Source organism: Leopardus geoffroyi, chromosome D1 (assembly GCF_018350155.1).
Source record: "Leopardus geoffroyi isolate Oge1 chromosome D1, O.geoffroyi_Oge1_pat1.0, whole genome shotgun sequence".
NCBI lineage: Eukaryota > Metazoa > Chordata > Mammalia > Carnivora > Felidae > Leopardus > Leopardus geoffroyi.
The window spans coordinates 6,793,036-7,946,468 of NC_059329.1; the positions used below are offsets into that span (position 1 = coordinate 6,793,036).

Here is a 1,153,433-nt window from a genome sequence, read left to right on the forward strand (position 1 = left end):
ACCCTCTGTAGTCTCTGAACTGCAAAATACCAGACACATAAACTAACCCTAACCCTCTAACCCTAGAGCTGAGAAGAAAAAGAAAAAAATAAGTTCTAGAAGCACAATATCTCCTAAGCCTCTAACCCTAGAGCTGAGAAAAAAAGAAAAGAAAAAGAGAAGTTCTAGAAGCAAAATATCTCCTCCAACTGACAATTTTGAAACCAGATTCTGAGTAGGGTTGTTAACTTTGCTAGTAGGTTTTAATGTTATTTGAAAACCACCCCAAAATGTTTCCTGGTGGTATATGTAGTGTTTGAATATTCACTGTAGACTTAGAAATCTTTGTAAATATTGCTGAACTTAATATTACAAAGATTTTTTTAGTGTTTATTTTTGAGAGCACAAGCAGGGGAGGGGCAGAGAGAGGCAGACAAGAGAATCTGAAGCAGGCTCTACATTGTCAGCACAAAGCCCAATGCGGGGCTTGAACCAACAAATTGCAAGATCATGACCTGAGCTGAAGTCGGACACTCAACCGACTGAGCCACCCACACACTCTAAACTTAGTATTTTTTAAAGAACTTTCTTTTAGATATTCATGATTATAAAAGTTGGAAATACTCTAAGAGAAAAATGGGCAATCAGCTGATTACAAATTTGTTGAAAGTCATTGCAGTGTAAACCAACTTGGAAAATGGATCTCCTACCTCTCAAACATATTCATAGCATGGAAAGGATAAAATACAATGAAAATAATCCTGATGAATCAATGCCTTCGACTTCTAAGGAAGAAATGACACCAGTGCTACAGAAACGCTCCTGATATTAGTAAGAGCCCTTTTATGAGTCCTGTATCGCCCTTATATCAACAATTACAAGAGTTACAAGAAAATTGAAGACCAATATCATGAACATGATACAAATATTAGTGAATCAACTCCATCAATTAAAAAACAAAAAGTATATCATGACCAAATGACATTATTCCAGAAATACCAGGTTGGCTTAATATTTGCTGTCAGTTTAATAAACTAACAAAGAAAAACCATATCATGTCAAGAGATGCAGAAAAAGCATGTGACAAAATTCAACATTCATGATAACTCATCAAACTAGGGATAAAAGGAACATTTTCAACTTGATAAAGGAGAACTATTAAAAACTCACAGCTCATTGGGGTGCCTGGGTGGCTCAGTCAGTTAAGCATCTGACTTCGGCTCAGGTCAAGATCTCACAGTTCGTGGGGTTGAGCCCCGCACCAGGCTCTGTGCTGACAGCTCAGAGCCTGGAGCCTGTTTCAGATTCTGTGTCTCCCTCTCTCTCTGCCCCTCCCCCACTCGTGCTCTGTCTCCCTCTGTCTCAAAAATAAATAAACATTAAAAAAATTTAAAAAAAAACAAAAACTCACAGCTCACTTCATACTTAATGGTCAAAGACTAAATGTTTTCCCCCTAAGATGAGGAACAAAGCAAGGATGCCACTCTTACCAGTTCTATTCAACACTGTACTGGAGTTTCTACCCACACAATTGAGCAAAGAAACAGAAAGAAAAGACATATAATTTGAAAAGGAAGTACAATTATCTTCCATTTGCATATGACATGATCGTCTATGTAGAAAATCCTCAGGATTCTGTATATTAAAAAGCGCCCTTATGTTCTAGAACTAGTGAGTTTAACAAGATCAAATAATAAAGACCAATATACAAAACGTCAACAATATTTCTGTGTATCAGTGTCAAAGTGTCCAGACTAGGCCCAAGATGGAGTCACTTATTCTAAGTCCCATATCAGCAAACCAAAACTTAACTGAGTTTCTATGCTCAGCTCTCCCAGAAAAAGAAGGCCCAAGCCAACCAACTGGCACTTACCTGCTCAGCAGAAGTTTCTTAACCAAGCTCCAAGACTTCCCTTTACTCCATTTAAAGTAATCTTACTTTGGGGCACCTGGGTGGCTCAGTCGATTAATCGTCCGACTTCAGCTCAGGTCATGATCTCACAGTCTGTGAGTTTGAGCCCCACGTCAGGCTCTGTGCTGACAACTCAGAGCCTGGAGCCTGCTTTGGGTTCTGTGTCTCCCTGTCTTTCTGCCCCTCCCCTGCTCATGCTCTCTGTCTCAAAAATAAATAAAAACATTAAAAAATCAAAAAATAAATAAATAAAGTAATCTTACTTTAACCAGTTAAATGCCCAACTTCCTGTTCACTTTGGTCTGTGAAACCCTCTTGCTTTAAGAAGCTCCTTTTGGTTTTCTAGACTGGATTCTTCCCAAATCATGAATTGCTAAATGATAGTCAATTACATCCGGAAATTATGTATCTATGAAATTTCCTTTATCACCAGTAATGAACAGTTTAAAATTGAAATTAAAAAATACCATCAAAAAGATGAAATAGTTGGGCATAAATTCAATAAAATATGTTAGGTGCCTGGACCTAAAATTTATAAAACAATAATGAGGAAAGCAAAGAACTAAATATACAGAGAGATGTACTATGTTCATGGATTGGGAGACTCCATATTGTTAAGATAGCAATTCTCCCCAAATTGATACACAGAATCAATGCAATCCAATCTAAATACAAACAGGCTTTTTTCTTTTTTTCCTTTTGTAACTTGACAATTGGATTATAAAATCCAAATGGAAATGCAAAGGAATTTGAATAAGCCAAAACAATTTGGAAAGGAAATACAAGTTTGAAAGATATACACTAAAGCCACAGAAACAAATACAAGGTGGTACTGTCATAAAGATAAGACATACAGATCAATGGAGCAGGATAAGGAATCCAGAAATAGACCCTTATATATGGTAACTGATTTTCAGCAAAGGCTCCAAGGTAGCTTAATAGGGAAAAGACAGTGTTTGCAAAAACAACAATAACAACAACAACAAAACATATCTATATGCAAAAACCCCCACAAATCTCAAATCTTCTCTCCTACTATATATAATAACTAACTTGAACTAGATGATATACCTCAATGTGAGAGCTAAAGTTATAAAATTTGTATAAGAACTCCTTTGTGACTTGGTTTAAGCAAAGATTTTGTAGATAACACATTAAAAACACTGGCCAGAAAAGAAAAAAAAAATGATAACCTGGACTTTATTAAAATGACAACATTTTTCTCCTTAAAAGACATTAATAAAAACTGCCAAGCCTTGCAAAATAGTATCAGATAAAGGATTTGTTTTTAGAGCACACTTTAAAAAAATATTTTAACACAAGAAGGAAATGAACGATCTAATTTAAAAATGGCAAAAGATTTTACAAGACACCTCAACAAGAAGATATCCAAATGGCAAATAGGCACATTAAAGAACCTCCCATCCTAAGTCATAGGGAAATGCAAACTAAAATCACAATGAGATGCCATTCACTATACATCCACTAGACCAGTTAAAACATGTTACAACACTAAGAGACAAAGCACAAGTGGCCAAGTGAAATGTGTTCACTGCTGGTGGGAATACAAAATGGTACAGCCACTTTAAAAAACAGATTCTTGAGTTCAACTGAGGGAAAATGTCAGAGTAGGAGGGTCTGGACTCACCGTGTCCCACAGACACACCAAGGTAACAACTCCACGTGTTGGAACAAACTCTGAAAACGGACTGCAGCCTGGCAGAACAGGTCTATCACAGCTCGTCCTCGACAGAAGCCCACACCAGAAAAGGAAGGTGGGGTGGAGACACTGTTGGGAACCCCTTTACCACTCCATACCCCCACCCCAAGCAACTGACCAAAACCAGGAGGGGCATCGCCAGGAGGAAGAAGCGGGAGGATCAGACCCCACACTGGGAGACACCACCCCCCCCCAGACCCCCACAATGGGAACAGGCAATAAGGAAGATGAGTTCCCATGAAAACTAGCTTTGAGAGCAAGTGGGGCTTAACTCTAGGAAGTTTAAAAATCAGGGCATCTTAACTTCATAAGTTTTAATTATCAGCAGGTTTTACTCCAGGAGAGTGTGAAGGCAACAGGCAATGGAGTCCTCAGCCTTGAAGAGCCGGCATACTAAATAGCTCTGCCCAAGGCACAGCACAGGAGAAGCAGTGTGAAAAGTCACTGCGGTATTCGTGAAGGACAATGTGCCAGAGGGCAGGGATCTGTAGGGGATTTCTCCAGGAATGAAAGTGCTCTTGGCATCAGTTTTCTTCCCCTGCCCCAGCCTGGAGAGCCAGAAGCTTGAAGGAGCCAATGCTAACACATTCCATCCACCTGGCTGGCAGAGCAGGCCCTCCCCCTCTGGTCCCCTACAGACCCACCCACCCTACCTCTGCCCCACCACACGCAGGGAGCCCGGGCCAGGACCAGCACCACTCCCAAGTGACTCCCACCCTGGGGAGTGAGAGAGATAACCACCCACATCGCGCGCCCCGGTTACCGCAGTCGGGCCCTTTAGCTGGCTGTGCGGGGAGCGAGCCCCGACCTCCGGTGCACCTGCAGCCGTGGCAGCGAGGCTGACTGCAGACGGCCAGGCTCACTGCCCGACCTGCCCACCAGGAAGCCTGCGGCAGTCACCACTGGGCTCCCAACGGTGTGGGGAACAAACACTCCTCAGTCTACCCAACGCAGGCAGAGCGGGTCACTGCCTCAGGCTGGGCTGGAGGTGACGGTGCCCCAGCCACAACAGGCAGATGCCTGCAGCCCACACAGGGAAGCCCCCGGAGCACCTCATTCTGGCGGCTATGGGGGTCTGTGCCCAAGGGCACCACAGGACCTCTTCTACATAAAACTACTACCTCCAAGCCCAGGGGACAGAGCTGACCTACCTAACACATGGAAACAAACACAGACACAAACCGAGGAGGCAGAGGAATAGGCCCCAGATTAAAAAGCAACAAACAATCACAGTAAAACAGCTAAATGAAACAGAGATAAGCAATATACTTGATAAGGAATTAAAAGTAATGGTCATAAAAATTCTCCACGGACTTGAGTAGAGTCGATGAACTCCGTGAGAATGTCAACCAAGAACTAGAAAATCTAAAAAGGAACCAGTCAGGGCTGAAGAATTAATTAACTGAAAGGAAAAATCTACACTAGAGAGAATCAATAGCAGATCAGAGGAGGCAGAACGGATCAGTGCCCTGGAAGACAGGGTGATGGAAAGCAACCAAGCTGAACAGCAAAAGAAAACAGAATAAAAAATCAGACTAGGTTAGTGGAATTCTGTGACATCATCAAGAATAACATTCACATTAAAGGGATCCCAGAAGGAGAAACGAGAGAGAGAGAGAGAGAGAGAGAGAGAGAGAGAGACAGAAGGCGGCAAAAACTTATTTGAAGAAATAATAGCTGACAATTTCCCTAATCTGGGGAGGCAAACAGACATCCAGGTCCAGGAGGCCCAGATGAACCCCAGGAGGTCCACACCAAGACACATAATAATTAAAATAGCAAAAAGTACTGATAAAAAGAGAGTCTTAAAAACAGCAAAAGACAACAGCCACATTCAAGAGAAACCCCAGAAGGCTATCAGCTGATTTTTCAGCCGAAATTTTGCAGGCCAGAAGGGAGTGGCAGGATGTATTTGAAGTGCTGAAAGGAAAAAACCTACAACCAAGAATACCTTACCCAGCAAGGTTATCATGTGGGAGTGAAGGAAAGGTCACTCCCAGAAAAACAAAAGGTAAAGCAGTTCATCACACTAAACCACTTTTTAAAGAAATGTTAATGGGAATTGTTTAAGTTGAAAGAAGAGGCTGTAGCTAGAAGTAAGAAAATTATGAAAGGAAAAATGTTACAGGTAAAAGCAAACATACAATAATGATAATGATAGATTAATCACTAATAAAGCCAGTATGGAGGATAAAACACAAAAACAATAAAATCAATTATGTCTATAAAAATTAGTCAAGGGATACAAAAAAATAAAAAGATGTAAAATATGCCACTATAGACATAAAACATGGAGGAAGGAGTAAAAACTGAGTGCTTTAATGGTGTGTTTGAACTTAAGTGACCATCAACTTAATATAGATAGCTATGGTAAACCCATGGTAACCACAAATCAAAAAACTCTGATACGCAAAAAAAATAAGGAGAAAGTTATCAAAACATACACTAAAGAAAGCCATCAAACCACAAGGAAACAGAGCAAGAGAGCAAAAAAGGACAGAGCACTAAAAACCATAAAACAATCAACAAAATGGCAACAAGTATATACTTGTCAGTAATTACTTGAAATGTAAATGGATGAAATGTTCCAATCAAAAGACACTTGGTGACAAAATGGATAAAAAACCAGATCACCGCCCCTAAAAAAACCCACAAGACCCATGTATATGTTGCCTGCATGAGATCACTTCAAACCTAAAGACACGCACAGGCCGGAAGTGAAGGAATGGAAAGAGATTCTATGCAAAGAGAAGTGGAACAAAAGATGGACTAGCAATACTTTTCCAGACAAGATAAATTTTAAAACAAAGACTTTCGCAAGACAAAGAAAGGCATTACATAAAGATAGAAGGGATCCGTCCGAAAAGACTATATAACAACCGTAAATATCTATGCACTCAACACAGAAGCACCTGAATACATAAAGCAAATATTAATAGACATAAAGGAAAAACAGGCAAGAGTTAAACACCCTATCGAATCAATGAATAGATCACCCAGACAGAAAACCAACAAGGAAACAGTGGCTTTACAAAACACATTAGACCAGACAGATCTAACAGATGAATACAGAACATTCCATCCAAACACAGAAGGATATACATTATTTTCAAGTGCACACGGAGTATTCTCTAATATAGATCACGTTAGGCCACAAAATAAGTCTCAATAAATTTAAGAAGACTGAAATCATATCAAGCATCTTGTTTCCTCACGACAGTATGAAACTAGAAATCAATCACAAGAAAAAAAAAAACAACTAAAAGAACCCACAAAAACATGGAGGCTAAACAATATGCTACTAAACAACCAATGGGTCAACAAATAAATGAAGAGGAAATTTAAAAAAATACATGGACACAAATAACAATGAAAATATAGTGGTCAAAAAACCTTTGAGACACAGTGAAAATAGTTCTAAGAGGGAAGTTTATAATGATACAGGCCTAAATCAAGATCAAGAAAAATCAAACAACCTAACATTACACCTAAAGGAACTAAAAAATATAAGAACAAACGAAGCCCAGAGCTAGTGGAAGGAAAACAAAAAAGAGTGGAAATACATAAAATAGAGATTAAAAGAACAATAGAAAGGATCAGTGAAACTAAACACTGGTTCTTTGAAAAAATAAAGTTAATAAACCTTAGTAAGACTCATCAATAAAAAAAGAGAACTCAAGTAAAATCAGAAATGAAGGAGGAGAAATAATAACTGACATCCCATGACGTACAAAGGATTATAAGAGAATATAATGGAAAATATATGCCAACAAGTTAGACAACCTAGAAAAAAATGAATAAATTCCTAGACACACATAATCTTCTGATCTGAGTCAGGAAGAAGTAGAGGGGCGCCTGGGTGGCTCAAGTGGTTAAGCGTCTGACTTTGGCTCAGGTCATGATTTCAGAGTTCGTGGGTTCGAGCCCCACGTTGGGCTCTGTGCCGACAGCTCAGAGCCTGGAGCCTGTTTCGGATTCTGTGTCTCCCTCTCTCTCTCTGACCCTCCCTGGCTCAAGCTCTGTCCCTCTTGCTCTCAAAAATAAATAAACATTAACAACAACAACAAAAAGAAATTTAAAAAAAGGAAGTAGAAAATCTGAACAAACCAATTACCAACCAGTAATGAAATTGAATCAGTAATAACACAAACACCTAACAAACAAAAGTCCAGGGTCAGATAGCTTCATAGGTGAATTCTACCAAACGTTTAAAGAACAATGAATACCTATTCTTCTGAAACTACTCCAAAAAAAAGGGAGAGAGAGGAAAACTTCCAAATTCATTCTATGAGGCCAGCATCACCCTGATACCAAAACCAGACAGAGACACCACACGGAAAACTATAGGCCAGTATCTCTGATGAACACAGATGCAAAAATAACCAACAAAATATTAGCAAACCGAATCCAACAAGACATTAAAAGGATCATTCACCATGATCAAGTAGGATTTATTCCAAGATGCAAGGGTGGTTCATATTCATAACTCAATTAAGGTGATACATAACTTTAACAAGAGGAAGGATAGAAACTGTATGATCCTCTCAAAAGATGCAGTTAAAGCATCTGGCAAAATACAACATCTTTCACCGTAAAAACTCTCAACAACATAGGCATAGTAGGAACATACCTTATAAAGTTCATAAATGAACACTCCCCAGCTAACATCATCCTCAATGGTGAAAAACTGACAGCTTTTCTTCTAGGATCAGGAACAAGATAAGGGCGTTCACTCTCACCACTTTTATTCAGCATAGTGTTGGGAAGTCTGAGCTGTAGCAACCAGACAAGAAAAATAAATAAATAAATAAATGAATAAATAAATAAATAAATAAATAAATAAGAGGCATCCAAATTCTAAGAAAAGAGTAAAACTGTCACTATTTGCAGATAACATGACACTGTATATAGGAAACCAGAAAGACTGCCAAAAAAAAACGATTAGAACTCATAAATGAGTTCACTAATCTTCCAGGACACAAAATTAACATACAGATATTTGTTGTGTCTCTATACACTAATAATGAAGAAGCAGAAAGATAAATTAAGGAATCAATCTTGTTCACAATTGCACTAAATATAGGAATAAACTTAACCAAGGAGGGGAAAGACCTTTACTCTGAAAACTGTAAGGCACTGATGAAAGAAACTGAGGACAACACAAACAAATGGAAAGATACACCATGCTTGTACATTGGAAGAATATTATTAAAATGTCCATACCACCCAGAGCAATCTACAGATTTATTGCAACCCCTACCAAAACACCTAGAGCATTTTCCACAGAACTAGAACATACAATCCTAAAATTTGTATGGGACCACAAAGGACCCTGAATAGCCAAAGCAATCTTGAGAGAGAACTAAGCTGGCAGTTTCACAATCCCAGATTCCAAAATACACTACAAAGCTATAGTAACCAAAATAGTATGGCAATGGCAGAAAAATGAACATACAGATCAATGGAAGAAGATACACAGCCCAGAAATAAACCCATGCTTATATGGTCAATTAATTTATGACAAAGGAGCTGAGAATATAAAACAGGGAAAAGACAGTTGGGGAAACTGGACAGCCACATTCAAAATAACGAAATGACCACGTTCTTTTTTTTAATTTTTTTAACGTTTATTTATTTTTGAGACAGAGAGAGACAGAGCATGAACGGGGGAGGGTCAGAGAGAGGGAGACACAGAATCTGAAACAGGCTCCAGGCTCTGAGCTGTCAGCACATAGCCCGACGCGGGGCTTGAACTCACGGACCATGAGATCATGACCTGAGCCGAAGTCGGCCACTTAACCAACTGAGCCACCCAGGCGCCCCCGAAATGACCACGTTCTTAAACCACACATAAAAATAAGCTCCAAGTGAATTACAGACTTATTTGTGAGATGTGAAACCATGATATTCCTAGAAGAAAACATAGGTAGTAAGCTCTTAGACATAAGCGTTAGCAATTTATTTATGGATATGTCTCCTCAGGCAAAGGAAACAAAAGCAAGAATAAACTACTGAGACTACAGCAAAATAAAAAGCACGGCAAAGGAAGCTATCAACAAAACAAAAAGGCAACCTACTGAATGGGAGAAGATATTTGCAAATGATAGATACTAATAACAGGTTAACATCCAGAATATATAAAGAACTTATACAACTCAACACCAAAAAACTAAATAATCTGATTTTAAAATGGACAGAAGACCTAACAGACATTTTTCCAAAGAAGACATACAGATGGCCAACAGTCATATAAAAAGATGGTCAGCCTCACTCATCATCAGGGAAATGGAAATCAAAACCACAATGAAATACCACCTTACATGTGTCAGAATAGCTAGAATCAAAGACAAAAAATAATATGCTGACAAGGATGTGGAGAAAAGGGAACCCTCAGGCATTCTCAGTGGGAATGTTAATTTGTGCAAACATTGTGGAGTACAGTGTAGAGGGTCCTCAAAAAAAATAAAAATAGAATTATCATATGATGCCATAATTCCACTACTATTTATTCAAAGAAAATGAAAACATTAATTTGAAAAGATGTATGCACTATTTTTATTGCAGCATTATTTAGAATAGCAAGATGTGATACACACATACACACACACACACACACACACACACTGGAATTTTTTTTTAAGTTTACTTATTTTGAGAAAGAGAGACAGAGAGCTTGCATGTGCACCTGAGTGGGGAAAGGGCAGAGAGAGGGGGAGAGAATCCTAAGCAGCACAGAGCCCAATGTGGGGCTCGATCACAAACTGTGAGATCATAACCTGAGCCGAATTCAAGAGTCAGGTGCTTAAGTGACTGAGCCACCCAGGTGCCACACACACTAGAATATTACTTGGACATAAAAAAAAGTGAAATCTTGCCATTCGTGACAACATGGATGGACCTTGAGATATTATTATATGCTAAGTGAAATAAGTCAAACACTACATAATTCCACTTATATGTGGAATCTAAAAACAAAACAAAAAAATAAACAGTTTCAATACAGAGAAGAAACTGGTGGTTGCTGAAAGGAGGTGGGTGGGGGGTGTGGATCAAAATAGATGGAGATTAAGAGGCACAAACTTCCAGATATAAAATAAATAAGGATATGAAACAGTAGTTGTGGGCAATGGTGACTATTGTATACATTGATAGAATTTTCCAATCAGTATCTTCTGTACCTGAAACTAATGTAACACTGTATGTCAATTATGCTCCAATGATAAATTAAAAAAAAAGAATAAAAAACAGGTTCTTACAAAATCGAGTTTGCCTTAGCAGTTCCCTCTCACAGGTATTTCCCAAGACAAAAGAAAACATATGTCCCCACAAAGACTCTACGTGAGTGTTCACAGCATCTTCATTCAGAATGATCCCAAACTGGAAACAACCGAACGTCCATCAACTGGTGAATGGATAAACAAACCGTGGTAAAGCCATACAATGGAACACTAGTTATTAAAAGAGGAATGAGCTACTGATAAGAGCGACAAGATGAATCTCAAAAGCATTATGCTAAATGAAAGAAGCTAAACCAAGGAAGGCTACATATAGAATCATTCCATTTACATGACATTCTAGCAAAGGCAGAACTGTAGTGATTGAAAGATCAGTGGTTTCCAGGGGCTCAAGGTGAAATGAGTGGATTGACTACAGATGCATAATCTGGGGATGATAGAAATACTATCTAGCTTGAATGTGAAATTGACAAGAATGTATACATTTGTCGAAACTCAAACTGAATACTCAAAATGGGTAGATGTAAATTATAGCTCAAGAAATCTGATTTTTTTTTCTTAAATATATAGTAGATCCTCTGAATGATGTGGGTTTTTTTTTTTTAATACTTGAAGGTACAAGCCCCTAGTCTATTAGGCTTATATATAGATATTTTTTTAATGTTTATTTATTTTGAGAAAGAGCGTGTGCACAAGTGTGTGAGGGGGCAGAGAGTCCCAAACAGGCTCTGCACTCTCAGCACAGAGCCCCACATTGGCCTCGCTCTCATGAACCTCAAGATCATGACCTGAGCTGAAGTCAAGAGTCGGACGCTCAACCGACTGAGCCACCCAGGCTTTTAAAGGTATAGTGTGTTGGGGCGCCTGGGTGGCTCAGTCGGTTGAGCGTCCGACTCTTGATTTCAGCTCAGGTCATGATGCCAGGGTACTGGGATCAAGCCCCGTGTCCAGCTTCGTGCTGAGCATGGAACCTATTTGGAATTCTCTCTCTCTCTCTCTCTCTCTCTCTCTCTCTCTCTCTCTCTCTCTGTCCCTCTACCCCACTTGCACACATGCTCTAAAATACAAACTAATAAAGACCCAGAATGACCAGTGTGATGAGGGCTCATAGCAAAGAATGCTTCTGGGAACACACAGTAATTCAGACCTGAAGGATATGGGAGGCCCAGCAGTTACCTCCACTCCTCTACTCCTCCCCCTGTGGAAGATGAAAGACACATTTTTGCTCTTCTAGCTCCTTGAGCTAAGGGTGCCCCGTGACCTAGTTTCATTTCAAGGAGGCCTGAGGTGACTAACGCTGGGACTTCTGGTTGGGCTTTTGCTTTTCAGATAAAAGGAAAACTTGTTACACTGCCCTTATTCCTTTTAGATTATTTATTAATTTTTTTTAACATTTATTCATTTTTGAGAGACAGAGACAGAGCATGAGTGGGGGAGGGGCAGAGAGAGAGGGCAACACAGAATCCGAAGCAGGCTCCAGACTCCGAGCTGTCAGCACAGAGCCCGACGTGGGGCTCGAACTCACTGACCAACTCCCTGACCCCAAGATCGTGACCTGAGTCGAAGCTGGACGCTTAACAGACTGAGCCACCCAGGTGCCCCTTTCCTTTTTCAAATGGAAAAAGAGCTCTGACATGAACACCCGAAGAATGCTTCAAGAAGAAAATCCAAAGATTTTTTTTTTTTGCACCTAAATGTATTTATTTACGTGTGACTGTGAGATTACTGCAGTTTCTTCGAATACAAGGAATAATTTCTACATTTTCATGACCGTTGTTTTGAGTCTGATGTCTCATTTCTCTTTAGGCTTCCTTATTTACTTGAGGCAGACAGATTCTGTGCCAAGAACACACAAGTCATTCCAGTCAGAGTAAACGATCTCTTGACAGTAACTGATGGAGTCGGGGTGAAGGGCTGCTGCTCAGGAAAGCGGAGAACCTTATACTCCGTAAGTGAGATCAGGTGATAGTCTAGGAAAATTCGGTTTTTCATAAAAACTTCCATCTAAAGTATCTTCTGGGATTCCCAATTTCTCCTCTGATATATCTGCATAGTCGTACCCTCGTTTCCGTGCTTGCTCAAGTGGGAAACCTAGAGAGAAGTGACAAATGTTTAGGAAGGTGTCCCATGTAAGGTGTCGACTCATTCAATATGCTACTCACTGTATGCCACGTAAGGTCCTTTTCCCATCCCTTCCTGCCCTGCTTCAAGCAGGCACTTTTCTATCCTACTACTCAACTGAAGCCATACGTGTCTCGAGTGTCTCAGTTCATCCTACTCTTCGCTACCATAGTGGCCCATGGTCTACAAAAGGTTCTGCAGGACCTGGATTTGAGGTTTGATCCACTACTAAGTAGCTGTGTAATGTGGGGCAACTTACTTAGCCTCTCAATGTCCTCATCTGTAAAACGGGGATAACAACAGCACCCACGTACCTCATAATCGTGAGAATTAAGGGCGATGGTGCATGTAAAAAAACTAGCATTTAGTTAGTTTGACATTTAGCTAGTGCTCCATGATTATTAGCTCACGGTTCCAGAGAAAAGGTTCCAAACCTTCTCGTGATTTGATTTCCTCGTGCTTCTTGGAGTAATGACACACATTCTCTCCTCTTCTCCCATGCCACCAACCACCACGCGTCATCTTCCACTGACTTCGCTCATAGTGCAAATCTCCACCACTCGATTCTATGCCCCTTCCAATGACCATGCTATCACTTTCCTTCTCTTCACAGTAATCTCTTTTAACTCAGTATTTATATTCTCTGCTTCGGTTTTTATACTTGTCATTCCTTCATATTCTTTCCTCTGCCATTGAGGGCCTACTACTTGCTACATATTGGGGATTTAGTATCAAAGAGACAAATCCCTGCAGTCAAATCAGGGTAGTTACCTACAGCTGTTCTCTAGAAGGCCATCAACTGCATGAAAGCCCTCGAGTGGAAACCGCAGAGCATTTCTGAGGAACAGGCGAGAGGCTGGTGAGGCAGGTTTGGGAGTGAGGGGGGGCCAGCAGGGCATAAGAGTGGAAGGGTGGCCAGAGGCCGAGCCAGAAGGCCATGATGACGTCAGGGTTTTATTTCAAATGCAGTGGAAAATTAGGAGAAGCTGCACAAGGTCCTCGTCGTTAAAAAGCGTGGTTTCTGAAGCTAGCCTGCCTCAGTTCAAATCCCAGCCATCCCAGGAACTGACTGGGTGACCTTGAGCAAGTAATTGGTATCTCTTTGCTCATCTGTAACAGGAACCTCGTCTCACTGAGTCGTTCTGAAAATTAAACGAGTTAATCTTATAAAGCGCTTTCAGACAGCACTTCACGCAGTAATTGAAAGAGAAGATTTTGTTAAACAAATGCTTTAACTGTACTGATTTAAATCTGTAAAAGATCATTACCTATTGTGAGGGGAGCACCCTGGCTGCTTACCAGTTTGGAGACTGTTGGGAGAAGCCTGAAGTGGATGAAGATGCTTGGACCGTGGGGGCGGCTCTGACTCGGAAATAAGTGGGTAGGTTAAGGCGAATGACAGCTGACGCTTAGGGAGTACGTGTTACATGCGAGGCGCCATTCTAAGCTCTTCACGTGTATCATCGCTTATTACCTCACAACGACCTAAGAGCTGCCACTGTTATTCTCATTTTAGAGAGGGGGAAACCGAGCTGGTAACTTCCCCAGGATCACGCAGCCAGTACACTGTAGGGCCAGAAATCAAAGCCAGGCAGCCTGAATCAACACCCCACCAATGTAACCTCTCCGCTGTACTGCCTCTCACTGGCGATCGCAGGACAGAACCCGGACCCCCAGAATGTACAACAACCGCAATTAGGCATTAGCTACGTTAGGACTAGTGATATTTCTAGGACATGAGACTATGCCTCCTCAACACGCTATCCGCGGCAGCACAATGGCGGCATAGAGCCTCAAGAACACTCCTAACATTTTGAGGCGTTTATTTCGCCAAATGAAGCTTGCTCATTAAAAATAATTATGGAAACCATGAGAGAAGCAACTTTTTAAGGGGAGGATTCATTTCTTTAAACCATTTTTCCAACCTAAATAAAACAAAATTTTCTTCTATTCCCAAATAACAATCTTACACATAAAGGTACAAATGACTTGGCAAATTCACTGGTGTCTCTACACAGTGTAGGGTGCTGAAATGCTAGGTGCTTCGAAGCATGTCCGTGTGTGGAATGTATCATTTTCTTCATAAGAATTTCCCATAAAGTATTACTAAAAATCACCTACTTTTTAAAAAATTTATATTCAAGTTAGTTAACATCCAGTGTAGTCTTGGCTTCAGGAGCAGAAACTGGTGATTCACCTCTTACATATGACACCCGCTGCTCATCCCGAAAAGTGCCCTCCTCGACGTCCATCACCCATCTGGCCCATCCCCCAGCCACCTCCCCTCCAGCAACCCTCAAAATCACCTACTTTTGAAGTTAGCTGAAGAGTTGCTTGTAGCAATTTCCTTCCAGTTGGCAATATACCTAAGCACATTATATGGGCATTCATTAAACTGAATCAACGTATTAGTAATCAACTGATCCATTAGTACGTGTTAGACTACTTCTAAAATTCCACTTTCTCTATGAAATCTTGAACTGATGCCGACTAATTCACAGGTGCAAATGTCTAATTCTCATGACTTTTCCATGTCCAACTAACTCTCATGTATCTAAAGTAACCCCTAGAACAAGGAATTGGAGGAGGAATAAAAATGGTGCCTACCATCTACCATATTCGTGCCCTCTGAGCTCCATGCAGCACACCTCTTCTCATTTTATCCTGTTTCCTTCTTGCAAGACCATGTCCTCAGTTGAGGGCATACTAAGATCTTAACTTCTAAATTAAAAGCACAAACAGAAAATTCTCTGGGAGGGAAAAAGTCAGGGGAAAACAACAACAACAACAACCCAACAAACTTTATCCTTGGCTCTGGATTGCCAGACTTACGGTTTCCAGCATGTCAACGGAAATGAAAAGTGTGTGCTTTATGATCTTACTGGGCCAACAATGCTACCTTTGTCGTGTCCAGTAAATAGGAGCAATGACACTTAAATCAAGCACAACTTCAGGGCTGCCACATCTGTTCCCTAAACAGGTAGACAAGGCAGCCCAGGATGAGGTAGAACAGGAAGGGATAAGGCTACCTGATGAGCTACAAAGAGGAGGTAAAGATGCTTTTCAAGAGGCAGGTTTCCTGAGACTTACCCTATTTCATCTTAGGCTCTGCACCCCCCTTTCCCAAGCCTCCTTGAAATCACGTAAGGAGGTGGTTGCACCCAAGAAATCAAGTAAGGAGTTGGTACCAAAAGGTGCTGAAAAGGGACCTCGTAGAGCAAAAATGAGAATTCTGAATCATATAATTCAGAAAACTCTGTGATTTTTCAAGTATTTATATATTCCATGTGAATTTTTAGTTTTGCTGTTTCTGAAGTTTTGTTGTTGTTGGTACAGGAAGGTATATATTATCCAAGAGTATTTAATTAAAACAAAGTATCGTGTCTAACTTGTCTCCTTCCTGTTACTGGTACCTTTGCTCCAAGAACTTTATAGCCTTAAATGGGTGCTCCTGGGTTACTGTCACATGAAAAAGGTGCAACAAAACAGAAGGCAGTGGAAACTCCCTCCAGGATGTCTTGGTAGACAATTCAATCTGGCTTAACCTTAAATTCAGGCAAATTCAGGGTGCTTGGGGGGCTCAGTCAGCTGAGTGTGCGTTTCTTGGTTTTGGCTCAGGTCACGATCTCAGTTTCGTGAGGTCAAGCCCTGTGTCTGGCTCTATGCTGGTTGGTGGTGCAGAGCCCGCTTGGGATTCACTCATTCATTCATTCATTCCCTCTCTCTCTCTCTCTCTCTCTCTCTCTCCCCTCCCCTCCCCTGCTCTTGCTGTCTCTGTTTCTTTCAAAATAAATAAATAAACTTAAAAAAAAACTTCAGGCCAATTCCGTCCTCAGTGGTTGCTCGGATAGGAGTGCTATCAGGTGTTGGTCAATCATCCTCCTTCCTTGGGTTCATATACTGAAAGTTCTCATTCCACTTTCAAGGAACCAAGATAAAGGACCTTCAACCAATTTATTCTATGACCTAACACTCTGGGGCACAAACATATCTCATTTTTAAGCTGATCGGTAACCCTGTTCTACCTGCGATTAGGACATGAATTTATTTAATTGATAAAAATTGATAAAAATATTTTTCTCATCATGAACATACCAGCTGTAACTGATAAGAAATCTAAGTTTTACAAACAGAAGCAACAATCTAATGAGAGCATTACCATGCTGCGTATATCATAGAGCTCATCTGTCTTTCCGACGAAGATATTTTTGGAACTTTTTTTTTACGGAATAAAGTGTATATGGAATCTATGCTGAATGCCTCACAAGTCTACACTTAACATCTTAATGGCCCAGGAAAAGTCCCTGGCTAGAAAGGCCACATAACTACACGTCTTAGATATCAAAGGAGCAGCTCCAGACATGGAGACTACCCATAACACACATGGGCAAAGAGCTCTCACCAACAGGATTCACAGAATATCAGGAGACAAAGCTAGTCCAGCAGCTGACCACGTAACAGGTTATGTCAAAATTCAGTTGCAGTTTTGAAAAATAGGAAGACCCTGGAAGAGGAACATCCATCTTGATAGAGAAGATGACCCTGAAGTCCAGCGGGATAAACGCTGGCAACAGTCACCGTGGCCATCCTGTGGGTGAGTTGGTGACGCTAACACAAGGACTGTTTTACATTCTAAGTGCCTGCAGCAACATATCTGTGGATACCACAGAAGGACAACAGTACTCATCAGTGTACTTGAGTCCAGGAGTTAAGTTGACTCTGCCTATTCTTTAAAGTACATAATAACAATATTGTACTCAGTTGGTACTGTTACAATGCGCATCATAAGACGCACACGACGGTTCCCAGTGGAGGGTCCATCTGTCATACCAGGGGCTGGCACACAAGCCTTTTGGGAAGAGACTGGCTTGTACCATTCAACATCAATGTTCAACACATTTATGTCATTCTAATGTTCTGACTGTTGAAAACTGTCCACAGATTTCAGTGGCTACAAATTTTCCTGAAGGGAAATGTCAGACTCTGAAATTCTCAACAAACAAGGTGTCATTAAGACAGCTACGAACATCTAAATGACTACAAAGATCTAACAAAGAGAAGACTGTGAAGACCATGAATATGCTGTGGAAAAGGTACTTACACCTGACATCTGCCATTAGTAGCGGAAGGTCTTTGCAAGTTTGGTCTTGCCTGAGATAATCAGTAGCTTGAGCTCAGTAATGTTAATGAAATATTCCCAAATTATCATGCTGGATTCCTGGGAAACTTTTGTTGTCCAGGGCTCAATACAAAAAGTTAGAATACTGTAGCACAGCACTAAAGAAAGCCATCAAACTATACAAAAGAAAGCAAGAGAACAAGAAAGGAACAGAAAAGGACTACAAAAACGAGCAGAAAAAAATTAACAAAATGGCAATAAGTGTTTACCTATGAACAAGTACTTTCAATGAAAACTGACTAAACATTCCAATCAAAAGACAAAGGGTGAGGAAATGGATTAACACACAAGACCTATATGCTGCCTATAAGAAATCACTTCAAACTAAAGACACATATAGACTGAAAGTGAAGGCATGGAATAATGCAAATGGAAGCAGAAAAAAAGCCAGGGTAACAATATTTATATCAGACAAGATAGACTTTAAAACAAAGAAGCAAGGGACAAAGAATGGCATTACACAATGATGAAAGGATCAATCCAACAAGATGATATAACCATTGTAAATATCTCTGCACCCAACACAGAGGCACCTAGCAAATGTTAACAGATATGAAGGGAGAAACAGACAATTATATAATAATACTAGGGGATTTTAACACCACATCTATGTCAATGGACAGACTGCCCACATGGAAAATCAATAAGAAAACAGTGGCTCTGAACGACATATTAGACCAGATGAAGCTAACAGATGTCTAGAGAAAATTCCATCCAAATGCAGAATATGTATTCTTTTCAAGTGCAGGCACAAAGGACATTCTCCAAGACAGATCAAATGTTAGACCACAAAGCCAGGCCAGAAAACAAGTGTCAATAAATTTACAAAGACTGAAATCACATCAAGCATCTTTTCTGACCACAACAGTATGAAACTAGAAATCAGTTAAAAAAAGAAAAAAACTGAAAAAAAAATCACAAACACATGGAAGCTAAGCAACATACAACTAAATAGCCAATGGGTCAACCAAGAAATCAGAGAGGAAATAAGAAATACACGGAAACAAATGAAAATGAAAGCACAACAGTCCAAAATCAGTGGGATGCAGCAAAGGCTGTTCTAAGAGGGAAGTTTATAGTAATGCAGGCCTAACTCAAGAGACGAGAAAAACCTCAAACAAACAAGCTAGCTTACACCTAAGGAACCAAAAAAAAAAAAAAAAAAAAAAAAAGAACAAACTAAGCCCAAAGCTAGTAAGAGGAAAAAATAATAAAGATTAGAGAGGAAATAAATAACATAGACACTAAAAGAAAAATAGAAAGGATCAATGGAACCAAGAGGTAGTTCTCTGAAAAGATGAACAAAACTGATAAACCTTTAGACTCATCAAGAAAAAAAGAGAATAAAATCAGAAATGAAGGAGAAATTACAGCAGATGCCCAAACTACAAAAGATTATAAGAGAATGTTATGTAAAATTATATGCCAACAAATTGGACAATGTGGAAGAAATGGATACATTCCTAGAAACATACAATGTTCTAAAAGTGAATGAGGAAGAAATAGTAAAATTTGAACACGTCAATTACTAGTAATGAAAATGAATCAGTAATCAAAAACCTCTCAACAAACAAAAGTCCATGACTATACGGCTTCATATGTGAATTCTCCCAAACATTTAAAAATTTTTTAATGCTTATTTATTTTTGGAGAGAGAGAGAGACAGAGTGAGAGCAGGGGAGGGGCAGAGACAGAGGGAGACACAGAATCTGAAGCAGGCTTCAGGCTCTGAGCTGTCAGCACAGAGCCAGACACAGGGCTTGAACCCACAAACCTGAGATCATGACCTGAGCTGAAGTCAGACGCTTGACCGACTGAGCCACCCAGGTGCCCCTACCAAACATTTAAAGAAAAGTTAATACCTATTCTTCTCAAATGTTCCAAAAAATAGAAGAGAAAGGAAAACTTCCAAATTCATTCTGTGAGGCCAGTATCGCCCTGATACCAGAACCAGTCAGACGTGACAGAAACACAAAACCAAACGAAACTATGGGCTAATTGACCTGATAACATAGATGCAAAAGTCCTCAACAAAATATTAACAAAGTGAATTCAATAATACACTGAAAGATTAATTCACCACAAACAAGTGGGATTTAGTCTAGGGATGCAAAAGGGGCTCAGGAGCTGCAAATCAATATGATACATCATGTTAACAAGAAGAAGAGGAAAAAACATATGATCCTCTCAATAGACGGGAAAAAAACCATCTGACAAAATACAACATCATTCATGATTAAAAAAAACCAAAACAACTCTCAAACAAGTGGGTTTAGAGGGAATATACCTCAATATAATAAAGGCTACATAGGAAAAACCCATAGCCCACAACGGTGAAAAACTGAGAGCCTTTCTTCCAAAATCAGGAACAAGGCAAGAACGTCTACTCACCACTTTTATTGAACATAGTACTGGAAGTCCTAGCCACAACAACAAAACAAGAAATAAAAGGCATCTAAATTGGTAAGGAGGAAGTCAAACTGTCACTATCTGCAGTTGACGTGATACTATATATAGAAAACCTGAAGGATGCCACCAAAAAGCTATTAGTACTCATAAATGAGTTTAGCAAAGTTGCAGAATGCAAAATTAATATAATACGGAAATCTGTTGCATTTCTAAGCACTAATAATGAAGTAGCAGAAAGAGAAATTAAGAAAACAATTCCATGTACAACTGCACCAAAAAGAATAAAATACCTAGGAAAAAACTTAACCAAGGTGGTGAAAGACCCATACTCTGAAAACGGTAAGACACAGATGAAAGCAAATGAACACAACACAAAGAGAAAGATATACTGTGCTCGCACTTTAGCAGATTAATGTTGCTAAAATGTTCATACTACCCAAAGCAGTATACAGATTTAATTGCAATCCCTATCAAAATACCAAGAGCATTACTCACAGAACAAACCATATAATCCTACAAGTCATATGGAAACAGAAAAGACCCCAAATAGCCAAAGCAATCTTGAGAAAGAACAAAGCTGGAGGTAACACAATCCGAGATCTCAAAATACACTACACAAAGCTATAGTAATTAAAACAGTTTGGTACTGGCACAAAAACAGACATGTAAATCAGTGGAATAGGATACAGAGCCAGAAATAAATCCATGCTTATATGATCGAGTAGTCTATGACAAAGGAGGCAAGAATATACAATATCCTCTTCAATAAATAGCGCTGGTTAAACTGGACAGCTACACGCAGAAGAACGAAGCTGGACTACTTTCTCAAACCACACAGAAAAATAAACTCAAAATGATTACAGACCTAAATGTGAGACCTAAAACCATAAATCTCCTAGGAAAAAAAAAGTGTAGGCAGTTATTTCTCACTATTGGCCTTACAAACATTTTTCTAGCTAGGTCTCCTCAGGCAAAGAACACAAAACCAAAAATAAACTACTGGGATTACACCAAAATAAAAAGTTTTTACAAAGCAAAGTAAACTGTAAACAAAATGAAAAGGCAACCTACTGAATGGGAGATATTTACAGATGAAATATTCAATAGGGGGTTAATATCCAAAATATATAAAGAGCTTAACAACTCAACAAACAAACAAAAAACAAAGAATTCAAAATAGGCAGAAGACACACGAATAAACATTTTTTTTCAAAGAAGACATACAGATGGCCAACAAATTTGTGAAGATGCTCAACATCACTAATCATCAGGCAAATGCAAATTAAACCCACGATGAGATATCACCCTCTACTTGTCAAAGTGCCTAGAATCAAAAAGACAAGAAACAGTAACCATTGGTGAGGATGTGGAGAAAAGGAAACCCTCATGCACTGTTGATGGGAATGTAAATTGGTGCACTACAGTGGAAAATATTACAGATGTTCCTAAAAATTAAAAATAGAAATGCCATTTGATCCAGTAATTTCACTATTGGGTATTTACCAAAAGAAAAAAAAAATACGGATTTGTAAAGATATATATGTTTACTGCAACATTATTTACAGTAGCCACAAAATGGAAGCAACCCAAGTGTCCACTGATGGATGAATGGATATTTAGTGGAATATTACTCAGGCATAAAGAAAGATTGAGCTCTTGACATATGTGAAAATATGGAGGAATCTAGAAGGTATAGTGCTAGGTGAAATAAGTTACACAGGGAAAGACAAGTACCATAAGATTTCACTTTGTGTGGTATCTAAGAAAAAAAATAAATGAATAAACAAAAAATAGAAAGAACTAGTGGTTGTCAAAGGGGAGGTGGGTGGAGGGATGGGTGAAATAGATAAAGGGGATCATGAGGTACACACTTCGAGTTACAAAATAAGTAAGTCACAGATGTGAAAAGTACAGCATCGGGAATACAGTTAATAATGTTGTAGTAAAGCTGTATGGTGACAGATGGGGAGTGCACTTCATGTGGTGAGCACCGAGCTATCTACAGAATTGCTGAATCACTATGTTATAGACCTAAAACTCATATAACATTGTAAGTTGACTACACTTCAATTAAAAAAAAGAACACCTAGGGGTGAGTGGGTGGCTCAGTCGGTTAAGCTTCCGACTCTGGCTCACGTCACGATCTCGTGGTTTGCAAGCTCGAGCCCGGCATCAGGCTGTCTGTAGTTAGAGCAGAGCCTGCTTTGGATCCTGTGTCCCTCTCTCCCTCTGCACCTCCCCCTCTCACACTCTCTTTCTCTCTCAAAAATAAACATAAAAAAAAAACAAAACACCTAAGTCTAATTTTCTTTTTCTACTTTTACATCATCTTTTTAAATATATTCTTCCTTCATTTCTTCTTTTTTCTAGACAAACAATACTCTTTTTTTAAGTAAATGTTACATTTGTGGGTCCAAGATTCAACACGGGAGTGGGAAACAAAAATATATGAGGCCTGCCCTGCTCCCCAACAAAAGCAGCGTGTATTTACTCATCAAAGTTCAGCGTGTTTGTCCAGTTGAGCACTTCATCCACCTCCCATTCCATCACCGAATCTATTCCACCGATTTCGACAGCTCTCATTAGCCCCTTCGTTGCTGTGTGGATTAAACCTAGAGTTTTAGCATTTGTTGACCTGGCCTCTAGGCTTCCTGTATAGTACCTAAACAGGGGAAGGGAAGGGAGATATAAACCTTGTCAGACAGGTGATTACTAGTAGACGCAGCTAACAGATGTGTTGTTATTGCAAAACTATTTACATATTTAAACCAAGTTCTCACCCTATTTAACTCAAATACATTCAGACCAGGTTCTATGTGATGGGATGTTTGGGAAAAAAACAAAACAAAACAAAACAAAACAAAACTTAGCCAACCGCACTAAACGGTGAGGCCTCATTTCAAAACCCACCCCTCAGTACATTGGGCTGTTATGATATAATGAAAAAGCAAGTTATTAAATCACTGGATCATAGGATTATAGAGTCAAAGGATCTTGGAAACCAAATAACTAGTCCTCTTGTCTTATAGGAGAGAAATTAAGTCCTGGAAGAGTTGACTGACTTTTATGAGGTCACATGGCTAATGGCGAGTAAGAAGAGGAAAGGGGAGGGGAGGAGGAAAGAGAAAGGGAGGGAGTCGCAAAGGGAAGACAAGATGGTAACATCTTTTTTTGTGTCAGGTACTTTTCATACATCATCGTGTTTAATTCACTTTAAAAAGACAAAGCTGTTTGTGACAGCTGTTTTTATTTCCATTTTATGGATGAGGAAGTCAAAAGCTGGAGAAGTTAAATTCTTCAAGATCATGTACATAGTAAATAGATGCCAGAGCCAGTGTTTGAATTTGACTCCAAGTCCAGACTTCTTGGGCAACACTGTTCTGTCTTACGGTACTGAGCACATGAATGAATGCATCCACAAAACGTGAACTGAGTGTGTAGAGACAAGTTAGCATTCCTCACAAAAAATATTAGAAAGGTGCATTTTTCTTTTGGTTTTTCATTTTAAGATCTACATTTGTATTCCATTTTTAAAGTTAACTTACTCTGAAATTGTTTTCACTTATTAAGTCAACATTGATTAGGAAGTGGCATGGTGGGAGTGCAGAGCTAGGTAGGACTCCGATATCCAACTATCTGGCTTTGAGTCTTGCGTCTGTGATTTACTAGCTCTATGACTTTTGCCAAATAACCTAGTCTTTCTGGGCCTGAGATTACCTTAAAATGGTAATCACAACACCCCTCTTCTTAGCATTGTTGAGAGGTTAAGTCCCTATAAAGCATTCAGAATGATGACTAGCACATAGTAAGCATTCAACAAAAGGCGGCTTACCAACTCCTGGATGGCAAAGGGTAGGGCAGTGACAAGATATGTCTCTGCCCTCATGAAGCTTCTGCTTTCTCAAACTTTAAATAGATAATGATCCATGGGAGCTAATTTCATAAAAGCAGGAACATGCCTCTTGATTTATATTGATTAGTAAGAGCACAAATTCTAAGAAAGTATGAATTCACAACTTTTCTGCCACCGCCATTTGCAAAGCACTGTGTACAGAGGTGGGATTCCTTTGTGGAGCCTGCATTCTTCTACCCAAATTCCCTGAACATAATAGGCACTCAAAAAAAGTAGGTACCGAATGAATGCATGAATGAACGATGGTACCCAATGGATGGCCTAGGTTTATGAACTAGTGTTCATGCCACAACAAAAATGAATTTAGAAAGCAGAAACTTCTGGAAGGCTAAGAGTGAGCACATTTTTTATGACTTCCTCCACAATTTACCTTTGCAAATATACACGACATTAGATTTGGAAACCTGGACGATATTTGTTTTTCCTTTGACAACAGTGGTTTATGACAGTTCAGTTACCTATGTTTGCTCTCATCAAGGATATATAGGAAGGCGATTTGTTTTAAAGAGAATTATAATACTTATTCCAAAAATTTAATTCTGTTTTAAACTCTTCAAATATTCGTCACTATTTATAGTTAAGTGGGCTATAATAGTAATCAAACAAAAGACTAGCAAGTAGAATACAAACAATAGTGACCAGAATGAAGACTACTTTATAACAATCATACCTTGTCTTATAATAAATGAGTGATATTTAAAACAACAATATAAACTTTGGCTTTATAGGTAATGTTGCAATATATCCAGTTTTAAATGATCTACTCTTTCTACGATAGAAAACTGAAAGAGAGAAAACATTACAAAAATATTTTTTCTGAATATACCAACAGGGAAAGAAGTTAAAATGCAAAATACCTAGTAAGAACTGAAGTGGTTTTTTAAAATATTTATTTATTTTGAGAGAGAGTGGGAGGGAGAAGGAAAAAGTACGCAAGCACCAGCGGAGAGGGACAGAGACAGAGTGGGAGAGAGAGAATTCCAAGCAGGCTCTGTGCTGTCAGCACAGAGCCCAAAACAGGGCTTAATCCCTTGAACATTTCTTCTCCATCCCCTGCAACCTTACAAAAAGGAAACATTACAACATCCAGTTATAAGGATTCACTCACTCACTCACTCACTGACTCATTCAAGAAGCAACACATATTCATTAAGCATCTACTAGGTCTAATGAAGCTATCCTTTCGGCGCTCCTAATGGAGGCGGCAGACAAATATACAGATATTTGCAGAAGTGTGACAAATGAGTATGTAAGACATCTATGAGGGCATGCCAAAAAAAAGTGCCCGTGCCTAGCTAAGTCAGGGAAGGCATCTCCTAGCTAAGGAGGTATGCGAGCCAAGTATCAAAGATGAAGATCTTGTTGCCATGTAACTGAGCCAGAGAAGAGCAACCTAGGGAGAGGGAGCATCACGTGGGGATAGCTAAGGGTGAGTCCCTGGCATGTCTCAGGTAAGGAGGTGATTTGTGCTTTGGAAACATCACTTCAGTATTTCTGCAGGGATGGGGAGAAGATTAGAGAGGCAGAAACCAATCAGAAGGACTCTACAGATGCAGGAGAGAGGAGAACAATGAGAAGATGCCACAGGAAGGGAGAAAAATGCCAGTTTTGGGAGATTCTTTGGAGGTAGAACAGGACTTTATGACAGATTACACATGGGGGCTGATGAAAGGTACGAAGTCAAGCATAACCTCTACTTTTCTGGCTTGGATGACTGGGTAAACAAATGATGGTGTCATAAACCGAGGTCGAGAGGAATGCTGAAAAGAAACAACTTTTATGATGAGGAATGTAAGAAATTCAGCTTAAGACCTGTTGAATCTGAGCTGGGAATGTCCATGTAATTAGAAAAACAGAGCTCAAGGGCACCCGGGTGGCTCAGTCGGGTAAGCATCTGACTTCGGCTCAGGTCATAATCTTGCAATTCACAAGTTTGAACCCCGTTGTTGGGCTCTGTGCTGACAGCTCAGAGCCTGGAGCCTGCTTTGGATTCTGTGTCTCCCTCTCGTTCTGCCCCTCCCCCGCTCATGTTCTCTCTCTCTCTCAAAAATAAACATTAAAAAAAAGAAAAACAGAGCTCACGTATGGATGAGGACTGTTTTGAGAGTAAATAAACAGAGGAAAGAAAAAAAAGAAATAAGACAGATTAGCATCCATGTGCAACGACTTATTACCAGGTGTGTGTCTGCTGGTGCTTGGCTTGATCTTCAGCAAATCACACTGCCATTCTGTCAAAGCCAGCTGTTTCTAAGCGGTGGCACATATGGTGAGTGTATTTTGTTGTTCTCAGCCTATTACCACACTTCTTTTGCTGCAAATGGGCCCCCTGGGTAGAGGCAATGTTGTATGGAATAAAATGATGATGGATAAGGCTTCTATAATAAATGGTATTGCTGACAGAAGTAACGCAAGCTGAGAAAAAATACACATCCAGAATATTTATCACTGTGCATATAAAGGGATGCCACCTCTATATGGGAAGGGTCCAATATCATCAGCCTGCCGCCAAGGAGCCAGCATATCCCATGGCTGGAGGCAAAGCAACGGCCTTCGCTGTACAGTTAGCTGTGACTATAGAGCCAGAACAGACTCCGTGAGGAAAAGACCATGTTTACGAGTCTATGTGTAGCCTTGATCTTGATACCCATGACCACTTTGTACATGGCTCCAGTGAGCAACCAGGTGAAAAAAACGACATCCACAGGATGGATCATCTTGTCCATCTGAATACTTAGGGCTTTCTGCTTCATAAACCCTTTGGAGGGCATTCACAAGGACACAAGTATACTCTATGCCCATTTTGAGTACACATGTCCCCACACCCAATCACCACTTTTCCAATTTAATTCCAAGTACCCAATTATGTGAGAAGTTATTAGCCACTGCCCACAGTCAATAAGATCCCTGTCTCAAGCTATTTCACCTTCCTACATGAAGTGTAAAACCAGCTGGGCTCACTAGGAGGATGCCCTTGGCCATTTTCTGGGCCTATTGAGGGGTTGTAATCTAGTGACCGTCCACGTTTGGATGTTGCCAGAATCCTGTGCAGATCCATGGGGAATGAGACCTAATGTAGTCTCTCTCTGTTAGCTCGTCACAGGGGACTCCCTACGAAGCCAAAGGCATGGGCATGAAGCAGAGCCAGTGAACATAAGCAGTGCTGAAGGAACCTGGGCACTGGCCCATACAGCTTACAGAGCTCTCTGGACCTTCTCAGACCCATTCTTTTCTATCCTGCATCCATTTCATTCTGAGATGATGCTGTTCACTCTCAGTGTTATGGTTGATTGGATTAGATAAAGCCCAGGTCGGTTCATAGTCACAGGGCACCTGGAATCCCACTGCCAAGCATCCAGTCTCTACGAGGGCCCAGCAGCAGAGCCAGAATTGATTTTCAAATGTAACACAGTTGTAGGCAGAAGAGGGCACTACCTTTCTCCTAAACCCTCTGTGCTGAGATCCTCTTATTAAAACTCTTGGGAGACTCCATACACAAGTTCAGTCTCTCACAGACATTTCCAATACTGGCGGGACTGCTCGGCCATCAAGGGGAAGTGGTGGGGCAGCTTGACCACACCGTGGACCTGCTACCGTGTTTGTAGGAACACCATGTCCCGCTAGAGCCTGGCAGCTTCCTTAGGTTACCTCTAATATGGGTTGGAGCAGCATGCCCCAATGGGGCATATTTTACCCCCTAAATCCAGGCAGCCCCTCTAAGTGCTGTGTGCCTTCAAGATGGACAGTACAAGGTAGTGCACCTTGTCTCTCACCTTAGAAAGGATATCCCCAAATGTCCATTAGCTTTAGTTATGTGGCAAACCCTTAACATTGTGCAAAATGTATCTCTCTCTCCTTCTGGTGTGCATCTGTCTTATTAAGTCATCTGGGGACTTATTTTCTGCTCACTGCATCTGCTTAGTATAAGGTCACCAAAGTAATGGAGAGGCACGATGGTCTGTGGGGACGGGGATGTGCAAGCCCCGGGCGGAAAACAGCAGGAGAGCCGACAGCCCTGAAAGTAAGATGTAAAGGCGCATCCTCTTCTTTCCGTGCCAATGCCAATTGCTTCTCCTTTTGTTTACTGCTTGGGATGGGAAAGAACATGGGTCAGGTCAACAGCAGCGTACCAGGGGCCAGGGGCTGTGTGGATCTGCTGAATTAAAGGAACTTAGCTGCAGTCTGTGTCACCAGCTGACCGCCACCACTTCAAAGTTCCACTATTCCTGTGAGCTAAAGGAACCAATCCCATCACCGCTTTCCCCACTGTCATCTCGTCTGTAAAAACAGCCACCACAGAGCTCATCAAGAATTCTGTTGCTCCCCACTGGGGCGCCTGGGTGGCTCAGTCAGTTAAGCAGAGGACTCAATTTCAGCTCAGGTCATGATCCTAGGGTCACGGGACCAAGTCCCATGTGGGGCTCCGTGCTGAGTGTGGAGTCTGCTTAAAATTCACTCCCTGTCCTCAGCTGCAGCCATTTTTTACTTGACACATCTCCAAAGGCAAGGGAATTAAAAGCAAAGATGAACTATGGGGACCTCATCAAGATAAAAAGCTTCTGCACTGCAAAGGAAACAATCAACAAAACTAAAAGGCAACCAATGGAATGGGAAAAGATATCTGCCAAGTGACATATTGGATAAAGGGCTAGTATGCAAGAACTCACCAAACTCCACACTCGAAAAACAAATAATCCAGTGAAGAAATGGGAAGAAGACATGAATAGACACTTATCCAAAGCAGACATCCAGATGGCTAACAGACACATGAAAAAATGCTCAATGTCACTCCTCATCAGGGAAATAGAAATCAAAAACCACACTGACATACCACCTCATGCCGGTCAGAGTGGCTAAAGCGAACAAATCAGGACACTATAGACGCTGGAGAGGATGTGGAGAAATGGGAACCCTCTTGCACTGCTGGTGGGAATGCAAACTGGTGCAGCCGCTCTGGAAAACAGTGTGCAGGTTCTTCAAAAAATTAAGAATAGAGCTCCCCTGGGACCCAGCAATAACACTGCTAGGAATTTACCCAAGGGATGCAGGAGTGCCGACGCATAGGGGCACTTGTGCCCCAATGTTTATAGCAGCACTTTCAACAGTAGCCAAATTATAGAAAGAGCCTAAATGTCCATCAACTGACGAATGGATAAAGATGTGTTTTATATATACAATGGAATACTACTTGAAAATGAGAAAAAATGAAATCTGGCCACTTTCAGCAACGTGGATGGAACTGCACGGTATTATGCTAAGGAAAGTCAGGCAGAGAAAGACAGACACCATATGTTCTCACTCATATGTGGATCCTGAGAAATTAACAGAAGACCAGAGGGGAGGGGAAAGGGGGGAAAAAGTTACAGAGAAGGAAGGAGGCAAACCATAAGAGACTCTTAAATACTGAGAACAAACTGAGGGTACCTAGGGGTGGGAGAGAGGGGAAAATGGGTGATGGGCATTGAGGAGGGCACCTGTTGGGATGAGCACTGGGTGTTGTATGGAAACCAATTTGACAGTAAATTATATTATAAAAAAAAAAACAAATCAAACCAAACCAAAAAAAACAAAAAACAAAAAAAAAAAAACACCAAACCTTTAACTAGAGTCAGTGTAAATAAACTGCCCATCATAAAATAAGAGAGGTATTAGGAGAACTCAAATGTACAGACAGCCCAAAGAAAATACCTGAATTTTTTTTGTTAGTGAATATTGGGTCTCAATGTACCTCTTCCTTCAAGATGTGCTAAAATATAAGGATATATTGTCTTCCACATATTAATATAACTTTATTACTAGAGTGATGCTTCCATTGTCCTAGATAAATAGGTTTTTCATATTTGAGTTTTTAATTAATTTCTTCTAAAGATGTTAACATGCTTTGACTTATGTGGGGCTGTTGTACTATTTGACATACAAAATTTAAATATTGTTGTATTTTATTTTATCATGAACTGCTTGTCGATATAAAATGGAATAAGGGTGAGAGTGTGAGGGTAACTGTAATGGGACTTGATGTTGGTAGGAATGTTCTAAATTTTAGTTTGAGTGGTGGTTATATGGAAGTATTCAATTGACAAAACTCATCTAATTATACTTAGAATCTGTGTATTTTATTGTATACAGATTATGCCTCAATAAAAAACTTAAAATAGGAAAACATAAAAAATAAGTAAAAATAAAAAATAAAATATTTTGCCAGAACCAAGGTCACTAAGATTTTCTCCTTTGCTTACCTGTAGATATTTTATGGTTTGGGCATTTATATTTATATCTATGATCTCTCACCAGATACAAAACTTCATATAAATGGTGTGAGATAAAAATCAAGTTTCATTTTTCTGATTTTAATATGCAATTTGTTGAAAAGAATATTGTTTTCCAATTATATTGCCTTGGCACCTGTGTGAGATACACATGTATATTGGTAAGTTTTCTCAGCTATGTCCCATTAATCTATATATCTTTATGCTGATACCACAATGTCTTGAGTATAGTAGCTTTGCAGTAAGTCTTAGAATCAAGTAGTAAAAGTTCTGTAAATTTTATTTTTCCAAATTGTTTTGGCTAGACTAGCTCCTTTGCGTTTCCATATAAATTTTCAAATCAACTTGTCAATTTCCCCAAAAAACCTGCTGGAACTTTTGACTGTTACTGCATTGAATGCACGTATCAATTTGGAGACAATGGACATCTTAACAATAGTCTTCTGATCTACGACCACCATATATCTCATCATGTATTTAGGTCTTCTTTAAGTTCTCTTAGCAATGTTTTGCAGTTTTTAGTGTACAAGTCATACAGATTTTTTTTTTCTCTTAGGTGTTTCATATTTCCTTATGCTACTGTAAATGTTATTTTTTAAAAATTCAATTTCCCAATGTTTCTTGCTGGAATATGGCAGCACAGTTGGTTTCTGTATCTCACAACCTGATAAACTCACTTATTAATTCCAGCAGCTTTTTGGTAGGTTCCTTAGGATTGTGTACCCAATCATGTCAACTGTGGATAAAGACTCTTTTAGATCTTCTTTTCCAATCTCAGTGTCTTCCCCCTCCCTCTATCTTGCTTTACTGCATGGACTAGGACCTTCGGTCCAGTGTTGTAAAGAAGTGGTGAGAGCAGACATCCTTGCCTTGTTCTTCATCTTAGAGATAAAGCATTCAGTCTTTCACCACTGAGTATAATGTTAGCTGTAGGATTTTTGTAGATTTCCTTTATCGGGTTGAGGAGGTTCTCTTACATTCCTAGTTTGATAAGAGTGTTCATAATGAATGGTTGTTGGATTTTTGTAGTAGTTTTTCTGCATCTATTGAGATGGTCATATCCAATTTTCTTTGAAAGTCTGTTAGTATGATAAATAACAATGACTGATTTCCAAATGTTAAACCAACTGTGTATTCCTCAAACTCCATTTATGATGTTTACTATCCTATATATATGTTCTTCAGTGATACTGGTTGTTATTTTCTTATGATATCTTTTTTTATAAGTCTTAAGTCTCAGGTAATACTTTATAGATATTTTTGGGACATATTCCCTCCTATTTCTGGAAATATTGTATAAAATTGTACTCTATTAAATGCTTCTTAGAATTCACCAGGAAATCTATCTGTGCCTGGAGTTTTCTTTGTGGGATTTCTATCAACTAAAAATTCAATTTAATAGCAGGACCTATTTATGCTTTTTGTTTTTTTGAGTGAGTTTTGGTTTATGCCTTTCAATGAATTTTTCTTTCACCTAATTTTTCAAATTTGTATGCATTAAATTATTCATAATACATCTATATTGCTTTAATGCCTATAGGATTAAACATCCTTTTTATTTCTGATGTTTCTGAATTACATGTGTTATTTCTCTTTTCAAATTTTTATTTAGAGGTTTACAAACTGTAATGCTCTTTTCAAAAAAAAACCCAAGTTTTGATTTCCTTCATTTTTGCTGATGGTTTTCTGTTTGCAATGTTACTGCTTTCTACTGTTATCATTTCCTTTCTTCTACTTGCTTCGGGTTTAACTTGCTCTTCTTTTCTGGTTCTTATGTTGGAAGCTTAGATTACTGATTTGAGATTTTTTAAAAATATTTATTTATTTTTGAGAGAGAGAGAGATAGAGCACAGGAGGGGAGGGGCAGAGAGAAAGGGAGACACAGAATCTGAAGCAGGCTCCAGGCTCTGAGCTGTCAGCACAGAGACTGATGCAGGGCTCGAACCTGTGAACCATGAGATCATGACCTGAGCCAAAGTTAGATGCTTAACCAACTGAGCCACACTGGTGCCCTGAGATCTTTCTTTTTAAATATAAGTATTTAATTCTCTTAAGTAAAAATTCTCTGTAAGTACTGCTTTAGCTGCATCCTTCAATTTTTGTTGTATTCTCATTTCCATTAAATCAAAAATATTTTCAAATTTCCCTTGTGACTTCTTGCACTCATAGATGATATAGAGGTATGCTGTTTAATATCTAAATAGTTGGACGTTTTCCAGAAAATTTTCTGTTATTACTGTTTTTAATTTTTTTATTGATTTATTACTTTTAATTCATTTTTATGTTTTTAATTACTTTGTAATTCTATTGTGATCAGATAACATCCTCTGTATGATTTTAATTTTTTCACATTTGTGGTTGTTTTATGACCTAGAATACAATGTATCTTGGTGGGATTTTTCACCAGCACTAGAAAAGAATATTCAGTGCTCATGCTGGGTACAGTGCTCTATAGATGCCAATTATGTCCAGTTTTGCGCAAGTCTTCTCTAGCCTTACTGAGTTACTGTCCACTTGTTCTACCAATCACTCATGAAAGGGCTTTGAAATCTCTGATTATAATTTTGGATTTGCCTATTTCTCCTTTCGGTACTGTTAGTTTTTGTTTCATGTACTTTGAAGCTCTGTTATTAGGAAACAAGTATTTAGGACTGTTCTGTCCTTGTGTATAGTTTTCTTATCCAATCTGTCAAACTCTGCCTTTATTTGGGGTGCCCAGACCACTTGCATTTAAAATTATCGTTGATATGACTGATTTCAGTCTATATCATACTATTTGCTTTCTCTTTGTCCTCTCCGTTCTTTCCTTCCCTCTTTGTTCACCCTTCTTTTGGACTGATTGTTTTTTATGATGCTATTTTATTTCCATCGTTACATTCTTATATTTACGTCTTTGTTCTTGTTGATTTTATGGTTGCTTGGGGGTTTGTAATATACATCTTTAACAACCACAGTCTACCTTTAAGCACTATTATACTACTTCATATGCACACTCAGGACCTTCTAGCAGTACACTTCCATCTCATCTCTCCCAACCTTTATGGCATCATTATCATACATTTTACTTTTGCACTGTTCTAAGTTTACAAACATCACAATATACTCTTGGTGTTTCTGCTTTAAATAGTAAAAAAACTTTAAAAACTTAAATTTTTAAAAATTTTATTCAGTGATTCATTGCATCATATAATGGTATTATATTGGGTTTTTTTTGAACAATTTAATTGTAGTGTCAGGAAAATAAGCAATTATATTTTGCTTGAAATGCAGATTTTCAATACAAGAGAAAAAGGAGTATAATTGTGGGATCAAAAATTAAAGTACAACTTGATTGGTAATATCAATATTAATTCATTCCTTTACAGCTTTAATACCTATCTTTAAAAAGTTCAGTAAAAAACATGTAACACAAAATTTATCATCTAATCTATCTTTAAGTGCACAGTTCCATAGTTAATTATCTTTTAAAGAGATTTAAGTAGTAAGAATAAAAGTTGTTTATATTTACTTACATAATTACCACTTTTGGTGTTCATCATGGATCCAGGTTTCGACCTAGAACCATTTTTTTTTCCTGCCAGAAAAATTTCTTGTAGTGCTGGTCTGCTCATAATAAGAGAATTCAGCTTTTATCTGTCCAAAAAGTTTCTTTCACCTTCATCTTCAAAAGATATTTTGGTGGGTCTGTTGCTACTAATTAATTTTTCTTCTTAAATGGGATCTATTTTCCTGTTTCTTTTCATGCCTGGTAACTGAATGCTGTATGGTAGACATTGTGAATTTTATATGATTTGGGATACTGAAGTGTTTGTATTCCTTTAAATATTGTGGGGATTTGTTCTGGGTATGCAGTGAAGTAAACTTGTAAACAATCTGATTTTTTGGCTTGCTTTAAACATTTGTTAGAAAGGTCCAGAATGACTTTTAGCATAATCCATTTAGGTCAGTGTCTTAGGACAGAAAGAAGGGTTGAGAAGGGTACAGAGTGGATCTGGAGGGCCAAATACAAGTTACCCGATATGTAAGAGTAAATCCTTATTTTCATATCTGATATTCCTATAGACTGTAATTTCCTTGGGATCAAAGGCATGTCTTTTTTCCATTTATATCTCAGAGAGTAACAGCGTCTCACAGATAGCAGGCATTTGTTAAGTGTTTGCTTATCTAAATATTGTTTAAAACATAAACATTACCTTAGATTTTCTTTTTAAAAATAACACGCAGTTCTTTTTGTAGTGATACTATTTTTTTAAGGAGAACTTAAAACAGTATATATTTAGTAAGTCCATTTCATCAACTTACATTTTCCTCATCCATTCTATTTTTCTAATTTTTCTTTTCTTTTCCATATCTTGCCTTCTCTTCAGTTTAGAGAAATGGAATTCGCTTTCTTTTTTGTCTCCCACCTCTACGTTTTCAGGAGACACCCAAAACTGTTGAGAAATGGAAAATGAATATACAAAGTGTTGAAATACTGATTGTGAGGTAATTTGGCTACAGTCAAAAGTTCTGTGTGTTCAGTAGGAATATGCCAAGAGAGAAACAGAGGAGAGAACACACCTCCTCTAAGGTATTTCTTATTATGCCACAGGTGAATAGCGCATTGAGCTTTCAGAGGCACATGTCACAGAAAGACTAACAAAGCACTATTCGTTGAATGGGTAAATGAAAAGACATACTCCAATAGTGTTTTTGTTTCTCATAAGAACAAACTCCTTACTCGTAAGAACAAACTCACCTACTCTCAGGGCTGTTGATGTTTGAAGACTCTAATTCTCAGGGAGGATAGGCACCCTCCAAGAACAGGGAAGTCTCATCATTATGTCCCAAGAGTTTGTGGTTTCCTGTATGACATGCTATCCTAACTGGCTGCCTATTTTTCCTACTTCCAATTCATTGCCTCTCCTTCCCCACATATTAAAAAACAAGGAGGAGAATTTTCTATCCCCCACAGCACTACGTATTAAAGCACATATTTACTACACTGTACTGAAAAACTCTTTTTTACTTAAGTCCTTCCCAAATTAAAAGGCAAACTACTTGAGAGAAGGGACTATTTTATCTACCATTGTATCCCTAGCGTCTAGTACAACGCCTGACATATGTTTGGTATGCAATAAAATTTGTTGAATAAATGTGGGAATACACAACTCGATCATGTTCACTTTTCATACTTAGTATGTTTAATATACTACATTCTATAATCTACATACCAGAGATTGAAAATTTGAATGAAGATATGAGGCCATATAAACAGACATCTAGAGCTATAGAACCTGATCATGTTAACCTAACCAAACATGCTTAGGTAGAAATTATCCCCACAAAAAGAGGAGGTAAAACATGGGTGTCTATGGAAAAGTCCCTACATCACATATACGTATTAAGAACTATGTATATTTAAAATCATTCCATTCAATTAATATGACGACATGTTAAAGTTCCAAACACCATGACAATCCAGATGATTTTCCACCAGTATCTGTTGTTACAAGCTCTGTAAGAGAAAATGTCATCTTTTTCTTAAGATGTCATCCCACCTCTAGGGGTGCCTGGGTGGCCCAGTCAGTTAAGTGATTGACTCTTGATTTCAGCTCAGGTCATGCATGATCTCATGGTTCGTGGGATCAGACTGTGTTGGGCTCTGTGCTGACACGGTGGAGCCTGGTTGGGGTTCTCTCTCTCCCTCTCTCTGCCCCTCCCCCTGTTCATGCCCTCTCTCTCTCTCTCAAAATAAATAAACACTAAAAAAAAAAATTCCCACCTCTAGTCCAAGGATTAATAGAGTCAACAACATTTTCCAATTTGCTTTGTTATAAAGATACTAAACTGCTGAGTTCCAAACAGTATCTAAATATGGCCTAGATCAAAGCTGATTACTAGAAGTATAAGCAAATGTAAAGAAAAAAAAGATACACTGTTGATCTTGAAGTATTATTAGTAACCTCTGAGTACTTACCATCATCAGTTTTTATCAGTTAAATTACCAAGATTTATTTTAAAATTATTTTTCAAAAAGACAAGAGTTCCTAAATATGTAAGATTCAAAATTATTAATATTTTTATTTTCTTACTGTATCAGAGACAAGCCTCCAGCCATTGTTCTCTATACGACGATACCAGCCACGATGATCCTCTTCCTGAAGATTATCACTTTTAACATGAGATGTATATTTTGCTGGAAGTTTTGTATAATCCCTAGGGCTATTAGCACACAGATCTTCAATAGGTCTATGAGTGAAAATTTTATAGTATATATCAGGTGGAAATTTAACCTGTATATGGAAAAGTTCAAAGGGCCACTGTAATCACAAAAAACGATTTATATTTTTAAAATTTAAATCTTTTAAATTTCATATAAATGTGCTTTAAAATTACCAAATAAGAATTCACCCATACTTACACCACCTAATCTGAATCGTACATGAATGCCCGCAGCAGCATCTAGCAGCTCTGCCTACAAAAAAATACATTACTCTTCAAAATTCTGTGTGTATCAACTCACCACTTCTCACTCTATCATGCTAAAATAGTGCTGAATATTAATTACTTATGAAATAGGTCAAGTAACTAAGCCTTAAATAATTATTTTTAAATTAAAATATATTTTAAGATTTAATTTCTAATGGGCATCCAATAAGTAAAACAGCTTTTGTAACTGGAAAAGTGATACCAAATATGTTCCCTTTCTGTGCAACATATAAGTATAAAAGCCAAGTGATTTGTTATTTCAAAAACAAAAATTTTAAATAAGTCCTTAAACATATGACTTACATATTTATCTTACAGGTAAATTCAGAGTAAAAAAATGTCATTGGCTAATCCACGTTTAACACAAGATGACCATTCCTAAGTAGCTTTTCTTAAATCAAAAATCCATGCTTAAATTTTTTAAGAATTGTATAGAATTCGTCTTCTAAATTTTAATGCCTTGCACCAAATGTAAAAGAGAGAAAACAATTTTGGGTCCTCTAACAGAAGAGTTCAAGCTTACCACCTGATAGTACTGTTAGATGAGAATATACATATTATCCTAAATTGTTCAGTCTATAAAGCCTAAAAGACTACCTTAAGTTTTGCATAATTTTCTCCTGACTAAAAAGCATATACATACATACATACATACATACATACATACATATGTAGGGTCACAGTTCAATCGTGAAAGGTATGTTTTATAACAGGATCTTAAACTTACATTTATAAAATTTATACAGGTGACCCTTAAACAACATGGGTTTGAACTGCACGGGTCCACTTATATGTGGATTTTTTATAGCATAGCATTGTAAATGTATTTTCTTCTTACGACCTTCTTAATAACACATTATTTTCTCTAGCTTAACTTACTGTATGAGTACAGTGTATAATACATGTAACATACAAAATACATATTAATTGACTATGTTATTAGTAAGGTTTTTGGTCAACAGTAGGCTATCTGTAGTTGAGTTTTTGGAGAGTCACAAGTTACACAAGGATTCTCTACTGCATGGGCAGGGAGTCACTGCCCCTATCCCAACGTTATTCAAGGGTCAACTGTATATACTTTTTAAACAAAATTCATTATATATATACTTTTATGTCCACTAAAGTAGGCAAATCTTAAGTGTACAGCTTCATGGAATTTTTTCCTTCCTATTTCAGTCAGGTAGGGTAAGGTGCTAATCATGTCAATCCAATCAAAAATTTAGCTGGCTCAAGCCTGGACTGCAGTTTTAGTAATCTATGTCTGGTTTGTCCACTTCCAGTTTTCCCCTATTTTTTAGATATGGCAACTCTCTATCTCTTCAACTATGAAAGCCTATGGGAAATTCAAAAGTACTTTGAGAAGATTTAAGCTTAATTCTTTATCCTTCTACCTACCATCTACAAACTCAAATGGGGATGAGAGTCAGCTGTGTATTTGAGGCAGTTCCTTCCCCTTAAGCATGACTCTGTTTCCTATGCCTATGGGGGATTTCATTTAGTGCAATAGTGTTATTTAAAATGGACTTAGATTAGCTGTAAATACTCAATGCAAATTCTAGGGAACCAAAAATTAGTAAAAAAGAGGTATAATTGATATGCTGAGAGGAAAGAAAATGTAATCATATAAAATGCTCAGTTAAAACCAGAGAAGACAGAAAAAGGGTGTAATAGAAAAAAAGAAACAAAGAACAAGGGCAAGAAATAGAAAACATTAAATATGTTAGACATCAATCACCATACTAAATATCAATGGTATAAATACACAAGTTAAATGGCAGAGACTGACAGAATAGATTTAAAAAAAAAAAAACCCAACTATATGTTGTCTGTAAGAAAACCATTTAAAATATAAAGACACAGATAGGGTAAAAGCATAGTAATGGAGAAAGATATAACATATTAACTAACACTGATTAAACAAAAACCGAGAAGCTGTATTAATTTCAGAGATAGCTGAATTCAGAGCAAGAAAAATCATCAGGGATAAAGAAGAGGACTACAAGATGATAATGTGGCCACTTCTCTGAGGAGACATAACAATCCATAAAGTACATATACCTAACAACATAGTATCAAAATATGAAGGCAAAAACTGAAAGAACCGCAAGGAGAACTAGAGAAATCCAGTATTATAGTTGGAGAATTTGACACCTCTCTATCATTAATTGACATATTCAGCAGTCTATTATGAAAATGAAGAACACTTTCAATTAACTGGATCTAGATTTCTACAACACTTCATCCAACAACAGCAAACATACATTCTACTCAAGCTTACAGAGAACTTTTACTTACCAACATAGAACATGTTATGGACCATAAAGTACACTTTAACAACTGTAAAATAAGAGAAATCATACAAAGTGTACTTTCAGACTCCAATGTAATTAAACTAGAAATCAGTAACAGAAGGATAGTCCGAAAATGCCCAGACATTTGGACATTTGGACTTGGGCAGTGAACAACACACTTCTAAATAACAGGTGAATCAAATAGGAAGTCTCAAGAGAATTTTAAAATATTTTGAACTAAATTAAAATGAAAACACAGCTTATCAAATTTTGTGAAATGCACTGAAAACAGTGCTTAGGGGAAAATTTATAGCACTAACTACATATATCTGAAAACAAGAAAGACTTGAAATCAATAATGTAGGCTTCCATCTTAAGAAACTAGGAAAACAAATTAAATCAAAAGTAAGCAAAAGTCAAGAATAAAAAAACAGAAATCAATGAAATTGAAACAGGAAATCAACAGAGAAAAATCAAAGAAATTAAAACCAATAAAGCTCAATAAAACCAATAAGCTTCTGTACAAAAAAACTAAGAAGGAAACAATAGAAAGAAGACACAAATGACTAATATCAGAAAAGAGGGTCCATCACTACTGATTCCATGGACAGTAAAAGGATAATTAACAAATATTATGAAAAACTCTATTCCCACAGATTTGATAAATGGTTCAATTCCTTGAAAGACATAACCTGACAAAACTCACAGAGGAGAAATGGAAAATCTGAATAGACTAATACCTATTAAATAAACTGAATGAATAATTAACCTTTCAAAAAAGAAAGCACCAAGCCTCAATGGGTTCAGTGGTAAACTCGATAAAACATTTAAGGGAAAAAAAATATCAATTCTCTACTATCTCTTCCAGAAAACAGAAGCAAAGGGGACAGTTCCTAACACTACTCTAAATACCATTACTCTAAATACCAAAAACATAGGGGTGCCTGGTTTTCGGTGGCTCAGCATCCAATCTGGATTTTGGCTCAGGTTATGATCTCATGGTTCATGGGTTCCAGCCCCACAGACGCTGTGTTGACAGTGCAGAGCCTGTTTAGGATTCTCTCTCCCTCCCTCTCTCTGCCCCTCCCTAGCTTGCTTTCTCTCTCTCTCTCTCTCTCTCTCTCTCTCTCATTAAACTTAAAAAAATAAATAAAATTTACATGGAAATACAAAGCATCCAACGATAGCCTGGAAGTGTCTTCTTGAAGAACTACAAAATGGGAGTATTGTCTACCATATAATATACTTGTTATAAACTCAAAGTAATTATAACAAGGGTAGAAAAATAGATCATGGAAGGTAATAGAGAATTCACAAACAGACTCATACATAACTGGTTACTTGATTTATGATAAAAGTGGCATGGCAGAGCAGTGGAGGCAGTGGAGAAAGGACTATCTTTTTAATAAACAGTGTTTGATCATTTTGATACCTATAAGGAAGAATATGAAAGGGATCTCTACCCCACACCATACACAAAAAAATGAATCCCGAGTAGTTTGTATATCTAAATATGAAAAGAAAATCAATAAAGTTTATATAATATAGGAGAATACTTTCATGATTTCAGGATTGGCGAAGCTTATAAAAAGCGCCAATCATACACAAAACCACTGATAATCTTAAGTACATGAAAATCAAGAACCCTGGGGGTACTTGGGTGGTTCAGTTGATTAAGCATGCGACATCAGCTCAGGTCATGACCTCATGGTTGTGGATTTAAGCCCCGTGTCAGGCTCTGTGCTGACAGCTCAGAGCCTGGAGCCTGCTTCAGATTCTGTGTCTCCCTCTCTTTCTGCCCCCTCCACCCATCACTCACACTCTCTCTCTCTCAAAAATAAAAAACATTAAAAAAATTTTAATTAAGAACTCTGTTCACCAAAAGACATTCTTGTTTCAAAATACTAACCTAGGGATTGGGGAAAGAGGGTGGAAATATAGATGAAGCAAGACTGGTGGGGAATTGATAATTGCTGAAGCTAGGTGATAGGTACCTGTAGTCTATTACTTTATCCTTTCGACTTTTGTAATATGTTTGCCATTTTTCGTGATAAAAAACACACAGTGAGGACCATCCTAAGAGTGACAAGTCAAATCACAGAATGGAACACGAAACGACAAGGACTTTTATGAAGACTATATAAAGAACTGCTTTAAACTAGTAGGAATAAGAGACAATGTACACATAAAAGACACCAAAAAAATGTCAGGAGCTCAGCTGATCTGGAAGAACGGTAGGTGAGATGTCAGCGTCAGAGTAGCCAATTAAGGAAACAAGCACAAAGGGAAAGAAAGCTTTTGACCACTTACTACATGGTAATAAGCAAGAGTTAGGGGGTCTACAACTAGAGGAGGCCCCAATCCACCTGTTCCATCTCACCCTCACCCCCCACCCCCCGCCCCGCACCGTTAGCAGTGCAGTGACAGAGAGTCAGGTGGATCAGCACAGAATCCTGAACAAAAGGCTCCAGCAGTGTTAGGGACCATAAGGTGTGTATATTTGGAGTAGGAGGTATGTAGGAGATTAAGGGAGGACAGTCTGAGTGGACTGAGTAAGAGTGGGAAAAGGGTCTTCAAGGTTTCCCCCATAAAGAGGTCTCAGCAGAGGTGTCTGAAGACCTCAGCTCAAAGCCTCAGATAAAGAACTAAAAATGAAAGTGCTGGGACTAGATACTTAAATATGTCGGGGGTCGGGGGTTCCGTCCAGGGTGTCTGAGTCCCAGCCTGAGCTCCCTTGAGAGGCTGCAGGACACTGCCATGCACCAAGTCTGATTGTGAGGAGGGGACAGCTTTCCCGTGTGGGGCCTGTTGGATAAAGTCCCTGTAATTGTGTCTGGTCAGGCCTGGAAAGGCACACAGGATTGTAACCAGGAGCGGAACTCCTCACAAAGATGTGCAACTTCACTAGCTATCAGGGAAAGGCAAATTAAAAAGCTGAAATTAAACATTAATAAGGATGTAAAGCACAAAGAATTCCAAGAGACAGATGATGGTTAATACAAATTGTACAGTAACTTTGGAATATAGTTTGGCAGATCCCGTTACCCAGAAATTCCATTTCTAGGTAGAATAGAAACCAAAAGAAATTCGTGCACATATGCACCAGGGCAGATGAATAAGAATGTTCCCCAAAGCAATCTTTATAACAGACTCAAACTGGAAAAAATATATATGTATGAATGTCAACCACTGAATGAATTAACAGTAGTGTGTGTGTGTGTATAATGAAATAATTATCATTGTTTTTCATAAAATGAATACAATTCAGCTACACAAACACAGTGCTGAATGAACAAAAGTACACCATAAGATTCTATTTACATACAGTTCAAAAACAGAGGAAACTAAAGAAAAAAAAGCTACAACAAAATGGTGGTTGCCTCTTGGGAGCAGGGAAATTGGCGGTGATGTGCAAAGCCTGGAAGGCGGTGGTTTGAAGTAGGAAACATTGATCTGGGTTATGTAAGTTACACAGGGGGTTGTTTGTGATGATTCAGTGACCTTATACATTTATGTTTCATGAACTTTTCTATAACGTGCTTCAATAAAAAAGTGTTTTAAAAGAAACAAATACAAGCACATTTATAAAGCAGCCACACATCTTGAAGGGAAAACACAGATGCTGTATGAATAAACAGTGTCCTCACCTCTTTAGGATTGATGTATCTCACTATCTGACGTGGCTCTCCTCGTCTTCTTAGATCAATCAGTCTTTTAAAGTGTTGGAAGACAGTGACATTCTAAAGGTTCAAATACATAAGACTGTATGGTCAAAACTGGATTTTCTACCTCTGATTAGCTTTTTGCCTAATTAGGGCAAAATGAGTAAAAACCATATAATAGATTTTATGTGTGTAAACTAGATTTTAGAAATATTACCACTCACGATTTACTTTGACAAGCCAGGCAATACCAATTTTATTCTCACAACGAGTTTTACCCTTCACTTTGGAAGTGCATCACTAGCAACTGTAAAGAAAATACCCAGGACATTGGTTGAGTTGCTTTTGCATGTTCCAGAGTCATCCAGGAGGAAGACAAAATAGAGCCTACTGGTTAAGAACACGGAGCAGGGCATCATATTATCTGAGTTCAACAGTTAGTACCAACTCACCATGTGACCCTGGACAAGTTGCTTAAATTCTCTCCTCGGTGTCTCACCTAAAAAATGGGAATGATAGTGGCTATCTCCAACAGCTATGGTGAGGAGTTCATGAGTTAATATTCATAAAGCACTCAGAACAACTTCTGGCCCAAGAAAGCACTAAATAATTATTATTCTATTATTACCATTACAGAAACCTCATTACTGTAGTAATTCCACTGATTTACAAACCCTACCTACTATTCATGTTAGGACATATTTGGTCAAACAACTCCAAACAACTTTTTTTTTTTTTTTTAGAGAGAGAGAGAGAGAGCGCGCGCGCGCGAGAGAGAGAGTGTGTGTGTGTGTGTGTGTGTGTGTGTGTGTGTGTGAGGGGCAGAGGGAGGAAGATAAAGAACCCAAAGCAGGCTCCAGGCTCTGAGCTGTCAGTACGGAGTCTGACTCAGCGCTTGAACTCATGAACTGCGAGATCATGACCTGTGCTGAAGTCGGATTTTTTTTTTTTAACGTTTATTTATTTTGAGACAGAGAGAGACAGAGCATGAACGGGGGAAGGGCAGAGAGAGAGAGGGAGACACAGAACCGGAAGCAGGCTCCAGGCTCTGAGCCATCAGCCCAGAGCCCGACGCAGGGCTTGAACTCACGGAACGTGAGATCGTGACCTGAACTGAAGTCGGTCACTTAACCGACTGAGCCACCCAGGCGCCCCTGAAGTCGGATGGATATTAACTGACTGAACCACCCAGGCGCTCCTCCAAACAATTCTTCTCTCTCAGACAACAATTTCTTTGGTAACACTCTCCTCATACTCTATCCCCCAAAAAACCCTTACTAACTCTTGGTAACTCCCCCTACCCCACCCGTGAGCTTATGTTAAATCAAATAAATTCAAACTGAATCCACATCACGAATAAGACAATTTGAATCCCCACTGCTTCAATGAAGCACATTGCCTGTGGAGATGGTGTAGCCCACATCAAAACAGATAATATTCTTTCTGAAAGGAAGATATAATTTCCAGTAGGTATAACCCCAAGTTGAGTATCAAGAAAAATTTATGGTGATACCTTGGGGGATGGTGAATAAAAATTTAGTGCTTTTAGAAGGGGTTTGGACTTAAGCGATCATCAACATAATACAAACAGCTATGTGCATAAGATGTTATCTATAAACCTAACTGTAACCACAAATCAAAAACTATTAATAGATATGTAAAAAAACAGAGAGAAAGGAATCCAAGTAATATCACTAAAGAAAGCCATCAGAGGGTGGGGACAGGAGGGAGGAGGAGGGGACAGAGAGGGGGAGGGGGCCACGGTGGGGTGGGATAGCCTTCTGGCCTAGGTGGCAGAAGTGGTGGCCGCAGCTGACCAGCCTGCTGCTCTCTCACTTCTGCTTGGGCTTCCCGGCTCCTCCCTTTCCCCTCCCCCCTGCAGATGGAGAGGGTGGCCCTGCTGTGGATGGTCAGATAGCTCCCGCCACCCATCTCTGGCCCCAATCAGCATGGAACAGACCAGGAGGAAGCTGGCGGGAGGGCTGCTGGCCTGTGTGATAGACCGGGGCACACAGTAGACAAAATTAGGAGATGCTGAAAACACAGAACCACAGCTTATCATCCCCTCCTGTTCTGCCAGTAAGGAGTCAGCGAAAGTGGAAAGTGGGTGATCGAGCTCAAGGGAGGGTGATGAAAGGTGTTGATCACCTAGGCTTCCTCATTGGTGATGAAGCAATAGGAAAACCTATGTAGGCAACATAGAGGCCAATTTGCCGTGGTGTAGCTGAAGATTGGAACTTGATGGAAAGGTTATGGAACAAGTGATTTTTAAGTATTTAAGGGCAGAACAAGAAGACTATTTCCAAAACTGTAAGCAATACATTTCTGTTGCTTATCATCCATCCAGTCTGTTGTAGTTCATTCTAGCCGCCCAAATGGACCAACACAAGTACTAAGGATCTGAACAACATGGTTAGCCAGTAGGACTTGAACCATGTCAGAATACATTTTTTTCCTCAAGTTCATGTGAAACATTTACCAAAATAGACTTTTTTCTAGGACAGGGAAGTTTCAACAAATTTCAAGTTATTAAAATCATATAAGAAGGAGGAGCCAAGATGGCGGAACAGCATGGAAGCTTTTTGTGTGTCTCATGTCCATGAAATACAGCCAGACCAACACTAAACCATCCTACACACCTAGAAAGCTGATTGGAGGATTAACACAACAATCTGCACAACCTGAACCACAGAATAGAGCAGGTATGTGGTGCGGAGAGCTGAACTTGGGGAGTGAGAAGCCCTGAAAGGTAGGAAACCACTTTTGTGGGCAGAGAGAGGACAGAGACTGGGGAGGGGGGAGAATACATGAAAATCACCCCTCCCCAAAAGCAGCTGGAGAGAAAGTAGAAAATTGGAAACAGCCGCAGGGACTAAACTAAAAAGGGAGAAAGGAGAAAGTTTAAATTCCATTAAGACTATAAACAAGGGGAGCACAAAGGCTGTAACTCCTCAGCTTGACACCTGGCAGTGCTCTGGTGGGAAGGGTGAACCCCCAGGAAGAGGGTGGGGTCCGGGAGGTTCTCGGGCCTCACGGGGAAAAGCAGTTCCACTGCTGGAAGGACATTTGGTAAAGACTGTTGCAGCCACCTGGTCCCAGCAGACCCCGGAAGGCGGCCACATTCGCTGGTGCTGGGACAAGGTTGTTAAGGGTGCAGCCTGGTGCCAGATGTGTGTTGCGATTTTCCATAATCCCCGAGACGCTGCTGCTACACTGTCTCGCGAACTTTTTCTGGGGTGGGCTGGCATTCTGGCCGCAGTCTCGGGGCACCGGCAAAAACAGGATCCAACGGGCATAGCTGGGTGCAGCCGATATTCAGCCATTGCTCATTCGGCCATTGCTCGGTGAGACCCTCCCGCAGAGGGGCGGAATGGGTCAAAGCCACAGTCCTTCAGAAGTAGGAGGCCGGGGAAAACAGCTGCATCTGAGATAAGGCTTGGGAGAGAGGTGCTGCCTGGAGCCTGGTCACGAAGAGTGAAGAAGCGGAGAGTGGACGAGAGTTGAAGACAGAGGACGAGTGCATGATTGCTGATCCAGGAGAACAGACTGGGTAGCTGAGTGGCGCCATTTTCACCGCTCCCGCACATGCGCGTACGCACCTACGAGCCCTGCAACAATCCACCCCAGTAGGCTAGCAGCGCCATCTAGTGGAGAGCGGAGCTGTTATACCGAGTCCCACCCAACTGGGACAGCTTCGCTCTTCAAGAACACAAACCTCACTGCCGGCTTAATTTATGGACTATAAAGAGCTACACAGACTGACTTCTAGGGGAAAATGAAGCAATTTCAGTCCTACTTCAATCTGTTAGCAGGTTCATCTATTCAATTTTCTTTCTTTTTCCTTTTTCTCTTTTACAATTCTTTTTTCTTGAATACAGAAAGAGAAAAAATTCATTTTTTCAATTTTTATTAAAAATATCTTTCTTTTTTATTACTATACTTTTTACTTTTGTGTAAATTTTTAAAAATTCTACTTTACTTCCATCATTTTATTTTAGTCTACTTCAGAGTACTCACCTTTTCAAATTCTCAATTTCCTTTTTTTTCTTTCTTTTTTTTCCTCTTTTTTTTGTTTCATTTCTTTTTCTTGAATGCAGAAAAACTTCATTTTTACTTTCAATTTCTATTAAAAATATTTTTATTTTATTTTTATTACTATATTTTTTGCTGTTATGTAAATTTTTTCAAATTCTATTTTACTTCCATCATTTTATTTTAGTCTACTAGAGTGTATTCACTTTTTCAAATTTTCAAACGATTTTTTTTCTTTTCTTATCTTTTTTCTTTTTCATTTCTTTTCTTTTTTCTTAAAAAGAGACAATAAAAAAATTCATATTTATTTTTAATTTTCATTAAAAATATTAATTTTTTTCTACTAGATTCTTTACTTTTGTGTATATTTTTTCAAATTCTATTTTACCCCCATCATCTTAGTCTACTTCAGTGTATTCACTCTTTCAAATTTTCAAACACTTTCCTTCCCCCCCACCCCACCTTTTTTTCTCTAATCTGTCAAACCACTTTCAACACCCAGACCAAAACACACCTAGGATCTAGCATCATCTATTCGATTTTTGTGTGTGTGTTTTTAATTTTTAATTTCAATATAGTTTTAATTTTAATTTTTTTTAATTTCAATTTGTCTACCTCATTAATTACTTTCCTCCCTTCAAAATGACAAAATGAAGGAATTCACCCCAAAAGAAAGAACACAAAGAAACGACAGCCAGGGATTTAACCAACACAGATAGGAGTAAGATGTCTCAACCAGAATTTAGAATCACGATAATAAGAATACTAGCTGGAGTCAAACATAGATTAGAATCCCCTTCTGCAGAGATAAAGGAAGTAAAAAATAGCCAGAATGAAATTAAAAATGCTGTAACAGAGCTGCAATCACGGATGGATGCAGCAGTGGCAAGATGGATGAGGCAGAACAGAGAATCAGCGATACAGAGGACAAACTTACAAAGAATAAGGAAGCAGAAAAAAAGAGGGAGATTAAGGCAAAAGAGCATGATTTAAGAATTAGAGAAATCAGTGACTCATTAAAAATGAACAACATCAGAATTATAGGGGTCCCAGAAGAGGAAGAGAGAGAAATAGGGGTAGAAGGGTTATGTGAGCAAACCAGAGGGGGAAAACTTTCCTAACCTGGGGAAAGACACAGACATCAAAATCCAGGAAGCACAGACGATTCTCATTAGATTCAACAAAAACCGACCATCAACAAGGCATATCATAGTCAAATTCACAAAATACTCAGGCAAGGAGAGAATCATGAAAGCAGCAAGGGAAAAAAAGTCTCTAACATACAAGGGAAGACAGATCAGGTTGGAAGCAGACCTATCCACAGAAACTTGGCAGGCCAGAAGGGAGTGGTGGGATATATTCAGTGTTCTGAATCAGAAAAATATGCAGCCAAGAATCTTTATCCATCAAGGCTGTCATTCAAAATGGAAGGAAAGATAAAAAGTTTCCCAGACAAAAATTAAAGGGAGTTTGTAACCACTAAACCAGCCCTGCAAGAAATTTTAAGGGGGACTTTCTGAGGGGAGAAAAGATGAAATAAATAAGTAAGTAAGTAAGTAAGTAAATAAATAAATAAATACCAAAAGCAACAAAAGATTAGAAAGGACCAGAGAACATCAGCAGAAACTCCAACTCTACAAGCATCATAATAGCAATAAATTTATATCTTTCAGTACTCACTCTAAATGTCAATGGACTCAATGCTCCAATCAAAAGACATAGGGTAACAGAATGGATAAGAAAACAAGATCCATCTACATGCTGTTTACAAGAGACCCACTTTAGACCTAAAGGCACCTTCAGATTGAAAATAAGGGGATGGAGAACCATCTAACATGCTAATGGTCAACAAAAGAAAGCCAGAGTAGCCATACTTATATCAGACAAGCTAGACTTTAAAATAAAGACTGTATCAAGGGATGCAGAAGGGCATTATACCATAATCAAGGGGTCTATACACCAAGAAGACCTAACAATTATAAAAATTTATGCACCAAATGTGAGAGCACCCAAATATATAAATCAATTAATCACAAACATCAGGAATCTCATCGATAGTAATACCTTAATAGTAGGAGACTTCAACACCCCATTCAGAGCAATGGACAGATCATCTAATAAAAAAATCAACAAGGAAACAATGGTTTTGAATGACACACTGGACCAGATGGACTTAACAGATATATTCAGAACATTTCATCCTAAAGCAGCAGAATACACATTCTTCTCCAGTGCACATGGAACGTTCTCTGGAATAGACCATATACTGGGACACAAATCAGCCCTAAATAAGTACAAAAAGACTGAGATCATACCGTGCATATTTTCAGACCACAATGCTATGAAACTTGAAGTCAACCACAAGAAAAAATTTGGAAAGGTAACAAATACTTGGAGACTGAAGAACATCCTACTAAAGAATGAATGGGCTAACCAAGCAGTTAAAGATGAAATTAAAAAGTATATGGAAGTCAATGAAAATGATAACACCACAACCCAAAACCTCTGGGACGCAGCAAAGGCGGTCATAAGAGAAAAGTATATAGCAATCCAGGCCTTCCTAAAGAAGGAAGAAAGATCTCAGATACACAACCTAACCTTACGCCTTAAGGAGCTGGAAAAAGATCAGTAAATAAAACCCAAAACCAGCAGAAGACAGGAATTCATAAAGATTAGAGCATAAATTAATGCTACTGAAACCAAAAAAAAACAGTAGAACAGATCAATGAAACCAGAAGCTGGTTCTTTGAAAAAATTAACAAAATTGATAAACCACTAGCCAGTTTGATCAAGAAGAAAAAGGAAAGGACCCAAATAAATAAAATCAAGAATGAAACAGGCGAGATCACAACCAACACAACAGAAATAAAAACAATAATAAGAGAATATTATGAGCAATTTTATGCCAATAAAATGGGTAATCTGGAAGAAATGGACAAATTCCTAGAAACATATACACTACCAAAACTGAAACAGGAAGATATAGAAAATGTGAACAGACCCATAACCAGTAAAGAAATCAAATTAGTAATAAAAAAAAAAAATCTCCCAAAAAACAAGAGTCCAGAGCCAGATGGCTTTCCAGGGGAATTACACCAAACATTTAAGGAAGAGTTAACACCTATTCTCTTGAAACTGTTCCAAAAAATAGAAATGGAAGGAAAACTTCCAAACTCATTCTATGAAGCCAGCATTACCTTGATTCCAAAACCAGACAGAGACCCCACTAAAAAGGAGAACTATAGACCAATTTCCCTGATGAACATGTATGCAAAAATCCTCAACAAGATATGAGCCAACCGGATCTAACAATACATTAAAAAAACTATTCGCCACGACCAAATGGGATTTATACCTGGGATGCAGGGCTGGTTCAATATCTGCAAAACAATTAACTTGGTGATTCATCACATCAATAAAAGAAAGGACAAGAACCATATGATCCTCTCAATAAATGCAGAGAAAGAATTTGACAAAATACAGCATCATTTCTTGATAAAAACCCTCAAGAAAGTAGGGATAGAAGGAGCAGACCTCAAGATCATAAAAGCCATATATGAATGACCCAACGCTAATATCATCCTCAATGGGGAAAAACTGAGAGCTTTTCCCCTAAGGTCAGGAACAAGACAGGGATGTCCACTCTCGCCACTGTTACTCAACATAGTATTGGAAATCTTAGCCTCTGCAATCAGACAACACAACAAAATAAAAGGCATCCAAATCAGCCAGGAGGAGGTCAAACTTTCACTCTTCGCAGATGACATGATACTCTACATGAAAAACCCAAAAGATTCCACCGAAAAACTGCTAAAATTGATTCATGAATTCAGCAAAGTGGCAGGGTATAAAATCAATGTACAGAAATCAGTTGCATTCCTATACACCAACAATGAAGCGACAGAAAGAGAAATCAAGGAATCGATCCCTCTTATCGCACAAAAAAACATAGAATACCTAGGAATAAATCTAACCAAAGAGGTGAAATATCTATACACTGAAAACTATAGAAAGCTTATGAAAGAAATTGAAGAAGACACAGAAAAATGGAAAAAGATTCCATGCTCCTGGATAGGAACAACAAATATTGTTAAAATGTCGATACTACCCAAAGCAATCTACATATTCAATGCAATCCCTATCAAAGTAACACCAGCATTCTTCACAGAGCTAGAACAAATAATTCTAAACTTTGTATGTAACCAGAAAAGACCCCAAATAGCCAAAGCAATCCTGAAAAAGAAAACCAAAGCAGGAGGCATCACAATACCAGACTTCAAGCTATACTACAAAGCCATAATCATCAAGACAGTATGGTAGTGGCACAAGGACAGATCAATGGAACAGAATAGAGAACCCACAAATGGACCCACAACTGTATGGCCAACTAATCTTTGACAAAGCAGGAAAGAATATCCAATGGAATAAAGACAGTCTCTTCAGCAAGTGGTGCTGGGAACACTGGACAGCGACATGCAGAAGAATGAACCTGGACCACTTTCTTACACCATACACAAAAATAAACTCAAAATGGATGAAAGACCTCAATGTAAGATAGGAAGCCATCAAAATCCTTGAGGCGAAAGCAAGCGAAAACCTCTTTGATCTTGCCCGCAGCAACTTCTTACTCAACACATCTCTGGAGTCAAGGGAAACAAAAGCAAAAATGAACTACTGGGACCTCATCAAAATAAAAAGCTTCTGCACAGTGAAGGAAACAATCAGCAAAACTAAAAGGCAACCGACAGAATGGGAGAAGATATTTGCAAATGAGGTATCAGATACAGGGTTAGTATCCAAAATCTACAAAGAACTTATCAAACTCAAAACCCAAAAAACAATCCAGTGAAGAAATGGGCAAAAGACATGAATAGACACTTCTCCAAGGAAGACATCCAGATGGCCAAATGACACATGAAAAAATGCCCCACATCACTCGTCATCAGAAAAATACAAATCAAAACCACAATGAGATACCATCTGACACCTGTCAGAATGGCTAACATGAACAACTCAGGCAACAACAGATGTTGGCGAGGATGCGGAGAAAGAGGATCTCTTTTGCATTGTTGGTGGCAATGCAAGCTGGTGCAGCCACTCTGGAAAACAGTATGGAGGTTCCTCAAAAAACTAAAAATAGAACTACCCTATGACCCAGCAATTGCACTATTAGGCATTTATCCACAGGATACGGGTGTGCTGTTTCGAAGGGACACAGGCACCCCCATGTTTATAGTAGCACTATCAACAATAGCCAAAGTATGGAAAGAGCCCAAATGACCATCGATGGATGAATGGATAAAGAAGATGTGGTATATATATACAATGGAGTAGTACTCGGCAATCAAAAAGAATGAAATCTTGCCATTTGCAACTACGTGGATGGAACTGGAGAGTATCATGCTAAGTGAAATTATTCAGAGAAAGACAAAAATCACATGACTTCACACACATGAGGACTTTAAGAGACAAAACAGAAGAACATAAGGGAAGGGAAACAAAAATAATATAAAAACAGGGAGGGGGACAAAACAGAAGAGACTCATAAATATGGAGAACAAACTGAGGGTTACCGGGAGGGGGGATGGGCTAAATGGGTAAGGGGCATTAAGGAATCTACTCCTGAAATCACTGTTTCACTATATGCTAACTAATTTGGATGTAAATTTTAAAAAAATAAAAAATTAAATTGAATTTAAAAAAATCGTATAAACAACTGGCCTCAGAATCAAACCAGAAATCAGTAACAGAAAGGGAACTAGAAAACTCCTAAATATTTGGTAATTAAATAACATACTTCTAAATAACCGATGGGTCAAAAAAAATCACAATGGAAACTAAAATATTTTAAAGTGAAAGGTAATAGGGACACCTGGGTAGCTCAGTTGGTTAAATGTCTAACCCTTGATTCCGGCTCAGGCTCAGGTCATGATCTCACAGTTTGTGAGATCGAGCCCCCTGTCAGGCTCTGCACTCATAGCATGGAGCCTGCTTGGGATTCTCTGGGAGGGTAATAAAGTGCAATATTGTGCTGGAGTACAATAAAGAAAAAGAAGTAATAGGTATAAAGTTTACAAAGAAAAAAACAAAAGTCATTCAGAGATGACATGATTAGGTAGTAAATCCAAAGGTGTCTATAAAAAATCAATTAGAAATAATAAGTGCATACTAGGTCAGCAGATAAAAATAAATTATATTTCTATAAACTAGAAATGAACAATTAGAAAATAAAATTGAAATTAATACCACTCACAGTAGCATCAAACAATGTCAAATACCCGTAAGTAAAATGAAAGATACATAAGACTTCTACACTGCAAACTATAAAACGTTGTGGAGAAAAATTTTTAAAGATCTAAAACATGAAGATATGTACCAGATTCATGAAAACTTGGAGTAGTAAAATGTCAGTTCTCCCCCAAACTGATCCTAATGCAATCCCAATTATAATCCCCACAAATATTTTTGCAAAAATTAATAAATTGATTCTACTATTTAAATGGAAATGCAAAAGCCCTAAAATAGCTGTGATAATCATGAAGAACATCACAGTTGGAGGATTTTGATACCCACACTTATGACAAAGCTATAGTTACTAAGACAGTGTGGTACTGACCCAAATAAAGACAAATAAACCAATACAAATGAACAGAGACCACAGAAACACTTCACATACATGGAGACATGATCTAGTATTTTCAGTAAAAGGTACTTAATCATTTGGTTATCCATAAAGACAAAAATGAACTTTGCCTACACCTGTTATCACACACAAACATTAATTTGAGAGGATACTAGATCTCAACCTACAACAAAAGCAATCAAGCATCTAGAAAAAGCTTAAGGAAAATATATCCTGGCTTTGGATTAAACATTTCCCCCCAGATTTATTTCAATATAATTGACACCTAATATTGTGTTGGCTGAGCTGGACGTCTGCCTTAGGATCTTTTCCCACTGGGAAAGTTATGATATTGTCACCTCTTTAGGCAAACATTTCTTTTTCATTTTTTAATGTTTATTTATTTTTGAGAGAGAGAGAGAGAGAGAAAGAGAACGAGTGGGGGAGGGGCAAAGAGAGGAGAACAGAGGATTGGAAGCAGGCTCTGTGCTGACAGCAGAGAGCCCGATGTCAGGTTCAAACCCATGAACCCTGAGACTACGACCCAAGACATTCAACCGACCAAGCCACCCAGGAACCCCTGGGCAAACATCTCTTAAACAGGACACAGAAAGCACTAACCATAAAGAACAAGGGATTAAATTGGACTTAATTAAAATGAAAGACTTCTCATTATCAAAAAAACATCTTTAAGAATGCAGTGTCTGGAGAAAATACCTGCCACACATGTATTCAATAAAGGACTTGTGCCCAGGATATATGAGAAACTCCTCCAAGTGAGTATTGACAGTGTACTAGTAGATGTAATGGGATTTGGGGGTTTGAAGATTGGGAGAATAGGTTAAAAAAAAAAAAGGTGGGGGTTGGGATATTTATATCTTCATCAGACATAATAAGGAGTCACATAATCCTATGTTAACATGATGGAACAAGAAACAAAAGTTTAAACATGCTCTTTTTAACGTTTATTTATTTTTGAGAGAGAGGGAGACACAGAATCTGAAGCAGGCTCTAGGCTCTGAGCTGTCAGCACATGAGCCATGAGATCATGACCTCAGCCAAAGTAGGTCACTTAACCAACTGGTCCACCCAGACGCCCCAGGTTTAAATTCTTTTTTTAAAAAATTTGTAAATGTTTTTTTAAATTTATTTTTGAGAGAGAGACAGAGCGTGAATGGGGGAGTGGCAGAGAGAGACATTAACAAAGAATCCAAAGCAGGCTCCAGCCTCTGTGCTGTAAAGAAATAAGGCAATAAGGGCGTCTGGGTGGCTCAGTCGGCTATACCCTGACTCTTGATTTTGGCTCAGGTCATAATCTTACAGTTTGTTAGTTTGAGCAACATGTCCCCCTCTGTGCTGACAGCTCACAGCCTGCTTGGGATTCTCTCTCTCTGCCTCTCCCTCTCTCTCTGCCTCTTACCCCATCTCTCTCACAAAATAAATAAACAAAAATTAAGGTAACAAATAGAAGAACTAAAAAATCATTACATATGGTACTGGCAGGGCTGTGTAACGGGTAAGTAAGATAAGCTCTCAATTATCTTTGCAGAAAATCAACAGGTCACTTCTGAAGTTGGCAAATAAAAAATAATTACACAAGCATGTTATACAGAAACAGAAATAACTACCAGAACATCTAAAACAAAAAGTTGTTCAAAGTGCTTCCCTTTAGAGTATGAGGGTAGAGAAGAATAGGAGGGGGTAAAAGATGTACTTTTATTTGTAAGTTCTTCTACATTATTTTACTGAAAGAAGTATATACATTATTTTGACTTAAAATATTCACACAAAAGAAAATACCTTCATTTACAGTAGTTTGACTATGCAAATTACTCACTTACTGGGCCAAGTAATGTGTTAAAATTAAGCATCCTTATTTAGAAAACCTCCTCTGAGCCACTTGAAAAAAAATATATCGAGATTTAAGATCAAATGTTTTCTCTTTGAGTCTTAGAACTATTTAAATTATCCTTAGATTTGAACCATGGCTTTCATGGTTGCTTTTTTTCAGTTTCTAACCACTTTTTAAATCCAACTGCTCAGTCACACCTTCTATTGCATGGGACACCATTTTATCTCCAAATACAACCCGCTTTAATCCTTTCAACGTACAGATCTTATCTAAATTGATCACAATTTTAAGAAAGATATTTTAGGGGCACCTGCGTGGCTCAGTTGGTTAAGCGTCTGACTCAGCTTAGGTCATGACCTCACAGTTCATGGGTTCCAGCCCCGTGTTGGGCTCTGTGCTGACAGCCCAGAGCCTGGAGCCTGCTTCAGATTCTGTGTCTCCCTCTCTCTACTCCTCTCCTATGCATACTCTGCCTCTGCCTCTCAAAAATGAATAAATATTAAAATAATTTAAAAAAAAATTTATGTTTTTATTTATTTTGAGAGGAAGAGAGAGAGCAAAGGAGGGGCAGAGAGAGAGAGAGAGGGAGAGAGGGAGAGAGAATCCCAAGCAGGCTCTGAGCATCAGCAGAGCATGATGCAGGGCTTGAACTCAGAAACCATGAGATCATGACCTGAGCCAAAGTCAGATGATTAACCGACTTAGCCACCCAGGTGCCCCAATCACCTGTCTCCGATTCTGTGTCTCCCTCTCTCTCTGCCCCTCCCCTGTTCACGCTCTGTCTCTGTCTCAAGAATAAACATTAAAAAAAAAATTTTTAAAAAAGCATTAAAAAAATTTTTAAGGAAATTATTATTTTAGTATTGGAGATCAAGAGTTAGGGATTTTATGGCTTGAAAGAGGCAAAAGAAACACATAATGGAAGCTATTTTGTAAGACTCGATTAACGGATCATGTGTGTTAGAAACAGAGCCATCGCACTTCACGTATAATTATCAGGCGCAGACAGTATTGCTACAAACACAGAAGAAAGAGTGAAGTCATTTTAGTTATTGGCCCTCACTCAACCAGGTAAGTCAACCTGGAATATTCCTTCCACCAATGAGACCAGCTCTACCCAGACTATAGCATGACAAAGTGTATTAACTCAGATACAGTTTATTATTAAACTTTAAGTCTTCAAGAGTCAAGTACTTGATAAATATTTAATGAGTGAATGAATGTATCCCTAACACTTTCTCAGAAACCTGATTGCTGAGTCAAGAAATAGTTTTATTTATTTAAAAAAAATTTTTTTTTCAACATTTATTTATTTTTGGGACACAGAGAGACAGAGCATGAACGGGGGAGGGGCAGAGAGAGAGGGAGACACAGAATCGGAAACAGGCTCCAGGCTCTGAGCCATCAGCCCAGAGCCCTACGCGGGGCTCGAACTCACGGACCGCGAGATCATGACCTGGCTAAAGTCGGACGCTTAACCAACTGTGCCACCCAGGCGCCCCAAGAAATAGTTTTAGAGGTAAAAGCCAAAGGATCCTATTCGTGATACTTTCAGTGATCATAGTTATTTTCAGAGTGCCTGACCCTGACCAGGAGCTCAGTAAGGATTTGCGAGGCTAATGGAATGATTAATTAATGTTAACTTTCTGAACTTCTGAAAAATGGGTGCTTTTAAAGCAAAGGGTGGTACACCAATCTGTAAATATATTAAAAATGATTGAATTATACACTTTCAAAAGGTGAACCTTATGCTATATAAATTATATCACAATAAGATTACAAAACAATGAAACAAACTCACAAGAAAACGTTTCCAGGCCTTCTGAATGACTCTAGCAGCTTTATCCCTCTTTGTAAATTCTGATTCCTGTTCCCAAGGCATTTTAAAGTCCTAAAATAAGCAAAAAGGGTATATCTAAAATTTCTTTATAAACTCCAATGTGAAACTCACTAGAACTCACGAAAAGTTAAATAGAAAGTTGAATAAAGGAAATAATAAAGATGAGATGTGGTATCAAGATAATTATAATAAAAAATAAAAATTGTTACCTACTATTGATTGCCTTATATGTTCCAATTTGTTTCTTTTTTCTAATTTATTTAATTATTTTTAAAAATGTTTATTTATTTCTGAGAGAGAGAGAGAGGAAGGGATACAAAGAGAGGGATACAGAGAATTTCAAGCAGGCTCCATACTGTCAGCACAGAGCCTCTTGTGGGGCTCAAACCCATGAACCGGGAGATCATGACCTGATCTGAAGCTGGATGCTTAACCAACTGAGCCACCCAGTTCTAATTTAAACAACAACCTTGCATAGTAGATTTTACCAGTATGCTGGTGCTAAAGACATAGAGATTGCACTTCAAGGCCTATGGTCAAATAGTGATTAACAAAGCCAGTATTAAACCCAAGGCAGCTAGTGTTGAAAATCCACGACCTTTCACGGCCCCATTCAATGACTTCAAATAAATTGTTCTTATTCAACATATACAGTGACAGAGTTTCACCCAAAAACTTACCCAGGCCCCTAACCTAGAATTAGAGATGATTATAGAATTTTTCCTTCTTTGTAAATATGCTGACTAGTCAATCATGCATTAAATTGTCAGAAAAAGAGATGACTATTAAGACAAAACAAAATCACCAGTTCTACCCATAATTTTTATTAATACTGTGAAGAAATAAGTAACAGGGAAGTCAAAAACACATTACGGTTTATGAGTCCTTTAAAAAGCTGCAGTAGACAGAGAGGATCCTGGGAAGAAAGTGGACTAGGAAGCACCAGGAATCTGTCTCCACTTCTAGACAACTGTGCTGGCAGAATCTAACGTAACTATTTTAGAACTCTGGTGTCTATTGAAGGCTTGCAACTTCCAGGGGAAGGCTTGGGGGGTAACTTGTGGTTAACTCCAGTCAATTTCTGCTCTTAGCCCAGTAGCAGCTACCCATTCCCTCACCGCAGCCCCAGCAGCAGGCAGCTGTGTACATGTTTCTGGAACAGCTTGCACACTTGTGGGAGCCAGGGTGGACAAAAAGGGACTCTGTCCTCCAATCCAGGAGATCTGTGCTCTGATTGTTGGTTGCTGCTTCTGATCACACAGGTGTAGACAAACAGGCAGGCAGCCTTTGGTGATGCACCTTCACCCCCCACCGTTGTTGCAAGCCCTTCCCATTTGGCAACTTCCAGGGAACTTAAAGGGTTTTTCCTTCCCTCTAGATTGTTGTCCTTTCCCCTTAGGAGAGCCAGATATTAAAAATGAGGACATTCAAAAATAACAACACATATGGAGAAAACTGAGAAATTATCAGTCATTTCCAGAGAAAGGTACAGACTCACAAAAGAACTGAGAAGACCTTAAGTTTACAATTCAAACTGATCCTTGACTGATCTTTGTAGCCTGTAACAATTAAACACACACACACACACAGAGTAAACTCAGGGGAAGGGAAAGAATCTGATTTCCAGAGTTCCTGCATTATTAAACTGAAATATCCAGTTTTCAATACAAAATTATAAGGCATATAAAGAAAAACAAAATTATGTCTCATTCAAAGAAAATTAAAAAATCAATAGAAACTGACCCTGAAAAAGACCTGATGGCAGATCTACTAGACAAAGACCTGAACACCAATGTCTTAAAGATGCTAAAAAACTAAAGGAAGATGTGGAGAAATTCAAGAAATGATGGACAAAATGGAAATATCAATAAAGAGACAAAAACTAAAAAAAGACGAAACAGAAACTCTGAAGCTGAAAAGTAGAATAACTGAAAGGAACAATTCATTAGTGGGATTCAAAGGCAGAGTTGAGCAGGCAGAAGAAAGTAACCAGCCTTGATTCTTGAAGATAACTTGAAGATAAACAATGGAAATTGACAAGTCTGAGAAACAGAAAGAAAAAAGATGAAAGAAAAGTAAGCAGAGCTTAAGAAACCTATGGTACACCAGTAAACAGACCAACATGCATGCTGTGGGAGTCCCAGAAGGAAAAGAGAAGGAGAAGGGGGAGGAGAGAATATCTCAAGGAATACTGGCTGAAAAACGCCAAACTTAATTTTTTTTAATGTTTATTTATTTTTGACAGAGAGAAAGAGAGACAGAGCATGAGCGGGGAGGGGCAGAGAGAGAGAGGGAGGCACAGAATCCAAAGCAGGCTCTAGGCTCTGAGCTGTCAGCACAGAGCCCGACGTGTGGCTCGAACTCATAGACTCCGAGATCATGACCTGAGCTGAAGTCGGACGCTCAACCAACTGAGCCACCCAGGCACCCGAAAAATGCCAAATTTCATGAAAAACATAAATATAAACATCCCAGAAGCTCAACAAACTCCAATTAAGATGGACTAAAAGATACATCCTCACCAAGACACATTATAATTAAACTTTTGAAAGCCAAAGATAGAGAGAAACTCTTGAAAACAGCAAGAGAGAAAAAATTCATCACATACAAAGAATTTTTAATATGTTAACAGATTTCTCATCAGAAACTTTGGAGGCCAGAAGGCAGCGGGCCAATATATTCAAACTTCTCAATGAAAAAAAAACTATCAGGCAAGAATCCTGTGTCTAGCGAAACTGTCCTTCAAGAGTAAGGGAGAAATTAAGACACTGAAGATAAACAAAAGCTGTAAAAGTTCATTGCCACTAGACCTGCCCTGCAAGAAATGCTCAAGAGAGTCCTACAGGGAAAAATGAAGGACACTTGACAGTAACCCAAAATTGTATAAAGAAACAGAAGTTTCGATAGAGGTAAATATATGGATAGTTATAAAAGCCAGTGTTACTGTAACAATGGTTTGTAACTAAAGTTTTTGTTTTATACACGATTTAAGAGAACAATATATTTAAAAAAATTATTAGTCTAAAAATAGTATTATTGTAACTTTGGTTTGTAATTTCACATACTGTTTTCTATGTAATTTAAGAGACAAGTATATTTATTTTTTTTTTTTAATTTTTTTTTTTCAACGTTTATTTATTTTTGGGACAGAGAGAGACAGAGCATGAACGGGGGAGGGGCAGAGAGAGAGGGAGACACAGAATCGGAAACAGGCTCCAGGCTCTGAGCCATCAGCCCAGAGCCTGACGCGGGGCTCAAACTCCCGGACCGCGAGATCGTGACCTGGCTGAAGTCGGACGCTTAACCGACTGCGCCACCCAGGTGCCCCGAGACAAGTATATTTAAAATAACTATTAGATAATGTTTTGGGGAATACAATGTATAAAGGTGTAATTTTGTGATAACAACAATTGAAAGGAGTTGGGATAGAGGTGTAAAAGAGGAGGTTTTGTATGGCACTGAAGTTAAACTGGCATAAATTCACAATGGAGTGCTATAACTTTAGGATGTTAGATGTAATCTCCATGGTAACCACAAAGGAAACAGGTATAGAATATACACAAAAGGAAATGAGAAATGAATTTAAATGTTTCACTATAAACAAATCAGCTGAACACAAAAGAATACAATAAGGCAGAAAATGATAAACAGAGAAGTCATAAATCATAAAGAAAACAAATAGCAAAATGACATAAGGTCCTCCTTATCAGTAATTACTTTAAATGTAAATGGTTTAAACTCTCTATTCAAAATACAGAGATTTGCAGAATGGATAAAAACACAAAACTATATGCTACCTAAAATAGACTCACTTTAGATTCAAAGACACACATAGATTGAAAGTGAAAAGACTGAAAAAGATATTCCATGCACATAGTAGCCAAAAAGAGAGGACAGGTGGCTATCTTAATATCAGACAAAGTAGACTTTAAATCAAAAAAGTTTATAATAGACAAAAGATATTATACATTAACAAAAGGTTCAACACAATAAGAAAAAATAACAATTATAAACATTTACGTATCTAGAAAAAGACCAGCAAAATATAAGAAGCAAAAAATGACAGAATTGAAAGGAAGACTAGTCATTTATATGCCACAGATACATGTCTCTCTAGATAGCTTTTCTATATTATCTATATATATCTATAATATTATATATATGTTTGTATATATAGCTTTTCCATAATTGTTGGAGACATCAATACCCCACTCTCAATAATGATAGAACCACCAGACAGAAGGTAAACAAGGAAACAGAGGACTTGAAAAACACAATAAATCAACTTGATCTAGCAAATACAGAACATTCTACCAAATAACAGCAGCATTCACATTTTTCTCAAGCATACAATGGACATTTTCCAGAATAGACCATACATTAGGCCTCAACATATTACATCTCAATATATTTCAAAAGAAATATACTTCTTTTGAAGCTATAAGTCAATACCAGGTGAAACTGGAAATTTTACACATTTGTGGAAATTAAACATCATACTCCTAAACAATCAATGGATCAAAGAAGAAATCACATGGGCAATTAGGAAAATGAAAACTAAAACACAACATACCAAAACTTATAGAAAGCAGTGAAAGTAGTGTTAAGAGGAAAGCTTACAGCTCAAATCAACAATTTAACTAAAACTTACAGAACTAGTAAAAGAATAAACTAAACCCAAAGCTAGCTGAAGAAAGATTAGAACAAGAGATAAAAACAAACAGAAAACAGAAAAATAGAGTAAACCAATGAAACCAAAGCTGATTCTTTGAAAAGATTGACATAATTAGCAAATCTTTAGCTAGATAGAGAAGAAATTTACTTCTAGTAATTCAGGAATGAGAGTGAGGACATTACTACTTATTCTGCAGAAATGAAAGAAACATTAACAGTACTATGAACAACTGGTCACAGTTTATAGCTGTGCTTGATATAACTTCATGAAACTGACAAATTCCTAAAAATACAAAACCTACCAAGACTAAATCCCAAAGAAACAGAACATCTGATTAAATCTATAACTAGAATAAGGAGATTGAATCAGTAATCAAAAATCTCCCAACAAATAAAAGCCCTGGACCTGATGGCTTCAATGTGAATTACACCAAACATTTAAGGAACTATTACCAATCCTTGTTAAACTTTTCCAAAAAAACTGAAGAGAAGGGAACACTTTCTAGCTTGTTCTATGAGGTCAGCATTACCCCGATACAAAGGTAGACAAATACTACAAGAAAACCACACACCAACATTCCTACGAACATTGATGCAAAAATCCTCAACAAAATACTACCAAACCAAACTTAGCAGTATATTAAACAGATTACACACCATAAACAAACTGTATTTACTCCTGGAATTCAAGGGCGGTTCCATATACAACTATCAATCAATGTAATACACAAAACTTTAACAGATCGTGATCATCTCAATTGATGTAAAAAAAAAAAAAAAGGATTTGACAAAATTCAACACCCTTTCATGAAAGCCCTCAATAAACTAGGAAGAGAAGAAAACTGCCTCAATATAATAAAAATCTTTTATGAAAATCCCACAGTAAACCTGATACTCCGTGAAAGACTGAAAATTTTGTCTATAACACCTGGAACAGGACAAGGTTGTCTATGTTCACCACCTCTATTCAACATAGTACTGGAAGGTCCAGTCTAAACAATTAGGCAAGAAAAAGAAACAGAAGTCACTCAAATGGGAAAGGAAGAAGTAAAACTATCTGTTCTGGATAATATGATCTTAAAAGTATAAAATCTAATTGTTCCACAAAAAAAACCTTTAGAACTAAAAAATGAATTCAGCAAGCAGCAGGATATGAAGTCACCATATAAATCAGTTGCACTTCTCTATAATAACGATAAACAATACGAAAAAGAAATTACAAAGTAATCATATATGTATATACATATATGTGTGTGTATACACACACACACACACACACACACACAGGCATCAAATAGAATAAAATACTTAGGAATTAATTTCATCAAGGAGGTGAAAGACTTGTACAATGAAAAACTATAAAACAATGTTAGATGAAATTAAAGAGACATAAATGGAAATACCATCTCCTGTTCATGGTTTGGAAGACTTAATATTTTTAAGATGTCAATACTATGCAAAGTGACCTGCAGATTGAATGCAATCCCTAACACAATTCCAATGACTTTTTTTTTTTTTTTTTTTTTGCAGAAATACAAAAGCCCACTTCAAAATTTAGACGGAATCTCAAGGGATCCAGAATAGGCAAAACAAGCTTGAAAAAGAAAGAAGCTGGAGGACACACACTTCCTAATTTCAGAACTTATTACACAACTGCAGTACTCAGAACAATGTGACACTGGCTTAAAGCCAAACACACAAACTGAACAGACATCCCAGAAATAAACCTTTATATACATGTCAAATGATTTTGACAGGTGCCAAAACCATTCCATGGGGGAAGAACAATCTTCTCAACAAATAGTGTTGAAAAAAACTGGATACTCACGTGTAAAAAATGGAGTTACACTCTTTTCCAGCACCACATACAAAAATTACCTCAAAATGGATCAAAGTCTTAAATGTAACACCTAAAACCATAAAATGCTTAGAAAACAACAGGGCAAAAGTCCTAAAACATTGGATTTGGTGATGACTTCTTGGGTATGACACCAAAGGAATAAGCAACGAAAGTAAAAATAGACAAGCGAGACTTCATAAAAAACTAAAATTCTATACATCAAAATTCTATGCCAAAGACACCATCAACAGAATATAAAGGCAACTCTCAGAGTAGGAGAAGATATTTGCAAACCATGTATCTGATAAGGGCTTAATATCCAGAATAACTCCCAGAGAACTCCCAACAACAAAAGAACCAACGATCTGATTAAAAAATGGACAATACAGATATTTCTCCAAATATCATACATAAACAGCCAATAATCACCATAAAAACACGCTCAACATCATTAATCATTAGGGAAATGCACATAAAAACTATCATGAGATACCGCCTCGTACCCAGTAGGATGGTGCCTATCAAAAAAACAAAACAAAAACAAAAACAAAAAAAAACCCAGAAAGAAATGTTGGCAAAGGTGTGGAGAAGTGGGCACTTGTGCGCACTGCTGACAGGAATATAAAATGCTGCAACCACTGTGGAAAAGGATATGGCAATCCTTCAAAAAACTAAAAATAAGTTTACCATATGATCTAGCAATTTCATTTGTGGGCATAAACCTAAAAGAATTGAAAGTAGGGTCTCAAAGAGATATTTGTACACCTAAGTCCATAGCAGCATTATTCACAACAGCTAAACACAGAAGCGACCTGAGCGTCCATCGATGGAGAGCAAACAAAATGTGGTATTGACATACAATGGAATATTACTCGGCCATTAAAAGAATGGAAATCTGACATGGGCTGCAACATGGATAAAGCTTGAGGATGTTATGCTAATTAAAACCAGTCATAAAAAGACAAATACGGTATGATTTTACCTGTACAAGATAGTTATAGTAGTCAAAATCATAGAGACAGTAAGTAGACGGTGGTTGCCAGTGGCACAGAGGGGTACAGGGTGGTTATCCTTTAATGGGCATGGTGTCTCAGTTTTATAAAATGAAAAGAGCTATGGAGAGGGATGGTGGCGACGGCTGCACAACATCATGAATGTATTCAATACCACTAAGCTGTACACTTAAAAGTGGTTAAGATGCATATTTTATCACACCTAAAATAAAGCTGTAGTACACTCAATCCTTTTAAGCACTTACTACCCTAAAAAGGATGTCATTCAAAACTGAATGACTGATCAGGTCAAATAACGAAACTGTTCCAATTACTCCAGTGTTACCAGAGAAGTGTAATGCAAGAATCTTGTTTGCCTAAGTTATATAAACGATTTACAATTCCACTTGTTGGCAGCACACAGAGAGGAAATGCAAGCTATACATAATCTTTGCAAGTAAGCCCCTGTTTGTGGCAGTTTTCATACACGTAACCACAGGAGGAAGACTACTGAACTGAAAGCCGGCAGGTGTGGATTAGTTTCCGTTCACACTGTTACCTAACAGAACCGGAGACGAACAGCTCAACATCTTTAAGCTTCAGTTTCATAAACTGTAAAATCAAAGCACTGCAATAAATTAACTCCAACAGCATTTTCAAGTGTCACAATTCTGTGAGTTTACATTATAAAGGATACAGTGCTGCAATAGTCAAATATAAAGGAAAAAAAAAAGCACGGCACTGAACACAGGGAGAACATTGGGTTTTACTTAATCTCTGTTATTAATACTTCACAGTATAAATAATGTTATTCACTACCTTTATAACAGCAGTGTGGTTGTGAGATCTTTATCAGAGTCTCACCTTAAGGGAATAAATTTTACTCAAAATTTTAAATTCTCAACTCCTACTTACTTGTGAAATGTGAGATTTATAAGGATTTATAAATCCCAAACCCCTTAAGTATTTAAATACATAACAGACATCAATACGTGTATTTATTTATTTATTTTATTATTATTATTTTTTACATGTATTGTATTTAAAGAGACAAAGACCAAACATAAAAATTCTCTAAAGGATATGCCATTTATAGGAAAAATTAAAAAAAAAATCTATATATTTTAATTGGTTATTTTCTCTCTCTCTCTCTCTCTTTTTTTTTTGTAACCTTAAAACAGGAAATGTTTTCTTCCTGACTATATTACGGAGTTTTAAAAATTGACATTTTTAGGGTAGGGACAAAGTGCTCTGTGAAAAAGTGTCTGAATTTTTTCTCTTCAAATAGTTTTAACAATATAGGAGGCAGGGGGATATAGGTTAAGTCTATGGGTCTAAAGTAGGATAAACTGGGGTTTGAATCTTAAAAAAAATTCCACCTCATACTCAGTTGTGTGACCTTGTGTAAGTTATTTAACTTATTCCAGCTTCAGCTTCCTCATCTGTAAAATAAGGGCACTCACAGGGGTGCCTGGGTGGCTCAGTCGGTCAAGCGTCAGACTTTGGCTCAGGTCAGGATCTCACAGTTTGGGAGTTGGAGCCCCGCATCGGGCTCTGTGCTGACAGCTCAGAGCCTGAAGCCTGCTTCGGATTCTGTGTCTCCATGTCTCTCTGTCCCTCCCCCACTTGCACTCGCTCGCTGTCTCTCTCTAAGATAAACAAACATTAAAAAAAATTTTTTTAAAATAGTGTCTGCTTAACTTTCTAAAAACTGGCATCTATATATCAATACCTGATACATACCTCTATATATCTATGATCCTTGCAAGTGGTGTCTGATATATCAATATATACATAACAATTAAGATGTATGTATATATAAGATATATATATATATATATATATAGATATATAAGATATCTACATATATCTATATATCTATATCTATCTATATCTTGTTCTTAATCTTGCTTGAGTTCTTACTGGTACTTCAGTCTCCTTGTTTGCATGGGGTTTAGTAGGGTGGGTGTTGGGAATTTGGGGCAGATTTTAACATTTCATTTATATCATGCAGCCATTAAAAACTGTTTTGAATAAATATTTATTGAAGTGAATTATACAACAGATGATAAAGAAAGCTAAAAGTTCTACATATTAATTTGTTACTGGCTTGAGCACAAAGCTCAATGAAACGGAGGGGGTCATTCTCTAACCCCAAGAACTCGGTAGACAGAACAGCAGGAGTGAAGGCACTGAAAACAGGAAGGTGGGACAGGACGAAGGCCAGTGTGACTGTGGCCGGAGACAGAGAAGACGTGGGAGATAAAGGCAGAGGAGGAGTGGGATCACAGGTCCTACAGGACCTTGAATCCTGGAAAGTGAGAATTTTAAGTGTGACGGGTGTCTGTGGGGAGGGTTACACCAGAGGAGCAACATCATCTGTCTTGTGTTTTCTTAAGTATCTCTCCAACTGGTGGCAAAAGGAAACTAAAAAACTAAGCTATCGCTCTGGCTCCGCCATGAGTAATTATACAGTCATAACTATGTAAATATTAGTATTAACTCTACTGGCATTACAACAGTAATACCCCATAATTATATAGCCTACGATAATACCACCCACGATAATATGAATTTGAGTATCACATGATTGGCGACTGGCTCCTGTCTCCAAAGCAGGCTGACTTTGGGACAACTCAAGCTTAAATTGTATGCAATTAAAATTTCTTAAGCCTACCTAGTACGATGGCAGGATTCTTGTTGTGTTTTTAATCAGGAAGATGAGGGCAGAGGATGAGTATGCGTAAATATGTGTGTTGTGGCACTTCGGTCCAAGAGGTTTGCAACAGGAAGTTACCAGATAATAACTAAATCTAAAAGACGCCAAGGGGGCACGTGGGTTAAGCATCCAACTTTGGCTCAGGTCACGATCTCACAGTTGGTGAGTTCGAGCCCTGCATCAGACTCTCTGCTGTTACCTCAGAGCCCACTTTGGATCCCCTGTCCCCGCCTCTCGGCGCCTCTCCCGCCTTCTCTCAAAAATAAACCAACCATAAAAATAAAGAAAAGACACCAAGAGCAGGGGCACTTGGCTGGTTCAGTCAGTAGAGCATGAAACTCTAGATCTCAGGGCTGGGAGTTTGATCCCCATGTTGGGTATAGAGATCAGTTAAAAACAAAATCTTATAAGAAATACAAAACAAGTAGTCTAACATGTTATTTAAAATATGGAGGTAAAAACTCAAGGAAATGCACGTGCAATAAAGACAGAATAGTGGGATGAAAAATGATCAGGGCTATGTTGGCACAAGCAGTCAGGGAAGGCCCCTCTATTCAGAAGACATTAATTTGCAAGATGCAAAGGGGCAGGACAGTTGCAGGAGACTGTTCTGGGCAGAGAAGATAAAAACGCCCTGAGATAAAAGAGCTTGGTGTGTTCAAGAGGCTGAAAGCAAGCAAGCAGTATTGCTGGAGCTTTGAGAAGAGGCAGAAGTTGGGGGGGGGGGGGAGGTGAGAGAGGTATCGGGAGCCACACTATAATCAGGCGGGAAGTGGACTATCAACAACTGGTTTATCAACCACTGTCCAGGGCACCACAGCTTGTACTGGCTGCGTGGAACCAAAATTTAAACGCTCAGGAATTTTGTGAGCTGGTTTTTTTTTTTTTTTTTTTAATTTTTTTTTTCAACGTTTATTTATTTTTGGGACAGAGAGAGAGCATGAACGGGGGAGGGGCAGAGAGAGAGGGAGACACAGAATCAGAAACAGGCTCCAGGCTCTGAGCCATCAGCCCAGAGCCTGACGCGGGGCTCGAACTCACGGACCGCGAGATCGTGACCTGGCTGAAGTCGGACGCTTAACCGACTGCGCCACCCAGGCGCCCCTGAGCTGGTTTTTAAATACAGGGACTACTAAAGATTATTTAAACTTAGAGTAAAAAATAAAGCTAACTAATACTCAAAATGTATCCCCTACCAGTGATCTTACTATTACAGGGGACCGTAATATACCACCTGAAAACATGCCACTCCGGCACAAGGACTATTTAATTTTTTAACGTTTATTATTTTTGAGGGAGAGAGAGAGAAGAGACAGAGTGTGAGTCGGGGAGGGACAGAGAGAGGGAGACAAAGAATCTGAAGCAGGATCCAGGCTGTGAGCTGTCAGCACAGAACCTGACGCAGGGCTCAAACCCATGAACTGTGACATCATGACCTGAACCGAAGTCGGACGCTTAACTGACTTGACCCACCCAGGTGCCCCTGCGTAAGAATTATTTAGAGCTGAAGGCAATCGAGAAAGAACAGAGGCAGGAAAATGTCTCTATCCTTCCCACCTGTTTAAAAGCAGGACACAAATTTGCCTTTGCAAAGGTGCTGCCTCTCTGCTTTCCCATCCCAATAGGAGAAAACTAACCATGATCACCAGACACAAAAAGTTGACACTGACACAGGTCTTTACAAATCTAACTAAAATAACCCCTACCTTTTAATAGTTTCTCCAATATATTTACCTTCCCACAATTTACTACCTCTATAAATCCAAACTCCTTTCATCACTCTTTGTTAAAATGGTATATAAATCCCCGGGTCTAACGTCCTCTTTGGGTTTTTAATTCCTTTTCTGTGAGACCCCCATATGCATGTAAAATTGAAATATTAACATCAAATAAAATATTTGTCTTTTCTCTGGTCAATCTGTCTTTTGTCAGTTTAATGTGTGGGTCTCAATTTTAAAACTTAAAATAGTAGAGAAAAAGTTTTTTCCTTTCCTACACTACATTTTACTGTTTATTTCTTGAGGTTATTTACGTTCACTGCAGCGGCATTACTGACAACTTTGGCTGGATTCTTTGTTGTGGGCCTTGTCCTGTATGTGGTAGGATGTTGCGCACGATCTCTGTACTCTACCCACCAGACGCTGGAAGCACAGTTGTGACAACCGAAAATGTCTCCAGAAACTGCCAAATGTCCCCTGGGGAGCAAAACCACCTGTAGTTGAGTACTAGTCTCCATACGTTGTCTATCGGTAGATGTGTGGTGTAAATAATGTCATGGTGCACTACCACACGTCTTCCCAATACCTGAGGTCGTTTCACTGTCTCGAAATTGGTCATGGCCAGGCTATTTTCATCACAGAAACTGACAAAAACTATAAACCAGGACTTGATTTATTGTTCTGCTGGTTGTCTAGATTTAAGAAAGTGGTATTGAAAATGTTAATGGACACTAAATTTATAAACGTGTCATATAGGTCACCATTACATCTATTCGGAATAGCACAAAATACTGACACAGTATCTTCCGGTATTTGTAATTAACATGATTCGGAAACCAGTCACACCACAGAGGAGTGATGATATCCCACATATTTCAAGGAAGGGAACGTGCTCAATTGCATCAAATGCGGAAGGGTCAAGTGAATTAAGAATAAAGAACTACATTTGGCCAGATAAAGTCGCTGGTAACCTTGAGAAATAGTTTTCAGCTGAGTAACAAGGAAGAAGGCCAGGGATTGGGTGGAGGAAGAGGCCAAATCCAGACAGCAGGTACAGTAACAAGTGCTTAGAATTTTGTCAAGAAGAAGCTACGGGGGCGCTTGGGTGGCTCAGTCGGTTGAGTGTCCGACTTTGGCTTGGGTCATGATCTTATGGTTCATGGGTTCAAGCCCATGTTGGGCTCTGTGCTGACAGCTCAGAGCCTGGAGCCTGCTTCATATTCTGTTTTCCCCTCTCTCTGCCCCTCCCCTGCTCGGCTCAGTCTGTCTCTCTAAAAAATAAATAAAAACATTGAAAAAAAAAAAAAAAAAAGCAGATACAGAGCAACCGCTGGTGGGCAGGAATGGATTCCCAGGGTGTTTTTTTTTTTTTTTTAATAGGACAGACATTAAAGCATATTAAAATGTTATTAGGTATGATCCCATAGTGAGGGAGAAATTTTAAGTGCAAAAGGGATAAACTGAAGGGTGGCAAAAAGTCTTTGGAGGAGGTTACGAGTCAAGAAAGGGGGTAGGGACAGCTGGTGGCCTTAGATAAAAAGTGATACTGCTTTCACAGGGTTACTATGAGGCTCTAAATAAATGCACCAACCTGCATACATTGTAAGACACTAGAAAGTACTATAAAACCACTGCTCAAGTAATGAAGGAATTTACTACACCAGCTTCCAATTACAGATTCAGAAATGGAAGGTTTTTGTCTACCTCAACTCGGTGATAATTTTTATTAAATCGATTATCGCTTCACTAGTCATTTATCTTCATGAGAAAAAGCCTACAAGATAAGTCTCTGAACTCTCAGTTCCACTTACTTTAAAAGCTGGGAAAGAGTACTAAAGTTAATTTGCTGGGATCGGAACCTCCTATCTTGTTTTTAATGAATAAACCAAGGTATTTCAGGACCTTTCTCAGTTTTGTAATCTCGCTCTTCCTTTTTTCCTGTGCTTTCTGCCAAGGGCGGAGGAGGGCAGACGCTCTTCCATCTCTACATAACGAAAACCATTTCACGGGTAGAACGGAAAAAGGTGAGGCGGGTTAACAAGTACTTCGCCCCCGGCCTCCAGGGAGACGAAACCGCGTCTCCGCGGAGGGGCGAGGATCGGGGACCGTGAGGCTGTAGGCCGAACAGGAGCCGCGTCAGCCAGGGCCGCGCGAGTTCCCCGAGGCCGAGCCGAGGACGCAGGGCTCGGAGGCCCGGGGATGGGGGGGCTCCAAGGAGACCAAACGTTTTCACGGGGGTCGGTTGGGGAGCGGAACTCAAGCGCGGGGGGGGTGCTTTAGGGCGCTGGACAAGGGTGGTCTTAGAACAGAGAGTACAGAGACGAGAGACCAGCTGTGACATGGGCACACACGGTGGGGGTACAACCTTCCCTTCACCTTTCTACGCCGCAGTACCTGGGTCCGCAGACCTTCTCGTTAGCACTGCAAACGGAAGCTACGCACCTCTACTTCCGTCCTGGCCTGTTTCAAGGCCCCGCCCCGGTCTGTCCCTCGGCCCCGCCCCTCCAGGCTCCGCCCCTCAGCGCCGATCTTCCCTCCTCCACCCCCCCCCCCGGCCGCGCCTCCGTCTTCCGCGTATCCAAAAACGGAAAAAAAATGTGAGGCTAGTTGAACCTGTTAGTTCTCGTTGCGATTGTTAAAGGCTTTGAGGCAAAGCATTTTGAAACGGAAACCACAGTGAATTTCCGCGATTTGGGGCTAAACTTATTATAAAGCCTGGTCACTGCCACCAAGGGCTTTAAAGGATGTGGGAGAGGGGCGCCTGGGTGGCGCAGTCGGTTAAGCGTCCGACTTCAGCCAGGTCACGATCTCGCGGTCCGTGAGTTCGAGCCCCGCGTCAGGCTCTGGGCTGATGGCTCGGAGCCTGGAGCCTGTTTCCGATTCTGTGTCTCCCTCTCTCTCTGCCCCTCCCCCGTTCATGCTCTGTCTCTCTCTGTCCCAAAAATAAATAAACGTTGAAAAAAAAAAAATTTAAAAAAAAAAAAAAAAAAAAATAAAGGATGTGGGAGAAATACACAAAAGCTTTCATATGTAAGTCATTTATTCATTTGTAAATAAGAAAACTGATCCTTCTAGCGATTTGGCATCTAGTGCTCAGGATCAAAAAGTGACACGTGTTTGTAATCTAATGAGATTTCTAAATGTAAGCTCTTTAGCTGGTAAATCCTAAACCTGTTTTATTTTTTTAATTGAGGTATAATTGACATATACATTAGTTTCAGGTGTACAACATGATTTCGTACGTGTATATATTCATTGCTAAGTGATCACTACAGTAAGTCGTGTATAACTTACCAAACCAGTATAACAACTAAACCAGTATAATGACGACCTAAACTAAGACATGGCGCTTCTTGTTATTTTAACCTGCAATCAGAAAAATAATGGTGTCAAGCCTAAATTTCTTTCCCCCTAATATTAGGGAAATCCCACTAGGGACTGAGTGGTGGTGATATAAATTTGGGTTCATTCACTCATAAAGACACAATAAAATTATAATTAGACCAACCCAGTTGCAGAAATACCAGGGCTATAGGTTGTTACAATCTTTTTTTTTTTTTTTTTTTAATATTTACTTATTTTTGAGAGAGGGAGAGGGAGAGGGAGAGAGAGAAGGGGTGAGGGGAAGAGAGAGAGGGAGACACAGAATCTGAAACAGGCTCCAGGCTCCCAGCTGTCAGCACAGAGCCCAAGGCAGGGCTCTGATAACTCTTGACCTGAGCCTAAGTCGTCGCTTAACTGACTGAGCCACCCAGGCGCCCCACTTTCTTCAAAACAAAAGTTGTCTTTTTCAAAATATTATTTAGAAAATTTACTTTATTTAAAAGTGTATAAAATATGTCCCATGATATAAAATTCTAGACATAGTAGACTTAAAAACAGCATAATGGAAAATATAAATATCCATTTTCTCATGTATCTTTTGTGCACTTACAGTCTTTTCCTAGGTTTACATTTTTCTTTATTTTATAGTCTAATTCATACTTGCAATAAAAACAAATATCATAGACAGGTATATAGCAAAAAGTAAAAATTCCCTTCTCTCCATCCCTTCAGATATTGGTAAATAAAATCTTTCCAAACTTTCAACCATACAAACATATTTTTGTTTTTTACATTCATGGTTTCACATTATACATGCTGTTCTGTAACTTACTTTTTCCACTGAATACTGTAATGGAAATCTTTCATGATAGTATGTTTAGAGATACTTCATTCTTTTTAATGGTTGTATTATATTCCTTTATATATCATTATCTACTTGGCCAGTTCCTTCATGAAGGCTATTCAAGGTGTTTCCAACATTTTACTAATAAAAACAGTGCTTCAACAAATACCCTGGCAGCTTATTTAGACAAATGCACTTACTATATTTACTTGCACATCCTTACAGTCCTCTTCTTTGAAATATCAGATTTTTTAAATGAAAGTTGAAGTATTAAAAATGACTAATGGATTATGTGGGTAATGTGTGAATTCGAAGGGAAAAATCATGGTTTTAGTAAAACTACTTTATTAGGTTATATTCATGTCCACAAACCAGAAAACCATTTAAGCTAACTTTGAGGGCTCCACTTAATTTCTTAAATACATCCTCTCTGTTCCATGCTCAGAGGCTGCCTGATGTATCTCAGTTCACTTTTCACTCTCAGTCTTGTTTGGCAGCTGGTGATAGATATTTAAAAAATTTAAGATGTTTTGAACAAGATGCCATCAGCCACAAGGAAGGAGCAGGGGTTGGTGGGCAGGGAGGTATGAGGGAGGGCAAATTTTCTTTCCATAATCTCGGCCTTGACAACCCCCAAACTCCAGGTACAATATATACAGGACATGGATTCATTAGGTTATGGTCCCAGTACAGCTTGCCCTGTGACCGTGTACTTGGGAACAATTGGTGGGTATTGGTTTTCCTTGGGTACTTGGCTTTGTTTACACTGCTCTTAAATATGGTTTTGCTTTTGTCTAGTTACACAATTCTGTGTTCTTATTGACCTTCAGAAAAAGATACGACTACTTTAAAGTGGTTACATTACAGTGCTTTCCAGATTAAGTAAATATTTCAATGAGAGGAGTCAATATTTTCAGATTGGGAGGCTCGATAGCTCTTGCTTTGGGGAAGTGCTCATTAGTGACATGACCAATGACTCTTGGATGGGTGGTTTTACAAGGAGTGTGTAACGAAGTTCTGGGCGTTAAGTCTTAAGTCTTGACCCCGTCCAAAAAAGGCGAAGGAAATTTCAAAGTTTTTCTCTTAGCAGTGCAAAACCACTGCAACAGCAACGATGCATTCAGGATGTTTGCCTTTCTTGTCAGCACATTAGTGAATTCCCAAAATACCAGGCTTATTACTGTTGCTTCTGGCAGATGTTTTCAAGTATCCTTTTATAGATTAAAAAAAAAGTAAAGATCCCCACCTGACTATTGTTATCTTCCCTCTATTCAATAGATAGATAATGAATGGTTCCCATAGGATGTTCTCATGTACTTTAATAACCGTGTTGTCCTTGCTGGGTGTCCCACCCAGATAGATTGGAAATTACTAGCTTACGACACAATTTCTCCTTAATTTTGTCCCAGGCTTCGGTAAAACTTAGCTAAAAAGATCCAAGCGAGCTTTAAGACAATACTGCCTCCCTAGTCTCCAAGCTACCTTTAATAAGGGAACCATCCTCTCCTTCCTTAACTGTTCTTATCAGACCTTCCAGGAGGAGGCTTGCCATTACTGAATGCCAAAAGCAGCCTGCAGGAGAAGAAATTACGCAATGAGACGGAAGGACCCTGCACAAGCATTTCTTCTTCATAACTGGAAGAGGAGGAGGGAAAGTGAACAAGGGGCAGGAACACACCAAGAAATATGGCGCCAACAGTTTCCTAGAGAGTGATGTTTGGGCAAGCCTATCTACTATGACCCGCAAGTTTTCTTTTTAAAAAAACAAAGTGATGCCGATGATAGCGGTTTTTACACAAAAGAAAATAACACTTAAAGACACATGTAATGCTGGCTCTCCTACTGCTCTATCCATGCACGTTAAGTCTCCTGAACTGCGCTCGACACAGGGTGGCCTCTACCTGAATGATCTGAATGCTTGCAGGCAACTCCTCGGCCACACACGCAGGGCTGTGAATGTGAGCTGACTTACAGCTCTTCTCTGGAAGGTCTTTCCCGGTGGCACTGGCACACGGACGTGTCATCACCAGGCTGAGCAACAAGTTCCATTCCGTCACGTATTTCCGGTTTGCTGGACTGGCGCACGGCATATTCCTGGAATGTGTGTGTGAAGGCAACTCAAAGATTAGTCCCCACGTCATCCCACTGGATCCTCCCTCCCTACCCCACTCACGCCATCCTTCCTAGTGGCTGTGTATCTTTAGGAAAAATTTCTTTCTTTTAACGTTTATTCATTTTTGAGAGACAGAGCACAAGCGAGGGAGGGGCAGAGGGGCAGGGAGACACAGAATTTGAAGCCGGCTCCAGGCTCCGAGCTGCCAGCACAGAGCCCCAGGAGGCGCTCAAACTCAAGAACTGCGAGATCATGACGGGAGCTGAAGTCCGACGCTTCACCGACTGAGCCACCCAGGCGCCCTAGTGCTGTGTATCTTGAGACTACAACCAAAGGTCTGGTTTATTCCAGTCCCAACTTCAGTTGTCGGGGTACTAAGTGCAATATTTCATAATCTAACAAGGAACCCCAATCTATAATTTTCTGTGGACGTAGGAAGCCTCCACAAAAGGAGGTCAAGCCAGGCATCTCCATTTGAAATAACAGCACCTCTTGGCATTTACCCTCCACTGATGAATGAATAATTAAATGTGTTGAACACTCCAATCAACAAAGATGATATGTATCTCAAAATAAAGTTGGCGGTCCCACACACCCTTCCCTTTAGGCTCATAGCCACATATGTTTTGGCTACAGACCTGCATAGTGTCCTCCTACTTGGCCACTGACTGAAATATTCCTATAAATTAGACTTCCAGTTCAGTGGTTCCATATACGTTGAGCTGGACATTCCTGGTGGGGGGCCCAACCCCCCAAAATACTGACACGAGTACAGGAACCAACTTAATAATTTAGGGTGAAAAACCCCTACTATTCAAGTTACAGGTAGACCAACAGAGGGTGCACAACTCATTTAAGGGAAAGGCTACTTTGAGTAAATAGTGTAATTTATCATTTTAATTTTTCTATGAGAGAACAATATCCCCCAGCATCTGAAGAAATGTACTTTTCTTCTGCCCACAGAAAAATAAGTTTAGGTTAAAAACAGAAGTATTATTTCTCTTTTTCTTCTTGGTGAGATTTTACTGTGTAAAAACACAAGATAGTTACTCAAAGAACCAATCCTTGCATTTCCGTATTTTAGGCCTAAGGTGTTAGAACCATTAGAAATATATTTCATTTTGGGGTGCTGGGGTGGCTCAGTCGGTTAAGGGTCTGACTTTGGCTCAGTTCATGATCTCACGGTTTGTGGGTTCGAGCTCACGTTGGGCTCTGTGCTGACAGCTCAGAGCCTAGAGCCTGCTTTCAATTCTGTGTCTCCCTCTCCCACTGGCACTCTGTCTCTCTCTTTCTCCAAAAATAAATAAAACATTAAAAAAAATTTAATAAATGTATTTCACTTGTTTGTTTTTTACAGCAAGCTAAATATTGGCTTGCCATCCTATACCGTGATACCAAAAGCATGAATCTTAAGTAGTAAGAACAAAGAGACAGACACGTTGAGCAGAAAGAGATGTTCATGATCTCCAGTCCAACCCCCTTACTTTCTAGAGGAGGAAAGATATCCTCCGAGGTTCAGAAAATACCTAAACTAGGAATTCCACAAGGCACTTAATAAAAGCACTGCCAAGGTAGGGGGAGCTTTTCATCTATATTTGGAAGGGCTCGGTGCACTGTTTTTCATAATACCGAGTGGAGATAAAAATACAGGGGCCACAAAAAGACTTAGCACTGATCCTGTCTTTCTGCGGGCTGGTGCTCGCCTTGGCCAGAGTTCCGTGGACTGACTCTCAGAACCCTATGAAGAAGTGAGGCACCCAGGCCCAGCATGGGGTCTGAGGATGCTCCCCCCGCACTCCGGGCAGGACGGTCCGAGGGCACTCACCTGGAATACTCTGTAATAGTAGCAGTAAAGCCGGTGTGGCTGCAGCAGGTCCCTGGCGCTCAGCTGCCCTGCTTTTGCAATCTTCTTGGCTTCTTCATCATTTTCCTGAAAGGTTTAAAAAAACAACAACGCGATAAATGAAAAGTACTCCTGTGACCACCCACCCTCCCAAAGAAGGCTACTGGTGAGTGTGAAGCAGGGCCGATGTCGGGTTAAATGTGAACAGCATGGAAGACCCGGAACACGATGAAAACAGCCTCAGAACGAGGCTCTGAAAAATAGACAAGGTACTTTGCTAGACATCTGTTACACAGCAATGGTCACACGTGTTTGGACCCTGTTCCACTGGCTCAGAAGCTCCCCCTCCCCCCTCCCGCCCCATACCTTCACCCAACATGCAGCTTCTCCTGTGTCTCCTGGCTCCCCAGGACATTGAGGGCTCATCCTCTGTTCCCCCATCCTAGCCTCTCTGCTTGGTATTAAAATGCAAACTGGAGTAGAATGAATCACTTTTTATGTTCTAACATCTCTTAAGAGCTCCATTTTAATTTGCAGTCAGAGCCCCAAAGTTGTTACCAAGCAGTACCTGTGAAAGTCTATCTTACTGCTGTAATAGAAAATTCGGTGATTGGTACCCGCAGGCTGTTCCTTCATTACCAGGAACACTCAGCATTCCTAATTATACTTTTGGAAAATAGCTAATATTCTACTCTGCTGCCCACAGGAAAAGCCACTGGCAAGCAATCCTTACTTTTTATTAAAGGTCACAAAAATGATTCTGCCTCGGGCACCCACTTATTTGCATACCCAAACACTGCTTCTCAGAAACTTAGAAATAGAACAAAATCTTATAATGAAAGGGTAAATTTCTAGAGCTTCATAATAAAACAGAACAGCTTTTTAATACTTTTTCTTTAAAAAATATGAAAACAAATCATATTTTATGGAAAACCTGTAATTCTTGGGAGGTTGTATAGCATGCATCAATTGTGCCTTTTTCCTAACTGGGAACAAGAAAAGAGCATCGTAATTGCCTTTAATGTCTTCTTGTGCATAAAGCACTCTAACCCTGGGATTTTCAATCTGCGATTTGCATTCAGTGTGTTTTTGCTTGATTAGTGTGCGTATGCATGAATAGTGATTCCTTCAGAAAAATCTATATTCTATATAACACTGTTATATTCTATATAATATATACATACATTCCATATAACATTGGACTTCCAACTCTTCTAAAAATCCTCAAAAATGTTGATAAAGGGTATTAAAATGACCTCAATGTTGATTCTTTAGCCATTTCAAGGGAACAAAAGTTCCAGAAAATAACATTTGTCTGACTAAATTATGTCAAGGTAAATTGCATCATGATGGAACTCATGTAAATAACATTGGTAAGTGTGTTAGCACCTCAAGAAATTAAAACTGCAGAAGGCGTACCTTGGCCCACTTAATTTTCTCTAGTAAATCACTAAGATTTCTTTTAATTGGGACATAATGTTTCCAAGGCTTTAGTGCCATATAGAAATGTTCATAGTATGTTGAGTCCTGCTTCAGAACCAGACTGTCACCCAGCATGAGGTACGGATATCTATACGCAGCCACAGTCCCATCCACATTCACTTGATACTTGTACTAAAAGATTAAAACAAACATAAACAAAGAAGAAATTTAACAGCCATTTGCTTCACTTCTGATTGTCATCAACACCATAATACTAAATATAAAGCAGTTATTTTCCATGTTCCAATTTCACTGTTTAAAAGTTATATACTTCATTTTGTAATTCACATTTTCTCTTTGTATTAAAATCATCAGCAGCCTTTAGCACATCGATTTTAGGAAATACAATGCAATGGGGTGTCTGGGTGGCTCAGTCGGTTAAGCATCCAACTCTTGATCTGGCTCAGGTCATGATCTCACAGTTCGTGAGTTCGAGCCCCCCATCGGGCTCTGCACTGATAGCACAGAGCCTGCTTAGGATTCTCTCTTTCCCTCTCTCTGCCCCTCTCCCACTCGTTCTTTTTCTCTCAAAAAGAAAATCTTAAAAAAAAAAAGAAATATAATGTATTTAAGGATAAGATAATCAATAGTTTTAGGAAATAATTTAGGAATTAGGAGTACCTTTTTCCACTCTATGTAATGGGGATTCAGATTTCTGTGACCAGGGAGGAAAATGTTTCAAAAGTTCTATGTTTGGGGTGCCTGGGTGGCTTACTCGGTTAAGCGTCAGATTTCAGCTCAGGTCATGATCTCATGGCTCATGAGATCGAGCCCCAGGTCAGGCTCTGTGCTGACAGCTCAGAACCTGGAGGCTGCTTCTGATTCTGTGTCTCCCTCCCTCCCACTTGCACCCTGTCTCTTTCAAAAATAAATAAACATTAGAAAAAAAAATTTTTTATTTTCTAGGTTTATTAAAACTGACTTCTGGTAACAATTTACACTTTCATGTATACCTAATTTCCCTTGTTCCTTATACCTACATAAGTATGAAAAAGGAAAGTGTTACCTCCAGAAAGCTCAATTTTAGAGTTGCGCACATAGAATTGTGGAGAGTTCATGGACTAGTGTGATGGCTTGTGACACAGTAGGTACTCGGTTTACATATTTGCTGGATTAATAAGGCTTGGTTTACATTTCAAAATCACTTTTCATAGGAATTAAACCTCACTTGATCATAATAATGTGAAGCACTTATTATGATAACCTCTCTTCCCCCCCCCACCTTCTTTTTTTTTTACAAATGAGAAAACTGGTGTTCAGATAAATTTATAAACCTCTATTCTTTGAGTTCAAATCCAATGTTTTTTTCATTCTATCACACTGATATGAACAGGATGTACTCACAGATTTGGTAATTAATTTTTTCTTAAGTAATTGGTACCAAAGAGTTTTCTAGCCAGTCAGATTCTGTCATACTGTTCACATCTCTATCTTTTGGGCCTCATGACAGTGCTCTGAAGGGGCAAGGCAGGCATCTTGCATGTTTAGGGGCGCTAAGAGATGAAGGTCCCACAGTTAATGGCAGAGGCAGGACACGTACCATAGTTCCATACTTATATGGAGTTTATACTCTTTCTGTTTACAAAAGGCATTTAAGAACACTTTATGTAAAAGGTATTTATAGTCCCAGCTTATAAAATAAGTCTAAACAAGAAAAAAAGCAGATAAATAAATGCACCCAAAACCCCAGGTTAATCCTCGTACTATAGTATTAAATACAGTCCTGGCCATTGGGTAGACAGAACCAACAAAAACAAAAATACCACAAAGGAGACCACAATGAATGCTCTAATTCCCTATTCTTGGAAGGGAGAAAGTAAGAAAGTGTGGGTGTGCCAGCTCAAAAGACTGGAGAAATCTGCCCACCCAGTGATTTGGTAGACTTTTAATGCAAGTTTATCACTTCATATTCAAACAGGAAGACATAAACGCATACCTTAAAGAAATCAAAGAAACCTATCAATTTAGCTTTTCCAAGCTCCTTTTCTTTCTCTTGGAAAAAGAAATATCCTGTAATTCCTGCATCTAGGAGCTCTGGGTTTTCCTTGGACATCTGTACCAACTGGAGTCTCTCTTCTCGGCTATCTCTACCTCTGAAGAAAGCTTTTTCTGTTTTATTGATCCAGGAAGGCCCTAGAGGTTTGAAGCCATAAAAAAATATGATTATGAGTTTGACATTTATAAAAATGGTAAGCATAATCATCTTTAATATACCATTGTCATTTAAGATGTTAAAGCTCTTTTATCATCAACTCATCTTCTAAAGTAAGGTGCTGTTTCCAAAACATAGGGGATTGAGTACCTTCCTGAGATACTTTCCAGTTTAGACTTTCAAAAACAGCCCTTTTATCTGCTGTATCACATAAAAGAATTCTCTCATTTCTCCTATTTGTCTACCTGTGAGAGCTCACTCAAATGCTAGGGTGTCTGTTGTATGACTTTAGGAGTTATCCAAAATAACGCTGGATCAAGTTCAAAGCAAAAAACATTCAGCGACTTGGCCACTCACCCAGGCATTAGCTTCTTCCATCCTTTGTGCTTCACAATAAAAAACGAGCTAGGCTTTTGTTCTCAGACTGGGTGACCAGAACAAACTATATAACTAGGTAACACCCACGTCTTTAATCCTTAGGTTGCTCAGATTTTTGAGCGCATCACCTTTGAATACAGGGAGGATTGTCTAATATGCTCTGAAATCAAAATATATATATATATATATATATATATATATATATATATATATATATATATATATAAACTCAACTATATGCATGTGTGTAAATATGTATGTGTGTGTGTGTGTGGGGGGGGGGGGTTCTTTCCCAAGAGGGAAATATTCTAGAAGAATTAACTAAATCTGTTTCTATGATTCTAAAGAGAGGTCATTAGTTAACACCTGTTACTCTTCTAAGGGATAAATTGTAAAACATAGAAACTGGAGAGGGTCACTCTCTTTAATATTTTAGTACACTTCTCAAGAATTCACTGTTACCAAATAAAAACTCAGTTTTGAACCCATTCTATCTTCAGGTAGTTTGCAAAGAGTCTTCGGTCGCATCTGCCAAATAAGTCCACCAAATCACAATAAATGGGAACAGAGTTTATAAAGACAGGCAGGGTTAGGCAGGGTTTATTCTACTCAGGGAGTCTGGTTTAATAAAAAGTTGTGTTGGGCCATAAAATGTAAGGCCATCAAATGGGAGTGGGGGAGGGGCAGAAAGAATTCAGGTTTTAAAGGAGCAAGTAAGGCAGAAGGAAGAAATGAGAAAATTCCTCACTACATGATGGAGGGAGTAATATCCAAATAACACTGCTATAACAATTCTCTTACATCCACATATAATTTTATATTTTTCAAAATGCTTTCTGGCTCCATCCAGCAATATAAAGGCACTGGAGTCAGAATTAAGTGACAATTTTACCAAATATATATTTTCAAATGGTATTTACAAAGGACTAACTCAAAGGAGACCCAGTTACGGCAGGTCTGGATTTTACTAGTCCAACCCATACATCTAAGTTTTGGATTACAGGAATCCTACACTGCCCTTATTTTCTTGGTTAGAAAAGAAGAATGATGGTTATTTAAATATATACCTTTATTCTCTCTGGTTGAACACTCCCTTTTACCTCTGTCTTCGAGAACAAACTTTTATTTACCTGTATTTCCCTGAATAGAGAGGAGATCATTTGTGACACCCCTCATTGCTTCCAGTGTGGAGTGGGAGATGTCATATGTTGGAAGGATAATGTCTCGTGAATCCAGGGAGCCGCACCACGAAATGATAGGTAAGGGGCCAGGGGTTTCATTGACTTTTCGATGCTCCAGAGGCCAATCTCCAAGATTAATATAAAATTCTATATCGGGGAGAAGGACCTAAATAAACAAAAGATGAAACATCAGTTCTGCAAAGACCTCAGTTTTGGGTACTAAATGCTTCTGTTCTTTGGCTTTTTAAAATATGTCTGGCAAAAGTGAACATTTGGAAACAGTAGAGGCGAGAAAATTGCCTGTCAGTCATGAGCAGTATCAGAAAGTCAAGGGTAAGGATGGTAGATGGCAAATTCATGTAACCAGGAGTAAGCTCCTTCTGTCCAGAGATGGTGTTTCAAATTGCTTAGTATCAGGGCACCAGGCTGGCTCAGTCAGTGGAGCGTGTGACTCTTGATCTTGGGGTCGTGAGGTTGAGCCCCAGGTTGGGCATAGAGATTACTTAATAAAAATATAGATAAATTATCAAAATTGCTTACTGTTCTAGCAGTGGACATGGTATAGACCAGTACAAATAAAGGGCTTCAAGAACTCTTTCTGCCAGCTGCCTACTAAAGAATTGACAAGGTTAGACCCAAGCCCTTGTTTTCCTTGAGTATCAAACCTCCATGTCATGTCTACATTTGCTTCCGGAATCTGCCACTCCATGGCCATCTCCGCGGTCAATGCCTTGGTTTAGGCTCTTCCCATCTCTTGCCTAGATTGGTGCAGTAGCTTCCTCACTAGGTGTTCTGCTCGAGGCTCTCCCCACCCTGATTAGCTCTCACTTTGCTGCCTAAATGTCTAAAACCCAAATTCATGTTACTAGAAGCTTAAGAGAACCTTAAGCCCACAGGACAAGGTGTAAACTGTCTGGCTAGAAGGCAAGGCCTGTTATCTCGTTCCAGCTAAGCTATAAGCCTCACCTTCCACCCGAGAAGGTGCCGGTCAACTTCAGGCTGCTCTCTGAAAACGCCAGCCACTCTCCTATGCAATTCCCTTCCCACTTGGAATATTCTTCTCCTCCTTATTCACTTGGTGGTCTCCTTTCTCATCCTTCAAACTCAGACCTGATGTTACCTCCTCTATGACTCCCCCTCCTCAAACATTTTCACCCTGGGCACCTACTTTCCTTACAAGCTACCATGATGAAGTACAATTTGTTTATATCCATACACCACTCCAACTTCCAAATAACAAAACAAGTCCCACCAGAGCAGGCTGCTCAAAGTCCAGAGATGAGTCTCATTTGTCTTGGATTTCTTCCCAGCCACTGGGCAAAGAACCCAGAACAAGAGGGAAGGGCCAGGGATGGGACTACTCAACCTCATGCTTCCCCACTATTGTTTATAAACTCATTAATAAACTCCACACCTAAATAAATAAATAAATAAATAATAAAATAAACCAAAAAAACCTAAAACAAACAAAAACACACAAAACACAAAACACAAAACAACAACAACAACAAACTCCATACCAGAAGTTCTCACTATAGAACGGGGTTTCTTCATCTCAGCAGTACTGACATTTTGGTCTGGGTAGTTGTTTGCTGTAGGCAGTTCTGTGCATTGTAAGATGTTGACTAGTATCCATGGTCTCCACCCACTAGATGTTAGTTGCAACCCCCAAGTTGTGGCAACCGAAACTGTCTCGAGACTTTGCCAAATGTCCTCTAAGGGGCAAATTAATCACTAGGAAAAACCACTGCTCTAGAGGCAGCAACATGAGTACAAGGTAGGACACAGGGCAGGGTGGACTGGTGGGCGGTAGGCCAGGAAGAAAGGACCACCTTTGTGATCAGGTACCTGCGATGCGCTCATACCGTGGGCGAGTGCGGAGCGGGGAGGAGGCTGCTGTTTAAAATAAGAAGTGAGGGGCGCCTGGGTGGCGCAGTCGGTTAAGCGTCCGACTTCAGCCAGGTCACGATCTCGCGGTCCGTGAGTTCGAGCCCCGCGTCGGGCTCTGGGCTGATGGCTCGGAGCCTGGAGCCTGTTTCAGATTCTGTGTCTCCCTCTCTCTCTGCCCCTCCCCCGTTCGTGCTCTGTCTCTCTCTGTCCCAAAAATAAATAAACGTTGAATAAATAAATAAATAAATAAATAGATAAATAAATAAATAAAATAAAATAAGAAGTGATTGGGGCGCCTGGGTGGCTCAGTCGGTTAACCATCTGACTTCGGCTCAGGTCATGATCTCACGGTCCGTGAGTTCAAGCCCCACGTCGGGCTCTGTGCTGACAGCTCAGAGACTGGAGCCTGCTTCGGATTCTGTATCTCCCTCTCTCTCTGACCCTACCCCGTTCATGCTGTCTCAAAAATAAATAAACATTAAAAAAATAAGATAAAATAAGAAGTGACTGCAGCCACACATTCAGCACACTTGGGAAAGTGTGTAACTCATATCACCCAAGTTGGCTTTTGGTTTAGACAACTACCTTGACAATCTTGAGTGAGAAAGGTAGAAAAACTCCCATCCTCACCCTTCGCTCTGCATGGTCAGGAAGGAGGAGGAACAAAAGGCAATGTGAACTGCTCTGCTTGAGAGTTTTGCAGGTGTGGAAAGAAGGGTCGAGTAGAGGGGAGTGGGGGGGGGTGGAGTTGAGAAGTCTTCCGAAAGATAGAGGCCCAAGCATATTCTACTAAGAAGCCAAGACCTGAACATCAACGACAGCCAGTGAGAGATTCCTGGAGGCAAGGATGACTGAGTCTGATTAATATAGGCATGTCTATTTTTATTTATTTGTTTGTTTGTTTGTTTAAAGTTTACTTACTTATTTTGAAAGAGAGAGTGAGCATGAGTGGGAGAGGGGCAGACAGACAGGGAGATAGAGAATCCCAAGCAGGCTCTGCACTGTCAGTGCTGAATCCGACACAGGGCTTGAACTCACCAACCACGAGATCATGACCTGAGCCGAAACCAAGAGTCTCTTAACTAACTGGGCCACCAGGTGCCCCCAGGGATGTCTATTTTTAAATGTTAGCATTTTTGTTTGGTCGGCTTTTACTACACAATGGTACAAAATAACCTCTCTGTTACTAGAACCATCAACAAAACGCGCCATGCATACTATCTTTTCGAGATGGTTAGGATAAAACAAGGAAAAGTGGTCTAAGTTCAAGTCATTTTGAGGTAATAAGAAACAAAAGAGCTGCAGAAAGTGAAATCTGAATGGAGGGAGAACTACAAGAAGTGACCTTGGGGCTAAAAATGTTTGGGAGTCCACGAAAGCATTGGGAGTTTTATGCAGGGCCTACTTACCTGGGATGGGGGCTCAAGCCATTTAATTTAAATATTAAAGGAAAGAAAGATCCATAAAAGGGGAGAACTGATGAACACTCAGGTGGTGGACATCTTAGCTACACCTTTGCAAGGCCAGAAGCCATTTCTATCCTTTGCCACTGTTATTCCAGGCATCGCAATGTTACAACTACATAATTAAACTACAGTTGACCCTTGAACAATGCAGGGGTTAGAGGTGCCAATCCCCACACAACCTAAATTTTGTGTATAAGATTAGACTCCCCCAACACTTAACAACTAATAGCCTACTGTTAACTGGAAGGCTTACTGATGACATAGCTGTTGATTAACACATACTCTGTATGTTATATTATATACTGTGCTCTTCCAATAAAGTAAGCTAGAGAAAATAAACTGCCATTAGGAAAGTCATGAGGAGGACAAAATACACTTAGAGTACTGTACTGTATTTATTTAAAAAAAAATCCATGTATAAGTGGACCCACGCAGTTCAAACCCATGTTGTTTAAGGGTCAACTATATATTGTTTTTAGAACCAATGAGTTCATGCTCTCATACCTTTCTTGCCAGTGACAGCAAAATCTCATCTGAGAACATTTTGAAGTCTGTGTATTTCCCTAAAGATCTCCGGTAGATGTGGTTGTTGAGAATCGTGTAATGGACAATGGCACCCCTTTCATCCCCAAACCTTTTCGGAACTTCATTTAACATCTGCTGGACATTGATGATGGGGAAAGAAGCGAAATCTTTTGCAATCTGTGGTTCCTTGGTTGGACAAGACAGAGTTTTTTGCCAGGCCTGAGGATCCTCTTCCGGACACTCACAGTACTCGTGGTACACTGGTCCTAGGGAAGGCAAAACATGTGTAATGCCATGCTCCATTAACAAGCACCACAACACAGGGAGTTGTTTCTGCCCCTGATAGGAACGTGGGATGATTTCTTGGTGAATTCTAAGATTATCCAGATGGGGATAATCTGCCCTAAACAAATCAGTGGTGAAAGCAGTTATGTCAGAGTCCCATGCTTCCATTTTCCATCCCCGTCTTGTACGCCTCTAGACGACCTACAGAGCATATGCTCTTTCCCCATATCACCCACTCTCAGCCAACGAGCTGCTGAATTCAGTTCTAGTGCGTTATAAGTGCCTGGAGAACATAAAACAACACCTTTTAGCAAAGATAAAGAGGCATATTACTTTTGAGGCATTATTATATAGTAGGGGTGGTGACTTTTTTAAAGACAAGATGGAGAATCTCTAAATCTCTAAATCACTGAATCTCTAAAATCATTTCCGTCAACACATCTCAGAGAAGAAATATGTAACCCAGGGGTATCTGGCAGTGTAATTTTCTTCTTTGTTTTCTTTTTTTAAGTTTATTTATTTATTTTGAAAGAGAGAGATTGAGCACAAGCAGTAGAGCGGCAGAGAGAGAGGGAATCCCAAGCAGGCTCTGCAATGTTCGTTTAGAGCGAGACGCAGGGCTCACACTCACAAACCACGAGATCATAATGTGAGCCAAAATCCAAAGTCAGATGCTTAACTAACTGACCCATGCAGGTACCACCCCGGCAGTGTAATTTTTAAAAAAGAATTTAAATTTTATACCTAGCCATAAGTATAAAACTTCTCTGAGGACTCATTTTAAAAGAACATTATACAAATTTTATATTTTACTTCAGAATATATTTATATTTAACTTAACATAAAAATTTTTAACAAACGATTGTGTTTCTTGACTATTTCTACTTCCGACCAAGGTGAGTAATATGGATTTACCACCTGAAACTATCAAGAAACAGGCAAAATACATGAAACGGTTTTTTAAGCCACCAGACATGAGGCAGCAAAGGACATTGAGTCTGAGAAATAGGAAGCAGATGAGGTAAAGCCTACAATTCCTAAGGTTACTGCTTAAGGGAGTTTCTAGGTTATGGAAACAGGGGGAGAAATATAGGTTGAGCCCAGCAATCTCACTGAGTTGAGGGGACAGAGCAGAGGGTCCAGGGAGAACAAGGCAGCTAGAATTTATAGGGCATAGTCTATGAAAGGGGAGAACTATGCAGAAAGAAAACTCCAGAGATCTGCAAAAGGTTCCCCCTCAAGTATTTAGGGTTTCTGAAGTGTGTATGTAAGTGAGGAAAGGATCCAAGGCAGGGAAAGAATGAGTCAGAATGATTAGAGGCAACAGTAGTACCCACTGGTCATAGAGGGTTGGAAATAGTGTCTGTTCACACAAGGCAGACTGGAAAGCATCCTTATTTCTGAGGCTTGGGTAGACCAGGCAGAGAGATATTACCTGAGTGGTGGGGGGAAAAAAGCCATAACCAAATGTGGCTCTGGTCTCACCTAACAAACTGTAAAAGCAAAATTCGAAAAATTCAAACTATTTCCAAGTAACTTAACTGCATTCTAGAAAAAAGCTCAAGAAGATGAGGAAGTGCCAAGAGATGAAAAACAGACTGGATACAATTGATGACAAATTGGACATTGCAGAAGAAAAGATTAGTGAGCTTAATGACGTAGCAATAGAAAGTAGACACAGTGAGGGACACCTGGGTGGCTCAGTCAGTTAACCCTCCGACTTTGGCTCAGGTCACGATCTCCTGGTTTGTGAGTTCGAGCCCCACGTCGGGCTCTGTGCCGACAGCTCAGAGTCTGGAGCCTGCTTCAGATTCTGTGTCTCCCTCTCTCTCTGCCCCTCCTCCGCTCACACTCAGTCTCTTTCTCTCTCAAAAATAAATAAAAAAAAAAAAACATTAAAAAAAATTTTAAAAAAGAAAGTAGACAAAATGAAATGGAGAAAAAAAATAATTCTAAAAATGAAAGGAGCATCATTGTGCTCTGGGATAATTTTAAGTCTGATATAGGGGTAACTAATTCTTGGTGGAGTTCTGGAGTAGAACAGAAAAAGTATTGAAGAAATCATTGCCAAAATTTTTCTGGATTTAGTGAAATCTACAATCCCAAAGATCTAAGATGCTCCACAAACCCAAGCACAAGAAACATGAAGAAAACTACACCAAAGCACATAATAATCAAATTGTTTAAAAAAGCCATGAGAGGGGCGCCTGGGTGGCTCAGTCGATTAAGCGTCCGACTTCAGCTCAGGTCACGATCTCGCGATCTCCCAGTCCGTGAGTTCGAGCCCCGCCTCGGGCTCTGGGCTGATGGCTTAGAGCCTGGAGCCTGCTTCCGATTCTGTGTCTCCCTCTCTCTCTGCTCCTCCCCCGTTCATGCTCTGTCTCTCTCTCTGTCTCAAAAATAAATAAACGTTAAAAAAAATTAAAAAAAAAATTATAAAAAAAAAAATAAAAAAGCCATGAGAGAGAAAACCTTCAGCAGGATGGAGGGACAGAGACAGATGTCAGCAGATTTACTGTTGTAAACAATGCAAGCAAGAAGACAGTGGAACAACATCTTTAAAGTACTAAAAGGAAGAAAAAAACCTGTTAAACTATCCTATATTTAACAAAGATGTCTCAGGGGCGCCTGGGTGGCGCAGTCGGTTAAGCGTCCGGCTTCAGCCAGGTCACAATCTCGCAGTCCGTGAGTTCGAGCCCCACGTCGGGCTCTGGGCTGATGGCTCAGAGCCTGGAGCCTGTTTCGGATTCTGTGTCTCCCTCTCTCTCTGCCCCTCCCCCGTTCATGCTCTGTCTCTCTCTGTCCCAAAAATAAATAAACGTTGAAAAAAAATTAAAAAAAACAAAAAAAAAAACAAAAAAAACAAAGATGTCTCTCAAAAATGAAGGCAAAATATAAACTTTTTCAGACACACAAAGGCTGGAGGAACTCATCACCAACATTCTCACACTAAAAGAAATGTTAACAGGAATCCTTTAGCCGAAGGCAAATGGTACTAGATGGAAATACAGATTTGCCAAAGAACTAAGAGTGTTGGAAATGTTAACTACCTCGATAAATACACAAGATTTTGTTGCTTATCATTTAAATTTCTTTACCTAGTTTTCCATCCCTCAAAATTCCAAGTTAAATTGAGCTCCAGGAGGGGCTCCTGGCCAGCTTAGAGCATGCAACTCTTGGTCTTGAAGTCATGAGTTCAAGCCTCCCATTAGACATGGAATTACTTAAACTGAGCTCCAGGAGGTATGCATACAATGTTTACTCTGTTGTACATGACTTCAAGGTCATCATAACCCATTTTGAAACGCATGGGGTCTACACATATAAGGCTGGCTCTGCACTGTATAATAATCACTTACCTTTCAAAATATAGGGAGACTGAGCCACATGTTCATCACCATAAAGGACCTCTATCTTCAGCCCTTCACTGACAGTTTCATACATCCTATATCGCACCAAAAATGTCCCATCATTCCTGTCCAAAGGTTTGGGGACGTGAATCCGGACTAACTCTTTAGGTGAAAGAGATTTGATTACTACCTTGAATAGTGTTTGACCTGAAAGAAAAAAATATATATACATAATGCTACTATTTCATGGTTATTTTGTCGTATCAATTATTGGATAGGTGTCTCTATACTGAAGTTACTTTTTTCTATACCATCAATTGTAAACAAAAGTTTTAGTGTGGAAGGTCCTTGAGACCAGGAACAATGTCTGGGTTATGCCTGGAAACCAAGTATCTAAGTCAACATTTGATTCATTAGTCATTCAATAAAGACTTACTGAATGAACAAAATCAATACATTAAAAAAGCAAAGAAGAGAAGAACTTTTTGTCTATTTGCTCTTTTTTCCTTTGTGTGGGTTTAAAACAGTTCAGGTATTTAAAAATCCATAAACTCCTAGAATGACAGGGCTCTATCACGATCCAACTTTCTCCTGGTAAAATATACACCAGCTTTCTTGTAAACCATGTTCATACCAGATAACCCTCATTTCTGAGGAAATTTCCCGTTTGTTAACCCAAATTTCTAACTAGACTTCTAAGTTTATTTCCCTAAATAGAGATTATAGCTAGTTAGTAGAATGTGCACAAATATCACTCACACACTTACACACACACACACACACACACACACACACACACACAATTTTCACACACCTTTGTAAATGCTAGAGTTTACTTCTCTAAGCTTTTTTCCTCAGGTTGAAATGAAAGTTATCCTAGGATGATCTAACATCCTTTTCAACTCCAAAATTCTGTGGGTTTTCTATTCCAGAGTAAATAACACATGCTTAGTAAACCTCCCCTTCTCTTTTTGTAGTATACTGACTGATTTAGACTTTGAAACAATACTGTTGTGATTAATATCACCGTGATCCAGGGATAAACACTGCAGTATCTTTCTTAAATTTTTTTTTCAATGTTTATTTATTTTTTTGGGGACAGAGAGAGACAGAGCATGAACGGGGGAGGGGGCAGAGAGAGAGGGAGACACAGAATCGGAAACAGGCTCCAGGCTCTGAGCCATCAGCCCAGAGCCTGACGCGGGGCTCGAACTCACGGACCGCGAGATCGTGACCTGGCTGAAGTCGGAAGCTCAACCGACTGCGCCACCCAGGCGCCCCTGCAGTATCTTTCTTGAGAGAGTCTGCAGATCAGGGCAGATCTGATCCCCAGGAGCTTTGAGAATAAAGATGAGTTAATGTCCTCACCACAGTTAATCACTATATCAAAGGCAAATGTGTAAAAAAAAAAAAAAAAGTGGTGAATCCTCTGAAATTCACAGCCCTGGAAAAAAATAGTGGTGACCAAAGTAGTCTTTGATCCCACATCTATCATAGTATGAAATTAAGCATATTTAATATATGTGTTTTTGAAATTACTGAGTGAACCTAAATCTAGTTTCTTAGTTTCTAAATCTAGTGAGTGAAGTTTCTAGTTTCTTTTGATCTTCAAGGGTTTTACTTTTTCCTGTGGGTCAGGAGAGGTGTCCCTCAGTCTCTTCAGTTTGTAATAGTAATGTAGTATCTGACATCTTGCTATTAAATTTTACTATTTTATTTTAGCATTGAAATGAGTGTGATAAAATTATGAAAGCAATCTGATAAAATAAATGAACTATAACCAACATAGGGAATGTTGTAAGAAAAAAGGAAAGAATTTAGTGTGAAATTATTTAAAATGTTAGCCATTTACCTGAAATGCTTAAATGAAGCATATTAGTTATTGCTTTCATGTTCTCACTTGGTTTTATTTTTATTTTTTTAAATGACTTTTTTAAAATGTTAATTTATTTTTGAGAGAGAGACAGAGACAGAGACAGAGACAGAGCGTGAGCACAGAAGGGGGCAGACAGAGAGGGAAAGAGAGAATCTGAAGCAGGCTCCAGGCTATCAGCACACAGCCCAATGCGGGGCTCAAACTCATGAACTGTGAGATCATGACCTGAGCTAAAGTCAGATGCTCAACCAACTAAGCCACTCAGGTGCCCCTCTCACTTGGTTTCAGAACGACAATGCAGTGTGGCAAACTGAAAATCAGGCAGGCAGAGCCTGGGAACTAGGAGGTAATTTCCATTATATTCTCCCCAAATAGGAAACAGAAAAGCTTTGTCTCTTGATCAAAGAGTCCTGTTCTCCACAAATTTATGATTTTAAATAAACAAAACAGATATAAGAGAAACATACTAGTGACTGTGTGATCTTTTTGGAAAAAATAGATTTACAGAAAAAATCAGCTCCAAAGTGCTTCCTTATTTTTAAATTGAAAGAATTGGACTAGATATTGTCTTGTCTCTTCCAACTATAAAATTTGTCTCTGAAATAGCATTTAAACATTCCATTTCAAGATATATGTATAAAAATAAAATGTAGCCATTTTTAATATTTTAATGTTCAGCTATATTTATAGTAATCTTACATGCCTGCGTCATTGTTGGCATGACATTAATGCTGGAATCAACACAATATAACAATGGCCAGGACTGAAATAGAAATAAGCAGTTTTAACCTCATAAAAGAGAAAATGAGGGGCGCCTGGGTGGCTCAGTCAGTTAGGCATCTGACTTTGGATCAGGTCATGATCTCACGGTTCACAAGTTCAAGCCCCACATCAGGCTCTCTGCTGTCAGCACAGATCCTCTGTCCCCTTCTGTCTCTGCCCCTCCCCAGCTTGTGCTCCCTCTCTCTCTCAAAAGTTAATAAACATTAAAGACACACACACACACACACACACACACACACACACACACAGAGAGAGAGAGAGAGAGAGAGAGAGAGAGAGAGAGAGAGAGAGAGAGAATTAGAAGAGGGCACTTTGAAATTGCTTCGATGGAAGGAATGTGAATTCTCATTGGCCCCAGGCACCAACATACTGAACAGACTTCAAGCCGAGCTTGAATTTTCCTACTTCACAAATTCAGACTTTAAGAGAGTGAGTTAAATGAGGCTGCAGGGTCCATGGACACCAAAGGAGGTTCACAGGATCAAAGTCTTGTATCATTGGAATCAGAGCTTCTGAAGGCTTTTGGTTTGGAAAGGAATACTTTTCTTTAATCACTTACTTAGCATTTATTATGTGCCAGTGCCCGAGCTGGAGATCTTCATTTGCATTTTCTACGTTCTTTATTTCCTACAAGAATCTGTAAGGTGGGTATTGTCAGCCTCATTTTACAGATCAGGAAACCAAGACTCCAAGAGGATAAGTAACCTGACCAAAGTCACCTATGTTAGGTAGGAGAGCCAGCTTGAATCCTTCTTCTTTCCAAGCCCCTCCTGAATCCACCTGGTCACGCTATGGAAGGTTAGCATATTGGTCTGCAGAATTCAGACTTGGAGGAATAACCTCCAGAGCTCCTGGTACAATGGAGTCACCGCCTCCCGTTTTGTTTAGGAAGATTATGAAGGCTCGACAGCTGGAACGAGTGTCAACCCTGTATGGCCAAGGGAACAGAGTGCCAGAAGGCCAAGCTGTTTTGCCTTGAGGCTAAACGTAATCTTCCAAAAATGTCTGGCTGTCTGCTGACCATGGATGCTCTCCAGGAGCTTGCTGAAAACTGATGCAGGACAATCATATCACGGGAGATTTGATTAGACGGAAAGAGCATGCATGGATGTGTACCTTGGCTCTGATGCTTAATGGCTGTGGGGCCACAGGCAAAACATTTTAGCTTCACTGAGCCTCAGTTTCTTACGTGTAAAGCGGAGAGAATAGTACCTATCCTTCTTATCTCACAAGATGATTAAGGAGAACAAATTAAACATGACACAGTTTAAAACACTAAAGTGCTACCCAAGTAGGAGGTAAGATTATTTTCTGAATATACTATTACTGGTGAAGGTAAAGGAGGACTGAGTAGAAAGTGAGTATTTGTATCCAGCCATCTTGGGATATTCCAACCACCCTGCCTCCACCCTTTCCTTTCTTTTCTCTACAGTATTTACTGAGCATCTCTGCCAGGCATTATATCAGATGCTGGGAATGTAACAATGTTAACAGGTTTTGCCTACGTTCAGAACAGAAGGAAATACTCAATTTAAGTCAGAAGGGAGTAAAAATACACATGAAAGATAGCTCCTTTCCCCTTATCCAAGGTCACAGACCCTCTAATTTCTCTCTTTGGATTCCAGTTTGAAATCCTTTGCTTAGACCATTCAAGATCACGTTTGTTATCTAGGTACCTGGAGATACACAGCATAATAACAATATTCAGACAAATATGACTGTTAAATGGGAGTAATAATTATTAAGGGAATCTTGGTAAGTCATGTAAGGTCTAAATCTTGAGAGGAAAATTGCCTCAAGGTGACTAGGTGGCTCAGTTGGTTGAGCGCTCTTTCTTTTAAAAGCATTTTATTGCCATCCTTATTCACATATTTTTTTTAATTTGAATTTTAGTTTACCTTACAATATTGGTTTCAAGAGTAGAATCAGTGATTTATCACTTGCATACAACAGTGAGAGCTCATCATGACAAGTGCCCTCCTTAGTACCCATCACTCATCTAGCCCATCCCCCACCTGCCTCCCTCCATCAACCCTCAGTTTATTCTGTCATTAAGAGTCTCTTGTGATTTGTTACCCTCTCTTTTCTCCTGCCCCAACCCTGTATGTTCATCTGTTTTGCTTCTTAAATTCCACATATGAGTGATATCACATGGTATTTGTCTTTCTCTGATTAACTTTTTTGGCTTAGCATAATATATTCTAGTTCCGTCCACATCATTGCAAAAGGCAAAATTCATTCTTTCTGATGGCTGAGTAATATTCCATTGTGTACGCATGCGTGTGTGTGTGTAATACCACACTTTCTTTATCCATTCACTAGTCGATGGACATTTGGGCTCTCTCCATAGTTTGACTATTGTTGATAATGCTGCTACAAACACTGGTGTGCATGTACCCCTCTGAATCTCTATTTTTGTATTCTTTGGGTAAATACCTAATACTGCAATTGCTGGATCGTAGGGTAGTTCTATTTTCAGTTTTTTGAGGAACCTCCGTACTGTTCTCCAGAGTGGCTGCACAAGTTTGCACTCCCACCAAGAGGGTTCCCATTTCTCTGTATCCTCACCAATACCTGTTGTTTCTTGTGTTAATTTTAGCCATTCTGAAAGGTGTGAGATGATACAAATCACATTGTGATTTGTGTTTCCCTGATGATGAGTGATGTCGGACATCTTTTCTTGTGTCTGTTAGACATATGGATGTCTTCTCTGGAAAAGCATCCATATCTTCTGCCCATTTCTTCACTGGATTATTGGAGGGGGGGTGTTGAGTTTGCTAATTTCTTTCTAGATTTTGTATACTAACCTTTATCAGATATGTCATTGGCAAATATCTTCCATTCTGTAGGTTGCCTTTTAGTTTTGTTGATGATTTCCTTCATTGCGCTTTTTATCATGAAAGTCCCAATAATTCATTTTTGCTTTTGTCTCCCTTAGCTCTGGTGACTTGTCTAGTAAGAGACTGCTAGTAAGGTCAAAGAAGTTGCTGCCTCTGTTCTCCTCTAGAATTCTGATGGGTTTTTTTTGTCTCACATTTAGGTCTTTCATCCATTTTTTCTTGCTTTGTGGAAGGTTAGTTGTGGGCCCATTTCTGGGTTTTCTATTTTGTTACATTGACCTTTGTGCCAGTACCATACTGTCTGGATGACTACAGCTTCGTAATATAGCTTGAAATCTGGAATTGTGATGCCTCCAGTTTTGTTTTTCTTTTTCAGGATCTTTTTAACCAAAAAAATCCTTTTGTGGTTCCATACAAAATTTAGGATTGTTTGTTCTAGCTCTGTGAAAAAATGCTTATGGTAGTTTGATAGGGATTGCATTAAATGTGTAGATTGCTTTGGATAGCATAGACACTTTAACAATGTTTGTTCTTCCAATCCATGACCATGGAATGCTTTTTTATCTTTGTGTCCTCTTCAGTTTCTTTCATAAAGTGATGTATAGTTTTCAGAGTATAGATCTTTCACTTCTTTAGTTAGGCTTATCCCTAGGTTATCTTATCGTTTTTGGTGAAATTGAAAATGGGACTGATTCCTTGATTTCTTTCTCTGCTGCTTCATTATTGGTGTATAGCAACGCAAGAGATTTCTACATGTTGGTTTTTCTAAATATATATTTTTAATGTTTATTCATTTAAAAAAATTTTTTTACATTTATTTATTTATGAGAGACAGAGAGAGATAGAGCACAACTGGGGGAGGGGCAGAGAGAATGAGACCCAGAATCCGAAGCAGGCTCCAGGCTCCAAGCTGCCAGCAGAGAGCCCGACGCGGGGCTCGAACCCACAAACTGTGAGATCATGACCTGAGGCGAAGTCGGACGTCCAACTGACTCAGTTGCGTCCCTCTGCATGTTGATTTTATATCCTGCGACTTTGCTTAGTTCATGTATTAGTTCTAGAAATTTTCTGATGGAGTCTTTTGGGTTTTCTACAGAGGGTCATGCCATCTACAAATAGTGAATGTTTGACTTCTTTCTTGCCTAACTGGATGCCTTTATTTCTTTTTCTTGTTTGATTGCTAAGGCTAAGACTCAGTACTATGTTAAATAGTGGAGACGAGGGTAGACATCCTTGTCTTGTTCCTGACTATAGGGAAAGGCTCTTAGTTTTTCCCCATTGAGGATGATATTAGCTGCTGGTCTTTGTATATGGCCTTTATGATGTTGACATATGTTCCACGTGTCCCTAATTTGTTGAGGGTTTTTATCAAGGATGGATGCTGTATTTTGTCACATGTTTTTTCTGTATCTATTGACAGGATCACATGGTTCCTATCCTTTCTTTTATTAATGTGGTGTGTCATGTTAATTTATTTATGAATATTTAACCAGACCTGCAGCCCAGGAATAAATCCCACTTGATCATGGTGAATAATTCTTTTAATGTACTGTTGAATTAGATTTGCTAATATCTTGTTGAGAATTTTTGCATTCATGTTCATCATGGATATTGGCCTGTAACCCTCCCTTTTAGTGGGGTCGTTGGTCTTGGAATCAAGGTAATGCTGGCTTCGTAGAAGGAGTTTGGAAGTTTTCCTTCTATTTCTATTTTTTGGAATAGCTTAAGAAGAATAGGTATTAATTCTTCTTTAAATCTGGTAGAATTCCCTTGGGAAGCCATCCGGCCCAGGACTCTTGTTTGTTGGGAGATTTTTGATTACTGATTCCATTTTTTTCGCTGATTAGGGGTCAGTTCAAATTCTCTATTTCTTCCTGTTTCCATTTTGGTTGTTTGAGTTTCTAGGAATTTGCCCATTTCTTCCATATTGCCCAGTTTCTTGGCATATAATTTTTCATAGTATTCTCTAGTAATCGTTTGTCTTTCTGTGGTGTTGTTTTTGATGTCTTCTCTTTCATTTGTGACTTTATCTATTTGGGTCCTTTCCTTTTTCTTTTTGATAAGTCTGCCTGGGGGTTATCAATTTTTTTAATTCTTTTTTTTATTTTACATTTTTTTTTTATTTAAAACATTCCAACATTTATTTATTTTTGGGACAGAGAGAGACAGAGCATGAACGGGGGAGGGGCAGAGAGAGAGGGAGACACAGAATCGGAAACAGGCTCCAGGCTCTGAGCCATCAGCCCAGAGCCCGACGCGGGGCTCGAACTCACGGACCGCGAGATCGTGACCTGGCTGAAGTCGGACGCTTAACCGACTGCGCCACCCAGGCGCCCCTTATTTTACATATTTTAGAAGTTTATTTATTTTGAAAGAGAGAGAGAGACAGAATGAGCAGTGGAGGGGCAGAGACAGAATCCCAATCAGGCTGTGCACTGTCAGCGCAGAGCCTGATGTGGGGCTCGAACTCACTATGAGATAATGACCTGAGCCAAAATCAAGAGTTGGACGCTTAACTGACTGAGCCACCTCTTTTTTTTTTTTTTTTTATGTTTATTTTTTAATGGGGAGAGGCAGAGAGGGAGAGGGAGAGGGAGACACAGAATCTGAAACAGGCTCCAGTCTCTGAGCTGTCAGCACAAAGCCCAACGTGGGGCTGGAACTTGGGAATGGCAAAATCATGACCTGAGCCAAAGTCTGACTCTTACCTGACCTAACTGAGTTACCCAGGTGCCCCAATTTTGTTAATTCTTTCAAAGAACCAGAACTTAGTTTCACTGATGTGTTCTAATTTGTTTTTTTTTTTTTGCTTGTTTCTATATCATTTATTGTTGCTCTGATCTTTGTTATTACCCTTCTTCTGCTGGCTTTAGGCTTTATTTGCTGTTCCTTTTCCAGCTCTTTTAGGTTTAAGGTTAGGTTGTATATTTGGGACATTTCTTGCTTCTTGAGATAGGCCTGGATTGCAATATTCCCTCTTAGGACTGCCTTTGCTTCATCCCAAACATTTTGGACTGTTGTGTTTATATTTTCACTTTCTTCCATGTATTTTTTTATTTCTTCTTTGATTTCCTGGTTAACCCATTCATTCTTTAGTAGGATGTTCTTTAACCTCCATATATTTGAGGGCTTTCCAAATTTTTTCTTGTGGTTTTACAGTGTTGTGAAAAATACACATGATATGATATCGATTTTTTTGTACCCGTTGAGGGCTGATTTGTGACCCAGTATGTAATCTCTTCTAGAGAATGTTCCATGTGCACTCGAGAAGAATGTGTATTCTGCTGCTTTTGGATGAAATGTTCTGAATATATCTGTTAAGTCCATCTGGTCCAGTGTGTCATTTAAAGCCATTGTTTCCTTGTTGATTTTCTGCTTAGATGATCGGTCCTTTGCTCTAAGTGGAGTATTAAAGTCCCCTACAATTATGGTATTATTATCTATACATTTGTTTATGTTTGTGATTGATTTATATATTTGGTTTCTTCCAAGTTGGGGGCATATATTTTTACAACTGTTGTATCTTGACAGATAAACCCTTTAATTAGGATATAATGCCCTTTTCATCTCTTTGTTACAGCCTTTGTTTTAAAATCTAGTTTGTCTAGGGGCGCCTGGGTGGGGCAGTCGGTTAAGCGTCCGACTTCAGCCAGGTCACGATCTCGCGGTCCGTGTGTTCGAGCCCCGCGTCGGGCTCTGGGCTGATGGCTCAGAGCCTGGAGCCTGTTTCCGATTCTGTGTCTCCCTCTCTCTCTGCCCCTCCCCCGTTCATGCTCTGTCTCTCTCTGTCCCAAAAATAAATAAAAACGTTGAAAAAAAAATTAAAAAAAATAAAAAAAATAAAAATAAAATAAAATCTAGTTTGTCTAATTATGGCTACTCCGGCTTTCTTCTGACATTCACTGGCATGACTCTTGATTTCAACTCAGGTCATGATCCCAGGGTCATGGGACTGAGCCCCACATCAGGCTCCGCAATGAGTGTGGAGCTGCTTAAGGTACTCTCTCTCTCTGTGTCTCTCCCCCATCCCCCCTGCCCCTCTCCCATGCTTATGCTCTCTCTAAAATAAAACTGAAAAACATTTTTTAATTGCTTCTTTTTCATGAAGTTCCTGGAGAAGGGAAAATTTCGGGATTTGCAAGTGAATAATGGTGGTGGAGATGTAAAAAACTGGTTGGGTGAGCTTCTCAGAACTACAGGACAGCCATTTAATAGAAGCTAAAAATCAAGTGGCATGATAGGAAATAGGGAGAATCGAAGGGTACGAAATTGAGGGTGTCTGAAAAGACTTGGTGAAATCTTTTGGTTTTTATGAATTGTTCCTGGTTATGAAAACATTAAGATTATTTGGGGGGAGATTTTCCTGGGAAAAAAAGAGTAAAAGAAATCCTTATTCTTTTGCTATAACCACTGAGAACACTAATGAGTGAGCTATAGTTTCATCTATTTATTATAAAATTAGAAGGAAACTATATAATTTCTTTCCTGTTTAGTCTACTGATAACGTAGTATAAGCATTATTTTTTTAATTTTTTTTAATGTTTATTTATTTTTGACAGAGAGAGAGAGAGAGACAGAGCATGAGTGGGGGAGGGGCAGAGAGAGAGGGAGACATAGAATCCGAAGCAGGCTCCAGGCTCTGAGCTGTCAGCACAGAGCCCGACGAGGGACTCGAACTCACAGACTGCGAGATCATGACCTGAGCCGAAGTCGGATGTTCAACCGACTGAGCCACCCAGGGGCCCCTAGTATAAGCATTATTAAATAATCTTTTAAAATAAAAAAAAATCATGGTTATAACATATAACATAAAATTGATCATCATAACCATTTTTTTAAACTCTCTTTTTTTTAATGTTTATTCGTTTATTTTTGAGAGAGAGAGAAAGCAGGGGAGGGACAGAGAGAGAAAGAGAGAGAGAATCTCAAGTCCAATGTGAGGCTCAAACCCATTAATTATGAGATCATGACCTGAGCTGAAATCAAGAGTTGGATGCTTAAACCATTTTTAAGTGTACAATTCAGTAGTGTTAAGTATATTCACATTTTTATGCAACAAATCTCTACACCTTTTTCGTTTTGTAAAACTGAAGCTTTATACCATACCTTTTCAACAACTCCCCATTTCCCTCTTCCATCAGCCCTTGGCAACCTCCATCCTACTTTCTGTTTCTATGAATTTAACTATTTTAAATACTTCCTATGAGTGGAATCTAAAATGTTAAGTTTAATGGGCTGTCAAACATTCCATCACATGAATGTACCAAACTTTATTTAGCAACTACCTTATAGTTGGCTAGTTAAATTTGTTGCCATAAGTAATTACAACGCAGCAAGAATTTCTTGCATGTAAATCACATTCTGACCATTTTCTCAGGACAGATACCTAGAAATCAGATTACTAGATTAAAGGGCGTGGACATTGTTTGCAAATGACATCTTTTTAGAAATTATATTTTCTAAGTGTTGAACGTTAAGGGCATGGACATTGTTTGCAAACGACATCTTTTTAGAAATTATGTTTTCTAAGTGTTGAACGTTATCTTTTTGTACATTCAATTTTTAAATATTTAACACTCTTGGTACATTTGGAAAATGGCTTTCCAGGAACTTTTTGGCAATTTGTGCTGCCACCTGAAGAGCATGAAGGTCACCGAGAGTCTCCAGAGGCTCCCTTAACAGCTTTGAGTATTACCGCTTAAAAACCCTTTGCCAATATTTTTAGATTAAAAATTAGAATTTTAATTGAATGTATAGCTCTTTCATTAATAGTAAGATTAGCAGCATGCCATTTTGGATCATGTAATTTTCTTTTTTTCCTGTATAAATTAATTTGTCTTTAGTTTTCCCTTTTCTTTCTAAAGCACCCCATTATAACATTATAAAATTAATTTGAGAAAATAAACTTTATACTTTTCTATATTTCTATAGTTAACACCCCATAGTGGAAGACTTCGAACCTGGGTTTAAGCATCTTTTATTCTGGGGCACCCGGGTGGCTCAGTCAGTTAAGAGACAGACTCCTGATTTCCGCTCAGGTCATGATCTCACTGTTTGTGAGTCTGAGCCCCCATCAACCTCTGCGTTGACAGTGGGGGGGGGGGGTGCAGCCTGTTTGGGATTCTGTCTCTCTGCCTCTCTCTTTCTCAAAAATAAATAAAAAGGGGCACCAAGGTGACTCAGTCGGTTGAGGGTCCAAAATCGGCCCAGGTCATGATCTCAAGGTTTGTGGGTTCAAGCCCCACTTCTGGTTCTGTGCTGACAGCTCCGGGCCTGAAGCCTGCTTCAGATTCTGTGTCTCCCTCTCTCTCTGCCCCTGTCCTGCTCACCCTGTCTCTCTGTCTCTCTCAAAAATAAATTAACATCAAAAAAATAAACATTAAAAAAAGAATCCTTTGTTCTGATCCTTAGGGCCATGTAAAGTCCTTCTAAAACTAAAAACAAGTAGTCATGGTTTCCCACTGGCGATGGAAGCAGTGCCGGGTTCTACTGCCTCTTGGTTGATAAAACAGGATGCCAGTTGGCTGAACATAAATTAGACATAAATTAGCAAATCCTGCCTGGGAACACCCAGAAACCACCAGGACAAGTCGTTAAGACGTTGCAAAGGCAAGACGTGTAGGAGAGCGTGGGACGGGACTCAGGCCAAGATCCACCGTGCGGACCGAGAGTTTCACTAATTCCTGCAAGCTGCTGGTGACAACTCCAAACTGAGAAGGCAAACATCTCGCACTCACGCCCCCTGTGCGCACTGCTCTGACATCTCCCCGGGGGATAGGACTTGGCTGTCCCCAAGCCACCAGGCCTCGACCACGGAATCCGAGGATTTCTGGGGCTGGATGACTCACCGCGTGGGGGCGCTCCCTGCGTCACAGCTGGGGTGGTCGGCTAGGGCGTGTGAGTCCCTGGCCTCGCCGAGCGCCTGCAGCTGGACCCCAGGACCCACGCCTCGTCCCAGTTAGGGCCCTGGGAGTTCATTCATTCACTCACTCACTCACTCACTCACTCACTCAGTGGACTTCGCCCTGAGATGCCCTCCCGGTGCGTCCGGGGAGGCGGGGGCGCCAAGGGAGGCGGCCGGACCCGCGGGAAGGGCGGCCGGGGTGGGGGGGAAAGGACGCCACGCAGGCGGCGGGGACAGGGGCGCGCGGAGGCCGGCGGCTCAACGCTACCTGGGGGCGAGCGAGTGAGGTTCAGGCCCTCCGAGTCCACGGCCTGCAGGTAGAAATAGCGCACGGGCAGGACGACGCCGGGCCGCAGCCCGGGCCCCCACACCAGGCTCCGCGGCGCGCTCACCGACGCCTCGGGGGCCCCGGCGCCCACGAGCAGGGCGAGCTGCAGCGGCAGCAGCGCGGCCCGCGGGAGGCGGGGCATGGTCGCCGGGCCCGGAGGTCAGCTCGGCGCCGGCGGCGACGGGGCGGCGGGGCGGCGGGGAGGGGCCGGGCTCCAGGGGCGGGCCTGTCCGCGGCCTCCCGCCGCCCCGCCCTCTCCGGGCCCCAAGCTCCGTGCGCCTCGCCCTGGGGTCAGCGGAGGGCGCGGCCCCGAGCGGCCGAGGCTGCGAGCCTGCGCCCTCCGCCGTCCCCTCCGCCGGTTGCCGGAGCTCACCGACTGTTTTTAAAGGACGCCAGCACAGTGGTGATTGCGGGGTGGGGGTGAGGGGGGCGAGCCAAGGGCCCCCGCAGCGAAGAACTTCCAAGTCGTTTAGGAAGACGCCTTTAGCCCACGATTTCACTGGGTTTACAAGGTGCAGAGCGACTGGCACGGTCCTGGCTCCCCTCCCTCCCCCTGTGGTCCTCTGCTCTGAGATTCCCCCAGCTTCTCCCTAATCTTCTTCCCCCTATACTCGGCTTTTCTCGACAAGTGTTTTCGGAGCGTCCACTAGGTTTGCGACAGACCCCAAGGGAGCTGTTGGGCACCGGGGTAACCGGCTTCGGGGCGGAAGACTTACCTTGAGCCTGGCCGGTGAGCTTCCCGTCTGTCAGGTGGCTCCTGTCCCCTGAAACTGATGAGGTATGACTGGTCTTGGTCACTCAGATGTGGAAGGTGGGTTCGGGAAGAGACTGGCAGGATCCCTAAGCGCCGGAAGCCGCTGGCTGCCTTTTCTTCTGACTGATCCACATTTGTTAATTATTTTTGTTTCTTTTATCTGCTTATGGTTCAAATCTATTCCAAGAAAATAAACACTGTGCTCGGGCTGCGTGAGCCAGGGGGAACCCGTAGTGGGGTGGACACAGGGATTCTGCACCCTCTTGACTCAGGACCCCTATTCAGAAACGCTAGAACCAGGCACCCTCTCTGTTCATCTCCTGGCGGTAATTGGACTAGCCAGCATTCTTGCTATGATTCCCTTTTACCAGGGCACAACCCGTCCCAGTTCTCTTGACCCATTTTAGTAATACTGAGTAGAGGTTGTAGACAGTGTTCTTTGTATTTTAGAAAGATCTTCAGAAACTGGTAGTAAATCAGTGGTAAATGATAAGGCTAAAGTGTAGCATTTTTTAGTACTACTTTCATTGATAGGTTTTATTTGTGGAGTTGTCTGCATGCTTTAAATGGAAAGCATTGCTGTGCTTTAGCTATCACGTTGAAAAATTGTGCAGAACACATTTTATTCACATTCTTCCAAAATCAGACTTTAAAAAATTTCTGGAGAAATAATCTGAGGGTTAGCTGATATGAGAGGATATGATATGTAAAATATGGCCATATATATGTATACTTATATATATATTACATAATATATCCTAATATATTACATAATACTTGTGGTAACACCCAGTATTTTTTGAGAACATTATCAAGCCATACAATTGTATCTGAACTCCTGTTTAGCAATACTGAATCTATACCAACCTGTTTTATTTTCTCATTTTAATCTGTATCTTTAAAAGCATCTCTCTTCAGATCAACCAGTGCCTTGACTAGATTCTTTTTTTTTTTTTTAGTGTAAAAAAATTTTTTTAATGTTTATTTATTTGTGAGAGAGAGAGAGAGAGAGGCAGACTGCGAGAGGGGGAGGGACAGAGAGAGAGAGGGAGAGACAGAATCAGAAGCAGGCTCCAGACTCTGTGCTGTCAGCACACAGCCCGATATGGGGCTCAAAACCACGAACTGTGAGATCATGACCTGAGCCGAAGTTGGATGCTTAACCAACTGAGCCACTCAGGCGCCCCTCGATTCTTTATCATAAATCAAATTTCAAATACTTATTCAATGTCTACTATGTTTTAGACATTATACTTTGACCATAAGACTCGTGTGGCTTAGTGGAAAGACCATCATGTATTGTGGTAGGTGCTAAAATATGGGTGTTGAGAAGTGTACAGGGTCTGAGATTCTAGCCTCTTAGAAACTAACAGATTAGCCTGTTACTATTTCATGGATGCTATCAAAAGACACACGACTCCTGGGTCAGAGACAAAGGACTTTATTAGTCATTGTCAGAGTTTCATGTTGGTTTGTGTTGGACCCCCATGTTCCCTGATCTGGGCAGAATTGTGTTTCTCCATAATCCATATATTGAAGCACTAAGCTCCATTACCTCAGAATGTGTATTTGGAGGTAGGGCCTTTAAAGAGATGATTAAGTAAAAGTAGGCCGTTCGGATGGGCCTCAATCCGATCTAACTGGGGTCCTTATAAGAAGAGATTTGGGGGCGCCTGGGTGGCTCAGTCGGTTAAGCATTTGACTTCTCGGTTTTGGCTCAGGCCATGATCTCACAGTTTGTGGGTCTGAGCCCTGCACTGGGCTCCGTGCTGACAGTGCAGACCCTGCTTGGGATTCTCTCTCCCTCTCTCTCTCTGCCCCTCCCCTGCTTGCTCTCTATCCCTCTAAATAAATAAATAAATAAATAAATAAATAAATATTAAGGGAAAAAAAAAAGATTTCAATTTGTAGCTGATCTCTTAAGCAGAGGCACCGGAAACTTCACCATCATTTGCTTTATAGACTGTAAATGGAGGATAAATACACAAACCTCTCTGGTGCACTATACAGGCTTGCTACCGTTCGTAAGTGGCATCTCTGCCCTTGGTTTCTAGGGTCTCTTTGTATCCTTGTAATAAATTACTCTTCTGACTTTAGAGAACTGTCTTTTTCAGTGTCATTAATTAATAAAAACCTTACATGGGGTGAGAGGAGCTTAGACCCCATAACATGCGTGAAACATTAATTATTTCAATAATATTTCGGGGCGCCTGGGTGGCGCAGTCGGTTAAGCGTCCGACTTCAGCCAGGTCACGATCTCGCGGTTCGTGAGTTCGAGCCCCGCGTCGGGCTCTGGGCTGACGGCTCAGAGCCTGGAGCCTGTTTCCGATTCTGTGTCTCCCTCTCTCTCTGCCCCTCCCCCGTTCATGCTCTGTCTCTCTCTGTCCCAAAAATAAATAAACGTTGAAAAAAAAATTTTTTTTAAAAATAAAAAAAAAATAATATTTAATACCTACTTCAAGTCACGCATTCTCCAGGGTGCTGGGGATTTAAAGTCAGTGTCTGCCCTTTTATGTAGTGCAGTTCCTAGCATGGGTTTTAGATTGTGAGACAAGTGCTTTAAATATTAACTTGCTTTTAGAACCTCATCATATAGGGGTATTTCCACCCCAGGCACAACTCCTCACTGGTCCAGCCCGAGTCAGGGATCCATCTCCGAAACAGTCAACTGTGCTCACACTTTTAGTGTCTTGTAAGAACATCGATTCTTCCACAATAAGCATGTATGTGGGGATGGTGGTGATGACGCGTGTCTGTGTGTGTGAGAGAGAATGAAGTTCCCAGGGGAAAGGAAAAAAAGTGACTGCTGGTAAGACCATCATATCAGTCTCTGTTGCATACCTCCAAAACATTTCTAGAACTTCTTCCAAGTTTACTCCAGACTGGAATGACAGGAAAACTTGGAAAGAATGGTCGGGGAAAAAAGCAGGAGCTCAGAGGGAAAATTAGTACCAGCATTTATTTTATTAAAACAGAGTATTTCCGGGGTGACTGGGTGACTCAGTCGGTTAAGTATCAGTTCAGGTCGTGATTTCAGCTCAGTTCGTGATCTCATGGTTTGGTTAGAGAGATCAGAAATTGAGCCCCTTGTAGGCTCTACCCTCCGCCCCATCAAAATAAATACACTTTAAAAAAACCACAACAACACAATATGTCATGAAAATTTAAGTAGAAATTAAAGGTTTTTTTCTTTACCTTTTAACAGAAAATAACATTAAATATTCTCCTGGATAGTAAATCTTTAAAACAATTGTCTTGGGGCGCCTGGGTGGCGCAATCGGTTAAGCGTCCGACTTCAGCCAGGTCACGATCTCGCGGTCCGTGAGTTCGAGCCCCGCGTCGGGCTATGGGCTGATGGCTCAGAGCCTGGAGCCTGTTTCCGATTCTGTGTCTCCCTCTCTCTCTGCCCCTCCCCCGTTCATGTTCTGTCTCTCTCTGTCCCAAAAATAAATAAACGTTGAAAAAAAAAATTTAAAACAATTGTCTTTAATTCTTTATCTATATACCGATATATAATTCTAAATGCACAAATATAATCATAGTTGTACATACACACGTATATTTCTACATATTCTTTTGTGGAGGTGATCTTGGCTACCCTTTTTCTCTCCCTTCCCTTGTTAAATATACCTCCCAACCCCTACCTGGCCACAAAGCAAATGACATATTAGCCTCTTCTGTATCCTCTCATATGTACACATGCATATGCAGGTTTTTTATTAATGCTTTTTAGAAAATGAGATTTTGCTTTTCTCACTCAATAGTACTAATACAAATTCTCCTAAGTCAACTGATACAGTTCTACTTTATTCTTTTTAATGGCTTCATAATATCACGTAGGTGGATGTTGCATCATATTTTCAGTCATTTCTTTTTTTCTAATTTTTTCTTAATGTTTACTTTTAACACAGAGGGAGAGAGAGACGGAGACAGAGACAGGGACAGAGACAGAGAGAGCCAGGCGTGAGCCAGGGAGGGGCAGAAAGAGAGAGGGAGACACAGAATCTGAAGCAGGCTCCAGACTCCGAGCTGTCACCACAGCCCCCGACACGGGGCTCAAACTAACAGTGAGATCATGACCTGAGCCGAAGTCGGAAGCTTAACCAACTGAGCCACCCAGGCGCCTCCCCCTTTTTTTTAATGTTTGTTTATTTTTGAGAGAGACGGAGAGTGTATGCGTGGGTGGGGGAGGGGCCGAGACAGAGGAGGACGGACAATCAGAAGCAGGTCTCTGTGCTGACAGCACAGAGCCCAATGCAGGGTTCCAACCCACGAACCGCGAGATGGTGACCTGAGCCGAGTCAGACACTGAACCGACTGAGCCACCCAAGTGCCCCTCGGTCATTTCTTATTGAGTGTGCCGTTGCCAGTTTTGCCACAACGAACATCGTAGCAATAAAAATGCTTACGTGTAAGTCCCTACATACTAGTGCTGCTGTGTCTATTGCAGTGACTTCCCCGGAGTGAATGCAGTGAGTCTGTGTGTTGGTTCCCTCCTGATGTGGCATCTTCCTGTTCATAACAGAGACAGCTGCTCCCATGGCAGTCCAATGCTGTGACATGATTTGAGATATTGGTGCTGGAATTTCCACTGAATATCTGTTTTGTCTTCCCTATCAGTGTGTTTGTGAGCAAACTGCAGACGCTTTGCAAGGAGGCCTTTTTTCTCTGAGCCAATCTCAAGAGGATTATGTTGTCTACAACTAAAAATCCTGGCTGAACCAATGTACTGTGGTAAATTTTAATAAGACACCGCACGTATTCAAGATGACAACACTCTGCTGTCCTTGGCAGAGAAACAGCCTTTCAGTTGCTTTTCTAGAAAAGACACAAGATGAGTACAAATCTATTGATTTGTTAATGTTGCGTGTCTTATATTTCAACTGGAAAGAACTGTTCGGTTTTCACCAATGCTACTGGGCACTGGATAACCCAACTCCATGGAGCTCCCTCTTCCTCTCAGACAGAGATGCCAGACTTTCTTCATTCCTCCCCTGGTCTGCAACCAGATAGACTGATCTCCCTGTGTTGGTTGATAGCTTTTGCAGACAAATGAAAAAGAGAAGTCAATGTGTTTTTAAAACTCCATATAAGGCTGATCTCACTCAACAACCAGAGAGATTTGTTTGAATGCATCTGGCACCCCCATCTACCCCTGCCACCTTTTTAGAATTTTTCCTGAAACTTTCACACTTAAAAAATAATCATTTGGGGCGCCTGGGTGGCGCAGTCGGTTAAGCGTCCGACTTCAGCCAGGTCACGATCTCGCGGTCCGTGAGTTCGAGCCCCGCGTCAGGCTCTGGGCTGATGGCTCAGAGCCTGGAGCCTGTTTCCGATTCTGTGTCTCCCTCTCTCTCTGCCCCTCCCCCGTTCATGCTCTGTCTCTCTCTGTCCCAAAAATAAATAAACGTTGAAAAAAAAAATTAAAAAAAAAAAACAATCATTTGAGGCTGGGCATAAAAAAAACAAAAAACAAAAAACAAGTCAAACGGTGCATCGGTTTAAATCATTTATTTCAACACAGGCATTGTTTTAAATTTGCACCTTGTCTTGTTAACACTTTTCATGTCTAGAGAAAACGATTGAGAACAGGTACATAAAAGGATTCTTTGACATTTTAACATTTTAATAAAAGTGCTTAAGGCTTGCCTGCTTCAGAAACACAGGTGTGCCAATCACAGAGAGCCCCTAAGTGGTAATATATTCACAAACTTGCTTGGAAAGTAACATATTTACATATTTACCCCGTACATTTAAACGGGATATTCTAAAGCATTATCACTACCGTTAATAATAAACTTAGCAGTAAGTCCACTTCAACCTTCTAGAATTCCACAGAGAACAGCGCTCTTATGGAGGTGCGAGTTTCTCGATTTTAGTACAGGCACCCGTTTACCTTCTATGCAAAGTTGCTTTTATTCACTTTCTATCAGTCAAAACCTTGTTAGTAGCCGTTGGGAGTTTGATAAGATTCATTGTATTTACAACGGAAAGGGGTCAATTATTTAGAAGGAGGTCTCTAAAAACGGAAACAACCTCACGAAGCCCTATTTTAAATAAACTTTACAGGGTACAGTTGAAGTACCTTATCTAAACAAGTTAATAATTTAAAGGTACTTCTTAGAACAGATTCCCTCATGATTTACTCCATTTACGTGAATGTTTATTTTAATAATGATTGTATCCTTGAGAAAACAAGTCAAGGGTATAAAAATGACGATTATAAATTACTACAGCTCTACCAAAAATGAATATTAAAAAGCAGCAGTCTGTATGTTAAAATACATAGAAATTGGCTGCACTTCTTTAACGAAGTGTTTTTATAAAAGTATCAAACTACAGAAGGTGCCATTTGTGTGAATTTTCGGATTTCTTGATTCTTGAGCCAGACCAACAGGCAAATAGTGCAAAGAGTGGTCATCAATTAATTACCTTCGAATTCAAATAGTAGATTCTAGTGCAGAGAAGTAGGACCTCGGGGTAGCTGTTCATCCTCACCTTAACTGACGGTTGCTATAGCCTAAACTCAGTGAAAAATAAGCTAGCTTCATTTCACCTTTTGTAACCTACATGTAAACTCAGAGTATTTACTGAAATAGAGCTTGCAAGCCGATCATTTTTCAAAAACGGAGAAGCTTAATATTAAAATATTAACTCTGAATATCTTAAAAATTACATGGAAAACTTAAGTCATGGTTTATGAAAATTTCACTTAAATAATCAGATAAATACAAAAAGGGGAAAGGCAGAATTTACAAACATAAAAAAAAGGGATAGAATGTTATTTGCTCTTTACCATACAAATTCAAATATTCGGAACAGTTGATTTAAAATGCTACGATTAGTCTCTCTGAGCTTGGTATTGGTGGGAGACTGAACTTTAAAACAATTTACAGACTCAGGGAATAGCTTTCATATTAGTTACCACATGTGTACTGGTTTTGAGAGTCCTGGAAATGATGTAAACTAGCTGTGGCATTTTGCTTCCGGGCAAAGCAATGGTTACGAGGATAATAATAATATAGCTCTTTCTTGCCATTTCTATCAGTTCTAGATCTCGGTTTGCTTCACCAGCACTACCATTATCCTTAATTTACATGGATGAAACAGACTAGGTGAGAACAATGGAGAATAAAGTTAGGCCAGGAAGCAAATATAAACCAATCAAAATGAAAACCACTCCCATTGACCTTCATAGTATGAAAATCCCGGATGGCATTGCTTTCTGTAGTTCTAGTCAATTATCTTCACTGCCGTCTACTGGTGTTGATCCTGTTAGGAGAGAAAGTTCCAGAAGTTCTGCCTGGCAACTAAAGAGTTAGAAATCAAGTTATCAGTGAGTATGAGACGTATTTAGCCTAGATAAATTATTGAGAGTAATCCTAGCGACAAGCCCTTAGAAGCTCTGCCTTATCATTCCCCATGGGTTTGGTAAATGATCCTGCAAAGAAGACTGAACCCCAGGGCGTCTGATCTGACTCAGCAGCATTTGAGGGGCTTGGCCAGTGCTCCCGCTGGATATTCATGACAAGTACATGCACAGAAAAGAAAAAAAAAAAAAGTGTTCTATCCTGCAAATAAAAATAGAGAAATGGATTGTCCTGGAGAAAGGAGAAAAACCAGCTGAGGAGAAAGCTGCAGTGAGGATAAGCCAGTCTCATGACAGACGTCCACGTACCTGCAGGCCCAGTCACGCTCCCTTCCTAAGCACGGTCTGTGGCCAAGCCACCTTCTACACCAGCATGTTGCCTAGTCTGAGTCTCATCGACTAGATTAAAATTCAGCCCTTAGGGATGCCTGGGTGGCTCAGTGGGTTAAGCGTCCAACTTCGGCTCAGCCAGTGATCTCATGGTTCCTAAGGTGGAGCCCTGCATCGGGCTCTGGGCTGACAGCTCAGAGCCTGGAGCCTGCTTCAGATTCTTTGTCTCTCTCTCTCTGCCCCTCCCCCGCTTGCACTCTCTCTCTCAAAAATAAATAAACGTTCACAAAAAAATTTTTTTTTAACTCAGTCCTTAACAAGTCACCCAGACCGTACCAATGTCTTCAAAGGTATTGCCAGGAGTACTCGTATTTTTTGGTTTGAAAGGGATTCAGCTCCTCTTCCGTAACCTCAACAAATACATCAAACATCTGCTCCCTGGCTTCACTATGGATATAACACCATGCCCTTGTGAAAATTTCCTTATCTTTGTTTGAAAGAAAGAAAAAAAACACCCTAATCCTTCTAAATGCTGATGAGTCAAACAGGATGATAATATTTACTCCATTGTCATCATCCCTACATTTTTTTTTTTAATGTCCTGACTATAGGGCATGGATTGGAAGAGGCCATACAGAATTTTCTGGTTGTTCTGGGTAATTAATAAGTTTTGTGTACGCCTGGGACACTAGGGTTATAAATGACAGTGAAAGGTGTAAAAAAAAGTTAGGGAGAAAGTAAAGCAGAAAGCCAAAATTTGGACAGTGAATTAGAGATGAAGTGGAGGGAGGGGAGAAAGGCTAAGAATATATATATATACATACATATATATATGCATATATAGACGTATATATATACATATATAGACATATATATATATATACATATATATATAGACATATACATACACATATATAGACATATTTAGACGTAGAAAACGGCAGAGAACCCCCCCAAAACAAGAATTCATTTGTTCTAGAATTTAGGAAGCATATAATGCTTATATATGTTTATATATTATAGAGTGGGGGGGAGGGAAAGAGAATCTGGGTAGTTTCAGAGCAGGTGCTGCCCACACTAGATCTTTTTTATACGTGTCCTTCTCAAGGGCATACACATGTACACTTGATTTCCATTACAAACTTTTGGTGGAAAGGTTATATGCATGTTACTGAAGAAGCCTCACAGTTCTGACTCTTTGTCATTTTCATCCAGATAGTATTCGTCATCCGTGGTCGTGTCCGTGTCACAATCTGAGTCTACTGGAGTCTTTTCATAGATACAAAGTGGTGCGCCTGGAGAGAAGGCATCTTCCGGCATCTGGCCGCTAGGAGAATCTGAGCTTGGCAGCTCTGTTGGCTGAGGATGGTTAATGACATCATCTTTCAGGAAGCCGGGGTTCTTAAGAAAACTTGGTTTCCATAATCTTCCTTGTGTGAGTGACCTCTTTACATTCTCCAAGAAAGCCAACTGTTGTTCTTTCCCAAAAATTCCATAGTCAATAGGTCTAGATATAGATGTTGCAAACTTGGGCCCCATTTTTGTTCTGCCGCTACCCAAAGTCCGGTTTTCATTTCCATCACAGGAGGAAAGCTCAGAAAAGGATCTGAATCTTCGACTGTATCCGCTGTTGCCAGAGAATTCATCCCCGAGGGTCAGTTCACTCAGGGCATTGTCAATAGAAGTGCTCTCAGAAAAATGGCGCCCCCTGACCTTTGGAGGATGACTTTTGCGTACCAGATCACCGTGCACATTGATGCTTTTTAAACTGTTTGAACGATAGGGGTGCAGTTCAGGTCCCCACTCCAGAGATGAAGCACTTCTTTGTTGCTGCTGATAACTGGCCAATGGAACGCTTACTCTAGATTTCTCTGTAGGCTCCAAAGGAAAAGGAGGGTTTATTCTTCTCTGATGGTCAGAGAAGTCTGCTTCCCCGAGGTTGGGGAATGTGGGTTGGGCCAAAGTTCTTGACTCTCTTTCCAAAGTCTGAGCTGCTGTTACATCTTTAGACTTCTCATACTTTGGTGATGATTCTGAGATATTTTTAGACCCATTCTGCTGTAGCTGTGAAATGCTGTTAGACTTCGGATTGCTTAAGTGTGTAGAAGCTTCTCTACTGGGTATTACAGTAACCTGGAGAGAGTTCTCTGACTTTTCCACGTCCGTTATATCGTGACTCAACCTGCTTTCATTTCTGGATTCTATGGACTTTGGAGCAGGCTCAGGGGACGGCAGGTTGCACTCGGCCGTGCCAAGAGATAAGCTGCCAAAGCCAGAACTGTTCCCACTTTGGGGGAAGATAGTAGCTACGTGTCTTCTGGGGCTTAAATCTTTAGCTGGGAATTTTCTGCTTGCTTTGGACATGGCTGCCAATCTGTGCTTAACTACGGATCTGTTTTTCCCTTCTTCTGGGTCATCCAAGCTGGTTTTCTGTTTACTGCTTCCTGCAGGAAATGAAGGTTGATCCCATGCCAACTTTAGCATTTCGTCTTCAGCCTTGCTGTTCTCTGTCATGCTTATCTCCTGACTCCTTGGAGGTAGCTCTCTGGGTTCAGACTGCGAACTGTCTAAATCTGGTTCACCTGAACAAGTCCCTTCAAAAAGCTGTAGTTTATGCAAAGCTGGAGTAAGAGCAAAGACTTGGCTTTCCAAGTCAGAAAGTGGTTTACTAGTCTCTTTTTGGAAATCTGTTCCCATTTCCCCTCTTACTTGACTAGGCTGCAATCCATTGGAACTACCGTCCGCGATCTCTCTCGGAAGGCCTTCTCCAGTTCCAGGAGCTGTGATGGCTATCCTAGTACCTACACATTCCCCGGAACTTCTTCCATTTTGGGAACTTCCAACATTCTCTTCTGAATGGGCTGGGAGATTAGAAGGACCACTGTTGCCCGATTTACTGGATTGCTGACAGCTTTCAGCTTTCTCTTCTGTACCTTTTTTTTCCTGAAGCATTGATGAAGGAGGCAGAGTTTCGCTTTGCAATCTTTTCCCTCTCTCTTTTCTGCTCTCTGAATCACCTAGGGGTGTTTTAGCGAAGTTATCTGGGGAAATCTCTCCAGTTTTAGATTCTCCTTTATGAAGAGAAACACGTGGCTCAGTAGAATCCACTTCCTGTAATGTTGGTTCTGAGGGCCAAATGCTTGGTAATTGTGAAGCGGTCATATTTTCACTGGTGCGAGAAAGACAGTGGGTCTTCTCCTGAGCAGAGGTGACCAGCATCTTTAGACCTTCAGATGAAGGTGTTCCTGACTGCTCTTGGGTAGAATAATTTAGCTTTTCTTTTTCAAAAGCATTGGGAAAGGTTTCAGTCTCCACTTTAGTTGATTCCGTAAGTGAATCGATATATCGTGTATACTTTTCAAGAATGTTAGAGAATTTTTTGCTGTATTTCCTTGGTAGAGTGTAATATACTGAAACCACCTCAAGACATTTTACATTATCTTCATCGCCAGAAACAGAAAACGTACTAGTGGTCTTAAATTTACGTAACGTTTTCCCACTTTCTTTTCTTGACGCGTCTGAAGAGAAAGGCAGAGGGTCTTCATTTGAAAGGGAAAATAGACCTGTCCCGGAGGCAGCCATTTTACCATCCTGTTCAGTGCATTCTGGAAAGTATTCCTTTTGGTGGTGTCTTTTTGGCGAAGACAAATCGCTAACGGGTGAATTATTTTCCAGAGGGCTAATGATCGCCTCCCAAGGTTTTAGTGTTACAGCAGAAGCATCTGTGTTTGAGACCAAGCATTCTTCTCTTTTGTCTCTCCCATCTGAGGCATCTGGTACCCCTGACGGACACGACACGGCCCTCTTGATGAGGAACGGAAGTGGTCCTTTTCTAACAGAAGCAAACCCAATGTTTTTCAGGCTTGCCACCTTCTCTGTGGCTTCAGGTGCTACTGGGACCGAGTCTGACACTGCTTTGGAACATTGGCTTTCTGACTCAGGAGAACTGGGACCGAATTTGTTCAATGTATACTTCCCTGCTGGGTGTTCCACATTATTTTTGACTTGGAATGGAAGTGGTTCATTCCTACACGGAGAAGCCATTATCTTACTTTCCGACTTCCTGTTATTGATGAGAAATCTGGCTGATTTTGTTGGTGAGGTGCAGGAAGTCGTGTGAACTTCAGGAGGCTTGGAATTGCTTTGATTCATCTCCACGGAGCTACTGTTCTCACTGGTGGGTGCTGACCTACTTTCCATTTTGCTTAACTTCTCCAGAGAGGCTATGCGTCGCCTTACTTTTCCTTTTCCTTTCCCATCCTTGAAAGGAGAGTGAGAACGCCATTTGGCAACATCAACTGCCTCATTGTGTCCAAGTACACACTCATCGTTACGCTTTGGGTTTTCTGAGGGGCTTAGGGCAAACTGATCACTTTGGTCCTTGCTATCATTGTCCTTTTGTGCTCTTTCTCCCGGAGATGGATCCTTGCCCGAAGGACTTTTCCTGGAGAACACTGTTGTTGAAGGAATCGCCGGAGTGTCAAGGAAAGAATTAGTCGATGGTGAGGAGCCAGGTAGTATACCCGATGACAGATCTGAAGAATCGCGTGGGATCTTACGACGAGCAGCTGGTTTGCTACAGTTGGTGGAAGGACTTGTGGTACCTTGTTCTTCCTTGGTATCTGAAAGAGCAGGCTTTTCTGCAGACTGTGCCTTTTGACCATCAGCAGGTTCAGAGCTCCAGTGGTTATTTTTAATAATGCCTGAAATAGCTTCAGTACTCGCTCTTACTTCCTGGTGACAACCTTGATCTGGGCTGGGCCAAGACGCTGTTGTGCGTTCCTGAATGAAAGCAAGGGAAGTTGCTGAGCCAGGTTGTCTGTCCCCCGTGTGATTCTTATCTTTTTTAAGTTCATTGGATCGCTCTCTGTGTGATATATGAATTTTGGGGCTCTCTTTCCTGGAAATGACTCCAGGTGACCTCTTTGAACTTACTGCGGTAGATGCATTAAAAGCAAACCCTTTGCCCTTGGCTGAGTCCTGGGAGAGGGGACTTTGAACGTCAGAGGCATGGTTAGAGGTTACTGTCTGTGAGACTGGTTGGGGGACTTCACTTGTCATGTGTGTCTGGTCCATCTTGTGTAGTTGTTTGTCTTCTTCCCGAAGGGTTTCCTTCAAGACTTTCTCCTTAGTCACTTGTGTGACCAAGATACTGGGTGGGCTTTCAGTAAGAGGTGGAGAATCAACTGAATCGCTCTTGGTCACAGTGACTTCCGGATAGCTTTTTATTGGCAGAGAGGCAGGCTTCATTTTGTGCACAGCAACTGTGGGATTCTGAAAGCTGGGCCTCTGAGGGTTCCCTCTGTCATCGGGAATCGGGGGGAAGGAGGTGTTGAATGAGGATGCTAGAGTCGTCTGAGTATTTCCAAACGAGTAAGGTTCTTTGTCCAGGTGTACTTCTGTAGGAGGACCGCCCTGTTGGCATACTGACCTGCCAGATGTGCTGTGATAGCTGGGCCCAGTCCCAGGGCAAACGTTTGGCATGCTGAAATGAGTCGTCTGGCTCTCATTGCCTCGCGACACCTCCGTGCTCTCCAGCGTGGTTGTCTGAGAGTCAAACTGCCAGAGATGTGGCTCTTCGTGATCTCTGAAAATATTTGTTTTGTAACCAGGAGAAAATGATCCCCAGTGTTGAGAATGAATGCTATGGCTGTGACCAGCTGATACGTCCATGGATATCATTTCGGAGTCTCTGTGAGAAGTGAATGGATGCCTACTTTGAGGGAAGTCAGACCAGAAGGAATGTTCTTCGTGTTGGCCCCAAAGAGGACTTTGTTTAAATCTCTGTTCCCTGTTTCGTCCAAAGGTATTGCTAGAGAAAGATCTAGCAAATGGGTGTTCTTGATGGTAGAATGGCATATTTTCTGAGTTCTCAAATGGGTCAGGACTCATTGCATTGTCCATGCAGGCGTCTAAATGAACACCTTGGTAAACACTCTGTGAACGGTAAAATTCGTATCTCCTATTCTCCTGAAAACACCTGGGATACACATACTGGTCAGCAGAGTCGATCTCCATCGGTGAAGGTGCCCCCAGGAACTCTTCCTGGCTCTGCCCACCTCCGGAAGAATCTGATCTATTCCATATAATGGATGATAAAGGAGTTCTCTTTGGGCTCTGCTGGTGTCTTGGTGGTATAAACGCACTCTTGTTCTGAGTTATTGTTGGAAAATGTAAGCTTCTTGTTGTAAAATATATCGTAGCCGGTGACGTTGATGGCTGCCTGCTGTCGAAACACAGAGAAGTACTACCGAAACTATTCTTTTGCACGTAATCTTCTTTTGAGAGTCTGGGCTCCCTTGTCCTGTACATATCATAAATTGTTTTTGTTCTAGGAGAAAAGGTTTTAAAACCTTCCCTAGGGGTTCCTGGTCTTAGGATGTCATAGATAGACCTATTTGAAGCTCCATTATGGTGGTTTTGGTACCTTCCCGTGATACTTCCGTGCGTGTTCCCCCTGGAGTAAAAATGACTGCACCGTGCTCTTGATCCGTAGTTGAGAGGTGCTGTGGTATTCCCTGAGCTTGGACACTGTTCCTGAGCCAGTTTATTATCCAAGTCGTCTAAAACTGAAAGGACAATATGAGTCAGGTTGGGTTTGTTTTTTTTTTTGGTATGAGATTTTACAGTCTAATAATAATGAGTTTTTGAGGTCCTTCTTCAAGAAATAAAATCATTTATTATTTAAAAAAAATTTTTTTAATGTTTATTTTTGAGAGACAGAGAGAGCATGAGTAGGGGAGAGGCAGAGAGAGAGAGAGGAAGACACCGAATCTGAAGCAGGCTCCAGGCCGCGAGCGGTCAGTACAGAGGCCCGACGCGGGGCTCGAACCCACGAACCATGAGATCATGACCCAAGCCAAAATTGGACGCTCACCTGACTGAGCCACCCAGGAGACTCTTTATATAAATGTGGTGACATTAATTTAGATTATGTTTTTAAGAGACTGTGACTTTTACAAGGTTGTAGTAGAAGTTTCTTTTTCACACTTTTCCAAATCATACTTTTTCAAAACTAACCTTCCACGATGCCTTAAGAACATAAAGCTACATTTTTGTTTTCTAACCACAACATTTTAATTGTGGTGTTTTTACTTTTTAGCTCATCTTTTGTGTCACTAGGGTAGCTAAGATATTTCCCACCATGCTCACCTCAGAGGATTGCAATAAAAATGAGAGTCTATAAATAACGCGTGACTTCTTAGTTGCACTGTTAAGCAAATGGCACTACTACCAAAAGCTTAAGCATGTAATTTATAAACACACTTTATAAAATTTATAGGAGCACCTGGGAGGCTCAGTCGGTTAAGCGTCCGACTTTGGCTGAAGTCATGATCTCACAGTTTGTGAGTTCCAGCCCCGCGTCAGGCACTGTGCTGACAGCTCAGAGCCTGGAGCCTGCTTCAGATTCTGTGTCTCCCTTCTCTCTGCCACTCCCCCCACTCATGCTCTAGCTCTCTAAATAAATAAATACATAAATACATAAATAAATAAATAAATAAGTAAATAAATAAAAATTTAAAAAATTTATAAACATTCTTATTTGGTTGGATTTGAGCAACATATAAAATTTAGAGTTCTACACAATATTGTTAAATGATATGCTCATGGTCGATTGTTTTTTTCCTGGAAAAATTAAGACCCATTATCACCCCTATAATATTGTACTTTCTATGTGTCAGGCCCAGTTCTAAACACTTAATTTATTAACTCATTAAATCCTCACATAACCTTATAAGATTGGTACTATTACTGTGCTTGTCTTATAAATGAGGAAACTGAGGCATGAACAGATTCAGTTGTTGGGGACGCACAGCTAGTAAGTGGATCCAGGCAGTCAGTCTCCTGCGTCTGCACAATGCAGCTCCTGTGCCATAAAAGCTCGCTTTTCATTCTTTCTTTTAGTGAACTCTAAAGATGATTTCACTGTAAGCTCATAATGTTACAAGGATTTGAAGTCGCTGCCGTTAAGCAACGTTTGCTCCTGTTTCTCTCAATGGCAAGGTCAGAGGGCGGTGTCCATGTCAGAGTTCAGTGACCTCTTCATAATACAGAGGACCTAGGGCAATCCAAGCCCCAGAGATCATGCTTACAAGGACCACAGGCTCTGTGTCTTTGAATTGTGTTTATCTAATCATATTTGACCTCTTTTCCTCAATAAAAACCTCTCAGAATTTAAATAGAACCATAATCTTTTAAGGTCTCAAGATTCCCTACGGGCCATCCTATAGTGGATATACTTTACCACATGCATGTTCCAATAAATACAAACACATAGATTATGTGTTTATTGAAGACATGTTCATTAATGAGAATCAAAAGTTGTCTGAGAAATAAGTTATGGGATTATTTAAGCTGCTGGAGAAGGCATACCTTTCTTCCTCTGTTTGTCATTAAAAAATTTGATTTGGGGGCACCTGGGTGGCTCAGTCGGTTAAGCGTCTGACTTAGGCTCAGGTCATGATCTCATGGTTTGTGGGCTCGAGCTCCGCGTCGGGCTCTGTGCTGACAGCTCAGAGCCTGGAGCCTGCTTTGGATTCTGTGTCTCTCTCTCTCTGTCGCTCCCCGCCTCAAGAGTAAATAATCATTTAAAAATTCTGATTTTAACTCTTCAGTGACAGAGTCAGTATTTGTGAACATATGTGGGATGTATCTGCGGACATGTCAACTAGGGTTAAGGCAGGTACTGAAGAGAGTTTTGATGTTCTGGATTTTCCCCACCCTATTTTATTTGTAAGCTGGTGCTATTTAACTATGCACAGCCAGCAGAAGAACTAATCTTGAGCATTAAAGATCTATAACTAAGGAATTCTTCAGGGAATCATCCTGAAATAAAAAAATGAAGGAAGAAAATTATCTCCAGTCTCTGAAATAATTCCATATATCTACACACACAAAAATCAAACAGTGCCAAACCGTAAGGTGAGGCAAAAAGGAAACAAAACTATGTAATGAGTAAAAATCCGTCTTTAAAACAAATTGTAATAAAATGTCTCTGATTTCTGTTCTCGGTTTCAAGCTGTTCGTAGTTTTTTTTCTCTTAAAGTCTTTTGCTGCCTACAAGGGCAACATATATGGTAATAACAGAAAATAGAGGAAAGTATAACAAAAGAGGTGAAATCACCTGGAATCCTCCCCAGATATAACACCTCTTAACATCCCCAGAGAAGGCTTCTAAATTGTTCAAAGCCACTTATAATCCCAAGTAATGCTGTTTTATTCATTACTCTTGAGGTAAAAAAAAAAAAAAAAAAAAAAAAAAAAAAATCTGTGTTTCCCCTTTATTTTCAGAGAAGACAAATCATTTTTTTTGATTTTGTAAACAGTAGCTCTCCTGTACTAGCAAAAGCTGTGTTTTGGAACAGAGATTTTCCTCTGGGCTTCTTTTCTCTGAAGCAAGTTCTCTGCCAGGAGCCATCTTACTGAAAGGCTGACCCCCTAGCTGGACATCCCTCACTGACCACCCCACCTGTCCCAACTACAGTGCCCTTGCCTTTGCAAATCGGATTTAGTTCCTCGGGGTGAAGCTGGTGAATGACTTCAGAGTTCACTTTTAGATGCCCAGCCTTATTTTTGATACCAAATAACTTATGCAAAGAGAAGCCATGCTTGGGGCACCTGGGTGGTTCAGTCTGTGAAGCGTCTGACCTTGGCTCAGGTCATGGTCTCATGGTTCATGAGTTCAAGCCCCGCATTGGGCTCTGTGCTGATGGCTCAGAGACTGGAGCCTGCTTCAGATTCTATGTCTCCCTCTCTCTCTGCCCCTCCCCTGCTCACGCTCTCTCCCTCTCTCTCTCTTTCTCAAAAATAAATAATAAACATTAAAAACATTTTTAAAAAAGGAGCTATGCTTATATAATAATAACATTCACGTGCATGTAGTTACTTTTGGAATCTGTTTCAGTCTTTATTGTCATCTGTTGTACAGACTAATTGTTCAACAACAGTTACATTTCATCACTGTGCCTTTAGGTACTGATTGGGAACAATAAAAGTCTGTTAGGAACAGTACTTTATAGACATATTTCCGAAAAAGGCATTTCCTTTTACCTGAGGTTGATATTAAACATTATTCTCACTCCACAGATCTATCAGCCTTGGTCTGGGCATATTTGTTTAGATTATATTCAAATATAAGATTCTTCAATATTTGTGTTAATAGCAGATAACAGGTACACCTGGGTGGCTCCGTTGGTTGAGCATCCCACTCTTGATTTTGGCTCAGGTCATGATCTCACAGTTTGTGAGACTGAGCCCCACAATGGGCTCTGTCCTGTCAGCATACAGCCTGCTTGGGATTCTCTCTCTCCCTCGCTCTCTCTGCTCCTTCCCTACTCTCGCTCTGTCTCTCGAAAATAAATAAACATAGAACAATACAATAAATAGCATAACGGCCTCCTCTTCAGATAAGGTAAATAAAAGGATTTCAAAAATAAAGTACAGGGTATGATATGTTTCGAGCATTTTAATACAAACTGTAATCACCATTTGCTTTAGTGCAGGGCGTCCCAAGGCAGTTCAATGCATAGACTCACCTTGGAAAAACTCGTTTTCCAGCAGTGAAGCATCCCAGGGAGGCATACCACTTCCCTCCCTCATGCCTGCTCGCCCGGGGACAAAGACGCTGTCAACCGGTTGATTTTCCAGAGGTGAACTGTATATTTTGGCCTGCTAATTTTAAAACAGAAAATGCAAGATTATTTGTGGACCTTCCCTAGCCAGAACACGCACGTGTCTCCGCAAAAATTTCCCAAAACGTAAAGCCTGAGGACCACACATCAATTTTTCTAACACCGCTTTCTCAACGTACAGTGTTTCATTGTTTCTGTCATTTGCAAGTGATCACAAACTTCTCTGTACCTACACTAATGGTTTTTAGTATGAGTCTGCAAGCAATTATTGAGCATCTGTCTGCCAAACACTCCTACAAACTTACACAGCACCACACAAATCTTAGGGAGGTTCCTGGAAAACAGTGAAGAAATCGACCTCTTGAATTGGGAGTGTGGTCTTCATGGCCCCAGTGGCTGGAATTTTAGATTTAACACCATCCTCAGGTCTGTCAAGAGCTGGCTACCTGAAGCTTGTAGTGGACCTTAAGATTTGTGAACTTGCACTTAGATGAAAACAAAAAGTATTTCTATCCATAGCGTTCATGCAGAATGGCAGAACCTCCCCCGACAGACATAAGGCACTGATTAACGGTGCTCTCTCAATCAAAAGCGCTACAAAGTATGGCCTTATAAATGGTTGGGTTTTTTCTGAAACACCATTGCTGGTTTTACAGGGTTTAGGAGGATGATGTAGAGCTAATGATATTTTCCTTTCTTTACAGCAACTGTTTATCTTGATATATTTTAATTTTTTTAATTTTTACTTATTTTTGAGAGAGAGAGGGAGAGAACGAGTGTGGGGTAAGGGCAGAGAGAGAGGGGGACACAGAATCCAAAGCAGGCTCCAGGCTCTGAGCTGTCAGCACAGAGCCCAACACAGGGCTCGAACTCACCACGAGATCAAGACCTGAGCGGAAGTCAGACGCTTAACTGACCGAGCCACCCAGGCGCCCCCTATCTTGATTTCTCCAAATCCATCACTACCCTACATTCAAGCTTAATTTGTCTCCCTGACCTTGGGGGATTACCCCCTCCCACAGCTTCACCTTCTTTTGCCAAAACACCATTTGCATTTCCTCTGTCACACCATCTCTTCGCTGAGGATTCCGTCTGTAACTCCTTCTGCACCCGTCCCTGAACAAGGCCAGCACTTTCCATTCAGCCACTGTGGTCAGCTCACTCTGCTCCCCAGTCCTTGCTGCTTGGGTGCCTCTTCCCCCAAGTTTTCTCTTTCCATTTGGTGTTCGCCATTATGTTTCATTCCCCTTGAATGCCCAAGACCAATCTCTAACTTTTCCAAAGCTCCAGCTTTTTTACTTCTCTATCACAGGTCTGTCCAATTCCAACCCCCAGGTTCTCCTGATTTCTATATTCCTCACAATCCAGTATTTTTATTCCTGTTAGTTTCTTCCTCAAGATCTAAGTCATTGTGTCTTGTAGGAGCCCTGCCCCAATTTCACTGACTTGTGATTTTCAGTTCTATGTGTAATGGAATATACACAGAGATTTACGAATAACAGAGAAACGATCCTGTGATAACTTAGGATGTAGATCATTGGATATAATTTATTTATTTATTTATTTTTTTCAACGTTTTTTTATTTATTTTTGGGACAGAGAGAAACAGAGCATGAACGGGGGAGGGTCAGAGAGAGAGGGAGACACAGAATCGGAAACAGGCTCCAGGCTCTGAGCCATCAGCCCAGAGCCCGACGCGGGGCTCGAACTCATGGACCGCGAGATCGTGACCTGGCTGAAGTCGGACGCTTAACCGACGGCGCCACCCAGGCGCCCCATCATTGGATATAATTTAACACACTAATATAAAATTCAGAAGTAAACAAATACTAGAGGCAAAACAAAACTACAGTAGATCCCATTTGGAGGTAATATAACCAGAAACTAATCACTCGTGTGGACTACATGCATCTGATTAAGAGAATGGCTGGCATCAGTGTCTCTCAACCATTTTTAACACCCAAACAAACTCCAGATGTCCTCTCTCTAGACCAGAATACATTCCTTTTGGCCCCCTGGATCATATGCCTTTTATAATGCAAATTCGTACATAAGTGAAAAATACTTCGACTGAGGGCTCAGGCAAAAATGAACCTCTCAAAGATGGGAGGGATTAACGCCCACTAGAGACCCTGAATATAACTTCCTTTGGTCATACGTCTGCCCAAATCCTCTGCATCAAGACCAACACTACTCGTCCAACATGTTAAGGATGTTTCCCCTACATAGAGGTACAAGTTATATGATTAAGAGAAAATACAGAGAGTTTGTTTACACTCAATTTTAATTCTGCAAGGGTATTTTTTCCAGTGACAAAATGGTTAAAAAAGTCACTCCTAGGGGCGGCTCAGTTGGTTGAACTCGACTCTTGATTTTGGCTCAGGTCATAATCCCAGGGTGATGGGATCAAGCCCCACATCAGGCTCTTCGCTGAGCATGGAGCCTGCTTGGGATTCATATGCATTTTCTCTCTCTCCGTCTCTCTCTCTGTTTCTAATGTTAAAAAGAAAAAAGTCATGCTAGGCAACGGTAGGTACCAAACACAGAGAAGACTGAACACTATTACTGCTCTATAGATCCCTTTTATTTGAGCTGTATGTGAGTAGTATCATAATTAGTTTTTATTAGCAGCAGCAGCAGCAGCTGAATGGTCTAGGCAATGTGCCTAGCATTTTATACAGGTTACCTTATTTCATTATTTTAACCACCCGATGAAGTTGGTACTATTATTACGACCACTTTGAGAAAAAAGAGGTTTCAAGAGGTCAGGTCAATTGATTCAGGTCACACTGGTGGAGGGAAGGATTTCTTCCCAGTCCGTGAGATTCCAGAGCCCAGGCCAAATCACCTGTCTTTACTGTTATATTAGTTTATTAGCACACTCTATCCTAGCTGGAAGCATCTTCTGAGGCTGCTGGGAAGAGGTTTCCTCTTACCTAGAACGGAGGTAAATCCCTCTGGGGCCCAGAGCACACACGGATCCTCAGTCAGGACTCCATCTTGGACTCAGAACCCTCCTCCGAACCATGTTCTGCGCCATGAAGTTGCCATAAGAGATGAAGCCTATTTTCCATTCTAGCCTAGAGGAGGAGGTTCAAAACACCTCCAGGCAGCAAAATCGGGTTGAAATGCTATTCCAACCTTGAATTTCAGCCATTCCTCTCCCCAACTCTCTTCAAGGGCCCTGTGCTCCAAGTTCACTACACACAGTTCTCTAAAATGTTGTGCCCTTCGTCCTAGACCTCCACGTCTCTGCTCTTATCTCGGCCCTCTCCGCTCTTCTCTCAGAAAATGGCAATGCGCCCTTCAGTGTCCAGCTCATCTCTGTTTCTGCGAGCTCTTCTCCCTGGGAAGAATTAGTTACCATCGTGGTTTCACACCCATCATGGTGCATATTATTCTACCCATGATATCCTACTCAAGTGTTGACCTTCTTTCCACTTCTACTTTACCACTAGACCTCTCTCCTTCCTGCCTACCACACATTTCAGTCCCCACCCTGACCCAAGAAACCAAGCATCTGAAGACAAATGGGTTAGGACCCTGTAAGTGGACCAGCTTCTAAAATAACTAGTACTGGGGCGCCTGGGTGGCGCAGTCGGTTAAGCGTCTGACTTCAGTCAGGTCACGATCTCGCGGTCCGGGAGTTCAAGCCCCGCGTCGGGCTCTGGGCTGATGGCTCAGAGCCTGGAGCCTGCTTCCGATTCTGTGTCTCCCTCTCTCTCTGCCCCTCCCCCGTTCATGCTCTGTCTCTCTCTGTCCCAGAAATAAATAAACGTTGAAAAAAAAATTAAAAAAATAAAATAAAATAAAATAACTAGTATTCTCCTCTGTATCCTGTGCACCCAGCATAGCATCCATGTGTAAGTGACTCGCTAGTATTTACTGAGCAGAATTCTAACACCTCTCTTCCTGCCATACCTTTTCCCGCTTCTCCAACGCTTTTGTACAGTCCCTCGATACCACCTATCTAATATTTAAGCAAAATCATCCATTTCTTCCGTTTTCAATATACTTTCAAAATATCCTCTCTCATCAGATCCTTAGAACAAATTTGCAAGTGAGGTAGGGATTATCCTTCCCATTCTGCAGATGAAACACTGAATCCTGGACAAGTGCCTTACTTAAGTCATATGGATAATAACTGGTGGCACTGGCTACTCACACTCATGTGATCTGACCCCTAACCCTGTTCTTTATGTTGCTGTTTACTGGTATTTTACTCACGTCCACGATCCTTATTTAGCTGATAAACCCTGTGGATAAAAACCTTGCTTTAAGCATTCCATGCCCTCCACGTACATGCAGTTAGGGACTGATTTATGGCAGACCAAGGTGGAAAATTACACATATGAGATTTCTAGTAAAGATTACAAAAACCGAGACACCAAATATGTACAGTATTAGGACTCGGAAAAGCACATCTAAGGGAAGAAAGCCTAATGGTCAAACACATGAGTTCCACCCAGTTCAAAACCCTACTTCTGCCTCTTAATAGTGGCATAACTTTGGGCAAGTTACTTAACCTTTCTCTACCTTCGCTTCTTTCTTAGTAAAATGAAGAAATAAGAATGACGATAAGAGTAGCAGCACCCCTCCCCCACTCGTTGGGTGGTGCTGACGATTATGAATTAATCGCTGTAAAACACTTTCGCATGGTGGCCAGCACTTACTGAGTCCTCATTGTTAGTCATCGCTATTTTTCTGGGGTTACAGAGGATTTCCCGGAGGATTCCTGCCAATGCTTATAGTCTAAAGAACTAGAAAAGTGTTGGGCGCCTGGGTGGCTCAGTCGGTTCAACGACCAACTTCTGCTCAGGTCATGATCTCACGGTTTGTGGGTTCGGGCCCCACGTCAGGCTCTGTGCTGACAGCTCGGAGCATGGAGCCTGCTTCGGGTTCTGGGTCTCCCTCTCTCTCTGCCCCTCCCCCACTCATGCTCTGTCTCTCCCTGTCTCAGAAATAAATGAACATTAAAAAAATTTTTTTTAAAAAAGAACTAGAAAAGTGTTCCAAAGAATTAGACACCAGAGTCCGAAAATGCTGGCTTTTAGGATGTCCGTTACATTCTCAAACACGGCGCATAAAAGAGGCTGAGCAAAATGAGGCCTTTTACTTAACCCAGTTCACGCTACTGATATTGTCTGCAATCCTGACACAATGAGACAAACAAACCTTCTGTCACAGAGTAACCTTAGACTATCTGAGAACTTCCTAGGGCGGCCAAACCTGTACAACAGCTGTCGGAGTCGGAGCTGAAGCCTGAGCTCAGTGATATTATCAAACGCCTTGGCGAAGCCAACAGATTAATTTTTCAGAGTGTTCCTGAATGTGTTCTCTGTTTTCTGGCAAAGGCCAAATCCACCAATGCACCTGCAGCTTAAAAGCACTCATTCATTTCTTCTTTCAATTTCTGAGTGCTCAGATCGTGCCAAGCCATGGGGAGGCACAAGAGTGCAGACATGGTCCTGGCCTTGGGGAGCTCACGCTGGCCCAGTGTGCTGAGTACGAGGGCGGTGTGTTGTTGGTGGCGGCGGGGGGGGGGGGGGGGGGGGGGGGGAACAGAGCTGGCGTGTCACCTAACATCAGGCCCAGCCAAAATCTGTTCAGAGACGAGAAGTGATCAAGTGGCCAAGGCTATCTGTCTTTGTCTTTTGTCTCAGAATGGTGACCACTTTGACCCCAGTGTCCTCACCTATAAGGAGATGGCTCTCACTGGGGGAGATCTGCTCCCCAGAGAACACTGGCATGTTTTGGAGATATTTTTGATGCTCACACTTGAGTGGAGGAGAACTATAGGCATTCCCTACCTGTGAGTTTGAACACACGACGGCCCCGCAACAGAGAAGGACGCGGCCCAAAATGTCAGTAGTGCTGAGGTTGGGAGAAACTCTGAGCTACAAATCTCTAACCTTCTCTCTAGCTCTAAAAATTCCGTTTTTCTGAGAACCTTGGCTGCTGTCAAGCTGATGAAAATGTTTAAACAGCAGCTCTCTGGGGCGCTGGGTGGCTCAGTCAGTTAAGCATCCGACTCTTGGTTTCGGCTCAGGTCACGATCTTGCAGTTCGTGGGTTTGAGCCCCGCATCAGGCTCTGTGGTGGCGTCCCCTGCTCGCTCACGCTCTCTCTCTCTCTCAAAAATAAGTACACATTAAAAAAATGTTTAAATAGCAGCTTTCTTTAAGCGGAAGTTCATCTAACAATGGAGCACAATCTCCTGTAAAATACCAGAATCCCCCTGTACCCTTCCTGACAGGCTGCTAACCAAGTGGTGGGAAATTTATTACCTCGGATCTTGGCAAGATCAAGCAGCAATGGCCTGAGCAGCAATGGCCAACTTGTAGCCTTTTGCAGGAGAAGGAGATAAGATTTCCATGAATAAGTAATGGAAATCTACACGTCACACAAAACCTTTGCTTTAGACAGTTTCATTATTTTCTCTCTCTGGCTTCCTTTTTTAATGTGTCATTTATTTTCGACAGACAGAGAGCGAGAGAGAGAGAGAGAGAGAGAGAGAGAGAGAGAGAGAGCAAGTGGGGGAGGGGCAGAGAGAGAGAGGGAGACACAGAACAAAGCAGGCTGACAGCACGGAGCCTGATGCCGGGCTCAAACTCACGAACTGCGAGATCATGACCTGAGCTGACGGTTGGACGCTTAACCGACTGAGCCACCCAGGTGCCCCTCTCTCTCCGAATTTTTATAAAAGTTATTAACGGGAGTCAACAATCACTGGCTTCACTTTCATTTCTTTTCCCAGGTCTTACCCTTTTAGAAGGGCATGCTTCTGAGTAGTGAAATGGTTAAATGCAAGTGGCAATCAAGAGGGCCAGCAAAAGGTAACCTATTAATCCTCAGACTGGATTGTCACGTCCTGAGAGTTCCAAATCAACTCTACTGTTTTCAACCTCCAGGCATTTGCAATTCTTTTTCTTAAATATAATTTATTGTCAAGTTGGCTAACATGCAGTGTATGCAATATGCTCTTGGTGTTGGGGGTAGATTCCTGCAATTCATTGTTGAGAGTCTCTTAGGGCTTTTGCATTTGCATTTGCAATTCTTTTTGGTCCCTCGTCTGCTTCAGACCTCAATGCTCTCGAACGATAGAGGGAGGTCAGCTCTGAGTACTTCTCCAAGGAAAAGCAGGAATCCAGAGGCATGAGGGAGCAGGCCTGGAGACATGACCCTTCGGTCCCCTGCTCAGTTAAAGGACAGTCTACTGGTGGTGAGCAACCCTGTGATCATAAGCAAGCAGGGCTTCCGGGCTGACAGAACCCCAGGCATTACTGACTTCTGCCTGTAGACTCCCAGAAACCCAGATCTTCTAATCTCGATTCTACCATTCACCAGTGACCTTGAACATGATCTTCAAGTTCTCTGAACCTCAGTTTCTTCATCTTTCAAATGGGGATAATAATAGTCTACTTTACAGATTTTCTCTGGGGATCAAGCGAAATGATCTACATCGGGTGCCTGGATGATGGCAGCTTCGCAAAGAGAGGGAAGCAGTTATTGGTGCTGGTCATCTGGCCGGGGCTCAAGCATGTAGAGGAGACAGGGCTCATGTTGTTCACAAAGAGGTGGCATTAGGCTGAAGAAGAAAGGGGACTCTCTTTTAAAAGTTCCTGAAATAAAGAAGCCCTGTTTGTAGGTACTCCTCACTAGAATTCTACCATGCTTTCTGGGAAAAAAAAAAAAGGCGGGGCACAGCGAGAGAGCGAGAGAAATGTGGGCACTGGTACCAGGACCGCAATAAATTGAAAACTGCCTCTATCCTCCTCCTGCACTCTTGGGGCCTTTCCAACATTCTCTTTCATCGCCCAAACACATGAGTCACACAGTAAGACAGAGGCACGTGAAGATCAAAAGTTAAGACCATGAAAAAGCGAGACACAAAGACTTAGAGCTTCTCCATCTTGGAAGCCTGTGAACAGATAAACTGAAGTCTAAGCCCTTGGTGGAGGGTTATGTTGGGTCAGTCCCCCCACGTGAACTTGCTCTAGCCAATCCTCGCTTCCACTCTGAACGCAAATGACGTTGTAAGGGTGGCAGTGAATGCCTCTCACGTCTTCCTCTGCCCAGTGCTTTAGGGATATACAGGGGTGGCCCGTGGGAGAGTGTCAGAGATGTCACTGAGGGGGTGAGTGGTACACGATGGCCTCAGTCCTGGAAACCCACCACAGTTGGGAAACTTTAAACTCCCTAGGAGAAATCTAAGATGTCTAAGGTCAATGTAAAACTGAGCCAAGGAGAAGCCTATTTACATAGGTGGCCAACGAGGGGGCTCATTAAGGCACAATTCCTGAGCGTAGCGTTTCGCTTCTGGTTACTCACCGTAGCGGTTCGCCTCACAGACACGGAAGGTCCTGCATGGCTGTCACATCTGCGGAAAAAATGTGAAATGATTTCTTTGAACAAGTGCCTCGCTTTCACCAGAAGGACAATCAATCAACGGTACCTCTGCTGTGATATCTTGGCATCTTGAGAAGATACATTTCTAACGTCCTTTAGGGAGACACTTCTTGGCTAATGCTTGTTGAAAACATTTCAGAAACTTTTTCCTATGATTGTTTAGGCTCAACGTTTTACATCTTCGTATGTCAGGCAGCCGAGAAGAAATTACCTAATACTGGATTTGGACTGGAATGCAGCACAAAGACATAAATACAAAAATAGTTACACGTGTCGAGCGCTTACTACCAGTGTTCTCGTGCTCTACGCGCATGTTATCTCATTTTAATACGTCACTCTTCGGAAGGGGATACTATGACTGCTGTCATTTCACAGAGAAGTTAGAAGACACTGCCTGATGGACACAGTTAGTGATGAGCTTAGAGCCGGCCACAGGCTCATTACATCCTGAGCACTCCTTCTTAAGTAAGGCACGTGGACTCTTCTTGCAAATGGGAAATAGATTTCCGCACATTTTTATTTTAAAGAGGGTCTGGGCCAGACACAACAATTCACAAGGGTATCTTTAGAAAGCAAGCCCTGTAAAGGTGGCTTCTGGATGTTTATTTTTATAAAGATGCCTTATTTGGGGCGCCTGGTTGGCTCACTCAGTTGCACGTTTGACTTTGGCTCAGGTCATGATCTCAGAGTTTGTGGGTTCGAGCCTGGCGTCAGTCTCTGTGCTGACAGCTCAGGGTCTGGAGCCTGCTTCAGATTCCGTGTCTCCCTCTCTCTCTGCCCTCCCCCACTCGTGCTACATGTCTCTCTTTCAAAAATGAATGAACATTTAAAAGAAAAAGGTGCCTTATTTGCTATGAAGCCATCTTGGAAAATAATTATGCTTTTACCGTTTATGTTGCTTCCCTCAAATTCAGTAGGTAAAAAATTTACAAGACATGGGTCCCAAACTGAGATCGATTTTAATCGTTTAGATCCATAATCCTGTGCCAAGCAGCGCTCTGCCTGAATTACAGCTCAAGATTTAATACACGGCAATGATTCACTGCTCTGTACAAGATGAGGTCCTGTCCTCCCCCAAGAGAACAGCAAAGGGAATCAAGAATTAAACAAACACACTGGGACTTCAGGTCAGATCAGTCAAAACTGGCAAGATGCAGTTTTCTTTTATCTGAACTCCTAGCTGCTTCGTGGTTCCCCAGAGTTGGGCATAAAATCTGGGAGGCCAAACAATGTTTATATGTTAAAGATATCCAAATCAAACAATAGGAAAGAGTAGATACACAAAGAGCAGAAATACAGTTGAACTGGTATGAAAGGTGGAAAACAGCAGGAGGAAGGGCCCAGAGATGGGAAGGAGCCAGGCCGCTTGGGAACCGGAAAGTAATTCAATCTGCCGGAGCCAAGAGAACATACCAGATTGTGAAGACTCTTTCCAGAGCCCTGGGGGCCGCAGTGCCCACAGAGCACCCACGCAGCTCACCAGCCGGGGCAGGGATATTGTCCCCAAGGAGGGCAGGAGGGAGGATGATGTGACCCATAGGATAGCAGGAGCATGACTGGGATGGAGAGCCACCGAGGGTGAGGGCGAGCTGTGCGCGGGGTGGGGGGTGGGGAGGGGATGTGCGCCCTCTCCCCCACCCCTCCCCTAATGGTGTGCAAGGCCGAGTGTGGGTGACCTTGTGGATTTGCTGGCCGGGCACAGGACTCAAGTGGCTTGGAGGCACAGAGTCTCTGCACCCACTCCCAGACCCTCCTAAAGGTGAATTCATGTTTCTGATGTGAACAGCTCTCACTGGCAGAGCGAATAAAAGCAGCAGTGGGGGGCACCTGGGTGGCTCAGTCGGAGGGGCGCCGACTTTGGCTCAGGTCATGATCTCACGGTCCATGAGTTCGAGCCCCGCGTCGGGCTCTGTGCTGACAGCTCGGAGCCTGGAGCCCGCTTCGGATTCTGTGTCTCCCTCTCTCTCTCCCCTCCCCCATTCATGCTCTGTCTCTCTCTCTGTCTCAAAAAAATAAGTAAACGTTAAAAAAAAATTTTTTTTTTAAATAAAAAATGAAAGCAGCAGTGGGGTCACTGGAAGCAAGGCTGGTAAGAGTCCACGGACCCGGCGACTTCATGGGACACATGGCTACCTCATCTTCTGCATTTGCTTGCAAGCCCTCCTGATGCCCTATCTTCGTTTATTTATTTTTGGGACAGAGAGAGACAGAGCATGAACGGGGGAGGGGCAGAGAGAGAGGGAGACACAGAATCGGAAACAGGCTCCAGGCTCTGAGCCATCAGCCCAGAGCCCGACGCGGGGCTCGAACTCACGGACCGTGAGATCGTGACCTGGCTGAAGTCGGACGCTTAACCGACTGCGCCACCCAGGCGCCCCCTGATGCCCTATCTTCAAGATCTCTCACATCCAACCCCACGTCTCTAGCTCACTCACTCTGCCAACGAAACTTCTGTCATTTCTCTCCTGGACTCTTCTCTATCCTTCAGACTACCCACAGAGATCTGTCTAAAACGCAAATGTGATCATATCAATCCCCTGCTTAACATCTTATAAGGTGTTATCCAAAATCTTCACTTGACACAAGACTCTTTTATCTGATGAGCCTCCTAGACCACCCCTCACCTTTCAAGCCTTATTGCCCTGCACTCCAGTCATCTGTAGGTACCTATATGCTAGGCTTACCAAATTTATTTCACTTCCATAAAATCTTCTCTTGTCTCTATACCTTTGCAGATACCATTCAAAAATTCTCACTCAGTAGATTAGAGTGTGGCTCAAGAATATTATTTTTAAAGGGGCACCTGGGTGTCTTAGCCAGTTGGTTAAGCATCCAAGTCTTGATTTCGGCTTAGGTCATGATCCCAGGGTCATGAGATCGAGCCTCACACGTTGGGCTCTGCGCCGAGCGTGGAGCCTGCTTGGGATTCTTTCTCTGTTCCTCTCCCTCTGCCCCTCTCCTGCCCGCTCTCTCTCTCTCTCTCTCCCTCTCAAAAACAAACAAGGAAGGGGCACCTGGGTGGCTCAGTCGGTTAAGCGTCCGACTTCAGCTCAGGTCACGATCTAGCGGTCCGTGAGTTCGAGCCCCGCGTTGGGCTCTGGGCTGATCGCTCGGAGCCTGGAGCCTGGAGCCTACTTCTGATTCTGTCTCCCTCTCTCTCTGCCCCTCCCCATTCATGCTCTGTCTCTCTCTGTCTCAAAAATAAATAAAAAAAGTTAAAAAAAATTAAAAAACAAACAAACAAGGAATATTCTTTTTAAAAACGAGAACCCCAGGTGACTTCCTCCAAATACTGATGGAACACGTTCTAAGCATTGGCCATGGAAGAGCTCCATCTGGATGACCATGGGCAAGTCAGACCCTCGTGTCCAAAATGGACTTCATGTCCTCCTGCATGACCACTCCTTCCCATCCAATCAACCAACAGATCCTGTTGATTCAAACTCAGAAATCCCTTTCAAAACCAACCATAGCTCTACATCCCCCCATTTGTACCCCACGCAAGACATTTATCATCTGCTTTGTTTCTGCACTAGTCCTTTTCTTGTCCCTCTCCCTCCAAGTTTTGTTCCAATCCAGTCCATTCTCCATACTTCAGCCAGAGTGATCAGGACAAAGAGCATCACGCTACTTCCCTGTTGAACATTTGACATGATTTTTATTTGCTCCCAGGTGAAAGTTCAAATTCTTCTCTGCATTCGTAAGGCCCTATACCATCTAGTCCCCACACACTTCCCAGCCTCGTCTCTCACCTTTGCATATCCCTCTGCCATGAGGAATCAGCATACCTCTGAGCATGTGCACAGGGTTTGCCTGAAACATTTTTCTACCACCTGTTTGCCCGGATAACTCTTGTCCTTGAACACTTTCCCTGGAAGAGCTTTCCAGGCTCAAGACAATCTAACAAACACTGCATACGTGCTCCCAGAGCATGTGGAACTGCCCCCCATCTTAGCACTATTATGTTTCTCGATTTCCTTTTTTGTTGTCCTCACCAGACCAAAACCGGGGAAACCAAGGGCTGTAAGCTTTGCTCCTCAGAGCCATGAGCGGTATTCCTTGAGCCCTCTTCGTTGAAGAAATCAGCAAATGTGTTCATTTTTATCGTCGTATCTGCCCCTCCTCTTATATTTCTTCCCCACCAACCGACAGCTCCCTAAGTCAGAGAGGAGAGTTCATCTCCATTCTTCCTTCATCTTCACCCGACACATCCAATTACCAGGTTCTCATGATTCCACAATCTAAATCCGTGCACGAATCTGTCTGCCTTTTGCTCTCCTCTGGCCTGCCTCCTTAGTTCAGGCTGCCACTCTCTCAGCGCTACCTTACCCGGTCTGACTCGAGCTTTGTCCCCTCGAGTCTGTTCTTGGGGCCTCACCTGGGTCACTTTCCCAGCCTTGGCTCTACTGGTATTTCTTTGGGGATACTTAGCAACATTTCTGACCCCTACCTACGAGACACCCTAAGTTCTCACCCTTCAGTTGCGAAAAGTAGAATGGCTTCGGACATTGCCAAATGTCTTTTGCGGGGCAAAATTGCCCCTGACTGAGAAGTGCTGAGTTGAAGTGATCTTTCTAAAGTGACGATCTGATTATGTCATTCCTCTGTTTAACAGCTATCAATGGGTAAAATATACATGTGTACCTGCACACCTGCATGGAATACACCAAAATATTTTAGTGTTTGTCCAGGTCAGTAGGTCGTGGGTGACTTTATATATATGAAATATATATATACATATATATGAAAAATGCCATTACTAGCAAAAGTGATTAACGGCTTCCCACTGTCTACAGGATCAAGTCCAAGCTTCTTAGCCCTCCACATCCTTAGCACTGCTGGGCCCTGTGTTCTGGCCTCTAGCGGCCTCTCACTCCACCTCTCACGGGTCTTACCTTATACCAGGGCACCGAACCTCAACCACCTACATGAGTTTCTACTTTGTCCAGTCTCTACACCTTGGCTGTGTCAGTCTTTCTGCCCAGTGCAACCTCCCGACTCTTAATTACCTAGCTCAGTCCTCTATGTCTGTTCACAATTGGCTCTCCTCTTGCAGGAAGGCTTCTGGTCCTCCAGTCTGAGTTAAGCGCTTCTCCTACACGATCTCACGGCAGGAATACCATGCACCTTCCCTAGCACTCACCACATTGCACCGTCATCTCTGGTGACTCGGCTGCCACCCAGGCTGCAGTTAGGCTGGACGGTATCCCCGTGGGAACTCCACAGGGCATCCCTTTCTCAAGATACTTACAGTCATTTTCCAGAAAACGGCCGTGGGAAAGACATGAGCCCACGATGTCCCACCACGTCCCAGAGTTCTGTGCCACACCTCACACCCAACCACATGCAGGATTCTGGCGTCCCCTCCTAGCCTTAAGTTCTCCGGGCAGGGACTTTGCCTTAGTTTCACAATTTTATCTCCAGCACTAACCACGGTTCGTGATCCAGAGTAAGACTTTGATAAAAGCCCCATAAAAAAACAGAAGAGAAACCATCACCTGGGCAAGCAATACCCTTGCCAGGAGTTCCGACAGCCCTTACTACCACAGCGGAATAGGAGCTCTACCGCTGTGGTTTCCAAACCCGACTGAGCATCCAAATATCCTGGAGAATCTAAAATAAGTAAATAAATAAAGCTCCCTGTGCCCCATGTCAGCCCTTCCAAATCAGGATTTCAGATTTGGGGATCTGAGGATCTGTCATTATTTTTAAATTGTTGATGAGATTATAATAATGATCAGCTGAATCACCTGAACCGCGGGCCACCCAGGCTGAAACCCAAAACCACTCCCCTTGTCCTGCCTCTTGTCAACAGAACGCTGCCGTCTACCTGTGGAGACCACACCTGGCTCCACCGAAGGAGCATTTCCCAAGAAGGATCTTGGTCCCTCTGACTACTCCTTGCCATCGAGGTGTTGAGATTTTTGTATCTTCAAACTCAGGCATCTGTAGTGAGTAAGAGGCTCAATAAATAAATAAATGAATGAATAAAACAACCAGAACCCAGGGGGAAAAAATACCATCTGCCTTTTCTTCTTTGCACATTTTAATTTTTTAAATGTTTTTATTTATTTTTGAGAGAGACAGAGCATGAGTGGGGGAGGGGCAGAGAGAGAGAGGGAGACAGAATCCGAAGCAGGCTCCAGACTCTGAGCTGTCGGCACAGAGCCCGATGTGGGGCTCAAACTCACGAGCCATGAGGTCATGACCTGAGCCGATGTCGGATGCTTACCTGAGTCCTCTAGGCGCCCCTCGTCTGCCTTTTCAACTTTCCAGAATAGTATCTGAATGTCTTGCTTATGTAATGCGAGGTTGCAGCCGGAGCGCCTAAACTGGGTACACCCTGTGCATCAGGCAAATTTGGGCATGTCTGAGGAGGAGCGAGGTGTATTCACCAAAGCTGCTTGCATCTCAAGGGGAAAAAAGAACCTTCCCGAAGTCACAGGGTAAAGGGCAGGCGCTCACAGCCGGAGAGCAGCTGCCACTTTCCAATCTCCACTGCGCACGGGTACTTACATGCGCGAGGCATGGTGACAGTCCTCAAAGGAAAGAGGCGATCTTAAATTTATTTTTTCAATTTTTTAAAGTTTATTTATTTATTTTGAGAGGGAGAGTGTGGGGGAGAAGCAGAGAGAGAGAGGAGGCAGAGAGTGAGAGAGAGAGAGAGAGAGAGAGAGAGAGAGAGGAGAGAACCCCAAGCAGGCTCCAAGCTCTCAGCACAGAGCCTGAGTGGAGCTCATGACCTGAGCCGAAGTCGCGTGATTAACCGACTGAGCCACCCAGGTGCCCCTCTTAAATTTAACTGTACAAGCTACTCAGGAGACTTATGAACTAGTTCCCTTGCATTTTCACGTTGCCTGAGTTCTGGGACACCACCAAATAAGGAGTAAGGGGGGAAATCCACATCCCTAAAATTGCCACAACGAACCACAGTTTTGAGAATGAAGGTGGCCCCCTTGTAGAAACCACTTTGCTGTGGATTATGTGGTACCACCAGACACAGAGTGGCAGGCCCAGCATGCATTCATGGTGGGGAGGGCATCACTGGAATAACAGGGGTCTGGGATAAGAAACGAACAACCGTAGATGCTCTTTGGCAGCCAGGAAGATTGCATTTGTAAGCTCATGATTGGCAGCCAGGAAGATTGCATTTGTAAGCTCATGACGTATGCTACTGGGTACTTGCCGAACTACGTAGAAGGAAGTTTTGAGGCTCTAGGTTACTGAAATTTCATGCTGGGGCTCTGAGCACTATGTCACAGGCACTAAATGCCCTATGACAAGACGGGAGGAAACACAACGCCCAGGGAAATGTTGGGGGAAAGATACATGCAATATACATGCATATGTCTCTCGAAACTGTCGGCTAGCAATAAATAAATCAAAACATGAATGGAAAATATTTGTCCTTTTTCCTAGCAGTGGGGAGGAGTCACAGAGGATATAGTTCAATCATTTACAAGCAGGATTCAAATAACAATGGGATAGGAGTGCCTGGGTGGCCTCGTCGGTTAAGCATCCGACTCTTGATTTCAGCTTAGGTCATGATCTCACAGTTTGTGGGTTCGAGCCCCGCATCGGGCTCTGACAGCATGGAGCCTGCTTGGGATTCTCTCTCTCCCTCTCTCTCTGCCCTCCCCCCACCTGTGCTTTCTCTCCATCTCAAAATAAATACACTTAAAAAAATAATAATGGGATAATTTAGGAAACGCATATATCTGAGAGAAGAAACTAGTCATATCTGAAGCAGAAATGGCAAAACTTTTGGCCTTTTTGTTAATCCATTAACTCACTATGTTCCCATGGCTTTTTACCACTGGTATTAGAACATTAAAGCTTCAATATATCATATACTCCTACTGGCTGGGCCTTTCTTTTTAAGTTTATTTATTTATTTTTGAGCGACACAGAGACAGTGTGAGTGGGGAGGGGCAGAGAGGGAGAGAGAGAGAGAGGGAATTCCAAGAAGGCCTTGCACTGTCAGCACAGAGCCCGATGCAAGCCTTGAACTCACAAACCGTGAGATCATGACTTGAGCCGAAACGAAGAGTCACACGTTCAACTGACTGAGCCACCCAGGCACCCCTGGCTGGGCCTTTCTAAAGTGAGTACCTGGGGTGCCTGGGTGGCTCTGTAGGTTAAGCGTCCGACTTCGTCTCAGGCCATGATCTCACAGCCCGTGAGTTCGAGCCCCACATCGGGCTCTGTGCTGACAGCTCAGAGCCTGGAGCCTGCTTCGGATTCTGTGTCTCCCTCTCTCTCTGACCCTCCCCCGCTCTCGCTCTGTCTCCATCTCTCTTAAAAATAAATAAAGTTAAAAAAAAAAAAAAACTTTTAAAGTGAGCACCTGATGAAATGACCAAATCCATTTTCTTCTGGGGAGAGTTATCCATTATCCGGCAGCATTTCTCAGTTAAACCACAGCTTAAAAGATGAAAAGTACTTTCTCTGATACTCAAGTCTTTCAGGGCTGAACAGAAGGCTGTATTTTGCCCAGAGGGCTTGTTTCCCTTTCTGTGATTTGCAAAAGATCCTCTAAACTGCTTTGCTGACTTGTTCTCCGGAGCACCCAGTGCGACAACGTTGAGCCTTGATGGCTTAGGCAAGTAGAAACCTGAATCCTACTTGGCACAGGATGACTATGCTTTCCGGAGCCCTTTGCCAGTCCCTCCTGGTGCAGTAATAGGCGAGGAGGGGCTCTTAAATCATGCATTTAGAAGGCTGATTTTGTATTTCAAAAGATCAGAACTGCCAAAGAAAGTCAAGTTCTACTTCAAAGGAAAGAGTGTCTGGAAGAGGACAGCACATGATGTATATTCCTACCTTAAACCACCTCCTGGCCACACACACACACTCAGAACTTATATCCAAATATTTACGTCATGCACATATTTAAAAATGAAAAGGACGTATTTCTACAGCTTACCTACTGAAACTTAAGAGCAAAAAATAGTGCCTTCATGATATTCTGTCCCCGCACATTCCATTTCCACTTTGCAACTAAAAATGTATTTAGAGAAGACACATTTGGAAAACTGCCGAACATCCACATATATACTTGAAAGATAAAATCTGTTTCACATCTGCATGCTTATTTTTATGTTTCAGTGCGCCCAGTTGTAAAAAAGCTACAAGTCATTTTGGTCTACGAGAAGGAAGGTTGCTAAATAAAAGTTTCCTTTTTTTTTTTTTTTTTTTTTTTCCAATTTGGTCTATAACCAAAAAAACATGGGGCTGCCTGGGTGGCTCAGATGGTTAAGCATCGGACTTCGGCTCAGGTCACGATCTCACAGTTCGTGGGTTCGAGCCCCCTGTCGTGCTCCCTGGTGTCAGCCCAGAGCCTGGAGCCTGCTTTGCATCCTCTGTCCCCTCTCTCTCAGCCCCTCGCCCCCCGCCCTTCTCAAAAATAAATGAACATTAAAAAAAAAAACAAGCACGGGGGCGCCTGGGTGGCTCAGTCGGTCGGGCGTCCGACTTCAGCTCAGGTCACGATCTTGTGGTTTGTGAGTTCGAGCCCCACTTCGGGCTCTGTGCTGATAGCTCACAGCCTGGATGCTGCTTCGGTTTCTGGGTCCCCCCCTGTCTCTGCCCCTCCCCTGCTAGTGCTCTTTCTCTCTCTCTCTCAAAATGTAATATACATTAAAACACACACACACACACACACACACACAGGATACCCAGATGGAGAATCTAGATTTTCTGTCTCCTCGGACCCACTTGTGCAGTGGCTTGCAACATGAGCTTGGAAATAACTTGCCCACAGAGTGAACAGGTTCCTCAACTTTTCCTGGTTTCCCGATGGGAGACGGCCGAGCTATCTAAAACTCTGCCTTACAGAAAATCACCGAAAACACAAATTACATCACAAGTTCCAGCTACACCACGTGCCAGGAGTATTTCTCTTCTCCGTATAAAACGCCTGTCCTTTAAAGGACACACTCGTGGGCTTTAAACCCCCAGGCGAGGGCAAACACTCTCACGAACAAAAAGCCACTTACCTGTTTGAAGAGCACTTCCTGACAAGCGGCTCTGGTGGGGGGCACCGGCACCGAAACCTAAGCCCTCCACTATTTTGGCAAAGACAAGAGCAGGCTCAGGTGGGAGCTGGGCGCGAAACACCGTTCGTCCACCCGGGAGGGGAGAGGGGAGCTCAGGGTTCTGTTCTGCAGGCCGGGCAGCCTCTCCCCACGCCCACCAGCGGCGGGCCATGGGCTGTTGTGCAGCGAGGGTGTCCTCGGGCACCTCCTATCCAGCGCAGCAACGCCCCCTTCCTAATCGGTGGACACATCACATGTGAGGCCGACACCTTAAGAGGGCGGGAAGCTTCTCGACCAGGAAGACAGGCCGAAAACATTTAGCAGTCAGCTCAACGGCACGTAAGCAAAGCTTGGCTTGTTTTTCACAAAACGATCTAACGACCCATGAGTCAAGACGAACTGATTTACACGGGTTCACACTGCGAACGATCCGGAACTGTGCCTCCACTCTCCCCAAAACCTCCCTTCCTGCACCTGAAGCTGAAATTCTGGGTAACCACATCAGAGAAGCTGTCCTGAAACCTGCCAGTCACAGGAACACATTTGTTCCCTCGGTTTAAAAAATACAATTTTCCTCTATTCCCTGTTCTCATCTTATTTACTTTCACCTCAATCTTTACACGTCATCTCTCCTTGTGACCACAGATACCTATATCCCCAAGGAAACAGTAGTTTTGATTTAAAAATATCTTCCCGACCAGGCTGGGTACACACCAGCCTCTAGAAGCAGTGGGGGAAACTGTCAATGATTCTTCCCAACAATTTTTTTTTTAATGTTTTTATTTATTTTTGAGACAGAGCATGAGCAGGGGAGGGGCAGAGAGAGAGGGAGACACAGAATCTGAAGCAGGCACCAGGCTCTAAGCTGTCGGCACAGAGCCCAACGCGGGGCTCGAACCCATGGACCGCGAGATCATGACCTGAGCTGAAGTCGGATTTCTTTTTTCATGTTTTTATGTTTATTTATTCTTGAGAAGAGAGAGAGAGAGAGAGAGAGTAGGGGAGGAGCAGAGAGAGACAGAGACACAGAATCCAAAGCAGGCTCCAGGCTCCGCACGGTCAGCACACAGCCCAACGCAGGGCTTGAATTCACGAACCATGAAATCATGACCCGAGCCACAGTCAGACGCTTAACCGACTCAGCCACCCAGGCACCCCATTTCTTCCCAACATTTAACCCTTCATCCACCCAGGGCACTACCTGCGACGTGTGCAATTGGTTAGGAGTTGGATTCCCAAAGGGCCAAGTTTCGTGGTTTCATAAGGACTTTGTCCCTATGAGAGCTAAGTCTGGTCTCCTTTGTTCCTATCTGAATTTAAAGCCTGAGAGCAAACATTAAACATTCTGCACACAAAACAGGCCACTGGCCTCTGGCATCAGATAACTAGTGAGCCGTCACATGATCTGAATTTCACTCACCCTTTCTGTGCCGGTGACAGAAGCTTTGAAGTCTCCCTTCTGGATTTTCTGAATGAGAACAGGGAAGAAAATGACGATCTGAAGCCCAGCCGGGAAGAAACAGACATGGGGTTTCTTGGATGAGGTGTAGTTTTAGATCTTGACGTCTGTAATTCCGCACGATCTAGACGTACATTGGAGAAAGGTGGCATCACTCAGTATTTCCGGGTGAATGTATCTCCGAGAACTAAGACTTTGATCTTGCTTCCCACCTCCCTTTGCAGACTGAAAACGCAGCAGGCATTCCCCCATGGAGACCCGAGGAATCAGGGGAGCTCTGTGCCCCTGACGGTTCTGCGGAACAGAGAAAATGCTCGGAAAGGGCAGGGAGGCTTTCGATACGCACCGTGGATGACAGTTCCGCGGGACATCCCTCCCTGTAAACCAGCTGTGCCAATCCGTCCGAGGCCCAAGGTGGGGTGTCAGGGACCTCATTCAACTTTCAAGTGGCTTTTAGCTGCCCCGTCCTTCAGACGTTTTTATTTTAGTACTTTAAAACCATAGTGACAGATACTATACATGTAACTTTTTGCAACCAAAGAAAGTCAAGGAAAAGGAGATGAAGCCTTTAAAGTGTTCCTTAGTTCCATCAAAAATCTATCTCTGTGTACGTGTTATTTGCTACAATGTGGTTTCTATGCGCGCGTGCCTATAACGGAAATAGGTCTAACAGGTGTAGAGGTAATGTATAGTTACATATGTGAGTATTAAAAATCCTAAGGCAGGGGCGCCTGGGTGGCGCAGTCGGTTAAGCGTCCGACTTCAGCCAGGTCACGATCTCGCGGTCCGTGAGTTCGAGCCCCGCGTCGGGCTCTGGGCTGATGGCTCAGAGCCTGGAGCCTGTTTCCGATTCTGTGTCTCCCTCTCTCTCTGCCCCTCCCCCGTTCATGCTCTGTCTCTCTCTGTCCCAAAAATAAATAAACGTTGAAAAAAAAAATTAAAAAAAAAATAAATAAAAATCCTAAGGCAGGATCAACGTATACGAAGTCTGTAATACTGTCATACTTTTGGACATGCTGAATTTGTAAACACTAGAGGGATTCCACGGAAGGGGGAAGCAGCCATGGTATACGTTGGGTTAACTTCAAAATCTGAACTGTGAGTCTTTTTAGAGAGGTTTATTTATTATGGGGGCTGTAAAATGTTGTCCATATAAAGTGTGGAAATATTATTACATGTTTCTTGCTGCTACTGTAAGTAACTGACATTAGTCAAAGCAGTCAACGTGACTGTATCAGTGGAAGGTATTTTCAACGCACTCTGTTATTCTCACAATAGTCCTGTGAAAGCAGGTTTTATTATCCTCATCTACCGATTAGAAAAACACAAGTGATGGGTGAAGGTAAGTGACATGTCAATAGTCACATAGTTGCCATGTTCCGGGAAGGCATTTACCTACGGAGCTTAATTTACCAAAGTTCCAGAAAGGTGGCAGTTCTCTTACCACCTTCCCCCTCTCTTCTCCTATCACCCTTTCTCCACCCCCCCCCCCGTCTCCTCGTTCTTCTGCCTCATCATCCCATTCACAGAAGTGCTTACCATGTTCCAGCTCAGCACTTTGTACGTATACAACCGCCCTGTGAGGTAGGTATCATCACACCCATTTAAAGATGAGAAAATTGAGGCTTAGAGAGAATAAGTAACAGAGAGAATGCTAGTAACAGAGAATAAGTAATCCATGTGAACAGTCATGGATTCTGAAAGAATAGAGAATACAGAGAGACAGAGCGGAGATCTGAATCCAAATCTCCTTTGATACCAAGCTGCGTGTTCTTTTGTTTTTCATGTTTATTTATTTTGAGAGGAAGAGAGAGAGGGAGCGCAAGTGGCGGAGGGACAGAGAGAGAGAGAGAGACAGGGAGACAGAGAATCGGAAGCAGGCTCCAGGCTCTGAGCTGTCAGCAGAGAGCCCAACTTGGGGCTCATACCCACAAACCGTGAGCCCAAGTCAGATGTCCAGCCGCCCGAGCCACCCGGGCGCCCCTCCACATGTGTGTTCTTAACCACTATGCTATCTTGCCCTATTCTAAAAACACACCCGTAGGACATTACAGTAGATTCTCAGTTCACTCTTCTTACTGTATGTTACGTTATAAAACTCTTGCACCTTATGATTTTATTTTATTTTATTTATTTATTTTTTTTAATTTTTTTTTTTCAACGTTTATTTTTATTTTTGGGACAGAGAGAGCAGAGCATGAACGGGGGAGGGGCAGAGACAGAGGGAGACACAGAATCGGAAACAGGCTCCAGGCTCTGAGCCATCAGCCCAGAGCCCGACGCGGGGCTCGAACTCACGGACCGCGAGATCGCGACCTGGCTGAAGTCGGACGCTTAACCGACTGCGCCACCCAGGCGCCCCATCCTTATGATTTTAAAATAGCCCAAAACATGGATTGGTTCATTGGAGTCCTTATCTATCATACCAGGCTATAAGACAAAAAAAATGTAGATGTGTGAGTTTCTTCCTCACCATTTTCTGCCATCCCTTTCCTTAGCCTGTATGTGAGTGGTTGTTTCAACATCTGGCTAACGTCTGTTTCATTGCAAAACTTCTTTCTTTGAATTTCTTCAAACCATTCACCAGTCACTCCTTGAAGCCATCTGATATCCCTCTTTGTCTTCGGGAGTTTGCTGAAATGAAACAAAAATACCAATGTGCCCTTTAAATTTCTTCACATCAAGTGCAAACTCATGTGACAGGAGGCTAAACGTGACCTCGTAGAAGAACTGTGTAAACGGAGTCTGGGGGGAAAGCTGCTCTGGTCAGAATTTCCTTTTTACCACGGTGTCCATTTTTGGCTGTGTTTTTCTAAAGACGATGACAATCTAAGTTTTGTGAGTCATTAAAATAATCAAGCTGGTAATGCCAACCTGGGATGAGCAATGATCGATAGTTTAATGAGATGGAAAAACCAGAATATTCTAGTTCTTTTTTTAAAAAATATTTGTAAATGTCTACTTACTTTTGAGAGACAGAGAGATACAGAGCTTGAGCAGGGGAGGAGCAGAGAGGGAGGGAGACACAGAGTCTGAAGCAGGCTCCAGGCTCCAAGCTGTCATCACAGAGCCCAGCACGGGGCTCGAACTCATGAACCGTGAGATCATGACTTGAGCCGAAGTTCGATGCTTAACTGACTGAGCCACCCAGAATATTCTAGTTCTGATTACCCATTCATTCATTCATTCATTCAGTGTTTATTGAGCAATGTCCATGTACCAGTCCCAGTGTGGACAGTGGGGATTCAACACTGAATATAACAGGGTCCTTACTTGCCCATCCAGTGGCCAAAGATAGAGTTAACATGCAGAGAAGAAATGGTTGAATCTAGTTTTAGATAACAAAATTCTCTGGGGCACCTGGGTGGCTCAGTCGGTTGAAGCGTCCGACTTCGGCTCAGGTCATGATCTCACAGTTCGTGGGTTCGAGCCCCGCGTCGGGCTCTGTGCTGACAACTCGGAGCCTGGAGCCTGCTTCCGATTCTGTGTCTCCCTCTCTCTCTGCCCCTCTCCCGCTCACGCTCTGTCTCTCTCACTCTCTCTCTCTGTCTCTCAAAAATAAAGCCATTTAAGAAATTTCTTTAAAAAGTAGCGAAATTCTTTACACCCCAAACCACAAAAGCGCATGGAGGAGCCCACAGGTAATGCCAAATCTGCAAGGGCACTGGGTGAGATGGGAAGGGAAGGTGCCCAGAGCACAAGTGTGTCGGCTCCACGCCAGGCCCCAAATCCCACCATGCCTTCCTTCTCCTCCCTGCCCTCTCGTGCTCAGTCCTCTTTCCAATGAAAATGCTGCTCTGGGGCGCCTGGGTGGCGCAGTCGGTTAAGCGTCCGACTTCAGCCAGGTCACGATCTCTCGGTCCGTGAGTTCGAGCCCCGTGTCGGGCTCTGGGCTGATGGCTCAGAGCCTGGAGCCTGCTTCCGATTCTGTGTCTCCCTCTCTCTCTGCCCCTCCCCCGTTCATGCTCTGTCTCTCTCTGTCCCAAAAATAAATAAACGTTGAAAAAAAAAATTTAAAAAAAGAAAATGCTGCTCTAAGTCCTTAACTGAATCACTGGTGGTGATTTTTTTTTTTTTCCAAAGCAGACGGTTTCGCTCTATTTCGGGAAAACGCTAGAACTGTTTGGAAATGAAAGGTAGTTAATCCAGAGGGCGAGAGAGAGAGCGAGAGCGAGTGTGCGTGCCCTGGACGGAGGCAAACAGCAGCAAGGGGAGACTGGGGCCCATGATGGGACAGGCTGGTGTGGCGCTGCTGAACACGTCGGGCTCGTGGGTGGGGTCCGAGCTTGGGCAGTTCTGCCGTCTGGGGAAGGATGGCATGTGACTCGGCATCACCCGCCCCTTTATGCGAGGTCCTCTGTGGAACACAAGTGCGGGGGAGCTGGTGTCACTAAGTAGACGGGAGCAAGCTGGCCGCAGAGCGGCAAATCTGGGGTTAAAGGTGCTGAACCGAGGTGGCTGCAACCCACGCTCCTGCTTGGGGCTACGATACTGTCGTTTTACAAAATAATCGAGAAGGAAGCCAAAGGCCATCCTGCCCAGACTTGCATTTTGAAAAGCATCAGGCAGCAATGTTGTCACGTCCAGCCCACAACATCCGCTCGGGGCCTCCGTGTGCCAATGCCGTCACTCCCCTGTCCTGCCACGTCCCTTCCGAACAGACTCAGAGACCCCAAGTGACTGTCCCTACCGGGTGCTGGCCGTCTCCAGCTTCTCAATACCTCATGTATCAGCGCCCCACGTTTATTCACCACCTCCGCTTCCTCCCAGTCCTCCCCCATCGCTAGAGCCCAACCTGCAGCACCAGCCCCGACATCGACACACCCACCTCATGTCAGAGGACAGCCACGCTACCTGACTTCGGGATTCTCCCATCAGCATGACTCTATCTCTTGGTTCTTATTAGAGCCTTGATGCAATAGGGACTCTCTTGGAACATAATCACACTTTGCTCAATTTCACCTCAAGCTCTCACTCTACACGTGCACTCACATCCATCGCTGCCTGTTCCTTCTTCAGCTTCTGGCCAATGAAGTCCGCAATCCGTATCTCTGCGGGAATGCTCATACGGTGTGAACTCTACGCTAGGAACTGTGTCTCGAAGAAATAGCCCCCTTCCCTGTACATGAATTTAACTGAACTTTCTGGAGTTTCTGGTTGTTGTTGTTTTTTTTTTTAACGTTGATTTGATTCTGAGAGGGGGGGCGGGCAGAGAGAAAGGGAGAGAGAATCTCCAACACGCTCCGCTGTCAGCGCAGAGCTGGATGCGGGGCTTGAACTCGTGAATGGTGAGATCGTGACCTGAGCGAAGTTGGACGCTCAACCGACTGAGCTATCCAGGCACCCCCTTTATGCAGTTTCTGAAAATAAGTATGCAAAAGCAATGCAGAATCCTGGGGAAATGCACGTGACATAGAATGAAGCAAGAAAAACAAAATGCACGTTCCGTCGACTATGAGCTACGTAAAATGCTGCACCCATGTAGACATAGTGGGGGAAAAAACAAAACATCTGATCTCTTAGTGCAGAATAATTATAGATATCGTTTCTATCTTTAGCTTTTTTTATTATGTGTATTCAGTAAATGTAATATATGAACCTATTCTTTCTTTCTGTCTGAATTTTTATTTATATTGTTGTGTTTTTTTCCATTATAATTTTTCTTGCAGACAGAGGGGAAAAAAATCAGTTGTTTTCACAAACCTAACACAAACACTATTACCCATCTGGTGTGATTTTTCACATGGCTGTGACAAAATGTACTGAATATTCATGTGTGGAAGGCCTCCTATGGTACAATGCAGGGATACGATGCTGAAGAGAGCAGACATGGTTTCTACCCCATGGAACTCTCCATCCAATAAGAGGCACACTTGAGCCCGATAACAACAGAGATGTAAAGTAACAAAGAGTGCTGAGTATGATTTATTCATTCAACACACGTTTGAAACTCTGGGTAAAGAGCAGTAAACAAGTCGAGTCCTCGCCCGCATGGAATTTACACCCTTTGGGGGCAAACAGTAGAAAAGTAAACAGGTTCTAGGAGAACATGAAACAAGGAGCCTCGTCTGGGGGGAGCAAAGATTCTCCTGCGAAGATGACACATGGCCTGAAGGTTGAAGGATGAAGGGGTAGCGGGCAGGTGGTTCTGGCACAGAGCTTTCCAGGCAGAGGAGGCGCAGCCATAGACCAAGTGCCCCCAAGGAAAGAAGCAAGGAGCTGAAATGAGGCCAGCGTGGCTGCAGTGTGGTCGTGGAGACGACGGACCTACTAGCCGTAGGGCAGAGCCGAGAGGCGGCTGCCAGATCATGCAGCATGAGCATGGGGTGAGCAGTCTGGCATTTAGTCCTGCAGCAGCAAGAAGGCATTGTTGACTTGGCAGTGGCATGGCACACGAGATTCGCATTTTCCAAAGATCACCCTGAGCTAAAAAGCTTCTGCACGACAAAGGAAATCATCAGCAAAATGAAAAGGCAACCTATGGAAAGGGAGAAACTGTTTGCAAATCATATATCTGATAAGGGGTTCGTTACCAAAATACATAAAGAACACATATAAGTTGGTAGCAAAAAGACCAAACGATCTGATTAAAAAATGGACAGAGGATCTGAATAGACATCTTTCCAAAGAAGGCATACAGACGGCCTGAGGGCACATGAAAAGATGCTCAACATTACTAATCACTTGGGAAATGCAAATCAAAACCACAATGAGTTCTCGCCTCACACCAGGCAGAATGGCGAGTACCAAAAAGACAAGAAATAACAAGTGTTGGTGAGGATGTGGAAAAAGGGGATACCCACGCACTGTTGGTGGGAATGTAATTTGTGCGGCCGCTGTGGAAAACAGTATGGAGGTTCCTCAAAAAATTAAAAAGAGAACTCCCACATATGACCCACAATTCCACTTCTGCGTATTTATCCAAAGAAAATGAAAACACTAACTCAAAAAGTACATGCGCCTCTGGAATTGTAATTGTATGGAAAAACAAAATATGACACAAAGACAATTTTATATGTAATATGAAACTATATATGTATAATATGTATGTACAATACAATACATACACAATTATACACACACAACGGAATACTGTTCAGCCATAAAAAAGAATGAAGTCTTGCCATTTGCCACAACGTGAATAGAACCTGAGGGCGTTATGCTAAGTGAAATAAGTCAGAGAAAAACAGATACCATACGATCTCACTTACATGTGGAATTTAAACAACAACAAACCAAGCTCATAGACACAGAGAACAGATTGGTAGCTGCCAGAGGTGAGGGATGGGGCAGGGGAGGGGGGGCGTGGAGAAATGGGTGAAGGGGGGCGCCTGGGTGGCGCAGTCGGTTAAGCGTCCGACTTCAGCCAGGTCACGATCTCGCGGTCCGTGAGTTCGAGCCCCGCGTCGGGCTCTGGGCTGATGGCTCAGAGCCTGGAGCCTGTTTCCGATTCTGTGTCTCCCTCTCTCTCTACCCCTCCCCCGTTCATGCTCTGTCTCTCTCTGTCCCAAAAATAAATAAATGTTGAAAAAAAAAAAAAAAAAAAAAAAAGAAATGGGTGAAGGGAGTCAAAACCAAGTTCCAGTTCCAGAATAAATAAATCCTGGGGACATCATGTACAGCACAACAACCATAGTCAATAACAGAGTAGTACCTATTTGAAAGTTGCTAAGAGAGTAGATCTTAAAAGTCATCAGCACAAGAAAACAAGTTGTAACTATGTGTGGTGATAGATGTTACTGAGGTGATCATTTTGCAGGGTCTACAAATATGAAAATCATTATGTTGCACACCTGAAAGTAATATAATGCTATACATCAAGTATACCTCAATAATTAAAGAAAATTAATTTGTTTAAAATAATTAAAGAAATAATTAAAGAAAAATAACTCATAGAAATAATTAAAGAAAAATAACTAAAGAAAAAACATCCCAGCTATAGGTGGGGAGAAGATTCCAGTGGAGAAGAGGAGAGTAGTCAGTGTACTTGCAGGGTCCAGGAGAGAGAGGTGTTTTCTTAGACCAGGATGATGGTGGTGAAGCAGAAGAAAAGTAGAACGTGTTCAGAGCTACTTTGTGGGTAAAATTTACCTCCAAGTGCCCACCGAGTGATGAAGTAACTCTGGAGAGCTAGGAGTCAGAGGCATGCCAAGGAAGATGCCTCAATTTCTGATTCACACAGGTGCACAGATGATGCCATTCACAGAGATGGGGCATACGTAATCTTCAAAAAAACAACATTATATATTGAACACCTTTACCATTACTCCTCTTTGGAGCAACCATTAAATATTTGCATAATATCCAAGCTAGCATGATTTCTAGAATTTATTTACTATTCCTCTGGTGAAGAACATGACGATTTTCCCTTACAAATACCGCTGTGGGGAACACCATTGTGACTTTTCAATTTTTGCAGTGCCTTTAACAGACATTGAATTATCGCGTCCAAGAGTCAATCACATTTTTTTTTTTTTGATTCTTTATACACCCTCCCAAAATGCTTCTCACAAGGGCTGCAGCATATTATTCACACCAGTGATGTACAAGATGGTAACTGGATACCTACAGAATACTACATGCTATTATTTTGGGTATTTTTATGTTCTGAATTTAATACTTTCAAGGTACCATGCTTGTAATTGCAGCCCACTATTTTCCTTTCTTTTTAAAACGTGTATTTATTTTGAGAGAGAAGGAAAGAGAGAGGCAGAGCACACGTGAGCGGAGGAGGGGCAGAGAGCGAAGGGAGAGAGAGAGAGAAAGAGAGAGAATCCCAAGTAGGCTCCACGCTGACAGCCCTACTCGGGGCTCAAACTCACGAATGGTGACATTATGACCTGAGCCAAGATCAAGAGTCGAATGCTTAACCAATTGAGCCACCTGGGTGCTCCAGCTATTTTTAAGGAATTTTGTTTCCTTTGCTTAAAAAAAAAAAAAAAAATGCTACATTTCTTTGATGAGTAGGGAGGTTTGATTACATTCCCACATGTCTGCTTACTAATGACATTTTGTGTTTTGGCACTTGTACATTTTATCAATTTATGACAATGCCTCAGGGTTTTTCACCGGAATGAGGCACGTTTAATAAAACACGGACTCGTTACTTTTCTTATTTACTCTAATTATTCCCCCCAGGTTTCTGACTTTGATTCTGATTAGGTTTAGGGAAGGAAAAACATAATCTGTGGACGTGCTTATGCTAATATTTGTCTCCTGTAGGCAATGAGAAATGAAATGCAGACAGTAGTACATGCAGATACATAAAAGGGCATGATTTCAAAGACACTCAGTGGCTTCTGGGGCACCTGGCTGGCTCATTCACTAGAGCGTGCAACTCTTGATCTCAGGGTTGTGAGTTCGAGCCCCACCTTGGGTGGAGAAATTACTTTAAAATAAATAAATAAGGGGAGCCTGGGTGGCTCAGTCGGTTAAGGGTCTGACTTTGGCTCAGGTCATGGTCTCACGGTTTGTGAGTGCGAGCCCCGCGTCGGGCTCTGTGCTGACTGCTCAGAGCCTAGAGCCTGCTTCACATTCTGTGTCTCCCTCTCTCACTCTGCGTCTCCCACACTCATGCTCTGTCTCTCTGTCTCTCAAGAATGAATAAATGTTAAAAAAAGAATTTTTTTTAATAAATAAACTTAAAAAAAAAAAGAAATGCAGTGGCTTTTAAAGCAGAGATATTCCAAAGCTGTCAGGAAAGTGGGTAAATACGTACAGCCAAGAGGCAGAAAACCCAAGGGTCAGGGAGTAAAAAAAAAAAAAAAAAAAAAAAAGACATTGCATTTACCGATTATTAAAGGAAGTAAAACATAAATAGTTCTGGCCTTTGAAGTGAAGAAAACCCAGGAAGGGAAGCTGTGAATGACATACAAGTCTAAACTCTCTAGGTACCTATAACTCAACTCCTTAATGTTTTACACCAAAGAGTCCTATGTCCTATAAAGTATAGTCAGTACCTTTATAATGGCTGACTGAGCTGCTTCTATCATAAAGAACACAACGGTAAAAGCAGTGGTTTAGACTGATCTATTTACTTAAAAAATATATATCAAAGCTCAACACCAGCAGAAAAAACAAATAACCTTAACCTGAAGACATGTCAACCTTAAAAGGACAGTATTTTTTTTTTTTAATTTTTTTAACGTTTTATTTATTTTTGGGACAGAGAGAGACAGAGCATGAACGGGGGAGGGGCAGAGAGAGAGGGAGACACAGAATCGGAAACAGGCTCCAGGCTCTGAGCCATCAGCCCAGAGCCTGACGCGGGGCTCGAACTCACGGACCGCGAGATCGTGACCTGAGCCGAAGTCAGACGATTAACCGACTGAGCCACCCAGGTGCCCCAAAAGGACAGTATTTTAAGTCTCAGCTGGCCTCAGTCCGGGAGAGAGACCATTCGCTTGCAGATGGAATTCAACCAAGTTCATAGCCAGGCAGGCTGCCCCGGCTCTTCCTCCTCTATGCGGGCTTGTCACATACTCAGGCAGCCATGTGGGGCAGGCCATGCAATCTACGCCAACGAGCAGATCCTTGAGGCTTCCAGACGACAGGCACATAGATAAATTACACACCTTGCTGGCTTCGTCAGTCCGGCCTGACTCAACGTATCAGGAGGGACGGGTGCCTACACTTGTAATCTGTTCTACCCCCAGGCTGATGAACTTGACTCCACTAAATCAGGTTTTTTCTTGCTGAGCCACAATCCCAGCCCTCTGCTCCAACGCACAATGTTCCTTCCTCATCCCCACAAATCTTCGTCGTCCCCTTGCTGCTGTGATGCCATTCGAGCACCCGCAGAACGAGTCTGTCCCCTGAGGTTCCTCCTGACGTCATGAATGTCATCTCCCTTCTCCCACTGTGCCCCTGCTGACCTTTCCAACTCATTTTTTCTTTGCTCATCTTTACCCTGAGCAGACTTTTGTACTCATCTTCGCGGCTCACTTCCTACTAACATTTAGCATGTGCTCCGTGAATGACAGCTATCTCTTTATGTTCCATTCTTGGCCCCGCACCCCTTGTCTGCTCAGAGAGTTCAAAGAGCACTGGACCAGGGTCAGGTTCGAGCTGGGTGATCTTGGCCAAATATTTAACTTTCCTGGCTTTATTTCCCTCATTTGTGAAAGGAGGTTGGATGATGAGGCAGACTGTTACAAAACAGGTCTGCACAACTCCTCACTTCCCCAAACTTCTTTCTTTGCCATGTGACTTTGTCACTCCTGTCCCTTGGATCTAGGCTGGCCTTGGGCTTAGAGCAACTGAAAGTAATTAAGAGGTATGGTCAGACTTCTGAGCCCAGGCCTCAGGAAGCCTCACAGCCTCTGCCTTCTCTCTGCCTCTCAGAATCTTGATTCTGGTGCAAAAGGAAGCCCGGGCTGGCCTCTGGGAGAATGAGAACATGAGCGGACCGGCATGGCCACCTGCCAGACCTGTGAGTGAAGAAGCCACCTTAGCCCATCCAGATGTGGCTGAGCCCAGTGGGAGAGTCCAGGCGAGACCAGGAGAGCCACCCGACTGAGTGCAGCCCACATGGCCATCCCACAGAATTGTGAGCTGATAAACAGAAGTCCTTCTGCACCTTGAAGCCTCAGGATGATTTGTTACGCACAACTTAAAAACATAAACACAGATGAGATTATCTTGAAGATATCTTCTGGTTTCCAATGTACGGTGAAGGGGTGCCCGGGTGGCTCAGTCGCTTGAACGTCTGATGTCGGCTCAGGTCATGATCTCACAGCTCACGAGTTCGAGCCCCGCGTCGGGCTCTGTGCTGACAGTTCAGAGCCTGGAGCCTGCTTCAGAGTCTTTGTTTCCCTCTCTTCTGCCCCTCCCCCACTCACACTGTCTCTCTCTCTCTCCTTCAAAAATAAACATTAAAAAAATTAAAAGATTTGGGGCGCCTGGGTGGCTCAGTCGGTTAAGCATCCGACTTCAGCTCAGGTCACGATCTCGCGGTCCGTGAGTTCGAGCCCCGCGTCAGGCTCTGGGCTGATGGCTCAGAGCCTGGAGCCTGCTTCCGATTCTGTGTCTCCCTCTCTCTCTGCCCCTCCCCCATTCATGCTCTGTCTCTCTCTGTCTCAAAAATAAATAAACGTTAAAAAAAATTTAAAAAAAAAGCTTAAATAAAATTAAATGTGCAGCGAAATGAAAAGACTCATTATTCCTACATCAGAATTAAATAATTAAGAAATATCATAAGGGGCGCCTGGGTGGCGCAGTCGGTTAAGCGTCCGACTTCAGCCAGGTCACGATCTCGCGGTCCGTGAGTTCGAGCCCCGCGTCAGGCTCTGGGCTGATGGCTCAGAGCCTGGAGCCTGTTTCCGATTCTGTGTCTCCCTCTCTCTCTGCCTCTCCCCCGTTCATGCTCTGTCTCTCTCTGTCCCAAAAATAAATAAACGTTGAAAAAAAAAAAAAAAAGAAATATCATAAGTCTGAAAAGGGTCCTAAAACAAAATCCCATACAAAAAAAAAACAAAAACAAAAACCAAACAACCTCGCCAATCTCTCGGTCTCCGTGTGAAGTTATAAAAATTAATCACAGCAGGTGCTGTGGGGCTCCTACTCACAGGATTTTGCAGCGATTATTGCTAAATCCTCACAATGCTGCATTTGGACTTGATGTCCTCGCTTCCGGAGACTTCACGGAGCCCGCAGGCTGGAGCACTGCCCTGGGATGAGAACTCATGACCTGATAAGCATGCAACTGCTATACGTAAGCTCGGAGTGACTTTTGCCAATGAAAAAGGTAGTAACGATAACCCAAATATGACCGAGGAGCGTACAGGTGGGCAAACGTTGAGAGCAGACAATTCCCCTACGCCAGAAAGCACCAATTACACCTTCCGTTTTCTTGGCAGGAAGATCTCAAACATTTCTCAACACTGCTCCCTTAGGAGCTGCTCCTGCTGAGGGTATCCCTTCCTCTTTGTGCTATTCTCATTCCCCCTTTTCATCTCCTCACTCTCACTTTTTCTCCACTTTTCTTATGTCCTCGGCTCCTGGACACCTACAGCTGGCCTTCCTGTTCACGAACCACCTTGTTACACGTTGTTCTGCTTTCCAGGCAGCCCAGCAGACTGATCTCTATCAACCCTCCCCTCTCGGCTTCATGGACCTCTCGCCAAAGTATTTCCCAAATCCCACACCCTCTCCTGGGCTCGCAGGCGTCAACATCAGTGAACCCTAGAAAAAACTGTGCAGCTGAATCCTGTACTAGTGGATTTGTCGCTTGAATCGTAGATCAAAGCAGCATTAAGCTTTTCCTCCCACGCAGAAATTCAATTATTTTTTTTTTGGTTTCATATTGCCCAGCAACCGCAACACATAGACAATCACAAACGAAGACACGGGGCGGGAGCTGTTTCCTGAGTCAGAGCTAGGACGTCGGGTGAATGTTATAATGGAGTCTGGATCAGGCTGTCCAACTAAGGACCTTTTCCAAACCCTGAAACCCCAAGGAAATGCATTTCAGGAAAGTGGGCCCCTTTATTTTTCTGCTCCTGAAAGGTGCACTTCCAGGTACAGATTTCTTATCGCTCATCTGCTAGGGAAAGTGTTAAAACAAACATTATGAGTTCTCAGCCAGGACGAGGCGGAGGAAAGAAAGTAAAAGCCTTTGTTCACGGCTGCACCAGCAGCTTCACAGCCCGGGGCCTGGCCTCCAATCTCTCTCTCTGGCTCTTCGGAAGATTGTTTTCTGAGAGCCTTTGTCCCTGACATCACAGCCTGTTGTTCGCTTCCGTCCACAACCATGACTCACGGAGAGGCAGGGAGGAGAGCACGCAAGCAGGAGTCTTCAAAAATGGGTAGGACTGATCAGTCGTCCTAAAGCAGGTGCTGAAGGAAGGCTGGCTGTCCACTCTGAATCAGACTAAGTGCCAAATCCTCATGCAGCCAGCCATCACAGCTTTTCTGTCTTCCCAGGTTCATCTTACCTCTTTTTAATCCATTCCATTCATTCCTTTTTACCCAAGCCACCTGGGAAAGCCCGCCAAGTCACCTCTGATTTTGCAAATTATGCTGGATCACTTGTCATTACACCTGCCTGGCCGCCCACTAGGCTGTCAGCTTCTTGAGGACGGGTACCGTGTCTCATTGTCTCGGCATCCCCAGGGCCTAGCACGGTCCCTGACTTAACGGTTGATCAATACGTATTTGCCGAACCTCTGGGGTAATGAAGGAGTTCTACAAACTTGTGCCCTGGTGTCGAAGCAACTCAATCAACATTTGACGTAAGTGAGAGATGGGATCCTGGGTGCCAGTTAAAATTATGGATGTAAAAGTAATTTTTCTATAATAATGATACAGGAAAGCTAGTCCTAGCTAACATTTCCACGGTGCGTACTCTAGGCCAGGCGTAATTACACGTATTAGTTCATTTAATCTTAGCAAGAATGGTGGTCGGTAAATATTATTATTCCATTCTTCCAATGAAGACATTAAAATACTGACCGGCTACGTTAAAGTCAGACTGCCTGGTTTGAACGCCATCCCTGATCTTCATGAACTGTGTGATTTTAACCACTCTGTGCCTCAGTTTTCTCATCTATGAAGTGGGGGTAGGAGTCATATCTCATGGGGTTTGGGTGAGGATTGAGTGAATTAATGCATGTAAGGCCCATACATACACCCATGCCTGGCAAAATGAAGGGCTGAGTGAGTGTGATGTTGTGAAATGTGTTGGTGGATGAGGAGTGAGGCTGGAAATGTCTATCACCTTCCCCAGCAAAACAGCTGGACGGCAGAAAAGAGAATCACCCTTGGCTTTTCCTTTCCCTATAAAGAAGCTCAAAAGCATCAACTGTTTAAGGGTGGGCCACCTCCTCCTCCCACATCTCCAGACTGGACGTAAGTCAACAGTGTGACTGCTAGAAAACTAATTTGCAGTGCAGATTTCAGACAGGGGGAGCATGCTGGGTCAGCTCCCTGCCAGTTACTAGACCGGCCCTCACACCACACTGAATGCACTAACACTAAGGTTCGGGCACACAATTGCTAAGACTGTTGCACATTTTTAGTAAAACGTCTAAAAAGGCTTACTTTTCTAAACTCTCCGAAGGTAAGCATCTTTGAACTGAAAATAGTAGTTTTTTTCAAGTTTATTTATTTATTTTTGAGAGAGAGAGAGAACCAACAAGGGAGTGGCAGAGAGGGAGGGGTGGACAGAGAATCCAAAGCGGGCTCTGTGCTGACAGCTCCAACTCAAGAATCGTGAGATCATGACCTGAGCAGAAGTCACGTGCTTCAATGACTGGGCCACCCAGCCCTTGAGCTGAGAATAGTTTACACTTGTATTTATCTCATCCTGGATTCCAGTCTAACTTGAGAAAGTCAGTAGTCACACATGCGATTCAGCTTGGGTTGTTTGTTTGTTTTTGGCTTTTTTTTTTTGAGCACATGCTATGTGCCAGGCACTGTTCTAAGAAGGCTGGGATTAACTAGTACACGAAAGAGACAGCCCCTAGCTTTCCTGGAGTTGGTAGCTAGCAAGTGGTGGTGTTTCCACGGCCACTTCCTTGGCCCAAACCACGGCTGTCTGTCACCTGGGCGACTGCAGGAACTCCCTTCCGGTCTCCCTGCTTCATACTCTGGTTCCTCGATCATTCGGGCTCCACCCAGCCGCCATTTAAAAAATGTACCTTATATCATATCACGTGCCCTGCTGAAATCTCTCCAGGAGCTTCCCACCATCCTTAGAATCCCAAACTCCACGGCGTAGACCTCTGCCTTTTCTCTCACTTTCATCACGCGTCTCCCGGCTCCAGTCAGCAGCTGGCCTTCCTTCTGTTCCTTTCGAAAAGCCACTCTGGTCCCCGATGGGCTTTGAACTTGCTGGTCCCTCCACCTGCAGCGTTCTTCCCTACTTTATCGCTTGGCCACTCGTTTGTATCTTTTAGGCATTAGCCAAAATGTCACAGTCGGAGAGAGGCCTTCTGGGACCCTCCAACAGAAATAGTCCCTTCCCCCAACCATCCTTTCTATCAAGTGACTTGGCCTACTTTTCTTTGTCTCATCAATCTTCTTATGAAAACACCCTCATTCATTTGCTTTTTTGTCAGTCATCTCCCCTGTGCTCCACTAAAGTAAACTCCATGAGAGCCAGGACCTTGCCTGTTCCTGTCTTCCGGAGTGACGTCCGACATAGAGTAGGGACTCCGTAAGCCCTTGGTGAACAAATGGGTATGAATTTGGGAAACTCTTCTCTCTGCACCTGCATTTGTTCATCTATAAAATAAGGGGTTTGAATTAGAAGCTCCCAGGGGTACCTTCCCACTTCTTACGATTCCAAGCGTGTCTTTGCTAATGTTTCAAGGGAGTAGAGTCTCATATTTAAGAACACGGTAAACAAATCTGTATTCAGGCCTGAGATCGCATAGATTCCAGCTCCGTGGCCCCCGGGGCTGCCGTGTTTTGGCCTGAAAAGTCCCAACTGTTACATGGTTCTCATGTGTCCATGTCCTTACACTCCGCCCCCCCCGCCCCGCCCCCTCCATTCTTTCTTTCTGCTGCCTCTCTCTGGATCCAGTATGTGATGAATACAAACTAGAAGAGATTTTACGATTCCAGACTCAAACTGACAATACCTCTATGGAAGGTGAAGGCAACATTTTGGGTTACCTCCAGTACCTTCGTGACGCCGCTGAGCGTTATGGGAACCGTGCCCACCGCGCGTCCTCCCAGGGGCGGGAAGTGGAGCTGGGATTAAATGGTAAGCTCGTGTGCGACAGTCACTGTGCTGGGCCCTTCCACGCGCATTATCTCGTGTAATCACCACAGGCGCTCAGGGAGGTAGGTGCTATTACAATAACAAAAAAAAAAAAAAAAAAAAAAAAAAAATGGAAACCATGAAACCCAAAACCAAACATGCCTGTGGTTATCCCATGGGAAGTCAAAGAGCACTTTGACCTAGCTTCGGACCCCAACAACCCAGCATGGTAGTGTGTGTTGAGTTATTTCCAGAGTGAGTACACATTTTTTTTTTCTCAGGTCCTCAACTATTCACCTCTTGGCCTGTCCCTGCACTTTCCTTCATGGCACTGGGGTGTCAGCTCCCTAACCACAGCACCAGACTTTCTGAACACGCAGCAAGCAGTGACTAAATGTTTGTTGGGTAACCCAACAGATGAATACAAGTGAGTTAAAGATGAGAGTTTTTTGCCTTTGATTCCCACCTACACTTCTTTTTAAAAAATTTTTTATTTTATATTTGAGAGAGGGAGAGAGCGCGTGCGAGCACGCAGGGGAGGGGCAGACAGGCAGAGACAGAATCTGAGCTCCAGGCTCTGAGCTGTCAGCACAGAGCCCGACGTGGGGCTCAAACTCACAAGCAGGGGGATCATGACTTGAGCGGAAGTCGGACGCTCAACCGACTGAACCACCCAGGTGCCCCCCCTTCCCCCCTCCCCCGCCTCCACGTATATAGAGATGTTCAGACATCTTGCCACAGAAACTTGTAAGGCAAAGGCTAATTCCAGTTGCGGGTTAGGATTCTACAGTGTAGGGAAGTTGCTCAGAGCTACAAAAACGGGCTGAAGTGCCTCTTGTGGGGGCTCTTCCCAGCACAACTGCAAGGCAGGTGAGAGCCAGTAAGTTCTGATCCACGGAAAGAGTATATGATCTCAACAGCTTGGATCTGCTTGCATATTACATTATTCATGGCTTCTTTCCAAAGACGACTGCATCCTAAGTTTTGGCCACACCCTCTGTACCGCTAGTGACGTAATCAGGTAACAAGACAGAACTATACTTGTGCGTATCCGTGCGTCCCTCCTTCATTTTCATGCATAAGAACGCAGAGCCTGTTTTTTCTCTCCTATTCAGGCAATTTAATGCTAATTCTTAGAACACATCCTGCCAGGAAAAAACTACAGGAAGAGGAACGGTGTCAGGGGAGCCTCGGCAATTCCACAAGGTTGAAAGAAAGCGACGCCCAGGTAGCTTTATCCCAGATCGAGGCGGAAAGGTCACAAGACTACATTGCCTGCGCTGTAATTAATACCCACATAGATCGTATTCAATTTAATTCACTTGGTACCTTGCAAACTTAGCGATGTCAGAAAACCAACTCAAGCCCAACATTCCGAAAGTACCTTTAAGAAATTTAATGCTGAAATATGACATTCCCTCTCTCCCTACCCCTACCCACGCCCTCACCAATTATGCAAGCCAGAACGAAAAAAGAAAGAGACATTACAAACAGCTATTCAGTCTTTGCTTTCAGGACACAGAATGGAGAAAATGTCCTGACGTTTCCCAAATGCCACCACCATGAAGAGTAGTGTCCCTGGGTCCCCATGTGGGATAACGGAGGTTCAGGAAGTCCGTGACTTGCAAAGCATTACCCACTGCAGAATTCAATGACAGGGTCAAAGCAAGTTTGATGCGAACATCAGTGAAGGCTCGTTGGTTTGAATCACAGTTTGTAACACATTTTCAAAAAGAGTTAATCCTTGAAGTAACCCTTATCCAAATGGTTTCTGCCTTTTCCAAGTTCACTTTAGCAAACCTGTCTCATGATGGGTTTGGTTTAAACTGTTTTTCTCCATCTATCAACCTGACAAATCAACACTCCACATCTTCAGAAATTACTACAGAATCACATGGCCAAGGCTTTACTTTGAACATTTCCCTCTGAATCCCTGAACTAAATGTTCTCGTTAGAATTATTACTCTGCTCATCAGTTATATCCAACACACATAATGTTTCATATGGTATTGTTTATCCAGAAGAGCCTATTAGGTTTTGCTTTTAGATGTAGTTACATTTATCTACCCAAACACACTCCAAAGAAGTACTCCTAGAATGATTCTGTAACAAAATCAGTAGCCGGGGTGAAATGAAGTATGCCAGGCCAGTACAAATGCACCGTGTCTACTCCAAATTAGGTAACTTGTTGATGGAAACTTAACATTCCTATGAAAGACATTTTACCGGTAACGTTGTTGTGTGTTATTTGCTACCATTTTAACTTTCAGATTCTAGTATTTAAATTCTTCTTTCTTGGGAAGGGGCGCCAGGGTGACTCTGTCGGTTGGGCGTCCGACTTCACTCAGGTCATGACCTCATGGGTTCATGAGTATGAGCCCCGCGTCGGGCTCTGTGCTGACAGCTCGGAGCCTGGAGCCTGCTTCGGATTCTGTGTCTCCCTCTCTCCCTGCCCCTCCCCCACTTGCCCTCTGTCTCTCTCTCTCTCTCTCTCTCTCAAAAATAAATAAACATTAAAAAATTAAAAAAAATAAATTCTTCTTTCTCAATAATCAACCAAATTTGGGATTATTCTTCATAATGTCTTCAATGCTTTATCATAAGGTCTCAATGGGTCTTTGGAGAAAAGGCCTAAACAAAGCTTTACGACACAACAAAAATGATAATGTAACATTGGCGGCTAGTGTGTACTTGACGGGAGTATGTCTCAGTGCGTCAAGAAGAGGTACAGAATTGCACGCAACCTGTCAACAACCCACCCGTTTCTCAGAAATGAAGTGTCAAAATGTAATGAGGCAGTAACGCGAGGTGTATTTTACAGAAGAAAGGGGGAAATAAAAAGAACTGTTTACCTGGCATACGTATGTAGGTGTGGCCTATTCTTTATGAACAATGACCTTAGATTTTAAAAGTCATCATCTATTTAGCTTTGAATCACTTAGGCCTCGTTTGCAAAAATGGTTGTTTTCTTTCAGGTAGGATAAAATAATGCATGGCATAGAAGAAGAAAATTAGATGTCTGATTCCCTCATCGTTTTGTTTTGTTTTGCTTTGCTTGGAATCATTCCGGCCGCTCTATTCTCATCACCAATATCCCCAAATAGGACTCAACAGTAATGAATTAAGCGTGGTGGTATCGGAGAGACACGGGCCACTTTCCTAGCACATGGGCGGTTGTGAAGTGTTGGGGGCCTGTCCCACTCACACACAAGGGGTCATGGGTAGTTGTGTTTTGGGTCATGGGATCCACAATTTTCCACATTCCTGGTCCTCATCAACTGAACCAGGAATTCGCCTGACCTAAAAGCTAAACAAGACAAAGAATGCTGCTGGGCCGATGTGCTCTATTTCGGTCAGTGATTAACAACTGAGTCATGTTCTTCCTCTTCACGTGTCTTGCAACCGTGATGGCAAGTGAGACAAAGTGAAGTGACCTAGCGTCTGCGAGTCTTGAACAGACTGAAGCCATGGGGCCGAGAGGAAAGTGGCAACAAGAGATGACATTGGGAGTAAACAGGGACAAGGAGAGCAGTGTCAGGGAGCCACCGACCAATTGATTACCACCCCCCTGTTTGGTGCCGATCAGTGTTCCAGTTTCTAAAGACTGGCTGTGCAAGGTGACGCTGTTCCTTGCGTCTCCTTACTGGCCCCGCCCCAGACTTCCAGGGAAGTGCCCAGCGCTAGGTAAACCAGCGCCTGACCCTTATCACCTTCAAGAGCATAACGAAAGCAGCCGCCATAATCAACCAATGGGATTCTGCTCAAAGGGAATTCTTCAGTGTTGGGACAGGAGATCCTAAGTGTCAACAAAACGGACTTTGATTTGCCATTCTACAGTTTTTACTTTCTCTCTTTTTTTTTTTTTCTTTTTTTTTAACATTTATTTATTTTTAAGAAACAGAGTGAGACAAAGCATGAGCAGGAAAGGGGCAGAGAAAGAAGGAGACATAGAATCTGAAGCAGGCTCCGGGCTCTGAGCAAGCAGTCAGCACAGAGCCTGATGCGGGGCTCGAACCCACGAACTGTGAGATCATGACCTGAGCCGAAGTCGGACGCTCAACCAACTGAGCCACCCATGCGCCCCCTCTTTTTTTTTTTCTAATGACAAAAGTAAAATTACACTCAATACAGGAGACTTGCAAAAGCTTAAAGGAAGAAAAAAAGTCACTCATCATACCCACAACCAGAGACACTGCTGTGTGTGCAAATGTTCACCCAGCATTTTATTTTTTTTTTTAATTTTTTTTAACGTTTTATTTATTTTTGAGACAGGGAGAGACAGAGCATGAACAGGGGAGGGTCAGAGAGAGGGAGACACAGAATCTGAAACAGGCTCCAGGCTCTGAGCCGTCAGCCCAGAGCCCGACGCGGGGCTCAAACTCACGGACCGCGAGATCGTGACCCGAGCCGAAGTCGGCCGCTTAACCGACTGAGCCACCCAGGCGCCCCTCACCCGGCATTTTAAAGCAGGCATACTCGTATGTTACAGGGGGAGCCAGCCTGTCTCGGTTTTAGCTGGGGCGTGAAAGCAAGCGTTTCCACACATCCAGGTGAATTGTGAGAAGACCAGTCAGGAGAGCTTGCTTGGTAGGATTTATTAAACCGAAAAATGAAAACAAAAACCAAACAGCCAAAGCCTTCGCCCTATGTTTTATTGTGGTTTTACAGTTTGCAGTCTTATGTGTACATCTTTAACCCACTTGGGGTTGATTTCTGGGTGTGGTGTAAGGCAAGGGTCCGGTTTCATTCCTCTGTGTGGGGGAGCCCAGTTTCCCCTGAACCACGTGTTGAGGAGACCGTACTTTCTCCACTGTGTTTTCTTGGCCCAAAGATCAGTTGAAATACTTGAATGAATTTATTTCTGGGCTCTTTACTGTGTCCCATTGACCTGTCTAAATATCTATCTTTGTGCCAGTGCCACACTGTTTTAATTACTATAGCTTTGTAGTGTATTTTGGAATTAGAAAGTGTGCTGCGATTTCATGGATGTGACACCAAAGGCAGGCAAAAATAGATGAGTGGGACTATATCCAACTAAAAATTAGCCTCAGCTCGGCATAAGAAAGAATCACCAGAGTGAAAAGGTAACCTGTGGGATGGGAGAAGACATGTGCTGAATAACATCTCTGATAAAGGGTTAATTTCCAAAATATCTAAGTAACTCTTACAATTTAACAGCAAAGAAACTAATAACCTGACTTAAAAATGGGCTAGGGGGCACCTGGGTGGCTCTGCTGGTTAAGCGTCCAACTCTTTTTTTTTTTATGTTTGGGACAGAGAGAGACAGAGCATGAATGGGGGAGGGGCAGAGAGAGAGGGAGACACAGAATCGGAAACAGGCTCCAGGCTCTGAGCCATCAGCCCAGAGCCCGACGCGGGGCTCGAACTCACGGACTGCGAGATCGTGACCTGGCTGAAGTCGGACGCTTAACCGACTGCGCCACCCAGGTGCCCCAAGCGTCCAACTCTTGATTTCGGCTCAGGTCATGATCTCACGGTCGTAGGATCGAGCCCCATGTCAGGCTGTGCACTGACAACACAGAGCCTGCTTGGGATTCTCTGTCTCCCTCTCTCTCTGCCTCTCTCCCCCGCCAAAATAAATAAACAAACATAATAAAAGAAAAGAAAAGAAAAATGGGCTAGGAACTTGAATAGACACTCCTCCAAAGAAGACACCCAGATGGCCGACAGACACATGAAAAGATGGCCAACACCACTCATCAGGGAAATACAAATCAAAACCACAGTGAGATACCACCTCACAACTTGTCAGAATGGTTATTTTAAAAACAAAACAAAACAAAGAAAACGTTGGCAGGGAGGAAGGCAATGGAACCCTTTAGTACCCTGCTGATGGGAATGCAAACTGGTGCAGCCACTGTGGAAAACGGTATGGAGGTTCCTCAAAAAATGAAAAGATAGAATATGGTCCAGAAACTCCACTTCTGGGAATACATCTGAAGGAAATGAAAACACTAGCTCCAGACATATCTGCACCTCCCATGTCCACAGCAATATTATTCACAATGGTGGAAAGCTGTAGAAAGAATTAAATTCCATCAACAAGTGGACTTTTTAAATGGGATAGAAACAAAAAAATAAATGTGATAGAAACATAGAACGGAACGTTCTCAGCCTTTAAAAAGAAGGAAATTCTGCAAATGTGACAACATGGATGAGCCTTGAGGACGTTATGCTGAGTGAAATTAGCCAGACACATAAGGACCAACACTGAGTGATGCCACTTATAAGAGGTTCCTAATATAGTTAAACTAATAGAGGCAAAGGATAGCACGGTGGTAGTGAGGGGGAGGGTGATGGGGAACCGCTAATCAAGCATAAAATTTCAGTTCTGCATAAACAAGTAAGTTCTAGAGATCTGCTGAGTAACACTAGGGCCAAAAGATAAAAACACTGTATTACGCGCTGATAACCCTTAAGAGGGTAGAGCTCATGTTAAGCGTCCTTACCAAAAACAAGTCCAAAGCCTTCTTGTTAAGATTACAAGTCCCCTACCCCCACTGGGTCAGAAGAGTGGAGACTGAGGAGCCGCGAGCAGAATTTCTTTAGAGAAGGGGGGCTTTAACAGCACCGCTGGGCTTTCATCTGTGTTGCCGACAGTTTAGGGGAAAGGCTGCCTGGTGTCTGACTCCAGGGCAAGAAGACGAAGTTCCAGAAGCTGGTGCCAGCCGGCTCAGAGTAAAGGGAGACTGAAGGGAGGTTGCCCAGCTGGCAAGCAGTCCTCACTTCTAGGGTTTCTCGGGCAGAAACGCTGTGTGTGTTTCCCACGGACGAGACACGAACCCCCGAAGAGGCTGGGGAGGTGTGGGGTTCTCTTAGTTCATTTCCACCAGAGCTAGCTCAAGAGGTAAAAAGACCTTGGTGGAAAGAGGCTGTGGGCGAACCACTGGGCTTCTAGGGACACGGCGAGGTTGGGCAGAGAGCAGGGGACACCAGACACTTTCATCAAAAGCTGCAGGAGAACAGAGCCTAAAAACCCCACGTGAGCTCGCAAGAGGCAAATGTAAACATCTGTCCGCCCAGAGAGTGTGGGCGCCATCCGACAGCCATCTCAGTCACCCCCCACACCCCTACCCAAGCCTGTACCTCTCTGCCCACCCACCCACCCCCCTACCTCCTCCCTTCAGGGCAGGGGGAGGTGGAGGCTTTGGGGGAAAGGGAGGATCATATCCCTGTCGCCGTTCTGGGCTTCTCCCTGATGCGCACAGTGAATGTGCCAGGGGAATGGCTGCTGCCGGGAATGAGATCGGCATTAGTCAGGTACCAGCCGGTCTAATCACCACATTGACCTGAGACTGTTTTGTGGCTTCAAGTGACCAAGGACTTTTATTACCTAACGGCAAGCAGAAAAGTCATGGGACTGGTCATGTTTCGCCCAGTGGCAATTACAGGCAAAACCAGAGACGCTCTCTGATGTCGCAGGAGTCCGGCTTGGTCAAAGTGACACTTACACGCATATGCGTTTTGTAACAATGCCTTTATGCAACAAATACTGTCATGCAGCTAACAATTCTCACTTAGCATTATATTAAGAATGCTGTGCTACATCGATATTTTCTTACCATCCTATCTCGGTTCCATAATGTATGTACCTACTCCCTTACTGTTGGATATAGGAGTTGTTTTTAATTTTTCACAAGCAAAATGTTGAAATGCACATAGTTTAAACTTAGCGTTGTGTACCTCTACGATTAATTCCTTAGGATAAATTTGCTTGAAGTGGGATTGATGAGACAAAGGACAGGCATGTTTCAGTGACTTATGAAATGTATCACAAAATTGCTCAGGAGAAAGGTGATATCAAAATTTTCTCCAACCAGCAGATTCTCTATGAAGGAAAATTTCCCCACGTCTTTGCCAACATGAATTATTATTGTTCTTAATAATCTTTGCTAAACTGATACCTGATAAGCAAAAAAAAGAGGGAGGGATTCGTTAAAAAAGGTCTGATTACTGGAGAAGTTATTATTTTGTATGTTTTTAAAAAAATTTTTTTAACGTTTATTTATTTTTTGAGGCAGAGAGAGACAGAGCACGAACGGGGGAGGGTCAGAGAGAGAGGGAGACACAGAATTTGAAACAGGTTCCAGGCTCTGAGCCATCAGCCCAGAGCCTGACGCGGGGCTCGAACTCACGGACCGCGAGATCGTGACCTGGCTGAAGTCGGACGCTTAACCGACTGAGCCTCCCAGGCGCCCCTAATATTTCGTATGTTAATTGCATATGGGTGTGTGTGTGTGTGTTGTGACTTATCTGCTCAACACCTTTGCTTATTATTTTAACCCAGGTGTCATGGAAAATATCAGCTCTCTGAAGCTCAAGGCCAAGGACAAAACAGATGTCAGAATTGGTAACTGCTGGTATTTGCCTCACAGAGTAGCTCGCAGACGGGCCCTATGTCATCAAGCAGGAGCTCAGACTGGCTCCTACAACAGACCACAGAGCAGGGTTGAATGTTGTCTTCAAAGAGTTTTCTTGGTTGTTTACCTGCCATTATTCCTCTTGCTTCTGTTCAGGCTGCTTGGTAAATACAAAGAGAGGTGTTCTGTGGCCCCAGGACACAGACAGGATGGTCAGAGCCACACTCTAGCACTATCTTCACCTTTTCCCATCCACCTACCCCAGACTGGCTTGGCTGCACAGAATCACTGTCTGAGCGTGTGTGAGGGTGCCGGGCCTGGAGAGCGGGGACACTCAGATGGTGGGTTCTGATCCCTTTGTTACTTGGGCTGATCAAGTAATATTTATGCGTCTCATTTTCCTCTCCTGTAAACTCAGTGCTTCGTGCCCAGACACCCGACTTACCCACGTGGACTTGTTTTCCACTGTCCTCCCATTTAAACCCCAGGGGCAACCATTCCAAACTCTACGGCCATATTCTCCGGGCTTTTTCCCAAGTTACTCTCCTCTGCTCGCAATGCCCTTCTTGATGTGTTCTTTGTCCCATCATTCAATTCGGTGCTGGCACTGAGCTAAAGGATTGAAAATAAAATGAATCTGGGGCGCCTGGGTGGCTCAGTCGGTTAAGCGGCCGACTTCGGCTCAGGTCATGATCTCGCGGTCCGTGAGTTCGAGCCCCGCGTGGGGCTCTGTGCTGACGGCTCAGAGCCTGGAGCCTGTTTCAGATTCTGTGTCTCCCTCTCTCTGACCCTCCCCTGTTCATGCTCTGTCTCTCCCGCTCTCAAAAATAAATAAAACGTTAAAAAAATTTAAAAAAAAGAAAACAAAATGAATCTAATTCAACTATAATGAACATGTGAGTTTGCAAGGACGCCGTGAACACACTAGGAGATGGCAGCTGTAACAGCAGGAAAGGACATGTACAAAATAGCTGTGTTACAACACGGGACATGATAGATTCTTAAAAGAAAAATAGTTTCTCTACTCACAACGCTTCTGACACTAAGTGCCCAGAGTTCGTGCAGACCCCGTAGGTTCAGGGCTCAATCCCACAAGATCTGATCCCACTTCAGACACTCACCTCAAACCCAGGCTCCTAGTACTTCTGACTGAGCACCCGAGGCCGCTCTTTTTGGATTTGAGAATTTGCTGGAAAAGCTCACAGAACTCGGGTAAAGTTTACTTATTATTGCCAACTTATTACAAAGGGTATTTGTAAAGGATACAAATGAACAGCCAGATTAAGAAATACATAGGACAGGGTCCAGACGTGTCCTGAGCAGGGGAGCTCTGTCCCCATGTCCCCATGAAGTTTAGGGGTGTGCCACCTCCTGGCATGTGCATGCATTCTCATTGGCCAACCCACAAGCTCTCCGAACTTTGTTGTTTAGGGTTTTACAGAGGCTTCATTACGTAGGCACGGGTGATCAAACCATCAGCCATTATTGATTAAGTCAGTCTCCAGCCCCTATCCTGTCCACCTCTCCCTGGAGGTCACGGGTTGGGGCTAAAAGTTCCAATCCTGGTTCCTCTGACCCCAACTTCCAGGAGTTACAGACCCAGGTTAGGGTGAAAGGATCTTATTATGAATAACAAAAGACTCCTCTCATCCCTGCCACTCATGAAATTACAAGGGTTTTAGAAGCTCGATTCCAGGAACCAGAGACAAAGATCAAATATATATATATTTCTTATTATATCACAATCATGTAATAGGAAACCAAGACTCTTGCCTTGCAATAATCAAGAAGGATATGATTAGTGCGGGGAAAGCATTGGCGGAGAGGGGTCGTAAAGGACAGGTGAGAATATACTTCCTGGAGTGTAAGCCCTACTAGGGCAGAGTCTGAATTTGCCACTGTTCCTCACTAGTGATGCTTGTTCTTCGGCGAATGATTGAAGGATTTGGAAAATAGATTGTGTGTGTGTAGGAAGGGGGTATAGTTGAAGATCGTCACTGGTAGAGAGAAATTTGAGCAAAGGAAGTTGCTTTTGTTTGTTTTTGTCTTATTTCTGTGTTCCTAGTAAGTTTTTATTTGCTGGCCTTGCATCAGGAGAAATCGTCCAAGCTTCCCCATGGAAGTCAGTCATTATCTACTAACATTTTTGTTACTATCCTGTGTCACTGGGCTATAAATAAGGGTCCCAGAGACTCTGAAATTCTCTCAATTCCTTGTTAGACACATAGGGGAGAAGGTTCAGTACTAAGATCATACAGGTCTTCTGCAGGCTTCCTACACTCTCTTATAAAGAACAGATCTTGGAGGGGAAGTTAAAGATTTCGCTTTGCGGGGGCGCCTGGGTGGCCCAGCGGGTTAAGTGTCTGATTCTTGATTTTGGCTCAGGTCATGGTCTCGTGGTCTCACGGTCGTGAGATTGAGCCCATCCTGTTTCCACGTGCTGAGTGTGGAGCCAGCTTGGAATTCTCTCTCCTTCCCTTTCCCTCTCTCTCAAAATAAATAAACTTAAAAATATTTTTCTTTTTCTGGCCTCATGTCTGTCACTCACACAAACACCAATACACTGGGTGACTGCTCCTCGATTCAGCAGATTCACCTAAATGCTGGAGATAAGGAGAATGACACATCACCTTTCGACACGCAGTTAACTCCTTTATCAGAAGTGATTCTGTGCCTCTCCAGTTATCATTTACAGATTAATAAGTTCAGTGATAAAATGTAAACAGTTAGCCTAAATCTCATTCTCCATGTGCAACTTTAAAAAATTATTTTTAGCAATTTCTGCTTAAAAAAAAAAGTTAGCGAACACGTAGCAGAAGTTACTGAAGGTGAACAGATCCCTGGGGGTGTGGGGATGAAGGGAGGGGTGAGGAAACACCAAAGTCAGTCTGCCGTTACCCACAATACACAAACACCAGCCCCATTCTTTGGGATTTTAGTTCCCAACACTGACACCGGAATGGCCTTTCTGAATTGAAGATTTGCGCGTCTAACTGCCGATTAAAGTTCTGTAAGTGCGTAATGCAGATTTGGCACAAAGGGAGCGTTAAGAAGCCGGAATTGGGAGTCTTTCTCCCCTCATCCGCAGCCGGCTCATCCGCCTCTCACCGCCAACGCGTCCATCTCTCTCTCTCTCCAAAACCCCTGCCACCCATTAGTTACTTGGTCATGTGCAGTATACAGTTTCAATTTTCATGCCCTGTCCGCCCAAAGAGATTATACATTCTTGGGTTCTACACTCTGCATTTACCACAGCAGGTCCTCAAAATACTTGTCAAGTAGGTCTTATTTGAATGAAATGAAAATATCACTAATCTGGATCCCCAAAGAAGCTGCCATTTATTTAAGTAAACTCCCGTCACGGTAAACTTGGCAAGGGGCATCTTTTCCCTTGCTCGTCATGCCTGCTGATGGCACCGCGTTGAACCTAGAGACATACGTCCGATATATTCACGCGGATTCTGGACTATCTGGGCCAGACTAGCTGCCAGGGGCTTCTTCCTGGCACACAGCAGCTTACCTGGTCGGTGTTCGGTGGCACGGGGTAGAATGATGCCTTTCTCTCTCTCTTTAGTGATTCGGGACAAGCTTCGAAAGCGAGATCGCTGGTGCCCGAGCCTGGAGGACGGGGGCACACCGGAGAGAGGAGACTCCCCCCTCGTGCTGACCCGTACAGAGAAGGGCACTGTTACCAGGTCAGCCTGCCACTTCTTCACGAAGGGAAACAGCGCTTGAGATGTCTTGTGTTTTGTGTTTTTTGGCCTTTTCTTTTTGGAGGGGAAGAGGGCCTTAACAATCAGTCAGCCTCAATTAGTTTTGCTGAGCACGGGAGCGAGCAACAGCTCCCGACAGGAGTCCCAAGGTGACGGGGAGGAAATGAAAGCACCCGCAGGTTCCTGTGGCTGCCTGGGCACCTGCTGTCTGGCAGGCTGTTCACCTCGGGCCGCCGCGTGGCGGTTCCTGTGGGTCAGTCCCTCCTCGGCCGTCAGGCGGCTGCTGGCAGCCTCTGCCCGAGAGTCCTTGACCAGGCCATCTGGACCCGGGGAGCGAGTTCCAGTCTCCCTTGCCAGGACTCTGCTTTGAATTCCGCCCACCCCTCCCTGGACGGCGATCCAGGCCTAAAACGTGACCTTCATTGCCAAGAGGTAAAGTACATCCTGAGATGAAGTAGCTCGATGTTTGAAAGGTGGTGGAGGAATTGAGGTCCTTTCACACTCTCTGGACTCACAGAGCGTAGAATTTACTGGAATCTCCCAGTTTCAGTGTAAACAGCAGGCCAAATGTCAAAAGCTCCTCAAAGTGAGAAACCTGAGTTCACACGAACGGTCCTTTCTCCCTTCTCCAGCCGATCAGCCTCAAGGCCTGCTCATTTAATTTTCCAAATATCTCTCGAGCCTTTCCCCTTCTCTGCATCACCAGTCGAGTCCCCTACACATACCTCGTGTCATCCTGGCGTCAGCCGCACCCAGAGCCATCTACCACTGACAGTCACTCTACCGTGACAGGCATCCCAGTGGCTCCACAGGCCTTCAGTTTGTAGCGAGCCCTCTGGCCGGGGACTGGCTTGCACTTTGTATTCTAGTGATCCTCACTCCTGCCGATGCCCGTAGGTCCCCGCAGCCCTCCACGCCCCGTGTCTTCCCTACCGCCGTTTGCCCCATTCAGAATCTGCTTCCCCCTTCTGTTCACCCCACACCCCCTTCCAGACTCAAGTCGGGCATCGTCTCCTCCTCCACGTCTTCCCTGAGACCTCACGTGGGGTTAAATGACCTCTGTGTCCCTGTGCACAGCTAGCTTATTGTCTGCCTTGTTACAGGAGATGAGCTGGGTTTTTTTTTTTTTTTTTTAATGTTTGTTTATTTTTGAGAGGGGGAGAGGGGCAGAGAGAGAGAGAATCCCAAGCAGGATGTGTGCTGTCAGCACAGAGCCCCATGCAGGGCTTGAACCCATCAACCGTGAGATCACGACCTGAACCAAAATCCAGAGTTGGACGCTTAACCGACTGAGCCACCCAGGCGCCCTTAGAGACGCTGTTTTAAAACGTTCTCCCTCCCTGGTTTTGCATCTCTGGTACTAGGGTCACAGCAGAATCTCAAGGACATCTGCTAAATAATGAGAGCTGCTCCACAGAAGTGCTGCTGAATCCACGATATGGGGAAAAAAATCTATCTTATGGGGCTCTCACCCTAAGAGGAACACAGGGGTACCCAGCCTCTGACCCCCAGTGCTGCGAGGCACCACAAGGAGGGTCCTGGGGCAGCGACAGGCTCCACAGACAAAGGCCTTGACGCTGCCAACAGGAGCTCGTCACGCCTGCAAATGCCAAAAGAAAGGCAACTGCCAACACCTGATGCTGACGACCGACCTGCAATTAAAATGTCCTGATGACTGTTGCATCCCGGGAGGGTAGGCAGGTCCAAGCCAAAGGAGGTGGGGCCCCTACCTCCCCAAGAGACCCAGGCCCCTAAAGGTGAAGAAGCTTCCATTTTTGCCACCCGTGAGTGGCCTGGAGCACCTCACAGAGGAAGGTCAGATGAGCTGAGAACAGAAAAGCCTTTTTATCAACTTTCACGATGAGACTATCATTGTTCGGAAGCACGGCTGGGAAATTGTGCCATTTACAACACTTGTTAGTGGGTCCTTGGACCCATGGGAATTGTTTCTAATAAAAAAAGTTACAATAAGAACGTATGTATCTTGTATGTATCTTTTTGGGGCCGTCAGCGCTCCTGAAGCACCCGTAAGGCCCAGAGCAGGGTGTGGAACGTTGACACATGGGGGAAATGACAAGCAGCTGGGCAAGAGGCTGGACTCAGAGCTCCGCGGAACCCGGTACAGAACGCCAGGCAGAGCGAGGCGAGGGTGGGGTACGGTGTGCTTTGAAGGTGGAGACAGCTACCCTGCAGGGAATATGTTACTCATAAACCTTTTAAAGACTTTTGCCTGGACGGCGGTGGCCAAGCAATTAAACTGCTGTGGACAGACATGACCTAATTTATTGGCCCTTCCAGCTGCCTTGCGTGGAGCCGGGGTTGGTATCACCTACAAATAAGAATGTGTTTGGATGGGAGGGGGGTGGGTGGGTGCTGACAATAGGGGAGAGAGTGATGTCCTTAAGGAGGGAGGGGGAGCCCCAGGAAGCGGAGCAGAGAGAGCAGGAGCGTGGCCAGGCCCTCCCTGACACGCTCCCTCACGAGGAACGAGCCCAGCGGAGCTGTGGTGCTTTGCCTACTCTGAGGGGTGAAGCGCCAGCACCCACGACTGAGGGGTGGCTTTCAGAAAGCAGAGCACACACGTGGCTTCTGTGCATCCTGACGGGGAGCCGCGACATGCACAAACGCACAGGAATTCGGCCGGCAGCTTAGACTACCCTCAATTATGCACAGTTCGAAAAGCCATTTTTTAAAAAAAAGTTTATTTTTTGACAGTGAGCGAGCATGAGCAGGGGAGGAGCACAGAGAGAAGGGGACAGGGGACCCCAAGCAGGCTCTGAGCTGTCAGCACGGAGCCCGACGTGGGGCTTGAACTCTCGAACTGTGAGATCATGACCTGAGCCGAAGTCGGGCGCTCAACTGACTGAGTCACCCAGGCACCCCCTCAAAAAGCTGTTTTTATATAGCTTGCTGTGATCTGGAAGCAAAGAGGAAAACCACACATAAAACACACAACAGCAATTTTTTAAAAAATAGGCTGTTAAAAGTTCTGCAGTTTCGGGGTGCCTGGGGGGCTGGGTCGGTTCAACGTCCGATGCTTGGTGTCTGCTCAGGTCACGATCTCACAGTTTCATGGGACCGAGCCCTGCGTGGGGCCCCACGCTGACAGCACAGAGCCTGCTTGGGACTCTCTCTCTGCCCCTCTCCCGCTCACTCTTTCTCTCTCAAAATAAATCAACATTTAAAAAAATGTTCTGCAGTTTCAAAGCCTAAAAATAAGAAGGAAAGAACCTGGGTGCCCAGCTGAGCTCTGCCACGATTTAAATGAACATGCTGGCTGTTTTTAGGGGATTTCATACAGACCCACAGATGGTCCTTGGCCATCGGGGAGCCTGTGACGATTTTGTCTGCGGAGCTCCAGGGCCCTGCTGTCACTCCTGCCTGCATGTCAGCTACATTTGACAACCATTAAGGATGCCCACTTAACGGCAGGGAGGGGGGGAGGGGGGGAGCCTCGATTCATGGGCAGCCTCGGGGCTCACGTGGATGGTGAGCTCACTGGTGTGGCTGCCGGGGTGGGACTGATGGAGATCACAGGGGCCCTCGACCTGACCCCACACTGCCACTGCGATGAACTCTGATCACATGTCCTCTCAACTGCCATTTAACGCCCTTAAAACTGAGGTATTAATTTCCCTTCGAACCTACATTTGTCCACCCGCCTCCACCATCCCTTGCCCGGATCACTTCACCCACAGGGCCACAGAACATGGGGCACAAGTGCCTTGGGCACCATCAGAGTCCTGTGTTCAAGTCCCACATCCACCAACAGACATAACTATGTCCTGAGGCTCTTTGAGAAAAGACAGAAATCAGGCTAATAATTTCTGGGGAAAATAAGGATAATCGTATTCATTCTTTCTACCTTATTTAGGGGGCTCAAGTGCACCCAGTAGGCTTTATACTAGTGCATATAGTTAAGATGTCACCAGTCAAGTATTCGTGAATAATCACAGCATCAGCACAGAGAGGTACATAATTTCTTCCTCTTGCTTCCGGCCAATCTGTACTGACCCCAGGCTGCTTTTCCCTTTCAGAAACTCCTCGGGCTTCCCCGTTGGCTTCTTTATCTGTTCCCTCCTACTTCCTGACCTTGAACATGACCACTCAACAGTCAGTGTGCAGGACCTGTGGCTACAGCAAGACGGCAAGTTCCCAAGAACAGGATCTAAGCTGCTTGTGGATATTACAGCGTTTGTGTTTGTGCATAACCCACACTTAGTGGGCAGTGAAACAACAAAGCAACAAAAAGCAAAAAGCACTTCTTCCCGTTGCCAGACTAAACAGCTCCAGGGACAGAAGGTTCCCTTTTGATCCTACCAAGCAGTTTTATTTCATTTTATTTTTTGATTTAAAAAAATTTTGTTAAATGTTTGTTAATTTTTGAGAGACAGAGAGACACAGCACGAGCAGGGGAGGGGCAGAAAGAGAGGGAGACACAGATTCCGAAGCTGGCTCCAGTCTCTGAGCTGTCAGCACAGAGCCCGACGCAGGGCTCGAACCCACGAACCATGAGATTATGACCTGAGCTGAAGTCGGACGCTCAATGGACTGAGCCACCCAGGCGCCCCCCTACCAAGCAATTTTAAAGTGGGAAAGCACTAGAAACAAGGTTCCTTACATCTGACGCAGGCACAGCCCTCTCCATTGTCCTTTGCTAGGACTCCTGGCTCTCCCCTCCCAAACCACAGGGAAAATCAACACTCCCTGAAGTTGTGCAAAGGAGTGTAGGAAAGATGTGCCAGGAGGAGTCAGTGCCCGATGCCCAGGCAGCCAGGCTGGGATTGCTTCCTGCACAAGGGAGTCATCTAGGGAGCTTTCAAAAGATACCCATGCCCAGCCTGATCACAGGCCGATTAAGCCAGAATGTCAGGGTGGGGGCCTGGCATTGGTTAATTTTGAGAGCTTCTCAGGTGGTTGTCATTTCAGCCAGGTTTGAGAACCCATGTCTTAGCAGAGCCCGTGGGCCAGGACCTGTCCTCATAGAGACCAAGAAGACAACAAGTATCTTAGTGCACAGGTGGGCACACAGAAAGCAAGTGCAAGCCCCTTCTTAGCACCTGCCACACCAACACTGTATCACTTTTAGCTGAACTAGATGGTCTATGGCCCCTGCTCAGGAACTGCAGTTACTACACTTGCCCCCAGAGGGTGCTGCAGACTGACCCTAAGGCAGACCATCTACCGCTGGCCAGAGAGGTGTCATGTGACCTGGCATGATGGTCATGCCCATGAGGAACCGGACCAGAGAATGTGAGAAGCAGCAGCCAAACAATCAAGGGCATCCTAAGAGGGCGGTGTGGGCTGTGACGTGAAAGCAGAGAGTGTGGCTGGTCCCTGGAGCCGTGTTGGTTCCCCACGTCCTTCAAACTCCAGTTTCAGTCCACGTGTAACCTTTCTGCAAAGCCCTCTCTACATTAGGTGCCCTTAGTGAGACTCCTTTCTACCCAAAGACCCTGACTCACAGGAGCAAGATGGAAACTGGGCAGGACACGGGAAGTAGAGGCACGGAGAAGCAGCAGCCCGGAGAAGCCAGAGCAGAAGGCGGCAACTCCCAAAACGTGCCGAAGCGAGGGGAATGGTGAAACAACACAGAATGACCATGGACGGTTGTACAGGATAACAGGAAGGAAAATGCGTAAGAATTATCTGGCAGGAAGCAAAGCTTTAGCAATTTAAGCCTGGGCAGTGAGAAACCGCAGACTCTACAGGACGAAGGAAGAGGACAACAGGAACAGGAGAGAAAAGACAACAAGGAACTGTCCTTCCCCTGCTCTGCTCAGTGCTGCTGGCCCATGAGCTCTGCAAGCTGAATCTCTAGGCTGTCACCACCAGTCAGCTGCTTCCAGCCAGACACTGGCAGGAGACTGGAGGGCGAGAAGAAGGAAGAAGTCAGGGTTTTCTCCTCCTCCACTTCATGCAACACTTCTGGCAGTGATTGCCTTCCCCATGCCTCCAAATCCCCAGACAGGCCTGCACGGTTGGCTGCAGTTTCTCTCGGGGCGGGGGCGGGGATCATAGCCTAGGCTTGGATAACACCACCTGCTCCCTTTTCCTCCCCAACCAGGGGTGTGCCAGAGCTGGCTTGTACTGGCTCACAAGGGCAGATTGTTAAATACTCAGGAATTTTGCAAGCTGGTTGTTAAACTAAGGCTAGCTGGAAATTGGCCAATGCTACAAATCAAGGCTTTTTTTTTTTTTTTTTTTTTTCTCCAGGGGAGCTAGTTACCAGCACACTGCTGCCTCCAGGCTTCCTGTAGCTGCCAGTCTGTTTTGCCTCAATGTTCCCTGATTGGTATCTCTTTTTACCACCCTGTAACCAATTCACTGCACTACATTCTATTTTACATGAGGACTACTTTCTGTTTTCCTGGTGGGACCGTGATTGATGTGCCGACGATGATATCCTCAAGAGCTGTGTGCCAGCTCCCTTGTGAGAGGTAAACATTAAATTCACAACATGTGAGGTTTTAATTTTGTTTGCTTGTTTGTCTAGTAATCTTGTTAATCACTTATCCTTATGATTAATTTTTTTAACGCTTATTTGTTTTGAGAGAGAGAGAGAGAGAGAGAGAGAGCATGAGCCCAAGAGCAGGGGAGGGGCGGAGAGAGAGGGAGACTAAGGATCCCAAGCAGGTTGCCGGCTGTCAGTGCAAAGCCCCCCCCGACGTGGGACTCAATCTCACAAACCACGCTATAAGATCATGACCTGAGCCGATGTCAAGAGTTGGACGCTTAACCAAATGAGCCGCCCGGGTACGCCTCCTTGTGATTAATTTCTAAAGCAGATTAATTCTGTTATACATTAAAAACTTACATCATCTTACCAGGGTACTGGTTTGACTGTCAAAAGAACCAAAAAGACAACCAGGTCACTTGAAGCAGATCTCAGGATGAATGGTCTACCCTCAGTTGGGTTTGCTACCTGGCATAGAAAATGGGAAGAGGAAGAAAACTGAAACATGACCCATTATCTATGTGTATTAATAGATGTACAAATCACACTTCTCTGTACAAGAGCCTTTTCCCTACAATTTCCTTCTTAGTTTCACGATAGCTGATGGTATACGATTTGCCTTATCAACACTTTGTTGCTGTTATTATGTTTTCCCCAGTTCTTTCTCTAAAAGGAACAACCACAGGCCTTAGAAGTAGATGGAAATAAAGTTGCTAGCCATTTGGGAAAAAAAATCAATTTGCAGAATTATCCCACTCTAAAGATAAAATATATATCAGATCATTAAAAAGTGAGCTTTAAAAATTTTTTTTAATGTTTATTTATTGTTGAGAGGGGGAGGGCAGAGAGAAAGGGAGACACAGAATCTGAAGTGGGCTGCAGGCTCCAAACTGTCAGCACAGAGCCCATGATGGGGCTCAAACTCACGAACCCGTGAGATCATGACCTCAGTCGAAGTCGGATGTTAACTGACTGAGCCACCCAGGCATGTCAAAAAAGTTAGTTTTTTAAAAAGATTTTTAAAAGGTAGAGGTGGGGGCGCCTGGGTGGCGCAGTCGGTTAAGCGTCCGACTTCAGCCAGGTCACGATCTCGCGGTCCGTGAGTTCGAGCCCCGCGTCCGGCTCTGGGCTGATGGCTCAGAGCCTGGAGCCTGTTTCCGATTCTGTGTCTCCCTCTCTCTCTGCCCCTCCCCCGTTCATGCTCTGTCTCTCTCTGTCCCAAAAATAAATAAACGTTGAAAAAAAAAAAAAAAATTTAAAAAAAAAAAAAGGTAGAGGTGAATGAATGTTGACCTAATCTCTAGATGGTAGAACTTTCTAATCTTAAAAAGAACATTTTTTAAAACCTGATACATTTTGTTCTATAAAGATGGAAAAAAAAATTCCTTATGAGTCAGATAAATAGAAGTGAAAACTGAAAACTGGGAAACGTATTTGTAATAAACAGGACAAAAGTCAATTTCCTTAAGTATACAGAAATATATAAATCAATAAAAAAACATACACACAATGAGATACTATGTCAGACAGAATCTAATCTCCCCACTTACTCTCCTTTCTGGTTTTGTTGTGGGCAGCAAAGTATTCAGTTTCAGGGGAGGGATCATGATTGGTCTAAGCCAAACATCTGAATCCCACTTCCTGATTTCTCAATTCCCTTGTAGCAAGGGCGGCCTTATGATACGGTTCTGGTCAATGAGACATCAGGAGGAATCTACTGGGACGGCATACGGGAAAGCTTTTACTTCCATGATAAATGGCAGGTATCATTGGCTCCACCATCTTCCCTTCTTCATGCCTGGGACAGAAATGTGATGTTCAGAGCAGTTGCAGCCATCTTGTGTCACAAGACACCATCCTGACATCCTACACCACTAACCCAGCCAGTGGTTGCCTACTTCTAGATATCCTGTTATGTCAGAAAAATTTGTCCCAAATTTGTTAAAGCCATGGTTAGATCCGTTATGTATGACAAAGAGCATTTTGAACACAAATCCCAAAATAAAAATAGGCAAAGATATGAACAGACAACTCACAAACCATGAAGTGTACACATATGAAAAAAGTTCAAGTTCATTATAACCAGTGCTAGAAATTAAATTAAAATTTTCTTTCTTTTTTTTTTTCCCCACAAAATTAGCAAGGATTTTTAAAAATAATAATACCATCCAGGTCTGGGAGGGTAAGAGAAAATAGTAGGCTTCCCACACTGCCGGTCAAGGTGAAATTTGGTAGAACATTTTTAGGAAAATAATTTGGTAACAGGTCACAAGAATTTAGAAAATGTGCTATAAACTAATGATTCTACTTTGTGGAATTTGCCCTACAGAAACAATTTAAATGGAATTGACAACGTTATCACAAAGGTTTGTCACAGTGTTAACTAATAAAGCAACGCGAAGCAAAAAATAAGAAAAAATCGGGGCGTGTGGCTCAGTCGGTTAAGCGTCCGACTTCAGCTCAGGTCATGATCTCACAGTTCTTGAGTTCGACCCCCACATCGGGCTCTGTGCTGACAGCTCAGAGCCTGGAGCCTGCTTTGGATTCTGTGTCTCGTTCTCTCTCTACCCCTCCCCCATTCTGTCTCTCAAAAATAAATAAATGTTAAAAAATTTTTTATTTTAAAAATAATAAAAAAATCAAAGTGGCTAAAATATTAAAAGATTAAATTATAAAATATATATAAAACAGTATGCAGCCACAAAAAATAATGTTGACTCTAAATCTTTAATTTGAAGGGGTGATTTTTATGTTAGATGTTACATAAATAAACAAAAACATACACAATATGATCACAACTGTATAAAGTCAATGTGGGAGAAAACAGTTCGATGGTTCCTAAAAAGTTAAATACAGAGTTACAAAATATCACAGAAATTCCACTCCTGGGTCTATACTCAAAAGAATTGCAAACAGGGACTCACATCCTTGTAGGTGAGCTCATAGCAACACTATTCACAATAGCCGAAAATCGGAAACAACCCAAATGTTAATCAACAGAAGAATGGATAAACAAATTGTGGTATGTACCTAGAATGGAATATCATTTGGTTATAAGAAAACACAAAGTGTAGATAAATCCTACAAGGTGAATCAACCTTGAAAATAGTAAGCTAACTAAAGCAGATGCAAAAAGTTACATACTGGATGGTTCCATTTATATGAAACATCCCAAATAGGTAAATATATAGAAACAGAAAGCAGATGGGTGATTACCAGTAACTGGGGGAGGGGAGGTGGGGGTAGTGGGGGGGAGGGGTAGGAGGAGGGGCTGAAATTAAGAAGAACTAATGGGTTTCATTTGGGGTAAAGAAAACATTTCCAGCCTTGTGCCCAATTATCCCAACACCATCTGTTGAAAAGACTATCCTTCATTGAATTGCCTTTGCACCTTTGTAAAAAAATGTGTGTGTGTGTGTGTGTGTGTGTGTGTGTGTATCCATTGGTTGTATTTTGGGGTCTACTTCTGGACTCTATACTGTTCTATTAATCTAAAGGTCTTTCCCTTCACAAATACTATGCTATGTTGATTACAGTAGCTTTACAGTAAAGCCTTAAAATCTAAGTACTGTGATTCAATTTTATTCTTCATTTTCAAAATTGTTTTTTCGATTCAATTCCCTTGCTTTTCTAATGGTTCATTCCTACTATATGGAAACTCAATAGATTTTGTTTATTGATCTTATATCCTATCACCTTGCTACATTTACTTCTTAATTCCAGGACTTTTTTTTTTTTTTTTTTTGGCAGATGTTTTTGGGGGATTTTCTTTTTTCTTTTTTCTTTGTTAACATTTTTAAAAATGTTTTTATTTATTTTTGAGAGAGAGAGAGACAGAATGTGAGCTGGGGAGAGGCAGACAAAAGAGTGAGACAGAATCTGAAGCAGGCTCCAGGCTCTGAGCTGTCAGCATAGAGCCTGATGCGGGGCTGGCTCAAACTCACGAGCTGTTGAGATCATGACCTAAGCCACAGTCAGACGCTTGTACATCCTTGTACAAAGATTGTACATCCTTGCTTTGTTTCTGATCTTTGGGAAAAAGCATTTAGTCTTTTACCATTAGATATGATGTTGGCTATAACTTTTCTTGCAGATGCCTTTCATCAGGTTCTATGTCTTTCTTGCCAAGAGTTTTTATCATGAATGCGTGTTCAATTCTGTCAAATGCTTTTCTGCATCAATTAATGTGATCACACTTTTGTTCTTTAGACCGTCAGTACGGTGGTTTACAGTAATCTATTTTAAAGTACTGAACCAGCCTTACTGTTACAGGTTAAACTGTGTCCTCTAAGAAAGACATAGGCGAGTCCTAACCCCCAGTTCCTCAGACTATGACCTTATTTGGAGATAGGGACTTTACAGAGCTATTCAAATGAAAATGAACTCATTAAGGTGTGCTCTAATCCAATAGGACCCGATGTCCTTATCAAAAGGGGAAAATTTGGACAGAGACAGACGCATACACGCCCTGTGAAGACTGGTGTTACACTGCCATGGGCCAAGGAACTACCACAAACTAGGAGCCGGCCAGTAACAGATCCTTCCCGAGTGCCTTCAGAGGGAGCACGGCCCCTCCCAAAACCTGGACAACACATCTTCTTAACAAATCTGGAGAACAGAGCTGTGGTTGCCGGGTTACTCTTCCTTCTGCCCCCTTCCCCCTTCCACTGCTGTGAAATGCACTGTTTTAAAGTTGAAACCAAAGCAACCTTGATAGAAATATAAAACACCACAACCTTTCCTTGGGAAGTGGGGAGTTTGGTCACGGCAGCCCCCAATTTCCTCTTTCATCTAGAAAGCCTAATGCACGTGGAATGAGGAAGCTGGCTCCTGTGGTATGCCAAGCTGAGACTTTAAGTACGGCCTTTAAACAGGGCCATTGACAATGCCAATAAGGAAACATTCCTGAGGAAAGAGAGGTGAGCCTACAGCTCTCAAATATGGGGCCTATGCAGAACTAACTGCAGAAAAACAGACCCAAATTGCTTCAGCAGGGCTCAAAGCCAGCTGGTTCAGTCTTAAGACTCATGTGTGCCAACAGGAATAAAAATGTTTTCTGACTAGGCTTAACCTGACCTTTTTTTTGTCCTTGGCTTCCCCAAACCTTTCTTTCCCTTACTTCGCATCCCTTCACAGACATAAGTTAAGGTCCAATTAATTAAAGCATCTACTAGGTGTGTGATACTCTCCATCCCTAAGACAATCCTTGACCATGTCAAGATTGACCGTACAGAACCTAACGTACCCACGGATACATTAACATTACAATATGTATAAAACATAATCAAGAAAAGGGCAGAAAAACATGCAGGTTTTTTTTTAAGACAAATTATTTTGAAAGATATGAAGTTTAAAAAGAGAGTCAAATATTTTGTATTTATTATCAAAAGAAATAGCCATCGGGGTATCTGGCGGGCTGGGTAGGTAGAGCAAGTGACTCTTGACCTCAGGGTTGTAAGTTCGAGCCCCATACTGGTATAGAGATTACATAAAAAATACAAAATCTTAAAGAAAAAAAGAAATAGCCATCATTTTTAATAACCCATAATAATTATTAGAAATAAAATAATGGGAAAATGGTTAGAGTCCCTTTAAATTTTTTTTTTTCAACGTTTATTTATTTTTGGGACAGAGAGAGACAGAGCATGAACGGGGGAGGGGCAGAGAGAGAGGGAGACACAGAATCGGAAACAGGCTCCAGGCTCTGAGCCATCAGCCCAGAGCCCGACGCAGGGCTCGAACTCACGGACCGCGAGATCGTGACCTGGCTGAGGTCGGACGCTTAACCGACTGCGCCACCCAGGCGCCCCTAGAGTCCCTTTAAATATCATGCCCAAGCTGATCAAAAAGGATTTAAATAATATAACAGAAAGTGAATTTAGAATAATAGTCATAAAATTAATCGCCGGGCTTGAAAACAGTATACAGGACAGCAGAGAATCCCTTGCTACAGAGATCAAGGGACTAAGGAACAGTCACGAGGAGCTGAAAAACGCTTTAAATGAAATGCAAAACAAAATGGAAACCACCACAGCTTGGATTGAAGAGGCAGAGGAGAGAATAGGTGAACTAGAAGATAAAGTTATGGAAAAAGAGGAAGCTGAGAGAAAGAGAGATAAAAAAATCCAGGAGTATGAGGGGAAAATTAGAGAACTAAGTGATACACTAAAAAGAAATAATATATGCATAATTGGTATCCCAGAGGAGGAAGAGAGAGGGAAAGGTGCTGAAGGGGTACTTGAAGAAATAATAGCTGAGAACTTCCCTGAACTGGGGAAGGAAAAAGGCATTGAAATCCAAGAGGCACAGAGAACTCCCTTCAGACGGAACTTGAATCGATCTTCTGCACGACATATCATAGTGAAACTGGCAAAATACAAGGATAAAGAGAAAATTCTGAAAGCAGCAAGGGGTAAACGTGCCCTCACATATAAAGGGAGACCTATAAGACTCGTGACTGATCTCTCTTTTGAAACTTGGCAGGCCAGAAGAATTGGCACGAGATTTTCAGTGTGCTAGACAGAAAAAATATGCAGCCGAGAATCCTTTATCCAGCAAGTCTGTCATTTAGAATAGAAGGAGAGATAAAGGTCTTCCCAAACAAACAAAAACTGAAGGAATTTGTCACCACTAAACCAGCCCTACAAGAGATCCTAAGGGGGACCCTGTGAGACAAAATACCAGAGACATCACTACAAGCATAAAACATACAGACATCACAATGACTCTACACCCGTATCTTTCTATAGTAACACTGAATGTAAATGGATTAAATGCGCCAACCAAAAGACATAGGGTATCAGAATGGATAAAAAAACAAGACCCATCTATTTGCTGTCTACAAGAGACTCATTTTAGACCTGAGGACACCTTTAGATTGAGAGTGAGGGGATGGAGAACGATTTATCATGCTACTGGAAGCCAAAAGAAAGCTGGAGTAGCCATACTTATATCAGACAAACTAGACTTTAAATTAAAGGCTGTAACAAGAGATGAAGAAGGACATTATATAATAGTTACAGGGTCTATCCATCAGGAAGAGCTAACAATTATAAATGTCTATGCGCCGAATACCGGAGCCCCCAAATATATAAAACAACTACTCATAAACATAAGCAACCTTATTGATAAGAATGTGGTAATTGCAGGGGACTTTAACACCCCACTTACAGAAATGGATAGATCATCTAGACACACGATCAATAAAGAAACAAGGGCCCTGAATGAGACATTGGATCAGATGGACTTGACAGATATATTTAGAACTCTGCATCCCAAAGCAACAGAATATACTTTCTTCTCGAGTGCACATGGAACATTCTCCAAGATAGATCATATACTGGGTCACAAAACAGCCCTCCATAAGTTTACCAGAATTGAAATTATACCATGCATACTTTCAGACCACAATGCTATGAAGCTTGAAATCAACCACAGAAAAAAGTCTGGAAAACCTCCAAAAGCATGGAGGTTAAAGAACACCCTACTAACGAATGAGTGGGTCAACCAGGCAATTAGAGAAGAAATTAAAAAATATATGGAAACAAACGAAAATGAAAATACAACAATCCAAACGCTTTGGGACGCAGCAAAGGCAGTCCTGAGAGGAAAATACATTGCAATCCAGGCCTATCTCAAGAAACAAGAAAAATCCCAAATACAAAATCTAACAGCACACCTAAAGGAAATAGAAGCAGAACAGCAAAGGCAGCCTAAACCCAGCAGAAGAAGAGAAATAATAAAGATCAGAGCAGAAATAAACAATATAGAGTCTAAAAAAACTGTAGAGCAGATCAACGAAACCAAGAGTTGGTTTTTTGAAAAAATAAACAAAATTGACAAACCTCTAGCCAGGCTTCTCAAAAAGAAAAGGGAAATGACCCAAATAGATAAAATCATGAATGAAAATGGAATTATTACAACCAATCCCTCAGAGATACAAACAATTATCAGGGAATACTATGAAAAATTATATGCCAACAAATTGGACAACCTGGAAGAAATGGACAAATTCCTGAACACCCACACTCTTCCAAAACTCAATCAAGAGGAAATAGAAAGCTTGAACAGACCCATAACCAGCGAAGAAATTGAATCGGTTATCAAAAATCTCCCAACAAATAAGAGTCCAGGACCAGATGGCTTCCCAGGGGAGTTCTACCAGACGTTTAAAGCAGAGATAATACCTATCCTTCTCAAGCTATTCCAAGAAATAGAAAGGGAAGGAAAACTTCCAGACTCATTCTATGAAGCCAGTATTACTTTGATTCCTAAACCAGACAGAGACCCAGTAAGAAAAGAGAACTACAGGCCAATATCCCTGATGAATATGGATGCAAAAATTCTCAATAAGATACTAGCAAATCGAATTCAACGGCATATAAAAAGAATTATTCACCATGATCAAGTGGGATTCATTCCTGGGATGCAGGGCTGGTTCAACATTCGCAAATCAATCAACGTGATACATCACATTAACAAAAAAAAAGAGAAGAACCATATGATCCTGTCCATCGATGCAGAAAAGGCCTTTGACAAAATCCAGCACCCTTTCTTAATAAAAACCCTTGAGAAAGTCGGGATAGAAGGAACATACTTAAAGATCATAAAAGCCATTTATGAGAAGCCCACAGCTAACATCATCCTCAACGGGGAAAAACTGAGAGCTTTTTCCCTGAAATCAGGAACACGACAGGGATGCCCACTCTCACTGCTGTTGTTTAACATAGTGCTGGAAGTTCTAGCATCAGCAATCAGACAACAAAAGGAAATCAAAGGCATCAAAATTGGCAAAGATGAAGTCAAGCTTTCGCTTTTTGCAGATGACATGATATCATACATGGAAAATCCGATAGACTCCACCAAAAGCCTGCTAGAATTGATACATGAATTCAGCAAAGTCGCAGGATACAAAATCAATGTACAGAAATCAGTTGCATTCTTATACACTAACAATGAAGCAACAGAAAGACAAATAAAGAAACTGATCCCATTCACAATTGCACCAAGAAGCATAAAATACCTAGGAATAAATCTAACCAAAGATGTAAAGGATCTGTATGCTGAAAACTATAGAAACCTTACGAAGGAAATTGAAGAAGATTTAAAGAAATGGAAAGACATTCCCTGCTCATGGATTGGAAAAATAAATATTGTCAAAATGTCAATACTACCCAAAGCTATCTACACATTCAATGCAATCCCAATCAAAATTGCACCAGCATTCTTCTCGAAACTAGAACAAGCAATCCTAAAATTCATATGGAACCACAAAAGGCCCCGAATAGCCAAAGGAATTTTGAAGAAGAAGACCAAAGCAGGAGGCATCACAATCCCAGACTTTAGCCTCTACTACAAAGCTGTCATTATCAAGACAGCATGGTATTGGCACAAAAACAGACACATAGACCAATGGAATAGAATAGAAACCCCAGAACTAGACCCACAAACATACGGTCAACTCATCTTTGACAAAGCAGGAAAGAACATCCAATGGAAAAAAGACAGCCTTTTTAACAAATGGTGCTGGGAGAACTGGACAGCAACATGCAGAAGGTTGAAACTAGACCACTTTCTCACACCATTCACAAAAATAAACTCAAAATGGATAAAGGACCTGAATGTGAGACAGGAAACCATCAAAACCTTAGAGGAGAAAGCAGGAAAAGACCTCTCTGACCTCAGCCGTAGCAATCTCTTACTCGACACATCCCCAAAGGCAAGGGAATTAAAAGCAAAAGTGAATTACTGGGACCTTATGAAGATAAAAAGCTTCTGCACAGCAAAGGAAACAACCAACAAAACTAAAAGGCAACCAACGGAATGGGAAAAGATATTTGCAAATGACATATCGGACAAAGGGCTAGTATCCAGAATCTATAAAGAGCTCACCAAACTCCACACCCGAAAAACAAATAACCCAGTGAAGAAATGGGCAGAAAACATGAATAGACACTTCTCTAAAGAAGACATCCGGGGGCGCCTGGGTGGCGCAGTCGGTTAAGCGTCCGACTTCAGCCAGGTCACGATCTCGCGGTCCGCGAGTTCGAGCCCCGCGTCGGGCTCTGGGCGGATGGCTCAGAGCCTGGAGCCTGTTTCCGATTCTGTGTCTCCCTCTCTCTCTGCCCCTCCCCCGTTCATGCTGTGTCTCTCTCTGTCCCAAAAATAAATAAACGTTGAAAAAAAAAAAAAAAAAAAAAAAAGAAGACATCCGGATGGCCAACAGGCACATGAAAAGATGCTCAATGTTGCTCCTTATCAGGGAAATACAAATCAAAACCACACTCAGGTATCACCTCACGCCAGTCAGAGTGGCCAAAATGAACAAATCAGGAGACTATAGATGCTGGCGAGGATGTGGAGAAACGGGAACCCTCTTGCACTGTTGGTGGGAATGCAAATTGGTGCAGCCGCTCTGGAAAGCAGTGTGGAGGTTCCTCAGAAAATTAAAAATAGACCTACCCTTTGACCCAGCAATAGCATTGCTAGGAATTTATCCAAGGGATACAGGAGTACTGATGCATAGGGGCACTTGTACCCCAATGTTCATAGCAGCACTCTCAACAATAGCCAAATTATGGAAAGAGCCTAAATGTCCATCAACTGACGAATGGATAAAGAAATTGTGGTTTATATACACAATGGAATACTACGTGGCAATGAGAAAAAATGAAATATGGCCTTTTGTAGCAACGTGGATGGAACTGGAGAGTGTGATGCTAAGTGAAATAAGCCATACAGAGAAAGACAGATACCATATGGTTTCACTCTTATGTGGATCCTGAGAAACGTAACAGGAACCCATGGGGGAGGGAGAGGAAAAAAGAAAAAAAAAAAAAAAAAAAAGAGGTTAGAGTGGGAGAGAGCCAAAGCATAAGAGACTCTTAAAAACAACAAACTGAGGGTTGATGGGGGGGTGGGAGGGGGGGAGGGTGGGTGATGGGTATTGATGAGGGCACCTTTTGGGATGAGCACTGGATGTTGTATGGAAACCAATTTGACAATAAATTTCATATATTATAAATAAATAAATAAATAAATAAATAAATAAATAAATATCATGCCCAAGAGATAGCCATCTTAACACTTTTGGAGCATATCCTTACAAAATGCATACATGCTTTTTCTTTTTTTTTCTTCAATGTTTAATTTTGAGAGAGACAGAGACAGAGAGAGTATAAGCAGGGGAGGGGCAGAGAGAAAGGGAGACACAGAATCTGAAGCAGGTTTCAGACTCTGAGCTGTCAGCACAGAGCCTGACGGAGGGTGCGAACCCATGAACTGAGAGATCATGACCTGAGCCGAAGTCAGACGCTAAACGGACTGAGCCACCTAGGCACCCCACATACATCCTTTTTAAAACATAAATGGTTACCTGCAATTTTTTCTATATATGGCAAATAACCACCAGTTGTACCCTAACATCCATTAGGCCCCTTTTTTTTTTTTTTAATGTTTACTCTTTGAGAGAGAGAAACAGAGAGCATGAGCCGGGGAGGGGCAGGGAGAGGGAGACACAGAATCTGAAGCAGGCTCCGTGCTCTGAGCCGTCAGCACAGAGCCCAACCTGGGGCTTGAACCCACGAACCGCGGGATCTTGATCTGAGCCTAAAACAAGAGTTGGACGCTCAACCGACCGAGCCACCCAGGCGCCCTTTTTAGGCCCTTTTCTTTAATGATATTAGTTGGGCACATGGCAAGCTAAAATTGTATGTTCTCTAATTTCATAGTCAGTGTAAATAAGAGGGCTTTTTAAAAATTATTATTTTATTTTCTAAAGTTATTTCTACAGCAAACGTGGGGCTTGAATTCACGACTCTGAGATCCAACGTCACACGCTCTTCTGACTGCGCCAGCCAGGCCCCCTGGAAATGAGAGTTTTCAAGTGAAAACATCTGTCCTCTCACAAGCTAGATGGGCGGTGTAGGGCTAATCACTCCAACCTTTTGCACGCCATGGTGGGAGGCAGTGCTGTGTACTAATTAAGTGCACACAGACTTCACGAATCCAATACTCCCTGCACTATTATCTCAACCACGTTCCTTATCTTCCCTACCCTTCCCCTGCAGAATGGAGATTAACAAAAAGAGCCCTTAACTCTCACACAGAGGGGTGTGAGAATTAAAATGAGAAAGTGTACATAAAGAGTTCAGCACAGAGCAAGGGCTAAATAAATATGGGCTATTACTACTGTCATTATCATTAGGTTTTGACAACGATAAAAATACTTGCTCTGGGGGCACCTGGCTGGCTCAAGTTGGCTGAGCATCGGACTTGGGTTCAGGTCATAATCTCACGGTTCGTGGGTTCAAGCCCCCCATCGGGCTCTGTGCTGACAGCTCAGAGCTTGGAGCCTGCTTCGGATTCTATGCTCCCTCTCGCTGTGCCCCTCCCCCACTCTCCCTCTGTCTCTCTCTCTCTCTCAAAAAAAAATAAATAAATAAACATTAAAAAAAATACCTGCTCGGGGCGCCTGGGTGGCGCAGTCGGTTAAGCGTCCGACTTCAGCCAGGTCACGATCTCGCGGTCCGGGAGTTCGAGCCCCGCGTCAGGCTCTGGGCTGATGGCTCGGAGCCTGGAGCCTGTTTCCGATTCTGTGTCTCCCTCTCTCTCTGCCCCGCCCCCGTTCATGCTCTGTCTCTCTCTGTCCCAAAAATAAATAAACGTTGAAAAAAAAAAAAATTTAATAACGTTAGGAGGGAGACACTATCTTTCAAAAAAAAAAAAAAAAAACCTGCTCTATCAGATTATGATGAGGCTAAACAGATATGAAAGACTTTAAAAGCTAAAAGAGTTATAATGTCACAAAGGCTAAAAAGGACACTGTCCCCAAACCTTGCAGTACTATAGTAATCCCACATGGACTGCACAGGGAGACCCATCCATGGCAGTAACTAGACAGGAGAATGTGTTTGACGGAAAGAAGGCCCCTAGGATTAAAGGAATTAATTAAATTGGATGTTACTGGAAACCGCAGACAGCTTGGAGATCCATGTTAATCCACACCTTTTTTTTTTTTTTAATTTTTTTTTTCAACGTTTATTTTATTTTTTTGGGGGGGACAGAGAGAGACAGAGCATGAACGGGGGAGGGGCAGAGAGAGAGGGAGACACAGAATCGTTAACAGGCTCCAGGCTCCGAGCCATCAGCCCAGAGCCCGACGCGGGGCTCGAACTCCCAGACCGCGAGATCGTGACCTGGCTGAAGTCGGACGCTTAACCGACTGCGCCACCCAGGCGCCCCCATGTTAATCCACATCTTATTAAACAATCAGAACAAGCAAGCCTACCTGGTCCTCCTGTGACTTCCAGGTGGTCTTCATGGTCCCTTCCCGAGGTCGCACGGGGCTGCTCCAGGGCAAGCTGCGTTAGTATGAACACTTCGCCTTACAGCATTGACCATCAACCAAAAACTTTCATAGATGGAAGCCATTTGGTGCAGGATCTGTGTTTTATTCTCTGCTGTATTCTCAGGGCCAACACAATGTCTGGCACATAGTAGATGTCCCATAAATAGGAGTCCAGTGTTTCCTGAAAATCGATCTCTTAGCCAGAGGCTGACTTCACCGGCTGGGACAGCAGAGGACAGGCAGAAAGCCTAGGACAGGAGACTGTATGTCTTAGCTTTTAAACTCTGCAAGGTGCTACAGCGTCCACAGCTATGGACCCTCCACCATTTTGATAAACATTCCCCCTCTGGAGCCACGGCTCAAGTACAACAGTATACATCAATCAGAAACAACTAAGTTCAGGGGGCGCCTGGGTGGCTCAGTTGGTTAAGCATCCAACTTCAGCTCAGGTCATGATCTCACAGTTGGTGAGTTTGAGCCCCGCATCGGGCTCTGTGCTGACAGCTCAGAGTCTGGAGTCTGCTTCAGATTCGGTCTCCCTCTGTCTCTGCTCCTCCCTCATTCAAGCTCTGTTTCTCTCTCTCAAAAACAAACATTAAAAAAACAAACAAAAGAAACAACTAAGTTCTGGAAAACCCTCCTGGGCCACAGCTTTGCCATTAAGCAAAGATAGTCTAAATTTAGACTTGCCATTTTACAACCTGATTGCATGGGGTGCTGTGATGTCTTATACTTTGTAAGTTTTCTGCAAGAGGAAAAATAAACATTTTTGATTTGTTGCTATCTGTTCTGTGAGCTGGGTAGTTGGTAAAATCTCTCGGCACATTCTGTTTCGGTTACATTTATGAGACAGGGATGGGTGGCGTTGGGGGATGGACATGGGGGGTGACAAGAAGGTAGTTGTGTTTTTCAAAGATTTGTAAAAAAGTAAGATGTGGGCACCTGGGTGGCTCAGTCAGTTAAGCATCTGACTCTCGGTTCCAGCTCAGGTCATGATCTCATGGTTTCACGAGTTCAAGCCCCATGTCGGGCTCTGGGCTGACAGTGTGGAGCCTGCTTGGGATTCTCTCTCTCTCCTCCTCTCTCTACCCTTCCCCCTCTCACATTGTCTCTGTCTCTCTGAAAATAAGTAAATAAAACTTAAAAAATAATGTTTAAAAAAGATGCTTTTTAGATTTTACGTATTAAATATGTATACATATATGAATATATATATATTACATGTATTTGTGTATATACATGTACACATGCACTCACACAATTGCCTCCACAGTATGAGACAAGTATGGGGAAATTTTCCACCTGCCAATAAACTGTGACTCTAACTCTCAGCCATTTTTCCTCACTGTGGCGAGAACCACAGACTATGCAAGGCCTGAGAAGTCCTACCCGGAACTGTCAGACTGGAACCGAAGTGGTAATTTCCACCTCTTTCCATGGCTCTCAAAGTATTTCTGTAGTACAGATTCCAGACTCACAGGGCAGAGCCGGATAAATGTAACAGACCATCGTGCGATTCAGGGTTCAGAGGTGGGAGGAATCCTGTCGAGCGTGGAGGGGATCTGGGGAAGGGGAAGAAGGTAAAACACACTGAGTTGAAGTGGGGAGAGAAGCTAGGGATTTCAGAAGCCCCTGACTCTGGCCCATGCAGGCCATGAATTTCCCATCAAGGAAGTATTCGCTGGAAGCCTACTGCATGCTGGCACCTTGCCTGTCCTCAGTGTCTCTGACCTCTAAGCCACGGAATCCAGTACCCTTCCCCTCCTCTGCCTTCCTGGAGCCTCAGGAGATGGCTGGTGCCCAGCATTGCTGCCCAGCAATGCACATCACACATCCTTTCCCCATCCTAGCAGTGCTGAGCTCGAGGCCAGACAAGAGACACTCATGGCTGCCAGGCAAGCCCAGTCCTTCCAGCAAAAGTTTACTGTCTGTCCACCATGCGCCGGGAGATACGTCAGGCCCCAGAGATTCACCAAAAGGAGAAGCGTAGATTTTTGCCTATTTTTTTCTAGTTGCCGTCCCCTGAAGAAACTGAAATAACAACACAGTCAGTATTTTGAGTCCGCTTTTTCACAGACCAATGACTCATAAGCACTGCCCCTCACCTGTATTCGTGCTGAGCTTGAGGGGTCTACACCACCTTGACAACAAGATAGTCAGTAAAGTTAAAATTAAAATATCGAACTGGGCAAGATACAGTTACCTTCACAATTGTCGATTACAATGACTGAACTTTTATTGGATATTTAGATTAGAAATGTCCCACTATGTTGGTATTATTTTCCCACTATTCTGCTATTTTTTAATACTGTAATTAATATCTGAGAGTAAATGTCTTGTTTTTCCTCGGGGAAAAATACAGTACAGTGGAAAGAATTTATTTGGGTTCAAATTCTAGCTGTCACTGGGGATCTGTGTGACCTTGGGCAAGTTCCTTAACCCTGAGACATTTCAGTTTCCTTCTGTACAAAGCCATCAACACAACTTACCCCCAAGGGATGGTGGTGAGGATTATTCAATGCTGATGGGTAAAATAATTTTTAAGTTAGATCTGGATTTAAATTCTGGCTCTGTTGCTTAACTTGGACAAGATACTCAACCTTTGTTAAGTTGTTTCCTTCTGTGTGAAACGGAAATTCAAGTGTGTGCATAACGAGGTTATTGGGACAATGAAACACATGTAACACGTTTAGTACAGTGCCTAGTATACACTAAGGGATTGATAAATGTGAGTTGTTATCAAAATCACAGTAATTACTATTATAAAAGGCAGCACTTAATAAATGTTGGTATGGCCATCTTCTCTACCCCAGACTCCTACTAATGAGAAATATCCAAGAATTGGACTGGGTCAAGGTTAAGGCATAATTTTATAGGTAGCACCATATTGTTTACCAAAAGGATTGTATTCTACTTACAATTGTTATTATTATTATTATGCCACTAACAAGATGCTGAATCTATCCATTTCATGCCTACCTTCACCAACAGTTTTTTCCTGTTATTTTTAAAAGTGGTATTTTGATATTACTTCCATTTGCATTTCTTTATCACTGTGAGGGTGAACATTTTCCCATAATGTTTCATTTACTGTTGGGATATCTTCGAGCATGAACAACTTATTTTTATCTTTTGCCTGTTTATCAGTTTGAATTTTAGTGTTTTTCTTCAGTATTTGAATAAACTCTTTATCAGGAACATAAGTAATATTTAATGCAAATACTTTCCCACTAAGCTGGGGCCAGAGAGATCTGATACCGATGAGGGAAGAGCAGGGGAAGTTCTGTGTGTTCAGGACCATGTCTATGGGTGGGGCTATTGGGTCTCGCACAATGAATTCAACTACTCTCTTGCCTTTAACATCAAACCCTGGGCATCTCTGGCCCCGCATGACACTGTGGTTCTAGATTTCTGACTATAAGATACTTCTTAGTTGCTTTGTAGACACCTCAAGCCTATTATAGATATAAATGAACTCCTCGGTTGTGCCCCAACCAGCAAACTTGACAAACTTCTCCATTTGGTCCCTTATTGTTCTCGCCAAGATGTCTTTTTTTTTTAATGCTGATTTATTTTTTAGAGACAGAGAGTGAGAGAGTATGCACGTGCACACAAGTGGGAGAGGGGCAGAGAGAGGGAGACAGAGGATCTGAAGCAGGCTCCTTGCTCTCAGCACAGAGCCCGACGCGGGGTTCGAACTCACAAACCGTGAGATCACGACCTGAGCCAAAGTCAGACACGCAACTGACTGAGCCACCCAGGCGCCCCTGTTCTAGCCAAGATATCTTAAGACTCTTTCTCAATTCAGGTACGCTTCTTCCCCACCCATATTCCAAAGTTTGCATTAAGCCACTTTGCTTTTATGCAAGTCCGACATTAGTACCTGTTTTCACCAACCAAATGAAATCCGAAGAAGGTTTTCACTTTTATGGAAAAAAGTTGGGGCGCCTGGGTGGTGCAGTCGGTTGGGCGTCCGACTTCAGCCAGGTCACGATCTCGCGGTCCGTGAGTTCGAGCCCCGCGTCGGGCTCTGGGCTGATGGCTCAGAGCCTGGAGCCTGTTTCCGATTCTGTGTCTCCCTCTCTCTGCCCCTCCCCCGTTCATGCTCTGTCTCTCTCTGTCCCAAAGATAAATAAACGTTGAAAAAAAAAATTAAAAAAAAAAAAAAAAAAAAAGTAAAAAGCAAAAATAACATTTAGCACATGTTTCGCAGGGAGGCTTTGTGGAGGCCGCGCACCCCAAGTGGCGAGAGTGGCCCTGCCAAGCTCCTTCCCTGGGGAGCTACACTCAGCACACAAGCCGTGAGGTTTGGAACTGTGTGTGCGAGCGTCTGTGCTTCACCTTGACTTATTCTGGGCATCATTCATCAAGATGTGTCCTAAGGTTTCAGAAACACCTGAAAGAGGTTATTTTGGGGGCTAGGAAAGCTCAAAATTTCTTCCGTATCAATGAATGGTAATTGCCTCTTTGTTTTTTTGCCACGTTGGCTTATGAAGCCTTCACAGGAAACGCTTTCTTTTGGGATAGTGGGGAAAACCTGTAGAGCAAAAAGCCCTCCCAGAGTCTCTCAGACAGGCCTGTTGTACTGTCTCCTACATAACACTCTTGCATGATAAGTCACGTGTCCTGACTTTTGATTTGGAAAACATGATCACAGAATGAGCAGCGGCAGCCAAGCTGACAATTATCTCAGGTCTTCTCTGCATGTCAGCGTCTGCTACCAAAGCCACGCCCGTGAGCTGGTGAGCAGCGCAAGGCCATCAGACTGCTACCCAGTGATGGGGATGTGACAGTGGGGTTCAGGAATTAACCAGCGGGAAAGAACGTACGAGAAATAATTGCCTTGAACATTTGGCCCAAGTGTCCAATGTCCCTAAGTTATTTTTATTTTTATTTTATTTATTTTTTTTTAATTTTTTTTTTCAACGTTTATTTATTTTTGGGACAGAGAGAGACAGAGCATGAACGGGGGAGGGGCAGAGAGAGAAGGAGACACAGAATCGGAAGCAGGCTCCAGGCTCTGAGCCATCAGCCCAGAGCCCGACGCGGGGCTCGAACTCACGGACCGCGAGATCGTGACCTGGCTGAAGTCGGACGCTTAACCGACTGCGCCACCCAGGCGCCCCTATTTTATTTATTTTTTAGAGAGAGAGAGGGAGGGAGAGCACACAAGTGGAGGAGAGTGGCAGAGGGGGAGAGAGAGAGAGAAGGAGAATCCCAAGCAGGCTCCATGCTCAGCATGGAGTCCGACTCAGGGCTCCATCCCACAACCCTGGGATCATGACCTGAGCTGAAATCAAGAGTCGAAGCGGTCCCTGGCTGGCTCAGTCAGTTAAGCGTCTGACTCTTGGTGTCTGCTCAGGTCATGATCTCACAGTTGGTGAGTTCAAGCCCCACATCAGGCTCTGTGCTGACAGCATGGAGCCTGCTTGGGATCCTCTCTTTCCCTCTCTCTCTGCCCCTCCCCTGCTTGTACTCTCTCTCAAAGTAAATAAACTTAAGAAAAAAAGTCAGACGCTCAACCGATTGAGCCACCCTGGCGCCCCCCTAAATCATTATTTAAGAAATTAATTTTTAATGTTTATTCATTTTTGAGAGACAAAGAGACCAAGCAGGAGAGGGGCAGAGAGAGAAGGAGACACAGAATCTGAAGCAGGTTCCAGGCTCTGAGCTGTCAGCACAGAGCCCGACGCAGGGCTCAAACGCATGAACTGGGAGATCATGACCAGCCCCAAATTGGATGCTTAACCGACTGAACCACCCAGGCGTACCCCCTAAGTTATTTTTATATTTTAATGATGACATTTTAAAAATTATGGAGGTGATTATTTTTAATAGTTGAATAGTTACAGTACTGATCTTGTCTTAGCATTATGCCTTTTTCTGTTGATGCCCCAGTTAGGATATGAGTTTCATGCAGTCGGAAAAGGTGTTTCCGCCTTCCTTCTACGGCCCAGCCCAATGGCCGTGCCACCTACGAATACTTCTAACTCCCCCCAAAGGCGGCTGCTATGGACACCATGAGCTACTATTGAGGAAACACAAGGCAAACATCAGGTCAAATATAAAAAGCCAAAATTCTCTTGAATGAAAATTAAAATACATAATATTACTATTTCTAAAACTACACGTCATGAGAAGCCATGAAGCATCCTCAGTGGATACTTCCTTCCCTCCTCTTGTTCCCTAATTCTCCCCTCAGTTTCCCCAACTATATATACTGGATCACTTAAGCCCCATCCTCTCCAGAGACAGGAAACACTTCCAAGGACACACCGACAGCCCCCCAGTTCCTTAGTCCTTTTGGGAAATGTGTTGAAAACAAGCTACATACAATTCTAAAGTCCTCCTTCCCCAGGCTGGGTGTGCCTGTGGATGGTGTACGTGCATATGTATGGGTGCACGCACGTGGATGTGTATGGGTGTGGACACGCAACGAGGAAATGATGGAGCCTATTTTTCTAAAGGCAGAATATGATGATGTGAAATACACATCCTCCAACTTCAAGAGATGTATCTACTAAAGAGGCGTGAAGACAGGGCTTTGGGTTCAGTGTATTCTAATTGCTTCTACAAAGACCAACTAGGGTTTTCCTAGGTGAAGCGTATCTTTGGAGGTTTTTTTCCTGGGGGGGGGGGGGCGAGGGATGGGCACTGGAATCTTTGAAAGGAGGGGGAAACCTAGAACCCACATCACCAAGAAGCTGCTCACAAACGAAACGGTTTGCCAAATTCCAATCAATGACACGCGTTTTGGTCTGAGAGCGATGGCCCGAATTCCCTTCCAGGGTCAACCGGAGAAGGCCTTGGATGGGTCTATTCTAGAATCGGTGAGAAAGTCCTCGTATTCGTTCCAGGGCCTATCCGGTACTTTGCCAGCAGAAAAACGGGTTCATTTACATCCCAGGCAATGATCTCTCGATTTTATTCTCTGGTATCTAATCCCTCACCTGTAACACTGCATAGCAAGGTTAAGGGTGAAACTGCGCAGCACTCCCGGCAAGGAGACCCACGCGTTGTGGCCACTCCGCGCGTCCCAATCCGAGGCCAGCTCACTCCACACAATTTGGCAAGTTGCTGGAGTTCCGGCCCTTGGGGTGGGACCACTTCGCCGCCGGGGAGATGCCATCTCTCCCAGGCGCCGCCGACTGTCGGCGAGGGCAGAGGGAAAGCGACACTGGCGAGGGCGGACCGCCTGCAGGACCGGTGTCAGAAAGCACGTGGGTGCGCGCCCGCCAGGACCTCGCGCCGCGCCGCGCCGCGCCCCCGCCCCTTTTCGGCCGCCCAGCCGGCCTCCGCCCCCGGCGACCGCTCCGGGGATGTCGGAGCCCACCCCGCCCGGGCCCCCGCGGCCGCCCGCCGCCCACGTGTGCCGGCCGGGGCGGCTCGGCGGGACCCACTCGGAAAGAGAAACACTCCGAAGGCCGTGCCCGCCCCGGAGACTCGCAGGCCGGCCCGCCCGGGACGCCCACGGCCCTCGCGGGAGAAACCGAGCTCCGCTCTCCCCCGCCGGGCGGCGCGCTCCCCCGGAGGCCCCGACAGGTGCGCCGCCCCAGCCGCGCGCCCCCTCCGCGCGCGCCCGGGCCCCCGCAAGGCCCCGGGAAAAGAGTGAGAGGAGTTGGCTGTGTACCTGATCCTGTCCTTGTCTGCCCTCTGTAGCTCCTCATTTCTTTCCAGCACCTGAAGGATCTTCCTGGCTTCTTCGTCATTTAAGAAACTGAAATCAAACCCCTGAGGAACCTTCGTCATTTTCTCTCCTGTGTGTGAATTGCACTTCAGCTCCTTGGCGCCTTCTGTTACGAGGACATTTTTCAAGGTACAGAAGACCAGCTTCAGGAACCTGATCCCATAACCAATAAGAAGGCCGCCCCTTTGAAAATCTAAAACCACAAAAGTGAGGGAACAGCCCACACCTACGGGGCTCAGGTCGACAACACCTTAATGACATGTTTCGCTCCACCTATCCAACCGGGAAGCGAAAGGCACGGCCCCGCCGACAGAGGGAACCAATCCCACTCCAAGGGGGCGGGGCCTCCCTCGTCTCCTCCCCCCACCCGCAGCCTCGGCCTATCAGACTTAATCAAACTAACCATTCTCCACAAGGCCGCACCTAGAGGAGGCCCGAGCTGAAGGGCTGGCGCCAACGTACTGTCTGTTTTCGCTGCTGCTCTTTGCTCTCAGAACTCGAGCTGGACTAGCTGAAGGGCTGAGAAAGAATGCGAATCACAGTTAATCCTCCTTTTCAAAGAAGAGCCCGTAGGAAGTAGAATTGCAGTAGGAGCTTCGGAACTGGCCCAAGAGTTACCCTATTTGAAAGAAGGGCTGAACTCAATGCCCTGGGGGCTGTGGCCTGACCAGGCCCAAGGGATAAATTTAGTTCCTGGAAATGAGTTCTTTGCCAAGCCTCCCTTCTCACAGACACCCCCAAGCCACCCTCCTACAAAAGTCATTGTCAGGCTTGAAGGAAAACAAGACAAAACAAAACAAAACAAAAAAACTTTTACAACCGCAGAGTGGTTTATGGTGATTTAGGAGAAGACAGCCCCGGGGCAAGGGTGATGAAAATCACCTGTCGGTAGTTTTCTGTAAGATTTGATCATCTTTTTTTTTTTTTTTTTAATGTTTTTATTTATTTTTGAGACAGAGAAAGAGCATGAACAGGGGAGGGTCAGAGAGAGAGGGAGACACAGAATCTGAAGCAGGCTCCAGGCTCAGAGCTGTCAGCACAGGGCCCGACGCGGGGCTCGAACTCACGGACCATGAGATCACGACCTGAGCCGAAGTCGGACGCTCAACCGACTGAGCCACCCAGGCGCCCCAATTTGATCATCTTCTTAATAATCTCAGAGAGGTGATTCAAGTGCCACTTTCAAACACCTAATCCTCGGACTAAAGGGAAATGTAATTCTCTGAAACCACAGAAATAGCTTTCCTAGAAAGTATTATTCTGAGACATGGAAGTTTCCAAATGTATTCATGTATATATACGTTTTAAAAATTACTGGAACCTGGGTGCAGGGTTGTAAGAAAGCCTGGCTCCAGGGGTCCCAAACAGACCAGATTTGGCCACTGGCCACTGACAGATTCCAAAGGCAGAGGAAGTCGCAGTGGTGAAATGAGGGATTTATTTCCATGAGACCAACACCAGGGAGACTGCAGACTGCCAGCGTCACAAAGACTGTTTCCAAAGTACTGGTACTTCCAAAGTACCAGATTCAGATAAGAAAAATGTGGGACAAAGATCATGGGTACATGCAGGTGGGCAGTAAAGGTCAGGTTGGTGATTGTCATGGGGTCAGCCACCTGTGGTCCAGCTAGCTCAGGGCGGACCTTAGTGCTTGAGAGGGTAGTTTAGGTCCCATGGGGGGATGCTTTGCCCTCAGGATCTTTTGCCTGAGTTAGGAGATAAACTGGGAAGAAGTAATCAGGTCTTAATCAGTTAAAAAGTGCAGACCGAGGACAAAATGGATGGAGGTGATTGAAGTCCTCTTTCATAATCAAGCCTTTGGCAGAAAACATGTTTCTTTCCTCTTTCTGCCCAAAAGTAACTTTATCAGATCAATGTGACCGTCCCATAGCCTTCGTTTAATCGCATCTTGCATAGTGGTGAGGATTACTGACATTTAAAGTCTACTTCCACACGTATCATCTCCTTTCGTGGCCAGTAAACCCAATAACGATCTTGTATCTGTAACAAAAACGTAATGTCAAAATGACTTTACATTTTGGCCCCTGGGTCCTGTACTCACTTTGATCATTGTTAATTAAGACATGTCCAGGCAGGTAGCTGTTCAAATAGTAACTTTACGTGGGTGGCTGTTTGTTATTTCTATGAAGCAGCAGGAACCAACTGAGTTCATCAATTGGTACAACACATAGAACTCCTTTTAAAATAGTGTGTGGTTGGGGCGCCTGGGTGGCTCAGTCAGTTAGGCGTCCGACTTCAGCTCAGGTCACGATCTCGCGGTCCGTGAGTTCGAGCCCCGCGTTGGGCTCTGGGCTGATGGCTCAGAGCCTGGAGACTGCTTCCGATTCTGTGTCTCCCTCTCTCTCTGCCCCTCCCCCATTCATGCTCTGTCTCTCTCTGTCTCAAAAATAAATAAAACGTTAAAAAATAATAATAAAATAGTGTGTGGGGTGTGTGTGTGTGTGTGTTAGTAAATTCTACACCAATGTGGGGCTCGAACCCACACCCCTGAGATCAAGAGTCATGCACTCCACCACCTGAGCCAGCCAGGCACCCCTCTAACATAGTCTCTGTGTTAATGATGGTAGATTAGGAGTGTGGTTTATGTACGATGTCCATTTTTTCTACTCATTAATGTGTTCATTTATTCCACATACATATGGGACTTCTTCATGTGGGCATTCGTAGGCTTTTATCCTGCTCCTGGTGTATCAGTGAATTGATTTCAACTAACATGTAATGTCGCTTCCTGTGTGAAGGCCGTTGTGCCCTGTGAAGAAGATACTGTTATCTTTATGAAGTTTATAACACAGTGGGGGAGAGAACACAAACAGAAAAACAACTGCATAACAAAGAGGAACATAATACATGTATCAAGAAAGTTCCATTAGGGCACAGAAAGAGGTCAGTTCCAGCTGAGTGATCAGGGGAGGACGTGGTGTTTGGGTTGTAACATGAAGGGTCAGATTTCCGCAGAAAGAAATGGAGGGTGGTGGGAGGAGATGTGTGTCTACTCTAGACCAGGGATACAGCGCACCAAATAGCAGAATTACACTCCAGGAACCCGCTCATAATCCCTCATCTCCTCTAACGGCCAAAGTGAGCAAAATCTTGGGAGCTGGAGAATTCAGGGATTGGTAAATGATCTGTTTTGGCTACAGTAGGCATTCTAAATAAGGGTGATATTGGAGGCACAATAATGAATAAGAGGTTGAAAAACCCTGGGCTGGTGCATAGGACACTTAAAGAGTAAATAAGGCAGTGACTTGACTATGAATGCCGCGCTAAGGAATCTGGACTCCATTGCGTGGGCAATGATGAGTCAAGATAGGTTTTGAAGAACACTGGGGAGATGACTCTGGTAGCAGCAGATAAGAGGATGGTGGGAAGGACCCCAAGTTGCTGGAACACCGATGCAGGAGAAGAAGGGAAGATAACCTGAATGAAAGCCAGCAGAGGTGGGGAGAGAAGAGGGCTGCAAGTCAAAGGCATCGGTTGGACTTCGACCCTCGTTAGATATGAGGGTTAACAAAGGAGTCACAAAGATGATGCAAAGTTTCGAGAGAAGCGTCTGGAAGGAGAGTGGTCTCTTCGATGATAGGAGAAGCATAAGGTTTATAAAAATATCAGGAGTTCAGTTTTAAACATAAAGAGTTTGAAGTAATCTGCAGTTTGTCCACATGGAGACATTCAGCAAAAGTGAGAAACTTGAAACATGGATGGAGAAGTAGATTTGGAAGTCATCTGCTCAGAGGTGATTGCCAAAATCCTGTGGCCCAATAAGAAAGCCAGGACGGGGGCACCTGGGTGGCTCAGGTGGTTCAGCATCCGATTTTGGCTCAGGTCATGATCTCATGGTTCATGGGTTTGAGCCCCGCGACAGGCTCTGTGCTGACGGCTCAGAGCCTGGAACCTGCTTCGGATTCTGTGTCTCCTCTCTCTGCCCCTACCCTGCTCATGCTCTCTGTCTCTCTCAAAACATAAAAAAAAATTAAAGTAAAAATAATTTTCAAAGGGTTATTTTCATGGGCTCATTCTGTCACCTCCAAGAAGCCATTTTTGACCGTGGTATTTATTTGGTAACCCAGGAGCCTTCCAACTGGAGAGATAGTCATCAGTTTGGTTTTGAAAGCAACAGCTGGATAGATAGCAATCATCATTAGAAACCTCCCTTAGTCTCCGGTTTTCTCCAGTCTGTCAGCCCAATCCCCAGCAGAGAGAGGGTTGGTTTAGAATGTTTTTCTTCCCTGACAGCTGACCCAGCCAAGAGAACTGCTGATCACATATTTGCTTGAATGTCTGAATTTTTGTCACCTAAATTCACCTATGACCCCAGTAGGCTATTGAAAATCATCTCTGTAGGGGCACTTAGGCGGCTTAGTCGGTTAAGCATCTGACCTCGGCTCGGGTCATGATCTCGCAGTTCATGAGTTTGAGCCCCGTGTGGGGCTCTGTGCTGATGGGAGCCTGTTTCAGATTCTCTCTCTCTCTCTCTCTCTCTCTCTCTCTCTCTCTTTCTCTCTCTTTCAAAAATGAATAAATGTTAAAAAAAATTTTTATAAGAGAAAATCACCTCTGTAGATTGTGGATAGTTTTCCCACCGTAATATATTTTCTTTCAACAGCAGGCTATGGGGTGAGTTTGGGGGGTAGCTTTCAGTGAAACAAGCAAACACAAGCCAGCTTGAATGTAAGATGTTGGTAACAGGCCTTTCTTAGTAAACAAGAGACGGAGAACTGGAAAGGCAGCTGCCAAGTTGTTCATTTCTGTTTCCACTATTCGAATTGTTCAGTGAAAAGCTTTGCAAATCCACATAGAAAAACTCTTTTTTTTTTTTTTTAATTACCCCTGAAGCATCAGTCCTGAATACACAATTATGGAATCAAGATTCCAAGGAGAACAGCAACTGCGACTCTCTGAATGTTAGGGGGTTTTTTTGTTTGTTTTCATTTTTCTACAAAAGCAAGGATAGCAATAGAACCAACTTCATAAGATTACTATAGAAATTCACCGAAAAAAATTCACGGAGATGACGCACATCAAACACTTATCAAGGCCAGAGTGCAGTAAATGGCAGCTATTAATAATATTAGTTGCACACAGAGAGACCTACAATTTTAAAAGGAACATTTTCTCTGACTACATACATAAGTGTGACCTATTTATTAGGGTTTGGCAAAGACTGGAAAATAAAAGGCAAGAGTCGAACAGGTGGAAATTAAAATCTCAGCCGCGTTACTGGTGAGTTAACAGCAAAATGTGACTTGATTCTGCAGTGAAATGGGTACCACTCCTTGCAAGACTCCACCTTGGGGCAGAGCACCAGAGGGAGACGTGGATGTGGGGAGTGCGTATAATTAGTGACAAGAAGCTGGTAGGAGAAGGCCACCAAGTGCTTCGAGGTTTCTGATGGATTAGTTCCACCCAGTCAAAAAGGGTGGATCAAGGGGTTTCTTACCTTTATCACCCTCCCCTCAGAGGACTACTCCTCCATCTACCCTGAGGAGTAAGTAAGGCTTACTCCTTACTTACTCCAGGAGAGAGGCTGGCTGGGAAGTTACACCAGTCATGGAAGTCCCCTCATAGAAGAATGGTTGTTCATTACACTAAAATGTAAGAATATGGAAAAGAGGAAATTATCTATAATTCAACTACTGGTTTTATTTTTATTTATTTAAAACAAATTTTTAAGTATTTATTTTTGAGAGATGAACAGAGCACGAGCGGGGGAGGGGCAGAGAGAGAGGGAGACACAGAATCTGAAGCAGGCTCCAGGCTCTGAGTTGTCAGCAAAGAGCCCGACGCCGGCCTCGAACTCATGAATCGTGAGATCATGACCTGAGGCAAAGCCAGACACTTAACTGACTGAGCCACCCAGGCACCTACTAGTTTTATTTTTAATATTTTTATTTATATCTTTACATCCTTCCTTTTCCATATATATCTAACATATGGTATTATATTAAATAGTCTTCTATAATGCCCCATTTTGTGGCTGCATAGAGCTCCCTATCATAAGGAGGTGCCATGACCCTCTGAATACTAGAAACATTATGCAAAATTCGTAAAGACTTCTGGAGTGTTTAAACAAGTCCCTAAGCCCTGATGTGACACATAGCATCAGTATGGTTCTGAAACTTAGGATATCATATAAGGTTGGGTTCCTGGGTGGCTCAGTCAATTGAGTGTACAACTTTGGCTCAGGTCATGCCCTCACAGTTCCTGAGTTCGAGCCGCACATCAGGCTCTCTGCTGTCAGTGTGGCGTCTGCTTTGGATCCTCTCTCCTCCTCTCTTTCTGCACCCCCCTCCACTCACCCTCTCTCTCTCAAAAATAAACTTAAAAAGAATAGCATGTGAGGCAAGGGGATAAGAGCCTTGTGTTTTCTTATGTCAGAAGTCAATATATGTGAGGTGCAGATCACAAAATCTGCCTGACAAAACCCCAAAAATCTGACTAAATCTAGGAACAAAGAAATACACACTTACTATTCATCCTAGTCCTAGACATTCAATTCTTTGTTTAAACATTTTTTTAATGTTTACTTATTGTGAGAGAGAGAGAGAAAAAGAGCACAAGCCAGGGAGGGGCAGAGCGGGAGGGAGACACAGAATCAGAAGCAGGCTTCAGCCTCTGAGCTATCAGCACAGATCCCGACGCAGGGCTTGAACCCATGAACCGCAAGATCATGACCTGAGCCGAAGTCGGATGTTTAACTGAGTCAGCCCACCAGGCACCCCTAGACATTCGATTCTGCCTCACCTCCACATCCTCCATCGTAAGGATCTTTAACGTTTCCATTCCACCTGAAGGATGAAGGAGGGAAGAAGGGGGCTCTGAGATTTATACGAACATCCTACACACGACTCCAAAACTTAAGAGGTAAAATATTTCCCAAGGCATTCTCCCAGTCTGCTCTTATCCTGACAGCAGCACCTGAGAAAGCTAAGTCAATAAATAAACACACAAACCCAAAACACAGTACATCTTCCCTTGTGACTATAGATGTAGGAAGAAACCCCAAGAAAAATGCCAATATGTCAAAGACAGAGATGCATGAAAAATGACTAAGTAGAGACTATTTCAGAAAGGCGAGATATACGTTAATATTAACATATTTTACTTTATGAGGAGTTCAAAAGAAGAAAACCACACCATCAAAAGCTCTTTGATCAAATTCAAAGAGCTCTCTCTCTTTTGGATAGAACTAAATTAAATTAAGTTAAATTTTCAGCCCTAATTTTTTACGATTAGAAGCATATTTTCTTGGTGTGGAAAGGAATGTCTGAGGGGTCCCTGGGTGGCTCAGTTGGCTAAGGAATGTCTGTGCCAGACCATACCAATATCATAATTAACAGTAAATTGATTCAGTGGAAACAAATCCAATATGCCTGCCATTTCCTATAGTATATAACATTTCTCCGGTAGTTCTAGTCGGTACGGTAAAGAAAGAAAAAGTATTGAGTGTAACACTCGGAAAAGAAAAAAATTGACCATAGATGGTGATTGTTTCCTTACAAAAATCCCAAGGAAATCCATCTCAAAACTACTAGAACCAAAAAGAGAATATGTGTAAGTGGCCAGGGTACTGACTCATCCCACAGATAATTTATTTATGGAACATCCAGTGTGTTTGGAAATGTTTCAGACGCCACATATACAGTGTTAACGTGAAGCGTTCCTTCACGAACATTACATTCTAATGGGCAGAGGGAAAAAAAATAATAAACACAGCCACATAAATTTAGGGTGTGATACGTGAACCAAAATAACAGAGTAATGGATAGGAAGGTTGGAGGGGGGTCTGGCTCCGGCCAAGGCTCCTGTGAGATGCCATATGAACTGGAACCTGAATTCTTGGAAGCCAGACATGTGAAGAACTGGGAAAATAAATATACCTAAGTCCTCAGAGGGGCTTGAATTTGCACAAAATGTGGGTAAAAAGTAGGTTTATCTAGCTACTTACAAAATGTTTTGAATCTGCCTCATCTTCATACAAGAAATAATCTCTTGGGTTCCCTGCCCCAGGCAATGTGGCTCTGTGGTGAAGGGCACTTAGTATTTCCTCAGCCTGCTGTGTGTCCAGCCCTGTGCCAGGTGCTGGAGCCAGACACAGGTACAAAGACAAACATGATATAGGTCCTCATGGAGTTTGCATTCCTGAGGAAAGAGATGGTACATACGTAAATAAATAAAAGACTTATTTTTATAACTATGAGAGATGAGTATGAGAAGTATGAGAAATGCTATGAAGAAAATTAACAGTGATGTGAGGGAGAGCAACTTTGAGGGGGAGGGGACTACCTTACATGGGCTGGTCAAGACACTGACACGTAATCGGAAATCTGAAGGGTGTGATGAATCCAGCCTCGGTAAGAGCTAGATGAGGGGCGCCTGGGTGGCTCAGTCGGTTGAGCGTCTGACTCTTGCTTTCAGCTCAGGTCATGATCTCACAGTTCATGGAATTGAGCCCCACATCGGGCTCTGAAGCATCAGTGCAGAGCCTGCTTGGGATTCTCTCTCTCTCCCTTTCTCTCTGCCCCTCCCCTGCTCATGTTCTCTGTCTCTCTTTCTCTCTCTCTCTCAAAATAAATTAATAAACTTAAAAAAAAAAAAAGAACTAGATGAAGGGCTTTTCAAGCAGAGACAAATGCAAAGATGCTGATACAGAACGGAGACTGACACTCTGGTCTAACGTCTCTGGACATCATGGTAATTAGGAGTGTAGGGCGAGGGGGGAAAAGAGAGACATAAAGTTGGAGAGAGAGGCATGGTCTTGATAACATAAGCCAGTGAGGCCAAAGCAAGGGACTTTAGATCCTATTCTAAGAGCATGGGCTGGGGGTCAGGAGTCTTTGGTTCAAGCTCTGTTTACATAATTTACTAGATGTGTGACCTTGGGTGGTTATGTCACTTCCTTATCTGTGAAGTGAGAGTAATAATTGTACCCTTCTCATAAGGCTGTGGAATTAAAAGTGATAATGTGTATAAAGTCCTTAGTACATAGTAAGCTCTAATGAAATAATGTGGGAGACAGAGACAGGGAGAGGCAGAGACAGACACAGACACAGAGAGTGTCCTCCCCAGCCACGTGGCTGGTTGGATTCTAGTTTCCTCCTCACACCTGGCCAGCTTCCAGGATAAGGAGGATTTCCATATACTATCTCTTCTCGCCCTGCTTCCGAGATGGAGGAAATCTTCCTTATGGGCAGAACTCATTTCAAATCATTTGAGCCATAAGGACCGAAATTGTTTTCAAATTGGTAATACAGCATGATGACACCAAAGTAGTAAAAGAGAAAAAAGATATTTTGTAATCCTATCATCCTAATTCAAGGGGTATTTTTTCTTGTTTGAATGCCATCCTAAAGTTCTTGCCCATTTGTGTCTGTGTGTATAGATAGTCTAGCTAAAATCACAGCCGTGTATACATACATAAACACACGCATATTTAGAACCCAATTGTCATCACCGTGCACATTTTGATAAAGGCTTTTAGTATTGTCACTGAAAGACCTCTGTAGAAGATGATTTCACAATCTAGTGGGATAAAAAAATGTTGAAGACTCTTTGAGAACTTTAGAGTGTTTTATAGAAAAAAAGATTACTGACGTTTCTTGTAATACCTCAGTAAGCAGTTGTAGCGGTTTATAGCATTTGTTCTCTGGAAATTCTTACCTACAGCACTTCTGCCTACCTCCACTGTGTCTGCTTTTCCTTTCAGAAGACGGTGCCCTTTCAGTTTCTGAGCACACATCAAGGGACATCTGGAAAACAAATCTTTTTCATTTGCTGTTGGGGAATCTTCTCCCCAGTTAGAAGCAGGATAAGTGGGAGCGCTCGCAGTGATGATGGGATGGAGGCCTTGATAACAGACTGCCAACCCACGGTGAGGGAAAGTGGGACAGAAAGAGTCAGGGAAAATTCTAATACAGAAGCCTGATCTCCGCGTCTTCCGAGCTTCAAAGAAATGTCCATCAGAATGAAATGACTGAGATTGAAAACTGCATTGTCCTGTCCCCGTCTACAGGTGCACAACAGCCTCTTTGTAACCTCTAATTAAGTGGACCATTATGGTTAATTAATATACCACTCAAATCAAATCAAATGATGACTCAGACTAAACCAGAAGCTTTTTCAAAATCTGTGCATTTTATGGAATAGAATAGAAAACCCACACATGAATCCACAATCATATGGTCAATTAATCTTCAACAAAACAGGAAAGAATATCCAATGGGAAAAGGACAGTCTCTTCAACAAATGGTGTTGGGAAAACTGGATGGCAACATGCAAAAGAAGGAAAGTGGACCACTTACACCATACACAAAAAAATGCACTCAAGATAGATTCAGGACCTAAATGTGGGACTTGAAACCATAAAAATCCTAGAAGAGAGCACAGGCGATATTTTCTCCGACATTGGTCGTAGCAACATCCTTTTAGATATGTCTCCCGAGGCAAGGGCAATAAAAGCAAAAATAAACTCTTGGGGCTACAGAAGAATAAAAAGCTTCTATACGACGAAGAAAACAACCAACAAAACTAAAGACATACTACTGAACGGGAGAAGATATTTGCAAATGACATATCTAGTAAAGGTTAGTGTCCAAAATATACAAAGAAATTATGCAATTCAACAGCAAAAAAACCTCCGAATAATAGAATTTAAAAATGGGCAGAGGACTTGAGCAGGAAATTTTCCGAAGAAGACATCTTCTTTTCCAAAGAAGAACTACCCTGTGATGTAGTAATTGCACTACTGGATATTTACCCAAAAAATACAAAAACACTAGTTCAAAGGGATACATGCACTCCTGTGTTTATAACAGCACTATTTACAATAGCTGAATTATGGAAGCCACCCAAGTGCCCGTCAATAGATGAACAGAGAGAGATGTGGTATATGTACACAATGGAATATTACGTAGCCATAAAAAAGAATGAAATCTTGCCATTTGCAATGACATGGAGGGAGCTAGAGAGTATAATGCTAAAGGAAATAGGATAGGTCAATCAGAGAAAGACAAGTACTATGTGGTTTCACTCATAGGTGGAATTTAAAAAACAAAACAAATGAACAAAGAAGAGACAGACAAAAAAACCCAAACTCTTAAATGTAGAGAACAAACTGGTGGTTGCCAGAGGGGAGGTGGGTGGGGGATGGGGAAAACAGGTGAAGGGGATTAGAATAAAATTTTCATGATGAACATTGAGTAATGTATACAATTACTGAATCACTATGTTGCGCACCTGAAACTAATATAACACTGTATGTTATCTGTACTGAAACTAAAATTTAAAACTTAATCTAAAAAAAAACTGCATTTAAAAAAAATTAACGCTTATTTATTTTTGAGAGACAGAGACAGCGTGAGTGGGAGAGACAGAGCTGGAGTGGGGGAGGGGCAGAGAGAGAGGGAGACACAGAATCTGAAGCCGGCTCCAGGCTCTGAGCTGTCGGCACAGAGCCCAACTCAGGGCTCAGACCCACAAACCGTGAGATCATGACCTGAGCTGAAGTCAGACGCTTAATCAACTGAGCCACTGAGGCGCCCCCCAAATCTGTGCATTTTAAAGAATTTATTAACATATTTGGAATTTTTTTCTTTTTGATTAAGAAACAGGTTTTTCGAGAAACTGGATAAAACTGTTTCTGTCTCATGTGACTAGCACATTACCAAGACTGTAATTCTTCAAAACTTGTATTGTGATTTAAGCAGGCAAATTTCCATTAAATAGAATTTGATAATTTCATGTCTTATTTCTAAATTCATTACCAGGACCAAGGCAGCGTCTGATTAGAAGTTTATGCAGAGCTAACTAATCGAGTCTTCTCTAACTTAACCTCTGTAACTTAATTTGGGTATATTCTCATTACTTTCTGGTACTTCATTGCCTCTCCTAGTCATTTGTTCTCATTTATGCGGCTTGCTTCAAACAGTGTCTAAACCACACAAATTTCAGGATTTGAGACATCACCATTGTCCTGGCACCTGATTATGTTCCTTGGCGGTATTCGCTGTTTTGCATGATTAGAGGTTTATTGTTTCTATAAACTGAATGTCTGTGTCCCCACAGTGTGATGGTATCGGGAAGTGGTATTGGGAGGTGATCAGGCCACCAGAGTGGAACCCTCACGAATGGGATTAATGCTCTTGGACAGAGACCCGCCGAGTTCTCCCTGGGCCCCTCTGGCTTGCGAGGACACCGTGAGAAGGCGGCTGTCTATAAACTAGGAAGTGGTTCTCACCCGATACTGAATCTGCTGACCCATTGATCCTGGACCACCCAGCCTCCAGAACTGTGAGAAATAAATTTCTATTGTTTGTTGGCCACGTGGTCTAGGGTATCTTGTCACAGCGGCCCAAACAGGCTAAGACAATTGTCAAGCGCCGTGTTGGATGACAAGTGCATTATCAAGTGACTTCGAACAGGATGAGCACATAGACGCCTCTAAACACGAGCAGATGTTGGGGCGCCTGGGTGGCGCAGTCGGTTAAGCGTCCGACTTCAGCCAGGTCACGATCTCGCGGTCCGTGAGTTCGAGCCCCGCGTCGGGCTCTGGGCTGATGGCTCAGAGCCTGGAGCCTGTTTCCGATTCTGTGTTTCCCTCTCTCTCTGCCCCTCCCCCGTTCATGCTCTGTCTCTCTGTCCCGAAAATAAATAAACGTTGAAAAAAAAAAAAATTAAACACGAGCAGATGAACACAGAAGGTTGTGGCTATGCGTTCCGAAGCAAGCTAAATCCTCCAGCAAAGCCTGTGGATGCGAAAGAAGGGTCTGCAACAGAGGGCTTCCTGCAAGTAACAGAATATTCCTCCTGAAGGTAAAAAATATGCCACATATGCCTGTTGCCCCTGAGTTAGAATGTCTAACTTCACTATAACTGAGCAGAAATCAATACTTTCTTAAAATGGAGTAACTCCTAGGTCTTGGTAAATCCTATCAAACTAATTATTGTGTAGATGAAAATATGCCAGAGCTCTAATTAATGTTATAATACCGATAATCACGTGGTGACATGTATCTTATTAAATGTTCTAGTCAAGGGGTTTACTAGAGAGACAATTTAAAACAATGAACAGCATACTTCAACTGAGAGTCATAGGAAAGAAAACGTACTTCCCATACAAGGAAATGCAAACTAGAAATAATATCCCCAAGACTGACTAAGAAATGGTCATATAAATTTATGACCACACGAGGAACAATCCAAGCTTATAAACAACAATTTATATAATAACAGATGCCCTTCAAGTTCTGGGCCCTTTTTAAAAACCTTAAGTACTGAAATTCAATCAATATTTTCTTTCTTTCTTTCTTTCTTTCTTTCTTTCTTTCTTTCTTTCTTTTTCTTTTTTTTTTTTTTTTTGTTTTTTTGTTTTAGAGACAGAGAGAGTGTGAGTGGAGGACAGGGACAGAGGGAGAGAGAATCTTGAGCAGGCTCCTTACCCAGAGTGGAGCCCAACGTGGGGCTCGATCCCCAACCTTGGGATCGGGACCCGAGCCAAAAGCAAGAGTCAGACGCTCAACTGAGCCAACCCGGTGCCCCAATCAATATTTTCTTCTCAACACCGTTTCCCCTAGGTGTTAAAGAGTTCCCGTGGTTTCAAATCTTTAAACATGATAAAGAGCAAAAGCTATGGAAGCTTTATCTTTTTGCCTAAAGTGTAGATATTTGACTGGGAAATGATGGATTCTTTACATCTGTTTCCTATTTGTTTTTAAGGCTGGTCTAACTACAATGACATGGTTAATCATCAATGGGCTTCCGGTCATGGAACACAACTTGAAACCCTGCTTCTTGTATCCTGGATCCACTTCTAATGCACGCTTCCATCCTTTCATTCATTCTGAGTTATTTCATTAATTCACTTAAGGCTATTTTTATTCATTCATTCACTCATTCATTCATTCATTCATTCATCCAACAAATATTTATTGGGCACCTGCCATGTGCCAGACACTGTTTTTTACCTCCCTATTCTGATTTCTTTTTTAAGTTTCATTTCCTCCAAATTCCTAGGGAGGTCATTTAAGCAGTTATTTTCCCCCACATCCAACACCTCTCTTTTTTGAAGAATGTACTGTGCAGAGAGCTGCATCACCCAGCAATTTTCCAGAAAGGCAGATTACCTGGGCTAAAAGGGCTTTCCTTCACATAACGTATTGTCATCCTTGACTCCCACCTTGCTAACACTGTATTCACCATAAAGACAGTCATAATTTACCAGTGGGTTATAAGATACCAGTAGGATGAGAAAAGAACACAGAAACCCAATGCCTGCTGCAAATATTGTCCAAATCATATGTAATTTCCCGGTTGGATTAAAAATCCTATTTTGATGGGTATGGTTTCTTTTGGGGGTGTTGAAAATGTTTTGGAACTATACAGAGGTGTTCATTTTAAAATGGTTAATGCCGGGGTGCCTGGGTGGCTTAGTCGGTTGAGCGTCCTACTTCGGCTCATGTCATGATCTCACAGTTCATAGGTTTGAGCCCACGTTGGGCTCTGTGCTGACAGTTTGGAGCCTGGAGCCTGCTTCAGATTCTGTGTCTGCGTGTGTGTCTCTCTCTCTCTCTTTCTGCCCCTCCCCACTCAATCTCTGTCTCTCTCTCTCTCTGTCTAAAAAATAAACTTTAAAAAATTAAAAAAAACAAAATAAAATGGATAATGTTATGCTGTATGAATTTTACCCAATAAAAAATTTCTTAAAACATTGTCAATGTTGATTAAATTATAGGCCTTCCCATTTTCACCCCGCTAGTGTAGAGAATAGTCCAAATATAACTCAAGTGTATCAAACATAGTGTCGTTACTAACTCGATCTTCTCAAACCGTGAAGCTAAAGTTTAGGCCAGCAGGAGAGCATTAAGTCAAGGGTGTAAACTCTCACAAGGCACACTCTGTTCCAATCTATGGCCTGTTTGTTCCACAGGACTTTGATTGCTGGATCAAATACCATCACCTGTGGGTGGAGAGAAGCGTTCCTACTAACACCTAATACTCTGAAGGAGCAAGACATCCTGTGGCATAACCTAGAAAAAAGAAAGGCTGTTTCTAGAAGGAGCAGGGGCAGATTTCTGAGATTTAGGGGATAAGAAGGCTGGGGTTCCAGAATGACACTGAGGAAGCACCACAAGGCTATCATCCCTAAGTAGATACACATTGGAGATATATGTAGTGGTCCAGGGAAGAAAAGACGATGTTTGGGCAGTAGCTGATCTGTTTTAGAGTAATTTTTGGAGGCAGGCAGTTATTTTTGCCCAAGTGGAGAAAGGGCTGAATGTTTTTGCTGATGAGAGAGAACCTATTTTCTCTTCAATTAATTCTTTCCTTATTATTCTACCCAACCTTTTGGTATTTTCAGTATTTATTCCATGTATATCATTATTGCATTTAGAACTGAGGTTTGTGGTGCCTGGGTGACTCAGTCGGTTAAGCGTCCCACTTTGGCTCAGGTCATGATCTCACAATTCGTGGGTTCAAGTCCCACATCAGGCTCTGTGCTGTCATAACAGCTCAGAGACTGGGGCCTGTTTGGATTCTGTGTTTCCCTCTCTCTCTGCCCCTGCCCTGCTAGCACTCTGTCTCTCCTCTCTCTCTCTCAAAAAATAAATAAACATCAAAAAAAAAAAAAAAAAAAAAGAACTCAGATTTTCCTGCTGAGGAGGTCTGGACCCCAGTCCCTTTTCTACAGTCCAGTGTCCTAGTCTATAGTTGAGAAGGTGGGATGGCTACAGGAATGTGCAGAAGATGACTTTTAAAGAGGATACCGACAGAAGGCAGAAAAGTGGTCTAGAGATGGGTGTGGAGGTCAAGGATTATGTCAGTACCTGAGGGTCCTGGGAAGAAGGACCCTCAACGGGGTCAACAGGAAAAAGGCAGCTCAAGAAATGGCCACCATCTTTGGTCAAGGAGGAAATTTGAGTCACAAGGATAAAATTAGTTTTTGGCTAAAGGGGAAAGGAACATTCAGAAAAAGTCTGTAATGGTATAGAAAATTTTGGTAAAGTCAATAAGGATTTCATAAGTCATAGAGTAAATGAGTTAGAGAAATAAGGCCGAGTTTCTCAGAGCTGACTTAGACGGGACTAGTCTGGAAGAGCATGGGAATAAAGAAGAAAGAGGTCAGGGACCAATGAAGACATTCCCAGGAGCAAAATCACAGGGATTGGGACGGAGTCTCAGGAGGTAGAAAAATTTTCTGAGATGACAGTATCAAACCATCATTCTCAAAGTGCCAGGTGGAACCGGGCTGTGAGGGTGAAACACCGTAGAAGGACACTTCAAGGGAGAGGCCTTGCACTGCTAGTGAATCTTAGCCATCATTTCTAAAATGAATTGGTTGTGAAAGCAGTGACCCTGCTCCTTGGATTCCGTGCCTCCTGCAAAGACTCGGTGCCTGACCTGCGCTAACCTGCTGTTCGCAGAGAAGGTAATGGAAACTATCTGCCTAGGGAGAGCATAGGAGGAAATGTTACTCCTGTAAAAATTAAACCACATGATATATCAGAGCAGTGGTTCTCAACCAAGGGTGACTTTGCTACCCCTGGGGACATTTGGCAAAGCCTGGAGATGTTTTTCATTGTCACAACCAGGGGCGAAGGGGGGTGCTATTGGCACCTACTGCAGGGACCAGAGAGGCTGCTGAAAGTCCTACCACGTGGTAGGTCAGCCCCCCGCAAAGAATTATCTGGTCCAACACGTCAGCGGTGCTGAGGCTGAGAAGCCCTGTATCAGAGTGATCTGGACTGAGAGGCCCTCAGTTCTGAGACACGCTCGCCTCATTGCTAATTCTGTGTCCTTTGAAAAGACTCAGCTTCTCCGATGGATCACAACGATAGTGTTGTTTGCTGTGACCACCACACAGTGGACACATATGATGATGAATCGTTCTAAAAAGTTGGAAGAGAAACACAAACGTATTAAGTTGCCATCAGAGACGGTGACTGACTGTCCCACCCCTCCCCATTCTGTGCCGCTGCCTCCCCTGCTGAGGACTGCTGAGCCCCTGTTCTGGCCTCCCGGCCTCCACTTTAAGCTTCTTGTAGTCCAGCTTTGGAAGCTGAAACTACGCTTGCTTTCCTCTCAGGAAAACCCAGAAATGTTTCAGAGTGCTCTCAGCACGACTTTGCCTGATCAGGAATCTGTGGGACATCACCATCATTTCCATCAATCCATGAACTACCTGTCTGCAAAACCCCATCTTACTCTGACCCTGCTATCCCTCCACACCTACTCCAGTCCGGTGGTTTCCTAGTGGTCCTTGTCTTTCCTCTGACGCTTCCCCTCCCTGTGCTCCCCCATCTCCTCCACTGTGCTTACCTACGTCCTGCCCTCCTGCCCTCCCGCCCTCCTGCCCATCCTGAGGCTGGCCTCCACTTTCCTTCCTTCAAAAAGTCCTTTGTTCACAGTCCCACCCACCTGCCCTGCTCTTCCATAACCTTTTTTGGCCTATTAATCCTTCTCACACATCTGAAAACCAAATTATTCACCATTTTTAAGTACAGTTTTATTTTGGACTCTCTAATGAGATTGTAGACTTCTTTACTTTAAGCTGTTTGAAGGCAGGAGTTTAGTACTGAAGACTCGCTTTGTGGATGAAGGCTTTCCCAACCTCTCCCCGCGTGACTCATCCCAGCCTGCTGACCTCCCTCCCTCAAGCTTCACGCTACCCATAGAGACCTTTATCACAGCGCCTAGAATGAATTCTTTTACCTTTTGTTTACATACTTCTCTCCCATAGCTCGATGGTATACAGGAGCCGGATCTTAATTGTTTTTATCTTATTCGACTCATACATCTGCTCCAGGCCCAGTTTTCCCTGCCACTAATTGATTTTTAAAATTTAGGAACCACTGAGAACACATCCATTCACCCTCACAGACTATGACGATCTTAAATGATGGGTTTTTCATCGTGGCCACCTAAGAGGCATCAAATTGAGAAATTCAAACTCAAGAGAAATAGGAGAGATGAGGAGGTCTAAAGAAGGCAGGCTCTTCCCCAGAAATACTTTGAAATATGAATGTCAGAAGGAACAGAAGCTATCCCAGAGCTGACACGAAGGCAACACAAATTCAAAACATTACTAATGAAAATATCACTATCCAACATAGAATTTTAGAAAAAGGGAGGAAGAACCTCATTTCTCTTTGTTCCCTTTATTATCTGCTTCTCTCTCATATGTCTCGAAGAGTTGGGAGAATTGAAAGAAAAAAAATTCTAGAATTTCTACTCAATATCAACACGGAGAATAAGAATTATTTTTAGCACTTACTTATGCCTATATTTATCAAATAGTGTGTGGTTTGTAGTGTGGGGGAGAATATAAGGTCAACTGGAAAAGACTCCATCATAGTTTTCTTCATTCAACGTACAAAATGCCCTCCAAACAGAACATTCTTGCTTTGATCCACGACTATCAGAGCATCAAACAATTCGAAACCATGTCATTGCTGGTACTTACATCTGAGCAGCTGGAAATGATGGTGTGACTGGCATGGTGGCTCTAGAATGTACTAACAATTGTCTTTGTTTTATATGCTCTTCTAATTTGCATGCATAATTACCTAAATGCCACGCAATTACCCACTTTCCTCACAGGGTGATTTATGCACGTGAACAATCCCTCCCCTTCACTAATTTTTCATGCCTCCGCCCACAGTTACGTCAGACAAGGTGCTGTGTGCCTGCCGATCGCCTTCTCTTAGGTCAAATCTAGGGACATTTCTGAAGCCCTGGGACTCTGTCCTGTTATTTTCCAGAGCTCTTCCCCATGAACCATTTTTTAAAACTTGTCTTCATCGAAGAAAGCTATATTCTGGCATTTCTGGCAAATCATACATTTCTATCCGGTCTCAACATCCTTGTATTTTATCTCTTTTATAAACTAGTATTTCTCAAAGGAGTATCTGAAGATCAGCATCAGCTGGGTCGCTTGTTAAAATTGCAAATTTCTTGGAACGCCTGGGTGGCTCAGTCAGTTGAGCCTCTGACTTCAGCTCAGGTCATGATCTGGCGGTTTGTGAGTTGGAGCCCAGTCTCAGGCTCTACGCAGACAGCTCAGAGCCTGGAGCCTGCTTCGGATTCTGTGTCTCCCTCTCTCTCTGCTCTTCCCTGCTTGTGCACTCTCCCTCTCTAAAAAATAAGTAATAAACGTTAAAAAAAATTTTAATGCAAATTTCTGGGCCCATTCAGACCCATAGAATCAGAATCACTAGTAGTAACATGGAATCTGCATTTATTGTTTAGTAGTTTTATTTTTTTATTTTTTTATTTTATTTTTTTTTCAACGTTTATTTATTTTTGGGACAGAGAGAGACAGAGCCTGAACGGGGGAGGGGCAGAGAGAGAGGGAGACACAGAATCAGAAACAGGCTCCAGGCTCTGAGCCATCAGCCCAGAGCCTGACGCGGGGCTCGAACTCCCGGACCGCGAGATCGTGACCTGGCTGAAGTCGGACGCTTAACCGACTGCGCCACCCAGGCGCCCCATATTTTTAATTGTGGTTAAATACACATAAAATTTACCATCATAACCACTGTTAGGGGTACAGTCCAGGGGCATCAAGTTCATTCACACCATTGTACAAACTTCACCACCATCCATCTCCGAAACTCTTCATTTCTTTAGTTTATTTATTTGGGAGAGAGAGAGAGAGAGAGAGAGAGAGAGAGAGCGCCTGACACGGGGCTCGCACTCATAAACTGTGAGATCATGACCTGAGCCAAAACCGAGAGTCGGCCACTTAACTGACTGAGCCACTCAGGCACTCCAGAACTCTTTTCATTTTGCAAAACTTAAACTCTATACTCCTTAAACATAAGTCCCATTTCCCTCGACCCCGGCCCTGACGGCCATCAATTTACTTTCTGTGTCTATGAATTTGACTCTTCTAGGGGCCTCACATAAGTGGAATAAGATAGTACTTGTCTTTGTGTGAGTAGCTTATTTCGCTTAGCATGTCTGCAAGACTCATCCATGTTGTAGCAGGTGCCAGAATTGCCTTCTTATTAGAGGCTGAATGATCGTCCATTGGATGATATAAGGAATCTGCACTTTTCACAAGCACTGTAAGGTAATACTAAGGTTTGTAACCACCACCAAGTTTTTTGGTGTTCGAATTTTACTTTCTTTAAAGTACCGATTTGGAAGGTTCTTCTCATCACCTCACAATGGTGTAAGTGCAAAAGAAAGCTGTTTTATACCTCCTGAATTTTCCAAATGGACATTGAGAAGCTAGTAATACTCTGGAAATACAGGAAGCTTCAAATAACACCACTGTTAACTTAGCTGTTTTTGGGGGGGTGGGGGTGGGCAGAGAGAGACCATCCATGCGTGTGTGTGAGCAGAGGAAGGACAAAGGGAGAGAGACAGACAGACAGAGAGAATCCCAAGCAGGCTCCATGCTCCGTGCAGAGCCCAACGCGGGGCTCAATCCCACGACCTTGGGATCATGACCTGAGCCGAAATCAAGAGTCAGGCACTTAACCAACTGAGCTACCCAGGCACCCCAAAACATTTGAAAATTTAATACAAGGAATGAGCATTTATTGACCTCCAGCTACACTAGGCACCGTGTTTTTGAGGTAGATATTCTTGCCTCTACTTTAACGGTGACGAAACTGAGCCTTACAGAACTTAAGTAACTCATTCAAGGACATACTGACAGTAAAGGGCAGGGTTAGGACTTTTGAGTTTTTTTGACTCTGAGTGTGCATGTCTTTCCCCAATACACAAAAACAATAAAGTGTATCGACTCACCATTATTAGAAACTATTGAACCAAACTCACCCTTGTCTGGACGGAAGAATTAAATAATGCATGTCTATCCCTTACGTGTACTTCTTTTGTATTGTAGTGTTTGGTGTTAATTAGTCGGGCTGCTGCTTTTCTGGAAATCTCACCCAGATGTGGAATTATCCCAGTTACTAACTCCTTAGGTGTCACATGTATAGTAATGCAGCCTTAGATTCCTCAGCGTCCCTGCTTTCGTGAGCAGAGATGGGATTGCTCTCTGTGCTCCACTTTGGAGCATTCGAGATGCCCAGGGCAACAAGCCCTTAAAGAAACATGTTCAGGGGCTCCTGGGTGGCTCAGTCGTTTAGGCGACTGACTTCAGCTCAGGTCATGATCCCACGGTTCATGAGTCAGGCCCGCGTCAGGCACCGTGCGGACAGCTCAGGGCCTGGAGCCTGCTTCGGGTTCTGTGTCTCCCTCTCTCTCTGCCCCTCTCCTGCTCACACTCTGTCTCTCTCTCTCTCTCAAAAATAAATAAACATTAAAAAAATTAAAAGAAACATGTTCAAAGATTCAGAATCAGTGGTGGTCATTCAAGACTGGCTCTCTCTGATGTTGACAGAGAAACAGGGTCAATCTACCTATCAGTCCACCCTTATCCCCCCCTCCCCCGTTTTATTGGAATATAATTGACCTATAATACTGTATTAATTTAAGACATGTAACCTAATGATTTAATATTGGTATCTACTGTGAAATGATTACTACCCCCCTCACTTGTTTGAGCATCCCAGGAACATGGTCAGGAGTTACTCAGTTAATGTCACAAGCAGCACGCAGGCAAGATTTTTTTTACGTTTTATTTATTTTTGAGAGAGACAGAGACAGAGCATGAGTGGGGGAGGTGCAGAGAGAGAGGGAGACACAAAATCCAAAGCAGGCTCCAGGCTTTGATCTATCAGCACAGGCCCTGATGTGGGACTCGAACTCGCAAACTGCGAGATCGTGACCTGAGCCGAAGTCAGCTGCTTAACCAACTAAGCCACTCAGGTGCCCCCTCTCCTTTTTCTTTTTTAATTAACAAGTTATATGATTTCTGAACTAGTATTTCAGAGGAGTTGGACTATTAATTCTTGTACATGTTATTATAAGAATAAGCTTGGAAAGTATAGATCTGGATTAAAAAATACTTTTTTTATTAAAAAAAATTTTAATGTCTATTTATTCTTGAAAGAGAAAGTGAGAGAATGAATGGGGGAGGAGCAGAGAGAGAGGGAGACACAGAATCTGAAGCAGGCTCCAGGTTCCGAGCTGTCAGCACAGAGCCCGACACGGGGCCTGAACTCACGGACCGTGAGATCACGACCTGAGCCGAAGTCGGACGCTTAACCAACTGGATTAAAAAATCCTGGATTTTGACCCTGGATTAAAAAATACTTTCAAAAAAAAAGTTTACACAAGTAACAAGAAGATTAAGATGGTCATATACAAAGTTTAGTTATATAAATAGTAAAATTCAGGAAGCTTCTGTAGTCAGACTTCATTACTATGTTACAGCTCATTGAGACATGCCAAGTGCATTACTATTATACCAAACAGGTTACCTTACAGCAGAACACGCATAGCTTACTTGTGCTGATGGGTCATGAGTTTTAGGTTTCCATTTATAAAGCTTATCAGTCAGGCACTCTGTGATGACTGAACTAAGACTGGTAAATGACATTACAGCCATTAATGCTGGGGGAAGGAATTACGTTTTATGTTCTATTCTTACCCACCTAGATCATTACAGAGCAGGAAGCCTTGAGTCAAATGACCAGAGTACAACAAAACAGTCTAGTTAGGGTCATACCCATAGGGATGGGTATACAAATGTATATTTGGCAATTCTCAAAGTTAACAGGTGTCCTGAGGAAAAGCTCCTTTGACAGAATTGTTGAGAAGGTGTCAAAACAGTTCAAGAAGACTGTACGGAGGAATTGCCATAAGCCCAGCATTTCAAAGTTGAGAAATGTATTAACTCGTTCACTTATTCATTCACCAAATGTATACTGTGCAGAAGGCCCCTCATGGGAAGCCAAAACTGCTAAGGTTGTTTGCCTCTAGAGAAAGCCTACTCATGCGAAGGGCTATCCAAAGAGGATGAAAATGCTTTTAAGAAAGAGAAGCGACTTACCTCGTTCTTACCAAAAGCCAAGAGAAAAACTTTGTTTTAACTTACAGTAACATATGAATGAGATTCTAAGCTTCCCTCTTTTTGCTACTGAGTCTCCTTTAATATTGTGTTAATGTTTTATCAGTTATATTGCTTAAAATATAACAGAATTCATGTTATCTCAAGAGCAACAGTTATTCCGATTGAGTTAGGAGAGGCTTTCCTGTGGAAAAACTGCATTGTCCTGTCCTCACTTCAAATAGTATCCACAATAATTTAATATGTGTTATTGGAATGATTATTTTTTAAGTGTTTATTTATTTATTTTGAGAGAGAGAGAGAGAGAGAGAGAACACACACATGCGTAAGCGGGGAAGAGGCAGAGAGAGAAGGAGAGAGAGAATCCCAAGTGGGCTCCACACTGACAGTGCAGAGCCCGATGTGGGGCAGAACTCACAAATCATGAGATCACGACCTGAGCCGAAGTCAGGAGTCGGATGCTTAACCGAATGAGCCACCCAGGTGCCCCTAGAATGATTATTTAATTTGGAAATAAGTATTAACTCCTAGGAATGCATACAAAAGACCTAAGAAATTGAAGAAATATTTATGATTTATTTGCTTTCCTCCTTAGTCATAAAACTAAAATAATTTTGTGCAGAAAGAGTATTTAAATGAAGACAGCAAATAATCTGAGCCTGTTGTTTTTGTCTGTATTTAGAGTATCCTGCCCATTGTTTAACTGACGAGCAAAACAACCCAGATATTCAAACTTAAAACATGACTCCTGTGACTCACTCACATTGCTGCTTGACTTTAAATCCTACTGCCTAATGATTGCCTCATCGGGATTATATGAGTCATCTTCTATCGTGCATGTGTTGACTAACTAGAAGGAGACCTCCTGGTTTCTCTTGAGAGATTTGTTTCCTTTTTGCTCCAGTCAAGATCACTGTGATACTTGAAAAGGTTGATCACATTCCGGGGAACTGGGTGCTGACTTGCGCCAGGAGGCTGACTTGCGCCAGGAGGTTAGGGATAGCGCAACTCCCTTCTCTCCCTAACTTATTCTATGAACGTCTACTCAGAGTAGTGCTCAGGATCATAGTCACTGGCCTTTAAGACTTTACAACCTGGCAGAGGAGTAGAAAATGTGAAGCAAGCCAGGGTAAGAGCTTTCTAACAAGCAAACTTGGAACTTTCAATGTTAATACAGGTCCCTCTTGGGTTGACACTGGCAGACTGACCTCAACCAAAATAATTTCTCGTTTTGGAATAAGAAATCCTAAGACGATATGTTTTTTCTTTAACATCAAAATGAATGTGTAGTGTTAAAAAAAAAAAAAAAAAAAGCATTGTGGGGCTGTCACCAAGAGCTGTGTCGGAGTTTCCAAACTCTGGGATCCAGTCTACACCACACAAATTTTTCGTGATTCCCAGCGTCTTCCTTTGTAAGCACAATTTATTGTGTGTTAACAGACAGATCCCACTAACACCCTTACATGAGGAAGAAAACCAACCTTTGTTCCCTTTGCCCAGGGACCTCCCTCTCAACAGTGTGAAGAGTGGTGTTTGTTAATGGAACATCCTGTCCGGGGACAAAGGTAGATGGAGGGAAGAGGAAAAGAAGGGGAAGAGAAGAAAGATGACTAAGGTCTAGTTCAGGGATATTTCAGTGGTTCAGAAAGAGCTGGAAGCTTATGTGTTCATTACAGTCTTGTTAGCCTAGGAGATACAGGGACAGTTTGTGTTCATGCAAAGCTGAGTCACCTTGCAAAGGCGGAGGTGAGCCTGTTTCCATTCTGTATTTTCTATTAACACCAGAGAGGTTGTGGACAGGTTAAAGTGCTTTGGGATTGTATTTGATTCGTGAATAACTAATGAGCTTACAGTCGACTTTTGGGGAAATTGAAAAAGAAAGAAAGTCGGTTGAAGCAAAAGCTACCTAAGCCACTTGAGCGAGATGCTTAGGACGTGATTGTATGGGTCTGACCTGTCAGAGACCCCTACAAGCGGTACCCCACCCCTCTCTTTCCTCTTCTCCTGTAAGCTCCAGGGTGGCACGAGGAGACTTGATTTTTACCTTTAATGTATAATTTGCTAAAGTTATTAATCAAATGAGAAAATCACATGAGAATCACTTTTAAAAAATTCAGATGTATTTGAATAGGCAAAATAAGGAGACACTCGTTTGGGATTTTAGAAGAGAAGGGTCGCGCACGCATGTGTGCGTGCATGTGTGTGTGCCTACATGCTTGTTTTTGCAATTTGTGATCCGTTCTGGAGGGTGGGAGCATCCCTGTAACAATAAGAAATATTTCCGCCAAATACACTTATTTTTCTAGAGTATTCTTAGGAGAATATTAAAACAGAAATCTAAAATTATGGCTGCTTCCACATAGCTCCTGAACACAGGAATCCTGAATGGGAAAGATTTACATTGCATCATGTAATAATAAAAACCAGTTTTCATCGGAGTTTCTGGGAAAACTGAAAATCTCCCTCCTACAACTAGAGTTTTGTCCAGAATCAAATGAAGAGACTTATAAAAGGACTTGAATTTTAGAAATTAATTGCATTGTGTTCTGTCCTCTATTCTCTATGTCCCCCCATATAAATAAAATTGTAACAGTAGAGGGGTGTCTGAGTGGCTCAGTCAGTTAAGTGTCTGACTCTTGGTTTCATGATCTCACGGTTTATGAGCTCGAGCCCCACATCAGGCTCTATGCTGACAGTGCAGAGCCTGCTTGGGATTCTCTCTCTGCCTCTCTCTCTCTCTCTCTCTCTCAAAATAAGTAAATAAACTTTAAAAAGTAGTATTCATTTCTTGTGATAAATATGATTCATGTCTGCAACAGCCCCTTGCAAAATCTCATTTCATACTATTTCTCATGACTGCCTGAGGCTGGTCGTTGAAAAATTATTATTATCATCCTTACACCTGGACTCCAGATCCAAATCTGCTGTCACTCTGGCAAGCAATGTAAATGTATAGCAATGCTGTCTGAAAATGACAAGTAAATTTCATCTGGCAATTCTTAATTCTTCATGCTGCGTAAGATGTCCCTTCCAAAGTGTTCCTTCCTGGGGCGCCTGGGTGGCTCAGTCGGTTGAGCGTCAGACCTCGGCTCAGGTCATGATCTCACGGTCTGTGAGTTTGAGCCCTGAGTTGGGCTCTGTGCTGACAGCTCAGAGCCTGGAGCCTGCTTCATATCCTGTGTCTCCCTCTCTCTCTACCCCTCCCCTGCTCATGTTCTTTCTCTCTCTGTCTCAAAAATAAATAAATAAAGACATTAAAAAAAAATTTTTTTAAAGTGTTCCTTCCAAAGGTTGCCTGCAAACATTTTTTTTTTGTCTCTGTATCTGCTAAGTCAAAAGCTATATATTTTTTACAGATATGTCCATGTATTTATGTATAGATCTTATATATCTACATACATACATAGATGTATTCTCCCTCCCCCCCCCCACATCCTTCCAGTCTTCACCTATTTTTAGGAATCTTCACTGACAACTTTTTGTTAGCTGTCCTTTTTTATTTTCTATTGAAAAACTGTTGTGCATGGATTGTCTTCATTTTATCCACCAAATTGAGATTCTACAAATAGAACAGTTGTTTAACAGTCATTGTTATTAAAAGCTAGCTTGTTCTGCTAGATAGATACAGTGTAACCATGAGCTTCACGCTCTCTGAACCAAAATAGTATATGAATTTTGATGAAAGTAGCCTGAGTCTTTATGGCCTTTTCATCTAGGAACCTATCCTTCTCTTCTTGAACTTTGTCATACTATGAGTGTTTTGGCTTTTATTAGAGTGTTATTTATGACAGTAGTAGAAGCCTTCATGCAACATTGTTAAGAATAGGAATGGAACAAAAATGAACTATTGGGACCTCACCAAAATAAAAAGCTTCTGCACGGCCAACGAAACAATCAGCAAAACTAAAAGGCAACCGACAGAATGGGAGAAGATATTTGCAAATGACACATCAGATAAAGGGTTAGTATTCAAAATCTACAAAGAACTTATCAAACTCAACACCCAAAAAACAAATAATCCCGTGAAGAAATGGGCAAAAGACATGAATAGACACTTCTCCAAGGAAGACATCCAGATGGCCAAACGACACATGAAAAAATGCCCCACATCACTCATCATCAGGGAAATAAAAATCAAACCCACAATGAGATACCAACTCACACCTGTCAGAATGGCTAACATGAACAACTCAGGCAACAACAGATGTTGGCGAGGATGTGGAGAAAGAGGATCTCTTTTGCATTGTTGGTGGCAATGCAAACTGGTGCAGCCACTCTGGAAAACAGTATGGAGGTTCCTCAAAAAATTAAAAATAGAACTACCCCACGACCCAGCAATTGTACTACTAGGCATTTATCTGAGGGATACAGGTGTGTGGTTTCAAAGGGACACATGCACCCCCATGTTTATAGCAGCACTATCAACAATAGCCAACGTATGGAAAGAGCCCAAATGTCCATAGATGGATGAATGGATAAAGAAGATGTGGTGTATATATACAATGAAGTAGTACTCGGCAATCAAAAAGAATGAGATCTTGCCATTTGCAACTACGTGGATGGAACTGGAGGGTATTATGCTAAGTGAAATTAGTCAGTGAGAGAAAGACAAAAATCATATGACTTCACTCATATGAGGACTTTAAGAGACAAAATAGATGAACATAAGGGAAGGGAAACAAAAATAATATAAAAACAGGGAGGAGGACAAAACAAAAGAGACTCATAAATATGGAGAACAAACTGAGGGTTACTGGAGGGGTTGTGGGAGGGGGGATGGGCTAAATGGGTAAGGGACATTGAGGAATCTACTCCTGAAATCATTGTTTCACTGTATGCTAACTAATTTGGACATAAAGTTTAAAAAATTAAAAATTAAATTAAAAAAAAATTAAAAACAATAAAAAAAAAGAATAGGAATGGAAGTGCTCATGGACTGGAAGAACAAATATTGTTGATATTACCCAAAGCAATCTACACATTCAGTGCAATCCCAATCAAAATAGTACTTCGCAGAGCTAGAACAAACAATCCTTTGAATAGCCAAAGTAATGTTGAAAAAGGAAACCTAAGCTGGAGGCATCACAATCCCAGACTTTAGCTTGTATTACAAAGCTGTAATCATCAAGACAGTATGGTACTGGCACAAAAACAGACACATAGACCAATGGAATAGAATAGAGAACCCAGAAATGGACCCACAAATAAATGGCCAACTAATCTTCGACAAAGCAGGAAAGAGGTCCAGTTCAAAAAGACAGTCTCTTTAGCAAACGGTGCTGGGAGAACTGGACAGCAACATGCAGAAGAATGAAACTAGACCACTTTCGTATACCATTCACAAAAATAAACTCAAAATGGATGAAGGACCTGAATGGGAGACCGGAAACCATCACAACTCTAGAGGAGAAAAACAGGCAACAACCTCTTTGACCTTGGCCGCAGCAACTTCTAACTTGACATGTCTCCAAAGGCAAGGGAAATAAAATCAAAATTGAACTATTGGGACCTTGTGAAGATAAAAAGCTTGTGCACAGCAAATGAAAAAATCAACAAAACTAAAAGTCAACCCACAGAATGGGAGAAGATATCTTCAAATGATGTATCAGATAAAGGGTTAGTATAGAAAATGTATAAAGAATTTACCAAACTCATCACCTAAGAAACAAATAATCCAGGGAAGAAATGGGCAGAAGATATGCATAGACACTTCTCCAAAGAAGACATCCAGATGGCCAGCAGACACATGAAAAGATGCTCAACATCGCTTATCATCGGGGAAATACAAATCAAAACCACACTGAGATACCACCTCACACTGGTCGGAGTGGCTAAAAGAACAGGAAACAACAGATGTTAGCGAGGATGTGGAGAAAGGGGAACCCTCATGCACTGTTGGTGGGAATGCAAACTGGTGCAACCACTCTGGAAAATAGTGTGGAGGTTTCTGAAAAAGTTAAAAATAGAACTACCTTATGACCCAGCTATAGCACTACTGGGAATTTATCCTAAGGATACAGGAGTGCTGCTTCATACCGGCACATGTACCTCAATGTTTATAGCAGCACTATCAACAATATCCAAATTATGGAAAGAGCCCAAATGTCCATCAACTGATGAATGGACAAAGAAAATGTGGGATATATATATATATATATATATATATATATATATATATATATACACACGCAACAGAATACTACTCAGTGATGAAAAAGAATGAAATCTTGCCATTTGCAACAATGTGGATGGAACTGGAGGGTATTATGCCAGGTGAAATAAGTCAGTCAGAGAAAGACAGATATCATATGATTTCATTCATGTATGGAATTGGAGAAATTTAACAGAAGACCATAGAGGAAGGGAAGGAGAAATAATTACAAACAGAGAGGGAGGAAAACCATAAGAGACTCTTAAACACAGAGAACAAATTGAGGGTTGATGGAGGTGGGGGGGTTTGAGGAGGTGGGGGACGTGGGTGATGGGCATTGAGGAGGGCACTTGTTGGGATGAGCCCTGGGTGTGTATGCAAATGATGAATCATGGGAATCTACTCCTGAAGCCAAGACTACACTGTATGTTAGCTAACTTGACAATAAATTAAAAAAAAAAAAAAAAAAAAAAAAGAATAGGAATGGAGAGGCACCTGGGTGGCTCCATTGGTTAGTCATCCAACTCTTGATTTTGGCTTAGGTCGTGATCTCACAGTTTGTGGAACTGAGTTTCGAGTTGGGCTCCATGCTGACAGCATAGAGCCTGCTTAAGATTCTCTCTCTCTTTGCTCCTCCCCCACTCCTCTCCCTCTCTCTCAAAATAAATAAATAAACTTTAAAAAAAAAAAAAGAGGTTTTTTTTGAGGTTTGTGGTGGAGAGAAGGAGCTGGAGCTACCATCTCCTTGGAAAAATTCTACCCTTTGGTTAGTTCTCCTCTGTCCTTTTGCCCAGTGGTTGGGACATCAAGGCACCTCTACTAACTCAGAGGAAGCTGTCTGATTATAAAAGACCCAGATTTCTTGGGACATATCCCTTGGGGGGGAGGGGGAAGATCCATTAGATAACATAAAGAAATCCTGTTCTAATATATAAACAACTACTTTGTGGGGTAGGTCAGATCTATTTTTCTTTACTTTATAGGTGAGAAATGGAAGACTCAAAGAGATTAAACATCTTGCTCGAGGCTAAAAAGTTATTATGTATTAGTGCAATTTTTGTAGGTTAAAAAAAAAAGATGATTGTATGGCAATTTCTTATGGTTCAACTAAATTGAAAATCCAAGTCTCTATTTAAATGTTAATAATGCACAAACATAGACAAAACATAAACCTCTGATTCACGTATCTTTATTAAACTATATGAATAACAATTAAAAAACCCCTTAAAGATAGGGGCGCCTGGGTGGCTCAGTCAGTTACGCATCCGCCTCTTGATTTTGGCTCCTGGTTTGTGAGTTTGAGCCCCACATCGGGCCGCCATGCTGACAGCATGGAGCCTGCTTGGGATTCTCTCTCTCCCTCTCTCTCTGACCCTTCCCTGCTTGCATGTTGTCTCCCCCTTATTCAAAATAAATAAACAAACATTTTAAAGAATCTTAAAGGTACAATAAAAAGAAAACTAAAAAAATACAAAAAAATAAATTTATCAACATCTTCTTAATGAAATAATGGGATTTTGCTGAAAGAAAACAATGAACTAGATATTTTAAAACTTAATCTATTACTTCAGTAAAACATTCCATTTAATAGTGTTTCCCCCTGTTTAACAGTTAAAAATTAAAAAAAACCACTGTTTTAGGAAATTTTTTCATTGCAGTATTTACTACTGCATGTAATGGTCATGAAATCTTGAAACTGTCTATGTATCAAGATGGAAAGATGAGAAGAACTCCCCACTCTCCCCAGGGAGACTTAAATTGGCCAATTCCTAGGTCTTTAGGTATGAAGAAAAAAACCCCACAAGAAATAAAAAACTCAAGTTTACTCTATCTGTGCATTTGAAGCTTCCTGCATGGTCTAAGAAAACCCACCTTGCCCTCTCTGCCCCAAGTCAAAAAGTTAACATAAAAACTTGTCCCCACTGGTGATGGTACCACTCAGCAACTGAGAAAAAGCAAAATCCAAATAACAAATAAACAAATAAGCTACTTTTGATGGCTCTTCAAATCCAAGGTTGTAGAAAAAAAAAAATCCCCATTGAAGATAAACCCAAGTTTTGAAAATTACAAAGGGGAATATAATTCATAATGTGTGAAAGTTGTCAGATTCAATAAAGAGTAGGTATATACATTCTCAAAACTTCAGCTTACAGCGCTATAAAATACATATGTGTTAAAGAATTTAAAAGATAAATAATGCAAAGTATAGAAAAGTAAGAGTCTATATAAAAACAGCCTTTAAAAAGCAGAACTCCTAAAAATAAAACTGGAAAAATAGTTGTAACTCGAAAACTTAATTCCCTATATGGGGAATTCATGACCTGAAATGTAGAAACATACACAGAATGTGGATTTCAAAGATTTTAAGGTACAGAATATAGGAAAAAGAGTCTAAGAGGTATGAAAGAAAGAAGAGAAATGTCTTGTGTGTAGTAGGAATTTCCAAAGGAAAGAGTGGACAGGGAAAGCACGGCGGTATTTCAAAACATAATGGCTGACAGTTTTCTCGAATTATTGAAAAACATGAATGTTCAGGATAAAGAATTACAGAACACGTCAAAAAAAGAAAATATTAAGAGAGCCCGAGATTTTTAAAAGTTACACTCAAAGAGAACGTTGGTTAAAAATGACAGTAGACTTCAGGGGAGCCTGGGTGGCTCAGTCCGTTGAGCGTCCGACTTTGGCTCAGGTCATGATCTCATGGTTTGTGGGTTTGAGCCCCGTGTCGAGCTCTGTGCTGACGGCTCAGAGACTGGAGTTGGCTTCGGATTCTGTGTCTCCCTCTTTCTCTCTGCCCCACCCTGGCTCACACTCTGTCTCTCTCTTTCTCCCCAAAATAAATAACCATTTGAAAATGTTAAAAATAAATAAATAAATATTTAAAAAATAAAAATAAAAATGACAATAGACTTCAACAGAACTCATCAAGTTAAAACAATTTTTTTTTAGTGTTTATTTTTGAGAGACAGAGTGTGAGTAGAGGAACGACAGAGAGAGAGGGAGACACAGACTCTGAATCAGGGTCAGGATCCCAGCTGTCAGCGCAGAGCCTGATGCGGGACTCAAACAGAGTCAACAGAACAGAGGTTTCAAAACTGTTAACCTAGAGTTCCTTCCCCAACTAAATTATTATTCAGTTGGAAGGGTAAAATAAGGCAGAAAATATCGACCTCTTCCTGATCCTTGTTGAAAGAACTGGTAAAGGATTTTACTCTAGGAAGAGGCAATTTGGACAAGGAAGGAGCAAGGAGAGAGAGGATTGGCAGAGGAATGAGGAAAAGGACCCCGGTTTCTGACCTCTTGTCTTACCTCCCTCCCCTTCCCAAGGGCTTCTTCTTCACCTCCTAATCTTGAAGTGTGTTGCCCTCTGTCACATCCTTCCCGTTTTATGGAATTTTCTTGTAGTTTGGACCTTCTTCCCTGAGGTAGCATCGGGCACAATGTGAATGTCAGTAGGGTACTGGAGAAGATGCTCAACAAGGAAAATAAAAAAACAACCTGTTTAATATTCTCAAAACATTATCGCATCAGGGCTTATATTAATTTCATCAACACAACTGTGTCACAGCTTTCTGGGGGCAGGGTTTGCATTGGCATTTAAGTCCACGGAGAGCTCAGCTTCCAGGTCCTTCCTGTTTAATCACCTTATAAACAGACAAGTTCAAACAGTAATAAACTTATTCCATGGCTACGTGGCCACTTTTACCCTCTAAGAGTTGAAGAGCTCTCATTTGACTGGTTTTTTGGATTCATTCGAGATGCTTGAGAGGACCCCACCTTCTGAATCTCCTCTTTCGTTAAGTGGGAAAGGAAGAAATCTAAAGGACACGTAAGATTCTGCAGTTTGACAATATATGCTGTCCTTTGGCTTTTCCTTTTAAGTTCCTTTTGTTTTAATAGAGTGGGTGGGGAATTGGCAATTCAACTTTAACCAAAGTGAGTAATGAAATGCTTCTGTAACTACACAAAACTGGAAACACGGCTCATCTAGATAAGCCTTAGAAGGTAAGTTACCTAATTGACAATACATTAGTGTTTCTGCAGAAGCCTTAGAAATTTCTAAAATGGCTGCTTTTCACAATGTAGCATGAGATTTCCTGGCCTGGTCTGGTAAAACACATTCAATGAGATCAATGTCATGGTTTCTATTGTACAAAAAGGAAAACAATTAGGCACAGAAATATTAAAGGAGGCAATAGTGAGAGTAATCCAAAGGATCCTGGTCCATGATTTCTTCCAGAGGCCCTGCTTAGATGGTAGAAGAGGTTGCATAGAGGGAGGACCAATTCCCAAGGGGTCTCCAATGATATGCTGAGAAACTTGACCTTAACTCTGAAAGGGTTACAGGAAGATGTTAAGGGCTTTTTTTCCTTTTTAACTAAATAGCTTTGTCTTCATAAAAACGATGTGGCTCATTATTTAAAGTGAAAACTGGGCAAAAAAAACTTTGGAGGCTGGAAAGCACATTGACCAGTGTCAACTGACTTAGCAGAGCCAAGGAGGGTGAAATCTATGACCTAGGGGAGACCAAGAGCGTGATGCTTCATTGCAGAAAGGCTGGAATTGGAAGTGATGGGTACCCATAAAATTAGGGTTTTGATAAGGTTAAAATAAGATGAGTTGAGATTCTAGGTAGGAAGAAGAAGAAAAAGAAACAATTATTAACTCCAGGGGAAAAATACATTATTCCAGGAAGGTATAATCACGGATTAGTTGTGAATTATATTTACATGGACATAATAATGCAAACACAGAATATTGACCTAACAAAGTTATGGGTGTAGTTAAAAGGGGCGCAGCTTAAAAGATCTATATACTCATCTTCCATAGTAGAAAGTCAAGGAATATCATCTAAAACTAAAAATTTAGAATTACCTGCATCATGGGCCTCTTGGGTGGCTCCATTGGTTAAGCTTCCAATTGTTGATTTCTGCTCAGGTCATGATCTCACAGTTTGTGAGTTTGAGCTCTGTGTCAGGCTCTGCACCAACAGTGTGGAGCCTGCTTGGGAATCTCTCTCTCCCTCTCTCTCTCTCTGCCCTTCCCCCACTCACTGTCTTTCTCTCTCTGTCTCTGTAAATAAATAAACCTAAAAAAAAAAAAAAAGAATTACCTGCATACACATGTTTAGGGGGAAGAAATATGTAGATAAATACTATAAAAAGCAGCTAAAAAGTTTACAACGGCTGCTTTTGGGAAGTGCAAAAATTGGATACATATGTAAGAAGAGACTTCCATTTTCACAGAACACCTTGTCAAACTGAGTTTTACTGCTATAACATATGTAAATTAGGAAGTTAAATTCTAATAACGAAAACATTAAACACACTCGTAAGTTATTGTGGGGATTGAGAATAAGGTATGAAATTCTAACTCTATAAATTCTGGTTCATAGCAAGTGTTTATTACATATTTGTTGTTTCTATTATTATTGATCTAAAATAATTTTAAACATTAAGCAGTTGAGAAAAGTACAAAGAAAAACAATAAAGTAAAAAGCCCACCATTGAATAATAAAGTGTTAACACTGAGTGATCATTATTTTAAGTATCTCTCCACCTCTATACACAAATAGAGGGATGGATTAAAGTATAGGTGAATAGATAAAAATAATCTTATTAGGGGTGCCTGGGTGGCTCAGCTGGTTGAGTGTCTGACTCTTGATTTCAACTCAGGTCATGATCTCATGGTTCATGGGTTCGAAGCCCACATCAGGCTCTGCACTGACAGTGTGGAATCCGCTTGGGATTCTTTCTCTCTCCCTTTCTCTCTGTCTCTCTCTGCCCATCCCCTGCTTGTGTGCTATCTCTCTCTCTCTTTCTTTCAAAATAAATAAATAAATAAATAAATAAATAAATAAATAAGGAAACTGAAGGACAATAATACTAAAGTACTGACTTTAGTCAGGTATCTCCAGTCTGTCCATTAAAGTCTTTTTTCTGTCCAGGATACCACGTTACATCAAGTCTTCATGTCTTACTAGTCTGTGACAATTTCTTAATCTTTGTTTCTCTTGACTTTGACACTTTTGAAGGGTACTGGTCATGTATTTTTAGAATGTCTGTCAATTTGTGTTTAATGTTTGCTTATGATGAGACCAGGGAAGATGAGTTTTGGGGAAGAATACCACCAAGAAAAGTGTTCTTCTGATTGTGTCTATCAAGGTACATGATATTAGAACTATGTATTATTGATTCTTTTGACTTTGGTCCCTTGGCCAAAAGGTCCCCAGATACAATGAAAATTATGGAATGTAATCTTATGACTATAATAGAGGAAAATAAAGGAGAAAAGTTCAATGAATCATTGAACTTTAGATTAGGTTTTCATAGTGACAGATAGTAACCTCTAAGGTTCTCTCAAGAGTTAAGAAAAGCAATGATAAAATCCATGCATAATTTAGAGCCTTTATTTAAAAAATAATTTCGGTTTTCATTCACTCGATAAATATTTATTTCTGCACACGCTATGTGTCAGGCACTGCTCTAAGCAGTGTACAAAACAGGCAAATACCTGTACCTTGCAGAGTTTGCGATCAAGCTGCGGTGAAGGGGTTGAGTCACAAATATACAGTAAGCACAATAAATCAATAAATAAGTACATGATGTGGTGTGTTGCACAGTGAGAAAGTAAGAAATGCAGTGGGGAAATTGGAACAAGTGAAAGGGGCCCAAGTATGGGAGTCGAGGGACAAGTTGCTATTTTAAATGGTATGGTCCCAGTAGGTCTCACAGTCGGGGAGGGGTCTCCCAGGCAGAGGGAGCAGCCAGTACTAAGGTCCTGAGGCAGGTGGATGGCTAATTTAGTGTGTCAATTTGGCCCAGATACTTAGTTAAACATTGTTCTGCATGTTTCCAGGAGGGTCTTTTTTGAGGAGATTATCATTTAGATTGGTGGAATTTGAGTAAAGCCGATCGGTCTCCACAATGTGGATGGGCCTCATCCAGTCAGATGAAGGCTTGAATAAAACAAAAAGCCTTATCTCCCCCAGGCAAGAGAGAAATCTGCAGGAGATGGCCTTCAGACTTCAACTGCAATATCGGCTCTTCCCTATGTCTCTACTCCCCAGCTACCATAATCACTTCTGTCAGTTCCTTAAGAGAAATCTCTTTACATACACACACACACACACACACACGAACACATACCTTCTTGGTTCCACTTTTCTGGAGAACTCTGACTAATAGAACAAGTTAAGAAAAAGACAGCAAGTTGACCAAAGGACTGGAGTAGAGTGGAGCAGTACAAGGAGATGAGGTTAGGAAGGTGGCCGGGCTTTACAGGCCATGGTAAGGAGCTGGGCTTTCCTATGAGTCAAAGGGCAAGCTCTTGCAAAGCTTTGAGGAGAGAGTGACTTTGGACTGTTGTAACTACTGCCTTTTGGATATGGCCCTTGGATGGATGGCCCATGAGCACCTCTGATTCAGTGAGACCAGGACTGAACTCATGATCATTATCCAGAAACCTTTTTCTTAGTGTTTCCAGCTTAGGTTGTGGCACCATGATTTTACCCAACTATTCAGATTGGAACATTGAGCTGCGTCCTTAATTTGTTTTCAAATACCATGTCAAATCCATCTCCAAGGCTACTGATGTAATCTCCAAAATATTTCCCTACGGCCACTCACCTTGCTCATATCTTGTTGTCTCATGTCCCGTTCTTAATGCAGTCACTGCCTGGCCATGACCGTACTTGTGGGTCGTGCTCACCTTGAATCTGTTCTCCACACTGCAGCTGAAGTTGCCTCTCGAAAACACGAAGCCCTCTCTCTCTTCCAGTTTTTACCACTTCCTTAAGCTTCAGCAGTTTGGTGCTGCTCTCATGCAGTTGCTCTCTGACCTGTCTTCCCAAGTGATGTGAGACAGTGGCCCAGCTGGGACCTCTGGCAAGAGTCTGAAGCCCAGGTGGCAGTGTAACTGGAAACAAAGAAGATCCAGACTGTAGGCAGAGAGTAGAGATAAGATCAAAGCGAGAAGGAGCTTTTGGCTGGGAACAGGAGAGATGACTCTGTTATATGTGAGGCAAAACTGGGAAGAATCCCGCTAGGCAACAATAGCCAAAGGAAGGGAGATATTTGTGTGTTGGAAGTACACGTGGAGCACGTGGGAAGACCCACGGGAGCAGAGAGGTGCCATAGAGCTGTAGGAAGTTGGAACCTTTCCTCTTGCAGTTCCTTGTGTGTCTACTTTCTAGTCTTCGTTTAAGACCCATATGAGACAGTGCCTCTTATCGAAAACTTGTTTGATCCTACTGTCTGTGAACTTCTGCCTTCTCCTACTTCTGCATATCTGTAAATGTTCCCACTCCTCCATTGTCCTGTGCTTACACCTACATAACCATTACCTCTTTGTATTGACATGATCAGTTTACTAGATCTGTCTTCTTCCATGTACTAATGAACAACTGAAGGGCGGGACTGGGTCTTATATATATTTTAATCCCCAGTGCCAAACATAGTGCCCAAGATTTATTAGATCCTCCAATGCTGAATGACATCACTTCTTCTAGAATCTTTACTTTCAGTCTCTCTCTCTCTCTCTCACCAGCCCTAATTTCTATTTCTCCACCTCCCAACTCCACTTTTCCTCTACTCCTCTTTGTCATTTTCACAGAGATCACTAATGCCCCTGTTCTTTCTCTTGAAGCACATGTGTAATCCTCCAACTAGCTTTATCTCCTGATCCAGCCCTGACTTCTTGGTACATTGTTTTAAATACTATTGGGACCTTATCAAGATAAAAAGCTTCTGCACTGGAAAGGAAACAATCAACAAAACTAAAAGGCAACTGATGGAATGGGAAAAGATATTTGCAAATGACATATCGGACAAAGGGCTAGTATCCAAAATCTATAAGGAACTCACCAAACTCCACACCCGAAAAACAAATAACCCAGTGAAGAAATGGGCAGAAAACATGAATAGACACTTCTCTAAAGAAGACATCCAGATGGCCAACAGGCACATGAAAAGATGCTCAACGTCACTCCTCATCAGGGAAATACAAATCAAAACCACACTGAGATATCACCTCACGCCAGTCAGAGTGGCTAAAATGAACAAATCAGGAGACTATAGATGCTGGTGAGGATGTGGAGAAACGGGAACCCTCTTGCACTGTTGGTGGGAATGCAAACTGGTGCAGCCACTCTGGAAAACAGTGTGGAGGTTCCTCAGAAAATTAAAAATAGATCTCCCCTATGACCCAGCAATAGCACTGCTAGGAATTTACCCAAGGGATACAGGAGTGCTGATGCATAGGGGCCCTTGTACCCCAATGTTTATAGTAGCACTTTCAACAATAGCCACATTATGGAAAGAGCCTAAATGTCCATCAACTGACAAATGCATAAAGAAGATGTGGTTTATATACACAATGGAATACTACTTGGCAATGAAAAGAATGAAATCTGGCCATTTGCAGCAACATGGATGGAACTGGAGAGTATTATACTAAGGGAAATAAGTCAGGCAGAGAAAGACAGATACCATATGTTTTCACTCTTATGTGGATCCTGAGAAACTTCACAGAAGACCAGAGGGGAGGGGAAGGGAGGGGAGTTACAGAGAGGGAAGGAGGCAAACTCTAAGAGACTCTTAAATACTGAGAACAAACTAAGAGTTGATGGGGGGGTGGAGGAGAGGGGAAAGTGGTGATGGGCATTGAGGAGGGCACCTGTTGGGATGAGCACTGGGTGTTGTATGGAAACTAATTCAACAATAAATTATAAATAAATAAATAAATAAATACTCTCTTGCCAGTACACCCTTTCTCATCCTTATCTTTCTAGCACATCTATCCTGCAAATCAGCCACATCAGATCAATTCAGACTTCCTCTTCTCTCTAACACAGGGTACTTCCCTTTTGCAAATAACTTCATGGTTAATATATAAAACACAGATATAAACTGTCCTGTGTTCTTTGGGCTTGAGCAGCCACTTCTAATTTTGCTCTGTCTCAAGTAAACTGTACCCTTTGCATTTGTGAAGCTTCAAGTTTGCAAATTCTTTGTAACAACAGATCTGTAAGATGTTTGGATAAAAATGGCTCTGAGATCAAGTAGCGCTGAAGTCCTTGGGTGATGAAGTCATGATTAACTGTTTAAACTCTGTTCCTTCCCAGAGGAAATATTCCCTTATAATTCTACTCACTAGGCACTGCTCTCCCTATCTGTGCCCTAGGAATGAGGCACCTGACTCACCCACACACAACCTCTGCCATCGCATTATATTGGACCTCACTGGAAGGTCCATTAGCTTTCACCTTAACTTCCAGGCCGCCTACAAGCCACACAATTCTCCCCTAGAACAAAGGGATATCACGCTCTAAAGGCAAATTCAAGTTTTCAAACAGAAGGTAGAAAATTTTAAGAGTTTTTTTAACTGCATTTTTTAAATCTCCAGAAGACACTCCATTACATAAGTAATCACATTATAAGTGGATCTGTAGAGGTTAAGAATAAAAGGGCTTTGTTGATGTGATTATGCATTGTTGAAATCCATGCGAAAAGGAATCCAGCTACATGTTTAAAGAGCAATAAAAAACAGTCGTATCAATTCGTGCAATAATATCCCTTAGGAACCTTTCATAGATATATAAGACAAACTGCAGATATAGTTTAATATTCAAGCCTCCTCACTGCGATACTATTTTTAATGTTGTAAGATCAGAAAGAATCAAAAGGTATTTTGTTAAGTAATTTTTCATACATTCATGTGATTTGATATCACGTAGCCATTAAAATTAAGTTTAAAAGGAAATTTTGAAAACACTCAAGTAAGAAAAATCAGAATATAAAATCCAGAACATAAAACTAAGTCTTTTATTAATGAGGAGCAAAAAAGGAAAAGATTAAATAAATTTGTCACATTATTAGTAGTAGTTATCTACCGTTATGGACATAATACAACTATGGATAATTTTCCCCAAGGCTTCTTCATTCTTTGCTGGACTTTCTAATCTTTCTACATTCTTTTCAGAATCGGAAAGGCAGAATAAAATAAAAATAGAAAACAAAAGAACATTATGTCATTGCAGTTATAGCAGCGTTGCAAAAGTTACACAGACCGGATGGCAGGTCAGTAGATAAACAAATTCATTAAATATCTGATGCTGTTTAAACTTATTCTAATTCTATAATTAAACAGTCCTTTAAGCTCTCTTTTGGCTAAAAACCTAAAAATACTCAGTGTTAAAAAGGCCATTACCTTCCTTTTCCTTCCCAAGTCGTAGGGGAGTGAGGGGAATGGCACGTGACCTCTTGCTCGCAGGGACTGGGGATTTCAGGGTTGATATTCTCTACCTAATCCTGCTGGCTTTCCAGGCTGGAAGCCAGGGGTGCCATAACCATGGTGTGCTCTTTACTGGTTTTCTCACCTTGCTTATTGAGTATTCTCTCAGTTCTCACCGGCCAGAGACTCCAAGGCCAGCAAGAGACTCCGTCACTCTAGTTTACTAATGCAAATACAAGTAAATCTCAAGTAAACTGTACCCTTTGCATTTGTGAAGCTTCAAGTTTGCAAATTCTTTGTAACAACAGATCTGTAAGATGTTTGGATAAAAATGGCTCATGAGATCATGACCTGAGCCAAAACTCCTACAAAAATATTTAAAAAACAATCTTTGGCACAATAAACAATTGTAGAAATTAGAATACCATGTCATTTTTAATGTATTGAATCAACAAAGACTTTTTAAAAAATAAGAATATGCACTGCCGGCCACAATGTACTCTGAGGCTAGTACAGAGTGCACGCGCACACACACACACACACACACACACACACACACACACACTGGTTCTTTGTTTCTCCCTCCCCACCTCCCACATTCTCTCCTATGTACAATGTTCTTTGTGAGAATACAATATTAGTTTTGCCTTTTTAGAAAATAATTGATTCATACATTAACATTGAATTAATATGGGGCACCTGGGTGGCTCAGTTGGTTGGGTGTCCGACTCTTGATTTCGGCTCAGGACACGATCTTATGGTTTCTGAGTTTGGGCCCAGCATCGGGCTCTGCACTGACAGTGCTGAGCCTGAGATTCTCTCTCTCTCTCTCTCTCTCTCTCTCTCTCTCTCTCTTGCTCTCTGCCCCTCCCCAACTTGCTCTCTATCTCTCTCTCAAAATAAATTTTTAAAAAACTGTAAAATTTAATTTTTACAAATCTATAAGCAGATATAATTGGTTATTAATAATTTGACGATTTTATTTATTCATGTGTATCATGTGTATGCATGAAAATGTTTAATTTTTGAAATGGTATTTTCCTTCTAGGTACCTAGTCCAAGGAAATATTCTGAAATGCGACAAAGATGTGTGAACAAAGATATTTATTGTAACATTATTTATGATGGCATATTAATAATGATTAAAAAATTAGAATGACTTAAATTCTTCCAAACTGTGGAATATTATATAAATTGGAACACTGGAATAATCATTTGATAAGCTGATTTGAATTAAAAAATTTTTTTGTTATTTACTTTTGACAGAGAGAGAGAGAGAGAGACAGATAGACAAAGCACAAGCAGGGGAGAGGCAGAGAGAGAGAGACACACAGAATCCGAAGTAGGATCCAGTCTCTGAGCTGTTAGCACAGAGCCCAACACAGGGCTTGAACCCATGAGCCCTGAGATCATGACCTGAGCCAAAACCTAGAGTCAGACGCTTAACCCACTGAGCCACCCACTTCCCTTGATAAACCAGTTTGGAACATTAGTCAGATAAACCATAATGCTGCAGAGAAATTTTATTTTATTTTATTTTATTTTATTTTATTTTATTTTATTTATATTAAATATAATTTATTGTCAAATTGGTTTCCATACAACAGCCAGTGCTCATTCCAACAGGTGCCCTCCTCAATGCCCATCATCCACTTTCCCCTCTCCCCCAAGCCCCATCAACCCTCAGTTTGTTCTCAGTATTTAAGAGCCTCTTAGGGTTTGCCTCCTTCCCTCTTAATGATATTCTCTTAAATGGAAACCTTTATTATGTTTAATACACATCACTTAGGAGAATATTTAACTCTTTTTAAAGATATAAAAGAAATTTTGGATAAATGGAAAGACATGTTTCAGTTATGAAAGGGAAGATTTAACATCAAAAATAAGCCATGTTTACTAAATTTATCCATAAATGCAATGCTGTATTAACCAAAATAACAAGATTTAATCTGGAAAAATAAACATGTAAAAGGATTCAGAAAAATTCTGAAAATGAAGGGTAGCCAGTGAGAACTAGCCTTACCAGTTTTTGAAACATAGTAGAGTTACAGTAGTTAAAGGAATTTGGGACTGTTATGTGAATAAACTAAAAGATCAATGAAACACTCCAACATTGAACTCATATGCATGTGAAAAATTAGAGCATGAGAAAATAGCATTGTAGATTAGTGGTGGATTGTAAATTTAGAATATGCATATGTATGTAGGTATGTATATATTTTAATGTCTTTATTGTTTTTGTAAAAATGAGAGCTGCTGATTTGTATTTCTGCCAGTAAGGTAAACTAGAAATCTTGGAAAGCCCTTCCAAAGAAACCAGCAAGAAAAAAGCCAGATTGAGTATATATTTTTTTAATTTTTAAAATTAAATTGATGAGCTAACAAGGACACGAGGTATCTAAGAATGAAACTCTGGGAGGTAAGTAAAACGCCAAAGTGAGTTTTCACCCTCAGGGTATCTGCCAAACTGGGTAACCAGGTGCTTCCCTTATGGCTGCGATTTTTGTGAGAAGCAGGATATAAAACTTAAGACTGGGGTAAGGTTGGGTGTCTCAGATGGAACCTCAAGGCGTTACCTACTCAGTCTAATTGTGAATAGGAATAGGGAATAGACCTACGGTGTGGAAGTAGTCAGCAAAAAAACAAACCAAACCAAAAACTAAAACCAAAACCAAAACCAAAACCAAAAAAACCACAGTTGTCTTGATCTTGGCACAGATTTGAAGAGAAAAATAATCCCCCTATTCCAAATTTATAACCACAAGCTCAATCCGACATTAGTTTTTTTTTGCTCGGATTCATGAAACTTCTGTGGTCCAAAAACCCCCAAGTGGAGACTAATTTAAATTCTGGTAGTGACCCTAAGTTACCTGCAAAAGCAAAAGCAGATTCTCTTCAGAGGAATGTAATGTACTTCCTCCAGTTTCCAAAAGATTTCCACAGACAGAGTTTACTAGAAAAAAATCATAGAATACTTAAGGAAGAAAGTCATCGTGAACAGGAGCCAATAGAAGTAATAGACAATAGGATCAGACCTACAAAGACTTCAAATATTGTCTTGATCAGACACAAAATATGAAATAAGGATCTTTTAATACGTTTTGAAAAATAAAAGACTTGAAAGTGTAAGAAACATGAGACTATTTTAAGTTACTATCTTTATTTCTTATTTATTTATTTTTTAATTTTTTTTTTAATTTTTTTTTTCAACGTTTATTTATTTTTGGGACAGAGAGAGACAGAGCATGAACGGGGGAGGGGCAGAGAGAGAGGGAGACACAGAATCGGAAACAGGCTCCAGGCTCTGAGCCATCAGCCCAGAGCCCGACGCGGGGCTCGAACTCACGGACCGCGAGATCGTGACCTGGCTGAAGTCGGACGCCTAACCGACTGCGCCACCCAGGCGCCCCTATTTTTTCGTTTTTTTATTGAAAGACCACCAGTGCGAGCAGGGGACAGGGGCAGAGAAAGAAAGAGAGAGAGAGAGAGAGAGAGAATCTTAAGCAGTTTCCATGCTGTCAGCATGGAGCTCAATGCAGGGCAGGATCTTACAACCTCGAGATCATGACCTGAGCCAAAATCAAGGGTCAGTCGAGTGGCTTAAACGACTGAGCCACCTAGCTGCCCCGAGATTATTTTTTTAAGTAAAGCAGACTTTTTGAAAAAATGAAAAGAAGCTTTAGAAAGAAAATCTGAATTATTTAAGTTAGAAATAAATGGACTGATTACACAATCTGATGAAAGAATTAGTGAAATGGAAGACAGAGCAGAGGAAATTTTCCAGGATATAGCACTAATAGATACAGGGATTAAGAAAAATATGTAAGAGAAGTTAAAAGATTCGGAGAATATAGTGAGACTATCATACATCTAATTACATTTCTAATTTTTTTAAGTTTATTTATTTTGAGACAGAGAGAGAGAGCACAAGTGGGGAAGGAAGAGAGAGAGAGGGAGAGAGAGAATCCCAAGCAGGCTTTGCACTGTCAGCACAGAGCCTGATGTGGGGCTTGAACTCATGAACCATGAAATCATGACCTGAGCTGAAATCAAGAGTCAGATGCTTAACCTACTGAGCCATCCAGGAGCCCCTCTAATTACATTTCTAGATACAAATAATAGAAAATAAGGATTCCAACACAGTGACTGATAATTTCCCAGAATTATTTACAAACAGTAAATCTCAGATGCAGGAAGGCTGGCTAACCCAAAGCAGGACACAAAAAAGAAATACACAACTGTTGGGGAGAAAGAATTTCTGTCCTATTCAAGGTCCTTCAAGCCAGACTAAAAATCTCAAGAATTGCCATGAGAATGATTAACAGGAGAAAATCAGATTTAATATTGGGTGCAAAGGGAATACACACAGACATGGAAATTCCAAAGACAGTTGGGCAAAATGAGGCTTATATGTCATCCTGAACTAAGGAGAAGAGGGTAGGGGTCTGGGACTTCGGAGGAAAGAGATGCACTTCACAGGACAATAAAAAGAGCAGACGTTTGGCAACTAAATGCTTGCTTTGCCATATAGATGGGTCATTCTGATAAAATTTATCTCTGGTAATAACCCTTATTCTGGGGAAGACGTCCAATCAGATTCTTCTGGTTAGTTAAGGGAAGGGCAAAATTTCTCTTGAGCCCACAGGCTATCGATTGCCTTCAGCTCAAAATAATCTTCATGCCCAAGTGGCCTATCTTGGAGTAGTCTACCTTTGGCCTCTATACAACTATATGCACAATCATGAAATAACAGAAGAATAATGAGAAGATCCTAAAACCAGCTGGAGAAAAGACAGATGACCTATAAAAGGAGACAATTAAAACTGTGTCAACAGCAAGAGTAAACACTAGAAAACAATGGCATGATATTTTCAGTGATAAGAGAAAATTGGTCTCAGTCTAGAATTCTATATCCATCGAAACTATTTTTCAAGAACAACATTATACAAAAGTTTTTTTTGTTTTCGTTTTTTTTTGTTTTTGTTTTTTTCAAGCATACAAAATAGAGAGGTTACCACTCTGGGTTTAGAAATTTTAAGAAATTCTAAAGAATGCCTCTCAAATAAAAACAAAAGGATGCCACTATAAGCCTGAGAAACAAGAAGGAATGGTTAGTAGAGATTATGGAAGAAAACAAAACAAACTTGATTCATGTAAAAAACTAATGTCAAAGTAGTGATCAGAGTCAACCCCTTCTTATTGACTTTATAAGTAAGACTGCTTGGTATTTGAACAATGTCATAGAGAAATGAGACACGACATACCATTCATTGAGTAAATGAGCCCCAAATAAGTCAAGGTTTATGTACAAACATAACACTAAAAGCAGATTAAGCCAAAAGAATTTCCTCTTCACCTACCAATGGATCCAAGGAAACCAGAATAGATTCCTAATCTTGAAAGTTTTTCCTGCTAATTAAAATCAGGTATTGGGGTGCCTGGGTGGTTCAGTTAGTTGAGTGTCTGACTCTTGATTTCAGCTCCCGTCATGATCCCAGGGTCATGGGATTGAGCCTTGTGTCAGGCTCTGTGCTGACAGCATGAAGCCTGCTTGGGACTTTCTCTCTCTCTCTCTCTGCCCCTCTTCTCTGCTCATGCTCTCTCTCCAAAATAAATAAAATAAAATAAAATAAAATAAAATAAAATAAAATAAAATAAACAGATAAAATATAGGTATTAAACCAATAAATATGTAATAAACCTCCACAAAGCATTTAATCACTGCTCCTTTACTTGGAACAAATACTGCTATAGGATGAAATCATTAGAAATCTTTAATGAACAAATTTATTGTGTGCTTACTCTGTTTCTTATTGAGAGATACTAAGAAATACAAGACAAGGACTGGGCCTGGTTTGGAAAGAATGAGGACCATAAGGAAAGAGATGGACATTGTAAGACCTTATAAAGATGTCAAATGACTGTCAAGGTAACTCATCCATTTACTAAACGAATAGTGATTGAGCATAGGAATTCAGTGCAGGGAGCATTGCTGTAAGCAAACAATCGTTTGCAGTATGTTTTATCCAGATTTGGGTAGAGGAACACAAGGACAGAACCTAGAGCACAAAATCAAGGAGGCAGAAGATGGAAAATCCATTAAATTATACACCATTACATAAATACCTGGAGGATATTTTGATCCTTGTGCTTGATGTCAGAGGGCACCATAATCACCCAAGTGGTAAATATTATGAATAAGATGTTTGGGAACCCCCAGAGGAATGTTTATAGGCATGCACTGCGTACCTTGTTAATGATAAAATTTGCATAGCTATAAATGGCCTCTAGTAGTAAATACCTGTATATTTAAAAACCAAATTCCTCGAAAACCATTTCCTCTTTTGCTACTGTATTGTTTACCTTGATGACTGCAGAGTTGCTAGTGATGTTATTTTATTTTATTTGAATGTTTATTTCTTTTTGAGAGAGAGTGAACACGGGAAGCGCAGAGAGAGAAGGGGACAGAGGAGCCAAAGCGGACCCTACACTGACAGCAGAGAGCTGACTAAGGGCAGAACTCATAAACCCTGAGATCATGACCTGAGCCAAAGCCCGACCCTCAACCGACTGAGCCACCCAGTGGCCACAAGAGTTGCTAATGATTTTTAAGTCGTTAAGTTCAAGATTTAATTTGACCACCTATATGTAGTACAAAGAGAATTTCATATATAACACTAACTCTTGCAACTCCTATTTATCTGCAGAGGATGTTTTATTCCACACTGTTGTCGCTGATAGATTTTTGCAGTGGTTTTCTGTTCCCGGATCAGAGTGATCTATAGAGGCTGGCTTCAAAAAAAAAATAAAATGGCTTGTTTCTCCCATGAATGATCTGTGTTTGTGCTCAGGGAGTCTTTACCAGCGAAATGGTCTAGCAGGAGCACTGCACATCTATGTTGATGACCAAGCAAGAAATGCTTTCAATTTATTTATTTCATTATTATTTTTTGAGAATAGTGTACCTGTCTAAATCACCTAGTGGGAAGGCTTTCTTTTCTATCCTAAGTATACATTACTCCAAATATTTTAACATTTCATGAAGATATGTTTGGATATTTATGTATTTCATTTCGTAAGGTAGGAACTTAAATGTAGGTTTATGAAATCATTATCAATTTACAACCATTTAATTGCTAAACCTGATGTTAATTCTAGTTCCAGAAAGTTCCACAGTGACATTCTATGTATATTACCAATTTATTAAAGATGCTATCCTTAGTTTACCAAGGGATTATGTTCCAAAAATTCATTAATAAATCAAGTGTTTATAAAGGTGAATATACTTATATGAAAATAAATATTTTATATTGTGGTCAGGTTCCCTGGGAAACCTTCAAAAGTCTGTTCATCCCATAGTATAATCCTTCAATATAATTAGTCAACTGTAATGTTAGCAAGGATGTCTGCTGTCATCTTCCTGTTTCAATGTTTTTAATGTTTATTTATTCTGAGATGGAGAGAGACAGAGCATGAGCAGGGGAGGAGCAGAGAGAGAGGGAGACACAGAATCCGAAGCAGGCTCCATGCTCGGATCTGTCAGCACAGAGCCCGATGCAGGGCTTGAACTCATGAACTGCCAGATCGTGACCTGAGCCGAAGTCGGACGCTTAACAGACCGAGCCACCCAGGCGCCCTTCATCCTCCTATTTTACATTATCCTGGAAGTTTTGGCTAATGTAATAAGGAAATCAAGAAGGAAAGAAGGCAGGCAGGAAAGAAAAGGGCATAGGGTTATTTATAAAGGAAAAGACATAATTGTTGATATTGACATATAAAAGCTTCCAAGAAAACCTACAAACTTTTAGAATAAGAGCGTTCAGCAGGCTTATTGTATACACGATTAGTATATACAATAGAGAAAAATGTTCTTCATAACAGAATAAACCTTGTGAGGTGGGCAGCAACGAGGTGCATAGGGGCTTGACTGATACAGTAGGCTCTGAAGCTGGTCTGAGCAAGGGGTCAGTCTCTGATATTTCCCAGTCAGGCTTTGGTAGCTGCTGGTTTTCTAACTCAGACATATTAGCTTGGTTCCAGCCATAAATGTTTGTGTTTATGCTGAGGCAGTTCTGGCTAAAGGCATCATCAGTTACACTGATCTTGGGAAGGTTACGTTACTTTTCTTTTTTCTTTTCTTTTCTTTTCTTTTCCTTTCTTTTCTTTTCTTTTTAATGTCTAGAGAAAGAGAGATGGGGGAGGGGATAAGAAAGAGAGAGAGAGAGAGAGAGAGAGAGAGAGAGAGAATCTTAAGCACACTCCACATCCAGCTCAGAGCCCGATGTGGGGCTTGAACCCATGACCGTGAAATCATGACTTGAGCTGACGTCAAGAGTCTGACACTCAACCAACTGAGCCACCCAGGTGCTGCTTATCTTCCATTCTTAGCTCTTTTCATCTCTTGTTTCATAAATTTGAAAAAGCTCTTTTTGAGCCACTTAGGTTTTCCCTCCCCCAGGATATATATTTCGTTGACCACTGTCCACAATTATTTTTTATTGGTTTGTCTTTCCAAATACAGCATTTCTTATTCATCTTCAACATCTTAAGTTTCTTCACATATGAATGGAGATTCCAGTACAAAGTCACCCGTTCTATGCAAAGTACCATAATACTCATATTTTGCTTGTTCATAACATCTTTGAGGTAGGACAATGTGGTAGGGTCCCCTCCCTAAGGAATGGGAAAAAAAAAAAACCCACAAGGCAACCTGGCTATACTCATATGTGACATCCCTCATGACCTTGTAACACGAGACCACTTAATCAGACTGCATGTTTGCGTGTTACCATATATGGGAGGCAAAGAAATAAAAAATGTATAAAAAAAACTATGCCACGTGGTGGTTCGGGACTCAGTTCTTCGGATGTGAACCCAAGTGAGCTGTGCCGGCACGAATAAAGTTGCTTCTTGGAAAGAAAACCTCGGTGTCATGATTCTGTGCAAGAATCCTGCTACAACAAGATTGGTTCTTAGCTTGTTGACTTTCATTTTCTTCCCTCAGTTAAGGTGTCTGACCCCTTCTGTGTTCATTAACCTCAAGTACAAGCAGTATTTGTTTAATCCACTTGTTATGGTGACTCTTTAAAACCGCATATTTGCTGAGCTGTTTAAACTAGTCTTCATTTCTCTGTTTTATAGCAGAAGATAAATTTTTACCGTTCAAGTGAACTGATGCAATGGGTGAATCAAGACACTAACATTATCAGTTAAAACTGTCATTTATATTTGCCGTTGTGGCTTTCATATGGACCATTAATAAAAATGAAGCTGTCTCCGTTGATGCCTTTTGCATCAGGGCCCATAGGCTGTGAGATGTCTACACAGCCATGTCCAAGGTGAACACTTTTCAACCGTTACTCATCTTTTCAGTGTTCTTCCTGCCTCGGAGAGAGCATTCCCACAGGAGACAATGAAGAGGTAAGGAGAAGGAAGGCCTACGCCAGAAAATGGAAGCAAGGGAGAAGTCAAGCATTTAGAGCTTCGTGCTCTGCACAAACCTTCGTGTATCATCCTGTCTGCGATACGGGGGGACTCAGACTCTATTCGTCAGCGGCGGTGAATTTAAGGAAGGCCCTAACGAAACGTACAGAGCAGGGGAAGCAATTGTACATGGAAACATCATCTTTCTATTCCTTTGGTATTCTCAATCTCAGCATGGTGGGGGGAAAGTTTTCACATTCCTCTTCCTCTCTCTATCTCTCAACCTCCCCCCTCCCCCCCAAAAAAACAGGGCACCTGGGCGGCTCAGTCAGTTAAGCGTCTGACTTGGGCTCAGGTCACGATCTCACGATTCTTGAATTCAAGCCCCAAATTGGGCTCTGTGCTGACAGCTCAGAGCCTGGAGCCTGCTTTGGATTCTGTGTCGCCCTCTCCCTCTGCCCCTCCATTGCTCGAACTCTGTCTCTCTCTCTCTCTTTCTCTCTTAAGAATAAATAAACATTAAAAAAAAAATAACAAAAGGAAACTCTTTGTAGCTTAATCAAACTAATTTCTCTTGATCTCGAAATAAAGGAGCTCTTTTTAAATTATATTCTAATATAATTTATTACATGAGACTTGGCCTAGGTGATTTTGACTGATTGATCTGATTTCTAGCACCTAAACCCCATTAAGAAGTTTCTAGGGTTCCTATAAGACTCGCAGAAGTCAAGTGCTTTAGCTAAGTTATACAAATATTGAACAAAAGAGGAAGAACTCAAATTTAGGTCATCTTTAAATGGAATGATATTAGTCTTAGTCTCTGATTCCTAGGAGACACTGTGGTAAGCTCCTGGAGTTGGTCTCTTCCAGGAATATGAGTGGCGTGGACATAGATTCCTACTAGTAGAAGCTGGTTCTTCCTCTGGGCTTTTGTATCGTTGCTTGTGATAACAGAGAAGGTGTAATTGGGTGTGAGTCATTCTGCAAGCTGATAGCACATGCTGAGGCAACATTCTCAGAATTTTGTAAATACCCTTCTGAAAATATTCTAGGATATGGGTTTGTATTTTTTGCTTTATAGATGCACACCAAATAGAATCTGTATCCATTGGGTGGTCCTTCATAACACTATTATAAATATGGCAGTGTCCCCCAGATCCAAAGGTCTCTTGTCCTAGGCTCTCTGAATAAGAATCCAGCTCAAGACATGACGCCTATGTCAATAATCAAGTTAACTTGATGCCACATCATGTGAGCTGCTATGACAGTTCTTAGATGTGATTGTCTTGAGGTGACTCTTTCTCCTAAAGTATCTGTACTCCTCATTCTTGATTCCAACATCAAAGCACTGAAGTAAGATTCCACAGCTCAAGCAGGATTTTACCCAAGGGATACAGGAGTGCTGATGCATAGGGGCACTTGTACCCCAACATTTATAGCAGCACTTTCAACAATAGCCAAATTAGGGAAAGAGCCTAAATGTCCATCGACTGATGAATGGATAAAGAAAGTGTGGTTTATATACACAATGGAATACTACGTGGCAATGAGAAAGAATGCAATATGGCCTTTTGTAGCAACGTGGATGGAACTGGAGAGTGTGATGCTAAGTGAAATAAGTCATACAGAGAAAGACAGATACCATGTTTTCGCTCTTATGTGGATCCTGAGAAACGTGACAGAAGACCATGGGGGAGAGGAAGGAAAAAAAAAAAGTTAGAGAGGGAGGGAGCCAAACCATAAAAGACTCTTAAAAACTGAGAATAAACTGAGGGTAGATAGGGGGTGGGGGAGAGGAGAAAGTGGGTGATGGGCTTTGAGGAAGGCACCTGTTGGGATGAGCATTGAGTGTCGTATGGAAACCAATTTGACAATACATTTCATATTGTAAAAAAAAGATTTTTTTTTTTTAATTTTTAAGTCACCTGTATACCCAATGTGGGGCTTGAACTTACAACCCAGAGATCAAGAGTTGCATGTTCCACCAACTGAGACACACAGGTGCCCCCCAGGCAGAATTTCAAAGGATGTTTGGAATATCAGGGGTGAGCATTTCTCATGTTCTAAGAAGGCAGAGGAGTCAAGAGGGAGTCCTTGTCTGTCCATAGCCCCGAAAGCAGGAGGCAAGCCGGCAGTGCCATCATCGGTCTGGAATACCAGTGTCAGTGGCTCAACAAAATTTAAGTCTATTCAGTTCCCTTGCAGAAGATGCAACTGTTGATTTTAATGTCTTTAGGATGTTCCTTCTGAGAATATCGACCGTCCCAACATCAGGCATTGATGGAATTTTATAAACTTAAGATTTAGAGGGAAAAGTGTCATTCGGGTAAATGGTTTGACCATAATAAAAGGAATTTAGGGAATTTGGGGAATCATAACCTTTCACTATAAGCTTAGAAATAATGAAAATGGAATAAAAAGCCAGAGACGTAGTCTGATGAATGCCATATAGATATTGTGAAATCTTTGCTAGGTTCTGGGGGGTGAGCATGGGAATCAAACTTCTTGTGTGAAAGACAACATTTAATAATTTTTTTAATGTTTATTTATTTTTCAGAGAGCTGTCAGCGCACAGAACCTGACATGGGGCTGGAACTCACAAACTGTGAGATCATGACCTGAGCAGAAGTTGGGCACTCAACTGACTGAGCCACCCAGGCACCCCGAAAGACAGCGTTTAAAGACAGATGAGCTCTTGAAAGTTTTAGTCCCATAATTTCTCATTCTAACTGAGATCTCCTACACTTACAAAGACATTGTCTTTGGACTTCCTCAACGTATGTGTAATGTTCCTTTTCTGTTGCAGGACCCCATCTAGGATCCCACATTGCAATTGGTTGTCTTGGCTTTTTAAGTTCCTCTCGGCTGTAAAAGTGTCTCAGATTTTTCTTGTTTTTTGATGACCTGGACAGTTTTGAGGAGTACCGATCAAATATTTTCTAAACTGTTCCTCAGTTAGGATTTTACTGAGGTTTTCTTCATGATTGGACCGAGGCAATGCATTTTAGAAGAAAGAGCAGAGGAGTAAATTGCCATTCTCGTCACGTCATATCAAGGATGCCTAGTATCAATGGGATTAGCCCTGTTGCTGTTAATTTTGACCACCTGGCCGGGGTAGCGTTTATCAGGGTTTCTTCACAGTGAAGTTACTCTTTTCTCTTCCGTCCCTACTGTACTCCTTGGATCAAAGTCCCTATGCACAACCCAGGCTTACCAAGTGTGGAGTTATGGTGTACTCCTTAATGGTAAATATCTATATAAATTATTTAAAATCCTTCTGCATGGGACATTTCTCTATTCTCCCCTATTTATTTATTTATTTACTTATTTATTCAATCATTTATTTATATCAAAATGGACTCCTGGTTATTTATTTTACACTTGGAGATGCTATCCATTACTATTTTATTTTGTTGCTCAAAATTTTCCAGCTTTGGCTATGGGTAGCTCTTTCAGTTGGTTCCTGTATCTGTTTGATATTCCCCATCATTCTGGGGTTTGGGTTTGTTTTGTGTCTTGAGCTGTCACTTACTTGCTGACCATAAAGATGCTCCAGGCTCCTCTAGTCTATTTCTTGGACCATGCCCAGAATCAGACATTTCTCCAATGAGCTTTGGTTACTTTTACTGGAAAATGGTATTAGAGAAGAAGAACCAGGAGATGTGCTCCTGGAGGGTTATGGCTTCTAGGACTTCTCAGCTGACAGAGCAAAGAAATATATACGAACATTGACCCATGTATATGCTTATATCTATAAATATTCTGTATCGATCTGTATCCATTTTAAAATAACCGAGTTCATACTGGTGTCTCCAATACTACTCAATTACTACTGGATCATTCTAGCTTCCTTCTCTTGTTCGTCTGTAACTTCCCACTGCAACAGTGAGGAACTCAGCCTCCACCATCCACTATAAATTTACTTAACTTTGCAATTCCAGTATACACGTATTGTGGTTTCAGAATCGTTACCTTCCTGGGGAACAGCTTTACCAACTGGAGAACAGTATTTATGTGTAGTTCCGTTTGCTTTGGGTTTTACAGACTCTACTCATTTCCAAAGTTACTGTGGTCAGAGCTTTCTCCTCCTTACCCATGCATACATTTGTGATACATTTAGATTCTTTTGTCATATTTTGCATTCTACTTGGGATCCCTCTGCCTCCCAAATGCTGGCTTTAAAAAAAAAATGGTTTTTTTAATGTTTATTTAGTTTTGAGAGACAGAGCATGAGTGGGAGAGGGATAGAGAGAGAGGGACACCCAGAATCTGAAGCAGACTCCAGGCTCTGAGCTGTCAGCATAGAGCCCGATGCGGGGCTTGAACCCCTGAACTGTGAGATCATGACCTGAGTCTAAGTCGGACACTTAACCGACCAAGCCACCAAGGCACCTCCCCCAATTCTGGTTTTTAATTTACATTCTTTTGAGGTTTACTCTCGATTCTATAAAGTTCTGTGGGTTTTGACAAATGCTTGATGTCCTGCATTCACCATTATAGTATCCTATAGGAAAAGTATTATCACACTAAAAAATCTCCTGTGCTTTATCTATTCAACTCTTCTCCTACCGCCCTCCTCAACCTTGGGTAACCACTGACCTATTAACTGTTTCTATAGTTTTGCCTTTATAGAATGTAATATAATTGGGATCATTGAGTTCCGTGGCTTTTTCACACTGCCTTCCTTCCCTTGGCAATATGCATTTAAGATTCACCGATGTATTGTTGTGGCTCGATAACTCACTTCTTTTTACTTTTGAGTAGTTTTCCATTGTATCAATGTGCCACAGTTTGTTTATTTGTTCATTCAGTGAAAGAATCTTGTTTGCTCCCGGTTTTGGGGGCTCTTATGAAAATCCCCTCTGAGGGGCGCCTGGGTGGCGCAGTCGGTTAAGCGTCCGACTTCAGCCAGGTCACGATCTCGCGGTCCGTGAGTTCGAGCCCCGCGTCGGGCTCTGGGCTGATGGCTCAGAGCCTGGAGCCTGTTTCCGATTCTGTGTCTCCCTCTCTCTCTGCCCCTCCCCCGTTCATGCTCTGTCTCTCTCTGTCCCAAAAATAAATAAATGTTGAAAAAAAAAAAAAAATTTAAAAAAAAAATAAAATAAAATAAAAAAAAAAAAAAGAAAATCCCCTGTGTGCAGGGATTTGTGTGGACATAAGTTTTCAAATCAGGTGAGTAAACACCTAGAACCACAATTGCTACATTATATGATAAGACTCTGTTTAGTTCTGTGAGAAACTTCCAAAATAGTTGCGCTGTTTTGCATTTCCACCAGCAATGAGAGCCCCCACGCTCTGCGTCCACCTTAACAGTGTTTTCAGACTTTTAGGTTTTAGCCATTTTAATAGGTAGGTAGTGATATCTCACTGTTGTTTTAATTTGCAATTCCTTAATGATAAATGATGCTGAACATCTTTTCAGATCCTTTCTTGCATCTGTGTGCCTACTTTTATGAGATGTCTGTGAGACCTTTTGCCCCTTTAAAAAATTGGAACATTTTCTTATTTAAAGAGTTATTTATATATTTTTCATTTTGATATTATTTGATTTTTTTGAAAAGCACTTGTTAGCGTTTTTAAAAGTATTTATTTATTTAGAGAGGGAGTGAGAGTTCAAGCAGGAGAGGGTCAGAGGGAGAGAGAGAGAGGGAGAGGGAGAATTCCAACCAGGCTCCGTGCTGTCAGCTCAGAATGCGATAGGGGGTCAGTCTCACAAACCGGAGATCATGACCTGAGCTGAGATCAAGAGTCGGATGCTGGGGCGCCTGGGTGGCGCAGTCGGTTAAGCGGCCGACTTCAGCCAGGTCACGATCTCGCGGTCCGTGAGTTCGAGCCCCACGTCGGGCTCTGGGCTGACGGCTCAGAGCCTGGAGCCTGTTTCCGATTCTGTGTCTCCCTCTCTCTCTGCCCCTCCCCCGTTCATGCTCTGTCTCTCTGTGTCCCAAAAGTAAATAAACATTGAAAAAAAAATTAAAAAAAAAAAAAAAAAAAGAGTCGGATGCTTAACCCACTGTGCCACCCAGGTGCCCCCTTGTTAACATTTAGTGAGCCTCCCTCCACGTGGCTTCAAGCTACTCGGACACGGTACCTCTGCACCCTTAATCTTCTCTCCGGCCCTTCTACTGAAGAATTCAGACTTCACAATGAGAGGCTGCTTAGAGAGCTTCTCCTTCCCCAAAGCTTTGTAGTAGCCTGATTGCACCATGTCAGGGAAGATGCAGCTCCAGTCTTGTTTTTGGCAGTTTTTAGCAGTGTCTGCTCACTGACCAAGGTCCACGGTCTATCAGTTGATTCTTCTTTAAGCGGCGATGCCTCATACCAACTTATCCGAAGTAACCTGGGTGATATCTGTCGAGGTTGATCCTGTGGTGATACATGCCACCAGCATTACCCTGGTGTCCTAGGTGTTTCCGGTACTTGCTAGTAATTACTCCTCCCCACACCCTGGCCAAAGCCACAAGGGCATTTTTTTTTTTTCAGATCTTCATCTCGAGAACCTGGTGGGGGCTCCATCATCCCCCATCCCCCCAAACAGTGGCTCCCATTCATGCTAGTGTGTACTCAGCCTCTGGCAATTCATCAGAATTATGATTCAAGAGGTCCTATTAGCGTATGGCTCCAGCAGCTTCTGTTCCTGGTAGGCAAATGTTGGCTGTGATTCTCTGGATTTGTTTCTTTTTCCGGATTTCAGGCTGGAAGTTAGCCGTGCAAAATCAGTTTTCTGGTGGGTCCAAGAAAAGTAATTGATTTTCACTTTGTCCAGATTTTGTGTGTGTGTGTGTGTGTGTGTGTGTGTTGTAAAAATGGGAGTGGTAACATCCAAGCTCATTACATGTTAGAGGTGAACTGGCAATCTCCTGCTAAAGATGTGGAAATACATGGAAATAGTACATAAGTAGTGGACAATTAGATTTAAGATTATCTTAAATAACTGGGGCGCCTGGGTGGCTCAGTCGGTTGAGCGACTGACTTCAGCTCAGGTCATGATCTCACGGTTTATGAGTTCGAGCCCCGTGTCGGGCTCTGTGCTGACAGTTCAGAGCCTGGAGCGTGTTTCAGATTCTGTGTCTCCCTCTCTCTCTGCCCCTCCCCCACTCACACTCTGTCTCTCTCTGTCTCAGAAATAAACATTAAAAATACTTTTTTAAAAGATTATCTTAAATAACCAAACTCAGTCTTATGTTAGAGATAAAAAAATTGACCCCAGTTGAAGATAAACTACTATTTTTGAAGATCCTAATTTTTCCTAGAATGGAATAGATGGAGGGTGTTCAGTGATAAAATAGATGAAAATTATAGATGTCTTGCCGTGCCACAAACTGGGATACGATACCTGGACAAATCATTTAATCTTTCCTAGCTTCAAGTTTTCTTATCTAAAAAATGGGTTGTATAAGGCTTAGAGATAATGTTTGTGATGAATCTAGCGATGCCTAGGACTTACTAGATGCTCAGTAAATGTTAGCAATTACTTTTAATTGAAAAAGAAGTGATGGAAGAAATAATCCAAAAGCATTGCAGAGAATGTGAGGAGTACTAGTAAACCATGTTCTTAAAGCTCAACATTGTAAGGCAGATAAACTGACCAGGAAGCCACCTAGTTGGTGGCTATAAAAACCCAGGCTGAAGTCCATCTAACCCCAAGGGAAAGCTAGCATATGATCCTAGACTGCCACCTGCTGGCCTATGATCAACTGAAAAGAACAATCTGGAAGTTCCAATGCCTCAAGTGGAAATAGTGATGATAGTTCAGTTTCTCTCAGACAAATGATTGGGGTATGAGTTTTGAGCTGTTTTTACTGGTAGACCTCTTTATCAGAATCCTTGTGTGTGAGAGCCACAGTAGTTTTTATTGATAACATTGGTAAGTAGAGATGGTTTTGTTAGGGTTATGCTTATGAGTATTATCTATGGCTCACATGTGAATCAAGGGCATATGGAGACTTTATTCACTACTATTTTCCCTTTACACGTTAATCTTTCATAGTTTTATTATGGCATAATTTTACTGGCATTAAACTGGAACTGATTCAAATATATAATAAATTGTAATCAGCTTCAACTGTTATGATTAATTATAATCTATTAGACCAGAGGTTCCCAAAAGGCAATCTGCAGACCAGCTGATCTGGCTGATTGCATCAGAATTGGCTCGTCTCTGTTTTATATTTGCAGAATCAGAATATTTTTGGGTAATGCTGAGAAAGTGCCCTTTTAAAAAACACTCCTGACGTGATTCTCAGGAAGCTACCTTTAGAGACTATTCTACTAGATTATGAGCTCCTTGAGTCAGGGACAATTTCTTATCATTTTTGTATTTTTGAGGCTTAACAATATCAAGCGCACTATAAGACACTTACAAAAACCTAGATAGGTGAATGAACACACATGTGCATAGATAAACTAATGGATTTGTGACTCCACACGGCAGTTAGCAACACAGCAGTGGTAGGATAGAACCTCTGGGCTTTCTAGTTTACCTGTGCTAGCCAATTAGGGAAGTATACTTTTGTTGTTCTTGTTCTTGACAATTTCAGAGAGGTTACACTCTGGGATTAAGGTGATTGCATGCTGGCCCCGCCAAGTTCTGGAGGGTATGAGTTGAAGAAGATTGAAATAATCAAAGCTGCAATCTCTAAAATTTCATGAAGGTATTGATTATATTCTAAGAATGATTTCAGACTGAATATAGTAATAAGGCAGAAAGAAACAAAGAGGAATCTTTTTATTTGAATAAACATATGCTTTGTTATATTGTTAATTTTTTTCAATAAAAAAGTCAACAAATAGCTGAATTGATTTACCGAAAATTATTTGCCGTTTTTGCATGACAAGAGGACTTGGATGAGTCATGTTTTAGCTTCTTGAGGTCAAGTTATTCAGATCTTGCAGGATAAACAGTATTTAATTTCAGTAACAATGTAAAGAGGCAGGTACAGGGTGGAGAGCTGAGAAACTTAAACAAAGAACTATTCATGAAGAGGTCTTTGTGTGCCTGGGGAAAAAATGGACTCTGTAGAGGCAAAAAAAATTCTCCTTTTTCACTCTAGGTTCTTGGGCTGATCTAATAATTAAATTGACACAAGACAGATTAACAGGAGAAAAACAAATTTAATTCTCACATATGAAAGTTTATAGAACTATGAGACTGGAAGAAGTCACCAAGGTAGGCAACTTGTGTATCTTTCAGACAAAGAAACAATACATTTGTGAAGAATTGACAAGACATCTGGCTGATGTTACTAAATTAGTACAGAAGTAACAAGTTTTATTTACAAAGCCTTCTTAGCCTTGAATTCCCTTCTCTCTGGTGATAGGGATATCTGTCTCCTTTCTCCCTGGTACAAGAAGAGTGCCTTTCACGTGGGAGATTTACTTCCAGCTTTCAGGAACTCAAAGGACAGTCAGAGTGTTTTTATAATGGCTCTTTCTTAAGTAATTTCAATTTAAAATAATTAATATGCTAAAGTGGCCTATTTGGGGGTGTAGCAGGATTCTCGCACAGAAAGTCCTGACACCGAGGCTTTATAATTTCCAGGAAACAACTTTATTCGCAGCCGCACTGCTCAGTTGTGTTCCTACCCAAAGAACTGAGCACCGAACGTCACGTGGCAGAGTTTTAAAATATATTTTCTATTTCTTTGTCTCCCCATATATGGTAGGTAACACATTAACATGTAGTCTGATTAAGTAGTCTCTGTTTACAAGGTCATGAGGGATGTTGTCACGCAGGCGGATAGCCAGGTTACCCTGAAGTTTTCTCTCCCTTTTTTTCTCTCTCCTTAAGGAGGGGACCCTACCACAGGGGCAGCCTGCCCTGAATCCCATCAACCCATAACATTTAACTCTTAAAACATAACTTAGTAAATTGATCAGATTTGTTTAAAAAAAAAAAGGAAAGAAAAAAACCCCTTTGATTCTTCAGTCAAAACCAGCAAGGTTCCAGAAGTGCATTACCTATCACAATAACTTAGCAATTTTAAGGTAATTATTTATTAATTACCTAATTCCTTGTTTTTATGCAATGTCATTAGGCAAAAATAACCACTGTTAAAATTTTAGCAGTTTTTTTATATGGATTCTTTTGTAAGGGTTAAATTGTAGTGTAGGGCTAACCCTTAGCTTGAAAAATAACAGCTTTGTGTTGATACTGAAGGTTAAGAGATAACAGCCTTGCTTTACTCTTGTAAACTACGCCTCATACTCTTGTAAATTAGGCTTCACCAATTAAGGAAACAAAAGTTCAAAGAAAAGAGCATCAGAGGCAGGGTCAAGGAGATGCACTGGTTGCAACTTAGAGGCAGAAAGTCTAAAATAAACACCTCATTAGGCAACTGTTTCTAACTCATCTGGCAACTGTTTCTGACTCATCTGGAAACTTTCTTTGTTCTGTTCCCAGGTGATGATAAAACGATGTGATCGGCTATAAAAACTCTATACCCCGGCTGTTCGGGGCGCGCTCTTATCAAGAGTGTTGGTCCCGATTGGTCGGCCTTGCCTCTCATTGTAATAAACTTTGTTGTGACTGACTGTCACTGGTGCCCGTAGCATTCTGTTTGAGGAGTCGTGTGGATGCAACACTTTCAAAGTTGTACAAAATCGGAGATAAAATACAAAGCTATTATATAATTTCTTAGTAGACATCAGAAAAATGATTTTAAAACTTAATGGAATCAGAAGACAAAACAGAAGATGTTACCATAGAGGGAAATGATATAATATTGTTTGAATTGAATATATATTTTTGGAGAAAATATAGGGAATATTAGAAAAAAAGATAGTGATTGCACAGAATGTAGAACTGAAAGGGGAAGTGCCAATCATGATAGATGAATTTAAATAAAAACTGGAAGAGGAAAAAAAAATTGAGTGTACATTTGTATCACAAGTATTTTCTCCTAAATCAGGTACATGGTTGTATAACCTGAATATTAAAGAAGTCATTTTTGTTGGAAATTGCCTACCATAAGCAAGAAGTCTAAATTTAACAAACAAAACAAAACAGCACAGGTGGAAGCTCTGTGAACTTTGTTTTTACATAAACTCAAACAATGAAAAATTACCGGCTTTTACTGTACCTTGAATGATTCTGTATTTTTTTTAATACTGTCAATGAATGAAAAAAATCAGGTTTAAAATGCAAATGGGTGCAAAAAAATGGCGTTTATCATATATGCTTAGAAGCAGAAGAAAATGAAAAGTAAAGTCACCCAACTGTTAAGCATTCAGAATTGAAACCTGAGTTGAAAATTATTATGTATGTAACTGTTGGTGAGGTAGAATAAAGACTATTTAAAGGGTAAAATATAGGGGCACCTGGTGACTCAGTTGGTTGAGCATCCATTTCTTGATTTCAGCATAGGACATGATGCCGAGGTCATGGGATTGAGCCCTGCATGGAGCCCTGAGTGGAATCCCCTGTCGGGCTTTACACTGAGCATGGAGCTTGCTTGCTTAAGATTGTATTTCTTTCTCCCTCTGCCCCTCTGACCGTTTGTGCTCTCTATCTTTCAATTATAATCAAGAAAGGGTAAAATATAAAACCAAATAATTACACTATCACAGATGCACTGAATGAAATCATTTGAATAAGGCAAGATGCACTAAATATTGCCTAATTAATCTTAGGTCTGATCTCCATAAGCCCCAAGTAGAACAGTTAACCATTATTATGAGATTTGTGGCTTTCTAAAGTCTAATATTTTTGCATATGAACATAGATATCGCTCAGCAAATGACATAACTGAAAAAAGATGAGATCTACATATTTGGTAGACAATTTACAAACACAGAACAGAATCCGAAATAATGTGAGGGGAAGAGATCTCTGTGACTTGGGACGATGCTCTCTTCTTCTCATGACATCATGTTAGCAGGTTGGCCAAAGCAAAAAGCAATAAAGGGTTTACTGAAGACTGAATTCAAAGTAAATGCTCAAAAAGCTGCTGACAGCAATGTAAAAGATTGTGGGGAAAAAAATGTAACCTGACTAACGTTTGAAATGTGACAGTTTTGAGGTGAAGATGTTATGTCAAGTTGAGAATGGTATCTCCTCAAAAGAAAAGGGTATCTTGTTGTTCATAGATCTGGGAAACTTAAGTGTGCTTCCAATAATAATAATAGTAATAGTAATAGTATTATTAATATGATAGTACTAGTAGGTTTATCAACAATTAAAAGTCAGAGATATGACAGTGCCACAGTTTCGAATGAAAAAAATAATAGATTTTGATAGAAGATGGTCAAAAGTAATTCTCAATCATTCCATATCCCATGTTATTTATACATTCCTCAAACCTAATGGTAAAAAATATACCAAAAATCTGTTTTTTATACTTTTGAAATTTTAATTCCATCCAAGAACTATAAATCTACCTTTCAGTTCATTGAAACATGGAAGGGTTTTGAAATATTAATTTCATTTTTTAAATAATTTTTAATTTTTTTTAAAGTTTATTTATTTTGAGAGAGAGAGAGCACAAGTAGGGGAGGGGCAGAGAGAGAGGGAGAGAGACGGAACCCCAAGCAGGCTCTGCCCTGTCAGCGCAGAGCCTAACGTGGGGCTTGAACCCACAAACCACGAGATCATGACCTCAGCTGAAACCAAGAGTCCGATGCTCAACCAACTGAGCCATCCAGGCTCTCTGAAATATTAATTTTGAAATCATTACAAAATATATAATATGAAAGTCCATTTGAAGCCATCCCATCACTAGTATTCACTTAGAAGCAGTAAGCAATGCTCTTTTATAAATTATTGATATTTTTACAGATAAATTATCTAGATAAAGGTTAGAATACTAGCCAAAGAAATTCTTTGAAAACACCTATATTTAAATTTATTTCCTCAGTACTAATTTACATGACTATTTTGGTGTGGACATTTCATATTTTAAACCGTATTTATTCAAAATAGAACATACCTATAGAAAACTACGTGAGTACAAGGACGAATGAAATAGAAGTATTTAAGGCAAACATTCTTATAACAACTACCAACATCATCATTCTTTGAGCTCTTCTTTATTTTCTGGCACCTCGAGTTATTCTGTACTTTCTCTGGCCCAGGCCTGGAATTACCTATGTCTACAAAGATCTCTGGTTCATTTGATTGGGGAAAAATGGCGTTTATAAACTGAGATTTGGGGGACGGTTGTGCTCATCACTACTGGAGTATTATTGCTTTCTCAAACAAGATAATCTTTTTTGAAAAAGTTTTAAAGTACAGAAAGAATATAATGGTCTTTCCACAGTTTTAGAGACATATGTAATTTGGAGAATTATGATGATGAACAATCACAACTATGTAAAAATTTACAGTAGAAAGTGATGAATAATATTAAGTAACTGATGAATAGTATTAGGTAGATTTTGAGGTACAAGGAACAAATATTACACTTCACCACCTATCAAATTTTAGTATAGTTGCTCCCCAGACTGAAGTTTTGCCTATATTTGTAGTAGGAGTTACCAGGCACATTTCCAAAACTTTTTTAGCTCTTCAGGAGCTTGCTGAATATTGGTTGGTATTGGAGAACATAGAGCGTCAATATTAATATGCTGTAAAAACTATTTTAATGTCCTCAATGTCATAACTGAAAGCCTGCCTAGGACTCATTTCTACAGAAAACAAGGTATTGTAGCAAATAAGCATGGAAAACACCATGAAGGTGTCATTTTATGCAATCAAGATATGAGCTATTTGTATTACAAATTATTCCATCCTAATGACTTTGGAATGTGAGATTGAGTTCTTTACTGTGATTAGATTTTTAATTTTTTATTATTTTGTGTTAAAAAGTTGATTTACCTAACAAACAAAATGACTTCTATTAAGAGTTCTGTTTCACTCTCTGTACAGTTCTTGTTCTTGTTCACGGGTAACAACGCTTTATGTTTCCAATAATGTTAATCATGATTTCTTTTGAAGATTTCTTTCTTTTTCCTTTGGTTTATTAGTTTTAGGTTCCAACTTTTAAGTTAAAGGATTTCCTCAAACATTTGGTGATCTTTGGTTATTCTTTCATATTTGAGTAAGGATGATTAGAAATGACAAGTGTGTAGAAGAAGTTATTAACTGGTGGGTTCACTGAAGACACAGGGGGAGCTTAGCAACCCACCATTGCTTTGGCGGCTGCCTAAATGCCATTACGTCCCGGTCTTTCTCTTAGGCCAGTTTTCCTAGAGATCTAGAGATGACCGTTCAGTTTTTTTTTGCCTCAGGTGTATATGTAGCCGGTTGCTTTAGCTTTAGAAGAGTGACTGTGAGAGCTGAGACCCTCATTTGTTGTGTATAGACACTTAAAAGAAATTAAGAACAATTTTTAAAACTGTGATAAGATTCAGGGGTGGCTGGGTGGCTCAGTCAGTTAAGCGACTGACTTCAGCTCAGGTAGTGACCTCATCATTTGTGAGTTTGAGCCCCTTATCGGGTTCTCTGCTGCCAGTGAGAACGCTTGGGATCCTCTGTCACACCACCCCTTCTGCCCCTCCCCTGCTTATTCTGTCTCTAAATAAATAAATAAATAAATAAATAAATAAATAAATAAATAAAAATTGTGGTAAGATAAAAATAAAATTTGCCACTTAAACCATTTCTGGGTGTATCATCATCGTTCCGTGGCATTAAGTACATTTGCATCATTGTGCTACCAGTCGGTCTCCCAGAGATGTTTTCATCTTACTAAACAGAAACTCTACACCCATTAAACAGGAACTCCCCATTTTCTCCTCACCCTGGCCTCTGGCACCTCTGATTTTGACTACCCTAAGTATCTCAGATAAATGGATTCATACGGGATTTTTTCTTTTGTGACTGTCTGATTTCACTTACCATAATGTCCTCCAACTTCATCCACATGGGAACATTGTCAGAATTCCCTTTGTTTTGAGGGCTCAGTATTATCCACTATTCCTGGATGGACACATGGGTGGTTTCCACCTTTTGGATATTAGGAATAACGTTATGAATATGGGTATGTAAACATCTCTTTCAGATGCTGCTTTCAATTCTTTCTTGCATATCCAGAAATAGAAGTATTGGATCATATGGTCATTCTATTTTGAATTTTTTGTGGATGTGTATGTATTTTTAAATAGCCTCCCTTTATAAAGCTTTACCCTCCACCATATCTAGTGACCTTGGGTTGGGGGAGGAGATTCTCCAGTTCACAGCCCCACTTCCCCAACCACTTTCTGTCTGGGGAGTGGGCATGCGTTGGGGGTAGTCATCAGGCTATGTGGGTTTAAAAAATAATTTGAAGGTGCGAACACTCTACATGTCAGCTTTGAACCTACTTTCTGTTGTCCACGCTACAGCTCTGCCCCCACCACCATCCCGTGTATACCTATGAGCACTCTAGGTAAATGTGTCAAAAAGTAATTCACTGAAGGCCAATTCACTTAAAATGATTTATTGCAAATAACTTTGTTTTCAATTCTTTTAGTTTTCATTTTGCCTTCATAGCAAATTCAGTTCGACTGTGCTTCAGCTCGCTGCTGCAGCAGCAACTGAGTCTGAGGGGCCGGAAAAAAGGGAAAACCTAGAGGGACAGTAGAATATAGAATAATCATTTTTTTTTTATTCCTAGGTTGGTACTCTGCAGAGGAATATTTGATTTTTGGGCAAATCTTTCAGCTCCCTGGGCCGACATACGCAAAAAGGGGGATCACAACTGTAACTCAGATTGAGCACGTGTGCTCGTGTGTGCGTGCCTACGCGCACGCTCGCTCACGCTTTGCCAAGGTAAACCCAGGGCAAGCGTGTATTAACAGCCAAAAAGTGTTAAGCGTGTGACGTCACCATAGTAACAGCAGCCGTGCGCATGCGTCCATTTAAAGGGCCGGCGTGCTCCTGGCGCCGCTAGCCCCGCCTTCTTCCTCAGGCCGCTCCGCCCTGCGGAATCCAAGTCGCCAATCACCGCCCACTTTTTCCTTGCAGTCCAAGGCGCGTGCCCCGGTTTCAAAAGCTCGGGGGCGGGCTCTGGGTTTCGCGCACGCGCAGTCTCCCTCTCCCCCACGCTGGTTCCGCGTCTCCTCAGAACCGTGCCTCCGCCTGGCCTGAGGTGTCTCGTGTCTGGGGGCGGTGTGGGCTGTCGCCGCCGCCGCGATGGGCAAAACTGCCGACTGTCGGGGCCCGGAAGGCCGGCCCGACCCGGTGCGGAGCTTCAACCGTTGGAAGAAGAAACACAGCCACAAGCAGAGCCAAAAGAAGCAGTTGAGGAAGCAGCTGAAGAAGCCCGAGTGGCAGGTGGAGCGCGAGAGTATCAGCCGCCTCATGCAGAACTACGAGAAGGTGGGGCGGGGGCGCGGGGTGGGCGGGCCGCGGGGCTGGGGGGTACCTGCGGCGACCGGCCACCTATCCCGGGGGCACGCCGTCGGTCCACAGGGCTGCAGAAGGGAAGCGGCGAGAGGGGCCCGGAGGAGGCCCCACGGGGGGTCACCTGGGTGCTGCAGACCCGGCCAGTGGACCGTCCGGGCCGCTCTTCTGCGCGTCACGCCGTTCCTGATGAAGTGATGGGAATGCACTTCGGAGTAAGGAGATGAGTAGTGAAACAGTTACTCTAATACTCACAGTAATACCCACCACGGTGGTGGGAATCATGACACCTAGATTTGGAGCCGCTAACCCATCCATAATAATACCAATTATTTACCTGGAACTGAGGTACGGGTCGTACTCCTGTTGTACAGATGAGAACAGTGAGGCTCTGAGAAGATAAGGAGTCTTTTTTTTTTAAATTTAAAACAATTTTTTTATTAAACCAATGTTTTAATGTTTATTTATTTATTTATTAAAAAAAATTTTTTTTTTCAACGTTTTTTTATTTTTGGGACAGAGAGAGACAGAGCATGAACGGGGGAGGGGCAGAGAGAGAGGGAGACACAGAATCGGAAACAGGCTCCAGGCTCTGAGCCATCAGCCCAGAGCCTGACGCGGGGCTCGAACTCACGGACCGCGAGATCGTGACCTGGCTGAAGTCGGAAGCTTAACGGACTGCGCCACCCAGGCGCCCCTTAATGTTTATTTTTGAGAGAGAGAAAGACACAGAGTGTGAGAGGGGGAGGGGCAGAGAGACGGAGACCCAGAATCGGAAGCAGGCTCCGGGCTCTGAGCTGTCAGCACAGAGCCCGATGCGGGGCTCGAACCCACGGACTGTGAACTCCGAGATCATGACCTGAGCCCAAGTCAGAGGCTCAAGCGACTGAGCCCCCCAGGTACCTGGGCAAGGAACCTGTTTTAAGCTCCCATATTAGTTGCTGGTGTGCGATTGGGACCTAGACCCATGTCTTTCCAGTTCCAGAGCTTTTCCTTTTTTTTTTTTTTTTTTTTAATTTTTTTTTAACATTTATTTATTTTTAAGACAGAGACAGAGCATGAGCGGGGGAGGGTCAGAGAGAGGGAGACACAGAATCTGAAACAGGCTGCAGGCTCTGAGCGGTCAGCACAGAGCCTGACGCGGGGCTCGAACTCACGGGCCGCGAGATCCTGACCTGGCTGAAGTCGGACGCTTAACCGACCGAGCCACCCAGGCGCCCCAGTGCTTTTCCTTTTAACCGTCATGCCAGGTCTGCATCCTGCATCATCGGTCTTCGTTCATCTCGTTTTCTCTCCTTAGGTTCGTGACCCCATCCAAGAATTGACTTAGGGAAAGTTGGATTCCGAGTCTGTTTCTGGCACCTGCCACCCCACATTGTTGTTGATATCCCCAGATGAGTATCCCTGTGGTTCCCATTTTGACCTCTTGTCCTCACTGTGCCACCCCCTCCGCCCGGCACTGTCAGTACCCCTTCTTCTCTTCCCCACCCCTAAATCCCTTCTTTTGGCCTTCACCCTCCTCACTCACCCTCTCAGTGATTGCCCCCTTCTAGTGAGGTATAATCGGGTTTAATATGTGGGACCTTTCTGGAATTATGGTCATCAAGTGTCATGCTGGTATAGCTTTCCTTTAAGCGACCCTTAGGTCAACGGTAAGATTAGATAGATAAACTTTATCTTTGTCTGGGTTAAGGTAAATGGTAATTGGATCCTGACTTTTGACGACCAGACGAGTGACTTTGGGCAGGTTACTTATTCTGTCAGCTTCGCCTTTCTTGTCTTTAGAAGGCATAGTAATATTTGTAAGTTGTTGTGAGGAGTTAGTAAGAATGCGTGTGAAGTGTTCTGCATGATGCCCGATACATATAAATGTATTCGCTGTTAAATTATTACTACTATTGCTGATGCACAGCGCTTCAAGAAACCACTGTAAACTACCATTAGATGGCATTTTAGAGTCTTGATCTAACTAGAATTGCTTAGGGGCTATATAGTCTCAGCCCTTCTTTATCCTCTTCCCTGCTGTGTAATCCCAAGGGTTATTCCTGGGGACTGGTGACTCCTTCTTGTATTCCATCCACAGCTCTTCTGAGTTCATATTCTTTTTTTCTGACCGTGCTGGATGTTTTTACCTGAGTGTCGTAGGATCGCTTAAAAACACAAGTCCAAAACTGAGCTCATTATCTTTTATTTCTAAATTCACAGTCCTGTGTATTTGTTCCCTATTTGCCACTCTAACAAATTTTTTCTCATAGTTCTGGAAGCCATAAGTCTGAAATCCAGTTCACTGGCCTGGAATCAAGGTATCAGCAGGGCCGTACTCCCTCTGGAGGCTCTCAGGGAAAATCCCACTTCTTTTTTTTTTTTTTTTTTTTTTTTAATGTTCATTTATTTCTGAGATAGTTGGAGACAGAGTGTGAGTGGGGGAGGGGCAGAGAGAGAGAGAGGGAGACACAGAATCTGAAACAGGCTGTAGGCTCTGAGCTGTCAGCACAAAGCCTGACATAGGGCTTGAACTCATGAACTGCAAGATCATGGCGTGAGCCGAAGTTGGACGCCCAAACAACTGGGCCACCCAGACGGCCCAGAAAATCCCACCTCTTGCTTCTAGTTTCTGGTGGCTGTTTGTATTCCTTGGCTTGTGGTTGCGTTCAGTCTGTGCTTTGGATAGCTTCCCTTCTGTCCTGTGTCAAATCTACTTCTAACCATTTTATTTTTATTTATTTATTTAAAGTTTATTTATTTATTTTGAGAGAGAAAGGGAGTGATTGGGGGAGGGGCAGAGAGAGAGAGAGAAAATATCCCAGGCAGGCTTCACACACTGTCCCTGTGGAGCCCAACGCCTTGTTCAGTCTTATGAACCATGAGATCATGACCTGAGTCGAAATCAAGAGTCAAATGCTTAACCCACTGAACCACCCAGGCGTCCCTTATTTATTATTTTTATTTTATTTTATTATTGTTCTTTATTTTATTTTATTTTTTTAACGTTTTATTTTTGAGACAGAGGGAGAGAGACAGAGCATGAACAGGGGAGGGGCAGAGAGAGAGGGAGACACGGAATTGGAAGCAGGTCCCAGGCTCTGAGCCATCAGCCCAGAGCCCGATGCGGGGCTCGAACTCACGGACCGTGAGATCGTGACCTGAGCCGAAGTCAGACGATTAACCGACTGAGCCACCCAGGTGCCCCTTATTATTGTTCTTTAAAAAATATTTATTTTGAGAGAGCGAGAGAGCAAACATGAGCATGGGAGGGACAGAGAGAGAGGAGAGAGAGAGAGAATCCCAAGCAGGCTCCACACTGTCAGTGCAGAGCCGGACATGGGGCTCAGTCTCATGAGCCATGAGATCATGACCTGAGCCGAAACCAAGAGTCAGATGCTTAACCAACTAAGCTACCCAGGTGTCCCTGTTTTCCTTTTATTTGAGAGAGAGAGAGAGAGCAAGCATGAGCTTGCACGTGAGCAGGGAAGAGGGACAGAGGGAGGGAGACAGGATCTCGAGCAGCCTCCACACTGAGCACAGAACCCAACTCAGGGCTTGATCCCATGACCCTGGCTCATGGCTGAGCCAAGATCAAGAGTCAGATGCTCAACTGAGTGAGCCATCCAGGTGCTTTGTACTTCTGCACTTTTTTTTCTTTTTTTTTAATTTTTTTTTTTAACGTTTTTATTTATTTTTGAGACAGAGAGAGATAGAGCATGAACGGGGGAGGGTCAGAGACAGAGGGAGACACAGAATCGGAAGCAGGCTCCAGGCTCCGAGCCATCAGCCCAGAGCCCGACGCGGGGCTCGAACTCACAGACCGCGAGATCGTGACCTGAGCCGAAGTTGGACGCTTAACCGACTGAGCCACCCAGGCGCCCTGTACTTCTGCACTTTTTAAATAAGGATACTTCTGATTGTCTTTAGGGCCCACTCAGATAATTGAAGATAATTGCCCATCTCAAGGTCTTTATTTTTTTTTTTTATTATTATTTTTAACGTTTATTTATTTTTGAGACAGAGAGAGACAGAGCATGAATGGGGGAGGGGCAGAGAGAGAGGGAGACACAGAATCGGGAGCAGGCTCCAGGCTCTGAGCCATCGGCCCAGAGCCCGACGCGGGGCTCGAACTCACAGACCGCGAGATCGTGACCTGAGCCGAAGTTGGACGCTTAACCGACTGAGCCACCCAGGCGCCCTGTACTTCTGCACTTTTTAAATAAGGATACTTCTGATTGTCTTTAGGGCCCACTCAGATAATTGAAGATAATTGCCCATCTCAAGGTCTTTATTTTTTTTTTTTTATTATTATTTTTAACGTTTATTTATTTTTGGGACAGAGAGAGACAGAGCATGAATGGGGGAGGGGCAGAGAGAGAGGGAGACACAGAATCGGGAGCAGGCTCCAGGCTCTGAGCCATCAGCCCAGAGCCTGATGCGGGGCTCGAACTCAGGGACCGCGAGATCGTGACCTGGCTGAAGTCGGACGCTTAACCGACTGAGCCACACAGGCGCCCTTCAAGGTCTTTAATAACGATGTGCAAAATCACTTTTGCCATCTAAGGTAATATTCACAGTTCTGGAGGTTAGCATATGGATATACTTGGGGGCTGTTGTTTAGCCCACCACATCCTAGCCCCACCGTGTAAGCAGACTGTCAAGCTAGAGACCTAGGAGTAATCCTAGACACTTCCCTCTTACCACTTGTACTTACATCCAGTCAGTCACACTGATAATTTCCTCTGCCTTTTAAGTTTTTTAAACTGTTACTCTGTCCCCCCTGCTATGTCTTAGTTCAGGCCCCATCATCTCTTGTCTGGGTTAACTACAGTAGTTATTGCTTATAATAGGGATTAACAAGCTTTTTCTGTAAAGGACAGGATAGTAAATGATTTCAACTCTGCATGTCAGAAGGGTGGAACCACTCAACCCTGCCATTGTAACATAGAGGCTGCCATGGAAATAGTTAAACAGATGGGTATAGTTGTGTTCCTGCAAAACTTCAGTGAGGAAAACTGTGGCTAATGGGGATTTGGCCCTTAGGTCTTACTCCCTTCTACTCTATCCTCCATATTGCTGACAGAATGATTCTTTCCAAGATGAAAATCCAGTCATCCTATTATTGATAAAAACCCTTCCTTGACTCACAATTACTTTCAGGAAAATGGTCAAATACTTTATTAAAACATTTTTTTTTAATGTTTATTTTTTTTTTGAGAGAGAGCATGAGTGGGGGAGGGGCAAAGAGAGAGGGAGACACAGAATCTGAAGCAGGCTCCAGGCTCCTAGCTTTGTCAGCACAGAGCCTGATGCGGGGCTTGAACCCACGAACTGCGAGATCATGACCTGAGCCGAAGTCGGACGCTTAACCGACTGAGCCACCCTGGTGCCCCAATGGTCAAATACTTTAATGTGTCAACATGTTCTTCTCTAGTGGAAGCATAAGTTATCTGTGGTCAGGCAGACCTGGCTTAAATCTCACTCAGTTTGGGTATTGACTAGCCAGTTTCTTAATATTCCTGAGTCTCAGTTTCTTTCATTCAGCAGAGACCACTAAATGTTACAAGGCTCAAATGAGGTAGCCTGAGATAGGCATATGTGAAAGAACAATTGGTAGTTTTGTGAATTGGCCTTGGTCCTTGATGCTTCTTGTCCTGGTACTTGATGTTTCCACCGTTTGCAGTGAGCACCCCCATTCTCTCACTCTAGGAATACTTGCCAGGACTTTAGGATTGAAACTTCTCTTCCCAACCTCCCCAGGTAGAGTTAGGGTTGCTGTCTGTAACGTTTTGTATACACTTTTGTTACAGCATTTATCACCCGGCTGTGATGATTGGTTTCTTTAACTTTTTCGTTAACTCTCCCACTAGACCATGAACTTCAAGGTCAGAAACCATGGATACACTCACCTTTTCGCTTCCCAGACACTGGTAGCACAATGGTTATCCTAGAATAGGCGCTCAGTGTTGACATGTTGTTTGGTGCATGAGGACCTTTTCCAGATTGCCTTATTCTAGTTGGTAACATCAGTCTATTCTTTTTGGTCTTTTGTTTTAATTATAATTACTAACATTTATGAAGCTTTTTACATGTTATTTTGCCATATCGTCACAGTAGACAACATCATGAGACTATTTACATTATATGGGTGAGAAGCTTTAAGGAAGAGCAAGACTAAATAATTTCTGTAAGGTTAAGTAGCTGGTAGTGAGAAACTTCTGACTCAGGTTAGTCTAGGACTGATGCCAGACTCCAAATCACTATACTTTACTGCATTGTACTGCATGGATGTTTAAATTCTAATCTTTTCACTAAATTGAAGGAGTAGGTTTTTCCTGTAAGTATTGCCATGTTTTATTATTTTTTTTTACTCATAGAAATATTTTCTTTTTTTTTTATTAAAAAGATTTTTTTTTAACATTTATTTATTTTTGGGACAGAGAGAGACAGAGCATGAATGGGGGAGGGGCAGAGAGAGAGGGAGACACAGAATCAGAAGCAGGCTCCAGGCTCTGAGCCACCAGCCCAGAGCCTGACGCGGGGCTCGAACTCATGGACCGTGAGATCGTGACCTGAGCTGAAGTCGGATGCTTAACCGACTGCGCCACCCAGGCGCCCCTAGAAATATTTTCTTAATATTTTGTCAAGAAGGGAATGCACTGTGAATCGAATACCAGGGCTAGCCGTACTAGAATACCAGCAAAGCAGATTGTTACTGTCCAGGTAACTAAGGTTCAGACCCTGACTACAAGCTGCCTCAGATGATAACATTTGTGCATAAAACTTTTCTTACAGTGTGTTTACAATACAGGGGTGCTGCTAGGTAGAGTCTGTGGGAAAATACTGGACAATTTGATTCAGAAACATTTTGTAACAGTTTGACAAGGCACTTGTTGAGGCCTAGGTCGTAAAAGATGGGAAAAAATACATGTCTTTGTCTCTAGGGCAGAGAGTTGGTACCTATGTACAGTGCTGTGGAGTTAGAGTGGTGTAATTATGGGGACAGAAGTTGATTTATTCTGTCCCTGCCATTTCTGGCTAGGTGAATTAGAAGAATATGTTTACTCTGGGCATGCTCCCCTTCCTCCTCGTGGTTGCAGCCTCAGGCCCGGCTTGTGGAGCTGAGTGTGAGCTGGATTGCAGCCCCTATACCTCAGCCGTTGTAAATGTTTTTATTTTTTTATTTTTTTAAGTAGGCTTCATCCCCAGTGCGGAGCCCAACATGGGGTCTGAACTTATGACCCTGAGATCAAGACTTGAGCTGAGATCAAGAGTCAGACACTTAACCGACTGAGCCACAGGTGCCCCTACATGCCTTTGTGTAGGGCGCGAACCGCCCAGCAGTTTGTGGTGGCCGTGAGTGGAGCAGCTTTGAATGATGTGTTCTCCAGATAGAAAAGATGGGCAAGAACATTGTAGGTCAAGGGAGCAACCCAAGGATATACAAAAAGATGTGAAAATAAGTGATGTTCTCTGAGGGGGAGATTCTCCTTGAAGTGTGGTATGTGTTCCCAAGCTGGCTCCGGGAGAAGAGGGGCAGAGGTGGATTGACAATGGTTTTGGAGGCTGTAGTAGTTAGAATAATGGCCTCCTAAAGATGTCTGTAGCCTAATCCTGAAACCTGTGAGTAAGTTACATGGCAGGGAGTATCTGTAGAAGCTGGAAAAAGCAAGGATATGGATTCTTTCCAATAGTCACCAGAAAGAATGGAGCCCAGCCATACACTGTAATTTTAGCTGTGTGAGATCCATTTTGGACTTCTGACTTTCAGAGTTACAAGTTAATAAATTCACGTTGGTTTAAGCCACTGTTAATGGGAATTTGTTTCAGCAACCATAGGAAGTACATACAGAGGCCATGTTTAGAGACTTTATTATATTTTTTGTATTTTATTTAAAAAATTTTTAAAAAAATGTTTATTTTTGAGACAGAGAGAGACAGAGCGCTAGCAGGGGATGGGCAGAGAGAGAGAGAGAGACAGAGAGAGACAGAATCTGAAGCAGGCTCCAGGCTCTGAGCCGTCAGCACAGAGCCTGATGTCAGGCTTGAACCCATGAACCATGAGATCATGACCTGAGCTGAAGTTGGACGCTTAACCAACTGAGCTACCAAGGTGCCCCCATGTTTAGAGACTTTAACCAAAAATAGTAGGCAGTCTCTGGGGGCAAGTAGAGAGCACACCCAAAGGCTGTGGAGGCTGAGACCAGGTCAGAGACTGTTAGTATAGTGTAGGTCTTAGATCTTCTGACAGGCAAATGCCAAAGTGGGATTAAGTGAATTGGAGATTTTTTTTTTTTTAACATTTATTCATTTTTGAGAGACAGAGCGTGAGTGGAGGAGGGGCAGAGAGAGAGGGAGACACAGAATCTGAAGCAGGCTCCAGGCTCTGAGCTGTCAGCACAGAGCCTGATGCGGGGCTTGAACTCCTGGAACATGAGATCATGACCTGAGCTGAAGTTGGACGCTTAACCGACTGAGCCACCCGGGTGCCCCAGTGAATTGGAGATTTATTGGGGGGAAGTGTCTGTGCAAGTGAAAGAGAAGGAACAGAAATAGGGAAAGGAGGGAGTTGGAGGAGCCATAGGAAGAGACTCAGGCTGCAGCACAGTCTAAGAAAGCTTCTGTTGATGGGGCGTCCTAGAGCCACCGTTGCCCATTAAGGGAATCTCCTGTCCTGCAGGAATGGGTCTCTGGTTGTCCTGCTGCTAGGGAAGAATGGTGCTGTCAGTGGTAGATCTGGAGGACCGACCGCTGCTGGGGAGTCAGGACTGAGTGGCTTATCCCTAAGGCCACCCTGTAAGGATGTGTGTTGGGGGCTCTGAGGGAGAGTTGGGGATTGAAGCTTGTTGAGAGAGGTTGGAGATCTTTGTTTCAGTTCCCCTGTTGTCACTGCTGCTGAATGACTCCATCTCTGCACCTGGGATTCTTTTAGACTTGCTTTGAATCAGCTAGTGCTGTATAGGAACCCTGCATTCTAATGTCATTTCCCCCCTATAGTCAATCAGAATTCGGGGTGGCTTGAGGCGGATTGCTTTTCTTGTCGTGACTGCAGTGGGTGGAGCATTCCAGGATGTTCTTACACTTACTTTCTTCTCCGGCTTTGAGGATGTGGAAGCATTATTTGCTTTTGTGAGAAACATGAGTAGTGAGAAGAGAGTTGCAAGAAATATAGGAGGTAGTTGAGTGGTGTCCACCCTGCTTTTCCTTCCGCCCCCCCCTCCAGCTTTCCCTGGAAAGCTGATGAGAAGTCTGGGACAAGTACTGTCACTGGAAAATTGTTTCCTGATTTCAGAAGAGTGATACAGATTTCAGAGGGAGTGTGAACATTGAAAGACAGGAGTGATTTTTTAAGAAAAGAAACATCTGAGGGGAAGGGGAGAAAATGTTGTTTTGTTTGTAGGACCCATAGCCGACTCTGTGACTTCTAATTATTCCTTGGATTGTAACAGAGTTTTCTTTAAAAAAAAATTTTTTTTTAACGTTTATTTATTTTTGAGACAGAGAGAGACAGAGCATGAACAGGGGAGGGGCAGAGAGACAGGGAGACACAGAATCTGAAACAGGCTCCAGGCTCTGAGCTGTCAGCACAGAGCCCGATGCGGGGCTCGAACTCACGGACCGTGAGATCATGACCTGAGCCGAAGTCGGACGCTTAACCGACCAAGCCACCCAGGCGCCCCAAACAGAGAGTTTTCTAGAACAGACTTGACAACCGTTTTCTGTAAAGGGCCAGATAGTCAATATTAGGCTTTGTGGGCCACATGACCTGTGTCACAACGGCATAAGCAACACGTAAAGGAGTGGTTGTAGCTGTGCTCCAGGTTAACTGTTTGCAAAAACAAGCAGCAGGTGAATTGGGCCATAGTTTGACTCCTGTTCTAGTTCATGAGTTGAGTACAGATTTTCTTCTATTTCTTTGACTTTTTTCTAAGAAAATGTTGTAAATGTTTATGGCTGATAAAGTGCCGGAACCGTTTTCATTTTTCCAGACTTTCCATTTAGGAGGGTTGACAGACTAGAGGGAGATGTGCAGCATTTCCTTGGAGTGGCCCGCTGTGCCTGGGCTGTGTCTCTGGTGGAGGATGAACGTGTGTTGCCCGTCTGGCTCCTTCTGTAGACATTCTGTTCTTTGTGAAAACAGCTTTTTAGCTGATCGTACCACAAGTGCACATGTGGACTTCACCTAATTTTAATGCTGTGTTTGGGAGATTGACCTTCTAATTGGGAGGTCAGTTGACCTAATTTTTTTTTTTTTTAATTTTTTTTTCAACGTTTATTTATTTTTTGGGGGGACAGAGAGAGACAGAGCATGAACGGGGGAGGGGCAGAGAGAGAGGGAGACACAGAATCGGAAACAGGCTCCAGGCTCTGAGCCATCAGCCCAGAGCCTGACGCGGGGCTCGAACTCCCGGACCGCGAGATCGTGACCTGGCTGAAGTCGGACGCTTAACCGACTGCGCCACCCAGGCGCCCAGTTGACCTAATTTTAATGTTGTGTTTGGGAGATTGACCCCTTGATGGGACAAGATGTTCTAATGAACTTTTCTCTCTCTCATGTGAGTGTACTGATTACTCCTCTTTACTGTTCTCTGGAATGATTTGTGGGAATCAAGGCAATGTTTTAATACTTGTGTTTGCAGCATGTGAGAACAGAGACTAACCATATCTGGGCTGCTTTAAGAATCTTGGAGAAGATGATGTGTAGACTGTAAAATGAAATAAAAGCTGTCATCCCTTTACTGCCTGGAGTATAATTTAAATAAATGAACCTTACAAATGCAACTTTTCCCTTTTGTGAATCATGAATAATTTGGCAGCGTATTCCCAGATCTGAACAGGAGTTCCTGCTTTCAGCATCTGTAATAAAATAATTCTCCTGAGTAACCGAAATGAAATTCAGAAAATTGGGTTTATGCTAATGAAGAACATCAGTAATGAACATTTAGATAATGTAAAGTTAAAGGGCAAAATGTTACTTATTGTGGCTTCAAAGCATAACAGAGACATTTCCTCTGGTTATTGTTAAATAATGCCCCCTCCTTTACTATACCCCCGAATGAGGAGTTGTCTGGTTGGATTTTGCATGCCATTGACTTATGGTTAAAACTTGAAAAGGTTTGTGATAACAAGATACATTTCTCCAATTAAGTTCAATCATTTCTCCAAAGTGTGTAAGTAGAAATATTCTCATTGTGCTCTGTGGCGTAGAGTCCCTTTGCTCCTTATTTCTTAAACTGATATTCCTTGAAGGATGGTCTGAAGGTAAAGTTTCTTCCTAAAATTGATGTGCTGTTGACCTACCATATTCTTAGAGGTGAAGGAGGGTGGTGGTGGTGATGGTTGTGTGTGTGTGTGTGTTGAATGAATGAGGTGTTTTTATTTTTAAACCAATTTAAGTTGTTACAAGTTTATATTTTTGATTCATGATAACTTCCTTATGGTGCATTTCCTTCTAGAAGGAACATTGGTTTTTAATTAGTAGTGATGATTGAATTCAATCCTGTAGTACCAAGAATTAGCTGGACGGCACAATGTAGACAAAAAATGGTTTTGTTGTAAGACAAATGAATTATATAGTATGTTATTTTACCTTAGCTGAACAGTCTCCTTGTTCTTTTTTCAGATAAATGTAAATGAAATTACAAGATTTTCAGATTTCCCTTTGTCCAAAAAAACATTAAAAGGTAGGAGGATGGTAATCTTGGGACATGTTGTTGGATTTCTTGATGTTTTTTATAAACAGAAAAATATTTAGAGTATTTAACCTGAAAAAGATCATTTTGGCAAATAATTTTGATATCTTGAACCTTTAACACCAGGAAACAATATTAATTCATTTGAGTTTTACTGATGTGTCATTCTCATCTCCTTTCTGGACTGGTTAAAGAGCAGTAGTGAAAAAACAAGATGCCATAGCCTGTCAGGAATTAAAATAAAATCTAATTATGTTAAAATGAACAAGAAAACAAAAGTGATGTCTTTTATATTGGTGTGTCAGGGCCACCAGAACAAAATCCCACAGACTGGGGGGCTTAGAAGAAATTAATATTCTCACAGTTATGGAGGCTGGAAGTCCAAAGATGGAGTTGTTGGCAGGTTTAGTTTCCTTTGAGAGCCATTATCGTGGAAGGGATTGTTCCAGAACTCTCTCCTTGGCTTGCAGATGACGACTCTCTTGTGCATCTTCATGTGGTTGTTCCTCTGGACAGTCATACCATTGGTATCTCTTTTGTGTCCAGATTTCCCCTTGTGAGGACACCAGTCACATCAGATCAAGGCTCATTTGAACTTAATCATCACTTCACAGGCCCTCTTTTTTTTTTAGTGTTTATTTTTGAGACAGAGAGACAGCATGAGCAGGGGAGGGGCAGAGAGAGAGAGGAAGACAGAATCTGAAGCAGGCTCCAGGCTCTGAGCTGTCAGCACAGAGCCTGACATGGGGCTTGAACTCACAAACTGCAAGATCATGACCTGAACAAAGTTGGACGCTTAACCGACTAAGCCATCCAGGCACCCCAAAGGGCCTCTTTCTGAATACGGTCACAGTCAAAGGTACTGGGTGTTAGGCTTCAATGTAGGAATTTTAGGGGGCGCCGTTCAGTCCGTACTACTGTTTTGTAGGAGTTTTCTACAGTATCACTTTCCTCCCTTCTACACGGCAGGTTTGCAAGAAGCCCAGTACCGTTTGGTAACTGAGATACAGAAGCAGACTATTGGATTGGCTTTGCAAGGGAAAGATGTTCTTGGAGCTGCCAAGACAGGATCTGGCAAGACTTTGGCTTTCCTTGTTCCAGTAAGTAGTTTATTCATACTGGGTCAGGTCCTCTATTACGTGATTTTATTTTACTTATTTATTAATTTAAAAAAAATGTTTGTTTTTGAAAGAGAGAGAGACAGAGTGTGAGTAGAGGAGGGGGAGAGAGACAGGGAGACACAGTTTTGAAGCAGGCTCCAGGCTCTGAGCTGTCAGCACAGAGCCCAATGCAGACCTTGAACCCACAGACCGTGAGATCATGACCTGATCATGATCAAAGTTGGATGGGGGCGCCTGGGTGGCGCAGTCGGTTAAGCGTCCGACTTCAGCCAGGTCACGATCTCGCGGTCCGTGAGTTCGAGCCCCGCGTCGGGCTCTGGGCTGATGGCTCAGAGCCTGGAGCCTGTTTCCAATTCTGTGTCTCCTTCTCTCTCTGCCCCTCCCCCGTTCATGCTCTGTCTCTCTCTGTCCCAAAAATAAATAAACGTTGAAAAAAAATTAAAAAAAAAAAAAAAAAAAAAAGTTGGATGTTCAACTGACTGAGGCACCTAGGTGCCCCTAAACCTTTTTTTAGTGTTTATTTATTTTGAGAGAGAGAGAGTGCACACAAGCAGGGGAGGGGCACAGAGTGAGAGAGAGAATCTGCACTGACAGCGCAGAGCCTGATGCAGGGCCTGAACCTGTGAACCTGAGATCATGATCCAAGCTGAAATCAGGAGTTGGATGCTTAACTGACTGAGCCACCCAGGCACACTGTTATTTATTTATTCTAAAAAAAATGTTTATTTTGGGAGAGAGCATGTGCGTGAGCAGGGGTAGGGGCAGAGAGAGAGGGAGAGAGAGAATCCCAAGCATGCTCCATGGAGAATCCCAAGCATGCTCAGCATGGAGCCCCATGTGGGGCTTGAGCCTGTGCGCTGAACCATGAGATCATGACCTGAGCCGAAACCAAGAGCCGGATGCCCAACCAACTGAACCACCTAAGTGCCTCTCTGTTATATGATTGTAAAGCATTCTTTGCCTAGGTACAAATCATTATGGAGAGAGTTGTTTCCTATTGGATTCCCCTGGCTAGAATGCCGCTTTTATCAGACAGGGGCCCCCAGCTGTCCTGTTCTCCACCATATTCCCTCCATTCTAACGCAGTGCCTTTCACATGGTGGACGCTCAGTAACTTGAATGAATGAATTACCTTAATCAGCCTTTACATTCCTGAAGGATATGGTTGTTCCTGGGTGGCAGGTTTGGATGGTTCTACCCTGTTGTAGGACCACGGAAAGGCCTCGGAGGCTATTCATGCGCTTATGCTTGTAAACCTGCCAGTTTCATTTATATTTGCCACTTGTTTAGGATAAAGCTGAAATATGCTCATTTAGATTGAATGACTCGTTGAAAATTTTCCAGGACGTTGATATCTGTCCTTTTGAGCAGTAAAACTCGTAGGACTTTACTTCTATCTCAGTTGTGCTGTCGATCTCATAATTTAATTCCTACGAAATAATTGGCTTAGAAAAATCATATTTGAGTTTTTGTCCCAAGTATTGAAAAGTTGTTTTTATTTTTCTCTTAAATTCAATTTTTCCTAACAATGTCTGCCCACAACTAGAAAATTCAGTGACTATATAATTATAGTAACTACACGGATGAAAGTTTATTTTAATGTGGTTTCCATTCAGAGAATGGTGACAGATATTTTTCCAAAATGTGTTTGAATAGTTTGAGGGCTGTACATACCTTTCATCGATTGCCATTCTTCTCTGGGCAGGGCTCTGGCAGCAGCTGAGCTGCCAGGGCCTGATTTTCCCTTCCCTCTATGACTTGAGGGATCTGGTGGCTGGAAGAAAAAGAAAAAAAAAAAGCAAAGAATTTCATTTTGCTGATTGGAAAGAACTTGTGACTGGTGTGTCTTCTGCTCAGAATGTGCCTTTGATTTGGAGGAGCACGGTTGGCTTAGGAATCAAGATGCCGCCTCCTGAAAGGACTTACTAAACATAATTTGCTGTCTTTTTTGAGGTGTTGGAAGCCTTATATCGTTTGCAGTGGACCTCAACAGACGGGCTGGGGGTTCTGATTATATCACCCACAAGAGAACTGGCCTATCAGACTTTTGAGGTTCTCCGAAAAGTAGGAAAGAATCATGACTTTTCGGCTGGTCTCATCATTGGTGGAAAGGTTTGTCCTTTGTCTTGTCCTTCTTTTTTCTATAACGTATATTGGGGCACTGTTGGCAGTGGACAGGAAAGAGGTGGAGATTTCATCTAAACAGGTAAGCTGGCCTCCTGGTGTGGTGACTGTCATCTAGAGTTCTGGTTATCAAATTTGAAGGTTCAGAAAGTCCATTTTTTGAGGGTATCTGAGTGGATCAGATTCTCTGACACTAATACACTTTAAATAACCTATAATTCTATTTGTTATTATACTTGGGAAAGGTACCATTGGAGTATGTGGGCTAGTTCCTTTTAAGAAAATATTTAAGAGATTGAATAATTCAGAACATTGCTTGGTCAGCAGCAGAAAAAAGGAAGACAGGTTTACAAAATTTTTTAAAAAATTTTAATGAATTTTTTAATTGAAGTATAGTTAACACATAATTGTCTTAGTTTCAGGTTACACCATACCATTTCAACAAGTCTGTACATTATGTGTGCTCACCACAAGTATAGCTAGCATCTGTCAGCATACATGCTATTGTAGTACTATTGACTGTCTGTGACTTTCATCCCCATGACTTATCCATTTCATAACTGGAAGCCTATATCTCCCACTCCCTTTCACCCATTTTGCCCATCCTTCTTCCCTCTGGCAATCATCTGTTTGTTTTCTGTATTTATGGGTCTCTTTCTGCTTTTTTGTTTTGTTTTGTTTTTTGATTCTACATGTAAGTGAAATTACATATGGTATTTGTCCTTCTCTGATTGATTTCACTGAGGATAATCTCTGGGTCTGCCATGTTGTTTGAGATGGCAAGATCTCATTATTTTTTCATTTTTTCATTTTTTTAATGTTTATTTATTTTTGAGAGAAAGAGACTGAGTGTGATCAGTTGGGGAGGGGCAGAGAGAGGAGACAAAGAATCTGAAGCAGGCTCCAGTCTCTGAGCTGCCAGCACAGAGCCTGGTATGGGGCTCAAACTCATGAACCATGAGATCATGACCTGAGCCAAGGTCAGATGCATAACCGACTGAGCCTCTCTCTCTCTCTCTCTCTCTCTCTCTCCCCCTCCCCCTCCCTCTCTCCCTCCCCCCCCCTCTCTCTCTTCCTCTCTCTTCCTCTCTCTCTGTCTCTCACACTCACATACACACACCACATCTTTATCCATTCATCTATTGATGGACATTTGGGTTGCTTTCAGTGTCTTGGCTGTTGTAATGCAATTGTGAACATAGGGATGCATAACTCTTCGAATTGGAGAGTTTTTTTTTTTTTAATTTTTTTAATGTTGATTTATTATTGAGAGACAGAAAGAGATAGAGCATGAGCATCGGAGGTGCAGAGAGAGGAGGAGACACAGAATCTGAAGCAGGCTCCAGGCTCTGAGCTATCAGCACAGAGCCCGACATGGGGCTCAAACTCACAAACTGTGAGATCATGACCTGAGCCGAAGTCAGATGCTTAACCAACTGAGCCATCCAGGCGTCCCTGTTGACAGTTTTTTATCGTGAATGGATGATGAATTTTGTCATGCTTTTCCTGCATCTATTGAGATCATATGATGTTAATCCTTTATTAATGTTGTCTATTGTGTTGATTTGCAGATGTTGAACTGTTCTTGCATCTGTGGAATAAATCCCACTTGATTGTGGTGTATGGTTTTTGAAATGTATTGTTGGATCTGATTTGCAAATATTTTTTAAATTGTTTTTTTCCATAATAATAGTTGTACTCTTTAATCTCCATCCCGTTTCCCTCATCCTCCTATGTACCTTCCCTCTTGTAACTATCAGTTCCCTATAGTTAATGGTCTGTTTCTTTGGTTTATCTCTTTTTTTCTTTGCTCATTTGTTGTTTCTTAAATTACACATATGAGTGACATATGGTATTTGTTTTTCTCTGACTGAGTTATTTCTTTTAGCATGATACTGTATAGCTCCATCCATGTCATGCAAGTGGCAAAATTTCATTCTTTTTTATGGCTGGGTAATATTCCATTGTATATGTATACCACATCTTTTTTTTTTTTGAAGTTGATTTATTTTGAGAGAAAGAGTGTGAATGGGGGAGGGGCAGAGAGAGAGGGAGAGAGAGAATCACAAGCAGGCTCCGTGCCATCAGTACAGAACTCATTGTGGGGCTTGATCCCATGACCTATTAGATCATGACCTGAGCCGAGGTCAAGAGTCGGACGCTTAACTGACTGAGCCACTCAGGTGCCCCAAATCTATTTTATCTATTCCGTAATCGTTGGACACCTGGGCTGTTCCTATAATTTTGCTATTGGAAATAATGCTGCTATAAACATCAGGGTGCATGTATCTTTTCAAATTAGTATTTTTTTATTCTTTGGGTAAAAACCCAGTAATATGATTGCTGGATCATAGAGTAGTTTTATTTTGAATTTTCTGAGGAACCTCTATATTGTTCTCCAGAGTGGCTGTACCAGTTTGCATTCTAACCAACAATGCAAAAGAGTCCCCTTTTGTCCACATCCTCACCAGCACCTGTTGTTTCTTGTGTTGTTGATTTTAGCCATTCTGACAGATGTGAGGTGATATCTTATCGTAGTTTTGACTTGAATTTCACTGATAACCAGTGATGTTAAGTGATGTGTCTGTTGTCCATTTGTTTGTTTTATTTGGGAAAATGCCTATTCATGTCAATTGCCCATTTTTTAATTGGATTATTCATTGTTTGAGCATTGAGTTGTATCAGTTTTTATACATTTTGGATTCTAACGTTTTATCAGATAATTTGCAAATTATTGGATAATTAGTCTTTTGCAAACATCTTCTCCCATTTCATAGGTTGTCTTTTAGTTTTGTTGATTGTTTCTTTCGCAATGAAGAAATGTTGCTATGGCTGATGCCAAGAGATTACTCCCTGCCAGGGTCCAGCCCCAGCAGGTCCAGGGGTTCCCGAAGGATGAATGGTGTTGGCGAAAATAACAAATGGACACAGACAACGACAGTGTGTTAGACTGGCTGCTTTATCGTGGCAAGTGTGGCATTATATTTGTTAGCAAATTTCTTATAGCGTGCATCATCTATGTTTTCTGGCATTACCTAATTCAAAAAATGTTCCTTTGTGTAATCACCCATTAAGGAACAACATAGTTATTTTCATGTAACATTCCCTCCTGCCCTTTCAAGGTCATCTAGCTCTCAACACCTCAAGTAGAACGTTTACAGGGACGTGACTTCTTAGTTGTTCCTTTGGACCATTTGTGGCACAAGGAACAAAAGTGTTCGCTTTGGTCTGGGTGCCGGGAGGGAGCCAAGAGGGCCCTGGGAACCCACGCCTTATGCACTCCCAGAGAGACAATGTATACCTAGGAACTAATGAACCATTCTGTACCTTAATCCCCCAGGTCCAGTTATCATCTGGAATGCCTCCTGGGGGCCAAGTGGGCCTAGGGGTTGGAGTAACTTGTATCCATAGATACATTCCTTTGTTGCCAGAGTGGGGATTTCAAACCCATTTGTCCCCCTCCTTGGCTGGGAAATATATGGGGCTGTCCTTCCTTTAGGTAGAGGAGTCTTTATAGGGGGTGGCAAGGGCTGGATGCAGGGCCGCATAATTTCCCTACGGAATTTTATTTCTTTCCCTGATGGTTCTTTTCCCGGAGGGCCTGTGGTGGGCAATTCCCCAACCGACCAATCCCCAGGTACTTCATTGATAGGGGGGCTGCCCTGACCAGCGCTGAGGCCAAATTACATAAAAGCAGGAGTACAAGAAGCTTCACTTTCGATGGGCCACCATGCAGTCCCGATCCGTCCACCGCCTGGGCCCTGCCATCAGGCTGATTGGATAGCTTGGCTTCCTGCAACTCCCTGTGCTCTTTTCAATAATTTTTTAATTGATTTTGAGTTTATTTTTGTGTGTGGTGTAAGAAAGTGGTCCAGTTTCATTCTTTTGCATGTGGCTGCCCAACGGCATTTGTTGGAGAGGCTGTCTTTTTTCCATCGGATATTCTTTCTTACGTTGTCAAAGATTCATTGACTATAGTTGTGGCTTGCTTTCTGGGTTTTCTGTTCTATCCAGTTGATCTATGTGTGTTTTTATGCCAGTACCATACTGTTTTTTAATCACTGCTGCTTTGTGGTATAACTTGAAATCTGGAGTTGTGATACCTCTAGTTTGGTTTTTGTTTTTCAAGATTGCTTTGGCCGCTCAAGGTCTTCTGTGCTTCTGTACAAATTTTAGGATTTTTTGTTCTGGTTCTGTCAAAACTGCTGTTGGTATTTTGATAGGGATTGCATTAAATCTGGGTTTGCTAACATTTTGTTGAGGATTTTTGCATCTGTGTTTGTCAGTGATAGTAGCCTGTGGTTTTCTTTTTTCTAATGGTGTTATTGTCAGGTTTTGGTATCAGGGTAATGTTGGTTTTGGGAAATGAGTTTCGGAGTGTGCCTTCCTCTTCAATTTGGGGAACATTTTGAGGAAGATAGGTACTAGCTCTTCTTTAAGTGTTGGAATTCACCTGTGCAGCCGCCTGGTCCTGGACTTTTGATTTTTCAGAGTTTTGAAATTACCTATTCATGAGTGCCTGAGTGGTTCAGTCAGTTGAGTGTCTGACACTTGGCTTTTCTGCTCAGGTCATGATCCCATGGCTCAGGAGTTTGAGTCCCATATGGGGCTCCATGCTGACAGTGCGGAGCCTGCTTGGGATTCTCTCTTTCTCCTCTCTGCCTCTTCCCCACTTGTGCGTGCATGCATGCTCTCTCTCAAAATAAATAAAAAAAAACTTAAAAAAATTATTTTTATTTATTTTAGTGTTTACTTTTGAGAAGGCGCAAGTGGGGGAAGGGCAGAGAGAGAGGGAGACACAGAATCCGAAGCAGGCTCAAGGCTCTGAGCTGTCAGCACAGAACCCGATGCGGGGCTCAAACCCATGAACTGTGAGATTATGACCTGAGCCGAAGTCGGGTTGCTTAACCGACTGAGCCACCCAGGCATACCCCACCCACTCAAAAAAAATTATTGATTCAATTTCATTATTTATAATTAGTTTTTTCAGATTGTCTATTTCTTTGTGATTCAGTCTTGGAAGGTTGTGTGTTTCTAGGAGTTTATCCATTGTTATCTAGACTTTTCAACTTGTTGTAATGTAATTCCAGTTGTCTCTTATTATTCTTTGTATTTCTGTGTTGTTGGTTGTAACTTCATTTGTGATTTTTTTTTTTGTGTGGGGAGTTTTCTCTCTCTTTTTTTGCTTGATGAGCATGGTTAGCAGTTTTATCAGTCAAAAATAAATCTTTTCAGAGAACCAGTTTTTGTTCTGTTGATATTTTCTGTCTTTTTTTTTGGAGACTCTATTTTATTTATTTCCACTCTGATCTTTATTTTCTTCCAAGAACTTTGGGCTTTATTTATTCTTCTTCTGGTTCCTGTTGATGTAAAGTTTACATTGTTTATTTTGGGTATTAAAAAATTTTTTTTTCTAATGTTTATTTTTGAGAGAGAGAGAGCGAGTGAGCGAGGTGGGGAGGGGCAGAGAGAGGGAGACAGAATCTGAAGCAGGCTCCAGGCCCTGAGCTGTCAGCACAGAGCCCAATGCAGGGCTTGAACCCCCACTTGTGTGTGCATGCATGCTCTCTCTCAAAATAAATAAATAAATTGTGAAATCATGACCTGAGCTGAAGTCGGATGCTTAATCAACTGAGCCACCCAGGCACTCCCCCCACCCCCGTTTTCTTTCTTTTTTTTTTTTTTTTTTTTGTGGTAGTCCTGTATCACTATGATGGTTGATATGATTTCAGTCTTCAATTTGAGACTTGTTTTGTGGCCTAGCATGTGATCTGTCTTGGAGAATGTTCCATTTTACACTTGGAAAATATGTGTGTTTTGCAATTTTGGAATGAAATGTTTTGTATGTACCTGTTAAGTGTATGTGGTCTAATGTATTGTTTAAGTCCAGTGTTTCCTCATTGATTTTCTGTGCAAATGATCTGTCCATTGATGTAAGTGAGGTATTAAAGTTTCCTACTAATATTGTATTGCTGTCAATTTCTCCTTTTATGTCTGTTGTTATTTTTTTTGTTTCACTGATTCTGTGTTTGGTGCATAAATATTTACAAATGTGTGTCTTCTTCGATCAATACACTTATCATATGTAATGCCCTTTTTTTCTCTTTTATTACTGTGTTTTATTTTTTTATTTTTTAAAGATGTTTATTTTTGAGAGAGAGAGAGAGAGTGTGCATGGGTAAGGAGCAGAGAGAGAGAGAGAGAGAGAGAGAAAGAGAGAGAAAATCTCAAGCAGACTCTGCACATTTAGTGGAGAGCCTGATGTGGGGCTCGAACTCATGAACTGCGAGATCATGACCTAAGCAGAAATAAGAGTTGGACACTTAACCGACTGGAGCCACCCAGGCACCCTCACAGTCTTTGTTTTAAAAATCAGTTTTATATGACCTGAGTAAGGTCACTCCAGCTTTCTGGAGCAGAAGATAGTTTTCAGGAATGTTGATTTTAGGTGATAGTGGAACCAGCTACTCAGCTTCTGCTCTACCTTCTGGTTCACTTGGACCGCTTGTTTGTGCTGGAGGCTCTTCTAGACTGTGAAGATAATACTTGGGTTCATATGCAAACATACATGAAGGAAGTGTAGCATCCATCCCAAACCCTCACGTACTGATGTACCTGTCACCGAGCTTTAATGACGAACATTCAAGGAGACACCTTCTAGAGTGTAGAGAGCTCAGCTTCCCTCGCCCTAGTCCACAAAGTGCAGTGTGAATGGTGTCAGAGAGTGCCTCTGGGTTCTGACTTAAATAATGGCAACGATTCTACTTTAAGTCGGTTCTGGCCGATGTAAAGAGAAGTGAAGACTTGGAGCATTCATGGGAAATTTTTTCTTGGCCTCAGAATCCTGGGTATAATTAAGAATCTAGAGGCACTCTGAGTTCTTTAGGTCTTCACTGAGGACTTTTATTTGGCCCAGAAATTGGGATGTGCTGCAGAAATCGAAGGGGGAAATCCTATCTGTTTGTAGCATATCTACATTGCTGTGAGAAGTAACATGCAGATGGCTTTTATAGTTTTGATACATGGGCTGCTCAGTAATGTGTCTGTGTAATCAGAAGAAACAACTGTTTTCAGGATCTGAAACATGAAGCTGAGAGGATCAATAACATAAATATACTTGTTTGTACTCCGGGTCGGCTTCTTCAACACATGGATGAAACAATATGTTTTCATGCTACCAATCTCCAAATGTTAGGTAAGTCTAATGAATTTCTAATGAAACAATCTCAGACTTAGGAGAGAAGCCTCATCAATTTTAATGTTAGACATTTTTAATCTTAATATTTATTCAATAAAACATCTGAGAATAACTTGAAACAATTTTTTGGCATATGGGTTCTAAACCCGGAGAGTACAACTAGACTTTTTTTTTTTTTTTTTTAAACAAAATGGTCATAAGAATATAAGTAGTTGTATATGAAATTAGATACTTCTTTATCTGACACTGCTAGGAATTTATCTCTTAAGATACATCCGCTTCTGGTCATATTACCTAACGTGTGTATATATACTTTTAATCACGTCTTTATTTTGGAATAATTCTATATTTACAGTTACAGTGATAGTACAGACAGTTGCTTTATACCCTTTCCCCAGTTTCCCCTAGTGTGACATCTTACATAACTGTGGCATGTAACCACATATTTCGTCAAAATGAAGATTAACATTGTTCCGTTGTGTAAATTCCAGACTTTTATTTGGATTTCACCGATTTTTCCGCTAATGCCCTTTTTCTCTTCTAGGATCCAGTTCTGAATACTACATTGCATTTAGCCTAATGTATATTTTAAATGTTGTAATTCACCTTGAATTTTCTTTTTTTAGTTCTTGATGAAGCAGATAGAATCTTGGATATGGGCTTTGCTGATACCATGAATGCTATTATTGAAAATCTTCCCAAGAAACGTCAGACTTTGCTTTTCTCAGCTACCCAAACCAAATCTGTAAAGGACCTTGCACGCTTGAGTTTGAAAAACCCTGAGTATGTCTGGGTTCATGAAAAAGCAAAATACAGGTATGTACTACTTGTAGCCATATTTGATTCAATTAAAAAAATCAGTGTTCTTTTTACTATAAGAATTTGGTATTTTATTTTATTTTATTTTATTTTTTTAATTTTTTTTTTCAACGTTTATTTATTTTTGGGACATAGAGAGACAGAGCATGAACGGGGGAGGGGCAGAGAGAGAGCGAGACACAGAATCTGAAACAGGCTCCAGGCTCTGAGCTGTCAGCCCAGAGCCCGACGCGGGGCTCAAACTCATGGACCACGAGATCGTGACCTGGCTGAAGTCGGACGCTTAACCGACTGCGCCACCCAGGCGCCCTAAGAATTTGGTATTTTAAATGAATACTACCTTTTTTAGGAAACGACGTCATTTTATGTGTTATAAAATATGGAAAGTATAGTAAAATATATTATAATTATTTAAATATTTGATGGACCTTTAAATGCGGGAATACTCTAGTGCAATATTTCTCATGTGGTCTGAGGAAAACATATCTTTCTGTAAGATGTGAACAGGTGTTTGTTAACAACTACCCCTGCATAAAATGGGGGGTGGTGGGGTTGTATGGCTGTGTGGGAAATGGGTTGGGGGAAGTAGGTTTCAAAGTGTATTTTGATACAAGTGGAAGTTTGTGTTTGTATGTTTGGTATGAATCACTGTCAATTGTGGACATGCTTGACTTGCAGAAATGTTTTCTAGTGAACATAAGTAGATATGTGTTGAAGGTTTCCATATGGATTATCTCTATCTTCGATTTCTTGCTATGAAATGTTAGTCTGAGAAGGAATAGATTGGGGAAAATGGTGGATTATCCTCTTAGAAAGTTGTTAAATACTGGGAATATGGGCCTTGGGGCCCACCTTAATGTTGTTAAGCTAATAAATGTTTAGGATTAAAGAAAGCCCTAGAAGAGGCCAGACTCCATGCTTCCAGGCATTCTCAGTGGGTGAACTTGGTTCTCAAGAACTCGGGAGTGGCATAGCAAGAGATTCTTTAATTCTTCCTTAGCTTACTATGGAGTAGACAGTGGTTGCTGTTTGTAACGTTGTATTGAGGTAGCTATTGAAATTCTTGGTACAATTAATAATCTAAAGAGTCACTTTTTATTTTCTTTTTCTTCTTTGTCTTAAGTTTATTTATTTTAAGAGAGAGAGCAGGGAAGGGGTAGAGAGAGAGCAAGAGAGAATCCCAAGCAATCTCTGTGCTGTCAGTGTGCAACAAGACAGGCTCAATCTCACAACCCTTGAGATCATGACCTGAGCCGAGATCAAGAGTCGTACGCTTAACCAGTTGAGCTACCCAGGCTCCCCTTGATTTTCTTCGTTTTTTTTTTTTTTTTTTTTTTTTTGGCTGTTTGCTTTCTGCCTATTTTCACAACTCTTTAGTGTCTTTACCGGATACAAATTTTTCAGTCATTAGGTAACATCTAAAAACTGCATGATTTAAGGTAATTGTACATAGATTTCTCGTTACCAATTTCTGTAGGTAACAGTGGGTTATTATCTGTAGATCAGAGTTAGAAAAAAACAAATGCAAATACTGTTTATTTTATAAGTGATTTTTGAAATGCATCACTTAGAAGAAATGGGGTTTTCAGAAACCATGTCTCCAATGACAATTGACAGTTGCAGGTTATGTGATAATGACTGTAGTATTCTCTAATGTCCAGTTCACCAGAAGCACCACAGAAGGCAGATACTTTTGTGAATTTTGTCTCATATCATTACTGAAGTTTCTTCTCTAGCCATTAACTTGGTTAATACACCATGGGGAAATCACGGTCAAGAAAATTTTTAAGGTAGTGTAGAATATCTACTCTAGAATCGTGCAGGACCAGAAAAATAATTTTAAAAAGTTAGATCTTTCTGAAGTTGTATATCAGAATGTACTTAGAAAAGGTATAATAGGGTGGTTTCTTTATGTTGCTGTTGCAGTGAAATTGCGCTTCTAATGATTTTTTTTTTTTTGAGAAAAAAATCGTTCTCTTTGAATCATTGTAATTTGCTGTGTTTTACAGTGAATATAAGTTGAAATCTGTGGTGAATTATGAAGCATTTCAAAATTGAAATGGCTATTCTGAGCTTATGTTGTTAGTTGCATGCAAAAGTAATTTTATATTTCCTGTTAGTGTCATTAATCATTATGAAATGTTCTTTATCTCTACTAATACTTTTTGCCTTGAAGTCTAGTTTGATATTAGTCTCCTTGTAGTAAATTTCTCTTGGTCTGTGTTTGCATGGTGAATCTTTCTCTGGCCATTTACTCCTTACATTATATACAGCCTTACGTTTTAGATTTATTTGACTTTACAAGCAATATGTGGTTCTCTTATCAGGTATGATCATTACTTTGTAACTGGAGGATTTAGTTCATTGACATTTACCTTACCCCATTATTTTGTTTCTTTACCCCTTTCCACTGTGTCTTCATCGTGAAGTATTTTAATTTCACACATTTTAAATTCCATAAGCTGTTATTAATACTTTTTGAAACATCAGTATTTATTTAGATTTATCTAAATAGTTATTCTTTATTTCTTGTGTTCAAAGAACTTTTTTTTTTTTTTAGTTCAGGTTTACTAGTGGAAAAATTCTGTTTTGACTTTTCTGAGAACATCTCTAGTTCTTCCTCATTTTTGGAAGATATCTTGGCAGGTTTTTTCTTTAAAGATACATTTCTGTTCTAACTACTATTGTATCAAAATTAGCCGATGTCAGAGTTAGCCGATGGTTTTCCTGTTCTTTTGAGGGTATTGTGTATCGTTTAAGATTTTCTTATTTTCGGTTCTTAGTGAAACCATGTCTGATGGTTTTTTTTTTTTTTTTTTTTGTGGCAGATAGATGTGGTATGGACAGATGACCTTGATCTGGGCTATCCTGGCTTGTAGACTCTGGGGTTATTCTCTTTTTGTTTTGCCTGGAGTTGTGAGATCTAGCCCTGTGGAAGTCTCAGCTGAAAGCCCTGGGTGTTTCCAGAGCCCTTCCCCTCTGGCAAGTTCTGAACCTCATAGCGCTGAGGCTGCCAGGGTCTCTGCTCAGCTCTCAGCTTCCTGGATGTTGCTTTTTGTTTGTTTTCAGTCATTTTGCTTTGTGTGTGTGTGTGTGTGTGTGTTGAGTTTAGGAGTTCCTCCCACTTTTCATGGGAAGATCCTATGAAGAATTTAAGATTCAGTGTTTTATGGTTCCTGCTCTCGAGGATCTTGGGCTGATGTCTGTAGGCCTCAGGGTGTTACTCCCAATTCTTATCTGTCTTGCAAATCAACAGATGCTTTGAGGGGAAGGTGGGGATGAATATGGGGCTTGCCTCAGGGCATGTCTGTTTTCTTTTTTAGCACCTCAAGTCCTAGCTGTCTTGGTTGATCTCTGATGCCTTCAGTTTTTTTGATTTATATTTAATCCAGCTTTCATTGTTAGTGCTACAGGCCAAAGAATGAATCTGAATCAAACAATACCTTTATGACAGGAAGGATAGCTTTTTTATCTTAAAAGTTTTAGGAGCCAGTGATGATTATTCTAGATCCATGGTTTCATTAGGATTTGCAAAATTGTGATGATCCAATTCTAGTTCTGATTCCTAAGAAGTTCTCTTTTGGGGTATATGTATGTGTGCGTATGAGAAATTTGTTGGAGAGCCATGCTGTTGCTAATCATTTCTTATTCTAATTTTTTTTTTTGGTGGGGTCTGGATTTCAGAGTTAACCAATGTGGCATGTTTTTAACATATTTCCTCCTCTTATTTTCATAAGCACCCCTGCCACTTTGGAACAGAACTACATAGTTTGCGAGCTGCAGCAAAAAATAAGTGTGTTGTATTCCTTTTTGAGAAGCCACCTGAAGAAGAAAAGTATTGTATTTTTCTCCAGTTGTAAAGAGGTACTGAATGATTAAGTAATTCTTGTTGAATCATCCCTTTTAAAATAGCAAATTTCAGTTAGATAAAAAGCAATTACTTCTATTCTGATAAATACAGTGCTAGATGTGGTGAGGAACATGATGGATAAGCGTGGTGTCCATCTGTGAATATTGGCAGATCACGCCATTGAATGACTGGATGAACTGCAGGTGTTTATAATCTGACTCCCACCCTCTTGGAATTCTTACCTGAATGTGCCATTTATTTCCATGCCTCGGTGTCCTTGATCATGGTGATCTCTGGAGTGCCCTGCCTGCACCCCTTTACCCTAATGCTGAGGGAGTGTTGAATGTCCTTTAAGGCTAAGCTCAAATGTTACATCTGGAGGTCCCTCTCCAGTATTGCCAGTCCCTGTGTTATAATCAGCTGTTTTCTCTCCTCTCCTTCTAGAGTGTTTATGTGTTTAATTCAGTTACACATTTCTTTAACATTAGTCATTTGCTATGAATAAAGGATTCAGTGATAAATAAGGAAACTTAGTCTCTTCCCTTAAAGAGGGAGGGACCTTGATTGATTTTTATGTTCCTTTCTTTTCTATATTTCAGATATAGATATATATAATGATATATAGTTGTTGGCATATAGTAGGTAGATTCTAGGTGTATAGTTTTTTGAGTGCTTAGCCTGATAAATATGCCAGTGAGTTTCTCTCCAGCTTACAGGGAAGATAATAGTGGTCTGTCTGTTGTACTCTGTCCTTTTTTTGGTGCATACTCTTTTTAGGAAACCTCTTCAGTCCCATGGTTTTAAGTGCCATCTGTGTTCTAACAACTGCCGAATTGACATCTCAAGCTCTGACCGCTCTCCTGAGCCCAGGACTTGTGTATCCACTTGAATACTAGAGATTTCCTGTTGAGTGTCTTGAGATTTCCTGTTGAGTATCTCAAGTTCAAAGTATGAAAAATGATTTAAGATTTCGTATCCTGAAGATCTTTTCCGTCCATCTGTTCCCCATCTCAGATGACTGAATCCTTAATTATCGCACATCTTCATCTCATAGTCAATATATTGGTAACTCTCATTAGCTCGACCACCTCTCATTACACCTCAGGCCAAAACTAAATCTCAGACACGCTTGACTTTGTCCTAATCCTGGCTGCTCTCTTCATTTTCGCACTTTCCTTCCTTATAGTCATCACACATTCTAGCCAGAGTGATCTTGGGAAGTCATCCACCTCACCGAGTTTTGTCAAGAGCAGGAATCCAAGGACAGTTTTTTTAAATTTTTTTTTTTTTTTTTTTCAACGTTTATTTATTTTTGGGACAGAGAGAGACAGAGCATGAACGGGGGAGGGGCAGAGAGAGAGAGGGAGACACAGAATCGGAAACAGGCTCCAGGCTCTGAGCCATCAGCCCAGAGCCCGACGCGGGGCTCGAACTCACGGACCGCGAGATCGTGACCTGGCTGAAGCCGGACGCTTAACCGACTGCGCCACCCAGGCGCCCCTAAGGACAGTTTTGATTCAGGAGATGCAGACTGCAGCAAGTTTTCATGGACTCAGTTGACACTTCCTGGGTGCATATGTACTTTTTCGAGATTGGTTTGCCTGAGGGTGCGTCTGTAGTCCGCAGGTTCACCTTTCCCCTCTCCCCTTCTCATGGTGGCCCTTTTAAACCTGCAGAACAAAGCCATGAGTCCTTCTGTCTGTACTCTTACTGGTGCATTGTCTCAGGCCATTAGAGCCTTCCTAGCACCAAGGGTTTCGCTGTTTGGAAAGTGAATGGCTCTGAGAACATGGTACCAAGTTGTTCTGCAGTTCACTGGCCTTACCATTCTTTGCTTTGTTGTTGTTGTTGTTTATTTATTTATTTTGAGAGCGTGAGAAAGAGAATCCCAAACGGGCTCCATGCTCGGTGCGGTGCCTGATGTGGGGTTCAGTCTCATGACCTTAAGATCATGACCTGAGTCGATATCAAGAGTCGGACACTTAACCGACTGAGCCACCCAGATGCCCACCAACCATTCTTTTTTTTTTTTTTTTTTTTTTTTTTTAATTTTTTTTTTTTTTCAACGTTTATTTATTTTTGGGACAGAGAGAGACAGAGCATGAACGGGGGAGGGGCAGAGAGAGAGGGAGACACAGAATCGGAAACAGGCTCCAGGCTCTGAGCCGTCAGCCCAGAGCCCGACGCGGGGCTCGAACTCACGGACCGCGAGATCGTGACCTGGCTGAAGTCGGACGCTTAACCGACTGCGCCACCCAGGCGCCCCAAACCATTCTTAACTTTTAACAAAATTTGTGAGGAGACTTAATGGACTTAATAGCTGATGGGATTGTTATAAATTTTATCTGTCATAGTTTTGACCTATTTTATAGGAGTTAAAAGAGTTAAGTTTCCTTTTAGTACATTTTCTTTTTTTCTTTAAAAAAAATTTTTTTTTTAGGTTTATTTTATTTTTGAGAGACAGAGCACAAATGGGGGAGGGGCAGAGAGAGAATGAGATACAATATATGAAGCAGGCTCTAGGCTCTGAGCTGTCTGCACAGAACCCAACATGGGGCTCGAACTCACAAACTGTGAGATCATGACCTGAGCTGAAGTCGGATGTTTAACTGACTGAGCCACCTAGGTGCCCCTACATTTTATTTTTTTTAATTTACTTTTTAAATTCCAGTGTAATTTACATATAGTGTTATATTAGTTTCAGGTTTATGACATAGTGATTCAGTAATTCTGTATATTACTCAGTGCTTACATGGTAAGTGTACTTAATCCCCCTTCACCTATTTCACCTACCTCCCCTCTGGCAACCACCAGTTCTCTGTATTTAAGAGTGTTTTTTTCTTTGTTTTTTTGTCTTTTGTTTGCTTGTTTTTTAGGTTTCACTTAAGTGAAATCATGGTACAAATCTTTCTCTGACTTGTCTCACTTAGTATTGTTCCTTCCAGCTCCATCCATGTTGTGGCAAATGTCAAGATTTCATTTTTTATGGCCATGTAATATTTCATTGTGTGTGTGTGTATGTATGTGTATGTGTTTATCCATCCATCTTTGGATGGACACTGTGCAGCTTCCTTATCTTCGCTATTATAAACAGTGCTGCAGTAAACATAGGGGTGCGTATATCTTTTGGAGTTAGTGTTTTTGTTTTCTTCAGATAAATACCCAGAAGTAGAATTACTGGATTATATGGTAGTTCTGTTTTTAATTTTTTGAGGAACCTCCATACTGTTCTCCACAGCGATTGCACCAGTCTGCATACCCACCAGCAGTGCACAAGCGTTCCTTCGAGTCCAATTTTCTGTAATTTCATGAAGGATTTTCTTAATGTGCACATTAGAAAGAGAAAATAGGAATAAAATGATGCTTTACTCTGCCTCAGTCTACCATTCAAGTAGTATTCATTTATTAATATGTAAACTAAAGAGGAATAGAGCCAATAATCAGCTCCATTTACTTCCATTTATGAAGAGCTATAATAACTTCCAGTGTTGTATAACAAAATTATTGTGTCTATCAGTATTTCTCGTTTTGCTTTTTTTCAAATTCTAACATTTCTTGTTCTGGTCAGTTATATACTAATGTAGTAATAGCTTAGTCTGAGAATTTTTAATAGCTTTATGGCCACAGGAGATTAGAAATTAAAACTGATATTCATTGTTTTATAGTAGAAAGTCATAAATATTGATAAGATAATCAAAAGACTTTGAAGCATAAAACTATTAAGATAAAATTCCGTGGGGTTAGGAAATTGCCATAAAAGTTCAAGGAGGAGAAGAAATGCAAAATTTCTTTCTCTTGAGGATTTTATTTTGTGTTCACTTTTTTTTAAAAACTTGATTTTTTTATAGCAGTTTGAGGGTCACAGCAAAGTTGAGGGGCCCTCTTTCACACAGGCAAGGCCTTTGTAATCTTTACATATTTTAAAAATGATCGTAGGTATCAGATCGCTCTGCTACTTAGAATCTACTGGATACATGTGTAAGAGGTTTGTTTTAAATTCTCCATATTTACGATATATCAGAAATTACATTTTTTGCAACTCATTACACTTGAAAAAATGTCAGCTGTCAAGTTGAAATGTAAGGGGAGCATTTTTTACAAAGTTTTTAAAATTTTCATTTATTTTGAAAGAGATATAGTGAGCAGGAGAGGGGCAGAGAGAGAGGGAGACAGAATCCAAAGCAGGCTCTGCGATGTCAGTGTCCAGAGCCCGATGTGACATGCCGGGCCCGAACTCACAAAGTGTGAGATCATGAGCTGAGCCAAAGTCAAGGGTTGAATGCTTAACCGACTGAGCCACCCAGGCGCCCCTAAGGGCAGCATATTAAAAAAAAAGTCTTACAGGAAATAATGTGAACAAAAAGTGCTCAAAGACCACAACTCCAGACTGTGTTTCCCTTTCTCTGCCCTACATTTTTTGTTTGGTGAAACTTGTGCTCCTTAAAGCATGTTTGCTGTTAATCTCCCGAGTTTGCCTGACTGCTGCTGTTATCTGGAAGTACCAAACTCCTTTTTCTGTTACTGCCAGGTCCAGTACCTGTATCGGGTGTTCTGTCGGCTACGTCCTGGGATCTCTATCCTTGCGCTGCACGGCCGGCAGCAGCAGATGAGAAGGATGGAGGTCTACAATGAATTCGTCCGCAAGAAGGCTGCAGTCCTCTTTGCTACTGACATTGCAGCCAGGGGGCTGGGTGAGAACTTAGAAGAAAAGATTTTGTGGTCATGGCATATAGAATTTGCTTATAAATGGATGGATTTGGGGATTCGTATAGTTACACTCAAATAATTGGGCCTTTTTTTCTTAGAACAATAAGTAAATTGGTAACCAATATGATTAAGGATACATCAGTGAAAATTTTGGTTGTATTTTCACCTTCTGTGTTTATTGCTTATGGTAATAATCCTAGAATCCTGAGCAGCCCACAGAATCAAAGGCGGATTAAAGGTGTAAAGACACCTTTCTATGTTTCTTTGAAAATTGGAAACTTGATAAAATATTTCAACTTACTTAACAAGAAAATTTGAAATCCCATTTTTTCACCAAATGTTTTTATTTTAAAAGCATACTTAATGTGTTTAAAGTTTCAGAAAGCCACTGTGATACCGTTTTACAGCTGGTGGCTTTGTGGTGGTGGGATGGGGTATGGAAGTAATTACAGGAAGTAGAGATCAGAACACATGACAAGAGAGTAAGTAGGTGGTAATTTAAATTGTTCAGTGGCTTTGTTTTATGTTAATTACTGTGGTAGATTTTAAACATACATGAAGAATACATCTAAGGTACCCTCAGGTATATTACCCAGCTTTGACAACCATCTTTTCCATGATCCCCTTTTTCTTCCTCTCTCCTTGATTTTCTTGGAGTATTTGCAAGTGTATCTCAGACATTATATATGTTTACTCACATGTGACTGGAGGCAGTAGCCAAGTATACATATTTTTAAAGCTCTCTGGCTTGTATTGTTGTTATACCATGACTTTTGGTAAAATCATCATTTTGTATTTACCTTGTCTGGGCTGTGTGATTGTTGTGATTGTATGAGTTTTCTCAAATGTTCTAGCAGATGTCCCATACCTTCTTTGCTACCAGTTCAAACCCAGTCCATTTCTCTCTTCCCTCTCTGGCAAGTTCCATCTCCAGCTCTTACCCACGCTGGTTGCTCCATAAACCTCAGGCATATTTGTCATCCTGACACTCTTCTTTCCAGATCTTTCTTCCTCTTCCTTGACTTATCAGCCCTTTTCTCTATTATGGAAATTGATCTAAAATTCTCACAGCAAAATCCACTAATGACTAAAGGTAGTTCTTTCAAGTAATTGAGAACAGGTTATCTGGAAATGAGTGAAAACTTCTGTAGTCAGAAGTGAGAAAAGGGACTTAGAATCATTAATTTGACTGGAGATGGGAATAGCAAGAAAAGCAAAGTTTCCTTCCTTTAAATTGGGAAACCAGTTTTGTAGTTCACTAGGAGCCCATGAAAAGTGGGTTCTTTTAGGTTATTAAAATTTTATTATTTGTCTGACACGAAGCAATCTCTTCTGTTTCAGATAGAAAAGAATCTTTGTATTCAAACACTGTCATTGATTTTAGTTCACTCTGTCAATGGAGAATTGTTTATTATCTCTTGGTTCCTGTAGTTAATTTTATTTTTAATAAAGTTCACAGATGATATCTATCAGTTTGATGTGATGGAAAGTCCTAGTAAGTGATAATGTAAAATAAAAATAGTGTGGCATGGTAGATCTTGCAACTAGTTTCCTAACTTGATGCTCTTTCTGTTCAGATTTCCCAGCTGTGAATTGGGTTCTTCAGTTTGATTGTCCAGAGGATGCCAACACATACATTCACCGAGCAGGTAGAACTGCCAGGTAGGTGTGCTGGCTCTTTTCTTTGCTGTTGCAGTTGGGAGATGTTTGCTCATGGTAGAATTTTAAATGTTAAGCATCTTTCTGGATAGCATGTGTTAATAATTACCAAAACCTTAGAGTTCTTCCTTTTGCCTCATGTTCCACATTTAAAAACTGATCTTAAGGAAAGAGAGATGGGTAAAGTTACATAAAGATGTTCATCTTACTGACCTGTGTAATGGTTAGGAAATGGAAACAGTCCAAATAATCACAGCAGGGTTATAAGTGATTATGATTGGCCACAGACAGACTGTGTCTTTGGATTTATCTTGTACCATTTATTACCTTATCACAACTGGATGAATATTTATAATGTGGTTGTTGGTGAGACATTGGTACTTGATGATGGAAGAGACACCAACTCTTGGTCTATCTGGGCAGCAGTTCTGCTTTTTATTAAAAAAATTTTTTTTAATGTTTATTTATTTTTGAAAGAGAGAGAGAGAGAGAGGGAGGGAGGGAGGGAGGGAGGGAGGGAGGGGCAGAGAGAGAGAGGGAGACACAGACACAGAATCCAAAGCAGACTCCAGGCTCCTAGCTGTCAGCACAGAGCCCAGCACAGGGCTTGAACTCAAGAACTGTGATCATGACCTGAGCCGAGGTCAGACATTTAAACTGACTGAGCCACCCAGGCGCCCCATGGAAGGATCTTTAGACCCAAGATTTAGACCATCTTCTAAGCAGTGATTTTCCTCCTCTTCTGCTTGCCCTGTGTCCCTTTCAGCAAACAGCCCCAAGTGGCCTCTCTCCCTCATTTGTCTAGTAAATCTCTTTGGCATGCACTGAAATTTCTTTGAATCCACAGTTTTGGGCGGCTTTAAAGAAGTTTTTTTTTTTCTTTTTGGCTGTATCTGGTAGATTTTGTTGTATGTTTTAGCTGAAGTGAAGGGTTTTCATGTCCTTCTGCAGGTGCTGCTTGTCCTTCTGAGAAGTAGAGCCCTTCATTTTACTCATTAAAAAATTTTTGTAACATGTTTGATTGCTTAAACATTTTTGATTGATTCACATTTATCTTTAAATAAAGATATATAGCCATTAAACATGGGCTATAATAAAAATGCACTCAAACGCATTTCTTTTGACCAGCATGAAGGGAGTGAATATTACAATAGTGAAAGATAAAGCTATTTAAAAATGGAATTTATGGGGGTGCCTGGGTGGCTCAGTTGGTTAAGCGTCCAACTTTAGCTCAGGTCGTGATCTCACAGCTCGTGGGTTTGAGCCCCACGTCGGGTTCTGTGCTGACAGCTCGGAGCCTGGAGGCTACTTCTGATTCTGTGTCTCCCTCTGTCTCTGCCCCTCCCCTGCTTGTGCTCTGTTTCTCTCTGTCTCTCTCTCTCTCTCAAAAATAAACAAACATTAAAAATAAAAATTTTTAAAATGGAATTTCTGTGCTACAGGGTAAAAAGTAAGTCTTTTTATTGTAGTTAACAATATAATTTGAATAAACAGTGGAGTTAGAACTGGGTTCTATATATGGTGCTGTGGTGCTTTTAGACAAACTTGCCTGTAAAGTGGTTACCTTTTGGCTTCTAATGGGGTCTAAGGAAAAAGGACCTGGGTAGATGAGCAGGCTTGTTTTCCGTTTTATAGGAAGATGGGTGGTGGTGTCAGTGATCTTTGTGTCGGGTACATGTTTGGGTTATCTTTCATAGTGAGATGTTCAGAAGTCGTAAGTAGTAGTGGTTGGCGGAATGAGAATTCCTCTGCTGTTTAACTCTTCTCAGTAAACGTGAGGCATGTATGAGTTTGTACTTGTACCCATGCACACATTTTCCATTTTAGAGAAAGTGGGATGTAGCCTCGCACACAGGCGTGTTAGTGTTAGTTGTGCCATTTGGTGTTGACATAGACAGGGGAAACGGATTTCTTTAGGGAACACTTATAAATAGTATTTTAAAATTATTCTTCCTTAATGAAGATGATTGGACATCTCATTGCATCAGAAAACAGTTCACCGAAGAGGAATATTTCGGGGTTTTTCGTTCCCAGAGAGGTTGTTAAAAATCTTCTGTAGCTGAACATGCCAGGGTGAACATTAAATTGGTCCTAATGACTGGAGATGAAAAGGAGCTACAACAACATCACGATTGTATTTGAAAAGAAAATACTAATTTGAAAAACTGTTGTAATGCAATTTCTAATGTCATTAATTTTTAAAATACAAGTCTGTTTGATCCCTCATAACCAATTAAAAATGTTTTGAATTGACTCTTTTAGATGAGTAGTCAGTGGAAATGTTTAGGATACGCAATACTTATTTTTTCTTGGGCAGTTTAATAAAAAAATAATGAAATTGCAGTTTAAAAGTTGCCATTAATGGGCTTACAGATAATTAGAAAGTTTCTTGGGCCACGAGACTGAATAATTGAATTGAATAAAGGCTAAATTAGAATTTGAAACTAATTAAAATCCTGTGTTTATGCTGTAATTAAAACTGGGTTGCCAGATAGTGGTTACTTGTGGAAGTGAGCTATAATATATGAATATGGAAAAATGAATTCAGTGCTTTGTGGCAGAATAGCTAAGGTTTGGGGAATCTTTTTTTTCCTTTCGAAGTGTTTTAGCTAAGTGAAAATAGTGATTTAGGCATTTGTCTTGAAGTACTTTGTTTTAATGTATTATTTACTTAAAATTCTCATGATCCTTAGTATTGGGAAAATTTTTGTCTATTTTCTTTAACCATCCACATCTCTTTTAACAAATGATCTCCTTTAGAGACAGGGAAGGCAAGGAATAGGAATATAATTTTATCAAGCTGTATTCTGTGGTGCATTACTTAAAAATGATTGTTTTTAGGGCTTGCAGTTTTGGGTACTCAAAAAACCAGGCTCTTCCATTGTCTTAGGAAAATGCCCATTTGAAAATAAAAAATTGGGGAATGGAGAGTAAGTAGGTATACATAGGATACTCCTCTTTTTTTGTTTTTTTTTTTGAATATTTTTATTTGGGGGGTAGGAGTCTGTGGATGGAAGATGTGAGTTATATGTAACTGTTCATATGTAAACATTTGGGAGTTTTTATTAAATATAAAAAGTGAGAGTCCAGGTGCCTGGAAGCTCAGTAGAGCATGAGACTCTTGATCTCTAGATTGTGAGTTCAAACCCCCCACTGTGACTAGAGCTTACTTTAAAACAAAAGGTGAGTTATATATCAGAGTGTGTGTTTGTATATAATATAAAATATATACTAAAATATAATATATAATTATATTCCAGCTGAGTCTTGCCTGGCTGCATTTTGTGGCTTTCAGACTTTGTGAGTGATTTAGACAGCAGTGTGAGATTCCACTAGGGGGCAGCAGAGGCCAGTTCTTTGCATTACACACTCATGGCTGCCCTGTAGATCAACAGCAGCAAAGAGGATGCAAAGTAGTTAAAATTTTTGCTGTGCTAACTTTGAAGAGTTTATGGTTTGTGGAAAATACTGGTACTTTATGGAAGAGATAATAGATTTTTTAAAAAGTATCCTTAATTGTTTTGTAAATTGAAATAATAAGAGTGAAAAGACAATTTCCATGAGCATTAATTTACTGAAGCTTACTCTGAATATCTTAGGAATGAGATAAGAGGAATCTTTTGCTAGTGAAAATTTGTGCTTCTTTAAAGCTAAGACTTGGTAAGATCCTAAATTTAGCCTGTTTCTTCTGGATGTACTGGTGCTGCTTTGTTTCTTTACATGACTGTCTGCCTTGGTCTGCTACTATTTAGAATTTAAAGGTTTTTTTTTTTTTTTTTTAAAGGGAAAAACCAATTTTTTATTTTGTATCAAGAAGCAATGAGCTGGGGTAGTGTAGGGCCAAAATAGTTACAGAGGTAGGTAAGAGGACTGAGCCTTCTCAGTTGTGGGCTAGTTCCAGGCCCTTCCCCCTTGCCCTCCTGCTGTCACTTCTCAGCACAGCAGGCAGAGTTATCCTTTTAAACACAAGTCAGATGAAGTCAGTCCTCTCAGGGCTTCCTGTTCACTCAGAATAAAAGCCAATGACCTGATATTATTCAGTCCCCTCCAACCTTACTTTCTATTCCCTGCTTGTCCCTATATTCCACACTGGTCAGACTGTTTCTCCTTTATGCCGACCACGTTCCCCCCACCTCCCCCAGCCCCCACCCCCTCCACCCCCAAGGCCTTTATGTTACTGTTTCTTTTGCTGGAATGGTTTTTCCTCAAGTATCTGCATGACTGTCTTTCTTAACCTGCCCCAACTACTCTTCCTAACCTCAGTCTGTATTTTCTTTTTTCCCCATAGCACTTAATACCTTCATGTATAGTAGAGCATTTCCTTATTACAGTGAATCTTTTTCTCTTCACTAGAACGTAGGCTCCATAAAGACTAGGGAAATATGTCTTCTTAATTGATATACCCTGAGTGCTTAGAACAGGCCTTGGCAAAGAGTAGACAGCTGAGATAACACAGTGACTTTCTCAAATCAGACTCCTGAATCAGAGCTTCCCTAAAATTAATTATCTCTTGCAGTATAACAGATTATCCCACAACTCAGTGTCTAAAAGCGAGAACTAGATGTTCTCTCCTGGTTTCCGTGGATCGGAAATGCTGGGGTGGCTCGTTCGGGTTCTCTGACTTCTCATCTGCATCCTTGCAGGTCTGGAGCCCAGGTCTGCGGTCATGGTGTCACGCAGTCCTTGAAGGCTCCGCTGGGGCTGGATCCCCTTCCAAGCCCGTTCGTCTGCTTGTTGGTCAGAGGTGCCTCTCAGTTCCTTCCATACCTTTTTTCTTTTCTTGAGACTTTTCATAACAGAGCAGTTGGTTGGCTTCCTCAGAGAGAGCACGAGAGAGAAAGAGGGAGTAAGGTGGCGGCAGCGGTGTCTTTTGTGACTTAGAACTTGGAACCCAAACTCCATCTTACCGTAGCATCCTAGTGGTCGTACAGATCAGCCTTATTCTGTGTGGGGAGGACCACAAGGCTGTGGATGCCAGAAGGTCCCGATTTTTGGGAGCCGTTTTAGGAGCTGCCCACCACACCTGAAAGCAAGCTCTCCTGACAGTTTGAAAGATAAAGGATGGTAATGGCAAGGAATGTGCGAGGCAGGAAGAGGTCTGGGAACCCCGCTGTAGCTCCACAGGGCCATTCTCGTCACCTCAGGGTAGGCTCTGGCCAAGACTGACCTCACAGTCACTAAGCCACGCGTGCCGTTTATCACTTTCACCGTTGGGCCACCGCTAGGCTCACTCACATGGCTGACTGCAGAGACCTGCCGCTTGAATCCACAGACTTCAGACAAACCTGGTACATCTGTTATTTAGCGTCTCCTGCATGAGGGCTCCCATGCAGGCACGCGGTGTGTTTGTTTCCCCGGAGGCCTGTCGTTAGTCTGTTTATGAGGAGATTTGACCGTGTTATTTTTTTTTTCAGCCGGAGGAGTCTCCGTGTCCTTCCCTGTCATTCCCACAGGGAGCGAGCGGGTTGTGACCTAACCGTTTACTTGGTAACTCTCAGGTCTCTGTTGAGTGAACAAATGGAAGAGCTCAGTCAGTCTTTATACCAGCCTGGTGGGAGAGGCCTTTTTGTCAGGAAATGACTTCTCAGGCTTGCGAGGTAAAATGTGTCTAAGATCCCTTGGGAAATACCAGGACTGGGATGTGTCCTCAGGTCTCTCTGACCCCGCAGCTCCTGTTCTTGCCAGTGTGCCCCAAAGCAGATGTTTTCAGTTAGTGAAATCTAGTGGCTGCTGCTCCCAGGCAGGGTTTCCCTAAGGTGAGAAAGCCAGGTGCTTGGAGAAGGAGGGTAGGTATCCTTATTTAAACTTGCTGTCATTTGAGGGGGCGCCTGGGTGGCGCAGTCGGTTAAGCGTCCGACTTCAGCCAGGTCACGATCTCGCGGTCCGGGAGTTCGAGCCCCGCGTCAGGCTATGGGCTGATGGCTCAGAGCCTGGAGCCTGTTTCCGATTCTGTGTCTCCCTCTCTCTCTGCCCCTCCCCCGTTCATGCTCTGTCTCTCTCTGTCCCAAAAATAAATAAAAACGTTGGGAAAAAAAAAAAAAAAATTTAAACTTGCTGTCATTTGTGATCATGAAGGCCAACTAAAAATAAATGCACTTTCCTTCTTTATTTGGATTATTAGAGGCAGATATCCCATAGTTGATCAACACTATCCTGGAAAGTCAAGAAATTTAGGTTTGGATCTAGCTCTGTCACCTGCTGGCTTTGTACCTTTTGATCAGTTCTTAATCTCTTTAAGCCTCAGTTTCTTCTCCTGGCATTAATCATCTCTTTCAGTAGTTTCCAGAAAGTGATTTCAGGTAGTATAGTTTTTAGGTACCACTTATATGTGTTTTCTTCTTGTTTTTAATGTATTAAAACTTAGTCTTGTTTTTAAGTTCTGGGGACAGAGTTGATAGAGTCTAATGATTTCTGCCTTTTCTGTGTGAACTCCCTAAATCCTTGTTCTTACTCAGTTTGCTAGAAGCTTTCTGTGCAACACATATTAGCCAACTTGGTTTTTTTTTTTTTTAATTTTTATGAACTTTGTCAAACTGTTGAACCTATTATGGTGTACCTGTTTGTATTTCCAAAATCTTATGCTGCAGATGACTTTATTTTACCCAGAATATTTCCCGGTCTGTCCTTTTCTCTTTTAAATCTAGTGTAGAGTCTTTAGATAGGATTCTGTGAGTCAGGGATACCTCTTTTCCTGGAATAAGCTCTCCTCTGTACCACACTGTGCAGGAGGAACAGAATGTTTAAGTGTGATTCCTGTGGCCTATCTGTATGCATCTACTTGGCTGATGCCCTGTTGAACCTCAGTGACAGGTGCTCTTGGGGCTGGTTGCCACTGGTGAGGCTAAGGTGTAGGAGGACAGAAGGGGATGCAGGGAGGAGGGAAAAGAAAGGCTAGTATGTTAAGAATCACAGGTATAGAACTTTAGGTTCTGAAGGAACCTGAATCATCTCATTCATCATCTAAGTGGCTCAGGTGGTTAAGTGTCCGACTCTGGCTCAGGTCATGATCTTGCGGTTCGTGAGTTTGAGCCCCGCATCAGGCTCTCCGCTGTCAGTGCAGAGCCCACTTTGGATCTTCTGTCTGCCCCCTCCATGCCGTGCACACTGTCTTTCTCTCTCTCTCTCTCAAAAATAAACATTTAATACATTTTTAAAAAAAAGTATATAATTTATAAATAAGAATGTAATATATGGTGATAAAATGACTCATTATCCAGGGTTATAAAACTAATGAATAGTACAGCTAGGGCTTGAATTCAGTTCTTTAGACTCCAAATCCAGTGTTCTATCTGCTTACACAACTTCTGGTGGTTTTTTGCATCTGTTTACTCATCAGATATTTGGTGAGCAGCTTTTAGGTACAAATGTATGGTAGGTATGGAACATGCATTCATATATGTCCTCAAATTTACTAATCGAGGTCAGGAAGTACCCTAATATTAATAGTACTAAGATGTGTTAAATGAAGTAAGAATGACACAAAGATGTAGATTTTGAAAGCACATATGTTTTCATTTTTTACTTCATAAGGACTTTTGTTACAAAAATAGTGCTTATTCACTATATAGATTCTATCTTTTTTAATGTTTTATTTTGAGAGAGAGAGGAAGAGAGTGGGAGGGGCAGAGAGAGAGGGAGACACAGAATCTGAAGCAGGTTCGAGGCTCTGAGCTGTCAGCATGAAGCCTGATGTAGGGCTCTGACCTGAGCCAAAGTTGGACGCTTAACTGACTGAGCCACCCAGGCGCCCCTCACTATATAGATTCTAGACATTGGCAGAACCTACCAGCTACATCATACCACCTAGAGAAATTTTCATGTATGTTGTATATATATTTTTAAAATTACAAAAAGGGAATTATTCTAAATAGAATCTCTTACACCCTGCTCTGTAACTTGGAGAACCAGACCGGGAGAACGGAGAATGGCCAGGCAGTTGTGAGCCCTGGCAGATCTTGCTGAATGGGCAAAATTTAAGGGACACTTAAAATGTTAGCTAGAATGGAGTTTACGTGTTGGGGAGAAGGCATTGGAATAGCTGAGGACTAGTGGTTACTGGGTGGAACACAAATTAGTGCCAGAACAGCAGGGCTTTTCCTCCTTCCTTTGGTCAGAGTTTGTTTTGAGGTTAAAATAACCAGTGGGACCCAGAAGTCAGTGGTCTGGGTCTCTCACGTTGAGCTAGAAATGCCAGTGAGCTGTATGTAGCATGTGAAGGCAGACAATTGTGATCAACCTATTAGGGGTCTGTATAGCTGATAGAGGTAATGAACTGCAAGTTTAAAGCCTCTGATATGCAATGATTAGCTGGAGATTTTTGTTTTTGTTTCGTATTTCTGTTTTTTTGTGGGTGTTTTTGGATAATTTCTTGGTCTTCCCAGAAATTTGCCTTCTCTACCAATTGCTTGTGTAAAAAAGATTGGCAAATTAATGTAAAATGAAGTCCTTCCTAAATTCTAAAGGGCTACGTAAATGTAACGTACTACTACAGATGGTGAAAATGAGATTTTTGTTGTTGTTGTGTTTCAGTTGCAGGGCTTTTATTTGGTGCCTACAATGTTTCTTATAATAACCTGTGTATTATGGAATTCCAAAATGTAGATCTTGTGAAGAACATTTATTTCTCTTTATATATATACTAAGCCTCAGTCCTTGGATATTGCTTTTGAAATATAAAAAGCTGGCTCATGGGTAAATAGACTATCCGTGTAAGCATTTGAAAGAAAAAAAATGTGCTTCTGCCTTCTTTTCAAATGTGTATTTATTTTTAAAATGAAAGCTTACTGGAAATTCTTGGGTGTTGGTGTGTAGGAGATAATTTGTGCTTTCTGTATGTTGTTTTAGGGAAAAGATGTTTGTGATGTTCAATAGGTAAAGTGACCAGTTATGATCTTTTCTGTAGATGCTTGCCTTATGGGGTTCGACTTTGGACATTTTTTTCCATTTTCCTTTGGGAATTTTGTTCTTCTAAATTCCAGTGTTGTACTCTGTCTTAACCTTGTGCAGATCTATGTGTCTGTTGGCTATAGTTGTAAAAGGTTTGGATATGGCCCATGTGTGACTTGAATCCTGATCTATTCTTCCAGATTATTCTTGGGTACCTGAATGGTATAATGATTAGGCTTATTATTCTTGTTTATTCGTCCATCTGAAGATCCAAGGGCTTCAGGGAATGCTGTTTTGATACCTTAGAGATTTCTGTTAACCCCTTTGCCCCTGTTCTGGCACACATTATGTAGGCCTGGTGGCATGTTTATTTTCTCTCTCCATCTCTGAATTTGGATATAGACTGTTAAAGAGATCAATTACCCTTTAAGCCACCCATACCCATCTCCCTTCTTCCTAATTGTTCCTCTCTGGGCCACATGAGATAAGCTTTCTTACTTCTGAAGATAATTGACCTCATCTCAAGAGTTTGGCTACCTTGAGGGCATTTTGATATAGTGCACAGCACGGTAGTCATTATTAACCGATATCTGTCCCCTTTGCCTTTAACCTGTTGTTGGTGAGATGTTGGAGCTTCAGAAGTTGAGATGTCTCTCAGATACCTTGTCTACTCTGGGTTTTGCCTCACTACTTCATATAATAGTGATTCCTGCCTTCACAGATGGTTTAATCCAGTACCGCTTAGGGGAATGCTTTTTCATGTTTCTTCATAGTAAATGATGTTGAAACATTTTGAATCGTAGTAGGTGTTGAAATACAGTGAGGAAGGTATTTGGTACTAGTTTCTCATTTATGAAACAGTAAAAGCTTTACTCTATCTCCTGTTAAATACCCATGCATTAGAAACCCTAGAAAAAGCTAATGAGCCTGAAGAAGACAAAACTATCCACTGGACTCTCGTCAGATGTTGCCTTTTCTCCCTGGAAAACTGGATTCTCCCCTAATGTTTGACTAATTCCCAATTTTTTAGATCTCTGCTCTTAGAAGCCATTTGCCCAGGGCAGTTTTCTTGACACCTAGACAGCATTCAGTGGAGTTCTCTGTTAACGGTTTTATAGCTTCCTGTACACCTGCTAACACTCCTACCACTTTATTGTTATTTGATGTTTTGGTATCTGTCCCTAATAGTCTGTAAGCTCTGTAACAGCCACAACTATGTCAGTTTTAGTGCCTGGCATTTAGTGGCCCTTTAAATTTTTTTTTTTTAATATATGAGTTAAAGATAAATTTTAGCACTTTGGATATGTTTTATTTCTTACTTTTCTCTGTGTGTACTCATAAAGGTGTATACATATATGTAGATATTTCTATAAAGATATTACCCTGGAATTTCACCTTGCTTGTTGGAGTAGAGTTTTAAAATCAGCATGATGTGAAATTGCCCTTCCATCTTTATCGTACATAGAGTAAGTCAACACAATTTTTCCCTCCAGCGTTCATTGATAAACTTGTGTACAGTGGTATTCTGTCTCTCTATACATAGCCATCCAGAGTTCTCCAGAACCAGACTCTGATGTACCCATCTGGCAATCCTCCCTGCTGTCCACTTGGTTACCCTGGTTCGGTTGGGTTTCTCCTATCTTAAGTTAGCTAAGTTTGCCCTATGTTTTCTGGTTTCCACTCCTTAGTTCATGCCATTCTCCCGCTTTGGAAGACCCTATCTTTTCCCTTTCTGTTCACCTTCAAGGTCCTCCTCAAATTCTACCTGGCCCTGACCCACTCTGAGTGGTCTTTTTCCTCTTCTGAGTTTTTGCCATTTATTGCCCCTGGTCGTCCTTTGACATTTAGTAATGTTACCACATTGGGGATGTTGTCTTGATTTTGTGTGTGTTTGTGTTTTCTAGTCAGCTAGATTGTTTGACCATTGAAGACAGAAATACTCTTCTGTTTCTTTGTGTTCTTCACAGTTTAGGCCTGGCACAAAGTTTCTCACTAAATAATTTATTTGGTTTTAACTATAAAAAGTTGCTCCTCACATTTTATAGCATGAACCTTGAATAGAGTGCTTTGATGAGAATATTTTTCATTTTGTGTCTTTAAAAAACATTCCACGAATATCCAGTTCTGTTTTGTCTTACTGCTTGCACGTAATGGCTGACCCTGAGTTATAGGGGAGTCTGTATGCAATTAGCACAAGAGGTTTAGTAGCTGTGGGTGCATTGTGGCCCAGTTACGTCGAAATTTCTGGTGATGCAGCATGAAATAAGAATTTTACTAGGTGAGGGAAAAGAATGGATCGGAGGATAGCTTTTCACTTGAGCAGAGATCCATTTCTTAAAACTATGGCACTGTTTTCTGAAAACAGTGCTATTCCCAAGGTATAAAATCCCCAGAAAGACGATTTGATTCCTTAATACAGTGGGTGCCGTGTTCTTACATGACTAATTGTAACCTAATACTCTCGTGGCTTAAATGAGATTGCTACAGAGAACTATTTAAGAAATTCCTTTTAATTGATTTGTTTCTTAGGATCTGGCTCTCATACCTTGGTATAGCCTAAAAGTCACTTGGAATTGTAATTAGTAGTGGAATGTTGAAAAAGATGCTCAGAGCCCTCGTTGTCTGTCATCACAGAAGTGAACAAAATGGCATTCCTAATATTTACTAAATAGGTGAACCTGCTTCTTTGTTACCTGTTTGTCAGACTGTTGAAATGTAAAATGCAGATTGCACTGATGTGGAAGAGATTATTTGTTGGTTTAGGTACAAAGAGGATGGTGAAGCTTTATTAATTTTACTTCCCTCTGAAGAAAAAGGAATGGTGCAGCAGCTTCTCCAGAAGAAAGTGCCTGTGAAGGAAATCAGGTAAGAACTGCTGGGTGTGTTGAAGTTACCGTTAGGAGAACAGAGGTGCAGAATCATCATGCTGCTTATGTACACTTCATTCCCTCCTCCCTCTCGTCTTCCACTGTCTGCTTTGTGACTTTTTTTGTTTGCTAGTGTTCTTCTAAACACGTTTCCTGGAAGACTGTTAATGCAGAAAATAAGATGAAATGGAGAACTTGTTAGCTTCACTAGGCATTGATTGTTGAAGAGATTATACATATTGGATAAAATTTGTAGGGTCGTATGTCCTTTTCAGAGGACTCTGCTGTCCATTGAAGATACTCAGATTGTCAGCAGATTTGATCAGGATCGGAGTTTCATCTGCACTGGGGTCCTTGAAACATCCTGGCTTTACTTGGAGGGAAGATTTGGAGGGTGTTTAGATGGGAAGTGGGGCAGGTGGGTTGGGTAAGGGTTCGATGGAACAAGACTGAATTGAAATTGTTGAGGCTAAGTGAAAGTTTTCTACCTTTTGTGTCTTTAATTTTATATATGATTTTATAATTAAAGTAAAAACCACCTCGTCCACCCCCATCTACTACTACCCCAGCTTTGCTGGAGCAGAGTGGTTCGGTTTATAATCAGGGAAAAAAGTGGGATTTATTTTGTGAAACATAGACCCTTGTAAGAATTTCATTCTTTCCTGTAGTTTCCCTTGGTGGAGTTAAGTAGCAATTCTGTTACATTGTGCCTGATTTCCAGATAAGGAGACCATTATTTATATCTTTTGGCTCCTTGCTTATTATTTGAAATTGGCTTTATGATATTTGGCTGAAAATGGAAGTACTTACAACAATGACATTAACTTTCATTTATTCTATTGCATGGACAGATCTCCTGTTAGAGTATTTTCTAACATTACGGACCTAAGAAGCAACCAGTGATAATTGAATGTTAACCTTAGTATCTTACACTTAGCATGGGGCATTTAGAGATGATTTCTGATCTTGATCTTTTTTCCCCCTTGCATTATGCAGAATACCTGAGAGTCAGGTTTACGTCTAGTGTAATTTCAGTCTAATCTGGCTCCTAGATGAGAAATAATGTTATAGGTTTAAAAATACTGAGGAAGATAGGAAAATGCTATATACTGTTTTCAGTTTCTAAAATTGAGATGTCTAAGTTTAACCTGTATTTTTTTGTTACAAAGAATTAATCCAGAAAAACTTATAGACGTCCAGAAAAAATTGGAATCATTTTTAGCACAAGATCAAGATTTAAAAGAAAGAGCTCAAAGGGTAAGTCGTTGGTAAATTGGATACCTTAGTTGGAATGGAGCATATAATAAAGTTAGAATTCATCATTTTCTACTACTTTACGTTTCATGGTTATGCTTCAGGTAGTCAAATGGTGCAGTTCACAGATAACGAGAACATTCTTTAACTTTTAAAAAGACTCTGTGCCTCGAAGTGTCCGGGTGGCTCAGTCGGTTAAACGTCCAACTCTTGATTTTGGCTCAGGTGATGATTTCACGGTTTTTAGGATTGATCCCCACATTGGGTTCTGCGCTAGTGGCATAGAGCCTGCTTGGGATTCTCTCTCTCTCTGCCCCTCCCTTGCTCACACTCTCTCTTTTTCTCTCAAAATAAATAAACATTTTTAAAAAACTAAAAAAAAAAGATTATGTATTTCTTAGAACAAACTGGGAAAATGTCAGCTTTGTGCTTCTTCAGCAAGCTTATTGTAATTTCTTATATTAGCTTAAATTTCTAGAAAGCATAGCACTTTTACTGAATCCTCTTTAAGAATGAAATTTTAATCTATAAATATGACTTAATGTTCCCAAATTACTTTTTTTTGACTTAGAAATCCTCTTGATTAGCAAATACAAAGAATTACCACTTTCAGTTAAACTTACTTTTCTGTTCCTAGAGTGCCTAGCAGTAGATGCTTTAGAAAAGGAAGAAGGGAAGTAATTTTGTGTTGTGCTAACAGCTTCCTAGTCTCTAAACAGACAAATATTTGAATCCCTGTTACAAAGCTCATCCTTTTCGCCACGCTCTTAGGTACATGGAGGTTACCAGATCTACATATTCTCTCTCTCTCTGCGTCTCCCATAACATATCAGCAGTGAGTTAAGAGTGTCAGGATTCAAAGGGTGGATTCTGTGTCAGCAGAGAGATGAAATGAGAGGAAGGAAATAAGAGATGTGGAAAGAGCATCCTAAGTGGATAAGGAGCCTGAGCAGAGAAATGGTCAGTAGTGAGGCTTTTCCGTTATGGTTTTGAAACTGGATATTCTTGGGAAAGAAGTTTTATTTAAAGAGCAGATTTTACGTTTCTGGTTAAAAATTAACTTCTGTTATATTTTATCAAGTTAGCCTCACTCTGCTTAAAATACCATGAGTGATGAAAGCTGGAATTTAAATGCTTACTTTGTGTAAAGTGCTTAGTCATGATGTGACTTTGTTACATGGCAGTTTGATACGTGTTCTTTCTTCATCTTTCCAACAACCCAGGAGGGAGGCAATACTGATGTGACTTTACACAGGAGTAAATAGTAGATGGAGAAAATTAAAAATTGTCCAGGATCGGGGTGCCTGGGTGGCTCAGTCGGTTGAACGTCCAACTTCGGCTCAGGTCATGATCTCGCGGTTCGTGAGTTCAAGCCCCATGTTGGGCTCTGTGCTGTCAGCTCAGAGCCTGGAGCCTGTTTCAGATTCTGTGTCCCCCTCTCTCTCCGCCCCACCCCTGCCTGTACTCTTTCTCTGTCTTTCAAAAATGAATAAACATAAAAAAAAAAATTAAAAAAAAAAATTGTCCAGGATCACATAAGCTGTTAAGTAGCAGACCTGAGACTGATATCCACATTTGACTTTCTTCAGAAATTCCATGATACATCAGGAGGATTATAAGAAAAGCAAATACTGAACTGTGCCAAGTTGGATTTCTATAGTCTCACTTTACCTGAAATCTAATGAAAAAGACCTTTAAAGGGGAAATTTTTTTTCCTTAATTTTTGGGTATGTAAACAGTTGTGTGTGCAGATATCATCTAGCAGACATTGTTTAAATCTTTTAGAAAGTTTGGAAATAGTATGCACATTTAAAACTATTATACATGAATTCTGAGATGTCATGACTTACTGCATACGTAAGAGGTCATTCAATCATGAATCAGGAAATAAGGAACAATGGAAGGATGTTTCACTAGTTTGTGCATACAACAAATGAGCCTTCCAGAGCAAAGATTATAGAATGCACATTGAAATAAATGATGTGATTTATTGGGTGTCACGCATGGTTTAGCAGAATGGCTAACTGTATTGCCAGCAGCAGCAAGCTATCTAGTTTCATAGAAGTGATTTTCTAGCCTTTGATTATAATCTGGAGAGAACAAAAACGATAGGCAACAGGGGTGATTTGTTTTTGTGTGTGAACAATTGTAGGGGAAAAATTATCCTTGAACTGGAGCCATTCATTGTTTTTCATGCCTCTGGAGACAGGGAAAATGGTTTGAAGAAAGGATTAGTATAAATTTATAACAAATATGAAGTTCAGGAAATATTGAAATGGGAATTAAATGGACTTATAAAAATTTTAAAATAAGAAATGCTTGCATAGATGTGTTTCATCATCTTTGTTGCCTGACTGTGTTACAGACTGATAAAAGATCAGGATCATGTTTAAATTTTGGTTTATATAGTTCTTGGTATACAGATACCTTTTTTCTTTATAAACACCAAAGAAAAATAACACAAGTTCATGATGACAAATTACTTGAAGTGATAATGTAAAAGGGAAGGCTTTAGGAGTAAACTTCATGTCATGATTTTATTAAGCTTCATTTAAATACAGTAACATTTTATTATGTTAGAAAAGGTATTCTTTTCTAAGAATAAATAAATAAAGAATACCTTTAACTAAATAATTAAATAAATACCTTTAACCAATAACTAAAATAATTATTACTAATAGCTAGTATTTATTGGTATTTACTATATTCCAGAAGATACACCCTGGTACTCTAGATCCATTTTCTCGGTTAATTTCTCATAACATTTTATTTATTTTTTTATTTTTATTTATTTAAAAAAAAAAAATTTTTTTTTTCAACGTTTATTTATTTTTGGGACAGAGAGAGACAGAGCATGAACGGGGGAGGGGCAGAGAGAGAGGGAGACACAGAATCGGAAACAGGCTCCAGGCTCTGAGCCATCAGCCCAGAGCCTGATGCGGGCCTCGAACTCACGGACCGCGAGATCGTGACCTGGCTGAAGTCAGACGCTTAACCGACTGCGCCACCCAGGTGCCCCTCTCATAACATTTTAAATAGAAGGTGTTATGATCTCTGATAGACGAGGAAACTGACAGAGATACAAGAGGTTTGAGTAGCTAGTAAGATAAGGAGCTCAGATTGTCATCTGTATCATTACATATCCTACTTTTTCCCCCTGTTAGACTATACTGCAGTGGACTGATACTAACTTGTAGCATAGCTTTCTGAGAAGGTGATATTCTATGTTGAGTTGGCTTGATGAAACCAAATTTAAAGTCTTATCTAATATTACAGTTACAAAAAGGTAGTTTTTTTTTTTAAATGTAGAATGGAGATATGCTCAATTATTTTATTATTAAAATTTTTTTTTTATTTTAATGTTTATTTTTAAGAGAGAAAGAGAGAGACAGAGAGTGAGCGGGTGGGGGGTGGGGGGTGGGGAGGAGGGGGGTGCAGAGAGAGAGTGAGACACAGAATCCGAAGCAGGCTCCAGGCTCTGAGCTGTCAGTACAGAGCCGGGCATGGGGCTCAAGCCCAGAGCCATGAGCCCAAGTCATCTGCCCAACTGACTGAACCACCCAGGTGCCCCTATATGCTCACTTATTTTTAAGATATTTCACTACTGTTGAATTTATCCCTTTGGTTAATTTTCTTTTATCTGAGTTTAAATTTATTTTCCGTTTCTGACTATTGTATGTGATACATGTAAACCTCTTATTTTTACAGTGTTTTGTCTCCTATATACGCTCAGTGTATCTGATGAAGGATAAAGAAATATTTGATGTGAGCAAGTTACCTATACCTGAATATGCCCTGTAAGTATTCATATTACACTTTTAGTTGTGAATCCTTAGAGGTAGAGGTCATTTGTCTGCAACCTGGTTCTCTCAGAGTCCTCATTGAAACTGCTCTGCCTTAACTTAAGAGAATCTGTTAAAGATCTGCAGAGAAAAAGATTATGTAAACTAGAAAACTAGGTGAATGTCTAGTTCTTGTTGTTTAAAGAAGTTTCTTACATGTAAGTGAAAATTTCTGAAAGTTTCACTGGCAGTTTCCTGTAGTTTCATATTAAAGGAGGTGGAGAACAATTGGTAAGCGCTGTTTGAAATCTTTAAATGTCTGTAGTCCTCTTGTCTTTGGAACGCTGGCTTGGAACACCATAGACCATTCTTTTTTATGCTTTTGACACAAGTCTCCTTGTCAGTTCTTCCTTTATTTTAGACTGATCCCTATAACTGCTTGCTTATTGCCTCAGTGTTCTTTGTGTCTTGGTGTTTCTTATAGTTACTCACAGTTACCATGGCAAAATATCCCCGTTTATTTATTTTTTTATTTTTTTTTTTAATTTAAAAAAAATTTTTTTTTTTTTTCAACGTTTATTTATTTTTGGGACAGAGAGAGACAGAGCATGAATGGGGGAGGGGCAGAGAGAGAGGGAGACACAGAATCGGAAGCAGGCTCCAGGCTCTGAGCCATCAGCCCAGAGCCCGACGCGGGGCTCGAACTCACGGACTCTGAGATCGTGACCTGGCTGAAGTCGGACGCTCAACCGACTGCGCCACCCAGGCGCCCCAAAATATCCCCGTTTAGTAACTGAGGTTACTATTATATAAAAAAGGAACTGTTGGTTTGTTTTGGCTCAGTATTTGAAGGACTTTTTTCCTAACCTTTTCAGCTATAAAGGAGGAATGCTCATTTTTTCAGTGGGGTTCTACCTGTGGGAAAAACATTGACAGAATTCTATAAAGCACCCTTGAGGTTAATCATAGGTTAAATATCAGCATAAAATTTCTAGTCAATGATGACACATGTATTTTCAAGGCAAGGTCTGTGTATTTGCCTTGCTCTCCAGGAATTTGAATGTCTTTACCTTTAAATGGAGTCTGATAAAAACTTGTATCTGGGAGAGTTGCTGTTTTCTACTCTTCACATTAGATTGTGAGTTTAGTATAATAGGTAATTTGTCAGTTGTAACATTTTAGAATGGTTGAAATTGCTAGATAACAGCATGAGGCTCCTGACTCTCTGTGTAGGTAATTGATGGAAAACTGCACACCATGGATATAACATGTTTTTGTCACTGAGCTGTTTATGTAGCAGTTACTAATTTCACCTTTTCTGAATATGATTCTTGGTTTAAGTTATTAGCTCCCTTTTGGTATTCCATGAAAAAGTTCCGTCATGGTTTTCTGATTGACTTAGCTGAGATATTAGTAAACAGGAGAGGCACAGGGCTCTGACACTGCAGGGTCATATTAATGGGACATTTTGTTGCTACAAAAGCCAGTAAATCTCATCTGTTCCCAGTTGACAACCTTTGCTTTTTACTGGTGATGTCTAAGGAACGCAGAAAGTTAACTTCTGAGCCTAAATTATTGGTATAGTTTAATTTGGTGGTGTTTAGATGTGTAAGTTCCTTGATCTATAAATTCCTTTAGAAGCCCTTGTTACATGTGCAGGATATAATAAATGTTTTTAGAAATTGTTTTCCTAAAGAAACATGTTTTGAATAGTATGTACAGTTCATTGTGCTAGATGTTAAAAAATTATAGATGTACGTACTCTTACCTTAAAAGGGCTCCAAGTTTTAGTAGCTGAGAAAGACACACAACTATAATTGTAATACACTGAGAGAATGCTCTGATGGATAGGAGTTTATGATCCCACCCTGTAGTCTCCATAATAGTAATAATGGGAGGTGCTCAGTAGTGGCTGCCTGTGTGCCAGGCCGTATGTTAAGTACATTGGATCTGTGAACTCATTTCACTCTTACTACAACCCTAGGATATCAGTACTGATCATGCCGTTTCACAAATGAGAGAACTGAGGTATAGAGGTTCAGTAACATCCTTCAATCACACAGCTGGTGATGACAGTCAGGATTTGAACATCAACAGTCCCATTTCTGAATCTGTGCTTTCCCACTGCACCTCTGAGTTTTCTTGAATCATGTCTCATAGGAAAGAGGCAATGGAGCCATGTCATCATGTTAGCTGTTTATTGTAGCAGGCCCGGTTTCAGGAGTTTATTTCCCATCTGCGAGTAGGAACTTAGCTGATCCTAAAGTGAATCTTGATCTTAGAAGGAGAAAATAATTTTTCTTTTCTTTTTTGGTCCCGTTTAGAAATCCTTTCTTTTTGGGGTGCTTGGGTGGCTCATTCGGTTAAGTGTCTGACTTTGGCTCAGGTCATGATCTCACGGTTCATGGCTTCAAGCCCTGCGTCGGGCTCTGTGCTGAATGCTTGCTCAGAGCCTGGAGCCTCTTTTGGATTCTGTGTCTCCTTTTCTCTCTGCCCATCCCCTACTCGTGCTCTGCTTCACTCTCTCTGTCAAAAATAAATAAATGTATTTTTGTAGAAGTGATTATGTCGTAGTAAAAGAGGAGAGGACAGTGGTAATTTGAGTTTGTTCTTTGCAGAGAGCTGTTTTGTCCTTTCTTGACCATGTCTTTTTCAGGTTTAGTATTGACATTTCACAAAGTGTTTTCATATAGTTAGCAAGTCGGATTGTTACAACAGCTGTGAGGTGGGCCTGGTAGGTATCGATATCCTGTATTTGAGGGAGCCGAGGCTGAAAGAAGTAAATTGGAAATAGGCAGATTTAGTACTTGACCTGTTCCCTTGTTTCTGGTTTCATGCTCTTTATGTTATACCTTGTTAACCTCTTAATGAAAAGTGAGGTATCTTCAGTGTTTTCTGATGGGTATTTGGTATTTTTTGGCTTGCCTTTTGGATCATCTAATCTGTCAAGATTGAGTTGTATTTCAGAGGAGTGTTTTTTTAAAAACTCCAAAAATAGATCTCCACTCTTGAGAAACTGTTGCATAATACCATAAGCACACCATCAGTGTGCTGAGATAACTGTTTTCGTTTGTTCATGTTTAAGATCCCTTGGTCTTGCTGTGGCACCTCGGGTAAGATTTCTTCAGAAAATGCAGAAACAACCCCCCAAAGAATTGGTGGTGAGCCAAGATCACAAACAAATTGAGCCAAGGGCTCCCTCCCTCACCAATGATGAAGTAGAAGAATTTAGAGCCTACTTCAATGAGAAAATGTCCATCCTTCAGAAAGGTGGGAAAAGACCAGAAGAGACAGAATATACACCGGGTAAGGGGATTAGTGATGAAGAGGAAGAAGAGAAGGAAGATGAGGAAGAAATGGAAGAGAAACTGGCAAAAGCAAAAGAGTCTCCACTTCAGTCTGTCCCTAGCACTGGGGAGTCCAAGGAAGCCCCTGGGCAGTTCTTAGACAGAGATGAGGACGAGGACGATGGACACGATGCTGATTTCTTCACAGTGAAGCGGCACAATGTGTTTGGGTTGGACCTTAAAGAGAATAAAACACCACAGGTAAGTTTATTCCCACTGGATGGTCTTCTGTTACTTCCCACCACTTCTTACTGTGTGTTGCTTGTGGCCTTTGGGGGGAACTCTGGAGGCAGGAGGGACTAGGAGAAATTTGTAGAATGACATTCTTTGAAGTGAAGGCTCCCTCTTTCTCCATATTTAAAGATGGAATAAGTGCCAGAGAATTCTCCTTGTTCATAACCTAGGAAACTCTAAGAATGCTGACGAATTTAATCTCATTTGCTGCTCTTCTGAGGCATGTTTAAAAGTAGCCAGAGCCATGGTTATAACGATAAGGAAGGCAGGTGATGGGGTTCTATGGTTTATAGCGTGACGATCCTTCACTGTGATTATTAACATACTACTTTCTGATTTAAATCATTACAAATATCCCTTACAACAATTTAATCTCCCTAAGCATGGATTTAACTTGTAACGAGACATTTGCTTTGGGGCACCAACACAGGGTCTTAAATAGAAAGCCAGCACTCCTTTTTAAAGGCCACTTATGAAGGTTTGTTAAAAATTTCATGTAGATCCTTTGTTCCTCTATAGGTACCTGCTAGGAAAAATAAAAGAGAGAATTCAGATAAAGCATCTGTTTTCTGGAGTGTCTGTAGGTGCGCGGTTAATGTGTTTCTCCTCCCCTTCCTTGGTCCCCTTCTTATTTTGTATGCATTTATTCTTCATCATTTCTTTAAAGTGAATTGAATTAAAAACTGAAGCTGCGCTCTAATTTTTAATAAACTCTAAGACTCACAGTGGAAATTCTAAATTTGGAACTGTGAAACTCAAGTGGTGTTTAAGTAACTAAATAAAAATCTTGGAAAGGTAGCAAACATCATTATTGAGTACTTAATGTATAATTTGGTGTTTTCTGAACATTATCTCATTTGGTCCTTGAATAACCCTGTGAGGTAGGTACTGTCTCATTACACAGGTAAAGGGAAAAAACAACTGGGAGACAGAGACCGTAAGATAGTGATGTGCACTGTTTGTTGCTGGCATAGCTGGAAATTGAGCCTAGGTATTCTAATGTTTTTGGTTAAGTACATGGATAATGATCTGGTTTTTGAAGTGTGATTTATTACTCTTTGTTATAGAATTGATACACTTTGTGTTGTATCTGATAAATCTGTGGTTAACCTAAGGCCACAAAGATTTCCTCCTATGTTTCCCTGGGAGGTTTTATAGTTTTAGTGCTTAAATTTAGGGCTAAAGTTTATTTTAGCTTAATTTTTGTGTATGGTGTGAGGGAAGGGTTAAGGTTCTTTTATTTCTTTTCTTTTTTTTTTAATTGGGGTCTAGTTGAACCAGTATCTTTGTTAAATAGTGCTTTCTCCATTCAGGAACCTTGTCCCCTTTGTCCAGGTCGACCACGTATATGTAGGTCTCTTTTTTTTTTTTTTTTTTTTTTTAATTTTTTTTTTTTTCAACGTTTATTTTTGGGACAGAGAGAGACAGAGCATGAACGGGGGAGGGGCAGAGAGAGAGGGAGACACAGAATCGGAAACAGGCTCCAGGCTCTGAGCCATCAGCCCAGAGCCTGATGCGGGCCTCGAACTCACGGACCGCGAGATCGTGACCTGGCTGAAGTCGGACGCTTAACCGACTGCGCCACCCAGGCGCCCCTAGGTCTCTTTGACTCTCGTCTCTGTTAGCCATCCTTTTGCCAATAATACCCATCTTGATTAGCTTCATGGTAAATCTCAAATTAGGTAGTACAAGTCTTCGCACTTGATATTTAAACAAAATTTTGTTTTGGTTCTTTTTGGACCACTGTATTTTCTTATAAGTTTTTGAACCAGCTGGTTAATTGGTACAAAAAAAACCCCTTATGTTATCTTCATTGAGATTTCATTGAAATCTTTAAATCTGTTTGGGGAGAATTGACATCTTGAGTTGTCTGATTCAGCAATACAGCATATCTTTCCATTTATTTAGGCTTTTACTGTGTTTTAGTGTGGTTTTTTGATTTTAAGCATGTCTATCTTGCACATTTTTTGGTTAGATTCATCTTTATTTCATAGTTTTCAATGCCATTATAAATTATACTGTTAAAATACAAATTTCTAATCCTTTGTTTTCAGTATTTTTGTATGCTAGTCATTCTAAACTGACCCATTAGTTCTAGTGGCTTTATTTTGGGGGGTTCTTTGGGATTTTCTCTGTAGATGGTAATGGGGTTTGTGAATAAAGATGGTTTCATTTCTTCTTTCCAATCTGTGTACCTTTTATTTCATTTTCTTAATTATATTTTATGTTGAATAGCACTGGTGAGAGTGGCCATCGTTGTTCTTTTCCTCATCTGTGGGAGGGAAAACATTCAGTCTTTTATGATTATACCTGATATTAGCTTTAAGTTTTGTGTAAATGCTTTTATCAGGATGGGAAAGTTCCATTCCATTACTGGCTGGTTTAGTGCGTTTATCAAAATGGATGGTGAAAATTTTGTCACGTGCTTCCCCCCACCCCAGCTATTAAGGTGAATATATACTTGTTCTGTTAACATACTGATTTTTTTAATGTTGAACCAACATTGAATTCCTTTGATAACCTTCACTTAGTCACGATGTGTTTTATCTATTGCAGGGTTTTGCTTTCTAATATTTTGTTAAGGATGTTTGTTTCTGTGTTCATGAGGGATATTGGCTTGTTTTCTTCTAATGACTTTGGGACTGTGACACATTTAAAAAACTTTTGATACATTTTGCCATACTATCCTATAGAGAGGTCACAGCCCTTGACCCTGGCCTTGTATGCCATTGCCCCTTTACTTACTCTAACAATGAATACTACCACATTTTTACTATTTTGAAAAAAAATCAGTGAGAAATGTCTTACCATTTGAGTTTATCTTTTTTTGATTCTATTATTGAACATCATTTATTTCAACTGTATAATTTCTGTGCTTGTCTTTTTCACTCCTTTTCCTGTGCTGTGATACTGGTCTTTTCTGTTGGTCTCCAAAAGTCCTTAAACATTCGTTGGTGTTCTTGGGTTTTTAAACTTTTTCTATTATCTTCTGTCACACAAAATTGTGTGTTGGCCTGCCTTCCTTACTGGATTCTGAATTCCTTGAAATTAATGTCTTACTGGCCAGTATGTACTCAGGGCCTGGTACAGTGTCTAGCTCCTGTTGAATTTCAAAGATGTTCCGTGAATGAATGAGTGATGTGCTGAATTTCTTATTCTTTCACTTTGATAATTTTATTTGCTGTGAATTAGATATAATTCATACCTGTGGGGTTTATTTTTGGAAACCTATATTTTGAAACTATGTAAGATTTTAAAAATATGATTTATCTGATTGGCTTAAAATGATTCAAAAGGTATTGTTTAATTTTCTATAAGCATGAGCATAAATAACTTTCTTTTTTTTACTCATTAAATTATATGCCTGTGTAGGCCAAGCTTTGTAATTTAGGTAGTAAATAAAAGTATCTAATAGTAATGATGTAAAGTTCTAACCTAAGAATACATTTTCATGGTGTATTATAGGAAGTTCTATTTTTAAAATACCTACATGATGTTTTTAAATGAAATAAATTGGAAGTGTATGACGTATGCATCAAACGTGAGGAATAGTTTGGGACGGCAGGATTTTGAGAGGCTGGAAAAGGAATGTTTTTCTCTTTCTTCCTGCACATTCCCTAGTGCTGTATACAGCTACAGTTGAAATTACTGGTTCTTTGGCTGAAATAGAAAGGCTTACTGCCTCCCCCCACCACCTAATCTTGCCAGCTTTACTTGTTATGTGCCTTAAGGCTTTCAGAGTCAATGTTTACTTGCTCTCAGATTGTTACCATCTTTCTGGTTCTTCATCTTCTTTTTAAGGCATTTTGTTTTGCGTGTGATTTTTGCATCAGCATTTGCAGTCAGGTTTTTATTTTAGCCTTTGTTCTTGCATGTTATATTTTAGTATTGAGTTGTACTCACTGCAGGCTGCTTTCTTCCTCTATTACCTAATTTTAAGGATAGACCTGATAAAAGAATACCAACCAAACCATACTCACAATGGAAATAATACTATTATTTACACATAAACGCTATATTCCCTTTGGGAGACTTAAGTACTTTTTCAAGACACGGTTGTCTTTGTTCACATATTTTTTGTTGCTCCTGTTTCATAATTGCTGTTAGGGACAACATACCAGACATGTAAGAGAACTGGTTTCATTCCTTCTATCACAGGCTGTTCTTTGTCCCGATTATCTTTCTTTCCTTTCTTGCCCCCTTGGAAAGTGGAGGAGATTTGTTGAATCAGTTATAGCTTGGAGCATCAGAGGGGACACATTGGGTTGCAGATGACATGGGATTTGTTTAATAATCATTGTCATTGATAAAATAATTTATTTGGTGTTTTATCATATACCAGATGCTTACAAGTTCTCATTTTGTCCTCGTAACAGGAAAGGCAGATGATGATATTTAAATTTCACAAAGCCTTTTAAATGACTTTTCCAAAGTTACAGTGGTGGAGTCAGTACTCAGAACCTATCTCTGATGCCAAATCACATTCTCCTGTCCTGTTGCCTACCATATGATTTGTATTTAGTTTACTTGATCTAAATGGGTGATGTCAGCATAACTGATAGCACGTTACATTTCTTTGTGCTACCCATTGTGTGCAGACACGTGGAATACAGAATTGGTACGTTTGCCTCTTTGGATCTGGGCATGAATGGAGAAGAGAGGTGCCGAGTGCAGGTGCAAGCAGTGTCTTCTGGAAGACTGCCCTGTCATAGTCCTTTTCTATTTGACAGGATGAAGGCATTAGCAGAGAAATAGATTTCCTTAGCACTGGGGAGCAAATCAAGAGTGACAGGGAGGTAGAAAGCGTAGTCAGGGTGATCACGCACCAGGGCAGTTAAGAGAATGTTGGCTGACCTCCTGTCATCGGGAAGAAATCTGTGTTTTGTTTTTTTTTTTTTATTTTTTATTTAAAACAAAATTTTTTTTTTCAACGTTTATTTATTTTTGGGACAGAGAGAGACAGAGCATGAACGGGGGAGGGGCAGAGAGAGAGGGAGACACAGAATCGGAAACAGGCTCCAGGCTCTGAGCCATCAGCCCAGAGCCTGATGCGGGGCTCGAACTCCCGGACCGCGAGATCGTGACCTGGCTGAAGTCGGACGCTTAACCGACTGCGCCACCCAGGCGCCCCAGAAATCTGTGTTTTGGCTAGTTTTTTTTGGTATTGGCAAGAAAGTTGACTCTAAGGAAACAGTGTTAGGAGTGTGAATATATAATTACAATGATGAATTTGAAAATGATTTTAAAACATTTCTTAAAAATAAGAATGAAATCTCTAAGCATATACTTTTGTGTTTCTCATTTTATAATTGTTTAGGGAGGAGACTGATAGGTGGATTCCGTTTTTAGCTCAGCATTTGTTCTTTTACAGCCATCTAAACAGTAAACCTAGGTCAGTCTTAAGATTTGAATGATACTCATAGATAAGTCTTTGTTTATAGTAGAATCTATATTACGTTTACTTGGAGTCTTACATTTTTGCACAGAAATTCTTGGTGTTACAAGAACTCGCTGCTGGTAAAACATAGATTAGCTAATATTATTATTTATAAGTATCCTCTTACAAAAATATTCTAAAATTCCGAATCAAGATTCCTATATATGGAAGCTCGGTTTTTCTGCCTCTTGTCTCTGTCTTTTCTGTTTCCTCTTCCTCCTCCTTCCCACTTGTCTTTTTTCCCCTCTTTCTGGGAGCAGTTACTGGGTGCCTACCAGGTGCCAGGGACTGTGCTAGGTACTTAGTGAGTTTTAGAGGCTTATGATTTGAGTTAATATAGCTGATAATTAAACTAGAATTTCAGTAGAGAATCCCAGTTTTCTCTTCCTTTATTCATTCATGCAACCAAATGTTTTAAAGCTCTCATATTGGCACTTGGGGGAGAAGATGGCCCCAGGGGCAATTGTACCTTAAATAACAGATAGGTGTTAATATGAGCTGGTAAAGCTCTCAGCAAAGAGTACAGAGTGAGAAAGAGTACTCATATAATATAAGTACTCATATAATATAAGAGTACTCATATTTAAGAATACCTTAAATAACAGATAGGTGTTAATATGAGCTGGTAAAGCTCTCAGCAAAGAGTACTCTCAGCAAAGAGTACAGAGTGAGAAAAACCATGCCACAAGAAAATATGTGTTTAGTTTGAGAAACTATTTCTGATAGGGTGTTCTGTAGTTAAACTTTCTGAACCTTAGTGTGTGTCTGTAAAATGGGTCCAATAACAATGTCTACTTTGCAGAGTTATGATTAGAAATAGAAAGCACCCAGCACAGTTGTGTATGTAGAAGAAGAATGTTAACATTAGCTGTGATTTCCAGCTGATAAAGTATAACAGGAATGTACAGATAAGGGCGTGATACAGTTTTGCCAGTGCCATGGCCAGGCAGTGTCTGAGGGAGTTGCTGGGGAAAATAAGGCCTTTCTTTGTCTGAGTCAGGACCAGTTGTAGAAAGAAAAAGTGATGCACTTCATTTACTTCAGGTGTTATATTAGGAAACCAGTTTGCTTTTATGATTATAGCCTAGTGGATAGAGCATTTTTAACATTCTCAGTCTTGTGCATTGATCTGGACAGTGTTAAACCCTACACTAATATCACAGGTGCAGTCAACATCACAGCCAAATATTTATGGAGAGTTTATAATTTGATATAATCAGGCTATATTAGGCAGTGCCTCGTAGAAATGGATTTATTGCTTATAAATAGAACTAAAAGTGCTTTAACAGTAGGTATTTCATGTGTAATCATTAAATAAAATTATTGTATTAATTTCCTGGGTGGAGTTCTCTGTCCGGTTACCTGGCAGTATTCTTGTGGATAGCAGTGCTGTGCAGTGTATTTCTAGAAGATACTATGTAGGAGATATTGGGATATGGATTTTACTTATATTTAAAGAATGCTGATTTAAATGGACATTAGAGGAAGTATTGTCATTGTTTGGGGAATGATTGGGCATGCTGATGAACTGTTGCAGGAGAGTGCTGGTTTAGCTGTTTTTTATCCCCATAATTATTTGATTTAACATGGGAATGAACTATGGTAGCTTATTTCCCGAAATTTCTTGCAGACAACTCAGTTTTTGTAAAAGAAATGTCAGTAAGTGATGAGTATCTATTAGTTTTCTGTAATCTGTCGTGCACTTTGATTATCGTGTATCATATACTAAACTCTTGCCACAGTCTTATGCAGTATTGCCCCCATTTTGCAGGTTAAGAAACAGAGACTTTGAAAGGGTCAATTGCTTGCCCAGTGTTGCAGAATTAGTGAAGTGGCATAACTGGAATTTGTACCTATGCCCACCTGACACAAGCCTCAGTGTAATTGTGCTTTGTTTTGATTCTTGGCAGTTCTACATTTAGGAGTTTCTTTTAGAGTTCATTTTTACTGCCTACTAGCACTGCAACTGTTCTTCTGCAGCCCATTACTGCCTCAGACTTGGCTTGGATAAGCCTCATAATTGGTCCCCACTGTTTTCCCATCATCTTCCTGCAGACCTCAGTCAGGTTAGTATTTTTTTCATGTGGTTGGCCTTCCATGCTTCCCTTAAGTTCATCCTTTCAACTGGGCTTCCTAAACTTGCCACGCCCCTCTCCCCCCTGCCCCCTGCCCCACTGCACCACCAGCCCATTCTTTCCTGTGTGAGTTTCCACTCACACTGAAGACTCTGACCACTCCAGCATTTCACATCTTAGCTACTCTTCTAGATTCATTGCTGATCGTGCCTCTTCTTGAAGCCTGCCTTTACTTCTTCTTGTCATGGACATCTGGATTCTGATTGTCTGGTTAACTAGTCTTTCTCTTTTTGGCATTTCATAATATACCTCCATGAATGTCCTAATTTCTATTTGTTCTGTACTGGGTGACCACTGAGGTTGCCATAACCTATGTGTGCAGGGGTCTTATATAACGCTTAGTTGAATGAGACAGAAGGGAGAGCTCGTTAAAACCTGGGAGTCAAGATTACTGTACCCTCACTTTTGATACCGTGAAGTGGAACAATGGTGGGATGACCTTCATTGTTGAGTAGTCTAGATAGAGTTGGTATATGTGTCTCTTGGCTTCCTACAGGTGCTTTTTCTTTGTCTTATTTCCTGTTTTTAATTCTTTAATTGCAATTCAAACTTCATTCCAATTCAAAAGGAATAGTTATTGTGTGACTTGAAAGTGAGATGTACATACTGAATTATATATATAAATATATATTTCCTTCCTTCCCTATTTGAGTTTTTTATGTATATGATTTCCTGAAGATGTAAATTGACAATGGAAAGCTAAAAGCTTTTGGCTTGATGTTTATTCTTTCACATGCTGAATCATTATTGTATCAAAATATTTTGACTTTTCCCTTCATTTCCTGCTTTTATACATCCTCAGTGTTTAAAGCATCTGCTAGCTACTGAATTTTCTAGTGAATTAATTTTATAGCTTAATTTTTAGAAACTTTATTTAATCAAGATATGTTTATCTTTGCTTTAAAGTGAAGGTAATGAAAGAAATGTGAAATAGGACAGGCTATTTAAAAAATTTTTTGGTTTAATGTTTTTATTTATTTTTGAAGGGAGAGAGACAGAGCATGATCAGAGAGAGAGGGAGACGTAGAATTTGAAGCAGGCTCCAGGCTCTAAGCTGTCAGCACAGAGCCCGATGCAGGGCTTGAACTCATGAACTATGAGATCATGACCTGAGCCAGAGTCGGACACTTAACTGATTGAGCCACCCAGGCGCCCCTAGGACAGGTTATTTTTAAGGGCCGTGTAAGTTGCCCTTGAGCTTGATTGTTAGGATAATCAGAAATAAGGAGCTTTTCAGTCATCAACACGTGCTTATTTATATTTATAGCTCCAACAAATATAACTGAAGAGAATTTAGGCTAATATGGCAGGTACTCTGGTTATGAACAGGTTTCCAAATGCTGTTTGTAAGACCCTTTGTTCTTAAAGTCATAGTAATCAATATATGTCTACCTCCCTAAAGCTTTTTAACAGGAGGGCTGTGTTTGTGGAGGCACTGGATTGTACTCAACATACTATTCACCTCGCAAATTTGTTGGAACAGATTTCCGTTTTACTTCATTCTGTTCAATGTATGTTTTTGGAACAGCTTCAAAGGTACATGACAAATCGTAAGTCCAAGGCAGCAGCTGAAACAGTGCCATTTATTGGTGACAGGCAGAGTTAAATCACGTTTGCTTTGATGTGAAGCTTTGCCATGAAAGTTTGCATTTCAGGTGAAATGGAGGCTTATTAAATGAACGCTTCATGGGTCTTTTAGGAAAAACTCACTTACCGAATACTTAATGAACATCTCCTAGTAAGCACCAGGTGTTGACAACATTAATAACATTCCTTGTCCTCATGGAGCTTAAATTGTAGTGGGGGAAGCTGCACAAAAAAAGAAGTGCGTGTGTTGTGGGAAAAATGAAGCAGAGTAAGGGGGAGGCAGGGTTGGGGTGTGTGTGGAGTATTGCAGTTGAACATGTAATACCCAGAGGCCCCTCCCCGGGAGTACGTAGGGCACTCTTCTGCCATTGCTGGCTTAAGACCTTGATTGGTTTTTGAGCCCTGAAAATGTTGTTGTGCTCCCTCCATCCATGTGTAATTTGAAAGAAAAGTTGTACTAAATTTTAAAGCAGTGGAAGTCCTTAAGTTCTGATTTTTTCCATGTTGACTAGTTTATTGCTTTTGTTGAAATATATTATCTCATACACATCTTCAAGTACTCCGGCTTGGCTGGTGCCCTGAGCATGTGTGTAATTTGCTGGTTGGTTAATGGAGCCTGGGAGCTAGACTGGGTAAAGGGAATGTAAAGAGAATTCAGACCCTCTGGGAGCCCATGCTAGCAAGTTAATTGGCCAGAGCCAGTGACACTTCAGTAAAGTTCAGTGGGAACACGGATGCCTGTATGTTAAGAAAGGCCAGTTTTTTTCAGTGACAGTAAAATCTAAGTATAAACTGTATGTAGTTGACATTAGAAACCAAAACCAAAAGTGTCAGCCTTTTTACCAGCAAAATGAGTTTATTCAGGAATTTATTCAGATTATTGCAACTCAGGATAAACTATGATGAAGGGTAGGCAAATCCAGAGAGCAGGGGAGAGGGAAAGGGGGAAGTTGGGAGGGGTTTCCAAGTGATGCTGGCTTCTCATTGGCTGAGTGTGTTGGTTTCTCATTGGCTGGGCTGTTGCTGGGCCAGGAGAACTTCTTCCTTCTTCCTGATTGGACATGTAAAATCAGCTTCCTCTGGTTGGGGGTGTGATTGGTGATGCTGGAGTGCTCCCCTTTCAGGGTTCCCTGACTCCTGTTCACAGCACTTCTGAGAGTGAGGTTGTCCTACCGACTTCATGATGGCTTACATTTTAAAAGTTTTCAGGGCACTGCTTCCCAAACTATGTTTTCTCAAGGACTAGGCCTTTAATTTCCAATTCATCATACAGTAATAATTTTACAAAACATTAAAGAAAAACTACTAGAGTAAAATGCACCTCTCTTAGTTTTCTAGCTCTAGCTCTACCATTTTTGCTGCCTTTTCTTTGGGTTGGATTGTTTTAATTTTGGAGCGTAGGGTATCCCGGTGTTTTTTTCTTTTTCTCCACCTTGTTGGAAAAGCTGTTTATATGGTCATCATAGAATGCTGTGGGGATATTTGTGTATGTGTGTAGTGAATGATGCTTAGTGAATGGAACATAGAATTTGCCATTTAGAAAATTGTGCAGTTTCTCTTTAACCCTTCCCTGCCTTTTGGGTCCTTTTTGATGAGTGGAATTTGATCCTGTGAGGGACACTGCCACACCTGCAGTATGAGGGTTCCTCAACCCTCTTTGGTGCTTAGTTCCCTGTTTAAATTGTGCGCTTACCCCTTCAAGGAAGGAAGGAAGGTTGAGAGGAAGAACTGGTAAGTAGGTTTTTGGTAGGCGCATTGACTGTAAAAGGAATGTGTAGCCAGATGAATCTCCTTGAGAGCAGGTTGCACTTTTTGCTTGTTGTTGCACCGTCTGCAGCATCTTTCATACAGCAGACACCTAGCACTTGTTTGTAGTTTAGGGTCATTTTCTTTCAGTGAGTGTCTCCTGCTGCATTCATCAACAGCACTTTCATCCCTAGTATCAAAATAAAGCAATAATATAGCTAGCTCTTCCTGAATAAGTCATGATTGGAAACATCTACCATGAAGTTTTAGTAAATTCAATTTTGAAATTTTTATTTATTTTTTAAGTCAGGAGTGTTTGTTATAGGACAGAAAGTTTATCTCTGTTAAGCAAGTAGCAGATCATCAATCTCTGGACATTGCTACTCCCGGAAGGCTGTTGCTATTTTTGGTTTGTTTTCCTTTCTTTTCTTCTTGTTGCTTGCCTGCTGGCTGTTAGAATAAAGGTGACAGACGGTCCTGATACAGTGTTGGACAGAGAATCTGCTGGTTTTTGTTTGGCATTATAAATGATTGAAAACAGACTGACATTTTGTTACAGGTTAATAAACCCAACACAGTAGTGATTATTACAGTGCATTAATTTTAAGCTCTAGAAACAAGTGCCTTAGTAAATGTTCCTGGAATATATGAAGAAAATCCTAAGCATTTGGCACACGTAAGATAGACATCACGTATTGCAACTTTTCGGAGAGCGCTTAAAGGATGCTGCTCCTATTTTCATGGATAATCTTTCTTGATGCAATTTTCATTACTGTTGGTCAGCTTCCTCCCCTTCCCTCACATTGGTGGAGCAAATGAATCACTTAATTTCTTAGTAGCAGTTACTATAAAGCCTACTTCCAAATAATTTCTAAGTTTGTTTTCTAAATTAAAAAGGCATATTTCCTGTTACATCTTTTGAGTATTTATGATTAGAATAATTCTGCCACCTGCACATATTTTCATATCTGCTGGTTTTTGTTATGGAGAGCAACAGAGTAGACGAATGCTTTCTTCCTTGCTATGATTCCTAATTTTGGAAGGTACATTAATTTCAGAATGTTCGATATGGGAAATAGTTACAGAGTTCAAAACACTTAGTAAGAACTTGCTAGATAATGTTCTCTCCTGTGGTTTGGTTCAGCATTGTTTTATTTCCTTTGCATCTCCTGATCTATGTAGACTTTTTTCTAGCTGCTGACAACATGTCCATAAAGTAGAACTTTACACGTCAAAGACTAGGTAAAGTTCTGTTAGGCTATCTCTACTCCCCACCCACATCTTCTGAGAATGACTTTTTTTTTTTTAAGAAATCTGAAAAGCTGGCTTTTAGTGACTCTTATTTCTCCTTAGTATTTTCTGTTGAGCATTGTTAGTTGACTCAATTTGAAGCACACTTAGTAATGTGTGTTAATAACTATTGATCCATTTCATTTAATACCTTGAACTAAGTATTGTTTTTTTAATGGGCATTTTTAGAAATAATACTCTATTTTTAACTTTTCCCCTTCCATGAAAAGGAGGGAGAAAGTATCTTATTGCCAAAAAATATGCTATCAGGCAGGCTTCAGGACACTATTTGGTTTCCAGCCTGAATACTAATACCATTTAGCCAACCAGATTTATAATGGGTTTATAATGATAGGATTAGATATGGGGTAGTGGGTTAATTCTCCTCTCTCCCTTTCCCCACCTCCCATTAACTAGCTCTCTTATGTGGTGGAAATTACAGATTCGTTTGGCTCTTATTTACTGAAGAGAGAAAAACAAGTTTTTTCTAGGTTTCAAGAACTGTGGAGAGTCTGAAATGCCGCTCTACTTGCAGATTAACAAGTAAGCTTGCCACATTTTGATTTATGTTGCTAGACAATTCATGGCACAGTCAGCTGTAGGAGCTTCAAGTTTGCTTTGGTTTTCTTGCTTTTAAATTCCATAGGGACCATGTGCATGTGATGCCAGCTGGGTGCCATCCACAGAGTAGGTTTGTGTGAGAGCTGAGGAACTTCCATCTTGGAAGAGGGCCGCTAGCAAACCTGCCTAGCCTTTGCCCACAGGAAACACTACTTTTATTAACCTGTCCTGGAATGAATCTGTTCACTGCCCTTGAGGGAAATATTGTTTTTATCTTCTAAGGCTGTCTGCTCTGTTGACATCCTTGAAAAGATAATCTGGAAGAGTAATGGATAGAAGATGGGCAGAAACATGAGAGACCCATGGATGGTTGTCTCCTAAAGCTAGATAGCAGCAAAAAGTCAGTACTGTTTCTATCTGTCTTTTTGTTGTGGTCTGCTTTTCCCCAGTGCGAATGTAGAAAAACTACTCCCATTTAAATAATCAACATGAATTCCAGAGACACATAGATTCCTCCTTGTGAAAACTGTTAATTTTGTTTGATAAGGCCCTAAAATAGTGGGGAGTTACTTTTGCTGAAACTGAGTCAGTGCTCCAAAGTGTGCTTCCTCAGCAACCTGTGCTTACCACTGTCATAGCACTGAACACACTGCACTGTCATATTGTTTGTTTTTCCCACCTTACCATGTACCTTTAAGGAGGCAGAGAATGTATATCACTCATTTTTATATCTGATCCATCAGGATTGCCTCTCACTATGATAGGTTCTCAGTAACTGTTGAATGAAATGAGTGAATGATAAGTAAATGAGTAGAACTTTTTAAATTCAAATCTAGTTGGCCTTTTATCAGTTTATTCAGGTTCTTTACCCCAATTTGAGACTGTACCATTTGATAGAAAAATGTGCTTGGAACATAAGTGGCCAGAAAATGGTTGTTGGCCAATTGGGTTAATTTTAGATAGGACCCTTGTATTGGAATTCAGAAACTGGGTTAGATAACAGTAAATATCTTGTGTGAAATCTTCCCTAAACCTCTATTAACCATCCATCATCCTTTTCTCTTCATATTGGTTGCTTTGATCTCTGGATCTGCTTTCTTGATGTGGTCCTCTGTCTTCTCTAGCGGAAAAAATAAGTGAAATATTGGCCACCCACCTTCTTCTAAAGATGGTTGAGGAAGTCTTTAGAAAAACCAACTTCTTTTAAGGTGTCATAATTCTCAAATATTTTTACATACTGCATAGGTTATTTTAAAGTTTTGCTTAGTACTGACCCTTTATGAAATTGAATTGTATCTAAATGTGCTAGATCTCATTCTCTTTTCATACACATTGCCTTAGAAGGTATTAGTGTGCTCCATTAGTCTGAAAGCTCTCTTCTGTAAGTGGAATGGCCCTGTGGTGTCACTGAGTAATTAGTCTCGCAGGCAGACTTTGAGACCAAGTGCAGTTTGCTTTTTGTTTAAAAGGCCAGTGTTGAAGCCCCTTTCCTTAGACACAGAGCAAGCCCCCACCTTCATTTCCATCTTGTAGCCCGAGCCACTTTACATATTCTGTTCTTTAGGGTTCGTGTTTCTTGTAATTGAAAACATCCTTAAATACTCAATAGCTTTTAAAATATTGTTATTTAAAATACTCCTTTATCCTAAAAATTTAATAAAATATTTTGTAAAGAAAAACTGACTTCTTACATTGAACCACTAGTAATTTATTTTACAATGTGTTCACTTGTAGCGATCAGTTTGATCCTAACGTTATCCCATCAAAGGCTTGTTTCATGTCTAAATGTGTATATGGTTCTGTGTAGACTTGATGAGACTCTTCCCTCTAGTTGTGTACTTATTCGGCTGCAGATGGAGGCAGGAGCAAATGGAAGCAGTCTTCCTGTCTCTCACAGGAAGCACACAGCACACAGGCTCCTCCACAGGGCGGCCCCTCAGGTTCTCTTGTCCCCACACTCAAGAAGCTTGCAGAAGCATTCTACAAGCTGCTAGGTAGTAGTTGTGCTATCTCCTGAGACATAAGAGTAAGCATGATAATCAAAATTATCTAATTATTTTCTACCAGAAATGAAAGAATTGTTTTGGCAGATCTGTGTGTTCACATCTGTGTTGGCTTTATATGTTCTTACCATGAGTATATTTAGTAGTATAGAGAAGAAAAATGATTCTTAAGCTTTTTCAAATTTGGATCTACAACTACTTTATACTTAATTATATTGTCATTTATATCATTAATTTGAATGGCTTTAGATAGTTTTATAGAAATTCCTCAGATCAGAAGTTGAGGGCAAGAGTAGTTTCATCACAGTTGGGAAGCTTTTTTCCAGTAGCATTCATTTGTTGACTTGTTGCACATTGTGTGAAATGTAAAGCCTTAGCAGATGCCACGGAATGATTGTTTGATGAGGCTATTTATGTCTCTGGTTTTCTCAGGTTGAAAGACCCTGCTGGACTACTTTGAACATAAGCTTCTTTCTTATTCTATTGAGATCTCTGTAAAAACACCCGTAGGAACTTCAGGGACTCATTTATTCCTACTTTCACTGAAGTAGTTTATAGTACCCAGACTCAAAACCTACTGAGGAAAGAATGAAGATACTAAGCCTTTAAGCATCTGGGCTAGCCTGAGCATTTGGGATTGTGTCTGTTGACTTTAAATATTCTCTGCCATGTTTTCCCTCCTATAGTTAATCAAGTTTTTTTTTAATTTACATGATATGGACATGATACTGTACCAAATATGAATAACAGTTAGACTTGTCAGCCCTCAAGAAAGTTATATGGTTGAGGAGACAGGATATTGATATGGAAGCATTTGGTGAAATAACGATAGAAGTATAAGAAAATAATATAAATTGTTGAACTGTAGTAATAGAATGGTTTGAATTAGAACTAGAACTTTGGGCTTGAGTTCAGGGATCTTTCTGGAGTAGGTGGGACTTGATGAGTGTTGAAGGTTGCATTGAATTTGGTAGTTGGACTAAGGAGGGTAAAAGTATGAACAGATGGGGGAGCACTAGTTGTGGTCTTTCACTTTTGGAATAATAGGAGAGCTCTGCAGGACGTGGTGAGGAGTAGTGAAGCAAGCGAAGGATAATATCTATTGATACGTTTTCATGTTATCCAAGTTTATTACTGTGACCACTTATTTCAGCTTAAATATAAATCTGATCATAGTATCAAGTAAAGGAAACTTGGTACAGATTCATCTTAAAATATGACTTCTAGAAGTGAGAGTCCTTTTAAAAAATTGTAGAATACTTATCACTGAAAATATAATTGACATGGTATGTTATGTTAGTTTCAAGTGTACAACATATTGATTCAGCCATTCTAGACATTACTAACTGCTCACTACAGTGTGTGTTGTCACCATCTGTCAATATTATTGACTATATTTCCTATGCTTTACTTCTCATCTCTGTGACTTATTTATTTTATAACTGGAATTTTGTACCTCTTAATCCCCTCATTTATTACAACCATCCCCCACATCCCCCTCTTGCAATCATCAGTTTGTTCATTGTGTTTAAGAGTCTGTTCTTTTGTTTTTTTTATAGTTTTGTTTTTTTTTTAACGTTTATTTATTTTTGAGACAGCGAGAGACAGAGCACGAATGGGGGAGGGTCAGAGAGAGAGAGACACAGAATCTGAAACAGGCTCCAGGCTCCGAGCTGTCAGCACAGACCCCGACGCGGGGCTCGAACTCACGGACTGCGAGATCGTGACCTGAGCCGAAGTTGGCTGCTTAACCGACTGAGCCACCCAGGCGTCCCTCTTTTGTTTTTTTAGATTATACACATAAGTGAAATCATTTGGTATTTGTTTTCTCTGACTTACTTCACTTAGCATAATACCTTCTGGGTCTATCCACGTTGTCACAGATGGCAAGATTCCATTCTTTTTTATGGATGAATAATATTCCACTGTGTGTGTGTGTGTGTGTGTGTGTGTGTGTGTGTGTGTGTGTGTGTATCTACCACATTTTCTTTATTCATCTGTTGATGGACACTTGGGTTGCTTTCATATCTTGGCTATTGTATAATGCTGCAGTACACACAGGGGTGCGTATATCTTTTTGAATTAGTGTTTTCATTTTCTTTGGGCAAATAGCCAGTAGTGGAATTATTTGATCATATGGGGTTTCTGTTTTTAATTTTTTGAGGAAGCTCAGTACTGTTTTCCACAGTGGCTGCACCAGTTTACATTCCCACCAACAGTGCACCAGGGTTCCCTTTTCTCCGCATTCTTTTGAACACTTATTTCTTTTTGATACTAGGTATTCTGATGGGTGTGAGGTGATACCTCTCTATGGTTTTGATTTGCATTTGCCTGGTGATGAGTGATGTTGAGTATCTTTTCATGGGTCTGTTGTCCATCTGTATGTTTTCTTTAGAAAAATTTCTGTTCATTGGATTGTGTTCTGGTTTTTTTGGTGTTGAGTTGTAGAAGATCTTTATTTTGGGTATTAAGTCCTTACCACATTTATCATTTGTAGATAGTCCCTTTCATTCCGTAGGTTGCCTCTTTGTTGATTGTTTCCTTTATAGTGCAAAAACTGTTTATTTCCATGTAGTTTCAATAGTTTATTTTTTTCTTTAGTTTCCCTTGCCTGAGAAGACAGATCCATAAATATATTGCTAAGGCTGATGTCTAAGAGATGACTGCCCATGTTTTCTTCCAGTTTTATGGTTTCAGGTCTCACATTTAGGTCTTAAATCCATTTTTAGTTTATTTTTAAGAAGGTGGTTCAGGTTCAGTCTTTTGCATATAATATAGTGGTCCAGTTTTCCTAACACCATTATTGAAGAGATCTTTTCTTTGTTGTTATCTTGCCTTCTTTGTAGTAGATTAACGGATGTTATAGGTATGGGTTTATTTCTGGGCTCTTTCTCTTGTTTCATTCATCTATGTGTCTATTTTTATGCCAGTACCATCATGTTTTGATTTCTGCAGCTTTGCAGTGTATCTTGAAACCTGGGATCATAATGCCTCCAGTTTTGTTCTTCTTTCTCAACATGGCTTTGACTATTTGAAGTCTTTTGTGCAAATTCTAGGATTATTTGTTCTAGTACTATGAAAAATGTTACTGTTTTTTTTAAATAGAGGTTGCTTGGTTTCTATAGATTGCTTTGGGTAGAATGACCATTTCAACAATACTCCCTCCCCATCCATGAGCGTGGTATATCTTCCTGTTTGTGTCATCTTCCATTTCTTTCCTCAATCTCTTCTTGTTTTCAGAGTTAGGTCTTTCACCCCCTTGGTTTAATTTATTCCTAGATATTTTATTCTTTTTAGTGCATTTGTAAATAGGATTGCTTGGGAGTCTTTTTACAACTCTGTGAATAGTCTTAATTAAGAAACATTATAATTAGCATTAATAGTTGTGATTCTTAATCAGCAAGAAGACAGTAAAATACTCAGATATGGAACTGTTCTAGACCTTGAAGGCCTGATACAGGGTTAGATATGTTGAAAATTAATGCGTCATATTACTCCTCTCTCAGTGGGAGACTTTGAACCCACTTCTCCACTCTCCCCACTCCCTTTTCTGATAACAGCTTTATTGAGATAAAATTCACATATCCTACATTTCATCCATTTAAAGTGTATAGTTCATTAGTTTTCAATGTGTTTGTGGGGTTGTCCAACCATTTTCTTTTTATACATATATATATATATATATATATATATGTATGTATAACTGTTTATTTTTGAGAGAGAGAGAGAGTGGGTGCAATAGGGGCAGAGAGCGAGATACACACACACACACACACACACACACACACACACACACACACAGAATCCAAAGCAGGCTCGGGGCTCCAAGCTGTCAGCTCAGAGCCTGACACGGGGCTTGAACCCATGAACGCGTGAGATCATGACCTGAGCTGAAGTTGGACACTTAACCAACTGAACCACGCTGGTGCCCCCAATCATTTTCACCATTATAGAATGTTTCATCACCTCCACAAGGAAGTTCCACGCCCTTGAGCTGTTACTCCTTAAACCCCTATTTTCTTTCCACCATAAGTAACTGGTAATTTATTTTCTATCTCTACAGTTTTGCTTATTTTGGATGTTTCATGTAAGTGGTATTATATGTGGTCTCCTGTGACTGACTTTTTTCACTAAGCATGTTTTAAAGCTTCATCCTTATTGTTACGTGTAGCAGTACTTCTTTTCTTTTTATGGGTGAATAATATTCTGTTGTATGGATATACCACATTTTGTTTATCCATTTATCAGCTAATGAGCATTTGAGTTCCTTCCATCTTTTGGCAGTTATGAATGATGCTGCTGTGAACACTCATATACAAATTTTTGTGTGCAAATAAGGATTCATTTCTTTTGGGTATATACAGTTGCTGGTCATATAACTCTAACTTGATGGGGACCTGCCACACTGTTTTACAGAGTAGCTGTACCATTTTGCATTTCCACCAGCAGTATTGAAAGTTTCCATTCTTCTACAGCTTCAGCACTTGTTACCATCTGTATTTTTGATTCTAGTTATCCTGCTGGGTGTGAAGTAGTATCTAATTGGGGATTTGATTAGCACTTCCCTGATGATCAATGAGATGCTTATACTCATGTTGTTTGTGGTTTGGTTGAGTATAGAGAACATAAGCATTAAATGATGGTAACAGTACCTGTTGGCTTAGGCATGTTATAGAAATGTTTTGGAGTGAGGCAGTGCAAAGCCCTGTGAGGATGGGACTTGAGTTGAAGACTTGAAGAAAGGAATTTAGCTAAGAATTGTGATCATAAGGGCTTTTTATAGCATAAACGGATTTGCAGATGAAAACGTACATGTCCGATTGTGAAGATATACATGAGGGAGTCATAGCTATATTTGGATAGTTGGGTTGTGCTAGATTAAGAGGCTCAGTATATGAAGTTGAGCCTAGATAGTGTAAATAGGGGAACTTAAAATGTGTTTGTTTAGCAGTATGATCATATCTAAAATTCTTTTCTGTAGGTCAGTCTGATTAAAATGTAAGTAAGGGATAGCAGATAGGTTTTCCGTTATGTGCTTACTGATCAGTTGGTGGTGGCAACCTGGGTCTCTATACTGAAAAGGATATGTTCAGTTTGGCTCAGTTGGCCAGAGTGTGGTGATTCAATAGCAAGGCCCCCTTGTAGCATAGTATGGAAGAATTTTGACATGATCGCTACTTTCTTCCCATTTCTGGAGGGTAGACTGAGGTGATAGGTGTGAATATAAGCAACATGGAGAGAAGAGGAAAGGGTGTACTATTTTTAGGCTGTGGGTTTTGTGAGTAGAATGTTGGTGACTTCTCCCCTGACATTCCTTTTGACTTCTGGAGAACTAACCTATTTACTTAACCTATGTACTTGTAATTGCTCTAGCTCACTCCCCATTTTCTTCATGCCTGCTATTATCCTCTCCCTATTCTTTGCTTTGTACTGTTAAATTAGTCCTCTGATGTCCTTTCTCAAATCCATCCTGTAACATAGCCATCAGAATTATCTTAAATGCACATCTAATCAGTACTTTCACTGATCTTCTTTTTGAATATATTATGAGCCGAAAATTACTGTTTCATGGTATTTGTTTTACCAAACTTTCCATGGATTCTGGCCTTTCTGAGATTTTTGGGTGTACTGGATTTATTATTAGGGTTCAGGCAGAAACACACACACACACACACACACACACACACACACACACAGTAACTGTGAAAACAGTTTGTCTGCATATGGGCTTCTATGGTACAGGTACAGTAAGTGTCTAATGGATTGACCATCCTGCAGGTAAGAATGGCAAGTTTTGGACAAAATATGAAACTTAAGGACTCGAGAGAACAAAAATAAGCAGGTTTTGGAGAAAGTCAAAATTCTCAAGAGAGGACTGGCATAGGGTAGATTTTCTTTTGTGGTAGTTTTGCCATAAGAATGGGCCACCATTCGTCCGACTTCAGCCAGGTCACGATCTCGCGGTCTGTGAGTTCGAGCCCCGCGTTGGGCTCTGGGCTGTTGGCTCAGAGCCTGGAGCCTGTTTCCGATTCTGTGTCTCCGTCTCTCTCTGCCCCTCCCCCATTCATGCTCTGTCTCTCTCTGTCCCAAAAATAAATAAACGTTGAAAAAAAAAAAATTAAAAAAAAAAAAAGAATGGGCCCCCATTCAAAAGTGGGAAAAAACTCACATAGGAACTATGCGGTATTTCTGGCCCGACAAAAAGGGGATGGAGCTGGGGCAGTTTTGTCCCTCAGGGAGAGAGACTGCTGGAAGGCAGTCTGGGAAGAAGAGCTCCTGAGCCTTTCATGGGACCTAACTCCTTTGTCAGCAAACGGTAGGGCAAGTAGATTCAGTACATCTGTGAAGACATTGAGGACCTATCTGGTCAGCACTGTCAGCCACTTCAGCCGAATTGTATTTTAGAACAGTACATCTGACAAGGGTGAAATAGTCATTCTTTTCCAGTTCACATGGTGTATTCATAATGCATCGTATGCTAAGTCATAAAATAAGCTTCACTAGATTTAAAAGGGTTGAATTCATACACAGTATATACTTTGATTATAACTGAGTTAAAATAGGAATCAGTAAGACATCTAGGAAGACCCTAAATACTGGGAAAGCTAAATCTAATTAAGGTTTGAAGAAGTCCGTGTCCTTGCTTAGTTGTTATTTTTGACTTTCAGCTCTAATATTGTCATGGATATTAATTTTTAATAATGAGGTAAGAATATAGAGGAACATGGAATGAGTTGCATAAGAACTATTGAAGGCTATGTCTGAATTCCTCCTCCGCCCCCACAGCTTTATTGAGATATAATCCTGTGGATATTATCAAAGGCCAGAGTGGTGATGAAATAGGACTCAGTTATTATACACAATTTGTGAAGTAGAGATTTGTGACAGGATACTGTAATTCTTAATTGGCATGTACACTGTTACTGTTGAGAAACTTTATTCAAGGAACGGGGGGTTACTGCCATATGTATTTCACTCTTCAAGTTTGTTAGCTTATTGACAGGTTGCATGTTTTATCAGGTCAAAATGAAAGGTTCTCCTGATGCTTAAAGGTCAAAGAACTGATTTGCTTTTGTTATGCCCTAAAGAGAGAAACCATATAATTTTACTAAATGCTTGGGTTTCTCTTTTCAAGCTTCTTGGAGGTGTCACTGCTATAATTTTTTTTTCCTGTAAATGTCAGTATATAGAGAGTATGTAAGGCATCATAAAGTAAACTGTAGCTGAATCACATTGAATATGTTGAGTTCTGTTAATAAAATTGAGTTATCATGAAAGAAATCATATCAGAAGTGTTTAATGATCTTTTAAAGAGTGCAGGATTTCAAGCAGGTATCACTTTGGTTAAAGTAGAATTACTCGTACCTGCAAATGAATTATTAAACTAGTAATTTGCCCTTTTTGTTAACAAAGGTCTTTGTTTTGTTCCTAAGAAAATTAGGTTAAACCAAGCATTTGAGAATTGTATTTTACTAAAATCCTACATTGAATTTATTGGTTGGTAATATGATGGGCAATTCTGTAAGTACTCTGTAAAAATGATTTTTATTTTGAGCTTGTAATTTTTTTCAGAGAAGAAACAATCATGATTGGTCTAGTCAAAGCTAAAGTAGAATTGCAGAATCTGTATGAAGTACAGCTGTTACTTTGAATGTTGCAGTTGATGGAAATGAGAAGCCACATTAAGATTCTGATCTGAAAGATTCCACTTGAGAAATTGGCTGCCATTGTTTTCTTCTTCAGGAAACAATCAGAAAAGCTAACCTCAAGGGAATCTTTTGTTTTAGTATGTTTAGCAGTGGGTGATGTTATAACACTGCTGCTATCAGCTTGGTTTGTCCTTCATTTAGTACTGACTAAGCAGATGTACTTTGGACTGAATATCAGTTACAGGGCTGGTTTAAACTTTAAGTTTCACTTGGCAAATGTGATAATAGAAAATGGGAGGCCTGAATTGTAAGTTTTCTACTCAGAAGTTAAAGGATATTTAACTACTCATACAACTGTGCTGTAAATCCATCTCTCTTTAGGGTTTCTAACATCCTGTGTCTCTGTTACCCTCGTCCTCTCCTGCCATAGGCCCTTTTAGCAGTCCATTAATGCCTAAAGACCCCTACTCCGAGTAATGTTTCAAACACATAAAATGAAATACATAGAATTACTTGATAAAAGTTCATGGACACCGCCCTCTCCTTGACTTTTATCATGTATCAGCTGCAGATGAGTTAGATGGACTACTCTGCTTCTTAAAGTCTTTGATACTAAACTTGTGGAGAGTCTCCTTTGATGAAATATCTTACACTAATGTAAAAATCCCTTACATTATAATTTATTGTGATTCTTTAGCTATCCTGTAACCTACCCATCTCAGTGCCCTTCAATATTTTATGTTGAATACATGGCCTGTTTATTTATTTATAAATGTTGAAACATTTGTAATAGACAGTGAATATATTAAACTCTTCTTCCAACATCCATTTGAGCAAAGCATAATGCTAGGAATATAAAGCAAAATAAAAGGTCCTTTCTGTCCTGGGACTTCAAACTGTAGTTAGGGGGATCTCTAAATCCTAAAACAACACCAAGTTTAAAGAGATTAAGAAACCAGTGAAAACACACATTAAAAAAAAAAAAGTTTATTTTTTTTGAGAGAGAGAGAGAGAGCATGCCACAAGTAGGGAAGGGGTAGAGAGAGAAGGAGACACAGAATCCGAAGCAGGCTCCAAGCTCTGAGCTGTCAGCACAGAGCCCGACATGGGTTGTGAACTCATGAACCACGAGATCATGACCAGAGCCGAAGTCAGTAGCTTAACCAACTGAGCCACCCAGGTGCCCTGAAAACATATTTTTGAGCCAGGATGTGCATCAGGAATATTTACTTAAAAGCTAAATAGAGTTCGGTTCATAGTATAAAGCCTTTATATATGATATAGTATCCAGTGAGTGTTCTAGATTTCAAGCTTAAGATCTCTCTCAATGGGATGAGTTAGTGGCTGGGAAGACTTCCCAAAGTTAGCATTATATAGATTCTGAAGATTATGGCAAAGGGGGCACCTGGGTGACCAGTTGGTTAAATATCGAACTCCTGATTTCGGCTCAGGTCATGATCTCATTGTGGAGCCTGCTTGGGATTCTCTCTCTCTTCTCTCTCTGCCCTTCTCCCCGCTTACGTACACATTCTGTCTCTCTCTCTCTCTCTCTCTTTCTCAAAACAAATAAACATTAAAAAAAAAAAAAAGAATGGGGCAGACGGTCAGAACAAGGGACTGGCATCATTGTTTTGAGGATGGTCAAAGTAGCTCAACTATAGTGACTAGTATTTTTTTTAGCTTTATTGAGATACAGTTGACAAATGAAATTATAAGGTATCTAAGGTATACAGGGTGATGATTTGATCTACGTGTATATTGTGGAAGGATATCTTTCTTTGAGAAATTCGTATTTATCACCTCACAGTTATCTTTTTTGGTGTGTATGAGAACATTTAAGTGCTGCTGTCTTAGCAAATTTCAGTTATACAGTACAGTGTTATCAATCGTACCGTTATCATGTTATACATTAGATCCTCAGCCCCTATTTCTCTTATAACTGAAAGTTTTTACCTTTTCTTGGGGGTGGGGGAGAGAGAGAAAGAGAGAGTATGTGCCTGTACACGTGTGCGAGAGGGACAGAGAGAGAGGGAGAGGGAGAGAGAGAATCTTAAGCAGGCTCCACGCCCCCTGCTGAGCCAGATGCCGGTCTCGATCTCACAGGTGTGTGATGATGACCTGAGCCAAAATCAAGAGTTTGACGCTTAACCAGCTCAGCGACTGAGCCACCTGGGCACCCCAAGTTACACCCTTTTAATCAACCTTTGCCTCTTTACTCCAGCCCCTTGCAACTATTTCTCTCCTTTTGTACAGTGACTGGTCTTTATGTTGAGGTGTTAGAGATACATTTGTGCGGGATTTGTTCAAGTTTAATCTGAGATTAAATGCTTCCTGCTCTTGTTATGCATACTTAACACAAGATAGAGAAACCCAGAAGAACTGTCCTAATACTGCGTTCAGCAGATCAGTTTTTGGGGGTATCTGCTACTTATTTCTGTTTTCTTTACTTTCTCTCCTGTGGGAAGAATTGGGTAGAGGTGACCCACTAATTAATTAATGTAGAGCCTTGATGAAATTCACAGATGTTATCACCGGATAGCATGAACGTCCGGAGGTGTTTTATCTGATGGCCACTGATGTGTATTTTGCATTACTGGATCCCTCTAGATGTACTTATGAGTGTTTGTTTTTAGTAGGTAGCTGATGAATGAATATCATGACTCAGTTGGAGCACTTTTGTTGTTACTGTCTAACCACCTGATTGGATTGCTACGTGCCATGTCGTAGTCATTCAGTGTGGAGTGATCAAGAGTAGAGAAAACTTGTGTTTATTTGAAATGGTTTTGTATTTGTCATAGACATGTTATATATACTTCTAAAGTTGAACTGGTAGAAAATTGCAAAACAAATGTGTTCCTAGCACCAAACAATAAATGTAGCCTAACATTTTTGCCATTTTCATCACGTTAGTTTTTATATTGCCCAGGCAATTTAGTGTTTTTTGCTAGATTTTTAAGTCACTACTAGAATGTCACAAAAGTTCCACTTTTCTCCTTTGGGACCTGGCACACGAAAGGTGCTAAATAAGTGTTTGCTGGATTGAATTCGGGTAGCCAGTCTAGAATGTTGGGAAATGAACATACAGCTCTTTATCATAGACTAGAAATGTGTTTCATTTCTATTACCAGCAACTATTAGCAGTCTTTATTTCAGAAAGGAGAACTTTATAATGAATAATAATTAGTACAAACCAGATACATTTAATTGTCTGCAGATGGACTAATAATAGCAGGACTTGAGTGCTTATTAAAAATTTATAGCTTAATCATAAGGCACAAACCCTACGTAATTACTAAAGTGCTTATCCTTGGTTGGATAAAGACTATTTAAATAGAATCACTGATTTTCAATTTGCTATGTGCATATTAAAAGGTTAAAAGAAATAACAGGCATCTTAAAATATAGGTTCACAAATATACAAACCTACAAAATGTAGTCATCCACTGCAGTGTGGATAAACATTACAAAAAGAAGCAGCAGCCTATATTATGTATGTACTGCCCTTCCAAGGATTTATGTATCAGTGAAAACATATTTTGGTAAGTGTTAAAGGAACTCCCAAATGGCCAATCATACCCCACGGATGAGTCAAATTTTCATTGGTTATACTTTTTATATACAGGAATAGCTTATTTTATTGGGCTTTGCAAATACTGTGTTTTTTTAACGATTGAAAGTTTGTAGCAACGTTGTGTCTGGTAAGCCGGTTGATGGCCTTTCTTCCAACCTGTTTTTCCAACAACTTCAACTTCGGGTGTCTGTGTCACATTCTGGTAATTTGAAATATTGTAAACTTTTTCATTATTTGTTGTGGTGATCTGTGATGAGTGATTTTTGCTGTTACTATTGTAATTATTTCGGGGCACCAGGAACTGTGCCCACATAAAATGGTGAATTTGACTGATGAATGTTGTTTGTATTCTGACTTCTTGATTGACCTGCTCTTTTCCCGTCTCCCTCCCTCCTTCTGTCTCCCTCCTTCCAAGGCACAGTAATATTGAAATTGGGCCAGTTAACCCTGCATTGGCCTCTAAGCGTTCAATGAAAGGAAGAATCACACGTCTGTCACTTTAAATCAGAAGCTAGAGATGATTAAGCTCAGTGAGGAGGGCATATCGCAAGCCAAGATGGGCCATAAGCTAGGCTTCTTGCACAGTCAGCAGGTTGTGAATGGAAGGAAAAGTTCTTGAAGGAAATTAAAAGTGCTTCTACTCCAGTGAACACACGAATGATAAAAACCAACCAACCAACCAAACCACCTCATTGCTGACATGGGGAAAGTTTTAGTGGTCTGGACAGGAGATGAAATCAGCCACATTTCCTTAAGCCAAAGCCTACTTTAGAGCAGGGCCCTGACTCTTCAATTCTGTGATGGTAGAGAGAGGTGGGGAAGCTGCGAAAGAAAAGTTTCAGTTAACAGAGGCTGGTTCCTCAGGTTGAAGGGAAGAAGCTGTCTGCATAGCATCAAAGTACAAAGGGAGCAGCAAGTGCTGATGTTGAGGCAAGCTATCCCTAAGGTCTAGCGAAGAGAATTAGTGGAAGCGGTGTTAACCTTAAAAACACAACTGCCAGTTATGTTACCAGCAAAAATGGTCTTATTTGCAAATAACAGAGAACTGCAACCTGGGACAAGCAAGCTAAGCCACAAACCGTAGGCAAGTCTGCAGAACAAAAGAGAAGAATGGTCTTTGTGAGAGAAAGGGGTAACTTCAGAAAGCTGTTAAAGACAAAAGTCCATTGGAGCAAACCGGTAGCTGGAAGTATGATGGCCTCTCATTGACTGGGCTGTTGCTGGGGGAACAGGCAAATCTTTCTCCCTTCTGTTGGGATAAAGTAGTATACTATTAAGGTCCATCTCTTCCTGTACAGTTAGTAACAAGTGGCAGGGTGTGAGAGCTCTGTCCTGACTCCATTTTAGTGAGGTTTTCTGTTACTAATTTTCTCAGTGGTGGCACTAACTAAATTTTCATTGTAGATAAAACTGCCCTCTTTTGGAAGAAGATGCCATCTCAGACTTAGCTGGAGAGAACTCAGTGCCTGGATTCAGAGCTTGAAAGGACTGACTGATGCTCTTGTTACGGGCTAATGCAGCTAGTGACTTTAAGTTGAAGCCAGTATTCATTTACCATTTCTGAACATCTGTCAAGAATTATGCTAAATCTGTCTGTGCTTTATAAATCCCATTAGTTACCGTTTACCATTTTGAAAATCCCTTAAAATTATGCCAAATCTCTCTGTGCTCTATAAATGGAACTACAGACCTGGATGACAGCACATCTGTTTACAGCATGCTTTACTGAATATTGTAAGCCTACCCTTGAGACCTAACTGCTCACGTAAAGACTCCTTTCAAAACATTACTGTTCATTGACAATGCGTCTGCACCTAAAAGCTCTGATGGAGATGTACAGTGAGCCTGATGTTGTCGTGCCTGTTCACACAGCATCCATTTTGCAGCCCATGGATCAAGGAGTTTTTTTTTTTTAAATTGTTTACTTTTATTAAAAAAAATTTTTTTAATGCTTATTTATTTTTGAGAAAAAGAGAAAGAGACAGAGTGTGAACGAGGGAGGTGTAGAGAGAGGGAGACACAGAATGTGAAGCAGGCTCCAGGCTCTGAGCTGTTAGCACAGAGCCCAATGTGGGGCTTGAACTCATGAGGTCATGACCTGAACTGAAGTTGGATCCTTAACCGACTAAGCTACCCAGGCGCTCCTCAAGGAGTAATTTTGTCTTTTAAGTCTTAATACTTAAGAAATACATTTTATAAGGATATAGCTGCCATAGATAGTGATTCCTCTGGTGGATCTGGGCAGTTGAAAGCCTTCTGGCAGGGGGATTCACCATTCTAGATGCTTTTAAGAACATTCAGGATTCTTGGGAATAGGTCAAAGTATCAATATTAACTGGAGTTTAGAGGTTGATTCTAGTCCTCATGGATGACTTTGAGGTGTTCAAGACTTCACTGGAGGAGGTAACTGTAGATATAGAAACAGTAAGAGAACTAGAATTAGAAGTGGAGCCTGTAGATGCGAATGAATTGTTAAAATCTCATGATAAAACATCAGTGCATGAAGAGTTGCTTCTTATAGATGAGCAAAGAATGATTTCTCAAGATGAAATCTATTCTTGGTGAAGAGGTTATGAAGATAGTTGAAATGACAAAAGATTTAGAATATGACAAACTTAGTTGATCAAGCAGTGACAGAGTTTGAGAGAATTGGCTCCAAATTTGAGAATATTTTACCCACAGTAGAATTTCTTTGAAACAGCATCACATGGTATAGAGAAAGTGTTTGTGAAAGGAAGAGTCCATTGATACAGCAAACTTCAGTGCTGTCTTATTTTGGAAATTCCCACGGCCACCCTACCCTGTAGCAGTCGCCACCCTGATCAGTCAGCAGCCATCAATACTGAGGCAAGCCTTTCCATTAGCAGAAAAGATTATAGCTTAATGAAAGCTCAGATGATGGTTATTATGTTTTTAGCAATGATGTATTTTTTAATTAAGGTGTGTTCATTTTCTTAGACCTACTGCTCTTGTACACTTAATAGACTCTAGTATAGTGAAAACATGCCTTTTATATGCACTGGGAAACCAGAAATTCATTTGACTTGTTTTATTGCAGTATTCGCTTTATTACAGTGGTCTGGAACCAAACCCACAGTATCTCCAAGGTATGCCTGTAACATGAGTGTGACGGATTCTGTATGCACTTATTCCTATAAATACCTAGTTCAGAAGAAAATAGAAAGCTAGAGTCAACATTTCAGATGGATAGTTCTTATGTTGTATTTTCATTTGGATATTGAAAAGCATCATGAATGGATGGAAGTTGGAAGTATTGAATACATGACAAATAAAGCAAACGTATTCTCCTGGAATTGATTTGGAAATTCTTAGCAAATTTTTTTATTGACAAATTATGGAATGTGTGGGCTTCATTTTTAATTTAGTATTATTCTGAGCCACATGGTACTTGCTTCCTAGGAGTAGGCTTTTCTTGAGATGCCTTCTGAATGTAAAATGCTGAATACAGAGTGGTTGTGTGTGTGTGTGTGTGTGGGGGGGGGTGTATAAAGTAACATATATTACATTTAATATTGGCTGCCTTCTCCCTTTAAAAGAAAGTCCAAGATAGTCCTTTCCCAATTTATCTTTTGTGTTGACAATTACTCTAAATCATTGAAGAATTTATTTGTAACAAATTTAGTTTTGATACTGGTTTATGTTGCAGTGAAGTCATGGACTCTCTGTAGCGGCCTATTTTTTGCTCCGATTTGTTGCTGCTGTTTTTGCTGAAATGTATCACATCACTAAGTTGCTTACTGTTCCCGGGACACAGTATGACTATAAAGGCCCAGCCTTATGATTTTCCTGATGGGTTGTCCAACCTGGAAGAATCTTACTGTCCTTGGGGTTCTTACTGTGTTTTATACATTGACATGTTCGAGTGTAGCATTCATTTTATCAGGATTATTTTGGTAGTGCCAAGTTTGGAAACTGTGGCCATAATCTGGTTTCCAAGCAGGATATGCTTGATGGATGAGTCATTGGGATATATAGGAAGAAAATGTTTGAATTTGCATTTATATATCTTAACTCTTCATATTTTTCTTGTATATTTGATTTTAGATATTTTCACATATGTATGTACACAAATTTCGTAAGTAATGAAAAAGATTTGGAAACCAAATAGATAATAGGTGGGTAAGAATCAAATTAGAGTGGTAGCATTGGGAATATGAGAAGAAGGTGAGTAATTGAAGACCTATTATGCATTTTGCTGTAGGTGACAGAATGAAGTGAGCGATAGAAAGTCAGAGTCCATTTTTGTTGTTGTTCATGTCTTCAGTTAGGCTGGGAGATCTATCAGAACAGAGGGCAAACCTTCTCTGTTCTGTCCCCTGGACCTAAATGCGTGGGCAGCCAGGAGGATACCAGTTAAAGTCAGCATCAGAAAAGGTTGAGTTTTCAGATCAGTGCAGTCACATCTGTGTAATTTGTGTGTGCTAACTGAAGTGTGCTCTGAGATTTCGTTATACTTCACTGTTCTAAGAAGTCTGATTTGGGGGCTGAATGTCAAGGCCCCCACCCTAGCAGAGCAGATGGTTTTGATGGGGAGCAAATGTGGCCCTAAGTAGACTGGCAGCAGCCCCAGTGCAAAGCCCTGTGGCTTTTTGAGACCTGTTCTTGGCAGGGGGCGCCGCTGCTTTCCCTGGGGATTCAGAAAACCCTAGAGGTGTCTGTGAGAGGCAGCTAAACTAAAGTGCATTAAAATGATGCATGTCAACTGTAATTAAAAGTAAAATTCTTTTCCTGCAAATAAACCTGCTTTCCTTTGAGAAGGTCCTTGATGTTACTTCTTACATCTTGCATGCAGATTCTTTCCTGTAACTGACTTATATAAGAGTCATGAATTTTATAATTTTTTGAAAAATTTTAATCTCCTGCTTATAAGCTAGCCTGGGTTTGGTAAACTATGGCCCCCAAGTCAAATCTGGCCCATTACCTGTGTTTGCAAATTGTTACTTTTTAAATTTTTATTGGAACACAGCTATGCTTATTTGCTTATTGTTGCTTTTTGGCTTCAGTAGCAGAGTTGAGTAGCTGTGGCAAGGACCACATGGGCCACAAAGTCTAAAATAATTATCTGGCCTTTTACAGAAAATGTTTCCCTATCCCTGAGTTCAACTCACAGATATTTGACGAATAGTTGTTGTTTTTTTTTTCCTCTTTGCTCTGTTGGATGGGTTTTTGATGTTTACATGGAGAAGCTTACCTTTTATGAGGCCGTATATCAGAATGGTTAACAACATTGGTTCTGGAATAAAACCTTGTGAGTTCACATCTTGCCCCTGCTATTTGTCAATTTTGTGACTTGGGGAATGTTACTTCTCTTCCCTTTAATTTCCTTTCTGCAAAGTAGGGCCAGTAATAGTGCTCACTCAAAGGGTTGCTGTGGGAATCCAGTGAGCAGAGCATCTTGTGTATATGACACGTGCTCAATAAATAAATATTACCTGTTTTCACTAGGTTTTATTCTTTGAAATCTGAAATGAAGGAAGAGGTAGAAGAAAGTCTTCCCAGTTCATGCATCATGTGGAAAGAAAGTGTGTCCTTACCCTCCTAACTGGCCTCTGGCTACACTGATTCTATTAGTGCTGCTGTTTTCTTCTTTAAAAATGTTTGCTGAAACCACAGGAAGTTTTGCAGTGAACTTAATTGAATGTGATTTTCTGTTGGTTAATCCATGTTTATTTTTCATATGTCAATGTAATGAAATTTAGCCTGAGGTTGTTCATTGGACAGGGTGATTCTTACATAGAGAATTTAGCAGCGCTGTGATGCCTCATGCACCTGGGTGTCAGACTTGCTGAGATCAGAGTGCATTCTTTATCTGCTTTAATCAGATTGTAGGCATAATCAAGTTCAAATTTATAGTTGCTTTACGAATAAGTGAGGCCACTGAATAGAGATTAATTGTTATTGACCCTTTATTTTCACTCAGGTTAATTTACTGACTTCACGGAGTTGATTGTTTATTATTTAAAAAAATTTTGAGGGGCGCCTGGGTGGCGCAGTCGGTTAAGCGTCCGACTTCAGCCAGGTCACGATCTCGCGGTCCGTGAGTTCGAGCCCCGCGTCGGGCTCTGGGCTGATGGCTTGGAGCCTGGAGCCTGTTTCCGATTCTGTGTCTCCCTCTCTCTCTGCCCCTCCCCCGTTCATGCTCTGTCTCTCTCTGTCCAAAAAATAAATAAACGTTGAAAAAAAAATTAAAAAAAAATTTTTTTTTGAGAGATAGAGCGGAGGAGGGACAGAGAGAGAGAGGGAGAGAGAGAATCCCAGGCAGGCTCTGTGCTGTCAGTGTGGAGACTGATGTGGGACTCGAACTCACGAACCATGCGATCATGACCTGAGCTGAAACGAAGAGTCAGATGCTTCACCGACTGAGCTACCCAGGTACCCGTGAGCTGTTTATTTAGATTTTAGGCTGCTGCATGCCGTTGGATTTGTCTGTTGATTTAAGATACTGTGGAGTTTACCTTATGTTTGGTTTACATAGTACTGAACTTTGTTTTTGTAACATCTTTAGAGCTGTGAATAATTTTCTGCAGACTACAGGTTGGCTGCTTTTGGAAGTCCCCTTCAGGATAGCCTGTCTGAAACCAGTAAGGTAGTAAATATTCTCATGGTGTTTTCAGAATGTCTATTTGTGCCTTCTTGATGGCTTGTAATGGCCGCTAGGCTTTTTTAGCTAAGCTACAGTGAGAAGGTATGTTCTTACATTTTAGTAAATTACAGTCAACAACCATCTAGTCATATCCTCATTTCAGATTATTTTGGTCTTAATTGAAGGAGAATAAATTGGAAAGTCATTAAGTGAAATTACCTCTCTTGGTAATTCCCCAAGCATCCTGACACACATTAATTCTCTTTCTTGACTTAGGAAAGATGTAAAACATAAAAAGCAAACACAGAGCGTTTGATTTCAGCCTTGGTCTGCGTTGAGCTTCTCAGGGAAGTTGATTCTTGCCTGAGGTAGCTGGGGGCTGGGGTAAGGCCGTGGAGGGTCGGTGCTGTGCTGGGAGCCCAGTGACCTTCTGGAGCCTGTGGTCTCTGGCTTCAGTAGCATATCTCAGGGGTAGTTAACCAGCCCAGTCCCACACCTGTCCTGTATTCTCCCTGCAAAGGATTCTCCAGATCAGCGTGTTTGCAGTCACCTTTATTTCTTCTTTCCTTCCTATTTCCGCCTCTCGGCCCAGCTCTGTGGAAGAGATGCTTGCTCTCCTTTCCGTGGTGCACGTTGCATATCACAGTCACTTGATTTTTAAAATCTCACTTTGCACCTTTTGCGTACCTGCCTGTGTAACATAAGGTCTACCTATTATAAGTTTATGTAATTATCCACTTAAAAATATTTACTGTATTTTCATGGTTTTTACAGTTTTGAAGATTTATTTATGGTATTTGGAGGCAGATGTGTGCACATGCCACTCTTTATTTATTATGATTACATTCATACTTACCAAAGGTCCTAAGGCCAAATAGCCAAGACTTCTGTGGCCAAGAATACACCTGCCAAGGTGTTTTCTAAAAAATATTTCCTAAATATCCCTCTCAAGGGGTTTTCTTACCTTTCTTGGTGTCTACTTCAGTCAAGCTTCTTTTCAGTCTTGGGATTCTCTTTTGCCTAGATCTGAGCAAATTCTTTGACTGTTTCCTTCTGGAACCATCTGTTAGTTGCCCTCATGGAAGCCATCATACTCTCTAACCCTAATTTCTGAAATTCCCAGCCCTTATAACCTATGATCCTCCTTCCCCTTGTTTTGTGGCTTTTTCCTCCTCTGCAGCCTTCCTGTCAGTTCGTTTTCTTACTGCCTATCAGCCTCTGCTGCCTTTATCTCCTTTCTGTTTACTGTCTAATGTGTGATCCATTTCTTCAGCCTTTTTCTTTTTTTTCTTTTGTTCTTGTCAGTATGTTTGGTGCCATCGTTGCATTCTTGTCTCTCTACCTCATCTCGCCTTCAGACTTCACACCAGAATCCCTCCAACTTCTGACTTCCACCTGCCTGAGCCCGGGCTGCCTGGTGCCCCTGCAAGGCCCAACCCTTCCTGCGTCCTCTTACCCAGATTGGCCACATCCAGTCCTCAGTGTTACTAAGCCCCCTACGCAGTGACCGCCCTCCCCCCGCCCCCCACCTTGTTCAGTGTTATCAAATGACTCCAGAGGGAAAGTAGCCACCATCTGGCAGAATCCCTGGTTCATAGTAGGAAGTGCGGATGGGGGCAAATGTATAACACGCTTCTTGCATTCTCAACACCTCTTGCAGGTTTGTGCACCATGGGTATTCGGGATGTTTGACAGCACTGTATCATTTCTTTTAAAAATTTATACTCCTTTAGTCTATAAAGGATTTGATATAGCCCACAGGACATGCATATTAAATAGTGAAATAAAAATGAAATGCTTGTTTGTAAAGTGACAGGGCAGAAGAAATGTAGCATGGGGAAAGAGGAATAATACAGGGATTGTACCTGCTTTCTGTGGCTGCTCTAGTAAATTACTACAAACTTCGTGGTTGAAAGTAGCACAGATTTATTACCTTACAGTTCTCTAGTTCCCAAGTCTTACAGGGGTCTCACTGCATGAAAGGCAAGGTGTCAGCAGCGTGGTGTACCTTTCTGGAGGTTCTAGGGGTGCGTCTGTGTCCTTATCTTTTTGGCTCTGTAGGGGCTGTCCACAATCCTTGGCTCCCTGCCTTCTTGCTGTTTTCAAAGGCAGAAACGGTCGATTGAGTTCTGACATCATATCACCGACCTCTTCTTTTGCCTCCTCCTCCCACTTGTACGGATCCTTGGGACCCTTACATTGGACCCACTTGGATAAGCCAGAGTAATCTCCCTTCTTTAAGGTTGGCTGATTAGCAACTTTCATTTCCTTTTGCCATGTAACATAATAGATTCATAGGACGGATGGGTCCGTGGACGGTTTTTGAGGGTGGGTGGGGTATTTCCCTGCCGACCACAGGGACTGACCATAAAGCCACTTGTTCTAGTTAGATCATAATTGTGTCTCTAAAATGCTTTTATGATAGCCAAATGGAGAATAGGAAATTGCTTGCTGTATGGGTTTTTTTTGTTGTTTTGTTTGGATTTTTTTTTTTTTTTTTTTTTTGTCCACACTAACAAATATGGCAGTTGTAGTAGTGCTGTTGTTGTATAATTCCTATGATCTTTTTTATTTAACCATGTTGAATTCTGTACCCTTGGAGGTTGGTACTAGTATGGTTAATACATGTAATTTAAAAACAGTAACAATGAGGGGCGCCTGGGTGACTCAGTTGATTAAGCATCCTGCTTTGGCTCAGGTCATGATCTTGTGGTCCATGGGTTTGAGCCCCTCGTTGGACTCTGTGCTAATAGCTCCGAGCCTGGAGCCTGCTTCAGATTCTGTGTCTCCCTTTCTCTTTGCCCCTCTCCTGCTCATGCTCTCTCTCTCTCAAAAATAAACAAACATTAAAAAAATTTTTTTAAATTAAAAAACAGTAACAATGATAATTGTTTATCTTTAAACATTTTTTTTTTTTAATGTCTATTTTTGAGAAAGAGTGAACAAGGCAGGGGCAGAGAGAGAGGGAGACACAGAATTGGAAGCAGGCTCCAGGCAGGCTCTGAGTTGTCAGCACAGAGCCTGATGCAAGGCTCAAACCTATGAACCATGAGATCATGACCTGAGCCGAAGTTGATGCTTAACAGACTGAGCTACCCAATAATTGTTTATCTTTTAGATGGTATATAATTGTCTTAAATTATTTGATTATAACTTAACACTGTGTCTAAGTTCCTCATACTTATAGCTCTCCTGTACCTCTAAAATAACAAAATAAAAAGCAAAACTAAAAACCAGTAAAATTTAAATAAACAGCATTCGTTTTGTGAGATTGATGATACTCTTTTAAGTACCTGCTAGTACCATGGTGGGTGAGGAGTCAGTTTCCTACTCTATTTGAAGTTTTCTAGCCTCTGCTGGTGAGTTTCCAGGGGGTCTGCCTGGTGCTAGTGTGGCAGTCAGTGCTCCACAGAACTCAGAATTTAGATGTGGTTGTAGGATGGTCCTCCACTAGATCCAGGGTGCAGACTGGTAAGGTTTGTAGATTGTCACTGAAATGAAAATGCAAAATTATGTAAGTTCTTTTGGTGAATTTGTAGTTCATTGAGACCTCTGGACTCTGTCTTTCCCAGGGCCTTGAAGACTCCAAATTAGACAAACACTCAGCTAGGCAGAATTTGGTTTTGTTTCATCATCTTGCATCTTTTTTCTTCACTAGTTACAGCTCATGACCTAGATGTTCCATAAATTCCTTTAATTCAGTAGCTCAGATTAGGGTGTGGCAGTGAGACTTTTGTTGTTAAGATGGTGTCTACCCCAGATGTCATGTTTTACCGGGTGTCTTTACAAAATTATCAGGTAAGAAGGGAATTTTTTAGGCATCCACACTGTGCCAAAGAAGGAGATATTTTTGTATGGGAGAGGTTTTTCTTACCCTCGTTCATTTTCACTGTGGCATTGAATTCATGTAGGAAAGAAACAGTTCTCATATGTTTAGAGAAGTTGCCTGCTCTGATTAATGTAAAAAAAAAAAAAAAAAAAAAAAAAAAAAGAGGGATAACCAGCCTTAAATTGTGTGTGTGAGGGGAGGGTATATCTACCAATTCTTAGGTTTCTTATTGGTTGTTACTTTCTTTTTGAATCTGGAAATTTCGCTTTTTATCTTTCCTTTTTTGTTCATGTTTTCTGTGTTGTAGATATATAGTTTGGTTTTTCTTAGCGTTAAGTTTTACTTACATTTTAAGATTTTTTTTTGTATATTGAACTGAATTTTGTTTGGGTTTTGTGCATCTTTATAGGAAATTGACACACCTCATTAGGTTACTTGGTGGGTTTGATTTGTGAGCTGGTGGTGGTGGGTATGGGTGGGCACATGAAGGCTGAAGGAGGGTTAGGGAAGGATATGAGACATTAAAATGTTTCTACTCCTTTTATGTAACTTTGACAATAATTTCTGCATTTAATGTATTAAGAAAAAGGACCCCAAACTTGTTCCAGTTCCTATATGCTTTCCTATTAGTTCATATGAGAATGTTCTTACATTGTCCTTTTAGAATTACAGGTAATTTATTTGGGCAGCATAGAAGCCTCATCATTGAAGGACTTTCCTTCATACTGTGTTTTTTTTAATGTAGTACATATAATAAAATTATCAAGTTTTTGTTTGGGCAACTAAGAGATTGTTATTGGGATTTGATTAGGACATGGTTTTACTAAAGTGTAATATAGCATTGTTTGTTTAAAAAGAAATTAGAGGTTCAGGGTCTGTAATGGGAAAGATGGTTACCTTATCCTGTCTACAATCATTAGCTTACAGATGAATGACATGTTGAACCAGAAGGCTAGATTTTAAGAACTGGGAGAGAACCTTCTTATATGCCGTTCTCAAAAGAGTTTTAAGTTTGATTTTCTTTTTTAGCTTTTGCTATTTTTTTTTTTTCTCATGGATTATCTTGATGGTGATTTTCTGTGTTATTGGCAGAGCTATTTACCTAAATCTTCTTTGAAATGATGTGAAAAATCTTGGAGACTAGAAGATTGAATAAACAAAGTAATTCATTCACTTAAGCACATGCTGTTAGAATTCTAGCTGTGTGACAAAACCGAGCTTATATGTAGTTTTTTACCAGGGCTTTTAGAAAAAAAAATGATACAAATACAGGGTATATAAAATGGAAACAATTTCCAGACTCTCATCACTTCAGAGACCTTTTATTTTGGATGGTGATAAGACTTCCAATGACCTGGTTGGTTTTCTGCTGCTTCTTCCCTAAATGTGGCAACATTATGAACATTGTTCAAGAATGAGAAAGTCGGTGGATCTCTTTTATGTTCTTTGGATTGCTCAAAGCAGGGAGGTTGTGTAGGAAGCCTAACTCCATTTTGATTTTACATGAAAATCATTTTATTATGTCCTTCTGTTTTTCTTTTGAAGAACAGTCCCTCTCTTATAATATTTCCTTGATTTAGAATATTGTTACTTCTGGCTTGGTGAGATTGCTATTTCCCTATTAGTGTGTTGTCTTCATTAATCAAGAAATTACCCTTTATAACTTCTTTGTTAATTGGAGATCTAAGAAAATATGCATGGACTTAACAGGGAGATAAGGGTTCTAGAGAAAGGGTCAAGTGTAAGTCCAGATGTTCTCCTTGTAAGACATTTTAGCAGCTGTAGTGGTGTTGTTTCTGCTCCACGTGGCATATCTTTTGGTTTCTTCCACTTGGAGGTGGAAAAAGAAAAGACTCTCAGATTGGGGAAGTATCTTGTAGGAGAGGTAAAACTTACTGGTAGCCTGGAGAGTTGTATGTTGTAGGAAATTTGAATAAAATGTGGAAGCACACTGTGTTACCATGGAAGAGTTACTCAGAATGGAAAATAAGGTATAATTTGTAATAAATCATTAAGTAAATATATATAATATTTTTTGTAGTAATATAAGCGTGAAAAGTCAAAGTTTGACTTACTGCTCTCATTGAGAATGAGTATGATTGATGTTTATTGTACACTGGAACTTCTCAAGCTCAGTTCTGGTAGTTGGGTTAGAATAATAACCCTTCTTTTGGATCGAACCTGCTGTTCCTAATTTTCTTAAATTATTAAGAAGGAAGGCCTGCGTATATTTAAAATGAAGAATTATGAGCGAGTCACAGCCAGCAGTACTTTTGGCTCTCCCAACAGTGTACATGGATAAAGGTTCATTTACTAAATCTGATTCATTTGTCAAATCTGATTATGTTGAGAACATTAATATTACTGCCTACCAGGTATGAATCAGAGGTAACTTTTCCTCAATTCCTTGTCCCAAACCCCTCCTGATTTGCCATAATCACTGTGTAGTGGGCACAGTAGAACTTCTGGTAGAGAGCAAACAACTTGACCTTATTTTAAGTATTAGTTGTATATAGCCAAAGTTGCCAAAAGGGACGTTTTGTGCCTTTAAAACATTTCCCTGTTGACTTCTATTGTAATTTAAGTGCTATGGTAATAAAAGATTTGTACCCGGTACATAATAAAAATCTGAAATAGAGTCAATTCAAAGGGCATTTAGCTTTTAATGAAATGGAATCTTGGGGCATTTAATTGTCCAGTAACATTTGCAAGAAGGTACTCAAATGGACAGAGTCTTTATGACCTTATTCTTAAAAAGGCTCAAATATGTCAAAATGACAGTTAATTTCTGTTAGTTTTTAGGGATTTCTATACTTATTACATAGTACGCTTTCAATCAGTTTCAACTGTCGTAAATATTTAAGCTTTTGGATTGATGCATTATTCCAGGAACTTGCTGTTTGCTAGATATGTGCCATACATGGATTTCTTTTCATCCCCTGCCCCCTTAATACCATTCACCTGTCCCTGCATACCTCCACTTAAAACAATAAAGAGTTAATTCTGGCATCCTTGAATTATATGCTGGCTTTTCAAGAGAATATTATAGATAGGTACATAAAATCCTGAATAATACTTGAAGATTTATGAAGAAGTGTTAGAAGTTAGAAGGACGGTATGTATATAGTAATTTTTTTTTTTTTTTTTTTTTTTAGAGTTAAGGTAGATTCTGGCACTGAAAACTAGCAACCTAGCCTTGATCTTTGGATATAATTCTAGAACTTAATAAATAGATGTAAGCAATACAGGGAAGAAAAGGGAATGAATTCTAGGAGGCCTTGTGGATTACTCACTTTCTTCATGGCTCATTTCATTTTCTGAGCAGGTCTGTTAGATTGACAAATATAGGGAATTCTTTAGATGTGTAGTGTGTTCTGCTTTTGACAGATATTCTGAGCATCTTTGGTAGCAAGGTAAAGAAACTGGGAAACTCCAAAGAAATGTCTGTCTTATTCTAAAGCAGTACCACTCCAAGTATGATCTGCACACCAGTTTCAGTCCAGAAAGTATTTGTTACTGACCTTGATCCAGGTGCTGTATTAAGTTTCTAACCTTAACCATTGATTGCTGTTTTCCGCATAGTGGACCTGAGAGAACTGGTCTCGACGATCTGTCAGCTCCCTTCCTTGCTCTAAATTTCTGATGCTTGGGGGTATTCTTACTGCTAATGATTCTATTTGGTGCACTTGTCACTGAGTGAAATGCTCAAATATATAAAACAGATATGTGCTAGTGAAGTGGAAATAGACAAGCAGTCCCTATTTAGGTAACAAAACTCAACAGACTGGGTAGTTACTCCTCCTCTAGTTATGTTCCCATTTAGGAGGGCCATGTCGTCAGGCAGACTGTGTGGGTTGTATTAAGTGTGCTTGGGAAAACAAACAAGCACACAAATCAGGGACTACATGATAATAATTAGATCCCTTTTTGTTGCTGGTATCATTGTTATGATGGAAATTGGGCATTGTCAGTATAGATCAGGAGCCCAGATTTAAAACCTGGGGAACAAACATGAAAAAAGTAGGGAGGTAAGTGTTCCTGAAATCAGGATGTGACCTACTGGCCAACTAGAGGTTTTCTTTTGCACTACAAGGAACTTGATTACTGAAGTAAAGACTTGCAGAGATGGAGGTTTTCAAAATACCTTTATATGGTTTCACTGCGTTGATGAGGCCGATCTTACTGGAGAGAAGCATATTGTACCCAGTAAAATTAGGAAAGCAAAGGACTTTCTAGATCAGTGATCTCAGTTTTTTTGGCATTTATATAAAAATTATGTACATTTCTATCCTGATTTTACATATGAAGTATTTTTATACCACATACTCATGAAGAGCACTGTATTTAGCCAACAACGAATGTTCCCTTCCTTTCCCCCTTTTTAGAACAATGTAATTCCTTAAAATGTCAAGAATAGGCTCTACTGTCTTTCTTGCCCTGTATATAGAGTGACTTGATTGCCATTAGAATATTTTTTAATTTCTGTATCACATTTCAAAGAAATAAATTCTCCCAAAGCAACTGCGGTGAATGGGAATCCTTTTCTCCCTTCTCATGTTGCCACTTCTTGTGTTCTCATTGATTCTTGAACAGACTTGCACTAGAGTACATGCCTTCTTGAAGGGTGGAAGAAGCTGGTTATCCTTGGCGTAAATCACCATGACTAGGCAGAGCAGGTACTCATTTAACAGATTCAGAGAAGGGCCTGGTGCTCTTCTTCCTCTGGTTTCAGTTCCTTTGCGGCCAGAGCAGACTGCACAGCAGCAGAAATATTGAGAAGTTGAAAGATCCTCTAAATGGATTCGGATGGCACCCATGTCTCGTTTAATGGGCTTTCCTGAAGGTCATCTTCACTTGGGCTTATTTTTACTTAGTGTCTCTTCCCTTGGTTTAAGTAGAATCCATAGTAACATAAATAGTTTTAAAAAATATCCATGAAGCATTCTATTACCAGAAACAATGTGTTAATAACACATAAAACCAATACATCACCAGGCGAGAGATGTGGGGATACTTGACACTTGAGAATAAGCATATTAAGGGTTTACTGTACAAGCGAGCACCATGCTTTTTCCAGTGTTGCGTTTATTGGGCTTTCTTCTTAAATGGGTAGAAACCTTTGCATTTTTGAAATGTTATAGTATGTTCTATTTTAATGGGGGAAATAAAGGGACCAGGTGGGGGAGAAAATATCTCATTCTGCTCAAAATGTATGTACAGTGAAAAAACAATGGTTTTCTCCACCTAGTCATGCTACATTAAACAGTTCAGGTTTAAAATTGTGTTTAAGAATAGCTGATATTTAAAGAAAACGTGGTATGTTTTGTTTTCAAATATGCAGAAAATACAAATGGACAAGTGTTAACCATTCCAAATGTGGAGCATTTACTGTGTTGGGCAGGTTAACAAAAGAAGAGTGAGCATTACGAGAATTGTGGTAACAGGCCATTTTTGTTTTGAAGGCAGAACATCTAAACCCTTTGGTAGATTTTAAATGACAAAAAACTTTGTCCATTTTTTATAACCCCAGACTTATGTTTGAGAACTGCCTTTGCAGGACCGTCTTTGTTGCATTAGATTAGCAGCAACAGAAAATTTGCCTCTTTCAGTTCCATGGGATAATTGAACACACCATTAAAGGAGTATAATCCTTTCGCGGAAATTTTTGGTTTTTTAGCCTGGTAGAACACCAGATGAAGAGCGGAATATGTTAACCAAGGGTTGTTAATTAGTTTTGGAGCAGGAGAGAAGTATCCTGAAGTTATTTTCTAGAAATGAAGTTCACTACTACACAGATCACTTTGCCAACAGGCATTATGAATTAGGACATTCAAAAGGCAAAATGACATAACAAAACGAAGCTTAGGAAAAGAAAACACACGTGAAATGCTACCTTGATACTATGGATGTAAGAAATACAAAGTCTGATTTGAGATAGAATGAAATGGGGCATAGAATGCATTTGTTTTAGCATTATTTTCCTTGACTTTGTCTCTTAAAAATCTATAATGAGGGACTCCTGGTTGGCTCAGTCAGTTAATTAAGCATCTGACTCTTAATCTCAGCCCAGGTCTTGATCTCGTGGTTTGTGGGTTCAGGCCTGCGTCAGGCTCTGCACTCTCCTCTCTACCCCTCCCCTCCTGTGCATGCACGCTCTCTTTCTCTCTCTCAAAATAAATAAACGTTAAAAATGAAAAACAAGAATTAAGATCTATAATGATTTGAAAACTGTGCTACGGTGCATTTGTACTTGGATAAAAAACCTTTTGAAGTATCATAACTATGGTGATTCTAGTATAAATTACAAAATAAAGTTAAAACTTCACATTCTATTTGCTTTGGTATAAAAAGCGTGTTCTTTAAAAGCAAGTTCTTAGGACATGCAAATGTGAACACATCTACATGGACTGAAATTTAAAATTTAATACTCCTTTGTTTTTACATTGTGTATTAACATTCATGCAAGATTTTGATTGACCTTCAAAATAGGTAAAAATCTACTGAAGAAAACAGACCTGAAGGAGACAGAAAAATCTACAGTTTTAGTATTCTGCCAGTTCCCCACAGTGGATTTGTACTATGACTCTGAGGCAATGAATATAACAATCTATTACTTGCTTAAAATTGATGGAAGTGTCAAAACAGCTCTAGTGGTGCTGGGTTTAAAAACTAGGCTGCTTCTGGAGTTTTCTGCTATATCCTCATATTGTCCCTTCATTGAATTTTTAAGCTTATGTAAGATTATAGTATTCGAATACAGGTAAGAAACATATCAGCATTCAAGTTTTAGTTACTGTGGTATTAGAAAATTATTTACAGCTCTTTCAGAAATGTTGCTTAGGACCGAATGACTAAATGACAAGGCGCTGTTAGTTTTTAAGAAAATTAGATGCTCTGTCTTTAATTTGGCCTAGAAAAATATTTGTAGCCATAGTTTCACTTCAGCTGCTGAGAGGAAATAAAATATTTTGACTGCAGTTTGAGAGATTTGACAACCTCGTATTAAATCCAAGAGCTATTCTGTATTTAATACATGTCAGTTTACTTCTGCATTGCAAAATATGTTGCTTACCATGCTGTTCGACATGTGTTCATGCACCTTAGTTTTTATGCGAGCATCACAAAATGACTTTTGATCTGTGTCTAAATAGATGAGGTTTTTTGAGTCAGATCTGCAGTGCAGTCAGTGAGTTGCCCGCTGTGTGCTTTGCATAGTACTTGCTGCAGCAAGAGGGTATTGAGTGAAGTGGAGATTGAGTTAGTGATGCTGTAACAGACTTTAAATTGTTGATGAATTTGAGCATGATTTGAGGAAATTGAAGTAGCTGCTCATTAATATGTTTGAGTCTTGAATCATAGGTGCTTACAAAATTGATGATTGTAAGTCACAGTTTTATTCCTAACCTCAGCAAAGCCTTATTTAAACTTAAGTGATGGCATATTGGCTTTAAAATATGATTTTGAATTCCTTTCCATGACTTATTTCCTTAGGTCTCTACATTTATAGTTCTCATTGTATTTTCATTTGTTTCTTTTAATTTTTGTATCTTCTTTCTTCCCCAGTAGATTATATGCTTATGAGGGCAGAATTGTTTTGCTTTTGTATCCTTCTTAGGACCCACCATTTTCAGAAAGAGGTAAATTAAGACATACCTACGTAATTGGTTTTGTACCATTGGTATGATGATATCCATTCTTTATTCTTCCTTCGTAATATCTGATCTGTAATTTCTTTTTAGGATGACAGTTAAAATGGAAACAAGTACATAATCCAGATAAAAGTGTCTTAAAATTTTTTTTTTAATGTTTATTTTTGAGAGAGAGAGAGACAGAGACAGAGTACTAGTGGAGGAGGGGCAGAGAGAGAGGGAGACACAGTATCGGAAGCAGGCTCCAGGCTCTGAGCTGTCAGCCCAGAGCCTGATGTGGGGCTTGAACTGACGAATTGAGATCATGACCTGAGTTGAAGTTGGATGCTCAATAGACTGAGCCACCCAGGTGCCCCTAGATAAAAGTAGCTTTTAACATACAGGTGACTTTGGACATTCTTGATTGAAAACCATTGTAAACTAATTATGTTTTTAGTTTTTTTTAAATGATCATAATTGTTTTCATCAGACATTTCTTGAGTATCTGTATAAGATGTATACGTTTTCTCATCCCTGTTCCTTAGATTTAGAGCAAACTTAGAGTAACATGGGTGTGAGTTTTATATGAATTACTCAGAATTTTAACAAAACAATATGAAGGGAATCTTAGTTTAATGAAAGTCATGATTCTTAGATTAAATTGTAATGATCTAGGGAAGTACTATATCATATTGGGCAGAAACCTTTGTTTTCATCACAAGACACCACAGTTCCTGCTACTCAGTTAATATTCACTGAGTATTTGAATGACTGACTGATTGAATAAATGTATAAACAAGCACATACGGTTGCAGAAGGTTGGTAGAATATTATTAACTGCTTAGGCTGGTGTACATCCATTAGGACTCGAGTTGTTTGATTAATAGCTTCAATTTGATTTCAGGGGTATGGAAAACTTAATTACTTTGAGAACTCTTTATCAAGTAATGTGTGCTAATTGTCTGATGTCTATTAAATGTTTGTTGGGGCAAGGGAATCTTCCACACTTGGGGTGCCAGCTGCTTTAGCCTTCACATTGGAGAGTGACAGAGAAAGCAAACATAGACTGTAAGTGATATGGGCTTCACGTATGTATTACCAGTAGTCTTTGGCATTCGTACAGGCCTTCAGCAGCCAGTGAACAGTTCACCTGTGGATTATCCTACTACTTGGTAGAAATCAGTCTCATGATTACTTATATTACACTGAGATGTTTTATGAGAAAAGGCAGTCCAAAAATGCATCTCTGTGATGGAAATTGATTTTATCCAATAAAGGGCAACTTAGATTTCATGTTCCTTTGAGACCAAACACTGAAACCCTGTCTACTTTCCAATTCAGGCATCTGAGACATATGGGGAGCATGGGACATAGATTACTATAAGGAGAGGAAGGTGGAAACAAGTCGACTGGGGTCCACCAGGAGTTTTATCTTCTACAGTGGGGGTAAGGATGTCTCCTCTTGAATTTTAGTAGTGAATGCCAGGGAGATGAGGTTTGTACCCTAGCAGTTCAGAACTATAATTTCAGGCTGTGTTTTGTTTTGTTTTGTTACACAGATCATACTGTCTTATCCCTTTGACCTTTGCTCATCCTGTTATGTCTCTTGACAAACCTTTCACTCAACCCCTTCTTTGCCTAATTAATTCATGGTTCTCATAATGTCAGGGAGTATTTTATGTGGAGAATATATGGATTGACATGGCACTCTCATTGTTTCATGTGTCAAGTGACTCTTAGAAACAATATGAGAAATTCCTTGAGGAAGAGTGGGAGTTTGTACGTCACAGAGGGATTTGTGTCTGTTTCCATAATGGCTTGGCTTTCAGCACACTGCAGTTGCTATATTTCAGTTTGTTTTATGTATCTGGTTATCTTCGACATTCAAACTATTTCATTACCCTGGATGTGATAAAAGCATACTTGATTTAAATCTAAAGTTAACCATTGTCTCTGCCCTCCTCTTGTACAATATGAGATCCTTGGACCACTTTTACTTTAGCTCCTTTCCAACCCAATGTTGTTGAGTATGTTAGTTTCATGTATTTTTATGCCTCCAGCATTAATTGTTACCCTACCCCTTGGGCTGCAATGCTTATTCTCTAAAAGTACTTCCACACATTTACTTATTAGTTGCTCAAGTCTTGTGCCCCATTTTCTCATTTTTGATCAAGTTTTCTTCTCAAAATACCATTTTTTAGTAGCTCTTTCAGTAAGGCTGTGTTTAGTAGTAGATGCTTTGTTTTGGCTGACTGTGCTTGACCTGTTAGATAGGTTGGGTGGTACAGCAGCTATCTTTGTTAAGTGAGGGTATCATCCCGCTGTCTTCTAGCTTTTGCTATTGCTGGTGTTAGTTTGTCATCCTTTGTGGTAATTTGACTTTTTCTTTATGATTTTTCTCTGTGAGTTCATAGATGAGGGTTCGTAGTCCCTATATCTGAGGAAACTCCAACTGATAATATCTAGTATGTTGTCATTTTATTTAGTTCTCTGGGTCTTGTAATCTCTTCTTATATTCCATTGGTTTATCTCTCTGCTGCCTTCTGCTTAATCCCTCAAATTTATCTTCCAACTCATCTCTCTTCTCCTCATCTGTATCCAATTTACTGTTTAGCTCAACCACAGAGGTTTAAATTTCAGTGCCCATTTTGATTCCTTTTTTTTTTTTAAAGAGAGAGTGTAAGTAGGGCAGAGGGGGAAGGGGGATGAGAGAGAGAGAGAGAGAGAGAGAGAGAGAGAAAGAAAGAGAGGGAGAGAAAGAGCGAGCGAGCATCGGAGAATCTTAAGCAGGTTCTATGCTTAGTGCAGAGTCCAGCACAGAGCTCGATCTCACGACCCTGGGATTGTGACCTGAGCTGAAATCAAGAGTCACATGCTCAGCTGGGAACCCTATTGCCCGCTCACCGCCCCTCTCCCCATTTTCATTCCAGTAAGTTATGTTTGATTTCTAATCTTCCCTAAAAATAACTTTTTCTGATGTTTATATCTTCTCTTAACACCTTTAATAATTTTTAAACTTAATTATTTCAGTCTCTACCACATAATTCTATTTACCTAAATATCTTGGGACTATAAACCCCTGTGTTTTGTGTTGGTTACTCTTTTTTATGATGGATTGTTTCCATGTGTGTTTCATAATTTTTGATTCTGAAGTTATCTCCAGGCTTCTTTTCCCTATGGAAATTTTGTAGAGTAGTTTATATATCTCCTCTTCCAAACCTGTTCTGTTTGTTTAGTATTTGAGGTATTCCAGACTTAGGGGAATCTTGATTTAGGAGTTCTCTGATCAACCATGTACATAAACTTTCACCTGATATTGTTCATTTAATTTGTTGTGAGTTGGTGTTTTTACATATATACCCTTAATTTCAGATTTTTGAGATCTTGGAATTTGCAAGGAAGTGTTGGTAATGAAATTGTAATTCAGTCATGTTGTACTACACTAATTGTGTGGAATAAGATTTGAACCCTCTAACTATTGATTCTTTGTCACAGGAAGTTATTGAAACTGGGGGGGGGGAGGTTTCTAGAAAAAGGAGTGAGGTTGTTTTGAAAAGTAGGAATGCTTAAGGCTAGTATTTCTCAAACTTTTTATGGTTGCAGGAACTCTTGACATTTGTAGACATTATTGAGGGCCCCAAAGAGCTTTTGTTTTTGTGGGTTATATCTCTTGATATTTACGGTATTAGAAGCTAACACTGAGAAATTTTTGTAATAACTTAAAACAGCAAACTTATCACGTTATCATAAAAATTTTTATGTAAAATAAACTTTTCCAAAATAAAAAAAAATAGTGAAAGTGGCACTATTATATTTTTACAAATCTCTGACATCTGGCTAAATAGAATTATAGATAGTTGCATTCTAATAACAGGTTCTGAGTTCAGTCTGTTTGCATCGTGTTTCATTGAAGTATATGAAGAAAATGTGGCCTTCCACAGAATTCTACTTGGAAGAAGAGGAATCTTCGAATAACCTCTCATGTGATTGTGGATATCCTATGACACTGCACTGGAACTCACCACTGTTAATTTCTTACAGATTAGTTGTAATGAAGAATCTGAAACCACCTTATTGGCCTTTTGTTCTTTGTTAAAATTCATTGGTCTGTTTTACAGTCTGAAAAGACCTTTTTCTCATGCATTATTTTTTAACTTCATGCTTTATGTGGAAAATACTTCTCTGAGTTACACAGGTCTTCCTAATGGTGACCCAATTTATTTTATAATAAGACCCCCCTGCCCCACTGCCTACATTTGTTCATATCAGTGCCATTCTCAGTAAGAGAAGTGTTTAAGTATTGGGAAGCCATCTGGTGCATGAGAGATACAGGTTTCCTAAATTCCAAAATTTCTCTTGAAAGCCTGAATTTTATCATTGGCAGTACATGCTGGCAGTTGTTTTTGTTGAAGTAATAGGCTCACTTTGTTCATATTTGAAGAAATATTGCAAATGCCCAAGAGTCAAAAAACCATTGTCAGTGCTATCTATCCAGGCATCACCAGAAGTTCACCTGTAGTTCAACAAGTTGGGTTTATTACTTGTGTCAGCCAGAGAGAATATTCCCAGGAGAGGACCTTGGGGTGTCTCAGTAAGCATGTGTCAGAAAGGATTTATTATGGGACTTGGGTTTGTGTTTGATGTTGCAAGAGAGGGTTAAAAGAAGGGGGCTTTGTGCTGGATTAGATGCTGTGGGTGAATGGGGTGATTCTGCAGTTGGGTATCTTAAATATCATGTGTAAGAAGGAATAAATGGTGAGGAAGCAGCAGTCACTCTTAGTAGCCAGTAGAGGGGGATGTTTGGTCATTTGTGGTTTGGATGATCATATTTTTGTTTGGATTCATCATGGTCAGGGTGGCGTTATTTGATGTTGATGTTTAGTTATGTTTAACAGGAGAACATCAAGGCTTAGATGTGAGGGTCAGATTTTAGTTGCATCAAGGTCCTGCCGATAGTACCCGACAAGTTTCCATCTTTCAGGGCTGCTCTTGTTTTTTGCACTGTAGCTTGTCAGTTGTTCTTTCAAGTAATAATGATGTGCGTGCAAAAGGTGTCTGGTTCTTTTTTGCAGCTCAACAGTCTCTCAAGTGCTTTTCCTTAAAATACCCGTTGTATTGCAATAGCCCTGGAAGTGCTTTATGCATGCCTCCCACTTGGTCACATACAATATCAAAGGCACTTGTTGGAATGGGCTGAATAATGGCGCCTCAAGAGATGTGTCCACATCCTCATTCCTGGAATCTCAGAATGTTTCCTGGAAAAGGAGTCTTTGTAGATGTAATTAAGTTTTAAAGATCCTGAGATGAGGAGAGCATTTTGGATTATTCAATTGGATCTAGATCCAGTGAGAAGTATCCTTATGGGAGAGACACAGACAGAAGACACATTTGGAGAAGATCAGGAGGTGATGTGTGATCATGGGACAGGGGGGAGAATAGTGTGGCTGTAAGCCAAGGAACACCTGAAACTGGAAGAGGTGAACAATGAATTCTCTCCTAGAATCTTTGGAGGGAATGTGGCTTTGCTGACATTTAAATACTGTACTTCTGGTCTCCAGAACTCTGGGGGAATAAATGCCGATTTTAAGCCACCAAGATTGCAGTTACTTGTTATGGCAGCCTCAGGAAAGGAGTATACTTGTACTTAAGGGTTGAGATGTAATGCAGCCCATAATTTTTCGTGGTTTATGGAAAGGCATTTGTAGGTGCAACTCACATCTTTATAAGGAGTGTGTGGAGGTGGCCGATACAAAGATTGCTTGTTGCCAAAGCCTTGATTGGTGCTAATACACTAGCAGTTTTATCCATTGTTGCTTTTGACTGAAGTGTCAGTTGCATTTTGCCTGAAATCTGGGTATTATTATGCAGATAAGTTGGATCATGCAGACTTCCTGAAAGGGTGCAGTGGTGGGGTGTTTGCATACCACTTTGAGAACCGCTGGCTAAGGAACTCTGCCTCAGTTGCAGAACCCAGATGGAACGTGAAGAACTTTGTTTGACTCTGTCTGTTAGGGCACACGGTATTGCGACCACTGTATTCTTTTCCACTACTGACGGACACGAACAGTAGCATCGTGCCTTGACACATAACGGTTCTGTTGAATTATAACTTGTTTACTGTGATGAACCTTACTGTACTAATGTAAATGAGCAGGTAAGAACAATTTATCTCCTTAGAAAGCACACCTTTGACTTGTGATAGAAACTCAGCTCAACCCTAACTTTATCTTCTGCCCGCCAAAGATGATTGGCTGTTTTTGGAGATTTACCTGTCCTGGGAGCAGCGCTTACTGTTGGTGTCTTGTGTTTTGATGAGGTCTGCCAGTCTGCCTGCCTTCTTTACATGCCACAGTCTTTGCTTTCCAAACTATAAAATGCTTGTTTTTTTAATACCAAATTGTATGTAGGAGCTCTCTGAGCCTTTTTTCTCTCCTGTGTGCTTTCTAAGCTGCGCACATGTGTGTATGCACATACACACACTAGAATGCACTTTGCACTTAGTTATCTAGTTGTTTCTCAGCCGTTCCCTGGAATCTCGTTTTGTCACTGCAGTTACAGGTACTGATTTCCATAGATATTAAAGGTTTGGCATTAGTTTATTTACAGTGAAGCTGAGGAGGATGAAATACAGTGAGAGTAATTCATTTGTATCATAGAGTTGCTTATAAAAAGGATTTTGAAGTTACTACGTGTTTAAAAACTCATAATATATTCTCATTTAATTGTTTTGGAATGTGCCACAGCAGTGAGATGGGAGATCTGGTCCTAAAACTCCTAGCTGGGAGCTTGAGTATTAGGCTCAGAGAAACATGAAAGAGGATATCTTGCTTATACCGAGAAGGGAGACAGCTGAGGAAGCACAAAGGAAATCACTTACTGGGTGAATGGGATAAAGGTGTTCTCATGAAAACCAGCACCACAAAAACAGTAACTGTGTCAGCAGGTAAGGACGGTCTGTGTAAGTACTTCATAATACTAGTTACTCCCCCCCCCCCCCCCCCCCCCCCCCCCATGGCTTGGGACCAGTTGACAACCAGAAAGAGAAGTCTTAATTGTATCTAGTAGGAAGTTTAGTAGGAACTGATGCTGTAATTCAGTATGCAGTATGGGAGTGGATTTGCTTCAGTTTATTGCCCTTGGTGAGCTGAGAGCCATTTGTCTGCTGGCGTGAACAGGTTGGCATAGTGTGGGCATTTCCCTGTGCAGGCACTTTGATCACAGCTTTCTTCGCTGCTGACTTACCGTTGTTCATCCACCTCACATAATATTAAAATTTTGTTACTGCCTGCTGTCTACTGTTGTCTTCTCTTTCTCTTGTTCTTTGGGGGTTTATACTTTTCAAATGCTTTTAATTTATTCCTTTTTTGAGGAAGCAGAGGGTATACTCATTTCATTGTTTGCAACTGGAAATCTCAGCCTTGATTTATTACCAAGTCTTGAATTAAACCTTGGGCATTAGCTTTTTCTGCAGTTCCTGGAACCCATACCTGTTTCATTTTCCTTTTCCCCCGTGAACCCATGTCCCCTGTAGTTTTTCTTATACTGTTGTGTTTTTCCCCTAACCAAGAAGCTTTTTGAGCTTTGCTTTTTATAGTTTGTATTACGGAAAAATATAGGCACATTAAATATGCTGTCTCATGCCGTTTCCTGGTATGTTTTGAGGAATGATTTAGATTTGGATCCCTTTCCTCTCCAGTGAAAATCACACATTGCTCACTGTTTAGAAATTACTACCTCTTCTGATCAGTGTCTGACTTGCTCTAGAGCCAGAAGGCACATCTGTTTATATAACCGGATGTTTGGCAGCTATTGACCCTTGGTAGTTTGTTTAAACTTTTCTTGCATGTTTGCTTTTAGTGAAAGAACTCAGTACCATGTAGCTTATGAGTGACATAGAACACAGTGAAATGTGTTCAAAGCCTGTTCACAATTGGATATTGCCTCATTTAAATGGTTGTTATTGCCGAATGCATCCAATTCTGAAGGAACTGAAATAAATGTGAAAGCTGTCTTTAGCTCATTAGTGAAATGAAGGAAACAGTGTGAATGTGAGGACGAGTTGTCATGGGAAATTAAATGGAAATGAAAAATGTTAATAATCTTAAATTGGTTTTGCTATGCATTCCGATTTTTAAATGTGTCAGGTTACACTGGCAGATGGATGCTCTGAAAACTTTGACCTTCACAAGGAAGCACACAGTTCATTTGACAATTGAATGAGTGTATCAACAAATAAATGAGTGAGATACAGTCTCTTTAATTCAGGAATTGATGCCTAGCTAACTGAAAAGAGTAGAAAGGAGAAATGTGAGCTGAGCCTTAGTACCTGGGTTGAGTTGCAGAAATTCTGCCATCTATCCACTTAAGTTCAACATTTCAAAGCAACGCCTTGGTTTGCTCATGTTAACCGACTGTTCTAAGGAATAGATCGACTTTTTAAATTTGTCTCCCCAAACACTATTTAAAATATAAGCATATAACTGTGACATCAAAAAGACTGACATGTGCTCAAAATTACTCCTATGAATAATTCTGCGTACTTGTAGTTTTAGTGAAATACAGATTTTTTTATTTTACATTTTTAGAGGTATAATTTATATGCAGTACAGGCACATATTTTAAGCAAGTTCTCTTATGCCCTTTCCTGCCCCCTGTCCTCCTCTGGCACAATTGCTTTTTCATTCACCCAGCTTAGCTCTGTCCATCTTAGAACTTCAAATAAACATAATCCTACAGAATGTACTTTTCTGGTCTCTCTTGCTCAACATGTTTTAAAATTCATTCGTATTGTTGGACATATGAGTAGTTATTTCATTTTCAGTGCTGAGTTGTGTTCCATTATGTGAATATACTACAGTTATCTGTTTACTTCTTTGATGGATATTTGGATTATTTTGGCTGGTATGAAGAAAATTGTTGTAATCACTCATATACAGATCTTTTAATGACATTTGTGTGCAAGTCTTTTGGCTAAATGCCTAGGAATGGAATTGCTGGGTACATGTATGTGGGTGATTTTGCTGCCCTGGGGAAATTTGGCAGTGTCTGCAAACATTAAAAAACTTTTAAGTTTATTTATTTATTTTGAGAGAGACAGAGAGTGCACGGAAGGAGCAGAGAGAGAAAGAATCCCAAGTTGGCTCCACACTGTGACAGCGCAGAATCTGAGGAGGCAGAACCACAAACCGTGAGATCATGACCTGAGCCGAAATCATAAGTCAGTTGCTCAACTGACTGAGCCATCTAGGCGCCCCTCTCTGGAAACATTTTTGATAATCACAGCTGGGTAGGAGTGGATAGAGATCCCAGAGGCTGCGACACCACATACAAGGCACAGCATAGCTCTGCTTGCAAATAATTCCTTGGTTCACAGTATCTGTGATGCTGAGCTTAGAATTTCTGCTTTGAACAAAACTGCCAAACAGTGTGCCAAAGTGGTTGTATCATTGTAGCATATGGCAGTTTCCATTTGTTGCATGTACTCTATAAAATTTGATATTAATAGTATTAATTTTAGCCATTCCTATCAGGTATCCTATTTATGGTTTTAGTTTGTATTTTCTTTATGACTAATGATGTTGAATATTTTTTTCATATGCTTTTGACCATTTCTATATATTTCTTTTACCAGCTTTGAGATAACTGATACAACATGGCAAAAGTTTAGTGTGTAAGTTAGTGAACATTTTCATCACCTCCCATAGTTACTCCCTGCCTTTTGTGGTGAGAACCTTTAAGATCTAGCCTCTTAGCAACTTTCAAGTATACAATACACTATTGTTAACCAATGTTTAGTATAGTTATTGTGTTTCATATTGGATGCTCAGAACATATTCATTGTAGAACTGGAAGTCTGTATCCTTTGACTACCAGCTCCCATCTCTACCCTATTCCCTGGATTCTAGTAACCACCAATCTACTATTTCTGTGAGTTTGACTTTTTAAGGTTCCACATGTAAATAAGATCATATGTGGTTTTTTTTTTTTTTGTCTTTCTGTCTGACTCATTTTACTTAGCATAATACACTCAAATTTGATCCATGTTGTCACAAATGGTGAAATTTCCTTTTTTTTATGGCTGAATAATATTCCATTATACATGTATCTTCTGATTTCAAACTAAATTACAAAGCTATAGTAATCAAGACAGTATGGTGCTGGCTTAGGAACAGATACATGGAGTATGTATCTGTGAGGGGCACCTAGCTGGCTCAGTTGGTAGAGCATGTGACTCTTGATCCGGAGATCAAGTCATGGGTCATGAGTTCAAGCCCCACGTTGGGTGTAGAGATTACTTAAATAAGTAAATAAATCTTTTTTTTTTTTTTTTTTTTTAATCTTTAATGTTTATTTACTTAGAGAGCAGGGGAGGGGCAGAGAGAGAGACACACACACACACACAGAATCCGAAGCAGGCTCTAGGCTCTGAGCTTTCAGCACAGAGCCTGACATGGGGCTCGAACTCCGAGACCATGAGATCATGACCTGAGCCGAAGTCAGATGCTCAACCGACTGAGCCACCCAGGTGCCCCAGTAAATAAATCTTAAAAAAAAAAAAAAAAAAAAAAGATACAGGAACCAGTGTAACAGAACCAAAAGCCCAGGAATAAACCCATACATATGGTTAACTAATATTTGACATGGGAGCCAAAAATGGTCAATGGGAGAGGATAGTCTCTTGAACAAATGGTGTTGGAAAAACTGGATATCCACATGGAGAAGAATGAAACTGGATCACTCAAAAAAATTAAGAAGTGTGTTAAAAGATAAATTTAAGACTTAAAACCATGAAACTCCTAGACGAAAACATAGGAAAAAAGCTCTGATACGGGTCTGGGCGATGATTTTTTTTTGATAGGAGAACACAGGCAAAAGACCCAAAAGTACACAGGTGGGATTATATCAAACGTAAAAGCTTTTAGCAAAAAGCCAATCTCCTCATCCCTCTCAACAAGACCAGCAACAAAATGCAAAGGCATCTTATGGAATAGGAGAAAATATTTGTAAACCTTACTTCTGGTAAGTGGTTAACGTCCAAAATATTCAAGGAACCCATACTACTAAATAACAACCCTCCCCCCAAATTTGAATCCAATAATGGCAGAAGACTTGAACAGACATTTTCTTCAAAGAAGATAAAAATGACCACCAACAGGTACATGAAAAGGTGCTCCATGTCACTAATCATCAGGGAAACGCAAGTAAGCCTCCCCTGAGATATCGCCTCACCCGGTAGAATGACTTACCAAAGACAAAAGATAAATGCTGACAAGGATATGGAGAAAAGGGAATCTTTGTGCACTGTTGGGGAACGTAAATTGGTATAGCCACTCTGGAAGGCAATGTGGAGGATCCTTAAAAAAAAACAACAACAAAAAAGTACCATACGATCCAGCAATCCCACACTTCTGGGTATATATCTGGGGGACATGAAGTCATTACTTCAAAGAGATATCTGCACCCCCATGTTCATTGCAGCGTTATTTACAACAGCCAAGACATGGAAATGACCTAAGTGTTCAAAATTTTTTGTGAAAGTTTCTGTTCAAGTCTTTTGCCAAATAGAAAAACTGGATTGTTTACACAATCTCATTAAATCATTTTCCAAATATATGTCTCTTGCATATATCTTCTTTTGGTCTGTAGTTTTCCTTTCCATTTTCTTAATGGTAATTTTGGAAGTCCAGAAATTGTAATCTTTGGAGACCAGTTTGCATCTATTTCTTTTCTTTCTAATCTAGTGCTTAGTGTGCTCTATGAAGACTTTGGTTATACCAAGATATCATTAATATACTCTCTTTGGTTACTGTCTAGAAGCTTTGTATTTTTAGATTTTATATTCTATTGGAAAGGACTTTTTAAATACATGGTATGAGGTGGGGATCAAGATAGGTTTACTTCCATCTGGATTTTCAGTTCTTATAGATCATTTTTCTTATTTTCCCGTAAATTACTTTGTCTATTGCCTACACTCAATCGATCTATTTTGTGAGTCTGTTTTTGGACTTCCTATTCTCTGTTTGATCTATACCTGTCCTTATTGCCAATATGACACTTCTTCAGTTTTAGAGTAAGTCATGGAAACAGTATAAGCCCTTCGATTTTATTCTTTTTCAATATTTTGCCTATTTTAAGTCTTTTGAATTTCTATGTAAATTTTAGAATGTACTTACCAGTTTCTACAAGAACCACGTTGGGATTTTAATTGTGATGGCATCGATCAGTTTGAGAATTGACAAATTAAGTCAATATTAACAATATTGAGTCTTTTAGTTCTCAAACATGGAATATGTAGTGGAATCTGACGTGGAATTTGACAGCATTGCTTTAGAATTTTCTGTTATAGGTCTTAGAGTTTTGTTGTGTTTTTTTTTTGAAGCATTTTATGTATTTCTAAGATTTTAATTTTTAAGAGTAATTTTAGGTTCACAGCAAAATTGAGAGGAAGGTTCAGAAATTTTCAGTATACCTCTTATGTCCCCACATGCATAGACTCCCACAGAGTGATACCTTTGTAGAAAGTGGCTTATGTTGACATCATAAATGCCCAAAGTCCATACTTTACATGGGGTGTTCTTTTGGTGGTGTACATTCTGTGGGTTTGGGCAAACATATAATGACACTTATACACCATTATAGTATCATACAGAGTATTTTCACTCCTTTGAAAATCCTCTGTGCTTCGCCTATTATAAATTTCTTCCTATATATTTTAAGATTTTTCATAATGTGTAACTGGTACTTGAAAAAAATTATTTTTCAGTTGCTAATGCAACAAACTCAATTGATGTTTGTATTTTGATTTTGTTTCCTAAAACATTGGTAAATTTGTCCTGTTAGGAGTTTTTCTTTTCTTTTTTTTTTTTTTTTGATAGATTCTTTAGGATTTTTGCCGTGAACAATCCTGTATTCTTTTCTTTCTTTTTTTTTTTTAAGGTTTATTTAGAGGGGTGCCTGGGTGGCTCAGTCGGTTAAGCATCTGACTTCGGCTTGAGTCATGATCTCACAGTCTGTGAGTTCGAACCCTGCGTCGGGCTCTATGCTGACAGCTCAGAGCCTGGAGCCTGTTTCAGATTCTGTGTCTCCCTCTCTCTCTGACCCTCCCCCGTTCATGCTCTGTCTCTCTCTGTCTCAAAAATAAAATAAACGTTAAAAAATAAAAAATTAAAAAAAAAAAAGGTTTATTTTGAGAGAAAGAGTACACACGTGAGCAGGGGAGGAGCAGAGAGGGAGAGAATCCCAAGCAGGCTCTGCTCACAAACTGTGAGATCATGACCTGAGCTGAAACCAGGATTCTGTAGCTTAACCACATGAGCCACCCAGGCACCCCTAACAACTCTGTCTTCTAAAAACAAAGACAGTTTTAATTTTTCTTTTTTGGTTTGTATGTGTTTATTCGCTTTTCTTGCCTACTGCAGTGGCCAGGACCTCCAATAAAATATTAAATAGAAGTGGAGAGAGAGAGGACATTCTTGCTTTTTCCTTGATCTTTGGGGAAATGTATTTAATATTTAACTGTTAAGTATGATACAGAATTTAAATCTTTTATTCCATTTGGTCCACCCATGGTTTGTTTTGCACTCACCTAACATTTGGATGGGGAAGAAAGACTATGATTACCATACTAGGCTTCAGAGCAGTCTCGTGTGTCCCTCTTCTTTGGGAGCCTTTGCTGCATTCCGTGGGTTAATCTTGCTCTTCCTTCCCTCCACCTTTCCAGCAATGGGTGTTTAGGTGCAAGGAGACAATGGTGGGCGTTGGGGGGGGGTGGTGTCGTACTAGCTTAGAAGCCTCATGTTCCTTCAGAGGTATGGTCTTTCTTATAATAACTGCGTAGGTATCTTTTCCATGGTCCCTGCAAGGGAGATGTCTATTATGAAGAAGCTTGGATTTATACTTTTTATCAGATTATTAGTTCTCCCAGTCTAGATGTAGTCTGCCAACCAGGGTCATTTTTTTTTTTTTTTAATTTTTTAATGTTTATTTATTTTTGAGGAGAGAGAGCACGAGCAGGGGAGGAACAGAGAGAGACAGGGAGACACAGAATTCGAAGCAGGCTCCAGGCTCTGAGCTGTCAGCACAGAGCCTGACACGGGGCTCAAACTCACGAACTATAAGATCATGACCTGAGCTGAAGTTGGACACTTAACCAACTGAGCCACCCAGGCACTGCTAGGGTCATTTTTATTGTAAGCATAAAGGGTATCTCTTACCTGGTAAAGGAGAGAGAGAGCTAGGAACTTACCCACATGTCTGTTTACCTGCATCATAGTTGTCTTTTGTCACATGGAGAAAGTTCTCTATTCCTAGTTTTGAGTGCTTTTCTTTTTAACATCATGAACGCGCATAATTTAGTCAAGTGCTTTTTATAACATCTATTAAGATGACACACAGTTTTTGTACTATTTTTGGGTAGAGTGGTGGATTGCATGATGGATTTTGCATTCCTGGGCTAGACCCAAATTGTAAGTTAACCTGTTTGAGCCTCATTTTCTTCTTCTGTGAAAAGGTAAGAAAATCTATCCTTCATGGTTGTTCAAAGATTAAATTATATGGTTTATAGAAAGCCCTGGGAAAAGAGTGGATGCTTAATGTGGATGAGGAGATGAACATTATGGCCATAGCTGCAGATGTGTTTTGCCATCTTGCTTTCCAGAAGTAAAATACCAATTTAGAGTTGATTGCTTTCTTTTAACAGGCCTTCTGTGTAAGTAGTGACTCAAAGAGGGGCAATTCTAAGTTCACACCACAGGTTAGGGTAGCAGAAGTTAAAGATTAAAGAACAAACTTTTACAATACTACTCTGTACATATTTGGTGCTGAATCGGATTTCCAAAAGATACAATTAATTGTCGTGTTCTCCCAAGTTTGTGCATCAAAAGAAATCCTTTTGAGGTGACTAAAAGAGTGGTTTCTGGGCACTTCCCCCCCGCCCCCGTTTAGGACTACTGTTGTTTGTTTAGCTCAGCAAATTGTATTTTCTGGTTTGTTTCCAGGATAGCTGCCATTTGAATAGTCAAGAATTCTAAAAAACCTTTATATTGGAGTCCTTTATCAAGTGCTAATTGGATTTGTAATTTTCCTAGTTTACCACATCCTCCATAAATATACTTATCTTGTCTCTGTGTCCCAAGGGATGCTATTTTGTTGCTACGCATTGAAATAACATATTTTTAGTATTCTACTCAAGTATTTTATTAATGTGGATGCTTGGGTTTATATTGTTGCAAAATGTTTCTCTTATTGACAACTTGCTCTGTTTCTATTCGGATGGGGCAGTAAATAAAGGTACTTAATTTACATAAGCCTATTAAATGAAATTCTCAAGAGGAGGGAAAATAATTTTAAATGCAGTTTACAATGTGGTGACAGCTGATCCACTTACAGACATGCTCATTTAGTGGAATTGGATTGAATGAAAAAACTTTACCAGTTTTATAACATTGTTTGTGATACATATCAAATGGTGTTCATAGTATTAAGCTATATGAGATTAGCTCCATTTCTGTTGACCCCTTCTCTTTTCCCTTCCTAACCCCCAGAGGTTAAAAAAGAGGAAGAAAGAGGGAATTTGTCTTGCCTTCAAAAATTATTCTGTCAATTTATAGTTGAAATGGCTTTCATTTAAAAGGGAGGTGAGAGAATCTGCACTGCAGTTATCAGAGGTTTGAAAGCGTAGTTCATACTGCACAGCCAAGAATCGTCTTCCTTCCCTTGTTTCTTTTCTTTCTTGGATGAACAGTATGCAGACTCTTCTGATAGAAATAAAATTAGCAAGAGTCTATGCACAGGACAGCTGAGTTGTTCTGTTTTTAATATCTTTTTAAAAGTTTTTAAAAGCTGCTTCTGTAATATTTTAAGGACTTTTGGTTCCACTGGCCATTGGGAATTAAGAGCACAGCCATCAGAAGAGATTATTCTCACATATTTCTCTTTGACCTCTACAAAGGCGCATTTTCTCCTTGAGAAAGCCACTGGCAAATTCACCTAATACAGAACATGGAGTTCATTTGTTTAAAGGGCTGCAGCCTTAGGGCACAAATAGAACACATCGGCTCTTCCAATTAATTTCTGACAAGCTCAGGTGATGACTCTGATGTGTCAGATTGTGTATGGTGTGGATATGGGCTGTGGTTACCTTAGAAACCATCTTTTTTCTTAGGTTTCTGCCTAGGAATGTGATTTTTACAGGCAATTTTGCAGGACGTTCTCAGATTTGAATTTGGATGTGGAAGACCCACCTGCATTCTTCGGAGAAAGCACAAGCCTGGAATTCTTGTCCCATGAATCCATTCTGCAGTTCTTGTTGAATGCCTTTTAGATCTGGTTAAAATTTATACGAGCAATTTTTCTCATCTGCAATTAAATTCCAGTTAGACTATTTCTAAATCACTTTAGATTTGCAGTTTAATTTCCCCCGGATCACTTTCTGCTTGCTTCTGTTCAATGCATTTTATTAATCTGCTGTGGTGTACTTTAGATCGCTATTCTTGCACCATATTATCCTTATAACTGCTGTTTTTCTTGTATGTTAGTTTGTGCATTACTTTTATGAAAGCAGTTAATTTGGCTAATCCTGTGGAGAGAACTGAGTATTCCTTTGCTCGTCAGTACCGTCATTAAAGTTACACATGACACCTTTTTACTATGACCTGGTTTGCGTTGTCTGCTAGCTAGTAGTAGCCGCCATGGATCAGATCTTCAGAGGGCGTGGAGAGTGTGCGGAGGATGAGGGCACCCTCTTGGGAACAGAAGTGGGATCCAACAAAAAAAGGGGGGGAGGGGCGGAGAGTGTGAAGAAAGGGAAGAATGGCCCCTGGGATCACATTCTGCCGGACAGGCTCATGGATTTCTCCTGGACCCATCCCCTGCTTCCTGCTCACTGCTTCGGTATGAGTTTAGGTCATTTCTCTATTCTTTATGCACATATGCTCTGTTTGAAATGGCTTTCTTTTACTGTCTGTGATGTTAAGAATTTCTGTTAAACCTTTAAAACAGATTATTCACTGCTTCTTGGAAACCATTCTCTAGCTCCAGTTCCCTACGCTTTCCCCCCATCGTGTATAGGCCACTGTCATTGAACTTATTTACCATGATTTACCATGTCCTGTGACTGTTTCTCCCATTAGACTCTGAGCTTTTTAAGATGGAGACTCTTTTAGTCAACTTTGTACATCTAGTGCCTAACATATACTTTGGCTTTAATGGAAGCTTAAAAATAAGCAAAAAAGAAATAGACCTAAAAGAGGTCTTTCATTTTAGCTGTGAGGTAGTGATTGGTGACCTTTTCCCAGAGCAATTTTAATCCAGGAGCGGAGGTGGAAGCCATTTCGAAGTGGGTGGAGAAATGAAGAGCTGGGTGGCCCACAATTCGAGAAGGTTGGCTGTGCAGGAGTGGGTGTTGTGGTTGTGGCTGGCAGGGAAAGGAGTATGTGCTGCAGGTTTTATTGGTTGTAAGAGCTGGGGGATGTGAACATATTTAAAGGCTTAAGGGAAGGAGCTCCTGAACCTCACTGAAGAGAGTGGGGAGTGGCAGGTTGAAGAGGAATAGGAAAGGTTGAATGCAGGGTAGGGAGGAGAGGTGAGCCTTGAAGTGCCAAGCTGTTCACACTGCTTGGAGAACAAAAGGAAGAAAGATGTAAATTGACTTAGAAGTGCATTTGGAGGCAGAATCCTTTATTTTTTATTTTTTATTTTTTTAACAGGCTTAGTTTTTATACAAGAAAGGTAAAGTGAATTATGTGGTGACCATACTGCAGTCTGGGGTCTCTGCCTAGGAACTCTGGTATGGGTCTTTATGAGGTGGTTCCTGAATTCCTAATTAGCAGACTTGGTGACCGTTGTCTCTTTGCAGAGGTTGGTGTTGAGATGGCTCTAGGTCTTAGAGATGGCATCGAAAGTGGACTTGATGACAGTGCTGTCTGTGGCCAAGGTGTAGCCGTTGTCAGTACCCGCCATTGGCAATAGTTTACTGGGCACAGGAGCCTAGACGGTGCCAGTGCCACTGGGGGTGACGGTGAGATACACCCCACGGAGCCTCAGTGACTAGTGACATTGAGAGGGACAGTGTAGGGTTTGCTGATCTTGTTTCTCCTGTAGCTTTGCTGCACAGGGTAGATGGAAAGCTTGTCCAGGATGATGGCTCTGTGGACACCAGTGGCTCCCTCCTTGCCTCCTTGCTTAACACGCAGACTGACAAGTTGGTTGTAGTCCCCCATGGTGACAAATGCCTGGAACCTAGTCTGTGGCCCAGTGTGGATCTGTCTTCAGATGGGCAGTCTTCAAAATCTTGGTCTTAAGGAACACCCCCAGGAAAAGTCAGTGATCTCAGATTGCTTGACGGGCAGGGAGAAGAGAGAAATTTCCTTTAGGGACCTGAGTCTTGGTTTCTTGTCTTTGACCAAGTGGCTCAGTTTGGTGATGGGGATCCATGCCTTGGCCTTGACTCCACATAAGCTGTCTTAGCCTCCTATTCAAGGACCCCTGGGGCTGCCTGGATGTCCCATAGCACTGGTGTCATCTGCTGTTGTGTATTTTCTTGCAGGGAAAAAAAATTTTAGATTCCTTTAAATCAGGTGCTTCCAGCTTTTGTTGTACCTTAAATCAGAGCATCTCCCAGTAGCATAAGATTGGTGGCAGTTGCTTTTTGTGCATTTAGATAATTTGGATTGAGGACAACAAAGAAGGAAATGTCATCTGTGTGTTATTTCACTTTTTGAGACTGTCCTTATTTATTTTGGACTATTAGAGGTCTGTCTGGGAGATAGTTCTTAACAACATTTGTGAAAGATATATGCACAAGATGGTACTGTCTTATAGACTACTACATCATTCAGTTTCCAAGAAGAACTTCTAGTCGTTTGGAGACGCAGTCGAGCACACACACACCTATCTGTTCGAATATTCTTTTTTTTTTTTTTTTTTTTTTAAATTTTTTTTCAACGTTTATTTATTTTTGGGACAGAGAGAGCAGAGCATGAACGGGGGAGGGGCAGAGAGAGAGGGAGACACAGAATCGGAAACAGGCTCCAGGCTCTGAGCCATCAGCCCAGAGCCCGACGCGGGGCTCGAACTCACGGACCGCGAGATCGTGACCTGGCTGAAGTCGGACGCTTGACCGACTGCGCCACCCGGGCGCCCCTGTTCGAATATTCTTAATTTAGGTATTTTATAAGCTGCGGGAAAAGATCTTTTCATGTACAGTAAAATGACATTCTTTGCTGGCTTCTATAAAATTGGCTTGTCCTTTGTCAACAGAATGACTCTGTTTATAATACCAGACTTTTATCCTGAAAATTTTGTTGCCAGGTATACATACATGTAGGACACTTTTCACTGCAAGTAGCAGAAAACCAGAATTGGCTTAAAGGAAGATAAAAATTTGTTAATTACATAATGAGAAACCTGATGAAAGATAGTTCTAATGTCACTTCATCAGGATTGTCAGGATCAGTGTTCTATCCATCTTGCTGTTCTGACAACCTTAGTTTCTGTTCAGCTGACTTTTGTCCTTAGAGTTGCCCCCTAATGATTAAAAGACATTCTTAATTCTTTTTTTTTTTTTTTTTTAAGTTTGCTTATTTATTTTGAGAGAGACAGAGCACATGCACAGGATGGGGAGAGAGAGAGAGAGGGAGAGAGAGTCCCAAGCACTGACAGTGTGGAGTCCAATGCGGGACTTGAACCCATGAACCGTGAGGTCATGACCTGAGCCGAAGCCAAGAGACAGATGCCTCACAACAGAGCTCCCAGGTGCCTCTAAAAGATACTCTTAATTCCAGACTAGTTAAGTGAGAACTGCTCCTGTAGATTGTGGGATGGGTGGAAGGTGGGGAGGGAGGGAGCCCTAGCATTGGTCTTTTAAAAGTTCCCAGATGAGTCTGGCATGGAGCTTGCAAAGACTGAGAACAGAGTTCTACCAAGTAAGATTCGCTGTGAAGATTATATACCTAGTGCCCCGCTCATTTGATAGCTGAAGAAAGCAGGAGTTCTTTTCAGCAGGGAATAAGAAAAGATATACCCAATGCTGTCTACCCTGCTGCTGCTGATTTTAAGTAAAAAAACCCCCCACAAAACACTATGTTTTGAATTCATGTGTGATCACTGTTATCACTTTAAAAAGAGCTGTATAAATTGTTCCTACCCTTTGTTTTAGAGAAAAATCTCCAGATAGGCAGTTTTATTGAACCCAGTTAACTACACAGAGAATGTTTTGGGTAGAATGGAAGTAAGAGTATTAAAGTACATTTTTTAGCCATTTTATCTGGAGATAAATATCAATCATTTATATAAATATAAAGTAATGGTCATTGTTGCCTGGTCTCAGGACTGTAGCAGTTCTTGATTAGTTAGAATGGAGTCTCTCCTTCATGGATTGTATAAAATGTGCCCTGTGTTTTGGGTCTTGTCCTTTAAAATTTTCAGATGCATTCTACTTTCACTAGCATGTGCCAAAACAGAATTTATTATTGTCCTTCCTAAACTTTGTGTCATTTAATGGCATCACCATCTTTCAGAGGTTTCCTGAATGTATTAATCATCAGGACATTTCACTGGTATATTGAAGGCAAGTTTTCTCTTCATTCTTGCTCACAAACATGCCACTTGAGGGTCTGTTTCGCTTTTGACTCTTGAAATACTACCCTAATAAGTCTTGTCTCCCCCTTCTTCCACCTACACATACCTTTTTGTCTCTCTGTTTTAGTCTATTCCTAGTAGTGCTTTTGGAGTTATCATCCTAAAATACAAATGGGATCATGTTGTTTTGCATTTCCTTAGTAGACCTCTTGACCATGATTGTTTTTTGTGCTTGGTTCAATTTGCAAATATTTTGTTAAGGATTTTTACATAAGTGTTTATGAGATTGATTGCTCGGAAGCTTGCTTTTTTTGTAATGTCTCTGTCTGGTTTGGGTATCTGGGTATTGCTTGACTCATAGAATGAATTCAACAGTGTTCCTTCTTTATTATTATACGTAAGTTTCTATGACATTGTTATTTCTTAGATGTTTGGTACAATTCCCGGTAAAGCCTGGGAATTTTGTCTGTGGGTAGGTTTTTAAACTACAAATTCTTTTCCTCTATTAAATAAAGGACAATTTGTTTATCAATTTTTTTTTCTTAAGTGGCTGTCATTGGTTTGTACCTTTCAAGAAATTTTCCCATTCCATTTAAGTCAACCAAATTTGTTGACATGAAGTTGTTGGAATTTCCTTATTACCCCTTTAATATCTGTATGAACTGTAGTGATGTTGTCCCTCTCGTATCTGATATTATGAATTGTGTTTACGCTCTTTTCCCGATTTTCAGGAAAAAGGGCTTATGAATATATGGACTTTTCAAAGAGCCAGTTGATTTTCAATAAAAACATTGTTTTTATGTGTCTTGTTTTGTGATGGGAGAGCTATCCTTATTCCTCATGAACTTCGTAGTACAGATCCTCTGTGTTCTAGTTGAGTTGTACTTGTGTTTTACCCCTTCCCCTCTCACTGGACATCATGCTTTTTTGGAACAACACTTGTTATTCATCTTCGTCTTTTTGTCTAGAGTCAAACTGGACTCAGGAATAGTAGATAAATATCACAGAAATTGGCCTAAGTTGATTTATTCTTCTATTAACTGTCCGATATAGTATTCAGTAGTAAGTTAAAACAAAGAGGTATGGAGGCAATGCTCATCTTGGAAGGCACATTTAGCCTTTTTAATAAAAAAGTTGTCTGTCTTTGTAGTGTACAAATAAATTGTATTATGATTCACATTCTTGTTAATATGCTTTAGATTCTGGTTTCCCTTTCCTTTGGCATGTGAAAGGAGACTAGTACTTTTATCTGATTCAGGACTTTCTTTTAACCTCCCTCTAAGCTTTTCTCCCTAGTGGTAGTGGAGATAAACGCAAAGAAATCCGCATGAGGATATAGCAGATAAATGAATTCTGTTACGAAAGATCCACTCTGGGAGTTAGAGCTCTATTTAGTAAATATGAGCTTACCTAGTACATTTAACATATTGACTGGAGTTATCACAATTTTATTGATACAATCTTTCAGAAGTGCACCTCTTATGTAACTTGTGAGGAGAGCTGTGTCATTATCATAGCAGTTCAAATTCTGGGAAGTGTAAGTAGTCCCATTGTGTTTGGCCAAAAGCAAATAACAGAATAGATCTTTTAAGATGAGGAGAAGTATGAGTAAATAAAACACTTTTTTGATTCTTGATAAATGGCGTGGAGGCTGGGAGAGTAATAGAAAGGGCCTTATTCTGTATCTTGTACAGTTGACTGCCCCTTGATCTCCTTGCTCAGCCCCTCCTACTAAATAATAATCCCAGGGGAGCAGACTTAGGCTGCCTCCTTTCTCTCACCAGGCTGAAAACCTTCACAACCATCTTTGAATTCTCTTATTTCTTGCAGTCTTTCTAAGCTATTTTCCTTGACTTCTTACTTCCATCTCTTGCTCCGTTCCATTTTTAATATATTGATGTCCTATTAATCTTGCTGAAATATATTTAATTAAATCACTGTTTTGGGCCCAGGTTTGCTTACAGATTGAAAGACTCTAAACTCCTGTAACTCTCCGAACATGGTTCTAATTTGGTTGCACCTTCCTGGAACACGGATGCCTCCTCAGTTATTCACCATTTCAGTCTCAGTGAATTTATTAGAGATCTATTTTTATAAACATTTTATTTTTATAGTAACGTTTTAAAACTCACACAAGATGAATTTTCCCATCTTGACTGTTTTTAAGTGTGCAGTTTAGTATTGTTAAGAATATTCACATTGTTTTGCAGCCGGTCTCCAGAACTGCATCTCCAGCCTCCTGAATTGCAGAACTGAAACCCTGTACTCATTAAACATTAACATCCCATTCTCCCCTCCCGCCAGCCCTGGGCACTCACTAGTGTACTTTGTATGAATCGGACTGTGCTAGCTACCTCATGTAAGTAGAATCATACACTACCTGTCCTTTGAGGCTGGCTTCTTTCACTTAGCACAGTGCCCTTGAGATTCATCGTTGTTGTAGCGTGTGTGTGAATTTTCTTCCTTTTTCGGTCGAATCTCTTTTTAAGAGCAGGTTGTTTATGGGAAGAGGATCGGCAATGTTGGAATATTAAAAAGTGAGAAGAATTACTGTAAGTTCATGGGCAGAGCTGGGGGAAAACAGATTCTGAGGTGTTTGAAGTTTCAGCTTGGCTTAGCTTTGCTTGTGTTGTGTACACAGTATGTGACCACAGACAGTGCTGTTTGGGCATGAGGGTTATCTTGAGTTTAATGCACATAAATAACAGCAGCGGCAGGAAGGCCACTCTGACCTTCCTTTTTGTTCCTGAAGGCAAGAGGGGACCCTCATGTGAAAGGTGCCCTCCTGATACCCGGAGAAAGGAAGACATTGTTCTTAACACTAGAGATAGGAATAGAGGCTGAGAAAAATCAGTGCAAACAACCCTTATTAAACTAATCCTACCTTCCTGGTCACTTTTCCATGGTTATCTGCCCCAGCCCAACACCTCAACTTGTCACATCTTCACAGTTTGTGAAGCCTAACGTATAAGCTTTTGGCCCTAATGGCTTCTTTGGGTCTTCCATTTTTCTCTGAAGGCTTCCAAGTACATAACAAATCTGTATGCTTTTCTCTTGTCACTGTGTCTTATGTCAGTTTAGGTGTTAGAGCTGGCTGGAGACCCTAAGAGGGTAGAGGAGAAATTTTATCTCCCCTATACTTGTTTCGCTATTTACTTGTTTCGCTAAGTTCTCTCTAAGCATCAATAGTGCCTGAGTTTTCATACTGTTTTTTATTTAAGTAAATTCCCAAGACCCGGTTTTTCTTTTTTTGAAATGTGTATTTATTTATTTTGAGAAAGAGGCAGGGGTGTGAGTGGAGGAGGGGCAGAGAGAGAGGGAGACACAGAATTTAAAGCAGGCTCCAGGCTCTGAGCTGTCAGCACAGAGCCTGACACGAGGCTTGAACCCACGAGACATGAGATCATAACTTGAGCTGAAGTTGGACGCTCAACTGACTGAGCCACCCAGGCGCCCCAAGACCAGTTTTTTTCTAATTAATAAGCATACTGATTCAGTAACTGTATCTGTGATCTTAGGAATTACCTTTTCTTTGCAGTCTTTGTGGTATGTGTGTGTGTGTGAAATTGAAGACCTGTGAAAACTAAGTATCTTTTTGGACTCATGATAATTCACATGGTCTGAACAATGTTATTTATTTTTTTTGGAGTTCTTTACATCACTGATAGGAGTGTGTGTGTGACCAAGTTTCCTTGTTATATAATAAAACATTTTTCAAGTAGAAATGTCATGTTCCAATTTGGATAGAACTTTCTGTCCTACTTGCTGTGTGGTAAATATGATAGTGTCCTAGAAAGTGTTGGTTCTTGGCCTCTCTGAACCACGCCCATCCTAATAAGCTCTTTGGGACAAATCCAGTTACTTTACATGTGCACAGTATGCCCCTGCCCTTTTCTGTATATTAACTGTGAAGTCCTCAGCATGCTGTCGTAAGTGCTTTGCAGTATGATGCACAACTAATTCCTGTTCTATCTCTTGCCAGAGTCCAGTTCTGTCCCCACTCCCCTCCTTCCCTAGTTCCACCTCCACCAGATGACTAAGATTTCTCCAAACCTGGCTTACCCTCTCCTAGCAAATCAGATTCTCCCTGCCTGGGATATACTATGCTTGTTTCTGTGAGATCTGGTGATTTCTGTGAGATCTGGTGAAATCTCCCTATTTGATTGAAGCCTCTGTCTGCCAGGTTCCTTATCTCAACTTCAGAACTCATTGATTTTAGTGACTTTTTCTGAATTTGTCCATGGATGATCTATGAATTATCATCCTGTGTGTCTAAGAATGAAGGTAACTTGTCGCGACCGGTGCGACAAACACCGAGGTCAGGGTCCTGAGGGTAGGGGAATGCAAGAAAAAAGAGAGAAGAGAAAGTTTGGGAACAGGAGGGTCCCCTGGGCTGATGGCCCAAGTGACGGCTTTATTGTTGCTGTACACAATCTTTTATAATATAAGACTCTTATGGATCAGGTCATTCTAAGAATAAACAGGTTTCACATGATCACTGCCAGCCAAAACATTTAGTTCTGTGTACCTTGTGAACTTTCTGAACAGGTCACAAGACCTTGTTGATAGATTGCTAGCAAAACACAGTTCCCATGTTTGTGTCTATCTGACTTGGGGTAGAAAAAGGGAGGTAGCATTACTGCCAACACCTGCAGACCACAGGCTTCAGGAATTAACTCTCTCAGCCTTGACAAGGCTTTAGTATGCCCTTGAAAGTGGGGGAATGGGAGGGGGAACCACCGGGTTGGCATGAGTCAACAGGGAACATTGCTCGACCCGGTCTCAGCCTGGCGCTGGGGCCCGGCCTCCTACATGAATGGGAGGGGGAACCACCGGGTTGGCTTGAGTCAACGGGGAACATTGCTCGACCCGGTCTCAGCCTGGCGCCGGGGCCCGGCCCCCCACAGTAACTCATTACCTTCAATGTATGCATTAGGGCATTGTTTTTGGAGACCCCTCACTAAAAAAGGTCTAGTCTCAGTTCACCCTTCTATTAACTTTTGCACACATTCCACTCCTCTGGAACATTTGCTGCATTGTAATTACTCATTTGTATATCCAGCCTTTCCATTTAGGCGGGGCATCTAGAGGACAGAGTGTCTGTCTTATTTGTTTTCACACTGCAGAACTTGGCACCATGCCTGATACAGGGTTGATGCTCAATAAATATTAGAAGATTATAGGTAGGTGCAGATACTCAGGATTATAGTCCCTTCCTAACAGTAGTTCAGCTACCCTTGTTTTGGCATGACCAGTCCACATTGTCCAGTTGCTTTTCCATCTTACTTTTGCCTTTGCTCTCTTCCTTAAATGAGTACCTTAATATTTATCGCCCTGTTCTCCAGGGGTGAGTATATTCACTTAAGCACTTTCTTGTTCCTTGTGGCTGCTTCCCCGCCTAGATGGAGCTAGATGCTCCTAGTGAGAACCTGTCGGTATGGATTTTTGGAAGCTCTAATGTCAGATTTATAAGAAATAAAATTCTCGTTGATTATTGACACAGTTACATGGAAAATTTCATTATATGGTGCTTTTGCCGAACTTCATTGGGCAAAAATAAGGTTAAACCGTTTATTTGAATAGTAATGATGAGAACAACGGCAAGAAAAAGGTAGTTTGAATTAAATCTCCTTACAACTTGCAGCCCACTGATAGATTGTTGAGACTGGCAGAGCATGACATTCCTCAGGGAGTTCATGGCTGCCTTAAATGCCTTAATGTTTATATTTCATTAAAGACTAAAAGCACCCTTATGTTGACAATAGCTAAGTCTTCAAGGTCCTGTGAGATCCTGCTTTCAGCATACAGAAATTCCTTAGGAACCTACGTTACCTCTACCTCCCCTCCTTCCACAAACTTAAAAATGTATCATCAGTTGCCCCTCACATTTGCAGGTGCAGCTCTTTCCGCTCATAGGTCCTGTCCCCACGCTGTAATAAAATCACCTTTTGGCACCACAAAGTTTCAAGAATTCTATCTTGGCCATTCACTCTCAAACCTGAACCTCAAATCACAATAATGTTGCTTTTGTAGTATTTACAGTTAGTATGTTATCCTTGTTTTCTGAGTTGGTGTTAATTTCTACTATACATTATTATACTTACCCTTTCAGTGTTAGCTCTATAAATTGATTATTAATTTGTCATCAACTTCCCCACATTTTTTTTGCCTCCTTGTCTGTCCAGTATGTAGAGGTGGATGTGGATGTTGGTTGTTATGTGATGGCTTTTTGTCATGTACTATATGCTGTGACGATGAAGAATTAATCCTTTGAATTGGCAGAACTTCAGACTGTGGCCAGGGGTCAGTTCTCTTTCTCAGACTCTGGAAGATGGTGATAGTGCGTCTTCTCATCATAGGACAGACCCTAAAGTTGTTAGGCTGTGTACGTTGGAATGTTAGAATGGGCACTTAAAAATTTTTTTTTAATTTTTAATTTTGAGAGAGTGCAAAAGCACAAATGGGGGAGAGGGTCAGGGAGAGGGGGAGAAAGAGGGAAAGAGAGAATCTTTATTTTTATTTTTATTCATTTTTTATTACATTTCTTTATTTTTGAGAGGCAGAGAAAGGTAGAGCATGAGCGGGGGAGGGGTAGAGAGTGAGGGAGACACAGAATCCAAAGCAGGCTCTAGTCTCTGAGCAGTTAGTACAGAGCCCGATGAGGGGCTCGAACCCATGAATGGTGAGATCATGACCTGAGTCGGTTGGACACTCAACTGACTGAGCCACCCAGGCGCCCCAAGAGAGAGAATCTTAAGCAGGCTCTACACTCAGCGTAGAGCCCGATGCAGGGCTCAATCTAGAATGGGTACTTTGAATGTCAGGGTGTGATTGTTTCAATTTTGTTGAGAAAATATTTAATCAGATCAGAGTTGTGTTTGATGATATTAGAATAAAAAAAAATTATCTCCCCCTCTCCTTACCTGCCTAACCTGTGAATGGAAAGGACACAAGCAGTATTTTCTAACTGCTGTGAAATTGGTACTGAGTTTTAGGTTCTGTTGGCTTGTCTTTCTCCTCTTCTTAAAGCTTGAGATAACTGTGCTTTTTTGAGTGTGTTTGGGAACATGTTTTCTGAGTGTCTGAACTTGTGAAATGTTAAACTCTCCCAAGATTGACAGTAGCTTGGTGTGTGTAGAGAAAACAGCATTTGCTGGACTAGATGTGAGGAGAGCTGTGGGTCCTGAATGTACTGAGTTCTCTTCCCTCACTACTTACAGCCTTTGTGTCTTGTGTGCCCTGTTGGGAAATGAAGTGCAAGCCCAAGTGGAAATAATCCTAAGCCTGTATGGTGCAAATGTGAAGTGGTGTTAGTTTCTGCCTTTGATTTCTGTGTTAGTAAATCAGCTCCCACTTTCTCTTGCTTGAATACATTCTCCAGGCTCTTCTCACCCCTTTAGAATGCACCCAGCCCTGAAACCCTCTTCCTCTTGAAAAATTTGAGTGTTTTTTATGTGCTAGATGCTGCTAAATAAAAACACAACAAGTAAATATCAAAGTTAGAATTCAGATCCAGGTCCGTTTTTACTCCTGAGCTTTTGCCATTCACTAGTATGTATGTTACTAATTGTCAACATTCTTTTGTCCTCAATAGCAAAACAGTGATCTTCACAGTCTTATTATTTAGAGGTGGCTGTCAAAAGGGTGCTATAGGAGGCTTAAAAGAAAAATGTGGAAATTCCCATCCTGGCACTGTTTTAGTGGGTTTATTGGTAGTCAAAACAAAAAACAGAAAGGAAAATAGAAACCGTGTATTGAGTACCATGTGGCCTATCGTGGCTGATCAAGCGGAACACATCACTGCTCTTGTTTCGAAACTTCAGAGGGTAGGGGTGCCTGGGTGGCTCAATTGGTTAAGCGAACGACTTTTGCTCAGGTAGTGATCTCGCATTTGGTGAGTTCGAGCCCTGCGTCAGGCTCTGTGCTGACAGTTCAGAGCCTGGAGCCTACTTTGGATTCTATGTCTCCCCCTCTTTCTACCCCTCCCCTGCTCATGCTCTGTGTCTCTGTCTCTCAATAATAAATAAACGTTAAAAAAAAATTTTTTTTAAGAAAACTCAGAGGGTAAATGTACAACATCCAAGTAATAGTACATTGATGTGATTTAATAAAATGCACAAAATTCAATAATACTGTAACTTGAAAGATGCTTGTTTCCTGCCCCTCCTCTTTAGAGCAATCTTCTACATTTTTATTACTACTACTCTTTTGCTTTATGTATCAGAAGAAAAAAACATCTGGTTTCCTCTACAAAATTTGTGCCTGTGAGACAGCAGCATATTAGTTCCCTTTAGGGATAGGTCTTTCTCTCAAGTCTGGTCTGTCATGCTTAGAGTATGTGGCTTCCCTTTTGTTATTTTCTGAAACTTTATGAAGTTCTTTTCAAAGATATTACAAGATTCCTAGAGTTAGTTGCTTACATTGCATGGTAAGGGCCTCCATCCTTTGCTAACAAACTGAAGTTTTGAATGCCAGAAGTGCTAACCCAGAATAGTCATTTCATGAATTTATCTTTCTAGACTTGAAATTTAATTATATCAGTCACTCAGACTTGGATATAGATATAGCTCCTAAGTAATACCAGCAGAGGCAGCCTATGAAATTAATGTCTGCACCTATCATTTTTAAATCCAACATTGGAAAAAGGAAAAACATAATTCCCAGAAAAGATAATCAGATTTGAATTTCTTCTGTAGAACTCATAGTTTTCTATTACAGACACCTGCTGTCTCCAGCAGCCTCCGCCCCCCGCCCTGCTGCCCCACTTTTAGCTGCCTTCAGTTTCTTCTGCTTACTTTCTTTTCTAACAAATGATTCTTCGCTAGCAGCATTCTTTCAATATATCAAATTTAGTTCAATATTGTAAGGTTTTTACTACCATTGTTACTCAGGGTCATTTCTGCTCAGATGAATAATATTACGCAGAAGCAGTATTTTAGAACCTTCAAGGATCTTTGTTTTTGTTTATCATTGCTGTCTTCCTCATTATATCTCCGAGGCATCTATTACATAAATCAGTTACCTTTCTAAGTCATGTGAAATGCGTGTAATATGTAGTTTTATGTTCTCATTCTTGTATATTTTTAGTAAGTAAACCTCAGATATTCACTTCAGAAAGTTTTTGAGTTTTAAAATTTTACTTATAAAGTAATTTCTAGAAAACAGCAACTGAGAAATAAAGCAAATCCTGTTGTGTTGGAAATAAATATCTTTGGCCGTTGCCTCTGAACTGTGTCTTCCTTCCGCTAACCTGTGAGGATCACATGAGATAATTGCATTCCTCTGGTATTTTCTCACTTTCACGTTCTGTAGTCTCTTGTTTCTTTTTAGAGTAAGGCATTGCTGATAGGTCTGATTCCAAAACAATTTCCAGTTCTTCTTGTGTGTGTGTGTGTGTGTCTATGTGTGTTTGTGTGTGTGCGCACGCCTGTTTTTATTATACAGGTGAAGTGTGAGTTTCCCGGAATGATCAGACTCTCACAGTTAATTCTCAGTAAGCATTTATTGAGGGCCTGGTATATTGTGTTAGTCCAAGTACATCGAGGAAGTAAAAATAACATCAAACTAGAGAGCAGTTTTCTATTGCTGCCTGACATATTTCCACAAATTCAGCAGCTTAAAACAACACACATTTATTATCTCGTGTTTTCTGTGGCTTGGGTGTCTGGGCACAGCTTAGCTGGGTCTTCTCTTTGGTGTCTCACAAGGCTGCAATCAAGGTATTGGCCAATTTACTTTCTTACCTGGGGACTTGAATGGAGACAGTTGCTTTCCAAGTTCATTAATGAGTTGTTAGATTTTCTTTGGCAGCTGTATGGCCATAGGGCCCTGCTTTTTGCTGGCTGTGAGCTGGGGACCACCCTTAGTTCCTAGAGGCCACCCAAGTTCTTTGCCATTTGGGCTTCTCCAACATGGCTGCTTACATCATTAAGCCTGCGCAGCTTGTCTGTGGCTCCAGCCTGCTGGTAAGAAGGAATCTCATCTAATCTGGTGCAATCATGGGCGTGATATCCCATTACCCTTTCCATATTGTGTTGACCGGAAGAAAGTCCTAGGTCCTGCTTACACTGAAGGAGACGGGATTACACAAAAAGGCATTGACACCAGAAGGTGGGATTGTTGGGGATCTTTCTGCCACAGACACGAGGTAAATAAATGAGTGACGATTAAACCTCAAGTAATTAAAAATGGTACATTTTATTGCTTAGATACTGTGTTCGTGCCAGGACTGGATTAGCCAGATTTGAAGCTGGGCCATTACTGCGCTTGGCAGGAGAAAGGCTGCGATGATGGGAATGTGCATATTGCCTCACAGTTATTTTTTCCAGTGAACTTCGTTAGAAACCATGTGTTGGTGGACAGGGGTGAACTCTTGGAGGATGTAGTATGTAGACTACCCATGTGATTTAATGTTTAAGTAAAAACAAAATGCTCCATTAATTTTTGGGGGCAGATAACATGACGTAAGCATTTATTACTTAACTGTGGGTTTGTGTATATATTAAAATGATATCCACTTGATTGATGCTGAATTTGGGCAGCTACATGGGAACATGTAGGTGTGCTGACTTTGAAATGTCAGAAAGATGTTTACTTTTAGGACCCTTTAGTCACTCCCTTCCCTTTCTCCCAGGTGTTTTGATTTTATACCTGGAGTTTTATTGTGCTACCAATATTTGATCCTTTCTGTAAAGAAAAATACAACTGTTGCATCATTTTGCATTAAGGGCATCTTTACATCATTTAATTATCTCGTTGGACATATTATATGGTCAGGAAGAAAACTTGAGGAACTTATTGGGACTCTAGGCTAGAGTACTTCTGCTGTGAGGAAGGTATACTTCATTTTAATGTTCCATTCCAGTACACTCATAATGTAAAAATCCTCTGAGATCTTTTTAGGCAGGAAAAATTCAAGTAGCTTTGTTTTAATGTGTATTTATTTTTGAGAAAGAGAGAGGGAGAGAGAGCAGGGGAGGGGCAGAGAGAGAGGGAGACACAGGATCCAAAGCAGGCTCCAGGCTCTGAGCTGTCAGCACAGAGCCTGATGTGGGGCTTGAATCCACGAACCATGGGATCATGACCTGAGCCGAAGTCAGATGCTCAACTGACTAAGCCATCCAGGTGCCTTCCAAATACAATTTTTTAGGTACCCGCTTAATCTAACAAAGGACCCATGTGATTTTTGTTGGCCCAATGGAGAAATTTCCCCTTATCACTGTAGAGTAGTAGTACTACGTATTGACAGATCTTCCTTATTTTTATGAATTTAATACATAGAATTGAAAACGCTTGTATTATATAGGCAGTGTGTGTAAAGTACAAACATTACCCTAATCTTTAGTCTAAACAAAGGAATTTTATTTTTAATTTTTGGCAAGAAGATTGGTTTGTACTACTTAACTAACTAAATGACATAGCTGTTCAGTTCTCTCAGATAGTACATGAATTATTATTCTGCCTGTATCGGAGTGTGGTAGGCGTTTTGGGGATTTGCCTTGATTGCTCTGCGTGTTGTCCTTTTCATGTATGTTAATACCTCTAAGGTTAGTCCTTTGTAAAAGTACAGCAACAGTTTAGTTTTTAATACAGCATTGTTGTGCCAACTAAAAGCACACAGGTACACTAGCAGCTTTGTGGAAATAGGAGTGAAACTTTTTGTCATAGGAATACATTAATCCTATGTGTAAACCAGAAAATTAGTGCTTTGTAGTCCTTATTAGGGCTGCTCCCATCTTCAGTTGGTATCCCACCGATGATATCCCAGTTGGAAAAGTACTAGGCTACATTTTGAAAGACAGCCAGCCAGCCAGCCAGCCATCTATCTGGTCAACCATGCTTGTGTCTCATCAGCAAAAGATTTGAAGTGGCTCACTTAAAGAACAAAAAATAAAAGAGAGGTGGGGGCAGAGAAAGGTAAAGAAGAAAATGTAAGTGAAAATCTGGTATAGGAAATATCTGTCTTACTGAACACAAAGTCAAGGGCATGTGTGTGTGTGCGCCATGTGTGCGTGTGCACACACACACACACAGAATACCTATATGTTTATAATTATGTATGTAGTTTTTACAATTGAACAAAAAGTTTATGTTTAATATTTCTGACGGTCAAATTGAAAAGGAAGACAGAAGTTTTGACTTCAATCTAACTATAATAAAAAATAATTTTTTCTTTCTCTTTTCTTTCTTTCTTTCTTTCTTTCTTTCTTTCTTTCTTTCTTTCTTTCTTTCTTTCCTTCCTTCCTTCCTTCCTTCCTTCCTTCCTTCCTTCCTTCCTTCCTTCCTTCCTTCTTTCCTTCCTTCCTTCCTTCCTTCCTTCCTTCCTTCCTTCCTTCCTTCCTTCCCTCCCTCCCTCCCTCCCTCCCTTCCTCCCTTCCTTCCTTCCTTCCTTCTTAGAAAATACTGGTTTGCCCTAGCATTGACGTTAAAATATTGTTTAGGGCAACTTTGAGTGACATTGTGGTAGACAGTTAAAATGGTGAACTATTAAAGGAAATTTGAAATGGGCTTTCATGGTTACTTAAGTATCCATTCACACACGTTTAGTGAGTAATGTCACTGATATATTGGAGTGGTGAGAGGCAGGAGCCATATTGCAGTGGTTGAGCGGTGAGTAAATGATGAAGATGTGGAGACACTTGGGGTAGACTTGTAAAAGTAGTTTGATTACAAGAAGATAATAAAGAGGATTGGAAGAGCATCCAACCCCTGGCTTTTTAAATTGCGTTTTTGAGCATACGGACCCTGGAAGTGAAGATAGAGTCACCCATGAGAATTAGATATGGTATAAAATCTCTACAGGTGTGAAACACTTCCAGATTTCACTGGTTATAGGCCTTGGCTAAGAAATGGAAGGGAAGCAAGGAAATAAAGGATAGGGGTAGTGAACACTAATAAAGATGGGGGTAGGAATGGAAGAATGGGGTCTTAAGGAGCTATCTCTGTCTGTTTGCTTGATTCAGTCAATAAATGGTGAACTGTCTGCATGTATCAGGCAGTGTGTAAGGACTGGAGATACAGGTGTGGCCCAGTCCCTGCCCTCATGGAGCTCATATTCTAGTGTATGTGTCCTCCACGTATTGGCCACTTTCTTATGTAGCAGTGTCTGGCATGGTGTTTGGCGTACATAGTAGTCGCCCAAAAAAATAATTAACGAATTCCTTTGCATTTATTTGTTCTAACTGATATCTGCAGTTATACAGCCTTCTGTCTTTACTTCTTTGGCATAGCAGGCATGTCACAAATTGGTTGGTTTAATATACAAATAATGTAACTTTTAAGAAGTAGTAATAGAATTTTTTTAAAAAACTAACATCAACACTATTAGTAGACTTTCTTTTATGAATGGGTACTGTTTGAAAAGTTTTTGCAACTTGGAATACATTTTCCCTTAGGTCATCGTGAATGTTTATTTAGTGTTCTCCATGTGTTAAGGACTTGTCTGGAATAAGAGATGAGTAAGGTCAAACTCTATTTGGATAGATGGACGTTTTTAACCACAGGACATAGGATAATATAATAAGTATGAAAATAGGTTATGAAAAAAGTGATATGGGCACAGGGGAGGGAATGATTAATTGTGGTTGGTTATTTGTTTCCTTTCTTAATTGATAAAAATCTGTTCTATTTGTAATGCAGTAGAACTTGCAAGTTTTACTAGTTAGAACCTGGGGACTCAGGACAAAGAGTGGAGATGATTGCTTTTCACAGGTTTTTCAGAAATTTGGGATTATTTGATAATGTTTTGAGCATGATTTATTAGAGCCGTAGAGTCAACCTATCTGGGGAAGAGTAGGAATGTACCCAATTGTATTTATAGATGATTTATAAATTTGTTTTGAAGAGCTGGTGTGTGAGATAGAGGGGGAGATCAGGGGATGGAGTAAGGAGAGTAGAGATTGAGTAGAGATGGTGTTGAGAGGTGTGCTAACTTTTTGTTTAGAATTGGTTGATGTGGGTGGACCCCGTCTCTGAAATTGGGACACTGGACTAACTTCAGGCTCCAGTTGAAGTTCTTAAGTGTAAACTATTATTTTTCCATGGAATCTGTACTTGTTTTATTCTGAATTTTTCCCATACTTGAAAAACACAGGAAGTAAATGCATGGCTAGACACTCTGGGAATTTTAACAAACCGTTGACCCTGGTTCTCCACGTACCTGCAAAACGCTTACTGCACACTTGTCGTTCCTCCTTTACCCTACTATATATATTCTCCCCATAGCACATAAACCTTTCACTCATTATTTCTGGTCTATCTCCAGTGCAATGTAAACTCTCCAAGGGAGACATTTTTGTCTGTTTTGTTTACCTTCACAGAAAAAATGAGGAAAATATCTTCTACGAGATATTTTTGCTCACCTCCTACAAGCAATCCCTAGATTTTGTGTACTTCAGTCAGTTATTGGGCCATTTGATATACCAGATAAGTGTATATTGACCATCATTTTTGTACTCAGCAGTTTGCCCAGTGCGGTGTATGTCTGTGTTGGGATGGTGGCTGTTGCTATACGCTCTCAGCCTGTCACACCTCTCACAGTTACATTGTGGAATATAGGTAATATGTTTAAAAATTAGGAAATGACACAGGACCTTATAAAGTTAAGATCTAAATTGTACAGTAGGAATTGATCAATTTGTTGGTTGGGTAGGAGAAGGCTTCATGGCTTACGTGGAACTTGAACTTTAAAAGGAAGAGGCAAAGGTGAGGAAAGATGTTCTAGAAAAGAAACCCTCATGATACCTCCTTTTTGAACTTTCTCTGAAATTACCCCCATCCCTCAGGATTTATTTTAAAAAAGGAGACAAACTAAAAAGTTACTACCTTGTATCATGATCTGGCATATACCCTATAATGAAAATTTAATGCTATTTTGTGATGTATCTATTTGTGTAATATCTTCTCTCAAAAGAAAAAAATGTGTTGGACATATCATTCATATTACCTTAGAGGTACTTGTTAAAAAGCAAGCAGACCAGAGTGTGTTTTTCAGTGAGTAGGAAAGAATCCTAAGAAACTTAGAATGGCTCTTCTAAGTGCCCAGTTAAAGTTTCTCATTAATTTCCCACCAGTTTCCCATTGCCTTTATGCCATGGAAATGACAAGTGATCCTACCGAATTCAGTTAGTTAGGACAAAGGGAGCAAAGGATAGTTCTAAAAAGGGAAATCTAAGGGAAATTAACTTATAAATATGATGAAGAGAGAGCTGAGTAATAGGACTGACAATGTTGGCTGCATATTGGCTAAACTCTTTGTATATATTCGAACTATATGTGTGTTGAAGATCTTCATGTTTTTTGTTAATTTTCACTTGTCTTAAAATTTTTCATACTGGTCCTAGTTATATGTAAGCATGTTATTATGTTCCTGTTTTTCTTCTAGGAAAATTGTCGTTTTGCATTAATAGCCTGCAACCAACCTGCTCATTAATTCCCCTGTTGCAAAAGGTTTTGTCTAACACGCTAGATATAGTTTGTGAAATGGACAACCAAATCAATAAATAAGACATTAAAAAAATCAGTTATTTCTCAGGTTTGTTAAACAAATCATTAATACACTGATACTAGGCCTTTGAAATAGGCTTACTTTTTGCCATATAGAGCATCAGATCTTGCTGTGTTTGATACCACAAGTAGCCAATTAATTAGCTACCTTTGTTGACAATAGATGTTTGTCTTTCAGAAGTAAAGTTACCAAATCTTCCTTTTTATAGGCCTTAAAGGAGAATGCCAGTACTTCATAGATGTTTGATGAAATAGACATTTCAGCTTGTTACTTGCACTGATTTATAAGTACATATATGTTGTAATAGTCAACACTGTGCTGCATATTTGTTGTTTTTAGGTATCATCACCCTTTATCTACTTGTATATATTCTTCAGTTACTGTTGACCAAATGGATTGTAGCATGTGTGAAAAAATATAAAATGAAGATTTCTGAAATTGTAATAAAAAGACAGACAGTCATAAAAAAATGTCATGAACAAATATTTGCTCTCTTTATGAATAGATTTCCCAAGCGGTTCTTAAATTGGTATAAAATTAATGACATGTTTTTAGAAACAAACAGCCATGTTCTTCTTTATTAATATTGAAAATACTTGAGTATTTATTTTCATTTGGAAAAATTTTTGTGGAATAATTTCCTAGAAGTGAAATTACAAATCAGAGGGTCTGTAAATTTAGAATATGGATAAATATTACAAGTTGTGCTGTTTCACATTTCTGTTCATAATTCGTGACCTGCGTTTCTCCCAACACAGCATCTTTTCAAATATTTTATGGTTACCAATTTCATAGGAGGGAATTGATGTCTCTGTGAAGTTTTCCTTTACATTTGTCACATTGGGAGTCAGCCAGTTGTATTGTTTCTTCTGAGAACTATCCATATCTTTGCCTTATTGGGCTACTGATATTTTTCCTTACTCTTTGTATTAGCTCCTTCCTATTGGGGAAAATTTGACCTGTGCTTCTTACCTGATGGATTGCAGGTAGTTTTCTTTTTTAGTTCTTGGTTTATTTTTGTTTTCCAGATTGTTTTCTATTTTACTGACTTTGGATCATGTTTAAAAATGTTTTATTCAGTTGCATTTGCCAATATGGTCTTTTATTATTTCTAAGTTTCATGTCAGAGGTGAAAAAAGCCTTCACTACTCTAAAGTTGTAAAAGAGTTCTCCCAGGCTCTCTTTCGTTGCTTTTGTGACTTAATCTCATGCATGTAAGTTTTTGATACATTTGGAATTTATTCTTTTGTAAGGTGTGAAGTGTGAAAAACATAAAAACTGAAGTTTTTCTACATAGCTACCCAGTTATTCCAACACTTTTGATTGAAGTGTGTCTTATGCACTGATTTAATGTGGCACCTTTAATCCTGTATACAAATTACTATATATTTAGAGTCTATTTTTGGACTTTCTGCTTTCTTATGTTTCATTATAGTATGGTTAAAAATTTCATAGACCTATCGTCACTTTCTTGTAGAATTTTCTAAAATTCTGAACTTAAACCAATTTTTAACTTAAACCATTTTTAAAAATATTATTATTTTATTTAAGTAATCTCTACACCCAACATGGGGCTCGAACTCCCATCCCTGAGATCAAGAGTCTCATGTTCTTCCCATTGAGCCAGCCAGGCGCTTCCTAACTTAAACCATTTTATGTTTATTTCTTGACTTGGTGATTTTGGGTTTTTAATTGTTGTTGTAAATTTGGGTTTTTAATTGTATTCTGGGATATTATAATCCTCTCACACCCCTACCCTCATTCTTCATCCAGAGCTTAGAGCCTGAAATGAACTAGTCTTCCTTGTAGTCTTTTAGGGCCATTTGGCATGCTTTTTTGTTTTTTGTTTTTTTTTTCCTGGTCCTTCTTTCACGGAGGGTATAGCCCTTTGAGAGTTTCACAGACAATTGTTCTGATTTCCTGCCCGTATATAGACATATTACTCCATCCTACAGCATGGTGGTATATCTCTAGGTTGATAGCACACCTCAGGATTATCCAATTTACTTTTTCTTTTCTGACTCTGAGATTTCTTTCTTGCTAAATTAGCAATATATTTAATTATTATAAAGCTGTTTGGTTATATTTTATCAGTATTTCTACATATTTGTGGTGTGAGAGGTTCTGCCATATTGCTAGAACTGGAATTTTCTAGACTGTACACATTTAAAACCACCTTTCCTATGTTGGCAGTGAATGAATAGTGATCTATATATTTTTTCTTATGCCTAGATAATAGGTAGAAAGGTTGAACACCAGTTAGCTGGTCCTTTGTTATTTATAGTCATCTTTTGGCTACATGTATTTACAAGCCAGGGTTTATAAAAAACTGTAATTAGATGTTTGTCAGTGTTTCTAAATTAACATTAGATGCAAATTATTTTCTCTGTATTTTTTTCTTAAGCTTATTTATTTATTTTGAGAGAGAGAGAGGGAGAACACAAGCAGAGGAGGGCAGAGAGAAGGAAAGACAGAAGCCCAAGCAGGCTCCGCATCATCAGCACAGAGCCTGATGCGGGGCTCAAACTCATGAACCATGAGATCGTAACCTGAGCCGAGATCAAGAGTCGGATCTTAACCAGCTGTGCCATCAGGCACCCCTATTTTCTCTATTTTCTTTCTTTTTTTTTTTTTTTTTTAATTTTTTTTTTCAACGTTTATTTATTTTTGGGACAGAGAGAGACAGAGCATGAACGGGGGAGGGGCAGAGAGAGAGGGAGACACAGAATCGGAAACAGGCTCCAGGCTCTGAGCCATCAGCCCAGAGCCTGACGCAGGGCTCGAACTCACGGACCGCGAGATTGTGACCTGGCTGAAGTCGGACGCTTAACCGACTGCGCCACCCAGGCGCCCCTCTATTTTCTTAAGTACTACTCATGAATGTTTGTAGAGGTTTATTTTCCAAGCTTGTAACTGTTTCATTTGGGGCCAAACTTGTGGCAGGTGACTTTTGGCTCAGGGGAGCTAACGCTGATGACGAGGCCAGGTCTGCAGCAGTGTGTGGGAGAGAATAACAGGTCACTGATCAGATAGTCTGTGCTGGAGGATACTCTCAGTAGGATGGTAGAGTGGGGGAGGGGCCAGAGTGGAAGGGCACACCTGTGATCAGAGCTGTTCGATGGGTTTTGGGGTTAGCAGACGACATAAGTGACGATAGAGCTTCTGGGTGCACTCTCTTTCTCTTCTGCTCTCTGCTGCTCTTCCCAGCTCTGGCACATGGTGCTTTCTTCACTGCCGTGGTGGTGGTGATGGCTAGATAGGAAGCTTTTACTGTGGTAGACACTTTGCTAAGCACTTCACTTACATTTTCTAATTTAATCCTTAAAAGAGCCCTATTAAAAACATATTCTTTTCTCTAGATGAAGAAATGGAAGATGGGGAGGTTAAGAAATCTTGAGCTAGTCAGAGTAGAGCTAGGATTTGGACATAGTAATAAGTAGTTCCAGAACTTGGGTGTTTAATCTCTGTTACGCTGACTCATTCATGAAGCAAGTCTTTTGAGTCAGTTTTCATTTTTTTGTTAATTTGTTAGACTTTAGTACATTAGTACCCCTTTAATACACTCATGTAAATGCTGGCTCACTGGGTCTAGTTTGGGTGGCACAGTAAGTTTATATAATTAGGTCTTTGTATAGGTCTTCTAGAGTTACCCTCTACCCCCCCCCCCCCCCCCCCGTCCATGTGTATTAACAGTCAAAAATTAAAAAAAAAAAAAAAAATCCCTGAATAGATCCCTTCTTTTTAGCCCCATGGTTTCTTTATTATATTTTGAAGTTATTTTTTATGTGGGTGATTTTTTTTTTTTAATATAACACTTACCAAAACAGAACATACTAGGTATTAATAATGGAACACTTACATTGTTCCTTTTCATGCTTTGCCCACCCTAGTAGATTTAGGAGGCAAAATCTTCTGATTTGACTTTAGGAAGTTATGTAATTAATCATTAGATGAATTTATATGAATTGTCCTTAAAATGATTCTTTGAGGTAGTTTAAAATAAAATAGTAGACAAGGTAAGCTAGATGGAAGCTTACCATTATTTTTGGATGAACTAGATTTTTAAAGTGAGTGAGTGCTATTAATGATCCCGAAAGCTTCCTGGGGAATAGACATTTAATGTTTAAGATGTTCAGAAGATCTGTATGTCCTCCTGTAAAATGTGCTTAATTGCTCTCATGGTTGTAAAATTGAGACCATCCATCAAATTGTTTTATAAATGATGAGATTTCTTTGGGCCTTGTTAACTCTTTCTTTTACTTACTCACTTGAATTTGAATGGTAGTAAACAATTGACTTATCATTTTCTCCCTCACCATTAAGATGAGGTCAAAAGGGGTAAGCTTGTTACATTTCACTTGAAAATTTACAAAATTTAATTTTATTTATTTGGTTAGAGACAGATTGGGTTTAAAATGAAACAACAGCATGGTTGGACAATTAAATTTCAGTGTATTTAGAATTTTGGAATTTAGTATTTGTCTTTATAGTTTCCTTTTTCTTTTTTAAGTTTATTTTATTCATTTTTTAAATGTTTTATTTTGAGAGAGAGAGAGAGAGAGAGAGAGAGAGAGAGAGAGAGAAAGAGAGCATGAGTAGGGGAGGGGCAGAAAGAGAGAATCATACACAGAATCTGAAGTAGGCTCCAGGCTCTGAGCTGTCAGCACAGAGCCCTGTGCAGGGCTTGAAGCCATGAATGTGAGATCATGACCTGAGCTGAAGTTGGATGCTCAGTGAGCCATCCAGGTGCCCCAGAGTTTATTTTTTTATTTTGAGAGAGAGAAAGAGAGAGAGAGATTGAGATTGAATCCCAAATAGGCTCTGTACTCCCAGCACAGAACCAGACGTGGGGCTCGATCCTACAGACCATGAGATCATGACCTGAGCTAAAATCAGGAGTTGGATGCTTAACCAACTGAGCCATCTAGGCGCCCCAGTATCTGTCTTTAAAATAACTTTTTAATATATTTCTACCTTTGAAATTCTTTGTTAATTAGGGATCTGCTGCTCAACACTGTAATTTACATGTGTTCTTTAGATAATTTCACACAAGTTTAATAAAATCTAGTCTATTACTCTTTCTCTTCTAGACATTTGGCAAGAATTGTCTCCCCCTGAAAGTTTCATCAAGAAGTATAGAATAATGTATATATCAGAAAGGTTACATTTCTCTAGCTACTTACGTGGGATAGACATAGAATAAGAAATGGTAGCTTTATCCTTGTGTTGTAAATGCAACATGGTCTTGTCTAATTTTTAATTTTTTTACATAAACGTTCAAAAACTAATCTAGAAGTTGAAGCTTTCCTTCTTTGAATATCAGTCCCTGTTTGTAAATATGTCATTTTTTCATTTTTAATTAATGAAATTTGTGAAATGTTGATTTTGTTTGGATCCTAAATCAAAAAGGACTGTTTTATCCTTACAACATTATAAGCCCCAGGTGTAGGGAATTTACTCTCAGCTCTCATCTCCAGCAATTTAGGATGACAAATTATCATAACCATGGTCATGATGTATGTTTTCTGCATGTATCATAAATTACCATATTACAGTGAACACAATCAAAATGTAAAATGGTTTGTAAAAATACTAATATAGATTAGAGATTTTCTGATCCATAAAATCTTGAAATTTTCCAGGGTACAAAAATACCTCCTAAGTTTTTAAATCGGTTTAAAAGAAAACATCAATTTCTGGGGCACGTTTGTAGCTCAGTCAGTTAAGCATCTGCCTTTGACTCAGGTCATGATCTCGTGGTTTGTGAGTTCGAGCCCCACATTGACTCTGCTGACCGTATAGAGCCTGCTTTGGATTCTCTGTCCCTTCCTCTCTCTTCCCCTGTCTCTCTCTCTCTCTCTCTCAAAAATAAAAATTAAAAAAAATCAGTTTCAAAGAAAAATGATTTGGGTAGTAAATTGTAAATTAATCATTAGGAAAAAAAATTGCAAGATAGTAGGAAGTTTGTTACAGGAATAAGTGGAACTAACTAAAATTTACTAAATGTCCACAATTTACTGTGTTTGGTGCCCTTGATTTAATAATCTGGTGAGTTATAAATTCAGATAAACTGAGAGTTATAGTAGTCTCTAGGGCCATAGAAGAGAGCAACCTGAACCAGCCTGGAGGAATGAGGAAGCAAAGGGGACTCAGGTAAGACCTTATGTGACATTAGAGGTCCTCTAGAAGGAGAAGTAAGAATTTTGTTCTTTAACATTTTTCATGGCAAATAAAACCTTATTTTATTACAACCAGTAATTTTTGCTAATTATTTGCTCTTCAGCTGAAAATTGGGAAATAAGGAAATACATAATAAAGAAAGCTACATATCTGCTATAATCATCTTATACACTTTGATAAAACTATTCTTACCCTTTGGTTTGTGTACCTCTGTCTTTTTCTGTATGTCTGTGTGCACATACACACAATCTTTCCACCCCGAAAACATTAAAGTTACAGAGCAGATAATCATTATGGACTGATTTATAGCCTTTGTAAAAACGGAAATAATGTTGGGAAAATTTTCCTGGTCAGTAAGTGCACTTGTATAAGGCTGTAATTTAATAGCTAGATTTGTTCTTTTGTGTGAATCGGTATCTAACACATTTTATTCATGTGCCCCTTACTCCAGTGCTTTTGGATGCCTTCTGATTTTTCTCTAATAAATGCAATGATGTGATGAGAATATTTATAATCCTTGATTATTTTCTGGGAAATGTAAAAATTGGTATTAGGTATTTCAATCTAGCACATACAGAAGTCACTCTTCACTTACCTACACTCCAGTTGTAATAACACTAAATGTGGTTCTGGACCTTCACCATTTGGTAGTTGGGGATAACAAAGAGAATTCCTTGGAAGAGTAGTCTATACTTACTGTTTTCACTACTTCACCCTCTATTTCCTCTTGTACCTTTTTCTGCTCAGATTTGTATCCCTTCCACTCTATTGAAATCTCTTTTCCTCAGGGAAGGAGCAGCTCCTATTTTGGCAAATTGAAGAATCAACTCTCAGGATCCCATGTTAATCAAAATCTCAGCAATGTTTTCTCTCTGGAAAGTGTTCTTTTTGGAATGTCTTCTTCACTTGCCTTCTGACACACCACACTTGCCTCGTTTTGCTCTTAACTGATTGTTCTGTCTGGTTTTCTTTACTGGTTTCTTCTTTTTCCATCCTAAATGAGGGAGTGCCCCGAAGCTGTGTCTTAAACTAGTTTCCATCAACATATGTTCCCTGGCAAACCTAGACATTGGATTTGTTGGGGAATCCACATATATGTCCTGAACCCCTTCTGCTTCCCTTAAACTCCTTTTAACTAGCTTGGATGTATAATGCCAGTCACCCGGTTCAAGAGCCTGGGAGTTATCCCTGAATCCTTTTTTACCTTCCCTTTCTACTCTTGGTGCGAATCTTGTTACCCTTTCTTCTTTTTTTTAATGTTTATTTATTTTTGAGATGGGGGAGGGGCAGAAAGAGATCAAGACACAGAATCGAAAGCAGACTCCAGGCTTTGAACTGTCAGCACAGAGCCTGATGCGGGGCTCGAACCCACAAACCTTGAGATCATAACCTGAGCCAAAGTCGGATACTTAACAGACTGAGCCACCCAGGTGCCCCTCGTTACTCTTTTTTAAAAAATATACCAGATCCTACCATTTTCTTCACTTACTACTCTGATTCAAACTATCATCTTGCATGTAGACCAATATTTTACCTTTCTAATTGCTGTAGTATCCTCACAGCAGAAGAAAAGCCCAAATTATGCCATGTTTCTTGCTTGAAACTTGTATTCCTTCTCATATTCAGGGGAAAGTCAAGCTCTAGTGTGTTCTACAAGATCTTCCATAATCCCGAATCTTCCTGTATCTCTGACTTCCTCTCCTACCACTCTCCACCTTGCTCACTCTTGTCTAGTCATTCTTTTTTTTTTTTTTTTTTTTTCTTTTTGAAAACAACGATCTTATTTCCACTTGCAGGCTTTTGGTGCCTGCTCTTTCTTTTACTTGGAATTCTTACCTAGATCAATGACTGCTTTCACATCGTTTAAAAAAATTTTGTTTTTTTAACCTTTATTTATCATTGAGAGACAGAGAGCCAGAGCACGAGTGTGGGAGCGGCAGAGAGTGGAGGAGACACAGAATCTAAAGCAGGCTCCAGGCTCTGAGCTGTCAACACAGAGCCCAGTGCAGGGCTTGAACTGATAAACTGAGATCATGACCTGAGCCCAAGTTGGACGCTTAACCGACTGAGCCACCCAGGTGCCCCCACATCATTTTAGATCTCTGCTCCAGTGACCCCTCTTCAGAGAGGCCCTATCTAACTATTTAAAATTCCTCCATTCCACTAGTCACTGTCTCCACCCTTACTCTGCCTTTGTTCATAGTGCTTAAAGCTCCTTGACATACTGTGTGTGTGTGTGTGTGTGTGTGTGTGTTTGGGTTTTTCTACTGGAATGCACCTTCCAAAGTGCCTAGGATAGGACTTGGAGTATTGCAGATACCCAGTGTTTGTTGAATAAATGACTGAGCCTCCTTTATTCTATTTTATTCCTCTTAATCCCACAAGGAATTAGAAGTAGCTTAAGTAGTAGTTAGAAGTACTTCTAACTGTAATAAAATAGAAAACATCAGGCATGCAAAATATAGATAGGATAGAAATGACTGGTGGGAGATTTAATATGCAGGGTCATGCAGGGTTTTACATGGTTCTTAAATATGGATCAGGAATTTGGCTCTGAGGTCTTAACTGCCAAAATGAAAAGAATACTTTTCCCATAAGGAGCAGACATTCTTCTACTCCAGAGAAGCACAGATTTTCCTTGCATTTCAACAACTGTACGATAAGACATAAAATGCATTTTATATGGAAATGCTTGATACCCATCCTTAAAGGAAACAGACGAGGCAATGCCAGCATGAAGTTCAGGGAAAGGAGCTCTCTGGAAACTGGTGAGATGGGCACAGCGAATCTGTTCCCTCTCTCTGTTTCTCCATCCCCTAATTTACATGCATGCTTCTCTGAGGAAGGTAGAGCCATTTTAACATGATCATCAACATATGACTCTTTTGTAACAGAGCAACGAGAGAGAGTTGACTCATTATTCCTAAAATGGGCAGCTCATTCCCAAGCAAGTTGAAAATTAGCCAGATCCCATGCTTTTAGTCAAGTGAGGCTTCCTGTAGGTACTCAAAAAACAGTAACAGTACTGTTTTGATCAGATCATTCTCTGATAGTTTGTGACCTTTTAAAGGAAGGTTTGACAACCAGAATTTTGGATTCAGAACTAATGAGGCCAATTATGGTGAGTTTCATAATTTAACCCTGGAAATCTTGATGCACTAGTGGAAAATTAATTGCATTTTAATGGAGAAAATTCTCATCAGTTCAACCTGTTTACTTGATACAATTGAAGCTGAATGTATTCAAAATCAGTTTGATGTAAATCTTTTATTAGGATCATCATGTTATTTAATGCTTTCATTTATTAACGACTTGATCAAATCCTTCAAATAATTACATGGTTTAAATAATTGAAGTATTTGGAGAAGAAACAGTGTAGGTATGTTGTAAATAGTATTAGCCAGTGAAAGTATACTGACTTGGAAATGATCACACTGAGTCCCAAAGATTAATTTCATGTTCCAATATAATCTCTTCTTTTGGACTTAACCACTCCTAGTCTCAGATCTCAGACATTCTTTAGGTGTAATGGAGAAAATACTAGGGAGATAAATGGCAGTTATTACCCGTCCTGTCAGTGACTGGTTAAAAAATTCTCAAAGTTTTCTGTTTTGGTTTAATCATTTGGTTTTTCCCATTTAGAGTCGATAATTTGTAAGATGTTTAGTAGGGGAAAAATGGTTTGGAAGTATGGTGCAAAGTTTTTTTTTTTTACAACACATCACTAATTGTGAGAGGAATCTGTTTTCAAAGCACTTTCCCTCTCCCTTGTTCCTTCCTTTCTTGTGATCTTGTTTTCAGATGGTCTCCTTTCATTACCCTGTCTTACTCTGCACAGCTCCCCTTTCCTCCTGCTTTGTTCTTAAATGCTGTCTCTTTGGTCCCGTAGTCTTCCCTGAATCTTGTCACAGACCTCTTAGTACCTTTCTGATTTTTCCTCCAACTTTATTTTAGCTTCGTGTGTAATTACTAATTGTCTTTTCCTAGAGTGACAGAAGAAGTTCAGAGCTGGCCTGTGTCCCTTCAAGCTGGATAATTGGTTAACTTATTTTACTGTCAGTTTCATCACCTGTGAGATATAAGCAATATCTCAGAAGGGTAGTTGTGAGTAGTAAATGATATGTAAACATCTAGCATGGTGTCCAGTCCTTGGCATCACTAATTAACTACTTATTGTTCCATAAACTTCTCAAAAAAAGTTTAGTGACCTTTTCCTATGCCCCGTAAACCTATCTGGATTGCCACTTGTCATGTATTGGAGCTTAGGACAAATTTCACAATATAATGGCATGGGTTAAAGAATGGGCTTTGTTGGGAAAAGGATATTCTATGGGGAAAAGCCAGAATCGGCAAGAAGTAAGGCCTGAGTTTTCCATGTCATTATTCCACATAGAGGGGTGCCAGGATTTTAGCAGTTTGCTCCCTATTAGAATAGCATAGGTTTTTTTTTTTAATTCCAGTGAAAGTTTGCTGTCATCTCTTATTGTCCCTTATTATAGAAGCGGTAGGCCAGCCTTATCAGTGAGCAGTCACCTGAACTGCTTGAGAACCAGCCAGTATAGTTGTGGGTTCATGTGGTCATCTGAGAAATGCGTCGGTCCGGCCCGAGGAGACCTGGGGTCCAGGGAAGTTGCATCTGCCTTGTGAAGGGAAGAAGCCAGGAGGCTGTCAGTAGCTGAACATGGTCACAGCCTGTCATGCTGGGAGATGGGGATGCTGGAGTGACTTCAGCTCCTGGACTAGGCACCCAGAATGACTCCTGACATCATTTTCAGATAGTTCTACTTTGCTTGCATCACACTTTATTATTGCCCGGAGTCAGTGGATCTGTTTTCTCAACAAATAAGTGTCAAATTTGAATGTGCAATATTATGGGTTTTTTTATTTTAAATTTCTGTGCTGTTTAAACAAGTTGATGTCACAATAGCTAGCTGAAGGATGCGTTTCAGAGTCTTTGAGTCAGTGTTCCTCTCAATGAAAACTGTCTTGATTTGCTTAGCTCAGCTTCACAAATAATTATTGATTTGTTCAGATACAATATGGGCACTTAACTCTAGAAATTAAAAGGTAAAGACAAAGTCCATATCCTCAGGGAGTTGTGTCTAAGAGGGGTAAAATAGAAGTGGAAGAAATCTCCTACCAAGAGTATAAGAAATACCATAGGAGACATCACCAGGAGGCTGAGGGTAGAAAGTAAGAAAAGCTTCCCAAAAGATAGCCAGTATCAAATCTTAACTTAAATTTGCCTTCTGGGTGAGAATTTCAAGATTATTGATAGCTCCTGCATTTTCCAGTCTGTGGATGAGACAGTAGGAGGGAGAGTGATGAAAAAAAATGTTGAGTAGCTAAGTAAGATACACAGTTTGGAGACTAGCGAAGACTTCATTTTAATCCTTAGTAAGTTGTAATTACAAACATTACATTTTTAAAAAGTAATTATTAATTTATTTACTTTGAAGGAGAGAAAGAGAGAGAGAGAGAGAGAGAGAGTGCACGAGTGGGGACGGGCAGAGAGAGGGAGAGAGAGTCCTAAGCAGGCTCTGCATGAGGGCTTGATCTTGTGGACTGTTAGATCATGACCTGAGCCGAAACAAAGAGTCGGACGCTTAACTGACTGAGCCACCCAGGTGCCCCTCCAAATATTACATTTAGTGTTACAAATTTCCTAACAAAATGGCAGGGACACATTCTAAGATGGGAGAAAAATTAACGAGCAATCACCTGTCAACTGCTTCTAATGGCTGTCAAAATTTGTTTTTAATGTTTAAGTGCCAAGGAGGGCAGATGGAAATTGTATTAATCACTGCATGCTCAGCATGCAATTTTCCAGGAAATCAAAGGACAGCATAGAGCATTGAGAAGAACTTTTTTCTACATGCTATTCTTTTGAGAGATAAAAATATTAGAGGTCAGGTTTTATAGTGGTATCTATGGTCCTTCTATGAAAGCGGAAAAGGACACTTTTAAAATGCCTTCCTTGAAGGATTCTTTTCATTTTAAAGAAAACTTTTGCCCTCCATCAGTTCTTAATTTCAATTTTATGGAGTCTCTGAGTATTCTTCAGGAAAATTGTGATTGTTGGAGGAAATTGTAGTCTCTGAGATGTTTCTAAGATACTTTTGTATGTGGTGTCAGGGTAAGAGCACAGGTTGGCTTTGCCCAAAAGCTTGAGTTCCAGCCTTAACTTCGCTGGCACTGGCTGCGTGATCTTGAAATCCTCTCATCCTGTGCGTGTGCTCGTGGTATTTGTTTCTCTGAGTAATCTTGGATGGCCCTTTCATCCTTCCACGTTCTGTACTTAATAATAGCAATATCTTTTATCAACATTAAATGGCCTTGCAGACCACCATTTTATAAATGGTGTGTTTTTTAAGAGTATCTCATTTTAAATAATTAGACATCGTCCAAGTACGTTTTGATGAAACATGGTACGGAAGGCTGGCCTGTGACTTTTCATTTGGTATTTTTTGCTTAGCTAACATTTGTAGACAATAGAAGGCAGATCTTGAAAATTTTACTGTGCATGTAGTTGTGCACATGGCTTGGGCTGGCCATGATAGTGATACTTGTTATTTCTTTTAGTTAAGGTATATCCCATGCGTATCTTGTGATTTACTAATGTAAGTCAGTTTAGAAAAATGGCAGACACTGGAACCATGTATAACCGGTAGCAGTGATTGCTTTGTCTTGGGGGGCTGAGAGGTCAGAATTAGCATCTCTTACTGTCTTACAATAGTGTGTCAAAAATGGCTAACTTAATCAGGCACAAAGCCCAATTTGAGTTTAGTATATGTCTTAGTTCTGTTATTGCAGTTCTTTGTGAAGGGTTTAAATCATCCAGAGATTCTGTTTGTGTAATTTAGAGTATAGATGCATGAGTGTGTTTGTGTGTAATTTTTTAAATTGGTGCTTCACTGAATAAGCACTATTCTGTGGCCTATGTTTGTTAGACTTTCATGATGAATGAATTTTCAGAAACTCTGCTTTAAATTACACAAGCCAGGCTGCCAAGTAATTTGTTAATATTGTAGGTGCTGGAGCCAACTATAAAGTTCTCAGTTAAACCTGGAACTAGATATTGTTGAAGGCTATTTTGATGCTATTTCATTTTATTCACACAAATTCTGGTAAATTAGCTCCTGGTGCATTCTTGCTGAGTCTCTGCTGTCACTTGGAAGGAAGGTGGTAGAGGCATAAATGGCAAAGTATAGTTGTCATGTTGCCTTATGAAAGTGGCATAAATGCTGCCCCAGGTCTTTTTACTTAGTTCATTACCACCGTTATTGTGTCCCTTAACCCTGTTACCTGAACGGCCGTGTGACACAAGATAGCTTTTCCTTTTAATGTTACTGGGTTTTTTGTATGCCTGTAGTATTTCTAAGTTCTAGAAGGATTTCACAAGTTGTAGGAGACAACAGAAATAGATGTAGCCAATTTGGGCACAAGTTAGAAATGAAATCTATACTGTCATTTTTTGAAGTCTAAAAAGAGAGGAAAAAAGTATGTATCAGGCCCCATTTCTCTAAATTGCTTCCAGCTGCCTGCTTCCTAATATAGAAATATTTATTAAAAGTGGCAGGTTAAAAATTGGATTCCTAAGGCAAAATATGACTGGTTCCATAATTTTGTTAAAGAAAGAAAGCATCTGAGATTTCACATTTATGGTCGCTTTTTTTTTTCTTTCTTTAAAATTTATTTGTATTTTTGGGGGGTGGGGTGGGGGAGAAGGGTATGATGTGGAACAAATAATACAAATTTCCTGGCTAGCAAAACAGAATAGTAAACAGCTTGGACAGTTTCAGTGAACTAAAGAAAATTTCTTAAGGTACCAGATGAGAAATAAGAAATTATTCTTTATGTGTTCCAATAGTATAAATGTGTTCAGAAAGGTAAGAAGGAAACATTTAAGGTAGTAAATAGACCAAAGACAGTGATGGATCTGGGTGGCCATGAAACTCGGGGATGAGGCTTGAACTCAGGAAATAAGCAAAATAAAATATGGCGTGGGTGAAAAAATGAAACTGAAATCTTATCTAGACTAATTGGAGGCAGTGAAAGATTTAAAGAATTATTAGACTGAAATGCTATGAAAAGGCTTTTTAAAATCAAGGAAAAATTGGTTGATTTTGACCAATTGTTGAGGAAGACAAATATATTGAAGGGAAAAAACCACTGATGTTTGAGGATTTGGTGGGGGAAGTTGTATTTGAAGAATAGGAGAAGGAACAGAGGAGAATAGAAAGTGTATCAGGAATATATTTGAAACTTAACTTTTCTGAAAGCATTTAGTAGTTAAGGTGGCAGGTACATACTAGTCAGAAGAGTTTATTAGGTTAAGAGATTCTTCTCGAAAGTATCCCAGATTAAGTGTGTGGATTCAGGAAGTAGAAATCCGGAAGGAAGAATCTCTTAATGAAAAAAATATTGTGTAGAATGATTGTGCCTTATTATCGTCCATAAACAGGAGGGAAGTCCAGACAAAGCTGAGATCACTGCATATCTGCATGGTTGGGAAAAACAGAAAAATATTTGTCTGTTTACCTGTTTATGTTGACCTGTTAAGATGATTTTTTAAAAGAATCATGAGTATTTTGTAATAAATATTTAGTCATGTTGCTTAATGTATTGTAGTATTCAATAACTATTTTCATCAACTTATACTTTAGAATTGCAGTTTACAGACTTCAAAGAAGTCTTATTCAAAGAAAATAAGTCTTATTCATATTTTCTTATTCAAAGAAAATAAGTAGTGCCTGGAGTTATTGACGACACAGAATAGAGACTTTTACTTATGGTTTGCTTCTTGATGTAATCAGAAGGGCTAATCTGATACTCTGAAATATGAAGAACTCTGACAGGATGTGTGGGCTCTCATTTATATGATTTTATGTTTGAAATAAACATGTATTATCTATAATATATTAAAAATTGGGAAAGATTTCTAGAATGGTATTTAGGCTGTCTTCTAGGTACAATTTATGAAGTGTCAGTATTCAAGTAATGACACAAGTATCATATACAAATTCTGTAACAGCTGTGATTCTCGTCAGAAGGGAAGTAGGATTGGGGCCTTGTAATTTGAAGTGGCATGTTTGGTATTTAGAATTGATGCTTGGATGTGAAAACAGTTATTTTAAAAACCAATACAGATACTGCATCAGAAAGTAGAATATGAAAAAATCTTCCTTAATGGACCATGAACTGGAAAGTTGAAAAACGGTGTAAAGTTGCTAAGAATAGCAGTTTTCAAACATTCTTTCAAAGTTGATAGAAACGTAAAAGGCACATATTGAGGAAAATTATGATGCTGTAACTTAAGACAGTTTGAACAAAAATCACCTAAGCATTGTAGAATATAAACAACAAAGTCAAGTGCCCTTTGATTTAAATTGTGCAGCCTTGAACAAATTGCCAAATTTGTCAAACCTTTGGTTTTCTAATTAAAAAAATTCTCAGGGCCCAGATTTGACTCATAGTTGTTATGAGCAGTAAATGAAGTAATGCTTTATTCCACTGGGAATTGTTTCACTAATTCTTGGTTCAAGAAGTACTTACTGAATGCTTCCTGTGTGCCAACCTCTCTGTGATGCTCTGGGGATACAAATGGTAATACAAACGATCTTACCCTAGTGAAGATTACAGTCCATTAGGAAAAACAAATCAGGAACCCAACTGGTGACTCTGGCTTTACCATAATGGGGGCAAGGGCGCAGACCAAGTTTGATAACAGGCCGCTGCAATACAGTCAGCCGCAGACTGATGTAACTGGGACTTGGGTAGAGGCGGCCCTGGCTCTCGTCATTCTCTCCAACTCCTCTGTCCCCGATTTTAGCAGTATGACTCAATTTATGCATATTACCAAGGTTTATTGTAGCTTGCCTTCCATTAAACTTTAAACAATGACATTGGTAAATGTGGACATTTTGAAGAAAAATCCTGTGGATTGGTTAGACCATTTTATAAGATTATTTTCATAATTTATAATTAATAAGCACCTGTTTCATAGCATTTTACTTGACTGGCACTTAAGGGTCTCTTGTGTCCTTCCCGTTCCTTGCATTGCCTGCCTTGGGCCCCTCCCTCCAGCTGCTGTGGAATTCTGGGACTGCTGCTTTGACTTAAATTTACATTTGTGGAGGACCCTGAAAAGAGAAACTGCTTCCGTAACAGCATTTTAAACTGAAGTCTAGTTATAGTCTAGATGGCTCTTTATTTTTAATTGTAGTAAAATACATAGAAAATGTACCACTTTAAGTATAGAGTGCAGCACATTCCCGCAGTCATGCAACCAATCTCCAGACCTCTTCTACACCTTTTAGGTGGCTCTTAATTTTAAGACTATAGGTTGTGTGAAGATTTCACAAACATACCTATTCTACTTACTGGTGGTGGTGGTTTTATTTTTTCCTCTAGCGTTATTGAGGAATAGTCGATCAATAAAATTGTATGTGTATACAACGTGATTGTGTTTTCATGTGCCGTGTGAAATGATTACCAAGATCAAGATAATTAACGCACCCATCACCTCACAGTTAACTTTGTGTGTGTGTGATGAGGATGCTTAAGATCTGTTCTCCGCAAATTTCACGTATAAAATACAGTATTTTAACTATAGTCACCATGCTATACATTAAACCTTCAATTTACTCATCTTATAACTGAAAGTTATGCATCTCAATTTCTCCCTCTTCCCATCCCCTGGCAACAACTGTTCTGTGTTTCTGTGACATCAGCCCCCATTTCCCCTTTTTCTTCTCTATAAATACTCTGCATATAAGTGATACCTTGTAGTATCTGTCTCTGACTTATTTCATTTAACATAATGCCTTCCAGGTTCATCCATATTGTCACCCATGGCAGGATTTCCTTCTTTTTCGTGGTTGAATAATACTCTGTTGTATATGTCTACCACGTTTTCTATTAATCCATTTATCCTTTGACAGACACTTAGGATTGTTTTTATGTCTTGGCTGTTGTGAGTCATGATGCAACAGACATGGGGGTGCACATACCTTTCCTAGAATTGATTTTGTTTCCTTCGGATATATACCCAGGAGTGAGTGGTATTGTTGCATCATATGATAGTTTAAATTTTTAATTTTTTTGAGGAACTTCCATTCTGTTTTCCACTGTGGCTTAACCAGTTTACATTCCCACTGTGTACGACAGGTCTCTTTCCTCTACACCCATGCCAACACCTGTTACCTCTTGTCTTTTTGATGATAGCTATCCTAATAAGTGTGAAATGCTATCTCATTGTGGTTTTGACTTCATTTCCCTGAAGATTAAAACTCCCAGAAGAGAACATAGGGGAAAAAATCTCCTTGGCATTAGTCTTGACAGTGATATTTTGGACAAGATGCCATAGGCACAGGCAACAAGAGCTGAAATAAACAAGGGGTCTGTATCAAACTGAAAAACTTCTGTATAGCAAAGGAAACAAAAAGGCAGCCTAGGGAATGGGAGAAATATTTATAAATCATGTTTCAGATAAGGGGTTTCTGAGATATATATATAAGGAACTGATACAACCCAAAAGCAAAAACAAACAAACAAAGTAATCTAATTAAAAAATGGACAAAGGACTAGAATAGACTTTTTTCCAAAGAAGACATACACATAAATGACCAATAGGTGCATGAAAGCATGTGCAACATCACTAATCATCAAGGAAGTTTATTTATTTATTTATTTATTTATTTATTTATTTATTTTTGTGTAGGTAAAAATAAATTTTTTGTAACTTAAATTTTTTTAAATTTTATTTTTTTAAATTTACATCCAAATTAGCATACAGTGCAAAAGTGATTTCAGGAGTAGATTCCTTAATGCCCCTTACCCATTTAGCCTATCCCCCCTCCTACAACCCCTCCAGTAACCCTCTGTTTGTTCTCCATATTTAAGAGTCCCTTTATGTTTTGTCCCCCCTCTCTGTTTTTATACTTTTTTTGTTTCCTTTTTCTTACCTTCATCTGTTTTGTCTCTTAAAGTCCTCATATGAATTAAGTCATATGATATTTGTCTTTCTTTGGCTAATTTCGCTTAGCATAATACACTCCAGTTCCATCCATGTAGTTGTGAATGGCAAGATTTCATTCTTTTTGATTGCCAAGTAATACCCCATTGTATGTATATGTGTGTGTGTGTGTGTGTGTGTGTGTGTGTATGCCAAGTAATACTCCATTTTGTGTGTGTGTGTGTGTATACACACACACACACACACACACACACACACACACACACACACCACATCTTCTTTATCCATTCACCCATTGGTGGACATTTGGGCTCTTTCCTACTTTGGCTATTGTGGATAGTGCTGCTATATACATTGGGGTGCATATGTTCCTTCGAAACAGCACACCTGTATCCCTTGGATAAATACCTAGTAGTGCAATTGCTGGGTCGTAGGGTAGTTCTATTTTTAATGTTTTGAGGAGCCTCCATACTGTGTTTTCCAGAGTGGCTGCACCAGCTTGCATTCCCAAGGGAAGTTTATTTCTTAAGAAAATATTTTGTAGATGGGTTTCAAATCAAATGCCACATAGTACATCCTTAATTTATAGTGTAAAATTAGACTGTGAATTCTTGTAGCTCAGTAAATTTAGGATGATGAAGGAATTATGCTTACATAGCAGGTGTGGTTTTTTTTTTTTTTATATTGGTTTTGTTTTGCTTTTTAAATCTTCAATTCTAAGGTATGATTACTTTTGGACTCTGAGGCAACAGTACTTATAAATGCTATGAAATGCCCATACTTTTAATGTGAGGTCTCAGGTTATAATAAGTAATCTGTAAGGTCTTGACCAGAGTTGAGAGTTCTTTATTTTGTAGGTTTCCTTCACTTTTAGGTAAAATTGTTATTATAAATCATTAATTATTCCATGATGCATATGGGAGCTACTTTAAGGAAACATAAACATCTGATTTCTTTAGAGTATCTTCTTTTAATTTTGACTTTGATATCTGTATGGTTTTTGTTTTTCTTTTTTTCTTTTGCAACGATACTTTGTTTTTTAATTTTTTAATGTTTATTTATTTTTGAGACAGAGAGAGACAGAGCGTGAGTGGGAAAGGGGCAGAGAGAGAGGGAGACACAGAATCTGAAGCAGGCTCCAGGCTCTGAGTCGTCAGCCCAGAACTCGATGCAGGGCTCGAACTCAGAAACCATGAGAACGTGACCTGAGCTGAAGTCGGACACTTAACCGACTCAGCCACCCAGGCACCCTGCACTGTTACTTTTAATTTACCTCTAGGATGTATAGTAGTAATGCTTATATTAGTTTTTGTTTTCACTGATTATATTTGAATCTTGTAGCTAGTGTTGAAACTAATACGGTCCTTCTCCTCGGAACCTTTTATCTTCCAAGTTATTTGTGGCAGCCTCCTACAGCTGTCACAAGACCTTGAAAATTACTTGATGCTTTATCAATTTTGTATTTTATGATATTTTCCTTTTTGAATTTTATTCTGATGTCTAGCATACATGTCATGAAGGAAGTGCAAATGGAAATGAAAATTGTGTTTTGATGTTTTACATCTTGTCAGGAAATCTTTTGTTAAACTCTTTGGTTTAAAATTTACAAATTTCATTCTTTTACCAATAATACAAAGTCTTGTAGTAAAAATACAACTTTTGCCTAACAATAAGTATACTTGATATTTTTAATGACTTAATAGAAACTTAAAGTGTTAACAAGCAGCACTTCCCCCCTTATCCAAGATTCAGTGTTGAAACTTTTACAGAAAATAAAATCTGAATTTTAAGAAGTTAAACTGCTTTTTGAAAAGTCATACAGTGGAAAACATATTGGTAAGTATGGTACAAAAAAAATCCAGAAAATTTTCTTATTTTAAACATTGATTACATTAAAATTAAAAATACATGTTTAGCAAAAAAAACAAAACAAAGTCCAAACAACAAAATATTACCCTTATGGTAGAAGTTTAAATGTAAATGATGCAGTGGGAGAAAATATTGACACATTTTTAACAAATGAAAAGATCTCACGAATTAATAAGTAAAATGCTAGGAATTCATTAACGGTTGATAGTTGATAATACTGTTGAAGATGATACACAGTACACAGGAAAAAAAAATGTCTTTGGAAAGATGTTCTGCTGTGCTTAAAACAAGATAAATGCAAATTAAAAATTTCATGAGATACTATTTTTTCACCTAATTGGCAAAACATAAAGCCTAATATCTACTTTCTGAAAATAGATGTGGAGAATCAGTTACTCTCAAATTTTTGGTGGGACTGTTAAATTTTGCTTGACTTCTCAGGAGGGTTATTTGGAAATATTGAGTTGAACTTTAAGTGTACATACTCTTTGAGTGCTTTAACTTTTAGAGATTTATCCTGGGTAAGTGAATGCCCATGTGGATAGCTCATTTAGTACTTTGGTGTTCTTCATGTATACTTGATTGTGGGTAGAATGTCTCTGGAAAGGATATAGAGAAAGGTATTAATGCCATTTGCTTCTTGGGAGGTAAACACTGTGGCTGCAGAAGACATGAATGGAGACTTTTTAACATGATTAAGACATGAATTCATAAGACATGAGTATCCTTTACAAAAAAAAAGATGAGTATGTATTAGCTGCTAACAGTAATGTTTAAAAAAAATTTTTTTTAATGTTTTTATTTATTTTTGAGACAGAGGGAGACAGAGCATGAGCAGGGGAGGGTCAGAGAGAGAGGGAGGCACAGAATCTGAAGCAGGGTCCAGGCTCTGAGCTGTCAGCACAGAGCCTGACGCGGGGCTCGAACTCACAGACTGTGAGATCAGGACCTGAGCTGAAGTCGGATGCTTAACTGACTGAGCCACCCAGGTGCCCCATAAAGGTAATGTTTTAAAGAAGGACATGGTCCTTAGTTAAGCTAAGCCACATGTGAAATACACCATCAGTGGACACCCAGAAGATATTTGTTAATGCCACAGATTGCTTGGGTGTTTGCCACTCATTTTAGACATTTGTCTCACACGGAAATTTTCCTGGACTCCTCTTCTTACCCTAGACTAGCTAGGGCAGGTACCCTGTTGCATAGATTCGTTCATCCTTTTTATTTTTTCTGAACACTTAATACATTTGTGATTAAATAGTTAAAGACATTAAACAGTAGAAATTATTTTTTTCCCCATAGAGTTAGGCCAGGGAGGATTGGGGGTCCCCCTGTCTCTTTCATTGCTCCGTCTCCAGTGTGCACTTTGGTGTCTTGTGTGTGGACAATACTCTAAGGCGTATTTGAATGACTGAAGAATAATTCTCAAGTATTGGAGTGAATCCCCAACCTGTCAATGAAATAAAATAAACATGTGTCTTTTCACCCATTTTGCAATTTCTGTTCTTTACAGTGGCTTCACTAAAATGAACAAATTTGATTATTTTGATGCAAAGATCCCCAAGTGTTGTTACATAATTTCAGTGGTTTCATGGGTCTCCCTAAAGCTCTTGATATGGACCTGAATCATCCCAAGGTTACACCATGCAGGGCTGGTTTTCTTTTTTCTTTTTCTTTTTAAATATTTATTTATTTTTGAGAGAGAGACACACACAGAGCATGAATTGGGGAGGGGCAGAGAGAGAGGGAGACTCAGAATGCAAAGCAGGTTCCAGGCTCTAAGCTCTCAGCACAGAGCCAGATGCGAGGCTCGAACTCATGAACCATGAGGTCATGACCTGAGCCAAAGTCATATGCTTAACTGACTGAGCCACCTAGGCTCCCCGAAGGTTGGTTTTTTAACTTATCTTTCTTCTATTTTGGCAGTTTTTGGTATTTTTGCTTTATGACTTTTTCTCTCATTCCTGGGACCAGGCCTTTTTTGTATTTTGTTCTAAAAAAATTTCAAACATAAAGAAAAGCTGAAGAAAGTGCACTTTGTACACCAAAATATTCACTACTCATTCTATAATGAAACTCTTACCATATGGCCTTTATCATGTAATTCTCCAACTATTTATCACACTTTTAAATTTAATGCACTTCAGAGTAAGTTGCCAACGGTGTTACCCTTTGTACCGTATATACTTCAGCCTGCCTGGCATTCGTTTAAGTTCATTACAGGACTGTTTTTTGAGGTAGAAATTTATGTGCAGTAAAATACACCAATCTTAAGTGTAACATTTGAGGTTTGACAATTACCTGTGTAACTCAATTACCTGTGAATTACCTGTGTAACTCAATTACCTGTGAATTACCTGTGTAACTCAAACTCCTATCAAGATCTAGAGTATTACCCCCAGAATGTTGGCTCTGATTGCTCCTCAGCATTTTTTTTTAAGTGGTGATAACTTACTCCTGTATAATGGTTATTTTTACGTTGTAATGATCCTCTGAGTTTGTGCTATTTGATCAGCATTCTCTCTGATGACAGAACATTAGCCAACCCATGATCCTCAAGAATTGATCTAACCCTAAAAAGCAAGAAGATCAAGTAGGAATAACCCTGTCACCAACCCTGGCGATTGTGTTGGTGGTGTTCTTTGATAACTGTCTGTGGAGAAAGGTGGGGGTAGGAGTACTGGCTGGGAAGAAGGAAGTGGGGGTCTTATTAATGCCCTGTGTTCACAAGGTGACCTACAGGTGGCAACTTAACCTCAGTTGGCAATCAGCTTCCTAACACCCTGGTTTCTTTTAATGTAGAAGTTTTAATGCCATACAACTTAGTTAATTACCCTCAGAAGTGAGAAAATAAGGACTGTATTATTTCCTAAGGAGAATAATAGTAGTGTATCTCAGAGCACAGTGGTGGGGAGAAGGTTGTGAGGGATGGACAGAGCAGTTTAGGGCCCTGTGCAACCTGGTGGCAGCATGCATGCAGTTGGGGCTAGTGGGGGTTGGGAGGAGTAGATGGAATATCCCATGGGAAGAAGAAATCTGAAACAAATTGAATTTATTTTCATAGAAATCTTGTGAGGTGCAGGTATAATGGGATTGTAACATTATTGATATCTCTCTGATGTAATAAAAACTACTTTAGAGAAGATGAATCTTTTCGTAAGCGTTTTATAGATTTAAAATCTTAGTATGTTTTTTTTTAATGTTTATTTGAGAGAGAGAGAGAGAGAGAGAGAGAGAGAGAGCGAGCGCTCGCGCACACATGCAGGGAAGGAGCAGAGAGAGAGGGGGGCACAGAATCCAAAGCCGGCTCCAGGCTCTGAGCTGTTAGCCCAGAGCCCGATGCGGGGGCTCGAACCCACGAACTGTGAGATCATGACCTGAGCTCAAGTTGGACGGACATTTAACCCACTGAGCCACCCAGGTGCCCCCCAAATCTTAGTATGTTTTTAACTTTGACTTGATACGTGGTCTGAGAAATAAGTGTAATTAGATGGTATGTTTTAGGAACCAGAACTATAAAAAGCAGTGTTAGTAACACCCACATAACAGAACCATTGTACTTAAATTATCATGTTGCAACTTTCTTGTACTTAAATTATCATATTGCAGATACATTAGCTAATTTTCATAATAAGCATTATTGTTATCTAAAAACGTAATGTATTAATAACTTGATACAAACCTCTGTTGTAGTAAATTTGTTATTTTTGTGTCATGGTACTTTATTTTTAAGCATTTTTGTATTCATTATCAATAATATAAACTTTTTAAAGTGAATTGTTCTTTCTGTTTATTGATTACCATAATATAGCAGTTATAAATAATGTATATCTTCTCAAAGCTTGTGATAACTCGTTTCCTAGATCAGTCCCTCCTGTCTTAGTTTTCATTGGGTGGTTACCTATAAAACAGTGTTAAAAAAAAACAACAATCAGTTATGAAGCTCCAAGTCTGGGATTTTGCAAAGTAAACCTGTATGCAGTTGGCATGATCTCTTTAGGTAGCTTGAAGAGATCACTAGTGGTATTTGAGGTTTATTTAATACTTAGATTTTGTATATTTTACATTTACTATTAAATTCTCCCAGCCAACCCTATGAGATAGAGGTACTGTTGAGGGTCAATTTATAGCTAAAGCACAGAAGTTAAGTAACTTGCTCCTACATAGCTCGTAAGTGGTGGTAGAGCTTGAATTCAAATTTGTCGTCTTCACTGTTGCACCAGAAACTTCTCATTCTGTCTCCTTACTCACCTGATGAAGCCTGCCGTAGCTTAGTTTACCAACCACCGCCGGTGGTATTCCTGGATCTAATGTAAGAAACATGGTGCAAATCCCTCTTAGTGGTGAGTTTCTTACTGTCCCTCTCTCATCTGTGCAGGCTGTGGTATGACCTCCACAGCTCCCCATTTCACATGGCTCCCTCAGCATTCGCTTAGCATAAGTAAACAGTGGCTTCGTATGTTCACTACCTTGCTGTGGTGGTTTGAGGATGTTAGGTGGGTTCTGATCAGGGTATCCTGCTAAATTACTCTGATTCCATCTCACCTTTGGGCACAGCTTAGTTATCAAAGGCTTTTCCCCGTGTTCATATAGTAAATTAGTATAATGGGCGGAAGGATGTGGAATTGCAAACAATGTATTGCAGTAATTTTGCTTTCCAGGTAAACATTCTCCTACTCTGAAAATTTAAGTTTGCCCGTGTTTTAGCTGGAAGAGAGCTTTATTTACCTTGGATGCCCATTTGTCATTATCATGAGTTTCTGCTGCTTCAGCATTATCAGGATAGCATGGTTTTAGTAATGGAAGAAATTTTAAAGGTTGCTTATGGCTAACATTTATCTTGTTTACACTTAAGCCCCTATAGTATCGGGGGTATCATTCATTAAAAAGTCTAATAACTTTATTTCTGGACAGTACTTTTGGTGCTTATTAGCCAGTGAGCAGGAAATATATTCAGTTTTAGAAAGTGTATTGCCAGAGTGAAATTCCTAACGTAAAGCAGCCATTTAACTAATCTCTGTTGTTTGTATATTTTCACACAGAAGAAAGAACCTTCTAAATCCAGTGTCAAGAAGAAAGTGACCAAGGTCGCAGAAGCAAAAAAAGTAATGAAGAGAAATTTTAAAGTGAATAAGAAGATAACATTTACTGAGGAAGGGGAGGTAAGATTCTTAAATGCTTCATCTCTGAGGTACCTTCCGCTTAGTGTAAAGAGTTTGACTCTCCTGCTGACTTAACATTCATTAACGAGAGAAAGAATGTTCCTTTTTTTTTTTTTTTTAACGTTTATTTATTTGTGAGAGAGAGAGAGCGCACGCGCGAGCAAGCATGAGTGGGGGAGGGGCAGAGAGTGAGAAGGAGACCCAGATTCCCAAGCAGGTTCCAGGCTCTGAGCTGTCAGCCCAGAACCCGACTCAGGGCTCGAACTCAAGAACCATGAGATCATGACCTGAGCCAAAGTCGGACGCTCAACCCACTTAACTGACTGAGCCAGCCAGGTGCCCCAGAAAATGTTTCTTTAAAGCATGCTAAGGCGGTTCCTCTGTTGTCTCGGGCATTTCGTCAGCTGCCATCTGTAAGCAGGAAGGCCTTACTGACAGTAAACTGGGACACTCGTTGGTGCTAATGACACAGAGTTGGTTTTGAACTTTTTAAATTCCATTTTTACAGATTAGACTTTCCTGTCAAAGTGTCCGTCAACAAGTCCTGTGGGAACAAACGCAAGAATCGTAACAAAACCACTTGCCACAGCTTCTTTTCTGGGCCCTCAAAAGTCTCTGCTTTGCGGTTCCTCAGTCTAGATGCTGTATTGACATGTTTCTTACTGGTCTGGCTTTGAGGGCATTTTCTGCTTTCACATCATATCAGATGCAGGTGCCCAACTCTCTTGTCACCATTACCTTGGTCTTAGTGTAAATACGTACTTGCAGAGTTGGAAAGCTTGCTCGTGAAAAGTCCCTCTGTCACATAACCTTGTTTTTAAAGAGGAAAGAGATGCGGAAAGTCCGTGACTGACATAAGGAGTAATGTTGGGGGGCAGCCACAGCAGGGTCTAACTTGTGTCACCCCCCAGGTTTCCTGTGCTTTCTGGTAGAGTGCTCAGCGCCCCATGCCCCCTGTCCTCTCCTTTCCTTGCCTTGTCTTCTTCTGTTTTCCTCACAGCACTCTTGTGGCTTGACATCCTCTATTTACGTGGTTATCGTCGTTTTCTTCTGCTCCAGTGGAATGAGGGCAGCTACCCAAGGCAGGGTGTCTGTTGACTTTGCTCCCTACTCCATTCCCAGCTCTGAGAACACAGCCCAGTATGCAGTTAACCCAGAAGTTTTTTAAATGGATGAACTATTTTCTAAAATCCCAATAAAATAACAGCTTTTAAAATACCGTCATGTAGCACATCAGGTATTTCATTGTCATTAATACAGATGTTGTGTAAACAGGCTGCATACACTGGAGTATTTTTTTTTTTTTTGAAGTTTATTTATTTATTTTGAGAGAGAGAGAGAGAGAGAGAGAGAGAGAGAGAGAATCCCAAGTAGGCTCTGTACTGTCAGCACAGAGCTCAGTGTGGGGCTTGAACTCACAAACCATGAGATCATGACCTGAGCTGAAATCAAGAGTTGGACCTGAGCCACCCAGGCACCCAGAGTATGTTTTAACTGTGGAGTTAACAGGTGTGGATGTTACTTCGGGGGAAGGGAGCTTGGCGCCAGAAGCCCAGATTTACACTGACAACATGGAGTAAAGTAGTGTATGAATCACATGAAAAAAGAGCAATTTAAAGTTGTTGGAAGTTGTAGACAAAGCCTATAGAATTGATAAGTAATGGATCTTCATGAAATTACTAAAAAGAGGTCAGCATCTGAAGCGAGCTTAACCAGAATATAGTTGTATTACGTCAGATGCTTACTGTAAAGTAAGATTAGTGCTGTTCGTGTAATGAGGATCCTCACTGTGCTTGTAAGTTTAACTACACAGATTACTTTGCTCCAAGAAGGATATAAATCCTTAACTGTAAAATGTTTCAATGTAAACTTATTGCTGATAGGAGCTCCATATGGCTTTGAGCCACGTTGAAACTTCTGCTCTAAAATTCTGAAAGAACTTTGCATTCAGCCCAAAGATGCAGAAGCTTCTTTCCCATGGTCGCGAGGCAGGGCTGAGGAGTCTGAGCGTGGATGCCATGCCTGCTCCCTCTCACTCCTTCCTCATTGTCCGTGGCCTCCCATCGTGGCTGCACAGGCAGTGACATTCGTGATCCCTGGTCCCTGCTGCGGGGATCCCATCTGGAAGAATGGCCGCAGTGGGCGGTGACAAGAGTGAGAGGAGGCAGCGATACCTGTGATGCGCAGGCCTACAGCTTCTCTTTGCACGTTTGTGAGCAGCCTTTCAAAACGGTGGCAGCTACTGAAATCCTCTGGCAACCAATTACTCGTTCAAATAAGAGAATAGGTTTTGTCTGAATTGTCTTGAGTTTTACAATGTTAGACCTGGAAGATTACTGAGTCCAATAGACCTTTTCTTATTTTTCAGAAAAGGACCCAGATGCCCAGAAATGAAGGAATTTATTCAGGATTCTGCAGTCGGGCTAGCAGAAAAGCTGGGACATTAAGCCAGGGCCCCTGACTCCAGATCACTGCCCTGATTTCTGTGTTACCGTGTTCCTAACCATAAACTGTGTGTGTAAATTCCATAGATTTGAGCCAGCTCCTGAAATCTAAACTAATTTTTTTCTTTGCTTAGTTATTTTAGTCTTTATGTGTAGTACTGGCTGCTAGGTGATTTATCGATCAATTCTGAGTATCTGATAATGTGCCAGATACTGTACTGGGCTCTGAGAGTACATGAACAAGATAGATGACTGCCCTCAAGGAGGTAAATTCTAGTCAGAAGAACAGGGAAGTAAAACCACAGAGGATGGTGAGAGAAGTGATGGGGGTGTTGGCAGTCGCTGGCAGAGATGATTTGGAACAGAGCTGGTAGAGCACAGCACACTGAGAACACTGTCTGAGATGATGTTGAAGCAACTACCTTTTCCTCCAAAGTATTTCATGGCGTTTTCCTTTAATCCTGCCGTCACTGGATCATGGCAGTGTTACTTTATCCTGACCGGGACAGTCTTTTTTGCGGGTTTGCCCACTTCAATTCTAAAGTTCGTTAGAAAGCTTAAGAAATATAGGTTGTGGGGCGCCTGGGTCGCTCAGTCACTTGAGCGTCAGACTTCGGCCCAGGTTATGATCTCTGAGTTCGTGAGTTCCAGCCCCGCGCCACGTTTTGCAGTGACAGCTCAGAGCCTGGAGCCTGCTTTGGATTCTGTGTCTCTCTTTCTCTCTCTCCACCCCTCCCACACTCATGCTCTGTCTCTCTCAAACAAACATTTAGAAAAAAATAAAGAAGAAATACAGGTTGTAAGGCAGAAAGTGGGAAAATACACCGTTTCAAAATCATTCTGCAAAGGGAAATGGTTTTCTGTTGATGTTCCCTGTTTCGTGCACCATACTAAACCTTTTCCCTGCCTGCAGTCGGTTCAGCAGTGGCCTCAGATGCAGAAGTCTGTCTCCAAGGATGCCGAAGAGGAGGAGGACAGCACTGGGGGCATCAACTTAGATAAAGCAAAGGAAAGGCTTCAAGAAGAGGACAAATTTGACAAAGAAGAGTATAGGAAGAAGATCAGGGCCAAGCATCGGGTAAGTTTTCCATCTTGGATTAATACTGAGTGACATTTACTATGTCCCTAAGTATATCTAGATATTCATTAGTTCTTCATCAGTAACCATGTTACTGTCTTCTTTGCTTTCTCTAACGTTTCTTTTTCTGTGGATATTTTGTCATTTTATCTGGTCTCCTTTTTTGATTTTGCTGGTGGAATCTTTGTGGAGTGACTGGTGTCTGAGAACATTGCCCACATCTGCTTTTGGTTGAGGTAACCCAAGTAATGTTAGTGATTTCTTTTTAGTTAAAGCTTTGATTTTGAGATTATTATAATTTCACATGTTGTTGACTCTGTTACTCTCTCATCCCATGTGCTCCATTTCTAGAATTTTTGCCATTTCAGGAATGTTATGTAACTAAAGCATCATAATATGTATGTAGCCTTTTGAGATTTGCATTTTACACTGAGCAGAATTCTATGTAGATTCACCCAGGTTGTTGTGTGTATCAGTACCCGGTATGGATGTACCACAGGCTGTTCACCATTGACCTGTTTAAGTGACATTAATGTTTCAGCTTAAACTTTATCATTGAATTTCTTCCCATAGCAGTTAGTTGATAATGCATGGAAGGTTTACTTAGTGTATTAAAAAAAAGAAAAGAAAGAGAGATAGAGGAACAAAGAAAGAAAAAGAAAGAAAGTAATTAACCTTGTTAAAGAGAGAGTGCTGTAGCATGTGCACTGTTAGCCTTACACTTGGCAGTTTTCTGTTATCCTTGAAATGGACTACTCCATTCCAGTCACTTAGTGACATTACTGTCTTCTCAGACTACTTAATTCCCATAAAAGTGGGTATTTCTCTAAGTCAATGAGTTAGTTAATGAAATAAGACAGATTTAACATTTTTAAGGATGGTTCTCTAGCATGCCCTTGAGACAGGAATGACTTCAGGGGAACATAGTATCATGGCTAAGGCTGTCTGCCATAATATGAAATTCTGGGTCAAGAACTTTATGCCTTTGGATGTGGACATTACTACATCCTGAGAAGGATTTTTGTGTTTTTTGACTCCTGTTTGACCTTACAACGATTCAGTGGCTCAGTAAACTTTTCTAGAACAGTGGTTCTCATTCCTTCAAGGTTTGATGCCACTTTGCAGTAGTGTTTGACGAATAAAAAGAAGCAGACATTGAAGATAGCTTCAGGGATGGAAATGCAGGTGAAAAAATCATTCCAGAAAGGGGGGGAGAGATGAACCTCAGATATACTGTTTGCACTTGAGAATGTTATCACGCAAACAAAACATTTCATGCATTGCTGTTTATTACAGTACTTTAAGTTGAAAGTTAGCACTAATTATGTCATTAAAATTTTTAACAATGTTAAGAATGCCAGCAGTGTGTCACGTTTCAGCTTACACTTCACTTAGAGTACTTATCTGGGGAGACTGAACTAAAAGACCTTTATCCTTTATTTTTATTTTTTTAAGTTTATTTTTGAGTGAGAGAGAGAGAGAGAGTGAGAGAGTGTGTGTGTGTGCGTGCGAGTTGGGGAGGGGCAGATATAGAGAGTGAGACACAGAATCCGAAGCAGGCTCCAGGCTCTGAGCTGTCAGCACAGAGCCTGATGCAGGGCTCTAACCCATGAACCATGAGATCATGACTTGGGCCGAAGTTGGATGCTTGACTGACTAAGCCACCCAGGCACCCCTAGACTGACTGACTGACTGACTTTATTTATTTATTTTTAACATTTATTCATTTTAAGAGTGACAGAGACAGAGCACGAGTTGGGGAGGGGCAGAGAGAGAGGGAGACACATAATCAGAAGCAGGCTCCAGACTCTGAGCTGTCAGCACAGGGCCTAACGCGGGGCTTGAACTCACGGACTGGGAGATCATGACCTCAGCTGAAGTTGGACGCTTAACTGACTGAGCCACCCAGACGCCCCATATTTTTAAATCTAGCCAGCAGTAAAGGCAACAGGAGGCATTTACATAAAGGAAAGCTTTCCCACTCTTGCCCTTTCTTGTCTCCCCCTCCCTTCCTCCTCTCATGTGTGGAAGTTACTGCATCCAGGTTGTGGAATATTTTTTCTGAAATCTTTAGAAACTTAATTTCAGTTTGACTAATTGTGCATTTATTACACAGTGTGTGCTAGGCTCTGTGAGGAGAGAATACTTAAAATACATGAGTTTCTCTGTCTCTTGGAAGATTATAATTAAACCATAGTTAACTGTGGATATTCCATCACTGCACAAAAGCTTTTTATACTTTTTTTTTACGTTAACATTTTCAAAATGAATAATATATTCACATTGTCCTAAAATAAAGATCATACAAAAGCTGATGTTGAGAAATCTTGCTTCTGCCGATGCCTGTCATTCTCACTTATACCTACCCCTGTAGGTAGCTATTTTTATTAATTATTAACGTATCCTGGCCGTTTCTTTATGCAAATGCAAGTAAACAGAAATAAATACAGATCCTTATTTTCTCCCTTTGTTACAAGAAAGGTAAGTATACTATATGTAGATTGTTCTGCACATTTCCATCTTCAGTTACTTTTGTGCTTTTAAATAATTCATTTTCTTTGCACCATTGTTAAAAGTAGCATATGATATTTAAGCTATCGCTGTGATTATCTCGTGGCAAGGTTGAACAGAGCAGTTTGGGCTGACACAGCTGTGAGAGAAATCACAAGAACTTCACATACTACTAGTTTCAAAGTCAGTACCTTTCTAACTAAAATAGATAAGGGTCTTTAACAGGAAGCCACAGCTGGTGATTTTGCACAGAATGGCTGTATTCTGCACACAGGTAACCCGTGGCATCCTTTCCATATCAGAAGTTGAAAATGTTGTGTAGCCTGAAAAAAGTGCAAGGAAATAACTAAAATAGTGTTCTGTCTGTTCAACTTGAATGTAAATGCTATCTGAATCAGATATGATTACTTTCTCGGTATTTGCATCAGTAGAAATTATTACTTACACAGATGTAAGTATTTGTGTATTAAATTAGAAGATTTCATGTTTGAGCACTTTAGACTTAGTAAGTTTATTATAATGGCATATTTAAGACAGTGCAGGTGCTCAGGTCAGCCATGCACCAGGCTGCCGTGGACTGCATTTCTGCCTTGAAGACACGGCAAGTTTGAACGTTTGGCTTATTTGGCAGGAAGAGTGTGATAAGGAGGAGTCCTTGCCTTTGAGCCCTAAGTCTGGCATTGCCTGGTCCGGGTGAGATTCCCAGTCACCAGTTTGGATTGCACTGTCTTGTTGTGTAAAGGGGGGAAATGGGAGTTCCTGCCAGATGGTCAGGGGGCCCCTCTGGCTCTGTGTGTATAGGGAGGATATGGGAATAAAAGTACCCTTTTTTGTTTGGAAAATGGAATTTTAATTGGTCATCTTTTCCTGCTGACAAGAAGGGTTTCTACCTTGATGATAAGGCCTCCTTCTTATTTGCTTATTTTCCAGTGGTTACTAAAATATTATTTTAGAAATGAAACATATTATCAGTCCTGCACAGATTATTTTATCTTAATTGCCTTATCTGAATACATTATTGGTTTTGAAATCATATTTTTTTTTCCTAATTGAGTATATTACTTACTGTAATGACAATTCTTAGTTCTTCTAGCATAAGGTTTTACCTTGGGCAAATGTAATTATGTTTCCCTTGAAGTCGTCCCTCATAATTTTGTTATTTCTTTGGAAGAATACTGAGAAGAATTGTATGTCCCTAAAGAACTCTTGAAGTACTAACTTAGGGTCTGGGGATAACCTTTACTTACTTAAGATAGTAAGAAAGAGGTGAAGAAACTTGACAAAAAATTGAGTAGGGGATGTGCCTAAAAGAATCTTACATGTAAAAAGAAAACTCTACAAAATCTGTATTTTATTTATTTTATTTTTTATTTTTTTTAGAGAGAGAGAAAGAGAGTGTGAGCAGGGAAGGGGCAGAAGGAGAAGGGGAGAGGGAATCTTAGGCAGACTCCACACTTGGTGCGGAACTTGACACGGGGCTTGATCCCATGACCCTGGGATCACGACCTGAGCCGAAGTCGTTAGTCGGATGCTTAATTGACTGAGCCACCCAGGTGCCCCACAAAATCTGTATTTTTAAAAATACCTGTCAATTTTAGGAGTTTTCATAATTTAGGAATGTTCTTTCAGCATGTTCACAATGTTTCATGATTATATTCTGGTTTAAAAGGGTAACATTTAATATCTGTGGGTTTTGTCTTAACGATTTTGAAGTAGTTGTTTGCTCCTGCTGTTTACAGTTACCAGCTTTGCCCCTGGTTTTGAACGTGCTCCCAGTCTCTCTGGTACAGGACTCTGCTGTTCATTGTCACCCTTCATGCTGACACACCAATTCTTGACTCATATTTTCATCTACCAAACTCTGAAAGCTCTGTAATTTCTACTGTGGCTCGAGTAAATATCTTCTTTGTCCTAAAGGTTTAGAAGCTGAGCAACAAGAATTTTAACTAGTTTATAACACAAACAAAAGAGCTGGTACGGTGTTCCTGGGAGTAAATTTAGCTTCCTGCTCCTGGAACTCCGAGCTGCCCGCTCTGTGGACGTCAGGGGACCTTGTGTAACTGCTCTGGTCACTGAGTCGGCAGCCTTATTTATCTTTGCTGAGTCTTCGTTTATTTTTTTATTTTTATTTTTTCCAATCCTCACCTTTCCCTGGCGGCTCATAGGAAGCTGTACTTAACTAGGCCTGTTACTCTTTTCTGTGTTGAACCTTTTGAAACCACTCATCAGAAGTAAGATTATAGGGGCGCCTGGGTGGCGCAGTCGGTTGAGCGTCCGACTTCAACCAGGTCACGATCTCGCGGTCCGTGAGTTCGAGCCCCGCGTCGGGCTCTGGGCTGATGGCTCAGAGCCTGGAGCCTGTTTCCGATTCTGTGTCTCCCTGTCTCTCTGCACCTCCCCCGTTCATGCTCTGTCTCTCTGTGTCCCAAAAATAAATAAACGTTGAAAAAAAAAAATTAAAAAAAAAAAAAAAAGAAGTAAGATTATAGCAGGAGCTATAATTTTTTTCATATTAGGCCATTAGTAAACTAGTATATCCTAAAGGCAAAACCAGTACATTTGCATGGAAACAACGTGTTTTCTTGCCATTCAGTCAGAACCCTCGAAGGTGGGCTGTGAATCACGTCAGTGAAAGACGTCTTTTACTTGAATGGAGTGAAAATCTGCTTTGTGGTGTGTGTCATCATTCTTAGCTCTGGAAGATAACTTGTATTTAGGCTGATAATATCTGCTAGAACAGCTGGGAGTGGAGAGAAGCAATACATCATGAAGTTCTCTCTTTCATTTTCTGGAAATTTGCTTTGAGTGCTTTATCGGTTTCGGATTATAGGTTTAGATAACACAGCCATGCCAGGATGGGGCTTGGACTGCTTGCAAAGATCGTACTACTAGCATGAACGGAAGGTTAGAAAAGAGTTAAAGGGACCTTTTATTTATTATTTATTTAGTTATTTATCTATTTATATTTATATTTATTTATTTATTTATTTATTCATTTATTTTCAGTGTTTATTAATATTTTGAGAGAGACAGAGTGTGAGTTGGGGGAGGGCAGAGAGAGAGACACACACAGAATTCAAAGCAGGCTCCAGGCTCTGAGCTGTCAGCACAGGGCCCGACGCGGGGCTCGAACTCACAAACTGCAAGATCATGACCTGAGCTGAAGTCGGACGCGTAACTGAGCCACCCAGGCACCCCAGGGACTTTTCAGGAAGTCTGTTTCATTTTTGTCTTTGTTGACACGGAATTGAGTTACCATTGAGTCCACGTATCTAAAACATAAATGTATATGATATCAGGAAGGAGGGGAGCAGTAATCAGGCATCTACAATGCTGTGCTTTGCATTGAATTAGTGCTAACAGTTAACTTCTGAGAAAAGTGAGCTAGCTTCAAATTACAGATGATAAAATCAACTTAGAAGGAAGGATCAAGTAATTTTCCATGGTCCCATGAGTCACAAATGGCAGGCCTGGGACTCTTACCCCAAGGTCTTTGTTATTCTATAGACTCTTTTTTTAACTGTTCATTCTGTTTGAACTACCTTAAACCATCAGGCATTCTCTTACAACAGCTAACTCTGAAACAGTGAATGAAAGGGTGAGAATAGGAGTGGAGGATTTTGAGGAAGGAATGACAAATAATGGAAATTGTTCATGTTTCCAGAGCAAGGCCATTGTTGTCAAATACATTAAGGAGTAAAGTAAGCGTGGTGGTTAGTAGCTTAGTTTAGGACCCAATACTAATAATGTCTTTGCTTGAGTGTTCATTCAATATCTATATAATTACTAGCACCAGAGTCCATTTTTAAGTAATTGTGACTCTAAGAGCCTAAGGCCTTGTCGAAGACTGGTCTGGCTCAGATGACCTTAAGAAATTTTACTGTTGTCAGCAATGTCATCATGAGAATAAGGGACTAAACATCTGGTGCTTAATTCCAAATTGGACTTAATGAATAAAGCTTACTTTCAGGGGAGGAAAGGAGATCCTCTTTTTGTATATCCCCATCCCTTTTCCAGTTTCAGCCCTTCCTACTACCATCACAGCAAAGTGTACTATAAAAAAGGAGCCCTGGGGCGCCTGGGTGGCTCAGTCGGTTGAGTGTCCGGCTTTGGCTCAGGTCATGATCTCCAAGTCCGTGAGTTCGAGCCCCGCGTCGGGCTCTGTGCTGACAGCTCAGAGCTTAGAGCCTGTTTCAGATTCTGTGTCTCCCTCTTTCTCTGACCCTCCCCCGTTCATGCTGTCTCTCTCTGTCTCAAAAATAAATAAACATTAAAAAAAAATCTATTTAGAAAAGGAGCCAGCCTGTTACTGTGGAACCTTTCTGATTTAGAGATGTCTGCCTGAGAGGTTTCTCTTTATATTCCAAAGAGCTTATACCATTTTGTGATACTCAGTTCCGCAGCTTGATACATGGGCCCTCCTTCATATTCAGCATCCAAAATAAGACATTTAAATACTCAAAATTGCATAGATCTCATCAACTGCGTGGCAAGTCTTTGAGCTGTTTATCATCTCAATTTTTTATTGTTGAAATAAAGTGGGATCATGCGATTTTTTTTTTTTTAAACACCATATGATGTTTGAGAGGTGAGGTGGTGGTTGTTAGATTGATGGTTAATGGCTGGAGATTGTGGTTAAGGAACATGGGCGGAGCTTGGTGCTAATGTAATCAATATGTCTGACAAGGCCAGGTCATAGACTAAAAAGACAGGGGAACTAGACTGTTTGGCTAACCCTTAGAAGCCCACCATGGGGCTTGGCACATAGTAGCTCAGCAGATGTTTCCAGATATACTTAATTTTCTCCCTGTCTTCATATCCTTGTTGGAGTTGTTACAGATTTATATACGGAAGAGGGAACAGATCAGAGAACCTTGCTTTGTTCGGAGTCCCTGGGAAGGATTTAGGTTAACTGGGATTTTGTTGTTGGAGGGTAGGGGGTGTCTTCAGGGCCAGGAATCTTTGTAATCATTCTTTTATTCTCTTCTGTTGAGCCAATTTTCTTCCCTGAAAAAGAGGTTCATGTAATACTGAAAGAAGGATAGATGTCTCCTGCTGCTCTCTCTGACAGCTGGGAAATTGATTCCTTACCAAACTGACACAGTCACCTGATACTCATTCAAATTGCTTATGCTTCCACTAGCTCCTGAGTTGTATTTCCAAATCTGTGAATTTCCAAGATTGCCATAGAATGAAATGATTTAAATAACGTAGTCCTGTCTGCTGATGAAATTCATACTTCATGGTATTTGCTTTTCTGGAAGCTAAGGATCTATAGTTTGTGAGAAGCCAGAAGAGGTATAATAACATCTGTAAAGAGGGTGTTTTGTACCTTGAAATGTGATTTTTCTGTTTTCCTATCCCTTGTGTATTTGGTTTCTATTATTGAATTTCACGCTCTTCTTACATTTAATCATTTGTAGGATGGTAAGACTAAAGATAAGATGTTGCCTTATTTTTGTGTGGCATAAAATAGCTTTTGCTACCAATGTGTCCTCAAAAATGAAATAGGAAAATAAAGGATTTGAAGCATTTGAACCACAAAAAATTAAGAGAGTGGGAGAACCTCAATTGCTCAGTCTAATAAAATTTAATTATTTTATTAAAATAAAAGTCATTGTACTCCAACCTTTATCTTTTTGTCTTGTCATTTTTAACATCTATAAATCATATGTATATATTTTTAAAAAGAAATTTTTTCCTGCCTTAGTAAAGGAAAAAATGTACTTTCTTCTTATATCCATTTCCTAAATTTTGGATTACCATAAATTCTACTTTCCGTTTTTTCCTCTGTTTGAAGACTGATGTTTACTCCTGCCTCTTTTCAGGTAGAGTGCTGATAGCTTTTTAAGATAAGAAGGAAAAGTTTTCTAATTTTCCTTATGTTTCACCAAGTATCGAAAGTTCTTTTTATTTATACTTAAGCTCCATGTCCTGCTCGTGGCCACTCCCTATTTTTTTATTTTTTATTTTTTATTTTTTATTTTTTTCAACGTTTATTTATTTTTGGGACAGAGAGAGACAGAGCATGAATGGGGGAGAGGGCAGAGAGAGGGAGACACAGAATCGGAAACAGGCTCCAGGCTCTGAGCCATCAGCCCAGAGCCAGACGCGGGGCTCGAACTCACGGACCGCGAGATCGTGACCTGGCTGAAGTCGGACGCTTAACCGACTGTGCCACCCAGGCGCCCCCTGCCACTCCCTATTTTAAAGGTTTTGGATGTCCCTCATGCATCTGGGACTTGTGGTAGAAATGTTACAAGGAAAAATTAGCCCATTTGTATGCCCATGTGAATTCTGATGGCCAGGTAAAATTTGAAATTTATAATGTCCTTCCTTGACGATAATGAAGTAATACTGGAGTTCCTTAGCAGTGGAAAATTGTCAATATGTTCTTTTCTGCTAGATTAAAATGACTAGATGAAAAGGGCCAGAGTGGAAATTATGTTTACTTGAATAGAAAGGGTTTTTCCGATGTGAACATATTGAGGTTATTGTTTGGAACTTTGAAGTGCCATTTTCAGATCCTCTAATGCGTTGGGAGAAGGCCAGTTACTGAATAATTACAACAAAAATTTGTGTGACTGTTAAATGTGGTTAATTATCTTCTTTTTCCCCCTCTGCACAGAGACTGGCAAAAATTAATTAGATAATGTCCACAAAATGCTTTCGGGGGGGGGGGGAATGCTATTAGGATGAAAAGACCCATACGGTAGCAGACCATTATTAATAAAAAAAGAAATGGAATATTTGTCTTAAACATGTTGATAAGACAAAAACACTGTGCATCCACAAAACAAGTATGCTTTCTAATGGAGGGGAGAGTGGGGAGAGGTGTGCTGGAATTGAAGGAGGGAAGGGGTGGAAGTGTCCTGGGGTTGAGAGAGTGAGGATGTTGGCTCCTTGGACCTGGTTTTAGTCTAAGCTTCATCATTGGCTGGCTGCGTGATCCCAGATGTTACTTAATCACCTTGGTTCAGTTTTTTCATCTATCTATAAAATGGAAAGAATAATACTTGCAAAGTTTTTTTAAATAGCTTAAAAAGTATATGTAAAATGCCTAGTATACTGCTGTTTAATTCAGAGGTATTAGTGTTTGTAAGAAATACAATGTAATAATGGTGTGTTAATGGGCATGTGTTTTTATAAAAGTTCAGTTTCATCACTCTCGTTATTTGATGTTTTGCACGCCTATATTTTATGTAGCTTTAGTTTTAAAATAAGTTTGAGCAGCATAGCACTTGAAAGTCACTGTGACCTTCAAAGACCCAGAAACTTCTTTTTGTAGGACATAGAACTGAAGTGTGTGTAAGAGAGAAGAGGGATGATATTACAGATACGTGCATCCACAAACTAGAGACAACTCTCAAACTAAGCGTGATGATTAGTTGTTGTAAATCCTTTTCTTTAATATTATTTTGCTACTTTCATCTATTTTGTAGCCTGTTTTGTAGACAGAGACAGTGTGTGAGCACGTGAGGGGCAGAGAGAGAGGGAGACACAGACCCCGAAGCAGACTCCAGGCTCTGAGCTGTCAGCACAGAGCCGACACGGGGCTCGAACTCATGAACCGTGGGATCATGACCTGATCCAAAGTCAGACACTTATCCGACTGAGCCACTCAGGCTTCCCAAGACGAGCCTTTTTATTATTTTAACACTTTATTTTTGAAGGGAAAAAGAGGTTGTTTTTATTTAAAAGAAAACTATCTTCAACTTTGGCTGGGTTGTTTTGTTTTGAATTTTAATATTGTGCATACTAATTTATTGTGCATACTAATTTTTTCCTTACTTTAAAAAATGTCAGTGTTGTGTTTTGTGCCTACTTACGATCATTGGAAAACTAATGGAGCAATTATAAAACAATATGATAAAATAACAAGCTTTGTAGGAATGAATTTCTGTTATTTGTTTGAGAAAATGTAGCCACTTTTCTAAGAACAGATTTCATATCCTTATAGATTTTGCTTTAGATAGAGGAAAAGGGAAATACCATGAATGCATTTTTTTCCCATTTATTCTAATAGCTGACATTGATTGTGTACCAGTTATACGTTGGACATTGTGCTAAGCATTTATGTATAGTATTTTATATAATTCTTAACACCAGTTTTAGGAAATGTGTGTTCTTGTTATCTTCATGTTTCAGTGAGAAAATGAGAATTACAAAATGCAAATAAGTTGCCCCAGATTGCACAGCTAGCAGGTGGTAGAACTGTGGTCTGTCTCCACATCTTAATGATTATGATAACTTATGCCATTCCCATCGAGGGCATTCAGTAAGTATTTATTGAAAAATGAATGCCAGGTATCAGTTGGCTTTAAAAAAAAAAAGTCAAGAATGTGTAGTCTGATTTACATGTAATCAAAGTTTATATGCTGCTAATTCCCCCTTGTTCTTGTAGGAGAAAAGACTGAAGGAAAGGGAAGCCAGAAGAGAAGCCAGTAAGAGACAAGCAAAGGTAAGGATTGATATTTTTTTTTTTTTTTTTCAACGTTTATTTATTTTCGGGACAGAGAGAGACAGAGCATGAACGGGGGAGGGGCAGAGAGAGAGGGAGACACAGAATCGGAAACAGGCTCCAGGCTCTGAGCCATCAGCCCAGAGCCCGACGCGGGGCTCGAACTCATGGACCGCGAGATCGTGACCTGGCTGAAGTCGGACGCTTAACCGACTGCGCCACCCAGGCGCCCCAGGATTGATATTTTTTATGAGAAAAATGTTGGTAACATCGAATGGGATTTAAATATTCTGCTTGTCCATATGCATTTTTATATTTATCTGTATATCATGACGTTCGAATTGGATAGAAGTCCATGTGTCCTTGTCATTTACTTTCTCCAATTATTTCTTTCCTCTGTGATGCAGGATGAAAAATGCATGAGATAATTTGTTTGCTGGCTTTTGCCCTACTGCTCCCGCCACCTTTTCCCGTTCTATTTTGTGCCTATTAAATATGGGAGAAGGTTGGCTTTGTGGACCAAGCTTGGCAGGATTTTACACTCTGTCGTCTTTTGACCAGGCGGACAGCTGTGTGGACCCAGCTTCGTAGTAGATGACTCTGAGAGCACCGATTGCTTCACTTCAACTCCTAGAAGCTAGGGGAGAGCACTCCGTATCGGGTACCTTTAGTGTATCCTATAAACAGACAGCACAGTATCGCTTATGTACGTACTGTTGTGAACACCATCCATGTGCAGCTGTAGTTTTTATCTGGTGTGTTGGACACTGAGAATGGTTCAGCTTCTACATTCTGAGGTCATTGAGCACAAATGATTTGCTAGAACCAGGACCCAGTAACGTATGTTATTTCTCATGCCGTATCTCACTGTGCTATGCCTGACTAGCCATGATTTCCTCTTGGCAGTTAGCAAAGATCTGACTCCCTTGAGTAAGCCCATAATATTCTTTGTCATTTTTTCCATGCTGGCCATAGCACTTAGAGAGCAAGTCAGAGATGATAACTCATTTTATAGTTCTGAAGTGGGAAGCAATTACTCTGCAGAGTAAGATGAAAAGACTGTTTATATTCAGTATTAAATATCACTCTGTCTTCAGACGTGCCCGAAAACGAGAGCCATTGTGTGTGTGGCCTGACTGCGAAATCAGGTGGTGGATTCTGCATATGCTTTTAAAATGCAGACGTGAACTGTCACAGCATAGAAATTACATCTTAGGGGCTGTCGTGGGAAAAATTTAAATTTAAGAAGAAAACTTTAAATCTAACAAAAGCATTTGATATTTATGAATATTGCATGTTCATCATAAAACTAAACTTACTTTATTTCACTGAGAAGCTCTCTTTTCTGCATATAAAATTATGAAATGAAAGATGTAATCTGGAGCCAAAAGAAAGCTTGGTTACTGTATTTCCTTTGTGTGGATTCACACATATTCGTGTATATTACTAAAATGTTTTTGTTGTTGTTGTTGTTGTTGTTGTTGTTGTTGACAATGTGTGCTTCACCTGTTGTAGTGGTTTAAGTCATAAGAAGTTGCTCTCACCTGTGGGCCTGCCTCTTGTGCCTCTTATTTTTTGGGGAGTTGGTGTATGCGTTTGGATTTGGTACTTTGCCAGCGGGGAACTAAGCATAAAGCTGGAAACACTGTCAGTTCGGTTTTTCTATTGGGACAGTTCTCTAAAATGAACTCCTCCAGCTCAGCCCACCCTTCCACTTTCTACCCCCCTAAATGTTCATCATCTGTTTGTTTCCTGGCATGTGGTAAGAAATGAAGACACCTCATTTCTGTCTGACCAGTAAGGCTCATCCTGGAAACAAACAGAAGAGGCTCTGTGGCCACCATGGCTCTGCTGCCCAGCCAGAAGTGCTCAGTAGACAGAGGGTATGCTTCACTCCCGCTCTGGGTGGTAGAACTGCCTCCCTTTCACGACCTCGACTGCGTGCTCCGAGGCGGCAGGCCTCCTGTAGGAGTGATTCTAGCAGAGGGGCAAGCGGCTGTTTGTAGCCAGGCCTCCAGCGTTCCTGTGAGACAGCAAGGGCTGGCAGTGGTGGCAGATTCAGGCTGACCGTCGGAGCCTGAGGAGTTAGCTTGGGTCAACCTTTTTGTGCCCTGCTTCTTTTCAAATGAAAGAGGCAGGATGGAGATTCTCGTGGCTTTTCAGGTGCCCTTTGGAAATAGAACCAGAAGATCTAATTTAGAGAGACGGTGGAAAAAGGGGTGATGGCCCTATCTTCTGTAATGTCTAAGAAGAAATGCCTGGTGTGAATTACCAGATTTCCTTATTGTCTTTGTGCGTGTGCTTTAAATGATGGATGAGTCATTGTTAGAGTAGATTTTATCCCCTCTTGAGTATGTTTCCATGTAATCATTGTGTGACTTGTGGCTCTGTCTTCTGAGGCCCTTTGTTCACCTTCAGGCTAGAGCATCTTTCAGTTACTCAGCCTGCAAGATATCTAGACGATGCCTTAGTGGTGAGAGGAAGTGGTCTTCTCAGACCTACTGTACCAGGACGTGTAGTGTCACCTGGCCAGAGCTCTGTGAAGAGTCTGCAGGCCACTGACTGTGTGAGAAAGGGAGATGCCCATGGCTCTTTGTGCCTGGTTTTGCGCTCCATTTGGCAAATACCATGCCATACAAGGAGGAACATAGAAGACAGAATACGTATTTTTTTAATTGGCAAAAAAAAGGCATTCAAGTCAAAATTAATGGATTTGTCTTTATTTCCCAAAAAGGTGAAAGCTTAATGATAATGTGTGGTTTCAGTTTTATAAATGATGGTTGGTGGTTCTCTCTTCTGACATAGAAAATATTACTAGGAAAAGTTGCTTGAAAGATGGAGTGCAGTGAAACCCAGTCGGAATGGACCTCTCAGCATTCTGATGGAACTCTTTGTTAAAAGACAGATGTACGACTTGCCTAGAAAATGTTATGTGTGGTGCCAAGAGTAGGAAAGAAACATGAACTTCAAACTCTTGAGGTTTTCTCGGAACTCAGTACTTAATGATTTGGAGTATGGAAGTGTTGTGAGTATCAAAACTTTGTTCAGCAGAGAAATATTTGAACTGCAAAATGGACTTTTTACTTTGACAGGATGTGTGTGTTCTTATAACTTAGAAATTTTAAGCTAAGAGATGAAACAAGCAGTTGTAGCAATGATCAATAGACCACATGTCTCTTGAGGTTCAGGGAGGTTCCATAATCCTGGAAATGCAGCCTCACCCCTTCCTTCAGCTTCCCTCCTGTTACTCTGATAGTCACAAGTGCTTGTACTAACCTCCATTGTCTGCAGTGATTATGCAGAAACGTAAAGAAAAGTACAACAGTGCTGAAACTTGAAGAAATAGATCCTCGGAAATATCTCTGTGCTATGCTGCTTTTGAAAAGAAAGTAGAATTTATTAAACAGAAGTATGAGGTTGATAAAACTGAACAATGACGATGAAGGAATAAAGAGTAGGAAATAGCTCACAGGCACTTAAACAATGGAAAGTTAGGTGTTGCTTGAGTTTATTACACATGCTTTGGTAGTTGTTATTTTTTAGGTGTGGGGAAAGTTCTATTAAAATAACTAAAATGCCCTATGAGTGTGAAGTTTTATACTTAATTTTTCTCTAGTTTTTATTGCTTTTTTTTTTTTTTTTTTTTTTAACTTTAGTGACCCTGGGACACTTTACTTATTTGCTTAACAAATAGTAGTCTTAGAAAACAGTTCTTTGGATACCTCAGGTGGTCTCAGTTAGTTCTTTGAGGACATAGGATGCAAAGAAATAGGAGTTGTATAACTTTAGAACATGAGTAGACCTGAGAGATGGTCTGGAGTGATTTTCTAATCTTTTGGTCTATAATTATCTTTTTTTTTCTAGCCACTGATAGTTTCACATAGCAAAGCTGCATTTATTCACTTTGGTAGAACATTCTATTGTTTTTGCTTTGGATTGTCTTTTTATTTATGAAATATAATGATGATTTTAAGAATCATCATTGCTCGACAAAGTCAATCCTTCAAAATCTTTTTGGACTTTTCTTGGTTCATGACATTTAAGAGGATGGCCTCCACTGACCTGCTCCAGTAGTTTGAGTTTTAAGTAGTACATCGAATAGCCTAGGTGTCTGTTGGAGGTATGTGGGGCAGGACTCTGGGCTACCATTCTGACTTCAGTCAGAGCAGCTCCATGTTTTTCTTCATGTATACTAAGCTTTTATTTGAAATAATGGTTCTACTTAAATATATACTTAATATTTTAGCAGTACTCAAATAAATTAAGGCTAACAGCAAGTAAATGACTTACTCCCATCACTGGCTTCCTTGGTGGCAGAAATAGTATGTCTACTCAAGCTCTCTGGATCCTGTTACTGTTATTGCCCCATGCTGCTTCAGTATGTTACTCTTTACCCCTTTTATTTTATATTGTTTTTCTTTAAAAGAAACCTGATTTATATATGTGGGCTAATAGCTGTTCATAGAAAAGACTAATAGCAAATCTGATGCGTTAAGGTAGACCTCTGAACTGACACTAGAAGGTAGGCTGTGTCCATTGTTGCTGGGTGACACCTGACATGTCGTTTCCCTTTCTGGCTTCTTCTTGCCACATATAAAATGAAGGGTGTATATGACATAGTCACTTTTAATCATGCTTACATTTTCGTGCTCCCATGTAATCTTGATCTGAGCCGAGATACCTAACAAAAATGTATGCATTGTACTCACTGCAGTTCCTGATAGGGATCCACAGCCTTTCTCAACATTCGTGGATAACTCTTTTGTTTTCTCCCATGTCTTAAAGGATTATCTTTCCTTACAGAGCTACTAATACAAGTTAATAAATGTTGGTAATGGTCATTCCTAGGTCCTAAGCCTTTGTTTTTATTTCTTTTTGGTAGTGTTTTATTGACTGACACTAAATTAAAAATTTTAACTTTGGGGAAAATTTCTCCTCATTCTGTGTATTTCATATAAACCTTCCATCCACCCCCCCCCCACTCCTTTTTTTTCTGGCATTTCATAGTATTGAAATTTTACTGGTCCATTTCTTTGTTTTTAATACAGTTAGAATTTCAAGGGCTTTAGAGGGTCAGTTTATTTTAAACCAAAGAACTTTTGATAAAATTAAAAACAAGATAATGGAAACATAAGTTTGTTTATAGTCCCAGTTCCCAGAGAAAGCAAAGGTCCTCTGTGAAAGTAAATTGCTCTCACATCTGAAGGGACTTGAACCTTTCTAGGGTGCCCTCTGCTGCTCTGATGTAATCACTTATTTAATGGTGCCCTAAATGAGTCATTCTGTTTCTCTAGGCAAATTGCTCAAATAGTACCTTGTTTTAGTGCTATTATAAGACCCATTATGCTGTCCTTCTCCTTTTTAAATAAATAGCACTGAGTCTTTTAGATGACATGCTTTTTTCCCATTAATATCTACCTAAATGAACAATGAATACCCAAGGAAGTTTAGCTTTTACTGTGATTCTAGTGTTGGTTTGGTTTGTGGGAATATTAATATAATGATTCTCTTGTTTTCTTTTTACTCCCTTCCTTTTTCTCTCTTCCCCACCCCTCCCTACCTTTCCTTTCTCTTCTGTCTCTTTCTCTCTCCTTCTCTCTCTCTCTCTCTCTATTTCTCTATCCTTCTTGGTAATGAAGAAGAAGGGATTACTAAATTTGAACTTTTAACTATCTTGGATCACTTGAGAGATAGTTTCAGTGTTTTCTTGTCAGAGAATTGTTCTCTAGTCGTGAAGATTTAAAGTTAAGTATGGGAGAAAGAATCCTGCTGGCTATGATCTCTTCCACATGGTGAATACATGTGTTCTTTTAAGATTCAGCTTATGGGTTCTCCCTTTTATGCGGACTTTTCCGATCACCTCAGGTAAAATGGACTTCTGCTTTTATAACTTGCACTCCATTCTCCTGTAGAAAGCATCCGATGGTTCATGGCACTTACTTGGATACATGTCTGTGTATGTGTCTTCCTGCTCAGCTCTAAGTCTTGTTCATGGTGTCTCCATCACAGTGCTTGTTTCATGATGAGCTCTCAATAAATATTTGATGACTGACTGAATGGGTGAGTGAATGGCTTACTGGGATACAGGCACAAACTTAAAAATTCTTTTAAAATATTTTTTATTGCTATAAAATACACATAAGATTCACTCTTTTAACCATCTTTAAGTGTAATGTTTGGCATCAATTGTATTCACACTGCTGTGCAACCACCACCAGTACCCATTTCTAGAACCTTCTCAGCCTGGATGAAAATCGGTGCCCAGTAAACACTTACTCTCCATTCCCACCTCCCTATCCTCATCTCAGAATACAAACCTTTGAAGAGCAGACTCTTCTATTCCAAATCATTATTTTTCATGTGAGGAAGTGAAGAGTTTTTATGAATAGGTGATTCTTCCGAGATCTTACAGTTAAATAACAACAAAACCTGGCCAGACCCCAGGTCTCTGGGTGCTTACGTGTGTGTTTTTCATTCTCCCTTAAAGTCCCTTCCCCCAGTATAACAATATAGGAAATAACAAAGAGCAATGCATGTAGTTTAGAATTTTCTTAGATTTATTTAAGGTATCACAGGAATAAGGAAGTTATTGACACTATGCTCTCAGTCACAATCTCAACACTTTTTAAAGACTGAAACCCAAGTAATATTGAAAGTTTCAATAGTACCAGTGTTAAGTATATCAAGCAATTTTTATAAAGAATATCCCTTCTTTTTCCTGTAGCATGCCTAAGAATCGTAATAGGAACGTGAGTTTGGGGTACAATTTTTGTGAACATTGTAAAGCATAACAGTAGTGGCTGCTGTCATTCATTGACTGCCTGCAATGTTACAAGTACTGTGATTAAATGCTCTTTGTGCATTACTGCTTTAATCTTCACAAATAGCACTGTGAGTTAACTGGTATTATTATCTTCATTTTGTAAATGAGGAAGTTGAGGCTCAGGAAGTTTATGCAACTTTCTCAAGATCACATGGCTAGGATAATGGCAGAGCCTAGACTCCTGTCTACTTCACAGGACTTCAAAGCCTTAATACTTAAGCACTGGGCCATACGGTCACCTCATTTCCAAGGCAGTGAAGAGTATTCACATATGAGAATCTTAAAACCTAAAGCAGAAATTATACGTAAACAGATTCCTCGTGAAATTGCTCTTAGTGTCTACATTTAGTTCATCTTACAGTAGGTACTAAGAAACAGACCAGTTAGATATATAATCATTGGCAGATACAGAATAGTGTTAATTTCCTATTAGTTTCTGTAAATCACCATAATCCCAGTAATAAACTCTTTTCATATGAATGAACTGTTATGAAGTAGATTACCATTATTTTTGGCCATGCAGATCAGTTAAACATGCCATATTCTCCTTTACTTCTTTTATACAAATTTCCCCTCTCCGTGGGATGTCCTCACCTTCACTGCTTCTTCCTTCTAGGTACTGTTTCCTTTTTGAAGACTGTCCTGGGGCACCTGGGTGGCTCAGTGGGTTGAGTGTCCGACTTCGGCTCAGTTCATGATCTCATGGTTCATGGGTTCGAGCCCTGGATCAGGCTCTTTAGTGACAGCTCAGAGCCTGCAGCCTGCTTCAGATTCTGTATCCCTCTTTTGGTCCTCCTCCACTGCTCACACTCTGTCTCTCTCTCTCTCTCTCTCTGTCAAAAATAAACATTAAAAAGATTGTTTTGAAGACTGTCCTGCCCCCTTCAGGCAAAGTTAGGCATTTCTTTCTGCCCTACTACCTTTTTGTACACTGTTTTGCCTTAATTCTTGGTGGTTTTGACTCTCATTGCTAACCTGTAAACTCTTTGAGATGAGGAATTGAGAGTTTTCCTAGTAGCTGGCAGGTAGTAAATGCTTATAAATATTTATTGAATATGTAAGGAAATGCAGGTATATTCATTCTTAAAGTTAGCATTTACATGTTAATGCTGTGTCAGTCATAGCCTTCTTGAAACACAGAGACTGGGGGCGCCTGGGTGGCTCAGTCGGTTAAGCGTCCGACTTCAGCTCAGGTCACGATCTCGCAGTCCGTGAGTTCAAGCCCCGCGTCGGGCTCTAGGCTGATGGCTCAGAGCCTGGAGCCTGCTTCTGATTCTGTGTCTCCCTCTCTCTCTGCCCCTCCCCCATTCATGCTCTGTCTCTCTCTGTCTCAAAAATAAATAAATGTTAAAAAAAAAAAAATTTAAACACAGAGACTGTACCCATAGAATAGAGTGGAGTTGTACTCTACTGATTTAAATTTTTGCCAGACTGAATGCACCCATGACACCCAGGGCTCTTCAGATTGCTGCTCCTTCCTTCCCCCTTCTCGTTTATTCATCACCACTACAAACAAATCCATTAACTTATACCAAGGTTATAGAACAGCAATTCTGGTACAGCTTCACTGTTGGCAGTGTCATGGTGAATATTGTATTTGGTGGTTGTGAACATGGGTTGCCTGAATAATTAGAACCTAATTCAAATGCTTAGACTGTTAGAGAGCTAGGACTCAGATGCAAGCCAGTATCTACCTCCTGACTCGTGACCACTGAGAGTTGTGCAGTGGGTGTTAAGATGAAGGGTGATCATAAACCCATCCTGTGCAAGCTGTGAACCTTGAGAAGAAGATCAAAATTTTCAGACAAGTCAGACTTGTTGCTTTTAAACTTGCAATGCAATAAATAACAGGTTAGGGGCGCCTGGGTGGCTCAGTCGGTTGAGCGTCCGACTTTGGCTCAGGTCACGATCTCACGGTTTGTGAGTTCGAGCCCCGCATCGGGCTCTGGGCTGATGGCTCAGAGCCTGGAGCCTGCTTCCAATTCTGTGTCTCCCTCTCTCTCTGCCCCTCCCCCGTTCATGCTCTGTCTCTCTCTGTCCCAAAAATAAATCAACGTTAAAAAAAAAAAAAAAAATAAATAAATAAATAAATAATAAAAAAACAAAACCTTTAAAAAAAAATAAATAAAAAAATAAATAAATAAATAACAGGTTAATTCGAGACAGAATTTTAATGACTAATTCAGGTATTTCTTTTAATACTTTTTAAAGAACGTTGTTTCTTTTATAAAACTTGTAAAATAAAATGTTATAAGCAGATACAATTTTGGGAAAAATAGACTCAAAACACATTTGAATAAGGTGCCAGAAAAAGAGCTCGTGTGTTCGTGCTCGCTCTCTCTCTCTCTCTCTCTCTCTCTCTCTCTCTTACTTACACATACATATGTGTATATACATGTGTGGGTATATATGTGCATATGTATGTATATATATTATCCCTTTCTGTGTCTTGTAAATCATTGTATTATTAAATGCTCTGATGGACTCTGCTCATTTGGGTGGTCATTTAGCTCAATTCCAGTACATGAGGTCTTTGATTTCACTTTGGACCAAAACACAGTAGGTCAATCCCTGTGATGCCCTTTATACTCAGTTGTGCTTTATTCTGCTTAATCACAAGTTAGAGATAATTTGATACTTATATATTTGAGTTAGTGGTTTATAGGAACATCTTCTCTAGCAGAACAAGTTAACTTTATCTGAATCCTTGTAGTCAGTTGGTAATTGTGTGGTCATTAACACATACCCTACTTTGTAGAAACTCTTGTGAGCATGTGTACATGTATGTGTGGCCATTATGATTGTGGAAGCTGATGCTTAGAATCATCGACCTTTATTTTCATATGTATTACTACTCACTAATGATGTGCATGATAACTTTGATTGGCTGTTAATAAAACTATTACTATCTTTTGGGAGTTCATACTATCATAATTTCTTACAGTAAACAAAAATCCCAAATTACTGGGGAAAGAAGTGCACGTGGGTCCTTTCCTCCTTTTTTGTTAAGATTTTGCTTTACAACTCAGAATCCTTTCATTTATACTAGAAACTGAGGACAGGTCTAGAGAATTACCATAAATCTTGATTTTAATGATTTTCCGAGTGTGGTATAAGAATCTGTGTGGGTTTTCCATGTTATCAGTAGAGATTTTTTCCAATTCTTATAAATTTCCAACATTGGCTATCCCAAGAATAAATTATCTGTAATCTATATATTATATGATGCAGGTAACTTATTATATATAATTGTTTAACGTATGTAATATGTAATATAATTGATAAAAATACTCTTTTTTTAAAAGTTTATTTATTTATTTTGAGAGGCAGAGACAGTGCAAGTAGGGGAGGGGCAGTCAGGGGGAGAGAGAGAATCCCAAGCAGGCTCTGCATTGTCAGCACAAAGCCTGATGCAGGGCTCGAACTCATGGACTGTTAACTCATTTGCTGAGCTGAAATCAAGAGTTAGACACTTAACAGACTGAGCCACCCAGGCACCCCTAAAAGTATTCTAAAAGCTATTAAGATGATCACAATATGAATTTGTATTAACTAAATTCATAGTACCTTCTTGTTGTTTCTTAAATGACACACCAAATGTAGAATTGTCATCTTGCACATAGTTTGGTGTTAAATATCTTCTTTTATCAGAAGAGATGGAGATAAACAGAATGGTGTGTAAACAGAGTCAGTCATACTTGTAACACTTAGTCAGAATCTAACACAATTACTGGCAGGGAGAACAGGGAGGAAGAGGATCCTGGTATTTCTTAACAAGAAGGTTGTCCTCAGTCTTTTAAATGAGGAAGTTGGAAAAAGGGAATAACAGAAACAAAAATGAAATGAAACACAGGAAAAAGAAAATGGGAATAAGTTCTGTGCTAATTCCTAAAGACCATTCCTGATTTTGGAGATCAGTGAGGGAATAAAACCAATTCCTAATTTTTAAGTATTTATGATATCCACTAGTCCTATGTGAAATAGTTTCTTGTTCAATGAGAAGGAATGAAATCCTCCTGTGTGCAACAACATGGATGGAACGGGAGGGTATTACGCTAAGTGAAATAAGTCAGTCAGAGAAAGACAGATATCCTATGTTTTCACTCATATGTGGAACTTGAGAAATTTAACAGAAGACCATGGGGGAAGGGAAGGGGAAAAATAGTGTCCAACAGAGAGGGAGGCAAACCATAAGAGACTCTTAAATACAGAGAACAAACTGCTGAGGGTTGATGGGGGTAGTGGGGGTGATGGGTATTAAGGAGGCCACTTGTTGGGATAAACACTGGGTATTGTGTGTAAGCAATAAATCACAGGATTGTATGTATTGTATGTAAGCAATAAATCACGGGAATCGACCCCTGAAACCAAGAGCACACTATATACACTGTGTGTTAGCTAACCTGACAATAAATTATATTTTAAAAAATAATAATAAAATAAAATTAGTGAATAAAAAAATGCTTTCTTGTGAATAAGGAAAACTCTTTTGGGGGATGATGGTGTGTGTGAGCTGTAGAGTAGCCAAGGTTACTGTAAGCCCTTTCTTGAAGCCATGAAGACTTGTGTTGGAGAGCGCTGTAAGCAGTATTCAAAAGAGAAAAACTAGTGGCTGGAAGAATTTGTTCCTGGAGATAATCAAATATACTGAAAATAGCCTTGAGAACTTGTTTTTCTCACTGACACCTTCCCCCTGCCATCCTCTAAAAGAATTATATATATATGAAATGCTTTGTAACCATCCAGCTCTAATTAGCTAATTTATTATTATTATCCTTGCAGTTACTATTACCAGCAACATTAACTAATTACTCTTGGCTGTATTTTCTTTCTTTGGGTAAAATTGTAGTCAGGTGTCTGCAGTGTTTTATGCAGGGATATTTTTCCCTTAGCTTAGTAACTCTTTATTATTGACACACACACACACACACACACACACACACACACACACACACACACATATACATTACAGGGTCCAAAGATTTCTTGACTTGAAGAGAACTCTAGAATTTGTTCTTCATTGACGGTGTTGTTAAAGATTTTCGGTACTATCACAGTGTTTTATCCTCTTCAGGGTGCTTTTATCTAGATTTCCCTCCTTGATTCATCAACTTATGTAATAATTGGAAGCATTCAGTCATCTGACAGTTGAAAAATCTTTCCTACAGAAACTACATAAGTAAATGACTTGGTTAAGGTCATATACCTAATTTTGTAGGTTAAAAAACCCTTCTGGTTTCTGTCTCAGGACCTGACAGACAGAGGTCTTCTGACACTATTGAAGAGTTGATCGGTCTTCTGTCCTTTAGATTGTACACTGATGAATCTCAGCCTGATTGCCTTGAGCATTATCTACAATGTTCAGGAGGGAGTGATACTAAATTACGAAACCTGGAACTTATCTCTAGTTCTTGTCCTAGATCACTGTATATTTAGGTACAAAATCACTGTAATCCCCTAAGCTTTACTTTTCCTGATTAATAGCGCAGCTCCTTGGGAGAGATGTCTGGCCGTGTCTACAAAGCTGGATGTGTGCCTACCTGGAGCTCCACACTGGCACTCTTAGGTATATGCCCAGGAGGAATGCAGAGACGTCCACTACAAAATGCTCATACAGCAGCACTGTTCACTGTCCTCATGTTCGGGAAATAACCCAAGTTGTAGAATATGTAAATTCTGTGTGTAGATATAATGAGATGTTATGTAATTATGAATTATTAGTACATGCAGTAACAAAGACAAATTTCATGGATATTGAGCCAAAGAAGCCAGACACAAAGGAGTAAATACTATAGTATCCCATTTATATCAAGTTGTTTTGTTGTGCTTTCTTTTTCAAATTCTTATTTAATTTCTAGCTAGTTAACATACAGTGCAATATTGGTTTCAGGAGTATAATTCAGTGATTCATCCCTTACATACAACACCCAGTGTTCATCATAAGTGCCTTCCTTAGTGCTCATCACCTGTCTAGCCCATCCCCCCACCCACCTCCCTCCATCAACCCTCAGTTTGTTCTCTATTGTTAAGAGTCTCTTATAGTTTGTTTCCCTCTCTCTTTTTTTCTGCCCTTCCATATGTTCATCTATTTTGTTTGTTAAATTTCACATGTGAGTGAAATTACATGGTATTTGTCTTTCTCTGACTGACTTAGCATAGTGCACTCTGTCTCCATCCACGTTTTGCAGATGGCAAGATACTTCATTGTTTTTGATGGCTGAGTTATATTCCATTGCATATTTATGCCATATCTTCTTTATCCACTCATCAGTTGATGGACATTTGGGCTCTCACCATAGGTTGGCTATTGTTGATAATGCTGCTGTAAACATCGGGGTACATGTACCCCTTCAAATCTGTATTTTTGTATCCTTTGGGTAAATACTTAGTAGTGCAATTGCTGGGTTGTAGGGTAGTTCTATTTTTTACTTTTTGAGAAACCTCTATACTGTTTTCCACGGTGGTTGCACCAGTTTACATTCCCACCAACAGTGTAAGAGGGTTCCCCTTTCTCTGTGTCCTTGCCTACACTTGTTGTTTCTTGTGTTGTTAATTTTAGCTATTCTGACAGGTGTGAGGTGGTATCTCCTCATGGTTTTGATTTGTATTTCCCTAATGATGAATGATGTTGAGCATCTTTTCATGTGTCTGTTAGTCATCTGGATGTCTTGTTTGGAAAAGTGTCTATTCATGTCTTCTGCCCATTTCTTTTTTTTTTTTTTTTAATTTTCTTTTATGTTTATTTTTGATATATATAGAGAGACAGAGTATGAGCGGGGAAGGGCAGAGAGAGAGGGAGACAAACGGAAGTTCCAGGCTCTGAGCTGTCAGCACAGAGCCCCCTGCGGGGCTCGAACCCACAAATCGTGAGATCATGACCTGAGCTGAAGTTCAATGCTTAACCAGCTGAGCCACCCAGGTGCCCCTCTGCCCATTTCTTAATTGGATTATTTGTGTTTTGAGTGTTGAGTTTGCTAAGTTATTTCTAGAATTTGGATACTAACCCTTTATCAGATCTGTGATTTGTCTTTTCCCATTTTGTAGTCTGCCTTTTAGTTTTGTTAATTTTGTTGTTGTGCTTTTTATCTTGATGAAGCCCCAGTAGTTCATTCTTGCTTTGTTTCCCTTGCCTCTGGCAGTGTGTCTAGTGAGAAGTTGCCAAGGTCCAAGATGTTGCTGCCTGTGTTCTCCTCTAAGATGTTGATGGTTTCCTATCTCACATCTAAGTCTTTCATCCATTTTGTGTTTATTTTTGTATATGGTGTAAGAAAGTAGTCCATTTTCATTTTTCTCCATGTTGCCATCCAGTTTGCCCAACAGTATTTGTTGAAGAGACTGTGTTTTTTCCATTGGATATTCTTTCTTGTATTTTCAAAGATTAGTTGACCATAGTTGTGGGTCCATTTCTGGGTTTTCTTTTGTGTTCCATTAATCTATGTGTCTGTTTTTGTGCCAGTACCATACTGTCTTGATGACTACAACTTTATAATATAGCTTAAAATCTGGAATTGTAATGCCTCCAGTTTTGCTTTTTCTTTTTCAGTATTTCTTTGGCTATTTGGGGTCTTTTGTGATACCATACAGATTTTAGGATTTTTTTTCTAGCTCTCTGAAAATGCTCGTGGTATTTTGATGGATATTGAATTAAATGTGTAGATTGCTTTGGGTTGTATAGGCATTTCAACAGTGTTTGTTCTTCCCATCTATGAGCATGGAATGATTTTTCATTTCTTTGTGTCCTTTTTGGTTTTTTTCACAAGTGTTCTATAGTTTTCAGAGTATAGATCTTTTACCTCTCTGGCTAATTTTATTCCTAGGTATTTCATTGTTTTTTGTGCGGTTGCAAATGGGATCAATTCCTTCATTTCTTTTTCCGCTGCTTCGTTTTTGGTGTATAGAAATGCAACAGATTTCTGCACATTGATTTTATATCCTGTGACTTTGCTGAATTTATGTATTAGTTCTCGCAGTTTTTTGGAGTCTTTCCAGTTTTCTACAGAGTATCATGTCATCTGCAAGTAGTGAAAGTTTGTCTTCCTTGCTGATTTGGATGACTTTTATTTTGTTGTTGTTGTTATCATCTGATTGCTGAGGCTGAGACTTCTAGTACTATGTTAAATGGTAATGGTGAGAGTAGACATCCTTGTCTTATTCCTGACTGTAGGGGAAAGGTTCTCAGTTTTTCCCCATTGAGGATGATATCAGCCGTGGGTCTTAAGTATGTGGCCTTAATGATGTTGACTTATGTTTCATCTATCCCAATTTGTTGAGGGTTTTTGTCAAGAGTAGATGTTATATTTTGTTAGTTCTCTTTCTGCATCTGTTGAGAGGATCATACGGTTCTTATCCTTCTGTTCATTAATGTGGTGTATCATGTTGATTGATTGCAAATATTGAAGGAGCCTACAGCCCAAGTATAAATCCCATTTGATAGTGGTGAATAATTCTTTTAATGTGCTGTTGAATTCGATTTGCCAGTATCTTGAGAATTTTTGCATTCATGTTCATCATGGATATTGGCCTCCATTTCCTCCTCTTAGTGAGGTGGGGTCTTTGTCTGGTTTTGGTCAAGGTAATGCTGGCCTCCTAGAATGAGTTTGGATGTTTTCCTTTCATTTCTACTTTTTGGAACAGTTTGAGAAGAATAGGTATTAACTCTGCTTTCATTATCTGGTAAAATTCCCCTGGGAAGCCATCTGACCCTAGATTTTTGTTGGTTCGGAGATCTTTTTTTTAAATGTTTATTTCTTTTTGAGAGAGAGGCAGAACACAAGTGGGGGAGGGAGAGAGAGAGAGGGAGACAGAATCCAAAGCAGGCTCCAGGCTCTGAGCTGTCAGCACAGAGCCTGACATGGGGCTCGAACCCACAAACTGTGAGATCGTGACCTGAGCTGAAGTCGGAAGCTCAACCAACTGAGCCACCCAGGCACCCCTCATTCGAAGATCTTTGATGATTGTCTCACTTTCTTTGCTGGTTATGGGTCTGTTCACATTTTCTGTTTCTTCCTGTTTAAGTTTTGGTTGTTTGTGTGTTTCTAGGAATTTAAGCTAGTGTTAATTAAGTATTAGTTAACCTTAATTAAGTTAATTAACCTAGTTAATTCCATTAATCTAGGTGTAAGTTTAGGTTACCTACTTGAGACCTTTCTTGCTTCCTAAAGTAGGCCTGTATTCCCTCTTATGCCTTTGCTGCATCTCAAAAGTTTTGTACTGTTGTGTTTTCATTTTCATTTGCATCCATGTACTTTTTAATTTCTTCTTTAATTTCATTCTTTAGTAGGATGTTCTTTAACCTCCAATTATTTATGGTCTTTCCAGATTTTTTCTTGTGGTTTCTTGAGACTTCAAGTTTCATAGTCTTGTGGTCTGAAAACATGCTTCAGTCTTTTTCTCCTTTTTGAGGGCTGATTTGTGACCCAGATCTCATCTGGAGAATGTTCCACATGCACTCAACAAGAATGTGTACTCTGCTGCGTTAGGATGAAATGTTCTGAATGTATCTGTTAAGTTCATCCAGTCCAGTGTGTCATTCAAAGCCATTGTTTCCTTGTTGGTTTTCTGCTTAGATTATCTGTCCATTGCTTTCAGTGGGATGTTAAAGTAAAATCCCCTACTGTTATTCTGTTATTATCAGTGAGTTTCTTTATGCTTGTTATTAATTTATTTATATATTTGGATGCTTCTAAGTTGGTGGCATAACATTTAAACTCGTTAGATCTTTTTGATGGATAGACCCCTTAATTATGATATAATGCCCTTCTTTGTCTCTTGTTACGGTCTTTGTTTTAAAGTTTAGTTTGTCTCATAAAGGTATGGCTACTCTAGCTTTCTTTTGGCATCCATTAGCATGGTAGATGTTTCTCCACCTTCTCACTTTCGATCTGCAGGTATTTTAGGTTTAAAATGAGTCTCTTATAAGTACCATATAGATAGGTCTTTTTTTTTTTTTTTAATCCATTTTGCTCTTCTGTTTTTTGATTGGAGCATTTAGTCCATTTACATTCAGGGTGATTATTGAAAGATATGAGCTTAGTGCCATTGTGTTACCTGTAGAGTTGGTGTTTCTCATGATGTTCTCTGTTCTTTTCTAGTTTTTGTTTTTTTTGGTCTTTTTTTTTTTCTCCCCCCACTCAAAGGGTCCACTTTAATATTTCTTGCAGGGCTGGCTTAGTGGCCACAAACTCCTTTAGTTTTAGTTTTTGTTTTTGTTTGTCTGGTAAACTTCTGAATAACAGCCTTGCTGGATAGAACATTCTTGGCTGCATATTTTGCCCATTCAGCACATTGAATGTATCCTGCCACTCCCTTCTGGCTTGCCAGGTGTCTGTGGATAGATCTTTGTGAACCTGATCTGTCTTCGCTTGTAGGTTAAGGATTTTTTTCTCTTGCAGCTGTCAGGATTCTTTCCTTCTCTGTGCATTTTGTGAATTTGACTGTGATACGCTTTGGCACTGGCTGGCTTTTGTTGAATTCAGTAGGAGCTCCCTTTGCTTCTTGGATTTTGATGTCTGTGTCCTTCCCCAGGTTAGGGAAGTTTTCAGCTATAATTTGCTGAGATAAACCTTCTGCCCCTTTTTCTCTCTCTTCATCTTCTGGGACTCCGATGATATGAATGTTATTCTGTTGTAGTAAGTCACTGAGTTCCCTAAGTCTTCCTTTGTGATGAATTACTTTTGCTTCCGTCTTCTTTTCAGCTTCATTATTTTTTATAATTTTATCTTCTCTGTCACTAATTTGTTCCTCTGTTTTGTTCATCTTTGTTATTATGGCATCCGTTTGTGTTTGCATCTTAGTAAATAGCATTTTTAATTTTGGCTTGAATAGATTTTAGCTCTTTTATCTCTGAAATAATGGATTCTCTAGTGTCTTCTATGCTTTTCTCAAACCCAGCTAGAATCCTTAACATGGTTGTTTTCAATTCTAGTTCGGACATCTTGTATCGATTAAATATCTGTATTGATGAAATCCCTGGCCATCATTTCTTCCTGTGCCTTGTTTTGGGGTTGAGTTCCTCCATCTTGTCATTTTGGAGGGGAAAAAAAATAATAATTAAAAAATTAAAAAGAAAAATCAAGTAAAGGCTAGATTACCTAGGTGTGTTTTGGTCTGCTTGTTGAGAAAAGATTGATAGAAAAAAGGAAAAGTAGAAAAAGTTAAAAAATAAATAAAATAAAAAAATTTGCTTTCTGTATCCAAGAAAAACATCAGAAACAAACAAAACTAGAAGCAAAAACAAACAAATAAAAAACCCAAAGGACGCTAGATCCAGTTTCTCCGAGAGCTGGAGCATTGCAGCAGTCTGTGGTCCATAGGTTAAGCTCCTGGAAGGGATTTGTGCTGGTCTTCTGGGGGAGGAGCCTATTGCCCTGCTTCTCAGGCTGACTTGCCCTAGTGGAGATGTGGTTGGAGGGCACAAGGGGGCGGGACTTGGTGTAAAGGTTTCGCTCTGCTTGGTGGAGATGTTTACCTCACTGGGGTTGATCAGTGTTGGTGAGCTAATGGTGAAAATGGATGCACCGTGCTCTTTAGTTTTAGTCTCCAAAACGGGAAGTTTGTACCCTTGCACTCGATCAGTCACCCCTCCTGTATCCCTGGCTTCCCATCAGCTCCCTACCTTCACCCTGTATGTGTCCGAGTTGTCCACCTGCCAGGTGGTACCTCCCTCCAGAGTTTGATCTCAGGCATGGCTGTGTTTCACAACTTCAGAGACCTCTGTGGCTGGGACATCTGCTGATCCTGTAGGGGAGGGTCTCTGGAGCTGTGGCAAGTATTGGCTTGTCTCACGAAATGTTTGTGCAACTGCCTGGTGACAGTGGCTCAGGGTTTATGGTAAATCATAACACACAGCGGGTGTAAGGTGTGCTGCCCCCAGTCAGTGGCTTTGTTCCTCTGGCGCTGTGTAGCGCTATATGGCGCCTGCTGTGTCTTCTGCCCGCAGAGAGTTCCTGTTGCCTCTGCCAAACGCACTCTAAGCAGGAGAATGGCTTTTCCCGGTGGGACCCAGGGTTCTGCCCACTCATGAGTCTCCACCCTGCTTCCTCCCCGGGAGCACCTTTAGGCGCTGACCTCCAAAATTTCAGACTGCATTCTACTGTTTTTTATAAAAAACTGGCAGTGCTGAAACCCTCTCTTTTTTCCCTGTCAGTGGTTTTGGAGAGCAGTTTTACTGTGCAGTCCCCTGCATGTGTTTTCACGCTTTCTCTCTAGCTGCTTTCAGGGGGAATTGCTTTTCTTGTGCGAACCCAGCATACTGCTTAGTCTCCCCCTCTCTTTCTCCTCTTTGCAGAATGGTCTCCTATCCATCTGCAGCACTGTGGCTTTTCTCCCCTCCAGTTCACCTCTTTGCACTGCATACCTCTCACATAATCTCCCTCAAATTATGCTGATTGTTCTGTTTATCCTCAGATCGATTTTCCTCAGATCCAGATTGTTCTGTTTATCCTCAAATCGTTTCACGTTGATCTGGTTGTGTTTGAGGGACAGGACAAGCTCAGGATCCCTTCAACTCCACCATCTTAACTCCTGGTTGTCTCGTCTTTAATTCAGAACCGTTTTCTAGCCTCTTCTATGTATTTTATGACCCTGACATTTTTGGAGAGTCTGCATCCGTTTTATAGAGTCCCCATGAGCTGTTTTGCAGAAGGTCCCTCAATTTGAATTTGTATGATGTTTCCTTGGGTTTGGAAGCAGGTTATGCATTTTTTTGGCATGAATGCTACATATGTGACGTTATCTTCCCAATGTATCTGTTTGTTTTAAAGTAAAACCAGCATTTGGGATAAGAGTCAAGATAGCGGTATTACCTTGGGGAAAAGAGGAGATTATTACCGAGAAAACAAGTATGAGGGGGCTACTGGAAAACTTGGGAGCGTTCTGATTTCTTGCTTTGGCTGGTAGATGCATGGGGGTATTCTCTTTATGAAATTTCATCAAGCTATATGCCTACAGTTTGTTGTACTTTCCTGGATATAGGTCATACTTTAAAAAGGTTCTTTTGAAAAATGAAGTGGTAGGCTAGATCTTTATATGTGCTTTCAGTCTACAGGTTTTAATTTGTGGATTTAGGAATTTATAGGGTATTATGGGTAACTCTTTAACTCCAGAGCTATTAGGAGTCTTAGTCCCTCGAGTCATCCATGTTTTATGACAGCTATGAAAGAAAGTTAATAATGTATATCCCTCAGATAACACATTTCCTTTTTAAATATCCTTGTTCCAAGAAGTATTATGTTTTACCTCCTAAAACTCATAAAATCTCCAAAATGAGAAAATAATATTTTGACTTCCATGCAAATTAAAAAGAAAAATGTATGTTTTCTACAAGGGGCATAGTAATCATTGTGCCATTCAGACACCTTTAACCTCCTCGCCACCCCAAAGAATTTTCCCGTTTCTCCACTAAAATTGTTCCGCATTTTGGTGGCCTTGGAATGTGGTCCAGTTCTCTCCTATTTCTTACAGCTGAGGGGAACCTCAGAGCTCTTGAAATTGGACTTTGTTTAAAACAGTGAACACAAGAGTGATGAAATGGACATTGGCATGAATGGTCCCTCTGTGTACTATTGTAACTTCATAAATTGAAATAAATACATAACCACAGAAATAGAAAAATATTCAGAACTTGAGGGATTATTTAATCAAAGACGTGATTTTATCTTCCCATGAGTAGATTTTTTCATTTGGTTTATATTGTTGCTGTAGAATCTGGTTATTCAAATATAGTACTTTCCATGCACATCTTATGTGAATTAAGTGTTCTCTCCCTTACTTTCACCATCTATAGATAAATATCATTTGACAGGTGCTTACTCTGCATCTGTCATGTACCTGGTCCAGTGGTAAGAGTTAAAGGACGGAGTAGGCTCCTTTTGTAGCTTCATTTTATCTTACTTGAGGGAACAAATCTCTTGCAATTCCAAGTCAAATGTTAAGCTCTGAGAATGCTGGAGAAATAGTGTATTCGTGATCCCAAAGTTCCTTTATCAAGAATCATACTGTTTTGTCTGTCTTCGGACTGTAATCACTGCTAGAACTAAGATCACTTGTTTTATTTTACCCATCTTGGTTTTCAGCTGTGTACATCAATTTTCCTCCTTACTACAGACACATTTGATTTTTATTTCATAAAATCATCTCATTTCCTTCGATTGGAAATGATATACACTCTCAAGCTTACCCATTTATTTACATTAGTGCAGTTTTCTTTGGAAACAAGAAAGTATATTTCATAGGGCATCAGCCTCACTGAATTGGTTTTAACATGATTCTTATCTAAATTCTAAACATGACTGCTGTTGATTGCTGTCTCCTGGCATCCATCCAACCCTGAGATTTTTGCCCTTCTCAGTATAGCTGACACATGGTATTTTTGTGTTGTTCCTTTGAAGATAACAAAGTGAAAGAAAAAGAAAAATATTGAGTTCTATTTAAATAAAAGAGAAAACTAAGAGTGAATGATAGTACAGTCTGCATTGTGAGTTCATCAGTAGTGTTAGAGCATAGATTTTGAGCTTAAGGTTAGATTTTTATCTTGAACTGTCCTTTTGTTAGAATTCTTGCCAGAGAGCATGAGGTTTGGAAATAGAAGACCCAGGATCAGTTCTTGCCAGTAAGCTGTGGACTCCACAGCAGCCGTCTTTCCCTGAGCCTGTTTCCTCTTCTGTAGAATAACAACAGTGTCGTTGTCTGCATTTTCAGCCTTCCAGGTTTCTTGTGAGGATAAGAAATGTGTAAAGAATGTCAGCCATTGTTGTCAGCATTATTAGTGTTTCCTTTTTAGCAGACTTGTTCTGAATTACCTAAGGTCTACACCAGTAGTTTGATCAAGACTGGAGTGTGTTGAATCCAGATCACTGAAAGATGTCTCAAAATACACGTACCTAGCTCTTCCTCACCCTCTTCCCATCGGAAACTCTGGGGAAGGGGCTGACTTGCATGCGTTCATGTGGTACAGATGTGTGTAATGAAGGCGATATATGTATATAATGAAGGTACGGCCACCACTGCTTTAAGAGACAGTGGTCTAAAGTCAGATACACATTTTTGTACTTGCATAAAACCCTGAGCTGCTAAGCCTTTTCCAGTTTTGGTTTGGCTTATGCCACTCTGGCAGAATGTCTGCTAGAAACACATGCATAAATGTAAGCTTAGTCCCTTGAGTCCATCTGTAACCCAGCTCGACGAGCTCTAGTTCTCCCTCAGTGTGCAGGTTGGCATCAGAGAAGAATCTCCTGTTGTTCTTGCCTTGAAACCTAATGAACAGCCTCAGTTCTGGGTGTAAGGAAAGGAGAGTATGAAGCTATGTTGCTCAGAACCTTGTAAAAGAAAGGACTGCCAGGAGTTGGCGTCTCCGTGACGTGTACATTGGAGTCCTGTGTCTGTTCAGCTCACTGGAGGAGAGCGAGGGTCCTGCAGGCGACCATACTGGGAGGAAGTGGCCCTGGTTTGTTAGGTGGAATCAGTGCTGACCTAGAGGACCCGGTGGGCCGTGAGCCTGAGTTCTGCGCTGCCAGTAGATCACAGTGTGGCCTTGAGCAAATTTCTCAACTTCCTTCAAGTGTTCTGTACTGGATGTTCTGCTTGGCCCCTTTCAGCTCTATAATTCTGATGTCCTTTTAAATTCAGGAGTTGATAGATTATTCTCTATTATTTTTAGGTCCTTTCTGACCTTCCCACATAATGCTTGCAGGTGTGTTGTCTATTCTGTGTAGCATCTTCCGCACTGATAGAAATACAGCAAGAGATTGCAACCATTCCAGTATAAGAGGTTTGACTGGTGTTCCTGGGGCCTCTGGGGAAGAGAATGATTTGAGAGGGACTGTCAGTTTTTACTGGCATAAAGTGGAATGACAAGGGCTAGAGCTGGAGAAAGTTGGTGGCTCAGAGAGGATCTTGAATGCCTAAAGATTTGGCCTGATTCTGGAGACTTTTGGGGGTGTGGTAAATTAAAGGTTTTGTGGAGGGGTGTAGCTTCATTGGTATCATGTCCCTAGAAATTCATTGGCTTATTTCACACCTATTTCTTGAGTGCCTACTATGTGTGTTCCAACATAATTCCAAGACAGAATTAAGCTGCCCTTGAGGAACTATAAATGTAATGGAAAACATTTGTAAGTAGTATGGTGTAATGAATGCTGTGACAGACAAGTAGTTTTGTGAGGTATGTCCATATACAATGCTCAAAGCCAAAGGGGAAGAAATGAAGCATTTTATATTGTGCTTTCCATGGATTAAAAAAAAAAAATATTTTAGTGTATGAACTTCAGCCCTTGAAGTTATAGGTAATGATATTATCATCCCCATTTAACAGATGAAGAAATTTCAGCACAGGAACGTTGCATACCTCCTTGTCTATAGTGATTCTGGATTCCAGTGCAGTGTGACTCCAGAGAGTGGATGAGAGAGAGAGAGAGAGAGAGAGCACGCTGCAGGTGACAGATCCTTGAAACAGCAGCCTTTGTAGGGCAGGCAGATGAAAAGCAGTCAGGGCCATTGAGAACATAGTATCGGAAAGATCAGAGGAGAGGAAGGAAAATTGGTCTGTGGGTCTAGAAAGTATAAAGAGAGAATTGAAAGAAGGGCCTGGTTAAAAGTGTTAAATGCTACAGACAGAGAGAGAGATAAAATAAGAAGAGAATTGAAAACAGACATGGCTTGATGATTAGAATATCATTATGATCTGTCTTATCAGGATTAATTGTATTTGCCATTGCGTGGTTAGATTGCAGGGCTAGGACAGCTTAGGAAATCAGGAGACCATTTCAGGAGTTGAGGTGTTAAGTAATAATGATGGCCCGCGTATCACAGTGAGTATAAGAATAATAAGGAAAGGACATTTTATTCGTGATAGTCAAGAACAGAATTGTCACGTCTTGATGGCTGAAGTGGGAGCGTGGGGAGACTGCAAGAGAAGGGTCACGTTAGTCACATTGCCCTGAGGTTTCCTAAATTTGGCACCTCTCACAACTGACGGCTTTAAGGAGTGTAAAGGTCAGGAACAGGGGCCACTTTTAATAGCCAGTAGTAAACTGTCGTTTACCACACACTGGGCTATTTATTTAGGCAGTTTATTTAGTACTCTAAATAGGTACTTTGAGAGATGAGGGACCTACAGTTTACAGAAATTAAATATATTTGCCCTAGGACTAACATTCAGTAAGTGACTGAGTCTCAAATCCTGCATTTTAACTTCTGTTCTAGGAGGCAGATCTAGTGAAAGAGATAAAATACTGGACATGATTATAGTGGCAGACCCACTCTTGATTGATACAAGGTGCAAACGTTTAGAAGTTGGAGAGGTTATTTCTGACTTGCAGGATTCAAAAAAGAGAGCATCCCAGGAAGAGGGCCATTTGGAGCAATAAATCAGGATAAATGTTCCTAAAAGTCTGTTAATTGTAATGTACCATGGAAATACTATACTGACGCTAAGTGGGGTTGAATGTGCTAAGCTGGCATGAAACAGAAGCAGGGGAACGTTAAGTCACAAGTTGTTACCAACAGAATTGTCTTGGGGTGGGATAGAGGTTCTCCAAGTGGGGAGCCGTACATGTTGAGGCTGGAAATAGAGGGCCTTGAATATTCCAGCAAGTAGAATGGGCTTTAGTAGTGGGTGGCAGAGAGCCATGGAGAGTTGAGAGCAGACATGTGTTTATGAATACAGCTCATGTTTTAGTATTTTTGCATATATGTAGATTGAATAGTTTGAGCAGAAAGTTGGAACTTTGAAGAATGAGCCGAAACTTCATTTGATTCTTCACTTCGGGTGGGTTTCGTATACATTTAAACAGATAATTTTAAAAATTGAAACCTAATGTTACCTCTGATACAGTTTCCCACTTGTTTGAAATTTGACCACCATTGTCAAGAGCGAGGAGTGATCAAAAAGCCTGTGGTCAGTGTAGAAGGCCCAGCCCCCGGGCGCTTAGCCTGTGCGTTCTGCCTCCAGAAAAGGCCTGTGCCCTCTACACACAGATTGGCGTTGTAGCCACACTTCTAACAAACCTGGTTTTGTGAGTTATGAAGCTACGGAAGTTAGACAGCAAAGTAGTTTCTTAAAGGACACTGCCCTGTTTCGTCAGTGAAATGAGATACCTCACAGCAAGGAACATGAATAGAAAAACTACTGGTAAGACAGACCTCATGATTGAAAGACTGTGGTGTAGGGATAGAGGGCCCTCAGGAATCTCAGTAGACCCAGAGGGCACCACTCTGTTCCTGAACTGATGGCTGTAATTTTTGCCTTCAGACATCAGGTAAATACTAAGTTGTATTCTTTCTTCAGGCAGCCTCCATATATGGTTTGACTTAAAGGCCTCTTTCACATGAATAGTAGTTTCGCACACAAGGCAATAGGCAGCTCCTAACTTGATAGATATTACAGCTTGGTATCCACTGGGTTCATTTTTCTTTTGCCTCCAGCTTAAGTCTGTTGATACTTTACCTTGTCATATGGGCTTGCAGTCAGAAAAGAAGAAAAGGCAGAGAAAGTCTTGTGGTGCTTCATCTCATTTAATACCTAATACCAAAGGATTTTCATCTGCGATCATAGCAGCACTGGGAGATGGCTATTTGTGTCACCTCTAGTTTTCAGATAAGGAAAGGAGTCCCAGAGAGTTTAGGTAGAAGGGCAGTCTGGGCGCAAGGAACGTGATGAGAATGGCCAGATGACGGAAGATGATGAAGTACGGTTGCAGGAGAGCGAGTGGGTCGCTGTGGACTTTTCCACACTTGGCTGCCGGGACCCTCAGGCAAGAAACGCATTTTACATTCCTACCCAGTATCATGTACTCACAACATTGAAAGGGAAATTTCACAAAACAATACTTAAACTTAACCATGTGTCATATACTTAGAATTTTCTCTATTTCCTTTTTGAAAAATGATAGTCACAGTCTACCCAGTGACTTCCTGATTGACTCGCGAGTTAAGCTGTACAGTCTGATGGACACTGGTCTGATGTGACTTGGAAGCAGATTACTTTATGAGGACATGAAACCAGAGAGATGGATTGTGGTGATTCTGTTGTGCCTGTTCTCAAGTGCCAAGCCAAGGAACTTGTCTTGATGTAACAGGCAACAAAAAGTACTTGAGGGGGATAACAAGCTTATGTCTTTGTGCCGGGAATAGGACGGGGAGACCCAACAAAGTTCTTTAATAGGTTATATATAATTAACTTTCATATACATTATTTAACTTGTTCTCAGTAGTAACTGTCAGAGGTAGATAAAAACAAGTATTCATTACCTTCTTGCAGATGAAGAAACTGAGGCTTAAAAGGTAAAACCCTTGTCTCAAGTTTAAAGCTGCAATTGGGAATTAAGCTCACTTTTTCTGACTGTTGGATTGGTGAGAAGGGAAAGCTTAGCTAACTGGCCTTTTCAAAAGTCTGGGTGAGAGGTAATGATAGTGATGGAATGGAAGGGAGGGGTCGTTGTAGAATTCAAGGAAAACCCAAATAATTGCTTGAAGAATTTACTTTTATGTTGAAAGCCACATGCATGCATCCTGAACTCTAATTCTTTTTTTTTTTTTTTTTTTGGTCAGGATAGTTTTTCAGTTACGTTGTAAAATTCCAGCCCATTTACCCTGCAAGGCCAGGGAATAAAATTGCCATTATGCTCTGTCATGGCCTGTGATAGTTTTCATTACTCACTTTGTCTTTGGAAGGAACTGAGTTGAGAAAGCATTTTTCACTGTTTAATGTTCAAATCTGAAAATACTGATATTTAAACTTTAGAAACAGATCATTTGAAATAAGACCTGTCAGCAGGTCTTCTGTCGAGTGTGAATTGTTTCGGAGGTGTCTGAGTTTTTCCTTGTTGTTACAGTGCATTCTGTATCTTCACTGAAAAACTTTAAGTAACATCTGAGTTTTAAAAATATCTTATCCTTCTGAAAGTCATTAAAAGAATAAGTTTGTCTCTACATTTCACTATGAACAGACTGCACATCGTCTGTATTAGTCTGAAATGCAAAATGAAGAAATGAATCCTTACATTTGTAGCAAGTAAACTTCAAAATCTCAGTTTTTTATTTTCTGATCTTTAATTCTGCCAAAAGAATTTTTGTTTCTTTTACCAAGAAAAGTTTGATATATTTGATATATATCCTGCTTTTTCTAAAAAAAAAATAATAATAATACTTTCTGCGAAATGTGTTATTTTTTTTAAAGGTCATTATTGAAAATTTGACAGATTTTTAGCTTCATTATAGAGGATTATGGTAAAATGTGGGTATTAATTAAGAGAAAGTTAAAATAGAAAAACTTCTTGATCATCATTTGCCTGTTTTCTCTTGCCACGGGAGAAACATGGGAGCCATTTTTAGCCTCTTCCATACTCACAATGCTCATGATACACAGTTAAGCATTGAGTTCTCATGATTCTATTTTAAAAATCTCTTTGAAGCTAATTGGCACTGACCCTGGAGAGCAGTGCTCTTGTAACCAACTGCCTGTTGGATGTCTCCACTGAAACTTTTAGTAGGAATCTCAAGTCTAACATAGCCAAATACAAACCCCAAATTTTCATCTCCTCAATTTTTTTTCCATGGTCTTCCTCATCCAAGGAGATGACCACTCCATCTTTCTAATTGCCCCGATGAGACCTCACAGATGACCTTGGCTTCTCATTCTTATACTCTATTACAATTAACTAGTAAGTTATGTTGCCTTTGCCTTCGAGTGATCCAGAAAAATTGGTGAATCCAAGTTAAGACTAGTTAATAGTAAAATGCCAGTGTTTGTTTCTTAGTTGTGACAAATACACCATAAGATGTTAATAATTGGGGAAACCTGAGTGAGATATATGCCGACTCTGTACTATCATAACAAAGTTTCTGTAATTCTAAAATTACTTAAAAGTACTTTTTAATAAATCCAGAATCCAGCCATTTTTTAACACTCCCATTGCTATCATTTCAGTTCAAGTCACCATCATCTCTACTGTGGATTATTAATTTTAATAATCTTCTAACTAGTCTGCTTGTCTTCTTTTTCTTATCTTTCTTGCCTGTCCCTGCCCCCTGCCCCAGGTTATTCTTAATAGAGTAGTTGGAAGGAGCCTTTTCACATTTGTGAAGTACCCTCTGCTCAGAACCCAACCCTCAAAGTGGTTCTTTGTCTTATTCATAAAACTACAAAGCCCTCCATACATGACCCACCTTCCAGCTGCTTCTTTGGTCTATATCTCACTGTTCTGCCGTTAACTCACTTAACATCGGGCCCCTCCTGATTGTTCCTCAGGACGCTAAGCTGATCCTTGGCACCCCTGACAGCTTTGTGATTTGCTTCCCTTATCCATTCACTGCCTCCTGCCCTGTACACTCTTCTTTGATTTGTTTTTCTCCACAGTGCTTACCTCTCCCAGACAGTATATAAAATTGTGCCAGTTTGCTGTTGCATATCTTACCCCACTCGAATGTGAGGTGTATCACCAGTGCTTAAATTAGTACCCGGCAAACACCAGGCAGTCCATATTTAATAAGCGAGTGAGTGAAGTAGTTCCTCGTTTTTGCTGTGACACTTCCAAAACAATGATATGACAGAATTATAGTATGCTCTTTATTGGGAGGCAAATAACCTTGGGGATATTTCAGGTTCATTTCAGAGGAAGAACAGTAAAACAAAAGGAAAACAAGGAAGGGGGACTAGACAGCAGTGTTACTGGGCATAGACAGGAATTATGAAAAACGGACAATCTCTGACTGTATGTATACTTTATGTCTTCAGGTTCGCTTGTAAGCTGGAATGTTTTCCCCTGGAAAACACATTACACACTGTGGTTCATTTCCATTGTTACTTAGAGTGACCATTTAAAGCAGCATACAAAGAGAGAGTGAAAATGGGTGCAGTGAATAATTACGCCTGGACAGCTGGTTCTGGGCAAACCTGAGACTGTCCTTGGCAAACCCAGGCCATATGGTCACCCTTGTTGTAACTCACAGATGCCTTAGCTTGACCTCCTGGAGGTTTGGGACTCTGGAAACATAAGCTTCTGCTGGTGGAAAATATGAGTTGTAATGTAATGAATGCTACATTTGGCTTCTTCTCTCCTCTCCTTTCCAGCAAAATTGTCACCCTAGCACTGTGGGAGGGAGGCTCTTTTCCCTCCACTCTTCTAGTATTTAGAATAAATTTTAGCTTTCCCTCCCCTGTACCAATCACGTGCCCACATCCCAACTCCATCCTCCTCACCAGTCCCAAGAATTAAAGAAAAAAAAAGTTGAGCTTTGATGGTAGATGAATGTGTCACCCTTATTATGTGTAAAGAAGTTTCAGTTAAGTACTAAGGAATTTAAAAAGTTTACAAATGATTACGCTAATAGTAGTGATTTACTAAAATAACACACTTGGCAGCATTCTGAATTTGTCCTAAGTTAGCTATTTTGCATTATCTCGATTTTTCCTTTTGTACAGCGTGTTCTTAAAAACTCATCTTGTCAAATGTTCCTGTGAATATCAAATACTGGTATAATGTTAACATCAGCAAGATAAATCACAAATATGTAAGAGAGGGGATGACTAACTTAATTTTACATAATTGATTTTCCATTAAGTGGTTATTTGCCCTGCATATGCTTTAAGACCATTGTGTTCTATCCTAATGTGTGTAAAGCAAGCAGGTTCTTCACTGTGTACGGCTCTTTCAGAGACAAGCAGACTGGTGTAAGCGTAAGTTATTTAGGAAAACATTCCTCATTTCCTTAAAATGAGCACTTACATAAGTGAACGTAGGGGGTAGAGGGATGAGGGTGTAGTCTATAAAAAGTATTTGAGTCGCACAGAACTGGGGTACTTTGAGATAATATTCTGCCCAGGTTTAGACAGCTTTGGTTTGCAAAACAAGCTTATTTTGACAGCAAAAATATGAGTACATTTTGGTTCCGTGTGCTAGCTCCTTAACTGACTTCTATTATTTCTGGCATGATTACTATTCTCGTTTTAGAAGAACTTCCAAGTATATTGTGGGTACTCAGTGGTGTCTGGTAGTGTGTGTGTGTGTGTGTGTGTGTGTGTGTGTGTGTGTGTGTTTGAATTTGTGGAAATACTTGTCATTATTACCCTTCAGCAGTGTTTTCTGGTGCAGATACAAGCTTGTTGTTTATCTCAAAAATATGGATACGCATTTTTCCTATCAGCTCCCTCATTCACCTATTTCATTTTCTCTCATTCTTGATCTCTCTGTCTCTCTCTCCCTCTCTCTCTCTCTCCGTTTGTCTTTCTCTCTGTCTCTCTCTCATTCTCCTTCCCATTTAGTTGCTCATGCTCCTATCCCTTCTGCTCCCATACTATAAAGGTTTCTGAAAACTAGGAGTCACCCTCATTAAATATGGGCTCTGCTGTCATTTAAAAGCTGGAGCCACTTAGAAGGAGACCTGGAGTGAGTTCTGTGAGTAGAGGCTCTAAAGTGACATTACGGACATAAGTCACAGTTAAGTCATACTGATTGTTTATGTAATTCTTTGTGACTATCTCCTGAGTCAGTGGAAGGTTACCCTGAGATGTTGCATTATCACTTTGGTTAGCATAATTATTATGGTATTTAAGTTTGGACTGAGTGGCCATATTTTTCTGTTGGGAAATACATAGACACAGTGTGTTGCTTTTCTAAGTATGTGGACAGGGTATCTTCGTTATATGAAGGTCAGCTTCGAGGAGAACTTGACACTGTGTCCCTGAACAGCTTGTTTATCAGGGATGAGTGTGGTGTGTCAGTCTCCATGGGAAAAAGCTTGTAGTCTCCTTTCCTTCCTTCCTTTTCACCATGAGCTTTCCATCTCCAGACATGGTGTGCGTGATAGTTCAGGAAGATCTTTTATCCTTTTGACTGATTGTGCATCTTATTTATATAGGAGCTGACCATCATGGGACTACTTTTTCTCCTAGTCTTTTGTTCCCTCTGTCTTATAACATTGTCCTGTGTGTTCCAAGTAAGAACGTTTTATTTACCTGAGAACACCTTCTGTTGGGGACAAATTCTTCTGTGGTCTGGATCTGCTTCTCTTTTTCCCTTAGGAAGAATATTGAATTTCTTTCATAAAACCTCTTTCCAAAGAGGTTAAATCATTGATTTGCCAGAAGGAGAACTCAGACTTAATATGCTCTGACATCTACACTATCTATGCTTTCTGTTTGACCTAGAACATCCCTTAAATATTTTGTCCATGATACAAACCTGCCTTGTAAGAAAATTAAGATGTCATTATAGTTTTATCAAAACAGATTATACAACACCAATCCCAAAGAAGTTATGTTATTAATCTTTTATCCTTCTAGGTATTGGTCTGAATTGGATAAAACAGTACCTGAACTGTGTTTCGTTCAGATAACTCCAAAGGGTCTGATTCTGTTAGATGTTTGAACTACTCCCAGCAGCTCTTAAAGGAAGACACATTCTATTTCATTCATGAGATCGCTGAGGATCAGAAGAGATATTGCTTTAGGTGATAATACTGTGTTTTCACGACAGCAGAAAAAAGTCCCCACGTTTTATAACCATAGGAAGTGCAGCAAAATTGGGGACTAGCTCCAGATGACATGGCTTATGAAAAAGAAACCAAACAAATATTCTCTATGATGAAGAGCAGAAGTCTTCCTGTGGAAGAACGTCATGACAGTCACAGCTGTTGAGAAATGGAATGAGCTGTCTCATTCTGGTAAGGTGTCGTACCCTCCGCTTTCAGATCCTGTTCTCTGGGAAGCAAGGGATTCCTGCCCTCCTTGGTATTTTGGAATTGAAAGCTTCTAGGGCCTGTCAGGGTACTCAGAAGCTCCTAATTCTGTTGACTGCATGGTGAGAGAAATCAGAGGAGACCAACAACACGCCGTCTGTCAGCAGAGGGCTGGCTGTGAGGGTGAAGTGCTGCCAGAATAGGCACTCACATATCTGAAGGTGCTTGAAGATAGTCCCATCTGCTTAGTAGTTCAGCCCTAACATCCTTACAAATCCAGTCTTAGGCGATAACTTAGCATTTCATTTCAGCTAGCCTCTTTTTAAAAAAAAAAAAAACAAAAAAAACCGTCAGTGTCAAAGCAACGGGGCCTAAATTCATAAAGCATCGCTCAGTTCCTTTATCGGCAGCAGTAGAGCAGAGTGACAGAGGACTGGCTCTGGAACCAGACTGTCTGGGTTTGAGTTCTTGGGCAAGGTACCGAAACCCTTATGGTGCATTTCCCGTTTCTAAAATGAAGGTGATAGATAACATTGCACAGCACTGTTCAGGGGATATAGTGAGGTAGGTATGTAAGTTGCCACAGCTAAAGTTAATCATTCAATAAAAGGTTGTTGAGCCAGGAGCAGGTATTAGGGCAAATGGTTTTCCTTATTTCAAGGAATAACTCTAAAGAAGAGACAAAGTTTCTGTGAAGCCTTCATTACTGTGCACAGCATTTTAATTCTTTGTTAAAGGAAAAGATACTGGCTGATTTTGGTCAGTCTGTGCTGGTTGTCTACTGGCACACACATATTTTCTAAAGTTTCAATTCATGTATTTTAAAAATAAATACAAAGATAAAAATCTTTGTCTGCACTGAGACCATAATGGTTTCCCTCTGTGCCACGTTGGTGGATAGAACGATGAGGGGATTTTGAGGTTATGACATAACAGGAATGGTTATGGAGGAACTGTGGTTGTTTAACTTAGCGGAGAAAACATTTAGGGAGGGAAAATAACATTGACTTTTGAGTCAGGCAGACTTGGATTAAAACCTTCTTACTATTTCTTGAACTCTCAGAGTCTAGTTTTTTCATCTGGTAGATGGGGCTTTTGATACCTAAATCTTGGAGTTACTGAGAGAAATTAGAAGTACCCATTAATGCGTGGCTTGCAAGAACTTCTGCACAAACTGGTTCCCTTTCCTACAACATTTCTCTTCAGAAGAGAGCAAATGCATCCTTTTTGGTTTGTTGTGGAAAGTCACATTAAAGACCATCGTATGAATGTTAATCATAGTTTCTTAAAGCTTTCAGTTAAAATAATACTGTCACAACTACCAGTTATATCTAAATAAAAGTCAGAGACCCTTTTGTTATAAAGAGAATTCTTAGTTCAGTAATGGTTAGTCCAGTTGCATAAGATAACTGTAAGCATAGAGAACAAAGGGCCAATATTTGTCATGTTGTCTTCATAAACCATCAAAATATTCTGTAACAGTAAAAATTTGGATAAATTTCTATGATTGCTTTTTCCCATAAAACTTGAGAATGTCTAGCTCCCGTTGGGAAAAGGCTCAGTGAAGGAAACCCTGGCTGCCTTGTGACTGTTTTATGTACGCATTTAGCTTCTCACATCAAAGCATGGTGCGAACTTGAATAGAAATAATTTATGTGGTTGTTTTATTTTCATGGTTCTTTGAAACTCATTAGCACCATTTGTCTTTTTTTTTTTTTTTTTAATCTAGATGTTCTGGGAGGAAAGTCGAGTGAGTTAAGTGTATTTATAGTTCTTTAAATGTATGTAATGCCTTTGGGTATAGACAGCACAGGTGGAATCTCATTTTTAGTGACTTGATGAGATTTCAGAAGGCTTACATTATATCCAAATCTCAACCACAGTTTGAAGCCTATTGTTACATCATCATTGCTATGAAGAACTTAATTGACTTTGTAAAAAACCATTTGTATAAAAGCAAATGGGTATTTGTTGTGTTGACAGCCAGCAACTAAGAGGGGTTGGTTATGCATGGCTGATGTGGAGGAGTGGGGACGTGCCTTCTGAAGGTAAACTTAGACTGTGCACATCTGATATTTAAAAGGTGTACGTTCGATAATCTAAACTGGTGGATCTAGGTGCCCATAAACATTGTCATGGGAATCCTGTAGAAGATACTTGTGTAGCTCTTTGGCTTAGAGGGTTTTGTCTTGATACCTGGAAAGTAGAAAAACACAGTTTGCATTTGATGTGTCGTTTTTTTGTAGCTTTCCCAATTTGGCAGAGTTCATTTGATCATTTGAAGTAAAACAATCTAGCCCAAGGAAAATAAATTTCACGTCCGGAAAGCTTATTAAGGCACAGCCAGATGATGCTAGCTAATGTTTCTTTTTCTTTATCTTGCTTCTATTTGTATCTTGGTGATTTCTTTTTCACTTCTTGTCTCCTTCTCTTTATTTCAGCAGAAGGAAGATATTTAAAGGGAGGCTTTTTAAAAGCTTACTTACTATTTGAAAGTAATATCCAAAACAGAATACCAGATTTTACTGTCTTTGAACCTCCATGTTATTCACAATTAAACATATTAGGTTCATATGCATGACACCTTTTTTTTTTTTTTTTTTTTTTTTGATACAGCTTTGCAAATATGGGGGAAAAAAGGTGGACTCAACAGAAATTTTTGTTTGTTCATTTTTTTGTTTCTCCCTGGAAGAAAAAGCAGCTAAATTGAGATGCCCTGAAACATCATCTTATAAAGAACCAGTTGTCTCAGTGAACTTTAGATTGCCTGTCAAAAGTTTTTTATAAATTACTTTGTGGATATAGATGTGTATCACACCATTGCTACAGAAGGTTTTTGTATATATATTTTTTTTAACCTCTTTCTCTTGGCCAGCTTTTGTTTTTTTCACTGAATATGATTGCTACACTGCTTCTCGTTTTCTGCTTTCTTCTGGGAATGAAATTATGATGGCCTGCACATCATTCTCCCTTTTCTCTACAATAATCCCTCAGGTGTTAGGACACAGCTTCCTTTAATGTTTCACTTCGTTTCTGAGAAGGTCTTTATATTCGACCTAATGTTAAAATGGGATTCTCTTTCTTGGGGATTTCTTGGGTTCGTTCCAGGATGAACTGGTTTGTATTTGTATAAATACTTGCCTTTCTTTGTCAGTTGCCACAGCCATGGTTTAGTGCAAAGAACTTGGGCATTGCTGACAAACAGGCTTATGTTTATTATCCCAATTCAGAAACTTAATAGGTCTGTGAACTTGTATAAATTACTTCTCCAAACCTCAGTTTAGTGACCTACAAAGTGATGCTATCCTCTGAATAGAACTGAAATACTTCTGCTTTTATTACAGCCTTCATAGAGTTGTATTGTTGGCAGTGGGGATAGAAATGCTGGAATTAGAGACAGAAAAATTGTTTTCTCTTAGAATTTTCTAAGTCATCTAAACACTGAGTTCACTTAATTGGCTGCATTCTTCCAAAGAGAAGCAGATAGTTTCCTATTTACATGAATAACAGCTTATAGTCAGACTTAGATTCCTCTTCAGACTGCTGAGAAGGAACCATATTCATAAGTAACATAATCTTCTGAAATGGTAACTTCTGCTTTGCTCTTCCTGATGGAAGATCATGGAATAAGAATTACAGTAAGCTTCAGAAACAGGGATGCATGGTTACATAACATTTGGCTTGGCCCTTTTGATGCAGAGGCATGCTGAAGTCCAAGAAAAACCAACAAAAATCCTTTATTTTCACGTCTCTTGTTATTGCATTATGGTAATAAAATAGGTAACCCTGCTCCTAACCTGGCCACTCTGGCCAGCACTGGATAAGTGGCAGGAATAAATTATGAATCATCACTGTCTCTGCACATAACACTTGTTAATTAAAAAAAAAAAAAAAAGTTGCAGGGTCACTCTGACATGGCTTCATCAAATTAGCCTGGTCAGAATGTCCTTTATTTCAAGGTGACCATCATATCATAATGGTTTTTTGCTGCTTACACTTATCAAGACCAGGTTTTTATGGAAGCAATTGCATACTTTTCCAACTTTAAGACATGTTGTTAAAAATTTGTTGGAGGGAACAGTTGAAATAATTGAAAGAATTTTACTAATTTGTGGATCTTTTAAGACTGGCTTTGAAAAAATGCTTGACTTGACAAAAATACTTTCTTGGCATTTGTGTTAGTCAGCTCAGCTGCCATAACAAAATACTGCAGACTGGATAGCTCAAACAACAGAAATTTATTTTCTCATGGTTCTGGAAGCTCCAAGTGCAAGGTCGCAGTGCTGTCAGGATTGGTTTCTGGTGAGGCCTCTTCTAGGCTTGTAGATGGCTGTTTTATCGCTACGTCAGCCCATAACCTTCATCTCTGCGTGCAGGGATCGAGATCTCTGGTCCTGTCTTCCTCTTCATATGAGGACACTAACCCTATTAGATTAGAGTCCTACCCTTACAACCACATTTAACCTTAATTATCTCATAATGTCATATTGGGCATTAGGGCTTCAAGATAGGAAGGGGGAGTCACAGTTTAGTTTTATCCATAACGACATTGCATTATTGATGTATGAACATTGCATTGAATGTATGAACGTTAATTAGACTTCATCTTTAATTTTTAAGAGACTCATTCTCTAGTGTGGAAGCCCAATGTATAAGCAGATAATCAGATTATAATTCAGTAAGTATAATAGCAGATATATTCAAATGACAGTATCACTTTAGCTGGATAAAGAAACTACTGTAGCCTTTGTTATGAACAAGGAAGATACAGGCATTCTGGGAAAAGGAAGTAACATCACCCTCCAGAGCTGAGCTGTACTTAATTGGGAACACTGTAGAGTTTTAAACAGGAAAGTGACATAATCTGATATGTATTTTAGAAAGATAGCCCTGGTCATCTGGCCCAGACTCCAGGCAGATGTATAACTCTGATTCTTTAGGCACTTAATCCAAGCTATTCCCACGTGGTACATCTAACTATATTTCTGGGAAGAGTTTTATTCTACCATGCTTGGAGTCTTTTCTGATATTGACCTTGAATTTTCCTTATGCAACTTAAAGCATTTTTACATTGTTTTCTTTGACCTGGAGGAAAAAAAAAAAAAAACTTTTTATCACTCTCACTACATAGATAGACCCTTACATACTTTTTTGTTTGTTTTCTCTGAGCTAAGCCATAGGTTTCAGTATTTAAAACTTCCCCTTAATTTTTGAAGTGCTCTTTAAACTCTCACTTTCTCTGCATTGTGAGCAGCAAATTTTACAGCCTCAAAAAAGGGTTCAGTATTTTTATCCTGTAGGAAGCTCTGTGAATAGTCAAACTGGTAGCTAACTGGGAGTTCTCATCTCCTACAAGATGGAAAAGGCTGTTAGGTTTCAAAATATGCTTTCCATGGGAAGATTGGCTTTGTGGAAAATTTTTTCATTATCAGTTTGGTGATGTGGAAACCTTAGATGTAAATTAAAGATGAGTTCACACCATGTGGTTATAATGGCAGCCCTCATATTTGTGGTAAAACAGTCTGGGAAAATATACCTTATAAAACAAGGTTAAAGGAATTAAGAGTGTCTTGCCTACAGGAGAAAAGACTTTGAGAAAATGTAAAAACCACCAAAAGTATATATAAAAGTGTATTTTTCAGATGTTCATGATTGACTCCACTTTCATTTGGTACAGGACAGGGTGCCTGGGTGGCTCAGTCAGTTAAGCGTCCAACTCTTGATTTTGGCTCAGGTCGTGATCCCAGGGTTGTTGGATTGAGCCCTGCATCAAGGCCCCATACTGGGCTCCATGCTCAGCGTGGAGCCTGGTGAAGATTCTATTGGTCTGTCTCTGCCCCTGCCCCATTCATTCTCTCTCACTCTCCCTTTACCTCTCTCTTTTTCTCAAAAGAAAAGTACAGGACAAAACCATGTTGTCAGAAGGAATTAGACCACAAGAGCTGTGGAGTCTCTGGAAATGTCAAAGGAGGAGGATCAGGCACCATCTTTTCTGGAGAAGGGTTGACTGCATGCCTTCTTAAGTGCCCTTTAAATTCTAAGTTTTAATACGCTGTGGCTATTGCAGCGTCAGAGCTTGTATTTTGGATAAGATCTCTGCTTGATGGAAAGGAGAACAGGTGGTTATGCTGGTCAGAGACCAAATTAATAGTTAGCTCTTTGCTGCAACTTTTTGTTTCTGCCTGTTAGGATCATTTTTCAGTGATTGATTAGTTTGAATATCATCTCTCTTACTGTTAATTACAAACAGTTTAGAATCACCAACAAACAATTATTTTTAACACCTGCCAGCTAGAAATAAGGATTCCTTGCCTTACTTTCAGGTGTAGGGAACATTCAGTAATTTTAGGCTTAAGGGATTGATCAAGACCACCCCATGCTTCCTTCCTTAAGTATATTTGGTATTTCCTTTCCAGCCTTCTTTCCCATTGCTGTTCACTCCAGCTTGAGATTTCTGTTGCATCAAACCACACTGCCATGAAAGCTTTCTAAATGGCTCCAAACTCTTGGAGTTATTTTCCAGGGGATGTAATTCACAGATCACGTAGTGGGAACGATGCCTCTGGAATTGTGCATCTCATGGCAGCCCTGAGGCCCCCTTCGGTGGTCTTGCATAGTTCTGTATAGTTAATCCTACCAAAACGCCCTTCTCACTGGGTTAGTCTATTGTTTAAGAATCTTCATATTTTTCCTTTACTTATTAGCTAAAATCAGAGCTCCTGTTTGGAAATCTTGACACCTCCCTCAGAGATTATTTTCACTTTATTTTGTGGTTTCCCTCCATATGAGAGCTACTCATTTTCCTGACCGTTTCAGACTCTGAACTTCATTTCTGAAGACATACCATGCTTCACAAATACCCCTTTCCATTTTAAATACGGTGAGGGAAAGTGAAAAGAAACTACACTGTGTGCTGTCTGTGGGCCAGAGGCTCCCCACGCGTCATCCCATTTAATCCTCTTTCCAAATGTATGAAATCCTAGTTACCATATTGATTTCACAGATGACGAAATAGCTTCAGAGAGATTAAATCATTTAGCTGAAGTTATACACCTCTTAAGAGTTGGGATTTGAAGGTGGGTTTACCTAATTCTAGAACTTTCTATATTTGACTATCACTTAGTTCTCCCTGTATTAGTTTATATTTGGCAACTGATAACGTTATATATTTTTTGTGACAAATCATGACAAATTTTGTGACAAATGACAAAATGTGGTCGAGAGCAGCCCCCAAACAGAAAATTTCCTGCTTTCTCACGTAGGCTACTGGAGACATGTCTCTCCTGTGTTTGTCTGTTTCTGTCTCACCACAGGGTTATAGTTGGAATAGTGTTGACCCTCTCAGTTCAGTAAGATAAAGTAGTCGTTGTGATAATGAGCGATGTAACTTAGATAACTAAAGTCTACATTGAATTTCCAACTGTTGTTTTATCCTGTAGTAGACTATATCCTTCAAGAGGAAACCATTAAGATTCACTAACAAGTGGGCAAATTGTCAGATCCTAAAACCAATCTGTTTTTATTTATTCTTTTTATTTCCTGGTAGAGGACTGAGCACCATGAGGGTTGTTAACCATGAAGTAATTGTGAACTGTGGGGGAGAAAGAAAACCGAAAGCATCCCACCCTCTCCCAGCTAGATGAAATAATCAGTCCAAATTACTCAAGAATTCTCTGAAGTCATTTTCTTGTTTTTCTTTATTATCTTCCATGAAGTAAAGTGTGCTCACAGTCTGCCCCCGCCTGTTGTATAAAACCTGGGAGCAGGCAGAAACAGTCCCATTTTTGTGTGTGCTAATTTTAATAGATGATCTTCAGTCATTATGATGTCATGGTGTTCCGTTCATGTTGTAATTCCACATCTCACCCACAAGTGGAGGCAGCTGTTAGAAAGAGCAAGCACCTAGTCCATGGGCATGGGGGTGAAACGAGGAGTTCAGCAATCCGTTCCATGGAAGACTTGTGTGTGACTCCATGTTGTGAAGAAGACATTCTAAAACCTCATTATAATAGCATGTTGACATCCATAATGTAAGCAGTGAATCCTCAATTGTGTAGGTAAAAGGTAATCTGAAACCTGCTCTCAGGCCAATATGTAGTTAGAGTATAAGATTTGTTGCTTTTCTTTGATGGATGGGAGGTCAGATTTTTAAGTTTCTTGTGTCTCTGTCAACTTTGGTTTCTATTTCTCTTAGTGTTTTAGGAAATTACAGAAAATATGTATTAGTATTGTACATAAGTATTCCAATAAAGGATTTGGAACAGTAGGCTGGAATTAAGACACCGTGTTTCTTGATTGTTCTGGACCAGTGACATGACCTTGAACAAATCATTTAAATCTCTGGGTCTTCAGCATTTTCTGTTTTGTTTTGTTTTGTTTTGTTTTGTTTTGTTTTGTTTTGTTTTGTTGTATTGAGAGGGAGTATGTGCAAGCAGGGGAGAGACAGAGGGAGAGGGAGAGAGAATCTTAAGCGGGCTCATGCTGAGGGCAGAGCTGGATGCAGGGCTCGATCCCAGGACCTTGGGATCATGACCTGAGCTAAAATCAAGAGTTGGACACTTAAACCGCTGAGCCACCTACGCACCCCATTTCCTCATTTATTTTTAAAATGTTGCTTTCCCATCTAAATTTCTATGTTTCAATAATGTCTTTGTCTGCATTTATTCTTTTTTGCTCATACCATTTAAAATAATAATTATCATTAAAGTCTTTAGAGATTGATTTTAAAAGAGCATGAGTGGATGTATTGTGTTTACCTGCCTGTCTTCCTTCCTCCCTCCCTCCTTCCCTCTTTCTTTTCTTTTGCTTTGCTTTGCTTTTCTCTCTCTCTCTCTCTGTTTCTCTCTCTCTTCTGACATACTTTCTGTTTAAGGGCACATTATACTAGTTTCCATTAAAACTTGAGGCATAGTATGTTAACTGTACTTTAATTAAAATAAAAACTTAATACAAAAACCTTTGAGTTGTAGCTCACTCAGTGGGTTGCTAATTATGTTTGGTTGGTATACCAAAGAAAACTGAAGATAGCTTTTTATCTGTATGGCTCATAAGAGCAGTGATCATACTAAAAGTCTTTATTTTCTCAGTAGTATTAATAATTATAAGATTCACAAGCAAATTAATAGATTTTTTTTGCTTTCAGACTAGTCTGTAATGGAATGAAATTCCAGATATGATATATGCCATTTTCTTTTTTTACTTTTAGAGAATACATAGACTGGGAGGGGGTGGTCACGTGATACAAATAATTTTACAGTTTTTCATCTCTATAGGAATATATGCAAATCACACTTTATTGAGGCTTTATTATAGGAGTTGCAGTCTAGAAGAGTGAACACCAAAGGAATAAATGTTCCAACTCTGTGTTCATGGGCTGTGGCTGTCACCTTAGGGAAGATTCCCACCCCACTCCCCCAGTTCTGTGGCTTTCTCTGTGCTAGAAAGAGATTGAACTAAATTATTATTTTTTTTTTAATTTTTTTTTTCAACGTTTATTCATTTTTGGGACAGAGAGAGACAGAGCATGAACGGGGGAGGGGCAGAGAGAGAGGGAGACAGAATCGGAAACAGGCTCCAGGCTCTGAGCCATCAGCCCAGAGCCCGACGCGGGGCTCGAACTCACGGACCGCGAGATCGTGACCTGGCTGAAGTCGGACGCTTAACCGACTGCGCCACCCAGGCGCCCCTGAACTAAATTATTTTTGATAATAATTACACTTGTTAACATTTCCCAAGTACCTGCACAGATATGCAGCCTGAGGAGGCAGGTTCTGTCATCACACTACCCCATGTAAAGAGAAACCCTACTAGAGACAGCCTGTCCATTCCCTGCCTCTAAAACTCATGATTAGACTGGTTTAGTACACTTCCTTACAATTTAAGCAGTTCATGATCCTGTGCATTTCTAATACAGAAATGTCTATCTTAAACAATTGTTTGGAATCTCAAGATAACTGCCCGTATCAATTAGTTGCTTCAATATTCCTACGTAAATCTTCTACACCCCACACCATATCACTGTGGTTTTCTGACACCACTGTTTCTAAATAACTTTAAAACACTTATATTCACAACGCTCCAGGAGGAAAGTTGGGCAACTAAGTATAATACACATGGGAAAGAAGATTTGGCAGGTGTTACTTAGGTGTGAACTGGCAGAACCAAATCTAGAACCCACTTCCTGGCTGCTCCTATTTCGAAGACCATACACCTACAATGATTGCTTTGAAAGGTTTGGGGGAAAAAAAAATAACGTAAAAGCTCTATCAGATTACTGCTGAGAAAACAGTAATAATCGTAGAGATTATATTATATAATATTCCTTCCTGCATCTATGCCTTTCTGTGTGTTACTGTGAACAAATCATCCCAGCTTTAATCTAAGGCCCACCTCTCTACTTGGGCACTGGGTCCCATTCCTTCCCTTCGATTCCAGAACTTTGCTCTTGAATTTCCCTTGTCTCTTTTATAACTGATTTCTCCTGCTTTACCAGATCATTCTTTTTTTTTTTTTTTTTTTTTTTCAACGTTTATTTATTTTTGGGACAGAGAGAGACAGAGCATGAACGGGGGAGGGGCAGAGAGAGAGGGAGACACAGAATCGGAAACAGGCTCCAGGCTCTGAGCCATCAGCCCAGAGCCCGACGCGGGGCTCGAACTCTCGGACCGCGAGATCATGACCTGGCTGAAGTCAGACGCTTAACCGACTGCGCCACCCAGGCGCCCCGGAACCAGATCATTCTTAATAGCATGTAGTCATGTTCTGTCTCTGCTCATAAGTAGGGTAAAAATCCCTCCCCAGATACTGTATTCTCCCTTAGTTTTGTCACATTTATCAATTTCCCTTGATAGTAAAACTCTACCGAATTTTCTGTGCTTCTCTGTCCACTTCCTCACCCCTCATCTCTTTAGGCTACTTACTCGGGAAGCTATGTGTCTACTTGTTTCTTTCCACCTCCCAGCAGTTTCCCTCTTGTTAAGCGGTCAGTTCCCAGGCTTCATTTTACTGGAACCTCCCATCATTTGACCCAGTTGTTTGTTCTTTGGTTCTTGAAATCTTTCTTTACTGAGATTTCAGAGTATCCAGGTCTAAAAATCTCCCTGGGAAACTCTCCATCTCTTTTGCTAACTTCTCTTCTGTACTTCTAGTTGTTGGAATGTGTCTGGGCTCAGTCCTTAGACCTCTTCTCTGTCTTTACTTGTCCCCGGATGACTTCCTTCCTCAGCACTTAGGTCTCATCCTTATGTTGATGGTCCTAAATCTGTATCTTCAGCCTCCACCTCTCTCCTGAGCTACTGGTTCATAACTTTAACTGCCTGCTTAACAGTTTCAGTTGGGTGGCTTTTAGGCATTTCAGATATATCATGGCTAAAACAAACTTTTCTTTCATACGGAGCAAGGAAATTCATGATAATCTTTAAGATCAACAGACCGAAGGGAAAAAATAATTTAAGTGGTCTCCACTCTTGGGAAAGCATAAGAGGATGCTTTGTGATGGGTACAATGTCAGTTCATCTTCACTTATGGGCGATTCCTAAGGTAGTCTATTCTCTTTCCCATGAAAGAGAGAGAGAGTGGTAGGTGAATCATTTTTGAAACAGACCTATGGACAGAGTCCATCCTTAACAACTGAGAGACCTCCTGTACCTCGTAGTCATTTCATCAGTGCCACCCATTGCAGTTAGATGAGAAACTGGAAGGGCAAGACACTTTGAGTTGAAATGCAAGCTAAACTTTTGACTTAAAAATCCCTGCTCAGTATGCACCTCTCCAAGCCTCACCATTGTGGTTTATGATTCACTTAGTTGACTGGGCCCAGATGATAGGAGTTGTGTGAAACCCCCAAGCTCATTGCTATCCCTGGATCTTTACACTTGATGGTCCCTGTCCTGAGAATGTTCTTTCCCTAAATCCACAAATGGTCCTTCCTTCCTTTTTCCTAGCTTTTCCCTTTACCCTTATCTCCCCGCCCCAACCCATCCCTCTCCCCCAACTCTTTCTCTTCCTTCCTTCCATCTCCCCTTCCTCCCCTCTCCCCTCCTCTTCTTCCCTCTCTCCTCCTTTCTCTCCCTGTCTCCCCGACACCCCTGTTCTTTCTCCCTCTTTCTGTCTCCTTCCTCCTGTGGTGATGAACTCTGAAAAATTACATACACATTCTTGAAAACATTTATTTTTTATTACCAGGTTTCTGGTGAACAGGAAGTGAAAATCCTCTCTCTTCTCCCTGGGCTTTTCCGAGCGGACTGTTGAATTTTGCCAGGGAAGACCCATCCTCCTTTGAGTGCTGTTTGTAATATTGCTTTGTTTGCTTTGACATCTGAAAATGTCAGTGACGTCAGGGTATCAGACACCAGAAATCGAGTAGCTTTTACTTTCTTGGAAGGAAACAAATCGAAACTGCAAGGTAGCAGTTTAAGAGATACATTTTTTCAGGACAGCTCCAACAAACATTTTTCAGCTGTTTAACCACTGCCATATTAAGATGATTGTTCTTTGAACCTGTGTTCCTTTGTTGTTGTGACTGTTTACCAGCCAACATTCTTTTAGCTAGGTAAAACTAATCTCATTAGATGAAAATGCACATGATTTACTGGACATTGGAAGGTTCTTGTTTTTATTACCACTGTTGAACTTAAACATTTCCAGATTTCGTCTTCTGGGCAACCTTGAACACCATCCTCCTTTCTTCTTCCATTGACCAGAGCAGTCCCTACTTATCCATGGGGGACACTGTTCCCAGATTCCTCGTGGAAGCCTGAAACTGTGCGTCATACCAAAGCCTATATACAGTATTGACTCCTATGTGTGTATATTTGTCATAAAGTTACATTTGTAAATTGGGTACTGTAAGAGGTTAAAAACAACAACAACAGCAACAACAGGGGCGCCTGGGTGGCTCAGTCAGTTGAGCGTGTCCGACTTCGGCTTAGGTCATGATCTCACGGTTCATGAGTTCAAGCCCCCCGTCGGGCTCTGTGCTGACAGCTCAGGGCCTGGAGCCTGCTTTGGATTCTGTGTCTCCCTCTCTCTCTGCTCCTCCCTAGCTCACACTCTGTCTCTCTCTCAAAAGTAAAAATAAAAGTTTAACAACAACAACAACACCAATAATAAGATAGAACAGTTATAACAATATAGTGTAGTAAAAGGTATGGAAATGTGGTCTGTTTCTCTCTCCCCCCCCCCCCCCCAAATGCCTTATTGTCCTGGACTCACCCTTGTGTTAATATGAGATGATAAAATGCCTATGTGATGAGGTGACATGAGGTGAAGACGTAGGCACTGAGGTAGCATTAGGCTACGACTGACCTTTGGACAGTTGTCGGGAGAAGGATCATCTGCTCTAGATCATGGGTGACCACAGGTAACTGGAAAGCAAAACTGCAGGTGAGGGAGGGAGTGTTGTATGTAACCGTTGGAAAATAATATATTGCATGGAAACGTTAGAAACGGAATAACTGACTAGTTACTTGTGTTCTAGTTTAATCTACAATTTAACAAAGTTTTATATTCATGGAGAAACATAAGGTTAATTTCTTTGCTGCCATATTATCAATAGACCATGTAGGTGTCAGGTAATATATTGCTTTACCCAATACAGAAGTCAAGGCCGTTAATCACCAAAGAACTAATTGATCTTCAGAATTACTTATTTCCAAAACAGAAGAATGTCAAAGCATCCTAAAATCGGAGAGGTTTTTTTTTTATTATTTATTATTATCATTATTATTTTACCTCTGTTTGTGTAGCAATTTACTTGCTTAGTGAGGATTGTTCTTATTTTTGTTCTGTTTTAGTTTTGTCATTCATCTTCTTTTCCCCTAAGAAAAACTGTTGGTGGTACAGCAAGTTTGTTAGGCTCAGAGTGGATCACTAGTGGATTCTCTTGATGTAGAGAATAAACTCCTCTTTGAAGTAACCTGAAAAGCATAGTCTGCTAAAGACACCGATGAGAAATAAATTAGAGATTCTCCCCCTCCTTCTAGTTACTAAATTACTCTTGGTTTTCATAACTTCCAGTCAGCAGAAATGGATATTGCTTTGTTATAAATAGTGTTTTTAATGCTTCTCAGCCTTATTCTTAAGATTAGATGACTCATGGATTTTAATAGCCTTGTCAGTCACTTCATAAACAAGTCTTCTCAGCAGGGGAATAATGATTAGAATGAAAATAAAGATACCAAACCATTCATGTTATAGGCACTGAACTGTAAAAATCATCTGTCTGTAGGGAATGTCAAATTAGATTTAAATAAGGGATGACAGTACTGTCAACTTCTAATGTGAGTTTATTGATAACATATCTGCAGACACCATGCATGTCTTCAATTATCTTAAAATACTTACATATATATATATATATATATATATATATATATATATATATATGGCACTATCCTCTTAGTATTGTAGTTATGTTGGTCAAAGAAGCCATGTAAAACTCATTTTTTTTTTTTTATTATACAAAAATCCAGTGATGGTTTAAGTACATAAAAGATACTGTCTTCTGGTTGTAAAATTCATATGCCATTTTCTTCCAGTAGTTGAAGATAGTTGCTACCATTAGCATATCCTATTACTGTATATATTCTGCATGAGTGCAATCTGCACACACAGATTTCTGAACAACTACAGCTGTATCTTTTATTCTTGACTAGGGTTTATGCTATAAATCCCTGTTTACTTTTCTAATTGGGTGAAGTTCACTGAAACCACATCATTTTACCAGGGAAATTGGATATGCTGTACTGGTCGTGCACTAGAAATGGGACATAGATGTTCATATATCTGACAGGATTTATCAAACTCCCCCTCCATTTAAAAAAATTTCTGGGGGCGCCTGGGTGGCTCAGTCGGTTGGGCGGCCGACTTCGGCTCAGGTCACGATCTCGCGGTCCGTGAGTTCGAGCCCCGCGTCGGGCTCTGTGCTGATGGCTCAGAGCCAGGAGCCTGTTTCAGATTCTGTGTCTCTCTCTCTCTGACCCTCCCCCATTCATGCTCTGTCTCTCTCTGTCTCAAAAATAAATAAAAGTTAAAAAAATTTTTCTTTCTGAAGTCTGCTTGGTAGATTTTCTGGGTGTTTATCTCTATGGTTGGAATCCAGTTTTCTGTGACGCAAGATACTGTGACTTAGTAATAACACAGAACTTGCAGTTAAAAGACCTGATTCCAGGCCAGATCGTGCTATTTACCAGCATTGTGGCCTTAGGCTGAGATATTTAGGATCTTGGAGTCTTATTTTCTTGTCTATAAAATAAAAATAAAGTCCCCCAAGTAGTTTTGTGTGAGAATTAAAAGTAGGCATAGTAAACATGCTTTTATACTGATTATGCAGATACCAGAAGTCTTACAGATACTCTCTTAGTAATTGAGTATCTCTGTGCTTCTATGTTATCTTCCTCCGCTTTTATGATGATTACTTAATCCGTAGAGGTCAAAATGACAGGAGATAGAACTAAATCTGTATGACCCATAACACAAATTGCTTCTTTCACCTAAAATTCACTGACCCCCAATTTTTACTTAATTGAAGATTCCAGTTAGTCATGTTTGAATGATGGAAATTTTAGTTTATTTATGACCTTGAAGTACTTTCAGCTTATAAAACTTGAGTGACAGCACAGTTGACCACAGAAAAGATGCTAAATTCTGTAGCCCACATCAAAACACCTTGAATTCTGGCAATATATAAAGAAACCTTGAGTCGGTCAGGCAGAGAAAGACAGATACTGTATGTTTTCACTCTTATGTGGATCTTGAGAAACTTAACAGAAGACCATGGGGGAGGGGAAGGGGAAAAAAAAAAGAGGGAGGGAGGCAAACCATAAGAGACTCTTTAAAACTGAGAATAAACTGAGGGTTGATGGGGGGTGAGGGAAGGGAAAGCGGGTGATGGGCATTGAGGAGGGCACCTGTTGGGATGAGCACTGGGTGTTGTATGGAAACCAATTTGACAATAAATTATATTTAATAATAAAAAAAGAAACCTTGAAAAGGTTTTTTATAGCGATAGTAATTGTGTGCTCTTATTATTTATTATTTTATTTTGATATTTACTGTTGCTATGAAACCAGACTTAAAGAACAAACTCGCAATTTCAGCAGAGCCAAAAGTGAGAAGGAAAAGCATGAGAAAGAGGAAATGTTTCTTAGAAGTTTGGCTTAAAGAGCCACATCATAAATATAAATGATTATTCTCATGACACATTGAGGTATTGTAAAAAAAAAAAAAAAATCCAATGTGTAACGTACCAAGTCTTTCATAAGTAGATATTTTCAATAACTAAATAGGTTAAGGATTAGCAGTTATATTTCTTTTGTAGCAGAGATTTCCAAAAAGTAGGTTTCAATTATTGAATCTCCTAAAAGGGAGTAAAATACACAAAACTTGGCGTGGGATCAGATATTACAGAACAGGCCAGTAGAGGTTAGGTGTGTGTTAAGATGTACGTGATGGCTGCCTTAGACAAAGTTCTTCCTTGAGAATTTCACTGTTCTGAGCATTTGGTAAATTTACTATGTTGTTTATAAGGGCAAATGCTACTTGATAGAAATGTGTCTAGATAATCATAATCTACTATAAGAATGAGAAAAGAGTAAAGACTTAATATGGTACCTCCATTCTGTGATTAGAAGATAATATCCCTATAAACAGTCCATCAGTTCACAAAGTATTGATCCGTGTCACTGTGATAAACTGCAGCAGAGAGGAGCCTTCTGGCTCCTGGTGGCTTGTTGGGATTGATAGCTGGAGCCTGTTTAGGATCTATGGACAGTGTGTCGCAAATGCTCTCACCTGTTCTAAAGCTGTTGCTTTATTCTTGGTATCTTCCGATGGTCACCTGGTACCTGTAGTGCTGAAATACCCGCTCCAACTCCTGCTTCTTTTTTTTTTTTTTATTAAAAATTTTCTATTGGTTCAGCATGGTGCTTACTGCTAGAATGAATGTTTTAAATGCTTTTATTTTTTCCAATGCCACCACCCTGCCTAAGAACCTTTGTAGACCCCATTTATTAAACTGTTCTTGACCATGGTGGGTCCTCCATAAGCTGTCTTATGCCTGCATTCCCACTACAGGTTGGTTTACTTGTTTATTATACTAAGTTCCATTCCACAGAGAATTGAGGGATCCCATGAGATACTTGAAATAAAATAATGGGTAAATATGTTTAGAAATGAGGGAGGAACTATGGAAAGACAGAAGGAAAGGGCAGAAGATTGAGAGTGGGGAAGAGAGCTCAAATGTACAGGCTGCCTGTGCTGTGACTGAGGTTAAGGTTGAACTTTGTGTTGCTTAGGTATCACCTGTTCTGTCCCCTCCACCGTGCATGTGCTCTCATATAAACTCCTGCCGGGCCTTGTCCGATCACACGTGTGTGTGTTTGCTCCCCATCCTTCCGTACACTATCATCCATTGTTCAGAGTTCATCTTCGATCCATTTCCCACCTTCCATGAAGTCTTCCCTGTGTGTGCCAGTCCAGTTGGTACCTCTGATTTGACTCCTACAGCGGTTACACTCCGTGCGTGATACTGTGCACTTTTCAGTACTTATCTTTTTATGGTGGTCAAGATTATGTTTTAGGCGAGCATTCTCAAATAGATTTTAAGTATAATGAGAGTTTTTATATATCTAGACGTCTGTCAGTGACTTCCTTCTTTTTCGTCGTCACTCTGTAATGCCTGTGCAGCCACCATTTTAAAAACACAACTAAATGGCTGAACTGAATAATTGTCTCATATGTACATACTAGTAACTTGAAAGTACATGTAGTTCCTATTAGAGTTAATAAAAATGTACACTCTAAAGGGGTTTCTACATTCATAATAATTTTTTATTATGGTATTTAAAAAAAATTTTTTTTAACGTTTATTTATTTTTGAGACAGAGAGAGACAGAGCATGAACGGGGGAGGGGCAGAGAGAGAGGGAGACACAGAATCGGAAGCAGGCTCCAGGCTCTGAGCCATCAGCCCAGAGCCCGATGTGGGGCTCGAACTCACGGACCGTGAGATCGTGACCTGAGCCGAAGTTGGACGCTTAACCGACTGAGCCACCCAGGCGCCCCTATTATGGTATTTTTGACTGTATTCCCTATGCTGTACTCTTTATCTCTGTGACGTATTTTATATAAGTAAAAACTGGAAATTTATTCATCTTACTCCCCTTTATCACTTTATCAGTTTCACCCATCCCCTCACCCATCTCTTCTCTGACAACCACTTGTTTGCTCTGTTTTTAAGAGTCTATTGATTTGTTTTGTGTTTTAGATTCCACACATGAGGGAAACCATATGGTATTTGTCTTCGTATGACTTAGCATGATACCTCCCTGGTCCATCCCCCTTGTTGCAAACGGCAAGATTGTGTTCTTTTTTATGGCCTTGTAGTACTCCATTGTATATACACATACATAGCGTGTATATGAAGGAGATATATGTAAATCCATAGTAAATTTTGTTGTTACATGTGGTCTCAAAGATGACACAGCACAACTACTATTGCTGGGGAGAGATGAGGGTGGAGCTCTGTACCCAGTTCTTTTTTTATGATCAAAGAAGTCCTTGTTTTTACAAGGCTGAAAATCTTGGGCTCATAATTTATGAAGTTATTTATGATTATGCAATTAATATAATGTATGAATTTATTCCACGTTTGCCTAGCAGGCCCTTCCCAAGCTGGCTCTTGCATGCTTGTTGAGCCCAGGGTGTCACTATTCTCCCGTCCTTCATTGCACTGAAAGCCCCTGTTCTTTCCTGCCCCTCCCCTTTCTCTCTGCCCTATAAACTCTAACTCGTCCTCAGGACTACATGACATCTCTCCCGCGAAGACTTCACAGTCCTTTTAGATTCCTTCTGTGTGTATATGTGCACACTAATAATTGACTACATAGAAATCTTTCATCCGCCAAACTGGCATATAGTAGGTGATTAGGAAATACTTGCTGAAGAAAGAAGGAAAAGGTGATGTGCACGCAAGAGTTCATGATTGTAGGGGAGCTCTTTGGTACAGTGCATATTGAGGATTTGTACTGATTTGAAGATGGTTGTTACTAACATTGTCTGACCTTCAGGTCAGAGATGTTTGACTAAATTATCTTTTGTGAGGGGGAAAATTTTGTGTTAATTTTGTATTAAAATCCAAATATTTGGTTTCTAGCTCTACCACTAACTTAAATTCTTTAACACTGTTTCCTTGTCTGTCAGATGTGAAATTCTAACACCTTTTCCTCCATTTGTTCATTTGTTCATTAGACAAATATTTATGTTCTAGCTAGACATTGTTATTTTTACCTGTCAATTTTAACCTTTAAATAATTATATTGGTTTTTCTACTCATATTGCCCACACTTTTAGAAAAGTGCACTAAAATGTTTGTTTTATCATTTTTCTGGTAGTAACTTATTTAATTGCCTTATTCTTTTGAAAAACTACAGAAAATAAACTGTCTTTCAAATATATGGTCCCTAGGGATTGTTGTCTCAACTCTTTATCTCTAACTATATATGGGTAGGTGGTTTTAAATCTTAGCCCAGTACCTGAATGATGTACAGGAATTGCTTTTGCCAGTCCCTTATCAGGGCAGCATTGATTGCTAAATAGAATATTAAAGAGATTGATACGTGAGATTACCTGTTTTTTTCCGAACAGAGAAAGTAATAGAGGATAAGAAATTTCATGCAAATTTATGCAGGGGATGCAGTAGCTGTGATTTCCAGGTATTCATCTTCTCAAAATATGTTTCTCCTGTGTAAACAAAACATTTTCTTTGCTTTTGTCCTGATGAATGGAAAATTGATTACCTTAATTGAACCTCTATTCAAACTCACTTACAAATGACGGTGACAAACTGTAAAGAGATAGAATAAGGAATTTCAGCTCTTGAAGCTTTCACTGCACAGGTGAATTTTAATGAAAATCTAATTTGATATTAAAATCATGAACTAGTTAATTGATTTCTTGGCAAAAAAAGGAAAGCTTGTAAGTGAGAGCATGAGGATAATACACTTTGACTGCGCATGTCGTATTGTTGCACAGGAGGTAATAGGTTGGTCCTGGCATGTATTATATCGAGCAGTGAGAGTGAGAATTAGGACACAGTAAGTAAGGTTGAAGTATCTGAATTCATTCTTACTGTCTTCATGGTGGAGATGGTAAAGATGCAGGAAGGTGATAGTAAGAGATTTTTATTCTTTGGTCACATACACTTCTGATGGAGATTCTTATGTAGAATTTAGTAAGATGTATTTTTACAGTTTAAAATGAGTTTTGTCAGCCATTGTTCATGATTAGAAACCATTGTTTACTATGTGCTGCAGATGATGATTTTTCTTATTTTAATTTATAATTCATTTCAGCTACAGTTGAAAAAAGAAGCCTCAAATGAAAAGTGAAGCACATTGAAGAAAATATTATCATGGCTTATCTTAGTGCTGGTTTATTCATGTTTGTAAATAAAAATTTAATTATTTTGGTGCCACATTATCATGGGGGAAGTAACAAAGTTAAGAGAATTCAGAGTGCAGAATGTCTTAGAAAGTGGTGTTTTCCTCATTTAGGCATACTCTTTGGTATTCTTCTGTAAAATACTTCAATATTAAAAACATTAAAACTTCCAGTAAAGGACAACTACATGACTTTTTAGTTAAATACTTCACGTGAAATATTAAGGGAACTCAGGGGCAATTTAGAATATTTATTGAGTTTTGTTTGTTCTCTCTCTCTCTCTCTCTCTCTCTTTCTTTCTTCTCTCCTTCCTCCCACATCCATCTGTCTGTCCATGGAAATTTCTCACCCATGTAAACACTTTTTGGAATACTGGATTTGGGGTGCCTGGGTGGCTTAATTGGTTAAGCATCCAAATTGATTTCTACTCAGGTCATGATCTCTTGGTTCATGAATTCCTGCCCTGCATAGGTGTGGAGCCTGCTTGGGATTCTCTCTTCCTCTCTCTCTGCCTCTCCCCTGATTGCGTGTGTGCTCTCAAGGAATATTGGGTTTGTAGTTGGTATTTATACTCTGGCCTATTTCAGATCATGACTATTTTGGGCATTTCAAAATATGAAAAAGATGGAATTTTAGGTAGTTATTTTAGAAGTATCTGCTTTGTTTAATAGAAACAACTTTGAGCTGGCTAATTAGAAAGAGTGCATACAGGAATCAGTCTTAGAAATGCTTGAACAATAAAATTTACTACTTTAAAAGGTGTAAGATGAGCCCCTGGGTGGCTCAGTCGATTAAGTGTCTAACTTCGGCTCTGGTCATGATCTCAGGGTTCTTGGGTTTGAGCCCTGTGTCGGGCTCTGTGCTGACAGCTCAGACCCTGGAGCCTGCTTCGGATTCTGTGTCTCCCTCTCTCTCTCTGCCCCACCCCTGCTAGCGCTCTGTCTGTCTCTCTCTCAAAAATAAATATTAAAAACAAAAATTTAAAATGTGTAAGAGTTTTCTGAAGGCGATGCAATTAATACTCTTCAGAAACCTTTTCCAGAATATGAAATGACATCTAATGAATGATTTTTTTTTTGCTTGGTGCAGAAGCCATGACATTTTTTTCCCTGTTGTTTTTCAGTCCCATTGTATTATATTGAAATCTTGTATGCTCTCCTTGGAATGTAAACTCGGTGACGTTAGAAAACTTTCCTTTAGTTTCTTGTTAAATGAGCTTTTCCCAAAATTGGAATGCTATTTCTTAGTGAATATTAAGGATTCTCTAATTTTCTTTTTGTTATATGTTATGTTATATAGCAGTTGGACTCTGATTCAGCTTTCAGACATAAAGGAATTATATTTCTATATTTTAGTAATACATTAATATTGATTTTAACATACATCTTCTAAAATTATCATGTGTTCTTTATGTCCTTAGATTTCTTTTTATAAAAAGGAAATGATAATACAGGTTTATGTACTAATATTGTTCTAGCACTAGAATATATCTCAAGAATATTTCAAGAGTTTAGAATCCCAAATCCAGTAGCTGTGAATAATGCAAAGGTAGGAGCTGAGGAAACTTCTAAGTCCCACTTTAGGCATAAATGCTCAGGTACTAGACATGCACGGTGCTGACTTCCAGCTGTCTTGCTTTCAGAAAATTCAGTAAAGCTTTTCCAAATGAACCAAAAGTTATCAACCTGCTGCCCCAAATACCAAGTTGTTTTCTTCTTTTGGTGTGTATAAACCCGTAGTGCCATGAAGAAAGTTACATCAACATCCTCCTTGGAGCACTTCTCCACTTAGCTGTTGTGGAATGTTTGTATACGTGATGCCTCCCCAGTGCACTTGTTCAGAGGAAGTGAGTCCGAACCCTAAGAGGCAGGTTAATTGAAAAGGGCTTTAGTAAGAGATCCATTTTGTTGTGATTGTATTCTGCTGTGTCCATATATCTCTGAGAGCCTTTGCTAATTTTAGATCATACAGATAAGAAAATAGCTACTAAGGAGATTGGTTATAAAGCAGTTCTTGCTAGTTTTTTATGCATTTTAAAGAGTGCTCACGTGACCACCTGTACTTTTAAAAGGCAGAACAAATGAACAAACATACTGGTGAACCCAGAACTAGGGATCTCTGCAGCCCCTTTCTGATACTTGGAACTAGTGATTGATAGAACAGTAATCCTTCGCATTTTTTCTTCCTGCCAATGCATGTGTTAAGTTTCTCCCTCTGGGCCCCATTTGGGAAGAAATTGGCTTAGGCACATTTCCTGCAATGGTGTGTGTTCTTGCTAGTAATGGTAAACGCATGCGTTGGTATCTGTCAAGCCACATCTGTTTTATCCTAAACACCAATTTTAGAGTTGGAACTTGTCTGATACTGAGGTAGAAAACCGAGTCTCTGGTTTATTGATGAAGCAATTATCATACCTGGTCTTCATCAGAATTGTCTCTGAATTCCATTTTGAAATCATAACAGTTCTATAACTGATGCTTACTCAGAGGGGTTCAAGTCAGGTTAGAATTGTACGTCCCTCTTAATGTCTGATCTTAGTTGCCTTTCTGTTGGGAAAGAAAGAATTTTATTGAGTGCCTATCTCTTGCCCAAGTGCTTTGTACACATGTAATTTTTACGTGAGAGTGGCCTTGTCTGGCCTTGATTGGAAGACTAAAAGACTGAAGATTTGGCTTGGTTCTGCCATTAACTTCTTTTATGATTTTTAGGGAATTTGCTTAAACTCTGTAGGTCACCATGTGTTTGCTTGTACTTACTTGTGATCAGTAAAGTTGAGTACTAGCTAATAATCTTTTTTAATTGTAATAAAATACCCAACACAAAATCTATCATTTTAACCATTTTTAATGCACAGTAGTGTTAACTATGCACACATTGTGATGGAACTGATCTCAAGAACTTTTTCATTTTGCAAAACTGCACTACTATACCCATTGAACAGTGACTTTTCTCCCCCCGCTCCCCTTCTCCCAGCCCCTGGCAACCTTCTGTTTTCTGTTCCTAAGAGCTTGACTCATCTAAGTGGAATCACACAGTTTTTGTCTTTGTGACTGGCTTATTTTACTTGGCATAATGTCCTTGAGGTTAATCCATGTTGTTTGTAGCATGTGTCAGAATATCCTTCCAATTAAGGCTGAATGATATTGGATTATATGTTTATACCACATTTTGTTTATGCATTGATCCATCAATGGACATTTAGGTTTGTTCCACCTATTGGCTGTTGTGAATAATACTGCAGAGAACATGGGAGTCCAAGTATCTCTTTGAGATCCTTGTAATCTTTAACTTGCAGTTCTGATGCTGAAAGGCGGTGGTCCACTGGGTTTTTGTTCTCCTAACCACTGTCATACCTTAATGACCTGTGATAATAAGGAATTGGAGAGGATCAAAACAAAGAAAACTTCAAATAGTGTTTTTTGTTTTCAGGAGGTGTGTTTTTTTGTTTTTAAGTTTAACCATCTGTATAACAGCAGCATTACATTATAGTATACCAACAGAATGCAAGATACAGAATAGAAACAGTAAGGTACTCATAAATTAGCATCAGTAGCAAGTGGCTCAATAGCTTATGAAATCTTTCATAAGTGAAGAATATGAGCTTGCACATGATCTGTACGCCATGTAAACTTAAAAATACTATGGCAACTTTATTACCCTGTGTTGATGATGGTCGATGGCAAGTTATTCAAATAATATAGCTTCTCACAGATGGAGTATCACTAGTTACATGTCACTGTATAAGAAAATTGAGGAAAACCGAAGCATATATCTTAGTATAATTACTTAGAAAGTTATGTGCCTAAAATACACAAACATATGTCACCTCTCTGTAATTAATGAAGAAACTCAATTGATATTTATAAAACTAACCGAGTTTCATAATTGAAGAAAAATAACAATTGAAAATCTTACCCAACCTAAGGCAAGAGGATAAAGCTATGTAACAGATTTTTGAGTACCCGGTTTTACTAAGCCCTAGTAATTTGGCTAAACAGATTCCTGGTAAATAGCCTTTCAAGTTGCATGAAAAGATAGTACAGGGAATTATTAATCATTTTCCTTAAAGAATAGCAGAAAGATCTTGTATTTTTTAAAGAGTTTGTAACCCATTTCAGCTTCCTAGTAAACCACGCACTGTCCATACATACTCTGAGACTCCTGGCTCTAAGACATTGGTTCTCCGTGTACATGGACCCTTCAAGGCTGTGCTGTTCACTTATGATCACTGTACATAATTCACCTTCCCTCAACAACTGTTACAAGCACACAGTTAAAGCAGTGGCTGACTGAAAGAAAGTTGAGGAGAGCCTATGATGTGAATTTAGAAAGACATGACTTGCTGCAGGTGAGAGAGAAGAGTCACAGGGTCAGGCCACCCAGTGCCTATGTCAGTCACATGTTAGGTGGGAAAACCAGAAACTTCACCCCGTGAGCATATAAGCAAATACAGGCCTGGCAGGTCCACTTACACCTGACCCAGCGCTGAGGACTGACCTAATCAGCAGTCAAATAATCCATGGACATTGTGTAGATGAAGCACCGTGCCTCACACTTTGATACATGACATTTATAAAAATGTGGAGCATGGCTCTGTAGGAGTAATTGTATTTAATTGTGGACATTTTTAGCGTGTGGTTTTTTTTTTTTTTTTTAAATCTTACTATCTTTAAGCAAGTCCCCCGTAATTCCAGTGTTCCCAAATGTTCTTTGAATACAAAGTTCAGAAGTTCAGCTGTTTTAAGTTCCTGCCTTTGGGTATCTCCTTAATACCCTCTATTTTATCCCCCCCTTTCCACATGCCTCTGGTTAAGTTTCTAATCCTCAGAGATGGGCTGGTCTGTGTCAGTCCTTTTCTCTGCAGTGTTATTTTGGAACTACCTTTATTTATTTATTTTTACTCCTCTGTGTTAGGTTACAAATTATTTGGACTTTTCTGGAGGCATCTGTTAGCATTATTTGTTTGTAATCTTGGGCTGAAATTTATGACACCCTTAGGTAGGCTACAAAACCAATTACGGAGATCTCAGGAGTATATTGAACATAATAATTCCCAAACTTTTGCATTTCAAAACAAATAGAAAATGAGGAATGTACACAGTGTTATCACCTCTTGTTATTTTTCCATTAGGCACGTTTAAAAGCACACACAATCATCATTATCATTATTTTACAAAAAAAATGATAATTTTCATTAGAATAAAATGAAGTTCTTTCCTACAAAGTTGGAAATTTTGCACCAACATAAAGACATGCACAACAATACTGAGAACTATTTTGTAATCCTAAACTTTACCTTTACCTGGCTAAAAAATAGCTAATACAGATATTTTGTCCCCTCAGCAACCAAAGATGTTTTAGCTCTGGATCCCAGGTCTGTCCACTTTCTAGAATAATTTGCATTCCTTTGCTTCCCTTCTGCCAAAACAACTACTTAGTGTCATTTATGGAGTTGCCTGCATTGGCCAGTTCGGTACAAGGCACTTCATTTCCTCATGAATCCATAGCATCACTAATTAGTTCTTAATACCATATTAATTCCCAGACAGTGAAGCTCTGCTACCGGAAGCTTGTGATTTCCCACTAGTCCTGCATCTGGAGCAGTGGGTGGACCCAAGATTTAAAAGAAGCTGCTCCGTCACCACCTCTGCTGCCCCTGTACTTTCTTCCCACACAAACCCCATCCAGTCCTCCCCCATTCTAGTTTTAGTTGTGGGAGAATGCCTGACCTAAGGAGTTCAGTGGAAGCTAACCCCCGGTGGAGGTGGTCTTCAGCTTCCCGAACTGTGCCGGACTCTGGCAAGGCACGGCGTCTGTTCCGAGGATGGGGGCAAAGGGGTGGGAGGGTGGTGGTGGTGTTCCACGTTCCTTGATTTTTTCAGGGTCGACCTTCTGTATGCCTATACAGTTTATGCCCTGTGCCTTTGCTTATGTTATACCTTCAGCTGAAATGCCCTTCTTCATGTCCTTTACACATTCCAATCCTTATTTGGCCTGAGCAGAGCTTAAATGACACTCTTTATAAAACTTAACATCTGCCACCACCACTGCCCTATCCCAGCCTTCCATTCCTGCAGAACATATATATTTCCTTTCCTTGTATTAGAATTACCTGTACTTGTACTGGCCTACCTGTTCCCTTGTTTGTAATTCAGATAAAGACTGCGGAAGGATAATTCCTTATAGAGTAGTTACTTATTAGCAAATAAAATATTTAAGACTGCAGCATACATTTATGAGCTTTTCATTTATTCAGAGCAAAGGGATGCTTTCTAAAGTATTTTAGATAAATTTCAGTACAACCCCAGAGTATTCACGAAATTGAAAAAATAGGGTAAAATATGTCATAAGGTACATGTAGGGTCATATATAGTGCTTAGTTTTAACCTTGGAAATAAATGCCGTAATAAAAAGCTAGCTACAAATATAGAAGCTAAAATTTAAAGCATATGAATGTTTTCTAATACAAACCTTGGTTGGTGGGGGGGTGGGGAGGAATGTGTTGGCTGTCTCACTTGGTCCAGGGATCTGGAATCACAATTAGCTACTGCATTACATTTTTGCAACAGATAATTACTGAATGTTTACTATGTGCAAGGTGCACATGATAAGGGGCTTTGAGGGATACAAAGAGAAATAAAATCTGTTTACTTCTCGTAAAGTACTTCTAGATTAATAGAGTCAGTAATGTAGGGACATATATACAGTAGTTCCCCCTTACCATGGCAGTATGTCCAGGACCCCCAGTGGATGCCTGAAACAGTGGATAGTACCAAACCCTATTTGCACTATTTTTTCCTTGTACATGCCTATGATAAAGTTTAATTTATAATTTAGTCACAATAAGAGATTTATAACAATAAAATAGAACATTTATAACACTGTATTATGATACAAGGTATGCGAATATGGTGTCTCTCTCAAAATACCTTATTATACTGTACTCTTATTTTTGTGACGATGTAAGATGATAAAATGCCTACGTGATGAGATGAAGTGAAGGAAATGACATAGGCACTGTGATGTGGCGCTGGGCTTTGTTGACTTTCTGACAGTATGTCACAAGATCATCTGCTTCCAGCCCGTGGTTTGCTGCAGAGAACTGAAACCATGGATGAAGACTCCTGTACTTCCTTTCTTTCACTGATGAGTGACATTTCATTGTATGCATATCCTACATTTTACTTACCCATTTATCGTTTGTTAGGGCATTTGGGTTGTTTAAACTTTTTGGCTATCATGAATAATACTGCTGTGTGCAAGTTTTATTTATGTGTAAGTTTTTGTCTGGACATATATTTCCATTTCTCTTGGGTGTATACCTAGGATTGGAATTGCTTGTTTGGTAACTCTCTTATTAACTTTTTTAAGAACCACTTGTTTCCCAAAGCCAAGTACCCTGTAATCTCAAAGTCCTTGTTTGATCTCTTCTCCTCTCCCCTGGAGTCATTGATGTGATAATATTGGGAGTGGGAGGGAGGGAAAACAAAGAAGAAAAAATTTTTATTACTGTGATTTTTTTTTTAACAGACAGTTTATGTAAGATCAGCCCATATTGGAAATGATCTAATTTTATTAGGAAGCGGGCTCTCAGAACACGGCAGTCTTAGCAGAAGTGACTGAAGCCCCTCTCTATAAAATGCTAAAAGGAGAAGTTGGTTTCTTTTGGGAATGTTCATTCGCTGACATCTCATTCAGTGATATCAGAATCACCTGTTTCCTTGGGAAATATACCATCATGATTTGTAACTTTTACGGCTGTAGGGGATGCTTCACACACTATTAAGCATTTTTACCTTTTGAATGCTCACGGTTAGTGAATTTTCACGTTCTCTTGGGTTCATTCATATGCATTTATCAAAACCTGAATTCATTCAATTTAATGATGATTTTTAAATTGCTATATAATTTTCACCAAACATGTGCCAGTTTTAGACCCTGCAGGGAGTAGTTTTCCACTAGCTCACTGAGAGAAGTTGAGGTTGTCCTTGGATTTCCCCTTGGAGAAATGATGAATGGATAGAACAAACCACAAGGAATGTAATAAAGCTAATCATTCACATGACTAAAAACCCATCTCGTCACTGTTATGTTGCTCTAAAGCTAGAGCCTAACTTGGCTCTGTTAGAGAAATGAAAATTTTGGTCAAAGATTGCAGATATAGCCATGTGGCAGAGGGGTACACAATCCCACTCATTCTTTGGCTACTTTATGAATTGCTGTTAGGAATTCTTGCCCTTAAAAATGTTGAGTTTATGACTTCTCTGTTTTTCTGCTTGTCAGCAGCCTGAAACAGTTCTTAAGACTGGCATATGTCATTAGGTAATTGAAACCTAAATCACGGTCAGGGCTTTCAGGGATGAATGATCCTTCAAGATTCAGAACTGTCTAATTTGAGGCTTATGTTCATAGAATCAGTTCAGTCCCAAGAAATACAGTTGTACCAAGCATTAGTTCTTGACCAGAGACAGGAGGCAGGAGGGATGGTTGGTGGCTCATGGACTGTTAAAAGTTATGGCTCTTCTTCCCTCCAAAATGTGTATATGTCTATACTAAGAATTTTTTGATACTGTTTCATTAGTTTTGTGGCTTCCAGGAACCCTATGTTAAGAACTTCTAATCCACAGCCCACCCTGTTACCATATTGGAGAGGCCATACAAACTTCTTGTAGAGTCTTGCAAAAACAATATTTCATCTCTTTGACTTCAAAAACATTACTTACTCATTGTAAGACACTTTTTGATTGAAAGAAGGAAAATTCTGTAATCCATGTCCACCGCCCAAAGCTTCCCCAATACTTTTTTTTTTTTTTTACTATATAGTCTTTATAATCTACTGTTTCATTGTGAACACCTTTAGACACCATTAAAGTATTCTCTTGGGGGTCCTTTATTAGTATACATGTAAAATTCACTGTGGTGTTCACTCAGGGATTTTGACAAGTGCATGGGTGTGTTCGCCTGCCACCATCAAAGATACACAATAGGTTCATCATCATCTCAAAAAATTCTTTCTTGCTGACCCCGCCCCCCAACTCCTGGCAATCACTGGTCTGTTTTCTGTCCCTGATTTGTTGTTGTTTTTACCAGATTTTAATATAAGTTGAATCACTGAGTATATAGCCTCTGAGGTCCATTCTCTTTCACTTAGCAAGGTGCGTTTGAAATTCACCCATGTTGTTACATCTATCAGTCCTTGTCACTGTTGACTAATAGTCCATTGATCAGACTATTTACTACTTGGTTTACAAAATAGTATTTTTATTTATTCTTGAACTACTTTTGCTAACATTCTAACATTGATACTGTGAACTCTTTGTGACCTTAATCAGTTGTATGGTTTCAGTTCTATTCTCTTTTGTGTATAATCTCCTCTTTATTTTTTTGTTATGAATAACATCATTTCCTAAAGAGATTAAATCTATTGCACATTTCTGCCCATGTTAGAATTATGTTTGGAGAAAGCAGAGGATACTTAAAAAGGATAAGATCACCAAACTGCTGGAATGTTTTTTTGCTGTTTGTACGGTTCTGCTACTATTGATGATAAACATTATTGCGGACTTCTTGTGCTTTTCTCACTGGACGCTCACAGCAACATTGAATGGTAGATGGCAGCGTTTAGATTATACAGATGAGGAAACAACCTCCCAGAGTTAGTAAATTGCCTCAGGACACACAGCCAGCCAGTGGCGGGGGCAGTCAAATCAGGGTCTTGTGACTTGTTTTATATTAAAGCATTCATTATGACAATAGCGGCAAACGAATTTGTATTTTCTTTAATATCTTATTTGGTGTAACTTTCCTCTGGAAAGAAGAGAGTGAGAAAGATGATCAATAATGGAAAGCACTATCATTTAATAGGATATTATGAAATTGTAGCATCCTCCCTATCTTTCAGAGCTCTGTGAGAGAGTCATATATTAAATAAGCAAGTAAATAAGTAATTTAGGAAGAATAATGAATTTTGTGCAAGGCAGTTTTAGAAGGAATTTCATTTTGTTGAAAGTCTTATTAAGGTTAAAATGCTGAATCGTAGTCTCTTCTGTCAATGCTGTGTTTCAGATTACATTCTTCTATAGCAGTGCTCAACGGCAAGTGTGTGGTAAATAGTTGTTGACGGAATATTCCGAATCCTGAAGATTCTTTAAAATTTGGGACTTGCTCTTGAGGCTTTGAATATTCATGTGCGAGCCCTTTGCCTGTCATTCTGAACTATGTTCATTTCATGTATTAAGTATATTGCCTCCTCATAGTCTTTCAGTCAAATATTTCTTTTGTTTTGGAATGCTTGAAAAAAATTAAGAAGGTACTGGCTGGAATTCGGGTAAGCTCAACTGGATTTAAGAAAGAAATTATCTAAACAGATGGCCTTTGCCTGAATTCTCCTGCTTGTTCCCCCTGATGTCCTTGTTTTATCATCCCCAACATCCCGTGTTCCCTTCTCAGGTTCCTATGTGATCAGGTGGCCAGGGCTGAAATGTGTTGCCTTCCTCTGATTTGCTAGGTTTGTCTCATAAATGCTGGAAATTAGGACAGACAGATATATTTCTGAGCAAGAACTCCTCAATTGTAGAGTCCAGAACCCTTGATCAGAGTTGGGGATTCGAGTGCAATTCAGCCAGTGTACATATTAGAAGTGCAGAAAATACCCACTTTGGCCAGATACCAAAGAACCAAGTAGACATATCAGCCTTAGGCCAAAGCCCAACGTTAGCATTATGAGATAAATTTCCAGCAGCTAGAAACTGAAAATATTCTGAAATATTTTAATTAGTACACCATCGTCATTAAAAAGTGAAGGAGTCAGGCTATTAAAATTTGGAATTGTGGTTCAGGAGCAGGGACCTGTCAGCACTGTCAGCTGCTCCTGTGTTGACCATGCTGTACATGTGTCTCAGTAGATAGATGCTGACTTTCAGCCTTTAATATCATTAACCTTTTTGTGCTTCTAGTTCAGAAAAACCATTTCCATAATTTCTTCACTCAGGAAGTTCGTACCTGGGATTTATAGCTTGGGCAAATCTCAGAAAATCAGTCCATCCCTAACTACTGAAGATGGTTGGCTGTCTTCATCAATCAGAATCTTTATTTTAAATTTCAAAACTATGAAGTATTAATGCTTTCTTAGAAAGTTATTTTGAAGTTTTATTAGTGAGAACAAAATGTGTTTTGAATACATCATTTTTCTCTAAAATTTTGTTTTCTTCATCACTTTTACATTCTTTTACAGGATCAGAAGTAGTTTATTATAAATTTTGGAATTTTCCCCTTATGAAATTTTGATGTGTCAAAGCTGACATTCTGGTTTTTAAAAAAATTTTTTTAATGTTTATTTATTTTTGAGAGAGAGAGAGACAGAATACAAGTGGGTTAGAGTCAGAGAGAGGGGGAGACACAGAATCCGAAGCAGGCTCCAGGCTCCAGCTGTCAGCACAGAGCCCGACGCAGGGCTCAAACTCATGAGCTGTGAGATCATGGCCTGAGCCGAAGTTGGACGCTCAACTGACTGAGCCACCCAGGCGCCCCTAGGAAGGAATGCGGACATTAAATAATGAATTCACTCTAGGTGTAGCACTGAAGAGAAATCCACAAGAAATTTTACTAAGGATGATGTTTAGAAATGTTTAATCTGAGACTTGATGACTTGGAATTAACCACGTGTGATATAATAAAAAATCTATTTGGTTTTGTTCTTGGTTCTGGACATTGAACTTCTAAAATCCTTGGAATTTCCTGAGTGATAGGAGTATTTTATTACTCATAAGGAGCCCCTGTCCAGCACACTTGAGTTTATGTTCACGAGGTAACTCAAGGACGAGTCTCTAGATAGCTTCAGAAGGGGACTGACTGGTCACCAGAAAGAACACATGATTAGAGGGTGGGAATTTTTAGCCCCATCCCCCATCTCTTGGGAGGAAATTGGGCCTAGAAATTGAGTTATAAGAACACATGAACATGGGGCACCTGGGTGGCTCAGCCAGTTAGGTGGCTGACAGTTGGTTTTGGCTCAGGCCACTATCTCACAGTTTGTGGGATTGGGCCCCTCCTCAGGTTCTGTGCTGCCGTCACAGAGCCTGCTTGGGATGCTCTCTCTCCTCTCTTTTCTGCCCCTCCCTTGCTTGCTTGCTCTCTCTCTCTCTCTCTCTGCCACTTTCCTGCTTGTGCTCTCTCTCTCAAAATAAATAAACATTAAAAAACAAAACAACAACAAAAATTCTCAAACAGCAAGATTCTGAGAACTTCCAGGTTGGTGACTGTGTCGACATGCTAGGAAGGTGGCCCACCTGGAGAGGGCCTGGAAGCTCTGCACCCCATCCTCACTCCATACCTTGCTCTATGCCTCTCTTCCCTTTGGTTGTTCCTGAGTTGCAACCTTTAGAATAAATAAACTGGCAGTCATAAGCAGGGCAGTTCCCTGAGTTCTGAATCATTATACAGAATTATGGAATGTGTGAGGAGGGGGTCGTGAGACTCCCTGAATTTGTAGTTGGCCGCGGGGGAGCACAGGTAATTTGGGGGCCCCATCTGCAGCTGGCATCTGATGTGTTGGCAGTCTTGTGGCACTGAGCCCTTTACCTGTCGGTTCTCTGCTAACGCTGCATGGTGTCAGAGTTGAGTTACTAGGACACTCTTTTGGCACTGGGAAATTGGTGTCGAAAGGATACCACGTTTGGTGTCAAAAACCACCATACACCAGGCAAGGGGAAGTGGAAGAGGAGTCCGTGGAAAAATACCCGGTGGGAGGACATTGAGGTGAGAAGGGGCTTGACTTGGTCTAGGACCTGAAAGAAGCTGTGTCCTAAAGGTTGTAAGCAGGTGATAGACACGATCAGATTTGAAACTTAAGAAAAAACAACCACAACATTCTAATTACAACATAGAGAATTGATGTGACCAGAGAGAGGGGAAGAATGGTTCTGGGGAGTCTCATGGGGAAGCTAGTGTGGGGTTGCACGCAGGAGACACTGGAGATGTACTTGGGAGACCAGGGCATTCAGAGCGGAGGTGGGTGCATGCAAGTTGCATGGAAAGCAGTGCTCCATGTTTTAGGAAGCTTATAAAATATGCCCGCTTCTGAAGAAATGTTTGTACCAGCAGCAAATCCAGAGATTTTTATGGGGGAAAATTGAGATTCAGGGTGATACAGGAGAAGACCTGTACATCCAGGTTCATGTGACCTTGGTTAAGTTATTTTGTCCTTTAAATCGCAGTTTTTTCAATTTGAAAACGAGAACAATGGTTACCTTCTTACTTCGTAGGGCTTGCGAATCCCGTAAGATGAAGTACGTCAGAGCCCTTTGTGATTTGTTGTTGGAGTGCGATACTTCGCATCTGTGTTTCTTGCCATCCTCAAAACCAAAAACAAAATAGAAGTCAGTTGAGTTACATTTCTTTTTCAAATATTTTCTTCTGTCCTACTTATGATTGAGTCTTCCAAGTAACTATTTTAGGAAAAGCCGTTCTTACTTTAGGTGAAATATTTTCCTCAGAGGTTCTGAAATTGTATTTCAGGAACAGCCGGTTCATAGAGGTGACCCTGATCTCTGTGTGTGTGAGGCCTTACTTGTCGGGCCTTAAGAGAGAAGAGAGGAGAGCAGGTGTGACAGTAGGGGTTCTGGTTTTGTTTTGAGCTGGGGTTGGGGAGAAGAGGTGAGAGAGTGATTAGTTAGGTGCAGGAGTGCTTTCCTCTTTCAGCCTAGAAGTAACTCAAGAGAAGCATGTTGACAGTTAGGATCCATAATCAATCAGCTACATGTTCAAGGTCCCATAACTTGAAGACTTCGTTCTGTAAGCTATTAGGCACTTAGCAGGGCCAGTGGAGTCCTGTCACTGTTGCTTGGCTATTTCCCAGAAATAGCAGAACCTGGCTTTCATGCTAACTCTTCTCCACGGGTAACTATCCTAGAACAGTTCGTTTTATGGTCAAGGTAGGGTATGGTCAAGTGTCTCATTCACTCTGCATCCCCAGCACCTAGTCATGTGGACTTGAATAAAAGTGTTTTTGTAAGGCATCTTCACAGTATTTACCAAGTTTTAAAACTGTATTTGACATATACCGTTATGCTTCTGTGCACATTGATTCCCAGGAATTATTATTATGTACCCATTTAGTCCACAGAACCTGATTGGTTTTCTCTCCTTAACATCTCTCAGGCCTGTCCCCACCTCCACTTCCATGGCTACTTTCTTCCTTGAATCCCTCGTTCCACTTGGATTATTATAGTTTTTAAATTGATATCCTACCTTCCAACCACCCTTCCCATTGCTGTCAAGGTGTAGCATTTCTAAGGAAAAGATTTAATTACTTTCCTACTAAAATGCTTAAACATTCCCTTTGCCATAAGTTTCTAGCCATGGGGTCCTAACACACAGGGGTACATCAGAGTATTTGTGTTCTCACAAAGGTGAACCCAAAAGGAGATAAAAATGAGTATAGTGCCTTTTTTATAAATATTCTTTTAAATGATTTGTGGAACCACAAAGAAAGACAAAATCAGCTACATCTTTTTTTTTTTTTTTTTTTTTTTTTTGCTACCTTCTATGGCTAGAAGGAGCATACTTCTAAACTAGACCTCGCGAGAAAGACACGAGAAAGTACTTTTCTCCAGAATGTTTTCATTATGGCACTACTCCTAGTGACTTTTATTTATGCTTTGTATTTGTTGTAAATGATAATGTTTTTGTTTAGTTTTTAATAAATTGAAGGCATCAAAGAAGCACATATTTTCATATTACAGATTTATAGTTCTGTATTTCTGACTGTACAAAGAATGAGTCAAATAAGAAAGATCAATATAAAAATGCCTTTTTTTCCATCATCCCTACATTTCTAGTAGTTTGAAATTGTGTTTTCTGAAAGGAGTGATTGTGAACTTAAATTCATCTGTCATTGTCATGAATTAAGGTGTCATTGCAGTACAGACAGTATGGTATAGGCATTAATGCTGTGATTGTCTTATAAATCAGGAAGCAGCAGAACCCAAATGTTGTTAATTGGAAGAGTTATATTAACACAAACTTTCATCGTTCTGAGTATTTTCCTTCAAATAGTTAAGTCTGTACACTGGAGTATTGAATGAGATATTTATACTGAGTCTCACTGTCTAATTTCTTTCTCCTGTTATAGATATCTTATGGCCACGTGCTTTATAATAAATGCTAAAAGAGCATATTAAATGGTATTAGGTGTTAAAATGCAGTTAAATGAAATATTCTGCTTGAAGTGTCAGAGCATAGGTCTCATGCCCACAGAGCAGGTGGAAATTAGAGTTATTCCCACCCACAAGGAAACCATAGAGAGAGTGAGCCTAACTCTGCTTAAATCCTTGGCTGAGTGTCACATTTTATAGGCTCATAGGAAGCCAGGCTAAAAAAGTAGCAATTGGAAGCCATAAGGACAATACAGAGATATAAGCAGCCGAGCACCCTGAGTTGGAGTTTGTGGTTTGAATCCAAGTAAGATAACTGCCTAATAGAATATAAATCCAGTAGTCCTCAGAAAAATGGGACAGAATTCAATTTCCATATCAGCCATGTCTATTTTTCTACAAAAATACTAGAGATGGAGTTAGGCAGGAAAATGTGATCCATACTGAAGAGAAAGGCATTCAAAGAAACGATTAGGCCAGATTTGAATTAAGCAAAGATTTCAAAGCAGCTATTTTAAATATGTTTAGGAATTAAGGTATGTTCAGAGAATTAAAGGAAAGTATAATATGAATGAATAAGCAGAGAGATGATCTCAGAGCAATGGAAACTATGTTTAAAACAAAACAAACTTGGGGCACCTGGGTGTCTTAGTCGGTTGGGTGTCTGACTTTGGTTCAGGTCATGATCTCACAGTGTTTGAGTTCAAGCCACACATTGGGCTCTACGCTGATAGCTCAGAGCCTGGAGCCTGCTTCAGATTCTGTCTGTCTGTCTGTCTGTCTCTCTCTCTCTCTCTCTCTGCTACTCCCCAACTTGTACTCTGTCTCTCTCTCAAAAATAAAATTAAAAAATAACAACAACAACAAAAACAAAAACAAAAAACTTGGAAGTTCTAGAACTGAATTACTTTTAAAAAAATTGCTGGATGGCTTCAAAAGTACTTTGGAAATATCGGAAGAACAGAATAGCAAACCTGAAGACAGGGTAGAAATGACCCTGTCCAAAGAGCAGTAAGTAAGCTAGGTGCCTGGCTAGCTCAGTTGGTAGAGTGTGTGATTCTTGATCTCCAGGTTGTGGGTTCGAGCCCCACATTCGGTGTAGAAATTTCTTAAAAATAAAATCTTAAAAACAAAACAAAAACACAAAAAAAAAAATTGAAGAAAAGTGAACAAAAGCTCAGAACTGTGAAGTAGGCCAATATACATGTCCTTGCAATCATGGAAGGAGAGATGACAAAGAGGCATACAAATATTTGAAGAAATAATGGCCAAAATTTTCCCAAATTTAGTGAAAAACATGAAATGATAGATCCAAGAAACTTGGAGAGCCCCAAGAAAGACAAACACAAAGAACACCTTGCCCCAGACATAATATGGTAAAACTCTGTAATGAAGAGAAATGTTTGAAAGCAACCCGAGCAAAATGATACTTCTTGCTTGCATTTCAAGGGAAAAATCAAAAATATTTGCTGTTAACCATAAAATAGAAGAAAATATTTTGGAAAGCTTGTATCCACCAGTAGCTTCCCTATACTTTTTTTGCAAGGCACTTCTTATGATATCAATGTGATATTAACAAATGTGACCTAAAAAAATATTGTATAATAAAACGTGTCAACATTTCAAGATCCATGTAAGGAAGATCTGCGTACTTCAGTGAACCAGTATTTTCCAAATAGCTGATGCATGATGTTATGCAGTCATTCACTGGTAAAGGATATGTTCAAAGTGAAAAGTAGACCAATGGATTTTAATGTAATAGTACAGAATGGCTTCAGATTCTGCGTTACAACTATTTGTTAAGAACCGGAGTGCCTGGACGACTCAGGTGCTTGACCATTCTCTTGATTTCAACTCAGGTCATGATCCCAGGGTTGTGGAATTGAGCCATGCCTTAGGCTTCACGATGAGTATGGAGCCTGCTTAAGGTTCATAATCATTCTCTCTCTCTCTCCCTCCCTCTGTCTCTCTCTCTCTCTCTGACCCTTTCCCATCTTTCTTTCCCTCTGCCCCTCTTCCCTGCTCATGCTCGTCTCTTTCTCTCTCTCTCTCTCTCTCTCTCTTTCTCTCAAAAAAAAAAAAAAAAAAAAAGTACTCACCAGGGTTTGTGTTATCAAAGAAAAGTCAAGTGCAGTTACCTGGAAAGGCTATTAAATGACTCCTCCCTTTCCTATCTCAGAGAGACTGGATTTTCTTCATATACTTGACCTGGAACAATACACTGTGAAAGCAGAGTACATTTGGGCCTCCTGGTGTCTTCTTTTAAACTGGTTATTAAAGAAACTTGCAAAAATATAAAACAGTGTTCTTTTATTGTGGGAAATTATGGCTGTTTTTCATAAAATATGCCACTTATGTTAATATGTAGTGAATTTTATTGTTAGTTTTAAATTAGTTTTTTTAAATCTTAATTTCTTTTTTTTTTTTTTCAACATTTATTTATTTTTGGGACAGAGAGAGACAGAGCATGAACGGGGGAGGGGCAGAGAGAGAGGGAGACACAGAATCGGAAACAGGCTCCAGGCTCTGAGCCATCAGCCCAGAGCCTGACGCGGGGCTCGAACTCACGGACCGCGAGATCGTGACCTGGCTGAAGTCGGACGCTTAACCGACTGCGCCACCCAGGCGCCCCTAAATCTTAATTTTTAATACAGTAAATAATCCACGTTCACAGAAGATCTTCGAGTCTTTCATACTTTTTTAAATTTTTTTTTTTCAACGTTTATTTATTTTTGGGACAGAGAGAGACAGAGCATGAACGGGGGAGGGGCAGAGAGAGAGGGAGACACAGAATCGGAAACAGGCTCCAGGCTCTGAGCCATCAGCCCAGAGCCTGACGCGGGGCTCGAACTCACGGACTGCGAGATCGTGACCTGGCTGAAGTCGGACGCTTAACCGACTGCGCCACCCAGGCGCCCCTAAATCTTAATTTCTAATACAGTAAATAATCCACGTTCACAGAAGATCTTCGGAGTCTTTCATACTTTTTAAAATTTTTTTTTTTTTCAACGTTTATTTATTTTTGGGACAGAGAGAGACAGAGCATGAACGGGGGAGGGGCAGAGAGAGAGGGAAACACAGGATCGGAAACAGGCTCCAGGCTCTGAGCCATCAGCCCAGAGCCCGACGCGGGGCTCGAACTCACGGACCGCGAGATCGTGACCTGGCTGAAGTCGGACGCTTAACCGACTGCGCCACCCAGGCGCCCCTTTCATACTTTTTAAGTGTGAAGGTGTCCTAAGCCCGAAAAGTTGAGAGTCGTTTTGAGTCTGCTCTGTCTTCAAATTCCTTTGAGAGCATCCGACTGGAAAATTGGAAAGATCTTGTAGCCCAGGAGATTAGTGCTTTTGAGCATATGATGATATTCACTTTTTGTTGATATCCTTGATTATTTTCAAGTAAGCCATATAGTCTGCTGTGGAGGATGCTGCTTACTGCTTCTGATGACAGCCCTCCCCAATTTTGATATATTTTTTTCAGACCTGGTATTGTCTGCAGGGAGGGAGAGTTACCAGGAAAGCAGTAGGGGCCTTTTGCAGTGGTGACTAATCCTTCTTTTCTTTTCTTCTTCTTCCTTTTGTTATGTTTAGAGGTTATCAAGGGAGAGATGTTCAGAAAGTGATAGAGGGCCTCTATGGTGGCCTGCACCCTCACTTGCTGTGCTATTCTGAGTTGTTATTCACTTTCTGGGAAAGAACATTAAACATTTGAAAACAGAATCATTGACGTTTGTCTCACATGGTGTGAAGAAGAATTATAAAGATGGTAACGGAGAGAATTTCATCCAGAATTTTTTTTTAGTCCTACTTATAATCTGTTAAATGCATGTGGCGATGCTTGGTTTTGTAACCGAGTAGACAAGAAGCACAGTGTGCCAGAAATAAATTTTCTATAAGGGTGGTCATTACATAAACGTGTAGTAAGTTTATTTTAACATTATATTACTTTGTTCTTTGACAAAAATAACCCACTATAAAATAAAAGCAAAAAAAGCCCACCTACGTACCTGCTTGCATGAAACTGAATTATTCCCAACCTCTTCCATGTATTACTGCGTTTCCTGTCTCTTGGTATTTCTCTCCTTTTCCATTGTTTTTAGTGACTTCATACTTATACTGGAATTTAGAACACTCGTTATTAACGAGCTTATATAGACCTGATTGTTAATTTTAACACTTAGATTACTGTGGTCATAAGGCCATCAGACAACAAAGGAATTCCTGTACCTTCTCTTCTGGCCTTTTATATTTTCACATAATATTTTTGGGAAGTTTGAAATTCACTTGTGTGTGAACAGGAGCACTAAGACAACTTTATTTATACTTTATTTCTTTGACAGTTAAGTTCTGTGAAAAATAAAATTTTTCTCATGTTGTGCTTAAGGGACTTAATGGTGATTTACTTTCTGAACCATATTTTCATTGTAATTTGAAATGACATGGGGTTTCTTTCTCTTTGCAAATGATTATCATTTGGAAAGTCACATAGAGGCTTTCACCAGAATAGAAGGCTTCAATTTGAGGCTCTTAATTAGAGAAGTATTTATTTGGGTCTAGAAATAAGACTTGATTATTCATCAGCTGTTTTCTTAAACCACAATTTCCCTTGTGTTTTCTTAGGCCAGAGATGAAGAGGAAGCTTTTCTGGATTGGAGTGATGATGATGATGATGATGATGATGGATTTGATCCAAGCACACTTCCAGATCCAGATAAGTACAGAAGCTCTGAAGAATCGGACAGTGATGATACGGAGAATAAAATTAGGTATGTTTTTACTTCTGGTAGCACTAAATATATGACTCTTCTCCTTTGAATCCAAAGGGTGTGTAGAGTCCAACGTCGTGTAGCCTTCTCATTATTTTAGGGGCTCTCTTATTATTTCTGTAATCACTGTTAGTTTTAAGAGTGTTTTAATAAGAGTTGTTTTTTTCTTTCTCTATTCTTCCCGTCTTTCTCCTTCTGGATCCTTTATGCATAAGTACTGGATGCACTAGGGTATATTTAATGCAAACAGAGGCAGAATTTTATTTTGATTCACTGTCAAAGGACTCTTGAGAGTGTTATTAAAAATTCTCTCTGAATTTTGAAAAAGAGCAGTTATACTTTCATATTCTTTGATATAAAATTAAGTAACAAATACATAGAACAATGGAAAACTTATACATAAACAGACCTTGACCAGTCCTCTCAATTTAAAATCTGTTCATTTGCAATGTGGACTTATTTGCGACCATGCCAAAAACAGATGGAATGTGATCAATTGAATAATAGTGTGATTTGCTCAGCATTTGTTTTCATAGTACTGTGTATTAGATCAAATTGAGATTGCATTGATTTAAAAGTTGAGGGCACTACACTTCATGGACATTCTAAGCCAATGAGCCTCCTTAGGCAGAAGGGAGATACTAATGACAGATGAAGTCATGACAGATTGAAGGAAAGCTTGACCACTAGCTGGAGATTTTGGAGTTGGAGAGAGAGGCCACAAAGAGCTAGAATCTGGTTTTGAGTAAGACCATTATGAAAAAAATCTCAAAAAAAGATTATCCTCTAAGGAGACGGTGCTGACAGGGGACATTTCAGAGTTAATCTTTATTTTGATCTTGCGTTCGTTTAAACATAGAATTATTTTTATAATACTCAAATGACATCTAAAGTGCAGTCTTCCCAAGTGATACCAGAAACTTGAGATATCAGCTATTGGACAGCTGGGTAGTGGACATAACAGTTTTAATACCACAAGAGGCACCCAAGGTGAAAATAACTTGATTATGATTTAAAAAAATATTTAAACGTGTGTCATAAGGGTTAAATAACTTCATTTTAGGGCATAGTGCTGATATTGAGCTTTGAGGGTGAATATGCATACTTTGCTTCAGAAAGTTCCTTGGTATACATGTTGAGACCTTGATGAACTATCAGTATGGTTAAGTGTGCTGTCCCTTAGTTCTAAAATAAATGTCTCTTTTTCAGAGTTGGTTTGTGGGATCTCCATTTTGATAGATGTGATCTAACTCAACATGTATGGTTTGACATGATTAATTTCTTTTAAAAGAGAGAATTCGGTTGAGTAAAATTTAAAGATTTTAATGGATTTACTCAACAATTCATGAATCAGGCAGCATCCCATTAGCAGATACAGAGATCCTCCGAAGAGCTTTAAAAAATGAAAGGTATAGGTAGAGGAGAGCAGGAAAAGGAATTTTTTTTTGTTTTAATTGAAGAGTGGATTATTTCAGACAAGGTCACCTTCCTGTTGGGGATGGAAATGGTCTTTTGGGCAGATGACCTCACTAGTGCTGACCAGGTGATTCCATATTGACTGGCTGTCGGTCACATTCCTAGGAGAGACTGAAGCTGCAAGTAGGTTAAATATCTTGGTTTGCTGATATGAGGCTTGGCGCAAGTCACTTCGTTTTGGGCATGTTGTCTCGTCTTTAGCTTGGAACTGTTTCTGAATAATTTTACTTTCTGGAGAGAACATTCATTGGTTCTTACAGTTTGTTGTTCAACATATTTTGCATATCTGTCTAACATACCTTTAAAACACAGAACCAACCTTTGAAGTTTTTTTCCTAACATTTTTTATGACAGCTTCTGGGTCATCCTTAATCTGTGTGCAGTAGAAATTTCATTTCATTTTTCTGGCATTTCTTACCCTCGTAGTGACATTGCCCTGCTACCACCTCGTTAATATGACTTGTTCTCTAATAGCTTCACGTGTTTCATCCTCTTAGCCTATAAATGCCTCAGAGGTAGAAACTATCTTTTGTACCAACACATGCAGCTCTTGCCTCTACTCCTGTGTCCAGTGTTATGGTCATAGGCACAACGAAGGCCCTGAAGTATTTGAATCAATTAATTGACTGATAAAGGAGATTTATAGAGTGAAAAAAGAGAAGTATAATTATAAGCAGCTATATGATTGGCCCTAATAGTTTAAATGATACAGGAGATGATAGAATAGACGGTTGGAGCAGCCAAGTTCAGATAGTGTAATAGTGAGGGAAAAGAAGGTCAGAATACCTTGAGATGCCAAAGCATCTCAAAGAAGAATGTTCATATGGAAAATAATTAAGCATTCAATGAAAATTAAAATAGTTTTAATTTGGGGCACAGCTAGTAAGTCTGCTTTAACAGGGATTGAAAGGAATTGGTAAACTTGTCTTAAACTGAAGAAAAATTGTCTTTTGTTGAAGAGTATCATCAACAAGGACTAAGGAACTTACCAGCAGTTTTGTTTTTGTTTATGATAACAGTGATTATCTAGTCTAATGCTCTCTTCTTGTAGATGAAGAAACCAAGGCTTTAAGGGATAAAATAATCTGTGATCACAATACTAAGTTAGGGGCAGATCAGCATAACCTATGTAAATCATATCGACTCTGTAGATCTAATACTCCAGTGAAATTGTATAGAATTATTCCAGCATTAGGACGGGTAGCTTCCTTCCAGTTTTATGTCATTTGGGTAAAGACTTGATCCATGAACTAACTGTAGGGTAGGTTTGACTAAATTGTGGTTTCCCAACTTCCAACATTACTGACATTCTGGCCCAGATAGTTCTTTGTTTTGGTGGGTTGGGAGTGATTGTGGACTGTTAAGCATCTTCCCTGGCCTCTACCACCAGTACTGCCCCAGTGCTTCTCCAGTTGGGACAACCAGAAATATTTTCAGACATTGCCGCATATCCTTCAAGGAGCAACATCTCCCACTGGACTAGACCCAGGATGATAGGTCCATATTACTGGTGGTTGATCTCTCCATGCCCCATCTAGGATATATTCCTTTCCACTTAGCCCAAGCAGTCATTCTCAGTATGGCCTGTATCAGTCTGCTGGGATTCCTACCCAAGGAAAAACCAATTTGCCATTCTTGAACAAAGACAGGATGTGGGGTAGTTACAAGTAACAGCCTATGCGTGGAATTCCTATTTATGCTCTACTTCTGTTTTTCTCCCTCTTCCCTTCTCTGTTAAAATGACCTCCGTGAAAATGAATAAAAGTAGTGTAAAGTAAAACCAGGATTGTTTTTAGATAAATAAAAGTATTCGCAAGTAAATCCATATACACTACAGTTTTGACAGTAGTAATTGCCGTTGCTACTGCTATTTATAATATTAGCACTAATGCACTTTTACTGTCTTGCTCCAGTTCGGCTGCGTCTTTTTTCCTTTGCCTCTCATAAACAAGAATAGATGCTAGGATTTTGTGATGTCAGCTTTAGAGGGCTCTCCTGGCATGTTCCCAGGTTTCATTTGCTGTGCTCTTCTAACCTCAGCTCAATAATTGCAGGAACAGTGAGTGTTTCAGCTTCTTGGTCATCTTCTCTCTCCCAGTAGGTTATTCCTTGGTTATTAACTTTGCATTTTCCAATACGAATTTACTTTTATGGGACCAGATAGCACCAATTAGAAAATGGCTATTAGTCTCAAAGTAAATAGCATGAGCTAGTTTCTTTGAAAGTTTCCTCTGGGTATTTCTTTTTCCTTCACTTCACTGACACCCATAAATATTCAGCATGAGTAACACTTTTGTCTCTCTACATGGAAAGACACTTAAGTCAGTAGGAAATAGGCAAAAGAGAGCCCAATGTAGTGGGGAATGACTGAATCTGGGGTCAATAATTCTTCCTCAGGGAGGCGTGATAGTGTTTTAAATAGTGTACCTCCGTCTTCTCAGCACAGTGCACAGTGCAGAATTTAAACCATCCTTAACCCTCTGTAGAATTATCAAAATTGTCAGCTCTACCACTGATACCCAAGGCATTCTGATGTACAAGATTTGGCTCCTTTAAATTAGAATGACAAAGAGAGACCTCTTAATAAATATGATCCCAGGGACGATGAAAATAATGTGACCTTGAGTTCCTTTGAAGGAGCTCTAAGAATGCTCTCATTAGTAGCTCATTTATCCTCAGAAAGAGAGTTGTGAAATAGGAGGAACAGTACTCTACCTCATGGTACAGACGAATGTCAACTGGCTCAGCAGCAGCAGCCAGGACTCCATCAGAGGCTCTAAGCTTTTGTGTGCTACTTTTGAAAACGGAGAAGAGAAAGCTTGCTTTGACGCGGTGTGTTTTCTTTCCTCCTCTTTCCTTCTTACACATTGGCCCAAGCTGTGTTTTACCCTGTAGCTTTCCTTCTGGTTCCTCCTAACCGTGGAATTAGCATAGGTAGAGTTACTGCAGCGTGTTAGCATCTGTCATGGTCGTCAATGTTGTTGTTGTTGTTGTTGTTGTTGTTGCTATAATAGAACAGTTTGGTAGGAGACCTAGCTCTTTGCTGCAGGGGACTTTGTGACATCATAGAATGCAGTGGTCTTCTAGGAACTGCACAGAATCATGTTCTTGCCTCTAGTGCGTTTTGATACAGAGGAAGAAAGGTAAAGATTTCAGAGGAAGAAAGACCTCAAATATTATAATTGTTTTTGCGCTACTAAGTGATTTTTTACATTTATCTCCCCAACAGGCTATATATACAACGTATTTATACTGCTTTCACAATAAAAATATTTGGCCATGTTCTATATGTGGTGCCAAGAACTGGAGTACAAACCTTCTGTATTATTTCAATCACATTCTACTTATTCAAGAATTAAAAATGTCCACTTACCTGTTAATCTCCAGCTTGTTGTAGTATTTCTTCCATCTATTCTTTCACCTAAGAATTTTTTGTTAAGCTATCATGTGCCAGGCGTAGTGAGTGCAGGTACAGAGGATAAAGCATAAAGAAAACTCCCTTTCCTGCTGTCACAGTTTTTAGTTCGGCAGAGGTTACAGACAGCTCTGCATAGAATTACAAAAAATGTGGTGGATACCTGCTGTGATGTGTGCCCTGGGGGAGGCAGTAGGGAGCAGGGTAAGTAGGGGATGAGCACAGAGAGCAAGTGGTGTCTAACCTGGGCTTGGTGAATCTAGAAGAGCTTCCTGAAGGGAGTGCCATCTAAGCTAAACCTGAAGGAAGCTCGAAGTCTTACCCGAGCCAGAGAAGGTAGCTTGCCCTTCTAAAGAGTGAGGCAAGAGTATCTTTAACTGTATTCCAGTTGAACTCTTCTTTCAATAACATTGTTCCTTTTAGCTGTGCCTAACAAGCTGAGAGATTTGGTTCTGAGCATGTAATACAAGATTAATTTTTGTATATCTGGTAGCATTCATCATGTTTGGTTCATGGCCATCTTCATGTGAATTGCTAATGATGAAAATCTGCAAAGTAGTGAATACGATGAAAAAGAAGCAACTGGGGTGTTCAAGATATTCATTATCCAGTCAAACTAAGTTTTTAATATTTATGATCTTGACCTTTTTCAAAAAAAAAAAGGAAAGAGGAAAAGGTTGTGGTTAGACTTTTACTGCCTAATATTTCAGTGTTTTCTTCACAGACCACCGTCCCTGGCCATGGCAGGTTGCTTTATAAAGAATTGTTATATCAGTGGAGTGTTTGTTAGATTATTCTGGGTGACATAAGACCCATTACATCTTTAATTTGTACTGAGACTATTGGCATAATTTAGACATAACTTCTATATGAATTGATGCCTTTTCCTATGCAGAGTAAACGGTTTTACATCTACTCTCAGGAGCTGTTCTTTTTGGCTTGTCTGATACAGCTCTGCATCAAAAGATTGATGAAGGATTTTTATCTGTTTTTTAATTTGTTTGAGGTTTTGTTTTATTTTTAAACTGTGTTCCATTTTGGGGCTCCTGAGTGGCTTCGTTGGTTGAGCAGCCGACTTCGGCTCAGGTCATGATCTTGAGGTTCGTGGGTTCAGCCCCGCGTCGGGCTCTGTGCTGACAGCTCAGAGCCTGGAACCTGCTTCAGATTCTGTCTCCCTCTCTCTCTGCCCATCCCCCGGTAAGCGCTCTTTCTTTCTCAAAAATAAATAAACGTTAAAAAAAAATTTAAACTGTGTTCCATGTTAGTTTTCTGTTTTTGAGTGAACTTGCATTTCTTTAAGAGTTCTGTCCCGCATGAAGGAGGTGATCCACGTTAATCTGTATGGTTTCTCCTCATGTTGTTTTATGATATTTCTTCAGTAAATCTTGCTTTGCAACTTTTCTGTTAAGACTTAACAGTCGGCTTTGTAATATGTGAAATGCTCTCCACCTGCAGTAGAAATGTATATGACTCAGAAATGAATTTCTGGGCAAGGAAAGTACCTGGAAAGCATTTTCATTTCTTTTTAACTGTTTTTGGTTGGGACTGGGTATGGCACATTACATATTTTATATGAATTTTAGAAGAACTGTTGGTGTTGAATCTAGGGGAGGGTTATTTAAAAAAAATTTTTTTCCCCTCAGGGTCTAGGTGATTATGAAAAGAAAAATACTATTGACTGCAGTTTCCATTTACTTGAATCCCTGTTCGTTGGTGGATCCAGTTGTGGGTGGCAGATGGGGAAAGAAGTCAGCTCAGCTTAATGATATATTGACTTTATTGTGTGCCTGCCATTCTTTTCTTTTACTCTTTTTAACTTCAAGAGATTTATCCCTGATTGTAATATGCCTAGCAACTTTCAAGGGAAAATCTCCATCATCTCTTCTTATTTGTGAAGTACAAAGTTCTATGAACTATTGAATTTCATAGGGCTTTGACTAGAACTCAACATGAATTGTGGTTGACAAGAAGTTAATTTAATTTAGTTTTACTTTCTTTAAGTTGTGTTCATTTTATCTTTCTCCTTTTTGACATTGCCCTAAAAACAAAACCCAACAGAATATCCTGAGCAGTGTGTAGCATGAATGGAGAAACTTGTAAGGCAGATTGTTGGGTTGGGTGTGGGGGAAAGCAGTATCCTTTATCTTGGGACTTACAGGGGAAAGGGTGCTGCCCATTGAGGAAGGAAGGTGTTATTTTCTGGGGTGGGGCTTAGGATGGGGAAGATGTATTTAGAAATTTAGGAGGTTTAGGTTTAGGCTAAGGAGGTTTAGGAGGCTCCCAGCTTGACCTTACGTACAGTCCCAGTTTTTGCTCTATGCTTTCTGTTTCTCTGTCATTTAGCCACCCACTGAATAACTGTGACTCACTGAAAGTTGGGACTTTGTCATGTTTCAGGAGTATTAAGATCTCTAAGAAGGTGGATGAATGGCCTGGATGCCAAGAAGCCAAGAACCATGTAGCAAGGGTAATGAACCATCTAGGAGGGCTCTCTTGGCTGCTGCCCAGAGTGTGGTACATGGCAACTTCATTTTCACTGAAGACTGTTGAGAAGGACATATTCTTAGGGTGATCCTTTTCTTCATTTCACATGACTTCATGTAGAATGGATTCATAACTAATGACTGTATAGCATTCCATTATTTATACACTGTAATTTCTTTATCCACTCCCCTTTTAGAATTCTAGATTATACCCATGCTTAGGTTTTTTCGTTTGTGTTGTTTGGTTTTGTTTACTTCTGTTTCTGCCATTATAAGTATTTTTTTTAAATTGAAGTAAAATTGGCATGTAACATTATATTACTTTCAGGTGTACAACACTATTATTTAACATTCATATGGGATACAAAATAATTACCACCAAAAGTCTAGTCACCATCTATCAACATACAATTGACCCCCTTTACACATTTCCCCTATCCCCTAACTCCCTTCCCCTCTGGTAACCATCAGTCTGTTCTCTGAATCTTTTGAGCTTGCTTTAGTATTTTGTTTGTTTGTTTGTTTGTTTGCACATATGAGTGAAATCATATACTACTTGTCTTTCTCTGACTTATTTCACTTAGCCTCATACACTCGGGGTCCACCCATGTTGTCACAAATGGCAAGATTTTGTTCTTATTTTTGGCTAATAGTAATCCATTGTGTATTTATACTGCATCTTCTTTATCTGTTTATCTCTTGATGGTCATTTAGGTTTTTTCTGTATCTTATTGTAAATAATGCTGCACTGAACCTATAGCGGTGCACATACCTTTTCATATTAGTGTTTTTACCCAAAGTGGAAAAGCTGCATCATATGGTAGATCTGTTTTTGATTTTTGAGGAATCTCTGTACTGTTTTCCATAGTGGCTGCACCAATATACATTCCCACCATCTGTGTACAGGGGTTCCCTTTTCTCCACATCTTCGTCAATACTTGCTATTTCTTGTTCTTTTGATAATAGCCGTTTTTACAGGGGTGAGGTGGTATCTTATTGTAGTTTTGATTGCAGTGATTACTGTTGTTACATATCCTTTTATGTGTCTCTTGGGCATCTCTCTCTCTTCTTTGAACAAAAGATCTATTCAGATCTGCTATTTTTAATTTTTTTTTATTGTCAAGTTGTAAACGTTCTTTATTTTGGATGGTAGCCCCTTACTGGGATTATCTTCTCCCATTCAGTAGATTGCCTTTTCATTTTGTTGATGGTTTTCCTTGCTGTGCAGAAGCTTTTTAGTTTGATGTAGACCATTTGTTTGCTTTTGTTTCAATTGCCTTTGGAGTCAGATCCACAAGCACATCATAGAGATTGATGTCAAGGAGCTTACTGCATAAGTTTTTCTGTAGGAATTTTATGGTTTCAAGTCTTCTATTCACATATGTAATACATTTTGAGTTAATTTTTGTGTATAGTGTAAGATAGCAGTCTAGTTTTATTCTTTTGCTTGTGGCTGTGGCTGACAAGTTTTTCCAGCACCATTTATTGGAGAGACTGTCTTTTCTCCATTGTATGTTCTTGATTCCTTTGTCCCAAACTAATTGTATATATGTGGGTTTACTTTGGGGGCGTTAGTTCCATTCCATTGGCCCATGTGTCTGTTTTTGTGAATGGTATTGTTTTGATTACTATTACTTTTAGTGTAATACTATTACTATTACTTTTAGTGTCATTGAAATTAGGGACCATGATACCTCCAGGTTTGTTCTTCTTTCTCAAGATTGCTTTGTCTCTTGGGATCCTTTATGGTTCCATACAAATTTTAGGATTATTCTATTTCTGTGAAAAATGCCATCAGAATTTTGATAGGGATTGCATTGAATCTATAGATTGCTTTGGTTATATGGACATTTTAACAATACTAATTCTTCCATCCATGAGCATGGAATATCTTTCTATCTATTTGTGTTCTTCAAATTCTTTCATTGGTATCTTACAGTTTCTAGTATTCAGGTCTTTCACCTCCTTGGTTAAAAATTTTTTCTAGGTACATATCTTATTCTTTTTGATGGAATTGTAGATGAAATTGCTTTCTTAATTTCTCTTTCTAGCAGTCCATCATTAGTGTGTAGAAATGCCACACATTTCTATATAGTGATTTTGTGTTCTACCACTTTGCTGAATGTATTTATTAGTTCTAACAGCTTCTTGATGAAAATCCTTTAGGATTTTCTATAGTATGTCATCTGCAAAGAGTGACAGTTTTCCTTTTTCCTTTTTGGTTCTTACTACTTCTGACTTTTATTTCTTTTTCTTGCCTAATTTCTCTTGCCTATATCACTAAAAGTGCTATGTTGATTAAAAGTGGTGAGAGTGGGCATGGTTGTCTTGTTCTTGATCTTAAAGGAATAGCTTTTGGTTTTTTGCCGTTGAGAATGATACTAGCTTTGGGTTTGTCAATATGCCCTTTATTGTGTTGAGGTACATTCTCTTTATATCCACTTGGAATGAGAGTTTTTATCATAAATGGATGTTGAATTTTGTCAAATGCTTTTTATGCATTGATTGCAATGGTCATATGATTTTTTATTTTTCATTTCATTAAAGTGTTGTATCTTGTTGATAGAGTTGCAGACGTTGAATCATTCTTGTATCCCTAGAATAAATCTCACTTGATCATGCATGGTGTGTGATCCTTTTAATGTGTTGGTGAATTTGGCTTGCTAAATTTTGTTGGGGATTTTTGCATCTATGTTCATCAAGAATATTGGCCTGTGAGTTTCTTTTTTGTGTGGTGCCTTTGGTTTTTGAATCAGGGTAATGGTAGCCTTATAAAATGAGTTCTGGAACATTCTCTCCTCTTCAGTTTTTTGGAAGAATTTGAGAAGGGTGGGCATTAAATCTTTAAATGTTTGGTAAAACTCACCAATGAAGCCATCTGGTCCTGAGCCTTTGTCTGTTGGGAGGTTTTGCTTAATGATTCAGTTTCCTTACTAGAAATTGGTCAATTCAGATTTTCTGTATCTTTGTGATTCATTCCTTGAAGATTGTGTGTTTCTAGGAATTTATCCATTACTTCTAGATTGTCTACTTTGTTGGCATATAATTAGTTTCTTGGGGTCCTTTGTATTTTTCTGGTATCAGTTGTTAACTACTCTTTCATTTCTGATTTTATTTTTTGAGCCCCTCTCTTTTTTTCTTGATGAGGCTGGCTAAAGGTTTATCAATTTGTTGATCTTTTCAAAGAACCAGCTCTTAGTTTCATTGATCTTTTCTGTTGTTTTAGTCTCTATTTCATTTATTTCTGCTCTTATCTTTAGTATTTCCTTCTTTCTATTAACTATAAACTTTATTTGTTGTTCTTTTTATAGTTGCTTTAGGTGTGACGTTAGATTGTTTATTTGAGATTTTTCCATTTCTTGAGGTAGGCCTGTATAGCTGTGAACTTCCCTGTCAGTACTACTTTTGCTGTATCCCATAGATTTTGGTATATCATATTTCTGTTTACATTTGTCTTTGGGTAATTTTTTATTTCTCCTCTGATTCTTTTTTTTCAGTGACTCATTGGTTGTTTACTAGCATGTTGTTTAACCTCTCTATGTTTTTGTGGTTTTGCTCATTTTCTTCTTTATACCATTGTGATTGGAAAAGCTCCTTGATGATTTAAATTTTTGAATTTATTGAGACTTGTTTGTGGTCTAACATCTGAGCGCTTCTAAAGACTGTTCCATATGTACTTGAGAAGATTGTGTATTCTGTTGCTTTTGGATGGAATGTTCTATGTATATTTACTAAGCTCATCTAGTTTAATGTATCATTTAAGCTTAGTGTTTCTGTATTGATTTCCTGTCTGGATGATCTAACCATTGATGGAAGTGAGGTGTCATAGTCCTCTGTTCCTATTATTGTATTGCTATCATTTTCTTCCATTAGGTCTGTTAATACTTGTTTTATATATATTGGTGCTTATATGTTGGATGCATATATATTTATAAATGTTATATATTCTTGATAGATTGGCCCCTTTATCATTATGTGGGTCTTTGTCTTTTATTACAGTATTTGTTTTAAATTTCTCTTTTTTCTTTTTTTTTTAAATTTTTTAATGTTTATTTATTTTTGAGAGAGAGACAGAGCATGAGCAGGGGAGAGGCAAAGAGAGAGGGAGACACAGAATCTGAAACAGGCCCCAGGCTCTGAGCTGTCAGCACAGAGCCCAACGTGGGGTTTGAACTCACAAACTGTGAGATCATGACCTGAGCCGAAGTTGGACGCTTAACCAACTGAGCCACCCAGGTGCCCCTAAGTCTGTTTTTCTGATAGGAGTTTAACTACACCAGCTTTCGTTTCCATTTGCCTGGAATATCTTTCTCCATCCCTTCACTTTCAGTCTGTGTGGTCTTTCCTTCCTTAGTTAATTTTTAGGTAGCATGTAGATGAGTCTTGTTTTTGATTTTGTTTTTAATCCATTCAGCCACTCTGTCTTTTGATTGGAATATATAGTCTTTTTACATTTAAAGTAATTAATTATTGATAGATATATACTTGCTGCCATTTTGTTTATTGTTTTCAGGTTATTTTTGTGGTTCTTCTTTGTTCATTCTTTTCTTACTCTCTTCCCTTGTTGTTGATGAATTTTTTTAGTGTTAGGTTTGGATTCCTTTCTCTTTGTTTTCTGACTGTTCTCTAGTTCCTCTATTCCTTTATTTTTCTATCTTGTGGTTTGAAGGCTTTCTGTAGTGTTTAGATTTTTTTCTCATTTTTTTGTGTGTATTTACTATAAATTTTTGCCTCCATGAAGTTCACATATAATACCCTTTGTATGGAATGGTTGATTTTTGAGTTGATGGCCTAAATTTGAACACATTCAAAAAAAGTTTATATTTGGAGAGAGAGAAAGAGCGAGCACAAGCAGGAGAGGGGTAGAGGAAGAGTGAAAGAGAATCTTAAGCAGGCTCCATTCCCAGTGCAGAGCCTGATGTGGGGCTTGATCTGCAAGATCATGACCTAGAGTCGGACACTTAACCAACTGAGTCACTCAGATAACCCAAAAAGTACATGTTTTTAATCCCCCCGTGTGCATTGTGTGTGTGTGTATATTATATAATATATATAATTTTTTTAATTTTATTTATTTACTTTGAGAGAGAGAGAGAGAGAGAGAGAGAGAGAGCAAGCTGGGGAGGGGCTGAGAGAGAATCCCAAGCAGGCTCCACACTGCCGGCACAGAGCCCAGTGTGGGGCTTGAACTCAGGAACCATGAGACCATGACCTGAGCCAAAATCTAGAGTTGGTCGCTCAACCAAGTGAACCACCCAGGCACCCCTGCATTTTATATTTTGATATCACATTTTACATCTTTTTATTTTATGCGTCCTTAACTAATTATTGTCGTTTTTGTTAGTTTTACCACTATTATCTTTTAACCTTCCTACTTGCTTTATAAATGATTGATCCATGGTCTTGTCTTTCTTTTTTTCTTTTTTAATTTTTTTTAATGTTTCTATTTATTTTTGAGACAGAGAGAGACAGAGCATGAGCAGGGGAGGGGCAGAGAGAGGGGGAGACACTGAATCTGAAGCGGGCTCCAGGCTCTGAGCTGTCAGCACAGAGCCCGACGCAGGGCTCGAACTCACAGAGTGTCAAATCATGACCTGAGCTGAAGTCGGATGCTCAACCGACTGAGCCACCAGGCACTCCTGTCCACTGTCTTTTCTATATATTCGCCTTTTCCTGTGAAATTTTTACTTTCATATATTTTCTTATAATTAGTGTCCTTTCTTTTCAACCTAGAAATTCCTTTAACATATCTTGTAGGTCCATTTTAGTGGTGGTGAACTTTTAGTTTTTGTTTATCTAGAAAACTCTTAATCTCCCCTTTAATTCTGAATGCTGTGTTGAGTAGAGAATTTCTTAGTTGGAAATTTTTTCCTTTCAAAAGCACTTTGAATATGTCATGCCACTTCCTTACCCCAGCAGAATTTCTGCTGAAAGCCTTATGGGGTTTCCCTTGTACTTAACAAGTGTTTATTCTTTTTTTTTTTTTTTTTAAATTTTTTTCAACGTTTATTCATTTTTGGGACAGAGAGAGACAGAGCATGAACGGGGGAGGGGCAGAGAGAGAGAGAGACACAGAATCGGAAACAGGCTCCAGGCTCTGAGCCATCAGCCCAGAGCCTGATGCGGGGCTCGAACTCACGGACCGCGAGATCGTCACCTGGCTGAAGTCGGACGCCCAACCGACTGCGCCACCCAGGCGCCCCAACAAGTGTTTATTCTTGATGCTTTTGAGATTTTCTCTATCTTTAACACTTTCCCACCCCTACCCCCAGTCAATGAAAGGGTGAAAGGGCAACTTTATTAAGGCACCAGGGCCTTGGGCCTCAGGCAGGAGACTGCCCTGTGGGCAAAGGAAGAGCCAGTGGAGAGGCCTTGTTTTACCTTCTTTTGGGGGTGCAGTTTGTTGGTGTGTCCACACTTCTTGCGACAATTCACAGCACAGGGGTGCAGGTAAGCATAGCATTGAAAACAGATCATCTTGTTGCGGTTGCTTTTCTGGGTTAGCTGGAAAAGAGAAGGATTAATGATGCCACCCCTCAGATGAAGCACCAAGCTCAGAGTAGATTCTTTCTTCATGTTGTAGTCTGAGCAAATGTGGTTATTCTCCAGCTATTTGCTAATCAAAAGTCAGATGCTGTTGGTCAGGCAGGATACCCTCCTTGTCTTTGATTTGGCCTTGACATTCTCAGTGGTGTCACTGGGCTCATTCTCAAGGGCACTGGTCTTGCCTATCAAGGTCTGCATCTCTGTCCACAGGGCCACTAACCCTGAGCCACTTGGCCACTTCGTTGAAGAGAGTCTCTTACTTTTACCATTTTAACTATAATGTGTCTTGATGTGGATCTCTTTGGATTCATCTCTTATGAAACTCTCTCAGCTTCCTTGATCTGAATTTTTGTTCCCTTCCTCAGATTAGGGAGGTTTTCAGCCATTATTTTTTCAGATAGTTTTCTGGCCCTTTCTCTCTTTTCTCCTCCTGGATCCCCTATAATGCAAATGTTATTCCCCTTGATATTGTCACAAAGGTCCTTTAAGATATCTTCTCTTATAAAAATTTCTTTTTGCTACACTATTTAGGTGAATTCTATTGTTTGCTATTTCAGCTTGCTGATGTGTCCTTCTGCTTTATCCAGTCTGCTGTTGAACCCCTCTAGCATGCATTTCAGTTTAGGTATTATTCTTCAGCTCTGTAACTTCTGCCTGATACTTTGTTATATTTTCTGTCTCCTTTGATGTTCTCACTGCATTCATCCATTCTTCTCCTGAGTTCAGTGAGCATCTTTGTGAACATTACTTTGAACTTCTTATCAGGTGGATCAGTTATCTCTGTTTTATCAAGGTCTTTTACTGAGGCTTTTTCTTGTTCTTTCATTTGGAGCATATTCCTCTATTCCTCTGTCTCCTCATTTTTCTGACTCTGTGTGTGTTTCTTTGTATTAGAAGGTAGGTAAATTACGTACCTCTCCCAGCCTGGAAGGAGTGCCCTTGTATAGAAGATGTCCCATGGGGCTCAGAAACAATATCCCTCCTGGCCACTTGCACCAGGAACCTGGGGTGGGGGATGTTTCCCCGTATGAGTTGCATGTGCCTGCCTGCCGTGGGCGGCCACAACTGTGGCACAGGAGTATGTGGGGATGTTGCCCCGCCCAGCTGCATTGTGCTGCTGTGGCGCTGGGGTGGGCAGGTAAGACCTGGCCTGGCTGTGGTTTGGAGGTGGGGAGGGCACTCAGCAGTGGGCACCCTCCAGTGCCAACAGGCTGGAGGAAGAGTTTCTAAATGGTGCCCACCAACAAGTTAGACTAAGACTTCAAAAGTGACTCCTACCCATGTCTGTATCCCTGGATGGTCCGAACCAAGTTCCTGCCTCTGTGGCAGACTCTTCAAGATGACTAAGTTCGTAGTCGTCACATATGGCCCAGGCACTTTTCAAACGGGTGACTTTGAGCCGGGTCCCGGAGTGAGGGAGTCCGTCATCAAGCCCTTTATGAGCAGGTTCTCTGTTCCCTGCAGATTTCCTACATATAATGCCCATTGGTTTTTAATGGCATTTTGGGGGCTCACCTCTCCTTTGCAGGATCTAGGGGTTAGGTGCCTGATGTGGCACCCCGACCCCTCACTTCTTTGGGAAAAATTTTGTATCTTTGAGATTCTTCCTGATTATGTGTCACCACGCCTGGGCTTAGTTACTGTTTTGTTTTGTATTGTTGTGGCAAGACTGTGTCTCTTTCTCTACTTGTTTCATTGCTACTCTTTTATCCTTTGTTGTGGAGGCTCTCTGTTCATCTGGTTATCAGGTCTTTTTTAGAGGATATTATTTCATATGTACTTGAAAATTCGTTGTGACAACAGGAAGAGGTGAGTGTGGAATCTTCCTTTGCCACCATATTGAACCCTTCGCTCCTGTAAGTAGTTCTTCAATGGACAGCTTTGTTGAAGATTGGATTTTCTCTCTCTTGAAATCATTTGAAAGACTAGTGAAGAGTAAGACTAAACTGTAAATCTTTTCCAAATACCTGGAACAGTGGGGACATGTTTGGGTAGGGGTTGATCTTCAATATTGAAACCTAAGGGGTGAAAAGTAGTTTGAGGAGAAAAGCTGACTGTGCTTCTGGGAAGCACAAAATGTTCTACATACACAATGGCAGTGAGAGGAATACATAATATAAACCCAACTGATATGGGTGTTTAATTTTTTTTTTTAATCTGAGAGAAGAGAAATAATTATGTACGTTATGTCTTCTAAATTACTGCAGAACAGGGATTCTTAATCTGGACTCTATAGATGAGCTTTAGAGAATTCTTGAACGTCTTGAAATTATATGCAAAATTATGGTGTGGATGCATGCCACGTAGACACTCTTGTGCACTTATTTGGAAGAGGGGGCCATTTATTTTCGTTGAATTCTCAGTGGATTTATGAACCAGAAAAATAGAGATGAGGGGCCAGAACTTTTTGCCAATCCCAAATGACATGTGTGCGTTTTTCAGAAGGAAACATGCAAATGGATTGTTAGTGTGATTGCAGTCTCTGCCTTCTCTTTCCTTTTCACCACCCCCAGCCTTTTCTTGTTATTAGAATTTTGATCTAAGAGGACATCCTTTGCTCTTTTACTTGTGTTTGTTCAGTGAATGCTGAATGCCGAGCCAATCAGTCTTTTCTTGGACAATTTTCTTTTCCTACAAGTCTGTTTTTAGTGCTGAGCAGCTAGGAAAGAAACATTAAGGACATGATGCATTTTAGTTCCATTTCTATATGCGGAAGACTTCACTATCACAAGGAAGCTGGACAGATTTTTTGGAATGTACTGCAGTAATTAATCTTCATTAGGACTGTTGCCATGGCCCTGTAAATTAAAATTTATGATAAGGGGGAAAGTCTCCGGGACAATATGTTTGAATGCCAGAGTGCCTATGCTTAGGGAGAGGTACAAAGATTTCTGAGATTTTTTTGATGGTCCCAAGCTTATTTATTATTAGCTTAACATACTTTAGGGCAGAGTCCAGGTTACATTAATTGATATGGATGCAGAAGGAGAGCTTTATACAAAAGGGACACAAAGTGGACACTCAGGTGCTGACTCTTGGCTTTCCACCGTAATGCAGCAGCATGTTGTAAAAAGAAACTCCAGGGTTTCTGTGGAAGTGAACATTTACTGCTCCCCATCTCAGTCCTCAGCTTCCTCATAGTTATATTAGTTAGCAGTTTCACCTGATTTCTTTCCTTTGCATTCCAGAAAAAGAGTAAAGCAAGAATTTGAAAAGATGCACAGACACTATAGCAAAGGGAATGTGCTTTCTTCAGTCTACACCTCGTCCTGGTTTTTGTTAGATGTCTGAATAGGCTTGTGCGGTGATGGTGATCCTCTGTTTTATGATGTAACAGACCCCTAATTGTACATGAATAAATGCAGCTGCTACAGAAGTTAAGCGCTCTGACATGAGCAAGCCATCATGGTGCTTTCCAGCTGCAGGCTCTTTTCTAGTGTCAGGCTTACAGAAGCCCCAGTGATTCTGGCTGCCATTTTATCACTTAATAATTGGAACTGCTTGCCCCAGTGTCTTTGGAAGTTTAGTGCTCACTCTACTACACTGTGTTTCTGCAAAGCCTGCATACTCCAGGGAAGAAGTTGACAGGATTTCCCAGTAGATCTTTTTCTTCTCTGGTGCCTTGACCACAGCCATAACAGACATCGCTTGGAACATTCTTGAGACTTGGAGTAGTGGTTCTGACTGCAGCATTCTGTGCAGCCCAGGGAGTATGGTTTCCAGGTTACAGAGGACGTTCTGATCTCTTTTTATTGGAGGTAATTCACACATCATTTATTTAAAGTATGCTGTTTAACAACGAGCGGTCTTCTTGTTCGCGGCAAATACTACTGATTATGTTCTGTCTTTTTTTAAATTTATTTTTCTTTTTTTGGTAATCTATTATTTGTCCTGTCCCTTTCCACTTGTGTAAGTAAGTCTGGCTAAAGCGACATAAGGGGCAGAGAGAGAGTTAAACAAAAAACAAAAAAAAAAAATCAAGTGGTGTAAGACCTAGTACTTTCCTTTACATGAAAAAGTAGTATATCCGTGAATTAGTCTCTCTCCTTTTGCCTTTCTGTTTTAATCCGTAGGAATTTAAACTGGGTCTGCTCCTGGAAGGATGGTCTCAGAGGCATCTGTATCTCAAAAATAGTTGCTCTAGCAGGTGTAAAATAAGAATTACCTGAACTTCTGTGGATCAAGAGACTGAATGCCTTATTCACATACACCACTGCCTTTAATTTGGGAACCTTGATCTTTGTGCCATATTATCATGAACTTTGCAACATGAGAGACGTAGTTTTGTGAAATTAAGTTTGTATGAGAACAGCAGGCTAATTGGCCCTGTGGGAAAACTGGTTTTTGGAATCCGATCTGAGTTTGAATCTTACGGCCTTTTTAAAATTTTGAACAATGGACAAGGTACTTAATCTCTGTGACCCTCAGTTTTCTGCACCGGTCAAATGAATATAATTCTTACCTTGCATGGTTATTGTGAAAATCTATTGAAGGTAAAAAGAAAGAGTATGATACATCATAGGGCCATTAATATATGATAATCCTTTTAATTATTAAAAGCAGAACTGTGATAGGAATTTTTAAATGCGTATGTTTTTACAAGAATAAAATTTAATGTCCTCTGGGATACCTGCTTTCCATTTTCTTCCTCATGAAAATCATTCATTACGATGTGGCAGGCCTTTGTTTAAAACAGTCTGCAAGAGCATTGTGGATGGAACTGGAGGGTATTATGCTAAGTGAAATAAGTCAGGCAGAAGAAGACAGATACCATATGTTTTCACTCATATGTGGATCCTGAGAAACTTAACAGAAGACCATGGGGGAGGGGAAGGGGAAAAAAAAAGTTACAGAGAGGGAGGGCGGCAAACCATAAGAGACTCTTAAAAACTGAAAACAAACTGAGGGTTGATGGGGGGTGAGGGAGAGGAGAAAGTGGATGATGGGCATTGAGGAAGGCACCTGTAGGGATGAGCACTGGGTGTTGTATAGAAACCAATTTGACAATAAATTATATTTAATGTAAAAAAAAAAACCAGTCTGCAAAAATATCCCATAGACTTGACTGACGTAATAAATGATACGGTGCCGAAAATGTCAGTGTCATGTATTCTGTTGATCATATGGATAGAGAGTCCGTATTGCCGTATGGGAGTGCGGGAAGTGCCCTGACTCTGTGCCTGGTGTAGAGCTGTAAAGAGGAGAGACTGGATCCCAGTCTTCACAGAGCTTCGCCTCTGGGGGAGGTTGGGGGCGGGGTGACGGACTTAAAGAAGTAAACAAAAAGACGAAAAGAATGGTTGCTTAGGACCCTGAAAGCCATGAGTGAGGATAAGGACAGAGGATCTGGAAGCGCTGACTTTGTATGAGATGGTTGGGAAAAACCTCTGTGAGGGGAAACCTGAAAAATTATTGAAAACCTTTAAGTAAAGAAGGAGTAATCATTCCGACACTCTAACCCTTAATTGCTGGGACAGTTAACAGAATTTAAATATTTTCTCTAATAGCCCAGTCGTGGCTCTACCCTTACACGTACTCCTGCCAGAGGAGATTCCTGGGCTCCTTCTCATCCCGAGTCTTCCAACCACGTGTGTGTCGTGACCGAGATGCTAGTTGGTTTCATGTGAGTGATGAAGATAAGAAACAGCTGCTATTGTAGCCCAGAGCGTCGCAGCTCCCTGGAAAGGTATATGGCAGCATGACGTCTATGAGAACAGGAGAGTGGATGTGAGATGGTCCGAGTATTCCGACAGAACACTGGCCAGTCACTTCAGGTTATGCATTACAGCAGCGTGTTGTTCTTTGTGGATGAGAGGAAAAAACTAATACTTGAAGTTACGTTGATGGTGTAGCAACTGTTTTGCACTATGCAAATCTTTTTATGAATAGGCTTTATTTTTTGTAGCAATTTTACTTTTTACAGTAAAAATTTAATGAAAAGTAGTTTCCATATGTCCCCCCTCCCCCCGCAGCCTTTTCTGTTACCTTTTATTAGTGTTTGTGACCATCCACGAACTTGTGCTGACACATCATTGTCATCCAAAGTTTATAGTTTACATTAGGATTCATTCTTTGTGTTGTACATTCTATGGGTTTGCCTCCCTCTCTGTTTTTATCTCATTTTTCCTTCCCTTCTCCTATTTTCATCTGTTAAGTTTTTCAAACTCCACATGAGTGAAATCATGTATTTGTCTTTCTCTGACTTATTTCGCTTAGCATAATACACTCTAGTTCCATCCACGTTGTTGCAAATGGCAAGATTTCATTTTCATGAATATTCCATATTGTGTGTGTGCGTGCGTGTGTGTATACACCACATCTTTATCCATTCATCAGTTGATGGACATTTGGGCGCTTTCCATACTTTGACTACTGTCAATAGTGCTGCTCTAAACCTAGCATGCATGTGCCCCTTCAAATCAGCATTTTTGTATCCTTTGGATAAATAGCTAGTAGTGCAGTTGCTGGGTCGTAGGGTAGTTCTGTTTTTATTTTTTTGAGGAACCTCCACACTGTTTTCCAGAGTGGCTGCACCAGTTCGCGTTCCCACCAATAGTGCAAGAGGGTTCCCCTTTCTCCAATCCTTGCTAACACCTGTTGCTTCCTGAACTGTTAATTTTAGCCACTCTGACAGGTGTGAGGTGGTATTTCCCTGATGATGATTTGTATTTCCCTGATGATGAGAGATGTTGAACATCTTTCCATGTGTCTGTTAGCTATCTGGGTGTCTTGTTTGGAAAAGTGTCTATTCATGTCTTCTGCCCATTTCTACACTGGATTATTTTGGGGGTGGGGCTGTTGACTTCAGTAAGTTCTTCATAGATTTTGGATACTAACCCTTTATCCAATATGTCATTAGCAAATATAAGAAGACTATTTTTTAACTTTTCATTTTCTCCTTGGGGAATAGTGAGCATGGAAATCATTATTGAATGGCTTTCTTACAAGCCTAACAGGTAAAACTAAAAAGTAGAACTAACCAAACTCAGAAATTTCTCTCTATGGTCCATGGTCCATGATCCGTGGACCACAGTTGTTGAGTCTAGAACAGTGGCTTGCAACATTTTCATCATAACAGAGAACTTTTGCTTTCAATGTTAATGGCTCCTATGTTGTGAAAGATTTTTGTCTTTTAAGAATGTTAATAAAAAGTTAATGTTTCACATTTGTTTTTTTTTTGACAAAGACAATTTCCAGTTCAGTCAAGTGTTTGCAAAGCTCAGTTATTAAAATTGGAGCTAGAACTTGGTCTCGGGCATGTAGTTGTGGGTGTTTTGAAATGCTGAAAGTGATTCGTCCCCTATCTGTCCTGACAAGAGAAATCTCCCCTTTCCCCATACCTCGGTGGATCCAGGGGCCCACGTTGAAGCGTATATGGCACACCTACCCTCGTGCTTCTGAGCTTTGTGGAATTACAGAGAATAATTGTAATTATTCTTTGCCCAGAACTACTTTTCCCTTCAAATATAACTTTCTTTTTTATTGCATAGAGTAATACAAGCTTGTTACAGAAAAATGAGAAGACACATATACCAGCAAAAAAAAATAATCTAAAAAAATCTTCCGGCTCTTTTTCTCTGCAAACATGCATACACGCCTTTGTTAAAGATGGACTCTTGTTCTGTATTGGTTTTGTAACTGTTTTCAGTGTCAATAAAGAAATTCCTGCAACACTGTTTTTAATTGCTGCATAGTGTTTTCATTTTTAATTTTATAACTTATTTCACAAATGAGTCCCTTATGATTGGATGTTTGGGTTTTCAACTTTCTGAGATTACAAATAGTTTTGCCTTCAGTGTTCTGTAACTAAATCTTTATACACATCCTTAATTATTTCTTTGGGATAAATTCTCAGAAGAGAAACTGCTAGGTAGGCATACTTGAAAGACTTTTGAAAGGTGCCACCAGATTGCCCTCCAGAAAGCTTAGTAGTAATCTGTATTCCCACCCAGGAGTTTTTGCATTCTAATTAGGAGTTATGATGCATACAGGTGAAAAAAAAATCATTTTAGTGTTAGAAAGTAGTAATGCTAAGTGCAAAATTACTAATCAACAATTAGAGTTGTAGGCATTTAGAGGAAAGAGATCATTTTTAATAAGGGAGTTTGGGTACCTTTCATGGAAGATGAGAAGTTGAAGATGGTTTTTTTGTTTTGTTTTTTATGTTTATTTTTGAGAGAGAGAGAGCACAAGCAGGGGCGGGACAGAGAGAGAGGGAGACAGACTCCGAAGCAGGCTCCAGGCTCTGAGCTGTCAGTACAGAGCCCAACGTGCGATTCGAACCCCCAAACTGTGAGATCATGACCTGAATCAAAGTCGGCACTCAATCGACTGAGCCATCCGGGAGCCCCTAGAAGTTGAATGAAGATGGTTCTTGAAGCAAGGGAGGGATGAACAGGAGGGAGGTACCCCGTTGACAAGAAGGGCACAGGCAGGACATACGAGAGGGCTCTCTGATCCAAACAAGGGCCACATTTGAAGAGTCCAGGAAGAGGGGCCAGGAGGAAGGTTGACCTCATCAGGTTAACTCCAGGTGTTCCTCCCTCTTTTGTTTCTCATGAATGTACTTAATACAGGCTATACTCATTCTGGGTGACTAGGCAGCTACAAGTACCTGAAAAAATTGAAATGTGGAAACCAGGAAATCAAACCTCCTGTAAAATCTGTTCACTTTCTCGGAGAATTGAGTTTTGGGTTTAGAAAACTTAGAAAATAAGAAAGTTATATTCCATTTAAAACTCAGTAATGTATTTATTAACATGTTAAAGTTGAATTCACATTTCAGTGTTAAATCCCTTTTTTTTATTATCAGTGAATAAATTGGTTCGCATGTTTACATTGGGTATTGTGATGTGCTTCCATGTAATCATTTTCACTTAAATTTCAAAGCCATTGAAGTAACATTTCCCTGTTATTGTTGGTTCAGATTACATATTACAACATGATATTTTTCTTTGTGTTTTGTTGTATGATTAGTTCTTTAAATGACACATCAGACATTACTAATTAAGCCTCTCTATTAATTGGATTATTGAAAGATAAATAGTTCTGAATTATTTTGCTTTGGTGAATTATTTTAGTGCCCTGAGCCATACTTTTGCTTTTTAAGCTGTGTTATATCAGCCAATATATTGTACTGTTACAATGTTGAGCAGTTAGATGGCCCTATTTGACACTGAGTTCATAGATTTGAAGTATGTGGAGATAGTTTGACACTTTACATCCCATAGAAATACTGAAATAAACATAAAATGCAGAGCTCAGGCCCAGACTCTTGGCCCTGTTTTGCAGGCCACCTCCTAGTTGTCAGTTCATATTGTGAGATTCCTTACCTCCTTCCGTCCAGTGGAGTAAACTTACTCCGAGAAGAAGATTCACAGGTGTTACTGCTGTCTCTCACCTGTATTGTGGTTCTTCCTTCCAGCAGACCTATTTTCATAATGTCCCACCATGTGATTGGTAAACTGTATCAGTGATGTGCTACCACAGGTCAGCTAACAGAACTCTTGATTGGGAGGCACAAGAGCCCCATCCAGCAATTGCAGATAATAATTAAAGAACCAAGAAACTAGAACTAACTCACTGTTACATGCAGTATTAGGCTGTCGACCAATCCTAAGGACATCCGAGGTCTTAATTAGATTCAATAACTCCCCGGGGAACATTAACTATACAAGGTCAGAACCCTTCCACTTGATTTATCCGGATGTAAATAAAATAGAGGTTTCTAGTGCCATGCAATTTCCCCCAGCTTTATTGAGATATAGTTGACATAGAACATTATGTAAGTGTAAGGTATACAGCATGTTATTTGATATATGTTGTGAAATGATTTTCACCCTAGTATTATTAGCAAACCCTCTATAGCATTACATAGGTATGTTTGTGTGTGTGTGTGTGTGTGTGTGTGTGTGTGTGTGTGTGTGTGAGAGAGAGAGAGAGAGAGAGAGAGAGAGAGATGATAACATTAACCATTTACTATCTTAGCAACTTTCAAGTATCTGATTAAATACTGCTAACTGTAATCACCATGTTGTACATTAGATCCCCAGAACTTACCTTAAAACTGGAACTTTGTACCTTTGACCAGCATCTCCCCATTTCCCCTACCCCTCGGCCTCTGGTAACTACCATTCTAGTGTCTGGTTTCTGTGTTCACCTTTTTTTAGATTCCACATAGAAGTGGTATCATACAGATTTCATCTTTCTCTGTCTTATTTTTATTTCACTTAACGTGATGCCCTCAAGGTCCATCCATTTTATTGCAGATGGCAGGATATCCTTTTTTCTCATGGTTGAATAATATCCCATTGTGTATATATAATATGCTATATCATCTATCCATGACACTTAGGTTGTGTCCATTTCCTGCCAGTTGTGAATAATGTTGAAATGAACACGAGGATGCAGAGAACTCTTGAAGATCCTGTTTTCATTTCCTTTGGGTAATATACCCAGAAGAGGGATTTGTGGATCATTTGGTAGTTCTGTTTTTAGGAACCTCCATGCTGGTTTCCATAGAGGCTGTACTGATTGCATTCCCACCACCAGTGCACAGAGATTCCCTTTCCACGCTCTCACCAACACCTTGTTATCTCTTGTCTTTTTGATGGCAGCCATTTTACCAGGTATGAGGTCATATCTCATTGTGGCTTTGATTTGCATTTCCCTCTTAATTAGTGATAATTGAGCACCTGTTCTTGTACTCGTTGGTCATGTGTATGCGTCTATTCAGTTCCTCTGCCTGTTTTTTAATCAGACTATTTGAAGGGATTTTTTATTTATTTATTTATTTATTTTTTTTTTGCTATTGAGTTATAGGACTTCCTTATATATTTTGGATATTAAACTTTTATCATAAATATGGCCTGTAATATTTTCTCCATTTTGTAGGTTGCCTTTTCATTTTTGTTTTGCTGTGCAGAAGCTTTCTACTGTGATGTAGTCTTACTGACTTTTGCTTTTGTTTATTGTGTTTCTGGCATCATATCCAGAAAACTGTTGCCTAGACCAGTGTCACAGCGATTTAGCCCTGTGTTTTCTTCCTGGAGTTTTATGGTTTGGAGTCCTCTTTTTAAGTCTTTAATTCATTTTGTGGTTATCCAGTTTTCATGCCACCTTTTATGAAAGAGACCATCCTTTCTCCATTGAGTATTTTCTGCTCCCTTGTCAAATATGAATTGACCATATGTGCAAGGGTTTATTTGTTCTCTGTCGTGTTGGTCTGCGTGACTGTTTCTGTGTCAGTACCATACTACTGGTTTGATTACTTTAGCTTTGTAGTATAGTTTGAAATCAGGATTGTGATACCTCTGGATTTGTTCTTTCTTAGAATTTGCCTTGGCTTGTTGGAATCTTTAGTGATTTTATGAATTTAGGATTATTTTTTCTATTTCTGTGAAAAATGCCATTGGAATTTTTATAGAGATTTCATTGAATCTATAGATAGTTTGGGGTAGTATGGGCATTTTAACGTATTAATTCTTCTGATCCATGAATATGGGATATCTTTCCATTTATTTGTCTTTTTCACATTTCTTTCATCAAAATCTTACAGTTTAGAGTGTACTGATAATTCACTTCCTTGATTAAAGTTATTCCCAAGTATGATTTTGATGTTGTTACGTTTGTAGGGGGTAATTTTTTTAAATTTCTTTTTCAGATAACTTGCTTTTAATGTAAAGAAATGTTACTGAATTTTGTATGTTGATTTTTGTATCTTGCGACTTTACCTAATTTATTTATTAGTTCTAACAGTCTTTCGTGAAGTCTTTAAGATTTTCTATATATAAGATCATATCTACAAACAATTACCATCTTAATTCCTTTCTGATTTGAATGCCTTTTTTTCCCCTTGTGTGATACTTTCATTAGGACTTCTAGTACTATGTTGAATAGAAACAATGAGAATGGGCATCCTTGAATTGTTCCTGATCTTAGAGAAAAAGTTTTCAACCTTTACTGAGTATAATGTTACCTGTGACTTGTCATATATGGTTTTTATTATGTTGAGGCATATTCATTCTCTACCCAATCTGTTGAGTTTTTGTCAAGAAAAGGTTGCTGAATTTTGTCAAATACTTTTCCTGCATCTATTGAGATGATTATATGATTTTTATTTTTCATTTTATTAATTTGGTATATCACATTTATTGATTTGGGTATGTTGAATCATACTTGCATCCCAGGGATGAATCCCAACTGAATCATCGTGTGGGATCCTTTTACTATGCTGTTGAATTAAGTTTGCTAATATCTTGCTAATAATTTTTGCATCTGCATTCACCAGGAATATTGACCTGCAGTTTTCTTTTCTTGTTACTATTTTTATCTGGCGTTCGCATTAGGTTAGTGCAGTCCTTGTGAAACATGTTTGGAATATTCTCTTTAGTGTTTTAGAAGAGTTTGAGAAGGATTGGCGTTAATTCCTTTTTAAATGTTTGGTAAAATTCACTAGGGAAACCTTCTGGTTCTGGACTTTACTTTGTTGGCAGAATTTTGATTACCGATTCAATCTCCTTATTCCCTACTGGTCTATTCAAACTTGCTATTTTTTCATGACTCAGTGTGGTTAGGTTGATGTTTCTAGGAGTTCATTCATTTCTTCTAGGTTATCCAAATGGTTGGTGTATAATTAATCCGCAGGGGTCTCATGACCTTTTATATTTTTGTGGTATTGGTTGTTAAGTCTCCTTTCTAGTTTCTGATTTTTAATCTTTCTTTTTTCTTGAGTTAGACTAGCCATATGTTGGTCAGTTTTGCTTATCTTTTAAAAAAATTATTGTTTTGGGGCGCCTGGGTGGCGCAGTCGGTTAAGCGTCCGACTTCAGCCAGGTCACGATCTCGCGGTCCGTGAGTTCGAGCCCTGCATCAGGCTCCGGGCTGATGGCTCAGAGCCTGGAGCCTGTTTCCGATTCTGTGTCTCCCTCTCTCTCTGCCCCTCCCCCCTTCATGCTCTGTCTCTCTCTGTCCCAAAAATAAATAAAAACGTGGAAAAAAAAATTAAAAAAAAAATTATTGTTTTTTTTAATCTTTTTTTAATTTTGTTTTTCTGGTCTCTTATTTATTTTTTTCCTGATCTTTGTATTTCATTACTTCTGCTAACTTTGGACTTCATTTGTTCATTTTTTAGTTCGCTGGAGGTGAAAAGTTAGGTTGTTTGAGATCTTTCTCGTTTCTTAAGGTCAGCTTTTAACACTGTAAACTTCCTACTTGGGAAGATGCTTTTGCTACATCTCACAAGTTTTGGTATCTTGTGTTTCCATTTTTAGAGATTAAAAAAAATGTTTTTTAAAATTTCTTCCTTCACCCAGTGGTTGTTGCGGGTCATGTTGTTTAATTTTACATGTTTGTGAATTTTTCAGTTTTCCTCTTATAACTGATTTGTAGTTTCATACCATTGTGGTGTTAAAGATACTTGATAAGATTTTAGTCTTCTTAAAATTTGCTGAGAGTTGTTTTGTGACCTGTCACATGATCTGTCCTGCAGATTGTTACATACGTGCTTGAGAAGAACACGTATTCTGTTGCTTCTATATGGAATGTTCTCTCTATATATGTCAGGTCCATTTGTCTGAAGTATAGTTCATTTTCCACATTTCCTTATTGAAATGTCTGGATAATCTAGCCATTGTTGAAAGTGGATTACTGAAGTTCTCTTTTCTTGTTGTATTACTGTTTATTTCTGCCTTCAGATTTGTTAGTATTTGCTAAATATATTGTATTGCTCCAATGTTGGGTGTATATATATTTATGATTGTTATATTCTCTTAATGAATTGACTTCTTTATCATCATGTTATGATCTTTTTCATTTTGCTAATTGTTTTTGGCTTATGGCATATTTTGTCTCATAGAAGTATAGCTATCCCTGCTCTCTTTTGGTTTCTACTTGCATGGAATATTTTTTGCCAGCCTTTCATGTTGAGACTTTATGTCCTTAAAAGTGAAATGAGTTTCTTGTAGACAGTATATAGTTGGGTCTTATGCATCCAGCCACTCTATGCCTTTTGATTGGAGAATTTAATTCATTTTAATTTAGGATAATTATTGAAAGGTAAGGACTTACTAATGTTATCTCTTTTCTGTTTTGTCATTCCTTTGATTTTTTTTCTTCCTCTCTTGCTGTCTTCCTTTTTGAATTGATTTCCTATAGAGATGTGCTCTGATTCCTGTCTCTTTATCTTTTGTGGATCTACTTTAAGTTTTTACTTTGTGGTTACCATGAAGCTTACATAAAACATCTTATAGATATAATAGTCTGTTTTATGCTAATAATGGCTTATTTCAATTGCGTACAAAAATTCTATCCTTTTACTCTGTTCTTAGGTTTTTGGTGTCACAATTTACCTATTTTTATATTGTGTGTTCATTAACCAATATTATAGCTATTGTTATTTTTTTAATGTTTATTTCTGAGAGAGAGACAGACACAGTGTGAGTGGGAGAGAGGGGCAGAGAGAGAGGGAGACACAGAATCCCAAGCAGGCTCCAGGCTCTGAGCTGTCAGCAGAGAGCCCGATGCAGGGCTCAAACTCACGAACCGTGAGATGATGACCTGAGCTGAAGTTGGACGCTTAGCCAACAACCACCCAGGCACCCCCGGTAGCTTATCGTTATTTTTAATACTCTTGCCCGTTAACCTTTAACCTTCCGTAACCTGGAGTTATGTGGTGAACACACCACCATATTACAGCCCTAGCATATTTTGAATTTAACTATATACTTCAATTTTCCAGTGTATTGGATAGTTTCCTATGTTTTCTTGTACTATGAATCCTTTCATGTCAACTTGGATTCTTTCATTTCAACTTGGATTCTTTCAGCTTTTGTTTGTCCAGGATAGTCGTTATCTCTCCTTCATTTCTGAAAGACAGCTTTGTTGGATACAGTATTCTTGGTTGGAGGTTTTTTCTTTTCATATCCTCCTATTCTCTCTAAACCTGTAAAGTTTCTGCTGAGTAATCTGCTGATAGCCTTATTGGAATTCCCTTGTCAGTTGCAAGTTTCTTTTCTCTTGCTGTGTTTAAAATTCTGTCTTTGTCTTTGATTTTTGACAGTTTTATTATGTGTCTTGAAGGAGATTTCTTTGAATTGAATTTGTTTGGGGACCTATAACCTTCATCAACTTGGATATCCACGTCTCTCCCCCAGATGTGGGAAGTTCTCAGCTATGATTTCTTTAAATAGGCTATCTGCTCCTTTCTTCCTCTTGTCTCCTTCCAGGATTCCAGTGATTTACAGAGTGTCGTGGGGTTTTTTGTTTTTGTTTTTTTTTGTTTTGTTTTTTGAATGTATGTCATAGGTAATGTAGGCTTTTTTCACTCTCTTTCATTCTTTTCCTTTGTTCTTCTCTGACTAGATAATTTCAAAGTTTCTGTCTTCTAACTTGCAGATTCTTTCTTCTGCTTGATTCTTTCTGACTTTGATCCTCCCTTCTAAAGTTTTATTTTATTCATTGTATTCTTCAGCTGCAGAGTTTCTGGGGCTTTTTGGTAAATGACTTATATCTTTTTGTTAAACTTCCCATTTTGTTCATACATTGTTTTCCTGGTTTAGTTGACTTTCCTTTTTTTCTTTCTTTTCTTTTTTTTTTTTTTTTTGTACCTTGTTGAACTTCCTTAAAATAGCTATTTTATTTCTTTATCCAGTAAATTGTAGATCTTCATGTCTTTGGGATCAGCTACTGGAAAATTCTGTGACCTTTCAGTGGTGTCATGTTTCCTAGATCAGTCAGTTCCTTGCTGTCTTCACATTTGTGGTAGCAGTCACCTCCCTTAGTCTTTACTAACTGCCTTCAAGAGAGAAATGTCTTCTGTCACCCCTGGGTCTGGGTCAGACAGGGATTTTGAGGTTTTCTCACCTGCTCCACACTTCTTAGCTCCCTCATGTGCAGAATTTTTTAACTTGTATGTCTTCTCTTGATCCTGCAACACATCAGGCCAAATGCTTCCAGCCTCCCTTTTGCTTTTCCAAGAATGGCACTAATGCGGAGGTGGTCTTTCCCTGACCTGCAGATTTGGGTGATGCTCAGCAGATACCTACCAGAGCTTACTCCCACCACCGTCATCAGGACCATGCACAGGGAGCCGGACGCAGGTGTAGGGGGGTATAGGTAAGGCACACAAGTGCTAGGGAGTGCCCATGGGCCACTTGGAGGGATCTGTGTGCAGGGCATCTCCACTGGTTCATGGGCAGGGTTCTTGATGGGATCCATGACATAGGAAGATTCACATTCCTTATTCTGAGAGTCCTGTCTGCCACTCTCCCAGCTTTTTCCTGCCTCCTGCCTCCTGCCCCTAGCCATGCAGCTCATGATTTAGTATTCTGGATAGAGTAAGAGAGACATGGGCCTTTTTGGGCAGCATTCCACACAGTGGGGAAAGCTGGGCACTCGCTCCCCTGCTCTCTTTGCACCATGGGAAAAATTGTGGACAAGATCTCTCAGCCCTCAGTTGTGCCATCTAGGGGGAGGGGTGATAGGAGTGAAATCGTACTATTCCTCCTCCCCTCTCCAGCGTGCTGGAATTCCCCCCCTGGAAACCTGGATTTCCACAAGTGTTCCTGTCCGTGGGTGTTTGTTTAAGATGGCGCTCTCCCACTGCCGAGAGGGGCTGGAGCCAGTTCACAACTTGGGATGTAGTCTGTATACCTATTACCCAAAGCAGGGTTGGGTGAGACTCCTCTCAGGTCTCTTGGTGTCTAGTGCTGGATCCCACAGCTCCCACAAAAACACTTCTGTCCATGGAAGGATGCCACCTGTTGGGAGGGGACACGAACCGGGGATGTCTTCTTCAGCCATGTTGCTGACCTCACCCTCTAGTACTGCACCATTTGGAAGGGGCCTTTTCTGAAGAGACCACATTGTGACCATATTTTGCTTCCTTGCTTACTGTATTATTTTCTAGACTCATTACATTCTCCCCCTTTTAGGTGACTTACCTATTGAATATCCATATTGTTGTTTAATAATTAATTTGTTATACAAATTGCTACTTATTTGCTATGGCAAGTAGGATAAAATACCTTTCTAGAATTTGAACTGGTCCACAAAGCAGCAAAGCTGCTAATTATGAAAATATTTGTGTTACATAAATTTCCCATCTTCCTTTTATTATCTGAACCAGCTATTTCCTGCAGGGAATATAATGTTCAAGAGCACATTAACAAAGGATGCATTAGTAAAGCCTACTAATTAGGCTGTTTCTGATGAGCTGCTCTGAGGTGCTCTTGAAATACAGGCAGGGCAGAAATCAGTATTACCTTGTACCAAATAAATCCTGGTACTCTAGCCCAGTGGAGCTTAAACAGGATGGGCAACACACAATCAGATTAAGACTCCATATATTTTCTTTTTTAAGGCCCTTTCCACTAAGAATTAACTATCTTTGCTAACTGAATTTCCCATTATGGGGAATTCTTTTCACATTTATCTCTTCAAGTACCCTTTGAAAATGCAGTTGTTTGAGGCTTGAGGTAATCTCATAGTGCTGTCTCATTTGTCTTTCCTCCGATGGTGGGAGAGAATGGCTGCTGAGTCAGAGCATTGAGCATTTCTGGGAGGTGAAATGGGAAATTATTTACGGCTTTGCTTCAAGCTGGGCATAAGTAGATATGCTGATTAGGCAAATTCACTCACAGCCAGGCATGCTTCTTAAGAAGTAATATTCTCCATTGAAATTTGAGCACTTTGTTCTTTTTTGGAATACATCATATGCTTGGAATGTGATATTTCTGTGGATTTTTTTTCTGCTTTTCTATTATATAACATCAGTGTAAGAATTTATTTGAAAGGAAGTAGTTTGTAAGCAGAAAGGAAATTAACATGTATTGAGTATTACTATGTTCTTGACTTTATATAATTTTAAGTAATTCTTATAGCAATTCTGCTAAGTAAATTATATAATCTTCACCTTTACAGATTGAGACTAATGCTTAGAAATGTTAGTTGATTGGCTAAGGTTTGACTGTGTTAGTGCCAAATCAGTGTTCTTTCCACAGCTAATTCTTTTCTTTCTTGTCTTTCAAATACTAACTGAAGCTAGTCAGCTTATTGCTTTCAGTAACCTGGCTTTGGAGCTAAATTTAGAGTCCTTGGGTTCGAATCCTATGTTTATAATCTGTGTACAGTCATTTAATCGTAGAATGAAGCTAATGCTCCCCAACCAAGGATTTTCCTGAAGATAAGTGATGTAGTCTGTATAAAGCATGTAGCACAGTGCCAGACCGTTAGCGAGCCTTTGACGAAGGGTTGCTACTATGAAGGCTCTTAGATGGGCTTTTAGTTTTGCTTTAATCCTGCATCCAGTAATTGGGTCATCTTTGAACATGATGATGGTATCTCACAATACTTTGAGAATGTTTTGCTGTTTTGCTTTTTCTTTTATTTTTAATGTATAAAGTGATTTCCTGTACCTTCAGAAACTAGCTTTATGTTTATGGTCTGTGCCTCAAGTGTATGCAGAACCCTGCAGTAACAATGGTGGTTTGGTTTTTTTAAATTGAAGTATGGTTGACACACAATTTTACATTAGTTTCAGGGGTACAACCTAGTGATTCCACAACTCTGTACCTTATGCAATGCTCACCACAAGTGTAGACACCATCTGTCACCATATAACACTATTACAATAACATTGATTATATTTCCTATGTTGCGGCTGTGATTTATTCATTCCATTAGTGGCAGTCTCTACCTCCTACTCCCTCATTTCACCTACCTATCCCCCTGCCCTCCCTCTGGCAACAACCAGTTCTCTGTGTTTATGGGTCTGTTTCTGCCTTTTGTTTGTTTTGTTTTTCAGATTCCACATATAAGCAAAATCATATGGTTTTTGTCTTTCTCATTCTGACTTCATTTAGCATAGTATCCTTTAGATCCATCCATGTTGTTGCAAATGGCAAAAGCTTTGTTCTTTTTTATGGCTGAATAATATTCCTATCTGTGTGTGTGTGTGTGTGTGTGTGTGTGTGTGTGTGTGTGTGTGTGTATGCCACATCTTTGTCCATTCATCTGTCGATGGACACTTAGGTTGCTTCCATATTTTGGTTATTGTAAATGCTGCAGTGAACATAGAGGTACATGTATCTTTTTGAATTAGTGCTTTCATTTTCTTTGGGTAAATACTCAGTAGTGGAATCCTATGATATTTCTATTTTAATTTTTTGAGGAACCTCCATACTGTTTTTTATGGTGGCCGTACCAATTGACATTCCCACCAACAGTGCACCAGGGTCCCTTTATCTCCATATCTTGCCAACATTTGTTATTACTTTTTTTTTTTTCTATACTAGCCATTCTAATACCTCATTGTAGTTTTGAATTTCATTTCCCTGATAATTAGCAATGTTGAGCATCTTTTCATGTGCCTCTTGGCCATCTGTATGTCTTCTTTGGAAAAATGTGTATTTGGTTCCTGTGCCCATTTTAAAATTGGATTGTTTGGCTTCTTTGGTGTTTAATTGTATAATTTCTTTGTATATTTTGGATTTTAACCCCTTGTCAGATATGTCATTTACAAATATCTTCTTTTCAGCAGGTTGCCTTGTTGTTTTGTTGGTGGTTTCGTTCAACTGCAAAAGCTTTTTAGGTTGATGTAGTCCCAGTGGTTTATTTTTTGCTTTTCCCTTGTGTGAAGAGAGACATACTTGGAAAAATGTTCCCAAGGATGATGTCCAAAAGATCACTGCCTGTATTTTCTTTAAAAAGTTTTATTGTTCAGGTTGCATATTTAGGTCTTTAATCCATTTTGAGATTATTTTTGTGTATGGTATAAGAAAGTGGTCCAGTTTCATTCTTTTACCTGTAGCTGTCCAGTTTTCCCAGCACCATTTATTGAAGAGATTGTCTTTTACCCATTGTATATCCATACTTCCTTTGTCATGGATTAATTAACTATATAAGCTTGGGTTTATTTGAGGACTCTCTACAGTACCATATTGTTTTGAGCCCTATAGTTTTGTAGTTTATTTTGAAATTTGGGGTTATGATATCTCCAGCTTTGTTCTTCTTTCTCAAGACTGCTTTGGCCATTTGGGGTCTTTAGTGGTTCTATACAAATTTTAGGAGTACTTTTTCTAGTTCTGTGAAAAACACCATTGGAATTTTAATAGGGATTGCATTGAGTCTGTAGTTTGCTTTGGATAGTAGGAGTTTTTAACAGTAACTCTTCCAGTCCATAAGCATAGTATATCTTTCCATTTATTTGTGCCATCTTCAAATTTCTTTCATCAATGTCTTATAGTTTTTAGAGTATAGATCTGTCTCCTCCTTGGTTAAATTTATTCCTAGGAATTTTACTTTGTTTTGTTTTGTTTTATTTTATTTTTTGGTGCAAGTTTAAAAAAATTTTTTTAAGTTTATTTATTTTGAGAGAGAAAGAGAGAGAGCAAAAGTGGGGGAGGGGCAGAGAGAGGAGACACAGAATCCCAAGCAGGTTCCATGCCACCAGTGCAGAGCCTAATGGGGGACTTGAATTCACAAACTGTGAGATGATGACCTGAGCCGAGATCAAGAGTCAGATGCTCAACTGACTGAGCCACCCAGGCGCCTCTTTTGGTGCACTTGTAAGTGGGATTGTTTTCTTAATTTCTTTTTCTGCTTCTCCATTATTAGCGTATAGAAATGCAACACATTTCTGTATACTGATTTTGTGTTCTGCAACTTTACTGAATTTATTTCTGATAGTTTTGTTTTTTTTTTTTTTTTGGTTGAGTTTTTAGGATTTTCTATATTTAATGTCATGTCATTTGGAAATAGTGACAGTTTTACTTCTTCCTTAACCAATCTGAATGCCTTTTATTTCTTTTTCTTGTCTGATTGCAGCAGCTAGGATTTCCAGTACTATGTTCAATAGAAGTGGTAGGAGTGGAATACTGTAATAATGTTTGTTTTTTTAAGACTATGTTTGGGTCTTAGATATAGACTTTAATTTTTATTTATTTATTTATTTATGTATTTATTTATTTATGTATTTATGTATTTATTTATTTATTTTTGAGACAGAGAGAGACAGAGCATGAGAGGGGCAGAGAGAGAGGGAGACACAGAATCCGAAGCAGACTCCAGGCTCTGAGCTGTCAGCATAGAGCCTGACACGGGGCTCGAACTCATGGACTGTGAGATCGTGACCTGAGCTGAAGTCGGACGCTCAACCGACTGAGCCACCCAGGCACCCCATTAAATGGAGAAAGTGTATTTGATGTCTTAAATAATTTGACATTTGAGGTTCTCTTTTACTCTTAACCTGTATATCACAACTTCATACAGAAGATGTTAGTATGTGGTATCCTGGTATCTGTTAGCTTACAGATTGCTACCAAAACAGTAATCTAACTTTAATACAGGCAGTTTTCTGCGGCAGGACAAGCACAGATAGGAGCCAGAGTGCAGGCCATCAGTGTCCCCAGGTTGTGGATGATATAACTGTAGCTCCCTAGAATTGTGAGGATTGGATGAGACAGTGTCTGTGCAGTGCCTGGTGCATGGTAGGCCTTCTGCCCCCATCTGTTAATAGGAAGGTACTTATGACATACAGATATCCTGATGTTGTTACAGTTTCTTTCTCTCTTGAGTAATAATACCACTTTACCAACTCTCTGTTACTGGTGATTTTGTCCTATTTTAAGTGTTTGATTTCATAATGGATTTAGTTGTTTATCAAGTAAATCGTTGGATTTGTTCCCACCAGTGATACCAAGACGAAGCAGGGAATGAGGAAAAGGAACAACAGCGAAGTGGAAGACGTGGGACCCACGAGTCGTAACAGAAAGAAGGCCAAGTGGGAGACCTTAGAGCCTTTGGACACAGGCCTGTCTTTAGCAGAGGATGAAGAGCTGGTGTTACATCTGCTCAAAAGTCAAAGCTAGATGCTCCGTGCTCTTCTCCTTGAGACCTCTGGTCATGATTATGTGGACAAGAAGCTGAAAAAAACAGTTGGCTTTGGGGCACTTAGGTAACATGAGTCCCATGCCCAAAGGATCTGTCCTCGGACCAAAGCAGTTCTGTTTCTAAGCCCCTTTCACGGGACATGTTTGTGCCATCCCAGAGCAAACTCAGAGTGAGGGTGGATTACAAAGTTTCTTGATCCCATTTTCAGGCATGTGCTCTGTTAGATCTTATCCGTGGATTCCTACATCTTGTCACTCGAAATGCTTCCTTTGTTTTACCGACAACTTCTGGAGACCTTGTTTCATTGTTAGAAATTCCTATCTTGCTTACCATACAGAAATTTCTGTGTATTATTAAGCAAAATTGCTCACATTTTTGATGTATTTAATATCTCTAAAGAGACAGAGTAAGATGGACCAGTCCCGAGAAAGGAGTATTTTTGAATTGCAACGATCAATAATAAACATATTTCCTATAAAATACTAATGTTTTCATTGTGTCCAGTAATATAAGAGCACTCTCAGGGCAAGATCCCTGAGTACAATGCTTAGCCAGTTCCGGACAGTGAATTTCTCATGTTCTTAAATTAGCTTTCCTGAAGATAATCGCTTAGCTTGTACTGGCAGATTGCGTGGCCGCTTTTGAAACCTGTAGCATTCCTACACCTGGAGACTGTGCTCCACATCCAGCCCTGTAGCGAGCACCCACTAGGCTGTAGGTCTCTCTTTTTTTTAATTTTTGTTTAATCTTTATGTCACTTTTGAGAGAGAAACAGACGGAGTGCAAATGGGGGAGAGGCAGAGAGAAAGGGAGACAGAATCTGAAGCAGGTTCCAGACTCCAAGGTGTTAGCCCAGAGCTCGACGTGGGGCGTGAACCTGTGAACCGTGAGACCATGACCTGAGCCGAAGTTGGACACCTAACTGACCGAGCCACCCAGGCGCCCCTAGTCTTCTCTTAAGTGCCTTGTTCGGCAGGCACCACAGAGCCCCCCACCGAGCCAGCTGCTGGTAATGAGTAAGGAGCAGAACAAGACAGAACCTGTTTTTGGTTATTCTTTGTGGGGAAAGAAATCTGGCTTTGGCATGCTGGTTCTACCATAGATTTGTCACCCCCTCGTTGTTCTTTGCCCTGGCTGCTGCTCACTCCGTGCACAAACATACACAAATCAGTTTCAATACCTGGGTGCAGATCACTCACGAATCCAAGGAAGTATCCCTCCTGCATATCCCACAGACACTTCCAACTCAGCCTGACTCCATAATGTCTCTGCTTGGTGTGATCGGTGTCCCTCAAGGGCAGCACAGAGAAACTCGACCACCCTTCACTTGGCTGGTTCCGTTGATTCCTCTGCATGTGACTCTTCTATCCACTGTTTTTCCTTTATCTTCCCGGCTTCTGTCTTCAGTCAGAGTTCAGATTCTCCTTGAGACATTACTCCAGTGACCGCCAGCTGGTGCCACCAGCCTCCCATTTCTGTAGCTGAGCGTTCCACTGTGGCCACAGTTGTCTGCGTAGCGCTGAGCTGAGCTGTTTCTTGCTTCTGTTACCGTGCTTATCATGCAGTGTTCCAGATGTTGTTTATAAGCCTCTTGCCCCTGTTATGTGACAAATTTCTAGACTGTCTGTGCTTACCCATCCTGTGCACTCCCAGAGCTAAATACAGCACCTGCCCTTTAACAGGTTCTCGGTAAGGCTTATGGAATTAATGAACGAATAGCAAGAGACCAAAATGATTTAAGGTATGTTGTGTGCATTGTCCCCTCTGGTAGGAAGGATATAGGGTGTTAAGAAATTTGACACCTGGATGAAACGGCTCTATTGGGGAAAATTGATGGGAAAGGAATTTAGGGTACGACAGCCAGGGAAGATTTTGAAATTAAATGATAATGGTACAAGATTTCTTGGCCTTGAATATTTCCAAAGGACAGAAATATGTAAACTGAAGGTTTACCTATTTCAGTTTGTCAAGAGTGTATATACACTGAGGGTTCACCATTGAATTCACTTTGTGCAATTTTGGATTTTGTTTGTTCTAACCCAAAAGAAGGATTAAGGCAGTTTTATTCCGTGTTTGTGAACATTCAATAGATATATTGCCACGCCTTTGTTCATAAAGTAGTTTGAGTTGTATTCTGTCCCTTGAAGTGAATAGATCCTGACTAATCTATACATTGTAGGGGATTTTAGTTTGCTGGTTTTGAAAACTAGTTAAAACCTCAGAACAGAGTTGATAGAAAACTCAGGTAAACAACACAGGGTAGATTTTGTTCGGTGTTTACTGTATAGTATTACTTTTTAGCAGATATTCACTACCCCCCCCCCCTTCCTTCCTTTGCAAAACATAATTTTCTCCTCCCCTCCTGTTGGGCCTGCCACATGGCTTACTCTAGCCCATGGAATGTGTGGAAGTGACTGTGGGCCACTTATAAGTAGAGCCTTTAGGGTGTATTGATGTTCCGTCAGCCCTCTCCCTTGATACTAGGACCAGAGAGAGGGTACTGCTTCAGTCTGGGTCCAAGTGAGAAGACATGTTAGACCTGTGGCCACCACATCCCCTCTAAATCTTGGGGAGCAAGAAATCCTCTAAGACTTGGGGAGAAAGACTTTTTTCAGAGAAAAAAGATAAGAGAAACTTAATAGCCAATGAGCAAAAGCATTCATCCATTCAATAAATGTTAATAAATTCAGCAACTACCATATGCCAGGCTCTTTGCTTGTGAGAAATACAAAATGTTCCCTCCCCTGCTCCCATATAGTGGGGGGAAGGAGAAGCAGGCTCATAGTTTTCGTGCATTATGAAAGGAGGTGGAAAGTCTGCGTGAGCATTGTTGCTGGCGTGCAGGAAGGGGGGACATAGATAGTGACTTGGCCGAGGACCCAGAGGCTAATTCTTGCTTGATGCTTAACTGAGGCCAAGAGGCTATTACCCACTCGTGTAAAATGATCCCTGAAATTACATGAGCCTTTTAGAGCAGATACACCCAGCAGCCCAATCCTTTGGAAGGCTGCCGTCTTACAAGCTTAACGTGGCATTTTAGATTTGTTGGGAGCTATAAAAAATGGGTAAGTTTAATTAAATGTAATTAATTTTGTTATACAACATTTGAAATACCCTGAACATGAAGAGTCATCTCCATGCGTGTCAGAGTGTGCCAGAGGATGCAGATGTTCCTGAGAGGTGTGGGGGGTGTGGGGGGGAGCAGGGATGGGAGGTGGTGATGTAGGTAGAGGGGAAAGAGCCTGCAACCACTATTTAGAAACCTTGTTTCAGCTCTTTGAAGACTGTTTTATTCATTTAGTTTGAGAGAGTGAGCGAGAGCGATTGGGGGAAGGGCAGAGAAAGACGGAGAAGAGAGGATCCCAGGCCTGCTTGGCCATGCCCAGTATCGGAGCCCGATGCAGAACTCCATCTCACAACCATGAGATCAGGACCTGAGATGAAATCAAGAGTCGAGTCGGATGCTCAACCGCCTGAGCCACCCAGACACCCCTGAGACCATTTTAACCGGAAGTGTGATCACAGTGTGATTTCCTTCCCCAGGCCCTGCTGATCAGACCGTCTGTATACCTGGTACCTGCTGGAATTGGTCAGGAATTGGCAGCTAGCCATGAGCCTGTTAGAGAGGCTGAGACCGGAAGCTCTGTCCGAACAGGGACACGTTGGGCAACGGAAGTTTAGGTAGTCCACAAAATAGGGTTAGGAGACAGACCAGGGAGCACGATGGGCAGAAAGTGAGCTCACGTTGGGAGTTAGGTGGGCACAGCTGTGGGTGAACAAGAACTCTGGAAAAAAGAGTAAGTGGTGAGGGGTCCCCGCTGGTCATGGAACGTGAGGCAAATCCATGGAGAATCCAGGCTGGAACAGTGAAGGCCTGCAGACCCCTCTTGCTGAGGTCTCTGGGGTCCCCACGGCTCTTTAGGGTCTTCATAAGGCTTTACCTTCTCCATGGTCCTGTCAGAGTTCTGCGTCAGTCTGTCTCCTTCACTGCCTCGGGTAGAAGACCCCCTTGCCTCAACCAGTCTGAGTGAGTCTTTGGGGTTTTTGTACCCAGAAGAGCTTCAGTAAGCGCAGAATACTCTAATGCCGTGCTGCCTAGATGTGAGTGTGCAAGGGAAGCACCAGGGGCGTCTTTCCAGAGGGCTAATCCTGGATCAGGCCGTCTGAGGTGGGGTCTGAGAGTCTGCGTTTCTTTCACACTTTCAGGTGATGCTGTGCCACTGGCCCCTGGTCACATTTGAGTAGCGAGGCACTAATGGAATTCAGAGAGTTATTAAAATCATTATTCACAGATAGGGTTCTGTCAGAGTCCCAGCAGGAAACAGATGGCACACACAAATTAGCATTATTCTAAGGGGATTCAATAAAAGGATTATTTACACAGGCCAGGGCAGGGTGTGAGGAAATCATGACGGAGAGTCTACCTGAGGCTGGTCGCTGGAGTGTTCCCACTCCTCCTCCTGAAGGAAGTGGGGGGGGCGGGGGCGGGGCCGGGAAGGAGAGACTGCTGGGCTTTGACCTTTCTGTGCAGCCAGCCGGAGGTGACCACGGGGAACCGGCCCAGAGAATGAATCCCGGGACCTGGCGATTGCCCCTGTGGCCAGAAAGCAAGCTGCCTTGAGAGGTGAGCTGTGCAGTCTCCCGAGACGCGGAGCAAGGTGGAGAAACCTAGGGCGACAGAAGAAACAGGCACAGAGATGTAGGGCGTAAATGGGTGGGAGGAGAGGAGCGGCCCCGGGCCTCTGCCCCTCTGGCCTGCGCTGTGGGCCAGGCACCGCCCCGAGAGCCAGCTGTGCGTCGAGGACGGGCAGCCAGCCAGCCAGCCAGCCTGCACGGCGCCACGGGGGGGTGAGCCGGGGGAAGAGGGTAGCTCGATGGCCAGGGGAGTGACCGTCGCGGGGAGGGCCCGCGGATCTGCTGGCAGAGGTGAAGTCCGAGGAGCAAGGCCCACTTCCCAAAAGTGTTGGGGGCACCCTGGCGGCAGGTGCCGCCTGGACAGCCCCCCACCCCCACCCCCAGAGCATTTCTGACCACCGTCATGTAGTGGCCTTCACACTCAGTGCCTCCTGCTCTCCGAGAACACCGTTCCTCCTGCTTCCCTCTCAGACCTCCAGAGCTTGCCCTTCTTCACTCTTGGCCCGTGATTTTACTGAGAAAATAGAAATAGTCGATTTTAATGTCGGTTAATGTTGATTTTACTGAGAAAATGGAAATAGTCAGGACACCTTCCCTCAACTGCACACCCGCCTGGCCTCCCCTCCGGCCGCTGGGGAGGGATGGGGGGGACTGTCTACGCTCCCGCCCTGGGCCAACCCCCTGCCCGGGCTGGGTGCCCCCTGCCCTGCCCTTCCACAATTGTTCCCTCTCCACGGCATCCTCAGCCTTCCCTCCCTGCTGGGCGGCGGGGTCTCCCACGTACACAGCAGAACTTAAATCGCGACCACAACTGGCACCCCGCCCACCATCCCTTGGCAGCCACAGCTCTGTTGCTCTCTCTCTCTCCCTTTGTGGTATAGATAACTCTGATCCCTGTCTAGACCTCCTTCCTTCCCAGTCTTACATGCAAGTGATATTGAATAAACTGCTCATGTTCAAGTACACGGTTTGATAAACACTGGCATGTGCACACATCCCTACACATGCACGACAGACAATGGACATACACATCCGTAGCCCCTAAAAGTTTCCTCCTGTTGTCCTCTCCCCCCTCCACCCCCCATTTCCCAGACAGCCCCTGAGTCACTATAGATCGGTTTACGTTTGCTAGAATTTTCTGTCAATGGGATCACGCAGCGTGCATTCATTTTTGTCTGGCTTCTGGCACTCAGCATCATCTTGAAATTCATCCAATTTGCGGTGCATATCAAGCGTTTGTTCCTTTTATTGCTAGGTAGTAATCCGTTGTGCGGACCATACCTGTTTATCCCTTCACCATTTACCAACGGGGGCAAGACTTCCATTTTTGGCAATTACAGATAACATTGGTAGAAAGTGTACAAATCTGTGTGAGTGGTCCTATGTTTTCACTTGTCTTGGATAAACACCTGGGAGAGCAAACGGCTGTCTCACGTGGTAGGCATATGTTTAACTTTTCAGGAAACTGCCAGGTGGTCTTTCCAAGGGCCTGGACCATTTCACATTATGCCCAGTAGTGTATGAGAAGTCCCTGCTTCTGCACACCCTCGCCAACACTTGATATTATCAGTCTTTTTAATTTTAACCATTTTGATGAGTGTGTAGTACTATCTCATTGGGACTTTAATTCACATTTCCCTAATGGCCAAACACACTGAGCAACTTTTCATGTCCTTATTTGCCATCCGTATGTCTTCTTTGTGAAATGGGTGTTCAAATATTTTGCCCCTTTTGAAGAATTTGCTTGCTTGTTTTCTTACTGAAATTTATAAATTTATCTGATACTCTGCTGGACATAAGTCCTTTATCAGATACATGATTTGCAAATATTTGCTCCTGTTCTGTGGATTGTCTTCTCATTCATTCTCTTTCATTTTCTGATTGTCTTTTGAGGAGTAGACCTTTAATTTTAATGATGTTTATTCTTTCTTTTATCGATCCTGTGATTGGTGTCATATCTAAGAACTCTTGGCTTATCCCAAGGTCACAAAGATTTTCTCCTATATTTTCCTCTAAAAGATTTATAGTTTTAGGCTTTCCATTCAGATTCATGCTGCATTTTGAATTAATCTTTGTATGTGGTGCAAGATGTAGTTTGAACTTCAATTTTTTTGCATTCGGATATGCAGTTGATCCCACAGCATTTGTCAAAAAGTCCGGGGTTTTTTATTTTTCCCCACCACTGAATTGCCTGCGCATTTTGTCATGCCAGAAAGTAAGAAAATGCTCAAAAAGAAAAAACTTACAACGTGGTGGTATGCCAAAGGGGTATGGGAGCCTACTGAAAGCGTTCTCAATGGCCAGAGCTGAGAAAGTTCGAGCAACAAAATTAATAAAGTAGGATTGAATTGTAACCCCATATATATAAGGGTCCCTGAGTCCGTGCTGATATAACTCAAGGACTGAAAAAATAAATGTGGGACAAGGGACAAATCTCCCATGCAAAAGAATCCCAAATAACTTACGCAGATACTCTGCCCTCCAGGAAGTGGGCTGTGTGTGGTGATTCCTCCAAAGATGACAGTGAGAAAAAGGAGTAGCTTCACAGCAGAAAACCTGACAAACCCCCTCAGCCAGTGATCAAGGCAATAGCGCGTACTCTGTCGTATCATGGGATAAGAAGGGTGTGCTCCATCTGTGGTCTTCCTCTCTGAAATGCAGAACCTCATTCTAATCATGAGAAGAGACATCAGACAAATCCAAGTTGAGAAACATTCTACGACACAGCTGACCAGTACTTCTCAAAACTCACAAGGTCGTCAAATGAGGGAAGTCTGAGACTCACTCACGGCCAAAAGGAGCGTATGGACACATGCTACCAAAACAGGATGTGGTGTCATCCATGGGACCCTGAACAGAAATACGACATTAGATGGAGACTAAGGAGATCTGAATAAGGCATGGAGTTGAGTTAATAGTAATTTGTCAGTATTGGTTCTTTATTGTGAGAAATGTACAATGTTAAAAATGGGGGAATATGGAAACTCTATACTGGCTTTCTACAAACTCTACAAGTCTTTCTAATGCTGAAGAAGTTTTAAATGAGAAGTTTATTTTAACAATGACACCCAGCAGATGCCGCCTGTTTTATTTAATCCAATCTCTAATGATTGGACATTTAAGTAGTTTCTAAATTTTTGCTCTTTATAACACATTGATGAGAAGCTTCCTTATGATTAAATCCCTGCACACATCTGTTAATGTTTCCTTCAGAAGAAGTTTGTAGAAGCGAGGTTGTAGGCTAACAGGTGTGCATGTTGTAATAGTATTAAGGATTTTGATGCAATATACCTAATGAGGCACTTTCAACGGAAGAATGTTAACTCCAAATAATGAGGGATGACCTGTTTGGGAAAGAGCTGTGATATTGGGCCTGTCCAAGCCAGTCACATCAAATGCACACAGTAGTTCTGTCAACTCCCCGAGAAAGTCACTTGCCAGGGTCTGAACTCAAGAGGCCTGTGTTCAGAGGTGTGCCCTGCCTTGGGTGTCTGTGCGTGCGACAGATTAATGAGCCTGTTAAGGCACAGGTCTCTGTCAGAAGATTTCACTTCCTCATGCTGAGTTGGGCCAACTCAGTGGAAAAAAAAAAAAAAAAAGAAAAGAAAAAGAAAAAGAAAGCAGGAAAAATAAAGGTGCAGCTCTCCAGATATCCAGAGGATGTGACAAAGCCTTCCTGAATTTTATCAGTCAATGAAACAAAGACCAATGCTATAGATCACTGGTTCTCAAAGTGTGGTGCCTAGAACCAGCTCCATCAACATCACCTGGAAGCGTGTTAGAAATGCAAATTCTTTTTTGTCTTTACTATCTAAATGTTTATTTTAAATTCCCTTAAGGCGAAAAATAAGAGGAGAGTCATATATGCACAACGGGGAAAGGCAAAAGAGGAAACATTCAAAATGAAAAAGCCAAGATTTATGCCCCAGGAATTCCATGGCTAGCTGAAAATGCCAGAGAAAAGGGGGAATGTCTAATGTGTTTGGACCCATGCTGGAGCTTTCCACATAATCACATTTTCTTTCTTCAATTAGACTGATGACAATGTTATAAGAGTCTTATAGTACCTTCCCTCTTAAACAGAATAAAATAAAAAGAACTTCACCTTTATTGCTGATTCGGGTCACAATGGCATCCTTCTCCAGTGTTATCAGTGAATTTTCGGGCTACTTGAGGCTACGTGATTCTGTACCTCTGTTCGGCCCCCACCGCTCTGTACCTCTCAGACCTCAAGGTTTCTGACTCCATTGTGTGGGGGGTTTGGAGAGAAATGCAAATTCTTAAGGTCTGAACCTAGATCTACTGAATCTGAAACTCTGGGGCTGGGACCCAGAAATATGGGTGGTTGTTTTTTTTTCAAGAAGTATATGCTATTAAACATTTAAATAGCCTTATAAAATATAATTCACATGCCATACACTTCACCCACTTAAAGTACAAAATTTGGGGCACCAGGGTGGCTCGGTCAGTTGAGCGTCTGACTCTTGATTGCAGCTCAGGTCATGATCTCATGGTTTGTGGGATTGAGCCCCCACCTCAGGCTCTGCGCTGACAGTTACGGAGCCTGCTTGGGATTCTCTCTCTCCCTCTTGCTCTCTGCCGCTCCCCCACTCACGGTCTACATAAATAAATAAATAAATAAATAAATAAATAAATAAATAAATAAATAAATAAAAACAGAGTACAAAATTCTGTGGTTTTTAATTATTCACGTATTTTTATTATTCTCTCTCTCAAAAATAAAATCCCTTGTAGAACCAAGGCAGCGGGATCTGTGGGTGCGAGGCCATGATGTCTCTGTCGCTGTGGATGGAAGGAAAGGAAGCCATGGCCACACTGGACTTGCTCACTTTTTGACCACGAGGCCAGCCCCCGCTAATTTACCAGTGTATCACTGTGTCCTGAAAGTCATCGGGGCTCTTATGTAGTGAAGCTTCTCTTCAGAAGGAATGCTTTACTGGCCCCTTGAGTTCCTGAGGTTCATAAAGTGTCTCTCTCTGCTTACCTCTGCACACTGTCAATGTCCTCAGGTACAGCCAGGTGTCTCCGTTTGTGACAGAGGGGGCCACTGAGGCATCGTGAGAATTAAGGCCCTGCCCGAAGTCACCGAGTGGGATGTAATAAAGAGGGGGTCAGCTCAGTTTCCGTCCCCCCGACTTCCCTCCCACGGTGCCTCTCAGTCCTCGCTACACATCACCATCCCCGGAGGGGCTTTTTGAAAATACCGATATTCAGGCTGCATACCCAGAGACCTGATTTAATTGGACTGAGGTGAGACCCAAGCGTTGGTATTTTTTAAGCCCTCCTGGGAGATTTTTTTCTCCCTAGTGATTTTCTTCTTTTATCTTTTCTGTTTTTTTTTTTAACTCTTCCTTTTGAAATAATTTGAGACTTACACAATAGATGCCGAACAGCAAATGAAGTCCTGTATATCCGTCCTCCCAGCTTTCCTAAACGTTACCATCTCACATAACCACCACATAGCCATCAGAGTCCAATAGTAACATTGATACAGTGCCTTTCGCTCACCTACATACCTCACTCCCATGTCATCAAATGCAATTCTGGATCATTGTAGTTGTCCCATCTCCTCAGGGCCCTGTAAGCCTTTCGAGTGATTTTTTTTTTTTTAATTCATTCATTTTGGAGAGAGACAGAGCCCACAGCAGGGGAAGGGGAGAGGGAGAGGGAGACACAGAATCCGAAGGAGAATCCAGGCTCTGAGCTGTCAGCCTAGAACCTGAGGCGGGGCTTGAACTCACGAGCCATGAGATCATGACCTGAGCTGAAGTTGGGCGCTCGACCGACTGAGCCACCCAGGCACCCCTTCCCAGGTGATTTTTACAGTACATCCAGGGTGAGAACTGTTGGGGTAGACAGTGGAGCCCACGGTCCGCGTTAATTGGCTCTCCGATGCACTTCCCCACCCCTTCTCTGACATGTGGGAGCCATATCTGAAAATCCAGGGTAATGCTAGGCTGGGGTTAGGCTGCTGGGCTGAATCACTGGAAGATTCCTGGCTACGTTTTATATGAAGCATCGGTTGTATATGCCGGGAGGAGAAATGAGGCTAGCTATATTCATAGCAAGGTTACCGGCCCCCCAGTGACCATGGAAAATGGTGCAGCGGGGAAGAGGTAAAGGGCTTTCACATATTAACTTGCAATTCAGAGGTGTAGGTCTCTGCTGAACAGAATGACTTTCTTCGGATGCAAATGTCTCGGATGCAATTTAGATTTTAATTAGAGATGTGCCGCACCTTAACGTAGAGGTATTTATAGAGGGAGGCCAAAGACGCGCAAACGAAAACCTTGCAGTTCTTCCAGATGGTTTATTAAATTAAAGAGCGTCTCCCAACCTCTAGTCTTGACCCTGCCGTGGCAAAGATGAGTCATTGAAACATCAGCCTGTCAGTTATTCTGAGTGATTGGCTGGGTACTCCAGCTGCCAGCATCTCCTGACAACCCACCAAGCTGGAGAACTCGTGAGGGTTCTTATTTTTATTTTCTCCTTCAGTCCAACTGCCTTTATCCAATTAGAATTTTCATCCTCATCTATTTATTATCTCCTGCTCTGAGTAAAAACAAACCTGTGCGGCTCTGCTGTGTGCAAATTAGCCTGGCTCGGGAGGCCCCAAGGCTTCACAGAAGCCCGTCCACGAGTAAGTAAAAATGTTATTAAATTTGAAACTGCATCCCCATCACCGGATTTGGATTCCTCTAGGCCACAGATGTTCACTGTCAGCGAATATTTCCTCTGTGAGGCACCTGCTTGGATGCACTTGAACCTAATAGCGTTATATGTATGCTTGTGTCCGAAATCCTATGCACAGATACATCGATTGCCTTCAGCCTCTCGGAGAAAGCAGTTGCTTATGCGGCTGCTGGGGCTCCTGGCCCTGTGGGTCCCGGCGCAGCCGACTCTCGTGGCCCTGGCCGTACAATCCGCGGCTCCCTCTGCCGAGAACGCCCCTTCCCCCCTGTGCCTTCTGACTTCTTCTCCTGACTCATTGGTGCCACCGCCTCTCAGAAGCTTTCCTTCATTTCCACCGCCCCCCCCCCGACCCCCGTCCGAAGTCTTGCGCATGTGTTTGCACAACATCTAGTGTTTCTACGTGCTGTAGTGTAATTGTTGATGTGTCTGATGTCCCCGTATTCTGGCACCGAGCCAGCACCCGATCCGTAGTGGGTGCCTGAGACGGGCTTGTCTGAATGGGTGGGTGCTGAAAGGTGCTGCTCATCCAGTCGAACTTCGTGCCGCGCGCTGGGCTAAGCCGTCAGCATCCGCTGTCTCCTTTCATCCAGGGAACAGTTCCGAGAGGAGGGGATTATGTTTTCCGTTCCACAGACGGGGACGCTGGCTGAGACGCCAGGCGCCTTCCTGCCAGGGCCTCAGTGGCGGGGAGGCAGTGCGCCCGGCCCCGGGAAGAGGGTGTGCTCTCCTCGCCAGGGGGTATGGACTATTCCCAGTTCGCGCTGTTGCTTGGGACGATGGCCTGGGACGTCCACAGGCAGCAGACGGCCACCTGGGCCCGTGCCTGGAACCCGGAGCTGCCTGCAGCTCGGCCTCGCTCGCTCAGCACACAGCAGACAGTCCGACTGCTGGAGAAGCACCGTGAGCCACACTTTGTGACTGACCTCTTGGGCTTTGCAGGCAGTCAGTTCAGTCTCTCAGAGGTCCTGGTAAGGGCCGAGCCGGCCAGCCGAGCCCTGACCTTCCACAGGGGGGAGGAGAGTTTCCTCCCCTGCCACGAAGGCCCCACCTCGACGAGGGAGAGGAGGACTGGTTTTCGGGCGTGAGCACTCCCGTGGGGACAGAAGCCCCAGCCTCGGCCGCCTGCACACAAGTTTTGCCCCCGGGCTCTTCAGCAGAGTCCTCCTCTGAGCCGTCCCCCTCTCGGACACATCTCCGGAGGTTCTGGAAGACAGCCGCAGGGGGACAGGAGAGACCCCTTTGTGTCTGGAGCCTCCCGGGGGGGGCGGGGGGAGCCTGCTCTTGCTTCCTGGCTTTTCAGATAAGTAGGTAATTCACCGTGGAAACGGCACGGATACTTTTAGGGTTTCAAAGACCCCAGATGGGAAGCTCTTCTGGAGAAGGCTCTCCTCGCCTTGAAATCCTGCTGTGTCCTGACCTCTTCTCTCTGTGCCTCCTACACCTGACAAGCAGAACGTGTGTGGGGTGGTTCAGGTCTCAGCACGGGCTGTCTGGATTATTCCAATTTCCTTTTCTTTGCTCTCTGTTAGAGTATCAGTCCGTATATGGAGGTGTCTCTGGCCTCAAGAGCATGATCCTGGCAGAACCTTCTAAGTAGAGACAGCTGTCCTTCCTCCCGCCTGTGTGGAAGGCTGGGCCTCGTAGGGACCTCTGCTCCTTCATGCGTCATGACTGCCGCTGACCAGAACAGGGCCGAGGCCCAGCCTGAGGCCAGCAAACTCTGACTTGGCTGATAGAAGAGAGAAAATAAATGAGCTGGGTCAACAAGTTCCTCGAAAGGGAGTTTAAATCAGGAGCCACTGAACCGTGGCCTTGGGGCTTGTGGTGGTCAAAGCCGGAGTCGGTGGTGTGGGGCCCCGAACAGGTGCCGCGGACCTTGTCTGATCCGGGACCCGGAGGAGCCACGGGCAGGCACAGCTCGACCGGTAGAGACAAGTAACAGCTTGGGTGCCTTTTCCCTACAGTTTGCATCTCGTGCACAGTCCCACACTAGAAGAACCACGTTTCCCCTTTTGTTTTCTTCTGATCTAAAAATGCTCAAATCACTGCCCTCAGCACAGCCTCCGTGTTCCTCTGAGGCCCACGACAGTCGGTGGGGCTTATCTGCAAGCCCGTCTCTTTTCAATAGGCTGTGCCCCCAGCCGAATAGAGTAAACACTTTGCCACATTATCCGGGCAAGTCTGAAGATCTTCTGGAACCGACTGCCTCGCTGGAGAGTCACCACAAAGCTTGCTTTTGTGGGACGCCCAAGGGCACACGAGTCAGAGACCGGTCTGGGCACCTTCTGTTGGCAAGCAAGGAAGGGAGGCCGGGAAGGCCAGGTGAGCTCTCCCAGGGTCCCGCGGCCCCTGCTCCGAGCACCGCCCAACAGCAGCCACCACAGGCCTTAAGGTCACCTTCTAGGGAGGCGAAGGAGCTTGGAGGAAATATTGGGAAACCATGGTCCACTGTAAGAGAGGATTAGGAAAAGAAGCATCAGCTTCAAGAGCAAAACGCAATACTGGAAACCGCGGTCGCGGGGCTTCGACATGATTGCAGCTCAGACTGTTTCCAGAACAAACGCAAACACAGAAAATCATCCTTATTGTTTCTCAAATGAGGAGACCCGTGGGCGTTTATAGGGTGCTGGACAGAGTTGGTTTTTTCCAACTTTGTGACTAATTGAGCAACTTGGGAAAAAAGAAAAGCCAACAAATGGGACCAACAAGGGGAGCCCCGTGTTTATGGAGACAGACACCTTCTTCCCACAGCTTTATTCGAGGCAAATGCACACAGACACTACTCGGGGAAGCTGCTGAAGCAGCTTCAGTCCTCACTCCTGCCCCACCATTAACTCTTTGCAGAGATCTGAGAAGAGACCACCCCCCCCCCCCCCCCGCCACCCCAGCCCCGGCCAAGGAGTTTTTATTTCGGTTGGATTTTCTTTTCTGTGTTGGAGAAGGTCAATGACTTCTCAAAAAAAACAGACATTAGCCCTGCTCAGAGACTCTCAAGAAGCAGCCTTTAAAAAGATAACAGAAATTACGGTTTTTCTCTGCCTTACTAATCTTTATTCTGTATCGGGGACAGCCGGCTGCGTCTGTGGATTGCTGCCCGGGCACCGAGAGTAGGGAAGCCGCTGAGCACCTGTCTGAGAAGGTGTGATGACCTCAAGTACCCCAGGGGCATCTGGGCTCAGTCTTCATGTCATAGACACAGTGCAGCATACGATAGCAATAATTAGAAAACCACCCTGCCTTAAATTCTTTTTGACTGTTTCTCAAGGACAACTTGGCAATATCCATCGAAAGCTGTGAACCATGTTTCTTATTCCCAGAAATTCCATTTTCATCAATGTATGCCAAGGAAATAATAAAGGATATGGAAGGGTCTTCATTTCGGCCTTGTTTATAATCATAATATGTCTGAAAACAACATAAATTCCCAACAATTGAGAGTAGATGCCTAAGTTATGGCAGGTTCAGCTAGTCTTCGTAGAGTACCATGCATCCGTTAAAAAATGTATGTTGTAGGGGCGCCTGGGTGGCTCAGTCGGTTAAGCATCCAACTTTTGGTTTCGGCTCAGGTCATGATCTCACGGTTCTTGAGTTCGAGCCCCACATCAGGCTTCATGCTGACGGTGTGGAGCCTGCTTGGGATTCTCTCTCTCCCCCTCTCTCTGCCCCTCCCCTGCTCACTTTCTCTCTCAAAATTAATAAATAAACTTAAAAAAATTCTGTTGTAAAAATATATTCCTTGATAGAGAAAGATATTTACAACAGTGTTACCTTAAAAAAATCAGAGAGAATGATGCAGAGTGAACCATTAAATAACTTGCATGTTTTGGGGCTGCTGGGTGGTTCAGTCGGTTAAACATCTAACTCGGTTTTGGCTCAGGTCACCATCTCGTAACTTGTGAGTTGGAACCCTGCGTCGGGCTCTGCGCTGACAGCGTGGAGCCTGCATGGGATTCTTTTGAAAGGGCGGGACTACCCCGGCCAACTCCATCTTGTTCTGTGTCCTTCACCTTGACCACCCCTCCTCCCCTTGAGTACCCCCCCCCCACCTGCCTAACAGGACTCGGACCCTTCCCCAGCCAGTGGGCTGAGGCCACAGCCATTACCTCACCAACTGCCCCTAGGCCCCAATAAAACCTTTGTTCTTTTGAAACTCGCTCTCTCTCCTGGCATCTCACTGCTGCGTCGGTGCAGGTAGGGGACTGAGCTCGAGCTAGCTCAAATAAAGGCTCTTATGCTTTTACATCGGACTCGGCTCCCTAGTGGCCTTGGGGGATCACGAATTCTGGGCATAACAGGCACCAGCAATGCACCACTGGTGGCCTGGGAGCCGGGTGCAGTCCGGAGGAACGGAGAGAGGAGGTGCAGGAAGTGGAAGGCAGGCCACTGTCTGCTTCCTGTTGGCATATTAGATGACTGCTCTCAGCGCGCAGGTGGACGTGTGCAGGTGGGCCAAGCGCTTCTGCTCACAACCCCCCCGTGTGCCCACGTCAGCCCTTTCCTGCTTGGGAAAGCGTATTAGATTTGGGGTTAATTTGACGTCAGTACGAAGGGGCCTCCGCGGACTCCTGTCACGGCCCTCCTAACTCATCTGCCTTCCGCCCCCCTTGCTTTATGCTCTCCACAGCCGCAGAGACCCCCTAAAACCAGTAGAAGCACCTCCTTGACCCGCATTCAGCCCTGCAGAGACTCTCCAGTGTTCCTAGAGTAAGGTGGAAAACCTCTACCTTGGTTCCCAGCGTCCTCTGCAGCATGGCCCCTGCCCCCTCCGTCCTCACCTCCACCGCTTTGCCCTTCGCCACCCACACTGGTTGTAGCCACTCTTGAGTAAAAGAATCATTCTCTCCCACCTCAGGGCCTTTGCACATGCTGTTCTCCCCGCCACCACCACTTCCAGAGCACTCCTCTTCTTGCTTTTCTCCTGGGCAACCCCCTCCCCCATCCTTCAAGATCTTTGAGCAAACGCCACTTCCCCACAGGAACTTGCCTGTCTCCCCACCCGTGCTTTCCACATCTATCCCGCCTTGCACTTTTGGAGCCCCTATAAAACCTGTAACTGCTTGTGTAATAACGTCTTCCACAATGGACAGGGTCCAGGGTCCAGAGGACAGGGTCCAGATCCATCTGTCTCGTTAGACTCTGTGTCACATGGGTGAATCAATAGAGCATTTGGATGCTTTGGGCGTGGTGGGCCCAAATGAAGGGCTTTAGGTGGGAGTTGTCTTGGGGAAGGGCTGACAGCCTCAGGAGAGAGGCTTTCCATGAGGAATGTTCAAAGGTAAGCAAAGCATTCACTGACCTTGAGGAGGAAACGTGAATTTTAGATACTGAAGAAGCTTAAACAGGTAGAAATCAGGTATTGCCTAAGGCGTAAAAAATAAATGGTCTGACCTCGTCTTCAGAGCATCCCTGGTCTCCAGGATATGTTTGTATGCAGCTGTCCTTTCCTATTTATAAATTAGCCTGGAGGGGCTGTGGGTAGGTAGGTGGACTGAAGGATGTTGGTGAGTCGAGGTGGGTGAGAGAGAGGAGGGGAAGAAGGCAGAGAAGTGTCTTCTCTTCAGTATTTCATACCTCCATTTACAAATCGTTTCTGGAGACTTACCGGTGTGCCCGGCTCCGTGAGGGGCACTTTTGGAGGTGGGAGGGGCAGGTGCTACAGAGACACTACAGGATTGAAGGCTCAAGGTCGGTGGAAACACAGAAAAGGTGATGTCTGTGCATGTCAGGTGGGAGAAGGTGTCACCGAGGGGGTGAATTTGAGCCGAGCCTTAAGGACAACTTGGAATTTTCCAGTGGAAAAAGAAGCAAAAGAGCATTCCAGGGAAGGGTCTGAAAAATCGCGGAGCGTTGGGGCACCAGTGAGAACCTAGCGTGGAACCTGCATCAGGAACCCGGGCTGCAAAGCGACGATGATCGTGGTAACAGCCGACGCTTAGCAGACACGTCCCCGTGTGCCAGACCCCGCTTAAGTGCTTTCCCCTATGATCCCAGCTTGTTGGGCGAAGCCATAGGGTTCTAGGCCAAAGCCGTCTAACTCCAGAGCCACCCTCGTCAGCACGCAGCCGGGTTGTCAGGGAAACCGAGTGCTGTGCCTGGACGCCCCGGGGAGGGGCTGAGGTTTGGGAAAGGTTTTACCACTTGGAAAATGGCCCATTCAGACCGTGCTTTAGAAAGAGCCCCCGGGGAGCTGCCTGCAGCGCAGAGGTGCAACCCCTCGGGAGAGGCAGGAAAGGAGGGAGGCGGCCCTGCCCTCAGGAAACCAACAGCCTTAACACGCAAAACTCACAAGTGAGCCAATGAAATGCGAAAACTGTTGCCACGGAGGAAAAAAAAACTAGTGAGTTCTAAAAGAGCTTAGAGGGAGAGGGTTAAGCTGGTTGAAGGGAACGCATCCATTTTAGCTCGATGCTTCCTCATCGGGAGTTTCTTTGCCTCTTGGTGGTGGAATCACCCCATTTTTGCTACCAACTATACCGCTTTGTGCCCCCACCGCCAACCCGTGCTTATCCTGAACCTCATAGCGTGACCTTATTTGGAAACAGGGTCTTGCAGATGTAATTACAGAGAGGAGGTCATTCTGGGGGCACCTGGGTGCGTCAGTTGGTGAAACCTTTGACTTCGGCTCAGGTCACGATCTTGCAGTTTGTGGGTTCATGCCTCATGTCGGGCTCTGTGCTGACGGCTCAGAGCCTGGAGCCTGCTTGGGATTCTGTGTCTCCCTCATTCTGCCCCTCCCCCCTGCAAAATAAATAAACATTAAAAAAAAAAAAGTGAGGTCATTCTGCAGTGAAGCGGGCCCAGGAGGAAGAGCGACAGGGACAGAGACCCGCCCACGGGGAGGAAGGCACGCGAAGGCGGAGGCAGAGATTGAAGACCATCACCAGAAGCTGCGGGAGCCTCCCCGACTGCCCGCAGAGGGAGCGTGGCCCCCGCTAACAACTCGATTTTGGACTTCCAGCTTCTCGAACCGTGAGAGAATCAGCCACCCAGCTTGTGGCGGCTCTAGGAAACCAGCACGCCAAGGTTGCTGAGAAACCAGAAGCCCAGATCCTCTCCACGCCCCCCGTTTTATGGCTGTGGCATCCACAGCGGGTTGTGGAGGTTGACCAGCCTCAGAGGGCGTGTGAAGGGCACGGAATCTGCGTTTCCAGTCCCCCTCCTCCAGGTCCTGCTGGGCGACCTTACACAAGGTGCTCTGGTGCCGGCTGCCTTGGGTTTCTTCCGTGGGAGAGCGGCCACCGCTAGTCCCTCCCTCCTGGGGCTGTTCTGAGAATGAAGAGAGTCGATAACACCTTAGCATGTAGAGCGCTGGTTGCTGTTACCTACTACTCACGATGGCATCCTTCATTCGCTCTGTGCTGGGGAACCAGAGCCCCGGCCCTTCGGGACCTGTCCCCCTCGCCCTGCCCAGGCACCCCCTGCCTGTGTGCACGGTGCCCTCCGTGCTCCGTATCCACACTGCCCCACACCGGCTCTTGTGACGAGGGCTGTGGGCACTTGTGCACAGACCGGGCACGGGGTTGATCACGCGCTCGCGTGCATCTAAGATTCAGGCCTGTGAGTGCCAGCCTGGGGTCCTTCTACCCAAGAGCCATCTGTGACCTGGACGGTGTGGCGTCCCCGGGGCCTGCGCACCAAGCCTGCTGTGAGGCCCTTTGCTCCAGAAGAGGCAGTGGGAGTTGCCAAGCAGACAGACGGGCCGCAGCTGGCGGGTCCCAGGAATTGCACCTCCTGGTCTCGCGAGGCCCGTTTCAAATGCAAGGGCCCGGGAAGAGCTCCAGAAGTCTCCTCTGGAGCCTCTCTTTCCCAGACCCGGCCTATCCCACCGGTCACAGGACGGAAACCGCTGAGCGTCCCAATCCTGAGTTTTCTGCTGGCAGCAAAAAAGAGTTGAGACCTGACCATTGCCAGTGGGATGTACGGTCCGTTTTCTTGGGTCTGGGCCGACTCTGGCAGGCTTGGTCAGTACGGTAAAGGCAGAGTGACCCTGTGCCGAGTCCCCAGTTATTTCTTCTTCTGTCCTTCTGGAGGACTCACTTATAGAGCCCTGAGCGGCCTGTGAGGACCGCCACCCACCCTGCTGGAGACCCCCTGGGGAGGAAGACATGCCAGCCGAGCCCAGCCTTCCAGCCGGCCCTGCTGTGGTGCCAGGCATATGGGCGAAGCCGTCCGGGACCCCCGAGCCAGCTCAGCCACCAGCTGAATACGGCAGAGTAAATGCAGTCGGTGCCACGCAGGGCAGAGGAATCGCCCCAGTTCCCCATCCACAAAACCATGATACATTATCATAACACGGCTGTTGTTTTAAGGCACCCAGCTTCGGGGTAGAAATTGGCATGTGTTCTCAGAAATAGACAAACGGGACATTGACCCAGTCCCGGGTGGAGAAGCCGGGACACTGAGAGCACATGTGGGCTGGGCAGGCAGGCAGGCGCTTCCCCGTCTGCGCTGAGGGAAACGAGGCTGGCGGCCTGAGGACAGCCCAGGGGTCCCCCGAGCAAGCAGGGAGCCCATGGACCTGCCCCCGCAAAGGGGCCCCGCGCGTGTCAGCTCCTCGCCATGTCACTAATCAGACAAACCCCCCCCCCCCCCCCGGAGGCCTTCTTGACTGCAAGGGTTCCTTCTGTGAAAACCTGAAGGGAGAGGAATAAGGATCATATGCCAACTGGACAAACCAAACAACGAACCACAAACAGCTTGTCTGCTTTGACTTTGCAAGGGAAAGACATTCTTGGAAGTGGCAAGAGAGAAGCTGGCAAACCAGGGGATTTTTCCCTCCCCGGTTCGCCGGTAACCCAGAGCAGGCCGGGGCCCGTTAGACGCGCTCTCGGCCCTTTTCATTTCTCCCTTGGAGCTCTTTCCACTCTTGCAGTTAATGGTTCGTTGGATTCCGGGTTTGACATCTGCGCCTCCCTACCCGACAGCTCCATGCGGGGAGCGGTTCTTCCCACGAATCTCGGGGGCCTTGCTCGTCACCGATGCCCCGGAAGTACCTCCTGAATGGCCAAGCGAATGAGCAGGGCGTCCCCAGTGTTCCCCCTGTGGAGCCCTGACCTCACCTGCTCTCCACGCCTCCCCCTGAGCCAGCAGCTCAGCGCTCCTGTCCCCCAGCCTCTCCACGGAGGCCTCTCGGAAGGGGGCTCCCGCTCCTGGCCTTGTCCTGTGGCCCCTTGTAAGGGCCTTCGTTGGCGTTGCCTCAGCGTTGAACTGCGTCAGCGTGAGGAGGAGAAAACTGCGAGCGCCAGGAGGCACGTGTCCCTGTCACCACCTTGTCCCGCCAAGCCGGCCGTGGGACCCTAGCCAAGTCACCTAACAGGCTGAACCCCAGCCTTCGTACATACCCCTCCTCTGCTCTGCTCCGCCAGCCTCGCACGGTAGTTGTGGGAGCCAATCCGAAAAGGAGGCTAAGACGTTTTGCCAAGCTGTCCTTCAAGCCACTAAGATTATGCAAACTTTCTCCGTGGCTCTAGGTTTAAAAAAAAAAAAAAACACAAAACCCAAACGGCTTTATTGACATACGATTCACGTGTCACGTAATTCGCCATTTTAAAGCGTACAGCTTAGTGATTTTTAGTATGTTCACAGAGTGGTATAACCACCACCGTGACCCGTTTTTAAACACTCTCGCCTCTCCCCAAAGAAATCTCATACCTGTTAGTATCGCTCCCATATGCCCTCGGACCTCCCCGGCCTGAGGCAACCACTCATCTACTTCCTGTGTATAAATCGGCCTGTTTGCACATTTCATATTCGTGTCACGGTACACTCTGTGGCCTTTTGTGCCTGGCTTCTTTCACTTAGCACGACGTTTTCAGGGCTTGTCCCTGTTTTCCCTCATTCCTTTTTATCACCCAACAATATTCCATTCCATGCATATGCCACATTTTGTGTATTCATTTATCAGTTGATGGACATTAGGGTTGTTGTCACCTCTCGGCTGTTACGAGTCACGGCGCTATGAACATTCACCTACAAGCCTTGGTGAGCGCGTATGTTTTCATTTCTCTTGATGATCCCTCTAGGAGTGGATCTGCCGGGTCATCATGTAACGCCACATTTAACATCACGGAGAAGGGACTTAGAGCTTTGGGAACTGACAAGTGAGGCCGTTCCGAATGGCACGCACGCACGCGTGAACATGTGTGTGAGCACAGGTACACGCACACCTACGGGAGTGGGGCTGCTCGGGTGGAAGCCGCTTGTGAACACCATCTTGTATTCAAAGTGACCCTTGGCCAGTCAATCTCTCGTGACCCTGACGTTTCTGCCTCTCTGCTCCCTTGTTTGCGGATTATCGTACCTATGGGGTGATGGTGCTCAGATAGTTCATCAGTTCTAACACTTTGACGAAAGCAAAAGCATTCCAGAAGCATCGATTATAGAGAGTATCGTGTTGTTATCGGTTGTCACTCATATGTTATGCACCTTTGGGATCCATACAATTCGTAATCAGCGTATGCACACACACGTGCATATGTTTTTCCCCCCAGAGAGCGGTTGTGGAATGTGGACCAGCACCTACTGTCGAAGGAGCAGGCTCCTTGACTTGTCTGCCAGTGTCTGAGCAGCTGAACCAGGACCTTCGGCAGAGAGGGAGGGAGGGAGACAGAGGGAAGGGGAGATTTTAAGTTCCAGGACAAAGCTAAGTGACTTCCAGTTATAGACCGTGATCCTTCCAGATTACAATCCCCGACACTTCCTTTTGGGTCTGCTTCCGCTGGGCCTGAATTTCCCCCCATGACTCTGAACCCCTCTCCCCTTTAAGGGAACTGAATTTAAGTCACGCTGGCCTGAGCGGAGGATAGGAAAGGCCTGCGTTGCTGTCCTGGAGCCCCATGCTCCGTCTCCGGCCAAGTGCCCGTGACAGACACACATCAGGATGGCTCTAGAGGGCTTCTCCGTGGGCGAAATGGGCCCTTTGGGGAAGAGTCTCTGGACAGACATCAGAAAGATAGTCGAGTGTCCTTGCCTTGACTGCACAGCGGGTGCTGGAGGCCTGCTGACGTCACTGGAGCAGGTGCCTCGAGGAACGTCAGTTCCCAGTGGTGACTGCCTCTGACGACACTTAGTATTTTCCCCTGAGCCACTTCCAAAGGGCTGATCCTGGTGGCTTTTTTTTTTTTTTTTTTTTTTAAACGGTGGGGCTCAGACCTTATTTCACCTGCGTATTTTTCCTTCACACAAGTGTGCTCCTGGGAGGACGCCGGTGCCGTGATATTTCCCTGCCTGCCCCAGCAGGGCCTGTGGCTCTCAGGTGGGAGCTCTGTTCCTCTGTGCCCTGCCGGCTGCCTCCCAGGGGGCTCCTGTCACTCAGCCACAGTCTGAGCTCAGAGGGAGCTCTGTGGCCTTTAGACTGGAAGCCTCGCAGGATGGTGGTGTTAGGGAAAGTGGGGGTGGTGACAGGAAGCCACAGGTTTTCCCTCTGACCCCAGGCTGGATGGTGAATGCTCGCATTGCCTCCAGCTTCCCACAGCTTTTCCAGCATGGCCTGAGATCACCTGCTCAGGAAGAATAAAGGCTCCTGCCATTGTGCCAGTTGCCGGAGGCTGGGACTGCTTCCCAGTCACCCACCTCCTGCCTGCATACCACAGGTGGGCCTGGATGTTGAAATGTCAACTCTGCAGAGAAAGAAGGCTCTGAGTGACAATTTTGAGAGAGAAAACCCTGTTGCTAAATGTATAAAGATTTTTGCAGAACCCATAAGATTCACCCAATGATTAGTGCCATAAAAAAAAAAAAAAAAGGCACATTGATCCCTTTGTCAGGGAAATACATTGATCAGGTGCTCACATCATGCCATTGGTTCGATTTTATTGCACTTGAAGAACTGAGAGCATTCTTCGTTGGATAGCGTGTTAACCCCCTAATTGATATATTCCCTAATTTTATTATAAGCCACAGGATTGCTTCTGGGGATAGCAATGTGTTTTTTATTAAGAGCTTCAGAGGAGAATGTGTGTGCTGTTTCCCAAAAGTGATTCAAACCGAGCGTGTGAGAGCAACAGGAAAACCCCTTGAACCTTTGGGTCCCAAAGAGGCATCCCCTGACCAGCGCTGGTCCATGCAGTTCGCATGGGAATGAGCATCTCCATACGCGGATGAGAAAAGGCCCAGCAAATCCGAGGCGATTATAAGTTATAACTCTGATTGGCTTACTGTAGTTGAGTTATAGTGAGTCACTCTCTGGTCCCGGTTTCCTGTGCATAAGGAGCTGCCTTCTCCCAGCCACTGAGTCACCACTTTTTCGGCATAGTTTGCCTCCCCCGTGTCATCAGGGAGACCTGGAGCTTTCTAGGATGCTGGAAACTAGGGCAGACCCATTTCCCCTGGAGGCCTGTCTCCAAACAGTGCTGACAGTCCCCGTGCCCCAGTAGTGGAATGTAGGGCTGGCTTACCTCAACCTCCATCCCAGCCCTCCATGGCGATGCCATTCAAACCTTGCCCAAATATTTGCAGGCCACCTGCGCGCCTATCCTGCACACCTATCCTGAGCAAATAATTGCCCACAGAGTTAAATTGTTGGTAGCATGTAGCATTCTGTGCGGCTAGCTTCCCTCACATGCTGTCAGAGTTCTAAGTGCACCCGGCAGCAGGCACGTTTGGGAAGTTGCCCAGAGCAGAGAAGCAGAGCAAGCGTGTGTGTGTGTGTGTGTGTGTGTGTGTGTGTGTGTGTGTGTAGAACTTCTGGTCCGTTCCAGCCCTCCCCAGGTCCCCTCCTCACCAAGCACCTGATGTGATTATTCCGTGCTAAAAATAGGAGTGCCATCACGGCTCTTGTGCAGGTGGGAAGCTTTGTGAAAAGAGACCGTCTTTGTTTTTTTCCGTCCCGTCCCAAGTCTTTGAGTGCCAGATGGACGGCTGCTGTTTGATTACGTGTGTGCGTGGTGGACTGGCGGGGAAGGGGGGTGGGAGCCACAGTCCCCTGGTGCCCATGGTCAGGGGCAGGGCCAGCACAGGCTTCCCTGCTCTCCTGGACCCCTCATCTCAAACTGCAAAACAGCACCGGTATATGGTGAAAAAAATTATCTTAGAAAACTGCTGACTGTTGCTCTTTTCTGGCCATACTTGGGATAGTGCTTGGAAAAAAAGGAGAATAGGGAATAGTAGAGGTACATCCAGGAGAATCAGCTCTTAAGTACTTGTTCAATTCCTACTCTGAACAAAGCAAGAAGGGTTCCCCAGCTACACAGCCCTGGAACCAGCTCCTAATGAGATCTTCTGGCGACATCCAGGAGTCAACGTATAAACATGAAAGTTATGATAATGTAATAAACACTCTACACTAACAACTTTTTAGCATATAGAGGACTTTCTCCTCTTCCTTCTGGGATAGTGCTCTTAGGAGATAACTGGAGCACTTAGGTAAATGTCCCCAACTAACCCAGCAGCCCCTGTTCTGGCAGGAACAGTTAGCAGGTGGCATTAGGGAAGGAAGCGAGCTAGGGGCGGTTGGATTTTGCTGGAAGCAACAAAGCGGGCCCTGAAAGAACAACTCGACCCCCGTGCTCCATCCAAGTACATCTGCATTAGGGACACCTGAAAGCCAGCCAGCGCTGTGGGTTTACTGGAGACATTTTGCCCCAGTACATTTTCATTTCTCCTGAACATGCCACCATGGGCTTGATGACATCCCTGTGCCGGCCGGGACGTGTCTGTCAGCGTGTAACACGGGGTCAGGCTCCAGGAGGCTTACCCTGTAGGGCCTAGGGTGGCTAAGCTGCCTACGAACAAATCCCCTCCACCACGTGGGTGACCACCACACTCGCCCTCTATTTCTCACTTGTGCGGTAGTTCAAGGTCACTCCCTCCCGCGCGTTCATCCAGGGACCTCACCCGACGGCCGACTTTCCAAGAGCGATGTCTTGCTCAGGGCTTTCCCCTCAGAAAGCAGAGTCCAAGGCAAGAGTGGGTGCAGGGGCTTTGTTTGCAGATGAATTGTGGGTCCCAGGGGGACCGTGAGAAGGTTGCAGGGAACACGGACACAGGGACTGGGGTGAAGCCAGTGTCGGGGTAGACGATCAAGTCGGTCTTCAATGTGGGAAACTGAGGCACCCTTTCACTGGAATGTTCTGGAAAGCTGTGTCCTAGTGTTGTAGGGCTGACTTTACAAAGTGCTGCAAACGGGTGATGTCAACAACAGAAATGTATCGTCCTGCGGTTCTGGAGGCTGGACGTCTGAGACCAGGCTGTTAGTTGGGCCGCTTCCTTCGGAGGGGTGTGACTGAGGCTCTTCGTGGCCTGACCCCCAGCACTTCCTGGTTTGCTGGCAATTTTTGGAGCCCATTGGCTTGTAGAAGCAGCATTGTTGATCTCTGCCTATATGTTCACCTGGGGTCCTCTGTGTGTCTGTCTCCGTGTCCAAATGCCCCCTTTCTGTAAGGATGCCAGTCACACTGGATTAGGACCCACCCCAGTGACCTGCTCCTAACACAGTCATTGGCAAAGACCCTGTTTCCAAATCAGGTCACGTTCACGGGTACTGGGGTTAGGGCTTCAACGTCTTTTTGGAGGACATAATTCAACCCAAAGCAAGCCATATAGACCCAAAGCAAGCCATATAGACCCAAAGCAAGCTCAGAATTGTCAGCCTGAGGCACTGAAGAGGGAAGCCTCGGCTCCTGACCTCTACTGTCAGCGTCCCATGAGGTGTAAACTTTCCCGCTCTCCCAGATGATACCCGTGGGAGTGTCTTGTGGATGCTGCTGGCGTCCCATGCAGCAGCTGCAGAGAATTTCCAGGACAGAGAGTGAGACACATGTTGAGCAGTAGTCAGGGCACAGCTGCGGGAAGGTGCCGGGGTAACAGCTGGCCTTGCAGCACGTAAGGTAAAGCCAAGAGGAATGTGATGTAGTGGGGGAGACGTTCCTATGATCGGAGCTTCAGGAGGGCAAGTTCATGCTGGTCTTTCTCACTGTGCCATTCTTGTTGCACAGCTGAGTGCCTGGTACATGACAGCATTACACGGGAGGTAGGGATGTGCGTCTGGTCCCCATATCTCCGCCACGCTGGATGTTTTGGAGGCCAAAGTTAGCTACTTAAGTGAACCAGGGAAACAGGATTCTCTCTTGTCCGTCTTCCAATGCACAAACCAATGGGAAGGTTACACAGCATCGCCTGCCTCTTCTTTTTTTTTTTTTTAAATTTTTTTTTCAACGTTTATTTATTTTTGGGACAGAGAGAGACAGAGCATGAACGGGGGAGGGGCAGAGAGAGAGGGAGACACAGAATTGGAAACAGGCTCCAGGCTCCGAGCCATCAGCCCAGAGCCCGACGCGGGGCTCGAACTCACGGACCGCGAGATCGTGACCTGGGTGAAGTCGGACGCTCAACCGACTGCGCCACCCAGGCGCCCCTCGCCTGCCTCTTCTAACTGTTGAGGGATGGAGGTATAGCAAGTCATTTTGTTTGTTTCCTTGTCTTGTTTAGATTCATGTATGTCAACTATCTTTTTTTTTAATGTTTTTATTTTTATTTTTTTATTTTTATTTGTTTTTTATTTTTGAGAGAGAGAGACAGAGTGTGAGCAGGGGAGGGGCAGAGCGACAGGGAGACACAGAACGAAGCAGGCTCCAGGCTCTGAGCTGTCAGCACAGAGCCCGACGCGGGGCTCGAACTCACGGACCGTGAGATCATGACCTGAGCCAAAGTTGGACATTTAACCTACTGGGCCACCCAGGTGCCCCCCCTTTATTTTTTCAGAAAGAGAGAGAGAGTGGGGGGAGGGAGAGAGAGAATCCCAAGCAGGCTCCACGCTGTCAGCGCAGAGCCAGACGCAGGGCTTGATCTCACCACCTGAGATCGTGTCCTGAGCTGAAATCAAGAGTCAAATGCTTAACCAGCTGAGCCACCCAGGTGCCCCTCAACTGTCTTTTTGATGAGACCACCTCATAATGTGTCTTTTAGCTATTTTCATGACCAAGTCTTTTTGGACAGGATCCATTTTTCCTCAATGGAACAAATAGTGCTATAGCAAGGTCACTGCGTATTACCATCATCACTGTCTCCTTTACTTCAACACGGGCTTGCAGGGAGAGAAGAGAGGTCATGTGTAAAATGCTCATTTAAAACTAATTTCTAAGCATCTGTCCGCACTGAGCGCTGCATTGGGTACTAAGTGTATGGAGCGTGTTCGTCTCGGGTCCCAACCGGGTCATGCCGAAGCACTTACCCACTCGGCTCAGACTGGGTAGATGGGGACACCATGACCTGCCTCCAGGAAAAGAACTGTTTCTGTTCTGACCTCAGAGGACGTGTCAGGCCTCTGCACTTGCAACACGGGCCAGGCATATGCTCACTGGGGGCTTGGTCCCAGGCTCCCTGAGGACCAGACTCGAATCCCCACCCCCCTTCCTCCACCTTCTGGTTGTCTCAGGGATAATCCGTGCAGCCTGGGGCTGAATGGGCGTTCCAGGACTTGTGTGACTCCCTTCCCCCCTCATCACTGTAAAATCAGGGCATATCACACGGAGTTACAGTGGGCCAGAGAAGGTTCTCCACGCCCTGGCCCCCTCGGTCTCCCAGGCCGAGGATGCTTTGCAGGTGTAAACCTGTGTGGCCACAGTGGGAGCGTAAGGGGGACATGGCCTGCGCAGGGGAGATGGCTGTGTATTGTTGAGCCAGTCATCAGGTTTACTCCGCCCCCTACGTGTTTAGGCAGCAGAGGGTGAGAATCACCAAAATGTGCAGGCAGAGCGTCATCTGTGGATCTGCAAGGAGGGAGTTGGAAGGATGTGGCAGCAAATGACTGTCACTGCATGAAGCCCCTCCCTGAGCCCCTCCTCCACCTCGACGAAGGCCATCCCAGGTGTAGTGGGTGACAGTGTCCTACTTAAGGAGAGTTGCCCCTGAGGCCCAGGTTGTCCCACTGCTCAGTGCAAACGGGAACCAAAGCCCATCAGAGGTTCATCAAGGGGCATATTGTAATGGCTCTGTCGTTGGGCTTGGAGACAGATAGACCTGCCCAAATCCCAGCTATTAGCCGGAAGACCTTGCTCAAGCCACTGGACCTTGCCGAGCCTCAGTTTCCTCCTCTGTAAGATGGGAATTATAGCAGAACCTGCTTCAGAAGGTTGCTGTGGGAATTACATTTAACAAAACAAACCCAAACCCCTGTTAAGCTGCTTATCACAGGACCCGAGAAGAAAACCAGATTTTAATAATCCGTTCTTGTTTTTGACATGGGGAGTTCTCAGGGGGCGTCTCTCTTGGCCCTCCCTACCATCTTGCCTTGGTGATTAGCTAAAGACAGTGCCGTTTCGGGACGGGCCTGGGAAGCAGGTGCGCCGGCGGCCATGCTGAGGACGTGGCATCCCGTCGGGGAGGAGAGCCTGGTGGTCTCCAGGAGGGAGGTGTGGAGGCCTCTCCAGAGCTGCCCCTTTCCCCTCAGGGCCTAACCGCCAGGCCCTGACCCCGCCTGGAAACCGTGCCTTCTCAGAAATCTAGCTTGTTGCTAATTCAGACATGTCCTGACCTGGTTGTGCGCGGGGCCCGAGCAGGAAGGCCTGGGTGACTTCTGACGGGCAGGGTGGGGCCAGAGCAGTTTAGGAAGGGCCGGGAGCCCAGGACCGGACTCATCAGTGGATCTGGAAAGCAGTAAAAGAGATCTTCAAAAACAAATAGACTTCGGCATCTTTGGGAAAAATACACGTTGAATAAATTCTCTATGATATTTGCTTCAGAAAAATTCCAGAGACTGGTGAGCCTCACCTGTGTTTGGGGTTTCTCTTCTTTTTCTTAAATTTTTATTTATTTTTGAGGGAGAGAGAGAGAGAGAGAGAGAGAGAGAATGAGAATGAGCGGGGAGGGGCAGGGAGAGAGACACAGAATTCAAAGCAGGCTCCAGGCTCTGAGCTGTCAGGACAGAGCCTAATGTGGGGCTCGAACCCACGAACTGCGAGATCATGACCTGAGCTGAAGTCAGCTGCTAAACCGACTGAGCCACCCAAAGCACGCTTCTTTTTTCTTCTTAATGTACATATTTTATTCACATCGTACTTTCAGATTTATTAAGGAAATAAAATTTTTTCCAATTTTATTGAGAAAAAAATGGACATACATCACTGTAGAAGTTTAAGGGAAGCCAATCAAGACATAAACTCTGAACTACAGAGAACATACCGATGGTCCCCAGAGGGGAGGTGGGTGTGGGGTTGGGAGAAACAGGTGATGGGGATGAAGGAGAGCCCTTGTCGTGATGAGCACCAGGTGTTGTATGGAAGTGTTGAATCACGATATTGTAGGCCTGAAACTGATATTACACTGCATGTTAACATACTGGAAGTTAAATAATAACTTTTTAAAAAAAATTAAGGATACGGCATGGTGGTTTGATTTATGTATCATGAACTGATTATTGCAATAGGTTCAGCTCACTTCCATCGTGTCATAGTGATACAATATAAAGAAAAGGTAGAAGGAAAACAGAGAAAACAACTCTGCCCTTGTGATGAGAACTTTGGGATTTACTCCCTCAACAGCTTTCCCGTCTACAACAGCAGTATTAGTTAGCTGCCCCATCATGTCACACATCACGTCCACAGTACTCAACTTCTCTTATAACTGGACGTCTGTACCCTTTGACCCTCTTCCTTCAGCTCCCCTCCCCCGCCTCCCCCCACCCTCCACCTCTGTTCTGATCTCTTTTTCTAGGGTTGTTGCTGTTGTTGTTTCTAAGATTCCACATATAAGTGAGATCATAGAATAGTTCTCTTTCTCTGTCTGACTTATTTCCCTCAGGGTCCATTCATGTTGTCGCAAATGGTAGGACTTCCTCATTTTTTAGGATGGACAATATTCCATTGTATGTATATGTGTGGCATACATGTATATATACCACATCTTATCCATTCACCCATTAATGGACACTTAGGTTGTTTCCATGTGTTGTTGGCTGTTTTGAATAATGCTGCTGTCCACATGGTTGTGGAGATGTCTTTCTGAGTTAGCGTCTTTATTACCTTTGCATATATTCCCAGAAATGGAACTTCTGGATCATATAGTAAGTAGTTTGATTTTTAATTTTCTGAGGATCCTCCATACTGTTTTCCAGAGTGGTTGTACCCATGCTCAACCCCACCAACAGTGCACAAGAGTCGCTTCTTCTTGACATCCTTGCCAGTATTTGTTACCTCTTGTCTTTCTCACGATGGACATTTTACAAGGCGTGCAGTGGTATCTCCTTGTTTTGATTTGCATTTCCCTAATGACTAGTGATGTTGAGCATCTTTTCATGTACGTGTTGGCTTTTTGTACATCTTCTCTGGAAAAATGTCTATTCAAGTACTTGGCTCAGTTTTTAAATTGGGTTTTTTTTTTTTTGCTATTGAGTTGTTATGAGTTCCTCATATATTTTAGATATTAACCCTTTATCAAATACATGGTTTGCAAATTTTTTTTTTCCAGTCTGTAGGTTGTCTTTTTACTTTGTTGATAGTTTCTTCTGCGGTTTCTTTTGCTTTTTTATTTCTTATATTGTTGCTTACACTTTTGGTGTCTTATCAAAAAAAATCATCACCAAGGCCCATGTCAAGGAACTTTATTCTTTTTTTTTTTTTTAATTTTTTTTACTGTTCATTTATTTTTGAGAGAGAGAGACAGAGACAGAGTGTAAGCGGGGAAGGGGCAGAGAGAGATGGAGACACAGAATCTGAAGCGGGCTCCAAGCTCTGTCAGCACAGAGCCTGATGCAGGGCTCGAACCAATGAATTTGAAGATCATGACCTGAGCTGATGTCAGAGGCTTAATGACTGAGCCACCCAGGTGCCCTGGAACTTTATTCTTACGATTTCTTCTAGGAGTTTTATGGTCTCAGGTCTTACATTTAAGTCTTCAATCCATTTTGAGTAAATTTTTGTGGGTGGTGTAAGATATGGCTTCGGTTTCATTCTTTTACATATACACACATTCAATGATCCCAGCACCATTTACTGAAGATACTGTCTTTTCTCCATTAAGAATTCTTGGTTCCCTTGTCAAATGTTAGTTAACTATATATGCTGGGGTTTATTTCTGGGCTCTTGATTCTGTTGCATTGGTCTGTCTGTTTTTATGTCAGTACAATATTGTTTTGATTACTGTAGCTTGAAATTAGAGGGTGTGATGCCTCCTGTTTTATTTTTCTTTCTCAACATTTCTTTGGGTATTTAGGGTTTTTTGTAGTTCCATACAAATTTTAGGAGCATTTTGCTACTTCTTTAAAAAATACTAGTGGAATCTTGATAAGCATGGCATTGAATCTATGGATGGCTTTTGGTAGTATTGACATTTCAACAATAACAACCCATGAACATGGAATACTTTGCCATTTATTTGTGTCTTCTTCATTAATTTTCTTTAATTAATTTTAGTTTTCAGAGTAGAGATCTTTCTTTCACTGGTTTGGTTAAACTTGTTCCTAAATATTTCATTGTTTTTGATGCTGTTGTAAATAAGATCAATTAAAAAAATTTTTTTCTTAACGTTCATTTATTATTGAGAGAGAGAGACAGAGCATGGGCTTGGGAGGGGCAGACACAGAATCCGAAGCAGGCCCCAGGCCCTGAGATGTCAGCACAGAGCGCAATGCGGGGCTCAAAGTCACAAACTGCAAGATCATGACCTGAGCCGAAGTTGGACACCTAACCGACTGAGCCACCCAGGCACCCCAAGATCAATTTTTTTTAAATTTCTTTTGCAGAAAATGTATTGTTAGTGTGTGGAAATACTACTGAGTTTTCATATGTTAATTTTGCGTCCTGTAATTTTACTGAATTCATTAATTAGATCCAACAATTTTTTTGGTTGAGTCTTCCACATTTTCTATATATAAAATGATGTCATCTGCAAATAGAGACACGCTTGCTTTTTTCTTTCCCATTCTGGTACCTTTTATTTCTTTTTCTTGCCCCATTGCTCTAGCTAAGACTTCAAGTACTACGTGAAAAGAAGTAGTAAGTAGGCACCCTTGTTTTAGTCCTGATCTTAGAGATAAGCTTTCAGTTTTTCACCATTGAGTATTATATTAGCTATGGGCTTGTAAATAGCCTTTATTATGTTGAGATGTGTTCTTTCTATGCCTAATTTGCGAGAGTTTTTTTTTCTATTGTGAGTGGACGATCAGTTTTGTCACATATTTTTTTCTGCGTCTATTGAGATGATCATATGATTTTCTTCATTCTATTAATGTGATATATTGCATTGATTAATTTGTGTATGTCAAACCATCCTTGCATCCCAGGGATAAATCCCAGTTGATCATAGTGAATGATCCTTTTAATGTACTGCTGAATTCAGTTTGCTAGTATTTTACTGAGAATTTTTATATCTATATTCATCAGGGACATTGTCCTATAGTTTTCTTTTTTATTAGTGTTCTTTTCTGGCTTCGGTATCAGGGTAATGCTGACCTTGTAAAATGAGTTTGGGAGTGTTTCCTCTTTGATTTTTATAAGAGTTTGAGAGGAATTGATATTAATTGTTCTTCAAATGTTTGGTAAAATTCACCAGTGAAGCTCTCTGGTCCTGGGATTTCTTCACTGGGAGATTTTTGATTACTGACTCAATATCCTTACTAATGATTGGTCTATTCAGACTTTTCTATTCCTTCCTGAGTCAGTCTTAGTAAGTTGCTTCTAAGAATTTTTCCATTTCTTGTAGGTTGCTCAGTTTGTTTGTGTGCGTTCTCTCTTATTTTTGGACCTTGGATGGACTATATATCCCAACCTTTATTGCTGTTAGGTAGGTGGGTAGGTTGGTTGGGGTGGGGGACACATAACTGAGTTCAAGCCAATGGAATGTGAGTGGAAGTGATGTGGGCCATAAACACCTACCACTTTGGTCCTTGTTCTCTCCCCCTGTTCACAGTGGACTGGGGGCGATTCTGAGGATTTAAATGAGGGCAGAGTCACCAGATGGAAGGAGTCTGGGTCCCTGCATGACCACGTGGTCCCTGTCTCATGAAATTACGATGTAAGGAAGAAACAAACGATCGTTGTATTCTGCCACTGGGATTTTGGGTTGGTGGTGTAGCAGCTAGCTTTATTTATTGGAATACAGATTAGTTAAGATGGTACTTCACTCACATGCTGCTGGCTGGCCGTCCTGATTCTGGGTAGACTGTGTAGGTGAACACAATGGCATCTTGGGTTTGAATGTGCACTTATTTTCCTTTGACCAAAGTCACCGATGTTTATCTGTTTGGTTGTAACGAGGCTTCAAACGTCTTTCATTTTTTTTAACGTATTTCCCCACTCATCTCTTCTATTTTCCACTCCCTTCCCATGCCCTACTGCCACCACAATGGCACTGGATTCAGACACACTTGACATGTGTCAAAAGGAACACATGGAGAATCTGAGATCTTGAAGCTGAGGTGAAATCGATAAAATATCGAAAATCAAAACTGATGATGTAAACCTAAAGAATAGTTCTCTTTTGAATATACCTTTCCAGCTTCCTTCTAATACACAGACATGTATGCGTACTCGCCCAGTTAGTGAGCAGAGTATCAGCCAGAATTTGCAGAGAGATTACCATGAGTGAGGTAATTGTAGATATCTCTAATTCTCAGAGTAGCCTTTGGAATGAGCATTATTCTTTCCATTTTAAGATATAGAAACCGGGGTTCAGAGAGATTAAATAACTTATTTTTTAAAGTAATCTCTACACCCAACGTGGGGCCCGAACCCACAACCCTGAGCTCCAAGTCGCACGCTCTACCACTGTGTCAGCCAGGCGCCCCAGGGAGATTAAATAACTTACTTAAGATGACATAACAGTGGGGCACCTGGGTGGCTCAGTCGGTGAAGCAGCCGACTTTGGCTCGGGTCATGAGCTCGTGTTCGTGAGGTCCAGCTCCACATCGGGCACTGTGCGTTCGGTGTGGAGCCTGCTTGGGATCCTCTCTCTGTACACCTCTCCTGCGTGTGCATGCACGCACTCTCTCTCCTCTCTCTCTCGCTCAAAAATTTAAAAAAACTTCCAAAAAATAATAAAAAGTAGATGACACAGCAGCAGTGGGGTTCAAACCTATACCTACTCTTACCTAGATCTCGCCTACTGTACTATACTAACCTATAGCACATGTTCTCTCTTCTGGGAGAAATAATTTGGGGGGCCTCTGGTTAAAAGCCTTGACCCTAAGGATAGTGACCCTCCCTTTTCATGACTTGTCCAATAAAAAGGTACAGAGAGACTGGTATGCTCTATGTTAGACTTCTCTGTGGGGTGTCAAATCAGGCCCCAAGGCCTCTGTACCCATCTGTCCCATCTATGCCTTGTCCAGCCTCAGTATTCACGAACTTTTGTGTCTTTCCCTGTCAGGGCCCTGGCCCCGAGTGGAGCCCTGTGTGACAAGGGCTGCGGGATAACTGGGATGGAAAAATGTAAGGCTCTCTTAGGTCAGCGATCACGTGGGAGGACCACAGGAAAGATGGCTAGAAGGTAGGATAGACAGTACGCTCTAATCACTGTTTGGCTGAGGCAGGTGAGGAGAAAAAAGGAGTAAATGGTGTTCCCAGGCTTTTGCGTTGGGCCGCTGGGTGGGCAGTATGTGCTGGAGAGGACCAGCATTAAGGGAACATTATGAAGGAAGTCTGGGTCCATATGCACTGCCCATATATCCCACTCATTCTTCTCCTTTTTTTAATGCTTATTTCTTTTTTGTGGGAGAGAAAAAGAGAGCATGAGGAGGGGAGGGGCTGAGAGAGAGGGAGACACAGAATCAGAAGCAGGCTCCAGGCTCTGAGCTGTCAGCACAGAGCCCTATATGGGGCTTGAACCCACAAACTGTGAGATCGTGACCTGAGCCGAAGTCGGGCCAGGTAACGGACTGAGCCACCCAGGCGCCCCTATACCACCCATTCTTTAGATGTTACACAAGCTAATGAAGGCTTCGCTGGGCCACATCATCAGAGGACAATTTGCAACAGCTCCCAGGACTCTTTACTGCATTTTAACCAAGTACAACATAAAAACTAAAGGATGATTTGGTTCATTTCTCCATCACACAATGTGTCTGTTTTATGAAGCTGCTTTATGGCAGTGTGTAACTTTGCTGGCTTCCATGGGTGTTTTCCTTCTGTGAAGATTGTTTCCTTACATGTCTATATTTATTTTATCACATTTATGCACACATACGAGGCATTCTCTACAATAGTTCTTTTTTTAAATGTTTATTTATTTTTGAGAGAGAGACAGAGCATGAGCAGGGAAGAGGCAGAGGGAGAGAGAGGGAGGCACAGAATCCGAAGCAGGCTCCAGGCTCTGAGCTGTCAGCACAGAGCCCGATGTGGGGCTTGAACCCACGAACTGTGAGATCATGACCTGAGCTGAAGTCGCACGATTAACTGACTGAGCCACCCAGGTGCCCCTTTCCAACAGTTTCTTTTTAAAGGAAACCCAGAGACACAATTTGAAATGAAATTAAGATGAATTTATTTTAGCTTTTACTTTTGATATAATGGGAGTAGTTTTTCCGAGGTCCTAATTATCTGAGCTAGTCGTTCCCGTGCACAACGGCTCATCAAGATGAACTGCAATACTTTTAACAGATAAAGCTTCCGGCCAGGACCTCCTCCACTGGGAGGTTCTGATTCACTGGGGCTGAGGCATCTACATTTTAGACTCATTGCAAAATTCTGATCAGCAGTCAGATATGGCCATCACTCATCTGAGTCCCAATCCCCGCTTTGGTTGCTTCAGCATTTCATGTTTTAAAATTTGTGAAGAAAAGGTAGGCATTTTATTTTATTTATTTTTAAACGTTATTTATTTATTTTTGAGAGAGAAAGAGAGAGCAGAGGAGGGGCATAGAGAGAAGGAGAGAGAGAATCCCAACATGGGGTTTGATGACCTGAGCAGAAATCAAGAATCGGAGGCTTAACCCACTGAGCCACCCAGGCGCCCCAAGGTAGGCATTTTAGTATAGAGTAAATGGTGTTTTATTATCAAAAACTAATGTTACATTACTGATGATTTGCTGTTGCCAGGCACAATAATTTTTAAGAATTATTTAATAATTTTAATAATAATAATAATAATTTTAATAATAATAATTTATAATTATTATAATATAATTTATAATTATAATAATAATAATTTATAATAATAATAATAATAATAATAATTTTTATGAATTATTTTACTTAACTCAGCTTGGTCGTCATTGATGACTTGTAGAATATCCTCATGTTCTAAAGCCAAGGAATCTGAAGCTAGAAGCGATTGAAGAGACTATTTGAGGAGCTAGTTTGAGTGACCAAGTGGAGGCATGTGGTCAGAACCCAAGTGTCTCTGGCTCTAGAAAGAAGCCTGTCTCTGAACCACCACCCTCGGGTGCTATTGTATGGGATTAGTGATGATTCCAAAATTGCTCAGCTGCCTTTTGTCTTTTGGAGATGAGACTCTTTTCCTCTGTTATCAGTGGGAGGGCAAAAAGTCAAAGCTGACACCTCCCACGGTCGGCAAGTGCTCTGGTGAAGAAAAATCTTGTCTACGCTAAAAGAACCAGAGAGAAGGCCCTTGTCAGGAAAAGCAGATAACAAAAAGCTATGCTTTCCTAAATACTGGAACTAACTTCAGATCTCTTATTCTTGTCTGTTTTTTTTTTTTTTAAGAGTCGGGATTGATTTATTACTTACGTATTAATGTATCCAGCTAACTACCCCCCTAAGATGCTGCCTCTGTTGGTGCTGTCATAAATCAATGAGAGACTGTTAATAGTAACACTGGCTTACTCACTCTGATGCCTCTTTTTTGCTAATGGGGACTATAAAAATAGATGGAGGTGTGAAGAAATGTGTTTTCTGAAACTTGCCAGGCTTGGATGAGCACAGTGTGGACCCGGAAAGTGAGGCCATCAAAGCCTCTGGGATGCCACTCTCTCACCTCGCTTCTGCAGGGCTCTTTACCTCGCTTTACCTTGCACACAGCCCCGCGAGGCAGGCATTTAGGCCTCCGCCTTCGGGTGAGGACGCTCCGGCAGCCTCCTTAGTCCAGAGTTGTCCTCCTCCTGCAGCCCAGCTCCCGGTCCTGATGGACACATGGGCTCCCCTTTCGCAGCCCACTCCCCGCCAGAGATCCCCGTGGACCCTTGAACCCCGTGTGGTTTTCCCGTGTGCTCAATGAGCAGGGAGCCCGGCTGACTCAGGAGCCACTTCAAGCCCCGCAAACACACTGCGGTTGTTGGTGAAAAGGGAACAGAGAAGTTGAATGGTCATTAGGCTCCTCAGAGAGGGGGGTTGCCATAAATTCTCAGCCTTCTCAGTCGCTCCGCCTTATTAGGACGTGAGCCCAGATATTTTTCTTCATTTCCTATGTTGGTGCTCACCCAAGGATCACTGTTTTGTAATATTTAGTTTTCTTGGCTTCGTAGCTCAGTTAAATGGGACCTAGGCGGGAGGGAAGGGGAGGAAAGATTCCTCTCCTTGGAATCTACCTCTGGGCCCGGTTTCCTGTATTTAATGAACGCAGTGGCGAGCCCAGGAAGTGACCCGCGTGCTGTGGGCCTCCACAGAGTCAGGGCTCGGCCTTGCAGAAATGAAGGAAGATAGCACAAGATACCAGTTGAAGTGTTTCTGAAATCGGATCGCTCCTCTTTTCCCCAGCAGGCCCGTGTTGCAGGTACTCATGTGATTTTCTTTCTGGAACCAGGCTGAGGCTGAGGTGAGGGAGAGAGACGGATGAAGTACTTTTTTTTTTTTTTTTTTTTTTTTTTTTTTTTTTAGGATTTTGTGTTTTATTAACCTGAGTTGGTTACTTTTATGAAACTCCCAATTCCAATTTATCTGCACGTCTGGGGCTGAATGGAGTGAACGAGCGCTGGGTTCAGTGGGGCTGGAGACTTTAGCACTGGGTTCAGGTGGGGCGGGAGGCCGTGTGGAAGAGGGCCCTGACAGGAATTTTACCTCAGAATTAGACACAGGTTTTGCCAAGAGTTCTGGAACAACCGGGAGAATTCTGCAGAGCGTGGAAAGTAGTCGATCTCGCCAGGCTCCTTGGCCCCGAAAGATCTCAGTACCTTAAGGAAGATGGGTGACATCAGCCTGGTGGATGCTTCTCATCCCCACCACTACCCGCTTGGTGCCTCAAAAAGTGAAAAAGAGACAGAGAGGCGGCCTAGGGCCTCTGTCTTCGGAGGTTGACAGGGTGCTGGGCACTCTTCTCCTGTGGTCTCAGCAGGACCTGCTTTTGAACAGCTGGTCTCGGAGGAAGGACCCCTTCCTGTCCACAGCCAGACCCGACCCCACTGACCCAGCAGAGAAAAAGAACATGCAGACAAGACATCCCAGCAGCTCGAGAGGAAATGGGGGGTCACAATGAGCAGAACACAGCCTCAGTAAAACAGAGGCACTGGAGGGGGTAGGTGGGAATGTAATAACAGAACCTAGAGATTTCAGTGCGATGCCCAAAGAATTTCTAGTGGAAAACATCCTCGCTTGTCACTCCGGTAGCTGTAGCTCAAAGAGTGAATGGTCACCATCAAGACCCACATTGATGACTCGGAAACCCGAAGCAAAAGGAGCAAAATGTCAACGTGAAAATCAAAAGGGAAAGAAAGAAAGCCAACTGGGAGGAGAGAAGCAGAAGGTTTAACCTGCCAGTAAAAGGGTTTGCAGACGAATGGAAGGAACAGCTGAAGAAGAGGCAATAATTAGACATACAATAGAAGAGAATTTTCTGGAAAGACCTGACTCTTTGTATTGAAGGGACGAGCCAAGTTCCGGGTCAGATTAATGAGAAAAGTGAGACCCAATGTATTCTGGTAAAAATCCCTGAGCTCTAAGAATAAAGAGAAAATCTTGTAAGTTTTAGACAGGAAGAGAATGTCACTTATGAGGGAAAAAGAGCGAGATTGGCCTCAGGTTTCCCACCCAGACGCTAGAGGATCCTGGAGCAAAGTCTGCAGAACATGTAAGACCCAAGAATCCTCTTCCCAGCCAAGATCTCGTTTGCCTGTTAAGGCAAAAAAAAAAAAAAAAAAAAAAAAAAAAAGTGATCTGAAGAAGATGGTTAATACTTGAGTGTTTCACTCACCTTCACTGTCTCAGCAAAACACTTGAAAAGGACCCAAGCAAACAGCACGCGGATCCACCCGGAAGATGAAGCGGAAAAGGAAGGCCAAGGAAAGAACCTTGCTCTTTCTGGCCGTAGATCCTGAAAGACACAGCAGTCTCCGGCCCGGGGGCCAGTAGCTTCTGTAAGGAGCATTCTGACTGCAGGGAAGACAGCACGACTCAGGGAAAATTCCCCATGAAAACAGGCCCCAAGACTAGATGGGCTGAGGCCTCCGATTTATGCAATACCCAAAGAAAGATGGTTGCAGCGTTGTTTAAACTCTTCCGGAAAAAAAAAAAAATGAAAAAGTTGAATTCACTTAATAAAGCCAACCTAATTCTAATCCTGAACTCTAATAAAGAAGGTATAGCTGGAAATTTAAAAGTACCAACCAATCTAACTTGTGAGTATTGATCCAAAATAGCAAATAAACAGCAAGAAGAACCGAGTGATGTTTTAAAGTCGTATTATACTGTGACCTAGTAAGATTTCTTCAAGGAATGCCAGAATAGATGGAAATAGGGTATGTTTATCACCAGCATCGATTCCATCAGAGAGTTCAAAGAGAAAAATCATAGGATTACAGGAATGGATCTTGAAAATGCATCTTATAAAATTCTTATGAAAGAAAGCCAAGTAATACATAATAAAAGTAAATAACCTAAATACGATAAAGACCACTCACCAAAAGCCACCAGCAAATATTTATCCTAAGCGGCAAAACACTTAATTTACTTCTGTTAGAATCTGGAGCTAAAACAGAATATTTCAACGATCGTTCTGCCATATTGTGTTGCAGTTTCTAGTGAAGGAGATAAGCCAAGAAAAGAAATAACTGCTACCCAAACAATTTCTTTTTACTGGTGACATGGTTGTTTAAAGCCCTTCAGAGTCCCAAAGTTCACTTTCAGGTATTAAAAAAAAATGACTCAGTGGGGTGCCTGGGTGGTTTAGTCTGTTAAGCGTCTGACTTTGGCTCACGTCGTGATCTCATGGTTCGTGGGTTTGAGCCCCACATTGGGATCTGTGCTGACAGCTCAGAGTCTGGAGCCTGCTTCAGATTTTGTGTGTGTGTGTGTGTGTGTGTGTGTGTGTGTATGTGTGTGTGTGTCTTTGCCCCTTCCCCACTTGTGTTCTGTGTGTCTCTCTCCCTCTCTCTCAAAAATAAATATTAAATAAATAAAATTTAAAAAATGAGTCAGGTTAATGAGAATGTGTAAGGTAGCTAGAATAACATCTGTTCTCAGATACCCAAACTTGACTTTTTTCTGCAAGTAAGGAGTCAGAATGGAGATGGAAAAATGAATCTTTAATAGCTTTAAATACTATGACATATTTATAAGTAATTATGTTAAGAAAGACTCAGAACCTATGTCAAGAAAACTCCAAAAGCTTATTGAGGAACACATGATCTCAGCACATTCAGGAAGCCTTCCTTTTTTCAGAGGAAAAAATTTAATAGAGAAAGGGTAATTTAAACATTTTAGGACTTCCTGTCAGTATCCCAAGAGGGAGTTTTTGTCTTGGGAATTAGGGAAAAAAATCTTATAGTTTATATGAAAGAAGAACATTTTTTAGACTAGCTAAGAAAAATATGTGAGAGGGGCGCCTGGGTGGCGCAGTCGGTTGAGCGTCCGACTTCAGCCAGGTCACGATCTCGCGGTCCGTGAGTTCGAGCCCCGCGTCGGGCTCTGGGCTGATGGCTCAGAGCCTGGAGCCTGTTTCCGATTCTGTGTCTCCCTCTCTCTCTGCCCCTCCCCCGTTCATGCTCTGTCTCTCTCTGTCCCAAAAATAAATAAACGTTGAAAAAAAAATTTTTTTTTAAAGAAAAAAAGAAAAATATGTGAGAGAAAAATGAAGGAAAGTTTTCCCTCAGCAGATATTGTCACCCATTTTTAGAAAATGAAGTTTTATCAATTTATTACTGGAATAGTGTAGATAATAAGATTAGTGGAACAGAATAGATAATCCAGAAATAAGCTTGATTTATTTGAGAAGTTGGTCCATTCCAGAGGAGGCATTTTACTTAAACAGCAAAATGTTTACCTTTTTCTTTTCTTTTTCTTTTTCTTTTTTTTCTTTTTCTTTCTTTCTTTTTTTTCCTTTTTACCTTTTTTACTGACTACACTTAGTGCTGCTATATGGTATCTATGAAAATTGTTAAGAGAGTAAATCCTAAGAGTTCTCATCATAAGAAGAAAAATTTTTTTATATCTATATGAGATGATCGATGTTCGCCAAACTTACTGACATGGAAGTCAGATCACTGGGCGGCTTGCCTTAAACTTATGCAGTGTCGTATGTCGATTACATCTTAATAAAATGGAAGCAAGGAACATTAAAATAAAAATGGTTATCAGAGTTTCCTAGACATACAGACAAACAAGGAAAAACGGGAAAAGGCTGAATTTAATCATACAGTCTTAGGATTCCTGGTTCCCCATCTGGAGGACAGAAAATTGGATCACTGTATGTCACTTTCTATAACACGATAGTCATAGAAAAAATTTCAATTAAAAAACAGGATTAAGAGTCATACATCTAATAATATGCAAACAGTTCTTGCAAATGGTGAAGGAGGGACAAAGTACCCAGTAGAAAACGGGCAAGTGATTTGCAGAAACTATTGGCAGAAGAGCAACTTCAAATGGCCAAAACTTCACGAGAAGATATTAAAAGTCACTGGTGTTCAGGGAATCTAATTTTAAGTAACGGTTAGATATAAAATGGCCACATTTTAAAAAGCAATAACATACGTTGCCAGAGGGGAATGAGTCCTCTAATACAGTGCTGGCAAAATGTAAATTTTTATAGTCTTTGTGGAAAGAAAACTGTTAAAACCATTAAAATTAATCCTACACATTCCTTTCTGTTCAGTAATCCTGGTACTGGGACTAATCCTATTCAAAAAAGAAAACACTGCTATGTAAAGTGCTTATGACGGTTAATTTGGTTTATCAGCTTTAGTGGGCCACAGGATGCCCAAATATTTGGTCAAACATTTTTCTGGGTTTATCTGTGAGAATATTTTTGTCTGAGATTAACATTTGAATCAGTAGAGCGAGTAAAGCTGACTGCTGTCTTCTATGTGAGTGGGCTGCATCTAATCAGTTGAAGACTTAAACAGCAGGAAAAGGCTGACCTTCTTGAGAGTTAAGAGGCAACTCCTCCTGCCTGACTGCCTTGAACTGAGACATTGGGCTTTTCCTGCCTTCAGACTTGAATTGAAACATGATCTCTTCCTGAATCTCCATCCTGCTGGCTTTTGACAAAACTTATACCAAAGCTCTCCTGATTCTCAGGCCCTCAGACTTGAACTGGAACTATGCTGTTGGCTCTCCTGGGCCTTCAACTTTCTGACTGCAGAACTTGGGACTTCTTAGCCTCTGTAACACATAAGCCTGCGTCTGTAATAAATCTCTTCCTCACTCTGTGTATGCAGGCTATTGACACTGTTTCTTTGGAGAACCCTGACTAGTGCAGGTTTACACATGGAAAACAAAGTGACTGTTTACAGGGAGGGGAGTGGTTTTATCAATTACTGTGTCTTCATCCATACCATATCTTATGCAGGCATTATGAAACTAAAAGCGAAAACAAAACAAATAAACCTATAACCTCATTGCCTGGCTCGGAGGGATTTCCAATAAGGAGAAAAGCAAGATGAAGACACGTGTTTACAATAGAATTATTTCTGTAAAACAAATGATTCCATAGCCCTTCTCTAGGTATATGGTTATATACATATATGTGGGTGTCTGTATATTATTATATGAGCTGAGGGAAGCACACGTGTTGGGTAGTTACCAAGAGATTCCTGTTCAGTGGGGGCGGGGGGAAAGAGGCCATGATGTGAGTGAAGCCATAGGGAGAACGGGAGCAGGGTTGCAAAACAAAATGAAAAACCTAACGCGCCTGATAGGACACACTTGTGCATTTAATCATAAATGTCTCTTCTATGTATAAGGAAAAATAAACATTTTTAAAGATTAAAAAATTTGTATTTTATTTTATTTATTTTTTAAGGTATTTTTTGATGTTTATTTATTTTTGAGAGAGAGAGAGAAACAGAGCGTGAGTGGGTGAGGAGCAGAGAGAGAGGGAGACCCAGAATCTGAAGCAGGTTCCAGGCTCCCAGCTGTCGGCACAGAGCCCGATGTGGGGCTTGAACTCATGAGCTGTGAGATCATGGCCTGAGCCGAAGCTGGACTCTCGACCAACTGAGCCACTCAGGCGCCCTCCCAAAATTTGTATTTTAAAAATAAAATGTAAAAAAAAAAAAAAAAAAGGAAGAAGAAAGAATTAAAAAAAAAAAGGTGGGTGGGGCTACAAAAGGCTCTCAGGATCTAGCATTCACTGTCAAGAACAAAGCCCAAGCTGATGTTGATCAGGATGGAGACTCCGTGGCACCCACTCGACCACCACTACCATCGGGTAGTTTTGTCCATCGTATGAGAAAAGCCACCTACCTGACAGTTGTGACGTCACCAAAACCGTAAGCTGCGTTAGTTTCAGATTTAAAACTACAGATGGAGTTAGATGTATCAGATGTAAGTAGGGCAGATACCAGAGGACTCTACATCAAGTTTTAAAATAATCAAGGAGCTAATATGCTAATAATCAAGGACCAAAAACTTTGGGAAAATTAAAAAGGCCTAGAAAGTTCCTCTTGTTCCATGGCCCTAGACTAGGGTACACCTTCCTGCGCTGTTCCAGTCTTAACATTAACTTACATTTACAAGAGCCTCCAAGGGGAAAAATCTTCTGTTCGAGTGCGGGATAATTCTTTCATAATGCCGAGGTTTTCTTGGTGAATAAAAGGAAGCCTGGTGTGTGGATCGCACCTTTATGACTTTGGAGTCCCAGAACAGATTTCTGGGTTTATTTATAGAAAGAGAATCCATCTCCTTGTCTCTGTTATGCCCGCTGCTGACTGCTGCTCAGCAGTGGGAGAATGTTGCCGGGGTTAGTCAGGAAGGGAGACGCGTCTGCCCTTCCAGTAATTACCTCCGGCCTTGCCCTGAGCACTTGCAGGAAGAGCCGGTCTGCTGGGGGCTGCAGGGAAGGAGGGAAGTCCTGAAGCGGAGGTCAAGGGACTTGTGCGGCATCGTTGGTGAATCCGCCCGGCTCTCTAGAGGGCAAGGGACCGTTTGCACCGCGTTCGGCGTGGGAAAATTGCACCTGCACTGCTGCCTCTTTGGCTTCTGAGGACGAGGTCGTGGTGATGCTCGCTCAGACGGCTGCCTGCAGGGGTCCGGCACTGCCCACCTGCCTGAGGGGGGCCCTGGGTTCCCTCCAGGTGAATTTCTTGTTCGGCTTGGGCAAGTACAGCCCCAGCACCGACCGTGGCCAAATTTTCTCTCCCGCTGGCGATCTTGTTCGTAAGATGATGTTTTATAAAAACTTAAAAAGGTCTTAAAAATTCCTTTTGTCCAACATAAAGTGCACACTCTGTTCTCTTTGACCCTTCTTCATCTTGTAGCCCCGTGTCCCAGCCTCCTGCCCCTCTCCCTACCCTGCAGTGATGGACGGTGCTATGCAAGGCACTTCTGTACGTCTCTGTGAGGTGTTTGCTGCTATACCAGTGACAGACATCTCAGAATGACTCCTGGAGACAAAATAAATTCTTATTGTTGTTGAGTGCTACTGATTAGTATTCAGGGGATCTCTTCACCAAAACCAGTGTGGGGTGCTGGGCGTTGTAAATTTCATTGGAAGAAATGCCAAGGCTCTTTGATTGGCACCAGCCTGGATAAAGGAGTAAGAGAAAGAAAGAGCATGGCAAAGGCACGGAGGGCACATGAGGAGGTCCGGTCCTCAGGATATCCAGTTTTCCAGACTGGAAATTGGGACACAGAGTCTGGCGAATACGTTTGTCATAGGGGCAGCAATAAGGCCCACTGTTTGACGTCTGGGCTGTCCCAGAGCTTAGAAAGCAGTGAGTATTCCATCTCAGGACAAAGAACAAGGGGAGCAGAGAGAACCTTGACATTTCGATTTCAAGGGAAACAAAATTTTGGTTTTACTGCTGCCTGTAGAAATCCCATTGGTTCTTGAGGATTTCAGAGGTCAGAGCCTCACTCTGTGGACTCGTGATTTACAGGAGTCACATCACGGTGTAACTTCTGCCTACGTTTAAAGTGTATGATTAGAAAGTGATTTGGAGAGATTTCCGGCCAGTTTTATGGACCAAGTCTCCAGGTTGCTAACATTTGAAGGAGCCTGGGAAGGAAGTAATTAAGGACATCTGTTGTAGGTTGTTGCATTGAGTCCTGCTTCTGGGCACATCCTGCACTTGAAAATGAAATTGGAATTTCCAAAACACCATCAACAGCTCTGCTGTTTTCCAGCTTCTGCCTAAACCCTTGGGTTTCTGTTCTTTGCACTCTTGGAAATGGAAACGGACTCCTTGGTTACTTATGGCTCCGAGTTGTTGCTCATATTCCCACCGAGAGAAATGTTAATTTCTTACAGAACCAGAAATATGAGCCACCAGGACTTTTTTCAGGGAAAAGGGCCAAATTGTCGTTAATGTGAGAGTTCTTAAAATCACTCATAATGGACTGAAACAATCTATTTTGAATTTGGGATACGGGAAGCAATTATTTTAATGGATTGAATTTCAATCTTTTCTGACAAACTATTTTTATCGAGTTTGGTTGTTTTAAAAACCAAGTGTAAATTGTGCCACTTCTTGGTTTATGTTTCACGGTTAGAGAAATAGGCGTTCTCCTCTTAAGCTCTCGGACGAGGGGGCATTTCCTGGAGCTGGAAGAGACGCATCGGTCACGTTATTCATCTCTTTTGTTTTCTAGATGAAAAAAAAAGCATGTTTTTCTAGATGAGAAAAAAAAGCACGTATCACATGTATCAGAGGGGCTGTGATGCCCCCAGGTTTCACAACCAGGTCACAGGTCAACAAGACTAGCCCCTGGGTTTCCTGACAGTCTGGCCCTCTTTCCACTTCACTGTATTGCTCTGAAGATCGCACTGGCTGTCCGGTCCCTTCGCTGAAAGAGCGAGCTAGTCGGTTCAGTTCAGAGCTGCCGTGGCTCTGGTCCGTTGGAGAAGTCTTCCAAGGACTCCCCGTTTTTTATCTTTACAACTATCACTTCTATTCATGGTTCTCTGTCTGGAAAAACATCATCATGCACTTGGGACTAGAACTGGGACTAGTCCCATCATGAACTGGGACTAGAAGATTTGATCACCGGGGGTAGGACCTACCACCGGGGGTAGGATCACCGGGGGTAGGATGTGGTAGGACCTCATCCAGGTGAGCTGCTCAGTGTTGCCTCTCAATGATGGTTCTTCTCTTTCCCTTTGGAGGCAGACTTGCCCGAGGCCCGAGGCAGGCATGACCAGGCACTTTGTCCTTCTGGTAAAGTGACCGGTGAGCTTGAGCCATTGAGAATTTCTGTTGGAGGAAAGGACCAGAAGTGAACCGCATGGGAACACGGGCATCCATCTCCATAACTTTCTTCAATGGCTCCCGGAAACAAAGAGCAGAGACATCTTGGGGCAGGGGCATCCTGCTGATGGCCTTCCTTCAGGAAGCTTCCTTCAGGAGCCAGGTTATGTTTCTTGCTAGATAAAGCCCCGGATCTTTCTTATTCTGTGATGTTATGGACTTAGGCACTTGTTCAGTGGGTTTGGAGTAGAAGCTGGTCCTTGAACCCTCCCACTCACTCCCCTTCCTTTTGGGGTTCCTTCTAGGGAATCCGCACATACAAAGAACAAGGACCACGTGGGAAACACAACACCGGCATCAGCAGTAGGAATACAGCTTGGCAAAGCCCCAGGACCAGCCGGTGTTCCCCCGTCACCCTCTGTGCCGGGATTCTCTCTTGGAACCCAGCTGGGCAGGCCACATGCCTTCAACTTGAGCTGAAGTGTCCCCCTTCTGCCTCCTTCTCGCTGCATCTCTACTTATTCTCAGCCCCCAGACCCCAGCCTAAAGCAGGATCTTTGAATTGTGGACCAAAGACAGGCTGACGCAAAGCACACCAGGAGAAAAGGAGCTAGACGTTAGCCAGGGACACATTTATCGTCAGTGTTGCCCAGAGGGGGTTTATGCTGAAGGCCAAGTTGGTAGCCCAAGTCGGGCCGCCCAGTGGGAGAAGAGAGGAGATGGATGGGCGTTTTCTCGGGTGGCAGATGAGGCCATTGCTTTCTAACTGTTGAGTGCAGGGGAGTGCAGAAGGCCGGAGCTGAGCCTGTTGTCAGTGCAGGAGGTAGAAAAAGAAAGAGTAGGATCTTTCCTGTTGGAGGCACAGTCACACAGCCCCTGGCGCCGCGCGGTCTCATGACCATCAGGCCCTGAGCAATCAGGGAGCCAGCCCCTTCTCGTGGAGAGGGCTAGGAAGCGGAGGGAGGCCAGAGTCTGATCACAAAGACTCTTTTCGGTACTGTGGGCCGATGTGGGCCAAAAATGTGGGGAAACTGAGAATTTCCTTTCTGTTTTTAAAAACTCTTTTTTGGGGCGCCTGGATTGCTCAGTCGGTTAAGCGGCCGACTTCGGCTCAGGTCATGATCTCACGGTCCGTGAGTTCGAGCCCCATGTCGGGCTCTGTGCTGACAGCTCGGAGCCTGGAGCCTGTTTCGGATCCTGTGTCTCCCTCTCTCTGACCCTCCCCCGTTCATGCTCCGTCCCTCTCTGTCTCAAAAACAAATAAACGTTAAAAACTCTTTTTTAAAAAATGTTTATTTATTTTGAGAGAGAGAGAGAGAGAGAGAGAGAGAGAGAGAGCACAAGTCGGGGAGGAGCAGAGAGAGAGGAGAGAGAGAATCCCAGGCAGGCTCTGTGCTGTTAGCACAGAGCCCGAAGTGGGGAGAATTTCCTTTCTTAACAAAACCTTACCATTCATAAAATAAAGGCTTATGGGCTTACAGATTATTAAGGATAGAGCTCATATGAGTTCATGTGAAGCCTACGCTAGAAAACAAATTCGTGCCTTTCTATCATTTTCTAATATGACAAGAACTGGTAGGTAATAGGCATGATTTTGCTTACTGAATTTCTGCATTTGTTAACAATGCCATCAAGAAGAGAAGTGTGACCTTGGGTGAGTCACTTCACCTCCCTAGGATTCATTTCCCTCAGGTGTAACATGAAAGTTTTGAATTGGATGCTACCCTTTCTGATGTGAAGATGTTATGACCCCATGACTTGGAATCACTTACACCTGCACAAGCCAGGGTGCGTTCTGGAAGTTTCACTATATGCTGTGTTACAACTGTTCCAGGAAAGTGCTCACACTGACTGCTTTTGTGTATAAAGGGTCACAGGGACACGTAGGGAACTCCTCAGGAGGGAGGTGGGCTAAGGTGGCCTTGGGAAGAGATGAGGGGCATTTCTGCTTCAAACTCAAGGGGATTCAGAAGAACATTTCAGCAATTATCCAGAGATCAGTGGGTTGGGCCCTGGGTGGATTTCAAGTCAGCCAGTGACACAAAGAATTCCAAGCTGGGAGGGTGGGGGGCTTTCACATTTGTCCCCTAAGAGGAGATAGTCTATAGGACACTGCACATATATTGAGTCTGGCAAGACTTTTTTTTTTTTTAATGGTTATTTATTTTTGAGAGAGAGAGAGTGTGAGCAAGGGAGGGTCAGAGAGAGAGGGAGACACAATCCAAAAGAGGCTCCAGGCTCTGAGTTGTCAGCACAGAACCCGATGCGAGGCTCCAACTCAAAAACTGTGAGATCATGACCTGAGCGGAAGTCGGATGCTCAATCGACTGAGCCACCCAGGCGCCCCTGGCAAGACCCTATCTTCATACGGCATGTAAAAAAAGGAGACTGAGGGCTCTTGGGTGGCTTAGTCAATTAAGCATCCAACTCTTGATTTCAACCACGTCATGATCTCACAGTTTGTGAGATCGAGCCCCACATCAGGATCTGTGCTGGCAGCGGGGAGCCTGCTTGGGATTCTCTCTCTCCCTCTCTCTGCCCCTCCCCCACTCATGCTCTCTCTCAAAATACATACACTTAAAAAGAAAGCAGACTGTATGTTTATTACACACATGAAGATACTACTCAATTTTGTTCTTTCAATAAACCCTCTCTCTGTAACCTTTTAATAAGACTGTTTTCAAGTAAGGGAAGGGGAAAAGACATTACCTTTTAGTATGGTATGTTTTTTCCAGATCTATTAGATGGGGGTAGATCTTATATTATTTTTAATTCCAAAAGAAAGGGTAAGCAGGGCCCTTGTGACAGGTTATAATCTACAGTAGCATATAAAACATTTTTAAGTTCTTGCTTTTAAAACCCTCAAGACTCTCAAAGTCAGCATTAGGAAGCTTTTGTTTGAAAAGCAATTGAATTTATAACAACAATTTGCTGGGAAACTGCGTTTTTATGGGTATAGCAAAGATAAACATGGCAAAAGTTCACATTAATGAAGTCTGAATTCACGAGGGTTCTCGCCACTCAAAGTTATCCGTTTAACTTTATTTCGTGCCAGATTGCGAGTTAAGTTTAAACTCCTGTAACCAAACTCGGGCTCGGTCCCTGAAGTTTTCACACAAGAAACCCCCATTCTGGTAGGAAACTAATTCTTCTATCTCTAATTTCTAATTTGTGTTGTGCTATTTTAGTGTAAGGATAATGACATGAAGTAGAAATTGTCTTTTAATAGACAGATGAAGGTAATTACAGTGATTATAATAGATGCTGGCAAATATTGCAATACATTGACTAATTTAGTTCACGTTACGGAAACTACTAAAACGGCATTAGATTCTTTTTTTTTTTTAATTTTTTTTAAACATTTTTTTTTTTTTTTCTGAGAGACAGAGCACGAGCAGGGGAGGGACAGAGAGAGAGAGGGAGACACAGAATCCGAAGCAGGCTCCAGGCTCTGAGCTGTCAGTACAGAGCCCGACGTGGGGCTCGAACCCACGAACTGTGAGATCATGACCTAAGCCGAAGTCGGACGCCCAACCAACTGAGCCACCCAGGCACCCCCGTGGCATTACATTCTAAGTGTACAATATTTATTAATCACACAGTACAAATACCTTTGAATTGGTAATTTTATAGAAACCATCTCACATCTTCACTGACCCAAATTCTTGATGCTTGTTCGTAACTTGATACCTTCTAGAAGTTAAAGCCCAACAGCATACTCTGTGCCCTTTTTGTCCTCTCTCTCTCTCTCTCTCTCTCTGTCTCTCCTCCCTCCCTCCGTCCCTCCTTTTCTTCCTTTTTCTTTCCCTGAGGTCTTCAGTACCTTGTCTCTTTCTCCCTGAGTATTCATGCCAGGAGTCCCATGCCTAAAGCCTCAGGCCTTGACTGGGGTAGAGGCTTCAAGAAGTGGCCACGCGCCTGGTGGGGCTCGGTCCGTGAAGCGTCCGACTTCGGCTCAGGTTGTGATCTGAGTTCGAGCCCCACTTCGGACTCTGTGCTGACAGCTCAGAGCCTGGAGCCCGCTTCGGGTTCTGCTTCTCCCTCTCTCTCTCTGTCCCTCCCCTGCTCATGCTCAGTCTCTCTCTGTCCCAAAAATAAATAAACGAACTTTAAAAAAAAAAAAAAAAAAAAAGCGGCCACACGGTCACAGGCTAGAGATTGAGAAGGAAAACAGTCTTAGCATTTTCAAAACGTGTCTGTGCACACGCTTCCCATGCTGCTGATCTTCCTGGAGATGAAAGGCATCGGATGGCATCCGTGGATCAAAGAGCCCGTATAACAGAGCCGGGGTCGTCTTGCCCGCTTTGAGGCTACGTTTTACTTGCAGCAGATCCTTCTGGCCGGGTCTTTTTTGGGGAAGTTTTCATTTTCAGGGCCGACCCGGCCTGACTTCATCTGGGGAGCTCGGCCCGCTCAGCCTTTGCTCTCCCTTCCTACTTCCTTCTCAGAATTGACGCTTCGTTTTTCAGCAACCCTCGCAAATGCTTTTGCTAAAAATGTTCTCAGCAGAACCAGGATCCTAATTATCCCTTCTGAAGCAGATGGCCCAGTGCCACCTGCTCCCCGTCTCCTCTCCTTTCCCAAAATAAATTTTCCTCTTGACCAAACTCCCTTGATTTTGCATTGGCGTTTCGCAGCATTGTGCAAATTGTGCACTTAAATCACACCTAATTACGATTCCTGCCGGCGGGGTTTGCTACCCAGAATGGAAATGGGAGAGGCCCGAAAGAGACCAGAGGGGACTCAGCCATCTGGAAGGGGAATCAAGCTCTTGCCGTTGGCTGTCTTCCGTGAGAAAGACCAAGAGCCCAGGCTATCAGTTCTTAACCCACCCACAGCCTAGTGAGTAATTCCAAAAACCTTATTGAGACTGGCTTGTGGAAGTCATATCATGTGCCTCTGTCTGGCAGGAGTAGCTCTCGAGTTCTTTGAAAAGATTCATGGCAACGGACAATGCTTGTGTCTAGGGAAGGGGCCTGGGGCAAGGAAGGCCACGGTCAAGGTCTTGTAGAACCACCTCCTTCCACGGAGGAAGTGGATGATTGAACTCCAGAGAATGTCCGATGACCTGGGTTTTTGTTATCTCTTTATTTTAAAACTTTCCAACCTCTGGATGAGTTTGCTTTTATCCTCCAGTGGTTCTGAGCCGGTCCCCCCTCCGCCAACCCCCCGCTTTAGGTTATTAGTTTGCAGAATGCTCAGGAGACGTAAAATATGTTTTAATATACAAGTCAAATAGAATTAGGTATTAAGTCTTGCAGAACAAACTTGAAATAATTGGCAATATAACCCGTGTATCCCCAGTTCTGGAACCTGAGGGAACCACAGTTAAGGGTGGGTGGACGTAGTCATGAAATTGTCAAACTGTCTGCTGTGCTGATGGCATCCTTCTTGCTCCCAGGCCGTGGAATTTTCTCATTTTCATGGGATTTGGGGTTTAGAAATGAAAGGCAATCTACCTAGTATGCCATTTGGCACCACTGCATTCATTAAAAAAAAAAAAAAAAAGTTTTAATGTTTATTTGTTTTTGAGACAGAAAGAGGCAGAGCACGAGTGGGGGAGGGGCAGAGAGAGGGAGACACAGAATCAGAGGCAGGCTCCAGGCTCTGAGCTGTCAGCACAGAGCCCTACGTGGGGCTTGAACCCACGAACTGCGAGATCATGATCAGGGTCAAAGCCAGCACTCGATCGACTGAGCCACCCAAGCACGCCCAGCACTACCACATTTGTGTCCCCATCTTTGTGCATTCTGTCTCTCTCAGAAGTGCCTTTTCCCCACCTTTAGCAGCTTTTTCTAATGCACCATCCACCTCCCTGGCTGCAAGTTCAAGGTCCCTTTTCTTGCTCCCGAGTTACTGGGTTTCTTTGACGTGGTTGCACTGCTGTTTCCTTGCTGGCCTCTCGCCGCGAGGAAGAGGGTTCCTGGAGACAGCCGCCGAGTCTTCTTGTCCCAGTTGTCCCTGGGTCCTCAGTGGCCCTCAGAATGCTGGGCACGCAGGAGGCACCTACGAGGTGGCATCAAACTGCGGAAAATAGCAAGCCTGCTCCTCGGCTCAGCCGGGCTATCTTTCATTGCCTCCTTGTAAGGAAATGTCCCTCTGCAGCAATGGGGAGCAGTTAGGAGTTGTGCTGGGCTGTCTTTAGGGTCACGGTGACTGTCTGGGCTCGAGTGCAAAAACAACCTTTTAAAGATGTCTCAAGGGTCTGATCTGGAGAACGACATCCATTTTCTCATCCGCGGAGAAAGGCTGAGGCACATCACCATCACACCTCCAGGCAGCACCTTTTGTTCTCTGTTTGAAGGAATAAAAATGACCGTTGAAACATTTATGAAATGCAGCAAAAGAAGTAAAATTCTGTAAAAGAAAGTCGATAGAACCATTCAAATGGACTTGTTGCTAAAGACCTATGGAACTCTGAAAAAATGTTAATTATTTTGCATCCTGCAATATTCGATTCATAAAATATGTGACACGTGCATGTTTTAAGACATGTGAATAAGTTAAACACCAGGAATTCACCACTCAGCTTAAAAACTAGCATATTAAGAATATTTTTTCATTTCTCTGTCCTTTCTCTTTCTCAAGCCCCTGTTTCCACCACCGGGGCAAGTGTTCTCTTGAGTCTGGGGTTCGTTGTTCCTATTTGAGTTTGAATTGATAGAGAGGAAGCCATGTCGGCATGTGGATGCTATGGGTCCACATCGTTTCTGTAAGTCTTCAACTGAACTTCTACGCAATTATTTCTATGGCTCGTTCATCCATTCCTTTATTTTGTCAACGTGCCTGTGCTTTCTGTGTGCCAGGCGTTACACTCAGTTCCGGGGACGCAACCATGGACAAGCCGCGCGTTCGGGACCCTCGCAGAGCTCCTGATCTGGTGGAGGACGCGGACGGCTCAAAAGGAAGGCTGGACTAAGTCCGAGGGAGCCGTTATTAAGCAGCATATGCTTTTTGAGCACCTTCTATGTGCAAAGCACTGGTCTTGGCCCTGGGAATATAAAGAGTTAAAAGAACAAATCCTCACGTTTGAGGAACTTAAAACCGTCTCGGGAGACGGAACATAGGTGTGGGTTTGCACACACATACACAGAGCACAGAAGCGACGCCGACAGTGCAGAGACGGCCGGGTTCTAACTCATAGTCTGGTTACCAAGGGCCATGTGAAACCGCGAAGACATGATCGAGACTGAGGACGTTCACGGCCACCTGATCCAAGTCAGGTCCCCCTTCCGGACGTTTAGGCGCTTGGCTGGCAAAGGCAAACATCGTCGTACGTTAAACGAACTGTCACGCTTCTGAGTTCTAACTCCCGTGCGCGGTGGTCACGGGATTGCTTCGTTCCAAACAAAGCTGTTTTGCTGTCCCAAAGCCACCGGCTGTCTGGAACAGCGCTCTCTGAGACAGGACTGTCTGTGGTGACGGCAATATGCTGGGAGGCTCTTCCACAAGCCGCTTACAGGTGAGGTCTAGGAAAAGCAGCGCTAAATGGGGATGAAAATGGGGGCCGGTTTTCAACGAGGAAGGCAGACGAGCTCGGTGTCCGTGTACGTCGCAGGCAAGTCTGTCCCTGTAGGCGAAACGCTTCGCGGAGCCCGGCGTCGATGGGCACCTGCCTCCTTCCCCACCACGCCCCGTGCTGCCCTCAACATTCTCGCACCTCCGTTCCTTTTGCCTCTCCTGTTGCCTCTCTTGTGAAGGTCTTTTTCCCCATCGTGTCATCTGCTCAGCCTTCGCATCCCACCTCTTCTATTCCCGAGCAACCAGCAACAACCGTCGTCTCCTCTGAGATCCCAAGCGGTGTGCTGATAATTCCCCCAGCATTTATCACATCTTGTGGACGATTGTGAGGGAGGTCGTCCCAATATGCTCTCAGTCCCCTTGACGGACTCGCTTGTTCGTCGCCGCATTTTCTTTGTTGCCCGCCACCGGGTGGTGATAGGCACGTAGCGGGTTCTCAAAGGAAAGATCTGTTGATGCCGGTGAGGACACGCGCACTCGTGGTGCAGGGTTCCATGGAGTCTGCTGCAGTTCCTGGAGACCCGGCACCCTCACATGTCAAACACCCAACATATCAGAGCAAAATGTCACTTGCCTTTATATATTCCTCCCTGTTCTGTATTTCCAGCAGATCTAGAATCTGCCTTGACAAGCAAGCTGATTAGCTATAGGCAAGACTAAATAGGCTCGGGAAAGAAGAGTGACTTGAAGGCTCTGATCTCCCCAAGATTAGTTTAAGCCTTTCTTTGTGGTCTGCAGTGAGAACAAGAAAAACAAAGGGAAAAATTCATTGCCTGCCAATTCAGCTTGTACGGTGGGACTTACAAGTCCGTGTGAATTCATTCGATTTAAACAGAAGCCTGAAGAACTCAGGGGCCCAAGTTAAAGAGTGAGCTGGCTGACGGTCCTGGAAGGTAGATGGGTATTTGTTCCCAAATTTGTGGCTGACAGCTTGTGGTCAGTCTCACTATGGGTTCAAGGGTACCGTTGGTTCTGTCCTTTGAGGACACCTTCAATGATGCATTGGCTGGATCCAACAGATCCCCATTCAGGCTGGGCCAGTAATTAGCTGGGGTGGCTGGTGGCTCAATTAATAATACTAATCACTAATATTTACAAAGCATTTACGTTGTGCCGAGGGCTGACCCAAGCTCTTTCTATGTGTAAACCCCCTTAATTGTCATAGAAATCCTATGTCCTAGGACTGTTATGATCCCCATTTTGCATCTGAGAAACTGACCCCGAGAGGACAAGTAACTTACCTACGGTCTCACAGCTTGTGTCTGGCTGTGCAGTTGTTAGAGTCTAGGTTGTCTGTCTGGAGTTGGCACATGTTGAGGACAGTGCTGGTCTGACTCCCCAGCGGGGTCACAGAGGGTTGGAGGAAGTGTGCACATTCCCAGCTTGTTCCTCTGGATGGAGTCATGGGATAATTGTGCCTTCCTCAAACTCCTATGTGGAAGTCCTAACCCCAGGTACCTCAGAATGTGACTGCATTTAGAGAAGAGGTTAGTTAAGTTAAAATGAGGTCATGAGGGTGGGTCCTAATTCAATATGAGTTGTGTCCTTATAAAAAGAAGACATTTCTTTTTTTAATGTTTGTTTATTTCTGAGAGAGAGAGAGAGGAAACATGAGCAGGGGAGGGAGAGGGAGACACAGAATCCGAAGCAGGCTCCAGGCTCCGAGCTGTCAGCACAGAGCCCGATGCGGGGCTCCAACTCATGAACCGTGAGATCAAGACCTGAGCGGAAGTCAGAGGTTTAACCGATTGAGCCACCCAGGTGCCCCCAAAAGGAAGAAATTTAGACACGGGCAGGTACAGAGGGAAGACCATGTGAGGGAGAAGAGAATCATCCCCAAGCCAACGAGAGAGGCCTCAGAAGAAACCAGGCCTGTAGACCCCTTCATCTCGGGCGTCCAGCCTCCAGGACTGAGAGAAAATACATTTGTATTGTTGAACCCCCCGGGTGTGGTACTTTGTACGGCAGCCTGGCAAACTAATTCATATGATCACAGGTGCTCAGGGGTCGTGCCCACCCCTGTTCTCCGAAACTGTGTTGCTAAGGAGCTGGGTGTCCCTGTCCATCTGGTCTGGGCGGAGAGTCAGGGATTCCTGTGGTGATGCTCTTTGTTGGGTCAGCAGAGCCCTCTGTCCTTGCGGTCTTGGCCCACTTACCTCCGGTCGCTACTGGACTTGTGGGTCCTCCTTAAATCATAATCAAGGGCAAGAGTTGAACTGCAGGGGGCTGAGAGGGTTTGTGAGGGCCTTTGGGGTCTTTCTTTCATAGCACAGGGCTCCCTGCAGACTGAAACAGGCTTGAACGGGCGGGAGCACACACTTCCTGAAGGCTGATGGCTGGGAAAGTCCCTCAGGTGATGGGAATTCACACTAAATGGCTCCTTGCCTTGACTGCCCAACACAGAGCAGCCCAAAGAGAGGAAAGTTCTTAGATCCTCTGATAGAGGCTGCCTCCTAAACACTGAATGTTTTCTCCCCTCAACTCATTACAGTATATGGAAGATTAGGAAATCCAATTAAAACAAGATCCCACATGGCACCCTCTTGATGTGCCTGAGCTTGGTATCAGGTAGGCCTGAGGAGATGGGATCTAAATTCTATTCTGTTTGCTTTCTTTTTTTTTTTTTTTTTTTTTTTTTTAATTTTTTTTTCAACGTTTATTTTATTTATTTTTGGGACAGAGAGAGACAGAGCATGAACGGGGGAGGGGCAGAGAGAGAGGGAGACACAGAATCGGAAACAGGCTCCAGGCTCTGAGCCATCAGCCCAGAGCCCGACGCGGGGCTCGAACTCCCGGACCGCGAGATCGCGACCCGGCTGAAGTCGGACGCTTAACCGACTGCGCCACCCAGGCGCCCCTCTGTTTGCTTTCTTATGCAAACGTTGCTCCTTGATTTCGTGGACCAAAATATCTTTTGAGGAGGCCTCCAGCCTGGAAGACGGTGGGCTGCTAAATGGAGGTGATTTCTAGTGTCTCGTCTGTTCACCTTGGCCAATGAGGAGAAAATACCCACACACGTGGGTCGGTGCGCGCACACACACACACACACACACACACACACGAGTAATTCGAGTTCCACTTCAGTATCTCTGTAAACCACACGGAGTTTAAAACCCACCCCTCCTCCTTGATTTGGATTCTGGAGCAGAATTGTTTGGCTTTATCACTTGGAAGCTAGTTTTAGGGTGTTTATACCACGTTATTAGCTTGCGTTAAAGGCTGACACTTCTCTCGGGCAAGGCAACAATGTGTGTTCAAAGCCTCCACTGTGCTGTGCTGAGGAAGATGCAGAAGAGGGGAGAGGTAAGGCTGGTCCCCGCCCTTAACCTTGGATCTGCTGACAGGATGCTCCAACCTGAAAGGGGGGGAGGGGGAAATCCTAACTGCAGATAAGGTAGTGCAGCCATGGGAAGCCACAGCGTGGACCTCTTGGGAGGGTCTGCTCGGCTCTCAGTGGCCCTCCCGTCTCTGGGAACCACACCTTCCATCCACAGGGTCACAGCGTGGTTCCACAGGTGTACCCTGGAACCCACATGCTGGCCTTACCCGTGAACACAAGGATGGACACCTGAGCCAAACTGAGCCAGTTGGATTTTCTCCAGCCAGTCTGTGGGGCCGATCCTGAGGCTGTGGACTTGGGGCCGTCTTGAGGCTGTGAGCTTGGGGCCAGCTTCTACTGTGGGGTAGAGAAACACAGAGAGCATGCCTGTGGAGACACAGAAGAATGAAGCAGGTATTTGAGTAGAAGCTGTTGGTGGCCAGTCTCAGTCCTGCACGTGGGACAGACGCCTTTATCTTTTCAGTGAACTCACTTTGACTTACGTTCCTCCATTTCAGTTCTGTAATCGGCAGATAAATGGTTCTAACCAGGACACCTGGTTCATCAGACAAGAAAGCACATTCGGGCTGCCATTGGGGTGGAGGAGTTTATGGGGAACATAAGGCAAGAGGGGATCGTCTAGATTCTCCTGATGGGAAGGGATCTAGAGTCTGGAGAATTTTCTTACTGGGTTTGTGAGGAAGGGCTGATCTTTTCTGTCTGGTCTATGGGGAATATTAACCGTTATTCTTGGCTTCTGTCTGCCCTGGCACCATGATCCCTGCCCTTGTCTGTAAACTTTAGGTAGAAATATTACTTTTAGAAAAGGCTGAGACAGCTTTTTCGTATATTCTGTAGAATCGTATAAAAAATTGGCATTGTTGCTGCGCTTGGCTGGTTCAGTCACTACAGCATGCAACTCTTGATCTTTGGGCTGTGGGTTCGAGCCCCACGTTGGCTGTAGAGATTATTTAAAAAAATAAGTCTTTAAAAACTTTTTGCAAGAATTGGTTCTGTTTTGCTACTGAAAAGTGGGAAGACAGAAAATTGGAAATATACAGAAAAGTACAAAGAAGAAAAAAAATCACCTCAGTTCCTACTGTATGGGAGGTAACTGCTTTAAATATTTTTTTAATAATAAAAAAACGTAGCTGTGGCTGTCTAGATAACTCTATGAGTTTAAGTGTCTAGCTATATTTAACAATCTAGCCAGCCATCTACCTTCAATCTAGCTGTGTAGTCAAGTTAAAACTGACATTTTCTTAAAAATGAGATCACACGGTACTTCCTGTTTGGTGATCTATCTTTTCTCCCTATGAAATGTATCATTTACATTTTTGTCATGCCATAAAAATTTTCTGCTATAGCATCATTGAAAGAAATTTTAATTCCAGTGTAGTTGACATACAGTGATATAGTGGTTTCAGGTGTATAATAGAGTGATTCAGCAATTCCTATGTTACTCAATGCTCATCAAGATAACTGTATGTGCTCTTAATTCCTTTCATTTGTTTTAAAGTTTTTTCTAAATGTTTATTTATATTTGAGAGAAGGATAGACAGAGTGCAAGCAGCAGAGGGGCAGAGAGAGGAAGACAGAATCCGAAGCAGGCGCCAGGCTCTGCGGTCAGCACAGAGCCCGACGCGGGCCTCAAACTCACGAACAGTGAGATCGTGACCTGAGCCAAAGCCGGGCGCTTAACCAACTGAGCCGCCCAGTTGCCCCGATCCCCTTCATTTTCAATGGCTGCTTGATATCCCTTTATAAGGATACACCATTAGCTACTTCTCCAGTCCAAATTATAAATAATGTTTATCAAAGATCTTTATAGAAGAATCTTTGTACATAGTGATTCCTAGAGGAAATAATATGCTTGAAAAACTGTATTAGCCAAGGAGAAACCGCAAAAGCCAATGCATTTTGCCATCGTGCCTCACACAGAGGTTGTACCATGTAACCTTCCCACTGGCATACGAGAGTGCCTTTTTCCCAAACGCTTTCCAACACCAGGTATAGACTGTTGTGCAAACAAGCTTAGTTCTATTATTTACTGGTTGTTGATTTAGCTACATATCTTAGTTTCTCATAGTCTCAGCATATGAGACTAGTTTCGTTAGTCTGTGAAGTGGAAAAAAGAAACAAAAATCCTATCTAGAGCTTTGTAAGGGTCATGGAAGATCATCTGGGCATACCACCCAGCACCGTACTTGACGAATAGAAAATATCTGATAAATGTTTAGTCCTCCAGAGAAGGCGGAAGGGTAAAATAATCAGGAACGTGATTTTGGAGCCCAAATATCTGCATGGAAATTCTCTCTTCAGCACTGTCTAGCTGCATGAGTCTGAATAAGTTCCCTCCTGTGCCTTATTCTCTTAACTGTAAAATGTACGGGATAATAATAGTAACTTCCTTGCAGGTGTGTGTGCTGCAAAGATTAAATTCATGAATTCATGTAAAGTACTTCAAAGAGAACCTGGATCAGAGCAATTACTCAATAAATATTAACTATTTTTTTTTGCTTCATTTTGCCCAACTTATATATATATATATATATATATATATATATATATATATATATACATATATATGTATATATATACATTTTTAGTTTTTATTTATTTATTTTGAGAGAGACAGACACAGCGTGAGTGGAGGAGGGGCAGAGAGCAAGGCAGAGGAGAGAATCCCAAGCAGGCTCCACACAGTCAGCACAGAGCCCCATGTGGGGCTCAAACCCACAAACCGGGAGATGGTGACCTGAGCCAAAACCAAGAGTCTGATGCTTAACCAACTGTGCCATGCACACGCCCCCCAGTTTATATATTTCTAAATGTTTAATTTTATTTACGTTGATTCCATTACTAGTAAGGCAAAACAGTTTTTAAATTGATGTATATTACCCACTTTTATGTATTTATTTTTGCAAAATGCCTATTCATGTACATTGACCATTTTTCTACCAGGAAGTTTATTTTATTTTGGATTTAGAAGACTTTATGTGTAATGCATATAGGACCTGTATCTGTCATACATGCTTCAAATATTTCTTGATTTGTCTCTCGCCTTTTATTTTCCTAGCCTGCTAAGGAACCGAGACATGGCATGATTCAATAAAAAAGATAAAGAATCCGTCCATCCCCAGCACTTCTCTTATGGAAGTAATAGTTTAGTACAGAAAATGAGTCACGTACAGATGGAAATACAGCAGGTAATGAAAGGCAACAGAATAAATACTAAATAAATGGTTTCGATGATAATGGTAATGAACGTCAACTTCTCAGGTAGCCTGTTCCGCTGTTAAGCAGTTCAAATGAGCTATTTTTGTATCTTAAGTTGGTCAGCAATACGTGCCATTGATGTGTTTGTCAGGAAACGATGCTTACCTTCGAAGCCATGATTCTTTACTGTCATCTTTGAAACAGCCATTTTGAAGGTTTCTCTTCCCCCCAATCTTGCACTCCTAAAATTCATTCCCCATCTGCATCACAGCTGATCTAAGTGTAAATCTAATCATCAGCACCGCGAGAGTCTTCAGGATAAAGTCTGAATCCATGGCCCCACATCAGGCGGTGGCCCCACCCTGCGTGCCTCTGGCCAGGCGCCTGTCCCACTTCCCCCCCTGATACCCTCAGCTCCACCCCTTCCAGATGGCTTGATGGTCCCAGCAAACCGTGCCCTCTCTCACCTCAGACATGCGATTCCTCTTCCCCCTTCTCCGCTTCCCTACTCTTTGCCAATTTCCCTTTTCTCCCCCTCCTGTCTACTAAACCCTTTAGCTTCCTCATCTTCCTTGAGGCTGGGGCAGCCATGGAATACTGTTCTGGAAATAGGAGTTCCTGGCAGAGGGCACCCATTCCCCAAGAAAAAAGGCGAGTTTGTCTACGGAGGCCTTTGTCCCTTCGCTTAGATCTATTTCTCCCGTCTGGAGAGCAGACAGGCAATCTGGAAGCACAGTAGCCATCTTGCAACCGCGAAGGGAGAGCATCGATGTGGGAGACAACATGTTGAGGACGATGAGGCAGAAAGATGGAAAGAACCTGGGTCCTTGAGGACGTTGCTGGGCTATGGTGCCATCCTGGACTTGCCTCTCCTGGGCTTCTGATTGAGCTTGAGAGAGAAACCCTATCTGGGGCGGTTATTGATCAGTCTCCTTTGACTGCTTCGGAACGCGTGCCTAATGGACACAGACCACGCTCGGGTATCACCCCTTCCCGGAACGTCCCTGTCTGTGGATGTCTTTCATCTGTTAGCCTACATAATCCCCGACTTACCCCTCGCCTAGAGCTTATCCTGTTCTTCATTATCTGTTTCTCACCCTGGAATCTGAGCTCTCTGAGAGTGGAGCGTGTACTCCGTTTCTCTTTGCCCCTCTGGCATCGAGCACAGTGCCTGCTTTGCACTGTCCCGTGATGGCTGTTGAGTCACGCAGTAATGGTTCTGTTGGAAGCACTGACCTAGGACGGGGAGAGCATATTGTGTGTGGACAGAGTGCAAGGGGCCAGTGGAGAGAGGGATGGAGAAAGGGTTGGAGACCGGAGGGAGACATTGGACTACAGAAAAAAAAAAAATGGGTGCTGGAGGAGATGAGAGGGATGGAAATGTTAATCTTGACAAAGAAGCAGGACGCCTCTCCGACACGAGAGCGAGGGAAGTTCTGGAGATATTTAAGACGAGGTGAGGAAAGCTGAGAGAACACATCACATAAAATTGATATAATCTTCCCAGTAAATGTGAAATGCTCTGTAGAAAGTAAGGTGGCACATTGGAGGTTGAGGGTAAGGACAACAGGGGGGAGAGGTGGCCATGAGGAGAGATGCTCACAGGGAGAGGGATCTGAGAATAGCATGGAAGTTTCTCAGCAGAAGGAGGGGCCCCTGCTGGGATTGGTAGCGTGTGTCTGATTTTACATTGACCAAGGCTCGGGGTTGTTTTTATGACTCTCTCCCCACTTTTCAGATTGCTGGTATTTTCCAGAGAAAGTCTTGGGAGAGAGGGTGTTGCTTAGCTGTGGAGGGGCTACATTTTGATGGCAAATGAGATTCTAGAGTGGAAGCTATTGCCTTGGTAAAGTCTATTCTCTTGGTAAAGTCTTGGTAAAGTCTATGGAATGTGGGTGAATGAGCCCCGGCGGGGGGTGGACTGGGAAGCTAATATAGGCGAGGAAATAGCGATCACAAAGCGATCCACCTGCAAGGCAGAGTAAAGGACCAGGAATCGGGACAGTAAGACTATGAGATGTGCTCTGATGCTTTGCAGCTCTTTGGAGCAATGATGACGTCTGTGGAGCTCCTACGTCCCTACCAGTCCCTGTGGAGCAGAGATCGAGGTCCCTAGCTCTGTAGAGAAACTTAGGGGCTAAGGAATGAAATGGATTGTTAATAGTGGTGTTGGAGCCTTGGGGATGATGACGGGGGCATAGAGGAAGGTGGCTGCGATGACATCCTGAGGAGAGGCGTAGGCTGATGGCCCATCACCTGCTGTTAGAAGGAGACGAACTGTTGACCCCGAGTGGAGAATGGGACACTCGAGTGCCTGTCTCCTATGTCTGGGCAGGAGGAGAAGTGCTTTCGCCAAACAGGGCTGGGAGGAAAGTAGAGTGAGAACAGCGTTTCCATTATGAGAACTTTGGGGACAGACCGGAACATGGCCTCTGGGGTCAGACGGACCTGCTTTGAATCCTGACTCCTGTAAGCACTCCCTGGCAATTCAACCTCCTCACTTCTCTCATCTGAGAACGGGGATACCGGTGTTTGACTGCCAGCTTAAGTCCAAAGCTATAGTGAGAATTCTGGGAGAAGATACATAAAAGTGGCTGCGAGGGATGGGGTCTCCGTGGCAATGGTTGGTTGCGGGGATTGGGGGGGTGGGTACAGAATGGGGAGACAGCAACAAAAGAAGGGTCGGCACATCCCAGCTGCTGTTGAAATCCTGGGAAGGGAGCCATGGGGGTGGGCACCAGGTTGATGTGGAGAGAAGCCATCTCTTGAGCCGTCTGCAAACCTGACGCAGTGAAAGGACAGGTGCCGGCATTCAGAAGCCCCCGGGGCTGACCGAGACCTGTTCCTTCCACCTCAACCAGCCAAAGATCGGTGTGACCTGGAGAAAGCCACAAGATGAGGCAGTTCAAGCGCTTTGTCGCCTGTTGAGCGCTGTGCACTGTTGGAATGGGGGATGTAGGGAAGAGCCCTAGGGCCGTGTCAGACGTGAACGTGTGCATGTGGGGGGAGCGTCACATACTGACATGCTAATGAGTTTGGTGACCCTAAGTTTGACCTCTTTTTTTTAAAAAGATAGACCTTATTTACTAACACATTTTAGTTTCAGACCCGTTTTAGGGTCACAGCGAAATAGGAAGGCACAGAGATTTCTTGCAGCCCTCCTGCCTCCACTCGTGCACAGCCCCCCGTTATCAGTATCGCCCACCAGAATGGTCCACGTGTTATAATCAATGAACCTATGTTGGCTCATCGTTATCTCTCAAGATTCATGGTTTACGTTACAGTTCAGCCTTGGTGCTGTACCTTCTTTGGGTTTGGGCGAACCAGTAATGACATGTATCCATCATTATAGCATCATACAGGGTAGGTTCACTGCCTTAAAATTCCTCTGTGTTCCTATTCATCCCTCCCTCCCCCACCCCCTGGCTACCGCTGATCTTTTTTACCGCCTCCACAGTTTTGCCTTTTCCAGAATGTTCTATGGTTGGACTCAGACCGTAGATGGGGGTCTTGGTTTTAGAGCTTTCAGAAGAGTCCTAACTATGGCAACTTGTGAGGCAGGTATTGTTGTCCCCATTTGTAGCCAGGACGCTGAGCCTCATCTAGCGTAAGGCCGCGGCGGGGGAGGGGTGATCCCAGATCTTCGGATCCCCTTCGTACAGTTGGGTCTTCCCGGTGTGGAATGGGGGGAGAGGGCTCCTATGACGGTGACTCAGTGGTGTCCTGTCTGGGAAGGCTTTTCTCTGTGGCCCTGCATGAGTCTCCCTCACTTGAGAGAAAAACATATTCCAAATATGCAGTTTTTCTTCTGCATTTGTTTCGGCCATGGAGCTGATTTTTCTGTTTGCTCTAAAGCTCCTGTTGGAATACTTCTGTCTCCTCTTCTGCCAAATCAGTCCTGAAAGACACTCCTGCCTGTGTGATCTCCGCATGCCTCCCCCGGGGCCAGCCACTCTCCACTGGTCCCCCTCCCTGTCAGTGAGGGATTCTCATCTGAGCCCCAGCACGCAGCCGTCCCCGGGATGGTGATGTTCTTTGTCCTGTCATTGCTTTCATTTTCCCACTTTTGGATGTGCTATCCTGTGATTCATGACGTTTAGCCAGGCTGTTTAATACATGACTTCTCTAATGGGACAGACACGTCCTATAAAACCCCAGCTTCATTGTGGAAAACGCATGGTCGACAGAGGGGGCAGGGAAATGGGGGTGGGAGAGTCCGAGCTGGTGTTCTGGGAGGAGGGCATCCCTGTTACGGGCCTGCTGTGTGTGAGACAGCAGTGCGCATGGACTTGGGGCTAGACTCTTTTTTGGACTCTATCACCCCCTGGGTGATGAGGGATCAGGGCTTGCCTTTAGCACAAAGAAAGCAGAGATTTGCGGTGGCAAACACTAGGTATTTTAGTGGTTCCCTGTGGGGACCAAAGACCAAAGTCCAAGAGGAGCCTCCTTGATGCTCTGGTTCTGCAGAAGACCCCAGCATCTTTGCACAACCCCGAGGACAAGCTCCTCAATTGATGGAGACTGGCTCTTTGGCCACCATTTTGAAGGGGCCTCAGCAAAGGGTTGAAACTGGCTTAAAACACCCGCAGAGATAGGATTTTCTTGCATACCTGAGTTTGTAGGCAGAGGCTCATCTCTGGCGTATCCTAATCCTGGGCACAAAACACTCGAGGACCTGGGCCAGTTTCTCCTTAAACACTCCCTCTTCAGCTTGCCTTTGCAACATGGCCAAGCACTTGCAGTTGCAAACAGAAATGCTTTTCCACCTCACTGCCTTTGCTCAGGGCACCGAGCAAAGCACCGAGGAGAAGCTTCTGAACAAAGCCAATTAAGTACACCGCTCTGTGTGCAGGTAACTCAACCGGGAACAGGCATCCGACACACGGACACGCATCCGGGTGCCCGAGAACACCACTCGGCAGGGCTGCGCTGGACTGGAGGGGGGCTGGCCGGTGCGCAAACTCAGCAGACGGGAAGAAGCCAAGGCACACAAGGAGAAGGTGGTGACAGTGGCTGGACATATGGAAGGACACGAGAGAGGCAGACAGAGGGGGAGAGAGGCATAATTACCAGGGTGTTGAGTCACTGGAATAAGGGGCAATGGATCCGCTTCTAAGAGAACTGGGGATAATCAAGTGCTAAGAATTGTGGTGATTCTTGAATGTTCCACGTGAGGTCCGTGTCTGTGTATCTTTGTAGTAAGTTCCCACGAACTGAAGCCACCTTTCATCATGCAGTCTGGAAAACTTGAACCCAGGTCCTGTCTGCCTAGATTGTTCTTCTCCCTTCTTCTACTCACAGCTGACTTCTAGCCCTCTTCTTTTTAATGTTTGTTTATTTTTGAGAGGTGGGGGAGGGGCAGAAAAGGAGGGGGAGACAGAGGATCTGAAGTGGAGAGCTCATGAGAGATCTCTGAGATCACGCTGAGAGATCATGACCTGAGCAGAAGTCGGACACTCAACCGACTAAGCCACCCAGGCACCCCGAGCCAACTTCTCTTCTGGCTGTGAAACCCCGGTGAGGTTCCCCCTCCTCCTTCTGTCTTCTCCCTGCCCCTGCCCACCTCATCTTCCAGGCTCCTGAGACCGCGTGTCTCCATCACCTTGCTGGGCTCCCGTGCTGTGATCATCTATGTATCATCCTCATGAGATCCCTGCCACTCGATGGCAGGGATTAGATCTTACTCGTTTTTAAATCCAACTAACAAATGTCAGAATTTGAAACTGAACCCAGGTCTCTGGGTCTCTGCTTAAGCTCTTTACGACACCCTTACCCTGCCTCCTAGCAGATGTTTTTCGGCACGTTTTCCCCAGCGTCTTTAAACTTGTGCAAGTGTGGCACGCTCTGCTTGGCTGCAACCCTGTCTACACCTCAGAGTGAGGGCTTTGCTTACTCATTTCGTAGTTGAAAAATAAAACACGCGGTGATTTCTTTCTTCCGGAAGAGTGGGAAGGTTGACAAATGTATGTGGTTCAACAAAACTTTTAAGATATATTCTCAGGTGCGAACTATGTCAAAATATACCAAAGGTATGTGTGGTAAAACAAGGCCTGGAGATTTGCTCTGGGCTATGAGTGAATCGAGGAAATAAGATTCTGGAAGCATGGGTGAACATGGTCAGGAGGAGGAATGGGGAGCCTATCCACAGGGAGGGGAGCCTATCGACGGCAAGCAAGGTGCCTAGGGCTCAAAATTAAAGAAGGCCACTTGTGACAACCTGGGCAAGACACTTCCTTACATTTGGCACCCCACATGCCTTACTTGCCTTGGCCTTGGCCTTGGCCTTACCTATGAAGGCCTTATTTCAGAACCGAAACAACCTTCTTAGAATTTGTATGCCTCGTGACTAGGAGGCTTTGAGAGATGGAATTGTGTCCGTCTTCTTCTGTGCCCTGTCCCCAAGACCTAGCACAGCGCCTGGCATACTGTTGGCACATAAAGAGTTTTGCTGAATGAAGAATTTAGTAAGATCTGGGGAAACCAGAGTAGATTCAGCAGTGAGCAGTGTCCATGTCTGTTAGAGCAAACTTCCATTTCAGAACAGAATAGATGAGAGACAGGTCGTCGTACCTCCGGAGCAAGGATCAGTTCCAACTCTTCTCTTCCACTGGGGGTCTTACAAAGAAAGCACTGACATTTAAATTCTTTTTTTTTTTTTTTTAATATTTATTTATTTTTGAGAGAGAGAGAGGGAGAGAGTGAGGAGAGAGAATCCCAAGCAGGCTCCATGCTGTCAGCACAGAGCCCAACATAGGGCTCGATCTCGGGAACCATGAGATCATGACCTGAGCTGAAACCAGGAGCGGGACGCTTAACTGACTGAGCCACCCAGGCGCCCCCAAAGCGCTAACATTTAGATGAGCTAAGTGTAGGCTGGGGAGCAGGAACTAGATGACGCACACTATGAAAGCACCTCCAAACCTTTCATCTATTGTTATTCATTAATCCATTTTTCCACCAATAATTTACTGACTGCCTACTTCGTAGATATTTATAATTGACATGGCCTCATTGCTGCGGCATCATTGAAGGCCCGGGTCTAATATAAGAACCCTCCCGACCTGCGTGTAGGAATTCGGGGCAGGTGGCAGTATTATCCGGGGGAGGTTTGCTGCAGCTGGGCAGGGTCTAGCGCCATTTTGCACATAAAGATCCTATATGATCAAGACTGGCTGTTGATTGGTTCATTGAAAAAACTGATTTGAAGTGAAGAAGCAGAAAACGTAACTCATGGGTTCCCTCGACATGTTATTCTAACTTAAAATGCATAAATGTGCATTGATTCGTTGATGTTTTGACGCAAAACCAAAGCCTCTGAGTGTGGGATCTTCACTCTACAGAGTTTGGGTTTTTTTTGTTTTGTTTTGTTTTGTTTTTTGCACAGCCAAACCCCAGTGCACCATTGGATACTGCCGGGTTCAGTTTCTGTAAAATGGGGTGGGGGGTTAACACTTGGAGGCAATCTGCGCACAGACCCCCTCTATATTTTTATAGTCTCCCCCTCCTCCAGCCTTTTCAAAATTTCTCATCCACCCGCAATTCACCAGCAATTTTTCATGACTCAGGCTTTCAAAAGCGTTTGACTTCGTTTTGGAAACTAATGTCTTCAGGGGGGTGGATGGCTCCGTTGGTTTAAGTATCTGACTTTGCACTCACACTCTGTGAGTTCGAGACCTCTGTCAGGCTCTGTGCTGACAACACGGATTCTGCCTAGGATTCTCTTTGTCCCTCTTTCTCTGCCTCCTCGCCCAACACGTGCCCATGCTCTCTCTCAAAAATGAACATTAAAAAAGGAAACTAATCTCTTTCTTTTCATGTTCATATTTAATCAGTTTATAATATATAAGTATATAGGTATCTATACATACGCTCATATACTATTTAAATGTATAAAATAATGTTTAATTAAATTACATACAGGCAGACCTCGGAGATTTACAGGTTTGATTCTGGACCACTGCAATGAAGCCAATACTGCAATAAAGCAAGTCAAATTTTTTTTTGTGTCCGAGTGTGTATAAAAGTTATGTTTACACTATACTACAGTCCATTAATTGTGCAATAGCATGATGTCTAAAAAATTATACACTTTAATTAAAAAAATATTTCATTGCTAAAAATGCTGTCACCCGAGCTTTCACTGGGTCATAATCGCTGATCACCAGATCATCATGACAAATACAGTCCTAACAAAGAAGTTTGAAATATTGTGAGAATTACCAAAAATGTGACCCAGCGGCTTGGAGGGGAGCCGGTGCTCTTGGAGAAACAGCTCCAACAGAGTTACTTGCCGCGGACTTTCACTTTGTAAAAAAACGCAGTGTCTACGAAGCGTGCTAAAGCAAAGTGCGCTAACACAAGGTGTGTCCCCGCACAGCCGGGAGAAGTGTGCGTGGATGAGACCTTGCTCCTGGCTTCACCATCGTGTTCAGGGTGCTGTGGCCACCCGTCTGCATGCTCTAGGAAGTCCTGGAGCAGATCCTGTCGGCTCAGCCGGTAGGGCTTGGCTAAGAAGCTATCTGTGAATCCACATGATATGACCAGTTCCAGAATTGGTTCTTCCACTTTGGATGCTCAGAAACTCACTACTGGTAGGAGCAGACGGGAAGGAGACTTAAGATACGGACTCAGACTAATGAATTCACAGAGGCCTGAGGTCCGTGGCTGTGTATTAGCGGTTCCTTCCAGTCTGCACGGTGAGTGTATTCTATGTTATCCCAGCTGTTCTTACGTTTTTTATTCCTGCATAACATAACCTGTCGAGATTTGTAATTATTTATTTTAGTGCCTGCTTCTCTGGCAATTGCAACTGAGGGTTGAATGAGGGTTTTTAAACTAGTTTTAATAGGCTTGAATTTTTACAACAGTTTTAGGATCACAGCAAAATTGAAGGGAAGGTCCTGAGATTTCCCATATATCCCCTGCCACCACATGCACGGCTTCACCCATTATTTTTGTACTTTTATTTATTTATTTAAAAAAAAATATTTTTTTTCAACGTTTATTTTATTTTTGGGACAGAGAGAGACAGAGCATGAACGGGGGAGGGGCAGAGAGAGAGGGAGACACAGAATCGGAAACAGGCTCCAGGCTCTGAGCCATCAGCCCAGAGCCCGACGCGGGGCTCGAACTCACGGACTGCGAGATCGTGACCTGGCTGAAGTCGGACGCTTAACCCACTGCGCCACCCAGGGGCCCCTGTATTTTTATTTTTTTAATTGAGCTGTCTTTTTTTTTTTTTTTTCTAATGTTTATTTATTTTTGAGAGAGACAGAGACAGAATGCGAATGGGTTAGGGGCAGAGAGAGAGGGGGGCACAGAATGCAAAGCAGGCTCCAGGCTCCGAGCTGTCAGCATAGAGCCCGACGCGGGGCTCGAACTCATGAGCTGTGAGATCGTGACCTGAGCCGAAGTCCGACGCTCAACTGACTGAGCCACCCAGGCGACCCTCTTTTTTTTTTTTTTTTTTTTTTTTTAATCTTGATTTACTTTTGAGAGAGAAAGAGACAGAGTGTGGGGGAGGGGGAGGGGCAGAGAGAGAGAGAGAGAGAGAGAGGGAGACACAAAATCCGAAGGAGGCTCCAGGCTCTGAGCTTTCAGCAGAGCGCTCGATGCAGGGCTTGAACTCAGGAACCATGAGATCATGACCTGAGCCGAAGTCGGACACTTAACCACTAAGCGATGCAGGCGCCCTGGGCCTCACCCATTATTAGCATTCCCCGCCAGAGAGGTACATTGGCTACAACCGATGAACCTATACTTTCACCCAAAGTGCATGGTTTACATTACGCTTCACCATTGGTGTTATACGTTCCATGTGTTTGGACAAATATGTATAATGACATGTATCTACCATCGTAGTATCCTACAAAACATCCTCTGTGTTTCACTGGTTCCTCTCTCCTTCCCCTTTAGCCCCTGGCAACCACTCATCCTTTTACTTTCTCCGTAGTTTTGCCTTTTCCAGAATGTCATACGGTTGGAATCACACAGTGTGCAGCCTCTTCAGATTGGCTTCTTTCACTTCGTCATATGCATTTAAGTTTCCTCCATGTCTTTTCATGGCCTGGTAGTTCGTTTCTTGTCAGCACTGAGCAATATTCCATTGTCTGGATGTCCCACTCTTTATTTACCCTTTCGCCTACTGAAAGATGTCTTGGTGGCTTGAGGTTTTGGGTCTTATGCATAAAGCTGTTGTAAACATATGGGGTGCCCGGGTGGCCGACTCTTGGTTTCTGCTCAGGTCAGGATCTCAGGGTTCATGAGGTCGAACCTGCGTCGGGCTCCGCCCTGACAGTGTGGAGTCTGCTTGGGATTCTCTCTCTCTCTCCCTCTCTCTCTCTCTCTGCCCCTCCCCTGCTCATGTGCTCTGTTTCTCTCTCTCTCAAAATAAATAAATAAACTTAAAAAAAAGCTGCTGTAAACATCCACGTGCAGATACTTGTGTGGACACGTTTTCAGTGTGTTTGGGTGAATACCAAGGTGAATTGTTGCCATTATTATTTTTCAGTGATGGAAGAGACTTGATGAAGTTCCAGGCTATTGGGAAGGACCCAGGAGAAAATAAGATGCTGAAAGTCAAGGATGGCATGGATAATAGAGATACTAAGCTCCTGAGCAAGGACCCCAGGGCTTAGTGCAGTGATCATTCTTAGACAGGAGGAATGATTCTTTGTTGGTTGTAGTTGAAGGGAGAGGAGTCGAGGTAGGAAGAAAGGCCAGTGAGTTGGCATAAAGTTGAGAGCGTTCTCAGTAGCTTCTATTTTCCTGGTGAAATTAGAGGTAATGTCTTGAGGGTTTCAGAGGCATGGTGGAAGCTTGGAAGAACAGTTCTGGAGAAGGGCCTCCTCACCCTGGAAATACTCCAGTCTGGCTGGTTTTTGGAGCCCACTTGGGGCTGGAGGCCATGACTGGTTGTGGCCGTGGCCTCTCATAGCCCTCAAAGCTCAGGCAGAGGCATGAGAAGGTGGACATTGGATTGTTTTAGGGTAACCTTGCTGGCTGGGTGAGTGAAGAGAGGCTGGTAAGAGACTAACGCATGTCTGAAAACATCTCGGGAAAGTTGACTAGACTTTCCTTATGGTGAAGCACTCCCGAAATGCTGCTTATATCTTTCAGGACTTGGCAGTTTAACAGTTTAGGTAAATCAATGCTGAGAATTTTTTGTGGGCCACTGCCAGTGTCTGAAAATATTAAAATGAATATTAAGGAACTTCTTTGTTCCAGAAGCTTATAGTATAGTGGGAGAGACAGGTAAGTAATCCTCTGAAGAAATTATTATGTGTTAGATCCAAAGATAAAGACCTTTACCTGGTGTTGTGGGTTCCCGGGGAAGGCTGGATGCTGATTCAGTCATTTCCCCACTGCACTGGAAGAGGGATAGGCAGAAAAACGCTGGGTTTTGCCTCTCTGGTCGGAAGGGAGGCCCTGGAGGGCAGCAGGTCTGGGCCCAGCTGGAGTTCTGGTTTCCTGTCTGGATGTTGGGGCCAAGCTGAGAGCAGGGGGATGCCAGGTTCCCTCAGGGAGCTGCGGAACCAGCAGGGGCGAAGCTCAGCCTGGCCGCCTGAGCACCGCAGCATGGCTTTTCCGTGGCAGAGAGCCCAGCAGGAGCAATGTTGAGCTTTGGCAGATTGCGTTCTTCATCTGAGCTCGGGGGTTTGCTGCAAACCCTCGCTCAGCAAGGGATCTGTCAGGGCGGTGTTGTCAGGAAGGGGCTTCTGGACTGGTCTTCTCAACGGTAAAGCTTTGGACTCATCCCCCCAGCTCACATCCGAATAGAGCCTTCAGAGGCTATGTGACTTTTTGGAATGGATGCTCAGGTAAGGCTGGGAGGCAGCACATTCCGAGGCCACATTCCGTGGGTTTCATTCTTGCCATCTGACGAGGGAATGGATTAATGGTAATGATAATAATGATCGTAGCAACAAATACTATTATGACAACCACCAACATTTATTAGTTTCTTGCTTAATGAGTGACACGGATTTGCTGTGTAATCGCTACAACAGGCTATAAAGTAGACGTTAGGGAGTCCATTTTAAAGACAACCACCCAATGGGGCGCCTGGGTGGCTCAGTCGGTTAAGCGGCCGACTTCGGCTCAGGTCATGATTTCGCGGTCCGTGAGTTCGAGCCTCGCGTCGCGCTCTGTGCTAACTCAAAGCCCACGCTCTTCACCACGACTGCCCACTGCCCCAGAGACATTTTACATCTGTGCTTGGCTGTCCACTGTTCCAGTCACTGTTCCCTCCATTAGCTCACCTTAACTTCAGAGTACTCCTGGGAAGCAAGCAGAACAGATCTTGCTGGCGCATACCACAGATGTGGAGACTGAGGCTAGGTGACTAGCCCGGTAGTGCATGGCTGGTTTTTAGCTGAGCCTCTAAGCAGTGTTTGCTGATTTGTATCCCACTCCTCTCTGTCTATTCCAGTCTGGCTGCATGGTTCAGTCTCCCTCACAGGACTACAGGAAAGATGAGAGGGTACAATGTCTCTGGAGGAGCTTGAGCGCCTTTGGAGATGGCCCAAACCACACAGGAGGAGGAAGCAGCCCCGAGCTGGGGGTGTGCTTCCAGTACCTTCAGTTGTTAAGGTAATTCTCAGGTGGCCAGTCATTGAATTTGAAAGACACGGCTGCTGAGGTCGGGGTCTGGGATTAACCCCTGCATAGACCGTATGGCTGGTCCCAGAGAGAAGCCGATCCAAGAAACGCTCACCTGAGACTGGCTTGTTTGCGTTCTGATGTACCCCTCAGTCGCCCAAGGTTCTTGGTGCCCTTTGGCTCTCCCTCTGCCCTCTTTTTCTTCCTCATTACCAATAATAGCCTCTCATACTTGGGCAGCACTCTGCACTTGACAAAGTGTGCAAACATGATTTTTGCACACGTGATCTTCTTGGCTTCCCATAGTAGCCATGAAGATAGCCAGGAAAGACATCTTATAAATCATTACTAGAGGGCTCAGATGACTTTTTCTTTCTTTCTTTTTTAATGTTTATTTTTGAGAGAGAGAGACAGACAGACAGAGTGTGAGCAGAGGACTGGCAGAGAGAGAGAGAGGGAGACACAGAATCCAAAGCAGGATCCAGACTCCGAGCTGTCAGCACTGATCCTGATGTGGGGCTCGAACCTACAAACTATGAAATCATGACCTGAGTCAAAATGGGATGCTTAACCGACTGAGCCACCCAGGCGCCCCTCAAATGACTTTTTCAAGATATATAGGTATTAAGTGATAGGACAAGGACTCAAACATAACCCCATAGCTCTAAAGTCTATCGTCTTTTTACTGCCTTTAATGATTTCCAGGAACCCACCCACTCTGCTTCCCATCTCCTCAGGGCTTCAAAGTTCTCAAGCTTATGTGTTACTTCTACTGCTATGTTTTAAGAAGATTCCGATGACGAAAATGGTCAAATGCTTAAAATTTGGTGGGAATACTTGGGGAAGGTGAGTTACTTGGCCCTGGAAACCGTTTATGAATGCCCTTCAGTCCCTGATCAGTAGGTGTATCCTCACTTTGTCATTGCGCGGTCCAATTTCCAGAAGTCCCATGGTTTTACCAATGGACCTATCACATGCCAGGACACATGGTTGCTCATCAGTGCAAATGTACCCTCACTGCTCTGCAAACGTCATACTCTGCCATTGGTGGGTCAGAGGCTCCACCTTCTAATAGGAGAAGCACTGCAATTGTTATCAGTTTATCAATTTGAAGAACTACTTTTGGCAACTGCATGGCTATACTTACTCTTCATGGGTGAGCCAGCCAAGGCAAGACACTGAGGGTATAAGGATGGGGCATAAAAATTATGTTCTGAATTTTACAGGTAGAATGAACCATAGAGATATCGGTCTGACCCTCTTCTTTTATAGATGTTTGTATCCCCTGGGATACTTCTGGCTGCAAGTAGCAGAGAACCTACCAGCCGGGTCTTTCATCAGAAGGACACATGCCATTTACTTAAGAAGTGTGGAGGAAGTTGTAGTCTAGGTTATTTCATTGGCCCCAAAGATGCGGGTTCCTCCAGTCTTACCCCTCTGTCGTATCTGTACGTGAAATGTCTTCCCTTACACTAGCAAGATATCTCCTTCATTTCTAAGCATTGCATCTCTTATAGAAGGTCTAAAGAGGAATCAAGAAAGTGTTTGGGGAGTGGTGAGAGAGTGTTTTCCTCTTCTGTCTCTGTTTTAAGTTAAGACTTTATTGTTTTTTAAAATATTTATTTATTTTTGAGACAGAGATAGAGTGTGAGTGGGGGAGGGGCAGAGAGAGAGGGAGACACAGACTCTGAAGCAGGCTCCAGGCTCTGAGGTGTCAGCACAGATCCTGATGCAGGGCTTAAACCCACGAACTGGGAGATCATGACCTGAGCCGAAGTCGGACGCTTAACCACCTGAGCCACCCAGGCACCCCAAAACTTCATTTTTTGAAGAGCAGTTTTATCATCTGACCCACACATGCATGGCCTCAATGTCACTCACCAGAGTGGAACATTCACTACATAGATAAACTTATTGGGGCTCCTGGGTGGCTCGGTTGGTTAGGTGACCAACTTCGGCTCAGGTCACGATTTCACGGTTTATTGGTTTGAGCCCTGCATTGGGCTCTGTGCTGACAACTTAGATCCTGGAGCCTGCTTTGGATTCTGTGTCTCCCTCTCTCTCTCCCCTCCCCATCTTGCACTCTGTCTCTCACTCTCAAAAATAAATAAACATTAAAAAAAAAAACCCAGTAGATAAGCATATATCGTCATATCACTATCACCCAAAGACCATGGTTTACCTTACAGTTCACTCTTAGAATGTTGTACATTCTATGGACTTAGACAAATGTATAAAGACATGTATCCATCATTATGGTATCATACGGAGTACTTTCACCGCCCTAAAAAATCCTCTGTGTTCTGCCTATTTTTCCCTCTCCCGTCCCCCAACCCCTTCCAACTAGTGATCTTTTTATTTTCTCCATAGTTTTGCCTTTTCTAGAATGTATACAGTTGGAATCATACAGTTTTTAGACTTTTTAGGTTGGCATCTTTCACTTAGTAAGTGAAGTTCCTCTTTCAAGTTCCTCTGTCTTTTCATGGTTTGACAGCTCTTTTTAGTACCAAATAATATTCCATTGTCTGATTGTACCACAGTTTATTTATGTATTCACCTACTGAACGTCATCTTGGTTCCTTCCAAGTTTTTACAAAGATGCTTATAAACACCCATGTTCAGGATTTTCTGTGGACATAACCTTTCAATTCCTTTGGGTAAATACCAAGGAGTGTGATTGCTAGATGGCATGTTTAGTATGTTTTGTTTAGAAGAAACCACCAAACCGTCTTCCAAAGCACCACTTTGCATTCCCACCAGCAATGAATGAGAGTTCCTGTTGCTTCACATGCTCATCAACACTTGGCATTGTCAGTGTTCAGATTTTGGCCATTCTGATCAGCATGTAGTGGTCTCTTGTTGCCTTAACTTGCATTTCCCTGAAGACATGTGATGTGGGGCATGTTTCCATAGGGTATCTGCCATCTGTACATCTCCTTTGGTGAGGTGTCTCTTGAGGTCTTTGGCCCATTTTTAAATTCGGTTGTTGTTTTTCTTATTGTTGGGTTTTAAGAGTTCTTTATATATTTTGAATAACAGTCCTATATCCGATCATCTCTGTTTTGCAAGGATGAAACTCTTATCCGAAATCCCCTCAGCCGATTTCCCCATATATCTCATACAACCTTGACTGCAAGGAAGGTTAGGGCAATATGAATTCATCATTTTTAGTCTCTGTAGTAGGAAGCAATCAGAGAGAAGGGGGTCTGAAATGCCTACTGAGTGGCCAATCGCTGGTACCTAACTAATGGAGATCCTGTCATCTGGAGAAACACTGGGACTTCTCTGCAGTCACATAGCCAGTGGGAGCTAGGCCTAAAATCTACATTTTCAGTTAGGTATCCAAAATGGGCAACTGGGTGTGTAGAGAGGAATTCGTGTAACAGGTCATCTCTTCTTCTGTCCTGATCCATGGAGATGACATGTCCTAGCTTCTGGTCGATCAAGATCCCAGAACTGTCATTTGGAGCCTTATTCTTGGTAGAGCAAGCTGGCCTTGGTGGCCAAGGAACTATCAATTTTCCTTTTGTCTCTTAGCTTGTGGGCAAGGACACCTGGTTGGTTGTCTGGCAATCACAAAAAATGCTGATGTTTCTTCTGTCAGAATTCATCTTTTGCAAGGCGTTGGTGATTTTTTTTTTTTTTTATTGGTCAAAGGACAAAAGAAAAGTACTTGAGTCTCTAATTCCCCTAAGGTGAGCTATTTTAGAAATCCTCACAAAGTCAGGTAGGAAAAGACCATAGCCCAGATCAATAACTGCTTCCTGGACTGAGAGCCGAAGATGGTTTATTTATGTGCCTGGGATGTTGTTGAGTGTATGCTCAATACCCAGGCCTTTGATCACATGGATGGACATAACACCAAGTCGTGAATTATTAAAACCAAGAGAGACTAGCTTGGTTCACATCTACTTCTGTGCTGATGCTCCAAAAAGCAACTTCTGCTCTCTTGACTTCCTTGAAAAACTTCCCAGAGCTTTGATTTGGAATTGCTTTTGCCAAAGATCTTGAGTTCCATATAGGTCAAACCCATCACATACAATAAGTGTGTATTCCTAGGAGGGTATGTGTAAGTGCTGTTTGGGAAAATCACATAGCACTTTATTGCAAGCACTGGAGAAGCAAGCAAGTTAAAGAAATCTTGAAGCCCAATCCTTTGCAAAGAGAAGGCTCATTTTTGTAATGCTATTTGTAATGCCAATAAACCCCACCCTACATATCTACTTGGTGTGTGATATACTGAGTGGGAGTTTCTAGGAGATGGGGCCACACTGTGTTGCCATAGCCGGAAAAGATAGATCCTGAAATATTTGTTTTCCTACACCTTGAGCCATGAGATTCTGCCTAAAGTAGAAGGGCTGAAAATGTACCAGGAGCTACTGTAACACTACTAGTGTGATTGAGAAAGTCTGGAATAGGATGGTGGAAAATTAAGGTTTGTGTGGAGAATGCAGGGAGGCATTTGGTATGCATAAGGACACTATGGCCCTGTGGTCAGATAACATGGATGTCCTGCAAGACAGACACCTATTTGTGGGCCTGTGATCACTACCTCTCACTGTAAATGAATAAAAAGTTGTCCTAGTTTGGTGTATCAGTCTCTCTTCGGTGTTGATATGCATTCTCTCTGTTCCTACTGCCCCTTTCCAAATTTTTAAATTTTGTTAGTCCCAAACCCTATACAGTGCAGGTTCCTGGAAGATTTTCATTTACACCCTTCACCAGATGGAACTTGAGCTCCCCTCTCTGTTGCTCTGAACGTCTTTCTTGGGCATATTCCAAACATAGGAATTTCCAGAGGAAGATGGGTCTGTTTCCATCATATCTGGTCCTTTTTTTTTTTCTGGGGATTTTCTAGCATCTCAAGACCCTATTCCTTTCTCGGCTAAGGCAGGACCAGACACCTTCTCCTCATCTTCAAACAACCAGGCCTTTTGGACCTCAGGGTTTTGCTCACCCTAAGCCTTTCTGGAATCTGCCCACCCCAACTGACTGCCATTGGATACATGCCTTTGGTTCCAAAGTTTAAAAACCAAGCAAAGCTGGCTTAAACTAAAAGAGAGAGAGAGAGAGAGATAGAGAGAGAGAGAGAGAGAGAGAGAGAGAGAGAGAGAAATTCACTGTAAAGACAAATGGAGGGGTCACTTAAAGACCTCAAGGGTGGTGATGTAACAGAGCCTCGGGAAACAGGAACTGAGAGGGTGTAGACATTCTCTGTCTCTCCTTGTTTCTCATGTCTGCTTTTTTGGGGGGCATCAACTTTGTTCTTTGCTTTCTGCTGACTGGCTCCCTTTGCTCCCCATTTAGGTGGTAGGAGACATGGCCTCCTTCCAGCTCCCAAGTTTACAAGCCATGTACTTGTCTACATAGAAAGGCTAAAGTTCTCTTTCCAAATGCCAAGGAAGATACTCTGATTGGTCCATTTTGTGTCAATCACCCATTCCTGGACCAGTCAGCTGCATCTAGGGGCCAGGACCAAGCAGCAGAAAAGTAATATACTGCTGTTAGGACAGTGCCTGTGGGATGCATGGACAGCTTTCAGAGAACAGGGGTAGGCAAGTCAAAGGATGTCTGTGCTTTCCCTTTTCCATGCCTGTGAGATAAATAGTCACTTTTCCCTCCCCCCCTCCCTTCTTTCCTTCATACAGTAAGTGTCTCAGGTAGAATGCCGGTTGCTATAAATACAGCTCTGAACAAAACCGGGTCCCTACTTCAGAGGCCCTCTAGATGAGCAGAGAACACAGGTTAAGAAAGTTCTTGCTTAGCTTTTACAACACAGTTCAAGTATGACTCACGTTGGTTGGAGAAGTCTTTTCTGATGCTCTCCCCGCCCCATTTCTCACAGCATGGTGTGTGTTACTCTCATTCTGTATTCCCTGTGACCCTGTGTACCTACCACTCTTGTAGGAATCCCGTTTCGTTACAAGTTTATTTCCATGATTCTGTCTCAGTAGTCTGTACGTTGCTGGAGAAAAGAGATGGCCTTTGAGTTTGGACTAATTGGCCCAAGATCCATGTTTAATGAGTGTCTGTTGATTGAAAGAACTACTCTCCACACGTGGAATCTAAAAAAAATAATAAACAAACAAGCAAGTCAATCACACAAATAAACAGACAAACAAAAAGCAGAATCAGACCAATAAACACAGAAAATAAGCTGGTGGTTGCCAGAGGGAAGGGGGGCGGTGGGGATGGGCAAAATGGACCAAGGCCAGTGGGAGATACAGGCTTCCACGTATGGGATGAAAAAGTCGTGAGAATAAAAGTCACAGCAGAAGGAATATAGTCAATGATACTGTGACGGTGCCATAGGCGACGGATGGTAGCTACCTTTCCGGTGAGTGTAGCATAACGTTTAGACATCGATTCTCTCTGTTGTACACCTGAAATTAATGTAACACAGTGTGTCAACTCCACTCAAATAAAAAATTAATTAAAAAAAAAAAGAAGGAAGGAACTGCTCCCCTTTAGGAAAGAGCGAGCCCAGAGGCCTCTACTTCCCCTGCGACATAAGGCTGAGGAGGGGTCTCTGATAGCTACATGTATCATCGGGGCGGTGACCTGGCATCTCTTGGGAAGACGGAACTACCATGAAAGCACCGACTGTTGAGTCTAACGGGACCTGCTTTCCACAAGAGCGGTAATTGATAGCCCTCAATAGTCCCTGCGGGAAATGCTTCCCAGCTTGTTTTTATTACACAAAATGCAGGTCAGACCGTTCATTTGATGACTTTGTTGACTCTTGGAGTTTTCCTTCCTAAAAGGGAGGCTTAGAACCGAGGTCTCCCCCTTCGGACTCCTCCATTAGCCATCATTTCCTTTCCCCATCAAGCCCCTTCTCCATGATAGGCTCCAGCCGATGCAATCAAGATTCTCAGTTTATTGAAGGGAAAATAAGTAAAATAGTTTGCCCAAAGCCTTCTTGGAGTGAGTCACCCAACAATTAGCAGTACCCAGGTTTGATTGAAACGATAATTTTTTTTTTTTTAATTAGAAAATTTTTGAAGGATTTAGCCAGCGCTTGTTATGCTCACAGAACTGACTCATGGTCCTTTTGAATTTTGGAGTGAATGCGATTGTTCGCTTTCAGTTTTCAACAATATGTAACTGGCACCCAAGAGCTTCACCTTTCCCCCTTTTCCCATGAGTCAGTTATGAGTGTGTGGGAGGCAGGCGCATTTCTCACAGGTCTGTGCTTCTTTTCTCTGGACGAGTCTCATGTTCTGCTGGTTGCTCCTTCTTCACTGTCCTCGCTGGATTATACTCTGGAGGTGCTGGAGGTGTTGGGAGGGGAAGTTTCTATTGCATTTGCTCATTCCTTTCCTTTGCGCCTTCTTTCTATGCCACATTTTGGGGAGAAAATCGGCGAAAATAAGTCCCTTCTCCTTCTCCTTCTCCCCACCTTGTTTTGGGCAAGGGGCTGGTTCAAACGACGACTGCGTAAGTTAGCAGAGAGTTTTCTCTCTTCAAGATGCCTTTGGTTCCCTCCTCTGTAAAGTAGCAGAAGGGACTACATGAGGTTGTCGTGAGAAATAAAAAAGAAAGTAAATAAAGGAATCCATGCAAGCCTTTAAAATGCTGCATAGCACTTGGTGAGTGCTCAGGAAATATTTGCCATTGATAATTTTTCTAAGGCTTTCTAGATGCTCACTGGTACCTCGATGCTGAGAGAAGCAAACGAATCAGGATTCATCCTTCTGCCCTTGCCTGGTCTCTTGTGCCACCGTCCTCAATGGGCGCTCAGAATCCTGAGAAGACATCATCAATGGGCCGGAGGCATAGCTGCAGTCCGTCTCCCATCTTCCAGACAAAAAGGGCTTGTCTCCCAAATTTAATCTCTAAAAGTAAACAGAAAGCCCCTGTACATACATACGTGTTTTTAACCTACTGACAATGCGTTTTCGATTCCACTTACCGTTCACTTAAAGGGGTCTTTTAAGTTAAACGGTGAGCAATTGCTGAAAAAGAACAGCTAAGAAATCTGGATTCGAAGTAAGTTTATCTCTAATTGTTAGGTAACTCTGAGTCACTGCTTTTTTGTTCTGTTTTGTTTTTGGTAAACAAGGGTAAGAACAACAAAGATTAATGAAGGTCGTCAAGACTGGTGGAAGGACAAAACTGAAATTTTCCATAACGGTATCTTACGGATGCACTATTTTGCTTCATTTCCTTGCATGAAACCTGTCAAAGGTAGAACAGTTAGTTCTGTTTTCATGAGTAGGAAAACCGAAGCACGGAGGCATAGTCTCTTTCACACAGCTTGGACTTGCGATTCCTTCCGCGTGCCCCAGCCCTCCGACGGAGCCCTCCCTCTCTGCTCCGTAATGTAATTGCCTTTTTCTGGCATCCTTCTCCCCCCCAGAAGGGGATCTTCCCGAGGAGAGAACCCTGGCTTGTTCTCTGTGTCTGTGTCAAGGCCTTGCGCGCAGTGTGTGTGCTCAATAATGCTGCAGAATGAACGAATGCGTGAGTGCACGAAGAGAGCCAGGGGCATGCGTCGGATCCAGTGATACTCAGGCAAATGCTTGTTGACTCCCTTTGTGCGGCTCCCCATCCCACAGTGGCCGTGAAGTTATCAGAGGAAAAGGAGAAATGGTAACTTATAAAGCTAGAAACAGAAAGTACTAAACCAGGACCATAGACTTTTTTTGTATTTGATTTGTTTTTTAAGATGGGTCATTAAAAAAAAAAGCCTTCCAATTTGACAACATTAATCATTCGCCATAGATTCATTGAGGATTTGCTCTGAGTAGGGCACTGAGTTCAGATGCAGGCTTGCTAGCTAGTTTGGGAGGAAGGAGGGATGGGTGGGAACGGCTTGCCCAGAGTCCACAGTGAGAAGTGAAGGCCTTAGAGAGACAGAGGCAAGAGAAGGGGTGACCTCATGGAAAGTGCTGGATTTGTCCTGGGTCCAAAGGGGGGCGTCTAGAGGGTCCGAATAGCAGAGGGGACCCGAGGAGAGGGAGGCACCAGAGTAGACAGTGCAAGGTCTGTGTGGGGACTACTGGGGAACAGGTTCTGCCAGAATCTTGCTGGAAAGCACAGGACCTTGCAGGCAGATGATAACTTCCCTCATGTCTTCTACTCCAGGCTGGCTCATGGCCACTCTATACTGGCTTGAGAGGTAGCCCTCTAAGGCCTCTATTCACCCAACAGAGTTGTTCTTCTGTCAGAGGAGTCAGTATTAAAGATGCCGTGGGCGAGAGAGAAGAACGTTGCTTGAACAAAGCAAAGGGTACATTGAAACGTGCTGAATCTCTCTCTGGACCTCCCTCGTCACCCGCTTCCCGGCACGGCCGTTTCAGTCGGACACAAAAAGGTTTGGGCTGACGTTTTTAAAAACCTGACACTTTCTAGATAAGCTGAGCAAGTCGATTCCACCACTCTGAGCCTTAATTTACTCAGTTCTACCACAGAGGAAAGAAAGCTGCCTTGCAAAATTGCCACGAGGATGAAAGGAGAAAGTGGAGGGAAATGCTTGGTGAGTAGCCGGCACACAGCAGGTGGTTCATTGGACGCCTTAGGTTCAAACTCAGATGCCTACAGAGAGGAGGCAAGTGATGTGGTTGCATAACTGGAAACTAAGCATCAGATATGTCCGCGGGACTACGGGCAAAAGAGAGGGCGCGTGTGCTCTCTCACAGAAGCTGCGCATACTCAGTAGAGCCATCTAATTGTTGTTACACTGGAATTTGATCCCTGTGTTGTCAGATCTTTGTTTTTTTTTAAGAAGTCAGTAATCTAGAATTTTCTATGAAATCCTTTGTTTTCAAATACGGCGAGTGTGGCTGAGATTACTGATCGCCTCCACGCTCCACTTTTCCTGTCTTTCTCTGTCATGGTTCTAGGTAGTTTCTCTTCCAGCTTCCCTTGTGGCCAAGTGTGGCCACTGATCCCGTTCCGTTCGATGGAGCGTGAAGATGAGTGAGGTACAAGTGTGTGGTCCTGTCCTGAAAAAGAAGCTCCGTGAACTCCCCTTCTTTTCTTTCTCTTCGTATGGGTGGTGAGCCTGTGTCAACTACGGGATGGGGTCATCACTCTGGGGACAGCTGGGAACAACTAGGTAGGAGTAGAGTTGCTTATACCCTCGGATCGCCTATCAGTCCGCACCCTTACGGGTAAGAATTAATGTCGGTCTCAATGAATACACTGTTACTTGGTCTGCAATGTTATTTGGCCTGCAGTGTCATTGCAGGCATTATTATAAGGTACGGTATTACTACCTTAAATAATACAACTAATTCACAACTTGACAAAAGAAAGGAAATGTTGTTTATATAAAAAATGTATTTATGGCTGAGTTTGCTGAGGGGATATTAGTCTTTCAAAGAATTACACAGTGTAAGACCTAATCCACGCTGACCAGAAACTTTAGTCCCTCTGGGAATACAATGCAATCAGCCCATGATACAAAGTAAAAGTGTATAGACTCTGAGCGCCATTCAAACAAATCAGGTACCGACTCAAGTCCTTCTACATCCTTTGCTAGGTCACTGGCAGTACACTTCCGGCCAGGAGCCCTAGTGTAGCACTCGTCAAGGTGGCACAGGCTGGATGGGGGACAGGTTCATTCCATGCCCGCTGATCCTAGTGACCCTCCAGGAGACAGAGGGACTAGAAGACATGGGCAGGTGGAGTCCCTGCTTTCGAACACCCACATTTGACATCCGCTGTGTCATTGAAACCACCCGACCTCCATTTTACAGGTGAGGCTGTGGCTGAGAGATGAAATAAACTCTCTCGTAATAACCGATAGAGCAGGGATTCAAATCCATCAACTGCTTGGCGCAGAGTATTTCCTTCTTTCTGCTGCCCAGCCATCGTGTCTTCCTCCGTGGCGTCCCATGGCAGGCCGAGTGCCGATGCAAATTGTGTCAAAGGCGACGCGGAAGAAAAATCAACTGTGAGATCTCTGCTTTTTTTTTTTTTTTTTTTTTTAAGTTTAATCACATTGGGTGAACCTGGAAGTAACACATGGTGTTTGGAGCATCATTTTTTTTTGAGGTTCCCACAATGCATTTTGATCTCCAAGAAGAGAGGCTCATTAAACAAGAAGATTATCTGCTTATTTGGGATGACAAATTTGCTCTTATAATCATAGCTGCAAGTACTTGGGAGCCTGATCATAAACACATTTTCATAATCCTTGCAAAGATTAATGAATGATAATTAACTTTATTCAATGGCAAAAACTTTGGTCTGGAGTACGTGCCATTGTAACAATTTCTGCTATTCGTATTCCAAAATGAATCTACATAATGCATTACTGATAATCCCTGTGACTCCCCCCCTCCCTTTAAATTCACCGGTAGACTATTTTAATTTTATTATTTATTTTATTTATTTTTTTAATGTTTGTTTATTTTTGAGAGAAGGAGGCAGTGTGAGTAGGGGAGGGGCAGAGAGAGAGGGAGACACAGAATCCGAAGCAGGTTCCAGGCTCTGAGCTGTCAGCAGAGCCCGATATGGGGGCTCGAACCCACGGACCGTGAGATCGTGACCTGAGCCGAAGTCGGACACTTAACCCACTGAGCTACCCAGGCGCCCAGACTCTTCATTTTTTAGTATAAAATAATTTAACTATTTCACGACTGTCAGTTACTGCTTTACAAAAAAAAACAATCACACATCGGGCTTTAGTTCCCTGGTGAGCCAGGGCCATTACTCAATATTTGTTGACATTGTGGCTGCAGGAGCCTTTGTTTCCTTTAACCTAAATGAACTTCCGTTTCAATATTGAAGTTTTAGGAACGCCAAAAAGCAGTTCTGAAATTACACAGTTGATGCTCTTAACTGCAGCATAGGGCCTGGAGACCATCGCTGAGTTGCAAATTAATAAAATCCTTCTGAAGTGGAAAGGTCATATTCAGACGCTGGAGAACTTAAGGAGACCACACAAAAATCCAGGAAGGCGTCCAGAGTTGCACAGGCAGAATTCTACCCTAATGCAGCCCCGATAATTCGGAATAAAAGCAGGAGTAGTCTGGGCATCCAGGACAAGGTTAGCCACAGGAGAGGCTCGAGGTGAGCGAGCGTCTGGCAGAAATGTGGGGGAGAGACCGTGTGCCACATTTGTCCCCGATCTTTCCTCCACACCCGGGGGGGACAGACACAGGAGCTTCTCTTAGTGAGAAGGATGCAAATTCTGCTAACCCCACTTCTTAGCACAAACGCAGCGTGGGAAAGCGGAGGCCGTGGAGAAGAACTGGGGCTCCCTGCTCCACCCCTCAGTCCCTCGATCGGTTCCTTCTTGCAGCGGTGAACTCACATCTGCAAACTCCTGCAGATCTTACAGAAGGCATTATTCAAGTTGGATACGTAAAATACATCGTTACAATTCTCTTTCCACTAAGTGACCTCTGCGTTTCAGCTCATCCCAGGTTCTTGGCCCACAGCAACTTCATATTTTCCTTCTTCTTTTCTCTCCCTCCGTGGCTTTCCCGCATTTTCGTGGTGATTGGTTCCAGCATTGCTGCTTCACAGACTCTTTGTTTCTTTCTCTCCGTTTCTTTCTCTCTCTTTCTCTTGCTTTCTCTCTTTCCTCCTTCCTTCCTCTCTCTCCCTCCCTTTCTTTTTTCTTCTGTCTCTTTCTTTCTTTCTTTCTTTCTTTTCTTTCTCCCTTTGTCTTTCTTTCTTTCTTCCTCTTTTTTTCTCTCTCCCTTTCTCTCCCTTTCTTTCTCTTTCTTTCTTTCTTTCTTTCTTTCTTTCTTTCTTTCTTTCTTTCGCTTTCTTCTTTTCTTTCTTTCTTTCTTTCTTTCTCTTTGTTTGTTTCTTCCTTCTTCTCTCTCTCCCTCCCTCGGTCTCTTTCTTTCTCCCTTTCTTTCTCTTTGTTTCTTTCTTTCTTCCTTCCTCTCCCTCCCTCCCTCTTTTTCTTTCTTCCTTCCTCCCTCCCTCTCTTTCTTTTCTTTTCTTTCTTTCTTTCTTTCTTTCTTTCTTTCTTTCTTTCTTTCTTTCTTTCTTTCTTTCTTTCTCTTTCCTTGTTACAAGGTCCCTGAAATACTTCCCTTTTAACTTTTTGCTCTTATGATCTGTTCCTGTGACCTTACCTTTCTGACTCCAAAATCTTTCCTTTTTAGGGGCATACCCTCTGGTAAGGGTGGCCTTTTCAGCCCATGACTCGAGACCATGTTCTCATCTCCCTAAGAAGCAGATAATTCTCTGGGCTCTCAAAATTTTTGAACCTCAAAAGGGGAGGGAGCAGAGCCTGGGCTTTTAGTTCAATCTCTGTATGTCCCAGCTTCCCCATTTTTGCCCCGTAAAATGGAAGCCCACCCTTCTCTTGTTATGGTATGCAGTGTATCCAGCAATTGGTCAATGTTGAGGCAAAATTCAACTCCTTCCCTGGTTTCGACAAGAAATTCAAGTAGGTTTACTGAGTATCTGTGGGGTCACGGGCTGGGGTGGGGGGAGCTCTTCACAAGGCACAGATAATTTCTCTCAGGAAATCTGTTAGTTTTTTTCTTTCCTTTTGTCTTCTGCTTTCCTTCTGCACCTTCTTCAGGGATTCTGCTTTTCTGTGGGTACTTAGCCCCCCCGCAGAGTCCCGTTTCCTAATTTTCTTGGCACCCACTGTTTCCTCTCTTTATTATGTAAAGTAGCTGTCTCTGCCCCCCTGAAGGAAATCTATGCCCAACCCAGTACCCTTGCCTGGGAGGCTGATGCTTCTGGATTTGGATGAATGGGTTTCTCCCCTTTTCAACAAAGCTAGCTTTCTCCTTGCAGAAGCATTCTCTGACCAGCTGCTATTAACAAAAAGACAAACCTTTTGCATATCATTACTCATAAAATAGGGGCTATGAATACTTCACCGGGTTGCTGGAGGATAAAAGGAAATGGTGAACACAGAGGCTTGAGCACCCTGTACTTTATCACCACCAGCACTAAATGGAAGCTGGTTACGTAGTTTTTGTCTCCTCTCTCTGGATCTGTGTGACCCGCTCCGTTCCGAAACGTTAGCAGAGTTATCTGAGTTTGCTCCTGGCTTCCGTCTCCTCAAGGGTACAGGCTTCTCCTTATCCATCCTTGTATCTCCGGCACCTGCTGCGGTAGCTAGTGCAGAGTGATGCGCGATACATGTTTGCCGAACAATTGAATCTCTTGGCTTGTGGGGATTCTGGCACATTCTAAGAAAAAAAAAAATGCTGCATGTAGAGAAAAAGATCTGGGGAGGGATTAAAACTAAGGTTCAGAGAGAGCCATTGCTGAAAACTGTTCGGTACATTGCAAGCACTTTGCAGAGCAGGGCAGAGAGGGGCAGACAGGGACAAGGAGGGGCAGGGAGGGGCAGGGTCGGGCAGGGAGGGGCCGTGCTCGCTCATTTGTGGATCTCTAGAGCCCAACACCACGGTGGTCAGAGAGATGCTTAGCGTCCCCGCTAATAACAGACTTCTCACATTCATTTTATTGGTTAGCAGCTCATGTTTAATTTTTAAAAACTTAGTAAATTATTTGTTTTAATCATTAACCTTTAATGTTAATGAATGAAGTTTTAACCATGTGAACTATTTATCCTAAGTCCCCTACTCAAAAGCACAAGAGGATTAAGTCTAAGAGCCTCTGCGTTTTCACCAAGTTATCCCTGTACTTTGTCTCTCTGGTTCTCTTTCCATTGTTTGAACAAACAGTCATAGCTTAACAAGAAGGAAGGAGAAAGGCTTGGCTGCCTGGGATCTAATTGTGTGAGATTCCTTTCCTGTAGGATCTGTTTCCCTAGACCCAAGAGGTGGGTGTGTCTTTTAAAATTTTTTTAAAATGTTTATTTATCTTTGAGAGAAAGAGAGAGAGAGAGAGAGAGAGAGAGATTGAGAGAGAAGCAAAGAAAAAGGAAATTACAGAATCCGAAGCAGACTCCAGGCTCAGAGCCGTCAGCACAGAACGCGACTTGGGGCTTGAACTCATGGACCACGACATCATGACCTGAGCCGAAGTCGGATGCTTAACCAACTGAGCCACCCAGGTGCCCCTGATTAAAAACTTTTTTTTATTAATTTTTTTTTTTAATGGAGGAGGGTGTGTATTGGAACAGCAGGGCTAAAACATGCAGTGTCCGAGGAATATGCTAATGATGTGATGGCCTATCAGTCTGATATTCTTAAGCATTTGTTCATCGGAGGCCGAGGACCCGTCTCACGGGGAAAGGATACAGATGCAGAGGGGGGAAAAGTGTAGATGATAGCTCTGAGCAATTCATATCAGCCCCAAAACTGTGCACCCAATTTGGGCAGGAGAAGTGTCTGCATTGATCCAATCACCCCTTTCAGAAGGCAGCTCTGAATGGGCCATTCATGTTGCTTGAATGTGTTCCTGGGTCATGAAGGGCTCATCCAAGCCCAGGTGGTTTTTGAAAATATTTCTTCTGATCACAGAGACAAGTGCCCTGGAAAGGGTTTTTGTAAGATACATTTTTCCACCTCATTAAATTTCCAATGGTGTCTTAGCATCCATTACTGATTGACGCTCTAGCTGATGTCACCTTGATGTTTCACATTTAGCTCCACTGTGTCACAAACGAAGGCTAAATTCACTGCTTTCCCTATCTTTCTGGTATTCCCCTAGGATGTTGATTGTGGAATGAGCTGGCCTTATAGCAAACCCTCTAGCTTGGGAGGTAATCGAACCCTGGCCCAAGAAAAGTATCTTATAAATGTATAAATCTTGATATAATCTGTCATTAAGTTTGATCACTTCAGTTTTTTTGGTATGTAATAGTGTTTTGTTATTCCAGCAATCGGTTAATTGTGAGGTTCTGAAATGCTGCTGCAGGTTTTATGTCTTTGAAAAGGAGGTTACGGAATAGCATTCTAGAGCATTCCCCACCAGAATAGCCCTGGTAAGTGTGGTCCGGCTGACTGAATAAATACATGAATAGAATACTCTCTGGCTGAGGAAAGATCTTGCTTTTATTTTGAGCTCTTATACCATAAGCTACTGCTCAGATTTACACAACTGTAAAATGGGAATGCTGATTTCTACCATGTTTCTTTGAAATGGGCGAAATCAGTTGATAACTAATCTCATTTCAACATATGGAATGCAAAATTTTGGTGCTGACAGACCTGAAATCTCTTCCAGCCACTTTTACAGGTGAAAACCCTGAGGCCAGAAGTTAAAAGACTTGCCTAGGGTTATCTGTCATACCGTGAGGGCTGTTTCCATTTCACTCTGTACTGGTGACTGTCGATGTTACTGTTTGCCATTGTCAGCATTGTATTGGGTTTTCTCTAATCATAGTAGCATGTCGGAGGACTCAACTCATTTGGTGGAATTTAAGTTACCCTAAGCTTCATGGCAATCTCCATGTTAATCGATTAGGCTAGCCATGGAGGGCAAGGAAAGACAATAAAATTCAATCCTCTTGCAGGAAATTAGCAAACTGATGAACTCACTGGCCATAGGGGTATCCTGAGATCCAGATGGATACCTGAAAGAATCACAGCAAATTTTCATGGAAGCAATTAGTTCCCTCCAGTTGGAACCATTCAATTATAAACTAACAATTAAACCCCAGCCTACAATATTAAAATGTGATTAGCTCTTCACTAATAATCCATAAGAAACATCAAGGTGATTATGAGGGAGGAGTGAGAAGGTCTGAAGTACAAGAGGATTGAGCTTCAGATTATTTGCTCGGCATCCCATCACCACACCACTGGACCAGATGGCGGAATTTCTTTGGCAACATACATCTGCCATTTTTAATTGTTGATAAGAATAGGGAGTTCTGAATCCTGTATCTTTGACTTCTGGCAAGGAATTTTCTAAAACTTTATGTCCTATTCTGGTTCAGATACCAGGCAAAAAGACTTCTCAAACAATGCTTGACGTGGGTGAAATGACATGAAGAGACAGCTGAAGGTCCTCGAGAGTTTTCTGCCATGTACATTGGTAGTGCTTCTAGGAAGGGGGACATGTTCTTCTTCGTTTCTACTGAAGAAACTAGATTAAGCGCAGACAGAAACTAGATTAAGTTTTAGTGGGTTCTGGGGTAAAAATTAATTACTGTTAATTCAGGGTAATATTATTCAGAATTCTTGGTTATAAAGGAGAGAAACCCAACTCAGACTTACTCAAGCGAAAACGTGACTTATTGGGTTTTTTAACTGACAAGGTCACGGGCTCTCCATTTCAGAGAAGGCTTGGTAGGAGTTCTCAGTCATGTCATCAGGATCCAGTTTTTTCTCTCTTCATCTCCTGGCTGGTTTGCCTGCCTGCCTGCCTGCCTGCCTTCCTTCTACCTCTTCTTACTTTCTTTCAAAATAGTTTATTGAGATGAAATTAACATGACACACACCGACCATTTTCAAGTGAACAGTGGTGCCACATTCATAATGGTGTGGAACCATCATTTCTGTCTTGTTCCAAAACATTGTCATCACTCCAAAGGAAAAGCCTTTACCCACTAAGCTGTTTCTCCCTATTCGCACCCCACTCCACCAGTCCCTGGCAACAACCAACCTGTATTCCACTTCTATGGATGTCTATTCTGGATGTTTCATATAAACGGAATCAATTAACATATGTCCTTTTATGCCTGGCTTCTTTCGCTTAGCATCACGTTTGGGCGATTCATACATATTGTAGTATATATCAGTATTTCATTCTGTTTTATGGCTGAATAACATTCCATTGCATAGATGGGTCACAATTTGTTTACTAATTTACTGTTGGACAATTGGGCTGTTTCCACCTTCTCGCTGTTGTCGGTAGTGCTGCTATGAATACATGTGTACGTGTACCTTGTGTGATTACCTGTTTTTAATTCTTTTGGGTGCATACCTAGGAATGAAATTGCAAGATAATGTGGCGATTCTATGTTTAGCTTTTTGAGAAAGCACTGTGCTGTTTTCCACAGTGGCCGTTTTCCATCTTCCATTCCTGAATATCTACAGGTCCAAATTTCTCCACATCCTCACCAACATTTGTTAGCTGTCCCTACTTCTTGCTGGGTGGCAAGTGGCACCTTATTGTGGCTTAGGTTGGCAATTTTCCTAATGACTAATGACGTTGAATACGTTTTCATGCGCTTTTTGGCCATTTGTATTTCTTTGGATAAATGCCTGCTTTCTTTGATAGGGGCTGCTTCCTCTTGCAGGCTTTCACCAGGTAGTGTGGCCAACCATCTCCGTTTGGAGCGGATAGACAATAGCTTAAATACCAACAATTCCTTTAAAAGTGGGGAGCTCTCATCTTTTGTTTGGGACTGAGGGGTTTCCCAGAATGCAGAACTTTCCATTGTACAACCAAGAAAGTCTCAAACAAACCAGGCAAGTTGGTCACCAAAGAGGCGGGAAAGATGGTTCCTGGAATCTTTCCAGTGTTCATCAGAGGCATCTGTATACACTAACTGTCATGCTTGATGCTTACACATGGAGTTATTTCATCCAGTGCTCATAGTAACCCTACTGGGTAGACAGTAATATCCCTTGGTAGATATTAATTAATGATTAAAATCAATACTTGGTAGATATTAATGTTAGATGTGACAAAGTTGAGCCTTAGAAAAGTTCACTTACCATGCTCAACATCACATAGTAAGTAAATGCTGGAGACAGAATAGGTTAATATATTTTTAAGTGAGATATAATTGACATATGACATTGTATTAGTTGTAGGTGTGCAAAGTAATGATATATATATATATATAAGCATGATGATTTTTCCATATATAAAGTAATGATATATATGAGATGTAATTTTTCCATATGTAATGTAATGATATATACATCATACATAATGTAATTATTTTTCCATATATATATGATATATATATCATATATATCATATATATATCATAACAATTATATATTATATATAATTATATATGATATATATATCATATATATCATAATGATAATCATGTAATTATTTTTCCATATATATATCATATATATATGGAAAAATAATATATATATATTTATATGGCATATAATATATGCCATATATATATCATATATATATGGAAAAACGATTTAGGTTAATTTGTAATATGGCACACTATAAAAAAAATTTCCAGGCAGCAAAGAGAATTGAACTTCAAGGCAGTTAAAGAAGCTTCCTTCAGAGGACTTTATGTCGGTCAGGGCCCATTCAGGAAAAATGAGCCACATGTTATTTTAATAGAGGATTTCATAAAAGGAATTTGTTAAAAGGGTATTTAGGTATTTAAAGGCAAAAGGGAATGCTGAGGTAACAGGTATAGCAGCTTCGGGAAAAAGCTACTTCCTCTACAGCTGTGGGAACAGAGCCATGAGGTTGGGGCTATTAGACTCTAGAATCTCGGAGAAGGGGTGTCAGACCACTGGCTGGTGCTGGTATCTACAGCTGCTTCTGGGAGTGTGGAGAGCATTTGAAACCTATTACTGTTAAGTACAGAGAGCAAAAAAAGGAAGCAGAGTCTTCGCCTTCCTTCCGCCTTCCAATCTTCCTGTTAGCGCCCCCTGTAGGCAGACCCTAGTAGATCATCGGCTAGAAAAACAGAAATAAAGTTTGTGGGCCGCGGGCTCCAGAATCGCGGAGCTCAGCAGGGCAGGGTAGGAGGAGACAGACAATAGCTTAATTATCCACACTGCCTTTAAAGGTGGGAAGCTTTTAGTTTTCAGAGTTCGCTTTAAGACTGCTCATATATAAAATCACACTTAAAAAAAAAAATCCCAGAAGCTTTTTATTTTCTGAAATTAAGCTTACTTTTCTAGATTTGAGGAATTAGCATAATTAAAGTTTGCCTTCCTTTGTGCAGACGCTTACTGGGCCTCTCCCTAGTTCTACCCCAGATAACATCATGAAACTTTAAGACCCACGTTCATTTCCTTTTTTTTTTTTTTAATATTTAAATAGGCTTCACACCCAATGCAGAGCCCAATGTGGAGCCAACGGTGGGGTTTGAACTCACAACCCTGAGATCAAGACCTGAGCTGAGATCAAGAATCAGATGCTTAACCCACTAAGCCACCCAGGCGCCCCTCAGCTTTATTTCCATTCTGTAATTTGCCCGTTAAAGTATTGCTCAGAGCTGTCTGTTATGGAAAGATCCGGGGCTTTGGAATTCAGTCAATCTCATCTCGGCCATTTTGCTTGTGGTTTAACCCCTGATGAGTTAATTTCCTCGTCTTTTACAGGAGCACAAATAACACATATCAATATCATAGGATTTTTGTAAGGTTTCCATGAAATAATATATAAAAAACTGGCATGCTGTCTAACACAGCAATGATACGTAATAAAAACTAATTCCACTCCTTGTTATTCAACCGTGCTACTTGAGGTCAGACGTGAGTTTCAGACAGATCACCTCCCTGAAGGCAGATTCTCACTTTTGCAGCACCAGGACCTGGACAGGCATGAGTGTCCCCCACATAATTCCCTTCACTCCTTTCTTTAATCTCCCCCAAATAACCCAATGATTTAAGTAGTAGCAGTAGCATAGTGTTGCTGAATATGTAATTACAGACAAGACAAGTTCCCTCTTTTCTCCTTCTAACCAGATTGCCATCCTTGCAACCAGATTGCTTCGTCCTCCTCTGAGAAAGTCTGGACCCAAAGACTGGTAGTTGTCTCTTCCTGGCTCCCCTAAACTGCCCTAAGGCGTCTTTATTGAAAACTGCCCTAAGGCGTCTTTATTGAAAACTTTATTGAAAACTGCCAACTCGGCAGGCTGGACTTGGGTGAATTGTGGTGCGTTCCAAGTACACGCTTCCGAGGGTTGGGAGGTGGTATTTCTGAACTAACAGAAGCATCCTCTCTTCAGGAAGTGAATTATGGGTAATGCTGGCTAAAGTGCCCACTATCTCTCGGGCCACGTCTTGATGAAATTATAACTGGATAAATCGTCACAGATATATGGAAGTCTTGGGGACCTGCCTTAAAATAGTCTCTGGAGGGTACCAAAGAATGCTATAGATAGTTGCTTTGTCGTCAGGAAATTATTGGACTATAACTTGTGTTTGCTCGTTAGAGAGTATAAACTTACTATAGCTCCCCTGCCTTTTACTGGGCCAGCAAAGATTAGATATACGTTCCCCAAGAGTTTTCCTGAATGCAGGAAAGGAGGTGAGGTGGGGCACTGTTTCCCCAGAGGACCCTCACCGGGCAGGGTTTAACACATGCTGCTACCCGCTTTTCCAAGAGGAAAGCACATCCTATGGACCTAATGCTTCCAGTCCTCATAGGCCTCTTTGCATATGGGCGTTAGTAATCTGTGAAAGCTCAAATTTGAAAACAAAATTAGTAAGTCACACGAGGGTGGAAAAGCAGGGCAAATGCTCTAGCTGTCTTTGTTTTTTGTTTTGTGTTTTTAACAATCTGTTTCTTTTTTCTCATTTCTATTTGTTTGTTTCTTCTCAACTTTTTATCCTTTCTTTGAATCAAATTGCTTCCTGGATTGCAAACTCACGACGTTGCTTTTCAGCCTTGCTTGAATTTTTACAGCAAGTCATAAACCTTTGGAAATAGGATTTATAATGGAAACGCTGATACAGGCCTAGTGAGCGCAGACAGAGAGGTGTTCTAATAATGCTGCAGAGTAATATTCTCTAAATCTAATACCCTATAGATTTTTCTTGCTGTGATTCATACTGACCCAATTCTTTCCCCAGCTTCCTCAGTGCCAAAGCCTGTGGCCTCCAATGCCTATGGCTGGCAAAGTCAAATGCCCCTTGGGCGTGTCTGGGTCACATGGGTATCTGGCAGGATGTGATACAATTCCCACAGGCACAGACTTGGGGGAGGGCGAGTGCTGGAAGGAGACCAGATCCCTGGAGTTAGGCAGGCTTGGGGTGACGGGGGCGGGCCCAGCTGACTGTGGCTGCTGAGCCAGTAGGCAGAACCTTGTGGGACGGAGAGTTTCCAGTTAGGCAGACAGGCTGCCCTGACAGGTGTGTGGAATATAGTGATGGGGGAGCCAGGAAGGACGCCTAGAGACCCAGGCAGGTGGCTTCCTTAAGGGAAGTCTGATGGCAGGTAACTCAGTTTCAGTCCCGGCTGTGGTTCCTGGAGTATTGGGGTATAGTTAAAAAATATGTATGATCTTTGCCCCCAGTTTCCGGCACAGGCTTCAGAAACCCTTGGAATTTCTTGATTGATAGGACTCGTTATTCACAAAGAGCCTGATTATATGCTAATGAGATGACTCAAGGTAGCCTCTCAGATAGTTTCTTTTATTTATTTATTTTTTAATGTTTATTTATTTTGAGAGAGAGAGAGAGGTAGAGTGTGAGTAGGGGAGGAGAAGAGAGAGAGGGAGAGAGAGCATCCCAAGGGGGCTCTGCACCAACAGGCCCGATGCCGCACTTGAATGCACGAACTGCAAGATCATGACCTGAGCTGAAATCCAGAGTCAGACGCCAAACAGACTGAGCCATCCAGGCTCCTCTTTTTTTTTTAAATGTTTATTTTTGAGAGAGAGAGAGAGAGAGAGAGAGAGAGAGAGAGAGCATGAGCAGGGGAGGGTCAGAGACAGAGGGAGACACAGCAGGCTCCAGGCTCCCAGCTGTCAGCACAGAGCCCGACATGGGGCTCGAACCCACAAACTGTGAGATCATGACCCCGGGCCAAAGTCGGACGCCTCACCCACTGAGCCACCCTGGCACCCCCAGTCACAGGCTTTTCTGACTGAGCCAGCCAGGTGTCCCCTCAGATAGTTTCACAGGAGGGTCTGGCTACACATGGTGATTAGGGTTGGAACTTTCAAACCACTTCTTTTTTTTTTTTAATCTTTATTTCTTTTTTAGAGAGTATGAGCAGGGGAGGAGTAGAGAGAGAGGGAGACACAGAATCCGAAGCAGGCTCCAGGCCCTGAGCTGTCAGCACAGAGCCCGACGTGGGGCTGGAACTCATGAACCATGAGATCATGCCCTGAACCGAAATCAGACGCTCACTCGACTGAGCCACCCAGGTGCCCCTCAGCCCACTTCTTAACCTCTGGGGAAGGGATGAAAGCTGGAGATTAAGTTCAATCACCAACAGCCAATGACTCAGGCCAGTGAAAGGAGCCTCCACAAAAACATCTGAACCACAAGGTTTTGGAACTTCCAGGTTTATGATGGTGTTGACGTTCTGGGAGGGCAGGGCACCCAGAGAAGGTCCCAGAAGCTCTGCACTCCGTCCCCCCTTCCCATGCCCTGCCCTAGGCATCCTTTCCATCTGGCCATTCCTGAGTTGTCTCCTCTATAATAAAACTGCCATCCTCAACATAGAGTTTTCCTGAGTCCTGTGAGTAGTTTTAGTGAGTTATGAAATGCGAGCGTGACCCACGGGAGCTCCCAAATTTTTAATCAACTGGGCGAAAACGCAGGTATTCTGGTACACCATTTATAGTTGGCATTTTTGTGAGACTGAGTCCTTTACGTGTGGGGTCTGCGCTAACTCTGATACTTAGTGTAAGAAGTGGATTGTGGGACACCCAGTCAAAGAATTAGGGAACTAGGATGTCGGGGATCAAGTGGAGGAGGGGCCTGGCAGGAGCAAGCTGGGGCTCAAATCTCAGAAAGAGGAAGACTCAGAATCAAATGCTGATTTCATTTATTTACTAGATGTGGGATGGCAGACAAGTGATTGAACTTTTTTGATTAACCAGGCTTAAGAAAGCCTGGCTTTATACAGGCTTTAATGGCAATTTTTCTAATGTTGTAGTTGAATGAAATAGATCACAGGTGGTCTCCGGAGGTCTCAGGATGAAGAGCCATTTGGGGGAGGGCAGCAGTTTTCCCACCTGTAAAATGGACATAACATATCGGTTAATTGGTTGCATTCTCTTTTTTAGGGTGGGTTTGTAGTGGACAATCAAATATACTTGTGCAATGAATGAGTCAAAGGCTGTGTAAATAGTAGGTAACCTTCAAGGTGCTCAGACCGGGGGGGAACATATCTGGAGCTTCGCTGTACATCTGGGGTACACAGTCAAGGTAGAGCCAGAAGGGTGTCTCAGTTCTGAGCAGATATACAAAGCCGCTTACATCGCTTTTCCGCCTTCTGCCGCAGATCAGGATTGGGTGTAGATTCTCTGGAGCCTGCGGGTGAAAGCTGCATGGGGAGAAGGCCGTGGAAGCTGGGGGGTGGAGGGGTCTGGCTTACAGTGTAGCAGAGGAGCGGCCAGCGCAGGCTCGGTCCCCAAAGCGCCTGGGTTCTCACCCCAGCTGTGTGACATCAGGCTAATTCGCTTCTCGGACAGTTCATCATGTTTACACAGCGGGGTCGAGCGCGGTTCTGACCGCATGGGTTGTTGTGCTCCGGAGAACTCAGGAATCCCCCCTGGGAGACCCCTGAAACCGTCCCCCCGTACACGGAGGATGGGGGTGGGTAAGGAGACACCCAAGAAAGCGGTGGCCACTCCACACGGTGAGGTGGCAAGTTGGACGAACGGTGAAACTCCCTTTCGTGGCTCGCCTGGGGCCGCGACAAGATGAGCAAGTCTCTGCACCTGCCCGCCAGAACCTGGAAAGTTTCCGGAGAGGTCTTACCCGGGTCGCGTCAGGTGCGGTGCGTGGAGCCTCGGGGACGCGTTTCCCAGGAAAGGGCTCCGCTGTGGGCGTGGCGGGCGGAAGCTGCAGGGTCGGGGGGCGGGGGGGTGGACGAGCTTCCGGGTGACTGCACCTGCGCAGGGCTCCGACGGTCGCCCCTGGAGGACTTCGTGCAGCCGGGCGCGCGGGGCCCGCGCCTCAACCACGGGAAGTGATGGCCACGTGTGATCACGTGTCACTGCGGCCGTGGGGTCAGCCGAGAGCTCGGGCGGGGGTCTGGGGCGGCGCTCTCGCTGTCGAGGCCGGAAGAGGCGGGAAATCCAGAAGCTTCAGCCTCGGCGGCTTCCAGAAACCCCGGAGCGGCACCCGGGAAGAGCAGCCGTCGCCCCGGAGCAGCCCCGTTTCATCCCGCGACCAGCGGAAACGTGACAAGGTAGGGCCCGAGGCGCCAAAAAGAACTTCCCGTTGCGCGTCATTTCCTCTCGCTTGGTGGCGGCACTGCTTCCTGCCGTGGCTTCGTCCCTGGGCGAGTGTGTCCTTTGTCTCCTGGGAGAGTTGTCACCTGGGCAAGTTTGTTCTTGGTCCCCCCGGCGAATTTGTCCCCGGTCTCCTGGGGGAGTGTGCCCGTTGTCCCCTGGGTGACTTTGTTGTCTCTTGGGGCAGCCACAGTGGGCCCTGCCCCCAGCTTGTCGTGCTTGTGGAGGAGCCCAGAGCCTTGTTAACTGCTGTGCAACAGGAGGGCTGGTGAGGGGGGGTGGGGGGTGGCCGGGGTGAGGCACGTGCGAACACCTCTGCTTCCCTCTCCGTTCGGGAGCGTCACAAGGCCGTGTCGCTGCGCCTGGCCAGGGGGAGAGCCGACTGCTTGGGCCTCGAAGATTCGCCGGGACTGATGGACAGTACACTTGACTCTCTCCTTGCAGTTTGGGGCCTGATGCTTTAGCAAGGGATTTGGAAGACGGTCTTTGCAAAGGCATTGCAAACGAGACCGTCTAAGAGGCAGGTGCATGGCCGCCTTTGCCCGGCTACTTAAGAAACCTGGTAGGGCCTCGCTTTCATCAAAGAAGGGCAGTGATGGGCTTTGTGTAGCTAATAACGAGAAGGACGCTGAAAGAACCGTCGAGGGTCATACATAGAAAGCAGTGTGGGAGCCGGATGGACCCTTGGGCAGCACCGGGTCTAATCTCCCAGGCTTCTGGCAAAGGGCTTGGGGCCTAGAGAGGAGCCACTTGCCTAAGGACCCTAATTTACAACACTACTGGGAAAACCACCTGCCTGTTGGCACAGCTGATTGATTGATTGATTGATTGGAGAGCAAGCAAGGAAGGGTCAGAAAGGAGGGGTGGGGGGAGAGAATCCTAAGCGGGTTACACTTTGTCAGCGCAGAGCCGGGCACAGGGCTCGAACTCCTGAACCGTGAGACCTGAGCTGAAGCCAAGAGTCAGACGCTTAACCGACTGGCCCACCCAGCGCCCCACCGCTGTGTTTGTCTAGGCTTTTCACGACAGTATTGCTGACGTTGTGTTTGAACGAAATAGATGACAGGTGGTCTTCCAAGGACACGTGGAGAATAGTCAATGGGGGGGGGGGGGTGCAGCAGGGCGCCCAGTGGAGCTCATTAGCCTCCTTGGAAAGATGGAAAAACCATGGAAGCTGTTTGGAAGGAGGCTCCTGCAGGTACAGATTGAGATGGGTCACAGTTGTCTCTGATTCCGGTCTTGTCCTATCATGGCCCTTTCTAGGATTTTGTGAAACCTCCCCCTGCCCTTTTTTCCCTCCTGGTCTTTGGCTCTTCTGATTGTCCTTAAAAAACTCGAGGTAGGCAGGAGCGGCGGTTGAAGGCTGCGTGTTTTTCTCCTTGTTTAGCCTGCAGGCTGTGTGCAGTTCTGGCAGTTAACCTCGTAAATTCAGGCTTTTGAAGAACATGCTTGTTTTTGTCCAACCTGGCAAGTCTGGAGATGGAGCATTTTCACAGGGATGCTTCGTCCAGTGTAGAATGGGAGAGATTGAGGCCTGAGAGAGCGTCCTACGTCTTCTCCGTGTGGTGATTTATTTGGGCTTCCATAGGACTTAGGCTGCTACCTAGGGCCGCCTAGGCTGTGCACTGCCCAACTCTAGGGTCACGATTCTAAGATGTGAATGGAACCGCAGTGCGTAGTCCTAGGATTCTGGGCTTGCGTGTCACTGAAGTGCTTCGTTTTCAGAAGCCTCTGCAGTTCACTAATGACTGAGCTACCCTACATGTTTCTGTTTTTTTGTTTTTTTGTTTTTTTGGGATTTTTTTTGTTGTTTGTTTTTTTGGTGTTTTAGCTTTAGCTGTGCCCTCTTCTCTTCTGGGCTCATGCTGTCTTCTGGAAGGGAACCCCAACCCAGGAGTTGATCTATTCTGGGTAGCAGTCATGAACTGCATTCTCTTCCACTCTATCAGAAAGAACATCTTGTCCTCTCAAAGTGTTGTTTTTCCAGATGTGGCATACCTTTCAGGACTGTTGGCACTTATAAGGATACATCTGGAGACAAAATAATAACCTGAATGAAAAATTATTGATGGTGTGGGGAATAGGAGCATTTTGGAAGTAGAGGGAGTTTTGGAGGAATCCCGCAAACTATCCCGATGATGATTACCTCTCTGTTCCCCCGCCCCAGGCCTCCTTCACCAAAGAGAGGGATAGTTGTCTAATTAGTGCCCAAATACCTTTTCTGTTTTTGCATTCTCCCACCTGAGGGCACAGCCTCTCCATTAATTATCCCCAACACTACCCAACTGAGTTAGGGCTCTACTCTTTCCCATAAAACTGAGCTTGGACACAGACTTCTCCCCTACCCACTCTTCAGGACAGCTGAGAAAGGAATGCTCTTATAAAAAGAACTTTTGAGGTGTTTATGTTGGTGAACCTTCAGTAAGAGACTGAAGGATCCCTACTTAAACATTTTTTTTTCCTAAAATTTTTATAAATGGGCAAGAGAGGAAGAATCCAGGATTGAAATGGACTAATAAGGAAGGTTAAGGAGGAAAGTTTATCTAGAAAATAACAGCTAAAAGGAACAACCAAAATGGAGCCTCCAATTAAACGTTGAGTTTCCTATGTCAGCTTCACAGAGGAGGCGCCATGACTATGTAGCTATAATTGAGGGGAGAAAATTCATTTGTTTGAAGAGAACAATTTTTCCTGTAATTCCAGTGGCAAAACGCATCTCTAATGGGGTCTGTTTTTGAAAATATTGTCATGTGGTTTTTCCCCCCCTTTCTGAGTTCATGACTCTCTCCTCACTCAGCTAACTATATCCATCTGCCTGCAGGTATGTTGGGGATGTTACAGAAGGAAAACGGAAAGAATGTGCCAGGTTTTCAGCTTCTGGCACGCAAAATAGAAAGCAGTAAGAAAATAGGCTTGAGAACCAGGCATGTTAGAGCAATAATGGATCTGCCGGATTAGTGTAGGTCCTAACAAATGGAGGTCTGAGGTTACAGGATTCCTATCACAGAGCTCTGGTATAGAGAGAAAGTGCCCTTATTTAAGAGAGGATTCAGATCAGAGAGTTGTTTCATTGTGTAGGGAACACCAGTTTGGATCTCAAAGTGTGGCCCCCAGGCCGGCAGTATCAGGATCACTTGGAAACTTGTTAGAAATGCAGATTGCCTCGTCCCACCTCCGACTTGCGGGAACAGAAACTCTAGGGATAGAGGTCAGGAATCTATTCTTTTTTTTTTTTTTTTTTTTTTTTTTAATTTTTTTTTTCAACGTTTATTTATTTTTGGGACAGAGAGAGAGACAGAGCATGAACGGGGGAGGGGCAGAGAGAGAGGGAGACACAGAATCGGAAACAGGCTCCAGGCTCTGAGCCATCAGCCCAGAGCCTGACGCGGGGCTCGAACTCACGGACCGTGAGATCGTGACCTGGCTGAAGTCGGACGCTTAACCGACTGCGCCACCCAGGCGCCCCAGGAATCTATTCTTTAACGAGCCCTCTAGGCGATTCTGATGCACACTAAAATATGAGAAATATTGATGTAGAGAAAACTTCCAATCCAGAGCGTTCGGGAGGGTGGAGGAAAGAGTCATGAGAGATGGATATTCCTATTTTTCCCTTTTTCCAAGCTTCGATCCAGAAAGGGAGGAGTTTTACAGATGTGAAAGATCACAAGGAGCAGAGTTCTCTCACCCATGACCCTTATTTGGAAATCTGCAGCGGCCATCTTTTAGGTTGGCTGACACCGACTGAGGTCATCTAACACAGAATTTGGTATCGCTCTGTGGTTAGGCCGAGAGGCTTTGTAGGTTCAGTGTTTCCCAGCCTTCCACAAGACCCCCGTGTCACAGGCAGGTCTCAGACTCAGCTGAGAGTCCGACAAGTCCCGTGTTTGTCCACAGGAGTGACTCTCTTGGGGGCGGCGGGGCGGGGGCGGGGATCAAGTGGTTTTGAGCAAAGATGGTGGGTGGGTTTTCCCGGTCAGTACAATTGGAGGAACAGTCTTATCTGAGAAGGTCTTTAGAATCAGAAACCTTAACCAGGTTGGTACAGCAGTCTTGTCGAGCTGAAAGAAATGACACCAGCTACCGGGGGACAAGGGACATTGCTCCAGAGTCCAAGACCAAGTCTCCCCTCTCTTTCCATGTTACTTGAGTTACTACATTCCCTTTGTACTCGTTAGTTTCTGTCACTTGCCGTGGAAAGTTTCTGGAAAATCTGCATCTCAGACTCACTGGTGGAAAGTGAAACTCCTCTTCGCCTATTCTGGTTCCGTTCGGTACTCCATTTCCTTAACGGCACCACCGTCGACCCCATAACCTAGGCCAGATACCTGGGTTTCAGCACTGACTCTTTGATCTTACTTCCCTTCTCCTCCTCCTCTTACGAATATGATCACTTTTCTTTGCCTTGGTTCAGGCCACTGTATTCCATCCCCTGGGTTGTTGTGATGATTCCCAGTTAGTGTCCCCTCCATCCTAGCTGCCCCTTCCATTTCATGGTCCACAATCCAGCAAGAGTGATCTAAGGCAGAATTTCATCATGTGATTCACTGACCTATCCAGACACTTCACCTTCAGTATGCACTGTAAATCTCTCAGAGGCTTTATTGGACACATTTTGCTAATAGAATTGACCACGAGGCTTTTATTCATGAAATATTTCACGGGGATACTGTTCTGCCGAACACAATTTGGGAAACAGTATTCTAGAAGAATTTAAGGGCAAGAGGTACCAATTCTCGCCTCCACTATTAAAAGACTCTGATTCTTACAGAATGCGTCATTTTAATAATATCTGACATTTATTGAATTCTTATTACAGGGCAGGCAATTCTAAGTATTGTAAATGCATTATCTTATGTAACCTCCAAAACAGCCTTTGAGGTTGCTATTATTATCTGCGTTTTATAGATGAGGAGTAGAAGCTTAGGTTAATTTGCTCAAATTCACATGGGCCATAAACGGGAGAATTGGGAATTAGAACAAAGATTTTTAAATTCTGAAGCCTGTATGTTTAACCACCAGCTAGTATTTTTCACATCATGTTTTCTATAGCTCTGGAATTCTAGCTATGCCTCAGCAGCAGCTGCAAAGGAAGGAACAGGGGGAGCAGGTGATGAGGGGGAGACCAACTCTGTGAAATGGGGGATCCCTGAGGGCCACTTGAACCAGGGCTTGTATGCCTTTCTCTACTTTATAAATGGGGTCTCTGCAGAAAACTCACATGCATATGGTTGGAACATGTTGGCAACTACTAGAAAGGGACATTTTCTCCCTCTCCTCCCCATTTCTTGTGAGTCTAGAGGCTGCATTTCCATGACGACACTGAAGGAGCTTTTGAATGACGCCTAGAGCTAGCTCATTTAGCTCGTGTCTGTCTTCGGTAGTTCCTGCTTAGCAAACCAAAGACTGCACTGGCTTCCCTAGCTGTCTTTGAGTTTCAGGAAGTAGAGTGGGGTGGGTATAAGAGAACACTCCCTCCAAGCTTGCCTGTGCCTTGTCTCAGATACCAGGTTTAGGGGGTCGTGGCTGTTTTAGGGCAGAGCTGGCATAGGCTATTGAGGGATATTCAAGAGACTGATGGATCCCAGGAACTTAGATAAAAGTGAAACAAAGAAAAGGAATACAGACTGAGGAGAAGAGTTTTCAAAGGGCAGGTTCCTTAAGCATCTCAGTAAAATTAGTGGGGAATTTGATTCATCATGAAATCCCTTTTATCTCAGATAACCTATCCTGGAGCTGCAGGCTGTCTGGCTTAGACCTCTGCCATCTGGCTTGGTGGCTTCTTTCCTATTCGATTTACCTTCACTTAGACACCCTCTTGTTTCCTGCCCGTCCGTAGTGGTCTGCCTGAACCTACAGCTCTGCCCTGGCTTCGGCACTTTCCCCTCCCTGATGTAAACCTCCTGCGCTTCTGGGGATTTTGACTTCATTTCTCTTTCCTGTCTGGGGTCTGGACCCAAGCCAGACTCATTTCCCCAGTCATGGTGGTTAACACTTGGGCTTCAGTGAAGACGCAGAGGTTCCTAGCTTCAGTCATCCTGGTAATTCCGTAAATTCCAAGTGGTCTGTTCTTCAGTAACATGCCTTTTAACTGTGGCCTTTGGAAAGCCTTTCTGATTTGGTATTGTTTTGGCCCTTTGTTAAGTTAATTGATGCCCCTGATGAATTCTATGTGTTTCACTGGAGGAGTTGGGTACCCAAGTCCCCTTAATGTTGGGGAGTTGTCCAAATTTGTGGGCACAAATCTCAGGAAGAAGATCGTGTTATGAGATCTCCTAGGTCTTTTGATCGGTTCATTTATTTTGCCACTCTCTCCATCTACACAGCTGTTTGGGACCATGCGTTTCAAGTGAAGTAGGAGGACCACCCTTGGTACCCTTCGATTCATAGGCGATACCTTAAGGCACGCTTACACACAGAGTTTAGTGTATTCATAGGTACAAAATACGGTTGCAGGTTAGAGACAGGTAAGGGGAGGACGTGGGGAGTTGGGAGGGGGAGAGGCTGCCAGGTTACTCCCCCTCCCCTGTGCTGGTGTGTGGCATTACTTACATTGCTGTGATGTCTTAGGTATTTGGATGTGCAATGGTGAGAAAAAGTATTGTTGGTGGAAAGTGCTTGTTCCTACGCTGTCCTCTTCCCTTAGATACTTTTGTAAAGGAAAGTTTCTTGAAAGCCCCGAAGAGACTTCAGGACCAAGTGCGTCTGATGAGTGGTGGTAGCATCTGTAATCTCGGTGCCTCTCTTGGTTAAAATAAAACTGAAGAATGTCAGATACCCAAAAGCATGACACAAAATTAATCAAACTTAGCACCTCTTTTCCTCAGGGATTCCTAAACCCTAAATCTTAGCCTTTTTAAAAGTTACTGCAAAGATCATAAGGGATAAAAATGGTCATATTAAAAGCCATGGAAGAACATTAATTTAAATTATGATAATATGACCTATTAAGGAGATGTACTCTGGTCTCCCACCAGACTAGGCTAAAATAAATCAATTCTTGTGAATCTTTTGGGAAGAAGATAGAAGTTACTCACCCCAGTGGCCAGAAATTAAAAACAAGTGAGAGTCGCTACAATTTATTACCTTTCTCTCTAGTGGTGTTTACACAGGGAGTTATCACGGGTGCTGTTTTCTCAGGCTTTCTGCCCTTCTTTAAGCTCTACACGTGGATGCAAATTTTGAAAAGCATCACAAATTCAGAGAAATGCCAAGCAGATTCCTTGCCCTCAACAGGAGAAACAGACAACTTGACACAGGTGTTCATGCTGTACGGAAAGTTTACATAAAATTAGCTGTTAGAGCTGCTAATTAGAACTAGACAAATACTTTTCAGGAAAATTCAGGTCTGACCAAAACCCAAGCCAGCCTCTTATTTAGGACACATTTACAAAGGGACATAGCCCACATCAGAACCCCTCCCATCCTGCCTTTAATTTCAATGGGCAAAGTCATGATGGTGTAAGCGGAGAACTTAACGATCAACGTTGGAGTAGCTTTACCCAGAATGCAACATAAAATTTTAAGATACTAAGATTTGGGGAAAAAAGATATTAAGATCTGGGTAGAGTTTGAAGCAAAAAAATCTTTAAGATGGGAGTTAGACACTGAAGAAAAAATGAATGCCTGTCACAAGGTGCTAAGATCACAGACATGATTGCTTAGAAATAATCCATGATACCATATGGATGTAGTTAGTATATCGAGGACTCTTGACTAATTGGGGTATAAATGCAAAAATATTTCTTAGTGTTGTAGTCATCTGGACTCCACTGAATTTACTTATTCATTCTACAAATATTTATTGAGACCATTACTTGTCAAGTGCTATTTTAGGCGCTGAGGATACAGTGATAAATAAAATCAAATTTTTGCCCTCATGAGTCTTGCACTCTTTTAGATAATAGTTTCCTTTATTGTGTTGATTCCATACTTTTTCAGAGACTTTGTTTTATCTTAAAGCTTCTAAAGATCTCTTTGCTTTGGATTATTCTATATGCTGTACTTAATGCTAGGTACAGTATATAAAGTGCAAGTCTGTCCATTCTACAAATGGAAATACAGAAGTACATTTTTGGTTTTGGAATGTAGGCAGCAAGGCAAGCAACCGCACAAAGAGATAGGGACAGAAAGATCATATAAAAAGCACAAGATAATAGGATAGTAGTGATATGGGTGGGTGCCATGAACTGGTAGGTGAAAGCAAGTGAGAAATCTAGAGTTGGGTTGGGAGGAGGCTTGGTAGTGAAGACCCATTAAGAAGTTCCTGAGCTGGGGCACCTGGGAGGCAGGCAGTTGAGTGTCTGACTCTTGATTTCTGCTCAGGTCATCATCTTGTGACTCGTGAGTTGAAGTCCCGTGTTGGGCTCTGCACTGCCAATGCGGAGCCTGCTTGGGATTCTCTCTCTCCCTCTTCGTTAGGACACATTTACAAAGGGACATAGCCCACATCAGAGCCCCTCCCATCCTGCCTTTAATTTCAATAGGCAAAGTCACGATGGTGTAAGCGGAGAACTTAGGATCAACGTTGGAGTAGCTTTACCCAGAATGCAACATAAAATTTTAATATCTTAAGAGTTGGGGAAGAAAGATATGTACGCTTTCTCACAATAAATAAAATAAAATAAAATAAAATAAACTTAAAAAAAGAGGCAAGTCCCTGAGTCAGTCTAGTGTGAATTGTGCTAAGGGAAACAAGTCAGACTGAGAAGGAAGAATATAATATGGTTTCAGTCGTGTGGAATCTAAAAAACAAAGCAAATGAATAAATAAACAAAAAGCAGGATCAGAGTCAAAAATACAGAGAACAAACTGATGGTTGACAGAGTCGAATGGTGTGGGGGGGGGGATCCAGGTTTTCGCTTACGGAATCGATAAGTCATGGGAACAAAAGGTAGAACATAAGGAATATACTTAAGGAACACGATCAGTGATACTGTAATAGTGTTGTGTGATGATCGGTGGGAGCAACACTTCTGGTGAGCATAGCATAACATACAGTTTATGGAACGGCTGTGTTGGATAGCCAAAAGTAATGTAAAGTTGGGTGTCAACAATTCCAAAAAAAAAAAAAAAAAAAAAAAAAACACAAAAAAAACCCTGAGCCAAAACACAGTAGGGAGGTTGGAAGATTGGCATCAATAATGGGTAAAACTCAGGTGTGGGTGTCAGCAGGTAGAAGCAAGAACTAGGGCCCGGGGCAAGATCAGAGATGAGCGGGAACCGAAAGAGAAGCGTAGAGGCTTGGAAGGGCCAGGGGAGCTGGACTGAGTGGACTGTATTTGGGGGTGGGGAACAGATAGGGTGGACAGGGCTTCTAGGACCAGTCACAAATACAGACGGGGAGACGAGAAAATGTCAGCTGGAACTGGCAAGTGCCGACGGAAGCAGTATGAGTATTAACACTGAGAAATGTGAAGCAAAGAGAAAAACTGGTGACGTGGCAAGGAAGGTGGGAATCTGGGTCCCAACGTGGTCAGGAAGTTCAGGGGTCTCTTACCAGAAGGTGTAGGCTACTTCAAAGAGGGCCGGCAGAGTGACTGTCCTGGGGTCAAAAAATCTTGGTTGAAACGAGGAGGCTGGCAAGTAAGAGCAGTGTTTTTGAGGGGGCGTCTCAGAGCTTCTGGGGTCCCTTCATTGAGGGCCAGCCTTCCTTGGAAAGGACCCAGAAAGAAAGCTAACATTTGTGAGCAGTGCTGTGCATCAGGCTGTGTTAAAGACACTGTGCATATAAATAGTGATGGACATTTTGAATACAGAGCTTACTGTTTCTACTCTGTTCCTGCTCTCCACACGGCAGGGAAAAGGGTTGTTTTAAAATAGGAGTCAGGGTTGCAGCTTCTGCAATAGTGACACGAGGAGTTTGGTGGATTCTTTGTGTGGCAAAATAGTATTTTGCAGATTAGACACACACACGATCGAAAGCCTCTGGAAACTGTCCTTAGAACATAAAATAAAAGGAGATACATTTCTTTGAGAAAATCTGCCAAATCTCAGTGAGAACAATGAGCTTGTGGCATTTGGAGCCGAACCGACGCCCATCTCATCTTCGCCCAACTCCGTGTAACCAAAGCTCTAACAGACACACGCTGCTTTGAGCAGGTGCAGCCCAGAAGAAGGGGACTTGTTTGTCTCCCAGCTGCGAGGGCTGCTGTTTCATTTCAGTAGGGGTGGCCCATTGTCTCTTACTTGGCTGCCCCCCTGCAGCCTGTATCACGAAGGCGCTTTTCCAGGTAGGCGCACCTGACGGGATGGGTACTTCCTTGCCTCGTCCAGCTCCCATGTGTGTGTGTCAAAGGCTGTTGCTGCCCCCAACTGCAGTGACGTGGTACAGAAATTCTTCCCAGAAAGAGAGCAAGGCCTAAGGGACGGAGCACTCCACAACTCTGCCTCAGAGGACTGAAGTTACTTGGAACAGAAGATGGAGAAGTTCATGCCGAGGATTTTACTGGAAACAGTATATATCTTGGCGGTGTGCCATTAAGAGGGCTGGTAGTTCCGTGGTTCTAGTAGTAGAGAAAGAGCTAAGCAAAAGGAGCCTCCCGGGGTCACTCTTATGTCTGGGATCCAGAAGGCTGTGCATCTGTGCTCGTACCCACTCAGGAGCAGTCTGAGCAGAATGTGGGGCAGACTTGAAAGCATGAATTAAGCCACTCTTGGTTTGCAACTCTCTTGGGATCTTCCTAGGTACAATCTAAAACCAGCTCCAGTGGGCCGAGAGAAACTGAAGAAAGAAGTAGGACCCTCCTCCCCCAGATCGGTAGGTGGTAGTTTTAATAAGCAAAGGAAACTTATACACAAGGCTTGTCTTAGCCAGCAGCAACATGAATGGATCACAACACCTGCCCTCCAAAATTTAAAAGTTTATAGAGAGGCCCTGACTGGGCTCATTCACATACACTGTGTAGGTGTTCTCAATGGCACATCGGCATCTCAAGGCTGCGTCCTTGGGGAAGACTCTGGGAGTGGGAAAGGTGAGTGGAACCCGCATCCCAAGGGCGGGAGACGGGGTGAAGAGCTTCCAAGTGCTCGGGACCCGCTCAAGGTTCAGTCGGTGGTCATACGTGGTCGATGACGTTCCCCAACACCCACACATAGATCGATCAGCAAAACGTGGAAGCCTTGCTGCCTCGGGAAGGGAGCACAACCTCTGGCCGAACAATAAGCTACTCTGATCCAGGAGTGACTCTTAAGAAGTGAAGCTTCAACTTATGATGATACTCTTCCCTAGTTGTCTGGAAGTTGTCTGGCATATACAAGGTCGTGCCCTGTCAGGAGTGAATGATGAGGGAAACTGAGCTAGTAGCTCCCAGACAAAGTTGTAAACTCTCTGTACACAAGCAATCTCTAAGCTGCACATAGATCTAATGGTAAGCATATATATCTAAGTTGCTGAGGGGGCTGATGCACAGTCTTTGACCAAAAGGTGGTTCATACAGACCTACAGGTAACCCCTAAGGAGCAGGAGGAAAAAAAGACAGAAATGCAGATACAGACATCAGAGGTTGCAGAAAACAAAAAAAACAAAGGAAACAAATTGAGTTCCCTAACACTTCCCAAAGAGGGAGAGGGGTCAGTGTTAAGTTTCTACAATATATTATCTAAAAAGGATATTTTCCAACAAAAGAGGAGACCTACAAAGAAACAGGAAACTGTGATATGTAGGGAAAAAAGCAGACAATAGAAAATACCTTGTGAAGGGGTCCCAGATGATGGACTTAGCTAACAGACATGTTTTTTTAAAAGGTTTATTTTCATGGGGGGTGGTGGGAGGGAGGGAGAGAGAGACAGAGAGAGAGAGAGAGAGAGAAATGAACATCAATGGGGGAAGGGCAGTGAGAGAGAGGGAGAGAATTCCAAGAAGGCTCAGGGCACTGTTAGTGCAGAGCCCGATGTGGGGCTTGAACCCACTAACTGTGAGATGATGACCTGAGCCGAAATCAAAGTTGGACTTGGGGTGCCTGGGCGGCCTAGTCAGCTAAGCTGTCATCTTTGGCTCAGGTCATGATCTCCTGGTTTGTGAGTTCGAACCCTAGTTGGGCTCTATGCTGACAATTCAGAGCCTGGAGCCTGCCTTAGATTCTGTGTTTCCTACTCTCTGCCCCTCCCTCTCTCCCTCCCTCTCTCCCTCCCTCTCTCTAAAATAAATAAACATTAAAAAAAATAAAGAGTTAGACTCTTAACCAACTGAGACACCCAGGCACCCCAGCCAACATAGATTTTAAGGCAGCTATTATAAATATGTTCACAGAACTACAGGAAGGCATGCTTAAAGATTTAGAGGCAGGATGGTCACCGTGACTCATGAAATAGTATCAAAAGACAGAAACTGTAAAAAGAACTGGGTGTAAATTCTGCAGTTGAAAAGTACAATAACTGAAAGGAACTATTCACGAGAGGGACTCAACAGCAGATTTGAGTGGGCAGAAGAAAAATCAGAATTTGAAAACGGATCAATAGCGATTACACAATTTAAAGAAGAAAAAGTAAGAATAAAGAAAAAAGAACAGTCTCAGGAATGTGAAACACCCTTTAACACATCAACATACATGTAATGGTAGTACCAGAAGGAGAGGGGGGAAAGGTGCAGAAAAAATGTTCAAAGAAATCATGGCTGAAAACTTTCCAAATACAGTGAAAAAATACTGATACACACATCTTAAGTAGTTGAGCAACTCCTAACAGAATCCACCGGAAGAGATTCATGCTGAGAAATGTTGTAGTCAAAACATTTAAAGGCGAAGGTACAGAGAAGCTCTTGAAAGCAGCAAGAGAAAAATGACTCCCCACTAGAAGATTAACAGCTGACTTCCTGTCAGAAACAATGGAGGCCAGCAGGCAGTGTGACAGTATATTCAAAGAAAGAAAAACTCTCAACCAAGGATCCTCTATCCAGTAAAGCTGGTTTTCAAAAATGAAGGTGAAATGAAGGCAATCTCAGAAAAATAAAAAGTGAAAGAATTTATTGTTGGCAGAAACTGCCTTATAAGGAATATCAAAGGAAAGTTCTTCAGGTTGAAAGGAAGTGACAGCAGGCAGTAATTTGAATCTGCGTGAAAAAGAGCTCTGGTAAAAATCTAGGTAATGATACAAAGACAGTATCATTAAATATTTTTTCTTGTAATTTAAAACAATTTCTGTAAAACTGCCTTATTGGACCTATAACACAAAGAAATACATTTGATAATAACCTCAGAAAGGTTAGAGTGGGGATGGAACCAGACTGGCTTGAGGAAATGACGACAGAAGTTAATCCCATCCATAGGAAGAACTGAAGATAACCCCAACTGATAAATAAGAAAATTAATGTTTTTTAAGAAACTCCTACAAACATAGTTGTGCTCTCATTTCTTCTCTTAGCTTACATAAAAGTATTATAAAAAGCAGTAATTCCAACACTGTATTGTTGGGTTTGCAACTCATATAGGCATTCATGTGTATAACAGTAATAACCTAAAAAAGGGAAAGGGGGTGCCTGGGTGGTTCAGTCGATTAAGCTTTGGACTTTGGCTCAGGTCATGATCTTGGGGTCCGTGAGTTCAAGCCCTGCGTCGGGCTCTGTGCCGACAGCTCAGAGCCTGGAGTCTGCTTTGGATTCTGTGTTTCCCTCTGTCTCTGACCTTCCCCTGCTGTCTCTCTGTCTCTCTCTCTCTCTCAAAAATAAACATTAAAAAGAAAGTAAAAGGGAAAGAGAATGCAGCAATAGAAGGGTTACTAGAAGTAAGTTAGTGTAAATCTAAAAGAGATTTAATAAGTTGAAGTATATATTGTAAGCCCGAGAACAACCACTAAAAAGATAAGTTAAAAAAATATATATATAGCTTAAAATCCTTAAAGGAATTTGCATTTTTAAAAATGTTCATTCATTTTTGAGAGACAGAGACAGAGCATAAATGGGGGAGGGTCAGGAGAGAGGGAGAGGGAGACACAGAATCCGAAGCAGGCTTGCTCTGAGCTGTCAGAGCAGAGCGTGATGCGGGCTCGAACTTACCAACTGGGAGATGAAGACCTGAGCCACCCAGGTGCCCCTGAAGTCCTTAAAGGAATTTAAATAATACGCTAGGAGCTATCCACTTAAGTAAAAGGAGGTGGTAAAGGAAGAATATATGAAAAACATGGTTATGAGACATATGGGAAATCTAAAGCAGAATGGTAATTAGCAATCCAACCGTATCAATAATAATGTTAAATGTGATTATACTAAGTCATCCAATCAAAAGAAGTTGTCAGACTGGATAGAAAAAAAAATGACTACATGTTGTCTATAGGAGACACCCTTTGGATTCAAAGATACAAATAGGTTGAAAGTAAAAGAATAGAAAAAGATGAGCCGTGTAAACAGTAGCCATAAGACATACAGACTGATAAAATACCAGATAAATAGACTATAAGAGTGAACACAAATCAGATTTTGCCTCTTCTCTGGCTCAAAACCTCTAGTGGCCTCACATTTCTGACAATAAAATTCAGATGTTCAAACCAGCAATAATCTTACCTCTCACCCCTCACCCTGCCCCCGCAATCTCATGCCATCCTTCCCTGAAAATGCGTTTTTACTTTATCCTTTGTTTTGATCTTAGTTTGAATAGGTATAGAATTCTTGATTGGAAATAATTTTTCCTGAGAATTTTGAAGGCGCTCCTCTGTTTTCCCTTCGGAAGCTTTAATGATATTTAGGATATTTCTCTCCAACCCCAGTGCTCTGACATGGCGTGAAAATATGCCTAAGGATGGATCACTTTTCTTTCATTGTGCTGGACACTCAGTGGGCCCTTTTAATTTATAAATTCATGTGTGTGTGTCATTTCTCTTTGTCCTTCTATTCTCCCTTTCTAGGAGAGCATTTTACCAAATGTTTTTCTGACATCAGCCATTTCTGCTCATGTGTCGAGTTTGATTAGTTCTGGCCTCAGGATATTTTCTTGTCCTCTGCTGATGTCCAGGATGAGCTTACTTACTACAGTCCCAAGTGATGCAAACCTATTCTTTTGATCATCATTTGACATAACAGCTGTGCTTAGTAAGTATTTATCTATTGTCATAGTGAAACTAGTTAGTGGGAGCGACTACAAGATGGGCTGAAACATGACGGGCTGTGTGTTCGTCACTGCTTAAGGTTGGTTGAATGGTCCCGTGTCCCCTCCTCGTGTCTGCGTTTTCTTTTGTTGGCCTCTGTGGGCTCTTGACTCTGATTCCCACAGATGGGATAGCACTTTGAGTTGTGTCTTGATGCCACCGTTAGTCCCCCATTCCCCAAAACCGTCTGAAGCACAGTCCCTGATTTCTCCGTCTTGGTCTGGAGTCGTGCATTTAACCATTTGGTTCTTCTAGCCCTAAAAATACCCCAAATTAATAACCACCTGAACTGGTGTTTGTTTCCGTTTATTGAACTGAGGATAGATTGCACAATCTCTGTCTTTCACATGAGGCACCTGAAGCTTGCCTGGGTGATTGAAGGAGGCTTCCAATCCAGGTCTCATTCCGGGGCTTCATGATTGTCAACCTTCCACGCTGTCTCTCAGACGTCCCAGTGTGGTCCTAAGGGTCAGATGAGGCAAGCAGGGTTAGAATTTGCACAGACATTGGTTAAGGTAATGGGCATGCAAGTTCTCCCTAGAGTTTTCTTGTCTCGAAAGGTGATGTCTGGAGTTGGAGTGTTTAACACAAAGGAACGAGTGTTATCTCTGACGATAAGAATGAAGGTGCCCTGGCAGGTACGGGGAAGGTGAGAGGGGTGGGCGGGCTGAGTATCTGGGGAAGGGGGGCCTTCTGGCAGTGCCCTTAAAAGACCGCATCCAGGCGCTGCTTGGACAAGCCGAGCTAGGTGATAACAGCAGAGCTTTTGTTGGCTTTGCTTCTTCTACAGATGATAAAGCCAAGGACAGTGTGTTCCAGCTTCAGGGGGGAAGCAAGCTGTGCAATAGGAGGTAAATCTCTGGCTCGCAAAAGGTTGAGTAAGATGCTTCTTTAAAAAGCTCACCAGTTGGCTAAATTTAGGGTGGTGAACACCATCAGGCCAAGAATATACTTTGGCCTTGGGCCCATAGCATTTTCATTTGACTGGGAGTTGGCTGCATTTTCATTTTCTCTAAGCTTTTCTCTTGACTCTTAGTACCTTTGTCTTTGGAGGCAGGAGACTGTGCTGATAGTTGGGTGGAGCCCTGTAGCTATGAGTAATATCCCTGTTGATAATGACAATTAGGGATAACCCTGAGTTATGGGATACATTTTCAGTGAGTGGTTGGGTGTGCACTGTGATGTTTTTACATAATTTTGTTTCATCAGTCATCCATCTACAGGGGCATTTCTTGACATTTCTCTGTTCTTCTTTCTCCTCTGCATTCCCTTCTCTGCACTTCCTTCTTTTCTCTGAATCTGCTTACAAAGAAAAGATCTTTGGCAACAGAAGCCCTTTGCCAGCCACACGTAACGGGTCTGAAGGCCTGTTCGTGTGCTTAATGATTCACTGCAACCACTTCATGTCACCTGCCACAACTTCAGGGGTGTCTAGCTTCCCAGCTAGCATGCTGACAATCAGAATGTGAAAATAAACATCCAACCCTATTGGAGTTGAGAAGCAATGAGGCAGAGTGAATAAAGCCTGGATTCTAGCATCAGCTGGTCCAACTTCCTGCACCAACTTCACCATTTACTGGATGCATTTTTTTTTTTTTTTTTTTGCTTCTCTGAGCATTGGTTATCTTGTCTGTAAGGTGGCCCACAGTTTAGTGGAGAGCTAGACTAGTCAACGTACAAGTAGGGTAGAACCAGCTGATGCTAAGATAGGTGAAGACACACCTTGGGGAAGGTTAGAAAGGGCACCTAAGCCAACCTTGGGGAGTCATTAGAGCTTCCTGAAGAAGGGCATATTTATATTAGGATCTAGGGATGAGTCAGAATTGGCCAGGCAGAAGCATGGCAGGGGCAGAGTGGGTGTGAAGGATGGTGAAGGTGGATGCAGCCATATCTATGCAGCGTGGAATGGCCTGGGCCTTGGGAGAAATTGAGCCAATCTTGGTACTGTCTGCCTAGAAGCTCCTGAGAGGTTATGAGGCCTGCATGTGTTTTAGAGAGACAGACGGTCATGGAGGATGACTGATGAGAATTGTTCTTTTGTGGAGTATTTTAAAAGATAACTTTATTACTTTTTTAGATGGTATTCTGAAATCGTCCCAGTGTGATATTCTTGTTGGTTAGTGGGTAGGTGTTTGCGTGTGCATTTATGAGTGGAGAAGTGCAAGGTGCAGGCAAGAGTCACTTCTCTCAAGTTTTATGGCATGATGTTAAATGTGTTTTCTTTGTAGGGGTTCATTCTCGAGGCCCACACAGTTGGAAGAACAGGCAGTGACACCTTCACCCCAGTTAGCCCCAGCTACCCATCCCCACTCGCGTCGCTCATAAAGCTCTGATTGACTTTAAATGAGACGTGGCTACATTAGACAGGATTTAGGCTGGCTGATGGAGAGGTAGGACATGTCCATGGATCCCTGACCAGACATGAGGGGCACAGAAGTGTGTTTTATTTATTTGTTTGTTTGTTTATATATTTTTTTAATATGAAATTTATTGCTAAGTTGGTTTCCATACAACACCCAGTGCTCATCCCAACAGGTGCCCTCCTGAATGCCCATCACCCACTTTCCCCTCCTTTCCGCCCCCCCCCCACCCCCCCCGTCAACCCTCCCTTATGGTTTGCCTAGAAGTGTGTGTTTTGAAAGCGTGTGGGAGGCCAGCATAACTCTGAAGCTGGCTGGCACTTTGCATCTTCCTTTTCTAATGTTTCTACCCTGCCTGTCTGTTGCGTACGGGGAGCATCTAGGGGCTTCATTGTGGAGTCTGACCTGGATTAGCCAGCTGGCGTCATGGTGGTCCGTCCTGGTCAGGTAGGAGGCTCTTCCATCCCAAACTTGGAGCCATGATTTCAGAGGAGGAGGAATTTGTCCCTTTTATCTTGTTCTCCCTCCTGCCTTCACACCCCAGAACCCAACTGCCTTTGAGTATAATATAAAGTAGTTGTGTTTGATCCAGAGGTTTCAGATCCTGAGGTGGCCAGTAATTCTGACCCTGCTTAGCAATTCTGGTGGCCCCCAAGGCTGATGTCTCTCAGTAACCCCACTTTGATCTGTTTCCATCTTTGAACCCTAGGTCCTCTATTGCCAGAGGGCATCTTAGAGATGATCTAGTTCATTTTGCATGTGATGAAGCCCATGCATCGGGGAGAGCACAGATCTGTCCAGAGTCACAGTGAGCTGTTGTGAGAAGCAGGTCACTAATTATAGCCCAATATTCTTTCCACTAAACACCAACAGCTTTATCTGACTTTCCTATGTACAGTCCAAGCACTGGCTGGAGAAGTGCGAGAGAACTGGCATGTGTGCTAAGGGACTTCTACATACTCACCTGATTGAGTTGCCGTTCCAAACCTTTAAGTAGGGTGTGGGCAAAGGAAGGGAACAGACCCTGAGAGGGAGCCATGTTATTATCCACAGATAGAGCTGGTGTTGCGAACAAGGTCCAAACCCCACCTTCTGTCTTCCAGGCAACTTGACCTCAACCTGCCACACTTGAGATTTAGAACTGAAAGGCTTTGGACGGGGCTCAGGAGTGACTGTCTTGTGTTATTAACACTACACAGAAGTTTGAACCAGGGTCCAACTCTACATTTTCATGGCTGCCCTCTACATTGAGGCCTTTGGGGCTTAGTCCCTCCCCTAAGACAACCTTGCCACAATCCTGAGTTCAGAGTCTTCCCTACCTGACTTCTGGGGAGTATGTATTTTTTTCAGCCTTCTTGATCCTTCCCAGATTTATTCTTAGCCTTTGGATTAAAGAATATTTGCTGACTATGGGAGGAATAACTTTGAAATGCAAACTTACTAATGACTGAGATGGATCTGGAATTCTTTCTAGTAGCCTTTCATAATGTTTGGCTGAAAAGACCTCTTGTAGGTCATCCACTTAATTGCCATGCAGACTCCTTGTTTACTAGCAGAGGCACTCGGAAAAGGTGGGTATGACTGAGATTGTGGTTGCTCTTTATATGTGAAAGTTCTCTCTCCAGTTTCTGAATTAATCACAGCTTATCTGGAATTTTGTAGCCCTGTATTCAATTCCTCTATGCATGGAGGACCCTTAGGATGCAGGTCATTATAGTAAAGATGGTCAGGATGGGATATCTCTAAATGTCTTTTGACTGTTGAAAGGTGGAGAATTGGAATGTAAAGTTTAAGGGGGTCAGGATGGAGTTCTGACACTATTTGTTGTCTTAGATTCAAGTTATTTGTATCATGTGTTGGGCCTCTGTGCATTTTGAGTTTGATACGCTTGACTGTGGTGTGCCAGAATGTTCTCATAAGACACCACAAGGTTTATGATTTTCCTCAAGTCATCACACATTTCTTAAACATACTCCTTCACGTCCAGTCTCAGCTGCCTTTAACTTTCGTGGCAGAATTTTGAGGGCATCCCAAATCTCAGCACCTCTCCTTCCAGGCACACACGGCATGGGGCCCAGCAACTCCCCAGGGCCGGGCTCCATCTCGAGGACGATGTCCTGCGGGTGTGGAGTGTGCCTCTTTCCTGGCTTGTGCGCGCATGCCTCTGACATCCCACAGCCAACAGTTCTTTGGCTTTTTTCTGCATTCCTGATCCATTGTGAGCTCTCACATTATCTTTTTCTCCCCGACCTGCTGTGGACTGATTTTTCAGCTCCTAAGACGTCAAGAGCCAGAAGGGCCCTGGGGAAAGAGTGCAGCTCGTTTGCCCATGAGATCCCTCTGCGGTTGGCTGGGGGATGAGATGTGGGAAGACTCTGGCTCCAGCTCTGCCCTCTTTTCAGGCGAGACCTGTTCTTTGGGAAGCTTTTGCAACTCTTCGGAACCCTCCTGATCACGGAACGCTCTAAGAGGCTGTGGACCTCTAAGCAAGTAAAGCGGATTTTCGGCGTGTAAGCATGCATTAGTGGACGTGAACTTGGAACTTGTCTTCATGGAAGTGTCTTTCTAACCCTCCCCCATACCTTAAGTCTTCCTCTCTCCGCTTTGCTAGCTTTATCTACTACCCCTTCCTGATTTCTGCCTTATTCGACGTAACTTACCTCTCCCTCGGAACTAGTTGGACTCTCCCTGCAATGTTCTTCTGAGATGGTTTTTGGCTCTGGGTTCCAGAGTGCCTTACAGTTCTTATTGGCTTGTAATATTATTCTCTAGAGTCTGATGGCCTAAGTAGAATTCATCTCGGTTTGGGGGTTAAACTAAACTTCTGTGTGTTATTGAGTTATTTTAAAGATCGCAAATACCCCAAGGGTATGGTCTAGCCTGTCCTTATAGAAATAATGCTCGTTGCCTCATAGTATGTGATTATGACTGGTTCTGTGAGGGTCTTAGTCATTTGTCTTATATATAAGCAAACACTGACCTAGTACAAAATGCCAGGGATGGGGTGAGTGGGTCCCCGAGGTGAGATGACAGGAAATTGTCTCTGTGATGACATCTGGCCTAAATTACTGAGATGGAAATGCTTGTGGGGCTGGCTATACAGTCTCTCTCTTTAATCTTCCCTCTTGAAGCTGCTTAGTAAATTGCAAGAGTAAGGGGAGAATAGGGATGTGGGCTTACTTCTCGGGAATCCATTTATTCAGTAGAGAGGATTCCAGAATTAGGTGCTTTTTCTCCTCTTGATTTTTTTGCTAACAGATTTTCTCTCCCCGTTACAGCATAAGATTGATTTCTGTCTTCAAAATGTGTTCATGGGGATGAGGGCTTTTCAGTAAAAGCATTACAAATCATCCACAAACATCAGGCATCTTTGGGAGAAGTGAGGCTGTGTCTACAATGCTCATTTTTCACGGGGAGCAGCACCACCTGACATCTTCCTGAATTTCCAATTTCAGATTGTCCTTGTCTGTTTGAAGCTTGGGTATGTGAATTCCAGATGAGCTTGTGCAGGCTTTTAAAATTTGCATGGTTTGAGGAGAAGGAGCAGTGACAGCTGATTGATACAGAAATGGCTAAGGAATCCAGGCTGCATCAGAAACCCTGCATCTGGTGAAACCCCCATCTTTGCTGAGTGCTGGCTTGTCACCGGTGAGACCATATTTTACAATGATTTCACAGGCATTAGTTCATTGACTCCTCCCAGCATTTTTTCAAAGAGACCGAGGAGGAAAGATAAAGTCCACTTGGCAGGAACAGACGTTGAGAGCTTGAATGTTTGTGGCTTAGCCTTAGCCCAAAGCAGGTTAGTGGCAGAGAGGGGATAAGAACCTGATTTCTTTTTCTTTAATTTTTTTTAATGTTTCTATTTTTGAGACAGAGAGAGACAGAGTATGAGCAGGGGAGGGGCAGAGGGAGGGGGAGACACAGAATCCGAAGCAGGCTCCAGGCTCTGAGCTGTCAGCACAGAGCCTGACGCGGGGCTTGAACCCACAAACCGTGAGATCATGACCTGAGCTGAAGTTGGACACTCAACCGACTGAGCCACCCAGGCACCCCAAGAACCTGATTTCTTTACCAATGTATTTAGAAGACCAAGGCCTGGGAAAATGTTCCCTAGGAGTCTATGTAAAGTTTCTTAGGTTGTATGATAGCAAGGAACTCAGACGGGATCAGAAAATTAGTCCTAAGAGATCTGGATTTTTTTTTTTTCAACGTTTATTTATTTTTGGGACAGAGAGAGACAGAGCATGAACGGGGGAGGGGCAGAGAGAGAGGGAGACACAGAATCGGAAACAGGCTCCAGGCTCTGAGCCATCAGCCCAGAGCCTGACGCGGGGCTCGAACTCACGGACCGCGAGATCGTGACCTGGCTGAAGTCGGACGCTTAACCGACTGCGCCACCCAGGCGCCCCGAGATCTGGATTTTTAAGTAGCAATAAATTTGCCTTTATATTCAGTTCCTAGGATGGTATTTGGCCCACAGTAGGCACTCAGTCCATGTTGGTTCAAATAATAAATTCTCATCTCCAAGCCCTAAGATCTGAGAAAACAGAGCACTGAATTAAGTGCAGGGTGTAGAGAGATGAGCTGGCACACCCATGCAGGTGCAGCCCAAGGGCTGTGAAAAGGACCTCAGTGGCAGAAAAGGTGTGGTGTGCAATGAACCCCACGGTGCCTGCATCTCAGCCACACAAGGTTTCAAACGCACCCTTCCAGGGATTTTTTTTCCCTTCCATCTTTCATTTAGATTCTGGAACACACTTCCCAGGTGGCCTAGGACACGCATGGCCTGATGTCTCCCACCTTTGTAGCCTCCCACTGGCATTTGACCCACGGTTTTCTGACTCGGAAGTCCACCACGTTGCTCAGCTAGGATTTCTTGCTCTGGATTTTCCTGATGCCCTCGTGCCTTGGCAGTGGTGTCCTCTCACGGAGTATCTGGGTATGCTCTTTGGCATCTGGTTTCTGCTAGCCTCTGCCCTTTGACTTGAAACGTCTCTTTTTTTTTTTTTTTTCAATGTTTATTTATTTTTGGGACAGAGAGAGACAGAGCATGAACAGGGGAGGGTCAGAGAGAGAGGGAGACACAGAATCGGAAACAGGCTCCAGGCTCTGAGCCATCAACCCAGAGCCTGACGCGGGGCTTGAACTCACGGACCGCGAGATCGTGACCTGGCTGAAGTCGGACGCTTAACCGACTGCGCCACCCAGGCGCCCCTGAAACGTCTCTTAATTTCAGCTTTGCTATTAAGAAATTTTTTCTTAATGTTTATTTTTGGGGGAGAGAGAGTGTGAGTGGGAGAGGGGTAGAGAGCCAGAGACACACAGAATCTGAAGCGGGCTCCAGGCTCTGAGCTGTCAGCACAGAGCCCGATGGGGGGCTCGAACTCACAAACCGTGAAATCATGACCTGAGCCAAAGTTGGACGCTTAAGCATCTGAGCCGCTCAGGCATCCCCATCTTGCTGTTTGTAAAAAGGCTTTTCACCTGACCACTCTGATCATTTCCATGTAGAGGAGAAGTTATTTTGTAAGTTGAGAGCAGGACAAATGATTGAAATACCAACTGGTAGAACTTTGAAGTAATTTTTGTCTAACTGTTCAATTTATGATGAGGAAACTGGCCCAAAGAAGTTGAGTGAATTGTCTTGGCTCAAAGAGTTGATGGATGAGTCCAGTGTAGAGCTCACGTGTTTTGTTCCCCCACTGTGTAACTATGGTGTCTCCTGTTTTTCTTCAATTTATAAAAACATCTAAACTCCACTGGCAAAGAAAAGGACCAGTAGAGACCTCTTTTCTGATGGAATGGTGCACACTCCTTTCCCGTATCCCCTGCCCTTTTTCATCAACACTTAAGGTCCTAAGGCAGCAGAGAAATTTCAAACACAAGTGCTCTGATTGCTTAATGCTTCTAGTCTCCCAAGAGTCAAAAGACTGTGGGCCATTAGCAAAAGCATTACATTTGATTCCCACAAAGAAGCATGAGGTGATCCCCATGGCAACCATGACCAGAATGGAAATGGCTGTTTGGATTGCATCCTGCAGCTAATTGTTGGCCATAGAAGACCACGGACCACAGTTGTAATGAGCTCCATGGGACCCATGGTCTCACGCTGGTGGCATTGGACGCCAGCCAGAGTCTGTAAGTGAATGAGCTTGAACAAACGTGATTTGTTAAGCTGTATAGATAAGAATCTGAGTCAGAGAAGTTCACATTTGAGATTTGGCCTGGTATGTTGTCCCGGAGCCGTCTGTACCAGGTTTGGTGCGGGCTACGAGGGGCTGGCTTCCTCGGAGGCTGACAAATGGGGCTGTGTCCGGGGGTGCCTAACCTGGCTGGGCCAGACTTGTGTTGCATGCTGTCTCTCCTTTAAATGGTGTAATGCCCCCTTGAGTTCTGTCTTAGGGAAAAGCTCATCCTTGTTAGGACCTCCCCTTGGCTCTCTGTCCTGCAGGAGGAACAGCTAGGCCCAGGTGTAAAAACTTGGGGTGGAGTTCACTTAAAGGGGTGATGGTCTCAGATGTGAATGTGCTCTGGGCCCAGTTCACTTCCTCGGCCCTCCATTTTTTGCTGGAAATGACTGCAAACCCAGGAATCTCAGGCCAAAGGTCAAGTTGCTGAAAACCATGAGAGAAGCGGGGGTGGTTTTAGACACGTTCAGATATGTGTTCCCGTCGTCTAGGCTGCTTCCTGCCCTAAGTACCATGGTGTTGCTTCTCTGCTTACATTATCTTGTTCCCCTGCTGCTAAGCTTTCTTGCTTCTGCTTACTTTCTTCTCTGTCCAGAAAGGCAGCCCTTTATAGGCGACATTTTCATAGCTTCAGCACCCTGTGGCAGACACGGCTTGACTGTCTTGTTGGAGGAGATGCTGCTGGAGTGGCTGCTGCAAGTTAAGACTGGGAAAGACTTGGAGTAAGAAACCTCTTTCATTCAGCGTTCAGTGCTCAGCATACCTTCACTGAGGCCTGTGACGGGCCAGGACACATAGGTGAATGATGGAAAGCTTCCTCGAGGAGGTGCTCCCTGAGCTGTATCTTACATATGTGAGCCCGGAAAGCATGGAGGCATGAAACAGTGGGGTTCCAGAACGTCACAAGCATTTGGAATTTGCTAGTTTATGAAGTGCATCGAAGCGGGAGGCTGAGACAGGAATACGGGAATCATTTTTAATCATGAGTTGGTCACACTATTGGTTCTATCACTGTCATTATTTGAAGTCACCTTAATGAAAGCTGTTTTTTTTTTTTTTTAAATTATATGTTAATGGAGCTTTAGACGTTACAAAATGATAGTTAATTCTCAAGTCACTTAAATCTGGCCAGAGAAAGTGGGCAGGAGAGAGCGTGGGAGTAAGGCCTGGTTTCTTCTCTTTTTATCAGAAGATCCATTTGAGGGATGTGGGATCTGCTTACAGCATTTCCTTTGTCCTTGTCTCTGTGCATCTGTGTCTCACTGGTCCCCTGGGGCAGTCTTAGAGTCTCACCTTCCTCCCTCTGGCCGCCTGCACTGGCTGATCTCAGACTAGTCGGTTTACCTTCTGAACTTCAGTTTCTCCCATTGTAAAGTGAAAGGATTAATAGTCCAAAATCCTGGTGGGGAGCTTTGCTCTGCTCTGAATGCCCCTAGCTTCAAAGATGGTGCCAGCTATGGTTTTCCTGAATTGTGGTTTTCTTTTATTAAAAAAACACACCCTGGAACATTACAAAAAATCCAATTATACATACACAGTTGTATATACAAATATAGTGATACACGTATGTAATATATATTTAGGTATGTCACATGTGTATAATATATCCACATATACATACACAATTCAGGGTATTAGTGCAGCTGTATTGTTCTTGTTAGCTCACATTTTAAAGTCCTCTTTGGATTTTGGATATAAAGTAAGTAAACCAGTAGAGAAAGCTGAAATGGAAACTGCCCCCCGATCCTTCTTTTTTTATAGTACAACCTAATTGGAATCTATATTTACCACGTCTTTTGGGTATACAGGGTGGAAAAGATCTTTTCACAAGGAAGTAGGTTAGTGTGAAATGGAACGTGGCCTGAAGACATTCCCGGGGCCAGCGTGCTTTAGCTCTCAGAGGTAATGAGGAAGCCGTTCAGTATATTAATGATACGATAGCTGCCTTGTATCAGGTATGGTGACCCTGATGCATTTTCTCTAACCTTTATACAAGCTTGCAAGGTATGTATTATTTCCCCCATTTTGCGTGTGAGCACGCTGTGGGCTCAGAGAGGTTCAGCATTGTGCCCATAGTCATAAAGGTAGCGCACAGGAGGTGGCGTGTGAACTAAACGTGGCGGGAAAGCTGGTTCCTCCTTCTTGGTTCCTCTGCCCCACCGCTAGAGTAACCTCAGTGTATGTGTGACGTGCACTGTGTGTACTCAACTGCCTGAGAGTTCTAGGACCATCTTGGAAAAAGGAATGTCTCTGTCTTCGTCTGGGAGATGGATGTGCAATGATTTTTTTCTTTTCTTTCTTTGTTTTTTTTTTTTTTTTTGAGAGAGAGGTCGCAAGTGAGTGAGGAGCAGGGAGAGAGAGAATCCCATGAGGGGCAGTGAAGGGGGGCGGACGGGAGGGAGGGACGGGGAGAGGGGGAGAGAAAGAAGTGGAGCTCACCAGAAGCAGGGCTAAGCTCGCCTGATTCGGGGCTTGAACTCACGAACCATGAGGTCGTGACTTGAGCCAAAGGCAGATGCTTAACTGACTGAACCACCCCCGGCATCCTGGACATGCGATTATTCTTGAATACGGTTATGTGAAGGGCACGATGCTTACAGTCGAGGACAGCTGAGGTTCTATTCGGGTGCAGTAAGATATCGTGCTGTTAACCCGATCATTGTAACAGGTAGCTAGTTGACTTTGTTGTGTCGATACTCACTGTTTGGACGCTCTGCAGCTGCTGCTGTTGGGAATGGCAGTCCCCAAATGTATCTCTGTGGTTGTTGCCAGAGTGGCTGTATGTTTTCATGACCTCATCCTTGCGACTACCATTGACCAGTACAAGGACGGACACCTGATCCGAGTGGGGCCAGTGCAAGTAGCCTGCTGTCTTGGCCACTGTTGACTGGCCCGTGTTTGGGAATTTGTCCGGATCTGGGCCCCAGACCTCCTTCTTTATAGGTTTTTAATTGGGGTCAGAGAAAGCAAGAAGTCGGTCTCTGAGTTCCAGACTCTTGAGACCTACAACTCTGGGGCTGTTGACCATGGTTCTTCCCACCCTGGTCCACATGGAGAGAGAGAGAGTGAAGAGGGAATAGAAGGAGGAATAGAATGAATAGAGGGAAGCAGGGACGAGTGCATGGGAAGCCCTCTGTTGGCGCTCGTGTTCTTGCTTCGTGTTGTTGCTGAGGCCGGAAGATTCCTGGTGTGGGTTCCATGAGACACCTTAGTATACTACTTCGGAAGTATTTCTGGTTGTGTTTCCATCACCTGCATGCTATTAGCTTTCACGTTCTCGCTTGGTAACTGTTTTTTTTCAGTAAACCTAATGTTGATGAACTGGTTCCACAGAAGGCTGGTGATTCACATGTGGAGAATGCTCGCTCGGCTAGTGAAACCAAGGATTTGCAGTGTATTGAGATGCGCCGTGCCACAGTGGCCAACTCACTGCTTCTCGGCTGTTCTGTAGGTGGTTGGGCTTGTTTTTGTAATAAAGTTGAACTTTGGGCCCGTCTCTTTAAAAAGGGGGGAGGGAGGATGCTGCAGGACTCTAAGTCCAAACCCTCAAGCCATAAAAGAAAAGCGTGCTTGTTAAATCTCTGGGCCGATGACAGAAACGTTCTGGACTGATAACAAAATGCTTGCCTCTTGCTCTCCCGCTTTGAGTTTGGTGCTCTAACTGGCTGTATTTGTTTTCTGACCTCTGTGCTTGGGTCTGACTGTGGCTTTTAACCAGCTGCATCTGTGCTGTGATTGTCATACGTTGGTACCCTAAGTACTCTCTGGTACCCTAAGTTCCACTTACTAGATGATCAGTTTTCTTTTTCCTTTTCGGGGACCTGGGTCAATTGGAGCCTTGTGTGAGTTGGGTCTTAGCTATTACCTTTGGCAAGAAGAAAAAGCATTTACATGTGTTGGTTAGGCGAACCTGGGTGACTCCGTTGGTTAAGCCTCCGACTTCGGCTCGGGCCATGATCACACGGTTCCTGGGTTGGAGCCCTCCATTAGACTCTGTGCTGACAGCTTGGAGGCTGGAGCCTGCTTGGGATTCTGTGTCTCCCTGTCTCTCTGCCCCTCCCTCGCTTGCACTCTGTCTCTCAAAAATAAAATAAAAAACGTTAAAAAAAAAAAAGTAAGTGGTTAGGTCAGTTAAAATTCATGATTACTAGTTTTGATCACAGGTCAGATGTCATTTTTTAAAAATCAGAAGCAGCCCCCATATTCATATTCAGGTGAGTTCAACTTGCTCCAAAGTCTAGATGAAAAACAGAGATAGCAAGAAAAGGTAAGCGCCTTCTTTCCCCTTCAGGTTCCTGGGAGCACACAGGGCTCCTTTTTCAAGTCACATTATACACAACATGTTTTCTCTGTTCTGATTTTTAAGCATATTAAAGTACATTTGAAGTAAAAAGAGAAAGTAACTTTTTTTTTTTTTAAACCAGTTGATAGTCTACCAGTGATTTTATCGTGTGCATCTCGAGCATCACTTTGGACGACAAACTATTTCCAATGCGGTTACGAGTATTTTACTCCATACGGTTCCCGTTTGGTTTTAAAAAGCATTAATGCTTGACTGAACGCTGGATGGCTCTTCTGCAAAATGAAAATAAGTAGCTGATCACTTCTGGATCATGTCTAACAGCACTTGGCTATTACCATTGAAAACTACCTTTGGGAGGGAGGGGGGTGGGTAGTGTAATGAGACTGGCCGTACAGTTCCATGAAGACCCAACCCCTGTTGGCTTTAAATGCTCAGTAAATACGTGCAGAATGAGTATATATAGAAAGCACAGGGCTGGTTTATTGAGCTGTATCCCAAATTGGGTATGCATGTGAGAGTCCTGCTCGAGGGACGTGCCCCCAGGCACCACAGGGCCTTCTGGATTCAAGTTTCCAGGGGTTTGCTGAATGCTCTGGGCCAACACAGGCCTTTTCTAACCAGATTATTGGTGTGATGTCATGCTCACGTTGAAGTGATGCTGTTCATCCTAATGTATTATCAGTTACTGTTACTATCTTTTTTGTTCCCCCTTTTTAATTTAAATTTTAGCACACAGGGCAGTAGTGGTTTCAGGAGTAGAATTCAGTGATTCGTCCCTTACATACAACACCCAGTGCTCAGCACATCAAGTGCCCTCCTTAGTCCCCAGCACCCATGTAGCCCATCTCCTACCTCCCTCCCTCTGTCAACCCTCCGTTTGTTCTCTGTCATTAGGGTCTCTTGTGTTGTTTCCTTCTCTACCCATCCCCCCATCCCATATGTTGATCTGTTTTGTTTCTTAAATTCCACATATGAGTGAAATACTCTGTGTCTCTCTCTGATTGACTTACTTTGCTTAGCATAATGAATTCTAGCTCCATCCACATCATTGCAAATGGCAAGATTTCTTTCTTTTTGATGGCCGAGTAATACCCCATTCTATATATATAACACATCTTTATCCATTCGTCAGTCGGTGGACATTTGGGCTCTCTCCATAATTTGGCTGTAGTAGATAGTGCTGCTATAAACATAGGGATGCATGTGCCCCTTCAAATTAGTATTTTTATATCTTTTGGATAAGTACCTAGTAAGGCACTTGCCAGATCCTAAGGTGGTTCTGTTTTAAACTTCTTGAGGAAACTCCATACTGTTCACGGTGGCTGCATTCCCACCAGCGGTACAAGAGGATTAAACCCTCTTGCTGTTGTTTTCCAGTCTTGAGAATGGGAGTGGTGTTGAGGAAGAGAGCAGAGGCAGCACTGGGCAGAAGGTGTGAGGGTGTGGCTCATGGAACAGGGCACTGTTTGACGAGGAAAAAAGGAATAGGGTTCCCTTTAGGATATCAGCAATGGGGCTTCTCTCTTCTGTGTTCGAAGGTAGCAGGCAAGGCCCTCTTGGTTCCCTCGACCCAGCCTGTCTCTAGCCTTATCTCTGCTCCTAGGACTTCTCATTACATGTCTTAGTTTTTGGTTACATTATTCTCTGAAGAATGGGGGAGGCTACACACCATTGCTTCACTGTTTTCTCAGCCTGGACTGCATTTACACGCACTTGGCCCTCTGTCTCTTTCTAGGCATTATCTCCAGTGTCCAAAGTCCAGTTCACATGTTACTTGCCTCTGCTGTCCTCTCTGATTCCCATAGATGGAAAAAGACCTTTCTCAGAAATTCCATGATTCTTTGTATCACATCTTGCCATTTAGATAGACGGTATCGAAGGGTATGTGTTTTTCTGTGACTTGCTTTCCCTTGGTATTTTGTTTTTGACATTGATCCACATCGATGTGGGCAGCTGTTCATTTGCTTCACTGCTGTAGAATATTCAGTACTTTTAATTTGCGACAATTTATCGATCTCCTTGGCGATTAGCATTTGGGTCATTTTCACGTGGTTACTCTTTACACACATTACTGCTCTGTTTTCTAGTGCACATGTGCAAGTGTTCCTAGACTGTGGAACTAAAAGCAGAATTGTGGTTCCTATGGTCCTTTCAGATTTAAGGGTAATGTTAATGTATTTTGCAAATGGATTGGGTTCAGTTATTGTCCTGCCAACCAAATATACGAGCGTTCCGTTGTCTTGCATTCATACCAAAAATTGATACCGTCAGTTTAATTTTTGCATTTCTGATGATACAAATTTGCCTTTCATTGCAGTTAGAGCTTGTATTTCACTGATTACTAACAAAGTTGACAACTGTTCCATATGTCCATGATCAACTTTTTCTCTGTAACAGGACTGGACAGACTTTTGGCGGGTCTTCAGTTAGGTTGTGACTTTCTTATTGATACCCATGAATTTATTATAGGTTCTGGGTACAAATTCTCTGTCAGCTATATGTGTTGCAACTCTCTTTTTCCTAGCTTGTTGCTTTTTTTTTTTTTTTTTTTTTAGTTTTTTAAATAGTATGTTTTGCTTAACAAAAAGTGTCACATTTGTCATACTGAAATACAGCTATCATTTTTTGTGTTTGTATGTCATTATTTATGTCTTGCCTAAGTTTATGGAGATATTCTCTGGTTGCTGCTCAAAGTTTTGAAGTTGGGCATTTCACAGTTGGGTTTATAATCTACTGGAAATGGTGTTTTGTGTAGGAAGGGAAGAAGTTCAGATTTAATTTTCTTCTATAGAGATAACCAGTTTTCATAATGCTAGCTTTTAAATAGTTGTTGTTTTCCCACTCACATACAGGACCACCTCTTTCATATATTAACTTGCTATATGCACATGGCTCTCTTTCTGCTTGGTCCATTGGTCTGTTTGTTCTTGTACCAATGCCACACTGACTCTATTACTATAATTTCATAATGGGTTTTGGTATTTGAAATGGTGAGTTCTCCTCCATGTTCAGCACTGTTGTGGACCGTGGTTTCATATACAGTTTTAGATTGAGATTATTATCATCAATAAAACAAAAGAAAAATAAAACAAACATTAACCTATTAGAATTACATTGAAGCTATATAGATCAATTTAGGAAAACTGATATTTTATGATACTGAATTTTCTTATCTGTGAACATACATCTTGCCATCTGTTTGGGCATTTTTCAAAGCCTGTCAAGAAAGTTCTATAATTTTTGCCATAAAGGTGATACACATTTTTTTGTTGTTAGATTTGTTCCTAGGTAACTTTGCTTCCTGTTGATACAGTAAAGATGATTTTAAAATTGTTTTGTTGCAAGAATATAGAAATGGAATTCTGCATATTGATTTTATATTAATTCTCCTAACTAAACTGTATTATCAATTCTAATTTGTTTATAGTTGCTTTAGCTTTTCTCTGTAGCATGCGTTACTTTATGAATAATTAATACTTTCATTTAATAGACCTATATTGAGTATCTACAATGTGCTAGGCTCTGTTCTAGGTAATACTCTAGGAAGTTAACAAAACAAAACTCCTTGCCTTTAACCAGCTTACATAGTTTTTTCCCCCATTCCTTGTACCTTTTATGACTGGGAATCAGCTGGTCTGTAACCCATCCTATTCAGGGAAGAAAGGAAAAAAAAAACTCACAAGAATTAAACGACCTGATCAAATCTCTTTGTAAATATAATGGAGAGTCCTTGTATGTGGAGTGCTTTTATTATGTCTGATCTATGTCGGTTGTTTATGGTAAACCAGTTGTTTGTAGATTTATGGGGCATGCTCCCTGGAAAATGTCCGTATCAGCCATGTAATTTCTGGTGTACAAAATGGACATGTTTCGTGGTAGAAATTACTCCTCTTTTGTGGAAGTGATTTCCAGCACGCATACTTCCAGCATGCATCATTACAGAACCCAGCTTAACTCTGGACCAGGGAGCTTTCTGTCACAACACAGCATGGAGAGAACTGGAGGCTGTGATGGTAGCTCTTGAATTCTCTGTAATTGACCTGCTTTTTTTTTAATTTTTTAAAAAAAAAAAAATTTTTTTTTTCAACGTTTATTGATTTTTGGGACAGAGAGAGACAGAGCATGAACGGGGGAGGGGCAGAGAGAGAGGGAGACACAGAATGGGAAACAGGCTCCAGGCTCTGAGCCATCAGCCCAGAGCCCGACGCGGGGCTTGAACTCACGGACCGCGAGATCGTGACCTGGCTGAAGTCTGACACTTAACCGACTGCGCCACCCAGGCGCCCCTGTAATTGACCTGCTTTTTGTGGCTACCTTTGTTCTTTGAGTTATTAATAAAGTTTGATGTTAGGTAAGATGTCTGAGTGTTGTGGTTTGACTTGACTTTGACTCACACAGCCTTCATTTTCTCACTGTAGTGAAGTAGGATGATACTAGTGGCTGTCCATGTTGCTTCTGATTTTATATAGAATATGTCTAATGTGCCTGGATTTAGAATGTTCTCTGTATGTTTTTGGTAGATATTCTTAGCAGGTCAAGGAAATTCCCTTCTATTTTTTTTTCTTCCTTTTTATACTCATGAATGGCTATTGGTTTGTTTTGAATGATTTTTCTCCATCTACTAAGATGATGAATTTTTCTCTTTTCATCTGTTAGTGGGATGAATTGTTATTACTAGATGTTAAAACAAACTGGTACTCCAGTCTCAGACTGGTCATGATGCAGGTACTATCAGGGTTGTCCAGAGAAACAGAACTCATAGGAGACTCCCATAGGAGATACATATATATATGATTTATTAGAAGAATTGGCTCATGTTTTTATGGAAGCCGAGAAGTTCCATGTTCTGCCAGCTGGAGAACCATAAAAGTCACCAGTGTAATTCAGTCCAAGTACGAAAGCCTGAGAAGCAGGAGACTCCAAGGGTCCAAGAACCAGGAACTCCGAATTCAGAGGGCAGGAAAAGAGGGGTGTCTCAACTCAAAAAGAGAGTTAATTTATCTTCTTTCACCTTTTTGCTCATTTTGGCCCTCAGTGGATTGGATGGTGCCTGCCCGCATTGATGAGGGTGGATTTCTTAGCCCACTGAAGGAATTGCTAATCTCTTCAAGCAGCATCCTTATGGACACACCCAGAAATAATATTTACTAGCTGTCTGGGCATCCCTTAACCCAGTCATGTTGACACATAAAATTAACCATCACAATATATATCTCTTATGTATTATTATATTCAATTTGTAGTATATATACAATATCTAAGATAAAATATATATATATACACACACACGTATGTAGGATTTATGTATGTATAGGATATATGTTGTGTGTGTGTATATATATATATATATATATATATATGTATATGCATGCACTCATACAGAAACATAGGTATGTGTTTTGGAGAGAGATTGACTTCTCATACTTTTCTGATTTTCATAGGAAGATGATATATTTTTAAATATGAATTGTGAATATTCCTCTGTTTTATTTCCTAGATGAGTTTTTAAAGGATTCCATTTATTTTTCTTTGTGGAAAGATCATTAACTCCTAATTCAGTTTCTTTAATGATTATGGGACTATTCAGGCTTTCTGTTTCTTCATGAATCACTTAACACTTTTGCTTTTTTCTCAGGATTTGTCAGTTTTATATATTCTAAAGCTTATTGGCTGAAGTCATTATCTTTTTAGTTTTTTGTTCTATCTGTACTATGGTCCCCTTTCAGTTTTGCTATTGTATGTTTCTGCCCTCACTCTATTTTACTTGGTTAGTCTAACCAGAAGCTTAACAGTTTTATTAGTATTCTCAAATAGCTGAAGGATATTTGAGTACTGTCTATTGTTTTTCTTTTTCTGTTTATTTCTGCTTTTATAGGTATTATTTCTTTCTCTTTCGGGGATCCCCCCTTTTTTTGAGGGGCCTATTTCCATCACACACTAATCAGATAGTTCAGAAATCACCACAACATGTACTTATTTGATAATAGGAAGTCTCATCTAGAAAAATTGTGCTGTTGTAAATTTTTTTCTAAGCTAGACATTCAACTTTAAAACTTTCAACCTTTTACAAGCATGAAAAAGTATAAATTTCCTCAAATTATTATTTTAGCCTTCCACGAATTTTGATGTATATCATTACTATTTAATTCTAAATATATTTTAATTTCCATTATATTTTCTTTGACTCATACATTATCTAGAAATACTTTAATTTCCAGTCATAAGGGGCTTAAATTATCTTATAACTGACTTCTAATTTAATTGTGGTCAGAGAATATTCTGTGTGTGATAGGAATAATTTGAAATGTGTCAAGACATATTTTATGGCTTAACGTGAGACAATTGTTAAGAATGTTCAATGGATCTTGAGGATAACTTGTATTTCTTACTGTTGGATGCATGGCCCTATAAATATCTACCAAATGGAGCTTTGAATGTAATTTTTGTCAGCTTGAGTACTAATTATCTATGGAAGAATGTTGAAAACTCTTGGTATGATATTTATACATTTTTGAGATTCTGTTAACTTTCATTTTATGTTATTTGAGGTTATTTTATTGGGTGCATATATGATCTCTATTGATTGAAAATTTTTATCACTAAGCAATGAATCTCTTTATAAATGCTTTTTGTCTCAAAATTGAATTTTTTGATCCTGTTTTGATTAGTACATGTCTAATGCATCTTCATTGTTATGTTTAAAATTTTTTCATGTTTGTACATTTTATACTTGGTTCTTAGAAATAACATATAGCTGATTAAAAAAGAAATCTGGGGGCGCCTGGGTGGCGCAGTCGGTTAAGCGTCCGACTTCAGCCAGGTCACGATCTCGCGGTCCGTGAGTTCGAGCCCCGTGTCGGGCTCTGGGCTGATGGCTCAGAGCCTGGAGCCTGTTTCCGATTCTGTGTCTCCCTCTCTCTCTGCCCCTCCCCCGTTCATGCTCTGTCTCTCTCTGTCCCAAAAATAGATAAACGTTGAAAAAAAATTAAAAAAAAAAAAATCTGACAGGGGAGCCTGGGTGGGCTGAATTGGTTAAGTGTTAGACACTCGCTCTCTCTCTCACCTTCCCCCCACTTTCTCTCAAAATAAATAAAAAACATGACAATCTGTCTTTTAACTATGAATTTATTATTATTACTGATATTTGAACTCATTTTTACTCCTCATGTTGTGTTTTTTTTCTATTTGTTTCTGGTGTTCTACACTTCTTTATGTCTCCTTTCTGACTTTATTTTAGATTACTTTTTTCTTATTCAACTCCCCCCATCCCATTCTCCTGCCCTGTGCTTTTTAGGATTATATATACCATTTACCCCTGTTTCCTGGTTTTCCTTATAAACTCAAAGTTGAAAATTAGTTGCTGAACTTTTGAATAATGTAAGGGTCTTATGGTTTTGTTTTGTTTTGTTTTGTTTTTGTTTTAAATCTCTGATTATCCTTGTCTGGGCCTAGGACTATTGTTATTCAAGAATTTATTTCTAGCTTAAAAAAAAGTTTCACAATTTAAGTATTAATGTTTTATACACAAAGATTTAAAAAAAATTTTTTTTAATGTTTATTTATTTTTGAGACAGAGACAGAGACAGAGCATGAATGGGGGAGGGGCAGAGAGAGAGGGAAACACAAAATCGGAAGCAGGCTCCAGGCTCTGAGCCATCAGTCCAGAGCCCGACGCAGGGCTCGAACTCCCAGACCGTGAGATCGTGACCTGAGCTGAAGTCGGACGCTTAACCGACTGAGCCACCCAGGCGCCCCCACAAAGATTTTTAAAATTCGTCTAAATCCTTACTAATTGCTTTGTTCATCATTCTTTGTTGTATCTCAAATCTTAATTTTTGAATCATTTTCGTTGTTTTTGAAGTTTGTCATTTAGAAGGCCTTTTTTTTTTTTTTTTTGAGACAAGTATGATATAGTTGATGGTTATCTGAAAAGTCTTTATTTTGCCATTGTTCTTCAGAGTATTCTTATGTATGTGATTCTAGAGTTACAGGGATTTTCCTTCAATATTTGATCATAACATAAGATTCTGGCTCCTCTTACTACTCTGGGTTTGATGTCAGTCTGCTTTTCACTTATTTAAATATTACTTGTGTGTGTGACTGTTTTTAAGATCTTCTTTTTAAGATTTTTAAATGATCTTTCATGTTTAGATTTCATTTTAATATTTCGGTCTTTATTCTGATTTTAATTCATTGGGATTACTGAACCTGAAAATTGTGTTTGGCAACTTCTGAAAAATTCTTACCCCTTCTGTCTTCAAATATTGGATCTCCATTTCGTGCTTCAGCTTTATTTCTACAATATCAATAATGGCGGTTAGACTCTGTCACTTTATCCTCTGTGTCTTAATTTTTGAATTTTTTGAAATATCCCTATCATTTATTTTTAATTATGAATAAATTCTTCAGTTCTCTTTCCCATATGTTAATTATTTTTTCATCTATGTCTAATTTTAGACTTTGAGTCTAAGACGTATTAGGGGCACCTGGGTGGCTGAGTTGGTTAAGTGTCTGACTTGAGCTCAGGTTCTGATCTCCTGGTTCGTGAGTTCAAGCTCCGTGTCAGGATCTGTGCTGACAGCTCAGAGTCTGGAGTCTGTCTCCTTTTTTCTCTGCCCCTGCCCTGCTTGCACTCTGTCTCTCACTCTCTCTGAAAAATAAATGAGTATTAATATGTATATATATCACACTTGGGAAATTTAAGACTTGGATGGTTACATATTTTATTTCCAGTATTTTATTTGGTTCTGTTTACAATTAATTTGGTTATTTTTGGTAGTCTCTTGTGTAATTTTTGACTCCATTAAAAAGATTTTTTTGAGCATATTATATGGAGTATTTTATATTCTGAATCAGGTAATTCTGAATATCTGAAGTCCTTGGTAGGAAGTTGATATTTTCTTTTCTTCCTTTCTGACTTTTGCTCTTAGTATCTTATTTCTTCACTTGCTTAACAATTTTTATTTTGAGTCTATTTAAAAAAAAAACCCAAAAACTTAGTCTATGGAGAAATCTTGGGGTTCAGTTTTGGTGTCTTTACCTGGGAAGAATGACATTTATTTCTGCAATATAACTGAAAGCATTAACAATTAGGATACAGTTCGATTGAGTCTCTGGATTACGGGTTTCTCTGATTGTACCCATCAGCAAGCAGACCTGTGATGCTGGCTTATAAATTCTTAAGGGGCAGCTATCATCCATGGTAATCTTACTTTACTGTGTGCTACTACAGCTGTAACAGAGGGAGATAGGTTTCCCTGTGGGCTCACTGGCGTGGGAGACAGCATTTTTCTAGCTCCTTCTCCTTAATGTGAAGTCTGGGCTCCTTTGGCAAGCCAGTGAATCCTATTCTTCCTTCTGGCAATGTGTTTGAGTGCACGAATCACATAGGATTACAAATGATTACAGTTATATTGAAATACAGTTGCTATAGGCTAAATGTGTCCCCTCCAAATTTACATGTTGAAAAATAGCCCGAATGTGATATTTTGGAGGTGATACCTTTGGTGACTAGGTCATGAGATGAATGGCATTAGTACCTTTATCAAAGACATCCCACTGAGGGCCCCTTGTTTTCTTCTGCTGTGTGAGGACATAGCCAGATGATGGACTTCTTTTGACCTGCAAGCAGGTTCTCACCAGACACCAGATCTGCTGGTGCCTTCATCTTGGACTTGCCAGCCTCCAGGAACGTGAGAAATAAATTTGTATTGTTTATAAGCCATGGTATTTATTATGTAAATAAGTCATTGTATATAAGTCTACGGTATTTTGTTACAGCAGCCCAAGCGGACAGAGACAGCAGCTAACAAAACCCTAAAAAACAAATGTGTGATAGGGGCGCCTGGGTGGCGCAGTCGGTTAAGCGTCCGACTTCGGCTCAGGTCATGATCTCACAGTCTCTGAGTTCGAGCCCCGCGTCGGGCTCTTTGCTGACCGCTCAGAGCCTGGAGCCTGTTTCAGATTCTGTATCTCCCTCTCTCTCTGCCCCTCCCCTGTTCATTCTCTGTCTCTCTCTGTCTCAAAAATAAATAAACGTTAAAAAAAAAATTAAAAAAAACAAAAAACAAATGCGTGATAGATTAATATATGTGCTGCTTTATTCATACACCAGATAATAAGATTGGGTGATCTGTGTAGTAGCTACCATAATTGCAAAGACAGTTATAACAAGTATACACATTATTTCAAGTTATCTGCAACAGTCGGAATCTGTGATTTTTATTAGAGGCAAAGACATGTTTATTGATCAAACTACTGTGATTTGTTGCTTACATTCAATTAAAGGATATTTTAGTTAGATATGAAAATAAAGATGTAATTTTCCCCCCATCCAAGTGCATGGATTCTCTGAATTCCCTCATTAATACCTTGGGAGCCCACAGGTTTAGATCCCTGGAAAGGACTAGCCTCCAGTTCCTTTTTTGTTCAAAATCTTAGGCTCCTGGGCTTGGCACTTTCTCCCAGTTACTGCTGCCTTCTGCCTTACAGGTCATACTCTGGATTCGATCCCACCTTCCTTTTTCCTCCTCTTTCAGGATTCTGTTAGTTTCTCGGAGTTGAACAGTATGTTTCAATGTTTGCTTTTGTTCTTTTTTTTGTGGGAGCTGCTTGCATATTTCAGGGCTCTTCATTATATAAATGTGGTAGATACATGGTTTCCGCGACGCGGAAAAGAGAATCCTAGGCTTCTGCCCTGATAAGATGGTAGAGGCTAGAGACTTCACTTTTTGTTGTGTTGTTAAACCTGCACAGTGGACAAAGTGTCTACATGTAATAGATACTCAGTAAATATTTGTTGAACGGATAAGTCAATCCATGAGTGTGGGACTCAAAGATTACCTGTGATTTCTCATTTTCCAGAGCTAACTCTGAACTGTTAAAGGAATTTTATAGTTTCAAGGTTTTAAGATGCAATCCTCCTGTGAATACTATGTGACCTATGTTCACAGAGAATATTCTAGCTACAGATCTATATATAGAGATAATGAGTGAAGCATATACCAGGCACGGCTATATATAGATTTATCTCACTCCAGAGAGCGAGGGAGATTAGAACAAAGCTCTTACACAACTTTAGCAAGATGGTAACATTTCCTACATGTCTAATTGCTCTAATAAAATCATTTTTAAAGCGAAGCGTTTTACAAGATTGTCTCCGAAACACTCCCCTTTAAGTACCACACTTCTGTCTGAAGATAGATCAGTTTTCATTTTTGTTTAATATCTTAACCTCAAGGGCAGGGTTGGCCAGACGTCTTGCTCCTGCTGCTTCATTCTCCTCGGCTGCCGCATCCAAGACGATGGGCTATAAATCAAACTTGAGGACAGCTTTAGAACCAACGTAACCATTTCCCCAACTGTCATTATCTCAAGCTACTTTTTAAGAATAAGCAAAAGCATCCGGATGTGTTAGTGACATTTTCTGTTGTGAAAGCTTAAAACCAAGTGCTTGCTATGTTTGGTTCCTACTGTGATTAGTCTTTGCTTTAGAAAACAGCCTTGCTGCGGCACTCCCCTGCCATTTGTTAAGAGCAAATTATATATTACCTTTAGCATTTCACTCACCTTTTATCTACAAAAATGTGGCGCTGATTAAGAAAAAGGACATTTTGTTCTAAATGTGCAGTGTTCTCAAATGCCAAGTCTCTACAGACAGAAGAAAAACGGGCCCAGAAATAGGGAAACCACAACAGAACCATTTCAGATTTATTATGTTCAAGCATAACACATTTGGACACACACATACGCATCTTTTTAGAGTGGGGAATGGTGGAGAACTCACGCATCCTTCAGCTAAAAGATCAGAAAAGAACCTTTTTCTCTTTGTTGCCAGATACATAGTTTCCTCTACTGTTGGGGGAGTTATACAAGCAACATTCAAGATTAAAAAAAAAAAAAGGGAAAAGCCGGCAAGATTTCCTTGGATTGAGTTTTGGGAGATGAATTTAGTAAATGGTGAACGGTTGAAAAATGAGCAGGAGTTGTGGAATTTGTTGCAGGTTGAATTGTGTGCCCCTAAAAAACACGTTGGAGTCCTAACTTCCAGCACCTGCGAATATGACCTTGGTTATGAGCAAGTCTTTAAAAATGTAATCAAGTAAAGCAAGGTCATACTAGATTAGAGCAGACCCTAGTTCAGTGACTGGTGTTGTTACCAGAAGAGGGAGAATAAGAGAAAAAGAAAAGCATCATTTCACATGTTGTTAAATAAAAATAATGGGTTATTCCTATGAATTTCTGAGGCCTTTGGGGTAATCTGTGCATTGGCGTGTGGGCTGAGGCATTGTTTCCTCCCTACCAGCTGTTTCCAGGCCAGCCACTGCCTGGTCTCCCTATCTCGGTGCCAGAATACTCTGGGCTTTACCTCTTTGAGAGCACCACACTTCAGTGCAGTGGTGGTGTTTTTTTTTTTTTTTTTAAGATTTTATTTAAATTCCAGCTAACAAACAGTGCAATAGTAGTTTCAACCCAAAATACAAGTTTTGGGTTGACGGGTTGTGAAAAGGTTTGCAGCTGACGGCCAAGAAACAATTCTTTAAGATCTCTTTGGTGCAAAAAGGTGATTTGATTAAAGCACGGGACAGGACCCATGGACAGGAGGAACGGCCCTGGGGTCATGATGGGTAACTTATTATGTACCCTCAGTTGGGAGGGGGTCAGGGATAGAGGAAGTCTCTAAAGTATTCTGGAAGCAAGGTTTCCAGGACCTTGAGGGACTAGCTGTTCCTAGGGAAATGCCCTTTATTACCATTTAATTAAACCTCATTATGAGACCCTTCAGATACATATCAGGGGGCCATAAGCTTGGAGTATGATTGTCTGCCCGTATCTTGCAACGGTTGAGATATAGGAAGTAGACTTACAGGATCCTCGAGGTTGGGATCATGTTAAGCTGAGATTGTCTTTGGCCTCTAGCAAAGTATCATCATCAAGGCAGCTGAGCTCCTAGAGGGAAGTCACTCTGCGGGTCTCAAGGACTTGTCAATGGTCTGCAGGCAGTAAGGGAATTTAATTTTTCATTTGCCTTAGTTTCCCACATTACCATGCCAGCACTTAAACCCCTTTCCTTTGTTCTTGGGTAGCCAGGAATGTCTGAGCAATACCACACATATTCCAACTGGTGGTGGTGGGGGGTGTGCCAGCCTGGATTTTGCCCTCGGCTTGCCCCGTGCTCCCTCATCACAGGTGTACAATATAGTGATTCAACACTTGCGTACGTCACCCGGTGCTCGTCACTACAAGTGCATCCTTAATCCCCATCACCTGTTTCCCCCATCTCCCCACCCGTCTCCCCTCTGGTAACCATCAGTGTATTCTCTGTAGTCAAGAGTCTGTTTCTTGGTTTTTCTCTTTTTTTTCCACCTTTGCTTGTTTAATTTATTTCTTAGATTCCACATATGATTGAAATAATAGAGTATTTGTTTTTCTCTGACTTATTTCACTTAGCATAATACTCTCTAGCTCCATCCATGTTGTTGCAATGGCAAGATTTCCTTCTTTTTTATGGCTGAGTAATATTCCGTTATATATGTATACACACACACACGCACACATGCATACACATTATATATATACACAAACATATGTACATATACATACATACAAAGCACATCTGTATCCATTCATCAGTTGATGGACTCTTGGGCTGTTTCCATAATTTGGCTACTGTAGACAAAGGTGCTATAAATGTAGAGGTGTAAGTATCCCTTTGACTTAGTATTTTTGTATTCTTTGGGTAAATACCTAATAGTGCAATTGCTGGATTGTAGTGTGGTTCTATTTTTAACTTCTTGAGGGACCTCCTTATTTTCCACAGTGGCTGCACCAGTTTGCATTCCCACCAACGGTGCAAGAGGGTTCCTCTTTCGCCACATCCTCACCAACACCTGTTGTTTCTTGTGCTGTTGATTTTAGCCATTCTGACAGGTGTGAGGTGATAGCTCATCGTGGTTTCCGTTTGTATTACCCTGATGATGAGTGATGTTGAGCATTTTTTCGTGTGTCTGTTGGCCATCTGGATGTCGTCTTTGTAAAAATGTATACTCATGTCTTCTCCCCAGTTTTTAATTGGATTATTTTTTGGGGGGGGTGTTGAGTTTTACACATTCTTTCTAAATTTTGGATACTAACCCTTTATCATATATGTCATTTGCAAATATCTTCCCTTCTCTCGGTTGCCTTTTAGTTCTGCTGATTGTTTCCTTCACTGTGCAGAAATGTTTTATTTTGATGTAGTCCCAATAGTTTATTTTTCTTTTTATTTTCCTTGCTTCAGGAGACATAGCTAGAAAAAAGTTGCTATGGCTGGTGTCAAAGAAGTTTCTGTCTGTGTGCTAGGATTTTTAGGGTTTCAGTCTCATGTTTAGGTCTTTAACCCATTTTGAGTTTATTTTTGTGTGTGGTTTTTTTATTTAGCTATTTTTCTGTCTCTGGTCTCCCTTGAGCTCGCTCTCTCTCTCTCTCTCTCTCTCTCCCTCTCTCCCTGCCACTAGAGTCTAAGGGCCTGGGGGCAGGGTTCCATTTGCATTCCGTCTTTGAATTCTTTGTTTTCAGCATCCTGCCTGGCAAAGAGCAGGCTCTCAGCCTTGGAACAACAGAGTCTCTGCCCTCAAGGGCCCCGTAGTGCAATCTGGCACACTTTTTCAAAGCAACATTGACAAATGGCAATGGCTTTCCATTCGAGCTCACATTTGTTAATGCTGCTTTTAACAAAAGGTGCCAGCATGTTATCCTGGCACCTATTCCGCCATATAAACAATACAAAGTCATCTCCACGAAAACAAGGGTTATCCTGTGATAAGCCCCTGCGTCCAGGGAGGGAGCTGCAGGAGAGAGGAGTCAAAAAATTTACAGGTATGTTGAGGATACAGGAGAGCTCTTCAATTTTCTGGTTATTTATGTTCTCCCCCCCAAGTCTCTCCCTAGCAGTGACTTTAGTTAGCTGTGGATGCCCTGCCTTTAAATTAGTGGTGGTTCTGCTGTTGACTTCGGGGAGCAAATCTGAACTACTCCATATTTTAACTGATCTGTCAGGTGTTGCCAGCAGCTGCAAATTAATCTAGCCCCCCCCCACCCCCTTACCTAAGGTACTTGCCGCCAGGATTTACTGGCCGCTCCTGTTATGCGTTAACGCGCTCCTTGGAGTGCGACGGTCCTGGCGATAGTTATTTATTTTCGGGAGGTGGCCTTCTCACAGGAGCCCATCCGTCCCTGTGTCAGGTCAGCCTTGTCCACCAGCTGCTGCGGCTGCCACGGGCATCCCGCCAGCCGAGCACTGCAGACGCAGAGTGGCTTTCTTTGCTTCCTCTAAGTCCCCTTCCCCTTCCCTGCCATGTGTATTTCCATGATAAATCACCCTAGAAAGATTTCCAATGCGTTTTGACAGGATGAAACTGTGTGATTCGGCTTGATCTCGTTAAGAGCCCCATAGCCAAATCCCTCTGAAGCACACAAGACAAGGAAAGCTTGCAGACTGTGGATGGCTTGTCTTTCTAGCTGAGAGGGAGGCACAGAAAGGCCTTAATTGACATGGCCGACTTCCTGCCCTTGACCTAAAGGAAAGAGATATTTGCTGCAGGTGCTCATTTGCAGAGTCCCTGCGGAAGTGAAGCCTAAGTCACTAAGTCTCCAGTAAGGAGAAGCACCCAGGCTTCTGAAGAACGTTCTAGCCGTCTTCATTCATTCATTCACTCATTCACTCATTCCACAAATATGTGAGTGCTAAATGTAATAGGCGCTGGGCTAAAAAGACAAAAATCCAAGCCCTCAAGTAGCTCACAGTGTGGTGGGGAGGAGAGATAGGTAGATGGATAATTATGTATCAGCATTAAAAAGCACCGGGTATTACAGTGAGTGAGGGCATCACGCTCCATCTTGAAGGGGTGGTGATGAGGATGAGCTTCCTGGCGGAACTGCTGTGGAGACGGGTTTCATAGGACGAGCAGGTGTGAGCAAGGTGGATTTGGGGTGGCAGAGGTGGGCTGTCGTGGGCAGAGGAGGCAGCCATGAGCAGAGGCTTCTGTGTCCCTTCCTGTCGACCTCATTTGCAAATTTTGCTCTTGGGCCGTGAATCTCCTGTTTGTTGCTTATGTGTTTTCCCTTTCGAGATGTGTGTTCACCATTGGCCCTGATTCCATGTAGGTTTCTTTGCATGGACCAAAATTTTGTATATCCCTGCCTGAATGATCGTGACTGTCTCAGCCCACCCCTTGATTTTAGGTTCATTACTGTCCTCTTGATACTAACAGCCTGTGGTGAATTCACAACCACTAAAACATCAAAGACATTTCCTCAGAAACAAGATGCCTGTGCCCTCTGTTTAGGTTGACAGGACATTTACAGTTGGGTTTGTGTTTTCTCCATATCTTTATTCCCAGCTGCCTTATGCATAAGAGGGGGTCACTCTGTCTTGGTTGAGAGAATAGACAAATGGATGGTCCAGGTAATAGGCATCCTATGTATTCAGTGTCTTTTATTCTGTCTCTTCAAAGGACAGAGAACAGTGGTACCCAAACCAGTTTTATGGAAGTTCAACTTATCTGCGTAGTCAGAAGGAGACCGTAGGATTCAAGAGCCTGTAGTCAGATGACCGTGATTGTGTGTGTGACTTGTAGGCGGCACGCAGAATGGAGAGGGTCCAACTGAAGTACGTGCAGGAACCTTGTGCACAGGGACCTCAGGCTGGAAAATCAGGGCAGAAATGATGATGGAGGGGAGGTGGCTGGGGGGATGGGTGAAATGGGCGACGGGCATTAAGGAGGGCATGTGCTGGGATGAGCTTGGACGGGTGTCGTATGTAACTGGTGTATCACTGGGTTCTGCTCCTGAACTCAGTACTACGCTGTATGTTAACGAACTTAAATTTAAATAAATTAAAAAAAAAAAAAAGAAATGATGATGGAGATGGATTCATCCTTATCCTGTCTGCAGTGGCTCATATTCAGGACTCTTTGCCTTGGCCAGACAGGAAAGAACTTCTCTTCTGCATATGAGAGAGGCGGGAATGCTTTTTCCAGGCAATTAGCTTAAAAAGAGAGCAGTTTCTTGGCTTTCCAGAAATGACAAAAAAGATAATGAAGTCTCTGAAGATCAGACAAAAGCCACGGTGGTAAATGACATTTTATTCATTAGGACGGATACCCAAGTATCCTGTGCGTCTGAGAATGCTTTGTCCTTGGTACGTGGGCATAGGAACTGGGGGGTACCCTTAGTTCCCAGTAACAGCAGAAACACCACCTGACACCTGCCTGGCAATTTGCAGGTGGACCATGCTTTGACGCATGTAATTCAGATTACAGAAGGGACTTCTTTTGGGGGCAGGGCAGGTGGAAAGAGGAGGTTTTCAAAGGAAGATTGACTGTTTCCATCCTTTAGGAAACCTAACAATCGGCTAAAGCTTTGTCTCTGGAGTCTGATTCAGGCTCCGCTTAAATAGTTCTCAGGACAGGGCTTCGTAATTACGAACTGTAGCTTTCTTGGCTCTCCCCACCACCCTGTGCTCCAGTGCCATCACAAGGAGAATCTTGAACCCAAGTCCTTCCTGGAAAAGCCTCAGATTCTGCAGTCAACCCCCCTGATGGTGGCGTTGGCTTCTTGCTATCTTGGCTTCTGCCCCTGCTGGCTCAGATTTGAGAACCTTCATGCTGAAGGGCGGAGCTTCATACTGTCACTGACTGGATGGGTGCCTCCTGCCGGCTTCCTTGGATCATGGTTCCAGAACCTCTGCCACTGAGACCATTCTCTCGCTGGACCCTCCACCGGACTGTGTCCTGCATCTTTCTGTAGCCTTGGTCACTGTGGTCATCGCTAATTTTGGGGCCAGTGATTGCCCTTTAGTCTCCTTTGTAACCGCCATGACTGCCATTTTGTGCCTCTTAGATCACCTATGGTATGTAGGCAACTCAACAACTGATTTCTTTGCACAACTTGTATCTCTTGGGTTTGTCCCATTTTTTAGGTCCTTGGAGCCAAAAAAACAGGGTCTCATGACATAGCTATCCTACTTGCCCCTGAACTTGGCTTTGCGTTCAGAGCTAACTGTCCTGGCAAAAGTGAAGGGCAACATTCCCCCGTTCCCTCAACCAACCCATACTTGATGAAGAAAACATAGTTGAACACAGGAGGACGTAGGGCAAATTTTAGTTATGTACTCTTTCGATGCAAGAGTATATGGTTGTAGTCCCACTTGGGATCCTGCCTCCAGGAGGGAGTAATAGCTTCCTCCCAAGGGTGAGGCCAGTGATAGGCATTGATTCTAATTATCACAACAAGGGATCGATTCTAAGTACCACAACCACGGTGCTTGTGTTACAGATGAGGATACTGAGGCTCAGAGAAGTGACGTAATTTGCCCAAGTCATGCTGATAGTAAGGGCCCAGGGCTACATGTTATGCTCACATTTTTCTGGCCTCTAAGCCTGTGTCCTTTGCACTCCATGAGGTTTCCCTTTTCCCTTTCCTTCTATAGTCAATGGAGAGCACTCCTTCGGAGAGGCTTCCCAAACAGGTTATCCAAAGCCGTGTCGTCTTTTTTTTTTTTTTTTTTTGTCCTTAGTAATTTTGATTGATGTTCCCAAAGTTAGAAAGCTAACAGGCCATAGAGAATAAGGTTTCTTTAGGCTCTCAGGATCAACTGCCTGTGAATTGTATTATTATTATTTTATGTTTATTTTTGAGAGAGAGAGAGAGAGAGAGTGCGCGCATGAGAGGGGGGAGGGGCAGAGAGAGAGAGAGGCAAACACAAAATCTGAAGTAGGGTCCAGGCTCTGAGCTGTTGGCACAGAGCCCGATGTGGGGCTCGAACCTGTGAACCGAGTGGTCTTGATCTGAGCCAAAGTCAGACGCTCAACTGACTGAACCACCCAGGTGCCCCCAAATGTCTATGAATTTTAAAGTAATCCTCATTTTAAATCTGATTGCAAAAATAACTTGTATTTCTTATGGAAGAAAAACCCCACAAGGAATAAAATAAGAATCACACATAAATCTGACTTCCAAAGATCCTGTGTTCTCCCATCTGCCTGTGTCAGCAGGACAGACAGATTTTGCGGTTTCTGTGTGGGGGTGACCCCATGTACTCGGGGACATTACCATGCCCAGCCGGGACCTGGGTGCGCTGAGGAGGGTGACTATGAATTACCTACCTTACCCCTGTGTGATCCTCATGGCCTCATCACAGGTTTGATCCTGTGTCCTGATAACTTCACCAGCGTTCGCTCTTGTCTCTGAAGACCAGGTTCTACCCACTGCTCGGGACTGGTGACTGCCATGACACTTGGCCAGCTTGGCAGCTAACCAAGACTTAGGTGGTTTATGCTCATTTGAAGATGTCAGGAGTTTCCTCCAGTAGAAGAGCTCAAAGAAACAAAGTGTTGACTTCCTTTAAAAGCGTGTACTTCCCTGGGGTGCCTGGGTGGCTCAGTCGGTTGAGTGTCCAACTTTGGCTCAGGTCATGATCTTGCCGTTCGTGAGCACTGCGTCGGGTTCTGTGCTGACAGCTCTGAGTCCGGAGCCTGCTTTGGAATCTGTGTCTGCCTCTCTCTCTGCCCCTCCCCCCCTCGTGCTCTGTCTCTCTCTGTCTCAAAAATAAGTATAAACATTAAAAAAAAAATTCACCTTCCTTAAAACTTGAGAGAATGATTAAGAATGTCTTTGGGGCACCTGGGTGGCTCAATCGGTTGAGTGTCCGACTTCGGCTCAGGTCATGATCTCACACTGTGTGAGTTTGAGCCCCGAATCAGGCTCTGTGCTGATGGCTCAGAGCCTGAAGCCTGCTTTGGATTCTCTGTCTCCCTCTGTCTCTACCCCTCCCCTGCTCATATTCTGTCTCTCTCTCTCAAAAATAAATAAATATTAAAAAAAATGTCTTCCAAAAGTTGTCTCACTGAGGCAAAAAGTGTCTTTATAATGAAATTAGATTGTGATGCGCCAAATGGACAGTGATGAGGTCTTGATGGTCATTAACTGATTGTTTTACTGGAGGGCCGTGACTTATGCATCCTCAGCTGAGAGGTGAAGGAATCAGGGGTGGGGACCCACCCAGGGTCAACGAGGCAATGGAGGTGGTAGGATTGCAGGCTGAGGAGGTAAGGTGAGCGTGGCCTGAGGCCTGTGCAGCTCCTTAGGATGGATAATGTGATTTCTCATTTGTTCTCCCCAATTTCTTACAGTCTCCATTTCTTTACTTGATCCTGTTTGGCTTCATGGAATGTAGTGGAATATTTTGGTCACTGCCTGGGAATCTGAGCTTCTCTAATTCACTCAAAGACTCCAAAACACACTGATCAAAACTAGATTTTTGAGATAGAGCATCTGATGGAAATTCGGTTTTATGTTCTCATGGCCCTTTGCAGGCTTGACTTGAACTCTGAAAAGCAGTCTGACTTGCTAGGCACTTATATCTCTGCTTCTCTTTCTGCCCTTTTCTTTGTCCTTCCCTGTCCTGCACCCACATTTCTCAACCTCTGAGAGGCAGAGCCATGCTTTTCAAACTTGATGGTGGGAGCTGATCACCAAGGGATCTTGTCAGACTGCAGATTCTGAATCACTGGGCCTTGGGTGCCACCTGAAGACCCCTGGTGGTGGTGCTGTCACTCCTATGAGGACCACACTGTGAGGTCCTCAGACCCAGGCTCTGAGCCTCTGTGGGGTTGGCAGAGTCTTGGGGAGGCTGCAAGCTTGGCTGCAGACCAAGCCAAGTGTCTGGCTCTCAGAGACCTGTTGTCAATCTGGTGTTGGCTTAGGGTGACCCAAAGGTGTCAGCATCGAAAGACGTAACAGCCACTTGCCCCTTTCCCCTGTCCGCTTGGAGCGCTTATGTGACTCGACTCAGACCCAGGGCTTTCTGTGTGCCCTGCGACCCCACTGTGCCAGCCCTTCTGCACTTAGGGCTTCTGGGGTCTCAGCTTACCGAGCATTGCTGCAGCCATAGGGAGGGACACAGATTGTTCATGTTATACTTCCTGTTTTCTCTCCCTGGCCTGGTTTCTCGTTATGAGAGAACAACTTCCCTCCAGTTCTAGGGGCAGGAAAGCAATGCTAGTATGAGAGTTCCAGAATGCGCCGAAGTGAAAAAAAAAAAAAAAAAAAGGTGGAATCTGGTGTTGTAATCATTAAGTAATTACTCTTGATATTCAGGTTCGACATTGACGGACTTGACTGTTTTTCAACAGTTAGAGACAAACTGTGTTGATTATGTCCCCCCCCCCCCCTGGAGTCTGTTCTTCCAGGCTTATTACCTGACTGTGGTTGGAAAAGTTTGGTGTAGCTTGGGTAGCCTTCTGTGATGAGACGAACTGCCTTGTGATAATGGTTTTAACCATACTATCATTTAGGAACCTGGGTGCCCCTGTGGCTCCCGGTCTTACTGGATCTCCCAGGAACCAAGATGCTGGTTTTCCAGTTTCAAAGGGCCAGTCTTTAAAATACACTTGCCCTTGAAAAATTTGCTGCCACATAGCTGGAATCCCAAATAATTTTTGACCAAATATTTAGGTCACTGGTTCTTAGGTAGATTCAAATGGAGACCAATCCTGTGCCAGAAATCTGAAAGATTCTTGGGTTCGCTGACAGATTCTGAATGGGATAAAATAGAATGTGGTCTATGACTGGGCTTTTTAGGGGGCAGGGGGAAGATGAGTGCGTTGGTTGTTGGGGTCTTTGGTGGAGGGTGGGGACCAGACCTGACTCCGCAGGAGCAATCCATCAAGCCTGGGAGCTGCAGGAGAAGGCCTCACCTGAGGACTGTGACCAAAGGCCCTGGTGGGAGGTACCAGAGAGGGGGCTGGTGATGTATTTCAGGGGAAGCTGTTGGCTAAGAGTGGAGTCGGGGGCAAGGGGCGCAGGGCCATATACCCTGCCTAAGTTAGTCTGATGGCACCCCTCCCACAGCCCTTGCTCACGGTGGCAGGCCTGGGTACCACAAACCTCAGCCCTTGGCTTCCTCCACCTTCTGCCACAGCTTTTTGGCTCAGGAGTGGATACCTGAGCCAAGGATGGTGCTCTGCAGTCTGACAAGTGGCTTTGGACATGTGCGGGGGTGAGACCCTGTGCAGAGATGAGCTGGTCAGTGGGAAGAGAACCGGGTCCTCCTTCTGGTGGGTCTCTTACAGGAACTGTAGGATGGTGATGAGGAGCCAGGTTTGTCTGGACACAGAAATGCAGGCACCAGAAGCTGCTGAGAGAGAACAGAACATTATTCTTATTTCCACGCAGCCAGATTACATCTAAGGACACTCCTGGCATCTTTCTGACCCCTCACCCACTCACTTGGAGAGAAGGGGAAGTTGTTGACCGCCTGGAACCTCCCCTTGCCTCTGATGCAGTCGTAGGTGAGCTTGCTGGGTCTGCCTCTGCAGGAGTCTCAGCCGTGACTGGTAGCTAGGTTTAACTCAAGGGTAAACTATTAGGGAACCAAGAGCTTCCCCTGTTGGGCCTGACCTCAGCTTCCTTCTGCAAACAGCGTCATCAGGAAGAAAGATGGTATTTTAATCTCTATCTGCTTGGTGCCTGTGTCTCTCTCTCTGAATTGTTTCTGAATTTGAGAGAGAGGTAGGTGATGACTTCTTGATCGCTCATGATCTGGAGACCTTGTGCAGGAGACAAGATGTAGAATGTGGGGATCAAAGTAAGTGGTACCTCCTGGGCCGGCAGCTGTGGTCACGAAGCGTTAGTGGGTGTCGGCGGTGAACCGTGTATTGCTGTGTGGTAGCTCGACGAGTTGGGTCATTGGCTTCCGATAGGCCCGGCTGTGTAAGTGGCTTCAGGCCCTGGGTTTAATAAGTCAGTCGTACGGGCGCCTGATGCTAGTGGGTTGCTACCTACCATAGCAGATTTGTCTCAAGTTGAACAACAAGACCAGAGCTTGTGTCAGGTGGCAGGGAAGGCTCAGAGGGATTTAAGCTTCGAAAGAGAGCCTTGAGTCCCAATGAAGACTTTGCCTGAAGCGGGAGGAGTCCCGGTAACAACTTCTTGCCTGTCTTAATGTGCTCCTCGTCAAAGTCCACGAAGGTAGCTACATGCCAAGTGGGCTCACTAGTGTGTGAGTGGCCCTCCCACTATGCATCGTGAGTGCCAGACCGAGGGAGTTTGTTGGGACTTGGTGCCTCAGATTCCATTATTTATGCTCAGGGACATGGGAGACTTGGGAATGTGGGGAAGCCTCCGGAATTCTCTGTCTGAAGAGTTGCTCCTCCGGCGCTGCTCCACCTCAGGGTCGCCCATAGTCTTGGTTTTCTGTCTCTCGGAACTGAGTCGAGGCATGGGCTGGGCTGGGTACCCGTAGGTTTTTTTTTGAGATGAGCCCAGGAATGCAGCGGCACCCTCTGGGCCCTGAGTGGAAAGTGCTAAGATTGCTGCTCTGCAGCCTGAGAAGCTGGACCGCTTCCACTGACCCCTGTTCTCACGGATCGTGAGCACCCGTCTCTTTCTTCCGCACTGTGCCGTCACAAGGACGCAGTGACTTTCTGAACCTTTGGAGAGAGTCCTGAAGCCCAGCAGCCCTGGGAAGTGCCTGAGAGAGGATACGGAGGAGAGGCCAGAACTGTCCACCTCAGCTATGTTCAGACCAGAAAGTCTTGGTGGGGCAGGGAGTGTGGATGGGGCATAGCTTCTGCGACAACCTGTTAGGTATATAAACTCTGACCATGATTTCCGAGATCCATAAAATAGCAACCGATTTTCAGAATAAACAAATGCTTAAAGTCCTCATTATTGCAGAGAACACACCATCAAAAGGAACTAAAGTAAAAATGATCTTGATAAAATAACATCGAATCCAGAGGCTAGAAAGGCTTTCGCCTAGAATCCTCAGTTTCTAGAATCAAATTAGCTCAGGAAATCAAAGAGGAACAAGAGGAGTCTGAGAGTATATTTCAGTTTTATTATCAGAACGGGAGCAAGGGAAAAAATAAAGTCACGGAGGAAAGTATGATTAAACTGTGATGGAAGAGAGATTGCCTCGGGAGATGTGTTGCAGTGGAGAGGACAAATGAAGATAATTGGAAATTAGACATTTGGAAGCCAGGATGGACAGGTGTGGAAGGGAAAATGAGATGTTGCTGGGTGTAAGTGCTCTTGAGCAGGGCTTTAGAAAAGAGGGAAATATTTTGGATATTACTAAATCAGAAAGAGTGACGGGCAGCCAGTAAACGTAAGAGAAGCAATGTCCTAGGGAGAAAACCGGAATGACTTCTCAGAAGATGCTGGAATTCAGAACACAACTGGAAAACACTCTCAGAGCGGCAAATACTCCGTAGTGAGAACAATGGGCAACCATCTTTGCAAATGGGGACAGCCATTGTCAGGGGTGTGGAAAAATTGAGAGGAGAATACTAGGAAGAGGAATAGCTTGGAAAGGTTCAAAACGGTGCAGGAATCACCTGCACCTTGAGGGAACATAACCCAGTAAATGGGTAGAGTTGGTGCAATAAGAGAAGACACAGACAAAAAATGGGAATATTAAGTGAGAGCAGGCAGATAACAACAGACGAAGTCCAGACTTGGTTTCGGAGTGTGTTCTTGGTGAAGGGGATTTGAGCATCCCGATGAGGTTTTGAAGGTGGGAGGGTTTGTTTGAACAGCGGGTGATCGCAGTAGACGCAGATTGTCTTGATCTCATATTTCTTGCTCTAGGAGAATGTGCAAGACAAAATTTGAAGGAGTATATTCTCAAATCACATGTCTGAGCCAGGAGGGAAAGTAAAAGGAAACAAGATAGGCAGAGTTAAGCACTACCTGCGTTAGAATGGAAAGTGATGTCCTTAAAGAGCATCTTGAACAGTTTAAAACTCAAATGAGCCTTCCTGAAAGGAAGAGGGGAACAACAGATGGAAATAGGACTTAAAAACGGTGCTGGATGTTCTCCACTGCCTCCTCCGTCTGTACTGTCCAGCCTTCCAGTTCCTGCTCTGTGCTTCTGGAGGTCCAGTTGCTGTCACTGAAGCTCTGCCCTCTAGATCTGGTTGGGTTTGGCCAGTGGACATCACAGCAGGGATCAGAGAGCGGGGGTGGAGAGAGGCTGGGGTACTAATCCCCTGGCTCCCTCCCTGACAAGCTGCTGCTCCCTCTCCTTACCTCTACAGCGTAAGTTGGTAACAGCTTCCATGCATGGTTCCCTTCAGCTGCCCACAGATCCTCATAGTGCTCAAAGAAACAAAATTTAGACGTTTTTAATTATGCAGGTAAGCAAAGAAAGTCACTTCAAATGAGATCTGTTGGCTAATGCTATTATCACTGCAGACCTCTGACCTTTGTACTAATAGTTATTTCTTGCAAGAATGTCTTGAATGCCTTTTTTTTTTTTAAAGAAGAAAACATTTTGTTTCATAATCTGTTTGGATTATCTCTGAGGAGATGAGTAATGATATTCAGGATTCGTACACAGGAATGTCTTTTAAAAGGCTGGACTCTGCACTGTTGGTGGGAATGCAAACTGGTGCAGCCACTCTGGAAAACAGTATGGAGGTTCCTCAAAAAATTAAAAACAGAATTACCTATGACCCAACAATTGCACCACTAGGTATTTATCCAAGGGATACAGGTGTGCTGTTTTGAAGGGGCACATGCAACCCAATGTTTATGGCAGCACCATCAGCAATAGCCAAAGTATGGAAAGAGCCCAGAATGTCCCATCAACGGATGAATGGATAAAGATGTGTGTGTGTGTGTGTGTGTGTGTGTGTGTGTGTGTGTGTGTATGTGTGTGTATGTGTGTGTGTGTGTGTATACTCGGTAATCAGAAAGAAGGAAATCTTGCCATTTGCAACTACGTGGATGGAACTAGAGGGTATTATGCTAAGTGAAATTAGAGAAAGACAAATATCATATGACTTCACTCACATGAGGACTTTAAGATACAAAACAGATGAACTTAAGGGAAGCAAAACTAATATAAAAACAGGAAGGAGGACAAGCCATAAGAGACTCTTAAATATGGAGAACAAACAGAGGGTTACTGGAGGGAGTGTGGGAGTGGGGATGGACTAAATGGGTAAGAGGCTCTAAGGAATCTACTCGTGAAATCATTGTTGCACTATATACTAATTTGGATGTAAATTAAAACAAATAAATTAAAAATATCAAACTAAGAAACAAAAGAGTGTCTAGACTCTAGGACATCTTCGTCTTTCACAGAACTCCTCCCCTCAATATTTTTAGAGAAAATTCTCTGCCATATTCTTAAACACTGTGAAAGAAAGAGAATTAAGAAACTCCATGCATAACCAGTCCAGTGTCTAATAAACTTCATCATCAAAATTCTTTAGTCTGAAATGTTTTTTTTTAAGTTCTCAGGTTGCAATTTGTATTTTCTGTTTTTTGCAGTATAATTAAATACAGTGGTATATTCATTTCGAGTGTACAGCATAAGGATTCAATAATTCAACGCTTTGTTCAGGGCTCACTGTGGTAAGTGTGGATACCACCTGTCGGCAAACAACATGATTACTGTATTATTGACTGTACTCCCTATGTTGTACTTCTCATCGTCATAACTTATTTTATAACTGGAAGTTTGTACCTCTTGATCCCCTTTATCTATTTCACTGTATTCCCACCTGCCTCCCCTCTGGCAAACTCTTGTTTGTCCTCTGTATTTAAAAATCTGGGAGTTGGGGTTGTCTCTTTTTCTCTTCCTTCATTTGTTTCTTAAATCCCACATATGAGTGAAATTATATGGTATTTGTTTTTCTTTTGACTGATTTATTTCACTTAACATTATACCCCATAGGTCCATTCCTTTTGACACAAATGGCAAGATCTCATTCTTTCTTATGGCCTAGTGATAGTCCATTGTATATATGCACCACATCTTACTTACCTATTCATCTATCAGTGGTCACTTGGGCTGCTTCCATATCTTGGCTATTGTAAATAACACTGCAGTAAACATGGGGTGCATATATCTTTTCAAAACAGTATTTTTATGTTCTTCAGGTAAATATCCAGTAGCAAAATTACTCTTCCAGTGGCTGCACCAGTTTGTTACCAGTGGACAGAGGATGGCTATTTTTTTTTTTTTTTCATTTTAGACATTGAGAGGGATAAAGGGAGAATCCCAAGCAGGCTACATGCTCAGCACAGGTCCCAACGTGGGACTTGATCCCATGACATTGGGATCATGACCTGAGCTGAAATTAAGAGTCAGATGCTCAACTGACTCAACTGACTGAGCCACCCAGACACCCCTAATTTTGTTTTTAAATTCTACATATAAGTGAAACCATATGGTATTTGTCTTTCTTTGATTTTTTTCACTTAGCGTAATAGCCTCCCTCGGTCTATCCTGTTGTTGTAAATGGCAAGATTTCATTCTTTTTTATGGCTAAATAATATTCCAGTGTGTGTGTGTGTGTGTGTGTGTGTGTGTGTGTGTGTGTGTACACACACACACACACACACACACACACACACCGCATCTTCTTTGATGGATGACACACATCACATCTTCTTTGATGGATGACACACACCACATCTTCTTAGATGGGTGCTTGGGTTGCTTCCATATCTTGGTTATTGCAAATTATGCTGCAATAAGCATAGAGGTGGAGGGTGCCAGACTGGCTTATTCAGTAGATCATGTGACTCTTGATCCTGGGGTTGTAAGTTCAAGGCCCACACTGGGTATAGAGATTACTTAAAAATAAACACAGGGGTGCAATATGTCTTTTGAATCAGTGTTTAACAACCCTTTAAGTCAACATTTTAGAGATACTTGGGGCGCCTGGGTGGCTCAGTCGATTGAGTGCCTGACTTTGGCTCAGGTCATGATCTCATGGTTTGTGGGTTTGAGCCCCTCGTTGGGCTCTGTGCTGACAGCTCAGAGCCTGGAACCTGCTTCAGATTCAGCGTCTCCCTATTTCTCTGCCTCTTCTCTGCTTCTCTCTCTCTCTCTCTCTCTCTAAGATAAATAAACATTACAAACATTAAAAAAAAAAACCTGTTCAACATTTTTATAAGGGATGGGGAAAATTTATATTTTGCTAAGAAAATGCATTGTGCCAAATGTAATCTAACATTTTAACTTACTTGGTTGATCTTGCATTTCTAGATTTTTATAGCACTCATGATTGGATAGGTTTAGTTACTCAGACTCACTAAGGATGGAAGTAATTTACATAGAAATACTTGCTAAGTCTTCTTCAAAATATTTTGAAAGCTTTTTTTCCCCCCTGGCTTATATGTAGGCAAAGTATTTCACACTTGTTGGTTGTTTCTGCTTTAACTTCACTTTTCTTTCGGAATTTTCTGATCCGGACACCTTCTGTAGAGTAATTCTCAAAGGTTTCTAATGTAGATGGTAGTAAAATGCTCATTTGCAGCACAAGGCATTATGCACTGTCAGCTGGGACTGGTGGCTTCGGATTACTGCAGTCACATTGTGCAATGTGTATATTTACCTTGTGGAAATAGTCACCGCAGAGGGCTCAGCACCAGCTAGGATCACTTTCTGAAATTTTGACTCCAGAGTGTACTGCCTTATTCTCTAGGAGCTGGATCACATCTTGCCTGTGGTGTAGTCATGTGTGGAAACTGATACTACAGTTGCTGTGTGTTTCCTGAGGTATTAGTGTCCCTTATAGACTGATCACCCTGGGCACCTGCCTTTTTGGCTCCTCCCTGACTCAGGAACTGACCAGGATACAACAGGAGAGACTGGCGAAAGAGAGGCCAGGCTTCAAGTTAGTGGCACTTGGATTGTTCAGTAGAGGAACAAGTTCTCATGATGGTGGGTGGCTAGGTTAGAAGTGGTGGGCTAGAGCATAATGTGCAAACCTTTTGCTGAAAGGTCCAGAGGGTTTACCAGGTAGAAAAATGTGGGGAGCATTCTCATGATGAACTGTTGACATAATGTGATGATTTTTGACTTCACAAATACAGGAATTAAAATACTACGTAGCTAGGATTCCCAGAGCAAATTAGTGCGGTGTTGAAGTAAAATAAAGTCAAATACTTTGCGTTGCTGAGATGCACTGAAGACAGTAAGTAATCTTTAAGGAAACAACTGAAAACTGTTGATGTGTAAGCCCTGTTGATACTATATCATTTGTATTAGATTAAACTTACTGAAATTTGGCATTAATATGTAACTGGCTTATTGATAACAATACTCTCCTTTAAAGTCAACTTTCTCCTGAGAAAATCAGAAATTACCATCTGCAAAGATAATTGAGTGAAGACATACTGAATTATTTGGGTCAGTTAGGAACCAACTGAGTTAACCACCCTGGAATCTCTTGGTCCTTGTATTCAAATGTATCACTGCCCTTTTACCCCATCTCTCATCAGGTGCAAAACGTCACCCGAAAGCACATTAAAACTGAGGGGTGCTCATGTCCTGCGTCGGGCCCTGTTTCACCAGTAATTAACCAGGAGTCTCCTTCTCAATCTAGACCTTTATTCCTCATAAAATTTGTGTCCCTCTATTCATTGGTGGTACTTGGTGCAACTTACCTTCTTCTTCAACCTTGGAAGGTGGACAGAGGCCAAATATCACTACTTTATACCTAATAGTTGCATAAATTAGGGAATTCACTCGGTACAATTAAGGATCGTGTCTATTTGATCTCTACGTTCCCAGCATAATTTTTTAGCATAGGGTATATTCAGCGAATGCTTGTTGAATAAGGAACATATTTCCGGTCCTTCGACCCACCAATGTATTTTATTGAGGCACATTAAGGTTGTTAAAAATGTATCGGCCTCCATCTTGTTTTAAATGGCAGAATGAGCCATGAATGAAATAAGTGGTATCTTCATAATCTTTAGAAGGGTTCAAATTTGATGAATATCTGACATCATTTCTGAGTGTGGCTGTGGTATAGACTGATAATATAAAACTAAGAGGGGTGAAATTGGCTGAGATTTCACTGTGTTCAGCAAATTAGCTTTCTAGTCATTAAGAGTTGGCAGTAATGTGATGGAGCATTTGGACACAGGATCTGCCAAGTGTCTTTTCATATCTGGTTTACACATGGAAAATCTGACAAGTTTTACAAGTAATAATTAATGATAAATCTTAAGAAAAGACAAGAACCAGGAATACTCACATTTGTTATGATTAGTTTTTCCCTCTTAACTCTCTTCTTCAGATGGGGTCACTTTCTAGGGCTCTGTCTTCAAGTTTACTGAGCCATTCTCCATTCAGTTCCAGTCTCTTGTTTAGACCATTGAATGAATGTTTCATTTCAGATCTTGTAACTTAGTGTTCTAGACTTGCTTTTCTTTTCTTTTTAGAGACTGCTAGCAGGGGAGAGGGAGATAGGAGGGAGGGAGAGAGGGAGAAATGGAGAGAGGGAGGGAAAATCTTAAGCAGGCCCCATGCTCAGCACAGAGCCTGACTTGGGGCTCAATTCCACGACCCTGGGATCATGACCTGAGATGAAATCAGGAGTTAGTCACTCAACCAACCGAGCTAGCCGGGTGCCCTTAGAATTTATTTTTATTGTTTGTAGCTTCCGTGTTTCTGTGAAGAATCTCCATCTCATGACTGATTAAGACTATATTTTCTTTTTTTTTTTTAAGTTTTAATTTTTATTCATTTTGAGAGAGAGTGAGTGGAGGCAGGGGAGAGAGAAAATCCCCAGCAGGCTCCACCCTGCACGTCATTGCAGACCCTGACGTGGGGCTCAAACTCATGAACCATGAGATCATGACCTGAGTTGAAGGTCAAGAGTTGGATGCTCCACCGACTGAGCCACTTGTACCCCAACCGATTTTTCTTTGTCTCCAAGATGTTCATAATTGCTAATTTAAATTTTTTTTTCAACGTTTATTTATTTTTGGGACACAGAGAGACAGAGCATGAATGGGGGAGGGGCAGAGAGAGAGGGAGACACAGAATCGGAAACAGGCTCCAGGCTCCGAGCCATCAGCCCAGAGCCTGACGCGGGGCTTGAACTCACGGACCGCGAGATCGTGACCTGGCTGAAGTCGGACGCTTAACCGACTGCGCCACCCAGGTGCCCCCATAATTGCTAATTTAAAGCCACTGTCTGAAAATTCTAACATCTGTATCACTGCAGGTCTGTTTTCATTCCTAGTTTTTTTTCCCCTTGATTACAGTCCACATTCTCCTGCTTTTTTGTGTGTCTAGATATATTTGTATGCTATATATCGTGGATGATACATTATAAGGAGTCTGGATTACATTGTCTTCCTTAAAAGAGTGTTGAAATAGCTAATTTCTGGGTGTCTCTCCTTGATCTTTTCAGGCTTGATTTTCAGCTTTGTTATGTCAGGCTATCTAATAAACCTTTCTGTGATGATGAAACTGTTACATATCTGTGCTTTCCAATGTGGTTGGCACTGGTCACATTTAGCTACTGAGTATTTGAAATGAGGCTAATGAGACGGACAAAGTGAGTTTTATATTTTATTGAATTTCAGTTAGCTAAAATTTAAACTTCAATTGCCAAATGTGGTTAGTAACTACTATACTGACCAGTGTGGGTCTAGATTAAATCTTATTCTTGCATATGGTCCTTCCTTCTAGACCTTTCTGGAACCTTAGTTAATTTCTGGGGTTTTGACGAGTCTGGGCCAGAGCACCAGCAACTCCAGGAATTGTGTAACCTCTAGTATCTGCATTCTACTTTTGAATCCGTAGTTTTCAGCCAGGCTTTATTGAGTCTCACCCTGCATGTGGGCACTCCAATTCTTGGCCAGAAACCTCCAGATGGACCGAGGCCATTGACTTGCCATAACTAGGACTTGGAATTTTTAGCATATTTTGGTGTTGCATATTTCCTTGTCCTGTTACTGCTTAAAGATGAGGTCCTAAAGTCATCCTGAGGACTTAAAAAGTAAGAAAGTCTGTAATGATAGCTTTTTGGCTTCTTCCTTCCTGTTCCCAAAGCACTTTTACTTCCCCCTTTATATCTCTTACCACATTCGTCTAGTGACTTACCTCCACGTCTGTCTTCCCAGAAAGTCTACAAGCTCCTTAAGAGCAAAGACTGGCTTTTCCACTTTTGTGTCTTTAGTATCAAGAATCTGATTGCTGCACAGTGATGCTGTACTTACTGAATTTTAGAAGGACTGACGGAAGGCAGGAGGAACTGAGCTTTCAACAGGCCCGACAAAACAGCCCTGCAAAGGAAGTAAGTCCCCAAGCGAGCTGTCCAGAGCTGTGCAGTCCTTGCCATCACATCACCGCGCACTGAGAGTCTTTCAGAAAAGTTAGGAAATTAAAAAGACTGTGTGTCCTGATATTATTCCACTGTTCAGTGGGGTCCTAAGAGGGCAGATCTTGATGGCAGCAAATAAAAGTGGGAGAGGCACACTTGTAAATGGATCCTCGAGCCCATCGTGATGTGAAGAGCTGACGTAATTTGACTAATTGTTGTTATGTCAGATTTTGTGGAAGTCTTTAACAGCGACCCTGTAAGGTGGATGTTGTTATTATGTCTGTTGAACAGATGAGTAAACTGGGGTCTAGAGAGAAAAAGAACTTGACCAGTTGATAAAAACTAACACTTGTCAGAGAAGGGATCAGGCCAGGCCTTTAGCCATTATATGATGTTGCCTCTCATGTTCCTTTTCTGGATGATTATCTTGACATAAGGAAGAATGAAGAATATAGCCTTGCTAACCAGCATGTTCAGCATCCATGTTTTCAGCAGACACATCTACTCTAGAGGGCTCTGCTAGACATCAGTAGTTAAAAGATGAACTTTACAGAGCCCCAGTGTAAGAAATTTGAAATCTTGATGGACAGATAAGACATAGAGCTAAAAACGGAACAGTGGTGTAAAACATATTCTAAATATAAGGAACAAATGGCTATTATCAAGATTGATTATTAGATAGGATACTTGGGTCAAATCATCACATAACGTAACCATATTACAGGTATGAAAAAGCCCTTAAGCATTCATTTGTCTGTCTCTCCATCCATCCATCCCTCCCTTCCTCCCTCCCCAATATTTACTAGGTATCTACTTTGTTCAAGGAACTGTGCTTAGGTCCTAGGTACCTGTGTAAATAAGAAACAATCCTTATTTTCAAGAAGCTCCTAATCTAGTGCAGAGGACAAGCACATAGCACTTAGGACCATCTAATAGTCTATATAATATTTTTTCTTTTGTTTATTGTTTGTTCTCCATTACAGTTGAGGCAGATCTATCTATCTATGATATATATCTATCATATATATATATCATACATATATAAACGTTATGTATATATAACATTTGTGTATTTATATAAGATATATGATTTATATCATATTTAATGTTATCTATAAAAATGTACTTGTATATAACATTTTAGCTTTTATTTTTTGTTATAGTTACAGATTTATCGTGTTTTATATATATAATAACATTGTGTGTGTGTATATATATATATATATATATATATGTATAATTTTTTTTCCTGTTGCTTCTCTCCTGTGTCTCCATCTCAGGCAGATTTATTAACAAAAATTAGTTCTGAATGGCTATTTGTTTGGAATAATATACCATATTTAAAGTACACATTTATAAATATGACAATGTAAGCATTACAAATTTTAGAAAAATTCATAATTCTTATGCCTGTTACTGTTGCCACACTTTGTCTTCATACAATTTTTGGCCATCTACTCTTTGATCATTTCATTTATTTTAATAATTTTATAATTCTTAGGAGAATAGAATTCTAAATGTTTCAAGGTTGACAAACTGTTTTTTCTTATTGGAGGTTTGGAAAAATTTCTTTCACCTTTGTAGTCGTTACTTTGAGATCATCTGGGCAGCTATAGACGTACTTGGTGTTTGTAGTATGATTACAGGTTTGTGTCCTACAAGCACAGGGCTTTTGACAATGACAGTTTTGCATGATTCCATTCTAAAAAAACCAGTAAATATATGGCGCATTTTTAATTGTATGAATTACGTTATTGTATGTATTTTGGAAAGAAAAGGATTTTTGTCTTCTCTTGGTGTTGATGAGGACCAAATTGCTTATAATTTTCCACATTGGATTTGTGGACAGACTAGTTTCTGGCCAGTATGTTTAAGCCTCGTTTCTCTGCCACACACCTACTTCTGGTGCTGGCCCAAAGGACATGGTCATGTTGCAAGGCCGGGTCTGGCCCAGAGTCTCTGTGCCTCCGCAGCTGATGAGTTGGCACAGCGCACAGTGTATTCCTAGAAACCTTTCCTCCTGCAGGAAGGCTAATAGATGAACTGTATACAAAAGTGACTGTAAACCCCATCGATACACGAAACCCAGACTAAACTCGGGTCCCCTAAATGCCTGCTGCAGCTCCTGAGGTGGGGTGCCATCTGTGGAGGTCAAGTGTGGGCACGGTGGTGCCGGGCAGTGTCTCCACCCGCACCCTGTCGAGAAGGGCAGGCGGCGACACTGAAGCAGGAACCAGTGTGACATGAAGCTTGAGGGCCAGGCAGGCTCAGAGGCCTATGAGTGTTCGGCAGAGGCCGCTTGCAGGGGAATCTGTCATCTCAGTCCAGTGGTCCTCGTGCATCATTGCAGCTGCTCGTTTGTTTGCAAACAGGTGTTTCTTAGCCCTTAGCCCCACAGAAGCTGCCATTGTGGGCCACTGTAGGCTTGCCCCTTCCGCGTGCTCTTCTCGTAATACGGTGTTGACGCTCTGTGTGTTGAGGGGTGCGATGACAGGGTGAGGCGTGCTTGGGTCCCCAAATGTTTTTCCATCATGACACTGAACGTAGCAAAAATTCCCTGCGCAGATAGGATTGTATTAATTAAAAAACATTTTAATGTTTATTTTAGAGAGAGAGAGAGAGGGAGAACGATCAGGGGAGGGGCAGGGAGAGAGGGGGAGAGGGAAGATCCAAAGAGGGCCCTGTGTTGATAGACAGCCTGATGCAGGGCTTGAACCCATGAACCCTGAGATCGTGACCTGAGCCGAAGCTGGATGCTTAACCAACTGAGCTGCCCAGGTGTCCCGGGACCATATGAATTAACTTGTACTGTCTGGTTCCTGATTACAGGCACTTACTTTTCTTTGGTCTCGATGACCTCTCTACTTTGTCACTCGTGTAGTCACAGATGCAGGACTGCCAAACTCGCTTTCACTTGTTCGACCAGTAGTTACTGACCGTCCGCTATGGGTCAGCCACTCTCCTGGGCACAGGTGGTACAACCATGACAAAACCAGCAGTTTGTGTTCTCATAGAGCTTGTACAACAGTGGGTGGAAATGAATACACAAATGAACGTAATGTTAGTATTAGGGAGAAAAAAGTATTGTTACGTAGAAATTCTGTTACAAAGAAAAAATAGAGAAAGCATATAGAGTGTGATGGGGGTGGTTCTTTTAACTAGGGGGACCTCAAATGGTCTCTCTGGGGGGGACATGTTTGAGGAGAGAATTTTTTTTTTTTCAACGTTTATTTATTTTTGGGACAGAGAGAGAGCATGAACGGGGGAGGGGCAGAGAGAGAGGGAGACACAGAATCGGAAACAGGCTCCAGGCTCTGAGCCATCAGCCCAGAGCCTGACGCGGGGCTCGAACTCACGGACCGCGAGATCGTGACCTGGCTGAAGTCAGACGCTTAACCGACTGCGCCACCCAGGCGCCCCTAGGAGAGAATTGAATGGACTCATGAGCAAACCATGACAGTATCTGGGGGAATAGTACTCCAGGCAAAGAGAACAGGTACAAACACCCCTAAAAGTACTGCATACGTTTTTATCCTCTCCAGGGGACCATTGCCTGAGATGCTCCAGGGATAGGATGTGGGTCTAGCTTCTCTTTTGCTGTAGCCATTTGCCAGCTGTGTCCTCTTCAGCTTCCCGAAGGAAGGTACCAGCGTCCTACCCTAGAACAGAGACCGAGAAATGAGTCCTAGGTTCTAGGCATTTTCATCCTTTGACTCACATGCACGTCAAGACCATTGCAGCAAGGGGTTAATTCTCTTAAGTGGAGTTCTGTGGAACACTGGGGCCAGTTTTTGTCTCTAAATACATTGATGACGTTCCTGTCTCTGCTGAAGGTTCAGCCCCAGAAGTCTCCAGTATCTTACTTCCCAGCAATATTACCTTTCACTTGTTAATATGGGTTTTTATTTGCATGGAGTGTTGGCCCTAGAAGCAGGTAGTCTCTCTTGTGTTTAATGAGCTGTTTATTGCATCTGGTTGCTGAGATGTCTAATAGGGAACAGTCTGGGCATTCTGGGAAGAGTATGGGCTCTTGGAGGGCAAACTTATCTACCACTCAATAGCCATATGGCCTCAGGCAAATAATGCTTCTGTGGGTCTCAGTTTACTCATCTGCAAAATGGCTATGAGTCCTCCTTGATGTAAGTCCTTAATTCTGTTTACCAGTTCCTGGACAAATTGTGGGTGTGGTAGTGTTAAATTACCCCAATTTACCTGGAAGATAGGGTAAGGGACGCTGAAGTGCACAGTGAACTTGCTCCCTAGATGGCATTCTGCTGGTAGACACATTAATTTTAATGATCACTCATTCACTTTTCCTTTTGGCAGTCAGACAATAGTTACTTGCTCTCGAGAGAGCCGTGAATCCTGTTATTGGCTACAGAGGCTGGGAGAAGAAACATAGTGTCCAAATTCTAAGGGATGGCTCTCAGCCGTTGCCCAGTAAGTGTTTTTTTTGTGGATCCAGTGGCACTTGGAAGCTTAGACGCCTGGCTTGGAGGGTATGTCTGACCATGTAAAGTTTCAGCTCTAGAGCCCCTATGGTGAGAGTCGCCGTGAATAATTGTGGACAGCTCCTGGAGGTAGCAGTGTGTTTCCAAGGGATAGCAAATAATACATGGGGCCCATTTTTTTCCATCCAGTATTTCAGTTATTCTTTCTAAAAACTCTGTGAGATGACATGCCTTAAATGATAGCCTGCAAAGCCTGTCTTTACTAAACACTGAAATGTCTCTGAGAAAGGCTTTCATCCAAAAGAGGTTCGCTTTGGACATTATCACTGCCTTGCAGGGAGACACCTGTGCCACTATCTAAACAGAATGTTGTGTGTTGACACCTGATGAGTCTGTTAATGTATCCTCCTTTAAATCACATGAGGGCACAAGTAAATGCCTTAAGTGGTTCGATTCCTAGCCTAGAGGACTTAATAGATCAGAGGTTTGTACCACAGGGCTCTTAATGGTTCCCAAAACGAGTAACAGTTTTTTTCCCACTATCTTCATCTGTGTTTTCTCTTACCCGTACTTCCACTGTTGCTGTGGTATCTGCCTCCAGCGTAGCCACATAGCCCTCAGACAAGCCACCTGCATGCGAGTGCAGCCCCTTGCTGACCTTTCAGGGCCCTTTGTGGAAGAGGGGGCAGGTGGGGTTGTAAGAGCTCGTCCCGAGGGGCAAAGTGGGAGATGATGTCGTCGAGCGGATGCGACTGCCAGTTGACCCGTGAAGGCCCATGAATCTGGGCAGTTGGAGGCTCCTCACCTCCTCTCCTGTCCTTGGAATGGACAACCCACCATTCCCGCGGCCGAGCCATTTTCAAGGACACAGGCTTGCGAGAGCAGTGTGTTGTTGGGAACATCTGGATAGTCCGGGAGACTGAACCCAGCTAGGTCCTCTGTGTAAACTTCTAGGAGAAGGTGGGTGTGGAGACAGACACTCACGCTCTCAGTTTAGGATTGTGCAAGACAAGCGTCATATGTCAGTTCCCTTGCTTCTTAAACCTGCCACCTACCAAGAAACTACAAACAAAATTTTAGAGGAAGGCAGAACAGATGTTATTCTTTTCATTTATTCATTCATACGTCCAGCTGTCATTTCCCACATATACCGTGTCTCAAGCAGGAATCGGTTTTTTCTTTCATATATGTTACTCCATTTAATTCTGAAGATGCCTTAAAAGACATTCTCAGAGTTTCCCCTTCGCACGTGAGACCTCCTCAGGAAGATGAAGTGCTTACCCAGGGTCCCCAGACTAGGAAGGTTCAAAGCAGGGCTGATACTCGGCAGTGCACATCAAGGAAGCTATGCTTTTTTTTTTTTTTTTTTTTTTTTTGTTAAAACATCAAAATATTTCCAAATCTTTGAGAGTCACTGCCTGGGGCTTCTCAAATGCCCCTACTCCTCTCCTCTGCTCGCCTCCTGCCAAACCCTTCCCATGATTGACTAACGAACTGGTCAGTGCCTGGCACAGTGGGGAGCCAGGACCCTGCCCCAGCGTGACAGCCAGTACTGGTTCTAATGGGTCAGTGCCTCTGCCATGCTGGTCAGTGAGTATTTGAATATCACCTCTGGATAGAGGGGAGGTCAGTTTCTTTTTTTAATTTTTATTTTTTTTATTGAAAACTATTTTAGGGTATTTATTTTGAGAGTGAGCGAGCAGGGGAGGGACAGAGAGAGAGGGGGACAGAAAGAGGGAGAGACAGGATCCCAGGCAGGCTCTGCACTGTCAGCACAGAGCCCCATATGGGGCTTGAGCTTACGAACCCATGAGACCATGTCCTGAGCCAGAATCAAGAGTTGCACGCTTAACCGACTGAGCCACCCAAGTGCCCCGGAGAAATCAAAGTTTAAAGAGATGAAGAGGGTTGTCCAGAGTCCTAGGGAGGACTCACACCCAGGTTTTTTGACTCTGAGTTATTTTTCATTTGCTTATTTGTTTCACCAACACTACCCTCTCTCTCAGTGAAAGGATTGGAAATACTGAGTCTAGATTTTAGGTTTTTCTGTCTAAACAAAAATTTAAAACTTTATATGGCTTATTTCTCAAAAGGTTATTTAATATATATGCCCAACATCAATTGGTGTAAACTTTAATGCTTTTATGAGACAGAAACAAATAAGGGAAGTGTCACCTGCAAAGAGTTTGGTTATGGAATTTGTGGGGGATTGATAAGTCGGAAAATAGCACACTCTTTATCAGGAGTATGCTTCTGATTCAAGCATATCTCATTTCCTCCTTGCACTGCTCTGGACAGAATTTGCCCGTAGCAGGAGCGTCCCTGAAATTTCTGAGCATTTTTAGTGGCATGGCCACTGTAGGCAGGCTTTTTCTTTTTTTTTTTTTTTTTTAAATTTTTTTTTTTTCAACGTTTATTTATTTTTGGAACAGAGAGAGACAGAGCATGAACGTGGGAGGGGCAGAGAGAGAGGGAGACACAGAATCGGAAACAGGCTCCAGGCTCTGAACCATCAGCCCAGAGCCTGACGCGGGGCTCGAACTCACAGACCGCGAGATCGTGACCTGGCTGAAGTCGGACGCTTAACCGACTGCGCCACCCAGGCGCCCCAGGCAGGCTTTTTCTAAATGCAGAGTTCACGATTGGAAGAAAGAGTTCCAAGTTCGGGCAGAGTACTGCCTAAATACAGTGCTTCATAGTGACTCAATCTCAGAGCTAAAGAGGCTTTAGAAATTCCCTAATTCATTCATTCAGAATGTTTTAAGTGGCGGCTGTGACCTAGGTGTTGGGAGGCTCTGAGGATGCAGTGTCTCCTCCTGATGAACTGAAAGGCTCATTGAAACAGACCAGGACAAAGTTCTGACTATATACTCGAATGTAGCTGTTGTGGTAGGTGAAAGAGGGGGCCTTGTGTAGAAGGAAAACGAATTGCCAAGAGTCTAACCACTTTTCCATGGTTGCAATGACCCCTCCCCCCCCATTTTGCAGCAGAAGAGGCCAACCCCGGCGTGAGCCAGGACAGGGTATTCCTGGGTGGGGGCAGGATGAAAGGATCAGAACATCTTAAGTATTAGCCAAAGAGTGGTTTACATGATGGGTGACAATGTGTAGGCTGGTTACAGAAGGATGTAAAGCTGACATTTTGGGAGAAGGTGGATGTTCTGTTCCCTGGATGTCTTAATGAGGTCACAGTTCAGGAGCAGAAGAGATGATGTTGGGATTCAGGAGAGAGAAAAAATGGTCCAGGGAGGGACCGTGTTGGACAGATGAGGTCCATTTTAATAATATATATATATATATATATATATATATATATATATATATATATACACACACACACACACACACACATACATATATACATATGTGTATATATATATATATTAATTTACATCCAAGTTACCCTATAGTGCAACAATGATTTCAGGAGTAGATTCCTTAGTGCCCCTTACCCATTTAGCCCATCCCCCCTCCCACACCCCCTCCAGTAACCCTCAGTTCTCCATATTTATGAGTCTCTTATGTTTTGTCCCCCTCCCTCTTTTTATATTATTTTTGCTTCTTTTCCCTTAGGTTCATCTGTTTTGTCTCTTAAAGTCCTCATATGAATGAAGTCACATGATACTTGTCTTTCTCTGACAAATTGCGCTTAGCATGATACCCTCCAGTTCCCTCCACGTAGTTGCAAATGGCAAGATTTCATTCTTTTGATTGCTGAGTAATACTCCATTGTATATATATACCACATCTTCTTTATCCATTCATCGGTTGATGAGCATTATGGGCTCTTTGCATACTTAGGCTATTGTTGATAGTGCTGCTGTAAACGTCGGGGTGCATGTGCCCCTTCGAAACAGCATTCTTCTATTCCTTGGATAAATATCAGGTTTCTGGGTCATAGGGTAGTTCTATTTTTAATTTTTTGAGGAACCTCCATACTGTTTTCCAGAGTGGCTGTACCAGTTTGCATTCCCACCAACAATGTAAAAGAGATCCTCTTTCTCCGCATCCTCGCCAACATCTGTTGTTGCCTGAGTTGTTCATGTTAGTCATTCTGACAGGTGTGAGGTGGTATCTCATTGTGGGTTTGATTTGTATTTGCCTGATGATGAGTGATGTGGAGCATGTTTTCCTGTGTCGTTTGGCCATCTGGATGTCTTCCTTGGAAAAGTGTCTTTTCATGTCTTCTGCCCATTTCTTCCCTGGATTATTTGTTATTTGGGTGTTGAGTTAGATAAATTCTTCATAGATTTTGGTTACTAACCCTTTATCTGATATGTGTTGGCAAATACCTTCTCCCATTCCATTGGTTGCCTTTTAGTTTTGCTCATTGTTTCCTTTGCTGTGCAGAAGCTTTTTATTTTGGTGAGGTCCCAATAGTTCGTTATTGCTTTTGTTTCCCTTGCCTCTGGAGACGTGTTGAGTAAGAAGGTGCTGCAGCCAGTGTCAAAGAGGTTTTTGCCTGCTTTCGCCTCGAGGATTTTGATGGCTTCCTGTCTTCCGTTTAGGTCTTCCATCCATTTTGGGTTTATTTTGATGTATCGTGTAAGAAAGTGGTCCAGGTTCATTCTTCTGCATGTCGCTGTCCAGTGTTCCCAGCACCACTTGCTGAAGAGACTGTCTTTATTCCACTGGGTATTCTTTCCTGCTTTGTCAAAGATTAGTTGGCCATACATTTATGGGTCCATTATTGGGTTCTCTGTTCTGTTCCATTGATCTTTGTGCCTGTTTTTGTGTCAGTACCATACTGTCTTGATAGTTACAGCTTTGTAGTATAGCTTGAAGTCCAGGATTGTGATGTCTCCTGCTCTGGTTTTCTTTTTCAAGATTGCTTTGGCTATTCGGGGTCTTTTCTGGTTCCATACACGTTGTAGGATTGTTTGTTGTAGCTCTGTGAAGAATGTTGCTTTTATTTTGATGGGTATTGCATTGAATATGTAGATTGCTTTGGGTACCATTGACATTGTAACAATATTTGTTCTATCCAGGAGCATGGAATATTTTTCCATTTTTTTTGTGTGTCGTCTTCAGTTTCTTCTATAAGCTTTCTATAGTTATCAGTGTATAGAGTTTTTTCACCTCTTAAGTTAGATTTATTCCAAGGTATTTTATGGTTTTTGGTGCAATTGTAAATGGGATCGATCCCTTGATTTCTCTTTCTGTTTCTTCATTGTTGGTGAATAGGAATGTAACCCATTTCTGTGCATTGATTTTATATCCTGCCACTTTGCTGAATTCGTGGGTCAGTTCTAGCAGTTTTTTGGTGAAATCTTTTGGGTTTTCCATATAGACTATCATATCATCTGTGAAGAGTGAAAGTTTGACCTCCTCCTGGCCAATTTGGATGCCTTTTATTTTTCTGTGTTCTCAGATTGCTGAGGCTAAGACTTCCAATACTGTGAATAACAGTGGAGAGAGTGGACATTCCTGTCTTGTTCTTGACCTTAGGCGGAAAGCTCTCAGGTTTTCCCCACTGAGGATGATATTAGCGTTGGGTCTTTCATAAATGGCTTTTATGATCTCAAGGTATGATCCTTCTATCCATACTTGCTTGAAGGTTTTTATCAAGAAAGGATGCTGTATTTTGTCAAATGCTTTCTCTGCATCTATTGAGAGGATCATGTGGTTCTTGTCCTTTCTTTTATTGACGTGACGTATCACGTTAATTGTTTTACGAATATTGAACCAGCCCTGCATCCCAGGTATAAATCCCGCTTGGTTGTGGTGAATAATGTTTTTAATGTATTGTTGGATTTGGTTGGCTAATATCTTACTGAGGATTTTTGCATTCATGTTCATCAGGGAAATTGGTCTATAGTTGCCCTTTTTAGTGGGGTCTTTGTTTGTGGAATCAAGGTAACGATGGCTTCATAGAAAGAGTTTGGAAGTTTTCTTTCCATTTCTATTTTTTTGGAACAGCTTTAAGAGAATAGGTGTTAACTCTTCCTTAAATGTTTGGTAGAATTCCCCTGGAAAGCCATCTGGCTCTGGACTCTTGTTTTTTGGGAGATTTTGATTAATTCTGTTTCTTCACTGGTTATGGATCTGTTCAAATTTTCCATTTCTTTCTGTTTCAATTTTGGTAGTTTATATGTTTCTAGGAATTTGTCCATTTCTTCCGGATTGCCTATTTATTTATTTATTTATTTATTTATTTATTTATTTTCAACGTTTATTTATTTTCAACGTTTATTTATTTTTGGGACAGAGAGAGACAGAGCATGAATGGGGGAGGGGCAGAGAGAGAGGGAGACACAGAATCGGAAACAGGCTCCAGGCTGTGAGCCGTCAGCCCAGAGCCTGATGCGGGGCTCGAACTCACGGACCGCGAGATCGTGACCTGGCTGAAGTCGGACGCTTAACCGACTGTGCCACCCAGGCGCCCCTGGATTGCCCATTTAATTGGCATATAATTTCTCATAATATTCTTATTGTTTTTATTTCTGCTGTGTTGGTGGTGATCTCTCCCCTTTAATTCTTGATTTTATTTGGGTCCTTTCCTTTTTCTTTTTGATCCAACTGGCTAGGGGTTTATCAATTTTATTAATTCTTTCAAAGAATCAGCTTCTGGTTTCATTGATCTGTTCTGCTGTTTTTTTTTGTTTTTTTGTTTTTTTTTTTTTTTTGGTTTTGACAGCATTGATTTCTGCTCTAATCTTGATTATTTCCTGTCTTCTGCTGGTTTTCGGTTTTATTTGCTGTTCTTTTTCCAGCTCCTTAAGGCGTACGGTTAGGTTGTGTATCTGAGATCTTTCTTCCTTCTTTAGGAAGGTCTGGATTGCTATATACTTCCCTCTTATGACCACCTTTGCTGCATCTCAGAGGTTTTGGGCTGTGGTGTTATCATTTTCATTGGCTTCTATGTCCTTTTAAATTTCCTCTTTAACTTCTTGGTTAGCCCATTCATTCTTTAGTAGGATATTCTTTGGTCTCCACATATTTGTTATCTTTCCAGATTTTTTCTTGTGGTAGATTTTGAGTTTCATCGTGTTGTGGTCTGAACATATGCACGGTATGATCTCGATCTTTTTGTACTTGTTGAGGGCTTACTGGTGTCCCAGTATGTGATCTATTCTGGAGAACATTCCATGTGCAGTGTAGAAGAATGTATATTGCGCTGCTTTAGGATGACATGTTCTGAATATATCTGTTAAGTCCATCTGGTCCAGTGTGTCACTCAAAGCTGTTGTTTCCTTGTTGATTTTCTGTTTAGATGATCTGTGCATTGCTGTAAGTGGGGTGTTGAAGTCCCTTACTGTTACAGTGGTATTATCAATAAGTTTCTTTATTTGTGATTAATTGATTTATATTTGGGTGCTTTCACATTTGGACCATAAATGTTTACAATTATTAGGTCTTCTTGGTGAATAGACCCATTAATTATGGTATAATGCCCTTCTTCATCTCGTGTTATAGTCTTTATTTTGAAGTCTAGATTGTCTAATATAAGTATGTCTACTCCAGTTTTCTTTTGTTGACCATTAGCATGATAGATGGTTCTCCATCTCCTTACATTCAATCTGAAGGTGTCTTTAGGTCTAAAGTGGGTCTCTTGTAAACAGTATATAGATGGATCTTGTTTTCTTATCCATTCTGTTACCCTGTGTCTGTTGATTGGAGCATTTAGTCCACTGACGTTTAGAGTGAGTACTGAAAGATATGAGTTTATTGCCGTTATGTTGCTTGTAGAGTTGCGAGTTTCTGGTGGTGTTCTCTGGTCCTTTCTAGTCTTTGTTGCTTTTGGTCTTTTTTTCCCCCTGTCTTTTCTCCCCTCAGAGAGTCCCCTTTAAAATGTCTTGCAGGGCTGGTTTAGTGGTCACAAACTCCTTTAATTTTTGTTTGGGAAACTTTAATCTCTCCTTCCAGTTTGAATGACAGCCTTCCTGGATAGAGAATTCTTGGCTGCATATTTTTCTGATTCAGCACATTGAATATATCTGGCCACTCCTTTCTTTCTGGCCTGCCAAGTTTCTGTGGATAGGTCTGCTGCAAACCTGATCGGTCTTCCCTTGTAGGATACGGACTTTTTTCCCTTGCTGCTTTCATGATTCTTCCCTGACTGAGTATTTTGTGAATTTGACTATGATATGCTTTCTTGATTGCTTGTTTTTGTAGAATCTAATGGGTGTCCTCTGTGCTTCCTGGATTTTGATGTCTGTGTCTTTCCCCAGGGTAGGAAAGTTTTCTGTTATGATTTGCTCACATAACCCTTCTACTCCTTTTTCTCTCGTTTCATCTTCTGAGATCCCTATGATTCTGATTTCTTTAATTCTTAAATCGTGCTCTTTTGCCTTAGTCTTCCTGTTTCTTTTCTGCTTCATTTTTCTCTATAAGTTTGTCTGCTCTATTGCTGATTTGCTCCTCTGCCTCATCCATTGTTGCTGCCATGGCATCCATTTGAGATTGCAGCTAAGATAGAGCATTTTTTATTGCATCCTGAGTAGGTTTTACTGCTTTTATCTCTGCAGAAAGGGATTCTAATCTATTTTCAACCCCAGCTAGTATTCTTATTATTGTGATCCTAAATTATGTTTCAGACATCTTGCTTGTATCTGTGTTAAGTCTCTAGCTGTCACTTCTTGTTCTTTGTATTGGGGTGAATTCCTTCATTTCGTCGTTTTGAAGGAAGAAAAGGAATAAGATAAAAAAACTAAAAAAACTAAAAACAACACAAAAATCAAATAAATGATGCTAGATCCTATGTGTGTTTTGGTCTGATTGTTGAAAGGAGCTTGATAGATTTGTGAAAAATGGGAAAAATGAGAAAGAAAGAAGAAAAGCGTTTGAAAATTTGAAAAAATGAATACAATGAAATACAATAAAATGAAATGATGGAAGTTAAATAGAATTTGAAAAATTTACAAAAAAGTAAAAAATATGGTAGAAAAAATTAAAAATATTTTTAATAAAAAAATTAAGATAAAAATAATTTTTTTCTCTCTCTGTATTCAAGAATAAGAAAAAAAATTGAAAAGATGGACCAGCAAGCAGACTGAAACACGATTGAAATTATGTTGGTTTCCCCAGAAGTAAAACTATGAAGCATTTTATAGTCTGTAAACTAAGCAGGTAGAGAGACTTGTGTTTCTGAAGAGCAAGGTTGGCCCAGTTGGGCGGGGCTTGGTGTAACGGCTCCGTCCTCCACTAGGTGGTGCTGCTTAGCTTACGGGGGTGGATCTTTGTGGCGCATGCAGGTGTGTGTGTGCATACCTGGGAGACGTGAAAATTGTGTCACCCAGCTACCCAGTCTAGAGTACCAGAACTCTGTGCTCTCCCTGACTGACAGTCAAGCACCTCTCCTTTGTCTCTGGCTTCTGTCCACTTGCCGCTTGTACACCGTGTCCAAGCCAGGTTGCTAGGTGGCACTTCTCTCCTGAGGTGTATGTCACATGTGGCTGTGTTTCCTGACCCCTCACTTCTTTTTTTTTTTTTAATTTTTTTTTTTTCCACGTTTTTATTTATTTTTGGGACAGAGAGAGACAGAGCATGAACGGGGGAGGGGCAGAGAGAGAGGGAGACACAGAATCCGAAACAGGCTCCAGGCTCTGAGCCATCAGCCCAGAGCCCGACGCGGGGCTCGAACTCACGGACCGCGAGATCGTGACCTGGCTGAAGTCGGACGCTTAACCGACTGCGCCACCCAGGCGCCCCTCCTGACCCCTCACTTCTGAAGGACAACAGCTTTGTGCCGCTCGGACCTTCTGGGGGAGGGTCTCACCGAGCAATGGCCAGGCGCCAGCCCGCCTACAGGAATGTTTGTGGGACTGTGCTACTGCTGATGCCCAGAGACCGCAGCTGGGTGCCAGCCCCCACAGAAAACGTTGATGTGATTGTGCAGCAGCCGTGTTTCAGGGATTATGGAAAATCACAACACACATCTGGCACCAAGCTTCACCCTTAATATCCTTGTTTCAGCACCAGCGAATGTGGTTGTTCTCTGGTTCTCTTTTGCCTGTGGGGTGGCCACACAGCCTCTACAAAATGTCCTCCCAGTGGGGGAACTGCCTTTCCCCTTGTGGCTCTAGGACCTCTCAGAGCTTCCTGTCTGCTCCTGCAGGATTCACCCTCCCACCACAGCTACTCCAGGTATTGAGCTGTGGAGTTTCAGACTCTGCGCTCCCTCTGTTTATAGAGTCTTGATGGAATTTAAACCATTTCCTTTCTCCTTTCTCCTTTTTGTTGTTCAGTCCCTTGTGTACCCTTTCTTCTCTCTCCAGCTGCTTTTGGGTGGGGGGGGGGGATGCTTTCGCATACTTCCTACACCGCCCCCCCATCTCCATCCTCTCTTGCCAAACAAAAACAGCTCCCTGCCCTCTGTGCCTTCTCTGTCCCCTAGTTCATCTCTCTGTAGCACGTACTTGCTCAGTTTTGTGGTTCAGGTTGTGCCTATTGTTAGGTTAATCCTCAAGTCAGTTTTCTAGGTGGGCAGGATGATTTAGCGTTGATCTGGCTGCATTTCATGCACATGAGACACAAAAAACACTTCCATGCTGTTCCGCCATCTTGGCCCCTCCGCAGCAGCACTTCTATGGACAAGCCAGGCTTTAGTCAAGGCGTGATGGAGAAGACAGCGTTCTTTGAAGAGCTTGAGAATATTGTAGGACATAGAATGGAGGCATAAGAGGAGGGAGGTTGTGGCAGGTTGAAGGTTGTAATGGGAGGGAAGAGAACACAGAGCAACCTGAGAATGAACGTGTGAGATGGGCTAAAGGATGGGATGGCTGGCAATTGGGGCAGGACTCAAGGATACGAAGAATGCAGAGGTGGCCTCAGTTACCCAAATGAAGTACTCGCCGAGGTTCTTTGCCTGCTGAAGGTGCTGAGGTCCCAGATGTTTTCAGGGACCCGGAGCCCATGCAGAAGATGTGCCTTCATTTCAGGTTCCAAATAGGATGTGGTAGAGGTGCCAGTGTGCCTCCATAGATGTCTGTGTCCACGTGGGCCAGAGAGAGGATTGTTCTGTTCCCACAGTCTCCACCTTGTTTTGGAGGACTCCTGTTTCTGGGAAGAGCCGACTGAGGCCTGGGTGAGTTTGCCGTAGGGGGGAGTCCAGCACAAATGTGCAGACAGTGCCGTTTGTTTGTTCCCAGGGTCTTCCTCTCTCGCATCATCAGCCATCAGCCACCGATCATAAGTGTGTTATGTGTCAAAGTTGAAACTTGATGAATAAGCGCCCCTCCCCTGAAAAGTTACAGTTTCTGGGAAAGTCTAGTTATATTCAGACTCAATCCAATTTAGTTCAAAAGCGTGTGAGCTAGAAAAATGTCATCTCGTTGTTAAGAATCCCTGCCTTGAGAGGAGGACATTCTCTTGACTTTAGCTCATAATTTTGGAGCTGTCACAGTTAATTCAAACTGAGACCAGAAGTCATTCTCTCAGCAAATGCCGAACTCTTGCAGGTTGCTTCAGAAGGGGTGTTCAGTACATGTTTGCAGAGCTAGTAGTAAGTTTTTGACCATTTCTTGTTACAACAGCCTCTACTTTTGCTGTAATAATACCTCTCGTAGTAGTCCTTTCTTTTGCCGACTCTGATCCCCGTGATAGTGCAGGTTCTAATATCTCACACCCTGTGTGGGCTTCTTAACTAATGTCCCTTCCTCCAACATCTGCCTTCTCCAATCTGTCCTGAAGCTTCTTATCTAACACCTGCCCTAGAACATTATGTTTTCCATGCCAATCTGTTGTGTAAAAGCCATCCCCGGACCTCTCCTGTTCCTAAGTGGTAACATCTAGAATTCAGGGTATGGCATTGGATGTCTACCATTATGTGACCAACATTTTCTCAGCTCAGTCTTTTATTTATCCTTTAAAGGAACCTAACTTTCCAGCCAAACTGATCTGTTGACTGTCTTTTGTTGATGGCTTGCACTTTCTTACCTGTATTTCATTTTTTTTCATGTTCCCCTTGCTTAGAATAGCAAACTATCCCTTCTACTCATTTTCTGATTTCTGAAACCAATGCATGTTAAGAAATTCTCTGGTGTTAGCTATAAATACAATGAGAATTCACTTGAGGTGAATGGTTTTTTTTTTTTTTTTTTTTTTTTTTTTAAAGTTTTTTTTTTTTTTTTCCAACGTTTATTTATTTTTGGGACAGAGAGAGACAGAGCATGAACGGGGGAGGGGCAGAGAGAGAGGGAGACACAGAATCGGAAACAGGCTCCAGGCTCTGAGCCATCAGCCCAGAGCCCGATGCGGGGCTCGAACTCACGGACCGCGAGATCCTGACCTGGCTGAAGTCGGGCGCTTAGCCGACTGCGCCACCCAGGCGCCCCGAGGTGAATGGTTTTTAACTCAACCGGTATTTATTGAGCTTATTACTGTGTGTTAGCTACTGTTTTAGGTACTTTGGGGCAACAGTAATAATAGTTAAAACATATATGTCAGGTACTATCCTAAGTGTTTTACATTTGATTGCTCGTTTAATCCATTTAACGAATGTAGCTCAAACAGTATTACTTCAGTGTAACTGTAAAGCAGGTAGTCTCGTGGTCTTGTTGGGGGACACAGACTTGAAGACAATCATGATCCAGTTTGGGAACAGGCCTGACCACTTGGTGTTAGGGGATTACATATGGTATGGTATTAGTTTTATGTTACTGTGGAGCAAATCCCCGCAAAGTTAGTGGCTTAAAACAACCCAAATACATTATTTCACCGTTGTTGTAGTTCAGAAGTCTGGGCACAGCATCACTGTGTCATTTGGGTATGGTCTTACTTGCCTGAAATAGAGATGTTGGTCAGGCTGTGTCTCATGTGGAGCTGGTGATTCTCTTCCAAGACTGCTGGTTGTTGGCAGGGCTCATTTCCTTGAGGGCATAGGACTTGTCCCTATTGTCTTGCTGGCTGTCAGCTGTAATTCTCTTTCATCTCCCAGGGGCCTCTCCCAGGTTTTTTCCACGTGGCCTCTTCCATCTTCCAAGGAACATCAGAAAACAGCTTCATGCTTCAAACTTCTCACTTCGTTTTCTGTAACCAGCCAGAGAACACTCCGCTTTTAAAGGATTCATGTGTTTATGTCAGGCCCGCTGAATAATGTCTCTTCTAATTAACTCACAGTCAACTAATTTATAACTGTAATTATATCTGCAGTATCTCTTTGCCACGTAATGTAATATAATGACAGTAGTGATACCCTGTCATATTTACGGGGGTGGGAATTATATGGAGGAGAGAGTCACTGTGGGTCATTTTGGGATTCTGCCTGTGGACATATGGGATGAGCGCTTCCCCTAATATGGGGATTGAAATGGGAGCAGGTCAAGCAGGAAAAAGGTTTTCAGAGGAAGTGCTATCTCAGCAGAGAGCTGAAGGGTTTATAGAAATTAACCAGGTGACCGGTGTGGTAGGGGTGATGTTTGATACCCACCAATGTTCTTTTTGTTCCGTGTATTTCTTTTCTGCACCGAAATCTTTCATTTATTTTGTGTTTTTCTTCCTGGTATTTTCCTCTGCACCGTAACCCATCCATTTATTTCAGGTGGCAGCTAGGGCATCCTGGGCTTACAGCTTCAGGGAAGGGATGGGTCAATATTTAGCTTTAGTGTTCCATAACAGGCTTTGAAAATTCATGGTAGAGCCAGTAGATAAAAGGCCAATGTTTTTTTCCAGCTCAAAAGTTCAAACCCCAAAGAACTAAGACATAGAATTTTGAATTGTTAAGACTGAGAATCTGTCAGAACCAGTGTTTTCAAATGAGAAGAGAGAAATTATTCCTAGGAGAAGAAAGGAGAATGGATTAGAAAAGAAATAGAGTTGGAAACTAGCGTGGGTATCTGATAAGGGGTGATGTACCCTGTAGTTGGTCTGAGCCCGACCTGGGTGAGAGTAGTAGACTCCCCATTTGGAGTGGAGGCTCTGAGAGCAGCGCGGAGCTGAGTCCTGCTTCCCTATTTGGAGTCTTGGGAATCCGAAGTCTTAGCAGGGTTCCCTTGCCTCCAGGACAGGAGGGCATTGATGAAGAGACACCCCAGAGAGGCCAGGAGTATGACCCAGCAGACCTGACCGGGCTTTGTGGATGGAAAGCAAGACGCCGCACAGGATTCTGGGTTAGTCTGTAGAACCAGAAGCACATGGGAATTCAAGCCTGAACCAGATATAAGTGGGGAAAGACCCTGACAGTGAGTCAGGGTCACCTTCTCAGCAGGTGCCAGAAGCAAGAGTGGACAATGCCAAGGTGTTAAGATCCTCCTCATCTGTACCCCAACCTAACCATTGGGTATAAACCTTGTTGGAATTTAGATGCATCTCCATGCAGAAGAGGAAGCTGGAAACCCACATGAGTGAGAGATCTCTGATCTGAGTACGGAAAGCCTAACAGCACCACGATTAAGTTAATACCTCTAGTTGGCATGGAGGCTTGAGATGGAAATTACATTTAATTACAGGAAAATAAAAAAGAATTACCTTCCTGGACACCTGTTTGTGGCCTGGGAAATTGATACCCAATGCATAATTGTGAAAATGGGGAAATCTTTGTGCCTAAGGAGTCTGCAGAGGGAGGGACTTGAGCTGGACTTTTACAGGATTTGCAGGTTGGAGAGGACAGTGGGTGGCACGGGAGGGGAATGAGCATGGGGAGCCAGCAAAGGGGTAGAGGGAGCAAAGAGGGTGAGGAGGGCTGGGAACCTAGTTGGGGCACAGAATCACGTGCAAAAGTTATTGGGACACGTGGTTGTGTGTGGAGGGTGGGGTCAGATCATGAGGATCGTATCACCTGAAGTTCACTAGAGAGGGGAAAGCAGGGTGACATTTCTTGAGAGCTTTTGGAGGGCCAGGCACTTGGCTAATTGTGTCCCAATTATTGATAACAACCTTTAAGGCATGTATTATCCCCATTTTAGGAATGAGTACACTGAGGCTCAGGAATGTTAAATTCCTTATGTAAATTCAAACAGCTGATGGTTGATGGAGCAGGGATTTGGGCCCACGCATTTCCCACTGTGTGGGAAAAAATCTTCCTTCAGTAGGTTTTGGAACAGTGGAAAAGCCTGGGAAATTAGCATTTTTGAAAGATTGGCCTTACATAGTTGTGAAAAATGGATTGGAGAGGGGAGGGGTTGGAGAGTAGAAGCTGGAGCCTTAATTGGAGAAGCAGGTGATAGGGGTGGATTTGGGAGAAAAGATGCATCCAAGAAATGATTTAAAGGAATAAGCTGTATAAAATGGACCTGATAAGACCGGTTCGTCCGTCCGTCCGTCCTTCCTTCCTTCCTTCCTTCCTTCCTTCCTCTTCCTTCCTCTTCCTTCCTCTTCCTTCCTTCCTTTCTCTCTCTCTCTTTCTTTTCTTTTCTTTCTTTCTTTCTTTCTTTCTTTCTTTCTTTCTTTCTTTCTTTCTTTCTTTCTTTCTTTCTTTCTTTCTTTCTTTTCTTTCCCTTCCTTCCTTCCTTCCTTCCTTCCTTCCTTCCTTCCTTCCTTCCTTTCTTTCTTTCTTTCTTCTAAATGATTTAACTCCCAGTTTTGAAATTTTTCAACTGCATTCTCCGTAATGCTCCATAACTGTGGCCATTAAAAAATAAAAAAAATCATATAACATTAAAAAGTCATAGCCCAGGGCTTTTCACTTTGGGCAGGTTTATTTAAGGACACCTCGTTCTCATAATTAGTTTGCAGAAGGTTTGAGCTCTCCTTACAGCCTTTGAAAGAAACAGTTTAGCTTTCTGTAGGCTTTTTGATAGGAAAATTGACTTCGCCACTGTTAGGGCTTGCCACACATCCAGAGCTATACAGACTGTTCTTTTGTAACATATGGGAAAAGAACAATGAAAGCACAGTCCTCTGAGATGTCTGAAATTTATGCAGTTTTATGCCCACGTTCTCTTGGAATTTCTGGTAACGAGACATCTGGAAGCTTGCTATCAGCAGTCTGCCACCAGCAACTGGTCCCTATTTGTGAGGCAGGTCTGCATATCAGGGGCTTTCACTGTTGTGTGAAGAATTCATCTTCTTCCTCGGAGGCCTTGCCGTCACCTGCAGGTACATGGCAGTCCAGGTCCTACGTAACGTCACATTTGTTGGTTGCAAGCTGTAGAAACAGATGCTGGCTAGCTTATGCCAAAAGAGAAAAAAGGAGGAAAAAAAAAAAAAGGAAAAGCAGTGGAAGATTCCTGAAGCCTTTCATGTGACTGAAGGAAGAACTAAAAAGTTGGTGGATAGGGGCAGATCTGGAGGTCTCAGCAGCAGGACTCCGATCTCTCTTGAGATGAATGCTGCCCACCAAGGAGGGCTGGGATCTCTCCCATTCACAGCTTACCTTCCGAGCAGAGAGTCCGATTGGTGCTTTTAGAGGTAGGGTTCTTAGTATGTATCCAAGGTGCTTCTCACATGGGAGACTCAGTGTGAGTCAGGCTGGCTCTGATCTTGTCCTGTAATACACTGTCAACAGGGGACGTGGACTCGGGCTGATCTGGGTAAATCTGGGCTATTCTCCACTCATTCATTCATTCGTTCATTCATTCACAGATATTTATTGAGAATCTATTGTGTGCCTAATATGTCCATATTTTATACTTACAGGTGTTCAATAAATGTGGGTTTCCACTTTCTAGAGAAGAAATAAAGAGATTGTATCTGTGTAAGTTCTGATAGTCATGTTCATCATTCAAGAAAGAGCTTATAGACCCCAACTCCCCTTCTATTAAGAAGACAAACCAGGGACACCTAAGTGGCTCAGTCGCTTAAACATCTGACTCTTGGTCTTGGCTCAGGACATGATCTCATGGTGAGTGGGTTCAAGCCCCAGGTAGGGTTCCAAGCTGATGGCATGGAGCCTGCTTGGGATATTCTCTCCCTCTCCCACCCCCTCCACCTCCCCCCTGGCTTGCTCTCTCTCTCAAATAAACTTAAAAAAAAAAAAAAAAAGAATACAAACCACAGATGACCCTTGATGTAAACACTTAGAGGTATTTAGAGCCTCAAGTGAACTACTAGGTGAGACTTCAAGATTGAGTCTATAAATGAGAATTTTTACATTTTTCAGGAGGGTGAATTGTAATACACACTAAATACCTTAAAAAATATTTATCTTTGACTCAGAGATTTGACTTGTAGGCATTTATCCACTGGAAATAATATCACAGGAGTAGAGATATTACACTATAAAATACTCAACATGGCAGGTTTGAAATTTAAAAAAAAAAAAAAAAAGGTGTACTTCAGTGCAAGACAGCCCCTGCATGGCCAGGTGTCTGGGCCAGGTTCAAAATTTAGAAATGATCTGAATGTCAATAGAATGGGATTGGTGAAACTGATTATCATATTATACATGTAACAAACTCCCTAGCCATTAATATGTTGTAAAAGACCATATCCATATGAAAGATGCCTCACACTGCAAAGCTTGTAAAACTACATTATTCTCAGGGTTTTTTTTTTTATAATTTGAAAAAAAACCCACAAATATATTTTTAAAAATATTTATTTTGAGAGAGAGTGTGAGCAGGAAAAGGGCAGAGAGGGAGACTGAGAATTCCAAGCAGGCTCCATGCTGTCAGTGCAGAGTCTGACTCGGGGCTCAAACTCACGAACTGTGACATCATGACCTGAGGTGAAACCAAGAGTCGGACAGGTAATTAAATATTTTTTAAAAAATCCCAGTGATGCCAGTTTGCTGTTTGGGAAAACTGCCAGCACAGAGGCCCCAAATTGCTTGGTTTCTTATTTCAATGAACCAGTCAGATCCTACTCCATTGCCTCTGTCAGAATCTTGAAGGAAAGCTGACCTTTCTCTTCTTTTTTTTTCTTTCTTTTCTGCCTCTTCATAACAGGAATAGCCTTTGCCTAGTTTCCCCTCGGTCAAGTCAGAACTTGGGCGCTTGGGAAACATGTGTGGGTGGGGGGGTTGGTGAGCAGGAAAGAGGCAGTGCTGAGGGCAGGCTTGGGGGGGGGGGGTCTACAGATGACAGTAAATAAATGGAGTGGCCAGTGGAGCACTGCTGGAGCCACAGGGGTCTTTGACCTCCCTGTCCCGCCGTTAGGCGGTCCGTGGAAGCCCACGGATTTACGTGTCTGCTGTTTATTTCTTACATTAAGCGGGTCTCGGAGTACATCGTGCCTCTCTTGAGCTGCAAAAGCAGGACAACAACTCCAGTCTGCTGCTTCCCTGGGGTCTTTTAACTTGATCTTAAAGAGTTCAAAAGGAAGGGAAAAAAGGACTCTCTCAGAATATCCACCAAATGCTTTTCTTCTTTTCTTCTTCCTCTTTTTTTTTTTTTTTTAAGATAAACTTAATTCTTTGCTGTTTACTTTGAAATAATAATAAAATGCTCTTCAGCTCTTCCTGGCCGTTACGTTGGAGGAAACGATGTGCCTCAGCTTCGAAGCCCTTGCTCAGGCAGTGAAAATGCTGACGTAGCTTCTGTTCTTTGCTTGGCCAGGCTTTCCTGACTCCAAGGCTTAATGCAGGAAGAGCCAGCTACATGCCCAGGCGCCTTCTTCCTGACCACTCAGCAACTCTGTGTCTCAGTTTACTCATTGGCAAAACAGAGGTCATAATACTTTAGCATTTTGAAATTGAGAGATCAATTATGTAAAGCACTGAGCACGTTCCCTGGGACTAAAATATCCTGTGACAACGTCTTGACTTGGGACCACATGTTGCGTCCATGGAAAATCCAGATCACAGTGGCTTGTGTAGTAGACAGACTTCATGGGCTGACTTATGTGAAAGGATCAGGGGCAAGGGCAGACTCATGTGAGATTTGGTCCAACAAAGGGGAGCCTGGGTGGTTCAGCCAGTTACGCGTCCACCTTCGGCCCAGGTCATGATCTCGAGGCTCGTCATCAGGCTCTCCGCGGTCAGCGCAGAGCCGGCTTCCGGTCCTCTGCCTCCCCCTTGCTCTCTCCGCCTCCCCTGCGCGCTCTCGCTCTCTCTCTCTCTCTCTTAAAAATAAATAACCATTAAAATAGCACCATAGAAAATTTTTGTTTCTCTCACCCATCCCCCAGCTGCCTTGACCACCAAACTGCCGCTCAACGTGATACTCTAGTCTCTGCTCTACTGTAATCAGAGTCTCTGTTTGTCACTTTCTATCTAATAAGAAAGAAAAAAATCTCTTCTGGTATTTGCAGTTGAAGAAAGAAGAGATGGCTTTCACTTGAAACAGTAGCTTCACGTTGCAGCATTATGTTTCACTGGCTCTGATTAGGTTTCATGGTCATACCAAATATCCTGGCCCAGAAAACGGGATATGTTAATTGTGGGAGCTGTGTCAAATTCTGTCCCCAGAGTTCAGGTTGAGTGGAATCCACCCAGAGTACACAGCTGAGAATTAAGAGGTTGTTTTATAAAGAAAGTTTGATTATGAAGGTTTTGTGATACTCCCAGGAGGATGATGAGATGTTCAACTGTAAACAACAGGAGTCTACTACTGTGGTTTTCATTTGCCTTTCCCTCATAAATAATGATGGCCGGCAATTTCATTGTGCCCGTTGGCTTCTCTTCTCTTGTGAAGTGACTGATCAATTATTTTGCTCATTTAAAAAATTATTTTGCCCTTTTAAAAAATTGATTTGTAGGAGTTCTTTTTGTATTATCGTTAGAACACAAATATTTTGCCAGTGATATGAATTGCAAATATCCTCTCCCATCCGTGGCTTGCCTTAAAGGAATCTACTGATGAACAGAAATTCTTAATTTGAATAAAGTTAAACATCTCACTGTTACTCCTTTTGATGGGTACTTTTTATGTCTTGCTTAAAAACTCTTTTCCAATCCCCAAAAGTAAATTCCAGGTCCAAGTGGTTTCATATACAAATTTAATTCTAGATGGATTGCAGACCTAAATGTGAAGGGTAAAATAAATAATAAAGGAAACTTTTGGAGGAAAGTTTTTAATTATAAATTCAGTATCTAATAGGTATTCACATATTTTATTTCTTCTTGTGTCAGTTTTGGTAAGTTGTGTTTTTCCAGGAATGTGTTAATTTCACCTGAATTGTTGAATTTATTGACATAAAGTATTAAGTAATATTTCCTTAGTATGTCTTTTTTTTTTTCAACGTTTATTTATCTTTTTTGGGACAGAGAGAGACAGAGCATGAACGGGGGAGGGGCAGAACAAGAGGGAGACACAGAATCCAAAGGAGGCTCCAGCTCTGAGCTGTCATGAACCGTGAGATCATGATCTGAGCTGATGCTTAACCGACTGAGCCACCCAGGCACCTCTGTGTTTTAATGTTTGTAGAAGGGGTTGGCAAGTGTTGTCTTATTTTTTTTTAATTTTTTTTTTAACGTTTGTTTATTTTCTTGAGGCAGAGAGAGAGACAGAGCATGAACAGGGGAGGGTCAGAGAGACAGGGAGACACAGAATCTGAAACAGGCTCCAGGCTCTGAGCTGTCAGCACAGAGCCCGACGCGGGGCTCGAACTCAAGAACTGTGAGATCATGACCTGAGCCGGAGTTGGACACTTAACTGACTGAGCCACCCGGGCGCCCCCAAGTGTTGTCTTCTAAAAGGCTCGTTATTCAGTCTTTTAGCCTTTATTAACCATTTGGTCTCTGTCAAAAGTACTCAACTCTGCTGTTGAAGTATGAAAGCAGTAATAGATACTATATAAATGGTAGCCTGGCTGTGTTCGAATAAAACTTTATTTGTGGCCACTAAAATATAAATGTGTTATAATTTTCGTGTGTCACAAAATATCGTTCTCCTTCCTTCATTTCTTCCTTCCTTCCTTCCTTCCTTCCTTTCTTCCTTTCTCTTTCTTTCTTTCTTTCTTTCTTTCTTTCTTTCTTTCTTTCTTCCTTCCTTCCTTCCTTCCTCCCTCTCTCCCTCTCTCCCTCTCTCCCTGTCTCCCTCTCTCCCTCTCTCCCTCTCTCCCTCTCTCTTTCTCTTTCTCTTTTTCTTTCTTTCCCCTTCAACCATTTTAAAGTATAAAAGCCATTCTTAGTTTTCAGGCTCTGCGAAATGGTGGTGGCTGATTAGGCCCATGGGCCCTACCTAGTTTGCCGACCTCTGGTTTGTACCATCTATAGCACTAGCTTCTCTTTTGTTCTCCAGTTGGCAGTTTGTGCTTTCTCTTCTTTTTTTCTTGATCATTCTTGCTGGAAGTTTTCAAATTTTATTTGTCTTTTTAAGAAGTGATCTTTGGTTTTGCTGATTATCTCTATACTTAGCCTATTTTCTATTATATTGACTTTTGTTCTTAACCTTATTCTATCTTTGTACTTTCTGTTTAACTTTAGGTCATCAACTTTAAACCTCTCTTCTTTTCTCATACAAGAATTTCAACCTACATATTCTCTCTAAGCATTACTTCAGGTGCATCCCAGAAATTTCGTATTTTCAAATTTATTCAGTTCACAGTATTTAAAAATTTTCTTCTGTCTTTCTATTTATGGTGGAAATCTTTCAGATGGCATTTAGGTTTCTTCCCTCCCCCCCCTTTTTTACTGTATTTTGACAATGCTGTTTTAATCATGGTATTCTCTGTATTTGTAGCATCTTCTCTATTTCTTCTCTATTTGTTTAATCAGTTTTCTCTTTTTCTTTTCCCAATCATAGCAATACCCACTCATAGGTTTTAATTTAAAAATGATCACAATAATTCTAAGTAATACCTATCAGTATACATAGTTACAAACTTTTTAAAAATTTTCTTTGTTTATTTATGTACTTAATTAATTTTTGAGAAAGCACAAGCAGGGGAGGGGCAGAGAGAGAGAGAGGGACACACAGAATCTGAGTCAGGCTCTAGGCTCTAGGCTCTAGGCTCTAGGCTCTGAGCTGTCAGCACAGAGCCCAATGTGGGGCTTAAACCTACGAAGTGTGAGATCTTGACCTAAGCTGAAGTTTAACCAGCTGAACCACCCAGGTGTCCCACAAACTCTTCTCTTGTGATGAGAACTTTTACTATCTACTCTCTTAGCAGGTTTCAAATTATAATACAGTATTATTACCTATGGTCATCATTGCTATAAATTATGTCCCCATGACTTAATTATTTTATAACTGCAAATTTGTAACTTTAGACCACCTTCAACTATTTTAACTACTCCTACCCCATGCCCCACAACCACTAATGTATTCTGTGTCTATGAGTTTTTTTTTAAATATTCTAAATATAAGATCGTAAGTATTTCAGAATTTGTCTTGATCCATTTGACTTATTTCACTAAGGATAATGCCTTGAAGGTCATATATTACAGTCGCTTTATCCATTTATCCATCAAAGGACATTTAGGTTATTTAGATTCCTTGGCTATTATAAATGATGCTGCAGTGAACATGCATAGATTTTGCTTTTGTATGTGTTATAAATTCTGCGTGATACAGTGCTTTTATTTTTGCTTTACCAATAAATTCTTAGAAATTTTTTAATGTTTATTCATTTTTTGAAAGAGAGAGTATAAGCAGGGGTGGGGCAGAGAAAGGGGGGACACAGAATCTGAAGCAGGCTGCAGGCTCTGAGCTGTCAGCACAGAGCCCAACGCTGGGCTCGAACTCAAGGACTGCGAGATCATGACCTGAGCCAAAGCCGGATGGATGCTTAACCGATTGAGCCACCCAGGCACCCAATAAGTTGTTCTTTAAAAATTAAAAGAAAATATAGTTAAAAAATTGATCTATGTATTTGCAGTTTCTAGCACTATTCTGTTGAACGGAGTTTCCATTTGTATTATTTTTCTTTAGTTTGCAGACTTTAGCATTTATTGCAGTGTAGTTGCACTGGCAACAAATTCTTTGAGGTTTTATTTACCTGAAAATGTTTGTTAACCCCTTCTTTGTTAGGGTTATTTTTCCAGATAGGAAACTCAAAATTAACATTTTTAAAATACTCTAAAGAAGTCATTGCATTTTTTTTTTTTTTTTTTGCCCTCCATTGTTTCTGGTTAATGGTAGCTTTCATTATTTTAATTTTCGCTCCGTGTGTAATGTATCATTTTTCAGTGACTGCTTTAAGATTTTATTTTTCGTTTTCAGCAGCTTAGCTATTATATAACTTGGTGTAGTTTTTTTTCTTATTTATCTTGCTCTGAGGTTTTCCAAAGTTTTTGGAACTGTTCGTTGATTTATTTTGCCAATTTGTGAGACATTCAGCCATTATTTATTGAAAATAACCACACCAGTCTCTTTCTTTTCCCCTTCAGAGATTCCAGCTACTTGTATGTGAAACTACTTGCTGTTTTTCCAAACGTAGTTGAGGCTCTGTTAAAATCTTTTCCTATATTTCAGTGTGGATAAATTTTATTGATTTGTCTTCAAGTCAATTTACCATTTATTCTGCATAGTCCAATCTACTTTAAGCTCATTTGGTGAATTTTTCATTTTAAGTATAATTTTCAATTTTAAAATTTCCATTTGATTCTGTGTGTGTGCGTGTGATAGTTTCTATTTCTTCGTTGAGATTCTCCATCTTGTTCTTTAAATCCCTACACATATTTGTAACAGCTGTTTTAAACTTCTTATCTGTTAATTCCAATATCTTTGATTTCTTTGGGTCTTTTTCTTTCGACTTCTACTTCTCTTGGTTCTGGGCCACTGTATGTGTCTGTATTGTTTTTTTTATTATATGCTGTACATCATGGGTAGTGTACTGACAGGAGTTAGATTATGTGACCTCTTGTCTCCATTCAGCCCTCACTCCCCTGGGAACCTCTGTCTGCTAAATGTTGTAGAATCTCATTCTGCACACCAACAGCCCCCCATTTAGCCAACGACTTGAGGGAAACCTCCTCCACCATAATGTTCTGAGGCATTTACTTTGCAAAGCTTTTCAAATTGGAGTCTCTTGTCCCACAACATCTAGTCACTTCAGAAGTCATCAGCTCTGATACTGGATTCCTCAACTCGGAGAGACAGCTTCTCTCCACTTCCTGTCTCACTATGGTTACCCCCTCCCCGACCTGGGGAAATGTCCCCAGGCAGAAATCCAAAGCAAATGTGGGTTTGACCTGAGTTTTCTTTCTCTCAAGGACTGTGGTTCTGTGTTTCTTATTGTCGATTGCGTGATAACAGTTATCTTATACATTTCGTCCAGTTTTATGCTTACTTGTGGCAAGAGAATTCTCGTCTCGTTACATTAGTTGTTCCATTATGTCCAGGAGCAACTGTTCCAATATCATAAAAGTGAAAAATGATTTCTCTGGTGTTTTGAACTATTTGTCATCATCATTTTCTTGTCTCTATACTTAAACACACACATTTTAGATAAAGGTTAAAGCCATTAGAGTTTTGCTTGTATTTCAGTGGTTCTCAAATTTTGGTATGCAGAGGAATTGCCTTTAAAAACATGCAGGCTGTTTAGACATGACGTGGAGCCTGAGATGATGCATTTTCAGCATGCATATAAGGAGATTTGTGATATGTTTGATCTTAGCTGCATACTTTTGAAAACCTCTTCTATGTCCTATTGGATAATAATAGCTTATTTGTCCTCGTGAAGTTTCACCTTCAGGAAATCTGTAACATTGATAGAGAAACGTCATGGAAATTCACATAGATTATCTCCTCAGAGGGATGTAATCACTTACCATGGTGGTGCAGCATTTTTGTTTTGTTTTGTTTTATAGACATTCATCAGTCTAGAGAACTGATCTGTAATTAGGATTTTTATTTCATAAATTGGCAGGTTATTTTCTTCTGATAGACACAGGCTCACTACATGTAACTTAAGACTGACTTTAAAATCTAGGAATCTTGGAAGTGTTTAAAGGTGACACATTATAAATCCGTTTCCATTTTGTTTCTTGTGATAAAGACTAAATGTTCAGGGCTTGGAAGTCTGCTACATTTAAACTTTACATATTGCTCTCCACAGGAAATGTCTTGCCCTAGGCTCTGGTGTGATCCTCTGTAATTGGGTTTGACAGAAGGAATCCATAAGGTCGTTTGATTGTTTGTTTTTTGTGTTCCTTCTGTGGCACATTTCTTTTCGGAGGTAAAGAATTTTTGTTGTGCTCTTGGAAGGAAGTTAATCTTCCTCATTACTTGTTTAATTTTCAATCTGTCCTGTTTGAAATGTATAAACACTGAGCTCTGTTTATATGTATCCAGAATAGAAATTATACGGAAACATGAGCACATATAGCCCTTTTTTGCTGCTTCGTAAGATGTTTTCTGGCTCTGTTGAATAATGAAAGTCAGTGTAGCTCAGGGAAACATTAAATAGAGTTCATAAAATAATGCTGTCCTTAGGGAGTCACTATTTGAATTATAGTGTTCGTATATTTAGCATTTATTTACCAAGGAAACACTTATCTCAAAGGCTAATAAATCCCTAAGAGTTGATAACAGAAAAAGGGATGGAGACAGTAGTTTTCCATGGATGGTAATGTATTATTTTCTGAGTGTGGTCACGAGGGACCTGAGTCATATGCTGTGGTGATTTTCTTTATTGCGGAAGTATGAGCAAAGTAGTCCTCTTCACTGAGAGTTCTTTCAGCGTTGATTTCAAGAGGATCCTGTGAGTTGATTCTGCTTCAGGCATTGTATCTGGAAGGTTAAAGCTGAGACTGAGTGTCTTACTCACCACTGCATGTCCATTGGATAACAGATGCTCAGTAACTGTCTTTGGGAGAAAGGAGTAAGTGAAGTGTCAGTCCTCAAGGAATCTAGAGAGAAGCCCAGAAATGTAAATGAACTTTTAGGGTAGAAATTGAGATGTGTTCAGTAGAAAAGGATGCAAAGTGCTATGTGATGAAGCTGAAAGAAACAACTAGCTTTGGAAGGGCGAGTGGTTTCTCTAATGCCGTCATTTCTGTAGGTGGGGACCATTAATCAAGGACCATTAAATGCACCGACTACATTAAATTGGGAAAAAATCTGGGCTCCTGTTGTTGGAAAAGTGGTTGAGACTGGACCACCTAGAGGTGCCAGAAAGTAACTCCTAAAAATAATTTTTAAAAGATGAAGAAGATATATTGAAAGGACACAGGGGCCGACCTTAAAACAAAACAAAACAAAACTCAAAATGGCCAAAGCTGGAATGGTTTGAGCAACAAAATCAATAACAATAGTATTGGATTATAACTCAAAGAATAAAATATTCATAAGTGCATATAAATCATTGAGTAAAAAGTAAAGGAATAATTCTCCCTTACAAAATAAGTCAGTTAATTGATGCAGAAAGAATGAGGGACATGGAAATTCACCTGTAGAACCCCATAGTAATAATTGCTGCAGGCAGGATCCACTGATGAATGTTAAAATCAGCGGAGGAAGAAGATTTTTGCATAATCTTGACTCAGTACAAAAGGAAAATATTTACTAATCACAAGTAAATTTTCTACCCAAGTGGAAAATCGGGGCACACTCCATCTTAACAAAGTGATCCATGTTGATGTCACCAGTGACCACTCCTAGGGGTATCAGGCACCTTCTTTTAGGATGCACTGAGCAGGCCCATTTTGTCTGTTATTCCCAAACATGGATAACCTCACTCTAGTCAGGAGAAGCCACCAGACAAACCCAAACTGGGAGACAACACCTGACCGGTACTATTATTCTTCAAGAGCATCAAAGTCACGGAAGACTGAACAGTCACAGACTGGGGAGTGTCAAGGAGACCTGACAACTAAAAGCAGCATGGTATCCTGCAATAGTAAAGGGCTACTAGTGAACATCTAGAAAATCTGAATGATGGGGGGTGGGAGGGAGAGGGGGGTTATGGGCACTGAGGAGGGCACCTGTTGGGATGAGCACTGGGTGTTGTGTGGAAACCAATTTGACAATAAGTTTCATTAAAAAAAAAATTACTTTGTGGAGCCGGCACTTTCCCTCCTAGACATAAGGATATCTGAGCAAATGTAATGCAAAATTTATGGTAGCAACCGAAGTTTTATTACTAACATCAATAAATGATTTCAATATCAAAAAAAAATGAAGTCTATGGTTTAGTTAATATTATTGTAGCAATGTTGATTTCTTAGTTTTGGTAATTGTACTGTGGTTATATGAGATTAAAACATTAGAGGAGGGGCACCTGGGTGGCTCAGTCGGTCGAGCGTCTGACTTCGGCTCAGGTCATGATCTCACAGTTCACGAGTTTGAACCCCGCATCGGACTCTGTGCTGACAGCTCAGAGCCTTGAGCCTGTTTCAGATTCTGTGTCTCCCTCTGTCTCTCTCCCCTCACTGCTTGTGCTCTGTCTCTTAAAAAAAAAAATTTTTTTTAAAGTTAAAAAAGAGGAAGCAGGGAGGAGAGTATATTGGAATTCCCTACTATTTTTGCAACTCTTTTGTAAACCTGAACTATTTCAAAGTAAAGAGTTAAAAAATTAGAACCTCCGTAGTTAAGCTTGTTTCGTTCCTTTGGGGACAACTGTGTACTTGGTCCTTATGGAATTGCTCTTTGCTCATTGAGGCGGAGACACGGCTGACATGGATACTGGTATGTGGGGGACTTGGAGGAACCAGTTAGAAATGCCTCAGGTTTGTATGACCATCAGTCAGTAGTATTGAAGCAGCTCTTTCATATTAGGTGTCTCACTCTTGAGTTAAGGCAAAGGGTAGCCGCTGAAGATGGGAGCAGTTCTATACCTTCAGCAATGTAAATGCGTTTGATTCTTCCTTGGAGGAATTGATAAATGCTGTGAGCACAGGACAGAGATGGTTTGTGTTGATCATTGTACTCCTACATAATATTCTGTCGGAGGATCTCGGAGACAGGGAGATAATAGATTGTCACATTATATTTTGACTAATAAATTTTGTCGGGCGTAGGAATCTGGGAAGGAACAGAGTTACCCAGGTTTTACAGATGGAAGGTTTTACAGGTCCTTCCTAGGAGGAACAAAGTCTTCTAATCAAGAAATGTATAAATCAATCATTTTTACCAAATGAGCAAGTTTTTATGGAGCAGTTACTATATATCAGGCACTTTTCACGTGCTAGCCCATGGAAACATAAGCCAACACTTTGAAGTACAGGTGAGAAGGTGAAGATTCGGAGAGGAAAGTCGCCCAAAGACACAGACTTAGAAGTCTCACTTGTAGGTGGGGGAGCATTCTGAGAATATCAGGTTCACGCATTAAATTAGATAAAAAGACCACGGTACCGTATCTCAGTGTGTCCTATACGCTGACTGAAGTGTACAGATTCAGAATGTCTAATTTTAAAGTGAAATGGAGGAGCTGGGATAATAGCCCAGGCTTGTCCAGATGAAAACCTGATCATCTCTGTATCACATCAGATGGATTTTGTAGGGGTTCGGATGGAAGATGTGAAACTTGGACTGGAACCGGATGAGCGGATAGGATTTGGTTGGAAAAAGAGGTGGAGGTGAAGTCGTGTTGAAAGTAGACTAGTTTCTTAATGGTCCCTCGATGATTTAAAGAATTTGCCCTCACGTCGTGCCTGGGTGACTCAGTCGGTTAAGCGTCAGACTCTTGGTTTTGGTTTAGGTCATGATCTCACGGTTCGTGAGTCTGAGACCCATGTCAGGCTCTGTGCTGTCAGCATGGAGCCTGCTTGGGATTCTCTCTCTCTCTCTCTCTCTCTCTCTCTCTCTCTCTCTCTTTCTCTCTTTCTCTCTTCTTCTTCCCTGCTCATTTTTGCATGCATGCGCTCTCTCAAAATAAATAAACATTAAAAAAAAAGAATTTTCACTCACCTTCTACCATTTTTTCTCTTGAATATGGGTATTTCTTCAAATAAATTCACCTGAGTGTCTTTAGATCAAACTGATAAAATCTTCTGGCTTCTCACATGGAGGAAAGGGTGAGAGAGCCCTCTGGGGTCTCTTTTAGTAGGGCATTAATCCCTTTATAAGGTCTCCACCCTCATGACCTAATCAGCTCCCAGAGGCCCCACCTCCAAATACCATCGCATTGGAGATTAGAATTTCAGCATAGAAATTTTGGGAGAACAGAAATATTCAGCCCATAGCAGGTCTCTAGCAGAAGTGTTTCCTAGAGTTAATATAGACCAGCAAAACAATTTTCTGGGTGAGAAGTTATTAAAAAAATTGATTTAAAGGCCAAACTAATCCCATAAAGGCAAGAGAGAATCATAAATGAAATCAGCAAATTCTAGGGCAGTTGGGATATTGGTGACTTTTGTGGAGCTAGAGATGATTTTGATAACACTGATAAGACATTGATGCTGGCTTGATCACCTGTATTTTGTTTTACTGTTCCTTTTTAAATTTTGAATCTGAGTGGAACGTCTTTTATGTGTGAAATCTCAGAGGATAGAGGCATGTTCTGCTTCACTTTGCTTCAAAAGATACCACATGAGTACGTTTTCATGGTAAAAATACAAAACATGAAAAGTAATCTACTTTTAGGTACAGCTGGTGGTAGACTAGCTGCCCGTTTTGAATGTTGATGGTCCTTTGTCTTGTGCTCTACATGGCGCATACATAGATTGCATTGCATTCAAGTAAATTCATCAAACACTTATTGAGAGCTTGTTATTCACCAGGAACATATCTATCAGGTACACATGGATTTGGGAAACTGAATGCAAGGAGGAGGAGTGTTGGTTTCATTCGCACTTTCTGTTAACACAACTTCGGGGGATTTTAACAATTCATAAACCCAAGAATGACAGAGAAAAATACAGATTTTTGCCTGTTACATGTAGCTCTTTGAAACAAATTATCATCTTAACAGCTGGCACCAAAATTTCTCTTAAAGAGGACACTATGTATTAAAAAAAGGCTTGAAAAACAAAGGGAGACTCTGAACTGATAGTTTAGTAGAAGGCAAAACAAGAAAAGGTGTAAAAAAGGTTATCGTTAGATGCGAATAGAACTTGACTGTAATAAGGAAGCCAAGAAGGTAGCAGTGTGGCACAGTATCAGAACCACCACAGGATGGTTCAGAACAGAATGTCTAATACTCAGTTTTAAGTTTTTGTATTGTGGTAGAATAAAGACCTATCTCTGTCCTTCCTCAAACCTTCCTCTTGAGTAAACTCTGCTACGCACAAGGCTGTGTGTGTGTGTGTGTGTGTGTGTGTGTGTGTGTGCGTGCACATACGCGTGCACGTATAGACAGAGATGGAGAGGGACTGTATTCCATGTCTGTGATGACCTCCAGGATTGAAAAGAGACAAGGCAATTAGGTGAATTAATCTATAAATGGGGCAAATTCTGCAAAACTGTGGTAGAGGTGACCAAGAGAATTGGAGATACCCCTACCTCGAACCTTGAACTTAGAGATATTTTGGGGAAGCCACTGGACATGTGAATCCCTCTAACTTGGATCTCTAATATCATATAATCGTGTTTTCAGCCCTTGATATTGCCTGAAATAATCTTATTTCATTTGTCCTTTTCTTGCTTTCTGTGTCTTTGTTCTCCTCCCCAACCCCATGCCTTGAATATAAGCCTCTCAAGCGTATGATCTCCCCTGTGGTTCCCTGCTGTAACCCTAGTGCCGGGCACGTTATTTAGTACAATAGTAGGTGCTCGATAAGGATGTATTGAATGAAGGATCTTTGAACTATGGGGGTTACATACAGCTCACTCTGATGTTATACTTAGAAATTTGAATTTTGACCACTGCCATGGTCAATGTTACCCAGTTTTGCCTATATTTAGACTATATTTTCTTCAAATGTGTTAGCCAGTGACTATTTCTTACACCTAGTAGTTTTTAAAGTCATTTTGGAATAAAAAACCGAGGCATTGATACTTTCATCCTGATTATTAGAAAATGCCTTTTTAAACTCTATGCCTTAACCCCTCTCGACTTCTGTATCAACATCAGCATGCATGTTTCTGTTTGTGCCAAGATAGTAGGGGAATTGGAAATGGTAATTTATTTAGGCGGATAAGGGTTTCATCTGGAAAAGAATTATGTGGCAGCTGGTGGGCTCGGGTGGGTGTAGGTGGTAGATCTTATCAGGAGAACGCTGTCTCTATTTCCTTTGCATTTCCCTCTTGTTCCCCGTTGATGGAAAAGATTGTTGGGAGCTGGAGGTGGTTACGGACCCTCCACAAAGATCAGATCCACACAGGAATGGAATAGTTTGCCTTTTTTTTTTTTTTTTTTTTTTTACTTTGATTTAGGAATGAAGGCTTATATTTGAGAATTCCCATGGACACGTTCTTCCTGATGTTGAAGATTCCTCTGTTGGGTATTCACATTTTTGTATGAAGTTGGATCATCTAGTTTTGGACATTGGGATACTGTTCATTAAACCTACACTTTTATTGTCTCAGAGTATTACTTCATGTTTCAAATTTCTCTCGGGGAAAGTGTTGTCTTAGATAAAATACAGAATGCTGAGTTACATTTGAATTTCAGATAAACGAACAGGTTTTCGGTGGAAGTATGTCCTATGCAATATTTGGGACATACTTGAACTAAATTGTGTATTGTCTGTCTAAAATTCCAATTTGACAGGGTATCCTGTGTTTCTATTTGGTAAACATGGCGACCTTACTTAGAGAGAAACATCACTTGGGACCGAGATGCTAAAATCTGCATTTTAGGACATCAGTAGGGTGCACAGCAGTATGAGCCTGTCTCGTGCTGGGAAAAGAACACTAAACCACTGCAGTGTATCACCCTGGCAGGAACTGAGCTTCTTTGCCACAATTTTCTTTTCAAAACACGTGCCAAAGTAATTTTCTAGATTGAGGTAATGAATTCCAGATCTTTTAATACCATGTACTGTAATTAGCTGGATAATAATCTGTAATTATTCAGGGAAAGCGAGCCCATGTATAAATTATTAGAGTTGTAAACTATGCTCTTTCAGTGGAAGAACTTTTGGCCTCTTCTAATCAGCAGTGGCATTCACGATCCTGTGATGTGTATTGGGCCATCTCTGCTGGACCGCCAGCCTTCTGTCTTCAACGTCCTCCTAGGCCTCCGTCATTTTCTTTGGAGAGACCGGGCAGATCATGCTGGGTCTGCCATGTCCGTAGATGGCACGGAGCCCAGACCGGGCACACAGAAAGCAGGGTGAGTTCCGTGAAGCACAAGGCCCTTCCACAGTAGTTAGGGATGCCGGTGCCCACGAGTATGTAGCCTGCGTGTTGCACATCAGTCAGATGGAAGGCAGAGGGTGTTGTGCATGAAGCGCCCTTTGGCGAAAATCACCTTCCACACGAGCCTCTACAGCGGGAGACGCTTTCTGACACGCAGCACCTCTGTCTGGGCAAATATGGTCAGAGCCCTGAAGTTACTGAACATTTTTCTTTAGAGCTCACTAGCGTTTTCGTTTTGTTTGGTTTTTGAAAGGTAAAGTTTTATTAGCGCCTGTCTCTAAAAGGATTGGGATCATTTTAAAAATTTTATTTAAATTTAAGTGAGTATATGCAGTGTTGTCTTGGTTTCAGGAGTAGAACCCAGTGATTGATCTCTTACATGTGACACCCAATGCTCCTCCCAGCAAGTGCCCTTCTCAATGCCCATCACCCCTTTAGCCCATCCCCTGCCACTTCCCTCCAACAATCCTGTTTGCTCTCTGTATTCAAGAACCTTTTATGGTTGGTTGGTTGTGTTTCTTAAAATTCCTCATATGAGTAAAATCATAGGATATTTGTCTTTTCTCTGACAAATTTCATTTAACATAATACCCTCTAGTTCCATCCACTTTGCTGCAGATGGCAAGATTTCTTTGTTTTTCATTGCTGGGTAGCATTCTATTGTGTATATACACCCCATCTGCTTTAGGCATTCATTAGTCGGAGGACATTTGGGCTCTTTCCATAATTTGACTCTTGTTGATAGCACTGCTATATACGTTGGAGTGTATGTGCCCCTTCGAATCAGCATTTTTGTATCTTCTGAATAAATACCTCGTAGTACACATACTGGGTTGTAGGGCAGTGCTCTTTTTAACTTCTTGAGGAACCTCCATACTGTTTTCCAGAGTGTCTGTACCAGTTTGTGTTCCCACCAGCAGTGCAAAAGAGATCCTCTTTCTCTGCATCCTCACCAACATCTGTTGTTTCCTGCATTGTTCATGTTAGCCACTCTGACCGGTGTGAGGTGTTATCTCAGTGTGGTTTTGATTTGTATTTCCCTGACGATGACTTTGAGCATCTTTTCACATGTCTCTTGGACATCTGGATGTCTTCTTTGGAGAAGGGTCTCTTCCTGTCTTGTGCCTGTTTCTTCACTGGGTTATTTGTTTTTGGGGTGTTGAGTTTGGGTGTTGTCTTGATAGATTTTGGATACTAACCCTTTATCTGATAGGTTATTTGAAAATATCTTCTTCCATTCAGTTTGTTACCTTTCAGTTTTGTTGATTGTTTCTTTGCTGTGCAGAAAGTTTTTATCTTGATGAGGTCCCAATAGTTCTTTTTGCTTTTATTCCCCTTGCCTCCAGAGACATATCATGTAAGAAGTTGCTGTGACCTAAGTCAGAGAGGTTGCTGTCTGTTTTCTCCGGTAGGATTTTGATTATTTCCTGTCTCACATTTAGGTCTTTTATCCATTTTGAGTTTGTTTTTGTGTGTGGGGTAAGAAAGTGGTCCAGTTTCATTCTTCTTCATGTTGATGTACATTTTTCCCAGCACCATTTGCTGAAGAGACTGCCTTTTTTCCATTGGATACTCTTTCCTGATTTGTGGAAGATTAGTTGGCGATACATTTGTATGTCCATTTCTGGGTTCTCTGTTCCATTGATCTAAGTATTTTTGTGCCAGTACCATACTGTCTTGATGATTTGTAATACAACTTAAAGTCCAGAATTGTGATGCCTTCAGCTTTGGTTTTATTTTTTTAACATTACTTTGCTATTGAGGGTCTTTTTATGGTTCGATACAAAGTTTAAAATTGTTGGTTCTAGTTCTGTGAAGAATGCTGGTGTTACTTTGATGGGGATGGCATTGAATGTGTAGATTCCTTTGGGTAGTATCAACATTTTAAAAATATTTGTTCTTCCAATCCATGAGCGTGGGATGTTTTTCCATTTCTTGGTGTCTTCTTCGTTTCATTTCATAAGCTTTCTACAGTTTTCAGCTACTAAAGAATGAATGGGTTAACTGGGAAATTAAAGAAGAAAATAGAAAATAAAAGGAGGCAAATGAAAATGAAAACACAATAGTCCAAACCCTTTTGGATGCATAAAAGGCAGTCCTAATAGGAAAATACATTGCAGTTTAGGCCTACCTCAAGAAGCAAGAAAGGTCCCAGATACACAACCTAACACACCTAAAGGAGCTAGAAAAATAAATATACATCTAAAGGGGCTAGGAAAGGAGCAGCAAATAAAGCCCAAAGCCAGCAGAAGAAGGAAAATAATAAAGACTAGAGCAGAAGTTAATCATATAGAATCCAAAAATACAGTAAAATAGATCAATGAAACTAAGAGCTGGTTTTTATTTAAAACAAAACAAAACAAAACAAAATTGATACCCCCCCACCCCAGCCAGACTTGTCAAAAAGCAAAGAGGACCCCAATAGATCAAATCATGAATGAAAGAGGAGAGAACACAGCCAACACCATGGAAAAACAATTATAAGTGAGTACTATGAAAAATTATATGGCAACAAAGTGGACAATATGGAAGAAATGGACAAATTCCTAGACATTCACACTCTACCAAAAATCAAAAGAGAAGAAAAAGAAAATTTGAAGAGGCCCATAAACAGTGAAGGAATTGAATTGGTTCTCAAAACTCTCCCAACAAATAGAGTCCTGGGCCAAATGGCTTCCCAGGAGAATTCTACCACACATTTAAAGAATTAATACCTATTCTCTTCAAACTGTTCCAAAAAACAGAAATGGAAGGAAAGCTTACAAACTCATTCTATGAAGTCAGCATCACCTTATTCCAAAATGAGACAAAGACCCCACTAAAAGAGAATTACAGGTCAATATCCCTGATAAACCTGGATGCAGAAATTCTCAACAAGATACAAGCAAATAGAATTCAACAGTATATTAAAAGAATTATTCACCACAATCAAGTGGGATTTATTCCTGGGCTTCAGGGATGGTTTAATATTTGCAAATTAACATATACCACATTAATAAAGGATAAGAAGCATATGATCCTTTCAAAAGATGTAGGAAGAGCATTTGAGAAAACACAGCGTCCTTTCTTGATAAAAACCTTCAAGACAGTAGGGGTAGAAGGAACAGACCTCAACATAAAAGCCCTATGTGAAAGGCCCACAGCTACTATCATCTGCCCTGGGTAAAAACTGAGGGCTTTCCCCCTGAGATCAGGAACATGAGAGGGATGTCCACTCTCACCACTGTTGTTTAACATAGTGTTGGAAGTCCTAGGCTCAGCAATCAGACAACAAAAAGAAATAAAGACATCCAGATTGTTAGGGAAGAAGTCAAACTTTAACTCTTAACAGATGACATGATACTCTACGTGGAAACCCCAAAAGACTCTACCAAAAAACTACTAGAGCTGATACATGAATTCAGCAAAGTTGCAGGATATAAAGTCAATATATAAAAATAAGTTGCATTTCTATACACCAATAATGAAGCAGAAGAAAGAGGTATCAAAGAGTCAATCCCACTTAAAATTTCAACAAAACAATAAGATACCTGGAAATAAAACTAACCAAAGAGATAAAAGCACTTTTGTTTTTGATAGGCTTCTTATTCCTGTAATGCTTCCTGCTTGCCTGCTTAGTCACTAACAGCTAGCTTATTATCACTCTCTGAAGAATTGAAATTAAAAAAAAAAAAAAAGAAAAAAGGAATCTGGCAAGGTCTGTTTCTGAGACTCTGATCCAAGAAGCAAGTCTTTTTATCCAAGCAAGCGAAATTTCAAACACTATGGAGACTCTTGGAGAAATATGTGGGAAGTGGGAACTTTCTGGTGTTCCTTGGTTCCTTGAAAAGCTGATATAAGGCAAATCATGTCTTGATCTTGGTGTTGCATATGGGGAGGGCCAGGTGCAGTGACAGATTGTCCCAGCACTTATGCCCGTGAGCTGCCATCATAGTGGATTCTTGGTCCTCTGACGGAAGGTCCAACCTCCAGGAGTCTGACAGTCTTTAAAATCTCGTCTAACAGATTTTTGTGTGTTCCTTGTTAAAGGATCCTGATAGCCTGCTTTATGCGTTAAACGTGAAAGGGGAAAAAATCGCACAATAATGCTTATGTTTATTAAGTGTCAAGTAGGTGTTTAATTTTCACATCATCCCTATAAAAATCTTGGGAGTCATTTTACATTTTACAGAGTGAACCTCACGAGGCTAGTGATGTGTCCAAAGTTAGGGAGTGGCAAAGTCAAAATTTGAACCCGGGTCTGTCTACATCCATGCTGTTTGTGGATGGACTCCCATTATGTTACTTGTTAAGGGTGGTCCTAGAGTGGCACTCGGCAAAGAACCTACCTCAGTTTAAATTTTACAGCCTGGAGATTCCTCAGAGACCACCTCGTTTCCTATCAGTACTGTTTCCTTTTAATTACCTCATGACTTTTGTGCCATGTTTCAGTTACAAGATAGGTTTTGGTTGACAATCAGCTATATATTGATCTTTCTAAGGAACGCTCCTGCCGGCGTGCCTAATGTTGTAACCTCTCGTGGGACAGGGATCAGTTCTGCCTTGTTTTCTTTTTGCACGTCCCATCAGGAACAATGAGAAGCTTGATGGTGGTGGTGATGATGGTATCGTTTTAGGAGCTTTTGATTGAAGACGTATAAATGTGTCTCCCAGGCAATACAATTATAACCAGACACTAAAGTATAAAGAGTAAAGCCCACCACTCCTCCCTTTATACATTAGTGCTTAAATATCTGATGAGTGGGTTGGGTAGAAATACAAATCAGTTTTGAGGGCCACATATTTAGTATTTGTGAATGATTTCTATTGCCTGCAGCCTGATTTCTTTTAGGCCCTGGGTTGTTGGTGATACGTATCGACTATTGATATTTTTCTCAAATACCATTTTAACTAAAGCATACAGCTGTTCGGATGACCAGGAAGACAGTTTTTTCCCTTCCTTTAAGACTCTGTCAGATACTGTTCCCAAGAACTCAGCCAAAGACCCATTCAGCATGTACAGACCCTAATGAGAATACTGAAATAGGAAGCGCTCTTACTGATTCACCTCAACACACAGTTGCTGACTTTCTGCTACAGCGTGTGCATTGAGTAGGAGGGGAGGGAGATACAAGATGCGGTCCTTTTCCACGGCACATTTCTAACGTAATTGGCAAACATGTCTGAGGTCTGCATGGTGAAATGGGATCGAGTCGGTGACAAATGAGTGTTGTGCCTGGTCAGATCAGAGGAGGAAGGTCACTTGGAGCTGGTGTGGGAGCGGAGGCCTCGTGAATGAGACAGCACATGAAGTTAACTTAGGATACTAGGACAGCTAAGACACATAGGATGATCGGACAACTAGGACAACCCACCGAGATGAACAGCGTGTTTGCCACATTGTGAAGAACAAGTGTGGGATTCACAGTGGCCTTGGTGCGTTGGAGAAAAGGTCAGAAACCGATGAAGCAGAATCGAGGAAGGTACTGACCCTTCCCTCAGGCAGAGTGGGCCGAGAGGGAGGGTGTGGTTCGTGTTTTCGTTCAGTCGGTTTTTGTTGAGCACCTCTCATGTGCACAGGGTACATTGGTGACCAGAAACAGATACATCCTGATGAAGGTCCAGAGAGGAGGACATGCTTTTTTGGGCTCTGTACGTATCTGAGCCTCCTCTCTAAAGTCTAGATAACGAAGGGTTGAAAGCCTTCATTTTTAGAGATAGAAAAAGGTGCGGGGACACTGGTTGATGCTTTTGGACAGAGCGAAGGCGAGAGATCAGAGCGCGGGCAGCGGCTGACAATAGGTCGGTGATACGGCCTTGCCTTACTGTCGTCATTGCCGTTGTTTTACAAGCAAGTTTGACACTGGCTTCGCACAAGGAAAACCTCACTAGGTAAGCAAGTGGTCATAGTATATGAAGGGAGATACTCTTTTGCATCCTCAGTGTGCAGAAATAGTGTTCGCGCATGGATTAGACCACAGAAAGGAGAAGAAAAGAAAACAGGGTTCGCTTGTCCTGGTCCTAGCCCACTTTCCTTCCACTTTCAGCCCCCTCCTCATCTATGCCTTCTCTTAGAAATAAACTAAAAGGTAGAGACCAGTAAGATGCCCTCTCTTAAAAGGCATGTACCCGCAAGATTCTCCTGTAACGTCAAGCCGTCACTTTTCTTTCCTGAATTTTGCCGGCAAAATGCCCTCAATATTACTGCCTTCCTGACTTCCAGCTGGAGAGCTGACGTGTTGTACTAGTAACTGCTGTGTTTGTGTCTAACAGTAGAAGCTGGAACCCATTGTCTATGCGGACAGGGGAGTTCGGAGAACGATCGCTGTAGGAAGTGACTGTTGGCAATTTGGTGGAAAACAGCCTTGCTGACTTGTACGGACTGGAAGATAATTGAGCTCTGAAGTATGGGGAATAATAACCAAGTCCTTTCTTGAGGACCCCCATGAGTAAAAGCCACGACCACAGCAGCTGGCTGTGTGAGTTCAGAGAGCCTTTGAGAGGCTGTTACATAAGCTGTGTCAGTGCGCTGTTTTCCATTGTGTTCCTTTTTGCTGCACGGACACACACGGCCCACCCAGCTCGTTACTTGTGCACTTCAGGGCTTGGGAGGGACGCTGTCTGTCACACACTCGGCCTGCTGCCCTCCTGCTTTTATGGCCACTACATTTTAGGTGAAGGGACACATCTTTGGGCTAATTAAGAAGGATGAAAATTAGTCACTAGCAGCCTGAAAAAAGAATCTCTCTGGAACAAGTAGCTTTTTTTTGTCTCCCCTGTGATATATCCATGCCTTGTCAATGGATTTTACTTAAATTTTGTTGAAATAATGAAATATTTTGACCTTTGAAAAATCTGTCATTTTTTCCCAGGGAATTTATGTCCATTGGATAAGGAATTAAGGGTATCGATTAAGGGTGATCAAAGGGTCAGCTTTGTCACTGATGACCTCTTGTGATGAGTGTGGGGTCAGTTTCCTCACCTGTGTGTAGCTGCGGGGGTGTCCCGTGGCTGGGGTGTCCCAAACATCACTTCGGCTGGGGGTCCTGGCAGCCGGCTTTCCACTGGGCCTGTTGTCATCAAATGACATTCATGAGGACCTCTTTGCCCTCCTCAGTTGAGAGAGAAACGAAGGACCTTTCTGTAAAGGTACAAGGGTGATGACACAACAGAAGATGAAGGGACTGAAGGGAAAAATAACTTGGATTGATTTTGAGCTCTTAGAGCAAGGTGAGTTAGAGTCAGAAGCTGAAGAAACAGTTTTGGGGAGAGTCTTGGTGAATCTCTCTGCGTAGGCAATGCTGCTTCAGGGCTCAGTGGGCCCAGTACAGCTCAGGAGTAGAATAAGGAATGTTCTCTTCTATCGATCACATGCAGCCATTCGAAAGGGGGCAGAATTCAAAGTACAGCCTTCTTGGGTTTGATGAGGTTGACTGCTCTTTCAGGTAGAGGTACCAGGAAAGGCAGTGCTGGGAAGGGATCTTGAGCCTCATGCTTGGGCACAGAGAATCCAAAAGATGGCCCTTTCTGGAGAAAAAGGTTAGACCGTATCAGCCCTGGCCAGGTTCCTTGGCTCTGTCACTCCTGCGGCCACAAGCTTTGATGTGCCATCAGAGAAATACATTTTTATAATGGAGAAAATGGTGAGGAAATTTGATTCACCTCTTGTAAAAAGAATGAGGTCAGAAAATGAAGGCTTTCGTGGAGATTCTCTTTCAGCCTTAAAATCCTCTGAACTTTGGCTGAAACATGCCTCCTGAGAGGCATGCTCTGGAAGGACAAAAAGGAAGGATGTTGACAGCGGCAGTTGGCAGTGGCTTTTCACTGTAGTCTGTCCATCTGCTCTGGCAGACATTGCCTGCGTTGGTCTGACGGAGAGCTTGGGTATATTTACCAGAAATAGGAAAAACTGAAGGACTGTGCAGGTTTTGGTTTCTTAAGCCTGACCACCTGGAAGGAATGAATGCTCTCTACCTATGTGTGTACCATTGTTCTTATAGAAAGCCATAGTCTGTTGGTTTTCCAACTGTGTTCCACAGAACCCTCAATTTTCCTCAGTGCCTACTTAGGGACCCTCCAGTGGAGCTCAAGAGTGGAAAATGGTCATGGTGTGAGGAAACGCCAAGGGGATGGGACTCCTTGTCTCCTACCTGTGCTTTGAATATTGGACCAGTGCTTATGACTTCGTGTAAACAAAGCCCTCCTCGGTTAGCCATGGCCATCGTGATAGAGGCTGTGGCTAGAAGTGCCTTAAAAACTCTCTTGTTAGGAAAGCCTTAATGCGGGGCTTTGGTGCAGGCTCAGGCTCCAGTGACAACACGAATAACCTTCTGATTCTCTGGGCCTCTCATGGGCTTGGAGACAAGACGAAGAACCACAAACCATGTGGAGTGGTCACTAAGGTCCTGTGGAGTTGAGGAGATAATGCGGTATGCACCTTCACATTTCAGTGTTGTCCGGGTGGATGGCCAAGGCCACCCAGACTGCAGGGAGCATCCTGTAACCCTGAAGCATGAGTGTTTGTGAAACAAGAGCCAGGACTTCTTGAAGCAGAAAGAAATCCACTGCTTTGTTATCGTTGCGCAGAGGATGGCAATTTCTTGGCTTTTGTTTTCATTTTAGAAACAGAGAAGGGGGGTGGAGAGAGAGAGAGGCGGAGGGAGAGAATGAATGAATGAATGAATGAATGAATGAATATGAATCCCAGGCAGGTTCCACACTCATCACAGAGCCTGATGCAGGACTTGATCTCACGACCCTAAGATCATGACCTGAACGGAAAACAAGAGGTAGACGCTTAAACTGATGGAGGAGGATGACTATTTGTTAGAGTCTTCGTAAACGGCAAGTTTAGGGGATGTGTAAGGCGTGATCCAGAAGCAAAGTATACTAGAGAGTATGGGAACTGTATACCCTGGTCTTCTTAACCCACCATCCCCCGATTGCCTAAATTCTCAATTCGCAGCTAGTACAGCCTAGACCCCTGTTGCCTCACATATTCGAGGACTGATGGAGCTTGTGAGGAAGGGGGTATTGGAGGCATCTGTATTCTCATAGCTGTTTGTGTCCAAACCCTGGAATCTTCCTTGATCTCACATCTAGTCCATCACCTGGTTTTGTGATGTCGGTCCTCAGTCTGGATTAAGATTTCTGCCACCTGTCAACACTTCGCTGACCATCACTCTGGTGTCAGTCTCCTTTTTGTTTTATCTGGATTTCGGCAACAGCTGCCTAACTTTCATTCCCACTTACACCATAAGGTCTCAGTAGAGAAGCCAGAACGATCCTATTATAAAGTGGAAGGAACACAGGTCACGTACCTCTTTGCGTAAAACCTCGTTTCCCTCATAGTAGATGTACGCTCGGTTTCCTCTTAATGGCCAACAGGGCCCCTCTGCTTGACCTGATTTTCCATCCTTTCTCTGAACAGCTCCTCCTGTTTGCTCCAGCCATGTTCCTTGAACTTTCTGGACTGACTCCTATCTGAGGGTCCTGCACTGTCTGTTCCTTATGCCTGAAATACTCTTCCACTGTTGTCCACAGGATTAAGGTACTTCTAGCCTTCAAACTTTGTTCAGATGCTGTGTCTCAGTGAAGTCTTCCCTGACCTTTCAAAGTTGTTCCTAGCCCCTGCTCTGTATGCTTGCTGCTCTTCCTTACTTGGTTCTACTTTTCCTTTTCTTTTTTTTCCCCAAAGCATGTTTAATGTTCTATAAAGTTCACTTCTCGATTATGTTTGTCTTGTATCTTTTCCTGACTGAAAGTAAGTCCCACTAGGACCGGGATTCTTTGCACTTTGTTTTGCTACTGTATCCAAAGTGCCTAAACTCCTGCCTGGCTCGTAGTAGGTGCTCAGTACAAATTTCTTGAATGAATGAAAAAATGAATGAATGACAAGGGGAGCTGACCTAGACTCTCTTTTTTAATTTATTTTTATTTTTTATTTTTGAAAATTTACATCCAAATTAGTTAGCATGTAGTGCAACAATGATTTCAGTAGATTCCTTAGTGCCCCTTACCCATTTAGCCCATCCCCCCCAACCCCTCCAGTAACCCTCTGTTTGTTCTCCATATTTATGAGTCTCTTCTGTTTTGCCCCCTCCCTGTTTTTATATTCTTTTTGTTTCCCTTCCCTTATGTTCATCTGTTTTGTCTTCTAAAGCCCTCATATGAGTGAAATCATATGATTTTTGTCTTTCTCTGACTAATTTCACTTAGCATAATATCCTCCAGTTCCATCCATGTAGTTGCAAATGGCAAGATTTCATTCTCTTTGATTGCTGAGTAATACCCCATAGTGTGTGTGTGTGTGTGTGTGTGTGTGTGTGTGTGTGTGTGTACACACTATGGAGTATACACACACACACACACACACACACCCCACATCTTCTTTATCCATTCATCTATCAGTGGACATTTGGGCTCTTTCCATACTTTGGCTATTGTTGATAGTGCTGCTATAAACATGGGGGTGCATGTGTCCCTTCGAAACAGCACACCTGTATCCCGTGGATAAATGCCTAGTAGTGCAATTGCTGGGTCCTAGGGTAGTTCTATTTTTAGTGTTTTGAGGAACCTCCATACTGTTTTCCAGAGTGGCTGCACCATTTTGCATTCCCACCAGCAGTGCAAAAGTGTTCCTCTTTCTCTGCATCCTCGTCAACATCTGTTGTTGCCTGAGTTGTTGATGTTAGCCATACTGACAGGTGTGAGGTGGTATCTCATTGTGGGTTTGATTTGTATTTGCGTGATGATGACTGATGTGGAGCATTTTTTCCTGTGTCGTTTGGCCATCTGGGTGTCTTCTTTGGAGAAGTGTCTATTCATGTCTTCTGCCCATTTCTTCACTGGATTATTTGTGTTTTGGGGGTTGAGTTTGATAAGTTCTTTATAGATTTTGGATACTAACCCTTTATCTGATATGTCATTGGCAAATATCTTCTCCCATTCTGTCGGTTGCCTTTTAGTTTTGCTGATGGTTTCCTTCGCTGTGCAGAAGCTTTTTATTTTTGAGAGGTCCCAGTAGTTTATTTTTTGCTTTTGTTTCCCTCGCCTCCGGAGACGTGTTGAGTAACAAGTTGCTGCAGGCAAGATCAGAGAGGTTTTTGCCTGCTTTCTCCTTGAGGATTTTGATGGCTTCCTGTCTTACATTGAGGTCTTTCATCCATTTTGAGTTTATTTTTGTGTATGGTGTAAGAAAGTGGTCCAGGTTCATTCTTTTGCATGTCACTGTCCAGTTTTCCCAGCACCACTTGCTGAAGAGACTGTCATTATTCCATTGGATATTCTTCCCTACTTTGTCAGAGATTAGTTGGCCATACGTTTGTGGGTCCATTTCTGGGTTTTCTATTCTGTTCCATGACCTAGACTGCTGATACTATCTCGTCTCCTTTAATATGGTGTGATTCTGTCATGAAAATAGCATTTCTCAACAACCTTTGTTTTCTGGTCAGAAAAAAGTACTAGATTTAGTGAGTAAGATAACCAGTCTTTTCTGATTGGACAAAGACTGGTTATCTCACTAAAGACTCTTGCAACAGGCATTCAGCACTATTATGTGGTTAGCGGTGGCTTTTAATGCCCCCACCATTGGATTTTCATGGTGGTTTATTTTTGAGAGAGAGAGAGAGAGAGAGAGCGTGCTAGCAGGGGAGAGGAAGAGAGAGAGGGAGACACAGAATCTGAAACAGGCTCCAGGATCCTAGCTGCTCAGCACTAGGAGCACGTGGTAAGGTAGCTGCCAAATAGTCCTGCCTAACATGCATGTTCTGGTCTGTGTTGGCTGATACTTCTAACTGTAAGTTGATAAACTGGCATTCAGGCATCCAATTCAGTCTCATTTGTGTTTTCACGAATGAGAGTTCGGTTCTCAGCCTAAGCAGAACCTGGAATATGGTGACCCAATTGTGGTTGGGTTTTTTGAGGTTCTGCCCAACCCTTGCTAATGGTATATAATATTGATACATCATTCAATCTACTGGTTTGATCAAGAACATACCTGTTAGAATGGGATGATTTATATCTTTATTAACTGGAATTATTGATGAGAAAGTTCTTTATGCATAAAAACGAGTTTAAAAAATCAGTGGTTGTGACTGTTCCATCTGAACCCCAGTTTTACCATTTCTACTGACTTCTGTCTTCCTTCAGAGAACCCAAATGAAAGTAAGAGAGGCAGTACACGTAGTCTATTCTTCTGTCCCCTAGCTTTATTGCGGTATAATTAACAATGAAAAAATGTATATATTTAAGGAGTATACATTGATGATTTGATACACATACTTATTGGGAAATAACCATCACAATCAAACTAAGTAACACATCCATCACCGTGTATACAGTGTGTGTGCGCCGTGATCTTAAGATCTACCTTCTTAGCAAATTTCAAGCCTACTACGCAGTATTGTTGACTATAATCTCGGTGTTGTACATTAGATTTCTGGAATTTATGCATCTAGCATAACTGAAACTTTGTACCCTCCTGCCAAACACATCCTCATTTTAGCCCACAGCCCTTGGTAACCACTACTATGAGTTTGACTCTTTTTGATTCCACCAGTGAGTGAGATCATGCAGTATTTGTCTGTGTTTGACTTATTTTACTTACTATGTTTTCCAGGTTAATCAAGGTTGTTACAAATGACAGCATTTCCTTTCTTACAGGTGAATAATACTTCATTATGCATATGGAAACATATTCTTTATTCACCCATTGATGGACTTTTAAGTTGTTTCCATATCTTGTCGCGAATAATGCTGAATTAAACACAGATATCTTTTTGAGATCCCCATTTCATATCCTTCGGATGTGCATTAACTAGTGAGTTTGGTGTGGCATCTGGGTGGCTCGGTTGGTTGGGCCTCAGGCTTCGGCTCAGGTCATGATCTCATCCTTGGTGAGTTTGAGCCCTGCGCCGGGCTCTGTGTTAACAGCTCACACCTGCTTCAGATTCTGTCTCCTTCTCTTTCTACCCTTCTCCTGCTCTCACTCTCTGTCTCTCTCAAAAATAAACATTTAAAAGAATTAAAAATAAATGAGATTGATGCTTCATAAGGTAGTCCCACTTTTAATTTTTTGAGGAACCTCTGTGCTATTTTCCATAATGCCTGTGTCATTTCACATTCCCACAGTGTGCAAGGATTTCCTCTTCTTCACATCCTCACCAGTGCTTTTTATCTTTCTATTAATAGTATTATAACAGATAATGAGGTGATATCTCATTGTGGTTGTGATTGCATTTTTCTGATAATTAGTGAAATAGAAGATCTTGTCATCTACCTGTTGGCCATTAGTATATCTTCTTCGGGGGGGGGGGGTCTATTTAGAGACTTTGTTCATTTTTTAATAGGGTTAGTTTATGTTTTTACTACTAAGATGTATGAGTTCCTAATATATTTTGGATATTAATTCCTTACCAGTTTGACATGGGCTATTCTTCACATTAATATCTGGAAAGCAGATTAAACCGAGCTTCATAATAACCAAGTTCTCCTTTAAAATCATGGGTCACTCCATAAAGGTACAGGTAACCATTCTGTGGGCAGTCAGGGATGGAGAGGCAGCACTCACATATCAGGAATCAAAATCACAGGCAGGCATCCGGGGAGTTTCTGGGCACAGTGCGTGGTCATGTCCCCCAATGTTGATGACTGTTGAATCCCACCTTTCAGCCTGAAGGCAAGGTGTTGTGTGTTTTAGCCATTTCTCCAGGTCCTAGACTGTTTCTTCTCTCTTCAATATATACTTTGCTCACAGACTGGATCCTGGGAAATCAATTCCATCTTTTCCCTGGCTACTTGATGATAACGGTCTTTGCATCTGAGCATTGGGTGAATGATTGCAATGACCCAGTTTGGTGTAATATCATGTGCATGACTGTATTGTGTGTTGTTACACTACATTAGAGTACGGTGATGGCTCGATTTGAGCGCAAGGGGCATTTTCTAGAATCTCTGCTGGGTGATTTGAGAAAATTACTATGCTGCATATGGACTTGCCTCAAGTACTACAGTGCAAAAACAGCAACACAAAACTTCCACTAAAATGTAAATAGTCGAAAGTGGAACGATGCAGTCTGAACCTTGGTTTCTTTTATTTCCAAGCATGTACCTGTAAGAATCGCTCGGAGGAACTGAATATATAAATTGTCGAGCAAAGCAGGTTTTATGAATGCAATCTCTTTTGGTGGGTATGGGTCAGACCAACCCTCTTAACCTCATTTGGTCAGATTGAAAAAGCCCTCTTGCTTCTTCTTGTATATTTCGGCATTTGATGGTATATGTGGATAAAATACCCAGACTGAGCTTATCTTGAAAGTATTCCAGGAGCTTCCAGCATATTGGCAAGGGCAGTAATGATATAAAATCCCTTGTCTGCTGGATGATTAGTGAGGCTCATTTTGTACTCCTTCTTCTAATGTATCCTTTCTCTTTGGGGCCGGCTTTAGACAAGTGATTTGACAGCTGGCTTATTAGTTGGAGGATTTAGATTGTAGGTTTAAATTGTTTATCGGTGGCCTCTGCATTTGAGAAAACAACATCTTCACATCTTTCAACAGAGAGATTGTGCTTCCGTAGTCCCTCAGTCAGTGGCGGTGGCTGTTCTTGTTCCCCTCCGTATCTCCCCTGCATGTTGGGCAATTCTTGGTGGCAGAGATGAAAATGTGAATAGGGAATTTGGGGAGAAATGAAAAGCAGGGGTTTTCAGTTCATCAGGCAAATAGCACAAAGGTATGCAAATGGTTGCCAGTGCGCTTTTGGGTTGGAGGTCTAAAGGCTGGCAGTGGTTGTGGTTTGTCTTGAAACAACTTGGGGCTTGTCACCACTTGTGGCTCCAGTCCGGTGGTCCATTTTGCCCTAGGGGCATCAGAAGTGCCATGGGCTTTTGGTCGAGAGATTTCTATTCCTCATTCTACCTACCCTCTACCTCCTGGTTTCTGAAGTTGAGGGTTCTGTGGATGGTCTGGTCTTTCGGTCCTGCTGGGTAAAGCTGGGGAGGCTGTGATGCCGGGTGAGTTCTAACCAGAAGGAAGTGGGATTCTCTGGGGCACTGTGCTTTGGGCAGACCTGCTGTGTTTGCTGAAGAGCCTGTGTCTCAACACGGGTTGCTGAGAGACGGGGGAAGATGGGCTGAGGTTCGGAAGAATGACGTGTAGATGTATTGGAGTTTGGGAAAGAAAGGTGGGATTTATATGCTCACATCGTGACACTAGTCACTGGAAATCATCCTCTTGGCCTGCTGTTCCCGATGCAGATAGGCCCACTGTCATTTGGGCTGATCTGGACCAGGGCCGAATTCCAAACCTGCGTCCTGGGGCTGTCCTATACCTTTGTTCATTCACTTGCTCAGTTGTTCATTCATTTATGCACTCCATTTACCTGTCCGTTCATTCGACCCCTGTGTGCTAGACTTTGAGTTGAGCTCTTTTGACAAAAAACAAAAAGACACGCTTCCTCCCGCCTGTTCTAATAGGAGAGACACAGTATCTCTGGTGATTAAAGCTTTGAGTGCTATTGTGCTAATGGGGAGCACTGTGCTGTATGGGGAGTCAGAAGATTCCACAGTCTTGGAGATGAGGCTTAAAGGATGAGGAAGGATTAGCTTGCTGAAGAAGGAGGAGAAGGGCCTTCTGGGCAGTGGGACAGTGTCCCACCCTCTGCCTGTAGATGCTGTTTCAAAACATTCCTTCTCTGTTTTCAGCCTGACTGGAAAGGGACTGGTATTGTGTGGGGTCAAGTTTCTTGCATGTTTACTGAATTCACCTGACATCTCTGAGTCTTGTTTGCTGTAGTGATTGTTCAGTTCTCAGGAACCAACATGGGAGGCCCTGCTCAGCTGATTTCAGGGACGACTGAGATGTGTGTGTTATCTGCACAGACACCTTTCTGGAGATTCTGCTTTTCTTTTGAAGGAATTCACAACAAGCTTATAATGAAATCATTCTGGTTAAAATAATCTCTACAAACTGATAAAAGCCTGGATAGTCTTGCGGATTTCCTGTTAAGACTACTTTTCCACAGCGAGACCCGAGGTCAGAAGGCGACTACTCAGGAAGGTGGTCTCAAGGGCATTGTTAGAGAAGTGTTCTCACAAAATGCAGTCGAAGCCATTGGCCGGCAAACTTCTTTGAAAGGAAGGCCCAGCTTTGATCCTTTCAGGCCGAACAGCGGTTCACAGCACACGGTGTTTTATCATGTATCTTGCTACCCAAGTATAACATTCTTCCCGTAGCTCAGCCCAGAGCCCACATTTTCGTTTTTGTCTTTCTCGACACGCCTGAGAGGCTGAGGTATCACGTCACAAACAGCCAACCCTCTTTCTGTCAGAGAAATTGCCAAAGGTGGGAAAGAGACCTTTTCCAATATCACACTACAGTGTCTAGATCCTTTTCCCTCTCTTTTTTGAAGTGGGAAAGAAAAAACGAGGCGAAAACTCCTATCAAGCACAGGATCGCCGTGATGAGGGAGCCGTTTTCCTCCTAAACCCAGGACTTGTGTTTGGGTGAAATTTGGTGGTAAGCACCAACAACAGGTGACGGCTGGGTAACTCGTGTGCCCTAATTGATGCCTGCTCTGAAAATTTAGAGGTAGGTCCTGATTTTTAGACAAAGACACCTAATTTATGTTGAGGCATGGAGAAACTGTCTAGAGAAAACTCTTTAGTGGGCTAGAGGTAGGGCATGATGCACCCTGTGCTTATTTGAAAAAGGGAATTGAATCAGCAGATGAAGGAACTCTGAGCTTCCATGGAGATGGAACCCATGACCTTGAATCCCATTCCAGCCAAACCCATGCAGCTAAAGTTCTCAAGGTGTTGAGGGTGGGAGTGGCAGAGCAGGGGCCTGAGTGTGAAGCATGCTTGCTGGTGTCAAACAGGTCTGGATTTCCGATCTGGGGCTCCTACTCAGGAGCCGTGTGGTTTAGAAAGGTCACTCAATCTCTCTGATTGTTCAGTTCCTCTTATGTAACGTGGGGAGAATTAATCTCAGGATGGCTAGTAAAGGATAATGAATGAATATTGAGATGAAAAGAGGCAAGTACAAAAATGACTAGTACAGTGGCTGGCACTCAATAAAAGATACCCTCGAATAGTAGGAAAGATGAGCCAGAAAGTGATGAGTGTGGGTAAGACAGGGCTGAAGCACAGGTGACTCCTAGGACAATGGGCAACTTTTATAAGGCAGTTGACCACACCCTTGACCATCTCCACTTCAAAGGCAATAATAATAGCAGTAAAAATAATAACAATTTGGGCTTTGGTAGGACTTTGAAGCTGTTAAATGGTGTGACTGACTCAGCAGTGCTCAAATGCTAACATTTTTCTCCCCTCTCACACCCCCTTTGGGTCCTGAGCTTGAAGCTTAATGAGCACTGCCTTCCTTCCAAGTCTTGGGATCCGAAGCACTCTTATTGGCTACATGGATAAAGTGGTTAAAGAAATGGCAGAGAGAGCTACTTGGTCTGCAGAACACGATTGGACTCAGGCCACCCCCAGCTGCATACCTATCGGGGCGGTGGAAAAGCACTGAAGAGAGATGGCAGGCTCAGCGCTGTGGACAGTGTTTTGTCCCCACAAGGTGCATACCAGGAAGGAGAGGTCACAGCCCAGAGGGATTCCTACCCATTAGGAAGACAGGGACTGACCTATCCCCTGCAGCAACTTCATCCCTGGAGGACAAGGGGCAAGGGAAGGGGCTCAGAGTTACTCTCCTTGACAGTAGGAATGATAACCAGCATTTGCCGAGTGCCCATAGGCAGGACTGTCTGGCTCCAAATCTCATTAAAAAAAAAAAGTTTGTTTATTTTTGAGAGACAGAACACGAATGGGGGGGTGGGGTAGGTGGGCAGAGAGGGAGGGAGACAGAATCAGAAGCAGGCTCCAGGCTCCCAGCTGTCAGCACAGAGCCTGACACGGGGATCGAACCCAGGAACCATGAGCTCATGACCTGAGTGGAAGTCGGACGTTTAATGGACTGAGCCACCCGGGTGCCCCTCCCAATCTCATGTGTTTAACTTAAACGCTAGGAAATCCCAAGAAGGCAGAAGGTGATGCCTCTCTGATCTCAAGGACAAGAGCATGAATCTTCTCGGTGACAATTACCCTAGATGAGGCACATCCTAATGTTTTCTTTTTGCCTTACCATTTAAGCTTTCAGAGTGTTTTTCATCATATCATACTTCAGGTGTTCTTTCTCCAGCTCTGAGCTTTTTAAACTACTCAGCTTGGTGGATAAGCTACTTTATTTTCACCTTAGAAATCTATATTGAGAAGTTTGCATCTGCTCTATTGTCGGGTAAGCCTTCATGTTCTCATTGCAGAGAATCAATTTTATTACATGTTAATAGAGTTAGGTGTGGGTGACGAGTTCTAATGTCTTATTTAGGCAAATACAGGCTTGTGATGATCTATTAGAATGCACTAGGGTGCAGACCTAAAACAAAAAAGATCCAGGTATGTCGTTGGATTCTGATTACACAGGCACAGTTCTAGAAAACTTCTCCATCCATGTCTTCTCCGAGGGGAGGGAGGAAAAAAACCCAGTTCTGTCACAGCAGGTAGATGCCTCTATATTCCCATAGATGCAGACTGCGGTCGTGGATTCTCTTCTGTGTTGTTCCAGAAGAAGCCTGATGGCTTGATGCAAAGGTTTTATGTGTAGGAAAACCTCACCCTGGCATTACCTGTTCTTCCTACTGTCACTTCATGAGTAATTCAGTTCTATTCAGAGAATGTTTGTTAAGCAGTTTTTGTATGCCTGGCACATTCTAGATGTTTTCTTGGGGAATTGTTTGAAAAAAAATCACAAGAGTTAATTCTTGCCCTCAAGGAGATTGTAATTTACTGGAAATACCTGGCACAAGTACCTGGCCTTCATGAATGCAGTAAATTAGAAAACTAAAGTGCTCAATTAAATGTAGAGAAGTTTGAAGAAAGGGTTTTGGGGAATAAGTGTGTTAGGAACACAGTTCTCAAAGTGTTATTACACACTCATGTGTCTGTGTCACAGTCAGTTGTAAGATTTGTGGCAGGTAACTTAGTAGTAGTAATAAGTGAAGTCTTAAAGTTTGCAAATTAACTTTTCCCCCCCTGTGAATTAAGGTAGATTCAGCGCACTCCCTAAACACCCCAGTTGTTTGCATGCTGAAGTGCCTTCTTGAAGGAGAGAGGGTCGAAGGGGTTGAAGCTAGCAAGCTGTGATCCCAGGACTGCTCCCTGCCTAGAGCTTGCACCCTGGCGTCCGGTCATCTGAACTCAAGACCCAGTTCCCTCACTGAGACCTAACATTGCTGAGATTGTTCCTTTTTCTCTGAGGATTCAAGGAGATCATCCCAGTACCGCCGCACTTACCTTGCCATGAGGCAACCGCTGCATCATGTCAGCCAGTGTCACCATTAATTATGTGCAGTGATGGGTGCACAGCTATTGTTCTGAGAGATCAGAAAAGGGAGCAGGCACTGTCACCTGTGGTCGAGAAGGAATGCCTAACCACAGAGTTGGTGCAGAGAACAGAGGGTTTGTTCCATTTTTGGCTGCATAACCCCATGCTACCCCTGCACTCCCTGTTTTCCCCCGTTACTGATGAGCCATTTTCTCTGGGCTTAAGAGTTTGGCTTGGTCCTTACGGGATTGGGTTGTTTGGCTTTGGGAAGGTGTGCGATGCCTTGATTCTCTTCTCACACTCATGGAGAAAAACGCCACTCCTGACCGATTTGTCATTTCTATTCCTATACCGATGCAGACTCGGCCCCACCCAAGTGGGGACCCTCCCCCAGAGCTGGACCTTTGCACTAGTCCTCTTACCTTTTCTTTGCTGATCACCCCAATTCGTGTTTCCCTCATTAGCTACAATCATCACTTCCCTGAAGCTCACTACTTGCACTCGGATTTTTTTTTAAATAATTGTGTTATAAATATTTTAAAAATACATCAAAGGGAGGATAATGAAGCTCTACAAATTGGTATTCATGTTCAATAATTTTGAAGCTTTTGCTGTATTTGCTTTCTGTCCCTTTTGGTTTTTCTCTTTGAATTATTTTAAAGCAAATTTCAAGTATGTTATTTCACGGCTATGTGCTTATAAACTCCTCTTTAAATATTATGGACCTTCTTTTATATAACTAGCATGCTGTTATCATGTTCAGCAACATAAAAAGTAAATCTTTGGTATCATTCACTACCCAGTCAGTTATCAAAAATTTTTATAAAGTTGGCTTGCTTGAATTAGGACCTACACAAGGCCCACAAATTATGTTCAGTTATGTCTTAAATTTCCTTTAATCCAGATTAATCTCTTTGCTGCCCTATTCCACCCCACCTCCTCTTTTTTTTTTTTTTTTCTTTTTGCCATACCGTTGGCTTACTGAAGAGAAAGCAGTCATCCTTAGGAGTGCCTTCTCTTTTTAATTTACCTGTTTGTTTCTTTGTGAAAGCTTGATCCCTCCATTGGTGTCCAGTCTTCACATAAGAGCATGGAATGCTTTCCATTTGTTGAAATGTGCCTTTTCATCTTTCTGTAGTGTTTAAAATTTTTTCTGGGGGGATGTTACATGTTCTTTGCTCAGCATATGCCTAGGTAGTTTGTCTCTTGAAGCTAGAGCCTTTTCTTCTTTTAAATAGCATAACATTCTCGTGTTTGTTTATATGGAAGCTATTGATGCCATATATTAATTTTAAATCCTGTTAATTGCATTCTCTGATTTTTGTAGTAGTTTTTCATTGATTCTGTTGAATTTTCTTAATATGCATACCCATTTCTTAATCTTAGTACCCAATTGCTGTATTTTGTCTCATTCCATTAGCTGATTTTTCCAGTATTATATTAAATAGTTGTGGCAGTAGTGGTTGACTTTGCATTGTGTCTTATTTTAATGGGAACGCTCTTAAGTGTTTCCTCATTAAGGTGCATTTTTAATTGATTCTTATTTTAGTGAATGAGTGTGTATGTGGGACTGTGTATGATCAGAAATAAATGTTGAATTTTCTCAAATGCTTTTTTGGTAGTGTTGTAGATGACAGTATGATTTCTCCTTTGACCTATTGCTGTGATTAGTTACATTAATGGATTTCCTCATACAGAATCATCTCCTATTCCCAATATAAACTCTTTGATCATGACATATTTTGACATAAGATTCTGTTTTTAATTCTTAGAATTTGTATGTCAGCTTTTATACATGAGAATGATACATAGCTTTCTATTTTATATTATCTCTATATGCCCTTTATATCACTGAATATATTTGACATAAAATATTTGATTTTCCTTCCTGTTTTGCGCTCTGGAACAGTTGAATTAGACTGTCTGTTTTTTTTTGTTTTTTTTTTTTAATTTTTTTTTTTCAACATTTATTTATTTTTGGGACAGAGAGAGACAGAGCATGAACGGGGGAGGGGCAGAGAGAGAGGGAGACACAGAATCGGAAACAGGCTCCAGGCTCTGAGCCATCAGCCCAGAGCCCGACGCGGGGCTGGAACTCACGGACTGCGAGATCGTGACCTGGCTGAAGTCAGACGCTTAACCGACTGCGCCACCCAGGCGCCCCTAGACTGTCTGGTTTTTAACTGTTTTGTAGTATTCCACTATAGTTCGTAAAACCATCTGGTCCTGGTGCCGTTTTGAAGAGTAGCTTGTGGAAGACCCTCTCAGTTACTTGTATGATAATTGATCTGTTTGGATTTTCTATCTCAACTTTTTATTTTGACTGGAGTTCTCCTTTTCTCGTTTTCATCAAGGTTTTCAAATATTTGCATAGAATTGTGCCAATATAATTACATGAATTTAAAAAGTGCCTTGTTTTAATGGTTACTTAACCCTTGTCATATTTAGTTTATATCTTTGTGCTTCCTACCCTTGCTTACTAAAAAACCTGTAAATGTGTCCATTTTATTCATGTTTTTCAGAAGATAAGATTATTTCTTTATTGATGCTATATATTCCGTTTTCTAATTTATTTCTGCTTTTATCTTTAAAAATTTTTTTTAATGTTTTATTTATTTTTGAAAGAGAGAGAGTGTGAACATGGGAGGGACAGAGAGAGGGAGACAGAATCCTAAGCAGGCTCCAGGCTCTGAGCTGTCAGCACAGATAATTCTTTCATTTTGCTTTCTTTTGACTTTCTTTGTAGTTCTTTCCCTCCCTTTTGTAGTTGAGCACTTAACCCATTTTTTTTTATTGATACAGATAATAAAGTAATGAAGTTTTATTTGAGAATTTACTCTAGGTGTATCCCCTGGGTATAACATATTGCATTGTATTTATTGTTGCCCACCAGAAGTTCGGCAATTCCTTTTTATATTTTTTCCTTGACATGATATTTAAGTGAGGTTTTTTGTTTATTTACATCACCAAGCGGAATGCCTTTAAAATTTTTTTTTAATGTTTGTTTATACTTGAGACAGCTGGAGTGGGGGAGGGGCAGAGAGAGGGAGACCGAGAATCCCAAGCAGGCTCCAGGCTCTGAGCCATCAGCCCAGAGCCCGACACAGGGCTTGAAGTCACAAACTGTGAGACCGTGACTTGAGCTGAAGTCAGACGCTTAACAGACTGAGCCATTCAGGCACCCCTGGTTGGAAAGACTCTTCAAAGATCTTACTAATTCCTAGTTTTATTGCATTATGGTCAGAACACACTGTTATCTTTACAAATTTATCACTTTCTTTGTGGACTACCGTATTAATTTTTGTAAATGTTAAAAGAAGGTGCATTCTCTACTAGAAAACGGGATTCAGTATATATCAATGAGATCTATCTTGTTGGTTTTTTTATCTTCAATGTCCTTAATAACTGTTTTTGTCGACTTAATTTATCTGGGTCTAAAAGAAACCAATAGGAGAATAGTTTTGCTTGCCTGCCTGCCTGCCTGCCTGCCTGCCTGCCTTCCTTCCTTCCTTCCTTCCTTCCTTCCTTCCTTCCTTCCTTCCTTCCTTTTTGTATGAGTTAAGCCCTCATGCACTTAGTGACATGATGGGGGGTATGTTTGGTGTTGAATTACGTTGCTTTCACTTTCAACTCACATCTTTGCTTTGTATTGGTGTTTCTTTTGTTATTTGAAAGTTTCAGTATTTGTTAAAACAGACATTTCTTTGTCGGATACTTTGGGTCACCTCTTAATTAGGTAACACCTATTGATTTTCTGGTATGACCAGTACTGAGGGTAACTACTAACCATTTCTTTTTTTCTCTACTGTCTCTCCCCTATGCTCCATGTTAGACCATATTCTCCAGGTTCCAGGTTGTCTGTGACCTCTAGATTGAAAAAAATTTTGGATAGATTTTAAACCCTCATTTATAGTTTCTTTCTTTGAGTATGTTAAGAGTACTACATTGTTGACCAGTATGAAATATTGTAGTGAAGTTGGATGTCAAATCTGTGCTGATGTTCTTTGCCAATACAAGATTTAGACTTTTTTACAGATACCCATGGGAACTTTCCTTGTATTTAAAGGCTGTGGCTTTTACTAAGAAATGTTTTTGTGTTGACGCTTCTGGATCAGGTTTCCATGGCAACACTATACTTTTCAATATATAGATGCAAGTTTTCTGTTACTTTAGGAAATTTTCCTTGAAGTATAATTTTAAACATTTCTATTTTATTTTTCTTTTTTTGGAAGGGTACAAATTGCATGTTTACTTTTTTTTTTAAATTTTTTTAATGTTTATTTTTGACAGAGAGAGAGACTGAACATGAGTTGGGGGAGGGGCAGAGAGAGAGGGAGACACAGAATCCGAAGCAGGCTCCAGGCTCCTAGCTGTCAACACAGAGCCCGACGTGGGGCTCTAACTCACAGACCGTGAGATCATGACCTGAGCCGAAGTCGGATGCTCAACCGACTGAGCCACCCAGGCCCCCCAACTTACTTACTCTTCTTTAACCATATAACAATTTGAAAATTTCTGACTGATTTATTATTAGTATTAGTATTTTATTTATTTCTCTTCTGTTTTGTATTTCCCCTAAGGTACATTTTTTATTTTAATTCATTCTGGTGTTTCTTTAATTCATTCTTAGATTCTGAATTTTCTTAGATAAGAATTTTCTGAAATGTTGCTTCTTTTTATATTCTTCTTCCTAGTTGTACAATATCTGAGCTTTGCTATTTCTTGTGCTGTTGTTTCAAATCTTTAATAATTCTTGAAATTTAGATGACTTAATTTTGATTCAATTGAATAAAGTTTTCTGCTTTGTGGCCACATTTTAAGATGTGTTTTCTTTAATTTGTCCAAGTGTTATAATGTTCTTTTCCAACTTTTTTTCATGTCTTCATTTTGTATGGAGTTAGTATTTTGTTGTTGTTGTTCTACTTGTTTACTGTGTTATTAGGCAGTTGGGAGAAAATGTCCGTGGAAGAACTGACTTGTGGTAATAGTGTTCTGGGCTCATGGATCAAAGTGCTCCCTCCTATGCTGTTACCATGAAGACTGCAAGGTCTGGCCTCTCTCTGAGCTGCGTTGAGTTGAGGAAAATTTCGGACTCTCTATAGACCTTGCGTTCTCTGGTGATGCCCTCACCTGTAGAAGTTAAACTTTGCTGGTATAGCACTTTTTGGGTTTGGGTTCCTCTGGGTCCCATGAGGTTAGCCATCTCTCTCGTACGCACAGTGTTTCGGCAGTCCTCAGCGTGGTTCTTTTTTCCGGTGGCTTTCCCTCAGGTACGAGTCAGCTCCTCTGAGAGTGTTTCTTGGATCACTGAGAAATGAGCTGAACTACTCGTTGTCTTCCCGTGTCTGGGGGCAGATTTGTGTCCTGACTGCATCACCGAGCCGCTGGGGGCTTTCTGAGTTTCGTGTATCATTCCTAGATCTGCGTGCTCAGGGTAAGGTTTTCTCCTTCACTGGTCAGTATTCGGGGCAGCGTTTCAATTTCTACAACTGGAGGGTTGCCTGCCAGTCCCCTTTTATCTCCTTTCTCCCTGACCATACGGCTGTAAACCCTACACAGGCCAAGGTTGTGGTTTGCTGGCGCTTGCCCACACCTTGGGTCCAGGGGAATCTCTCCTGTGAAGTGTTGCTGATGCTGTCCCCTGTGGCCTCCCCCTGGTGCCCCACCAATATCACAGCCGATCTCTTCAACGGGTGTTACCAGGGCTCTCAGAAACTCCGTGGTCACCAGATTGTGTTGTCCTCCCTGCCCCTTATTAAGATGAACTTCCTGTTTTAACGAAAAAGTTTAAATCATGAAGTATTTCCTCTCTGCTTGCCCCATGTACAAATGTATCTGTATCCAGATCTATCTTACCATCTGATCTTCAGACTCACAAGAATGTTCTAAATACAACCTAAGGGCAGACTTGTCAACTCTACCTGCTGCTTTGTTTCTCTATCCCATTGCTGCTTCTGGGAACTTACTCCATCATTTAGCCCCCACTCTCTCCTTTATCTTGACCCTCTCTCTTTCCTGATTCCTTTTTCTGATCACATAAACACATGTTAAAAAAATCCAAAATTTTATCCAAAATCTATAAAGAACTCACCAAACACCACACCCAAAAAACAAATAATCCAGTGAAGAAATGGACAGAAGACATGAATAGACACTTCTCTAAAGAAGACATCCAGATGGCCAACAGGCACATGAAAAGATGCTCAATGTCACTCCTCATCAGGGAGATACAAATCAAAACCACACTGAGGTAGCACCTCATGCCGGTCAGAGTGGCTAAAATGAACAAATCAGGAGACTATAGATGCTGGAGAGGATGTGGAGAAATGGGAACCCTCTTGCACTGTTGGTGGAAATGCAAACTGGTGCAGCTGCTCTGGAAAAGAGTATGGATGTTCCTCAAAAAATTAAAAAATAGACCTATCCTATGACCCAGCAACAGCACTACTAGGAGTTTACCCAAGGGATACAGGAGTGTTGATGCATAGGAGCCCGTGCACCCCAGTGTTTATAGCAGCACTTTCAACAATAGCCAAATTATGGAAAGAGCCTAAATGTGCCATCAAGTGAGGAATGGATAAAGAAATTGTGGTTTATATACACAATGGAGTACTACGTGGCAATGAGAGAGAATGAAATCTGGCCATTTGTAGCAACGTGGATGGAACTGGAGAGTGTTATGCTAAGTGAAATAAGTCAGGCAGAGAAAGATACCATATGTTTTCACTCATATGTGAATCCTGAGAAACTCAACAGAAGACCATGGGGGATTGGAAGGGGGGAAAAAGTTTCAGAGAGGGAAGGAGGCAATCCATAAGAGACTCATAAAAACTGAGAACAAACAGAGTTGATGGGGGGTGGGGGAGAGGAGAAAGTGGGTGATGGGCATTGAGGAGGGCACCTGTTGGGATGAACACTGGGTGTTGTATGGAAACCAATTTGACAATAAATTATGTGTGTGTGTGTGTGTGTGTGTGTGCGTGTGTGTATAAAACAAACCCACAAATCCTTCTTGGGTACTATCTCCTTCAAGATAGCATCTGATCTTTCCTCTTCTTTTTACCTAAATGTCGATGATTTACATTCTTCCTCACTACCAGTTACTGTAAGAACTCATTGCAAACTGCCTTCTCTTTCACCTCCCCCCCTTTTTTTTGGAAATAGATCTTGGTATAGTCACCAGTGAGTTCCTACTTGCAAATCCAATGAATGCCTCTAGATTTATCTGTTTGACTCCACTGTCATACCGAAACTGGTGATCATGGCCTCCTCTCTTCCCCTGTTGTCCTTGTAAATCCCCTTGACCATTCCTTCTCCATTTTGTCACTCTTTCTTCTCCCCTTGCCCACAGTTGACTATTCCTGCTTTCTGGGCCTCCTGCTTTCTGGGGCTCCATTTAGCTCAGATGTCAATTGTCAACCTATATTTTCTTACTAGTGTTGTCATCTACTTTCCTAACTTCACTACTCCTAGGCTGGTCACCCCTGAAGCCCAGTTCTCTCCTCTGAACTTAATACTTCTTAAACTTTCTGTGGGCTCGGCGTCCCCAGACAGATGTCACAAACGTTTCTTACAGTCAGTCTGCTTTAGCATGAACTTGTCTTCTTTAGGATTCTTGATCTTGGTGGTTGCAGTCACACAAATTAGAAAGCCAGGAATCATCTTTAATGACCTTTCTTTTTCAATCATCTCCACTCATTTATACACCAAACCCTGTAAAAATCCATCATTATCTCTTGCCCGACGTGACACCAACTGGTCTTTTTGCTTGCAGCCTTGTCTCCCCCAATTACCAGCATGATCCGTCTGCTCATGTCACTGCTCTACTTGAAATTTTCTGTGGGTCCCTGTAGCCTTTGTGAGAAACATCACATTCTATGGCTTGATGTGCCAGGACCCTGATGGTTTGACCTTTGACTTTCTTGACGGTTTTTGCTTTTATCCTTCCTGGAGTGCAGCAACCTGTTTGATCAACTGCTTCAGCTCTCTGAACATGCCATGTTGTCTTGCTGTCCCCCCCCCCCCCCAATTTGTTCACCCAGGTGACTTCTATTCATTCTTGAGGACCCAATTCAGATAGGAGGTCTTTCGTGAAGACTCTGTGATGTCTGGCTGGAGCTGGGTCACTTCTCCTTTGTCAGCGTTGCTCAGCAGCCTCAGCTCGCTGATGTCGTTGCAGCGAACGTACTGTATCGCAGTGAATTTGACGTGTCTTCGCCTCCTTCCCCAACTCTTCCTTCGGATTCCCATGTTCCCACATAGAAATCACTTAATACATATGCGACTCAACAGGAAAAGTATCCATTTGGATTTGGCTCTCTGGCTACAAGCAAGAATGTGATTGTTCCATTAAAAAAAATTTTTTTAATATCATTGATCATATTAGCCCAAATGCCTTGCACACAGTTCACGCTTAATAATTATTCTGTGCTAGAGAAAACTGATGGATGTCCCTGCTCTTAAGGAACACAGTCTTTGGTGAAGTGGTGGGACCAGAGGGAAAAGCTGCCAAGCTTAAAATGCGAAGAAACAAGGCTTGGAGGAAAAAACAGAAAAGTCCCTGAATGAGTTTATCTGGAGGGCAGGTAGCTCTTCCCCACTAGTTGTGACCCTGTGGGGCAACCTTCCTGAATCCGTGAAAGGAAGGGATGGCCTGCATGAGTGCTGTGGTCCCTCAGGGCTCTCACATGTGGTTCTGAGTAAGAGTCCAGCTTGCGATTTTCAAGAAGCCATTTCAAATAATATGGGACAGTTTGCAGCTACCCTGGTGCAGTGGACTGACAACTTAAAGGAAACCCAAGACAAAATCATGAGCATCGAATAGCTTCCCTGTAGATGCAGATTCATGAGTTCTCACCAGATGCGATGACCTGAATTTCATGCCAGCTCTCCCCCACTTGTGAGCCCCCACTCATCCTGTTCCTCCTACCCACAGTGTTCTTCCTTTTCCCTCTGCCTCCCCCCCCCACCCCGCAAGACCCAGATCACATCCTACTTCCCTGTCTGCATTTCTCCTTTCTCTGTGCTTCTGTTCGCTGGAATGAAGATCATTACCACGCTTCTTGTGTTTAATCCTTCCCCCAGCATTTAATGTGACTAAAGTTTACTTTTCTGAGGAAACTTTTTAAGCTCCTAGAAGACTGAAGTATGTGCCTTGGAAATCTTGAAGTCCTCATCAGGGACTAGTACTGTGTCAGGTTCATGATGGGTCCTCAGAAAATCCTTGCAGGCTGATTAACATATGATGCCAATAGTAGAAAAGGTGAACGTTGAGTGAGGGCAGTGGCATTGTGGGAAAACTTCCAGCTGAGGCTCCTCTTGGAGAAGCTTCAAGTTTCGGACCAAGACCAAGACCTTGAATGTGAATCCAAATCCTGCTGCAGATATTTTGTATATTTTTTTGTTTTCAGGTTGTTAGCACTGATTGAAGATGATCATTAGCTCAGGGGGGTTGGAAAAGATCTATCTGGGACTTGAGATCCTTCTCTCTTGAAACCACAGGAGGCTTGCTTATTGGGCAGAGCAGCTCTGGAACAAAGCCTGCCGCCGTTGTTAAAGATGCCTCAGCTGCAGTTGGACAGATGCCTTTGCTCAGAATGAGCTGCCCCAGTCCTAATAGCTTCCTGCTGAGCTGGTCTGACGGCAGCTGCTGTTTCTCAGCGTTCCATAGCTTTGCCATGCCACTTGAAGCTTTGCGCTAGATCATTCTTAAAGCATTTGCCGGCTCTCCCTCGCAGAGTCATGGGCAAGCTTGTCTGTGTGACACACTCTACATCTATTGGCAGATGGAGTCACCAAAAGTAGCCCTTGTGGAGGTGTGCCACGGAGCCAGATTGGGAAGTACATCGGCCGCACGTCAGCAGGGCATTTGCTGAGGATGACAGATGTGCCGAGTCAAGGAGCAAGAGAGGGCAAGGCACCGTCCTGTGGAATTTGGCTGAGGGCTCATCCCACTGTCAGGAAACCCTTGGCTTTTCTCAGATGGGGGTCTTGAGGGTGTCTTTGTCTCCAGTTTACTTAAGCACTTGCTACAAGATGCAGTGACATGTTTTCCCCAAGACTCTTTGACATAAGGTTCTTATTTGCACCTTTAGTGAACACTTTAGAATGTGGCTCTACTCCTTTAAGATGTGGTATTCAATTCAGTTCATTCTAATTCAACAAGTATTTGTTAAGATACTGGGTTGCTGGGACTATATCTGTGAAGAAGATAGTTGTGGCATATGTTCTATGACATTATACTGAAAATTTCTCTTGTGTTCTTCCAGAGCTTTTAAAATGTTTTTACATTTAAATCATTGATTCGCCTGGAATTAATTGTAATATAGGGAATGAAACAAGGATATGATTTTATCATTTCCTAGATGGTGACCCTGTTTATTTATTCTTTTAATTCCAGTTAGTTAACTTACAGGGTTGTATCAGTTTCAGGTGTACAATGTAGTGATTCAGCAATTCCATACATTACTCAGTGTGCATCATGGTAAGTGTGCTCTTAATCCCCTTGACCTATTTCACCCATCCCACCCCTACCTCCCCTCTGGTAACCCATCTGTTTGTTCCCTATAGTTAAGAGTTTGTTTTTTGGTTTGTCTCTTGATTGGTCCCTTGTTTGTTGGTTTTGTTTTTAAATTCGACATAGGAGTGAAATCATACGGTATTTGGCTTTCTCTGATTGACTTGTCTTGCTTTGTCCAACTCTCTAGCTCCATCCATGTTGTTGCATATGGCAAGGTTTCCTTCTCTTTTATGGCTGAGTAATATTCCAGTGTGTATATACACCACGTCGTCTTTATCCATTCCTCTTTTGATGACATTTGGGCTGCTCTCAAAATTCGGATATTGTAAATAATGCTGCCGTTGATGTAGGGGCTGCATGTATCCTTGAATGAGCGTGTTTTTATTCTTCGGGTAAGTATCCAGGGGTGGAATTACTGGATCGTATATGGTAGTTCTATTTTTAATTTTTTGAGGCACCTCCATCCTGGTTCCCAGAGTGGCTACACCATGTACATTCCCACCAAGAGCATAGGAGGATTCCTCTTTCTCCACATCCTTGCCATACTTGTGGTTTTTTGTGTTTTTGATTTTAGCCCTTCTGAAAGGTGTAAGCTGATGCCTTGTTATGGTTTTGATTTGCATTTTCCCTGAATGATGAGTGATGTTGATCTTTTCAAGGGTCGGTTGGCCATCTGGGTGTCTTTTTTGGTGAAATGTTAGCTTGTGTATTCTGCCGTTGTTAAATTGGGTTATTTGTGGTTTTGTGTGTGTGTGTGTGTGTGTGTGAAGTTGTATAAATTCTTTCTCTAACCCTTAACAGATAGGTCATTTGCAAATATCTTCTGCCACTCAGTAGGTTGCCTTTTAGTCATCATGATTGTTTCCTTTGCTTTGCGGAAGATTTTTGTTTTGATATAGTCCCCATGGTTTATTTTTTGCTTTGGTTTCCCTTGCCTCAGGAGACCTGTCTAGAAAGATGTTGCTATGGCCAATGCACATTGTTTATTTTTTGAGTAAGCCATATCTTTCTCTCCTTTTACAGTGCCCCCTTTGTTATGCAGAATTATTCCCTTGTGTTCCGATGGTATTTTGCTCTAAGTGGAAAAGTCTTTTTCAGTGGCAAAAAATTATGGGGTGACCCGAGTCTCAAGACTTTATGTTAAAACCATCTCACACCTTATTGAAATCAATACAATAACTTCAATAATTAGTATTTAGCTATTATTACGTGACCTAACAGGTTTCATTAGTTAATGTCTCTGTAATATGGCAGTGTACCTGTACTCATTATCCTCCTTTATACCTGTCGGTTGCTGTTGTAATCTTAAAATAATCCTGACATACAAAGCATTCATATGATTCTGAATATTTAAGTAATACATTTTTTAGGTAAAAAGAAAACAACAAACTCTGTGTAAATGAAGAACTTATAAATACATACTGGAATGTTGTGTTTACTTAAAACTCTTTTCGTGTTTGTTTCGAGAGAGAGAGAGAGAGAGAGAGAGAGAGAGAGCGCGCGCCTGTGTGCGTGTGCGTGGGGGAGGGGCAAAGAGTGAGAGCATCCCGAGCAGGCTTAGCACTGTCAGCGCAGAGCCCAGGGCGGGGCTCGGTCCCAGGAACCTCGAGATCGTGGCCCGAGCCGAAATCAAGAGTTGGATGCTTAACCATCTGAGCCCGCTAGGTGCCCCTGTACTGGAGTATTTTAGAGGAAAACCCGGTAGAATACACACCAAGTACTCAGTTGCGAAGAGTCTGCCTTTCGGCTCCAGTTCCATAGCACTCTGCTGCTCGGAGGGAATTCTCATTGATCTGAAATACGGGTGAGGCCTTCTAAACCAAAGCAGGAGTACTAGATGAAATTTTGTATCAATTGAACGCTTATCATTTGAACGGCGATACCACAAGAGAGGGCTCTGCTTGTGTCTCCTGGACTCATTATCCCGTTGTATTATCCATCTGCTTCTTCACCACTATCATAGTCTTCTAACTACTGTAACTTGATTATATGCTTTACGGTCAGGTAGAACTATTCCTCACTCACTACATTTCTTTTTTCCAGAATTTTCTTATTCCTATGTGTTCAGCTCTCCAGATGAACTTTAGAAACATCACTGTTTAGTTATTACATATATCTACTGATATTTTATTGAAATTTCCTGAGATCTGGAATTACCTGTAGTGAATTAATTTCATGTCGATACTGAATCTGCCAGGACAGAAACAAGTTAAGCTCTTTTATTTACCTATATTTTCTTTTTGATACAGAGTTTAAAAAATTCATATAATATAATCTTGTACATTTCTTGTTAAGCTTATTTCTAGGTCTTTATTCTTTTTTGTATTAAAAATTTTTAAAAAATGTTTGTTTATTCTTGAGGGAGAGAGAGACAGAGTGTGAGTAGGGGACGGGCAGAGAGAGAGGGAGACAGAGAATCCGAAACAGGCTCCAGGCTCTGAGCTCTCAGCACAGAGCCCGACGAGGGGCTCAAACCCACGAACTGTGAGATATGAACCGAAGTTGGATGCTCAATCGACTGAGCCACCCAGGCGCCCCTGTAGGTCTTTATTCTTGTAGCTACTATTTAAACAGTATCTTTTTTTAACTGGTTATTATTTTGTACACATGTACACATTTTGTACACATTATGCTACTATTTGTTACACATTTTCAGATTTTTCTAAGCTTCCCAGTTATATTATTATATAATTTTTTCCATTGATTTATAACATTTAGGGATTAGCATATCTAGTTAGTTTTTATGTATTATGAAAACTTTGTTTTTATTAAGAGTGGGTTTGGGGGGCACCTGGGTGGCTCAGTCGGTTAAGCATCTGACTTCGGCTCAGGTCATGATCTCACAGTCCGTGAGTTCAAGTCCCGCGTCGGGCTCTGTGCTGACAGCTCAGAGCCTGGAGCCCATTTCAGATTCTGTGTCTCCCTCTCTCTCTGCCCCTCCCCTGTTCATGCTCTGTCTCTCTCTGTCTGAAAAATAAATAAACGTTAAAAAAAAATTTAAAAAAAAGTGGGTTTGGAATTCTATCAAATGCCATCTTTTTGTCTATGTAGAGAATGATATAATTTTTCTCATTTGACGTATTAGAATTATTAACACGATTTATATGAAGAAATTTCTAGAATTGTCTGGGTGGCTCAGTCGGTTAGGCGTCTGATGATGGCTCAGGTCATGATGCCACGGTGTGTGAGTTTGAGCCCTTTCTCGGACTCTGATGACAGCTCAGAACCTGGAACCTGCTCCGTATTCTGTCTCCCTCTCTCTGCCACTCCCCCACTGGCACTCTTTCTCAGTCTCTCCATCTCAAAAATAAACAAACATGAGAAATTATTTAAAAAAATGAAAATTCTAATACTGAACATTCTTATATTCTGGGAGTTAACCACACTTAGGTATGATTTATTCTTTCGGTGGACTGTGTCTTCCATTTACTGACTTTATTTACGATTATTGCATTGGTATTTTGTAAGTAGATTTTTATGCGTGCCATCTTTGCCATCATTATCTTAGCTTCTTAAAAAGAAGATCCTGAAATAGTTTAATTACACAAATCAAAGATTGATACCATCCCCTCTGAAACATCTAGACACCTAATGTTTCTGTAACTTAATGTTCACCATCAATATTTTTTTCGTTTACCTCCCTGTTGGTTTAAATTCAACTCGTAGTAGATTTCTACTTCAAGCCAAAGTAGCTTTTCTCCTTTGGTTTTGCACGTTTGGATTTTATTTTTCTTGTCGACGTGGTGTTTCTATGACAGTTCTCTGATGTGGCAGAGTGCGGGTGACTCATCCAAGTCTATTACTTCCTGTCTTTGGGCACATACTTTCTTCCCCAGCCCGCCTTGGAGTTTGATGTGCCGTGCATCTGGCTTCCGGACAAAGGAATATGAATGGAACCGATGTGTACCGATCGTAGGCTGAGCTTTGCAAAACTCCGCACGCGCTTACTGTGGGCCATGTACCGTCCTGGGGACTGGGGATAGGGCTGTCCAGGAAGACCAACTCCTCGTTCCCTTTGACGCTGCTACTGAGTTTGAGGGAGCAGGATGTGAAGGGAAGGAAGCTCTGGGCAGATGGCGTTATTGAAGCCCGGGAGTGTGGACTTTGGCCCCACGTAGCGTGTAGCTCCGTGACCGGAGCGTACATGGTGAGAGGTGACGGGGTGCGGTGTTGACAAGTAGGAGCCGGCGAGGTGGGCGGCGACCAGATGGCGCAAGGCCGGGCGAAGGGGTTGCGTTGGCAAGAAAGCTGTGTTTTCAGGTGTGTGAGGTCGGTTGGCTGATGCTGTCGGCGACCCAGAGAGCGGCCTGGACTGGTGCTTCCCAGGAAACCAGGCGACCGCGCAGTAAGTGTTGCGGCAAGAGATGCTGAGGGCAGGAGGGCAGGAGGGCCGGCTGGAGGGGAGGGCCTGCTAACAGCGTAGAGGCAGTAAACGTGTCGCTGACCAGATGTGAGGGACGAGAGAAGGGAGGAGCTGAGAGTGAGCGCCAGGTTCTTGGTGCGGGCGGACGGAGGGGCCCACGACTTGGACAGGTTTACACAGGGCAGGTTTCGTGCACGTTCGGCTCCACGGGACCGAGAACATGTTAATTTGCTCAGGAACAATTGGCTCAGAACTTTGAATTTGCAGCGGTGAGATGGTTGCTTATCTAAAATTTGGGGGGAAATTCTTGATGACCTCTTTAGTTGGTGTTGGGCTTTTCACCATCAGTAGTTTGTATGAATTCTTCTTGGTATTTTTGTCTCTTGCCCGTTAGGCAAAATGGAATAAAAGGTACAGGTTCATTTTGTTTATTGAGAACAAATTTTCCAGATGTTGTCATACCTTACTTTGATGAGGTTTGGTGCTTCTGTTCCCAAATGGTGCTCTGTTTACCTTCAAGCAGAATTGAATAAGCAGGATCTCTAAGCGGATCGTTTATTCACAGCTTTCTTTAGAATTTCAAAAAGGTGTCAAAGTTGCCAATAGAAAGTGTCGTATGTCTTCTATTAATGTCTTTTCACACTTTTTACTACAGGCTGTTACCATTCTTACAGGAAGTGGATGTTAGGAACCTTACGTCTCCTAGCTCAGCATAACGGTAATTGGCGTTTCAGAAAGGTATCTGTCAAAGGTAAATTAGGACACATATCTGCAGGATATTTTATATTCATAACTTTTGGTGACACAGGTTTTTAAAGTATAGGGAAACTTGTCTGTGAAGGCTCCCTAGACTTGACTTGTAGAATGGTAATAAGAGATACTTATTTCCTTATTGTTAGCATCAGGTTCAGAAACATACAAAGGTAAGAGGAGAGTAGATTGCTTCTAATATACTTTGTATTTATTACCTTCTCTTGTTATCTTTAAAAATTCACATTCATTGAGAATTAACCCAAAATGTGGTAACTGAGATATTAAAAGCAATTCACAGTGCTAAAATTACACCAATGTAAAAATTCTGATTCATGACACTTGGATGCAATAAGCCTTTTTTGTTTGTTTGTAAATAAGTCTCATACTAAAATATGGAGAGTGTTGTTTTCCATTAGTGTTTGTTTTTAAACGTAACTGTATGTGCTTCACCTGTTTTGGAACTACATGAAGTTAGAAAGATACTTTTAATTTTTTTTAAGTAGACTCCATCCCCAATGTAGGGCTTGAAGTTGTGACTCTGAGATGAAGAGTCACATGGTTTACCACCTGAGCCAGTTAGGTGCCCCCAAATAGTTGTAATTTCATTTAGAGTTTTGTGTATTTTTTTTTTAACTCTTCATAGTCCTTGAGTTGGGAGATTTACTGTATTATGTATGAGACCAGCACTTTGCCTTTTTTTTTTTTTTGATAAGTGTAGCTATTTTTTTTTGAGGATTCCTCAAACTAAATGTTTACTTTTCATAGCATAGTTCCATAATTCCTAGGTAATCCTTCGTGTGTGCTAGGCAAAATAAATCTTCCATTCCACTAAAACATGATTCTGATTTTGGTTGGTGACATTCTTTCCTTGCCAGGGTTTTTCATATTTAGGTCTATGAATTTTTTTTTTCCAGAACACCATCTGTCTATTCTTCTATTTTCTTTGAAACTGCCAGCATTCTTAGCCGAATGTGTAGGGAAGTGAGGCATAGTCCAGAAAAAGAATGTGTGTTCTAAGATATTCAAACCAAACTACAAGGCTAAGGATATCAAAAGCTGATCTAATACAAGGCAATAGCGTTAAAACACATTTCCCTTTCCTTACTGTCAATGTCATTCCTACAGTTTTGTTTTGTTTTGTTTTGGTGCATTACTTTAAAAAAAAACTTTTTATTTTGAAATTGTTTTAATGTTTATTCAACTTCTGAGAAAGAGACAGAGTGTGAGCAGGGGAGGGACAGAGAGAAAGGAAGACACAGAATCTGAAGCAGACTCCAGGCTCTGAGCTGTCAGCACAGAGCCCGACGTGGGGCTCGAACTCAGGAACCATGAGATCATGACCTGAGCCGAAGTCAGACGCTTAACCAATTGAGCCACCCAGGTGCCCCCAAAACCTTTTTATTTTGAGATAATTATAGATTTACGTGCAGTTGTAAGAAATAATACCAAAGGATCCTGACTACATTTAATCCCTTTTCCCTCCAGAGGTAACATCTTGCTAACCTGTAGTACAATATCACAACCAGGATATTGACATGGCTACTACCCATGAATCTTACTCAGATTTCCTTGATTTTAACTGTACTCTTTTGTGTGTGGTGTCTGTTTTTAGTTAAATAAAATTCTAACACAGGCAGGTTTCTCTATCTCCCACCACAGTTGAGATACAGACCATTTCTATCACCACAAAGATCCTTTGTGTTCCCTCTTATAATGATACCTCCCTCTTTTCTATTTTGTAACATTTTGTCATTTCCAAAATAAGTGGAATCATACTGTATGTAATTGACACCCCCCCCCCCCAATTTGTCCCAATTCCTGGAGAGTCATCCAGATTGTTGCATGTGTCAATAGTCCTTTGTTGTTGTTGTTGTTGAGTGGTAGATGTACCATAGATTGTTCGTTCATCCATTGAAAGACACAACAGCTCTTTCCAATTTGGGGCTGTTACAAATAGAGCCTCTCAGAGCATTTGTGTACAGGTTTCTATTTCAGCATAATTTTCTCTGTGATAAATGCCCAAGAGTGCAATTGCTGGGTTGTATAGTAATTGAATATTTAGTTTTATAAGAAACTGCAAAACTCTTTCCCCGAGTGACTGTACCATTTTTCATCTTTACCAGCCATGTATGAGTGCGCCCGTTTTTCGGCATTTTGTCAATCTTTGGTGGCGTTACTACTTTTTATTTTAGCCATTTACATAGGTGTTGCTGGTGATTTGTGTCTCCTTGCTTTTTGTATCATTGCTTTTCTGTACTTCTTTTTTTTAAATTTCATTGATTTCTACTCTTCACATTTTCTTTTGTCTTGCTTGGTTTGTGTTCACTTTGCTCTTCTTTTTGTAGTTTCTTGAGGTAGGAGTTTGTTAGTGATCTTTGTTCTCTATTAAAGCATTTACATAAATACCCCTTACAGAACAGCTTGAGCTGCATCTCATATATTTTATGTATTTTCAAAATTGTATTTCCGGCTTTCTTCTCTTATACATGGATTATTTAGAAGTGCGTTCTTTAATTTCCAAGAGTTTAGAGATAGCCTTCATGTTGTTCTTCTCTTGATTTCTAGTTTGATTCCATTGTGGTTAGAGAACTTGACATGAATTAAGTATTTTTTTTAAATTATCTGAGGTTTGTCTTATGGATGAGGACATAATCTACCTTGGTGAATGTCCCATAACTACTTGGAAAAAACATAGGTATTCTGCTGTTGTTGGGTGAAGGGTTCTCTATATGTCAATTAGATCCTATTGGTTAATTGTATTGCTCAGTTCTGTATCCTTCCTAATTTTCTATATAGCAGTTCTCTTATTTTCTGAGAGTGAGACCTGAAACTACTAATCGTCATCTGGCATAATTTGCTGCTTTATTTATTTACTTGTTCTTCTGTCCCTTCAGAATGTCAGTTTTCTGAGGGCACACATTTGGGTCTATTTCATTCACTTCTTTATGCTCAGCCAGCAGTTTATTGGACCCAGTATACTTGACTGTAGTCAAAAAGAATTAAGGTGTACCTACATTTCCATTTGAGGGACTCTCTCTCTCATTCATGTTGGATTTAGTGCTTAGAACAAATACTAGCTTGAGTAGGTGTTTAGTGACATGTTTGGAATGAATAGATGCCTTTCCTGGATGATCTATTCCCACATGCTTGGAGGCATATTAGACATGTTGTTTCTCTAAGCATTCCAGATCTGATTTGGCCCCTACAAAGTTGGTATCTTTGCTTGGTAAGCTCTCTGGAGAATGGCCATGGCAGGTGGCTTCCCTGAAGGCAGCAGCTGACACTTGAGATCTGTCTCTTCCTTTGCTTTATAAAGTTTTCATGGCACAGCTGAGGATATTTACAGAATTTTTCCCAGTGTTGTCTAATTACATTTTAGAATTTGGTTCACTATTGTGCAATTATGTTCTAGAGCTTCACCATCTTATTATATAGCAGTTTGGGTGGTTGGGAGTAAAGGTTATGGATGATGATTCTGGTCAATTTTGGGTGTCTATAATTTTCAGTGTGGGCTGGAGAAAGCTTTCAGGGAGTTTAAAGAGCAATGTGTTTTTCCATCCTAAAAGACGTAATATTTTACCATTATAAAAGGGCAAGAATATCAGGAGGGCGCTGACGATTGGCAATGGGTAGAAAGCAGCCACTCAAATCAGGCAGAGAGGTTCAAATGCCAGCCCTGCTATGCTGTAGTTGTGCGACCATTAGTTAGGTCATCTTTTTTAGTTCACCTCCTGCCTCCATACACTGGGGATAGAAGCTTTTTAGTTGGATGTAGTCCCACTTGCTCAGTTAGGATTTTGCTGCTTGTGTTTTGAGGTGTTCTATCCAGAAAATCATTACCCAGACCATGTCAAAGAGCTGTATTCCTAGAAGAACTTCCTTCTAGGAGTTTCATGGATTCAGGTCTTAAATATAAGTCTCTAATCCATTGTGATTTAATTTTTGTTTGTGGTATAAGATCGGGATCCAGTTTCATTCTCGTACATGTGAATATCCAGGTCTCCCAGCCCTGTTTATTGAAGAGACTGTCTTTTCTCCATTGAGTATTCTTGGCTTCCTTCTCAAATAATAGTTGATAGTATATGCTTGGATTCATTTCTGGGCTTTTATTTCTGTTGCATTGGTCGGTGTGTTTTTGTGCCAGTACCGTACTGTTTTGATAACTATAGATTTATAGTGTAGCTTGAAACCGGGAAGTGTGATGCCTCCTGAAAGAAACCTCCAGTCAAGTGGAAAGACAGCCTACAGAATGGAAAAAAAAATGTAAACCATATATTCCATATGGGACTAATAACTGCAGTGTGTAAAGAACTTACACAATTCAAGAGCAAAACATCAACCCAATTAAAAAATAAGCACAGGACCTGAGTAGACATTTCTCCAAAGAAGATAAATGAAAGCTGTGCAGGTACATGGAAAGATGCTCAACATTACTAGTCATTAAGGAAATGCAAGTTAGGGGCGCCTGGGTGGCTCAGTCGGTTAAGCGTCCGACCTCGGCTCAGGTCATGATCTCACGGTCCGTGAGTTCGAGCCCCGTGTTGGGCTCTGTGCTGACCGCTCAGAGCCTGGAGCCTGCTTCAGATTCTATGTCTCCCTCTCTCTCTGACCCTCCCCCGTTCATGCTCTGTCTCTGTCTCAAAAATAAATAAACATTAAAAAAAAAAAAAAAAAGGAAATGCAAGTTAAAACTACAATGAGCCACGTCCTTAGACCCGTTAGAATGGCCATCATCAAAAAGACAAGAGGTAAAAAGTGCTGGTGAGAATGCGGAGAAAAGGGAACCTTGTGAAATGTTGGTGGGAATGTAAATTGGTGCAATCACTGTGGAAAACAGTATGGAGGATCCTCAAAAATTAAAAATACACCTACTATATGATACAGCAATTCCACTTCTGGAAATAGGACCAAGGGAAATGAAGACACTGACTTGAAAAGATACCTATACCTTTGTGTTCGTAGCAGCATTATCTGCAGCATCCAAAACATACAAACAATCTGGGCGTCCATCAGTGGATGAAGGGATTATGAAGTTGTGCTACATATACAGTGAAATATTTTTCGTCCATAAAAAAGAAGGAAATCCTACCATTTGTGAGAGCATGGGTGGCCCTTGAGTACATTATACTAAGTGAAGTAAGTCAGAGAAAGACAAATACTGCATGATCTCACTTATCCGTGGAATCTAATAAAAATAACAACAGCAGCAGCCAAACTTCTAAAGAAAAAAAAAAAAAAAAGACCTCAGACTTACGGTTGCCAGGGGTGGACGGTGAGAAAAGGGGAATTGGAGAAAAGTGGTCGAAAGCACAGACTTCCAGTTACAAGATAAATAAATACTAGTGTGTGAGGCACAGCCTGATGACTACAGCTAACACTGCTGTAGGGTAGATAGACAAGCTGCTAGGAGAATAAATCCTAAGAGTTCTCATCACAAGGGGAAATTAATTTTTCCTTTTTTCTTTGCTCCTTTCTTTGTATCTATATGAGAAGATGGATGGATGTGAACTAAAATTATTGTGGTAATCATTTCATAATATTTATAAATCACAGCATCATGCTGTATGCCTTAAACTTCTGGAGTGATGCATGTCAATGATTTCTCAATAGAAGTGGAAAAAATAAAATGGGGGTAATTATTGAATATGTTACATTACAGAAAGACTGAGAATGAAATGTCTACAATGGAGCCTGTCATAAATTAGGCACTTAATAAATACTAATTTATTTAATTCCTACCCTGTTTTTGATGCCTGAAAATGAAGAGGTCTCTGCATCTCCAAGAGCATTTATCTCCTTTGTCCATGTTCTAATTTGGCATCGCTCGTGGTCAAATGTACTGTGGGACTCAGAGAATCTGGCATTGACAACAATTAGTGGATATTCAGACACTTCTGATGAGAATAGACATGCAAGGGAAATGAGTAAAGAAAGTTACTGTGGGCACATATCCCTGTCAAAGAAGAATCGATGGAATTCAAAAGTAGTTCCAATAGATACAGTCACAGAACTGTCTGTGTCTGCTGATTACGTGGTATCCATTCAGTTTTGTTATCAGATTTCAAGTGTCCTTAAGACCAGGTCTCCGTCATATCTATAATTTGACATTTCCTAGACCATAGAAAGTATCCACTGGATGTTTAATAGGTAACATTTCCATTTGTTTTCATCTTTTGCAACGCATAAGGACCACGGTGCTTTTTGGGAACTTGGAAATGAAGGAACGAAAGATTTCCCTGTTAGGCAAGTAAAATATGAATGCATAATGAACCAGGACAAACATATGTAATTCTTTATTAAAGTCAAGATTTCTCCTAGGAACCATAACCCGATTTAAGGCTGAGTTGCCCAAAGATGTCATTAAAATTTAGAGTCACAAAACACCCTTTGACTGTAGGATTATGAATCAGTGGTCCGATGATAGTTATTTTCCTCCATGGCTGCTAAAAGAACAGTGCACTGGCTAGAGGATCAAATGAGTCTGATCCCCTTGGAAATTTCATTTCCTATTTAAAAATACTAAGATTGCAGTTAGTGTTGCAAACTTTGTTTTTGTGCGACACTCTCGATGTGCAGACACAATTAGGTTTCTGGACTAGGCTCTTGACCAATGCAGTTCTTTGGGGGAAATCCTCTCTGGGAGGCCTCTAGTGAGGTGACATGTTAGTTTGACATGTGATAACAGCTCATCACTGGTTCTTCTAGAAGGTCCTTCTTGACTCATGAAACAATAGGAGTACAAAAAGTAGCCAATTAAAAAAAAAACCTAAAAGATGTAGACCTGGAAGTGACTTCATATTCTTTTTTAGATTTGCCAGCGAAAATACTGTGAAGTCTGAAAGAGTGATAAGATAGTGTGCAGCATGGCCTTTACACTTGATTCGGGAATCCTTCTTACTGTCTCCAGCAGGTGATAGTTAGGCCTCGTATCTTGAAGCAGCCTCTTTATTTAAAAAATACGTTAACTTTCTATATAGTGAAGTGTGCAGATAGGAAGTGATACTTAGATGAGTTTTGATAGGTGTATGTGCCCATGAAAGCAGCACCGCAAACAAAATAGCATTATCTCCTCATTTTCCGAACAGATAGGATTCTTAGGAGATCATTTCGTATGTTAAAGTACCATCTATTTGGAACTTCTTCATGCCAGTCGTATTTCTCTCGTCTGGAGCACATGCAATCCACCTGACTTCTTTTTTCCTTGACAGTTCTTGAGATATTTGAGAATTGAATATGAGATTGTAAACTCTGCAGAATATAAAAAGTACTACATGTTTCAACATGATTCCAGAGCGTAAGTCAGTGTATTTATTTAGGAAGTCTAGTGAATGGGGCCTTCTGCTTTCATTGTATTGATTGTGTGATCTTGGAAAAGTCTCTGTGCTTTCCTAAGCTGCAGTGTAAAATGAGGGCAATACCTACCCTATGGAATTATTGAAGGAAAAAAAAAATTATATAGTGTATTTAAAATGCTTGACATATTTCCTGGCCCTTAGTGAGGTATACAGAAGAAAGTACCAGATACTATTTTAGGCAAAGTATATTTAAGTATTCTTGAAAAATGCTTGGATAGGACTTGTTCGTAATTCTATCTCCTTTTTTTTTTTTTTTTTTGACAAGGATTAAGGAGTATAATGTAGTGAAAAGAAAACTGGGTTTAGAATCAGATTATCTGGGTTTTCATCTTGGGTCATCTATTTATTAGCCTGTGACCCTTAACAAAGTATTTAACCTTCCTGGCCCATTCTCACATTTCTAAAGGAGGGATAGTAATACTGCCTAACTGACATCGTAATGTTGAGCGGTTCAAGATTAACATATGCTGTGACTTAAAATTCATTTTAAGCCGCAATTTTCTATAATAAGTAAGGGAGAATGAAATGATGCCCATAGGGAGGCAAGGTAGGAAAGGTCATCCTAAAAGTCCTTCAGGCTGCATATGCTAAATAGGCTTTCATGGCATTACAGCTACACATCACATGGTGATGGCACCAGAGTGCAAGTTACAAGCAGGTGGTCGGTACTTAAGGGCTCCTCCTGAAACACCGCGTGCATTAGCACATACTTCTCCTGAAGCTCAGTGGAGGATGATGTTTAGGTTGTGGATGAATACACGTACTCCACGCTCGCTTTTATCCCCTTGATCATCTGGGATATACTTCTGTTGGGTAAGAGATCCTGGCTGCATTTACTTCTCATGGGAGATTGTTGGCTCCAGTTGAACCTGCCCACCCACTCTCCTGTGCTGCCATCACTTGGTAATAGGAATCCCAGTCAGTACTCATTGTCCAGGCAGCATTTGTGAATTTTCTGTCTGAACTCAAATTGAGGATTTCAGTTGCCCAGTCATCTGTTGGATGTGCTCAGAATATCTTCAATTTGTTGGTGGAAAGGATGCAGCATGAAGTATCATTAATGCTCAGGTGACAGTGACCCCATGTGTCCTCCTCCTGGAGTGCAGCATCCCTGTTCCTCGCAGCACTCCATTCCCCTCCTATTCTCCTATCCTAGATCTTCCCCTGCCATTGGTGGCAAAGCTCCAGTACTGACAATGTACAGGTAATGTCATACTTAATGGAAACAGATGGCATGCTTTCCCATAAGATAAGGAACAAGAAAATTTGCTCTTACCACTTCCATTCAGCATTGTTGTAGATGTTCTGGATAGTGCAATAAGGTAAGGAAACGAAGTAAGAGATACCCAGATTAGGAAAAATACTGAATAAATAAAACTGTTTTTATTTGAGGATGGCATGATTGTCTATGCAGAAAATCCAATTAAATCTACAAAAAAAGTCTGGAAATGATGAAACAGGTCATCAAGGTTGTAGGATATGAGATAAATACACAAAAACCAAGTGTATTTTTGTGTACTGGCAATGACGTATCCTATATGTTAAAGGAAAAATGGATAAATTGAACTTTATTAAAATTAAGATCATCCGTTTGTGAAAAGATGCCACTAAAAGAGTGTAAATACAACCGATGGAGTGGGAGAATGTATTCTCTATGTACATACCTGACAGAAGACTCATATCCAGAATGTATCAGGAGCTTGTATAAATTTTAAAAATAACAGGTAATTTAAAAATCGGTAAAAACAAAAAATATAAACAAAAACTTCCCAGTGGCCAAGAAACATATGAAAAGATGCCTAGCTCAATTTGTCTAATTAAAACTATCTTGTGTGATAAAAATGGTAAATGCCAAGAATTGGGGAAGGTGTCAAAAAATAGCAAGTCTTTGGGTGCCTGTGTGGCTTAGTTGGTTAAACACCCAACTCTTCATTTCTGTTCATGTCATGATCTCACGGTTCTTGAGCCTGAACCCTGCATCGGACTTTGCAGTGTCAGCATGGAACTTGCTTGGGATTCTCTCTCCATAACTCTCTGCTCCTCCCCTGCTCACATTCCTTTTTCTCTCAAAATAAATAAGTAAGCATTTAAAAAGTTGTGAGTCTCATATTCTGCTGGCAACATAAATTAGTATTTTCACTTTGGAAATTATTTGAAAAAAAAAAAAAAAGAAATGATGCATATTCTGTGGCCCAGAAATGTCTAGCAGAGTTGAGTGCTCTTGGTATATGGTTTACAAAATGTACATGATTGTTCAAATAACATTATTCAAACAGTCAAAACCTGGAAATTACACAAATACAGTCCCACAAAGGAAAACTGTGTAACAGTGGGAATGAAGTGATGATATGTAGCATGGATCAATGTCACAAACCATATTTGGTAAAGGAAGCTAACACAAATGGATACTTATATTTTTTATTTTAATGCAAGTTCAAGCAGGAAAAACTATGCTGTTAGACATCAAGAGCACAATTAATCTTGGAGGAGTTGCAGTGAGCTGGTTAGTACAAGTTGTGGTTAGTTCAGTTTGTAAAAATTCATCCCCATCTAAAATTATGGTATGTACACTTTTCAATATGCATATTAAACTTAAAAGTTTTTAAAAAAATTTTTAGTGCTTATTTTGGGAGAGGGAGAGCAAGCGAACAGGGAGGGGCACAGAGAGAGGGAGACACAAAATCTGAAGCAGGCTCCAGGCTCTGAGCCCCCGACATGGGGCTCGAACTCACAAGCTGTGAGATCATGACTTGAGCTGAAGTCAGACATTTAACTGACTGAGCCACCCAGGTGCCCATGTACTTAAAAGTTAAAAAAAAAAAAAAGGGGGGGGGTGGTGGTGGAATATATTCCTAGGGAAAACAATAATTTTTTGCCAGAAGGCCTAAAGTAAAAGAAATCCTTAAATGAGTTTTTCATGGGACACCTGGGTGGCCCAGTCCGTTAAGCATCTGACTTCGGCTCAGGTCACGATCTCACGGTTCATGAGTTCGAGCCCCGCGTCGGGCTCTGTGCTGACAGCCCGGAGCCCGGAGCCTGTGTCAGATTCTGTGTCTCCCTCTCTCTCTGCCCCTCCCCTTCTCATGCTGTCTCTCTCTCTCTGTCTCTATCTCTCTCTCAAAAATAAATATTTAAAAAAAAAGATTGAGTTTTTCATGCAGAAGAAAATGATCTTAGGTGGAAACATGAAAATGCAGAAGGGAATGATGTATAACAGTGCAAAGTACAAGGGCTGGAAAAAGATAAAATTGTTTCCTTAGATGATATAATTGAGAATCTATGGGCAAACAGAATAGAATCAATAGGCAACTTTAGGAAGATCATCTTAATATAAGGTCAATATGCAAAAATCAATTTTATCCTATGCATCTGTAACCAGCATTTAAAATACGAAGTTTAAAAGTAATAAAATTTAGAACAGAGTCAGTCACGCCAAATACCTAGGATTAAATCTATCAGAATATCTATAAAACCTCTACATAGGAAAATGTATAACATGGTTGAGAGAAATTTAAGAATTTCCATATTGTATTAATTTTAGTCTTCCTAAATTGACTCCATGTTACAATGATTTTAATCTTCCTAAGTTGACCTAGAAGTTCAACTCGATGCAAATCCTAGTAAATTATGTTTTTGTTTTTGAAATTGACAAGTTGATTATAAAATTTGCATGGAAATGCAGGGCTCAGAATAACAAGACAATCTTGAAAAAGTTCAACAAATTTGAAAAGCTTATGCTATCAGTTATCAAGACTTATTTTATAGTAATTAAGACAGTGTGGTATTAGCCCAGAGAGATAAACCAGTAAGACGGAGAAGTCCAAAAATAGACCTAGACTTAGACATTCACTTGATTAATGACAAAAGTTATACTGCCGTCTTCTGTGGAAAGAAGACTTATCCACAGAGGGTACCTGAGTGATTGGAAAGCCATATAGAAAACAAAAACAAAAAAAACCAAATCTTAACCTCCTACTTCATACCAAACTAAAAATCAATTTGAGATGAATTATAGATAGAAATATAAAAGACATAATAGTAAAGTTTCTAAAAGAAAACATGATGGGGGTGGCTGGGTGGCTCAACTGGTTGAGCATTCCACTCTTGATTTCGCCTCAGGTCATGATCTCATCACTGAGCCCGGCATTAGGCTCAGTGAAGAGCACAGAGTCTGCTTGGGATTCTCTGTCTCCCTCTCTTTATGCCCCTCCTTAATTGCACATGCGCTTATGCACATGTTCTGAGTGTAAATAAATACTTAAAAAAACACGATGGTGTATTTTCATGTCTTTCTGATAAATAAATGCTTCTTAAAACCAGAAAGCACTAAAATGTAAAGGAAAGATTGACAGGTTGGATTTCCTTAAAATTACTTCTAGTCATGAAAAGATACCACCAGGAGAATGAAATGATAAGCTACAGACTTAGGGAAGATATTTGTGATACGTATATCCAACAAAGGACTTATTTGAATATATACTCCTAGGAATCCATGAGCCATACTCATAGGCATCCATGAGAAAGAGTCATTCCCAAAGAAAAGTGGACAAACGTGTGAACAGGCACGTCACAGAAGAAGATATCCAAACAGCCAAGACGTATGAGAAAAGGTACTCAACGGGCCATCCAGGAAGTTGAAGTTAGTAGTCCTACTAATTTGCACGGAAAGGGCTGAAATGAGAAGGATGGACAAGGAGCCGATGCAGACACCTGGAAGGGTCATACCCTCTGGTGGGATGGAAACCTGTCACAAGTGCTTAGGAAAGCTCTCTGGCTGTACATGTGGGAGCTGGACAGATGCATACCCTATGGCCCAACAGTTGTGTTCTCATTTTCATGGCTTCCAACGAAGCATACGCATGTGCAAAAATTTCATAGCACTCTTATCTATCCTATACTGCACCTGAAAACCAAGTTGTCCCTTCATGATAGAACGGGAAACCTACCATACAGCAACGCAAAGGAATAAATGATGGTTATTTGCAACAACCTACATGAATCTCATAAATAATGGCAAAGGAAGGAAGTTAGACGCAAAACAGTATGTGCTTTTGAGCTCCGTTTCTATCAAATTCAAAACTAGGCAAAACTATCTTGTTAGGAATCAGAATAATTTTTACTCTTAGAGAATAGATGTAGTTATTAGGAAGGAGAACTTCTGGTAATACGGTTACTTTTGTATTTGGGGGTAAACGACTGGGTTAAGTTTGTATAAACTCATAAAACTGAGTACTTAGATTTATGCCCTTTATTTGCATTATGGTTCAATCATAATATTCTTAAAACAGCAACACAAAATTGCTTTAGTAACTTACCTTCTACCTCTAGGTGTCATTTTCACCAGATCATTTTCACCACAGGATCACAGGATCCTTTTCACCACAATCCTTGTCTGCCCCTGACCTGTATTATACTTAGAATGCCGCCAAAATCCCATTTTAATTTTTCTATGTCTCCACTTTGCCCTGAGAGCGGACAACCCCTTGTGTGGTGCTACCGAGGTCAGTTGCAGATGCCGTAGTATCCAAAGGCGAATGCCCTTGAGGTGAGGGGAGAGTCTGCAATTTTCCTTTATTCACAAGCCCCCCCCGAAGACCACCGGCTCCTCATTTCTGTACTTCTAGTGACAACAACACAGACAAATCTCAATCAGCACCTTGTGTAGATACATCACTGGCATTTTGTGTATGTGTGTGTGTGCATATATTTTCATCTCCTTTTTTAAGTTTTAAAATGACATGAGAAAAATGTATAAAACATGTGTGCTTGTTTTAAAAATTCTTTTATTAAAACAAATTTTTTTAATGTTCATTCATTTTTGAGAGGCAGAGAGAGAGGGGGACACAGAATCTGAAGCAGGCTCCAGGCTCTGAGCTGTCAGTATAGAGCCCGACACAGGGTGCTAGCCCAGGAGCCATGAGATCGTGACCTGAGCTAAAGTTGGACGCTGAACTGATGGAGTCACCCAGGCACCCCTAAAACATACATACTTAACAACCACCAGCAAGGTCAAGGTATAGACCATTACCAGATTGCAGAAGATCCCCTCCGCCCTGGCCCAGTTGCCCCTCCTTTATGTCTGTATATTTACTCAGATGTGTATGTGTGTGTAAATTTGCATTGATGGAGCATTTTAATTTACCGTTCGTATTTCATTTTATCAGTTGACCTGATCATGTCCTTTATGGCACTTTCCCCTCCAGCATGGGACCTAGTGTGGGGTCAGTGGTTACATTTAGTTGCCATGTCCCTTTAGGCTCTTTTAACCTGAAACATTTCCATAGCTTTTCTTTGTCTTTTATAACATTGTTACATGTAGTCCTTCTGCCTTTACAAAGAACACTTCTCACCTGGTGTTTAGTGTTTCTTCTAGTCATGGTTAGAATAAGATTATGTAGTCTGGGCTGGAATACTGCACACGTGATGTTGTGTTCTTCTCAGTGTATCACATCTGGAGGCACATGATGTCCATCTGTCCCTCATCTGTCATGTTAATTTTAGTCACCCAGACAAGTGCTGCCTGACTTCTCCACTCCATGCTGCTGTTTAGTCTTCTTCTTTGCCACTAATAAGCAGCCTGTGTAGATTCACACAGATGTTCTGTTTGTTACTAAGGTTCCCCTTGAATTAGTACCCATTAATGAGTTTTGCCTGATCCGTGCTTTAGCATAATGACTACAAAACGATTATTTTTGATCTCCTGCACCCAGATTCCTTCCACATTGACCAGTTGGCCCCCACCATTTTATTGTAAGCAGTTATTTACTTAATGTCTGTATAACTTTTTATTGATTGAGTTATGTAATTATTACCTGTACAGACTCATAAATTCCTTTTTTTCCAATTGTTTAGAACTTAATGCTGAACTTAATTCTTTTAAATATTTTTTAAGTGTATTTATTTAGTTTGAAGAAGAGAGAGAGTGTGGGGGAGGGTCAGAGTGAGAGAATCCCATCATGGTGTCAGTGCAGAGCCCGACGTGGGGCTTGATCCCATGAACCATATCATGACTTGAACCCACATCAGGAGTAGGACACTTAACTGACTGAGCCCCCAGGTGCCCCTGAACTTAATTCTTTGGATGCTGACATTGTTATAGGTTTGGCCAGTGGAAACCCCTTCCAGCTGGCTACTGTATCATTGTATATTCTTGTCATGTGTGGCTCCTCCTCCACCTTTGGAGCACTTACTTTCCTGGTATAAGAAATCCAGTCATTTAAGATCTAATTCAAATGTCATCTTTTCCAGGGCAACCTGCAAGATTAATTCTATTCCAAAGATGCTCTTAGTCAGTTATTTATTTATTTGTTTGTTTATTTATTTATTCATTTATTTATTTTAGCATATAGATTATACTGAATGATTGTTGCTTACACTTAGAAGCGATTTCCAATTGTTTCACATATTTAATGTATCTCTTTAATAGATTGTAAGTGTTTTAACATCAAGGTCTGGCCATTTTCTACCTGAAAAAGGAGGTCACCCTTGGAATCTTAGATTGCTTTAGTTATATAGTAGATTCCAAATAATGCTGTTCTTATAAGTAAATGAAAGGAAGGAAGGAAGCGAATTGTCTCCTTGAAGAGTGTTTCTATTTTATACTTTACACGTTGATTGCAAATGAAGCTGAATGTTGGAGGGTAATTAGAGATAGGGAAGAAAGCACTGGGAATTAAGTGTGTCTATACCAGTGATATAAAAAAAAATCAGAACATAAAGGGACCCCATCAATGAATATTTAATGATCTCAGTTATCTGACTGGTTGATTTATTCTTTTGTTCATAATTTGAGGCAGTTTTATTGCATTATTATATTTCATCAAGTGTTCAATTTTTTGAGATGACGTAATTGATATTTGTTTCTGTTTTGCTGAAGAGTATCTTTGTTTTTATTAAAATTCATTTCTTTGTTTTTATTGAATGATATAAAAAGTTATTGACTGTTTTGCTGTTTTGTGGTGGTGAACACTTAGTTTATTGTCCGGAAGTGAATAGTAGAAGCCTTCACCCTGATGTTATTTCTTGAGCTGATCCCATGATGTCCATTTCTGTCTGTTGGCCCTGAACTTGAAGAGATAAGATGAAGTAAGTCTGTAAGTATGAGTCATTTGCCTCATGCCCCACTATTAGAGGGTACATAGATTTATTCCAGTTATCAAATTCAGCAAAACTTCCTAATCTGAGGTAGTGTAGAAAATACAGTGGATATTAGAGACTACTTATGTCATGAAAATTTTATTTTACTGTTTTTTTAACATTTATTTTTAAGAGTGAGAGACAGAGAGCAGGGGAGGGGCAGAGAGAGAGGGAGACAATCAATCTGAAGCAGGTTCCAGGCTCTGAGCTGTCAGCACAGAGCCCGATGTGGGGTTCGAACCCACAAACCATGAGATCATGCCCTGAGCCGAAGTTGGACGCTTAACTGACTGAGCCGCCCAGGGTCCCCTGAAAATTATATTTTTTAAAAGTAGTATTATAAAAATAAGTTCAGAACAGTTAAATTCATTGTGTTAAAGCCCCTTGAAGACTTAATTTGTTAACACAAGTAACCCATTAATCATTGGTATGCAGTCAGCTGTGTTTTTCATAGACTTCAGGAAGGATTGGGCTGGACTTAACTGTGGAGGCAGACCCATTCATCTTACAGATAAGGAGTTTGGGACCCAGGGAAGTCTTTGAGAGTGAGTTAGTACAGTTGGTAAAAAGAACCAGCTTTCTTCTGACTCTTGGTTAAGTGTTCTGTTTACTGTACTTTAAAGTTATAAGGTTATAAGGTATTAAATTCTCTCACCTCATTGACACCCCCCCCCCACACCCACCATCTGCTTCGTAAGCCTGGATAATTAGAGAAAGCATGGAGAGTTCAGCCAGCTGTGAGCATTACTCTGCATTCCAGAAGTCCAACATGTAAATAGTTCTCAGTAAGCCATGAGAAGTTTCAGATACTCTTTTGCTGGGTAGAAAATGAGTTAACCAGGCAGAAAATGAGCCCTGTAGAAATTCCAGCGTTCTATAAAGGCTTTCAGATTGATTTGTTACGTGTTTAGTTACCCTGTTGCATCACAGTGAACATGGGTATTAGCCATAGCATCATCACTGCGCTGAGGTCAGGCTGCGTCTTGCCCATCAGCTCTTCCCTGCTCCCCTGTCCCCCAGCAGCTGCAGAAATTCAATAAATATTTGAGATTTGTTATGTGCCACAGGCATTGCTTATAATGGGGATAAGAAGTGACGTGCGGAACTGAGGGCACCTGCCCGGGAGCTCGGTAGACAATTGAAAGCTCGAGCTACTCAGTGAGGGATTACAATAGAGGGGGAATATGGAACCATGAAACACGGGTGAGGAGGAGCCAACGGTCCTGGGAAGTGGTGCTGAAGTGGAGGAGTAGCCGGACAAAGGGGCAGGGAGGGATGACTCTGGGCGGAGGGAACATCACGGGCGGACGCCTGGAGGCAAGAGAGGGAGCTGAGCAAGAACAGTAGTGGCTGGAACATGGCCGGTCAGTGGAGTTGGAGATGCGACTCAAGGCAGAGAGCCTTGATTCCAGGGGTTCTAGAGGCCCTCGAAGGCCAGTTGAAGGAGCTCTGATTTGATCCTAAGGCAGCCGCAAGCCAGTGAAGGATTCATACTTCTTTGGGGGGAGCGCTTGTCTCACTATATCACACTCTTGGTTTCATAGCGCTCTCTGATAGACTCTGCACTCCTCTAGCGAAGGGCTTTATCTTTCTGTCTTTGTGCCCTGAGTGCACCACGGCATGCCTGTCACAGACCGAATGCATCGTGACCTAGTGAAGGCTGAACGAACGATACAGTTAACGAGAAATAATTACCATCACTTTCCGGGCCGGTGTCTGAAAGAATGCAGGCTTACTTTGCATGTGTGCTTAAGTTAGAGATCGGTGATCTCTGTAGAGTAGAGAGGATGAATTTCTGAGATGTTGTAGAGACATGTTTATAGGATCTTTTTTTTTTTCACTGTGTCCCTAAAAGACAAGTACTGGAAGTTAGAGTTGGTTCCTAGGTCATTGGGAAAATGTCTGCCAGCCATGAGAGAACGCTTTCTTTTGTGTTCCCCACAGCAGCTTAATTTCCAGTCTAGATAACAGAAGTGATGGTTGTTTATAGTGTTTATTGACAAAGCCCTGCTTGCTTTGGGTCACTCTTGACAGGGAAATGTTGACATCCTGAAGACCACTTCCATAGGTGACCCTCTTGTTGTAGCCACTTCTGATGCTTACAAAGCACTGTTCAAGGTGTCCAGATTCAGGCACGCCGGCTTGGGGTCGGCCCCATATCATCTCATCTCCTTGTCATTTCTGTAGGTTTGTTGGGGTTCAGCATAAAATCATCATACTGCTTGCTGACTCAGTAAATTCCCTGTTGGTTGTTGTTGTTTAATCTGGGTAAAAAGCCACAGTCTCAGGGCACCTGGGCAGCTCCGCCAGTTAAGCATCCGACTTCAGCTCAGGTCATGATCTCATGGTTTGTGGGTTTGAGCCCTGCGTCAGGGTCTGTGCTGACAGCTCAGACCCTGGAGCCTGCTTTGAATTCTGTGTCTGTCTGTCTCTGTCTGCTCCTCCCCTGCTCACACTCTGTCTCTTACAAATAAACATTAAAAAAAAAAAAAAAGGCCCCAGTCTCATACAACAGTTGTTTTTGACAGTGGTGGTACCATTGCAATTGGTTTTGATAATTATTTTTTAAACATTAAGTGAAGTATTTTACTGATTTCTGACCCTTTATTTAGGATTGGTAGTAGCAGCCCTCCATTCTGTATTTATTGCCATGGAAACCAAATCTAGGCTAACCCTGCTGCTTGAGAAATGCTCATTGGTCTGTGGGTTTCTTGGTGAGGCTCTTTGCTGATACTGTGATTCCTTCTGATCTCTTTCCATTCACACGTGTGTGTGTGTGTGTGTGTGTGTGTGTGTGTGTGTGTGTGTATGTGTTTGTGTTTTGTGTGCTTCTTCACTTGAAGGAGTAGTTATTTTGAGCTGAATCTGTTTCTGAAAGTACTGTGTGGATTAGTTCTGATCAAAGCAGGCCAGTGTGGCTGTTGCCCAGTCATGTATATGTGCATGTATGACTCTTGAAGAAAGAATGTAAGTGGGAGCTGCCATGATTTCCTCCCAACGTGTAAAATGTTCGGTCTGGGCATCTTTCTCTAGAAAGCCTACTGCTTGTATAGTTGATCTTGATTGTGTGTATGTGTGTGTGTGTGTGTACAGGAATGTGTGTGTGTATATGTCAGACTACTTGTCTTCACTGATAGTGTATGTGACTCAAGTTATATGAAGAAATACATTTTTTGGTGTGTTTAATATTACAGTTCTTTTTACGTTTTCTTGATTGAAGGGAGCAAATACATTGTGGATGGGATTTGCTAATGTCTTTCACTTACATCTTACAGAATACTGAGATGCGAATCATGCCTACAGCTCTCTGGCCTTACCAAATGAGATGTTCCTTTCAATGAGTGGGGGCTTATATTTCAGGCAGAAACAGGGTCTGAGTGGAAAACAGAAAAGCAGAAGACAGTGATGCCATTCAGCTTGTGAGTATGTAGAAACAATGTCGAATACACCGTGGTATAAGAGAGTTGTAGCACGCTCCAGATTAAGCCCACAATGCCTGTCTTGCCTTCTGAACAAACCAGAGTGCTGCACATGGGCTGTGCTGCCAGGGGCTCCCTGTTGACTGACAAAGTGATGACCGTTTCTTGTGTCAAGACGATGGAGACCAGATGCCACATAAAGCTGTGTTGTCAGGGGAGTGCTTCATAAATACTGCCGGGAGAGAAGAAAAGTGAAGACAGAACCTAATGTTGACCTTGCCTTTCTTCCTTGTTGGCAGTTTGCCCTTCGAAAAGGGAAGAGTGGATGTACCTCTCTGGAGGCTTTCCTTCAGTACACTTTGCTGCCTTCTTTAACCTTCTGTCTTCTTTCTTGAGGATTTCCCCAAGTCGAAGGTCATGAAGTTGTCTTCTACTTCTCTGTGATTTCTCTCTCGATGCTAGGATCCGTTATCAAGACTTTACCTCCCATCTGTCTGCAGCCTTCCTTTCTCTCCTAAGCTCTGGCCTTTATTTCCAGTTCCCTTCTAAATGACCGTGTCTTCCCGGATGTCCTACTTCTTCCCTAACCTAACCCAGCAGGTCAATTCTTTGTCATTTGTAGTGTTGTTAAAGAATTACCACCATTTCCTGCGTCAGTTAGGCTTATACATAGGTCTCTTCTGTGACTGTTGTTTTCTTCTTTCCCCAAACTCCTGTTCATACATTACCCATTTTACTTCTTTAATATTTCTTACATTCTGTTCCCAGTTAGATAACTATGGTGTAGAATGCCCATTATCTCTCATTCAACATTTGTTCTAGTTTAAAAACCAGACTTTCAAACTACCAGCCTCTCCTTTTCCCAGCCCATTCTGCAAATTGCTACCAAATTATTTGTCCTAAACCTTATCCCTGATTAACCCACTTCTTTATCCAAGAGTATTTGGTGGCTTCCCATTACTTCTTAGCCAAATTCCACAATGTACGAGTCTCAGATTCATTATACCTTCCAGACTTACTCCCTGGGATTACCCTGAATACTTCATGGTGTCTATTGAACTGGAAAACTTGGCTTATATCCAAATGGAATTTGTGTCAAACTAGCAATTTTTAATTTGTTTGAGTTTTTATCTGTCTCATTTGCTAGACCGTAACTTCCAAGGGCAGGCAAGTGCTGTGTCTGTTTTTTATCACAATTTTATCCTTTTACCATTGAACCTGGCTCATAACACAGTAGGTAAATTTGGAATGAGTGAATATATTATGCGATTTTGAACGACAGAATGTTGTGAGTGCATTTCTCATGCCTGGGATATCTTATTTGTATAACTTTGCGTATTATAATACCTTCTGTGCCTCCATACTGAAATATTACCCTTTATTAATTGTTTCCTGATCTTTACCTTTTCATCCTACCTTGTTTCCTTTCTTCATTTCTCCAGCTGAATATGTTCTTTTCCTCCTCCTTTTGGTTGCTCTGAAGTTCTCGTATATCACTTACCATGTAATAGTGTCCTATTTTGGACATTTGCACATGGTTAGCCTTAGCTCCAACTAGCGATGGATGTTTTATGCTGATTCTCTTTGGACTCATTCTTCTCAGTGACTCAGACAAATGTGTAGAAAGCATGTAGAAAACATTTGCAGATGACATGAAACTGGGCAAGAAGCCAATTGCCTTGATAGTCAAGAAAGCCTTGAGAAGCAGGAAAAGTAGACTGAATCTAAATTAAAGAAAAATGGGGTGCCTGGGTGGCTCAGTCAGTTAAGTGTCCAACTTTGGCTCAGGTCATGATCTCGCAGTTCTTGAGTTCAAGCCCCGTGTCAGGCTCCGTGCTGACAGCTCAGAGCCTGGAGCCTGCTTCAGATTCTGCCCCTCCCCACTTGTGTTCTGTCTCTCCCCCTCTGTCAAAAATAAACATCAAAAAAACTTAAAGAAAAATGCATTTTATGCATATGGACTTTAAATCAGCTATACAAGTAGAGGATGGGAAGCATGCAGATTAGCAAAAAGTTAAAAATGTTGGTTGCCATTTGCTTCAGTATGGCAGAGGTGATGTGGCCGCCCAAATGCTGAAGCAGTCTTGAGTTTTGATCGTGGATATATTATTAGAAAAAGACTCCAGAATAACAGAGGTGATAGTTTTCCTTAATCTTAGGTTGAACTGTCCACAGATATGGAAAGGCTGGGACATATTAATAAGCAGAAGGGTGAGGATTTTGAAGCATCTGGAAAACCAATCAGTCATGGGCTATATAAGTAACTAGAGACGTTTCACATGGAGTGGGGTCATGATAGCTGCGTCTTAGATGATAGATTAAATTTATTAAAGAAAGATAAAAAGCCTCAGGAGGCTTTCAGGGAATAGGAAAATGATGGGGCATTCTTTTGGCCAGAGCCGTCCCAGGTACAATTGATGTCTTCCAGAGAGTGAGTTTCCTGTCCCTGGGAATGCTCAAGTAGAAGCTATAAAATGCAACTAAATAGTTTCTAAGGTCTTTTATACCCCACAGTCTCAAGATTCTAGATTTTCTTACGTGTTCTTATTTCTTGTGAGGAGAAAGGGGAGGTTTCTTCTATATTCATTTATTCAAGCCTTAATCAGAGACTTTAAATGTCCTCAGTACTCTGTTGTGCCAGGCATTAAGGATTCAATGATGAATGTATGGTTTTGACTACTGCAGGAAATGAATGTAAACTATGGCAATACATTTTGAGGAGAGTCATAGGAGTATTTAGGAGATGGCATGGGAATGTAGGGGAAGGGCCTATATCTTTTCCTGGATGACCTAGGGAAGGCTTCACAATGGAGTGACACTGGAGTCACCTGAGACATTTCACTGAATGGGAGCCTGCCAGGAGCACAGAAGGTCTGTAAGCTCTGGGCCACTCTGGGTGCGTCAGTCTCAGTAGATTCAGGTGAATGTGTACAGGGGCAGGTAAATTAATTCTCTTTAGAAGTCCAAAGATTTTTTTTTTAATTTTTTTTTTTAACGTTTATTTATTTTTGAGACAGAGAGAGAGCATGAACGGGGGTGGGTCAGAGAGAGAGGGAGACACAGAATCTGAAGCAGGCTCCAGGCTCTGAGCTGTCAGCACAGAGCCCGACGCGGGGCTCGACCTCACGGACCGCGAGATCATGACCTGAGCTGAAGTCGGATGCTCAACCGACTGAGCCACCCAGATGCCCCCAAAGATTTTTTTAAGATCAATTTCTTTTATAAAAGAAACACTTGTTCATTTTAGAAAATCGAGTAAATAAAAAAAAAAAAAACATAAAGAAGGAAAGAAAGAAATAATCTCTAGTTCTGGGTACTGCATTGTAAAGTAAGGAGGCTTGGTGGGTGGGGTTGCCATTTCAAGAGTGTGATCCGGGAAAACTTTGCAGAGGAAACGGCAAGTAAGCAGAAACATGTAGGATGCAGACTGGCCCGGTAGTGGGGAAGTGGAGTGATAAACTTCCCCCATGGAGAGAATAGTAAGTACAAAGGCTGAGAAGCAGGAAACTTGTTGCTTGAGTAGGAAGAAAATGAGGGTGGTTGGGATGTGTGAGTGAGGGGAGAAATGTAAGTGAGGCTGGTCACTTACAATTGGCTGGACCCAGAATATGCCCAGCCCTGGAGGTCAAACAGACCATATTTGCATTTCATTCCTAGTGCGTTAGAGACCCCCTGGGAGGATTTTTAAAGCAAGACCAACACGATCTGTCTATGCTTGAACCTTGTTATTGACTGCTGTGTGGCGAATGGACTGAGGTGGAGTGTGGGACCCAGGTGAAGCAGCGACTCGTTGACAGGCTGTTAGAGTAGTCCCAGCCAGAGCTGATGATGATGGCTCAGACAGGCTTAGTGGGAGAGGGGCAAACAGTCTGGAATTTTTAAAAATAAGAGATAGGGGCTCCTGGGTGGCTTGGTCCGTTACACATCTGACTCTTGATCTTGGCTCAGGTCATGATCTCACGGTTCATGAGTCTGAGCCCAGCTTGAGGCTCTGCAGTGACAGCGTGGAACCTGCTTGGGACTCTCTGTCTCCCTCTCTTTCTGCCTCTCCTCTGCTCACGCTCTGTCTCTCTCAACAAAGTAAACTTTAAAAATAAATAAATCAAGCAAGCAAGCTAATAGGGCTTGGTGATTACATGTAGGTGAAAAGGTGAAAGAAAGAGCAGCTGATCATTTTATATCAGAAAAATATTGTATCTTTTCATTATTTTCATATTTAGTACAGTTCTCGTAAAGTAAATTCCACATAGTTCTCATTACAGAGTGTGGATTCAGTCATTCTTAACTGTTGTTTTTTTAAAACATACTGAGTTAGCCAATCTCTCCAGATAGAGTTAAAGTATATACTTGGTCTAGATGGACCCTGTCTGACATCTGAATTCAATACTCTTTTGCTCAGGTTGTTTAAATCTTCCTCTGAAGCTGAATTTATCAACGTTTTTTTGTATTTTGTTTTTTGTTTTTTGTTTTGGTATTTTTTTCCTATTAAATCAGTAATTATTTGGTTAATTGTAGAAAGTTTTAAAGAAAGTGGTAGAGCCTAAAAAAGGATCTTGGATAATCTTATTACCTGGATATATACCTGTTAACATTTTGTAGTAGAAATTTTCAGACAAGGGCAGATTTATATGGAGCTAATGAAGCTTACCTAGGTCCCTCTCTGGTTTCTGACAGGAGTTCAGGTAATTTCCTACTCTTTTCCTAAAATGGTCTATCCCCATATTGTCTAAACATTAGGCTGTACAAAGCCAGGATCCAGCCCTCTTTGCAGATTATTTACAAGTAAATTTCACTCTATCAAAAATAGGGTCCTACTTCTACGAGTTTTTATCTTCTGAAATAATATCAGTGTCTTTCTTTCTATGCTCTAGAATATCATGTTTATGGGGCATTGTCTTTTGACATATGCCTGTACCAGAATGTGTTGATTAAATGACCACTTTTGAGACTTTGACACTAAATAAGACTTTTTTCTATTTGTGTTTGATACTCAACAATTTCATGCTGTGGATCTCTTACTAAAAGGGACGAATTATCTAGAATGCTGTGGCCAGGAGTTCTGGAGTATTTCTGTCTCCATGGCTTTTCCTTGGAATAGAAGTAAAACACTTGGTGAGTCATTTGTTTCCTCACTGTTTCTCTTCCTGTCAGAGTAGTATTATGGCTTTAGGTGATGTTTAGGGTGATGCGTGTTTTATCAGTTACGTAGAATCAATTAGAGTTTCCACACTATGGAAATAAGTAAATTGAAAATTCTGTTTGGTAATGTTTCTTTAAAACTGTTTCAATTCCTCGCATGCTCATTAGAATTATTAAACCAGTTTAAGATATTATCTCTGGCTATTTCAAAAAGATAAAAATAGATTGGGTAGATGAGCTCTTACAGGACTTGCAACATGTTTATTATGTATTCACTTATAGCAGCAGGGAATCTTAATGAAGAAGCCAATAGTCTAAAAAACCTATATGGAGATAATTTTGGGATTCCAAAAAATGTGTAAGAATGTGATTTCATCCCTGAGAGTATACAGTTATACCCCCAGAATTTAAAGTAACAAAATATGTTACAAAGATGAACGAATTGGTTTTCAGATAATCAGGCATGATCAGATACCATTGCATGAAATGACTTAATACTGATAAATGTTAAGACAGCCATTTGAATGTAGCTGTTAAAAACAATTGCTCTTCAAAGGGCTTGGGGTATCTTCTGGTTTATGAGCTGTCTCTATGGAGTCTGCTACTGTATTTTTACCACTGGTGTGATGATGAAATATGGAGGGTCATTGACTCCCAGGCAGTATGGTAGGCTGGACGGATGAGGATAGTGTGGAGAGAAAATTTCCAGCTCAGGGAGTTGCTACAGTGTAATCAAGTTAGAAAGCCTGTAATCCAGCTCAGAAGCAAAAAAGAGAAATTCGAAGGAGATAGAAGCTAAGAGGAAACAAAGTCAGAGCTTGGGAGAAGGTTACATCTGAAAGGCCCTAGAAGCTATTGAAACGTGACAGAGCCTGAGGGGCTAGAGTTTAATCAATGGTGGGGAGAGTGAGTGGAAGCAAGGCCAAGGGTCGTTGTACCTGGAAGTGAGTCTTCTGCCTGTGCTTAGAGCTGGGAAAGACTTCATCATGGCAGCTGTGTCCATTGGTGCAGGGACACAGCAACCACAGCAGGTCACTTGGGTAACAGCTACGTAGAAAAAGTCATCTGGGAGGAAATGGAAACTTGGGCCTTTTCTGGAGGTGTGGGAGTTGAACCAAGAATTGTTTTCAACAAATGCTCATTTGCTGCGTATTTATGTTAAGAACAGCCATGTACTGTTTTAAGTTCTGCACAAATATTAACTTATTTAATCCTGATAAGGACTTTCTGAGAAAAAATTGGTTTAGTGAAAAGAGGCAGACGCCAAAGTGCCCCATGGGGTCTCCTCCGCAGTTTAGGCTGTGTGGGACTCCCGCAGGAAATAACTTGTGCGAAGACACGCTAAGCTGGAGATTACAAAGCACGAACGAAAACGACCATGACGGGAAATCAGCAAACACAATAAACCAAAGAATTCGTTTTCATCACAGATAATAGAATACTATGTGGAAGTGATTCCATTTTCTAGGTGATGGAAATTGAAGTTGTGATTTTTTAAATGACCTTCATCATACAGGCACTCCATGGAGAGCCACGATTACAACCTGAACTGCACAGACCATTTTCTTAATCACTAGCTTCTATTGTTTTATTTTCCTACAAAATGAAATTCCCCACAAATTCCGTATAAACTCGCCGAACTCTGGATCTACAGATATCTCTAGATACAGATAATCATGGAGACACATTTTTGTCAGTAAATAACCATGGTTAGGTTAAAAGTGTTAGTTAAAGCAAATACACACCTAAGCCCCGGTAAACTCCCTCTCAATGTAAAGTATACATCTCATTAATTTCTTGATCAAGTTTTCTCTTCTGCTGGTTCCAAAGTCACCCTGACTTCTCCCCAGAGGAAGAAACCTCAGGAGTTGCCCGATGTCCTACCCCAGACGCCTCAAGCCCTTACTCGTCTCCTTGGACTCGTCAGAGCAGAGGCGTGGTTTTTTCCTCCAGTCTTAGGTAGTGTCAAAGCTTAGCTTCAACGATGGGTATCCCTGTTCCCCCTTCCCCATCGTACAGGAAAGTGTTTCAGCTGTCCGTTCTCTCTCAAATTGAATTAAACCCTGTGAAAGAAATCAGGGTACCATGGTCTGAACTTGACTTCCTCAGATTTTCTCCATCACCGTCGGCTCCTTGGTTACTGCGGGCAGACACCAGTTTCTACACTCATCCTGTTCAGGTCTCTCCTTTGATAATGCCTCCCTACCTCCAGAAAACTTGTTCTCTCCAGACTTTGATTTGCAAAGGCCCTGAGCTATCGCTTGTGTTGCCTAGAATGGTTGTTAGGACACAGTGCTGAGTCCCGTCTGCAACCACTTATTTACCTTACCTTACTTTACTTTACCTCACTTGACCTGCATCCTTTACCTTCTCACCATCCTGCCTTGTTGCCCACTCTTTGGCTTAATCCACAATGCACTTCAAGATACTCCTCTAATCAGAGACCTTTCTTACCGTGTGGTTCTCAGTGTCCTCACTCCGTGGAGCCCAGCCCTCTGTGTCATCAGGCAGACATGCTGAACCCTTTCTTGTCCTTGATCCTTTCTCACCTTTAAGCCACTATACCTATTGCTGTGCTCCCAGCCTAACCTGGGATTTCTTCCTTTGTCTTTAGTGCTAAACTATTTTTTTCTTTCTCTGGAGCACCTTCATTTTTAGGATTCAACTCCCAGGTTTCGTTGAGTTCCTCGTACGGGCCAGCCCCGTTGGTTCTCACGGTGGGCAACCCCAGAAATCCCCTCTCATCTCACCCTCTTGCCTCCATCAACTACCAGTAACTGCCTGAAGAACGGGTACCCTCTGAAGGCCAGTAGGATGGACAGGCTTTCCTCAGAACCTTCCTAGCACCTTGGGGGGAACACGTGAGAATGGGACAAATGCAGAAGGACGAGTACTTAAAACAGGCCTACGCTGAATTGTCCAGATAAAGCTTTTTTTCCCCCCCGAAGTTCCTGCCATCATTGGAACTGGGGGCCCCCGGGCAAGGGGAGAGCATTTAAATAAGATAAAGAATGTTATTTTTTCTCCACATAGAAGGAATTGTGTATAATTTTGACCTAGCTTCCCCTGGTCTTCGGGAAGATTCAACAAGGAGACCTGTAAAAAGTGCCTTGCTCAGCAGGTGGTACTCAGAGTTCAATGCAAGTTGATTTATTCTCATTTATAAATTGATAGGAGGTCCTGACATTTTTAAGAGGCTTTTTCTGCTGATGAAAACTCCGGACATCTTGTCTGACAGCCAGGTAAAAGCTTTTCTTGAAACAACCAGGGCCTCAAAGAGGGGCAAAAATAGAAATGAGAATCAGAGGAATAGCACACAACTTCCCTCTTCTCTCCTCTTACAGCCGCCTGAATAAATGAGATCTGTTAGCAGATGCGGATGGCTTGTGAGTGGCTACTACAGGCATTCCAGGTCACCGCTATTTCTTAGGCTTTATGGCTAACCACACAGCTCTTCCTGAGCCCCGTTATGGTCTCAGTGTGGAGCTTTGACGGCACTCACTTTTTACTGCCAATTAGGAAAGGGACTTTCCCCCAAAGGGTCATCTGGGGTCCCTAAAAGTTTCTGAAAGAATGCTTTGAGTCCTGTAGGAATGGAGCTGTTTGCAGTGATGCCGTTGGAGACACATAGCTTTTATTGGATTTGCTCTCAGAAACAGTGTTCAGCATCAAAGATAAAAGAAGAGAACGCCTCATCCGCACACTTGACCGTTCCTGGCTGTCCCGAGGGGTGCAAGATCAGCATTTGCGGTTGTTGGTGCCTTATTCTCAATGTAGATACAGTCCCCAAAGCAAGGTTGAACAAAATTAATTAGGTCCGGGGTCAGAAAGAGCCATAGACTAGGTGGGCTGTGTTGCAAGAGCGTTTCTTGCCATGTGTCATTGTTGCCCTCCAACTCAGGGGAGCCTGGCTCTCTGGGGGTGATGCCTGACTGGACGCTCCTTGTAAGTTACAGGACTGGTAACTGTGTGGCACCTTTTCCCAAGGGAATGTATCTAAACTGGGCCTCGCGGGTGAAATCACATTAAAGCTCAAAGCTGGTTGGTTTGTTTTTTCTTAAAGATTTGAATGTATGTGAAGCCTGCTTAAATATATATATTTTTGGAATTTTCATAAATCTTGGGGACAGACTATCTTTGATGCGTAATTTTAAGGTGCTAGCAGTTTAGTGACTATATGGTCCCAAATGAGAATATTTGAAAGGGTCTACTTTCTGAGTCAGGTAGTGGTCTGAGAGAGGTCATTTATTTCCTTTATGTATTCTTTTAACGTTTTAGTTACTAATTTTGAAAGAGAGCATGTGTGCGGGAAGGACAGAGAGAGAAGGAGGGAGAATCCCAAGTAGGCTCTGTCTTGTCAGCACAGAGCCTGATGTGGGGGCTCGAACCCACAAAACTGTGAGATCATGACCTGAACCGAAGTCAAGAGATGCCCAACCGACCAAGCCAACCTAGCTGTCCCTGGGAGTTGTCATTTAGATGTCACACTACTACATTTTCTCTAGACTTAAAAAATATCTTGGGCAATAATAGGTACCATAGTTGCAACCAGGACTTGTCCAGAATTTTGGACTAATTATTGCTATTTCTTTCATCTCTGAGTTTTCAAATTGGCCTATTTCTTCTGAAGTAGGTATTTGAAGATCAGGTACAATAATACTTATAAAAGAACTTTCACATCAGTGGCCTGGTGTACAATCTCGAAGTTCTACCGAAAACTACTCCTTGGTACAGTCAGAGTATTAGGGAGCTTATTAAGAAAGGGTGGCCAAGGCTGTGTGGGAAGAAAAGGGAACCAGTATATTTAAGGGCCTGAAGTATGCCTGGTATTTGTCACCCGTGCTCTCATTTAATCATTAAACAGTCCCTGCTGTTAATCCTCACTGTATGTGCAAACTGAACCTCACACTGTTTGCTATGCTGTAAATCTGGGACTGGGACTCCGCAGCCCAGGCTTTTCCCAGGGATGCAGTTCGTACAGCGTCAGTCGATCCCTGTCAGTGAAGAACTCCTCCATCGTTTGCTGGGTTGAACTTCTCCCGACAGTGCCTGGAGCAGCTGCCAGAGCACTGTTTTTGACTTGGACAAGGTAGAAAATGCTCAGTTCTGTAGGTGCTTAAGTTTGGTATGAGTTTCACGGCTTTTGTCTGTACAGACTCTCTTCTTTCAACTAAAAACTATGAAATGTTTCACGTACGTACCCAAAAGAATTTATCGAGTATATAAACTTGATGACACAGAGTCACAAGCACCCTCCAGTTTAAGACGTGTTTCCTTTTTTTTAGAGTATTTTCAATACTAGCTTAAGATATACAGTTAGTTTTGACATAGAATATTACCAATTTTTAAGACCCTTGTGTTTCCTTGTAACTTTCGTCTTTACCCCAAGAGGGATCTACTAATCTGAATTTCTAGTTTTCTATTTTCTGACTTTGGTTTTATAGGTTTCCCTCTGTATGAATCCTTACACAATATATTTTTTAGTTTGAATGTCTTTGAACATGAAGTCAATAATATCTTACAGTATAAATTCTTCTGTTACTGGTTTTCAGCTTCCGGTATTGTTATTAAGATCCATCCCTGTTTTCATATGTGGATGGAATTCATTCTTTTTCACTGTTGTATAAAATTGGACGAATGAACCATCATTTATCTGTTCTATTGTTGATGGACATGTGGGATTTTCTCCTGTGCTATTATAAATATTGCTTTAATGAATATTGTTTGCATATTTCTGAGTCCATGTTTATATAAATTTTTTTCTGGAGTATAAATCTAGGAGCAGAATTACTGCTCCATAGATGAGATAAATGTTCAGGTCTACTAGAAAATGCCAAATTATTTACCCAAGTGGCTATATTCATTTCAGTATACACTCCTACAGGCAAGACATAAAAATTTCTTGCCTCCACATTTCTGCCAGCAATGAATCAGACTGATTTGCCAAGATCATTGTGATTTAAATTTGAATCCTCTGATTATTTATGAGGTTGAAAATCTTTTCATATGTATATTTGTCATTCATATTTATTTTATTAAAGTCCTTGTATCTTTTGCCCATTCTTCTGTTGGATTGTGTTTGTTCTTATTTTTAAGAGTATTTCCCCCTTGGATACTAATTCCTTGTTGGTTTTACGTGTACAAATATTTTCCCCTAGTTGTGACTTGCCTTTCTTCTTTCGTTAAGATACCATTTGATAAACAGAAGTTCATCACTTTAATGCAGCTGGAGTTAACAGTCTTTTCTTTATGGACCACAATTTTTTGTGTGTTTTAAGAAATTTTTATGGATATAAAGTGAAGAAGCTCTTTCTGTAATTTTTCCTAAAAGCTGTATTTTTTCTATTCTGTATTTTTTCCTAAAAGCTTTATCATTCAGATCCATTTTATTTCACCTTGATTTTTAAAAATATTTGTCTAGTATAAATAATCGATCTGGACTTATGTTTTCTGTACAGACATCTCCTTTTCCCACCTGTTTGTTGAACAGTCTACCCTTTGTGGATCTGTGGTACTGCCTGTTTCATTGACCAGATTTACATCTTGAGTCAGCATTCAAAGATATTTATTGAATTCCTAACACGGGGTAAGCATTATTCTAGATACAGACGCTTGTTTACTGGTGGGATCTGTATTATCTTCTTCTGATCAGTTTGTCTTTTTCTTCATCAGTATTAATGGTCTTGATAATTGGTAGTTGTATATTAGTTTGGTCTCTCTTTTTTTGTAGTTAAATGACACTTTGGGTATACAGTTCCACGTTGTCAACAATTTTCTGTCCGATCCTTTGAAAGCATTGTTCCATTTTCTTAGTATCCCTAGTATCCCCTAGGGCTGTTGACAAGGCAGAAGGCATCTGATCTCTGATCCTGTGCCTGATCAATATATTACTCCCCTCCCCTCACCCTGAAAGGCTTTACAGTCTTTTTATTCTCAATTTTCTGAAATGTGATGGTTCCTTGGTATGCGTTTATTTTTATTCATTGCTCTGGACGCTTAAGAGACACTTGTGATTTGGAATATCATGTTCATTATTTCCAAAAAGTTTTCTCGTGTTATTCTATGATAATTCTCTCTCTGAAGAACCTGTTAATCATATGTGAGACCATCTGAACTTGTTCTCCAGTTTTCTTACCCTGCTTCAATTTGCTTTGTGCTAAAACTTTATCTTCCAACCTCTCTGTTGAGTTTTCCATTTACACCATTATGTTCTTAACAGCCAAGGCTGGTTTCCTGTCTTACGATGTTCTAATTTTATGTAGCATGCTGTTCTTGTTTCATAGATATCTTATCACTTTGGTGATTTAATGATAGTATATTATTAAAAAATTGTTCTTAAAGAGTCTGTTTTCTTCCAATTATATATCTTTGAGTGTGTTTGCTCCAGTCACTGTCTGATACTACAGGCTGTTTTGAGGTGTCTTGGAGTCCTTGTCTGTCCACAAGGCTTAATGGCAGGAAACTAAAAAGCAGACTTAAAACTCTTACTCTGTAGGGACACCTGGGTGGCTCAGTCAGTCATGGGACTGACTTTGGCTCAGGTCATGATCTCGTGGTTCATGAGTTCGAGCCCTGCTTCAGGGTCTTCTGTGTCTCCTTCTCTACTGCCCCTCCCTGGCTCATGTTCTCTTTGTCTCTCAAAAATGAATAAACGTTAACAAAAAAATAAAAGAAAATAAAAAAACCTCTTTGTGTGTGTGCGCACACGCACGTGTGTGTGAGTGTGTGTGTGTGAGGGTGGGGGGAAACAGTGTTTTCACAGTGATTTTCATAGTAGAGTGGGATTTTAACTGTGGTTACAGGGAATTTATTAATCGATGTGGAGAAAATTGGTCTGTTTTTAATTTTGAGTTTTTCCGGTTAATGAACAGATTTATTTTTCCATTTAAGGCTTATAAAATATATTGCAATATTAGGTTTCAGAATTTGCCATGTAGGGGCTTGGTTAAGCTTTGGACTCACGATTTTGGCTCAGGTCATGATCTCAAACTTAGGGGAATTGAGCCCTGCTTTGGGGGGTCTGTGCTGACAGTGTGGAGCCTGCTTGGGATCCTTTCTCTCCTTCTATCTCTGCCCCTCCCCAGCTTGTGTGGGCACACACACACGTGTGCACATGCTTTCTTTCTCTCTCTCAAAATAAATAAATAAACTTTAATAATAAAATTTTCCGTGTAGAGATCGTCACATTAAAAAATTTTTTTTTAATGTTTGTTTATTTTTGAAAGACAGAGAGTGTGAGCAGGGGAGAGGCAGAGAGAGGGAGACACAGAATCTGAAGCAGGCTCCGGGCTCCAAGCTATCAGCACAGAGCTCAACGCAGGGCTCCAACCCACGAACTGTGAGATCATGACCTGAGCTGAAGTCGGACGCTTAACTGACTGAAGTACCCAGGCACCCCTTCACATTCTTTAAAAAATATATTCCTATGCACCAGATTTTTTTATTGTATTATAAATGGTACATTTAAAAATTCAGTTTTCCAGATTTTTGTTGCTAGACCATAAAAAAGGAATTGATTTTTACATTTTCACTTTGCATTCAGCAAATTGCTAAGCTCTTTTATTAACTTTGATACCTTACATATAGATCCATTTGGATTTCGTAGATACATAATCATATCCTTTGAAAATGTAATCTTTTATCCTTTACAATCCTTATATCTTCTGTTTTTCTTGCATTTTAAGTACCGTGTTGCTGAGAATTCCCAGATGCAAAATTGAATAGAACTGGCGGTAATGGGCATCTTACTCTACTTTCTGTTTCAAAGGCAACTTCTCAAGGTTTTATCTTATTAATTCACTTGTGGTGCATTTGTTATACATAAATATTATTAAATTGAGGAAATTTCTTTTTCCTGTCAAAAATTTCTATAATGAATGGGTGTTAACTTTTTGGATTTCTTTCTTTCTTTCTTTCTTTTTTTTTTTTTTTTTTTTTTTTTTTGCATTTATTGAGAGGATCATATAAATTTCTCTCCTTTTGTCTGTTGATATGGTGATTTGTGTTCACTAGTTTTCAAATGTTAAGCTGACATTAAACTAACATTCCTATGTTATATCCAATTGGATCATGGTACATCCTCATTCACATATCTTTTGGGCTTTGTTTTGCTAACATTTTATTTAGAATTTTTGTTAAGCTGTGTGTACAATTTCTGTGGCACACAGCTGTCCCCCTTTCTTCTTTTCACTTGTGTCTTTCAGTTTTTCCCCCTTCTTTCCTCTCTTCCAGCCACTTCCCTGTCCTTCCCTATCTGTTTCATCTTTTCTTTCTTTCCCTTCCTCCTTCTCCTTTTCTGTCTTCACTCTGATTGGTTCCAGAGCAGCTCTCTGGGGTGAGATATGGAGGAAGTGCTGTGCATTTAATCCTGCTTCATAATTACCCAGAAGTTACAGCCTTCAGGGGGCCCAAGTAGAAGCAAATGGTCTCGTAACATTCCTCACCTCTGTTCAGGTCTGCCCTTGACTCGGTCATGTTTGTCTAGGTAGGTCCCATCCCAAGTCAAATTTCTTGACAGTGGTACATGTGAAAAGCAGTTCACCGCTCCTTACATACTCATTTTCCCTTCCAGGGTTCCACCTTTCTCCCCAGCAGGGCCTGGAAGTTTCCAGTACTTGCCAGCAATTCAACAAGTTGTGTGTGTGTGTGTGTGTGTGTGTGTGTGTAATCCGCCGTCACTTTTATTGATAAGGAAATATATTATCTAGCATTGCTTTCAGCAGAAGTGTTGATGTGAATAACCTATTACCAGAAACAACAAATTTATAACATGTTTCTAAAAAAAATTTTTTAGGGGTGCCTGGGTGGCTCAGTCAGTTGAACGTCCGACTTCGGCTCAGGTCATGATCTCACAGTCCGTGAGTTCGAGCCCCACGTCGGGCTCTGTGCTGACAGCTCGGAGCCTGGAGCCTGCTTCGGATTCTGTGTCTCCCTCTCTCTCTGCCCCTAACCCACTCGCATTCTGTCTCTGTCTCTCTCAAAAATAAATAAACATTAAAAATTTTTTTTTTTTAGTATTTATTGATTTATTTTGTGAGAGAGAGAGAGAGAGAGAGAGCGAGAGAGTGCGAGCAGGAGTGGGGCAGAGAGAAGGAGAGAGAGAGAGCATCCCAAGCAGGCTTCATGCTGCCAGCACCGAGCCTGATGCGGGGCTTGAAGCCCCAAACTGAGATGATGACTGACCTGAGCTGAAACCCAAGAGTCGGATGCTTAACCGACTGAGCCACCCAGGTGCCCCCAGATTTGTAGCATGTTTTTAATGATTGATTATTATGACATTTTTGTTGTTCTACAGCACAGGGTTTTCAGGAAGACTGTTGTTGGTATTGCCGAAAGAGAAAGTTTCCTTTCTGTTGGCTTGATTGGTTCTTGAATGTGGGGGGAGCTTTGTAAAGTATCTGCTGTAAATAATAATACTTGAAAGTAGAAGTGACCACCTCGGGGACACTCTGAAGAGGTGGGTCTGGTTGTAAATTCATCCCTCTTAGTTCTCTTTTTGGGAAAAGGTATGGGGATCTTAAAACTTCCTTTCATGTTCTGGGCCCTGAGGCCAGTGCTGGGATATACAGCGCTGGTTAATATTAATATGATGGAGGTCATTTTTGAACTACGTAAAGTTTATGTCCATAGTGTAACGCATAAAGGTATTAGGATGAAAATGAGCTTGGTTAGACCTGGTTTCTTTCTTTTTTTTTTTTTTTTTTTTCAACGTTTATTTATCTTTGGGACAGAGAGAGACAGAGCATGAACGGGGGAGGCGCAGAGAGAGATGGAGACACAGAATCGGAAACAGGCTCCAGGCTCCGAGCCATCAGCCCAGAGCCTGACGCGGGGCTCGAACTCACGGACCGCGAGATCGCGACCTGGCCGAAGTCGGATGCCCAACCGACTGCGCCACCCAGGCGCCCCTAGACCTGGTTTCAAGTGAATATTGAAAGGAAAGCAGCCAAGCAACTTTTTCAGCAGTGGGCTGATGAGCCTGTCTTTTCCTGGCCTTTGATCTATACTTTGATTGTCCATGGGGTTACAGGCGGTCTCTTCTTGACTTAACTCTTACACTTGGAATGCTTTGATTCTGGCTTAATTTAGGATTTCAAATGTCTCTTTCCGCTCAGCGTTCACTACCTTGCTACTTTATATTCACACATTAACTCGTCCGTTATTTAGCTGTAAATGCTTGCTTTGTTCTGGGGACAATGCTCTTGGAAGTGAAGGGGACTGGGAAGCTCTTCTGGATAAAGAATTAAGTTTACGCCCACTAGTGACCTATGCGAAGAGACACCCGAAGTGTGACACACAGGAAGAGTCCTCACTGATCAGGGTGGTGGCCTCCAGCTGAGCAGCTGGAGACCAAGGAGAGCCAGGGAGGGAGGAACAGAGACCATTACCCTTGTTCATGATGGCGGTGTGGCTGAAGCAGACACAGCGAGGGTCTTAACAAACACCCAGCCTCCTTGTGGTTGCCTTCACCATTTCTTTTTTTTTTTTTTAATCCTGCTTTGATTTTCTCACAGGCTTGTGACTGTCTGGGAATCTTGGCTCAGATGATGCCACTCTGCCGAGGTCACCCTGTCACAGTTAAAGGTTTGTGCTCTTAGGTTAGTTTTGCCCTTTGTGGTTGCCCTTGCCCCATGCCAGCAGCATCCTCAAGGAATGACAGCACCTCAACATGGAGAAGAGGCTGGGCTTACCCTTGCCCTGCCTAACTCACGTGTCGCCTTGGCCAAAGCACTTACCTCTGATTTCATATCCGCAAACGGGATGGGCCTCTAACCCTGTCTGTCTGCTTTGCTCATAGGCTTGTGCAGAGGATCAGGGATGGCAGATAAAATACTTCTCTTACCCACATCGGGTTCCTTAATCCTTGGCTTCATTGACCCATGAACTTGGTTTAATAGATCCTGCTTTGCTTAGGAAAAAAGTGTTGCTTTAGGAATAGTGACGGAAGAAGTACTTCTCAGTGGATAGGTCACATTGCGGTTTTCTTTCTTAAAAGTAAGAATTTCCAGGGCGCCTGGATGGCTCAGTCGGTTAAGCGTCCGACTTCGGCTCAGGTCATGATCTCACGGTCCGTGGGTTCGAGCCCCGCATCAGGCTCTGTGCTGACAGCTCAGAGCCTGGAGCCTGCTTCGGGTTCTGTGTCTCCCTCTCTCTCTGACCCTCCCCCATTCGTGCTCTGTCTCTCTCTGTCTCAAAAATAAATAAACATTAAAAAAAATTAAAAAAAAAACAAAGTAAGAATTTCCAAACGCATTCCAAAAATTCACTGCATTTGAATCTTTTTTAGCTTCAGAGTCTTTCTTGATTAGGCAGAGGGAATTAAAAAAAAAAAAGTAATATCCTTTGTTTTCATGTCTTTGCCCTTAAACATTCTGTTCAGAAAAGGAAGGCGGTTTTAGAGTATTTCATGTGTTTTATTCAGACACTATTTCTGGGATCATTAGCAAAAGATAGCGGACATCCCAAAAGGGAGCATTTTGCAGACTAGAAGAATCTTGTACATACCTGATATAATTAGTTCTTTACAAATCAGGGTTCTCTCAGACGACCGACCCCTCTAGGACAAGGATGGGCCTCTCTTAATCTGTGAATCACTTCGTGATAGGGGATTAATACTGGTTTATTAAATTAATAAATGCATGTATAGGATTTCTGGAACATTTCTGGAAGAGTAGATTTAGGCTTTGAACCCTGTAGCTCTCCAAGTTTGCACACATTTGGAACATATTTCTTGAGCTCCTGTAGTGGGAAAGAATCTAAGAGCAGAGAATACCCTGTCCCTTTTCTGAGAAAGCCTAATTACTGGGGAGAATGTGGCACAAATAAGGTATGTGCTGCATTGTGGGATGAGTAGGAGGAGTGTCGAACACTTCCTGGTTGGATGTGCAGAGGCCAAAGGGTGATCCAAGTATGTGGTAGAATTTTCCAGGAAGACAAGGAGACTGAGCAGTCAGTCCAGAGAGAAGGAACCACTTCCAGAAGACTAGAAACCTAACACATGACCCCTCTCTCTTGCTGGAGTGATTCGTGCAGTGGCTCCTTTAAAGGTAGTTAACTACTACCTGCCGTTCTCCATGCTGGCACGGGGAGAAATTTCCAGGGCACCAGCAACAACGATGTATAATTACATTGGTGTTAATGTTTACAGCGTGAATCTTTGGATTTTATTGTTTCCTTGAATGTAAATTCTATCTGTGTGAAAAGCACCGGGTTAAAAATTGTTAGAACTTACAGTTCCTTCTACACAATGCAATACAAAATTATTTTCTGAAAATACTAAACATTCCCCCAAGCTGTGTACTTGGTGCTAATTTCACTGTAGTTTCACCTGTTGAAGATACTCTCAATTTCAAAATGTCTTATCACTTTTTTTTTCAGTAGGTAAAAAAATGGTACTTCATTAAAAGTTTCATGTTTAGGGGCGCCTGGGTGGCGCAGTCGGTTAAGCGTCCGACTTCAGCCAGGTCACGATCTCGCGGTCCGTGAGTTCGAGCCCCGCGTCAGGCTCTGGGCTGATGGCTCAGAGCCTGGAGCCTGTTTCCGATTCTGTGTCTCCCTCTCTCTCTGCCCCTCCCCCGTTCATGCTCTGTCTCTCTCTGTCCCAAAAATAAATAAAAAAAAATGTTGAAAAAAAAAATGTTTAAAAAAGTTTCATGTTTGTCTTAAAAACACATTTAAATGCCTTTCACATACTAGCATTTTTTCTTGTCACCTATGTTTATATCCTTTATTCTTTTTCTTTAAGGAGTTGGGGAGGTAGATAGGCTATGTTAATATTTTCTCATATTTAATGTTAATATTCATATATAGTGTCTTGACTACTTCCCAAATATGTCTAAAATGCAAACATTTAATATTTTTCTGTTGTCAAATATGTCAGCATTTTAAGATTTGGGGAGATTTAAGTCTAGAATGCCCTTTCCTACTTAGAAGAATAGACACATTTTCAACTAATTTCCTTCTCCTTGTATAGCTTCAGTTTGACCTCCAACTTTTTGACCCTTCTGGAATTTGAATAGCGTGGCATAAGAATTGAACATATTACGGTATTTCCCAAATAGCTAAAAAGCTGGTCCCGGCACTATTGAGCGCCTCTCCCATTTCTCCCTTATTTGCGATTGTATGTTAATTTTCTCATGCCTACTAGCTCTCATTTCCTGGTTACGTTTTGTGCATAGATTGGCCCAGCTACTTTCATACCAGAGCCACACTGATTCGCACAGTGAGGCCATTACTTTTTTCTTACTTTTATTTCTTAGCTATTCCAGATGAACTTTGGAATCGTTTTGTCAAAATATTTAAAAACACAGTGGGGTGTTGATTTGGGAACATATTAAATCTTCAGGTTACCTTGGAAAGAATTACCTTGAGTGCCCAGGTTCTTTTTTTTTTTTTTTTTTTTTTTGAATTCTTTTATTTGTGTACAGTTGACATACAATGTTATACTAATTATAATATAATTATACTTATATACTTATATGTATACTTATATAATTAAAATATTTATACTATATTATACTAATATAACATAATGTTGAGATGTGATTCAACACCTCTGTCCCTTATGCTGTGCTCACAATAAGTGTAGCTGCCATCTGTCACCATACAACGCTATTGAAATACCATTGACTGTATTCCCTCTGCCGGTGCCTTCTATTCCATGAGTTACTTATTTTGTGACTGGAACCCTCTGTCTCCTACTGCCTTTCATCCATCTTGCCCACCCTCCACCACCCTCACCTCTGGCAAATCTGGGTTTGTTGTCTATATTTACAGGTCGGACTATGATGTTAGTTTTGTTTATTCAGTCCTTTTAGGTTCTACATATGATATTTGTCTTTGTCTGTCTTATTTCACTTAGCATAGTACCCCTTAGGTTCATCCATGGTATCACAGATGACACAATCTCATTTATGCCTGAATAATATTCTTTGTGTGTATATGGGTCCATCCTTCTGTTGATGGATACTTAGGTCACTTTCGTATCTTGGCTATTGTAAATAATGCTATAGTAAACATTGGGGTGCATATATCTTTTCAACTTACTGTTACATTTTCTTTGGGTAAATACCCAGCAGTGGAATTTCTGGATCACTTGTAATTCTATTTTTAACTTTTTGGAGAACCTCCATCCTGTTTTTCACAGTTGCTGTACTAGTTTCCATTACCACCGGCAGTGTATGATGTTAACTTTTTCTTTGCTCCCGCATTGATACTTGTTATTTTTTTTTTAAATTATAGTCATTCTGACAGGTATAAGGTGATACCTCATTGTGGTTTTGATTTGCATTTCCCTGATGATGAGTAAAATTGAGCATCTTTTCATATGTCTGTACGTCTTCCTTATAAAATGTCTATTCAGGTCCTCTGCCCATTTTTTAAATCAGATTGGTTTTTAGGTGTTGAGTTGTACAGGTTCTTTATATATTTAGGATTTTAACCCCTTATCAGATACATCCTTTGCAAATATCTTCTCCCATTCAGTAGGCTGCCTTTTTATTTTGTTGATGATTTCCTTGGATGTGCAAAAGCTTTTTATTTTGATGTAGTCCCAATAGTTTATTTATTCTTTTGTTGCCCTTCATTAGGAAATAGATCTAGACAAATGTTGCCTGGCTGATGTCAGAGAAACTACTGCCTGTGTTCTCTTCTAGGATATTTATGGTTTCAGGTCTCACATTTAGGTATTCATCCATTTTGAGTTTATTTTTGTGTATGTTGTTAGAAAGTAGTCCCGTTTCATTCTTTTTCGTATAGCTGTCCAGTTTTCCCTGGACTACAGATTGAAGAGACTGTCTGTTGTATATTCTTGCCTCCTTTGTCGTAGATGAATTAACAGTATAAGTGTGGGTTTATTTCTGAGCTCTTAGTTCTGTTCCATCAATCCACGTATCTATTTTTGTACCAGTACCATGCTGTTTTGGTTACTACAGGTTTGTAGTATATCTTGAAATCTCGTGTGTGGTATCTGAAGCTTTGTTTTTCTTTTACAAGGTTGCTTTGCTTATTCAGGGTCTTTTTGTGGTTCCATAAAATTTTAGTATGTTTTGTTCTAGTTCTGTGAAAAATGCTGTTGGTATTTTAATAGGGATTGCATTGAATATGTAGATTGCTTTGGGTGGTATGGACATTTTAACAATATTAATTCTCCCAGTCCACGAGCATGGAATATTTTTCCATTTGTGTCTGAATTTCTTTCATTAGTGTTTTATACTATTCAGAGTACAGGTCTTTTACCTCTTTGGTTATTTCTAAGTATTTTATTATTTCGAGGCAATTTTAAATGGAATTGTTTTCTTAAGTTCTCTTTCTGCTACCTAGTTATTAGTGTATCGAAATGGTACCAATTTCTGGGTATTAATTTTGTATCCTGCAACTTTATTGAATTCATTTTTGACTTATAGTAGTTTTTTTGTGTGGAGTTTTTCAAATATTTTATGTATAGTATTATGTCATCTGTAAATAGTGACAGTGTAACTTCTTCTTTACCAACATGGATGTCTCTGATTTTTTTTTCTTGTATGATTGCTATACTTAGGACTTCCAGTACTGTGTTGAATAAAAATGGCAAGGGTGGGTATGCTTGTCTTGTTCATAATCTTAGAGGAAAAGTTCTCAGTTTTTCACCATTGAGTTATGTTGTGGATTTTTCATATATGGCCTTTATTATGTTGATGTATATCTCCTCAATACCCACTTTGTTGAGGATTTTTATCATGAACAGATTTTGAATTTTGTTTGCATATATTGAGATGATCGTATGATTTTTATCCTTTGTTGATGTGGTGTATCACAGTGATTGATTTGCAAATACTGAAGTTTCTTGCATCCCTGAAATAAAATCCATTTGACTGTGGTGAATGATCTTTTTAATGTATTGTTAAATGCAATTTCCTAATATTTCATTGAGGATTTATTTTGAGGATTTTTGCATCCATGTAAAATAGGGAGATTGGCCTGTAGTTTTTTTTGTGTGTGTGTGTGTGTGTGTGTGGTATCTTTTTCTGGTATTGGTATCAGAATAATGCTGGATTCATGGGAAAAAAATATATATATAAAAGATTTTATTTTTAAGTAATCTCTACACCTGTTGTGGGGCTCAAACTTACAACCTCAAAATAAACAGTCACATGTCCTACCGAGTATACCAGCCAGGTGCCACATGGCTTCACAGAGTATGTTTGAAGTTTTTCTTCCTCTTTTATTTTTTGGAAGAGTTTAAGGAGGATAGGTATTAACTCTTGAAATGTTTGGTAGAATTCGCTGTGTATCCATATGATGCTGGACTTTTGTAGTTTTTTGATTGCTGAATCAGTTCTGCTGCTAGTAACTAGTTCAGATTTTCTATTTATTGCTTATTCACTTTTGGAAGATGGTATTTCTAGGAATTTCTCCATTTATTTTTGGTTGTTTAATTTGCTGGCATACAGTTTTTCGTAGTCTCTTAGAATTCTTTGTATTTCCATGTTGTTGGTTGTTAATTCTCTTTCATTTCTCTCCTCTTCCATTTTATTTATTTGCGTCTTTCCTCTTTTTCTTGATGAGTGTGGCTAAAAGGTTCATCAACTTGTCTTTTCAAAGAACCAGCTCTTGGTTTCAGTGATTTTTTTGTTTGTTTGTTTGTTTGTATCTATTTCATTTATATCTGCTCTGATCTTTATTACTTCCTTCCTTCTACTGATTTTGGGTTTCATTTGTTCCTTTCCTAGCAGCTTTAGGTGTAAGGTAAGAGTGTTTATTTGTGCTTTTTTCTTGTTTCTTGAGGTAGACCTATATCTTTATATATTTTTAGAACAGCTTTTGCTGTGTCCCAAAGATTTTGGACTGTTGTGTTTTTATTTTCATTTGTCTCGATGTATTTTTTGATTTCTTCTTTGGTTGCTTTGTTGATCCGTTGTTGTTTAGTATCATGTTGTTTAGTTTACACACGTTTCTATTTTTTCTAGGGTTGGGCTGTGTGCGTGTGTGTGTGTGTGTGTGAGAGAGAGAGAGAGAGAGGGAGAGATTTCTAGTTTCATGCTGCTGTGGTCGGAAAAGATGCATGGCATCAATTCTAAAAAATTCTAGCCACAAAATCTTTTCCTTCTTTAGAACAGGCTGGTTTTCAGACACGTGCAGAAATAGAGAGACTAGCATACTACCCCCCTGCATGTAGATGCTAGCTCCAGCCATTATTAGCACGTAACCGGTTTTGTTTCATCTGTACCGGGCTCCACCACCCCCCCTCCCTTACAGGGCTCTTTTGAAGTAGATCTCAGGCATCTGCTCTTTCATCCATAAATACTTCAATAAGTTTTTCTTTTTTTTTAAATTTTTTTTTCAACGTTTATTTATTTTTGGGACAGAGAGAGACAGAGCATGAATGGGGGAGGGGCAGAGAGAGAGGGAGACACAGAATCGGAAACAGGCTCCAGGCTCTGAGCCATCAGCCCAGAGCCTGACGCGGGGCTCGAACTCCCGGACCGCGAGATCGTGACCTGGCTGAAGTCGGACGCTTAACCGACTGCGCCACCCAGGCGCCCCTCAATAAGTTTTTCTAAGAGATGAAGGATCTTTTAAAAACATAGCCACCATACCATTATCACACCTAAAAATGACCATAATTCCTTAGTATACTCAAATATCCAAGCAGTGTTCAAATTTTCTTCATTGTGTCTTCATTTTCCCACAGTTGGTCATTGGCAGATTTTCTCTTCCCCTTGCGATCAAAGCACCAGTTATCCAATGACCCCTCCCTTTGGGCTGCCAGACTATCATTTCTTGGTCCTGGAGGCAGGATGACTTTCTGACTCATCAGGTCTGTGTCCTTAGGTGATTGTCTGGGGAGGGGAGAAGAGCTACCAGGGAAGAGGTCCAGGTAGCTTGTCTGTGCAGGGGAGGGGGTGCTCCCTGGCCCTCCTGAAGGTGTTGTCTTTAAGATTTTTTTGATTGGTAGATCTTCCTCTCCCTTGTTTTTATACATTATTTCTGAAAGTAACTGGGTTCTTTGTCCTGTAGAGCTCCCTGTGTTCTAAATTTTACACTGTTGTGTGGTTTGGCATGTTCCTTTGTACCTGCACTTCCTATAAACTAGCACTTAGATAGAGGCTTGATCAGATTCAGTTTCAATATTTTGTAAATAATGTTGATGTTGTGTTATTATTAGCAGAAGGAATATGATACATGCTTGTCTCTCTTTGTGATTTTAATATTGATCACTGAGTTCAGTGGTCAGCCTGCTACGTTCATTTTAAAATTCCCCATCATCTTTTTACATAATGGACTTAGCAGCCTAGATGCATTGCATAATTTGCCTAGATCCTGCCTTTCATTAAAGGCTGCAAAATGGGGTGTATTTAAATTTCCCTTTTTCGTTTGTTAAATAAATTTTTCACTAAAGAACACTTATCAACTGCTTAATCTGAGTATAGTTCATCTAGGAAAGGCAGGATTAATCCTTGATTCTGTCCTTTTATGTTCCAGTTTTCAGAATAATAAGTTGATTCTATAACAGTCCCCACCATTGGCTAATGAGATTTTAGTTTTATTAACGGATTTTCAAGATCTTTGATGTGTTTCAGCATATAACATTTATTATTATTTTGGTGTCTAAATGATCTTATTGGCCAGAGGGATACCTTCAAGTTGATGCCTGAATCCTTTTGAGATGTGTGTCTGTACCCTTTGGAAGGCGACTTGATTTCTCTGGGACTGGAGGTACCACCAGGTTCTTAACTGGTTCTTTCTTTCCCCATATATACAGTCTTTTTTCCTGTGCTAGACCTGATCATTTTGATTACTTTGGTCATTGTTTCTACACTCTTTCAGTGGGTAGGACTAATTGCTGTGATTCTTTTATAAAGGAAATACATTTGGGGTGCCTGAGTGGCTCATTTGGTTTAGCATTCGACTTCAGCTCAGGTCACGATCTCACGGTTCATGAATTTGAGCCCCGAGTCAGGCTCTGTGCTGACATCTCAGATCCTGGAGCCTGCTTCGGATTCTCTGTCTTCGTCTTTTATGCCCCTCTCCTGCTCACACTCTGTCTCTGGTCTCTGTCTCTCTCAAAAATAAATATTAAAAAAAAAGGAAATACGTTTCAGTTCCAATTAATATCTAGGGGTACAAAGCTTTCTAACGTCTTCGATTTCATTCTTAAGTATCATTTCCTTTGACCTAAAAACCTAGGTTCCTAATAACCTTAACATAGGCATTTTATTATTTTTTAATTTTTTTAATGTTTGTTTATTTTTGAGAGGGACAGAGTGTGAGCGGGGGAGGGGCAGAGAGAGGGAGACACAGAATCTGAAGCAGGCTCCGGGCTCTCAGCCGTCTGCACAGAGCCCAACGTGGAGCTGAAGCCCATGAACCACAAGATCATGACCTGAGCTGAAATCGGACACTTAACCATCTGAGCCACCCAGGCGCCCCACTTTATTTTAAGTTGAAATCGTTGTGTTTGAGTAGACTTGACCCACCATGTTACGTTAGTTTCAGGTGCACAGCATAGTGATCCAGCTTCTCTGTACATTTTGCTGTGCTCACTGCTAGTGTAGCTGCTGTGTGTCAGCATACGACACTATTTCACTGCCATTAACTCTATTCCCTGTGCCGTGCCTTTTATTCCAATGACTGACCGACTCCGTAACTGGATGCCTGTGTCTCCCATGCCTGCTCACTTTGTCCTCCACCCCCTTCCCTCTGGCACCCATCGGTTCTCTGTATTTATGGGTCTGATTCTGCTTACTGTTTGTTCACGCATTTGTTTTTTAGGTTACACATATGAATGGTGGAATCATACGGTATTTTTCTTTCTCAGTCTGACTGACTTCTCTTAGCGTAATAATACCCTCTAGGTCTGTCTATTTTGTTGCAAATGGCATAGTTGGATCCTTTTTAAAGGCTAAATATTATCCCATTGTGTATCTATGCCCTGTCTTCTTTATCCATTCATTTATCATTAGGTATGTAAGTTGCCTCTGTATCTTGGCTGTTGTAAGTAATGCTGCAATAAACATAGGGGTGCATGTACTTTTTCCAGTTGCTGTTTTCATTTCTTTGGAAATACCAAGAAGTAGAATTCTTAGAGCATTGTTTGAATTTTTTTGCTTTCCCCTGCTACTACTAACACATACACATACACACAGTGTTTTCAGAAAAAAGCTCTTCTACGTATTAGTTCTACACATTACTTAATAACATGTTATTAAAATAGTTTAATGTTCTTTGAGTTCTTTTTGTTTTTTGTTTTTTTTTTTTTAATTTTTTTTTCAACGTTTTTTAATTTTTTATTTTTGGGACAGAGAGAGACAGAGCATGAACGGGGGAGGGGCAGAGAGAGAGGGAGACACAGAATCGGAAACAGGCTCCAGGCTCTGAGCCATCAGCCCAGAGCCTGACGCGGGGCTCGAACTCCCGGACCGCGAGATCGTGACCTGGCTGAAGTCGGACGCTTAACCGACTGCGCCACCCAGGCGCCCCAAGTTCTTTTTGTTTTTAAGATCTGTCTCCACCGAAGATCTGCAGTTATATCATTGTTTTAAAATCACTTGAAATAATTCATTTCTCTATGGTTGCATACTTGTATAATTTATTTACTTGTTTTAAAGTTATCAAACATGAATTCAAAGGTAAATATACAATATAAGGTCTAGTTTTCTTCCCTGACCCCTCACTTTGTTTTGTTCCTCTAATCATTTATTAGTTTGTATTTTATCCTGCCATTTATTAAAAAAATAAATACACACACACATATATTTGTTTTACTTGTTCCCTTGTAAAAAGTAACATATATGCACTTTCCTTTTTTCAACTTAGCAGTATAGTAGTAGATAGAAATATTCCACAGCTGCTTTTTTTATAGCTGAGTAGTACTCCACTGTGTGGCTGCAGCATAATTTCTTCAGTTAATTCCTTTTGATGGTTTTGGGTTGTTTCCAATGTTTTAGTATTACAAATAGTGCTGCACTGTATAGTCAGGTGTGCACATCTTTTTTACTTTCGGTTTTTTATTAGTGTTGATTTAATTTTGAGAGGGAGACAGAGCGTGCACGTGAGTCGGGGTGGGGGGGCACAGAGGAAGACAGGATCTGAAATGGGCTTCATGCTGAGAGAGGGGAGCCCAATGGGGGGCTCAAACTCATGAACCATGAGATCATGACCCAGCCCAAAGTTGGATGCTTAACCAACTGAGCCACCCAGGCCCCCCTACTTTTGCACATATAGTTGTATTGTTGGGTCAAAAGGTAAGTTCCTATGTAACTTTCTAGATATTGCTAGATGATCAAATATTTGGATTAAAGTTAAATGGTCTAACAAAAGGCATCATTAAGAGAAGTGAGAAGGCAAATCACCAAGCAGAAGTTATTTGCAAGTATAGGCTCTTACCTGGAATGTGTATATATATGTACATGTACATAAATCTTAAAAATTTACAAGAAAAAGAAAGACGGCCTAACCCAGTAGGGAAATAGGTTCAATCTCATTAAAAGTATGAATATGAACTGAAATAAAAACTTGTAATGCTAACGTGAAAAAGACTGCCAAAACCAAGTGTTGGAAAGAGTAGGGAGTAGTTAGAAAATTGGTGGGATTATGGATTGGTACATTCTGGAAAAGAGTTTAAAGCTGAAAACATACACCATTCCCTCTCTTGGGTATATGCACAAGTAAAATGTGTGCACATGTGTGCTAAGAGACGTGTTCAAGAATGATCATAGTAGCGTGCAGACACCCACATGTAGCACGATTAATATGCTGTGGCGTATTGATACAATGGAATGTTGTATAGTCATGAAAACCCCTGCCTGTAACATTGTGAAGCTTTCTAACAGTGAGTGAAACAAGCCTGACACGCTGTCTGCATGTGTGCACAATTTTAGAAGATGGGAAGATTCCCTGGGAAGAATGAGTGGTGTTGCTCTGGTTTGTATCCTGGTGTGTTCAGTTTCCAATTTTGTGATCTTGGAAGCCTCCTTTCCTTTTAGCGACTCAGTGCCCTTCTTTGGACAGTGGCGCTACTAATTGTGACTGCTGTCTGCTGGAGGATCCAGAGAGTTAATACATATGCTTAGAACAGGGCTCAGCACATAGTTAGATCTCCGTATACGTTAAACTATCTGTCTCCTCTTTCCCTCTCCTCTCCTCCTCTGCATTGTTAGCATTATTCTCTCAGGCCATTGTTACTGTAGAGGCCATAAACTGTCTTTTTAAAAAAAGTTTATTTATTTTGAAAGAGAGAATGCAGGGGAGGGGGAGAGAGAGAGAGAGAGAGAGAGGGAATGAGAATCCCATGCAAGCTCCATGCTGTGAGTGCAGAACCCTCTGTGGGGCTTGATCTCGTGAACAGTGAAATCATGACTTGAGCAGAAACCAACAGTTTGATGCCCAACCAACTGAGCCACTCAGGTGGCCCTAAACTATCTTTTAAAGGAAGAAAGTAAAGGGGCACCTGGGTGGCTCGGTCGGTTAAGCGTCTGACTTCGGCTCAGGTCATGATCTCACAGTCTGTGAGTTCGAGCCCCGCATCGGGCTCTGTGCTGACAGCTCAGGGCCTGGAGCCTGTTTCCGATTCTGTGTCTCCCTCTCTGCCCCTCCCCTGTTCATGCTCTGTCTTTCTCTGTCTCAAAAATAAATAAACGTTTTAAAAAATTAAAAAAAAAATAAAGAGTTCTCTCCTCTCTTAAAGTTCTTTTTTAAAAAAAAAAATTTGGGGGCGCCTGGGTGGCGCGGTCGGTTAAGCGTCCGACTTCGGCCAGGTCACGATCTCGCGGTCCGTGAGTTCGAGCCCCGCATCGGGCTCTGGGCTGATGGCTCAGAGCCTGGAGCCTGCTTCCGATTCTGTGTCTCCCTCTCTCTCTGCCCCTCCCCCGTTCATGCTCTGTCTCTCTCTGTCCCAAAAAAAATAAATAAACGTTGAAAAATAAAATAAAAAATTTTTTTAATGTTTATTTATTTTTGAGACAGAGAGAGACAGAGCACGAACGGGGGAGGGGCAGAGAGAGAGGGAGACACAGAATCGGAAGCAGGCTCCAGGTTCTGAGCCATCAGCCCAGAGCCCGATGCGGGGCTCTAACTCACGGACCGCGAGATCGTGACCTGAGCTGAAGTCGGACGCTTAACCGACTGAGCCACCCAGGCGCCCCGAGATTCTCTGTCTTCCTCTCTGCCCCTCCCCCACTCGCTTGCACTCTCTTTGTCTCTCTCTGTGGCAATAAATAAAAAAAACTTTAAAAAAGTAGGGATCATTATATAGCTACAAGTCCTTCATTCTAGTCGCAAATTTTCAGAGGGCATGGTAAAACGTGGCTGAACTGAAGGTTGATTCAGTATCTACTGTGTCTGACATACGATAGGGGCATGGTAGTAAAAGCCTCTGTGCAGGGATGATAGTCATCATCAGGGAGATGGATGGGTCCTCATTCTGGTTGTTCTCTGGTACAGATGACAGGTTGCAGGGAAAGGGTCTGTTTACAAGGCTGAACAACAATCGTGAGCTCAGGCCAAGTAGTCTGGGGTTCAGGGGACAAATACGGCTTTTATAGGGTATGGAAATACACAACAGAAACCACAGCAACCATCTTAACCCCAAGATTGGGCAACCCCAGAAGAAGGTTGCAGCCCATGACACCCAGTAGTTACCTAAGACTCATGCAGACTTCATTCCCAGGGCCTCCGCGTGTGCCCTCAAGGCTGGGGAGGACTGAGTCCAGCTAGTCTGGGGTTTATCCTGCAGAGAGAGTCTGGACAAGGTGGGAATTAGCATGGAACCTTTGTTCCCTCCCCTTATTTCTCTGGTTTTCAGTGTCGCTCCTGTCTCGAAGACGTGTTGCTCTTTGCACATGGGCTTCTTTATTTGCCAACCAGGAAGGTCCTCCTTCTTGAGGAGGGGTGACAGGTGAAATGGACTAGCTCTTCATTCCCGGCCTCTTGTCGCCTGAGAGCAGCCACGTGTAAGCAGAATGTTAAATCAAGCAGGCCCCACAGGTTGCCGCCAGGGGCATCGGCACCCCTTCCTGCTTTGTGACTTTTTATATGGAAGTTGGACAGACCGTGATCCTACTGGGCTCCTACAGCGGGTTCATCTTGCCCCCTGCTCCTGCCAAAGCCGGAAGGTGAGGGAGCCACAGCCAGTGCCGCCCCCACAGCTGCAGCCATCTGCCAGAGGGTGAAGTGCATTGCCAAGAACGGTGCTGGAGGAGGAGGAGAAGAGAGGAGGCACCACACCTGAGATGAACCGGCTGCTCCACATTGACCCCGGAACCCAGCAGAGGTCAGGGGTGCTTCCTTGCTTTCCTTTCCTGAGGGAAACTCGCCACACCTCCCCTCCTGCTGCACTTCTGTTTCCTGGTGCCCGTTCTGATGCCCGGCAGTGCCCACCTCCTCCTCTCCTCTTCTGGCATTGCCTGACCTGGTCTGTGCACCTTAGAGCCTGCCATCTTCCAAGCCGAGATTAGGTCACCGTGGCACCCTGGGGTTTCCCCCCATCTCTAGTCTTGTCGATGAAAATCAGTTGTCGTCTTCCACGGATCCTTTTCAATCCCACCAAGGAAATTTAGGCTGCTCATGTTTGGGCCTCCCGTGGAGGAACGTTACCATGAGTTTGCTATTAATAGGCAGGTCAAGGAAGGCTGTAAAAAAAAAATTCCAGGGCGTTGGCTGAGTCAACTTTTCTAGATCTCAGCGTTTATATTTCTTAAGTGGGAAATAGGATTCTACTGTTTATTGGGCACTTAAGTACATGTTGGGCATTAATTGAAGTACTTTATATTAAGTTATTTAATCCTTATGACAGCTCTGAGAAGTATTGATATTATTATCATCCCTGTTTTATCGATAGAAAAACTGAGTCACAGGGAGTTTAACACTTGCATGCATCTAGCAGTGATGGAGGTAAGGTTCACTTTTAGACAGCCGGGCTTCGGGTCTTGTGCCTCCCTCTACCGTATCATGCTGCCTCTTTGAACTCCTTTCTAGTTTCAGGCTTCTCCAATTTATTGAAGGCTCTGGCTTTTCTCTTCTTTTTTTCTTTTTTCTTATCATGGAGGACACAATTGTTAGAGTGCAGGACTTGAGATGACTATGTATTCCTCCTCCCAGTAGAAACGTACTAAGTCTTATCTGTATTTTTAGATTCTCTACTGACTTCCCACCTTTTCTTGACTCTCCAATGCCAGGACCTGCCCACCATCTATACCATGCCATTCTTCCTGAACCTCCAGGAGCATCCACTGACACTTGGGATCAAGTGTCAACCTCTTGCTGTCTTCAGAGCTTTCCACCTGTATGAATCGATGTTCCCTGTAGTTATCGTTGCTTTCTAGCACATTCCTTCTTATAATAACATTGCATTCTTATTTTTCTATTTTGCCACTTTATTTTGCCTTGCACGGTCTCTGTTTTCGTAAGGAAACTGCGTTTTTGCTTTTGTTTGGTTCTCACTATATCACATTGTTTCACATTGATTCTCCTATGGGCTCCCCAAGATAAACCCATGAGGCATCTACCTGGATTATTACAATCACAGATTGGTCTGTCTACCTCTAGACTTGCTCACCCAATTTCTTGTCAGAGGAATCTTAGAGAAGGAATAAATCTGTCCATATCACTCCCTTGCTTATACCCTTCCAGCGGATTCTCATGCTCATATAGGATCTTGCTGCTTTGCACCTTTCCAGCCCTCCCCTCCGTCCACCCTCCCCCACCCCTCATGTCCTTCCCTCACCACAGGACTCAGCAATATTGCCTAAAAACAGTCCCCAGAACCCGCCACAACATCTTACACCTGTGAGCTTTGTTCTTTCCTTCCCTGGGGTGTCACCTGTCCTTCGCTTTCGTAGCCTGTCTGGTTCCTATTGTCCTTCCCAATTCTGCGCCCCGCCTCCCCCTGTCCCAGTGTCTCTGCCCACCTCTCTGCCCTCAGGTCACATTCCCTTGTGTGCCCATCCACACCCTAACACTTACCAGTTTGCATTGAAATGGTCTCTTCGGTGCCTTCTCTCCCAAACTAGAATTTTCCTGCACTGTATAAAGTATATCACATATTCCTTTGAAACTTTTGAGTCCCCAGGTCTTAGCGCTCCTGAATTCTGCTAAATAAAATACGTCAACCCGAACTGAACCGATCCCCATTTCATTCATCAGTAAACCGAGTCTGAGAAAGGTTAAATTAATTTCTGCAGGTCTCATGGCTAGAAATTGGCAAAGCTAGGACATTTCAGGACTGTGAGTATATTAGAACTCTTGGCCAAGTTGTCTGAAATCCTCCTATTTTATGGGATGAATCTCAGGATCTCTTCTGCCTGTCTTCTCTCTCAGCTCAAGTTTATAGGACTATTTACTGGCTTGCCTGCTTTATATCAAGTTTTCCACGCTTGTCTTGAATCTTTAGGTCAGGATCTGCCTCTCTTTCTTCTCTACTTCATTGCCTGATGAAGTGCAGCCAGTGGGCCCAGTCAGTGCTTGCCTTCTGACCGAGATACATCCAAATAAACCTCAGTGCACGTGGACAGCACACTTGCCTGGTTTGTGGAAATAGTTACTAAGCCCCACTCTGTGCATAGGAAATTAGGCTCTCCCTCATTTCTTCCGCTGAAAGCATGCTGTCAGCTTCCTACTGCACCTCCATTTTTCCTAGACCTCTCCCCTGGGCTAAACACTTCTGGCATCTGACAGAGGCTTAGCAGTATTTTCTTCTTCCTACTGCATGGTGGAAAAAGCAAGGGCCTTGGAGTCAGAAGATCTGGGGTTGTGTCACAGCTTGTGGGTCCCCATTCTCCCATCCAAATGTTGGGAGTTAAAATAGCATATGCTCTATTTAAGTTCCAGCATTCCTGTAGGATAGAGTAAGATACTGTATGTGAAATGTACTTTGTAAATTTCAAATACACACACCTATCTGTAACACAGTTGATCCTTATCATTTGCGGGTTCTGTAGTTGCAAATTGCCCTAAAACTTATTTATAACCTCAAAATCCGTACTCATTGTGCTTTCGTGGTGGTTATGGCCATGCACAGGGCTGTGAAGAATGTGACTCATTCCACATGCGTGTTTCCAGCTGGGGTGGAACACGGCAAGGCCCTGCCTTCTTGTTTCAGCTCTCCTGCTATAAACGAGTGTTCTTTTCACAGTCTGTTTAAGTGCCATGCCTTCTGCATTTTTGTGCTTTTTGCTGGCGATTTCACATGTTAAAATGGCCCCCAAGCCTAGTGCTGAGATGCTGTCTTGTGTTCCCACATGCAAGAAGGCTGTGATTTGTCATATGGAGAAAATACATGTGTGAGATAAGCTTCATTCCGGCATGGGTTGTAGAACTGTTGGCTGTGAGTTCAGTGTTAATATACCAACAATATATAATTAAACTAGATGCCTTCAAATGGAAGCACACAAAAAACAAAGTTATGTCTTTATTGGTTGATAGCAATGTTAGGACCACAGGTTCTGTGTGGAGAGGAGCAGAGGTTTAGTATCTGAGCGTTCAGTATTGCAGGAACTTCATAGAACCTAACTAATAATAATGAGAACTGAGTATATGATTTTAAGAGAATATTCTCGCTTAGGCCACTGCTCTTCTGTCTCTGACTGCTCCCAGTTCTTAGTCCAGTGGTTTGCAGACAGTTTTTGCTCCTTCAAGATCTTGGAGGATCCTGTTTAAATCCAAATTGCGACCACACCGCCAGAATTGCAGATTGAGGAGCTTTTAATACAGGTAATGGTCCAGGAGCACCTGTGGAGAGGCCCTGACTCAGAAGAAGACTGTGGAGTAGTGGGGTGGGGTGGGGCTGGCAGGATATGGACAGCCATGAGCTCATCATATTAGAATCAGTCAGTCTTCTGAAGACTTTCTATAAAATCTGATGCTCTGGGAGTCTTTTCCCTTGGCCTGACCCCTATTCCTGTAGGTGCCCTTTGTATCTTTTACTGAAGCTGCTGGAACCAGGCATGAGAAGAAGGCCTAGGAAAGAGGAGGGGAAAAGCCACACTTGGTACCAGTCACACAGGCCTCTGATACTTTGGAGGATCCCAGACACATCATGCTCTTCAACTTGTTACCAAATGGTCTCATGAGACATGGATGAGGAGAAAGCAAATTGTATTCCCACCCTCCATCCCTCCCCCAGCCTGTAGACACCAGACTCAACGGTACAAGCTACTGCCGGTCACATTAATGCGTCACACCAGGGAAGGGGCAACACTGGCCAATACTTAAATCCATTGTGTTTTGGCAAGGGAATGCCAGTGTCTCCTATAGGGATTCACTTTTCCAATTAATATCTGCTCCCAAACATGACACGAATTTTTACATATATGTCATATACACACACACGCACACACACACATATGCGACAAGGATGTCAGATTGTGTCCAGTGGACAAACAAAACACTTTTTCAGATATCTGGAAGCCAGAGAGCTGGTGGGCCTCATGCTCAGGGAAGGCAGAAGGACTCAAGGAAAGACTAGTTGAAAAGGTGGTTGCGATGGAAGAAGGTGGGCTTTGGACATCAGACTGCTGGGATTCAAATTCTTGCTTTGCTGTTTTCTAGCATGTGAGCTTAGAAAAAATACTCAATCTCACAGATCTTCGTCTTTTAGAAAAATGGAGACAATGACATTTATAGGGTTAGAAAATGAAGGTTCCCAGCTCAGTGCGCCTTGAAACATAAACGCTCCATAAATGATAGTTTCTTCTGCTTCCTTCTTCCCACCCTCTTATAGACGGCAGGAGGTCTTTTCTTGTCTGTCCCTGTGGTACTGGCTGAGTTCCAAATTCTAGATGAAATGCTTCCTCCCCCCACCTCCTTTCTCCCCAGCCCCTTCCTTTGAAAATATGTTCCATTTCTTTAAGAGCTTTTCGTGAAGGTGACCTTAACAGATGACCCAATTCTATGCTGATATGATCATAGTAGGGTGTTTATGCATCCCCCTTCCCATGTGATGTAGTTCCATTTTATCAGAGATTTTCTGGAAATGAAAACAGGGAATTTCAGAGTGACTTAATTTGAGAGTAGGTTTTTTTTTTTTTTTTCCCCCCCAAGCCAGGAGATGTTTAGCAGATGTGACTGGGCTGGCCTGGACTGAAACACCTCATTCATCTGAACTTTATCACTGGCGGATGATTCAGCTTTGCAGAGGGAATGCTGGGATCGTGGATTCTGAAACAAGACAGCCCTATACATAAATCTTCCTTATCTGTAAAGTAAGGATAACATGACTTGTCAGCGAGGATAGGCAGTATTTTATGTGCCTGTCTGGCTCATAGTACAAGATCGACAGATGGCAACTACTCTTACAGATCAGCAAAAGGTTCAGCCGGAGATGCCTAACAGCTAGTGGGCTTAGTGAATGCGAATGATATCAGTGGTTTTCATCTAAGTTTTACTAGTTTTTACTAGGAATTTCACAACTAGTTGTGATAGTCTGGTGTCACGTTAATTTTAAGATGACTCATAAATAACTTTTTTCTGCTAACAAAGAGCCAACATTTGGGATCACTCGTAGAATATTGCTTTCATTTACTTGTCTTCTGATACACTTTAAGTGGGAGAGAAAGGTGTGGACTAACAGCCAGGTACCAGGAAAGTATGTGTATGAAAGTGTATCCTGTATGGAAGCATCCTTGACTGTGTGTATTAAGATATAAAAACAGGTTGGAAGTCACTGAGGTAAGTCATAGGGCCAGAAGACTCAGCTTGTCAGGTGGATACGGACAATACACTTTGGGAGGATGTGTTTCTCTTTGCCTTTAGGTAGTCATTTGAGTGCTCCCTGTTGACTGTATGACCCATGCTCTCTCTTTCTCCACACTCCTGGTTTGGTTGGTGAGAAGCCATTGCTCAGATCTTTCTCTGGGTACATACTGGTTACAACTTTGGTTCTTCGGATAATGCCCGGCAACTCTCTGATGGACGAGCGTCTGAGACCCCTGGCTTTACTCAACTGGACTTTGACATCATCCTCTGATATGTTAGCTTGAGAGTTACATTAGTAGAGTGAGTTCATTCTTAGATATAGTACTTATCTGTCTCATCGAACAAGTAACAACCCATCCTTCCCTAAATTTATTCAAATCAAGTACTCTCTGAGCTTATGTTGAAAGCAAAGAGAAGTCACTTGGCCATCATGAAAGATCCACCTTCCCTTGGCTGAGTTGGGTATAACTTATATAGGAATCTAACGTGTTGTCTTTGCCTCTTTATTTCTTTCTGTCTTCTTATTTTTTCTTGGTAGCTCAGACATAGGCACACAGGAGACACCAAGCAAATGCTTCTTCAATGTTTAAATAAATGACCAGGGAGGATTATGTTTGTTGAATCTAATTCCCGTGAGATTAAGCACAGGAAAACTTGTTTAAGGAAAATTGCAGGAAACTGTTGAGAAGGGTTTCCAATTACACTAAGCAAAACAAAGCAAAGTAATAAATGAAAAAAGAAAAGGTTACTGAGTTCTAATTGCTCCAGAAATGATTGCCCCAAGTGACATTTATGGGTGATTAGGCAATAGGGAAGGAAGAAAATAATGGTTATGGAGCAAGCTCTACAGATTGGTACAGTGCCAGCCATCTTCATGTATTTTTTTCTCTTTACAGATGTGAATACCAAGGCAGAGAGTACAAGTGATTTGCCCCAATTCACACAAGTAATAAATAGGAGATCCAGATTTGAAACTAGTTTTAGCTTGCTTCCCTCAATCTGCCCACGTAATCTACCTGCTTAATTCTGTGAATGAGAGAATGTGACATCAGAACCCCTTTACTTGTGGAGGATGCTATTAGGCTGGGTTGCCTCAGTCTACTAAAAAATTTTGACGTGCCTCTAACTTGATATTAGGTTGGTGAAATACACACCGTTAGGCGATTGATGTGTTTGATTACATCAGTACTGAGGACTTCTTTTCAAGGAATGGTTAAACAGAGTGAGCTGACCTGATGGACTGGGAAGAAATGTTTCTGATGTCTAGAATCAAAAAGCAATTCATGTCTAAAATATACAAGGAACTTCTCCGTTCAACCGGAAAAGGCAGGAACCACAGTAGTGAATATGGGCAAAAACCAAACCAAACAAAAAAAACACCCTGGATTTTTTTAATAGATGAGATGGTTCTAGCTCACTAATAATCAGAAATGTGCAAATTAAAACAATCACTTTTTTCAGTCGTACTAACCTTGGGTGTAAATTGAATACCACTGAGTGTTAGCAAAGATGTGGGGAAGAAGGACCCTTATTCGACTGGCAGATCTGTCAACTAATGCAGATAGTGTGTGAAGCATCTGGAAGTCCTCAGTGAGGTCAAGTACCCCTCGGCCCCATGACCCAGCAGTCTCATTCCTGGGGACATGTCCCAGAAATATCCCCATGCCCACATGAGGACATGGCTGACTTACGGGAGTGAGGAGTTGGAACACTTCCTGTGTGGACGCTGTCTGTGGACTGTACTGTAACAGAGGCAAGAAACACATGCAGCAGGACGGGTAAACCTTAAAAATGAGATGTAAAGTGTAAAAGGTAAAGAGAATGAGGTCTGTTATGCAACACTGTTCAGGTAAAAAAGAGATTAGACATTATTCAAACATTTTTTAATTTTTAATGTTTCTTTTTTTTTTTTAAATGTTTATTTATTTTTGAGACAGAGACAGAGCATGAACGGGGGAGGGGCAGAGAGAGAGGGAGACACAGAATCGGAAGCAGGCTCCAGGCTCTGAGCCATCAGCCCAGAGCCCGACGCGGGGCACGAACCCACGAACGTGAGATCGTGACCTGAGCTGAAGTCGGACGCTCAACCGACTGAGCCACCCAGGCGCCCCTTTAATGTTTCTTTTAAAAGAAGACAGAGAGAGAGTGCGTGCAGGGGGAGGGGCAGAGAGAGAGGGAGAGAGAGAATCCCAAGCCAGCTCCAGACTGTCAGAGCAGGGCCCGATGGGGGGCTCCAGCTCACGAACTGCGAGATGATGACCTGAGCCGATATCGAGAGTCGGATGCTTAACCGACTGAGCCACCTAAGTGCCCTGTTACTCAGGTATTTTTATGAGAAAGTGTTTTTTTTCCCAGCTGTAGTGCGATAAAATTGACAAAGCTGTGAAGTATCTACAGTGTGCAGTGTGCTGCATGTACACACTCTGAAAGGACTGTCTGCATCTGCGTGAATGAACACATCCCTCACCGCCCATCTTTGTATCTCTGTGTCTGAGGTCACTGAGATTCTCCTATCTCAGCGAATTTTAATTAGACAAGACAGTGCTATCAACAGTAGTCGTCACGTTATATATTAGTTCCTCAAACCTTGTTTGTCTGATAGCTGAACATTTGTTTCCTCCTACCAGCCTCTGTTTCTTTTGTCTGTCAGTCCCGTTTTCGACTCCCTGTTTCTATCAATTCGACTGGACACCACTTTTTGACGCTTTGTTTCTATGAGTTTGACTTTTTAAAAAATTCCAAGTGTAAGTGATACTGTGCAGTATTTGTCTTTCTCTGTCTGGCTTATTTCACTTAGTGATGCCCTTGGGATTCATCCAAGTTGTTGCAAGTGACAGGAATTCCTTATTTTTAAAGGCTGAACAATATTACATCACGTGTGTGACATTGTCTTGATGTTTATCCATGGATGAATATTTAGAGTGTTTCCATATCTTGGCTATGGTGGATAATGATGTAACATGGGAGTACTGGGGTGTGTGTGTGTGTGTGTGTGTGTATAATCTATATAATTTTTTTTGAGATAATTCTCTCCTTTTCTTTGGGTCTATGCCCAGAAGTAGAATTGCTGGATCATATGGTAGATCTGGTTTTAATTTTTTGAGGAACCTCCCTGCTATTTCCCATAGCAATTTTACCGGTTTATATTCCCACCGGTAAGTATACAAAGGGTTGCCTTTTCTCCACATTCTTGTCCGAATTTGTTTTTGGTAATAGGCATCCTAACAGCTGTGGTTTTGATTACGTTTCCCTCATCATTAGTGATATTGAGCACCAATTCATGTAAGTGTTGGCCATTTGTGCGTCTTCTTTTGGAAAAATGTCTATTTGGGTACTTGCCCTTTTTTAAATTATGTCGCTTATTTTATTCCTATTGAGTTGTTTGGAGTTTCTTGTATATTTTGGATGTCAACCCCTTATTGGATAATTGCAAATATTTACTCTCATTCATTGAGTTGCCTTTTCATTTTGTTGTTGGTTTTCATTGCTGAGCAGGTGCTTTTTAGTTTGATGTGGCCCCACTTGTTTATTTTTGCTTCTGTGGCCTTTTCTTTTGGTGTCAAATCCAAAATAATCATTGTCAAGGAGCTTACCCACTGTGTTTGCTTCTAGGAGTTTTACAGTTCTAATATTCAAGTCTTTAATCCATGTTGAAGTGATTCTTGAGTATGGTGTAAGATGGCATCCATTTTCATTCTTTGGCATGTAGCTGTCTAGTTGCCCAACAATATTTATGGAAGAGACTGTCCTTTCCCCATGGTTCTTGACTCCTTGGTATAAAAAATTAATTTACCTATTATGAATGGGTTTACATTTGGGTTCTCTACTCTGTTTCATTGATTCATTGTGTCTGTTTTTTAAATATTGTTTTGATTATTATAGCTTTGTAATAAAGTTTTGAAATCGGGAAGTGTGATGCCTTCAGCTTCATTCTTCTTTCTTGATACTGCTTTGGTAATTTAGGAGTCTTTGTGGTTCTACAGAAATTTTAGATGGTTTTCTCTACTTATGTGAAAATGGCATTGAAATTTTGATAGGGATTTCCCTGCATCTTTAGATGGCCTTGGGTAGTATGAACATTTTAACAATATTAATTCTTCCAGTTAATGGGCACAAAATATATTTCCATTTATTTGTGTCTTTAGTTTCTTTCACTAATATTTTCTGGTTATCAGTGTACAGATTTTTCATCTCCTCTTTGGCTAAATTTATTCCTAAGTATTGTTTTCCTTTTTAATGTATTATAGATTCTCTCCTTGTCTTTAAATTTTTGATAATTTATATATAATGTACCTTATGTTAGGTCTCTTTAGAGTCATCTTATTTGGAACTATCTGGGATTCCTGATCTGTATATCTGTTTCTTTTTTCCTGGTTAAAGAAGTTTTTAGCCATTATTTCTTTGAAAAGTTTTCTGCTCCTTTGTCTCTTTCTTCTCCTTTTGGGACCACTATAATGCATATATTGATCGTATTTATAGTGCTCCCTAAGTCTATTAAGCCATCTTCACTGTTTTTCATTCTCTTTTCTTTATGTTTCTCTACTGGATGAATTCCACTGCCCTCTCTTTAGTTACTGATCCTTTCTTCCACACGATCTAGTCTGCTGTTTAACTCCTATATTGATTTTTTTTTTTTAAGTTCATTTATTGAATTCTTTAGTTCTCTGATTTCTATCTGGTACTTTTTAATATTTTCTTTCTCTTTATTGAAATTCTTATTTGTACATACGTTGTTCTCCTGACCTTGAGGAGCATCTTTATGACCATTATTTTGAACTCTTTATCAGGTAAACCACTTATCTCTGTTTCATTAAGATCTATTTCTGGAGTTTTAGCTTGTTCTTTTGCTTGGATTATTTTTCTCTATTTCTTTATTTTCCCTGACTCTCTGGGTTGGTTTCTGTGCAATAGATAAAATAGCCACCCCTTCCAGTCTTGACAGAGTGGCCTCTTCTAGGAGATGGACCTCATCAGTCAACCTGTCTTGAGCTGCTGGTTATCTGTCAAACCATTGTGATTTTCCCAGAGCCGCCTTTGTTCTCTGTGGCTCCCAGTAGTTGTGGGTGTGCCAAAACCTGGGGATCCATTCCTTGGGCAGTAGTGAAAAAGCTGGGGTATAGGTGTGTGTAAACTGCTTCTAGGGAGACACCGGTGACTTAGACTAGGCAAGAGAGAGACAGCAGATATGCTGGTTTCCCTGGTCTCTGGGGAGAATCACAGCCTTCCCCTAGATACTAGTAAATCAGAAGCCCGATCTTCAGGCAACAGCTTCCAAAGTATGCAGATAAACCTTTTTCAGAGAAATACTGGGAGATGGGCATTTTGTCTCCCTGTTTCCTCTGCACTGGGCCCCTGGGTATCTGAATAGATGTAGCAAATCTTCACATGCCCATTAACAACTGCTTTTTTGTTTGCTATGGTTTGGCCTCATGGATACAGACCTCATTGGCTTTCAAACTTAGATGTTCCCATCCCTCAGGTGGGAGTCTTAAAAGTTGGAGTGCTAAATGTGGGATCGAAACCCTCTACTCCTCAGGGAGAAGGTGGGAGTTTGGAGTTCGTTTCTGATTATGTGATGCTATTCCAGGGTGGGGCATATGATGTGTTTCAGCCTTTCTTACCTATTTAAATGTGGGCATTTTCTCATTCACAGTTCAGCTATTTTCTGGATTTCTTTCAGAAGTAATTGGTTTGTATGTAACTGTTTATTTGATGTGCTTATGGGAAGAGGGGAGTTCAGGAGCCCATGTCACTGTCTTGGTTGACCCCTGCTGGAAAAGTTTTCTAAGGAAGCAAATAGATGTGGTTTTTAACTTCTAGCACATCCAGTTTTGGGGGCTTAAACACCTAAAAATGCATGTGTAAATATCCCATAAACCTTTAATAGATGCATAGGTCACTTTATCAAATGTGTTTCTAATATATAAAAGCTTTTATGTATCTAAAAATCTGCTAAATGCATTGAGTGCATGGAAGCTTAAGTTGAATGTATGGAACAAGTCTATAATTTTTGCATTAGAACAAAAAATTATTTTATAGATAGAACAATTATTAGTGTATTTGTTTTTTTGTCTTTTTGTACCTGAGATTTGTTAACTCAGAATAACAGTTTTTTTTTTAAATGACACAAATAATGACTGTTCATTTGATGAAGCCCTTCACATTCTCTCAAAAATTGTATCTTATGTCACATTTTTCTGGGATGATTACTGAGAAGTGGTAAAGTTACAAGAAACAAAATAAGAGTGAGCTAAAATGGCTTATTCTGTATCGGTGTTGACATTGCAAAATACTTTCCCCTGCATGTAGATGATCTGAGAATGGATTAGGAAAAGTGAGTGGATGTATGTCTTTGTGGCGGAAATTCACCCTTAAACAGACATGCCCAGTGGAGGGTCCAGGCCAGAACCTGTTGACAGGTGTGTTGAAGGAAAACTGGCAGAGATGAAGGCGAGGCTCCCAGGTAGCCGGCACACGTTGAATGGATGCCAGAGAGAGGCAGACCATCTTTATGAAGGCCACTACAAGTGACAGGTACATATGGCTGGATGCTCAACACGGATTCCAATGCAGTTACTGAAGTTACTAGCTAGCTCTGCTTAAACTATGGAGTCAGAATCCTCTTCTGAAATGGTGGCCACTCCATTTTTGAGGCAAGAAGACCTAAATCTCAGAGTCGGTGGTTTCTATGAAAGGATGACAACTGGGTATCATTTCAGGGTGATCTAGCATCTGTGCATCACTCAAGTAAATCTAATCAGAAATAGCACCCCTAACTCTGCCTTGTAGAGTGCCTTCCATGTTTGCAGCTAAAGACTTTCCCTTGTACTCAACACAGGTGGCATTGGGGCTGGCGACTGGCAGCAACTCCAGAATCTATTGGATATTTTGTCATTCATTATACAACGAATATTTGTCACTTATCTTGGCAGTTCAACATCTTACATTTGGAAATGCCTCATAAGCATGTCTCCCTATATGCAAGCTTAAAATGCAAGATGTTCGGGGTGACTGGGTGGCTCATTCTATTAAGCTTCTGACTCTTGATCTCAGGTCAGGTGGTGGTCTTATGGTTCGTGAGATCGAGCCCTCTGTGGGGCTCTGCACTGACAGTGTGGAGCCTGCTTGGGAATTATCTCTCTCTCCCTCTCTCTCTAGCCCTCCCCTGCTCTCTTTCTCTGTCTCTCAAAATAAATAAATAAACTTAAAAAAAATCCGGTTAAAAAATGCGAGATGTTCAGCTTCCATTACAGTTTGGGCACAAGCACGTAACTTAGGCTCCAACAAGCAGATGTAGCTGCCTTGAATCCTAAGGGTCACGGACTAGAAATGCTAAGCAGCTGGGATGGGGGAGCGTGAGGGGTAGAAACATGAATTTTCAGGGGCAGCAGTAATAGCGGAATGGCTCTATCCACTGACCAGTGCCCAGGGTGGTCGTGGTTGTAGTGGGGTGTCTGGGGTTCAGAGGCGATCACGTGCTGAGTTGTCTGGTTTTGTGATATGTGAATTTTGGCTGTGGTCCGGGTCCGTGGATTAGCTTCCCCTTTTCTTGATTGTTTTCCAAGCTTTACCTTCTTAGAGACTGTGAGCTACCCTGTAGCCTTTCAGCAAACTTGTTTTCTGCTTATGTCAGCCAGAATCGGTTTCTGTTGCAACCAATAAATCTGCTGATACAGGATGGTGGATACCCAAGTTTCTGCTGGTATTGATTTCTGGAATAAGGTTTTTGGCCTCTGGTTCATTCACATGTGATTTGTCTCTGAAAGGGTCTAAGACTACTTTATAAGTGGCTTATGATCACAATCTTTTAAACTATGGTTTCCATGTTACTTTTTTAAATTAGGCACAAAATCAATATTTATTTTTAAATTTTAATTCCAGTATAGTTAACGTACAACTCGAAGTCAGTATTTGATGAACAATCTACTATATACCAGACACTGTGCTAGAAATGAGGTTGACCAGTAGCTCCTTGCCTCATCGTCCTTGCTGTCTGAGATGGGAGATGAACGTAAACTTGGGCCGTTGCAAATACAGTCACTGTGAAGGTATAGGAGCATATAGGAGGATCATCTAACCCAACCTCATAGAGGACTGTGTGCATATAGTATATCTTTACCCGAATGTTCTGCTTTGTCTGAAACTCAGACTCATTTCCTCCTTTCTGCTTCCTTACTTAATTTCTTCATTATTTTTCTGTGATGGCACCCTTATTCTCCATGTCACCTAGATCTACCCATGAAGGATAATTTTGTCACCTTTATTCTCTATGTTCATTCAGTTACCCAAACTGCAAACGAAAGACACACGCTTGCAAACCACACCTGAAACCAACAATAGTTTCCCGAAGTCATACTTCTCGTTGTGTGACGGTGGGTCTTATTTTTTTTATCTCATCCTCTTTTGTTTCATGTTTTAAAAAATGCGGCTCAAAACCCACTAAATGGATCTCGTGACCCACTCATGTCTTGCTCATTTGACTGAAGTGTGCTTGGCACACAATGTGGCATTAGTTTCAGGCGTACAACGTTGTGGTTCAACATCTCTAGACTCTGCTCTGCTCACCACGAGTGTAGCTACCATCTGTCGCCACACAACATGATGGCAACACCATTGGCTGTGTGGCCCATGCTGTCGCTTTCACTTTTGTGATTTACTCATTCCGTCCCTGGAGGCCTGTGTCTCCCAGTCATCTTTACCTATTTCCCCTGCCTCCCGCCCCTCTTCTCTGGCGGCCAGTGGTTTGGTCTCTGTATACATGGGCCTGTTTCGGCTTCGTTTGTTCGTTTTCTAAAAATTAATTACTTTATTTTTAAAGTCCAGCATAATTAACCTACAATGTTAGATTAGTTTGAGGTGCACAGTATAGTGATTCTGCCATGGCCTATGTCGCTCAGGGGTCATGATGATAAGTGGGCTCTTAATCCCCTTCACCTATTTCACCCATCCCCCCCCCACCTCCCCTCTGGTAACCATCGTTCTCGATAGTCAAGAGTTTGTTTTTTACTTTATCTCTCTTTTTTTTGTTCGTTTGTTTCTTAAATTCCACGTATGAATGAAATCATATGGTATTTGCCGTCTCTGACTTATTTCACTTAGCATTATACTCTCTAGTTCTGTCCATGTTGCAAATAGCAAGGTTTCATTCTTCTTATGGATGAGTAATACTCTATTGTATGTGTATCTTCTTTATCCATCATCTCTTGATGGACCCTCAGGTTGCTTCCATAATATGGCTATTGTAAATAGTTCTGCTCTAAACATGGGAGTACATGTATATTTTCAGATTAGTGCTTTCGTTTTCTTTGGGTAAATATCCAGTAGAACTCACTTATGTTTTATTACCTATTTCTGAAAAACTGATTTCTTCCATATATTCAGACTTCACTTTCAACTAGACCTTTCATTTTAGGAAAAAAATATTTGTGAGAGACAGACACATAGTGTGAGTGAGGGAGGGGCAGAGAGAGAGGGAGACACAGAGTCTGAAGCAGGCTCCAGGCTCTGAGATGTCAGCACAGAGCCCCATGCAGGGCTTGAACTCATGAACCGCGAGATCATGACCTGAGCTGAAGTTGGGTGCTTAGCTGACTGAGCCACCCAGATGGCCCTAGATCTTTCATTTTTATTTAAGCCTGACTGCTCCAAGCAGCAGTATCAACAACAAGCAGACCTTCCTTGAACCCGCTTTCCCCTCGTCTCCCCATTTCGCCATTTTCTTTCTGTTCCATTCAGTTACCCTTAGCTTTCCTCACTTGTATGCCAGTGAAACTGCCTATTCTAAGGTCACCAACTACATCCATATTTCTAAATCCAATGGATATATTTTAGTTCTGTTCTACTGAGTATCTCCCTCCTTCAGAAACACTTTTTAACGTGGTTACTGTGACCTCCACCTACTGGTTTTCCTTTTATTTCCCTGGTCTGCCCTTATTTTAGGTCTTCTTTGCAGGCTCCATCCTCTTCCATCTGGCCATTGAAAATTACTCAGGACTCCAACCTAACTTTTCTCTCACTCTGTAGTTTTATTATGCTCACATCTTTAATTGTCATGAACATGCTGCTGTCTCCCTAACAGATCACTTTTGTCTCTGAGTTTCTCAACCTTGGCATTATTGACATTGGATGCTGGGTCATTCCTTGTTTGGAGAGGCTCTCCCACTCATCGTGAGAAGCTTAGCAGCACCCCCGGCCATTGCTTATTAGATACAGGTAACAAGCTTTCTACCTTCAGTTGTGATGACCACACTTTCTCCAAACATTGCCAGCTGTCTCCAGGGGGCAAACTCACCCCCAGTTGGGAATCACTATCTAATCCTGACCCCCTAGCTGCAGACTAGGTTATGTTTCCAACCACCTAATAATCAGCATTTCCACTTGGATGTTTCAAAGACCTCTCCAATTCACCATGTCAAAATAGAATTTAATCCTGGCCCTTTTCTAGTAATAAATTCATGTAGTGCCTCAAACCAGAAAGCTGCAAGTCATGCTTAACATCTTCCTCCCCTCCTATCACCATTTTTCTCTTTCCGAGCTCAAAACTTGTGGACATCGTTGAAAGTTCAAAAACCCTTGACCCTTTACTTTCTGTTCTTTCTTCTTAATGCTCTGTACAAGTCTGATTATTTTTCCCCAACAAAATCCTCCAGATTTTCCCTTTTCATTGGTACTGAGCCTCCTGCTTCAAACTTGAATGGCACCAACAGCCTTCTTGTCTGGCCACTCTGATCTGGCTCCGGTTTCTCTCTCCGCCCTTCTAATGTGCATATAAACCCAGAGATCTTTTCCTGGGATACTGCCCGTGATTTTAAAACAACATTTTTTATTATTTGCCTCTCTACTCAATAGTCAAAAGATGGACCCTGCATTTTTTCTTTGTTTAGAGTCTTCAGTCCAGTTTTTGTTATAAAATTTTTTCCTTACACTTATTTATTTTTGAGAGACAGAGCGTGAGTGGAGGAGGGGCAGAGAGAGAGGGAGACGCAGAATCTGAAGCAGGCTCCAGGCTCTGAGCCGTCAGCTCAGAGCCTGACACAGGGCTCAAACCCCCAAACCGTGAGATCATGTCTTGAGCCAAAGTCGGGCACTCAACCGAGTGAGCCACCCAGGCGCCCCTTCAGTCCAGTTTTTATAGCTCTTCCTATTGTGACACGTCTCTCTCAGGACCCATGACTGGCCCCCACCCAAATATGCCCTCTGCAGCTGACTTAGCGCTCTCCTCCTCTGCATCTTGTCTGCAACTCTGCCTCCTCTCTTCCACCCGCTGCGGTCTTCATCTGTAAGGGCAAGCTCAGTAAATCTTTGCTCAGCTAATCTCCACCGGGAGCTCTCTCCTCACTCATCTCCCAGTAATACTTTCAGTCAATACCGCATTTCTTCGTAATTGCTTAATTTCTTTTTAATCTTGTGCACTCTAGGTTCTCTGCTCCCAACTGATGAAAGTTTATTGAAAGCAAGGTCTTCATCTTACGTATCATTTGCAGTCCCCATGTCACTGATCAGAATGATCGGCACATAGTACATGTTTAATAAATGAATAAATGTGGCTAGGTTTTGAAAACCTGCTAGAGAAAGCAGAAGGACTCTTACAGTCATGTTTTTTTCACCCCCAGGAAATTCTTCCTCATACTTTAATAGACTCTCTTGTTTTACAGCTTAGACCTTATCGTCTTTTTTTTCAAACTCTTAGAAACAAAGGTAAAAACTTTTCCTATGAACATCAAAATCTAAGTCGTTCTTTCACTTTGTTGAAGTTATGTTTGAAAACTGTTCTATGGCAGTAAATATTTAAACGCCTTGACTAAAAGGGTTTACTCCCTACTTGCAAGTGTCAGTAGGACTGTTCTCTCGAAATCACTTTGGAAATCCCCTTTGTTTTCTTTTTTAAAGAGAAATAGGAAATGGAAGTATCATTGGAAGCCAGTTATTTTTGGTATCAGTGTCTCCTGAAAAAGCATGATCAGGAGAATGAGCCTGTCTTAGAACAGAGAGCAGGCATTCTGATTAGGTCCCTGGAATCATTTTCTGTGGGGGTGAGTCTTAATATTTGAAGGTTAGAAAGGTGAACTTAAGCTAAGCCCAGTGTATGAAAATAGCCTACTTTTTGCTAAGCAAATTGCTTTGGAAGTGATTCAAAGTTGAGGATTCAAAAAGGGTTGTGCTGGCTCTCAGAGAAGGCTGGGAGGGAACTGTAGTTTCTGCCAGTGAGATACCAGTTACCCACCCAAGCCCCATCAATCAGTTGTGGATGTCAGAAACGGAATTGGATGTCCTGATTCCTTTGATACTGGCGAGGAAAACGAGGATATCCTGGACAATGTCCAGACGTAGAGAAGTCTTTGGATTTCAACACTCTCCCCTAACGATGGATTCGGCAGTACTTTCTCTAGGACCACGCTTAGTATTCACTCTCAAACGTTGTCTCGGGATCTCAAAGAATTTTGCAAATGCCATCCCATTACTGTGCCTCTTTGGCAGGAGAAACACGTGTTGTGGGCTCTTTTCCAGATTTTGGATGCAAGTAAATAAGGTTCATATACAGACTTAAGTGAAATTTTTCTGGCACCTATCACGTGCCAGACACTGTGCTGTTTTGACACTTGTAGTTTTTATGTAATTTCCTTAGCACCTTTCTGGAAATAGGTATTAATTAACATTCCCATCTTACAGATAGGAGAATTGAGGCTCAGACAAGTTATGCAGCTTGAGAACCACCTCTTGTAAGACAGGTTCCTGGATGAAAAGGCATGTTATTTGACTTCAAGGATCGTATTTGTTTTATGCTGCTCTGGAGAAAGTCTTGTCAATGTGCCCAGTCCCATGAAGCTCAAGTTTCCTTCCAGCTTAAAATTAACAACCACTTGAGATACAGTGAGTGTGCTGTTCTGTGGCTCTGTGCTTCTCACACGTAAAAGAAATGGGATGTGAATCATCTGATTTGATGTTGACTGGGATTTTTCCAGAGTACGCGAGGTCACGCATTTGCTTATGATTGCACATGACAAAATAGCCCTCACAGGTTGTAGGCTGGGGCTCTCACATCGGAGGATCTCAAGAAACACGAGGATTGTAGTGTGCTTTCATTGAATAGTGTGGTTTGCTTCTGTTGGAACTGGTGTTGAGATTACCGTTGGGCAAGGCAGATGTTCCCATAACTTTACCCCTGGCCTCCTCGCTACCTGATCATTACTTACGGCCGATTTATACCATTTGTGACATACCTGACCTCTAAAAGCATTGAATTTAAATTCTTGATGAAAGGCCTCAGAATCCATGATAACTTTACTTTGGGATTTAGTACTTCTGTTGCCTGAGGATTGCAGGCTTCACTACAGAGAGGACAGTATAATTGTACAACGGAGTAATTTCACTATAGGCTAGACCCTGCTGGGTGCAGGGGATAGTTCTATTTAAGACATAGTTCTTAGCCCCCAGGAACTCACAGACAAATGAGGGAAATAGATAGATGAAATATATATACCATATAATACAAGAGGTATGTATAGGTAAAGACTGTGCACTACAGGTAAGCACAGGTAAAGAGTGAAGCTTTCAACGGAGCATGTAACTTCTGAATTATGTCTTGAAATTGCACAAGTTTGCCAAGAAATCAGGCAAGAAAGGCCATTTTTGGCACATGAAAAAGCATAAATGTGTTAAAGTCCATGGCCTCATGGGGTAAGAGCAAGCTTTCTGGTTGTGACTGTAACATCATGTGCAGGGGAATAATTGTAGAAGTTGACGTAAGGAAGGGGAATGTTACGTAGAGCATGAAGGATGTTGTATATTGTACTCACAGGCTTAGATTTTATTCTATAGATCATAGGGAATTATTTTAATAGATGAATTAATAGGATTAGATATCTGTTTTTGGAAGAAGCTCTTTTGAGTTAAAATTAGAAGGCAAAGATAATCAAGATGGAGATGTGAGGAGCTTATTCGGTAGCCCAGGTGATAAATATGAACTGAAGAAATAGCTATGAGTAAGAAGAAGCTTACTATCAAGGGGTTATTAAGAGACAGAAAGGACCAGATTGAGGAAAGGATAGAGGAGTAGGTTTAGGTATAGTGGTCTCAGCTGAAGGCAGACCGTTGCTTCACTGCGGTCTTGTGCACAGGTAACCACAGAGACAGTGGTCAAGGAAATAATCTCCCAGAGGATGGAACTTTGGGCACCGTGCTTGTGCATGAACTTTTTGCAGAGAGAGAAGTCGTCTAGGATAGAAATACACGTAACTTCTTTGGCTGTTGGCTTGATTGATGGATCAGGGTTCTGGAAGGAGGAAGATAGGGTTGTTGAAGACAAGAGGGTCTGGGGAAGAAAAGTCTGGACTGACCTACAGGAGTGGACACAAAATATGAGGATCTTCATATTGTATATTAACGTCCATCAGAAAGCATCTCCAGTAGAAGACCAACAAATGAACAGGATGACATAGATAGTAGATGTCACCCAGCCTGTCCTTGGTTTTCTCTGTGTTTGTGCATTAGGCTCATGAATAAAGTAGATAGGGTGGTAGAGAAAGGGGTCTTGCATGGGCCTTTTCTCACTAAGGCTGGTCTAACTTCTTCCGATAAATATTTGACCTTCCAGTAACAGAGACCGATGTGAAAACCCATGATATAATATCATACACACCTTGAGGAGACCATCTAGCTACTTGGAGGAAAGTTTCAAGGATCTAACCCATTTCCTTAGAAAGGAAGACATTTCATCCTGATTTGGATTGAAACACATTTGGGGTACAAATTTGCCTTCCTGCCTCCTCAGCTTCAGCCCACATTACTATCTGAGGCTTCACAAACGTCTGATTTAGTGGTATGAGATCCCACCTAACGTTTTCTCATTATCAAGGAACCATTTTACAGCAAGGTAGTTATGGCAGTAGACATGTGACCAAGGGAAATGCTGGTCCTTCCACTTATCACACTGTCTAGAAGGGCTTGTTAAAGGCACAGCTGAGACATCGCGTAGGGTGACACCCTGTGATAATGGATTGTTATCCTTCAGGATGTGGCATACGCCTTAAATCTTAAACAGTTGTATGGTGATGTGCCTCCAATTCATGGATCCAGTAATCAAGGAACAAAGATAGGAGTACTTCCATTTGCCATTATTCCTGGTGACCCATTTGAGAAATTTTGTGTTTCTTATCTCATTGACTTTAAGATTGTGTGCCTAGAGGTCCTGGGTTCCAGAAGGGTGCATATTCCTCAGGGGACACTGTGAGAGGCCCACAAAACTTAGAGCCACAACCATCACCTAGGTACTTTGTGATCCTTGTATTAGGAGACAATTAAACAAGTGTGATTGAATCTGATTATCATGAAGAATGGAGACTGCTGCTACATAGTGGGAGCATAGAGGAATATACTTAGGACTTAAATGTTTTATTAGAGTACCTTTTACTGTTAATGACAAAATACAAACATTTTTGTCTAATAGGGATCAGGTCCCCTTGGCTCAAAATGCTTATCCAACCAGGCAGACAGCCTAGACCAACAGAAGTAGTGGCCAAGGTGGAGGGGAATCTTGTATGCATAGTGGATGAAGAGGGCAATAATGAGTATCATTACGGTCTCAGGACCAACTGTGGTAGGTGGGTAGTGACACCTGCCATCAGCTCTTCTCTTAGAAGTTTTCTAGAAATTGTGACCAGCTAGAGTCCCAGAGAAGCTGTGCATGGTTAGTATGAAAAAGTATGAGAAGTGGATCTAAGTAGTACAAGTGTTTGTTGAGTTACCTTGCCCTGCACAGATCCCCTTCCCCAGTGTACCAGTCCCACAGTTACTGTAAGTTCTAGCTATTGAAGACTCTTGACTGCCCCTTCTCCAGAGAATTACCCTCCACTGAACAGGAGCCATTCCCCCCCCCCCCCAGGACATGTATCTCCAACCTCTCTCTAGGAGGAGCCAGCAGCCAATAATTGACTCGTACAAGGGCCCAAGAGGCTTGTCACCTTGAGTCAAGTTACTACCACTAGTTTGCAGCAGAATATGTATTCTTGTTTACCATTTTCTCCTGTCTTGCTATTTCCTTTCTCATGAGAACATGCTACTAATAAATCACGTGAACAAGAATGCAAGTCTCAGGCACTGCATCTTGGGAACCTGACTTGAGTCAGGAGATGTGGCTTGGAGAGAAACATACAGAATGAGAAGCTCATAAGTAATGCTAATGATGTGAATGGATGAAAATGCTCTGGGTAAGTAGTTAAACTGAGAAAAGGAGTAAAGACCAACGTTGAAGAACAGTCGGTTTGGATGGCAGGCCAGAAACATAATTTAGTGCAGAAGATGGTAAAAAAGAGATATTGGTATAATACTATTAACTACAGAAGAGATCACTGAGAAAGCAGTAGAAAAGGGTGAGAACATATTTCAGATCTCAACCTCTCTGGGTTGTAACGAGTGCCAGTAACTCCTGTTTTTGGATGTCAAAGTCAAAAGATTGGCAGTGATCATGGTGAGGGACGAAAAGAGGCTGTTCAATCTGGAATCTGAAATTCACTGGTATCCTGAGTAGGTATCCTGAGAGTTTCATATTTACTATAGAAACTCTGTATTTATGGATCAGTTGATATTTATGGTACCACTTAGGGGATTCTCTGCTCTCCTCATGAGTGCTCTTCAACACTGTTCAACATATGCCATTTTTGCTAAACTCAAGTTGTAGGAGTAAACGCCAAGCAGAAGTAACTGAAGGATTTCTGTGTCCTAGCGTGCTGCTGAGCATGAAGATTGGTCCATGAGAAAACAATGGGCTATTTCATAAGTGATGTTGCAACAAATGGCTGGCCATCTGTAAAAAAGAAAAAAAAAGTGAGCTTTCAATTCACTTCTTACATATAAATACACTCCACATGGACCAGGGATTTAATCATAAAAAACGAACTATAAAAGTCTCAGGGTAAAAAAAAAAAAAACATAACCAAACTTTTTATGGTATTGGCGTGGGGAGTGTCGACGCAAAACACAACTCAGAAACCTTAGATGAAAACAGTACATTAAAATTTAAAATTTCTGCAGAACAAAAATAATAGTATTTAATAATAGCTAAGGTTTGAATACTGTATGCATTCTTGAGAAAGTACCATCTCATTTGCTCTTGTAAGGAGATGCCTGAGGTCAGTACCATTGTTACCCTCATTCTAGGTTAACACAACAGAAGCCCAGAAAGATTAGGCAAATGTTGTAACATTACAAAATAACAAGGAGGAGAGTTAGAATTCAGCCCAGCTGGTATGCTTCCAGGGCCTGTAGTTTGATTTTAAATATTTATTTTGAAATAGTTTGAGATTTACAGAAAGTTGCAGAAATCCTATGCTGAAATTTTGTATATTCTTCCCCCAGCTTCCTCTAACATTAACATCTTACAGAACCACAGTAGAATTGTCAAACCTGAGAAATTAATATTGGTATAATATTATTAACTACAGCCTCTAGAATTTCCTCTCTCTCTCTCTCTCTTTTTTTTTTTCAACGTTTATTTATTTTTGGGACAGAGAGAGACAGAGCATGAACGGGGGAGGGGCAGAGAGAGAGGGAGACACAGAATCGGAAACAGGCTCCAGGCTCTGAGCCATCAGCCCAGAGCCTGACGCGGGGCTCGAACTCACGGACCGCGAGATCGTGACCTGGCTGAAGTCGGACGCTTTACCGTCTGCGCCACCCAGGCGCCCCCTCTCTCTCTTTTTTAATGACATCCTGTCTCTGTTTTAAGATCCCATCTAATACCTGACATTACCTTGAGCTATGGTGTTTTCATAGTCTACTTCAACCTGCAACTTTTCTTCAGTCTTTCCTGATGTTTCGTGACTTTGACACTTAAAAAAATGTTTATGTATTTTAAGAGCGAAAGAGAGAGCATGGACATGTGAGGGGGTGAGGGACAGAGAGAGAGAGAGAGAGAGAGAATCCCAAGCAGGCTCTATGTTGTCTGCGCAGAGCCTGATGCAGGGCTCCAATGCACGAACCATGAGATCATGACCTGAAAGGAAATCAAGAGTTGGATGCATAACTGACTGAGCCACCCAGGCGCCCCAACCATAGCACTTTTGATCATTACTGATTATACTTAAAAAAAAAATTTATCTGTTTGGCTTTATCTAATATTTTGTGGTGATTAGATTGTGGTTGTACATTTTTGGCAACAGTATCACAGAGGTGATGTGGTCTTACGTATGCATAATATCACGGAGGTTGTGATGTCAGTAGTCTTAAAGGTTAACCTTTATCATCTGGCCAAGGTGGGATCTTCCAGATTTTGCTAGTGTAATATTAATATTTTCCCCTCTTTAAGAAATATTTTGGAGGAGACCCGTGACTCTATGCAGGTATCCTTTTTCTCTTTAAATGTTCAGTTACTAGTTGAGCATTTCTTTGTGGCTCTTCCCTGCAGCTGCATCACTGGTATTCGAACGGTGACATTTCTATTCCTGGATTTAAGAATTCACATTCTTTTGTAAGGAGCAATTTCCCTTTCTCTTTTTTTCTTTTCTCTTACTTATTTTTTCATCATTTATTTATATTAGTATCGATTTATGGCTGTTTTATTTTGGGGTTATAATCTAATGCTATAGTTATGTATTTTGTTACTGCTTTGGCCATTGAAAACTCTTGTAGATTGGCTTATGTGCCCTTTTAAAACTCACTGATCCTTCCTTCCTCCCTCACTTCCTCCTGTCCCTTCTTAGTATTGGCACAAGATGCTTGGAGATAATCATGTATTTTCCCTGCTTCATAAAGAGAATCAACCACTTATCAGAGGAGCTCTGGCTATTTTTATTGGAAAAGAATATTTAGAAACCAACATCTTGGGGGTCCTTCCCTTCATTTTTGAAGTAAATTTTTCACTGATAGAAGATTTTAGGATTAGTTTTTTTTTTTTTTCTCGCAGAATGTTATACATGGTGTTTCACTATATTCTGGCTCATATTATTTTTGGTGAGAGACTAATGCTGGTTTTATTCATTACTGTTCTCCTTTATCGAGTGAATGTTTCTTTTTTTTTTCTGATTGCTTTTAACATTGTCTACTTATCTTTGATTTTCAACAATTAGATGTTATGGTATGGTTTTTTTAAGTGTATCTTTCCAGTGGTTTATTAGGTTTTGTGTCTGTGGTTTTGTAGTTTTCATCAGTTTTAGAAACATTCTGGCCAATCTTTTGTCAGTCTTTCTGCTCTTTATCTTTTGGTACTCCACTGAATATGTATTAGACCACTTGATATTTACTGTCCCATGGACCATTGAGACTCTGTTTCTTTTTTCTTTTTTCTTTTATTTCCTTAGGCTATTTCTCTCTGTGCTTCAGTTTGAAAAGTTTCTATTGGGATGTCTTCAAGTTTATCAATCTTTTATTCTGCTGTGGACTCCAGTGAATTTTTTTTCATCTCAAACATTATAGATCTATTTATCTCTAAATGCTCCCTTGATTTTTTTTAATTGATTTAATTTCTTTCCTCACTCTATTTGTGTGTATGTATGTATGTGTATGTATGTATGTATATGTGTGTGTATGTGTATGTATGTGTATGTATGTGTATATATATTATATATATAATATATATATATTATATATATATATAGTACAACCTTGGTTTGATGAGCATAATTTGTTCCAGAAACATGCTTGTAATCCAAAGTACTTGTATATCAAACCAGGTTTCAAGAACCATTGACTTAACTTGTGATCATGTGACATTTGGCATCATGTACTGTTTGTATTACAAGACATGGGTCATGTATCAAGTTAAAATTTATTAGAAATGTTTGCTCATCTTGCAGAACACTCACAGAACAAGTTACTTGCAATCCAGTTTTACTGTGTATATATTGTTTTATACATTTTTCTTTTAAATCCTTGAGCAGAATAGTAATAGTACTTTTAGATCCCTAGTTGGCTAATTTACATAATTTTTATTATATATTGGTTTATATTTCTTGGTGTCTTCTCCTATGGGTTATACTTCCCTGCTTTCACTGCACGTCTAGTAAATTGTGATTGGATACTTAATCTTGTCAATATAATATTGAGTGCCTCTTTTTTGTTGCTTTCCTTTAAAGAGTTTTAAGGCATGATTTGGTAAGTAATTTTCTTTTAAATTAAAAGGAAATTTTAATTTTTACTGCAGAAATAAAATTTATAATTCTAACCTGTCTTTAAATGAGCAAGTCAGTTACATTAAGTAGATTCATATTGTACAGCCATCACAACTATCCATCTACAGAACTTTTTCACCATCCCACACTGACACTCTGTCCTATTAAACAGTAAGCCTCCCATTATCCCCTACTCCCTCCCCCTGGTAACCTCTATTCTGCTGTCTATGTCCCTGAATTTGAATATGCTAGGCCTCTCACGTAAGTGCAACCGTATTATATTTGTTCTTCTGTGTCTGGCTTAGTTCACTAGTGTAATGTCTTCATGACTTACCATATTATGGCATGTATCAGAATTTCATTTCTTTACAAGGCTTAATAATATTTCATTGTATGTACATACCCATGTTTTGTCAATCATTTCATCTCTTGAGATGGACTTTAGGGATGTTCCCACCTTTTGGTGATTGGGAATAATGGTGCTATGAACATTGGTGCACAAATCTCTGTTCCAGTGCCTGGTCTTAATTATTTTGGCTGTGTAGCTAGAAATGTAATTGCTGGGTCACAGGTTTAACTTTTTGAGGAACTACCAAACTGTTTTCCACTGTGGCTGCACCAATTTACATCTGTACTCGCAGTGCATAAGTGTTCCAAATTCTCCACATCCTTGCCAACGCTTATTTTCTGTTTTTTTTTAATAGCTGTATTAATGAGTGTGAAGTGATATCTCATTGTGGTTTTGATTTGCATTTCCCTAATGATTAGTGATGTTGAGCATATTTTCATATGCTTATTGGCCATTTGTGTATATTTTTTGGAGAAATGTCTGTTCAAGCCTTTTGCCCATTTTTAAATTGTTTTTATTTTTATGTTTTGAATTGTAGATGTTCTTCCTATATTCTAGATATTAATGGGTTATCAGATATATCATTTGCAAACATTTTATCCCATTGCACTTTCTTTTCAATGTATTTAAATTTTTTTTTTTTTAGAGAGAGAGCCTGTGTGTGTGTGTGTGTGTGTGTGTGTGTGTGTGTGTGTGTTTAGAGGAGTAAAGGAGAGAAAGAATCTTAAGCAGGCTCCATGCTCAGCATAGAGCCTGTCGTGGGGCTCAATCTATGAATGCAAGATCATGACGTGAGCTGAAATTGAGGGTCAGATGCTTAACCCACTGAGCCATCTAGGTGTCCCTCAATGTCTTTGGATATATAAAACTTATAATTTCAGTGAAATGAAGTTTATTTCTTTTTTTGTTGTCTATACTTTCAGTGTCATATCAAAGAAATCATTGTCAAATCCAACATCTTTGAAGCTTTTCTTCTAAAAGTTTTGTAGCTGTATCTCTTACATTCAGGTTTTGATAAATTTTTATTTAGTTTTTGTATATGGTATAAGAGTCCAGCTTCCTTCTCTTGTATATGGATATCCAATTTTTCCAGCATTGTTAAAGACCATCTTTCACCCCCATTAATGGTCTTGGAAGCTTTGTTAAAAATAATTTGACCGTATATATAAGAATTTATTTCTGGGCTGTGATTTTATTCCCTTGGTCTATAGGGCTGTCTTTATGCCAGTACCACACTATTCTGATTTATTGTAGCTTTGAAGTTAAGTCTTGAAACTAGGAAATGTGAGACTTTAAACTTTGCTCTTCATTTCCAAGACTATTTTGGCTATTTGGGGTGCCTTGAGATTACAAATAAGTTTTTTTTAATGTTTGTTTATTTTTGAGAGAGAGAGAGAGAGAGAGGGAAGTAGACAGAGGCCGAGCAGGGCAGGGGCAGAGAGAGAGGGAGACACAGAATCTGAATCCGGCTCCAGGCTCTGAGCTGTCAGCACAGAGCCTATCGTGGGGCTCAGACTCACGAACTGTGAGATCATGACCTGAGCTGAAGTCAGACGCTTAACCTACTGAGCCAAACAGGCGGCCCTCCACAGAAGTTTAAAATTTTTTTTTCCTGTTTTTTAATAATATCACTGGGATTCTGATGGAGAACAGATTGAATCTGCAGATCACTTTGGACAGTATTGACATCTTAATGATATTAAGTCTTCTTAGCTATGAATACACAATGTCTTTCTTGACATTTATGTCATCTTTAATTTCTTTCAGTAGCATTTTACAGTTTTCAGTGTGTAAGTCTTTTCACCTCTTCAGTCAAGTTTATTCATAATTATTCTTCTTGATGTTTGTAAATGGGATCATCTTAATTTCCTTTTCATATTGTATGTTGTTTGTCTATAGAAACGTAACTAATTTTTGCACGTTGATTTTTGTCTCTTGCAACTATGCTGAATTTCTCTATTCTAACAGTTATTTTGTGGAATCTCTAGGATTTTTTCTATGTAAGATCATGTCTGTGGACAGAGATAGTTTTACTTCTTCCTTTCCAGTATGTGTTCATTTCTTTTTCTGTGCTATGGGGTTTCCATATATGACCTTTATGTGGAGGTAGTTTCCTCTATTCCTAGTTTGTTGTGTGTGTTTTTTGAATTTGTCTTTTGAAAAGGTGTCAAATTTTTTGACATGCTTTTATGCATCAGTTGAGATGGTTGTGTACTTGTTTTCTTCATCTGTTAATATGGTATGTTACATTGGTTAATTTCTTTTTTTTATGTTAATAAGGACAGTTTTATTTTTTCTTTCCAATCTATGTAGCTTTCATTTATTTAAATATTAATTAAATTATGTTGATTAATTTCTGTGTGTTGAACCATCCTTGCGTATCAGAAATAAATCCAAATTTGTGTAATCCTTTTAATATACTGGTGATTTTGGTTTCTTAGTATTTTGCTGAGGATTTTTTGGTCAATATTCCTAAGGGCTACTGGTCTGTGATTTTCTTTTCCTATAATGTCTGCATCTGTTTTGGTATCAGGGTAATGCTACCCAAATAGAATGAGTTAGGAAGTATTTCTTTTTTTTTTTTTTTTTTTAATTTTTGTGAAAAGTTAGAGAAATACCAGTGTAATTCTTAAAGTATTTTGTAGAATTCACCAGTGAAGCCATTTGGTCCAGACCTTTTTCTATGCTGGGAGTTTTTTGGTGATTGATTTAATCTTCTGATTATATATCTTTTCAGGTTTTCATTTCTCATGATTCAGTCTTGGTAGTTTGTGTGTTTCTAGGAATTTGTCCATTTTATTTAGGTTATCCAATTTGTTAGTGTAAATGTGCTCGCAGTATCTTTTATAATCCTTGTTATTTATGTGATATCAGTAGTAATATCCCCACTTTGATTTCTGATTTTACTAAGTTGAATTTTCTTTGTTTTTTCCTAGTCAATCTAGCTAAAGATTTGACAATTTTACTCATCTTTTCAAAGAACAACTTTTTGGTTTTGTTGATTTTTTTTTCCTATTTTCCTATTCTCCATTTTATTTATGTCTGTTCTAACATTCTTTTCTTCTACTAGTTTTGCATTTAGTTTGTTTTTCTAGTTCCTTATGATGTAAAGTTAGACTGTTTATTTGATTTGAGATCTTTCTTCTTTAAATAATAACTATACATTTTATTTATTTACTTACTTATTTTTTATCATAGGTTATTGTCTTAAATGTCTCTATCCATGTCAAACTATACAGATGGTTGAAATAATATGCCCTCTATTAAAATTTACTTTTTATTTAAGATTCCATTGTTGTTAACACACAGCGTTATATTTCCCTTTTAGCACTACTTCTGCATCCCATAAGTTTTTGTATGACATATTTTCATGTTTATGTGTAAAGATATTTTCTAATTTTTCTTGTGTTTCCTTCTTTGACTCATAGTTTAAATGTGTGTTGTTTAATTTCAACGTATTTGTGGATTTCTCTCATTTTCCTTATATTGATTTCTAGTTTCATTACATTGTAATTAGAAAAGATAGTTTGTATGATTTCAGTCTCTTTAGGTTTATTAAAACGTGTTTTGTGCGCTAACATGTGATCTGTCCTGAAGAATGTCCCATGTGCATTTGAGAAAAACATATTCTGCTCTTGTTGGATGGAGTGTTCTGTATATGTTGGTATGTGCAACTGGTTTAAAATGTTGTTCAAGTACTCTTTTTCCTTACTGATTTTCTTTCTGGTTGTTTTTTCCATTATTGAAACTAGAGAATTGAAGTCTGAAAGTATTATTGTTGAGCTGTCAATTTCGACGTTCAGTTTTGATATTTGGTGTTTCTATATTTATAGTTGTTTTATCTCATTGGTAAATTGATCCTTTTTATCATTATATAATGTCCTTGTTGGTCTCTTGTGATAAGTTTTGAATTAAAGTCTATTTTGTCTGATATTGGTATAGCCATGCCAGATTTCTTTTGGCTACTATTTACATAGAATTTTTTTTTTTTTTTGATCCTTACACTTTTAATCCAATACTGTCCCTATAGATAGCATATGAAGGAGTTCATTACTGCTAGATTTGTCATACTAGAAATGCTAAAGGGAGTCCTTCAGGTTGAAATTAGAAGACACTGGATGTTAAATTGAAGCCATAGGAAGATAGAAAGATATCTGGTAAAGGTAAAACAAGGGCAAATATAAAAACAAAACTGTAATTTTGATTTGTAATTCGGCTTTTTGTTTTCTACAGGATTTCAAAGACAAATGGATAAAGCATAAAGAAAAATCTATGTTACTGAGTATGCAATGTATATGGGCATAGTTTGTGGAGTTAATAACAAAGGGGGATCGAGCTACATAGATTTTGTATATGATGGAAGTTAAATTGGTTTCAATTCAAAACAGATTATTATTATAACTTTCAGATGTTATATGTAGTCCCCATGGTAACCATGAAGAAAATATGAATATAATACACAGAAGGAAATGATAAGAGAATCAAAATATGTCCCTAAATAAATTATTTCATTCACTAACATAAAGGCATTAATGGTGGAAATGAAACAAAACAAAAAGCAATGAGGTACGTGGAAAACAAATAACGAAATGGCAAATCAAAGTCCTTCCCTATCAGTAATTACTCTAAATGTGAATAGATTAAACTCCACAATCAAAAGAGATTGGAAGAATGGGTTTAGAAATTTTTGTTTTGGCCATTATTTCTTAAATAATATCTCTGCCCTTTTTTCTTCTCCTTCTGGGACTCCCATAATGTGTATGTTGGCCTATTTGATGGTGTTCTTAGGCTCTATTTGCTTTCTTTTTTCTTTTTTTTTTCCCCTGTTCCTCAGACTCAGAAATTTCAAATGTTTTACCTTCAAGCTTGCTATTTTTTTCCCCCTTTCTCTGTTCAGATCTGCTGCTGAACCCCTGTAGCAAACTTTTACTTCAGTTTTTATTTTTTCAGGATTTCTTTTGGTTCCTTTTTATATTTTCTCTCTGTTGATATTCTCATTTTATTCGTGTTATTTTACTGATTTTCTTTAGTTCTTCGTTCATTTTTTTCCCTTCAGATTTGTGAACATATTGAAAAGAGTTTTTGAAGTTCTTTCTTGCAAGTCCAATGCTTGTGCTTCTTCAGTGACAATTTCTGCCAATTTATTTCCTTCATTTGAATAAGCTTCGATTTTCTGATTCTTTGTGTATCTTGTGATTTTTTGTAATAGGCAAAAAACAGCCACCTGTCTCGGGCTCTGTATCAGGTAGTCGTTCACTAAGTAGATATGCTCTGAGCCTAGAGATCAGCCCAAGGTAAAAGCTGAAGTTTTTTCAGGTCTTTTCTTTTCTGAGCATGTGTTTTACCTTAGTATATGTATGTCTTTTTCAATTGCCTAATATATGGGGCTACTATTGAATTCTTAATTTCCCAAAGAGCCTCCCCCCACCTCCTCTTTGGGGCTTTAGATGGTCTCTTGTATGTCTCTACCAAGAATAGGCATCTGTGGGTTAGTAGACCCTCTGCAGTTTTCATGACCAAGTCCGCCACATCTCCCAAATGACGCGAGATAGAAATGTGGTCTCAGGCAGCCCACAGATAGGTTAGACTATTGCAAATGAAGTCTCCTGCCCTCCCTCTCATTTGGGAGAGAGAATTAGGAACTAGGATGCCACCTCCTCCAGACCAAGACCACACTGTGCCAGGGTGTAGGTGGGACAAGGATGAATAAAAATGTCAGAAAATTTCCTCCTGGTTCGAAAGTAGCTTTTTCTGGATTGTGTGTTTGTTAGTTCTTGCAGAACTTTGACTGTTTTCCCAGAGCTGCATGTAAGGTTATTTTAGCCATTTTCTAGTTGTTTTTAAATGTTTCTGTGGGAAAATGAAGGCTTGAGGTTTCCTAGTCCACCATTTTATTTGTACCGTTTTTCTTGAGGGTGGTTTTAAAGTTTTGTTTTGACAAGTTGTTTGATATTTTTTCCAAGGTGTTAGTATTTTGGGTGTTTGTTGTGTACTCGTGTGTTAAAAAAAAAATGGCTCCCATCTGACTGGACGAAAGTAGAATGTCTGTAATCTCAGTGTGATTCGTGGAAATTGTTCAATTTAGGATTTCTGGTAGATCTGTGCCCAGTCTTTTGAATTTTTCTATACACATTCTCACCTTAATATTCAGCAATAGATTGGAGAGAAATCCTGTGCAGATTCCTAGAAATACTTCTTTCCATAAATTTTTTCCCCAATAATCTTTCAAATTTCAGCCATCTCAACCTCCCTAGACTCTAGTCTTTGTCTCCTCAACTCAGGCAGGCCACCATGGGCTCCCCCTCCCTGAACCGTTGTTCAGAGAATAGCTCCAGGTACAAATACAAGGCTCACCTGTTTCTGCTTTTTCTTTCATTGTTTACGTTACTTAACTGATGATCTGTTGTCCACTCTCAGAAAATAGGTGCCTCACATGTATGTTCTTGGTTTCCAGTTATATACAATAGAAAGGCCAATTAAGCACCGCGTACTTGGTCATGGTTGGAGTTAGAAGAGATCTGCAAATGGCTTTTACTCTTTTGAACGTATATTCAACTTCCTCATAATTAAAAGAAACATATAAATTAAAAGGTATGGTTTATTACATGTACAATTCTGAAATTAGGACTTTTACGTATGGGGTAGTGGCAGTTTAACGACCTTCCTGTCCACCGAGCCCAGAACAGACTTACATATGGTTATCAGTCAGTACGTATTTTGTAAAGTCCTCTAAGCAATCGGGACCTGTTTGTGTAGAACACAAGTGCAGGAGAGGTAGATTTTCAGCCCATTTGTCTCGAGCCACCTCACTTCTGTAGTCAGTTTGCTGCTTTTCCTCTTTGCAGTAGCTCTTGCATTGTGATTCGTTCTCGACTTGCTCATCCGTTAATGTCTTCACTCGTGAATTGCCTTGGGGCACTGTAGAAAAATTACAGCTTCACTGCTGTAGCTAATATGTAAGAGAAGGAGACGTCATTATTTCCTGCAGAAACTGGACCTTAAGTATAGAATGTAAGAAAGGCGGGAGTGCATCTGGGGTTTGCTATCACCATCCTCTTTGGATAACGTGACGTTTATTAAATTCCGGGGGTGTTTATGTGTGTAATCATTTTCATCACTACCGGGGATGTCGCAAAGCCCTATCTTGTGAGAAATATGGTGGTGGTTGTTTAAAAAATTTTTAAAGGATGTTTATATAGAGTAGTCCTGGCATTGGATTCCCATAGGTCTTCCCTTTCTGCCATTAATGTACCTGGCGAGATCTTACCGCCTGTCTTTTTTACTTTTTTTTTTTTAAGTGTACTTATTTATTTTGAGAGAAGACGGGCGGGCGGGGGAGGCACAGAGAGAGAATCCCAAGCAGGCTCTGCACTGTCAGCATACAGCTGACTTGGGGTTTGAACTCACAAACCCTGAGATCATGACCTGAGCCGAGATCAAGAGTCGGACGCGGAATCCACTGAGCCACCCACGTGTCCCCTCACATTTCTAACATTAGCTCTGGCCTCACCACCTAAACATTCCTCTGCCTCTCTGATGGGTTGCTCACTTTTTGGAGATGGTGGGACGGGAAGTAATTGTAATTGTTGCCTGGAGTTAGGAGTTGGGGAGGATTTTGAAACTTAGTTAAATCACATTTTAACTCTGTCACCTTGGGAAAAAGTTCTGCATATGAACTGCTATGAGGATTAAATGGAATAATTTACGTAAAGCTCTTAACACAAAGTTTGGAATGTGATTACAAACCAGATAAGTTGAGATTCTTCTTATTATTAGTGGTAGCAAAGATGTATTGCTAAATTCCAAATAATGGTACAACAAATACTTTAGTCCCACTTGTTGCCTTGTTTTGGTTCTGTCCTTCATGTTAGAGCCTGTGAAGATATTTTTAGTTTTAGAGTCACTTGTTCAAGGCAGCAGATACCCAGCTAGTCTGTGTTCAGAGGACCCTATATCATTTGGCACCGAAAAATCCCCACGGCAAGAGTCAGTGTTGTCTGTGAAGTTAGAGCCAGACTACAGCCCTGTTGCCATTTACTCTCTGCTCTTCTCCCCCGTTTTCTCCCCCATAACACAGGTACACTGGCAAAACACAAGCTCGTCCTTAGGCTAAGTTTAGGATTTCAGGGGTGGAACTGCCAGAAGAGAGTTCTGACTAGTTTGTCACTGTCCATCCACATAGGATGCCATTCCAGTAATAAACCCATCTGTGCCTCTGCTGTGCGGGCAGATGGCAATTGATTGTTTTTACTAAAAATTACAGTCAGAATTGTTCTCCAAAGATACTGCTGCTGAGCATATGGCCATAGCCTAAACAGTTAAGATTATAGGCCCTCCACAGGCTCCAAGGATATTGGTGAAGGGTTCCTAGAAGCAGCCTGACTCGATCTCCCAAGCGTGTGTTGATGACAGTGATGAGCGTTGTAGAGGACAGACAGTCCTCTCTCATTTGGATCCCTGCCTGTGCTCTCCGGAGGGGCTTCGGGGTAATTCTGAGTTGGTTGGAGATGAAAATGTTTGCCCTTCAGCTTCTGTGGTAGGTTGTAGAAATTACAGGTGATTTTTCTGTCCCAAGGAAGTGTTTTCTTTAACGAGAAAAACAACACATGATCACTGCAAAAAATTTATCAATACAACAGTTGAAAGAAAAAGATAAATCACCTTCTCCTATTCTCTCTCTCTCTCTCTCTCTCTCTCTCACACACACACACACACACACACACACACACACAGTCCTGTTAACTAAAGACAGTCACACTTTGACTTTGGATTTTTTTCCTTCTAGGCTTTTACATTTTTTTCTCTAACCAGGTGTTTGTGGCAGACAGATTTTATTGCCCACTCAACAGCTATTAGCCTTCCATTCTTGGTCTTAGAACCCCAAAATTGTTTGAGGAATACTGTGCTTGGTCCTAAGTGGTAAATCATAATTGTGATAGATTTAAGCCACTTCTGACAGTTCTTTTCCACTTTGCCAATGATTGAATTTAGGGCAGGCCTGCGTCCTGGGACAGTGAAATGCATGAGGGTGTCTCCTGGGTGTGGGGCTGGGGACAGATGTTGACCTCTGATTAAAAATAGATTCAAACAGAGAGTTTTGAATGTTGACTTTGAAAGACGTTCTGTCTGGAGAGTTAAGAGCCACTTAATGTCCATAAAGAAAGGAGCTGGGTCTTTAATGACTCCGTGAAGCTGGCTAACCAGCCCGCTTCTTGTTAATAAACAACGAGTGTCAAAATGGTGCAAACCAGTGTTTGTTTTTATTGTTGTTGTTACTTGCTGTTGAACATCATATACTCTCTCATGCATAGTTGTTTTTGTTTTTTTGTGTGTTTTTTGAAAAACAGTGCTAAACAGAGCATCAGCTGTGAGGCTGAAGAAAAGACTTGTTATTGGAAGTGGAGGAACAGTTGGGTCTTCTGGATCAGGGAGGTGTCCTAATTGACGCTTCAGACATCTTGATGAAGTGTTGCTCCAGGGAAGAAAAACGCAGTGGAGCTGAGACTGCTCTTTCCTCATGCGCCTGTGTGTTTTTGGAGCACAGATTCTTCATAAATTATTTGCATTACTGGCCTGCTTAGAATATATCCTGCAAAATGTTTGAAGGTTGGCAAATGTGATGGTAGAAATTAAGCTGGCCGCGTTCCATTCTGGAATCGGTGAATTGCCATTTGTCTGCTCCTGGAAATGGTAGCACACAGTTCATCTGCTTTTGAACAGGTGTTGTAACATCCTGTTAGGAATGTTGCTCTGGCTACTGGTCAAGTCTTATCTGATTCTACAGGGCGTGGGAGAAGTAAGATAGGAGAGGAAAATGATGACCTTTTACTCTATAGCAAAATGAAAGAGTGAAAAATGTTCTACTGAGATGAGGATGTGATAATCTTTCAATTTAATCCTTACAGGTAAACGTCTCCAGTTGGTTTGTGGGAGAGTATCAGTGCTTCCCACTTAAACGTGAGGAGGGGCCCCTCAGGTAGAATCTGCTCTACTTAATATTTCTTCCTTGCCACTCTCTCCTGTATTTACTGAGGTATTCCTAAGTCCCCTGGATTTCTCCTGGTTGACGGTGTGGCCAATTCAGTTCTGTTGATCTGATATATTGATTCGGAGAAAAGTTAGAAATCAATATGGAGAAATGAAACCTGATTCACACTCTGCACAAAAAGCCAATTTCCAAGTAGATCACATGCCACAGTATGAGAAAGAAAAACAAACATGGGAGAGCATCTTCTTGGGTTTAGGTGTGGAACAAGTTTTGAAGAAGAAATAAAATGCACTAAATGTAGTGCATAGCTATATAGCTATCTAGGAAATGAGCATGAAATTGGCCTTCACTAACATGAAGAACTTGTGTTTCTCAACAACACCATTAAGAGAGTAGTACGGTGGACATCTTAATGAGTCATTTAGATTCCTCTTCAATGAAGATCTTGTCGTCTCACCTGCTGGCAGTGTTGGCAGCCAGACAGCTGCTTACAGCCCCTTCAGGAATTGCCTCTGCTCTGGAGACTTGCCTTCCCCAAGACCACACCTCTTTCTGGGATGGCCCATAGCCACTGAGTGAGGGATGCCGGTGTATAAAGGTCTGGCTGTCTTCACTAAACTTGTGACAACCCTAAAAGGCTGTTCTCATTCTAAAACTTTGTGTAGGCTCCCCTGAGCCTTTTGTTGGTCCTTTATTACAGATCGACTCCTCTGCCCAACCCCGATTCTGGCTTTTTCCCTTCTATAGTTATTGCGCCACTTAATGAAGGGACACCTTAATATATATTCTGCATGCTTAACTTTGAGTCTGTCTGAGAACCCCAAGCTGTTTCAGAAAATAGAAAAAGAGAGAGAAAAAAAAACTCCTAGAATTTAAAAGAGATGAGGATAAGCAAAATTTATAAAGAACTTCTAAAAATCATTAAGAAAGATAAGGAACCCAATATAAAAAATGAGCAATAGATTTGAACAGTCCAAGCATAAAACAGGATACCCAAAATGACAAATAAATCTGAGGGAAGAGATTTGACCTTATTACCAGTCAGAGAAATACAAATTAAAAAAACACAATGAAATACTGCTACATACCCATCAGAATGGGTAATATTTATTTATTTATTTATTTATTTATTTATTTTTTATTATATGAAGTTTATTGTCAAATTAGTTTCCATACAACACCCAGTGCTCATCCCAAAGGATGCCCTCTTCAATGCCCATCACCTAACCTCCCCTCCCTCCCACCCCCCATCAACCCTCAGTTTGTTCTCAGTTTTTAAGAGTCTCTTATGCTTTGGCTCTCTTCCACTCTAACCTCTTTTTTTTTTCCTTCTCCTCCCCCATGGGTTTCTGTTAAGTTTCTCAGGATCCACATAAGAGTGAAACCATATGGTATCTGTCTTTCTCTGTATGGCTTATTTCACTTAGTATCACACTCTCCAGTTCCATCCACGTTGCTACAAAAGGCCATATTTCATTCTTTCTCATGGCCACGTAGTACTCCATTGTGTATATAAACCACAATTTCTTTATCCATTCGTCAGTTGATGGACATTTAGGCTCTTTCCATAATTTGGCTATTGTTGAGAGTGCTGCTATAAACATTGGGGTACAAGTGCCCCTATGCATCAGTACTCCTGTATCCCTTGGGTAAATTCCTAGCAGTGCTACTGCTGGGTCATAGAGTAGGTCTATTTTTAATTTTTTGAGGAACCTCCACACTATTTTCCAGAGTGGCTGCACCAGTTTGCATTCCCACCAACAGTGCAAGAGGGTTCCCGTTTCTCCACATCCTCTCCAGCATCTATAGTCTCCTGATTTGTTCATTTTGGCCACTCTGACTGGCGTGAGGTGATAGCTGAGTGTGGTTTTGATTTGTATTTCCCTGATGAGGAGCGACGTTGAACATCTTTTCATGTGCCTGTTGGCCCTCTGGATGTCTTCTTTAGAAAAGTGTCTATTCATGTCTTCTGCCCATTTCTTCACTGGATTATTTGTTTTTCGGGTGTGGAGTTTGGTGAGCTCTTTATAGATTTTGGATACTAGCCCTTTGTCCGATATGTCATTTGCAAATATCTTTTCCCATTCCATTGGTTGCCTTTTAGTTTTGTTGGTTGTTTCCTTTGCTGTGCAGAAGCTTTTTATCTTCATGAGGTCCCAATAGTTCATTTTTGCTTTTAATTCCCTTGCCTTTGGGGATGTGTCAAGTAAGAAATTGCTGCGGCTGAGGTCACAGAGGTCTTTTCCTGCTTTCTCCTCTAGTGTTTTGATGGTTTCCTGTCTCACATTCAAGTCCTTTATCCATTTGAGTTAATTTTTGTGAATGGTGTAAGAAAGTGGTCTAGTTTCATTCTTCTGCATGGTGCTGTCCAGTTCTCCCAGCACCATTTGTTAAAGAGACTGTCGTTGTTCCATTGGATATTCTTTCCTGCTTTGTCAAAGATTAGTTGGCCATACTTTTGTGGGTCTAGTTCTGGGGTTTCTCTTCTATTCCATTGGTCTATGTGTCTGTTTTTATGCCAATACCATGCTGTCTTGATGATTACAGTTTTGTAGTAGAGGCTAAAGTCTGGGATTGTGATGCCTCCTGCTTTGGTCTTCTTCTTCAAAATTCCTTTGGCTATTCGGGGCCTTTTGTGGTTCCATATGAATTTTAGGATTGCTTGTTCTAGTTTCGAGAAGAATGCTGGTGCAATTTTGATTGGGATTGCATTGAATGTGTAGATAGCTTTGGGTAGTATTGACATTTTAACAATATTTATTCTTCCAACCCATGAGCATGGAATGTTTTTCCATTTCTTTATATCTTCTTCAATTTCCTTCATAAGCTTTCTATAGTTTTCAGCATACAGATCTTGTACACCTTTGGTTAGATTTATTCCTAGGTATTTTATGCTTCTTGGTGCAATTGTGAATGGGATCAATTTCTTTATTTGTCTTTCTGTTGCTTCATTATTAGTGTATAAGAATGCAACTGATTTCTGTACATTGATTTTATATCCTGTAACTTTGCTGAATTCATGTATCAGTTCTAGCAGACTTTTGGCGGAGTCTATCAGATTTTCCATGGATAATATCATGTCATCTGCAAAAAGTGAAGGCTTGACTTCATCTTCGCCAATTTTGATGCCTTTGATTTTCTTTTGTTGCTTGATTGCTGATGCTAGAACTTCCAACACTATGTTAAACAACAGCGGTGAGAGTGGACATCCCTGTCGTGTTCCTGATCTCAGAGGGAAAGCTCTCAGTTTTTCCCCATTGAGGATGATATTAGCTGTGGGCTTTTCATAAATGGCTTTTATGATGTTTAAGTATGTTCCTTCTACCCCGACTTTCTCGAGGGTTTTTATTAAGAAACGATGCTGAGTTTTGTCACATGCTTTTTCTGCATCGATTGACAGGATCATATGGTTCTTATCTTTTCTTTTATTAATGTGATGTATCACATTGATTGATTTGCGAATGTTGAACCGGCCCTGCATCCCAGGAATGAATCCCACTTGATCATGGTGAATAATTCTTTTTATATGCTGTTGAATTCGATTTGCTAGTATCTTATTGAGAATTTTTGCATCCATATTCATCAGGGATATTGGCCTGTAGTTCTCCTTTTTTGCTGGGTCTCTGGTTTAGGAATCAAAGTAATACTGGCTTCATAGAATGAGTCTGGAAGTTTTCCTTCCCTTTCTATTTTTTGGAATAGCTTGAGAAGGATAGGTATTATCTCTGCTTTAAATATCTGGTAGAATTCCCCAGGGAAGCCATCTGGTCCTGGACTCTTATTTGTTGGGAGATTTTTGATAACTGATTCAATTTCTTCGCTGGTTATGGGTCTGTTCAAGCTTTCTATTTCCTCCTGTTTGAGTTTTGGAAGTATGTGGGTGTTTAGGAATTTGTCCATTTCTTCCAGGTTGTCCAATTTGTTGGCATATAATTTTTCATAGTATTCCCTGATAATTGCTTGTATTTCTGAGGGATTGGTTGTAATAATTCCATTTTCATTCATGATTTTATCTATTTGGGTCATCTCCCTTTTCTTTTTGAGAAGCCTGGCTAGAGGTTTATCAATTTTGTTTATTTTTTCAAAAAACCAACTCTTGGTTTCATTGATCTGCTCTACAGTTTTTTTAGATTTTATATTGTTTATTTCTGCTCTGATCTTTATTATTTCTCTTCTTCCGCTGGGTTTGGGGTATCTTTGCTGCTTTGCTTCTATTTCCCTTAGGTGTGCTGTTAGATTTTGTATTTGGGATTTTTCCAGAATGGGTAATATTTAAAAGGAACAGTAGGAACTTATATTGCTGTGGTTGCTAAAGTTAGTATCATCACTTGGGAAACTGACAAAACAGATTGGGCTTATCTACTAAAGTTTATATGTATACACTTCGATGAGCAATTCCACTCTTAGATATATACCCGAAAGAAATGTTTGCATATGTTTAGAAGTGAAAGTAATAGTTCTCTCTGGGCTATAGGAAAGAGGCATAAGCAGACATTTGGGTTGCTAATGTTGCCTGTGGTAATTCATCGAGGTGTATATTTATGTTTTTGGCACTTTGCTATATGTGTGTTAAATTTCATAATAGCAAAAGGTGAAAAGAATTGGCAATGAAACCTAAAAAAAAGAACTCTAATATTAAAGGTTTTAATACTGGAATCCTAAGAAATTTTCCTTCTCCCCCATAGCAAGAGTGAAGTAGAGAAATAATGATGACCATGGGGCACAGACAGAATGTCCATAATGCTGTCACTCTCGGAGGGAAAGAACAGCTAAAATCATGTGATGATGATATCAAGGCCCGATCTTTATTTTGTCGAGTTACATCAAGGTCATGCCACATCATTAAATTACAGCAGGTTTAAGCATCTCCGATTAAGTGGTGGTGGAAAGAGGGCTGGTTCTATCACTGTTTCCATAGATAAGTTTTTAAATCTCTGTATCTTTGTGTAGTTGTTGCTAAAACGTTGATAAGAGCCATCTCATGCTGTTATTGTAAAGAATCAAGAAAATAAGGCACAAAAAGGGTACCTCATAGATAATAATAATAGTTTGTCACAGTGCCCCTTTCACAGTCTTGTTGCGTTGTTGGCTTACTGTAGTGGGCATTGGAGATGGACGAGCAACCTTCGGTTCACTCCCCTTCCCACCGTGTCACAGTGATGTGGCTGCAGAGGTATGTTCTCCTTCCCGGCTTGGAATCTGATTGTCCCAACTAGTCATGGTAGTCCTAAACTCTTTGCCAGTGACTGGTTCATGAGTTAAGTCTGAGCTTTCCTGGGGAACTCCTTTCTTAAGACGGTGAGAAACTCCGTTTGATAATGATGATGACCGTGGCAGAGGGCGTGCCTGAGAGAATTGTAGGGAAATAAAGGATAAGGTCCACTCGTAACACATCTGAAGTAGCCCCCTCGACTCCTCAACTTCTGGTTATATTAACAAATGAAACTTTATATTTCTTAAAGCCTCATTGGGTTGGGTTTCTCTGAAATTCAAATCATTGTAACCTACATGCTCCTACTGATTTATGATCAAAATTGTTAGATCTTCTTTATATGAAATGTTATTTGAGTCCTGTATCTTTATAGCTGATCTGGGAATTTAGGCATAATATAGTATAATTATCCTGGATGTTGTATGCCTGTTAAATACCACTTAATTAAAGTCAGGCTATTCTGATCTGTTTGAAGTGTTTTTTTGTTTTTGTTTTTTTTTCTAGCTTTCTACCAGCAGTTCCTCTTCACAAAATCCAAAGTTTGATAAAACAACAAAACAAACAAACAAAACCAAACCCTGGATGTGGCTTTGGCCTTTCCAGCAGAAAATAAGTGGGGTCCACTCCCTTCTCCCTTTGTGTTAACTTCTCACTTGGTGTCTCGTTCTCTCTCTCTCTCTGTTTCTCTCACTCCTTCCTGTCTTGTCTCTTTGTCTGTCTTTGTGCTCACAACTCTGTCTCTCTGCCTCTGTCTGTCTGTCTCTGTGTTGCCTTTCTTGGTGTCTCTTTCCCTTGTTGCCAACACAGGGAGACTGCTTTTCTAGCCAGAAGGATTAAGATTCGTTTGAAATAGTGACTGATGTATGTTTCTGACTATTCTGTTTTCTCACCTAGATGGTGGTGGTAGGGATGATGTGGAGAGTGACATAGTAAGTGCCAGAACATGGCAGGCACGCAGTGAAAGGCAGTGACTGTTGCTTTTGTCTCTCGAATCCTCTCCTGGATAGCCAAAAGAAGGTGCTGTGTTTTCTCTGAACTTTGAATAATGTCCCCTTCGAAAGTGTGAAGAGGGGCACCTGAGTGGTTATGTCTGTTAAGCGTCCGGCTTTGGCTCAGGTCACGGTGTCGTGGTTTGTGGGTTCGCACCCTGTGTCCGTCTCTGTGCCTGCAGCTCAGGGCCTGCTTCCGATTCTGTGTCCCCCTCTGTCTCTGCCCTTCCCCTGCTCATGCTCTGTCTTTCAAGAATAAATAAACATTAAAAGAGTAAAAAATAATAATAAAGTGTGGAAGATGTGTGACTGAGTTTACCTGATGTTTCAGTTCCTGGTGATTGGCTGCCCCGCTTCTACAGGTACTTCTCATTTCCACTGATGAACATATTTTTCTCTTTTCCTGTGATGTGAAGTGCACAGGAGAACCGTGGAGTAGACAGAACATGGTCTTGGGAGCAAATACTCATGCGTTTCCTGTGCGCAAGTGGTTTGAGGAGTATTGCTACAAAAATCTTCAGTTTCTCTGCATGTTTTTGTTCTCTCCGCCAAGTGACTTCACAGCCACGTCCTGGATTTTATTAAAAGAATTGGCCATCACGACTTAGAAACCTCTTTTTTGGGTACCTGGGTGGCTCACTCGATGGAAGGTCTGACTCTTGGTTTCAGCTCAGGTCATGATTTCACGGTTCGTGGGATTGAGCATCATGTTGGGCTCTGTGCTGACAGCCTCGAGCCTGCTTGAGGTTTTCTCTCTTCCCCTCTGTCTCTCTGCCCTTCCCTCACTTGCATGCACTCTCTAAACAAACAAACAAACAAACAAACAAACAAATTTATAAAAAGAAGAGACCTCCATTTTAACCCGTCTTTAAAATCTGTTTATGTATCCCCTTCTTCTGAATTCTAGTTATGAATTTAATTCCAGTCATGACATCCATCCAGTCAAATCTTGAGAATACTTAAACTATTTTTAGTCTTATATAAAATATCAACTATGTTTGATAGATATAGTCTGTTAGTCTATGCAGTGGTAAATAGGACAGTGCATTTACTTAATACATCCTTATGTCACCTCCTACACTGGGTTGAATAGTGTCTCTCCCCCCCCCCCCCTTGTTAAAATCTGGAACCTGTTAATTGTGACCTTATTTGGAAATAGGGTCATTGCAGATGTAACCAAGTTCAGCCAAGATTATACTAGATCAGGATGGGCCCTAAATCCAGTATTAAGGTGTCCTTACAAGAAGAGGGAAATTTAGACACACAGAAACACTCAAGGGGGAATGCCAAGTGACTATGGACAGAGAAGGTGGCCTTGTGAAGTCCGAGGCAGAAATTAAGGGGGTGCCTGGATGGCTCAGTAGGTTGAGCCTCTTGACTTTGGTCATGATCTCCCAGTTCGTTATTTGGAGCCTCCCATCGGGCTCTGTGCTGACAGCTCAGAGCCTGGAGCCTGTTTCAGATTCTTTGTCTCCCTCTCTGTCTTCCCCTTCCCTGTTCACGCTCTCTCTCTCTCTCTCTCTCTCAAAAAATAAAACGTTAAAAAACCCAAAAAACTAGCATTATGTGTCCACAAAGATTGTCCACAACCACCAGAAGCTAGGAGGGCAGCAGCGAACAGATTCTCCCTCGGTGCCTCTGGTAGAAACCAACCCCAATGCCACCTTGATTTCAGACCAGTAGTCTTCAGAACTGCGAGAAGGGTGTATTCTTACTGTTGAAGATCTATCTACTTTGTGGTTATTTGTTCCAGTAGCCCTAGGAGATGATTACATAGAGTGCCCTTACTAAGTATTTTTAAAAAATTTTTAAAAGTTTGTATATTCATGATAGAAAAAGCCAGGGGTGGGGGAGAGATGGAGAGCACCCATGAACGCATAGGTGGGGGAGGGGCAGAGAGAGAGAGAGACACAGAATCCGGAAGCAGGCGCTAGGCTCCCCGCTGTGACCTGGGGCTCAAACTCAGGAACCGTGAGATCATGACCTGAGCTGAAGTCCCAGGCTTAACCAACTGAGCCACGCAGGTGTACCTCCCCCTTTTTTTTCTTCTATTTTTTCTTACTGTTTTTACGGCAGGAGGCTTTTTCTCCACTGTATTTACCTCTGTATCACCCAGGCATTTATCTTCATCTCTCTCGGCCGTGTGTTTTACGTCTTCGGGATTATGATTGTAATTTGTTTTTCTTGTTTTTTGTGGGACGTGTCCTTTGCCTGACAGTGGACTTTGATTTTGGAACCCTAAATCCCAGTCTGGAAGCTTGCGTTTTGATGCCCCCTATTTAATCAACAACCACTGTCTGCGTATCTTACATCCCCAACCTGAAGTATGACGTTCAACATCAAGAAAAAAATGTATCTTATCCTTCCAGCCATTCAGTGATGTACTCAGTGCATGTGTTTTCATGACAAATGCCATCCCATTTAGTAGTTACTTGTACCCTCTGTGTTACTTTTGTGCTTCTGAAGAAAACGTATGTTCATTTAGGGTGGGAAATACCGTTTCCTCATTTTCTTTCTCCTTTTTTCCCCCTCACAGAACGTCGACCACCGAGATGATCACAAAGCCAGCACTTAATATGTGGCTTTGACTCTTTTTCCAGGGGAGTTTTGGGCCAAGGACAGGTATTCTGAAGTTGCTGGGGTCAGTGTACCAAGCTTCACTGTGGGAGAAAAAAAAAAGCCAAAATACAAATTTCTGTCAGGTGCTCTGTCATGTTCCCTAGAAGGTGGGACCAGCTTGCAAACATGCCCTTTCAGCTGTAGTCTTCCATCCATATTTGAGGCTCTGTAGTGCTGTTGCCTCTTCTTTCCACCGTTGTAAACACTCATTCCGGAGAATGGTCTTGGTAGCGGCCTGGGGGAGGTCTTCCAAAAAGTAATCAAAGGAACAGAGAGCCTTCACTCTGACATTCTCTACCTGCCTCAGACTTTTCAAGCCACAGAATCAATCAAGCCATTTTTCAGGTTGGAGATGATCCCATCTGCTTTATACATACTGATCAATGGATTTCAATCCCGTAGTTACTTCGTAGCTTTTGTTTGTGTCTAGGCTGCAACCCAAGGACCCAGAGACTCTTCTTTTATGCATCCATCTGAACTAAGGCCAGCCCTTGATTAAGGATTGTGTTTACCTCCTTTGGAAGGCTGCTGATTCGACTAATGGTCATTGACCCATTAGTGAATTCACTGATTGACCGATGACTATCAAACTCTGTCACCTTACCTCCTCCCCACTAAAATGCCCATAAACTGCACCTGTATACCATACAATGCTAAAAACTCATTTTCTGTTTATTCAAGTGCTGCTCTGGTGTAATATTTTTGATGCGCTTATTTGATTTAGTATTTTATAGTGTTGATGAAAGGAGCTTGGAGGATAAACACTGTAGTTGTTTTATCTGCCTTGGAATAGGTCCCTGCCCTGAACAGTTTGAATTGAGGGTGATCTGTCTCTTCCACATTGTACACTCTTGACGTGGGTCCACAAGGAAAGTAATTGACTATTCTTTGGTAATTGATTTTTAAAAAGATAGTGTCATGCCATATGTATAGATCCATATGAGTATGGTTCTGTTTCATTTTCTCAAGACTGTATAAAAATGGATGGACGTTACAAAGGATGATTTGAGAATGCGAGGTATCAGTATAAGAGGTTAATAAGAGATAAGGTTGAAATATTGGATTGAAGCAGTTTTGCGAGGTCTTGATCCTTACGTACATGAGTTTAAACGTCATGACGTAGGCACAGGGAACATGTACAAGGTCTCTGAAGAAAGCAGTGACACAACTGGAGAGATGATCTTTGAGTACATCAGTCATGCATCCACATGCAGGCTGGAGTGGAGAAGGGCTAAGTGTACAGGAGAGAGGCAGTGAAGTCTTATTGCTCTAGATATTTCTCTGAATTGCTGAGCTGAGCAAACATGACCAACAGTTATATTGTTGGAGACCTTTCCAGCTAAGGGTTCTTGTTATTATTTTAAGATTGAGAAATATGATCTAATAGCCTGCAAACTCACACATAAAACTGTGCTGGGTTTCCATCTACCTGCGGAAAATCAGGAGGCTAAAGTTGGTGAATTGAAGATCAGCTTCTGGTGAGCCAGAGAACATTACCAGGAATTCTGCTGAGCAGGGATTAGGCTTCTGTGGTATGCATCTCCCATGCCTATTTCTGTCTCTGCCTACCCCTCCACAGGTCTTAAATGTACATTTAATAACTAGGGCCTCCTATAACCAAAGATTACAAAAAGAAACCTTCAAAAGGGAGGAGGCACCAAAGAGAGGACTTTTTAAATTTTTTTTTATTAAAAAAATTTTTTTTAATGTTTTTATTTATTTTTGAGACAGAGAGAGACAGAGCATGAATGGGGGAGGGGCAGAGAGAGAGGGAGACACAGAATCGGAAGCAGGCTCAGGCTCTGAGCCATCAGCCCAGAGCCCGACGCAGGGCTCGAACTCATGGACCGCAAGATCGTGACCTGAGCTGAAAGTCGGATGCTTAACCAACTGAGCCACCCAGGCGCCCCAGAGAGAGGACTTTTAATGACACGTAAACGATTGAAGAAAAGGGGAGGTTCTCATTCTCTCAAGCTTGTGAGATTATCTACAGATGTAGGAATAGACTAAGTAGGCCTGGGTGAGTCGAACCTAAGAGCGTTGACTTTTACCTGAGGCCTGTGCTCTTAGAAACCAGTGCTGGCTAAGAGATCCTCCCCCATTCCTTTGTGACCAGGGAAATAATTTTTGTAAAGAGTTTCTCTTCCTTATGTGACTTAGATAAGACTCACATACGCGCCTCTCGATTACCTATGACAAAGTGAGACACCCTCCAAATTACCATAAATGATAAGTGCAGTTGTGCAGCAGTAAGAGCGTCTTTTGGCCTAGATGCATCTGGATTCAAGTGTTAATAACAGTTGGCCTTGGGCAGATAATTTAATCCCTTTGTCATCAAGCTGATCCACCTGGACAGTGGGCATAACTGTAACTACCTCACTTTGCATTCGTGAGGCTTAGAGAAGACAGAATGTATGCATCACAGTGGCTGCAACATGGTAGGTGCTCAGTAAACGGTAGTTGCTGTTCCTAGTAAGGCATCAGTGTTTGTAAACTCTGATGGATACGTGGAAGAAATCTCCATCTTGCCAGGATTTACTTCAGAAAAGGAAAGAAAACTTTGTACCTTGACTTGGCCAAACTCCGTGAAACTTTTCTCCTTCCCCAGGCCCTTGGACTTTGACCCACTGTCAGTCTGAGCCAGGCTTCTTACTGTCCTGAGTATTAACCAACCACAGAGAAAACATTCCCTGATCAACAGTCACGTTAATACAGCCCTTCATCCCAGTTCCCCACATCCAGTTCTTTCCAGCCTTGTTCACTCACCTTTATAAAATGAAAGCCTTTGTCTGCCTGGCTTTCGAGACACTTGCAGAATGTCATAGTCAGAACCCCCTCTCTGTTGCCATAGTCTCTCTGATGTGATAGTCCCTTCACTCCCTCTTGTAATAATCCTTTCAAATGAAGTCTCTAAGTCCAGACTTGTTGTTGTTTTATATGACAAATGGCATATGGAGAAAGAAACTCTTTAGCGGAACTTGGGAAGGGGCTGAATCTTAGGGATTAGTAAGGAAGCCATGGCCCCGTGTATCAATTTTCCATAGCCATGTAACAGGCTACTCACAATTTAGAAGCATCAAACAGTAGTCATTTATTTAGCTCAGATTCTGCTGGTTGGATATCTAGGCTGCGTCCAGCCTTTCGGCTCTCCTGGACTGGGCTCGGTTCACCTGTGAGTCTGTGGTCAGCCACCAGGTCAGGGACAGGCTGCTTTCAGACGGCCTCAGCTGGGACCACGCAGCGCTGTTCCACATGGTGTGTCCTCTCCCACAGGCTAGCCTGGGCTTGTTCATAGGGTGGTTCTGCTGGGTTCTAAGAGACTGAATGAATGTGTGCCAGGCCTCTTGAGCTCTAGATTCAGAACTTGCTTGACATTGCTTCCAGTGCATTCTGTTGATCAAAACAAGTCTCAAGGCTGGCCCATGTGCAGGAGGTGAAGAAACAGATTTCATGACTTGATGGGAGGCACCGCAAGGAATTATGGCCATTTTTGCAACGTGTGAAATCCCAAGAGGTGAAACTTTTTACCCAAATTTGTCCACCCAGTCAGTGGCCGAGCTGTAGCTGGAAGAAATGGTATATGGTTTACTTCAGTACATTTTGCTGGTCTCAGCTTTGCAGTTTCCAGATGACGCTATTCTGGTCAGGGCCTCTCGAACTAGAAGAAGGAGGAAGACCATCTCTTTTGAAAGGATTTACTGTGGCAAGCACATGGGAAGAGGGAGACAGAGCAGAATTATTGTTTGTGCCTGCACAGGGGTGAGACCGATGTGAAGGGGAATAGGCGTTAGAACTCGGTGCTCCACCCAAAAGCCCTGTGCTTCTGCACAGGGATCTTTGGCTTGAAGAAAAGATTTCCTTTAATTTCTGCAAAGGCACTATTACTCAGCAAGCCTGAGGGCATGCCTATTTCTAATTCTTGCAAAGCTCGCTGTGAGCTGGCTGTTGCTTTGGACACATAGCTCTCAATACTTATTAGAAGCTGGCTATGAAGGCGACTGTCCCAAAGTCTTCTCCCAATTGACCATTTTCATGGACATTCCAGTGATATTAGCATTTCGAAAACTCATGCAGGTATAGAGAAATAATGGATGATAAGAGGCAAATCCACTTTTGAAAGCCTATAAAGGAATTTCAGGAACAGGAAAGGTCCTCCTTAGTGTTTTTGGTTCAGCCTACACTCAGCTTCCTGTTCCTCTTACCACTTTCCTCCAGCCCCAAACCTCTCTAGAAATAGCAATTCTGTAGGTGTTGTCGACCGCATTGATTTTGTGCTTTGTCTCAGGCACCTCCCTAGCAACTCATTCCTTATGTTCACTTATTTCTGTGGGCTGTGGTACTTGAATTTCCTCTCTGCACGTGGTTTCTTGCCCTACGAAATCTGATGACTTTACTTTTAAGACTCCAAAGGAAAACAGTTTGTTTTCAGGAGATTGATAAGAATAAATTGTATGATGTTCTCTCACATTGAAAGATCTTCTCTAAAAAAGTTCCATTAGTGTTTTCAGGCTGTTGGTTCTATGCTGCCCAAACGTGTTATTTGTGACCCTCACCTCACGAGTTGGCCCCGAGAAACCCTGTCCCTTAGTTAATCAAGTTTGGGAGACATTCCATTTCTGTCGTCTTTCAGAGGGTCTTATGTACATGAGCATGTTAGAGGAAGGTCCTCCAGGAACAAAGTCTACTTAACATTTTTCTTTTAATTTTTTTTTTTTTTTTTACCATTTATTCATATTTGACAGAGACAGAGTGTGAGCAGGGAGGGTCAGAGAGAGAGGGAGACACAGAATGTGAAGCAGGCTCCAGGCTCTGAGCTGTCAGTACAGAGCCCAACGCGGGGCTCGAACCCACGAACCATGAGATCATGACTTGAGCCGAAGTTGGACGTTCAACCGACTGAGCCACCCAGGCAGCTCTCTTTAACATTTTTTTAAAAATGTCCTGAAATGTCTTTGCTTCTCAAGACCTTTATTCTCTTAAACCTACTAATATCTGGTAGATCTGATATTCTGTGATGTACACTTTGGGAAATGCTGCTTTACCTGATATTGCAGCACACAGAAACATGAAGCTTCGTAGCTATTAGATAGAATTAAGCACCATGTGGCTTGAGTTCTGACCACAATTCACTGCTAGGCATCTTTGTGGTGTAGAAGGGACCAGCTCATTTCAGTTTTAGCTTCATGAAGCCTTCCCTGATCCTCCTTGGCTATTGTGGTCTCTCCTATTTCTGAAATTCTCTTTCATTTGCTGTGTTACTAAGTCCCCCCAGACTTGTCGCACCCCCTGGCTTAACCCTCTCTCATGCAGGCTTTTGCAGAATTCTGACTGGGACCCCTGCCTCTGATGTGCACCTTTGAGCCCCCACCCCACTTCCAGTGTCACCTTCCCTCTGGCACCAGAAGGATTATTCTAAAACACAAATTCACGCGGGTAACTCTCTTACTTCAATGATCTTTGATGAATCCTTGTTGCTTCCAAGATAAATTCAAGCTTGTTATTCTAGCCTACAAAGCATACACCAAACTGGCCCAATTTAACTTACCTTTCTTATTTCTTACTACTCTTGACCAAACCCCTGATATTCTACCTACACTGAGCTCTCTGTTGTTTCCTGGATATGATAAAACACTTTGAACATGGGATTTTCTGCTTAGAATCTCCTTATCATCCTTGAAGGTCAGCCCTATCACTCCCCTGAACAGCATGCTCTCTCTTTTATGTTTGTATAATCCTTTGTATTTACCTATATAATACAGAACTTAATCACGTTGAATTAAAGGTGGACGTGGGTCTACATTTATAACATTATGAGCTCTTTGAATGCAAAGTCTGTACCATAGGCTTAATGGTGCCTCAGTCCATAGCACAGTATCAACCATATTGAAAGTATTCAGTAAATTTGTGTGAGCAGATTGAAAATGAACCAGCTCCTTCCCACTTATGGTGATCTACTCAAGGAGATGACATATATATGGCTTTCTCTCTCTAACCCTTTCCCTTTACAAACTGCAGTAGACATTGCTAATCAAAAATGGCACTTCCCCCACTGAGCCCAGGTGTATTTTGGAATCCATATCATCACATTGCTGTAGGAAGTCACTATTGATTGGTTAGAGTCGGCACTTAAAATTTATTTTCCGTCCTTGGCGTATTTGAACTCTCTTACAGATGAGAAGAGAGACTTAATGAGTTATCCAAGAGGTCACACAGCAAATAGATAGCAAACCTGAGTCCACGTTTATTACTGCCCTGTGCTCTTCCCACTAGACTGAGATGCCTACTTTGTGAACTTTTATTGTATCTCTGTGTTTCCTGGGCTCTTGAATAGATTTGAAATCCTCTGAGGGGGTGAAGTAAGGATTGTACCTTTTGGTGCGTCTTCTCGTCTTATGCACTCTGGGCGCTCAGTGTATGTTTGCAGGGGTGCGGAATGGAGAGACGAGACTTTACTGTGCTGTTCAGCCCTGCCGCTCCACTTTGCTGCATTGGCTTTGGCATCATGATGACACTGTACTTAGAAAATTGCCAGGCTTCTTGTGAACACTGCATGTGCGATCATAGTTTCACCCAGTACCCCCACCCCAAACTAGGCAGGCTGTAGTAACACCTTAGTCGTCACAGCAGGAGAAAAAATAAAACACATTTGTAAATCATGCAATACATCAAGCACACCCAATCTTCCCTTCCCCATATGGGACTTGTGAATATACATTTAAACAGACAAAAAATAATCTTTACCCTTTATATCCCTTTGTGTGTGTGTGTGTGTGTGTGTGTGTGTGTGTGTGTGTGTGTGTGTTTAGAATCAATGATAGATTTTCTTTTTCCTGTAGCAGCTGCTTACACATAGCTGTGAATCAGGAAAGTGCTGGGAAGCGTGATAATGTGAGGGTTGCTAATGTGGCTCTCTGCTTCAAATTATTCATTTTCCCTTCTCCTGCCCTGGCGGTGACATACCCACATGCTGAAAATTCCACTCCTGGAGTCTGTTTTTAGGCCAGTTCACGTTTCCAGAAGGCAGTTGCTAAAACATCACAAGTGCCCATGAACATTTCACTATGGAAATATTTGAGCCAGCCAATTTTCCTTAGAAGGATTAGGAGTATGGGTCCCTAGGCAGACACTTTAAAGTTTTTCAAGAATTGTTCAAGAAGTAGAGAGTGGGAAAGTCTAAAGTCTGGGTGTTCCCTGTGTATGGACCTTTCCAAGCACCCGTAAAACAGCATATGGGCTCTGGGTACCTGTAGTCATAGTGTCTTGAAGGGGGGACCCCAACACAGGTGCAGAGATGGACAAAACTATTAAAAAAGCGTAGTCTCAAACAAGCTTAGCTCAAATCCAAAGCTCATGGATTTGGTGACTAAATGGCCAGTAATTTGGGGAGTCATGGCATTCTTTGGGCGATACACTTCTTACCATTTTTGTCTGGATTTATACAGAATCTTCTACTGACAGCTTGGGTCTTTTGTCTCTCACCTGAAAGATGGCACCTGCTATTAGTTGATGTGCTGCCTTCTGGAACCCCCAGCACAGTTCATCCTCCACACGACCTCCAGGGTTGCCATTCAAAAGTAAAGACCCGATCAACATCCACTTTGTTATCTTAGTCTTTCTGCTCCCTCTCCCTGGTGGGTTTCCCTCTCTCCGCTTTGCCCATACCCATCGGCCAGTACTACAGGCTCAGTACAGACGGTACTTTCTCAGTGAAGGGTCACCTGTCCCCCAGACGGTGAAATGCTATCCATGCTCCAATTGCATTTTTTTCTGGTAGTAATTTTGTGGCATCACCACTTGGCCTCCTTTTCAGTGGTCTATCAATCTGTTTTCCCCATCCAAATTATAGACTCCTGTTTTCTGTTTACTTGTGGATGCCTAGTGCCTAGTACAATGCCTGTCACATAGTGTGACCTCATTAACTATTTTTGGAGTTGAATTGAACCCGAGTCATTTGAGGGCTCCTAAAATAGAGCAACTTGTAATGAAAAAAAAAAAAAAAAAAAAGGAAAGAATTCTACCTTTGGGGTATTCTCAAGAGCTAGAACCTGTCTTCCCGTGTGTAACATAATCATCTATCTCATTTGGGCATTTAAAAATTGTTTTCGGTTAGCTAGAAAAAATGCAGTTAAAAACAAGTCTCTGTTGACACTGAATTCGGTCTGTCTTGTTTTTTTCTCTTCAGTTAACTTTGACTTAATTTTATCAAGATAGCTACTTCCCCTCTTTCCAAAGAGATCTGTTTTCCTTCCCTCTCCTCCTCCTCTCTTTCCCTGTTACCCTTCATCCATGTTGTTGCTGTCACCAGTCACCCTTAACCCCCCCCCCCCATCATTGTCCTTATTCTGTGTGCCTGGTGCTTTACAAATACTGTCTCACAGTTAATCCTCACAGCACAGGTCTTACTTGTTTTTAAAGATAAAGAAACTGGGGTTCAGGGAGGTTTAAGAACTTAAGAGTGTCAGAGCTGGGATTTGATGCTAGGACACCTCCTTCCTCTCTCTGTCCCTTCCTGTCTCCTTCTCTCTCTCCTCCCCCCACCCCCATTATTATAAAAGAATAAAGCTAGGGTTGTAAATTCCCCTCTTTGACTTCTGGAAGTGAATTTCTTTGGTTGGTTAATACATATGCACGGTTCGGTCAGTTTTCATCCCCTTAGGCACACCCCCTTCCCAGTCAAACTCAGGTTGAAAGGCTAGATTAACCTCACTGTTGCGGAGACCCGCCTGTGTTGTGATGCAGGTCCCCGCAAGTTGCTAGCTATCAACCCTAGAAACACATCCGGGCCCTCTTCGGTGCTCACCGTGTGGGTGGCTCTTTCAAAGACAGATTTTTCTCTTCCCTTCACTGGTTTGTTCTTCCTGATTCCTTATTTTAGATCCAAATGTTTTCTTCTGGAAATATTCTATTTCATTGTGGTCTAGTTTCCCCAGTGCAGGAGCAAATGGAGTTTGTGTGGATTTCTGGACAATTAGACTTAAAAAAAGAGAAAGAAAGGCTATTTTATGTCCTTAAGGAAGCTAATTCTTAAACTTGAATAGATTCCCGGAGACCCTTATCTAGGATTCGGGCACACGTAGTGTAAGTGGGTTACAGACGATTCGCTGAGAGGAAAAAGTGGGAAACATCCCAAATTAAGCTAGACAATTTCCCTTCTAACTTGTTAAATTCTTAAGTATCACTGACCCAGATAACTGCTAACAGATGGACTGAGAGCTAACTTAAGCTTCAGCGTGGCCGCCCTTGCTGCCTCCTCTAAGTTTATAGATACGCTTAAACAAAGGTGCTGGCTCCAGGGAACGGCACTGTATAGACAGTATGATGACTGGAGCATCTTGTCTTTGTTGACATTTTTCTCCCACAGAGCCTCACTGTCCCCAAACTTCAAATGTTTATCTACAGGCCCTTGCTTCTGAAGTCACTGTTCTCTTGAATTTTTTTTTTTTTTTTTCCAGAGGTGGGCCCGAACGTCTCAAGAGACATCTCTGGTGCCAGCATTCTTTTCTTCCAACCTGCCATCTGCTCCTGTGAATAGTTCTCCCAACCACATTTTCCATGGCTTGTTTCCTTATGTCTCAGTGCCCCTTATCCTGTGCATGATTTTTATGGAGTTGGTGTTTCTCGGGGAGGAGACCGGAAAGGAAGGAGGGGGTTTATGAAAATAACGAGACTGAGCTTTGCTTAAAGAAGTTCCAAATCACCCACTTGTAAATTGACTGTTTAGAGAGGCAGCTTTCAAAATTGGCCAGGGAGCTAGAAGGAAAAGAAGTAAAAATAATTCAAGCTCAGCAGATACATATTTAGATAACAAATTCAAAAGAGAAGCAGATGAGGAAACCTGGATGAACAACTAAAACCCAGCAAATGAAAATAACAGACCGCAATTGGGCCACACAGCTGACACATGAATAGTAAATCCTGACAAGGGAAAGTTGCAGACGAGGCGGCCCCGGGAAGCAGAGATGCTCTGGGAAGCCCAGGTCTGCCAGCTCCCGAGGCCCCGTGTCCCTGCTTGAGGTTGGCTCTGGAGCCAGGACAGCGTGACACTCCCTTTCTGCCTCAGCGTCAGAGGAACGTAAATATACCACCTGCTGATGACAGCACATTTTTCATCCTGGTTCCTGCTCCTCTGGGGTCCCCTACTGAACTCCAGGCCTTTGCTTCGCAAAAGAGCTGGACGCTTCTCCTTCAGTCAGTACACGCTTACTTGGCAGGAACTATGCTAGTCGCGTGCAAATACTGATTCACATTTGCCCGCGATTTATAGATTATGTTCCAGTATGTCCCAGTGTGTCCAGTATGGTTATTTTTTTTTTAATTTTAATGTTTGTTTATTTTTGAGAGACAGACAGAGCACGGGTGGCGGCGGGGTGGTGGGGTTGGGGGGGGGACAGAGAGAGATGGAGACACAGAATCCCAAGCAGGCTCCGGGCTCCAGGCTCCGAGCTGTCAGCACAGAGCCCGACGCGGGGCTCGAACTCACGGACCGTGAGATCATGACCTGAGCCAAAGTCGTATTCTTAACTGACTGAGCCACCCAGGTGCCCCAAGTATTTCTAGTACGTTGTAATACAAGTCTCTCGACAACTTGGGAGGTAGATTATAATGCTTTTGTTTCGTAGGTGGTTAGAGAGTGTGTCTAAGATTTCACAGCTCTTGAGTGGAAAATAGGGCATTTAACATTGACTGTGCATTATACAAGGTACAGTGTTAGTTGCTGAGACGCAAAAGGTGAGTAAGACATGGTCTCTGCCCTCAGGATAATTAGGAACCAGGAAGGGAGAACGAAGAGGAGTAAAGGCTTCTGTATGGATACCAAGGAAAGAACTAAGGATGGTAAGAGACATACTGCTAAGAGAGGTAGAATTTGAGTATGGCTGTTAAGAATTTAAGGAATCTTGCCTTCCGAGGGCATTTGAATTATAGTTGAGAATAGCTGAAGCTTGAAAGCAATCTCCGAGATCCAAAGGAATAAAATCATAAACGGGGCATTTCAGGTATTGATGACCTGGCGGGTGAGAAAGATACTTTTGGGGAGGAAATCCTGCTGGCTGACCTCCTGATTTGCACAGTATGGAAACCTTTGTGTTGTTCAGTCTGACACTTAGGCTTCTGTTTTAGAGGCATGTGGCTAAGAATAGACTCCCGTGTGAGTAGATTAATAAAAGGCCACCATTAGAGGGTTCAGAGTGTGGAAGTCATTTATTCCTTAGACCCTACTCTGAAATCGTCTGTGTCCTACCTGTACTTGATTGTATGCGTGAGTGCACTCAGCCAGTCGGTGACAAGTCCATCGCTGTGCAATACCTCCTATGGGTCTCTTCTTCTAATCTCATCGTCACTGCTTCTACCCCAGCAGGGTCTCATTTTCCCACTGAACCATTACAGTGACCTCCTACAGCTCCCCTCCAGTCTCTGCGCTACACTTCTGCACAGTGACCAGTGTCACTCACAGCCATGACCCCCAGCACCCCTGCTTTCAAAAATATCGGAGGACTGCCTTGGTTAAAAGAAAATATCCATGGTACTGAGGGCCCTGCATCTGTTTCCCCGGAAGATGGGACACTTTACACATGTGTTCCCTGTATCACCTCATAAATGCCCTGGTTTAGATGTCACCCTACTCTCTTGTTTTTTAATGTTTATTTATTTTGAGAGACAGAGAGCGAGCCAGCAGGGGAGGGGCAGAGAGAGAGAGAGAAAATCCTAAACAGACTCCACACGGTCAGTGAAGAGCCTGATGTGGGGCTCGAACCCATGAACCATGAGATCATGACCTGAGAGAAATTGAGAGTCAGATGCTCAACCAAGTAAGCCATCCAGGTGCCCTTGGGATGTCACCCTACTGTTGGTCTTGAATCCTCTGGTCTCTACCTACCTTTCCAGACCCATAGTCCACCCACCTGTCTCTGCCATAGTACTCAGTGCTGTAGACACGTCCCTCTCAGTTATTCGCAGCCAGGTCCTGTACCTGTGCAACTTTGCACTTTTGCACCGGAGTGGCTTTTTTTTGCTGTTGCGCTCTGTCTCATCTTTCAAACCCAGCTCAGATGCCACCGTCTCCTTCTAGACAACTCTCTTTATTCCAGACTTAATGCTTCATCTTTCTGGAACCGGAATACTTCTTTGATCTCTATCATAGCTATTGGGTCCTGAGATTATGTATTAAGTTATCTATAGTTAATACTCCTCTGCTAGAGGGTGGGTTCCTTAAGGGCAGGACTAAGTTAATTTTCTCTCTTCCTGTTAGTGTCTTGCCAGCACAGGGTATTGTATATAAAAGGGGCTCAAAAGAGTTCAATGTCCTAGATGTTGAATAGTTCAGTACCTTGGGAATTAATTTGCGGCTACTCAATTTCAATAGGACCGTTCTCCTTTCCACCAGTTACATTTCTAAGGGCCTGTGTGACCCTTTGCACTTGGCCAGAGGGGCCTCGTATGACTCCGTCTTATATAACCCAGTCATAGGTTTCAACCACAGACACATTATCCTTCACCAGATGTTCCTTGCATCATTAATAACCACTATCACTTTCTGTTTACTTTGTTGAGTACTTGATTCCTACTTTGAGTACGTCGATGTAACCAACAAGGGTTTATGAAACATGTTAGGGGGTAACTGTTAGAATCCTTGGTGTACGGATTCTCCACAGGGTTGCATTTGATAGTCCATCCTGTGAGATTCTCTACTGACTGACTTTAAAAACAGTTTGAAGAATGTATTTGTTAGATCAAGGAAAGCTGTCTCATTTGAAGACTGTGAGTGGATTTGTGTCTTGATGTTGGTTATCTCTTCTTAGTTTCTTGATTGTTTTGATACAAATTCAGTTCACGTTTGATCATGCTGGGTTCCTGGCCCTGTGAATGCTTTTAGGTAGACTAATTAACACTTCAGATATAATTCTTCCTGGAAGATCACCTCACCGGGTGATCCTTTGTCATTCTTTTTGACCATCGAGCATCTTCCAACGCTCTTCTACATTTGAGGAATTACTGCCTTATATAGGTCATTGCCTCTCAGTAGAGAAGTGAAAGAAATCGTTTTCCCACCTTCCCTTGTAGTCAGGGTTTAGGTGTGTGGCTTGGGTGCTTATACACAGGGTATCCTCACCCAACTTGAAACTGGAAGCTAGTGCTACAGAAAAAAGGCACCTTGAAGCAAATAAATCACTGTGGCCAGGGTGGTGGCAATTACATCTGCTTTTTGGATGCAGCCGCGTCTGTCGCCAGCTCTGTGCGCTGGAGGCGCAGCCGTGAGGCCTCGGGCCAGCAGTGGGGGCAGGGATGTTTCCAGTGAAACAGCCTTGTGGAGTGATTGTGCCGTTATTCCGGGCTGCAGAGACTTTTTTCCGCTTCTCTGGCCCTCCAGGATGTTCGGTGAATGACTCAATTTCCTTTAATAACCTAGCTAGAGATAGTTTTGATTCCCAACTAAGAAAATCCTGATGGATATAGAATCTGCATTATGCCCGGTGCCACTTCACATGGTCGGTTCTGTCTCTGGAAATAGTCTGTCATGGCACAAGGGACAAGGATGAACCTGTGGCTTAGGTCTCGGCAATGAAGCTGGTGTCCGCGATGTTAAAGTCCCTGAGGCTCCAATTTTTAAGTAACTCGCCTATCTGTTGACTTTTGTCCATCTCCACTGCCATCGTTCGTTCCCTGGGCTACTTCAGCGGTCTGGGCACCACCTCCCTGGGTGCAGTCTTGGCCCTCTGCCATCTACCCTCCTGTTGCAGTCAGAGGGAGATTCCTCATGCGTGCGTTTGATCCTGGCATTTCATTTTGTGAACCCCTTTAATAGCTTTCTCATACTCTTCAAATAAAATTGAAGTCCCCAGAATGGTTTCAAGACTTGAATGATACGGCTCCGTTTACCTTTCAAACTTTGTGTCTCACTTCTCTGTTCTTTTTACGTTGGACTCTGTATCAGTTCCTAGAACATGGTTCTAACCTCTGGGTCACTCTGTTTCTCCTGCTTAGAATGCCGTTCCTCTCTTCACTCTGCCTTTTTTTTTTTTTTTTTTTTTTTGGTCTGGCTTACTCTTTACAATAGATATGGTATTGCCGACTGCAGTAAAAAGAGAAATTCAAAGTGCTTAAGAGGTTCAACACAGTGAGAGTATGTTTCTCATTTGCTTCACAGTCCAGTAGTTGCATTCCTAGCTGGTAAGCCTTCTTCATGGCCATCCAGGAACCTAGGCTCCTTCTGTCTCCATGACTACCCTGCCCTTTCTGTCCTTGGAGATGCCCTCATACAGCGGAAATGGGGAATGGAGAATCTCTGAACCAGAACTGAAGGATATATGAGACTAGTCCTAAATTATAAGGGAAATGGGAAGCCCAGTCTGTTTGCGTACCCTATAGGAAACAGACATAGAAGTCTCTACCAGAGAGCGAATTAATTTTCAAGGTTTCATCTCTGACTGCCTTTTAAAGACTTTGAAAGGCTTTGATTCTCTGGTCCCAAGTCTTTTCAATACCCGTTTTGATGCTCTCAAACTAGCATGTTTTCTAAGAGGGGCATAGAACATAGGAGCTAAACATAGAGCATAGACATGAGCATGAGACAGAAGTGGCTTTGCATATCAGCTGCCCTAGTTAGTTAGCAGCCGTATTCAAGCAAGTTACTCAATTATGTTTTGGGACTGTGAAACTTGAGTATAGTAGCACTTGCTTCCAAGGGGTAGACGTTAAATGAGATGATGTACATACTGTGATTAGCGCTGTGCTCAGATGCATAGTAAATGGTTGATAAATGTTAGTACTTACATTTTGTGTGGGTGTGTGTGTGTGCTTGTCCATATTGGCGCTTGAGAAGGTCCAATACACGTGCTTGTTTGGCCAGTGTGTTTTGGAGCTTCCTGGCCCTGGTTGGTAAGGGCCAACTGCATATATCCCTTTCCATCTCTACTTTCAGTGACCTCACATTGGTTGATTGAAACAGGCATTGGTGTGAGTACCAAAGAAAAAGGCAAACACTAGAAACATTTTTTTTTTCAACCTGCACACCCCTGCCTCTGCTTCTGTTCGTATTCTTTACCGCGTTCTGTGGGGAAAGATCTGTGAAGAAGAAACCCAAAATAGCCCCTCATATATTTTGAGAAACTGGTTCAAAGTGTTGGGAGAAGACGCATTGGAGAACTGTGGAGAAAGCGGAGCAAGACAGCGTGTGCCCCAGAGACCTTGAGTAACAGACGGTTGAAGACCTACCATTCTCCACAGTCTTCCCAGCGGGAAGAGGCCTCTCCTGACTGAGCTGGTTAGGAAACACTAGCGGAGGCAAGGAGGTCAGAGCACACTAATGATACGGGTTTGGGTCTCCCATATGTAATCAAGGGGTGCAAAGGGCTATAAAGGAGAAGTTTCTCAAGGAAAACCCAGGTGGTAATTGTTGGAGCAAGATGACGTGAGCATTGCAATGAAAAGCAAAGCGCCATAATGGAAACGCTGAGTTTCATGTGCGGTACTCCCGTGGCAAGCTGAAGGACTCATTTTGTCTTTGAGTAATTATTTTCTGTGTTTGCACTTGTGCCTGGGTCAGCTTGGGCTGTTCCGTTTATTGTATGTATACTTATCGATTTTGAGGGGAGGATCCATCAGTCTTGCATTATTTCAGCCCTTTCTGGAAAGTACCATAGTGCTCAGGGGCAGGGCCATAAGCCGTTACCTGGTTCAGCCCTCCTCCTCTTGTCATGGTCTGCTTGGTTTTCCTCACAGACTCTGGCCCGTGTTCAAAAACTGTGTATTAAAAGAACAGTATTGACTAATGACATCAGAACCCTCTCATACAGGAAGTCAGTATGATCTATTTTCAAACCTGTACAGAGCAGCTTTCCTATCCTTACCCATTTATGGGAGGGGCTTTAATCCTCTCTCCCTTTCTTTTTTAACCTTTCCATCTGACTCCATGGGGTTCAATTCACAGATGTGACCGTGAAGGTGGTAGGGGGTGGTCATATCTTATCCTTTATTTATCATCTCAAATGCGATACGTTCTGTGCATAAAGACCAGTTCAGTTTCAGCACCATCTTCTCTGAACCTTCCAGAATCTAACGACCCATTCTGGTTTTATAAGTTAGAAGTCCACAGCACTCTGATTCTCTGTTAAGTGACCTGGGTGTCTCCAGAGCCGTCATGGTTTCAGGATGAAATTTCTTCTGGACCTGTCTGCAGATCTAAGTTGTGACTTGTTGGAGAGCAGGGGCTATGTTTTATTCTTCTTGGTTTTTCCCACACAGAATACAGTATCTGGCACACAGGTGGAGTTCTAGAAGTAGGTTTTGGGTGTCTTTATATTTCATCATGAGAGAGACAGCTGAGCCCTATAGTGCCTCAACATGCCTTCTAATACAGAGGGTACAGAGTTCTCAGGCCCTGAAGGGAATTTAGAATTCTTTTAAGTGGCGAATTCTCTTTCACAGATGAAAAACCCAAGGAATCAAAGAACGGAACTTAAAACAGAAATTCAAAGTGAGTTTCCCGAGGTCACACAGCTAGTATGTGACGGAGCTGAGACTTGAACTCATTGCCCCGCCCCCAAACAAACGCTTCCTGTGACACGGTGGGCACCCTTCTGCTGGTGCGCACCTTCTCGACTGGCCCAGGCAGACTGTGGTGATGACGTGCGCTTTTGGGGAGCACGTGCATTGTTGTAAACGTCCATTTAGCAGAGGAATGGCCGTGAGTCACTGCTCACAAGTTAACAAAGGTGTTTTCATTCCCACAGGGAAGAGAATACTTCATAACATGGAGGCGAATTTACAGTAGTCACAGCTCCTCTGATGCATGGCTTCAACTTTTGAGTTTATCCTCAAAAGCACAAAAGAAGAGGGACCAAGGGGGAGTTATTATTTAGAAAATGTAATCCGATCTGAAGCTGTGAAAATGCCAGCCTTGTTCCTGTTGCAGGAGAACATATCCGTGCACTAGGAGATTAACATAATGGCTATTTGCATTTCTTCCAAATAGTCTTTTAAAACCCAGGGTGGAATAAGATGCAGCCACACAAGAGAGACGTGTATCCAGTCATAAATTTGTAACAACAATACGCCAAGAACTAGGAAACCATAAGAGAACAATTACCAAACCCTTGAGCCCGCCCCCATTCTCACTGGTGTGTTTGGAATCTCATTGAACTCAGCCTCCGCTGTGCTCTCTTGACTTTACTGAGTACAGTTGCCTGCAGGCTACAGGGTTATTGGTATTGTTTTGTTGTTTTCGCATAATAATTTCCCAGGAGATGGGGGCTCCTCTGATACCTCCTGCCTGATCAGTAACAAGAAGAGTGTTTCTGAAATACATCCTTGTTTTTAACAGCCTTCCATAATTGAAATGAGGGGAAGGAAAGAAACAATGTTTTTGCTGATGCATTTCATTCCCCACCCCCTCCCCCAAATTCAGTGTCCGAAACTACTGGACACGGCAGTCGTAGGTACCTGACAGGTCATCCTGGGAAAATTCCAGAGACGTTGTCAAGGTAGCTTGCTCCTTTAGGTACCCCCTTCGTGTTTTGAAAATTTTTAGGAACCCATTGGATGCCAAAATAATGGCAGAACCACCAGTATACCTCCGTGATGGGCCATGGACTATATTCTTTTGTATTCTTGTAACTTCAGCACACAGCCCAGTACTTAATAGGTGCTCATTAAATATTAGTTGTATGAATCCTCTCTGTTATTTTGGCTTTAAAGAACTTTCATGGACATTAGTCTACTTGATCTATACTTGAACCTTAAGATGTGGAAACTCTTAATGACATTTTATAACTGAAAATTGAACCTCAGGGAGATTAAATGACTTGTCTAAATTGATATGAAAAAAATAATTCACCAAATAAGCATAAAAATAAATAAACCTATTGAAATGATTTGACTTTTATTAGTAATAAAAATGCACCAAGTATTAGTTAAAATTAGAAAAAAGTAATGAGTGTTGACAAAAGTGTAGGAAAATGGGAACTTCTATACTTTTAGTATAAGTGTAAATTAGTACAACCTTTTTGGAAGGCAGTTTGTCAATGTGTAAAAAACCTTGAGAATTTAAAAACTTCTGATCTTGCTATTCTGCGCAAAGACATTTATTTTAAGAAAATAATTACACAAGGAATTTATAAGTGTGATTACTAAAACATTATTTATGGTAAAGAAAATAGAAGTAAGTTAGAAATCCACCAAAGATTGGTTAATTGATGTATCTATTGGTTAATGTATCCAAGTATTAGAATAGCATTCGGAAATTAAATTTGACTAGTTTGATAATATCACTGTGGAAAGACTTTCGTGACATATTGTTAAGTCAGGGAGGCAATTGACAAAATAGGCTGTAAAATGTGATGGTTGTTTTGGTTGAAAAACCTTTACGTCTCTGTGCTTATGAACATGTATAGTTTCTCACGTGCTTATGTGTGTGCTTTCACGTATCTGGAAGGATACATCAAACTGTATGTTAAAAAAGTCCTTGGGGCGCCTGGGTGGCGCAGTCGGTTAAGCGTCCGACTTCAGCCAGGTCACGATCTCGCGGTCCGTGAGTTCGAGCCCCGCGTCGGGCTCTGGGCTGATGGCTCAGAGCCTGGAGCCTGTTTCCGATTCTGTGTCTCCCTCTCTCTCTGCCCCTCCCCCGTTCATGCTCTGTCTCTCTCTGTCCCAAAAATAAATAAACGTTGAAAAAAAAAAAAAATTTAAAAAAAATAAAAATAAAAAAAAGTCCTTGGGTATGTTCGTCGTTTTTTCATTTTCTCTGTGTTAGGATGTTTTGACATCTTGAGGGGCCTTACAGCCCCAGGGAGAGACTGTCCTTTTCAGGAGAGCTAGCTAACTCCTCAAGACAAGAAACAACCTAGGAGCACATGTCTCATTTGCAAGCAAACTCCCCTCCCACACACACACTATTAAACTCACACATGCCAAGCCAACATTTCCCCTGTCCCACATCAACCCAGGGCCATGTACCAGACAGCTAGACACAGCCCCTAAAGCCTAGAGCCCCCTGACATTATTCACATGGGCTAATCCTAAAATTTTTACTCTGCCCTGCTTTGTGTCTCCCACAAAAATCCCGATAAAGGCTCAGGCCTGAGCTTTCCCCTCGCCCAATGCTTCCTTGTGGTCTGGCTTGGCTGAGCCTGCCCCTTTGGAAATGTAAGTGATGAGTTCTTCTTTCAATGATTCAACCTCTCCATGTCATGTCTACAAATTAAAATCCTTTGGGTACAAATGAGATGTCTTGGTGGCAAGAATCCAGGTTAATTTTACTGTCTTCTTTCTTCTTTTCTATATCTTACGTGTGTGGGCATTAAAAAAAACATCTTTTTTTAATGCTTATGGTTTTGATCTCTTCATTTATTTTAGATATTCTTCTTTTAAGGATTATCTGAGAGCATCTGGTGTTTGGGAAGCCTTATTCCTGTTGCTTCTGAGTCTGCCAGCTCCCTCGTGGTAGACTGTTTTCTTGGGTGGTTGATAGCTCCGTGGGCTCTTCCTACCTGGGCTTTATCTGAGGGGAGCTTACAAAGCTGCCTAGAACGGTTGCTTCAGCGGAGTTGTCCGCTCTAAGCCAAGAGTATCGCTGGCTTCTCTTTCTCAGTTGGAAGCATCCTGCCCATGAAGGTGGTGTGCGTCTAAGCAGGGATTTGAAATTTCCCAGTTAGAGCACACGTAGTAACACACACACTTCGTGTGGTCGTCCCAAGCGGGTGGTTCCTTCCTGTTCGGTTCTCTAGCCTACACTTTTGTCCTCTCTTCACTCCCCTCTGAGCCTGTGTTTCGCCTTCAATCTTTTGTTATCTTCACCCACATCTCTCCATCTTCCTCCCTGCCTGTTTCCCTGTCACGATGACCTTCTTCACCTTGACCTCCTGTCCATTCACCCAAGGGCCTAACTCTCTACCTTGCTGGAGCCCAGGGACTCATTACCGTTTTCATTTGGACTTTAAATCTCAACTTGCTTAGTTCCTGAGTGAGCCCACAAATTAGCTTTGTTCTCTGGATTTTAGTTTCGTCTCTGGCTTTTTTCTCCTTCCTTCCTTCCGTCTTTCTTTTTTTTCCTCCTCAGAATTTCCTTTTCTAAGAGCTCAACTTGGTATTTAAAAAAGAAGTCCTATTTTATTAAGCTTTACTATGTGTTTTGCAATGTGAGCTTTAAAAATATGCCCTGGAAATGTAAATCGTACATACATAGAGAGAAAAATAATAAGCTGTTTAATTTTGGAATATGAAACGGTTTGCCCAACATCATAAACTGGCAAAGGCAGAACTTGAGCGTAGGTCTCTGGCTCCAAATTCTATGTGCTTTTCCGATGTCTGTTGACCCCCAACCTCTCAGTAAAAAGAGCACAGTAAGGTGGTGAGCACCATATGAGAGTGCAGAAGACCTAGATTCTTTTTTTTTCATGTTTATTTATATTTTAGAGAGAGAGAGAGAGAGAGAGAGCGAGAGAGTGCGCACGTAGGGGAGGGGCTGAGGGAGGGAGACAGAACCATCAGCCTAATGCGAGGCTCAAACTCACCAACCTTGAGATCATGACTGGAGCCGAAGTCAGATACTTTAATTGACTGAGCTGCCCAGGTGTCCCAGAAGACCTAGATTCTTTTCAATAAATTTGCCACCTGCTTGACCTTGAGCAAGTCCTATTTCTTCCCAGATCCTTAGTTTCACTATTGGGAAAATGAGCATGATACCTACTCTGCTTATTGCCAATATTGCCGTTAGGATATCCATTAAAAAAAAAAAAAAAAAAGGACTTAAAGTTCTCTAAAAATGTTCAGGAAGAAAGAAAGAAAAAGGAAGCCGTCTACTAAAAGAATATCTTGGGAAGACAGAGGTGATGTTAAGATACACTGACCCTTAAATATGTTGTTGGTAGCTGACCTTGTATATTCCATTTTATCCTTCATCATTAAGATTTCCAGTCTCCATATGGTCCTTTGCTCCTCCTGTCATCTGATATTTGGACACCCCTTTTCCTTGTATCAGTTAGTCAAATGTTTGTTAAAACCCTGTCTGTGGATACAGAGAGTTCATGGACCCCCAAGAGAGTCAGCTGAGTAGACACACTGGCCGTGCAATGAGCTGTGAGTTAGTGGAGGTGAGCACAGAGGGCTGGGGGATCCCAGGGCAAGGGGCTCGTTTCTTTACATCTCTCCCTCATTAAATCTTATTGTTTGTGTGTGGGAGCCTTATTTCTAGCTGGGTGAGTGGATGAGCCAGGAAAAGCCAACCTCGTTTGATAGAGCCTGTTGACTTGTTATTCTTCAGGAGACAGACCTTCTAGAGACAATGCCTCGGGCTAAAAAATGATGATAATGCCGATTTAAGCAGCCCTAACTGGCAGAGGGACTGTTGTGGAGCCGGCATCTTCTGATCTATCCTTGGATGACAATGTATCAGTTAGCTAGGTCAACAGATGGCCCACAGGGACGCTGAATGGACAGCTCAACTGGAGTTTCTCTTGAGGAGAACTGTCTGACCAGTACTGCCAAGAAAAAGGTTTGTTTTTGTGTTTGTTTTCTCAGGGGAGTGACGTCATGTATAGGTAGGGAAAGCTTTCTTCCCTGAAATGCCGTTCATATTTGTAACTTGTGCCTTTGGAGGGGTCTTGTGGAACTAAATACCGTACCAGTATCAAGTGCAAAATCAGTTGTATCATGACCTAGTTGAGTGGCTTGAGATGGCTCTGTCTTTCACGTCTGAGTTTATCAAAGAGGCTACAGTAAATTTGTTCTGAGGAATCTGCTCAAGGGAAATAAATCAGGGGTTGGTGAAGAGAGTGGGGGTGGTTGAAAGGGGGCGACTAATCCTGGAATAGGTTAAAAAAGCAAAACACTCAAAGTAGAAATATTAAAAATAGAGAAGCCTCGAGGACCAGATGGGCAGAATTGTGAACAAGCCTGGGGACAAAATTAAATAAACCCTCAGGGAAATATTTTGTCATCTTGTTGGGAAGCCTCTGTGGGTACTTGGAGCTGCTAGAAAGCTTCCTATATACCCCCTTGTCCATTTGAAAGCTACGGTAGTGGGAATGAAAATCTGACCTACTTTCCAGGAAACTTTTTTTGGTCAGAAAGGCAGGTTGAAATGATACTGAGGCAGTGGGGTACAGAGATAAAACCACTCGATTTGCTGTCAAGAAATCTGGACTAAAGTCCTGACTCTGTCGTTGAAAAAAAAATAATAAGATAACCACGCACATTAATTGAGTGTTAAGTGCGCTGCGTACGTTAGCTCATCACATGCTTACGAAGTCCAGATGTGTGGGGCTGTTGTCTGCATCCTACCCACGCAGGTACCCTGGAAGAGGCACAGAGGAGAAACACTTGTCCCGTCTTACGTTCTGTGGCTGGCTTAAGAAGAGAGATTAACAGGAGAAAAACACACACATTTATTTAATATTTTCACATGTACACGGGAGCCTTCAGAAGGAAAATGAAGACCCAAAGGAGCTGTTAGGCATAAAAGCTTATAATCTTTGTACATAAAGGGCAGTGAATTGTGAGGATGTGACAAAACAAAGGGGCTGGGGCAGTGACTTGTGGGACAGTGACTGGCAAATGGATGGGGGAGACTTACAGAAGAGAAATGATTTTAGTAAGTTTCTACAAATCTATCCTGGTGTTGGTTCCCAGTCTGGCGGTAAGGAGGTTCCTTCTTCTCTTCCTGGTCCAGGCGGGGACGCCTTTCTCAAGGGAAGTCTTATGATCTGCTTTTAGATACAAAGGGGTTGAGTCAGAGAACCCTTCTTGGATCTGCTGATTCTGACGCGCCTTGAGCGCAAGATGATCAATATGGCAAAGTGGCATATTGTGGGGTGGCGTGTCCCCAACCCCTGAATTCTGCACCTCTTACGGAGCAGAACCAGTGCTTGAAGCTGGGTCATGTCGTACTCCAGAGATGATGCTCCCACCTGATTCCACCTGCTGAACCTTGGGAAAGTCACTTTCTCGCCCAGCCTCGTTTTTCTGTTGGCACTTGCCCTGATCCAGCTAGACTTGTCCCCCCTGTTCATAAATAAGCGTGTAATGTGTGACTTAATGTTCACCTGTATCTCTAAGATCGTAACTGCCACAAGGACAGTGGCTTTGTCGGGATCGCCGTATTTCCAGCAGTGGGCACAGTATCTGGCACGTGGTAGATGCCCAGTAAATAGTCACTAGAGAGATACATGAACCATAATGAGTCTTTATTTCACCCATCAATCCTAAGATCCAACAGCAGCAACGTCAGATGAGCCTTTTGTACCACTTTGTCCTGCTTCTTGGGGGACTTGCCCAGAGGGACTGAGGCCTCGCTCGTTTGGTTTCTCTTGATTCTACCTTTGGAAAAACCACTAATTTACGTGAGACAGTTTGTGACAACCGACATGGTCATGAAGTCTCTGTGTACAACTTAGGAAGCAATGGCATCATCGGTAATAACTTACAAAGTGCCTTCTTCCTGCCCAGGTCTGTGCTGGTCATTGTTGGGTTAGAAGTGTCCCTGGCCTCTGCCTACTCGGGACTTCGCGGATGGTGAAGAAAGCAGACAAGTCATACAAGGCAGTCGTTAAGCACGCTATGTGGGAACAAGTGCCGGGATATGAAGCCAACACTGTGGAGGTCCTGAAGGCCTGGTGGAGAAGAAATCACGGGGGAGGGAAAAACAGAGGGGGCAGGTTTGAGGAAGGAAAGGAGAGGAGGAGGGACAGTCCCTAAAAAGCTTTCCTTTTTCTTCCAGAGGGTGGGAAGTTATAATTCCTGACGTGTCAGTAAAAATGGCATCAACTTAATACCTATAGAGCCTTGACCACATGCTTCTACCTGCATCATTTATTGTGTAACAGTCGGTATAACCCAAGGAGGTAGAACTCATTATTGTCCCTGCTTTTATTTGGTAGATAAGAAATTGAGCCACGGACTGGTTACCGACATGCTCCAAGGAACACCTGTAGTAAGTGGCGGAAGCCACGTTTAAGCCCGAGGATCTGCGTCACGAGATGTGTTCGCGGGAGAAGAGACTTCGGCGTGGATTCCGGCTTTCAGAATGCCCTGCGTGGGAGGATGCCGTAAGTGCCCCTCATGGCCCCACTTTTGCGCCCTTAGGAGCCCCTCTGGCCTCAGGGCCCTTAGGCGTGTATTCCGTCGCTGGAAATACCAGGAAAAAAGTGAAAATCCTAAACCAGGTGGGGTCCCAGTATGCTGATCAGAACTGCGGAGACCCCCAGGGCTCAACTAGAATGGCTGAATTGGAGTGCGGTTTGGACGTGCCTCAGACGGAGCCGGTTACTAATGTTACAGAGGATGAGTGGCATCTTGTTGCCACGTGTCTCAGCCCCATCGGATGGGAGGTGTGTTTTCGGAAAGGCGTTGTGGACACTTTTCCCGGCGAAAAGTTAATGGGAAAGGGTCTGAACACGTGATTTCCAGGGATCTCTGGGGTGAAGAGGGAGGTGACCTGGAAGGTCAAAAAGCTAAGGAAAAAGATGAAATGGTTCACTGTACATCCTAGTTTTGTGTTCCTTCTTTGAGACGGTTGGGGCATGGCTGTGCCTAGACCTGTCTCGGCACTGACCTTGCTAATCATTCCTCTGTGTCCATATTGTGAAGCTTACAGTTGATGACTTTGGTCTCCATTTCAAATGGACTCTGAAATACTGTGCGTTAAGATAATAGAAACCTTTTTACCCGTGGGCGTCTCGTGTCCTTCATTTGGTAAATTCCTAAATGACCGGTACTGTACCTTAATTGCCTTTTACCGTCATTGTGGAGCTAACGATTTCCAGACTCTTGCAAGTGCTAACGTCCTGAGATTTATTTGCTTCCATCAAGGCTTTTAGAGGGTCACCGGGGCTGGGGTGGAATAAAGAAAGCTGGGAAATGTGTTCAGGCCTGACAACTATGAATATTGTAGTGTCTTTTCTATTAGCTACGGATGTTATGGATGAATGATGAGAAAGTGTCGTCTGCTGTCTCACTATGTTAAAGGATTGAAACTTGTGTCTCGTTTTCAAATTATATGTGGGGTTTGATGGATAACAAATGTCAGCTCAGGTTGGGGTAGAATTTACAGGGGCATGTTATATAATACATTTATTTTTCTTCATTTTCTTCACTTTCTCCTTAATGCAAGAAGCCCGATTCTGAAACATTAGGTAATGAATAAAACATGTCTAGTTGTCAACATACGAATACATAAAAACCCTGTTGTTGTAGTATTTTCCAGAGAAGGTCAATATCTATAGTCACTTTCTTCATGAGCAAAGAATGTCTTTGCACTATTTGATCAAGGAAGGGGTTCGCTTCCTGAAGGCAGCACTGAGGGTCAAAGGCTTGTAGGAAGTGGAGAAGAGGGCAGAAGCCGTACTGACAAGAATGACAAGATGAGCGTATTTATATGAGGCGGATGTCAAGATCTAGAATCTGATGCTCTTGTCCTTGCTTCAGACCATCCTCTTGCTGCTACAGGTGTATTTTAAAAGATGTATTGGGCACCCGGGTGGCTCAGTTGGTCGAGTGGCTGACTTCCACCCGGGTCAAGATCTCAGGATTTGTGAGTTTGAGCCTGGCATTGGGCTCTGCGCTCTCAGTAAGGAGTAGCCTAGAGCCTGCTTCATATCGTCTGTGTCCCTCTCTCTCTGCCCCTCCCTTGATCATTCATATTCTCTCTCTCTCTCTCTCTCTCTTTCGCAAACATAAATAAACATTAAAAAAAAGATGTATTGATTATTCAAACTTAATAGTGTTTGCCTTTTTGCCAACATATTCATTCTTTTGTATCTGTCGTGTCTAGGGGTCCTTCCCCATAGCTGTCTTGATCCGTTTCATAACGGGGTAATCTGTCTGGTGATCTGATGTATTAATATTGTGGAAACTGAAGGCCTTTGAGGGGTAACTTCATGATTTTCTTGCTCTGAGTTCATTGCTTTGTATTGCTCAGTAGTACTTGGTGATATGTGGGTATTAAAGGGTTTTTTTTTTGTTTGTTTGTTTGTTTTGTGTTTTTGTTTAACCATTCACCCACTGAAGAACAACTTTGTTGTTTTCTATGTGGAGTTCTTACAAATAAGGCTGCTGTGGACATTTGTGGACAGGTATGGGCCGAATATAAGTTTCCGCTTGTCTTGGATGAATGTCTAAGGGTGCAGTTGCTGGGATGTATGGAAATTGCAAATTTAGTGTTATAAAAGTCTGCCAAACCTCTTTCCAGAGTGGCTGTACTATTTTATATTCCCACCAGCAGTGTTTGGATTTTTCCATGTCCTTGCCAGCATTTGGTGGTGTTACTATTTTTTAACTTTAGCCATTTTGTAGGTGCATGGTGATATCATATTGTAGTTTTAATTTGCATGTCCCCAATGTCTAATGATGTTTAACATTTGCCATCTATATATCTTCTCTGGTTAAATGTCCAGCTATCTTTTTTGTAAAATATATGTTCAACTTTTTTTTTTTTTTTTGCCTATTTTTTTTTCTATTGGGTTTTCAGTATTTTTATCTTGCTGGCTTGTTAGAGATTTTTTTATATTTTTTTTAATAAATTTAAGACCCCTTTTTTGGATATATGGATTACAGGTATCTTCTCCCATCTGTGAATTACCTTTTCACTCTCTTAATGGCGTCTTGTGATGGATGGGAAATCTTAAGTTTAGCTAAGTCTGATTTATCAGAACTTTCCTAGCACTCTTTTGGGGGTCTTGTTTAAGAAATCTCTGACTACCTCAAGATCATGAAAATGTTATCATATTTTTTTTTCACAAATTTGTATTGTTGCTTTTCTATTCTCTTGAAGATTATGTCTGTGATTAGTGCCATTGCTTTCTGAAATTATTGGAAGAATCAACCAGAGAAACCCTCTGGGCCTGAGGATTTCTTTGCAGATAGGTTTTAAGTAAAGGGTCACATTTCTTAAATAAACTATGAAAGTTTTGTATTCATTTTTCTCTTAGCTTTGGTAACTTCTGTGTTTTGAGGCATCTTTTTACTTAAATGTAACCTAATTTTTGGCATAAAGTTATTCATAATATTCTGATCATTTTTCTGAAGTCTGAAAGATCTGAAGTGATGTTCATCTTTCATACCTGTTAATGGTAGTTTGTGTTTTCTCTCTTTTTCTTGATGAGAATTGATAGTTTATAAATTTTATCTCTAAGGACACATTTGGTCTCTTGTTTTTAATTCACGAATTTATCTTACTTGCTTCCTTCTACTTTGAGTAGATTTGATTTGCTGTTCTTTTTTATTTTAAATGTTTTATTTATTTATTTTTGAGATAGACCGTGAGCAGGGGAGGGGCAGAGAGAGAGAGAGATACACACACACACAGAATCCACAGCAGACTCCAGTCTCTGAGCTGTCAGCACATAGCCTGATGCGGGGCCTGTACCTACAAACTGTGAGATCATGACTTGAGCCAAAGTCGGACACTTGGTAACCGACTGAGCCACCTAGGTGTCTCTGATATGCTGTACTTTTTAAGATTAGTGTGAAGCTTCCATGATTAATTTCCTGTCTTTCTTTTATAATGTAGGCATAGAAAGCTGATAATTTTCCTGAAAGCACTGCTTTAACTGTGTTCCACAAGTACTGATATATGTCGTACCTTCATCATCACTGAGTTCAAAGTGTTATCTATTTTTCTGATTTTTTTTCTTGAATCATACTTTACTCCTAAGTGTATTGTTTGGTTTCTGTGATTTTGGATTTTTTCTGAGTATCTTTTCATTACTGAGTATTAATTCCGTGTGGCCAGAAAATACATTATGAATTATGTCAGTCTTAGGAAATATGTTGAAGCTTTCTTAATGGCAAAATAATACTTTTTGTATAAGGTTAAAATGGCTAGAATTAGAACATATATATGTTTTATGAATGCATAGAGATGCAATAAAGCTAAATAATAGACCTAAAAATGATAAGCATGGATTTAAAGATGATGATGGTTAACTTCTGTAATGACAGAAAGGTGTGTGTAAGGAACTGCACCCTACATTTGTGGCTGCATCCTTTTTTTTTTTTTTTTTAATGTTTTTAATCTTTATTTATTTTTGAGAGAGAGTCAGAGTATGAGCAGGGGAGGGGCAGAGAGAGGGAGACACAGAATCCGAAGCAGGCTCCAGGCTCTGAGCTGTCAGCACAGAGCCTGTTGAACTCAGAATCATGAGATGATTAACCAACCGAGCCACCCAGGTGCCCCAGTTGTGGCTGCTTTCTGACCACATAGTTAGAAGCAGATGATTGTAACATCCCTAACTTCCATTTTGAATTGTGGATTCCTCGTATTTACCGTATATTTAATAGAACCCATCATTATGTTTATCAAAGCTTTTTTTATTATTAAGAGCTATTTCAAACATACAGAAAAGGGCTGAAAATAATACAACTCCCCTCCAAGCCCACGATTAAATTATGTTAATGATTTTGCTTTATTCAGATCAGATTTTTCTCTGTATGTCTTTTAAAGAAATAATATATTATCGATACCACTAAAGACTTTGAACGTATTTTAATCTCTCTACTGGCTAGACAGAACAGCTACCCAAAGATGGTGTGTCTCATTCTCATGCAGGTTTATATACTTTCACTACATGTGCATGTAATGATAAGTTATAATTTCCATTGTTTTGCATGTTACAATATTAAAAAACATAGTGTTACAGTGTAAAACTTACTGGAGAAAATATATTTAACTATTGTATAGTAATTCATTATATTAAAAATCAGTTGATTTATCCATTCCTCAACTTTTTTATTAGGAATAGTAAATATTTTATGTCTTCTTAGGTATATATGTACAGCTCTGGGGTATGCACGTAGTACTGGAATTTTACTAGATTTTGTAAGATTGCTCTTCAAAATGATTTTAATAAGTTACGTAGTTACCGGCAATGCATAATTAGGAACATACCTTACATCCTTGACAACACTTGATGCTTATTTAAAAAAATTTACATTTGGGGCGCCTGGGTGGCGCAGTCGGTTAAGCGTCCGACTTCAGCCAGGTCACGATCTCGCGGTCCGTGAGTTCGAGCCCCGCATCAGGCTCTGGGCTGATGGCTCGGAGCCTGGAGCCTGTTTCCGATTCTGTGTCTCCCTCTCTCTCTGCCCCTCCCCGGTTCATGCTCTGTCTCTCTCTGTCCCAAAAATAAATAAACGTAAAAAAAAAAAAATTTTTTAAAAATTTACATTTTACTGAAATCCAGATAAATTGAACATCTATTAAAATGTGTAGTTTTTTTCCCTGCAATTACGTGTCCCTATTTTCTGCCTTGTTTCTGAGTCTATTTGATTTTTTATCTTTCATTTGTAGTGGTATGTAAATACCTCTACATACTGTATAATATGTTTACTAGTCCTTTATGGGATTTATGTACTATGAATGTATTCTTGTAGGCTGAGTCTTTATACTTTGTTTACAATGTCTTTTGTCGTTCAAAAGTTTTAACTCTAACATGGGCAGATTGATCATTTTATATTTGGTCTTTTAAAAAATTTTTTTAATTTTATTTTTTTAGAGTGAGAGAACAAATGGGGGAGAGGGGCAAAGTGAGAGAAAGAGAAAATATTTGTTTAAATGCTTTATTTATTTCTTTTAGAGAGAGAGCACAAGCAGGGGAGGGGTCAGAGAGAGAGAGAGGGAGGCTGAAGCAGGGTCTAGGTTCTGAGCTTGATGTGGGGCTTGAACCCATGAAATGCAAGATCAAGATCTGAGCTGATGAGGCAGGCTTAATGGACTGAGCCACCCAGGTGCAGAGAGAAGGAGGGGGAGAGGGAGAAGGGGAGAGGGGGAGAGGGAGAATCTTAAGTAGGCTCCGTGCTCCATGTGGAGCCTGTTGCCAGGCTCGATCCCACGACCCTGGGATCCTGACCTGAGCCGAAATCAAGAGTAGGATGCTCAACCGGACAAGCTACCTGAGTCCCCCTGTGTTTTATCTTTTTAATGTTTTACTTAATAAATCCGTCAGTACCTACATGTCATGAACATATCTTACATGTTTTCTAGTAAAAATTTTCAAGTTTTATTTTTCTCCGAGAGCTTTTAAATCCACTTGCGACTTATTTTACGTGTCATATAAGGAAAAGACTGTGTTTTTTCCCCTTTCTGTTGATAAACTGTTGTCTGGTCACTAATTGATACGAATAGCCCATCATTTCCTTGCTGTTTCGTAATGTTAGCTCTGTAATATACCCCATCTCCATACACATATGTCTGTCTCTTTGTTGGTTCCAGTGGGCTAGTTATCTTTATAGGCAAAAAATACAAAACTATAAAAATCATTATAGCTTTAAGGTAATTTATAGAAACAGAGAAAGTCCTGTATTTCTTTGCCTCTTCAAATTTACCTTGACCCTATACTTCTGAAAATAAATTTAGGATCAACCTATAAGTGCTTTTCTTGGAAATGAGATAAATTTTAGGGAGAATTACCTTCTCCATAATACCATCTTCGGATCCATGAACGTGATATGCCTTTCAATTTATTTATGTTGCCTTAATGTTTCATATGTTTGTCCCAAAGGATGTTAGTTTTTATTACAGTTACTTCTACTTACTACATTGCTTTTGTTTCTACTGTGAATGAAAATAAACTAATAATTGTTATTAAAGACATGCTCTTGGTTTTGGTTTCCTTAATATGTTATTCATAAATTCTCTCTTTTGTTCCATTGATTTGTGTGTTCTTTCACCAGTATTACACTGTCTTATTTATTGAAGCTTTATAGTAAACCTTGAAGTCAAGTATTGTTAATCTTCACTTTGTTCTTTAGTCTCTATGTTGAGTGGGCTATTCTGGGTCTTTTGCCTCTCCATATAAACTTTAGATCCATTTGTAAATATCTACAAAATAACTTGCTGGGATTTTGACTGGAATTGTTTCAGATCTGTAGACCAAGTTGGCAAGAGCTGACATCTTGACAATATTGAGTATTCCTCTCCATGAACATGAAATATCTCTCCATTTGTTTAATTTTTCTTTTTGACTGCTCTCATCAGAGTTCTGTTGTTTTCCCTATATCTATCATCTACATTTTTGTAGATTTATACCTAAGTATTTCATTTTGGGGCTATTAATGTAAATGTAAATGCAATTTTAATTTCAAGTTCCATTTGTTTAGTACTGGTTTATAACAAACCAATTAACTTTTCTGTATTAACCTTGAGTCTTGTGACCTTGCTACAGTCGATTATTCCAGAATTTTGTTGTTCTTGTTTTGTGGCAATCATGTCACCTGAGAACTAACACAATTTTTTCTTTCCCTATCTATATATTTTTTATTTCCTTTTCTTGTCTTACTGCATTAGTTAAGGCTTCTAGTACATACTGAAAAAGAAGTGATGAGAGTGGATATCCTTTTTTTCCCCCTGATATTAGTGGAAAAACTTCTAGTTTCTCATTATTAAGTATGATGTTAGCTGTAGGTTTTATAGATGTGCATTATTCAGTTGAGGAAGTTTGTTCTATTCCTAGTTTGCTGAGAATTATATCATTAATGGGTGTTGGATTTTGTTAAACACTTGTTCTGTATCTATTGGTATGACCATGTGATTTTTTTCTTCTTTCACCTGTTTATGTGATGGATTACATTAATTGATTTTTAGACATTGAATCTTGCATATCTAGGATAAATCCCACTTGGTTGTGGTATGTAATTCTTTTTATACATTTTTGGAGTTGATTTTCTGATATATTGTTGAGGATTTTCACATCTTTGTTCAAGAGAGATGTTTGTCTCTCATGCTTCTCTCTTTTTTTTTTAATTTTTCTTTTAATGTTTATTTATTTTTGAGACAGAGAGAGACAGAGCATGAACAGGGGAGGGTCAAAGAGAGGGAGACACAGGATCTGAAGCGGGCTCCAGGCTCCGAGCTGTCAGCACAGAGCCCGATGCGGGGCTCGAACCCATGACTGTGAGATCATGACCTGAGCTGAAGTCGGACGCTTAACCGACTGAGCCACCCAGGCGCCCCTCATACTTCTCTTTTAATGTCTTTGTCTAGTTTTATTATTAGGTTCATGTTGGACTCATACAATGAATTAGGAAGTATTCTTCCTGCTTCTGTCTTCTGGAAGAGATGGTAGAAAATTAGTGTAATACCTTCCTTAAATGTTTCGTAGAGTTCACCATTGAACCTCTCTGGCCCCTCCTTCCTTTTCCCTTTTAAAAATCTGTTTTCTGTGCCTGAAATGGACTTTATCATTTATTATACCTAGAAAACTATGACTTAAAATTTTTTTTCTCATAAAAAATGTACCCTCTTTCTCTCTCTTCCCAAAGCTCCTGGGTGTGTGTTCCATTTCTACCACTTTCTTTAAAAAATTTTTTTTTTCAACGTTTATTTATTTTTGGGACAGAGAGAGACAGAGCATGAACGGGGGAGGGGCAGAGAGAGAGGGAGACACAGAATCGGAAATAGGCTCCAGGCTCTGAGCCATCAGCCCAGAGCCTGACACGGGGCTCGAACTCACGGACTGCGAGATCGTGACCTGGCTGAAGTCGGACGCTTAACCGACTGCGCCACCCAGGCGCCCCCCATTTCTACCACTTTCGTTTTGCCTCCTGAGGTATTTCATTTTATAAGCTTGTCCACTATATGAGGTACAATCCCCAACTCCTTCCTTCCTTTTACCTTTGGAGACATGTCCCCCCGTCCCTTTGCATGCAAGAGGCTTCATTGCTTATCGCCGGAGAACGACTCAGGTAGGAAAAGTAATTACGTTTGCGTTGAATCTTTTATGGTTCTTAGATTAATAGTCTCTGGGCTATGTTTCTTTTCTTTTGAGTTCTTAAAATTACAAAACAAAATAGACTAGGTTATGGTGTGGTAACAAATAACCCCAAATATGAGTGCCTTATCACAAAGTTTGTATCTCCCTCACAGCACATTTCTATCATGGTCACTCTGGGACCCAGACTCATGAGCAGCAACCATTGTGAACACTGCTACCTAGAGGCAAAAAGAACCCAGAGTGGAGGTGGGGTCTTAAGTGACACATGTCTTCCTCAAAACTCATTTTCCAAGCCTAGTCACATGGCTTAATCCAGTAACAAAGAATCAGGAAATATTTGGGGGAACGGCTATAATGATAACCACAATTAACAAAATCCTGTTGGTATTTATTAGGGAGAGGCACACATCTGTAAGGGCACAAACCCTTCTCTAGTCTCGGGGGCAAAGCGTACCAGCCTCCTCTTTGCTTCACAATATGAAACTAGTTTGCTGAAAGTGTTTGGGTAGAACTCGACACATCTTCATGTTTTATAAAAACAATTTTCGCCTCTGACGGTATCAGAGCAACTGATACTTCAGGCTCTCTGATTCACACAGGAATCATTCCCTATAATTGGCTCTGTAACCCAGAATTAATGATAATAATCATATTATTAAATAGTAATAATGATGAAAGCTGATAATAATTTGGTGATTACTGCATTCCAAACATTTTCTAAGAAGTCTGTTTGCATTACTCCATGTCATTGTCACAGCAACCCTTTGAAGTAAATTACATGGATATGAGTAGCCCCATTATACAGATGAGGAAAATAAAGCACCAGAGAGTTGGTAACCTTGCCCAAACACAGCTCATAAGCCAACGGGTAGGGGTTCTATTTTGAGCAACCTGGCTCACCTGCTACGTTAGTCTAGTTTACTGTCCTCCGGTTTCTTACCCCTGATACTTGGTGTGCTCTTTTATATTCTTTTCATGTTGTGACAACCTCATTTTTCTAGACGAGTACTTGGGCTATGTATCAGAACGCAAACAATGGCCATCCTGAGTCAGTGACACGCTTTACTGATTTTTCCCTCTTTGCTTTCAAATGCGTTATCTTTGATTCTATTTTTAGGTGTTTTTGAACCATTTGATAGTCCTGGCTACATTGAACTAAAGGCACCGATAAAATGTCATGGGCTGTGACTTTGACTCTCCACTGATATCCTAAAATACATCATTGGCTATATTATCTCAGTCATAGTCTAGTCAGTTTTATACAGAGGGAATTTGGGGAAAGGAATTGGTTACCTGTGTAGGAAAGAAGAAGAATCAAATAGGAAAATGTGAGGTAATCAGAACAGAAAGCCAGTACTGCCCCTGGGGCTAGAGAGACAATGGAAGGAAGTTTGTTTTCAGTGTTCAGAAGGCTGGACCATTTAGTCAGACTTTGACTATAACAAGGGGGCTATCCAAGGATCTGGGAAAGCAGAAGGAGGGGCTGACTTTCTACGGTGGAAAATCGCTTTCTGCTAAAGATGCTACCCAAGGTAGACGAGAGAGGGAGACACAAGTCTTGGCTTCTCCCCATCTCCTGTCTTCACGGTTCTACCAGTTCTTTCCCCTTGGCCTAAAATTTCCAGGTTCCGGTGGGCAAAGAAGCGTAAGACACGTATTTCTGTGTGATCCGGAGGAAACCAGGGAAAAGGCAGATAATGCGTTTGAGAACAAATGGGCACATGAGTGGTACATCGACCAAGTCAGTAGTTCTCTGAAAGAAAGGGGTGAATTTAGCTCAGTCAGCACCATTAAAAATCCATCGCTCTCTTAAATGTATGTTATGCAATACAATTGGCTTGAATGAATTTTTCACTTTTAAAGTGAATGATTTTATATCATATGTATGCAGTCATACTCATAATAAGTTTTACTAATTACTTATGGATTATGATTCCTATAACATAGCAGACAAAAGCTAATTATTTATGGTGTGTGGTATATACTGATATGTTCTTTTCTACCTCTTTTCCCATTCAGTTGCCTGAAATAGCAAAATTTTATCTCAGGATTACTCACTGTGTTCTCCACTGAAGGCCCAGGGCTAATAGTTGTCAATTGACGTGTGGGATTATGGTTCTTGAGGGCAAAATGGAGATCTAGGACTACATATCTGTGACATAAATTTACCTTGTTAAAAAAGGGAGAACAAAATCTATGAAACTAATAATGGTGAGTCATAGACAACAACACTTGCCATACTATGCTTCGTTCACAAATCACACAAGATGCTCTCTGAAAAAACAAACTGTAGTAAAGCACCTTTGAGAAAAACTCATTATTTGCCCCCTTGAAGGAAAGTCACAATGTCTAATGAAGGGTTGGGGACAAAAGAAAGAATTGTTCAATCCAGCATTCCAAATGTAATTTACAAGAAGAGCCAGGCTCCCACCATCATCCAAGTGAGGGGTAGTAGATGTGTGAATGAGGTCTGTGATCACAGGTGTGGTGTGAGGAATGGAAGTGACATAGAATTGATGGTGATTGCCTTCAGGTTGGACTAGAGTGGTGGTAAAGAGAGAATTCAAGAGAAACCGACGTTTTCAATGAACAAAAGAATGGTTGTGTCATCAATACACATGGGGATGGATGTTAGAGGATACTTGCGAAGCAGCTTTTGTAGTAGTAAAAATCTGAAAGCAAAAAATGCTCATCTATGGTAATTATTGAATAACGTATATTGCATTTAATATTGTACGTACTAGCTTATAATATACTGAATATGTTAATATGTACACAAATATATACAAGTAGGATTTTACAACCCTCTTAATAAGAATGAGTAACCTCTATGCTAATAGACTTAGAAGAATTTATATCATGTTCAGTGACCAAAGCAAGTACAGTAAATCCTTGATTAGTGAGCATAACTCGTTCCAGAAACATGCTTGTAATCCAAAGCACTTGTATATCAAAGCAAATTTCCCCATTAGAAATAATGGAAAGTTAGAGGTGCCTGGGTGGCTCAGTTGAGCGTCTGACTTCAGCTCAGGTCATGATTTCACGGTCCTTGAGTTTGAGCCCTGCGTCCGGCCCTGTGCTGACAGCTCAGAGCCTGCAGCCTGCTTCGAATTCTGTGTCTCCCTCTCTCTGCCCCTCCCCCACTCACAGTCTGTCTCTCTCTCTCAAAAATGAATAAACATTAAAATTTTTTTTGAAAATAAAGAATGGAATCTCGGATGATTTGTTCCACAATCCAAAAATATTTATGTGAAAATGATTACAGTACTTTTTATAATACAAAATAATAAAATACAACATATAAAGAAAAATAAGCAAATTCACCTGCACTTACCTTTGAAAACCTTCGTGGCTGGTGTGAGGGAGACAAGAGAGAGGAGGGTTATTGTGTCGGACAACTTTCACGATCACTAACGGAATCCCTGCTGTCTATTGGCTCAGCGGAATCTTTTTCTTTTCGTGCCACTTTATCACGGAACCTATCCATGACATTTGCTTTTGCCTCCTTTTGAGGATTTTGCTGTAATGTGACGTTGCATTGTTGTTAAGCAGATTCGTTGCTTGCACTGCGGCAGCCTTATTTGGGTGGTGCTTTTCTACACAGTTTTGCACTGCTTCGCACGTTGTACACATCTTCCTAATCTCATTTGAAGTGAGAGATCCCTCCACCTTTTTCTCCTCCTCCTCTGCAGATGAGATGCAGACATAGACTTTTTATAAAATACTGCAGTTTTGGCTACTCATATACGTTGTACGTACTTCTTGATGATTTCCTACTTAACTTCCCCCATAATCATCTCCTCCTCCTTATTGCTTTTGGTTTCAGCATTTTTCCGCATGGGGGCTATTGTATACAGTTGCACGGTTGACTACAGTACAGTATTCATAAACTCTTGTCATATACATTTATTTATTTTTTTAATACTGTATTTAACTGGCAATAAGGCAGCAGAGGAAAGGGTCTATATCTGCAGGAAGCGTGAGCTAGAGTGAAGCAAAGCATTCCTAAGCTGACTCCAGTCTGCAAACGCAAAGGACTGTCCATAGGAACTTTGAAGTGACAAAAATACACTAGTGGCAGTTGGGGGACCTTTCCACCGTTCTGAAAAATCACTGATTTCTGCCAAACACCACTGTCTGAGACCGAGCATCTGAGCATGGGAGACGGTCACCCACAATCCCACAGCAAGCGAGAGAGGGGGAGAGAGGGAAGGAGAGAGAGAGAGAGAGAGAGAGAACCATTGGCTCAGTTGTGATCATGTGACGTTTGGCATCATGTACTAGTATTGCAAGACATCGCTTGTTTATCAAGTTAAAATTTATTAGAAGTGTTTGCTCATCTTGCAGTACACTCACAGAACAAGTTATTCGCAATCCAAGGTTTTGCTGTATATAGAATATTATCAAATTTTGCCGGAGTCCAGCCCCAGCAGGTACAGGGGTTCCCGAAGGATGAACGACGTTGGCGAAAATAACAAATGGACACAGAAAACAGCAGCGTGTTCGACTGGCCGCTTTATTGTGGCATACGTGGCATTACATGTGTTAGCAATTTCCTTGTCGCATGCGTTATGTTTCTCGGCTTTACCTAAATCTAAAAATGTTCCTTTGTGTAATCACCCGTTAAGGAACCTCATGCTTATTTCTTTGTAACGTTCCCTCCTGCCTTTTGCTTATTGTTAATTTCTTCATACTACTTTCATTATGTATCTACGTTTATTTATAGTTTATAAAGCGTTTGCTTCGCTATTTTCATGAAAGGTCATCTAGCTCTCAACACCTCAAATGGAACGTTTACAGGGACATGACTTCTTAGTTGTTCCTTTGGACCATTTGCGGCACAAGGAACAAAAGTGTTCGCTTTGGTCTGGGGGCCGGGAGGGAGCCAAGAGGGCCCTGGGAACCCACGCCTTATGCACTCCCAGAGAGACAATGTATACCTAGGAACTAATGAACCATTCTGTACCTTAATCCCCCAGGTCCAGTTATCATCTGGAATGCCTCCTGGGGGCCAAGTGGGCCTAGGGGTTGGAGTAACTTGTATCCGTAGATACATTCCTTTGTTGCCGGAGTGGGGATTTCAAACCCATTTGTCCCCCTCCTTGGCTGGGAAATATATGGGGCTGTCCTTCCTTTAGGTAGAGGAGTCTTTATAGGGGGTGGCAAGGGCTGGATGCAGGGCCGCATAATTTCCCTGCGGAATCTTATTTCTTTCCCCAGTGGTTCTTTTCCCGGGGGGGGGGCCTGTCATGGGCAATTCCCCAACCGACCGATCCCCAGGTACTTTCATTGGTAGGGGGGCTGCCCTGACCAGCGCTGAGGCCAAATTACATGAAAGCAGGAGTACAAGAAGCTTCACTTTCGATGGGCTGCCATGCAGTCCCGATCCGTCCACCACCCGGGCTCTGCCATCAGGCTGGTTGGATAGCTTGGCTTCTGGCAAAATTTTAGTTTTAAAAAACACGGAATGTGCGAATATAAAAATTATATCCATCATGATAGACTCCATTGCTTTACCAAACAACTCCAAAGTAACAGTGGTCTTAACATAATAAAAGTTTATTTCTTGATCTTGTCATAGTCCAATGTGGGTCATCAGGTCTCCTTTGTTCCTCTCCTTTCAGCTGGCAGATGGGGAAAGAGGACAGAGGTCACTTGTGGAGGTATGGTTTGCCTCTTTTTGTGAGTCAGGGCTGGCAGTGGTGCACGTTGCTTTCACTCACATTGCTTTGCTCACACCCAACTGCAAGAGAGGCTGGAAAAGGAAATTGAGGAACAAGCCCAGGAGGGAGAGGGGAACACAGATGTTGGTAAGCAGTAGCAGTCTCTTCTTCAGAGTTACCAATAATACCTTGGCCCTGGTAGGGGTTGAGAGACAGGGTAATTCAATGATTATAATAGACACTGAAGTCAGCCTGAGATATACTGAGAAAGGAGATGGGAATTTTTCATGGGTTTAACTTTGGGAACAGTCTAGGGTGCTGGTGAGATCCTTAGTGGAGAGATTCAGGAGACAGTGGGAAATGCACGTGGGTAATGGAAGAGACGTAGAAACTAGGGTAAGGTATTGAGTCATTTCTCTGGGATAAACACATGCATATTGCAAAGGCTGCCAGAGACTGATGGTAGAATATTTACTGACCTCTGTTAAAAAAAAAAAAAAAAGTGTGGGAAGAAAACCAAGGAAGCAAGGAAGAAAACCAGATAGCCAGAGAAGCAGGAAGAAAACCAGGCTATTCCAGAGCCATGGGTGCTGAGCTTGGTAAACTCTTTGGGTTCTGAGCAACAGTGGTTGCAACAGATGATGTGGTCTTATTTTTATTTATTTTTTAAAAAATTTTATTTTTTTAATTTTTATTTTCAATCCAGTAGAGTTAAATACAGTGTTATATTAGCTTCAGGGATACAATATAGTGATTAAATAATTCTGTATATTACTCAGTGCTCATCGAGATAAGTGTGCTCGTAATCCCCTTCATCTCTTTCCCTCCACCCACCTCCCCTCTGGTGACCATCTGTTGTCTGTAGTTAAGAGTCTGTTTTCTCGGTTTGTCTTTTTTTTCCGTCATTTTTTTTAAGTTTATTTACTTATTTTGAGATAGAGAATGCACGCGGGGGAGGGGCAGAGAAAGAGGGAGAGAGAGAGAATCCCAAGCAGGCTCTGTGCTGTTAGTGCGGAGCTCCAGGTGGGCTCTAACCCAGGAACCATGCGATCATGACCTGAGCTGAAATCAAGAGTCGGCCACTTGACCAACTGAGCCACCCAGGCGCCCCAGTTTGTTTTGTGTCTTAAATTCCACATAAGAGTAAAATCGTGTGTTACTTGTCTTCCTCTGATTGACTTATGGCACTTAACATTGTACTCTATGGATCCCTCCATATCATTGCAAATGGCAAGATTTCATCCTCTTATATGGCTGAATAATATCCCATCACACACACACAAACACGCACACACACACCCCACATCTTCTTTATCCATTCATTCGTTGATGGACACTTAAGCTGCCTACATGTTTTAACTATTGTAGATAATGCTGCAATGAACACAGGGATGCATGTATGCCTTCAAATCAGTGTTACTATATGCTTAGGGTTATACAGCCAGCAGAATAATTACTGGATTGTAGCGTAGTTCTCTTTTTCACTTTTTGGGAACCTCCGCACTGTCTTCCACGGTGGCTGCACCAGTTTGCATTCCCACCAGTGGTACATGAGGGCTCCTTTTAGATGATGTGTTTTCGTAAAAGAATTTGGGAATGGGAGAGAGAGAGCTGAAGATCCCATCTCAGCAGGTAAAAGGAGGAACCTGATAGAGTTAGAATGGTTTTCAAGATAGATTGTGCCTCTAGCAGCATATGGTCTCTTGATTTAGCAGCCCTCTCTCTCCCGGTTCTCTTTGCCTGTTTTAACTTACTGCACCGCTGAATGACTGGCTCTCTCTATGTGTAACTCACACTCATATCTTCCAAGAGAGGAGTCAATCGATTTGGGTAGATGCTAGGTAATATAGGGAGCTCTTGTGGGCAGAGGTCTGGAACTGGGCCTCCCCTTGTGCTGTGAACATGGTCAGTTGGCCCAGAATCTACTCCTTTCTTTTCCAGGGACTAAATCAGAACAAAAAGAATTAAATAACACACACACAGACTTCATTTTTAGGGAAACCGGGAGACCCCCGTTGTGCAATGGCAGCCCGAAGCATGTGTCAGGCAGAGCTGTGTGAAACGCTGTCGGGAGTGGGGGGGAGTGGAGTTGGAAGTGCCCGGGCCTGGGGTGCTGAGTGGCAGCACGCTTCAGAGAGAACCTACAGTATAGTTCCTTAGGAGAGAAACCCAACCCAAACATACGAGAGATACAACAGCTGACGGAGCTATGAGAACAAAGCTGAAACAGGATGAGAGTCAGAACCTAGTCACCGGCACGGGGACAGGCGAGGAGCCAAGGGCAGGAAGATTCACAGAGAACACGCAGACTTCGGCTTGTAGAGACTCCAGGTAAATCAGTTTGGAAGAACTCAGGAAATCATTGTTTCTTCCCAGGGAACCCACTAGAAGAAGAGAAACAAGAGATGATTGGAAAATTTTGGCAAAAGACTCTTTGCAAGCCCTGAATGTGTGCAATATTAGAATTGAGGAGTAAAAGGGAGAAAACACAATTTTGGAATGAGGAGGTGAGAGGCTTAATGCGCTTGTAGATGATGTCCTTGCTCCCAGCTGATGAGCTCCATGTGTGTTAGTTACAGTTGTTCCAGGAAAGAAGAAAGATGCAGTGTGGAGAACAAACTCGGACACTCTGAAGCAGGGTGATCGCAAGGGTGTCCCCAGAGTAACCTTCTAGGGATCTGTGCATGTTTTGCAGGCCGAGTGGCCCCCTCGCCTTAATCAGACTTGCGGTAACTTGGGTTTCCCCTTTCAGAGACGTGCCGGGTAGATGGGAGCTAGCATGGGACCTGCCACAGCAGCAAGATGTGCCCTAAAGCCTGGCTTCCCGGGGATGTCTTGGACCCCAGTGTTGGTTCTTTACAGTCTCAGAGGCTCTACTGTCTTTCTTTGCTCTCAGGTGAGCTTTCGTGGGCTGAGTACAACTCTTTGTGAGGCTGTTAAATACCTGTTTTCCCTCTCTCCTTCTCAGCCCTCTATCTCCTCAATGGTCCCCTTGGATCCCCTGCATCCCAGAGCCCTTGCTGAGCACAGCTTTATGAAGATTGGAGGGTGGTGACGGTGGAGTTGCTTGGAACGCCAGTCCCTCGATCCCTCTGAGGAAACTTAGTGCTGCTGTATTATGGGCAGCTGGTTTGTTGCAAGCATATTTTAATTAAGCCACATAGCGAGTGCTGGAAAGGCTTTGCAGAAGTTCATGCGGAAAACAAAAAGGGAAAAGAAAAATGGCGAGGTAGTTTCTTTCCCAATAGCACCAAAATGAAGTGGTCGGCTTAGTGAAATCAGTTTGATTTCCGTGAAGTAAACTGATCGGTTTGTTTGTTTGGCTCAGCTGATTGTCTAGTGAGTATTGTATGCGTGAGAATGGAAGAACCAGGGACAGGAAGAAGGGGAAGACTTGGCTCATTGCTCAGAGTGGCTGGAGTTTCTGTTCAGTCATGAGTGACGGCAACGGGCTTACCTGTGGAATTGACAAAATGGAGGAAATGTCCCTCCCCCACTAATGGCCCCTCTGTGTTTCATGAAATCCTAACAGTTTTGTCCCTACCATCTTGGGCCCTGGAGAGTGATTTACAAATATAAATGATAGACAAATGCAAAATACAAAATGCCCCATGGAATAATATATTAAATCACTATGATGTAGTCATACAACAACTCAAATTCATGTGTAAGTGGCCTTCTGGGAACCTACTGGGGTCCTCATAAATGGGGGCAAAAAGAGAACGATTCCAATGGGCAAAGGGGAGGCAGGGGAAATGCAAAGGGCACAGGGGATATTTGACTAAGGTGCTAATATAGTGAGAATTGGAGCCTTGAGACTGAGGCTGGAAAGAAGTCTCAAAAAGGGAGCTTGGAGCCAGGGATTAAGTCGATTTATTTTCTAATTCTGCATAGGGCCAGAGCTGCTGTTGCCAGAAATGGAAATTTCACATACACCGCACTGACCTCCTTTCCTAACATTATCCTGAAGCCCTCTTCTATTTGGGCTAAGAGGTGAGAATAAGGAGGACAAAAGAGCAAAAAAGGGCCAGTTATTTTGGGTAGTCAGAGAGGGAACATAAGAAATACTGCAGTTAAAATTGGACAGAGAGAAGCAGCAGTTAAAAGCCAACCTGTAGGAAATGAGACCAAAGGGTAAACTTCAAAGTCCCAGCTCTGCCTCCATGGAGTGTCCCCCTTCTCATCCTTTTTCAGCAAAAAGGACAACAGTGAGTTTGTCCCAGTGATGGCCAGGGACCAGGAGCGGATGCTGTGGTGTGTGGTGTTGTTTCAGTCTCAGGACAAAGCCCTGTGTCCCGGGCCAAGCCAAATGATGTGTGGAGGTAGGTCCACAGAATTGCAATCTAATTGCTTTTCCTTTGGGAAATTCCCTGGGAGTTAATCCTTTGCTTGGAGGGGTCATTGTGTGCTGAGTACTTTGTTTAGGGACTGATCTGCTGAGCCAACAGTTTGAAACATCCTGTGTTGAGAGTAATGATGAGGGACAGGGCTGAGAATAGAAGCAGAGCCCCAGGAGTACAGCCCCTGGGGGGAAAAAATACCACCATGCCTGTGAATATGAGCACGTCGGAAGAGGAACTGTGCCTTATAAGTTGTTGTAGGTTGGGTCCCTTGGGAAGCAGACTGCGAGAGATGGGTGTCAGCAGTAGGGAGTGCCTTTGAGATCCTGTCATCAAGGGAAGGGAAGGGAGCAGGATTGGATAGAAGGAGAAGTTGAATGTGCCCATGGGGAACTCTGGGCCTGGTGTGGCCATTCAGTTGACATGAGTACAAGGGAATGAATGGGCCTTTATATGCCCACAATGATTGGATTCAGGCAAGAGGTGGGACCTTGGGTAAGGCAAGTTTCTCCTGATGAGGGAGCATAAGGCAAGCTGAGGGCAAAGCACAAGCTAGCACACCTGTACCCCCCCCCCCCCCCTTTGGGATGTGTGTGACATTCCTCAGGCACTCCTGGCTGCCCAAGGACAAAGGAAAGAAAACAAAACAAAGGGTTAACCGATAGAGATCCCAGTCATGCAGGACAGGAGTCTCCATCACTTTACACATATGTTAAGAAATTACAAGAAAAAGGCAATCTTACCAATAGCCTGATCTCCAGAAACCTGGAGGAAACTCAGTTTCCTGGAGGCCCACCATCACCCATCCCTCTATGGTGATGTGGGGAAGAAAGGCAAGAAGGGAATGGCAGGTAAAATTAAATGTCCTGACTTGCCACCCGTTGACAGATACTTGAGGCAAATACACAGTATTAATGTTTCTCGAAGAACGCCCTACCGTCCTATTGTTAGTGTCTTAATAGAGGGAAAACAACCTTAGGTTGTTGTTGGTATCCTAAGATACCAAGCCTCAGGTATCTTAGGAGTCCTCTTTAGCATATCAAAGTCCCTCTGGAGGCCTCCCCTTTGACTTTACCGCCCTCACCTCCATAGTATATGGAGCCCCTCTTCACAACCCCTGTGCAGCTCTTCCTGCCCCCAGGGTCCTGACCCTGTGCTTTAATAAAATCACATTTCTGCACCAAGGGCACCTCAAGAGTTCTTTCTTGTCCTTTGGCTCCAGACCGCTGCTCCCTCCCGCCCCATTCCAGAATCCCATAACTCCAGCCAAGGCAGGCACCGAAGAGGGACAACAGCTTAAAACTGTCTTCCGGGAAAGCTCCCGGCAGCTGGGAAATAAATCCATACAGTCTGACATCCTTAGCACCTAACTTGATACAAGGTGACGGTCAGTGCTGACACGTATTTTCTGCCCAGGTGTTGGACCGGTTCAGGAAATAAGGAAAAAATAACCAACCCATCCTTCTCTGGATCCCATCTCCGTTAATCCTGTGACTTCCATCTGCGCTTCTCCTTGGCAGGTTGGGATGAGTTAAGGACGGTTTGTAGAAAACCACCGCCTGGACATTATCCACGTTAGTGGAATCGTCCCTGAATGCAGAGTGTCACTTGCATTCTTCCCAAGTGATAGTCCCAAGTGGGGACACTTCAGCCCGCTAAAGGACATTGGGCACGTCTGGAGGCATTTTTGATTCTCATGGCAGAGGACGCTGGTGCTCCTGGCATCTGGTAGGGGGAGGTCAAGGATGCTGCCGAATGTCCTCCAACGCGCAAGATAGCGCTCAGCACAGAGAAGCGTTCGGCCAAAATGTCGGTAGCTCGCGAATTGCCGTCTCGGCCCATGGAGTACCGAGCGTGTCTGACGTACTCTCTGCCCTTGCCGGGAGCCCCGTCCACATTACCACAGGTATCTCTTGGCTTCCGGTCCCACCGCACCTAACTTGTGTGTTGATTCAGTGTTGCTGGATTCTGCCTCATTCCCTCAGTAGACTGAGGGTGCCTGGAAGCCAGAACGGTTTCTGTTGACTCTGTGTCCCACACGGGGTAGGAGCTGGTGGAGTTGTAGTGAGATGCTTTGGGCGGGCACTGATTTCAGGAGCCCGATGCTCCTGTGACCGACAACACCGGTGTTCCTCCCAGGGTACCCAGCACTTGCTAGAAGGCACCGCGAGGTGGGTCTCAGCGTGGATCGTCAGTTGAACTGGACAGAGGGCAGTGGAGCGTTTGCAGCGTGCGCCGGAGACTGTGGCTGACCGTGGGCCTCGGTTCCTATTTGTATAGCAGGGTGATTGGGGACTCAGGGGAATCCTGGCCCGAAGGTGGTGGGTGGTGTTTCCTTATTTCCTCAGGGTCTCAAGTAGAGGCTAACAAGCGTCTGAAGCTGAAGACAGGAGGAAGCATCCTGGGAAAAGAGGACTTTGGCACATTGGTCTTTTGTTCCTTTCTTCCCCTCTGGTGATCTGGACCCCTTGCCCTTTGCACAGAATCCAGGGGACATGCGGTTCTCCTCCTGATTTCTTTGTGTCTCTTGGAATCAAGACTGCCTGTGAGCTTGGGGAGGGGCCACGCGCCGGCTGCAGTCCTCTGCTGGGGGGAAAAAAGGGGTATAAAAACCTCTTCCGCTTGTCTGTGCCTGAAAGGAAAAGCAGAATTAATTATTATTATTATTTTTTTTTTTTAGAGAGAGAGAGAGAGAGAGTGAGCAGTAGAGGGAGAGAAAGAGAATCTTAAGCAGGCTCCATGCCCAGTCTGACATGGGGCTCCATCTCATGACCCTGAGGTCATGATCGGAGCCTAAATCGAGAGTTGGATGCTTAACCGACCAAGCCACCCAGGCACCCCTAATTTTTTTTAATTCATTTTAATTTCCAGTATAGTTAATATACAGTTATATTAGTTTCAGGTGTACAGGATGTGATTCAGCAATTCTGTATGTTACTCAAAGCTCATTACAATAAATGTACTCTTAATCCCTTTCACTTACTTCGCCCATCCCCCCTCCTCCCCAGTGGTTACCGCCTCTTCTCCAGCGTATGCCTTTTGGTTTGTCTCTCTTTTACTCTTTTTTTTTTGGCCCCTTTGCTTGTTTTTGGTTTGTTACTTAAATTGCACCTGAGTGAAATATGATATCTTTCTCTAATGAACTCATTTTGCTTAGCATAGTATTGTTTAGCTCCATCCATGTTGTTGCAAATGGCAAGATTTAATACTTTTTATGACTGAATAATAACCCATTGTATATATACAGAGCACATCTTCTTTATGCATTCATCTATCGATGGACACTTGGACAGCTCCCATAATTTAGCCATTGTAAATAATGCTGCAATAAACATAGAGGTGCGTGTATCCCTTTGAATTAGTGTTTTTGTATTTTTTGGGTAAATACCCAGGAGTGCAATTCCTGGATCGTAGGGTAATTCTGTTTTTAATGTTTTGAGGAACCTTCGTACTGTTTTCCACAGTGGCTGTACTAATTTACATTCCTACCATCCATGCACAAGGGTTCATTTTTCTCCACATCCTCATCAACACTGGTTGTTTCTCGTGTTTTTGATTTTAGCCATTCTGACAGATCTGAGGTGGTATCTCGTTGTAGTGTTTTATTTTTTTACTTTTTAAAAAAAATTATTTATTTTGGGAAAGAAAACAGGGGAGGGGCAGAGTGGGAGGGAGAGAGAGAATCCCAAGCAGGCTCTGCACTGCCAGTGCAGAGCCCATTGTGGGACCTGAACTCACAAACCATGAGATCACGACCTGAGCCAAAATGAAGAGTCGGATGCTCAACTGACTGAGCCACCCAGGCACCTCATCTCATTGCAGTTTTGATTTGCGTTTCCCTGATGGTAAGTGATGATGAACATGTTTTCATGTGTCTGTTGGCCATCTGGATGTCTTCTTTGGAGAAATGTCTATTCATTTATTGTCCCTATTTTTAATTGGATTATTTGTTTTCTGGGTGTTGAGTTGTATAAGTTCTTTATATATTGTGGGTAGTAACCCTTCACTGCATATGTCATTTGCAAATATGGAGAAGCAGAATTACTAATCAGTTTTCAAATTGGCCTCAGAGGCTGGATCCTTGTCCCTACTGACAATAACCCTGGGTCAACAGATTGTGTCATTGTCCCCAGCAGCTTGTCATTTTAATGTGCAAGTTTATTAGACCACCCAGTATAATCAGTTCAGAGTATTAAAAGTCCCCAAGATTAAAACTGCTTCAGTATAGGGTATATATTATTGTTCATGGAGTGATTTATTTTTCTGCAAGAAAACTAGAGGTATTTCTTGTGGAGCCGTTCAGCCTTGATTCCTAGTTCTGGAGTCTCATGTGATCTATCCTAAGTGGGATTGTAATGCTCCTCCCTCTCTAGTCCTTGAAGACCTACTTTGTGGTGCACAGCCCTTAAGGAGACATCGGAGGCACTGTTTCGCTCACACCTGTAAAGCTCATATCCCCCTGTCCTGTGGAAGAATATGTCACTTACATAACACATTCAGTCCAATTGTCACAGTCATGATCTATCATTCAGTTAGGTGTTTAGGATGTGTTCTCGTCTACTCAGAATAAAATCATTATGAAAATCCAGGGAGATAATGCATTTTCTTGGGCAGACATTAGTTTTTAAATTGGAACATCTCCCTCTGTTATTGATTATTTTTGTATGAACATACCATAAGTGATTGGATCAACTTATAAATCAGTCATCTGCCAAATTAAGTTCTTAAAATCACCATCACTACTGGGTTATGCTAATGTGAAACCCAGTAAACATGAGAATGTTCTTATATATCTAACAAGTAGAGAGATAGGTTGATGTTTTCCCAAATGCTTCATCCCCCAAGCTACCCACCTTCTTTCCATCCCCCTAGTGAGTGTTCACGCGTGCACACACACACACACAAACACACTCCTAACAACCATCTAGCAATAGATCAAAGTAATTAAAGCCCTAAATCCATAAGTGTAGTCATATTTGGAATAATGACTTGTGAGCCTCATCATTTTGTGATCACTGGTTCCACCTGGTTCATATCGCTCTAGATGTCTGATCCCAAGTCAGACATCTGGTCTTTTACTTGGGGAGACACACAGAATTTTAAAGTAATTTTTTAAGGCAAGATGGGTAGGGGGCAGTGTTTTAGTGAGAAGAGAAACTTCTGTAGATGTAAGTGCAATATATTTATTTATTGCACAAAACATTTAACCTGTCTAATATAAAATTTAAGCAAATTTGTATGGGTGCAACCACCTGGAAACTTAATTTTTTCCAGATTTATTGTGAAATAATTGATGTCACATTGTATAAGTTTAAGGTATACAACATAACGATTTGGTATATGTCTGTATTGTGAAATAATTACACAGAAGGTTGGTGAACACATTCATCACCTCACGTAGTTGCAACTTCTTCCGTGTGTTCACTGAGAACTTTTAAGATCTCCTCTTAGCAGCTTTAACATACACAACACAGTATTGTTAAAGACAGTCACCATACTGTACGTTACACCCCCAGAACTTACTCATCTTAAAACTGGGAGTTTGTACCCCAGCTTTCTTCACTGCCCTGCCCACCCCCATCCTGGACTACCATCAATCTCCTGTTTCTAATGAGTTCTTTTTTTTTTTTTTTTTTTGATTCTCCATGTAAGTGAGATCCTGAGTGTTTGGGAAAGATTTTCAACAACAAATTTATTAATAATGTATTAATAACATAGTAAATGTATTATTTAGAGGCAAAAGCCAAGTCTGAGTTCATAGTATATCAAGCAGTTGCGTAGAACATGGAAGAAGAAAAATGCTTGCTGAAAAAACTCCAGCTGGAATGACGGGAAAATACAGATTAAGGAAATCAGAGATTCCATGAAAGTGTTGTGAAAGAAGATGAAGTTTGGAATAAGAAAGCCCAGGTTAGAAATTTACTGTCTTTTGAGGCTCAGCTGTAAAATCAAACAGGCCTTCTGGGTGACGATGGAGATCAAGAAGACGTGTGTGAAGGTGTTTTATAAACTCCAGTGGCGTATCACTTACTACCTACCATCATCATCATCATGATGTATTCAATATTTATAGTGAAACTGATTGTCGTTGAGTGGGGCACTGAGTTGTAGTCTCCAGGGAACAGCAAACAGTTGTTTTTTGTTTCTGTTTTTGAAAGATGGAAATAATTCCCTAATCCTTCTGACTTATTAGAAGCATCTGTTTCACCAGACAACCTCTGATTTCCTTTCCTGAGGTGCTATTTACAACTGAAGTAAAAGGGACTCTCATGGAATAATTTGGCCGGGGCAGGACGTTTTAAGACTTTTCTAATCATCACCCATTTCCCTGAAGGAGGGCCCTCCCTGTCTCTCAGGGTGTGAAGCACAAGGGAGGTTCATTTGATGAGAAAACTGAGGCTGTGGCACCATGAAGCTGCCTGGGTCGTAGGGCATGTGTTTGGGGGCATCTGGAGGGGCAGAGAGTTAGAGCAGGAGGGTCCTGGCAACTAGATGGAGGACCATATAGAAGTAGGAGAGAGCTCTAAGCCGGCTTTCTGACATCACAGGCCAGTTCTGCTCATGAAAGGCTGATGTTTATATGTCTTCAGTATTTCCCACCAAGAAAACCCTACCTGAATATGGATTTTATAAATCTGGCTTTCTCTCATGCCTTATGTGTAGTTCTTCCTTTTTGCTCTTTTCTTCTTTTGCCGAGAGAGAGAGAGAGGAAGAGGGAGGGAGGGAGGGAGAGAGGGAGAGTGATTGATTGTAAAATGCCATGACTGACCAGCCCAGAGATGGTGTTCTGATTCCTGGTTATTTTGGGCTTCTGGTCCTAAAAGAGGGAGGCTAAAGTCCTAGGCGGAGAGAAGCTATGTGCTAAGGGTGAGGAACTTGGGGTTCATGATGTGAGGTGGAGCCAAAGAAGGCAATTCTTTGATGCAGAGTCAGCAAAGGTGCCCAGAGCAACCGCTTGGGGGAATCTGATGGACAGGAGCACCTTGGATCACCATAACTTGGTGTCACATCAGGGCCGGCTGAAGGCTGCAGGTTATTGATATGCTGCTAGACTCAGAAAAGATGGACTAGGGTCCAGAGAGAAGGTGGCCGCAGGCGATGTTAGCCCAAGTCTGCAGTTTGGTAACAGCCCGGCCCGAGCAGTGGCTTGATAGGCAGCCCCTGACTTGGATAGGATGACCGCAGTGCCCGGATCCCCCACCACCCCCCCTCACTGGGCACCTGCGTCTCCGCCTGTCACAGCTCTCCCTTGCTTTGGGTAGCTATTCTCTCTTGGATCTTTTCTCTTCGGCTCCCTGGCCTCTCATACCCTGCTTGTCCCCCACTCCTCAGTTTGTGAGCGTACCTAGATCTTCCACACGAGCGTCTGAAATAGTCCGCTAGTCCTTTCTTGACTTCACAGCCACCCTTCACCCCCTTCTAGAGCCGCTTGCAATCCCAGGACTAGCAAGGCCCTGGTAGGAGAAGGCCTTTTCGATGGCAGAGTCTTTTCACCAGCATAGAACACAAATCTCTACCACAGGTGAACCAATTTTATTTCTGCAAGATGCCACCAAGTTCAGTTAAGCAACTACTCAATTTGGCCACGGGTGAGGGACAGCATGCGTTGGAAATAAATCACTTAAGCCAGTTGAATTAAATTGACTGGTCATTTCGGCCCAAATGCTTGATTGCTTTGCACTGGAGAGACGTAGCCTTAGAGAGCTTCCAAAACACAGTTCCCATAGCAACCATACAAAGAAGAAATGGCAATAAGAAACAGTGCATGTGAAATTTATTTTATCTTCTTTTGCCTCACTTCCTGTAGGCCCATCTCATATTCCCTTAGGCACTGGCCATCTGGGCATGTTCTTTTTTTCTTAGCAGTTTCCCCCAAGAAAGGACTCGGCATAAAATGCCCTTTCTTATCTGCCTCTGACTGACAGCTTGAGATTGTGATTTGCAATTGCGGACTTCAGTCCTTTGTGTCTCTAATGAAATCCTGCCTCAAACTGGCCCGTCCTTCTCCCTTGAACTTTACTGGTTTTCTTTGCTATAGGATTAGGGAGTTTATTGCAAAAAGGGATTAAGATTTTAGCTCCAGGACCTGTTCTAGATGGTTTCTCTCAGGGAGCACATCATTTTGCACATAACTGCTCCTGCGACTCTGAACTCCTCAAAAGAAAATCCAGGCTTCCAGGGTATCTCGTTCTCCTCCTCCCTGCCCTCCTTTTCATCAGTAACGAGGAGGCGATTCAGAACTTCCCGTGTTTCAGCAATTTACAGGCTGACGTTTAATTCAGCCTCCTCTATTGATCTTCGTCTTAACTTGGATGTCCGTCTTCTGAACATTGGACATGTCTTCATTTGAACCGCGCTGGGTCTCTGCCTTCAAATAAACACATAGCACAGCCGAGCTACTGGTCTCCCCAAAGCCCCCTGACTATGTGGAAAAGAATTTATTTCCTCTTCTTTTTGAAATCACTGTCCCTGGGAATTGCCTCCAGCTCCTGTTTCTGATACTGGTGCAAAGAGCTTTTGTTAAAGTTGCCTGTTCAGTCCCGTAACACAAATGCGGCTTCAGTCTTTTTTAACCATTCTTTCTAGGATACGCTTCCTGTTTGCTCAGGCTGACATTCAGAGTCTTTCTTTTGCACATTCATCCCAACTTACCTTTGCACTTTGTACCAAGACAAGAAAAATGAAAAATCTTTTGCTTCCTCCAGAGTGGTTCCTTACTGGACCCCCCAAAGCCACCTGGCCATTTCTAGCTGCACATCTTTGTTCCTGCCTTCCTTTAAACTGGGCTGGTCTGTCTCTATCTGCCTCTGTCTGTCTCTCCACTATCTGCTTCAATTTTTTAACTCCATTCCCCCCCCGCAAAGTATTTTTTTTTTTAATTTTAGAGAGAGAGCATGCATGCATGCATGAGCCAAGGAGAAGGGCAGAGGGGGAGAGAGAATCTTAAGAATCTTAAGAATCAATGTGAGGCTCATTGCCATCACCCTGGGATCCTGACCTGAGCTGAAATCAAGAGTTGGACACTCAACCAGCTGAGCCATCCAGGTGCCCCTTGACTGCTTTTAAGGCCAATTTTTATCATAGAAGTTTGTGTGTGTGTGTGTGTGTGTGTGTGTATACATAGTTATTATTAGGTGCTACTTGTTTGGGCTTTTGTTAGTGTGTAATTGCTGTGTGAGAAACCACCGCAAAAATCAGCTGAAAACAGGAAGCATGCGTTCTTATGCGCAGGGATTTGCCATTTCAGTTTTCACTGCCCTAAAAATCTGTGCTCCGCCTATTCATCTCCCCTAATCCCTGACACCCCTGGTCTTCGTCTCTCCATAGTTTTGTCTTTTCCAGAATGTCATATAGTTGAGCCAGACGATATGTAGTCTTCTCAGCGTGGTTGCGTTCGCATGGTAATACGCACTTAAGGTCCTCCATGGCTTTTCATGGCTTGATGACTCTTTTTTTCCAGCACTGAATACTATTCCATTGTCTGAATGTACCACATTTATTCATTCACCTGCTAAAGCACATCTTGGTGCTTCCAACTTTGGAATACAGCTGCTAAAAACATCCATGTGGTGGTTTTTGTGTGGACATAAGTTTTCAGATCCTTTGGGTAAATACCAGTGAGTGCATTTGTTGGCTCATATCGTAAGAGCACGTCTAATTTTGTAAGAAACTGCCAAACTGTCTTCCAGTGTGACTGTACCATTTTGTGTCCCCAACAACGACGAATAAGAGAAAGTTCCTATTGTTCCACATCCTTGCCAGCCTTTGGTTTTGTCACTGCTCTAGATTTTGGTAATTGTAACCAGGGGTATGATGGTATCTGATTGTTGTCTTAATTTTGCATATCCATGATGACATATGATAGACATCATCTTTTGATATACCTATTGGTCACCCACTGCTTTTGGTCACCTTTACCATATACCAAGAGGTAGTCGAGAGCTAGACCTGTGAGCCATGAGAGTAGTTCCAAGGGGTGCCATCAGTTCAGAGTAAGCAGTCAGTGAGTATTTCCAAATTCTCAGGCATTTTAAGTAAGGACTGTATAGTTGCGCTGTGATGAATTGAGATGGACAGGTGGTGGTATCTTTATTTGGATGGTATATTTACTCTGTTTGGAAAGCAGAAGCGCTGAAAGAGTGGATCCTGATCAAAAGTTACCCTTAGAATCTATTGAAGGGTAAAACATTGGCTCTTTATTGTCATCTTTGTAGACGTAATTGCCATGTATTTGGTCAAAGCCTCCATTTACTCTTGGCAACAATTGCTCTCTTTTTCTTTCTTCTATCCATCTAACTCTGTCACATAGACTGCAAGTGTCCCCTTGAGAGATTTCTGGATTGGCTTAATGCAGACTTGCAGTGTTTCTGATGAGCCCTGGACACACCCTCGGCTTTCTCTTGCAGTTGCTTTGCTGATGGACAGGTAAGAACCTTCCCAAGATGAATTGCTTGTACCGAGAACTCTTAGAGGCTACAGAGGAATTCACAGGTGAAAGGTATTATAAACAGGGTGGGTGAGAAGGTAAGACAGCCCTGAGTTTGAACCAGCTCTACCGTTTTCTGTCTCTGTAAGCACAAGTTCTGTAACCATTTTCAGCTTGAACTCACTTACTTTTAAACTGGAATGTTCAGTAATTGGTATTACTGTAATTGATAATATTTATCAATTACTTGTAATGTGTTTGGAAGGGTGGTAGATGCAAGGATTAAGTGAAATAATGCATATTTTTATGTAAAGCATCATGCTTGGTGAATATGAGGTGCTTTTATTGCTTATCACTTCTCTTGTTCTTGACTTTTTTAAATGTTTATTTATTTTGAGAGAAAGCACGCATGTATGAGCAGGGTAGGGGCAGAGAGAGAGAGGGAGCGAAGGAATCCCAAGCAGGCTCCATGCTGTCATTGTAGAGTCCAATGTGGGGCTTGATCTCGAGAATGGTGAGATGGTGACCTGAGCCGAAACCAAGAGTCAGATGCTTGACCGACTGAGCCACGCCGGCGCCCCTTATTCTCGACCTCTTGGGAGCTTCTGTTCTTTATGCTCTGACGCCCTTCCTCTCATGACCAGTTCATCCGCACATTTACATTCCTTGATTTCACTGAACTTTAAGCAAATCATCGATCAACCAACTGACAAATCATAAATAAATATGTTATGAGTGTAGATCACCCTGGGAGCCTGTAAATGAGTAGTTCCTTTTATGATAGGCCAGGAAAATACATGTCTTTGGAATTTCTTATTCTCGAATTTCTTATTCTCAAGCTATACCTCTGTCCACCTCAGCAGTTTTTAGTTGGGGACAATTTTGCTCCCCACCAGACACTTGGCAATGTCTGGAGACATTTTTTATTTCCACCAGTGGGACCAGGACAGAGTACTACTGGTATCTCATGGGTAGGAGTCTGGGTTGCTGGAGCATGTCCCACCCCACACCGGATAGCTCCCTCCCTCCCTACAATAAAACATTATCTGGCCCAAAGTGTCAATAGTTCTAGTACTGGAAATGCCAATTGGAGTCCAGTTGGAGAGAAAGGGATTCTTGAAGTGAAGAGAAGGTCTTGCAAATTCCCACTCTTACTTGAAGAAGCATGTGGAGTGTGGACTTAGGGAGATGACTAATGGTGCTGAACAACTTGGGTTATTCACATTCTGAAGACTCTGTAAAAACCACGTGGCTCTGGTTGATTAAATGGAGGGAGCAAAGTTCTTCTCCTCTCATTGCTGACGGATTAAGGTAAATGACTCAGAATTCCTTGGCAGAAATTACTGACAACAATCTTGTTTTCAACTGCTCTAGAGCCTAGGATTAAAAAGCATACAAACATGGGTTGACAGCCAAAACACAGGCCCAGAGCTGTCCTTCCTCTTACTCATTTAAGCTTCCCTGTGTGTGAAGCTTGGATGCTCAGAGAATGACCCTCCGTTTCTCTGCAGCTTCCCTCGGAGCGGTGGCCGTGTTGGCCCAGTTCTCTTGGGCACGTTGTCCTGGGAGGATTCCCACCACACACCCTGACTCCTCCTTCCCTTCCATCACTTATCATGTGGAGTCTCGGAGACCCTACCTCTTAGGTTGCATGTGGCTATTGACAGAGGTGAGTCCAGGAATTGAAGTTTATCATCCAGAATCAGGCTTCATCTATCAGAAGTTGTTTGAAACAACAGAACTTTGCTGAATTACACCAGGAGGGAGAGGGTCAGAAAGTAAAAATCAAGGGGAGGGGAGCTAGCCTGAAAAGTGGAGTAGTGGAGTCGTCTGGGTAGCTGTTCACCAGATCCATTTCCTTTTTCCTCCCGAGCTCACAGCTAGACTTTTCTCACCTCCCTTGCAAGTAAGCTTTGGGCTTGCTCGTTCGTACCAGACCCATAGAAACTTGCCACCTATTTGCCCACTGGATTTGGATGTTTAGAGCCACCTTGAAAGCCATATGTGGAAGATGGCAGCAACTCTTCTTCCCGAAGTAACATGATAGCCAGGGTGTGAGAAGCAAGAACATAGCCAGAGGCCTGGATGGAAGCCAACTGGGGACCGAAGAAGTCAGCTCGCAGCCAGCAGGAAGAAGCAGATGCCAGAAGACAGCGATGATGATGGAAGAAGGGGTAGGTCTGATTTTTACTCACCGGCTATTACTTGCTGGGGAGCTTTCACTCTGGCTGCATCTGGCACATACCATTCCTTTTCTGGACAACGATTTTGGACAGTCAAGGAGGGATTTGATAAACCCATGGGACTAAAGAATAATTATGTCACTGTGGTCAGAAGCACAGCCCTCACTCTGACCCGTGTGTCTGGGGAGGCGGGAGTCAAAGGCAGATGATTTCACTCCAGAAAACACCAGTGATGTCCTCCCCTCTTCACACCTTCCACTTACTCTGGCCAAATATTTTTCCTTCATTATGTTCCTTGGGGTGAAGAGGAATTCTTTTCAACAAAGAAAAAGGTACACTGATGAAAAAACAAGCGCTTCTTTCCTGAACTTTCTGTTGCAAGTACCCTCAGGTTTTAATTAAGAGTCTCTTTTTTCCCCCACCTCAAACCTGGCCTCTTTCTGAGCAGCACAGGTGCCCATAGAAATCATTTGGAAATGGCCCGGGAGCTTGTTTAATGTCACTGCCTAATCACTTTGCTAAATGTCACTGCTTCAGAGCGTGCATTTTTATCTCAGGTTCCTTCTCTTCGCAAGATAGGAGCCTTTCAGTACATCTGCGAGGAAGAACGAAACCTTCTTCAGTGTGGTTTCACTTTTCTCCCCCCCTGGTATTTCGGGAGAGATTCTAGGCAGGGAACACCTGTACAAATGGCCAGGTAGTGTTTCTCTTGCAATAAGGAATGTGGTCATTTGTGACACCTAAGATGCCTTTTCATGCAGAGATTCAGAATTTTATGTCTTTGTGTCTTTCAGACTCCTGCAGCTTAGTGAGGCCCTCTGCCACCGTGACCCGAGGGCATATATGGCACTTCTCAGTTTTCCGTGTATGTTTTAATGGTGTAGATAACCGCTCCGATCTTCCCTTAAGCTTCGGCCCTTACCCCAGACTCGTATTCCATGCTCATTTTCTCCAGCAAGCAAAGAACATTGGTACACTTAAGCATGTTGTAAGCAAACCACCGAAAGAAAAGGACAGTGTTACCCATTCTCCGTGGCCTTGGCATGGAGGAATAGGCTGATCATACACACAACATCAGAGCACTTACACAAACGATGCAAACGTGGACAACTGAATAGACAAACAGACATCAGTGTAATAATAGCAGGAGAATTCAATATCCTACCCTCGACAACGGCTAGAATATCAGACAGACGAGCAATAAGGAAACAGTGGGCTTGAACGACACTCCAGATCAAATGGGCCTAGTAGACATATCCAGAACCTTCCATGTAGCAGCAGCAGGAAAGGTGCACATGGGACAGTCTGTTGAATAGGTCATGTTAGGTCGCCTGGGTGGCTTGTTTAAGGATCCAACTTTGGCTCAGGTCATGATCTCAGGGCTTGTGAGTTTGAGCCCCGTGTCGGGCTCTGTGCTGACAGCTCAGAGCCTGGAGCCTGCCTCGGATTCTGTCTCCCTCCCTTTTTGCCCCTCTCCCACTCACGCTCTGTCTCTGTGTCTCTCAAAAAAGAGTAAACATTAAAAAAAATTTAGAATAGGTCATGTGAGGTTACAGAACATCTTAACAAATTTAAGATGGTTGAAATCCTACCAAATATCTTTTCTGAGCAAAACAGAATGAAACTAAATATCAGTCTCAGAAGAAAAAGGAGAAAATCCACAAATGGGTGGAAATTAAGTGACACAGTCTTGAACAACCATTAGGTCAAGGAAGCAATCAAAGAGGAAAAAAAGGAAATATCTTAAGACAAATGAAAATGGAAACACAACATACTGAAACTTACAGGATGCAGCAAAAGCAGTACTAAGTGGGACATTTGGAGCAGTAAATGCCTATATTAAAAAAAAAGAACTCAAATACACAACCAACCTTACAACTCAAAAAAACTAACCCCAAGTTTGGCAGAAGGAAGAAAATTAAAGATTAGGCTGAAATAAATGAAATAAAGAATTGTAAAAAAAAAAAAAAAAAAAAAAAAAAAAAAAAACCAGTGGAAAAATCAATAAAACTAAGTTGGTTTTTGAAAAGATAAGCAGAATTGACAGATCTTTATGTAGAAAAACAAAGAAAAAAGAGAATATGCAAATAAATTCAGAAATGCAAGAAGTGACATTAAAACTGGTGCCACAGAAATAAAAGTGATAAGAGACTACTTGTGAACAGTTATGGCCCAACACATTGAACGGCCTCAAAGAAATGGATCCCTTCCTGGAAACATGCCTCCTACGAAGACTTAATTATGAAGAAACAGAAAACTTGAACAGATCAATAATAAATAAGGAGATTGAATCCATTATCAAAACCCACATAACAAAGAAATGTCCCAGGACAGATGGCTTCCCTGGTGAATTCAACCAAACATGTAGAGAAGAATTAATTGCAATCCTTCTCAAACTTGCCCAAAGAGTTAAAGAATAGAAAACACTTGCAAACTCATTTTGCAAGGCCAGCATTGTCTTGTTATCAAAGCTCGATAGGGATGCTCATCTAGCAACCTGGCTTCAGAGCCCGGAAGAAATTCCAGCGATGCACACTGCTCTCGAAGTGCCTCTCTTCTAGGAAGAGGGAAGTTTTTAAGCCCAAAGAGTAAGGTGGCTACGAGTTTCAGACTAAATGGCCTAGTACTACAGAGGCTGGATCTTGTAGGGTTCATGCAGAGAAGAGCAGTGGAGGCATTTAGGATGAAGGCGTGGTCACAGAGCCAACCGCGATTGAAAAGCAGCAAGAGCTTTTCAGGCAATACCGCAAACAGAGGTGACCAAACCAGGATCGCTAATGACCACCAGGTGACCCTATGTGAGGGGAACTGGAGAGAGCCATGAGTTGGGGGAGATTGATAAATAACCATTCTCTGCCCCTTGATCTCTGCTTGAATCCTGTTCTCTCCTGTCACCTGCTCAGTTCCATCTGCCTGGCAAGCTTGAGCTCATTCTTCCAGAATCATCTCGAACATCATCTTCAAGAGTTGTCTTCTGTGAGACTTGTCTTGGCTCCCGGAGGAAAGTGCTTTCTTCCTCCTCGTGTCTGGCAGATCACGTTTATGCTTGTCATTGTAGTGTATACCACACGGCCTCATTTCCCCTTAGTAGATTAAAAGGCGTGTTACAGACTTTTGGTAAATAACCATAACTCTGTAACTAATAAATTGAGTGATGGTGGGAGACAAGTATTTCTGTGAAGCACGGAGGCCTGGAGAAGGAAGTGTTACAAAAAGTAGGCATGATTGCTATGGGGATAGTTTAGAGAGGTCTGTAGGCATTCACTGCCAATGAACCAGGAGGTCTAGGAGCGTGAAAGTCAACGGATAGAATCTTATCCTGGGTAATTTAGAAGCGATTGAAATGTTCCTAAAATCTAGTGAGATAAGCTTGGTTGTCTTGGGTGAAATTACCTAAGGAAACTGAATCTCAAGATAATTCTACCTCCTGTTTTTTAGATACAAATAAAACACAAAATGTGGAATGGGGAAAAGACTTTTTTCCCAGATAGAAAGCTGGTGGTCTGTGCTTAGCTGAGCATCATCTTCCTGGAATATCCCATCATGTCATCTAGCCTTATTCTCCCGGAATATTTAACACATCTGTGCATATTTCTCTACAGTTATAATTGAGTTACGTATGATATATGCTTACAGCTCGCATAACTATGATTATAGATTATATATATGGCTAATCTCCCGTAAGGTATCTAGGTCATTGCTTTTCATACGAGAGATGTGAAATCCTAGTTACCATATAACATAAAATCCTCATTTTGTAAAAGAAAAAGCTGAGCCCCAGAGACATACAATCATGTGTCATACATTTGTTTAAACAATGAATCATCAAATCATCATTCAACAAATACTTCAGTGACTTAATTCCCAAAAACATAAAGATGTTGGGTACAAAGATGAATGACACAATCCCTGACATCAAGAATATCACAACTTTCTTGGGAACAGACACCTATAAGCAGTATACTGCCCGTGGAGTGTTATCCTTTAGTTTAAATCTTTGGAACACAGTTGACAATATATAAGTTTGTTTTTTTTTTAATGTCTTTGGTCCTTCAATTCCACTCTGAAGAAAAAAAATCCAGTGGAAATAAACTTGGATGTAAGCAAAGATTTATAGAATGTTTTTCCCACCCTTTTAAATAATAGTGTTGCTTATGAGGGTGTTGCTAGATTTCAGAATAAACTATGGCTTGTGATACACAGAAGTCTTTGCATTCATTAAAATGTATGCTGAGGAAGAATATTAACATAGAAAGATGGTCATGACATATTTTTCTAGAGGCAAAAGAGTAGATACCATTGCAGTTTATATTTCACGAACCTATTTTTTAAGTGTGTATCTTTATTTATGCCGAGAAAAAAAGCTCTCAAAGTATTAATAGTCCTCTCCGAATGGTAAACTATGGATATTGTTCTTTTTCTTGTTCCTCTTGGCTGTATTTTTTGAAAAAAAAAATGTTTTACAATGAATATACATTTGCTGTAAAAGAAAAAAAATACTTCTAAGGAAAATAAGCTATCTGGAAATCTAGGCACCTCTTCAGTTTCTGAATATCGAGATCTTTCCTCATGGAACCAGAGGCTGGGAAGGTCTGACCTGTACTAACCCATTAATCAGTGACCCACTGGACAGGAGCACTTGTCCTTCACTGAATTGTCCAATTAGGCATTAAACGTAAATGCATGTTTAAAAATTTCATGGAGGAAAGTCTAGAGCAAATGTTTTCTCTAAATCCTCGTGAAGAAGAGACAAGTAACGAATGACTACATCAGAATCCAAGATGCTTTGGAAAAAATTCTGGAGCATCTGAGAGCACAGCTCTGCTCACTCTGTTTTACCTGCCAGAGTTGTTAACTCTTCTGCATGAGGTCCGTGTCCCCGCCAGCCTCCAGGGGGGCTCCCAGATCACAAAATCTCTCTTTGTGTTCAGTGCTGGTCTTGTGTTTTGATGGGTTCTATTCTTTGAAAATTGCTAATTCAGGCATACGTGCTATCTCTTTATTAGAACAGCAAGTTACCCAGAACATCCCACTTCCCCATCGTCCAGGGTAGACAGGTATTTACTGATTATTAGATCTCACTAATCTCTGTTCTCAACAAAGTGCTTTCAATCTATTAGAAAGGCATCAGCATGACATGAAAAGGACGAACTGAGACAAATTCAATGGGAACGCTGTACCAAGGTCAGAGTGAAAACAATATTTAGCTCGAAAAGACCTCCGGGCACTCAGACAGATTAAATTAGAACAGGAATGAGTACATGCTCTCCTCTATTTATTTACTTGGCAGGAGGTGCTTTATTTTATATAGATCACATAGCCATCAGTGAAAATGTACTCGGTTTTTAAAGTGTCACACCCTGTCAGAGAGACACAGAAGGTTGGAAGAGGAAGAGAGTGAACATTTACTGAGCGTCTCTGGGCATCTCCTATAACTCTCACCCTTGAATCCTCCCTGATCCCAATTCTGAGTCCTTTCAGGGAGTTAACTGTGATTCCCATTTCACAGATGAACAAATTGAGGTTGAGTTTCAGAGAGTTTAAAAAATAAATCCCTGGTAGCATGGTTGGTTAATGGCAAGGATAGATTTCAGATCCAGATTTGCCAGATCCCAAAGCCAGTGCCTTTTATCAAGCAACCTGCTGTTCCTGAAGGTCAATGAGGGCCATAGTGTCACGATAAATCAAAAAGGAGGCAGAGAAATCTAGCGTCAGGGAAAGTAGCCTCGGCGTTTAGACATTGAAAGCCTTATATGTAGTGTCACATACTTTCCCACACTGGTATCCGTGGAGCCTGGGAGATGGGGAGGAAGGGAGGAAGAGAATGTGATCAGGTTATTTGTACCTTTGCAGACACTGGGGTAGGACTGACCTTCAGCAAAGTCGAGGTGCGGGTGGTCATTATCTCTTATGTTGAGTGGGCCTGCTGCTTCAGGGTGGGGCATGGTGTGCAGGTCTGCGGTGGGAATCCAGTGCCCACGAGATTCAGCCTAGTCCCAGCCTGCTCTATACCTTTACTGTGCTGTCTGCCCATTCCTAACCTCCCTGCACCCCTCATCCTTGTTCTCCAAGCTTCTGATTTTAAGTCAGCCTCAGCTCTAGCATCAGGGACTCACAAATGGTGAGTCTACCATTAGAAATTTGTTTCATTTGTGGGGAGTGGAGGTGGGATGGGCTTGTCTTAACTTTCTGGGTTAGAGAGTCAGGATTGAGCTCAAGGTAACTGATGCTTCACTGACTTGCTCCTCTCAGAAACCGTTCCCCTTGAAGTCCATTTGGTTTCTGATCCTTCGCAGACCTTTCTTCAGGCAGTCAGGGCCATGCTGGACTTTTCAGGATTCTTCACTGAGAGAACCACTAGGTCACAGTCCTCCAAGCAGGAAGATTTCGATAAAACTTAGCTCTCCCATCTCCCCTCTCCTCAGCCCCTGCAAGGTAACTGGTTACCTTTGAAAATCTAAAATCATGGCATTAGGACTTTGACTTTAGAAGTTAATAGAATTTGATCTCAAATCTCTTCCAGTTCAATAACTTGCCCCATTCACCCGGAGTTATTTGGAAGTTTGGTCTTATGTTCGATTGTTACTTTTTTTTTTTTTAATTAAGCTTATTTTGAGAGAGAGCACGTGAGTGCGCGCATGAGTGGGGAGAGGCAGAGAGGGAGGGAGAGGGAATCTGAAGCAGGCTTTGAGCTCACACAGCACAGAGCCCGACCTGGGGCTCGAACCCATGAACCATTAGGTCATGACCTGAGCTGAAATCAAGAGTCAGACTGAGCCACTCAGCTGCCCCCAGTCACAATTGTTCCCATAGCTAACATTCACTGGTGTCAGTTCTGCTGTCTAGGACCACGCAGCCCACAGAAAGGCTATGCTAAAAAATGCTTAAGAAGAACGGATAAGCTTAATGAGATTGTTGAGAGAGGCTTCTAGTAAGAGGAGGTGTAGGAGGAACGTGAGCTCTTCGGCCACTTCCAGGAGTTACTCCTGAATTCTCACGGATTCCGTTTCCTCCGTTAGGTGGTGTTTGGGGTTTTTGTTCTTCCCATGAAATAAGCCAGGAGTAGGCAGGCGTCCAGTTCCAGGCTGTAAATCTTCTGAGGACAGCTTCTGTGCCAAATCCTTAGAGAGGATGGGCTGTGCAAAACGAAAACTTCAGGCTCCAGCAAGGTCCCACTTGACATCCCAGATAGAACCAGAGCCCTGGCTGGAAGAAAGAGGTCCTTTGGACAATTGGCCTGCACATAAACACATATAAATTATATAAGGTCTGGTAGAGCATTTAACACAGATTGTCAGTGTAGAAACAAATAATAGTACTTGGTGCATTGTACAAAACTGACCACAGCTCACCCACTGGGTGTTGGATCATTGAAAACACAGCAGCCATAACCTGAGCCGAGAGCAAGTTAACTCTGTGGGTCCCAGGAAGTGCCTAGATCACACCAGCTCTGCCCTAAGACCTGAACCTCCTGGCTTTAGGGCTCAAGGGACCCACCCAAGTGGAATCACCGCTGGGACCAAGAGACCTGGACACTGGAGGATATATCCACAAGTCCAGTGGCTTTCTATGTGGTATCTTCCGAAGAGACACCTTGGATTAATGGAAGGAGCAGGCTTTGGATACAGGCAGACTTGGGTTTGAATTCTGGCTTCATCCCTTAGCACTTGTGTGCTCTTGGACAAATTATTTAACCTCTCATCTTCTCCCTCTCTAAAATGGAGATAATCCTCTATCCCGTAGCGGTGTGCCAAGGATTAGGAAGGATCATGTTTGCAGAAGCTGTATATACTGCAGTAGCTGTCCCCTATCCCTGCTCTACTGATAACTTCCTTGCCTGTCACTCTCTCTCTAGTCTGCAAGTTTGAGGTAAGGACGTGTTAAGAAGCACTTTCAGATGTAACTCCCCCCCCCCCCCCACACCTTATCTTTGGGAGCTCTGCCTCTGTTGACTGCTACTGCTTCCTCTTTTGACCATTTTGATCCTCATCGTGACCTCCACAGAAAGATGAACCAGAGGACATGGAACGAGCAAAACTCAAATCCATCTGTTCAGATCTTTGCACAACTTGTGGAAGGACGCTAAAAGCTACTAATGGAAGCAAGTATATATGAGGCCTTCATTTATGATGCATCTATTCTAGACGGTACAGAGAGAAATCAAACATGATGACAGCCTTCCATGGCCTTGCTGTCCAATGAAGGAGTTGTGCATATAGGTAAATAATTTCAGGCATGTAATAAATGTTATAATGGAGGTAGATCCAGGTCACTGGGCCAGGAAGATCCACAGACTGCTTCTTTCTCCCTCTTTTTTTCTCTCTCACATGCACAATGCAGCTAAACAGAGTTCCTGGCTTGTCGCTATTGAAATGACAGCTAACTATGGGTCTGGGAGGGACATTAGCCTTCTTGAATTTGTCTTGGGTTTTGCTCCTAGTGAATTAATTCCTAGATGGTGGTAAAGAACTTGAAGGCAACTTTCTATCGTTAGATGTGAAAATAATTTTGAATTGTGCTAATGTTCTGAAAAACAAATGAGCTCCTGTTGACATAATACCTGATTTAAATAATGGATTACAGTGTATTACATTTCAGTGCCCTTACTGGAAATCTCGGTCTAAGAGCAAGTGTTCTTGTGAGATGTGATGCCATCATAATCCCAAGAGTTTGCTTGTTACTTCTCATTAAAGGAGGAGAAAAGTCAGTTTCTTGGTGTTACCTAGTCAAATCCCTAAGAAGAAAAGCGTTACACTTGAGGCACCTGCTGAGCCCAGGACAGGCAGGCAGCTGCTTGGAGGTGGTGGGGAGGAGAGGGCTGGGCCGGCCAGGGGGCAGCGAAGATGCTCAGCTTCTGTGCTGCCCCCCAATGCATGTGGACAGGCAGTCAGACCTGGCCTTCCTCAGGTTCCTGCACAAACATGCCAGATGCCAGAGGTGGGTGGATCATTGTAAGGAGAGCAAACGTAGAAGATGAAACAGCCGATCAAGTAAATAAACGTTATCGATTACGTGTCAAACACGTTGAGACCTGGATGATCTGTACACCTAGTCTTTAGAGGGCGGTTCTTTGAGAAAATGCAATACCAACAGTATTTGATCTTACTAGACATTTGAACAATCCACAAAGGAGACACAGAAGACAAAGAATTGAGTGAAGGTGAAATCAGGACACTGTAACAGAAAAAGAAAATGGATGAAACTTTGAAGCAGGAACAGAAACATGGAGAAACAGCAGCAATGCTCAGAGCCTCAGTGCAGAAGAAAGGGGTTAAGAAGATGAAGACCTTTCCTTTCAAATTAATCCTTAAAGAGAAGGAAAACGCCGAATACTCAAAATCTTCATTTGAAATTTGGATTCTTATGGGAAACCAAAACCTGTCTCCCTCTGGATGGACAAGACGCTGCTGGCATCATGGAAGTTCTCTACTCCTTTTTTTTTTTTTTGGAAGTTCTCTACTCCTAAGAACTTCGCTGCACTGCCCGAGTGCTGGATAGATTCCAGTGAAGAGATGCTGAAGAGCCTTTTTGAGACCATGGCAGTTAAGAGCAGATACAGGTGCTAGACTGAGAGCTGCATTCCGGAAGAAACCCTCAGGGAAGCGGGAGACGCTCGCTTCTTTTCTATTCTCACTGACCACGTGGTGGACATAGCAGGAGAAGAGCAGCTGCCCGCGTTGGTGAAGTTTGTCGACAGATCTCCTAACCTCAGAGAGAGATTTGGGGGCTTCCTACCTCAGAAAGCCGGTGCAGGCATTTTGGCTGCGCATCTTCACACTGTGCTGAGAAGTGGGGATTAAACACGGAATATTGTCATAGCCAGGCTTACATTGCGTCCAGTGGAGTTTCTTCCAAAATTGAAGCTGTTGCCTCTAGACTTTCCGATGATTGCCTCCAAGCTATCTACACCCCCTGTTCCGCCAGCGCCTTAAATGACGCGGTGTTTGGAAAAAGCAATAGACTTTATGGGAATATCTTTTGCATTGCATTAGGAACAGTTGAGAAAGCTCATTTTTTCCCCATCAGCTGCTGCACCTGCTTTTGGAGTGTGGCAGTGTAATTTCTGTCCTCTTTCAGAACAATGAGGAAAGGGTCAAAGAACAGAAGGAAATTGGCCATCTTCAGTGGACAGGCAGGAATGACGCTTTTGAAATTTTAGTGGACCTCCTACAAGCACTTGTTTTATGTTCAGATAGTATAGTGACACAAATATTAGGTGGGGTAAGTGTGTAGATGTCCGGGCATTTGTAGTGTGTAGTGCAGTAACAGATTCTTGTTAGTGTTGTGGTTCTTTTTTTTTTTTTTTTTTTTTTTTTTTTTTAATTTTTTTTTTTTCAACGTTTATTTATTTTTGGGACAGAGAGAGACAGAGCATGCACGGGGGAGGGGCAGAGAGAGAGGGAGACACAGAATCGGAAACAGTCTCCAGGCTCTGAGCCATCAGCCCAGAGCCCGACGCGGGGCTCGAACTCCCGGACCGCGAGATCGTGACCTGGCTGAAGTCGGACGCTTAACCGACTGCGCCACCCAGGCGCCCCTGTGTTGTGGTTCTTAAACATGTTCTTTTACAAGAGCCTTGGGGAAAATCTCCAGGGGCAGACCTCTGATGTTTTCTTTGCAGCCGGTCACTTGACTTCCCTGCTTTGTTCACTAAGTATATTGATGGAATGTATTGAAGGTCACCACGGATTTTGGTTTGCGGAAGCCACACATTTGGCACCCAAGCCTGATAGTTGAGACTTCGCGGAAAGTTCCGTAGAGCCCAGCAAGGTAACCTGGAATGTCAGCTAATGTCTGAGATTTCCTGAGGAGACTAAGAGTTCCAACCCCGGAGCCCATTGTCCAGGAACAGAAAGACAGAGTCTCAGTACCTGAAAACTCTTACGTGCTTCTCGCCGATACCCTTTGTCATGGGACGGCTCACATTTAAAACATCGGAGGAGCACCATGCTGGCTCGAACATGGGGGGATTTGCATAATCTTGACCTGCTCTCAGCTCAGCCGCATTGTTAAAGAGTCAAGTGGGGAGAACATGGAAGGGAAGATATGGAGCTTCCGCCCCCCATTTATGACGCCCTCTGTCTGCCAGGTGTCAGTTTTTTCCCTAGTGTTTATGCATGGCTGAAGGTCATATGTATTTATTTCTGTGATGAAGGTTGAGACTGAAGGCTATAAGAATTAGGTGAAGTGTCTCAAAGCATACCGGAGGAACACTTTGACAAACCAAAGGTGAGGTAACTTGGCTTTGCTTAACCTAAGTTTTGACATGAAACATGATCTGAATTTAATCATGATGGACACATACACATCAGAGTCAGCACAACTAAGTCAGGGCTTCCTACAGGTAATTCAGAAACGAGTGAAAATACCTAAGAGACTTTAAAAATAGGCTTTCGCTTATATTTGATATCTGAAAAAATCTCAAAGAAATTTCATAGCAGCTTCCAGAAAAGCTGCAGGTGTAGGTAGGTAGGCCCCTTCATTACTGAATACCTTGACCTATGGGCCTCCCATTCAGGACATTAGTCATTGATAATCTGCCTATTTAAATGGCTCCCATTTGAACTCTCTCACTTTGAAGACCTAACTGTTCTTCCAGAAGATAGCATTAAAAGTGCCACACTTCTGTGAGATCTCTGCTCCTGGCATTTAGAATTTGCTTTAGTCCTCATTTTAGTTGTAGCATTCATTACCGCTGTAGAACCAGTAACCGGGTATTAGGTTATCAGTTCTTTGACGAAATGAATTTTGAAGAAGCGTAGGGGGAAGGAATGCATTTTATAAAATGTTACGGCAAGGTTTGCTACTGACCTTTGAATACTAGGAGTTTTAAGTATGTTGTTAAAAATGTGTAATGAACAGTTTAGGGGAATTACCAGACAGGGAGAGAAACATATGAGCTCACGAAAAAAGGATTTCAGAGTAGATTTTTGCCTTTGTCAAGTGAACTTGAAGAAACAGGTTGCAGTTACAGTTTGAATGGAACAGCCTGCCTTTGCTGTTCTGCCTCTGGTTGTTGCTGTTTACTTTCTTTTGTTGAGTTTGAATGCTTCTCTTTCATGGTCAGGACAGCATCAGAGTCCATGAGTCCTGAAAGCTGATTTGCCTGTTTTCTTCTGTCTTTTTCCATGTCTGTTGTCTGTTGCCTCTTTGTGACTTATAAGTAAAACCTGAAAACCCTACAAAAATAAGTGCTTCTTGGTTTATCTAGAAATAGTACAGAAAATATTGCTTGTGAGTTTTGGTGAAGAAAATCAATTTGGTGTAGTTTATTTCACCCTAAGTAAACTGTGACTTTTTTTTAGAGTACACTTGACAGTGTTTTTATTTAAATTTGAGCTAATGAACATACAGTGTTATATTGATTCCAGGTGTATAATTTGATGATTCAGCACTTCGATACCACAGCCAGTGCTCAATACAACAAGTGCCTTCCTTAATCCCCATCACCTATTTCACCCATTCGTGTCCCCCCCACCCCCACCTCTGGGTAACTATTAGTTAGGCATTTCTGTACATCAATAATGAAGCAGCAGAAAGAGAAATTGAGGAATCAATCCCATGTACAACTTCACCAGAAATGATAAGATACCTGGGAATAAACCTAACCAAACAGGTGAAAGACCTGTACTCTGAAAACTATAAAACACTGATGAAAGAAATTCAAGACTACCCAAAGAAATGGAAAGACATCCCATGCTCATGGATTGGAAGAACAAACATTGTTAAAATGTCTGTACTAGCTAAAGCACTCTAGAGATTTAATGCAATCTCTGTCAAAATGCCAACAGAATTTTTCACAGAACTAGACAAATAATCATAAAATTTGTATGGAACCACAAAAGACCCCAAGTAGCCCAAGCAGTTTTGAAAAGGAAAAGCAAAGCTGGAGGCATCACAATTCCAGACTTGAAGTTATATTATAAAGCTGTAGTGATCAAAGCAGTATGGTACTGACACAAAAATAGGCCTATCAATGGAACAGGATAGAAAACCTAGGAATGAACCCGCAACTGTGTGGTCAATTAATCTTTGACAAAGGGAAAAAAATATCCCATGTGAAAAAGACAGTATCTTCAACAAATGGTATTGGGAAAACTGGACGGCAACATGCAGAAGAATGAAATGGACCACTTTCTAACAGCATACCCAAAAATAAATTTAAGATGGATTAAAAAACTAAATGTGAGACCTGAAACTTATAAAATTCCTACAGGAGAACACAGGTGGTAACGTCTTTGACATAGGCCATAGCATCTCCTTTCTAGATGTGTTTCCTGAGGCAAGGGAAACAAAAGCAAAAATAAAATCTAGGGACTTCATCAAAATACAAAGCTTCTGCACAGCAAAGGAAACAATCAACAAAACTAAAAGGCAACCTACTGAATGGGAGAAGATATTTGCAAATAACATACTTGATAAAGGGTTAGTATCCAAAATACAGAAAACACTTATAAAACTCAACACCCAAAAAACAAAGTTCAATCAAAAATGGGCAGAAGACATGAATAGACTTTTTTTCAAAGAAGACATACAGATGTCCAACAGACACATGAAGAGGTGCTTAACCTCACTCATTATCAGGGAAATGCAAATTGAAACTGCAATGAGATATCACCTCATACCTGTCAGAATGACTAAAAACTACAACACAAGAGAGAATAGATGTTGGTGAGGATTTGGAGGGAGGGGAACCCTCTTGCACTGTTGGTGGGAATGCAAACTGGTGCAGCCACTGTGGAAAACAATATGGAGGTTCTTCAAAAAGCTAAAAATAGAACCACCCTGTGACCCAGAGTTGTACTACTAGATGTTTACCAAAAGAATACAAAAATACATGCACTTCAATGTTTACAGCAGCATTATTTACAATAACCAAATTATGGAAACAGCCCAAGTGCCCATTGACTAATGAATGGAAAAGGAAGATATGGTATGTGTGTGTGTGTGTGTATGTGGTATTCACACACACACATATATATACATATATGTATATGTATACACACACATACATACATATAATGTAATATTTAGCCTGAAAAAGAATGAAATCTTGGCATTTGCAATGACACAGGTGGAGCTAGAGTGTATTATGCGAGGCGAAACAAGCCAGTCAGACAAAGACAAATACCATATGGTTTTCACTCATGTAAAATTTCAGAAACAAAACAAATAAGCAAGAGGGAAAAAAGAGAAGCAAACCAAGAAATAGACTCTTGACTATAGAGAACAAACTGCTGGTCACCAGAGGGGAGGTGGATGTGGAATGGGTTAAATAGGTGATGAGGATTAAGGATGCGCTTGTGATGAGCACCACATGATGTATGGAGGTGTTGAATCACTATATTGTACAGCTGAAATTAATTTTACACTGTATATGTTAACTATACTGGAATTGAAATAAAAACTTAAAAAAAGATGTATGTATATATGTGTATATTTATACACACGCACACACACACACGCAAGGGACTATTACTCAGCCACAAAAAAGAATGAAATCTTGCTATTTACAATGACAAGAGTGAAATAAGTCAGAGAAAGACAAATACCATATGATCTCACTCCTGTGGTGGGATTTAAGAAACACTTGAAAGATTTTTGTAAACCAACACAAAACTGCAAAAATGTATTCTGTGATACAAAAATAATATAAGACTATTTGTTGGACTGTCTGTCCTGTTTTGATTTTTGGCTTCTGAATGTTAATGATCACAAACTTATTTTAAAGAAAATATACCTGTGTTTTCAATAACGAAATGGCATAGGATATCAAAAAGTATCTGTGCTTCCTTTTCTCACTAACCCTTCAGACCCGAGGGGACAGTGGTTCTCTGTCCTCTTCTGCCTGACGTTTCTCTATCAATTCAGCATTAGAGTCAGACAAAGATTGCTTTTCTGTCACTAGCCCTCCATACCTCCCTAGTTGTAAATAATCTGTGAAATCTGTGTAGAACCCTATATACTCTGGATGTCCCCATCATCATCATGATCTTCTGTCTGTGACATAAAATCATTAGGAATAGAGAGGGAGGTTTCAAGAAAGGGGAGAGGACTAGACTAAAATACCACTGTATACGGGAGAATTTAAGAATTTCTGTTTGTAGAATGCCTTCTGTGTGCTAGGAAATTTTTATACATATTTTGAAATCTTGACTTTGTACCACACAGGAGTTTGTTATCCCCATGTTACGGAAGTAGAAACTGAGACAGAAATTAAATGATTTGTCACAATTTTCAGAATTAGTGGTGGGTGAACTAGGGTCCATGCCTAGTCCATAACTAGGGTCTTCCTTCAAATTTTCTACAATGACATTGGTCTAAATCAACAAATTAGGGGCTCATGGGCCTGAACCCAGTTCAAGATGATGGTATCTTGTTTTGCTTGGTTGGCTTTGAATATAGTCCAGTTAGCCATTTTCATTCTGATATACCCTGTCATATATCATACATGTATTTTCTCTTCCTGGTCCCTACTAGCGTTTAGAGTTTTTGATCTCTGTCCTTGGTTTAATGGAATGATTGTGGGCTCTGGAGCCATACAGCCAAGCATTTAAGTTTGGGCCTAGCCAGTTGCTAATAGAGTGTGTGCTTTGGGCAAGGCTTAAACCCAATTCCTCCATAGGAATGGAGATAGCCAAACTTAGGTCAAACAGCTGATGTAAAGATTAAACGGGAACCCATGTAAAGTGCAGTCAGTGCAGGCCCTCTGCAGTCCCTTCCAATCCTCATCACCACCCATTATAAAATCACCTTGAAAACTGTCTACACGTTCACTACAAAGACCGTGTCTGGAGAAGTTCAGTTAAGGCTGCAGTCTCCGTTACTACTATGAGAGGGTATCAGACCAGAATTCTTCCTGCCTCCATTTCTACTGAGGTATGGAATTACTACAGATAATGTGAAACCAGTCTTCATTTATTTATTTTATTTTTTTATTAAAAAAAATTTTTTTTTTAATATTTATTCATTTTTGAGAGACAGAGCATGAGTAGGGGAGGGGCAGAGAGGAAGGGAGACACAGAATCTGAAGCAGGCTCCAGGCTCTGGGCTGTCAGCATAGAGCCTGACGTGGGGCTCGAACCCATGGACTGTGAGATCACAACCCAAACTGAAGTCGGACGCTTAACCGACTGAGCCACCCAGGTGCACCCGGTCTTCATTTTTTTAAAGTTTATTTATTTATTTTGAGAGAGAAAGAGACCATGAGAGTGGGGGAGGGGCAGAGAGAGAAAGAATCTCAAGCAGGCTCCACGCTGCCAGCGCAGAGCCCAACATGGGGCTTAAACCCACAAAACCATGAGATGATGATCTGAGCTGAAACCAAGAGTCAGAGGCTTAACCAACTGAGACACCCGGGCATCTCACTAGTCTTCATTTTTATGTGGGATAACTTGTAACAGAAATGTGCAATAACCCCCTTCATGATCCTTGGTCCCTTAGCCATATCAAAGATACAAAGAAGAGTCATAATGAGGGAGGGACGGGGAGAGCGGTGAAATATTTCCTGGGAGTTGGATGTTGCTGTGCTGAGGGTCTACCCTTTCCCTCCTCTGCTTTGCCTAGGTGGGGATTGACTTCTATATGGAGAAGCTCTGTACTCAACAGAAACAGTCAGTGCAGTTATTGGTGGGAGGGGAACTCCATTTGTGTGGGTCAGATTGTTAGGCAAGAGATCTAGAGGACGAAAGTCTGACGGATTGTTCTGGTGGCAGAATCAGGGGAGTGTTTCTCAAATTGCATTAATCTTCGCTCCTTAATCTCATTCTGGGCAAAGGTATATGGGTGTTTCTCTCGGGTCACTGCTGTCCACATGGAGCAGCTTTAACAGATGTCCTCAGTACTTCACACATGGCCCTCAGACCCTTCCCTTTCTGTGTGCTCCTGCCGACTTCTCATTACTAGTGACTCTATTCCTGACGATTTTTGCTAGAATGGGAGGGTGCCATTCTGCCCAGGGGTGAAGTAGGCTAGATGTGTCAGAGCATTAACCCCTCTGGAGCAGCATTGAAACAAGATTGACTTGAAATAGGAAGTTGAGGTGTATGTGTATATTTAGAAATAGCACAATTCCCTTGTTTCTAAGCTGGGATGATTCTGAAGCACGCGTCCGACACTATTTCCCAAATTACCCCGTGGGATTGAAATCTCATGGTAACTGGCTTTTTGTTCTGCTCCTTCCCTGGAAGCTCTTCTTCTTCGGTCATTACCTTACTGGTCTTCTCTGCAGCTGCCAAATCCTCCCTCAGCGCCTCCTTGTGGAGGAAACCGGACCAAGACAGCTGGCCAAGGAAGAGGTCCAAGGAAGAAGTCGCTTACGATACGATTCTGGAACTTGCCAACCAGATTATAAAAAACAAAAACAAAAACAAAGGCGCTTACCAACTAGATAAGAGAGGTGACGATAATCCCTGCCATGCCAAGCCTCACAGTTACTGAATGTTTTCATCTCTGGTGAATCGGAAAGGGAAACAGGCTTATAGAATATCTCCAGCATTTTTTAGATATGGTGGCAGTGGTAATTATGAGGACTCTGGGATTGATACTGATCGTCACAGTGGCACGGGAGGAAAAAGACCACCTCAGTTCAGCTCACCATCAAATTATCCTCCATGTGAAGCCCAGAAGACCTTTAATTCAGCATTTAAAGACCCCATGTTTCCTGTGGCCGGAAGGCAGATCCAGCTGCTGACAGGTGCAGATGTGAGCGTGAAAGAGTGGAATTGCAGACATAGGATCTCAGCCCTGGCGAGTCTCCCATGCTGAAATCAAGGGTCTCGACACGAGAGGACTGTGACCTGAGAGCTGAGATGGGGATATTTGGGACTGATCCGGGTGAGAACTTTGAGTTAACAGATTGTCCTGAACCCCTGGGCAGACGAAAATGGTTCCCTCCCCATTGTTATAGGACAGCAGATTGTCAGTGCCTAATAATGATGCAGAGGCAGGCACCTTGTGAGGGGATACTTAATTTTTTCAAGGTTTACCTTTACTTGCCTCATAGATTGGAGGACAATAACTGGGGTCAGAACTCAGCTTGAACTCCTGGGAAAATACTTTCCTTGCCCCAGGGGGGAAAAAAAGATCATTAATAACATACCGGCAAGACTTGGCTAATATATCCTGGAAGAATCAGGCTCTTTTAAAGCCACATTGTAACACTGTGTTGTCTGTTTTCTTTTACAATCCTAAAATGACGTATAGACGATGGAGGGGGGAGAAGAGACATTAAGACCCAAAAGGCTGAAAAGCGTAAGGCCATTTGGCTTTCTTTCTTGATTCCCAAAATAAATACGGTAATGTATTTATTTATTTAAATACCTGAAAGTGGACTTTGAGGGTGATGCCCCAACAGTGAGGAGTCACAGCTGGATAGGCAGAATTGGTTAAATGGGGGCATTCTGCCTTGACGTCAGCTTGAATGTTCTGGAAAGGACTCCTGTAGTGGACCCCTAACACGCTGCTGGGATAGTTCCTCCAAGTTTGAAAAATGCTAGCTGGCAGCAAAAGAGAGGCCGTTAGTGTGTAAATACCCAGCTTTCTCGCTCTTTGTGTGGGGAAATTCTTAGGTGGTTGTCGGACACTCTTTCCCGGGGTTTCCCCTGAGGATGAAGAAGCTAGAAGCTGAAAAAAATAGATTCCTAGTGATGAAGAAATAGTCCACAGAAATAGTCAATGCAGTGACAGCTGCGTAAAGGGGTGACTATAACCAGGTCAGGCAAGAAGTTCTCCATCCTGAGTCAACCTGGACATCTGTTAGGCCCCAGGAGTGTAGCGTCATCTTGGGACAGAACGGTCGAAGTAAAATTTTCCTATCCCTTTACCATTTTCCCTTCTGGTTCATCTCCAGAGAGATATGAAACTGTCTAGCAATCTAGGGATGGGTGGTGAAGAAAAAGGAAAAGACATACAAGTAAGAGAAATAGAGAAGGGGCCAAATATTATTCCTTTTCATGTCTCTAGGCTTTCAGCCTAAAATAAGCAAAAGTTGTGAGAAAAGAGAAAATATATGATTAATTGGCTTTTGAATTTTTTTGTGTCTGAGAGTAGATATTATAATTATTGGCTTGACCCTTTATTCTAATTTAAAAGGATATAAGAATGTCCTTTAAGAAAAAGTGATCCAAAAAATTATGATAACTATCAAATTTCTGTTCAGCAGCAGAGAAAATATTTCTGGACAGTGTTTAAAGGAACCGTGAAACAAACAGAAACACAAAGTTTCATTTGATTACATCAAATGCAATCAGCACGTGCCCCCTACTACTTGGTTATTGCCTTTGTCTTCCTCAGAAACACTCTGGCTTTATTCCCCATGTGTTCTGTTACAAAAATAAAAAGCAGGGTTGACAGCAACTGATGTGGACAAAAGGTAATAAGGAGTGCAGGAAGAAACCTTCATTTTTAAAGTTTATTTTGAGACAGAGAGCTAGAGAGAGAGTGAGTGAGCACGAGAAGAGAAGAAGGGGCAGAGAGAGGGAGAATCCCAAGCAGGTTCCCCACTGTCAGCATGGAGCCCAATGAGGCTCGATCTCACAAACTGTGAGATCATGACCTGAGTCAAAATCAAGGGTAGGACGCTTAACTAGTTGAGCCATGAGCCACCCAGGTGCTCATGCAGGAAGAAATCTTGGTTGTCTCACGTGTTTATTTCCTATTCCTAGCCCATCATACTTGGTGATTGATAACTCCCAGGCTATTTAAAAAAATTTTTTTGATGTTTATTTATTTTTGAGAGAGAGAGAGAGACAGACAGACAGACTGTGAGTGGAGGAGGGGCACAGAGGGAGGGAGACATAGAATCTGGAGCAGACTCCAGGCTCTGAGCTGACAGCACAGAGCCCAACGCAGGGCTTGAACCCATGAACCATGGGGTCATGACCTGAGCGGAGTTGGATGCTTAACCAACTGAGCCACCCAGGTGCCCCAGTCCCAGGCTATTTTAAAGACACTTTGTAACATTGTCTGATTTGTTTTGTTTTGGAAGCATAAGATGATGTATAGGTAATGCGGGGGCGGGGGAAGACTGTAAGAGACAAAAGGTTGAAAGCATGAGGCTGTTTAGCTTTCTTTCTTGATTATCAAAATAAATACAGTAATGTTGGCTTCATGAGGAAGCGAGAAACAGGAAGAATTGAGATGGCCACCCACCATGTGCATTAAGTCACCTGCCACCGCTGTGCTCCAACAGGATCTTCAAGAGCACTGAGTGTGCCTACCAACAGATCTATGACTTAAACCAAGTGTTTGTCTCTTGCTGAGATATTCTGTGTTATAGAAAACAAAATCCAAAGCTAATAATCAAATCTAGTGAGATCATTTCCTCTTTCTCTGCATGTATTTTTGTTTAACGTGGAAGGCAACAGGGCTGCCTGGCTGGCTCAGTCAGTTGAGCCTGTGACTCTTGATTTCAGCTCAGGTCATGATCCCAGGGTTGTGGGATCACCCCAGCCCTGTGTTGGGCTCTGGGCTGAGCATGGATCCTGCTTAAGATTCTCTGTCTCTCTCCCCCTCTCCCTCCTTCCTCCTCCCCTTCTCATGCTCTCTCTGTTAAAACAAAGCAAAACAAAACGAAACACCAACATGGAAGGCAACAATTTTTGTTGGAACTCTTTATTCTCTAAATGTTCTTGATTGATCCCTGGGACCTGATATTTTTTGAATTTGTTATAGATTGATTTCTTAGAGAATTAATGATGGTCTCCTTCTACATAAGAGTCTCTCTTGGTCAAATTCAACAACTCAGAGGTAACAGTAGTTGAAATTGTCATACATTGTGTGTAGAGCTCAAGATGCCCGTCTCTTCTTGCGGGCCAGTGTTTACTAACTAAACAGAGACAAGTTGTATGTGTAGGGCAGTGGTTTTCAAACCAGGGGTGATTTTGTACCCCCATCCTTGTGACATTTGGCAATGTCTAGAGCTATTTTTGATGGTCACAACAGTCTGTAATGCAGTGATGGTGTTACTGGCCTCTAGTGGGTAGAGGCTTGGGATGTTGCTGAAGAAACAGTTTCCTGTCGCTGTGTGATGTAGCAGCTTATGACAACACTCCTTTATTAACTCACAGTTTTGTAGATGAGCCTTCTGGGGAGATTGGGAAGGGTGCTTGACCAGGTTATTTACTTAAAGTATCACAGGGCTGAAATCAAGGTGTTGGTTAGGTTGGACTCTTCTATGGAAACTCTAGGGGAAGAATCCACTTTTAAGCCCATTGACATTGTTAGCAGAATTCATTTCCTTGCAGTCTTAAGACTGAGGTCCCCATTTTCTTGCTGGTTGTCAGACATTCTTAGCTCCTATGGGGCACCCACCTGAGTTTGATCGTGTCCCCCTGCATCTTCTAAGTCAACAATAGCATGTTGAACTCCCTGCAGCCCTCTGACCTTGTGCTTTGAATCTCTGACTTTCTCTTCTGCCTGCAGCCAGAGAAAACTCTTCAAGGGCTCACCTGATTGGATCAGACCTCTCTGAATAATCTCCATATTTTAAGGTCACCTATTTGGAACTTTAATTACAGCTACAGAGTCTCTTCACAGCAGCCCCTCTATTAGTTTTGATTGAATAATTGGAGGTGGGGGGGGCATCTGGAAGCAAGGTGAGGAGTATTCTGCTTACCACAACAGTCTGTAATGCGTAAGACAGTCTCTCACAATAAGGAATTATTTGACCTCAGATACCAGTACTGCTGAGATTAAGAAACCTTGATCTAGGTGTACCTTTCTGTGCATGGTGGAAATGTTTTCAGCTTATTTTTCTTACAAAAGGCAGATTCACAGCCTGCAGCACTTGAAAGAAGCATGTGCCCCTGGCTTTCTGACCATGACCCAAAACTCTCATTTTCCAGGAGCTGTTGGTCACAAAGATCTTATGAATTATTGGACATCTGCTGGTCCATCCATCTTTACCCATTGACCTCTCTAGCTTCACATCCATCAGTCTAGATGGTTTACATTCTTCTGTTCTTTGATACAAATGGTATTTTATTTAAAAGTATTAGGAGAAGACAAGGATGTTAGCATTGTTTTGCCTTTGGCCAGGCAATCAAAATATAATTGTGTATGTAATTAGAATGCAAATTCCTGATTACAGAGACTTTTCCTTGGTCACAGATACGTTAGTTCAATTTGTGGTACGTGGTAGGCACACAGTCTTTGTTGAATGAATGACTTTTGCAGTCAAGGATAATGTAGTAAGATGAATCTTGACTTTTGGTACAAATAACCAGATATAAATGGGGCTTAGGCTTGATTAGACAGTGCTTTATTATGAGGTGTAAAAGGGTAAAGCATATGTTTATGCAACTAGAGATTAGAAGTGCCCTGATAGGTATATAAAGGTCTGTAGGCTTTCAGACTTCCTTAGAGAAGCTACCTGGTTTCAAGTCTTACCCCAGTATGAAATCTCCTTTACGACACTCCCGATGGGTCTAATTTGCATTTGAAACTTTCCAGATGGTGTCACAGGATTTGGACACTTCGGAATAGAAATCTTCAAAGTATTTTTTTTCCCCTCCTGAATACTTCATAAAAGAATTTTGGAAAATCATGGATTCCTTTGGACATTTTAATTTGTCATCTAAAACTTCTGATCATAATATTTGCAAAGAATGACTTGTAATTTCTCGCATATTCCCTATCATGTATGTACGTTAAATGTATTAGTCAAAAAATCAGATTGATAGATTTAGTTCATTCAATTTATATGTCTTCCATACTACCTATCAGGCAAATGCAGTTCAAATTGTTAATCAAAATAGACAAATTGGGTTTATGTTTTGTGTTAAAAAGTCTGGATTCATTTTTCAATTTAAATAATTTAAATAAATTGAATACTTGTATCTCTGTGACAACTATCTCACTTCTCAATTCTAAGATAAATCAATGTACAGATAGAGAGCCTTAAAATGAGTCTGTCACCTGGAGGAAATATGGCTCTGTCCCATCAGTGTCTCTTACACATGATCTTATGCTTTGCTGTCACTTTGTCAGGGATTATACAACCTCACGGTATTCCTTTGTCTGGTTCTCCAAAGGTTTGTATGCCCTGAGTAATGCATGGTTGGTGAGGATTGGTAAATATAGGTTCCTCTTATGTAAAGTAGGAGAAATGCACAGAGAGGTGACAAAGAATTTTAACCTTAGATAGGTACATTTTCTAGAAAAGTACACATGGAGGTTGAGGATTTGGGAAATGATTCCTTGAAAGCTGTACATACTCATATATCCCTGGAAACAAAATCTTAATATATTTTCAGAGATCTCAGTCCCCCATTTTGAAGACTGCTGGTTTAGATAATCTGCATGATTTCAGTATTTCCAATACTGAAATAGTGAATCGAAATATATTTTCTACCCTATATCTGTTCCACTATGTTTCAGTTCTCCTCTAAGTTCCTAGAATAGTAGCATAAATTCATCTTTTCTTGCCGATGCGCCAAACATTTGAAGATTTTCTGATGCATCCGTGGTGTCTTTCTATCTCTAGGATTAATATTTCAAGTTCCTTGAATTGTTCATTATCTATTACTGTTTTCAACCATTTACCTTCATGATTATCCTCCCATAAAGAATACTCAAACTTACCAAAATTGTCCTGACTTTTGATGTCCAAAACAGTATCGTGCTTCTATTGTTAGAGATAAAATACTAATCTTAGTGGTTTTCTTTATAATGTAAACAACTGCCCCTTACTGAATGCTTAGTATATGCTTAGTGCATACAATAACACTGCAGAAAAGATACTGCTTTTATTTTCATTTTATAGATGAGAAACTGAATCAGAAAAAAAAAAAAAAACTAGGCAGCTTGAACAAACTCTGGAGCTTTAGTCACTACTTTGTTGATTAACTAATTGCTGGCTGGGCCAGCAGTTGATGTAACAGCAGCCTGATGACTTACAGACTGTGCCTCTGTGGGGATGCAGGGCCCAGGGTAGTCCAGATACACGGTTAGGGAGGATGTCAGGGTCTGAACGTCCTCTGGCAAAGTCCCTGTAAATGCGAGGAGCCTCGTGTGTGTCCTGCTGCCCTGTGGTCTAGAATGACCTGCTTAGGTAACTTGGTGCTTGGAGGGCTTTGCAATCTGGACTCTACTCAGTTCAAGGAAGGTGTGGAGTGTGGACTGCTGCCGGGGGCGGGGGAGACCCCTGAAATGGGGCTTTGCATCTCCCCTCCTCTACTTCAACCAAACAGCTGTGCTTTTCTCTAGTTTGACTTGTTCACACCTGTGGATAGAGATAGAAATAGAGGTGTGTGTGTGTGTGTCTGAGAGAGAGAGAGGGAGAGAGGGAGAGAGACCAACCACCAGTTTGAAAAGAATACTAACTTTGGAATCAGTTTGCTTGGGTTTGATCTCCATAATATACTTACTCTTAAGTGACCCAGGCATTATCTTTAGCTGCTCTGAAGGTTACTTTCCTCTCCTGACATGTAGAGCAGGTAGTCACCGTTTTTTGTTGAGCAAATGAGTGAATAAATGAATGAATGAATAAATAATTTTGTATTTTGGCAAAAATAACCTTGCAAAGTTAGGTTGAGGATTAATACTATTACAGCCTGGCACATAGGTATTTTGAAAATCATAATACTCCCAGCATTTGTTGTTATTGATTCAATGCTTTCTTTTGGATTGACATACCAGGTGCCCATCTGGCACTTCTCTCTACGCTGGATGGAGATCCCTCATCAAAGTCGAGAGTGAGTATTTTATGTGGCTGAGTATTTGGAGTCTGCCTAAGTCAAGAGGGCCTTTCCTATTACAAAGGGAAGACTCCAGGAATCTCAGAAGCTTCTTGGCCCTCCCAGTCTTGAAAGTGTGGCTAAGTAAGTTTGGTGGCAAAAACAGTGGCAGCATGTTGTCTGGAAGAGACTTGCCATCGTGCCAGATGTTCCAAAACCACGTAGCAACTCAGTGGGCTCAGTTCCTACAGATGAAGAGGTGTGTGAGTTTGCGGTCACTGGTGTTCCTGGGTCTCGAATTCCACTGCCTAGTGACATCAAGTCTGTGTGCCCATTCATTCTCTGGGTAAGAACAGATTATGAACCTATAGCTTACTCTTCCTGAATGAGAAAGGAAAAGAAAAGTGTGCTGGGCTTTTCACCTGAGAATTGATGTCTTTACCTAAATCATTTCCTGTTAAATACCATTGTCTTGTGGACCACATTCATCTGCTGTAGAGTATAAATTCTCCAGGGCAAGACCATGTCTTTTATTAGGTTGAGTAAAACGGCACAGACACTTGTAGCAGTCGTGGGATAACAGATGGTTATCATTTATAACAAAAGAATAAGAACAATGGCAGCCTACTCACATATCCCAGAAACTTGGTGTACCAAAGGAACCCCATTGTATATACATGTTTATGTATTTATATTTATAGAGTTACATATGTTGTAATCCCCTTACAACATATTGCAAAGGTAAGCATGTTTCTCCCTGGGAAAACCTGATAACTCATACTTCCACGTCTAGAAAACAGATCAGTGAGAGTTAATTCTAATTATATAAAGATTCTTTGCTTAACAAGACAGTGCTTCTAAAGAGTCTCTTTAAATAGCCAGATCTCTTTTTGGAATATTCAAAATTGGATTTGCCTTACAAAATGTTGATTAGACTCAACTTTTCAGGAGCAGAGAGAGTGTACAAAAATGGGGCATCACATGGCAGGTGTTAATGGTGAAGTCTCACTTAGTGATCACAATGAGAACAAGGTTCACCATTGCATCCACTGAGCCCATCAGAGTCAGAATGTCCAAATATGGCATTGGGTGCCCTCATTCGAGGCAGGAAGGCTAAGCCAGCGTTGGGGTCATTGGCCACCATTAACTGTGTGAGTCTGGCAGCCAAGGGCATTAATCTGTGCTCTGAAATGATCTTGAATTATTCAGCATGTACCGATACTAGCTTAAATAGGGATCTTTTTTTTATTGAGACAATTATGAAGAAAAATCTGATGGCTTTTCTTCAAATAAATGAAAACAGAATTTTGAGGAGAAACGATGCATTTCTGCCTTCAAATTTAAGTCATGAGCAAGGAGACGAATAGGAGAAGTTGGAGTAGGACCAGGGTCAAAAGGGACCCCCAGATTGTAAACAACCTTTTACTCCCAGTGTCAAACTCTCTTTTTTAAATAAAACCCTCTGCTTGCAACCAGGTAAGGAGGTGTCAGTCATTCCTACTATCTCTCAATTCAGATGCATAGCTGGAAAAAGCAGTATTTACTGCATCACTCAAACTTGCAAGTAAATATTGTACAGGCATTGTGTTAGACTCAAAGATGGGAAGAAAACAAGATGGAGGGAAGAAGGAAATGCACGTTGTCTAAGACAACTGGATGCTTTCAAAGATCACACGGTGTCTTGAGGTGCTGTTCCACGCCGGTTTCTCTAGTAGAAAAATGACAATACTTCATTTTAAAATTGGCCATTGTCACCAAATACACCGTTCATGTTTTGCCAAGGGTTCTGAACCAAGAGTTGATTAATCTCTGCCTGGATGTGGGCAGGCTGATGCGAATCTTCCAGGAAGTTTTCTCCCTTTCCCTTGTGCTGAAAGGCTGTTGTTAACACTGTGGTAAACTAAGGTGTAGATTCAGAATTTTCTGTTCACTTCTGCCCTCCTCTTAGTGAGCGTTGTCTTCCTGCCTTGTAAGCCTTGCATGTGCTTTGTGTGCTCATGAGTGTCTAGATTTCGAAAGAGAAAGAGTGTTTCATATACCGAGTGGGTGTCGGGCCTGAAGACCAACGTGTGAGCGAGCAGGGTGGGATCACGAGCCCGGTGGAGTGAAGACTCTGGGTGGAGAGGAGAACAGTTCATTTGCAGTGTTGGACGTTAAATGCACGTTCCGTTTGTCATTTCATGTTTTGCCTCCCGAGTTCCGAAATGCCCCTCTCGTTTCTCACCTTCACGCAGTTTCTGCCCGGAGCCCGGGCCAGGATAGACAGGCTCCCAGAGGAGAGCCATCCTCATAGCGGAGACAGGAGGGGGGAAAAAAAAAAAAAAAACCAATAACAAACCCTCATGTGTACCCGGGGAGCGGGGGGGGGGGGGGGGCGGGCTGTCTAGAGTGTTAAAAAAATGCGTTGCCGGGACCATGTGGCAAAGGGTCGTGGGCGAGGAGTCGGGCAGCCCCAGAACTGAAGCTTCGGCCCTTCGCAGGCAGAGCAGGGCGGAAGGTGGGTTGCTCAGAGCGCGCTGCTGGGGTTGCTCCCGGTCGGTGGCCCCTGGCGGGGACGCAGAGGGAGTCTGGGGATGTGTGTGGCCGAGGCGCGCTCGGCCAGGCCGGGGTGTTGGGGTATGAGGGTGGGGTGGGGGCCTGAGGGGTGGCTCGGAGCCCTGGCGGTGGCTGCCTGACGTCACCGGCCTCTCTGGCAATAGGCTGCGAGCTGAGCTCCCCGAAGCGGCAGCGGCGGCGGCGGCGAGGCTCCGTCTCCGGCCCCTTCACTCCGCGCCTTCTGCAGCCGCCACTGCAGCCGCGCGGCGGGGGCTCCCTCCCCGCAGCCAGCCGGTGGCCCCAGGTAAGGGACGGGGTGCGGCTGCAGGCTCCGGGCGGGCCGCCGGGGGCCCGGGACGCCCGCGGGCAGGACGGCTCCCGCGGCCTGCGCAGGCCCCCCTGGTGGGAGCCACGACCCCCACCCTGCCCAGCCCCGGCTCGCGCGCCTCCTCTCCGCTCCGCACTGCAACAGTTAGCAGCTGCCTCCGGAGAACGGCCGGGGGGCTCTGCTGGGTGCCGCGCCCCCCACCTCTGGTGCCCGGGAAGAGCCTCGAGCTGGGGCCGGGAAGGCTGGAGAGAAGGTCCGTTCGCCAAACTTTGCAGACGAGAACCCTTAGCCTTCCGTTTCCAGTCCCCCTAGAAAGGAGCAGGATGCTGCCCAGTGCGGGGCACCGGGAGATGGGGACAAGGGGGCGTTTGCGGGGATGTGCTTTAGCTGAAAAAGGTGTTTCAGCTGCTGTTTTTTTTTTTTTTTTTTTTTTTTTTTTTTTTTTGGTTGGGGGGAGGTACCAGGGAAGAAGGCTGGAGAAAGGATGGAGCGCGATCCTGCGCGTCAGCTGTGACCACGGACAGAGGCGGAGTAGGATGTGGTTGTTGTGGTCCCCCAGGGGCGCGGGACTTAAGGGACCTGAAGCCGGCCAGGGAAGGAGAGTCTGGAGGGGGAGGGAAGAGAAGGGAGCCCTGCGTACCGGAGTCGGCTCGCTGGGCTGTGGGGGGTGGGTGCTGGGAAGGGCAGGATCCACGGGAAGACGTCCACTAGGAGGGCGAAGGAAAGAGGCGAGGCGGCGCTCTGGAAAGCGGGGACCACGTTCCCCGGCGGCCGTGTGTCGGTTGCAATTAGAAAGTTGTGGAGGGCGCAGGAAGCCTGCCTTATCTGCTGAGTAATCCGTGCCTCCGCGGTGCCGGCGCAGACCCCTTCCCGGCGAGCGGCGCGAGCACGAAGCCGGCGGCTCGGGTGCGCGGTCGGGGGGCGGGCGGGCCGGGGTCCGCGGGCCGTGGGGACGGCGGGCGGCGCCCCGCTGGGGCAGCGTGCCCGGGGGGCCGCTCTGCGGGGCTGGCGGAGCCTCCCGGCCCTCCGCACGGCCCCGGGCAGCGGCCGGGGTCCTAACTCAGCCTGTTCTCTTTGCAGCCTGGTGCCTTGGGAAAGGAAAAGGGCGCGCGGACTCGCGTTCCAGGCGGGGCCGGAGAGGATCTCCTGCGCGCCGCTCGCCTCCCGGCCGGCTCGCTCGCCCGCCCGCGGTGGCCCCCTCGGCCCTTGGCTCGCGCGTCATCCTCTCCCGCACCAGGGAGTAGTTTGGGGTGGCGTGGGCTCCGTCCTCCTTCTGGCTGGTGGGAACGGTGTGCCCGGGAGAGGAAGTGTGGTGGGCCCGGCCCCTCCCCGCCCAGTGCCGATGAGTGCCAGGGCGCCCAAGGAGCTGAGGCTGGCGCTGCCGCCGTGTCTCCTCAACCGGACCTTTGCCTCCCCCAACGCCAGCGGCGGCGGCAACGCGAGCGCCCGTGGCCCGGGTGCAGGCGGCAGTGGCGGCGGCACCTGCATCACGCAGGTGGGACAGCAGCTCTTCCAGTCCTTCTCGTCCACGCTGGTGCTGATTGTCCTGGTCACCCTCATCTTCTGCCTCATCGTGCTGTCCCTCTCCACCTTCCACATCCACAAGCGGAGGATGAAGAAGCGGAAGATGCAGAGGGCTCAGGAGGAGTACGAGCGGGATCACTGCAGCAGCAACCGCGGCGGCCGGGGGCTGCCCCCAGCGGCGAGCGGCCAGGCCCCCGCCCCTGCCAAAGAAACCCGGCTGGAGAGGCAGCCCCGGGACTTCGCCTTCTGCGCCCCCTCCGACGCCTCCTCTTCGTCTTCGGCCCCCGGCCTCCCGTGCCAGGGTCCCCGCGCTCCTCCTCCTCCACCACCGGCCCCCAGTCCGCAAGGAGCACACGCGGCCTCCTCCTGTTTGGACACAGCTGGCGAGGGCCTTTTGCAAACGGTGGTACTGTCCTGATTGTTGAGCCCCTCTCTCCTCTCCTCTCCCTCATGTCCAGCATCTTGGCCTTCCTTGCTTTTATCCCCCTCTGTCCTTCCCCTCCCACTTTTCTCTGGCTTCTCTTCCCTCTTCCTTCTTTCCGTATCTGCCCTCCCCTCACTCTGTTTCTCCTCCGCCGAGGCACTGTGCGGTATTTGTAAATATTGGGCAAGGAAAGTCTCGGAAGAAGAAATAACGCTGATAATACTTTATTATTAATATTTATAGTAATTATTATAATACTAATAACACAATCCAAGCGCATGACAAATCACATAATTTCTCATTGTCAATGAACGATGCGTCTTCCCTCTCCACCCTGCACCCTCCCCCCCCCCCCCCCCCACACACACACACTAAGGAGGAGAAACCGCACAAGCTACCAAATATGAAAAGAAGGCATTGATTCCCGGAGCAAAGGGAGTGGAGGGGGCCCGGTGTGTTGTACATAGCTGTCAAGTTAAGGTTCAGTTAACTTCCTTTCCTTCCACCCCTTCCCACCACCCTCCCCCATCCCCCATAAGCTTTCCCTTTTTCTTGAGCTGCCCTCCCTTCCCCATTCCTACCTTCAGCCGGGCTCAGGCAATAGTATATTATAAAGAAAACGTCTACATTAAGCACCAGAACTACAAGAGGCCACAGAGACAGTCCCAGAAAAACATAAATGACATGAACCCATCTCCGGTCAGCCCTCTTGTCACCCCTTAGCTACCCATTCCCTTTTCTAGGACCAGGCATTTAAATTTACTTTTAGAAATGTCCCTCGCTGGCTAAAAATCTTTAAATGAGTTGAAAAAAAGGAAGGAAAGAAAGAAAAGAAAGAAAGAAAGAAAAGCAGAGAAAGAGAAAGAAAGAAAATGAAAAAGAAAGAAAGATCTACTGCTTTTGCTGCCTGCCCTGCCCCCAGCTGTACACCTTTTGAGTTGTGGCATTTTCAGGATTCACAGAGGATCCAGAAGCTGTCCAGCCAGGTCTGGTGCTGAAATTGCTTCACCAAACTGGTTACTTTATTTGGTTGTGCAGGCGGAGGAGGGGCTGTTTTGGGAAATGACTATTTTAGCTTTTTGTTGGCTTCTTTCTTCTTTTTCTACAATCAGGTTTGCGCGTGTACTATTGGTTTTATTATTGAACGTTGCATTAGTTACCTTTTTTTGTAAAAAAAAAAAAAAAAAAAAGTACTAGGTGATGTGCAGTACTGAAAGTGCAGTATCTAACCAACCAGAATGTTTCTGTTTAATTTTTAGAGCAAGTGCACCTTTGTTATATATTTATTATATTGGTACCAAATACAGAAGCAAACTATAGTTCTGTACTACATCCTCCAAACTGTATAGTCTTGTTCTTAATTTCTAGCTGTTGATATAATGGTTACCACTGGATGAACAATTCCGTGGTGCAGGCCTGGCTTCCGCTGTTTCCAGAAGTGTTCTTTTGTATCTTACTCTGTAGTGGGCTGTTATAAAGAGATAACACATGTTTTCTTTTTTCTTTTGCGAATAGCAGAAACAACCACAACAGAAAACAAACAGATAATGGATGTGCAGGAATGCCATCTATTAAAACATGGTTAATATTGAAACAGTGCCTCTAGTCCTCGCTGCATGCACCTACCACCTGGAGGCAGTGGCGTGTGTGCTTCATGTACTGTGTGCGTTGGGGGCAAGACTGGTGGGGATATTGGGCAATTTGGATGACAGGACGTGCAAATTTCAAGAGACGTTAAACCCAGTAACTGACAGGACATGCAGATTTCAAGAGAAGTTAAACCCAGTAACTGCTTGTCGGATAAAAATATTTGAAGCTTGTTTAGTTACAAATGTGTGCCTGCATCTGAGATGCAGCAATAGAAAGGATCTTTATCTTTTCTTACTCTGGCTTACCTACCTTCCCTGGATATACGAAAAAAAGATGGAGAGAAAAACACAGTGAGAGAGAAGAAGGTCAGTATTTTTGTTTTCTCTCTCCTGTTGCCAGACAAGGCCTTCTGTGTTAGAAGTGGGTCTACCTATGCTCGTTTACCACTCTGTTTCCCTTGGATTGGTGATAGAAGGGCCCAGAAGCATATTACAGTCTTGATTATGTGTACTGGCATCCTTTCTTGGGAATCAATTCTTTGACAGCTATTTAAATGTTTGGATAATGTATGAATGAGAATGTTCTACAAAAAGCTCCACCAGAAGAGTTCTTACTACCGGCAGCGTGTAAGGCAACAATGCCCTTAAGTGCATCCCTCTCTCAAGTAACTAGTAATTCTAGATTTTCTCTCTCGGTTCCAGGTTGCTGTGCTCTTATCTAGAGAAAAGATTACCTCTGAGGTTTTAGGTCATCTGTTAAATTGCCCAAGCTCAGTCTGCATCTTTTATACAAATAATTTAATAAGCTTCATTTTAACGACCCATTAGATACTCAAGTCCTTTCCTGAAGCACAGAGGATCATCCCTGAAGCATGCCATATATTGTGATATTAGGAAGACCAGATATAATCTTTGGGTACAGCCTATTAAACAACGAACCAGATTCTCTCCAGTGCCTTAGTCACTTCCTAGTAATAGTTAGAAAGAGTGCATTAACTCCCTGAGGCCACTAGGGAATCCTTTAGAGCATCAGAGCTCTACGTGCTACATCAGGATGACTAAGGCACTGTGAAGAAGAAAGTCCATTAAATTTTGTAGCTCACCCTCATCCAGCGGTAGCTCTTTAATACCTTATTACAGAATGACTTTTGGACTTTTGAAATTCGAATAGAATCAGGGACTCAGAAGGGAGCTTCCTCATTTCCAATAAGCTCCACTAAGTGCGTGGATATTACTTTCTCCCCCTTATTTGGTGCACTTTTTACAGTGAATAATTTCCCATTTTATTAAAGCAATAAGATGTTCTGTTGTGAGCAGTGCTGGATGGTGATTCCATATCCTTGGTGCTGAAGCTACTCGTACGTTCTTGCCTTATGAATCACAGTGCATTCAAGGCATGCAATAATAATCCCCTTCCAAGGAGCAGCCTGTACACTCTAGGGGGTAATTAGGAAATTGTCCTATATCATTTTTCCCCAAAGGAATAGAGGAAACAGGAGAAATGAAAGCATTACGAATACTGTTTAAAAAATATCTTGATACCTCTAAACATGGGCACACATCCATAATATGACCTTATTGTGCACCTTTAAACATGTATGCCTTTCTCCGTCAACTGGCTATGGTCGAATATTTTTAATAGTGCTCTTTGTAAGGATGATGTGGCTTGTGACTCAGATTTCATACTGAGTTTAGGATACTCAGAATTCTAAGCTTCTGGTGGTGTCACTTGAGACTTTTATGATAGTGAATGACACGAAATTCTAGTAAGACCAGTCCCCACACCCACTTATTGCAATAAGCACATATCCCAGCAATTTGCACAGACCCTGTTTAGAGCATTGCATCTTATTGAGCTCAAATGACCGTCTCAGGAGTTTGGGATGCTACCAACAGGGCATTTTGGATTTCATTTGTATGAAACGAAAAGGCAATCTGGAAATAGCTAAATTTATTTTAAGGATTTTATTCACCGATGTCCCGTCAAATGAATTGCTTCAAATCCCTATAGCTGCAGCCCAACTTCTGCAATGGCTCTTCAGTATAAATTAAGGTGGCATGCTTGATTCTTGCTGTTTTTAAAAATGAGACAATTGGAGAGAGAATACCATTATGTCAGCTGTATGGGACTCTGAATCTTAAAGATGTAGATAAATATAATCTTCTTTAGAATTTATATACACCCATAGATATGTATTTATATATGCATACATTTTGTACAAATTTACAATGGACTTTTTGTATTCTCTTTTCTGTCATTACAAGAATGAGATGGAAACCAAATAGTTGTTCCATCCTCTTCTCCAGAGGGGATACTGAGGTGTCAGGTATATGCATGTACTTACTTCTCGGGTTAAATCTGAATGACTTTCTCTTTGTTTAATGAAAGGGGAGAGTCTCGGTTGGCTCTGGGAATTGGTAATTAGATAGGCTTCTTTTCCTAGTTAGTGACTCAAATGTAGCAATGATAATGAACTTGTGACCATATCTATGTGGTCTAAATATCTAGATGGAAAGCAAACACATCTAGAAGAGCTTTAGGGCTATCTGGGCCACAGACCTGGATTGTGGCTAGGTTTTTTTTTTTTTTTTTTTTTTTAATTTTCAGCCTGTATGTTGTGTGGAGATAGAATTTATATCTGCATATCTAATGGTAAAGTGAAAATATGACCATTATCTGTTTAGTTTGATATGTAGCTTCTGAAAAATATGGATAAATTAGCTTTAAAAAAAAAAAAAAAACCTTTGGCATCTGACTTTTCCACCATTTCTGTATCGATTGACTTAGTTAGATAATGGTTAAAATTGCATTTTTTTTCCCTATTGTGTACACCTATGCTTTAAATGTTTTTCTGTGGGTGACAGTTGAGCAATTGCTAGTTGGTAGTATGTGGAAGTTATAGGTTAAATTAGAACCAGAAACTTTAATCTGGTCAGGCTCCTCAGGTCCATCCCCCTGTTAATCTGAACTTTGAATCTGAATTTGAAAAACCACTTAATCTGGGCTGTCCTTTCTTGGGATTAGTGATCATGGCTCCTAGATGTTTTCATTCACATTCGAATGAACTGATGTATCTATAGAGGGGTATTTAATCATTGAACTGGACATCACTCCGATTCTGATTTGGTTTCTGATTTACTTGATAGCATTTGAGAAGCAGCTTTGATGACTTAACATCAGTACTTATTAATGTCACCAACCTAGTAATACCATTGGTGCCCTGTAGGAATGCTTTGCTAACAATAAGAGTTTAATTAACTTCAGTTGGGGACAATGTCTTACTAAGATAGTTCTACCTTTTTTGAAGCAGGGACACTTGTGATTTCTTTGGGTTGTTTGTATAGGGAGATCAACAACAATAGTAATGACAAGAGCAACAGAAAAACTGATTTTTGAACTCCAATATATCCAATAGAATAAAACAGATATTAGAATTCATGGAAAATTTGTTTTGCTTTTCTATCAATAAAAGAGTTTTCTTGTTAATTGGCTTTTTGGACACTATTCCTTATTCATTTATAATATACCCAGATTATAAAATTACTCATTCTATTGCCCTCAGATGCACAAAGAAGTTAGTTTTTACTTTTAATTATTACTCATCTGACCTTCTTCACAAACCAACCACATCAAAAAATGGGAAGTTTATAAATTTTACTATAACCCGATAAACTGAGTCCAGTCCAATTAAGCAATCCTTTTTGGCAGATGTTCGGGCTGTCTAGGTCATATACTTCGTCTTTCAGATTTCCTCTTTGCCTGCCTGCACTTCTCTAATATAATCAGGTATGTGGAGGAAGGGTGTGGTTAACATGATTTTGTGGCAGTTATGGAATTGGGGAGCCTCAGATTCATAGACATCCCTTGGGCTCTAGCTGAACTGTGCTGGAAAGTAGTTGAGTAGGGCTGCTCTCCAGGCTGAGGTGCTTTTGTCCTGACATTCACCACTGCAGTCGTGTACCCAGTCTCGAGTCCTCTTCCATGGGAGATGGTATATCCCACACCCTGCCATCCCTGGGTCCAGCAGGGCTCTCACGGTTTGTCCTCTTCTTGGAGATATAGGAACTTCTGGGTGTCCTGCACGCCACTAACCTCCCGTTGAGAGGCATTGGTTCTAGCCCAGGATTATTCTTCTATCACTTCCACCTCCGTCCGACTCGTCTTGTTTCATGTCAGGTGGTGCCACAAAATAGGTTTTCATTCCAAGGGGGAGAGGTTGCCATTAAGCCCTAATCCTTGGGCTTCTCCAAAACTATTTACATGTTTATGAAGCACCACCCCCTTCTTTCTGACTCCTAACTGTGTGGAGAAGAGAAACATGATAGCCTTAGCAGCTGCCTGCCTCACTCTTCTATTCTGTCTCATTTTCCCCCCTCAGAATTACCCCAGACTGCAAGAAGCAGATTTTCCTCTTAAAGCTCCCCTTTTACCTACCTGAGATTCCTTCTACCATAGGTGGCGTCCTACCTCTGAAGTGGGCCTTGTCTGTTTTCTGACTTCAGCCTCGTGACTAACCCCTCATGGCAGTTAGGGAATAGGAGACAGACAGAAGCTAATGGATAAGGGAGCCTAAATTGGGAGATGTTTGAAACCTGTATTGCTACCATAGTAAACCTTTGTATTCTTGAAAAGACATTAATTCCTGATTAAGGTCTTACTCTCCCTTTTCCCAAGAGGGTGAGAGCTTGATTATTATCCTACATTTATTTCTTTGTGCGCTCGTACCCAATCCCTCCAAGTTTGGCTAGCAAATCTGGGTATGGATTGAATCTTTTACCTTGTATCACTATTTGGTCTCCAAGAAGGCACAGCCCCTTCCCAATACTGGTCCATTACATGACCCTACACCCACACCTAAGAGTTGCAGATAGTATGTTGGAAATGTTTTCCTTGAGCTAGGAAAAACTTCTAGTGGCTTCTAGAGTGGAGATGAGTGACTTTCTTTACCAAAAGACACTGGGAAAGATGGATTGGTTGGTGCCGAATCTAATCTTTAATCATGGTCTGCTTTATTCCCAGGAAGTAAACACTTTTTAATCTCTCTCTCTCTTTTTTTTTTTTTTTTTTTGCTTCAAGAGAGGGGATGAGTATTGACTCAGCTAGATTTCACAAGACTACTAATGAACCTACTCCCTGACTCCTGGGATCTTCCTGGGTCGACTTAATTAAATATTGGCTGCGTATGCTCTTTATGATGAGTTGTTGAAGTCCATTCTCTTTTTTCTAAAAATACCTCTCTAAATATGCCCCAGTCTTAAATTGATGCTGGTAGTATTGGGCATTGCTCTCTGAAAAATTGGTTCCACCTCTCAAAGCTTTACAGACCAAGAAGGGGCTCCAGTGATAACTTTTCTTCACAATTCTTTTCTACTTTATGCTGACCATTCTCTATCTGCATTCATGAATCTTCTCACTCCCTGGGTCATGGGTCTGACTTAGGGTTTTTACTTTTAGCTTAGAGATATATAGTCACTCCATGATACAAAAATTTGTTTCACATAGACTTTTAAAAATCCTGAAAAATACCCTGAAATGCACTACGATGGCAACAATACCTTTCCTGTGCAGATGTGAAAAACAAATGTGGCTCTATTCTTTCCTCCTGTGATCCAGCTTATCTTTCTCACAGGGACCTCAAAAGGTAGCCCTTAAAAAAAACAATTTCATACTCTCAAATTATTTCTTCTTCTCTCTTCCTTTCCACAGTAGTGTCTGGGAATAATTTATGTTATATCCTGGTGGATGAAGAGGAAGGTTCCTCAGACTTGGACAGTCTTAAACCAATCCTTTCTGGTTTAGGTGAGAGAGTGGCCAGTCTGTTTCCTGGGTAGCACCCACTGCTGGAACCTGTGATTCTGGTCTTTTTCCACCGAGTCTCCCCAAACCTGAGTCTACAGTGGCTTTTTTGTGCCAAATGCAGGATTTTGTTGTTTTTCCTGTGTTTAAGCATCTCTGGGCCCCCTCAACTGGGACCAATGCGTATCTCTGAGTCCCATTCAGGCCATGGGACATAAAAACACTTCTTGTTGCCTATAGTCACCACCCCTGTCACAGTGCCACTGCCTTTCTGTAGGAGAGAGAAGAGTACTCTAGCTGTCTCTAGTAATTGTTCCCCCTAGTAGAGCCAGGGAGATTCTCCAAAGCCCTTCCTGGCCTCAAAGTCCTTGGACTCTCTGATCCTAACAGAGTACATATCACTGGACGTCTCTCAATAGCTGTTTGTCCTGAATCGAGGGCAATCAAAGGGTTTGGCATCCAGGAACCTTGGAATCTACCCTTCTCTCCATCAACATTTGACTCCCTTCTTCCCTCAAAACTACACAGAACTGTAAGGGATAGACTTTTTTTCTATATGGTCCCTTATGTGGTCCTTAGGTAAAACCACTCAAGAAGTCATAGATTTGGGCTCTTTTGCTTTCTGAATGCAGTATCCTGTGCCCTGACTGCCTCCACACAGGTCAGTCTTAAGTGGAGAATACATTGTGGAAGAGGGATTGACCTGCTAATAAATGGGCCTCCATTAAGAGGTGCTTAAGAAATACTTTATTAGTTATGCTTGTTTACACAGAGGTAGTTATTTCGAGTTGAATGGCTAGAATTTGGTGATAAAAGAAAGACACCGTCTCCCCCTTCTACTTGGCAGTGTGTGAAATCCCTAAATTAATAGCTTGGTCCCAGGAGGGTTTATGTTGTGGGCCCCAGTCAAGTATCTATGAGAGAGATAATAAGTGTCACCCTTTTGTAGGGTGCTGCCATAGAAGGCGAAGAAGTGTAGGTCCCTAAGTTCCAAAGGTACACACGTCATCAGAGAAGAACAAAGAAAGGAGAGGCTAGAAGACATACTCCTCTATCTTTGCCCTTGGGGGCTACACCCACTTCTTTCTGTCACAGTGTGTTTTATGGGGAGATGCACAGAGAATCATGATTATGCCCAACGTGTGACCATGTGGGCTTGATGTGACAGCTGTATTTTCAGGGGCCACCCAGGTTAGTCCTGTTCTTAGACTCATAGTTAGCTTCATTTTCTTGCTTCAATTACACTACCCTGTTTCTGAGAGTTGTCAGTCAGCCTGCAGTCCTCACTGTTGGACCACATCTCTCTGGCTGATCCTGGTGTGGCTGCTGACTAGGTGTCAGTGACTTTTTTTTTAAATCCGGTTGATGAGATGATCCCTTTGAACCTTTCACCTCTAACATTTGAGAGCTCATTCAGTCAACAAATACTCCTTGACAGCCAGCTCTATGCCAGGCATCATTTTTGGTGCCAGAGATACAGGAGTGCAGGTAAATTTCTTGCCCTCATGGGAGTTTTGTTTTGTTTTGGAGAGAAACAGTAAATAAAACACATGAGTATTATGGATTATGTTATAGGGAGAAAAGTGCTATAGAGACAATAATTCAGTAAAGAGGATAAGGGATGTGCCGGGAGAGAATGCTACATTTTAAATAGGGTGGTCAGAGAAAGCCTCCCTGACAACATGATATTTGAGCAAAGACTTAAAGGAGCCATGCAAACATATGAGTTAACTGATGAAAGACCGTTTGGCTATAAGGATTTGTAAAACCCATTTCACCCAGGCCCCTAATTTTGTAAGTAAGCAACTAGGGATCTTGGTAGGCAGAAGGCAGGAAACTGACGCTTACTGAATGGTATGTCAGTTATCACTCCTCAAGTAGGGGAGAGGGGTAAAATCTGCCCCTAACCTTGAGGAGCTTATAGTCTGATTCAACAATAAATTTCAATTCCCTTCCACCGTGGTAGCAAATACTTGCAAAAGTTACTCTGGGCGTACAAAATAAGTAGCAGTGGTCTGTGTGGTAGGGTTAGGAAAGGTTTCCCAGAAGAGATAAGACTTTAGGTTGGCTTTAAAGGATGAGTAGGAGTTAATCAAGAAAAGGAAAAGCAATTTAGGCAGAGAGAAAAGCACGTCATCTGAAAGCACAGAAGGAAGAGTGTTGCGCATCTTTGGAGAATGTCACGCTGGGAGTGACATAAAAGAAGTCTGAAAAGTAGAAGGAATATTCTTAAAGGCCCTTCAAGAGTAGCTCTTAAGAAGATGCCTTTCTGTTGTCAATGGGGAGTCAGTGGAGAGTTTGAGTATAGAATAGAGTTATACATTTGGATTTTTAAAATATTACTCAGGCAGCATCAACGTGCAGAGTAGATCCCTGGCGGTCGCAGAGCTGGACGTAGAGACACCAGATAGAATACAGCCGCGGTAATCGTGCAGCAAATGATGAGAGTTTGAACCAGTGGGGGTGGGGGTGAAGAATAATGGTATATTGCCGAGCATGTGAGATTATGGAACTGATGGAGCTGTTGATTATTAGATGCGTGATGTGAGGGAGAGGAAGCAAAGGAAGGAGGAGACAGCAGGGAACGGATGGATGCTTTCCTATTTTGTTGGTTAGGGCGACCCTAGCCCGAGTGCTGCTTAGCTGTCATGAGTCGGGGACAAAGTTAATCATTCATAATGAGCGTTCACATGGAGGTCTGGGCTTTGCTGGCACAGCCTCGATGGGTTTGTCCCCAGGCCATGTTCAGACTGGTGAAGCCTAGTGCTGTGGAGCAGCCTGCAATTTGGTATATGAGCTTCAAGAAATAGCACTGTCACTATCATGTAATTCCTGGATGACTACTCATCGTCTGTCAAGTTGGAGGAGTCCTCTGCATGTCTGGAAGTGTGTGCGTTCTGACATTAGTTTCTAAGGCATTTGTTGCAATTCTGAGACATGCCTGCAGAGAATCGTGAAGTTGTACAGGATCTATGATAAACCCTGCTTGGCTCTCTTAGAGGAGAGAAATAATCAGATTTGACACCATTGGCAGGGACAAGAATCCATACGCTGCTGAGAAGGAATCCCAGGACGTTGGTGAATTTGTTGAAAAACCAGTACAACCGGAATTATGGGGAAAGGCCTGAGTTTAAATCATGCCTCTCTCACTTGGTAGTTGTGAGACCTTGGACAAGTTCCATAACTTTCCATGTTTCAGTTTCATGAAGGTTTGTCGTGTGGATTACCTGAGAAAATACATGCAAAGGTCTACCAATAGTGGGCATGGTAGTTCCTGTTTTTATGTCTGTGAGGATTCGGTGGCACAGGGAGGGCAGAGTTTCCTAGGGGATGATCAGTAGCAAAGTCATGTTCTCTGTGCTCCAACATCACATTCTAGTCTCTAGCAAAGTGCCTGGCATAGAGTAGTTACTCAGCATAAATGTTGAACAAACAAGTGTGTCATTCAGTTAAAATTCTACGGACACACGCCTGATGAAGTCTGTGACACTGCTCTAGGATCTAGCCAGAGTCATACACCGGAAAAGCAAAAATTAACAGGATATTTGTGACAGTCACCAATTTCACTTGACTCCTAGATGGCAAGAAGCATGACATCATTGGAATCTTTGGCATTTTCAATGATCTAAATCTTCAGGGAGATGCTTGGCAGATACAATGCTTCTCCACCACATACTGTCCCTACTCCAGGCTAGTGTGAATAGCTCAGCAAAGCTTGTTCTTATGACCTGAGCGTTAATACTTCTCACGACTGGTACAGGAAGAGTGAATCCACCATAGAGCCCCTGGGGCCAAATGAACACTTGTTGAAGGTAAAGAATCAGGTGAGCGGCCAGTCGCCCAGCGTTTGTCAGTGTCCATTGGTTCTGCCCAGAGGGAGACACTAAAGAAGAACTTAGGACCCAATCCTCTCAAAGAGATTATGGCTCCGTTAGAGAGACAAGACTTCCAGAACGAAACAGTATAAGCAAAACCAAGTTGAATGAACACAAACTGATCATTATATAATCTTCTTTCATTCTCACGTTCCAAAAGGGAGCCATAGGATTCCACTCGTGTGTAGACAGAGAAATCTGGATCTGGCAGCAAGATTTGGAGTTGAGGCAAAGAGAGGCTTAGGCTCTTGGACTAGAAAACACGTCCCTCTCCCTCAGTGGTTATGAAAACCACAGGCCCTTGGCAGAATTGCCACAATCCATCATTCCTTCTTTTTAATCCTTTCACCTGCCCCAGGATGCTCTTCAGCTCTCTCAACTGCCCAGTGTCCCACTCTCTTTCTTTCACTTGAAGGTCTGTCCTCTTTTTGGGTTGCTGGACCTAGTGCCAATGTATGGAGGGGGATGTTTCCCATACCACTCACAAGCATTCTCTGACACCAACTGGGTGTCCTACAGTTCAACTCAATGCTGACACTATCTGGAGACAGCATCAGATCTCACAGGTACAGGGCCTTTCCACAAGACTGTCGCCAGCCCCGCTTCAGATGCCATTGGCAAGCCCACGTTGTTATCTGTGCTTCTGACTTACTAGCTGCAAATGAGCAGTTCCTGAGACCTGCTTCTCAGGTTTAATACATTAGAGCAGCTCCTAGAACTTTGAGAAACATTTCACTTACTAGATCATCAGTTTCTTATAAAAGGATACAACTTAGGGAGAGCCAGATTGAAGAAATGCACAGGGTGAGGTGTGGGGAAAGGGTGTGAACTTTCCTGCCCTCTCTGGGTGTAGTCTCCCCACATCTGCCTGGTTTCACCAACCTGGAAGCTCTCTGAACCCCACCCTTGTGGGTTTTCACGAAGGCTTGATTATATAGGCATGATTCATGAAATCATTGATATTTGGGGTTGATTCCACTTCCAACCCTTGAAGAAGGGTTCCTCCCCACCAGGTTGAACTGGAAGTTCTGACCCTCTAAAGAAATGATTGGCTCTCACGGCACCTGGGTGGCTTAGTCAGTTGAGCATCTGACTCTTGATTTTGGCTCAGTAATGATCCCAGGGTTTGTGGGATTGAACCCTGCATCAGGCTCCGTGCTGAACATGGAGCCTGCCTAAGATTCTCTCTCTCTCCCTTTCTCTCTCTCCCTCCCTCCCTCCCTCCCTCTGGCTTCCTCCCCTGCTTGTGAGGGCTCTCTGTCTAAAATTAAAAAAAGAAAAAATGGTTGACTCCCCTGGCAACTAACCCCCATCCTTAGATGCTTTCCCAAAGTCACCTCATTAACATAACAAAAGACACCTTAATCACTCTCTACACTTGAGGAAATTTCATAAGTTTTGGGACTGTGAGCCAGGAGCCATGGATCAAGACCAAATGTATATGAGAAGTCTAGTTTAGTCATCTGAATGACCAAATATATATCTTTCTTATAAATCACGATATGGTTCTTCCCAAAGTCACACTTTCTATTTAGGACCAGTGTCTCTCTCTCTGAAAATTCAGTATGAAAGTGTGTTCCTCTTGTAGTATTACCTGACTTTGCCTTCTTAGAACCATACTCTTGCCAGTACTGAGCATGTGTATTTGGTATTTACCAATAATGGCTATGAATAATTTAAGAAAACATTCCCATTTTCACAGAAGCCTTGGGTAGGAGGGCATATTTCAAGGCCGGACTTGGGGTGTAGGACTGTTGGCCTCAGGACCTTAAGATCTGATCAAGGGAGTAACCACCTACTCAGCCCTCAGCAGGCAGGACCCAGGACAGATGAAGATCTATATAGGCCTCTGGCCTTAAAAAAATAAAAACAAAGATGTGGCTTCCTAGTGTATCGTCATAGGTGGTTTAACACAAAAATAATGCAAAAATGTAAAATAAAGAAGTCCATTAGTAAAGTTCTGTTCCCCCCCCCCATGGCAACTATTTCCATGTTTTGTTCAGATAACAGTTTTTATTTTTTCCCCGCTCAGTGTGCCTGATAGAACATCTAGCTGCACCAGGCACCCCTAATGGAGTAACTGGGCAACCTAGTGTCACTTGTACAAAGTCTCATATTTCAGATCATGACTGAGGTACTATCTGTGGAAAGTTGATCAACCAATCCTCTACACCTGCAGGGCTTGATCCCAGTCAGGGACATCTTTGGCTTCACATCTCTGTGGTTCCTCCAATGCAGAGAAGAGACACGGGGGCCACAGCGTCTTGTCAGGCCAGGTTGACGCTGATCTGTACTTGGCCACGGGTTTGAGCACCAGCTGGGCTTGGAACCTGAGTGTGCTCACTCCTGCAGCCTCTAATCAGTCAGCTCTTTGCCTGTTTGGTTGCTAGAACTACTTCAGGGGTTAGTCCAGGGCCATCGGTCATCACTGACAGCCTTCTTTGGGTCACTCCGTCTGTGGGCCCACAGTAGAGTCTACCCAGGCTTTGTTCCCTTCCTTTGAGTGCCAAAGTAAAACAAGTCAGAGGCAAAATCTCCAGGAAAATCCTGTTTTAAGCCTACAGATATCATTGACCTTTGTTCTTTTTCCTTGTAGAAACATAACAACGTCATTTCAAGGAGGGGACGCTTCAGCACCACTTAGGAACTATCCTATCCACATTCAAAGTGGGTGCTTTGTTTGTGCCTGTTTTATATTTAACCAAGATATCCCAGTTCACCTTGAGGGTAAATGTTTTTTGCTGGGGGGGGGGGGGTATTATTCCTGCTTTATAGATGAAACACTGAGTCTCAAAGATAGTAAGTAACTTCCCCAAGCTCACCCTGCTAGTAAGTGATAGAGTCTGGATTTGAACGAAGCTTTGCCGAATTCCAGAGCTGCTCATCTTCCATTTCCATGCTGTGGCTTTTGATCATCGATTTCAAATAATTACTTCTGTGAGCCTCCCCTCAGTAACAAAGGACTTAACAAAACTGTGTGTACAAGAGCACGCCCGAAGGTGTAGTACAAGAACCCGTTTGCCTCAGAACCTGCAGGACTGTGTGTGGAGAAGGGAGAAGATTATCAATGTATTGAATCTACAGGTGACCTGGGCCTGACTCATTACTTACTGAATCTCTATGTCTGGAAATATGTATCAGGACAGCGCGTCTTTAGTGAAGCCCCCAAGTGATGGCTAATGCCAACTAAAGCCATATGGCAGAGGGGTGCCTCATGAAGAAGAATGAGGACCTCGAGGGAAATCTAATTTCTGTAGACTCTTCCAAGATTAGAGTGGGAAACAGCTTATTCTTCAGGATGCCATGGAGGGCGTATGCTCATTATTTATTACACAGGTGGAACAGAGATGCTATTTCTTTGTGTACTAACACACAGCTTCGGAACAGAATGGAATTGCCCACCTTTTTGACCGTGGTTCCTTTTTGTTGGCATGAAAAAGTCAAAAGAACCCCACGGTCCTCGGACCCTGATGTCAGAGTCCATGGCTCTGGCAAGGTCTCTCCTTCACAAAGGCAAGTAAACAGAATTATGCAGATTGGGTTGGCAAAGTCATTGCCTCTGAAACAAACCCAAAAGCCACAGACACCCACCAAATTGCATGACACAGAGTTGTGGCCAAGAGGAAGTACATGGCGGCTTCAAATGCAGTGAAACAAAACGCTACCAATATGGCTGTTGGTGTGTTGGCATCGTTGGTGAAAACAATCAGTTACCCCTTTAGGACCGGAGAAAGTCAGATGCTGTACCAGAAGTACTAACAGCATCCTCCTCCCAGAAGCCAGATAGAGAGGGAAACATTTCAGCTGAGGTGCAGGCAGGAATGAGGAAAGGTGCTTCAGTTAAGCAGACACACCAGCGGGGTCATTGGCTATCCAGCGTTTGAAGAGACCTGTGTCACGTGTTCGGTAGAGACTGGAGCGCGTGTGTTTTTTAAAAAAATAACATAAATGGAATTCTTGGAAATGTTTCACTGTCCTTTATTCAGTAATAATGAGCTGTCTCGATGCTAAGAATTTCACTTTTATTATCTTATCCATTATTCACAAAACTCTGAGGTGGGATTGACCCCACCCATAAACTCCTGGGAAGAAAAGCAGGGTTCAGGAAAGGTGAGTGGCTTGCCTGTCACCACATGCCCAGTTGCGGAGACCATCTGGCCCCGCAGCTCTGATTCTGGCTGATTGACCCTATTCCTGCATTGTCTCTGCATCCCCATCATGATTCTTTGCTAACAGCAGGCTACGCCTGGTCCAAAATGAGAATTTTTCCTCTGCCTGCTGGCTGCTCCATGAATGCTGGGTCTGGCTAGCCTCTCTTGTTACAGTTTTGAAAATGACCTGTAGTGCGGGGTCCAAACTGCCTCTCAGGTACTGTATCTGTCCCTGCTTTCTGATGGAGAAAGCTAGACAGGTGCAAAGGACCCATTTTTGAGCTGTGATAGGCTGTGGTGGAGAGCATACGTTGGAGAGACAGACTTCCTGGGTTTGAGCCCTGCCCCATGACTTACTAGCTGTGTGCGGGTGACGTTCAGGTCACTAAGCTGCCTCCTCCTCATTCCTGTAATTTGCAAACTGATCTGGGGATGTAAGTGTGGAACGGTCGCAGGGAGGATGGACGAGTTAATGTATTAGACGAATGAATAGGTGCTTAGAATGGTGACTAGCGCAAAGTGAATGCCCCGTAGATGGCACTGCTGTTTGTTGCTGTCATTAAAGGTTAATAATTAGAAAGTTTGGGGTCGTCAGTATGGTGATAGGCAACATTGTTCAAACAATACACAACAAGCACAACCGACAGGAACTTTCACATAAAACGAGAGTGTGGATGCTGGCCCAGACCACCTGTCTTCGTCTTGGCTTGACACGCTCCAGCTGTGTGACTTTGGGTGGCTTGCTCAACTTGTTCTTGCCTCGGTTTTCCCCTGAGAAAAGGTAATAATGAGAGTGTTTATGCCAAAGGAATACTGTAAAGATTAACAACAGGTTAACATTTCTAAAGTGTGTGAGAAGAGCCTGGGACAGAACAGGAACTGTCTAAGTATTGCTTAATGACAACTCAAAAGACCGGCTTAAGACCACATGCTTGCTCGAAACTGGGGCTTTTCTAACCAGCTACTCTAAGCGTGTGGCTCGGGCAGCTTTGCCAATCGTTGAAGTCAGACTTGTTAGCAAATTCTGGGAATGTGTGAGCCTCAGTTTATGGACACCAAATCTCAGTAACCCTTAGACTGAAGGCCTTAGTGGCTTATGTGATCACACACAAAAATAAAAATAGTGAGAACTGGAGAAAAAAGAAAAAAAGGCTTGCAGTTTTGGATCTGTTCTCTGACCATTGAGAAAACTCTCGTAGGCACCGGCACCGTAGACCACAGATGATACCCTGAGGAATTCAGGCCTCGGGCAGCGTGCTCTTCCTCTGATGCTGTGAAAATCCCCTTTCACACCATGGGAAATGTGGGAGGAGGGCAGCAGCATGAACAGCCACCCACTTACGGGCACCGGGAGGCCCTGCCCAGGGCAACCCCAAAGAGAGCATCCTTCGGCAATGCCGACACCTAGTTCAGTGCCATTTGGGTGAGCGCCTCTGCAGGAGACACGAAGAAGCATCTCGTGGGGCGAAGAACATAGATTTTGCAGTTAGTCAGGCCTACACTGAGTTCCTGCTCCGTTGCTTGCCAGCCACAGGACCTGAGACAACTTACGTAGACCCTCTGAGCCTTCATTTCCTCAACCTTACAATGGGAATAATAATGCCTGCTTATGCAGTGACTTTGATGTTTTTTTTCTTTAAAAAAATTTTATATTGTGCATCTAACACAGCAACGGGAACATGGATCGTTCCCGACGGAACGGGAACGCAGCAACGGGAACATGCCCATCTACAGCAGCAGTGTGTTTATTGTGTACTTGCAAAGTAGACAGGTACTGTGTTAGGCACTTAGGATCCGTTATGTCCCTTTATAAGGTTCTATGAGATAAGTTCCATTAACTCTTCTCTCTATAAATGAAGAAATTTAGGGTTGGCCAGCTGAAATGACCTTGCCAAGTCACATGGCTAGGATGTGTGAGACCCATGGTTCCATCTTGGTTTTTTCTGAGTCTCAGCTCAACTCGTGCACTTTTCCTACCCCTTTCATACACCCTTTATTTCATTCCAGGGTGTGCAGCCCTCCAAAGGCAAACATATGGCATTGAAGACCACCTGCCCTTATAGCCGATACATGGACTACAGTGTTAGTGATCCATAAAGTTAGCCAAGGGACCTTGTTTATTCTCGGGACTTGAGTAACAACTCAGGGCAGCTGGGAGTGAGTGGAGCGGAGCCAGGCAGCAGACCTCACGGATCCTGTTGGATGCGGTTCATCTTCAGAAGGAAGATGCACTTGAGAGGCTGACTCTCAGGTCTTGTAATCCTGTAGATCTGAAATAACCTGCTCCAGAAGAGACCAGAGGAGTTTTGCTGTTACACAACAGGTTCGGAAGGATCACACTGGCTTAATTAAAGCCTTCTGGTTGATACTCTAGCACGTGATTGTCAGTGGTGTTATCACTCATTTTTATCCTTGAATGAGGGCCCTGAATACCTTTCAGTGTTTCACTGGGTGTGTTGTCACCTCCTTGACTTTTTTTTTTTTTAAAGCGTATGTATGTATTTTTGAGAGAGAGACAGCATGAGTGGTGGAGGGGCAGAGAGAGAGGGAGAGAGATCCCAAGCAGGCTCCGCCCTGTGAACCAAAGCCCCATGCGGGGCTCAAACTCATGAAACCATGAGATCATGACGTGAGCCGAAACCAAGAATGAGACGCTTAACTGACCAAGCCTCCCAGGCGCCCCTCACCTTGACTTCTATTACTCCTTCTCATATTAGTGAATCCCAGGAAGCCTCATGGGCCTCCAAATTTGAAACCTAAATGCACCTGAACGTTCAGTGAAACCCTGGTTTTATGGTTTTACAAGAGCAGCTCATGTAAAGCAGGGAATCCTTCTAAGTAATGGACTTCACCTACCCTAGCTTAGGTGAGAGATGAGCAAATAAAACAGGACCAGCAAACGACCCTCATAGCACAGTAAGTGATCCCTCGTGGGCTTCGGGTCCAGGACCTTCTCCATAGACTTGAAACCAAAATGAAATTGATAGGCACACACACAGGGGCGCACGTCTGAGGCACCTCACGCTGTGTGAGATTTGGGCTTTTCTGGTTAGAGGTGCCTTTGTGCGGAATGAGATGGTTATCTTCTCAAAGGAGTAGAGAGCTTGATCTTACCGCCAAGGTGGTAGGTAGGTTTTATCGCTCTCTTACAGACATGGTCTTGGGAATGGCACACGTACCGGTAAACATGAGTTACCGCTCAGCTTCCTAACAGTCCGCGGTGTCTGTCCCCATTAAATGGGTCCGAGACACAAGTACAAGGTGGCTGGTTCGCAGCCGCCACGAGGAGTCTTCTTCAAAATTGCTTCAGGCCATGCCGCTCGGCTTGTTGGGCTACTTCTCTCTCTGCTCTTTGTTGTGTTTACAGCTTGTTCCACGTTGGCTACGTGCTATGGCTCTCGTTCTCCCTGTAACTCTTGCATCCATGAGCCAGTTTCAGTCCTGTTAGCTAGAACAGAGGCAGTCAGTGCCTCTCCCAATTCCCTGACGTCCTGAATGTCATGTGGATTCCCTTCCGTGTGAATGGCCTCTTACAGTAAACATCACAACTCTCTGAGTGCTTTTTCGGGCTGCGGGAGAATGCCAAGCCTCCTCCTCAGGTAGCCTGAAGTCCCAGGGAGTTAACACCCCTAGGAACAGACAACCACCAATGACACTTGGGAGTTGGTACGTAAATAGCTCAGTTTCCTCGTGCCTAGGATGGACCAATTCTGAACTATGTTCTATATACTCTCCTGGAGATTCTCCTGGACCCATTTTGCTCTCCTCCACTGGTGCTTCCTGGAATCACCTCCCAAATCAACGAATTCTACTTACCTCTTGGTCTCAGAGTCTGCTTCTCAGAGTATCCAACGTACAATACTCCAGTTTTAGATATGAGCCTCCTCCAGCACATGAACCGGCGTCTGCCTCTGGAGCTCTGCAGTAAGAGATCCCAGCCCCTAAATGCTACCATAGCCCTCCTGAGAAGTGTTCCAGGCAAACATGACCTTCACCCAGGTTGCTCTGGGCCAGAGGGGCTTCAGACATTTCAATGAACTAAATTGATGGAGAATTTCACGATTTATGCAAGTGAAGAGACAGAGCGAACAGTTTGTGAAGAACTTTCTCAAATTACTTGGGCATTTCAGCAATCATTTTGTATAAACCTGGCTTACTGTGGAGAAGTAATACAGTATGGTGGTTAAGAGCTTGGGCCCTGGAGTCATGTTACTTTGGGACGGGGAGTAGTTAATCTGTTTAGGTCACAGTTCTTTTGACTATAAAATGGGGAGGATAATAAGAGAACCTACCTCAGTTGTTGTGAGAGTCAAATGCCATAATACTAAAACTATTGTTCTAGAGATTTACGCCTGATACATATCCACATATGTACTAGCCGTCATTAATATGCCATGATATGTCCCACGGCATAAAATAGGGCATTATGCCCTTTTTTAAGAAAGAGAAAAATATGTATGGATAAGACACAAATCTGTAGATTTCATTTGCCTGCTAAATAATAAATGAAGACTTGGGTTGGCATTTGGGGGACGGGGTATGATCCCACTGGATTAACACATTGCTCCTGGTTTGGGGACTTGTTGCCTAGAAGCAGAGCCCAGCATGGGCATTCTTGTATTAGTAACTTATTGTGAGGGAGTTCTCTCAGGTAAAACCTGGAAGGGAGTGAGGAAGGCAGGATAGGACAGAGAAAGTAGCTAAGCAAAGATGTAGTTCAGTTGAGTTTAGATTTAGCCCAATCTCTGATCCCAGAAAGCTACGGAATGTGAGTGGCTCTACAGAATTATTCCATATTGAGGCAAGGGGGCAGCACTTTTGTACCCCATGTCAGTCTGTCCCTGTGTGGGACACCTGTGGGAGAAGGCATAACCTTCTAGGTATTTCTGGGGGATGTGCCTTTCTTTTGAGGAGGACAATTCTCAGCACAGTGGTGCAGCTGTGAACTGTTAGCAGCCACCATTCCCAGTAGCTGGGGGGTGGGTACCCCGTTTGGTAAAGAAAAACTAAGGGGGACCTCAACAGCCAATATTTAACTCTATTTTCATAAAATGTGTATGATATTATCTACAATAATTTCTGCTATGATAATTAGAAAAAAATCCACCAATGTTCATCCTGCTTCTTGATTGATTGATAACACAAAATATACCAGTAATCTGCTCCCTCCCTACCCCTCTCCTCCCAAGCATGTGACTTCTTGCTGTACATAATAGTCATTGGCTATTACTAAGGAACACTTGTATGAGCAATTCTCCTTCTGGTGCTTCCTAAAACTTCCTGCTAGGCTTGGGGATTCTGAATTTAGTTTCATATCTCATTTGGGCAGCATCTCTACATCTAGAAAAATCTTGGCATGGGAAGGCAATTCTGTCCAGTGAGTTTATGAGAAACTCACTAGCCTGTCTTTAGACAGACTATAATGCACAGCAATATACTTTGTGCCTCAAGGACTAAAATCTTAGACCATCCCATCCTCTTTCTAAAAAATCATTTTCTTTTCATCTTCTCCTTCACACCATAACTATTCTTTTTACTAATGGCTAACAGAGTTGGCAAGAAAAGTGGGGCATTGAGAGAACACTGAGAAAAAAAAAGAACACTGGATTAAGAATTAGGAGGCCCAAGCATGAATCCTGATTTTACTACCTACCAGTTGTGCAGACCTCAGCCAAGTCCTTTTCCTTTTTTTTTTTCAAAGTTTATTTTGAGAGAGAACGTGCGCGTGCACATGCTCGCTCTCTCTCTGTCTCTCTCTGTCTCTCTCTGTCTCTCTCTCTCTCTCTAGCAGAGGGAGAGCCAGAGAGAGAGGGAGAAAGAAAATCCCAAGCAGACTCCACACTGTCAGTGCAGAGCCTGAAGTGGGAGTCGATGTCACAAACCATGACATTATGACCTGAGCTAAAATCAAGAGGTGGGCGTTTGACTGGGCCACCCAGGCTTCTCCATCCTTTCATTTTTTATGAAACTGGTTCAAAAGACCTGCCCTGAGTCCTTCACAGGATGATTGTGTGATCAGCTGAAAATAAACACATGCTAATGGGCTTTATAAAACAATGTCTATCCTGCTTGGGATTCTCTCTCCCTCTGCCCCTCCCCTGCTCGTGCTCTGTCTCTAAATAAGTAAGTAAGTAAGTAAATAAATAAATAAATAAATAAATAAATAAATAAATGTCTATTTACAAACGAGAGAAGTTTCACATGGAACATTATTTAGTAGTCTGTCAATTCTTTTTTTATTTCTTTCAGCACTTAAACTTTTTTTCTTAACCAGTATTCTAGCAGTGGGAGGAGCCAGCTGTCTCACCTCTGTGCTTCTAAAATTGGGACTATCTGATGTCTTTTGGAGGTCCTCTGTCCACGGCTCTGGTTTCCACTCTTCCCCAAGACAGGACCTCTCGTCAGCACACCTGCTCCCACCTGGCCCTGTACTTGGGTCCTCTTTCTGAGCCTGACCAGGATTTGCCTTGTTTCCCTGCAGCTGAGTTTTAGTCTTAATAAAGCCAGCCCTGCCACGTGCAATTGCTCCTAAAGACTGAAGTTTTCCTTGGTTCTATACTAGAGTCATGCTTCCCTGCTGAGACATCCACCCTTGCCTGCATTTCTAAGGGTGACCTGGCTAGAGATTGCTCATTGCTGTATTTACTGATCCCCTCACTACCTCCTAGGATTATTTATGATATAAGTACCATAAAGAGAAGAAGCGAACGGTGTAATCAAGCTAGGGGATGGGAATTACTATCTTATGGAGGGTCAGGAAGATCTCTGGTAAAGTATCCTATCTCAGCTGCCATCTTTTTCTGTTTGCTTCACGTCTTATTTTCTTACTTAAAAAATCCTTTATAATCATTTTAATGAGCTTCTGGTAAGAGGCCACAGATAAGTATAGCCCATCAATATTAAATGAAATTATAACTGCGTTTTCGAACACAACTTAATCACACCTTATTCTTCTTTAGATCTGTTAGACTGAATAGGCTTATGAAAAATTTAGATATCCCTACCTGGACTCAGTTTCACATGAGATCCTGTATTAAGGATTTTCCTAATCCCTAGAGATCCTTGCCGCAAGCAGTCAAATTCTATTAGAAGGTATTAACCTAAAAGCACACAATACCATTTTCAAACATGATTTAACAGTTTAAAATCAGTTTCTCAGTGATACCACCAAGATCTTCATACGTTTTTAATCTTGCCAATAATATGTGGAAAATTGATATCCAGTCTGTCTGGAATTGTTATGTACCCCGTCTGAACGCAGAAAAATAAAATTCTCTTACGGAGTTTGAGGTTTTTTTCCCCAAGTCCTTAGCATTTAAATTTCTGGGGTGAATGCTTTCCTCCTATAACCTCACTTACAGGCCTACTTTGGAAATGGGACTCTGTTATACGTTCAACAAACATTATTTCTAATTTTTTCCTGAGGTACATTAACTTACCATGAAGAGGGCACACTAACGTGATGTATAAATCAATGCATAGTTATTAATGGGCTAATAATGGTCTGTCAGGCTTTAATAGCCTGACGACCACCTACGGAAGTAAACAGCAAGAGAGCCATGAAATCTTGCGTCTGCTTCCTATTCTAACAACAACAACAACAACAACAACAACAACAACAAGAAACTAACGTGTTAAAGCTGCAGCTTCAAAGGGTTCAATGGCATCCTCTTTCCTTTGAGGTGAAACATTTATCTTTTAAAATTGTCTTTAAAGTAGCTGGGCGCTATATCCTCGACTGTGGTTATCTGATGGTGAAATGGGTGTGTTTTAGTGCAGTGAGTGCTTAGCTTTTCATCTTCTCACTTATTAAAAACTATTTACAGCCTTCCTTTCACTGGACGCTGTTGAGTCCCGGGGACACAAAACTAAAGGCATTTCTCTCTTCCTCTTCGACCGATGGTCAAGTGGCATAGAGAATGAGTTAATAATTACAAGTACAGGTGTTCAGTCCCAGAGGCACCCAACCTTTCCTTTAGGAGTCTATCCAGAGGCAAGGATTCTAGGGAAGAAAGCAGTGTTCTGAGCTTCCAAGGAGGTAAGCATTATTATTGATGGAAGGCATCCTAGGAATGCTAAAGTTCCAAAATGGTAGGGTCTGTGTCTGTTCATCTTTCTGTCATCACTTAGCACTGCGTTAGTACACAGTAGGTCATCAGTAAATATTGGTTGAAGGAAAGAAGGGCAGGGGGTAAAATATATGTTCAATACAGAATCAAATGGATTTGTGTGTGTGTGTGTGTGTGTGTGTGTGTGTGTGTGTGTGTATCTAAAACTACTGATGCTAATTGACATCTCCATACTGCCTCAGCTTTAGAGTTGTTTCTCACTGGCAGCAACCAATCAGTGCTTCAGACACAGTTGCTTACCTAAGCAATGGGTTTAAGAATGACTGATAGCCATTCAACTGGATTATAAAATAGATGATCATTTTTATTTTTTGGGTATCTAAATAAGGCTTCCATTCTTACTGCCCCTCTTGTATATTCTCCATACAACAGAGTAAGCTTTTTAGGGAAGAGAATAAGATTCAGATAAAATGTAGGAAATAATTAAATTACTTGTCAAATATCTACTGAGAGTCTTTTATGGGCCAGGCTTTGTAAGAAATCCTGGAGATAAGAAGATGAAAAGACACAGTCTCTCTCCTCAAGGTGTTTAGAGTCTTTGAGGGAGAAAGCTGCTGGAACACACAATGTGGTGTAGGCTGTATTATTAAGGTATATGTAAGATGCTGTGAGACCACAGAGGAGGGAAACTGAGTAGGCTGTATGGGATGAGGTAGAATTGCTTATCAGGGAAGATTTCTGGGAGAAAATGATGCATTGGCTGAATATTATAAGTAAGGATTAGGTTATCTAGGTGGTAATGGAGAAAAGGAATATTTCTTACAAACACGAAGAGGCCAGAGATTATGATGTGTGACAGTAATGGAAAGTTAGCTATGTGTAGCATTCAAGGTCAGGGTAAGGAGAGGAGACTAAAGAGAGATGGTGGAAAATGGTCATTGCAGCGCTATTCACAGTAACCAAGACGTGGAACATAGCTGATGTGTCCTGCTAAGAGATGAGTGGGCAAAGAAAATACGGGCTGCACATACAATAGAATATTATTCAGTCTTCGCAAGAGAAGAAAGTCCTACCACATGTAACACCAAATATGAACTTGGAGGACTTATGCTGAGTGAAATATGCCATTCACAGAAAACTGTGATTCCACTTACCTGAGCTGTGTAAAATAGACTCATAGAAACAGGGACTGCAGTAGTGGTCACAGGGGGAAATGGGGAGCTGTTATTCCCTGGGCTCTAAGTTTCAGTAATGCAAACTGAAAAAGTTCTAGAGACCTTCCTTATACTGCTCATAGTTAACAATATGGTAATTGTGCACTTTTAAAAAGAGGAGATCTCATCTTGAGAGTTCTTACCACACATACACACAGAATGAAGGTTTTGGATATGTCTGTTTCCTTGATTCCACATGATGATGGCATCATGGGTGTTTACACGCCCACACTCATTAAACCACACATTAAATACATAGTTCTTTGTATATCACTTATACCTCAATAAAGCTGTTAAAAAAAAGAGAGATGGGGGAATTGGGACAAAAAATATTAAGTGGAGTCCAATTATGAAGAACCATAACCATGCAAAAGAATTGAGATTTTATTCTATAAAGAATTTGAAAGTTCTGACCAGGGAAGTAATGTCGTCAGATTAGGATTTTAGAAGTATGGTACCGTCTGCATAGGAAATCATGCCTAGATTCAGGGAGATGACTTAGAAGGTTGTGATCAGTAATGAGAGCCTGAAAAACATATATGGTTAAGAAAAGGAATGTTTCTGAATCACGTAGGAGAGGTTATAGGGAAGAAGGAGAGAAGAGATACTTAGAAGAGATTCTTGCTGGAATGAGCTCCCAAGAAGTTAGAATGGAGTTGAATCTATAGCTCAGGCAGGAATTAGACTTTCACAAGAGAGTCTTCTTTCTCGTGAATTTATGAGTCAAATTTGTCAGTTGTCCATAAAAGTAGATAATGAGGTAAGAATCTCATTCCCACGCAGTTCTTGCTGTGAAGGAATGGGATACTATTCCCTTCACTTTCATTCAAACCAAACTATAGTACTTCTGTGGGCAGGGTCTGTGTGTTATTCTTTTTTTTATACACTCATATCTGGTACAGTAAATGAAGCATCGTAGATAACAAGTAGATCTGCTTTCTTTCTTGCAATTCATTATGGAGTAGGTATCTCATGGATCCACTTTGTGAGTACCTGTGTATTTAAGACTTTATGAATAACTTGTGGCTTAATAGCCTTTAGAATTAGCCTCAGTCATAGCTTTTCTTGAGACACAACTGTATACAAGTGCCACAAATAAAGGCACTGTGCTTTTATGTTCTTTTATTAGATTTATTACATAACAGATCCTTAAAGAAAGGGTACGTAGGAGGGAGTCTTTGTTGGTTTATAGTTGATCTTGAGAAACTCAGAAATATAGAGAGAGTAAGTGATGAGAATATTCATTACGAGAATGCATGTTTTATGGCTCCAACACTTGTTGGCATGTCTAGAGGGCAGAAGATCTAATTGCACAGGAATATAATGAAGACTCTTGTGTTCATGTCGGGGACTTTGTAGAACACCAAGTTTAAGAACTCCCTGACAGCGTTTTTGGTCCCCAAGAACACTAACAAAGAGGTAGAACTGCAATTTGAAGTTTTCATGGGATTCAGTTCAACTAAAAGTTGTGTATTGAGTACCTACTATTCATAATGGACTCCACTCAAGGTTACTGTGCTTTTATGGAATTGAAAGTAAAAGTACCACCTACGTGAAGATAATTTGTGGGATAAAGACTTTATCTGGCAGAGAAATACTAACTCATACCTTTCTTTGAGCCCTGGGCCAGGGCATAAATCTTCGTTATTAGAGCCAGCGATCATTTTCAACCGTGACTTGCCATGTTGATCAGTGTGCAGCTGCATAGCCTTATGTAGGAGCCCTGACTGTTTTGAAAATATAGAATACAAAACTGAAAGGGACTGGTCCCTGACCCCAAGCACTCTAGTCCTGATCAGAAGGGGCATACACAGCCAAACATCCAAGTGACAGGAATACAAGGTGAAGAAGCATTCAGTGTGTTCTAATTGAGGCACACACACACAATTCCATAGATCTCTCTAAAACTGCAGGAAATCAAACATACATTTCTGTCCCGTAGCAGCATGACATTGTGAGGAGGCTGCCACAGGATTTATTCAGCCTGAAAACAAATCGATGATGGAGGGGAAACATCTGTGAAAATATGAGTGGTCCCATTATATATCAATACTCAGATAATATTTTAATTAGAGTTTCATGGCTCTGGAAGTACAGAGCTAACAGTATATCTTTAGGGAAAGTATAAAGATATCATCACAGGCTATGGTAAACGTTGCTCAGGGTTTTGAACAACGTAGTCAAATGAGGTCACAACTAATTATGGGGATTGGGAATTATTTTTCAAAAAGAAGTGATGCTTCACACATCGCCTAGTGAACATGCAGTTTACATTAATCCACAGAGAAAGTAAAGTTTACAGATGTAAATATGTCAAAAAAAAGGAGAGGATTTATAAAATACTTTTTTGAGGGAAATGAGAATTTCATAGTATTTGTAGGGGATGTCAAAAGCAATCCCTGTTTTTCTTTTGATAGCTGGTGCTTCCAGGTGAGAGAAATGATGGTATGAGTGGGTTATGGATCTCTCCAAGGAGGATCTCTTTGGCTCTAAGGGTGAGCTGGTACGTAGAAAGCACAAGAGACCACAACTCTTATTTCTAGCAACCAAAATAACCTGGATAAACTCCAAAATAATAATTTCTTTTTTTAACTCCTAAAGAGCTCAGAATATGATTCAAAAGAACTTAAAGTAACAAGCTTCCAGAAAATGACAAATCTTTCACAAAAGAAAGGACACCTGTGGCTGTTCTAATCTAACAGAGTATTGGGTGATCTAAGCTTCCACAGACAGGAAAAAGGAGAACGAGCCAAAACATCAAGTGGTTGAAGAGCATATAGACAGTCCTGAGAGGTTAGAGTTCCAGTGCCCCCTAGCCACAGAATGAATCTGAAGCGTGTTCCAAACGTTTCTCGTAAGGATATGCCAAGGGCTCGGAGATAGTAAACTAAACACATAGAGACATGACAGGAGAATTAAGAGAGACACCCCCTGAAGCAAAGGGTGCTTACTTCAAATGATTGTCAGCTACTCTCCATAGATAGGGAAAGAGCATGAGCGCTGAGGGAAATCCATCTGATTCTCTTTGGGAATTTATCTCTCAGAGGTTTGGGCGAAGGGCAAGAGAACTGAGAGAAATCCCTTTGAGGCATTAAAGGCCTTCATCAAATGCAAGGTGTCTGTACAGAGATACAGAAAGCTGATAGTGGTATTAGAAAGCAATAAGAACTCCCCAGTTGCTTAATCAGCTGGCAGCCAGCTATAATGCAGAAAGGGAGATCTTTTATGGCGAGGCTGGTGGCTTAACTTTAAATCATAATAAGGATTCTGGAAGTCCACCAGTGCTCAGACCTTAAGTCACACAGAAAAGAAAGCCCTGTTTTACCAACGAAACACGTGAAGGTGATGGAGAACTGAATAAAAGTAAGCAGCTAATCTAGAAGACTGACACATCATGAAATGTGCCATTTTTCTGAGAGTGCATGTTATTTGCTTCACTGTGTACTTTAAAAATATATATATAAAATAACTACAGTACATACGAAGCGAAAGAAACTGACACATAGACAACAGAAGAAACAGTCAAGTGACGGAGAGCCGGGGCTGATGGAGAAGTTGACGTCAGACGAAAAACTTAATTGTGATTTTTGAAGTGCTAAAGGAGGTGGAAAAGGTGGACAAAATGTGGGAGCCAATGGGAAGTTTTAGCAGAGACTTGGAAATTACTGAAAAAGCATCAAATAGAAATGCAGTAAGTGCCAAATGAAGTAACAGAAATGAACAGTTTATTAGATGGTCAGACTAGATCTGACAATGGAAAGACTCCGTGAACTTAAAACAGGTTAAATAATAATAATAAAAAAAGGATCTAAACTGAAATATATAAAAAAAACAAAAACAAAACCTGCAATATTAAAAAAAAAAAAAAAACAGTGAAAAAGAAACAATAAAAGCCTGGAAGAACACCTAGGCAGTAAACCTCGACATAGGCAATGATTTTTGTTTTTAATCTGACACAAAAAGCAAAAGTAACAAAAGCACAAAGAAACAAATGGGACCACACCAAACTGCAAAACTTTTGTACCGTGAAGAAATTATTAAGAAAATGAAAAGGCAGCCTAGTAAATGGGAGAAGGCATTTGTAAATCATATATCCGATAAGAGTCTAATGTAAAAAAATATGTAAAGAACTATGACTCAACAGCAAAAAACCCAAACAATCTGTTTTTTAATTCAAAGAAAAATGCCTGGCCGATAGGTACATAAGAAGAGACTCAACATCACTCATCGTCAGAGCATTGCAAATCATAACCGCAAAAAGATATTACCTTATAGCTGTCAGAATGGCTGTTATAGAAAAGCCAAGAAATAACAAGTGTTGGTGAGGATGTGGAGAAAAGGGAACTTTGTGCACTGCTGGTGGGAGGGGAACTTGGTGCAGCCACCATGGAAAACAGAATGGAGGTTCCTCAAAAAAGTGAAAACAGAACCACCGTAAGATCCAGCAATTGCACATCTGGGTATTTATCCAAAAGTAAAAATAAAAGCACGACCTCAAAAATATATCTGCACCCCTATGTTCATTGTAACATTTAGAATAGCCAGGATGTGGAAACAACCTAAGTGTCCACTGACGGATAAAGACATTGTTTTGTATACATCTGCACATAGACACAAATATCTATCTATATATAAAATCTATGTATGTGTCTAGCATAGTCTGTGTCCTTAAGAGCTTGTGTCTGAAACACATTTAAATACAAATTATGATTCAGGAAAGCAGAGGTTGACTAAACTGCTCAGGGAGCTCAGAAGCGGCTTGAAGAGGTGAAAAGGAAGAAAAAAAATAAGAGAAAAAGTCATTTGCCTGTCCCCGTCTCCGTACCCCCAGATTCAGGCAAGCTTGTTGTATCATATATCTGTCCTTCGTCCCCTCTTATTGCCTCTTATCCTGAATGGTGTTTCATTTTATTTTGTTTATCCATTTACCAGGTGAGAAACACTTGGGTTGCTTCCAGTGTTTGGCTGTTGTGAACAATGCTGTTAAGAACACTGAGGTACAAATCTTTGTGCGGACATTTTCATTTCCATTAGGACGGGAAACAACACAGAGTGGCAGGTTTGTGCAACAATATCAAGAAGTCATCCATGCATGTACTTGGAGTCCCTGAAAGGAAAGCAGAAAATTATTTGAAGAAATAATGGCTAAGAACTTTCTAATACAGCTATCAAACCAAAGACCCCAGATCCGTGATCCCAAGAGACATAAATGGAAATAAAACCATATGTAGATATATCACAAACTGCTGTTTAAGGGAGAAAGAGAGAGAATCTTTAAAAAGCCAGAGAAAATAAAACATACTGAGCACGTAAGAACAATAATACAAATTACGGTGAGTTTTCGCGAGGAACAATGGAAACCAGAAAGCAATGAAACGACATTTTCAAAGAGCTTAGAATAAAAATAGCATGAAGCTAAAATTCTTTTTGTAGATAAAACATTTTTAAAAAGGTATTTCAAGTCACTGGTGGCAAAAATAGATGGTTTGGGGACAACTGGGTGGCAACTTGCAAGAAGTTAAAATTACATCCATCTCTCACACCATATACAAGACTAAATTATAAGTACTACAAGAAAGTAAAGGTGAATTCTTACTTAACCTTAGTGTAGGGACATGCTATTTACTATGGCTCCAAATCCTGGCCAGTAAAAAATTGATAAGTTTGATGACATAAAAAAAATTGAGGGACAAAAAACTAAAAAATAATAATAGAAAAATAACATATATGAAGACATCTGCAAATAAAAGCATTTAAAAGACAAACTCACTCATAATTAGAAAATGCAAACAAAACAACACTGAGGAACCATTAATGACTTATTGGACTGACAAAATTCTCCTCACGGCAATGTGGAGAAACAGGCACTGGTGCAGTGCTGCTGGGAATACAAATGGGCTCAACCCTTTTGAAAGAAACCTTGACAGTCTCTCCTAAAACTACATACGCACTTCCCCCTGACCTCTAAGTCTCACTTCTAGGAATATAACCTTCAGATACACCTCTAACAGGGGTGCCTGGGTGGCTCAGTTGGTTAAGCGACTGACTTTGACTCAGGTCATGATCTCATGGTCCTAGAGTTCAAGCCCTGCACTGGGCTCCGTGGTGACAGCTCAGAGCCAGGAGCCTGCTTTCACATTTTGTGTCTCCCTCTCTCTCTGCCCCTTTCCTGCTCACACTCTCTCATAAATAAACATTAAAAAAATCAAAAGATATACCTATAACAATACAAACATACATATGCACAGCTTAGTCATTGTGGCATGGTCTGTAATAGCTAAATATTGAAAATAATCTGAATGCCCGTCTGTTGGAGAGTGGTGGTTGAATGAATAGTATATCCACACGAAGAAGTATTAAACAGTTGTCAAAAAGGTAAGGTAGATCTCCATGAACAGATTCTGAATAATTTCTAGAATATATTGAGTAAAAACAAAAACAAAAAGTAAGAGTAGCTATAATGTACTACCCTTCAAGGAAAAAAGAGGGGTTGTACTAAAATGCACATCAGTCTTTTGTGCAAAAGAAATACAGGGAGGCTACAAAAGATATTAAAGAGATTTGATGCATCTAGGAGGCTGGGAAAGAGGTGGAGAGGAGTAGAATGGAGACGGGATAGTAGGGATGAGGATGGAGTGATACTTCCTGAAGCATAACTATTTTTATAATTTTGGCTTTTAGAATCATTGTAACATATGCTCCAGAAAATAAATAATTAAAATTGACAACGCTGTATGGAAAACTTAAAGTGGAATCCAAGCAGTATCCAATTAACCCAACTTTACTACAAATGCAGTGTATGAATGAACAACATAACCACGTTAAAGCTTATAGGGAAGAAAAGAACTAATCTAATTTTGAGAAGCACTTTTTTTGACTGTGTATTATAAAGCTAAAGGCAAAAAGAACTACAGAGAAATACTATGGTCTAGTTAGTAATTCTGTCACACACAGGTGTATGGGTTACCAACTCCCTAATTATATGTATAGTGAGAATAAACGAAGAAATGAGCATATTACAGATAAAGAGAACTGAGTTTCTCATAGAATATCCAAAAAAGGAATCAGGAAATAGTAAAATAACACTTGTATTATTGCACTGCAATCAAAGGTATCAGTAAAAAACTCATAGTTTTTTAAAAATATATACACAGTTAAAGAAATGTATGTCATACTGTACATACACACACACACACAGGTGTTTAAACACTTCAGTATGTTTCATGGCTCTCTGGTGAAAGTGCCTGGGAGCAGTAAGAGTAGCTAGAGCTCAGACAGTGAGAAATACCATTTTGCAGCAAAAGGAACCAGAACTTGTTGGAGAAATTGATTCTAGGATTGAGACATGGAAACCACGAGGTGAGCCTACACCTTGTGAAGTCAGAATATAAGGAAGTGCTTCAACATGTATAAGGAGAAACTGGGTCACTCATACATTGCTGTAGGAATGTAAAACAGTCACTCAGTAAGAGAGTGCTTCAGTTTCTTATATAACATTAAATGTGCAAATATCATTAGGTCCAGAAAATTGTACTCCGGGCATTTATTCAAGAGAAATAAAAACTAATATTCACGCAAAAATCTGTACATGAATGCTTATAGCAACTACTTTCGTAATATCCCGAAAGTAGGGGAAAAAAGGAGATTCTTCAAAGAGTGCGCAGAAAACCTTATTGAATATCTCTACCACAGTTTATTAGTAATAACGAAGAAGGAATTGATACACACCCCAGCTTAGATTAATCTCCAGGGGATTGTGCTGAGTGAAAAAAACAAAGCCATTCCCTAGAGGTTATATACTGTGAGTCCATTTATATAACATTTTTGGAATTATAAAGGCTTATAAATGAAAAATGGATTAGTGGTTGCCAAGGATTAGGGACCATGTGAGGGAGGAGGGCGATAGGGAGATGGAACTTATAAAGTGGCAGCACAAAGGATCCTATAGTATTGAAACTGTTGTGTATCTTGACTGTCGTGGTGAACATATAATATTAAATGTGATAGGATTGCACAGAACTAAACACACACACGCGCGCGCGCACACACACACACACACACACACACACACACATACCAGTTAAACTGGGGAAATATGAATGCGATTGGTGGATTGTTTCCATGTCAGTTCTGGATTGTGATATTGTACTACAACTTGCAAGCTTTCCCAAGTGGGAGAGCGGAGTAAAAACGGTACAGGACTCCTTTCTCTATTATTTCTTACAATTGTATATAAATTTACAATTATCTCCAAAAGAAAGTTTAATGAAGGAGAAAGGATAGTGGAATGGCAAAAGGACAATACCAACACAAATGCCAACAGAAGCAGTTCTCAATGCCTAATGCTGGAACAATTTGAGAGACAAAATAAATAATAAAGAGTATTCAATTATAATTTACATAATAAAGATCCATGGAACTAAACTGATGTAAATTAATGAGTAAATATATAAATGGAAGAGAAGAGACAGCTCTTCTATTTTTTTTTAATGTTTATTATTTTTGAGAGAGAGAGAGAGAGAGAGAATCCGAAGCAGGCTCCAGGCTCTGAGCTGTCTGCACAGAGCCCAGTGTGGGGCTCGAACTCACAAACTGTGAGATCATGACCTGAGCTGAAGTCGGCTGCTTAACTGAGCCACCCAGGTGCCCCAAGAGACAGCTCTTCTGTACAGCAAAACCCCAAATACATATGGAGAAGAAATTAGAGAAATACAAAATAACCATGAGGCAAACATCTTAAAAAATAAATACTCGGGGCGCCTGGGTGGCGCAGTCGGTTAAGCGTCCGACTTCAGCCAGGTCACGATCTCGCGGTCCGTGAGTTCGAGCCCCGCGTCGGGCTCTGGGCTGATGGCTCAGAGCCTGGAGGCTGTTTCCGATTCTGTGTCTCCCTCTCTCTCTGCCCCTCCCCCGTTCATGCTCTGTCTCTCTCTGTCCCCAAAATAAATAAACGTTGAAAAAAAAATCTTAAAAAAAAATAAATACTGAGGTAATACCTGCCAGTTATGCCAAAATCAGTGGGCAAAAATTTGAGGAGAAATAGGCTATTAATATAGCTTCAAAAGATTTCTCCCAAAGCATCTATCTGTTCAAAAGGAAATGCTACTATGAATAAAGCTGCCATGAACATGCATGTACAGGTTTTTGTGTGAATATAAATTGTACTTTCTCTGGGATAAATGCCCCACAGACAGCACCCTAAGTAAATGATCAAAGTCACTAAGACCAAGAGTGAGGCAAATTAGCATCTTGTGCTCTCCTTCTATAATGCACTTAAAAAAAGACCATGAGTACAGTTAATGTAGTCGGTCCATTTTGCTCAGTTTTTGCTTGTCTCTGAAGCCAGAATGATGACTGTGTCAAATTCTGAAAAGTTTGGAATAACCACAAAGTTACTTGGTAATGTTATTCTCTATACGTAAAACAGTGGCTCAATATAAATCAGCTTGTTGGAGTGTTTAAAGTAAATATGAAGATTCATGGCATTTACCTAGAACCTGGTCCAGGGACTGGTCATGCGGCAGACGTGTGCCTGTGTGATCGGCTCCCTTGAAGAACTTTGGACTCCAAGACTCAAGCTGGCCTTCCCGGGCAACGATATCTCACACACTTGTCTAGTTCACAGCTCTAAAGAAAGACGTGTCTGTGTATCTTTGTCCTGCAAAGCGATGACACTGGCTGCGTTTGACCTTTTTATAAAATGACTCTGTATCTTTTTCTGGCTGTTCCTGCACACTACCCTCTGCTGTAACAACTTTAGCTGTGAGGGGATCTTTGACTCCCGTGAGTAATCGCCAAGCTAGTGAGTGGTCATGGGATCCTTCAGACGAGAATACAATATCGTGCTTGTGGTCTTCTTGACAAAAATGTATAAGTTGACTCAAAAATAAATCGTGAAACGTTCCACACAATAACTGACCAGTCCTCATAAAGTTTCAAGGTCATGAAAGTCAAAGAAAGAATGAGGAACTGTCACTTACTGGAGGAGACTAAGGATCCTCACAAATTAAATGCAGTGTGAGATGTTGGATTAGAGGAAACTGGTTAAAGTATATATGCGAAGTCCATACTATTTTTTGCAACTTCTCTGTAAGTTACAATTATTTCAAAATGAAGATGAAAATTAAGAGGCAATAACATGTTTGCAGATGGACAAAAACAGAAAATTCATCCCTAGCAAACCTGCACTGTAAGAAATGCTCAAAAGCAAAATGTTCTTTAAGTCTGAATGGAAATGATAGCAGATGAAAATGAGGATCTGTCAGTAGGAATTTATAGCACCAGAAAGAGTAAATATAAATTTCTTGATTAAAGTGCATATTAAAAGTCCATTGATTAAAATAGCAACAGTATATTATGGATTTATAGCATTCATAGAAGACAGTGAGAGCAGAAAAGGAATGTGGTGGGGGAAACCGGGAGGTAATCAAAGGAAGTTTCTTACACTCCAGAAAATTGTACAATATTACTTGAAGATAGACTGGGTTCATTGAAATACTTATGGTAAAATTAAAATGTAAAAGAGATACAACATAATAAAAAGTTAAACATATACTAAAAAGAAAGCAGGAAAGGGAAACAGGAACAGAGCATAATGGGTCAAATAACAACTAAATAGCACGATGAGACACTTAAGCCTCATCATAGTAATATCTACATTAAGTGTAAATGTATTTACTCTTAAGTTAAAAGGCAGAGATTTTTGGGCTGAGTAAAAGACAATATTGGTAATTTATGGGAAAGATATTTTCAGTGTAAAGAAACAGGTTGAGGGGCGCCTGGGTGGCGCAGTCGGTTAAGCGTCCGACTTCAGCCAGGTCACGATCTCGCAGTCCGTGAGTTCGAGCCCCGCGTCGGGCTCTGGGCTGATGGCTCAGAGCCTGGAGCCTGTTTCCGATTCTGTGTCTCCCTCTCTCTCTGCCCCTCCCCCATTCATGCTCTGTCTCTCTCTGTCCCAAAAATAAATAAACGTTGAAAAAGAAACAGGTTGAAAGCAAAAGGTGAAAAAAATTCCATCATGCAAACACTAACCACAGAGATGCAGATATGGCCACTTGAGTACAAACAAGTAGACTTGGAGTCAAAGTTGATTATTGAAAAATAAAGAGGGTTGTTTCCTGATAATACAAGGATTATCTCATCTGTAAAAAAACAAAAAACGATTCTAAAGGTGTATACTGCTAATAATAGGGCCTAAAAATTCACGTAGAGAAAAATTCACTTGAGGGAAAAGGAGAAGAATCTACATCTATTTTCAGAAACCTAGTAACTTTTTCCTGTAATTGATACAAGAGATAGATTTTTAAAAAAATCAGTAAAATTGTAGAATGAGGAGCATCCGGTGGCCCGGTCACTTAAGCATCTGACTCTGGATTTCAGCTCCCGTCATGATCTCATGGTTCACGAGTTCAAGCCCTGCATCAGGCTCTGTGCTGACAGTGCAGAACCCGTGTGGGATTCTCTCTCCTTTCCTCTCTGTCTGCCCTTCCCCCACTCGTGTGTGTGCACATGCTCTCTCTCAAAATAAACAAACTTTTAAAAAAGGGATTATAGAATGAATGACATGAACTGACATTTATAGAACACTGCACCCACCCATTTCAGAATACACATTCATTGTTTTCAAGTAAAAAGTCACATGCTGAGCCATAAAATATGTCTGAATAAATGCCAAAGGATTGAATCATACATTACATATCCTGTGAAACTGGAATTAAATAACAATATGATCTTTGAAATCCCCAAATATTTGGAAGTTAACACCACATTTCTAAATAATGAAATCCTCATTACATACAGAGAATCATGATTCCCAAACACTCCTATGAGTGTGTGGGTACTAGATGGAGTAGAATGTTAGTTCTTTGGTTGTGTGCTCTGGGAGAAACTAGACACAAAGGGACACTTAAGATATCCTGTGGAGAATCTTATGTGCTGAACTTGAGGGATGTTACCTCCAGGAACATGAGCACGTTCTCACAGTGAAGATCCAAGAAAGATTTCCGGGTGGTGATAACAGAGGGAGGAGTAGAGTTATCATTGTGAAGTAATTCAGCGAATTTTCCAAAACAAGGGCTGCCACTTGAGCGGGAAAGCCTTTACTGGACTGTTATGTCAGCTGGGGCAAAGGCATTTGCCCGCTCCTTCCTGTCTTGTCTTGGTGGGAAGGTAGAATTGTACCACTGAGGAAACATTGTGAAAGTGACAGCTCAGAGACACGGGCTCACTGAAAGTTTGAGATTAAATCACATCCCTTCCCCAACCCCCACCTTTTACCACCAAACTGACAGGGTTCTAGAATAACAGCGTTTTAAACCTGAAAAAGCTGCAAGACATAGACTTCCTCTGAGGAAGAGGACTTAGGAAAACCCCAAAGCAAGAGAGGGGACAAAAACAGGGAGACTGGAAAAATTTCAAGGCTCAGGCCAGCATTAAAACAGCTCAACTCCTAGCTAAATAAACATAAATCTTCACACAAGGGACATATTCACCCAGTTGCTATTATCCAGTACAACATGTGTGGCTTTCAATGAAAAATTACAAACTATGTCAAAGGTAACAAAAAACACACTCTTGAAAGACAAAGCAGGAATCAAAATTAGAATCAGGTATGAGGGGCATCTGGGTGGCTCAGTCGATTGAGCTTCTGGCTTTGGTTCAGGTCATGATGTAAGGATCCTTGGGTTTGAGCCTCACGTCGGGCTCTGTGCTGACAGCTCAGAGCCTGGAACCTGCTTCGGGTTCTGTGTCTCCCTCTCTCTCTCTGCCCCTCCCCGATTCATGCTCACTCTCTCTCTGTCTCTCTCTGTCAAAAATAAGCAAACATTAAAAAAATTAAAAAAATAATCAGGTATGATATCATGGTTGTGATTATCAGACAGAGTTTTAAATAGCCACAATTAAAACATTAAGGGTTCTGATGGCAAAAGTTGACCACTTCCAAAAATAGGTGAATAATGTAATCAGAGGGATGGTAACTCTAAGAAAGATTCAAAAGGAAATGCTGTAAGTCAAAAACAGGAACAGAAATAGAGAATTCTTTAATTGACTCATCAGTAGAGTCAGTAATGGTGAGGAGAGAGAATAAGTTTGAAGGTAGGGTAACAGAAATTTCCCAAACTGAAATGCAACAAGAAAGAAGGGGAAAAACAAAAACAAAAAACAACAACAAGAAAGACATCCAAAATCTATGGGAAATTTTTAAAAGGTACTATATATGTATAATTAGAATACTAGAAGGAGGAGAAAGAGAAGAGAGCAGAAAAAATGTTTGAAGTAATACTCAAAATTTTTCCAAAATTAATAAGACAACTTTACAGAATCAAGAATCTCAAAAGAATACCATGAATACCAAATACCAAAAACCAATCAACAAACCAAACACACACACACACAAACTACATCTAGGAATATCACATTCAAGCTGCATAAAACCAAACACACAGAAGGAAATATTGAAATAAATCCAAAGGTGAGGAAAAGGGACGTTACCTATACAAGATGAAAAAAAAAATTACTGCAGAATCCCCATCAGAAACTGCACAAGGAAAAAGACAGTGTAGTAAAACATTTAAAGTGTTAAAAAAAAAAGGGGGGGGCACCTGGGTGGCTCAGTCAGTTGAGTGTCTGACTTCAGCTCAGGCCATGGTCTAGCAGTTCGTGAGTTTGAGCCCTGCCTTGGGCTCTGTCCTAACTAACAGCTTGGAGCCTGGAGCCTGCTTCAGATTCTGTGTGTCTCTCTCTCTTTCCCCCTCCCACTCCCCCTGCTCATGCTCTGCCTCTCTCTGTCTCTCAAAAATAAACAAATGTTAAAAAAAACCCTTTAACCTAGAATTCTATATAAAGCAAAACTATCTTTCAGTAACAATAACTAAAGGAATGCAATAACTAAAACAATAGCTAGAGTAATTTATTACTATCAGTCCTGCGCTGTAAGAAATGTTAAAATAATTTTTCAGGGTCATGTAAAATTATACTGATGAGAACTTTGTGGGGCACCTGGGTGGCGTCTGACTTTGGCTCAGGTCATGATCTCATGGTCAGTGAGTTTGACCCTGCATAGGGCTCTGTGCTGACGGCTCAGAGCCTGGAGCCTGCTTTGGATTGATTCTGTGTCTCCCTCTGTATCTGCCCCTTCCCTGCTTGTGCTCGCTCTCTCTCTCTCTCTCTCCCCCAAAAATAAACATTAAAAAATGTAAAAAAAAAAAAAAACAAACCCACAACTTTGTGACCTATGTTACAAAGACCTATGCTAGAGAAGGAATAAATAGAATATTTATCTTAGTTGATCTAAAAAAACAGTTTATTTAAGGTATAATTAATATATTGGTGGATTGTAGCATGTGCATAAGTGAGATGAATTTCAGTAGCATCATGAGGAAGGGAAGGATTTGGGAGTTCTCTATTATAAGGTACTTGTATTACACATAAAGTGGTATAGTGTTATTTATCAGTTGAGAAGTTGGAGGCAAAAATAATAAAGGTAAATAAATAAATAGGTTTATTAAACATGTATATTGGAAACACTAGAGAAATACTAAACATTTTTTCAAAGTATAATAGGCTAAGAGAGGGAATAACATGAAATCAGAAAGTGCTCAATTAAAATGAGAAAAAAGAGGGATGCCCGGATGGCTCAGTCAGTCAAGTGCCCCACTCTTGATTTCAGCTCAGGTCATGGTATCATGGTTTGTGAGTCTGAGTTCCGTGTCAAGCTCTGTGCTGACAGTGAGGAGCCTGCTTGGGATTCTCTCACCCTCTCTCTCTCTGCCCCTCCTCCACTTACAAGCCCATGTACAAGCAATCTCTCCCTCCCTGTCTCCCGCTCTCTCTCTCAAAATAAATAAATAAACTTGAAAAAAATGAGAAGAGGGAAAGTAAGGGAAAAGATATAAATACCACAAATGGAAAACAGTTACAAACATGATAGGTAGCAATCCAACTGTATCAATATCTCTTTAAATATGAATAGTCTAAATATAGCAATTAAAAGAATATCACAGGAGATTTTGTCTTATTATAAGAAATCCAGCTTAATTATAAAGACCTAGATAAGTTAATAGGAAAGGGATGGGGACAGATGTACCTTGTTACCACTCAGCAGAAGAAAGCTGGAGTAGCTATACTGATTCAAACAAAGCAGATTTCAGAACACGGAAAATTATAAAGTAAAAGAAGGGCATCACATAATGATAAAAGGTTAATTCTCCAAGAAGAAATAACAATCTTAGACGTATATGCATCTGAGAGCATAGTGTCAAAATTCATGCGGCCAAAGTTGAGGGAACTGACAGGAGAAGAGCACAAATTCACTATCCTAGTTGGAGATATCACCACTTTTTTTTTCAGTAATGGACAGATCAAGCAGACAGAAAATCATTAAGAATATAGTTGACCTGATCAGCTCTATCAATCAACTTGATCTAATTGACATTCATAGAATACTCTTTCACAAAACAAAATACACTTTTATCTCAAACTCACATGGAACATTAACCAAGATAGAACCCATTCTGTCCCATGAAACACAACTTAAAAGAATAAAAATCATAAAAAGTATATTCTTAGACCACAGTGGGTAATTAAAGTAGAAATCAACACCAGAAAGGTAGCTTAGATAATTCCCTAAAGATAGGTGGACATCCCCAAAATTGTGGAAATTGAACAAAGCTGTTCCAAATAATTATTAGGCCAAACGAGAAATCTTAAGGGAAATTAAAAAACGTTTTGAACTAAATGAAAATAAAAATACCACCTAACACAACCTATGAAAACTTATGGGAATGTAGCAAAAGCAATGTTAAGACATTATGTCTTATCTCTCTGTATGTAGTGTTACACAGTTATGTATTTATGACTGTACTATCTATGTATTACATTTACATATTATAATTATTTAGCTGTAAGCACATTGAAAAAGGTCTCAAGTCAGGAAGCTAACTCTATACTTTAAGAAACTAGAAAAATGCAAGGCTAGCACAAGGAAAGAAATGATACAGATCAGAATGAGATAAATAGAGAACAAATAATAGAGACAAACCAATGAAAATGAGTTGTTTCTTTGAAGATATTAACAAAACTTCCAGGCCGTTGGCTAGCATGACAAATTTTAAAAAGGAGATGCAACTAAAACAGAGGTAAAAGTGGAGGCATTACTGCCTACCTTACAGAAATAAAAGTAAGTAAGAGAATACTATGAACAATTCTACACACAAAAATTAGCTAACTCAGATGAAATAGGAAAAATTGCTAAAAATACAGAAATTACCTACACTGGTTTAAAAATTAGAAAAGCTCAACAGAGTCTTTAACAAAAGGAGATATAAAATCAGGAATGAAAATTTTCTAACAAGGAAAAGTCCAGGACCAGATGACTTCACTCTGTGAACTTTACCAAACATTTAAAGAAGAATTAATACCCATACTTCTCAAATTCTTCCAAAGAAAATGAAGAGCAAGGAATACTTTCAGTTCCTTCTGTGATGCCAGCATAACCCTGTTACCAAAGCCAGATGAAGACATTAGAAGAAAATAATAGATGAATATCTGTTATAAATACAGATGCAACAACCCTCCACAGAATACCAACACACCAAACCCAACAGCATATTAAAAGGCTGATGTACTGTGGCCACGTGTGATTTATCCCAGCAATGCAAAAGTGGTTCAAAATAATAAAAATCAATTTAATACACTACATTAATAGAATAAAGGAAAATAAGTACATGATTATCTCAATTGACTAAAAATAAAAGGCATTTTACAAAATCCAACACCTTTCATAATAAAATAAACTCTGAAAACCAGGAATAGAAAGAAACCTCCGAACATAATGAAGAGCTTTTGAAAACTCACAGATGACATCACACTCAGTGGTGAAGGACTGAAAACTTTGCCCATAAGATCAGAAACAAGGATGCCCACTTTCTCAAAGCCATTTAACTAATTGTTCTAGCCAGAGCAATTAGTTAAGTTAAAGAAATAACGTGCAAATTGGAAGGAAAGAAGTATAACTATCTTTGGATAGTTTATATCAGCTGATATGATCTTCTTTATAGAAAGTCCCAAATGAACCACAATAAAGCTACTAGAGATCATAAATGAATTCAAAGTTGTAGGGTATAACGTCAACATACAAAAGTCACTTGTGTTTCCTGTACACCTGCAAAGAACAATCCAAAAAGCAAATTAAGAAATTCTATTTATAGTAGTATGTAAAAAATAAACTGTTAGGAATAATTTGATGAAGTAAACAATTCATATACTGAAAAGTACGACATACTACGGAAAGAAATTAAAGAAGTCCCATATTCATGGGTAGGAAGGCTTAATCTTGTTATCATTGTTACCCAAACTTATCTATAGATTCACTGCAGTTTCTATCAAAATTCCAACAGCCTTTTTGAAGGAATGAAAAAACCAATCCTCAAGGTTCTGTGGAATTCCAGTGAACCCCAAATAGCCAAAACTATCTTGAAAAAGAAAAAAAAACCCCAGATATGTTGGACCCCTACTTCCCAATTTGATAAGTTACTACAAAGCTACTGTAATCAAAACAGTGTGGTACTGGCATAGAGATACACGTGTTGGCCATTGGAATATAATTGAGAGTCCAGAAATAAACTTGTACGTCTATGGCCATTTAATTTTTGACAAAGATGCCAAGTCCTTTCCTTGTGGGAAGAAGAGTCTCTTTAAATAGTTCTGGGACAACTGGATTTCCTCATGCAAAAGAATGAATTTGGACCTCTGCTTCAAGCTATATACAAAAATTAACTCAAATTTGGCAATGACCTAAATATTAGAGCTAAAATCACAAAAATCTTAGAGGAAAACAGAAGAGAAAATCTTAGTAACTTTGGCTATGACAGTGTATTCTAAGCTGTGACATCAAAACATAAGCAACCACAAGATAAATTTGGCTTCATTAAAATTAAAAACTGGTACATCAAAGGACATTATCAAGAAAATCAAAAGACAACCTACAGAATGGGAGAAAATATTTACAAATTATATATCTCATAAGGACTTAGTATCTAGATGATACAAGGAACTACGATGACTGAACAACAAAAGACAAATTAAAAAATTAGTGGCAGAATTGAAAAGATGCTCCTGCACAGGAGATACACAAATGGCCAACCAGAACATAAAAATGTGTTCAACATCATCAGTCATCAGGGAACTGCAAATCAAAACTACAATGGGATAACACTATAAACCCACAAGATTGCCAATAATAATAATAATAGTAATGTAATAATAATAACGAGTTGGTGAGGATGTAGAAAAATTGGCACCCTTATGCATTCTTGGTGGGAATATCCATTGGTGCAGCTGCTATAGAAAACAGTTTGCCGGTTGCTCCAAAAGCTAAGCATAGAATTACCCCATGACTCAGCAATTTCTAGTTATATACGAATAAAATAGAAAATAGAAATTCAACTACTTGTACGCAGATGTTCACTGCAGCATTAACAACAGCCAAAAGGTAGAAACAAGCCAAGTGTCCATCAACAGATGAATGGATAAACAAAATATGATAGATAGGTACAGTGGAATATTTTTTAGCCGTAGAAAGGAATGAAGTTCTGTTACATGCTACACCATGGATGAACCTTGAAAACATTATGTTAAGTGAAATAAGCCACACACAAAAGGAAACATGTTCTATGATTCCAGTCATATGAAATAACTAGAATAGGCAAATCCATAGAGACAAAAACTATATTAGATGTTAGCAGGGACTGAAGAAAATGGAAGATGAAATGTTAACCCTCAATGGTTATAGTGTCTCTGGGTTGAGGGAAACGTTTGGGAAATAAATGGTGGTGATAGTTGCACAATGTTATATGTAATATTGAATGTAATTAATACGACTGAATTGTACCCTGAAGAATGATGAGAATGGCATATTTTGCAGTGTGTAAATTTGCCACAATAAAGTAATTCTAGTGACCAAAAATAGTGAGCAGACATCTCACTAAAAATAAAAGAATGACCACTAAGCTCATGAACAAATGTTCAGTATCACTAGTCATCGGATAAATGTAAAGTAAAACAATAATTTGAAGTCCTTTCACAACCTCTAGAAGGCTCAAACTCAAATAGTCTGACAACACAAATGACAGGGGTGTGGAGCTACTGAAACTTCCATCCATTGGTGGTTGGAGGGTGGAAAAGATACAGCCTCCTTGGGGAATGCTTTCTGGTTTCTTACCACATCGATGATATATCTGTCCTACAATTTAGCAGTTCCACTCCAATAAATATGTTTAAGGGGAAGGAAGGCTTATTTCTACAGTATGACTTTGGCAAGAACATTTTCTGTGACTTTATTCACAATAGTCAAAATCTGGAAATAATTTAAATGTCCATCAAGAGGGAATAGGTAAACTTATGTCCATCAGTGTTAATACTGCTCTGCAAGTAAAAGAACATACTACTGATATACACAAAATATGGTTAGATCTTACAGATACTGTTTTGAGTTTAAAAAGCCAGAGACAAGAGTACACACAGTATGGTCCCACACATGTAGGGTTCTAGAAGGAGTCAAACAAGCCTCTCGTTTACTCAGAAAGTAATTCCTTTGGGGAGAGATTTGGCTACAAAGGATTGTTCTTTCTGGAATGGAAATATTCTGTATCTCCTCTTGGTGATTTCATGGATGCCTTTGATTATTAAAGCTTGTTGAACGGGAAAACTAGGATATATTATGGGTAAATCATATCAGAATAAAAAGTAAAAGAACTGAAAAATGAAATTAGCCTTGCAAATTTGTCTTTAAAATTTAATAACAGAGAACATGACTTTTAATTTTTTGAAGATGCTTAAGAACATGGTTTGAAGGGCTGGCACCATAGATTATTACTTTTTGCAACTGAACTGTATGTAAATTATATTTTTACCAGTGGGGTTGTCATATTAGCTTTGATTTTTTTTTAATTAATGTGAAAACCATCAGAACGTCCTTCCTCTCATGTAACGCTACTCATTTCTCTGTGCCAATAAAGTGCTGATTATTGTTTTAAATTCTTCTTTTTTAAAAAAAAAAAGTTTATTTGTTTATTCTTGAGACAGAGACAGAGCACAAGCGGGGTAGGGACAGAGACAGAGGGAGACACAGAATCTGAAACGGGGTCCAGGCTCTGAGCTGTCAGCACAGAGCCTGACATGGGGCTCAAACTCACGGACCGTAAGATCATGACCTGAGCCAAAGTCAGACGCTCAACCATCTGAGCCACCCAGGTGCCCCTATTTTAAATTCTTCATGATATTTTTTATAGTATGTAGGGAAGATGATCGTAAAAAAGGAAAAGGTGAGGAAAATATTCACTTACCTTTCTTGTAAAGTGTGTGTTGGGTCATTGCCTCTGTGGTGATGTGGTTTCAGGGGCAAGTAAAAAGGATTCGGAGTGGGGCTGTGTGCTCTGCTATACTGCTAATTTGTTGGGTAAAGAAGCGAGTAAGACACCCTCTTATCCAAGATCATTACCTCCAGCTTCCTTGGAAATGAAGCTAGATGTTCTCCGAGAGTCACTGCTGTAACTTGCAAAACCTACGGGATGTTTTTAAGGAGTGCTTGTACTTCTGCCCCAGGATTAGGGAATCAGTTTTTGCGGGTAATTATCGACGCCCATCTGTCTAAACCTTTACCAGATGCTATCAGCTGGTGAAAGTCTGTAAGCAATTTTTAGGCTAGATTGCAGTGCTAAGGAAATTACAGTCTAGCCTGGGGTGGACATGTGATGTGAAGAAGATGAAGTGGGCAAGCAAGATGTATACAAATACTAAGCAGTTAAAGAGCATCTGGGGAGCTCATTGGTTAAGCCAGCCACTTGGGCTCAGATCATGATCTCGCAGTCTGTGAGTTTGAGCCCGCGTCGGGCTCTGTGCTGACAGCTCAGAGCCTGGAACCTGCTTCGGATTCTGTGTCTCCCGGTCTCTCTGCCCCTCCCCCACTGACTCTCTCTTTCTCTCTCTCTCTCTCTCTCTCTCTCAAAAATAAATAAACATTAAAAAAAATTTTTTTAATTAAAAACAATACTAAGCAGTTAAAAGACAAGGCACAACCACATTCAATTAAATGAAATGTGTCTTCTATATATCTGGCATTAAAGGGCTATGGGCAGTGAGGAGGAAGAGAGAGAGCTCCCTGGGAGTTACAAATAAAATGCTTTCTCCTTTAGGAAAAACGGTGTTTTGATGCAGGGGGCAAGGTGGAGAGGGCACCAATATCCTTGCACATGCCCAGTCTCTCGAAAAACGGAATTCCTGGACCTGTGTCATTTTTTTTTTTTTTTATTGATTTCTTACAATAGTTTAGTTCTCATTAACAAGCGAGGAAACTCACGTAGGAGTTCCCAAAGATGACCCAACTTGTGAGGGTAAAATGAGATTTTAATACAGATCTGCTGGTTGTAAGAAATTTAACTATTATATAGTATTCTTGGAGCCCTCTGCACTCCTATGTCTGCGGTCTCTCGTATTTTGGACTCCCGGGGATAATCCGAAAATGGTAGCAAGAAAATTCAAGGGACATGCGATCATTAGGAGCCAGGAGCCGTGCAAGGACACCAGGCCAATTTGCTGCTCTATTTGTGGGAAACCTGGGCCTGTGCTGGCTTCAAGGTAACCGAGGGGGGAAACTCTTTGTCTCCCTCCCCTGGTAATAATCTCCAGGGCAGTGTCGCGTGGTAGGAAGTTAATGGTGACCTGACTTACCCTCAGGTCACAGAGCCTAGAGAAAATTCAGATCGCATACTTGTCTTTGAAAATGTCCTGGCAGGGCCTAGAGATGCTAGATGCTGCTCTAGTGTATGCCAAACCATCAAATTAAAGAGGTGAAAATTCTTGGAGCACCTGCTGTATACCCCCGTAGTGCCTTATATAGTGTCTGGAACAACAGTAATTCAGTGGTTTGTTGAAGATGGTTTGTACACTCTCCTACGAGTCAAGAGTTCAGTTTTCAGGAGCTTTACTGGTTGGTTAAACACAGTCACTATTAAAAATTACATTAGGGGCATCTGGCTGGCTCAGTCGGCAGAGAATAAGACTCTTGACCTTGGAGTTGTAAGTTTGAGCCCCGCATTGGGTGTAGAGGTTACTTAAAAATAAAATCTAAAAAAAAAAAAAAATTAAGTTATCCAAGCTTACAGTTAAATAAGTTACATTAAATAAAAGGACACTCAAAAATCATCATTCCATAATTTTTCCACGTCTTGCCATTGTCTTTGTTCTTGAATGTTATTTATATCTAGTGAATCTCCACAGTGGAAGTAATGGCGTACCACTGTGCCCCACTTTTTAACCTTGCCCCGAGTGGCCTTATGTTTACAGCGTGAAATCAGCCATGCTGGGGGTATTTACACCATGGAAATAGACACTACAGATCAGGGCGTCACTTACTGTCTAGACTTACACAGGAAATGTTAATAATTTGAAACGTTAATAATTTGGTTATGGATGCAAGAGTGTGGCGAAATCAAAGTATTTTCCGAGAATGCAGTGGTTATATGGAATTTATAACAAAGTTACGTATTTTATTACCTGTAAGTTGTATTTATAGATTCTGAATATCGGTTCAATTTTAATAAACTTACGTGTGTATGTAAAATTATGTACAGAAGTTATGAGACAAACTTTAGCCTCACCACTTTTGTACCAGGAGGTCAAGTGCCTGCCCTAATGCCTACATCTGCTCTAGGCATAGCCGTGTCTCCTCACTTGCCCACCAGGTCTCCCAAGCCCAACTGATGTTTCATTTATAACTGAGCTCAGGTGTTCGCCCTTTGTGCAAACACAGTAGCTCCATAAACTTCAGAGTGGCCTTGATCAATTTTGTCACATCTCTTTTATGAAGTAGAATGATTGTTTGCTTAGCTGCCGGGCTCACAAAGAGCAGTTCCTCTGTGTTTTCAACAAGGTCACATTGATCAAGTGATACCTTTACCTGAACTGCTCATAGGAGATGCATCTGTAACGGTTCTTCCATGTGACAGGAGCTGACAAGGGCCATCAGGGTTTTGGGATGAACTTCTTTCATTTTATATTTGATAATGTCTTCTCTCTCCTAAAACGTAAACGGCATGCTCTTTGATAAATGGACTGAAATGTAACCTAATTTAATCAAGATTCCATGGGCAGGAACTGACAGGCAGTTCTGGGGTTTTTATCTGTTTGTTTTACAAGTATCACCCGTAATAATTTTTTAAATAACTCACAGCTGTTTTGAATATGAATCTACCTGTAACAGTCATGCAGGGGTTGACGTTTTTCTCCATAGACGAAACACCATTAATTTTCTTGTTTTCTTCTCTACAGAGATAGAGGCCGTGAAGTTTAAACACAAATACAACTTTCATGTCTCACTAGTTTCCAAATCAGAGACTGTAACTTGACTTCAGTTACTCATTACTTATAGCTTCTTTTTATTCTTTGTATGTGTTAAGAGGTGTAGTTATTTTTTTTTAATTTTTTAAAAATGTTTATTTAGTTTTTGAGAGACAGAGACAGAGCATGAGCAGGGGAGGGGCAGAGAGAGAGGGAGTCACAGAATCTGAAGCAGGCTCTAGGCTCTCCGCTGTCAGCACAGAGCCCGACACAGGGCTCAAACTCAGATCGTGACCTGAGCCGAAGTCGGAAGCCCAGCCGACTGAGTCACCCAGGCGCCCCGAGGTGTAGTTATTTTTTTTTTTAATAAAACTTCATATTATTCTGATTGGAAGCCACAACTTTTGTGTCAACGAGTTCAAGTAATTCTCCTAGATCTCAGTTACCCTAACCTGTGATCACAAGAGGACTCTGTCCCACAGAGACTTTGCCTAACCACAGAGAGATATCCAAGAAACTGCAGAATCATGGCAGTGGCCACGCTGTGTTAAACACACAGCACTACTGATAGAATATTCCAGAAGGAATTACAATGAACACCAAGTCTGGAAGGATTCTTTATTGAACGTTCACCTGGGATAAAAATAACCTTCGGACAATGGCAACTACATTGAATGGTACCTCAGCGACGATTCAGCGATTGCTAGAGTGGTTTCCTTATTCAAAGTGTGGGATTTATGTCTGAGTGTCATCATTGTGCCTGCGGTGTTGAAGTATGACCAAAAATGTGAAAATAAGAATGAGAATGTTTGCTTTTGAGGAAATCATGAAACAACATTGTGTTCAGGTTCTGAGATAGTTTTGTCTTCCCTGCTTAGTTCTCCTCCTTCGTAACTTTGCTTCTCAGTGTCGCCGTGCACTTATCGAAGAGTGCATTCCGTCTGTCCTGTTCTCCATTGGTATGTCTGACAGATGTCAAGTTTGCATTTATGTGTACAAGGTCTCTCGTTTATTCTCTGGGAAGGTCGTGGAAAACAAAACTTTTCTGTTTCTCAAGATAGATGGAGCGTATCCAAAAAGCTTTCTGGTCTTGGCATTTCCTTTGTTGGCAGATTAACAACTATTCATTAAATTTCTGTTGTAGTTATAGGATTCTTTAAGGTTGTCACTTTGATAAGTTTTCTGTGAGTTTTAATGGCCTTGTCTTTTAATCTCTTTCCTGTTCCCAGCTCTACTCCGACAAGTTTTCCTGTGTGCCTCTTTCCAATCACTATTCTCTCACCCACAGAGGCCACGAGTATTCTTACTTCTATCCCTGTTTTTCGTTCTACCTGTTTTTAAGCTTTATATGAAAATCATGTAGCTTGGTCTCTTCTGTGTCTCGTTCCATTGCCAGACAGCGAAGAAGGTTTATCAGTACTCTTTCTTTTTTAATAATTTTTTTTTTTCCAACGTTTATTTATTTTTGGGACAGAGAGAGACAGAGCATGAACAGGGGAGGGGCAGAGAGAGAGAGGGAGACACAGAATCGGAAACAGGCTCCAGACTCTGAGCCATCAGCCCAGAGCCTGACGCGGGGCTCGAACTCACGGACCGCGAGATCGTGACCTGGCTGAAGTCGGACGCTTAACCGACTGCGCCACCCAGGCGCCCCAACTCTTTCTTTTCAAAGAATCAGCTTTTGATTTCTTTAATTTCCTTTTTCCATTTTATGGATTTCAACTCTGATGCCCATTGTTTCATCCTTCTGTGTACTTTGGGTTTGAAATGCTCTTCTCTTTGTAACTTCTTAAGTTGGAAGCCGAATTACTGATTTTAGTTCTTTGATTCTAATGTAAGCTAATAAAGTTTTGAATTTCCTTCTCATCACTGATTTAGGTGCATAAAAAAGTATATGTTGTGTTTTCACTTTAATTCAGTTAAAGGTGTTTTCTAATTACTCTTGGGACTGGCCTTCAAAGTGTGGGTTTAGAGGTGTGTTGTTTAATCCTCCAAATATTTAAACGTTTACGAACTTTGATTTAGTTGTGAATAGAGAACAAACTTTGCACCAGTTCACTTCTCTTCGATTTATAGGGACTTGTTTTATGACTTACAATACTGCATAAACTGACGAATTTTCCACTTGTATTTGGAAATTACGCATATTCTCCTATTACATGGAATGTTCTGTGTGTCATTTAGGCCATGTTAGTTTGTAGTGCCATTCAGTCCTACAGCCTTGCTGCTTTCAGGTCTAGGAGCTTTCAAATACGTTACTGTGATCATCGAGTTGTCTACCTCTGTTTTCAGATTTAACTTTTTGCGTAATGTATTTTGAGACTTTTTCTTATATGCACGTTCATGAATAACTGTTATATCATCCTGATGTATTAACCCTTCTTTCATTTTGAAGTATCTTAGTTATCTCATGATATTTCTTTTTTTAATTAAGAACTTGTTTTGTCAATGTTTATTCATTTTTGAGCGCAAGAGACACTCAGAGCATGAGCAGGGGAGGGGCAGAGAGAAGGAGACACAGAATCCGAAGCAGACTCTGGGCTCTGAGCCGTCGGCACAGAGTCTGATGTGGGGCTCATGCTCGGGATTGTGAGATCATGACCTGAGCTGAAGTCAGACGCTTAACCAGCTGAGCCACCCAGGCGTCTAGTCTCATGATATTTCTTAAAGTCTATTTTGTTTGATATTGATATAACTGTTCTAAGTCTCTTATGTTTACTGTTTGTATGGTATATTTTTTTACTATCCTTGTATTTTCAGCCTATTTGAGTCTTTGAATCTAAAGTATATGTCTTATAAAGAAATACAACTATTTCTTGCTTTGTACTCAGTCTGGTAATCTATACCTTTTGATTGGAGTGGTTAATATCTTCATATTTAGTGGTTTTTTATATGGTTGTGTTTCCATCTGTCATTTTGCAGTCTTTTCCACATATCTCATGTCGTTTTTGTTCTACTTTTCCTTCTTCTTTTATGTTGAAAAATATTTGTTAGTATACCATCTGTTTGTTTTAGCTATATTCTTTTTATTTTTTTATCCTTTTAAGTGTTTATTTTTATGTTTGACAGAGAGGGAGAGCGAGTCCAAGTGGGGAGGAGAGAGAGAGAGGGAGGGAGGGAGGGAGGGAGGGAGGCAGGATCCGAAGTGAGCCCTGTAATGACAGCAGAGAGCCTGATGTGGGGCTTGAGCTCATGAATCCTGAGATCATGACCGAGCTGAAGTCAGACACTTAACCAACTGAGCCACCCAGGCACTCATAGCTATGGTATTAAAAGTTATTTTCTTAGTTCTAAAAATTACTATATGCAAATTTAACCTTTGACAGTCTACTTCAGGTAAATCTTGATAATTCCAGGAAAATACAGCAACTTCACTATGACACAACTCCATTTCTTCCCCTTTCCTTTGTGCATATACATTATACACATATGTATGTCATGAACCAACAGTGAAGTGTTGTAATTATTGTCTCAAACAGTCATACTTAACTAAGAAAAGACTGCTTTTTTCCCCCTGGGTATTGGTCATATTTTCCTGTTTCTTTGTATTTTTTTTAGACTTTATTTTTGAGAGAGAGAGAGAGAGACAGACAGACAGACAGACAGACATATAGAGTGTGAGCAGGGGAGGGGAAGGGAGAGAGGGAGACCTAGAATCCGAAGCAGGCTCTAGGCTCTATGCTGACAGCTTGAACCCATGAACTGCAAGATTGTGACCTGAGCCAAAACTGGATATTAACCAACTGGGCCCCCCCAGCCCCCCACCTCCCCTTTTCTTTTTATGTCTCATAATTTTGTTGTTGAAAACTAAGCCTTTAAATGAAACATTGTATCTAGTCTAGATTCTTACTTATATACCAGATACTGATAATGCCTGGCAATCTTTATTTCTTCCCACAGACTGGGGTTCTCATCTGGTGTCCTTTCAGCCTGAAGGACATTTCTTTATTTCTTGAAAGACCAATAAGGCAGATCTACTAGCAACAGATTTTTTTCTTTCTCTTTCTTTTTTTTAAAGTTTATTTATTTATTTTGAGAGAAAGAGAGAGGGAGAAGGGGGCAGAGAGAAGTGGAGAGAGAGAACCCCAAGCAAGTTCCGCACTGTCAGTGCAGAGCCCGGCACGGGGCTCGAACTCGTGAACCTCGAGATCATGACCTAAGCCAAAACCAAAAGACAGAAACTTAACTGACTAAGCCACTCAGGGGCCCCCTCAACAGATCCTTTTCTTTCTGTTTTTTTTTTTTTTAAATGTGAATACCTTTATTTAACCTTTCATTTCTGAGGAATAGTTGTTCCTAGACGTAGAATTCTTGGGTGATCTTTTTCTGCCTGCTGTCAGCCCTTGGCATACCCTTTGCAAATGCTGTTCCATTGCCTTCCACCTTTCATTGTCTCCGATGAGAAGTCCACTGTCAGTTGTATTAACGCACCTCTTTATGTGATGAGCCATTTCCTCTCGCAGCCTTCACGATTTTTCTCTTTGTCTTCAGTTTTTGGGAATTTGACTCTGGCGTTTCTAGGTGTGATTATTATTATATTTATCATACTTGGTGTTTCTCAAGCTTCTTGGATCAGTAGATGAATATTTCTTATCAAATCTGGAAACTTTCTGATCTTTGTTTTTTCAAATATATTTTTTTCTGTCACTTTCTCACCTCCTCCTTCCATTGGAACTCCCACTACACAGATACTGGTGTGACCGATATTGCCTCACAGGTCTCTGAAACTCTTTTCATTCTCCTCTAATCTTTTTCTCACTATACTTTGTATTAGACAGTTTTTATTTATCTTCCTTCCTGTATACTGATTTTTTTTTCTCTTCTGCCATCTCAGCTTTCTGGGGAACCCATCTAGTATATTTTTGTTTCAGTTATTATCCATATCAACTTTAGAATTTCTTTTTTGAATATTGACTAGTGACAGTTCATGTTTCCTTTAATTCTGTGAGCGTAGTTTACTTTTGAATTCTTTGATGAACTCAATATTTGGGTTCACTCAGCCTCTTTTTCTGTTAAATGCCTTCCAACACCCTCCCTCATATATCTCATATATATAGTACATTTTCAGGGGTACATTGTATCAACTCTGAATCCTGACTTATTTTTCTGATACTTAAAAAAAAAAATTAAGCTAGTGCTTAATGTAAACTGCAAAATCTGTCTTCATGGTAGTATTTGACTGAGTATCTCTGCTTAGATTTTAGGAGTTCCCCTAGCTCTGCGTAGCTAGTGATGAGTCAGTGAGTTAGGCAGAAACTGTGCTGAAACACCACAAGCCCATAAGGCTTCTGTACCCTCTGGCATTTAATTTGTTTGACTTTGGGAGTACATTCAAATTTCAGCCTGTTTTTAAGTCTCTCTCGCTTTCCCCTTATAGGCTCTTTACCATATCTTGTCCACATGCATGCATTTTCTCCGACAGTGAGGGGTGTGTAGAATGCTTGTCCAGCCTGGCTGTCTTGTTTACAGAATATCCTTGTCGAATTTCCGGTTGGACTGCCACTTTCTCCAACCAGGATCACAGACTGAGGCCAGCAAAGATGAGGATTTTCTTATATTTCTATGGAGTTCTCCGCTTTGAGTCAATAAATTACCATCCACCCGTCCCACCTTGCGGCTGAGATCAAATTTTCTCAGTAGAGCTCCTGGGATATTCAGACGCAAAGATAAAATCACTGCTCTCGTTGGCTCTACTGGGAAGTGGGAGTGGGGTGATGGGAGTGGCCACAGATTCCCCCTGATCTCGTTCGAAGCTGTAGCAGCAACTTCATTCTTCCAAGGGTAAATACTTTGCAATTTGTTGTCTATCTTTTGTTGATTTCCAGAGCCCTAAATTTGCTTTCAATAATTTTATGCAGCTCTGTAGTGCTTATTTTGTGGAGGTTAACCTAGCCTTAGCCAGAAGTGCCTTACCTCCCCGATTCTTGCAATTCTCTCATGCAGTCATTTTTATGGGACTGTGTCTTTTTAAAAATTTATTCCATGTGTTTCTGGTCTCTGCCTGTTCCGTAAATGTTGATGTTTTCCAAGGGCCTCTTTTCATCATTCTTCCTTTCTCATATAACTCATGCTCTCTGATAAAATGTAGAAAGGAGGTTCATTAGTCTTCTCAGGCTACTATACAAAATGCCACGAACTGGGTGACTTAAAAGACAGGAATATATTTTCCTTGCAGTTCTGGTGGCTAGGAGACCAAGATCAAGGTGCAAGTGATTCAGTTCCTAATAAGAACTACCTTCCTGACCTGCAGACAGCTGCCTTCTCATTGAATCCTCATGAGGCTGAGAGAGACAGTGTGTGAGTGAGCAAACTCATTGGTGTCTCCTGTAAGGGGGCTAATCCCATCATGAGGGCCCTGCCTCATAACATAACTATCTCCCAAAGGCCCGGTTTCCAGATGCCATCACATTGGGGATTAGAGCCTCCACATATGAATTTGGGGGAGGCACAAACATTTCATCCATAACAGGAGATATGGAGTGGGGTTTCTCAGCCGGAGAAGGCATCCGTGACACCAGCGGGTGCTGAATGGAGGAGTCCGGTTTAGCATCATAAACTTCAACGGTTCTGGGAGTGATGATGTAACTGTACTTGATAGAGAAATGGAAATGGTGGAATTTTGTGCACAAAAATCTATACAACCAGATTTAATTGACCCGAAAAATACATTTTTCCTTCCTCTCTGGTATATTCTTATTAAACCGGTAATTCAGTCTTCTGCCTTCCTAGAAATTTATCTATAATTAGCAGTTAGGTAATGGGAAAAACACTTACATAATCACCATTCTGACTAATCGGTACTTGGGAGAAGACTTACTTATGTATAGATTAAGTAGGGCACAGTGTTAACAAATAGAGGAGGATGGTGTTTTAAAGAGATTAAGGGAAATACTAAGTGGGGTACAAGGAACTCTAAGTAGAAGGAATGATATGACAGGCAGAAGGGAGTAAAGGGACTAGAGCAACCTATGATTGAGGTAGGAGAAAACACTAAAATTCAGAAGCCTTAAATAAAATCATGCCACTTCCCTGAGAAGAATATTTTATGAGTCTAAGAGACTCTAAGGTAAACACACAGGAAAGCAAAAGTGGAATACGCATGGTATCTTATCAGTGAGTATGTCACACTTTAATATTTTTATCTGTGTAAAAAAAAAAAAAACCGCAAAACACTTGCAGTGTTGCTATGAAAAGTTCTAGTTTAACACAGTCGCTAATCTTTCGAAGATGTCAGGTCTCTGCATGATACACCATACACTGCTGCTGGAACATTCCCAGTGTTACCTACTGATAGTTTATGTAGCTTTGCAAGGGTTAGAGAACCAGGAGAAAGATACTTAACTCAAGCTAACCTGTGTGTTCGTGTCCACATAGTATTTGAGTATATGCTCAGCTCTGTTAAACATTTTATAAGAATTTATTTATTTAATCCTTGAGTTAATCCTATAAAGTATGTTCCCTTAGTGGTAGATTAGATTGGTTTATTGCTTCCAATTATTTTTTGTACCCAAAAGAGAGCAAACGTTGGCTGTAGGCTTGAACATTTCACTCTTCTCCCTGCTTACTTCTCACTGCTACGATTGTAACATTTTTCAGGTATGAACTGTTCCTTTAGCCTGGATCTCTGAAAGAATAATCTGTGTGAGGCATAATCACATATGAAGCATAGCTAACATGTAACATGAGCAAGATAAAAAATCTGTGTTGCCTGAAATCACTAACACTTGGAGTTTGTTACACAGTATAATCTAGTGGGAACTGACTAATATGTTTTATTATCCCTATCTGTGCATGATAAAATCAAGTCATCAAAAGTTATAAAAGGTGTAAAATTGGCTGAGAATGTACAATTAAAGAGTGACGAACCTGAGAGCCCACACAATCCCTAAGCTCTCCTAACTTTTATTATTTGGATTTAACACATCTCATGTAAATCTCATTCTGTCCTGATTATTCAGACCAAGCCCTTTGAAATTTTATGTGACTGACTGATGGAGAATCATTGGGATATCATTTTCAAGTCTTTGGAAAGCTGTAATGAGAAAAAGTCATTTGTCAGTAGAGTTATGTACGTGATCCATTTCTTCATTGAAACTATAAAGGACGTCATTGGGTTTACTAAAAGGCTTTTGAGAAAATTTTATTAATATTGGGCTTATTTTATAGAGTTCCACATCTGTTTAATGACTGATATTTTCTGGACCAGTACTCACTGGGCTTATGATCCTAGTAGTAATGGAAAAAAGGCTGGAAAGGAGAACAAGGTTCCAGTCCTGGTGACATCACTTGTCAAGGTTCAACTTTGGGAAAAACCACTTATCCTCCCGTAACTCCATTCACATTTCTTGTGAAATAAGGATAGTAATTCCTATGATACAGGCTGAGATAGTCCATAAAGAGATTAAATGACACATGCGATATTGCTTTATCCATTATAACGATCCTCATGCTGACGTAAATGGTTGTTTTCGTTAGAACTTCAGCATGAGAAAGGCTTCTCAAGATCATATAAAGATCTTTGACTTGTGATGAGGAATTTAGATTTCCAGGTAAGGGGAGAGAATTAGAGGGAAAGGAAATTGTTCTTACCTTTACAAAACTGCACAAAACCTCTTATATTTGTTTTGTGAGCCTCGTCTCCTTTCTGTCGTGGGGAGAAGCAAACCCATGTGGTGAATAAGCTTGGGAGGGATGAACTCCTAGGTGACTGGAGACAGGGAAGGGAGAGTAGTTAGAGGAGGGGAAAGATTATTTGCTATACACAAGGTTTCTGCTCTTGCAGCTGTATATATAGTAACCAGCTCTCTGATGATGATGCATGTATCATAATCAGCAATCCGACTTGGAGACAATTCAAGAAATCATCTTTTCATTCGCCCAGAAACATTTATTGAGGGTCTCCTATGCGCTGAGCTTTGTTCTAGATATTAGAAATAAAACAGAAAGCAGAACGCGGTCCCTCCCGTGATGTATGTTTTAGTGAAGAGTGACAGACAATAGACACGAAATAGACACACACATAGCAAGTGTAATTTCAATAGTGACTAGTTCTATGGAGGAATTAAAGAAGAGAGGCTGACTAGGGAGTGGAGAGATGGACTAAGACAGCTAAGGTGACCTGGAAGATACTTCTGGGTGAGTAAGGGAAAAGCCCACTAACCAGGGGAGAAAAGCACTTGGAGAGGCACTGAGGTAGAAATGAAAGACAAATATGGTTGAAGCACTATTTGGAGGAATCTAGTCAGATAGGAGTGCCAAGAGGCTCTGTTTTTATAGGACTTCTCAGCCAGGAGACATGTATTCACTTACTCTACACATAGTTGAAATTAGCCAGAGGTGATGTGGTCCTGTTTCCATTTTTTAAAAGGTCACTTTTGATTTCTGTGCAGAAAGTGGACAGAAGCGGGTCACGCAGAGACGGGGAGTTCAGAGAAGAGGCTAGGCAGTAATCAGGTGGAAGGTACGAGTGATTCTGTTGGCTACAGCGCTGGAGATAGGGCAAAGTGGTCAGACTGATACCACGTTTTGGCAGTGAGTCCGGGGGAACACCCTGATGGTTTGGATCTGAGGGCGTAGAGGAGAGAAAAACCAACAAGGATTTCAGGATGGATTAGGATCACCCCTCCATCGCATTTTACCAGTTTAGGAAGATTTCTGGAGGAACCAGCTGGAATGGGCAGTGATCAGGAGGTTAGACATCCAAATGGACACATGTTGTAAGCAGTTAGATGTCTAGTCTGGAGATCAAAGGAAGGATCTAGACTAGGGATGTGGATGAGAGATTCATCAGTGTATTTATTAAATTTAACTCCCCCAAACTGATGACAGTGTAGATGAAAGAAGATGACCAAGGAAAATATCCTACAGCAATACAATATGTAGACCCAGAAACCTCCTACCATCCACACAGAAATAGCACATCACCTGCACAATAAATATTTGGTAAGTGAATAAATTTGTTATCATAGGGGCGGCTTAATTTGTTAGGAAAAAAAAATTTAATATGCCATGCCTGGGCCAACACATTTGATTTATCTATTAAAATATGCTAAATTTGGGGCGCCTGGGTGGCTCAGTCGGTTAAGCGTCTGACTTCAGCTCAGGTCATGATCTTGAGGTTTGTGGGTTCGAGCCCCGCGTCGGGCTCTGTGCTGACAGCTCAGAGCCTGGAGCCCGTTCCGGATTCTGTTCCGGATCCTTTCTCTCTGCCCCTCCCCTGCTCACACTCTGTCTCTGTCTCTCTCAAAAGTAAATAAACATTAAAAAAAATATGCTAAATTTATCTTTCTTGTTTTATGCTAACAAGTGTTGGGGATCAGAAAACTTTAAGCCTTCATTATATTATATTCTCAATTTTTTCACCCACTCTCAAATACTCTCTTTGTAACACTGGTGGTTTTCACTGTTCTCCTGGCTTGGGGCAGATGGAAATGTTAACTTGATTCTGTTTATTCTCCTTTCAAGTACAAGTATGCGGTAGAGGTTCTCCTTTATTTTCTCCGTCTGTCTTGCATATCCAGGTGATCAAATCATTGTTGAGGAGAGGTTATACTCTTGGAGCTAAGACCTGAAATGGCTCAATTATGTCATGGTTTGAGTTTCTGCAGAAGCACATCCTGAGCCAGGGATTTGAGTGCCAAAGGAACTCAAATTTTTACTCAGTTTACAGAGGAAATATGCCAAGGATTAGGAGTCGGGAAGTAAGGGAAAAGAATGGTGTTATTCCAGGTACATTAATGAGCAGGTGTCCACAGTGGACAACTGGGGGGTCAAATCCTGCTGGGGAGCCTAAGAGACTTTGTATAATGTGCTTCCAAAGGGTGTGGAAGGAGTAGGAAACTTGGATATTTGACTCACCTTTCCTTGGGAAAGCAACTGACTGATATTCCAGCCTGCCTTGCATGGGCCCTATCACATCAGAGAAAAACAGAAAGCTGTCGGCACCCTTAAGAACTGTGAATGCCAAGGCAGTATGTGTGGGGCATTTGACCTCTGAATCCCAGTATCTTAACAACAAAACACTTCTTCTCACTAGTATTGCATGTACCTCACAAGCTGGCATGTTCGTCTGTCTATTCAATGACATCTTCCCTCCAGGATGAGGCTGACAGAAAGTTGATGATCTTTGTGGCAGAAGGAAACAGAGCCCTGGAGGAGAAGACATAAATAATTAAATTCTCCTGCCTAGAAACAATACATGTCACTTCTTCTGACCACTCATTGGCTGGAAATGGTCACAGGATCCCTCTTAAAAACAAGGGAGCCAAGGGGCGCCTGGGTGGCTCAGTCAGTTGAGCATTGAACTCTTGATTTCAGTTCAGCTAGGATCATGATCCCAGGGTCATTAGATCGAGCCCTGTGTTACCCTCTGCACTGAGCTTGGAGCCTGCTTGAGATTTTCTCTCTGTCTCCCTCTGTCCCTCTCCCTCGCATGTGTGCACTCTCTATCTAAAACACAAAATAAAACAAACAAACAAACAAAAAACCAAACAAGGGAGCCAGGAAATTTCTATATGCCTGGGGGAAAAAAAAAAGTAGTAGATGTAAATAAGCAGCAGAACTTACTACAGTTTTCCCTTCTGGTCACCAGGTATTTGGTTAACTCTCCTTGTCACATGCCAAATATACTCACCCTCTCCCTAAGGAAAATTACCCAAGAGTTCCCTCCAGTCACAGAATTAGGAGACCCCTTCCTTTCCCATGCACCCAGTAGACAGTGGTGCAACAGAATTAGCACAAATGCAGTGAACACTCCCATTTGGGAATGGGAACAATGGAAATACAGAGGACACTGTAATCTGTGGTAGTTTTGAGATCCTACTGGGGAGACTCTGCAAGGGTTTCCATTGGGGAGGAGAAACATTCCTTGCTTAAACTGCAGTTCTGCTCCCTTGTCTGTTTCCTGCATGAAATATATCTCTACATCCTGGGATATCGTTCATTTTCCATAATCCTTTTTGGTCAGATTTAAAGTGGAAGTTGGGGCTATGTCTTCCTTGAAGAATGAATAGATTTCTTAGCTGAGTCTTTGCCATAGAAAGTTGAGATACGACAGGTTAAGTCTTGAGCAAGCATAGTCTCTTTTACTCTAGACTAATGCAAAAAAAAAAAAAAACAAAAAAACAAAACGGTTTCCCAAATCTAGATGTCTTATGAATATGTGATTTACGCTGTTCCATGTGTCAATAATCCCACTCAAAATTCTTTTCAAGACGCATTTTCACGTCTGGCATATTTCTTTCCCTGTTTGCTTCATGCCTTTGTCTCTATTTAGTTGAAAGTGTTGGGAGCATATGAGGCTCACACCGTTAGTCTTTTTTTCCCCTTGAAATCATTTTATCCAGTTAAAAGGATTTACTGGGGCTACCTTAATCCATTCAGAGTTTTTTTTTAAACAGCCAGCATAATAGCCACATCCTTGATTTGATTCTTGGGGCAAATTTGAGTTTGAAATATTTGTTACTCAAAGCATTTTTCAATTTTATCTTTCATTATTTGAGGTTGGAAACAATTATCTCCGTTATACTTACAAGTTTCCAAAATTGCAGGGAACCCTCCCATCCCATTTTCTTCAATTCCTTCTTGAAATTTGACCAATTCTTTTTTCTTTTCTTTTTTTTAATGTTTATTTATTTTGAGAGAGAGAGAGAGAGACAGAGCAGGAGCAGGGGAGGGAGGGCAGAGAGAGAGGGAGAGACACAATTCAAATCAGGCTCCAGGCTCTGAGCTGTCCGAACAGAGCCTTATGTGGGGCTGGAATCCATAAGCTGGGGGATCATGACCTGAGCCGAAGTTCGATGCTTAACCAACTGAGCCACCCAGGCACCCCTCTTTCCTCTTTTCTATTCTTTTTTTTTTTTTTTTTTTGATAGCTTACTGAACACAGCTACCAGCTACCAATACATACAAATAACATTGCTGTTTAACCTTTGGGAGGTCTTACACCTCCTGGGAGGTCTGGGAGGTCTGGAAGGTCTTACACAACAATTAAGTGCTCCAGTCCCAAACGGGCACGTGTCACTTCTCCCAACTCCTTAACTATGAACAGTCGTTTGGTGCCATCCAGTCACCAAAGGGTCATGAAATTCAGATTTCCTTCTTCCTGGATAGAGAAAATAACCTAATGTTTATTAAGTAAAGCAATAACTACCAGAGTCAATTACATGTTTTAAGCAGAATGAATTTGTTTAATATAATAAAGTTTGCTACTTATATGTTTGTAGGTTGCTAAAAAGGATTTTCTTAACTCAGATTTTAAACCGCATTTGTGTGTCTCAGTGTAATAAGGAAACTGAGGATAATATGCACTGAGAACAGCTTGAAAAATAATCACTTGACCCAAATTTTATTTCTTGGTCTGTGGCTGTTTCAATGACGATTTTGAAAGATGAAAATTGTACTGTTGGTATCGTGTAGTGTAGAGAGCAGTATTGCCTGTAATAAAGATTTTATATTTAAAAAAACGGGATAGAATCTGAGCAGAGGAGACACACACTGCTCTCTACCGCCTCCTAGTGGATGGGAGGTAGAGAAGCAACTATCCTTTCCTGATTTGGGTCTGCTCTGCACGTGTTACCCAAGGCCGAGTTCTGCCAGCTCCTAACTGCTTGGGAATATAGCGCCTGGAGACTATTCACGTTTCACAGACACGAAATGTTAGCGCTTGAGCGAGAGCGTGATATCTTGCAGCCTAATTTCTAATTTTTTTAAAGGTAAGAAACCTTTGTTAATGGCAGACGTGAATAATTTATACTACAATAATTACCACTTATTGAATATTTGTGATGTGTCAGAAGCTGTTTGGAGCATTTTGTTTTTTTCATTGAATCCCCCAACGAAACCTATGAAGACGTATTGTTGTTATTGCTCGCCACGTTGTATATGTTAAAAATCTTAGAGTGAGGGAGGTCCACTGACTTGTCCGAATCAGCACAGACAGCAAGTGCTAGGTCATGGCCTGGTTCCAATATCCTTATTGTCAAACGTTGCGGGATACCTCCTCCTACGAACAGTATTTCATCTTTCATTATTAGATTTTCATTTTTAATACCATCTATTTCAATATAATAATATATTGTCAGAATTTGTTTCTCCCTCTTGATATTAAAAAGAAATATCTCTGAGTTAGGTGCTAAGCATAAAGAAATACCTTTGCTGAACTGATGCCAGTCAAGGCTGAATCCCCAAATCCCAAGATGTTTAATTATCGCGTCCAGATGCTGCGATGACAAGTTTTATTTACATGTCCCTCATTTGTTTCCATGCTTGGTTTGGCTCCTCTTTGCTCTGCAACTGTCCTTGGGGGCATTTCTGCTTAATGGAATAACAAGATCAATAAGCAAGGCTGTTTTATTAGCCTCAACAAATGGCAGAATTACTGGCCTGATGGCCACAATTTTGTAGATCGGTTACCAGGACTTTGATGTTCTGTACTTTATAATAGCCGTTTCTTGGGGAATACAGATGGAGAGATTTAAAGAGAGTCCTGATGAATTTATTTAAACCCTCAGATCCAACCACACTTGAGGTTAAGTAATTCCGTATTCTCCATCATTAAGTCTTTTTTTCTCTCTCGTAAGATATTTCAAGTACAATTATAGGTAGTTATATCGTGTTGTTGCCTTAATTCATGTGGTCGAGGTCCATTAATTATACTTTCTATTCCGTATGAATAGTTTCTTCTGCCCCAAATGTGTATGAAGAAGAGGTGCTCTAACACAGGTTAGTTCTCAACTTTCGGTTATAAGGCCTCTGTTTGCATTAATTTATCAGTGGGGCAACTTCATCTCATACTGCACACAATGACATTGACTTCAAAACCACTTACACACAGCGTTACGCTTGAGATCATCTCTAACAAAACGTCTTCGTAACAAAGCACCTGTATGAGTTTCCTGTGGATGAGGTGACCGATGACCACAAACGTAGTGGCTTAAAAAAACCACACAGATTTATTCTTTTACTGTTTTCAGGGTCAGAACTCAGAAATCATTATCAGTGGGTGAAAGGCAAAGTGTCAGCAGGGCAGGGCTGTGCTCCCTGAGGGGGCTGTACGTGTGCACCTAGAGCTGTGTTCTTTACTGGGCTATGTTTCTCCTTCCTCAATCTTAAAGCCAGTGGCGTAGAAACTTCAGATCTCTATTACGTCACCTTCTCCGCCTCTGGCAGTATTTTCCTCTGCCTACCTCTTACAAGGATGCTTGTGATTATATTTAGGGCCCATCCAGATAATTCAGGATAATATCCCCATGTGAAGATCCTTAACTTAACATCTTTAAAATAATATTATTAAAATAATATTCACTCTTTTGCCAAAGAAGGCAAAAATCACAGGTTTCGGGTAGTAGGAAGTAAGTATCTTTCGGGCTCATCATTTAGCTTATCATAATGGCCCATAGAAACTGTTTCTGTATGTGTTGTAATGCCTAATTTGAGGACATTGTCTTTTAATATGTATTTCTATACACAAGGAATGCAACTTTGAGCTTCATATTGAAAAAGCATTTCCCTTAAATAGTAGATAAGCTTTTCTATATTTTATATAAATTGTGATGACTCCATTTTTTTTTTTTGTTCTGAATTCCAAGAAGCTCATAGTCTAATTTGCTGCCTAGTGATGGGAGATACTAATTTTCTCGGCAACGTACTTACCTCTTCTTCCTTTGTGGTTTTGATTTTCAAATTTTAGTATTTCGTTAATCCATAAATTGTGTGTGTGTGTGTGTGTGTGTGTGCATAAACCATTTCATTCTTTTTAAAAAAGATACCAGGTAATGTGCTTGAGCTGGAAGTTACTTATAGGCTAGGAAAAAAAAAAGGTAGCTGTGCAAACAAGCCAAAATAAAATGTGTTAAATAGCAACATAAACCATGTTTTCATAGCAAGAAGTAAGGATTCCTGGGAGAGGTGATATTTGAATTGGGTTTTTCAGGTAAAAAAAAAAAAATTGAATATGAAAGGGAAGGCAGGGACATAATGAATTCAGAATTGGAGGAAGCATTAATTCATTATTTAATAAAGAATCTCTGAGCGCTGTTCTGGGCACTGAGGATACCCAAATGAGCAAGAGAGATAAAGCCCTATTCTTACAGTATTTCTACTCAGGAAAAAGGAGGTAGACAATAAACTTAAGCAAATAAATGTATAGTCAAGTTAACATAATAGAAGGTATGATGAAAAAATTGTCACATTGCAGGAACACAGACATGGTTATACAGCTGGAGTAGTAGTTCTTAAGCAGGGGTGATTTTTGTCCCCTAAAGGGCAGGTAGTAACACACAGAGACACTCCTGATTGTCACAGCGGGAGGGGTGCTATTGATGTCTAGTGATTAGAGGTCTGGGATGCTGCGAAACATCCTACAGTGCCCAGGACAGACTCCCAGACAGAGAACTGTCTGGCCCACACGTCAGTAGTGCTGAGGTTGAGGAACTCTGGGCTGGAGGATGAACGTGAACCTGTTCGGAATCAAAGTCACTGAGGTCAGCAGAGGCCTGCTCCTAAGAGCCTGTTAGCGTTGGTAACCATTTGGATCTCATTCTATGTGTAATGGGCAGCTTTTGGAAAGGTTCAGTCAAGGAGGCCAAATGATCTGATTTGCTGTTTATTTATTTATTTATTTATGTATGTATTTATTTATTTATTTATTTTTGTTTGTTTGTTTGTTTTGAGAGAGAGAGCAAGAAAACAGGGGAGGGGCAGACAGAGAGAGAGAGAATCCAAAGGAGGCTCCACACTGTCAGTGCGGAGCCAGACACGGGGCTTGAACCCATGAACCATGAAATCATGACCTGAGCCAAAACCAAGAGTTGGATGCTTAACTGATTGAGACATACAGGAGCCCTATTTCTTATTTTTTTAAATGTTTGTTTATTTTGAGAGAGAGAGAGAGAACACAAGCATGGGGAGGGGGAGAGAGACAGGGAAAGAGAATCCAGAGCAGACTCCGTGCTGTCAACACAGAACCCAAAGGTGGGGCTCAATCCCACGACCTGGGATCACAACCTGGGCCGAATTCAAGAGTCGGACACTTAACCAATGGAGCCACTGAGGGGCCCCTGATTTGCATTTTCAATAATCACTTTAGTTGCTGGGCACAGAATGAACTGTAGTTGATACCTCAGGGATCAGGAAGAACAGTAAGAAGGCTGTTAAAATAGTCCATGTGACCGGGGTGCCTGGGTGACTCAGTCAGTTAAGCGTCCGACTTCAGCTCAGGTCATGATCTCGCGGTCCATGAATTCGAGCCCCGCGTCGGGCTCTGTGCTGACAGCTCAGAGCCTGGAGCCTGTTTCAGATTCTGTGTCTCCGCCTCTCTCTGACCCTCCCCCGTTCATGCTCTGCCTCTCTCTGTCTCAAAAATAAATAAAAACGTTAAAAAAATAAAAATAGTAATCCATGTGACCTAATCATAATGGGCATGATGCTTTTAAAATACGTCTTCACATTCTTGGATACTCCTCCCTTTAAGAGATAGTGTTTCGTTGAGTATGGACCCTACTTAGTGACTTTGGCTTACTGAACAGAATGTGATGGAAGCGACAGTGTGACTTCTGAGGTTAGGTCATAAAAGACATTGTGTCTTCCTCCTTGCATATCGGGGGGACGCCAGATGAGGTGTCACAAGAACACAGAAGCCCTGGGGGAAACGCCATGTTGTGAGGAACTGAGACTTCTGGCTAGTGCCAAACAAGGGGCTGAGGCTTCTGCTAACAGCCACGTCAGTTAGCCCTCGTGGAAGCAGGTGCGGTGGCCCCAGGTGCTGCTGTGGACAAGAGGATAATGGAACGGGAATTAGAGGAAGGCATTGTAAATACCGGTGACAACAATGTGACCAAGTACCGAAAGAGAGAATGTAATAGTCATGAGTAGCTCTTTGTTAATTTGATGTGCTTGTGTACATATTCACCAGATGTTCTCTTTCTTCCTCTCCCATTTCACTACCATCTAATATGCTGTGTATTAACAGTGAGCTTTACACCCAAGATTTAAGTAACAGGAATGTGAATAGCTGGAAGAATGAACATCACCCAAAGACAGAAACAGGACTTTGCCTCCTTTTTGGGGAGAAGAAGTTATGTTTTCGTTTTTAGGTGGGAGACCTGTCTCAAGTGAGAGGGAAGCATGTTGTCATTGTTCTCTTCACAGGGAAAGTAGTATGGTTCTGTTTCAAAGGGGTGTATACAGGTGCCCAGGTGACGAGGTGTGTACTGTGATGGCCTTGTAATGTGTCAACTAGCCCAGGTTGACCTGAGCTTCCCATGGTTCTCCCCTCTGTATGTTTTTGGATAAAGTGAGCCCCCAGAGACATGTTTTTAGTATGAGACCCAGAGGGCAGAAGAAACATTCCAGCCATTTTGGTTTTTACACTCAGTAGTTCGACGCAGCAGGTTTGCAGCTTGCTTACCTCGTTGCTTATTTGCTGGGTCACCTTGTTAGTGACAAGGTGTGGGGCACCAACCATGCCTGCAAATGCTTGACTTTCCCCCTGGATTTTTCTTCACCTTTTCTGACCTGTGGGCCAGGTGTCTATGTAGCTCTGTAATAAAGGGCACCAGATTCTCCTGCAAAACAACCACATTATCAGGGTTGGAGGCAGTGGCAACAGACATGAGGTCCACGCCACCTTTCTTTCCTGCTCACCCATTTTATGTCTCTATTCCTTTCCTGCCTACTGCCTAACCTGTAGACTTCCAGCTCTTGCCAACAGACAGAAAGACGACAGCTCTTAAGAGACTGTTTAACCAGCTACCCTAATTGAGTAAGCTCAAATTCCTGTAATAGGTCACACATAGATGCCTACATGCACACTAACACCCTAGTGGATTGTCTCCGATTGAATCCTGATGGTGGTATTAATGGAGAGCTGGTAAGAATTAGCTGGATTTGCAATACAGTTTGAAGGTACAACCAGTGGTACTTAACTGAGGGTTTTGATCTCGGGAATGAAAGATAGAGATTAACCATGGATGACCCTTAGGTTCTTGATCTCAACCACTAGGTGAGATTAGGAACACGGCAGGAAGGAGGGGGATAAATCAACAGTTCTGCTTTAGATACTTAAAATTCAAGATGCTGATTAGACATCCAAATGAAAGTATCAGGCAGGTAAATGGATATAAAAATGCATCTCAGGAAAAAAAAAGTCCACGTTGGAGGTAAAGAATTGGGAATCATAAGTCTGTACGTGAAATTTACCACAGTGGATGTGAATTGGTTTCCCTGGGGAGACAGCATGGTTGGAGGAGAGGAGAGAGGTAAGGAGAGAGCCCTCCAGCATTTGGAGGGAAATCAGACGTGGCACCAGCAAGGGGGAGTGGGAAAGGAATAGTAAGATAGAAGTAAAACACAGTGAGGGTGTCATAAAAGCCAGTAGCAGGGAGTGTTTCAACAGGGACTAAAGTTGCTGATGTTCCTGGAATAAAGGGAGGCCCCAAATTTCAGGCGTTCTGTAAAAGACCACAGTTCTTCGTCTCCACATTTGGAGTCGAGAGTGGCTCTAGGACTGCGCATATTCCCTGCTTACCCTTCCTTGTCACAATACTCAGGGCTGCCTCCGCGATCTCGTCATGCCGGTTATCGCTTTGATAAACACTAACCTGTAGAAGCCCAGAACTCTGGCCATTCTTCCCTCCGTCCCCTGAAATCTCATCTCCTGTGGCTCAGGACCTCCCTGTCATCCCCATCAGTGTCCACCATGAGCTCTTCACTCAGGGACCCCTGAAGCAATCCCACCATGCCCTCCAGGGTTTATAGCCCATCCCCAGCAAAATTACCAATTTCCTCAACGTCCTCTCTCCATATTCTTTTCTTGCTCACCTGAAACCTGGATGGCTGTTGCCTGGGACTTCTGCTTCCTCTGCAGCCCTCTCCAGTGTAGCATGTCGTCTCCACAATCCACATACCGCACGGGGTGAAGGTGAGCTGAGTGTCCTCTCACTTTGCCACTTCCAAGCTGGAATCGTCACCAGTGAATGGCGTATCATCAGACTCTCCCAGTCATTACCTCCCCCCAAACACGCCATTCCGTCCTTCCATTTTAGCGTCTCAATTACGGGCTCTTTTCAATACTATTATCATACTTCCTGGAGATGTCAATGCCTGTGAAGATAATCCTCCCAAGATCCTGGAATGTTAGTTACTGGGGCACCTCACCTCCAATAATCTTGCACCCTCTGTATCTAGGTCACCCACTCCCATGATTCTATCTTGTCATTACCAGTAAATTCAACCCCTCTGTTGACTCAATTTCAAGTACCTGTTAATTCGAGTTCCCCCACTAAAATATCTCACATCCAGGTGCCTTTTAATTCCCGGGACCTATAATCCATTGGTGTCACTGTGCCTAACCCTTTCATGATCTTACCGGCTTGCTTACTCAGTTTAAATTCCGTGGTTCATCGTTATAAACTGTCCCCCGCATATATCCTCAAATCTCGGGCACCTCTCTGTGTCGATGATACTTGCAGAGCAAAATCCCCACCTTGGTTAAATCCAGTCTTTCACCTGTTTTGTATCTGTACCCCAACAGCTGCACATGGCTGGGGGAACGCGTAAACATGTTTGTTACAGACAGGATGTTTGTGTCCCCCCAAGTTCGTATGCTGAAACCTAATTTCATAACTAGTACCATCAGATAAACCCTTAGTGTGGATCTTGAACGTCTTGGATCTCCCTAGTTCTTTCATTCCTCTGCCCTTCCTGATGACAGCTGCATGCTACATGCTTAAGCGTCTATTGTCCTCGCTCTTCTGATCTCCACTCTCCTCAGCCTCAGCGGTTGGCCTTGCTTCTCTTTCACTGAGAACATAGAAGCAAAGGGGAAAGAATTCCAAAGGTGCTCATCATCCCCACTAACTACATACTTGCATTTGTGCCCACTTATGGCTTGTTACTATGGATGAACTGACCCTCTTCTATGTAAGAGTGATCATTCTACTTGAACACTACGTCTTGTTCCCCCTCACTGATTCCAGGACATACTCATGGTAATTCCCTCTTTTTTTTTTTTTTTTTTTTTGTGAATTGTCCATTTTACTGTGTCTAGTTGATCATAGTCTCGGTTTATGAATGACTTTTATTTCTCCTATTTGAAATAAAGCCTTGTTAGACCCAAATCTCTCTTCCAGTTGCCTCCCCCCATTGTTCTGTTCCCCTTTGCAGCAAACATTTCCAAATATTTGTCTGTGTATGCCAGCTCTCATTCCTCCTCTCCCATTCTCTCTTGAATCCCCCCCAGTTGGGCTTTGACCTCTTGATTCTCCAATGGATCCTCCTCATGTCAAAGTTTGATACCATGTCCACCGGTTAATTCCAAGTCCACGTCTTACTGGATCTACTGCTTCCTTTTACACAGTCGTCTTCTTAGCCAGTTTCACTCTGATATGTCGTGCAGAAGATCGATTCAAGTTACGTCTGAAGGGAGTTCTCTGTGCCTCTTGGATTTCAATGCCTTTTTCCTTCCTCAGATCCGGGAAGTTCTCAGCTATGATTTCTTCAAGTACACCTTTAGCCCCTCTCCCTCTCTCTTCCTCCTCTGGAATACCAATTATGTGTAGATTATTTCTCTTTAGTGCATCACTTAGTTCTCTAATTCTCCCCTCATACTCCTGGATTTTTTTTATCTCTCTTTTTCTCAGCTTCTTCTTTTTCCATAATTTTTGTCTTCTAGTTCACCTATTCTCTCCTCTGCCTCTTCAATCTGAGCTGTGGTCGTCTCCATTTTATTTTGCAGCTCATTGATAGCATTTTTTAACTCCTCCTGGCTGTTCCTTAGTCCCTTGATCTCTGTAGCAATAGATTCTCTGCTGTCCTTTATACTGTTTTCAAGCCCAGCGATTGATTTTATGACTATTATTCTAAATTCACTTTCTGTTATATTGTTTAAATCGTTTTTTTTTTAATTTTTTTTTCAACGTTTTATTTATTTTTGGGACAGAGAGAGACAGAGCATGAACGGGGGAGGGGCAGAGAGAGAGGGAGACACAGAATCGGAAACAGGCTCCAGGCTCTGAGCCATCAGCCCAGAGCCCGACGCGGGGCTCGAACTCACGGACCGCGAGATCGTGACCTGGCTGAAGTCGGACGCTTAACCGACTGCGCCACCCAGGCGCCCCGTTTAAATCGTTTTTGATGAGTTCGTTAGCTGTTGTTATTTCCTGGATGTTTTTTTGAGGGGAATTCTTCCGTTTCCTCATTTTGGATAGTCCCTGGAGTGGTGCGGGACTGCGGGGCACTTCTGTGCTGTCTTGAATCTACACGGTCGTCTTCTTAAACACCGTTCTTTCTTGGCCTCTAGAACTCCACACTCTGGTTTTGGCCTACCTGGCTGGCTGCACCTTCTTGACTTCTTTTGCTTATTTTGTCTTTTTTTTTTTTTTTAATAGTTTATTTATTTTTATTTTGAGAGAGAGTGAGCGAGCACACTAGCGGGGGAGGGGCAGAGAGAAGGAGAGACAGAATCCCGAGCAGGCTTTGTACTATCAGCACAGAGCCCGATGCAGGGCTCTGCCTCACACACCATGAGATCATGACCTGAGCCAAGTTCAGGAGTGTGACGCTTAACCAGCTGAGCCACACAGGCGCCCCTTGCTTGTTTTGTCTTGTTTTCTTATTGTCGCTGCCTCTTTCTCACCGTCCTGACTTCCAAGCTTGGGAATGCCGCAAGACTCCGACTTTGCATAGTTTCGTCCTCTGGTGATTCCCAATTTCTTTCCCTACATCAGCCCTAACACAGCTGTGCTTCCCATAACCTTCTCCCCTCACTCAGTGACAGTTCCATCCATTCTTTTGTTCAAGCACAAAACCTAGGGGTCCTCCTTTCAGTGCATTCCTCAGGATTTGACAATTACTGTTTCTTCTGCTTATTAGGTTTAGACTGCAAGCAATTGTATAGGTGGCTTCCTCACCACCTCAGGCCTTTATTCAAAAGTTGCTTTCCGTGGGAGGAATTTCTCTGACCGTCCTACTAGAAATTACAGCCTTCTTCTGCCGCACCCCCTCCCCGACCCCCCGCAACCATCCTGCACCCTTATCACCCTTTCCTGCTTTTTTTTTTTCCATAGCATTTATGATCTGACGTTTCCTATTTTTTACCTGTTGGTTTCTGGTCTGTCTCACTTCACTAGCACATAAACTCCTCAAGAACGAGTACCTCTGTTTTGTTTATTCTTATATCCCTGCTGTGTAGTTGCTGCCTGGCATACGGTAAGGTGCTCAAAAAATATTCACTGAATGAATGAATATGCCTCAACGGACTCTAATTCCTTATGTATATTTGGATCTCAATGAACGGCTGTTGAATTCATCTTTGTTCAAGATGGAAAAAGGATTATTGAGTACAGACCTAGATGTTGCAAATGAGAAAACTAACATCTTAAGAAACAAGTGATTTTTAATTGCACAAAGAGTGGAGGGTCATAACTAAAAGTCACATCTCTTGTAAGTACATGTAACATTTGCATTTGACAAAATAAAAGCAGACATTGATACACTTCAGATAGTTTGGAGCAGTGAGGGCCAGGACAGATATGTTTATGTTAGTTATTTGTTCTATAAATATTTATTTAATACCCCTTTGTGCCTTGCTCTGTTCTTGGGTCTGTGATATAATGTTGAGCAAGATAGAAAAGATCCCTGCCCTCGAGGGGCTGTCAAAGGAGACAATTAAACAAGCAATCATAATAAAACGTGATAGGCCACTGATAGGGAACCGAAGGATACTTGGCCAGCAGAGATACCTGACCTGGGAAGAAAGAGGCTTCTCAGATGAAATTACTGTTAAGTTGTGACCTAAGGCTAAGCAGGAGAAATCGATCCTAGCTCCTTCCCAAGCAAAGCTGGGAAGTTTGTGACTAGAATTTTACTTAGGATCTTAGAATGCAGGGTGTTAGACAATCTAATTGGATTCCCACTAGCTTCTGTATCTTATCCTCTGGATGTTTATTCCCATCATTGTCATCTCCACAATCAGCATTATCATCTCAGCCATTGTCTTAGTTTCTGGTGTAGAAAAAACTTGCACCTTATTTGAATAAGGTGGCTTTTTTTGGGGGGGAGGTAAGGTAAATAGACGGTGTCATGAGAATTTCAGCAGTGTTTGGATCCCAGGAATGAACCTTGAGGATGAATATTTTCCAAATAGCCCCCTTAGTGAATTATGTAAAAATTTGGACTTGCTTGATAACCTGCTCATCTCAAAGTACCCAATATACTGGGATCTTTTTTCTTTTCCTTCTCCTATCTGCCTCAGCAGTACTTTAAATTGCTTATTAGAGCAGTTAGGCATTTAGAATATTAATGAGGACGAGCATACTCCTCTACTAAATCACAATGATCTGTTAATATTCAGGATTCCTGTGTCATCTTTATTTTGGAGTCTGGGCCACTAGTCAAGGCAACACAGAGTCAAGGTGATTTTCAGATCATCTTAACAGGATAACTAATGTAAAAGGATGAGAATTTCTATCCTGGCCTGCTTTCCATTTCAAAGTTGATGAGGACACTGTTCTGCGGCAGTAAGGACAGAAAATTTATAAGGGTATGCAGGCAGATTATGGTGCGACCTAGCTGTTGAATTTTTCATCTGTACCGTAAACAAAGAAGGATGAGAAACATTTACTGTGCATTTCAAAGATCTGTACATGAAAAGAGGCTGTGGAATGGGAAGCCAGCACAATTAAATTTCAGTCTTTAAAATGTCACTGCGTTTTAGACATTTCTGTATATGACTTCTCGCTCTTAATTTTTTATTTTTTATCGAACTTTATGAAACTCCTATCTCATTTGCAGAACCGAGTCACTGAAAAGCAGCAACCAAGGAATTAGAGCTGCCAAGTATATTATAGTTTCCAGTGTTTCAGTGTGGCAGTGATTAACACGAGGAGATTTTCTTATCTTTATAACCCGCTCATACTACAGTATCACATCCTGATAACAGTCCCTATGCTGGGCAAAATGGATTATCATCATGAGTGTCAGCAGAAAGTTCAAATTGGAAATGCAAAATAAACTGTCTCAAATTTTAGTGACCACGTATCATTGCCGTAATGGACGATGCCACAAATTTTGGCACGTGCTCGGACGATGAGGAGGATTAAACACAATATTTCTGACAAGGACAGCAAGGGACCTTTGAAGGATAGAATGTTTGTTTCCTCCGATGTCTAACACTCACATCAGCCGGGTCCAATGATAATCATTGCATTAACTAACATGGGTCATCATTTAGCAACTACTTCTGATTACAGCAATATTGATCATAATATTTCACTTGTTGCCTTCTCTTATGGTTTATATGAGGGCCATCCCATTTTCTAGGCATTGTTTTTATTTGTGCGTATATGTGTATGTATGTATTGTGACGTGTGTATGTACCCATGTGTCTTTATACACATACATTAATATATAAACATGTATATGTTCATTAACATAGAAACATATATATTACAGTAATTTTCCTTCAGCTACTTTATAAGGTGTGTTATTATTCAAAAGAGGATGTAATTAATATCACTTTGGTGATACATGAATCGCTTTGGTTTTAACAGATGGAATGATTTTTTTATATTCAGCCTTAAAATGGACATTTTCGTATCTCTGGTGACTTCTTAGCACATGATAATAAATATTTGTGCATGTTCGAGATGTAAAGAAACTACCTGTCATAAAGGTCAACCATTTGGAATTAACAAATGTACTCAGGCTCCTTCGAGACTCTCGCTCGATGTTTACAGGTGTAAATTAAGAGACTTGAAAGTGTGAGCAAGGCTATGGTGCATTGGCATAAGGCGGAGTTTACAAGCGGGTGGTCCCCAGTGATGCTTTATTTTGTCATTATTTTGTATATTTTAATGTTTAATGTTTTAGTCTTACTTGATTTGTCAACACTTAAAAATTGGGAGTGTTCACGAAGATATCTGACTTTCTGCTTCTCTTGAAAGAAATAGTGCAGATCTGGGCACACTTGACGTATATTCACATGTTATTAAAGTGGGTTTGGGAAGATAAGCACAGAGTCCGCTCCTGCAAATAGGTACAAGCCAACTCACTATTGTCTACGTCAGTCGTCCACACAACTGGCCGACGTTACTAGTTGCCCCCTTTAGATGAGGCACAGCCCCCCGAGTTCTCCATATGTCCTATGGAATCTGTGTCACCTATTTAGGTGACCTGCTAATCCATGTAAGGATTTTGTTTGTGTTGGTGACCTCTCACATAGGAATGATTATGTTGAGAATTAAAACCTGGTACCTTGGAAAATGAAATGTGCTCAGTGCTATTGACATAAGTGCTGTGTAGTTACGGCCTGAAGTTGGAAAGAGCTGACCCAGTCAGGAGAGCACGATAAGCTGGGGCCAGGAAGAGCAAACTCGGATGCCCTGTGCCAACATGCACACATCTGCAGGCTGTGGCCCCAGCCTTTTTCTGAAGAACCCCGCTTTGCAGCAGTTGGCAGCTAAAGGTTAGCACGGGGATGGTGGCAATGCTAGGGTGACAGTGTTGGGTACCGAGAAAACAGCTAGTTAAGAGGCGGCCTCCTGGACTGTCTGCGTAGGGCTGGTCATCTGAGCAAGCATCTAGTGCTTTGAACTGGCCTTGTACTCCGATGGGCGCCCCTGGGGCTGTGTGGCCAGGGAGCTGCCTTATCGGTAAGAGGACTGACTTGCGACGCCCACTCTGGCCCTCTCTGTACTCTGCTTCTCTGCTCTCGAGAACCGAGGCTAAGTCCGCCCAGAAGTGCCGCCTATGAGTGTGAGGGTGCTAGGCTGTACTTTAGGGTGGCACTGTTCCATAGACTAGGATTTGGATGGTCCCTCCTTCGCCTTCAGGAGGTAGTCTGTGCAACCATCCCTGTGTGGAAATAAAGGAAGAGCGACCAGGTAAGAACGGGCAAAGGCTGTTTATTCAGAGTTTGCCACAGCAAGGGAGTCAGCCACTGTCGCTTCCACTTTGACAGAAACGCAAAGACGAGGAGAGGAGTGGGGAAGCTTTATAGTGGGAAAAAACGGAAGGCCCCGGGTGCGCCCTGACCGGGAAGCTGTCGGTGGGCTAACTGGAAGCCTCTGGGCAAGACATCCCATGTGACTGACAAGGAGCGCACACGTGACTTTCTCTGGTTGGTCCTAAGTTGGAAGCGGGGACCAGAATTAGAGAAGCCGTCAGTTATTAATCAAGTCCTGTCATTTGAACTGATTGTTACAGAAGTTGTTCTTTGGTTTCCTGAACTAGTAGTAAAGAGAGCAATCTGGCTTCCTCCAAGTCTGATTTCTTTTTTTTTTTTTTTTTAATTTTTTCTTTTCAATGTTTATTTATTTTTGGGACAGAGAGAGACAGAGCATGAACAGGGGAGGGTCGGAGAGAGAGGGAGACACAGAATCGGAAACAGGCTCCAGGCTCTGAGCCATCAGCCCAGAGCCCGACGCGGGGCTCGAACTCACAGACCACGGACCGTGAGATCGTGACCTGGCTGAAGTCGGCCGCTTAACCGACTGCGCCACCCAGGCGCCCCCTCCAAGTCTGATTTCTAGCAGACTGGCTTCCTGGGCTGATGATAGCAAATAAGGGGGTTGGTTTCCTGGGCAGGTTGCTCCAGGTTGTGGGTCAGAGTTCCATCTTCATACATGGTCCGGCCAGTGTCTATCTGTGTGTTCAGTCTCACCTGAGGGCCCTGATTGCTCTTCTTGCTGGCTGCCTTTTCTCTGTTACACATTCTTATTTCTGAGGGTATTTGCAAATTGAGTCTGTCATCAGACTCCACCAGTTAAAAGAAGGTTCATAATTTTTTTACGTTTATTTTTGAGAGGGAGAGAGACAGAGTGTGAATGGGGGAGGGGCAGAGAGAGAGGGAGACACAGAATCCGAAGCAGGCTCCAGGCTCTGAGCCGTCAGCACAGAGCCTGATGCGGGGCTTGAACCCACAAACCCTGAGATCATGACCTGAGCCAAAGTCAGACGCTTAAACAACTGAGCCACCCAGGTGCCCCAAGAAGTTTCATAAAAGGCATGTTTTAGGTGGTACGATGTTTATGGTAAAAAATATATATTTGGTCTTCATCCACTGTTCCTGGCACATAGCTCCTAATGCCCTTGGAATTTCCTAAGTCATGTTAATGAGGTGAATTTTGGAAAGCTAAGGATGGGAGCTGGTTGCCAGGGGAACCAAATCCCTCAGCCTCCATGGAGAAGAGAGGGGCTGAAAGTTGAGTCCAGTCACCAGCCGCCAGTGATTTAATCAATCGTGTTGATGTAACAAAGCCTCTGTGAAAGACTGGGGTTTAGAGCCCCAAAAGGCTGCGGTTCAGAGAGCTTCCTGGTTGGTGAACATGTGGAGAGACGTGACGAGTGGTCCACTCCCAGAGTGTGGAAGCTCTGGGCCCCTTCCCGCACACCTTGCTGTATGTTTCCAGGCTAAATCCCTTTGTAATAAACCAGTAATCTAATGAGGAAAACCCTTCTCTGAGTTCTGTGAGTGCTTTAGCAAATTAACCAAACTCAAGGAGGGAGTCCTCGGAACCTCTGATAGAACCACAGGTGACAGCCCGTTCCTGCAGCTGGCCTCTGAAGTGGGAGGTGGGGAGACAGTCCCGTGGGATCCGGTGCGTCTCCAGGTAGCCGGTGTCAGAACTGAGTTGAATTACAGGCTCCTCGGCTGGTGTCCGCGAATTGCTTGGTGTTGTGGGAAAAAACAAAAACAAAAACAAAAACAACAGCACTCCGAAACTACACGTTGGGCTACACCACATGACCCCAGAATCATAGCAGTGGGAATAGGAGATCGGTGGAGACGGCGTAGAATGGCCCACGCCACAGAGCTGCAAAGGGTCAAGTAGGAACGTGCGGGGAAAGAATGGCCCCAGCAACAGACCATGCTCCAGAGACTGGCCCTTCCCTAGGGCCGGCTCTGATGTATTTTGGGGTTGCCCAGGTTCTGGCTTAGGCCTTTACTGGAGGTGTTTCCATCTAAAATGATAACTAGGCTGCCCACCTTGAGATCTCTAAACCAGTGAAAGGATTAAATAGATCAGCTAAGCCGGAAAGTGTAACATGCACATAGCCAACAGTGGTAGCTCTTTAGAGAACGCGGTTGCCGTCAGATCAGGCCTGGCTCAGAGTCTAGCCCTCTGTGTCCCCCGCTCCTGACCTCATACAGGGCAGCACACACAGTGAACAGTGTCATTTTAGGTTCCTTTTAAACCTTGACAAATGGCATGCAAGGAGTCGAGCTTCCCAATTCCTTTGGTTTCATATTAGAGATGAGTTTGGAAAGTTGGAGTTCCTGGATTCTGCCTTTCATTCCATTTCCACCATACAACTCTCTCTTCAGTATTCTGCTTTGCTCCGACCCTCAGACATGGAAATTCACCATGATCTTCCCTGTCCTTTTAAATAAAATTCCAACTTTTTGAGGTATTTCCTTTGCCCGTTAGAAGCAGCAATTTCTCTCTAGTTTTGCCTTATCTTAATGAGCAACATGAAGACTTTCCCTCCCACTGTCCTTCCTTTTCTTCCACCTCTCTCCTTGTCCTTATTTCTTCTTCTTTTTAGCTGATCTGTGTGCCTTTTGGCCGAGAAGTGCCGTGTCACTGGTTAGTGTGGATGATAGTTTAGAAGGCAGGGATCTATTATGGAGTTTCTCGTGCTGCATTTAGTGCCGTGTGAGATCCAGCTGTGTTTTCTGGTTTGACAGCAATGCCACCAGAAAATAGTTTTGTTTTGTTTTTTTCCCCCAGATGACACGTTGAACTTTTCGGTTTCAAACCATCCATGCTAGATCTCTAGCAGGAAAAAAAAGTCCTATCATTTTGCACTATTTGTGGTGGTATCTGTTCAAATACGTTAAGGGGTAGAAAAGCAAAGGAAATGGATTGGGAACCCCGAGGCCTCAAAGGTTGTAATGATACCAGGAAGTTCCTGGCAATTTTTTTGTTTGTTTGTTTTGGACCATTGTGTGATATAAAGTAAGCTGCTAATAACCAAGCAGTGCTTTGAGTTAAGGTTTAAATGGTTTAGGTGTCCGTATGCTAATTGTCTTTAGTCAGACACAGTGTTTAAAAGTCCCTCTGTCTCCTTTGGACATACACTCCCTTTAGAGCATCTGACTCAAAAGTGAGCAGAAAGTGCTTTTTTCAAGAAGAAAATTCACTCCTTCCTCTTGGCAGCCATTCCTCCTGCCAAGGACTCCGTAAATTCTCCGGCTCGTCCCGTTAGCTGTGTGGTTGTAATGGATGGTGTCGTTCAGTTCCCTTTACCCAGCAGCGTACTGATCACCAGTTGTTTTCAACCTTGGCTCCTCTATCCCTCAGGGTTCCAACGGAGAAACAGAACCCGTGTGGGAGAAGAGATTGATTGACCAATAGCAAGGATTGGCGTACAGGATTGTGAGTGCTGGCGATGGAAGTCTGAAGAAATCCATAGGGAGGGCTGTCAGGAAGGGCAAGCTAGACTCTTCAGGCCGAATTTGCCGGAAACTGCAGTCCATAAGCAGAATTTCTGCCTCTTCAGGGAAGCCTCAGTTCCCCTATTAAAGCCTTCTCACTGTTTGAATCAGGCCGACCCAGATTATCTAGGATAATCTTCCTTACTTAGAGTAAACTGTTTATAGACTTGAACCACATCTACAAACACCTTTGCAGCAGCACCCAGTGTTTGGTTAACTAGAGGCCAAGGCTTAAGCAAGTTCACAGATAAAACCATCACAACCACCTTTCCCCCAAGGGAGCTGCCTGGCCTGGGGGGCTATGCCCCCAACTCAGGGGCAGACAGCCATGCACTGGCTGCAAAATTACAAAGGCCTGCCTGCTCCCTTGCAAGATGGGGATGATCTGAGAGCGCCTGGGGGGCTCAGTCTGGTAAACATCCAGACTCGGTTTCGGCTCAGGTCATGATCTCGCCCTTCCTGAGTTTGAGCCCCACATCAGGCTCTGCGCTGACAGTCTGGAGCCTGCTTGGGATTCTCTGTCTCCCTCTTTCTGCTTCTCCCCTGTTTACTCTCTATCTCTCACTCTCTCAAGATAAATAAATAAACATTAAAAAAAGAAAAAGATGGAGATGATCTGTGGTTCAGTTTCTATGAATTATTATATATGACATATAGTATTACTATAATCATTTTATATATTACATAAGATATAGTTTTATAGTATATAAAATAGGTTATAATATGTAATTTCTAAGTCATATATAATTTGCAGCTTATGTGAATTATAGCTGACATATATTACTATATAAAATATTTTGTTATATAAGACAATAAAATAAAATATGTTGTAATGTCATATATCGTATAAGTTATTAGTTTATAAATTATATATCAAATTCATAAATTGACATACACCCTAAATTGCCATTGTCTTGTGTGCCAGAAACTATGCTTTGTTTTCACCATATACCTTTTCATTTTCTTCTTCCCGAGCACAGAAGGAAGACAGTGTTACTTTAAGGTGGGCCTGTGACTAGATCTGGCCAGGGGGCTATAAGCAGATGTGATGTGTCACTCAAGGCCAAAGTGTAGAAGGGCAAAAAAGTGTGAGTTCTCCACATTGTGTTTCCTTCCTGGTTCCCTGGATGGTGTGGATGGTTTAAATGCTGCAGGTGCTGTAGGAGTGTAGCTGTCCGGATGCTAGCAGTTTGGTTCCATGTGTCACCGCCTAGGAGGGGACTGCCCCGGAGGGCCACTGGAGTTCTGCCGATTTTCAGAAGCAAGAATTGCACCTTTCTGTGTTATGCCCCTGAAAATTTAGGGCTTGTTACTCACCTAACACATATACATGCTTTCTTCTCTTAGGATAAGAGATGGTATATTTACCTAAGGTTTTTGGTTTTGTTCTTGTTTTGTTTTGTTTCGTTTCTTTTTTCTTTTTAAGATACAGAGGTAAGCAATTTTCTGCAGTTGCAGACAATGTAAGCAATTTTCGGAAGTCACCCTGGATTTTTCACTTTTCTGCTCATTCTGGTATTGTGCTCTCTGTCCAGAAAGTCCCAAGTCAGATACGCAATCAGTCTTAGGTCCAGTCCCTATACTCCTATTTATAGGCATAGTCTTAACTAGATTACTTGGATTCCTCATAAATAAGAAAGTGATAATAATTCCTAGTTAAAGGGTTGTGTCTTCTGGATTAAATAAAGCAGTGTTCCCAGAAGCCCTGAGTATAATCTCTTGTTCATAAGTGAAAATGCCTCGCAGAAACTCATTAATGATTTTGCTGTCTTTTTCTTTTCCCCTTATTAAAAGCCTAGACATCCTTCAAGGCTTACCTCAGATGTGACCTCTTCTTGCTTAAATGTTTTCCATTTTTCCTTTTGCAGCCACCAGGCATAATATATGTTCCTTTGCTTAGCTTTATTTCATTCTGCCTAGAATTAGAGCTATTTGTTCACACATCTTACTGCTTTCTAGTAGGTTTTAAATTCTTCAAGGGCAGAAAGACCTGTCTCTTTCATCTTTGAATTTTCTCCTTCCTCCTCACAGCACTGAGTGAGCACCTGGCAAGTAGGAGGTTCTCAACGACACTTATTAAAATGGAATGACGTGAAACCTAACCGGTTTTGCAAATAAAATGGACTTGTCTTTTCCCAGAGCCTCCAAAGACATTTTGAACGGGAGGTCAAATGAAATCGGCAAAGCGTGCCCCATATACGTTCTCTAAATCATTAGCAAGGTTAAAACTGAAGGTTTGTGCTGTCTGGCAGCTAGGACAAGGGATGTTTGCAGTTAACTAAGTTTTATGAGGTAGTCATTCTACATGGATTTTGCACAGCTCTGCTGATAACAAAGACATGCCACAGAGATATTTGACATTTTTCTTTACAGACCTCATTCCACTCAGCTCTGGACTCAGAGTTTAACTTAGCTCGCATAATGCCTGTCGGAAGAGGGAAGGAGCCCGCAAGTTCAAAGTCTCAGAAGGTGGGGAAAGAGAGAAGGAGACCCACAAAGGCATTGTGCCTTTCATTGCCTTTTCCCAACTGCGCGACCACAAGGTTTCAAAATAATTGCAGTGGCAGAGATTTAGATATTTAGGAGAGAACAGAAGCAGTGTGTGTTTCAGTGTTTGCTGTTGTTCTTTCCAAATAAGGCATAATTATTATTGGAATAGCTCATGGCATTACAGTTAGAACAATTTTTTTTGAACGTAGTTATAAATTTAGTTTTATAAAATTTAGCTTTATAATAGAGGAATGGCAAAGTACATTATGATCCACCAATTCAAAGGACTATTCTGAGATTTAAAAAAACCATGTCTTTGCAGGATATTTATTAACTGACAAAAGGATAAGAAGGAGCAGGTCATCATCCGGGCGCAACCCAATTCACTGTGTGTGTCTCAAAAAGTACGTGTGTGCGTGTGCATAGAGAAAGCCTGGAAAGACATACATCAAAATGTTAATAATGTGCGTTCTTGTAGGTTTTTGACGGGCAAACCTGTTGGGGTACTTTTGATTTAAAAAAATTTTTTTTAAATATTTCGGATTGTTTATTTTTTGAGAGAAAGAGGGAGAGTGAGCCTGAGTGGGGGAGGGGCAGAAAGAGAGAGCATGTGAAGCGGGCTCCATGCGTAGCACAGAGCCCAGTGCCGCACTTGATTCCACGACCCCTGAGGTCATGACCCGAGCTGAAGTCAGGAGGCGGATGCCTAATGGACTGAGCCCCCCTCAGCCCTCCCCCCCCAACACCTAATTTAATGGCCTGAATGATGGCCACAGAATTTGATGGCCTTTGAGGGTGTTGACAGAAGACTGGTGGTCCACCCTGTTCTTTGTTATTTTTCTTTTTAATAAGGAAAATCTGTGTATCTTGTAACGTGACATAGTAAAAGGTCAATATCTTTAATCCACGTACACGTCTTCCAAACCAGTAAGAAGGGCCACGTCCAAGAACAGTCAACTCACAAGGGACCATGTATGACCAGAAAACTTGTGGAAAAATCATCTTTCTCATTAAGTTTCCCCATCGAGCCGTAAAGCGTGACACCCGTTTCTCTTTTGAAAGCGAGACATAAGTGACACGCGCATTGTGTTGATATGAGGTGTACCGCGTGAGGATTTGGTATATGAGTCTAACACAAAATGGCTACCACAGGAAGTTAACCTCCGTCGCCGCACGTGGTTACGATTCTTTTGTTTAACTCCGTTCTATTCACCGAATACTATTTGAGACTGTATCCTGGGGACAGGGCTCCGTGCGAGTAGTTGTGAAGGCTGGATGGGAGTAATGGGAGGCTGTGGACAGCCAGCACTTGAGGTAGTAACGCCTTAGAGCTTAGGCAAGAGGTCAGGTCAGGCTTAGCACACCAGCAAGAATGGTTAACTGCTGTCTGCATGCTGCTTTTCAATTTCCAATGTGATTTCTTAAACTGCTTTATTTATTTTTCTTTTATCCACCTAAGAACCTTATAAAATGGAAAAAAAATTTAAAAAGCCATCTTTACCAAGTATACACTATATGCTAGGTATTATGCTGGAAGTTTTGCTCCGTCTGGCTTGTGTAGTTTCCTGAAAAGCTCCTCTTAGGAGGTCACGATTACATATTGGGCACCCCACGCTCTGAAGAGTGACTTAACAGGCTGTGAGCTCTGGAGCCCCCTGAATCCATATGCAGAGTTCTGTCCCTTGCACTGCACTGCATGGGCTCTGGGTCACCTAAGGCTGACATATTAGAACAGATGCATTTCTATAAGAGAGATGTTCTGGGTTTTTTTTTTTTCCCCAGAAAAAAGATATTCCTTCAACAACAGTTTGTTAGTTTCCATGTATTTAGCATAGAAGCTGGAATTTGAAATATATATACATACATAGATTTCGATTCAAATTTCAGTTAACATACAGCGCAATATTGCTTTTAGGAGTAGAATTCGCCGATTCATCCCTTACATACAACACCCAGTGCTCATCATAACAAGTGCTGCCCTCATTAGCAGTGCTGCCCATCACCCATCCAGCCCACCCCCCACTCACCTCCCTCCATCAACCCTCAGTTTGTTCTCTGTTGTTAAGAGTCTCTTGTGGTCTGTTTCCCTCTCTCCTCTTCCCCAATTCCCCTATGTTCATCTGTTTTGTTTCTTGAATTCCACATATGAGTGAAATCATATGATACTTGTCTTTCTGTGACTGACTTATTTCACTTGGCATTATACACTCCAATTCCATCCACATTGTGGCAAATGGCAAAGTTTCATTCTTTTTGATGGGTGAGTAATATTCCAGGGCATATATACCCCACATCTCCTTTATCCATTCATCGGTCGATGGACATTTGGGCTAAGAGAGATGTTCTTTATCAACTCGGCGCCTCTTTCAGCTTTTTTCTTTTGAAGAAGTTCCAGTTTGAGCTACCTGGTAGATTCTCGGAAAGTGTCTCCCACTATTCACCCAACTGGGTCAAGATCCACTTGATACATTTATGGCCTCCTAGTGTAGAACTTAGGCCTTGGATGTAATTTTTTCTCTTCATTAGCTTCCATTGGAATCAGGTTCAGTAAAGTGCAGTGTGTGGGCTAATGCCTGTTTTTATAAATAAGGTTTTATTGAAATCTAGCCGTGCTCATTTGTTTATGTATATCTTTGACTGCTTTTATGCTACAGTGGCCAGAGAGACTAGCCTTCCGGGTCTAAAATATTTAGCATCTATTTTTTACAAACAAAACAAAAAACTAATCATAATATGCTTTGTCATATTGTGTACCTAATATACCTTGTATATTACTACTCTTACTGTTGTTTTAGTTCAGTTCTGTCTTTGTTCCAGAAGCCCATCGTCATTAAGCCAGCTCTGTCCACTCCCTGCCCCAGCCTATCCTTTACCTTGGGCCTGAGTTTGAGGAGAAGACAGAAGGATAACTCAGGTTGTAGAGAAGTCCGTAATTACAAGAAAAGAGGAGAAACAGAACCGTCAGATACAGGGTTGTGGAGCCTAACAGACACCGACAGACAGATTTCAAAACGACACAGGAAAACAAAATGAAAGACCAGCATTTAATGGTGGCCAGAGTTACAGAAAGGAGTTTTTTTTTAGAAAAACGAGAAATGAGAAAAGGCGACTGAATTTGACCTTTAGCACTTCACTGGTGACCTCTGAAACTGTCATGTCAGTTGAGTGCCATGGGCAGAAACCACATTTCTGGCAGTGAAGAAGATCCTGATTTGGATTTCCAGAATGGACTTTGATTTACTGGCTGAGGAGGTTAGCACTTCCTGCCTGACTAATTTCTCATGGGCAATTTTGTGATTTTGTTTCCTTATTTAACTTCTCTGCACATTAAGAAGAGCTAGTTATGCCCATCATTTGTAATCAAGCAGCTGTTGCATTTGGAGGATCTCTGGATAGCCACAATCCACATGCTTGCGCACGCAGTATTTCTGATTGAGCGCTTGCTTTCCCTTACATTCTTTTCTTCCCTCTACTGAAAGTGCGGAGACACCGTTTGTGCCCTGATCTGTGCTCCTTGCATCCCTGATAGCAGAAGCCCCTGAATGTTAATGAGGTCACGTCTTTGCTGCTGGACAGAGAGATCAATGGCTTTCAGGTGTTCATGAGATGTCCTTAAAATTTATGCCCATTGTTGGAGAGCTGATGGCTCCCTGCTGAACTGTTAGACCTTTCTTAAATGGACATCCAGAGGCATTTTTCAGCCCCGCATAAATTTCAGTCATCAGGTTTGAATATGCAGTAAATGCAGCAAAATCCCAGCTGTCTCAATTCCGAACTTCTTTCCACGCACCTTCAAACTTTCCTGTCTCTGGCCTCAAAGAGAGCTGTTCCTCTGCCTTCCAACCGTGCTTTTGATCCCCATTTCTCTCACCTGCTCCAGGGATTCATCCATCATTTATCCCATCCCTTCAAAATCTTGAACTTCTTCTTTTCCATTGCCTCTTCTCTTCAGGCTACAAATGTAGTTAAGCTGCTCCCTCCTTAAGAAAAATTTCTCACCTCAACTGCTGTTCCCTCAAGTCCTTCTTGCACTCTGTGCCATCACTCCCGTTTTCTGGTAAAACTCTTTGAAAAAGAACACCAGACCCTGTGCATTATTCCCTCGCCCTTTTTCTCGCCATCAGGCCCCGCCTTCCTGCTGAAAATAATCGGTTAAGGTCATACCAGTCTCCTAGCTGCCTAATGCACTGACTTCTTAGTGTTCTCTTAGCAGGCCTCTCAAGCGTTCTGGTCTCTTCCAGAAACTCTCTAACATCACGTGCTAGGGATCAAATTGTTTGGTTCTTCTCCCTCTCCAATCACTTGCTTCTCAGTCATTTTTGTGGAATCCTTGGTCTCTCTTCCTGAATGCTGTGGCTTCTCAGATTCCTGTTTCAGGCCTTCTTATCTTTCTATAAAAATCTTCCTGGGATCCTCTGTCTCCATTAATGAATTAGTCTTTCACATGCTCCAATAACTCCCAAATCTGTATCTCTGGTCTTTCTCTCTCTCCTGAGTTCTAGACCAGTGGTACCCAATAGTAATTTCTGCAATGATGGGAGTTTTCTCTGAACCTGGTGATGGAGTAGTAGTCATTAGACACATGTGGCTATTGGACATTTGAAATGTGACTAGTGTCCTGAATTGAATTTTAAGTTTTATTTAATTTGAACCGATCTCAGTTTTAGTAGTCACACATCACTAGTGACTACTGTATTTGATAACACAGCTAGAGACCCTTTCATTTAAATCCCGTTAGATATCTCCTTTTAATTTTCCTCCAAACATATCCCAAACCAAACTTAACCCCTAATCCTCCAAATATCTCCTCCTCTTATATTCCCCATTTCATTAAGCAGCAGCAGCATCTCAATATTTACCCAAATTTCAAATCTCGTATCCATATTTGATTTTTTCCCCTCTCCTCACACCGACAGTCAGTTGTTTCTGTTGCCAAAGTATTTCTCAAATGTGATTTCTCCTTTACTGCTAATGACTGCTTTATGTCCAACATTAATTATTAATGACTTTTCATGCATCATCCATTCACTTCACACACACACACACACACACACACACACACACACACACACACAGAGGCTCATGCTTGATATTTGCTGTTTTAAGTGCTGTGACACACCCATCTCTACATCCAGGGAGATAATCCTGGTTACAAACTTGAAAAGAATGAGGTATCTTAAAAAAACTCTTAAAACTGTTGAATTCCTTAGACTTTTCTGTTCTCTGGGCACGGTTTGTCATCTCAGCTCCCTTAACGTTATCTTATATGCTGCTTGTAGCACACAGCAACGTTGCAATGGAGGCTGCTCATTCTTTGCTTTTCCTGCTCCATCAAGAACAATCAGTTGTTTCCCTCTGTTCTTCCTCAGTGTCTAGTGATTTGAGCAGCAGTTCTGTTGTGTGCTTAGACTGTGGCCAGAAGCTACTCGGACAGCCTTCCAGTTCTACTGAAACCATACGCCGGACCCTAGGGAAGTATCCTCGGGTCGCCAGTGTCAGCACCAAGAGCCCCTTACGTCATTTCACTCGTACGGCACCAGCCTCTGAAGTTCTGCCCAATCCTGCGGTCTGTTGTGGAATCCAAGAGATCCACACGGCACACAGAAGAAATGGGAGTGCTCAGGGAACCTCAAGAATCCACCAGGGTGATGCTCATGTCCCATCCTCAGTCCACGTTGCTATTTTAACTGCTTGTCCTTTTTGTCGAAAGTCACACATATTCTCTTGCTTAAGTGACAGGGATTGGGATTGTTACTTTTGCTTTGGGCACACTTAGGAAGCCAAAGCCAAACCCATGGTGTGGAGGACAAAGGCCAGTGGGCAGCCTGTGGCCATCTGGACAGCAGGTGCCTGTGGAAAGTATCCTTCCTTTTCAATCAAAGCCACTCTGGGGCGCCTCGGTGGCTCAGTCCGTTAAGTGTCCCACTGGATTTCGGCTCAGGTCATGTCTCTGGGTTTTGTGAGTTCAAGCCCCACATCGGACTCTGTGCCAGCAGCACAGAGCCTGCTTGGGATTCTCTCTGTCTCCCTCTCTGTGCTCCTCCCCCACTCATGCTCTCTCTGTCTCTCTCAAAATAAGCTTAAAAAAATTGCAAACAAAAAAAAGCCACTCTGTGGATGACAAAATGCTACTCTTCTCTCTTGCCTGACTTATGTTAGTAATCTTCATTAGCTTTCTTACCTCTAGCCTTCTCTTCTGCAATCCATCCACATACGGCTCTAGTTGTTCTAATAAAATACAATCTTTCTTTCACTTTCACTGGTAACAGATAAAGTCCTAAGTTTTCAAATAGCGTATAAGATCCTTAAGAATCTGATGCTCACTTAAATGATGACCTCGGTTCATACCGTCCCCTTCGTATACCCAGTGCCATTGAGTTTCAGGCATTTGCTGAAAATGAAGGTTGATTCTGTTCTCCCTGAGGAGATTTCAGGAGCTCACAGGTACTTAGAAATCAGTCACACGTTTCATTTTACATTTAATCACTCTCTTGAATAATACTGCACAATAAATACTTGGATAATGTCAGGTTTCAGCTCTGTCCCTCTCCCAAAAATAAATAAACATTAAAAAAAATGCACGTTCTCTGAAAGTGAAGAATTTGAGTCTAAAGAACACATCTTCATTTTCAGTGACGTCATTTCTAGCATGCTTCACCAAAGAGCGGACATACACAGTCTCTGTCTCTCAGGATTTGCTCTGGTCAGAGCTGTCTGGGGCACACCCCCTCTTCTGTACTAGCATCTCAGTCATTCTGACTTTCTTTTTTTTTTTTAATTTTTTTTTTTAATTTTTTTTTCAACGTTTATTTATTTTTGGGACAGAGAGAGAGAGAGCATGAACGGGGGAGGGTCAGAGAGAGGGAGACACAGAATCGGAAACAGGCTCCAGGCCCTGAGCCATCCGCCCAGAGCCTGACGCGGGGCTCGAACTCACGGACCGCGAGATCGTGACCTGGCTGAAGTCGGACGCCTAACCGACTGCGCCACCCAGGCGCCCCCTTTTTTTTTTTTTTTTTTTTTTTTTTTTCCAGTCATTCTGACTTTCAAGACACAGTTCAGTGCTCATATCTTGATCACCCTCGGCTGTTCTTTTGCCTACCCAACTCCCTGGGCATTTATCCTATGCTCCTTTCTGCTGTTAGTTACCTTTGTATGTGCATGCCTACTTTTCCAATTTGGCTCTTAATGTCCTTATGCAGAGGGACCGTAGGCTACCACAGGGCAGAGTTATTTGATGATGAAAACTGTGATGATAATAGTGATAATGATTGAATTACTTACTATAATCTCTCCAATTAACCTTTTGGATGTGCCCTCCCTGGCTGTGACCTTGGCAAGCCACAGTGCCTTGGTCAGTGATCATGCACCTGTTCGCTTGTGTTCATGCTTTTGACCAGTATTTTCTGAGAATTTACTATATGCTAAACCCTGTCTAGTTTCTAGGGTTATGAAGACCAAGAAGGCCTGAACGCAGGGATTTGCATTCTGATGACAGAGATGGACTTAAAAAACAAATACACACAGTGGCATTCTACATATTTCAAGTGCTATAATAGGAATATTATTAGAATGGCAAAAAGGAAGGAAACATTTCTATGTTAGTGATGAGGGGAGAGGTGGGTTCAAGAAAAACTTCAGGGGATGGGGCGCCTGGGTGGCTCAGTCAGTTAAGTGTCCGACTTTGGCTCAGGTCATGATCTCGGGGTTCGTGGGTTGGAACCCCGTGTCGGGCTCTGTGCTGACAGCTGGGAGCCTGGAGCCTGCTTCAGATTCTGTGTCTTCCTCCCTCTCTGCCCCTCCCCTGCTTGCACTCTGTCTCTGTCTCTCAAAAATAAATAAACCTTAAAAGAATTAAAAAAGAGAAAAGCTTCACAGAAGAGGTGGGGTTTGAAGCAAGTCCTATAAGGTGAGTAAGTGGAACAGACTTATGTCTGCCTTTTTTCCGCCCCTGGCAACAGATGTGTCCCAAGGCGTTACAGGACCACTAGTTTAAAATGCCAGGAGCTAAAACAGAACCGGGGATTTTGACCTTCAACAGTTGGAGTAGAAGGTAATGACATGATCTAATTTAAAGAAACAAATTACCTGTTATTTGGGGCAGTGACTGTGAAATGACCTGGAATTTTGTGAAGATCATTGTGGCCTGCTTGTTCAGAAGAGGCAGCTCATCTCTGCCACTCTGTGGGATTCTAAAGGGCTCATAAAGAAAAACAGACTTGCTCTGCACTTGAGACTTTCATGAAAGCGGTGTGTAGATACGTCTCGTTGAATACCAGTAGGCAAAAATCTCTATTACCTCGCAATCTCAACGTAACATATTTCATTCAGCACATGGTACCCTGTGCCAGGTACCCTTACAGGAGCTGAGACTATAGCAATGAATAAAAGAGAAACAAATTATTATCCTCCTTAGGCTTACATTCTAGTGGGAAGAAGTCACTAGTAAGCAAATAAATGAGTAAGTTATATAGTACGTATTTTGGGAGGGGTTAAATTAATTTTATTATGCTCCATGATGAATTGCTACCAGGGTAACATCCTGTCACCATACATTAAAAAAAAAAATACTAAACAAAATTTTAGTTGCTGAAATGAATGATTGAAAAGTCTTTAGGAATCTTCACACATACAATGTGTGGCTAGCTGAAATTGTCTTTCATGTAGTAAGGAAAGGAAAATGTTATGGATAAAAATAAAATGGGGTGGGGAGGCAGAGAGTATTGGAGGGGGCTTTGCAAGTTGCCATTTTAAATAGGCTGATTAGAAAAGGTCTCACTCAGATGGGGGCAGTCAAGCCAAAATGTGCAAGAGATGAGGGCCAAAGAAATGTAAATGTGTGAGAGAAGAGACTTCTAGGCTGAACCAACAGTATGTCCAAATCCCTTGGGTTGGGACTATTCCGGGTCTAGGTAAGGAACATCAAAGAAGTCAGTGTAGTGGGAATGGAATAAGTGAAGGTAAGAATATGAGGTCAGTGAGATAACTAGGAGACAGATTGTATACGGCTTTTACATGGTTTTTAAGGGATGTTGGCTTTAACTCTGAGTAACATGGGCAGCCACTGGAACTTTAAAGCATGATCTTTTGTTTCAGTGGAATAACCTAAGGTGCCATATTGAATATATTCTCCCAGGAGTGAGGGCCAAATTAGAGAGAATAGTTAGGAGATGGTTTTCAGTAATCCAGGTAGGAAATGATGTGGCTTGGTCCATGATGGTAGCAGCAGTCTACAGTAATGAGAAGGGGTCAGAATCTAAACCTAATTCGAAGATAAAGTCAACAGAATTGGCTGGTAGATCAGATACGTTGCAGGAGAGAAAAAGAAGGGTAAAAGTGGTTTTGCCCTGATCTGTTTGCCTTTAGCTGAGATGGGGAAGATTATGGGAGAAGCAAGTTCTGGAGTAAGATCAAGTTTGGGACATATTGTGTATGCGATATTTACTGGACGTTCAAGTCAAAACACTGAGTAGCCATTGGATAGATGAGGCTAGAAGTTAGGGAAAAAAATCCGTGCTGTAGGCACAAAGTTTTGAGTCACTGGCACATAGATGGTATCTGAAGTTATGAGACAGGATGGGATCACCAATGAAGCAAGTTTGAATACAGAAGAATGTCCTGGGGTACCCCAGTCTTTAGAGGCTGTGAATACGAGAAGGAAGCAGCAGACAGTCTAAGAAAGAGTACCCGCTATGGTAGGAAGAAATATATGTGGAGTGTGTGGTGTGCTGGAGGCCAGGCAAAAGGAGTAAGAGGAGGAGCTTGTATCCGATATTGTATCCAGGGTTTCCCGAGGTCAGGATTAATAACCAAGAATCAGTCATTGCACTTAGCAACGTGGTCATCATTGGTGACTTGGTAGGCACTCTTTACAGTGTGGAGTGATGGGGAAGAATGCCTGACTAGACTGGACTTAAGAGAGAACGAGGGCAGAGAAATTGGATACCGCAAGTGTAGACGACTTTTTAAGTGAGTTTTCTTTAGGGGCACTTGGGTGACTTAGTTGGCTAAGTGTTCATCTCTTGACTTCAGCTCCGGTCCTGATCTCACAGTGTGTGAATTCGAGCTCCGCATCAACATTTTTGAGGGACTAGAAGGCAAAAGTGAGGAAAACATTGTAATAGAATGCAAGAGAACCTTGCCTGTGTCTTGATCCAGTGGCTCAAAGTAGAGATGATTTGCTGTCCTTTTATGTCTGGGTAGGGTGGGGGAGGGGAAGAGGACTTGGACGTCCCTACCATTAGCTACTCAGAGCTGCATTGTGCCAACACAGGAAATGGCACTCATTTCCGTGGTGCCACAACACTATATAAGCTTTCTTTTTTACAAGTTGGTTATGAATTTCGATGTTTATAATTTAGTGATCAGTCATGTCACTCTGTCTCTGGAAAAGTTGGCTTTTAATAATCCCCACTGCCCATGCAGAGCCTGCTTGGGATTCGGTCTCCCTCTCTCTCTGCCCTTCCCGCACTTGCGCTCGCTCGCTCGCTCTCTCTCTCTCAAAATAAGTTAGGGAATAGTCTTCACTTGTTTGCTTGTTTGTAAGGGAATGAAAATATTATAATTCTATAATCTGTAGAACCCCATATCCTTATGTAGAAAAAAACTATATGCCCAGAGTAGGGAGAGACCAAAATCTGTGTACCTATATCATTATGCTTCCTCTGTAAGAGACTAAATGTTTTTTAAGAGATTAGATTCTTTCAGAAGAATGTTTTTCTCTTAATTTAGCCAACATAGCAATCAGAATAGTTTTGACCTAAAATATACCAAATTGTAAAATCATGAGCCTGAAAACTGACAACCAAAGTCAAGATTCAGCAGTGATAGTCCTGGTTGATTTCACTCTTAGGAGAACATTGTCAGCTTAATGATAGCTTTAAAACAATAATTTGCTGACCAAACTACGGAATTTTGATCATGTAAATCTTCACATTTAAGTTAAGGATTATGCTTAGAAGAATCACAAAATATAGGGCTAAAAGCAACTTTGAAGAGGACTTTAATATGCACAGTTTAGCAATTGGTAACTGGAACCCTAAGGAATAAAATGACAACTGAGATGACAAAGCCACTAGGATCAGATGTCACTTCTGATGGTCCCAGCAGGGGCCCGGAACTATGTCTCGAGCTCATTTCAACCTGGTAAAATGCCCTGCCGATGCCTTAGTGGCCTGCATATCAGTTGTTATGCCAGTTTTCCATGAAGAACAGACATTGTAAGAAAAAACTGCTAACTTAGCTGGTGAATGCTGAAGTCAACACCGACTGCAGTGGCTGCTGAAATAAGAAATTAATGCACCAAAGCTCTGTTTCATTCTATATGTACTTATAGAGCACCTTCTGTATGCCAAGCATCATGCAGACATCTAACAGGGATATGACGAATCTGGTGCTTCCTCAGGGCTTATGTCATTTTTAGAGAAGAGAGGGAGAAAGGGGACTGACAGTTTGTGGGCCAGGCACCTTCATGTGCAATCTTTTCTTAAATCTCAGCACAGCCGTATGGGATAGAGATGGTCATTCCTTTTTTTTTTTTTTTTTTTTTTTTTTTTTTACAGATCAATAAAACTGGCATTAAGCAAGGTTAATCGAGTTGCTCACCAAGAGCTGTTCAGGACACGCCTTGCTGAATCTAGGGAGCATGTTTTCTTCATACCCAGTGGGCAGCTGGAGCTGGCTATTTTATTTACACGGCAAGGGCCTGTCTCATGTGGGGAAACTACATTTTTGAGGAACTAGAAAGCAAACGTGAGGAAAACATTGTAATAGAACACAAGAGATCCTTGCATGTGTCTTGACCCAGTGGCTCAAAGTAGAGATGATTTGCTGTCCTTTTATGTCTGGGTAGGGTGGGGGAGGGGAAGAGGACTTGGACGTCCCTACCATTAGCTAGTCAGAGCTGTATTGTGCCAACACAGGAAATGGAATTCATTTCCGTGATGCCACAACACTGTATAAGCATTTTTTTTACAAGTTAGTTGTGGATTTTGACATTTACAATTTAGTGACAGTCACATTGCTCTGTTTTTGGAAGAGTTGGGTTTTAGTAACTGGAGGAACAGTAGATTGAAATAAATGGGTATCAAATATAGTGGTGGAAAACATACATCTAGCAGTCAGAATACCTAGATTTCGGTCCTAACTCTGCCTCTGACTAGCTCTGGGATTAGAGGCAAATCACTTCAGTAGGACTCCCTGAGTCCTACTTTGCTCATCTTTAAAATGAACATAATAAGGAGCGCATGGGTAGCTCACATCGGTTCAGTGTCTGATTTAGGCTTAGGTCATGATCTCACAGATCGTGGGTTCGAGCCCCACATCGGGCTCTATGCTGGCAGCTCAGAGCCTGGAGCCTGCTTTGGATTCTGTGTCTCCCTCTCTGGCTCCCCTGTTCACACACATACACACACACACACACACACACACACACACACACACACTCTCTCTCTCTCTCTCTCTCTCTCTCTCTCTCCCTCTCTCTCCCTCTCTCTCCCTCCCTCCCTCAAAAATAAATAAAACATTTAAAAAATAAAATGAACACAGTGGTAAGTGCTACTGAACATACATTTTGAGAGCAACTGAGATAATTGTGTGAAAGTGCCTTAAAAACTCTGGAATACCAATACAAATTTGACTTATCATCATTCTTACAAATATTCTTAAATTTCTGATTGCAGTATAAGGTATTTTGAACATACCAGGGTTTTCCAGGAATTCTGAGTCCCTTCCGTTGGCTCTTTTAAGATTCAGTTATATCTCTTGGGCCACTTCAAAGAATCCCTGACTCTCAGAAGTTTTAGAGCCCTTGGAGGAAAGAATGAATCTTGGAGTACCTTGGACTAAAACCACATTCCCAGGTACTATCCAATGCCAGACCTAACAGTGGATGAGGGATTATATAGGCTTTGGAAATCTGATAGTATTTTGGGGGTGCTATGTGTTGGTCATCAAAACTGCACTGCAAATGACAAATGTAGGCCATTTTTAATATACTTAGGCAACTGTTAATGTGTTGAGCCTGGGTCACTGTACTTGATTATGTACTTATGGCTCTTGAAAACTTGGAATTTCCAATGTGTAAGGTAAGCAACAAATGTTCCTTGGAATTTATGTGAAGGATGCGATCCTTAGAAACATCCTCAATGTATCAAGATGTTGCATGGAAATCTTATTCATTTACTTATGTTGCACAGAAATTTCATTTAACATCTACAGCAGAAAATATAGAAGGTAAATTATTGTACTAGGAATGTGAGAAGATTTAATTAGAACCGTGGCTCATTTTTTCTTTTAAATTAAATGATTCGGTGTCTTTATTGTTTCCCACCTCATTATTGCCTTCATGATTGCAATGGATGAAAGGTAAATTGTTCTGATTTAATGGGTTGAAGTTACTGCGGAGGGATTTGATAGTTGGAGTTCTTCTCAGCTTCTTGTAATTGAAATAGATTTGCACTAAATATACACTGTTAACAATTTAAATAAAATGTCTTTTATCAGCAGAGAGCAGTTCTCATGGGACAAATTTAAGTCTGTACCTTTTTGACTTTCTGGGCAAAGGATATGATTAAAATTGACCAGCTAAGTGTGACTGCCCTTTAGAGCAATGGAACATTCTAATGAAAAACCCATTTGCTGGGGACTGTCTGCTGACTGGAGTCACCTGTGGTTCTGGCTGAGGCGCTGCTCTGTGTGTGTGAAAAGGAGAACAGGGAAGCAGAGATAACTTCCATGGGCCAAAGTTGGCCGAATGAGAGTGTAGTCACCTTGGTCAGGAATTGCTTGGTCACAAGTAAGAGAAAACCATTCAACGTTACTTTAATATAAAGGAGGCACCAGTTGCTAAGAAACAGGGTGCCTTTCAGAGCAGAGAGTGTAACCGGCTGGGACCAGAGACTGGACAGCGGATGGAAGTCCAGGCAGCCTGCTTGCTTGTCACCCTGTCTCCACATCAGTCCTCAGATTCGCACAGTCTCTTACCATTGCTTCTCTTGGCATATCTGCTTTCTCTCTCTGGACACTGGCTTTCTCTGGCCACTTCCATGTGAGCAGAGTGAAGCCAACCCACACCAAAGGTGAGGGAGCCGAGTCCTGACATCTTTTGTGTTCTGATTAAATTTCTCGCAGTTCAGGGCCTTCTTAATCTGCTCTGAAATGGACAGTACAGTCTGGCCCTAGGATCCCTGGAATTCTGAACAAGTCCCAGAACTCCAGGGAATCAAGAAGCCCTGAAGATGGGCCACAACATATTGGTGTGGCTTGGTTAGGAAGAATCTGGGAGCAACTGAGAGGTCAGCAGGTACTCTGGGCTTCCTCCCTCGTTTCCATCTGGGTGTCATCACCCCATGGGCGCATCTCCTGCCCTCAAACTGCCTCCTCTGATCTGCATCTTCTGTCTTAGTCAGCAGCGGACCTTTATCTAGACTCATTTCAACCATCTACATTGTTCTTTGTACTTTCCTAGCTATGATCTCCTCTTACTTTTTCAGCTATGATCTGACACCATCATCTAGCAAACATGGAACCCTTCACAGTCAACAAGGAATACTTGTTTTCAAAAGGCCTTCAAGCAATGGCTCAAACGTTGAGAAATGCCAGATGCGAGGCAGGAGTCCTTTGAGGTCAGAACGGTCTTGATGTGAAGTGATTACATCAGAAACATTTGGATTAGAATCCTACCTCTGTTACTTTTTGTTGTGAGAACTTAGAAACGTGATTGGCATCTCTTCCCCAGCATTCTTAATTGTTTCGTTTCCACTTAGAGTTGCTCTGGGGGATAAGCTTAGGAATCCCCTGGGCTTACGCCAATGGGTTAACAAGGCACAAAGAAATACAAAGTCAATAAAATTCTCACACCAGAGTTTGGGTAAACCAGATTGGCACTCCAAGAATAGGGGGGTGCAAAGCCACCCTCAGAATAGGGAGGCGCAAAGGTGCCAGAAATAGGGACGTACAAAGGCACCCCACAATAGGGAGGGGGTGCCGAGCTCCCCAAAATAGAGGCAAAGGCCTGCAACAGAAATGGCACAAAAGTGCCCAATACATAGGAATAACAAGACTAGATGTTCAGGGTGGAAGCACCCCCAATTTAGTACTACAGCAGAAAGCTGCTTTCACAGGAGGATAGGGCCAGGTTAGATAAATTGGTGAACTGGACTATGGACCGCTGCACTGTAGGCAAAGCAGCCCAGAGAGGAGATGGTTAACAAAAGAAAAGGTGCCTTGTCAACCCTGAGGTTATTCCCCCATATGTCTCATCCCGTAGGCTAGCTAAGGTAAACAGGCACGGTGCCTCCTGTGCTGTTAACAACCATCTACCAATCTGCTCAGCGCCTAGGATTTTGTTTTATATTGACCCAAACCCAAAACCCCCTTTTCCCCCTCACGTCCTCAAGTTCATGTTCACCGTTTCTTTGTCCTTTTGTGCACGCCCATCACGTTTGTAAGCTTTCTGATCTGAATAAATGCGGGGCAAGGACCCTTATTCAGGGCTCTTGTCTTTTCCCAGATGTTAGCCATCTCTTGCTTCAATCCTGCGTCCGCTCTTTTGCTAGACAAGAGAGAACTCTAGACTTAGAGTCTACGACAAGTTGCCGTAAGCATTAAATGAGGGAAGGTATGCAAGTTTATAAAGTACCCAGATTCAGTAAGCTTTCAATAACTCATAACCCTTCAACTTCCCCATGCTTTTCGCTCCACTCTCATTATAAGAATGGTCACCTTCTTAGAGTAAGATCTACACCTTGTGGGAACCTTTAGAAATTCCACAGCCTCCTCACTCCAGGGCAGGTATTTCCCCTTCTTACGCACAGATTAGAGACAGGATCTCACCGTCTTCCAACGAAAGGTATGGTCGGTTACAACTTCCAAGACAACAAAGGGCTCCAAGACAAAGAGGCACTTCAGATCTAAAAGGTGTCTGGTGGTCACAGACCAAGGAAGACATGGTGACATGTTTCAAGTGATGCCACCTGGAAGCTTTAACCCCGGAAGCTTCTTTTCTCTATAGCTATATTAATTTACATATAACGTATGTACCCACATGTGGCCAGAATCACGAAGATAATAATCCTATGAAAAGTGCCCCATTTTTGCCACTGGTTCTGTATTTACCGTGTCAAGTGTTTTGCATTTTATCTCACACAAAACCCTCAGAGGAACTAAGGAACTAAGACTCAGTTGTCCGGTAACCTGTCTAAGGTATATTAAAAGCCATAGGGATTCCAACTCTAAAAATGATGCCTTTAACCACTTACAACATGTGCCGTGCTGTTCCTGTGCTGCTTTCATTGTCCTTGGCCCCGGTCAGAGGCTCACGAAGCCACCTGGAAGTTCCAGTTCCCCGTGAACCCTAGCCCTACTGGGTTGCACGGAGGCACGGCAGGCCCACAGCTGAGATCCACACCCATCCCTCTCGTGGATGTAGAACTCAGCTATTCGAGGTACTGCTTGCCCCAGCGCTGTCACCGGGGAACTTGTTTCAAATGCACAATCTCCGCCCCCCCAGACCCACCAAATTAGAGCTGGCATTTACAAAGCTTCCCAGGTGGCTTCTGTGCGCGTTAAAGTTTGAGAAACACCGCTCTGGTGTGTGAACCACAGTAGATGCAGATTATCTTAATTACTTGGGTATTTTTTTGTGTGTTAATCTCCTTTCTGCTTTAGCTGCAGTGTTTGATCCCTGTTAACAATCTCTTTGATGGAGCTTTTCACCTTCCTCGCCTTTCCTAGTTTTATTCACTGGCAGTTTCTTCACTGAATTAGGGGATTTGAGAACCAGGAAAGAATTTATTTCTGCCGGGAGTCCTTTGTCCCACCCCAAAGAGAGGGTGCCGCTCGGGTCCTCCACTGTAGGTGTCAGGTCCCCTGACTGGGGAAGCGTGTGCAGCCCAAAAGAATGAGAGATGTTTCTGTTCATTTGCTGGACTTGAGCTTTGTCTCTTCTTTTTTCCTTTTCACTTTGGACTTGAATACAGCACAGCTGCATGTAGGACATCTGTCCATCTCTGCAGTGAGACATGGCGGGGGGTGGGGGGAGGATGTCACCTGCCGCTCACCCAGTTTTTTGCTTTAAAAACATTTCGGTCTTATTTTTAAGAGCAAAAAGAGCCAGAGAAGAGTAATTGATTCCTTTAAGGTAGTAAGAGAGGGGAACTGGGCCCTTAACTCTGGCAAAACAGAGATTTCAAGTAAATCTTAATACATTGCTTTTAAATGGCGTGGAGGTGGTGAAAATAGGTCAGGCTGTCCTCGGTGGTGGTCAGCCAGTTATAATAGATGACTTTTAAATCTTGAAAGACAAAAAACCCCCACAACTCTGTGATTTAGAGATTCGACAGAGCTGGAGAGCTTCCCGGATGCCCCTCCACCTCTGCTCCTTCCGTCACAGCCCTGCTTAGAAGGCTGCAGAAAGGACTTGCACCTGGGAGTGAGGCCCCATGATGTCCAGAGGATACAGGCTGACTCCTGGTCCTCTGATGGCAGTGCTGAGATGGAGAGGGCTGGAAACCCTGGAAAGGGAGATTCTGTGAAATCTGACTCTTGCCTCTCATGGTTCCACAGGGGCTCTTGGGGAGGGGATATCCTCTGGGAAAGATAAAAAAAAAAAAAAAAAAAGACACAGGGGAAGAAGGCTTAGCCATCATTTGTGCTATGCGTCATTCTTTCTCCTTGGTTATAAAATTAATGCATGCTCATTCTAGAGAATTTACAAAATGCAGAAAGGTCTGTAAAGGGAAATAAAAGTAACCTGAGGGGTGCCTGGGTGGCGCAGTCGGTTAAGCGTCCGACTTCAGCCAGGTCACGATCTCACGGTCCGTGAGTTCGAGCCCCGCATCAGGCTCTGGGCTGACGGCTCAGAGCCTGGAGCCTATTTCCCATTCTGTGTCTCCCTCTCTCTCTGCCCCTCCCCCGTTCATGCTGTGTCTCTCTCTGTCCCAAAAATAAATAAACGTTGAAAAAAAAAAAAAGTAGCCTGTAATCCCACTAGGCAGGATAACTATATTGGGTTGTAGTCCTGTTCAGATACACTTTCTTTCACTTCACATCTTCAAGATCATTAATAAATATTGTTAAAAATGTGACTTTAATGACTGCTCTATATCAATGTGCCCAGTCTTACTTATGCAAGATTACTAAATTCATCATTGCAGCGATTTCTGTTTTCTAGCTATTAAAAATATCTGTTACGGATGTCCTCTAACACAAATCTTTAACTCTCTTTGATTAGCTCCTTGGAATATGCTCCTAGAAATGGGATTATGGAGTGAAAGTTGTGACTCTTTGTGAAGGTTTCGATCCGTGTTGCTGACTGGCCCCCTGGCAAGCCTGCTTCCAGTTTGCAAGTCCAGCAGCTCAGTTTGTTGGTACCTAATGGAGCCCTTTTCAGATGAAGTGGTCAGAGTGCTTTCCGTTATAAATAATAATACCAACAACAAGTGATTCAAAGTGACTTAAACAGAAAGGGGATTTATTGGCTTAAGTAACGGGAGGGTCCTCGCTTCACTGCTTCCTCCCTGTGTTAGTTTGATCCTCAGTCTGATTTCCTTGCAGTTACCAGAGGACAGCTGGCAAAGTGTGTCTTCTTTTATACCTAGAGGAGAAAGGCAATTCAGCCCCACGACTGTGGATAAAAGCCACTCTGATCAGCCAGGACAGGCCAGGATTACCAGACACGGGGCTGGCCGCTTCCCGTTACCCTGATGGGTACCACCACTGAGGGCCACCCTGGGAAAGGAAGCAGTGGAGTGAGGGTCAAGCCCACCCTTGCCATATTGTTGCTCGCAACAGCAAGTGTGTGTTGTGGTCGCTGACGAGGCAACCACTATGGTCTTCATATCCTGTTAAATATTGTCAGTTTTACAGCTTTACCGGCAAGATAGGCAAAAATGGTATTCCACTGCTGTTTTGCTTTGCGTTGCTTTGCTGACTCTAGAGATTTAATATATTTTAAAAACTAACAGCCTTGTAGGTCTTCTTTAGTGAATTGCTTCTTCAGGCCCCTTTCCCAATTAAGTCAATTCTCCCTATACATTGTAAAATAGTATTTCGGGGCTTGAACATGCAGAACAGCCGCTCTCATCCTGGTTGCTCCTTAAACTTGTCCGGGGAGTTCCAAAAAAATATGGTGTCATTACCCACCTCCAAAGATGCTGATTTAATTCACGCAACGTATGTTTTAATCTCTCCTCTGGAGATTCGAAATTGCTTCCAGGATTAAGAAATGCTAACCTTTTGAAATCCCCTCCCTCGACGCTCAAATCTACCTGTTTCTTTCACAACCAGCTAAACTTTTCTTCTTTTATAGATTACTCTGTGATCCTACAAGATATCACAAATAGCCCTCGTAAGATGAAGCACTTATTCAAACACTGTAAAAAAAAAAAAAAAAAAAAACCAGAATGAGATGAATATTCATGACCACTTAGTAGACATAAGTCAAGCGATCGGCAGCTTCTTCGGCACGGTCCGTGCAGCCACGCTCAGACTTGCTAGAATCATTATTGGCCTCTTGCTTCCCGATTAAGGAGAAAAGGCAAAGATGTCCCTGGGAAACCGAACCCAGAAGCAGTGTATTTGTAAACAGGAAGCTACACAGGAACGTGTTCCTGTTGAAAAGCAGGAAAATATTTACCTCCACCTTGGTTGTTTATGGTGCCGTAGCCGTACTACAGAAACAAATGGTGTTATGCTTGGTTTATTCCCGCTCGTAAAGAGTCCAAGGAAATGTGAGCAGACGTTCCCTTTAACAAATGACAGTGCTTCTATTAAACAGCCATTCTGCATGCATCCGGCTCCTCTGGGTTTGGGGAACAACAGGCTACTTGTTATTCCCAAGATGTGTTAAGTCAGTGAAATCAAATGAGAAACTTTGTTCCTTCCAACATTGTGCTGACAAATTGGTTGGATTTTTTTTTTTTTTTTTTTTTTAAATCAGAAACACCTCGCTGCTTGAAATCATCAATCAGGAGAAATTGTTTCGTAAATGTTCCTTTTCTTGGTGGTAACTGAGATGTGCTTACTTGTTCAGTGTTCGGGAAGGCTATTAACGTCTTTGAATACTCCGAGGAAAGCTAGCATTCCATCCCACTGGTTCCTGCCGTTGCCTCTAAGTATTTGTTTGATAAATAATCATGTGTCCTTGAAGTCTTACTTGAGACATCCATCGCTGGTTGGTCGTCTTTAATTATCTCAGTCTTCTTGTAGATGTATCTGTAAGCTGTTTGCTAATGTTTTATTTATCAAATTATAAAAATATTTGGCATTTTAAACAAACACATAAACACCATCTGTGCAAAGTAGTTGCAACTATTACTATGGAGAAGTAACCAGCTCTGAGGCCGAGTAGATTGGCTGGCACCTGACAAGTACTTTCATTGTCCTCAGGAAAAATGACAAGGTGAATGTATTTGAAGAGAAGTGAAGACAGGCATAGGGCATGCAGAAGCCCTCCCCTGTATAAGACAGAACCCTGTGTTTTACCCATTTTCACGCAGACTTGCATACCTGCTTGTCCAAAAGGTGCAATGGAAATCCCTAAAGGACTTTATTACTCCAGCCCATTTTACCTGCCAGGCCCAGAGCAGTATTCATTTAATGAAAGGAAGTCTTTTTCTTCTTGCTTCCTTGAGGGTTAATAATACAAAAATGCAGATTTTTGAAAAATATAATCAGTCCCCAAGGAGATTGCTCCCATCTTTACAATTTGCAAATCCAGCAAAGCGCAGCAAACTGTGCAATTTAGCAATCAGGGAAAAATCCCAACCCTCAAAGAGGCAACATAGTTTATTACCTTGTGAAAATTCAAATGTCAAAGCGCTGGTAAAGATATGGCTGCAATGTTTCTTATCTGGCAGACATGAAGAAAAGGTAGGCAGTAGCCCAGGTGATACCCAACACGTATTTTCTTGAAGTGGAAGAGGCAAAAATAAGCAATATTCTGGAACAGACTAGCACACCTATGACACAAAAGATATTGTGGCTCTCTGGCTATTTTTGGAGGCACTTCTGCTCTTACCCTGTCTTCCTGGATCGATGCCTCCCCCTTCCTGTACATATCCACTGTCCTATTTTACGTAGAGGAGTATAGCAGAAAAAGCTATGAACCAAAGGGAAGTTGGTACAGATGTCCATCACAAACACATCATGTGACCTTGATCAAGCTGTTGACCTATTTATTTGTTTATTTATGATATTGATGCAATTCACCAACTTTATTCAGATTTCACCAGTTTTACATGCACTCATTTGTGTGTGTGTGTGTGTGTGTGCGCGCATGCGTGTGTGTGTATGGTTTCTTGTAATCATCACTAGAGTTAAGACACAAAACATTTCCAATCGCAGGGATTCCTTATGCCACTGTTTTATAGCTACACCCACCTCTGTCACCTACCCCAGTCCCTAACTCCTTACAACCACTACTCTGTTTTCATTCTCCATAATTTTGTCATTTCCAGAATGTTTTAGAGATGGAATCCTATATTAGATAAGCTTGTGAGATTGGTTTTCTTAACTCAACGTAATTTTCTTGAGATATAGCCAAGTTGTATGTATCAATAGCTTATACCCTTTTTTTGCTGAATAGTATTCCATACATCGAATGTTTTCTTTTCATTTATTTTTAATTTTCCTTTCTTTTTTCTTTTATTTTAATGTGCACTGTTATATCAGTTCCAAGTATATAATAAAGTGATTCAACAATTCCATACATCACCCAGTGCTTATCACAACAAGTGCACTGTTTAATCCCCATCACCTATTTCACCCATGCCTCCCACTTCACCCCCCTCCCCAGTACCCACCAGTTTGTTAAAAGTCTATTTCTTGGTTTCTCTTTCTCTCTCTTTCTTTTGCTCATTTGTTTTGTTTCTTAAATTCCACATATGAGTGAAATCATATCTTGTTTGTCTTTTCTCTGACTTATTTCACTTAGCAAAATAGTCTCTAGCTCCATCCATGTCTTTGCAAATGGCAAGAATTCATTCTTTTTCATGGCTTTGTAATATTCCAGTGTGTGTGTGTGTGTGTGTGTGTGTGTGTGTATGTGTGTGTGTGTGCGTGCTGCATTTTCTTTTATTTTTATGCCACATTTTCTTGATCCATTGTGTGTGTGTGTGTGTGTGTGTGTGTATATATATATATGTATATATATATATATATATATATACATATACATACCACCTTTTCTTTATCCATATATCTGTTGATGGGCACAGAAATAAATCCATAATTATATGGTCAATTAGTCTTTGATAAAGAGGGAAAGAATATCCAATGAGAAAAAGACAGGCTCTTCAACAAATGGTGTTGGGAAACTGGTCAGCGACATGCAAAAGAATGAAACTGGATCACTTTCTTACACCATACACAAAAACGAACTCAAAATGGATTAAAGACCTAAATGTGAGACCTGAAACCATAAAATTCCTAGAAAAAAAAACATAGGCAGTAATCTCTTTGACATCGGCCTAGGTTTTCCTAGATCTGTCTCCTGAGGCAAGGGAAATAAAAGCAAAAATAAACTATTAGGACTATATCAAAATAAAAGTCTCCTGCACAGCAAAGGAAACAATCGATAAAACTTAAAGACAACCTACTAAGGAGAGATTTGGAGAAGATATTTGCAAATGACATATCTGATAAAGGGTTAGCATCGAAAATACATAAAGAAGTTACATAACTCAACACCCCAAAACAAACAATCAGTTTAAAGATGGGCAGAAGATATGAACAGTCATTTCACCAAAGATGACGTCCAGATGGCCAACAAACACATGAAAATATGCTCAACATCTCTCACCATTAGGGACATGCAAAGTCAAACCCTGACAACAAATCACCTCATACCTGTCAGAATGGTTAAAATGAACAACACAGACGACAGCAAGCGTTGGTGAGGATGTGGGGACAGGGAAATCCTGTTGAACTGTTGGTGGGAATGCAAACTGGTGCAGCCATTGTGGAAAACAGTGTGGAGTTTCCTCAAAAATTAAAAACAGAACTACCATATGATCCAGTAGTTGTGCTGCTGGGTATTTACTCAGAGAATACACAGACACTAATTTGAAAGGATACATGCACGCCTGTGTTTATTGCAGCTTTATTTACAATAGTTACTGACCTTTTTAGGCTCAGTTTCTCCACAGAAAAATTGGCCTGAATAAAAGTAGGAGCTCAAATAATATAAGGAAAGAAAGGAAGGTAGGGGAAGAGAGAGAAAGAGACAGAGATGGGGGATAAAAGGTGGGGGGATAGAAGGGGAGGAGGAGGATGGGTGTTATTAGAATAAAATGAAATCATTTCTTAACCAACTCGTTACTTACTCATTCTCTTTTCCTTCACCCTCTCTCAGTCCCTCTCCCTTTACCCTCTGCTCAGGGCATCACCAACCCCCAATCAAAGCCTTTGACATAAGGACCCATCAGCTCCAGGGCTTTTGATGGGCACAGCCAGGTGGCCCGGTGGCCCATCTCCCACATGGAGACGGCATGTGGCATTGGTGTGTTTGAGTCACACTTCGCCAAAGGCTATCTTCGTCGTAGGGAAGGTTGAACGTCAAAATATTATCAGGGAAGCCTTCTGGTAATTCATGTACTGTTGTTAGACTTGTATTCAACTCCCATGCCCCAGCTAAAGCTTATTTTTAAATTATCATTGTGCTCTACCAAGGAAGAAAAGTAAAACATAAAAACTTCAGGGTTCCCCCCACCCCCCCGGGAAGGGTGGGCTAGGGACAATGGGGACAATAAAAGACAATAACTAGCATTTATTGAGCACTTACTAAGTGCTATTCAGTTTGTGATTTATATAGTTTATCTTAGTTAATCATTATGACAGCATCATCAAGTAGGTATGATTATAGACCGTCTCTTTTTACAGAGGCAAGGGAGGCACAGAGAGATTAAGCAATCTTCTCAATGATACCTTGAGCTAGGGAACGTAGAGCCAGAATTGAAACCCAGACACTCTGCTTTCAGGATTCTTGAGCTTAATCTTGTGCTGAGAGTGAGGCCTGGAGTTGGACAGACATGGGGCCAAGCAGTGCCTCTGCCATATGAAGGTTCAGTGGCATTGACAACGTGACTTAAAATTTGTGAATCTTCATTCGTGAAATAGACATGCTAACAACTTGGCATCAGAGATCTGGTTGAATGTTAAATGAGATAATGCGTGTGCCTTACTATGGTGCCCGACATATACAGAGGCACCTTTCCATAAATGCTCACTATGAATAGTTCCATTGCATTATAGAGGTGACATAAATAGCAACACGACTCTTTTAATCTGCTAATTTTTGTACATTCATCAGCACAAAGGCACAATTGACATGGTGCACCTCTCTCTCTGTCTCTCTCTCTCCCTATATATATAGGTATATATATAGGTGTGTGTGTGTGTGTGTGTGTGTGTGTATATATATATATATATATATATATGTATATGTATATATATATATATATATATATATATGTAGGTATATATATAGGTATATATATATATGTAGGTATATATATATATGTGTGTGTATATATATATATATATAGGTATTTATATATATAGGTATATATATGACGTTAATTCTTTGGAAAAAATGAATTACAGTCAGAAAAATTCTCATGCACTAGGATGAAATGGTTTCTGTTATTATGATGAACTCCTAAATAGCATTTAAGAATCACCCTGGAGAGAAGTGGACTATGTACAATAATAAATTGCTACCCTATTATCCTTCTTTCTTAATACTGTCTAATCCTTGTTGTTTTCTGTAGGTCATTAAGAAACTGTATTTGGGGCGCCTGGGTGGCTCAGTCGGTTAAGCGTCCGACTTTGGCTCAGGTCATGATCTCACAGTCCGTTGAGTTCGAGCCTCATGTCGGGCTCTGTGCTGACAGCTCAGAGCCTGGAGCCTGCTTCGGATTCTGTGTCTCCCTCTCTCTCTGGCCCTCCCCCACTCTTGCTCTGTCTCTATCAAAAAATGAATAAACGTTAAAAACAACTTTTTTAAAAAGAAACTGTATCTTATGGGCTCGAAAGAAAGCAATGTTGTGGGAAAAATTAGAGTTCAAAAATCAGATACTAAGGTTCTTTTTGCTCACAATCTCGAGGCAAGTCTGTGCTTTAGTTTCCCACGTTGGATATATTTGAATATATACCGGCCATCTTTTGAGTTTTCTTTGGAAAGGGATAAACCACAAAATAATAGCTTGGTGAGGAAGCAACCTTAAAATGGTGCCAACTGTATCAAATCTAGTTTCATAACTATGTGCTATTTATTGGCTCTGTGCTAGCAGATTGAGTAAAATGAAGGGAACAATTTAAGCACCTTTTCTGCCTTTTAATGATATGTTGAAAAGCGTTCCCAATTCTCCTAAATGCCCCCAATCATGGTGCCTGAATAGTGTTTCAACTCTGCAATTTGAACCATTTGCTGAGATATTTCTGATCAATGTATATTGTTTTCACACCAACTAATTCTAAAGAGTTCTCAGTAATTTTCATCTTTAGCGAAAAGCCCTGTAGGTGGGACGCACTTAGGCTTCCAGGAGTGAAATACAGGTAAAGAGAGACGTGAAAGGGAAACGAAAGCAGGGTCAGTGAGGCTCACAGAACAGAGACAGGGGAAGGGGAGGGTCTCGGGGAAGAACGCTAGGGTGCTTTCTGTAATTGCTAGCCCCATCTCTGCCTCTTTAAAGGGCCCATGACCCTAAGGAAGAGAGGAAACAGCTTCTCTTTTCTCCCAAACCATGCAGATGCTGAAAAGATTCTTTCTTTGAAAAAAATTGTTATGGTTGGAAGCCTGCTTTGTTTCATTTTATAGTTTTTTTAAGCCAAAAAAGAAGGAGGAGGAGGAGGAGGAGGAGATAATGATGATACTGGGTCTCTTCCTACGGGCCGGCAAAGTAAACCCTCCTGTGTCATTTTTAATACTCAACAGAAACAGAAGGTAGTGACAGAAGATAAGAGAGAGGATGATTGATGAGGGGGACAGAGGCAGGGAAATAGAGCGTTGGAGGGAGGAGAGAGACAGACTGGCCCAAGGGATGGTCATGGTTGAAATCCCTCCTAGCTTGCCTGATGGATTTTTTTTTCAGAAGCTTTTTTATCCCCTAACATTAAATACGCCTCCAAGAGGCCACCCCTTAACCAACTGAACCACCCAGGTGCCCCAGAAACTTATTTAAAAAAAAATTCACATTCATTTTTGAGAGACAGAGACAGAGCGTGAGTAGGGGAGGGGCAGAGAGAAATGGAGACATGGAATCTGAAAAAGGCTCCAGGCTCCGAGCTGTCAGCACAGAGCCGGACACAGGACTCAAACTCACGAACCGTGAGATCACGACCTGAGCCGAAGTCAGACGCTTAACCGACTGAGCCATCCGGGCGCCCCAGAAGCTTATTTTTAAAAGTAAACTTAAGAGTCAATGATTATTTGCTGCTGGCAAATGAGGCATATAACTATGGACGCATATTCAGAAGCAGAAGTCGTAGTACTAGAAGGAAAGCCATCTCTTGTGTTTGTCAGAGGGAATTTGTGATGGCCAGCCACATTTAGAGACAAAGGCATCGGATCCTGGGCTTTTCTGGAGGAGAAAGAGAGACGGGGTAGTGGGCAGGCAAGGAAACATTCCTCACCCAATAGATCTAGGGCTTGAAGGACTCATGTAGATCAGTCTGGAAACTCCCAATTGAAGACTGAGGAAACCACAGTCTGAATCAGAAATGACTTGTCCAAGGTCAGTGTTTATTGTCTGGCATTAACAGCAAAAATCCCTGGTTTCCCAATCAGGCCATTTGTTAAAAAACAAAACAAAACAAAACAAAAAACACCCTCCGTTTCTTCTTAAAGAGTCAGCAGATCCAGGCCCAATGTGTTCACCACCCCCAAGGCTTTCGTGCCTGCCAGCCTTGAGGCCATGTGACTGCTATCGCTTCTTGGCCTTTTGGCTAAGATCGAGTGAAGGACACGTGAATGCTCTGCCCCCGTTGCCAAGTCTTCCTGACGCATCTCCAGCCTGCCTGCTCCACACACACAGACACAAATACCCAATTTGCTCAGTTCTTCTCTGTGCACTATTTTGAGTCTTTGCAAATTGGCATTTGGATGAAGAGGGGAGGGTGTTTCGTGCTAACAAACAAAATTACCACGGCAAATGCCACAACATTGTCTAGAGATTGAAATGTAGAGCGCTCAAAATGCCTCATCTGTAGTCTTTCAAATAGTAACAGCCGCACTGACTCCTTTTTACCACGTAAACATCTAGAATTCCTATCTGTTTCAAGTTAGGAAGTGAACTGATTGTTTCTTCCTGTCTCCGTCCTTTAAATCTGCAACCCCATAACCACCCCTTTATTGATTACCTCACCGTATCAAATCAATCATCCCTGTTGTGTTGTGTCCACTTTATGTACTGGCTCTTGGCACAATCTGTTACCCACCCCCTTCAGAACAGAGGAAAAGCTTCTTACCCTCAGACTCAGGATTTGTTCTAGCTTGTTCCCCCTAGCCTGCCTAGGGGATTTCCTCCATCAGTTTCCTGCCCCGTGTCTGTATCTCACAGGATCAGGAGGTACCAAAAGCAAAAAATGAATATGCTCCCTGACCTCAGAGAGCTTTTGGCTCAGTGGAGAGGCCAGATGCTTGCTCCCGTGGTCCTAAGGTCCAGCAGTATCACAGTTACCCTTGGCCCTGTTAGAAATGCAGAATCTGGGCCGCCTGGGTGGCTCAGTCAGTTGAGCGTCCGACTTCGGCTCAGGTCATGGTCTCTCAGTCTGTGGATTTGAGCCCCATCATCGGGCTCTGTGCTGACAGCTCGGAGCCTGGAGCCTGCTTCGGGTCCTGTGTCTCCCTCTCTCTCTGCCCCTCCCCCGCTTGTGCTCCATCTCTCTCTGTCTCTCAAAATTAAATACACGTTTGAAAAGTTTATAAAAAATACATAAACATTAAAAAAATAATAAAAGAAATGCGGAATCTCACACGCATATCCGACTTACTGAATCAGAACCTGCATTTTAATGAGATTCCTGGGTGATTCAAATGTACATTACAGTTTTAGGAGCTCTGAAGTAAGCATCAGAGCAGGCAGTATAATGCAAGGCTGCCTTTACCATCATCTGCGAAGTAAAAGATATTATAGAAGCACACGGGTGGGCACTTAACTCTGATAGGATGGGTCAAGGATAACTATTGCAGCCGAACTCTGAAGGACACATTCCTGTGCATATGCGTTGGGGAGGGGTAGTTGGGAACATGGGGTGATTGGTCAGAATATGTCAGGTTCTGATACAGTAACAAACAACCCCAAATCTTAGTGGCTTGAAAATGCCTTGCTTCCCTCTCATTGTACTTACTTATTGTCGATCAAACCCAAAAACCCAATTGAAGGGAGACCCCACCTCTGCCTCCATGTTCTCTGAGACAGAAGCAAAGAGAATACAATGACTTATATACTGGCTCTTCAGTCATTACTCAAGGTCAGGTTTAAGGTACTTCCGTGCAAATCCCCTTAGCCACATAGATTGATGTGGCCATGCCTAATTATAAGGAGGCAAGGAAATGTAATCCTGCTGTACCTGGATTGGATGGACAAAGAACTAGAATGCTGGGAAACGACCCTTGTGACTGCTCTGATGGAAACAGCCATTAGGGAAGTGTTTCAGGGGAAGGAAGCAGCCAGTCCCAAGTCCCAGAGACAACACATAGCAAAAACTCTTCTAGGCTTTGATTCAAGGTCAGAATGCCTTTCAAGAGGAGAAATCATAAAGGATAAAGCTTGAAACCTAAGATAGGAGAAGATTATTCAGAGTCTCATAAGCTCTATTAAATAACTCGGAGTTTTATCATAAAAGGAGTGAGGAACCCCTGAAAGAGTGAAAGGTTTGCAGTAATACATTCAGATCAGCATTTGAGAAGATTATCCCGGAGGGAATACTCTGGACGGGAGGAGGAATAAATTCATTCAGTCATTCATTTGCCAAGTAGACTACCACGAGTTAGGCACTGTGCTAGCTTGATGAAGAAATGAAAACAGATCAGATCCCTGACTTTGGAGCTTGGGACACACTGGTTGCAGGGAGAACATGTAGGAACATCCAGCACGCAGTGAGAATGCCCTTCACAAAGGGAGGGAGATATTGGAGACGGGGATAGAGAGAAGTGGGCATATCTGAGAAAAAGTTATTGGGTGTGGGTGGTGAAGGAGCGGAAGAATTCCAGAAAAAGATTCTTCCTATGATTTAGACCACAGGGTGCATGGTGATGTCACTTACTGAGATGGGGAACACTGTTGGAGGAGCAGGTGTGGGCAGGAAAGAAGTTGGACGAGTTCCATTTGGGCCCAGTGTCTGAGCTTACAACTTGGTGCCTGTTTTTGTTTGCTTTTATCAGTTGAATTTGGTAATAATTTTATTTAAGTGCTGGTTAGTGTTGGATTTGGTGACTGCACATTTAAAATATTCTCTGGCTTGGACCCTGGCACTCACTAGGCTCTGCCTTTGGTGTCCTATCCCCACCTTCTCCCACAAGTCTCTAAATATCAAGGGGAAGACAGAGAAATTTGTGAGGTCCTGGTCTCACCTCACCCCAGGATGAGGAGGGGCTCATTCAGACAGCTTCAGTCGTGTTCATTCAGTGCAGAGGCTGTCACGGACTAAATGTTTATGTACCCCCGAAATTCATCTGTTGAAATCCTAACTCCCACTGTGGTAGTATTAGGAACTCAGGCCTTTGAGAAGTGATTGAGTCATGAGGGTGGAGCCCTCACAGATGGAATTAGTGCCCTTATGGAAGAGACCCTGGCCCTTCTGCTTTGTGAAGACACAGTGGGAGGGCAGGGTGTGAGCCGAGAGGCATGTTCTCACTAGACACTGAATCTGCCCGTACCTTGACCCTGGGCCTTCCAGGTTCCAGAACTGTGAGAAATAGATTTCCGTTGTTTATCAGCCACCCACCTATATATAGTATTTTGTTATAGCACCCTCCACTAAAACAGAGACCTTTACAGCATCTGTCTCATTCATGGATGTTTATTTTCCATTGTGTAGTATTAAAAGGCAAGAGCCGGGGCACCTGGGTGGCTCAGTCGGTTAAGTGTCCGACTTCAGCCCAGGTCATGATCTCGCGGTCCGTGAGTTCGAGCCCCGCGTCGGGCTCTGTGCTGATGGCTCAGAGCCTGGAGCCTGTTTCCGATTCTGTGTCTCCCTCTCTCTCTGACCCTCCCCCATTCATGCTCTGTCTCTCTCTGTCTCAAAAATAAATAAACATTAAAAAAATTAAAAAAAAAAATAAAAGGCAAGAGCCACATGAACATTTTAGTGGCTTTGGGCATCTAAGCGCTGGTGAGGATGTGGAGTGATGATAAGTTTCCGTCAGTGCTCTCGGGGGTTTCAATCACATATAGATCCTCTGACACGGTTAATCCTTTCCTAGGTACACACCTTAGGCAACTTAAGCACATATGCCCGGGACTGATGGACAGGAAAATATGTATTGCAGAACTATAATAATTAAGATTGGAAAAATCCAAATATCCAGAAAAGGTAAAACGTATGAATAAATTTTGTTTATTCACCAAACATTATACCAATAGTAATGAACATTACCAGACCACAGCTGTGGTCAACAGTGCTCAGAAACATAGTGATAAGCGTAAGAAGCAAGACAAGAAAGAACACACAATATGATTCTATTTAAATAAGGTTTAAAAATACACAAAGACGCCATATTATTTAGGGATGCACACGTAGGTGGTAAACCATAAAGGAAAGCAGGAATATGATTATCAAAAGTGTCAGGATAGCCTTTACCTTTAAAGGAAAGTTTGGAATTGGGACACGGGAGAGGTGTCCAGGGTTGACAGCTTCTGTAGAGCTGTGAATGGTCTGTTTCTTGAAGTTAACTATTAGACTCTCGGGGAGAGGAGTTAACCTAAAGTCTGTTTTAAACTTCTGATTGTGAATTCAAAGGTTAAATCTTGTCTTAATGTGGGTCCTAGAATCTCTATATTAGAGATTTATAGTGGTAGATTTAGCTGGAGAAAAGTGGACAAAGGAATTGGCTGGCATTGCATCAGAGAAACTGGTGAAAAGACATTAATGCGAGTGGTTGGGGCGGGGGGGCTTTGACTAGCTTTATTTTGGGGATGGGCCATACTGCTTTTCCCCCTAGAATACAAGGGTCACATCTTTTTTATTTTCTTTTTTTCTTAGATGGGGCATCCTGTAATTTCATTCTTTTAATTTGGTTCTTAGTGACAGTGGCTTTTAGCAGGTTCTTCCTTACATCAGAGGAAGGAAACATGCCCTGGAGTGACCTTTGCACTATACACATGTGTAGAGTGATAGTTTCCTAAAGGTCTTTGTCTGGATTGTGATCACATACATTTCTTCTTTACTAAGACCTAATTACATTCCTTTAGTTTTCTGATTATTAACATAATACATGAGATCTATATGTACTGACTTATAAAGGTCACTAAGACCTAACACTGAATTCTTAGAAAAGCAAGTAATATAAATGTACAGAATAATGCCATTTTTATTTATTTTTTTTTTAATTTTTTTTTCAACGTTTTTATTTATTTTTGGGACAGAGAGAGACAGAGCATGAACGGGGGAGGGGCAGCGAGAGAGGGTAACACAGAATCGGAAACAGGCTCCAGGCTCTGAGCCATCAGCCCAGAGCCCAACGCGGGGCTCGAACTCACGGACCGCGAGATCGTGACCTGGCTGAAGTCGGACGCTTAACCGACTGCGCCACCCAGGCGCCCCAATAATGCCATTTTTAAATGATACATGTCTTTGAAATTTTTTTTTAATGTTTTATTATTTATTTTTGAGCCAGAGAGAGAGAGAGAGAGAGAGGGAGAGAGGGAGAGAGACAGAGTACTAGTGGGGGAGGGGCAGAGAGAGAGGGAGACACAGAATCTGAAGCAGGCTCCAGGCTCTGAACTGTCAGCATAGAGCCCGACGTGGGGCTCCAACTCACAAGCTGTGAGATCATGACCTGAGCCAAAGTTGGATGCTTAACCAATTGAGCCACCCAGGTGCCCCTAAATGATACATTTCTGTATGAATGCACATGTGTGTCAATGTACAGAAAAGATGCCTAGGAGGCTATAAACGATTGTTCTCAATTAGGGGGTGATTTTGCCTCCCAGAGGACATTTGGCAATCTCTGGAGACATTTTTGGTTGTCATAACCAAGAGTTGGGTGCATGCCACAGGAATCTAGTGAATAGAGACCCAGGATGTTATAGAATATCCCACCATACACAGAAAAGCACACCCTTACTCCCAAAAAGTTATCCTGCTCAAAATGTCCACAGTGCTACAATAGAGAAACCCAGCCTTTCACGAAAATTAGTAACAGTATCAATCTCTGGGGAGTGGGTTGAAATGGTAAGATATTTAAGAAGCATTTTAGCTTTATCTGAGTTTGGGTTTAAAGTGAGACACTTTTTTCTTTAAAATATAAAGTATTCTATAAAATATTAATAGACATAATAAAGCATGAAAGTAATAAGTAACTATTAAAAAAACAGAAAATATAGCACAGTTAAAAAGGAAATTAAAACAATCCAAAATTCACCATCTAGAGATATCTAGCATACTTCTTTCTAAGTATTTTTTGTATGTTGTACGTGTATATCTGTGCACATATAGAAGTTTTTATATATACCTGTGTGTGTATATATACATATATGCATATATATGTATATATATATAAACATATGGTTTTTTTCTTTACTGAGAGAGAGCAAGAAAGGGTCACAGAGAGCGAGAGAGAGAGAGAGAGAGAGAGAGAGAATCCCAGGCAGGCCTCACACTGCCAGCACAGAGCCCCATGCGGGGCTCGAACTCGCCAACCGTGAGATCATGACCTGAGCCAAAATCTCAAGTCCGACTCTTAACCAACTGAGCCACTCACGTGCCTCTAGAATTATATATATTTAAATTATATTCATACTCTACATAAAGTTTAATGTATTTTTATACACCACCTATACTATATTCTGAGCACCTTCCCATGTCAGTAAATAGGTAAAAATGGAATTTTCAGTGGCTGTGAAACAGACACTCTACATGGATGTACCAGAGCTACGTTTCTAAAATACATTCGGAAAAATTTCTAATAAGGCGGTGTTTTCATGTTTAGGATACCTTCACGTGGAGACAAATGTCTGAAGCAAAGAGGTTTACGGGGAGAATAAGGCACAGTACAAAATGCCAACTTTAGATTTCAGTCAGATGATGACCTCGTTCCATTTTCAATACTGGGCGAAATTATCAGAAATTAATAGACAGCACGCACATTTGGGAATGGAAATTTGAGAGCTGGATGCCAACTTAGAAAAGATATTACTAAGTCATGTTGCTACAGCAAGAAGCCTACTAAAATGCAAGTAATTGCCACTTGTGGTTTAATTATTCCATTTTCTCAAGAACGTAGTTTGGAGCTCCAGTATGCATATTGGGTAGCGATTAACCTTCACTGGTAATGTGGAGGACACCAAATAGCTTATTTAAGCATCTCCCTTCTCAAAATGCCACTAACATGAGTTAAATTCCAATTTCTATTCATGGGTTAGAGCAAATTGCTCATTACGGCCCGCGGACGGAGACCTTGTGACAAGGGGGAGGGCATCAGGGGAGCGAATGACTGCCTGCAAGGAGGTTTCTGCTGATCTAAAGATGAGGAAGGTCAAAGAGCAGAGACCCCAGTAGCCTGCAGGCTCTCGGTCTTCCCCAGGCTGGGCTCTCCCATGCCTTGTCAAGCCTGTTAATTCAGTGCTGGCTGGCTGGAAAATGCTGTCAGATCCCCACCAGGTTCCCATTTGCCCTACCCCTGCCCCGTGCACTTGACCTTGCATGCTTCAGACTCCCGGGAGGATGCAGTGGAACAATTGGAACTAATTTTCTGAAGGGCCATCTCTCTCTCTTTTTTTTTTTTTTTGAAAGTATGTATTTTTTTATTTTTATTATTTATTTTTTCAATATATGAAGTTTATTGTCAAATTGGTTTCCATACAACACCCAGTGCTCATCCCAAAAGGTGCCCTCCTCAATACCCATCACCCACCCTCCCCTCCCTCCCACCCCCCATCAACCCTCAGTTTGTTCTTAGTTTTTTTTTTTTTTTTAATTTTTTTTAACGTTTATTTATTTTTGAGACAGAGAGAGACAGAGCATGAATGGGGGAGGGTCAGAGAGAGGGAGACACAGAATCCGAAACAGGCTCCAGGCTCTGAGCTGTCAGCACAGAGCCCGACGCGGGGCTCGAACTCACGGACCGCGAGATCATGACCTGAGCCGAAGTCGGCCGCCCAACCAACTGAGCCACCCAGGCGCCCCAGTTTGTTCTTAGTTTTTAAGAGTCTCTTATGCTTTGGCTCTCTCCCACTCTAACCTCTTTCTTTTTTTTTTCCTTCCCCTCCCCCATGGTCTTCTGTTAAGTTTCTCAGGATCCACATATGAGTGAGAACATATGGTATCTTTCTCTGCCTGACTTAGTTCCCTTAGCATAATACCCTGCACTTCCATCCCCGTTGCTGCAAATGGCCAGATTTCATTTTTTCTCATTGCCACGTAGTATTCCATTGTGTATATAAACCACAGTTTCTTTATCCATTCATCAGTTGATGGACATTTAGGCTTTTTCCACAATTTGGCTATTGTTGAGAGTGCTGCTATAAACATTGGGGTACAAGTGCCCCTATGCATCAGTACTCCTGTAACCCTTGGGTAAATTCCTAGCAGTGCTACTGCTGGGTCATAGGGTAGGTCTATTTTTAATTTTTTGAGGAACCTCTGCACTGTTTTCCAGAGCAGCTGCACCAGTTTGCATTCCCACCAACAGTGCAAGAGGGTTCCCGTTTCTCCACATCCTCTCCAGCATCATCCTCTCCTGATTTGTTCATTTTGGCCACTCTTACTGGCGTGAGGTGATATCTGAGTGTGGTTTTGATTTGTATTTCCCTGATGAGGAGCGACGTTGAGCATCTTTCCATGTGCCAGTTGGCCATCCGGATGTCTTCTTTAGAGAAGTGTCTATTCATGTTTTCTGCCCGTTTCTTCACTGGGTTATTTGTTTTTCGGGTGTAGAGTTTGGTGAGCTCTTTATAGATTTTGGATACTAGCCTGAAGAGAAAATAGTTCTCTGCCCTCTGGCAACAAAGTGATGAGGTCACGATTCCAAGATGAGACAACATGGTGACAACAGCCACGTTTCTCTGTGGCCAAGGGTGGAGGTTCTGGGGTCAGAATCCTCAGTGGGTAGCTGTGCAACTCTGGGCTCGTGACCCCGCCTCTGTGTACCCCGGCTTCCTCTGTCTGCCCAAAGGTGAGAGCATTAATACTCATGTCTTTTCATTGCCAGAGGGTTGGATGAGTTCATGCGTTAAGCACTGTGCTGGGCATGAGGAGCCGGCTCCATCCCAGTAAGCAGCATGGTTCTCTCTTGTCACACGCGCCACCCCTCTTCAAATGCTAGAATCCGTGCAGGAGGGTGTGAAGAGCTTTCTGACACGGTGCTTCCAAGGGAATTTTCCTTTACACACTCACTCATTCGTATGTTCAATTGTTCCAAAAATGTTCATTGGATACCTTCTCTCCGGGCTGCACACGAGGTAAGGAGGTGAATTAAATTCAGACCTGAACAAGCTCAGGGTTTATTGAAATAAGGAACTATTTGAACAGACCTCAGTAGGACGATGAACCCTGTTAGCAAGCAAAACAAAAGAAAACGATTCACTGACCCTTTTCTCTGTATAGCCTTTTCCTGCTTCCTTTAAAAAAGAAAATCTGCCCCTTTCCACAGCTGCTGGCAAAGAGACGGAACATCAGTATTCAACATACAAAAGCTGTGGCTTACAATCCAATTGTTGAACATCTAGCAGGACATTTTTTTTGTTTTTTGAATTCTTACATCAAGTAACCCTTTTATTACCCCGGTCCCTCAGGATGCACTGGCATTGGCTACTGTTGAGTCCTCTCCCTTTCTTTATGTTGAAGGGACAGCATGTGACCATTAAGGAAGAGTTTGTGAAGTTTTAGTTGGATCTACTTCTAGGACTTAAATCCAATGTTAAGAAGTGTTGATTTCTGGACAAAACTCTCTGTAAGGTTATTATGATGAACTTCCCAATCTTATGAAATGTTTGACTGCATACTTGGTCGGAGGGTCTGTTTCGTCTTAAGGCTGTGATTTTCTTTCTAGTTGATCTGATTCAAAATGATTCTTTTCTGGCTTCTCCGGGGGGCTTTGTAACAGAAGCTGTAACTTGGAAACTTGGTAGAAATGGTAGATACGGAATGGCTTCTGGAGAAACATCATGAAGCAGTTCTGCCCCACTGAAATCCTTAGGCCCCGGAGCAGCCCCCTTAGTGGTGTGACGAGTCAGATCAAATGAGATATGGAATATACATTAAAGAATGTTATTTGGCAAATGCAACAACCTGCAGGCCTGAGGAGGACACAAGTTCTCTACAAACAACTTGGTCTTAGGGTCAGGCAGAAAACCCTCTGAAGGGACAGTAAATGTGGTACACACTGAACATCCAGGAATCTTCTCTGACCTTGCCTCCCTCCCCAGCATCCAAGTGGATTGCTGTTCTGAATGACAGTAACTCACGATAGCCGTACCTTCTGTCTCGCGGAGGAGAGCATTGTTAATTACAAGGGAAAGGGAATATACGGAATTAAACAATTATAGTAAGCATAAAGGGGAGAGAGGTACAGAGAAGAACAGAGAAGGTTAATACACCAAATTGGGTACTCACAACATCCAGCCTCCTGTCTGGGGAAGCCCCCCAGTGAACAGCCCGGAGAACTGATTGAGGGTCCTGGGAGGAGCGTCCTCCCCTCAGGTGAGACTTCCAACCAGCTGCTCCCTCCAGGGTAACACTAGAAACAAGCAAACAAAATAAACTGGGTAGAAAAGAAGCAAGGAATTCTGAATGTCAGGAAAGGGTTCCCAGAGGAATGATACCTGAGATGGTTTTGAAGAATGCACAGACATTTGAAAAGGGGTAAAGGGGTGTGAGATCCCAGGCGGAGGACGAGGTAGACAGGCACAGATCAATAGCCTGGTCTTTTAGGAACTTTGCTGGTGTGTCCAGTGTATATCTGTGCACACATAGATTCCGTAAGTGCAGTCGTGAGCAAACTGGTTTTTCGTGTTTCTTTTATCATATTTCACAATCTTAGGGCCCTGGGAGTCTCCATACTTCTCTCCCTTCCCTGATCCATTCCAGGGGGCCAGTCTGGTCTGGCTCAAGGAGGCGAGGCACGTGAATCCCTCTTGGCATCAGGAACAGAAGGGCCAATTCTGGTCCCGAGTCCAGACAGGGACCACAAGCTGACTAAACCCCTCATGATTGTGTGTGTGCAGCTCCGGGAAGAAATGCATGACAACTCACACAAACAAGTTCTATACAGAACAATTGCCCAGTGACTGTCTATGCAAAGTAACCACTAGATGCAGCCCCGTTGGTCAAGTCAATTTGGCCTTCCTAATGACTGAATTGCCTGGCAAGTATAATGATTTCCTTGGTACCCATCGTCGCTTCCCTCAGATTATTCTCTTAGGAACCCTTCACCCTCTGCAGATCCAGCTTTTCTTTTTTTTTTTTTTTTTTTTTTTTCAACGTTTATTTATTTTTGGGACAGAGAGAGAGCATGAACAGGGGAGGGGCAGAGAGAGAGGGAGACACAGAATCGGAAACAGGCTCCAGGCTCTGAGCCATCAGCCCAGAGCCCGACGCGGGGCTCGAACTCACGGACCGCGAGATCGTGACCTGGCTGAAGTCGGACACTTAACCGACTGCGCCACCCAGGCGCCCCTTTTTTTTTTTTTTTTTTTTTTAAATTTTTAGATCCAGCTTTTCTGCAGGCTGTAGAATCTATTATTTTTCTGAGTTTTAGGAAATCCAGGGATTTCTAGGTCCTCTGTCTGCCACCTTGCTCTGGTCCCACTCTGACCTTGTACTTCAGGCCAAATAGATGTGTTCTCACCTGTTCCCGATGCCCAAACATTTCTGTTAGACACTAGTTCCATTAATTGGTCTGTCCCTTAGTGTCTGGACCGATACAGGTTCCTTTGGGACTGGACTCTTCCCTTGCGTTGGAAAATTTTCCTAAAGACAAGAGTCGGGGTTCTGAATGCTAATTTCCACGCTTAGGTGTTTGAAATTCAAAGCCAGATCCCTGCCTGCAGACTCTGCTAATCTCAAGGACACTCACCTGCAGCCCTGAGCTGGCACTACTTGTGTATCTGTACCTAATAGATACTATGTGCTGGGCCATACCCCTCTGCTCAGTCTTCTTTATTACTCTGCCTGTCCATAGCCCCCTCCCTGACTCCCTGAGACTGACAGCACCTCACATTGTCTGAAATTTGTTCATTTGAAAAAACATCGAGTGCCTACCACGGCTGCTTTGGATACAATGGTGTATAAGACTGAGGACAACATCTCAGTGCTTCTCTTCCAGTGGAGCCTGCAGACAAGGACATGGGCACTCTCGGCGGTGTGAACTGCGGTGGTCGGGGAAATGTCGGCTGCTCTGGAAGCCTTTGGTGGGGGAAGCTGACATGAAGGTTGGACGCCAGAGGAGACGTTCTGGAGGTAGTGACACATTTAAACCAGCCCTGGAAGGTCAAGCTACACAACGGGCGAAAGATGAGAGAAGGAGTAAAGAACATTATATCGGGCAGAAAAATTAGATGAGTTGAAGACCAGTGAATAAGAGAAAGAGAGGATGACCCATCTGAGGAGTTGCACAAGAGCTTGAAAGAATGAGGGGTAAGAAAAGAGGCTGGGTAGGGCCCAGATGATGCAGACAGAAAGTGTGTTCTCTAGCCTAACAGCGATGGGAAAGTCTTGAGAGCTTTCAGAGAGGGAAGTGGCATGGTGTGTGGGGGTGTCGACCCCTTGTCCTGGCCCCCAGGACCTGGTACATTCTGTTGGCAGCCCAAATCAGGCTTCTGACATCCCTCCAGTTCTGTCAATGGCCATTGAAGGTTTTGTCAGGATGGGCCAGAAAAGCTTTATTCATGCCATGGAGATACAGTCTCACCTTGATAGTTGATATGGATGGTTCTCCTCAAAATAACTCTTGTCTTTTGATGACCACCGGCAACTTGGGGCGCTGATAACTTCGCTATCCTTTCTAATGACTGCGAGGTGTATTTTGAAATATCAGTCCACAAAAGGCATTTTATTGTGGGAAATGAAGCCAGATTGTTCTCCAGATGCCATCCTCAGAAAGAAAACATCGAAGTCTAATTAAAATGCAGCCTAAGTTGTATTTCACTAAGGCCTTATAATAAGTATTTCTAATAGCTACAGTAAAAAAAAAAATACTCTTACTGATAATCTGTGTCCACACTCTTCCAGTCAGCCTTATGTTTATTTTTAAATATTGAAAGAGAGAGCAAGTAAACTTTCAAGAATCCGGTCTTATCTTCTATAAATACACACTATTTGCTAATTAATTTTTTTAATAAATATTTCAGAAAACCTGTTAACTCCTAGGTAGTTTATAAAGCTGACAGAAGGTTTTTTTTGTTTTGTTTTTTGTTTTTTTGCTTTTTGTCTTTCTGAAGAAAAAGCAATCAGAACATTAGAACCAACTTTTAGGAAGAAGGAGTTAATGCCACTTGTGAGTAAGATGCTACAGTCCACAGTATTGTAACTATAATGTGCTTTCTTTGCTTTTTGATTCTTTACTTGGAGCTAGAGTGAGTGGGTAAGACATAACTGCTTCCTTAACAGAAATGAGGAATGTGTTTTGTCCTCTAGGCCTTTGCTTTAACTTTTCATACCTCTCCCTTTCTCTCTCATACACACACACACACACACACACACACACAGCACACACATATGTGCACAGACAGGTGACAATTCTGCTTCTCTGCCATTGTTTTTTAATTACAGAGAGATTTAAACAACTTCACTTCATTAAAAATTTCATAACAATTCAAGAAACATGAGATATGTGGTTTTCAGGAAACGTTACTATTTGAGAAATACAAAGCACACTTTTCAATTATGTATCACATAAAATGAAAGAAGAACCACAGAGAGAGTACAGTAGAGATGAATACATATACGTATATGTGCACGTGGGTATGTACCTCTCTATGCACGTCTCTCTCTGTGAGATACAGAGAGGTACTACTTGGGGAAGAAGACTATGTGACAGAAGGACACCACAAAGAGAGATCCACAGAGACAAGGACACAGTAAAGGGAAGGAGAAATCCAGAAACATACAGAGGGGGAGACAACAGCATAGAGGCCTTGAACAGACCTTCCTCACCTGGCTTGAGAGCATTAGAACAGATGGGCACTGGGGCGCCTGGGTGACTCAATCTGTTGAGCGTCCGACTTCAGCTCAGGTCATGATCTCCCGGTTCACGAGTTCGAGCCCCACGTTCCCTTTGTGCTGACAGCTCAGAGCCAGGAGGCTGCTTCCGATTCTGTGTCTCGCGCTCTCTCTGCCCCTCCCCTGCTAGTGCTCTTTCTCTGTTTCTCTCAAAAAATAAAACGTTAAAAAAAAAAAAATAAATAACAGGTAAGCACCACCTGTAACCACCCTTTGGTGCCTCAGTGAACTCTTTACCATTTGGAAATCACCCTTTTCCCAGGAAAAAATTAATCTTTTTTTTTCCCAGTCTTTTTTTTTTTTTTTTTAGAATGAGATATAGTTGATGCACAAAAATTTTTACACATTTAATATACACATCTGGATGAATTTGATCATATACATACTACTCATGACACCATCACCACAGTCAAGGTACTGAATGTGTCCATCACCTCTAAAAATTTTCTTGTGTTTGTGTGTGTCTATGTGTGTGTGTGAAAAACACTTAACATGAAATCTGTCATCTTAACATTTTTTTAAATGTTTATTTCTGAGAGAGAGTGTGAGTAGGGGAGGAGCAGAGAGAGAGGGGGACAGAGGATTCCAAGCAGGCTCTCGCTGACCGTAGTGAACCCAACGTGGGTCTGACACCCATGAACCGTGAGATCATGAGCGGAAGTCAGATGCTCAACTGACTGAGCCACCCAGGAGCCCCCTTAACATTTTTTAAAGTACACAATAGTAACAATAGATACTTTGTTATATAGTATTTCTTTAGAATTTATTCTTCTTGAATAACAAAAACATTAATACTCATTGAACAGGGCACCTGGGTGGCTCAGTCAGTTGAGCGTCCAACTTTGGCTCGGGTCATGATCTCACGATCTCACGATCTCACGGCTCGTGGTTTTGAGCCCCGCATCGGGCTCTGTGCTGGCAGCTCAGAGCCTGGAGCCTCCTTCGGATTCGGTGTCTCCCTCTCTCTCTCTTCCCCTCCCCTGCTCATGCTCTGCCTGTGTCTTTGGCTATTTTAGATACCTCATGTAAGTGCAATTATGCGGTATTTATTTACCCTTCTGTGACTACATTATTTCACCTGGCGTGATGCCTTCTAGCTTCATCCAATTGTTGCAAATGGTAGGATGTCCTTTTTTAGGGCCGGAAAATATTCCTCTGTATGTATAGAACACATCAAAAACAATGATTTCTTCTCTCATTTGCAAATTCCAAATTTGCACTCGTTCTGCATAAGCGTCAAATTAGTTCGAGGCTGACATCCACTCCGGAGGCCATAGGTTCCCCAGACCTGTTGTCTGGGGCTCTTGGAGCATAGCATTCCCCCTCTGTCATTTGTCGTTACACCTTTGTTACTGCTCAGGTAGCTACTGCCTTCATTTTCTGGGTGACGCCCTCTCTCGGGGGTGTGTGCGAGACCTGTATGTACAGTCTGGCCCCTTTAGGCTTGTGCTTTTTCAGAATCCTGCCTATTTCTACTCCCTCTCTAGCTGCAGCTGAACATAACAAAGAGATAGGCAAGACACCGCGTCCTCAGTGCTTACCACAGTTTCTGGGCCGCGGTAGGTGCCGCACAAAGATGTTAGGAATATGAAATCATTCCGAAGCTGTACTTTTTGTTCCCACGAAAAACCAAACGAGTCAAGCAATATACACAATTCTCTGGTATTTACGTTTCAAATTCTATTAGTTTGCGTTGTTCTCGGCCGAAGCTCCTTGGATTATCTTATGTTGATTAGTTCTTAAAATCAGCTTGGATTTCGGGTATTGGTTAGTCTCCATTCTCTGTGAAGTTTTAATTATGTTTTGCAGAAATGCAATCGCATTTTGTTCTTAAGTATTTTGCTCTTATTTTCGTTTTAAAACTGGAATGCTAGGCCCTTCTCCCTTGGCAGGAAAACAGAGTGAGTTGGATAACCCTGATCTGGGTGTGCAGTAGGATAGAACTTTTGTTTTTTTCGCCCTCATGAGAATTTGCAAATATATGCCCAGAACCATTTATCTGAACGTAAGACACCGGAAGATAAAATGAACACATTCGGACCCATGGACTCTTGCCGTAACCCCAAATATATTACCCACCATCAGTTCCGTTGCTAAGCTTCAGTGCAAGTCTTCTTGGCTAGGGGTTTTATTTAAGTCCGTCCTTCCTTCCTTCCTTCCTTCCTTTCTTTCTTTTCTTTCTTTTTCATTCTGAAAGCTTTTCTAACATAAGATTTAAGATTGAGGCGTAGCAATGGCCTTCACTGCCTTTTTTTCCCCCTTCCTAACCATGAGCATCCACACAGGAGATGAAGGAATGAACTGGAAAGAAGCCAGGCTGGAGTCTTTCCATTCGTCTCGCTCCCCTGCCTTTCCCTCTATTTCCTTTACCCCTGTTCAGTTTTGAAGGTGAAGTGAGGCTATGAGGAGGGCCGGTGCATCATTGCTAGATGGGAGTGAGTCAGATGACAGCAGAAGCCACAAGACAATGATGTATCCTTCTGTGTTTGCTACAGTTAGGATGCTTTTCAGGATTTGTGCGTTACAAGAGTGCATGATCTCTATAAAATATATGTGATTGTATAATCTAATCCTCATCCCACCTCTGAAAGCCATAGGTAGGGCAAAGTGCCATGTAGCTCTTTTTGCCTTTCTGCCTCAGCCCATAACATAAGACCTTTACATCTCTCGGAATCCTCAGACGATAACAGAAGTCCTTTCTTCTGTCCCTCATGTCTCCATGGGAGGAGAGCACTCTGACTAATCTCTGGTGTGACTAGACGTATCTGTTGGTCTGGGTTTTCCCATTTTATTGGGTTTATGCACTCAGGGGTTTTGTACGAAATGGCCTCAGAACCTTGGGCTTTAACTTCTCTCTGACTTGCCCTTGGGACCCTGTGGACGCAGCAACTGGCCGTGAGTCACGGTTCTTCATGCTCCTGGCTCAGTTAGTGTTTGCACAGCAGCCCAAAGTCTCACCTTGGACGTTCATAATATCTAGGATTTTTAGTCACTTCAAATCCCAACAAAAGATTTTGTTATCGCTATGCTCAGATGTGGAAAATGTCCCAGGGAGGTTAATAACTTGTCCAAAGCCATATAGTTAGTGAGCGAAAGAATGAAAGTTTGAAGCCAGGTGTACCTGGCTGTAGGCACACACCTTTTTATTGTCAGCTGCCCCATAACACAGGCCCTGCAGCTCCTGGGCCAATACTGTGGTTGGAAAACACCAGAATGCCCTTTTCTGGTGGATGAGGACAACGTGTTTTCCTGAAATGGTTAATTTGAAATTTCAAGTATACATACAAAATAAGTACAGATAATCATCAGGGCTCCGGCATGTTTCTGGAGTGATCTGTCCTTCCTCTATCAGTAGGAAATTGGACAGAGAATTCTGTGTCTCACGCTCAAAATTTTCCCCAGCCCTTCATGGCCAGCAAGTGAGGCTAAAGTCTCTCCTCCTGCTGCCTTGCGTAATTTTTGTAATTTATCCATTCATACCTATCTCTTTACATAAACATCACACACTCGTGTTACATACGCATTCGGAAAATCGTGAGAAAAATAGGCCACATGTTGTAGTTGCTGTTCGTTGAAAGCCAGCAGCCGTCCTGACCCACAGATGCCACGCCAAAAAAGAATTACCCCCTTTCGGAGAGGCAAGAGCTCTCTTTTCTGGTGATGAGGCTTGAAAGATGAACATCTGGTGATGCTTGCTGCCATGGGTTCTAAGGACAGCCAACCCTTTAAGAGAACGGAGTCCGTAACGGAGATGTGAAGGGAGAGGATGTGCTGAGGATGTACGAGCCTCTAGAGTCCGTTCATTGTCTGCCATGCCTTCTGAGCCCATATTCTCCCTAAGCTAATAGGAGTGGGATTTTTGTTACTTAGAACTAGAGACCTAACAATAGAGCCTGGACCGTCATCATGTTGTAGTAGTGTGACACTGCATCCTTGTATTTCTTTCGTTTGTTTGTTTTTAAAATTTTTTTAACATTTATTCATTTTTGAGAGACAGAGCATGAGTGGGGGAGGGGCAGAGAGAGGGAGACAGAGAATCTGAAACAGGCTCCAGGCTCCAAGTTGTCAGCACAGAGCCCGACGCGGGGCTCGAACTCACGAACCGGGAGATCGTGACCTGAGCTGAAGTTGGGTGCTCAACCGACTGAGCCAACCAGATGCCCCAACATCCTTATATTTCTTGATGCAAACCTTTCTCTCTCTGAAGGTCGTTAACTGGTTACGGATTTGGTTGGGTTTTGTGCCCCAAACCTCCCAAACTTCTATACGGTTGAACCTATCTAAAGAGGTACCTCATGCTATATGACCGCCAGAAGAAATAAGCATGGAGAATGGGCCTTTCCCGTTTCCACCTTGAGATGGAAAATACCAGTCTACCCTTGGAGACACAAGACTAGAGTCATTTATGGGAAGAACCTTCTGTCACGAAGGTGGGTTATGGGGCAGACCAGACTCATGAGATGGCAGATGTGATACATAAAGGAATGTGGGCATGCGCTCAGGGTATTGTCACACTTCCGGAAGACTTTTCTATCTAAAGCATAGCAATGAGGAGTTGAGCCCGATTTGAAAAGGGAGGCCCCATTCTTAACACTAGTGAGTTTCTTGAGACTTAAGCTGCCAGACCACATCTGTGAATGTGCAGGAAGGGCACATACACTTTGCCAAGGTTTTATGTCGAGGATGTGGTAGAAGTCACAGGTTAACTGGATCTCCTTCTCAAAACAGCAGATTCCAGCATCTTTCCTCACGGATGCTACTTTCACCAAAAAGTTGCATTATTTTAGCATAGATGCTAGTATGCCATCGCCCCTTTGTATTTTCTTACCTCACAGCCCACTGCTAATAAGTAATAAAATGAGCCAAGGCTGGCAACAGAGAAAAGAAGCAGAGAAGCAAATGGTGTGGACAACCCCAAACAACACAGACGTTCCCTGAGCAATCGGGCTGCTGATTTGCAGAGTTATCATGCATCCTAAACAGCTCCATGCTTTCAAAGGCTGCAGGCTCCACAGTCATTACCTAACTGACACGCACAATCCTCTGCATGGAGATTTGCAGTTTGCAGGTGGAGAAACAAGAAATTGAGCCAGTGAGGGAATTGCTTTATTAAGAAATCCTTGTGTGTGTGTTGGGCTTTATAGCTCAACAGTGAACTTTCACATTCATCACCTTCTATCTGCCAGCAATGCGGTAAGATAGTTAGATAGTTATTCACATCCAGTGGGTGGGAGAGCTGAGACTCAGCGAGGTTCTATGGGCAGCCAAAGTCCACACTGACGTCTGAAGGTCTCAGAGGTGGCCCTAGCCCCTACATTCCTAGCTTAGGAGTCTTCTTATCAAATGATCTGGGCTCAGGATCAGGAGCGTTGGCCCTTTGGACAACTGCATTTTGTTGAGTAATTTTTAATTGCTCAATATTTAATTAACACATGACTTGTATGGAATATTTGTAACACAAAGTGCATACAGATCGCTCAATACTAATAGCCTGGAGATTGGATATTGAAAATATTTTAGCAAGCATGTTTTTCTAATATTTTTCCTGCATAACTAATAACAGTAATTGCTAACATAGTAAAAGTGCTGTGTATCACTTACTACTTTGTACATATTAATTTATTTAATCCTCATAATAACCCTTTGAAGAAGGAACTGTTATTTTCCTCATTTTATGAATGAAGAAACTGACGCACAGAGGGGTTAAGAAACTTGCCCAGTGGTACCTAGCTACTGTATGTGACTCTTGAGCTTATGTTCTTAACTTTAATAATATATAAATGTTTCCTACTAAAATACACAGGTATATACTCACACGTATATAAACATACAAATTGGGGATCATGTTCTAGAGTTCTTTGGAAGCTTTCTTTTACATTTGCTTATGTTTACTGCATCACATTATTATTTTTTAATTTTTTTTTAATTTATTTTTGAGAGAGAATATGCACAAGTCAGGTAGGGACAGAGAGAGAGAGAGAGAGAGAGAGAGAGAGAGAGAGAGAATCTGAAACAGGCACCAGGCTCTGAACTTACAGCAGGTGGAGAAACGAGACAATGTTTCTCATTTGTAATGCAGTGACACATCACATTATTCATCTGTGCTGAAGTATTTGTATATATATTTTAGATTTAATATAATTTTCCTGGCCTTCCCTTATTAATAAATACTAATTTGCTTCTATTTTTTCATTTATAAATAAAAGTGAGCATTCTTTTTTATTTTGTTTTTTATTTTTATTTATTTTTTTTTGTTAAAAATTTTTTTTAACATTTTATTTATTTTTGAGACAGAGAGAGACAGAGCATGAACAGGGGAGGGTGAGAGAGAGAGAGAGGGAGACACAGAATCTGAAACAGGTTCCAGGCTCTGAGCTGTCAGCACAGAGCCTGATGTGGGGCTCGAACCCACGGAGTGAGAGATCATGACCTGAGCCGAAGTCGGACGCTTAACCGACTGAGCCACCCAGGCGCCCCTAAAAGTGAGCATTCTTAAACATAGTCCACTTTTTCCCACCTTGATTATTTTCCTAAGATAAATTCTTAGCTTCTGATTAAACTTTGATACATTTCCTTCCAGTAACTTTTCTTTCTTTTCCTACAATGTTAAGATTAAAATCACTTGGGGGCGGCTGGGTGGCTCAGTCAGTTGAGCGGCCGACTTCAGCTCAGGTCATGATCTCCCAGTCCGTGAGTTCGAGCCCCGCGTCGGCCTCTGTGCTGACAGCTCAGAGACTGGAGCCTGTTTCAGATTCTGTGTCTCCCTCTCTCTGACCCTCCCCTGTTCATGCTTTGTCTCTCTCTGTCTCAAAAATAAATAAACGTTAAAAAAAATATATATATATATAAAAGATTAAAATCACTTGCAATTTTTTAACCTTCTTTTTAAAAAAAATTTTTTTTAATGTTTATTTTTTTTGAGAGAGAGAGAGAGAGAGAGAGCATGGGAGAGGGGCAGAGAGAGAGAAGGAGATACAGAACCCAAAACAGGGTCCGGGCTCTGAACTGTCAGCACAGAACCTGACGTGGGGCCTCAACTCAAGAACCATGAGATCATGACCTGAGCTGAAGTTGGACACTTAGGCCAACTGAGCCACCCAGGCACCCTTACCCTCATTTTAATTCACTAGCATGTAATTATTTTTTTAAATTTTCTTATGTTTATTAATTTTTGAGAGAAAGAGAGAGAGAGAGAGAGAGAGAGAGTGTGTGTGTGTGTGTGTGTGTGTGTGTGTGTGTGAATTGGTGAGGGGCAGAGAGAGGGAGGGACACAGAATCCGAAGTAGGCTCCAGGCTCTGAGGTGTCAGCACAGAGCCCGACCCAGGGCTCAAACTCACTAACGATGAGATTGTGACTTGAGCCAAAGTCAGATGCTTAACCAACTGAGCCACCCAGGTGCCCCTAATTCACTAGCATATTATAATAGTAATTTTTCCATTTAATTTAAAAGGTTCCATATATGTGGGGCACCTGGGTGGCTCATTTGGTTAAGTGCCTGCTCTTAATTTCGGCTCAGGTCATGATCTCATGGTTTGCTGCATCGAGCCCCATGTCAGGCTCTGCACTGACAGTGTGGAGCCTGCTCGGCCTTCTCCCTCCCCTCCCTCCCTTTCTGCCCCTTCCCCCACTCGTGCTCGCTGTCTCAAATAAATGAAAACATTTTTTAAAAGTTGCGTATGTGTTACTATGACAAAAGCTCAGTCGATAAAAGGATAGTGGAGGAGGCAATGAGACACAAACAGCAGTTGTCTCCAACAGTGACTTGTTCCCGGTTTTGCTCCCTCAAATCCACCCCCCCACCATCTCCTTAATATGAAAAAAGTCATGCTCTCCCTCTGCTTGCACCTCCCAGTGGCCCCATTACCTACAGGTGATTACCCGGTTGGTCTGCAAGGCCATGTGCTGTATGACCCAGCTAGAGCCGCACTCGGAGACCCTCTAATCACCTCCCAGGAAAACGTAAGGTTCCCTACCACGCTGTTTCCCATACCCAATTTTTTTTTTTTTAATTAAAGTTTAATTGACGTATAACATTGTATTAGTTTCAGGCGTACAACATGATGATCCTATATATGTCTACACTGCAAACTGATTGCCACAGTAAATCTAGTTAACAGCCATCAGCACACATACTTACATTCTTTTCCTTGCGATGAGAACTTTCACGATTCGCTCTCTTAACTTTCCAATACGCACTACAGTATTGTCAGCCATAGTCACCATGCTGTATATTTCATCCCCAGGATTTATTTGTTTTTGAACTAGAAGTTTGTAGCTTTTGACCCCTCCACTCATTTTGCCCACCCCTTGCCTCAGGCAAACCACCAATCTGATCCCAGACCTATGAGCTTGTTTTTTTTTTTTTTTTTTTTTTTTTTTTTTAATTCCACACGTAAGTGAGATCATACGGTATTTGTCTTTCTCTGACTTATTTCACTTAGTGAAATATTCTCAACTTCCACCTGTGTTATCACTAATGGCAAGGGTTCATTCTTTGTTATGGCTAAATAGTGTTCTCCCATATCCTTCTTTTTGATGGTTCTCTTTCCTAGAATGCTTTCTCTTTCTTCTTCCTCAGATTGACCTTGTTAATTCTGTAGGACCCTGTTCAGATATTACTTCCTTCGGGAAGAATTTTTTTCTTGGACTCCACCATAGGCTCTGAGCTGTATATATGAGCCCCATCTGTTAATCACATGGCACCTTGGGAACAAGGGAGAAGCTTGGGAAGCCCTCCCATGTTGGGAATAAATCCACTCAGGGACATGGTTTACAGAGGCATGACATGTGGGTATTCTCCAGGCTTCCTGCCAGGAGGATCATTCCACTCTTGAGTGATCCTGCGGAATCCCATAGGACTCCTAGATCAGAGTTTCCCTGGATTATGAGAAATTCCTGGGGAAGGGCAGCTTGTGGCTGTCCCTCAATAGTCTGCTAGCTTTCCTGGGACAGAAATCAGTCTCTGTCTCAGAAGACTTTCCAAAAGGTTCTCTTCCGCCACTGCTATGATTGACAAGTTTCTTTAGCCTCTGGCTTAGATGAGTGAGAAAAGCAAATTTCCTACAGGATAATACTGCTTTTATTAGTTTTCTATACCTTAGTACAAATGAGAGTCTGAAAGAAGGAGTGAGAAAAGGAAGGGGAAACAGAGCATTCTGAAATTTGCAGAAGACCATCTACAACCAGATTCCACCCTCAGGTTGAAGCCACCTCAGCCACCTACCCCGGGGAGTGAGCCTGGGATGGGGTGGGGGTGGGGGACCTAGGACTGGGACCCACCAGGATTTGCCAAAGTAGCCAGCCAGTAAGCATGGGGGCCCAGCTTGGCTATCTAGCCCCTGTTCACAAGGGCTCATTTCCTCCTCATTCAGAGATCCCTGGGGATTACCTCCATATCCCATGCCCGGATCCGACAACTCCAAATACAACTTGAACAATCCACTGTTACCTCGAGGATTTGTTGCTTGTGGGCGATATAGCAGCTGAGATCATAAGGAATGTATCTGCCTCTCTGTGACCTCTTTGTAGATAGTTTAAAGTCACTTATTTAAGCAATATCTGCCTCTCTATGAGTGGGGCAGTGTCTGTGTATTGCTGTTTTTTACCTTAATGTCTTATCCAGAATCAAAGTAACCTTATTATAGATATTAATTCCTGTCCCTCTTATGCAGATCTTTATTTCAAGTCCCATCATGAGACAGCTTCCTGAAACCAGCATCCAAAATAGCTTAGCCCTCAAAGCGAGTATTGTTCCTTTAATGGAAGGCCCTGGGACCAGAAGTCAGGCTGTGAACTAAGGTTACTGGGGTGATACTCCACTTTCTCATACAGGCTGTAATGATCTGAATCAAATAACGTCACCACTGAGTTTCAGTTTCTTCCTGAATCAGGAAAATGGTACCTCCCTCCTTCGTCCAGGTGCTGATGGAGAGCAGTTGGCAAATGTCCCCAAGGCGTTGGAGTTCCGTAGTTGCTTTTTCTGATAACATCTCTTCCTTTAGTAAAAGTTCTCTGGGGCTCAGTGCAGCTCCGGTAAAAAATTGCCTTTCATCTATTTCTTCCTTGCTTTCCAGATAATCCATGGCTAAAATTAGCAATGCTTAGTTCAGTGAAAAATATTGTTGCAGCAGGCAGCCATGGAAACGGTGTTCTAGCAGCTGCCCCTCCAGGGGGCTGCCTTTTGTGGGATGTGCTTTCTCACTGATTAAATGAAACGACTCACTGCTCTTGAAGCTGTGGTTTGAAATGAGTTAAGAGTACAGACAAATCTTTCCTCATCCCCCCTTTAATTTCCCTTTAATTTCCATCAAGGAAGGAAAAGTGTATGTCAAATTGTCAGAATTTGCTTTTGAATAGAGTATGGGAAGATTAATCGGTTGACCCACCATCCTGCGTCTGAGGTGTCTTTTCAGTACTAATAGTGGATAATGATAGCGTTAATTAATGCCTTCCTCCGTATATCATTTTAGAGTGTCCTAAAGAGGCTTTCCTCCGCACCGCCAGTGAAGCCTTATGGTAAGTCTAGAAGGTGGAGGGAACGTGATGGGGATATTCCTGACCAGATGAGGACACTCTTGGTTGTCCACTTGCCAGTAACTGGAGGACGTGGGAGAGTTCAGGTCTCTCGCTTCTGGCACCATCGTTCTTTCGCGCTCCCCAGCCTTATCTCCTGGTGCCTGGGGTACCAAATCTAAGCGGCCAGAGGCCAGACTTGTCTAGTGAAGCCTGCATTTAGTAAACTCTCAGCTCTGCCTTGCTGATTCCCAGAATCTCTCCTGCTTCGGAGAGCAGAGCCTTCCTGATGCCCCTGTGGGAAGGAGCCCATGGCTGAAGGTCCCATTCTGGTCTGTCTGCTCTCCCTCCAAAGGACCCTTCCTCCCCGTCCTCATTTTCTTCCGATTTCTACCATCCTAATTCAACTGTGCTCTCATCCCTTTCTTTCCAGTCTCTGCTCTCCTGACAAAGGTAGCAAAGAAGTTCATTCACCTAGATGTGTTTATAGAACCTAATGAATTAATGGACCCCAGCACAGGGACTTATGCATTTTAATGGACTCTGACTGCTTTGGCTGTAGTCTTTGGCTCCTTCATGCAAGTCTGGGCATCCTGACCAAGGTCAGGAGCCACGAGGTCTTCCACTAGGCCCACACTGGGGACAGAAGGGCGATGATGTTAGAGAGAATGTAATAAACTATTTCTGTGGAAAGTATTTTTTGATTTTTTTTTTTTTACTTCTGTTTGGTAGAGTGTCCTTAGGAAATTGCAGTTTATTTGAAGGCTTTAATATTTTAAATCTTACTATCACTATAATTTATCAGCTAGGTTTCTGGCCCCCTCCACTCCACTCCCCTCCTCCATCTAAGAAATTCTGGGGCCAGATTGGGGTTTCTGTTCCCTGCAACCACTGTAGTCACATGTAGCCGGCTTTCTTCTTGCCCTGGTGCCTGACCAGAATTCCATCCTTGAGTCTATTAAGACCACATGTCACTGGATGAGGTGAGGAGAGGGAAGAACTCAACAGTTTCCTTGACCTGGGAAGGATCCAACCCTGTTGCACTGAGTTTTGTTTCCAGTCTATTAAGAGACAGATTTTTTTTCAAGCTGACGATTAATTTGATAGGTTTCAAAACTGGTGTCCTTATCAAGTGCTATATGGAAATTTTCTGCCCTCATAGTGCAGGAAGATAGTTTGCGTAACAAGGTTCTTCCCAGGTATAGCGGTTCATTCACAGTTGCAAGGGAAGGTGCATCATGTTGGCCATAATGCATAACCCTCCCTGTCAAGTTCACTGTGTAGAGTGGGTCAGAGAAGACAGCCATACACTTGACTTGTAGTTCTGTGTCGGAAATTGTTTATTCTGAGTATCTGAGCATAATGCTTTTTTCCTGCATGAAATCTTCACTGTTTCTTTTCTACCCTCCACTCTGGTCTCCTCTGGGATCCCATAATATCCTGTGCTCATCTCTGAAGTCTTATCAATCTGTATATTTTTCCTTATTCTTAGTTTCCTCCTCAGGGAAATAAGGGTTTATAACTCTCTAACTCCAGTATAGGCCATTGTATCTGTTGCATGCATTTACATTAAGAGTTTACATGAAAATAGATCAAATAGACAAATAGATCTTATTTGACATTGTAATTTTCATTGGCTAGAAGTGGCTAGAAATAGCGCAGTGCTTGATTGCTAAAGCCTGACAGGGCAAGGATAAGGTCCTCGTGCCTCCAGGCCAGTGTTAGATGCAAGAACTAAAGAATACATGGCATGTCAGGAACCTTTGCATGCTCTGACTTTTTCACATCTGCTCTAATTTAGAAAATGTTATTTTTCCCCAATTTTTAATTTTTTTTTTCAACGTTTATTTATTTTTGGGACAGAGACAGAGTATGAACGGGGGAGGGGCAGAGAGAGAGGGAGACACAGAATCGGAAACAGGCTCCAGGCTCTGAGCCATCAGCCCAGAGCCTGACGCGGGGCTCGAACTCACGGACCGCGAGATCGTGACCTGGCTGAAGTCGGACGCTTAACCGACTGCGCCACCCAGGCGCCCCTTTTTCCCCAATTTTTAAAACGTGTTTATTTATTTTGAGAGAGAAAGAGTGTGTGCACAAGTAGGAGAGGGTCAGGAAGACACACACACACACACATACACACACACACACACACACACACACACACACACACACACACACACAGAATCCCAAGCAGGATCTGAGCTGTTAGCCCAGAGCCCAACACAAAGCTTGATCCCACAACCATGAGATCATGACCTAAGCTGAAATCAAAAGTCAGACTGGACCACTCAGACGCCCCTAGAAAATGTTATTTTTTAAAGGTTTGATTGGATAGATACAGATTCAGAAGGCCACTCTCCTTAGGTTTTCACCTTTTTTTTTTTCTCTATTCCTAATAGGTTCTTAGGTTTCTATAATCAGAGTCATATAGGCTAATTTCCTTAGGAGGGTTCACCCATGCAATGCACTTTTTGAAAATTCTTGCCTCTTTAGTTGAAGTATTGTGAAATAGGATAAAATCCAAAGAATACATTGTGAAATGTTCGTATTTCAGATATAATGAATCCCATATCCTGAGAAAAAATCACATATGTTGTGGGGCTTTTATTTCCAATACTGTGATAGCTCCACTTTCTATTTCTGGAATTATACTCATTTTTTTTATTACCTTATATTTGGTATCTCTGTAATAAAATTCAGTATTACATATAACATATATACATTTACATATATATATATATATATATATATATATATATATTGTTGTCTGTATATATAAACACATATATTGCTAGTATCACTAAGCAAATTATTGGGTACATGTATTTGATTATATATTACCTTATAACTAGTAGGGATCTGACAAAAATGGTTATCTCATGAACATCTAAACACTTCTTTCAATTGAAATATGTACATAATTAACTTACATATCTAACCTGGAAAAAAAGAATTAATCATTACTGATGACCCCAGTAAAGACTCAGTTACAATCATGGCATTTATAAAATTGATATTTTAATATGAAATTAAAAATTTTTTTAAATAATATAAAGTAACACGGAAGGCTAAGTTCTGAGGTAAAACATCCTAGTTTTAATGGTGAGGAGTCCGAACTGGTGTGAGACAACGAATAGCTAAATGTACTGTCCCCGGCTGATCAACGCTCACCCCTTTCTGGAACTCTGAGAAACATCCATGCTGGGTCACATTCAATACTCATTATTTTTCCTGGCTGTAGCAGAGACAGCGAGTCTCCACTGTCTACTCTCCCCATATTTTTGGTAATAGAACCCTCAAGTTTCCCTGGGCATGTTCATTTTCCAGCTTCCCTTTCCATTAAGTGCGGCCAGGTGACTGGGTTCCGACGAAGAGGTTATGAGGAAAGGTGATGTTGCTTCTACCAGTTGTGTCTTTGTTTCCTCCCCGCCTTTCTGCTGGCTGGAATGAAGACGTGACGGTGGGCACTAGAGAAGTCATCTTGCACAGAAGGTGGAAGCCGTATGATGAGGACAGCAAGTCTCTGGAAGAAGCCCGAGTCCCTGATACTGGGGGCTTCCATGTTGGTCTTGGTCTGCCTATGCACAGCCTCTTGTGTGACAGGAACATAAACTCTCCTGTTCAGGCTACAAGTATTTTGACTTTGGTTCTATGCTAACCCTTACCCTGGCTTCTGGGTCATTCTTCCTAACCAGAGCACTAAACTTATGATCCGTTTGCTCAGGAGTGGGATTGGCTTTGGAAGACTACACTGGGCGAACAGAGGTGATGTTGCCCAAATCCTAAACGCCAGGGAACACACACACACACGCACAAACACACACACGCACACACGCACACGTGCAATCTCTTATCTTCTATCACAAGTTGGGTTGAAGTGACTGAGATGAAGGGCTTTGTTGTAAGGTACGCCTGTGTTTGGGTCCTGAGTCTTCCTCAAAAGCCGTCTGTTTTGGGTCTGACTTAATTGGCAGTGGGAGAGAGAGTGCCGTGAGTCAAGGTTCTTCAGAGAAACAGAACCAATAAGGTATATGTTGATAGATAAGGGGAAATTTATTATAGGAATTGTCATGTCATGACGATACGCTGGGGGGAGAACCTGAAGTTTCAGGCGTAAGGTCAGGAAGGGTCCCGGTACAAAGGGAAGAAAGAGGTCCTTGTGAAAAGGCCAGTCTCTGCTCAAGTGGAGGGGACAGTGATTCCTGTAATGCAGGTATGATGTAGGGTACTAGAGAGGGACTAGTTAGTGCTGCCAGCTTCATACGGCCACATGGGCCACATAGTCCAGCCAGGAGCGAGGCTCCATTTATTGGGTGAAAGTAGAAGAACACAAGGAAGACAAGTCCTGAGTAGGTGAACCCACCTGACCTCTGTGGTGAGCCAAGGGAGTGACCACCTGCAGAGTCAGAGTTTTTTGCATACACTTGTTTTAAATCCGCTTCCTGCATAGAGACTCAAGCTGTCAAGGAAGTGGACACGTTGCGTTAAACACAGAGATGCCTCCTCCCCACAGACTTCTCTTGCCAGGACCGCTCCCCTTGGAGGGGACCGCTCACCTTCATATGCACCTGTGCCCCAGTTCTGTCCACACTTGACACACGCTCATTCGGTTGTTCCTTCCTTTCACTGGTTTGTTTTCTACCAGACCTGTGAGGATTCTTCTGATTTCTCTAGCTGTCAGCTCCGCTTACATTAGAATGAGTTAAGAGACACCATGAGATAGAGGGAAAGAAACTTTGAAATAACATGGACATTAAGGGAATTAAGTAATCTAGGTAGGGTTATGAACTTCACATACTTTGGACCTGACTTATCTAGCCCAGGAAAGCAGTCTTGTATCAACACCTGCAGGATTTGGAGTTACAGGGGAAATGTTTGAAAATTGTTGTGCTCAGATATTTGAGCATATCTGAGCATCTAACAGAGGGGTTTCTCTGTACCTTCTATCTGATTCTGCAAAAGTACAAGTGAGATTAAGAATACGGGCCCGGCTTTCCAAAAGGGTGACGGTATCGAATCTGGTCTACTGAATGGCAAGTAGCATTTGCCCAAAGATCCCTTAGAACTTGACTGATACACATCTGTGTCTTTGTTTCAACAACAGATTTTATTGTTCTCTAAATATTGGATCGAGTGTCTTACATATGCAGGCTTGTTTGTGCAAGCCATTGAGTGGATGAAAATGGATTCTTCATCTCATCAGCATGACCGGTGCAGACCTCAGTGAGCACTTACTATATACGGATTCCTCCTGCTATTATGTGTGGCTTTCTCCCCACCCAGGCCCCCAACCACACTCCCTGCTGCCACTACTTTCTAAATTCTCTGGGGCAAGGACAGGTATTTTTGTACTTCTTTTTACCCCATAGTATCCAGCAGACTTGCAACAGAAACATGCCTTTATATTGTATTTCCCAAAGTTGGCTGCACCAACACATCCCATCCCACATGCTCTGCTTGCAGTGTGATGTTGACCCTCCTCCAATGGAGAAATAGGGTCTCATTCCCTACCCTTCAATCTGAGTGGCCCTGTGATTACAAACAAAGTGACACCATGAGACTCCTGGGACTGTTATATAATGGCAGTGCAGCTTCCACTTGATCCTCTTTGGATGCTTACTCTTGAAACTCGGCTACCATGTTGTAAGGAAGCCCAAGCCACATGGAGAGGACACAGGTAAGTAAGTGTTCCCTCTGACAGCCCCAGTTGAGGAGTTGAGGTCCCAGCTGTGAACTAACATCAACCTTCAGACATGTAAATAAACGAGCCTTTAATTGATTCCAATTGATTCCCACTCCTGAAACCAACCACTGTAGCTAGTACCTGTGAAACAGAGACTGCCTACCAAACCCTGCTCAGATTGCAGATTTGTGAGCTAAATAATTGTTTTAAGACTAAGTTCTGGGGTGGTTTGTTACGATGCAGTAGATACTCCAAACAACACTTATCATTTCCTCTCCCTTGGTGTATGCATTCACAATCATATCTTCTGTCCCAAACTGGAATCTAGGGTTCTTAGAGTCTGGAGCTTTCTCAGTTGAAACTTCCAGAATTTTCTTTTATGGCACACTAAATTTTACACTAAGTTCCTTGCTGCTCTCTATTCATGATCTTAAATTTCCAGTCTTCATATGTTTGGTCATCCTATTTCTTTGTGTCACATGGTTATTCTCATCTGTGCTCACCCAAGTTTTACTTATTTTCAAGACTGAGTCACATACCATGAAGGATTTCCTGATTCCTCCAGGCGGAAGAGATGTTTCCTTCTTCTGAACTCTTATAGCATTAGAGATAAATTTCTCTTAGCAGTATTATCATCTTCTGCCTTGTGTTAGAGTTTCTTGTTTGTAGAAGTTTCTCCAAACTTCTAGGTTGTCCTGTTTGTTTTTACATGCATTCATATATACAAAAATACTTATGGAACGTTTCCTTCTTGCCATACATTGTGCAAAACACAGGGTAAAAGCTGCAAACAAATGAAGAAGTGGTCCTCCACTGTCTGAACTTGCAGTCAAGTGAGGGAAACAGAAAAAGTAAATAAATCCTTACCTGTTACTCTTTTAGGCATTTTAACTAAGGCATTCACTTGGGGACCTAATGCGATACCCCATTTCTCTTGCAGCCCTGGGAGGCAACACGGAACAACTAGAGGTCTGGGTTTGAACGCCATCAACCTACTTCCTATCTGTGAATATGGAACAAGGGCTTTAACTCTTTATGTATTCCTGCCCTCGCTGATCAAATGGAGATTGTTTTATCTGCCTTATAATATTTTTGCTATCAGAAATGAGAAACCTCATGTAAGCTCCACCTTTGTACTGGGCACGTAACTAATTGATAAATATATCCCTTTGTTCTCATCTTCTCTTGCTTAGTACGCGGCCCAGCTTTTTGTTTACACTCAAGTAATGAGGCTATCTGAGTAACATCAGATATGTGGACCTTGTACTTCTGTACATAGAACTCCTTTCCACGTGTGAGGGTGCTCACTTTTTTTTAGGCAACTTTTATCGCCATTGGGAGAGAAAGGAAGGAAGACCTCACTCTTTGTCACACAGCCGTGTGTCCTTGTTCATTATGCAAAATTCAGGCCAAGAGGGCATCATCAGGAAAACTGTGACTCACTCAACTCCAGTCTCCATCAGACTGTGTTAACTCCTCCAGTTTTAGGCTGCACAGCACCCTATACTTTTCTCTTTCATGGCATTTTTCACAACTGTAATTGGTTTTTTAAACCGTCTATCACTTCTTTTAGACTGTAAGCTCAATGAAGGCAGGGGCCAAGTCTTTGCCATGATCACCAGCACTAAAAGTATCTGTCATTTAGAAAGTGTTGAATAAAGGGGGTGCCTGGGTGGCTCAGTTGGTTGGGTGACCGACTTCACTCAGGTCATGATCTCACAGGTCGTGATTTTGAGCCCCACATCAGGCTCTGTGCTGACAGCTTAGAGCCTGGAGAATGCCTTGGATTCTGTCTCCCTGTCTTTCTCTGCCCCTTCCCCTCTCATGTTCTGCCTCTCTGTCTCTCTCTCAAAAATAAACATTAAAAAAATTAAAAAAAAAGAAAGTGTTCAGTAAATATTTACACAGTTAGTGAACTGAGGAAGGCTTTGCAGTGGTAGCCAGAACCCCAAGAGAGAAGTAAGCCCAACAACGGTCAACAATTTTTCTTTACCCAATAACCATTCCCCACCACTACTCTTGGAGACCATTCTTGTTGAGTGTTTTTTTATGATCAGCCCTCAGAAGACACTGAGGTCAGAGGCTGGAACCTTCCTTTAATGGACTCAAAGAAAGAAAGACCAATTTTATTTTGCCAGCTATTTTTTTTCTGGACAGCACCTCTGGATTTTTTATGATGACCTATGGAAGGTATAAGAAATGACTTAAAGCCTGATGATGCAGTCAAACCAGAAAGCTGCTTCCAGCTGAGTCTGTAATAGCAAACCCAAAAAGGAGAGAGTTACAGTTGGACTAACTATAGTCCCTGAGACAGTCACGCTGTGGTACCATAGCCTTCCAGACACATCAAACCCCAAGACCTATAGAAGTTGAGCAGCTCACAGAATTTTAACTTAAAGAAAAAAATAGGTAATAACTTGCCCTGCTTGCCCTGCCCTGCCACATGTGGGTAACAGGCCATTCTCCCAAGACAGCCTTTTCTAAAACAGCCTTTTCTAGTCTCTGCTCATAGCCAAAAGGGTTGCAATAAAATATCTTTCCTCCTCAAAGTATGAGGCCAGATATAACAATGTAACAAATAAAAGTAAAACTTGGAATCTTTTTGCAAATATAAGCATTATTTTTTTCTTTAGCAATATGAGGGTAAATCCCCCATACATTCTAGCTAAAATAAACTTTACACTCATTATCACCAAAAATGCAGTTTATCGTTCCAGATCTGTTTCCTAGCTTATAAATGGTGCCGACCAAAGCTTCATGGTATAAAGTTGAGTTTAGTCAGAATTAACACATCTACTGACCTAAGACCCTCAGTACCAGAAAGATTTATTAGAAGATTAGGCCATAATTTTACTTTGGGTTATAACGCTTATATAAAACCTCACATACATTTTATATTTTTACATGATGGAAGGGACTCTCCTTACAAAGTGTTAGAAGGGCCTGCTGGGACTGATAGAAGAGAGGGAATTAAAAAGAACTGGTACTTGTTATAGGCTGACTTTCATGTATCTGAAGATATTGTACAGAAATTGAGTAGACTTTATTCCCATTTTGCTCTTGTATTTTTTGTGTGCTAGATCCTGAGAAAATTCATTCAACTCTGCTTCTTTTTTGTTGGAGATGTAGAACTGCAATTAACATGAAACAGGAAGGAAAAGCAAGGCTAACTAACACATCTCATTTTCCCCAAAAAACTTCCTCTGAGGAGCAAAAGGCTTTCTCTTCATCTTGCATGCAGAAATATTCTTTGCCAGTTTCTGTGAAGTTCCCCTGCCTAATGAGATCTGAGTATTGCACCAACTGGTGGAAGCATTTCTTAGCTCTTAGGTCTTACTCTGCAAATGAATACTATTTTTGCTTCCAATAGTCCATGCTTAGTGAAATATTGTATACTGTTGATATTGAAAATGAACAGATGATACTCACATCATCAACTCTTTCATTTAACAAACACTTAATGAGCACTGTGCTAGGCATTGTGGGGATAGAAAATCTAGTGAAGAGAAAACTTCTATTTCCAGCCAAAATTGAGGTACCATAAACCAGAATGGTTTATTCTCCTGAATAAACCAGAATTACAGACAATACAAATCAAACAATGGTTTGAAGACATTGGATATCAGGCAATAAAGGACAGTGATCCCTGTGAGATGGGAAAGAGATGAGGTGAGACTTACAACTGCTTCATCGTAATGCCTTGAAAGAATTTCCCAGCTAAAGCACTGGGAAGAGGAAATCAGAAGGAATGTGAAAGACTTCCTGTGTTGGGAAAACAAAGCCCAGAAATTCCAAAGTGGTTAGAATTCATAGGACTATGGAGTACAGATCAGAGAATCCTGGAGACCTACAGAGGGTGTCCTTTGAGGATTCAGCAGACTACTTACCTGTGTTTACATGTGAAGAAACAATCTATGACTGGGGAAGAGCCACCTGAAAGGGATGGGAATAACTGTGTGCAGTGGTCACATATGGCTGGGACTAGTGACTATTACTGCAGCCAGACTATAAATCCTTATGACTCACAAGGTATGGCATAGAATATACAGAGGGTCCTACCTTAAAAGTGGGAAACAGTTAGTCTTAGTATGAGCAATGCACTGGTCCTGCTTAATAAATCTTAAAAGAAGGCCTGAGAGGATCAAATTTTTTTAAGAAACTTAACTGCATTCCAGAATGAAGCTCAAGAATATTTGTAGGAACACAAAAATATAAGAATGCAACAAGGTAAAATTCACAGTGTTTGGCATCCAATATATTTACACATAGACAAAGAAGGAGGAAAATAAGACTATCAATGACAACACTCAGTCAAGTGAAATTGATCCAGCAGTGACACAGAGGTTTAAAATTTGCAGCCGTAAAACATACAATATAACTATACTCTGTGTATGTGAAAAGTTAAGGAAAGAAAAGGAAGATTATAAAACCTGAATCAGACTTCTGTAGATGAAAACTACACTGTGGGAGGTAAAAAAAAAATGTATTTGATAGGATTAATCACAGATTAGATGCTACAGAAGAAAATATTAGTGAACTTAAAGATGTTAAATAGAAACAATCCAAAATAGAACACAGGAAAAGTAAATTTTTAAAAATTAAACAATGCATTGTTGCCTGTAGAACTTCTTGTGTCCTAACATATGGATAGTTAGAGTTCTAAAGGAGAGAAGAAAGGTGGGGAATACAAAAAAAAAATTGGAAAAAAAAATAGCTAAAACAATTCAAAACTTGTTAGAAACTCTGAATCCACAAATCCAAAATGCTCAACAATATCCAAGCCCGGGAAACAGGTAGAAAAAACCTACACCAAAGCACATCTATCAAATTGCTAAAACCTAGGGATAAGGAAAAAAATCTTAAAAGCAGCCAGATGATAAAAGATATTATAGAGTAAGGAACAAAGGATGCCAGCACATAAAGCACATAAGAATATGCCATTTTTTCTGGGAAACAATAAAACCAGAAGACAATGGAGCAACATCTTTAGTGTACCGAGGGAAAAAAAACCGAACTGAAAAAAATCCTGAAAGATAAAAAAGAGTTCTGTAACCAGAAAATAATCATTCAGAAGTGAAAGTGAAATAAAGACTTTTACAGGCATACAAAAGTAGAAATAATTCATCATCAACAAAGAATGTTAAAGAACATCCTTCAGACAGAAGGAAAATTATACCAGATGGAAATATAAATCTATATTGAAAATGAAGAACCCTGGGAATAATGACTGCAAGGATAAATATGTGGCATGTTTTATTTTTATTATCTCTTTTAACGATAATTGACTCTTTAAAGAAAAATAATAACATTGAACATAGAGCAGATTTATAACATGCATAAAATTAAATGTGTCACATTAATAGCACATAGGATGGGAGGAAAAAATCAGAAGTGTAATTACCTTGAAGAATTTTATACGGTAGTGAATATGATATATTTTCACTATGATAGTGAATATGATCATAGTTGAATAAGCTAAGGAGGTATACTATAAACACTAAGAAATTAGAAAAATAAGTCCATTAAAACAAATAGAAAAAAGAAAATAATAAAGAGTAAAAGGAAATCAATGAAATACAAAACAAACATATGATACACACATAAAGGAAAAATATTTCTAGCTTTTATGTTTAGGTATTAATTTTTGCTTATGATGTGAAATCAATTGAAAAAAAAAGCTTTCCCATTGAAATACCTTGGTACATTTTTGAAAATCAATTGACCATGTGTTTTGAATCTATAACTGAACTATCTAATCTGTTTCACTGAAGTATTTGTCTATCCCTATGCAAATATGGCATAAAAACATGCCATTCTTAATTACAGTAGTTGTATATTAAGCTTTGAAATTAGTTATTAGATTCTCCTGCTATCTTCTTTTTCAAGATTGTTTGACTGTTCTACTTTATTTATTTTTCCAAATCAGTTTCAGAATTAGTTTGTAAATTTCTTCTAGAAAAATGCCTTTTGAGTGACATTTTTACTGTAATTGTATCAAATCTATAGATCGATACAGGGAGAATTGGCATCATCATTATTTTATCTTCCAGTCAATGATTGTGATATATCTTACCACTTCTTTATAACTTCTTTAAATATTTAAATACTTAGAAATTCTCAACAATGCTTTGTAATTTTCAGTGTAGTTATCTTGCATGTCTTTTGGTAAATTGATTCTTAAGTATTTTAGGTTTGATGATACTGTATGTAGAGTTGTTTTTTCCTCAAATATCATTTCCAGCTGCTATTTGTATTATAGATACAATTGGTATTGGTATATTAATCCTCTACCCTGCTAATTTAGAATTAATATGTTTTGGGTGGAAACCTGTTTTATGCTACGTATGATAATGCACTCTTATTAATTCAACACTTAATGAATGCCTCATATATGCCAGCACTGTCATTTTCTGATTGAAATTTGAAGACTGAGTTACTGTTTAGGGTCTCCTTACCTAGCTTACCTTTTCTATCCACTTAATTCTGGCATATATTCAATAATGTTACATGATATAACTTATTTTTTTTTAAATCATAGAAGTAGAATTTTGGACTAAACCATGAAGCCTAGATACCAGATGTTAGGCGTCTATTTTGTTTTCTAATACAGCTGTAATTCTACTTTAAGTTTCCTTCAGTTATTCCTAACTTTTTGAGGATTTTAAAAATTTTACTTAAGAGTTTTGGAGAAATATACTGCAATGTAGTATTAAGAGTATTGAATGTTGAGGCTCTAAATGAATCAGATCCTTTGTGTAATTAGTGATTCTTTCTTTGTAATGTGTCATTGGATAGAAAATAACAAATGTTTCCCAGATAATACACAGAAGGGAGGCCTGATGTCTCTGCCCCTCCCTGATAACTTATTCTGAGATGGGAAACAGGGATGAGCCCAAAGAATAAGGAGGCTTTCAGTCTGTCATTCCAGATATAGCTGTTCGTGTCAGTAGTAACTCCCAGAATGTGGCGATCCCAACTGTTCAATGTAAGGTCAGCTACTAGATGCTCTAACAGTATCCTTGAGGCATCTTGCCTCAAACATTCTCTTTGTGTCAGCACTTGGACAGCTCCAAATTACTGTCTTGCTCAGCCCTTAGCACCACCTCCATGCTAAGGTGGCATAACTGAGTGCATACCAATCCTTCTGAAATCATGGCTTTCAAACCTTTTTTTTTTCTTTTTAGGGAAATCTACAATAAGAAATATATACTATGATTTATTAAACACATACAAGCATTTATATAATCAAAGCAAACATCACATATCCACAAAATATAATACATGTAATTTTGTATTCTAATTCTTAAACACAAATCAACCACCTGAATTGATTTCATGACTAACAATGGGGGGACAAATTGCCATCTGAAAAACATTGTTCTAGAAGCAGTAACTATATGGATGCATCATCTGTAATAAAAGGTTTTTGTTTTGTTTTGTTTTGTTTTTAAAATGATTTTGAACAAATTTCAGGGACACCTGGGTATGTCAGTTAGTTAAGCACCTGACTCTTGATTCTGGCTCAGGTCATGATCTCACGGTTTGTGAGTTCAAGCCCCACATCAGGTTCTGCACAGACAAGTGCATAGGCTGCTTGGGATTCTCTTTCTCCCTCGCTCTTTGCCCCCCCCCCCCCAAAATAAACTTAAAAAAAGAATTTAAATAAATTTCAGATTTAGAGGAATGATCATGATTTCCAACACTTTGAACATAAGGATTCTGTGTGTGTGTATTCATATACGTGAGCATATATATGCCTGAGTATATATATGTATTTATATGGAGATATGGATATATATATATATGTATATATATATATGAAACCTAATCAGGGATTCTTATAAGGGACAATATGGAAAATAATAGAGTTAAAAACTGTATGCTAATGATCGTTGCACCACCACCAAGCATTTTTGGTAGCATTTGTTTATTTCAGAATAAAATCTTCATATAATCACACACACCCCCAAAATTATTTACTTATTATGTTAATGCACAAAAGAATAGAACTGGATTTTCTTTAGCTTACCAGAGTATATCTTCTACTTTTTCATTTTGTATCTTGTGAAAAAATTCACTTTGATTTGGTTTTTTGGAATTACACACATCTGGAGTTGGGTGGATTCAGATAGTACACACACACACACACACACACACACACACACACACACACACCAGCTTTGTTCTCTGCCTCCAACCACCACCAACTCAGCTCCCCGGTTTGATGTACTATTTTTATTCTCGCCCAAGAGTGAGTTAGGTCTAGGGTCAGAGCATGATGCCAGAGTCCCACATGGAGAGAAGTACCCACGAGAATGTTTTTGGAAAGGCAACTTGCATCGCTCAGCAAGTCCAACATGGGCAGGGTTTCTTCCAGTATCAGCCCAGATCTGAGATCCCAGATGAGTACTCCGGGAGCTACCGGCTTGTGTTGGGGGTCAGGCTGTGTGAGAAACATGAAACCTTAAAAACTAGACTCACAGTGGCATAATGAGATATATGTACTATGAAAGGCAGAATTGTATCTCCCATTTCACTTCAGAACGTGTGATCACTGAAAGGACAGGTGGATCACTGACAGTTGGAATCATCTACTGTTTCCATTAGGATTGTGTGCCTCAACTAACAACACTATAAAACAAAAATACTCCAATGGCTTAAGCACATAGAAACTCATTTGTTCCATGCAATAAGAAGAGCATACACAGACTGTATAGGGCAGTTTCTCGGGCTCAGCTCTGCAGTCAGAGATCTGGTATTCAACTTTTTGTTTCATTACCCTTAACATATTGGCCTTTGTCTATGTTCTTATAGCTTCATGAGGTCAAGATGACTGCTCAGGCCTCATGTTCACATGTTAGGCAGTGAAGGGGGAAGGGCAAAAAAACTGAGAGGAAAAGTACCTTCCCCCACGGATGCCATACAGGATGCCCTTCCTAGGGGCTTTTACAGACAGCGTATTGGCTAGAACATGGCCATTCCCTTGCTGCTAGAGTAAATGTAAAATGGAGTAGTTTTAGTGGGGCATATTGGTGCCCTGCATTAGAAGAACCAAAATGAAAACTGGCAGATGACTCTCTCTCTCTCCTTATTTTTTCCCTGAGTACATGTAGCTGAGTGCAGTGTAAATAAATTCCATGTATTGCATGAGTCTCTTCTAATTCATATGGATATTTGAGAAGGAAATTTGGAAAGGAAAATTTACTGAATACCTTTAATGTGCTAGGCATATCATTAAACCTTGTGTGGATGTGTGTGTATGTATGTATACACACACAAGATATATATATACATATACATATATATATACACACACACACACACCATATATATGTATATGTATATATATATATACACACACACATTATATATCTAATCCTATGTATATTTTCCTACATATAATACATATTGTACTTTATTACCCATTATCCTATATAAATTTATATATAAATTATCCTATATATATTATCATTATTCTATATATATATATATATATTACCCATTATCATATATATATATACACACACTTTTAGGAATATGTGTATATATTATATATATAATATATATACACATACATATACACATATTCCTAAAAAACCTGTGAGAAAGGTATCATAAAAATATCATTATGTCTCAGACAGATTAAGGAAGTTGTCTATAGCTTCAGCCTCTTAATGGAAAAATTACAGTGAGAATTCAGATATAATTCTGCCTGTAACCCATGCTGCCTCACATCTATAAGATAAAACGGGCAAGAAAAAATATGCATGCAGTGTTCAGTAGTCTGCACAAAATTTTAGATGGATCATTATCAAGGCACTCAAGTCACCAGGACAATATATTCAGCCAAAAAAAATAGTCTCCTGTGCCCAATAGTTCATATGTGAGTTTTGAGTACCTTCCAAGTCCAGTTCTAATGTGACAGGGGCTTGGAGAACATGTTGCCAAGCAAGCAGCAGGGCTCCATTCTTCCCTTGACTGACTAGCTGTTCTGGTGTCACTTAGGAATAGCCTGAGGGTAAATTCATCTCCTTGCTCCTGTTTCCCAGATCCCAGATGAACACGGTTTTGTCAGAGCCCCACATGAGGCACAGCTTTGGCGCAAAACCCAGAGCCACCATGTGGCCCCCACAACCCTCAAACTCTTCCCATTCTGGCATAGTGAAAGCCTGATCTGTTCAGAATTGGAAAATGGAATACTACGTTGTTCCCAGGGGAAGAAATGGTGGAGAGAAAATAAATTTCACTGCTATTATCAAAATATAGCTTGCATATTTCATTGCTAGGGAATGTAGGAGCATTTCAGGTACTGTTTATTAACATGCCTCCGGGATCATTTTCCCCATATTCCACAATGGGTAGGGCATGCGTAGAGTAATAGTGTTTTCTGCATAATGCACAACTTTTTAAAGTATGTTATCTCTGAGGAAAATGAGACTTTCATCCACTAAAAAAATACAATGAGAAATGGATTTGTTGAAAATTGGATTGAGTTCAACACAGATATGCAAAACTAGTGCTAGAATATTTGCATCTTACCTCCTTTAAGAAAATAACCAGGATGAGCTCTCACAGTCATTTGAAAAGCTGAAAACCATCTTCTCATTTTTACCTAGTTGCTGGTACACTGCTTCTACTACCTGTAATGATCAATTCTCACGGCAGCATCATACATTGTTTCTTCAAGTTGAGGTGGGGGAGGAATGACAATCATCCTTCTCCTTGTGGCTAATGCCTGTTGAGACCAGTCCCTGTTGGGGGAGTACAGAATTGAGCTATGGAAAATAATTCCCTCTGTGATTCTCTGCAAGACTGGAGAATATCTGCATCCAAGACCAAATAGGGAATTTGGCGCTTGGGGTCATAAGTAGAAAGTGTGGCAACAAATACAGGTAACCAGTAAACCCCCACACCTACGTTTTAAGGCTCTGAAAATCAACTGGATGAGAAGAAAATCATTAACCATGAACTTTTCTGTCAGAGTAAGAAATACAGGAGAAGCTAGGATTTTGTTCTTCATGTTGTGTGGGTATGCCATTTTATTCTGTGCTCCCCCAACTGAGGGAAAATGCAGGAAGAAAGAATTTTTTTACAAAGACCCGTGTTAGTATTTTTCAAGGCACTTAACATACTTTTCTTTATCCTCATGGGAGATAGGTATTATTATTTCCATTTTAAAAAAGAGGAAACTGAAGTTATAAGTGGTTAAAAAAAAACTTGTGCATGGTCTCAAGATAATAAATGCAAGTTAAAATATGAACACATGTCAGACTAGTTCCAAGAGCCATTTTATCTCCTCTATATCATGCTCAGAGATAGGGAAAACTAGACTCATTAGTCTTCTCCTGACAATCAGTTTTAAGAAATGTGGCAGAGCATATGGTTATACTCATAGTCTGCATTGGGGGCCTCATAGTCTAGAAGGGGAATGGAGAAGTTGGAGGTCATTTTGGAGAAGGGTGACTGGAATGGAAAGGAATCTGGACATTATAACATAAGGAAAATTTGGAGAAAGAGAGGAAATGGAGATGACTTGATCAAGGAACTTGATGAGCATCTTTAGTGTAAGAAGGGCTTACATAAGGCAGAAACACTGCCCACATTCTGAGGACCAGTGCAGAGCTGTTAGAGGGAAATGTAACCCACCGCAGGAGAGGATTTATTGTAATTTGATAGTAGTTCCAGAACTTGAATAGGCCATATCATATGGTGTTGATACAGAGCCTTAATCCTGAATCTAAGAGGCTGAACTGGCTAGAACATAGGATGAGATGCCCTCAGTGGTAGCACTCACCATTATTCTTGGATTCTGTGATTATAACTCTGTGTGAGTTAAGAGTGGTACTTGACTTTTGCTTTTGGTGTAGAAACATTATTGGCATCAGCCCTTGTGGAGCAAACAGAGAAATGATACAGAGAAATTAGCAGCAAGAAGAACAGGAGTAAAAGAATGATTGAGCCAAGAAGAAGGCAAGTCAGAAATGGGATTTCTGAAAATGTTCCCTTCTTATATTAGATATTCTTCAAAATAAGGACTCATGAGTTTATAAATCTATGCTTGTAGGTCAAAGGTCGGGTGCGGGGAGAAACAGGAGGGAAATGGCAAGAGTCGAAAATTAGATTTTGCAATTAGCTTATCAAAATGAAAGCAGGCAAGAGAGATTTGAGGGTTCCTTGGGCGTAGTGATCATGCCTTATTCTTCTGCTCGCCCAGTCCAGCATCTACCACCTATTCTTTGCACACAGAAAATATTACATATTTATTGCCTCTCTCAGAAGGGAGATAATCCTCAACAAAAGATGGAATTCCAATAAATGGAGAGAAATGAGAGGAAATTATGTGAATTGTGCAAAAGAAAACTTTCCATGCACACCCTACCCATGGTGAGGGTCACTAAATGCCTGCTGGAATATGAACTGATTTTGTGCCTGGAAAAGAAGGCTCTGACTGATAGTGAGAAATGTGAAAGAGGTGGAGGTAAACTGTCACATCTAAAACCAACATATCTGCTGTCTGAAGGAAACGGCATAGGGTAGAAATAGGGTTTGTTGTTGAACCAAACCAACACTGGGAATGCCATTCATAGACCCCCTTAACTGGGCTGGAGAGTCAGGAAATTCCTAACATACATGTTTCCATGCATTGTCTGTGTGAACCTACCTTAGTGATCTGTGATTACTGAGCTACGGGTAGATTTCTAAGCTAGAGGCTTCTGTCTGTGCTCTCATCAGAGGTGGCAGGTGGAATTGTATTAGAGGCCTTTCAGCAGATTCATTCTGTACTGGTGATTAGCCAAATAGATGAGTTTTAGGATTGTCAGATTAAGCCAATGAAAATACAGCACTCCCCGTTAAATTTGAATTTCAGATAGATGACATCATTTTTTTTTCTTTTTTCTTTTAGTGGAAGCGTGTCACAAATATTGCATAGGTCATATTTATACAAACATGTAGTTGCTGTTTATCAGAAATTCAAATTTAATTGGGTATCCTGTATTTCATCTGGCATCCCTGGTAGATTGGAGCTCAAGATAGAAAGTTTCACGGTAATAGAAAAAGAGAAGTAATAGGACAGGAGAAACAGCCGAGCAAATTGATGGAATTCTTGAGTAGGAAGCCACATTCAGCTAGTGCTGGAGGAACTAAAAATGCCCTAACCTCTAGAGATGCCACTCTGTGAAAAGGATGCACTGGTACCCCTAAAAACATCCCAGCTCCTCATGAGGTCTAGCCATGCTCTGCTGAGACTGTTGCCCATGCTTTCTACTGCTCCATGGTTTCATGTAATAAGCCCCCAGTAACTGGGGGGGATTGGTGCTTTTCTTTTACAGAATCTAACTAAGAAAATATAACGGCTGCAGACACTGCTTCTTACCTACCCAGTATTCATCCCCCTTCTTCCTTACCATCAAAGCCCTGATTGTAGTTGGGCCAGTAATATGCTTATATTATCTAAATCAAGCATGGCAACCTGGTTCTCTGTTTCACAGCCTCTCCCAGACAAAAAGAGGCTGTGTTGCTGGTGTGGTCCCTCTTGCCACCCTCTTGCTGACTCAAGTAAGAACTGATAGGAAAAATGGCAGCAGCCTTCACGTGACCTGGGTGCAGCAAGGACAATCAAAGGTAATGGTCTAAATGAGAGCATCATTGAGCAGCTGAAGCGGCACAAGCAGCCGCTTTCTTATGGTTACATATCTTCCCACATAAGAAAAAAACTTTTATTTGCTTATGCCACTATTAATTGAGATTTCCGTCACTCGTAGCCATATCCAGTTCAAACTGATAAATCAGCCAAAGGAATCATCTCAGAATCCACTGAACATTCCTTACTTCAAGTTCCGTAACCAAGCATGACAAGTAAGAAGATAGGGATTGCCTCCAAACATACCGTGATTATTATGGACTTCATAAATCTTTTTAGAATTGCTTCAATACACAGTTCCCTCTGATTCCTCTCTATGTACCTGAATTCTTTCATTAAATGTTATTTCCTTCCTGAGCGCTTCTGTTGTCTTTGCCCACATTGATCCTCTCCCTATTCTGAATGGTATTTACAGCCTGAAATTTGAAACATCTGTTTAGTGCTTGGAGAATGCAACTCTCACTTGCTTTACTGCTTTATTTTTGTGCCGTTATGTACACAACATATCCTTTCACTGGATGGTAAACAGCTCATATTTCTGGGTTTTAGTGTCTAAAACAGTGTTTTCTAAGTAAACATACTAAGTAAGTCTTGACAGTGTGTTAGAGGATATTTGGTGGGATTTGGTAAGACCCCTGGCCATGGTTCTAGACTATAGGCTGGACTAGATGGTTTTACCAAGGCAGCTGTGGCCTGAGGGAGAACCAGGGAAGGCAGAACGTCAGCAGGTATGTGACTTTGGCAAGTTACTTAACATCCCTGAGGCTTCTCTTCTGTAAAAAAGAGTCTTGCTATGAAGACGAGGAATAATGTTGGTAAGAACATTCCCCAATGCCTGCCACATAATAGATGTCAGAATCATTAAAATTCAGCCTTAATCTCCTAATGTGAATGCTAGCCAAATTATAAAATCTTTTGCTGGTGTTGAGAAAGGACAAATTTGCATATTTCCCTTGACAAAATGGATGCAAGGGAGGTGAGGAAAGTATATTTGAAATGCACCGGATTAGTAAATAGAGGTTGTCTGGGTGGCTCGGTCAGTTGAGCCCCCGACTTCGGCTTAGGTCATGATTTCGCTGAGTTTGTGAGTTTGAGCCCCGCATCAGGCTCGCTGCTGTCAGCTCAGAGCCCGCTTGAGATCTTCTGTCCCCCCACCTCTCCGTCCCTCCCCAACTTTTGCACACTCTCTCTCAAAAAAATAAATAAACATTAAAATAAATAAATAAAATGCTAGACTCAGCCACAGAAGATATACTTCTAAGTCTTATCCAGTGGCTCATTGGCTGTGTGATCTTGGGTAAGTCACTTAATCTGTTTGAAACTCGGTTTTCTATTTATAAAATATGGATAATGGGACTCTACTTACCTGCTTTATGGAGTTACTACAAAACTGTGAAATAATGGATGAAATGTGTTTTGAGAAATACAAAGCATTATCTTAACTTCAGGGTAGAAGAGAGAATCTATCGATTCAAAAATCATCAATAGATGCAAATTTATTCATAGCTTGAAAAATCTTGTCCAAGTTTCAAACTCACATTGAATGATTTAGCAAAACCCCAGCACTTAAGAAAGTGTTCAACTACAGAATGAGCTAGACTTTAATTAAATGGAACCAAGATGAAATTAAAACAGAAAACTCATTTCCCTTGAATGAAATGCAAATGCACTTAAGTGCAAAAAATAGTAGTACTATTTCATTTTTGAAGGAGCACTTGTAGAAAACATTGACTACACTTGGAAGAATTATCAAGGCTTCATTACCTACAGTGTTAGACTGGAAGAGACAGGGGTCAGTCATTTTATCTGATATGGATGTGGTGCACAATAGTGAGCTGTTACATTCATTTTCTACTTGAAGAGGTGTAGATTCAAGGTGAAGGAATCAGAACTTTCCATCAGTACTGCCTATCACCTTATTTCCAATAACTCTTGGAGATATGATCATGCAGTTTTGGTTATTTGGTGGTTGGTTAAGGTGAGGAAGGATGCGCAGTTGGAGTAAAAAAAAAACAAACAAACCCAAAACATGCAAAACTAGATTTGTTTGAAAAGGCACATGGCATTAAGTGCCAGGCTTCATTTCCACCTCAGGTCAGCAAACCTTCCTGGAGAAAAAGTGTTTACAGTGACAGGAATCCATATCAACTCCAATGCATTTGGCATTTCTGTTCTGAGACCATCATTCCACCTTCTTGATGATATTTCCTCATTTCCCCCTCTGGAAGGAATTGCCTGCTCTTTGAAGCTACTGGAGCAGATCTAATCTATGCTACCATCTGTACACTTTGCACTTGTGGTGCATCTGTAAACTTGCATCCTTGTGGTGAAGTATTTGTACGTATGTGGTATGGCCCGTAGTAGATTGTGAACTCTTAAAGGATCTGCTAAATCTGGTTTTACAACCCTAGTCCAGAGGTTTCTTGGCCAATGTCTTTAATAAAGGGAGCAAACAGGAAGTTCATTGGCTGACAGGTTATTTATGTATCTAAGCTCCTAGTTTCACTAGAACTCTAACCAGTGGTTCTTAGTCTAAGGCTCATGGGCTCCCACAAGGTCTATGAGTGATCTTTCATAGTATTCATGAATCCTAGTTCTGCCCTCTATTTGTCACTATCATCTGTTTATCTGTTTACTTAATGTTAATCGGTCTGGTGAGATGAATGGTCTATGACTTTCATCAGAATCTACTCATTTGCCTATTGTAGACCTTCCTCCAGTAGTTCTTGACTTTGGCTGCACAATAGACAGCTTTTAAAACATATAGCTACCCCTTCGAGAATTGTGACATAATTGATGGACGGGAAAGCTTAAGCACAGGTACTCTTTGAACTTCCCTAGAAGGTTCTGATGTATAAACAAGGTTGATCTTCAGTCTTTAGTGATTGGATATTGGAGCTCTCAGAGGCTGGACTGCTGCCCTGACGCCTATTTGGTGAAAGTCCTGATCATTCCCACAATGGTAATTGTCTAGGGCATGCTCTTAATTCAGCCCTTAATGCAGGACCTTTGTGCCTCAGACTCCAAAACACTCCCTTAGGTCATTTAAAATTTCTGTCACTATATTCAGTGCTCTCTTATGCTTTTTATTCTAGCAGGGAACATGGCACATTTTCTTCATATCAGCTGTGTAGCTAGGGAAAGGGAGCATTAACTGTAGTGCTCGGGGGAACATGTCCCTCTATGGTCATGTGTAAGCACAAACTAACCTTGAAACAAATAGCTGCAGTGATAATTTAATTTTTTTTTCAACGTTTATTTATTTTTGGGACAGAGAGAGACAGAGCATGAACGGGGGAGGGGCAGAGAGAGAGGGAGACACAGAATCGGAAACAGGCTCCAGGCTCTGAGCCATCAGCCCAGAGCCCGACGCGGGGCTCGAACTCACGGACCGCGAGATCGTGACCTGGCTGAAGTCGGACGCTTAACCGACTGCGCCACCCAGGCGCCCCATGCAGTGATAATTTAAACGGTCCCTTTAGACCAGGCAAGAGCAGCTTCTTTTTTGTCCATTGGGTTGGCTTTCCATGACTTACCAGGAGACTCAGAGCTTGATTTCCTTCTCCCATCTCCTCCCCTCAGGTTAAGAATTGACAGCATTGGGAACAGAAACAGGTTTCTGAGACATTGTCACGTATCTTCTGGGGATTTTTCATGACTACAGTGTTTATCTCAATTTGCCATTTCCTGTAATTAGGCTGCACATCGCACATCTGATTCCTTGCGAGACAATCATTCATTATGTGGATCATACCGACTCTCTGCTTCTCTGCCTTTCTGAGGCAACCTCTTTGGACATTTCACTCCCTATTAGCAGTTCTGCCAAAGTGTGACATGTAGAAGAAGCAAAAAAAAGAAACTCAAATCTAAGTGTTGTTTTCTCACCTCTTTGCTCACAATCAGGAAGGTGAAGAAGTCAGATTTCATAGCTCGGGTTTATTGTACAATTGCCCATGGATATCTGTCTACAACATTCCAGTCCAGGATGTACAGGTATTTTTAAAGACTAGCTCACCTCATAAATGTCTTTTTAAACTACTTCTTTTTTGAAAACAGCAGGTGATTTTAACTTCTACTTTTAGTTCCCCTGAATGACTCTTCTGATACTAAAGGTCCCAATACCAGTAACAGCCTGTGTATGACCAGGATGAGCTGACCAACATAAAAGATACCCACAGAGAAAAAGAAGGAGGTCCCACCTATAAGGAGGAAGAATTATGCAAGCAGAGGCTGAGGAGGTAGTGGCTAATGGAAAATGTGACCAAAATATTTCTATGACCATTAAAAGTCACAAAACCAGTAGAAGTCCCTGTATTTATGAGGTCGGTTGGTAGTTCCTTTTGTTTTTTTTAATGTTTGTTTGTTTGGGGAGAGAGAGCGTGAGCGGGGGAGGGGCAGAGAGACAGGGAGAGAAAGAATCCTAAGCAGGGTGTTCACTGTCAGCTCAGAGACCGTCACGGGGTTCAGTCCCATGAACTGTGAGATCATGGCCTGAGCCAAAGTCAAGAGTTCAGTGCTTAGCTGACTGAGCCACCCAGGCGCCCCAAGGTCAGTTGGTAGTTCCGATAGAGCCCCCCCCGACCCAGGTTGCTGCATGTTGGGAAATCAGCCTCAATGGGATATGTAGTTGTGAACAAACAGCGTAACAGGAACAATGCCTTTATAATCAGTGTAAACCAGTCAAAGTCATGGGGAGAGCAGATCCTGTACTACTGTGAAATATACAGACCCTAGATACACAAAATTATTCATGCTCAGAAAAATAAAGCTCATTGGTGAAGCATGTTGGCCTTTCCATCACTTTTTCTTCTGGGGACTTTAATGTGTACTGCTAAGGTTTTAGGGGAGTACCATGGCATAGAAATTTAAGATGTGGATTTCAGAATCAGATTGTCAAGGGTTCAAGTCCAAATTCTCCCCCTTAGTAGCTGCACAATGTTGATATTTTTAAAACTTCTATAAGCCTGGCACAAATAAGTATTAATACCTATGTAGAATATTATTTGCTAAATAATTTATATTAGATCTATTAATATCTATATTAAATATTATTTTTAAAATATTATTATTGTCATAGCAACCATCAGTATTTATTCAGCATATTGTGTTATCTTAGGCACCGAGTTTTATAACGGACCTAGTTCCTGAAATCTGAGAACAGTCTAGCACAGTGAAGAGTAAGTTTTCAGGACGTAAAGCCTTCAACTATAGTCTGAATCCTACTAGTTGCCCCTTTGTGACATGGTGCAAGTTTTGTTGGTGGTTTTAAACTTCACTTTCCTCATTTTAGAGATAGAAGTAATAACACCTACCTAGCAGTTTTATAAGAGCTAAATAATGGTAACACATGCTACATGAGTGGTAAATGTCTGCTGTGCAATGGGCCCACAGAATAATCATGGTTCTTTCCACCCTCTTCTGTCTCCCAGCCACTGAATCACAAGGTTGTTGTGGAGAGTGGCAAGGCACATTCTGACCCAAGCATAAGCACTGAACAAGTGCAGAAATTAAACTACGATGGAATGCACATGCATGGTCAGATAGAGGCTTTAGAATAGAACAATGAGTGGTGAAATCAGCATTGAAGTTGACACTATGGACACGGAAGGGTCAAAAATGTTCTCTTTGAGTAGGTGAGATTATTCTAACCAATGTCTTCTTGGAAAGCGTAGGAGAAGGCTACTTTCTGGAGGCTTCCAGAGACCTTATGAAGAGCTGAGAGCTAATCATCTTGTCAATATACTTGCACTTTACTGGTATGTTTGTAAGACATGGCTATTTTTTTTTTTAATTTTTTTTTTCAATGTTTATTTATTTTTGGGACAGAGAGAGACAGAGCATGAACGGGGGAGGGGCAGAGAGAGAGGGAGACACAGAATCGGAAACAGGCTCCAGGCTCTGAGCCATCAGCCCAGAGCCCGACGCGGGGCTCGAACTCACGGACCGCGAGATCGTGACCTGGCTGAAGTCGGCCGCTTAACCGACTGCGCCACCCAGGCGCCCCAAGACATGGCTATTTTAGAACACCTAGTGCTGAAAACCTGTGCAGAGGTCCAGTGGATGGAAAAAGACGTATTTTGTTGCTGTTCTTGTAAATATAACCATCAGAAAATTAATAGGTTGGCTCTTTTAAGCTGGCCTTTTCATGATAGTGTCTTTCTTGTTTATTTAATGAGTGTCTGTTTCTTCATTACAGTTAGCACTTCAAAATGGCATTGAATGAGAACTGAAATGAACTCACCAAGCAATGCTGTATTTGTATTTGTATTTTTTCCTCAAGATTAATTTTTAAAATCAACATCTCTTTGCTGATGGGCTGACAGTCCCTAACAAGAACAGTTAAATAAACAAATCATTAGGCTGAGAACAGACGTGCTACCACAGGTCCAATTGCCCAATTTAACTGATCACTGATGGATCTTAGTCATGACATATGACTTCCAATCTTCCAGAAAGCACGATGTCTGCACTGTTTTGTCAATTATTATAAAGAGTGGCAGCTTACAAATATGTTAAATCAAAAGAAAGAAAGAAAAAGTTGTAACATGTCAGTGGTGCTTGTTTTCTGAGATCTGTTCCCTTTTTTTTTTCCAACAATAACTTATTTCTGTTGGATTACATAAATACAGCATGTTGCTGTAATCAGTATCTGCCCTGTATGAACACACTTTTAGGAACAGGCAGCGGCTGTAATACTCGTTATTCAAACCTCCAATTTCTCTTCTATTGAATAACAGCTTTTATTTGTAGCATTAGTGTTGATTCTGTTCCAACCTCTTTCCTCAAGATGGAGGAGTATGAGCCCCTGGGGTCCTTGTACTGCTTTTCCAGCTAGGAATTATTTTCTAGTAATGTAGGCAGGAGGGGCTTTTTCTCAAGGGCGAAGCATTAAATCCCAACACATGCCTTCCTGGGGCCTTAACTGAGTTCTGAGTGCTCTTGCTGTATCAATTTTGGGAGGGGAATCAGATTTCTCTGTATTTAGTAGCTGTGCCTGGCACACGGCAGGGAAGATCATATCTTCCAAGGGTGTTGAGAATATTGTTATGCAAACCTTAGTTAAGAGGTAGGATAGAGGTGAGATAAAGGGCCTCAATTTATTTCTTAAGACAAACTGTCTAAAAGAGACATAGATTTGGAGAGGGGGAGGCAGTGCCCCCTCTTGTCTGCTTTGTTAAAAAAAAAAAAAGGCCTTGCCAAAATGCTTTTCTAATTTCTTTCTTTGCATGGAGGCAATACTTAAGAATGATCATACAGTGTCCTACATATACTCATGACGGCAAAGTAAAAATGTTAAAGTCTATCCTGTTATGAAATATATTCTAGAAAAACACGTCCCTGTCTGAGTTAGGGCCAAACCTAACTTTTAGGGTTATGTTAAATGTATCAACAGGTGCGAAAAGTTGAGGATGTACTGCATGGGTATAGATTTTATGCTTATTTTATAAATAACAAGGATAATGATAACAGCTGTCATTCCTCAAATAGTTGCTTTGTGTCCATGTCTGGCTAAGCAGCTCACACATGTAACTCAGTTACTCTTCCCAGCTACACCATTAGATGGGTGTAGCCCCTTTTTTCCAGATCGGGAACTTAATCATTCACGTAACTTGCAGAAGGTCCCGCAGTTAAAAACGTGGTAAAGACAAGAATTGAATCCAAATCTGACACCAAATTTTTGTACTCTAAGCCTACGATAGTTAATTTTCTGAGTCAGCTTGCCTGGGCTAAAGGATTGTCCAGATAGCTGGTAGGAGTTGACCGATAGGGGTTGGGCTTCACTGGGGCAATTCAGCTGGAATGCATGTATCTCTCTTCTTCCTTTTGGAACCAGCAAGAAAACAGAACGATAACTGGGATCCGAGAAAGTAAGCCCCATCAAGTAAGTAGTTTTTAAGCCTGTGTACATGTCCTATCCATTTCTTCAGTCCAATAAGTCACGTGGCCAAACTCAAAGTCTGAGACAAGGAAATACACTGTGCCTGTACAGTGGAAATAATTGCAGAGTCACTGGCAGAGGTCATGGCTGCAAGGATGGTGAAGAATTGGAGACATTCATGAAATCCGCTGTGAATAGAAACATGTCTTAAATGACACAGGCAAATGACCCAATTTTACCTATAATGGGATGTAAAATTGGTGCCCCAGAAGATGAGCCATATTTATTTTATCAATCTCATCTACAATATGTGGCTAATAATAATATTATTGAGAGAAGTACATTGCTAAGCCCAGAGCCTGGCAGTAGTAACCATTTGACAAATGTTAACTGTTGTCAATATTATTACTTCTGGGATTATTAGATTGAAATATATATCCTCATAACACTTCCCTGCACTTTTCAAAATTGAACTATCATTAGTATGCACCCTAGGAATTAGCTATGGCTTTTGAAACAAATCTGATTAGCTTTCCAGATTATGCCATATTTATGCCTCCTAGCACATCATTACATACGTTAGTGTGAAAAATTTCTCAAAGCAAGATTATAGGAATTTTTATACCACATTCATGGAAGAAGTGGCAAATGTTCTATCTTCCTCAGTTCTCTCTGCTAGGCCTGCCTTGTTAGAAATATGCAAGTTCAGAGACCCCTCCAACTGAATTTCCCCTGAAGTCAAACAAACAGGTGCCTTTCTGTGTCCCTCCCTGATGAATGGAGGCCACTTCCAAATAAGTTCTTACTTACCCACATTAAATTTATTAACTGGAAATAAAAATTAATTTGGACGTAAGTTCATTATAAATTGATCAATATTTTCCTCTGCTCCCTGCTTCAATTTCGTTACACAGGATTGTATCTCATTTACTCCTTTCAGCACCTAGGCCTTCCATGGCTCTATTCTGTAAATCAATGCCTCATAATATAATTCAAACTAATCCCATAATTGAGTCTAATTAAGAACAGCTTCAGACAATTATTATAGAACTATCGAAGGCAGAGATTGAAGAGATTTGTTCATTTATCCCATGTGCCCCTACTGACACTAGGGTTCCCTGTAGCTTTTCTTTCTAGTGATCTGTCTGGTCTTGTTTTGGAAGTCTTAAAGAATTAATCTGTCTGATGTTTTCTTTGAGACTCCACTTAGAAGTAAAATAGATTTCACTGGATATTTTACCATAATATTTATTTTCAGTAGTACTTGCCTTTCATCGTTCATTCAGGGAGTCATAAGGCAATCTAGACTACAACACAATACCGAGAGAGGAAATGAAGCCCTTAGGGAAAATACGTACAGTGACTTAAAATAAGATAACGCATTGGCTTATTTAATGAAAAGCCCAGCCAGATCCAAGAAGTCACACAGAACTTTATTTCTCCATTTCTTGGGTTTGTTTTTCTCTGATCAGTTTCCATTTCTGGCAGATTGTCCCTAAGAAGCAGAAAAGGTATACTGTGATAGCTTCAGGATTTCACAAGAGACCCATTTTTTGTCAATATCTCTATCAGTCCCTCCAAAGTTTGGTGACTGGCTCTGGCTGGGTTATATGCCTACCCTCGACCAATCCATCGTAACTTAAATGAGTTATTCTGATTGGCTAACCTAGGTCACATATGTACCATCATGGTAAGAATGTGAAGACATCTTGATCAATAGCTCTGGAGAACCATACGGAGAGGGGGAAAGGATTAATTCCCATAAGTAATGGATTTAGGGACATAAAAATAAAATATATAGATATTTTCCACTTATCTTAATCTTACTCTAGCCGAGTGAATTGCAACTTCTTCCCTCTTACTTCCTCGGGAGTTAAAACTATTAGGGTATACTCCCCTGCTATTCCAGCTATGTGGAGTGTACAATGGAAAGGTTTGCTTTTGCCGAACTCTGAACACATTTGAAAGCCAAGTGAATAAGCAGGCTACCTGTGGAGGGAACACCCTGACATTTCAAGCATCCAAGTGAGCCTGATCTGAGAAGGATATGAAAGGAATTGTGTTAAGGGAGGGGAAAAGAGGGGGTGAAGGAGGAGAGAATTACATATTCCCTCCCAGTTCAGAAACCTTATATTCAAATGATTTTCTTACTACAAGAGACTGACTTCTTATATCCAGCTAGAGTGTAGGATACCGACAATTCCCTCATGAATTCTCTTTCCTGCAGAGAGCTATATTCTAATCACCAGTTGGGTCTGACTTCTGTTGGCAGATCTGACCCTGTGGGTGGGGCAGGTCATGGCAGTGTAAGGTAAGCTACAGGGGCAAGATGCTGCTGCTGGAGGGAGGGTCCCCAAATGTTCCCTCCGCCCAGATTCAGTTAAGGTTGAATGTTCCTACCATGACAGCCATCTGCCTGGATATTCTTTCTTGGCAAGGGAAGGAATTCTTAGGCTATCCCATTGTCTTCTCTTCCAGCCATTCAGTTTATCCCTGACATAAACAATTATTGCCAGTGCTACCTCTTAACTCTTCGGTGAGTTGTCACAATAGTGTAGGAAAAGATCTAGAATCGACTGAACTTTTAAAAAATTCCAGTGTAGTAAACAGGCAGTTATATTAGTTTCAGCTGTACAATATGGGGATCCCACAATTACGTAAATTACTCAGTGCCTGTCCAGATAAGTGTGCTCTTAATCCTTTTCACTTAATTCACCTGTCCCTCCACCGAGCTCCCTCTTGTAACCCTTTGTTTGTTCTCTATAGTTAAGAGTCTGTTTTTTGGTTTGTTTCTTCCCCCACTTTATTCATTTGTTTTGTTTCTTATTTTGCACATATGAGTTAAATCATATTGTGTTTGTCTTTCTCTGACTGATTTCACTTAGCATTTTACCTTCTAGATCCATCCTTGTTGCAAATGGCAAGATTTCATTCCTTTTTATGGCTGAATAATATTCCATTCAATATACATACTACATCTTCGCCCTCCTTTCATCTCTCAATGGACTCTTGGATTGCCTTCATAATTTGGCTCTTGCAAATAATGCTGCACTAAACATAGGCTGTGCATATCACTTTGAATTGGTGTTTCTGTATTCTTTGGGCTAATGCTCGTTAGGGCAATTGCTGGTTGCAAAAATCCTCAACAAAATATTAGCAAGCCAAATCCAATAATACATTTAAAAATTCATTCATCACCATCAAGTGGGATTTATTCCTGGGATGCAAAGGTGGTTCGATATTGGCAAGTCAATCAACATGATACATCACATCAGTAGGAGAAAGAATAAAAATCATATGATCATTTCAGTAGATGTTGAAAAAACATTTGACAAAGTACAACATCCATTTATAATAAAAACCTTCAACAAAATAGGTTTTGAGGGACCATACCTCAATATAATAAAGGCCTTATATGAAAAACCCAGAGTGGACATCATACTCAATGGAGAAAAACTGAGAACTTTTCCCCTAAAGTCAGGAACAAGTCAAGGATGTCCACTCTCACTACTTTTTTATTCAACATAGCCCTGTAATTCTTAGCCACAGCAGTCAGACAAGAAAAAGAAAAGACATCCAAAGTGGTAAGGAAGAAGCAAACTTTCACTATTTGTAGATAACATGATACTATACATGTAAAATCCTTGGGGAGCTGGGATGACTCAGTCACTTGAGCATCTGACTCTTGGTTTGGGCATAGGTCATGATCTCAGGGTCATGGGATCAAACTCCACATTGGGCTCTGTGCCGAGCTCCTGCTTAAGATTCTCTCTCTCTTGTTTGCATGCACTCCCTCTTTCTTAAAAAAAATCCTGAAGACTCCACCAAAAAACTACTGGAACTAATAAATAAATTCAGTAAGGTTTCAGGGTACAAAATCGATGTACAGAAAGCCGTCTCATTTTTATACACTAATAACAAAACATCAGAAAGAGAAATTAAGAAAACAATCTCATTTATAATGGAACCAAAAGTAACAAAATATCTAAAAATAAACCAAGAAAAACGAAAGACCTCTTCTCTGAAAACTATAAAACCCTGATGAAAGAAATTGAGGATAGCAAAAGAAATGGCAAAACATTCCATGCTCAGGGATTAGAAGAACAAATATTGTTAAATTGTCTGTACTACCCAAAGCAGTCTACACATTTAATGCGATCCCTAGCAAAACACCAACAGCACTTTCCACAGAATAGAACAAGCAATCCTAAAATTTGTATAGAAGTAGAAAAGACCCCAAATAGTGAAAATAATCTTGAAAAAGAAGAAGACAATTGGACATATCACAATTCCAGACTTCAATTTATATTACAGAGCTGTAGCCATCAAAACAGTATGGTATTGGCACAAACACAGACACATCAATCAATGGAACAGAATAGAAAACCCAGAAATAAACCCACAACTATATGGTCAATTAATCTTTGGCAAAGCAGGAAAAAATATGCAAGCAATAGAAAAAACAGTGTCTTCAACAGTGTTGGAAAACTGGACAGCTATATGCAAAAGAATGAAACTGGACCACTTTTTTTCACCATTCACAGTAATAAGCTCAAAATGGATTAAGATCTAAATGTGAGACCTGAAACCATAGAAATCCTTGAAGGAATTACAGGCAGTAATTTCTCTGGCATAGGCTATACCAACATCTTTTTAGGTGTTTTTCCTGAGGCAAGGGAAACGAAAGCAAAAATAAACTATTGGGACTACATCACAATAAAAATCTTTTGCTCACAGAAGGAAACAACTAACAAAACTAAAAGATAACCTACTGAGTGCGAGAAGACATTTGCAAATGATAAATTCTACAAAGGGTTGGTATCCAAAATATATAAAGAACTTACACAAATCAACATTAAAGAAACAAATAATCTAATCAACTTAGTTTTGATTTGTGATTTTGGAAAAGTGGTTCTATCACAACTGTTTTTAATATACCTTGAAAAATATCTGATATGACACTAATAACAAATTTGAATGAATAAAACAGCTGCCTGGTCACTGTGAATTTGTCTCGTGTCATTTTCAAACTGTGAGACCAAAGAGGCAGAGAAGGGCTAGAAGCTAGGAAGAACTTCCATCCAAAGCAGAATTTGTGCAGCTCAAGAATAATAGCCACATCTGAAATGTTGTTTGAGGTCACATAAAACTTTTTTTGAAAGACTCGAAAATCAAAGATTGGCGTTAGAGAATGGGACTTCTCCCAGAAATATTAGTTATCTGGTCCTGAGCTAGCATCTGCTCATGTGGTATTCAAAGTTTAAAGATGATTAGTATTATTTAAAGTAATACAGGTTAGGTCTATGAAAATTGATATAATTGTGTCATTCTTTACTATATTGCAAAATTACCTTCAAACTCTAATCCATAACTACTTACCGCTTATCTGAAGATAACTTACTTTCAGATGATTTTGACTATTAGAATTCACTCTAAGTAGTTTAGATTTGGTTGCAGCACAACTTCTACAATAAAATACCTTTGAAGGTATTTTTGAAATCTTGGACAGTGGGGGCGCCTGGGTGGCTCAGTCAGCTAAGCCTCCGACTTCTGCTCAGGTCATGATCTCATAATTTGTGGGTTCGAGCCCCCCCACGAGGCTCTGTGCTGACAGCTAAGAGCCTGGAACCTGCTTCAGATTCTGTGTCTCCCTCCTTCCCTCTCTCTCTCTCTCTGTCCCAAAAATAAATACATTTTTAAAAATCTTAGACAATGATTTTATTACCTTCTCAGCCCCCACTCCCATCCTTCCCTTCCTCTACATATAGCCCTGAAATCTCTGATACTCATCCTGCATTCACAGGTTCTTGGGCTTTGCTGACCTATCCCAGAACTCGAGAAGAATATTTAGAGCGCATGGAGCCCTTCCTCCTCTAGTCACTCACTACACATAATTAGCACCTTAGGCTAGGGATAAATTTTATTTCTTGCTTAATGAGTCAACAAGCTAATGAAATCATTCTATTGTAGTGTATGTTCTTTATCTTCCTTTCCATCTATAGCTCTAAAAAGCTTAGAGAGCCAGCATTCTAGCTCTATAGGACTTAAGCTATTTGCTTTCCAAATAAATTACACAATGTCAGGATTCCTAAACTTGATACCTTAGACTTTACCTGATCCATTTAGCTAATGGAAAACACCCTATAAATAGGGTAGATGAGAGAATCCTGATCTTGGCAACTGGAAAAGTCTCTACTTATTGTGTTGGATGTATTCATGGTCAGGGTCAACGACAGCAGATGTTCCTTACCCTGCCTCTCCAATGTGCTCTTAAGTGATTAGGTATGGGGGATGGGTAGAAGAATAGAAGAAGGCATGCTAGATTCGTGATGAACATAGACCCTCCTGTCAGGATGATGCTTACACCTGATCAAACAAGCACGTAAGTGCAAGTCTGGCCTCTCCGATATTGCTTTAGCGTTCAGCGCTTGGTGTGTCTAAGGATCATTATACTAATTGCTCTCCACTCCCATAAAACTTCCCCTAAATACCGTCAGTCTCCCTGAAACCCAGATTATCATATTATAGTTTGCAAGAAGTCTTCTCTGGGATAATCCTTTTTTTTTTTTTTGAATCTTTTTTTTAACTTCATCTTTATTATTTTTTTTTCAACGTTTATTTATTTTTGGGACAGAGAGAGACAGAGCATGAACGGGGGAGGGGCAGAGAGAGAGAGGGAGACACAGAATCGGAAACAGGCTCCAGGCTCTGAGCCATCAGCCCAGAGCCCGACGCGGGGCTCGAACTCACGGACCGCGAGATCGTGACCTGGCTGAAGTCGGACGCTTAACCGACTGCACCACCCAGGCGCCCCATAACTTCATCTTTATTTTTATCGGAGCAAAAATGCACATAGTTTAAAACATGAAAATTTCCACAGTATCGTAATGTAACATAAAATTAAACTAAACAGCTGTCATCTGCCCCACCCTTTGTCCACTTCCTGTTCCCGGAGGCAGCCGCTTTAAATCTGCTTTTGTTTCAGTATTTACCTCAGTATCTTGAAGTAACAAGATTATTAAGCCACTTTTTGATTCGACGAGGTTTTGGTGTTAATGATTAGAGATTTCATGGAAGATGAGAATTTTGCTCTCTTTTGCCACCTCTGTATTTGTGCCCCACTTTTCTGAAATTTTCGTAATTATGATTACACCAGATTCAGTCCTTACCTTAGCATGACCATGGAAATGTTATGCACAGAGGAGCCTTGTAGTCCACTAAAACTACTTTTACTTTCTTGCATTTGTTTTGTTTTCCTGGGGAAACAAAAGTTGCATTCTATTTGCTTAGTATTATTGTACGTACTTATCGATTCATCATGAACTCTTTCTGAGTCATCTAGAATCTTCTGTCAGTATATGGAGACACATCAGGCATCTTGTCAGTTTCATCTCCTTGGAAACATGTTTTCATAGTTTTCTGCCCTATCACTGTATGAAATACGGTCTTTGTGTTCCACAGCTGTGACCTTGGGGTTGCCCTTGACCAGCGACCTGAGGGCTCCTTTGCCTTTGTCTTGAGTTTGATCTGATCCTTAGATCACACATTTTCCTTTTTCTTGGCCTAGCCCCTTGTTTTCATGGGGCACGTTCTCTAGCAGCTTCATCGTAGAGGGTGCAGGGGGTGGAGGGTAGACCTTCTGGGATCGTGCGTGTATGCTGTATAGTCTGTCCTTCTAGAATTTTGGAGGCATGGATCTATTTTGGTTCTCATTGTTACTGCCTACATTCTGAATCAGTGTCCTCGATGAAGGACATGTCTTTAATCTCTGGTGGTCTTCGGTATCTTTATCCCCAGTGTTCTCCACTTGCACAGTAATACGTCTCCATGCGAATCTTCTTTTCACCTGTTGTACTGAATTCTCAGTGGGACCTTTTAACTTAAAAATTCATGGCTTTTAAATGTTTTGGGATCATTTCTTTGCTTATCTCCTCTCTCTATTTTGTCCTTTCTATAAAAGAGAACCTCCATAATTAATTCTTTAATTTTCCTTTTTTTATATCTCTTATTTTCCATCTTTTTTTTGTCCTTTTTAAAATTTTTTTAATGTTTTTTTTTTTTTTTTTATTTTTGAGAGAGAGACAGAGTGCGAGCAGGGGAGGGGCAGAGAGAGAGGGAGACACAGAATCTGAAGCACGCTCCAGGCTCCCGAGCTGTAGGCACAGAGCCCAGCGCTGGGCTCAAACCCACAAACCGCAAGATCATGACCTGACTGAAGTCGACATGTAACTGACTGAGCCACCCAGGCGCCCCTCCTTTTTTTGTACTACTTTCTGTGAGATTATCTTATTTTTTCAGCTTTATTGAGGTATAAGTGACAAGTAAAATTGTAAGATATTTAAAGTACACAATGTAATGATTTCATATACGTACACATTGTGAAAGAATTCCCACAGCTGAATTAATAATTCATCACCTCACGTATTTGCTTTTGTGCGTGTGTGAGAACATTTCAGTTCTATCTTTTAGAAAATTTCAATCACCATGCGCTACGTAACTTTTTTCTGTCATCCCTTACACTGAAGTGCTTTTTGGTTGGTTTGTTCATTTTTATTGTTGTTTGTTTTACATTCTGCTACAATTGTTTGTAATTTATATGAGCTCTTTCTTATTTATTAAAATTCTTTCTGTTAACCTTGCTCTTGGTTCTTCTTTTTTCTTTTTTCTCTTTCATTTTGAAGTTTTCACTGTGATTCTCAGCATTAATTTTTTCAGGATAGTCTTGCTAACTTATAAAAACAAACAAACAAACAAACAATTTCTTGAGTTGTCTGACTGTCCTTGGCCATCTGCTCATATTTCCAAATGACATCAGTTAGGGCATCTGGGTGGCTCAGTCTGTTAAGCTCCCAACTTTGGCTCAGGTCATGATCTCGTGGTTCATGAGTTCCAGCTCCATATCGGGCTCTCTTCTGTCACTGCACAGCCCTCTTCAGATCCTCTGTCCCCTCTCTCTGCCTGTCCCCCTGCACACATGTTCACGCACTGTCTCTCAAAAATAAATAAAACATTTTTTTTAATGTGAAAAAAGGGGAATCCTCATGCATCGTTGGTGGGAATGTAAATTAATGCAACCATTGTAGAAAACAGTATAAAAGTTCCTCAAAAAATTAAAAATAGGGGCACCTGGGGGGCTCGGTCGGTTAAGCGTCCGACTTCAGCTCAGGTCATGATCTTGCAGTTTGTGCGTTTGAGCCCCGCATCGGACTCTGTGCTGACAGCTCGGAGCCTGGAGGCTGCTTCGGAATCTGTGTTTCCTTCTCTGTCTGTCCCTCCCGCTCTCTCTGTCTCAAAAATAAATAAATACTAAAAATTTTAATGACATTTTAAAAAGCTAATTAGGTTTATTGCGGTAATGTCAGTTTCCTGGTTTTGATCACGCACCATAGTCATTTAAGAGTGTTAATATTTGGGGAAGCTGGGGGATGAGCACACAGGACTTCTCTATACTGTATTTTGCAACTTCTTATGAGTTTATAATGATTTCAGAAGACAAAGTGAAGACAAATGCTAATCAGAAATTCCAGGTGTTCAGAGAAAGGGCTTCCTGCCTTTGGTGTCCCTGGACGGTGCTCTGGCTGAGACACTTAAACTAGGACCAGTAGCCCAGTAGCAGGGCTTGACCCTGGGCTGTGCAGCTGCACCGGTCTCCTGCGTGATGGCCAGTGCCCTGGTTTGGGGGAAAGTGTGCTTTCCATTTGATACAGATACTCAATCTCCCCACTTTTCGTATGGTCCCATGACTCTAACTTCTGCATAAGGTGACTCCCAGTGGAAGGACTCTTTGTTACACGCTTTCTAAGGAATAACCTTCCTGTCTGCTCTTGAAGTGGGAGGGGTAATTGCCTCGCCATATGACATGAGTAGAGGGGTGGGTGGACCTGGGGATCTAGTTGTTTCGGTTAGTCCTTTTATTTGTAGTGTTATCCAAGCCATCAATTGTTAAAGAGCCTGGTGCCCAATTCTTAATGCTTTCGTGAGTTCTGTCTGATTCCTGGCTTTCTCCACTGCTGAGTCAATTACCATTCAGCCTTCTGCTTTCGTTACTTTGTTGTTGCTATTTTTTTGTTTGTTTGTTGTTTTTCTTTCCTTTTTTTTTTTTTGTGGGATTTTGCAGTTTTTAAAAAGTCTCTTTTATTTTGATGAGATTTCTAGGAGGAAGCAGAGCAAATGTTGTCTGCCAAGCTAATGTTAAAGTAAAAGCCTACCCAAGCCAAAATCTTTACCATGGTTTCATGAGATGTACAACAATGAGAAATGGATAGCAAGGGTTATATACTTGATGAACTCTCCTCACCGTGTGCATCCAGACCAGAATTTCAGACAAACACAGTTAACCTTCCGCAGAGGACATTTTTCTTTCATGAAAACCAACAAATCCTGATACTACCTTTTACAATAAACAGTAGCCTGCCTCAAAGAGCTCACTCGTGTCAAATAGTTTATGACAAATACAGACTAAGAGGACTCAGCTCAGAAATGTCAGTATCTGCTGTGTATAGTAATTACCATCGTACGATGGTAGATATTTCTGCGTTCATTTACTCTTTTAACAAATATTCACTGAGCCCCTGCTCTATGCTAAGCAGCATCTAGGCACTGATTCTGCCTAAAAAAAATGTGAAGGCAAGAATGGCAGAGCGAGTAATATTAACAGCTACAGTCTCCTTTAAAGCACAGACACCAAGGACATTAAATGAGGAAAAGATCACGCATGTTAGCTAGTATTAAATCCCTCATCAAATGGATGCACAATTGTTACAGATAGTATAGTCACTGTCCCTCTTCTGTCTGTTAAAGTGTAATTATATTCTAGTGTCCAAATAGTGGCAATTTAGAAATGACGCAATAGCCAGAGTAGAGTAAAAAAACAGAATCCATTACATATGTGTGTATATGTATATATGTATATGTATTATGTATGTACATGCCAAGTAAGTATATAAATTATATGCCAAATAATTGTCATCCCCTTATTTCTTTCCTCATTGTTGCAAAACAACTCAGAATCCAAGGTGCTGATTGAATTCAGTGTTCCTGACAAAAAGGAATCGGAGATCCCCCGTATAAGACAGCTTCTAAAGTATTTGCAAAATGAACTTCGACACTTTACCTTAAGTGGAATTCACAAAGTGCAGTACTATGCAGGGTATTCCTCGACCACTTTCATGAATTTGTCTGTAGCTTAGAAAACTTCACTCAACCACCAGGAATTTCTTCTTACATCCTAGAGAAAATGTAAGTCTTCCTTAGTTTTCATAATTGGAAGTAACATAACAGTCAAGAACATAGACTCTGGAACTAGGTCATCTGAGATTAAATCTTGGCTCTACCAATAACCAACTGTGTGATCGTGCCAAACCAGCCCCGTATGTTCTCTAGGCCTCAGTTTCTCCATCTGTAAAACAGGGACAATGGTAGCATGATTAATACAAGATAATCTGTGTTAAGTGCTTTGAACAAGTACTTGGCCCTTATCATGGTCAATATTGCTTCAGATATAACATTCGGGAAAAAAAAATTCTCTTTCCAAGAAATTAATCTGGGGCACCTGGGTGGCTCCATTGGTTGAGCATCTGACTCCTGATTTCATCCTGGGTGGTGGTCCCAGGGTTGTGGGATCGAGCCCTGCATCAGGCTCTGCGCTGAACATGGAGCCTGCTTGGGATTGTCCTCCCTCTCCCTCTCCCTCTCCCTCTCTCTCTGCCTCCCTCTCCCTCTCTCTCTCTTTCTCTCTCTCTTTGTCTCCCTTTCTCTCCCTCTCTCTTCCTCTCTCTCTCTCCCCCCCCCCCTTTCTCCCCACTCCCTCCCTCCCTCTCGTGTTCTGTCCCTCTCCCGGGTCACATTCTCTTTCTCTCTAAAATAAAATAAAATAAAAATTTTTTTTAAATTAAAAACAAAGAATGATGATTCAGCTTATTTATTCCATGGCATATGTTTGTCTTCCCTTTGGTTGTTAAAATTTATTTCCCAATAAAAATAGAGAGCCTCAAACAATCTCTTCTTTTTTCTTGTCTTATTTCCTTAATACATTCAACAAGTCCTTATACTTTTACAGAGCTTTGATGGTTTGCAAGTCAGTTTCCCACTTTTCTCAGCCATCAGATCAATGCCATGATTAGTATTGTCATCTCATTTTCAAGATTAGCAAACCTAGATCTGCCTGGTAAATGACTTGCCTGAGGTCCACACTTAAATCCAAATCCTTTCATCGCAAATCCTGTGCTCTTCCCATTACGTCAAATGGCTTCCTTCTAAACATCGAGAGACAGGAAATTATCAGTGTCCATTTTTACACGTTTCATTTCAATAAAGTGACTTTGGCTCCTTGTGTTTTCAGGAAATGCTCATGCCAGTGACTTCATTGTATAAGGATATAGCTAAAAAGAAACATTCAGCCAAAGGCAGTTTTACACCGTGGAAATTAGAGGCTACAAATCTTGGCAGTTGGCTTTTCATCTGGGTGATTCAGTTTCCCAAAGCCCTGGTGAGCCAAAAGCTGTGCTTGAGAAGAGAATGGTAACTCACTTGACAATAAATTACATTAAAGAGAAAGAACAGGTAAGCCTTTAGCCGCCAATCCCAACATCATTCAAGGCAAGATGTCAGGTGTATATAGTTTTTACATGTGTGCCCATGTTTATTGTATAACTTTAAAGTACAAATTTCAGAGACCGGTAAGATATTTGCTAGAAGTTTGAAAACACTTGAAGGATCTGAAAGACCAGGTTAGTATTGAAGGAAAAAAAGACACTCTTTTTATTGGTTTTGTTGGCTTATGAGCCTAAAGGTGTGGCGACACCTGGTTCGGTCATCTTTACCTGTTTTGTAAGGAGGGCACCTTATAGCAGCAAAGCCATCAGAGGAGGCATTGAGAAGTGATCAGCATTAGATAGTGTTAGATAGATAGGGGTTTTGTCCTGCACGTGCTGAGACATGACCAATATCAACCTGCCACACAAGAGGAGAGTCTCACCAGCCTCGACCAGAGGGAAGGGAGCAAGAGAAATTGGTAGCACAGTCCCCTCAGGAAGAAGAGTGGCAGAGAAGGGATGCACGAAGGGTGGAACCCAGACACGACCCTGGAGGGCAAATCTGCGGTAGATCAATGCCAACTGCAAAGAAGTGTTTTCTGTCCATCTTAGTACTCCCGGTGCATTCGTGAGTGGTGACGACCAAGATTGTTTTGCTCTGGTGACGGAGAGTGCCATTCCCCCATAACTCTAGACACTGTGGGCCCAAGCCCAGGACAACAGAGAATGGTTGTTCTGGAGCATGAGATTTGTACAATATGATGAACTTCTTGAGGGTTGAAAAACCATGCCATCAATTCACTAAATTTCCCCCTTCCTTTTTCTAAGCATAAATGAGCCAATTGGTCAAATCCTTCGATATATATGAAAACCCTGCTTGAAGATAGGATGTCAGGACAGCAACAAGACCGTGCCGCTAAGAACATTCTGGGCCCCCGGATTCTTCTTGCAATCAAAACCTTCCACTGTATCCAAAGCATTGAAACATTCAATGCCTCACACCTATGCATAATGAGATCCTCACTTCTGAATTTTCTGCTTTAAATATAAATGGCCCATAAAAAACTAAATGATCTTAAAATCTAAGATCTATTTTGTCTTTGTCCCTTTTGCCCTCTTTGTCTCAGCCTATAAATCATATGTGAAGCAAAGCAGTTTCTTGACTATTAAAACATAAATACCATTCACAAGTCCAAAGTTCAGGTGGAGACTCTATCCAATCATCCAGTGTGGCCAGAGTTGTGGCCCGGGCAAGCGCCCCTTGATGGAGGAGCTTGCAAATCTAAGCGTGAAGGCTTCAATCTGCTAAAAGGGAAGTGGCCTCAGACACAGTGGAGCACGACCTTACCTCGGTGCTGTCTGTGTTCAGTGATACTTTGGGGAATGCCACTCCTTACTTGCAGCTGTTTAATCTTCCTGGACTTCTCCCTTCCTTGGGGCCTCAGGTGACCCCCCTCGCTGAGGCTTGCGGGGCACTCCAGAACTGCCCACTCAAGTGTGCTGCCCCAGGAAGCCTGCCCACAGCCTCCGGCAGCCGTCTTTCACCTTTCGCACAGACAAGCACCCGGGCGAGATGACCTCATGTCGGCCTTGTTTAGTAACTAGGTCTGCCCTTGCCAAGGTAACACATTTTCCGAGTCTGAAGTGGCACGTGTGAATCCAGTTTCTGAAAACTCAGTTCTGGGCGCAAAGGCAGAATGGAATAAAATGCGGCGTGTAATTCTTTATGAAAAGCTGGGACGAGGAAGTGAGAAAAGAGCCATAGGAAAATCTCAGCTGTTCATTTCGGTCATCTGGTTCTCTTCCGCCCCAATCTTTGACCAGAGCTTCTTGGAAAGCGATGCATTTTATTTCTAGCCTCCATCTTTCAGACAAAGCCAAGTTTTATCCAAAGGCAGGTGGAGAAGAGTGTGGAAGTGAAGGAAAAGAGACAGTTGAGGTCTACACACCCCACTCCTGTGTAATTGAGCATTAACTGCATGTTCGGGTAATTTCATGCCCAGAGCCCAGATGGGGATGTGGGGCACAGTTTAAGGGCCCACAGGACTTGCTCTTAATTATACTTTTCTTCCTGGCGTGGACGTTCTAACCAGAGAACATTTTTGGCTAATTTGGTGCATCGGCACGTTTCCAGGAAGCGGCAGGTAAATCAGCACGTTGTGTGACTGTGGGAGGGCAGGATCCAGCTGGATGCAGCAGAGAAGCCCCACCCTTTGTGGTGGGCTGGTACATTCCAGAAGGGCTCATTCTGTGAGCTGGGATAGCATCCAGCCTCCATGATGGGCGGTTTCAAACAGGCTCACTCTGGTTCTCAGACCCAGTGAGCCAGAGAGAAAGGCCCATGTCAGGCAGCTGCCTTCCACCCCCGTCAGGAATCAGCTGTAGTTTCTGCCTCACGGCATCTGCTACGTGGGATCTGGATGGAAGTAACAACTACATGCTGGGCAGCTGCAGAGTTTAAATACTCATTGCCCCTGACTTAGAAAGGCCGTACCCTTCTGCGGTTTTAGATTCTTAGATGGCATTGTTGTAGACTCTAGTGGGAATCCACGCAGAATGGATGTTGGGCCCGATTTCTTTGACTTTAGTGCATCTGAGTTTCTCTCTCAAGAAGCAGCACAGAGTTAAGTCAGTGAGTGAGAAGCCAAGGGAGTTGCTGCTGTACCAAGTCAGAGTTAAATGGAATCGATTGGCCTCACCAGCACCTCAGAGATTCCTAGACACTGGACCAGGTGTTCATGTCCCCGGGGAGCAACCTGGACCAGGGGGTGGGTCTTTTTGGCAAATAGCTGAATCAGAAGAGCTGCACCACATGTGGATAAAATTCATCCTCTCCCTTTGGGGAGGCCATGGAGAAGGAGAGAAGAAAAAAGTCAGCAAAGGGTGGAAACACACTACCCCTGGTGGCAACTCCCTTGGTCTCCAGGGCAAAGTGACACTTGGGCCAGAGGGAGGGGAGGGATGGGGAAGGAGAGTGTGGTCAGCCCTTGGGCATGCCTACGTAGGCTGGCATCATACTGACCTCTTTTCACATCCAAGCTCTGTCATTCCTCATTCGTTTAGTACCTTTGTCACCTAAAGCAAATTACTTTTTCTCAGGAACAAAGTGAAAGTTATAATGGTACCTCACCTTAGAGTGCCCTTGCGAGGATTAAAGGAAATAATGGTTCAGGCGCCTGGGTGGCTCAGTTGGTTAAGCGTTGGACTTCAGGTTATGATCTCATGGCTTGTGGGTTCAAGCCCCACCTCGGGTTCTGTGCTGACAGCTCAGAGCTTGGAGCCTGCTTTGGATTCTGTGTGTCTCCCTCTCTCTCTCTCTCTCTCTCTCTCCCTCCCCCCCCCCAAATAAAAAAAACATTAAAAAAACAAAACTTAAAAAAAAGGAAATCATGGTTTGGGGTGGGTTTTTGTTTTGTTTTGTTTTGTTTTTTTTAGTTTTATTCCTAATATATATATAGTGAGCACAGTGTTATGTTAGTTTCAGGTGTCCAGCCTAGAGATTCAACACTTCTAGACATCACCCAGTGCTCCTCATAGCAAGTTCACTCCTTAATCCCCATCCCCCCACCTACCTCCCCTCTGGTGACCATCTCTTCTCTCCAGTTAAGAGTCTGGTTTTTTGGTTTATTTCTTTCCCTTTGTTTTGTTTCTTAAATTGCACATATGAGTGAATCATTTGTCTTTCCCTGACTGATTTATTTCACTTAGCATTTAACCCTCTGGATCTATCCACGTTGTTACACATGGCAAGGTTTCATTCTTTTTTATGGCTGAATAATATTCCATTGCATATATATACCACACCTTCTTTATCCATTCATCTGTCGATGGGCACTTGGGCTGTTCCCATAATTTGGGTACTGCAAAGAATGCTGCTATACACATAGGGGTGTGTGTATCTTTTCCAATTAGTGTTTTTGTATTGTCTGGGCAAATACCCAGTAGTGGAATAATTGGCTCATATGGTAATTCTATTTTTAATTTTTTGAGGCACCTCCATACTGTTTTCCACAGTGGCTGCACCCGCTTTCATTCCCACCGACAGCACACACAACTTAAAAGAAATATGTTTTTTAAGGTGTCTGTCACCACACCTGGCACGTAGTGAGCACTCAGCGGGTGGCCAGTGGTGGTATCAGAGCCACTGCCCAGGAGAGAAAAAGGGCTTCTCCTCTCAAGGCCATTGTAACTTTCCTCCCAAGGGCAAAGGAAGGTTCCGGAAGCAAAGTGTCTGTTACTCCAGGACATCTACCTCTCTGGCAAATAGTAATGGTGAAACAAAACAAAAACAAGAACAACAACTTGAGCTAGAAAAGGTAGAAGGGGATGATTTGCTTCAGGGCTCTTGGAATGTCTCAGGGAAATGCAGTTGGGCCTCATGAATAACTGGAATCAGAAGGTATAGACCTAACTGCTTTGTTTTGTTGAGCAGGATTCTCTTTCCCTGTTTCCTGAGGCAGCAGAGAGCCAAACCTGCAGAAAGTTAACCTACAAGAAATTCTTGATGTTGAGTGATGGATAAGCCTATGGTCTCTGAAGCTAACAAAACAAAGCCAAGCAAAACTTAACAGTGAGGCTAAAATTTGATTTAGAGAATCTAACCTACATCCCAGACCCTGTCCCTAACCATTTCTTCTTAGTTTGTTTCACTTGCTCTTTTGCTGAGGTCATGGCCGTGCAGCCTTGTAACCGTGCAGCTACTGTGGTATCCAAGTAGCAGAAGATAACCTCAGATTTACACGTTACAGCCTAGGTATCCAGAGAGAGACTAACTTACCTATGTCATACCCAGTTACAAACAATATAGGAAAGACAGTAATTGTCCACTCTGGGGAAGGTAACCACCTTTAGACTATGACCACATCTGTGATGGGCACAGCTTGGGTCAGGTGCCCGGGGCTGGATCAATCACCATGGCCATGGGGACAGAATCATGTCAGGTTAACACAGGAGCTCCCATGGTAACCATATAGTTGGGGATGGAGGGGCTAGTTCCTAGCAGAAGTGGAGTTCTTGGCAGGCAGTGTTTAGGAGAACTCAGCCCAGAGTCATTCCTGTGCTGGAGGGGTGGTGAGACGAAAGCTGATTCCTGTTCCCATGTCCCTGGATTCCTTGGGACTGTCATGTTCTAATCTGCTTTTGTCCAGAGAGGCAAAATGAACAGTGTCATCAGGGTGAACTTAGAATTCCTGTAACCTTGTAAAGGGCATGAAGGATTGAAGGAACTTTGGAAAAAAGAAAAAAAGGCATTTGCACCATTCTTTTGAAATGAGTAGTCATCTGGCCCAATGCAAAGAATTTGGGATTTGCTTGACTCTCTTTATTGGTAAAATGCAAAAGTGGAGATATGGATTTGGGTCTTGGCTATGCCACATAGTAATTGTCTGGTACAGGGTAGATGAATAAACCTTGATTTCTTCACATATGCAATGAAGACAATACGATCCATGTAGTGTTGTGAGAACCAAGTAAGGAGACACATAGAACGTGCTTTGTAGAGTGCACATGACAAAGTGTCAGGAAACATGAGCTGCTGTTGTTTTCACCTCTTAACTAATCTTTCATTTAACTGACTTAAATTATACAACCTTAAGTTATAGCTACTGGTGTCTTTCTGCTCCTTCAGAGATTTTAAACTCCAACAGGGTAGAGATCACTTCCTATTTGTCTTTATGCCAATGGCAACCTCCAGTAGCAGAAGCTCGCTGAATGTTGGCCAAAAACATGTTGACTGGGCTAGATAGCCATGTGTGCACTTTCCGCTGTCTCCTGGGGGCTCTGTACACAGGGAGCAAATGATGCTGACACAACTGGGCCGGGCCATACATCGTGAGCTCGCATCTTTTCCAATTTCCAATGGACTGGTTCCATTTATTTGTTGTTTGTTCATTCACTTAACAAATATTTATTGAATGTTTACTAATATTCCAGAAATAAGCCAATTTCTGCTTCTATAGTGATGAACAACAAACTCCATCCACCATGGAGTTTACATGAAATATCCTATGCTAGTGCAGGGTTTTGATGCCCCCCGTGTGTAAACCCATTAGCCCTGGATTATCATTTCATTCTGTCTGCCTCACTTATTGGTGACCTCCTTGAGGACAGGAGTCATGCATTTTATTTCTGTGCCTTGCTCAGTGATTTGTGAGTAAGAGGGTTCAATAAATGGTGAACAAACAGATGAATGATTTCCTAGAATTATCTTAGAGAACCCTGATAACTTTGCATATATTTATTCTGGATTGAATCTGCATATCCTTTGAGTGAGATAGGAAAAGCAGTGAATTTTACAAGTTGGGCCTTTGAGCCTTCCAAGTCTTGCCCAAACGACTTGAGTCATAGATACGCCCTTGGTCTCTGAAGCAAACAAAACAAAGCCAAGCAAAACTTAACAGTGAGTCTAAAATTTGATTTCAAGAGAATGCCTCTTTCTCTAATCTTTCTGGCGTTTTCTGTTCTTGGAGAAGAAGTACACCTCCTGTCCGCAACCTTAGCTCTTTGCCCTCTGAGCTCAAACTTATATTATTAGTCATTTGAAACAATTGTTTCCATGGAGATAGCCTAGCACCTTTTAGGCTTGAATTTAGTGTTGAATAATGTTACCACTGATAGACATTACATTTTTAACTTCTTGATCCGTGAAAGTTAAATATTTTTAGTATCTAGTTCCTTAACAAGTTCTCTTTCCTCTGATTTCAGGAAAACGAAACAAAACACCTTAATTTTCTAAAGCCAGGAGTGATTGCATAAGACTGCCTATAAAGTAATATTTTCATTATTTGTGATGTATTTACGTAGTGAATATTTATATAGCCAGGCACCATTCTAACTGCTTTAGAAATATTTAAATCATTTAATTGTCATAACAAGCTTATAAGGTATGTACTCTTATCTGCACTTTGTAGATGAGGAAACCAGCACATTAAGAGGTTGCATAAATAGGAGAGCTGGTACTGTGGGTATGTTTATGATACATTTATATTCCCTGGAAGGTTGCTGGAATCCTTACCCTGAAAACCCGTTCCAGGTACAGTTCTCACTCATTCTTTCTACCACCACTCTTTCTATTCCTCTACCTGTCCCCAAGGACGTAGAACTGTTGTCTGCAACACATTTTTTTAAGAAAGGTGTGGAAATTATTACACGACTGTAGTTTATCTTGAACTCCTTTGGCATCTGTGGACAAGTACATTATCATGCACACCGTTTAAGCTTCAACTCTAGGGGCAATCAGGTAATAGAATGAAAATGCACACTGCGGAGTGGTCGGCTGGAAGGGTCTCAGAAAGGCCACAACTGCATTGTGTCTCTTTGTAGGTCACCCTCAACACCGAAAGCTTGGTTAATTGACATAACCAATGGCATACGTGGCTTTGTTGTTGGCGAAAATAGTGCCTTGTCAGTTAACTTGATAAACATAAGAAAGAGCCCTTCGTTAATGGAATTACAGGTATTCAGTGTGTGTGGATTGGCTTAGGTATGTTAGAAATATTTCCTGTCTTTGCTTGAAGAGAAGCAAAGTTTTATAAAATTCTAGCAAGTCTGGAAGCATATGCCCTTTGCCCCACATCCAGCCAGTTCCCAGAAGGATTTTTGGTCGGCTAATGCCAACTGTAAAGTAACAGAATCCTGCCTCTGGAATATTTCGAGTGACAATCAAGTGATTTCATGGGAAATGGCGCACCGGACACTTGCAGTGACAGAGAGCTGGGACTTCCTTGAGCTTAAAGGACATGCATAAATCAACCACATTGAGCTTGGTTACTGATGCACATTGTTCAATAAATGTCTACCTATATGACAGAATGTGCTGTGAGACTTGTTCTCATTAGTAAGTTTTAATCTCATTGTAGTAAGATTGTGGGGGCGTAGCTCACCCCCTCTTCAAATTTCTTTTGAGCCTACTGCTGTCTATCAAAAAGAAGCTAAGAATTGCTTTTTTGTGAACTGGTGTTCACAAAAATAGTCCTAACAGTTCACAACAGGCATAACAGAAGGAGAGAAGGGTTTTGTCCCTCCTGCTTCCGGACCTCTGCCTTCCAGATTGGCCTGAGGCCCTTGCCTTAACCTATTTTTCTACACAGGTGGTTGTAATGATGGTCGTCCTTGTCCCTTCCTTTATAATATAGAAATATGTCTAGGTTTTTTTTTAATGTTTATTTATTTTTGACACAGAGAGAGAGAGGCAGAGCATGAGCAGGGGAGGGGCAGAGAGAGAGGGAGACACAGAATCCAAAGCAGGCTCCAGGCTCTGAGCTGTCAGCACAGAGCCCGACGTGGGGCTCAAACTCACAGACCGTGAGATCATGACCTGAGCCAAAGTCGGATGCTCAATCGACTGAGCCACCCAGGCGCCCCTAGAAATATGTCTAGGTTTTAAAGATGACATTTGGTTTCTTCTTTTGTTCTGCTCTTAGATGACTAATGCACAATGAGCCAGCCACGGCAAATGCCTGAAGTTGGCCAATTAATATCTTCAGGAATCTCATTGCCTGGAAGTGCTCTCGTGACGAGACGCTCATAGGTGTTTGCTGTCTCCTTGTCCAAGATAGTTCTCTGGGACGGGTTCCACCAGTTAAGGTGCTCTTAACTGGTAAGAGAACAAAAGCAGGAAAACACAGCATGGTTTTCCAGGTACCCACCCCTAACAAACGTTTATCCAGCAACCTCTGCCTTTTAGTCGGTAGATACTAGCAGGTGGATATATCAGGATTCAAACTTAACACCTGCCGGAGGGTGCCTAGGTGCCATTTCTTCACAGCCAATCTTTCTCTCTCTGCTTTTGACCTTGGTACAGAGCCATGGAAGTTGAGGCTATTAACCCACCCAAACCAGCACCCATCAAGGCTAAAGGAAATTCCTCACCAAGTGTGCATTATATAAATTTTAGGAACAGAACTGAGTCGGTTCTGTGCATGAAAACCTCCCTTCTAAATTATCTTCCTCCTAAGTCACTGCTGGGGAAAGTGCAGCAAAAAACAAACAAACAAACAAGCAAAAAACAAAACAAAAAAACAGAAAGAGGTTTTTTTTTTTTTTTATTATTCTGATTTTGTTCCCTGAAATCACCTATGACATCCCGTCTGCAGGGTGCTGCCCCAGCGGGCAGAGAGCACAGTCTGCAATGTTGATGAAGCCGTCCTCCCGCAGCCAGGCAGCAGTGGCCCAGCTGGAGGGTTCTGGCTCCCTACCTGATTGCCGTTAAGTGCTGAATGCAGAGTCTGCCGGGAATTGGCACCTCCCTGAACCTGGCCCATGTTTTGATTACAGAAACCAAAAATAGGTAAGCAACTGTGGAGCTCCAGGTAGGGAGCACCGCAGACAGACGGTATATGCTTTCCCCCTGAGGAGGAGACGGTCTTTAGAGATGTCAGTTCTCACACCAGCCCGACCACAGCCTATGATTTTGTGTTTATGGGCCTGGGGGTCTGTGAGGGGATTTAGGGAGAAACACGACATGCCCATCCATTTCATAGGGGCTTGAAGGTTATCACCTGAGGAAAAGATTATGAATTCTAGAACCAGAGGGTATTATGCTAAGCGAAATTAGTCAGAGAAAGACAAAAATCCTATGACTTCACTCATATGAGGGACTTAAGAGACAAAACAGATGAACATAAGGGAAGGGAAACAAAAATAATATAAAAACAGGGAGGGGGACAAAGCATAAGAGACTCATAAATATGGAGAACAAACAGGGGGTTACTGGAGGGGCAATGGGAGGGGGGATGGGCTAAATGGGTTAAAGGGCACTAAGGAATCTACTCCTGAAATCATTGTTGCACTTTATGATAACTAACTTGGATGTAAACTTAACAATAAAAAAATTAAAAAATAAAAAATAAAAATAAATAAAATATCTCTTGCAATTCAAGTGTAAGATATCAGTGCAGCAAAAATATGGAAGGACTCCTTGAAATAAATGCATTTTACACAGAGTTCTTTAGTTACAAAGGACCTTTAAGTACCTCAGTTCCTAGCTTCTATACCTTATTTCATCAGGCAGGCCAGGTCTTATACCTTGAGTAGCCTTTCACCTGCCTCTTCCATTTCTAAATTTGTATAAGGTCTCTTTGGTTTATAGGAGCCATTGCTGGCCCTCCCTTGTCCATCACCTCCTCCGACTGGAAATTAAAATATTTACAGGATGCCCTAAGTGCCTGGCTGTCCTGTGACCACCCCTTCCTTCTTCTGTTTCTTTCTTCTTTTTCTTTCCTGTTTTCCTTCCCGTCCCTAAAATAAGGAATCGTGAGGAAACAGCTTTGAATTACAGCTAAGGCTTCCTTAGTTTGGTGGTTTAACACATTATCTAATCTCTCTGAAATTCAGACTTTTCATCTGAAAACAAACAAACAAAAAGGATAGTAATATGTATCTTGCTGGTTGCCGGGCAGCCTACAACATATGGAAAGCCTTTGGGGCGATGCTTGGCTCAGAATTGGTTGATGCTAACTGCTTTACCCTGTTTCTGCTCCCCTCCATCTGTTTGCACCCTTCTTTTTTGTTGTTGAGGTAAAATCGACATACAGCATTATAGTAGTTTCAAGTGTATAACACAGTGATTCGATATTTGTATATATGGCAAAAAAATCACCAAAATAAATCTCATTAACATTTGTCACCATACATAGTTACAAAACTTCTTTCTTTTACTGAGAACTTTTAAGGTCTACTCGATTAACCTTCATCTATGCAATACAGAGTTATTAAGTATAGTTGCCATGCTATACATTATATCCCTATGACTTATTTATTTTATAACTGGAATTTTGTACCTTTTGATCCCTTTCACACATTTTGCCCATCCCCTATCCGACCCCTGTCTCTGGCAACCACCAATCTATTTTCTACATCTATTAGCTTTCCTTTTCCTCTTTCTTTCTTTCTTTCTTTCTTTCTTTCTTTCTTTCTTTCTTTCTTTCTTTCTTTCTCTTTCTTTCTTTCTTATTTAGATCCACATGTAAGTGAGATCACTTTGTTTTCCCTGGCTGACTTACTTCATTTAGCATAAATGCCCTCAGGTTCCATTCATGTTGTCACAAATGGCAAGATTTCATTATTTTTATGGCTGAATAATATTCAGTTGTGTGTGTGTGTGTGTGTGTGTGTGTGTGTGTGTGTGTGTATCACATCTTCTTTATCCATCCATCGATGAACACTTCAGTGGTTTCCATATCTTGGCTATTGTGACTAGTGCCACAAGGAACATTAATTAGTGTTTTTATTTTCTTCTAATAAATATCCAGGAGTGGAATTGCTGGATCATGTGGTAGCCCTGTTTTTAATTTTTGAAGAACTTCCATCCTATTTTCCATAGTGGCCGCACCAGTCTACATTCCCACCAACATTGCTCATATGTTCCCTTTTCTCCACATCCTCACTGACACTTGTTAATTCTTGTGTTTTTGATAATAACCATCTTAACAGGTGTGCAGTGATACCTCATGGTGGTTTTGATTTGCATTTCCTGATAATCAGGGATGTACATCATTTCATGTATCTGTCGGCTAGCTCTGTGTCTTTTTTGAAGAAAAAATGTCTTCGTATCCTCTGACCATTTTTTCAGTTGGATTTTGTTTCCTTCTTTGCATGGTTTTGTTCTGTGAAATTGATGCCTACCATTTTAAGGAGCTCTGAGATCTCCTAAATCTGATCCCTTGACCCAGATTAAGAACATTGACTCCCAGCCTCCTTTTTACAAGTGAGAGGAATCTGTGTATAGTTGACTTCATTCCACTATGAGAACAAAAATATGCTTCCAAAAGCCATGCTGATTCTTTGATCCTAGCTGGCTTCATGATCCTGGGGAAGTTATCTGACCAGTCTGTGTCCAGGTTTCGACAGCAGGCTCTTGTGATAATTAACTGAGACAATACATGTAAAGAGCTCAAAGTATTTCTTGGCTCATGGTAAGCATTCAATAAATACATAGTAGGAGGAGTAGTAATAATCAGTAGTGGTGGTGGTGAGGTATTCACTGAGTGCCAAGGAACCTCCAATAAAGTGAATGTCCTGTCTCTTAACATTCTGTGACTCTGCCTTAAAAAAAAAATGAAATAAAGGCTACTTTTTAAGATCCACAGTCTCTTTCTCCTTCCTCTCATCTCGTTTCAAAAGGAAAGTTCTGAGAGATGGCAGGCATGAGAAACACAGTTGAAAGTTCATAATGCTGAAAGTCAAGACAGCCAGGTTGTAATGAGTACTTGGTCACTAACTAGCCGTGTGACTGCGGGCAGCTAACCTGGCCTTTCTGGGTATCTTAATGACTTTCCTGCTGCCTCATCAGCTGTTTCTTGACAGTATCTTCTAGCTTTAAGACCTCAGGAATCTGTGTTCTGCATCAGTGACCCCAGAGTGAGGGGAGGCATTTACCGAGCTCAGAAAGTCTTTCTCTTTCCTAGTGCTTCACATTTGGCTGACTTCCTCGAACCTGACACTGGAAAAAGAAACTCAGAACATTTTAATTTATGGTCCAAACAAAAAGTCCTCTTAATTAAAATTTAGAAGCCAGTTCCACGGACAATGCCTGGAAGTGAGCCCAGAAGAAAAGAAGGATTATGACATAACCAAATAAACCTGTAAAAGTTTAAAAAGTAGTTGACGAGAAATCAATGTGTATCTGTGCAAATCAAGAGAAGGTCATTTGGGGATAAAAGAGGGTTTAATAAACTGACTTGGGCATTCAGCCTCTGCTCAGCCAAGTGGTCAAGGAATTATACATAATCAACAGGTCTTTGACTTTTCACTCGGCAGAGTTATCTCTAGACAGGAGCATATGTCAAAACATAGAGGGGAGACTCCTGTCAAGGGGAACTCTGAGGAAACTTTTAGCACACTAGATATGCTTATTATCTTGATAGTAGTTTTGTAGGTGGACATGTCAGATTTTACACTTAAAATTGTACAGTTTTGTAGTATGTCAGCTCTACCTCGATAAAACTGGTACAAAAATAAAAACCTTGTACAAACACTATAATCACCTACTTCTTCTTGATCCCATTCATATGTTTCATGTGGGATCCTTTTGAGAGAATTAGCTCTGGAACACAACTTGAACATCACTTGGTTTCTGGCCAAACCCTGTCTCAGTAGCACCTCAATTTCTTCTCAGACAGTAACAAAAACAATGGCGTGTGCTTTTACACAACGTGATCCTTCTTTCCCAGGAGGCAGTTCTGTCCTTGCTTCCTCCTGGCCCGTTGCTGCATCTTGATGATTGGATAGGCCTCTGCTGGCCTAGAGAACCATATTAAAAAAGGATCAGTAGTGGAAGTGGTCAGAATATAGTGGACAGACCTTGAGAATATTAGAAATGATAGAAAGAAAGGTGTCAAAGGAAGAGGAAGCTGTCCAAAGAAGCCATAGTGGGTTATCTAAACCTACACAGCTTCTGTGGGGTATAACTGACCCTGAGACTTCCTATAAATGCAGAAGGTTGGGACCTCCCTTGACAGAGCTCTGCAGAAAGCAGCAGCGAGATGGGGGAAAAAGAGCATCTTATTGTACAGTTATGTCAAACTGAACATAACTGAGGGTTGGTAGAGATCGTTGTTTAATGGTTGCTTGAGAAGACTTGTAAATATGTATTAAGCAGATGCTTTGTATTAAAGGAACTCATGGAATAATGCACATGAATGTGATTTGTAAAGTAGAAAGTGTGAATAACACTAAACGCTAAGCATCCCTTAGTACAGCTCAGAAGAACTAATGGTTATGGATGAAATGCATCCTTATGATGCAGAAGGCAGAGAAGCAGAATATAAAAATCAACCACCACTGGGTGGTTCAGTGGGTTGGGCATCCAACTCTTGGTTTTGGTTCAGGTCATGATTTCACATTCCTGAAATCACGCCCCGCGTTGGGCTCTGCGCTGACAGCGTGGAGCCTGCTTGGGATTCTTTCTCTCTCCCTCCTCCTGTCCCTCCCCTGCTTTATGTCTCTCAAAATAAATTAATTCAATTAATTAAATAAAAACTATACAAGGAAGTCTGAGTGTCTTCATAGGGTTTATTTCCAAGACATTTAAAGAAAATCACATGAACCAAAGAGCTTCCAAGGAGTAATATCTGTTAACAGTCTTTGTAAACTCTAAAGCATTACACAAATGTTTACTTTGAATTTATACATGTACATGTATCCATCTATTTATTTGTATGTTTATATATGTATATTGTTTGTGTTGTTTTATGGCTCATAATTTTGATTTCTGTATAAGTCATAAATCTGACTCCATGGTTCAGCCTGAGGCTTAATAAGCATAATAAGGCTTAATAAGGCTTAATAAGCATATAGTAACTCGTGAGTACCAAAGGTAGTTATATGTTATATTGGTCAGGTCGGAAGCCACTCTTGCAAAAGGGACTATGTGATTTGCCTTTAGACGTATTAAAGAATCTCTGTATTAGAGCAGCTCTAACTCGTTTTATGCTTCACTGTATTAAAGATAAATTTAAATTATGCCTTTGGTCTTTTTGGGAGAACTGTCTTCTCCCATATCTGGTGAATGTGATAGTCCAGCCCTTGTGGACGAGGACACCATCTCCTTGACTACAGGGGTTATATGGGCACATGACCCAGGCTGAGCCAATGAGGATCATACCAGAGAGCTTTCGATGCCATTATTCATAATAAAGTGATCTCTTTTCACTGGGGTTGCTGAGGTTATCAACCCAAAGTTGCTGGTGCCTACCTTAAAAGAAAGAATTTATTTCAGAATGTGGCCAATATGCAGAAAGGAAAACCAGCCTAAAGATGAATAGGTGGTATTTTCATGTCAACATTTGAGCCCCTGGGTCCAGTCTTTCTTTTTCTTCTTTCCAGTTTGATTGTGTTGTGCAATGATTACCACAATAAGTTCAGCTGACATCCGTCTTCTCATATAGATACAATAAAAAGAAAACACAAATGAGAAGAAAGAAAAACGATTTCCTTTGGGTGAGAACTGCAGGGATTTACGGTCTGAACAGCTTACCTATCTTCACAACAATGTTAACTACCGTGATCATGTAGTGCATCAAAGCCTCGGCCCTTATTTATTTAATAATGCGACGTTCGTGCCTTGTGACCCTCTTCCTCCAGTTCTTCCTTCCCCCACCCTCTGCCTCTGGTCACCACAAGTCAAGTCTGATCTCTGTTTCTGTGAGATTTAATGGTATCAGAGCCACCTTGTGTGGTGATAGATGTGTGGATCCGATCACTCTTGACAGGTGTATCGCTGCATTTTGCGGGTAAGTCGTAGTTTCTGTATTTATTAAATGAATTGGAGCTGGTTTTTACTATTTGCAACCAAACAAATGCTTGGTAATATTATGGGAAGGGTTTAAGATCCAGGCCCCTCATAAGCTGTGGACCTTACCACTGGTACCACCTCATCAAATTCTCTACCCAGCCATCGAGGAAAAACCAGCTTTTGGTATAGTGATGTTTGCCTTCGGGAATCTTAAAGGTCTTGGCCAAAAATTTGGGGCTGAAGAGCTTAAAACTGTCCCTCAAAGAGATAACCCTAGTAGGAATTCTGGAGCAGTCCATATTCCAATGTCTTTTTCTGGACGTAATGTGGAATACAAGGCATGGTATATTAGTTTAGGTGCTTTTCAGTTCTTTGCATTCAGTCTAGCAAAGGAAGGTATTCATTTATGTTGACTGTTTCTATTGTATCATGTTAGAGAGACAAAGTGGTTTCCATTTTCCTCTGTAGTATCAACCCTCTAAAAATTTATACATCAACCCAATCATACTTGTATTCACAATAAAGAAGATTCCTTGGACCAGGCTGGGACCAGGAACCCTGGTTGTACATGTACTGTCGTTATATACAGTGAGGAATAAGAGAAGAAGTAAATACCTCTTACATTTCTTGGTTGTGCTAAACGAGCCTTTAAAATAGTCACATATGGCGTTCTCTCCTATTTCAGTAGAATTTCATCCTTCTGGAATAAATGTATAAAATACAGAGTCAAGTCAATCGCTCATTTCAAAAAGCCTCCAAAGAGGAAGAAACTCCTTTAAATCTGTTTGGTAAGCCAGCTCTGTGTTAGCCAACAGGGAGCCCTGTACCCTTGTCATACTTGATCAAGAAGAAATATTCAAGCTAATTTATGTTACAGAAATGTCATTGGTATAGATTTTACTGGAATCAATTCTTCAGAGAAGAAATTAAAATAGTTTTTACTAAATCAATATGAATTCTCAGGCCTGGAGCTTCCCTGAGTTTAGAAAATGTAAATTAATCTTTGAATACAAATTGAATTCCTTGACATTAGGCTGTGGAATACTAACCTATGATGCTTATACATACCTACAAACACACACACACACACACACACACACACACACACACACACATTTTTAAGAATTGACACCTGAAGTCTACTTACATGTACTTACCATATTTACCTCTGGGTTTTAATCAGTTTTCTCCCATTGTGCTCTATCAGTAAGCAGGAAAAACATAAGTACTTGGCTGCAGCCAATTCTTTATATTCCCTTATTCTGTTTCTCTCAATCAACTGGGTTTTTTTTTTTGCTGCCAATATTAAATATTCAAATACAAGACAATTTTCTGTATTGTAATATGACTTATCCAATTATGCTGTTTAAATGTCCAAATTAATTTGACGGTTAACCTAGTTAATTCAGCTTTAAAAATAATGAAATACACCATCCCCTGAGTGACCAACAATTACTATTAAGTCCATTTCCAAACACGTATTATATGCTGAATACAGATTCGGCCTGGAATTTCTTCCATCAGAAATGCCTTTTAAAAGCATGAGGGGAAAATTGATGAGTTAGGAGCTAAGATATTCAAGGACAGAGGAGAATTGAGTCTGAGTCAGGAGCTGATTACAAGGGGAGGTGGTGGATGGCATGAATCTCAAAGATGTGGGAGTGAAAGCACAAGAAGAACACCCTCGCCACCTCTAGACCCTGGGATATGCGGGCTGTACAAATCGGAACCAAACTTCAGTTAGAACAAAAAGGTGGAGGGAACATTCAGAACAGGTTCTAAAGAGTAGGACGTTTGCTGATAACTGGCCTTGAGTTTCAGAAAGCACAGTCTATTGGTTTTAGGAGCTGGGAAGGATGCAATGAGGGTGAATGTGGAGAGACCCCAGAGTCCTGGGCATCTCCTGATGACAGATACAAACTGAGTAGTGGGGATAATCCTGTCTTAAAGAGGATTCCTAACTCCTGTGATATGTTAGTAAAAGTATTTTATGAATTAAAGATTTCCGTTCTTTTATAAGCTTCTGAATACACTTTTGATCTTCATTTGGAAAATGTGTAGTGAAGAAGTATGATTTTCTAAGAACAGAGATAGGGCAGACAGCTAGAGGTGATGCACAGTGCTGCTTGGATCCTGAATTTTTTAATTTATTTATCTGTATCGAGGTATAGTTGACACACATTACATTAGTTTTAGATGTACAACATAGTGTTTTGACACCTCTATATAGTGTGCTGTGTTCACCACAAGTGTAGCCACTATCTGTCATTACCCATTTTTGCAATGACATTGCTGTACCTTTCAGTCCCATGATTTATTCATTCCATCGCTGGAAGCCTGTATCTCTTTCTTCCCTTCACCCATTTTGCCCATCCCCTTACCTTCTTCCTTCTGGCTATCACCAGTTTCTCTGTCTTCATGGGTCTGCCTTTGCTTCGTTTGTTTGTTCCTTTGTTTCTTAGGTTTCACAGATAAGTGAAATCGCATGGTCTTTTTCTTTGACTGGTTTATTTCACTTAGCATAATATCCTATAGGTCCATCCATGTTGTCACAAATGGCAAGATCTCATGCTTTTTTGTGGCTAAGCGATATTCCATTGTATGGAATATACAGTATTTATAGGCTACGTCTTCTTTATCCATTCACCTCTCAATCAACACTTAGGTTGCTTCGAATCTTGGCTCTTGTAAATAATGCTGCAGTGAACATGGGAGGGCATATACTTTTTCAAGTTAGTATTTTCATTTTCTTTGGGCAAATACCAGAATTACTGGATCATATAGTATTTCTTTTTTAATTTTTTGAGGGAATTCCACTGTTTTTTCCCTAGTGGCTGCACCTATTGACATCCCCACCAAGAGTGTACGAGGATTCCTTTTCCTCCACATCCCCGCCAACACTTGTTATTATTCTGACAGGTGTAAGGTGATGTTTCATTATAGTTTTGATTTGCATTTCTTTGATGATGAGTGATGCTGAGTGTCTTTTCATGTGTCTGTTTGCCATCTGTACGTCTTCTTTGGAAAAATACCTATTCATTTCCTCTGCCCATTTTTAAATTAGATTGTTTGTTTTTCTGCTCTTGAGTTGTACAAGTTCTTTATATATTTTGGATATTAGCACCTTATAGGATAGATATGTCATTTATAAATACCTTTTCCCATTCAGGTGGTTGCTTTGTTTTGTTTTGTTTTGTTTTGTTTTGTTGGTGGTTTCCTTCTCTGTGCAAAAGCTTTTTATTTTGGTAAAATCCCAGTATTTTATTTTTGCTTTTGTTTCCCTTGCCAAAGGAGGTATATCTAGAAAAATGTTGCTACGGCCATGTCCAAGAGATTACTGCCTACATTTTTTTCTAGGAATTTTATGGTTTTGGGTCTTACATTTAGGTCTTCAACCCATTTTGAGTTTATTTTTGTGTATGGTGTTAGAAAATGGTCCAGTTTCATTCTTTTGCACGGAGCTGTCCAGTTTTCCCAGCACCACTTACTGAAGAGACTATCTTTTCCCTGTTGTATCTTCTTGCCTCCTTTGATGAACTGACCATATAGGTGTGAGTTCATGTGTGGGCTTTCTATCCTATTCCATTGACCTATCTGCCTATTTTACACCAGTATCATACTGTTTTGATTATTGTAACCTTGTAGTATATCTTGCAATTTGGGATTGTGATACATCCAGCTTTGTGTTTCGTTCTCAAGATTGTTTCAGATATTCAGGGTCTTTGGTGGTGCCATAAAATTTTTAAGATTACATATTCTAGTTCTGTGGAAAATGCCGTTGGTATTTTGATAGGGATTGCATTGAGTCTGTAGATCACTTTGGGTACTACAGACACTTCAATAGTATGAATTCTTCCAGTCTATGATATACCTTCCCATTGATTTTTTGTCATATTCAGTTTCTCTCATCAATATCTTACAGTTTTTAGAGTATGAGTTTTTCATTTTCTTGTTCTATTTACTCCTAGATATTTTATTCTTTTTGGTGCAATTGTACATGGAATTATAGTCTTGATTTCTCTTGCTGCTACTTTGTTATTAGCATATAGAAACACAATGGATTTATGTATATTAATTTTGTGTCCTGCAACTTTACTGAATTCATTTATTACTTTGAATGGGTTTTTGGTGGAGGCTTTACAGTTTTCTGTGTATACTGTCGTCTGCAAATAGTGATGGTTTTACTCCTTCCTTACCAGTTTGGATGCCTTTTGTTTTTCTTGTCTGATTGCTGTGGCTAGGACTTCCAGTACTGTGTTGAATGAAAGTGGTGACAGTGAGCATTTCTGTCTTGTTCCTGATCATGGAGATAAAACTCCCGAGTTTTTCACCACTGAGTATGATGTTAGCTGTAAGTTTTTCATATGTGATCTTTATTATGTGGAGATACATTCCCTCTCAATTCACTTTGCTGAGAGTTTTTGTCACGAATAGATGTTGAGTTTTGTCAAATGTGTTTTGGGCATTATTGAGATGATCTTCTGATTTGTATCCTTCATTTGCTAATGCGATGCATCATGTTGATTGATTTGTAAATATTGAAACATTTTTGCATCCCTGGAACAAAACCCACTTGATTGTGGAGAATGATCCTTTTAATGTGTTGTTGAATGTAGTTTACTAATATTTTGTTGAGGATTGTTGCCTCTCTGTTCATCTGGGATATTGGCCTGTAGGTGTTTTGTTTTGGTGGTTTCTTTGTCTGGTTTTGTTATCAGGTGAATGCTGGCCTCACAGAATATATTTGGAAGCATTCCTTCCTTTTCTGTTTTTTGGAATAGTTTGAGGAGAATAAGAATCAACTCTCCTTTAAATGTTTCATAGAATTCACCTGTGAAGCCATCTGGTCTTGGACTTGTGTTTGTTGGAAACTTTTTGATTACTGATTCAATTTTATTGCCAATAATCAGTCCGTCCAGGATCCTGAATGTTTAAAATAATAAGAAAAAAAAGATAAAAAGAAAAGGCATATACAGCAATAAAGAGAATTTAGGGTAAACTGTGGATTTTTCCATATGAACTGTGTTTTAGATGATACAGTTATTTATATTACATTTCTTGGATGTGATAATGGCACTGTGATTATTTGGAAAATGTCCCTGCTCTTAGGTGAAGTGGGTCCAAGTGTTTAGTTATGATGTGTGAAATATTCAAGTGGTCTAGCAAAAATAAAAATGGAAAGAGAGAGACAGAGTAAAAACAAAAATGGCAAAATATTAACAATAGAGGACTCTGACTAAAGCGTATATGGGCATTCATAGTGCTGTCTTTAAATTGTCTGGAGATTTGACAGTTTTCAAAATAAAAAAGTTAGGAAACAAAGCCTCAACTTTTCATATTGTTAAGTCTTATAATTCAGTTCAACTAAAAAACCACTATATGCCAGCACCCTTCACAAATCTCTTAAGTAGATTTTGCGATTTCTCCTTAATTGGCAAAAGTTGTTTTAATAAACCCACAAGATTGTTTTTGCTAAATTACAGAGAAGAGTCACATAAAAGAGAAATGGCATTTGTGATCCAAAGTTGGGGGTGGGGGGTGGAAGTCATCTGTTAAAGTGTTAGTTAATTTCATGTCTTTGTTGTGCTCAGCAAGTTATGTCAGTTAGTTATTTTTAATCCCAGTTAGGGAAATTTAAATTTATTTTAGAAGGACAAGTGAAACAGACCCCAGCAGGATTTGTCCTTATCAACTTATATCTCTAGTCAAGCTGCATTTTGTTCTGTTTAAATGTGTTTGGAATTTTTTCAGCCTGAGGATAAAAGTTTCTTTAAAAATTAGATGGTAAGAAGAGTCATAAAGCTGTTATTTTTTTATTGATTTGTTTTTTTAGAGAGAGTGTGTGCACATGCATGAGCAGGAGAGAGGGAGAGGGAGAGAATCCCAAGCAGGCTCCTTGCCCAGCGCAGAGCACAGCATGGGGCTCGATCTCTCAGCCCTGAGATCATGACCTCAGCCGAAATCAAGAGTTAGACACTTAAGTGACTGAGCCACTCAGGTGTTATTTTTTAAATATACATGCTCATTTTGAACTTCTTTATTTTATTATGGGAATGAATAAGGGAAGAAAGGGTGAAGTTGGAGTGATTTACAAATGGTTTCTAGAAAACTCTCTCTCATTTCAATAGAAGGTGCCTTGGAGGCACGTTATATGTCCCCACCTTTCCTTCCCCCACATTTCAATGTTGCCACAAAGAAGAGAGCAGAGGTAAGGACCAGAATGTGTAATTTAAAAGAAAAGCTAATCCATTCATCAACCAGAACTAAACGTTTGACCTTGGTAAGTTTCTCGCAAGGGTGCCAAAGTGCCCGAGTCTAGCAGGCGACCCAGAGATGGAGCTGCAAGGAAGCTCACAAAACCTGCGCTCTGCCTACGCGGTTCTTGCAGTGTGGACCGCAGCCCCAGCACCACTTGGGAGCTTGTGAGAAATGCAGGGCGTCGGGCCTCACTGCAGAATCAGTGTAGCAGAATCTGCGTTTTAACAAGATGCCCAAATGAGTCATATGCCTATTAAAGTTTGAGAAGCACTTTCTGAAAGAATGGTTCTCTGCCTTAGCTACGGTGCCATAGAATCACCTAGGGAACCAAAACTACTCTTGCTTGGTGTGGGGGGCTGAACTGTGTCACTCCATCTCCCCCGCTGCCCACAAAAAGAAGATGATGCTGAAATCCTAACCTGCAGCACCTGTAATGTGTAATCCAGTTAAGATGAGGTCATATTGGGGCCGGGTGGCGGGGGGTGGGAGGGAGCGTCTGGGTGGCTCAGTCGGTTAAATGTCAAGACTTCCCTAGGTCATGACCTCACCATTTCCGAGTTCAAGCCCTGCACTGGGCTCTGTGCAGACAGCTCAGAGCCTGGAGCCTGCTTCGGACTTTGTGTCTCCCTCTCTCTCTGCCCCTCTTTCACTTGCTCTCTGTCACTCTCTCAAAAATAAATTAAAAGAGAACATTAAAAAATTTTTTAAAAGATGAGGTCATATTGGAAATCCACTTGGTGTCGTATAAAAAAGAGGAGAGGGGTGCAGGGATACTGAGACACAGAAGAGACACAGGGAAAAAGTCTCTGTGACAATGGAAGCAGCGATAATATGATCCGGCTGCAAGTCAAGGGATGCCAGGAGTTCTGACAGCCACTAGAAGCTAGGGAAAGGCGAGGATTGTCCCCTTGAGAGACAGCACGACCCTGCCAAGGCTTCGATCTCAGACTACAGTGAAGGAAGAAATTTCTGTTGTTTAAGTCACCAAGTTTGTGGTGGCTTGTTATGACAGCCCTTGGAAATTGATGTGCCTGTGCCTCACCTCCAGAAATTCTGATTTAATCACCTGGAGTACATCCATGGCTTTGGGATTTTAAAAAGCTCTATGATTCTTTAAAAAATTTTTTTAATGTTTATTTATTTTTGACAGAGAGAGATAGAATGCAAGCAGAGAGGGGCAGAGAGAGAAGGAGACAAAGAATCTGAAGCAGGCTCCAGGCTCTGAGCTGTCAGCACAGAGCCCGATGTGGGGCTTGAACCGGTGAACTGGGAGATCATGACCTGAACCAAAGTCGGACTAAGCTTAACCGACTGAGCCACCAGGCACCCCCAAAAGCTGTATGATTCTAATGTGCAGCCAAGGTTGAAAGTAACTACTCTAACTTACATATGATAATGTCCACTGTTTGCTTTGCTTTAAAGACTAATAACATCAGTGAAATCAGATGGACTCATTTCGTTACAGCTGCAAGAAGACTTTTTATTTTGCTAGAAGACTAGGCCCCACCATCCATCTACCAGCAGGATAGTGTTTTAGAGGAAATAGTCTGTTATATTCTGACCTTATAAAGCCAAGCCTCAAAAGTGACAGCAAATGTCCTAACCCACCGTTCTGATCTTTCCCCATTTGTGAAATTTAAGCTTAATCTTAGTATTTAGCTATAAACACTCTCAAGTAAAATATTTGTTGTTTGCAGGAATTTTACAGGAACATTGAAGAGAAACCATTAAATGTGTTATAAACAACACATTATGATTAGAAGAAAAGGAATCTGAAAACAGCTAGCTAACCTGATTCACAATATACAGTGACAAGTTAGTAGTTTGCCTATGTGTTGACAAGCACGTAAAAAAAATAAGGCTGCAATTCCCTTCCACTGAATCTAAATATTTGGGAGAGAATTTGACAATTCACATGTCGTGTTTAGGTGGTCTGTCCTAATAACAGATATATGGAGCTTCTTCCCCTTGAGCTGAATCAACTATAAAACTGTAGAAAACATCTGGAAAGATTATTAGGTACTACATAGTAGGATTGTGAGTTGATTTTTTTTTTAACGTTTATTTATTTTTGAGAGAAACAGAGACAGAATGCGAGTGGGTTAGGGGCAGAGAGAGAGGGAGACACAGAATCCGAAGCAGGCTCCAAGCTCTGAGCTGTCAGCCCAGAGCCCGATATGGGGCTCGAACTCACGAACTGTGAGATAATAACCTGAGCCAAAGTCGGATGCTCAACCGACTGAGCCTTATGAGTTGATTTTTAAAAATTCATACTTTGCTTACTCATGGTTCTTAATTTTTCTACCATAAACAACTAGAACATTTTCAATTTAAAACATAATTGTTTTTAATTATGAACCAAAAGTCTAAGATGATTTTCAGTAGAAAAGTCTAACATACATCTCCAGCCTAGGAAAGCACACCATCCCAGGTTCTTCTCATAGCTAGTAAGCTTTCCACTAAGGAGAGTCATGTCTTAAGCAGACATCCCAAGAGAATAAACATGGGAGACAAGAGATTCAATGATGATGCTGATCTTGAGTTCAACACGAGGATTAAACATGAGGTAAACAGGGCCTAGCAAAAGAGCACATGAAAAGGTGAATATTCCCCATGAGTTTCTAAGTCAAAACCTGGAGACAGGGAGCTTAGAATTAGCCGTATTAAAGGCTCAGGGAAAATGTGGCAAATGGTGGTTTGTCCCAAAGTATCAAAGGTTTTTGACACCTCCCGATATGAGTTCGAGCTGTACAGTACCTTCTAAACTTTCCTAGAGAAAAGTCAAAGAAAATTAATGCTAAGTCAGTAAATTAATGCATCTAAATTCTGTCATCATGACTCAGTAGAGAGAGAGGGACGGAAGGAAAATGCATCTCATGTTGTAGATCTGTAGCTGAGAATGAGAAGAAAGTTTAATGGAGCACTTGCTCATGCAAGGCCAGGTGATAGCAACTTTGTGTACAAAAACCCTTTCAGTTATTACAACTGCCATATGTAGTCGATAATGCAAGCCAAGCCCGGAGAATCTTGACTCATCCGTGGTCACAAATTTAAGTTGCCAGAGCCATGTTGTAACATTTAAGTTACTGACTTCCAAATCTAGGAAGGACTTGACTTTTAAACTCCGAATGCAATGACATGCATGAAAGACCAAGGATGAGGATTTCCACAGGGCTCTGTTTAATGATACAAGTTTAATGGAAATCACTGGACTGAAAAAAGGGAGAGGGAAGAAAAAAAACAGGCTAGAGAAAATGAAAGTGTAGGAAAGACAAAGAGTAAGATAATGAATAAACAGTTAAAAGAATTAAAGGCAAATGAAAAAGAGAATCGTGACTAAGTTAGTTTCGGAAGGCAGTAAGTTGGGTAAACTAGCGTATAGCCCATCAGTACACTGTAGGAAAGGGGACGAATGGGCGAGCCCTACCATTACTGTGTGATGTGTGTAGTTACTGATAAATAGATATGACGTGCTTTGGAGTCCCACACTTGCACATACCCACTACTTTGTGTCAGTGGCGACTCCAGTAGGAAGGATAGAGAAATTCACAGCCTAAACTGTGCAAGGATGAAAGGACATTTGAGAGGGACTCCATCTGTTCCACAGAGCCCTGGAGGGTAACAGGATGTGGTGTCACCAGGTATTCGAAAGAGCAAGAATGGGGGGCGATGATAAAAAGCTCTCATCAAACCAAGAATAAAAGGGAACTTCCTAAACCTGATGAATGGCATCTATGAAAAATGTACAGCCATCATTACACTTAATGGTGGAAAAACTGGATGCCTTCCTTCTAAGATCAAGAACAAGGCAAGGGTGCCCACGCTTACTACTTCTAGTCAACATTGTACTAGAGGTCCCAGTTAGGATAATTTGTCAAGAGAAAGAAAGAAGAGGCCTCCAGGTCACAAAGGATGAAGCCTAAACTATCTCCATTTGGGATGACATAATCTCGTAAATACAAAATCCTGAAGAACCCACCAAAAAACGATCAGAGCTAATAAACAAATTCAGCAAGGTTGCAAGATACAAGATTAACATGTACAAATCAGGTGTGTTTCTACACACAAACCATCAACAGTCCAAAGATGAAATAAAGAAAGCAGTTCCATTTAAAGTAGCATGAAAAAGAAAAAAAATATTCAAAAAATAATGAAACAAGAAAAAGACTTGTACACTGAAAATTATAAAACATGATTGAAAGAAAATTAAAGTAGATCTAAATGAATGGAAAGAAGCTATTTCTCTAGTGAATACTTGACCACAGATGATCATTATGAGGCTGCAGATAGAGGGTTATTTTCGAGGTTACATGGCCACAGAGAAGAATAAACTCCTGGCATCTGAGAATGCACAATAATAATGGCTGTGACTTCATCCCCATGAAATAAAACCTTCCAAGGAACAAAACCCCAAACGTGCACATTCCCTTCCAGAAACTAAGGGTCAGGGAACATTTGAGGAACGTCTCCAACACGAGAGGCATATGTTGAAATGACATGAAGGAGATAACAGAAGAGATCCAAAATAATCCAAAGCAAATAAAGCTGTCTGACCTATAAAACAAGGGCAAATTACTATTTTGGGAAAGAAAAATCAGAATAGGAGCCATTGGAGATAAACACTGCCAAAAATAAAAAAAACCAAAAGGATTAGAGAGCCCGTTTTCAGGAAATCACCCAAAAAGAAGAACATAAAGAAACCGAGGATGTGAAAACAGATGTGAGAGTCACAGGAAAACAATCCAAGACATCCATTACCTAGAAAGAAAAGAGTAAGAAATGGGAAAATTCAGAAGAGGGATTTTGTTGTGGGTCAGCTTCCTGATGAGACAGAAAGAAACCAGAATCTGTGAGCAAGGTGTTTCCTGGGGAGCACTGCTGGGAAGCACAACTGTGAGGGATGAAGGAATGTGCTACAGACAGAGAGAAAGACTGAACTGTGCAGTGGATGCAGCTGTCGTAGAGACCTTAGGGGATTCTGCAGCTTACGTGGCCCTGCAGCAGGGTCTCGACTGAGGCCAGATGCCAGCTGTGTATAACCCCACGTGGACCTGGCACTGGGGCCCCAAGATGGGGCATAAGTCTGGGAACACCAGGGAGTGCAAGTCCTAGTGTGAGACTCCATTGACCTTCTGCATCAGCCACCCTGTGAAACGAATGTGTCAGTCTTGACCAGGGATTCTAGGTTACAGATGAGCATCCCTTTTACGTTAAAGACTAAATTCAAGGGGCACCGGGGTGGCTCAGTTGGTTGAGCGTCTGACTTCAGCTTAGGTCATGATTTCGTGGTTTGTGGATTCGGGCCCCGCATCGGGCTCTGTGCTGACAGCTCAGAGCTTGGAACCTGCTTCAGATTCTGTGTCTCCCTCTGTCTCTGCCCCTCCCCCACCCATGCTGTGTGTGTGTGTGTGTGTGTGTGTGTGTGTGTGTGTGTGTCTCAAAAATAAATAAACATGAAAAAAATAGAATAAATTCAAGGAAATCTCCCACAAATTAAAACAAAGTAGTCAAAGATGGAATATGAAAAACAGCAACAACATTAATAGAAAATCAATCCAGACCAAATCCAGGAGTTCCAGATAGAGAACTAAGAAAATGGTGATGAGGAAGGTATTAAAGAAATGGTAGAGATAACTTTGCAGAACTGAAAGGCCGAACAGTCTCCAGAAGGAATTCATCTTGTATATATATACCTGAAAAATGTGTACCTGAGAAAATGTATACAGGTACACTTGTAAGAAACAAACAGAAAGTTAAACAAAATGAGGTGATCAAAGAATATGTTCCAAATGGAAAAAAAAAAAAAAAGATAAACCCCTAGGAAAAAACCCTAATAAAATGAGAGATAAATAATTCACCTGATAAAGAGTTATATATAAATATACAATATATTCAATATATATGCTTGTATATTGACTTTATCTTTTATTCTTTGAGAAAGTGATATGACAAGTCATTTCAAGAGCCATAAAAATAATGGTGTTTTTGACACAAACGCTATCTTCTATGGGTTTCTCTTGAGTAAGGAGTTAAAGAGAATCAAAGTTATGTTTAAGAATATGTTTGCTGCCATTTTCGTTATTGTAATGACAAATCCAAATAATCTTAAAATATCCACCAACTGCTTAATCTATAATCATAATATATATAATCAGAAGGCAGATGAGTTTGGACACTCTAACTGAACAAGGAACACATTGGGTATGATGTTTATTGAACAGAGGACACTGAATGTTCCCCTTGTGACTGTTCAGTGGAATCTATGTGTGGAAGTAAAAACTAAGAGAGAACACACATGAATGAAAGTACGTAATCGGATTGAATTGTGAAAATGGAGTCACAGGTTTCTTCTGTGAAAATAAGTCTCTTCAATTATACTGCCTCCAGAAAGAATTACAAGATAAACTTATTCAAACTTGTGTCTTAGACTGATTATGTGTTAAAAATGGGCCTGTGAGGGGTCCCTGGGTGGCTCAGTCACTT

At 41.5% G+C, this 1,153,433-nt stretch overlaps 6 protein-coding genes, 1 long non-coding RNA gene and 2 pseudogenes across 25 annotated transcripts; 4 read left to right on the forward strand and 5 right to left on the reverse strand.

Annotated features, from left to right (window-relative positions):
• Nucleotides 1–12,394: 12,394 nt before the first annotated feature.
• On the reverse strand, nt 12,395–75,695 carry CD1H11orf65 (chromosome D1 C11orf65 homolog). Of its 9 annotated transcripts, none has more exons than XM_045482699.1 (10): nt 71,839–71,940; nt 57,463–57,552; nt 43,141–43,233; nt 37,135–37,188; nt 36,806–37,006; nt 35,034–35,164; nt 23,047–23,217; nt 15,278–15,333; nt 14,267–14,329; nt 12,395–12,937 (listed from the first exon to the last, which is right to left on the reverse strand). In XM_045482699.1, exons 2-10 carry the CDS (start codon nt 57,541–57,543, stop codon nt 12,786–12,788), a joined length of 1,002 nt encoding a protein of 333 aa, XP_045338655.1. In that variant the 5' UTR covers nt 57,544–57,552; nt 71,839–71,940; the 3' UTR covers nt 12,395–12,785. The 9 variants fall into 9 exon arrangements, with proteins under 9 accessions (XP_045338655.1, XP_045338656.1, XP_045338657.1 ...); XM_045482700.1 differs by having other exon boundaries at nt 71,821–71,924; XM_045482701.1 differs by having other exon boundaries at nt 71,810–71,883.
• POGLUT3 (protein O-glucosyltransferase 3) lies at nt 73,243–103,237 on the reverse strand. Of its 2 annotated transcripts, XM_045482696.1 has the most exons (9): nt 102,949–103,213; nt 90,287–90,484; nt 86,622–86,908; nt 82,711–82,927; nt 80,987–81,183; nt 78,988–79,182; nt 77,551–77,655; nt 75,585–75,706; nt 73,243–74,823 (listed from the first exon to the last, which is right to left on the reverse strand). In XM_045482696.1, exons 1-9 carry the CDS (start codon nt 103,148–103,150, stop codon nt 74,790–74,792), a joined length of 1,557 nt encoding a protein of 518 aa, XP_045338652.1. In that variant the 5' UTR covers nt 103,151–103,213; the 3' UTR covers nt 73,243–74,789. The 2 variants fall into 2 exon arrangements, with proteins under 2 accessions (XP_045338652.1, XP_045338653.1); XM_045482697.1 differs by having other exon boundaries at nt 73,243–75,706; nt 102,949–103,237.
• Nucleotides 103,238–111,935: 8,698 nt separating this feature from the next.
• On the reverse strand, nt 111,936–198,539 carry EXPH5 (exophilin 5). Of its 7 annotated transcripts, XM_045482711.1 has the most exons (7): nt 198,231–198,341; nt 190,541–190,848; nt 144,470–144,630; nt 141,958–142,120; nt 130,423–130,471; nt 121,997–122,132; nt 111,936–118,030 (listed from the first exon to the last, which is right to left on the reverse strand). In XM_045482711.1, exons 3-7 carry the CDS (start codon nt 144,519–144,521, stop codon nt 112,644–112,646), a joined length of 5,787 nt encoding a protein of 1,928 aa, XP_045338667.1. In that variant the 5' UTR covers nt 144,522–144,630; nt 190,541–190,848; nt 198,231–198,341; the 3' UTR covers nt 111,936–112,643. The 7 variants fall into 7 exon arrangements, with proteins under 7 accessions (XP_045338667.1, XP_045338666.1, XP_045338665.1 ...); XM_045482710.1 differs by lacking the exon at nt 190,541–190,848 and having other exon boundaries at nt 121,997–122,129; nt 198,231–198,539; XM_045482709.1 differs by lacking the exon at nt 190,541–190,848 and having other exon boundaries at nt 198,231–198,539.
• Nucleotides 198,540–263,976: 65,437 nt separating this feature from the next.
• On the forward strand, nt 263,977–893,087 carry DDX10 (DEAD-box helicase 10). Of its 4 annotated transcripts, none has more exons than XM_045482716.1 (18): nt 263,977–264,329; nt 275,962–276,022; nt 277,001–277,131; nt 279,106–279,264; nt 286,351–286,471; nt 287,101–287,290; nt 291,031–291,157; nt 295,672–295,834; nt 297,428–297,512; nt 309,159–309,260; nt 310,432–310,519; nt 314,225–314,313; nt 317,384–317,846; nt 423,070–423,189; nt 426,547–426,711; nt 437,627–437,683; nt 509,388–509,533; nt 545,142–545,823. In XM_045482716.1, the coding sequence occupies exons 1-18, from the start codon at nt 264,144–264,146 to the stop codon at nt 545,317–545,319; spliced, it is 2,631 nt and encodes an 876-aa protein (XP_045338672.1). In that variant the 5' UTR covers nt 263,977–264,143; the 3' UTR covers nt 545,320–545,823. The 4 variants fall into 4 exon arrangements, with proteins under 4 accessions (XP_045338672.1, XP_045338676.1, XP_045338673.1 ...); XM_045482720.1 differs by lacking the exon at nt 545,142–545,823 and adding an exon at nt 892,944–893,087 and having other exon boundaries at nt 264,025–264,329; XM_045482717.1 differs by lacking the exon at nt 545,142–545,823 and adding an exon at nt 528,961–529,570 and having other exon boundaries at nt 264,025–264,329.
• LOC123602183 lies at nt 523,192–527,098 on the reverse strand (annotated as a pseudogene).
• On the reverse strand, nt 642,290–643,674 carry LOC123600614. The gene is made up of 2 exons (XR_006713698.1): nt 642,741–643,674; nt 642,290–642,496 (listed from the first exon to the last, which is right to left on the reverse strand). It is a non-coding gene; the product is annotated as an uncharacterized LOC123600614 (long non-coding RNA).
• Nucleotides 893,088–933,227: 40,140 nt separating the features above from the next.
• Nucleotides 933,228–936,255, forward strand: LOC123600615 (annotated as a pseudogene).
• A 15,221-nt stretch (nt 936,256–951,476) lies between these two features.
• On the forward strand, nt 951,477–953,168 carry LOC123602197 (collagen alpha-1(III) chain-like). Its single transcript, XM_045486548.1, has 3 exons — nt 951,477–951,558; nt 951,761–952,177; nt 953,005–953,168. The coding sequence occupies exons 1-3, from the start codon at nt 951,477–951,479 to the stop codon at nt 953,166–953,168; spliced, it is 663 nt and encodes a 220-aa protein (XP_045342504.1).
• CD1H11orf87 (chromosome D1 C11orf87 homolog) lies at nt 953,156–953,987 on the forward strand. The gene has a single exon (XM_045482721.1). The coding sequence runs from the start codon at nt 953,267–953,269 to the stop codon at nt 953,864–953,866; it is 600 nt and encodes a 199-aa protein (XP_045338677.1). The 5' UTR covers nt 953,156–953,266; the 3' UTR covers nt 953,867–953,987.
• Nucleotides 953,988–1,153,433: the final 199,446 nt, after the last annotated feature.

Bases quoted from the DNA above. Each gene is read 5' to 3' on its own strand.
- CD1H11orf65 (XM_045482699.1), bottom strand. From the start codon at position 57,543: ATGCCTTGGGAACAGGAATCAGAATTTACAAAGAGGGATAAAGCTGCT. The intron at 35,165-36,805 runs GTAAGAAAATAA...ATTTCTCAACAG, and splicing joins GGAGGCTTGTCTCTGATACA to TTTTGGGTGTCTCCTGAAAA. The intron at 23,218-35,033 runs GTAAGTTGATGA...TCCCCTGTTTAG, and splicing joins ATAGAATGGATGAGGAAAAT to GTACTATACAGGAAGCCTAG.
- POGLUT3 (XM_045482696.1), bottom strand. From the start codon at position 103,150: ATGCCCCGCCTCCCGCGGGCCGCGCTGCTGCCGCTGCAGCTCGCCCTG. The intron at 81,184-82,710 runs GTAAATAAAAGT...TCAAACCTCTAG, and splicing joins CTCTATTCAGGGAAATACAG to GGCCTTCCTGGATCAATAAA. The intron at 77,656-78,987 runs GTACGCCTTCTG...TAAACCTTTCAG, and splicing joins AGAAAATTAAGTGGGCCAAG to GAAAATGATGAAGAAGCCAA.
- EXPH5 (XM_045482709.1), bottom strand. From the start codon at position 198,349: ATGACGAAGGTTCCTCAGGGGTTTGATTTCAGTTTCTTAAATGACGAA. The intron at 142,121-144,469 runs GTGAGGAAGAAA...ATGTACGTCTAG, and splicing joins GAAAGGGATGGCAGAAAATG to ATCGTGCGGAATTACAGACG. The intron at 130,472-141,957 runs GTGAGTGAAATT...TTTTTTCCGCAG, and splicing joins CTGTCACCGGCACAGAAAGG to ATGTGACAGCCATGCAGGAC.
- DDX10 (XM_045482716.1), top strand. From the start codon at position 264,144: ATGGGCAAAACTGCCGACTGTCGGGGCCCGGAAGGCCGGCCCGACCCG. The intron at 423,190-426,546 runs GTAAGATTCTTA...CCCTGCCTGCAG, and splicing joins CATTTACTGAGGAAGGGGAG to TCGGTTCAGCAGTGGCCTCA. The intron at 437,684-509,387 runs GTAAGGATTGAT...GTGTTTTCTTAG, and splicing joins CCAGTAAGAGACAAGCAAAG to GCCAGAGATGAAGAGGAAGC.
- LOC123602197 (XM_045486548.1), top strand. From the start codon at position 951,477: ATGTGGCAAAGGGTCGTGGGCGAGGAGTCGGGCAGCCCCAGAACTGAA. The intron at 951,559-951,760 runs GTGGGTTGCTCA...CTCTGGCAATAG, and splicing joins CAGGCAGAGCAGGGCGGAAG to GCTGCGAGCTGAGCTCCCCG. The intron at 952,178-953,004 runs GTCCGTTCGCCA...TTCTCTTTGCAG, and splicing joins CCGGGAAGGCTGGAGAGAAG to CCTGGTGCCTTGGGAAAGGA.
- CD1H11orf87 (XM_045482721.1), top strand. From the start codon at position 953,267: ATGAGTGCCAGGGCGCCCAAGGAGCTGAGGCTGGCGCTGCCGCCGTGT.